The sequence below is a fragment of the Stenella coeruleoalba genome (assembly GCF_951394435.1).
Source record: "Stenella coeruleoalba genome assembly, chromosome: 7".
Taxonomy (NCBI): Eukaryota; Metazoa; Chordata; class Mammalia; order Artiodactyla; family Delphinidae; genus Stenella; species Stenella coeruleoalba.
The window spans coordinates 99,061,807-99,983,057 of NC_137153.1; the positions used below are offsets into that span (position 1 = coordinate 99,061,807).

Here is a 921,251-nt window from a genome sequence, read left to right on the forward strand (position 1 = left end):
GCCTTCCCCTCGTTAAAGCTCAGCCACCACTTCCTTACCCACCTCCTCAGGTTCATGAGAACTTCCCGTCTTCCTCCCCATCCCTACTCCCAGAGTTCTGTCATCAGTAAACCCTGAGAGTTCCTTATATACGACCTTCCTCCAGAGCAGTTTTACATGTTAATTAAACAGCCCTTAGCCCTGTCTCTAAGGAGCTCCCTCAGAAATGTACCATTTATCCCTATCCTTTGTGTCCTGGCTTGTTTCCTAGACTCAGTCAAATCGCGCCCTCGTTCCCTCCCATGCCTTTTCTTTTCCCATAGAACAAGATTACCTTTGAATGTATGCTTCTGTTTTTTCACACATTTTTCCCTCCACAAACACTTATGGAGACCTTACGATGTCCCACAAAGCCCTCCCTACCCTTCCAAGTGTTTAGTAAATGTCGGCTTAAACTTTCTGCTATGATTTTACAATAATAATAGCTATCATGGATTAAAGACTGTGTAGTGGGCAGCTATGGCCAGCCTAGCGTCCGTTTTCCTTCTCTGGGTTACAGAGTTTGGGTTGCTTTGCAGAATTACTTCACCTCCACTCAGAGGCCTAGTGGTCTAGGTGAAGCTGACCCCACCTCCTGCCTCAGGTATGGTACATGATCAGAGCTGGCTAATCAGAGCATTACGTTTCTCAGTGACCCGTTATTGGTTCAAAAGTGGGCAGTAACCCATGTCAGGCCAATGAAGGTCAGCCCTGGAACTCTTGTTGAAATTGTTGGGAACCAGCAGTGTTAAGCCTGCAGCTTCAGCCATGCCTGAAGCTACCCCTTGGAATTTACAGTTTAAGGAGTGAATCAGATTAGAATAAAGATTTTCCAGGTCCCAGATCTTTCGCTGGCTTCACTTGTTCTCTCTCCTGAACACAGAGCATAAGAATTATTTCGAATAGGGACTCACTTTGTTCATTCTTTAAAGGACTCATCTCTAAGCAAATCATTAGCAAAGCAATTCTCATCACTGAATTTACAGAAATAAATGAAGAGTTCATAAGTCATCTAAACTTTTAGATTCAGAAGTGGCAGTGACAAAAGTGACTTTTTGGCAACTGCAACTGAGTCCCAAATTTCTGACTCCCTCAACATCTAATCCCTAGGTCTCCAATCCAAACATCTACTAACCCAGCCCTGTGTCTAGACATAGAGATCAACATCCGGAGAGAAAGAGGGGTGTGCCCCACTTTGCTGATGCCCACCCTAGCATGTGTATCCTATCTGAGGACCCATTTCTTCCCTGAAGGATGTGCATCCCGCTTTGGGGAAACACACGTGGCTCTGATGCGATAGCCCTAACATTCATGCTGCCGATGACCACAGAGAAGGGACGGGGGGCATTTCTATAGTGCCTGCCCACCCTGCTGCCTCCCTGCCTTCATCTTAGGTGTAGCCCCCTCTTTTTTTTTTTTTTTTTTTTTGCAGTACACGGGCCTCTCCCTCGCGGAGCACAGGCTCCGGACGCGCAGGCCCAGCGGCCACGGCCCATGGGCCCAGCCGCTCCGCGGCATGTGGGATCCTCCCGGACCGGGGCACGAACCCGTGTCCCCTGCATCGGCAGGCGGACTCCCAACCACTGCACCATCAGGGAAGCCCAAGGTGTAGCCCCCTCTTACCTGACATGCTTGATGTGCTCACCTATCTCTTACTCTCTCTTAGCCAACTGCTTACCTTTGGTTCTGTATCCAATGGTCTAAAATCACTGCTGTCCAACAGAACTTTCTGCAATGATGGAAACATTCTACATCTGTGCTGTCTAATATGGCAACCACTAGCCACATGTGACTATTGAACACTTGCAAGGAGGCTAGTAAGATTAAGGTATTAAATATTTAATTTTATTTCATTTTAATTTATTATTTATTTAATTTTTTATTTTTGGCTGCGTTGGGTCTTCGTTGCTGCATGCAGGCTTTCTCTAGTTATGGTGAGCGGGGGCTACACTTTGTTGCAGTGTGCGGGCTTCTCATTGCGGTGGCTTCTCTTGTTGCAGAGCACAGGCTCTAGGCACGTGGGCTTTAGTAATTGTGGATCGCGGGCTCAGGAGTTGTGGCTTGCGGGCTCTAGAGCATAAGCTCAGTAGTTGTGGCACATGGGCTTAGTTGCTCTGCAGCATGTGGGATCTTCCCAGACCAAGGATCGAACCCGTGTCCCCTGCATTAGCAAATGGATTCTTAACCACTGTGCCACCAGGAAAGTCCTCATTTTAATTTAAATATCAATCTGATTAGTGGTTACCATATTGGACAATGCAGAACTAGATATCACCCCTACCCCATCACCTACAGCTGGGTTTGTCTCCCCGGTCCCTGTTCCACTCCTATTGGGAGAGTCTACGTCCAAGTAGTGACACTTTTTCTCTGTCCCAGACTTCTGACATTAACCTTCCCAGGCCCAGCCAAGTCATAAGATATGACAGCTCTGAGCCTATTTGCCATCAAATCAAAAAACCCATCTTCTGCCAAGTTGGTCAAAACCAAGGTAACTTGTTCTTTCGGGGAAAGCCCTTGGCAACTGAGCTGCTGCTGCTGGTGGGATGGACTTTTGAAATCCTGCCACCGCTCAGAGCACCCTGTGGAGGCAGATTTCCAAAGTGAGGGTTCCATGATGCACCTGGGTTAACATCACACAACCAAGTTACAGGAACCACAGACACAAAAGGAACTCTCTCCATCACCTCCTTCTCTGTGGTGGATGTCAAGCTCTAGTTCAAGCCAAGGAAAGAGAGAATCTGAAGAAAGAGAAGGCAGTGGGTAGGGTCAGATGCAGGCCAGTGGGTAGGGTCAGATGCAGGCCAGGTTTAAGAGGAGTAAGGGCTGCGAGGGGCCTCTGAAGTGGGCCAGCTGGTGAGGAGCTATTGGCCCCGGTGACCTTGAAGAGAGTCCAGCGGTCCAGCGGTTGAAGCAGTGAATGGATTATATGGGGTTACGAGAAGTTGGAAGCAGGGAAATGGAGATGGCAGATCCAGGCCTCTCATTTAAAAAGCTTAGCATCAAAGGGAGGCAGTGAGGTATCAAAGAGAGAGCTAGGATTCTGCTGGACCCTAGTCTGATACTCACTTTCTCATCTGCAAAACTGGGCGAGCACTATTAACCTCAAAGTTTTATTCTGACCTTAATGATATGACAAAACACATAATGGGTGCAAAAAAAGGAAAAAAAACTTTATAAACTGCAAAAGCCTGTAAAAGTATAAGTCTGGGAGAAGGAGGGGATAGGGTAGTCGCTAGAAGGGGCAAGAGGACTAAGCAGAAGTGTGGGGGGGTATAGTTCTTATTTTAATACCGGGGAGACCAATACATATCAGTAGAAAAAAAGGAAGAAGCCCGTGGGGAGGGAAAGACCAAAGGGCTAAGGATCAGAGAACAAACATATAGAGAGTGTTTGGGGGGAAGGAATAAATGGCATTGTTTTGAAGCTGGAGGGAAGGCTGATTGGAGAGAAGCTGGGTGGAGCTGAGAATCGCCAGATGTTTATCAGAGGCACCTGCTTTTTATTCCCAAGGGAAGAGTGAGAAGAATGACAGAGGTTTATGGTTTATTAAGGGCTGTCACAGATGTGACCGCATTTAATGACTCTGCCAGGCAACCCTGGCCGTGAGGTGTTCTTTGCTCATTGTATTTTATTTTATTTTACATCTTTATTGGAGTATAATTGCTTTACAGTGGTGTGTTAGTTTCTGCTGTATAACACAGTGAATCAGTTATACATATACATATGTTCCCATATCTCCTCCCTCTTGCGTCTCCCTCCCTCCCACCCTCCCTATCCCACCCCTCTAGGTGGTCACAAAGCCCTGAGCTGATCTCCCTGTGCTATGCGGCTGCTTCCCACTAGCTATCTGTTTTACGTTTGGTAGTGTATATATGTCCGTGCCACTCTCTCACTTTGTCCCAGCTTACCCTTCCCCCTCCCCATATCCTCAAGTCCATTCTCTAGTAGGTCTGTGTCTTTATTCCTGTCTTACCCCTAGGTTCTTCATGACATTTTTGTTTTTGCCCCCAGTTCGTAGCCGAGGAACCTGGGGCCTGGAGAAGTGTGGGACTCGCCTGCGGTGAGTAGCTGGTACGCAGCCGCCGCACTGGGATTGGAGCCCTGATCCCAGGGCTGCTTGGCTGGACCTCTGTCCCTCCCTCGGCGTGCTCTCCAGACTGAAACCTGGCCCTTGCCCACAGTTCCCACTCTCACTGACTCACTGGGAGCCCCCCCCATCACCCCCGCCCCGTTCCTCTTTACTCCCTAGAGCCAGTTTCTGACCTTCAAGACTCCACCCTCTCTTTCATCCCTTCATCTCCCCCTCCCCTAGCCCTTCCCTCCCTCTGGACTGAGCTGTTAGAATAAAGGCAGGGGTTTTGAGGACGTGAAGACTGCCAGCCACTCCCCTCTCTGGCCCAGAGATCCCCAAGGGAAACAGGCACCAAGGGCAACGGCGGGAGATACAAGGTGTGCTTTGTTTTTCTGGACCTGCCCAGTGCCCAGGGCTCTCTGATAAAGCTGGGGTGGAGCCCAGGGCCCAGGCTGAAAGAGGACCTTTCCCTCCCCCCCAGCCCTTGTTTGTTTTGGGCGCGTTTCCTCCTTTGCTGCCTAGAGAAGCAAAGGCGAGTGTACTCAGGTATGGATGAAGGGAAGAGAGTCACCCTCCTGTGTGTCTTTTTTTGATGCTCAGTGACCCCACCACGCACAAGTAAACCTGACCTCACCATCACCGTGGAATTTGACCAATCAGATCAGTGTTCTATCTTCTTAAGGTGGAGAGCAGAGAAGTGGCAAGGAGACTTTCCTTGTGTGGGGAGCTGGGTAAGGCCTTTCTCTGCCAATCCATCTAAGCTAGAAACTTACCTCATTCTCCCTCATTCCTCAACATCTATACCCCCATCCCCAAACTTCCACCACCACTACCTGATCCCCCAGGCCATTGCGCAGCTTCCCCTGCAGTCTCTCCCTCTCCAATCCACCCCTTACTCAGCCCCCAGAGCGACCATTCTGAAAAGGAAATAGGCTGAGTCATTCCCCTATTTATAATCTTTCAGCAGGGCTGAAGACAAGGGACAGTGGTGAAAATGACAGAGTTCCAGGAGCCTGGACATGGGCCCAGGGCTATCTATATTTCATATCTGGACAAACTCCACGAAGAAATCTTTAGCCAGCCTATGTTTATTTGCTGGGGAGACAACATAGTTTCAACCAGAGCTCCCTCCCCCACCTCCCCCTTGGAGACTTTGTCTTTCCGTGGTTCCTCATGGTCTACAGGGAAAAGGCTTAATCTGCCCTGCCTGCTGATGCAGCCCCACTGTCACTTCACCACCCCATCATGAATTCTAAATTATTGCCATTCTTCAGACACCCTAAGGGGCCCTTCAAGACTTTATGCGCAAAGGACCTACTGTGTAGCACAGGGAACTCTTCTCAATACTCTGTAATGACCCATACGGGGGAAAATAATCTAAAAAAGAGTGGATATAGGTATATGTATAACTGATACACTTTGCTGTACAGCAGAAACTAACACAACATTGTAAATTAACTATACTCTAATAAAATTTTTTGAAAAAAAGATTTTATACTGGAATCTGATGCCCCTCAAATAGGTTTTCCCACCTTCCCACCTGCAAACTCTTATTCACCCTTCAGAACCCAGATCGCCCCCTCAGTAAAGCCCTTTCTGACCCTCTCTAGATAGATCTGGTGGGTTCCCTTTCCTGTCGTCTTACAATGCCATGTGCACACACATCTCCCTCTGCTAAGAGCTAGCATTTGCAGATCATGACCGCTTGGATTAGAGAGGAGAAAGTGGACAGAACTGAGAGGCAAGAAGGAGGTAAACCCAGTACGATGTGGCGATGGGTATGCTGTAGGGCAAAAGAAGCAGGTGTTGGGGGATTGACTCCTAGGTCTCTGGCTGATGAGTCCCCTTCCCTCCTAGACTGATAATTCCTTGAAGGTGGAAACATGTCTTGTTTACCTCTTCATCCCCTGCCCCGTGCAGGCCTGGCTGGTGGAACTTCTTCAGAATGGGGGTAGGCCTGAGCCTGCTAGAAAAGCAGTATCAGTGAGTCCAGCCAGGAGGTGCTGGGAAGACAGAGCCAGAGAACAGAGCCAGGCCTGAGGAAGGGGGAGGGGTCCCAGTGAGGGGTCCTGGTGAGTGTTCAAGAACTTTCATAAATTACCTCAGTTGTTGGCTTTCTGTCCCTAATCTGCTCCCCTACCTCGGTAAGAGGGCCAATGGCCATTGGTTACAAGAAAGTCTGGAGTTTGAAAACTAACTTTGAGACCTAATTCTACGCCTGCCTACTATCCCTTGGCCTTAGGAAGGTCATTTCTTCTCTGGGGCTTCATGTCCTGAGAATAGTCTCTTTTTCTTTCTCTCTCTCTCCCCCACCACTGCTCTCTCTTATACACACACACACACACACACACACACACACACACACACACACCCCACAATGGCTGGCACACACAGATGTTCATTAAATGGCCATGGTCACCAACCAAGAGTGGGCATCAGACAGTCCAGCTCAGAAGCATTTTGGGGAGGTGGTGTTTGAATCCTGGCTGTGCCACTTACTTGCTGAGTGACCTTGGGCACAGAATTTGAGCCCTCACACCTTAGTTCTCATCTGTTAATGGGACGTAATTAAAGTATTGGCCTCACAGGTCTGCTGTGAGGAATAAATGACACAGCATGTCAACTATGTCTGGGAAGTACCCAATAAATGTGAACTGTTATTGTTAGCATTTCTGGGCATGTAATTATTGATAATTTTATGTCCATTAAAAAAATAGAAACTTCTGGGTCAGAGCCTGGCTGGTTTGGCAGGGGGCCCAGGGCAGGAAAGGGGCCCCCAGCCTTGGGCATGGGTGTGGAAGTGAAGTGGGGGGCCCAGGGCCTTTGGCCTGGGGGTTGGCAGGGACCATGCAGGGACTGAGAGGGAAGAGAGAAGAGAGAGGAAGAGAGAAGAGAGAGAAAGAGAGGGAGAGGAAGAGGGAGAGGGAGAGGGAGAGAGAGGGAATTTGAGAAGAAATACAGCCAGAAAGAGAGAAAGAAAAAAAACGCCACCATTGTGGCCAGGGAACCAGCTCCCAGTGAATAGAAACCCTGCAAACTGGTCTGGGCAGTCCCTGAGCCAGGCTGGGTCAGCTGGCGCGGCAGCCTCAGGGAGCAGCCTTGGGCGATGTCTGAGGTCTTCTCACCCTACATGGGAGGCATGTCAGGAGCTCTCTAGGCCTGGCCTGTGACAGTCCTTCTGGGTCTGAGAAACAGAGACTGCTTTAGAGAAAACTGGGGCACACACTCCACTACAAAAAAGTGTAACACATAAAGTCCAACAGAGTGGGATTCCAAACTCTGCTTCAACAAGGGTGCCAAGACCATTCAAGTAGGAAAGGACAGTGTTTTCAATAAATGGTGCTGGGAAAACTGGATATCCTCATGCAAGAGAGTGAACTTGGACCCGGACCCTTAACGTTACACCATATACGAACATTAACTCCAAATGGACAAAAGACCTAAACGTAAAAACCAAACTATAAAACTCTGATAAAGGTAGTTGGTATATCAGGACCCACAAAATGGTGGCCTCCTCCGGGGCCTGGCCTACATCACAAATCTAAACCCAAGCCAGCCTACACTTATGGGAACTGCCTCTCTGTCAAGGAAACCTCACATACACCAATCACCATCTTCCAACTCAGCTTCGTTTAGCTATGTTACCTAGAAAATAGGACCTGCAGGCCTCATAAGAAACTTCCCGACCTCCTAGCCAATCATGTCCTGTTTCCGAGTTGCCTCTGTTGATACTCTATAAAACTCGCTCTTGGGACTTCCCTGGTGGCACAGTGGTTGAGAGTCTGCCTGCCGATGCAGGGGACACGGGTTCGTGCCCCAGTCCGGGAAGAGCCCACATGCCGCGGAGCGGCTGGGCCCGTGAGCCATGGCTGCTGAGCCTGCGCGTCCGGAGCCTGTGCTCCACAACGGGAGAGGCCACGACAGTGAGAGGCCTGTGTACCGCCAAAAAGAAAAGAGTCCACCTCCCAATGCAGGGAACACGGGTTTGAGCCCTGGTCCAGGAAGATCCTACATGCCACGGAGCAATGAAGCCCGTGTGCCACAACTACTTAGCCTGCCCTCTAGAGCCCGCGAGCCACAACTCTGGAGCCCACAAGCCACAACTACTGAAGCCTGTGTGCCTAGAGCCCATGCTCTGCAACAAGAGAAGCCACCACGAGGAGAAGCCCGCGCACCGCATAGCCCCCGCTCACAGCAACTAGGGAAAGCCCGTGTGCAGCAATGAAGACCAACACAGCCAAAAATAAAAAATAAAGAAAAAAAAAAACTCGCTCTTGCCCAAAATTTCTCAGGAAGTGTGTCCCACTGCCTGAAGGCACTGTACTCGCATCCATTGATTGTTTTCCTTTTACTAAAGGACATCAAATTCACTACGAAATTGTATTATTTTTGTCATTTGACATCTCCTAGAAGAAAACATAGGACAAAGTCTTCATGATACTGGATGTAGCAGTGATTTCTTGGCTATGACACCAAGAGCACAAGCCAAAAAAGAAAACAAATAGATAAACTGGACTTCATCAAAATGAAAACTTTTGTGCATCGAAGGACACTATTAAGAGAGTGAAAAGACAACCCACAGATTGGGAGAAAATATTTACAAATCATGTGTCTGATAAGGGAGTAGTAACCAGAATATATAAAGGACACCTGAAATTCAACGATGACAACAAAACAACCCAATTCAAAAATAGGCAAAGGCTTTGAAAAGCCATTTCTACCAAGAAGATATACAGATGGCCAGTAAACACGTGGCAAGATGTTTAACGTCACTAATCATTAGGGAAATGCAAATCAGAACCACAATGAGACACCACTTCACACTTATAGGATTGCTATTATAAAACAAGACAAAACAGAAAATATATGTTGATGAGGATATGGAAACTTTGTGCATTGCTGGTAGGTAGGGAAATGGTGCAGATATGAAATATAGCTTGATGATTCCTCAAAATTTAAGCATAGAATTACTTTATGTTCCAGCAACTCCACTCATAGGTCTACATACCCACACTAATTGAAAGCAGGAATTCAAACAGATGCTTGTATACTAATGTTTATAGTAGCATTATTCACATTCGCTAAAAGGAAACAAGACAAATGTTCATCAACAGATGAATGGATAAACAAAATGTAGTATACCCATACAATAGAATATTATTCGGCTATAAAAAGGAATGAAGTACTGATACACACTATAACATGAGTAAACTTTGAAAACATAATGTTTTCACTTAAAAATGGTGAAAATGATCAATTTTATGTTTTATATATTTTATCACAATTTAAAAAAACCCCTGCTCCACCACATACAGTATGATCTTGGGCAAGTCAGTTAACCGCTTTGTGCCTCAGTTCCCTTATCTGTAAATGGGCATAATAATTGGAAGGATTAAATGATATCAGATAATTGCTGTGCCTGGGCACAGTAGATGCTCCAATGTTACTTTTGCTATTGCCTCTTTTTACCCCCAAATAAAAATAGCTTTATTTTTCCCTTTGGTTATAAAACGAACACACACTCTTTGGGAAAACATTCTTCTCAGACAATATGTAATAGAGAGAAACAAGTTTCATAATAAATTTAATTTAGTAATAACTTTTTAAAAGTTTAATAAAGTTTATTTAATAACTTTATTTTTTATTGAAATATAGTTGATTTAATTTCAACTAATGTTAGTTTCTGCTGTACAGAAAAGTGATTCCATTTTACATATATATATATATTTTTTTTTTTTTAATAGTCTTTCCATTACGGTTTATCACAGGATATTGAATATAGTTTCCTGTGCTTTACAGTAGGACCTTGTTATTTATCCATTCTATAAATACTAGTTTGTATCTGCTAATCCTGAACTCCCAATCCATCCCTCCCCCACTTCCATTCCCCCTTGGCAACCAAATGTCTGTTCTCTATGTCTGTAAGTCTGTTTCTGTTTCATAGATAAGTTCATTTCTGTCATATTTTAGATTCCACATATAAGTGATATCATATGGTATTTGTCTTTCTTTTATGGCTTATTTCACTTAGTATGATAATCTCTAGGTCCATCCATGTTGCTGCAAATGGCATTATTCCATTCCTTTTTATGGCTGAGTAGTATTCCATTGTATATATGTACCACATCTTTCTTTATCCATTCATCTGTTGATGGACATTTAAGTTGTTTCCATGCCCCAGCTGTTGTAAATAGTGCTGCTATGAACATAGGGGTGCATGTATCTTTTTGAATTATAGTTTTGTCTGGATATGTGCCCAGGAGTGGGATTGCAGGGTCAGTTGGCAACTCTATTTTTAGTTTTTTGAGGAACCTCCATACTGTTTTCCATAGTGACTGCACCAACTTATATTCCCACCAACAGTGTAGGAGGGTTCCCTTTTCTCCACACCCTCTCCAGCATTTGTTGTAATAACTTTATTATTAAGTAAACAGCATTCTGCTGGTAAAACAAAAAAATATTGATATAATATAAACACATCTTAAAATAAAATATAAAGCATAAAATATAAAACAGGACAGTGCAATCAGCAAACTCAATAGTCTATCAATATAACCACACCCTAAAATTTTAAACAAACTCAGAATGGTCTGTGTGATTGGACATTTTTGTTGTTGGAAACATATTCTAGTGATGGGGGGATTGGAGGGGACAAGAAGTAATCAATAAGACATACCTTTTTTTCTAAGCAAAAATGGGATCCTTTTCCACATGCCATGTTGTAGCTTTCCTTTTCACACCACAAAATATCTTCCTGACATCCTTGTTGACTTTTCAAATATATTATTTAAAGTATTTCTTGAGATAGGTGTGTATTTTGTCACTGTGTATCAGTGTCTGACATGGAGTCACTGAGAGATGCCAGAATTTTTCCAGCTTCTGTCCACACACTGTGGGCGTGACCTCTGGGCCAGAGAGGGTTTCTCAAAGTACCCTCTTCGGGACACCATTGGTCAGTATGCTTCAGCGTATAAGGATTCTACGGCAGGCAAAATAGATTTGGGAAATGGACCTCATGCATGTTCCTCTTTATATGTTCACCAAGCATTTGTTAAAGGAGTGTTGCAGGTTCTAAGCAGTCCTGCAGCTACGGAATTGGTTTAATTTTGTTTAATCCAGTTGTCTTATCTTTATAGGACCACTGAACAGCGTGGCCACATAACCAGAGGGTTACAGCTCCTTGATAAGCGCGTGTGTCAGTCATTGTGTGCAGAACACTGCTGGACAACACTCCAGTACAACACTCCCGTAGAGGTTTAACTAACATGGCAAAAGGCTGCTCTTCTGACCGGTGGGGTTTTACGATGCTGCCACTGGAAATGTTGAATGCTATGTCGTGTTTTTGAAAATATTGGGGGAAAGGTTTAGTAGCAGGAGAAGGCGGTATTACTTCTGGAAATGGTGACGAGGAAACACACCTATGGGAAACCTTATCTTAACGATTATCTTAATTATAGTCAAAGATAATGCAAATGAAAGCAGACTTGAGGCACTTTCTGACATTTACTGAAAAAATATGGAGAATCAGGAGGGAAATGCAACATGGTGTTATTCCCAATACTGGCAAAGGCTGTGGTGAAACTGACATACCCAGTTATCCAATGATGCTGTAAATTCACACAACCCATTGGAGGGCACTATGTAGCAAGAACCATAAAGATAAGTATCTCTTAGACTAGGAATCCCACTACTAGCAATCTCTTCTCAAGAAATATTAAATAGAAAGGCTTACACTGAAGTACTACCAACAAGAGCAAAATACTGGCTGTATCCTATGTTAAAGTTGCAAATGGAAGGTGTAAGGTGAGGTAGAAGCGTCCTCTTGGAGGTGACTAAGTACATATGGAATTAAAACAAAATGGTTATCAGTGTGTTTCAACCACCTGAGGGATTTTAAAAGCAGATTCCAAGGCTCTACCCCATTTGTGCAAAAACCAGTCCCTGCCTAAGCCACTAGGCTCCTGCCTTCTCATCCCCCACCTGCAATTTCTAGTGTCAGAGTCTCTCTGCTTCCAGTGGAGAAAGAGGAACTCTGGTTGGAGGACATTCTTCTGTGCCAAGTCATAGGTCACTGGCCAGCCTGTGAAATTGGCAGCTCTGAGGTTAATGCCCAGCCCTGATCCAACTGGCTATAGATGGTTGAGCAGAATAGTACAAAACACAGTCCCCTAGGCCCACCCGCCTCCCTCTTCTCATCAGTACTTTTGTAGGGGACAGGTCACCTGGGTTGCAAAGGCAATCATGAAAACATCCTGTGGACCCTTGGAGGAAAAGGCAGATTATGTGAGTCCAAATTTCCAGTTGACAAGAAGTCAGGCTGCATCTTTGGATTGGGGCACGGTAGAAAATCTCAGTGAACTAGCCTGCCTTTCTGGGCCAAGTGCTCTGACAGAGAGGAATCAATATTCCATAGCCATTTAATAAATGACCACCGAGACGATTAGCAAACATAACCTCCAGTAGCATGGACTCTGGCCTCCCATCAATTTCAGAAATGCGGCTTTCAGTCATGTCGGGGTTTGAAAGTAGCACTTTCCCCAATTATTTTAGCAAATTAGCAGTTTGGTATATCACACTCAGCTTCAGCAATCCTTGCCAACCTCATCCTGCTCGGAGAAAGCCATACTTGGTCTTTTCAAAGCAGATAATGTAATGTTGCTTCTTGCTGAAGTTTGGCCAATGCGGTAGGGTTAACTGAGGAGAAGCCTTGGTGACGAAGCTGCCAGAGATGGATGAAAAAGGAGAAGCTGAATATCCAGGGAAGTAAGACAAAAGAGGAGACCCGGAGGAACTGAAGCTGCCTGCCCTCTCTTAGCAGCTCAAGATCAGACAACTTCTAACTGTGCTAATGCGAGAGCCACTGGCCATGTGTGGCCATTTAAGTTTAATTTTTTTTTTTTTTTTGGCCACACCTCAGGGCTTGTGGGATCTCAGCTCCCCGACCAGGGATTGAACCTGTGCCCTTGGAAAGTGAAAGTGTGGAGTCCTAACCACTGGACCGCCAGGAAATTCCCTTATATTCATTTCAATGAAACACAATGAAAAATTCAGTTGCCTAGTGGCACTAGCCACGTTCAAGCACTCAGTAGTCACAGGTGTCTAGCGGATATGGTACTAGAGCAGCTGTAGACCATTTCCATTACTGAAGAAAGTTTGCTTGGATAGGGCTGTAGAGAAAGCCATGTCCCCTTCCCCCTACCCTCCTGCCAAACGTTGGCCACACTGTGCCCACCCTGTGGGGACAGATGTCATAGAGCCAGTTTGGAAATCTCTTGCTGGTTTAGCGTTTGTGCCTGGAGATCTAAAGAGCCAAAATCATGTAATAAAGGTCTTCTGAGGACGGTTGCATCACTCTAAGTCACCACTCGCAGGTTTCTTGGATGGAGAACTTTGAGGTTTTCTCTCACTTTGCAGAGAGCGAGAGTTCATGGGTTCATCTTTCTCCTTCTTTTCCAGCAATGCAGCCATAGTTGTCATTTCAATGAACTGGTGATTTGTTTTGTGTCCCTATACGAGAGAGAAGCCTTGAAAAGGGCAACCAGTTCAGGGTTCAAATGTCATTAAGGTTTGGGGAAAACATGAAAGATTATAGCTTAAAAATAAACTAAACCAAACTTCCCACTCCCACCAGGCCGACGCCAGTACCAGGCATCCCTGGGAGGCCTTATTGGGGGATCTGGTTGACCCCCTTACCATGAGCGGCCATGCCCCTAAGAACAAGCCTCAGGAGAGAGTTTCGCTCAGCAGAGCTGAGCCGCTACCCTCAAGTACACTGTTTGGAAGATTACAGGGACATGCTGGGGGGTGTCTGAGGCCCCACTTGCAGCCACATCTTCCCTCTTCCAGTCCCAGGTCTGGAGACACAGGCACAGCTGTTCCACTGCGGAGGGCACTGGACACTGGCCTGGTGGATGCTTCTGGCCTCTCCTGCTTAACATGCCCAAACAGGACTGCTCCCTCTCCTGCCTCCCCAGCCTGCTACTTCCCAGCTTGCCTGAACCTCAGAACATGCTGAGCGGAGTCTGGCTGATTTGTCTGGAGCAATCCCGCCAGCTCTGCTGCAAAACACACTGATGATATCGACCCACGTTTCCCATTTGAAAGGTTTGACTTTTTGCCAAGAGAAGCTGTAATAGATTAATTAGATCTTTGCCTCTCAGGGATCTGGCAAATAAACAATGTTGCATTTATACCAACAATAGGTATAAAGAACCAGTGTTTATCATCAAAAGTACCCAACCTGGGTTTAACATGAGGGGTGATAGAGAGTTAAAAGCAAGCAGGCATGGGAGGTGGGTGCAGGATAGGTATGGAGGTGAACTTGCTGCCTCCCTAACCCCCAGGCCCTTCAGATACAATCTGGCAGAGTACCAGTCTAAAGGCTTTTATACTTTGCCTCCATGTGGGCCCACATGTCTTCATCTTAAGGGAGCGGAACACTATCCTGGATGACCAAATAGATCCCGTTTCTGAGAGTTACAGCCCTCTTTAGCATTTGAATATGTTGAAAATATTTGTAAAATTTGTTTTTGACATCTTGAGGCTACAGGAATTCTTTTTTTTTTTTTAATAGTGGTTTTCAAGGATCTGTTTCCTAGAACTTAATGTGACACCAAACTTATCAGATGAACTTCCCTGTGATTAAAAAATAAATTTTCTTTGTTTCTAAATACATTTCTATTTCTGGTGATTAAAAATATATACAGATAGATAATGATAGACAGATTCAAAATTCAACCAGCATGAGGTCCAACCGATATATGGATTAAACATTCCTTGACATGCAGTAACCAATATGGAAAAGTTTCCTAAAGTTTATAGGAAATGAGAGTTTTCTAATGAGGAGGAAATCATATTATAGAGTCTTAACGGCATTTTTCTCTGTGATTCGTGAGGCAGGATCAGAATGCTTCAAGGCCATTTCAATACGACCAGATTATCTTTGCAAACTCCTCTGCTTCCAACCCCCTTCCAATGTCAGTTTCATCTTTAACTGCCCTTTGACATAGCACATCCTCTATGCTTCCAGCTCTTTGCACATTCTGTTCCCTCTGCCTGCACGTCCTCCTTCGCCCAGCACCATTTTCTTCTCTTTTTGGCCGCACTGCGTGGTATGTGGGATCTTAGTTCCCCGACCAGGGATCGAACCCACGTCCCCTGCATTGGAAGGCGGAGTCTTAACCACTGGACCGCCAGGGAAGTCTGCAGTGCCATTTTCTGATGACTGAGCATACTCCTACTTGCTGTTTAAAATGTGGACAATAAATAGGTACCTGAAGTATAAGGTAGATACACCACAGCGAGTTGAGGAACATAGCAGAGTGCACCAGTTCTGCTGGTTCCAGTGCAGCCTGGTTTCCCTGAGTCCTGAACTGCTGAGGCCCAGGTCTGTCAGCTCCTGTTCTCCCCTCCCCACTTCCCTGGCCTTTCAGGAAGCACTGCTGGTTTTCTAGGTACCATTCCTGAGCTCAGGCCAATGTACCTAGAAAACCTCTGCAGAGAGCCCTTGGTGTTCCCTCCCTGCTTCCCAACCCAGGAATCTCCCTCCACAGGTCTCTACAGATCACCAGACACCTGTGAAGGCCCGGGTTCCGGAGGTCCCACCTGCCCTGAGGCTGCCTCACCCCAGAGCCACTGCAGAAAGGGCCGCAGGCTTCCTGGTTGGCATAAGAGTCATTTTGGGGCCAGAGTTAACTGAGGGATTGGAGCTCAGCTCTCAAACGTGGATCTGCCTCTCGGTGAAAAGGCCTGAGGGCATGAAAGCTCCAGTAAGTCAACACAGCACGAAGCTGCAGCCTGGAACTGAAAAGAAGGAAGGTGGTGGCCCTACCTAGGGAAGGATTCTCTTCTACAACTGCATTTTTTTAGTAACATTGATGAGCTGGAAGGTAAAAGAGAATCATCCTTACTGAGTACCTACTATGCCCTCATATAATTTTTCACATTTAATCCTCACAACCTAAATGATAATAGTACTGTTTCCCCCCAGGGCCTGCCTGTAACATTTGCAGGAAAAGAGCACAAATGGAGGTCCACATACCACATGCCATATGCGTCAATGGTTTAGAGTTAAAAATTAAGCGAAGAAGCTGTTAAATAAAGTATGTGCTAACCTCATAAACTGACATGTATCTTTGTAATGGACCAGGAGGCCAAGTTCGAATTTAGAATTCTGAGGCTCATCAGAGTTCTGAGCTGAAGCGTGGCGAGGCCAGGAGAACTGCCTCTTCTCTTCTCAGGACTGACTCTGTCCTAAGCCACGAGGAGGACACGCCTGTGAGGAAACCAGATGTCCCTGCTCTGTCCACCTCCATCCCTATCACCCCCTCCCTAGCAGCTGCTCTTGGCCTCCATCAGGCCTCAGGCAGGCAGTATAGTACATCCAGAGAATGGATCTGGGGACCAGCCCCCATAGAACCTGAAGTGGGTCCAGGCCCATTTGGACAGGGAATTTCAGGGTCCCAGCCCTTGTAATATGGCCTAGATGGGGAGCAGGGTTCCAAGGGGCTTTGGCCCCATGAATCCCTCACCCAACAGGGAGAAGTACAGGCAAAGGAACACCAGAACAGGACGCTATAGATAGGGGGGGACCAGGGGAGGGGCCCCTCTTGCCTGAGCCTAAAGATTTTACTGACTTTATCTCCTACAGAAATAAACAAGTCAAATACGGCTGGCCGGAGGGGCTAATCCCTGGGAAGATGAACCCGGGTGGAAGAGGCAAAGTCCTTAATCCAAGGGCAGCAGAAGATCCTACTTTAATCCATGGGCTAGTAAGTGATGGACTTAGGCTGTGAACTCATGTCGCTCTGACCCCAAGATCCCTGCTCTTTCTGGACCCCACGCTACTACTTGAAAGACCAAAGAGGAGGGTGGTGGGGTTGAAGAGGAAAGAGGGTGCAGAAAACAGAGGGCTGAATTTTGAGGCTCTAGGATTGGATGAATCTTGGCTTTCCTGCCTGTCATGCCAACCAGAATCCAGTCCAAAAGGTTCCTGAATGCCGGTATGCCACCCCAGTAAGCTCCCAAGCCTGTGCCACCCTCTGGCCCCAAAAGGCTCTACTAATGCCCTGAAAATGCAGAATCCTCCCCTTGGGTGCTTATCTGAGGTTCCCCCAGCTTCTCAACCTGCAACCTGCTATCTTTAAGTTTTCACTTTGATGACCTTTCCTCCATTTTTCCAAGCCATCTGCCTGCTCAGTGGAAGAAGGTGACCTTGCATGCGCCAGCTAATGAAGCTTTCTTCAGACAGGGGTAACTCACCAAGCACAGTGACACAAGGTATTTTTTCCTCATTAAATTTAACTATTAAAATGATAGGTTGTTTACAGATCCTCTAATTTGCTTTGCCCATGAAGGTTAGGATGCATTATAAGGCAAGACTTAAAGAAACAAAACACCTAAGTATAGACTGGAAACATGGCCATTAAATTTATACGTCCATCAATTCATTAAAGCCTTGGCCTTCTTTCATTACCCTTTCAAGGCCATTGGTTCTCAACCTTGGCTACACACTGGACTCACCTGGAAGCTTAAGAACCACTGATGAATGGGTCCCATCCCCAGAGATTTTGATGTGCTTGCTCTGGGAGTGGGGATTTTGTAAAACTCTCTAGGCAATTTTATGCAGTTAAGATTGAGAACTGTGGTTTTTAAGGGAAAGTCCTATCTTAACTCTACCTGTGTTGCCTTTAGCATTTGAAAGTACAGGTCCCTGAACCTGGCTAGATCCACCTTTCCCAGAGCTTACCACTTCTGCCAGCTATGAAAATCCTGCCTTCCCAGGTCCCGTGAGCACCCTGGCATACAGTCAAAATTCTTCCTATGTTTATAGTTTCAAGGAAAGAAGGTCTTAGCTTATCTCCTGCACAAATGAGCAAGTATGGTGAGGCAGGAGGGGCCAACCCCTGGGAAGATGGAGCTGGGGGCGAAGAATAGGCAAAGTCCTAGGTCCCAGGGTCCCAGGGCAACAGATGTCACCATCTTAACCCCTGGGGGGTGTAGGGTTGACACAGAAGTTCCCCACAGTCTCAGGCCACTCTTCCTTCTCTTCTCAGCTGCATTTGCCCAGCCGCTGTTGGCTGCAGGGCCTCTGGAGGGCTCGCCCTGTGTCAGAATCTTCTGCTATAAGAACCATCTAGAAAGGTGGGAGGGGCCACAGAAGAGGCTCAAAGGTTGGAGAGCTAGGCCCCTGCCCCCACCTCCTCCCAGTCAGTCCAGGAGCCCTGGTCACACAGCTTGTCACCCACACATTTGCTGGTGACCCTGGTCCCTGGTTAAGGACAGTTACCCACCACAGTGTCTCAAGTGCAGCCACGACAGCAGCAGAGAAGCTGTACAGTGGGCTCCATGCCAGGTCTGGCCTGTGGCTCTGGGAGCTCTCTGGGCACTGTGGCTCCCCGGGGCCGGGTTGGTGGGGGTGGGCCTCCTTGCAGAGCCCACGGGCATCGCCTTGCTTCACAGACTGAGTGTGGCCTTTGCGGTCACCCGCGGGTCACCCACAGTCCTGAAGACTCATGACCACACTTGTCATCGGTCAAAATACCGAGCTCTGCTCCTGACCCAAGATGGGACGAAGCCTGGGAAGAAAATGCCCACATTGTTTCATCATGAGATCAGGCATAGCTTTCCCAGTGGGGAAGGGAAGCCCTCAAATGCTTTTAATATTTCTGCCAGTCTTGGCAGGTTATTTTCATTCTTCACCGGGGCACAGAAAACGATTGTTTCCGAGAACTCTCAAGCTCCCTCTAGTGTGTACGGCTTGTTGGGCATCACTTGAGTGTCAAAAATTTTGAAGGACCTAAGGAAATAATGAGAAATTTGGACTAAGACTTAAGAACTATGATAATTATAACAGTGACATTTATGATATCAACAAATATAAATAACCTAATTAGGGAAGTGGAAAAAATCATCATGCTACATTGTGGTATCATAACTTAGAATTATGATGTTTGTGAAAGACTTTTTAATGACACGAGGAAATGCTCATGATACAGTCATGTTAATAAAATTATATATATCGTACATTGAGAGATAAACAGTGTAAAAAACATACATAGGGCTTCCCTGGTGGCGCAGTGGTTGGGAGTCTGCCTGCCAATGCAGGGGACACGGGTTCGAGCCCTGGTCTGGGAAGATGCCGCGGAGCAACTAGGCCCGTGAGCCACAACTACTGAGCCTGCGCGTCTGCAGCCCGTGCTCCGCAACAAGAGAGGCCGCGACAGTGAGTGGCCTGCACACCGCGATGAAGAGTGGCCCCCGCTCGCTGCAACTAGAGAACGCCCTCGCACAGAAACGAAGACCCAACACAGCCAAAAATAAATTAATTAATTAATTAATTAAAAAGAAACAAAACATATATAACGCAGAGCACAGAGGACAACTCTGAAAAAGCAGAATGGTGCAGTGGAAACAGCAGAGACAGAACACCTGGATTCAAATCCCTGCCACTGGGACGATTTACTTTATTTAGCTTGGTCTGTTTTCTCACATGTAAAATACAAGAAATGAAATTTATCTGACAGAGTTGTTGTGAAGATTAAGACCTAATATATAGGAAGGAACTTCACATACTAGCCGGCACGTGGGAAGCACTCAGTGGATGCTGAATCTGCACCTGAAATCTGTCTCCTGTAAACTTGTATCCATTGGTCTCATAGTAACCAGATCACTTCCTCCATCTTCCTCATGACCATCCTTCAGAGGTTTAAAGGTAACGGGAATCTCCCCACCTCCCGAAGTGCTTCAAGCTAAGCTCTTCTATTTCCTTTGACCATTTTGGTTTTTCAGACACTTTATCCTCCTCCAAACAAGGAGCTGCCCTGTTCTTTAGATGACCCACCTCCATGGTCAGAACAGACTGGTGCAGAGGAGGTCCTTGGCCTAAGGTGGCCAGTTAGATTCCTGTCCTGGGATTTTTCAAACTGGAACTGAGGCAAGTCAGATCCTCTCTGCTGGTAGGAGCTGAGGGATGGGAGGTATGGGCCACGTGTGGCAGAAAGAGGTTGTGTAGGAGAGAAAATGAAGGGAACCCAAGAGGAGCAGAGAGGTGGAGGGTGAGGGGTGCTAGCTGCATTCAGGCACGTGGAAGCTCAGGGCTAGCCCTGTCCTTCCAGTGGAGTGTCATTTAATCCTCTTGGATTCTGTGAACCGATGAAGCCCCTTGTCTAAACCAATTCACAACAGGTTTCTGAGACTTTCAAATAAAAGTATCAGAGTGACCACATCTGAGAATCTAGAGCATGGACTTTGGAGTTCAGAAAGCCTGGATTTGAATCCTATATTAACCATTTACTAGCTTTGTGACATTCAGCAAGTCTCATAACTACTCTGAACCCATTTTCTTCACCTTTAACATGGGAAGGGCATTAGGTACCTCGCCACTTTACTGTAAGGACTAAGAAAGAATCGTGTATCTAAAATCCAGTTCAGTACTTGACACACAGTAGACTCATCCCATTGGCAGTAGCAAAGCAAATTTTATCTTCATTATTACTGAGTTCGTGGTTAGTTCAGACACTTAGACACACACTGTCACAAAATTTGTTTCCCCACCCTGAACTTGCACTGACTCTAATTGTGGGATTTTAAGAATTTCCCTGCTCACTTTCCCGTTTGTTAATTCCAGAGAAATTGTTTAACAGGAATGTTGACATTCTGGCAAGGACAGATGCTCCTCTGTCCCCTAGGAGGCTTCTGACTTGTGTTGTTTTCAGAGTGTCACGACCAGAGCAACAGAAGCAGTGTTTAAAGACGTCTTTCTCCTCTGCTGTGTGTACATTCTTGGGCCCTTTCCCAGAAATGACTTACCAGAACGATTGTCCTAGAAAGCTGCACACAGACAGCCTGTGTGCTGAGCTGCCACACTTTGGGAGTTAATTCACAGTCCCCATCATCCATCCACAACGATGACGGTGATCCACAAAAAGCTCTCGGCTTGGGGTTAGAAGTTTCTAGGCTCAAGTTCCAGCTCTAGAAGTTTCTAGACTCCTCGGGTTACTAGTAAGTGTTCATTTGAGGCTTTGAAACATCAGGTGGAATGATTCATTCACTTGTAATTCATTCAACACACATTTAATGAGCACATGTTAGGTCCCAGGCCCTGTAGGGGCTGGTGCTGGAGTTATAAGATGAAAACCTGCTACTGACCTCAAAGAGATCATCCTCTCCAGTAGCACAGAGCTATAATTGAATGGATATAATGGTGTAATTCATGGTAGCTCCTGCAACTAACACCCCCCTTCCCCTGCCACCCATATCTCAGTAGCTTATCATGAAAAAAATTTGTTTTTTGTTCATGCAAAGTCCAGTGTAGGTTAGGACGCCCTCTTCCTTCTTATAGTCACACCGTATGGGACACATTATTGTCACAGTGGGGTAAAGAAGATGGAGGAGGTACATTGGCTCTTAACTGCCTTGGCCCATAAGTAACACACATCACTTCCACTCATAGGCCATTGGCCAGAACTGGCCACGTGGCCACCCCTAAGCTAACTTTCATGGAAGCTGAGTAATGCTGGGGAGCTCATAGATACTTGGTGAGTACTAACATTTCTCTGCCCCCATAGGAATTCTATGATACCAGCGAACAAGGGATCATGTATTAATTATGACTCTTTGGGTTCAGGTAACAAACCAGCTTGAGTTAGCATAAACAAAAAAGAAAATTTATCGTAAGAATTTAAAGGATTTTGGGGTGTCTTCAATAATCAAACGGCAGAAATAAAACTAAGCGTCCAGCAGGGATTAGAATCAGGAAATGCAAAGGCACTGAGACATGTCTCTTGACTTGGTACCACTGTGAGAAAAAAAGGAAGTAGCTGGCTTTTAAGTTTCATAGACAATCCATTAGGTGGGCTTTTCGGGCAGTTCAGGTATTCACGATGAGGAATATTTAATCCACATTAAGGAGAGAGGGAGGGAAGGAGGATGGGCATTCCAAAGGAGATGATGTCTGCCCTGAGTTTTTAAATATGTGTGTGTGTGTGTGTGTGTGTGTGTGTGTATTTAATTGTGGTAAAATTGTCCTGAGTTTTGAATGTGAAGAAGGAGTTTCTTAGGTGAAGACAAAGTACAAGATCATTCCAGGCAGCAGATGTTTAGAGCTAAGAACTGGATGTATAGCAGAGCTTGGAATGTGTTTGGAAATAAAAGTATTCTTTATGGATAGAGTTTAGGGTAAAGTGACAGACACTGTAAGTTGACTACCCAATATACAGTCTCCCATCTTCTTCTCCCTTGTTAACAGAGCCTCAATTTTTTTGGCTGCACCGTAAGGCTTGCGGGATCTTAGTTCCCCAGCCAGCGGTTGAACCCAGGCCATGGCAGTGAAAGCGCTGAGTCCTAACCACTGGATCACCAGGGAATTCCCAGGCCTAGGAATTCTTTTGAGTTACTTTTTTTGTATGGTTTGATAGATGAGATATCCTTATCGGTATCCAGTTGTTCCAGTACCATTGTTGACAAGCCCATCCCTCCCCCATTTTGAATATCTTGGCATCTTTGTCAAAATCAATTGACCACATTAGAATGGATCTATTTCTGAAATCTCTATTTTGTTCCATTGATTGTTTTTGTTCCATTGATTTTTGTGTCCATTAACCTTTACGTGAGTACATCGCTGACTTGATTATAGTAGCATTATCGTGTATTGTAAGTGGAGTTGATTTTTATTTTTATTTTCTTAAAAATTAATTAATTAATTAATTTTTGGTTGTGTTGGGTCCTTGCCGCTGCATGCAGACTCTCTCCAGTTGCGGAGAGCAGGGACTACTCCTCATTGCGGCACACAGGACTCTCACTGTGGTGGCCTCTCTTATTGCGGAGCATGGGCTCCGGGCATGCGGGCATCAGTAGTTGTGGCTGGCGGGCTCTAGAGCGCAGGCTCAGTAGCTGTGGTGCATGGGCTTAGTTGCTCTGCGGCATTTGGGATCTTCCCGGACCAGGGCTTGAACCCATGTCCCCTGCATTGGCAGGCAGATTCTTAACCACTGCACCACCAGATAAGTCCCTGGAGATGATTTTTAAATTTCACTTTCTAATTGTTCATTTCAGTACATAGAAATGCAATTGATTTTTGTATATTGACCTTAAATCCTTCAGTCTTGCTGGATTCACGTACAATTCTATAGCTTTTTTCTTTTTTTGTATATTCCTTAGGATTTTCTGTGTACACAGTCATGATGTCTACAAAGAAAGTCAGTTTTTCCTATATGCAATCTGTTGTTATCCTTTTACCTCTGTCAGGATTTATTCCTTATCTTTGGCTTTAAACAGTTGACTATGATGTGGCTCAGCATGGCCGCCTTCATGTTTATTCTGCTTCATGTTCGCTGAGCATCTTGAATCTGTAAGTGTATGTTTTTAATCAAATTGGGAAAATTTCAGCCGTTCCTCAAATGTTTTTCTACTCCATTCTCTTTCTCTCCTCTTCTTCTGGAACTCCAATTATGTATATGGTAGACCATTTGATATGTTAGACTGACTTTCTGTTCTTTTTTTAAAAGAACATTTTTTTCTCTGTGTTCTTCATATTACATAATTTCTATTGCTCTATGGTCAAGTTCACTTCTCTTTCCTCTGTTATTTTCATTTGGCTCTTAAATCCATCCATTACACTTCTTAAAATTTAAATATTGTGTTTTTCATTTCTAGAATATCCATTTCACCTAAAAAATCATTTTGATTTTTCATTCTCTATTGAGATTTTCTATCTGTTAATTCACTGAAAGCATATTTTGTTTTATTTCTTTGAGAATAGCTCTATAATAGCCATTTAAAAAATCCTTCTCATCTAACTTCTTGATTATCTTGGAGCTGTTTTCAGTTGATTTTCTTTTCTCTTGAGAATGTGTTGCATTTTCCTGGTCCTTCACACATTGAGTTATTTTACATTGTAAAGTGGACGTTGTGAAAATAGGAAAGCACTGTGTACAACTTCCCACCTTTGCAAGTGTACCCTGAACCAGAACCTACCTGTTTCTGTTCCCCTTCTAGTGCTTCCAGGGAGCTGCTTTTTTTTTTTTTTTTTTTTTTTTGCGGTACGCGGGCCTCTCACTGTTGTGGCCTCTCCCGTTGCGGAGCACAGGCTCCGGACGCGCAGGCTCAGTGGCCATGGCTCACGGGCCCAGCCGCTCCACGGCATGTGGGATCTTCCTGGACCAGGGCACGAACCCGTGTTCCCTGCATAGGCAGGCGGACCCTCAACCACTGCGCCACCAGGGAAGCCCTGGACCTGCTACTTTTATCATGCCCAGAGTTCACAGCTGTTGTCTGAGGGTTAATCTGTCCAGTAGAATCTTATTTAGTTAGAACTGGAAAAAGACTTCTGTGTGGGTTTTTAATTCACTTTGGCCTGACAGCATCTCACCTCAGGGACAAGCCACATACATGCCTTTCATTTTTCTACCACATGGGACGGTTGGCATTCACACATGTGAGGACCAGAAAGATGGGAGTTAAGGCCTCCTGGGGCAACCATCAAATAGTGGGGGATGGGAGTCAATGGAGAAATACTTCTTGTTGACTGTAGAGCACGCAATTCCAAGAAGAGTTCTGTGTGCTCCTCAGGCGGCCCTGGCAGGCTTGAGGCCCAATGGCCCCAGTGGTGACCAACATAATAACATACTCTTTAAACTGGCTTTTCCTCTTTCCCTGTTTCACTTTCTCTTGTACCTCACTCGTCTGGGGTCAACTCCCAAATAAACTATCTGCGCTCAAGTCCTCGTCTCAGTCTCCAGTTTTGGAGGGAACTCAGGCTAAGTTTCAATTGTCAACCCCACCTTCTTCTCCTTTAGCTGGGAGCAATACTATCTGATGCAGATTCATGTTGGGAGAAGATAAACTAGAAGAAATAGGCTGGGATCCTGTTTTTAAAGTGCTTAAATGTCATCTAAGAAGTTCGGATTCTATTCTGTAGGGAAGAAGAAAACTGAAAGACACTGAGTATGAGATTGACATGATCACACTGTTTAAGATCCTTTATTGGCCCAAGATTTGAAGATTCTCTGAATTTGTTTCTTTAATTAATAAATTGCAAAAGTAGCCTTTCCCTATTTCACACAGGGACCAAATTATGAAGCCCAAATTAGATGGTGCACATTCCACAGGAGCTAAATAAAAGTAGGATGTTACTATTATTACTTCAATCTGAAATATGTCTTATGTTAGCATGGGAACTAAGCATGCCAATACTTTTTAAAAACCTACTTATTGGTCTATTAGAATTTCCAACTGTGGCAACAGTGTATTTTCATTCCATGGACCACGGTATCCAAATGCTATGTTGGGTTCTATCTACAAGATAACAGAATAATAAACTCTAATCTAATATATCCGTAAGGAACTATAGATTCTAAACTAACAAGGATCTTAAACAGATGGAAATGGACCTTCTAAGACTGATGGGGAAACTGTGATGCCTCAGGCTCCCTTTATCTTTCTGCTCTGCCATCTCGAGAGTGTGGCTTCCATCTTCACACCAAGATGGTTGCTGCAACTTCAGACATCATGTCCACTTTCAGGGAGGGGGAAAAAAGTGGGAAGGGAAAAGGGTGAGTCTTCAAGTTGAGTCAATGCCTCCTCTCCAAGAATTTCCTTGAAGGCTCATCTAATGATGTCTATTTATGTCTCACTGGCCACCCTTTAAGCACAAGGAGAGTGGGGAAATGTAGTCTTTTAGCTGGGGACAAGTCATCCCCCAATAAAAATCAGGATTCCATCAGTAAGGAAAAAGAAGAGAATGGGTATTGGGTAGGCAATTAGCTCTCTTGGCCATACATGGTGTCTTGACAAGAGCCCTGGATCAAATCCTGGATTCAAATTTTACTTTTGCTAAAAATTTGTACTTTATAAAGATTTGCATTTTACAAACCATTTTGAGAATTCTGTGAGATAATCCATATAGTATGCCTAGCATAGTGCCTGGCAAGGTATAGAAGCTCAATGTATACCTGTTGACTCTAAATCTAACAGTACCCTGTACCAGGTGCCAGGCTAGAAGTGAGAAACAAAACAGGACATAATCTCTGCCCTCAAGGAACCGTGAGTGTGTGAGTGTGTGAGTGTGTGTGTGTGGGGGGGGGGTGAGATGTGTCACACAGGTACTGTGCTGCTCCACCCAGATCCCCTTTTTGGTACCCTCGTACCTGTACCCCAGGTGCTAGAAAGAGTGGCTACTGACGGCTATCAGCCACACACCTCAGTGGGAATTGCCTTCAGCTGTAGAGAATTGCCTGCCTCCAGGTTCCGCTCCCTCCTAGGGGTGGTCCATGGCCAATGATTGGCTAATGCATGGTAAAAAGCCAAGCCCCTTTGCTTCAATTTTGGGGCAAATCTGAAGGGCTCCAGAAGTCCCCAGAGGATCACCTGAGGCTCAGTTACACCTGCATTTCACCTTTCTTCCCCAATCCAGTCCTTCTCTCCTCACTTTCTTTTTTTTTTTTTTTTTTTTCCGGTACGCGGGCCTCTCACTGCCGCGGCCTCTCCCGCTGCGGAGCACAGGCTCCGGACGCGCAGGTCCAGCGGCCATGGCTCACGGGCCCAGCCGCTCCACGGCATGTGGGATCTTCCCGGACCGGGGCACAAACCCGTGTCCCCCGCATCGGCAGGCGGATCCTCAACCACTGTGCCACCAGGGAAGCCCCTCTCCTCACTTTCTTATGGGTGTATCTCTTGAAAACATCCCTCAGTCACTCCTCTGCATGCAACCCTCCTTCTCAGAGCCCACTTCCAGGAAAGCCAATCTATGATACACGAAAAGTTACCGCACAGGAGATTTCTCAGGTGTCTTCGGTCACAAAGGCTGGAACTAGAGTCATCAGGACAGCTGTTCTCGTCTCTTTCCTCACTCCCCTGCATCTTCTCTGTATGACTGCTTCCTGACAAGCCAGGCTTTCCATGACCTCTGGCGGTCCTGATGCCATCTCAAAACATCTTTACAACTTCATCTTCCACCGCTAACTCGCTCATTCTCTGGGTATTTCTGTACCAGTTCCTACAAGAGAGCGTTTGATTGGCCCAGCTCACCTTTTCAAGTCAAGCCACCTCATAGGCTGCCAACAAACCTTGAGATTGGCTGACTTTGGGTCAGGGACCCACCTCCAGTTCAGTCAGCTGTGATTGTTGGCATAGGGGGTGGGGAAGGCTCGTGGCTTTAGGGCCTCCCTTTCAGCAGGGCTAGTGGGGGGATGGGTCGGCTTTGTGAGTAAGGACTCCAGTATATTTATAAAGGGTGGTCTCAGTGCAAACGAAGCCCTGAAAACCCAGGTGAAAGGAAAAGGCAAGAATCAGAACACTGTGTCAAGCAAGGAGGCAGGGCTGCTGCCCCCGTGTTCTTGGCTAAGGAGAAAAGCAGCTTGATTTGGAAAGAAGGGTCAAAGGAAGCAGAGGGAAGAGTGGGTATGTGTGGAATGAAGCCACATGGGTTGGCTCAGCCCGTTTTCAAGGGAAGTTGAACCCCAGACATCGGACCACAGGAAGAAAGCAGGGACCTGGGGCCAAGAGCAGGAGAGAGAAGGGAGACGGCAAGCAGTCAGGTGTCCCTGGGACCGGTTTAGTTACCTTTTGTTCCCTCAGTACATGCTGTGCTCCATGGGGACACCTCAGCTTGTCCGTGGGGCAGGTGCTCCCAGACCACGTGCCCAGCACTTTGAGTGTTTTCTTCCATCTCCTGTGCCCTTAATAACAGCCTCTGGGTCTCAAAAGTCCCCACACCTCAGCTTCCTCCGGCTCCATCTGAGGGAGGCACGGTACAACTTCACGTCTGAGGATGCCCACAGCTACATTTTTCCATTGCTTTGACCCTTTCACAAACTGTAGGAGATAGGACAAGAGGCATTGTCTGCCTTTTATGATGCTGTCCAGTTCGGTAGCCCCTAGCCTCCTGTGGCTTTTTTTTTTAATTTTTAGTTTATATTGGAGTATAGTTGATTAACAATGTTTTGTTAGTTTCAGGTGTACAGGAAAGTGATTCAGTTATCCATATAAATGTATCTATTCTTTTTTCAAGTTCTTTTCCCACTTAGGTTATTACAGAATATTGAGCAGAATTCCCTGTGTGATACAGTAGGTCTTTGTTGGTTATCTATTTTAAATACAGCAGGCCTGTGTCTTCTTAAATTTAATTACACTTAAATAAGATATCAAAATTCTGTCCTTCAGTCACACTGCTCACATGTCTGTGCTCAGTAGCCCTGTGTGTCTAGTGGCTACCATACTGGACAGTGGAGACAGAGAACAGTTCCATCATGCTAGAAAGTTCTGTGGGACCGTGCTGCCTTAGAACATGAGCTTCCCGTGTGCATCCGTCTGGTTCTTTACGGTCATCCTGGCTCCTGCATCAGCGCTGAGCACAAATCACATGTTCAATAAGCAGCTGTGGAATGAATGAATTGATGAACAGACCTCCACTTGCATAGGAGGGAAGAAGACTCCAAGAGGTGTTACTTTCATGGTTGGTCCAGAGAATACGTGACAGAGCTGGGACTCCAACGTAGTCCTTCCACTTCCAAGCACAGGCCTTGTTCAGCCCCTCCCTGATTTTTCACCAACCTCTGACAGGAGGAAGTGGTTCGATGCTGTCACCTTAGCAACCTGCTATAGCTGATTGGAAAATCACCTTATTTTTTTCCAGTTTTATTGAGAAATAATTGGTATTCATCACTGTATAAGTTTAAGGGGTACAGCATGATGGTTTGATTTACATATGTTGTACAACGATTACCACAATAGGTTTTGTTAACACCTATCATTTCATATAGATACAATAATAAGAAAAGAGAAAAAGCAATTTTTAAACGGTAAATGTTACAAGGGATGAAGATTTAATAACTCCACCTCTCTTTCCTCATCCCCTCCCCCAAATTTTATCCTACTTTTTTTTAAAGACTTTTAAAAAATTATTTTATTTTATTTTATTTATTTTTTGCCTGCGTTGGGTCTTCACTGCTGTGCGCAGGCTTTCTCTAGTTGCAGTAAGCAGGGGCTACTCTTCGTCGTGGTACACGGGCTTCTCATTGCGGTGGCTTCTCTTGTTGTGGGGCACGGGCTCTAGGCGCGTGGGCTTCAGTAGTTGTGGCACGTGGGCTCAGTAGTTGTAGCTCACGGGCTCTAGAGCGCAGGCTCAGTAGTTGTGGCTCGCGGGCTTTGTTGCGCCGTGGCATGTGGGATCTTCCCGAACCAGGGCTCGAACCTGTGACCCCTGCATTGCCAGGCAGATTCTTAACCATTGCACCACCAGGGAAGCCCTGATCCTACTTTTAATTATATCAATAATTAGTGTTTGCATCACTAGTTTGAACAACATAAGCATTGTTCACTGCAGAACCTATTAGAAAACTGTGATTACATGTTCTTATTTTTAAATTGAAGTATAACTAACCTACAATTCTATGTTAGTTCTAGGTGGACACCATAGTGATTCAAAATTTCTATACATTACAACGTGATCACTACGAAAAAACACTTTAAAAAATGGCTTATGGGCTTCCGTAGCCCATGTACCACAACTACTGAAGCCCGTGCACCTAGAGCCCATGCTCCGCAACAAGAGAGGCCACCGCAATGAGAAGCCCGTGCACCACAACGAAGAGTAGCCCCCGCTTGCCACAACTAGAGAAAGCCCGCGCACAGCAACGAAGACCCAATGCAGCCAAAAATAAATAAACTATTTTAAAAAATGGCTTATGATTTCTGTTCTCTAAGGTAAGGGGGAACAGAAAAGGGATAAAATATAGAAGAGTAGAAAGAAAATTTATTCATTTTTCTAACACTAAAACCAGGTCAGGTAACATTTGGGGATGTTTCCTCCCAATCCCTTTTCAATACAGAGGTGTTTGAGGTTTTCCACAGGGTTGTCTCTTTTGTTTTTGAAAATTGATTTTCCAGGAAGGTACTTAGGCCAGAAGCTTTCTGCTTCTTTCTCCCAGCCTCATCTTGAAGCTTCTAGGCCCCACTTCTCTCTTTGGGTATCGGCAAAATCATGGATTCATAGATATATTCCCCTCCACGAAGCAAGCATGCCACAACCTTGATCAGGCAGAGCTCAAGTCAGGCGCTAATAGTATATTAAAGCTGAGGGCTCGGGGCTGGAGATTTCATACCTGCCTGTGAGGGGAGTCCAGCCACTGGCTCTGTGCTCTCAGGGAGATGAAAATGAGTTACCTGACTTAAAGAAGCGAGGAGTCACCAAGGCTGCCTCACCGTGGGAGCAGAACGAGAAAACCTTACCTCCTGCCTCTGGGCAACATGCCGACGTGGAGTCTGAGTTCCCATCACTTGTATGGTATGAGGTTTCCAAGTGGATTCCAAGTGAACAAGTTAAAACTTGTCCAGAACTGGTAAAACTCAGGGGACCTCAGGTTCCATGAAGTTCCAGGATAGGGACACTTCCACAGTTAGGAGTCCGGGGTGCTCACAGAAACCCCATGAAGATGGGCTTGTGATCCATGTATAACCCACGCGAGAGCCCCAAGCAGTCAGCAGCTGCAACTAGCACAAGACTTTGCACCCCAAGAATTAAAGATAATAAAACAACCTGAAAGAAAGTTTAAAACAAGCGGGTTTAAAATGTTTGAAGAGATAAAGAAAGGAAGGAACAGATACTTTAAGCCTAAAGCCAGAACAGAATAGTATGAGAAAAGAATACATGGGCTTAAAAAGTGTCTACATAGAAATTCTAGGAAAGATATAATAAAATTATTGAAGTAAAGGGAGCCCGTGAATTCAGAGATGTCAGGGGGAAATGGGACTGTCCTTTTAAAGGATGTTTCTGTGAAAAACAGTTGTTAAACTTCCCTATGAACTAGGCACTGTTTCAGGGGTTTCAACTATATTAACTCATTCGATCTGCACAAGCTCATGCAGTAGGTCCCATTCTGGGGAGGCAGGGAATATTCTGATTGACCTGTGGATGGGCCATCCCCAAGGCAGTCAAGGAATAAAAATAAAATGTTATGTATAAAATAAATCACTTTACATGGATTATCTCATTTAGCCCTCATTTAATAATCTCATTAATCCTCACAGCAATCCCTCTAGGCAGGAGTTATTATCACCCTCTATTATGTGGTTTAGGAGACGAGCTTACAGCCATTAAGAAATTTCCCTAATGTTTACACAGTTATCAAGCAATGCAGTTGGGATTTAAATTGAGGCAATTTGAATCCACCATCCAAGCTCTTAACAATGATGCTAAGGAAACAGTGGTTGTTCATTTCGATTCTAGTTTTATGCATTACTTAATGTTGACTAGGCAATACAGTTCCTGATTCAAAATGTACCAAAGGGTCTATAGTAAAACATCTCTCTCCTACCTCTGTGCCCCCCTCAGAGGCATCCAGTGTTCCCAGTTTCTTGTGTACCTTCCAGACTTACTTTGTGCCTTTAGGAGCAACTGTCTATAGATATAGTTATAGACAAGCCTATCTATCTGTATACATGCATATTCGTTTCTCCCTTTCTACACACTTGGAAGTTTCCTCTATACCTTGTTGTTGTCTTGCTGTTTTCATTTAACACTTTATTTTGGAGTGCATTCTGTATTAGTATATAATAATAACAATACAATAATAGTATAGAATATTTACCATGATTAATATTATAGAACAATATACAAGTATAGAATAATAATAATGACAAAGCAATAAGGGGCGTCCTCATTCTTTTTTTAAAATAAATTTATTTATTTAATTTTGGCTGTGTTGGGCCTTCGTTGCTGCACGCGGGCTTCCTCTAGTTGTGGTGCGCAAGCTTCACACTGCGGTGGCTTGTCTTTGCGGCGGAGCACGGGCTCCAAGCGCACGGGCTTCAGTAGTTGCAGCTTGTGGGCTCTAGAGCACAGGCTCAGTAGTTGTGGCACACGGGCTTAGTTGCTCCGCGGCAGGTGGGGTCTTCCTGGATCAGAGCTCGTACCTGTGTCCCCTGCATTGGCAGGCAGATTCTTAACCAGTGCGCCACCAGGGAAGTCTTCCTCATTCTTGTTTATGACTGCAGAAGACTCCATTGTAACTCTGTATTATAATTAACTTCACTAGACCTCTATGCTGGGCATTCAAGTTGTCTCCAATCTTTGGCCATTACCGTGCTGTTGTGAATAACTGAATATACATGAGGAATCTGTTCCTAAAGTTTGAGTTGCTAGGTCAAAGTAATGTGCATTTGTGAAGCTAGGTTGTGACTAGTTAAACCTGTGACTAGTTAAAAATCATGGGGACCTTATAAAAATTATTTTTTTCTGATTATAAAAAATACATGGTAATTATGAAAAAAACTTAAATCACCCATAATTCATAAATCCAGAGATATTCACTGTTAACATGTTGGTACAATCTTCTGAGTCCCTTTTCATGTGTATGCACATACACATGTACATACCTTGGAGATCGCACTATTTATCTAGTTTTTTTTGAGTTTTTACACTGAACATTATATCATAACTATTTTTTATCTTATTTAAATATTCTTTACAACTGGCATTTCATGATTGCATACTATTCCATTATAGGACCATAATTTACTTAACCCATATCCTTGATATTGGACATTTAGTTGTTTCCAATTTTTTCATATTTTAGGAAGCTCTGCAATGAATATTGCTGTATGTAAATCATTGTTTCCGTCTGTCTGATTTCCTGGTCACTTGCTATTCTAATCATTAGAATCAATGACTAAAAGTAGTTTTTCCTAGTCATGTTTTATTCCAGTCATTAAGTCAGTAGTTAGATATAGAAGTTAAGCTAAAGAATATCAACATTTTTAAAGTTCTTAACATATACTGTTAGTATGTACTTAATATATCCTGTCCTCCTGGTTGTACCCATTTATACTCCAACATCCTCATCTCACCACTTCCTTGGCAACATGGAGTTTTATCTTATAGGGAATTCAGCAAAAGGTGGCATCTGTTTCTTTGTTCTTATGATTATATATGTAATGCTTTTTAATTATTATAAACAATTGGAAAAGAGAAAAACTTAGGACAACCCATAATCACAAAAATTTGATCTAATCACTATTAAAATGGTGTTGACTTTCTAGGTTTTTCTCTGTTCAAATATTTTCGATAAAATTGTCATTAAATATGCTTCAAAACCACAACTTTTATTTTTGCCAAGTTTAAGCTAAAAATGGCATCTCTTATTTGAATTTGTTGCAAATATTTTTCTCAGTTTCTTTTTTTTTTAATTTATTTTATTTTTGACTGCGTTGGGCCCTCGTTGATGCGTGCAGGCTTTCACTAGTTGCGGCAAGCAGGGGATACTCTTCGTTGTGGTGCAGGGGCTTCTCATTGCGGTGACTTCTCTTGTTGCGGAGCATGGGCTCTAGGCGTGCGGGCTTCAGTAGTTGTGGCATGTGGGCTCAGTAGTTGTGGCTCACTGGCTTAGTTGCTCCACAGCATGTGGGATCTTTCCAGACCAGAGCTCCAACCCATGTCCCCTGCATGGCAGGTGGGTTCTTAACCACTGTGCCACCAGAGAAGCCCTTGCAGTTTCTTGACTGCCTTTTTATTGTGTTTATGATATTCTGAATTTTTATGTGATCAGATCTAGAAATCTTTTTCTTCCATCTCCCCTATCCCCTCTAAAAACTTGTTGCCATGGGGATAAGGGTGACAGGGTGTAAAGTAACATAGAAGAGGAACAGTGTTAGGGAGCACAGGATCCTAGTTGAGGTCAGCCATGTAAAGAGTATTGGCCTGCATCCATTCAACAGGCATTACTGGTAACTGCTTATCACTATGTGTGTGTCCTTAGGGGCACAGAGATGAACCAAGCATGATTCTCTCTCCAGTAGGGAGATAAGATGAGCATGACCAGTGACTCGAGAGGCATCATATTCCAAGCCATCACAGAGGAGGAAACATGGCTCTAGTTCAGGAAGGGGCAGGCAAGGAAGGCTTCCTGGAGGAGAGGGCATTTGAGGTGGACCTGGACGACTGGGAAGGCGTGTGGCATGTGGATATGAGGAAAAGAAAAGATAGAACTAACTGCGGGAATTGCTAAGGGTAGAAGTTGTCACATTCCTGCCGGGTTGGTGAGGGGTGGGGGCAAGAAGACAGTGTTGGGGGTCCTAGGCAAACAGACCCTCCTCCTTAGAGTAGTGGACAAATACAGGCCGTCTCGAGCTCGCCAAGGAAGAGGTGTGTTAAAACAGGTCATCACCTGGGACTTCCCTGGTGGTCCAGTGGTTAAGGCTTTGCCTTCCAATGCAGGAGGTGCAGGTTCGATCCCCAGTCGGGGAGCTAAGATCCCACACACCTCATGGCCAAATAACCAAAACACATAAACAGCAGCAATATTGTAGCAGATTCAAAAAAGACTTTAAAAAATGGTCCACATCAAAAAACATCTTAAAAAAGAAAAAAAAAACAGGTCATCTTCTGATGAAGGTTTGGAATTCCAAATTGACCTATCCATTTAACCCACATCATATTTGCAACATTAACCAGTAGAATACTGTTCGAGAGTGATGTCAATCAAAGTAGAAACAGATTGAAAGATCTTTCTTGAAGACGTGTCCTTGACGTAATACAGTTTAAACTGGAATAAGATGAGGCAGGAATTTGTAACTTTTGGGACTCAGGAGGAGGCCTCTGGACACTCTCCAGGCATTTATGCAACGAGGCCAGCATATCAAATGCTTTGGCCAGTGACAGGTTCATTACAGGGCCTGACCTAATTGTCAGGGCCCTTTCGCCTTTACTCAGAATAACTCTTTCTTTTTCTGGGGAGCTGTTCCCACTCTTGAGTCCAGTCGAGTTGTGTGGGGATGGGGCTGTGACTCACTGACCAACCCCGGGGTCGCAGTGATTGGTCCAAGGGGAGAGCCCTTAACCTGAATCAGAATGCTCCCCTGAGAAGCCCTGAATGGGCGTGGAGAGAACGCTCGTTCCTTTCTGGTTTTGGAGCTATGGGGATCAGCCATCAGCCAGGCCGTTTGAAGGCATCAAGATAATGAAGACTGAGAGAAGCAGAAACAAAAGGATTTAAGAATCCAATCCCTCCACTGAGCTGTCCTACTTCCTGAAGTCTTCCTTCCCTTCTGACACTGCCCTAGTGTCCTGCCTAGGAGTCCTCCTTTTTGGTTTAAGCTAATTTGAGTTGGCTTCCTGTCACTTTCAATCAGAAGAATCCTGTCTGACACAAGGAAGAGTTAAAGTCTGATTCTTACATTTAATTTCACTGCAAAGTTCAACGTTTTTCATTTTTTAGTATATGTGCATCAGTAGCAATATTCCAGCTTTTTAAAAATTATATAGTAACTTTTAGAGTAATGCATGTCCATTGCAGAGACTTAGACTATACCGATAAGCAAAAAGAAAAGGAAATCCAGCCACTACCCTATCCCTAGAGACAGCCACTCTTAACATATTGGGATTCCCCACCCCCTCTCTGACTTTTTGCTATCATCTGTGTATCTATTTATCTATGTATGTATCTATTTATCTTTGATCTGTATTATGCACCACGAATGGTCTAATTTTCCACATAATAACTCACTCTTCACAACAACCCTATGACATAGATATTATTACCCCCAGTTTATAGATGAGAAAACTGAAGCTTAGAAAAGCACAGAAAGGTTAGAAAACACAGGCTCACAGAGGTTAGAAAACACAGGTGAAACACAGAAAGGTTAGAAAACACAGGCTTAGCTATCTAACCCCAGGACTTAAAACTGGCAAATGGTGAGGACCTGGGATTTGAATCTAGGTTGTTTTGCTCCCCAATCTATATTTTTGGCCACCACAATATACCGACTTTATCTATAGTTAGAATCACACAGTAATACTATTCTGCATCCCGAGTTACTTAGTTATCAAGATATCACAAGATTCTTTCTGTGTGTGGATATCTGTATCGACTTTCAGAGCTACCCAGTATCCCATAACAAAAATGCACCAAACTTTATTGAACCAGACTCAGACTGATGAGCATTGAGATTGTTTCCAAGTTTTCACTATTATAAAAACATCTCACTGCAAGGACACATTTAAAAACTGTCTTGACGTCATAAGCAAAACCTTTAAATTATTCCCTTAGGTCAGGTTCCCAGAAGTGGAGTTACTGGGTTGGTGGGTTTGCAAATGGTTTTATCGTTTTGACATCTGCAACCACCTACTTCTCAGAACAACTTAGGGGACTGATGACACTGTTTTTTAGTTTAGCTTGTTTTTTTTAACAATTAAAAAATTGAGATGAAATTCACTTAACATAAAAGTCACCATTTCAAAGTGGGCAATTTAATGGTTTTTAATTTATTCACATTGTACAACCAACACCATTCTCTGATTTCAGAACATTTTCATCATCCCCCCAAAGAAACTCGATACTCATTAGCGGTTATTCCTCATCCCCCTTCTTCCCAGCCCCCGGCAACTTCTGATCTACTTTCTGTCTCTATGAATTTGCCTTTTCTGAACAACACAAATTAATGCAACCATACAATATGTGACCTTTTGGGTCTGGTTTTGTTCACTTAGTGTGTTCTCAAGGTTCATCCATGTTGTAGCATGTATCAGAACTTTTTTCCTTTTTATGGCCAAATAATGTTCCACTGTATGGCTAGACCACATTTTGTGTATCCATCTAACAGCTGATGGACATTTGGGTGGTTTCCACCTTTAATCCTTTATGAAGAATCCTGTTATGAATTTCTTTATTTAGTTCTCGATGTTATGAAGAAAAGAGAGAGGAGAGCTTTTCCTGAGATGAGGCAGAAAGAAGATGATAGAAGAATTTGTGGGGGAGGGCTCACCAATTTATTTAAGTAGTAAAATATAGAAATAAAGGCGTTTGGAGGTGGAGGCATCTGTGGGGAAGGGATCAGCTCTCCCTGTGCTTTTGGACAATGCCTACATAAGCCAAAATTAGAATTCCTACAAGCTCTTTGTTATTGAGGACGACCCAGATTTAATACGAGAAACAAGGAACTGCTGAAGGACTCTAACATTTTTTATTTTAGAATGTATTTTTCTAGGCATCTCTCAGTTGTTTTTGTTTCAGGTTTCTGAGTTTTTATGGTTAGTTTATAAATAGCATGCATACCTTTTGTTTAGAAACTTGACTTACTGGCCTTGATTACTATCAAGCCTGTTCTCATTTACACACCTCTGCCTTTGCCAGGTAGGTCTCTCACTGCAACCAAAACCATGCACCTGGTGTCTAAGGTGAAATCTAAGAGCTAAGTTCCTGGCCAGGGCCCTGAAGGTCACTCTGACCTCACACTCTGGACAGAGTCCAGACAGGTCTCCTCTGTGGGCAATGCCTTTACACATCATGTAGTTCTGTTGTATTTTTTCCTGGCTGTGTCGTGTATATTTTAAAATATTTAATCTAATTTTTCTTCTCCCCTTTTCTTTTTCCTGTACTTTTTATAGGGTATGCTGATAGCTGTCATATACAATTTAGTCCATATAGTATAGGAAATTGAGATAGATCATGACCTAGGAGAAAAGGAATTGCTGCTGCTGTAATTGATAAGCGTCCTGGTTGACCCCTCTTGGGGAAGGGTGAGCAGATTTTCAGTTGTATAAGGGATGGTCGTTCCGTGTCAGGCAGGCACACTGTTACGTTTTAGAAGTATGGGAAGGGTATTAGAAGGCAGTAGGAGTGGATTATAGTGGACATTTGGTTTTGGTCATCCAGCTTCTAAATTTGGAAACACTTCTACCACATAAGGCAGAGATCCCCTTCTGCATCTCCCATTACAGACCCTGAAAAGGCCACATGTTTGCATTCCAGCCTCCCTTGCAGCTAGGTCTGGGCTCATAAGCTAGGTTCTGCCAGTGAGAAGCATCTGTCCCAGGACTCAGAGACGACAGGCGGCAGGGACTGTGTGGGTTCATTCTCTGAGGGTGGCAGCTGCAGGGGCAGCTCATCCAGTGTCCAAAGCAGGATGGGGTTCAGTGGTGTTGTGGTGTCAGCAGTTCACGCAGTGGAGTCCACAGGGACCAGTTCCGAGATCTGATCTTGACATTGATACTGGCCATACGACTTTAGAGCACCACTTACCACCCTTCCCCTTCCTGCCTGGGGTATTCCGTGTGTGTGTGTGTGTGCGCGCGCGCGCGTAGCAGGAAGAGGGCAGGGGAGAGACCTTTCCTCCCTTTATTCACAATTGTCTGCTTGGCATTAAATGATGGGATGGAAGTTAAAGCCTCTGAGGCATGAGGCTTATTTTCAGAAAATGTTCAGTTGGAACCTCAGGCTTGGCACTGGGTGGTAAATGAGCAGTTCTGAAAGACAACAGGAACGATGGACCCATTTCTCAAAGTGCAAGTGAGACGTGGATGGAGTTCCAGGTGGGGTAGAGTGTTTCAGCCTAGGCCAGAAACCCATCAAGCTCTGAGGGGTTTTCTTTGGGGCTCCAGGGCAGGACAGATGACCGAATGGTTCCCTTGGTCAGTGTGAGGAAGCATGGTTGCAGCTGCTGCTGGGCACAATTTGATTCATATCGTCATCAATGGAGGAACAGAGATGCCAAAAATGTGAGGTTGCCCAGGAGCCACCTGGCTGAGGGGTGGGATGCATAACTCTGGAAATGCATTGGGGTGGGTACTGCTGATGGGGGCTGAAAGAGGGTATTCCCTTGCTCCTGCCCCATCCCACTACCCCACCCTCTCAGGAAGGAGAAGTGTTGTTCCCTCAGGCTGGAGGGGGCCAGGGTAACGCTGAACACTACTAAAGAAAATTATGCATAACACCTGTGCTGAGACCACCGACCAGCAGAGGCTGACGTCCAGACCAAGGTTGGGGATCTCTCCTTAGCCCCAGTGTGCTGCCCTCTTGGTCTGTCTTGCTTGTGGGGCTCTAGGGGAGAGTGAGGTCTCTGAGAGTTCAGGCAGGCAGAGGAGGGGTGGGGAAGTTCAGAACTTGGACCTCTGGTTACAATTATGATCAAATATATGAATTCGCTGCTATGGACTGGATTTTGTCCTCCCCCAAATTCCTATGTTGAAGCTCTAACCCCCAGTGTGATGGCATCAGGAGATGGGACCTTTGGAAGATATTTAGGTTTAGATGAGGTCATGAGGGCCCCCCATGATGGGATTAGTGCCCTTATAAAAAGAAGAGACATCAGGGCTCGCTCTATCACGTGAGGACACCGCAAGAAGGCGGCTGTTTGAAAGCCAGGAAGAAGAGAACTCTCACCAGGAACCGAATCTGCGGGCACCTTGATCTTGGACTTCCTGGGATCCAGAATTGTGAGAAATAAATGTCTGCTGTTTAAGCCACCCAGTTGATGGTATTTTGTTACTGCAGCCTGAGGAGACTACGACAATTGCATATTCACCCCAGATGGGCTATTTTAATAACTGGATTTGATTACAGAAGTCAATTGAATGGACTAACATTCAAACAAGAGTGGCACAGAAGACATCTACTGTGGCTGTTTGCAGTGCTCAGGACCCAGAAATGCCTACACCATTTTTAAGAGTAAACTTTCACGTTCAGATATAGCTGTGTGAGACTCCTCTGACTGGTTTACATGTGTCCCTAATGTCAGACCTCAGACTCAGAGAACAACCTCTTCATCTTCCCCACACCTAGTTCTCCTTGTTTGCAGCTCCCACACCCACCCAGCTGCCCAACCTTGAAACTGGCCCCATCCTTGGCTCCTCCCTTGGTACACCCACCAGTTATCAAGCCATACCCCTTCCTCTTAAATATGTCTGGACTACGACCACCTACCTTGTCTTCACTGCCACCATTCCTCCCCGGACCTCTGCCGCTGCGTCCCAACAAGTCTTCTTTTCTGGCTCTTCCTCTGTTTCGGACAATGATGTTGGAAGCTCTGGGGTAGCCTAAGGAGAAATTCTGGTGGCTTCCTCAACCACGAGAGGAATCTAGAGGCATAGGGATTAACTAGCAAAGGATACAAGGGTGGCCATAGAAGAAGAATGACCTGTATTCTTTTTTTTTTTTTTTGCTGTACGCGGGCCTCTCACTGCTGTGGCCTCTCCCGTTGTGGAGCACAGGCTCCGGACGCGCAGGCTCAGCAGCCATGGCTCACGGGCCGAGCCGCTCCGCGGCATGTGGGATCCTCCCGGACTGGGGCACGAACCCACGTCCCCTGCATCGGCAGGCGGACTCTCAACCACTGCGCCACCAGGGAAGCCCATCAGTCTATTCTTATTCAAATGATTCGTGTATGTAATGGATGAGCGCTGATGATGTTAGGAGCTGTCAGTGCTGTTCTTCAGGATGGTGGGTCAGTTTTGCTTAAGTGACATAATTGCACTTGTTCTTGTGTGCTGGGTCTTGAGCAGTGTTAACTCCTCATATGTCAGCCCTTCAGTAGATCTGAAGTCAAGGGATCTGTAGGGGAGGCTGCTAATTGTGCCCTAATAATCATTTCCCTTTCTTCAATAACAAAACTCCTGAATTTTGGTTGGGTAGAGTGCCATCCAGAGTAAAGACTGCATTTCTTCACCCCTTTGCAGCTAGATGCACCCCTATGATCAAGTTCTCGTTAACTATGTGTTAATCAAGTAGTCTATGGATCTTTCAGGAATTATCTTTAAAGGGAAGGGGCATTCTTTTTTTTGTCCCTTTTCCTCTTTTCTTCTGGCTGAAACATGGATGTGATGGCTGGAGCTGGATCAGCCATTCTGGACTATGAGGTGAAGGTGTACGTTGAAGATTGGAGGGGTGTAGGTCCCAATGATCATGGAGCCACTGTACCAGCTCTGGACTCCTGTGTTTATGTGAGAAATAAAACTTGTACTTTGCTCCAACCACCTTTACTTTGGCTTTTGGATTCAGAATTTGATAACTGATAATGGGATGCTGCAAGTAACATCTAAAACGTAGCACTGGCTTAGTGGAATTGGTAGGCAGTGGATGTCAAGAATATTGTCTTTTATATAATGGCTAAACATTTGATGAAACTGGATGGACCACATGCTGACAGAGGTCACGGCAATAGAGGAACTGGTGGGAGAGTGATTAAAGTGTGAATGCTGCTCCTTGTTGCTTTTCACAAAGTCATATAAAAGTGAGATGAACTGGGGCTAGAGCCAGACAGCCTGCAGCAGAGATGGAAGGCAATCCTGCTTTACCAAGGGACGCACGGTCTCTAGCCTGTAATCAAAATTGATTAAAATCTTGAAGCATAGAAAATGCCAACAGCCTCTGTTCTCCAAACTGCAGCTATTAAGAGCAGTGGCCTTGAAGTGGCAGCCTTAGCAGGAGACAGGCTGGGGCAGCAAGCCATTTTCAAGACTTCTCTGCCGGAAAATGCAAACCAGTAGCTCCAAAAATCAGACTGTGGGTGTTGCCTTCCCACCCAAACTTCTTGGTCAGGTGGCCCCAAAGTCGCTACCTTCAAGTTGAGAAGAAACACAGGCAGAGCACAGAACACCGGTCTAGACCAGATCTCCGGCTGTGGGTACTTGGTGGAATTCTATTGGCAGAGAAATCACAACCCTGGGCACCTCCCAAACTGCCCCAGGAGTAAGCAGGGCTACAAAAGCTCTGTAGCCCCACCTTGGATGTGGCCAGGGAGGTCAGTGGACAAGGAGTCCCTCCCAGAGTGGGACTGGGCTGTCAGGTGACCATCCAAGGGACTCGATGGCCGGCCAGAGGCGTCTTCATTATTCCTGCAGTGGGCTTGGGCAACCCCTTGCAGCAGTGTTTCCTGTTCTCTCCTCTTATGAATGAGTTTTCAGTGGCCGTTTTCCTGTTTCTACTTCACGACTGTTTATGGGCTATGTTGGGAGAAAATAACTTGAGTGAGTTTATAGGTCATTAGACCACAAGAAGCCACCCAGAGCTGACAGAGAGGACCACAGGTCACTCAAATGTGATTCTGGCTTTAGATCCATGCCATACCTGGCTGGGGTTTGAGCTGTCTACCTCAGGGACAACGTGAGACAAGAAAGGTGACACCAAAGGGTTGAGCCATGGCAGCGACCACTAATTGTCCCTCAAACCCATTCTTTCCTTGTTTCTCAGAAACAGAACTCCTGAATTTTTATTTTATTTTTTTAGAGCTCTTTTTTTTTTTTTTTGACCACACCATGCAGCTTGTGGGATCTTAGTTCCCCAACCAGGGATCAAATCCAGGCCCTCGGCAGTGAAAGCGTTGAGTTCTAAGCACTGGACCACCAGGGGATTCCCAGAACTCCTGACTTTTAGTTAGGCACATGGCTTCTTGGAATAAAAACTATCTTTCCCAGGTTCCCTTGTGGTAGGTATGGCCCTGTAAGTTCAGATTGATGAGACGCACACATTCACATGACACGCCCTGAGGGAAGGGTCTTGCTTTTCTCCTCCTCCCTCCTCCATTCTGCCTGCTAGAATGTGAACACGACTGGAGCTGCCATCGCGGACCTCAATGTACAAGCTGCATACTGGGAATGGCCAAGTAACAAGTCAGAAGGAACCCGAGACCCTAGGGATCATGCAGCCACCTGGCAGCCCTGCATGGGAGAGGGTAAAGAAACTTCTACTTTGTGTAAGCTACTGTTGTCATGAGAGCTGAATCTATTTCTGATCTAGAACTTGCCACACAAGGTCAAGGCTGTCCATGGTCATCCTTCACCAAGGGAAGGTGGAGATGGCAGAGAGGACTCTCCTCCAAGAGAGTTAACACTTACTTAAAAAAAAAAAAAGCAAACAAAATGAGAAAACATTTCCAGAAATCAAGACATCAGAATAAAAATGTCAACACACAGTAACAGTGTTGCATAGCTTGAATGTTTTTATATTGATCAAATTGTTTTTCAGTAGAGTCACTGAAAGAACAGGTCAGAATGAAAAACACTCCAACTTTACAGACAAAATATTGCTAATCAATTAAGATACTTTTCAAAACTACATGACAACACAAATCCCTTGGTTGCTCTAGAGGGAACGTGAGTTATAGAGATGCCGGACAGCCCGGCCATTGGACTCCCTCCCTGCTTGGCTTCCCAGGCTGAGGTCAGAGTCTTTGCCAAGGTCTGAGGGACCAGCTCTTGGAGACAAGTTCCAGAAACGTGATACATCTCTCTCCAGTAGCTTACTGGAGGTTTTGGTTTAGGATTAACCTTGACTCTCTGGAATAGACTCCCAGAACGGCAGATGTTGAAAAAGACCAGAGCTCATCCCCTCGAGCCCAAACTTCCCCTTTTACTTAGAAGGAAAGTGAGGGCTGAGGGCGACACATCTTGTCTAAGTCTAACCTAGACCCACATCCTGCCTCTGCCCACCCTTTCCCATTGATGCTGCCTCTTCGTTGCCTCCGGTTCTACGATAACTTCTACGAGGAACAAGAAACATCAACCAGCAACTTGGCAGCGACAGCATCTATGCTAATCTCAAAGCAAACTGAAGTATAAGTTACTGTGGTAGGAACTAAAGACCAGCCCAAGTTTGTGATCCAACCCTCCCCGCTTCTCCCCCAACCAAACTGAGTTGGATCTCTCGTTCTGGAAAATCAAAACACCTAGTGCAGGTTCTATGGAGTGACACCAGGAGGGATTTCCCATTTTATGTCTGCACATCGACGAGTCTAATTAGATCTTCCGAGAGTGCCAGAACACAGGATGTAAATGTCTTCTCCGTTCATACCCCAATTTCCCAGGCAAAATGTTTTTCCTGATTTTGATGACATTCTTCACTTTGGGCTAAAACGGGCTTCTCAGGTATAATTGCTTAAGTGTGTAAGGTGATGAAGCAGGAATCTTGAACTCCATAAATTAATTGGTAGCATCCGTAGTATCAACCTGCATATTTTACTCCTTTCGGTAACTCTCTTGTCTTGTTCTTCCCCAGGATTTCATGGACTTTGTTCCTGGTAACATCTGCTGAGTCTGAACTACTGGCCCGCACAGTGGCAGAAAAAGGCTGGTTGCAACCTTCGGTAAACTTTTTGGAAATTGATGTATGTAAAAGAACGGCAGCACTTCCTCAACCATATGAAAAAATTTGTTTCTTAAAAAAAGAATAAAACATAAATCTCCAAACTCATTTAGACTTCACAAGCCTTTTACACACAGGGTGAGGATGCCTTTTTATCAAATGGCCATGATTTGCTCAGTATCCTGACGGCATTTAAATTCACTTCAGCTTTCCCTCTCTTTTGGTGCCTGGCTGATCAAATTTTCTGAGTCCAGAAGTACTTGTATGATACTCCTTTGTGCCCTTGGTGCTCTTGAGAAGAAAAGCGATTTTCTCTTACAAAAACCCAGCTGCTTCTACTTCTGTTTCATGGATTTGGGGGCTAGTCACTGATAAGTTAACTTTTCAAAGTAATTCATCCAGAGCAGTGTCAGATTCCAGCTGATGAACATTTTTATAGCATCATCTTATTCAATCCTCATATCCGACCCAAAGTCCTCAGTATTATCTATTTCTCCTATTTTACAGATGAGAAGATGGAGGTAAAGTGCATAAGTGACTAGGCCTAGGGCTAGCTGTTGAGTGGAATCAGAAACCAAATACCGTACCCCTTAGCTCCAGACTCTGCTGCTACACTCTGCTAGCCTGGCATTATGCTGACAAGGATGGGGCTTCAGTGTCTCCTGTCGCACAGTATGGCTCATGACACGGCACAACACCTTCCTCCACCCTGGCCATGTAACAGTAGAACATCGGTGGGGAAAAGATGTAAAGAATGCGGTAAATATGCTCGGTCTGGAGACAACCTTTAGAAACCTGGCCCCTACAGTAAAGGTCTTTTACCCAGTTTGTGACCAGGAAACTACTCAACTAGCCCAGTTTGCTAAACATCAAAACGGCCTCATTTCAGTGCACTATAACATGAAACCATCCTTTTTCTATAAATCCCGTTAAGAAATTGGATACTTAGCTGTTTCTTCTGGATACATAAAACCACTATTTCAAAATACCACTTTAGAATGTTTACGTAATTTATTTTCCTTAAATAATAATTTGCTACAATCCTGTCACAAATTTAAAAAAAAATTAACATAGTATTAACAAAGGCAGAATTCTTTAGGACAATCAAAATCATGGTGTACTTAGAATAAATTAACATCAAATTGTGTTTATATTCAGATAGTCTGATCCTCTCCTTTGAAATGAAACGAAGACCATTGTAACTAAGAGTGAATGCACACATTTGTTCTTCTATACAGAGACTCATTCTTTATATAAACTCAACTGTAATTTGAATCAAGTTAGGAATCCCAAGAAACACTCACCCGTGGGAGCACACACAACACACAGACACACACACACCTCCACAGGCAACCCTCTAGAAGCTGGGTTTCCCATGGCTCAACGACTAGATCTTTTCTCAGAAGGGCCAAAGATTCTGAATATTTAGGTGACATCCCATCTCCCCTCAGGAAAATTGTAACGTTTCAAGTGTAATAGCTCGAAGTAGCAGCAATCCATGTCTTAGATTCAGTAGTGGATGGTTCCAGTCCTGGGTGCTGAGGGTACAGCAAGAGGAAAGCAGAGGCAACAGGCACCTGCTCCAAAAACGAACACGTGGGACAACACTGGGAGTCCTTGTTCTCAGAGTCTCAACTGAAAACTCACCCGAAGCCTGCACTGCCCGGTTCAGGCGCTGGTGTGAACCTGAGGAGGGTCGCTAATGCAGGGAGAAGGCAGGGCATTTGGACACGAGTCTCAGAAACGTGAATATTGGAAGTGGCAGGGAGATGGGACCAAGGAAGGGAGGGCAGAAAAGGCACCGCTTGCCCCTAGGCCTGACACCCCACCCCCTGCCGTTCAGTACATTCATGGGGTTTCTCGTTAGCATCAGGGCAGGTGAATGCTGACTGTTCCAGCTCCGCCCAGACACACGGAAAGCTCAGCCCTTAGTCCTATACACATATACACACAACTCATCCAAGCAACTCTGAACAGCCACACCATCTCGTTTCTGGGAGGTCAACAGGGTTGCTGGCGTCCCCTCTCAATTGCCCAAGGATGGTTTACAGGAATATGGAGACGGAGAAGGAGGGAGGCATTAGGACAGGCCCCAAACTGAGATCCCCTTCTGCTTACCTCTCCGGAGGAGGTGCGGGCCTAAATGATGCTATAACCGCATGCGTTATCTACACAGTTCCTATGTACACGATACCTTTTTCTTTTAATAGAAATTTAAAGTGCTTGGGTTCAAATATGCTCATTCCTTTCCCACAGCCTACAAATTCCTCCTGCTGTTTCCAGAGAGAAGGAGGACGCCCTTGGGAAAGAGGAATGAACGTCTTCACAGTCATCTTAACTGGGATCCAGCATTTGGACTAAGCCTTCTTCATAAACACGAAGGATCGCTTCACACACAAACTTGTACTGGCTCTGGAAAGGAACAGAAAGCCGTCAAGCTGGCCAGCAGTTCCACAAATGCTGCATCAGACCACAGACACAGGTATTCTTTCACCTCACTCATAAACACCCTGAGCTCCAGCTCCGGCCGAGCCAGGCCCTGGGCTACATCAGGGACCCGGTGTGGAGAAGACACACCTACCTGTGAGCTCACTATGTGATGAGGGCTGGGCAACCGTGGCATGGAAACACGGCAGAGGGAGGCACCGGCAGTCTCAGGGAGTCAGGGAGGGACACAGGTTGCTGCAGGGTGGCCGTTCCAATGTACACACCAGTGTACGTGGAAATGAAAGGGCGGCCCGTTCAGAGGAACACAGCCAGGGCTCACGGGCCTGGCCCAGGACAGCTGTCGGTAGCGGGTCTGGTAGGAGGGTGGCACGGGTGGGCTGGGACCTGGCTGCAGAAGGCCTTGCACTGAGATAGAGAGTCTGGATTTTGTCTTCCAAAGGAAAGCCACTGAAAGCCACTCTACAGGGTAAGGTTCTTTATATTAACAAACACCTAAGAGACTTGTTTGACGGATGTGTCCTGGATGACAAGAAAGCATTCAGACTGAGCTGCACCAGCTAGAAAATGTGCCCAGAAGATGCACTTTAAACATTCTTTAACTAGCAATGAGGTCTTCCATACCACAAAACAGGGCAGAGAACCTGATTTTTTTTTTTTTCTTAACCAGGTTTCCTGGGTGCACGTGAATTTAAAACATGAGCTCACCATTGTTAGAGAAATCTTATGAGCTTGGTCCATGAGTCCGTGAGGACACAGAGCTCAGGGCAAGTCCCAGTCCCTTCTTTGCTAACTTCTCCTCATCCATCGGGGGGTATGGCCTCGGAGGCCGTTCCTCCAGAAAGCCCTGACTTTCCAAAGGCAGCTTTCGATACTCTCCCCGAGCTCTCAGACTCCCTTTGGACTCCTCCCACTGCTGCCGAGATCTATAGTCAACTGATCCAGTTCTACTAGATATAAGCTCAGGTCTCTCCTGCTTGTGCAATTACCTGTTGAACGGATGAATGAATGAATACGGGATAGTCCTTATTTTGCAGATGGGGAAACTGAGGCTTACAGAGAGGTTAAGGCACTCTTCAGAGGTTGCCCAGTATGTGGGGGAGTGTGAATCGTGAACTTTCCGTGCCACCCCACTGCCCCTGCTGTAGCTCTGGGTGGAAGCCACAATATTTCCTCTTGTGGACACTTGCAGTGCCAGGTACCCAGGCGTGACGTACGTGGGAGAGAGCCCAGAAGAGGAGAGAGTAGGGCCGTGTGAGACATCTGCTGAGTCAAAAGGCTCACCCAGGAGCAGGCGGGTGGGGTGAAACCCTCAGGTGACCTTGCTTACTTCCGATGGACAGACACATGACGGGTCAGTGGCTTGACAATGCAGAGTGCACCGGGGCTGCTCCCTGGCCAAGCGGCTGGCAGGAAACAAACTGTGAGGCAGCAGAAGTGGTGGGTAGCGAGAGGCAGAACTTGGATGGGGTGGGTGTTGGATCTGCTCAGCCCCTGACAAGCTCTGTGACCGTGGGCAAGTGACTCAGTCCCTTGGGGCCTTGGTCTCTCGACCTGCAAAAGCCCTTCGTGCAGGCCTGGCCATCGTTAGTATTTTTATTACTGGATTTCTACTCACTGATGTCTGCACCATCATGGCGCGCTGGTCTCGCATTTTCCGAACAATATCCAGTGGGTAAACGGGCAGGTTCCTCTCGATCAGGCACATGGATGTTTCCATGGTGACCAACACACCGGTTCGACCTATCCCAGCACTGGGGGGAAAGGAGCAGAGACGGGATTTGCTCAGACAGCATTTCTGCACAGCCCAGCTCAGCTCCTCGCCAGTTCCCATGCTTACTCAGAGGGAGCTTTCCTCCTCTGACCTTCAAAGAACACAAAACACACGCTCAAGGTGTGCTCTTGAATAGACCGGGGGCTTAAAAATCAACGGGAAGAAACCCACCCTTCCGTGCAAACTCCACCCCCCATCTTATGCGCATCTGCTGTGAGGTCAGTCAGCTGGGAACAGAGGGAAAGATGAGGGAGGGAGTTTGTTCTCCAGTTCTGCGCTGCAGTCACAAGTTTGTCCGGATCTTTTGAATTGTGAAGAAGGAAAGCAAAGAGAGCTTTGTAAAAAGCATATCTAGTCTTGTGGGATTTAGGTGGGCTTGATGCCTGCCAACTTTCTCCAGGCCTTTCCCAAGGAGTATGAGTATTAAAAAAATAGAGCCAACAAGCCACAGTACCTGCAGTGAACTAGGACGGGTTCCCCTTCCACTCTCAGGGACCTCACATAGTTTACAAATTCCAGAAAGTCTGAGGAGTCATCGGGAACGCCGTGGTCTGGCCATGCCACGTACTGGAGATGCGTCACGGTGTGCTCCTCTCCAGTCTGCGAAGAGACAGAGTGGCCTCGCTGAGTTACCTGGATGGTGGGCAGGTGGACAGGAGGACCCTGGCCCCGCTCCGGCCTCCAGCCAGGGAGCTCCTGTCTCCGGACACTCTTCTAGCCACTGGGTACCACCCTGCCACGGCCACTGCCAACTCCTGCCCACCCGCCTTCCATACGCTCCCAAACACCCACTCTCGAGGGTTCCGATGGGACCAACTCCTGCCCGATGTCTCCTCCACCACTTCTGCCCACAGTGGTCTCTTCCCGTTTGCTCCTATGGTACTTACGATTAGGGCCACCCACGTTGGCTCTTTTTTTTTATGGTCAAAAGACACATAACAAGAAGTTTACCATGTTAAACATTATGTACAATTCCTTCCAGAGCCTTTTCATCTTCCCAAACTGAAACACTGTGCCCATTAAACACTAACTTCATTCCCCAGCCACGCAGCCCTGGCGACCACCGTCCTCCTTTCCATCTCTGTGAACTGACTACTCCAGGTACCTCACAGTATTTGACCTTTGGGGTCTGGCTCCTTCCACGCAGCATAATGTCTTCGAGGTTCAACCATGCAGTAGCATGTGTCAGAACTTCCTTCTCTGTAAAGGGGGCCTAGGATTCCATTGTATGAATACACCACATTCTGTTGATCCATTTCTCTGTCAGTGGGCACTTGGGCTGTTTCCACCTGTCGGCTATTGTGAACTATGCTGCTGCGGACACGGGTGCTGGCTCTTTTCCAGGCCGTCTGTACATCTACTGAAATGCCCACCAGCTGAAAACACAGACTGACCTAGAAGTAGAGCGCTACCCGGGCCCACGGTGGATGCTGATTCAGCGCTTGCCTCTAACCCGTGCCCTCCCCTGGACCACTCACCGCCATGCAGTGCTCACCTCGGTGTTCGTGACCAGCATTTCACGGAACACGTAAGCGATGGTGCAGTCCTCCGACTGACAGCGGATGTGAAAGCTGCCGTGTTCCATGACCTCGGGAGGATAGGGCCAGTACTGGTGGCATTTGGTCTGCAAGGGAACCAGCGGGGAGGGGTTAGGCTCGGCTGTGCGGCGGTCCTCGTGGCGGTTACTGGGCAGACGGGTTGGATGTTTGGCCAGAGCCCTCTCACTCGCACCAGGTACTCAGAGCTGCTGGGAGAAGAGAGACGCAGGCGAGGCCACTTTTGGGCTGCGTCTGTTTTGTGAGGGTGGGCGGGGAATCTCCCTTCCTCCCCTGGGCAGCTGGGGGGTGGGGGGGAGGTCAACCCGCCAGGGGCCAGGCCACAGCTCTCACTCCAGCTGGAGCTGGAATTTGAGCACACAGACTTTCCTCCTTCATCATCAGGGTCCAACGGCTGGAGAAACAGGAGAGCCTCCGGCGTGGGGCCTCGACTTAGGAGCGATCTCTACCCGACACCCCCGTCCCTCGGCCCCTTCTCTGCTCTCAACACCCCTTTCTACCTCATCCCTCCTTCGGCGTCCACTCCTCACGGCACAGCCGCTAAGAGCACACCTCTGGGAGCCAGACCGACGTCTGCTACGATCATTTTCTCCTCCACGGTGAGCCCTGTGACCTTGAACCTGCTACTACTTAAGCTCTCTGACTTTCACATTCTTCACCTGAGAGACAGGCCAGCACCTGCTTCCCAGATGGTGACAGAGGCTGGAGAGAGTGGTGTGCAGTGCCAGGCTCACTGCGGGGTGGGGGCAGGTCAGCGGTGACGGTGGCCATTATCATCACTGCTGCCGCAGGCCCCACCAGTGCTTTCGTATACGACTCCTACGGAGCTGACGCGTGCCAGACAGCAGAGGGGGAAACCCGGGCTCAGCAGGATTAAGTGGGCTGCCCCAGGTCCAGGGCTGCTGTGGCTCCCCACGGCCTCTCCCGTTTTCTCTTCCCCCTTCCAAATCCTGAAACGTGTTCCCTAGCAGCCTCACTCCTGCCTCTGGCCTCGAAGCAAAGCTCAGGGCCAAGCTGCCTATCCCATCATACATCCATCGAGTCAAATTCTGACGCATTCAAAACAAATGTTCTCTCCAAGCCTACAGCTGCATCAACTTGGGTAAAAATTACATTTACGTACAGCTGAGAGGGGGTATAAACCAACAGAGGCACGTAATTTAAAAGAGCTTTTCTATTCTTATTTTCAAACGTCACTGCTGAAAAGGCGGCGTTAAGAGTTTACTTGTAAACCGTACACCTGGGTATTTTGGTTAGTGGCCACTTCCCAGCTTCTCCAAGACACGAAGGACTGCTGTCCACAGAACCCGAGGCAGAGCCAACACCCAGCAGGCCTGCATCTGCTTCCTTATCTGTGGGGGTGTAGCTGTCTGCTGCAGGCTCCCAAGGGTCCTGCCCCCAGGACAGCTGATGGCAAGCTTCGCTCTGAAGCGACGAGCCCGTGCAGGGCTGAGCCACAAATACCTCTATTTCCAGAGACTCCCAGTGAATCTGACCAGAACTGGACTCTCTTTACTCCTTGATCAAATTTAGATTTTAGGTCTATTTGGATCTCTAAGCACTGGGGGTGTAGCAGAAAGAACAAGAAGTTTCTGCACATCCTGAGTTTCCCTCCTGGTTGATAAGTTCCACTAATTTGCAATCCTGGGCAAGGTACTTCGCTTCTCTGAACCTCAGTTTTGGCCGTACTGTGCGGCTGGGAGGATCTTAGTTCCCCGACCAGGGATCGAACCCAGGCCCCCTGCGGTGGAAGCTCGGAGTCCTAACCACTGGACTGCCAGGGGATTCCCTAATGCCTACTATCTTGATCAGTATATGCTAAGCACTAAATGGTGCTTTTTATGGACATTATTTTATCTGGGTCTCCAAACAATCTTATGAGGTAGATACCATCATTGTCTCTGTTTTGCATAAGAGTAAACTGAGGCTCAGAGAGTGAATCCACTTGTGTCAGACCCTACATATAGGAAATGGAGCATATATAGATGTAAAAAATAATTTTTCCCCCAGAAGAAACATCCTTGATGGGAAGGGAAGGAGAAGACCCTTTCAATGGAAAGACTATATACCTCTATACCTCTGTTTCCTCTTGGAGGAAACCCATGGACCTGAAGGGAGAACACAATGGAAAACGTTTTAGGTCGGAATGAAAAGAGGGAGAAATGAAAGCTATTCTGTGGCAGGAGCGCCTCACTGACCACTGGCCCCTGGGCAAGGCTTCCAGCACCTACAGACGTGAGCGCAGCACAGAGCGGCGATGGGGACCCCGCCAGCTATTCGCCTGTGGGGAGGCTCACCCCACAAAATGCAGAATAGGGGAGAAAGCAACCGGGACATGCCAAGAACTTCATCTCTCGGAAGAAGTAGGGGACAGAGCTGCTGGCCTGGAGTGACTGACTCCTAATCAGGAGGAACTCAGGGGGGTGGTGAGGACCAGATAAGGGACCTCAGGATAAAGGGCTCAGGTCACCTGAGCGTTTGTAACAGGAGAGGGAGGAAACACGTAGCCTGGATTTGAGAACAGGTTTCCAACCATTGATAAACAACAGAGGTAAGTTCCCAGGGCCAGAGCTTACGAAGGGAATGCCCTGACTCGTGGGAGATGGGAATCTCTAACCCGATGGAACCAGCCGGAAGGGGTTCCATTAGGAAGAAAGGGCTGGGAAACCAACCAACCCACCAGGTTACATGGAGACCTTGGAGGAGCTCAGGTTCAGAGCGGACTCCGATCAGGACAAAACAGGAGGGCCAGGACCTACAAGGGCAGCCAGTGGAAGTGAGGCCTCCTGGATGGAAGAAAGGGCCTTTTCTCCTGAGCTGGAACAGGCAGAATGAGGGGAAGAAGGGACTGCCATCGGGGCAGGTGTCTGTCACTAACCACGCCCACTGGCGCTCTCTTTTCTCCAAGGAGAACAATGATCTTGCAGCTGGGAAGGGCCGAGCCAACATTGAAGGGGAAGGAGCAGCCCAACACAGGTGAGGAGAGCTCCTGGCTGCCCCATGGGTTCAGGTGTTGGCTCGCAGGAGTTGCAGCACCACTGAAAGACCTCATGAGCTCTGAGAGTAGCACCTCCATGGGCAGTTTCTGAGAAAACCTGGAGTATCCACGTTCCCCAGAGTCACAGAACAGGCAGGCAAACGTGGCACAGTTTCATATGGGGAGATTCTGCAGACAACAAGGCCGATGTCTTGTCATCTATAACATACCACAATGGCCCAGATCAAGGCCTGCAAAGTGTGGGATTTGGTAGGAGGCTAGGAGGAGATGGGGCTCTGTACTAAACGGCATAGAACCACACGGTGGGAAAGTGGGTTTTTCCACGTATGCCATAGAGAGTTTCTCAGTTGGGGTCCAGGATAGCTTTAAGATTATCTTCCTAGTACTTTAACTCTCTTTTTAGGAGACAGCACATGAGTGTGTGGGCAAGCACGCCTTGGGTTCACAGCCTGGAAGGCAAGAATATTTATTTAGACTTTAAAAACATTGTCTTGTGGTTTTTGCATTTTTACACATACCTTCTTTTTATGGCAATAAAGTGATACTGGGCTTCCATTTCAGATATATATTTCAAAGGAAATTTTTTTTTTTTTGTGATACGTGGGCCTCTCACTGTTGTGGCCTCTCCCGTTGCGGAGCACAGGCTCCGGACGCGCAGGCCCAGCGGCCATGGCTCACGGGCCCAGCCGCTCCGCGGCACGTGGGATCTTCCCAGACCGGGGCACAAACCCGTGTCCCCTGCATCGGCAGGCGGACTCTCAACCACTGCGCCACCAGGGAAGCCCCAAAGGAAATTTTTTAAAGCAAAAAAAGGTGAGCCAATTTGAAGAATCATAATAAATAATACTACAGTAATAGTACAGCCCCGGCAACAACTAAGGTGTACTCAAACTACTATTACTGCTAGCTAGCATCTGTATAATATTTACTGTGTGCCGAGCACTGTTCCAAGAAAGCTGCCTGTATTAACTCATTCAGTTACCCCACAAATCGACGATCGGTGTCATTATTATTCCATTTTACGTAGAGGTTCTGCAGGTTTCCTAAGCCACACAGGTAGGAAGGGACCGAGCAGGGATTCGAATTCAGGAAGCATGGCCCTAGCATCTGCCCTCTTACCCAGGACACCACGGAACAAGATGGGTGCAGGCGCTCCAGAAAAAGAGAGAGGACAGGATAGGACTGTGAGCCAGCTGGAGTTCCCTAAGTTCAAAATAGGTCCCAGTAGTTTCACTGCCTTTCCAAAACAAGATTAGAAAATCACACATGCATACAAAACCGGAATATAAACAAAAATTAAAAATAGGCAAAAACAAGATTTCCAGACAAGGAGATGAGGTGATGTTATAGACCTGCTGCCTGGTGGTTTCAGCAAAGCTTCTGAGAGTTCTCACGGTAACCAGGCAGACAAGATGGAGAGACGGCCAGGGCTGGAAGCAGAGCTGAGAGAACGAGCACCTGCTCCCCGAAGAGTGCCCTCAACGCCTCTGACTCACAGTATTCTAGAAGGAGATTTCTACTGCTTCTTGAGGGCCTTTACATTTTTTAAATGGTGACTTATGTGAAGAGAAGAGATTCTGATCGAGACCGTGAGTGACAAGAAGCTAAGGGTGAGAGCCAACACAGAGAATGACAGATGGAAAGCCCAAGGAGCCCAAGCGCACGCGGAAGGCCAGATCCGACGGCTCATCCTCCCAGGGATGATAATCATGGCCACACAGACACACAGTAGCTAATGTCTGCTGGACACCTGCGACAGGCAGCTCTCTAGGCTTTTCACATATATCGTCTTAGTCTTCACAAACCCTCCAAGGCGGCACTAGTATCTGCAGTTTATATTCAGGGAAGCTGAGGGTCAGAGAGGTTAAATAACTTGCTCGAGAAGAACGTGTTCTGAACCCAGATCGTCTGGCTCCAGAGCCCCACCAGCGTGCTGCATGTAGGTTTCCGGAGTCAAATGCTTGAGTACAAAATGGGGAAACTGGCTAACAGCACCACTGAGACAAAGACCAGACAATTTTTGCTGACCGCCACCTTAATGGAAGTCGAGGGTTATTTTCACATATCTGAAAGGGCATTGCATAGAAGAGAAGGGTAACTTATTACTGAGTCTTCCAGGTAAGAGAAGCAGGTGGGGTGGTGGTTCAAAGTGACGTGGATTTCAGCGTGTCGTAAAGAGGGATTTTTAAAAAAATCAGAGCCGAGTACTCATGGATGGACCCTGGAAGTGTTTTAGCCAAGGCGGGGAGCCATCTGCCTGGGACAACCTGTGTGAAAGCCCTCTGCAATCCACGGGTCTCTCTAGAACTAGTAGGAATACTTATTTTGCTGTTTTGGGTGAGAGGGTAGCCTGATCTCCTCAAACATACTATCCATTCCAATCCTGTATTCTGACTTTCAGCACAGCTCAATTCTGAGCTACTTACCAAAGAGAGGCCTGGGAGGAAGTGGCACAAAGATCATTCAAAATAGGTGGTTCAAAATTGCTTTATCTTTGATTTTGGAATGTGTTTCTGGATAAACATTTCATAATGAAGATACCCAGATGCAGGCAGAAGTTAGAGAACTCATGCTGCACAGTATCCCTTGCACACTGACTTCTGTTATATCATCAGCGATCTGTTCCTATGGAAAATGCACGTCAGGCTGAGCACAGCAGGGTGCCCATCACTCTCCTAATTAAGCCCTTCTCACCTCTTTTTTGTATCAGGTTTTGCTGCAACACAAGCAGAGGTTGACAGAGGTCATTTCTTCTACTTTTTATGGCCATTGGGAACCTGGCACTCACACTGCTCTTCTCAGGACCAGCACTTGTCCTGGGTGGGTAAGGCCACGGCTAAAACAGGGGTTCTTGGACAGGTAAGGCAAGGTGAAGAGCCTTCCTGCTTGTTATAATGGATCGGAGGCAGGAATGGAAGGGGCTGTCTGATCACTCCTTAGCTTGGAAAGGCCAGGGAGTGGGCAGGAAAAGTGCTGAGCTTCCAGTCACTGGAGGTATCCATCAGTAGCTCTGTACAGGAGATTTATGGGTCACATAGGGGCTGGACCGGGTGACATTTCATTAAGACCTTTTCCAGCTCTGAAATTCACGTTCTGCAGAGCACAGTGTGACATGCACACTTCTGAATTGGAGATCAAGCCACTTACCCGCCCTCGCTCTGTGAGAGTGGTCAACATGACGATGAGTGACAACTTCTGATCCCAGACTACCTGCCAAAATTGTGCACAGGTATGTGGCAGGGGTCCCTGAGCGGCAATGTACTTGTTCACAAGGTTAGCAGCAGGAATTTCCATCTGGCAAGAGATTGTTAAGGCATTAGAATCCGTTACTGCCACAAGGTGGACAGGGAACTTGATCTTACATTCTTTCACTTAGTGACTGTCATCACACCAGAATAACATCTCTATCAATTTTTGGCCAATAAGAATAATCAAAGAAAAAGCTACTCTCAGAAATGCTTCAAAGGGACTTCCCTGGCGGTCCAGTGGTTAAGACTTCACGCTACCACTGCAGGGGGCGCAGGTGCAATCCCTGGTCTGGGAACTAAGATCCCACAAGCCATGCGGCCAAAAAAAAAAAAAGCTTCAAATGCTAGTATTTAACAGTAATACTAGCATTAGATATTTAAGATAAAACTATATGATAGTCAATAGGCGATAATCAGAAGTGGACCTACGAGATGGAAAAGAGTTTAAATGACCTTCACCGCTGCATCCTAAATATAGTCAATATTGGGTAACTGCATTTTCAGCAACACATGCCAATCCTCATGCTTACATCTTTCCCTATGCAGGGTTTTCTATCAAAATATTTATTTTCTTTGAAGCATAAGCCATACAGGCTTATCCCACCAACTGCTGTTCCACTTTGCTTTCTGCACGGCTGCCAATGTTTGTGCCACTGAGTCGATCAGTCTCCCTCCCAGCCCCAGCTTTACTGAGGTATAACTGACAAATAAAAACTGTATATATTTAAGGTGTACAACATGATGGTTTGATATATGTATACACTGTGAAATGATTCCTAGAGTCGAGTTCATGAACACATCACCTCACAAGGTTACCATCTGAGTTGATTAATGCTAGATGTCAAAATGTTTTCAACTGTCCTCAGTGTCCCTCTCCCACTCTGCTCTCCTTTTGCTTCTAAACTAAGTCTTTTCTATGAAAGAACACTCAGAACTGGCTGAGCTTTGGAGCGGCACTGTGATTCACTCATTCTTAGATGGGAAAGGTAAATGGAGGTGCCCAACTCATGGTTTGGTTGGTGCTTGGGTTAAGGGCTTCCTCAGCCCTGGTCTCAGCCAGTCCCCACTGCATGGTCTTAGCAGCCCCACCATTTCTGATGCTCTGCTTGCAGGACACCAGGAATATTGAAGTGAGGGTCAATGAATCCCACAGATGCTTTTGAATAAGTAGAATCACTGATCAGATCCATTCTTGCTGGTTGTTCTTGATATCATGCTATAACCTGAGAACTTGAAAAGTCATCTGTTCATTTAGATCAGAGGTTGGTAAGTTATGGGCTGAAGGCCAAATTTAACTGCCACTTTGCAAGCCTAAGGTGTTTTTTTGTGTTTTCACATGGTTGCATTTTTTTCTTTTTTTTTTTTGCGGTACGCGGGCCTCTCACTGTTGTGGCCTCTCCCGGACCGGGGCACGAACCCGTGTCCCCCGCATCAGCAGGCTGACTCCTAACCACTGCGTCACCAGGGAAGCCTTCACATGGTTGCATTTTAAACGGCTATATAAGTACCTAATTAATATCTCAATTTTGTCTCTTGGCTTGCAGAGACCAAAATATTTATTATCTGGCCCTCTACAGAAGAAGTGTGCTGACCCCTGGTTTAGATAAAGAAACTGAGGTTCAGAGAGGCTAAGTTGCCCAACATGCATTTTCAGAGTGAAATGAATGTTTTCCCCACAACATGTGAAATCTTTTACCTTTTGTTTTTGGGTTATATGCCCAGAGGTGGTCTTATTTTTCTTATTTTTAGGCAGGATGTAACGACATGGGGGAAAAACACAGAAAGTTACAAACATACCAATGGCCAAAACAACAGAACACCTAAATGTCTGCAGTTGAGGACAGAAGGCATGTGGATGATGGAGTCAGAGACACAGAATCTGAGTTTTGGTCTCCCCTTCCGTTAGCTTTGTGACTTTTCAAATTATTAAATGTCTCTGAACCTTAGTTTCATCCTCTGTAAAATAAGACTATTTTGCCTTCCCTCAACGGCTGCTGTGGTGATGAAATGAGGGAGTGAACGGGAGAGCACTTCGCCAACTGCAAAGCACCTCACACACCACTGTCACGCTTGTTGCAGTGATTAATGTGCTTTTTCTCACGATCCAGATTTTTAACTTACGTTCACGTAACTCGCATTAATATAATCTTCGTTTCTCTGCAATAATACCCGGGTGGTGTCATCTGTGGGGAGAGCAAGACACTTACTGATTATTCCTAGTGTTATTTTTATCGCACCGAGTAAACAAGAGTTCAGTTCCCAGCCCCATCTGCAGCTCTCGCCTCATTAGCATAAACACTATTCCCCAACTGTTCAGAGTTTGAAATGGCTGCAGTAAAGACGGTGGTGTTTACAGACACACTGAAAATCGTTCCAGAATACCAGACAATCTGTTTTAAAAAGGGAAACATCATCTCAGTGTGTGTGTGGTAGCGGGGAGGAGGTATTCACGCCGGATACTCACAAGGCAATACATCTTTATATCGGTTTTTGTCCAAATTTTGAGGCAGCTTTGCAAATGTGATGGCCAAACCGGGCTTCTTTCTGTAGAGTTGCTAAATGACAAATAGAGAAGTAAAAAAAAAGAAAAAAAACATTGCAAAAAACAGCTATGGAGAGAGTGTGAAAATATACTTCATCAGTAAAGTTTACCAGTCACAGCACCAAAATCTTAACATTTAACAGTGATTTTATATATTAAGAGAAAAATCTTCCCAATAAGAAATTCTACAATCCCCTGAGAAACTGACTAAATTCTTCAATAATGTTTTTTTTAACATGATGATCTTTGAGGAAAAGTCATAAGAAGGGGTGTGAGTCACAGATAATGGATCACAGTAAGTAAAACCTCATCTTTATGACAATTATTTGACAAGAGCTAAAAGCAAGTAGAGAAAAAGAAAGAATTCTGACTAAAAATTAAATGGAAATCATTTACATTAGTCTAAAAACACTTCCCTCCAATTTAATAGAGTGAACCATACTCTTTGCTAAGAACAAGAGCATTTCATTTCATTCATTTCAGAAGTATACTCCCACAGTAAAAACATTTATTCCAATACATGGTAAACTTCATTTAAACATTCATTTAAAGAGGTATTTCCCTATACATGCAATCATTAGTGAATAATTCAGTTAAAACCATCTTTGCATATTTACAAGCATGTGTTAGACACATTCGTACTGTACCTGATGTGCTGCTGACAACAGCTCTGTAAGAGGTATTAATAGTATTCTTATTTTTTAAGTGAGAGGCAGAGATTAAATGCTTTGCTCAAGATTAAAACCAGAGGCTGAACCCAGATCTGACACCAATGCTTGAGTTTTTTTCTTTGAAGTGACATTTTATTGAGGTATGACTGACATGTAAAAAGTGGTATATAGTTAACGTACAACTCGATGAGTTTGGGGATAAGTATACGCCCATAAAACCATCACCACCATAAAGGCGTAAGATACATTCATCCCCTCTCAAGGTTTCCCCTTGCCCTTTTGAGTTTTCTTTTCTATACAACTGTGTCCCTCCACTTCAAACTAGAGTGTGAAACACTATTCACCAGTGGATTTTAGTTAACTTTATGGGAATTTAAAAACAACTTTTTTTTTCAGTGTTGGAAGTGATTTTTTTTTTTTTTGCAGAAAATTTAAGAAATTCAGACTAATATAAAGAAAAAAGTTACCGGTAATTTCACAACCCTGAGATGATCTGTTTTTTAAAAAATTTTATTTATTTATTTTGACTGCATTGGGTCTTCGTTGCTGCGGGCAGGCTTTCTCTAGTTGCGGCGAGCGGGGGCTACTCTTCGTTGCAGTGAGCGGGCTTCTTATTGCTGTGGCTTCTCTTGTTGCGGAGCATGGGCCCTAGGCGCAGGGGCTTCAGTAGTTGCGGCACGTGGGCTCAGCAGTTGTGGTGCATGGGCTTAGTTGTTCCACGGCATGTCAGATCTTTCAAGACCAGGGCTAAAAGCCGTGTCCCCTGCATTGGCAGGCGGATTCTTAACCACTGCGCCACCAGGGAAGCCCTGAGATGACCTTCTTCAGCTATCTTCTCCAGCTTTTTTTTTCACACACACACGTATACAAACATATGTAATTATATATGTAAACACATAAAATATACAGATATCACTATGTTTTTAAAAACAAAAAATGAGACTGACATTTATTAGCACTTTCCATATTATGTTCTATAGAACCCAAGTATTCTGAAAGAAGCTACTAGGTATTGCTTAGAAAAAGTTTCAAGGTCAAGGAAATTTGGGAAATGCTACAAGTCACCTTATGTTCTATGAATCTCTAAGACGACAAGTCCTGTAGTGCATAACCTTATTAAATTCTGATTAGCTAAGCATTTCTCAAGCTAATTTGGCCATGGAGGATCTCACGTCTCACAAGACATGTCCTGGGAAATACCACTATAATTTTGAAGGCTGTTTTCCCCACTTATTATACAGTGTCTAGTTCCCTGTGTCATTTAAATACTTGAAGTATTCTCTATACACATGATTTTTACTGGCTCAATAATCTATAAGGTTTTCATAGTTTAACTTTTATTCTACTTCTTGATTAGACTGTTTTCAATTTTTTGCTACTATAAACTCCCAGGAACAGAATTACTGCATTAAAGCATATTTTTGAGGACTTTGATACACACACACACACACACACACACACACACACACACACACACACAAAATGGAGTTGCCCTCCAGGGGTGTATGAGAATGGTTAGTCCACCAAATTGCAGCCAGTATCATCAACTAAAATGTGTTTACAATTTGAATAGGGAGGTGGAACAATGTCTTTCCCTGTATATTTTTGCAAATTGTATTTCTTGCTTTATAAACCAGCCTCTGTTGGTCTGTTTTTTCTCTTATTAGTTCTTTTATTAAACAAATTGCACAGAAATCACCAGGAGAGAATTAGCATAGACATTTTTGGTAATGATAATTATGTTATGTCTCATGCATTTTCCAAATGTTCAGAATTTCCAATCTTTCCCTAGGCTCAACTATTAATCATCTTTACAATTTCAGTTCATAACAACCAAGTAGCCACTAAGCAACTTCTTAAAGGTCTGGGAGCTTTAATAAACTCTCTGGGCTCCTTCTTAAAATAAATTCATGATTTATTAGAAGTTTTGGTTTGATTCTGGGAGGAGGAGAATATCTGAGTCAAATTCCCTAAATGAAAATTTGGTTCTAACTGACTAACTGCATAGAAGTGAAATTCAATTGAGTGAATATAACCAGTAAAGCTAACCTGGAGGTAAAAAGTTTTTCTTTTCCAAATAACAAAAGCGTAGGGCCTCCCTGGTGCTGCAGTAGTTGAGAATCTGCCTGCCAATGTAGGGGCCACAAGTTCGAGCCCTGGTCTCGGAAGATCCCACATGCCGCAGAGCAACTAGGCCCTCGAGCCACAACAACTGAGCCTGCACTCTAGAGCCCAGGAGCCACAACTACTGAGCCCATGTGCTGCAACTATTGAAGCCCGAACGCCTAGAGCCTGAGCTCCGCAACAAGAGAAGCCACCGCAATGAGAGCCTGCACACCGCAACAAAGACCCAACGCACCAAAAAAAAAACACCAAAAGTGTAAATGTAATCAACTTGAGATGGTCTAGCGGAAGAGCATAGATCTAGCAAAAGGCTTTAATCACAACAAGGATATGAATGTATCTCAGCAGTAATGATCTGTTGATAGGATTGTAAAGTATTAAAAATAAAATACAAAATAAAGTACTATAGCACTGTCCTCAAATTTTTAAATATGCACACCCTGGGCTTTATCTGACAGAAATGCACAAAGATACATATCAAAGAAATTTATTGGTGGCAAAATATTTTCTTTGGCAGAAAACTGGAAACAGCCTGAATATTTCCCAACAGGGAAAAGTGTTGACTTAAATTCTGATATAGTTATACCACAAAATTATGTGCAAGTAATAGAATAAGATAGACTACAAGTACAGATTCCACTCATCTATTTAAGTGAAAAATGCAAGTCACAGAATAATACAGTGGTGATCCCATTTCTACACATAACAGCATACGCACAATGTGTATATAACATATGTGTGTGCACTTATGTATGTGTGTGTATAAAATATATTTGCAAGATCACTGGAACAAGTATGCAAGGATACACACCAAATTATTATCTGTAAATTACAACAGAGAGAGAAGCTAAAGGAGACGGGGGTCAGAAAACAATTAATTTTACTTTGGCTATTTCTGAATTACTTGAATTATTACAACATGAATTTTTAAAAATTCAAATGACTGGGGACTTCCCTGGTGGCACAGTGGTTAAGAATCTACCTGCCAATGCAGGGGACACGGGTTCCAGCCCTGGTCTGGGAAGATCCCACATGCCGTGTGCCACAACTACCGAGCCTGCATGCTGCAACTACTGAAGCCCGTGTGCCTAGAGTCTGTGCTCTGCAACAAGAGAAGCCACCGCAATGTGAAGCCCATGCACCACAACAACAGCAATGAAGACTGAACGCAGCCAAAAATAAATAAATAAATAAATAAATTTATATAAAAAATTCAAATGACTGAAGTGAGAAAAAGAACTACAGAGTCCGCCTGCCAATGCAGGGGACACGGGTTTGTGCCCTGGTCCGGGAAGATCCCACATGCCGCGGAATGGCTAGGCCCGTGAGCCATGGCCGCTGAGCCTGCGCTCCGCAATGGGAGAGGCCGCAACGGTAAGAGGCCCGCGTACCGCAAAAATAATAAAAAAAAAAGAACTACAACAAAAGAAATATATATATAAAATTAAAAATTTTTTACAAAAAGTTGGGTGAATAAAGCTAAGTTTTTTTTTTTTTTTTTTTTGCCTTTAGAAGGGTTGACAACACACTCATTTTTATGCCTGCCTTGTCAAGGCTAACACTGAACCCTATTCCCACTGAATTGCTTCAGTGCTATTCACACACTTAGTTTCTGAAGGTGTTAGCAGTTGGTTTTCAAGTTCTTTCAATTTATGGACTCTTCTCCAGACCTTGTGAGCTGCATGGCAGGCTGGGTGTGAAAACACTGCCCAGAGAAGGGTGGTCCGGAGTAGACAGTGATGTGCTGGAAACACAGGTATATCTTTCTGGAAGGATCAGGGATGGGAGGTAATGAGCTGTTATGAAGACTATTATATTAGCCAGAAATTGAGAAAAGGCTCTTTCAAGAACTGCTCATTGGAATGACACAGTTTGCTTTGTTCATTCTTGGGCTAAAGGTATGTGACGCAGGCAAGAGCTCCTAGTCTTTAAGGTCCCTTAAATTCTGCCCTAGAATGAGAGCAATCCGGAGGCTGGAGAAGGTCACAGGGACAGAGGGTTATAAGATCACTTAGTTTTATTAAAATCTTAATTTTTATGTCCTCATATGCTTTGTTCTCATCATATCAGAGTGTAGTTCTAAGCAGCTGTGAGCGTAAGGGTGAATTATAAGAAGATCAGCTGAGAGGGTTTGCAATGGAACAACCGTATTTAAATTGCAGCATCGGTATCACCGGCTCTGGCCTCTAAAGACAAAAACTGAACGGTGGGAGCTGGAGTTGACCAGCACAGTTCGGGGATGGAAAAGACATACAGTTTTCCAGTTTAAACTTTCCTCCTTTGAAAAAATCATCTAAAAGTAGAGAGAGGGCATCAGGAGATGACTCTGATCTCCTCAGACTTTTGGCCCAACCAAAGATGTGAACCCTTGCTCACATCGCTCAGATAAAGGCTTTGGACACTCAGTTGGCTCCATCCAGTGGATGCTGGCAAGGGCTGGCACAGTGGAAGCAAGCACCCCATCAACTGCACAACCAGATGAAGGGGGAATTCTCACTGGAGTTCTTGAAGACTGAGAACCCAAGAAGGGGGAAGAAAAAAGGAAAAGACAAAAAAAAAAAAAAAAGAAAAAGAAAATGGAGGGACTGGAAGGGACAATGAGTAAGGAGAGCAAATAGTAGAAACGGACTCCCTCTCATGCCCTTGGCAATAACCCAGAGTGTAGCGCAGGGCAACGACTTTCAAAACAGCTATTTACTGTGCTTTCTGTATCAAGCACTAAACTGTGGTCTCCATGAAGGCAGGTGTCTTGTTTGTTCTGTTCACCACCATAAACCCTAGGCCAGCATTGTGCCTGGTACATAGTAGGTGCTAAATAAAATGTTTAGAGTCGAGGAATAACGGGATCTGCTGCTGTGGACAAAGGGGACAAAGCACTTGAGTAAAGCAGGACGAGAGGTGGCATGGAGGCATGTAACTAAGCTAAGGGTAGCCCGTTTTTCATGAAGGCCTCGAGAGGTTGTCCTCCACTTTGCAGACATAAGAACAACTTACTGCTCACGGACAGCTCGTCCACACTGGGGACTTCCACTTTCCCTTGTACCTGACAGACCCAGTCAGGGAGCAAGGACACTGCTGACGGGGTACTCAGAGTTTCTCTCTACCTTCCTGTAAAGGTTTGCTGAAATGAACTGACATTGTTGCTGGCAATCTGGGGACTTTCAATAGTGCTACTTTATTATTATTTTTAACAGTGCTACTTTAAATCACAGTACCAAATGCAGATCCCAGTGCTGGCATACTCAAGTATTCTTGCAGCGTCCCTTTCACAGATAAATACTTGACAATGAGGTGGGGTGGCAATTCCTTTATATTGGTCCCCGGCACTTGAAATGTAAAGGCCACTCACGTGGTCATTCCAAAGCCCGCAGTTTGCTCCCTGTATTCCAAGTGTTATACTTGATAATGTCTGCCTTTCTTAAAAGAAAAAAAAAATTTGAAAAATTAAAAAAAAACTTTTAGTATGAGCTCTGATCTTGAAGGTACACCTACGTGTGTAAGTCTTCAGCTGCCTTTGTCCTTCCAAATCAACTTTTATAATGATCACAGCGACCAGTAAGTCACCTGTTTTGACAGGAATGGATGTTTCTTACAGTGGATGATGTAGGAGTGGGTTCCGGAGAAACAGTGGTCAGAAGAGAGAAAAAGATGGCTTCTGGTTTTGGCAAAGAGGGAAGATGCTGAGGTGGGAGGGGCGGGGTATCCGAGTTTGACTTGACCTCTGGTGGAGCCTTGTAGCCACTGCTCTAACTCGTCGGTCCTGAGAGGTGGGAGGATAAATGTTTCTCATTTTCTATCAACAGCATTCCACAAGTCTCCAAAGAGCTTGCAAGGCCATTGGATGAGGCTGAGCACAAGGGGCCTTTGCTTGCTGGGAAACCAGTTCTCAAAGGACAGTTAACATCATCACTTAGCTTTTATCTAGCACTGTCTATACCAAATGCACACCCTTTCCCTTGCCTAAACGGAAGGCTCAACTCGGAAAAAGCATGAAATGAGCCACAAATTACTCTCAGGAAGGAAGGACCCTGGGGCTGAGGCAACGAGTTCTTTAGAGGAGGAGAGCATCCTGGCGGTGGTAATGGACTTGGAGCCCTGTGAACCCCAAGTCTGGGCGCCTTTACACGAGAGACAGAGGGACGCCCTACCTTGCCTGAACACAGTATTTAGGCAGTTCGAGGCTGGTCACAAATGCTGGCAAACTGCCCACATTGAGTAGCTCACACTGTGTAGCTCCTGGAGGGAAGGGCTCATATCAGAGATTGAGTGAAGAACTGGGTCATACCGGGTGAGTTCTGACAATGGACTTTTCAACATAGATTCTAATCCCAGTTCTGTCTCTGACCAGCTGGGTGACACTGGGCAAGTTCCATAGCCTCTGAGCCTTGTTCTCTCCACTTACAAAGGAGTGATCCAAATAATTCTGGCCATATCTGTCTCACGGAATTGCTGTGAGAGTCAACTGAGACAACATATGTGAGACACACTTGGTAGACTCCGAAGTGCTATAGAAATGCTAATTATTAAGCATGATTTTATTATAGCTGGGACCCAACGCTTTCTGGAACACATTTGTAATTGTTTCTGAAAGCCATGGGAGGGGCAGGGGAATTCCATTAATGAAGAAAATGCTTCAAAGCAAGCTTTGCTGAAAACCAGCTTGTCATTGCAAAAGGGATTCCATCCGCTGCCCAGCTACCCCAGGACAGGCCCTTTGTGCTGTGGAGTGGGTGGCATGGGCACCTGCTAGGAACCAGCGCCCACTTCCTGCTCCTGTTCAGAGCACAGCCTCCGACAGCCAAGCCGCCCACCTGCTGACAGCACTGGAGGAGAAGCAGGTGGGGAACCAGAATAGGTGGGAGTCAGACGGTGCTGGGTTCCACCTCTTGTGTGGACTGGGCAGGTTCTTTAGACTCCTCTATTTATGAATGATAATAGTTGTTGCTTTTTGCACCCTGACTGTGCGTCAGACAACGCATGAAGTATTTATCTCATCTAACTCTTACAACCAGCTCACAAAATACCCAATTTACAGATGGGGAAGTAGAGGCTACAGAGGTTAAGGGATGTGCCTGAGGTCACCCAGGAAATGAGTGGTAGAGTCAGGATTTGAAGCCTGCTTGGCTCCACGTGGCTAGACAGCATCTCAGATCTTTTCTAGCTCTGACGGCATGCTATTCTAACAACTCTCACGTAGAAACAGCACGTTGTTGTTACCTATATAATTACACAAAGGGTCTACAGCTGTTAAGAGAACAAGCTCCATGAGTGAAGCCTGCCTGGTTTCCAGTCAGGCTGTGCCGTTTACTGTGAGATAACCTCTCCGAGACCCTGATCCAGCCCTACAGCAGGCTGCTGTGAGAATGCTGTGAGACACGCCTGTAAAGCCCTTGGCACACAATCAGTGCGCATTAAAGGTTTCCCTTTGTCTTCCTTTAGGATTCCCCTCCTCTAGCAGCTGTGTGAGACAACTTCTCCCACCTCTAGCAGTGGTTGTTAAATTGTGTTCCACAGTCTAGGGGTCCTTGGGGGGCAGTGTGGAGACGGACAGGCAGGATGGTGGATCCCACCGGCTCCATCACAGAGCAGATCTGCTGTTATGTTCTGTATTTTGGAATTCAAATTTACTTATTTAAAAAGAAGGTTTTTCGACTTAATTTCTAGGAAATGTTTAAACTAAATGAAGGAAATGTGTACGTACTAAAATTTAACCCTAAAAATTCTATGTTCTCCATATCTTATTTCTTCTCTAGTCCAACCATAAGCTCTAAAGGCAGGACTTAGGATGGGCAGCAGCGGGACAATGGCTCTGGTACGATCTTGACTCTCCCATCCGCAGGATCAGCTTGTCCATTAAAACCTCCTGGTGATCTTGTTAAGAAGCAATAGCCAGGCCCCCTCCCAGTGTGGCTGATTCAGTAGTTAAGGGCTGGGCCCGTTTAAACAAGCTCCTCAGGTGATATCCGTACAGATGGTCAGGGTGTCACCCTTTGAGAAATACTACTTAAAAACACAGGGGGACAAGTGGGTACTTCTTTCTAAAGCATTTTTTATCTTCCTAATGAATTTCAATGAACACTGTTCAAGGAAAACCTGATAGGGGATTCCTGTATGTAAAACAGGAAAGTGCAGGGCATTTTCTGCAGCATCGGTCAAGACCAGGCACCGTCTTTTTCCTCACCAAGAGCCCACAGCGCCTCCTTGTGGACAATCTTATCAAAGAGACCCGGTTCGTCTTGGGTGAAGGGCTTCCATCACCTGGCGACATCTCCCAGGACTCCTTGAGCGCTGCTCACCCCCGGGAGGCCTGTTTCCTACCTGACACCCTCTGAGCTTAGTCTGCATTAAGGTCCAGGAGGCTGTGACCCTCCTGGAATACCCTCCCCTCCACACTTAATCCCATCCACCCTCTATTAACATTACATGTCACCCAAGAGGACCTCCTGGAATCCTCTCACCTCCAGTCCCTACAGAACATACAGTCTGTGGAATGAAATCTCACCCTATCTTGGTCTTTAGCTGTTTCTGGGACTCGTGATACATTCCCACAAATATACCAAAATTAGACCGTAAGCTCCTTGGGGTCAGAAATCCAGCTTCTCCTTCCCTCACTGTGCTCCTGATGTAGCATTTGGCACGTGGTGAATACCTAATACTCGTTGAATGAAAGAACAAATGACTCCACAGTGCCGTTCCCCTCTGACTTTCCTTTTCAACTCCCTCCAAAAAGAATAAAACTGATATATTCTGGCTTTGAAGTGCTCCTTGTTTCAATTATTTTGGAGAGTGTTTAAATATAATTGAGTTTCAGTGTTTAAAATGTTTGTCTCGGGGCTTCCCTGGTGGCGCAGTGGTTAAGAATCCGCTTGCCAATGCAAGGAACACGGGTTTGAGCCTTGGTCCAGGAAGATCCCACATGCTGCGAAGCAACTAAGCCTGTGTGCCACACCTACTAAGCCTGCGCTCTAGAGCCCGTGAGCCACAACTACTGAAGCCCTTGCACCTAGAGCCCATGCTCCGCAGCAAGAGAAGCCACCGCAATGAGAGGCCCACGCACCGCAACGAAGAGTAGTTCCCACTCACTGCAACTAGAGAAAACCCGCGCGCAGCAATGAAGACCCAATGCAGCCAAAAATAAATAAAATAAAATAAAATTTTTAAAGAAGTATGTCTCAATTTTGAGCTTTTTTGCAATGAAAAGCCAGAGAATACAACTTCTACATTTTCTTCTTTTAAAATCTTAAGCCTACCTGGCCTCCTGCAGGCAACTGGAAAGAAGAGCTCTCTCTCTTTGTAGATGTTCAGTATATGTCTAGCAATTCTATCCAAGTAACTATATTATTCCTACCCTCTTATCCTGATTTCAGCTTATTTTTTGTCTATATTATCTGTCAAGGCTGTCAAGTTCAAAATCCCCTATTGATTGTTTTTGGTGGGGCCAATTCACCTTTCCCTTGTGGGTTTTACTTCTTACTATTGTTCAATACACATTGCTTTAATAATGTATTTTATTTACATTCTATTCCTCACACCATTATAGAATAAACCTTTCTCTCACTCGACTCTCTGCCTTGCTTCCTTCTTGTTTGATACTCACATTACTCATGCCTTCCTGAATCAATATGCAGTCACATATATTTGATAAATGTCCTAGTTTTGCTTCTGTGACTTTTTCCTTTATACAACTTTCCAATAAACTCTGCAGTGCAGATTTCCGCTTTTGAATCTGACCTGAGACTCTCTCCTAATTTAGGGATCCAGACTGTGTATGTTGTCATTAATCATGATCAGTTTTCTTTCACTGGCCTACTTTATGCTTCTCTGTGCTCTTCTGTTGCCTTTTTACTGCACAAACTACTCTGTTTTCTACAACTTTTTAAAAATGTGGAAGACAAACATACTGTGTTTTCATTCTGTTAGTGATCAGTAAAGCTGACTTGAACACAAGTCTCCTTGGGTCCTACTTCGTTTTGTGAAGTCTCTGCATGTGCCTTTGTCAACAGGCTCAATCCCATGAGCAGAGGTCGCTCCTGGGGAGGGAAGACGTGGTCTGACTTTGGTTTCGTGTCCACACGGTTCTGGGGGACTTGGGAAGCCCAGCCCCTGTGCCCTCACGGGGCCCAGCTCCCCCGTCATCCCCCTGCACCCATCCACGCCGCCTCTCCACTACCTTCGACTGCCGAGTGTCCTGAGCTTTTGTGTTGGCAGCTAAACATGCTCAGAGTCCCACCTCCTCGATTTCTGACGTTTCTCCATGACTCCTGATCGTTACTAGAATGGGGGGCAAGCGATGGGCCATGGTCCCCAGCCCGCTTTCTCCCTGAGGTCATGAGTCCTTCTGTGGTCCCTCCATGAGCACAGCTGCCTGGTGACTTAGATGACCTGGCAGCAGCTGAGCAGCCCACCGAGGCACTGGGGGTCTCTTACCTCAAACTGGATCAGCACCGTCCCGCTTTCGAGGCCCTTCTTTAGCTGTTCCATGGATCCCTCCAGCGTGCCTCCACCCTCCGGACACACGGGGAAAATGGCCTCTGGGAAAAGCTGGTTCAGTTCATCTTCAGATTTGATGTCAGCAAACGAGTGGACAGCTGTAGCGGACGAGAAAGAGCTTGTCTGGCTTCTGCAGCCACGTGCTGGGTGATGGGATTCCTCCCCCCAAATTAGACTTATGACACCTGAATGCAGATGGTTTAAAACATCTTATTAAATGATTAAGCACATGGTAATCATTTTCACCAAAGATACAACTTCTCGTTGAATGATTCAATATGTACTAATTATACAAAATGCCTCTCCCGTTGCGGAGCACAGACTCCGGACGCGCAGGCTCAGCGGCCATGGCTCACGGGCCCAGCCGCTCCGCGGCATGTGGTATCTTCCCAGACCGGGGCACGAACCTGTGTCCCCTGCATTGGCAGGCGGGCTCTCCACCACTGCGCCACCAGGGAAGCCCGCTGGTTAGTTTTAAATGACTGTGTTTAGTACGCAAGAGGCTTTTGCCAAGGATAAGAGAAAGGGAAAGGACGTTTTTAAAGAAAACAGATTTTCTCCCTTTGCTCTCTGTGACCTGGTTATTCTTCTACTCCTGCTCTTCCTTCCTTCTCTGGTCCCTTTCATTTGCTCCCTTAAAACAGGCATTTTCGCAGGAAACTGGTGCGGGGTCTGACCCTCTCTCCACACCACCACCGCCCCGCAGAGCTCAGTCAGTTAGTCTGTAACTCGAGGCCATTGTTAGGTGGGAGGCTCCCAAGTAAACATCTCTAGTCTCCTCTGTGCTTCCTCTTTGGAAATCTCCCTTCACATCAGACTCAAAACGGGTAAAAACAAACAGAGGACCCCCTCTCCCCAACCATGCACAATACTTCCCAGCCTCATGTGCCTCTTTCTGTCTAGTCACTTCAAACTTTGGGATCATCTCTGAATGTTCCCTTTCTACCCAGAAAGAGAAGTCACTTCCCTTACCCAAGAGCCTTCAATGACTCCCCACTGCCTTCAAGATAACAGGAAAGGAGAAAGAAAGGAACCACTCTTGTGTTTTCCACATAGTTGAACTGAATCCTCACAACTCTGAACCAGCGGTCTTTATTCCCATTTTACAGATGAGGACACTGATTCACAGGGCAAAAGAGCTGTCCAAAGTGACCCAGCCTGTCAGGGTGGGACACGGGAATTCAGTCCACATGTCTGACGCTAAAGACCACATTCTCTCCACTGACCACAGAAGCTCAGATCTTCTGCTTATTTTCATGATTTCTGTCCTATCTGCTATCCCCTATGTTACTATTTTTCTTTTAATCAACTCATTTTTTACTTGAATGTTTCTTTGAAAAATGAACTTACCATTACAGTGACAGAAAATCAGTGGCACTGCTCTTTAAGCTCTAATCGTCTACAGACATCTGTTTCCCTCACCTCACACAGGCGCCAGCCCTTTGCCATGGGCTGGCAGAGGACCCCCTCCCCCCCGGCCCAGCCGGAATGCTCTCGTTCCAGCCCCTCGTACTGGCCAGCACGTCACACGGCACTGCATGTGGAGAGGCCTGCTCCCGATCGCTGGATTCCTTCCTTCTCTATTATCACGTGGCCTTACCAGACACACGGCAACTTACTTAACCTCTCTGTGCTTCCTCATTTGGGGGTAGGAATACCAACCTCACGAGAACATTGTAAGAGTTGAAGAGGATAATTACGCAAAGCGATTAACACAGTGCAGGCACTTCGCTGGTGCTGCAGAGACATCAGCTACTGTCGCTAGTGACCCCTACTGTGTGCCGAGCACGGAGCTGGGTTTGGTGGGGATGGGTGGTGGGAGGAGGTGGGTAGGGGTCTGGAGAGATCTGGCAGGGCCTCACGGAGGAGGTGGGATGAGAGCTGGCACTGGGAGTTTCGGTGGGAACAGAGAAGGCAGGCATGAGGGGGCGTGGGCTGTGCCGACAACTGTGAGGGCAGAACAGAGACGCGGGGCCAGGGCTTGAGTCGCGTACTTCATCCACCTGCAGTATTTGAGAGCTGGGAAGGAGGACGCGAGGACTCGGCTTGTTGCTTTATGACAACAATGACAACAACGATAATAGTAGCTATATTCAACAGAGGTCGCCTTTCAAATGGCCACCAAGTACTGGGCAGCATCTTCGATGCCTTCCAGTATGAGTATCATTTACTCTTCCGAGGGACCCTTGCAGGTAGCGACTATGTCATCCTCATTTTACATTAGAGGAAACTGAAACACAGATTGGGTGAGAAACTTGCTCAAGGTCCCTGAACCCAGTAGGAGGCAGAGTTCGAAGAGCCCCAAGGCAGCCAGGCTCCTGCCCCACTCTGCTTACCGCCTCTGCAACAAAAACCAAATGCACATGAATAAAATATAACCTGGTCCTTTGAGGAAGGGTTGAATATGCAAATGCAGGCAGGGCCAGGCAGCTAAGAGGGGTGTGTGAAGTAGGCTGAGCTGGGCCTGGGAGGAATGGGGGAGGGGAGGGTCACACCTAGTATAAAAAGGGGTGGAGGGTGCTGCCTACCTGCAGAGGACTGGCCATGAGGGATGGGGCCCTGTGGAGGCAGATCTCCATATTTTTCAAGGGAGAAGTCGGCCATCAGGTGGTCACGGGAAAGCCCTTGATTTTCCCATGTTGGCTACAAGTGCAACATCGCAAAACCATGGAACAGGCTGTGGAAGGCCCTCTTTGCTAAGGCTCCTCCCCCGCGGGTGGCTGTTACCTTTCCTCCTGATCACCAGGGCCAGCTCCCGTGTGTGCGACTCCCGGCTGGCTTTGATGAACATCACCACTTGGTCATGGGTGTGTTCTGAGATGTCCCGGCCGTTGATTAGCACAATTTGATCCCCTTCGTTCAGCTTAGGAATGCAGGTGTCCGCCTGCATGGGGGAAGAGCGAGTTTCTTCTGTTATCATAACACAATCCTCAAGGGAAGAACCTGATGTTTTCTGAGCCCCGACACTTGAGACCATGACCAAGTTCTCTTCTTCTCCCTCAGGCATTACTGTCTTTATTTTTGCCTCCACTGCAATGTTGACATGGTAGCTGGCAGTGGGATTTGAAAGGAGTCCTGCTCAGAACCTACGTTATGAAACATTTTGGAGTAAAGCTAAGAAAACTACTGAGGCTATTTCTCTATGGTAGCCAGGCTTCACTTATAACTGTAATGTCATAATGACTTCAATGCCTCTATCTTTTGTTGTCTAGATGTGTGGTTAGAAAATGATTCGTCAGGGCTTCCCTGGTGGCGCAGTGGTTGAGAGTCCGCCTGCTGATGCAGGGGACACGGGTTCGTGCCCCGGTCCGGGAAGATCCCACATGCCACAGAGTGGCTGGGCCCGTGAGCTATGGCCGCTGAGCCTGTGCTCCGCAACGGGAGAGGCCACAGCAGTGAGAGGCTCGTATACCGATAAAAAAAAAAAAAAGAAAAAGAAAAAGAAAATGATTCGTCAGCTAAAAGCGAGTATTTATCTATCTTGTGATGGAGAAAGCCTTTGCAAACATAACCCCAAAGGCAGAAGCCATTATGGAGAGAAGCCATGCATTGAACAGTGTGGGAATGAAAGGCTTCTTAACTCACAGAGGCCACAAGCAGTAAGAAAAGGTAAACCACAAGCTTAAGAGTAAAACTCCCAAACAGGCACCTTCTTAGGAGGCACAGGGACCCTTTGGTGCTCACTGTTATACAAAAGCAAATCACCTCCTAGATGCCTAGAGCCCCAGACAGAGGGCTGAGGGTGGGGAGGGGGAGGGACACAGGGGCCGTGAGCCCACTCGGAGCGAGCAGAACAGCAAACTCTAAGCCCCAGTTTCCTTCTTTCGGGCAGGGCTTCTACATTTCAACGTGCACACCAGTCATCGGGGATCTGGTTAAAATGCAGATTCTGGTTCAGGAGGTCTGGGTGGGGCCCAAGAGTCTGCATTTCCAATGAGCTCCCAGGTGATGCTGGTGCTGCAGCTTTGGGGACCACAAGGAGCAACAAGGCTCTGGAAAACCGCCTCCATTCTTTCCTTCTATCTATGTGCGTATGCATTTACACACACTCTCTGCTGCCAGTAACAAAGAAACAGGACACAGAAACAGAAATCTGTTACATGTAGGGGAAAGCAAACTTGGGAAATAACAGAATATGTTTACTTACAGGTGACTCTGGGTTTATCCTTGATACCACAAGAGGCATCTTTTGATCCACTCCTCCCTGTAAACATGTAGATTAAAAAACCACTTGAGTCGTTCACAGCAACAAAGACATGCAGATATCTCTGACACAAGGGAGGGCTCAAACTTCCCTTGAACTTATTCTAATTGCAGGCGTTGGCACCTTTCGGAACGACAAGGTTCCTGGGTCCCTGGGTCTAGTGGGCCAACCAGAAAGAAGGCTGTTCAGAAGCCTCCCACTGCCATCCCCACCTTCCACAGACCAAAGATGCACTTAGAGGAAGCAGCCTCCTTTCAAAAAATGCAAACACCCCCTGGAGAAGGACTCAAGAAGCACAGCCCCTAACTGCTGATGGACAGGGGGTTTTCAGTGGAGGAGAGGAGCTGTAGAAAGGCCCCATGTCGTGAGGGCTTTTGACCTCTGAGAACAGGCTGTCAGCAGGGCTGCGGGTATTGGAAAGGAGTGCGTGATGGCAGCTGCGGGGTGGGCAGCAAAGACCACCTGCCCTCACTTTGCTCTAGAGTAAACCTTTTCTGTACAGGGCCAGATATCACCTATCTTGGCTTTGTGGGACAGAGGGCTCTGTTGTAACTTCTCCACTCTGCCACCGTAGTGCCAAAGGAGCCACAAACCATTTGTAAATGAATGAGGTGTCTGCGTTCCAATAAAACTTTATTTATAAAAACAGATGGGATTTGGCCTGCAGGTCATAGCTTGCAGAGCCTGCCTAGAGGGAGGCAGAGGAGGGTGATGGCCCTGCACTTGAACCACTGTTCTCTCTTAGCAATGCTGAGGGGTTCCCATCTCTCTGAGCCTTAGTGTGCATCTACAAAATGGGTTTTAAGGGCTTCCCTGGTGGCGCAGTAGTTGAGAGTCTGCCTGCCGATGCAGGGGACACAGGTTCGTGCCCCGGTCCAGGAGGATCCCACATGCCGCGGAGCGGCTGGGCCCGTGAGCCATGGCCGCTGAGCCTGCGCGTCCGGAGCCTGTGCTCCGCGACGGGAGAGGCCACAACAGTGAGAGGCCCGCGTACCGCAAGAAAAAAAAAAAAGGGGTTTAAAATTCCAATTTCACCACTTAATAGAAGAACCCAATAAGGTGATATAAGTAAGTACACAGAGCAGGCACTCGGTGTGAGGCAGCTACTATGGCCACAAAGAAAAGCTCCCAATTCTGAAGGCCGAGCCAATTTCCCTATGCAGCCTTGGGTACGTGGCACATTTCTAATGGAAGTTAAAAAGTCATCTAAAGACTGCTTCGGAGCATCAAATGTCCTTATAAATTACACACAACATACCTTTAGATTAAATCCAAATTTTCCATCTTCATCTGGTGTGATGCGGATCAAGACTAAGTAGCCGTCACCATCATTCTGGAGAACGTCAGAAAATCATCAGTTATCTCACTTCTTTCTCCAGTGGTCGGTGATATGCTATTTTCTTTGAGCCGTAACCACCTAATTGCCCATAAGGCAGCCCTGCACGGGAGGCCTGGCTGGGTCGGCTGCCACTGCAGCCGCAGCACCTGGGGTCACGCACCTTGTCACAGTAGTACTGGCTGGAGTCCTCGGTGGAGCCCCCTTTGGTCACCCTGTGGAAGTCCTCTAAGAACTGCTGATCGACGCCATCTGGGGAACAGGAGCCTGGAGCATTTGAAGATGGAGACACAGAACTGGATGACTTCTGGGTCAGGCAGCTTTGTGCTGGGTTGTTCTCGGATATACTCCTTCATCGTGGGGAAGGAGGAGATATTTTAATAACTGGATTAATATTTTATCAGAGCAAACATTACTGACTGTTGGGGCCTGGCATCTCGTGGCTGTCACCGATCCTTGGAACCTTAGAAGAGCTCCAAAGGTCAAGCCCAGGGCTCAGGCACATCCAGAGTCCACTGGCTGCCCATGTCCCCAACTGGCCTAAAGGTCATCGCCTTTAGTTTTGGGGAAAAGGGGAAGGAGGGCAGGGTAGTACCAGGAACTGCTGAAAACTCAGCTGCTTTGGAAGGGTGATAGGGAAATATGCCCAGCTACTCTGGTGCTTAATTACTGAACCTCACCCAGATGCATGCGTCTCCATCCCTTTTGAAAGCTTTTCCCTTCCGTCTCACTCCCACTCATAGCTCTGCTTCACAGGACAGTTCGCTACCCAAAGGAAATGGGACTAACGTGGCATATTCAGGACAATTTATATGAATCCTAGTTTACATTATTCACCTGTGACATCCATTAATGCCTCCACTGAGATTATACATTTTATTTTTCTCTAATATAAGTCCTTTTGTATCTTGGAGCTGCGCGGCCCAATATGGCAGTCACTAGTCACGTGTGGCTATTTAAATTTAAGTAAATTAAGATTAGAAAGTGCCTCAGTTGTACCAGTCACATTTCAAAAATGCTCAACAGCCACACATGGCTAGAGGCTCCTGCACTGGACAGCGCAGTTACAGGACATTTCCATCATCGCAGGAAATTCTACTGGATGGCGTTATCTTCGAGAATTACAGACTATTACAACTGAACAGACCTCTGTGGTCATCTGGTTCAACTCCCATTTCACAGATGAAGAAACAGGTCAAGAGGCGCTGAGTGACTTGCCCAAGGTCACACAGCTTTCCCCTCAACTGACAGACAGAAGTCTGATGAACATGACTCCCCCAGCACCTCTCCCCTCTCCTCTCCTCACACCAGGTCTGCTCCTAAGACCCTCCTCTCTAACCTCTCAGGGCCACAGGGATGAACACGGTGTAGGACACGCAACTTCTCTGCATCATGCACACCCACACTAGACCCCTTCCAGAGCCACAGTCCTAGCAGAAGATGCCTTTAAAAGCCAACAGAATATGGGGTTGTCCTCATGTTCCACAGACTCCTCCATATTCTAATCTCATTCCAGGTTAGTGACGGGAAAGGTGAGCAAAGACAGACATTCAGTGAAACAAACAGACAAAAGACAGCTGCTGCTGCCTCTTTATTTCAGGTCCTTATCCGTGAAGTTTTCATTAATGTAGTGCTTCTGTTTCCTAGCAAGTTCAAATTAGCTTACTTTAAATATAAAATCTGTATCATAGTCACACAAAATGATTCACAATCTCAATTCATTTGAATAAAAAAATTCAGTGACAGAGTAGTACAGAAGTAGAGCTATTTGCAAGAGAAGAGTTTGGCCTTAAGGTTTTCAAGTTGGATGGGAAGGCATTTCAGAGAGAGGACATTTTGTTATGTACTAGTGGTATGTTTTCAGACTGAAAATAAATGAGACTTTAATTTACTTAAAAGGAAGCTAAAAAAAAAAATTCTCCCGAAGTTGGGCAACTTTTCTAAGTTTTGATGTTTATAAGAGCACCTCCTAGTGGCAGAAAGGGAAACTTGGAAGTTGCTAAGATAAAGCCAAAGAGGTTTAGGAAAAGCCATTTCCAGCTCTAGGGGTGGACCTGAACCTTTACTGTGAAGCCGCAAATAGCATTCATACTTCAAACATTTGGAAGAATCTGGAGATGAGAGCGATGGAAAGGGTGATGACATTTAAACAGAAGAGCAAGGTGACAAAGCAGAAGACAACAGACTTTTCAGTAAACTGTATTTCTGTATTCATTATATTTAATTTCTAAATTCTGAATTTCGAATTACATTATATAGAATTTAGATGACATCTTATAAGGTTTTAAAGTATTTTTCTTTTTCAGTAGAAAATGTAATGGTCTATCCCAAACAGCCCATAGTACTAAAAATAACATATTCAATGTCATTATGTGTCCAATCCCATTTTCTAAGTAGGGGTGGAGAGCTTACTCTCAGACGGTAATTTATTAAACATGACAATATTTTTTTGGCTGATCAACCATGTACAGACGTTCCCTGTAGGCTGCAGTAATGCTCCGCTCAGTGTGGAGGATGGACAGACAGATGGCGAGGAGGACATGTGATGACAGGAAGCAACAAGAAGGTGGCAGCTGGACGCAGCACAGGGATGCCAGGAGTGAAGACGCCACACCAAGTGGCCTTCCTCCCTACCAGGGCAGGACGTGAGGTGCAACCGAGGGGAGAGCCCAGTGGATGAGGACGGAGAGAAGAGGGGAACCCCTGGGGTTTCAGTGGGTAGCTGTGAAAGGGGCAAAGAAAGGGGTAGCAGGAGGGAGCTGAAGCAACTGATTTGCTCCTGAGGCCGGAAGGGAGACCGTCACTGCCGTCGGAGAGCCAGAGTGGCCAGGGAGACACTGGCCACCCCAGCTCCCTGGGGTGAAAGGGGCAGAGACAGACAGACAGACAGACTGACCGGCAGACAAACGGGTGCTCGCCCTCAGAAGCCGACGCTTCAGAACTGTAAATGCGGTAGTCATCGGAAACAAAAGCCAGGACAGAGTTCATTTCTCTGAGGGGAAGCAAGGTTAGAGACAGTTAAAATGGCAGGACTTCCTGGGTGATGCTTTTCATACCATTCTTTTCTACACCCTAGAGAATGACAAAGGCCCCCGCGTCCCCCCCCACCCCCGCACAAACCTGTTAGCCAAGCAAAGCTGTGCTCCCACTGAGGGTTTCACAGCTCTCACTGGGCGCCCGCAAGGAGGCACTGGCTATGGTGGTGATAGAATAGGGGCCATTCCACGTGGCATTTCTCTCTCGAGTCTATGAGCTTCTCGAGGTCAGGAGAGACCCTAGTCCTCTGCCTAGTCCTCTCCTGGTGTACTTAACACAAAGCCAGATATCTCACATGGATCCCGACATAAGGATCACCGAGTAATAGAAAGCATGTCTTCGTGGTAGGGGTGTTACGACATGGAGACGTTCTTCAGGTGATACTCTTTTATCTCTGCGATACATGCCAAGGGCCCGAGATGGAAACTTCACTCAAGAAGCTGCGGAGGTGGCTGAGGGAATGTGGGTCAGAGATGCCGCTGTCTGAGCTCTACGTCTCATCACGCATGGAATCAAGGGTCATGCACCTGTCCCCAGGCTGCCCACTCAGACGTTGCGATAACTTAAGGGCAAGAAAGCACTTGTTGAATTTCCGTCAATTCATGCTTGAACTCTTTGATGAGAATTTCTCATTGACACAGAGCCTGCAGCAGCACCTACCATGGGGACCTGCTCACAGAAGACAGGTAACCCAGACTCGTTACAGGAAATCTGAGTCCTTGGCGTGCAGATTAGACGCTGTGTGATACGGGGGCCTGCCGTGGAAGTGGCAGAGGGGGTTCCCACTGTAAAAACTTGGGAGCTTGTTTGTACTTTAGCCAAGGGCCACATCCTGCTTCATGTGACCGTCTCCCCATTCACCTGTCCATCCATCAGAGTAGTCACGGAATATCATGAAGTGTCAGGCACCACGCCAGGTCTGGGGGAAGGAGAGGTGAACAGGGCTCTATCCCTGGCCTCAAAGAGCTCGCTGTCTAGTTTAAGATAGAAAAGGAATCAAATATTATCATCATGCTGTAATGGAGATGCTCAGATGTCTAGCATACAGTGGGAGGCCAGGAGAGGCTTCACAGAGGAGGGGGCGCTTGAGTCTGAAAGATAAACCAGTAGAAGTTTAAACAGGTAGTCAAGAGGGAAGAAGAAAGTGTTGGGTGGGCCAAAAAGTTCCTTTGGGATTTTCCATAAGATCTTATGGAAGAGCCCGAACAAACTTTTTGGCCAGCCCTACATTTTAGGCAAAACTCTCGTAATAAAAAAACTTCAGTGGTATTTGCAGAGGCATGAAATTTTGAAAAAGCACAGAAAAGGCATTTAAGCGGGGGAGTGACATGCTTGGGCATAAATTTCAGGAAAATGAGCCTGTTACCCTTGTTAAGGATGTTCTGGAAGGAGGAGAGACTAGAGACAGGAGGACACTTGGGGCACTATTGCAACTGTCCCTTCGAGAGACGATGGCGGCTACACAGGGGCAGTGCGGGGTGGACGGCGGAGGGGTCCAGGTCAAGGGATGTTCATGAGGGAGAATCAACAGGTGAGAAACTAGATGACGCAGGCGGAAGAGAAGGAGTTGTCGAGGATGCCTGAAGTTCCCATCGGGGCCCACTGGGTGGTTCTGAAACGTGGCCCCACTCACCAAGACAGGAGGAGCCACAGGCTGGACAGAAGATGATGAGCTGAGATCAGGCCAGGCCGGGTTTAAGGTATTCGTCAGCTGTCCACATGTAAGTGGCCCAAGACCAAGTGAAGTGCAGGCAAGGTGCAGGGCAAGTGGACACAAAACTCCCAATGAAACCCTGTCGCTGGCTGGTCTCCTGTGGGGAGACACAGCTTGGACCACTGGGTTGTCCAACTAGAGAACAGGCTGCCACACGGCAGGAGAGCTGCCCATCACCGGCAGGGTGACCAGGTGACAGGGCAGAGGGAATTCCTACACTGGTGATGCAGCTGAAGAAGGGGATTCCCAAAGTTCCTTCCAATGCAGAGAAGCTATTTAAAAACATTTTTTTAAATAGTGGTGAAATACACATAATATAAAATTTACCATCTTAACCATTTTCAAGTTTACAGTTCAGTAGCATTTAAGTATATTCACATTGTTGTGGGTACAGAAGTTTGGAAATAAAAGCCGACAGCTGTCCCCTGTCCTTGGAACAAGGCAGGCTCTAAAGAAGGAAGTAGGCAAATAGCAAAGGCACCAAGCCCCATTCACTGAGGAGAAGTTCTTCAAACACAACCCTCATCCGCCCTCAAATTTGTTTTCCTCCAGCTTCTGCTCTGCAAAGTCATTTTTTTCCCTTGGGAAACACCCCCTCCCATTTTCCTGGGTGGTGGGTTGTTTTTGTTTTTGGAAACTTCCTTCTCTGCAGATCTTGGCCTTGGCTCTGAAACAAGGAAAGGAACATAGAATGTCTGCGAGAGTAACAAGAGGACAGCCTACTCGGGCATAAAGCAAACTGCCAAGGACTCGTAACTAACCATAAACTCTGCTGCGCTGCTATAAATACGGAACAAACCAAGGTGACTTATCCACTAGGATGATGTCCAGAGTCTGAACTGCACCACTAAGGTTTAGAGCCAAAGTCGAACCACTCTGTTTCTTCCTTTCTCTCTTTCTTCCTCTTGTTTACATGGGTACAGAACATTACACTTCATTCTTCTTTCTAAAAGGAACTCTCCTTGCTGTCTGTGATGTTATTCATCTGATTTCTGACAGGATACTTCCTTTTGCCTCTTAACACACTAATGTGTTGTATAAAGCATGTGCGATGTTTTTTAAACATTTTGAAAATACTGTAGCCCACCCTGGGTAGCTGTGGATACAACCAAGCACAGATCGAATTAAATCCGGGGATACGAAGGGCCAACCACACTTAGCCATTTTACATGGATTCTGGTATCTGTGAGGGTCCTAGAACCAATCCCCCTTGGGTACCGAGGGATGACTGTACTCACTGAAGACACCACCGCAGTTTTTTCTCCAAGTACAGACTAACCTTCCCTTCTTGCCTTGGTCAATGGAGGGCCACCAGACTCTCAGGGAGGCCAGCTGCCTCTGAAAACCCAGCAGAAGGTGGCTTCCTGCCAGCAGGAAGGGGTCCCCTACTTAAGTGAGGTGCTAGGGGCTGAACTCTTTCAACTGTTCGCCCCACTTGCAAAGCACAGCCGCTAACTCGATTCTGTGAGCCATCTACTGTTGGCTCACCTGGCAAAGACATGGCAAGGAAGGCTGCGTTTGCATCACCATTATTTGCTACTTTTAACATTTCACTGCAAAATAAAAAGTGCCCCAGGATCATACATCTTTTTATGTCTCATGGAGGAGTTTCAGGAAGAACCGATGTGCAACGCCTAGGGGTGAGTAGGGCTAGAAATTACTTAAATCGAACCGGGCCTGAGGAAGTGAATTCTCAGCTGAGTTTTAATAAACTTAAATAGCCATCTGTGTGTGGCTGTATTGGCCTGTGAAGCTCTAGATGCTCTAATTCCATGGTGGGGAAGGAAGATGGAATTATAGACCACAGAAGGAAGATCGGACCTAGGACCTGTAATCAGGCTTCTCAGAACCCGCATTTGCCCAAACTCTGTTCTCCTTTCACCAAAGTGACAGAGCCCCACAGTGTGACGATGAAGGCTGATAATGTGCTATTTGCCCAGCTGGCCTGGAGGTCCCTGAAAGCAAAGGCTTGTCTAATTCACCTTCACATTCCGTCAATGAGCAGCAAAGGGTGTACAAAGTGTGCTGCAGGACTCGGCAGTGAGTGTAGCCCTTTAAGACATCCATATACCACTGGACAGAATTCATCTCTCCTCCAGCCAGCACCTGGACATGTACTGCATCTGTGCTGTCCAATATGGTAGCCACTGCTTATGTGGTTCTTCAGCACTTGAGATGAGGCTTGTGTGACTGAGGAACTGAACTTAAATTTTATTTTATTTTAAATAATTTCCATCTGAATAGCCACACATGACTAGTGGCTACTGTACTGGACAGGGAAGGTCCAGAAGCTCCACAATTCCATGATGGATTTGCAAACCACAGCAGGAGGATCTGACAGGAAGGGTGTGACTGGGCATCCCAGAGCCCTCGGTCAGTTCCCTAAACCCTCCTTCTCCTTTTACCAAAGCAACACAGCCCCTGACAGACTCAAACTGGCTCAAGTCATGCGTGCCTGCACTCCTGCCCTTGTAGACCTAGAACTGCAAAACCAGTGTCACGCAAAGGAACTTACACCCTTCCACTCTAACCTCAGCGAGGCTGCAAGTTGGAGCAAGAGATAGTGATCGTTTCAACAAAAGCATCATCCAAGCTCAGGTCACAAGGAAATAATGACCAGAGGATTATTTAATCAGAGGTGTTAAGAACACAAAAGCTGGAAACTATGTTTGCTGTGGTCAGGGACAGCAGAGAAGTAGCAACTTCGCACTTAAGTGCGAAGTGAGATCTGTTATTCACCTGTGATGCCTACAGTACAATCGGGATGCGTTTAATGCTTTAATCCTAGTAGCTAGAGTGGTAAAAATTTACAGATTAACTGAAGTGCCTTCTTGCTAATCCTTTGCTATTAGGGGAAGCATTATATGTTTCTATATTTTGGGCACAGCATGGGACTTAACTGAATGGATACTCAAGGATCATGGTTGACTTCCTAATAGATGATCCATTCCTATAATACTTTATGTCATTTAATTTACGATCTATATCTTGTCCACTTCAAAAAAATGATTTGAGATCGCTTACTCTAAAATGTGCAGATATGGTAGAACAGTGAATTCATTAAAACAAGAGAAAAAATCAGACCCATTAATAAAGCAAGGAAGGAAGAGTAGGGACTAGATCAGGAACCTGAGCTATGGGAAGCTAATGCAATTGAGCCTGACATGCAGCTCTGAGCTCCCTGGTAATCAAGTCAAACAGGGAACTACTGAATTAGATATTATCTTACTGAATAATAAAAGGACTCAAGCCAGTATTTTAGGAGAGACATAGTTTCTCCTGACCTTGAAATGTGAAGGGCGTTAAAAAAGGAAAGTGGGGACATAAAAGAATTTGATGCACACTGTCCTTGACAAAAATTTAACAAAGAAAATCAGAGATGTTCTCCGAATGTTTTTTCTTTATACTGACCATTAAAAACAAAAAGAACAAAAACCCGAGGACATAATGTGGTTCTGAGAAGGCTTTCTGTGGACAGCTAGAAAATAAGCACATCTCCAGCGACAGGGAATCCTGCAGTGGTCAAACTCTGACAATCGAGAGAAATACTACTATAGTTAACATGTCTACAACCTCTGGAGCATGAAATGGCTTAAACTGGGCTTTGCTCGTGAACTGGCGAGAACACTATTCAGGAGAGCTAACAAGCGTGTGGACAGTATGTCACTGTTGTTGACAAAAAGCAGGGCAAGCTCTTGACCCCAGGCACACAGCCTGTCTTCCTGCCGGGGAAGGGAGAGCGTGATGATGTTCTTGGCCTGGCAGACAGCACCCTGGGGAGCTGGCTGCAGGCTCCAGCCCTTGCCTCCTCTTAAACGGCCATTGGGCCTGAGCAAATTCCTCAACAGCTCAAACAAGCAGACACAAAGAAAGAGAGGAACACAAGTTTCTTACTCTCGGTGTGGGCTTCGGTTCTGAGAAATCTCAGAATCGCTGTCTTTAGGGGACATGGAGCCCTTGTAGGTGTAAAACACATCTTCCGTTTCAGTGATGTACGTCATTTCGTTCACAAGGTTGTCTGCGGAAGAGTGTCGTGGCTTTCGGATTTCGTGCCGGAGTCGAGGACTTCGCCTGGTGGGGAAAGGTTCAGTGTGAAGCGCAGAAAGCAGATTCTACTTAGGAATTTTATCAGACACCAGTGACCTAACTTTGTGCTCTGACCTTTCGAAGGATGCCTTTGCTGATGCTGTTGGAACTTAAGAGCCAGTTAACCCATTACTACACTAGAATCTACCAAGGGCCACGTGGTCCCAGATATTCTTAGCCCAGCGGTTCAGCTCCTCAGCTTTATAAACAGGGCAGATGAGACTGGTTTTTGCTCTCTGGGAAGTTATTGAGTGTTGATTTAGGGGGAGTTATTCTTCCAGGAGAACTCAAGCTCGCAATGTGTAAACAGGCTTTATTGACTGCTCATCAGACAATTTTTCTGATTCATTTGTATGGTATAAGTAAGGGTTTAGAAGCTAAAGTAAGTTTTTCGGCAGACTTATTTCAACTACATCCCTTCATGCGAATCTCACTTGATCCAAGAAGAAATGTTTGCTTTTTAAAATGTATCTCTTATGGGGCTTCCCTGGTGGCGCAGTGGTTGAGAGTCCGCCTGCCGATGCAGGGGACACGGGTTCGTGCCGCGGTCTGGGAAGATCCCACATGCCGCGGAGCGGCTGGGCCCGTGAGCCACGGCTGCTGAGCCTGCGCGTCCAGAGCCTGTGCTCCGGAACGGGAGAGGCCACAACAGTGAGGGGCCCGTGTACCGCAAAAAAAAAAAAATATATATATATATATGTGTGTATATATATATGTATATATATACATCTATATCTTATGTGGTATTAGATGGGCATAGCCCCAGCACTGCCCTGTCCCTCCAATAGCAGCAGTAGCTGTGTGACATGAGGCAAGTCACACCACCTCTCTGAGCCTCAGTTGTACCTACCTGGCTCCTGAAAATGAATCAAATGAAGCAATGTCCCCAGGATGCCTGGGGTGACACCTGGGGCAGCACCTGGGCATCGGCTCCTGCAGTGGGTGATCCCAGGCTGCTGAGCTTTCTAAATTTCATTTTCCCTGTTTTTGCATCTTCCGCTCCTTTGTTAGCCATTTCTCCTTGGGACTGTCAGAGCCTCCACTATTTGCAATCCCCTTGGGCCCCGATAATCAATAACACTGTGTCCAAAGCAGAGTGGAAAGGTCTGTGATTCCTCAGAAGAGGACCTATAAATAGCAGTAAGAGCTACAGTCCACTGGCGTGGCAACGTCCACTCCAGCTGCTCTCCTGGACGCTGTCCCGGCCTCTGTTCTGGGGCCCTGGCACTGCTGCCTAAGAGACCTTCAGACAAATTAAGCTGCCACGTTATAGCATAAATTTACTACTGTAGGATGAGTGCCTAAATCTAGGAAACCAAGAACCAATCTATTCAGTCATGTTATGATTTCCGACACTAAACACCATCACCATCCCTGCCCAGAGCATTAGGCCCCAGTGAAGGGCCCTTACCCAGCGGCCCGGCACAACAGCTCCTTTTTTGGCCTGCATGTTAGAATGCCCCTTAGTCCTGGTAGCTCACTCTTTGAGAATTTACAGGTGCACCCTATCATGCAATGAACAGAAAGCCATACCCTTATTTCAAGGTGGGGCTGGGGCAATGTTCCTGGCTTGGTTTCGCCTTCTGATGATGCCTGGCTCTTTTGAAGGCATTCACAAAATGGCCTGATGTCTTTGAGGAACATTATAATAAAATAACAATAACAACAATAACAAAAACAACAATAATAATTCTACCTGATCCTTTTTGTATAGTTTACAAAGCACTTGTACATTATGTCATTCAATCCCTTTACAGATGGAAAGACTGAGACCAGAGAGGTAAACAAACTTGTTAACGAACAGGAGAGTCAAAATCTGAGTCCGGGTCTTCCAGTTACAAACCCAGTGCCCTTCCCACTTTGCCAAACTGCCACTTCCTTCTTTTTTTTTTTTTTTTTTTTTTTTTGCGGTACGCGGGCCTCTCACTGTTGTGGCCTCTCCCGTTGAGGAGCACAGGCTCTGGATGCGCAGGCTCAGTGGCCATGGCTCACGGGTCCAGCCGCTCCGCAGCATGTGGGATCCTCCCGGACCGGGGCATGAATCCGTGTCTCCTGCATCGGCAGGCGGACTCTCAACCACTGCACCACCGGGGAAGCCCTGCCACTTCCTTCTTTTTAAGCTGAGTCCATCATCTTAAAAGTTGGCAGGCTACTTTCCTATGTGCCTTTGCTACTATTGCTGAGGGTCACACGTCCTTACATCAGTTGTATTACATGCCTTTACTATGTTTTCTCAAAGTTTATTTTGTTTGACATTAATGGGAAATGTGAGATTAAATAAAGTTAAACATGCTTCTTTATCACAGGACTTCTCAAAACCTGAATATGCTAATTTCAAGAGCAGCATTTCAGTAAGCTGCAGTGCTCAAATTTATTTAGACCAAATAACATTTTAAAAAAGAACATCCCAGCGTCATACACTAAAGAAAATGTTTAGCTAGACTTGTGCATTTCACAAAAATAGTTACTTCTGCAACAAACATGCAAATGTAAACTCTGACCATAGGCCACCTGTAGTTATGTTTTTATTTGTATTGAGTTTTTAAAAGAAGTAAAGTGTTTACCGGTAGGTAATACCAAAAAAGGAAGACATACCAGTTGGGAGTAATAGGAGGAGACCGAGACGGTAGACTCTTGGTTTCTAAATGTTCCACGGATAAAGATCTCTGCATGGCCGGGTTCCAGACCATCCCTCCGATCACTTTTTTGCAATACTGGTTATTTACAGACCTGAAAAACCAGATGTAGGTTCACTTTCTACACTGACATATTCGACGAGAAAGAAGTGACAGCGTAAGCGAAACATGTCTACACACGCTCCCTCCCTGACGGATGACTGATTAACACCTTGATGACCCCAGCAGAGGTTACCAGGGGTGGAGGTACACGGGTCAGAAGGGATTCCTTTCTGTCCTAGCTTTTCCTTATGTGATGTCTTCTCTTCGGGTGAAAAAATATTTTCTTGCCCTTACTATTTCAAGCAACAAAACTGCTTTCAGAATATAACCAAGCCTTACCAGATAGAAGGAATTTCAGGATTAACACTGAAATACAGTTCAAGTAACTTCAAGGAATGCTCACTTTACGCACACTGGCATGAGTACAAACATTAACCATGCTTCCCAGTGTTCTTTGTCATCCTAGCTGGCGGAGACCGTCACTGTAAATCACTCAGAACTCTTTAAGAGCAGACCTGAGAAACTATGCTTAGACAGCAGAGTTTCAGGCCATGTTCTCTGAATGTGCCACCCTGAAGGTTACTTTCAAATTTTATTTATACCTAGAGAATTTAAATCTCAGCTCTCCAGACCCTTCAGAGAATGAATTATTTGAGAGGATGGAGTTTGAAGCCAGTTTCGGGGAAACTCAGTTCTGGCATTTCTAAATTTTAAACAATGTTTTAATGTCTCATTAAAACATTCCACGCTATTCCTTGCAGCCTAAACCATCACCCCAACAAAACACAGGACAGAAAAACCACAAGAACATAGGTAACACGAAGCACACCCTCTAGAATATCAATGTACTAATTTTCAATGGGAAGTACGGTTGTCACCCTAATCAAAATGCTCACAGAAGCATCACCACGAGAATCTACATCAGAAACCAAATTACCGTTGATTGAGAGCACATCATCGGAATGAGGGGAGCAAGCTGGTTGATTCAAAGGTTTAATGTAGCAGCTCCCCAAAGTATGCGTCACAGGTTATTAACAGGTACTCTTTGGAAAAAGAAGTGTTCCACTGTCCCATAAGCTTGGAAAATACCGAATAAGTTTCAGAGGGCCCAATATGCAAATGTATAGCGGCATCTCTAGGGGTTGGGCAAATCACGTAACCTAAGCCTCAGTTTCTCCATCTATGAAATGGAGAGAATGAGGGATGAGATTTGCCAGTATGCTGAAGCTGGTATTGGTGGTCAAGAACTGCTGACCTGTGGCCACTGAGCCACCCACCGTGTCCCAAGTGACCCCTAGTGGCAGATTAAAAACGGCTGCAAGTTCTCTGACTCTTGAACCCAGGCTGGCCTGGGACTGCTTTGACCAAGAGTAGCTGTGCCAGGTATGGGCCTAGCCTTTAAGACGACCGGCCACCTCTGCCTTCGGCTCTTGCAGTCCCAAGCCTCTGTGTAAGAAATCCAACTACCCTGTGAGAGGCCCTGAGAACACACAGAGAGGGTGGGGGTCCAGACGGGTCCAGCCTTCTGATCATTCCATCAAAGGCACCCGGTGTGGGAGAGAAGTGGTCCCGGACCCTCAGCCCGGCCCGGCCACCAGCTGCATCTCACTGAGAAACCCTAGTCTACATACTGCACGGAGAGGAAGGATCATCTGGCCACACCCTTCCCGAACGCCTGACCCACAAGATCTTGAGATATAATATAATGGTTACTGCTTTAAGCCACAAAAACAGGGGTAGTTTTTCCTGCCACGATGGAGAACCAAAAAAAAAAAAAAAAAAAAAAAATCCTCCGTGTTGGTTGCATTTTACAGATGAAGAAATTGAAGAAGCAAATTAAATTAAAACTGATGTAGGTCAGATTTTAACCCAGCCTTCTGTAAGACAGTCCAAGCTTTTAGTTGCTCTCAATGCCACTTCTCAGCTCACCGAGAGGATTAAGTCCAACTAAAGTAAATGCTACATTCCAGCAAGTTACGTTTACGGCACGTTCAGAAATAGAGCTACCGAATGTGTAAAAATACTGGACGGTATTAGAACACAAAATCTTGGAAAATATATTTGCTCTTGGTTCATCAGAAGCTCAGAGCATTTAGCACCATAAATATCAATACTATCACTGATACTAACAGACATTTACTACTTATTCAATTGAGAAAGCTATCAACTGATTACCATGCAATAGGAAAGCCACTGGAATGGTCTGGTACAGTCCCACATATCAGATAAGGGCTCAGACAGGGGCACCATTTGTAGTAACAGCCACATCAATTAAAATAAAAATCACAAAAATAACTTTCCCAACCAATTTAGAAAATAATTTGATATGGAATTTCTGCTACATCTTATATTTAGAAGGCAAGTATTTATAATACATCTTGTATCCTACATCTTAGAATAAAAACATATACAAAAATATAAACTGCATGAGAACACACTGTAGTCTAAAAGTTTAAAATGTATAGATTTATTTACTAGTCATTAAGTATTTTAAATATCATTCCTACGGATAATAGCACACATGGAATTGCTGTAAGGATTAAACATATAAAAAGAAAGAATGAAGCATAATGAAGTATGTGCATGGAACAAGGTAAGCACTCAGTAGTCGTCAACTGTAATTATTACTGTTACTATCTTGTGATTGCTGGATGTAGTATATGCCAAAAAGTCACCCGACTCTGGAAATCTTTATTTCTGCTCATTCGTTATTATAGAGCGCCTTATGGAATTACTGTTCAGTGGGAGAGGCTGTCTTAATGGCACCAAGATGACCCTTAGTCACAGCCTTGTGCTTCCCTTGGCGTGACATGACGGAGCTGTTCCAATGCCGGCTGCTTGGGGGCTCTGAGTGTTACAGAGTTGAGCAGGCAGAAGCAAGTGACAGGAACAGGAGAAGCGCCTGCGTGTGTGGAAAGACACACTGCGGCCCCAGCAGACTTTCACCCATGGTTCTAGACCCACCAGCAGCTCTGGCCTCAGGGCCGGCGCCCCTGGGCAAAGACGTCCCTCCCCCTGAGGATGTTTACTCCCCAGGGGTGACCAGGACATGTTCATTTCTCAGCCTAGCGTGGAGACTGTCCCTAAAGCATATACTCACTTTTTGGGGTTCCTAGAGCCCAGAGTCCAGTACTGAGACAGAACATTCTTTTCCTGAGGTAGTAGCTTCTTTGCCTGAAAGAATGTATGGTGCTCGACACAGGATTTCCATAAGTTTTTGCAAGATCGGTAATTTAACATGTTGAAGGCCACTATGTGTTCCCTGGATTCAGTCTGGGAGGAAAAACACAGTAGAGATTTCATGTACACAGATGTAGGAGCAGGGTCTCAAGCATTTCATGCCCACATCGGTGGTTATCAAGTAAGAGACAATGGACAGCAGAAAACTGGTTTCAAAATTCCTTAGGCCACAAAAACAGGGTTCTAAGAATATTCAGCAGCAGGATTTGTTAACCATCTTTATGAACGTGGTAATAAAGACGACCAGAGTCTACTCTTCATCATCATCTGTGGTCTTTCATGAACGCTTTCATTTCACACCTGCCTACATTTCTAGGTCGGATATATTTGGAGCAACCAGATAAGGGCTGTCTGATACATTCCTTTCAAAATTTAGCTCTGGGAAAAATCTCTCCCCTGAAGAAATCATCTTTCACCTATCAAATGACAGGAATCTTATAATGCTTTGGGTTTCTCTATTTGCTTTCCACAAAGAGAGTCAGATCTAGTGCTCGCTTATAATAATCATTTTGATCATTTGCTCTACCTCCATGCTACCTGAGTTCAGGTTTTCTGTTCTCATGTTAAATTACCATCCTGTGCCTTTTTACGGCACCTTGAATTTTGCATCTGGGGCTCGGGAGACCCAGATTCTAGTCCTAGTTTTCTCTGAGCTTTCGTGCTCTCAGTCCTAAGAGTTTATTGTGATGTGGAGCCATTTTAGGTACATGTTATCTTTGGAAAATTGGGAAATGACGTAGTGACAGTAAGTGAAAAATATGCAGCCTGACAAGACAGAGTGCGGTGTCGTGGGAAGAGCGGGCATCTCAGATGCATAACGACCAGTTCAAATTCCAGCTCCTCCACTTCACTAGCTGTGGGTTCTCTCACCTCTAAGTTGCTCTTCTCCGTGTGGAAAACCAAACTGAGTTATCTGGAGAGCTGCAGACTCCTCCTATGAGACATATACGCAAGGCCGCCGTGCATTTTAAACACATCAAGGGAAGGAACTGACCTTGCTGACTTTTGTTGCTACTCTGCAGTGGGCTCGGCCAGGTGCTGTGATCAATGGTGCTTCTATCTAAATGTGATGATTCCCTGAGGACTGGGCATTGTTGCATTCCTGTAACTCAGACTACAGGAGGTTAAGTAACCCGCCCAACTGGTGAGTGGAAGAGCTAGGACCTGAACCCAACGTCTCTGACTGCAAAGCAAGTGACTTCCTCAGCCAGATAAGCAGAGTGAATTACACAGAAGACTGCAGGGCCCACCGGACCCTGATGCCCACTTTCTTTCCACCATTTGCAATGCTCTTTCTTCCCTGTTACACGTACGACAAATTCCTTCACCTGCTGAAGGACTAAGGGCTGAACTGGCTAAAAGCACAAGGACCAAAACAAGCATAGGTACAACTCACCTGTTTTTGTCGCTGATGTATAAAGAATTTCTTCCTTTTGAAAGAAATTTTTAGAATGTTCACCCTGCAAAAAAAGTAAAACACAACACAAAAGAAGCACATCAGGGAGCAGCCAGGTTGCAGCTGGAGCCTCTCGGCGTGTGTTCTCTAGTCCACGATCGTGATGGCTGGGGGCTCTCGGCTCCCTAGACTTTGCTTCAGCGCAGAAAGGATGGCGGCCCCATCACCTCGGCCAAACACTAAGTAGCTGACTGAAGCTGAGCGGCACATCAGGGCCCCTGGTTTATGATGTAGCTCTTAAATACCAAGGACCATGGGCAATGCGCTCTCTGCTGTCAGCTGCTTTTGTGATACTGCAGCTCTGCTAGGGCTGGTGTGTACCTGGGGAAGACAGCTGAGGGCAGTGTGGAGCAGCAGGAGGAGGACAGACAGACCTGCGTCCGCATCCCAGCTGCTTCGCAAACTTAACAGCCACTTAATAGCCGTGTGTCAAGTAGCCCTTCTATTGTTTGCACAGTAACACAATGATAGTCACCATTAACAGCCTTCTTTATACTTAAAAGCCTTACAAGCAGCCCCTCTACTAAGACTTGCAATACTCCTGAAAAGTACCTATCATTATACCCAGCTTTCAGATGAGGAAACTGAGGCTGGGGGACAGCGCGTAAGTGCTCAAGATCATTCAAGCCAGGAATGCTTGGAGCCAGGATCTGAGCTTGTGCTCGCAAGTCCTCCACCATGGAGCCCTTCTGAACAGTGGGGACAGCACTGCCTTTCTCAGATTTGTCAGGATTCAAGTCTGCTGGATCCCCTGAGTTTTTAGACCAGAACTGGGCACTTGGTAAAACTTCAATTAGTAACTAAGGAACTGCCCTGAAAATACAGCTCCTGCCCAGAGGAAGTTCTCCGAATCCTGGCTAATGTGCCGCCCAGGAAGGATTCCTTAACTCCAAAACCTGCTTTGTGTTGTTTTATCCAGGTTTCACACGGTATCCCAAACCATAGGGTGACTGGGGAAGAAGGGGATGCTGATAAAAACCAAACTAATTTTCCCAAGTACTGAATCTGGATTAATTGTACAGGTCAGAGGTAAAAGCTTGGGAGAAAGTCTCTGTCCCTTCTTTAGAAAGAACAGTATAAAATTAGAGGTACCATTACTTTTGTTCAGCATATTTTTAAAGCACGATTCAGAAAATAATTAGAACCGGTTTGCACTTACCAAGGATAGAAACTTGTGCAAATATATTTTCGGTACACAGCGATGCCCACAGAAGCAATTCCAATCATTAGATCTAAACTGTGCAGATCCTGTAAAAAGGAAGATCTCAGATTCACAGCGTGTTACTGTCATGCTTATGCCCTCCGGTAACTTAAGCACCCACGCTTTTATAAATAGCACTACATGTAAGCTCCAAAAGGAAAATTACAGAAAACAGGCAAAAATCTCCTCTTAACAGATACTTAAGATCCAAGTACTTAGCACCAAATTCTTCTAAGGTGAAAATACATTGCCTGACAGCAACACCTGGGTTCTGCCAGTTTACAAAGTTACCACCAGGCAAGCTCACTCATTCCACAGAATCATAGAAATGAACATTTGCCTTTACATCTTCAACGATTAGTATCAGACACCATATTGAAATCAGAAAAGCCTCGTCCCCCGCACAGCTTTAAACAAATCTCAACTCCCATCACTGAGAAGGCTTTAGCTATTAATATGAAGTGTAGAACTGCTGATTCTAAACCCAATGAAAAATAAAATATGGCTTATAAGTCCAATATAGTCAACATTTATTAAGAGCCCATGTGCTAGGCATTGCCATAGATAATGAAGGTAATAAAAGGAAGATACAGCGACTACAAGACGTAGTCCATTAAATCCATTTGAGAATGAAAATTTTAAAATAAACAGTGCCTTCCCTTGAGTCATCTATATCCCTACTTACCCAATCAGATACTCGTAATTTTAAAGAAGGGGCAGAGTTACCATTGGATGTGAACCTTAGGTTTGCCACTTACTAGCTGTGTTGGTCTGGGCTGCTGGCCTCAGTTTTTCCTTTTGTACAATAAGGATTGTCGAACCCACCTCAAAGAGTTTTATCAAGCTGAACTTAGAGAATATAAGAACGTATTGGTATGCAGTAGGTATAAAAACGTTCATCCCCTTCACCTCTCAAGAGATAGTGGGACAAATCATTTATGAACAGTGATGTGAACACGGGGGGTTGGAGAAACTGGCCAAAGCAAACACTGCTTACCCGTTGTGGAAAGTCCAGAGAGTAATCACTGTTGGGCACCCAACTGAAATCACACGCTTAAAGCAAAACCAAACTGGCAAGTTGAAAACCAGGGTTGCATTAAACGTGATACTTGGGATCAGAATATAGGGAAATATTAAGCAGGTGGGACAGAAAATTAGCAAACAAAATAAAAATCAAGTGCAGAATGAGGAAATAAGTGAATGCTTTGTGTGGGCCAGTGACGTGGGTCTCAAATCTCCTGGTTCTGTGGTCATCACGGCAGCATGGAAAGTCACTGTTCGCTCAGTTCCCGTGCCCATCTCCAAACCTCCCAGCTTGCGGAGCAGGACTGTATGATTAGCTGATGAACAGCTTTGCTCAACAGTTCATTGGCTGATGAACAACGAGCAGAAGTGATGAGTCCCCTCCGGGCCGGATCATTTAAGAGCTGGTGTGCAGCCCTCCAACTTCCCCTTCCCTTGGGACAAGCATGAGGCCACATGTGAAGATGGTGAAGCCACCAGACGGAAGCAGCCTAGGCTGCTGAATCACTGCACGGAGGAGTGCTGCCCTGGAGAGCCACCGGGACCCATACAGCCTTTGAACTACTGAGAAATAAGCTCTGTGATATCAAGTTACTGATTTTCAGGGGGCTTTGGTTGATGCAGCACAGCCAAGGGTAACCCAACCCCCTCTGATACCACGGGGGTGTCAGGCAGACAGGTAATCAACTGGCGTCAGGACCTTCATGAGACCCTGGGGGTGGGGGGAGCACAGATCAACTCAGGCAGATGTAAAACCCACTTCACCATTGAAGAAAGGGCTCCACAACGTTCTACCAGACAAAACAGTATTTGCAAGTGGAATAAAAATTAAGTCAAGTCCCAAAGTTGATATTTTGTAAGATCCGTGTCTTTTTCCTACTTTATTACCTATGTTATATCCTGTACACTGCACAATTAGGGGATTGAAGTAAGAGAAAAGAAATGAAAGTGTTTCTATGAATTGCAAAAATATTATTTAAATGTAAACTTTGGTAATTTACTCAACTTCCCTGAGCCTCAGTTTTCTCACCTGTAAAATAGGGTGATTAGAACACATTTCCCAAGGCTGCTATAATCTTTAAATGAGACCTTATGGTCACATATGAAAGCATCTGGAACAATGGCTAGTATGGACTACGTGTTCAACCAATATTTGCTTCCTCTGGATATGATGTGGCCCAATTACAGGTAGAAAATGTAAAGGTCAGATGCCAATTAGACAGTGCTGGGGTCACACACTGAAGCCATTACTTATGTGCTACCTGACCTTTGATAAGTCCCTGAGTATCAGTTTCTCCATCTGTAAAATGGAGGAAATGACAACACTTACCTCATGGCATTACAGTGGGAAATAAATAGGGACTGTGTCTGGCAGTTAGAAACGGCTCAGCAGATGATAGATATTCATCAGTTTTATTTAAAAAGTCACAACCAATTCAAAATACTTGATTTTCATAAACATGCCATCATAACAGAAAACTATCATATCTGAGCACATAATTAGCTCTAATTTGAGCAGCACTGAGATTAACTAGTAGAAACCCTGGCTCATTAAAGAGCCACTTGGAAAACAGAACTCTATACATTTTTCACCTCTTTAACCATGAGATGGTCTTACAAAAATTACTTGTTTCTAACCCCCGTGACCCCCGCAAAAGTAAAAAGTCTTCAAGTAGGACAGCAAACACGAAAAAATCCAAGTGGATAAAGAACCAGCAAAACTCAGTATTACTTTATAAACCTTTCAGGTATCATTAAAAAAAAAAAAAAAAAGGTCTTTTTATTATACTGGAAAAGAGATACTTTCAAAGAAGCTTTCAGATGTTCAGAAATTAAAATAAAAATCACTTTGGAACTACGCCATGCTGAGGGTACCTACCCTACCACTGTGCAGCTCCACTCCATAGAAGTCGAGGGTCCGGGCTATGTTGATAAAGCAAGATTCCGCTTCTGACTGCTTCAGCCCACTGCAAAGGCAGACAGAAGATGCAGAGTTCACCCAGTACACAGAATCTTAACCCCGATTTTTAAAATTAGTAAAAATCTAAAAATATTGATACCATTGCTATAAGGTTATTAAATGCCTTATGTTATTCATCTTAAACAATCAAACCCCAAATGCTAGCAAACCACGTTTTTCTTCTTGTCCACTGAATATGACTTCATCTAGCCCTCTCGTTCCTCTATTAAAAACTACCTCACATTTAGTAGGTTCTCAATATTCAGAGATAAAGACTGTCACCTTCTGGAATTCCCACCCTACCTTTTCCAGGTCCCTAAAGTAGTACGTGCTCTTTAGGTCTTTCTGCCTTTATCTATCCTTTTAGCAGCAGCCTCAAACTTCCAAACGTCACTGTACTATTTTAGGATGCTGGCTCCTGCCTGGACAGCAATTCTGGGAGAGGATTGGCAGTGCCTTTTTGAAGGGACACTGGTTGCTTAGGCCTTTGTTTCTATGGCCTTCCTGAGAATGTAAGGTCCCTTGAGACCTGGCCTTCTCGGTCAGGGTGGCCCTTATTTGACCTGGACTGAATGGAGCCACTGCAGCTTTAAGTGAAAGGAGGCAAGGGAAGAGGAGGCCAGAATCGGGTGAATCTGCTGGAGTGGAGGCTTGGCCCGAGGCAGCTGCGGAAGGGTGGTGCTCCCTTCTGGAAGGAAGGTGGTTTTCCCAACTGAACCCAGAGAGGACGGGGATTCACCCAGCCTGTCAGCACCTATGTCTGTCTGCCTGTCTATTCAAAACCACCTGAAGGAACGGCTCATGTCATTAAATATGGGAACCTGTTAAAAGGTTTGCCTGGTAGGGTCAATCTGTGGGGCAGTCAGATTCAAAATGGGCATTTCCTCCAGGAACTAACGGATTTCAATGACATCCTGAAAAAGAACGCAGCAAATTATCCTGAACTCTCATAGGATTTCACACTTTACAGAAATGCTAGTAATGCCAGATATATTTGCCATCGTAAGAGCTCAAAGGTTCACAAACCCCCGACATCTTGAAAGGATTCATAAGCAAAAGCAAGAGAAGACAACATCAAACCCAAAAGGGGACACGAGGTCTGACAGTGCCCGACCTGAGCTCCCAAAGTAGGTCACCCGCCCCTCCTCTCACCTGTGCTGCTCATGGAGCGCCTCCACCTTCGCTAAAAAGTCCTCATTCTGATCCGGTATGAACTGACTATCAGAAAGATAGCCCGGAGGATGAATGGAAGAATCATGGTCTCCAAAATGAGCTATCAAGACAGAACGAGGGGAAAGCACCTTTTCAATGTGGTCTGTATTTACAAGCACCTGTAGCATCAACAGAGAAGATTTCTCAATCAAATGACTCCTTCTCTGTCTCAAGGGCAGGGGTTGGGGAAATCTTTGGTCATGCTTCATAGTCAGTCTCAGGAGGGAAGGAGAGGAGTGAGGTAGTTGCTTAGGTGAATTTCATCCCAAAGTTGAAAAGTCAGATGCAAGGGTATCTTTCTTTACATCTACTCAGCCTGGGGCTCACCCTCCTCAACTGCCACCACACACAAGGGCTGCTCTTTGAGATCTGCGCTGTAATGAAGGGATCTGTGTCCTCCTTACACTGTTCCTTGAGGGCTGGGAGTGGGTCAGACTCATCTTTCGGGCCTTGTGCCCAGGCACGGCACATAGTAGCTGCTCGGGTGTTTGGAACTCACCTGCAGAGAGGCTACTGCAAAGTTCAGTTTTGGAAGGGGAAAAGGGCAGAAAGCCAAGTGACCTACACATACAGACTCGGTCATGGGTGGACCACAGGCCATGAAGGCCAGCCAAATGTGGCTAAGCTGTGAACAGGAGTGTCGAGGCCGTATGAGGTAAGCACAAGTGTGGCGTACAGGTGAGTCTGTGCATGGTGAAGTAATTTACAGGAAGTAATTTAGATGCCCCGACGCTGGGTCCCCGATGAAGAAAGCCCAAGAAAGCCTTAGAATCGCCTCATCCAAACTCTGCATGTTGAAGGAGAACGTGAGGTCCAGAGATGAGAAGGGACCTACCCCTATCACAGAGCTATTTTTCAGCAGTCAAGACCAGAACCTGGCTAGCGCTCCCACCATTCTACCAGCCTGCCTGCCACGCCTGCGGGCTACTGCTGGCCATTTGCGGATGACAGTGGTCATGTCCCCAGACGACAACCAAATGCTGCAAATGACCTTCTTGAGCCTCAAGGCAGAGTCCTGTTAAATTTTACACTGTTGGTTGCATCAGCTCATGGAGATCTTCTTGGATTTTGACTTGGTCATCCATCATATTAACGAACAGTCCTAACCCCTGTGCCTTTCTGCAAACATGAACAGCAAGGTTCTCTTTTTAGTCAAGTCACTGACAAATGTCTGAACTTAACACAAGACCACCAAGTGAACCTCCCTGTAGTGTGGTTGTCCTTGGAAATCTTAAGTCGGCTACTCTGCAATGAGCTGTGTTAACCACTAGGGGGAAACAAAGTTAAACAGTCTTTGGAAACCATCTGCAAAGCACAGGGTGGTTTCCACGTTGTATTCAATGAACAATGACATTATCCCACTAGATGCTCTTGATAACCTAGCGACAGGCCTTACTTTTATCCCCATTAAACAGATAAGGAAATGGAGACTCAAGGAAGGAACCTGCCCACTGCTGCTCAGGCTGGTAACTTGGAGCCTAGACCCTGATCACAGTTCATCTTCTTTATCTACTTACCATACAACATGCCCTGAACTCCAGAGTAACACGCTTTTCTGTTTGTGGGGAAGCAACACATGAGAAAGCTAATTATAGCAGAAAGAAAAGGAAATAAACACTTATGTGGGAAATACCTTGTCTTTTAAGTCCCATACATTCTTCTGGCTAATATTTTATATTTTGCAGGACAGAGTGTATGTCTCAGGTACTCAAATGTACGGCATATCAAGTTGTTCTGTTGGGAAAGCCCTTATTTGCTATTCATCTAACTCCAACGTGATCTTGGAGGCTCTTCTTAAGGGGTCATCACTGGGAAGCTTTTCTACACTACCTCCCCCTGCACCCTCCTTCCCCCTCCAAGGAGAACAAAGTGCATCCTCTGTGCTCATCCTCACTGCCAGCATCAGTTGGTCCATATCTGCCTGCCCACCAGGCTGCAGACCCTTTGCAGAGAGCAGCTGTGCTCTATCTGTGCAACCTGAGGCTACTGCAGAATCCACACGTGGCACACGCTCAGAGGCCATTATAGAACAAATATGTATTTTCAAAAACTTCATTCCTGGGGACTTCCCTGGTGGCGCAGTGGTTAAGAATCTGCCTGCAAATGCAGGGGACACGGGTTTGATCCCTCGTCTGGGAAGATCCCACATGCTGCGGAGCAACTAAGTCCGTGCGCCACAACTACTGAGCCTGCGCCACAACTACTGAAGCCCACACGCCTAGAGCCCGTGCTCCGCGACAAAGAGAAGCCACCTCGATAAAAAGCCCGCGCACCTCAACGAAGAGTAGCCCCCACTCGCCACAACTGGAGAAAGCCCACGTGCAGCAACAAAAGACCCATTGCAGCCAAAAAAAATAAAAACAACTTCACTCTTGGGACTTCCCTGATGGCGCAGTGGTTAAGAATCCGCCTGCCAATGCAGGGGACACGGGTTCGATTCCTGGTCTGGGAAGATCCCACATGCCGCGGAGCAACTAAGCCTGCGCGCCACAACTACTGAAGCCCGCGTGCCTAGAGCCCGTGCTCCGCAACCAAGAGAAGCCACCGCAATGAGAAGCCTGCACACCGCAACGAAGAGTAGCCCCCGCTCGCCGCAACTAGAGAAAGCCCACACGCAGCAATGAAGACTCAACACAGCCAAAAATAACTAATAAATAAATAAATTTATTTTTAAAAAAACCCTTCATTCTTTGACCCTCATAGACCTTGACAGGTCACCAGCAAACTTCCACCATCAAGTGCTTTCAGGTTCTTTACTCACAGATCACTTTACTTTTTATCTGGTAAGAAAATGTGCTTTGTTTTGGCTTCACTGGCTACTGGTAGGCTTGTCTTCATATCAGATGTCCCTCTGGGACAATGTGGCAAACCGTATCAGATAAAATTTAGGCTTACTCTTATTTTTCTTTTTTTTTTTTACTTTTTGGCCACGCCCTGTGGCATGTGGGCTCTTAGTTCCCTAACCATGGATCAAACCACCGCCCCCTGCATTGGAAGCACGGCGTCTTAACCACTGGACCGCCAGGTAAGTCCCTAGGCTTAATCTTTGATCCAGCTATTTCATATCCAAGAATTAATCTTATAGAAATATATGCACAGAAGTATGGAAAAGTGTGTGTAGGTATATGTTTGAGGGTGGAGGAATAAGAAACTTCTACTTAAAACTGCTCGCCTGACAACCTATGATATTATTAGCGTGATAGTCACACTAATGTTTCTACTGCAGCTAGTCTGGACTTTTTAGGCGCTCATAACTTCCTTTAGCCCCCATTCTATCAGTCCTTTGCAGAGGGAAACCTGACTATTGAAGCTTAGGAATTTTATTTGGTACTCTGAATAGTTTGTTTACAACAGGCCGTTCTTTAGACAGCTTTCTTCTGGGCACAAAATATAGCACGAGTTAAACAACACTTGCCACGAGCCAGGCATATTCTAAGAGCTTTAAGTATATTTCATCTTCACTCAAACCTATGATTAGATATTATTATCACCTCCACTTGACCGATGAAGCTGAGGCCTGAAGAGGCTCAAGGTCAGGTAGGTGTAAGTGGAAGAGACAAGACCCAGGTACTATGGCTTCAGCCTGTGCTCTCACTGACTCAGTTAACAGCGATGGTCCACTAAAGAGTTTCTACCTATCACCTTCAGACGTGATACTTGAACCAAGCAGTCATATTCCAAGTTGTCATAATCGCCATCATCACCTCCATCTTACATGTGAAAAAACTGAGATTCAGAGAGGTAACACCATGTTAGAAGCAGATGGAGAGCCAGATTTAAATGGAGTTTGCATCCAAAGCTATGTCCTTTCTAGTGTTCCTGGCCTTCAAACCTGAAGCTTTAGATGTGAGCACCAAACTTGCTCTGAGATGTAGGAAAACTCACTCTCCTCAGCTGATCAGCCCGGCAGAGATGGAGTCCACTGGGTCTAGTGGCTACTAAGAATACAGTTGACTGGTGACCGTGCCATTTCCTACATGGATGCGACATGGCCGGGTCTGTTCCAGATGTATTATAGGGAGAGGGGAACTTTCAGATCCACCCAAGCTCGTCACTGTGCCATCTCTTCTGAGTCTCCCATTGGGGAGAAGGAAATGTAGGTTATACAGGGAGATGAACACTGGGTCTTGTCTTACTAGTGAGCAGGGCCACTGCTAAAGGTCTCTCTTCTACTTCCCGGTATCATGCAGCCACCTTGCCCTTCACCCCTCCCATGTCTGTTCTTTGCTCCTGGGGAACAGGCAGGCTTAAGGCCACATCAGGAATCCCTGTCAGCATTCTCTTGCTATTTTGCCTCTTCTGAGACCAAAGCAGAGGGAGGAGTTCAGCCAGTGCCTGCCAAGACCAGTCCACCCAACTCTCTTAACTCCCCACCATGCAGTCGGCCAAGAGGGGAACGAGCCCAGGTGGCATGGGGCTCACAGGAAGTCTCGAGCAGCTCTGCACGAGTTCTAGTTGGTTACTGCACTGGCCTCACACAGCCAGTTAACTATAAATTGATATTTTACCTTCCATCTGGCTATGCACCCTGTCCTCGGACACATCCGGCACCTACCACGGGGCCTCACGTGGAACATATTCTAATAATATTTTGGTGACTGAAGAAGTGGATTCTTACTTCAGCATAAACAGGCCTTGATGGAAAATTCCATCTGGACTTTCCATCCCACATGGCAGCCACTAGCCACACAGAGCTACTGAGCACTTGAAATGTGGCTAGTCCAAGTTGAGATGTGCTGAAGTGTAAAATCTGGACTGGTTTTCAAAGACTCAGTATGAAAAAAATGTAAAATATCAAAATTTTTACATACTAAAATAATATTTTAGATATATTAATACAATGTATTTCATTTTACTTTAACATGGCTACCAGAAAGCTTAAAGTTACACATGAAGCTCCCATTGTATTTCTATTGGGCACTGCTGCTCCAGGCCAATATATAAGCCGTCGCTCTACTGAAACTAAAAATAAACTTCTAGGATCCCAGCAGTGTTTCAGAGGAGCACCAAGCCAGTAGCAGGAGTGACCTCCAGCCAATTCCTGAACCTGTCCGGGTCTTAGTTTCCACATCTATAAGAAGTGACTGGTAGAAGTATCTGCCCCGCCGGGATTTTGTTATAGAGTCAAATCCAATTGTGAGTGAAGGCTCTGGAAAATGTAACGTGCGATAGGTATCTTCTGTTTTCTGGGCTCCTCTGGGAGGAAACCCCACTTTCCCCAATCCAACATCCCTGAGCTGGAGGAGAGCCTAAGTCAGGTTGAAAGCGGAAATATCTGGACAGCCAGAGGTATGCTGCCCAACAGGATTCCTGGGGAAGGGACTCGGTCAAACAGGATAGGCCAGTGAGTTTCTTAATATACCAGTCAGAACAAGCTGTCCATCTGCGAAATGCTCCTTTGTGACTTACACTGTACTGCATAGGATGCTAGAACCACCGCTGAGTTAAGAGGGCAGGTTAACCTGTCAGAAGAAAAACATATTAGGAAAGTCACCAGAACCCACAACAGCCCAAAACACTTATCGATTATGGGTAATACATGTCTTTTTCTTGGATTAACCATTAAAAAAAATCATGAATAATAACAAAGAATTTTAGGATACTCAATCTCAAAAAGATAAAAGCAACACACTAAAGAGTCTTTGAAATTAAAAGAGAATTTTTCCATGTTTAAAATAATATATATTAATACAAATACCATGAGGCTAAAGGTTTAATGTTGGCCAGGGTTTGGCTGGTCAAGAAAGGTCAGGCTCATATCACTAAGAGAAAAAGTGAGAAAAGTGTACTCTTAGATCAATGGGCAGCCAGCCTTTGTCTCTTTCTGGTAAAGACGTGAGACTTCTCGTAGGGCTAACTGAATTCCTGAGTTCTGCTGACTCTGATTCCTGATTACCTGCTTTCTAGAAGGATGACATCCTCTTAGAAGGGAAAAACAGAAAAGTATTCTGAATTTTAAAACTCCTGTGAGCTTTGAATTACTTAATTAGTTACAATGACTTAAGATTCCTAAATCTATTCACCCTCCTGAAACTTCCCATCTAGAGGGAATGGTCTGCTACCCCTCAGTTTTCCTGCCATCCACTAGAAATCCATGAACCCAAGGTTGGACTTGTTTTCCTTCTTTCCTCTTAAGCTCACTGCCCTCCCAAACACCCTGTTTCAGCCAATGACGCCATCTCTGTCATAGTCCAAATCATCCTGGTTGCTCCCTTCTCTCCATTCAGCTACAGATTTCACGGTCTGCCTAGGAGCTCAGCCAGCAGATCTGGGGCAGGAATCACTGCCAGGTGGAGGAACACATGAACAGAAGCAGGAGTGAGGGCTTGCAGGGTTGGGGGGGGACCCAGATTTTAAAAGCATTCTTCCCAGCAACCTTGTGGAAAGTGGAGAAAACATGCAGTTTCCATGGCAGCCCATGAAGTTCCCAAGATATGAGTCACCCCCAGCTCTCTGACTAATCTGGTTGGCTCACCAGCGTTTCCCTTCTGGTCAGCTGTGCTGTGTGCTGGTCCTGAAGCTGCATATAAATATGAAGGTAGCCTTCCCTATCTGAGGGGCCCCATCTTCCAAGTAACCATGTGTTCTTGCTAGAACTTCTAAATGCAGATATGTCTAGGGATGCTTGCTATATATTCGATCATCTGGAGACCCAGAGGGCCCAAAGGAAGAGCAAACATCAGCATTCACTTTCCTACCAAGATGGGCTTCAATGAAATCTAAGCTGGTGTCCTTGCTACAGGAAGAGCAGGTGAATGGGATTCAGGGAAAAGCTTAGGAGAGTGGCTAAGGGGGTTCAGTCTAGATGGAAGAAACAATCCTATGAGTAAGTCAGGAAGAACAACATTTCCAAAGAATGGTGTAAATAAAAAACTAAAGAACACCATGTTCTTTGACAGATTTCTTCCTTACTCTCCAGGCTTTAGGGTCTCCATCTGTCAGACAAGATCACCTATCTCTTCAGGGAGGAGGGGATGAACAAGACCTTTCCAACCCGGGAGAAACGCTAACTAGATCCACTGAATCTGTCAAGAGATCCACGGCTACTAAGGGCTGGATGCCACCCTGACAGCCCACCACCCCCAGAGAGATGAGGGCCACCTGCAGGCCTGACAAGGATGTCAGGGATCTAAGCCAGGACGTGGCCCTCAACAGGTCTCTACTGATTCACACAAAACAAGGGGCATAAGAACAAATGAAGACGACCAATTTCTAATACTTGGAGAGCTAGACTGGAAGCTCCCGAGGTAGGGGTAGTGGGCCCAGCCTCACTGGACCAGCACAGTCAGTGCCCATCTCGTAACACGTGCTATTTGCAAAATACGTGTGGGGAAAACAAGTCAGTGTGTAGAAAAGAAAGACACAACTAGTTCTATCACCACAGAAGGCAGCCTGGACCCAGGACAAGGGTGGGTAATTTCAACCTAGAGTTACCCTGAAATATAAAAAGGCTGCCTCAGGAAAGCCCCTCATCCTCTTCTAGCCTTTTTTATAGCTTCTGTTCCTGCCAAATCCCTCCTGCTTAAAACCCTCAACAGCGCTCCTCTGCCTGGTGGATCCAAGACGCAGGTCTCTGTTTGACAGGAAGAGCCCTCTCTCTCTCTGTTCTGCTGTAGGCCCCCAGCATGTGGTCTCCAATTGGGACTGTGCGGGGGGAGGCGATGTCCTCTCTGCCCAGTGAGATTTAACTCCTCACTTCTCCACCAACCCCAACTCATCACAGCAATCCACACTCTTCACAAAGCTCACACCGGCATCTCCTTCTCCTAAAACCTGTGATGGCTGTGGTCTCCACCGCCCATATTGGTCCCAATTGCTTCACGAGCTTCTGTCTCATTTCCCCAACCAGACTGCCAGGTCCCTCATGGAAGCACAGTGGAGGCTTCTGAAGACCCTCCTCAGTAAAAGGAAAGAGGGGGTGGGGGGGATGAGAGTAAGACGTGGCTGTTCCCACCCGTTTACCTGCTGCAGTGTCTCCTGCAAGTCAAGAAAAGACTCTGGATTTGGAGAAGGTGGCTCAGGGACCACTGACTTGGAATTTTTCCTCCCTTCCTGAGCCTCTCAGATACTTTGCAGCCACAGAGGTGGTCCTGATGCACAAGAAGTGCTGAAGCACGGACGGTGCTCCTGTCTTCCAGCCAAGTTCCCCAGAGAGAAAACGAGTCACCTCTGGGTGCTAAGGGGCTCAGAGGGCACCTAAATTGGGCTTGCTCTGCTTTCCCGGATGAAGCCCATTTTACATTCGGGATCGCTCCTTCCCTCCCTTTAAAGTGTCTCAGGTCTTTACCAGAAAGATAACTGTACCTTCTGTAGTAAAATTGAAACAACATGAAATGAGGTTTGTCAATCCTCAACTTCTCCCGATCCAGACCAAGCTAGAAACAGATCTCCCAAGCAGGATGCTGCTTTCAACATCCATTCTTTGTTTACATTTCATTTGTTACCAGAAATGTACGCTCATTAGATTAAACCCAGGAATTTCAGTAGTCTGGGGCGACTGACAGGAAAAGAAGAATGCGAAAGTCTCATTACCTTCCTTCACAAATATCCATCTTCAGTTGTAAGAAATACAAATGCCTATGAAATAATTGTTTTCATTAATTCACAATACTCAAAATAAGCCAAAAACAAAAATTGATGAGTCAAGGACAAGACCTGCACATGTGAAAAACAAAACACACACAGACGTATTTTCGTCTCAAGCATCAGGCGCTGTTTAGCACACTGCAAAGCTACGCCCCTTCTGTAACAATGGCTCGTGAGGCTGCTTTAGTCTCAGTGGGTAGTGGCGGGGGGCATTTCCAGCCGGCCTCCCGCCCGCACATGCTGTCTTGGGATGGCTGAGCAAGGATGGACGGGGTGAGAGCAGCCCAAACAACCAGCTGCTGCTGCTGCCAATGAGCGCCCCCGGCCTGGACCTTCCCAGTCAAACTCGGGGTAGCTGAGAGCACCAGGACCCACGGGCAGCCCCCCGCACACCGAGGGGCTGCTGTTCTGAACATCTGCACACCTATGTTCCCTCTGTGTGAACTTACTGAGAGGTGGAGCATCTAGGAAGACACCTCCTTGGCTGGGCTGCAAACACCCAGCTGGGCTTTTTCCTGTGTCCCAGGAAGTGTGGATGCCCGAGCAAAAGCACAGACATCAGTCATCTACAGGCTGCCAGGCCTCCCGGGTGAATCCTACACTTGTCTGTGAGTTCCCAGCAATGTCGCTTCAAAACCCGGGACTTGATTTGTGGGCAGAACTTGGTAAGTTCTTGGCTAGTCACAGGACCCTCCACCCAGGGAGCAGGAATCACAAGGCATCAGCAGTGCTGTGCAGGCCGGGAAGGGCCCTGGAGACCGTTATATTTAGGGACACGGCATACATGTGACACTTGACCTCTGGCTCCCACTCTCTGTTAAAAGCCTGGATTCACACGAGATAGACATTCCAGCATCTAGCCAAGATGACAAAAGGGAAAATTCTTGAAATCCAATACAGATGCAGCAGAAGTGTTCAGGGCCAGGAGAGAGAATTTCGGCAATTTAAACAAACCAGTCTCAATATTCCTTCTAAATTCTATGTTTAAAGGTTAAGGGTGCCAGTGTTTTGAGATGTGAATGCGTCACATGGTATTACAACCCTGTATTTGCACAGTTCTGGGCTGTGTGTGGTACTTCATAACTTATCGCCTCATTTCAACCTCGTAAGAACTCTGCGGTGGGTACCGCTACCTCCATTTTTTACTGATGAGGATACGGATGCCGTACGGGTTATGTGGGGTCAGTTATGTCTTATTTCAAGCTGGACACGCATGCTATGAAAACAATCTGATTATGCTACAAATTTCTTCTGCGTCTAATGACTAAAAAGCTTAGGCTCCATCTCCTAACTCTGATATTACTTTGTAATTATCACCAACTACTCCTACCGTGTTGAATGCCAGAGCATCGAGAGATGGTGTGACATACATTTGCTGATTCTCTCTTATTCCAATTTGGAATCTCTATCTTTTCCACCTAGGAGAACACAATTGGTCCTTTCTAGTTTGTTCCTATATTTATCCAAGCTGAAATTCAACTGGAATTAAGTGTTCTCTCCTCCTATAATGCTACTGAGAGAAAGAAGAGAAGGAACAGAATTACAGATAATCCAGTGGTAAATCTGGACTTTCACTGACGGGCGCAGCTAAGCGGAAGGTCTTCCTCGGGATGTAAAGGAGAACGGGAACCTGGAGACCCCTGGTCATCAAATGCTACTTTGTCATATATTCAGCAACGTTTCTGAGTCAACCCCAGGACATCATACACAAAGAGATCAGAATAGTGGACTGATGCCCAAACTTAGGAGACCTCCTAGGAATCCTGAGAGAGCCTGATTCTGAGACTGCCCGTATATGAAAGTCTGTTTAGAACGGTCTAAATTTATCAGAAACAGCCACTGTGGAGGCTCATAATCAAGGAGACGGTTAGCAATTAGAATAGAGGAAGTCATTTAAAAGAGATGCTTGTGTGCCTGACTTCAGGAATGTTAACGCTCATTTCTGGAGTGCACCCCAATCCATGACCTCAACTTCAGAAAAAAGCAATAAACGCCTCCCTGCCTAGATCCTTAGTAAACAAACAGCAAAGAACAAACACCACCTCTATACTCCTCCTTTGACCCTTGAGAGCAAAATTTCTTTAAAGGGGAACTTATTTTTGCATAGGCTACAGAGCTGGGGCTTTAAAAAGATACTATGTATAATACTGTACATCAACTATACCTCAAAAAAAACAAAAAGACACTAAGTGCCAGGAATATAGGCAAAACTCTTCATTAAAGTAAAAACAAAACAAAACTTTTTTGAATTAATGGTGGAAGCCTGGCCCAGCCTAAGAAGAAGATCTGGCGGTCCTGGCTATCCCCCAGCTCTGTAGGAGCCACAGGGGTGGCTGCTGTCATGACTCCTGCTGTGTTAAGAGAAATCTGTTACCCACATCCCGGAAGGTGACAGCTACACTCTACTCCACACTGCGGGGACCACCCATCTTACCATGGGAGGTTGAGCAGTGGGGTTGAGTGTCAGTCTGGAACTAGTGACTTTTAGGAGGGACACGGACAAACCGAATTTTATCTGGAACTTAGGTAAGAACAAAATTTAGTCTATTATTTGTCTTCAGACAAAATCTGCCTCTCTGTAGTCTCCATCCACTGGCCGTAATGCTACCACGGAGCACATCTAATTCCCCCTTTCCCATGACAGCCCTTGGAAGATCTGAAAGCAGCCCTCATTTCTCCGAGCCTTCTCTCCATCCTGAGCTCCCTACCTTTCCTCAGATGTCCCTCAAATGACAGGGGGGCTCAGCAGAAAGAAGCTTTCCTGTGGGGTATGGAAGTAGCGTCCAATGACCGAGAGGGGCCCTGGAGAAGGGCTCCCGGGTTAGGCTGGTGTGAGTGATCCCTTCACTAAGGGACTCTGGCAGCCGCAACCCTAGGGCGGCAGCATCTCAGGGAGGACACAGGGCAATGAGGGACGACCACTGGTTTAGGCAGTGCAGGTCACACTTGGGGTGGGAACCCTTCAGTGGGTAATAAAATCAATTTAATGAGCCTCAAGTGACATTTTAAAAGAAGAAAATAGAAAACTTAAGAGTGCTTTGCAGTTACTATTGTTTCATAAAATGTCTGCTTCAGTAATTTACATATATCTGTGTAATGCACTACAAAGCAAAATATATTTTTTATTGTGGGGTTATGATTACAAAAAGAACACCACTGGTTAAAAACACACACACAAATTTATATATATATATATATATATATATATATATATAGACACACACACACACACACACACACACACACACGCACACACACATAAAATCCATCATGACATTTTTTAAAGCATCCCTTGATGGGATCATTTCAAACATATTCTCATAGATCATGTCACCACTTTGCATCCACCGGCTTATGAGTTGACCTGTTGACTTGAGTGTCCTACACTCCCCCTTAGTCCACCAGCATGAAAAGCTGTTATGAGGAAAACTCAAGGCATCACGTGTATGTCCTGTGGTTACCCAATGAGTCATGCAGGACATCTTATACCCGCTTAAAATTTAACCTAATAGTAAACACAAGTCAAATCTCCAACGTCTTCTATTGTAGAGGGAAGAGGTGTACAAAGAAGACAAAATAGTAATAGGCTAATATTTGGCCTTTAAACACATTAAAAGTTAAAATGTGATCATGTGATTACCATTTTTTTTTTAAAAAAAAAGGAAAAAACGAAAGAGCACTTTATGTCCAAGTTAATGTCTCCTCCTTGGTGACGGTCTCATGGCCACAATGGGCACAGGATAGGATTCAATAATCCTGAACATTCATTGCTTTTTTTTCTGGTGGAAGAGTTTCCCTCCCTAAGAAAAACAAACGTTTCAATAATAGAAGGGCTGGCTGTTGCCCTGGGGGGAGGGGAAGGAGAGGCCCAGGGGAGCTTGCAGAGTCCATGTTCAAACAGCAACAACTTTCCTGTGCCTGCCCCTCCGTTCCAAACACAGGTCCCCATCCAGAAAGCCCACGTGCCAGCTCAGCACCAGGGCCAGGACCTGCGCCAAGCCTGGAGGGGTAAACAAGGCTCACAGCCCTCTGGCCCTTATCTGTTTCACGGATTGCCTGAGCCACAGATTCACGGAGGCGGAGGAAAGACACTGACCCGGCCTCCTCTCCTTTGCAGCTCCTACCAACAGGGGATCTGATAGAAAGTTCTCAGTTCAGAGACCTCTCGTTCTCCTAAAGAGCTCAATCCTAGCCCCTCAGAGACACTGCGCTGTTTGACAGGTAGATGACTGTTTTACAAACTTCCTGGTCGCAGTAGCAGAAAATAACTGCGTTCTCTGAACACAGGTGCTCAACATGCAGGGGCAGCTGGACGGAAGGGGAAGGTAGGAGGTGGTGGATGGGAGCGTGCTGGGAACGGCACCAAATCAGGAGGCTCAAGATGAAAATGAATTCGCCGATTAAAATTTCAATACATGTACCCCCCAATTTTTACTGGGATCGTAACTGTTGGTGCAGTTATACCCAAGTGAAGTATCTGGCCACAGTGATAAATTAAAGAGCACATTTTCAGTCGTTACTCATTTTTATATACTAAATAGAAAACTTAAAAAAAAATGTTATTACCTGGTTTGTTCTTGCTGCAGTGTGTTGGGATCAGGTATAAAAAATCTTACTCGAAAATGCAGGGTACAGGGGATACCTCCTACAACATTTTTCAAAAACAAATTAAATTTTCCCTTTAAAAAAGTCAATGTATGTAAGCGGCTACTCTCCCATAAGTGATGCATTTTTCACTAGACCACAGCTTTTTCCATCAATAAAAGGACTAATTTCAAAAAAGGAGTGCATACGTTAGTTAAGTGTTCAGAAATCTCCCAGTCTACAAGAAGTAAAATATTTTTGCAACATTATCATAAAATGAGGAATCATCTAATTCCTATTACATGTTTAACTTAGGGATGTGTTCAAACAATGCACTCCATTATCTGTATTAGGAACTTTAAAAATCCTTAAATCAACAGATTATACAAAACTCACAAAGAAGTTATCTCCCACATATATAATGATTTCATACTTTTCAAATGTTTTCACGTACACTCTTGAATTTGAATACCGCCATGACTATAAGTAAGCTAGGCTGCTGTCGACTGCACTGTGTAACAGGTTAGCCACCAGGCTTGGAGATGTGGCCTGCCTTGGGTCACACAGCCAATGATAACACCAGACTTATAGCACTGAGTCTTTTGATTCTGCATTTTAAAATCATTTTTATACTGCAAAATATTTCATGCTTTTAATGCAAAGTGAATTCTAAAAATGATTAATACAGTAGCAAATATTACACAGCTAATACACTCAAATATGGCTTTCTGCAACAACGCCAAGAGTCCATTTGCTTGCAAGGATAAAATTAGCCCATTTCTTTTGCGGGATGTGGCAACAGGAGAAGATCGGATTGTGTTGCTAAGATCCCATGCTCTTCTTCACATCAATTTCTCGCCTCTCCATCACTCAGTATATATTCACGGGCCCTTTCCAGCACTTTCTGGCTCTGTGAAACTCAAGCTTTTCCCACCCTGCCTCCCTCACTGATCTCCTCTACATTAGTTCATTATGGGCTCCACCCTCCCTTCTCAGTAGTACCCTCTGTTTTTATCTCTGGATTGTATCAAAGACTCTAATGGCGTGTGTGCACCTATGAACGTACCTGTGTACCGGTACCTGGGTACCTGTGGGTGGTTCTGTAACTCTGGGTGCATGTGAGGCCCTGCATGTCGGCCAGGTTTGGGGCATAAGGTGCATAAAGGGGAACAGAGAGCGTGATGTTGGAAAACCAGGTGAAGGGTGCAGTGAGGTGTGGTTCAAAAACCCACCTAACTGGGAATTAACCTACAGCACTGGGATACACTCACGTGTTATGTCTGTGACACCATTTACCCATGCCTTTGTTTCCTGTGAATGGAACTGTGCTGTTGAAAAGGACTCTGTGTGTGTGTGTGTGTGTGTGTGTGTGTGTTGTGTGTGTGTGTGTCTTTCCCATCCTGGCTCTCACACTGGGCTGAAAAAGGCCATCCTTCTTCCCCTTTCTTTCCTATAAAATGAAATGTGGAATTCCTTTGCTCTTAGCTGTCTTCTTTCACCTTTCCCTTTCTTGCCCATATTTGGTGAGGACCCTTGGGGGCTGACCTGGAAGCATCTCTGCTAACTCAGAAGTCAGACAGGGAGAAGTCAGCTTACTCACGTCTCTTGGACCACCTGGAATCCAGGTACCAGATGTTACAGGTACGCTGAGGATTGGAGGAGAGAAATGGGCCACGATACACTAATACCTAGTGTTCAACCGACATGGGAAGGTCACACCCACCTTTTAACTGCTTCCTGATGGGTTTGCTTGCTTCAAGCCATCTCTGTTGGGTAAGAAAACATAAGATATAAAACCAAACGCAGCCGGTGGGGGGGGGGGCAGCACATCTTCAAGGGAGGGTACTCACAGGAGGGTCCACTGAGTCATCACCATGCTGCAAACCAAAATACTCCTTTTCCGTCACGCCCAAGTAGTTGTAAGCCATGTCCAGGAGGACTTGGCCAGTATCTTGTTTCTAGGGGAAAAAAATGTCCAGTGGGCAAAATTTTAAAACAAATTAAGAACTGGTGTTTAAAAGTCTTTATTGCAGGCAAGAAGGTGTTAAAACACGCAGAGAGATTTCATGCACACAGGTACCCTACAATAAGAAATATTAATAAGAATTTAATAAATTCCAAATTAAGAAGCCCCACGGAACATATGGAAAGTAGGGCTAAGATAAATATGATTTAAGAGAATGAGATAAATTTAATTTTCTAAGATTTCTTCCTTCCTTTCTTCTTAGCTGAGATTCCCAAGTGATCATGTCTAAATTGGAAAACTCAGGTATCCCAATGACAGTAAACTCTCCGTGACCTACCCACGGATTATCCACAGCAAAATGTTAATCCTCAGGCGCCATGCAAGTATACATAGGGAGGAAAACTCTATAACAGCATGAAGGAAGACAGCTAAGAATACGCAAATGCCATTGGAAATACCCTCCAAGTGACCTGGCAAGGGACACTGCAGGATTATCTGCTTCCCTACTCCCCGGCATCCGAGGTGAGAAGCCAGCGGAGACTTTCAACCACACTTCACGTCCAGAGCAGGACTCGGACACCTTCGCCACTCAGTGTTTTCAGACCGGGCACAGTGCTGGGCGTGGGGACAGAGTCATAACACGTGTCCCTTTCCTGCCCTCCTGGAGAGGCCAGCCGTGCAAGCAGCGACCATAACCCGGTGTGTCAAGTGCCAAAGAACACTCGGGGCACAGTGAACACACACAGGACAACACAAATGGGTGACTCAACCTGGGGACAAGGGAAAGCAGTCCCTGACCTGGTTCTGGGAGGCTGACGGGGCTGAGTGCCACGCCCTCCCTCCAGGCGCAGGAGCTAAGAAAAGGCATCAAAGCGGCCGGCGCAGCACAGAGGCACAGGGGTGGGGAATCGCGAATTCTCCTCTAACAGGCAGACTTCTTGGGAATCCTTTGAACCAAACCATTTAACTTAAGGGCAATGTGAGTCAGAAAGAGACCATGTATAGAACCAGCAAAGGCAGCTTTTTTGAGCACCTGATAGCAGATGATGTACCTGAAAACAGGTCACCATGACCAGGATGAGGAGAATTAGATAACTGTCACTCCCTCCTGCAGCCGCTTCTCTGGGACAGTCTCACTTATCTGGCCCACAGTGTGGGAACACAAGGCACCGCCTGTATCCTGAACACATCCCCCTTCCTGCCCCAGGGCCCTGGTTCCCGCTGCTTCCTCCACTTCCCAGGTCACCTCCCATCCCAGGGGAATCAGGACAGTGTGGAAAAGATGACCTGGTCCACATACTCTAAATCATGAGATATTCTCCCTCCAAATTACGAGATACTCTTGATGCAAAGAGCTATCTGCTCCCCTTGTTGAAATGATTATTTGTATGATTTTATATTATGTTTAATATATATTATTAATAACTTGAATCTATTGGGCATCTACAAGGAGCCTGCCACGGTATTCTGCACTTTTTATATATAATCTTCAGTCTTCGCAACCATGTCACATAGCTGTCAACACCGTCCCCTCTGCTGATGAGCAAACAGAGGCCTCAGAGGCTCCGTGCCCTGTGCTGTCCGGATGGTCTGACTGCCTGACTCAGGAGGGTCTGACGCCAGAGTCTGCACGTCACCAGCACACTGCCACTCTCCCCTCTGGAGTGCATAATTCATCCATTCCAGTATCTGCACAACTCACCGGGTTCTCAAAAGGAATTGAAACAAGACACATTTTTGATAAGAACACCCCTCCCGGCCTGGCGCCTGCCCCACAAGAGGTCATCTCGGCTACATCAGGTCACTGTCCGTGACAGCCTCGCTCTGGGGGGAGCTAAGAACAGCCAACGTCCAGGTCAGCTTCCCCGAGGATGGCCGCTCCTGGTCATAAGACGACCTGGGCTGAAGGATCTGAATGCGACAGCGCAAATGACCCCCAGGAGCAGAAACATATAAAGTGACGGAGATTCGAAGTTGCAACCAGGCCCTCAAATTGAAGCTCAGTGTGAGTCAGCCTTGACCAGGCTGCTGGAAGCTTGGGGGGCAGCACAGGCAGCAGTGACAATAACAACGGCATTCGTAACTGAAGATGACTGGGTGCCCACTGAACGCCAGGCACGTGATTATCACTCTGGGCGGACGCCGTCCGCATTCTCCTCTACAGGGCTCATCGCTCCTCCTCTTTAGAATACATTCTTACCTGGGATTCTCATTCCCTCTTGGCCTCCCCTTATCGCCCTGGACAGTCCTGCTTGCTCCTCATCCCCCAACCGTTGAACAGCGAACCTCATTCGTATCTTCTCTCTATTCACTTCTCAAGTGATCGGGAAGTACCACATCTACCCTGGTAAGACCCACATATGTATCCCAGCCTAAACCCTTCCCTTAAACTCCTCTTTTGTATACCTAGTGCCATTTCTACGCAGACGAGTAACAGGCACCTCAAACTCACCACGTCCGAAACAGAACCAGTTATTTCTGCCCCCAAACCTGCTTGTCTTGCAGGCTTTCCCATTTCTACAAATTGCAGCTCCATCTTACCCACTGCTCAGGCCAAAAACCTTGGGAGTCACCTTGAGGCCTCTTTCACATCCCAAATCCCACTGGTTCCACCTTTAAAGTATTTCCAGACTTGGTTTACTCTTAGCCGCATTAACGGCCCTGTCCAATCGTCATGGTCTCTCCCACAGACTAACAGTCTCAGCCCTTGCCCCACCCCCTCCCCCAGTTTAATGTCGACTGAGCATCCAGAGTGATACTTGAGTCAGATCACGTCAGGTCTCTGCCTAAACTCACCAATGCAGAACAGAGCCAGTGCTCAGAATGACCTGCAAGGCTCTACACAATCCCCCTATCCCCCTCAAGAGGAGAAAGGTACGGTAAAAAAGTAACAAAACAGGGCTTCCCTGGTGGCGCAGTGGTTGAGAGTCCGCCTGCCGCCGATGCAGGTGGGGACGCGGGTTCATGCCCCGGTCCGGGAAGATCCCACGTGCCGCGGAGCGGCTGGGCCCGTGAGCCATGGCTGCTGGGCCTGCGTGTCCGGAGCCTGTGCTCCGCAACGGGAGAGGCCACAGCAGTGAGAGGCCCGCGTACCGCAAAAAACAAACAAACAAACGAACAAAAAAAACACCTATTTTATTACCAAAAAAGTTGGGTTTTTTCTCCAGACTTAAGTGGAAAAGAGGAAAAAATTAACTATTTGCACCAAACTGTTCTGCTGTGACATAGGAAAATGACCAGGTACAGTGTTATATTCCATCCTTTTTATCGGTGTTTTTTCTGTCTGTACCATCTGCTGTGTTCATTTCTCCAAACTCACGTCCACCTTGATGTGGGAGTAGGGGATAATCTTGTCGAAAGGCACATTGGTGCATGTGTGTCTGCTAGCTCACTTGTCCTTCACAATATTTTACAATATTAAAGAAAATCTCTTGAAACGGCTGTTAGGAAAACAAAACAAAACAACCCATCACCTGTTAACTCTCTGACCTCATCGCCTCCTCCCCTCCTCCTTCCTCATTACACTCCAGATGCACTGGCTTCTAGCCTGTTCTGCAACCACACTAAGGGAAGGGGACCCCACCTCAGGACCTTTGCTCTGCTGTTTCTTCTACCTGGAACGTGCTTCCTCCTGAGAACCACACAGTTCCTCCCCTTACTTCCTTTAGGTCACCTCTGAAATGTCACTGTATGAGTGAGGTCCTCCTGAATTGCTTCTATAAAATGACAAATGACAACCCCACCCCTTGCCCTGTCCTTAACTTTCCACCTTCCTTATCCCGATTTTTCTTCTAAGTACATGATACCGCCTGACATAGTACACATTTGTTTATGGTCTGTTTCCTCCCTCTAGGATGTAAGCTTTAAAAGGGCAGGGATTTTGCTCTGTTTTGTTCACTGCTGTATTCTCTGTACCCAGAACAAAGCCTGGCATGTAGTAGGTGCTCAGTAAACATGTGCTGAATAAACATTCATGTTCTTGTCAGGAAGAAGATATATGACTGAGGAATAGCTCCAAGACAGACAACATAAATTTTAACAAAGGAGCCATGTCTGAACTAAGCTGTCAGTTTACAGCAACTGGAAGAGACCTTCGGGGCCCCTACCGAGCAGCCCCTGTGCAGCGACTTCATGCACATGCCCTCTTCTCTTGCCTGCTCAGCCATCAACGTCCACAGTGACCTGGGGTCAGCAGGAGGCAAACTCATGGGTGGGGGAAGACCCCGGCAGGGACCACTTTTTGTCACCCTTCAAATTCTTGTGGCCTTCTAACATCCCCGAGTTGTTCTCCGGTGCCCTCTCTTCTCTTTCTGACGCCTTCCATTGCACACTGAATTTTCCAGGCTGGGGCAGATGCTGGCAGCCAATCTGGGGTCGGAGGTGACCCCCTTAGAACCGGTCAGAGGATGGGAGAGACAGGCAAGGGTCACGAACGCCCAGTGGTGATTGGGGAGGGGCGAGGCAGCAGGGACGGCTACTGGTTAGGCATCTTACTGCTGACGTAGGACCGGAGACCCCGTTTCTAGCCCTGCCTCTGCTTGAGGTGGGACAAGCCAGGCCCTCCCTGAGCCCTGCCATCTGGGAGGCTAACCATCTCACTACCCTCCAGAAAGGACCCACCATTTACCATTTGCACATTGAATGAGTACCTGCTGTGAGGCAGGTACAGGGGAAACGACACTATTGCCATTCTCCAGGAGCTCACGGTTTAAAGAGTGACATATAACCTGATAATTACAACTACTATTCATGCAATGTGACAGGGGCCCTAATAAAGCACACACAGGGCACCATTATTGGAGAATCAGCCCAGGAAGTCAAAGACGTCACAGAAGCAGTAACATCTAAGACTCACACAGTTCACAAAGAAGAGGGGGGAAGACACGCCTGGTAGAGGTAAGAATATGGACAAAGTTTTTAAGGATATTTCTAGTTCAATCTCAACAGACAAGATCTGAGACCTCAAGCTTTTAATTTAAAATTCTTTCTCTTCATTTTATAAACCAACAGATGAAAAGTATTTCTTAGGGGCATTAATTCAGAAAAAATTAAATTTGGAGAACTCACATTAACTTTAAAGGTCTGTACCAAGCCATCTAGAAAGCAGACGCTGCAGATGACTTCGGCTCGAGTTTTCTCTTTGGGTAATTCTGAGGTGCGTATGTTATTAATTCTTCCACCGAACGCACGTAACCGGGAGGTCATAACTATCGTTGAATAACCTGTAACAGAAGACACACCTGGTTAGCTCTGATGTGCAAATTACCAGTTCCATGTGAACATACCTCCCATTCCATCCATCCCTCACCTGTCTGCCTTGACCCTCACAAAACTGTCTGAAGAGCTCAGATAAATGAGAGCCAGATGACGGACCATGTTTCCACCTGAGTTTCGACTTCTAAGCAGCTTTAAACAATATTTATTGCTCAATTATAACACGTTCAGAGAATTATATGGCTTATTTTTGTCTGATTATCTCCCTGGTCTAAATCTTCTAAATTTATATTTCCCAGGTTTTAAATTTGTTAATGTTTTACAACTTTATATATTTGTGTATTACACCTCTAAGGTTTTACAGAACTAAATGTGATGCAAAAATGATTTAAAATATGAAGATATTTATTGATCAATTAGACTACATTAAGAACATCTATTCATTAAAAGACTATTTAAAAAAAAAAGACCCACAGAGATGTTTGTAATCTATAACTACAAAGAATATATAAAGAGCTACTACAAATCAAAAAGAGAAAAAACAAACAACTAGGTAGAAAACGGGAACATTAGCTGTCAAAGGAATGCAAACTGAAACCTCAAAGCAACAGAACCACACCCCCACCAGAATGGCTGTGATGAAATCCAACAAAACCGAGGGTTGGCCATGGTGTGGAGTAACTGGAACTCTCAGGCACTGCTAGTGAGGATGTAAATTAGTGCAGCTACTTTGGAAAACTGTTTGGCAGTATCTACGAGAGCTGAACATATGCACATTCTGTGAAATAATTCCACTCTTAGGCATATTCCCAACAGAAAAGTATACATTTATCCATTAGAAGACATGCATAAGAATTTTCATAACAGCTCCAAATTGTAAAAGACCCAACAGAACGAATAAACTGTGTTGGAGTCCCACCATGCATGACTACACAGCAAAGGATATAAATGAACTACTGTGACACACAACACGAATTCCTCTAGCGTTGTGTTGAGCAAAAGAGTCCAAGACTCAACAGATGACCTGTATAGTGTGATTCCATCTACATAAAGTTCAGAATAGGCAAGACTAATCAACAGAAGACAGGACAGCAGTTACCTCCGCATGTAGTGACTGGGGGGTGTCCAGGGGTCTTCTGGGATGCTTATAATTCCATCTCTTAATTGGGGTGCTAATAACACTGGTGTACTCACTTTGTGAAAATCCACCAAGCTCTTCTTTTGATTTGTGCTCTTCTTTTGTATGTATATTTGTGATTTGTGCTCTTCTTTTGTATGTATATTTCAACAAAGTTTACTTTAAAAATACATGAACGGAGAGGGAATTAGAGAGCAGTTTAAAAATCTGAGCGTGGTATATTAGGGAACAGTAATGAAAGCGGTTTTATCAATGAACGCAATTGTGAAGTGTTAGACTAACAGACTAAAGCGGTATGCAACCGAGCACATGGTCACTTCGTGCCGGCGGGAGGGACAAGGGTCCAGGCCAGCTCCTCAGCTTAGGAATGGAGGTGTCAGTCTGACAAGATTGGGTGGGCGAGCAGATAAAGATGAAGGACTTAAGAGCAATTTAATGTTCTTTTAAACATTAATTCTCTGTCAACCTTCTATGATGAGCCGGGCCTTTGCACATGCTGTTCCTTCTGCCTGGGAAGCTCTTTCTGCTTTTCTTCACCAGAGAACTCCTACTCAGGCCTCAGTGCTTGGCACAAGGATCACCTCCTCAGAGAAGCCTTCCCTGGCGTCCCTAACGACTCATACATTTGTTACAGGCTCTCTACAGTGCTCATCATAATTTCACATTTATAACTGATGATGTATTTAATATCTGCTTCTGCCGCTGGAAGCTGAGCTTCACGAGGGCAGGAACTGGGTCTGGGTTTGCTCACTGCATCTCCGATACCTAGCTCTGGTAGGCAGTCAATAAATATCTGAATGAGTCAATGAATAAGATGAAATATGAAGCCAAGACTGATAGTCTGGAAAAAAATAGTACAACCTGATAGACAAACTTGGGTTGGTGGGAACAGGCAGGACAAAAGGATGGGATGAGAGTGGAGGCTTCAATTAGAACACAGAGTGGTGGTGTCCCATAGACCAATGCCCCTCACACTGTAACGTGCACACAGATCACTTGGGGATCTTGTTAAGATGCAACCTTGAACGCAAGCAGGTCTGGGTGGGGCCTGAGAACCTGCATTTCTCAGACCCCTGGGTGATGCCGAAGCTGCTGACCCAGGGTCCACACTGTGAAGGGCAGTCACACACAGCCAGAAAAGCAGCACCAATACGTCAGGGCAGGGCCAGAGATCAAGATCCAGAAATCAGAAGCAAGGAAGGTATGAGGACAAAGCTGACCAGAGGCCCGAGGAGAGACGAGCCTCAGGGAACCACAGAAGCACAGCTTAGCTGCAGGCAGTGAAAACACAGAGGGGATGAAAGCTATGTAGAAGGTACACCCAGGACAGAAGAGCACCCTTGGTCCCTAATCCTATTTCAGAAGCTCCAAGAAAACCTCCCTGCTTCTGCAGATGGGGAGAGGAAACCTCAAATATTAATAAAAAAGATTCCCGGGACTGGCAGTGGAAGGGAACTTGTTGTCACTTACAAAATTCCACCCACGCCACCACCCCCACCTTGCCCTTTCCAAGGAAAATGTCATCAGAATAGGGATGCATTTTCTGAGTAAGACCAAAAGTTATCAAAAGACAACAAATGTGTTCATAATGCTTTAACTACACTGAATTTGAAATGTCACATTTATTCTTTAGTCCTTGTCTAAAGAATTTCGGGTGGGTTATAAAATTTTTTTTTAAGATATAATAGGACAATTTCAAGTGTGGTTCTTAGTGGGAGGTGCACATCAGAATTACCTGGAGAGCTTTCAGAAAATATGCCTGTCCCTGCCCCACCCACAGATGGTGATTCAGCATTCTGGGGTGTGGTGTAGAATGACACTCCTTTTGGGAAGCCCTCTAAGGAAGGGCCAGAGAAGTGGAGCGGGTTTTCAGGGAACCTCAGGGTGGTGTTTCAGCTGGTGGGACTTAGAACACAGTCAACCCTCCATATCCAAGGGGTCCACGTCCTTGGACTCAACCAACCACGTGTCAAAACTATTCAGGAAAAAAAAATCCCAGAAAGTTGGAAAAAGCAAAACTTGAATTTGCCATGAGCCTACAACTACTTACATAGCATTTATGTCATACTTACAACTATTTACTTAGCATTTACACTGCATTATAATTAATCTAGAGATGATTTAAAGTATGTGCATAGGTTATATGCAAATACTATGCCACTATATATAAGGGACTTAAGCATCCTTAGATTTTCGTGTCCAAGGTTGGCAGGGGGGCGGGGCCTGGAACCAAGCCCCTTCAGATAACTGAGGGACAACTGTATAGGTTCCGCAAAATCTGAGCCATTCAGAGGGTATACGTGCAAGACTTGGGCAGTTGCTCAGAGCAGCTAAAACTGAGAGCAAATCACATCACAACCTGGACAGAAAAAAAACCAAGGGTGATTTCAAACAGGAGCCTCCAAATGAAAGTCACGTGGGCTGACACGGCCAAGGCAGGGCTGATTTTCACACTGCTCTCACCTGAGCAGCTCTGTGTCCAGTGCCAGCATGTGTACCCGTGGGAACTTACTAACTTAACCAGGGTTAATGGTGTTCCCAGTGAGATCCTGTAGCCATCTGCTGACAGACTCAAGTAGACCAGCAACCCAGAAGAGACCTACTTTTTCCTCCTCACATGATCACTGATTGTTACATAAAGGGCTTGGGACCCAACAACATCATAATTTGGTTATTTCACATCATAATTTGGTTATTTCATGAAAGTTGCAGAAACGTTCTCCCCACAATTATTCCCAAAGCAAACCTGAATGAGAGCGAGCCTGACGCTGCATAACCACATAATTGAGTCATGTGGTGTTTTCCGATTGTCTTGAAATTTTATCTTAAACAATCCGGGCAGGACAATGGATGATGACTAACAAGCCCTGTTTCCTGTACCGTGGCAATTAGGGAACTTGAGGTTTCTATGGCTTCCTTTATAAGCCTCTTAATTCTAAACAAAGCTACAACCCAACCAGGAACACACTGGCCTCTCCAACCACAGATGATTTCATCTGCAGCTGATGCACTTTACAACGTGGAAGCCCAGCTGGTTCTTTGCGTTAAGAAACAAACAAACAAACAAACACGGCAGTTACAGCTTTAGAATCTGTTGTGCACAATAACAATAGAGGCTCTACTGTGACTGTAGTTTTTAACAAAGATTATACTTGCAAAACATTACAGACCTAGGCAATATCTCAGTGCAATGGGATGGTGGGAGCCCACTACATGCCACGAGCCACAGGATCACCATGTGTAAATACCTACACAATGTGACACATACCACTCAACAGAAAGCATTTTTAAACAATCTGCTGCGTACTGACTTATGATTTCAAATCCATGCTGTGAAAGCTTGTTTCAGACAAAGTGTGGTTTGAACTTGTTTGGAATAGCCTGTTTTGATGAATTGGCTTTGAAGTTGGCTATTAGGACTTTCTTATCCAACTCTCGGACCTGTAGTGGACAGGACCATCATGTCACTGACACTGCAGTAACAGCTTGGTGGCCATCACATGGTGGACTAAACACGAAGAGGTTGACCAGCAACTCAAGAGTGTTCGGCCTGGGCAAAGCTACTCTTCGCTGATCTAAATAGCTCTCCAAAGGTCTGGAGACACCTGCTCCTGCCAGGCCCAGGCTACTTTTGGTCAACAGCGATGTTAAACAGTGCAGCAGTCTCAGGAAGAAAAGGGACATCTGTTCCTGCCTTGGCGAGGCTACTCCTCATAGGCAGTGGTGCCAGCCACGTAACGGTTCCTGGAATAATAACCTTCGGACCAGTCCACCCTGCCTGGCAACACTGATGCAATCGCCCATAAGCTACATGCCCCAGAGGTGAGGGACCTAAACCAGCAGCTTTTGGTTGGAAGGATGAACTCTACGAGAACCACCTCCTAGAAAGGGACATCTCAACTAAACTTGGGATTTTTCTTTCATCTCCCCATTGCCTGGAACAACAGTGTAATCACTGTGCCGTTGGTTTGCAGTATGTTCTTTCTTTCTTGGCTTATTAAGAGACATCATCCGTATGAATGAAAAAACGTTGCCTGCCCTATCAGTGAACAAAAGATGTTGCAGCCATCAAGCCACTACAGCTGCCCCTGAAGGCGAGCCCTGAGGGAACTCAGGATGGAGACAAACGGGGCTGCCCACTGCCAGGCCCTCAGCCACTGCAGCCACCCTCAACAGTGCACCCAAAGGTTAGGGAACTCTGGATGGGAAAGAACTGGATACTGGCCCTAAAGAGCTAAGGTGCACATCAAAGGAATGACTTCAATGAGCCCAGACTGTTGCATCTTCCCATACATAGAAAAGCGCTAAATTCCTTAATTTGAGATATCTGGTTTTCTTTAATGAACAGTTTGAAGTTCCGAATACTTGGTCACTGCTGAAAAAACTCCCTATATATCCTGCTCCTCCCTTACCTCTTCAGAACAGTCCCTCAGGGCTATCTGAGAGGCTGCCTGCTGGGCTCGAAGTCCTCAGAAAGTCTGCCAAATAAAACATAATGCTCAACTTTTAGGTTGTGCATATTTTTTTCAGTCAACATCCTGTATGCTATTGGCTTGTGACCTATTAAAAATTATAATTCCCACAGTGAACACATGATAAATAAATTATCCATAAAGACAGCCTCAGTCTCTGAGCATAATTTGCCCAAACTAACAAACAAACAAAAACAATGCTAAGCTTCCAGTGCCATCAGGTGCTGACTGTAGATTCTGGATTTTGTAGCGCAATCCTGATTTCAAATACTTACAGATATACTGTACTAGTGTTTCCCGCAGTTGTTGTAGATGTGCTACACCTGTCAGCTACTTTACCAACTCAATGGACCCTGAAGCAGGAGCCCATTGCCCGGGGCATGGGTGCCCTCCTGGTCAGGGTTGGCTCACAAGGCTTCTATCACTTGCCCTGGAGCCCGAGACAGGGAGGAAGTGATGCTTTGTATCCTGAGGGTCTACAGGCTGACCCGGGGACCTTTGTTTTTTTCACAAGCCAATGAACCACAGGCAGGAAGAAGGGAGAGTAGTAGTCTTCTCCACTAGAGAAGAAAGTCAGAAAGCAACCCAATTCCATTTTGATCATTTCAAAAAGAAGTGTTAACGTTATTTCATACCCTTGTTTTTAAGAATAAGAGCTAGATCTCTAACTCAAGAGTGCAAAAGTTTCAGTTAGGAAAAAAAGAAAAGACAACAAAAAGAAGAAAGCAGTCCTGATTTTAAAACACCTGATGTGTGAGCAGACCACACAAATGAGCCACAGCTGGCTCCCTACGGGAATCAACCTGAACCATCCTCAAGCTGACCTAGGCCAATGCTACCACCTAGTGACCACCAGAGGAACACACTTCACCTCCTAGCATGACTTTCTGCTTTCCTCCCTCTTCCTCAAGGGAAACACGGATAGTTATGCTTTCTCGTTTATCATCCGCGTGTCAGCTCATTTTAAACGTCTCCCAGAATATATAAGGCCTTCTCTGTCTCCCAATTCCCTCCCTTTCCGTAGTGAACTCAGGAGAGCGTGCTTCCCCTTTTCTGGCTATTTATGAGCCCCAACGGATGTCTGATCAGCAGAAGACGGATCTCTAGATGGAAAAGTAATAAACATTCATATACCATCAGCCATGCTAGGCGGCGGACTCAGATTATGAGCTTCTCAAATACCAGTATGTAACGTATTTAAGATAAATGTTTTATTTGTTTAGCTGCTAATACCAATATTGCTTCCTCCTCCTTTTCGCTGTAGACACAGCAGCTGGGCTGCATCACGGGCTAACCGAGTCTGGGCTGGGGTGGGGCCAGCAGGGGCCTTAATAATCACTCGCATCACTCCCGACCACGCCGCATACCGACAGGAAAACCACCACTTTCCGGTGCTTGGCCGCACCTCCCACGAGGCCAGCTTCTAAGTTCCAATCTGTTCTTAACCTGGGCCTAAGTGTTCCTTACACCCTGCTGAAGTAAGTAATTGGGGCGTATTCCCTCCTAAAGATAAAACTTACAAACACCTGGATGGGGATTTATCATTTATCAAGCACTAGATCAAGATTAGATCAAACTGCAAGAATGTATACTTAATATTTAAGTTGCTGAAACAGAAACAGTGATTAAAAGGAGACTCTTTTTAACCAGAGACTTAAATTAAACTTTAGTGTACTTAAGAATCATCTGGGGAGCTTGTTAAAATACAGATTCTTGGGCTTCCCTGGTGGCGCAGTGGTTGAGAATCCGCCTGCCGATGCAGGGAACCTGAGTTCGTGCCCCGGTCCGGGAAGATCCGACATGCCGCGGAGCGGTTGGGCCCATGAGCCATGGCTGCTGAGCCTGCGCGTCTGGAGCCTGTGCTCCGCAACGGGAGAGGCCACAACAGTGAGAGGCCGTCGTACCGCAAAAAAAAAAAAAAAAAAAATACAGATTCTTGGGTACCACCCACAGAGATTCTGGTTTAGTAAGAACCCAGGAGACTGCATTTTAAAACTTGCAAAATTTTTTGAGCTTAGAGAAAAGCTGCAAGAAAAATGAAACTCCTGTACATCCCCACTGGCCTGGATTCAACTTAACATTTTGTCACATATGCTTTCTCTCTCTCCCCTGCACATACACACACCACACCCCCAAAGCTTTCTAATGAACACTTGAAAGTTGTAGATATCATGCCCCTTTACCTCTAAATATTTTAGCAGGTATCTCCCAGGAACAAGGACATTTCATAACCACAGTACAATTATCAAATTGAGGAAATTTAACATCAATAAAGCACTTATAGTCCATGCTAAAATTTTGAAAATTGTTCTGATGATGTCCCTTTATTTCTTTCCTCTTGATCCAAGATCCCAACCAGGACCTTGCCTTGCTTTAGTTGTCAGGTAGAAACTGCATCTGTAATAAGCATCCCAAGGGGACACTGATGCAGGGTGTCTGAGCACCAAGGCAGTGGAAAACTCTTAATCAGATACTTCCTTTCAGTTTTGACCATCTGTGCTTAGAGTCAGGGGCTTGGTTAGGTCAGCACCCCATGTCAGTTTTCCCGTCTACATTACAAGTCGCTTCCCAGAGCCAAAGAGGGTTGTCTATAGCTTAGCTGCCCCATCACTCAGTCTGGGGAAGCACTTCCTTAAGGCAATGTTGAAATAACAGACTCCAGTCTATATGCTGGTGCTGGAATTAGTGCTGTGGTCATAACAGAGGAAGAAAGCAACATGAAAATAAATTCAGTTCAGAAAGGATTCTATCATGTGATATTTTCTAACCAGACGTCTCCCTTTGTTCAAATTAGCTCACGTCTCTCACAGACAGCAATTCTTAACAATTCATAATATCCAAGTTATAAAAAAAGACCAGACTGCCTTCTGTTATGCACACTCTCATAAGTGGGTGACAGTCAACTACCACTGTCTTAAGGAAGAAGAGAAAAAGGTATACATGCATTTTGTATGATTAGCTTTGCAAATGTTAATAAAACTCACTCCAACTAATTAAAAACCGGTGATTTTAGTTCATCTGTGACATGCCCATATCTTAAAAAAAGATTTCACTTTATTAATTTTACATTATGTGCAGTTGATAATCATATTACCATACAACTGGTACATGGAATTTAATATTCACCATGACTATAATTTTTGTAAATTTATCAACACTACCTTCTGCCATTTTTTTCCTCGCTTACTTGGCTTTAATTTCCAAAGTACAGCACTGCATAATAATACAAAGATAAATATACTAACTTATTTTAAAAACTAGTTTAGAATGTAAACATAATCACTACTGAATACTTACTAAATTAGAAAAATCTATTCATTAAGGGAGGCATTTTCATGTTGCTAATTCAATGGTAAAGCCAATAAACTAATTTGTCCTGGGCCTATACACCGAAGAAATTTTAAATAACATCTTTAAAGCTTTAAGCCTGCTAATTAATACAATAATCACAGCTGACAATGGAAGTACTGGTGCACAAGACTTATTTTTAATTTGGGTATGCATATATAAAAGTATTTAATGCCTTTTATTTAGAAAAAATGCTTCCATGAATGCATTCATGAGTTTTTAACTCTGACTTCACATTATTCACCGCATGGGAGAAAATGCTCACACAAGTCTCCTTAACCCCACAGCTTAATACCCAAATTATCCTGCAATTATTAATCCTTCTTTTTCTAGTTCAGTTTTATTTTTTAATTGAAGTATAGTTGATTTACAATGTTGTGCTAGTTTCAGGTGTACAGCACAGTGATTCAGTAATACATATATATATACACACACACACACATATACACACACACACACACACACACACATTCTTTTTCAGGTTCTTTTCTCATATAGGTTATTACAAAAATTGAGTAGAGTTACCTGTGCTATATATACAGTAGGTCCTTGTTGTTTATTTTATATATAGCAGTGTATATATGTTAATCCCAACCTCCTAATTTAGCCCTCCCCCACCCCTGCAATTATTAATCCTAATACTCCAGAAGTACCATGTTGGGATCAAATCCTTTACTCCATAGAGCCGGTAACTTGCCCAGGGAGTGGACCTCCAACCGGTAGCCCCTGAGAAGCAGGGTGGGGTAATCTGTAGGATCAGTTGTGTTCCAATGAGACCTGTAATTAGCGCCCTTGTTCTCGTACAACTTCAAAATGTCAAATAGTTTTCTTATTATGGAGTTGGGTTTATTTATAGGCTCGACACCATGACACTTGCAAAACTAACCAAAGAAAAGTTATACTTGATACCGGGAGGATAACAAGAAGTAGTTTTAAGCTCCCTGAAGGGCAAGACTAAGAATGCTGTGGGAGCTGCAGGCATTTCGGGACAGAGGTGATGTTGCTATAAAGAGAAACCAACCTCTGACGACGACCCGCGAGCTGAGTGTCCAGGGCTGTGATGAGAAGCCGCCTAGCACCTCAAAACACAGGGTTTGCTCCTAGGCGACCAGAGAATACGTTCGACCTGTGAGGACGTTAAATGACGTCATCACATTCTTTCCTTTCCTCTTTCTTGAAGTACCACCGAGGAAAAATGCACAAATCCCAAGTGTGAGAGTGCTGCTCTCAAGAAGGCTGGAGCAGCTGCCTCACACCCCTTCCAAACATGATGCCCCTCCCGGGGACCAGTCTCCCAAATGTTAACACCATTTTCATGAGATTTTTTAAATGAGATTTTTAGAAGTTTAAAGAAAATGTTTAGGGAAAGGTTACCATGGTGTAGTGTTAAACCACGTATCTCACAGGACCCAAGCCTTCTGCAGCCGCCTCTCCACGCACGTGGACGCTTCACTGGGGAGAAATGAGAAGGGCTGTGTCCCAGTCTCCCCACCCCGAGCATGTCTGAACAGTGACTGGTCAACTCCCCCGTTACGTACCACATCAGTGAACCCAGAAACTTCAGAGGCCAGCAAGCCCGCCTCTTGCTGGAAGAAGAGAGGGGACATCTGCCAGCTGTTGAGGGGCTGAACCAAACCACGCTGGGGGAGAAGACTTGTGGGACCTACCACCAGACAAGCTGTCAACAGCCTCCAAGCCAAATCCCTGCATGGGACTAGGACCACAGTTTCACAGACCCATCCATCTTGTTTATGATTCCTTCCAGCTTTTGTTATTACTTTGGCAGGAGTTCCGTACCTTTTACTCACTCAGTATTTACTTACTGGGCACCTGCTCTGGGCCAGGCCGAGGGAGTAGGGTGAGGGAAGGCACAGATGCCTGGAGTTTCGAGTTCTAAGGGGGATGAAAGCCCAGGGTGCCAGGGGAACAGCAGGAAGGCTCCTGACCCAAGCCAGGCAGGCTGGGGTGGGTGGCGGGACCAGCACACAAAGGCTCCATGGGGAAGCCTGCAGGATAAAGGGAAACTAGCCGGGTAGAAGCAGTGGCAGTCCAGAAACTGCACACTACATGTGCAAAGGCCAGGAGGGGAAATACACGCACGTTTTAGGAACCCCACAGAAACAGATTTATTAGTCAGAGTGTCTGAGGAATAACTGAAATCCTAGAGAAATCTGAGGGAGGAGACTAGGTTCTTCAAATATCCAGGATGTCACACAGAAGGGGAATTAGGATATGGTGTGAGGCTGTGGGAAGGTCAGCCTCAGTGGAATCAAGCAGAAATGTGGACTGGAACCCCAGCTTACACTTACCAGCTGTGTGAACTTAACAGAGATCACTCACCCTCCCCGAGACTCAGTGTCGTTATCTATAGAAAGGTGGAAATTCTGTTTTCCAAGGTTGTTTTAAGCACTGAAGGTAACATATGTGCATACTAACTGGCACTAGCAGGGCCCGATCAACGGTACTTATTACTACCACCAAGATTCGACTGACTGTTTCAGACCCCAAGGGTTCAATAGGTGGAAGATGGAAGGAAAAAACAAAACAAAACAAAAAAACCAGAAGGAAGACCTTTTGAACACTCAGGGCTGCACAAATACGAAAGGGACTGCCTTGGGAGAGAGGGAGCTCCCCGTCACTAGAGGTGATCAAGCAGAGGAGGTGGATATGGCCCTTGGTGAGTAAGTTGCAGAGGGCAGGCTGGCACTGGAAGGGGTAGGAGAGATGAGCTTCCAGCTTCCAGGACCAAGATTCTATTATGACTTCTGTTTCGACAGTGCCAAAACCCACTCAAAGTGGCACTGTCCAAAACTGGATTTCTTAAATGGATTTCTCATGGGAAATAATTCTAAATGGATACCTCCATCTTGGGAAAAAAACTAAAATGGCCCATCAAACTATGAAGTAGAGGGTAAAACAATATGAAGACAAAAAGCAGTATGTAAAGCTAAAATATTGAGCAGTTTCTACCTAAAATTAAGCAACCCGTCTCTTCTCATTCTCCCTTTGAATAGTTCCACTGGGCCCCAAACAGACTGGAAAACAGGATAGAATAAATTTACTCTTACAGGGACATGAATCCAGTTGCATCAACTTTACAAAAATACTGTGCTAATATTTGCCTTTGGGGCACAGACACACCCATTTGGGTGTCAGTCCATAATATTTCTATCTTAGGCTCCAGCCCCCACCCCTTTACAGCCAAAAGCAGCAGAAGCCTTCAGAAAAGAAAACAGCCAAAGTCACTTTGAAAGGTTTGAGATGTGCTAATCGCAGCACATCCCAGCCAAGAAGCTGGAATCTCACAACTGGACCTTCCTGCCAGCTCTGCTCTTGCCAAGGAGTCTGAAGCCAGCAGCAGCCTGGCCAGAGAAACCCAATCCTCACCACCAGCAGCCCTCACCATAATTTTATCTCAAGGAAGCACAGAAAAATACTCCCCCCCCACCCCCGCGCCAGCACCGCCCTATTTGTCTGTAATCAGCGAAGTGACCTGGGAAGTTACTACTCCATTTCTTTTTAGCTCGGTTTCCCAGCTTAGAGCCCTCTAAGTCGCCTTCCAGCTTTAAAATCCTCTGCCTGTAAAGTTTTAATCCGAGGGGCCATCTCAGGTTATATTAGGTACAGTGACCCTACTGGTTGCCGGCAGGTCTAGAGACCAAGATAAAAACGTAATTTTACGTAGCCTAGTCTGATTTCCAGGGCTTTGACTTGGAGGTGGGCGGGGGTGGGAATGGGGTCAGAAAATTAATTAAAAGAAACCACATTAACTCCAAAAAAAAAGAAAGAAAGAAAAGACTTATAAAGGCGTGCCAAAATGCTAATCAGAATAGTATTTAGGAATAATGAAATGAAAATAATATATCTTATTGCTGCCTTTATTTATTTGTACTGAGACCTTCCACATGCTGGGAGCTGGGAATACAGACATACAACCCATTCTTTAATCTCAAGAAGTCCTCAAGCCACTTGACCAGGGACACCACTGCCTGGGGGCCCTGGGTGGCCAGGGGTCTCAGCAGGCCAGGGCCGACTGGAGGTCTGAAGGAATAAACCAGACTTGGGTTCCAGTCTCTGCTCTGCCTCTCCCAAGCTGATAGGACCCTGGACAAATTAACTTTCAAAGTCTGTTTCATCATCTGTAAGTAATTCTGAGGAGCGGCAATCTCGTCTCTAACCCCGTGGAGGCCCTGGCCCACGGCAGACACGTAATACCAGCTACTCTGAGGACTGCCCCTGCATGATGGCCCCTCCCACCCCCCTCCGTCTTAGTCCCTGGGCCGTTCCCATTCCCAGGCTTCCTATCCTGGGGTGCAACCAAGGTTCCTACAGCTGTCCACATTTCACAGAAGGTAGATGAGACTCAGAGAACCCTGCCCAAGTCACACAGTCAGCCGCCAAACGGGGTGAGGGTCCCAAGCTCAGTTCAGGGCATCACACACCTCCCCACTGAGCTCCCCGTCCTGCATGACCGGAGGAAGGTGAACTACAGGTGATTCACTGGAGGGAAAAGGCTCCACTTAATCACTATTGTTTCTGCAATTTACTGACTCCAGGTATGTTCTTACCCTTTGAGATAATCTTCTTCAACCCTCCCCACAGCTCGCATTTTGGTAAATTTCCTCTTAGGGAGGAAATGGTCCAGAAAAACCCTTTTTGCCTTTAACTCTGCAACATCAGAAACCTGAGTAATGACCGGGTATTTATTACCATCTTCCCTCTGTTCTAAAATGACAACAGGTGTTTCAGAAGAGTTATTTTAAAGGAACAGTACATCCAAAGTACCCTTTGATTGTGAAGATCGTGATTTCAGAGAAGTTAAAACATGGAACACGAATCTTTCAGAATTGTGGAAACATAGTAAGTGACTTCCTCTCACTTCTACAAAAGGCGTAGGCTGGAGTGAGTGCACGGAACGTCTAAAGGCCCTTCCAGCTCGACAGGCAGCCACCCTGAGTTAATTATTAACCGCGGGAGAGCAGGGTGGGCCACCTCATTTCCTGAGGCCAGGCCCTGGGTTTGGCCTGGGCTTCTCCTACCCCGTGACTAACAGCTCTCCTTCCAGGGAGATCCTGAGAGTGGCCGGCCAGCCCCCTTCCACGGCACCTGCCTCCAAGGATCTCAGAACTTGGAGGACTCCTGATGCAGGCCCAGGCGCACTGCAGCCCCCAGGAGACTGGGTTTCTCAATGAACTTGAGCTCAACCAGATCCTTGCCCGCTCACTTTTGGGGCACACATGTTGGCTCCAAGCAACAGATCTCATGGGGGCAGCCACGCGGTGGGGGGAAGTGATAAATGGGGGTGGGGGGGCAGCTAGATCCTGAGTGTGGCAGGAGAGTGGGTCTCCAGGAGGATCCAGGACCACCTCACAACATCCAAACCTTGAAGTTCTTTCATACGGCGAAGGGAGGTGCTTGGGCAGCGCAGAACCTACCTACCTACCTCCATGGCTGTGAAAAAAACAAGTTGGCTCTGAGCACCGGAAGGCAGCTAACCCTGGAGGGAAGGAGAAGCGGGCGGCTCAGCAGACCAGCTGCTACGACACACTCATGTCACATAACACCAACAGCGCTGTCTTGTTTCGGGAGGGTTTTAGTTTGCTTTTTACGCTGTACTCGTCATGTCTATATAATCATACAGCCTACTCTTTCCCATCATTGCGCAATGAAACATTTGTCCAGGTATTTCAAACACTTCACTGGCATTTTTTGTTACAGTTTTATAGTATTCCAACAAGTGGAACCATAACCATGGCTAGGTGCTCAGATGACTTCTAATTAGGAGGGCTCAGACTTCCAAAAAGGACCCACAGTAAACGAGAGTAGGGAAGAAGGAGCAAGTGATCAAGGGCAGGCACGAATGTCAGGAAGTTGGGCCCAGATGAGCCCTGCTTTAGGGAGGAAAAAAACCCCAGCCACCAAAGATGCATGGCCACAGGGTGACAGGAAGTGGCTAGACCACCACCTGACAAAAAAAGGCAGAACAGATGAGCAGATAATTAATGATAATTTGGGCAAAACCAACAGATTTACTGTTGTCTTTTCTACCAGGTAGAACAATCCTTTTACACTGGGAAGGATGGAATGAAAGGGGATGGGAAGGCATCTCCTGACCACCCATGACCCACCAGAGACTACACGTGTCATCTCGTCCAGCTCCCACATCAGAAGAGGGATTCAGGCTAAAGACAGCAAGGACCATGCCCGAGGTGACCCGGCACAGAGCGGAACCCAGACCCAGTGGCTCCTGACAAAGTTGTACTCCCCCCAGACACAGCACTACCTGCTCTGGTCTTTTTTTTAAACTGTGGTTTAAATAGAACATAAAATTTGCCGCTTCAACCATTTTTAAGTGTACAATTCAGTGGCATTAATTACATTCACGATGTTGTGCAACCAACACCACGATCTATTCCCTGAACTCTTCCATTACTCCAAACAGGAACTCTGCACCCATGAAGCAATAATTCCCTACTCCCTCCCCCAACCTCTGGCAACCTCTAATCTACTTTCTATGAATTTGCCTATTCTAGGTATTTCATAAGTGGGCTTAGCATAATGTTTAAGGTTCATCTGTGCTGTAGCATGTATAAGAACTGCATTCCTGTTCAAGGCTGAATAATATTCCATTGTATGGAGAGACCACATTTTGTTTATCCATTCATCTGTGGACACTTGAGCTGGTTCCACCATTTGGCTGTTGTAAATAGTGCTGCAATGACATTTCTGTCCAAACATCTACTTTTGGGTATATACCTAGGAGTGGAATTGCCGGGTCATACAGGAATTCTATGCTTGGCCTTTTGAAGGGCCACCAAACTGCTTTCTACAGAGGCTGCACCATTTTACATTCCTACTAGCCATATAAGAGGGTTCCAATTTCTCCACATCCTTACCTATACTTTTGATAATAGCCATCCTAATAGATGTCAAGTGATATCTCACTGTGGTTTTAATCTGCATTTTCCTAATGACTACTGATGTTAAGCAACTTTTCATGTGCTTATTGGCCATTTGTAGATCTTCAGAGAAATGTCTATGCAAGTCTTCTGCCCATTTGGAAATTGGGTTGTTTATCTTAATTTGGATTAGTTATAGGAGTTCATTATATATTCTTAATGTTAAACCTTTATCAGATAGGATTTGCAAATATTTTCTCCCATTCTGTAGGCTGTCTTGTCACTTTTTTGATGTCTTTAGAGATACAAAGGTTTTTAATTTTGATGAAGTCCAATTTATCTATTTTTCTTTTGTTGCTTGTGCTTTGGTGTCATATCCAAGAATCTACTGCTAACTCCAAGGTCATGAAGATTTATCCCTGTTTTTTCTCAAGAGTTCCATGGCTTTAGCTCTTATATTTAGGGCACTGATCCATTTTGACTTAATTTTTGTTTATGGCAAGAGGTAGGAGGAACCCTGGTCTTTCTGACCAGGGTTCCTCCCCACCATGAACCTCTGGCAGAGCTGGCATTGCTGCACTAGACTGTGAACTTCATGAAGGCAGGGTCTGGGTCTTTTAAAGACCACGTCCCGGTGCCTGGTACCCAGCAGGTGCTCAATAATTAACTGTGGGATAAATGGACAGTTGAGTGGATAAACCACTTGGTGGGGGGGGAGTACCCTCCATCCCCCACCTGCTTCTCATCACTACTATAAGACCACCCACAGCTGGCTGAAAGACTTATCTGTAACAAAGTAAACCTGATCGGCCAACCATACTAAGAAGTAAATATGTATCAACAATTGCACTTACATACTCTTATTAGTTCAACTAAAACAATCCAAGATCTAACCAGCACTTAACTGAGAACAGGACAGAGGGTCTCAGCCCTGAAAAGCTCAATACACCCTTACCAGTTTCCTAGTTCAAGTCCTTCATCGCACAGAGGAGGAAACCAAAGGGCTGACGGAGCCAGTGACTTCCCAAAGCCTGGGCTTCCACTCCCAGAGCTTTCCCACCAAACACAGGCCTGCGTGATCACCCACTGGAAATCCAAGAAAGGCACCAGGTTAGCCTCAACTGTTCCAGATGGTCCTCTGGCTCCAAAACCTGCCAATGGAAAAATGAACTCCGGGTCCTGGATCTCATTCTGCTACACAAGGGCCCCCTCACTGTCTGCCTCCCGTAGCACGTCACCTGCTCACTCTCTGCTCCAGCCACATTGCCCCTGCCCTGTACCCAGTTGTTACAAGCTCGTTCCCACCTCCGGTGTTCGCAGTTGCTGTTCCCTCTGCTTGGGACTCCCTTCTGTCAGACATCCTCCACCTGGCTCGCTCTAAGTGTCTTAGAGCGAGCCAGGTGTCTTATCAGTGAGGCCGTCCAGACCTCTCACTGCACCCTTCTCCTTAGCGTTTATCACCGCTAGACATATCAAGTATGTTCACTGACTGTTTCCTCCCAATTCCCACGTTCCTACCTCCCACTAGAATGGAAGTTCCTTAAAGGCAGGGACTTTGTTGTTAACTGCTGTGCCCCTAGCACCCGGAGCAGTGCCTAGCAAGCCTGAGTATCTGCGAATGACATGGATAAAAGGACAAAATGGGAGCATCACACTCAGTAATTCCATGTCCCTAAGCGTGACAGTGGGGAAGGCAGGCAGCTCCAGACCCGCGCGTGAGCACTGCCTGAACCCCGCGGCCACAGAGCGCTGCCTGTCCCGGGCTCCTGGGCAGGCAGAGCTGGGACATCACGTGCCATCAAACTTCCCACACGTCCCAGCCAAGCCCAAGATGCCGGCAGCCGCTACGGTGCTGGCCTGGCCACAGAAAATGGAGTCTCTCCTCACAGGCACTTAATAAATGCTTGTGAGATACACACACATGCACTGAGTGAACAGCTAGTGTGCACAAGGCTGACACCTGCACTCCTAGAAGGCCCGTGTCAGCACTCCTAACAGCATATCATTCCAACAATGCTGGGAGGTGGTTTGACCAGTAATTCCGTTTCTAGGAACCTACTGTCAGGATACATCCATACATGAAAGTTTTATTTGCAAAGATCTTCCTCCCAGAGACATAACATTGAAAATTACACCGAAAAAGCCAATTTCCAAGCTTAGAAGGCCAGTTAAGTAAATCATAAAACAGCCACGGATATCCATGAAGACTTCATAATGACATGGAAAACGTTAGAATATTAAGTAAAAAAGGCTGGTTACAAAAGTGTACCTACGGTGTGGCCACAACTATAAGTCATTGTATAAAGTATGAAGGAACTCACAAGACCGTGAAAACTGTTAGTCCGTCTCTTCTTTCAAATTTTCTGTAGTGCCTAAGTTTTCCATGAGCAAGAAAGAGTTCAAAAATCAAACTGATAGAATTTAAAATGCTGTCACCTGATACCTCATTCGAGCCGAGGGTGTGTAACTGCTTAAACCTCCCTCCTGTGACACCTGGTCACCTCCTCGCCCCTTTCTGCCTTCACCTGACCCTGCTTCTTCCTCTTCCTCCCGCTTGCCCCCAGCGCCTGGTACCCGCAGCCCTCCCCACCCTGCCCCAGCCCTGGCCCCGCTGCCATACCTGTCACTCCTCCCCCAGAAACCCCGCTCCCAGGCTGGGCTGCCCCACCTGACACTCCCCTGGCCCACGGACCCACGTTGTAGCCTGACTCCTCTGCCTCCCAGCTGTGTGACTGTGGGCAAGTTGCTGAACCTCTCTGAGACTCCATTTCCTTCTCAGCAAAATAAGGTTGACCCCAACTCACAGGGGTCTGAGGTTCAGGGAGTTAGACCCCCGCCTCAGGGGGCCCTTCCTTCCATGGCTGAGGCTCAACATGCCAACAGCTGTGTCTCCAGCCCCTGCCACACGATGGGCCTCAACCTGCTGGCTCCACCCAGCCTTGGGAAGCGCTGCTTATGGCGCGCCGATGCACAGGGAGAGATTTCTTAATCCTCCATTTGCATAAATCTGGACACCTGCCCTCTCCTGAAGGAAGCGGAAAATCAGGTTTGCTCCGGGTTCCTGGATCAAACCAGTGGTTTCTTGGCTGAAATTCCCATCCTCCCGTTGAAGCCTCCACCACTCCAGAAAACCCACAGCCCATCTCACAACGGACGCCCCAATCCAGATCCCCAGCACTCATCCTTTCCGAGTCCCTGTTCTATCTTCCGAAGACGGTCCTGGCATGTTTAGCTGAGGTCCTGCTGACGGCTTACACCATCTTCTCCCATCCACACCACCACTCTCCCAGGCACCTGACTCGGTGCTTGGTTCCCCCGCTCTTTCAGCCACAGGGCTTTATGTGCTCTTCCTGCGTGAACACTCTGAGCTCACCCCCTATGACGCCACAGACATTTAATGAGCCCCAGCTGTGGCCAGGCTCCACGGCAGGTGCTGGGGTTCAGCGGTGAGGAAGAGGCTGTCTCAGAGAGAGACGCAGGAATAATCAAATCATCACCTTCCAGTGTGGGGAGTGCTTCTGTTAAGTCAGGTGTGTGCCACTGGCTGCTGGGGCTTTGTCTAGGGTGTGACCACAGCTCATCCTCGAGCCCATGCAAACAGCTTTTAAGGGGATTCTAATGGCAAAACTACACCTTGAAGGATGGAGTATCAAACGGCAAAATCAAATCACCCAACGTTTATCCCCAAACCTGCAGGGGCTCCTGCTGCCCCTTGTCCATCACCCACAGTCTGATTCCCGTCTAACCCTCCACACCCCAGACGCCTGGGTGCATGTGCTCCACGGGGCTGGGGAGACGGCCACGCAGCTGAGCTTACTTCACTTCCTCCATATGCTCTTCTCCACGAGCCTCGCCACCATGTGTCATATTCCTGACCAATGCCACTCACGGCGGTGTCCAGACTGGCAGCACTGTTATCAACCCAGGTGCCCGTTAGGAATGCGCAATCTTACGCCCGGCCCCAGGCCTACGGTATCCTGTTCGCCTGCACATTGAAGTCTGAGAGGTCCTGCTCGCCGACCCATTTCAACTCCCCCAGGCCTTCAGCTTTCCTCCTTTCACCCTGTTGCCAGCTGCCAACTCTTGGTGTCTTCAACATCCACGCAGTGAGCTGACACACCACCCCCAGGGGGTCCACCCCACAACGGCATCACTCTGGCCCCACCCTGCCCGGGGCAGCATGCATGGGTCACAGCCCTCTCCATCTGAGACCGGGGCTCCACCTGGGGACAAGTGCCACGCTACGGTCCTTCTGACAAGCTGAGAGGGACAGATGGCAGGCAGTGACGGACCACCAGTACTTCCTGAGTAATCACCACGTGCCACTGGGAGAAGCCCCTGTCATCCTGGAATCTCACCCAGCCTCGTGAGGCGGGGACGCCTGTCAGCCCCACTGTGGAAACGAGGACATCAAAACGCCAGGAGGCTCGCTGGGGTCACGGAGTTAGTGAGAGGGGGTCCGGAGACAGCCCCAGCTTACAACCTGCACCAAGAGATAACAGTGCACACCACAGGGCTCAGGAGGAGGTGGTACACATATTTTAACGGGGAACAGTCCTTTGGCCAGACCTAGAAACGAGGGGGAAAGTCACAGAACAGTGGGAGAGGCAAGCAGGGGCCAGATCAGGAAGCCCTTCAACGATGGACTAAATTGCTGAGACTAATGGGACAGCAGGAGCAGTGAAGCTTTTGGGGCAGGCTGGCCCCCAACGCCTACCCCCTTCCCTGACATCCACCCCCTCCCCTCACTCATGAACCTGATCCTTCACCACTTGAGACATGCTTCTCCGACCCTCCTGAACCAGCCAATGCAGTCAGAGCCCCCCAAGTTTGCTCGGCTCCATTGCCTGCCCTCCCCTCCCCTCCTCTCCCCTCCCACTCCCCTCCCCTCCTCTCCCCTCCCCTCCCCCTTCCCCTCCTCTCCCCTCCCCCTCCCTTCTCCTCCCCTCCCCTCCCCCTCCCTTCTCCTCCCCTCCCCTCCCCCCCACTCCCTTCCCCTCCCCTCCCCTCCCCTCCCCTCCCCTCCCTTCCCCTGCCCTCTCCAGGAGGAAGCCCAGCACCAGGGGACACCTCCACCAGCAGTTTTCTCCCAAGCGGCTCCTCCACAGCAAAACCCTTCACAAAACAGGCCTCAACAAGGCCAGCTGCCAAGAACCCTTTCCCTCCCCTCCTTTGACGGGGCTCCCTTCCAAGCCCAGTCTTCCCACATCAAATCACCAGTTTCCACCATCATCTCCAAGAGGAGGCTGCGACTTGCCTCCTTACCCTTCAGCCCACATCCTGAGGAGGCCCAGCAGGGCCCTGGGGATGGAGCTGAGGAAGAGAAGGTCTCTGCCCTGGGGATGCTCACAAGGGGGGGCCCGACCCCGAACATGTACCCCTTTAATGGGGAAACGTTCTCAACCCCCCATATATTCATTCACCTGGACCTATATGGTAACTCTTAAGAAACTAAAGCCTTTCTTAGTCTTTGAAAATGTCTTTTAGTAGCAAATAGTCACTGCAACAAGGGAATCTGCCTTATGATCGAAAAAATTTAAGATTAACTTTGTATAAAACAGAAAACGTTAAAATTACAACACAAAAATTTTAAATTCCTGCATTATTTATAGACCAAAAACACTTTATTTGTGATACACACTTTGTCATACACAGATCTATTCTGGAGTCCAGCTACTCAACATGTGGTCTCTGGCCACAGTCTCAACACCACCTGGGGGGCCTGGTAGGGATGCAGAAGGCAGGGCCCACCCCCCAGGCCCCTCGAATCAGAATCTGCATGTTAGCACTAACGCTTGGGAAGCCCTGGCTTAGAGCATATCACCAGCAGGGTTAGGGGGAGAGACGGGGGAAAGCAACGCCGGAGGGAGCCAGGCGACATGGGACCCGCAGAGAAGAGGTGATCTTAGTGCTCCTGCAGGGAACACTTTCTGGCAACAACATGAAGCAGGTATAAATGTTAGGGACCCACTGGGGAGAGAGGCAAATGGGAGAAGTGTGTGAACCCACCCAGTTTTAGTGGGGGGAAGGAGGGGCAGGTTGGAGGAGGGGCTGAGGTGTGATGAGAGGGCTTTGTCCAGTGCAGCTGTAGGAGTGAAGGGAGACCCTGGAGTTTCTATGCTGGAAAACACGTCACTTACAGAGAGAACATTTTTAAGGAGGAAGGTGCAGAGCTCTGCTTTGGACATGCACATGCAGAAGAGGGACCTGGGGACACTCAGGGGGAGATGTTCAGATGTGATACACACACAGACATGACCAGGCTGGAGCAGACCTGTGAGCCCCTGATGATGGGATAAGGTGTGCTCACCCAGGAAGGCCTGCAAGACGACAGAACAGAGGGAAAAGGAGCCAGAGAGCAGAGGATGAGCCAGGGTGGGTGGGGAGGCAGGAGGGGAGCTGCATCACAGAAGCCCCAGCAGGGGGGCATCGGCACAAAGAGCAAATGGTCTGAGTGATGAAATGCCACTGACCTTGACAAGTGAGCGGTTCCTGGCCATCACAGCAAGGGCAGTGTTGCTCAAGGGGCAGGTGGGGAAGCCTGGGGACAATGGGCTGGGGGATGCAGGCGATAGATAAAGCTGAGACTGCTAGATAAATAAATGCCTAAACATCTCACCTGAGGTTGCAAGCCCCCTTTAATCAGAATTGTGTCCTTCGGTACACCCATGTTCATAGAAGCACTACTTGCAATAGCCAAAAGGTGGAAGCAACCTAGGCATCCATTGACAGATGACTGAATAACAAAATGTTGTATGTACGTTCCATGGAGCATTACTCAGCCTTAAAAAGGAAGAAAATTCTGACACATGTGACAACATGGATGAACCTGGAGGACATTATGCTAAGTGAAATAAGCCAATCACAAAACGGCAAGTACTGCATGATTCCAGTTATATGACGTACCTAGAGTAGACAAAATTATAGAGACAGAAAGTAGAGGGTGGCTGCCAGGGATGGGGTGGGGGGTCGGGGAGGGAATGGGGAGTTAGTATTCAGTGGGTAGAGTTTCAGTTTTGTAAGATGAAGAGAGTTCTGTGGATGCATGGTGGTGATGGTAGCACACAAGTGTGACTGTGCTTAATGCCACGGAACTGTATATACACTTAAAAATGGTTAAAATGGTAAGTTTTATGTTATGTGTATTTTACCACAAATAAAAAAAATATGTCTCTCTGGGACTTCCCTGGTGGCGCAGTGGTTAAGAATCCACCTGCCAATGCAGGGGACATGGGTTCGAGCCCTGGTCCGGGAAGATCCCACATGCTGCAGAGCAACTAAGCCCTTGAGCCACAACTACTGAAGCCCACATGCCCTAGAGCCCACGTGCCACAACTACTGAGCCTGCGTGCCACAACTACTGAGCACACATGCCACAACTACTGAAGCCTGCACGCCTAGAGCCCGTGCTCCACAACAAGAGAAGCCACCACATGAGAAGCTCGCCCACTGCAATGAAGAGTAGCCCCCGCTTGCCGCAACTAGAGAAAGCCCGCGCCCGGTAGCAAAGACCCAATGCAGCCAAAAACAAACAAACAAAAAAAACCCTTTAAAAAACTGTCTTTCTTTCAGCATAGGTATAGAAAACCTGAACTTCTGGAATTGAATAGCATGTCTATGTCAAGAGAGGTGAGAGCCAATCTTTTTCTGCGACTGTAAACTATTCCGCCAGCAGGCTTGGCAGTGAAAGGAAGGGAGTGATGGGGCGGTGACCTAATGGTAAGGCCGGGCTGGGAGAAGGCTTTTTTTTTTTTTTTGGTGATGGGAGGACAGTTTTCAACTGGAAGTGGAGAGGTAAGCCAGAGCCAGAGACACTCATTTCTCAAACTGGAAGAAAGGAAGAAAGAGAAAATGAAGGAGGGAGGAGGAAACGTGAGGAAGCTCCCTCCAGACGGCCCTGAGCATCCCAGGGCCACAGGTGGTGGGGTCATCTGGAGAGGGGAGGGCAACAGGTAGGAGACCCAGAGAGAGTGGAGAAGCTAGGCTGGCTGGCATGGGAGCAACAGGGAGGACAGAGGGCTGGTTGGGCAGCAAGGAGGGCCCAGCTGGCTGTAAAGCACAGAGCACACCATCTGGAACTATCACGAAGCCTGGGGCAGCGATCCTCAAAGGATGGTCCCCGGTCTCTGGACCAGCAGCATCACTGAGGAGCTTGTTAGAAATGCAAATTATGGGACTTCCCTGGCAGTCCAGTGGTTAAGACTCCGGGCTTCCACTGCAGGGGCCACAGGTTTGATCCCTGGTCGGGGAGCTAAAATCCCGCAGGCCATGTGGCCTGGCCAAAAAGTTTAAAAAAAGTGCTAAAAAAAAAAGAAATGCAAATTCTGAGGCCTCACCTGAGTCTGATTCAGACCCACTGACTCAGAAACTCTGCGGGTGGGGCATAGCAGCTTGTGTTTTAAAAGGCGATTCTGATGTGCTAAAGTTTGAGAAACAGTAGTACAGAATACAGAAACTCAATGGAAGGTATATATCATCTTCTTACATAAAAACGAAAAAAAAACAATCAGCCTAGCAGGGCTTCCCTGGTGGTGCAGTGGTTAAGAATCCACCTGCCAGTGCATGGGACATGGGTTTGAGCCCTGGTCCAGGAAGATCCCACATGCCGCGGAACAACTAAGCCTGTGCACCACAACTACTGAGCCTGTGCTCTAGAGCCCACGAGCCACAGCTACTGAGCCCGCATGCCACAACTACTGAAGTCCGCATGCCTAGAGCCCGAGATCCACAACAAGAGAAGCCACCGCAATGAGAAGCCCGAGCACAGCAACGAACACTCAATGCAGCCAAAAATAAATTAATCAAAAAAAAAATCAGCCTAGCAACTTCTACATAAAAGAGCAAGAAATGCACAACTATTAATACATTGATGCCAATACAGCTTATTTCTACAGTTAGACAAATGCCAAAAGATGTTAACAAAATGATAGAAATATACAGTCTATTTAATAAACTTCCTTAGATGATATCTAGAAAACACACCCAAGGTCTGGGGGCTGGAAACTATATGATTCAGGTACCAGTCCCTGCTCTGTGACTATCTGTGTGCCCTGAGCATGCCTCAGTTTCCCCACCTGTAAAGAGAGGGAGCTGGAAAAGATTCTTCTGAGGTCCTTTCCAGTTCAGACACTGTGTGACCCTCTCTGTCCTGTAAAAGGTGACCTCAAACTCAATGCTTTTACATAGCTATGCCTGGGTGGGGTGGGGGAGAACATTTTTAACCAGTAAACATAGTATCACAGTTAACCAGAAAAATTTCCAAAGTTCAGTAAGTGCTAGTATCTTGCATTCTAATAACTAGAAACTCTAACTGGCTTTTCCCTTAAAGCCACCAATGCCTGGAGTTATAAAAACACTATACTGCACTGGACCATGTTCTTGAAGTCCACAGGACTAGGATGCCCCAGAAAATCTCTATACCTTCACATTTTCACCCTATAAAACAGGCATACCTCAGAGATACTGTGGGTTCCGTTCCAGAACACCGCAATAAAGCAAATATCGCAATAAAAAGAGTCACGCACATTTTTTTGGTTTCCCAGTGCATGTAAAAATTATGTTTGCACTATACTGTAGTTTATTAAGTGTATAACAGCATTATGTCTAAAAAACAATATACATACCTTAATTAAACATATTTTATTGCTAAAAAAAATGCTAACCATCATTTGAGCCTTCAGTGACTCATTACCTTTTGCCAGTAGAGTGTTTGAAATATTGCGAGAATTACCAAAAGGTGACACAGAGACCCGAAGTGAGCAAATGCTGTTGGAAAAATGGCACCGAGAGACCTGACTGATGCAGGGTTGCCATAAACCTTCAATGTAAAAAACACAGTATCTGCGAAGCCCAATACAATGAGGTATGCCTACACTTTTTAATCCAGGAAGGCAGAGTTCGTGTTTTTTGCTAGGCAGAAAATGAGTTAAGGAACTGGACTAATCAGACACCAGTGCCTGCCCCTGTGACCAAGTGTCAGGCATTCAATACTGCAACTCTAGGCTTCCTGATAAATGACCCTGTATTGGCCTTGTTACCAGACTCCCTAGATGCTGGTTTCCTGCCTGGTCTCTCTGCATCCAAGTCCTTCTCTGCACCTTCTAGTCATTCAATGCCCATCCTCTTGTGCCTGGGTCCCCAATGCCAGCTGCTTCCGTGCCTCTGCCAAAGACCAGCAACTCGGTTCTGATCTCAGAACTAGGGCTGGAAGAGGAACCTGGGTGTCTGCGCACGAAAGACAGGTGGAAGTGTGAGCGTGGCGGGGGCCGGGTGGGAAAGATTAGGTCTAGGGAAACTCTGGTCTCCAGCCATACCTCACTTACACACCCTGGCTCTTAAATTCCATTAAAATTGGGTCAGTAGGAAGCACAGCTGGCCTGTTTTCCCCCCTGTGCATGTATCACAAACCCCATCCCCCCTCCTCCATCCAGCCTGGGTTTGGAAGTGATGTTCCAGGCTCTCTCAGTCCCTGTGGCAGGAAGGAACAGGTGAGGGGAGGGCTGAAACAAAGTGGATGTAGCAGGAGAAAGGCTGGGAGGGGCACACCAAGGGAGGTGCAACCACAGAGAGGACCAAAGCCACTAATATGGGCCTGGCAGGCAACGCCAGGGAGATGAGTTTCGCTTTGTCCAGGCAGAAAATTCCTACTGCTAGAGGGTTTTCTAGGCTGATCCCCAGGCACTGATCTCCAACTTCAAAGTCACCTTTGAGTAGAGTGACCACATATCCTGATTTGTCCAGGATAGCCCAAGTTGAAGTTACTTGACTAGATGCAATTATTAACAGCTCCTCATTTATTCTCAAAACGTTCTGGTTTGGATTAGAAATTCTAGTTACCTTATTCTTGGGCCCCTCGGCCTGGGAAGTCAGAGTTGCATTTGGAGAAGGCACTCAGTGTCAGGAGGAACGTGCAGGCTGAGTCTTGCCCCTCACCAAATGTTCTGTTCTCCACTCTAGCGTCCCTGCCAAGCCATGGCCCGGCGTCCACTTGTATTCCTGCAGAGACAGCAGCTCACTATCCCTGGAGGAAGCCTCTCTTTTGTGGGGAAAGCTGTGTTATTAAAAAAGAATATCAGGGTAGATGAACGAACAAAGAAGATGTGGTGTATATATACAATGGAACATTACTCAGCCATAAAAAAGAATAAAACCTTGCCATTTGTGGGAACACGGATCTAGAGGAGGGGTCCGCAACCCCCGGGTTGCAGACTGATACTGGGCCGCGGCCTGTTAGGAACCAGGCAGCACAGAAGGAGGTGAGCAGTGGGTGAGCGAGGAAAGCTTCATCTGCCGCTCCCCACTGCTCCCCTTCGCTCCCCATCCCTCCCCATCGCTCCCCTTCACTCCCCATCGCTCCCCATCCCTCCCCATCGCTCCCCACTGCTCCCCTTCGCTCCCCATCCCTCCTCATTGCTCGCATTACCGCCTGAACCATTCCCACTGCCATCCATGGAAAAACTGTCTTCCACGAAACCCGTCCCTGGTGCCAAAAAGGTTGGGGACCACTGAACTAGAGGGTATTATGCTAAGTGAGGTAAGCCAGACAAAGACAAATACTGTATGACTTCACTTACATGTGAAATCTGAAAAACAGAAGAACAAATGAAACAAAACAGAAATAGACTCATAGATACAGAGGACAGACAGATGGTTGCAGGGGGTGGGGGGACAGGTTGGGCAAACTAGGTGAAGGGATTAAGAAGTACAAACTTCCAGTTATAAAATACATAAGCCACAGGGATGTAATATACAGCTTAAGGAATGTAGACCACACTATGTAATAACTTTGTATGGGGACAGATGGTTACTAGACTTATCGTGGTGATCATTTCATAATGTAGGCAAATGTCAAATCACTATGTTGTTCACCTGAAACTGACATAATATTGTATGTCAACTACACTTCCAGTAAAAAAATAAATGCATAAAAGTTAAAGTAGCAAGATTCAAATCTATATACAGCAAGATGGCAACTAAATAACAACATTCTGGGCTTCCCTGGTGGCACAGGGGTTAAGAATCCGCCTGCCAATGCAAGGGGACACAGGTTCGAGGCCTGGACCAGGAAGATCCCACGTGCTGTGGAGCAACTAAGCCTGTGAGCCACAACTACTGAGCCCGCGTGCCACAACTACTGAAGCCCGCGTGCCTAGAGCCCGTGCTCCCCAACAAGAGAAGCCACTGCAATGAGAAGCCCGCGCACGGCAACGAAGAGTAGCCCCCACTCGCCGCAACTAGAGAAAGCCCGCGCGCAGCAACAAAGACCCAACGCAGCCAAAAATAAATTAAAAAAAACAAAAAAACCCAAAACATCCTTCTGCTGAAAGGAGTGGGAGTGGGGGAGACTAGACAACCTGCTGACTTTTTTCATTCAGCAAATGTTAACTGAGTGCATTTGATGTTTCAGTGGCATTGAAGACACATGGTGGGTTAAAACAGACTCAAACTGAGGAGAATTCTACCAAATAACTGGCCTGTATTCTCCAAAAATGTCAAGGTCACAAAAGACAAAGAAAGCCTGAGGAACTGCTCTAATTTAAAGGAGACTGAAGAGACATAAGCACATGCAACGCACGATCTGGGGTTTTCTTTGCTACAAAGGACACTACCAAGACAACTGGCAAAGCCTGTAGGTCTGTAGATTAGATAACAGTACTGTATCAATACTGATTTCTTGTTTAAAAAGTGTACCATGGTTATATAGGAGAATGTCATTGGTTTTAGGAAATACACTGAAGTATTTAGGGGGAAAGGAAGACTCTATAAATGGTCCTCAAATGGTTTAGGAAAAAAATGTATACCCAGAGAGAAGAATAAAATAAATGTGATAAAACGGTAACATTTGACAAATCTGGGTGAAGGGTATATGGGAGTTCTCTGTTCTATTCTTGGAACTTCTCTGTAAGTCTGAATTAGGTCAAAATAAAAAGTTAAAAGAAAAAAAAGAAGTCTCAAAGAAAGTGTGTGTGTGGTGTGTGCATGTGTGTTCAAAGGAAGAGAGACCCTGATTTCACAGAGCTCGCAGTGTAGCTGAGGAGACGGGTACTAATACAAATAATTACACTAATTAAGCACAAAATTGCAACTGTGAAAAGTGCTGTGAAAGGAGAGAGACCTGGGGGCCAGAATGTGAGCGTTTACAGCAGGCAGTTTTACCCACAGCAGGAAGGCGAAGGGAGGCATCTACAATCACGCAGCCAAGGCCCAAAGAATGAGTTAACTGGGGAGGAGGGGAGGAAGGTTCCAGGTTCTCACTGGCCCTGTGAGCAGAGACAGCATGGGGACCAAAGCATGTACACCAGGGCCTGCAGGAGATGCCAACAGTAGTTTTGTCTTTTATTCTAAAAGCAAAAGGAAGCAGCTTTGAAAGACCCCCTTGGCTACAGCAGAGAACAGGCTGGCATGTGGAGTCCTCCATGGTGGTGATGGCGGTGGGGAGAGCTGCTTCCAGGAAGAACACCATGCAGGATTTTTCCATTGCTCCTTGACACCTTAATTTTCTACAGCAACCATGTACGAATTTGATAACCAGACCTGGGGAGGGAATGGTGGGGGGAGCAAAGCGAGCAAGACCTGAGCTCACGCTGTCATTATCTCCACTCTAGGCCCACCAGTGGTTTGGGTCAATGGATGGTTGACAGAGCTGGTTGCTGCCTCTCCCACCAAGACCCTCATGTCTAGATCGAGGCTGACTCACCTGAGGGAAGTAGCGTGCAGGGACCAGGTCTTCACACTCCTCTCTCTAAGTCAGACCAGTGCCTTTCGTCAACACAGCACCCAGCTGGCCACAGCCCCTTTCTGGTCCTGGACCCTGCCCCTTGGAACGTCCCTCTAGCCCTGTGAGCCGGGCCCTCAGCCCTGCCCTGGGAGCAGGCCATCACTCGCGACAGCCACTCTCAGCATCGAAGGCTAAACAAGGCGCTTGTCTGCGGGTCAGCGGCGCAAACACAAAGGGAGGGGACCCTTTTCTGTGCCAAGTTCTACCTGAGTGGGTTTTCGGTCATTAGCTCCTTTAACGGAAACAGGTTCTATTATTATCCTCATTTTACAGTCAAGTATTCGCCTGGGGACAGACTTGAGTTCAAACCTTGGCTGTCCTCGTAGAGCAGTGTGCCCTTCCAGGAGTCATTTCATCTCTCTGAGCCTCAGTTTTCTCATCCCATCTGTAAACTGGGGCTGGTAAGTATTAGCAAGATTCTGGGGCTAGAAGGTACTATTTATTCCATTTTGAGGCTCCAAGAGGCTCAGTACAGAAAATTCAAACTACACATCGCTTAACTATTTACTAAAAGCTTGTGTATCCTGACAGTAAATCACGGGACCTGAATTTTCCAGGACTATCCCAATTTCAAATGTTCTGTTCTAACTTTCCACATAAACCATCGAAATGTCTCAAAAATTCCACTCTCAGTATCCAAACAACACCTCCCAGGCCTCCTCTTGCACAAAGACGCAGCACAAACATTCTTTCTCAGACTACAGAGCCCAGTCTTTGGTTCAGAAAATGTAGCCAGTGGAGCCCTGCTGGCCCCCTGAAGGAAACGGGGTCAGGGAGAAAAATCCGGGGCAGTCAGCACTCCATCAGGACTCTCAGACTTGGCTGCTTCCTGGCACATCGATGTAAACCGCAGCCAGGAGAAGCTGTATCATGATGAGAGCATCGTCCACAGAGGGACACAGACCGGGGACGTGAGCTCTGCCCCCACCTACCTACCCAGTGGCCAGTACTCAGGGAAGCAGCACGGCCAGAGGGTTGCTACAAAGATGAAAAGATTAATATTTGGAAAGCACTCAGAACATTGCCTGGAAGCTAGTAAGTGTCATATCAGTGTGTAATAACTAAAACCAGAGGCATCCCTGGCAGAAGGTGCTCATGCCTCGGAGACAGCACAGAGGCATCACTCCTATGCAGGACAAACAAGGGGAATGGACACATACCCCGGGATGAGTGAGGCCAGGCCCCTGTACAGAGATGGGGGGGTACCCTCACTATAGAGGTGGGTCCTGCATTAGCCAAGATCAGGAGGCTGGGCCTGGGAAGAGTCACCATTCCCGAAATACGCGAGGTCTCTTCATGCCTCTGAGTCTTTGCATCTGCCATTCTGTCTGCCCCCTGAATACCATCTTTTTCTACCCTCAAGGCTGAATTCAAATGCCAACTACTCCAACTACCCTGATGCCCGTCAGAATGAATGGCTCTCTCCATTGGGGTCTCCTGCATCTAGCTTTATCCTCTTTTAAAGCAGTTGTCAGACACACAGATAGACAGCACATGCATGCCCACATGCGTGTACACACTCACACAGAAATGTCACCATGTCACTGTCTTCCCAACTCCACCATGAATCCTTCCAAGACGGGTTCAGCTTTCATCTCTGTAACCCTAGGGCCTGACACATAGTATAGGCTCAGTAAAGGTCTGAATCTGCTGTTACATCCGTGCTCACAGCTGATCTTCCCCTGGAGGCGGAAGGCTATTACAGGTGCATCATGCATGACCAGAAGCTATGGAGATGCAAGATCTCTGGGTCTCGGAACCCATGACCAGATCAGATTTCAGCCAGGGACCCACCAAGCACTCCCTTTTAGTTCCCCCTCAGGCGGATGAAAGGAGATGCCTGTGAGATCACAGTCTGCAGTTGCCAGGACCCAGACCTGGGCAGAGTGGACACTGACCTGGTCCGATCTTGTCTCTATCAGAGTTGGTCAGAAGAGCCCAGGCTTGGGAAGCTACACCAGCTGGCTGCCCCACACTCCCAGCCTGTCAACGCCAGGGGATTGCCCTCGGCATTCCAGCCCCTGCGAAGAGATGAAGAGGGTGGCTCTGCTTCCCAGGACCGTTGTCTGAAGGAAGGAAGGTGAGTCCTGGGATTACGGTCAACAGGCACTTACCTACGGAGAGAGGGAAGGACCACAAATCGCAGGTTCCCCCCATCCCCCAACATGCCACAAACCCCGAGGTTGGTGGGGGGTGGGTAGGGTGCCTTGTCTTCCTGTTCCCTCCAGTCCCCAAAGTCCTCTGGTAGATTATGTCCATCCTAGAAAATGGAATTCCTCGTGTGCCTGGACCCGAAGTTCAGAAGGTCCCAGTTCGTCCCTCTAGCTCCTGGTCCCACACTACCTTTGCTAGCTGAGTTTCCTCAACTGTAAGAGGAGAGAGGGAGCACATTGAAATTAAACAATGCATGCAGAACCTCCCAGATCACAGTCAACAATCAAGGAGCTGGTCTCAATCCCCTGAGACCAATTACCAGCTTGGAAGCCCAACTTCTTTCAGAGATAAGATTCATCTCTGACCAGGTTCCTGACACTTGAATGGGAATGTTAAAAGCCACCAGAATACCTTCTCTATGATAAAATGTGGAAATGGAGGGCTCAAAAAAGGATGGTGAAGCAGTGTGGGATCCTAAATTGGACTCTGTGTTAACTTAGGTTCTTTCTCCCACCCCAAGCTGTCCCTGACCTTGGCCTCCTGTGTGTCTGGCCTGGCCAAGACCTGCCCTCTCCTTGAGAAGTTCTCCAGGCACCCCGGGTTCACTGGAGTCCACTGGCCCACTCTGCATCCCCACCCAGCACTGCATCTGCCATGTAGAAGCAGCTCAATAAATACTTGCTGAACGGAATGCCTCAGCCACTCCATCTCAGAGATGCCTTCAGTAACCTGACCTTTTACATTCCAGCTAATGTCTAATTTGCATATACGAGTTGGTTTTAGGAGACAGCAAATCACCAGGGACAAGGCAGGATCAATACAGAGTATTAGGCACGTTTTATTCTACTCTAATTCTCTGCACATTGGTATTCCATCAACTGTATGCAGGATTTATGGGAGCTTACTATAAACTAGAATATTTAACTAGAATGACCTACTCTCTGTCAGATAATAGCTTACTGTTTTTAATTTTCAACTAGCCAGAAAGGTTTCCAGCTTCCAATCTACTTTACATCTTGATTTAATCATCAGGAACGCCACCTATTTGAAAGTCTCAATACAATAAAGAGCAGCCTGATGCAGAAGGAAAAGACCTGTCCGCGGAACCAGATGACATGAGTTATATCCCAGCTACACCACGTACTGTGTAATTGACTGCTCAAAGCCTCAGTTTCCTCACCTGTAAAATGGGAATAACACCAGCCTCACAGGGGAGTTGTAAAAGTACTCTGTGCAGTTCTACAAGTCTATACAAAGGTTGGTTATTAGAGTAAAAACATAAGATGAACTTCTCAAACAACTCAGATAGGCTGATGACAGAAAGCATGGTGGTTCTAAAGGGGGGAGAAAGGGAAAATTTGCACCCTGCCCCCGCACAGGGAGGGACGTCGGGAAGCACTTTTGGTTGGCACAACTGAGGGAAAGGGATTGCTACCGGAATCTACTGGGTGGAGACCAAAGACGCTGCTAAACATCCCACAACGCATAGAAAAGGCCCCACAACAAAGAATTACTGAACCCCAAATGTTAACATTGTGAAAGAAACCCTAATTTCAATAATCACTGAAAGCTGGGTTTGGGAGCTTTTTAGAACAGAAATCTTCCTAACTAGGCTTTACTTTCAAAGCATCATCTGCTTAAACACTTGCAAGATGGATCATCTTGCAAAACAGCTCTTTTGTAAGTCAAGCTGAACTGCCAACTTCTGGAGTTTCTGAATGTATAAAACTGCTTTTAAAGAAGGTGCTCTCCGATTACAATTCAGCTAAATTGTTTTTCCAAAGATTTCAGTAGAGGTTCTCCAGGGCACAAAGACAGGGTCTGTCAATCTGGCACTAGGCCCTGAAGATGCTTTCGTAATTCCAATTTCCTGGTGAAATGGGAGCCACGAGGGTCTCTAAACGAGTTAAATTCCCATCATGCCAACTGCTTGTTTGCTTTGGCCAGGCACGGTGCCAAACACCTCCACATAATTTATCCCACTTAATCCACCCAACAACCCAGTGAGGTGGGCATTATTACCGGCTGTTTGCAGGGGAGGAAAATGAAGATCAGAGAGGTTAGACAACTCGCCCCAAGGTCACCAGCTGGCCAAGAGGGAGCCCAACCTGAATGGAGGTCTCCAGTTTCCAAGTCACAAGCTCTTTCCACCACCTCGGAAAACCCAGGTGTCAAGTCTTCTCAACTTCCCATGAATTTTTAAGGCAACCTCAACTTCTCAGTAAGTTCAGGTTGCTGAAAACGGGAATTTCCGGGGGACTGGGCGCTCTCACATACACTACCCCACTGCAGCTGTCTCATCGCAGGTACCTGATAAATTATTCCATATCATCCGTGGAACGGGGAGGATTTATTGGCGCTGGAGTTCGTGCCAGGCCCAGGAAATGCCATCTTTGAAAGCCGAGAGGCGAATTCGCCCTGGGAGCCGAGAAGGTTTGGCCGCCGCGCTTGGCTGGCTCCACGCGGGCTGTGCGACCCCTCGGCGGCCGGGGCAGGGGCCGCGGTCGCGGCGGCGCTGGGCCCTCCCGGATCGCCGGCCGCTGGGCCCTCGCGGATCGCCGGGACCCAGCCCCACCCGGCCCGGCCTGCTCCCTCCTACCCGCGCCCCACCAGGTGAGCGCGGCCAGGGCGCCCCTCGCCGCCCCGACGAGGCGCCGGGAACCCGGGGCCGCCGCGTCCGCCAGCCCGCCCGCGCGTTCGCCGCGCGCCTGGGGAAGGGTGGGGGCGGGGCAGCGCCCAGCGCGACCCCGGCCCCCGGTGGCCCCGTGCCCTGCCCCCAGCCCGCTGGGGTCGCGTCGGCCCGTACCTGCAGCATCTGGGGGCGCGGGGCGCCCAGGTAGGTCGCGCGTGCGGGCGGCGCAGAAGCTCGCTCGCGGCGCGACCTGGCCGCCGTCTGAGCATGCCCAGTGCCGCCCGCGGGCGGCTCCCGCCGGCCCGGCTGGCCGCGACGGGCCCGCGCGCCGGGCGGGGGGCGGGCTCCCGGAACGCCCTGCGGGACGCCCCCGCCCCCACCCGAGGCCGGTGTGCTCGGACGCGTCTCCCAGGGCCACCAGGGCTCTCTTGCCGAGTTCCGTGCAGCCCGGTGTCCCCTCGCGCATGCACGCAGGCATTCGTTCCATTACCATTTATTGGGCACCTACTGTGTGCCCAGCCCTAAGTGATTTTACTAGGAATGTCGAGCAGCCGGCGATAAACAAATTTTTGACTTAAGGAGAAGTCTTGCCCAGCTGGGGTCCTGCTGACTCCCAGTGCAGTGCCCATCCCGTTCCACTAGAAACTTCCTGGCTTGAACTTTCTTCCCAAGACTTATGGGCCCTTTACCTGATCTGGCTCCTGCATTCCTGCAGCCCCGTGAGCACCTTTCTGTCCATCAAACACTCAGAACTTGTCTAGCCTCAGGACATTTACACATGCCTTTCCTCCTCTGTGTGGGACGTCTTTGCCCAGCTATTGCCGTGGCTGGAACCTTCTCATTGTACGTAGGTCCTCCTTCTCCGAGGCCTTCCCTGACCACCTTACTAAGTTAGCCCTCTGTTCCATGTCCTCACTTTATTTTCTTCACATTTATCACTATCTATTAATTCATTCAACAAATAATTATTGATCACTTACTCTGATTCTTCACGTGTGGTGAATAGACAGAAATCTTGTCCCTTGCCGGAGTTTGGCGGAAGAGAGGCAGGCGATACACAATAAACATGCAAAAAAGCAAACTGCGTAGTAGAAGGTGATACGCTTTACGAGGGGAAGAGAAACTTGGGGTGGAGGGAGTGCAGTTTTCAATGACGTGGTCAGACATTTCAGCCACGCAGATAAATTGGGGAGAGCATTTCTGGCAGAGGGATCAGCCAGTGCAGACACTAAGGCGCAGGACTGCTTAGGAAATAGCAAGCAGGGCAAAGTAGCAGGAGATGAAGTCGGTAACTGCTTTTCCCCTGATTTGCTTACTTATTGTGTATTCACCTCTGGAATTTTAGCTCTGGGGCTGTAGCCCTGCCCGTCTTCACGACATTGTCCCAGCCCCTACGACAGCACCTGGCACAGTAGGTGCTCAAAAACAGTTTGTTGAATGAATATGTGAATGAAAGGATGGAGTGACGGCTGTAATCATCCTGTCCGGACCAGATGCCTGAGGGTCCAAGGGCCCTGTGGGCCTAGGACCATTCGGCGGCAGCTGGCAGCACCTGGTGCTTCAGTTCGGTCCCTGCCCCCGAGTTGCGCCCCTGCACAGGGCGCCGCCCGAGCGTCTTGTCCGTGGAATTTCAACCGAGCCAAGGAGTCCCCGGAACAGGACCCGCCCGGACCCGCCCCCCGCCCCCGGACCTCCGGTCGCCAGCAAAACCTGGAGTTGCAGCGCTCTCCCGGCACCGTTGGGACGGCGGGGAGTGCACTGGGCATGCTCGGAGCCGGGCGGGGCCCGAGAGCCCGGGAGGCGGAGCCTCCTGGCGGGGCGCGCGACACCTCCCGCGGAGCTCAGCTGGCCCCTCAGCCCCTCAGTTCCCGCCCTCAGTTAGGGTGGGGTCTGGGGGCATTTTTTGTTTTCAAAGCCCAGTGGGAAAGCTGGGAATTCATAATCCGCGAAAGACGTTCTTCGTCCTCTCCCAGCCGCTGTGTGACCTGGGGTAAGAACCTTACCCCAAATGATATGAATACCTACCCCTGTGCTTCAAATAATATGAATACCTACCGTTTCGGTCTGGGCCCTGTGTGGGGAATGAATGAAATCAAGAACGTGAGCAGGTTTAGTCCACTTTAAAGGTCCATTTTTTGGGTGCCTACCTCAATTATCGGTCATCCTCATACCAGTTTGTCAAGTGCTGAGATGAGGAAACTGAGGTTAATAAGCATGAGGATTCTTGGCGTTGTCCCAATTTGCCTTACGCTAGAAACTAGGCTGAAGCTACCTCTTCTTTATCCACAGTAAACAGTCAGTAGCTTATACAGTGCTCAAATTCGAGCTAAAAAATATCTATACACCTACGGAAAAAGACCTAAATATTTTTTAAACCGTGCATTTCAACTCACCATAGCAGAAACAGGAACAAAAGGAAAGAATATTCCCCAAGCAAATAAATGTTCACAAACAGAGGAATGATTAAATCGATTATGCTATATTTGTTGAAATAATAACTATTTTACACTAAACTAAACCGTGTTGCAACAGGAGGAAACTTACAGCACAATGTTAGGTGAAAAAAGGCTGAAAATACAAATACCGTGTGTAATGGAAATATGGGAAAATGTAAATAGTCTGATTTTGGTGGGTAGTGAGGTTGGTTTTTCTTTTTAAGTTTATCTGTTACTGTCCCAGCGTTGTGTTTGCAATGATAAACATTTAAAAGATCAAATCAAAAATTCTTCAAGTTTTGTGTGTCTAATAATAACAGTAATAACTACTATTATCAAGCTCACGTGTGATCAGTATTTTACACATATTCTGTCTTTACCGCACACAGTCATTCTGCAGAGTGGGTGTTTTTAGGTCAGTTTTACAGAAAAGGAAGCGGTCTAGGAGCCTTTCACAACTAGTAAGGGACAGGGTCAGGATTTGAATGCAAGTTGGACTGACCTCAAAGCCAGGGTCAATATTTATAATATTGCCTCTCTGCTTGCCATGTATCGATCATAAGAGAGACCGCATATTTCATTTTTTGTGTCTTTTTGCCTTATTTTCTCTACCCTTTTGATATGTTTATACGCTGTAGATTACCTTTAAATGTTCTGGTCTCCTGCTACTGTTTTATTCTTGGGGTCAAAATGTTAAAGTTCATCCTTTTAAACTGTTGCACCTGGAGTGACACGATGTTATTATCAGCAATGTCAGTTGATCTTATAAGCTCCCAAACCTTATGCAAATGAGACTTTTGGATGGACATATAATCTTCTTAGTCTATGTGGTTGAAGCCAGCCAGATCTAGAGCAAATAGAGACCCAATGAGGAACAGGGCTGTCCCAAGTCTCAGATAATGAGGACCCACCTAGATTACTGTCCCTGGGCAATCATTTTGGAGGCAGAATCACAACATAAAGGCACCACATGGTCCATGGACTCCTCAGGACTCTGCTGTGATGAAAAAGTACAGACTTGATAGTGTGATGATGTTTGCAGAGAGAAAGCCAGGGCCCTAAAAGCAGCCCTCCTACTGCTGGTAAGCTAAAAAAAGTCAGGTCTCTCTTTCAATCATGCTGGTAGACTGTACCTGGCCCAGAAACCACTAAACAAGCCACAGTAAACACAAAAAGCCAAAGAGAGTCATTTCATTGGAGAGGAAGACATACCACAAACCCAATATGCATCACTGGTAAGGCACAAATTCATTTAAGAGGGACAAGATTAACGACCGGACACAGTTACTAGCAGCATTCCCAGAAGCTGCCATTTGGGCAGAAAATCTGGTGCCAGGTACTGCACCCAGGCAATTGGCTGAGGGCATTTCTAGGACGAGTTTCCTGGAAGAATCACTGCGATTGTCATTCATATCAAGACTCAGGAAGCCTGGGCACCACGTGGACTGTTTTCAATGATTTATGAGGCTGGGCTCCCAGCTGAGATGCTAATGCTCATCAATTATTTGTGCTGTTAACGCAAGCTCACGGATACATGGGCAAGTGGTGCTGTTATAATGACAAGTGAAAAGAATAGGATGTAAAATTATACGCATAGTATGGCTTCAACCGTGTGAATGACTAGGATATACCATATAAAATCGCCATTTCCTAGGTCAACAATGGTTGAATATTGGCAACTTCCGATATTTCCTCTTAATACATACACATAGAAAAAGGGCTAGGAAGAAATGCACCAAAATATTAATGGGGGCGGCTGTGTCTGAGTATTGCGCTTATAAGCAGAGAAACAAAGTACAGAAGGTATCTTTTACAAATCAGGGGAGTTTCAAGTCTTTGGGCATCTATTTCTCTGTACGTTTTTAGAGGTCCCTAACTCTTGTTTTACGGTAAGTGTGTTTCTTTTATTATCAGGAAAAATGAAACAAACTTGAAAGTTGGCAAGCCAAAGAAAGCGAGGCAGAGAGAGGGAAAATGACACTCAAACTGGGCGAAAACGTGAGAGGTTCCTTTCACAGAGACCTGTCTGTGCTTGTCCGGAGGTGGCAGATCGCGACAGGCTGTCTGTCCCTGGCCCAGGAGGGAGGGAGAGGAAGTGGTCAAGTCAGGAGCCTGTAGAGACGTGTTAGTCTGACTTGGGACCCCTCATCCCCTCAGCTTGCATTCTTGGAATTCTTGGACCACACAGATCTCACTTTGAGAAACACGAATTTTTAAGTGTAAAATTTTAGCCATTAAAAAATGTCTTTCCATTGCAAATCATCACTGCCAAAAGAGGAGTTTTGTCTGGAAAACCGATGAACAAATTGAGCATAAATACAAGAACAGAGATGAGGTGACGGTTGTTAATTCATTCATTCCTTCATCAAATATTTATTAAACACCTACTGTGTGTCAGGCACTGCTCTAGGTGCCTGGGAGACATCAGTGAACAAAACAACCATTTCTGCTCTTGTGGGCATGCATGCTAACAGGGCAAGCCAGACAATGAACAACACACATTATGAATAAGTGAATGTTGTTGTATGTGAAGAGACCAGGGGCAAGGGTGATAGGCACAGGGATGGAGGTGGGGTGAGTGGGGAGTTGCAATTTGAAATAGGACTGAGCAAGTGAATCACTCAAGCAAGGACCTGAAGGAGATGAGGGAATTATTCATGCAGATATCTGGGGGAAGAACCTTCTGGGCAGAGAGAATAACAGTAGAAATGCCCTTAAGGGAGCACGTCTGTAGTAAGGAGGCTGGTGGGGCAAGGGGCAGGCTGCAAGAGATGAAGCCAAAGAGGCACCAGGGGCCAGGACCTGAGGGCCCTCCCCTTGTCACCCCCAGGAAGGACTCAGTCTTTCAGTCTGAGCCAGACGGAAGCCAAATGTGCTTGTCCACACACCAAAAGTTAAATGCTGTCCCTTTAAACTGTCCCTTTGAATATGGGAACTGAATTCATGCAGCAGCCCCCCATTGTAAGGGGGTCAGCCACAGAATCCAGATTATGCATATATTTTTAATAGTATCATCAAAATGGAAAGGTAACATTCAACAATTATCTCAGAGGGTTTTCAGACCTTCAAGAATACATGAGTGAACCCTCAGGGATACCCAGACCTGAGTTTTAAAAACACTCTTCTTGTGCACGTGCTATAGATATGCCAGAAGACCAAAAGGACCATAATAGCCCATGGACCACCACATAGATTTGCTGCCGCATGTAAAATGGAAATGTTAGTCTAGGGACTTTTGAGATCTGACTCTGAAGTGAAGAGAAATGCAGAGAGTGAAAGTTGGCATCCTGAGCTGTGGCTGATAGTATTTAAGCAGTGGCCTTCCTTGAAAGGAGTGGTGTCATCTTACAAAACCCAGGGAGAATGGGTTTGTCAAGTCTCCCAACCACACCTTGAAGGTTCAAGTGCCCGAGAACAAAAGGAGAAAGAGAAAAACACCCAGGCAATGTAGAAGAGGCCACACACAGGTCATGGCTTTAAAAAAAATCGGCAATGATAAAGGAAACACTCAGGGTTTCCTTCACAGATGATTCAAGGGAAAGGAGTCAGGAACAATAATGAAGGCAGCATTTTAAAAGTTTGATCCAGGAACCATATATCAAGTTCATCTTGGGAGAAGGGGTCCTTGTGAAAAAGCAGACTCCTGGCTTCAGGCCAGACCTGAATCTCTGATTGTGGAATCCAGGGACCTGCATTTTATAATTAACTATAAGAATCTTATGTACACTGAAGTTTTATAGCTTCTGTCCTACAGCCTCCCATGTGTGCACACCAAGAACATAGTCTGAGCAATAAACGAAAAGGATGGGAAATTTTACTAAGAGATGATCTTGTAGGTATCACTGATGCTTTGATGAATGGGACTACGGACAAGAGCAGCTTCTTAAAGGAGGTGCGTATCTAGAGGAGCAGAGGGGAGGGAAAGAGATGTGGAGAGAGAGCATTCCCTTCAGGCAAATATGGACCCCCTAATAGAGAGCTCTCAGGCTCTCTGCTCTTGACCTTGGATCTCTGACTGCGTGCATCTAACCATGCTCTCCTGGGGCTAAGAACAAGCTAACCATGGGACTGGAAGGAGGCAGTAACGGTGGCAGTCATAGTGGTGGTCATGTTTGCTTAGAGGAGTGGACCTTAAAACAAACACATTGAAGTATGTAGAGTACACACAAAACTGAAACAAGGAAGGTCGTTACCTCCCGAAGAGGAATTGGACAAGTGGGGCAAGAGAGGGACGGGTGTTTACTTTTTGCTAGAAACATTTGTGTACCTTCTGAATTATCTACTGTGGGACATATAACTTATTTCAAAGTAAACCAGTTCTCTCTGGAAAAAAAATAATGATGTGTGTACAATATATTTTAAAAATTGTTTTACATTTTTGATTCCCTCTCAATTTTGCTAACGAAGCACAGAGCATAGGTTACTTGACAAGTCATGGCTGTAAGTATGACCAGGGCCTGACAATGTATAGCTTGCTCCAAAGAAACAGCTGTAAGTCAAGAACTCTTACTCCTGTTTTGGAAATGCATGTGGCTGAGGAATGGAAGAGAAAAGAAGAGCTTTGGGTGAGGATGAACGAGAAGTTAAAGTCCTTTCAGTGACCTTCAGATCAAGAGTCATGCTTTCCTGACACAGCTGGTCACAAAACGGCCAGAGAAAGAAGATGGGGAACTGCAACAACCCAGGCCTCGACTGAGTTGCATTCAGGAAAAGGCGGTCATCTGAAACCTCTCCTAGCTTGGCTGACCATTTCATCCCTGAGACGCTGGAAACCTGACCTGGGCCGGGCAGAAAACCGTGCTCCCACCCCCTGGTGACATTTCAAGAACGGGGGACGCTGTTCAGCCTGCCCCGTGCTCTGGTGACCTTCTAGCGTTGCATGGATGGCACATCACAGGATTTCCTCAACTGCGCTCTGGCGTCCTGCTAGGATGTCTTTCTCATTTTTTCCATGGTACACATAGTCACTGCATCACAGTCCAAACAGACTATCCAGCGATGCCTCTGTAAACATGAGTCACATGTGAAGTTAAAGAAATCTGTGTTTGGTTAGAGACAGCAGAGCTCCTAAGGCGTATCAGCTTTGCCTACAAGGTATGGGTTGATGAGAGTCGTCTGATTTCCTGCCAAGATGCCCGAATGGTGCTTGGGGATTGACTTCGTGTGGCAGCCACCACAGCCAACACAGACGCCGCTCTTCTTCATCCTAAAACTCCCCTTCCAAGGTGAAGTTCTCCAGCTTCTGTCTGAGAAGACATTACTCTGTCTCCATTTTTCTCACCTCTGTGAGCTTCTCTCAGTTTGGTCTTTGTTGCCACCACCTTGTCCAGCCTTGGTCATCCCGGTCCAAGCCCAAGCACAAACCTTGTTCTCGTTTCCCCTTGAAGAATGAAGGCCACCCATATCAACCTCCTGAAATGACTCATTCTCTCATCTCTGCCTGTTGAGAAATCCTGTCCATCCTTAACCGGTTTGCAGGGCAGAAATAGAGACACAGATGTAGAGAACAAACGTATGGACACCAAGAGGGGAAAGTGGCGGGGGTGTGTGTGTGATGAATTGGGAGATGGGGATTGACATATATACACTAATATGTATAAAATGGATAACTAATAAGAACCTGCTGTATAAAAAAATAAATTAAAAAAAAAAAGAAATCCTATCCATCTTTTAAGATCCTTCTTACCAGCTACCTCTTCCTGGATTATCCCAACTGGTTATGAGCTCTCTACCTCCTGTACCCCAGGAGTCATCTCATTTTGACTTGCATTTAGTTATACACGTGCATGTCCCTTTGGAAGGCTCTTGGAGAATCCCCTGAATGGGGCTAGAGATCTTCTGATTATGTGGGCTGTGACTATAATTTCTGAGCAAGGTATGCAAAGGGCTATGAGACCCTTCTGAAAAATTGCTGGCCTTTCAGCAGTGAGCAAGAAACGTTACATTGTATCTAAAGTCCTTCTGGAATTTCTTCCAGAATTTTGCATGCAAGCTTGATAATTAATTGACCAACAGAGGGATAGAAAAGAGACACAAATGGTTGTAGATAGGTAGATTAGGGAGCAATGTGATCAGTGGTGTCCCAGATAAGGTATAATTAATTAGTGATTAGATATCACTATGACTCATTTTCTATGTGAAACAACTCAAGGATTTAGGACATCAACCCTGCCTCTTCACACCCGGGAGTCACCTAGTTGTGCTGGCAGAAGGGCTACAGGTCAAGGACCGCTTTGCTGTCTACCTGAGTTGCTGAACTAGTTAATTCCATGAGCTCCATCTTTAGACATCAGGACCAGGAATAACAGAGTGAGTAAAATGCAACATAGAAATTACCAGGGAATAGAGTGGGGATGCTAAACCCCACTTAGTGTCTCATGGTTTCAATTTCATTGTGACCTAGAATCATAAACAGTCTCAAATATGGGAAGCTGGCCGATTTTGTCAGCACTTGTGACGATATTTCATCCTCCCACTGTAGGATGGATGCATTGAGGGCCGCCTTCATCTGTCTCTCAATCGTGTCCAGTCTGAGTAACCAGCTTTCTCTGACTGCATAGGCAGACTCAGGGGCCCCTCCTTCTGCATTTAGATTCCTCTAGATTCACACTGAACACATTATATACAATTGAGTAAGTCTGCTACCATCATTTCTTCTCATGCTGGGAGCCTAGAGAGAACCAGGAACCTACCAAGTGTGTGACGTGAGAGAAAACTAGTTGAAATTGGATTGCCTTATTGATATGTTCAAGTCAGCCCAAGTCCCTTGACTTCCCAAGGCCAGTGTATTATTTTCCATTACACTTCGTTCAGTGGCATTTAAAAAAATGTGCATAATATTAGTACGTATTTCAAATGCCAGTTCACAGGAGGGAACAATTTCCCAACAGTGTTATCTAGTTTCTTTTCAAGTTCACTGGGTTGAGGTCAGTCTTTGTAGTTAATATTGGGTTCCTGACCCAAACACAGCCTGTGCCAGTTATGAAGTCAGTTTTCCACGCTTTGGATAAAGAGGTGACCGTGGGAACATGTACTGCTCTGTCTCCAGCTTTGGCGGAGCCACTGAGAACCCAACCCAGCCTGGCTGTCCATGTCCCCGCACGGAAATGGGGACAGACAAGGACTGTCCAGCAGGAGGAAATGGACCCATTCTGCAAAGCCAGCCTTGGCATATGGAGCAAGGGAAAGTATCCTTCCCATTCAGGAGGAAAAAATATCTGTTTAGCTATTTATTAAGCAACACTAACACTGAAGTAATCTTTTTTTTAAAATTAATTAATTTAATTTATTTATTTTTGGCTGTGTTGGGTCTTCGTGGCTGTGTTGGGTCTTCGTTTCTGCGTGCGGGCTTTCTCTAGTTGTGGTGAGCGGGGGCTACTCTTCATTGCGGTGCGCGAGCTTCTCATTGCGGTGGCTTCTCTTGTTTCAGAGCACGGGCTCTAGGCGCGCAGGCTTCCGTAGTTGTGGCACACGGGCTCAGTAGTTGTGGCTCGCGGGCTCTAGAGCGCAGGCTCAGTACTTGTGGCACACGGGCTTAGTAGTTCTGTGGCATGTGGGATCTTCCTGGACCAGGGATCGAACCTGTGTCCCCTGCATTGGCAGGCAGATTCCTAACCACTGTGCCACCAGGGAAGTCCCCTCACGTAGATATTAAACTGGAGAACACAGGGAAAGAAGTGAGAAGGCACACAAAGAGATCCCAAGATCAAGAGACAGCCAGAGAGGGACTTGGCTGCTGGTCCAGTGGTTAGGACTCCACACTTTCACTGCCGTGGGCCCGGGTTCAATCCCTGGTCAGGGAACTAAGTTCTCGCGAGGTGTGTGGCATGGCCAAAAAAAAATAATTTAAAAATTTTTAAAAAAAGAGAGACAACCAGAGAAACTGTGGTCAAGTGTTACATTAATGACCCCCAAAGAAGTGACTTCCTGGTGTCCTGTACCTGTGTAGTCCTCTCCCACATTGAGGCTAAGCGAAAGTGACTTGATTTGGCTAATGGGACATCAGCAAACAGGTCACAAATAGATTTTTTTTTAATTTTATTATTTATTTATTTATTTTTGGCTGTGTTGGGTCTTTGTTTCTGTGCAAGGGCTTTCTCTAGTTGTGGGCAAGCAGGGGCCACTCTTCATCGCGGTGCGCGGGCCTCTCACTATCGCGGCCTCTCTTGTTGCAGAGCACAGGCTCCAGACGTGCAGGCTCAGTAGTTGTGGCTCACGGGCCTAGTTGCTCCGCGGCATGTGGGATCTTCCCAGACCAGAGCTCGAACCCGTGTCCCCTGCATTGGCAGGCAGATTCTCAACCACTGCGCCACCAGAGAAGCCCCACAAGTAGATATTTAATAGGCACCTGCCACTGTGGCTGGCCCTCATGGAACCCTGGACTACCATGCCATTACCATTAAGAAGCCCGGGATAAAGGAGTCCATGGAGAGAGGCCCAGTCAGGCCAGATTTGTCTCAGCTGAGCCCAGAGAAGACCAGTAGAAGAACCAGTCAGTCAACACCCTGAATCATGAGAAATTTAAAAAAAAAAAAAAATGCCATTTTCAGCCACTGAGTCTTGAGAGTGGTTTCTTACCAGCACGAGCTAACTGGGGCCGCCACAACAGGAGCTCCTGCTGCCGAGGCCTCTGCCTTGTGACCTTTCTTTTCCAAACTGCTTTTATCCCTGGCTTGCCCGGGCCCAGCTGGGTGTCTATTCTGGGATTCTTTGAGATGTCCATCTCTCATATTGGCTCCTGTAGTCATACAGCAACCGTGCATTATGTTAAGGCCGTTGTCAAACCCCAGCATGCAAAGAGCTGAGTCAAAATGGGAGCGTCTTTAGGGGAGGGATATTGTGGGTCTTTCTCACCATTACGCTCCCATGCCTGGAATGGCGTCCGTCACATAGTAAGAGATATCCATCAGTAAATGAACGTGCAGATCTTGGGAGCTTGTTCAAACTATAAATTCCAGGGTCCCACCTCTGGAGATTCTGATTTGATAGGTCTGGGTCAGGTCCAGGAAACTGCATGATAATTAAGCTACCTGAGTGATGCCAAGACAGGAGGCCCATGGAACACATTTTCACCATTAAGGCCTCACGTTATTCTTGCAACCAAAAGAGGCCAAATGACCACTTTTCTAGGTGACTGTAAATCAGAGTCACCTGGGGAGCGAACACTCTTGGGTGAATCCAATGCAGCTGGTCCACAGACTGAAGGTCATTTGGAAATCACTGGCCCAACCAACACAGTTCTCCGAAAGTCATTTGACAGCCAAACACACTTCTCTCGTTCCTGAGAGCAGAGAAGACAGGCTTCCTTAGTTAGACATTCTCACACTAATCTTTAAGACTTTTTGAAGAAAGGTTTCCGTGATTATCGTGAGAAGTAGTTGTTAGGGACTCCTTCTAAATCTAATGGTCTCATATGTCAATGAGACATTGGGAACACCTCTGTCTCAAATACCGTGAGGGCTGGATGAGGTAAGATGCGTGAAGGCGTTTTCAAACTGAAAACACCATGCACATAATTTGTAAGCCTTTGACCATGCATGACTATGTCATGTAGGGGATTAAAAGGTTTAATCTACTTTTAGATAATCAATCAGGATTTATTATGAGTTACCTTGTTCTCCTAAGGAAGGGAAAGCCAGACTTTCAGGACCCCTGTGTAAAATGTTTCAGGGACAGAAAATCCTGGCTACATTTCTAATTCCTTCTCCTGGGGTTCAAAGCCAGGCATGATCTGAGTCCTGCATCACCTTGGCCTCTCCTTCCCCATCCTCCTGCCCTCAAGTGTCAGCCCTTCCAACATACTAATGCAGTCCGCTGGTTCACCTCTGTCACTAGCCCTGACTCAAGTTATGCTCTATGTCTGGAATGTTCTGTATAATTGTCCATCCGCATCCACCTGGACTTTTCATGAACCTTTGGTGTCTGTTACTATCTTCCACCCTCTAGTCAGACAGAATCGACCAGCCCCTGTTTTTAATGCCCACTGAACGTTTATCCAAGCTCCTGTATCCCTTGGTTGGGCTTACCTAAGCCTGGAAGTCTCTGCCCTTCTCCCACCCCGAGGGCAGGGACTTTTCCATATTAATCCCCTTGTCTCTGGCCCTGAACACAGTGCCTGGCACAGAGGAGGGACTAATAAATATGTGTTGATTTTATGAAAGCCGGGGGCTGTCTTTGGCAGGGTTTCAAGTTCTAGAGAAAGAAAGGCGCTCATGCCTGGCAGAGGTCAAGTGTCTCTCTCTGAATCTGATTCCCTGCTGCTGTCCTTTGCCCTTTTCTCCTCCATACGGAGACTTAATGAAAACCAAACAACTCACCCCAAGCTGCTTTGCCTGATCTTTAGCTCGTGGGGATATCCAGCAGGTTTAGAAGAGTTTGCCCACGTGGGTATCATATGCAAATGTAGTACTTGATATAAATGAACAGATTAAGATATTCATGAGAAATCTCTTCTGAAGGCTAGTTCTGCATTTTTGGTGCCTACTAGATACCTCCAGCTAGATATCCCCGAAGCACTTCAAACTCAACACGTCCCAACCTAACAGATCAACTCCATCACACAAACCTGCGCCTTATCTACTGACCATCTGCCCATTGCCTGGGCGCCCAGCCCCAATGCCTCCCTGTCCTGTCATCTAAGAAAATGACATGTTCTCTCCATTCTACCCCCATGATAGTTCTCACATCCTTCCCAGACTCCTCCTTCCACTCCAGGACCTCCTTACCTCTCACCTGAGCTCCTATAAATAGCCTCCCAACTGGTCTCCAGCTTCCTCTCAGTTTTTTCTCGAAATCTGGTAACAGGTTCATCTTGCTAAAGCACAGATTTGAACAGGTTACTCCTCTGTTTGCGAACTTCCAACGGCTCCCCGGGGCCTGCCCACTGAATGAAGTCCAAACTCCTTGGTTGGCGCCCTGTACCATCTTTAACAACCCTGTCTAATCAGACGCCATCTCTTGGGAAGTGAGGATGTAAGCGGGAGGCAGCAAGAGGCATCCTTCATTCAACAATTACTGATTAGCACCAACCATCTGCCATGTGCTGTTCTAGGTTCTGGGAATACCGTCAAGTCCTTGGTTTTATAGAGCTTATTTGTGAGAAGACAAAAAACAAAGTCATTAATATGTGTTTTCAAGATGACCGCTATCCTGAAAAATGAGTGTGGTAGGTTGTATAGATTGAGATCGCATTGGCCCCCATTCTTCCCTCCTTCCTGCATCCAAACTTTCTGCGACATGACCCAGAAGTTCCTTACACTAGAAGTAGCTGGGCTTCTCCCTGCTGAACGTCGGGCTGCGCCATGTGACTTGCTTTGACCAATGGGATGTTTGCAGGTGTGATGCAATCAGAGGCTTGCAGCAGACTTGTGTGGTCAAGCTTGTCCCTCTTGAACTTCTGCTTCTGCCATAAAAAGACTAACCCACGTAGACTGCTGGTCCCAGAAGAAGGAGGAAAATGTGAAGTACAACCAAACTGCAAATAAGCTGTTGTTGTTTTTAAGACACTGAGTTTTGGGGGGATGGTCTATTACTGGGGCAAAAGCTGACTGATCAAGGAACTTTAATTCTAACCTCCATGAGGTCTACTTGACACCCCTGCCTTGGAGGCACTGTTCCAGAGGGACTGGGCTGCTGCTAGGGGGGTTCTCATACTTCCTTACTTCCACGCAAGAAACCCTTCTATGCAGGCAGTATCTTAATCTAGCCCTTTCATCAGTATCTATGAAACCTGAGTATGTCTTTTCCTTGCAACCTGAAAAAGCCTAGGACAATGTCTCCCCTACTATTGTGAGGTCCTCGAGGGGAGAGATTGTTCTTGATGGCTCTGGTGTAGCGCATGGTGCACTCCACTAGTTGTGGAACCAGATGAAACTCCTGTCAAAATTAGTGGATTTAATGAAGCAGTCTGCCCTAGGTCTTCTCTTGGAAGATCTTTTTCTGTGCAAGAGACTATTATCCATTCAGTTTATCTATCTCCCCATCCACCCACTCATGGGGCTGGAAAGCACTCTGTTGGGCCCTGGGATATAAAGGCAAATTAGACATGACCGATCCTTGTCCTTATAGAGATTGCAGACTCATAGAAGAGACAGATAGACTATTCCCAGGGGAGTGAGATAAAATCTATCAGAAATGAGAGCAAGATACTGAGGGAGTATAGTCTGGTGGGTCAGAGAAGACTTCAGGGATAAGATGACACTTCAGATGACTTTGATAGGCAAGGAGGAACTGACCAGGTATAGAAGGGGGAGAACATTCTGGGGAGAAGGTGTGACGGTGCATGAACTTAAAGTCTATGATGAGGGTATGAGGGTGTGTGGGGCAGGGAGGGGGTGGGAAGTGGTGGGAAAGGAGGTAGAAACTGAGGCCTGGCCAGATGCCAGAGCCTCGTGTGCTACGGTCAGGAGTCTGGACTAGGTGCCGAGGGCACTGGGGAGCACGGAAGATTTTGAGCAGGGGTGTGACATGTTTGGATTTTGCATATTTCAAAGACCCCCCCTGGCAACAATGCCTTGGGAAGGGACAAGGAAGCTTGTTAGGTCATTGCAGTGATAAAGTGGGGGGGATGTAGATGACCTGAAATGCTGGCAGAAACCTACAGAAGGGGAGGGGTGGGAGGGTGAGGAGGCTGAATGGATGGACCTGGTGACGGTGGGCACGGGTCGGGGGGAAGGAGGTGTTGCAAATGACTCCCAGGTTTCTGCTTAAACAGCAGTACGGATGACGGCATACCACTCACAGAGGCTGAGAGCCTTGGGGTGGGGTGTGAGGATAGAAGATGAGTCCCCTTTGACCATGTGCATAAGGGGCCACTGTGGGGCTACCAAGTGTATGTTTCCCAGGCAGCTATACACCCAAACTCAGGAGAGAGGTGTATTTGGGTGTCATGCATGTGACGGTGGTTGGAACCATGAGTTTGTTTGCTCTGTGGCCTGGTGCTTGAGCTGATGCTTGCAGAAGCACTGAGGAGTCATCCCCACATGGTAGGCAGGTTTTGGAAGCCCCCAAAGAATCCCTACATGGCATGTAAGACATTATCCTAGGGTGTTCAGGTGGGAAGCATCCTGGTTTACCTTTATGTTGCCCGAACCTCCACAGGGCCCAGACATTAGCACATGCTCAGGAATGCTGGATGAATGAATGAATGAATGAGGTTCCCCCGGTCCTTTGGAAGTCATAGATGGAGAACCAACCTCATTATGCCCCATACCTGGGGTGATTCTGTAGGTTCAAGCTCTGAATTAACCAAGTTCAGCTTTCCCATAATTCCATACTTTCCAGAGGTCCTTAGGTGATTTCTAGAATCACTTTGGGAACCTCATAAGAATGCAGAGTCCCAGGCCCCATGGATAGCTATTTTGATTTAGTAGGTCTGGGCTGCAGCCTAGGAATCTGCTCTTGAAACAAGCTCCTGAAATCGTGCTGCTGTGGATGCAATGTGGACGATATTTTGGGAAAAATCCCTCGTGTTGCATATTCCCCATTTCCCCATCCGGGTCTGCTCTCTACTTTCATTCACTCTGCTGTGCACCCAGGGAGGCTGCCCTGTGGGGCTTGTACCACCCGGACTCCTTTGGTCTCTGGCTTCCATTTGCTTTCAGCCAGTGGGGGGCGACAGCAGGGGGTGGGTGGGAGGAGCGAGTGTAGGCATTGACTCCCCCTCTGCCCCAAGCTGTGGCTTCGCACTGGCTGCGTCCTCAGCTCTTGCTGAGCAGCCCCTCTCTGCCAGCTGCAGCTCTTGCCAAGTTCGGCTCCAGCTCCCTTCCTTCACCCCTTCAGGCCTAGGGGTAGTACTTCCCCCAGCACCTAGTCTCTGGGTGCTTCGCCATCTTGATTTCCTATATCCTCACCCAGACCTCGAAGTATTTTGTTCATTACGTGCTCTTCAGTTACCTCTTTGAGTGTGCCCTCTGCTTCCTGCCAAGACAGGAAAACAAAAACACTGACTGGAAAGAGGCAGGAACTCTGGGCCCAGTTCAGTTCAGTTCAGTTCAATTCAGCAAACATTTACTGAGCGAGGTCCTGTGAGTCCAGCTCTATATCAGAAGCTGAGGATGCAGAAATGACTCAGAGACAGTGCCTGCCTGCAGAGAGCTCACTGCCTAATGGGACGTGGAGCCCCAGAATACAGGGTGATGATGGTGTGACTCGGGGTCACGCTGGAAGTGCAGGGGGGACCACTATGCCAGGAGTGGCAGACAACAGAGTCTTCCCAGAGGAGGTGACAGCGTGGAATTTGGGTGGTCAGGAAAAGGATGAGAGAGAACAATTCAGGCAGAGATAGAATCACGAAGATGTGAATGGCAATGTCTGGGGTGGCTGCCTGGAGGAGGAATAGAGGCTGGGATCTTCATGCCCACTTTGCTGGAAGGCAGAGGGATGCCTCAGTCTTGAGATGTGGGCTGCTCCCCTGGCACAGGGGTTAGTCAGGGTGCCCCCGGCACTCCAGGTGGTTTGTGTGGGCTGGGGGGGGGGCCTCCCACCCTTTCCCAACTGCCATGGTTTGGGCTCCTTTCCTTTTAAAGCAGGTTTAATTCACCAACCTATCAAAGCTCCCCTTGCTTCCCTCAGATGGGTATTTGGGGAAAAAAGAGGGAGACTGGGTGGAGTATTGGGCCTGGGGTCCATGAGGTTAAGACAAAAGAAAAGCTCTGGCTGGATGTACAGACCACCCTGATTTCACAAACTATCTCCATTGACTTTAAAGGAAGATGAGTCTGGCAAACTCCTATTTATTTGTCAAAAGCCGAATGAGGGCTTCCCTGGTGGTGCAGTGGTTGAGAGTCTGCCTGCCGATGCAGGGCACACGGGTTCGTGCCCAGGTCCAGGAGGATCCCACATGCCACGGAGCGGCTGGGCCCGTGAGCCATGGCCGCTGAGCCTGCGCGTCCGGAGCCTGTGCTCCGCAACGGGAGAGGCCACAGCAGTGAGAGGCCTGCGTACCGCACAAAAAAAAAAAGCCGAATGAGATTTCACCTCCTCCAGGAAGACTTCCTGGAAGCCCCTAACTAGTGCTCCTTCTCTTGTATTCATCATAGTCTCTGGTAATTTGTCTGATCACCAGCGTATCTAGCCCACTTGACTACTAGATCCTCAAGTATAATACATGGGGCCTAGGGCATAGTAGAGCATCAGAAAATATTTGTTGAATTGACTTAAAAGGAATTCTTGCTGCACTAGGGGAAGTAATAATAACAGTGATACTATCAGCCCTTTGAGGAATGAGGAAACTAGCCCAGGGCAGTGAAGGAACTTGCTCATGATCACAAAGCCCATAAACAGGGCAGAATGGGGACTCGAAACCAAACAAGTCTGTTGATTCCAAGGGCTGGAGGATACACCGCTGGGCTCCTCACCCACACGGGCACAGCAGGAGTGGCTGCCCAGTGCGGCCCAGCCAGGAGATTGAGAATAAGAATAAGAACCACTCCTCTCCAGGAATTGTTCAGAGCACTTCATCTGCATCAACTCACTTAACCCTGACAACAGCTGTGTGTGGTACGTGCGTGATCATGGCCCGATTTGACAGATTAGGATCCAGAGACTGGACGTGGTTAAGAAATGTATCCAGGGTCATACCAAGAAGGAGGCAGAGCTTACAGTGAAACCCAGACTTATTCCAGAGCCCGTGCGTGCTCTGAACCATCATACTTCTCCAGGGAACGCGACACCAGCTTCAGATTTAGGAAGAAAGAGAAAACGTTTATATGTATTATATTTGTAAGAGAGTGATAAACTGAAATATGCCTCTACATCATGGCAAAAGAAAAAGAAAAAGAATAATGTTTCTAGAAGCATCCTTAAATTATACAAAATTACACACATTGTGAGCTTTGGAAAATTTAGAGCATCACAGAGTAAATTGCATGGGCCTGGTGGAATGGGCTTGTTCTGCTACTGAGCAGCTGTGTTGTCCTGGGCACATCTCTTCCCCTCTCTGGGCTTCATCTGTTTCCACATCTTCTTCCAGAGGCTCCATGAAGGTATTTCGTTTTGGATTGCAAAAGCCATGGCAGTTTGTATCAAGCATAGTCTTTTAGCGCCCTCTACTGTCCAGTCACAGCACTGTCAGTGATGTGGGTTAGAGGGGAAGGAAAATCAGCCTATGCTTGAAACAAATGGTGAGCAGTGAAGGGCAGCTACAGGGGAAGTCCATGATGTAAAGCAAAAGCCAGTCCTGTTCCAACCCATCAAAGACTTAGAAGTCCTGTTGATCCTGCCCGCACAATTTCAATTGTTTCCGACCTGCGTTTTCTTGAGTGCACATTCACATGCAGTCTGTACACCCACACACAGCACCGCCTCTATTTTCATAGCATCACATTGTATGGTAAGTGCCTGTTGACACATCTGTCTTTTTAAGCACGGGGCCTGCGGTTACTCGCCTTTATTTTCTCTCTCTGCCTCATGGGATAGTGTATGACACACAGGCCCTCAACTGGAGTTTACTGCATGGATGAACAGAGAGAGGAGGGAATGAATCAAGGAAAGAGAGAGCCCTCCTGGAAGAGGTTGAGGTGAGAGGAGCAGGGAGCATGGGAAGTTCTGAGTTAGGAACTAGTGTGCCTCAGGTTCAGCGAGGTTCCCTGCTGATCTCCTGTTGCACTGGCCTCTTTTCAAAGTCGGAGCGTGGAAGGGGTTTCATGAAGGGGACAAATGGAGGGCTTTGGGGGTATTGCTGGGGTGCTGGATCCATGGTGTGCTCATCTTGGGAAAATATATTGAGCTATACACTTGTGTTCACTTAAAATGTGCACATCTTTCTGAATGTATGTTGTACTTTGATGAAAAGCTTAGGTAAATCTAATTTGAGAGAGGGGTGGATACGTCTGCTTATGCCTTGCTCCAGAGGTAGAGGCAAGCTGCTGAGTTTCTTTCTAAGAGCTCACTCCATGTTCTGTCTTAGCGTCTGATGGCCCAGCTCTAGGGAAACCCATGTGACCAGACCCATTGGACTTCATCGCTGTTTGACACTCTTGCCCACTCCCTCTTTCTTGAGATATCTCCATCCCTTGGCTTCCAGGACTCGATGTTTTTGCTCTGTGTTTGGCTATAGCTCCGTCTCCTTTGTGGGCCTCTCTTCCAAGAACATTCTTTGAAGTTCCCAAGGGTTCTGTGCTAGGCTTGCCCTGTTTCTAACTGCAAATTCTCCCTGGATGATCTCATCCCCTCTAATGGCCAACCCTGTGTCGATGACTCACAAATACATATCTCAAGCCCATCTCTCTCTCCTGAGCTGTGGACCACTTATCCAATTGTTTCTTTGACATCTTTGCTCAGACATCTCACTGGTAACGCCATGCACCTTGGGTGGTGTCCATTTCTCTCTGCACCCCTATCCAAAACCATGTTCCTCCTTATGTGTTCCTTATTTCAGTGAGTGGCTCCACCGTTTATCTGGGGGTTGGGCTTAATTCCCTGTGGAAGACTATATTATTGTTCAGCAAATCCTCACTCTCCCTTTCTTTCCATCTTGAAGCAGAGTATACTTCCATACCTCATTGACTTTGGGCTTGTCCGTGGGTCTTGCTTTGAATAAAGGAATGACCACGTGGCCGTTCCCAATAGAGGCTCTAGTGGCACTGTGCTGGGAGCTGCCTGTGTTTCTCTTCCGCTGGTTCTCCTGCCACCTGTCACGAGGAGAGCAGGCCACAGATAGCTGCTGCAGCCTGGGTGCTTGAATGGCAGACATGTGGGGCAGACCTGAGTGACCTGGAGCCTAGAGCTGAGCCCAACTGAGTTAGGTTGAGTTCAGCTGACCCACAGACCCATGTACAAGAAATAAATGTTTGTTACTGTAAGCCACTAAGATTTCTAGACTTTTCCAACTACTCACTCCCCACATTCGACCAAGACCTGTCAATTCTACCTCCTACCTTTGTCCTGATGCATCCAATGCGACCATTTCCCACTGCTGCACCCTACTCCAGGCTCTTCTCATCTCTTGCCTGGACGCTTGCAAGTCTTTTTGCTGGTTTCCTCACATTCGATCTTGTCCCCATTAGTCCCATCTCCACACCGCAGCAAAAGTGATCTTGCTAAAATTCAGGTCAGTTGTACCCCTTCTTTAGGCGTTTCAAGGGCTTGCCATCACATTTAGGAAACTGTCCACGTCCATGGCACTCAAGGCCCTTGACCCTGTGGACGCTGCCATCTCCCCCGCCCCTCACTCACCCCTTCTCCTCCATGCTCTGCCTACTCGCACCTCTTCCAGCTTCATGAGAGCCCCCTGCTCTTTCGTGCCCTGGGCCTTGGCCATGCCTTCCTCTCTGCCTGGACCACAGTCTATTTCCCTTGCCCAGCTGCACGTGGGTCGCACTTCTCATCCTTTATGGGTCAGCTTAGGAATGATTTCCTTTGGGGGGTCTCCTCTGATTCCCACTGTTCTGGATGAAATCCAACTTCTATTTGCTCCCATGGCACCCTGAGCTTTTCCTACCCAAACACATATCAAGCTATTTTCTCACTTTAATTTGCTTGTCTTTTCCACTGGACTTGAGCTCCCACAAACTCAGGGACTATATCGAAATTGTTCATCCTTACATTCCTAGTGTTTAAAAAGTTGCCTATGCTCATTCTTTCAGTTCAAATATTGTTTGTTGAATAAATATTATGGGAAAATAATATGAATGGGCTAAAGAAGTCCAAGATGGAAACAAAAACCACAGAAGGGACTCAGAGAACGTCTAGTCTCATTCTTTCGTTGTACAGATGGGGAAATGGAGGCTCAGAGAGGGCTTGACTACGCCAGGGACATGGAGGCTGTTAGAGGCAGAGCTGGAATTGGAAGGTTGTGATGGGACTGCCTGGGTTTTAGTTGTTGTCTGATCTGAGGAATTTAAATGGTAATTTAGGTTCTTAGGACCTGCAGTATTAGCATCACCTGGGAGTTTTTTTAGATCAGGCCCTGCCCTAGCCATACTGAATCAGGATCTTCATTTTAACAAGATCTCCAGGGGCTTTGTAGATACAATAAAGTCTGAGAAACACTCATTTCAGTGACCAGGGGGACAGCTAATGTGGCTTAAAGGTCATTCCAATTCATGCAGGAAACCAGCTGGTACAGTGGGAAAGAAAACCCAGCCAAAATGTGGTGGCATTCAGTTCATGCTGTAAGTCAAAGGCCAAACGTGTGGGCCCCTCACCTTCCAAAGTTCCAGATAGTTTGGGAGTCCAGGACCTGGACCGATGAGGGAATAATGGTTCAACTTTAGGTGAGGTGAATGAAGGGGGCTTGCATAAAGGGAGACTCCCAGAAGCCTAGCTGACCAGCAGACCTGATGCTGCAAATTTCCAACTTTTGAACCTGTAAAATCTAAAAAGAAGTTTAATAAGTATTTATTTATTTACACAAATAATTCTCCCCATGCTGCTTGAGGTGACGGTGAAAGTGGTATACGCCTACCCTGCTAGTGATATTGTCAAGGGGTGCAGGCTGTTTTGTAAACACTGCAGCAATATGTAGCAACAACTACAACATTGTTGATCTCCTTGGACCAAGTAATGCCATTCACAAGAAATAATCCTAAGGAGATAATTCAACAGAGGTGAAAATCTATATGCATGAAGATGTTTGCTACAGGTAACAGTGGAAAATACTAAATAAAAAAGGGGATGATTGAGCAAATTAGAATATGGTATCTTCACGACCATTTAAATTTAATTATAAAATAGCTACTATGTCTTACTTCATCTGCTTGGGTTACAGTGGTGGTTAATAGCCTGGTCTCTGGGTGTTTGATTCTGGCTCCACCATTTACTGTATGATCTTGGGCAAGTTTACTTAAAATTTGCTTAATTTTTGCTTAATTTTAATTTACTTAAAATTTACTTAAAGTTTACTTAAAACTTAACCGCTCTATGCCTCAGTTTCCTCATCTGTAAAATGGGGATAATAACAATACCTACTTCATAGGATTGTTGTAAGGATGGAATGATTTAATTTAATTAATTAAAGTGCCTGGAATAGCGCCTCTATAAATTTGTGTTACTATTATTTTTAAGAGTCAAATTAAATGGCCTGATACTCTCACTCCACCTGACACAGGAATGCTTTTCCTGCATCCTCAGGGCCTGACCTATGATAAGTCCAAGACCCCCTGGGATGTTCCCTCAGTCCTCCTTGGAATCAGCCTGGTTTTCCAGCCTTGTGGAGAGAAAACAAGAGAATTTGCTTGGCTGGCCTGTACATTCTATTCTTTGTGGCTCTGTTGCTGTTATGGTGTTGCTATTGAAACAGGTGATTCAGGGGCCATCTTAAATTCTTCCTCCCTCAGCATTATGGGGAACTGTGGTAACTCCACCCCGTATAGGCCTTTAGTACACACAGACACACACACACGTGCACACACACACAACCACCTTCTGTAAGCCACTCCCCCAGCGCACCTGAGTTCTGGTTGCTGAGGCTGAACAAGGTCCCTTTTTTCTTCTCCCAACCCCTTGGTCTGTTTACATTTAGTGCCCTAGAATGGCATACTTTTCAGCAGATAATCCTACTTGTTCCGATGATAATAATAGCTACCATTAATTGAAAGCCAGAAGTGTGCCGGCCAGGTGTTCTGCTGTATTTTTACAAACATCAGTCCTTAGAATGAAACTATGAGGCAGGTACCTAAGAGGTAAGTACCATTGTTTCTATCTTACTGGTAGAGCCTCTGAAGTACAAGCATGTTATGGGGTTTGCTGGAGATCCACAGTTTGCAAGTGAAAAATCTGAGATTTTAACCCAGATTTGTCTAACTCCAAAGCCCACACTCAGAACCACTACCCTAAACTGCCTCCCTACATAGGGACATAAGCAAGAAGTTTATGATAAATGGTAACTAAAAAAGTAAAAGGAAAATTGCATCACTACAATGCATAGAGTTGTGCAAAAATATGTCTGCATGTAGACAAAGCATTGAGAATATTTGCTGCGCAAGGGCCATAGGATTAGGTATGATTTTTTCATTTTAAGTAATTTCCTTTAGTGACAGTTGCTGTATAGCCTTTACAATTTGAAAAAAGCTACCCTCCATCTGCAAAAATGACTGCCTTTAGGCCAATAGTTCTCAGCTTTGATTGATCATGAGAATCACCTGGAGGGGCTTTTAAAAGTGACCCAATGCCTGGGCTCCACCATAGATGAATAAATCAGAATCTCTGGGGGTTGAGTCCAGGCAGTGGTTTGTTTTTTGTTTTGTTTTGTTTTTTTGCGGTACGCAGGCCTCTCACTGTTGTGGCCTCTCCCGTTGCGGAGCACAGGCTCCGGACATGCAGGGGCCCAGCCGCTCCGCGGCATGAGGGATCTTCCCAGACCAGGGCACGAACCCGTGTCCCCTGCATCAGCAGGTAGACTCTCAACCACTGCGCCACCAGGGAAGCCCAGGCAGTGGTATTTTAAGAGAGTCCTCCCATTGATTTTGTGTGCAACTAAGATTGAGGAACAGCTTCAGGGAGAAGCTTCACCTTCCACTCTCCTTCCAGAGAATCTAGCTGCCCCATATTCTGTGACCTGTTGCTAATTAACTCAAGCTTTTCCCTCTTCGCCCAGGAAAAAGCTAGCAATATGACTTTCCCCCCCAATCCTTTTAGCAGATGGGCACTGAGAAGAATCTTTGGGTGGCGGAAATATTCTGTATCTTGATTGTGGTGGTGGTTAGATGACTGTATACATTTGCCAAAACTCACTAAACTAGACTTAAAATTGGTGAATTTTATTATGTGTAAATTATACTTCATTAAGCCGGTGTTTAAAAAGGTATGAATATTGGAAAGGAAGAAGCAAATCATTATTCACAGAAATCAATATTCATATTGTGACTGATTAATTCTACTTCCTTGTGAATTAATTCTCTTTCTTTACATTGGTGCTCTTCTTCTCTAGTCCTGGCTTTCCTCAAATATTTGGCAATTCTTGGCTGCCTTCTCTTCTATGACTTTAGAAATGTCTAGTAAGCTTATGAAGGTTGTAGCTATGGTCCGAGTCCCTGCCTCCCATCGTTGTAGGGGTGACAGGCTGACTGCTGGCCCTTGTCATCTAGTATGGAGGTTCCTTCTCCTCCATCCCTTGAGTTTTCTAGGAAGCTGGGGCCTCAGAATCACACTCAGTGCTTCCACCTGGGAAAGATGCTGCCATCTGTTTCTTGTTATAGGTGAAGGAGGGGGAAGGGCTATCAGATCTACCTGCTTCTCAAAGTGGTTCCCAATTATGGTCTTTGAACCAGCAGCCTCAGCATCACCTGGGAATGTATTAGAAATGCGAATTCTCAGGCCCTGTCTCAGATCAACTGAATCAGAAACTCTGGGGTAGGTTTCAATCTATACTTCAACCTGCCCTCCAGGTGGTTCTCAGGGTTGAGAACCACTGTCTTGCTGAGAACCCCAGTTAATTTCCTGGACAATCACTCTTTCCCTTCCCTGATCCCTTTTCACAGCAGGCACTCTTGCAAGTATTTCAAGCCGAGGTTTCTTCCTTCCTGTTCCACCTTCAGTCCAATTCCAATTGCTTTCTATCATTCAGAAGTTCCCCACACTTTCTGGTGGATTGGTAGCACCTATTCTTGCCTTCTAGTGTTCCAATGGATTTTTATTTTTATTTTTAATTGTGGTAAAAAGCATATAACCTATGTGCCATCCTCATCACTATCTCAAGAACTCTTTTCATCTTGCAAAACTGAAACTCTGTACCCATTAAACAACTCCCCATCGAATGGATTTTTAAAAAGCATATTTTTTTTCTGTCATTACATGGAATTTTGGGCGTATATTGAGGTCAATGCATGTGCTCCGTATACCATCTTTCTAAAAAAATTGTGGTTAAATATATATGACAAAATGTACCATCTCATCCATTTTTAGGTCTACAGTTCGGTGTCATTAAGTACATTCATATTGTTCTGCAAGATCACCACTATCCATCTCCAGAACTTTTTCATCTTCCCAAACTGAACTCTGTGCCCATTAAACACCAACTCCCCTTCCTCCCCTGCCAGCCCCTTGTAACCACCATCTATTTTCTGTCTCTATAAATGTGACTATTCTAAGTACCTCATATGAGTGGAATTATGTAGTATTTGTGCCTTTGTGACTGGCTTACTTCACTTAGAATAATGTCAAGTTTCGACCATGTTGTAGCATGTGTCAGAATTTCCTTCCTTTTTAAGGCTGAATAACGTTCTATTGTATGTATTCACCACATTTTGTTTATCCATTCATCGGTCAAGGTACACTTGAGCTGATTCCACTTTTTGGCTATTGTAATAATCCCGCTATGAACACGGGTGTACAAATATCTCTTCATGTCCCTGCTTTCCCTTTTTTGGAGCATATAGCCAAAAGTGGAATTGCTGGTGCATATGGTAATTCTAATTTTAATTTCTGGAGGAATTGCCATGCTGTTTTCCCTAGCATCTGCTCTATTTTATATTCCAACCAACAGTGCACAAGGGTTCCAATTTCTCCACGTCCTTCCAACACTTGTTATTTTCTTTTTTTTTATCATAAATGGGTGTTGAATTTTGTCAGAAGCTTTTTCTGCATCTATTGACATTATCATATGGTTTTTATCCTTCAGTTTGTTAATATGGTTTATCATATTGATTGATTTGCGTATATTGAAGAATCCTTGCATTCCTGGGATAAACCCCACTTGATCACGGTGTATGATCCTTTTAATGTGCTTTTGGATTGTTTGCTAGTATTTTGTTGAGGATTTTTGCATCTGTGTTCATCAGAGATATTGGCCCATAGGTTTCTTTTTTTGTGACATCTTTGTCTGGTTTTGGTATCAGAATGAGTTTGGGAGTGTTCCTCCCTCTGCTATATTTTGGAAGAGTTTGAGAATGATAGGTGTTAGCTCTTCTCTAAATGTTTGGTAGAGTTTGCCTGTGAAGCCATCTGGTCCTGGGCTTTTGTCTGTTGGAAGATTTTTAATCACAGTTTCAATTTCAGTGCTTGTGATTGGTCTGTTTATATTTTCTATTTCTTCCTGGTTCAGTGTCAGAAGGTTGTGCTTTTCTAAGAATCTGTGCATTTCTTCCAGGTTGTCCATTTTACTGGCATATAATTGCTTGTAGTAATCTCTCATGATCCTTTGTATTTCTGCAGTGTCAGTTGTTACTTCTTTTTCATTTCTAATTCTGTTGATTTGAGTCTTCTCCCTTTTTTTCTTGGTAAGTCTGGCTAATGGTTTATCAATTTTGTTTATCTTCTCAAAGAAACAGCTTTTAGTTTTATTGATCTTTGCTACTGTTTCCTTCATTTCTTTTTCATCTACTTCTGATCTGATCTTTATGATTTCTTTCCTTCTGCTAACTTTGGGGTTTTTTTGTTGTTGTTCTTCCTTCTCTAATTGCTTTAGGTGTAAGGTTAGGTTGTTTATTTTAGATTTTTCTTGTTTCTTGTGGTAGGATTGTATTGCTATAAACTTCCCTCTTAGAACTGCTTTTGCTGCATCCCATAGGTTTTGGGTCATTGTGTTTTCATTGTCATTTGTTTCTAGGTATTTTTTGATTTCTTTGATCTCTTCAGTGATCTCTTGGTTATTTAGTAGCGTATTGTTTAGCCTCCATGTGTTTGTATTTTTTACAGTTTTTTCGCTGTTATTGATATCTAGTCTCATAGTGTTGTGGTCGGAAAAGTTACTTGATATGATTTCAATCTTCTTAAATTTACCAAGGCTTGACTTGTGACCCAAGATATGGTCTATCCTGGAGAATGTTCCATGAGCACTTGAGAAGAAAGTATATTCTGTTGTTTTTGGATGGAATGTCCTGTAAATATCAATTAAGTCCATCTTGTTTAATGTGTCATTTAAGCTTGTGTTTCCTTATTTATTTTCATTTTGGATGATCTGGCCATTGGTGAAAGAGGGGTGTTAAAGTCCCCTACTATGATTGTGTTACTGTCAATTTCCCCTTTTACGGCTGTTAGCATTTGCCTTATGTGTTGAGGTGCTCCTATGTTGGGTGCATAAATATTTACAATTGTTATATCTTCTTGGATTGATTCCTTGATCATTATGTAGTGCCCTTCTTTGTTTCTTGTAATAGTCTTTATTTTAAAGTCTATTTTGTCTGATATGAGAATTGCTACTCCAGTTTTCTTTTGATTTCCATTTGCATGGAATATCTTTTTCCATCCCCTCACTTTCAGTCTGTATGTGTCCCTAGGTCTGAAGTGGGTCTCTTGTAGACAGCATATGTATGGGTCTTGTTTTTGTATCCATTCAGTGAGCCTGTGTCTTTTGGTTGGAGCATTTTAATCTATTTACATTTAAGGTAATTATCAATATGTATGTTCCTATTACCATTTTCTTAACTGTTTTGGGTGTGTTATTGTAGGTCTTTTCCTTCTCTAGTGTTTCCTGCCTAGAGAAGTTTCTTTAGCATTTGTTGTAAAGCTGGTTTGGTGGTGCTGAATTCTCTTAGATTTTGCTTGTCTGAAAAGCTTTTGATTTCTCCATTGAATCTGAATGAAATTCTTGCTGGGTAGGGTAATCTTTGTTGTAGATTTTTCTCTTTCATCACTTTAAGTATATCCTGCCACTCCCTTCTGGCCTGCAGAGTTTCTGCTGAAAAATCAGCTGATAACCTTATGGGGATTCCTTTATATGTTATTTTTTATTTTTCCCTTGCTGCTTTTTTTTTTTTTTTTTGTGGTACGCGGGCCTTTCACTGTTGTGGCCTCTCCCGTTGCGGAGCACAGGCTCCGGACGCGCAGGCTCAGCGGCCATGGCTCACGGGCCCAGCCGCTCCGCGGCATGTGGTATCTTCCCGGACCGGGGCACGAACCCGTGTCCCCTGCATCGGCAGGCGGACTCTCAACCACTGCGCCACCAGGGAAGCCCACCCTTGCTGCTTTTAATATTTTTTCTTTGAATTTAATTTTTGTTAGTTTGATTAATATGTGTCTTGGTGTGTTTCTCCTAGGGTTTATCTTGTATGGGACTGTCTGTGCTTCCTGGACTTGGGTGACACTTTCCTTTCCCATGTTAAGGAAGTTTTCCACTATAATCTCTTCAAATATTTTCTCAGACCCTTTCTTTTTCTCTTCTTCTTCTGGGACCCCTATAATTTGAATGTTGGTGAGTTTAATGTTGTCCCAGAGGTCTCTGAGACTGTCCTCAATTCTTTTCATTCTTTTTTCTTTATTCTGCTCCCTGGCAGTTATTTCCATCATTTTATCTTCCAGCTCACTTATCTGTTCTTCTGCCTCACTTATTCTGTTATTGCTTCCTTCTAGAGTATTTTTCATTTCAGTGATTGTGTTGTTCATCACTGTTTGTTTGCTCTTTAGTTCTTCTAGGTCCTTGTTAAATGTTTCTTGTATTTTCTCCATTCTGTTTCCAAGATTTTGGATCATCTTTACTCTCATTACTCTGAATTCTTTTTCAGGTAGGTTGCCTATTTCATCTTCATTTATTTGGTCTTGTAGGTTTTTACCTTGCTCCTTCATCTGTAACAAATTTTTTTGTTGTTTCTTTCTTTTTTTTTTTTTTTGATGGGTGGTGCTGTGTTCCTATCGTACTGGTTGTTTGGCCTGAGACGTCCAGCACTGGAGTTTTCAGGCAGTTGGATAGAGCTGGGTCTTGGTGCTGAGATGAGGACCTCTGGGAGGCCTCACTCCGAATGATATTCCCTGGGGTCTGAGGTTCTTTTAGTCCAGTGGTTTGGACTCGGACCTCCCACCACAGGAGCTCGGGCCTGACCTCCAGCCTGGGAACCAAGATCCTGCGAGCTTTGTGGCTCAGTAAAAAAAAAAAAAGAAAGAAAGAAAGAAAGTAAAAAGAGCAGTACAATATCAAAGAATATAAAACAAAATAAAATTAGAAAGATAAAAAATATATTAGGAAAAATAAAGCTATAACTGAAACAATTGCAACAAGGGAAAATAAAACCACAGCAGGAAAAAAAAGGGGCGGGGGATTGGGGAACAAGCCAGAAGGAGAGATCACTAACCAAGTATAAAGAATAAAATAAAATTAGAAAAATAGAAGATTTATTAGGAAAAATAAAAATAAAAAAGAATCAACAACAATGAGTCAACAAGGTAAAACAGAACCCCAATCTAAAAGAGGAAAAAAGAAAAGAAAAAAAAAAGCCTTGGCTCTTGGGGCGGAGTTTAGGTGGGGGGTGGAACTCAGGCAGGGGTGGGGTTTTGGGTGGGGCGGGACCTAAGGGGGTAGGGGGAGTGACATTTGAGTGTGGGGCGGGCCTAGGCCAGGCATGTTCAAGCATGGGGCGGGGCCTGTGCTGAGGACCTACTCCGGGAAGGGGTGAGGCAGCACGTGGAATGGAGGGCCTCTGGAGTGTGGAGTGCCGGAGTTTGGAGGTAGGGCCCTGAGTGGGGTTTAGGCCAAGCACGGTTGGAGGGGGTCTCAGAGGGTGTCTCCGAGTGTAGAGGTGGGGCCCTGGGTGGGGGTGTAGGGGCGGGGCTTGGGCTCTGCACAGCAGGAGGGAGGTTCTGAGGGTAGAGGATTAGGCCCGGGGGCCCAACAGACTCCCTGGTGCCTAAGTGGACAGGGAAAGCGCTGGCCCCGTTCCCTTCTGTTCCTTCGTGCCCCTCCCCCACCATCTCCCCCAGGGTCTCCCCTGTCCCTGCTGGACCCCTAACTGTGGGTGGGTCCCATTGGGGGTAGGAATTCCTTCCCTCCCCCAGCTGCCCCTCAGGGGTGCCAGTCCAGAGGTCCGGCCTTTACTTTTGCTCCCCCTTCCCTCCCTCCCTCCCACTCCCTCAGGACCCACGCGGCTGGAGGGGGTCTCAGTGGGCAGAGGATTAGGCCCAGGATCTGAGCAGGCTCCTGGGGGCCCGAGTGGGCAGGGGAAACCTGGCCACGCTCCCTTTGGATCCTCTTCCCTCCCAGTGGTCCCCCAAATTCCCCCTTCGGATGTGGGATCTCTTCCCTCCCCCAGCTGCCCCTGTGGAAGTGGAGGCGGGTGCCAGTCCCGTCCCGCCTCCACTTCTCCTCCCCCATCACTCCCCCCAAGTCCCACGTCCTACCGGTCCCTGGGGGTTCCTTCCATCCCCTTAGGTGTCTGTGGTCCCCCCTTGGTGCCCAGTAGGTGCCCCAGTTGTGAGGAGACGCGAATTCCACGTCCTCCTAGTATGCCATCTTGACTCCGCCCCCTCTTTTATTTTTTTTATGGTAGCCATCCTAATGGATGTGAAGTGGTATCCCATTGTGGTTTTGATTTTCTTTTTTTTTTTTAAATTAATTATTTATTTATTTTTGGCTGCGTTTGGTCTTTGTTGCTGAATGGGGGCTATTCTTCATGGCGGTGCGTGGGCTTCTCATCACAGTGGCTTCTCTTTATTGCGGAGCCCCGGCTCTGGGCGCGCGGGCTGCTGTAGTTGTGGCACGTGGGCTCATTAATTGTGGCTTGTGGGCTCTAGAGCCAGGCTCAGTAGTTGTGACGCACAGGCTTAGTTGTTCTGCAGCATGTGGGATCTTCCCGGACCAGGGCTTGAACCTGTGTTCCCTGCCTTGGCAGGCGGATTCTTAGCCATTGCGCCACCAGGGAAGTCCCCTGTGGTTTTAATTTTCATTTTCCTAATTATTAGTGATGTTGAGCATCTTTTCATGTGCTTATTGGCCATTTGTATATCTTCTTTGGAGAAATATCTATTCTAGTACTTTGTCCATTTTTGAATCAGGTTTTTTTTTTTGTCCCCAAGTTTTAGTAGTTCTTTATATATTCTGGATATTAATGCCTTATCAGATATGTAATTTGCAAATATTTTCTCCCATTCTGTTGGTTGCCTTTTCACTGTGTTAATAGTGTCCTTTATTGCACAAAAGTTTTTCATTTTGATGAAGTCCAATTTGTCTATGTTTTCTTTTGCTACTTGTGCCTTTGATGTCTTATCCAAGAAAATCAGAGGCAAATCCAGTGTCATGAAGCCTGTTTTCTTCTCTCTATGCCATCTTGATCTACCCTCTAATAGCGGTTTCTATTTGTCTGCTAGTTAAACATAAATATCTATCTTTCCCCCACCCTGCCCTTGTCATGAGCATGACTGTTTAAAACCTGGCAATTTTGCTATCAATCCACAATATAGATACAGCTGCTCTCTGATGAAAGGCTAAGACAGTCTGGAGTAAGTTCTGAATGACCTTGATCTTAACCCTCATCACAGTGAAAGGGACTGGTGAAGAGTAGAGTAGGTGTTTTTGGAATCAAAAGGGCCTCACCCCAAATCTGCCTGCCTCTGCCACTGCTAGCTGGGTGGTTTGGGGCAACTTCTGCCTCTTTGAGCTTCAGTTTTTATTTTATTGTTTATGTTTAAAATGGGGATAATAATACCTACCTTGAGGTGCAGTTGTGGGAATGACAGATAATGTGTATACATGTCTGGCTCGTGGAAGCTGGAAGCCCTAATTATTAATTATTGCTGTGTTAGACTTGGTTGTCACCCAGTACATCTCCTCTACTTGACCACTAGCCCGTGAGCACCTCCGGGGACCAGTGTAGCACATCTTCATTTCTGGATCCCAACACTTGGTCCCAAGCCTAGTCAGTGGTAGGACCTCTGTAGGCCTTTGTTGAGTGAATGATTTGGAAGGTGAAAAAACATTCCTTTGCCGCCAGCCTGAAAGCCACATCCCTGTCATGGCATATGGGTGTGAACTTGTGGGTCTGAGGATTCACGTGCAACACATTCTTGCTCTTGGAATGTATTTCTTTCCACATATGGATGCCAAACGATGTCCAACTTTTCCTCTCTCCTCTTCACTGCTACTGTTTTTTGTCTACTTTCCAGGTGAAACTGATCCTGCATCCCAGAGGGAATTTTGGAAGAGGTTTCCGTGGAGGTGAGCACCAAGTGCCTGAATGGTTTTATTGCTGAAAGTCCTGAGTCTGGGAAACCTCTCAGTCTTGGAGTTTCCCTCAGAATGAAAAACAAGGGGAAGCTGACTGGCAGGTACACGGACAAGACAGAGATCTTTTGAATTCCCAACTTTATCAAAGTTTGGTTTGATAGATTCTGTACGGTTCGGTTAGGTTACATTGAATTTGGTACTTAGATATGGAGCAGGTCAGATTTTCGTTCTGGTTCCATTCAGATTTTTATTCTCTGTGCAGAGTAATACCATTGGCAACTTTAAAACAGTTACAGCGTGCAGTATTTCTTGACATGCTAAAGTGGCCAACATTGAGACTGAGGAAATACATGTATTAATTTTGGATCATAGTTACTTTTCTGAGCCTATTTTTGGACTGCAGTTTGCTGTCATCAACACCAAATCTTCCTCGGTGAAGTATTTTCTCAAAGACAAGTCTTTATGAGTAATCATCAGAGAAAGGAAGCAGGTTAATTTTACTTTGAAAACTCTGTTGGGTGCCAAAGCTGGTAGGATGTGCAAAAATACAGGCTTGAACTGTTTCAGAAATGGATTTTAAAAGAATTGTGGCTAATATTTTTCATCCCAGTGACTATTTCTGAGTTCAAATTTAGTGGAAGATGCTTATGATTACTTAACAGAAACATGTCAGACAGGTATTTTATATCCTGGTACGTTCTTTATGCTCTCTCACTGGGCCAGCAGACTCCATATATCTCGTTCCCACGGTCTAGACCCTCCCTAGTGTTGTCAGCCCACCATTGACAACGTCCAGTTTAAAACACAGATCTGAGTAAGTCATCCTCCTGCTTAAAAATCCTCACTAGCTATCCCACTTCTCCCAGGATAAAGCCCGAAGACATCCCAGGCTTGTGTGAGCTGATCCTCCGTTGAGCCTATAAGCTTGCTTCCTGGCCCTTTCATAGCCTTTTTAGAACCCTTCCCTTATTCACATAACAAAAAATTAGCCATTTCAATCTAAACAAGTTAGTGGCATTTAGTACACTTACAATGTTGTGCAACCACCGCTATGATCCAGTTTCAGAATATTTTCATCACCCCCAAAGGAAGCCATGTACACATTAAGTAGTCACTCCCTATTGCCCTTCCCCCAGCCCCTGGCAACCACCAACCTACTTTCTGTGTCCCTGGACTTATCTGTTCTGGACATTTCATATGTACAGAATCATTGTGTGGAATATTGAATGGAATCATGTATAATATATGACCTGTGTGTCTAGTTTCTTTTATATAATACAATATTTTTGAGGTTCCTTTGCATGGTGACAGTACAGTATTAGAAATTCATGCCTTTCTATGTTTGAATAATATTCTATGGTATAGATATAGCACATTCATCTGATGGTAGACATTTGGATTGTTTCCATTTTTTGGTTATTATGACTAGTGCATGCATGTATGTATATTTGCTTGAGTACCTGTTTTCAATTCTTTTGGATATATAGCTAGGAGTGGAATTGCTGGGTCATATAGTATTTCTATGTTTAATGTAGAAGAATTGCCAGACTGTTTTCTTCCCTTTTCTCTCATGTTTCTATAATACAATATATTCGAGAAAATTTCTACTGTAGTACAGTTATAAGATACCTTTAGTTATGACAGGCTGTATATGTATCTGACAGCAGGGATTAGGTCTTATTTATTTGTGAATCTCCAATACCCGGTACAGGGCTGCACAGAGAAGGTACTCAAAAAGTGTTTGTAGAATTGGATTGACTATAGAGGGGTAATATGCAGTTTTATCCTTGAGGAAGATGTGGTGTATGTGGTAAGGCTGTGAATATGAGTGATGGGCTAAGTGGAGATAGGGGGTGGGTGACGTGAAGAAGACCCTCCCAACTTCTTTGGACAAAGGGAAAGGAAGACCAGTGTGGTAGAACTAGTTATCCATAGACCTGGCTTCTATTGCTGGTTTGCCTTTAACTAACTCATTATAATTTTCCGAGAAGTTCAATTCTCCTCTTTGTCAAATGAAAAGATTGAATATTTTAGTGATATTCCATTTTTTGGGGTTTGTTTTAAGCAACGGGAACTGTTTTATTCATATGAACTCACTGGTGGAAGCCCAGTATGCCTTGGTGGGGGGAAGGGCAGAGTGCAGAGCAGGGCACAGACCAGAACACAGGGCAGCCCCTATCCCTGCAGCCCCAAGACCTTGGCAGGACTCTGAGACTCAAGGTCCCAGCACATTCAGTAGCTCTGAGAGACCTCTGTTCTAGAAAGATCAAGGAAGCATGAATGCACACAAGTACATATTATTCTGCAAAAAAAGAATTTTTTCCAAGCAATAGAGGGGAGCTTAAGGATTGAGACAGCAACTTCAATGGGAAAAGAACAAAAGATCTGATGAAAAATTACAGTGAGTAGTACATTTGGTTAAAAAGGGGGTCCCCAACCTCCTTGTCACCTCCTCATACTTAAAAAGAAAAGATGTTACAGGTTGACTTCATGAACAGAATTGTCAAACGTTTGTACTCTCCTAACTGAATGGATTCCCGCTCCATGAGAGCACTTCCTCTGCAAATGTCCTGCCTGGTATCATAGCTGAATGTGTCGTTGGGCAGGCCTGGTGTGGTCCTTACTTTCTGGGTTTCCTTTTTTTTTTTTCTCTCTCTCTCTCCTGGCAAAATGTCTTGAAAACATGACATTTACACTCCACCCTCATGTTATCTTTTCTCTCTAGTTCTTTGCTTTCGAACTAGCCTTGAACATCGTGAGGGTTAGCTGAGGCCCCCAGACCGCTTCCTGGCACGCCTATGGCATCAACAGGCCATAACCTTTCTCTCCACCGGATTGCTGCTGATGCTAGGCTTGCTTTGGTCTTGTTCAATTTTTTTATTTCTGCTGAAGCTCATTTTTAGGCAACACTTCTGAAAACATACTGCCTGAACCTCAAAATCTCTTCTATTTATTCAGGTTGAGGCACAGACGTTATTCAGGCACTGAGACCGAAGTTGGTTTACACGGATGTCTGAATTAGCCCCCAAACCATGTTGTTTTTATTGTGAATATCCCTACATGTCATCATAGAAACATAGTTCAAACAGTGTAACTGCAAACAGTATTCACATTCCACTATTAACCCTCTTGTTCATTTTTTTTTTTCATTTTTATGTGAGGCTCTTCTGGAAATTCTACAACTTCTTTTAAAACAGATTTTCTGGACAATGAGTGTCCCTTTTGGAGGTAGAGCCCTATTATAAAAATAGAAAGGAAATTCAGTTTCAATATCCCTCTGATTTTACTTGCTTAACAGTTGCTTTCACTCCAAAATGGGCATGAACGTAAACACTGCAGTAGTTTCACCATTTCTTTAAATGCTTTTTAAGAAAGAGAACTTACAGTTTTCCGGAGGATACCTGTATGACGTTAATCTCTCTCGCTCCGCCATGATGCTGTGGGACTAGTGGAGGATTGGATGCCATAATCCTTTAAATAGCACTTCAAAAATGATTTAGAAAAGCGAAAGTCTGTCTTGTAAACCCCAGAACTTGTCTCAGATCTTGCCTTGATCAACTTCCAAAGTATAATGCAACGTGATTATGTTCCTCTGGGGAAACCTGTGAAACAGGTCTTTGAGCTCCATTGGATGTGTCAGAGTTTTAATTGATTCTTTACCATGTCTCTGCCCCCCCAATAGTAGTGCTAAGGACAGGACGTGTTTTATGGGAACAGTCACCCAGAGCTTAATTTGTTGTTGCGTAGTAGACAAGACTATTTCCCAATGAAATTAAATCTGTTTTGTGCCCTGAGAGTTTCTTCCTGATCAAGTGTGGTCTGCTGATTATTGAGAGTGCAAACCTTGATAGCCTCCAATTAGCGCTGATACGATTCCAGGGAAAACTTACTCCCTGTTCCTTGCCAGTTATAGAAAAACATTTTGGTTGAAAAGAGGTGTGCCACAGAACTCTGTTCCTTGAGTTCATTTACTTTTCTCTTGCTTCTTGGATCACAAGACAGGGGTGAGCCACACGCCCTTATTACAAGCCATATAAAGTACCTCACATATATTATCTCATTTTGTCCTCATGATAACGTTGCAAAGAGGGCAGGCAAGTATCACTGTGCCCATTTTACAGGTAAGAAAACTGAGTCCCAAATAGCTTTGCAACTTACTTAAGGAACCACCAGTAATAAGCACCAAGTAAGGACTAGAAAGCAGATACTCTTTTTAGTAATTACCCTCTTTCTTGGACAGTAGCCAAGACTGCTCTACCTAGAGCTTACTGCAGTGGAATTTCTGCCCCCCAACACAATTCGTTTATTCATTCAATCAACAAACACTTGCAGTGAGTATGAATTTGGGACCTCAAAATTCAGATCTGCAAAACAAAGGTAGATTTATTTTTAAACTTCAAGTAAATTCTCTCTTGGGTCCTCATTCCTCCTGGTGGCAGAAACTTGTCAATTCTAGGTTTTCTCTGCCAGCTCAGGGAATTTCCCCCTCCTCCCTTTTCTTCTGTAGTTGTATATAAGTTCAGGCCATTGGAAGGTTTGTGTGTGTGTGTGTGTGTGTGTGTGTGTGTGTGTGTGTGTGTGTGTGTGAGTGTGTGACAGTGTGTGTGTCATGGAGATGGTAGATGCATATGGCCTTCGGGGGTCTTGTTACTCTGATTGCTGTTGAAATGTGTGGCGCATCTGGTCTTCCAACATTTGGAAGTATTTGGTAAATACTAGCACTTATTGCTATGTGATTTTTTAAAAACCCTGCTCTTGAGGCATCTGTAGAACTGCTGGCTTGCCTTCTTTCATCTAGCTTCTGTGTCCTCCTTGTAAGTATGAGAGACACTTGGCTGCCCTCCTGAGCTACTCTGAGGATTTAGGGGAATTTCATAGGACTGTCTCAGGCCTCTTGGTCTAGCCTTGTCATATGTCTTTTTTATTAAAAGCTTCTCTCTCCTACCCTATTGTGTGTGGGAGTGGGGAGAGGAGACTGTTTTCCCACCTCCTCAGGTATCACCTTGTGTGAGGCATAGATCTCCTCTACCCCTGGATCTACCAAACCAACCTGGGGTGTATCTCATTTCCCTGACTACACACATATCCCCTCACCCTGGCCTTACCCAAGGGAAGGAGGGAGGGTGGGGGGAGGGGCATAAACAGGGACATTCTCCATCATCCAAGTGTCTGCTCTGCTGTCCAATGCTCTCCTCTAGAGCAGGTAAATTTTACTTCCTCTGGGTCAGGGGGTGGGATGGAGGTGGGGAGGAAGGATTAGCCCAGCAAGTATTCATCCAAATTTATTATCTCTGCCAGGAGCTCAGCTTTTGAAGGTCAAAAGCTATGAGTTAACTATTTTTATTCTCTCTTCCTTGAAGCAGTAAAGGTGGAATGTCTTAGCTGTCTAGGCTGGGGGGCGAGCAATGGGGTACACATAACTCTGTGTGTGTGTGTGTGTGAGAGAGAGAGAGAGAGAGAGAGAGAGAGAGAGAGAGAGAGAGAAGCTGTTAATGCCTCATAATACTACCTTGAGTTTGGTCATTTTTGCTTAACATGTTCCAGATTCTCTGCCAGATGGGGAATATAGAGGTGAGCAGGCTATATCCCTTGCCTAAGATGTTTACAGCCTAGTGAGAAAGGCAGAGACAAGGAGGTTGGCCCTAAGGCGAGATGCAGGCTGAGAGTGGTGTGCAATATTTAAACCACCGTAGTGTGCTGGCTGATTGGAAAGATGTATAAGGTGCCACTGGTACCCTTTCCCGAAGACCCAAGCAAAGACTTTACAATTCTACAGTTTCCCTGTTATCCAAGCTATTTGGTGCTCACCGCTTTGGGTAACTGATCTGAACTAAGATGTAAGTGGAAAGCAAAAGGAAAATTAATAGTAAAACAATTATAATTTTGTATCTATGATCTCACAGGACCTTCTCCACCTCCGTGAGAGCTTGTAGGGTTATCTCCACGTGGCCCATATACAGCCAGCGTTACTTAATAGCATCTTCTAGGTACCACTGCAAGCTGAGAAACATTAATTTGGCATTATGAAATAATTTGAAGCCGGACCCAGCTTCCGGTTCTGGTGGGCATTTGTCTGTTGGCTGTTGTGCTACGTGTCTTTGGCTTGTGAGCGGATGGTGGGCAGGCATCATGGATCAGGTAATGCAGTTTGTTGAGCCAAGTTGGCAGTTTGTGAAGGACTCAATTCGGCTGGTTAAAAGATTCGCCAAACCTGATAGAAAAGAATTCCAGAAGATTGCCATGGCAACAGCAATAGTATTTGCTATAATGGGATTCACTGGCTTTTTTGTGAAATTGATCCATATTCCTATTAATAACATCATTGTTGGTGGCTGAATACCTTTGTAGAAAAGTGTTTTTCATCTTGTGGACTGGCGAACAAGTAAGGATTTGAGACGCTCATGGAGTAAAAATTTGCCTATATGTTTTGTGTTTTTCTTTCATTTTTTTTCTTCCAAGATGTTTTCTATTTGTAAATTAAAATAATTTCAAAACATATAAAAAGCAGTAATTTCAACTTTTACTTCTGTTTCTCAAAAAAGCCTAAAAGAGAGTATGTTCATTACATAGAGCAAATTCCCTCCTCTTCTTTCATCTTCTCTTTTCTCCTTCTCTCTCTTCCTCTTCCCTTCCTATTTGTCCTATCTGTCTGTCTGTCTATCTATCTATCTACCTATCTATCCATCCATCCAGCTATCCATCTATCATCATCTATCATCCATTCATCTGTCTCATGGCCAGCTTTGCTCTTTTCCCAGTCCAAATTCCCACCCCAGATCTCTCAACCTGAGCTGGCATAGTCTTTTGGAAAAAAAAATAAACATTTTCAACCATTTCCTGTTTTAGTTTCCTCTCTTGCTCTTTCTCCTTTTCTTTTTCCTCTCCTTCCAGTCTAGTAGCAACCTGTCCTTTTAAATACAAATCTAAATATTACTGTAGCTACATATTATAGATCTAGAAAAAAGTCTGGTGAAGACAGAACCATCCTTAGCGCACTGGGGGTGGAGGTCAGGGTGATGGGTTGATGGGAGAGGCAGAGGGAGAGCCAAGGAAGCAAAGACCAAACTCCTTAGTGGATGGAGAAGGTGATGTATTATTATTTGCAAGTCTATATTTTTGATCCCTGTCAAACTCTTTTACAGATGGAGAAACTGAGGCCTGGAGAATAAAATAAGCTGCCCAAGGTCGCACAGCTGGTAAGTGACAGAGCTGTGGTTTAAATCCAGATCTTTGACATTAAGTGTTCTTCCTACTCACAAGTGGAGTGAATTCCCGGTTTCGCCCATAATTCAAATGAGAGGAAAATTCAAATAACAAAGATTCTCTCCCCACCCCTCAAAAGTAGTAATGGAGAGGACAGTTAATGGAAAAAAGATGCCAGGTCTAGCATGAGAACTATGGTTTGTTGGTTCCTTGATATGGAGGTGGTAATGGCCACCCACTGCCAGAAGGGAGGCAAGAACCAGGAGAGGCAACAAGATGGAGGGAGCTGAAGGCCTTGTGAATTAACAGTATTGGAATTACATGGGTTCCGAAGTTTGTGTTTTAAGTGTCAGCCACAGGGAAACCTGAGAGATCTGGGTTACTGCTGAAGAAAAATATGTTACACAGTGAGACTAGAAAAACCCAGTACTGTTTCCTGATTACTGTATTGTATAGTACATGGACCTTTTAAAAACATTAAAACGTATAGCAGAAAGTGAGCAGCCCATGTAATACCCCAGCTCACACACCCATAAAAGTCATAAGAAAATCTTCATATTTTTTCTATACAAATACTAATATGGTGGTAAAATAGCAGGATATCATTCACAATCTGTATGAAATCTTGCAATCATATAGGTTCCTTTACCTGTACCCCTTTGTGTTATAGGTATTGTGGTGATTACATCTACATACATTGAAAACCCCATCAGACAACTCTGTCATTACTGCTTTAAACAGTCATACGTATTTTAAGGAGCTTAAGAGATGAAAATTAGTATCCATTTACTCAGATTTTTACCATTTTTGTTGTTTTTCTTTCATTCTTAAAGTTGCAAGTTTCTCTCTGGTATCAGTTTCCTTTCGCCTAAAGAATTTCCTTTAGCATGTATTTTAGAATCTGTCTACTGGTTACAAATTCTCTTAGATTTCCTTCATTTGAGAATGTCTTTATTTCACCACTTTCATTCCTGTAAGATATTTTCACTGGATATAGACTTCTGGGTTGACACTTGTTTTCTTTCAGCACTTTTAAAGATGTTCAACTGTCTTCTGGACTCCATGGTTTATGATGAGAAATCAGTAGTCATTTGAATTATCTTTCCTCTAAAAATAATGTGTTGTTTTCCTCTAGACTCTTTCAAGATTTTAAACTATTTTTTTCTTGGTACTTAATAGTTTTATTATGATGTGTCTGGGCATGGTTTTCTTTGACTTTATCTTGATTGGGCTTTACTGAGTTTCTTAGATCTGTAAATTGATGTCTTTCACCAAATTTGGGAAATTTGGGCCGTTATTTCTTCAAATGTTTTTATGTACCAATATCTATTATTCTGGGACGCCAATGGCATGAATGTTAAACATTTTGATCTTGTCCCACAGATCTCCATGGCTCTGTTCATTGTTTTTCAGTCTTTAGTCCCTCTATTATTTAGATTGGATAATTCCTATCCATCTGTTTTCAAGTTCACTGACTCTTACCTCTATCATGTCCATTCTGCTATTGAGTCCATCTAGTAAATCTTTTATTTCAGATTATATATTTTTCAGTTTTAAAATGTCCCTTTTAAAATATTTTCTATTTCTCTGCTGAGAATGTTTATCTTTTCATTCATTTCAAGACTATTCTCCTTTATCTTATGGACCATCGTTATGATAACTACTTTAACATCTTTGCCTGATAATTCCAACATCTGGATCATCTAGGAGTTGGCATCTTTTGTCTTTTCCCTTGAAATTTTCTTCTTTTGTGTATGCTGGGTAATTTTGGATTGTATTCTGAACATTTAAAATATTATGTCATGAGACTCTGTGACCTATTAAAACCCTCTGGCGAATGTTGATATTTATGTTTCAGCAGACCTTATTAGGTTCAGACTGCAAAATCTGTATCCCCTTCTGTGGGTGACTTTTCCAATGATAGTTTTCAAACTGTTGCTATGGTGTTTTGGGTCTGTCCCATGTTTGTGCTACTTAGGGGTTAATCTGAGACTTGAGTGGTGGTTTAAATCATAATTCAGTTCTCAAAGACTTTTCCATGGTGCTTTGTATCTGTCTTGTGCATTCACAGCTCAGAGTCAAGTCTGGGCCTTGTGTAGGTTTATACACAGAATTAGAAAATTCCTTTTTCTGGCTCTTTCCTCTCCAGGATTCTTCTCTGTGATCTAGCCCATAGAGGACTCATGATCCTCTGCTCAGAAAGATGGGGTTTTACTTAGGGTTTTATCTGTCTGTATCCTTGCTGCTATAGCACCCCTCCATGACTGGGACCCACCCTCAGGGCAAAGAAGCAAGAGAAAAAAAGAGAAAAAGAAAACAGGGATTCCTCACATACTTCTGAGAGTGCAGGGGCCTCTTTCCCCAATTATCCTCGTCAGAGAAACAGAGTTCCTATTGGAGTTTCAGCTGCCTGCACTGCCACCACACAGTTCCATGACTGGGGCTTGTCTTCAGATCAAACCTGGGGAGCTCATCCCTGGACAGGTTGCTGCTGTAATTGTTTACTTCCCTTCTTGTCTCTTCTGTTTACTTTTCAGAGTCCTCAGGTAGTTGCTTTTTATATCTTGTACATTGTTTTTAGTTGTAATTAGAGAGAGGTAGGCTATTGTGGGCTTCATCCATCTTGTGTGGCACCAGAAATTCTTATAATCCTTTTAAAGTTTCATCTTTTTACTTTTAAATCTTTGCTCCTTCTGGAATTAATTTTGATGTAAGGAGTAACGTACACTCTTATTGTTGTTATTATTATTATCCTAGGAAATCTTTGGTAGGTGAATAAATCAGGAGCCGTAGTGGGAAGACCATGGGATTAGCAGTTGCATCAGTCTGGGTTCAAGTGACTCCATCACTTACAAGTTCGTGACCTTGGGCATAACCTCCCTAATCTCAGCTTCCTCATCAGTACAGTAAGGATAATGACTAGTATCTGCTTCACAGAGTTGCTGTGAACATTAAATGAGATAATGCTAGTGAATTATTTTGCATGGGGTCTGGAACTTAGTAGGGGAATTAATAAATGTCAGTTATCGTGGCTATGATGATGGTGATAAGTATTGTTGTCATATAAGTAACAAGACAAAGTCATTACACTTGAGAGTCAGGTGCACTGAAGGCTTAGGGGGATGTTACTTAGTCACAGTACACATGTCAAATCATATAGAAAGCTGCTCTCTGTCCCAGAACATGTGTGAGGTCTGAATCAGTGACATGGATTTGAGTTTGTAGGATAAGGAAATGTGACTGGGAGATGGAGAATGTTGTAGGTAACACATTCATAGCTCCCTCAGTTAATGTTTGTAGACAAGGAGAATGAAGAATCCTACATTTTAGAAAATGGTGTTTTTCAAATTGGAATCAGAATCATCTGGTCTACTTGTTAAGATGCAGATTCTTGGGCCCCACTCCTGACCTAAGAAATTAGAACTGTGGGCAGGGCCTGGGAATATGCATTTAGCAGGCTCCCCAGGTAATTCTTTTTTTAAAATAAATAAACAAAGAAACAAATAATTAATTAATTTATTTATGGCTGTGTTGGGTCTTCGTTGCTGTGCGCAGGCTTTCTCTAGTTGCAGCGAGTGGGGGCTACTCTTTGTTGCTGTGTGTGGGCTTCTCATTGCAGTGGCTTCTCTTGCTGAGGAACACGGGCTCTAGGCACGTGGGCTTCAGTAGTTGCAGCATGCAGGCTCAGTAGTTGTGGCGCACGGGCTTAGTTGCTCCACGGCACGTGGGATCTTCCCAGACCAGGGCTCGAACCTGTGTCCCCTGCATTGGCAGGTGGTTTCTTAACCACTGCACCACCGGGGAAGTCCCAATGAAGATGTTTCTGGATGAGATTAACATTTGAATCAGTAGACTGAATAAAGCAGATTGCCCTCCCCAAAGTGGTGGGCATTATCTAATCTGCTGAAAGCCTGAACGGAACAAAAATGTGGAGTAAGGGAGAATTTGCTCTCTCTGCCTGACTCTCTTCAAACTGAGGCATCTGTTTTCTCCTGCTTTTGGGCTCAAACTCAAACCACAACTTACACCACTGGTTTTCCTGGTTCTCAGGCCTTCAGACTCAGATTAGAACCATACCATTGGCCCTCCTGGGTCCCCATCTTGTCAACTGCAGATCTTGGGGCTTCTCAGCCTCCACAGTTGTATGAGCCTTAATAATAACTCTCCTTATATATGTGTGTATATGTGCTTTTAACTATGTGTACTTTTATATATATTTAAATATATATCTATATTTATGTAATATATTTTATATGCTGCATATATATTTATATATACTGTGTGTGTGTGTGTGTATATATGTATATATACACATATGTGTATGTAGTGTGTTTCTCTGGAGAGCCCTGCCTAATGCATCTTCCTCCCTAGTTCCTCTGTGTCTTCCTGGTCCGTCACCTCCCTCCGTGCCCAAGTCCCTTGCTTTGTCCCCTCAGTCACAGCAACCTGGTTGTCAGTAATGCTCTCCCTGTCCTATCACTCACCTGCTTAGATTTCCATGACTCCCTGTGGCCTTCAGGAGGAAGTCCCAGCTTTCCTACGCCGGCCCAGGGAGCTTTCTTTTTTTTAAGATTTTTTTTTTTTTTGACGTGGACCATTTTTAAAGTCTTTATTGAATCTGTTACAATATTGCTTCTGTTTCATGTTTTGGTTTTTTGGCTATGAGGCATGTGGGATCTTAACTCCCTGGCCAGGGATCGAACCCGCACCCCCTGCACTGGAAGGCGAAGCCTTAACCACTGGACTGCCAGGGAAGTCTCCCGGGGAGCTTTCTTACCAACCACTCCAGCCGCCGCTCCCGTCACCTGCACTCAGCTGTCCCTGACTCTCGGCCCTGATTTGCGGCAGCAACTTAAACTGCCTATATTTCCTGCTTCACGTTTCCCTGCTGTTGCTCATGCTGTCCCTGCTGTCTGGGATGCCCTCACCCTCCAGACGTGTTGGTTTACCTGCCAACTCCAGTTTATCCTTTACGACTCCACTCAGTCACCACCACCTCCAGAAGAGTCCCTGACCCAACTTAGCCTGCGTTAGCTGCTCCTCCTGTTGTTCCCGTGTTTCCCCCTGTTGTTTCTCTTCTCAGATGTGTTATCATTACCTCGTGTGTGTCTGTCTTCCTCACTGGGTTGTAAGCTTCTTACCTTATTTAACTTTGTACTCCCAGACCCTAAAATGTAACTGGTACTAAATATAAGTTTGTTGAATGGACAAAACCAAGTTTTTGTAGAAGGGCCTCTTTAGTACCAGCTGTCAAACTCTTCTCATACCACCTACCCCAGTGGCTCAAATCCAAGTGGTTTCCACCTGGATCTCTGCTTATCACCTCTTACTGCTGCCTTGTACTTAGTTTGGACTTTGGCTTGTGGTGCTTATTTCCTGTCTCTGCATTCTCACTTTTACTGATCTTCTGGTTTGGACTTCTGTGTCTTATCCTTTCCAGTAAACCAATGATGATCTGTCATCTGGGGCTACTTGAACTGCAAGACCCAGCCTTCTCCGTCTCATCCATCTTGTCACCTCAAACACCCCCCCTACCCCTGTCATCTTCAAATTCCATGTTACACTTCCTAGATATTAAATATTATTATACATTTTATTTTATAATAATACCATGAGAAAAATGTCCTTCATAACAAAAACAACAAATCTGTGCATTTAGTGTGGTTATGTGAGATTTACAAGGTGCTTTCACACAATTTATTTCATTAAATCCTCATAACAACCTCGTATAGTGGGTTATTATCCCCATTTTACAGATGAGGAAACTGAGGCTCAGAGTAGTTAAATGAACTGCTTGAGATCTCATAGACAGAGAATGACAGAGCATGGACCTCAGATGAGATCCTTTGACTCCAGAGCTTTGAACTCTTTGGAGTTCACTTTGGCATTAAAAGATGAGCTATAGCTGATGAAAAACAGATATATCTGATTGTAAGCTTGAAAACATGCCCTCTCCAAATCCATCTTCTATACTACTGTTAGCATAATTTAAAAAAACCTTAAATTCAGGTCAGATTTCTTCCCTATTACAATCCTTCAGTGGACCTTGGTTCCTCATCCAGTTACTTGGGGTTCTGTTGAACCCCTGACCTCAGTCTTACCCTATGTTTTAGCAATCTCTACCAATTGCCTTGCCCTAAAGACCAATGGTGGTCCATGCCTTGGTGTTCTTTGACCTCATTTCCCACCTATAGTGCATCTGCCTTTTGCCTGGCCAGTACCTCCTTCCTTTCTAGCTCAGGTATCACCTCTACTCTGAACTCAACAGCCCCACCCCGCCATCCTCACTCTCCCTACTACCTCCTTCACAGTGTCATGGAGTGAGTCACACGCTTTTGTTCCAACACCTCTAACCATTTGTGGTGTTGTTTTCATTATCTGTCTGCCTCCCTCTGAAGACCTTTATATTCCTTCAGGTTACAAATAAGGCCCAAGTTCTTCTGTGTTTACAGACGCAGCACATAGCACAAGTCCAGCACAGTGTAAAAGACAGTGGATGTTTATAGAATGGATAGACAGATGGCTAGTTGGAAGGATGGATGGATTCATTTTTAGAAGGAGGGGCGGACAGCTGGATGGTTGGGTGGATGGATGGATGGACGCATGCACTAGTGAACTTCAGGTTGCCCTTTCAAATCCAGGTCTTCCTCTTCTCTGTTTTCTCCAGTGGCAAAGTAATTAAACGTTTTTAGTGGAATATAGAATATAGGATTAACTTCTTTCCCCCTTAGAATAGTATACTCATTGAGCTGTAGAGGAAATACAAGGTCACCTTTATCAGCCCCCTGCCTTCAGACCTGTCAATGGGCCAGTCATTTTACTCTTAGATTGTATTAATAACATTCCAGTTGGTAGAAGGAACCCCTTATACTGAGCAGAAGTACACCTCCCTGAAACTACTGCACTTGGGTCCAGTTCTGGCTTTTTGAACCAATATAAATGAGTAATCCCTCTTTCACGGGGTAGATTTCAACACATGAGATCATGGCCTGCCTTATTCAAGACTCTGCTGCAAGTGACAGAAAACTCAGTTTAAACCAGGTAAATAAAAAAGAACAGTTATTGCCTCCTATGAGCCAACTGCAGAATGGCAAGGATGGAGCTGTCCCCACAGTTGACTGGCCCCAGGCACTCCATCTCTCCATTTCTCAGCTTGTCTTCTATTTGTGTTTTGCTCCATTATTTCAACTTCTTCCAGATGGCTGGGAATCCAAGTACCACCATCTCTACAAACACATCCTTTAACTTACAATCCAAGGGAGAAAAGGCAGAAACCCTAGGGCAGGGCTTTGATTGGTCTGGTTCAGGTCACATGTCTGTCCCTGTGGCTAGAAGTCAGGGTACTGCAGTTGAAACTGAAACCATGCACCTCAGATCGGGACTTGAACCCATGTGGCCGGGACTCGAACCCGCCCAAAACCCACAGTCTTCCAACTGAGATCACATGCCTGGTTTCAGGACTTAATGAATTTCAGGTTCTTGATGTCTCATTGCAGAAAGAATTCACTGAGGGGCAAAGTGATAGGTAAGAAGTGGATTTATTTAGAGAGAAACACACTCCACAGACAGAGTGTGGGCCACCTCAGAAGGTGAGAAAGGCACCAGGGTATGGGGTTGTCAGTTTTTATAGGAGTGGGTCATTTCATAGGCTAACGAGTGGGGGGAGTATTCCAGTTATTTTAGGAAGGGGCGGGGATTTCCAGGAGTTGGGCCACCACCCACTTTTTGATCCTTACCATAGGTCTTGGAACTGTCATGGCGCCTGTGGGTGTGTCATTTAGCTTGCTGTTGTGAGAGTATACTGAGGCTCAAGGTCTAGTGGAAGTTGACTTGTCTGCCATCTTGGACCCATTTGGTTCTAATAAGTTTATGTCATGTCCTTGGGCTATGTCATTCTTTCAGAGGTTGTGCCCTGCCTCCTTCCCTCCTGTTTCAAAACCCCCCTCCAGAATCACAAGGAATAGGAAAGGAGCAGGTCCTCTACAAAGCAAGGGAAATAGTTACCAGAATAAGGAGGCAAAGGATTCTGGTTCGACCAAAATAGGACATCGGCCACACCCTGCATTCCTCTTACCTTTATACCTTAAGATTTTGAAATTTGAGATCTGAGTGCAGCCCAGACCATCCTAGGACCCCCCTGGATATGCTCAAGTCTGTCAGTATCCCACTCACAATGTGACCCTCTTCCCCCAGTGGAATCCTGAGGAACGCACTCTTCCTCGAGTGATCTGATCTGCACAGGACACAGCAGATTCCTTGGGTTCCTTGTTCTGAACATGACCATCCCAGTGCCAGGCGTATAGTGAGTACTCCAGAAATAATGAGTGCATAAAAAGATAACCATGATTCTCAAGCCAGTCCTGCCTAAACATTTCTCCCAAAGGCAAATAAAGCAGCTGTTTTGCAATTGGTAAAATATAGCAAAAGAGACACAACCAGTTGCTCTGAGAATAAGGGAGCGTGTGGAGGCTATGACTGGGACACCTCACCAGGTGCGCCTGGCACCCCTGCTTGGAGGGAGGGCTCTGTCCTCCTCTAAACTTTCAGTTCACTGGAATGAGCTGCTCCTCCCCAAAGGCAGCAACACAGGAAGATGAAGATATTTACAGAATAAAAACAAAACCCAAAAAACTGCATGTCCTTTTCCTGCCTTAGGACTTTGGCTTCAAGGGACAGAAAATTCAAAATGGCAGTGACCTAAATGTGAAAGACTGTCATTTAAACCAAGTGCAGAGGTAAGAGGTCAAGGCTGGAATGGCAGCTCCACGGTCCCTGGGGACCCAGATTTGCTCTTGTTTCTCCACCATCTTGTTGGTCTCAAGTTCCCACCATCATGCCACCATTCTAACAGAAAGCAGGAGGGAATAGAGGAAGGAAGAGGGTGAAGGTATGCTCCAGCGGTCTCAAGATTTCCAGAAAGCGCCCTTAACACTTCCATTTACATCTCACGGTTGGAACTTAGCTCTAGCTATGAGCGAGGCTGGGAAGTAAGGTTTTTATTCCAAGCAGCTTTGTACTCTGTTAAAGCCAAGGGCTCTGTCAGTATGTAAGAGACAGGAAATGGATGCTGGAATGGGCAACCGGGATCTCTGTCAACGCTGCCAGGAAGGAAAAGCTGATTCTACAGTGTGAAGGTAAAAGCAGGAAAAGTAGAACGTGCCCTGCTGTGGTCTGGGCTACGGTCCTGGTAGGGATTTTGGAGAGGAAGACTTTAGTCCCTCAGTCACGTTGCCAGAGCATCTTCCGTGAAATTAACCAGACCAGATTCAGGATGTGATCTTGGTTTCCTGTAACTAAACTCCCAAGCGTGATATGCAAGGCATTCTGCACCTGCCCAGTTCTACCTCCTTCGTGTAGCAGCAACCTGCCACTCTCCTGCACTAGGACCACACCCAGCTCCCTGTCATTTCTAAACATGCTCAGGCCAGTTTAGTTCCCCTCCCTCCACACGTGCAGTTCCTGGTGCCTGGAAAGCGCTTTCTTCCCCTCCTTGCATGAAAACTCCCAAACACTGAGCTTTCGAGTTGAAGCTCACAAGGACCTCCTCCACAGGTCCCACCATTCCCTCCTTTGTGATTGCTAGAAGCCTTCCTCAGATTTCCTTTGCTTTCTCTGTATGTGTTTTCCTCATCACCGACCACCCTATTTAAAACAGCAGCCCCCATTTCCCTCTAGACCCTTATCCTGCTTTATTTTTCTTTGTAGCAATTAATACCACCTAACATTTTAGGTATTCATTTTTTTCCATATGTTATTGTCAGTCTCCTCCCATTAGAAAGTAATGTTTCCAAACTCCTGGAAGATATTTAGCTTAGGGATTTCATGGAAAAATGGGGAGGAGGAGTTTCTTGGGATTCTCCAAATCATGTTATTCCTCTAAAAGATCTAAAAAATATTTTTTCATAACTTTACTTGTTTTAAAATGATAATGAGTGACTCAAATAATAAACAGGGGGCTTCCCTGGTGGCGCAGTGGTTGAGAGTCCGCCTGCTGATGCAGGGGACACGGGTTCGTGCCCCGGTCCGGGAAGATCCCACATGCCGCGGAGCGGCTGGGCCCGTGAGCCATGGCCGCTGAGCCTGTGCGTCTGGAGCCTCTGCTCCGCAACGGGAGAGACCACAACAGCGAGAGGCCCGCGTACCGCAAATAATAATAATAATAATAATAAACAGGGAATCAGTTTTTCTGTGATACAATTATGCCAAAATTTCAGAGATGTTCTGTTTAAAAACCTGACGAATTAAACAAATACAAGTTTTGTGAATCATGAACCAATGTGTTGTGATGAGACTCCATATTTCAACAACATACAAAAATGATTTCTACCTGATATTTTTGATAAAAGATTAAAAGAGAACATTAACACAAATTAAATACTTATTTATTCGTTATATGACAAATATTCCAGGTATAAAAATTTTTTCACGTTGCATTGATTTGGTTAAGAGTCCAGAAGCATCTTTAAGTTGGGTACATGTTCCTTCATACATGCTCATTTCCTTAATAATGAAAATATTATTTGAGCTGCCTACTGTGTTCAGCTCAAATATTGCCTCAGAGAGGCCTCCTTGGGCTGCATGGTTCAAAGCAGTAGCGCCCCACCCCTGTCTTCTCTTTCTCCATTCCTCCCTTACCAATAGGAGGTAAGTTCTAAGCAAAGAGGAGTGACCATTTGTAAGTTGCAACGAGGCCCTCAAAACTCTACAAGTTCAATGTGAGTCCACACTGCAAGTGGGCCAACCCTTAAAATATTAGCAGTAGCAATAGTAATAACAGAGCTATTTCTTTTTAGCTGTACCAGGCGTTGTTTAAGTTTTTAAAATTAATGGTTTCTACGGGAGTAGATAGGATTATTATCCTTCGTTTTATTGAGAAGGTCCCAGAGAGGATAAATAACTTGCTCGAGGTCACGCAGCTAGTGAGTAGGAGAGCACGTGCCTCCAAATTACATGCTCTTCACTCTGACATCTTACTGCCTCCACAGCAATTTTATTCTACATACAACATGGTGTATGTTTCCAGGGGAAAGCTAGGTACGTACTCACTGCCTCTTCTCTGTGTTAGTTAAACCACACAGAAGAGGGGTGTGTTTGGTTTGGGGATCCACTAACTGGAGCCCTTGGAGAGAGGGTCCAGAAATAAACCATGAAAAGTGGGGCTGAGAACCTGATGATGCTTGACCTGGGATGGAGAAAGCGTGTGATTGCTTCCCTACTTTCTTTAGGTCCTTGCTCAGGTCAGAGAGACGCTGTTTCTGATCACCGTTTAAAACGGCAACCCCTAGGGCTTCCCTGGTGGCACAGTGGTTGAGAGTCCGCCTGCCAATGCAGGGGACGTGGGTTCGTGCCCCGGTCTGGGAAGATCCCACATGCCGTGGAGCGGCTGGGCCCGTGAGCCATGGCCGCTGAGCCTGCGCGTCCAGAGCCTGTGCTCCGCAACGGGAGAGGCCACAACAGTGAGAGGCCCGTACCGCAAGAAAACAAACAAAATAAATAAATAAAATGGCAACCCCATCACCCTGGTCCTTCTCCTGTTTAATTTTTCATCATAGCCCTTATTACCACCTGACATTTTCTGACACATTTATTATTGACCAAAGTCATTGTCTATCTCCCCCACTAGAGAGTAAACTCCATGAGTCCAAGGATTCTGTCTAGTACCATCTTTCCAGGGATGAGAACCGAGCCTGGTACAAAGTAGACATTCAATGTATTTGTTGAGTGAATAAATAAAATATGAGTCCCCAAATATTTTCATTTGTTGACATACTATTCTCTTCCTTGTCCAGGAGTAGATTCAATTAGTATATACCTAGAGTAATATCACAGTGAGAATTTTATATCCTAAAATTTCCACTGATATTGAGCTAGGCATATTTTTCTTTTTGCTGAATTTAAACTTTACCCTCCTCCTTCTTCTCCTATCTCCACTCTCCCAAAGGCAATTAATATTAAAAGTCTATCCTCCCAGATCTTTCTCCCATATAATCATGTACCTGTATGACATGTACATGTAAGTTTTTTCATCGTTTTACAAATGGATATATTATATATCTCTTCCATTCTGCCTTTCTCACCTATGTATGCAAGTATATACTTAAAGATATACTTACATACATAGATATACTTCTATATCTATGAAGATATAGAATAAACATTTAAAAAGCCCACAACATACTTCATGGTATAACTGTTTCAGCAATGTATACATTTCTTATGGACAGGTATTTCAATTGTTTTCCATTTGTTGCCATTTCTATCAGTCCTGCAATTTGCATTCTTATATGTATATTCTTTTGACTCTGTGTTTTATTTCTATTTGTTATGTTTTATAAAGTGGGATTTCTGGAGTATTAAGGTGTGCAGTCAGAATGGATTTGCTAGATTACTTCCCCAAAGAGCTATAGCAATACACATTTCTGTCAGCAAAGGCCAAGAATGCCCTTTTCTCTCTGCAACCTTGTGTGGGGAAATAAACCTTCTCTGGATTTCTCAGTGCTCCTGTAAAATGCTCTAGCCTCCTGAGACAGAGAAATGTATTTGGTATAAAGACAGAATGTTTGCCTTCGCTTCTCCTAGGCACGTTTTGCTTTTCGTACACTGTGAGAATTAGATCTATAGACATTTGCTAATTCCTCTAATCCAAAAGGATAACAAAATTTCTCTTATCTCCCCAAATGGGACAAATGACTATAATCTGGACTAGATCCCTAGGTTAAGCTTCCAAAGTGTCAGGAATACTGGATCACTATTTCCCTAGTGTTTACGTTTCAAAAGGGATGAAGCCCGAACCTTGGAGCCATCTCTTGGTAAAAGCCTGAGACACCTACCGGGCTTAGCTGGCCCTTGGAGAGAGATTTTTACATTCCAAAAGGTCAGAGTGAGCATCCAGGATCCTTCCTATCTCTTCTCCAAAGGGCAAAGGTTTTTCTCTCTCCTTCCCAGAGAGGAGGGAGATGGTCGCCTCTCTCCTGTATACAAATGGAGGAAATACTTTTTTCCATCCCTTGTCTGTGGAATGAAACCTGCCACTCACAAGAGAATTTTTATCAGCCCTCACAGCATTACCTGTGGGTCTAGGAGTCAGGGACTGACTGCACTTTACTCTGACTGTTGATCTGGTTACATCAATAAAGAACTCTTTTCTCTGACCCAAGTGCTCATGCTTCTGCAGCATATAGATATATGTATATATATACACATATATATACATATATATATACACACACACACATATATATATGTGTGTATATATAAAAAACAAAAACTGTGCAAGTGGGAAAACATTCCAGACCCTTCACAGTTTTGACACAGCATCCAGCACTGGGAATGTTCATTCTTTTTCATCTTTGCCAATCTAATGGGTGAAAACTGTCTTCTCTCAGTCTTCTATTTTCTCTTCTGTCGGTGAAATTGAACATATTCCATTTTAGACATTTCCGTTACCTCGCCTGTGCATCTGTGTGAGAATTGCCTTTTCATAAATTCTGCCCTTTTTCCAAAGTTTTCCTTGAAATCTTTCTTATCAGTTTGTATGGGCTGTTTTTATGGTAATAGAATAGCTCTGAATATAGGCTGACAGTGGCTCTCCAGCAAACGTTTTGCAAATACTTTTTCTTTCAGTCAACCTTTCAGCACGATATTTGTCCTCATCCTGCAATTCTTCCTGCATGCTTCGTCTGCTTTCTGTGTGCTGTCTAGCAGGAAGAGGGTCCTTAATGCCTGCTACTTGCAGGTCCGAATGCTAAAGCGAGTGCCAACCTCTTAGTTGGTGAGAAAGGGGCTAGAGTCACATGGAGAGAGGGTCCTTCCTGAGGGGCTTACTGTAGGGAGGATGTGTCCATTGAAAACCTCCTGTCTGACCCTGAGTCTGATATGGAGGAGGAAACCTGGAGAAAAAGACACAGTTTCTCTGCTAGAGATGCTACTCCCGAAAAGGGAGATCATGGTGGGGATGTCCCAACGGCTGGTCACTGCAGCTTGGGGCTTGGGATGCACACTGCACCCTGGGTTAGGAAGCACTTCGGCATCCTGACTCCTACCTTATCACGGGTCGCCGGGCAGGCAGTCAGAAAGCAGAGCCTGCCCCCTCTCTTCACTCCCCTGGAGTCAGGGGGCAGGTGCCCAGAAGAGCAAGCTGAGCAGGAGCCACAGCCAGTGGTGCCAGCAGGCTGCGTTTGGACCAGAAATGAACAGGATGCGAAATGGGGCTGAAGCCGCTGAGGCAGAGACCAGGAGTCGCCATGCTGGATGCTGAGAGCGGGAGATGGACGACGACGAGGCCCTGGGTATCCTTGGGGAGTGTGGTTCGAAAGGTAGAGGAGGCACGGCCAAAACGCCACTCGGGGCCAACAGGCAGCCTGCCGGGCACATTCCTTCAGTCAGTTTCTTTCTAAAAAGAAACCACATGGCAGCTGATCAGAGGTTGAGGTTTCTCTTCCAGATGTAAGCTCTGAGTGTACAGAAGTCAAGAGGAACCCGGGGCTTTATGAAAAATGGATATTCCTCGCCCTTATTAAAACTTCCAGAAGCTAGTAAAGACCCAGTTTCTAGGGACAATTGGCCAGGACACAGCTTGGGGGCCAGGAGGGCACGCCGACTCCCGAGAAATGTCGGCAACATCCACGGTGAGGCTGAGGGAATCTGCCCCTTGCCTGGGCTGTGGCTGGGGACTCGCCCACTGCCATTTTCCTGTTGGACCGCCAGTACACGTGTGGGGAGGCCTGGCTGCACAGTCTCCGAAATCTCATTCTTTCCATGTGTCTTGTTGGCGAGGTTTCCTGCCACCCTCCTGGAGACTGGACAGAGCTGGCAGCAAGAAAAGAAAGACAAGTCAGGGTCATGCTGCTCTAAAGAGGCATTTGGGGTTATTTTCATGAAGGGATGGGGTAGCCGTGAGGGTGGTGGGCCGGGCAGTAACTTTGCCTCTTGCCCAGATGTATAAATGGGAAGCATCAGACTACAGGCTGTCCAGCAGAACTTGCCATGAGGGTGGAAACAGTCCATATTTGCACTCTCAGATAGGCACACGTGGCTAGTGGGCAACTGGAGTGTGACTATTAGAACTGAGAAAGTGGATTTTTAAGTTTACTTGATTCTAATTAAAACTTGAACATAAGTAGCTAGCGTAGTGGCTAGTGGTTATCCTATCGGACGGCTCAGCACTAGAGCATGGGGGTCAGGAGTCTGGGCTCTAGAATGAGACAGAGAATCTTGTTTCCCTCACTTCCTAGCCCTGTGAACTTGGAGAAGCAACTTAACCTCTTGGTGCTTCCCTCTCCTTTTATCTAAGCTGAGGCTGATGGTACCAACCTCTCAGCCTTAATGGGGGTGTTGAGGTGTTGACTATTCAAATACGGAAACACTAAACAAACACGTTCAAATAATTGTCACAGTCCTGAGAATCCACACCTGTCAGTCGAGGTGGAGCTGCCAGGAATTTTCAGGTAACGTAGGAGGCAGAAAGGGAAGGGATGCTTTCTGAGAAATGGGCTTGGAGAGAGTTCAGTTAATGAACTTCTATCTCTGGTGCTTCAGGGTTCCTGGCTGGTGAAGCGTGTTTCAAGAGGCTTTCCTGGGAGGTGACAAACTTAGGACGCTCCCCTCTGGGTGGGCTTTGTGTCTGAGAGTCGTCTCCAGGGCCAAGTCCTGAGCTGCTCAAGACTTTGACACATTCTAATGAGACCCCGGGGGGCAGCAGGAGTGGAGTGGTGTTGGAATCCATGTCCAGAGAGTCTTACTTGAGAGAAAGGAGAGGTGATACCAGAGGCTGGGGAAACTTTTTCCCAAGCTTGTAGTGTTGTCCTCAGGACCGGAAGGAGAAGTCAATCCAGACAACTTGCCTTTGGTCTAAAGCTACCCTAAGGCATCGGTGATGGTACTAGTCTAGGAAGCGGGTAGGTACAGAGGAGCCAAAAGTCTGGGAAGATGGCAAGGTCAAGTCCCATTTTACTGTCTTTTGCTGGGAACTTTTTTTTTATTAGTTTAAAAAATTTTTGTTATTAATTAATTTATTTATTTTTGGCTGCTTTGTGTCTTCGTTGCTGTGCACAGGCTTTCTCTAGATGCAGAGAGCAGGGGCTACTCTTTGCGGTGGCTTCTCATTGCGGTGGCTTCTCTTGTTGCGGAACACAGGCTCCAGGTGCGCGGGCTTCAGTAGTTGTGGCATGTGGGCTCTAGAGTGCAGGCTCAGTAGTTGTGGCGCACGGGCTTAGTTGCTCCATGGCATGTGGGAATCTTCCCAGACCAGGGCTCGAACCTGTGTTCCCTGCACTGGCAGGCGGGTTCTTAACCACTGCGCCACCAGCGAAGTCCTTTACAGGGAACCTAGAAGCAAACTTCCAGCCTGGCTTATCAAGGAAAGTCTCTGGGTGAGGACAGGATTTCACAGCTAAGTGTTTTCTTAAATTCCACAAGTCAACTCCACCCCTTTGCCTGCAGGTGACCTTTAGTGTGTTCCTAAGGGCTGGGAGCTGTGTTAGGCCTTGGTGACTGGGTGACACAATGATGTCACTTGCCTTCTGTAATGTTGTGATTTATAATAAGAAATATATACTTGGTCTTCTTCCTCAAAGCTGTCTCTGGCACAGAGTTCCCCATACCCTTGGAATTTCCTAATTGGTGAGAGCAATGAAGATGTCTTTTGTTATGTTAATGAGGCAACCTTTGGAAAGCTTCTAAGGGTGGGGACTGGTTGCCAACCACCTGGTTGGAACTCTCAGTCCACACCCCACCCCCATCGGCCTACGAAGCCTCCGTAAAACCCCTAAGGATGGGGTTCAGAAAGCTTCTGGGTTGGTGATTTGGGGAGAGTGGTGCACTTGGGGAGAGCAGGAAGCTCCGAGCCCTTTCCCCCCACCTTGTACTATGCGTCTCTTCCATCTGGCTGTTCCTGAGTTATATCCTTTTATAATAAACCAGTCGTCTAGTAAGTAAAATGTTCCTCTGAGTTATGTGAGCTACTCTAGCAAATTAATCAAACCCAAGGAGGGGTTGTGGGAAGCTCCCATCTATAGCTGGTCAGTCAGAAGCACAGGTGACAACCTGGACTTGTGATTGGTGTCTCAGGTGGGGAAGTGGGGGGTTAGTCTTGTAGGACTGAGCCCTTAACCTGTGGGATCCGATGCCATCTCTGGGTCGATAGTGTCAGCATTGAGTTGAATTGTAGAACACTTAGCTGGTGCCAGACAGTTGCCTGGTGTAGGGAAAAAACCCACATGTTGGAACTGGGTGACAGAGTTGGACCTCCTAACTGGACTCCTGCTTCCAAGCGCCTCCATCGCCTCTCTGTCCAGCACACCTTGTGAGTTTGGTCTTCCCAGCAACCCATTTCCCTCACGGTGCAGCCCTGTTCCTTACTACCTCCTCTCACTCCCACTCTAGGCCACTCTGCTCTCCTGCTCAGGTTCCCACAGGGTCCTCAGCTACATCTCTTGCCTCTAGCCTCTCCCCTTTGGTCCTCATTCAGTATAATCTTCCATCTGTTCTCTGCCAGGAATGTCCTTCTTATCCAAATCCTGCCCGTTGGCTTAAGGCTCTCTGCTCCTGAAATCTCTTCTACTGCCCTCGCTCCCATCCCCTCTCCTTCCGTGGACTTTCTCAGCGCTTACATTTTGACCCTACACCGATCAGTAGGGCATTTGGTTCTGAATAAGGGAGTACCTCATTTGTCTCGCTGTCATAAAATCCTGCTCCTCCGGGCTTCCCTGGTGGCGCAGTGGTTGAGAGTCCACCTGCCGATGCAGGGAATGCGGGTTCGTGCCCTGGGTCGGGAAGATCCCACATGCCGCGGAGCGGCTGGGCCTGTGAGCCATGGCCGCTGAGCCTGCGCGTCCGGAGCCTGTGCTCCGCAACAGGAGAGGCCACAACAGCGAGAGGCCCGCGTACCGCAAAAAACAAAACAAAGCAAAACAAAATCCTGCTTCTCCACTACCCACTCCACGCTCCCACCAACTCTAGCCTCCTGGAAGGGCTCTGGGACCCTGTGGAATGGGTGCAGCCTCTTCTCAGGAAAGAGCTTAAGACTTTTCTCCCACATGCTCATACAAACACCCCAGAGAAGCCCCCAAGATTTATGCGGGGGGACGGGGAATCGGAGCACAGTCAGAGTTGAGGCAGGAGGCTCCGAAAGCCCCCGTCTGCCTCGCTAGATCCTCAGCAGGACTCTACAGGGCATTAAGCCCAGGTGATGCCATCAGGATCAAAGCCCAGTTGCAGTACCTGGCAAACAGGGTCATAACTATCATGCATCAGGATGCCGAAGATGGATCAAAAATGGCGATGTGGGGCTTCCCTGGTGGCGCAGTGGTTGAGAATCTGCCTGCTAATGCAGGGGACACGGGTTCGAGCCCTGGTCTGGGAGGATCCCACATGCTGCGGAGTGGCTAGGCCCGTGAGCCACAGCTGCTGAGCCTGCGCGTCTGGAGCCTGTGCTCCACAACAAGAGAGGCCGCGATGGTGAGAGGCCCCCGCACCGCGATGAGGAGTGGCCCCCGCTTGCCACAACTAGAGAAAGCCCTCGCACAGAGGCGAAGACCCAACACAGCAAAAATAAATTAATTAATTAATAAACTCCTACCCCCAACATCTTCTTTTAAAAAAATAAATAAAATACTTAAAAAAAATGGCAATGTGCTTCAACTGAATGACTAGTTTCCTCTGTTCTCTGGTAGTAACTTACTACCAGGTTAAGCTGTTTCTTGAGACGCTCTTGGACCTGAAGGTTAGGACCACATTGTCAACTCAGAGGATACTTGACTGTCTGTGTATTAATAGCAGAGTATGTGTCTCAATTGTCAAAATGTTGTACCCACAGCATAAGGGCTACGAGGAAAGGTTCCCCTCTGATTTATAATTAATGTCTCAAGGTAGTGGTGGGAATAATAATTAAAACAACAGACTTGGGTTCAAATCTTTCTGCTATTAGACTCAAAGTCTAAAAGCCTCAGTTTCCTTATCTGTGAAACGGGGATAATAATGGTAACTACCTTATAGAATGTTGTGGGGTTTAAGTGAAATCATACGTTTCAAACACTTAGCACAGTTCCTGGGACAATGTAAGTGTTCAATAAGTGTTAGCCATGATTGATATTATGTGAAGAGTCCTGTCATAAGATAAATCTGTAGTAACAGAAGACAGACATTTTTTGGGTTTTAGTAGTAAGTACATGAAGGGTACCTGGGTAGAAGTCTGTGAAGTTTTGGCTTTCTTGCTACCGCAGAAGTGAAGTGAGCCAAGGACACTGGTGGAATGTGACCCGGGGGTCTTGCTTTAGGACAGATGACCTGAGCATCACTTCTGGTTGCCCAAGTTTTGAGTTGCCTCTTGATGCTAATGGCATTGTGATGAGCTAAGCGTACACCGATGAAGTAAATAGTAATTGGGGTTGAGCACCTGTGGCTCATCAGCTCCCCCTAGAGGAAGGAGTGGGGTGGTGCTGGAAGGGGTTGCCAGGGGCCACTTGCTGATACCACATGGGCCGAGTGTGAGCTCTGGATCAGGGACATCTTGGATCTGGAGTTTGAAAGCCTCTTGCGCATGTATCTGCCTGTAATCTCTTCCAGGCGTGGTGAGACTTGTGAAAATAAACCCCAGCCCCTAGTCTGTCCTGCTTGCCGTGCCAGGGCGGGAAGAACGCTCTGGATTGGGGGATAGTGGTAGTCGTTGCTCCGGGGGCTTCTGTGAGGGGGCTTAGGTCGCCGATGAGCGTGGCCGTCTGCTGCCCTGTTGCACGCCCTGCCCTTTGCTGCTTCTAAAGAGGGCAAAGCCTGCCTGTGTGGGTGGGAAAGGTATTATTACTGGGGCTCTTGTGGTTATTGCTGCCACCACCACCAGTTACACAGGTGGAAAAGGGTATTGGTTGGGTCAGAAAACTGTCATCGAGTACTCAGATTCCTCTACTTAGATCAGAGAAGGAAAGAGAAAAGAAAAAAGACACTAATGGATCCTAAGAGACCAGAACGAACACTGAAGTGCATTTTGTCAGAAACAAAGGCCAGAGAAGGCAGTGAGATGTCCAGGGCTGCCATCTTCCTGGCAAGATACAACCCTTCCCCTGACCCCTAAGGCCATTTTTGGTGGCTGACTACGTGGTAGAGATCCTGCAGGTGCGGTCTGCACATTGTCCTGTGTAATCCTTGGGACAAACCCACGATGAAGGGGTCATTGTACCTCTTTTACAGTTAAGGCAAAGGAGCCTCAAAGACCTTAAGAGATTTGTCCACTTTGATAGAGCTAGCAAATGGGAGAGTGAAATTTGAACTTGGCTCTGACTAGATCTAAAATTTTCCAATTCATAACTTGGATGTTGCTTCCCAGGGCTTCATTTTCCTTCTCAGTAAAATGGGGGCGTGAAACTGGTTCTAAGGCCATCCTTCTAACGCCAGTGACCACAGGTGGCCATCAATAATTGAAAAAGGGAAAGTATAGGAAAGAATCCGGTTTGGTGAAACAGCAGTTCTGTCTGAATAGAGTGATCCAGGCAAGAGGTGTGTCCCAGGGGCTGGCAGGGGGCACAGGCAACTTTGGGAGGAGAGTTCTGAGAAGGCAGGGATTGAGACACATAGAGTCTGTCTTCCTCAGGCCATTTGGGTCCCCTGGGAAGGACATTAAAGATGCTGTCCTTTCTTGTGCCACTCTGCCCTTTCTCCTAGCCATGAACCCTGGGCTCTCACTCTTTCTTCCTCCCTAGGAAACAGGTGGGCCTGTCTACCTAGCTTTGGGCCACCAGACTGGACTCTCAGCTCTCAAAACTATGTTTTCCTTACCACTAGATGCTTCTCCTTTTATGCCTCTTCACCACAGGCCCAGCATCAGCACTGGGGGGGGGGGGGGTCCTGGAAAAGTGGCTGGAGACTTCATCCCCTTGTCCGTGTCACTAGGTAGCTCTTGCTTCTCTGGGAACTATTGTGAATGACCCAAGTACAAAAGTGTAAATCAAAGCCTCATGATGCTTTGAGAGCTTCACACTTTCTCTGAACTGGCAACATCAGCAGCTCTGTCTGCACCCACTGCACCAGGATGACTGTTAGGATTCAAACTGTCACCAGAGCTCCAGCAGACAGGATTCTCTGACCTCACCCATGATGCTAGAACATTCCATGGTCCAGCTCAGACTCATATCCAGCAACTGTAAGACCCTCCAAGACAGTTTCTTTTTTGCAGTAAAACCCCCCATGGATGTGCACTCATGAATCAATTTTATTAATGTATAATTTACAGATTAAAATGCATCTATTTTATGTGTGCATTTGGTGACTTTTGACATATTTATACACCTGTATAATCAGCATCATGATCAATATAGAGAACATTTACATCATCCTAAAATGTTCCCTGTTCCCTTTCTCAATTTTCCATCCCTGGTCCTAGACATCCACTGACCTGCTTTCCGTCTTGATAGATTTATCTTTTTTATAGTTTCATATAAATGAAATCTTCCAGTATGTAGTCTTCTATGTCTGGCTTCTTTCACTCAGCACAAAAATGTTGAGATTCAGCCATGCGATCGCATGTATCATAGGTCATTTCTTTTTCTTTCTTTTTTTTTTAGTAACTTGCAGGTTTTATCAAAATGAATTTAAAAAAAAAAAAGAAAGAAAGAAAAGCAAAGGGTAACACAACCCCATATCCCAAAACTTTCTAGATATTTTAGTGCAAGGAATGCCGTATCACTGAAGCACTTGAGGATTATCATGAAATCCTAGCAAAAAATGTAAGCACCTCAGAAGTGGTAATAAAAAAGAGAAACAACCAGAGAGGCACACATTGTTATTTATTTATTTATGTTTTTGAATTTTATTTTATTTTTTTATACAGCAGGTTCTTATTAGTTATCTATTTTGGTTTTTTTTAAAGGATTTTTATACTATATTAAAAAACCACAAAATAAAAAAGGGATCAGTCGACATATATCTTAGAAGTCCTTCCAGAGTCTCTGTACCCACAGCCACGCAGGCTGCCTGTCGCCTTGCTCTCCGCTGCTCAGTCTGCAGCTTATTGAAGGATCGCTGGAGATGACTCAGGCTCTAGTTCTTGCAGTCACACTTGTTCTGCCAAATCCAAGACCCTGAATTTATCCAAATTGTAGAAACATGCTTTGACCACCCGTCCACCAAAATACCTCCCATTCAGATCAAAAACAGCTTTAATTGCTGATTCAACCCTCTCAAATTCTAAAAATATTCGTACTGCTTCATCATTAGGGGCACCAGGAATTTCAAATATCACACATTTTCCAACTTTGCCATATTTTTCACACTCTTCCTTGGTTTCAACTTCCAAGTCTTCATCTACCTCTCCTGCACCAACCATGTTCCTTAGTAGGACCACTTTAGTAGGACACTTATGTATTTCAGTTAATGGATTTGAATCCCACTTCCTGGTTGCATCTTTCTCAGTGGCGTCGCCCACGATGATCTTGCCTCCCCGCTTGCTGGTCTTCTCCCCTGACAGCGCTGTGCTCAAGCCCTGCTCGTGCTTCCCAAGACCCTGGCCTTCCTGGAAGCCGTACTTCTGCCTGATTTTATGTGCTACTGTGCCACCATGTTGGGGAGGAAGGAGTTGCCGGGGCCGGTCGGGGATCTGGGTCTGTCTTCTTCCTCGTACACTGGGGGAGGGATAGCAGCTTTGGAAGACGGTGAGCGAGGTCTTGAATCCTCGGCATAAGGAAAGTCTCGGAGTAACTCTTTGTGTTTCTCTACAAGAGAAGTGGGTGGTGGAATGGCAGCTCCGCCCCTACTTCTCTTCTTCCTCTCTGGCTCATAATCTTCATCAGAATCTGAATCTGGTCGCCTGGAAAACCCCCTAGCTTCATGTCTGTCTTTACGCCTCTTTTCTCTCTCTTCTATTTCTGTCTTTCCAGCTTCCACTGTCTCTGTCGCTCCTCTGTTTGGCGCTTCACTACTTTCTCATAATCGTTAGGAAACATGGGATCATATTCATCAGCTAGGGGAATCAAAACTTCTCCTGCAGTGGGAACCGGATCCGTGAGGCCCGCTGCCACGTGCGGCGCGGTGTCCACAATCTGCCTCTGGTCTGAAGAGGCACCTGGCTTCGGGTTGATTACCGGGTCAAGGACTGTACTTTGTTTTGTCCTCCGGCTCTTCGCCTGAGTGACAGCTGCCTTCTTCACCTGGAGCTGAGACTACAGAAGTGTGAAGTTTTGGGACCAGGCTGCTGTTTTTGAGTCACTGGTCTCCACTCCCAGGTCATCGTACAGGGACATCTCAGTTTAATGCCGGCCCGCCCGGCCGACGCTCCCAGGCCGCGGCGGCGCACCGGGGCCGAGGCGGCGCGGACTCGACGGGCTGGGCGCTGGGTGTCAGCCCCAGACGGCCGGACCTCTCCGGCGCCAACCCCTACGCTGAGTCCGCGGGGCCCGCGGCGGCGCCGTCATTTCTTTTTTTTTTTTTTTAATTGAGGTATAGTTGATGTACAATGTTATGTAAGTTACAGGTGTATAACATAGTGTTTCATAATTTTTAAAGGTTATACGCCACTTACAGTTATTATAAAATATTGGCTCTATTCCCTGTGTTGTACAATATGTCCCTGTAGCTTATTTCTTTTATACGGCAGTAGTTTGGTACCTCTTAATCCCCTACCTATATGTTGCCCCTCCCCTTTTCCCTCTCTCCACTGGTAGCCGCTAGTTTGTTCTCTATATCTGTGAATCTCGTTTTTGTTATGTTCACTAGTTTGTTATATTTTTTTAGATTCCACATGTAAGTGGTAGCATACAGTATTTGTCTTTCTCTGTCTGATATTTCACTTAGCATAATTTCCTCCAAGTCCATCCATGTTGTTAAAGGTCATTTTTATTATTGCCGAGTAGTTTCAGTTGTAAGGATATACGTCAATTTGTTTATCCATTCCCCTGTTAATGGACAGTTGGATGGTTTCTAGTTTTTGACTACTATGAATAAAATTGCTATAACATTTACATACTAATCTTTGTGTAGACATGTGTTTTAATTTCTTTTGGGTAGCAGCCAGGAGTGGAATTGCTGAGTCTGTGGTACATATGTGCTTAACTTTATAAGAAATTTGTGTTAGGTTTTGTCAGATACTTTTTTTTGCATCTATTGAGCAAATCATGTGGGTTTTCTTCTTTGATTGTTAATATGGTGAAATACAATAATTGAAATTCAAATGTTAAATATTCAAACACTTGATCCATGCTGATTAACCTTTTCTATACATTGCCTGACTTGATTTCTTAAAATTTTGTTACAGATTTTTGCAATCATATTATGAAGGATGTTGGTCTCAGTTTTTCATTTATTTGCAATGTGTTTGCCTGGTGTAGGTATCAAGATAATGTTGGTCTCATAAAATGACTTGGGAAGTGTTCTCTCTTCCTCCGTTCTCTGGTAGAATTGGTATTATTTCTTCCTTAAATGCTTGATAGAATTTATCAGTAAAGATATCTGGGTCTGGAAGTTTCTTTGTTAGAAGGTTTTAAATTACAAATTGATTTTTTTTTTCTATTTTTTGGCCATGCCACGCAGCATGCGGGATCTTAGTTCCCCAACCAGGGGTCGAACCCATGCCCCCTGCAGTGGAAGCGAGGTGTCTTAACCATTGGACTGCCAGGGAATCCCACAAATCAGTTTTCTTTAACAGATATTGAGATACTCAGATTTCCTATTTCTTCTTGAGTCAGTTTTATTAATTTCTATCTTTCAAGACATTTGTCTATTTCATCTAAGTTGCTGAGTTTATTGACAAACATCTTTTCACAGTCTTCTCTTATTGTCCCTTTAATGACTTTAAAGTTAGTAGTGATGTTCCCGCTATCATTTCTGCTATTGGTAATTGTGGGTTTTTTTCTTTTTAACTTGATCAGTCTGGCTAAGGGTTTGTCAAATTTGTTGATATTTTGTTTGTTTGACCATATTCTATTTCATTGATTTCTGTTTACTTTGGTGCAAGTTTAGACAATTAATCTTAGACATTTCTTGTTCTTGTCTTGTTTTATTGTTAACTTTTTAAATGTATAGAAATGTATACTGTAGGAAGTGAGAATTTCCCATAACGCATTCCCCCCGGAGGTAACTGCCTTTCTACCAATGTGCTGATCACCAAAGACATACTAAAGGACTTGACATCCCACTAATCCACCACATGCCTTTGAACATGGGTGCCTTTGCTCCTGACATTCCTTCAGAAAGGAATACTCTCCCCAACATTCTCCACCTGGTGAATTCATAGTTATTAAGGTCCATCTCAAATACCACGTCCTCCTTGAAATTTCCTTCAGTTCTTCCAATCAGAGTTCATTCTCTTCTCTGTGTACCACTGGACTCTGCATGATTGTACTATATTGATCATTGGAAGGGTAGAATTTGAATTTGGTCCATTTGTTCCAAAGTCCACACTTTCGTGTGCTATGCTGCTTCCTTGGCATTTTTCTATTGGATTTTAGAGCAGTTTTCTATAATTCTTGACTTACTATACTCTTTCTGTTTGTTTGTTTTAATTGAGGTATAATTCACATTACATAAAATTCTCCTTTTTAAGGTGCACAATTATTACAGGATTTTAATCTCAAATTTCTTTATGGAAAGAATTATATTCATCTTAGTATTTCCAGTTCCTGGTACAGCACTTAACACTCAATATAAGACATTCAGTAAATGTTTCCTGAATGAAGAAAATAAGTGTTTACCATATGTTCTCTGCTGGTATTTCTCAAATTCAGTGTGCATACAAATCACCCAGGGAGACTGTTAAAATGCAGATTCTGATTTGGAAGTGGAATCTGAGATCTAAACTTCTAACAAGCTTTTTACATGATGCCTGTGCTGCTGATCTGAGGACCACACTTTGTTCTATTTGTTTGTTTTTTATTTTATTTTATTTATTTTTTAAATGTTTTTATTGGAGTGTAATTGCTTTACAATGGTGTGTTAGTTTCTGCTTTATAACAAAGTGAATCAGTTATACATATGCATATGTTTCCATATCTCTTCCCTCTTACGTCTCCCCACCTCCCACCCTCCCTATCCCACCCCTCTAGCTGGTCACACAGCACTGAGCTGATCTCCCTGTGCTATGCGGCAGCTTCCCACTAGCTATCTACCTTACGTTTGGTGTTGTATATATGTCCATGCCTCTCTCTCACTTTGTCACAGCTCACCCTTCCCCTCCCCATATCCTCAAGTCCATTCTCTAGTAGGTCTGTGTCTTTATTCCTGTCTTACCCCTAGGTTCTTCATGACATTTTTTTCCCCCTTAAATTCCATATATATGTGTTAGCATACAGTATTTGTCTTTCTCTTTCTGACTTACTTCACTCTGTATGACGGACTCTAGGTCTATCCACCTCATTACAAATAGCTCAATTTCGTTTCTTTTTATGGCTGAGTAACATTCCATTGTATATATGTGCCACATCTTCTTTATCCATTCATCTGTTGATGGACATTTAGGTTGCTTCCATGTCCTGGCTATTGTAAATAGAGCTGCAATGAACATTTTGGTACATGACTTTTTTTTTTGCGGTACGCGGGCCTCTCAGTGTTGTGGCCTCTCCCGTTGCGGAGCACAGGCTCCAGACGCGCAGGCTCAGCGGCCATGGCTCACGGGACCAGCCGCTCCGCAGCATGTGGGATCTTCCCGGATCGGGGCACGAACCCATGTGCCCTGCATCGGCAGGCAGACTCTCAACCACTGCGCCACCAGGGAAGCCCCATGACTCTTTTTGAATTATAGTTTTTTCAGGATATATGCCCAGTACTGGGATTGCTGGGTCATATGGTAGTTTCTATTTTTAGTTTTTTAAGGAACCTCCATACTGTTCTCCATAGTGGCTGTATCAACTTACATTCCCACCAACAGTGCAAGAGGGTTCCCTTTTCTCCACACCCTCTCCAGCATTTATTGTTTCTAGATTTTGTGATGATGGCCATTCTGACCGGTGTGAGATGATACCTCATTGTAGTTTTGATTTGCATTTCTCTAATGATTAGTGATGTTGAGCATTCTTTCATGTGTTTGTTGGCAATCTGTATATCTTCTTTGGAGAAATGTCTATTTAGGTCTTCCGCCCATTTGTGGATTGGATTGTTTGTTTTTTTGATATTGAGCTGCATGAGCTGCTTATATATTTTGGAGATTAATTCTTTGTCAGTTGCTTCGTTTGCAAGTATTTTCTCCCATTCTGAGGTTTGTCTTTTCGTCTTGTTTATGGTTTCCTTTGCTGTACAAAAGCTTTGAAGTTTCATTAGGTCCCATTTGTTTATTTTTGTTTTTATTCCCATTTCTCTACGAGGTGGGTCAAAAAGGATCTTCCTGTGATTTATGTCATAGAGTGTTCTGCCTATGTTTTCCTCTAAGAGTCTGATAGTGTCTGGCCTTACATTTAGGTCTTTAATCCATTTTGAGTTTATTTTTGTGTATGGTGTTAGGGAGTGTTCTAATTTCATTCTTTTACATGTAGCTGTCCAGTTTTTTTTTTATGGTTTTTATTCATCAGTTTGATAATATGGTGTATCACATTGATTGATTTGTGTACATTGAAGAATCCTTGCATCCCTGGGTTAAATCCCACTTGATCGTGGTGTATGATCCTTTTAATGTGTTTTTGGATCCTGTTAGCTCTTCTCTAAATGTTTGATAGAATTCGCCTGTGAAGCCATCTGGTCCTGGGCTTTTGCTTGTTGGAAGATTTTTAATCACAGTTTCAATTTCAGTGCTTGTGATTGGTCTGTTCGTATTTTCTATTTCTTCCTGCTTCAGTTTCGGAAGGTTGTGCATTTCTCAAAATTTTTCAATTCCTTCCAGGTTCGGACCACACTTTGAATTGCAACGCTCTAAGGTACCTTCTCTCTAGAGTAAAGGTAGTTCTCCTGAACGTACGCAAGGGGGCGCAATGGGCCAACATTTCTACTGCTATTTATAACAAAGTAGTGAATGAATTCCTGTGACATGCTTTTTGGCAGCTGTTTTGCTAATTATTATTTATTTCATGGAACAGGCACAGTAGATAGCTCAGTATACTAAAAATAGACTTTCCTTTAAGCCATGTGTTTTGAAGAATTTGCCACGATTATGCGCATAGAAACTGGAAACCCTCACAATCTGTTATTAGAAGTGTCAAATAAGAATAGCACTAAAAAATTATTAGATATGAGAGATCTGAAAGATGTGAAAATGATAATAATAGTGATAATAAAAGTAATAATGATAATATCAGTCATTTATCGATACCTATTAAGTGTGTAGTATTGTACTAGCTGTCTCACATGAATGGTTTCATTTAATCCTCACAACCACCCCATGAAATAAGGTAATATTGCCCTCATTTTACAGGTAAGAAAATCGATGCTTAGAGAAATTAAATAAAATGCCCAAGTTCTGGAAGTCATAATTGGAAGGGTAGAATTTGAACATGCTCCATCCTTTTCTTTTTTAATTTATTTTTTGAATTTTATTTATTTTTTTATACAGCAGGTTCTTATTAGTTATCTATTTTATACACATCACTGTATACCTGTCAATCCCAATCTCCCAATTCATCACACCACCACCACCACCCCACCTCCCAGCCACTTTCCCCACTTGATGTCCATACGTTTGTTCTCTACGTCTGTGTCTCCCTTTCTGCCCTGAACATGCTCCATCTTTTTCCAAAGTTCACACTCCTGTGTGCTGTGCTGCTTCCTCAGAATTTTCTTTTCTTTTTTTGTGGGGGGAGGATTTTCTTTTGGTGTTTAGAGCAGTGATCTACGATTCTTGATTTGCCATACGCTTTTTAAAATTTGAGATATGATTCATATAGCATAAAGTTCACCCTTCTAAAGCACACAGTTCACTGGTTTTTAGTATAATAAATACAAGGTTGTGTAACTATTGTCATATCTAATTCCGGAATATTTTTGTCACCCCCTAAGAGAAATCCATACTCATTAGCAGTCTCTCCTCCTTTTCCCCTTCCACAGCCCCTGAAAACCACTAATTTACCTTCTATCCCTATGAATTTGTCTATTCCAGGCATTTCACATAAGTGTAATCATGCAACTCGTGGCCTTTTGTGTCTGGCTTTTTTCACAGAGCATAATGTTTTCGGAGTTCATCCATATTGTAGCATACATCAGTCCTTCCTTTTTATGTCTGAACAATATTCCAAAGTATAGACATACCACATTTTGTTTATTCATTTATCAATGGATAGATATTTGGGTTGTTTCCATTTTATAGCAATTATGAATAATGCTGCTATGAACATTTAGATATACATTTTTGGACAAACATAAATTTTCAATTCTCTTGGGTAAATACCAGAGTGGAATTGCTGGATTATATGTTAACTCTATGTTCAGCTTCTTGAGGGACTTCTAGATGGTTTTCCTCAGTAGCTGCACCATTTTATATTCCCACCAACAGTTTCCTCCATATAATTGTCGTTGTTGATTTACCATGATCTGGTGATCATGAATTAATCGAAGGGGAGATAATCAAATTCTCAAACATGTTTCAAAATGAGATGCCCTTTAATTTTTTAAAGTGATGAGTGGGCTTCTGCCTACTGCTGTGGAAAGAACACTGAACTGGGCTTCTTCATCATTAACTATCGTTCTCTATGATTAACTGTGTGACCCATATTATGATCTAGTCCTTCAGACTCTCAGCTGTAGATCTGGGATAATAAAACCTGCCTTGCTTCCCTGGTGGTACTGGCATGAAGTTAAAACCAAATAGCTAAGGCAGGAGAAAGCACTTTCACAAATGAAAGAGTTGCCAAAATTAATGAAGTTTAAGCACCAGTGCCCCTCTTTTGCCTTGGCCCTTTCCAAGGCCCCGGTCTCTGGCCACTCTGTAACCCTTCTCCTCTAGTGGGGTGGCACTGGAGTGGACAAGGACATGCTGAGTCACAACTAAAGGTAAGTTCAGCTGGGCTCTATGGGACTTGTTTCTAATAAGGTGAATCCTAGGTATCAAGAAAGTCATGGCAGTACCTTCATTTATTCAACAACCAACTGTATTGCATCTAGTACCTGTACTAAGTGCTGGGAATACAATTTTTTTTTTGGGTTTGCGGACCTCTCACTGTTGTGGCCTCTCCCGTTGCGGAGCACAGGCTCCGGACACGCAAGCTCAGTGGCCATGGCTCACGGGCCTAACCACTCCGCGGCATGTTGGATCTTCCCGGACCAGGACACGAACCCGTGTCCCCTGCATCAGCAGGCGGACTCTCAACCACTGCGCCACCAGGGAAGCCCAAGGGAATACAATTTTTAAAAAGGGTAGTTGGAATTTAATATAGCCTTCTGGGACACCAATTGACAGAGCACACTTATTGATAAAATAAGCAAATATAGAAGAATTACATAACATGAATAATAAGCCTGAAAAAATAGATACATATCACATATATCCAACAAATAGAATATGTACTTTTTCTATATGTGCAACATTATGTTTCTGCCACTGTATACGCTGCATTGTGCTCACCACCAAAAGTATAGTTTCCACCTGTCACCATTCAGTTGATCCCCTTTACCTGTTTCACCCTCCCCCCACTCCCCTTCCCCTCTGCTAACCACTACTCTTTTCTCTGTATTTATTTGTTTGTTTTTATCTAGTTTGGTCCATTCATTTATTTAAAACCATGTTTTATATTCTACATATGTGTGAAATCATATGGTATTTGTCTTTCTCCGTCTGACTTATTTTACTTAGCATAATACCCACAAGGTCCATCCACTTTGTTCAAATGGCAAGATTTCATCTTTCTTTTATGGCTGAGTAGTATTCCATTGTGTGTGTGTGTATATATACACACACTTCTTTATTCACTCGTACATTGATGGGCACTTAGGTTGTTTTCATACCTTGGCTATTGTAAATAATGCTTCAGGGAACATAGGGGTGCATGTATCTTTTCAATTAGTGTTTTCATATTCTTTAGATAAATACCCAGAAGTGAGATAGCTGGATGATGTAGTAGTTCTGTTCTTAATTTTTTGAGGCACCTCTTTACTGTTCTCCGTAGTGGCTGCACTAATTTACGTTCCCACCAACAGTGTGTGAGGGCTCCCTTTTCTCCACATCGTCTCCAACATTTTTTATATCTTGCCTTTTTGATAATAACCATAGAATATGTACATTTGGATTGTACCTTGTATATTTATTAATATTGGCCATGTTCTAGGCCACAGAAAAAGATCAATTTATTCCAAAGATTATTTTATTCAGTATCATGCAGACTATGTTCTGTAATTATAATGCAATAAAATTAGAAATCAATAACAATAAAAGAGTTAAAAAACTTTCCTTTTTCTGGAAACCAACAAAAACAAATCAAAACCAAAAATAGTCCCCCAAATCCTTGGGTTAAAAAGATCATCATATGTCAGAATGCATGAGGCACAAAGTAGTATTTAGAGGGAAAAATTATAGTTTGAACAAATTTATTAGAAAGCAGGACCATTTGAAGGAAAATAAACAAAGCATTCAACAAGAATAGTTTGAAGAAGACAACTGAGCAAACTCTACTCATGGGGTTCTGACTTATATGTACACAGGATGCTGAGTGAGCCCAGTGGAGGTGCATCTAACCTGCGGGGATCACATGTGAGCTGTGTGATGGAGTATAAGGAATCAGATTAAGATATCTGGGAAAAGCAAAGAGCAAGTGCGCTGAGGTGAGAAGCAGCCAGTGGTTGTGCCCCACTGCAGGGAACGGTTCCTATGGAGAGGAGGTCAGAGAGAAGGCAAGGGTTATGTCAGACCATGAAAGTTTTGTTGTGAAATAAAAGGAAGGCATAACACATTTTTTAAAATAAAAGGATGATGATTTCAAATAAGAGTTTGAGCTCCAGGGTCAGATGATGCTGAGTTTGAATCTCACTTATGCAAACTGTGGGGTTCTAGCTGTGTGCTCATGGGCCAGCCATTTAACCTCTGCAAGCCTCAATGTCCTCATCTTTAAGTAATAATAATAGCTACCTGATAAGCGTATTGGTGTATAAAGCACTTAGCACAGTGCCTGACATAGACTTAGGATTCATCTGTTGTTCCAGTGTAATTGTTCATAGCACACCCTTTCATGATCAAAAGTGTCTCTGTCTGGACTTCCCTGGTGGCGCAGTGGTTGAGAGTCCGCTTGCCGATGCAGGGGACGTGGGTTCGTGCCCCGGTCTGGGAGGATCCCACATGCCACGGAGCGACTAGGCCTGTGAGCCATGGCCGCTGAACCTGCACGTCCGGAGCCTGTGCTCCGCAGCGGGAGAGGCCACAACAGTGAGAGGCCCGCGTACCACACACACACACACACACACAAAAGTAGTGTCTCTGGCTGATAAATTATATGGTCACATCAAGTTGGCACTCAGTATGTCACCTCTATGTGTGCGTGTGATCTTTAGAAAGATCATCCTGGATGCACATTGGAGCCTGGATTTGAAGGACACTAGACTAAAGACAGAGGGGTCACTTAGGAGGGACCTGAGCCAGGCAGGTGAGGACAGACTGGAGAGTTCCAGAAGAGAGGTGCATTTTTTAAAAAGGACGCAGCTTTTATACAACTGGTGACTACTAAGATGCTTCTAGGCTTCATTAATATTCCTGGCTTAGAGGACCAAGTGGGTGGTGACAGGGAATTCACCCCAGTGGGTCCAACAGAAGGAAGCACATATTCGGGATGCAGGCACGTGGGATGGTGAGTTTTGGACGCATCAACTTTAAAGACGTCTGGGGGATTGCAGCATGGAGGGGATCATTAGAGAGTCAGAAAGCAGAATCTGAAGTTCAGGGAGAGGCCAGGTCTGGAGATGGAAATATGGGTCTTACCTGTATGTGTGAGCAAACGAGATGACTCAGGGAGAGAAGTGAAAAGTGGGATGAGATGAGGGCTGAAGAGCAAGCCCCGAGGAACACTGCCAGGTAGGTGTCCATGAAGGATGCTGTTGCCCGGGAGCTTGGGAAAGCCAGGAGAAATAAGGGTCAGAGCAGACAAAGAGGGCAGAGTCTCAAGGTGCAGCGAGCTGTCAGTGGCATCAGTTCTATGGAGAAGTTGGATATGAGGAGGGCACAGAAGTGCCATCGGGTTCTGCCTGTGACGTCATGGCTGCTTTGGGAAGAAAGTTTCCGAGGAGTGGTGGGGTGGAAGCCAATTGCGGAAAGTTTAGTTTGAATGGATGGCAGCTCAGGAGGAATGAAGAGTTAAGTTGTACTTATAACGTTTCTCAGACTCGTAGATTCAAGTCAAATCCATAATTCTGATAATTAAAAGAATCCCTTAGCTCTGGTATAATTCTTGTGGCTGACGAATGAGCACCCCTAGTTGCTGCTCATTGTGTGCTGATATCGTGCCGGACACCCTGGCCACAGTGTCTGGTGTGACAATCCCAGCGAGGGGATGAGGAAGGTATCCCTTGACAAATGCAGAAACTGAAGTTCAGAGGCTCTACGTGACCTGCTCAATGTCACACAACTACCCAGTCCCAGAACTGCAAATCACACTCATCTCTGATCCACCCCAAGTCCAGTTCATTCCTCTGAACCTCAACTCCAACCTCAGAACCTTCCTTCTTTTTTTAAACTGTCTGAAAAAGAAATTCAAAAACCCCTACTACATAGTAACCACTTTTAAAAATAAAAATGCAGAAAGTTCTCATAGCTGCCGAAGGAACCAATCACCTGTTCGTCACGGTATAACCTGGGGACCTCAGAAATGTGAAAAGCATTAAAAAAAAAAATCACTGTGCTTTCTTGTGCTGAAAGGGAACAGTGGAAAATGACCTGTCTTTCCTACCTGAGCCTCCACCCCCCGCTTTAGGGGAAACAAGGAAACTTTGTGTATCTTTCAGTCCCAGAAAAGGGGGGCCTTGTCTGTGAGTAAAATAGCAAGTTTCATCTTAACCTTCAAGAATGATGTCTTTTCATGTCTTCGTGGGGTACCTGAAGCCTTGCCAACCTCATGAGTGAGAAACCAGACCCACTCACCCTGGCCTGTCCACACCAGTCCCCACCACATCGGAGGCTCTTTCAGGGGTGTGAGTGCACCCTTGTCCTTGGGGTGCCATTCATATGTTATTCTCTACAGCACATGCGTGCTCTGTATAGCCTTTTCTATGTATGGAACACGTCATAATATGGTCCCAAAGGCACTGCTTAAAAAATATAAAGAAGAGTAAGACTAATATTTTCAAGAGAAAAAAAATCTTTTTTTTTTAAAATAGATCTTTATTGGAGTATAACTGCTTCACAATACTGTGTTATTTTCTGTTGTACAACAACGTGAATCAGCCATATGCATACATATATCCCCATATCCCCTCCCTCTTGCGTCTCCCTCCCACCTTTCCTATCCCACCCCTCTAGGTCATTGCAAAGCCCCGAGCTGATCTCCCTGTGCTATGCAGCTGCTTCCCACTAGCTGTCTGTTTTACATTTGGTAGTGTATGTATGTCTATGCCACTCTCTCACTTTGCCCCAGCTTCCCCTTCCCCCACCCGTGTCTTCAGATCTATTCTCTATGTCTATGTCTTTATTCCTGCCTTGCCACTAGGTTCATCAGTACCATTTTTTTTTTTTTTAGATTCCATATATACGCATTAGCGTGCGGCATTTGTTTTTCTCTTTCTGACTTACTTCACTCTGTGTGACAGTCTCTAGGTCCATCCACCTCACTACAAGTAACTCAATTTTATTTCTTTTTATGGCTGAGTATATAAGTATATACACATATATTCCATTGTATATATGTGCCACATCTTTATCCATTCATCTGTCAATGGACACTTAGGTTGCTTCTATGTCCTGGCTATTGTAAATAGAGCTGCAATGAACATTGTGTTACATGACTCTTTTTGAATTATGGTTTTCTCAGGGTATATGCCCAGTAGTGAGATTGCTGGGTCATATGTTAGTCTATTTTTATTTTATTTTATTTTATTTTTTGCGGTACGCGGGCCTCTCACTGCTGTGGCCTCTCTCGTTTTGGAGCACAGGCTCCAGATGCGCAGGCCCAGCGGCCATGGCCCACGGGCCCAGCCGCCCCGCGGCATGTGGGATCTTCCCGGACTGGGGCACGAACCAGTGTCCCCTGCATCGGCAGGCGGATCCTCAACCACTGCGCCACCAGGGAAGCCCCTATTTTTAGTTTTTTAAGGAACTTCCATACTGTTCTGCATAGTGGCTGTATCAATTTACATTCACAATCAGCAGTGCAGGAGGGTTTCTTTTTCACCATACCCTTTCCAGCATTTACTGTTTCTAGATTTTTTGATAATGGCCATTCTGTGAAGTGATACCTCATTGTAGTTTTGATTTGCATTTCTCTAATAATTAGGGATGTTGAGCAGCTTTTCATGTGCCTCTTGGCCATCTGTATGTCTTCTTTAGTGAAATATCTATTTAGGTCTTCCACCCATTTTTTAATTGGATTGTTTTTTTTTTTGGATATTGAGCTCCATGAGCTGTTTGTATATTTTGGAGATTAATCCTTTGTCCATCATTTCATTTGCAAATATTTTCTCCCATTCTGAGGGTTGTCTTTTTGTCTTGTTTATGGTTTCCTTTGCTGTGCAAAAGCTTTTAAGTTTAATTAGCTCCCATTTGTTTATTTTTGTTTTTATTTTCATTACTCTAGTAGGAGGTACGTCAAAAAAGATCTTGCTGTGGTTTATGTCAAAGAGTGTTTTTCCTATGTTTTCCTCTAAGAGTTTGTATAGTTCTGGTCTTACATTTAGGTCTTTAATCCATTTGGAGTTTATTTTTGTGTGTGGTGTTAGGGAGGGTTCTAATTTCATTCTTTTGCATGTAGCTGTCCAGTTTTCTCAGCACCACTTACTGAAGAGGCTGTCTTTTCTGCATTGTATGTTCTTGCCTTCTTTGTCAAATTAGGTGACCGTGTGTGCGTGGGTTTATCTCTGGGCTTTCTATCCTGTACCATTGATCTATATTTCTGTTGTGCCAGTACCATATTGTCTTGATTACTGTAGCATTGTGGTGTAGTTTGAAGTTGGGGAACCTGATTCCTCCAGCTCCGTTTTTCTTTCCCAAGATTGCTTTGGCTATTCGGGGTCTTTTGAGTTTCCATACGAACTGTAAAATATTTTGTTCTAATTCTGTGAAGAATGCCATTGGTAGTTGGACAGGGATTGCATTGAATCTGTAGGTTGCTTTGGGTAGTATAGGCATTTTCACAATGTTGATTCTTCCAATCCAAGAACATGGTATATTTCTCCATCTGTTTGTGTCATCTTTGATTTCTTTCATCCGTGTTTTATAGTTTTCTGAGTACAAGTCTTTCACCTCCTTAGGCAGGTTTATTCCTAGGTATTTTATTCTTTTTGTTGCAGTGGTAAATGGGATTGATTCCTTAATTTCTCTTTCCAATTTTTCATTGTTAGTTTATAGGAATGCCAGAAATTTCTGTGCATTAATTTTGTATCCTGCAACCTTACCAAATTCATTGATTAATTCTAGTAGTTTTCTGGTGGCATTTTTAGGATTTTCTATGTATAGTATCATGTCATCTGCAAACAGTGACAGCTTTACTTCTTCTTTTCCAATTTGTATTCCTTTTATTTCTTTTTCTTCTCTGATTGCCGTGGCTAGGACTTCCAAAACTATGTTGAATGAGAGTGGTGAGAGTGCACGTCCTTGTCTTGTTCCTGATCTTAGTGGAAATGCTTTCAGTTTTTCACCATTGAGTATGATGCTTGCTGTGGGTTTGTCGTATATGGCCTTTATTATGTTGAGGTAGGTTCCCTCCATGCCCATTTTCTGGAGAGTTTTTATCATAAGTGAGTGTTGAATTTTGTCAAAAGCTTTTTCTGCACCCACTGAGATGATTATATGTTTTTTTTTCTTAATTTGTTAACATGGTGTATCACATTGATTGATTTGCATATATTGAAGAATCCTTGCATCCCTGAGATAAATACCACTTGATCATGTTGTATGATCCTTTTAATATGTTGTTGGATTCTGTTTGCTAGTATTTTGTTCAGGATTTTTGCGTCTATGTTCATCAGTGATATTGGTCTATAATTTTCTTTTTTTGTGATATCTTTGTCTGGTTTTGGTATCAGGGTGATGGTGGCTTCGTAGAATGAATTTGGGAGTGTTCCTCCCTCTGCAATTTTTTGGAAGAGTTTGAGAAGGATCGGTGTTAGCTCTTATCTAAATGTTTGATAGAATTCGTCTGTGCATCCATCTGGTCCTGGACTTTTGTTTGTTGGAAGATGTAAATTACAGTTTCAATTTCATTACTTGTGATACGTCTGTTTATATTTTCTAATTCTTTTTTTTTTTTTTTTTTTTTTTGTGGTACGCAGGCCTCTCACTGTTGTGGCCTCTCCCGTTGTGGAGCACAGGCTCTGGATACACAGGCTCAGCGGCCATGGCTCACAGGCCCAGCCGCTCCGTGGCATGTGGGATCTTCCCGGACCGGGGCACAAACCCGTGTCCCCTGCATCAGCAGGCGGACTCTCAACCACTGCGCCACCAGGGAAGCCCCTATATTTTCTAATTCTTCCTGGTTCAGTCTTGGGAAATTGCACCATGCCAAGAATTTATCCATTTTTTCGTGGTTGTCCATTTTATTGGCATATAGTCGTTTGTAGTAGTCTCTTATAATCCTTTGTATTTCTGCAGTGTCAGTTGTGATTTCTCTTTTTTCATTTGTAATTTTATTGATTTGCGTCCTCTCCCTTTTCTTCTTGATGAATCTGGCTAAGTGTTTATCAATTTTATTTATCTTCGCAAAGAACTAGCTTTTAGTTTTATTATTTGCTATTGTTTGCTTCATTTCTTTTTCATTTATTTCTGATTTCATTTATTTCTTTTTCATTTATTTCTGATGCTTCATTTCTTTTTCATTTATTTCTGATGTGATCTTTATGATTTCTTTCCTTCTACTAACTTTGGGTTTTTTTTTTCTTCTTTCTCTAGTTGCTTTAGGTGTAGGGTTAGATTGTTTACTTGAGATCTTTCTTGTTTCTTCAGGTGAGATTGAATTGCTATAAAATTCCCTCTTAGAACTGCTTTTCCTGTGTCGCGTGGGTTTTGGGTCATCGTGTTTTTATTGTCATTTGTTCTATGTATTTTTTGATTTCTTCTTTGATTTCTTCAGTGATCTCTTGGTTATTTAGTATTGCACTGTTTAAGCTCCATGTATTTGTGTTTTTTACAGTTTTTTTCCTGTAATTGATTTCCAGTCTCATAGCGTTGTGGTCAGAAAAGATGCTTGATACAATTTCAATTTTCTTAAATTTTCCGAGGCTTGATTTGTGACCCAAGATGTGATCTATCCTGGAGAATGTTCCATGTGCACTTGAGAAGAAAGTGTATTCTGCCACTTTCGGGTGGAATGTTCTATAAATATCAATTAAATCTGTCTGGTCAATTGTGTCATTTAAAGCTTGTGTTTCCTTATTTATTTTCTGTTTGGATGATCCGTCCATTGATGTAAGTGGGGTGTTAAGTCCCCTACTGTTATTGTGTTACTGTTGATTTCCCCTTTCATGGTTGTTTGCATTTGCCTTATGCATTGAGGTGCTCCTATGTTGGGTACATAAACATTTATAATTGTTATATCTTCTTCTTGGATTGATTCCTTGATCATTATGTAGCGTTCTTCCTTATCGCTTATAACGGTCTTTATTTTAAAGTGTATTTTATCTGGTACGAGTATTTCTACTCCAGCTTTCCTTTTTTTTAAAAAAATAAGTTTATTTATTTTATTATTTTTGGCTGCATTGGGTCTTTGTTGCTGCGTGTGGGCTTTCTCTAGTTGTGGCGAGCAGGGGCTACTCTTCATTGCGGTGCGCGGGCTTCTCATTGCAGTGGCATCTCTTGTTGTGGAGCACGGGCTCTAGGCACATGGGCTTCAGTAGTTGTAGCACATGGGCTCAGTAGTTGTGGCGTATGGGCTTAGTTGCTCCATGGCATGTGGGATCTTCCCGGACCAGGGCATGAACCTGTGTCCCCTGCAGTGGCAGGCGGATTCTTAACCACTGCGCCACCAGGGAAGCCCTCCAACTTTCTTTTGATTTCCATTTGCATGGAATATCTTTTTCCATCCCTTCACTTTCAGTCTGTATGTGTCCCTAGGTCTGAAGTGGGTCTCTTGTAAACAGCATATATATGGGTCTTGTTTTTGTATCCATTCAGCCAGTCTGCGTCTTTTGGTTGGGGCATTTAATCCATTTACAGTCAAGGTTATTATTAGTATATATGTTCCTATTACCATTTTCTTAATTGTTTTGGGTTTGTTTTTTTGGGTCTTTTTCTTCTCTTGTGTTTCCCACCTAGAGAAGTTTCTTTAGCATTTGTTGTAAATCTGGTTTGGTGGTGCTGAATTCTCTTAGCTTTTGCTTGTCTGAAAAGCTTTTGATTTCTCCATCAAATCTGAATGAAATCCTTGCTGTGTAGACTAATCTTGGTTGTACGTTTTTGTCTTTATCACTTTAAGTATATCCTGCCACTCCCTTCTGGCCTGCAGAGTTTCTGCTGAAAAATCAGCTGATAACCTTATGGGGATTCCTTTGTATGTTATTGTTTTTCCCTTGCTGCTTTTAATATTTTTTCTTTGAATTTAATTTTTGTTAGTTTGATTAATATGTGTCTTGGTGTGTTTCTCTTAGGGTTTATCTTGTATGGGACTGTCTGTGCTTCCTGGACTTGGGTGACTCTTTCCTTTCCCATGTTAAGGAAGTTTTCCACTATAATCTCTTCAAATATTTTCTCAGACCCTTTCTTTTTCTCTTCTTCTGGGACCCCTATAATTCAAATGTTGGTGTGTTTAGTGTTGTCCCAGAGGTCTCTGGGATTGTCTACAATTCTTTTCATTCTTTTTCCTTTATTCTGCTCCTTGGCAGTTATTTCCACCATTTTTTTTTCCAGCTCACTAATTCGTTCTTCTCCCTCAGTTATTCTGTTATTGCTTCCTTCTAGAGTATTTTTCATTTCTGTTATTGTGTTGTTCATCTCTGTTTGTTTGTTCTTTAGTTCTTGTAGATCTTTGTTAAACATTTCTTGTATCTTCTCAATCTGTGCTTCCGTTCTATTTCTGAGATTCTGGATCATCTCTACTGTCATTACTATGTATTCTTTTTCAGGTAGATTGCCTATTTCCTCTTCGTTTATTTGGTGTTTTAGGTTTTTACCTTGCTTTTTCACCTGTGACATGTGTTTTTGCCATCCCTTTTTTTTTTTTTTTTTTTGATGAGTGGGATTGTGTTCTTTTCTTACTGGTTGTTTGGCCTGAGGCTTCCAGTGCTGGAGTTTGTAGATGAGGACCTCCAGGAGATCTCACTCTGATGAATATCCCTTGGGGTCTGAGGTTTTCTGTCAGTCCAGTGGGTCGGACTCGGAGCTCTGACCGCAGGAGCTTCGGCCTGACCCCTGGCTCATGGACAAAGATTCAGCAGGCCAAGCAGGGGGGGCAAAAAAAAAAAAAAAAAAGGAGGACAATAACAAAGTAAAAAATAAAATTAGACTAGGAAACTAACATATGTTAGAAAGAATATAAAACTAAAAATATAGATGCAACAACAACTGTAAGGTGAAACAGAACCACAACAGTAAAAAAGAGGAGGAGAAAAAAAAGAAAAAGGTAGAAAAAGCCTTGGCTGTGGAGGGTGGGGCCTAAGCAGGGGTGGGGTTTGGGTGGTGGGCGGGGCCTATGCTTAGGACCCTCAGGGCTGGAAAAGGCCCTGGGGGGTGTGGGGTGTGGGGCTTAGGCTAAATGGAACAGAAAGGGCCCAGGCATGCCTCCCACCTCTGGTCTCAAAGGGCGGGGTGACCCACCTGGGAGCCCAGCAGGCTTCCTGGGCGGGAGTGATCAGGGCCAATGCTCTCCGCCCCTCTCCTACTCCTCCGGTCCTGGAGGTCCCCTCCTGCCTGCCTCTCCTGCTCTCCCCTGGCCTCCCTCCTATGCCTGCAGGACCAGTGTGGTCCCCGGGGTGGGAGTGGGGGGTTTGGAGGGCGGGAGACCCGGCCTGGGAGCCCAGTAGGCTTCCCAGGCCGAGTGGGCAGGGCAAACCCCCTCCACGCCTCCCGCCTGCCTCTCCTGTTCTCTCCCAGCCTCCCACCTATGCCACAGGACCAACGCGACCCGGAGGGGGCCTCTGAGGGCGTAGGACCCAGCCGAGAGCTGGGTAGACTTCCCCGGCCGATTGGGCGGGGGAAATGCTGGGCGCACTCCCCCCTGATCTGAGCCCCCAAGGGTCCCAACAGGCGTGGGAACCCCTCTGCCCTTTCGGCCACCCCTCAGGGGAGCCGGTACTGTCTGGCCTCCACTTCTCCTCCCCACTCTGTCCCCCCAAGTCCTACAAGTTTGCTTGGGTGTTCCTCCCATCTCCTTGGGCATAGAGGTCCCCTACCAGCATCCAGCAGGTGCCCTAGTTGTGGGGAGACATGAACTCCGTGTCTTCCCACACCACCATCTTGACTCCGCCCCCACCCCGAAAAAAATTTGCATAAAGCAATGGATAAATAAAATGGGTAATACATTTAATGGCATACTTGGCAGTTAAAAGAGTGGGCGAGACCTGTTTGAATCTGGATGAAGCTCAAAAATACATGATTTTGTGAAAATAAAACATTGCAAAATGATATGCACAGGGTGATATTTATCTACATGTAAAAATAATATTTATCTACATGTAAAAATAATAAACACTCGGGCTTCCCTGGTGGTGCAGTGGTTGGGAGTCCGCCTGCCGATGCAGGGGATGCGGGTTCGTGCCCCGGTCCGGCAGGATCCCGCGTGCCGCAGAGCGGCTGGGCCCGTGGGCCATGGCCGCTGAGCCTGCGCGTCCGGAGCCTGTGCTCCGCGATGGGAGGGGCCGCAGTGGTGAGAGGCCCGCGTACTGCAGAAAAAAAACAAAAACAAAATAATAAACACTCTGTAGATTTTCAGTGGATATAGTCATATGTAAAATTACATATTAAGGATATTATACCAATCTTGTAGTTGCGGTTACTTTGGTGCCAGGGAGGTGGTGGGTGTTGAAGGAATGGGGATGAGTGGATGAGGAGGAGGGCTTCAGCGTGATCTATAACAGCTGTTCAAAAGTGTGGTCCGAGGATCCATAAAAATCCCCGTGACCCCTTCAGGAGTTCTTCGGAGTCAAACTATTTTCATAATAGCATGAAGATGTCATTTGCCTATTTCATGGTGTTGACATTTGCACTGATGGTGCAAAACCAATGGTGTGTAGAACTATGGGGTCCTTAGCAGGAATCAGAGAGTCATCATTGTATCCCGGGCTGCCACTCATTTGAAGTGAAAAAATAAACCTGCCAGTTTCACTTAAGATTGACCCGAGGAAGTGGTAAAAAAATTATTAATTTTATTAGATCTTGGCCTCTGTGTTCATTTAAAAAATATTCTAAGGGCTGAAGTATATATGAAGTATCTTTGCTGCATTCGCGATATGATGGTTGTCTTGAGTTAAAGCACTAGTGTGTTTGAGTTGAGAGTGCAATTAATCCATTATTTTTCACGGAACACCATTTTTGTTTGCAAGAATGACTGACAAACTGTGCCTATTCAGACTAGGGTATTTGGCAGATATTTTCCTGAAAATGAACAAAACGAGCCTGTTACTTCAAGGAAAACAAGTGACAGTTATTTGTTTCCCATGATAAAAGTACAAGTTTTCAAGCAAAAATTAGAATTTTGGAAAACTTGTTTCTGCCACCATGAACTTGACAGCTTCTCGACACTTAAGAAGTTTTCTGATGAGACTGGTAGTCAGCAAACAGGATTTTTAAAAAATTTTAATTTTATATTGGGGAATAGTTGATTTTCAATGTTGTGTTAGTTTCAGTCGTACAGCAAAGTGATTCAGTTATGCATATACATATATCTATTCTTTTTCAGATTGTTTTCCCATATAGGTTATTGCAGAATATTGAGTAGAGTCACCTGTGCTATACAGTAAGTCCTTGTTGATTATCTATTTTATGTATAGTAGTGTGTATATGTTAATACCAACCTCCTAATTTATCCCTCCTCCCACCCCACCATTCCCCTTTGGTAACCATAAGTTTGTTTTCTCTGTCTGTAAATCTTTCTGATTTGCAAATAAGTTCATTTATATCTTTTTTTTTCTACATTCTACATATAAATGATATACGATATTTGTCTTTCTCTTTCTGACTTATTTCAATTAGTATGATAATCTCTAGGTCCATTCATGTTGCTGCAAATGGCATTATTTCATTTTTTTTATGGTTGAGTAATATTCCTTTGTATATGTACCATATCTTCTGTATCCATTCATCTGTCAATAGACACTTAGGTTGCTTCCATGTCTTGGCTATTGTAAATAGTGCTGCAGTGAACATTGGGGTGCATGTATCTTTTCGAATTATGGAACAAACAGGATTGTATGATATTGTGTAATAAAACAAGCCAACCTTTGGAAGATCTGCATAAGCCAGTGAACCAATATTTTGCAAAAGACCAATGCATTTTGTTACAAGATCATTTTATTCGTTTTTCTGCATTTTCAACTCTAAAAAAACTGTTTGCTGTAAGGTGTTTATCTTAAAATAAACCTAGATTACTAGAACTAAAGTTATTTAGGTGGTGGGACAGCAATTCACAATATATATAGCTTATAGCCCCAAAGAACTTGTACTTATCTTTCTCTCCCAATTATGTTATACTTTATCTTCCTTTTCCCCCAGCTTTCTCCTTTCCCATTTCCCTCTTTTTTCCCCATGCCCCCAAGTCAAAATGACAAATGAAGCCAACAGTTTTTGATGTTGCCCGTGTGGGTGTGTGTTTGTGATGGATTGGAGGGTATCAAATAATTGTTGTTTTTGTTTATTTTCCATATGTTTCCGTTAATACAGTCCCTTTCCTCTGTCTTGCTATTAAGAGAGAAACTTGGAAGTCAGAGAAAAGACATTTGAGTGTGGATCCTTTGTCCCAAATGTCTTAGTTAGAGGCATTTGGAGGTAATATATGGAGATCTTTTGAAATAAGCAAGAAAAGAGGCAAATATATCTCTAGAAGAATAAGACCAAGGTTATTGTTTCTCAAGGAGTGGGGCCAGCATCAAAGTAGCGGGAGAACATACATCCTTCATATTGCCTAGCTGGGAGTCCTGAGAAGGGTAATGAATTCTTGTGGTCCCAAGTCATGTTAGTTAGCCTTCTGGTGTTTTAGGGAGAAACTGGTCGCAGCGTGGCAGGTATAATCGAAGCATCCACGATCCCCTGCCTCCTCCTAACTCAGAACTGAAGCCCACCGCCTCTCCCCCACCGAGGGGAGTCAGCAGAAGCGCAAGCTTGAGTTCATCCCCGTGAGCTTATCGTGATTGTCATTTGGGCCCAAGCACGACAAAGTCAACCTTCTGGGCAGGACCCATGTCTGAAGCAGCATCTCCAGCCACTTCTCAGGGACCTATTTTGTTGCCCTTGTGGTGTTAATATCTGCCACAATTGATGTCTGTTGAACACTTACTGTGCACCTGAGTGCGAATCGTTTTCTTTCTTTCTACAACATTGCTCTGAGGTTATCATCCTGTGGCCAGGGATTGGCTGGCTTCCTGCCGTTGGGCACACAGCTAAACTCGATTTCCCAAACTCCTTGGCAGTTAAGCCTGGTGGTAGGACTGAGTCTTTGGTCAAAGACTTGCTAGTGAAGGAAGGTCTCGTGTGTTGCTTTCCGGCCTGGCCTGCATACCACCCGCACATCTCTGACCCTTTGTGTTCTTTTCTCCTCTATCTTGTGAAGACAAGCACGGTGATGTTGGGATATAAACTGGAAGGCGTCTGGCTTTTGAATCATATCTTGGAGGTCAACCACTGCTCGGTAACACCCGGTTTGGACTTCAAGAGAACAAAAATAAACTTTTATTGTGTTAAGCCAGTGAGATTTTTGGGGTTTACATACAGCAGCTTGTGTTCCTCACACGAATACTCATCCCCATTTTAGACGTGAAAAACCTGAGCCTTGGAACATTTTGTTTGTCCACAGTCTCACAACTAGCAAGTAGATCTGTGTAAGCTTGAATTATGTATGTTTATTTCTTTGGGAGTGAAGTGGCAAGAATCTCAGTCAGGTAGTAGTTGGAAGTATGTATGTGTGTATGAGAGGGTAGCGTACAGTTCCACCAGTGTTTTGGGCTGTGTGGTTCCCAAGATCCCTCTTGATCTCAAGCAAGAATGAGAAACGTGAGTTTCAGGACCATCCTGTTCCCTAGTCAAGGGATCGAGGGCTCCACCATGTACTTCTGCTTCTAAGCATTGCTGAGCAAGAAGCAGTGACCCCCCAAGTGACTGAAACTTCACCCCCAGTGTGGCTGCTGCCATGTGGCTGACTGACAAGATCCCAGCCCTTATCTGGGCTGCAGAGGGCCTGGCCACGATGATGCCGACCTACGGGGGAATGTAACTCTGTAAGATGTCAGCTTTCCCAGGGATATCAGTTTCGGGAGGCTGGCAGGATGTGGAGGGAAAACAATCTCAGGCTGGCTTCCCTTGCTCAGGGCGATACCTCCCCTCCCCCATCATGTGGAATTTCCACTGGAGCAGGCAGAAAACAAGCCACCCCCCACCGCTGCACTTCTCAGCCAATGTACCAAGGCCGGCTGACCTTCTTCCTCATAACTGCATCCCCAGAGAACTGCCTGTTGATGAAGCCCATGCAGTGGTGGGGTTCATGTCTGTCTCCCAAGCACACACCCATCCTGCTACTGTTTGTGAATTCAGGAACTAACTGTTAGAATGTTGGTGCTCAAACAGAGCAGTTATTTGGGCCCATGCGCCCATTTGAGGGTTGTCTTAGTTTTCTGACTGAGGCCAGAGAGAAGTGACTTGATGGAGGTTGTATAACTTTTTTTTTTTTGAGGTCATATAACTTGCTGGTGGCATATTTGAGCCCCTACTAGATGCTGAGCATTACCTCGTATTGTGTTGCCAACAGACTCCGAGACTTTAAGGCTTTGGTGCAAGAAATTTATTGGATAACGCGAGCACACGGGTAAGGGAGTGAAAGAGGCAGGACTGGGCAGAAGGACTTGAACTGTGATTTAGTTGCAGCAGAGACACCAGTTGATCCCACGGGGAGCAGTGAAACTGAGGTGGCCCTTCAGAGATGTTCCAAATTGAGGCAAGAGGGTTGAGAGTTTGTACTCCCTGCCTGGACCAGTCGTGGCATGCTGGCTGCCCCCAGGGAGGGGTCATGACCTCAGGTGAGGCAGCTCCCTTTGGCAGAGGGCAGTTTCCAGGGAGGGGCTGTGTCATGAGCTGGGGGAATGAGTGTCCCAGTCCTGGGTCCCACAGGGAATCTGGATGGAAGACCCCAGCACTTGCTATACTCGTTTACATGCACAATAATGCTGAGGTTTAAGATAACAGAAATTGAAGTTTAGGAAAAAGGTGTCACTGAGGTCACATAGCCACTAAGTGAATTAGAAAAATTTAGGTCTCTGGTTTCAGACTTTCAGCTTGAAAGCTCAAAGTGGCTGAAAGGCACGACAGAGGACAGACAAGGTTGATCTTGAGACTGGGGGACTTCCAGTGCAGGGAAGTGGCCCTAGTGGGATGCCTGGCCAGGGCTGGGTTGACCCCTGAAGCGTGTGCTGGATGGAGGGGGAGAGAAAAGTTGGTGGGGCCAGGGGCAGAGGAGGGGAAGAACTTGGCAACAGGGGCAAAGGATAGGAGGAGAAAGCTTGGTGCTGGATTCCAGAAAGCCTGGGCTCCCAGGAAGGGCTAAGGAAGTCCTGTAAACACTGAAGTCCCATTTCCCTGCTGGTTTTTTTTTTTTTTTAACGTCTTTATTGGAGTATAATTGCTTTACAATGGTGTGTTAGTTTCTGCTGTATAACAAAGTGAATCAGCTATATGTATACATATATCCCCATATCCCCTCCCTCTTGCATCTCCCTCCCCCACTCCCTATCCCACCCCTCTAGGTGGTCACAAAGCACCTAGCTATCTCCCTGTGCTATGCCGCCACTTCCCACTAGCTGTCTGTTTTACATTTGGTAGTGTATGTATGTCAGTGCCACTCTGTCACTTCATCCCAGCTTACCCTTCCCCCTCCCCATGTCGAGGCCTTGGGGGCAGCAGTGGGTGAGGTGGAGAGGAGGGGCCACCCTACTAGTTCCGAGGCCTGAAGGAGGGCACCTCCTCCCCAACCAGCAGACCCTCGTGCCCCTCCCCCCGCCTCTGGGATGTAAATGCCTTAGGTGATTGGTAATATATGAGCAGGTGGTCCTAATACCTGGGAGGCATATATTCTACCAGGAAAAATTGTGAAAGACTTTGAAATGGGCCTAAAAGACTACTGGGTGTGTTGTCTGATGCACCCTTCCTGGTTATCTGCACCTTTCATTGCCTTTGAGCTATTTTGTAACTCTGTCTTGGGTGGAAAACTGATAGTAATGCAAATGACTCTTGCCCATAGAAATGCAAATGAATTTTGTCCAGTGGAGACGCAGTTGGTTATCTCAGGGTGGATATTGACTAGTTTTGCATTTATTTATAAATTCCTTTCAGCATTCCGGATTGCCTTGTTAATGTATGCTCTTGAATGCTCCTTTGATCTGGTTGTAACACCTTACTGGTTCTCTTATCAAAGAGTTAAATAAACCTTTGACACGTGCTCATTTTAAAAAAAAAGGAAAAATAAATCCAGGTCCCCTTTCTCTCAACCGAGTTGCCCTAAAACCAGGGAACGTTAAGCTGTACTCTGCAGAGCCCTCTTAGAGCCCACAGGAAGGGAGCTACACTGAGAGGACCGAAGGGACTCAGCACCCTCATGCCAATCAGAGAAGCTCTGCTTTGGTCTACTTTTGTCGCCCCCCCCTCACCCCCCAGACACACGGGGTGGGGGGACATCCACATAACATTTCATTGGAACCAAGATGTTATGGGTTGAATTCCTTCCCCCACCCCGTACCCCTCCCTGACCCCAGCCAAAGATGTTTAAGTGCTAATACCCAGTACCTGTGAATGTGACCTTATTTGGAAATAGCGGTTTTTGCAGATGGTCAAGTTGGGATGATGTCATTAGGGTGGGCCTTAATCCAGTATGACTGTGTTTTTATAAAAAAGGGGGAATTCGGACACAGGGAGGGACACACACACGGGGGAACACCATGTGAAAAAGAAGACAGAGATCGGGATGATGCACTTATAAGCTGAGGAATGTCAGGTATTTCCAGCAAACCACCAGGAGGGTGAGAGGAGCAGAAGATGTCCTCCCTCACAGCCCTCAGAGTGAACCAGCCCTGCGCCACCTTGATCTTGGACTTCTAGCCTCCAGAAATATGAGGCAATAAGTCTCCGTTGTTTAAGCCACTCAGTTTGTGGAACTTTGTTATGGCAGCCCCAGGAAACAAATACACCAGGCTTCCACAGCTGCATGCGGTGTAAACCACTGGATTTTGGCTCGCTAACCCTCTCTTCACCATGAGAAGTGGAATTAGGACTGCAGAGTGTTACAAGGCTTCAGGTACCTTAAATACAGCCACCATTCAAGTGGGGAGGCATCCCATCTTTTTGATTGTAAATCTTCTCCAGGACAATGTAAAATCCAAAATAGCACGCCCAGCTGCAATTGGACATTGTGTAATTACAGTTCTCCTGTTTGTTGTAGGCAAAAGCAGAGACCCTCCCAGTGTCTGAACAAAAGGGACAGACCGTTGCCTGAATGGCACCCAGTTCCTGCATCCTCAGTTTCCCAATCAGAACCATCATTGGTTGCACTTAATTAAGCTGTCTTCCCAGCCTCCTGGCATCCGACAGGTTCCCATCGTAATTACTAAGGTTTCCAAGCAGGGCTGGCTTTCCTGCGCCTCTGCACGCTCTCCTGGCAGGCAGGGGTGGTTTGGACTGTGATGAGATCTTGGCTTTTCCCGCAGCATATACTGGAATAAACACTGATTGATTTTGAATATTATTTTAGCGAAACCTTGGTTTATCCAATTTTTCAGCAAGAATTTGACTACCAAAGAGAACACACCCAGGGCTTGAAGGGGGAGTGACCCACGTGCCTTGCAAGGGGGTCTCCGGCAGTTCTCTAGGTTGCTGGGGGCAGTTGGTGACGGGGCAAGTGGGTAGTGAACCTGGGGAATCAACCTCATGGTTCTCTTGGGCTGAAGTTGTCTGCTGGTCAATTCTCCTCTCTGCTTAGTGATCCACTTGGTGCCTATCAGAAGCCCTTGCCTCGCCTGCATTCCCCAGATTGATTAAGCATTTTCCTCTGATGGAGATCTGATCAGGTGTTTTCCTACAAAGGTTCAAGTCGATGCCCCAAGCTGGTTGATGAGGAGGGCGACAGAGGTGAAACAGGAATAGAGAATGATGATTCTGCTCTGCATCTTCCTTGCTTATTACAGTGAACTTGGCACAGCTTCCCTACGATGATCAGACCTCATTTCCCACCCTCCCTCTCTTTTTTTCCTCCCATAGTCTTCTCTTTAGGTTTAGAGTTTTCCACTTCATCTACACCCTCCCCATAGGAAAAAACCCACACAGTCCCATCCTGTGTCCTGTGAATCTGACACCTTGGTCTTTAGCTGGAAGTTAATGAAGACTCCTCAGGGTGCCCCGGGGTGTGTCTTGTGTGAGTTCTTTCATTGAGTCCTTTTGTCGCTTCTGATGTTCTGCCCATGGACTTCTCTCTTGCCTTCAGAGGAGTCTCCTGGTCCCTTGCGACTTCATAAAGTGGTTTGTCACCTCTGCCGTGTCTGTGAGTGTCCACAGTGACATCCACAGCAAGCAGTCAGCCTCCTAAGGCTGCCAGAGCTGCCAACTCTCCAGATATACCTTGCGTTGTCACTGCACTGCCTGGTGTCGTCAATTCTGGGCACCATTCAAGAGGAGGATTCCTCCCCAATATGTGCCATGCTTTGCCTGTGGTCTCATTTTCAGTTCAGGTTTCCACTACAAAGCAAATACGTGCTGGGCTGGCTCAGCCCCAAGCCCACCCCAAGGCCAATGCCAGCACACAGGGGACAGGCTAGTGACGTCTTCTTGTTGGGGTCTGGAGCCTTGTCTGTGGAGTCCTGTGACTGCAGGGATAAGGTGAACTGAAATGACAGAGAGCCCTGGCTCCATTGTGGACCTGTCTCCATCGCGTGGCTGCTCTTCTCATGACAAAAGAGGTCATATACAAGGTGTTTGCTTTTCCTGGTACAAAGCACAAGCTATTCTTTGAGCCCTTCTGACACTGCAGACTTAATGGTGCCTGTTGCCTGGTGGCTGCTTGTAAATGTTTATCCAGAAATTCACAAGGCCAAATATGTCTCGTCAATTGTGTTCTCAGAGCAGAAACTTCCATGGCGTTTCTCCTGTTAACTACGAAGCTTCCAGAACAGATAGACCTATCTCTAAGTGAATTGAGCAGAAGCAGTAGGTTAGACTGGCAAAGCCAAAATCACAGTTCAAGAAGCCATCCAACAGGAACTGATGTGTTTTGGGGGGAGCTGGAGAGCTACTCTGAATGAGATTTTCTCCTGTGTTAAAAATCATTCCTTTAGCAAAGTTAACTAATGAAACCTAATCACTGTAATAAAATACACAAGCAAAGAAACAAAAAATCATTCCTGACCTACTGTACAGCATGGGGAACTCTACTCAATATTCTGTAATAACCTACATGGGAAAAGAATCTGAAAAAGAATGGATATATGTATATGTATAATTGAATCACTTTGCTGTACACCTGAAACTAACACAACATTGGACCATCAAAGCTGAGCCTAGCCTGCCTTAAACATGCTCAGAACACTTGCATTAGCCCACAGTTGGGCAGAATCACCTAACACAAAGCCTCTTTTATAATAAAGTTTTGAATATCTCATGTAATTTCCTGAATACTACGCCCAAAGTGAAAAACAGAACGGTTGTATGGCTATAGAATGGTTGTAAAGTGCATCAGATGTTTACTCTTGTGATCACGTGGCTGACTGGGAGCTGAGGCTCGCTGCTGCTGCCCAGCATCACGAGGAAGGATTGTACCATATATCACTAGCCCAAGAGAAGATCAAAATCCAGAGTCCATTTTCTACTGAGAGGAGAAAAGGTTGTTTCACACCATTGTAAAGTTGAAAAATTGTTAATGGAACAGTCATTTGAATGGCGTTGCTAATGCATAGTGGTCAATGTCCCATCAGAAGACAGAAACTACAGCTGTTCTTATATTTTTTTAAAACACCAACCTGGTCCTGGTGGGTGGAGTATGGGGTCTCCCAGAAAGGGAAGCTGGATGTGGCCGGAGCCCTGAGGGTGCACTTTGACACTTTAGGTATGTGTATGTGTGAATAGGTCTGGGTCCAGGTGTAGGGGCAGGAAGAAGATGAACGGGATTTGAAACAGACCAGCATCATGGTGCAGACGTCTCCTTCCCTCTCGCCAGGTCAGTATGTGGTGTTTCCAGCCTCCATCTGATGCCCCAGGCAGCCCTTCGCAGCTCCTGCATGGCGTGCGGGGCTCCAGTCTATCTTCTCTTTTTGCAAGAACGTGAGGCTTTGCTGTTTGTCCCTGAGTTTCTCAACCACTTGAGTCCAGGTCCAGCTCTTATCCTTCCGTGAACCACTTGGCTTTAGTTTTTGCCCCTGAGTTGAGCTGTGCATATCTCCCCTTTATCATGTCTGTGGATTTTCTTTCTTGCTTTCCAATTAATCTAGGTATGTAATAAAGTTCCTTATTTGGGTGGGTGGGGGACTTGTGTGGTGTTTTACCCTGGATTTTTACGTACTTGTGGCTGAGGTGGGTAGGTCATTCCGTGACAGGTGAGTTTGTCGTGGTGACCTAAGTGCCCTGGAGAGTTCTGACAGGGTGAGAGTGAGAGAGAGGTACAAAGGGTATGTGAAGATGTTTGGCTGGGGACTAAGAATGTTGTCTTCTATCTGCCCCTGGTAATGATTTGAATTGTTTTAAATTACTCTTGTTCATCTGTGGTTTATTTTATTATAATTCCGCAGACAAATGGAGTCACACGGTCTCCAGTTATATTTGAAATATGACTTCAGGTTTCTAATGATGGTGATTGTGAATTTATTCATCTCAGTGCTTGCCGTATAGTAGATCCTTAATCCATATCTGTGGAGCAGGTGTATGTACAAGTAAATGAATGAATGGGTGACAGTTTACTAGGACAAAAATCTTACAATTGGGGTCTTCCATCCTCAATAATTTGACAGCTCTGATGACTTGAGGAGGTGCTGTGACATTGACCAGCAGCCGCAAATTAAGTTAATAAACAATGGCTTTCCTGACAGAGGGGGACACATGGGAAATGTGAAAAGCAAAACTAGAAAGAGAATGCTTGAAGGAAAACATTTCTCCAAGGAAGCGACAAATTGAAGGTGACTTTAAAAAATAAAAGGAAAGGCATTGATGACCTTATGGTAGAAAGGCTTTATTGTCTCTGTGGAGAAAAATCAATGAGAATTTTAGAGTGAAAAGAGAGGACTCGTGGGTTTCTCAGCTCACGCTTTGTACCAGGTGTAGTGGCGGCTTTGCCTCAGGGGAAGCTTTTATAGCCTCAGGAGGAAGGAGGCTTCCAGGAGCAGGGCACAGTCCTGATGGGCTGAATGGCGGGAACAGGAAACTGACTCAGAAAGGATTTATACTTTGGTGATGTAGGGAAAGGAAAGTGGACCCAGTAAGAGAGATCATTGGTTCAAAAAAGGAGGAAGAACTTGATAATCACATTAAGTTGATGAGAACAAGTAGCAGAGAGGCAGGTGTGAGAACAGAAGCTAAATCAATGGCAGTTATCGGTGACATGGGATCAGAGAGGAAGCCCCGGACAATGGGCAAATAATACTGAACCACACTTGGGAGGAGAGTGGGGACAGGAAGCTTGGGAGGAGGAGACCCCAGGGTGCATAAAAGGAGGAGAGTGATAGGGTCACAGCTTGGCCCTGAGGCTGTGGACAAAGAAGGCAGAATGATTCCGATCTGTTCCTCCATCCTCTCTCTTTTAAGGATATGGTATTCCAACTGGAAAGAGTAGAACAAAGAGCATGTAGAAGGGAACTGCAACCAAATACCGGTTAAGGAAACAGGGAGAACCAGGCCCAGATGAACTATATTCCAGAGATTCAAAGAGCTAGAGCTGTATGAAGCTGTTGTCAATAATCTATGAGTAATTATAGAAAATAGGTGTTGTCCAGCAGATTGGAGTTGAGTTGTCCTACTCCATTTGGGATGCTACAACAAAATACCACAGGCTGAGTGGCTTACAAACAACAAAAAATTATTTCTCACCGTTCTAGAGGCTGGGAATCCAAGATGAAGGTGGCAGCAGATTGAGTGTCTGGTGAGGACCCTCTTCCGAGTTCATAGATGGCTATTTTCACTGTGTCCTCACGTGGCCGAAGGGGACAAAGAACTCTCTGGAGTCTCTTTTATAAGGGTATTAATCCCTTTCATGAGGCTCTACCCTCATTACCTAATCACCTCCCAGAAGCCTTGCCTCCAAATACCGTCATATTGGGGATTAGGTTTCAACATAGAATTTTGGGGGAACACAAATGTTTAGTCTATAGCATGAGTTAACACAATTTTCAGCAAGCCACCACTGGCCCATATGGAGCCTTTGTGTGGTTTAGCAAAAGGCACCTCTTCCTCAAGATACTTTGCTTCCACCTGTTGGAAAATTATAACAATACAATTTTTAAAGAATAGGACACTTTATGGCCTTCTGCCAGAACAATTTTTACAATTTTTGATGCTCAAAGTTACAGTATCTACCTTGTATGTGGTCCCTCCTTATATGTGACACTCTTAAGCATATATCACCTGTACCCCTTGCACAGTCTCTGATTTCTGGAGAGAAAAATGGTAGGTTACAGAAATTATAGAACAGGAGCATGGTATGATCCTTGGAAAAATTGAAGGACACTCAACTATTTTACTTTGGAACATTTAGAAAATAATGTGGTGATCAGTAGAACTCATCAGGAATGTTGATTAATGGAGAAAAGGTAATTTGATAGACTAGTCTGTTAAAATTATATTTAATAGGGAGAACTTGTACATAACCCTTGAGTCTGAAAATAGCGCCACAAGTGTAGGATGGGGGAAAGACGTAGTTTAACAGAAGCATGTGTGAAAAGAATCTGCCGGGAATCTCAACATAAATAACTGATGAGAAGCGATCCCTATACGAAATTTTGGGGTCCTAGGCCCCATCAGTAAACGTATTAGAACGACAGAGATTAGGGCCCCTTTCTATTTTTTCAGCTCACACCAGGATTTTACATTGGGTTCTGGGTTCCACACATGAAGGCAGATATACCTAAACTGGAAGAAATTCAAATGTTTGCCTAGGAAAGTGAGAAAAAATGGAAAATACGCTGTTTGTGTAGCAGTCTAAGGAATTGGTGGCATTAGCTGTGAGATAGGAAAAATTACTTGTAATTTATAACTTTCCCATTGAACGGCTGTGGTTGAACATTCTTTTGTTTGCTGAAAGCAAGTCTTCCTGGGAATAATAACTTTGGCATTCTGGGATTCTAGAATAAAGCTAGAGACCAAACAGAGGGCAGTCAAGGGGAAAGATTTTTGGGAGGAAGCATGTGCAGGATGGCAACCAGTGGGGAGTGAAAGCCTCTCTCCAGCACATCAGTAAAATCTTTGGTAAAGTTTATGTTGCTCACTGTGGGTTGTGGAAGGTATTTGTTGCTGCAGGCAGGCTGGGATGAAGTGTTGAGTCCTGCTTCAAGGTGGGCTAGGTCACCTTGGAAAAGAGAATTTTCATAGGGAAGGTTACGGTTGCGAAAGGCTGTAAATTGAAAAAATTAGTAGCAGTTGCTTTCTTAACTCTCTTTTAATCTACAACAATTCCCCTCCACCCCCTTTGTCAGACCATTCATTTGTGCAAGTCATATGGTCATTTCTCCTGCAGAATTTCCTCCATTCTGGACTTGGCTAGTTGCTTCTTGTGGAGTTTAACTTGTTTTTCTATCCCTCTACCTCCCATACTTTCTCTAGACCTGTAGCTATGTCTGGAGACTTGATTAGATTCAGGTTCAATTATTTTGGCAAGAGTAATTTATACATTTTGCTGTATACTACCTATACCTCACATTGATGCATGCCATGTTCCATTCTTTTCCATTTTTGTGTGATGCTAAGATGATCAGTAGGTTTAAGAGTTGTCAGTCTGATCCATCCGTTAAAAATTTCCCATCAACTCAATGATTTAACATCCACCAATGATTGTTGTCTAGATGCATTCTTTCATTAGGGGTTGCAAGGTGGTCTTTTAAATTCTATCATGCCTTCTGCACGTATTATCTGAAGTTATCCTATAAAGAACAACTTACTCATCAACTATTTGGTTATGCTGAAATACAGTCATAGAGGAAAATCAAGATAAATGCTCAATTCTTGCCTTTTATCAACTTTCAGAATAGTGAGTTGATATCCTAGCAACCTCTGAAAGTGACTAATGCTTATTATTGTTGTTATTTTAAATGATTGTATAACCCAGGCAGTACTCTTAGATGATTTCCTTCTTCCTCTAATTCTTGACAGACATTCCCTGGGGTGGTGCAATCGTTGTTCACCACATTTCCACTGTTTATTCCTTCATAAAGAAGTTCAGGTCTTATTGAGAGTGTTAAATGAGATGATGTGTTTAAGGCTCTTAACACAGGACCTGGCAGGTAGTAAGCGTTAGAAATATGGAAACTGTTATTATGAAAAGATTCTTGAAGCAGACTTTCACCTCATCGATCCACCCAGACAAATGAGAATCCCTGCCAAACATCAGTACCTCCTCCCTGCCAGACCCTTGGGGATTCAGCCTGCTCAGTCCTGCATCAGAATTCAGTGGTAGCTTGATTCATCAGAACATCAGGCAGCTGGGCCCTTTAAGCCTGTCCCGAAGAGAAGGTACTTCTCCCCACTTCCTATATCACTGATAGTGTTTCTTTTTTTTTTGCGGTACGCGGGCCTCTCACTGTTGTGGCCTCTCCCGTTGAGGAGCACAGGCTCAGTGGCCATGGCTCACGAGCCCAGCCGCTCCGCGGCATGTGGGATCTTCCCGGACCGGGGCACGAACCCGTGTCCCCTGCATCGGCAGGTGGACTCTCAACCACTGCGCCACCAGGGAAGCCCGATAGTGTTTCTTAATGCTGAAGTTATTTATCTTATCTTTCTTTCTTTCAACATATATGTTTTGGTGGACTTTTGCATGAAAATGAAAGCTATTTCTCATGGTTGTGGCATTCTTGCCCCTCCTGACTCACTCTCCATCCTTTACCGTGCTCCGTGCCAGGAGGCTGTCTTCATCAGTGGGCTTCTCTGCCCTCTGGCTTCTGGTTGGGCTGTGCCAATGGCAGGCACAGGCAGGGGACTTGGAGTGAGGTGATGTTTTTTTAAGCAGCTCCCTCCCTGCCAGGTTACTGTATATGGCTGTAGCCCTACTGTGGGCTGCAGCTCCTGTATGGCAGCTCTTTTCATATGTTCTCTCTAGTTTCTGGCATGTGCTCATTCTCCATCAGGTAACAGCCCCCCAGCATTTCAAGGCACCAGGTAGAGCACCATCCATTGGTTGCTTTTCCCCTTGACTTTGTAAATAGTACCTTTATTAAACTCTGCTGAAATTTCCCAATGTAAGTGTGCAAACTGTGTCCTGCTGAGTGGTAGGTACAAAATTGTTTATGTTAGTAAAAGATCAGAAACAACCTAAAATAATCACAAATTATAGGGGATTAGTTTACCAAATTATGGTGTAGCTATACGACACAAGAATATGTAGCCATCTGAATTCAAGTTTCTGAAAATATACTTAATGACAAACGAAAATGCTCATGGTATAGTATTCAGGATCACCCAATTTTATAAAATAAAGTGTGTGTCTATGTGTGTGAGTACGTAGAAAAAGGATTAAGTTCCTTTAACTTAACATTAAGTTCTGTGTAGGATTGTGGTTGATTTTAACTAAATTCATGCTTCTTAACGTTTCCCAAATTAAAAAATAAAAAGGTAGAGTTTTGTAAGAATAAAATCAACACATTTCATTATTTCTATATTATTTAAATCAGTTTTCTACTTAATGTCATGAATGGCAATTATAGCAATACCAAAAGAATTACTTTGGGGCAGATGTTTTTTCCTATTCATATATTGTTTTGATGTTTGTAATCTGCTTTAAATTACTTCAGCATAGAGGTGTGTGTGTGTGAATATGTTTGTGTGTGTGTGTGTGTGTGTGTGTGTGTGTGTGTGTTACTCTGAGCTGCTCTCTAGGGGCTGTCAGTTGCCCTAATCAACAATTCACACCCTAGGAGTGATCAGCTAGCACTTAATCAGAAAGGCCAGGCCCTAAAGGCAGCTGCTACAGCATTTGTCTATATCTCAATCACCACCAGAGACTTTATTAGTCAACATAATGAATGTCAGAAATGAGTTTTCATGGATGAAATTTATGTCTTGTTAATCTGCATAACAGATGTTAGGAGTAGGCTCTTCTCAGTGACATTAAAGGGTCTCCAGCTATGTGAGTTGGCTATCGGCTAGCATACTTTAGAGACGGCTGCCACCCTTGCAAGTCTTACAGCCTGATCCCTTGGGGATGGCACCTGAGGTCTGGTCCTTACTTAAGCAGTTCTATGTTGATGCAGAGTGGAATGATTCTGGTTGCTTTCTGTGGACAATTAGGGCGACAGAATCCTGCCTCTGGAACATTGTGACATCTGCCTCTGGCTAATGTTCCATGCAAGGTGGAATCAGAGCATCTAAAAACCAAAAGAGGTTATTTGATCTGTTTTGTGCTTACTTACTATTAAAGTTTGTTTAGTTGGTATCTGTCCATGTGGCAGAATTTGATCTGAGACTTGCTTTCATAAAAACCTGGTAGCAAGGGTGTGGAGGTGAGCTACTTTTTGGTTTGGCCAAGACAAGAACCTGAGAGTCTTGGATGACCAAAGGAGCATTACATCCATTTGCAACATAGAGAACTTGGACTCCAAGGCATGTGTTGGAATACGGTGAGTTACAAAGACCTACTTGAGGATGGAATTAGGATAAAATACTCTTTGGCCAGTTGAAATACCTAAAGAGTAGGCAGCAGAATATGTTCCCCCAAAGCCAAACAGTTTGTGTATTGCTGTCCATTGTGCCCTCTGCCTTCGTAGTCCTGGGACTCACCTGCTCCTAAGACCAGGATGTTGCAGGTAGAGAACAGATCAGAGCCCCGGAAGGTGGGCATGACCCTCCCAGGTCAGAGGAGGAGGAGAATGGTTATGAAAATAATTTCAGGACTGAAAGAGAAATAGTGGTCCCTTCCAAGCACCTTTGGGTATCTCCAGGAGACAGCACATAGATGTAAGTCACCCAAGGCCTCAATGCCTCTCCAGGTTAAGAAATAAGGCATCAGTAGTTGTGGGCATGTTGAATGTATTTGCCTACTGAGATTGCGTAGGATTTCTCAGAGTCATCTACAGTCTCTCTACCTTTGTAAAGTGCATCAATTATGAATTCAAATATAAATAGTATTTTCATTTACTAAAATTCCACTGTTCTAAACCTATTGAGGCAGCTGGATAATGTTGCCTATATAACTAAATGAGGTTAATTCATTTAGTATTTGATGATATATTTTATGGGCTAGCTTAACCCGATAAACCTTTTAGATGCAGTTCTGTTCCAAAAGGCATCAAGTGACCAGCTTATTGAATAAGCAGGACTTTACTTTTTTTTTTAATATATAAATAAATAAATAAATTTATGGCTGCATTGGGTCTTCGTTGCCGCATGCCGGCTTTCTCTAGCTGCAGCGAGCAGGGGCTACTCTTTGTTGCAGTGCGTGGGCTTCTTATAGCGGTGGCTTCTCTTGTTGTGGAGCATGGGCTCTAGGTGTGTGGGCTTCAGTAGTTTTCGCACTTCGGCTCAGTAGTTGTGGCTCGTGGGCTCTAGAGCGCAGGCTCAGTAGTTGTGGTGCATGGGCTTAGTTGCTCTGCAGCATGTGGGATCTTCCCGGACCAGGGCTCGAACCCATGTCCCCTGCATTGGCAGGCAGATTTTCAACCACTGTGCCACCAGGGAAGCCCAGGACTACTTTTTCTCTAAACTTCTCTTGTTGACTTGTCTTCCCCTTCCCCCGGATGAAAGTCTGGGCAGTTCCCATAGCTTTTCCAATCACTCACTCGCAAGTTAACACATTGTCTAATTAGTAAGTCCAGTCTGGTTGAATAGCAAACTTCAATCTTCCATCCCATTTAAAGTCTCTCCTCTCCCACAGTGTGGACCCTTGTCAGGTGGAGACTACCAGTGGGGAAGGAGGCGTGGTTGGATTCTTCACTATTCCTCACTCTTCTACTCCTTCTCCTCGACTCTGCAGCTTTGGCTTCTCCAGGGTTAGAGCTAGAGAGGGAGAGGAGGAAGAGGCAGAAGATGCCTGCCTTGACTTACAAGGTGGATCACAATGTACTTGTAATCTACATTGGTGCCCTCTGGGCGGAGCCAGTGGACAAAGGCCAATTCCTCCTCTATAGGGCTTTCTCTTGGGTTCGTTGGAGCTATCCTTCCTGGGACCCTCCTATTTTGGTTACTTGGTGTGGCACTTTCCTGGACAGTCCCTGACCCTCGGTGGCTCCCTCCACACCCCTTCTGGGGGGATCACCTAACCTTCCTCCCTTCTGAGGGATCCATATCTAACACCTGGGATGCATGTATGCATCTTTGCCCCTCCACACTCTTCAAGTGTGGGCCAATTGCAATGCAGCCCTCTTAACTGTACCACCAATGGCCTCTCCAGCCAGCCAGCCTCTCACATTTTGACAATTTCAGATATAGGTCAGCTCCGGACTCTGTCTTCCAATCACCAGAGTATATCTATCAAACTCTGAGACTTGAAACCCATCCTCCTATGGCTTTAGGTGAGAACAACTTCCCCCTTCCTTCCCATTTCCCAGTGGGAACGGAGGGGAAATGCCACAGCACACCAAGTCTTTTTCTTAAAAAACTCCCCACTTCCCAATCTCTGTGACAAATCCCTAAACCTGTCCCAGTGTGAGGAGTGAAGGACTGCAGAGCCTGCCTCACGTTTCTAAGCTCATCCTACATAGGTGGTCTTGTCCTATTGTACTCAGCTGCAAGGAGAGGGAAAGGCATGTTTAACATCCCGTAACTCCAACTACCCACAACCAGAGGCAGTTCTATTGAAAATGAAACATTCCAGAGGAGTCATGATAATTAAGACTTCTACTGCAGTAGAAGTAAGCGGGTCATGCCTGCTCTCAAAATCTACCAGGACAACATCATCACATTCACTGTGAGTCAGTCTGAAGAATTTGGAGACTTCAGTCACGAACATTAACTACTTAGTGTTACTTAGCTTTGGGAAAGTCCCTAGAGACCTCCATTTTGCATCAACTGCCAACTGGTTTCTGTCCGTATTCCAGGCAAAGTTGGAGCTACACCAACCATCTCCAGATTCTCTCTATCTCGCTGAGACCCATATCAGGACGGAACAGGCAGCTCATGGAATAGTCTTCATAGGACTATGATCTAATTCCGTGGGTTTCATTGAAGGTCAGTATAATGAGCAACCATTTACAATTTCCTTTTAGCCATACTAGAAACGTCAGGAAAAAAGCAAATCTAATGGAGAAATTACCAACTACCTTTAATCTTCCATGTTCAATCTTCACAACATGGAAGTTGTGAGGTAAAACTGGAAATTCTAGAGAAAGAAAGTAGAGTCCAGAAACACCAACACTGCCTTACAACTCCTGTGACAGCAAGAGAAATGTGTTACAGGGGACACAACAGAAAATTACAGGTCATTGTTCTGCCTCATTTGGGGACAAATCCTATTGCAAATAGCTAGCAGAACAAATTTTCTGGAAATTGTAATAATTGCATCTGGGCCAGAATGGAAGAAGAAACAATTGGGACTATTTCATTTAAATGCCAAGAACAAGAACAATTTTAATAGCAGTAAAAAGTAGCCTCTGACTAAAACATTCTCCCTGTTCCCCCAGCGTCCCTCAAAATCTTCACAGTCTAGAGCAGTGTTTCTCAACCTTTTATTCATTATAACCCAATAAGGAGCTTTTTCAGATATTTTTTTCCTCATCTCCTCCTCCCATGAAAATTTAATACCATAAACATAATCTAATTATGTTTATGTAAATATAAAAGTATATGTATACTTACCATCTATATCTATATCTACATCTATATCTATGTGTGTGTTTTATACATAAAAAGAGTAAGATTTTTTCACCTATATTAATTTCCCAGGACTGCCATAAGAAAGTACCATAAACTTGGTGACTTAACACAGATTTATTCTTTTATGGATCTGAAGACTAGAAGTCCAAAATCCAAGTGTTGACAGGGCCGTGTTCCTCCTGAGGATCTAGAGGAGACTCCTTCCTTTCTGCTTCAGCTCTGGTAGCCCCAGGCATGCCCTGGCTTGTGGTTGCATAACTGCAATCTCTGCCTGAGTCTTCACATGGCCTTCCTCTCTCTGTGTCTGTCCTCTTCTATCTCTTATAAGGACACTCTCATTGGATTGGAGTCCACCCTCATTCAGAATGATCTCATCTCATGCCTTACCTTAATTATATCTGCAAAGACCCTATTTCTAATAAGGACATATTCTGAGGTTCTAGGTGGACATGAATTTTGGGAGATGATATTTAACCCACTACAGATCCCAAGAACCAAATTTGGTCCCCTTGGGGATGACATCATCCTTGCTGAGAATACCATAACCTAGAGAATAAATGGTATTCAAAGCACTCCAGAATCTAAATCCAACTTACTTGGAGAAGTGAATGCTGTCAACTCTCTGAAAGGATCCCCTGACCAGTCCTCTGCTGGTGACTTTTGTAGTTGTCTGCAGAGGGATGCCATGGTCCCTGGAGGAAAGTCACAGCACTGTCAGTCCATCTGCCCTCCTGCACCCCTCACCCAGCTGCTGAAAGGGTGCTTTAACTTCTGTCATCCTCCACTGCATCCTCTGTAAAGTGGAGAGAATCAGAGTACAGTATCTACTTCCTAGAGTTAATTTTGAGTTTAACTGAGGTCATGCACAAGGAGGGGTGTCTACCATAGAAAATGTGCTCAATGATTAGCAGTTATTTCTATTATCATTCTTTTTTCCCCACTGTGTCCCCCCTGAAAGATGGTGTTCCCAGTCCTTCCCCTTGACAGTTTCATGATCTGATTCCTCTCTCTAGTGATGAGGCTTCCTTTTTAGCTGTCTCTCCCATTTAATGAGAGCGCATCTGATCTTTTCCAAGCTTCAGCTTTTATTTCCCATCAGGAAATCATGAAAATGCTTTTTGTTGGCTCACAAAGCTTGCCTTGATATAAGTTGGGGAACCATGCACAGGGGAGGGCCAACCATCAATGTAGTGAGCCAACTATGTCATGAAAAACCTGGGTGCACTGGTCAGCCCTGGTACATTCCTCGGGGGAAGGGGGGTTCTTCTCTGTGACTTCTCTTCTAGAAAGGTAAGGAACCTATGCATTCGCTTTTCTGGGAAAATATTTTATTATGTCCTATGCTTGTGAATAATTTGCATGTCGGGGCATTCATCTCTGCATATTTCTAACTTTAGGCTTTTTATCTTTGTCTTTATCCTGTGGCTAAAACTCTATGGCAGAAATAAAGGTGGAATGGGTGTCCTTGACTCCATCAGCCTCAGAGGGACCTCTGTCAAATGGTCCCACTCACATGACAGGAAACTCTATCCTGTGGTTTTGATTTTATCTGACAAGTAAGTTGAGATTTGTATTCACAATTCCATGTTTTTCCTCCATGTTGCACCAAGAGTTCTTGGTCATATAGGATTGTGCTTATGATCATTTAAACACTCTTTGTTTTACATACCCTTTGGCAGAGCTAAGCGTTTGTGGGGACTTGAATGATATTGGGGATCGTTGCTTGAAGGACATGCTGATTTTTTCCTCTTCTAGATAATCTATCATATATCCTTGAGTCAAACTAGATCACAGAGACCCAGGAAGGTGGGCTGCACTGTTCTGACAGCGGGCAAAGTTAACTTTGCTGAATTGCTTCTTGATTTGATGCCTTCAGCCTATATAGGGGTCCTCATGGACTCATCCCTAGGAAGCTTCTTATTCTGTTGGTTGAAGAGCAAGGCTGAGGGTGTCATGCTTTCCTTCCATGGTGTCCTCTTGGAAAAATGCTTATCTTCACTACTAAGAAGATCAGTACTTCTCTTGAATGACAGCTCTGTTTTTTGCCTCATGGATGTTGGGAACTGTATATATGATCATGTTTCTTTTCTTGTGTTGGATGCTGCAAAGCTTAGAACCAGTAGGTGGTTCATCATACCCAGACTGAGGACTGCCTCACTCCAAGCTCATTCCTATCCCTTTCCTTGTAGTCTTTTTTCTTCTGCACTATTTAAAATTTGTGCTCTTTTATTGTATTTTAGTTTTCCTTGTAAGATCCCTTTTATCCTTTTTGGAATAAAGTAGGAAACACATTTTTTAAGTAAATATTTATCTGAGAGAAGAATTAAACTAATTTTGTATGATCCCAATGGGCAAACTGAGGATTCCTTCTTTTTTTCTATCCTTTCCTGCCCTCCCTCCCTCCTTCCCTCCCTCCCTCCCTCCTTCCTTCCTTCTTTCCTATCACTCAAATATTTAACATGTCAACTAACTATGAGGAACTGAAATAGGAGACTTAGGGAGATAGAGGAGGCAGCTTCTAGCTGTTTAAGAAATGACTTTATAACGCGCAGTCCTGCCCAAAGATAAACAATTACCACTTGTACCAGAACTTCATAATTTACAAAGTGCTTCTGCCCACATATGACCTTGTTTTACCTTCACAGCACTGCTCAACTGTAGGGATTATTATCTTCATTGATCAAGAACCCGAGCTTTAACAAGAATCTTGGCCAAGGTAACTTAGCTGCTAAATGGGGGAGGTAAGAATGGCTTCCTGATTTTCTGGTTTCAAATCCTTGTTTGCCCTTTTCATGACCTGAGACACCCCACCACTTATCCCCCCTCCATTCGCCGTGCGGTGGGCATACCCTCTCAGTCTGAATGTGTCCCCTTTCACTCTGATGTCATTTTTACCCAGAATGTGAATTCACAATTCACAATTCACATAGTATCAGTGTTGTTTTTATTCTCTGTGATTTAAAAGCCAACAGAGGGACTTCCCTGGTGGCGCAGTGGTTAAGAATCTGACTGCCAATGCAGGGGACATGGGTTCAAGCCCTGGTCCGGGAAGATCCCACATGCCACGGAGCCACTAAGCCCATGTGCCACAACTACTGAGCTTGCGCTCTAGAACCCGCAAGCCACAACTACTGAGCCCGAGTGCTACAACTACTGAAGTCCATGCGCCTAGAAACCGTGCTCCACAATAAGAGAAGCCACCGCAATGAGAAGCCCGTGCACTGCAATGAAGACCCAATGCAGCCAACAAATAAATAAATAAATAAAATAAAAAATAAAAGCCAACAGAGATATGCCGAATATGTTTCTGCTTTCATGCTTCAAAGTTTTGCTTCAGGAGATAGCATCTTCCGTACAGGGGCCACATGAATGCTGGTTAGAAAACAGGTGGGTCCCTGTGCCAGTCATTCAGTGCTCTATCAGATTCGGCAGAGCGTTTTTGAGTCACCACATGCCACCACAATCTAGAGGTGGCTCTAGATTGCTCTTCACGTGCACGCATATTGTGTGTTATCTTAGGGAGAGCAGAACGGTACCTTCTGGAACAAAGCTAGGGCTTATCACAGTATGCCCCACCAGCAGCTATTAAGGTACTTTCTTCTCCAAACCCAAAAGTTGGGGATTATTATTATTATTATTATTTTTGGTGAGGGGGGCCTCCTCACCATGTCCCTATTTAGCATGAAAAAGTAAACATTTCTAGGTTACTAATTTATTTAAAGGAGTATTGAGTCATCCCTTGTTATCCTTCCTTAAGCTTATTTTATCTTGTTGAAATTTCTCCAAACTTACGGCTTATGGATGGCACACTTCCTTAACTTCCAGAGAGATGCAACTGCCCCCATTTTTATGGTTCTTTGGTCATTTCCATAAGGTCATTGCATGTAAGCCCTTGCATGGAGTGTATCAGGCAGGGTAAGTCAGGTTGTGCTGTGGTAACAATACACCTCAATTAAACAAATGTTTATTCCCTGCCTGGGTCCATGATGTGTCAGCTGGGGGCTCTTCTCCTCATTGGCTTTACTCTGGGACCAAGACTGATGGCGTAGCTACCACCTAAATGGCAGAGGGAAAGAGTGTCTCCACTTGTGCACTGGACTCCAAAACTTCAGCCCACCAAAGCGAATCACTCAGCTACACCTCACTTCAAGGAGTAGGAAAAATCAAACCCACCATGTGGAGAACCCAAAATATTTGGTGCAGTGAGTTAGATCCTTGTGCTACATGTTAATCTTATCTGGAAATGTCAGCATTTATCCTTTAGGCAAAAACCAGGGGAACTTTTTAAAAAAATTAATTAATTTATTTATTTTTGGCTGCGTTGGGTCTCTGCTGCTCCTCGTGGGCTTTCTCTAGTTGTGGCGATGGGGGCTACTCTTCGTTGCAGTGCGCGGGTTCTAGGCGTGTGGGCTTCAGTAGTTGTGGCACACGGGCTTCCGTAGTTGTGGATCGCGGGCTCTAGAGCGCAGGCTCAGTAGTAGTGGCGCACGGGCTTAGTTGCTCCACGGCATGTGGGAACTTCCCGGACCAGGGCTTGAACCCCTGTCCCCTGCATTGGCAGGCAGATTCTTAACCACTGCAACACCAGGGAAGCCCATAAACCAGGTAAACTTTTTTTTTTTTTACATCTTTATTGGAGTATAATTGCTTTACAATGGTGTGTTAGTTTCTGCTTTATAACAAAGTGAATCAGTTATACATATACATATGTTCTCATATCTCCTCCCTCTTGCGTCTCCCTCCCTCCCACCCTCCCTATCCCACCCATCCAGGTGGTCACAAAGCACCGAGCTGATCTCCCTGTGCTATGCGGCTGCTTCCCACTAGCTATCTATTTTACGTTTGGTAGTGTATATATGTCCATGCCACTCTCTCACTTTGTCACAGCTTACCCTTCCCCCTCCCCATATCCTCAAGTCCATTCTCTAGTAGGTCTGTGTCTTTATTCCCATCTTACCCCTAGGTTCTTCATGACCTTTTTTTTTTCTTCTTAGATTCCATATATATGTGTGAGCATACAGTATTTCTTTTTCTCTTTCTGACTTACTTCACTCTGTATGACAGACTCTAGGTCCATCCACCTAACTACAAATAACTCAATTTCATTTCTTTTTATGGCTGAGTAATATTCCATTGTATATATGTGCCACATTTTCTTTAACCATTCATCTGTTGATGGACACTTAGGTTGCTTCCATGTCCTGGCTGTTGTAAATAGGGCTGCAATGAACATTTTGGTACATGACTCTTTTTGAATTTTGGTTTTCTCAGGGTATATGCCCAGTAGTGGGATTGCTGGGTCATATGGTAGTTCTATTTTTAGTTTTTTAAGGAACCTCCATACTGTTTTCCATAGTGGCTGTACCAATTCACATTCCCACCAGCAGTGCAAGAGTGTTCCCTTTTCTCCACACCCTCTCCAGCATTTATTGTTTCTAGATTTTGTGATGATGGCCATTCTGACTGGTGTGAGATGATATCTCATGGTAGTTTTGATTTGCATTTCTCTAATGATTAGTGATGTTGAGCATTCTTTCATGTGTTTGTTGGCAATTTGTATATCTTCTTTGGAGAAATGTGTATTTAGGTCTTCTGCCCATTTTTGGATTGGGTTGTTTGTTTTTTTGTTATTGAGCTGTATGACCTCCTTATAAATTTTGGAGATTAATGCTTTGTCAGTTGCTTCATTTGCAAATATTTTCTCCCATTCTGAGGGTTGTCTTTTTGTCTTGTTTATGGTCTCCTTTGCTGTGCAAAAGCTTCGAAGTTTCATTAGGTCCCATTTGTTTATTTTTATTTCCATTTCTCTAGGAGGTGGGTCAAAAAGGATCTTCCTGTGATTTATGTCATAGTGTTCTGCCTATGTTTTCCTCTAAAAGTTTGATAGTTTCTGGCCTTACATTTAGGTCTTTAATCCATTTTGAGCTTATTTTTGTCTATGGTGTTATGGAGTGTTCTAATCTCATACTTTTACATGTACCTGTCCAGTTTTCCCAGCACCACTTATTGAAGAGGCTGTCCTTTCTCCACTGTACATTCCTGCCTCCTTTATCAAAGATAAGGTGACCATATGTGCATGTGTTTATCTCAGGGCTTTCTATCCTGTTCCATTGATCTATATTTCTGTTTTTGTGCCAGTACCATACTGCCTTGATTACTGTAGCTTTGTAGTATAGTCTGAAGTCAGGGAGCCTGATTCCTCCAGCTCCATTTTTTGTTCTCAAGATTGCTTTGGCTATTCGGAGTCTTTTGCGTTTCCATACAAATTGTGAATTTTTTTTTTTTTTTTTGCGGTACGTGGGCCTCTCAAAGGTGTGGCCTCTCCCGTCGCGGAGCTCAGGCTCCGGACGCGCAGGCTCAGCAGCCATGGCTCACATGCCCAGCTGGTCCGCGGCACACGGGATCCTCCCAGACCCGGGCACAAACCCACGCCCCCTGCATCAGCAGGTGGACTCCCAACCACTGCGCCACCAGGGAAGCCCCAAATTGTGAAATTTTTTGTTCTAGTTCTGTGAAAAATGCCAGTGGTAGTTTGATAGGGATTGCATTGAATCTGTAGATTGCTTTGGGTAGTAGAGTCATCTTCACAATGTTGATTCTTCCAATCCAAGAATATGGTATATCTCTCCATCTATTTGTATCAGCTTTAATTTCTTTCATCAGTGTATAGTCTTCTGCATACAGGTCTTTGTCTCCTTAGGTAGGTTTATTCCTAGGTCTTTTATTCTTTTTGTTGCAATAGTAAATGGGAGTGTTTCCTTGATTTCACTTCCAGATTTTTCATCATTAGTGTATAGGAATGCAAGAGATTTCTCTGTGTTAATTTTGTATCCTGCTACTTTACCAAATTTATTGATTAGCTCTAGCAGTTTTCTGGTAGCATCTTTAGGATTCTCTATGTATAGTATCATGTCATCTACAAACAGTGACAGCTTTACTTCTTTTCCGATTTGGATTCCTTTTATTTCCTTTTCTTCTCTGATTGCTGTGGCTAAAACTTCCAAAACTATGTTGAATAAGAGTGTTGAGCGTGGGCAACCTTGTCTTGTTCCTGATCTTAGTGGAAATGCTTTCAGTTTTTCATCATTGAGCTGTGGGTGTCATATATGGCCTTTATTATGTTGAGGAAAGTTCCCTATATGCCTACTTTCTGCAGGGTTTTTATCATAAATGGGTGTTGAATTTTGTCAAGAGCTTTCTCTGCATCTATTGAGATGATCATATGGTTTTTCTCCTTCTCTCTCAATTTGTTAATATGGTGTATCACGTTGATTGATTTGCGTATATTGAAGAATCCTTGCATTCCTAGAATAAACCCCACTTGATCATGGTGTATGATCCTTTTAATGTGCTGTTGGATTCTGTTTGCTAGTATTTTGTTGAGGATTTTTGCATCTATGTTCATCAGTGATATTTGCCTGTAGTTTTCTTTCTTTGTGACATCCTTGTCTGGTTTTGGTATCAGGGCGATGGTGGCCTTGTAGTATGAGTTTGGGAGTGTTCCTCCCTCTGCTATATTTTGGAAGAGTTTGAGAAGTATAGGTGTTAGCTCTTCTCTAAATGTTTGATAGAATTCGCCTGTGAAGCCATCTGGTCCTGGGCTTTTGTTTGTTGGAAGATTTTTAATCACAGTTTCAATTTCAGTGCTTGTGATTGGTCTGTTCATATTTTCTATTTCTTCCCGATTCAGTCTTGGCAGGTTGTGCATTTCTAAGAATTTGTCCATTTCTTCCAGGTTGTCCATTTTATTGGCATAGACTTGCTTGTAGTAATCTCTCATGATCTTTTGTATTTCCGCAGTGTCAGTTGTTACTTCTCCTTTTTCATTTCTAATTCTATTGATTTGAGTCTTCTTCCTTTTTGTCTTGATGAGTCTGGCTAATGGTTTATCAATTTTGTTTACCTTCTCAAAGAACCAGCTTTTAGTTTTATTGATCTTTGCTATCGTTTCCTTCATTTCTTTTTCATTTATTTCTGATCTGATCTTTATGATTTCTTTCCTTCTGCTAATTTTGGGGTTTTTTGGTTCTTCTTTCTCTAATTACTTTAGGTGCAAGGTTAGGTTGTATATTCAAGATGTTTCCTGTTTCTTAAGGTAGGATTGTATTGCTATAAACTTCCCTCTTATAACTGCTTTTGCTGCATCCCATAGGTTTTGGGTTGTTGTGTCTCCATTGTCATTTGTTTCTAGGTATTTTTTGATTTCCTCTTTGATTTCTTCAGTGATCACTTTGTTATTAAGTAATGTATTGTTTAGCCTCCATGTGTTTATATTTTTTACAGATCTTTTCCTGTAATTGATATCTAGTCTCATAGCGTTGTGGTCGGAAAAGACACTTGATACAATTTCAATTTTCTTAAATTTACCGAGGCTTGATTTGTGACCCAAGATATGATCTATCCTGGAGAATGTTCCATGAGCACTTGAGAAAAATGTGTATTCTGTTGTTTTTGGATGGAATGTCCTATAAATATCAATGAAGTCCATCTTGTTTAATGTATCATTTAAAGCTTGTGTTTCCTTATTTATTTTCTGTTTGGATGATCTGTCCATTGGTGAAAGTGGGGTGTTAAAGTCCCCTACTATGAATGTGTTTCTGTCGATCTCCCCTTTTATGGCTGTTAGTAGTTGCCTTATGTACTGAGGTACTCCTATGTTGGGTGCATAAATGTTTACAATTGTTATATCTTCTTCTTGGATCGATCCCTTGATCATTATGTAGTGTTCTTCTTTGTCTCTTCTAATAGTCTTTATTTTATTTTACTTTATTTATTTATTGCAGTATATGGGCCTCTTACTGTTGTGGCCCCTCCTGCCACGGAGCACAGGCTCCGGACGCGCAGGCTTAGCGGCCATGGCTCACGGGCCCAGCCGCTCCGCAGCATGTGGGATCCTCCCGGACCGGGGCATGAACCCACGTCCCCTGCATTGGCAGGCGGACTCCCAACCACTGCGTCACCAGGGAAGCCCAATAGTCTTTAAAGTTTATTTTGTCTGATATGAGAATTTACTCCAGCTTTCTTTTGGTTTCCATTTGCATGGAATATCTTTTTCCATCCCCTTACTTTCAGTCTGTATGTGTCTCTAGGTCTGAAGTGGGTCTCTTTTAGACAGCATATATATGGGTCTTGTTTTTGTATCCATTCAACCAATCTGTGTCTTTTGGTGGGAGCGCTTAATCCATTTACATTTAAGGTAATTATCGATATGTATGTTCCTATTCCCATTTTCTTAATTGTTTTGGGTTTGTTATTGTAGGTCTTTTCCTTCTCTTGTGTTTCTTGCCTAGAGAAGTTCTTTTAGCATTTGTTGTAAAGCTGGTTTGGTGGTGCTGAATTCTCTTAGCTTTTGCTTGTCTGTAAAGCTTTTAATTTCTCCATCAAATCTGAATGAGATCCTTGCTAGGTAGAGTAATCTTGGTTGTAGGTTTTTCTCCTTCATCACTTTAAATATGTCCTGCCACTCCCTTCTGGCTTGCAGAGTTTCTCCTGAAAGATCAGCTGTTAACCTTATGGGGATTCCCTTGTGTGTTATTTGTTGTTTTTCCCTTGCTGCTTTTAATATGTTTTCTTTGTATTTAATTTTTGACAGTTTGATTAATATGTGTCTTGGCGTGTTTCTCCTTGGATTTATCCTGTATGGGACTCTCTGTGCTTCCTGGACTTGATTAACTATTTCCTTTCCCATATTAGGGAAGTTTTCAACTATAATCTTTTCAAGTATTTTCTCAGTCCCTTTCTTTTTCTCTTCTTCTTCTGGAACCCCTATAATTCGGATGTTGGTGCGTTTAATGTTGTCCCAGAGGTCTCTGAGACTGTCCTCAGTTCTTTTCATTCTTTTTTCTTTATTCTGCTCTGCAGTAGTTATTTCCACTATTTTATCTTCCAGGTCACTTATCTGTTCTTCTGCCTCAGTTATTCTGTATTAATCCCTTCTAGAGTATTTTTTTTAGAGTATTTTTAATTTCAATTATTGTGTTGTTCATCGTTGCTTGTTTCATCTTTAGTTCTTCTAGGTCCTTTTTAAATGTTTCTTGCAGTTTCTTTATTCTATTTCCAAGAGTTTGGATCATCTTTACTATCATTATTCTGAATTCTTTTTCAGGTAGACTGCCTATTTCCTCTTCATTTGTTAGGTCTGGTGGGTTTTTTTTTTTTTTTTTTTTGTGGTACGTGGCCCTCTCACTGTTGTGGCCTCTCCTGTTGCGGAGCACAGGCTCCGGACGCGCAGGCTCAGCGGCCATGGCTCACGGGTCAAGCCGCTCCGTGGCATGTGGGATCTTCCCAGACGGGGGCACAAACCCATGTTCCGTGCATCGGCAGGTGGACTCTAAACCACTGCGCCACCAGGGAAGCCCTGGTGGGTTTTTATCTTGCTCCTTCATCTGCTGTGTGTTTTTCTGGCTTCTCATTTTGCTTATCTTACTGTGTTTGGGGTCTCCTTTTTGCAGGCTGCAGGTTTGTAGTTCCCGTTATTTTTGGTGTCTGTCCCCAGTGGGTAAAGTTGGTTCAGTGGGTTGTGTAGGCTTCCGGTGGAGCGGACTAGTGCCTGTGTTCTGGTGGATGAGGCTGGATCTTGTCTTTCTGGTGGGTAGGTCCACGTCTGGTGGTGTGTTTTGGGGTGTCTGTGGACTTATTATGATTTTAAGTAGCCTCTCTGCTAATGGGTGGGGTCGTGTTCCTGTCTTGCTAGTTGTTTGGCATAGGGTGTCCAGCACTGTAGCTTGCTGGTCGTTGAGTGAAGCTGGGTGCTGGTGTTGAGATGGAGATCTCTGGGAGATTTTCGCTGTTTGATATTATGTGGAGCTGGGAGGTCTTTTGTGGACCAGTGTCCTGAAGTTGGCTCTCCCACCTCAAAGGCACAGCACTGACTCCTGGCTGCAGCACCAAGAGCCTTTCATCCACACGGCCACCAAACGCCTGTAGTGCAGAGAATTTGGAAGCATCTAAATCATTGCCACTTACTATTCGAGCCTGCTCTCCGTCCTGGAGCTGCCATGGCCTCTGCAGGTCACCGCTGTGACCACACGGCTGCTCACGGGTCCCTCCTCTCCCCCGACACCTCCCCCACCTCTGGGAGCCCGTGCTCACTGCTGCTCCCTCCTCCAACCAGGTAAACTTTTATTAGGGGTTTGGAATCTAGAGACTAAATCTGCCACTTACTGCCTGGTACTTTTGGGTGAGTCCCTTATGCCTTCTGAGTCCAATTCCCTTTTCTTAATATTTAAGTAATAACCCCCTGGTCGGGCTACTTCCATAGGATTATTGGTGAATGTCAAGGAGATACTATATTTGAAAATATTTTGAAATGTGAAAAAAAGTTTCATAGATAAAGATTGTTCAGCTTATTGCCATGTCTTTTTTGGGTAGAATAATAATTCTAACTCATATCACTTAGATCAAAAATAAAATACAGGGCTTCCCTGGTGGCGCAGTGGTTGGGAGTCCGCCTGCCGATGCAGTGGATACAGGTTCGTGCCCCGGTCCGGGAAGATCCCACATGCCGTGGAGCGGCTGGGCCCGTGAGCCGTGGCTGCTGAGCCTGTGCATCCAGAGCCCGTGCTCCGCAACGGGAGAGGCCACAACAGTGAGAGGCCCGTGTACCACAAAAAAATAAAATAAAAATAAAATAAAATAAAATAAAATACACCCATTCTGAGGACAGGCACCTGTCTCTGAAAATGATTATATCAGTTCTACCGAAATGTCAAGAACCTTTTAAAATTAATATATAAGGCACTGGAGAAAAGGCCATGCCAAGGCAGCACCTGGCACAACTTCCCAATAGTTACCTTCATGTAACTACGAGTCTAGATGCGTAGGTTATTTTGTCTTTAGACACTTGTGGCAATACTTTCAGTCAGACCAAGCAGGATTATCTCTGCCTCTTGCCGGCCCTTTCTAAGTTGACAGGTAGAAAACTGATCATCAGAAAAGAGCACACAAAACTCTAATACTAAAAAACAAAACAAACAAACAAAAAAACCTCTAATACTATAGATTGCAACTAGATGATAAGATTTCCTGGGCAGTCAAATGATTCCCGTTTTTCATGGCAGTTCATAATGATCTTCTTTCCTTGGGGCTCCCTAGAGGGGAGAATCAACCAGGTACGCTCTTAGGTTCAGGATGGTGGCTTCCTTTATCTTGAATTTCACAGGACACTGTGGAATGTATGACTTTTAGGTCCCTCAAAGACTCCCTTCACTGGGCACATCTGGCCAAGTGGGTAGCACATTTGCCTCACAAAAACTGATCCTTTATTCTTGGCTTTTTTTTTTTTTTCATTCACTAAACACTAATTAAACACCTGTTATGCACTGTGTTAGCTACCTAGCTAGTATGGATGTAAGATTAACGAGACTCAGTCTGCGTTTGAGCAATTCACAGTCTAGTGAAGGAGACAATTATATAGGCAACGGTGACTGTACAACATGTTAGAGATGCCCAGGAAGTGCAATGAGATATCCTGGCAGCTTAGAACAGGGGAGCCTCACTGTCTCTAGACGTCAGGGAAAGCTCCCAAGAGGAGCTAAAGTGCCAGTTGGGTCTTAAGGATGATTCAATGGCTGTCAATACAGAGCAAGAGAATTGGGGGCAGAGGAATAGCATATGTAAAGACCTAGAGGCTGGGAAGAGTTCCTGTTATGAAATTTGTATAACTGGGGGTCATGATGCTCTGCAGAGCCCCAGTTATAGGGGCATGTAAGACCAGCTCTGTGCCAGGGAGGCCTGGGTCTCCCTCAGAACCAACTCCTGTCATCCCAGGGGGTTAACCAAAGGTGTAACATATGTACATTACACGTTGGGTTGGAGCCCAGAGAGCCCTTCCAAGTTTCCCCCACTTCTTCCTTCTCTGCTCCTCTGCCTTCTGCCCGACCTCCCACTCCACCTCCCAAGGTTCTGGTTCCAACCAGCTGCTACCATGGTTGGCCAAGCCCAGGACACTCTGTGCCCCTTTGGTCTGAGGTCACTGCATCTTGGGGAAATAACAGTGGATCTTTGTATTCCTCAGAACGAGGCACCTACCACCTCTCTCTCTCTTGTTAATACCCATTACCCTGAAAGCCTTAATTGTGATGCATGATTATGTTAAAAGACTTTCTTCCCATAAGGGAAGAGGACAGGAAGGAACAAAGCAGGTGAACAGTACCAAGAGCCACGCGTGTTCACTTTGCTTTCTGAGGAGAGGAAAAATCTCAGAGAGCAGCCATGTCTGTGTTTGCATCGCTCTCTGCTTTCTCCCCAATCTGCTGTTTTCATGGTTAGAAAAATAAGTCCTGCCCTTTGAGAGGGTGAAACGAGTTCAAGAGCTTCTTATCCAGCTCTCCCTTGATGACAACCTAATGGTTTTCATTAGACTTGTTTTCCAGGTTATATAAACCAACAGCTTTGAACGCTGACTTGGGGTAAGCAGAATAAACCAAAGAAAAAGCCAGTTAGAATGTACTGGTGAGGCATTTAGTCTTAGAAAAGAAAATGTGCAGTTGTTCTTTGTAATGGAGATTTGCTGATCTGATTCGAAAATCCCGGAAGCTAGCACTGCATTTTGAAATGGTGCATTGCTTGACATGAGGTTTAAGTTCATTTTGGAGCCAGTTCTTCACCTACCACCCCAGGTTCTTCCTGAAATGTCCTTGAAGCCTTCTTAAGAGCAGAAAGATGCTTTCACATTTTCTCCCCGAAAACCATTACATTTTCTTTCAGTGTAACACTTTATACAGTGATCAAATTATACGGTGACCATAACTGAAAAATATCTGTATACAAAATTCTTCCTACTCTGGCAGTGTTTATGGAAGGGACTGTTATGAAATAGCATGTAAAGCATGGACCAGCTTAAAATGATTTTGCTTTTTAAAATAGGCTCTTCACTATGGAGAACAGTATGGAGGTTCCTTAAAAAACTAAAAATAGAATTACCATACGACCCAGCAATACCACTACTGGGCATATACCCTGAGAAAACCATAATTCAAAAAGAGTCATGTACCAAAATGTTCATTGCAGCTCTATTTACAATAGCCAGGACATGGAAGCAACCTAAGTGTCCATCGACAGATGAATGAATAAAGAAGGTGTGGCACATATATACAATGGAATATTACTCAGCCATAAAAAGAAACGAAATTGAATTATTTGTAGTGAGGTAGATGGACCTAGAGTCTGTCATACAGAGTGAAGTAAGTCAGAAAGAGAAAAACAAATACTGTATGCTAACACATATATATGGAATCTAAGAAGAAAAAAAAGGTCATGAAGAACCTAGGGGTAAGACGGGAATAAAGACACAGACCTACTAGAGAATGGACTTGAGGGTATGGGGAGGGGGAAGGGTAAGCTGTGACAAAGTGAGAGAGTGGCATGGACATATATACACTACCAAACGTAAAATAGATAGCTAGTAGGAAGCAGCCACATAGCACAGGGAGATCAGCTTGGTGCTTTGTGACCACGTAGAGGGGTGGGATAGGGAGGGTGGGAGGGAGGGAGACGCAAGAGGGAGGAGATATGGGGACATATATATATGTATAACTGATTCACTTTGTTATAAAGCAGAAACTAACACACCATTGTAAAGTAGTTATACGCCAATAAAGCTGTTAAAAAAGAAAAATAAAAAGTTGGCAACCTCCCCTCAAAAAACCCCAAAAAACAAAAAATCAAAAAAAATAAAAATAAAAACAGGCTGTTGATTAATGAAACCTGAATGTATTTTGCAGAGACATCACTGCGCATGTGCAACACGGAAACCTGTGTCTCCAGGATGACCCCGGAACCAAGGATCTTCAGTCTACGGAATTCAAAGAATAGAAATGTTGCCACCAGAGCTCTTTACAAAGCAAGAACTCCTTCAGTGAGGAAAATCCAGCTTCCAGCAGCAAGAGTAGCTTGATTACCATACATGGACTGATTCAAGATGAGCCAGTCAGCTTCCAGGTTTGAAATTCTCCTAATTCCTTAAATTTCGCCCTGAACGTTGGATCTGGGAGACAGATTTGAGCTCTGCAGGTCGACCTCGCAGTAAAGCTTTCTTTTCTCAAAAGCCGATGCCAGAGTATTGGCTTCTGTATGCCTTGGGCAGTGAGCTTTCGTTTGGTAACACTAATCTCTGGCACCCAGTAGGTTTCTAATTCCACCACTATGCCTGGCACATAGCAAGTGTTCAATAAATATTTGTTAAATAAATTTTATATAAAATCCCTGCTCAAAAACTTCCAATGGCTTCCTATAAACTTTCAACTTCTGCCTGACTTACATTTTAAGAATCATTCTGTGTAGTTTGGAGCTGAGAGTTTCGAAGAATATCTTTGGGTCTGTGACCCAAACTATGACCCAAGTTTCTTTATTACCTCTAAATACTTAGAGTATCTACTAAGAGTAGGAAGGCTTCCCCACCTCATGTCCTCTTTAGCTTTTCCTTGAACCATTATTATGGTTTCTTATCTGGTCTCCTTGCCTCCTGACTCCCCCTCATTTTAATCATTCATAATCGCTCTCTCCTGACTTCAGGACTAGCCACATAGTTTGAAGGTCCCAGTGCAAGATGAAAAACGCAGGGCCCCTTATTCAAAATTACTTAAACTCTCAACACCTTGGCAGCAGGACATCACACCAAGCACAGGGCCCTTCTGTGCTCGGGGTCCTCGGTGACGGCAGAGTCTGCATATTCATGAAGCTGATCCTGCCTGAGTTCAACCCTTTTAAGGCACGGTTTCAGTCATGGTAAGTCCTTTTTCAAAAACTTTCAGAGGTTCCATGTTGTCTAGAGTTGTAATTATAGGGACTTTTATCAATTTTGATCCCAACGAACCTTCCCAGCTTTATCTCCTAGAATTTCTCTTTATACACCCTATACTTCTTCCAAATGGAACTACTTAATCTTGCCCAGAAGGTATCCCTTCCTACCTCTGTGCCTTATTTGTACTGCTCCCATTACTTAGAAAGACGAGCCTCGTTTCCCATCATCACAAATCCTATGTGAAATCTTTCCTGATCCTTTCATTAAAAAAATTTTTTTTTATTGAAGTATAGTTAATTTGCAATATTGTGTTAAGCTTCAGGTGGGATCCTTTCATCTTTTTTTTTTTTTTTGTGGTACGCGGGCCTCTCACTGTTGGGGCCTCTCCCGTTGCGGAGCACAGGCTCCAGACGCACAGGCTCAGAGGCCATGGCTCACGGGCCAAGTCGCTCTGCGGCATGTGGGATCTTCCCAGACCGGGGCACGAACCCGTGTCCCCTGCATCGGGAGGCGGACTCTCAACCACTGCGCCACCTGGGAAGCCCCCTTTCATTTTTAAGAACTCTTTTCTCCCTCTGAATTTCTAATACCATTTTAGCAGAGTCCTCTTTTGTCCTTTCACTCTTTAATGAGCTCCAAGACTGTCTCTACGCTGTGGAAGGTACAAAGATGAACGCTATTTATTCTACTGATACTACTGTTAGGCTCTTTTATGCTCTCGAGGGCGGGCTTTGCCTAGACTCACCTGTGTCTGGCCTTTTGTAGAGAAGGTGCTCATATACTTGTTGAATAAACCAGTGGTTACCAGTTGACTTTCAAGAAAAAGGCATACGTTCATTTGTCAGGCAAATATTTATTGAGTACCTACTCTATGTTAGACTTTCTTCTAAGAGCAGGTAATACAGGTATGAAAAAGGCAGACTGGTGCCTGCTTGCATGGAGATTATATTTTTATGGGTGGGAGGCAGGGAACAAACAAACCAGAAAAATAATAGCTGTTGCTAAGTGCGTTGGATGTCATTGTGAAAGGGTTGTGACGCATAGCATTTTCATTATCTTTCAGTCCTAAATATTCGCTAACATCCATCAGGGATGATTCTTTGACTCACAGGTAATTTAGAAGAGTGTTTCTAAGCTTCCAAACAGAAAACTTTAACAATTACCTCTTAAGTTTTTTCATTTTTCTGTGGCCAGATCATATACTTTGTATGACACTGACGCTTTGAAATATGACTTGCTTTATGGACTAGGAGATGGTTGGTTTTCACCACTGTTCCATGTGTGCTTGAAGTACATACTATTTTCAGATACACTGTTCTGTGTGTCCAACAGATCAAGCTTATAAATACTCTCATCCAAACCTTCCATATCCATCTGATTTTGTCTGCCTGGTTTATCAATTCCTAACAAAGATGTTAAAAATCTCCCACTTTGGTTTGTGAATTGATTTCTCCTTGTAGTTTTGTCAGTTTCTGCTAGACAGATTTGAAGCTATGTTCCTGGTGCACGACTGTTCTACCTTCCAGGTGATTTGAACCCCTTTTCGTTACGTGGTGATAGTCCTCCTTAGCAGTGCCTTTTATCTTAAAGTCGACTTCATCTTATAATACAGCCAACACCAGCTTCCTTTTGGTTACCATCTGTTTCTTAACTGGAGTTTAGTCAAAAGAATTTTATTAACAGTTTTTTGGAAATATAATCCATATACCATAAAGTTCATCTGAGTTTTGTCGACGTGCATTCGTTCTGGCTGCCTGTGGGCTTGGACTTAACTCTGCCTCTGTGTATCCTCCATTCACCCGGCTTAGTTTTAGGTTTTACTTTCTCTCCCACCTCCTCCTAGACTGACACTGTCCACCCCACTCCATTTTTCTTCTTTCTAGTTTAGTAACACTGTTTCTATCTTCTAGCGGTTATTTTAGGATTTTTAATGTGCATGTTTATCTTAAATGATAATCTTTATCCATCTTACAAATAAATTTAGAATAATTCAATTCCAGGCAGCCTGAGGATGGCCCCGCCTTTCCCCAGTTACCAAGCCTGTCAATTCCGCCTTCAGCTTTGGCTACAGGAGTTGGGTTTTTGTCCAAGAGACTTTGGGGCTGACACAGCAGCCACACAGGTCATTCCCTTCCTGCTCCTGTGAACTCGGGAGAGGAGGAGGGGGCCAGTGAAGACCCAGCCCCTCCCCATGCCACTCACTCCTCACCACTCCCTCGTCCCCCACCCCGGAATTTTCAGGGAGCGTTCTGGCCTCACCAGAGGGGACTGGAGCCCGGATCTGGGTCACCCCTTACCCGGATCTGAAGGCTGTTCTGCACGTGCGGCCTGAGCCCCGAAAAGTCGGTGAGGGCAGCGGGGCAGCGTCCGATTTCCGCTGGGAGCCTGAGCCTGCCGGGGTCGGGGTCGGGCAGTCGGGCCCTCAGGTCAGGCCGGCCGGCTCCAGGTCCTGGGGCAGGATGCGGCCCCTCTTCCGGGTCTTCTCCAGGCGCCGCTCAGCTTCGGCCTCCTTGTTCTCGCGCGAGTTCTGCCGCCACGGGTCCTGCAGTTGTTGCGTCTCGTCCGCCACACGCGCAGTGCGCTTCTCCCACGCGCGCTGGCGCTGCGCCCCTCTCTTCTTGCGCTTCTGGGCCTCCTGCAGCAGGTGCTCGTCGTCGCGGATCTTCACGCCCTCGGCCTTGTCCAGCAGGTTCGCACACTGCATCTTTGCCTCGAGCTCCTGGGCCTGGCCCGCGTCCGCGGCCCGCAGCTCCTCCAGCCGGGCCCGCCGCGCCCGCAGGCGCTTCAGCTGCTGCCTAGGTCCTGCCTGTTAGCGGCGTCAGGTTGCCCTTCCCCTTCTGCCTCTTCTCCTTCCTGCGCTGAGCCTTGCGGGACGGCTTCTCTTCGGTTACCTCCACCTTGTTGAAGAGCAGCCCCGGCCGGCCCTGTGCCTCCTTGAGGGCCGCCTCAGGGCAGCTCAGCGTGCTCCGCGCCCTCGGCGGCCTCGGGCGCCTTCCGCTTTGCCCTCAGCTCCTTCTGCTGCTGCTTCTCCTTCCGGTCGCGCACCTGCTTCCTCCACTTCCTCCGACGTCTTTTCTCTAAAACGGCGGGAGACAGCTCCTTGGCGTCGCCCTGGCCCCGCGCCTCCGGTATCTTTTCAGGCAGGCGCTGCCGCAGGACGTCCAAGGCAGGTAAAGAGGCTCTTTGTCCAGGCCGTGCGCAGGGGCCCGGGTGGAGCTGGAGGCCTCCTCCTCCTTGGCTGTCACCGGCTTCCTGACCTGAGACTCTCCGCAGGGGCCCGGGCCTTGGCCTCGGCAGCCTTCTCCTCCCGTTCCTGGGATTTCTTCAGTGCTTTCTTCCTCTCCTTTTTTAGGAGCCCAGCAGCTTCGAAGACTCGAGTTTTGCCAGCCGACTTGCGCTTCTGCGGCTCGGTTCTGGGCTGGGAGCAGATCTTCTTGGCCAGGCTCTGCAGGTAAGCATACTTCGTGAGCAGAGGAGCCATGGCTGGAGGCTCGGCGGTCGGGCGGGGCTCGCTTGGGGTCCTACTCGGGGGAGGAGGGCCGGGGTTCAGCATCCCGGCGGCACCCGGCAGTCCCCGGCCCGCGCTACCCTCACCTACCCGGCTGCGCTCACCAGAAACACTCCATGGATTAGGGTGGTAGTGACTTGATCACCTGGGCGGTTGTTGGTGCCGTTCTTGAGGACGGAAGAGATTAGGGGAGGTGTTAAGTTCGGAGAGCTGTTGCAGGGAAATTCTGCCAAGTGGAACGGGAAAGTCTGCATAGGCTTTGGTATGGTACCCAGTAAAGGATTAACCTTTCCCCCAGAGAGGCCTGGCCTTTGCCCTTGGCTTCTGGGAGGTAACCTCTAAGATCTTGGAATGTCCTGCCTGATTTGTTTAACCTGGGGACCTTGGGCCATGCCAGCTAGTCTATGCTAGCAGTGTGATTTATAGTAGGAATCCTTGGGTCATGAGGCGTGAACTTGACCTCTGGAGACTAAGGTTGTCCACATGGGCAGTCAGCCATATCTATGTGACTGAGCCCCAATAAAACCTCTAGACACCAAGGTTCACGTGAGCGTGTCTGGATGGCAGTAGCTCATGCATATTGTCACACATTGCACCTGTGAGAAATAAACAGTGTCTGCATAACTCCACTAGAGTCCCGTGCTAGAGGTCCCATGCTTGGGACTCTCCTGGACCCTTCTCTGTGTACGTCTTCCCTTAGCTGCTTTTAATCTGTGTCCCTGTGCTGTCATAAACTGTAACTGTGAGTACAGCAGCTTCCAGTGGGTTTTGTGAGTCCTTCTAGCAAATTATCAAACTCGAGGGTGATCTTGGGGGCTCTCTAACTTGCAGTTGATAACAGAGGTAAAGATGGCCTTGTAGACCCCTGAACTTTGCATTGAGGGTATATACAAATTCAACAAAGAGAAGCCCTATGTGACTCAGGTCTTATACTCTATTGGTCAGCTGAGTCCAGGGAGACCTGAAGAGTAAAAAGAGAATAAAGAACCTGTTGTCTCTTGACCAGTGTCTCAGAGGATTTCTCTTTTCCTTTATGCCAGTGTCACATTAAGAACCATCTACACTCTTCTGGTCAGAGAGCTGCCTATAAGTGTAACCTGGAAAGACAGCAAAGAAAGGCAGTGCCTTTAGTCATTGTGCATGATGAAATCTGTGGGAAGAAGTAACACTCCTGATATGTCAACCACAAGTATGGTTTTCATCTAATTGAATCCATTCATCACTACATTAAAAAAGAAGCTGATGCAATTGAAAAGTGAGTTCAGTTAGTCCATCCTCCCACAAAAACAGTCGCGCGCACACACACGTGTGCGTGTGTCTGTGTTGATGTGAATCTCATCTTAAAGAAAATATAAATTCTGGCTTCAGGCAAATGAAGGTTTATTTCATATGGCAGCCTCCTTGCATACTGCTGATGGTTACAGCATGTGGAATTACTTACAACTAAAGCCTTTGATTGAAAATGTGGACGTAGCACTCAATTTATCATCCTCTTCTCTGAGATTTAAAAGCTCTTTAGAACACAAGCTAATACCAGTTTCTGTTTTAACAAATCAGTATCTTTTCATGGGCTAAATGACTTTCCCATTCGGCACCTCTCAGAGCACGCCCCTCCCCCCACCCCCTACCTCCCTGGCTGCAGAGGTTGTCACATATGTGCTGGATACAGGCAGCTTGGAAGAGTGTGTCTTATTTCACAGACTCCAGCAAGGCAAGGGCAGCAAGAGTAATTGTTCAGAACTGTGAAAACCAGACACTCTTTCCTCGGTATTTCAGCTTGGGTCAGGATTGCATTAGTTATCTATTGCTGTGTAACAAATTACCCCAAATTTAGTGGCTTAAAATGATATACATTTATTAACTCACAGTTTCTGTGGTCAAGAGTTTGGCATAGCTTAGCTGATTCCTTTGTTTTAGGGTTCCTTGCAAGACTGAAATAAAGTTGCCAGCTGAAGCTGCGGTCTCATATGAAAGCTCAGCTGGGAAGGATCCACTTCTAAGCTCATCCAGGTTGCTGGCAGAATTCAGTTCCCAGAGGACTGTTTGACTGAGGGTTGCAGGTCCTTCCTAGCTATTGGCTGGAGATTTCTCTCCAATCTTTGCCATGTGGACCTCTCCACCGTGGCCACTTTTTTCATCAAAGTATGCAAGCAGAGAAAGCAATATGGAAAATCTAGCAAGACAGAGATTATAACATAATTATGGAGGTGACATCCCATCACTTCTGCTGTATTCTGTTGGCCTTCTCACTCTCAAGGGGAGGGGATTACACAGAGTGTGAATACCAGGAGGTGAACACTGGGAACTATCATAGTGTCAGTCCACCAGCAGGACAGGGTCCCTGGTTGAGCGAGTCACAGTAATATCCTCTTATAGAGAATGTGCTGCAGTGTTCCTGAGTTTCAAAAATTTTTGTGGATAGGTTCAGCAGGCGAATTGTATCTTTGAAGAAACTGTGATGTCTTGGTGGCAAATTTATGTCTTTCTTCTGGCTAATTTTCTCATTTTTCCCATGAAATGTTGTTGTCCATTCTCTCTAAAGAATCTGTTTTCTTTCATTTCTCCTTTTATTATAACCTAATAAATGCCTGGTCAAATTAGAACCTGGAAAGAGCTCAGGGTCCTTGAGGCTGGGCAGAATAGCCTAGAACTTAGCAGGTGGGCAGTAATGTGTTGGCTCAAGGCAGCTTTCTGACCTTGGCTTTTCTCAGTTTTACTATTTCTCTTTTATGTTTATGAGGCTCTGAATCAGGCACCCACACAGCTCCAGAGCTGCTTCCTAGCAGTGTCTTCATGACAAAGCATTTCCAGGGAATTCCATGCTTTACTCTCTGGAGTTTTAAAGCCTATTGAATCGGTTCCCACCAGTGTTCCTTGTAGACATTAGTAAAAGTTACAGATGACATTCTGACTGTAGACCAATATGAAGCACCCACGTGTCTTTTTCAAGTGGGCAATAATCTCAGGGATTAGGAAATTGTTGTTGCTGTTGTTGTTTTCGGTCACCAAAAAGTATGAAACAAATTCATCCAGTCACTCATTCACATGTTGACCTATACTCATTCGAGAACTGTCATTGACTGTTGGTATTGAGAATGACAAGATGCAAAAGGCAGTCACTACCTTTATTAATCCTCGCTCTTCTTTCCCTTCTTGGCTTTCTTCTTAGCATCCGCAAAGGTGTTTGCATGCTGCTCTAGCCTCTCCTAGAGACAGAAAATGTTTTATCTCCAATGCTTATTAGGGTCCCAGCAGACTCAGAACTACTATTTCCTAGGTCTGAACACAAAGAGTCAAGGGCAATTCTTAGGCCCAATTAAATCAGCAGCTCCTTCTTCATGTTCTTCTGGGGACCCAGGGGCTATTCAGAGCCTGCCTGCATAGAGCTGGACCCAAGAGTATGCAAGCTTCCTGTTTTCGTAACATGCTTGGGGGTGGTGGACAGAAAAGGGGAGGAGGTGGGGGGATGCTAGGTATCTGAAGTCTAGAGAAGATGATTAGAGTCTTTTAAAAGATGAGATCAGCAAATCTCTGAGCCTGTGGTGAGGCCTAGGGGTAGTTTTCAAACAAGTTAGTGTATGCTAGAATTACCTGCGGAAATTTTTTTGGATACAAATTCTATTTGCAGATATTTTGATCCCGGAGAGGTCAAAACGTGGCCTAGGAATCTGCATTTACACTTAGCATTCCTCACATTACAGATGCTGAAGGTCTAAAAAGCACCGTTTAGAAACAGTGAGACTTTAGCAAAATAGGTAGATCACATGTAAACCATAAGAAGAAAAATGCAGAGAATGAATTTACTATTTGTTTTTCCCTTCATAGATTTCAGATATATAATCACGAACACAATACCACCTACTTGTTATTTTTGACCAGAGGTGGAATGGTTGCAATGCTTATTAAATGAGGGAAAACTGAAAGCTGTAATTAAACCAACTGGCTACTTAATTTGGTCATTCATCTCCTCCATCGAAGGAGCATTCATTCATTTCCTTTCTTTTCTTTGATTCAAGAACATAGTCACCTATGCTTTATGAATGAAAGTCAGCAGCCTTTCATAGCTAGACAAAGCCAGCTTGGGACAACCAGACAATGTCTCCTCTATATTTATGCCTTTAAATCACACCCTGAGTAGCCACTGTTGTTCTCTCTTGAGGAAAACAAACCGAAGTTTGGAATTACAGAGACTCAGAGGGGGAAGTCTATGATCTGCTTAGGAAAAAAGAGCAAGATACAAGATAAGAATATAATATAATTACTATAATATAACATCCATCTATATGTACATAGATATGTAATATTTTTATGATGCAAAATTTTAATGATTTTTATGAAATACTGTGCTGCAATATTTTTATGAGGAAAAAGAGGTGACGATAGACTCTACCCTGTTAATATTTTTTCCCCCTTTGGGGAATTGGAGATGAGATTGGTGTGGGAAATTATGAACTTAATTTTTTATATCGGTGTAGTATTCTGCCTGTTAACAGTGAACCTATAATTTTTTGGTATAAAAATTAAAGAATATTACAGTATGTAATAAGTGCAAGGAAATTCCAGCTTTCAGGACCAGAGGCTCTGGTATTTTAAAGTTAAAGGAAGAGGCTAGGTATGGAGGTAGATGGACTCCAACTGGCCTCCCATCAAATGCCTGTGCTCAATGTCTTTTAGATTAGATTTGCTAATGATTTGAGATGATGGACTGTTTGCTTTCTTCTTTCCTCAATGTGTGCATGCTATAAGGGGTTTCACTCTTACCAAGAGGCCAAGTGGGTATCAACATACAAACATAAAACACCCACCAAATGAGTAAGAAGATGGCAGGATTTCTGAGAAGACATCCCATGTGCCCAGATTTTGGAGTTGAGATTTTTGTTTGTTACCGAAAGTGACCAACTGCTTACTCCTTAAGAGTGACCAGCAAAACTCCTGGGGCCTGCCCAAGTTTTGAGGCAGAGGTAGGGAAACCATTCATTCATTCATTCATTCACTAAATAAATTTTTAAAGGTGAGTAGAGGGCCAAAAAAAGTTGGATATTGATTTCATCTGCTAGTAGCGCTCGGTCAACAGCTGGTTATTTTAGCTATTATAATTGAAAATCGGTAAAATTCAATTTATAATTTAAGAAATTACCAAAAGCACAAAAGGATAAATATTATGTGATTCCACTTATATGAGGTACCTCGAGTAGTCAAATTCATAGACAGAAAATAGGATGCTTGTTGCCAAGGGCTGGGGGAGGAGAAAGGGAAGTTAGTGTTTAATGGGTATGGAGTTTCAGTTGGGGAGGATAAAAAAGTTCTGGAGATAGATAGTTGCACAGCAATGTGAATGTGCTTAATGCCACAGAACTGTACACTTGAGAATGGCTAAAATGGTAAATTTTATGTTATGTATGTTTTGCCACAATTAAAAAAGATAGAAAATGCAAGATACTTCCAGAAACCTCTTCAAAGTGCAGCTTTCTTGGATCTTATTACCCTTGCAGTGTGGACCTAATTCTTACAGTTCAACGGGAAAGTACTGAGGTGACCAACTGTCCCACTGTGCCTGGAACTGAGGGGCTTCTCTGGATACAGGACTTTCAGTGCTAAATCAGAAAGTCCCAGGAAACCCAGAGCAAGTTGGTCACTTGAACAGTAGCCACCACAAGCACACCTTGTGTGCTTGGAAGAAAAACAACAGGATGGCAAGATTGTTAACAGTGGAGAACAAGGCGAAGTAGTGGGTGGTGAGGCAGAGTCTTGATGGGGGAAAGCAAGACCAATCAAGGCTTCCTGCACCTACAGTAGTAGAGATGCTTTTTTTTTCTTCAATTTCATTTGAAATCTGAATTGCTTTGACTTCTTTTAATTTACCTTTTCGATTATCAGTGAACAATTTGAGTAAGAAAATGGTGCAGACCTAAAGTTGTGGGTGCTGGCAAAGGATATGCTGCAGGATATAATGCAGAGACTGCCTGTTTTGTATGTGTCCAAGTTAACCCCCCAGGTCTTCTGCAGAATAAACAACTGAAATGGCTTCCTTTGATGACCCATTTGGCTGCCTGAGGGCAAAAATCACCTGACAGGCCTTTTTGCTGGCTGCCGGCAGATCAGCGTTTTACCACCGAAGCAAGAAATCAAAGTGGCTTGGTTTTTTTGTCTCCTCTAGTTCTCTTTCTCATATTTAAGTCATTTTATTTTGTATTATTTTATTTTATTTTTAGAGGAAATTAATGTATTGTTTTCCCTTGTGCATAATTAAATAGTATGCTAATAATGTTACCATATGTCTTTGAGTTATTCTTTGACTCTTATTCTGAAGGCTCCACTGTGAATGTGTAGATTAAAGCGAACCTGGATCTTTTCTGGTCCTGGACCCCTTGGGTCCTTGGCTCATCTTCTCTTGGCTCCTGTCATAATGCTTATGTGGCGATTGGGTTCTCTGGCTCTCACACACTAAACTGATTCTTGGTCACATTTGTTTCTGCTTCTGGTTCTTGCTCTAGTTGAACAGGGTGGGTTGAATCTACCCTGGTGACAACAGCGGTGGCATCTGGGTTTTAATTCTGTGGCCTGGCCATTGAGTGATTTCTGTCAAGTGGCAGTTGATAAGAATCTGTAATCTGATTTCTATGACCTTTTTTTGGTTGTATGCCTGAGGATTCTGATTGTTCCTGGCACTTGAATGCAAGTTTGAAAAGTTTTTGGTGTTTTTCTTCCTAGATTCTCTCTGTTTATGTATTTCGGTTTGTGTCAATTTGGCTTCCTCTGACCGTCAAGCTCAGAGCCTTTTTACTTCTTTCAGAATTCTGGTAATTTTTCATGTGCATTTATTGTGGTCCCAATTGTGCCAAAATCTGCTAAGTTAAAATTCCTGCACCAAAATTAAAAGGAAGCTGAATCCTTAGTATTCAACCGTCTGCTTTTGTTTTTCTTAACAATTGAATAATGCCAAGATTACTTTCTTCAGGATTTATAAAATAAGGCAAAAGAAAGGAGATTATCACTATTGTTAAAAAAAAGAAAAGAAAAAATAATGGACCTAGAAAAAAAAGAGAAAGACTATTTTGGTAAATTCAGAGGGAAAAATCACAAAATTACACAGATTTTCAACACTGTGTTTCCCAAGAAGAACAAATGGTGATTAATTACACGTTTTTATTCTTCAGCTGATCAATATCCTTAATACATATTAGTGCCTATATTTTTACCTTAAATTCTTAAACTCCTCTACCTTGTATAAGAGTTGATAAAAATTCCCAGTTTATAAATATGAAATAGTTTTTGAGCAAATAGAGATACTTTGTCTACCTCTAGAGAGAGTTGACAAGTTAGATTATAAGATCTCAAAATCATAGGTTTTGCTCCATCAGGAGCAAATACCTTTTCTGGTTAACTTCTATAAAAATTTCAATATATTAAGTGCTTGTATAAATTTAAAATAAGAGAAACTAAAAATTCGAAATATGATTTAAATATGTTGACTATATAAGAAATTTTTTCTGCTAAAGCTGTAACCTAGGAAAAAAAAGGCTTAAGTGTGAGTTTCATTTACAGCCTTGGATACTAGATTAGAAAGTCAAATGGAAAAATTTGCTTTAAAACATGTTGGAGGGCTTCCCTGGTGGCGCAGTGGTTGAGGGTCCGCCTGCCGATGCAGGGGACACAGGTTCGTGTCCCGGTCCGGGAAGATCCCACATGCCATGAAGCGGCTGGGCCCGTGAGCCATGGCCGCTGAGCCTGCGCGTCCGGAGCCTGTGCTCCGCAACAGGAGAGGCCACAACAGTGAGAGGCCCGCGTACAGCAAAAAAAAAAAAACATGTTGGAGATTTTAACATATCATAATGTAAAGATATGGAAAACAGCTTTTTGAAATATTCATAATCAAGATGACTCTGAAAATTAAACTGACTTAATAAATTAGTTTAAAAACAACTTTATCTCTTCCCTCTATGCCAGTCATGGATAGATTTTTTTCATGGAAAGCCTAATTAATTTGAATTTCCTAAATTCTCTCTTAGTTCAGCTAGTTAGATTACCTAAAATCACTTTGTTTAAGATTACAAAATCAAGGGAACTATACTCAATATCTTGTAATAACCTATATAGAAGAGAATGTAAAAAAATTTTATATATATATATATATATAAATGAATCACTCTACTGCACACCTGAAACTAACACAATATTGTAAATCAACTATATATTTCAGTAAAAATTTTAAAAAAGATTACAAAATCACAAAATTGTGTCTTCAACTGAATTAAATTATAAAAGGTAATTTCTTTATCCAAAGAGACTTGTGGACAAAAATAGCTATATAGTTCTTGCTTTTCTGCTTCACGTTTTCTGTGTCTAGAGAAAAAACTTGATTGCTCTGGTTAAAGACAGCAATTACTAAAAATTCTGAGATTATACTGGTATAATTATTAAAAAATATATGTACACAAGATAATGGATATATTTTGTCTGTTTATCAAGGGAATTGTTACAGTTTAGTAACATCACAAACTTTATATATTTTATGCATAGTCGTATATATTTAACAGATGAAACAATCATAAACTCACAAAAAAGTTGGAAATACTGCCAAAACCTCTTATTTCCTGAGCTATTTGAGAGTAATTTGCAAACCCGATGTCCTATCACTGTCTAATGTGTATGATATTTCCTACAAGGCCATTCTTCCATAAAACCACAATACAACTATCAAAATTGGGAAATTAACTTTGATATGTTATTACTGTACAATCCTCAGACCACACTCAAGCTTTCTAATAATATCCTGTGTAGGAAAAAGACCCAGTTCGGAATCAAGAGTTGCATTTGGTTGTCACGTCTCTTTTGTCTGGAACAGTTCCTCACACTTCCCTTGACTTTCATGACCTTGACACCTTGGAAGATTATAGGTCATTTATTTCATAGAGTGTCCCTCAATCTGAATTGGCCTGATGCTTCCTTATGACTAACACAGGTTATGCATCTTTGGCAGGAATAGCACAGAAGTGATGCTTACTTTTCTCACAGCATCCTATCAGGTGGAGAAGGGTGTCATTTGGTCCCATTACTGGGGATGTTTACTTTGATCACTTGGTTGAAGTGGTGTCTTTAAGGCTTCTCCTCTATAAAGTTCTCTTCTCAATAGCCCATTTATCATTCAACTAAGCTGCTTTCTCTCTCTTGCCCTCCCTCTTTCCTTTCCACGACTATTGACTCATGGATTTCTCTTTCATTCAGTGGGTTATAATCTGTTTCTATCATTATTTCTATTGCCCCCAACGTGGCCCCTGAGACCAAATCAGTTCAGGTTGGTGCCTGGGTCCTTTCAATATGTTCCATAGTTCTTTGAGTACTACTTTGCTTTCTGCCATAAGTTGTTTCAGGCTCATGTTGTACTTTTCCAGTCCCAGTTTTAGAACAAGACATTTCTCCAAGAAGCACTGGTCCTTATAGTGGAGAATGATATCTAGAAACCCAGACCTGAGGACTAGATGTCCTCATTTCTATTGGGGTGTCACTGTTCCCACGCAGTGGGTGGAGGCAGGGAATATATGTTTGTGTGTATGTATTACATGTGCACACATTTGTATCTGTATTTATCTCTACATATAACTCTATGTAAATTGAAAACCATGAGGTAGCACCAATACCTCTAATTTCAGTCCAACACCACAGATTTTATTCTGTTTTTTTTCCTTTCTATATTTATTACTTCATTCTCTGATACTGAGAAACCTATTATCCATATGTATCTCCTTATTTGTTCAATCTTCCTATAAGTGACCAATCTCCGGTCTGTGCCACCATCTTCATTTTTGACCTGCCTTGTATTCAACCCTGATGGTAATCCTAATATGGTATTACTTGATAAAGCCTCATATATTGAAAACAACCAAGGTGTAGCTTGTTCTGATATATCAATACTATAATTTTAAAATATTTTATTATATATATAGTTAACTGTAGCTCATTCTATTCAGGCAGCCACCTATTAGAAGCTCGAGAATTAGCATCTCTGCCAATAGTGGATATGTCTTCAGGGTTGGTTGAGATTTTTTTGAAGTATAGTTGATTTACAATATTGTGTTAGTTTCAAGTGTACAGCAGAGTGATTCAGTTATATATACATAAATTTTTTCAGATTATTTTCCATAGTAGGTTATTACAAGATATTGAATATTGTTCCCTGTGCCATATAGTAAATCCTTGTTGCTTCTCTATTTTATACATAGTGGTATATATCTGTTAATCCTATACTCCTAATTTATCCCTTGTACCTTTCCCCTTTGGTAACCATAAGTTTCTTTTCTGTGTCTGTGTGTCTCTTTCTGTTTTTTTTTTGCGGTACGTGGGCCTCTCACTGTTGTGGCCTCTCCCGTTGCGGAGCACAGGCTCCGGACGCACAGGCTCAGCGGCCATGGCTTACGGGCCCAGCCGCTCCGCGGCATGTGGGATCTTCCCGGACCAGGGCACGAACCTGTGTCCCCCGCATCGGCAGGCGGACTTTCAACCACTGCGCCACCAGGGAAGCCCTTTCTTTTTTTTTTTTTTTTTTTTTGTCTTTGTTTTGTAAGTAGATTCATTTGTATTTTTTTTTTTTAGATTCCACATATAAGTTATATGGTATAATATTTGTCTTTCTTTTTCTGACTTACTTCCCTTGGAATGATGTTCTCTAGGTCCATCCATGTTGCTGCAAATGGCAAGATTTCTTTCTTTTTTTGTGGCTAATATTCCATTGTATGTATCAATATATACCACATCTTCTTTATTGGTTGAGATTTTGATATGGTATCAAAATAAAAGAACAAAAAAGGTGATGACTTATTAGAGGCACTTCAACAACTGAAGAAAACCTTAGTAATTAAGATTAAAGTCAAAACTAAAGAAAATGCTCCAAATATGTGATATGCCAACAAGTAACCATTGTCCCTATGGGCTCCAGGATTCTGGCAAGGCAGAATGGGTTATGGGTGTGTTAAAACCCAAAACTGTCCAAATTTTCAGAAGCGCTTACTTTAATAAATTAATTTATTTTTGGCTGCTTTGTTTGGGTCTTCGTTGCTGCACGTGGGCTTTTCTGTAGTTGCAGCTAGCAGGGGCTACTCTTCGTTGCGGTGCGCGGGCTTCTCATTGTGGTGGCTTCTCTCATTGCGGAGCACAGGCTCTAGGTGTACGGCCTTCAGTAGTTGTGGCACGTGGGCTCAGTAGTTGTGGCTCGCAGGCTCTAGAGCGCAGGCTCAATAGTTGTGGCGCACGGGCTTAGTTGCTCCACGGCATGTGGGATCTTCCCGGACCAGGGCTTGAACCCGTGTCCCCTGCATTGGCAGGTGGATTCCTAACCACTGCGCCACCAGGGAAGCCCCAGAAGCGCTTACTCTTTACACTTAACTCTAATAATAGCAACACAGTCCACACCTGAAAACTCCTCCTGTGGTCTCACCATGTGAAATGTTTACAGGAGGACCCCTGAGACTTGCTTGTCCCTCCATCTAACCATCTCTACTTCCTTGTACTCAGATCCAGCCACTTATAAGATTACACATTTTTTCTTGGGTTTCTTGGTATCTTCACCCTGCCACTCCTCAAGTTTGCTGGTTCTGACCTCAGATTGCCCCCGAGTCTGTGTCCTCCCCTCACCCCTCTTAAGATTGGCAGTCTGCACTTGGTTTGGTGCTTGACCTGGCTCCTGCGGGGCTGATGGGGGCACAGACCTCTTTTCGTTTTCATAAGGAAATTGAAAGACACATGGCACAGAAGCAAGACATAGTCTAGAACACTTTTGCTTTGTAGCACAGGAAGTCCAAGCCCAGAAGTAGTCTAAAAAGCATTGATTGTTAGCATTTTATTTGGATGGGAGAATCCTGTGATTTGCACAATGTTGTATTTGATCTGGTCCATCTGTTCCTTTATACTGGAACTTTAATATTCATTCAAAAATCAGTATTATTTGAAAGACTACCCCGGTACCCAAATATTTTTCCCAAGACCAGTCACAGTGTCTGAAATCCGAGCATCAGAGATTCATTTGATGAGGAAAGGAACTTTAAAATATTTTTTGTCCTTAAGTGCCCTCCATGGAAATAGGAATCTCTGTGGGAGGATTGTGAGGCTGGGAAAGGTTCTGAGGTTCTTGAGATCAATTTCACTTTTTAGATCCATCCTCTCTATTTTTGTTTTAACTTAAACACTTTCTAATGTTTTGGTTTTGGAGAGCTGTGGAAATGATGCTTATGAATATGGAAGATTAAAAGGGAGGAAGTTATTTGTGTTGTTGGAGACAAACACACTTAGCTCAAGTTCTTTGTAAGTTGCTTAAGATGCTGGCACAGAGGGCTGTAGGTCAAGTTGAACAGAATGCCCAGGGGAAACGTTACCTGTAACATTAACTGGAACCATGAGTCAAGGCAGGGATCCTGGAGAACAGGGGAGTAGGTCAAAGAGGCCTCAAGGACAACTTGGGAGGCAGAAATACCACCCTAGGCAGAGGGTCTGACAGTTGGGACATATGGGCCTCTGGCTGCCGTCTTGTCCGTCAGAGGTACATACAGTCCAAAGAGAGTGGGCTTCGAGCCAGTCATCTCCGTGGAAGGAGTGGGGGATGGCGGTGGGTGGGATATTCAAGGACTGCTGCTGCTCCTGAGTTTGGTAAGAAGTATTCTTACTCCCCTCCTGTCACTTACCTGCATTAAGTGGCTTGTTCTGACTTATCCTGAAACCCATAACTCCCTCAAGAAAACTTGTGTATGCCCTGACCTCTCCTCCTTCATGTCAACCAACATCTTTCACAGAAGTCCAGAGGCCGCCTCTGCTGCCCATTGATCACTAGATAGCCATGTAGCCAAGTGTGTGACTCTACAGGGAAACTGTGAAATATCCATGTGGTTTGTGAAATTCAGACTCATCGCAGCTGATCCCTTAAACCAGGGCTTGGAAAGGGCCAAATATGGCCCTCTGAGCCATAGGATTATTTAAAAATTTTTAGTAGTCATTCACCACTTTCTTGGGGGAGATTTTATACAAAAATAAAGGTTTTGTGTTTGTTTCCCTTGAGAAAATTGAGAAGTTCTAGGCACACCAGACCTATATTTGTACATGGTCGTAGCTGGCTGGGGCTGAGTAGAGGGTACCACTTCCACATGGAGTATGGTCCCCACGGTCGGTCATAGTCCCCACGGTTCCCTATTGTCCCTCTACCCGGCCCTCTTTACTCATTTAAAATACATGCCTGGTCTTTTGTGAGCTGAGTTGACAAACTCACCTGAAACTATCCTTGGCTAGCATCTTAGATAAAATGGCACAGAAGATAGAAAAGGAGTGGGGAGGGCTGTAAAAAAAAAAAAGATTACCCTATTTCAAATGGTTAACTGAGACACTATCTCCCTGGAGGCCACAAATCTTAGCCTGACCCAGACTTGGACCTTCTCACTGACTCAGGTTCGCTGCCCAGGTCGGCATTTCATTGGTGTCATACTCATTGGGCAAACATTGGAGATGTAAGTGGAAGCATTCTCTCTTACTCATTAGAAAGAGGCCAGGGTGTACTTCCATTTTTCCTAAACAGTCTGAGAGGTGCAGGACCAAGAATAGTAGGTCTGGGAAGCAAGAAGGGAAACTGCTGTGGTCTCATACTTTTCCTCAGCTTCTGCTCCCCAAATCTGTGCCCCCAGGGACTGCTCACACATCCAGCGTGGCTGGGAGAGAGACAGCCAGAAGAGTGTGGAGGTGCCACTGCACTGTCTCTTTCCTGAGCTTTGGACCTCAACCCAGCAGTACCCCCTGCTAATTTCATGGTGCAGTATGTTTGTAGGGGTAGAGGGGAAAAAAGTGGATATGGAAGAATGTGGATTCTGGAAATCCGAGAAAGTAAAACAAGACTGTTACTTACCTTTTCTTTAAAAATAGGCTACGTTCATGTTTGGCTTTTCAACGTGAAATCTGGTGGGTGTAGCTGCCTTCAGTGGAATGGAAGTAAATTTGTTGGGTTTGAGGAGGTCAAGAAGCTATGATGAAAGGGTTTGCATAAAACATTCACATGATATGAGGATGATACCGGCCTACAGAGGTTTGAGGCGTGTCAGTGAGTGTAACTGACAAAGGTGATGGGAGGGAAAGGTTGGTGCAGTTCACTTGGTTCAAAGGAGAACATTAAAAACTATCTGCGAATGGAGATTTAACAGGGGACAAATGCGACTGGTAGCTGGGAGGATGCCTGGACTAACTTACTGATCTTTCTAATGATGGAAAGTTTGCTACCTGAAAATCAAATGATTTCTTATTGGGAGTATCTTACCTAGTTCTTTAGATTAACATATAACCAAAAATACAACGTTTGAATAATCAGTTGTATCACTTATTTTTCCCCTGGGTCTTCTGATACCGTACTTTCACAGCAATCCAGATTGGCAGAGAATTAAATTCCATTGGTTCCTCAGATATTACTTCTCTCCTGACCTCTCTGCATAGCCCTCCTGGGAGCAGCTTAATGTGTTTCATAGGTCACACAACAAAGTACAAGGTGGTCCCAGCCCAGAGGGAAATGAGGATCAGCCGCTCGTTTGTTGAGGTCAGAATCCCCTGGTGGCACCTCTAGGCTGCTCTTGAATGCTCTGTCTCAGTTGGTCTTATCTTTCAGTGAGTCATTCGAGCCGTGAGAATGAGGCTTGGTGCCTTTCTCTTACCCACACATTCTGTGTCCTGGCGTATTTCTTGACTCTCTTTCCTTTCCATGCCAACTATGGCTGCCCTAATTTAAGACCTTATCATCTCTTGTCTGAACTGTGGCAGCAGGCTTCTAACTAGCTGTCCATCCTAAACTAAGAGACCCTGAGTGTCTCCAGTTACAGTGCCCTGCTTGTGATTTGGAGGTAAGAAGGGATGCTGTGTTTGCCAACGTCATCCTGTCCCTTACTTAAGCTTCTGCAGGCAAAGTCCTCTAGTGACCTTCTCCAGCCTCAACTTTTAACCACCTCCTTCAGGACCACAACTCCAGGGGGCACCATTGTACTCTGTTGTATGTAAATGGGGCCTCTGGAGTGGAGTGATATTGTGGTCCTTCTCTTTGCCTCTTACTCCAGCAAATGCCAGAAATATGTAGACATCACCCTGTTGATTCCTGTTTCTTTGTCTTTGATTTTGCTGGTCCCTCTTTCTGGAACATCTTCTCTCTACTTTTCCCTACCTCTTTGGACACACAGACACACCAAGATATACACAAACATGTGCACACATGCACACTTCTGGTTAAATGTTATTCATCCTTAAAGACACAGCCCAAGCATCAACGTCTCCAGCAAGATTTTCCTATTTCTCTACTACGCCTCACCTTTGTAATCACACTTAAAACATTGTATTTCAATTTTGATTATATATATGCCTTTCCTCTATGAAACTGTGAGCGCTTTAAGGGGCAGACACCATGTCTCATGCATTGCTGTAGTCCCAGTTCCTACCACAGTGTCTTTCCCCTAACCCTTGTTAACACTGCTCTCTGCAGGTCAGATTTCCCATCCTAAGGCTGACCCATTCCCAGGGTGACTGACAGTGGGACTACCTCCTTCCTTCACTGGAAACCCTGCCCTACTTACAGGAATGGAATTCTGTCCTGTGGACCCCTGAATGATACTAAACATAATATGTGGCCCCACACATATTCCCAAAGTCTAGGTTTATTGAGTATTGATATCATAGGGGAATCATCGAAATCTAGACCAAGTTGTACTGCCTAGAGCATTATCTAGTTCCTTTACAAAACTTCTCCAGCATCAAAGGAAGAGAAGACAGATCTGCACCATGTCTCTGATTCCTTAGATGGCAACATAACATACACAAACAGTACTATACAGGCAGAGGGCAGTCAATGCATACTTAGAGAAAGATGCATTTTCTTTGGGAACCGTCAACTGTAAAGACCTGGATCTGACAAAAGATACATCCAAGAAAGTACAACTTCTTGAGGTCTTGCTTAAGAGGAATTTTCTCATTATTTTAATTCAACAAATATTTATTAAGAGCCTACCATGTGCTAGGCACTGTTCTAGGGGACATATGAGTGAACAAAATGGAAAAATAAATCCCTGTCCCCATAGGACTTACAGTCTAATGGGTACTTGATTGCATTTGCATAAGTAAATGTTCTCCTCACATTTTTCCTAGAACAAAAGAACATTCTACTTCAAAGATAAATCCAGGTTTCCAGCTCTCAGAAGAGAGAGATGGTTTCCATCTTTCTAATGAGCCTCATCAAAGCATATTCCAAAAAAACTTGAGGTCCATCTTAGGTAGTGCTACTTTTAATGTTGACGTTTAATGTCTGTATCAGGAGATGAAAGTATTTAATGACGATATACGTAAGCCTACCTTTAAAGATACCACCAAGTAACCAATTAGCTTCTCCAGCTTTATTCAGCAAAGGAGAGCTGATAAGATTATACTAAATTTAGTATTAATAGCCTTATAGCAATTGAACTTCATCTAGCTCTTCTCGCTCTCAGCTTAACCAGTGTGCAGTGTGTCTGGGTGACACTGGATTGGTTTCTCTCCCATGTGTGGTTAAGGGGCGGTTTTTCCTTGGCAAAGTCCCCTTGATGAGTCCATGGTGGCACTGGGTTATCTCTGAGAGGTCATTGTTCATCTTCCATCATAGGTCAGACTTGGCAGTGGTGAAATAAGTTTTCTTGCTACATCTGTACACGCATAATCATGGGCTGTTCTGAACACATACGTCATCTTGTGAGTGGATGAGAGGATTCTAAAAACAAAAAACAAACAGGGCTTTTCAGTTTTTTGAGCTAAAAGAAAACAATAAATGCGTTTCAACAAGGAAGATGATCCCAGGTCAATCATAGAAGTTTGTGTTGGCTGTTGGACTAGGTAACCCCCAGAACTCCTCCCATCATCAATAGACTGTGATTGCAAGAATCATCCGTGACTCAGAAGTCAATGCTATCGGTGTCTTGTCGGGGCAGACTCATAAATATAGAGAGAAATCAGTAGAAGACTATGAAAAAGAGAGATTACCTTTGCCCATGTTTAACCAAAGAAAAGAGCTCTTTGCGTGACATCCTTCCTGTCACGATCTGTGGGCTAATTTTACCCAGCATCAGTAGGATCACAAGAAGCTATTGGAAGTGCCATATTTTGAGAGAGAACTTATTAATGGTGGAAGAAGAGTGAGAAATGAAGGCTAACAGTGAGTCCACCATGTTAATTCCAGCTCTGTAAACCAAGTGGGGGGTGGGTCTGCAGATCAACGCAGCTCTGTAAACTGTTTAATTATACCTGCCCCACACACATGAGCAGCTCCAGATGAACAAATACCCAACTTCTGTGAGAGATAGCTTTCTTTCCTACATCTGTCTAATAGTAACATTATTGACATGAAAGTAAAAGGGTAGAATGATCCTTGTTATAAAATATAAAAAGTACGTAAGGCTCCACAGGACATAATACTTCTAGGAGTATAGTTGAAATCCAGTAATGCCAAGCAAATTAAAAGACTGATGTTTTTATGTTTTAATTATTAATCTAATGGTTTGCTTTGGGTTTGTGAATGTATTGGAATGGTACCTAGAACTTGACAAAGTGACTGTGCTTATTTTTATTTTCTTCCTCCCCAGATAGACTTAAAATGATAATAATATCTCCATTTATCCAACATTGACAAGGAAGGAAAGTGAACATGAGCACTGAGTATACTTTCCAAGTAACTAAACTTTCAGCCTAGGCGAGGTATAAAATTAACAACCTAATATACATGGAAAAATTTGAAAGTCCATTTAGTCTTTAACACAAATCGCTGAATATGATTATCCTGTGATGGTCTCAGGAGCTACTGTGGTGTGTAGGGTTGCTTGTCGTACACTGAAGGATTCCATACTGACATTTTTGTTATTTTGTTTTGTTGTCTTGTGCCCATTTTCATACTTTTCTTCCTCACTTTTAGCTAAACTGCCTGAAGTAACACTTTTTCCTGTTTCTCTCCAACGCCTTCTAATTGTGTGTTTTTATTTTTAGTAAACCAGAAAACCGTTTAACCAAATATGCTCAGAATTATATCTAAAGTAGTCATATTAAGAGTTTGTTTTGAATTAGGAAACACTGAGATCCCAGTGTAGGTTATGGACACCCTACTCTCTATCCCTCACACACTCCCCAATTCATAATTCTGCCTATAATCTCAGGCAGATTTCTAAAGCCCACCGTGATCCCCAGTTTAAAAATTCCTGTTCTAAAGTTTATTAATTATACCTATATAAAAATCCTGGTAGATACTCTCTCAGAGCTGGTCATTCTGTTTTTAGACCAGGAGGCTGAAGACTTTGGATCTGTTAAGTTATTGACTTCCAAGTCAGTTAATATGTATTTGGTGTGTTGACAGTACCTGGTGAGCTCAGCTTAAATGAATAAACTATTAGAGAATGTGTATCAATGGATCCACCTAGCCATAGCCTGCTACTTTGTAGCTATACTATATATATATTATATATATGCATATATATGTAAATTTTTAATGAATAAATAAATATATTATCTAGTGTAACATTCTCATTTAATCAATGAGAATAAACAAATTGATCATCTAAGTATCTATATCTGTATTGGTTTCACCTCTTCAAAGGAATATTGTAAAGATGCATAAAGATGGCTGTTAAAATATATGAGATTTCAGAGGAAAGTTACAATGTAATGATGATGATGATAACTTACTATAGCTACTGTTTACTGAGAATCTACTAAGTACCAGGCACTGTGCTAGGCAATGTATACATATTGTATCTAACTTTCAGACTAACCTTTAAAGATAAGTATTATTGTCCTCATTTTATAGGTGAAGAAACCTGAGACTAAAGTTAAGTAATAGGTTCAAAATCACAAAGCTAGTGAATGACCAAGCTGGAATTTTAATCAGTCTGTTTGACTCTAAAGCCTGTTATTTTTTTCCTAAAATTAAACATAGCAAATGATGTATTTGTAACTCTTAACAAAGTCTAAGCCAGCCCTATAAAATATATTAAATCTTGTTTCTCTAGTGCATTTTAAAATTGTAATAGTCAATCTACTAACTTCAAAGAACTTAGATGCACCTACAATTCAATTTAACCTTTATCTTAAAGTTAAGAGATGCCCATTGAAAGGTTTTAGGCAAGGGGATTATATGATTAGATTTGTGTTCTTGGAAGATTGCTCTGGCTGTTCAGTTGAATGGGTTGGAACAAGATGGGACTGGAGGCCAGGAGGCCAGGAGGCCAGGAGGGAGGCTTTTTTATCTACAGCATGAGGATAGGGAGAAGTGAATGGCTCTGTGGCTATTCAGGAGGTAGCCTGGATCAATCTTGCTGACTGACGGGGTACAGCAAGTCAGGACGGTTAGGAATCAAAGACAATGCCCAGGTTTCTGTGAGGACACTTCCCTCTCTGTTGTTAGGATAGGTAGGCAGGGTATTAGGAGGAGATTTACAGGTGAAAATGATGAGTGAATTTCGGACATATTAGGTTTGAGGTGTTTGTGAAGATGTTACAGTGGCCTTCGGATATTCAGTTTTGAAATTTGAGAGTGATGTGGACTAGAGATTTAGTTTTGGAAGTGAGCACCATGTCAGTGGGTAAATAAAGCCACAGCAGGAGATGAAATTGCACAGGGACGGTATGCACAGTGAGAAGTGCAGCGAGTTGAGGACAGACCCAGCAGAACACGGACATTTAAGAGACAGGTAGCAGATAAGGGGTAGCTAGAGTCGAGGCAGTGTGGTGTCATAGAACAAGTGCTTCAAAACAGGAGTGACCCTAGTATTGACCCAAAAGAAATGAAAACATATGTTCACACAAAGACCTGTACACAAATGTATATAGCAGTTCTGTTAGTATTTGACACAAAGTGGAAACAATGTAAATATCCATCAACTGGTGAATGGATAAATAAATTGTGGCGCCTCTGTACAGTGGAATACAATTCAGCAATGAAAAGGAACTGCCTATACACACAACAACATGGAGGAGACTCAAAAGTGTTTGCAAAGTGAGAGAAGCCAAACACAAAAGGCTACATACAGTTTGATTCCATTTATATGATATTCTGGAAAAAAGCAACACCATGGGGACAAAAATCAAGTCAGTGGTTGCCAGGGGCTGGAGATGAGAGGAGGGGATTTCTATCAGGAGACTCAAAGGAACTGCTTAGGGTGATGGTAATGTTCTGTATTGTGACTGTATTGTAACTACTAGGTAGTTACACGACTGTATAATGTATCTGAACTCACAGACCTGTACACCTGCAAAGGATGAATTCTACTGTTTGTAACTTCTGCCTCAGTAAACCTAACTTAAAGTAAAAAATACAAAAAGGAGTGGTCAGAATGTCAAATGCTGGCATAAGTCACACAGGAAGAGGACTGAGAGATGCCCATTGCATTCAGCATTGGTGACTCTATGGTGAGCAGGGTCAGTGGTACCCGGGAGGCAGAAGCTAGAATGCTAAGGATCAAGGAATATGGCAAATATTGCTGGTTGTCCCCCCAGTATCCATTTCCCCTTCTTTCATGGGAATGGAGCCCCTGACTTTTGGCTGTGCTATGCTTTTGACTATTCACATGGTCATGTGAATTAATTCTGGCCAAAGAGATGTAAGTGAAAGTGTCCTGAGGCAGCTTCTGGGAGCCTTCCTTAAAAGGCAGCTGGTACGCTTCCTTTGCCTCTTCTGCTTTGCTTCTTCCACCTTTGTGCTGGTTGGGATGCAGACACGGTGGCTGGAGCCTAAGCAGCTAACTTGGATCATGAAATGACTTTAGGAAGGGACACCACAAATAAAAGAGCAACATTTTGGAGGAGTCTGGGTCTCTTAGCTCTTTGAGAGCTGCTAAACTGGTCCAGGACTCTGAACTTACAAGAGGTAGAAAGACAAACCTGTTTCCTGGTTAAGCCTCTTGATTACTCACAGCTGAACTTAATTATATATGCTGCAAGGAGTAAATAGGAGGTAAGGGTGTAGAGATGGTGAGTATGGGCAATCCTTTAAAGAGGCTTGACTATGAAGGGGAAGAGTAAAGATAGGATGGTAGCTGCAGAGGGACATGGGCTGAGGGAGGGTTTTCTGATCTCCAAATTCACACTGGATTCTCTGAATGGAAACCTGGAGAAGATCTATAATCTCTTTCCACAAAATATCTCTGTGAATCTTCACTGGGTTTGACTTTGTGGCTCACTTTCCAGAGAGAAAGGAAGGGAGTGAATCTACCCAGAACGCTTTGCGCTGGTTTCCTTTCAGTCCCTTGAGTGTGTAGAGCTCTTCCCCATCTAGAGCCACCAGACAAGCTGATGGCTGGTTGGAATGCCCTTTCCCCTGTGGCTTGCATGTCTTAGCAATTCCCCCTCTCATGCCAGTCCCTTCAGGGGGGCTTTCCTGAATACCTTTCCTTAGCTGGTCCTCTTCCCTTTGATTCTCCATATTTTTTTAACTGCCATAATGAAATACAATTATTATATTTACCCAGAATGTACAATTTAATACCTTATAGTAAATTCAAGGGTTGTGTAATCATCACAAGTTAATTTAAAAACATTCATCACAGCATTTTACTACTTAATTTTTACAGCAATATCGTCAGCCTGTGATGATGTTTATTTTTTTTCTTTCTCTGTGCTTTGTCCTTCTGCATTAGGCTGTGAGCTCCACCAAGACAGGGACCGTGATGCCTATGCTTAGGGTTGCATCCTCAGCACCTAGCAGATACCTCCTCACAGAGGGGCCGGGCAGTAAGATACAGTGAAAGCCTGAAGCTTGTCCCATCTACTCTTCACTGCAGCAGGTGCAGGGCCCCTGGATGGGGAGCCAGGTTCCCACTCGGGAAACCGTTAGGAGTAGAGGATTCTCAGAGCGGGTGTAGGGAGGGAATATATGCCCCGGGGAGGCTTATAACCGTGGGGTGGGGCAGTGGTAATTTGGGAAACCATATTCAGTATGTCTTGTTTTCAAAGAACCAATTGGGGAAAGTAACGCTCGGCAGTATCTTTCTGGCAGGCGGGAATACGCAGAACGTGGAGTGATAAGAAGGGCGTGGGGTAGCCAAAGTGATGGAACACCGCATTAACGCGCCGCAGCGCAGCTGGAGTTTACCTTGGGAAACTCAGATGGATGCCCACTTAGCTGGCTCAGCTGCGTTTCCGAAACTGTGCCCAGCCTGTTGGGGGCAGTACTTGCTATTTGCAGAGGCCAGATGCTTCTTCCTCTTGGAACTTCCGAGCTGCAACCTTGCCAATGACTCAATCGTTTTCCTGCGCCCTGTGGGCTGTGCCACCCGCCGCAGCCGCGCACCTCCCTCTCCCACCAGTCCCCGGCGTCTCAGGGCCGCGCCGCCCGTCCCAGGGGAGCCGCCAGCGCACCTGGCGCCTCGGGCGCCGGGGCCCTGCGCGCTGGTGGCCACATCGCCCGGCGCGCAGCTGCCAGCGCGCTCCCTCCCCAAACACTTAAGTGGAGTGGCTTGTCTAGTGCCCAGCGAACAACATTATCCAATTGCTTCCCGTTTTATTCGCAGGCTGGGAGCTGAGAGAGCCTGAGCTTTCACTTTCAACCCTCAAGGGGAGGAGGGGGTTCGGGCGGGGAGGGGAGACGCTCCCGGCTCCACCTCGCGCGCGGCGCGACCAGAGCACCCGGCTCCGGCAGAAGCGAGCAGCGCCGTAGAGCCCCGCAGCAGCGCGCCCGGCCGCCCGGAGCCCCGCGATGGAGTGAGTATCCCGCGCAGCGCGCTCGGTTCGCTGCCTTCCCCTCCGTATGTTGCTATGGCGACCGAGGCAGCAGGCTGACCCCGGCTCCGGTCCCGGTCCCGGATGAGTGTTTAATTTCAGTCCGGTGTGTACGCCTGGCGTTTCCATAGCAGCAGCCGCGGTGGCAGGAGCCAAGGGGTAGGAGCCCCGGGATGCGTGGTTTTGGCCGCTGCCCCTTGGCCAGCAGGGCCTCGGGAGGGGACGATGTTGCTAAGGAGAGAGGCACGTTCTAGGCTTCCCCGTCCCTGCCTCAAGCTTCCGCTACTCAGGGAGTTGACCGCAATAGCCATTACTTCCGATTCCTAACCATGTCAGCGCTATTGGACTGCAGTTAAAAAAAAAAGGAGTGTGTGGGGGGGTGTCACTGCGGATCAGAAGCAAATGTGGCTGGGTGTGAAGCGTGTAATGGAAGGATGATGAGTTAGTGGGTAATATGAGCCAGAGCTGCAATGCCCTGGCTACTAGAAACCATGAGGACCTCCAAATAATTGATTTGTTCCTGGGGTAATTGAGAAAAGAGACAGAACCCTAGGACTGGCAGCCGGGGGTTGAATTACAACGTTTGGTACGGTGGGCACCGCATGGGAGGGGTGGAGGAGAGGGCATGAAGGCAAGAGGGGCGTTAACCAGAAAAGACACAATAAAGGGCTCCCTTGCACGTTCGGACTAGTGTTCCTCTCTCCTCTGCCTTTGCATCCCTGCGTTGCTTTTTGGTCACTCTCCCAGGTTGCTGCCGCAGCAAAGCCACTCTGACAGGCGACAGGCTCCAAGAAGGGGTCATTTTGGGAGCCAGCTATTAGATACCTGCTCACTTGGTCAGCTTCTCCTCCTCCTTTCTCTTCCCACGGATACTCCCTGACACTGACGCTGTATGAAATCATATTTCAGCCTGGAGATAATGCCCTGTTTTCAGGTATCAGGACTTTCATACCAACCCCATAAACCCTAGATGCAGCTTTTATTCCCCCCCCATATCTGATTGTGTAGATGCAATTTAATCCTCCCCAACAAGACTACTAAAACAGAAGTGAGAGATGGTGTGGCATTTTAGCATTGAGAAGTTGTAGCTTTCAACCTCTGCCTTGGCTGGTCCTAGTGCTATTGATATCCTACACCAGTAATTTGATGTCTCTGAGCCTCAGTTTCCCTGTTTATACAATGGAGATAAAGATGTTCCTTACTCATTTTTTTTTAATGTTTTAAAATTTTATTTATTTGTTTTTATTTTTGGCTGTGTTGGGTCTTCGTTTCTGTGCGTGGGCTTTCTCTAGTTGTGGCGAGCGGGGGCCACTCTTCATCGCCATGCGCGTGCCTCTCACTGTTGCGGCCTCTCTTGTTGCGGAGCACAAGCTCCAGATGCATAGGCTCAGTAGTTGCGGCTCACGGGCCTAGTTGCTCAGCGGCATGTGGGATCTTCCCAGACCAGGGCTCGACCCCGTGTCCCCTGCATTGGCAGGCAGATTCTCAACCACTGTGCCACCAGGGAAGCCCCCTTACTCATTTTTAAATGTTGAGAGGATCAGATAATCTATCTCTTCTAAAGAGATTTGTAAATTGTAAGGTATGTACAAATTTAAGGAGCTAATGATTAAGGTTCCGGAGTCAGTTTGCTGGGTTTGAGTCCTTCTACACTTTGCTGCATAACGTCAGTCTGTCTGGGCCTCATTTCTGGAAACAGAAATAGTAATAATAACAGCTCTTTCATGTGATTTTTGTGAAGATTAAACCAGTTGATACATGCAAGGTTTTTGGGACAACCTAGCACAAACTAAACTCAATAACTAGCATCAGTAGTCTATAAATAGTGTCTATTATCTATTATTATTACTATGGTCTCCAGCATTTCCCATTGACATTTTATGGGGTCTCAGGTTGGCAGCAAGTTATCTTTTTTTCAGACAATTGATGCAGAAACTCAATGCCCCAAGGGCACAGGACTAGCACAATTCTTAAGATACCATTGTAGGGGCAGAGACTCAACCAGAAGACACAGCAGGCTTGAGGAATACATAGCAGAAGCTGGCCAACTTGCCTCTGGTCCACTCCATTCCCATTCCTCATTGCCATTTTGATGTGGAAACTGTCTGTTATAAGAGATTGAATGTAGGTCTAGTTATCCCACTGTGTAAGGTTAAAGGGTACCCTGGTTGTTTGCTGGGGCAGTAATTTCCATCTTTACGGTCTCACATTAATATTAATACTCTAATGTATAACCTATCTGCCAGACTTAGAGTGTGAGAGTTCAATAATTGTGTAACAGTGTATAGTATTTGTACGTTTACTTCCTCAGACCTTTCCTCTCCATCCCCTGCTAAGCCTTTATTTCAGGTGTGCCCGTCTCCCACCTGGAACTCCTTGTGAACAAAGGCCTTTCCCATCACACCCTTCTGCTCCCTCCACAGGATCCCAGTTGGTTCCTCAGCCAGCCTCCTTCTCCCCTAACGGACCTGGCCCTGGCTTTCCCATTCCCGTGTGACATTCCAAAGCCTTCCTCACCTTCCATTTAACCTCCTGAGTTTCCAACTGTCTATCTATTCTCTGTCCCACTCCCTTTGCTTCATTAATATAGTTAGCCTTTTAACTCTTTATATCCCCTTTCAGAATAGCACCTTTTCCTGTCCTACCTTGAAATTTCCCATATGCCACATCCTGTTCTTCCCCTCAATCTAAACCCTCCCCAAATCTCATCCTAGATAGGACACTCCTTAAATGTGCGTGGGTTAGGGACTCAATTCTCCTTACTTACTCTGTCCAATTTATGTTTATGAAAAAATTAAAAAGGGGAATAAAATTCACTTCCTTCTTTTATTTTTTCATGTAACCAACAAGTGTTTGTGGAGGTTAGCACTGGTCAAGAAAACAGTCATGAGTCTCATCACCTGGAGTTTGTAGTCTAATGAAGGGATAGATGTTAAACCAGTAAACACAAGTGAATCTATAAATACATAGTGCAATAAATGCCATGGAAGGAAAAAACACAGAGAAAATGACAGAAAAGGGATATAGGTTAGATTAAGGGGTCAGCAAAGCCCCGCTGAGGAACTGAGTTCTAATGTGACATCTAAAGGATGAGTAGGAGTTGGCTAGGTAAGAAGTAGAGGGAAGAAGCACTCTGGGCTGAGACTGCAGCATGTGCTAAAGCCCTGAGGCAGGAGAGTTGGAAGAACTGGAGGAAGGGAGGTGTGGCTGGAGTTTTGGCAGTGAGGGGATGGTGGTTCAGAGATGGCTAAGTGCATGGAGCCACCAAAGAGCTTTCTGCACCTTTCCTTCTGCAGGTATTTAAAATGAATGTGTCATAGCCAAGCGTGAGATTATCAATTTAAAAAGCCAGACTGTGTGTGCCAATATCTGATCATTTTGAATAAGCCAACATCACTAATTTAAAATGACACTGAGTTAAAATAAAAACACAGTCATTTATTCCTGAGAATGTTTGGTTTTAATAAAACAAGAGCATCTTACTTAAAATGAGAAAGAAAATCTAGATCACAAGCCAAGAGGGTCCTAGGTGATTGTAGTTGGCTACCCTCCTTGTTGGGTTGAGTGAGAGCGTATGTTTGTGAGCATGAACTGTAGTACATGCAGTTACTAACTTGATACCACACCTAAAGGCTTTGCCAGACGCTTCTCTAGAACAGGCTGGGAGCCAAAAAGCAAAGAGAACATAGCATGGGAACTCTTTAAATTGTAGAGTGTGTCCAATTTAGACTTGATTGACTCCTTAATTCTGACAGCTGAGGAAATGAGAGAGCATCACTTAGCCTTCCATTTACCATTTGTTGCAGTTATATTGTGAGTTCTACATTTTCAAAGTTTTTAACATTTGCAGTTTTGAACTGTAAACATAATTCTCACAGTTCATTCAATCGAGTGCCCTTTATGTACTAGGCACTGTTCTAAGCACTGAGATTACAGCAGTGAACAAATCTGAAACAAGTCCTGTCCTCACAGAGCTTCTATTTAATAGTGGAGAACATATTTTATATATATATGTTAATGTCAGGAAGTGATAAATGTTAAGAATAAAAGTAAAACCCAGTAGGACACTGGAGGGTGATGAGAGAGGGTTACTTTTTTAAAAAAATGAAGTATAGTTGATTTATACTGTTGTGTTAATTGCTGCTGTACAGCAAAGTGACTCAGTTATACATATATATATATATATATATTCTTTTCAATATTCTTTTCCATTATGTTTTATCACAGGACACTGAATATAGTTCCCTGTGCTATACAGCAGGACCTTGTTGTTTATCCATTCTATATATAATAGTTTGCATTTGCTAACCCCCAACTCCCAATCCATCCCTTCCCACCCCCAAGGGAGGGATACTTTTGATAGAGTAGTCAGGAAACACGTTTCTGAGTTGGTGAGTTTGAGAGTTTGGATAGAGACTTGAACAAACTGAGAGGGTGACCCATTGCAGAAGAAGAGCAGTTGCAAAGGTCCTGAGGCAGGAATATGCTTTGTGGGCTTAGTTTTCATCTTGGATCTAAAGGGAGTCCAGGTCACCACCAGCCCTTTCACCAATGGCCCCCTCTTTCCTGAGCATTTTGTGTTGATTTAGTGTTCAGTTTGAAGGTTTTGTTTTCAAGTGGAGCCCAAGGATGTTATATTCTGAATACCTTTCTGTTGCTTTTATGAACAAACAAATTGAATGTGTATAAAATTATAGACTTATGTCCCCCACCACCCCCCCTACAATTCTATAAGACATTGTTCCATCGTGTTCCAGCCTTGACTGTTGCTCTGGTCTGAAGCTAGCCTGATTAATTCCTCTGGCAATTTTTTTTGCCTTGATGCTGATAGAATATTTTTAAACATCAAAGTTTAGCAACTTTTTTGTGATATTTCTCACTGTAAGTCATTGTGTCAGTTTTTCCTGGAAAATGGTATGTTCCTTTGAACTGAAGATTCATATTTTCCTTTATTTTTTATAAAGGTATTTTCTTCCTGGCCTTCAATTAAGAATTTTATTTTTTTTTTTTGTTATCTGCTACAGGTACATCTATTACTCACTCCCCCACCATAACTATTTTGAATTGTTTTCATTTTTTCCTGACTTTTCCATGAGCTCTTGTTACATTTTAAAATCTGTCCCCTAGGTAGCTGTTTCTTGGCCGTATTTGTTTAGTCCTTGCTCATTCTATTGTAGCTTTCACTTCTGTAATGGTTTTGTTGTTATTTATTTTTGTTGAAAACAAATCTTCAATTTATTTTCTAACTCTGCCAGTTCATTTTGCACTGATTTTTTAAAGGGTTTATATTTTCCTTAATTTCTTTGAACGTGTGGAGAAGAGTTTATCTGAAAATTTCATTGATTTCTTGTGTCATTTTTCTGAAATATATTTATCTGCCTTTTGCTTGTAAATCTCTCCTCTCCTTTTTAAAAATAATAGTTAAGTATATAGAATCCGTGCATGTTGACAACTTTGCATTTATTACTCATTTCCAAATGGAGGTAATTCTAGCCAAAACTGCTATTTGCTCAAGAGTAAGTGTCAAGGATAAGGGCAGTGTTTGGGGAGGACAGTGACTTCTGATTAGATATTTTGTCTCATAAAAATTTCTTACAACTCTACAATGTCTTCTGCTCTAAAAATACCTCGTGATGAGTGAGCAGATCACTCGGACAGGTCAGACATCCCAGCTCACTTTGTGTGTGTGTGTGTGTGTGTATGTGTGTGTGTGTATGTGGTTTGGGGTGGGGAGACAGACAGCTACTTGGTGCCACTACGTGGTTGACTCTGTTTAGCATCCCAAACAAAGGGGAGGGGGCAATTCATCTGCAAAGGTAATTGTTATTCTCTTCTCTTTCCTACATCTCTTGCCTCCAGACTAGTTATCTATGTTTAGTGTTTAAGTTTTCAAGCTTTCATAGATAATGAAGATAGAAGACTCCGTGTCACTTCCTGCACCACTCTGGTGAGGAACCAGCCCCTCCACACAGATGTTCCCCATGTCCCCCATGTCACTTGCCCATGCCACGCCCCACCATTGCAACCCTGGGCCTCTCTGAACTTTCTCCTTACTTATAGAGAAATTTGAAAACCTACTGAGATGTGTAGAGGTATAGATCACCTTTTAGGGTTGTCCATTGATTTAATAAAACTTATACTCTTTTTGGCAGATAATTCTTATAGTCTGTGATTTGAGAATCTTAGCTCTTTGCTAGTTTCATAGTAGATCAATATTTCTTTCCAATTTTTCATTCTTTTAGTTCATTTCAGCAGGTTTCAGGGAGATAGAGAGAAAACTTGCCTTTACCGTATCTTTGAGTGAATGAATCAATGAATCTTGTGCTCCTATGAAAATAATGTTAGGAACTGCCAGATGTCATTGTTATTGGAAAATGCGTTGTTATACATATCTTTTTTCAATCAATTCTTAGGAATGTGTATGGCAAAATAAGTTCATGAATAAGATTATTTGCAGTGGAAGAGTTTTGGAAAGGGTATGCATAGTGGACAGTCTCTGTCTCACCCATCAAATCCGCTCTCTCCCCTTCCCCCACTGCTCTCTCTGTGCCCAAGGAGGCTGGCCCCTGTGTCTGCATCAACTAGGCTCTCTTGCCCTTTGGCTTCCTGTTGGGTTAGATCAAGGGGAGGCGCCAGCAGGAGACCCAAGGGTGGAAAGAAAGTGAGGTCAGAACATTTATTGTATCACCTCCTTTCTTGCAGGGGAGTGGGTTGGCAGTGGCTGCGTTCCTTCTGTGAAGGCCACAGCCCCTGCCTGCAGCCTTGACCCACAGCTATAGCTCTAGTTCTCTCCCGGTGATGAGAATCACTGCCCCCCTACCCCGCCCCCTGCCTTTGCTCCTTCAGGACAAGGTGTGTCAGTGGCTGGCCTCCCCACTTTGTTAGCCTCTGGTGCTTCACCATCCCCTTTGGTTTTTCTTCACTCTGACCATGTCTTTGTAAAGCAGTCCCTTTACTAAGCTCTCCTCAGTTATCCAGTTTGAGTGTGCCGTCTATTTTCAGCTGGGATCCTAACTCACAAAGGATAGATGTGTTTGAAGTCTAACAAAAACACACTTCACATTACTGGTACGGAAACTGACAACTTTTCTTTGTCTACATATTCAGGTTATTGGAGCTCAAGGCTCCAAAATATGAAACAGACGTTGACAATTGTTATGAACTTGCAAAGGAGAAGCTTCAATTCCACAAGGAACCAAAGTGTTGGTTTGCTTCACGTTGAAAGTGTTGTTTTTCTTACGACTTACAATAAACATTCCCCACATTTGACTGCTCAGAGGAAGAACAATCTCAGTTATGGGGAGGCTTAATTAGAATTTTGTTGTTTTGAAAGAAATGAAATTTTATTTCTTCTCATTAGAGGAAGGAACTTTACTAGTCAAAGAACTTCATAGTATTTGACCTACTGTTTAAACATAAGTGATAATTTAACTAATCAATAGCGTATAAGTGAATGCTTCCTAAATTCTGCCAAATCAATAAAATCTGTCCCATCTTGCTTGTTCTTCTTCTTCACAGATAGCACAAGAGCGTAAAATATAGGCTAATCAAAATATATATTTTACAAATTCTGAATGAATGGGCTCTAAATTAAAGATGTTATACTCCATCTATTTTTATAAGTATTTCATACTTAGAAAGTAAGTTGTTTAGACTGCTTATCTTGCTTTCAGTACCACCATTTCTCTGTCAATTATGTTCATTTATTCATTCGTTCAACTCATAATTATAAGGTACCTACTCTGTGCCTGGGTATTATTCTTGGTCCCTGTGATACAAATATGAATATGTCATAGTTCCTGTGTTCACGGAGGCCACAGTCTATGAGGAAAAAGTAATTATGAGAAAGTGTGCTAAGTGTTATGCTAGGGGAAGGTTCGATGAGATACTGTCTGAAGCACATAGCAAGGGGACAAGAGTCTAAATGAATCTAAGGAATTCAGAGATCCTACATGGGGCCAAAATCCAAGCCTGATTCTTAGCCCCTGAAATTAATTTAGCATAAAAACACTTTGTTTTTTAATGTCTGGGCTAGTCATCTTACACCTGCTTAAGTCACTTCCTAAAAAAATTAGCCAAGCCAATTCCAGTATTAAAACTAGATTGAATAATTGATAGTCTTCAGATATTTTTGTTTGCACTGCTGAGCCTATGGCTGAGGTGCCCTTCAAGACCCTTCATGCTACAGGATCGTGGTAAACGTCTGCCCCCTTGAGGAATCAGAAACTCTGCTTTTCAGCCCTTGAGGAATCAGAAACTCTGTTTTCAGATGACCCTGGGAGGACGGTTCACTAAGGTAGCAAAGCAAAACAAAACAAGGAACAAAAAGCAAACAAATCGAAACAAACAAACAAACAGGCAAAACACATGAAGACTTGCCAAGCACTGCCAAACCTTTTTGGATACTTGACTTGTTTTAGCCACCTTTGTTGAAATCATGTCCAAAGCCTCCAACTTTTGAAAAGCATTAAGATCTGCTGAAGTGTGGCTATGAGTCATACAGGGAAGTACTAAAGAAGTTGGTCTAGAAAGAATTTGAAAGTTCTCTATCCTTCCAGTGCTTTCCTTGTCTTCCAAGACAGAGGTATCCAGTTATTTAAAGTTGATGACACCAACAATAAAGCCTTATTTCCTCAGAGACTCACACTGTCCCCTGGGAATAGCATTAAAAGGCAAATCCTGATTCTGTGGATCTGGGGTGGGATTGGAGAGTCTACATTCCCAACAAGCTTCCTAGGAGATGATAATGATGCCGCTGGTCTGGAGACCACACTTTGAGTAGCAGTGTTCACAACACACAAACACAGCACAGGGCTGTGTATAATGCAGGAAGTGAGGGTCTCGTCCTTTTACACTTCCTCCCCCCAGACAACCCTCCTGGTAGGGGATTGCTCCCATGAACAAGAGCTCAGCAATCTGTGAAACAGGCCAATCCACAGAGCAAAAACCAGGCTCTTCATTTTAGTTGGCATAACTTGGCAGTTCCATGTAGATAAAGTCTTTATTTTTTGGACAGTCAGGGCAGGATAGGGGGTTGTGATAAAAGTGTCTAGGAGGTAAATAAACGTAATCTTTTTTTTAAAATACGAATTTGAAAAGTTTTGGGGTCATAAATAATTTAAAATCTAAAAGTATTTTTCTTTGGCCATTTCCTTAGTATTTAAAAAATAACTAGTGAATCTAATTACCTTAAGTATCTGCAAATCAATAACATCTTGGTGTAAATGTCAAGTTATGATTCTATAAATATGATAGTCATGTTAATATGAATATGAAATGTTCAAACCAAGAAGCTTGTGGTATTATGTTTTCTGAACAAGATCAACAAACTTAGGGATCCTTACTTTTGAAAGCCAGGGAAGAGTGATATATTTCATAAAGAATAATTTAACCATGTTAGTTAAGTTGGGTTTTCATTTATGTGAGGTGAGAATTATCCCCAAAACTCTTTCCTTGTTATGGGAGCTAAATATTCTAAGGACAGTACATATTTGAGAATTAAACTATGCAGAATAAAGTTTAGTTATGGATTCTTGATTGCTCAATAAAATGATGACTCTCCAAACCTAATTACATTTGCACGAATTAAAGCACAGTTCTTAATGGCTCTCTATTTGTCTTCCCCCAGCCTGTGTCAGCTGCACAATGTGCCTTCCTGTTAGTTTCACTCTAGGTCTTGAAATTAGAAGTGTTTGTTATATTATGTTGATGTGCATGTGGCTTCAGTGCAAAAGTAGGAGTGTTATGCTCTGGAAAAGCAAAGATTAGGAGTGTGTGTGTGTGTGTGTGTGTGTGTGTGTGTGTGTGTGTGTAACTCTCTTTTTAAGGCCTCCTTCTAAAATGTGTATTTGTGTCTTATTTTGATACTTTCCCTTTTCCCCCATCCATCTTTACCTTGGGAATGATAAGGATTCCTAAGACCAAAACCCTCAGGCTGATGGAAAAGCTTTGGCCCTTGTCACCCACTGCCCAAATTTGCCTGCATCAGGAGGTTGGTCATCCTTGGGGGTATAGGCTGGCATCTTGCACTCCATAGCCACAGAGGCAGGGGCCGGATGCCCGTGCACATCCTGGGCTCTGGCAGGGGTGGGGAGGTTAAAGGAGAAAGTGTGGGAGAGGGATTGGGGAGGGACTCAGACAATCTGTGATGTAGAAACATGTAGGGCGAAATCTACAGGGGTCCTTGGTGCCTGTTGGTTTCTTCAGTAAGGAAGGCTGCTTGGGCCATCTGCAGAGCAGGTCACTGGGAACTGCGGTCACTCCCACTGCCTGGTAGCCCCTGCTTTTCTTCCTTGTTCCTGTCTCTGTACATCTCAGCTTGGGCTGAAAACCAAATGGGTCCTTCACGTAGTGCCCTGAAAGGGTGGGGAAATTGGTAGTTCATTGTGATATCTCTTTCCCAGTGAGAGGGACTCTGTCTAGCTGGGAAGTTCCCTTGGTGCCGAGCGGTGCAAGCCTGGGGAAGAGACAATGCAGACAAGATGAAGCTGCTCTTTCTTCCCTTTTGTTTGGCTATTTTTGTTCCACTTTGTTACTGAAGTTTCTTAAGTAGACTCCTGACCTCTCCCAGAGCTATTTGTGTTCATAGATAGCTAATTGTTGATCTTTGTTGGGAGACAGAGGCTCAGGTCTCCCATGCTTCTATCTTGGTGACGTCACCCTGGAACCAAATGGAGCTCTATTCTGTTTCCAAAGCACACACCTACCTCTCATCATGTCTAAGGCTGTATCCCTAGGCCCTGACATTATAGGTGGTACTAAGATGCAGGTACCATCAATAGCTATTGATGCAGGTATACATCAATAGCTAGGGGCCTGTGTTGATACTCTCAAAGCTCAGGTTGTCACTGCTTTTGATTCATAGAATAAAAGATCTGTAGGGTGGATAAGCATAAAGCAGAGATCAGAGGTAATATCATTACCTAATGTCTACCTATACTGTAGTGGAAGCTTAGGTTTGCAATTGATGAAGGAAACTCACCTACACTTAGTTGATAAGCTTATGAATATGTCTACATTTGGAGTCCTTTCCACCATTAAATATTAGTTATTAGCGTTTCATAGATGCCCTTTATCAAAATCAGGATGTTATTTTCTTTCTCTAGAGTGCTGACAGTGTTTTTGTTGTTACTGTTGTTTTTTAATGAACAGCTATTACATTTGTCAAATACTTTTTTCTACATCTAATGAGACAATCATATGGATTCCTTTTGCTAGTATTTTGTTAAGGTTTTTGCACCTATATTCATGAAGGATATTGCTTGTAATTTTCTTTTCTTTTTTTTTACAATGGAATTCTTTTTTTTTTTTTTTTTTTTTTTTTTTTTTTTTTTTTTTTTGCGGTACGCAGGCCTCTCTCTGCTGTGGCCTCTCCCGTTGCGGAGCACAGGCTCCGGACGCGCAGGCTCAGCAGCCATGGCTCACGGGCCCAGCCGCTCCGCGGCATGTGGGATCTTCTCGGACCGGGGCACGAACCTGTGTGCCCTGGATCGGCAAGCGGACTCTCAACCACTGCGCCACCAGGGAAGCCCCATGGAATTCTTATTTTTTAAAAAAATATTTATTTATTTGGCTGCGCCAGTCTTAGTTGTGGCATGAGGGATCTTTAGTTGCGGCATGCAGGATCTAGTTCCCTGACCAAGGATCAAACCCAGGCCCCCTACATTAATCCCTAATTTTCTTTTCTTGTAATGCCCTTGTCAGGTTTTGGTGTCAGTGTTATGTTAACATCATAAAACTAGCAGGGCAGGGTGTCTTCCTCCTCTATTTTCTGGAAGAATTTATGACGTACTAGTACTATTTCTTCCTTAAATATTTGGTAGAATTCACTGGTGGAAGTTTTTGGGGTGAATTTTTCTTGATTGGAAGCCTTTAAATTACAAATTCCATTTCTTTTTATTTTTTAATGAAGTTTTATTCTTTTTTTAAAATATTTATTTGATTTTTGACTGCGTTTGGTTTTCGTTGTTGCACACGGGCTTTCTCTAGTTGTGACGAGCGAGGTGTACTCTTTGTCGCAGTGCATGGGCTTCTCCTTGCGGTGGCTTCTTTTGTTGCGGAGCACGGGCTCTAGGTGCATGGGCTTCAGTAGTTGTGGCATGCAGGCTCAGTAGTTGTGGCTCGCGGGCTATAGAGCGCAGGCTCAGTAGTTATGGTGCATGGGCTTAGTTGCCCTGTGGCATGTGGGATCTTCCCAGACCAGGACTTGAACCCATGTACCCTACATTGGCAGGCAGATTCTTAACCACTGCGCCACCAGGGAAGTCCCACAAATTCCATTTCTTTGATAAATAAAGGACTATTCATATTTTAAATTTCTTTTTGTGTTATTTTCAGCAAGTTGCATTTTCCAAGGAATTTATCCATATCATCTAAGTCATTAAATCTATAGACGTAAAGTCTTTCATAATATTCTCTTATGAACTTTTTTGTACAATATATCCTTGTAGCTTATTTATTTTATGTATAATAGTTTGTACCTCTTAATTCCCTGCTGCTGTCATGCCCCTCCCTCTTCCCTCTCCCCACTTGTTTGTGCTCTATATCAGTGTCTGTTTCTTTTTTGTTATAGTCGCTAATTTATTTTATTTTTTAGATTCCACTTATAAGTCATATAATATAGTATTTGTCTTTCTCTGCCTGAGTTATTTCACTTAACATAATACCCTCCCAAGTACATCCATGTTGTTGCATATGGCAAAATTTCATTTTTTTTTACGGCTCTCATTATCTTTTTTGTTTGTTTGTTCTGTATTTTTAAAATTTTTTTTCATTATCTTTTTAACGTGCCTAGGAATTTGTAGTGGTGTTGCTGATATCATTTGTGTTTTCTCTCTTTTTTCTTGATTAGGAAAAAAAAAGAAAAAACTATCAATTTTGATAATTTTTTCAAAGTATCATCTTTTGGTTTATTGTGTTGTATATTGTTTGCTTTCCATTTCATTGATTTCCATTCCTTTTTAATTTCTTTTACGCTATGTGCTTTGAGTTTATTTTGTTCTTTTTCCAACATATTAAAATGAAAACTCCTTTTCTAATATAAATATTTTAAGTTAAAAATTTCCTCATAAACAGCTGCTTGCCACAAATTTGGACTTGCTGTATTTTCACTATCATTTAGTTTGAAATATTTTCTAATTACTCTGTGATTCCCTTTTTAGCTCATGGGATACCATCTAGTGTCATTTTCCTTCAGCCTGAAGAAATTCCTCTAGCAGGTTTTAATGTAATGTGTTTACACTGGTTACAAATTCTCCTGTGTTTTTATTTTAACTTCATTCTTTTTTTGTGGTATGCGGTCCTCTCACTGTTGTGGCCTCTCCCGTTGTGGAGCACAGGCTCCAGACGCGCAGGCTCAGCGGCCATGGCTCACGGGCTTAGCCGCACCACGGCATGTGGGATCCTCCCAGGCCAGGGCACGAACTCGTGTCCCCCTGCATCAGCAGGCAGACTCTCAACCACTGCGCCACCAGGGAAGCCCCTTAACTTCATTTTTAAAGAACATTTTTGCCGGATATAGAATTCTAGGTTGACAGGGTTTTTTTTTTTCTTTTCTTCAGTACTTTAAAGATTTCCTTGTGTTGTCTCTTACTTGCAATATTTCTGTCAAGTCAGTCATCATTTTTATCTTTGTTACCCTATATGTAATGTCATTTTTACTGTGGTTGCTTTTAGGATTTTCTTTGGTTTTCAGTAGTTTGGTGATAGCGTGCCTAGATGTAATTTTCTTGTGATAGTTCCTATTTGGAGTTCTGGAGAGTTCTCAGTATGTAGTTTTTCAAATACTTTTCCAAATCCATTCTCTATTCTTTTGTTTTGGAACAACAGTTATTCACGTAGTAGAGTGCTTGATGCTATCCCATAAGTCATTGAGACTCTGCTTATGTTTTTGCCCTTTTTAAATTTAAATAAATTTTTTATTTAAAAATAGGTTTAGATTTATATAAAAGTTTTAAAGATAGTTTAGAATTCATATATTTCCTCACCTAGTTTCTTACGTTGTTAACATCTTACATTACTAGTGTACATTTGTCACAACTAAAGGACAAACATTGGGATATTATTATTATTTATACTCCACACTTGATAAAGATTTCACTAGTTTTCACCTAATATCCCCTTTCTGTTCCAAGATCCCACCTAGGATACCACATTACGGTTAGTCATAATGTCTCCTTACCCTCCTCCATTCTGTAACAGTTTCTCAGACTTCCTATGTTTTTTTAATCAACATGACAGTTTCAAGGGGTATTAGTCGTGTATTTTATAGAATTTATCTCAATTTAGTTTTGTCTCATGTTTTTCTCATGGTTAGAGTGGGATTATGGCTTTTTGGAGGAAGACTACAGAGGTGAAGTGCCAGTCTCATCACATGATCTCAGGGGTATGAACAGTCAACATGACTCATCAGTGATGATGTTAACCTTGGTCACCTGGCCGAGGTAGTGTTTGTCAAGTTTCTTCTTTGTAAATTTACTTTTCTACCTTTTCCAAGGTGTAGGGAGTTAAGCTCCACCTCCTTGAGGGAGGGGTATCTGGATAATTTATTTGGAATTCTTCTGTAGGGAGGCTTATCCTTTCCCCACCATTTATTTATTTATTCAGTCATTTATACATACCAGCATGGATATTTATTTCATACTTTAGGTTATTATCCAATGCTATGTTATTATTTTGTTCAAATTTTTCTGTTTTTGTTATTGGGATCTTTCTTAGGTTGACTATGATATGCCTAAATATAGTTTTCTTGATATTTCTTCTGAAGGGTTTGGGACTCCCAGCATATATACTTTTCGTACCCCATTCTTTATCTTCTTCTTCTAGGACCCCAATTATCCATATTTTAGAGTGCTTGGTATTGTCCCATGAGTCATTGAGGCAATGATCATGGTTTTCTAAATCTTTTTCTTTGTATCTTTCTTCCATTTTGATAATTTCTCTTGATCCACCTTCACATTCATTGTCTTTTCCCTGCATTGTCCAATTTGCTGTTAATCACATCCAGTGAATTTTAAAATTTCAGATATCTTCTTTTTCAGTTCCAGGATTTGTTTTTGGTTCTTTGTTAATTTCCATATCTCTGTGAATTTTCTTATCTTTTCACCTGTTATACCCACTTTTTCCTGTAGCTCCTTTGACAGATTTACCATAGTTATTCTAAAGTCCCTATCTTCTAATTCCAGTATCTGGGTCTTCTGTGGGCCTGTTTCAGTTGACTGTTTTTTTCTTCATGACTCCAGTTCACATTGTCTTCACTTTCATGGTGCTTACAGAAGTTATTGAAATGATGATAGAGGACACCCACATTACATGGTATCTGCCTAGCACCTCCTAAGGCAATCTGCTGTACAAAATTTCTTACTGAAGTATCCAGAAGATACTAAAAAGATAAAAAATTTCAACACCCCAAATTGAGACAAATGACCCTCTGGAAAGGGTCATATTGTCACCCGCTGAAAGGAATTTCCACCAATTATGAAGCCAATGGAAATGGGAAGAGGACAGCATTCAGTGTCCTACCTATGCTTTGCCTCTGGAAAGGGAGTAGCCTCACATCCCCAAAACAAGGTCGAGAGAGTTTTTCCCCCTCCCTCACTCTCTGCCTGATTGACTGTACAGTCCGAAGATCAGGCAGCTTTACCTCTATTCATTTCAAGGCATATATTCAATGACTTCTGTGTCAGGAAAATGGGGAAGGAAACAGAGAGGAATTAGTGTTCGTCCACTGTAATCTTGGAGTGTAGCTAATGAGAAACGTACTGCAAGACACGGAAGAGATAATTGGGTGAATATTGGTATCCTCATTAAGATAGGGAAGCAGGAGGCAAGAGCAGATTTAGACAACAGATGATGAGTTCAGTTTTATACTTGCTGAGTTTGAGGCTCCTGTGTTTTATTAAGATCATTAAGATGTGAGGTACTTTTAGATTTAATTATAATTATTAAGAGTTTTCAAATAGATCCAAGGGAATAACTGGTAGAAATTTGGCCAAGTGATTGGAGTTTAAGCCAGAAGTGATATGGGCTTGGAAAACAGGGTAGTTGAAGTCAAGGATATGGATGAAAGAAAAGGACCCTGGATAAATCCCCAAGGGCACCAACATTTTAAGTTCAGGCTAAGGAAAAGGAACACGCAAGGAAAGATGGAAAGATGTCGCGGAAAGAGTGGTATCTCAGAATCTAAGGAAGTAAAGTGCTTCAAGAAAGAGAAAACAGTTCACAGTGTCAAATGTTTCAGATTAGGTAAGTCATAAGTATGTAAACTGAATGTATGTATTAAGTAAGGTTGAGTAAGATGAATGTCGAAACTCGATTGCTGGAATTGAGTACTAGTTATCCACTGGTTATCTTCGGCAAAGAAATTTTGGAGGAATGATGGGGGTAGAAGTGAGATTTCCATGGGCTGAGTGAATGAGAGGGAAAAAGTTAGGGTCACAAAAGTCTTTCCAGAAATTTGACTTTGAAAGTAAAGCTAATGGACAGTAGCTAGAAGGTTATGTAGGATCAAAGGAGGATTCTTTTGTTCATGAGCAAGACTTGAATACATTTATATTCTTAAGGGAAGGAAGCAAGTGAGATCAATATGGGAGAGAGAATGATGAGCTAGTTCCTAGAGGTGGACCTACAGAGGAACAGGCAAATTTATTGGCAAACCACTTACTCTGTGGTTCACAGGACCCAAATCAGAGATTTTTTTTGGATCCCTTAGTTCTTAAGTGAAATTGTGCTGCTGCAGAGATCATAGAGGACTTTAACATAAGGTCTGACTTGGCCATAAAATTCTTTCCAGACTAAGGATGATGTTGGCTTTGTCCTTCATTTTAAGAAAGAGGTCTCTTCTACCTCAGGCCCCCAAACTATAGCAGCCACTCATTAACATTAATAACATTAACAGAACAAACTTGTAAAAACAGGTTCATTCTAAAAAGGTTTGAGGTGATTTAATAGATTTTTATTTTAATAATACAATTGGATAAAAAGAAATGGGTGATAAAATCAAGACAATAGGAAAATTAGGTTTGGGAATGTAGATTAAGGCTGAGCAGGATTAGGACACAGCAAATGCATGTCACATGTTTCTGTTCACTTGCTGAAGGTGGACCGCACATTTGGCACTAGGCTTGCCTGTGGCCAGAACAAAGATGGAAAGCAATTGGTTACAAGATTCAAAATGCCTAAATGAAAAATAAACAAAAAAAACTAGTTATTAAGGAGAAAACAGTTTTTCTTAGGTCCAAGGCTTGAGAGAAATTTCTCTCATGAATGCTCAATGTTCCCACATTAAACCCACAGGAATTTCCTTGCAGTGCCCCTCACTGAAAGTGGATGACAGAACAGCCATATGCATTATCTTTTACAGAAAGAAGTGTCAGTGAGGGGCATTTAATAGGTACTAAATACTTAAAAGATTCCGACTACTTTCATAGGTCCTATTACTTACACTGCAGTAGTTCCTCACATGACCTCTGTCCAGGGTTTCACCCTTAATTTTCACACCCTTTCCAACCCCTGAGATAAACATGGTCCGCATTTCATTTCAGAATGGATGAAAAAAATGATCTGTTTCAGTTCCCTTTCTCATTGTTGACTGTGCTTTACACTCAATCTAAGAGAAGCAAAAAAGCACTTGGTACTGAGAGCTGATAATGTTGGTTTTCATCTATTTGAAAGTCATTAAGATTTTCAAATAGATACCAATTCTCAGGGCACATACTTATCTAGCAGAGATAATCTCTGGGCCTTCCTAGTGTCCAGCAGAGACAAGGTATAGACAGAGGAAATTAAAGTTCTGGGAAGAGGATATCACTGTTGGCCTAAATGTTATAGTAGCCCTATTTTTTTTTTTCCTGGCTAGAGGTAAGCCAGAATTTAATTATACTGCTGATGGTTTGGCTTGATGAGTGTAATGGTTGCTAAGTCAGAGGTGGCTGGGAATCAATATATTTTTTTTCCAGCAAGTAATAACATGTTTGCTTTGAAATCTTTTATCTAAGTGTGAGATTCAATGTGAAAGCTTTTTGAGGCAAGAATTCTGATAAAGGCACTATGGGAAAGGCAGATTCCTGTTTAGGGCTTAGATCTGCCCTGATAGATCTGATTTACAGAAGCCCCTCCTCACCTCTGGAACATCATTTTAGAAATCTCCAGGCACCAAAAAGTCCTTCAAGGGCTGGGTCTGTGTTCCTGGAGACCTCTGTGTGTCTGGAACTCCAATCAGCTTTCTGTTGGGGCTTCTTCCTGCGAGTGTTCCAGACTGCACATGACCAAGCTGTGGCTGTGGAAGGCATCCTGTTGACAGCACTACTTTAAATGAAAATGCTTTCATTCTGTAGATGTACCAGATTAGAGGGAAGCTATTTCAGAAGTGAAAAGAGCAAAGACACACTAAGAGACTAGTGGTATGAGAATGGGAACAGTCAGTGTGTAGAACTCTTGTGAAGAGCTGGTTCCTTCACCAGCCAGATGCCCTCGTTCTTTGCTGTTTCATGGATGCAGACCTTGCCCTCACCAGGCAGAAGTAAATTACCACTTCCCTCTTGGGAAAGGAACCCATTTATACCTGTCATTGAGTTTTGCCTTTGGAAACTCTTCGTATGTGATCTTTGGAAAGTAATTGAACTTCCAGCCTTCAGGGGCCACCTGAGTATGATCTAGACTAATTTATATTTGGCTTTTTCATACCTTGCTGGGAGATACAGAGCAACCCCAAAGCACAGAATTCTGAAGTTCAGCAGTCATCTAGTTTAGCCTAGTGTCCAGGTGTGTGAACTCAGAGGTAAGTGTCCTCCTTTACAATTGGACCCACATTTTAAAAATCCACCCCCCCGCAAGGGTTAAGAAACTCCTCTCATTGATGGTTAGAGTGTTTCATTACCTTTAGGCAAGGAGATGCTCTTTGTAATGAGAAATATTGTTACTAGAGGTGGAAATACTGTACTATAGAGTCACTTCCCTAATTATATTTGACAGGCTGCTTCATTTCCTAGCTGTGTGACTTGGTAAAGTCCCCTTGTTCATTCTGAAGTGTTCATCTGTAAAATGGAATGGTAATCCCATCTCTCTAGGTTCATGCAAGAAGAGATTTTTTTCCAGCTCTTACATGATGATGTTATTTTATATTTTATCGACATTTATTTCTGGGAACTAACCAATTTTCATCGATGACTCACATTTGCCTTATGGTTCACCTGGATTCCCAGGTGGTTCTGGCTACAGCTGCGTCTGCTGAGTCAGTTTCTTCCTGCAATGTGTATGGTTTGGTTTTGATTCAAATGGTGCAGCTTATGTTTAAACTCCATTTTCTGTTACTGAAGCCAAGTCACACACAGACAGGCCCAGACTCACTTGCAGATGGGTCCACTTCCTCTCATGGGTGATCAGAGCAGGACAGTCACACGGTGGGAGGGGGGTGGGTGGAGGCAGAGACTGTGCTTTCACACCTGCTCCCATCACTGCTCCGCAGCAGGAGAACAGTCCACGTGCAGTTACGCCCCAAAGCTCAGCCCTGCCTTTGGACGTTACCTCAGAGAAAGATCTCAGATGTGTGCTAAGAATAACTACTATCAGGGCATTGATCAAGGTCCTTAAACCTTTTTTTTTTTTTTTTTTTGGTAACACAGATCTTTTTGACAGTTTAATGAAGCCTATGGATTCCTTAAAAAAATCCCATAAAATGTGTAGGATTACAAAATTTAAAACACACTGAAATACAGCCATTAAAATATATTTTTTAAATGTGATATAGTAAGGCATGTACTTTATTCATGCATTAAATATCAAGCCTAACAGCAGATCAAATAACTACAGTTAATTTCAAAGTTGCCATGAGTATATCAGTTATGTCAACATATCTGCAACAATTGTAACATGAAAATACCTGTGATTTCTATTAGTGACAAAGTCACAGGTACTGCTTCTCCTACTGTGGTCTGTGACCTACATTCATAACTGGAAGAAATGCTAAATTTCAGTTAGATACTAGTGAAAATAAATTTGTAACTTTTTTCCCTATCAAGTTCTTGAATCCCCTGACTTCTGTCCCAGGCGAAGGACCCTCGATTTGGTCAATAACGAAAGCAGAAGAAAAGATAAGTATAAGAAAAATTGGAAAGCTTACTTTTTCAGTGTACAGTTACATGAATATTAAGTACATTTCAAACAACTAACAATAAATGTGCTTTAGTTTGGTGGTTAGCACAGCTTTTTGCATACGTTGTCTGGGATAAATATCTGTTGGTTTGAAGAAACTAACAAAAACATTGCTAACATTGCTTTGCATTCATGCATCTACTGTGTCTTCTTCCTCCAGTGCCTATGAACTCTTTAAGGGCACAGTAGCTTTCCCATGATATAGGAGCCAGTAAGTGTTAAATGAAAAAATTCATATGATATAATATCTGGATTAAGTCAGAACGCCTTCAGAGTATCATCTGCTTAGCTTTGTATTGAATAATACCCTATTAGATAGGGAACAGAGAGTCCTCACTAATTTCTGGCAGAATTCTATCTAATAGCCCCCATTTATTATTTATTGTATGTCAGGGATATAATTGTCATTTAATACTCACAATAAGGGACTTCCCTGGTGGCACAGTGGTTAAGAATCTGCCTGCCAATGCATGGGACATGGGTTCGAGCCCTGGTCTGGGAAGATCCCACATGCTGCGGAGCAACTAAGCCTGTGCACCACAATTATTAAGCCTGCACTCTAGAGCCCGCGAGCCACACTACTGAGCCCGTGTGCCACAACTACTGAAGCCTGCATGCCTAGAGCCCATGTTCTGCAACAAGAGAAGCCATCGCAATGAGAAGCCCACGACTGCAAGGAAGAGTAGCCCCTGCTCGCCACAACTAGAGAAAGCCCGCGTGCAGCAACGAAGACCCAACGCAGACAGAAATAATAAATAAATAAATACTCACAGTAAGCTTGTGGGTATGTATTACCCACATTCAACAATGCAGTTCACATATTGAGAGTTTATGTGCAATAAGCCATGGCGGGCTTTTTGCTCTAAGCGCAATGGCACACTGGGGAAGAGAGAGATGAAACAGATTAACGGTTCCTGCCTGCAGACAGCTTATAATCCAGTAGAGGAGAAAGATATGTATAGGCCTAATCATGAGACAAGGTGAACAAAGGCAGACTAAGGGGTCAGCATAACAAAGAGCACTGGGGCAGATGGAGTCTTTTTTTCTGGAAATGGTGGATTTTTCAGAGGAACTAAAGCTTGAGGAGAGAAGGAAGCGGGGTAGCAGGAGAGAAGGCTGAAAAGGTTGAGATTTAAATTTCAGAGGTAAGTGTTTCAGACTTATTGTATACACAGTTCAAAAATACCACTGCTGTCTTCAAACTGCATACCAACGATATGCCTCGTTCTAGTCACTGTACACTTAGATGATGGTGATTTTGGAGGAGCCTGTCAGAACCATAATGAATCTTGTGTTTTTAAGATTAAGTGTAATCAACACTCCTCTCCTTATCCCTGGTGGAAGTCTTGTTCAAAGAATACAGGTGACTCCAAATTTATGACAGCAACAGAAGCATCTAACTGCCATATGTGACCAACCTAACATTGCTAATGTGAAGCACTGATTTGCTCTCAGACTCTAGTGAAGCATCATCATAGTGGTTCATAGTAATTTTCCCAAATAAAAAATTTAAGAGGATTAATAACACAGTAATTTGATCCAACTTTATTCTCTTGGACTAGTCAAGGCAATTAGGGAGCTGTCATCCATGCCATGCCTCTGTTTATCCTAATGAGAAGCACCCTGATTTATAGTGAAGGCTGACAGTTTAATGTAGCTCGAAACATAATTTGTAAACTCTAATGACCAGTGTGATCAGAATGGTATAAACAGAACCATTTCTCAGAATATGTGCTGTTTTGATGTTTCTGGATCATGTTGCTTTGATCGCTCTAGGAAAAACATTGCTTTGTAAATGGTTCACTGGATAAACAGTTGCATCTTCTACCAAAAGATGTTTTTCATATAATCATCTGTTTAAGTACATCTGTGGCCTTTGAATGTATAGAATAATGGAATATTTGCATAGATGGGGTTTTAAAAGTGTTCTAGTCCAATTACCTTCCTTTATAAATGGAGACTTCCAGACGCAAAGAGAAAAGATTTGCCTAAGGCCATTTGACTCCATAAGAGTGGACCTTGGATGGGACCCCGGCCAATGCCTTTGCCCCACTCAAGGCTGATCCGACTTGTGGGTAGTTTTTAGGGCACTTGATCTTTTATTTGTTTGGAGTACCTTATGCTGCATGAGAACGTGTTTCTCTGCCAGGTTCCTGGGGACTTCTGACCAAGTACCATTGTGTATTTTGCACTAAATGGAGAAGTTCTGTCATTGGTGAAGTATCATTCCTTCTCCTCTCATTTCTTGCCTTTGTTTCTGAACTCCCTTCTTGTAATAGATAGAATGGTGGCCTTCCCAAAAGATACGCCCATGTCCTAACCCCTAGATTCTAAAAATATGACTTTCTTTGGAAAAGGGGTCTTTGCAGATGTAATTAATTTAAGGTTCTCAAGATGAGATTATCCTGGATTTAGGGTGGGCCCCAGATTCATTGTTGAGTGTCCTTAGAAGAGAAAGGCAGAGGGAGGTTTGAGACACAGGGGAGAAATTCATGTCAAGAAATAGGCAGAACTTGGAGTTATGCAGCTACAAGTCAAGGAACAACATGCCAAAGATTGCCGGGAGCTACCAGAAACCAGGAGTGAGGCATGGAACAGGTTTTCCCTCAGAACCTCCAAAAGGAAACAAAGAAGATGCTAATCAATACTAACGGAGTGAAAGGCAAATAAATGTTTACTTCTAAAAAGTGCATAATGGTCCAACTCAGCAGGCTGTCAAGAGATTAGGCACTGCAGAGAAGATAATACAGAGAAGATTGAAGTGCTCAAGGAGAGGCAAATTCCATGGTAACCTTTGTGAAGCCAAACATATCCTTCTGTAATCATCGGTTATAAGACTCTAGTTGTTACCATCATCAGACCTCAGTTCTGTCCCTTCTGCAGAATCACATTCCCATCAGAGGGCTAACAGTGATAAAACTCACTAAACAAGTAAGCAGTGCTTGACTTTGGGTCCCTTAATCCTTCTGATCCTCAATTTTTCATCTGTAAGATGAACAAAAATTGTATCTTCCTCTAAGTCTTTTCGAGGTCACAACGTGAGATAGCTGTGATATATGACTTTAAGAGGGCATAACAAATAGCACCTCTTACTTGCTTGAGTTCTGAACAAACTGAGAAATAAGACCAAAGAATCAATAGATGGAAGACCAAAATATATTATCACCTTCATGATACTGGTAAAGGCTAAGTTGGAGTCCATGTTAGTGTGAGACTTCCATGAGACAGCTACATCCCTGCATGGGGCAGACTTAACTTTCCAGTCTCAGGCTAAACCGGACCCTGCCCGGGGGAGGGTCTCCGGAGGAGCTCAGTAAGTCACGGGCTCCCTACGGCCTGGCCCACTTCTGAGAGAAAGAGGCAGGGTAATGCATGTCAAATTCCTACCACCAAATTCACTACTCAACTGAGTGACTCCCAGGGGAAGAGTGAGCAGGAGGTGGACCAAGGCCAGAAGTGTCATGGAAATAGAGCTTCTTCCACATGAATGGAAGCATCTGGAGTGTCTTTCTGTTTTGTGAATCCATTAGGGCTGAGCCTGTGCTCAGCCATGGAGTGGCCATCCCTGTGGGAGGGGCATCCCTGGGCATCAGGACAGTCCTATTCTTATCCTTGGAAGACTGTGCTCCCCACCTGCCCACTGCTTGCCAGCACTTCATCCTGCCTTGGCTTGTGTCCAAGATAATATCTTTAATTTAGTTCACAATCTAGAAACATGTACTTTAAAAAATCTTTAGTATTTAGCAAAAGATCTTGAAAGAAATCAGTTACATTATATCTTGGTAATTATGAGGTTAGAAGAATAAATCTTTTTCTTTTCTGCATGCTGACTTAAAAAGGAGATTGAATCTCTCCTTTTCTCTGTCACACATATTCCTCCAAAGGTCCATCTGATCTCTGCTCTAAATTTATGTCTCTTGATCTCCAGTTGGCTTTAAAACTCTTCGTAATTTTGAAATGGTCTTCAGTTTTTTTTCATCATTACAGCTTAATACTGCATAGTTGGGAAGAACACATCATGTTCACAGCTTGTAATAGATATGTCATTGCCATTGTTCTCATATATAAATTTTGGGTTTTTCTCCCCCAAACTGAGTTCAAAGGTAAAAAATTAAGTAGGGTACATGGAGACCCGGGATTAAATGTTCTAAATAGCTAAGTACACATTGGCTTAACAAATATAACTTACAAATGTGTAAATACTCTATTCCTTCTTGGGCACCCAATGCACATAGGACCTGCTTACAAGGTTATGATCATGTCCTATACAATTGTGAGATAAAACAAGATCTTAGTTAAAAAAAATTTTTTTTAAAGATTTATTATTTATTTATTTTTGGCTGCGTTGGGTCTTAGTTGTGGCATGCGGGATCTTCATTGAGGCATGTGGGATCTTTCATTGTGGTGCGTGGGCTTCTCTCTAGTTGTGGCCTGCAGGTTTTCTCTCTCCAGTTGTGGTGCTCAGGCTCCAGGGCGCGTGGGCTCTGTAGCTTGCGGCATGCAGGCTCTCTAGTTGAAGCGCGCAAGCTCAGTAGTTGTGGTGCACGGGCTTAGTTGCCCCGCAGTATGTGGGATCTTCGTTCCCTGACCAGGGATCGAACCTGCATCCCCTGCATTGTAAGGCAGATTCTTTACCACTGGACTACCAGGGAAGTCCCTGAAAACTTCAATAAAAAAATTTTATCAGAAAATGTTTTTTAATTGAAGTATAGTTGATTTACAATGTTGTCTTGGTTTCACATGTACAGCAAAGTGATTCAGTTATACGTACATATATATACATATATATATTCTTTTTCAGATTCTTTTCCCTTATAGGTTATTACAAAATATTGAGTATAGTTCTCTGTGCTATATAGTAACAAGAGCTTAGTTTTATGTGTTATATGTTCTGCAACAGCTGTTCTGCCTGCCTGAGATATTTCTCCCAACTTCAGCATGAGAACACTGGCCACTTCTCAGAATGAAGAATGAATGTGTATATTTCAGAACAAAAGCTATAAAAATGGCTTTTAAGTGCCCTCAGGAGGGGCCTGGAAAAATCTTGAAAGGGGGAAAGTTGAAGGGGTAGTTGGAAGAATTTGCTGTTGGCATTAAATCAGAAGAGGTTCAAATATAACCACAATATAAAATATATAAATGTTCTCCTCTAAAGCACTTAGATCTCTGAGATGCATGAATGTTGTATTACTTTGAGTCAGATTTTAAACACACACACACACACACACACACACACACACACACACACACAGCTTCGTATGTTCTGTAGCTAACTATAAACTGTCAGGGTAAAACTTGGATTACTGAGAGAAAACGTGATTGAATCAGTATCTGGTTTAACAGTGGAGTAGAAAAATTCCTTCTTCTTTGATTTTCTTTCCTCCTTGAGTAAATTAACTCTATTTATTTATAACATAGACTCATGGATCCTGGGAGAGGGAAAAAAACTTACTTAGGAAGTGGTATCATCTCCTACCAAATTTAGGAGTTTTCTCCCTAACATTCCAAATTCTGGTCTTCCTACTTTTATTTGAAGAGGCCTAAGAATGCAGAGTTCTGAAATCATAAGACACCCATGCTCTTTGCAGACAGTGGTAGCCACTAGAAGTCTCTTGTATCTGAGTTGACCTTCCTCTCCCTGTAATATTCATCCTTTGCTTTTCATTCAGTCTTTTGGAACTATAGGAAATAAAGTTCCCTGCCCCTCTCTCGTAACACTCTTTAAGATGTTGGAAGAAACCTCTCATATCGCAATAAGTCTTTTTTTCTAATTTATATGCAAGTTTTGCACAGCTGAAGAAATGGCATTTCCAGGGCAGAACTGATATCTTAACAATACTGAGTCTTCTAATCCTTAAAGATGGTATATAACTCTCCATTTACCTCGGTGTTCTTTAACTTCTCTCAGCAAGATTTTTTTACTTTTTCAGTGTGCAGGTTTTACATATATTTATCTGTATGTATTCCGTAGATTTTTAAAATTGAGATTGTAATTTACATAAAATTTACCTCTTTAAAGTGTATCATTCATTGGCTTTTAGTATATTCATGAAGTTGTGCAAAAATCACCATTTCATAGTTTTTAAATGGTACTGTTTCCATTTCCAGTTGTTTACATACAGTATATATATAGTTGCTACTATGTTTATGGATATACAATTTACTTTTGTATTTTGACTTTGTGTTTGAGAGCTTGCTAAATTCATTTTTAGTTCTAATGGGGTTTTTGATTCTTTTTTCAGATCCTATAGTTTTCTCTACATAAACATTCATGGCATCTTTGAAAAAGACAGTTTTAATTATTCTTTTCCTATCTCTATTTTTTTCCTCTTTATTTTGCATCATTACTAAACTTCCAGTAAACTGTTGAATAACAGTGGTGAGAGCAGATATCCTTGCTTTGTTCCTGATCTTAGGAGAAAGTATTCAGTTTTTCACCATTAGGTATGCTATAGCTACAGGTTTTTGATAGATGCCCTTTATTAAGTTGTAGAGTGTCCTTCAACTTTCAATTCTAAACATATTTAGAATTAGTTCAATGAATGGGTATCAAATTTTGTCAAATGATTTTTCTGCATCTATTGGGATTATCATATGGTTTTCTTTTTAGAATGTGTTAATATGATGAATTACATTAATTAACTATTTTTAAAATGTTAAACCTTGCCTTTCTCCCCATTTGAGTCCAATGGGATGAACCCCATTTGATCATGATGTATTACTCTTCTTCTGTATTAGTTGATTTGATTTGCTAAACATTTTAAAAGGATTTTCTCATCAAGGCTATTGGACTGTAGTTTCCTTTTTAAAACAATGTTTTAGGATAGTTTTGTTAACGAGTAATGCTGGCCTCATAAAATGTGCTTGAAAGTGTTCCCTCTTTTTCTATTCTCTGGAAGATTTATGTAGAATTGGCTTTATATTCCCTTAAATGTTTAGTAGAATTTACCAAGAGAAGCCATCTGGGCCTGGTATTTTCTTTGTGGAAATGTTTTCAATTATGAATTCAAATTATTTAATAGCTATAGGGCTATACAGGTTAGTTATTTTTTCTTGAGTGAACTTTATTTTTTTCTTGAGTGAACTTTGATGTTTTGTGTTTTTCAGATAATTTGCCCATTTCACCTAAGTTGTCAAATTTATTGCTATAAAGTTTTCTAAATATTCCCTTATTATTTTAACGTCTGTAGGATCTCTGAGAAATTTCCTGCTTTTCATTACTAATATTGGTAATTTGTGTCTACCCTTTCTTTCTGGTCAGTCCTAGGAAGTGTTTTATCAGTTTTACTGACTTTTTCAAAAAACTATCATCGATTTGCTTTATTGTTTTCCTATTTTTTATTTCACTGATTTCTGATTTTATCTTTATTTCCTCTCTTTGCCTACTTTAGGTTTAATCTTTTTCTAGTCCCTTAATGTAGAAGCATAGAACATTGATTTTGAACTTACCTTCTGTAATTTTGTGCTATAAATTCCTTTTAACCACTGCTTTAGTTAATGCTCACTAATTTTGAGTGTCTTCATTTTCATTCAGTTTTAAATATTTTAAAATTTCCTTTGTGATTACATTTTTGACTCATGGGTTATTTAGAAACATAGCTTAATTTCTAAGTATTTGGGGATTTTTAAAGATATTCTTCTAATAATGACTTCTAATTTAATTTCATTATGGTAAAATCTCAGTCTTAATAAATTTATTAAGACATGTTTTATGGACCAGAATATAGTATTTTTAGTGAATGTTTCATGTGCATTTGAAAAGAATGTGTATCTTAAATTAGTTCAGTTTTATTATAACAAAACACCACGGAGTGGGAGGCTTATAAACAAGAGAAATTTATTTCTAACAATTCTGTGGACTGGAAGTCCAAGATCAGAGTGCAGGCATGGTTGGATTCTGGTAAAGGTCCTCTTCCAGGTTGCATGCATCTGACTTCTTGCTGTGTCCTCACATTGTAGAAGGGACAAGGGAGCTTTCTCAGGCCTCTTTTTTAAGGTCACTGATTCCATTCATGAGGACTCTACTCTCATGACCTAATCACATCTCAGGGACCCACCTCCTAATACCATCACTTTGGTGGTTAGGATTTCAACATAGGAATTTGTGGGAAACACAAACATTCAGTGTATACCAGCCACTATTGGATAGTATGTTCTATAAATGTCATTTAAGTCAAGGTGATTGGTAGTATATTCAGGTATTCTATATCCTTACTGCTCTTATTTAGTTATTCTATCAACTTTTGAGAGGGGAGCATTGAAATCACCAATGTAATTGTGGATTTGTCTGTTTCTCCTTTTATTTCTGTAAGTTTTGGGTTCCTGTATTTTGAAGCTCTATTATTTGCTGTAAACATATTTAGTATTATGTTCTTTTGTTGAATTCACCCGTTTTTCCTTGTAAAATGTTCCTTTTTCTCCCTGATAATAGTCCTTGTTGTAAAGTTTACTTTGTCTGATATTAATATAGCCATTCCAGTTTTCTTTAGATTAAGTGTTTTCGGATTACGTCTTTTCCATTATTTTACTTTTAACCTCTGTTTTTATATTTAAACTAGTTTTTTTTTTTTTTTGGTTAAACAGCACAAAATTGGTTCTTACTTTTTTCTTTCTTTTTAAATAATGAGACAATCTCTGCCTTTTAATTGAGGTATTTAGATTGCTAGTGTTTAATGTAATTATCAGTATGGTTTGGTGTAAATCTACTATCTTGATGCTTGTTTTCTATTTGATCCATACGTTTTTCTTTCTTTTTCCTCTTTTCTCACCTTCTTTTGGATTAACTGATATTTTTATTAATCTGTTTCATCCTCTGTGTTGGCTATACATTTTGCTTTAATTTTTGTGTGGGGGGGGTTACTCTACTATCAGCAACATATATATTTAACTTATTACATCCTACTTTCAAATAATATTATACCAGTTCACAAATAATGTAACACTTTAGAACACCATTTCGTCCTTCCAATCTTTACACTATTGTTGTCTTTCATTTTCTCCTATATATGATATAAACTCCATAATACATTGTTATTATTTTTTTCTAAACAGTCAATTATTTTTTTTTTTAACATCTTTATTGGGGTATAATTGCTTTACAATGGTGTGTTAGTTTCTGCTTTATAACAAAGTGAATCAGTCATACATAAACATATGTTCCCATATGTCTTCCCTGTTGCGTCTCCCTCCCTCCCACCCTCCCTATCCCACCCCTCCAGGCTGTCACAAAGCACCGAGCCAATATCCCTGTGCCATGTGGCTGCTTCCCACTAGCTATCTACCTTACTGCGTTTGTTAGCATGTATATGCCCATGACTCTCTCTCGCCCTGTCACAGCTCACCCTTCCCCCTCCCCATAACCTCAAGTCCGTTCTCTAGGAGGTCTGCGTCTTTATTCCTGCTTTACCCCTAGGTTCTTCATGACATTTTTTTTCTTAAATTCCATATATATGTGTTAGCATACGGTATTTGTCTTTTTCTTTCTGACTTACTTCACTCTGTATGACAGACTCTAGGTCTATCCACCTCATTACAAATAGCTCAATTTCGTTTCTTTTATGGCTGAGTAATATTCCATTGTATATATGTGCCACATCTTCTTTATCCATTCATCCGATGACGGGCACTTAGGTTGTTTCCATCTCCGGGCTATTGTAAATAGAGCTGCAATGAACATTTTGGTACATGACTCTTTTTGAATTATGGTTTTCTCAGGGTATATGCCCAGTAGTGGGATTGCTGGGTCATATGGTAGTTCTATTTGTAGTTTTTTAAGGAACCTCCATACTGTTCTCCATAGTGGCTGAACCAATTCACATTCCCACCAGCAGTGCAAGAGTGTTCCCTTTTCTCCACACCCTCTCCAGCATTTATTGTTTCTAGATTTTTTGATGATGGCCATTCTGACTGGTGTGAGATGATATCTCATTGTAGTTTTGATTTGCATTTCTCTAATGATTAATGATGTTGAGCATTCTTTCATGTGTTTGTTGGCGGTCTGTATATCTTCTTTGGAGAAATGTCTATTTAGGTCTTCTGCCCATTTTTGGATTGGGTTGTTTGTTTTCTTGTTATTGAGCTGCATGAGCTGCTTGTAAATTTTGGAGATTAATCCTTTGTCGGTTGCTTCATTTGCAAATATTTTCTCCCATTCTGAGGGTTGTCTTTTGGTCTTGTTTATGGTTTCCTTTGCTGTGCAAAAGCTTTTAAGTTTCATTAGGTCCCATTTGTTTATTTTTGTTTTTATTTCCATTACTCTAGGAGGTGGGTCAGAAAGGATCTTGCTGTGATTTATGTCATAGAGTGTTCTGCCTATGTTTTCCTCTAAGAGTTTGATAGTTTCTGGCCTTACATTTAGGTCTTTAATCCATTTTGAGCTTATTTTTGTGTATGGTGTTAGGGAGTGATCTAATCTCATACTTTTACATGTACCTGTCCAGTTTTCCCAGCACCACTTATTGAAGAGGCTGTCCTTTCTCCATTGTACATTACTGCCACCTTTATCAAAGATAAGGTGTCCATATGTGCATGGGTTTATCTCTGGGCTTTCTATCCTGTTCCATTGATCTATCTTTCTGTTTTTGTGCCAGTACCATACCGTCTTGATAACTGTAGCTTTGTAGTATAGTCTGAAGTCAGGGAGCGTGATTCCTCCAGTTCCTTCTTTCCTTCTCAAGATTGCTTTGGCTATTCGGGGTCTTTTGTGTTTCCATACAAATTGTGAAATTTTTTGTTCTAGTTCTGTGAAAAATGCCAGTGGTAGTTTGATAGGGATTGCATTGAATCTATAGATTGCTTTGGGTAGTAGAGTCATTTTCACAATGTTGATTCTTCCAATCCAAGAACATGGTATATCTCTCCATCTATTTGTATCATCTTTAATTTCTTTCATCAGTGTCTTATAATTTTCTGCATACAGGTCTTTTTAAACAGTCAATTATTTTTAAAGAGATTATTAAAATGAGAAAAAATTTTATATTTATCCACGTTTCCCATTCTGTTATTTTTTATTGCTGTCTATTGATTCAAATATCCATCTAATATTTTTTCTTTCCACCTTAAGAACTTCCTGTAGTATTTCTTGTAGAGCAGATCTGCTGACAATGAATTCACTTTGATTTTGTTTGTCTGAAAAGTATTTCATCTTCATTTTTGAAAGATATGTCCATCTAAAGAATTCTGGATGGACCGTTTTTTTTATTTCAGTACTTTAAAGATTGAATTTCATTATCTTCTTCTTTCATAGCTTCTGATGACACGTCAATCATATCTTTGATCCTCTGTATATAATATGCCTTCTTTCTATGGCTGCTTTTAAGATTTTTCTCTTAAAAATATTACTAGATTTTAGCAACTTGATTATGATGTGCCCTGGTCTGTTTTTATTTTTTTAATGTTTATTCTGCTTTCGGTTCATTGAGCTTTGTGAATCTGTAGGATTAGAATTTTCATCAAATTGGACAAAATTTGGTCTTTATTTTTAAAATGAATTTTCTTCCCATATTCTCCTTCTTTTTTAGGATTTCCAATTACATGTGTGTTATTTTACATATTGATGAGGGCCTATTAATTTTTTCCCAGCCTTTTTCTTTCTGTGTTTTATTTTGGATAGTTTTTATTGCTATATGTTCAAGTTCGCTATTCTTTTTTTTTTCAATCCTAGAGTGTCTACTCTAATCTTCAACCTATACAGTGAATTTTCTCATTTTAACCATTGAATTTTTTATCTCTAGAAATTCTATTTGGGCCTTTTTAATATTATCCATTTTTTCTCTTCATCATGGTTCAATTTTTCTCTACTTGCTTGAAAAATATGAAACATTTATAATAGCTGTATTAACTTTCTTGTCTGCTAAGAGCATAATCTCTGAAATTTCTATATTGTGTCTCTTGGTTGATTTTTCTCCTGGTTATGGATTACATATTCCTGCATTTTAGTGTACCTAGTAATTTTTTTAAAATAAGCTGATCCTTATTGTATTTTTAAAACATTATATATATATATTTATTTATAATTTATTTGTTATTTATTTTATTTTTGGCTGTGTTGGGTCTTCATTGCAGTGCACAGGCTTCTCATTGCGGTGGCTTCTCTTGCTGCGGAGCACGGGCTCTAGAGCACAGACTCAGTAGTTGTAGCTCGTGGGCTCTAGAGCACAGGCTTCAGTAGTTGTGGCACATGGGCTCAGTAGTTGTGGCTCGCAGGCTCTAGAGCACAGGCTCAGTAGTTGTGGTGCACGGGCTTAGTTGCTACGCAGCATGTGGGATCATCCTGGACCAGGGAACGAACCTGTGTCCCCTGCATCGGCAGGCGGATTCTTAACCACTGCGCCACCAGGGAAGCCCTGTACCTAGTAATTTTTGATTGGATGCCAGGCATCACAAATTTTTGTTGTTGGTTCCTGAATTTTGTTGTGTGCCTTTAAATAGTATTGACGGTTAAGTTACATGAAATAAGTAGGTATTCTCTCCCAATCCTCAATCTGAGGCTTGATTTGAAGAGTTTTAATGGTGTATCTAGGACCACATCTTGTCTAGAGCTGATTTGGCCCCACAGCTAAGGCTACCCTTTCTGAGTCTTCTGCCCAAAGGCCCACATATTACAAGACCTTTCTGCTCTGTCCTGTGGGACCAAACTATTCAGTGGTCCTGTGTGTTCTCCAGGAATTATTCTTCCTATTCCTTTCTGGTGGTTCTTTTCTTGGCTTAGGGTTGTTTTCTGTTAGGAAAGCCAGATCTGCACTCAGCCAGAGAGTCAGGGTGACCCCTCTGCAGATCTTTGGTGCTCACTGTCTGTGCAGCTCCCTTCTCTATGGTACCCTACTCAGCAAACTCTGCAGACCTTCTGGATCTCCTAACCCCTCCACTCAGTGAGACCTCCAGGCTCTGTGTGGGTTCTGCCTCCAGTCAGTTAGCTGGTGCAGCAATAGGACTTACCTTCTTTGTTATCCTTCCCTAAGAGAATACAGTCCCATACTGCCTGTTGTCCAATGTGTGAAAACTTGTTTCATATATATTGTCTGATATTCTAGTTGTTTAAGGAAGAAGGGCAAATCTGGTCTCTGTCATTCCGTCTTGGAGGGAAGCAAAATCACTCTTTGATTTTTAAACTTTAATAATTTTGTCATCACATCAAACTTTCTTCCTCTTCTTTACCCCCAATTCAGCTTGGCTGCTGTCCCCCTCATCCTATGAAGGTGTGCTATTTTTCTGAGTAACTCCACCCTCATTTTTATTAACCTAAAATTCACAGGTTCAATTTTAGCCACACATACTTGTCTCACGAGTAATTTTTACTTCTCAAGACAAGAAATATATCTATAACTTCTCAACTATCATTAAACTTTTTTTTCCTGAATATTCTCTTCTTTTTTCTCGGCACCGTTCCTATTTTTATCCAGGAGCAAGTAGATTGGACTTCTTAATGCTCCTGAAATTAAACCTATAAAGTTCTTTGAATTACAACCAAATACAAAGACCTATTTTGCAGTAGCTAGCCTCATTTTGAAACCTGAAATATCATGGTGACTGTGGCGAGTAACTAGTCATTTCAACCCAAATTAATTTGTTTTCCTTCATTATCATTACCTTACTCCCTCTAAGTCTTTGATCCTCATAGTTTCATTGCAGTCAAGGTAGAATTGGATCCAACTCTTGGATATATTTGTGCTGTATTTTCTCCTTGTTACTCAGCTCATAAAGATAGATCCCCTCTTTGTAAACCAGTTTTTCTGTGAACTTTAATCCTCAGGCAGGGATAAAGTAATATGTGAAACAGCACCAGGAAGAGTTTTTACTTACAGAGAATGGTATAAACAATGTGCCAAATTTTTTTAAATTGGGAGACTGAACCAGTATTTCTACAGACATGTATCATTGAAATATTCTCCATTTCTAAGACAAATGTTTTAAAAATAAAATAGGAAAGAATGCCCAGTGGAACATACTATTGGCTGGTTTTTGTTGACACTAATAAAATAAGGTATATTGTAGTCTTTTAAAAGTGCATTATATTAGGTCCAAATGAGTCAAAAAATTTTTTAAGTTGTTGAACGAAGAAATAGATAGACATTAAGTGCCAAATGGACCCTCAGTTTACGTCAAATGTAACTAAGGACTGTATAATTCTGTACTGAAGGTCAGTAATCTTTGTATAGTTCTTTAACCCTTTTATATAATTTAGGTACTATTTGGTATAGGCTTATTACTCCTTTAGCATGTATAATTCTTAATGGCGTGGTATGTAGGACATCATCCCTCTTTCATGAATGAGGAAACTGAGGCTTATGTGACTTGGCCAGAATCCCTTGCCTGGTATCATACACTGCTTTGATAAACACTAATAGTGTCCTTTGATGAAACATGGAGAAAATATATATCCTGATTCTGTTTACTTCTCCCAGTCTCTACAGCTACTACACTAGTTCACCGAAACTCCCGTCTGTATAACTAACGTCCTTCCTTCTACTCTTGCCCATCTATAATTCATTTCTACACAGCAGCTAGAGTGATTTTTTAAGAAAAATATAGGTAAGAGCACAACATTATCCTTAAAATGATCCCATGACTTTCCATTGTACATATAAAATCCCAGTTCCTTACCATAGTGTATACGTTTTGATGCTTTGGGCTGCAAGTAAATAAAAAGTTGACTAACGTAACTTTAAGTGATAAGAAGATGCATTGTGTCACAAATCTGGAAGTCCACAGGTAGGTCAGGCTTGGTACAAATGACAGCCAAGGATGCCTTCTAAGATCCAGGTTCTTTTTGTCTCTGGGCTCTGCCTTCCTCAGGGTTTGTCTTATTTGAAAACCAATTTACTTCCTTATCAGGAGATGGCTGCCAACCACTGGGCTACATGCTTCTGTCCTCAGTAAGGAGGGGAGAGAAAACCTGTCACTGCAGCATAAGACATGTGAGCATCTGGGACTAATGGCTGACACCAGGGGAATGCCATGTGTAAACGCTGAGATTAGGATGCTTGCTGGAGCTAGAGCTGGAGCTGGTGTAGACACCTGAAGTTCTTTCAGAATGGAGGAAGGAGGGTTGGATGTTGGCTAAGAAACTAACAGTATGCACTACACTTGACCTATAAGGGCCTTTGTGATCTGGCCCCACCTGTGTCTCTGACCCCAGTATCTAACACTCCATCCTTCTCTCCTTCACTAACTCCAGCTGCAGTGGCCTTTCTGTCCTCAGATACCCACTCTTTCTCATGACTTAGGCCCTTTGCACATGCCATGTCCTCTGCCTGGATACTCTGTCCTGAGATATCTGACACCTTCATAATACTCAAGCTGCAATTCAAATATCACTTCTTCAAAGAGTCTTCCTTCACCTTGTAATCTAAAATATCTCCCTTCCCATCCATTTCCCTCCTCATTCTACTCTTTATCACAACAACTTGTTTTATTTGTTCCATAACACTTGCCACTCTGTGGTATTTTACTGTAGATGTATTTGTTTACCTTGCTTATTTTCGATTCCCTCTTTCTCCCCAATCCCTACCCCACAACTGGAATGTATGTTCTATGAGAGCAGGAGTTTGACCATCTTGTTCTGAGTATTCCCGGCTCCTAACACCTAGTCGGTATTCAAGTATTGGTTGCATGAATGATTAAATAAACAAATAAATGAATTTATATAACTTTCCTCAAAACACTAAGAGAATTTATATGGCTAGAAGTTATGTACAGGTTAGACCATGGTGCTCAGATGAATACTTTAAAATTTCTCCTCTTTGGTTAGAATTAAAAAATGGGAAAATTTGTCATGTACATATTTCTCTGATGAAAAAAATCAGCCTCTAAGAAAAATAATTTTTATGTATCATACACAATTGCTTCTTAAATTACTTCCAAATGATTTTCTTATGTGTCATACACAATTACTCTTTAATTCAGAATTCAAGAAAATGCCAATACACCTCATTTATAGAAATTTATTTATAGAATTAGAAAGGAGAAACAGAGATGACAACAAGCTAGAGAATATAATGGAAAAAAAATCCCATTTGCAACAGCAACATGAAATGTAAAATATTTAGTAATAAGCTTAACAAAAATGTTTAAGATATATATGAGGAACTCTTCAAAACATGATTAAGGGATGCAAAATTAAATTGAATACATGCCTGTTTTGGAAGGAATACTCAATATTATCAGATACCCATTCTCCCTAAATTAATCTATAAATTTAAAGTAATGCCAAAAGAAGCACTAAAGGTTCCTCAAGTATAAAAGGAAACATAAATCTGCCAGAGTGGAGAGGATTCTAAAAGAAGAAGACCAATAATCAGTGACTCATTCACCATATATTAAAATATAAAACACTCTTAATTTAAACTGTCTGTTACTGGGGCAAACTTAGAAAATGAAGACATCAGTGAAAAAGGAGAGTCTAGAAATACACCCAAACAAATAAACTTACTCTATTATAAAGGCACCATTTCATTTTAGTGAAGAAATAATTAATTACTTAATGCATGGTGTTAGGACAAATGTGATGCCATCTGGAAAAAAAATTTTTTAAGTTGGATCCTTACTTTACTCCTTAATGTCATCATAAATTCCAGCTGGATCAAAAGTTTAAATGTAAAAAATAAAACCATAAATGTCAATTTAAAAAATCACTAAAGAATTTTTTTTATCATCCTGGAGCCTTTGGAAATGTGACACAAAATTGAGATGCTATTAAAAAGAATGATACATTAATTATTAAGGTATTTTTCATTTTCTTATAAAATACCATAAGCAAAGTCAAAAGTCAGCTATGTATATAGTGTTTTTCCACTATAAAAGGGCTAATGCCATTAATATAAAGAGCACTCAGGAATCAGTTAAAAAAAAAAAAAAAAAAAAAGACCAATAGCCAAATAGAAAAATGGGCACAGAGCATAAATAGGCAGTTCACAGAAAAGTAAATAAAAATAGCTTTGAAACATACTAAAAGATATTCAAAACCTCTCATAGCAAGAAAAATGTGAATTAAAATTGCAACAAGATGCCATTTTCTATCTGTCAGATTGACAAAGACTAAAATATGTAGTAACATTTTCAGCAAGGGTGGGAGAAGACGGAAACTCTCATGTTTTGGGTAGGAGGGTGAATTGGAGAGCAATTCGGCAATATCTATCGAAATTTTAAATATTTATAGCTTTTGATTCACTTATTCCACTTCTAGGCATTGATCACTTCAGTGGCACCGGCACATACGCAAAGGCTTGTGTCTATGAGAGTATCAGCATTGCTTGTACTTGCAGAATTGGAAAGGACCTAATGTCCATTGCGGTGCTCCAGCTAGATCACCTTTTCTGAGCTACAGTATTCATCTCCAGCTGCTCTTAATGGCTTACAGCTGCACCCTTCTCCAGAGATTATCCTCGACTGACCAGGACCCTTCTTACCTGGAAATGCCTGAAAGGCTACCCCTCGATAGAACCCAAAGCCAACGTCTGACAAATATTGTGGGACAGAATCTCAACACTCTTTCCTGGTGCCACGCACACTCCAGAGCTCCCCATGGGATCAGGCTGAGGTTAGACATGACTAAAATCACACCTTAGCTTCTTCCCCAGCCCTGTCTTTTCTCCCTGGCTTCTGTATAGGTTTCTTTTGAAAGCACTTCTCAGAAAATCACTTGCACACGAATCCCCATCTCGGGCTTTGCTTCTAGAGAATCCAGTCTAAGAAATTTGTTCACAGGGACTGGTTAATTAAATTATAGTATTCTGCATAATGGTGTACTACCTAGATATGAAGAAGAGAAAGGCAAAAGCTCTCTGAATACTGATATGGAATGTTCTCCAAAACAGAGTGCAAAAAGCAAGTTGCACATAACTATGTGTAATGCACTACCATTTATGTTAATATAGGCAATTGACAAATATGTTTGAATATGCATAGAATATCTCTGCAAGTACAGCCAAGAAATGATAATAGCCTTTGCTTAATGCCAAGGGGAGCCAAATTGGGGTATATGAGATGGGAAGGAAGAAGACAGAGTTTGCTATATATTGAGTTGGCCAAAAAGTTTATTCGGGTTTTTCTGTAAGCTGTTACTATCTACTCTTTTCTACCTTTTAAATATTCCTCCATGGAAATATATTGCCTATTAAATTATATCAACAGTGTTAAAGCAAAAACCATTAGTGTTACAAAATAACTTAGGTTTAGGAGAATGTTACTTCTCAGAAGTCTTTTGCCCTCAGGAATAGATTACATTTTTAAAAATTAGCATGTTAGTACTCTAAATGGAAACATGTGTTTTTTAAGTTTCTGGAGAATGCTTAAAAATTATCTAATTTTCTGTATCTTAAGAATTCTCTCTGCAGTTTTGTTAATTGACTTAGTAAATACTTCTTATCAGTAGTGCCATGGTAAATTCCAGCTGGCCCTTTCCAAGTTATCAAATTGCCGAGTATCTTCATACAAATGAATGTGCTTTTTCTGAACTTGAACTTAATGACCATTCATTTTACTGCATTAATTATGGCGGATTTCCTGCCTCCTTCATGCCTATGACCACATAGACACACCATGGTTAGTTATGTTTGGCCTTTGGCTACAAATTATACACACATGTTTGCTGTGAATTGTACATTAAAGATCAGACATGCTGGACTTACGGCTTAAACACAGAAAGTGATGACAATGCATAGTCCTGAAACTTGGCACCACACATCATCTCTGCCTCATAAAACAGAGGTCATGACTATGTAAGAAAAACCTTTTTGCAGCTAAAACATAATAGAGGGTATCTCATGCCTCTCTCCCTGTCCAGCCCGGAGACCAGGAGGTATAACAGCCCCAAAGTTGGCTTTTATCCTTCAACTGCATGGGTGCTGCTTTTGAAGACAGGCAAGTGCTCTTTCAAAAAGTGCCTCACTCTACCAGCTCCCCGCCCCACTTCTCACTCCAGCCACATTTGTAATAGCCACTCACAAAACACAGGGCTGGAAGACTGGTGTGAATGCGTCTTGTCTGGGTGGCCTGTGTTCTTCCATTCATTCAATAAGCACTTAATGAATCCTTCTAGTACCTAGCTCCATGGAGTTTAGATTTACTCTGAGGCAAGACAGTAAGCAAATGAGAGTCGGACAGTAAGCAGATGTCCTTTTCCTGTACAAAAAGGAAAGGGAGAAACAATGTGTATGTGTGTGTGTGTGTAAAATGTAACAGTATATGTATATATTATATAGGCCTATGTTTATGTTATTGGACTACACAAAGCTTTAAAACTGTTCACTAGAAATAGCACAAGAAAAATGAAAGGCTAAAGATAACAGCTTGATTATAGCACGTATGACATGAAGAACTGGATTGCTCTTAAAAATTAATAACAAAGAAATAGCTCAATAGAAAAATGGACGGAAAACATAAACAATTCTTAAAAGAATGAGCACATTAAATCAGCGATGAGATACCATTTGTGTCCATTAAACTAGCAAAATGTTTTAACTCTAGGACCTCATGAGGCAAGAATGAGGTTGAAAGACTCACACATACAGCAGTTAGTGGTGTAAATTGTCTGATGGGCAATTAGACTGTGTAAACCAAAAGCGTGAAACCAATTTATGATATTTGACTCTTCAGAATTCTATCTTAAGGAAGTAATCAGAGTTGTAAATAAAGATTCTTGTACAAGGATGTTTATTGTAACACTATTTTATTTTATTATTTTTTAAAAAAATAATATTGGAAGGACTTCTTTACTTTTTAATTTTTTATAAATTTATTTATTTATTTAATTTTGGCTGCGTTGGGTCTTCGTTGCTGTGCACGGGTTTTCTCTAGTTGCGACGAGCGGGGGCTACTCTTCCTTGCAGTGTGCGGGCTTCTCATTGCAGTGACTTCTATTGTTGTGGAGCACAGCTCTAGGTGTGTGGGCTTCAGTAGTTGTGGCACATGGGCTCAGTAGTTGTGGCTCGCGGGCTCTAGAGTGCAGCTCAGTAGTTGTGGTGCACTGGCTTAGCTGCTCGGCGACATGTGGGATCTTCCCGGACCAGGGCTTGTACCTGTGTCCCCTGCATTGGCAGGCAGATTCTTAACCACTGTGCCACCAGGGAAGACCATGTAACACTATTTATAATTGTGAAAAACAGTAAACTTCCTATTCCAAAATTAGATGTTTAAATGTACTAAAGAAATTATAGGATGGAATATTATTCTACCATTAAAATTCATATTTTCAAAGAATAAGCATGTGAGAAAATACTTAAGGTATATTATTAAATGAAGAAAGCAGGTAAGAACAAAAGGTAGTTAGTGATATGCACATAGACAGAAGGGAGTAAGTCAAAACAATGAGTGGTTACTTCTAGTTGATGGAATAAGGAGTGATTTTTATTTCCACTTTGTTTTTTCTTTGTATTTTCCCATCTCAACTGTGAACAAGCATTATTTTGCTAATACATTCAAAGCTTGTATCAAAAAGTAAGGAAGAGATGTAAATACCACCCACTTCATTCTTCACCCAATCTAGATATTTACAGATGAATGTGTTTTAAATGATTGTTTGTTCAAACCCTTTAAAGATACCTGATGTCCTTCTGAATACAGCTGTCTCACAATCTCTCAAAATTCCTCTAGGATGTAATTTGTTGTTCACAATTCACACCTCCAGTGTCTCATTGGAAAGTCTGGCCTGTTTCTAAGCAGTTACTTGAAAAGTTCTCATCCTCCTTAAATGCGTATTTGAAAGTTGTTGCTGGATGTCTCTATCACACGGGGAATTCATTAAAGGTGGAGGGGAAAGAAAGCCCAGGAAGGCGGATGCATTATTTCCTATTTCCTTTTTGTTCACCTCGGCCATCTTATGTTTTCAGTCTGTGCAGTTGAACACCAGATAAAATTATCCTTTCACTGGAAAATCAAAACATGAGCATGGTTGGCAAAAATACAGTAAGTCAATAATATGACTGGAATTGTAACAAGGACAAAGTATGGGAAATCACATATGGTAGACAAGGACATTTAGGCCGAAATGCAGCTTTTTATAGCTGGGAAAGAGCAAACACTTAAAAGAAGATTTTGCATTCAGTATTAAATTTTATGGGATTATATAAGATTGGGATATAAACATTATAGTTGGAGACAACAGAACAATCTACAACATTTTATGGCTATAAAATAAATCCTTGAGCAGGATAATAGAACTTAAAGAAACCATTTCTTAAAATCATTTCTCATTTGGTTGAATTTAGAAATTCAGATGTACATACATTTTTAACTTTTGCAGTGTTGTGGGTATTCAGGTCAGTATTCCCAGTGAAAATTATTCAGCATTATATAACTCATCACAAAAATGATTTTCAGGCTTCATTTGGCAGGAATAGTTTCAGGAACAGGTGTGTGTTTGTGTTGTGACTAAAAAGAAGGATTTTACTTATTACCTAAGTTTTCAATAAATGAGAGCAGTCTCATTCATTCAAAACATTTTTATTGCATACCCAGTATGTTTCAGGCAATATGTTGTTGGTTTTTTTTTTTAATGAAAGCCTTTTTATTTTTTTTTAAAAGATTTTTTGACGTGGACCAGTTTTAAAGTCTTTATTGAATTTGTTACAACATTGCTTCTGTTTTATGTTTTGGTTTTTTGGCCCCAAGGCATGTAGGATCTCAGCTCCCCGACCAGGGATCGAACCTGCACCCCCTGCATTGGAAGGTGAAGTCTTAACCACTGGACTTCCAGGGAAATCCCCAGGCAATATGTTTTTCTGATAATTCCATTATGTCCTGAAAATGTTTTCAAATGGTATTTTGTAATGGCAACATTTTGGGAAAAGTTCATAGGTTTGTACTCTTTTCATAGTAGCATCTTTGTTCTGTATCAAAAAAGATAGGAATTGGGCAAATTCTCTTTTGACTTTGATGGCTAATGAATCCCTGGAAATAATTTGCTTATTTATTCAAATAAGAAATAAAACATTATGTAAAAGACAGGAGGGTGGTGTGTGTTAGTGAGAAAGACTATGCAGTATGGTTGTATTTCATGGAATAGAAACCTTAGATTTATAAATTGAATATTTATAAGTGATTCAGGGTGATAGACAATGAAGATCTTTCATAGCAGTTTAAGAGGTAAAAAAATCATTCTTTACCTGGACAGTAACTTGAAAATACTTTAGTTAATCTTTGGAGGATGTTAATTTGACTACACAACCCTTGGAAACCAGAAAAGTCATATTCTTTTATTTCCTAAAATTTTATTCATCTTCTCTGAGCCTCTACACCAATGGCTAGGGAAATTCTATCTCAGTGTGTTTTGTGGGCACTCTCCACTCCCCCTGACTAAGGGTCATCTAAAAGTTCAGGGCTCTTAAGTGGTCCAGACCATTGGGAAAGGATGTGCTCATCTTTGGTCCATGCTGACCACTTCTGAAAATCCTCTTGGGCAGCCTTTGTGTCTTGGACCTCACCCTGGGAGCCTTCCAGCCTTGGGACAGTGGTGAGGGGACATCTCTGAAAGAACATATAGAGGGCTTCCTGGCTCTGAGAGACTGAGATGGAGCTTAGGCCAGAAAAAGCAAGGGCCCGGGGACTGAAAGGAAGAACAGAAGATGTCCTCCTTAGGGAGAGTCACCACTTAGACAGGAGGGCTGGTGCTCATATGTGGCAGGTTCTAGACCATGGCTGCAAAGTCCTTGGATTCATTTCCAAGTTTCTCAGCTTTTTAGCCTGTAAAGCCATAGCTAAACCAGGCGCTGGCTCTGAATGACCTCCCTATGCACAATGTGTAAGTGATTGAAATCAGATGCGCCATGGCTGTGAACTCACTCATATAAATGTGTAAATTGTTGACATGGTTCGCTCAAATCGGGAAAGGTAGCAAATGTAGTCCTTGGTACCTCATTGCAGGGAAAGAAATTTGCAGAGAGAGGATACTTCAGAATGGGAACTCTGATAGGAAATGTCTATGCCTTCACAGATTTTCAATGCGTGGACGCACCATAAGTCATCTTTAGGGAGGCCACCAAGGCCATAGGGAGCTTAGTGGGGGATCCAGTAGGTGGCCTCTGGTCACTGTTTCAGGGCTGCCTTTTCTGTCATCTCAAGTGTCTCACCCATTGGTCTCCTTTCACATCTGTAACAATCTCCAGACTTACCTCTGCCTCCGCCTACTTTCCCCATTCCTGCCCTTCTGCCCCAAAGGATCTGAGACAACACATAGCCATAAAGACCTGGGCCCCTATGAGCTGCCATTCACTTCAGCTTGGCTCTCACCAGTGCTTGACAAGTCTTCTCTCCATTTCTCCTTGGTAGGTCTCCAGAAGGGCTGTTTTATTTATTTTTATTTTTTATAAATTTATTTTATTTTTGTCTGTGTTGGGTCTTCGTTGCTGCACGCGGGCTTTCTCTAGTTGTGGCGAGTGTGGGCTGCTCTTCGTTGTGGTGCATGGGCTTCCCATTGCAGTGGCTTCTCTTGTTGCAGAGCACAGGCTCTAGGTGTACGGGCTTCAGTAGTTGCAGCTCGCAGGCTCTAGAGCACAGGCTCAGTAGTTGTGGCGCATGGGCTTAGTTGCTCCGTGGCATGTGGGATCTTCCTGGACCAGGGCTCGTACCTGTGTCCCCTGCATTGGCAGGCGGATTCTTAACCACTGCGCCACCAGGGAAGTCCCAAAAGGGCTGTTTTAAACTATTTTTTTCTCCTTAGTCCCCACAGTCCTACCTGCTGAGAGTTAAGATGGTAAAATATGGGAAAATGTGGATGTGGGCATCAATAGCTTGGCACTCACCAGTCATAGGACCTTCGCCAAGTTTCTTAGCTGCATCTGGAAAACAAAGATGATAATAAATAGAGCTTAACCTCTGAGCATTTGTGAGTCTAAAAAGAGAATATTTGGAAAGCTCTTAGTGCATGAGGACTGGCCTCTGTGAAAGTCATCTGAGATTGTGGGTAACCTCCCTTCAAATGAGTGAACAACCTCGTTCCTCCTTTCCTTGGAAAATGAAGCGCCCTCTGCATATTCTCCTTCAGCTACTTGATTGCAATTTCTGTCTCTCTGACATATCACTCTGTCTGCTTAATCACCTTTTCCAAAATGCACCTGCAAGCCTGTGTTCTTGGATGCCATTATTTGTGGCACAGGTTCCTTGTTCCCAGTTATCCCCACCTTCTCTGTGATCTCCCTTGGCCTTCAGGCAAACTTTGATGCTCTTGAACACACTTCTTGAAATGCTGCCCTCCTTTGGATTACCTTGCACCATCCACTACTACGTGTCACTGTATTCTCCATTTCTTCCTGTCATATCTTTTTTTTTTTTTTCTTGCGGTACGCGGGCCTCTCACTGCTGTGGCCTCTCCCACCGCGGAGCACAGGCTCTGGATGCGTAGGCCCAGCGGCCACGGCTCACGGGCCCAGCCACTCCGCGGCATGTGGGATCTTCCCAGACCGGGGCACGAACCCGTGTCCCCTGCATCGGCAGGCGGACTCTCAACCAGTGCGCCACCAGGGAAGCCCCACTGTGTCATATCTTAACACTTCGGTCTTTGCTTTTGTACCAGTTCACTCCAAGAGCTTCCACAGGATGTTGAGTGGAACAAATCATTGCTAAAAGCCCCGCATTTGGAGAATAGCCAACAACGGTTGGAGGTGGATACCTCCCATGACTTACCATGACGAGGCAGAACTGCTCAGTTAACTAAGGTGATACTTGTCCTTTTCCAAATAGAACAAAATGGTTAAGAGCACAGTTTTGGAGCCACACTACCTCGGTTTGAATCCTGGCTCTGCTGCTGACAAAAACTGTATGCTTTTAGTTGAGTTATTGATGCTTAACCTAGTTGAGTTATTTAACCTCTCTGGTTTCTCATCTGTAATATACGGACAATAATAGTACCTACTCTTTAGGGCAACTGGATTAACCAAGTCCATTATCAAGAACAACAGCTGTGGGACTTCCCTGGTGGTGCAGTGGTTAAGAATCCGCCTGCCAAAGCAGGGGACACAGGTGCGAGCCCTGGTCCAGGAAGATCCCACATACCATGGAGCAGCTAAGCCCGTACGCCACAACTACTGAACCTGCACTCCAGAGTCCACGAGTCACAACTACTGAGCCTGCATGCCACAACTACTGAAGCCCGCACGCCTAGAACCCGTGCTCTGCAACAAGGAGAAGCCACCGCAATGAGAAGCCTGTGCACCGCAACGAAGAGTAGCCCCTGCTCACCACAGCTATAGAAAGCCTGTGCACAGCAACGAAGACCCAATGCAGCCAAAAAAAAGAACAACAGCAGTATCTATAATTTGCCAATCGTTCTGCCTTGTCCCCAGTCCCAGTGGGGGAGGAGTAGTGGAGTGAAGGAATAAACCGTGTTTCTCTCCTCACTTCACATCTCCCCAGCAAGGAGTCAGAGGTGTACGGGAGAGCAGGGTAGCGACGAGATGAAATTTAAATCCTATTTGAGATTGAAGTGTTCAAGTGACTTGGACTTTTAGTAACTTCTCAGAAGGTGTCTGGAAAGCTATGAAATCTGTCCAAGTTGTAATTAAGAACTTTTTTAAAAGGCTTATTGCAGTTTTGGAGGAAAAAAAATTCACATTTTTTTACTTTACCAGCTTGATTTCTCAGTGATTGATGATGATGATGACGATGACGACTATGATGATGGCTAACTGCATCAGGACAGGTTTTCTTAGATACCCGTGGCAAACTATTAAGCTTGCAAATTTTCTTATTACTTTATGCCCACCATGATGGCTATAATTGTTAACACAGACAATAACAAGTGTGGGTGAGGATGTGAATAAACTGTAATACTCATATGGTACGGGCGGGAATGTAAAGTGGTGCAGCCACTTTGGAAAACAGTTTGGCAGTTCCTCAAAATGCTAAACATAGAGTTACCACACGACCCAGCAGTTCTATTCCTAGGTATCTCCCCAAAGAAGTGAAAACATATATCTGCACAAAAACTTGTCCACAAATGTTCACAGCAACGTTATTTGGCTATTATTATTCATAATAGCCAAAAAGTAAAAACAACCCCAATGTCCATCAACTGATGAATGGATAAACAAAATGTGATATCCCTATAATGGAATATTATTCAGCCATGAAAAGAATGAGGTACCGATACATGCTACCACATGGATGAACCTGAAAAACATTATGTAAAGTGAAAGAAACCTCTCACAAAAGCCTATATATTATATAGTCCCATTTATATGAAAGGTCCAGAATAGGTAAATCTAAAGACAGAAAGTAGATTAGTGGGTTCCTAGCACTGAGTGTAGGGTGGGGTGGAAAGTGACTGCTAATGGGTACGAGGTTTCCTTTTGGAGTGACGAAAATATTCTAAATTTAGATTATAGGGATGATGGCACAACTCTGTAAATATGGTAAAAGCCATTGAATTGAACACTTTATTTTTTTTTATTTTTGTGGTACGTGGGCCTCTCACCGTTGTGGCCTCTCCCGTTGCGGAGCACAGGCTCCGGACGCGCAGGCTCAGCAGCCATGGCTCACGGGCCCAGCTGCTCCGCGGCATGTGGGATCTTCCCGGACCAGGGCACGAACCCGTGTTCCGTGCATCGGCAGGTGGACTTTCAACCACTGCGCCACCAGGGAAGCCCTGAATTGAACACTTTAAATGGGTGAACTTTACGGCGTGTAAATTGTATCTCAACAAATGTATAAGAAATTAGTTTATTTTCTGCAGCTTTTGAAAATGGAACCACAATTGCCTTGGGCTTTATGCTTTACAATAAATAACCTTTACCTTTTCTCTCCATATGGTTCCACTCACCAGTCAGTGATAGTAGCAGACAGTTGTCATTTTTCTGGCTTCCCAGCACTTGAATCCATTTCCAAGTTTGCGGAAACCCCCATTCATGAGTCTTGGCTGGATGCACCAGCCACTTCTCATTCTATAAATGGAAAACACCAGATACTTTCCAAAGGTCAGAGGCACCCAACCTAGGCTTGACCAACCTGCCCCAGACTTGTAGTTAGGCAGTAGGGATAGAGGTATAGAAGAGGGAAGAAGTAAAGAAGTGGGGAGTACATTCTGAACGCGGGTGAGAGCAGTGGCAACAAGCAGTCTTGTCCAGGGATGGTGTTTGTGTCCAGTGCCAGGCAGTGGAAGCAGTGTAAGGCATAGCCCGCTGTGCACAGCAGCCAGGGGTGATCTCACTGGATTGGTTTTTGGCTTGATTTTGGCCCTGATTGAATGCCGCTTCCTCTTCTGGTCCTGCCTGTTTTCCAAGCCTGGTTCTCCAACCTTCCTAGCAATTTTATGAGTAGGTGAATATCCTTCCAACCAATTTCTTTCCTTCCATGATCAGTTTCTCTGCTTGCAACTAAGAATCCTTGATGCAGTCAGCAAGGCAGGATGATTTCATCCCAAAGGGTCTCCGGGATTCATCCTTCAGATTCTGGAGGCATTCATTTCTTCAGTGCCTCCTGACTACTTTGTGTCATCCGTTATCTCATTTATTCCTCACAATAACTTAGTGTCATAGACACTATGACTGCCTCTTCCGTAAATGAGGAAAGAAGCTCATAGGAACGAACAACTTATAGATTCAAACCCAGGCTGAGCCCAGTGTCCTTTCCTTTAGAACTTTGTGGCCCCTTCTCCATTTTCACTGCCACATCTCCCCCATCATCTGCAGAACAAAAGGGTCCAGTCTATTCCTCACTCTGTTCCTTCCTTCTTTAAATCATTGTGGGCATCATTGCCAGGTTCCTTTATAAAAGTACTGTTGATCCCTTTGTACAATAGTCTGTAACTATTCCTCTAGATGCTCAGGCCGCAGAAAGGCATTTACTGCTCACATCCCATGCTTCCTTCTTCTCTGGCCATATCTCTCACTAATTCTCAGCAAGCCCATCTCATGCCCAAAGGTCAATCCCTGTTTTCGTTTAGTCTGGCTCAATTCACTGCGGACAGTAGGCCCTCGATAAACCTCTTTAATCTGGAGACAGACTAAAGACAAAATACTGAATTCACTCCTCCATTGTAAACCCCAGATTCTATGGCAATGATGATGTGGGGAACAATAAAATAAGCATCATATGACAAAGTCTATTGGAATGTGATATTCTTGGCAGGAAATCACTTCAGAGTGGAAAATGTTTGCTAAATATAAACACTGCAAAGGCATGTGTACCACCAAGACTTTATTATTAGATTCCCGGGGATTTTTATTTAGAAGCTGCAGAACTTGCAAGGCTGTACAATTCCTGGAATGGAATTTAGGTTGACTTTCTGAAATCAATTCAGGCAATACTTTCATACACATGAGCATTCTTAGAAAGTCTTTGAGCGTCTATTTTTACTCACTTATACTGGTGGCAAAAAGTCCCCAAATAAAATCATCATGAGGTTCTGCCTGCTTCCTGCTTTAGTTGCACTGGAAATCTTCCCAGGAAACTCATAGACTTTGTAATTTCTCCTCTGCCTTTCCCATTGCCATTGGGTAGTTGAAGCCTACATTCAGGGCAAGGTCTAGGATGGTATTTGTGATTCTGCCCCCAATTCCAGTGTGGAGGGGGTGTGGTTTTCTTCACACCAGAAGGCAGTTCTTGGACACCAACAGGGTGTCCGAGAATTCAACTCAGTTCTGACATTATCTATCTGGTGATAGCATTAAATTCCACAGGTTAAGTCCTGTAAGACTCTGCCCCCACCTTCCACCCACTTCAGATGCTAGTTGATAGCCCAAGTTATCACCAGTGCTTCTGACCCACAGTCTATAGATAGGAGGTTCCAAAACCCACTCTTTGTACTTCAGACACTTGTCACAAGTCCAGGTTGTTACCTATACTTTTGTCCAACTGGCTGGCTATAAATCTGAGGTTCCCCTAACCCCCTCCTTGGGTTCAATTAATTTGCTAGAGAAACCCACAGAACTCAGAACATGTTACTTACTAGATTACCAATTTATTGTAGGAGGATATAACTCAGGAACAGGCAGGAAGAAGAGATGCCTAGGGCAGTGTATGGGGAAAGGTCTTGGAGTTTCATGTCTTGTCTTAGCACACTACTCTCCCCAAATCTCCAACCCAGAACTTTCTGAACCCCATCCTTTTGGATTTTTATGGAGACTTCATTACACAGACGTAGTTGATTAAATCATTGGCCATTGGCAATTGCACTCGATCTCCAACCCCTCTCCCCCTTTTGAATGTGCAGAGCAGGGGGACTGAAAGTTCCACCCCTCTAATCTCACAGTTAAGCTTCCTGGCAACCAGCCCCCATTCTTAGGTGACCTGAAGGCTTTCCAAATGTTGCCTCATTAACATAGTGAAAGATACATTTCCTCTCATCACAGGAAATTCTAAGGAATTTCAGTTTTAGGAGCTCTGTGCCAGAAACTGGACAAAGACCAAATATATATGTTTTATTATAAATCACAATATTCACAATATCACAGATGGTATGAACCAAAATGAGTCAAGAAGTCTGAACAGGAGAATGCAGAGGACTGGACTACACATGCCAAGGATGGACTGGAAAGCCAGGGCAATGGGGGAGGGTGCTTGAGCCTGTCAGATGAGCCTTGCACAACTCCTCTTCCAACAGCGCGGCTACTGGGGGGTCCAAATAGATCCTGACCATTAGCAAGAAGGATCAAAGGGTCTACAGCCCACATTCTGGGGTACTACAATGTGGCCTTTTTATTGCTGCGTCTGGCCCCAACTTTGGGCCCTGAATGTGACACTGGAGAATGTCTGGCTAAATTCTCATGTTAGGCCCACCTGGATGACTGACACCTGCCCCTTCTCTCCTTATGCTTCCTCCTGCCGCCCATGTGCCTTTTCCAAGATGGCTCTCACTCCATTCTTGCTGCTATGAGCCTTCAGACCATTGAGCAACTCTCCTGTGTTGCTTGCTCACCTTAGCTAGGGCCTGTTGTTAAGGCCATAGCTTTCCATCAGTACTATCCTTCATAACCTCTTGCCAGGTAGAGCCTGTGCCCTTAACAGCCTGTCTTCCCACCATAAGATCCTGTAGACAGATTCTAATTTCAGACCCGTGGCTGACTCCACTAGACTCTACTCCTCAGAGAGCTGGTAGGACCTGAGGAGGCTGTCAGGGGGCCCAGCCATGTGTTAAAGACTGTTAACCATGACTAGAAAAAATGGATCAAAATCCTAGACTGATGGACCACAGGAATGGGGGAACACACCAAGGAGACCAAGTCGTCCATTAGCCCATAGGTGCCTTTATGAAAAATGGAAAACCACACCCCCTCTGGGTGGAACAATTAGAAAAAGGTGCTTTTCCTCTAGGTGGATACAACCTGAAGTGGGTTGATGGTGGCTCTCAAAAAGATACATCCAAGTCCTAACCCCTGGGACCTGTGGATGTAACCTTATTTCAAATAAGGGTCTTTGTAATATAATTAAGAATCTTGAAATGAAATCATCCTGGATTAATGAGGTGGGCCCTAAATCAAATGACCAGTGTCTTCATAAGAAGAGAAGAGTCACAGAGGTGACACAGAGAGAACGCTATATGGTGATGGAGACAGAGATTGGAATTATGCAGTTATAAGCCAAGGAAGGACAAGGATTACTGGGAGCCACCAGAAGCTAGGAGACAGGTATGAAGGGATTTACCCTCAGAGCTTCCAGAAGGAACCACCCTTGCTGATACCTCCATTTCAGACTTTCATCCTCCAGAACAATGAGAGAATAAGTTTCCAGTGTTTTAAGTCATGCAGTTTATGGTTACTTGTTACAGCAGCCCTAGGAAACTAAGATACACTCCAGGAATGGCACATGGCTTCCTGGGCAGAGTACAGACTGCTTTGAATCTCTTCCTGCCCCTCAGCCTGGTTTCTTTAAAAGGTATTGTTTTTTTAACATTCCCCTTCTGATATTTTATTCTAGTGTAAAGGAATGCAACTGATTTCTGAATGTTAATCTTGTATCCTGCTACTTGGCTGAATTCATTTATTAGATCTAGTAGTTTTTGTGTGGAGTCCGTAGGGTTTTCTATATGTAGTATCATGTTATCTGCATCTGTGACAGTTTTACCTCTTCCCTCCCAATTTGGATACCTTTTATTTCTTTTTCTTGTCTGATTGCTGTGGCTAGGACTTCCAATACTATGTTGAAGAGAAGTGGTGAGAGTGGGCATCCTTGTTCCAGAGTTTAGAGGGAAAGCTTTCAGCTTTTTACTGTTGAGTATTATATTGGCTCTGGGTTTGTCCAGCCTGGTTTCTTTGAACATGGCACAGGTATACACTGCACAACCATTCACCAAGGCTGTGATGGAGACTGAGGCACCAGAGCCCAAATCTACAGAAAGAATTAGAAAGAGTCCTTATATGGCAGTGGGAAAAGAATGAATTCTGGAGGCAGATAGAAGCCTGGGATTCCAACACTGTTACAAGTTAATAGGACCTGAGCATTATTTCTCATCTGCAAGGGAGGGAAAGGGCATTTATTGATCACCTGCTGGGAGTTTTTGTCCCTCTGACTTCACTGGATGGCTGTCAGCTTTGGATGACAGTGTACAGGGCTTGGTGCCCCATAACTTATTTCCTTTCCTCTTCCCACCTTGGGTTAATGGTATCAGTATTCCAGGAGCAAGAAGGCTGCTTGGATCTGTGCTACAGCTTTGCTTCAGCTCAGGAATGTTTGGAACCTCTTAAATGGCAGCCAGTGGTATCTGGCCTTGGCTCCTTGCGCCTTGCAGGGAGAATGAAAGTGCCCACTGGAGAGGAGAGGGAAGGGATAAAGCAAGAACTACAGTTTATAAATTCTGTTCCCCCAACATGGCCATAATGAAATCTACTCTGCATATTTATTTCATATGTAATACTGTATACATGAGTAACTGATCTAAGACATTCTCCATGATGAACACAAGCATTTTAACCACATTTGGTTCTCAATAGGAATTCAAGTGGGAAATGGTTTTTTAAAATTCCAGTATGCCCTTATTTGGATGTTATTGCCTTTGCCAGGCAGGGGAAATGCCTTTGTTTTCATTTAAAAATGGGAAGATGGTGGTGTTAGTCATGTGTTAGAGGAGAATGGATTCACTTTTCTACCAAGTGGAGTCTGTCTGGTTATTCTGAAGCATAGGGACATTCTGCGTCTTCTGAATATAAACAGAAGTTTGTTGAAATATAATATTAATATGCACTATTGCGCTTCCCTGGTGGCGCAGTGGTTAAGAATCTGCCTGCCAATGCAGGGGACACGGGTTCGAGCCCTGGCCCGGGAAGATCCCACATGCCGTGGAGCAGCTAAACCTGTTTGCCACAACTACTGAGCCTGCGCTCTAGAGCCCACAAGCCACAATTACTGAGCCCGCGTGCCGCAACTACTGAAGCCCGCGTGTCTAGAGCCTGTGCTCCGCAACAAGAGAAGCCACCGCAGTGAGAAGCCTACGCACCACAATGAAGAGTAGCCCCTGCTCGCCGCAACTAGAGAAAAGACCATGCTCAGCAACAAAGACCCAGTGCAGCCAAAAATAAAAAAATAAAATAAAATTTTAAAAATATGCACTATTATTAAGAGGATTTCAATGGTTTATAAAACCCTTGTGAATCATGGTATGAGAGAGAGTTACTGAAGAGTCTCCATAGATCAAGTAATAAGATGTACACAACGTGTACATTTTTCATTTGATTATGTTTTCAGCGCTGTGTTATACCTATTTGATGGATAAAGGGAATCAAAGTCTCTGCTTTTAGAGGGGAATGATAATTGCAGTGTGACATTGGAGGGTGGCTTGTGAGTCTGAGTTGGGGAATTGTGAGAGCCCCAAGGCTGGTCCTGAGTGCCCTGGTTATAGAGGTGCTCAGGTGCCCAACACTGCAATACCCTGAGTCCAGGGACAATTAGGAGAAAGGGATGGTTGCACCCTGCACCCCTTTGAAAGCTGCCTTACTAAAGCTTATGCTCCACCAGTGGTGAAGCAAAGGAGGGCTAATGGTACGTTGGCCTCCGCACCGCCCTCCTCAGCCTCCCTTCCCTCCCTACCTCCCAGGTCAATCCCTAGGGGAATCTGAGCACATTTCTGTTGGATTCATCAGGGCTTTTCATGAGATGGCATTATGCTATCCAGTGGCTGGGACCTTGCAGTTCTTTCCAAGGAGGGGCCTTTCTTATCTTTATGTACATACTTATTAATAAAGATCTTTATGGCCTTTCTTATCTTTATGTACATACTTATTAAAATCATGGCCTTTCTTATCTTCATGTACATACTTGTTAATAAAGACATTCCAAATGAGTGGTGACTTACTGAGCTGTCACTGTGGATGTGCCTGTCCTCGTGTGTGTGTATACTTGAGCGTGTGTGCATGTGTGTGAGCAAAGTCACATAACAAGTCAGCTCTAAAGGTCTTAGTTCTGTCTTCTGATCTGACAGATGCATATACGTTGGAACTATGAACTTGTTCACCCGATAAAGCAGGGGTGATATTAGAATCTTCTATGGTTTTTTTTTTTTAATATTCTGTTTTTATGCCCCATTTCAGCATTCCTAGGAGCTCTCAGTCAGAAGTTCATTGCTTAAAGGGTAGTTAAATAAAGATGCTAAAGGATTAGCCAGAACATTAACCATGTGTTTTCCCAGAGTTAGTGCCAATACCTACTGACAAAAGAGATGATTAATCTCAGAACCTTTCGCTAAACTGCAGACTGAAGCCCCAGTCACGTCTCAACATACTTGTTTGCAGGGAGGCCGTTTTATCTCTATCCAAGGTAGTATTGATAGACTTATGGAATAAGTTTTCTTCTTCTCCAGAAGCTTGTCTGCCTTCCAGTGACATGCTTTTGCAAATAATTCAGCTAGTCAAGTCCATCTGGAAACAGTTGTTTTGTTGCTTTATATCTTTATATCTTTCACGTGACTCGTAACAAAGGCTACAGAATGAGTATGGTTTGCAGAAAGATTGAGGTGTCCACAGGTAGTGTTTAATGCCCTGCTGACATTCAAACAAGTCAGCACCTGCCTCTTCAGAAGTTTATGCGTTAACACGAGGAGGCACAGAGGCTCGGAGTTATGGAATGCTTGCCCCAGAGGGGCTTAGAGCTCCTACGTCCACCTCGCATTTGGTGAGACATATCTTCTGAGGCTTTCCCTCTAGATGGTCTCTGCACACAGGGAAAGGGTTGCTCACCACTTCAGAAGGCAGCCTATTTCTATTGCTAGGCTACAATAGCACAAGGAAAGTTCTCCTGTTGAGCCGAAAAATGTTTATGCGACATTTGGTCCTAGTTCTGCTTCCTAAAGCAACACAAAAGAAATCTCATTCCCCAGGATGGACTTCGTGGTCTAGACAGATGGGTAGAGATACTGGGTTTGACCCTGCTCTGTCACTTAACTAGCTGGGCAATTTAGTATTCCTCAGAACCTTGGCTTCCTGATTTCTTAGAGGAAGATCAGGATTCCAATCACTTGGGCTGTTTGTAGGTTTTGGACCCAATAATAATACTTTTTAAACACCCATCATAGTGCCTGGCATATCATGAGCATTTATTGAATGTTCCCCTCTGCCTTCTACTTGGCAGCTCTTCTAACACTTAAAGGTAGCACGTCTGTTTCCCTTTGGTCTCCTCTTTTCCCAGCCACTAAACTGCAGATCAAAGGGATGGAGTTGAAAGTGGGGACTGGAGAGGGAAGGGGGGGCTGGGAAATGGCTAAATCAGTGTTCAGCAAAGTGTTGGCATCAACAGGTGGTGAAAAGGATTATTTTTAGATAGCACTTGGATGATCGTTTTACAATTTAAATTTAAATCTATTTAAATGATATACTTCGTAGTTGTCTTCAATTATGGCAGGTGATACTATTTATTTCTGGTGTGATAATGATACAAAGTTTGCTTTAAAAATAAGTTTCAGAATAAAGGTGAATCAAGTACCCCCCCAAAGCTCATATTATTATCTTGTTTAAAATCAAATGAATTTTAAATCAAATCCAAACAAATCTTACTCTGGTTCAACATCTCATTAGCAAAAGCCAATCTGAAAAGACTAGATCTTCTATGATTCCAACTATATGAGATTCTGGAAAAGGCAAAACTGTGGAGACAGTAAAAAGATCAGAGGTTGCCAGGGATTCGGGGGTGGGGAGGGATGAATAGATGGAGCACAGGGGATTTTTAGAGCAGTGAAAGTATTCTGGGTGACACTATAATGGTAGATATATGTCATTATACAGTTGTCAAAGCCCATAGAAGGTACAGTGCAAAGAGTGAACCCTAATGTAAGCTATGAACATTAGTTAAGAATAATGTATCAGGGCTTCCCTGGTGGCGCAGTGGTTGAGAGTCCGCCTGCCGATGCAGGGGACGCGGGTTCGTGCCCCGGTCCGGGAAGCTCCCACATGCCGCGGAGCGGGTGGACCCGTGAGCCATGGCTGCTGAGCCTGCGCGTCCGGAGCCTGTGCTCCACAGCTCCGGGAGAGGCCACAGCAGTGAGAGGCCCGCGTACCGCAAAAAAAAGAAAAAAAAAAAAGAATAATGTATCAATATTGGCTCATCACTTACAACAAATGTTCTACATTAATGCAAGATGTTAATCATAGGGGAAACTGGGGGTGGGTAAGTGAAGGTGTATATGGAAACTCTCTGTACTTTCTGCTCAATTTTTCTGTGAGCCTAAAACTGCTCCAAAAAATCTTTTAATTAAAAGAAAAATCTCATTAGCTAGGCAGATCACCAGTCTGTTTATTCATTTCCATTATGTCCATTTGCCTGGAGGAGACTTCATGTCAAAAGCCAGATTAATCACATTTCCCCCCATAGTGGTGCTGCTACCCAGGTACCACCAATTGCCACCCTTTGAGGTCCTCAGACTCATCTTAGAGGATACTGTGCCCCTATTCCTCCTCAATTTACTACATGCAGTTTATTATTAACTCCTCCTTTTCCTCCCCACCCCCACCTCTTCATCTTCCTCTCTCCGAAATCTCAGGCCTGTTCAATTTACACAGCTATTGCCACGGACTAGGAGTTCTCATCTCCCCAAGCCTGGGCTACTCTGACAGCCTCTTGGGTGGTCTTCTTATCTTTAATTTCTCCTCCATTCTAAGATTATCCACCAACATCTGTTAAAATAATGGGCCAATGTCAATTTCATCCTAGTTCTCCAATGCTTGAGAATGTACACATCTCTGTTCCCAATCATCCAAACGGAGGCTATGATCAAAGATGTGGATATTACATGTGCTCCCCAGGTCAGGACAGGGACCTGGATGAAGACTGGCCACAAGCTGATCCAACAAAGATAATTAATTAGCAAGGATGCTAAGGGGTGTGCCCAGGCTGAGACTCTCATTCCCCCACCCACTGCCGGGAGTGTTGGTAGCTGGTAGCTCTCAGGTGAGTACCTTCCTAAGAATTGCTCTCACCTGAAGACAGCCACCTCTCAGGGCTAGACCACACACAGTGACTGGGCGCTACCTCCTTGCCTTGAAGCAGGACATTTCAGAAGAGCCATCCAGGCGCTAGAGTCCCCCTCCATAGGATTGGCTGCCTGTGTTGTGACTGCGTCACAGTTCAGTTCGCCTCCACTTCCCCACAGTTCTTGCTTCCCCGTGAACCATCCAGTAAACTTCCTGCACACAGGTCTCCGTCTTGGCATCTGCTTTGCGGGGAACCACGTCAATGACAGCATCCAAGGTCAGTTAGACTCTAAGTCTGTGCTGTTCCACTGATGTACACTATCCTTCCAAAACAGATGGGTATAACTGATACTTGTTGAATACCTTCTAGGTTCCAGGTGCTGTATTAGGATATATTATTTATGTTGAATACCTTCTAGGTTCCAGGTGCTGTATTAGGATATTTTATTTATATTTATTTATTTAATATTTTAAATATTAGGATATTTATTTATTTACATCAACCCTATGACATAGGCCTGCTTTCTAGATGAGAATACTAAGATTTAAAAATCTTGGGAACGTGCAGAAGTGGTCCAGTCAAAAAGATGTTTGGACTTAGGGAAGTCCAGTAAGTGGTAGCAGGGAGGGAAAATGACAGCACACGAGTGACTCGGTGCTGAATTCTCATGTACTCCTTTCTGCCCAGGGATAAGTTTCGTGCCAGGAGATGGAGGCTGCATGGGGCCAGGAGGGCTGGGCCATCGTCCTCCACAACCAGCTTAAACTGTCTCTCGTCCCAGGACCCCAGTCTCACTCCCTCTCTTACACAGGAGCCCTCCATTCCAAGCCAGCTTCTCTGCTTTCCGTCCCTTTCACTAAATGTAACTCAGCTCAGCACCTGCCTGTTATCTGTGCCTTGTTTCTTCTTCAGAAATGCCCATTCATCCGCCCATGCCATTATATCCATTTCAGTTTGTTTAAAAATGTATCTCCTTCTAATGCTAGCCCCAGGTAAAGAATTTGCCTCCCCAAGTACTTAAACCCTCCGTGTGGTTATAGCTGTTCTCTCATTAGTCATATCTTGTAGGACGTTGCCTTTCGAGTCTGGAAAGCTTCTTTTGATGAGTTTGAAGATTTGGTTGGGGTGGGAGCTCTAATCTCATGTGCATCCTGAATTAATCAAGAAAAGGGCATAAGAAGCTAAATGTATATTAAATCTGTTATACGAAAATTCAGATTTGGGTCAGAGGAAAGAGCTCTGGTTTCCTACCCATTTCCCCAAATCTGGATTCTGGTGCCTGATGCAGGTACAGTTATCACAGGGGGTAGGAACAGAGCAAGAGCCCAGGCTTTGTTTGAGGTTTAGCGGGTCCAGAAGAGAAGAAAAGACCAGACCAGTTCAATCTCACCAGGCAGGCAGAGAAGCCAGTGCAGTGAGGGGGGTGGGATGGGAATCTGAAATGTTCTTTCAATACTGTGTCCTGGGAAGATAGGGGATGGCCTCTCTCTTCTATGGACATATGATGAAAGGGGTACACTGCCTTCCCATCCCCCTCTTGAGCAGATGTGGGTTATACTGAGTCAACTAGAATGTACGCTCCTGGAGGGCAGCACACCTCTTCCTCCACTTCTGCTGTGCCCTTGCTCAGAAGATCAGAAGTGCCTCGAGCGTGACATTACTACATGTCACTTTTACGCAACAGCAATGCTCATTAGAATATTAGACCCTGGAATACCAATTTTCATCAACTTTGTGAAGCAGATATATTCTTCTCTATTTATTAACACATCTATGGTGCCCATGTGATTTCTACATATTTTTCAGATGCTCTTGGGCCTGGACTTTTCTGCCAGGTTGACTGGAATGGCTAGAACATTTTATCATCTGCAGCTGGGGAATCACTGAACTGTCTGAATATTTTCCTATGTGAGTGATTCTTATGTCAGCCAAGGCAGAAGTAAGATTTTAAATAAGCCCAAACTCTTCCATGAGTGAGAATTGTGTGAAAACGTGAAAAAGTAAAGGTTTTTATTGTGATAATTCTGTGAGAATTTTCTCCCCTTTATGTCACATTGCTGCCAAGAAAGTCTTAACATGTCTTCCTATGTTTATAATATTGTCAGGGATTCAAAACACATGAAGCAGAGCATGACTGTGCGTGATTCCCATTCAGTCCCCAAGGGACACATGAATTTCATGTCAAGATCTGTTGTCTGGATCCCACTTGAGATGGCATAGGGGTTGCCAGGTAAAATCAGGATGGCCACTTATGTTTGAATTTCAGATAAACAACAAAAAATTTTTTTAGTGTAAGTAGGTCCCACACAGTATTTGGGACATACTTACACTAAAAAGTTATTTATTGTTTATCTGAAATTCAAATATTAATGGGCATTCTGCATTTTTACTTGCTAAATCTGGCAAGTGTAGGCTGGCAAAAACCTGAGAAGACCGCTTCCTCCCTCCAAGGAGAAAACCAGGTCATGGGGGAAGGTTTTAGTCAGAGCAAGGGAGAAAGCATGTTTCTTTTTTTTTTTTGCGGTACACGGGCCTCTCACTGCTGTGGCCTCTCCCGTTGCGGAGCACAGGCTCCGGACGTGCAGGCTCAGCGGCCATAGCTCACTGGCCCAGCCGCTCCGCAGCATGTGGGATCTTCCCGGACCGGGGCACAAACCCCTGTCCCCTGCATCGGCAGGTGGACTCTCAACCACTGCGCCACCAGGGAAGCCCGAGGATGTTTCTTTTTTAAAAAATTATTTTATTAAAGTATAATTGATTTACAATGTATTAATTTCTGCTGTACAGCAAAATGATTCAGTCATACATATATATACATCCATTTTCATATTCTTTTCCATTATGGTTTATCACAGAATATTGAATATAGTTCCCTGTGCTATAGTAGGACCTTGTTGTTTATCCATTCTATATATAATAGTTTGCATCTGCTAGTCCCAACTCCCAACCCATTCCTCCTCCACTCTCCCTTCCCCTTGGCAACCACAAGTCAAGAGCTTCTTTTTAGTGGTAGCCAAGAAGGTCAAAGTAATGCCCCATCATAATGTGTTCTCCCTTTGAAAAACAGAAACAATTTGGGAAGGTGGTTGTAAACAATAGACTGTGGAACATGGAGCATAAGACCAGTGGCCCCTCATGTGTACATCTAGAAAATCAGTTGGTCAATGTGGACACGTTCAACCCCTGGTTGTGCTGGCATCCTAACCATAGGCAGAGGGAGGAAGAAGGATGAGGTTACAGGGAGTCAGGATTGCAGAGCTGGCTTGACTGAAGGAATGGCTCCTGATGGGATGTCTGGTTGTCTAACATCCAGTTTTGAAAGTGACATGGCAAACTTGCCCTTGGTTTGGGCTGGCAATAAAAGCCAATGAGAGTAAAATAGATAGCTAGTGGGTAAAATAGATAGCTAGTGGGAAGCAGCCGCATAGCACAGGGAGATCAACTCAGTGCTTTGTGACCACCTAGAGGGGTGGGATAGGGAGGGTGGGAGGGAGGGAGACGCAAGAGGGAAGAGATATGGGAACATATGTATATGTATAACTGATTCACTTTGTTATAAAGCAGAAACTAACATACCATTGTAAAGCAATTATACTCCAATAAAGATGTAAAAAAAAAAAAAAAAAAACCCAATGAGATCCAGAATGGCAGGCCAGTCACGAGAGAAAGGCCTGGTTCCTTAAGAGAGAGGTTGGCAAGAGTTTGGATAAGAGTTAGGACTCATGTCTCAGTGGGGACCTGGAAAGCATGGCAGGCAATGGTGAAAGAAGCTGGTGACTAGAGCAAGCGTGTTAATGAAGACAACGGCTTGAGGCTTTCAGACTTCGGGGCTTCTCCCAATGCTGAAGGGCCCTGCTGAGGCAGCCTGTGTGATTCTGGCTCTATCTCAGGAGTGGAGCTGAGGCAGCTCATGTCCCGTCTGTGGTCAGGCTGGCCAGGGTCCAGGAGGTGCCCGGCCCAGGAGACTGATGAAAGAGCCAAGATCTGAATAGCTCAGGGGAGCCTGGAGGAACAGCCACAGAATTGCCTTTGTACCAGGAAGGTGTGTGGGGTAGAGAACAGGCTGTGTACCAGACACCGTTTAAAGAAAGCAGCAGAAATAGTTGGAGATGCAGGGCTGACTGAAACAGGAAAGTAGAGGCCAAAAAGGCAGGTGAGTCATTGTATAAAGATAGCACTAGAAGCCATGAAGGTCTTCTTCCTTTGAAAAACAGAAACAATTCTCAAAAGGTGGGAATAGGCTTTGTAGACTGCATGTGATCTCTGGCTAGGCTCCCATGCTCAGCAGGAACCTGTCCTAAAAAGGCTTTGGCTGGGGAGAGCTTGTAGGTTGAGAAGCCTAAGCCCTCAGCAGAAAGGCCCACGTTTCCATTAGGTCTAAGGTCTCAAATGATTAATTGAATTTAATGCCTTGTGTAAAGTCATAGACATAAATCCAAGAACACTTGGTGCCTCAAAGCTAACAAAGAAGAGAGTTTCAGGGAAATGAATGAGAGATTACAAGAGAGAAAGTAGAGGAGATAAAAGAAAAGATAGGGAAAGAGAGAAAGAGACCACACAGACATGAGAACATTCTTTATCTTTAGTTGCACTGATTTATACATATTGACTGAACATTCTGAAGATGAGTCTTTGCTAGACTTTGTTACCTTATTTTTTCGTACTTAAGTTAAATTTTACACAAAAATGTTTGCAGTACGATTACCAACTTCTACAAGGCATTCCTTACTTGTGTTGCTTTCTACTAAGTTGATTTATATTAAAATGTTGAAAACATCACTGTCTGGATGTGGACAGTGTTGGCCCTAAATGCTTCTTAGTGTAACTTCTAAATGTACTTCTAAACACCCAGGTATTTAGCAGTTGAGAAATGCTCCACTCAGACGCATGCTTTCTGTTGCCCCGTGAACCTGAACTTTTCCATCCTAGACCTTGGTATCAATGTGTGGTCCCTGGTTAAATGGTGTTTTCCTCTCATGTGCTTTTTGTATTTACCACATCTCTGTTTACAATCTTCAGTGTAAAACAAACTCTTTCAAAATGATTTTTCACACGGCTGGTGTTGAAACTGAGGCAGACACACGTTGTTCCGGCAAGGAAAAATATACTACCGGGGGTAAAATGAAAACATTCATTTTCCAAATTCAAGGCTGAAGTCTGGAATTTCATCATCCCATAAAAATAAACCATTTGAAAATTACTTAATTCATCACTGATTCAGTCTGGAAATTAGATATCAGGGAACAAAGACAATAAAGCTCTGTTACTTGGCATGGAAGGGCCAGAGTGTGTTTAGTTTAAGTGTTTAGGTTAATAGACCATCCCTGGGTGTTTGCGGAAAAGTTCAGTTTCAAAGAAGGCTCTGACAAGTCAGCAAGGTGTAGTGCTGAGAGCGTGAGAGCACAGGACTGGGAATCTAATTCCAGCTTCTAAGGCTGATTTGTATCATCTAAGGCAAGTCTCTTAACCTCAGGTCCTGATGTCTTCACCTGTAAATGAGAGATAGTCAGTGGTGTGGTCTGAATGTCTGTGTCCCCCAAATTTCATAGGTTTAAACCTAACCCCATGGTGATGGTATTAGGAGGTGGGACCTTTGGAAGGTGATTAGCTCATGAAGGCAGAGCCCTGATGAATGCGATTGTAAGAGTAGCCAGAGAAAGCTCCCTTGCCCCTTCTGCCATGTGAGGTTATAGTGAGAAGATGGCTGTCGATGAGGAAGCAGGCTTTTACCAGACACTGAATCTGCCAGGGCCTTGATCTTGGACTTGCCAGCCTCCAGAACTGTGAGATGTAAAATTCTCATATTTATGAGCTACCCAGTCTATGGCATTTTTCTTATAGCATCGCACATGGACTAAGACAGAGAGAGAGTTAAGGTTTTTCCCAAATTCTAGATTACACACACACACACACACACACACACACACACACACACACAATCAAATTCCCTAAACACTAAGGCATTTGAGTAGTAGTATCTGATGATTCACTTGGTATTTAGGATCTTGCTGTAGATAAGGGCACTGATATGAATGTTAGCTGTGGTGTGGATGAAATGCCTAGGTGAGAATGGAGATTTTGAGGACCAAAGGCAAGATCAGTGCTTCTGAATTCTCTAAACGATGCGGCACACACAGAAAACTGAGGTAAACAGGTGAGGATGCTCAAGCCTAAGTCAACTGGCCATAGTGCTTAGCTACCCAAGGCTCTTCCCAGGTGCCCCAAGGGCCGAGAAGATTGATATCTTGGGCATCAACTTATAACCCAGTCATTCAGGGTGTCCTAGACTAGAAAACAGAACATACTATAGAATGGAGAGTGATGGTTTACACAATAAACATGATACTCCTTTTAATTTTTATTCTTTACTTCTTATTTTAAAAATTCCAGAATGAAAGAGGAGGAACATAATTGAAAGGGATGAGATAATAAATTCAGTTGGTGACACACCAATTCTGAGGCATTTGAAACATTTGAGTTCAGATATTGAGATGCTAGGTGGATACCTAGATCTGGAAGGATGTCAGGGCTAGAGAGAGTGTTGGAAGTCATTAGCTTGTATAGATGAGATTTGAAGCCATGGACAAGATTTCTCTAAGAGAACGAGAAGAAGCCAAGGATGGGCTCAGGGGAACACTAATATTTAAGGGGCTGATAAAAGAGAAGGAGCTAGAAATATATAGGGCTCATTTGGAGCTTTTTACAAGGTGAATTAATGTCATTTCATAAGCGAAAAATATAAGACAAATTGATATCCAAGTATAGATATGATTTGTGTTATGTAATGACATACATAGATATAAGCAAGGGCACACACATATGGTGGATTTGTTTATTCATTCACTCATTAACAGTAAATGCATTCATTCTATCAGTAAATGATTACTGCGTGCCTACTATGTGCTTGGAATTATTCTAACCATTGGGGATACAACAATGAACAAAACAGGTCAAGTCCCTTCCTGAAGGGAGTTTTATGTGGCACACCACACCACACTACACACACACACACACACACACACACACACACACACACACACACACACACACTCCCCACTAAATACTTTACAGCCTCTTCCTCGCGAGGTACAGCAGAATGTAGATGGGTTTGTATTTTTACTGAGCCAAGATTCTTTATCCTTCTAAAGGATTGCCTGTCATCACCACCAACATATTGCTTTGGCCCCATTGTTGTATTTGTCTTTTATTCACTTAAAAGGTTAACTGGATGGTTGAATTACAGGATTCTAGCCAAAGTGTGCTTCCCATAAAGGAGTTCCCAGCTCATCAGTAAGCTGAGCTGGTTTGGCATCTGTCTTACATTACTAAGGAGCTGGGCATTTGCAGGCTGAGCTCATACTGCAGAGGCATCGGCAAGACCTTGATCTGCCTTCACACCATAATTGCTGGATGACAGGGGAGCAGCGGAGGTCATGGTTCAAATCTGAGATGGCAGGTTCTGAGGACAAAGCCTTCAGGGACCATTTTCTATTGGAAACTCTTTCATTTTAATTCATTGTTAGAATATTCTAACTCCAGGTCTTCCAACTCCAAACAAGTGAAAGCAAATCTACCTTTTATCTTTCCACCTTATCATTTCTTCCAGAGTTTTTTGTTAAAATTTTCTCAGATAATTAGGAGAGCATAGATCTTTTCCATTTCTGGGCCAGTATGTTCTGGGTCCCCATTAGCTAATAAGCCAACTCCATCTCTAGAATTTTCTATTTCTATTAATGACACTATCTACTGGTGTCTCTAATCTTGCTAGTTCTTTAAAGTAATTTCCCATCCAAGAAACTTTTCTTACTCTCTGTCCCTTCTCCATTGTCTTATGGAGACCGAGTTGAAAGCGTATTGGAGATGGGAAGGAGAGTCTTTATGGGTGAGAAAATACTACATTATGTGCAAAGCGTTGGCTGCCCTGTCCTTTTTATTAATGAACTTGGAATAACCCTTGATTCTTTTCTCTTCCATCATCTGTCATATCCAATTAGTTATATATGAAGTCAGTTTCTTTAAATACTGTTTGTACATGAATTCTTCAGCCAGTAACTTTCAATGAATCCCTATTACAAATTAGAATCCAATACATTAACCTACTGCTTAACCCAATGATTAACACTTTTAGGAACTTATCTTACAGATATAGTCACACTCATGCAAAAACACCTGTTTGCAAAAATTATTTATTGTAGCCTTATATGTAATAGCAAAAGACAGGAGATAACTTAAATGTCCATTAATTAGGGAGTGATTAAATAAATTATGATTCATTCATACAGTAGATTACTAGGCAGGTATAAACAGGAAATTCTTTATATTCTGATGGTAATGATCTCTAAACTATACTGTAAAATGGAAAAAGTTAATCTTTGTGAAAAAAGGATACACATGCAATATTTTCTTCTTTATGCATTTAATGTCCCTGGAAGCAACATAAGTAACATCAGTTGCCTCTGGAGTGGAGAGTTGGGTGATAGGGAGAAAAGAGTGAGAGGGTCCTTTTCATTATAATATACATTGATACCTTTTGATTTTTGAGCCATGTGAACTCTTAGAAATACATATACATGTACATACATATATACACTTTAAATTTTAAAGTCCTTCATCTAGCATTTCAGGCTTTCACAATCTGGCCCTTGATGACATTTGCAACCATATTTCTAGAATACCACATTTTCCCCTGCAGAAGACCTCTCCTCTTGCCACACTGGTCTGCTCAAACATCTGTCTCATGCATAGTTCCACCTAGATCCTTTCAAAGTTCAATAGCCAGGTTCCAGTTGTGGTTTCACCCAACCCATGGGTCTTGACTTAAAGGAGGCAAATGAGGTATAACAGCAAAACTTGTCCTGTAGGGGCTTCCCTGGTGGCGCAGTGGTTGGGGGTCCGCCTGCCGATGCAGGGGACATGGGTTCATGACCCGCTCTGGGAAGATCCCACATGCCGCGGAGCGGCTGGGCCCATGAGCCATGGCCACTGAGCCTGCACGTCCGGAGCCTGTGCTCCACAACGGGAGAGGCCACGACAGTGAGAGGCCCACACACCGCAAAAAACAAACTTGTCCTGTAGAGGGTGGCTCCACCAATCTAAACACCTGCCTGCCACAGCTCTACCTCTGTGGAAGAGAATTTAGAACTAATGCCAGTACCAGATCCCCTCTGACCAGAGCCCAATGCCACCTTTCTCCTTTCCCTCTAGGATCATGTACATGTGGAGGGCTATTGTTCCTGCAAGGTGAGGTTCTTTAGTCTCCAGAAGGAAATCCCCATCCTGTCTAACACTAGATCTCTGCGGACACCAGGCAAGATGTTGCTCAGCAGGCCTGATGGTGCTCTTGTGGTTTGGTGTCCTTTCAGAACTTGCCTTGACCCAGAAAGGAGTCCCCTTTCCAGCTAATGCCATATCCTGCAACTCTCTGTGATGTTGCTTGGCAGGTCTTCATTGGTGCTAATTTCATAAAGTCTGGATCCCAGAGACCTTTCCTAGTACAGAAGTTTATGCCTTTCAAGTGGGACTTTGCCCCTAAAATGGCAAAACTCTATCTGCATACTCTCTAGGCCTACCAAAACAGTAGCAGGTACAATGTGATAGTGGAATAATAATCATGTAGTGATAGCTAACAAACATTTAAGTGCCCACTCTGTGCCAGGCACAGGTCCAAGCACTCAACATGCACTAACTCATTTAATCCTCACAGTAACTCTATGTAGTTATTTTTACAGATTAAAAAACTGAGACCCACAGAGATCAAATCACTTGCCCAAGGTCACACAGCTATAAAGTGGAGAAGCTGCGATTTGAACCCAGGTAGTCTGTCTCTGAAACCCTTAAACACCAAGCATGCTATACCAAGTGTCTTGCAAGCTGTTAACAATACAGTGACCTTCTTGGAATGACTTTTTGATCTCCATCAAAAATACCCCTCTTTTGGGCCACTCACTTTCAACTTGACTTAATATCCAAGGTCTCACACAGCTAATAAGTGGCAGAACCAGGGTTTAGAGCAAAGCAGTCTGGATCCTGAGGCCAGGCATTTGATCATTATGCTAGACTGCCTCTCTGAAGCAGAGAGGCTGGGGTGATGGACCCTTTATTACCAGTAAGACCTTGACCCGAACCCTAGTGTTCAGCCTGGCAAGAGTAGGACTGTGGTTCCTCCATGTAGGTTTGAAGATGCCCCTTGTCCTAGGGCTTCATCACATGGCCTGGTCAGTAACCTCAGACTGGACCCGTCCACTGTACTCCCTTTTTGAAGTGTGGGTGGGAGGTCTTATCCTTGATCATAGGCCCATTGGTGGAGAGGAGGAGATGGGGTTGGGTGAGAAGAGTTGATGAAAGTCTCAAGCTCTTTCAGTATCCACCAAAAGGTCTACTTCCCCCAGGCATCCATGCCTACCCACTCAGCCTTGGTGATCTCCTCCCCTGAACTCCTGTAGTCTAATTGTGACTGCCCACAGCAGTTCCCATAGCTTTGCGTGGCCACTCGCCTTGGCCACGTATGATGGTGCTGTGCTCCCCAACCAACTCAATACATTTATGCTTTCAAAAATATTTATTGAACACCACCTTGATACCATGCCACCAGGTGGCAAAAAGATGATCAAGACTCCATTCCTGCCCTCTAGGAACTCAGGGACCAATAAAGTAACGATTATATTTAAGTGAAGATGTCATCACTGAGATGAGTGAGACAGAAGAGAGATCTCGTACCTCTGCGTGGGGGGATCAGGGAAAGCTGCTAAGAGGAGACTGACTTTGACATGAGTCATGAGGATATGAAAGGAGCTTTTCAGGGTGATAAGTGGAAAAAGAACAAGGGAAAGAGTATCCAAACAGGAAAGCATTTCAGGAGAATTACAACTAATTCAGTTTAGCTGAAGTACACAGTACTTATAAAGAAGGAAAGGAGATGGGGAGGGATCCATAGGCAGGAGCTAAAACAGAGCACAAATTCCTCCTGAATGTAAGCTTCTTAATGGCGGGGATTTTTGTCTATTTATTGATGTATCCCTGGTGCTCCACAGTGCCTGGCACAGGGGAGGCACACAGTATGTTTATGTTGTGTATGAAGAAAAATGAATGTATGTCAGGTCCAGAAATTTGGACTTTGTCTTTAAGGGTTATTTAACAATTTTAGGCAGATGAGTAATGTTAGAAATTCATTTTGGGTAAGCATGCGATCACTGAAAAATGAATACAAGAGCTCAAAATGAAGGCTGGATACAAAATAAACATGCAAACATCACCCATTTATACATACATGTACTTGCCAGTAAAAAAATAAATAACAATAAAACTGTAAAATAACAAGTAAAATAAGAATGTGCAAGATGTACATTAAGAAAACTATAAAACTTGATAGAAGAGTAAAAAGAAGGCTTGACTAAATAAAGAGAAACACCATGTTCTGGACAGGACAACTCAGTATTGTAAAGATGTCATGCTTCCCTAAAATAATATATAAATTTAACACAGTTTCAGTTAAAATCCCAGTAGGATTTTGTGGTACTTGACAAATAGCTTTTAAAATTCATTTGTATGTATAAATGAATGAGGACAGCCAAGAAAAACTTGAAAAACCAAGAAAAATGAGAAGGGACCTTGCTTAATCAGATCAAAGGTCACTATATAAATCTATGGTAATTAAAACAGTATGGTACTGGAGCAAGAACACACAGAAAAATGGAACAGAGTAGGATATCCAGAAACAGAATCATGTGTGCATTTGATTATAGCTAATATTTATTGAGTACTTACTATGTGCTTGGCACTGTTCTAAGCATTTTGTATTACTCATTTAATTCTCACAAAACTTTATGAAGTAGGTCCTATTGTTATTCCCATTTTATTTTTTATATTTACTTATTTATTTTTAATATCTTTATTGGAGTATAATTACAATGTTATGTTAGTTTCTGCTATACAACAAAGTGGATCAGCTATATGTATACATATATCCCCATATCCCCTCCTTCTTGAGCATCCCTCCCACCCTCCCTATCCCACCCCACTAGGTCATCACAAAGCATTGAGCTGATTTCTCTGTGCTATGTGACAGCTTCCCCCAACCATCCATTTTACATTTGGTAGTGTATTCATGTCCATGCCACTCTCTCACGCCATCCCAGTTTTCCCTTCCCTCCCTGTGTCCTCAAGTCCGTTCTCTATGTCTGTATCTTTATTCCTGCCACTAGTTTCATCAGTACCGTTTTTTTAGATTCCATATATGTGCATTAGCATATGGTGTTTGTTTTTCTGTTTCTGACTTACTTCACTCTGTATGACAGACTCTGAGTCCATCCACCTCATTACAAATAACTCAGTTCCCTTCCTTTTTATGGCTGAGTAATATTCCATTGTACATATGTGCCACATCTTCTTTATCCATTCATCTGTTGATGGACATTTAGGTTGCTTCCATGTCCTGGCTATTGTAAATAGTGCTTCAATGAACATTGTGGTACATGACTCTTTTTGAATTATGGTTTTCTCAGGCTATATGCCTAGTAGTGGGATTGCTGGGTCCTGTGGTAGTTCTATTTTTAGTTTTTTAAGGAATCTCCATACTGTTCTCCATAGTGGCTGTATCAATTTATATCCCCACCAACAGTGCAGGAGGGTTCACTTTTCTCCACACCCTCTCAAGCATTTATTGTTTGTAGATTTTTTTTGATGATGGCCATTCTGACCGGTGTGCAATGATACCTCACTGTGGTTTTGATTTGTATTTCTCTAATGATTAGTGATGTCGAGCATCGTTTTATGTGTTTGTTGGCAATCTGTATGTCTTCTTTGGAGAAATCCAATGACATTTTTCACAGAACTAAGACAAAGAATTTTACAATTTGTATGGAAACACAAAAGACCCTGAATAGCTAAAGCAATCTTGAGAAAGAAAAACGGAGCTGGAGGAATCAGGCTCCTTGACTTCTGACTATACTACAAAGCTACAGTAATCAAGACAGTATGGTACTGGCACAAAAACAGAAATATAGATCAATGGAACAGGATAGAAAGTCCAGAGATAAACCCACGCACATATCTTATCTTTGACAGAGGAGGCAAGAATATACAATGGGGAAAAGACAGCCTCTTCAATAAGTGGTGCTGGGAAAACTGGACAGCTACATGTAAAAGAATGAAATTAGAACACTTTCTAACACTATACACAAAAATAAACTCAAAATAGATTAAAGACCTAAATGTCCAGATACTATAACACTCTTAGAGGAAAACATAGGCAGAACACTGAATGACATAAATCACAGCAACATCTTTTTTGACCTACCTCCTGGAGAAATGAAATAAAATAAAAAATAAACAAATGGGATCTAATGAAACTTAAAAGCTTTTGCACAGCAAAGGAAACCATAAACAAGGCAGAAAGACAACCCTCAGAAGGGGAGAAAATATTTGCAAATGAAGCAACTGACAAAGGATTAATCTCCAAAATATACAAACAGGTCATGCGGCTCAATATCAAAAGAACAAACAACCCAATCCAATCATGGGCAGAAGACCTAAGTAGACATTTCTCCAAAGAAGACATACAGATTGTTATTCCCATTTTACATATAATAAAGCACATGTAGATGATGCTACATGCAAGCCAGTGAGTGGTATCCAGGCTTTATGACTCAAAGCCTTCTTTTGTTTTATTTTATTTTATTTTGTGTGGCTATAGTTGAATTTATTTGTATATAGTATTCCATCATAAAAATATAACCCACCTTACTTATACATTCCCTTACTGATGGACATTGGGTTGTTTCCAGTTTGATGATTTTCCAAAGGACACTGCTCTGAACATTAATGTCCAAACACATGTACACATCTGTGTTGGGTATAATCCGAAGAGTGGAATTGTTGGGCCATAGAGTATGTGTATGTCCATCCTTTGGAGATACTGCCAAGGAGTTTTCAAAGTGGAATGAACAGTTTATACTCAAACAGCTGTGTATGAGAATTCCAGTTGCTCCACGTACTCATCCACACTTCGTATTGTCAGGGTTTTTTATTTTAACCCTTGTGGTGTATGTGTAGGGGTATCTCACTGTGGTTTTTTGTTTTGTTTTATTGAAGTATAGTTGATAACAATGTTGTATTTGTTTCTGATGTACAGCAAAGTAATTCGGTTATATTTATTCTTTTTCAGATTCTTTTCTGTTATAGGTTATTACAAGATATTGAGTATAGTACATAGTATAGTATAGTATCCCTGTGCTATACAGTAGATCCTTTTTGTTTATCTATTTTATACAAAGTATTGTGTATCTGTTAATCCCAAGCTCCTAATTTATCCCTCCCCCACTTCCCCTTTGGTAACCATAAATTTGTTTTCTGTGTGACTCTTTCTGTTTTGTAAATAAGTTCATTTGTATTATTTTTTTAAGATTCCACATATACGTGATATCATATGATATCTGTCTTTCTCTTTCTGACTTACTTCACTTAGCATGATAATCTCTGGGTCCATCCATGTTGCTGCAAATGGCATTATTTCATTTTTTTATGACCGAGTAATATTCCATTCATTATTTATCCATTCATCTGTTGATGGACACTTTGGTTCTTTCCATGTCTTGGCTCTTGTGAATAGTGCTGCTATGAACATTGGGGTACATGTGTCTTTTTGAATTAGAGTTTTCTCTGGAAATATGTCCAGGAGTGGGATTGCTGGGTCATATGGTAGTTCTATTTTTAGTTTTTTAAGGAGCCTCCATACTGTTCTCCATAGTGGCTGCACCAATTTACATTCCCACCAACAGTGAAGGAGGGTTCCCTTTTCTCCACACCTTCTCCAGCATTTATTATCTGTAGATGCTTCAGTGATGGCCATTCTGACTGGTGTGAGGTGATACCTCACTGTAGTTTTGATTTGCATTTCTCTAATAATTATCAATATTGAGCATCGTTTCATATGCCTGTTGGCCATCTTTATGTCTTCTTTGGAGAAATGTCTATTTAGGTCTTCTGTCCATTTTTTTTTTTTTTGGCGGTACACGGGCCTCTCACCGTCGCGGCCTCTCCCGTTGTGGAGCACAGGCTCCGGACGCGCAGCCCCAGCAGCCATGGCTCATGGGCCCAGCCACTCCACAGCATGTGGGATCCTCCCGGACTGGGGCACGAACCCGCGTCCCCTACATCAGCAGGCGGACTCTCAACCACTGCGCCACCAGGGAAGCCCCTTCTGTCCATTTTTTGATTGGGTCGTTTGTTTTTTCGATATTGAGTTGTATGAGTTGTCTGTATATTTTGGAAATTAAGCCCTTGTTGCTCACATCATTTGCAGATATTTTCTCCCAGTCCTAGGTTGTCTTTTCATTTTGGTTATGGTTTCTTTTGCTGTTCAGAAGCTTTTAAATTTAAGTAGGTCCCATTTGTTTATTCTTGCTTTTATTTCTACTATGCTAGGAGATGCATCCAAAAAGAATACCGCTATGATTTATGTCAGAGTGTTCTGCCTATGTTTTCCTCTAGGAGTTTTATAGTATCTGGTCTTACATTTAGGCCTTTAATCCATTTTGAGTTTATTTTTGTATATGGTGCTAGAGAATGTACTAATTTCATTCCTTTACATGTAGCTGTCTGGTTTTCCCAGAACCACTTACTGAAGAGATTATCTTTTCTCCATTGTATCTTCTTGCCTCTTTTGTCGAAGATTAATTGACTATAGGTGTGTGGGTTTATTTCTCTCTATTTTGTTCAGTTGATCCATATGTTTTGTTTTTGTGCAAATATCATGCTGTATTGATTACTGTAGCTTTGTAGTATTGTCTGAAGTCTGGGAGGATTAGGCCTCCAGCTTTGTTCTTTTTCCTCAGGATTACTTTGGCAATTCTGGGTCTTTTGTGGTTCCATATAAATTTTAGGATTATTTGTTCTAGTTCTTTGAAAAATGTCATGAGTAATTTGATAAGGATCCCATTAAATCTGTAGATTGCTTTGGGTAGTATGGCCATGTTAACAATATTAATTCTTCCAATCCAAGAGCATGGAATATCTTTCCATTTCTTTGAATCATCTTCAGTTTCCTTTATCAATGTTTTATAGTTCTCAGCTTATAAGTCTTTCACCTCCTTGATCAGGTTTATTCCTAAGTTATCAGTAATGCTGATTCTGCCTTTATTTAAAATTTTGATATTTTGTTCATTATGGACTTATTTGCATTAATTTTCATTTTAAAAATATTACATTAAACTATTATTTGTCTTGACTACTCAGTTGTTTTTTTTGTTGTTTGAAAAACTTATTTATTTATTTATTTATTTGTTGGCTGTGTTGGGTCTTTGTTGCAGTGCGCGGCCTTATTGTGGTGGCTTCTCTTGTTGCAGAGCACGGGCTCTAGGCACACAGGCTTCAGTAGTTGTGGCTCGCGGGCTGTAGAGCGCAGGCTCAGTATTTGTGGTGCACGGGCTCAGTTGCTCCGCAGCATGTGGGATCTTCCCAGACCAGGGATCGAACCCGTGTCTCCTGCATTGGCAGGCGGATCCTTAACCACTGCACCACTGGGGAAGTCCCTCTACTGAGTTTTTTAATGCCTCTTAAAATTTTGTGTCCAAGGCAAAGTGCCTTATGCATCTAATCCTAGTTTCAACCCTGGATAGAAAAAGAAATTATTACTACCTTTGAGGATGACTTGGAAAATCAACATGTTAGGCCTGCTTAGCCACTAATTTGGAAATTCTGTTTCTAGGAATATTACCTAGAGGTATGACTGGACAAGTACACAGTGATATATATATATATATATATATATATATATATATATAGGGGTGCTCATTGTAGCACAATAAAGAAGAAAAAATTGAAAAATTGAACTGACCATCAATAGGGGATTGATTAAATAAATTATGGTACATTTGTGCAATGGAGTACTATATAGGCACTGAAAAGGATGGCATAGAAGTGTACATGTTTAAAGGAAAGGATATCCATATTGTCTTAAGGAGTAAATTAAAAAGCATGACTTTATAGAACTATATGTGTACAATACTCTCAATTAGGCAATACATACACACAACTCCAAAAAAGTCTCAAAAAATAATGTAGATCTTTACTGGAGTCACATGAAAAAGTAGCCAGAGGAAATACTACACTTCACAAAATCTCATCCATTATGGCAGCATCTCTAAAACTCTTGACTGTCTCTCTCAAAACTCACATTTTTTGCCAAATCACTCCCTACCTCCTAATTCTCTGACATATTCTATTTTCCAGTGGTAGTAGATAGTGCCTCATACGCCAACCCACCCCCCAGGCCCCCAGGTTTTTAATTCTGTATCTCTACTTATCACCCAGGAGGCCTAGTACCCATAACACATTAGCCCTCTTCCCTAGGAGGCAGGTGTAATAAAAATCTGTTTTTGTTCTGGGAACTCCTCAGCTCATGAGTCTGTCCCCCTCTACAGAGGCCAGATTCTTGCTATTCCAGCCCCGCTTGCAGGCAGAGCACAGACGTATGACCTAGGCTCAGTCAGGTGCCCCAGCCCCAGACTTAGAAGGCAGCAACTCAAAGCATCAGGTGCCACACAGAATCCAATCCAGCAGTGATGGCAGCAGATCCATCCAGTGTCCAGACTCAGCCATGGCAGGGGTTCTTATGGTGGGACTCAGTATCCAGCATTCTGGGATCGACAGGGCAGGCTGCTGCACTGCGTCCAGTGGTGGGGCTATGGTGTCTCCTCTAGACCAGCTCTACAGTGTGACTGTGCCTTGTTTCTGGCACATGGAGCCTCCAATCCTGATTTTCTGGCCTCCCAGAGACTCTGTGAGTGACCTAATATCCTTTAATAAATCCTTATTCTGCCTAAATTAGCGAAGTTTATTTTCCATTACTTGCGACAAAGAATCCTGCTTCATACATGTTTATTTTTGGCGTTGCCATGTATACATTTTGTGAAGAGATCTGATTTCAGCATTCATTATTGTACCCCTTTAGGTCCCTCAAAGCAAAACAAGCTGATAGGTCAAGTCAAGTTGTTATGTTTTGGGCAGTTTTATTCATCTAGAGCTGCATAGTCCAATATGGTTGCTACCAGGCTCTTGTGGCTGTCTAAATTTAAATCAATTAAAAGTAAATAGGGGAGACAGGAGAAGATGGCGGAAGAGTAGGACGCAGAGTTCACCTTCCTCCCCACAGATACATCAGAAATACATCTACACGTGGAACAACTCCTACAGAACACCTACTGAACGCTGGCAGAAGACCTCAGACCTCCCAAAAGGCAAGAAACTCCCCACGTACCTGGGTAGGGCAAAAGAAAAAAGAAAAAACAGAGACAAAAGAATAGGGACGGGACCTGCACCAGTGGGAGGGAGCTGTGAAGGAGGAAAGGGCTCCACACACTAGGAAGCCCCTTATCGGGTGGAGACTGCGGGTGGCAGAGGGGGTAAGCTTCAGAGCCACGGAGGAGAGCACAGCAACAGGGGTGCAGAGGGCAAAGTGGAGAGATTCCCGCACAGAGGATCGGTACTGACCAGCACTCACCAGCCTGAGAGTCTTGTCTGCTCACCTTCCGGGACTGGCGGAGGCTGGGAGCTGAGGCTCGGGCTTCGGAGCTTAGATCCCAGGGAGAGGACTGGGGTTGGTGCGTGAACACAGCCTGAAGGAGTTAGTGCACCATGACTAGCCTGGAGGGAGTCCGGGAAGTCTGGAGCTGCCCGAGACAAGAGACTTTTTCTTGCCTCTTTGTTTCCTGGTGCGCGAGGAGAGGGGATTAAGAGCACCGCTTAAAGGAGTTCCAGAGGCGGGCGCGAGCCGCAGCTATCAGCGCGGACCCCAGAGACGGGCATGAGACGCTAAGGCCGCTACTGCCGCCACCAAGAAGCCTGTGTGCAGCACAGGTCACCATCCCCACCTCCCCTCCCAGGAGCCTGTGCAGCCCGCCACTGCCAGAGTCCCGTGATCCAGGGACAACTTCCCCGGAAGAACGCATGGCGTGCCTCAGGCTGGTGCAACGTCACGCCGGTCTTTGCCGCCGCAGGCTCGCCCTGCATCCGTACCCCTCCCTCCCCCCGGCCTGAGTGAGCCAGAGCCCCCTAATCAGCCGCTTCTTTAACCCCGTCCTGTATGAGCGAAGGACAGATGCCAGAGGGTGACCTACACGCAGAGGCGGGTCCAAATCCAAAGCTGAACCCCGGGAGCTGTGCCAACAAAGAAGAGAAAGGGAAATTTCTCCCAGCAGCCTCAGAAGCAGCGGATTAAAGCTCCACAATCAATTTGATGTACCTGCATCGGTGGAATGCCTGAATAGAAAACGAATCATCCCAAATTGAGGAGGTGGACTTTGGGAGCAAGACAGATTATTTTTTCCCCTTTTCCTCTTTTTGTGTATGTGTATGCGTCTGTGAGAGATTTTGTCTGTATAGCTTTGCTTTCACCATTTGTCCTAGGGTTCTGTCCGTCCGTTTTTGTTTTTTTTACATTAAAATTTTTTTTTCTTAATAATTATTTTTTATTTTATTTTATCTTATTTTATTATATCCTATTTCTTTCTTTCTTTCTTTCTTTCTTCCTTCCTTTCTTCCTTTCTTTCTATTTTTTCTCCCTTTTATTCTGAGCCGCGTGGAGGACAGTCTTTTGGTGCTCCAGCCAGTCGTCAGGGCTGTGCCGCTGAGGTGGGAGAGCCAACTTCAGGACGCTGGTCCACAAGAGACCTCCCAGCTCCACGTAATATCAAACTGCAAAAATCTCCCAGAGATCTCCATCTCAACACCAAGACCCAGCTTCGTTCAACGACCAGCAAGCTACAGTGCTGGACACCCTCTGCCAAAGAACTAGCAAGACAGGAACACAGCCCCATCCATTAGCAGAGAGGCTGCCTAAAATCATAATAAGGCCACAGATACCCCAAAACACACCACCAGATGTGGACCTGCCCACCAGAAAGACAAGATCCAGCCTCATCCACCAGAACACAGGCACTAGTCCCCTCCACCAGGAAACCTACACAACCCACTGAACCAACCTTAGGCACTGGGGACAGGCACCAAAAACAACGGGAACTATGAACCTGCAGCCTGCGAAAAGGAGACCCCAAACATAGTAAGATAAGCAAAATAAAAAGACAGAAAAACACACAGCAGATGAAGGAGAAAGGTAAAAACCCACCAGACCTAACAAATGAAGAGGAACTAGGCAGTCTACCTGAAAAATAATTCAGAATAATGATAGTAAAGATGATCCAAAATCTTGGAAATAGAATAGAGAAAATGCAAGAAACATTTAACAAGGACCTAGAAGAACTGAAGAGGAAATAAGCAATGATGAACAACACAATAAATGAAATTTAAAAAAACTGTAGAAGGGATCACTAGCAGAATAACTGAGGCAGAAGAACGGGTAAGTGACCTGGAAGATAAAATAGTGGAAATAACTACTGCAGAGCAGAATAAAGAAAAATGAATGAAAAGAACTGAGGACAGTCTCAGAGACCTCTGGGACAACATTAAACTCACCAACATTTGAATTATAGGGGTCCCAGAAGAAGAAGAGAAAAAGAAAGGGGCTGAGAAAATATTTGAAGAGATTATAGTTGAAAACTTCCCTAATATGGGAAAGGAAATAGTTAATCAAGTCCAGGAAGCACAGAGAGTCCCATACAGGATAATCCAAGGAGAAACTCACCAAGACACATACTAATCACACTGTCAAAAATTAAATACAAAGAAAACATACTAAAAGCAGCAAGGGAAAAGCAACAAATAACACACAAGGGAATCCCCATAAAGTTAACAGCTGATCTTTCAGCAGAAACTCTGCAAGCCAGAATGGAGGGGCAGGACATATTTAAAGTGATGAAAGAGAAAAACCTACAACCAAGATTACTCTACCCAGCAAGGACCTCATTCAGATTTGATGGAGAAATTAAAACCTTTACAGACAAGCAAAAGCTGAGAGAGTACTGCACCACCAAACCAGCTTTACAGCAAATTAAGGAACTTCTCTAGGCAAGAAACACAAGAGAAGGAAAAGACCTACAATAACAAACCCAAAACAATTAAGAAAATGGGAATAGGAACATACATCTCGATAATTACCTTAAATGTAAATGGATGAAATGCTCCCACCAAAAGACATAGACTGGCTGAATGAATACAAAAACAAGACCCGTATATATGCTGTCTACAAGAGACCCACTTCAGACCTAGGGACACATACAGACTGAAAGTGAGGGGATGGAAAAAGATACTCCATGCAAATGGAAATCAAAAGAAAACTGGAGTAGCAATTCTCATATCAGACAAAATAGACTTTAAAATAAAGACTATTACAAGAGACAAAGAAGGACACTACATAATGATCAAGGGATCGATCCAAGAAGAAGATATAACAATTGTAAATATTTATGCACCCAACATAGCACCTCAATACATAAGGCAAATACTAACAGCCGTAAAAGGGGAAATCGACAGTAACACAATCATAGTAGGGGACTTTAGCACCCCACTTTCACCAATGGACAGATCATCCAAAATGAAAATAAATAAGCTTTAAATGATACATTAAACAAGATGGAATTAATTGATATTTATAGGACATTCCATCCAAAAACAACAGAATACACATTTTTCTCAAGTGCTCATGGAACATTCTCCAGGATAGATCATATCTTGGGTCACAAATCTAGCCTCGGTAAATTTAAGAAAATTGAAATTGTATCAAGTATCTTTTCCAACCACAATGCTATGAGACTAGATATCAATTACAGGAAAAGATCTGAAAAAATACAAACACATGGAGGCTAAACAATACACTACTTAATAACGAAGTGATCACTGAAGAAATCAAAGAGGAAATAAAAAAATACCTAGAAACAAATAACGGAGACACGACGACCCAAAACCTATGGGATGCGGCAAAAGCAGTTCGAAGAGGGAAGTTTATGCAATACAATCCTACCTTAAGAAACAGGAAACATCTCAAATAAACAACCTAGCCTTGCAACTAAAGCAATTAGAGAAAGAAGAACAAAAAAACCCCAAAATTAGCAGAAGGAAAGAAATCATAAAATCAGATCAGAAATAAATGAAAAAGAAATGGAGGAAACCATAGCAAAGATCAATAAAACTAAAAGCTGGTTCTTTGAGAAGATAAACAAAATTGGTGAGCAATTAGGCAGACTCATCAAGAAAAAAAGGAAGAAGACTCAAATCAATAGAATTAGAAATGAAAAAGGAGAAGTAACAACTGATACTGCAGAAATACAAAGGATTATGACAGATTACTACAAGCAACTCTATGCCAATAAAATGGACAACCTGGAAGAAATGGACAAATTCTTAGAAATGCACAACCTTCTGAGACTGAACCAGGAAGAAATACAAAATATGAACAGACCAATCACAAGCACTGAAATTGAAACTGTGATTAAAAATCTTCCAACAAACAAAAGCCCAGGACCAGATGGCTTCACAGGCAAACTGTATCAAACACTTAGAGAAGAGCTAACACCTATCCTTCTCAAACTCTTCCAAAATATAACAGAGGGAGGAACACTCCCAAACTCATTCTACGAGGCCACCATCACCCTGATACCAAAACCAGACAAAGATGTCACAGAGAAAACGACAGGCCAGTATCAGTGATGAACATTGATGCAAAAATCCTCAACAAAACACTAGCCAACAGAATCCAACAGCACATTAAAAGGATTATACACCATGATCAAGTGGGGTTTATTCCAGGAATGCAAGGATTCTTCAATATATGCAAATCAATCAATGTGATACACCATATTAACAAATTGAAGGAGGAAAACCATATGATCATCTCAATAAATGCAGAGAAAGCTTTTGACAAAATTCAACACCCATTTATGATAATAACCCTGCAGAAAAAGTAGGCATAGAGGGAACTGTCCTCAACATAATAAAGGCCATATATGACAAACCCACAGCCAACATCATCCTCAATGGTGAAAAACTGAAAGCATTTCCACTAAGATCAGGAACAAGACAAGGTTGCCCACTCTCACCACTAGTATTCAACATAGTTTTGGTAGTCCTAGCCACGGCAATCAGAGAAGAAAAAGAAATAAAAGGAATACAAATTGGAAAAGAAGAAGTAAAGCTGTCACTGTTTGCAGATGACATGATACTATACATAGAGAATCCTAAAGATGCCACCAGAAAACTACTAGAATTAATGAATTTGGTAAGGTTGCAGGATACAAAATTAATTCACAGAAATTTCTGGCATTCTTATACACTAACAGTGAAAAAATCGGAAAGAGAAATTAACGAATCAATCCCATTTACCACTGCAATAAAAAGAATAAAATACCTAGGAATAAACCTACCTAAGGAGACAAAAGACCTGTATGCAGAAAATTATAAGACACTGATGAAAGAAATTAAAGATGATACAAATAGATGGAGAAATATACCATGTTCTTGGACTGGAAGAATCAACATTGTGAAAATGACTCTACTACCCAAAGCAATTCCTATCAAACTACGAATGGCATTTTTCACAGAACTAGAACAAAAAATTTCACAATTTGTATGGAAACACAAAAGACCCCGAATAGCCAAAGCAATCTTGAGAACAAAAAATGGAGCTGGAGGAATCAGGCTCCCTGACTTCAGACTATACTACAAAGCCACAGTAATCAAAGTATGGTACTGGCACAAAAACAAATATAGATCAATGGAACAGGATAGAAAGCCCAGAGATAAACCCATGCACATGTGGTCACCTTATCTTTGATAAAGGAGGCAAGAATATACAGTGGAGAAAAGGCAGCCTCTTCAATAATTGGTGCTGGGAAAACTGGACAGGTACATGTAAAAGTATGAAATTAGAACACTCCCTAACACCATACACAAAAATAAACTCAAAATGTATTAAAGAATTAAATGTAAGGCCAGACACTATCAAACTCATAGAGGAAAACATAGGCAGAACGCTCTATGACATAAATCACAGCAAGATCCTTTTGACCCACCTCCTAGAGAAATGGAAATAAAAACAAAAACAAATGGGACCTAATGAAACTTAAAAGCTTTTGCACAGCAAAGGAAACCATAAACAAGACCAAAGGACAACCCTCAGAAGGGGAGAAAATATTTGCAAATGAAGCAACTGACAAAGGATTAATCTCCAAAATTTACAAGCAGCTCATGCAGCTCAATAACAAAAAAACAAACAACCCAATCCAAAAATGGGCCGAAGACCTAAATAGACATTTCTCCAAAGAAGATATACAGATTGCCAACAAACACATAAAACGATGCTCGACATCATTAATTATTAGAGAAATGCAAATCAAAACTACAATGAGATATCATCTCACACTGGTCAGGATGGCCATCATCAAAAAATCTACAAACAGTAAATGCTGGAGAGGGTGTGGAGAAAAGGGAACCCTCTTGCACTGTTGGTGGGAAAGTAAATTGATACAGCCACTATGGAGAACAGTATGGAGGTTCCTTGAAAAACTACTAATAGAACTACCATACGACCCAGCAGTCCCACTGCTGGGCATATACCCTGAGAAAATCATAATTCAAAAAGAGTCATATACCAAAATGTTCATTGCAGCTCTATTCACAATAGCCAGGACATGGAAGCAACCTAGGTGTCCATCAACAGATGAATGGTTAAAGAAGATGTGGCACATATATACAATGGAATATTACTCAGCCATAAAAGAAAAGAAATTGAGTTATTTGTGGCGAGGTGGATGGATCTAGAGTCTGTCATACAGAGTGAAGTAAGTCAGAAAGAGAAGAAGAAATACCGTATGCTAACACGTATATATGGAATCTAAGAAGAAAAAAAAAAAAGGTCATGAAGAACCTAGGGTTAAGACAGGAATAAAGACACAGACCTGCTAGAGCATGGCCTTGAGAATATGGGGAGGGGGAAGGGTAAGCTGTGACAAAGCGAGAGAGTGGGATGGACATATAAAATAGATAGCTAGTGGGAAGTAGCCGCATAGCACAGGGAGATCAGCTAGGTGGTTTGTGACCACCTAGAGGGGTGGGATAGGGAGGGTGGGAGGGAGGGAGACCCAAGAGAGGAGAGATATGGGAACATATGTATATGTATAACTGATTCACTTTGTTTTGAAGCAGAAACTAACACACCATTGTAAAGCAATTATATTCCAATAAAGATGTTAAAAAAAAAAAAGTAAATAGGGACTTCCCTGGTGGTCCAGTGGTTAAGAGTCTACCTTCCACTGCAAGGGACACGGGTTCGATCCCTGGTTGGGGAACTGGGATCCCACATGCCGCAGGGCAACTAAACCCGTGTGCTCTAGAGCCAGCATGCCACAACTAGAGAGCCTGTGTGCTACAATGAAGAGCCCATGTGCCGCAACTAAGACCCAACACAGCCAAATAAATAAGTAAATAAATATATTTTTTAAAAGTAAATAAAATTAAAATTTTAATTTCTCAGTATCACTAACCACATTTTAAGTGTTTAGTTGCCATATATGGCTAGTGGGAACTGTATCAGACAGTGAGATTTAGAACATTCCGTGAACACTAACAAGTTCTATTGGATAGCACAATCTAGAGGGATCTTGAGATCTCACCAGCCCACCTCAGTGAACCATCAGAGAGAGTCAAAGACCACTTTGGAATAGGTTCATTGCAATATCTGACCATATCACAGATATATTAACAGATGAGCAATTGTGCTAACTAGACCAGGGTATATTTTATTTGCACCATTTAAATTGTTCTTTCTTGCTTGCTCTTTGCCTTCCGAACTCTCTTTATTCCTCTCCCTTTCTTTGCCAAACCCATGTTGGTGGATTCGTTCAAGTTATTTGAGCATATGCTCTAAGTTTTCTGTAATAGTATTTGCCCTGCCAACTCCACAGAGTTGCTATGAGCAAAATCATGTAATTTAAGCTGGGGGTGGGGTGGGGTAGGGTTTCACGTCTGTGGCTGGTCTGGAATGAGCCCTGAGATGAGATGATTCTATGATGTTAGCCAGTTGATTTTGAGAAATCACTCCAACTTTCTGGATTCCAGTTTACTTACCAGTCAATTGAAGGAGTTGAATGAGATCACTTCTAAGTTCTCTTCCATTATCAACATTCAAAAATTCTATTATTCCATATGGAATCCCAAAGACTTTATTTATTATCTCTTCAAGGGAGCTGAGAATAGAGTTCTGATGCTGGTGGGCAATGGTCAGTGAGGTGAGATGAGAATAATCTAGAATGAGTCTTTATTCAATATTTGATGTGCAGTAGCCCACTTTACTGGTGGCAAAGTATAGGATGGGAAAAGCAAACTGAAACGCTTAGACTACAATCTCTCTCTCAAATTACCTGATGGTCATATTTTTCTTGCACTGTAGTTAATGTTTAAATGTTCAGAAACAACTTGCAAATAACTAAAGTTTTAAATCTGCACTTTCTCTTTGGGTGACCCAGCTTCATGCTTGGCAACTCATTCCTTGCTATTGGAACCCTGTCTACCCCAAAATGATTAAATTGTTCCAAATTAGTGTTCTTTAGAAAAATTCAAATGCATATTTCAAAGTTACCCCTTGAGGTCAGCCACCTAGGCCATCCCAGTGAAGGACTATTGAGCAAAGGGCTTTCTAGTCAGGAATTCAAACACACACAGTGTCAACCTGTCTCTGTTGAATCTCCTGTTCCCACAGTTTCTATTACCAAATTAAAATGTTAGGTCAAACTTCTTGAAAAGCAAGGGTACTCTAGGTGAGAGAGTATTAAGCCTTGCAGATTTGGTAACTTCATACCATTTCTAGAACTTTCTGTTAGGAAAATGGATGTTCCTCATTGTCAATAGGGAATTGTGTTATGAAAACCATAGCATTAATTGTCATTAACATTCATTAAGCATTTTCTATGTGTTTAGCACTTTATTGACATTCCCATTTTACAGATGTGGAAACGGAGGCACAGAGAGGTTTAGCAACTTGCCTTGCCTTATAGCTCCTGGTTAATCAAGGGCATGATAACGTTGAGAGGATTTGAAACTTAGAGTTTTCACAACCATCTTGCTACCGCATGCAGATGGAAAATGATCGTGACACACAGAAGGGAAAGATAAAGGAAGCCGAGGAAAATCCTGTCCTGATGACAATTGAGCCCTAAAGTCAGTTGTGCCCAAGCCAGTTCTAGCCCTGCACTTTGAAGTTTTGAGGGTTCAGTCAGAGCTTTTGGGGGTCAGTTTTTCTTTCATTTACATCCTCAAGAATCCTACTTGATATATATTTGTTTAATATAAAAATTTTTTAAATTTTATTACTACTATTATTTTTTGAAGTGTAATTGACCTACAACTCTGAGTTCCAGGTGCACAACATAGAAACGTTTGATATTTCTATATATTATAAAATGATCATCACCATAAGTCTAGTAATCAACTGTCACTATACAAAGTTATTGCAATGTTGTTGACTATATTCCCCATGCTGTACATTGCATCCTGTGACTCATGTATTTTGTAACTGGAAGTTTGTACCTCTTCATCTCCCTCACCTATTTCACTCATCCCCCAACCTATTCCCCTCTGGCAACCACTTGTTTGTTCTCTGTATCTATGAGAATACTTCTGTTTTTTTTAATGTTTGTTCATTTGTTTTTTAGGTTCCACATAACACGTGAAATCATATGATATTTATCTTTCTCTGTTTGACTTAATTCACTTAGTATAAATACCCTGTAGGTTCATCCATGTTGTTGTAAATGGCAAGAATTCATTCTTTTTTTATGGCTGAGTAATATGCCATTGTGTATATATACCACATCTTCTTTATCCATTCGTCTATCAGTGAATACTTAGGTTGTTTTTGTATCTTGGTGTTTGCAAATAATGCTGCAATGACCATAGGGGTGCATATATCTTTTTGAATTATTGTTTTTGTTTTCTTTGGGAAAATACCCAGAAGTGGAATTGCTGGATCATATGGTAGTTTTATTTTTCAGTATTTAAGGAACCTCCATGCTGTTTTCCATAGTGGCTGCACCAATTCACATTCCTACCAACAGTGCACAAGGGTTCCCTTTTCTCCACATCCTCACCAACACTTATTCTCTCTTGTCTTTTTTGATGATAGCCATTCTGACAGGTGTAAAGAGATATCTCATTGTGGTTTTTTTTTTTTTTTTTTCTCATTGTGGTTTTGATTTGCATTTTCCTGATGATTAGTGATGTTGATCATCTATTCATGTGTCTGTTGGCCATCTACATGTCTTCTTTGGAAAAATACCTGTTCAGGTCCTCTGCCCATTTTTTAATCAGGCTTTCTGCTTTGTTTGTTTATTTGATGTTGAGTTGTATGAGTTCTTTTTATATTTTGGATGTTAACCCCTTATCATACCTATTGTTCTCCCATTCAGTAGGCTGTCTTTTTGTTTTGCTGATAGTTTCCTTCACTGCAAAAGCTTTTTAGTTTGATGTGATCCCATTTATTTTTGCTTTTGTTTCCCTTTCCTAAGGATACATATCCAAAAAATATTGCTAAGACCAGTCAGTGTCAAAGAATATATTGCCTATGTTTTCTTCTAGGAGTCTTATGGTTTCAGGTCTTATATTTAAATCTTTAATTCATTTTGAGTTTATTTTTATATATGGGGTAAGAAAGCAGTCCTTGATTCTTTTGCATGTAGCTGTCTGGTTTTCCAAGCATCATTTATTGACAAGGTTACCTGTTTCCCACGGCATGTTTTTGCCTCCTTTATCATAGATTAATTGACCATGTAAAAGTGGATTTATTTCTGGGCTCTCTGTTCTGGTCCATTAATCTATGTGTCTGTTTTTGTGCTTGTACCATCCTGTTTTCATGACCGAAGTTTTGTAGTAGAGTTTGAAATCAAGGCGTGTGATACCTCCAGCTTTGTTCTTCTTTCTCAAGATTGTTTTGGCTACTTGGGATCTTTTGTGTTTCCATACAAATTTTAGAATTATTATTTTTTAGTTCTTTTTTGTTCCTTTCTTTTTTTGCTCTCTTCCCTTGTGATTTGGTGACAATCTTTAGTGTTTTGTTTGGATTCCTTTCTCTTTTTCTGTGTGTGTTTCTATTATACACACACACACACACACACACACACACATATGAATGATTATTTTAAGTTGGTGATCTCCTAAGTTTGAATGCATTCTAACAACCGTCCATTTCTACTACCCCACACCCCATTTACTGTTTTTAACAACACATTTTACATCTTTTTTGTGTATCCCTTAACTACTTAATGTGGGTATAGATGATTTTACTCCTTTTGCCTTTTAACCTTCCTACTAGCTTTATACGTGATTGATCTACTACCTTTACTATATATTTGCCTTTACCAATGAGATTTTCCTGTCATAATTTTCATATTTTTAATCATGTTTTTTTTTTCCACTTAGAGAAGTCCCTTTTAACATTTCTTGTAAAGCTGGTTCAGTGGTGTTAAACTCTTTTAGCTTTTACTTGTCTGTAAAACTCTTTATCTCTTCTTCAAATCTGAATGATAACCTTGCTGGATAGAGTATTCTTGGTGGTGGGTTTTTCCTTTCATCACTTTAAATATATCATTGCCACTCCCTCTGACTTGCAAAGTTTCTGCTGAAAAGCCAGCAGAGAGTCTTATGGGAGTTCCTTTGTCCATAACTAGTTGCTTTTCCCTTGCTACTTTTAAGATTCTCTTTTTTATCTTTAATTTTTGCCATTTTAATCACAGTGTGTCTTGGTGTGAATCTCTTTAGGTTCGTCTTGTTTGGGACTTTTTGTGCTTCTTGGACTTGGATGTCCATTTCCTTTACCAGGTTAGGGAAGTTTTCAGCTATTATATCTTCAGATAACTTCCCTGCCCACTCCCCCTCTTCTCTATCTGGAACCCCTTTAATGTGAATATTAGTATACTTGATGTTGTCCCAGAGGTCTCTTAAACTATCCACATTTAAAAATTATTTTTTTCTTTTTTTCTGTTCTACTTAGGTGGTTTCCACTACTCTGTCTTCCAGTTCCTCTGTATCATCTTATCTGCTGTTGATTCCTTTTAGGGTTGTTTTTTTTTTGTTGTTTTTTGTTTTTTGTGGTACACGGGCCTCTCACTGTTGTGGCCTCTCCCGTTGTGGAGCACAGGCTCTGGACGCGCCGGCTCAGCGGCCATGGCTCACGCGCCCAGCCACTCTGCGGCATGTGGGATCTTCCCAGACCGGAGCATGAACCTGTGTCCCCTGCATCGGCAGGCAGACTCTCAACCACTGCGCCACCAGGGAAGCCCTCCTTTTAGGGTATTTTTTTAAAATCTTAATTATTGTATTCTTCAGCTCTGTTTGGGTCTTCTTTATATTTTCTACATTTTTATAAACTTTTCACAGTGTTCATCCATTCTTCTCCTGAGTTCACTGAGCATCTTGATGAGCAGTACCTTGAACTCTTGATTAGGTAGAGTGCTTATCTCCAGTTCACTTAGTTCTTCTGGGGTTTTATCTTACTCTTTCATTTGGAACGTATTCCTCTGTCACCTAATTTTGCCTAATTCTCTGTTTTTATTTCTATGTATTAGGCAGGTCAGTTATGTTTCCCCATTTTGGAGGAGTGGTTTTATGTAGGAAACATCTTATGGGGCCCAGCAGCACACTTCCTTCTGGGCACCGGAGCTATTGGGTTGACCAGAAAGTTCATTTGGGTTTTTCTATAACATCTTATGGAAAAACCCGAACAAACTTTTTGGCCAACCCAATATATGCTCCGTGGGTGCCCCCTATGTGGGATGCATGCGCTCTTCTGTTGTGATGGGGTCAACTCCTGTGCTTGTGGTGGTAGGTAGGGCTGGTCCCCCAGCCTGACTGGCTGCCAGGCTTTGCTTCATGTGGAGGTTGCCAGTGCTGGTGGGCAGGGCCGGGTGCTGGGGCAGCTGGTTGTGGGGCCCAGGTGACCCGGAGCATGTGCCATCTCACTGATGGTTGGGGCTAGGGCTGCATGGCCGGGGGTGTCCCAGATCTAGTTCCCACTGGCTGGTGGGTGGGTAAGCCCTCAACATTAATAGGCTAGAGGGAAAACTCCAAAATGGCGCCAGTGTCCTCGTGGTAGAATGAGCTCCAAAAAATGGCAGCTGCCTACACGTATGTCCCCAGGAGGAGTCCCAGTTGCCTCCTGCCGCTCCAGGAAGCTCTGCAAGATCAGCAAGTGGATCTGACCCAGGCTTCTTGCAAATTACTGCCTCTGTGCTGGGTCTCAGAGCGTGTCAGATTTTGCACAAGCCCTTGACGGGTGGAGTCTGTTTCCTACTGCCCTCTGGGTCTCCTGAACATAAGCCCCACTGGCCTTCAAAGTCAGATGTTCTGGGGGCTCGTCTTCATGATGCAGGACCCCCAGGTTGGGGAGTGCAGTATGGGGCTTGGACCGCTCACTCCTCAGGGAAAACCTCTGCAATTGTGATTATCCTCCCATTTATGGGTTGCCTACCCAGGGATGAGGGTCTTGACTATACTGCATCTCCACCCCTCTTACCTGTCTCATTCTTTATATTTTCAGTTGTGGAAAATCTTGTCTGTTAGTCTTCAGGTTATTCTCATCAATAGTTGCTTTGTAAATATTGGTAATTTTGGTGTGTCCGTGGGAGGAGGTGAGCTCAAAGTCTTCCTATTCTGCCACACCTAGACGTGTTTTAATTAATGTTACCAATACAAAGATACATAACCTTATCCCAAGGATAAATTTTTAATTCAGGAATATGTAGAAAAATAATTCAATTATATTTTCCTGGGTAAGGCCAATGAAAACCACCTTACCCCCAATATGGCCTCCGAGAGCTGACTGGATATCAGACTCATCCCACCTTCCTCATTCTGGAACCTAAGCCTTGAACTGCACTGGAGAAATAATTTAATGTGGCATTTTGCTGAAACATCCTGTAGATATTTTAGGTATTTGCAGAGGGAATTTTTTGACCTTTGAATATTATATGTGCTGAGAAAGGTCTTCGGATGTTTTAACAACATGTTGAACTGAGATAGGCCTGAAGGGGTTTATTTTGGTCTCTGTTGGCTGCTACTCTTTTTCAAATCCTGTTGGTTATGAGTTTTTAGTCTCTATGAAGACACTTTCAAGATTTTTCTACTGCAACGTATTTCATGCTATTCGGTTGTCCCTTCATCAAAGGCAGCAGGTTGAATAACCTTCCGGAGAGTGGCTCCATTAGTACTCTAGGTGCGTTCCTGCTGACCTGTGGTAGCCACCTGGACGTCCAGTAGACACCTCCAGCTTAACATGTCCCAAAAGGGTGCTGGCTACTTAGAATGGAGTCACACTTTTCCAGCATTTCAAACTGCTGCTTAATTCTTTGAAAACATCAGTACAGGTGATTACAAGCAAAGAGATCAGTGTAGCCAAAGACATCTTGAGGACTGGATCTCTTCCACAGACGGTTTTTGACTGAGGGGGTAATTATGATCAAATCTACCACGTCAGCCCTTTAGCAGAGGAGACTGAATGTAATTCTGCTGTCAGTGCAGTATGACAGACCTCAGCTTAGACTGGGGATTAATTAAAAGCACATGCATTTTGGCTATTCTGCCAAAAACACAAGGAGGCAGATTCTCCTAGAATGCAAGATAGTCCCTTGGCTAGAGTTTGGCATCTTTGGAGGACCGGTTAACCTTTCTGTGCAGTTAAACTACCAGGAGACGTATTTCTGCCCCAGAGGACCCTTTGTTTCCTAAAAAAAGAGGAACTTGTATTATGGAAGTTTGTGGGTGAGAATGCTATGATTTGGTCTTGAATTATGTTAAGCTTGATTTTCTTCCAAATTAAGAAAAGAGCTTGGACTCTACCCGTCTTGCTCACTGCTGAGTTCCGAGAGTCTAGCACAGTGATTACAGTCAGCAGGCATCCAGTAATTATCTCTTGGATGAATAAATGCACTAAAGTGGTAAGCAAATGCCTCGAGGAGATAGAAACCACCTTGCAGAGACTTCTGGAGCCAGGTATCAAAGATTGAGTAGGAGGTCTTGGTCAAAGTAGGAAGGAGGGGCCTCTTGCTTTCCAAGATGGCCCACACTCTGTCTATGGGGTGTGTATCTCCCTGAATAAACCTTCTTTCACTTTACTATGTCTTGCTCTTGAATTCTTGCCTGCACGAAGCCAAGAACCCACACTTGGCGGCCATCCCAGGGACTCAGACATGACTTGGGATGTGACCATCCTCTCGCACCCCACTCTCTTTCCTGCAACATCTTTCCTGGCACCCAATGCGGGGCCTCAAAGGCCATAATCTCGATCCGCCTATTGGGCTTTGGCTCCCCTCTGAAGGGTGGCTGGGACTTACCCTGAGCCATGTAGATTCAAGTAGCCGGTTAAAGGGGCAGCTGACGTCGCCTGCAGGATCTGGTAGAGACCAGTTCTCTGGCCGTGAAGAAGCGCACTGAGGCCAAGGCTTTTCCCCCCTCAGTCTTTCTCATTCTCCTATTGCTCTATCTCTTTGGACTTGAAAAGATGCACCCAGACGACCACCAAACATCCAAATTAAGACTGCGCGGCAAGTAATTGACAACTTGGTTGGGTCTAAAGAACTCCTGCCAGGGGGCTTATCTGGTGGCGCAGTGGTTGAGAATCTGCCTGCCAATGCAGCGGACACGGGTTCAAGCCCTGGTCTGGGAGGATCCCACATGCCGTGGAGCAACTAGGCCCGTGAGCCACAACTACTGAGCCTACGTGTCTGGAGCCTGTGCTCTGCAACAGGAGAGGCCGCGATAGTGAGAGCCTGTGCACACCGCAATGAAGAGTGGCCCCCGCTTGCCGCAACTAGAGAAAGCCCTTGCAGAGAAACGAAGACCCAGCACAGCCAAAAATAAAAAAATAAAATAAATTTTAAAAAAAGAAGGAGGGATGGGGGAAAAGGAATTATAGTCAAAGGGTTACAGCATGCACGAAGGAATGGAGACATGAATTTCAACCATCTAATAATTCATAGCAGGAAACCATGAGTAAAACCTTGCGTAAGGTAATAAATGGCAAACCTTCACAGTCAAAGTGCAAATAAAACCCCAATTCATAAATGTCCTGCTGTGGACATTGGCCAGAAGTTGGACTTTAGCCACAATGTAAGCACTATATTAGGCCAGTTATCTTTGTGAGGTGATGAACCATTTCTAGAAGTTGGCACGTTCTTCTCTGCCGGTTGTAATAAGGCTATTGCATAATGTCGACTTATTCTAGAATGTTGCCTGGGGCTGCGCCACCAGGAGTAGTAATGAATCAAGGACTGGTTTGGGAAATACGCTAACCTCTGTGTTTGATAGAGTGGGAAGTTCTTCTACAGTTGGTGTTTGGCAAACTGCCATGTTTTTGCCAATAGTGTAGTTCTGAGACTTTGGGTTTCGCTTAAGAAATTTAAGACAATTTTTAGAAATCACTATATCTTAAAAAGCATTTATCACCTTTTCAGAGAGTTGGTATATGCATACAAACAGTCCTTAAGGAACAATAATCACCCTTTTCTCTACCCACCCCCCCGCCATGCTTCACAAAAGAGAATGGGGACACAGTCATTTGCAGAGGTCAGTCTGCTGGGTTCATTAGATTATATACCCTACTTACGCAAGGATGGGGTTGTCTGCAGTCTTTCTAACCAACCACATATCATGAGTAGTACTCATTTACCAGTGGGAAAAAATAAGTGTTAACATCCCTTATGCTAATTAACAAACCATCTGGTGCAGATTTAGAAAGCTATTCTTGAAGTGCTTGCCTATTATTTCCAATTTGGTACCGTCGAAGGCTAACCAATCATCCTGGAATATAAATTTCTTATTAGGCACTGCAGGTGTTAACTAACCACACCCAGAGTGTATATTAACGTTAACTCATATATGCATATACCTACTGACACATGCTGAACTATTGTAACATAATTACAGAGAAAGTCGTGTCTTAATTCGTGATATTTTCCTAATGGTCCCATCTATGCCTCCTGCCAATGAATCATGGAATCACCAAGGCTGATGAATACACTGGCTTATATTGGCCATGTTTCCTTTCTTTTTTGTGTCAAATGATGCAGTTCTCAAACATCTTGGAGTAGCTAGGTTTTCAGCAAATCTAACCTTTATCCTATCTGTCCCATCTTCTATCTTTTCCCAAAATAAAGAAAAAAATTATTTGTGACCCCAATACAATCAGTTTTTTGTATTCAGTAGAAAGAATGATGAACTGAATTTTAAATTAAACTGAAGTTATAAATTGGCTTATTTTTATCTTTGCATTATCTGACTGCCTGATTATCCTTTATCTTGGTGGACCTTAGGTGTGAGTTATGTTACATCTAATTTATTACTAACGGTAATTAAATATTGAAGATTGTAAAAAATTTTATGATATAGGGTTTGATCATATTGTACTCCTATAGGTGTTCTGAGGACAGTAAAGTTGGAGTTAACAGCTATGGTGCAGGATAATACTCATATATGTGACGTGTGTCAGCAGAGAAGAAAAAGAGAAGATCTCTACCTTGTTTGGCCTGAGGTGCCAAGGTATGAGATTACCTTAGGTTTGATTCTTGTTCCAGCTATAGGACTGAATGGGGATGGTGGATGGTGCCGTAAGTGACATCCTGGGCAGGTATGCAACCAGGTCTGTGATTTGGGAAGCCCAGCACCTTAGTGCCTTCAGCAGGAGCCACTGTGGCACAAAGATCGATGAGACAGGAAGACCCCTATGAGACCAGTCTTCCTCTAAGCAAGTTTCAGACACCTGCTTCATTGTGGGATTGGAAACTATGCAAAGACCAATACACAGATCAATGGTGGTGAAAGACGTCACACATAAGGATAATGACCCTTCCATGTGTTCTTGGCTCTGTGTTTTCCCCAAAGTTCTCAGGTACACTGCTTCAGAAGACTGGGAGGGTAGGATGGTGCAATAGAAACAGCAGCAGCTTTAGAGGCAAAAAGTAAGGAAGCTCAGCTGTATGACCCTGAGCCCCACAGTATCCTCATATGTTCAATGCATGTAATACGTCTTCCTGACAAGGCTTCTATGATGATTAATGAGATACCCCTTGGGAAAAAAATCTTGATTTTATTTATAATTGATTGCTGTCATCTAAGGTAGGTGGATAGTAGTTGGAGAACTTTTTGTTTGCTTATCAGATGGATGGGTGGTGGGTATATGAGTTTGAAAGAGAACAGAGCTAAATTGATTCCATGCACTTATAAAACACATGGACATTTGAGATATGGGTGAACAAGGCAGACAAAGATACTGATCATATGAAAGTTACCTTCTAGTGGAGGGAGGCAGAAAATAAGGAAATAGTCCAAAAGATAAACAATATGTGCATCATGATGAGTGCTAGGGAGAAAAATAAAGGCAGGGAAGGAATTTGAGAATGCCTGGAGTGGAAAGGGGGGAGGGGAAGGTGTCCGTCTAGACAGGATGCTCAGAGAAGGCTTCTCTCTGAGTCACTGGAGCAAGACATACAAAACCCGGGGGTGAAGGGTGTTCTAGGCAGAGGTCTCTGAAGTACAAGGACCTTGCAGCTGGAACGAGCCAGCAGTGTTTGGTAGAATTCCCCAAGGAGGTCAACTGACCAAGAGTGAGTAGAGTGAGGGATGCATGGTAGGAGATGAGGGCTGAGAAGTGAGCAGGGCCCAGATCATGTAGATAGGCTCAGGCAAGGAGTTTGGATTTTATCCTAAGTGGGTTGGGAAGCCATTGAAGGGTTTTTGAAAGAATGTGCAGGCTAATGCTGTGTTTAAGAAAGGGGGAAGGATTTAGAAGCCTGGAAGGGAGGATGAGGGAGGTTAGAGACAGGAAACAGTGATGAGGATGCATCTCGGGAAAGAGTTGAGGGGGAAACATACCTTCTTCTCTGTTTTCCCATTGGCTTGGCTAAAGAGGGAGCTTGGATAGAAGAGAAAAAGCCAAAGAATATTTGTTTGGTTGTTCAGAGTGTGGTGTGTGATGGAAGCTCACACCTCTCCTAGAGAACCTTCAGGAAGTTCTGCACTGGCCAACTTAGGGTGAGCAGATCCTGAAAGGTGAATGTGAAGAAGTACTCTGTTGGATTTAATGGCTAAGCAGGGTGAGAACAGACACTGTGATACATGAGTAAATACCATAGCATGGCACAGAGCAGAAACCCGTTAAGTGTGCCTCTCTTTCCCACTCCTCATACCTCATCCTTGCTTTCCTTTCACCTACTATCTAAGGCCATTTCCTCACTTGTGGAATGACATTGAACCAGGCTGAATCCCTTCCAAGGTTGACCATTTATAACCCTATGGCTTTTCATCTCCCAGAGAAGGGAACTAACTCTATGTGAATTTGCCCACAGTTGTTGTTTTTTTTAACATCTTTATTGGAGTATAATTGCTTTACATTGTTGTGTTAGTTTCTGCTGTATAAAAAAGTGAATCAGCTATATGTATACATATATCCCCATATCCCCTCCCTCTTGCGTCTCCTATCCCACCCCTCTAAGTGGTCACAAAGCACTGAGCTGACCACCATGTGCTATGTGGCTGTTTCCCACTAGCTATCTATTTTACAATTGGTAGTGTATATATGTCAGTGCTACTCTCTCACTTCCCAGCTTACCCTTCCCTCTGGCCATGTCCTCAGGTCCATTCTCTATGTTGGCATCTTTATTCCTGTCCTGCCCCTAGGTTCTTTAGAACCATTTTTTTTTTTTTAGATTCCATATATATGCGTTAGCATACGTTATTTATTTTTCTCTTTCTTTCTTACTTCATTCTGTATGATAGACTCTAGATCCATCCACCTCATTACAAATAACTCAATTTCATTTCTTTTTATGGCTGAGTAATATTCCATTGTATATATGTGCCACATCTTCTTTATCCATTCATCTGTCGATGGATACTTAGGTTGCTTCCATGTCCTGGCTATTGTAAGTAGTGCTGCAATGAACAGTATGATACATGACTCTCTTTGAATTATGGTTTTCTCAGGGTATATACCCACTAGTGGGATTGCTGTGTCATATGGTAGTTCTATTTTTAGTTTTTTAGGGAACCTCCATACAATTCTCCATAGTGGCTGTACCAATTTACATTCCCACCAACAGAGCAAGAGGGTTCCCTTTTCTCCACAACCTCCCCAGCATTTATTATTTGTAGACCTTTTGATCATGGCCATTCTGACCAGTGTGAGGTGATACCTCATTGTAGTTTTCATTTGCATTTCTCTAATGATGAGTGATGCTGAGCATCCTTTCATGTGTTTGTTGGCAATCTGTATATCCTCTTTGGAGAAATGTCTATTTAGGTCTTCTGCCCATTTTTGGATTGGGTTGTTCATTTTTTTGATATTGAGCTGCATGAGCTGCTTCTGTATTTTGGAGATTAATCCTTTGTCAGTTGCTTTGTTTGCAAATATTTTCTCCCATTCTGAGGGTTGTCTTTTGGTCTTGTTTATGGTTTCCTTTGCTGTGCAAAAGCTTTGAAGTTTCATTAGGTCCCTTTTGTTTTTATTTCCATTTCTCTAGGAGGTGGGTCAAAAAGGACCTTGCTGTGGTTTATGTCATAGAATGTTCTGCCTATGTTTTCCTCTAAGAGTTTTATAGTGTCTGGCTTTGCATTTAGGGCTTTAATCCATTTTGAGTTTATTTTTGTGTAGGGTGTTAGGAAGTGTTCTAATTTCATTCTTTTACATATAGCTGTCCAGTTTTCCCAGTACCACTTATTGAAGAGGCTGTCTTTTCTCCATTGTATATTCTTGCCTCCTTTATCAAAGATAAGGTGACCATATGTACATGGGTTTATCTCTGGGTTTGTATCCTGTTCCATTGATCTATATTTCTGTTTTTGTGCCAGTACCATACTGTCTTGATTACCGTAGCTTTGTAGTATAGTCTGAAGTTAGGGAGCCTGATTCCTCCAGCTCCGTTTTTCTTTCTCAAGATTGCTTTGGTTATTCGGGGTCTTTTGTGTTTCCATACAAATTGTGAAATATTTTGTTCTAGTTCTCTGGAAAATGCCATTGGTAGTTTGATAGGGATTGCATTGAATCTGTAGATTGCTTTGGGTAGTAGAGTCATTTTCACAGTGTTGATTCTTCCAGTCCAAGAACATGGTATATCTCTCCATCTGTTTGTATCATCTTTAATTTCTTTCATCAGTGTCTGTAGTTTTCTGCATACAGGTCTTTTGTCTCCTTAGGTAGGTTTATTCCTAGGTATTTTATTCTTTTTGTTGCAACGGTAAATGGGAGTGTTTCCTTAATTTCTCTTTCAGATTTTTCATCATTAATGTATAGGAATGCAAGAGATTTCTGTGCATTAATTTTGTATCCTGCTCCTTTACCAAATTCATTGATTAGCTCTAGTAGTTTTCTGGTAGCATCTTTAGGATTCTCTATGTATAGTATCATGTCATCTGCAAACAGTGACAGCTTTACTTCTTCTTTTCTGATTTGGATTCATTTTATTTCTTTTTCTTCTCTGATTGCTGTGGCTAAAACTTCCAAAACTATGTTGAATAATAGAGGTGAGAGTGGGCAACCTTGTCTTGTTCCTGATCTTAGTGGAAATGGTTTCAGTTTTTTACCATTGAGGATGATGTTGGCTATGGGTTTGTCACATCTGACCTTTATTATATTGCCGTAAGTTCCCTCTATGCCTACTTTCTGGAGAGTTTTTATCATAAATGGGTGTTGAATTTTGTGGAAAACTTTTGCTGCATCTATTGAGATGATCATATGGTTTTTATCCTTCAGTTTGTTAATATGGTGTATCACATTGATTGATTTGCATATATTGAAGAATCCTTGCATTCCTGGGATAAACCCCACTTGATCATGGTGTGTGATCCTTTAAATGTGCTGCTGGATTCTGTCTGCTAGTATTTTGTTGAGGATTTTCGGATCTATGTTCATCAGTGATATTGGCCTCTTGTTTCCTTTTTTTGTGATATCTTTGTCTGGTTTTGGTATCAGGGTGATGGTGACCTTGTATAATGAGTTTGGGAGTGTTCCTCCCTCTGCTATATTTTGGAAGATTTTGAGAAAGATAGATGTTAGCTCTTCTCTAAATGTTTGATAGAATTCTTCTGTGAAGCCATCTGGTCCTGGGCTTTTGTTTGTTGGAAGGTTTTTAATCACAGTTTCAACTTCAGTGCTCATGACTGATCTGTTTATATTTTCTATTTCTTTCTGGTTCAGTCTCGGAAGGTTGTACTTTTCTAAGAATTTGTCCATTCCTTCCAGGTTGTCCATTTTATTGGCATATAGTTGCTTGTAGTAATCTCTCATGATCCTTTGTATTTCTGCAGTGTCAGTTGTTACTTCTTTTTCATTTCTAATTCTGTTGATTTGAGTCTTCTCCCTTTTTTTCTTGATGAGTCTGGCTAATGGTTTATCAATTCTGTTTATCTTCTCAAAGAACGAGCTTTTAGTTTTATTGATCTTTACTATTGTTTACTTCATTTCTTTTTCATTTATTTCTGATCTGATCTTTATGATTTCTTTCCTTCTGCTAACTTTGGGGTTTTTTAATTCTTCTTTCTCTAATTGCTTTAGGTGCAAGTTTAGGTTGTTTATTTAAGATGCTTCTTGTTTCTTGAAGTAGGATTGTATTGCTATAAACTTCCCTCTTAGAACTGCTTTTGCTGCAGCCCATAGGTTTGGGGTCGTTGTGTTTTCATTGTCATTTGTTTCTAGGTATCTTTTGATTTCCTCTTTGATTTCTTCAGTGATCTCTTGGTTATTTAGTTGTATATTGTTTAGCCTCCATGTGTTTGTATTTTTTAGTTTTTTTCCTGTAATTGATATCTAGTCTCATAGTGTTTGGGTCGGAAAAGATACTTGATATGATTTCAGTTTTCTTAAATTTACCAAGGCTTGATTTGTGACCCAAGATATTATCTATCCTGGAGATTGTCCATGAGCAGTTGAGATGAAAGTGTATTCTGATGTTTTTGGATGGAATGTCCTATAAATATCAGTTCAGTCCATCTTGTTTAATGTGTCATTTAAACCTTGTGTTTCCTTATTTCCATTTTGGTTGATCTGTCCATTGGTGAAAGTGGGGTGTTAAAGTCCGCTACTATTACTGTGTTACTGTCAATTTTCCCTTTTATGGCTGTTACCATTTGCCTTATGTATTGAGGTCTTCCTATGTTGGGTGCATAAATATTTACAGTTATTATATCTTCTTCTTAGATTGATCCCTTGATCATTATGTAGTGTCCTTCTTTGTCTCTTGTAATGTCTTTATTTTATTTTTCATAATTTCTTTTTTTTAATTTTAGAATTTTATTTATTTTTTATACAACAGGTTCTTATTAGTTATCCATTTTATGCATATTAGTGTATATGTGTCAATCCCAATCTCCCAATTCATCACACCTCCACCCCCACCCCTGCCACTTTCTCCCCTTTGTGTCTATACATTCATTCTCTATATCTGTGTCTCTATTTCTGCCCTGCAAACTGGTTAATCTGTACCATTTTTCTAGGTTCCGCATATATGCGTTAATATACGATATTTTTTTTTCTCTTTCGGACTTAACTTTACTCAGTATGACAGTCTCTAGATCCATCCACGTCTCTACAAATGACCCAATTTCATTCCTTTTTATGGCTGAGTAATATTCCATTGTATATATGTACCACATCTTTATCCATTCGTCTGTCGATGGGCATTTGGGTTGCTTCCATGACCTGGCTGTTGTATATAGTGCTGCATGAACATTGGGGTGCATGTGTCTTTTTGAATTACGGTTTTCTCTGGGTATATGCCCAATAGTGGGATTGCTGGGTGATATGGTAATTCTATTTTAGTTTTTTAAGGAACCTCCATACAGTTCTCCATAGTGGCTGTATCAATTTACATTCCCACCAACAGTGCAAGAGGGTACCCTTTTCTCCACACCCTCTCCAGCATTTGTTGTTTGTAGATTTTCTGATGATGCCCATTCTAACTAGTGTGATGTGATACCTCATTGTAGTTTTGATTTGCATTTCTCTAATACTTAGTGATGTTGAGCAGCTTTTCACGTGCTTTTTGGCCATCTGTATGTCTTCTTTGGAGAAATGTCTATTTAGGTCTTCCGCCCATTTTTTAATTGGGTTGTTTGTTTCTTTAATATTGAACTGCATGAGCTGTTTATATATTTTGGAGATTAATCCTTTGTCTGTTGATAAGTTTGCAAACATTTTCTCCCATTCTGAGGATTGTCTTTTCGTCTTGTTGGTGGTTTCCTTTGCTTTGCAAAAGCTTTTACATTTTATTAGGTCCCATTTGTTTATTTTTGTTTTTATTTCCTTTACGAGGTGGATCAAAGAAGATCTTGTGGTGATTTATGTCGTAGAGTGTTCTTCCTATGTTTTCCTCTAAGAGTTTTATAGTGTCTGGTCTTACCTTTAGGTCTCTAATCCATTTTGAGTTTATTTTTGTGTATGGTGTTAGGGAGTGTTCTAATTTCAATATTTTACATGTAGCTCTCTAGTTTTCCTAGCACACTTATAGAAGAGACTGTCTTTTCTCCTTTGTATATCCTTGCCTCCTTTGTCATAGATTAGTTGACCATAGGTGTATGGAATTTTCCCTGGGCTTTCTATCCTCTTCCATTGATCTATATTTCTGTTTTTGTGCCAGTAGCATAGTGTCTTGATTACTGTAGCTTTGTAGTATAGTCTGAAGTCAGGTAGTGTGATTCCTCCAGCTCCGTTTTTTTCCCTCAAACCTGCTTTAGCTATTCAGGGTCTTTTGTGTCTCTGTATAAATATTAAGATTTTTTGTTCTTGTTCTGTGAAAAATGCCATTGGTAATTTGATAGAGATTTCATTGAGTCTGTAGATTGATAGAGATTTCATTGAGTCTGTAGATTGCTTTGGGTAGTAGAGTCATTTTCACAATGTTGATTCTTCAAATCCAAGAACATGGTATATCTCTCCATCTATTTGTATCATCTTTAATTTCTTTCATCAGTGTCTTATAGTTTTCTTCATACAGGTCGTTTGTCTCCTTAGGTAGGTTTATTCCTAGGTATCTTATTTTTTTTGTTGCAATGGTAAATGGGAGTGTTTCCTTAATTTCTTCTTCAGATTTTTCATCATTAGTGTATAGGAGTGCAAGAGATTTCTGTGCATTAATTTTGTATCCTGCAACTTTACCAAATTCTTTGAATAGCTCTAGTAGTTTTCTGGTGGCATCTTTAGGATTCTCTAGGTACAGTATCATGTAATCTGCAAACAGTGACAGTTTTACATCTTCTTTTCCAATTTGTATTCCTTTTATTTCTTTTTCTTCTCTGACTGCTGTGGCTAGGACTTCCAAAACTATGTTGAATAATAGTGGTGAGAGTGTGATCTTAGAAGAAATGCTTTCAGGTTTTCACCATTGAGAATGATGTTTACTGTGGGTTTGTCGTATATGCCTTTTATTATATTGAGGAAGCTTCCCTCTATGCCCATTTTCTGGAGAGTTTTTATCATAAATGGATGTTGAATTTTGTCAAATCTTTTTCTGCACCTACTGAGATGGTTATATGGTTTTTATTCTTAATTTGTTAATATATGGTATCACATTGATTGATTTGCATATATTGAAGAATCCTTGCATCTCTGAGGTAAATCCCACTTGATCATGGTGTATGATCCTTTTAATGTGTTTTTGGATTCTGTTTACTAGTATTTTTTGAGGATTTTTGCATCTATATTCATCAGTGATACTGGTCTGTAATTTCCTTTTTTATGTAGTATCTTTGTCTGGTTTTGGTATCAGGGTGATGGCGGCCTCATAGAATGAGTTTGGGAGTGTTCCTTCTGCAGTTTTTTTGAAGAGTTTGAGAAGGTTAGGTGTTAGCTCTTCTCTAAATGTTTGATTGAATTCACCTGAGAAGCCATCTGGTCCTGGACTTTTGTTTGTTGGAAGAGTTTTTATCACAGTTTCAATTTCATTACTTGGATTGGTCTGTTCATATTTTCTATTTCTTCCTGGTTCAGTCTTGGAAGGTTATACCTTTCTAAGAATTTGTCTGTTTCTTCCAGGTTGTCCATTTTATTGGCAAAGAGTTGCTTGTAGTAGTCTCTTAAGATGCTTTGTATTTCTGCGGTGTCTGTTGTAACTTGTTTTTCATTTCTAATTTTATTGATTTGAGTCCTCTCCCTATTTTTCTTGATGAGTCTGGCTAATGGTTTATCAATTTTGTTTGTCTTCTCAGAAAACCAGGTTTTAGTTTTATCTATCTTTGCTATTGTTTTCTTTGTTTCTATTTCATTTATTTCTGCTCTAATGTTTATGATTTCATTCCTTCTACTAACTTTGGGTTTTGTTTGTTCTTCTTTCTCTGTTCCTTTAGGTGTAAGGTTAGATTGTTTATTTGAGATTTTTCTTGTTTCTTGAGGTAAACTTGTATTGCTATGAACTTCCCTCTTAGAACTGCTTTTGCTGCATCCCATAGGTGTTGGATGGTCATGTTTTCATTGTCATTTTTCTCTAGGTATTTCTTGATTTCTTCAGTGATCTCTTGGTTATTTAGTAACATATTGTTTATCCTCCATGTGTTCGTGATTTTTAAGTTTTTTTCCCTGTATTTGATTACCAATCTCATAACGTTGTGGTCAGAAAAGACTCTTGATGTGATTTCAATTTTCTTAAATTTACTGAAGCTTGATTTGTGACCCAAGATGTTATCTATCCTGGAGAATGTTCTGTGTGCACTTGAGAAGGAAGTGTAATCTGCTGTTTTTGGATGGAATGTCCTATAAATATCAATTAAATCAATCTGGTCTATTGTGTCATTTCAGTTTTTAGTTTCTTTATTTTCTGTTTGGATGATCTGTCCATTGGTGTAACTGAGGTGTTAAAGTCCTCCACTATTATTGTCTTACTGTCGATTTCCTCTTTTATAGCTGTTAGCAGTTGCCTTATGTATTGAGATGCTATTATGTTGGGTGCATATATATTTATAATTGTTATATCTTCTTCTTGGATTGATCCCTTCATATTTATGTAGTGTCCTTCCTTGTCTCTTTAACATTCTTTATTTTAAAATGTTTTATCTGATATGAGAATTGCTACTTCAGCTTTCTTTTGATTTCCTTTTGCATGGAATATCTTTTTCCATCCCCTCACTTTCAGTCTGTATGTGTCCCTAGGTCTGAAGTGGATGTCTTGTAGACAGCATATATATGGGCCTTGCTTTTGTATCCATTCAGCGAGCCTGTGTCTTTTGGTTGGAGCATTTAATCCATTCACGTTTAAGGTATTTATCGGTATGTATGTTCCTATTACCATTTTGTTAATTGTTATGGGTTTGTTTTTGTAGGTCCTTTTCTTTTCTTGTGTTTCTCAGTTAGAGAAGTTCCTTTAGCATTTGTTGTAGAGCTGGTTTGGTGGTGCTGAATTCTCTTAGCTTTTGCTTGTCTGTAAAGCTTTTGATGTCTCTCTCAAATCTGAATGAGATACTTGCTGGGTAGAGTAATCTTGGTTGTAGTTTCTTCCCTTTCATCACTTTAAGTATATCATGCCACTGCCTTCTGGCTTCTAGAATTTCTGCTGAGAAATCAGCTGTTAATCTTATGGGAGTTCCCTTGTATGTTTTTTGTCGTTTTTCCCTTGTTGCTTTCAGTGATTTTTCTTTGTCTTTAATTTTTGTCAATTTGATTACTGTGTGTCTTGGCTTGCTTCTTCTTGGGTTTATCCTGCCTGGGACTCTCTGGGTTTCCTGGACTTGGATGGCTATTTCCTTTCCCATGTTAGGGAAGTTTTCTACTATAATCTCTTCAAATATTTTCTCGGGTCCTTTCTCTCTCTTTTCTCCTTCTGGGACCCCAATAATGTGAATGTTGTTGCATTTAATGTTGTCCCAGAGGTCCCTTAGGCTGTCTTCATTTCTTTTCATTCTTTTTTCTTTATTCTGTTTTGTGGCAGTGAATTCCACCATTCTGTCTTCCAGGTCACTTATCCGTTCTTCTGCCTCAGTTATTCTGCTATTGATTCCTTCTAATGTAGTATTCATTTCAGTTATTCTATTGCTCATGTCTGTTTGTTTGTTCTTTAATTCTTCTAGGTCTTTGTTAAACATTTCTTTCATCTTCTCAATCTTTGCCTCCATTCTTTTTCTGAGGTCCTGGATCATCTTCACTCTCATTATTCTGAATTATTTTTCTGGAAGCTTGCCTATCTCCACTTCATTTAGTTGTTTTTCTGCGGTTTTATCTTGTTCCTTTATCTGTTACATGTCCCTCTGCCTTTTTGTCTTGTCTATCTTTCTGTGAATGTGGCTTTTGTTCCGCAGGCTTCAGGGTTGTAGTTCTTCTTGCTTCTGTTGTCTGCCCCCTGTAATGTCTTTATTTTAAAGTCTATTTTATCTGATATGAGAATTGCTACTCCAGCTTTCTTTTGATTTCCTTTTGCATGGAATATCTTTTTTCATCCCCTCACTTTCAGTCTGTATGTGTCCCTAGGTCTGAAGTCGGTCTCTTGTAGACAGCATATGTACTGGTCTTGTTTTTGTATTCATTCAGCCAGTCTATGTCTTTTGGTGGGAGCATTTAATCCATTTACATTTAAGGTAATTATGGAGATGTATGTTCCTATTCCCATTTTCTTAATTGTTTTGGGTTTGTTATTGTAGGTCTTTTCCTTCTCTTGTGTTTCCTGCCTAGAGAATTTCCTTTAGCATTTGTTGTAAAACTGGTTTGGTGGTACTGAATTCTGTTAACTTTCACTTGTCTGTGAGGGTTTTAGTTTCTCCATCAGATCTGAATGAGATCCTTGCTTGGTAGAGTAATCGTGGTTGTAGGTTTTTCTCTTTCATCACTTTAAATATGTCCTGCCACTCCCTTCTCGCTTGCAGAGTTTCTGCTGGAAGATCAGCTGTTAACCTTTTTGGGATTCCCTTGTATGTTATTTGTTGCTTTTTCCTTGCTGCTTTCAATATTTTTTCTTTGTTTTTAATTTTTGATAGTTTGATTAATATGTGTCTTGGTGTGTTTCTCCTTGGATTTATCCTGTATTGGACTCTCTGTGCTTCCTGGACTTGACTATCTCCTTTCACATATTAAGGAAGTTTTCAACTATAATCTATTCAAATATTTTCTCAGTCCCTTTCTTTGACTCTTCTTCTGGGACCCCCATAATTCGAATATTGGTGTGTTTAATGTTGTCCCAGAGGTCTCCGAAACGGTCCTGAATTCTTTTCATTCTTTTTTCTTTATTCTGTTCTGTGGTAGTTATTTCCACTATTTTAACTTCTAGGTCACTTATCCGTTCTTCTCCCTCAGTTATTCTGCTATTGATTCTTTCTAGAGAATTTTTAATTTCATTCATTGTGTTGTTCGTCATTGTTTGCTCTTTAGTTCTTCTAGGTCCTTGTTAAACAATTCTTGTATTTTCTACATTCTATTTCCAAGATTTTGGGTCATCTTTATTATCATTACTCTGAATTCTTTTTCAGGTAGACTGAGTATTTCCTCTTCATTTGTTTGGTCTGGTGGGTTTTTACCTTGCTCCTTCATCTGCTGCATATTTCTCTGTCTTTTCATTTTGTTTAACTTACTGTGTTTGGGGTCTCCTTTTTGCACGCTGCAGGTTCGTAGTTCCCGTTGTTTTTGGTGTCTGCCCCCAGTGGGTGAGGTCGGTTCAGTGGGTTGTGTAGGCTTCCTGGTGGAGCGGACTGGTGCCTCTGTTCTGGTGGATGAGCCTGGATCTTGTCTTTTTGGTGGGCAGGACTGCATCAGGTGGTGTGTTTTGGGGGTTTCTGTGACCTTTTTATGATTTTAGGCAGCCTCTCTGAGAATTGGTCTGCTTGTGTTCTTGTCTTGCTAGTTGTTTGGCATGGGGTTTCCAGCACTGGAGCTTACTGGTCATTGAGTGGAGCTAGGTCTTAGTGTCGAGATGGAGATCTCTGGGAGAGCTCTAGCCGATGGATATTACATAGGGCCAGGAGGTCTCTGATGGTCCAGTGTCCCGAACTTGGCTCTCCCACCTCCGAGGCTCAGGCCTGACACCCGGCCGGAACACCAAGACCTTGTCAGCCACATGGCGTAGTAAAAGCCCAAGGGTATTAAAGGAATTGCCAGAACTCATGCAGCTGATTAGAGGCTTCGCTGAACAGGAACCTCATCTTCCCATTCCCCGCCTGGTACTCGAGCAGCTTCTTGGGCAGACAGATTCCTGGAGTCTTCCTCTCTGAAGCATTCAGAAGCACTACTGAAGGAGGTAGGGGTGGCAGGATGCTGGGGCCGCTTGGAAAAGGGAAGAGGAAAGAAAGAAGTCTGCCCTCAGTTTTAATCATGGCATTTAACATACTCATTTGAGGATCAGTCTGGAAATCATCAGGGAATTCTTTTTTCTTTTTACTGCTACTGCACATAGCGATTGTGCAACCGAGTGGAGGAAAAATTTTTGCTTTTGATGTTCCAGAGAATGGAAAGTTGTTGCCGTCAGCCACTTAGTCAGAATCATAATTTCTTTTGCACCACAAAAGAAGGCTTGTAAGAGACTAGAAGATGGTCCTGGGTAGCTGGAATACACATTCAGTGGTTAATGCATCATTGCATAGGGGAGATGCAGCCATGTTTGAGTAGTTTGATTAAAGAACAACTCAGATGGATTCTAGATGATTTAACCTTGACTTATTGTAAGCCCAAGGGGGAGACCAGAATTAGAACTAAGTCCTCTTTTTCTTGGCAGAGTCTAGAGTCCATTTCGTTTTCATTTCACTTAAGGTACCCCCTCTACTGAATTGTCTCCTTTTTATTTTTATTTATTTTAATTTACTTTTTAAGTTGAAGTATAGTTGATTTACAATGTTGTGTTAATTTCTGCTGTACTACAAGGTGACTCAGTTATCCACATATATACATTATTTTTCATATTCTTTTCCATTATGGTTTATCACAGGATATTGAATATAGTTCCCTGTGCTATACAGTAGGACCTTGTTGTTTATCCATTACATATGTAATAGTTTGCATCTACCAACCTCAAACTCCCAGACCATCCTTCCCCCTCCCTGCTTTTCCCTTGGCAACCACAGTCTGTTCTCTATGTCCATGAGTCTATTTCTGTTTTGTAGGTAGGTTCAGTTGTGCCATATTTTAGGTTCCACATATAAGCGATATCATATGGTATTTGTCTTTCTCTTTCCTACTTACTTCACTTAGTATGACAATCTCTAGTTGCATCCATGTTGCTGCAAATGGCATTATTTCGTTCTTTTTTATGGCTGAGTAGTACTTCATTGCATGTATGTACCACATCTTTTATCCATTCATCTGTCGATGGACTCAATTATCTCCTTTTTAGTTAGTGGTGTTAAATGTTTTAAGACTCTTACAGTCATTTTTCCTTTCAGCCTTGTCCTGGGGAATCAGTGAAGATGACCACAAATAATGGCATCTTGCAGCTGGTACAAAGAGAATAAATTACAAATTGAATGTTTAACCTTACCTAACATATAGCCGTTAGGCATATACGTCTATTTAAATTTAAGCTAATTACAATTAAATAATATTAAGAATCAATTCCTCAGTCACACTAGACACATTTCAAGTACTTAATGGCCACATATGACTAGTATCTGCCATACTGAAAGCATAGATATAGAATATTTACCTCATTGCAGGCGATTCAGTTGGACAGCCTGATCTAGGAGTTTTAATAGTAGGAATCAAAAGAAGAGCTCCTTAGATTGTATAGAGGCAAGTTCTTGTCAAACAGTTTCCATGATTTTAATTTCATGCCCTTTAGCCACTGACATGTTCAGCAATGGATCTGTATGTTGGAACCAACTAATTACCCCAGAAGAAGAAAAGTGAAGCTAACTTTTCTACAATTTCCAAAATGTTTGTTTTCCCAAGATCTTAGGATATTTTGCAAAGTGGCCAAAAGCATTTGCAGTGGATGGAAAGAGGACCCATCTGCTGAGTAATCACAAGGCCCTACAGCAATGAACTCAGCCATTCCCATCCCTGGAGAAATAGATTGAAGCCTCTTCACTTCCATCTTGACAAAGGTATTTACATTCCTCAGTTGATGTGGGGAGTAAAACAGCTTTCCAAGTATGAGGTTGTCTTGGGGGCCAAGCTGTTTGTCAAAGAACAGAGAAATACTAGCAACTCCCTGCAGATGAGAACTTAACCTTGTTCTCCAAGCATTACTGGAAGTGTTCTCTAGCTCTCTGTGCTCTTCTCTCCACTCAAGCAAAAGTTGCCCTCAGGGGCTGCCTGTTACCCTGGACACTAAATCCACCGGCGTTTTAAATCCACTGATGCTCCTTTGTGGCTGATGCTGACCGTGTTCTCCAGCAGCTCAACCTCAAGTAGAGCTTGGACGCACCATACTTTACGATCTCCTAGTGCTGTGGGGAAAGACACGTTGTGTGTGTGCACATTTGCACACTTGGAGAGCATGACATCTGAGGACTGTTGGAAGCTGTGGTTCTAAGGCTTCCTGCATCTGGTGAGCCTCCATTAAAGGCAGCTACCTAGGGCAAAATCCCAGCTTGAAAGAAGTACTACAGGGAGCCAAGGCCTGAGTCCAATGAGTTCCATTTTTATTTTATTTTTTTTTTTTTTTAATCTTACCTATGGCTTCCTAAGGCATTGACTTTATTTTTTTTTTTTTTTTTTTTTTTTTTTTTTAGTTTATTTTTTTTTTTTTTTTTTTTTATTAACATCTTTATTGGGGTATAATTACTTTACAATGGTGTGTTAGTTTCTGCTTTATAACAAAGTGAATCAGTTATACATATACATATGTTCCCATATCTCTTCCCTCTTGCGTCTCCCTCCCTCCCACCCTCCCTATCCCACCCCTCCAGGCTGTCACAGAGCACCGAGCCAATATCCCCGTGCCATGCGGCTGCTTCCCTCTAGCTATCTACCTTACTACGTTTGTTAGTGTGTATATGTCCATGACTCTCTCTCGCCCCATCACAGCTCACCCTTCCCCCTCCCCATAACCTCAAGTCCGTTCTCTAGGAGGTCTGCGTCTTTATTCCTGCCTTACCCCTAGGTTCTTCATGACATTTTTTTTTTTTCTTAAATTCCATATATATGTGTTAGCATACTGTATTTGTCTTTTTCGTTCTGACTTACTTCACTGTGTATGACAGACTCTAGGTCTATCCACCTCATTACAAATAGCTCAATTTCGTTTCTTTTTATGGCTGAGTAATATTCCATTGTATATATGTGCCACATCTTCTTTATCCATTCATCTGTTGATGGACACTTAGGTTGTTTCCATCTCCGGGCTATTGTAAATAGAGCTGCGATGAACATTTTGGTACATGACTCTTTTTGAATTTCGGTTTTCTCAGGGTATATGCCCAGTAGTGGGATTGCTGGGTCATATGGTAGTTCTATTTGTAGTTTTTTAAGGAACCTCCATACTGTTCTCCATAGTGGCTGAACCAATTCACATTCCCACCAGCAGTGCAAGAGGGTTCCCTTTTCTCCACACCCTCTCCAGCATTTATTGTTTCTAGATTTATTGATGATGGCCATTCTGACTGGTGTGAGATGATATCTCATTGTAGTTTTGATTTGCATTTCTCTAATGATTAATGATGTTGAGCATTCTTTCATGTGTTTGTTGGCAGTCTGTATATCTTCTTTGGAGAAATGTCTATTTAGGTCTTCTGCCCATTTTTGGATTGGGTTGTTTGTTTTTTTGTTGTTGAGCTGCAAGAGCTGCTTGTAAATTTTGGAGATTAATCCTTTGTCAGTTGCTTCATTTGCAAATATTTTCTCCCATTCTGAGGGTTGTCTTTTGGTCTTGTTTATGGTTTCCTTTGCTGTGCAAAAGCTTTGAAGTTTCATTAGGTCCCATTTGTTTATTTTTGTTTTTATTTCCATTACTCTAGGGGGTGGGTCAGAAAGAATCTTGCTGTGATTTATGTCATAGAGTGTTCTGCCTATGTTTTCCTCTAATAGTTTGATAGTTTCTGGCCTTATATTTAGGTCTTTAATCCATTTTGAGCTTATTTTTGTGTATGGTGTTAGGGAGTGTTCTAATTTCATTCTTTTACATGTACCTGTCCAGTTTTCCCAGCACCATTTATTGAAGAGGCTGTCCTTTTTCCACTGTACATTCCTGCCACCTTTATCAAAGATAAGGTGTCCATATGTGCATGGGTTTATCTCTGGGCTTTCTATCCTGTTCCATTGATCTATCTTTCTGTTTTTGTGCCAGTACCATACTGTCTTGATAACTGTAGCTTTGTAGTATAGTCTGAAGTCAGGGAGCCTGATTCCTCCAGTTCCTTTTTTTGTTCTCAAGATTGCTTTGGCTATTCGGGGTCTTTTGTGTTTCCATACAAATTGCGAAATTTTTTGTTCTAGTTCTGTGAAAAATGCCAGTGGTAGTTTGATAGGGATTGCATTGAATCTATAGATTGCTTTGGGTAGTAGAGTCATTTTCACAATGTTGATTCTTCCAATCCAAGAACATGGTATATGTCTCCATCTATTTGTATCATCTTTAATTTCTTTCATCAGTGTCTTATAGTTTTCTGCATACAGGTCTTTTGTCTCCTTAGGTAGGTTTATTCCTAGATATTTTATTCTTTTTGTTGCAATGGTAAATGGGAGTGTTTTCTTGATTTCACTTTCAGATTTTTCATCATTAGTATATAGGAATGCCAGAGATTTCTGTGCATTAATTTTGTATCCTGCTACTTTACCAAATTCATTGATTAGCTCTAGTAGTTTTCTGGTAGCATCTTTAGGCTTCTCTATGTATAGGATCATGTCATCTGCAAACAGTGACAGCTTTACTTCTTCTTTTCCGATTTGTATTCCTTTTATTTCCTTCTCTTCTCTGATTGCTGTGGCTAAAACTTCCAAAACTATGTTGAATAAGAGTGGTGAGAGTGGGCACCCTTGTCTTGTTCCTGATCTTAGTGGAAATGCTTTCAGTTTTTCACCATTGAGGATGATGTTTGCTGTGGGCTTGTCGTATATGGCCTTTATTGTGTTGAGGAAAGTTCCCTCTATGCCTACTTTCTGCAGGGTTTTTATCATAAATGGGTGTTGAATTTTGTCAAAAGCTTTCTCTGCATCTATTGAGATGATCATATGGTTTTTCTCCTTCAGTTTGTTAATATGGTTTATCACATTGATAGATTTGCGTATATTGAAGAATCCTTGCATTCCTGGAACAAACCCCACCTGATCATGGTGTATGATCCTTTTAATGTGCTGTTGGATTCTGTTTGCTAGTATTTTGTTGAGGATTTTTGCATCTATGTTCATCAGTGATATTGGTCTGTAGTTTTCTTTCTTTGTGACATCCTTGCCTGGTTTTGGTATCAAGGTGATGGTGGCCTCGTAGAATGAGTTTGGGAGTGTTCCTCCCTCTGCTATATTTTGGAAGAGTTTGAGAAGGATAGGTGTTAGCTCTTCTCTAAATGTTTGATAGAATTCGCCTGTGAAGCCATCTGGTCCTGGGCTTTTCTTTGTTGGAAGATTTTTAATCACAGTTTCAATTTCAGTGCTTGTGATTGGTCTGTTCATATTTTCTATTTCTTCCTGATTCAGTCTTGGCAGGTTGTGCATTTCTAAGAATTTGTCCATTTCTTCCAGATTGTCCATTTTATTGGCATAGAGTTGCTTGTAGTAATCTCTCATGATCTCTTTTATTTCTGCAGTGTCAGTTGTTACCTCTCCTTTTTCATTTCTAATTCTATTGATTTGAGTCTTCTCCCTTTTTTTCTTGATAAGTCTGGCTAGTGGTTTATCTATTTTGTTTATCTTCTCAAAGAACCAGCTTTTAGTTTCATTGATCTTTGCTATTGTTTCCTTCATTTCTTTTTCATTTATTTCTGATCTGATTTTTATGATTTCTTTCCTTCTGCTAGCTTTGGGGTTTTTTTGTTCTTCTTTCTCTAATTGCTTGAGGTGCAAGGTTAGGTTGTTTATTCTAGATGTCTCCTGCTTCTTAAGGTGGGCTTGTATTGCTATAAACTTCCCCCTTAGAACTGCTTTTGCTGCATCCCACAGGTTTTGGGTCGTTGTGTCTCCATTGTCATTTGTTTCTAGGTATTTTTTGATTTCCTCTTTGATTTCTTCAGTGACATCTTGGTTATTTAGTAGTGTATTGTTTAGCCTCCATGTGTTTGTATTTTTTACAGATCTTTTCCTGTAATTGATATCTAGTCTCATGGCGTTGTGGTCAGAAAAGATACTTGATACAATTTCAATTTTCTTAAATTTGCCAAGGCTTGATTTGTGACCCAAGATATGATCTATCCTGGAGAATGTTCCGTGAGCACTTGAGAAAAATGTGTATTCTGTTGTTTTTGGATGGAGTGTCCTATAAATATCAATTAAGTCCATCTTGTTTAATGTATCATTTAAAGCTTGTGTTTCCTTATTTATTTTCATTTTGGATGATCTGTCCATGGGTGAAAGTGGGGTGTTTAAGTCCCCTACTATGAATGTGTTACTGTCAATTTCCCCTTTTATGGCTGTTAGTATTTGCCTTATGTATTGAGGTGCTCCTATGTTGGGTGCATAAATATTTACAATTGTTATATCTTCTTCTTGGATCGATCCCTTGATCATTATGTAGTGTCCTTCTTTGTCTCTTTTAATAGTCCTTATTTTAAAGTCTATTTTGTCTGATATGAGAATTGCTACTCCAGCTTTCTTTTGGTTTCCATTTGCATGGAATATCTTTTTCCATCCCCTTACTTTTAGTCTGTATGTGTCTCTAGGTCTGAAGTGGGTCTCTTGTAGACAGCATATGTAAGGGTCTTGTTTTTGTATCCATTCAGCTAATCTGTGTCTTTTGGTGGGAGCATTTAGTCCATTTACATTTAAGGTAATTATCGATATGTATGTTCCTATTCCCATTTTCTATATTGTTTTGGGTTCGTTATTATAGGTCTTTTCCTTCTCTTGTGTTTCTTGCCTAGAGAAGATCCTTTAGCATTTGTTGTAAAGCTGGTTTGGTGGTGCTGAACTCTCTCAGCTTTTGCTTGTCTGTAAAGGTTTTTATTTCTCCATCAAATCTAAATGAGATCCTTGCTGGGTAGAGTAGTCTTGGTTGCAGGTTTTTCTCCTTCATCACTTTCAGTATGTCCTGCCACTCCCTTCTGGCTTGTAGGGTTTCTGCTGAAAGATCAGCAGTTAACCTTATGGGGATTCCCTTATGTGTTATTTGTTGTTTTTCCCTTGCTGCTTTTAATATGCTTTCTTTGTATTTAATTTTTGACAGTTTGATTAATATGTGTCTTGGCGTATTTCTCCTTGTATTTATCCTGTATGGGACTCTCTGTGCTTCCTGGACTTGATTAACTATTTCCTTTCCCATATTAGGGAAGTTTTCAACTATAATCTCTTCAAATATTTTCTCAGTCCCTTTCTTTTTCTCTTCTTCTTCTGGAACCCCTATAATTCGAATGTTGGTGCGTTTAATGTTGTCCCAGAGGTCTCTGAGACTGTCCTCAGTTCTTTTCATTCTTTTTTCTTTATTCTGCTCTGCAGTAGTTATTTCCACTATTTTATCTTCCAGGTCACTTATCCGTTCTTCTGCCTCAGTTATTCTGCTATTGATCCCATCTAGAGTATTTTTAATTTCATTTATTGTGTTGTTCATCATTGCTTGTTTCATCTTTAGTTCTTCTAGGTCCTTGTTAACTGATTCTTGCATTTTGTCCATTCTATTGTCCATTCTATCTCCAAGATTTCGGATCAACCTTACTATCATTATTCTGAATTCTTTTTCAGGTAGACTGCCTATTTCCTCTTCATTTGTTAGGTCTGGTGCATTTTTATCTTGCTCCTTTATCTGCTGTGTGTTTTTCTGTTTTCTCATTTTGCTTATCTTACTGTGTTTGGGGTCTCCTTTTTGTAGGCTGCAGGTTCGTAGTTCCTCCTGTTTTTGATGTCTGTCTCCAGTGGCTAAGGTTGGTTCAGTGGGTTGTGTAGGCTTCCTGGTGAGGGGGACTAGTGCCTGTGTTGTGGTGGAAGAGGCTGGATCTTGTCTCTCTAGTGGGCAGGTTCACGTCTGGTGGTGTGTTTTGGGGTGTCTGTGGCCTTATTATGATTTTAGGCAGCCTCTCTGCTAATGGGTGGGGTTGTGTTCCTGTTTTGCTAGTTGTTTGGCACAGGTTGTCCAGCACTGTGGCTTGCTGGTCGTTGAGTGAAGCTGGGTGCTGGTGTTAAGATGGAGGTCTCTGGGAGATTTTCGCCGTTTGATATTATCTGGAGCTGGGAGGTCTCTTGTGAACCAGTGTCTTGAAGTTGGCTCTCCTACCTCAGAGGGAGAGCCCTGCCTCCTGGCTGGAGCACCAAGAGCCTTTCATCCACACGGCTCAGAATAAAAGGGAGAAAAAGTAGAGGGAATTAGTAGACGTATGAGGAAAGAAAGAAGGAAAGGAGGGAAGGAAGGAGGGAAGGAAGGAAGGAAGGAAGGAAGAAAGAAAGAAAGAAGCAAAGAAGGAAAGAAGGCAAGAAGGAACGAAAGGAGGGAGGGAGGGAGGGAGGAAGGAAGGAGGGAAAGAAGTAAAAACAAAAAGAAAGAAGATACAGTAAAAATAAAATAAAGTATAATAAAGTTATTGAATTAAAAAATTCTTAATTAGAAAAAAAAAAAAAAAAAAAAAAAAAGGACGGATAGAACCTTAGGACAAATGTTGGAAGCAAAGCTGTACAGACAAAGTCTTACACAGAAGCGTACACATACACCCTCACAAAAAGAGGTAAAGGGGGAAAAGTCATAAATCTTGCTGTCAGAGACCACCTCCTCAATTTGGGATAATTCGTTGTCTAAAGGAGGGAAGGAAGGAGGGAAGGAAGGAAGGAAGGAAGAAAGAAAGAAGCAAGGAAGGAAAGAAGGCAAGAAGGAACGAAAGGAGGGAGGGAGGAAGGAAGGAAGGAGGGAAAGAAGGGAAAACAGAAAGAAGATACAGTAAAAATAAAATAGAGTATAATAAAGTTATTGAATTAAAAAATTCTTAATTAGAAAAAAAAAAAAAAAAAGGACGGATAGAACCTTAGGACAAATGTTGGAAGCAAAGCTGTACAGACAAAGTCTTACACAGAAGCGTACACATACACCCTCACAAAAAGAGGTAAAGGGGGAAAAATCATAAATCTTGTTGTCAGAGACCACCTCCTCAATTTGGGATAATTCGTTATCTAAAGGAGGGAAGGAAGGAAGGAAGAAAGAAGCAAGGAAGGAAAGAAGGCAAGAAGGAACGAAAGGAGGGAGGGAGGAAGGAAGGGAGGAGGGAAAGAAGGGAAAACAGAAAGAAGATACAGTAAAAATAGAATAGAGTATAATAAAGTTATTGAATTAAAAAATTCTTAATTAGAAAAAAAAAAAAAAAAAAAAAAAAAAGGGACGGATAGAACCTTAGGACAAATGTTGGAAGCAAAGCTATACAGACAAAGTCTTACACAGAAGCGTACACATACACCCTCACAAAAAGAGGTAAAGGGGGAAAAGTCATAAATCTTGCTGTCAGAGACCACCTCCTCAATTTGGGATGATTCGTTGTCTAAAGGAGGGAAGGAAGGAAGGAAAGAAAGAAAGAAAGAAAGGACGAAGGTAAAGTATAATAACGTTCTTAAAATTAAAATTGATTATTAAGAAAAAAAAAATTTTAAGAAAAAACCATGGACGGATAGAACCTAGGACAAATGGTGGAAGCAAGACTATACAGACAAGATCTCACACAGAAGCATACACATACACATTCACAAAAAGAGGAATAGGGAGAAAAATCATAGATCTTGCTCCCAAAGTCCACCTCCTTAATTTGGGATGATTGGCTGTCTATTCATGTATTCCACAGATGCAGGGTACATCAAGTTGATTGTGGAGCTTTAATCCGCTGCTTCTGAGGCTGCTGGGAGAGATTTCCCTTTCTCTTCTTTGTTCTCACAGCTCCCAGGGGCTCAGCTTTGGATTTGGCCCTGCCTCTGCGTGTAGGTCGCTGGAGGGCGTCTGTTTTTTGCTCAGACAGGACGGGGTTAAAGGAGCCGCTGATTCGGGGGTTCTGGCGTACGGAGGCCGGCGGCGGGGAGGGAGGGGCACGGAATGCGGGGCGGGCCTGCGGCGGCAAAGTCCGGCGTGACTCTGCACCAGCCCGAGGCCCGCCGTGCGCTCTCCCGGGGAAGTCGTCTCCGGATCCCGGGAACCCGGCAGTGGCGGGCTGCACAGGCTCCGCGGAAGAGGGGAGTGGAGAGCGACCTGCGCTCGCGCACAGGCCCCTTGGTGGCGGCAGCAGTAGCCCCAACGTCTCCCGCCCGCCTTGGGGTCCGCGCCTCCAGCCGCGGCTTGCGCCCGTCTCTGGAGTCAGCGCCCTCAGCCGCGGCTCGCGCCCGTCTCTGGGGTCCGCGCCCTCAGCCGCGGCTCGCACCCGTCTCTGGGGTCCGCGCCCTCAGCCGCGGCTCGCGCCCGTCTCTGGGGTCCGCGCCCTCAGCCGCGGCTCGCGCCCGTCTCTGGGGTCCGCGCTTTCAGCCGCGGCTCGCGCCCGTCTCTGGAGTCCGCGCTTTCAACCGCGGCTCGCGCCCGTCTCTGGGGTCCGCGCTTTCAGCCGCGGCTCGCGCCCGTCACTGGGGTTCGCGCTTTTAGCCGCGGCTCGCGCCCGTCTCTGGAGTTCCTTTAAGCAGCGTTCTTAAACCCCTCTCCTCACGCACCAGGAAACAAAGAGGGAAGAAAAAGTCTCTTGCCTCTTCGGCAGGTGCCGGCTTTTCCCCGGACTCCCTCCCGGCTAGCTGTGGTGCACTAACCCCTTCAGGCTATGTTCAAGCCGCCAACCCCAGTCCTCTCCCTGCGCTCCGTCCGAAACCGAAACCCTAGCCTCAGAGCCTCAGCTCGCAGCCCCGCCCGTCCCGGCGGGTGAGCAAACAAGCCTCTCGGGCTGGTGAGTGCCGGTCGGCACCGATCCTCTGTGCGGGAATCTCCCCGCTTTGCCCTCCGCACCCGTTGCTGTGCTCTCCTCCGCGGCTTCGAAGCTCCCCCCTCCGCCTCCCGCAGTCTCCGCCCGCGAAGGGGCTTCCTAGTGTGTGGAAACTTTTCCTCCTTCACAGCTCCCTCCCACTGGTGCAGGTGCCGTCCCTATTCTTTTGTCTCTGTTTATTCTTTTTTCCTTTTGCCCTACCCAGGTACGTGGGGAGTTTCTTGCCTTTTGGGAGGTCTGAGGTCTTCTGCCAGCCTTCAGTAGGTGTTCTGCAGGAGTTGTTCCACGTGTAGATGTATTTCTGGTGTATCTGTGGAGAGGAAGGTGATCTCCGCGTCTTACTCTTCCGCCATCTTCCCTTCGACTCTCGAGTTCCATTTTTAAAGCTGTGGAATTGAGCACAGAAAGGCCCAATGAAATTCCTATGCTCACACAGCAAGTTAATTATGGAGTCAAGAAATCATACTTTTTTTTTTAAACTGAAATTCCTGTTGCATGATTAAGAATTTTGTTCCCTTTACTCTCTAAAGATGCTTTGTGAGCCTAGAGGAAAGGGAGAGGTGGTATAGATGCTAATTTTCACTTAATAGATTTTCCCTGGGACGTTGGTTCATTTTGTTCAAAGCATCCGTGGCAAGTTGGACTACATGCATCTAGTCATCAGGCTGACGATGGGAAAAAGAGAAGCTGGACAAAGATTCATTCTTCCCCTGCCTTTTAGGACTGTGACTTGGGTTTGCTTCTGTTTGTGTGCAACAGGCTTTGGAAGACAGGCCATCTCTCTGGCTCTCAGATGTTAAGGAATGGGGCCAAATATGAAGAAAAAAGCCAAGTAGGCATTTCTCCCACGGTGGTTATCTTTAGTCTATGCTGAGGTCATTTCCTAGTGCAAGAAAGTTGTTTGCTTATGGGCTATGGGCCAAATTCACACTGATTCCTAGAGTCTGGAAAATCACCAAGCATCCCAACATCCAGGATCAGACTTCTTCAAGGCATAAGCAGGGTTAAAGTCCCCTGTGTTTTGTCTTGCCCTTATCTATCTATATGGAAAATAGGTCCCATAGATCTAGTGCTGTGCAAAAAAATAAAAGAATGGTCACAAACACTCATACACTTGTGAATGTATGTATAACCACACGCACTGTACACACAGTCTCTTTTATTCTACAGTGACTATGAACATGAGAGCAATTGATCATTTAAATTTAATGAGTTGGTAAGTATTGCAAGACATGTTCAAACAATTGTCTAGGTGTCATAAGACTCTTACGTAGCAGTCGCCGTAGCCAAACAAACGTCATGGCAAGATGGGTGACCCTTTCTTCAATTTTAGTGGAAGGCAATGACACATGGTTACTTTCACTACACAGTTGAAAAGATTTGACTGCCCTATTCCGAAGGCTGAAGAAAGCATCTTTTCCCTTGCCCACAGATAAAATATTGGTATGAATGTGCAACCCAAGTACAGTTGACAGAAAAGAGTTAAATAGCCTCAAAGAACTGAATAGCTAGTTTAGCCATATCTTTTGCATATTAAGCTTAATCATTCTGATCTTTATCATCAGTGTGGGAGAACTAGAAAGCACTTGAAAATGGATTAGGAAGACAACACAGCAAAAGATTCTTTAATCTCTAGGGATATATCACTTGGGAAGCATTTTGTCTGGAAACATTCCTTCTCATCCTAAATCCTAAGAGAAACAAGAAGAAGGTTAGGGATCACTGTTCTGGATCAGAAAGCATCAAAGGGATCCTGGGAACCATAAGATCAGAGTGGCCTACAGAGATGTGGTGGAAAAGACTTAAAGACCAGTGGTCAGTTTGATCAACATACAGAACCAACATCCCCAGTAGCCCGAGTAGTCAATCAAAGCTGAAAAGAAGTGACCAGTGGACCCATGTGTCCTGTGACAGCACAATTGGAACTGTGTCCTTTAAGGTCTAGGGGAAGTGCCTAAGAAACTCATTGACTCCATGACCATGTGGCCAAGGGCAAGGCCTGGTGTGATTGTGCAGAGAAGTGTCACTTACCCTGCCACGTGTGTATCTGAAAAGAGAAGCAAATTCATTAGAGGTGGCAGCAGCCACTGTAAACTGTGTACTGAACTGAAGCATGTCAGAGGCCCTTCCACAGAAAAAAGAAGTAAGCCAGGCACACAGGCATGAAACGTCAAAGGAAAACAAGACCAAGAATAAAACTGGAACTTTGCTCATTTTAGCTATAGGTGCATTTATTGCTCTCATAGTAGGAGCAACTGGCAATCCAACAAGAAAATAACTAGTTAACACACACTATAATGAGTGAATTTTGACCCTACATTGTTTAGCAAATCTATAAGCAATTCACCCACCGGGTTCCAAAGCTTGTGCTTTCAAAGAACCAAATTAAAGAACCCTGTTCAAACATTATTACTAATCGTAAAATGGGTAGTCTCTATCCAGTTTTCTCAAAATGTTTTCTCAAAAATCTTTACAACATTTAGGTATTGGATCCAAAAAGTCTGAGACCAGATAGATGGCCACCAACTTGCCTAACGTGGCCTTGGTGCCTAAGCATGGAAAATCTTGACTGTGTCTTCCAGATCGCAAGAGGCACAGACAGTCATTATATAGTTGGCCTCTAAACTGAGAATGTTCCTGACACCAGTATTACCAAAACTCAATACTAATTTACTGAGCACCAACTATATGCAGCCTGTTGCGTTTGCCACATATTTCTTTACGTGACCTTGTGTTTCTCTCATAGCATACCCGGGAGGTAGAATTACTATTCCCAATTTAAAGATAAGAATACTGTGAGGTGTCAAGTGAGATCTTCTTCCCCATTTTCTCACGACTGCCCCTAAAGCCTGCTGCTGAGAACGTCCAGTTTGGAGAAACAACAGCTGCCATGAAGGGCTTGCTGGCAGTGTGCCTTTTTTTTTTTTTTTTTTTTGGGGGGTACGCGGGCCTCTCACTGTTGTGGCCTCTCCCGTTGCGGAGCACAGGCTCCGGACGCGCAGGCTCAGCGGCCATGGCTCATGGGCCAAGCCGCTCCACGGCATGTGGGATCTTCCCGGACCGGGGCACGAACCCGTGTCCCTTGCATCAGCAGGTGGACCCTCAACCACTGAGCCACCAGGGAAGCCCAGTGTGCCATTTTTGAAGAATGAAATAAAAGGCATACTAGGAAAAGAAGAATAGAAGAAGAAAAAGAAGAAGAATAGAAGAAAAAAAGCTAGGGAAAAAACCTGTCTTTCCTCACAGAATAACTATTATTTATAGAGAAAATTAAGACACCTACAAAAAAGCTGCTCACACTATTAAGTGAATTTAGCAGGGTCTCAGGATAAAAGGTCAATATACAAACGTCCACTATATCTCTATAATACTGGCATTGAACAATTAGAAAATGACATTTTAAAATGTTCCACTTATACAAATAGAATTCCTGGAAAGCGTTAGGATCTGACTGATTTGTCCTTGAGGGAGTCTACAATCCAGCAGAAAAGAGGAGTCAACCCAGAACAGGTGCTAGGAAAGTAAAAAGTGTTCTACATTTTACCTCCAAAGAGTTGAGACTACTCAAACAAACCTTTACACAGGCCCAGAGTGATTAACTTTCCCAAAGCCTCACAGCTCATAAACCCATGAACTGGGATGTGAATTCTGGCCTCTGACTCAAAACTGTCTTGTCTTATTCCCCACAGCACCCCTGTTCTCTGCATGTGTACTGCGAATCGGGGGAGACCTGATAGACTCTCTACTCCAAGTGCTCAAAGGTTCAAAAATTCTTCCTGAACTCCCAGCATTTCCGTTTGGTTTTAGGTTGGCTTTCAAAGTCCAATATTATAATAATACTATCGCATATTCACACAATAGTTTTACTAAGCTTTCCTATGTATTACCTCATTTAATCCTCACAATAACTTTTGGGTAAGGAGAGACTGAAATGATCGTGGTTTTATAGATGATATTTATTTAGATTGACTCAGATGGGATTTTTAAAACTTTTATTCATTTATTTTCCTTATTTTTTTTGGCTGCGTCAGGTCTTAGTTGCAGCGCATGGGATCTTCATTGAGGCATGTGGGATCTTTCGTTATGGTGGAAAGATAAAAGATATGGATCTTTCGTTATGGATCTCTTCGTTGCAGCGTTCAGGCTTCTCTCTAGTTGTGGCGTGTAGGCTTTCTGTCTCTAGTGGTGGCACACGGGCCCTGTAGTTTGCGGCACATGGGCTCGCTCATGAAGGTGCACGTGCACAGTAGCTGTGGTGTGCGGGCTTCGTTGCCCCGCATCATGTGGGATCTTAATCCCCCACAGGGATCGAACCTGCGTCCCCTGCATTGGAAGGTGGATTCTTTACCACTGGACCACCAGGGAAGTCCTGGGATTTTTTTAAATTGAAGTATGGTTGACTTACAACATTATATTAGTGTCAGGTGTACAACATAGTAATTTGATATTTTTATAGCATATAGTCCATACACAGTTATAAAATATTGACTGTATATATTCCCTGTGCTGCATATTACATCCTTGTAAATTATTTATTTTATACCTAGTAGTTTTGTCTTGACCAATGTCATATTGCTTATAAGAAACCGAGCTAGAAATGGAACAAAAGCCTGCTTTGAAGTTGTCAATTCACAAAGAGCACCAGCCTTGGCTGACAGACTGATTTCGTTTATTCAGGCAGTCCGAGTGTTGACTTAGACAACATCTGAGCACTGGAGTATATTTAAGGACATGCCAGTTGTTACATTCATTTACCTACATCATTGTTTGGTGAAGATGGAGAAAGGGAAGCGAGGCCTCATGTTTTAGAGAATGCCATCACTTGTAGAAAGAAATTAGCGAACTCATCTGTAATAAGCCTATTTTTTTTAAATGTAGGTGTCATGACTGAAGGCTTCGCTCATAGAAAGTTGAACCCTTCCTCAGTTTATAAGTATAGAGATCACAGATTGAAAACATTTCAGAGTTCGAAAGTGATTATAGAGTTCTTCTGGCTGAACCCCCTCTTTCCTAGGTGAGGGAGCAGCTCCAAGATTGTAGCTCATTGCTTATGGTCACACCAGCAATTAGTGACAGAATTGTTCATAAGGGTCCAGAGCCAGACGCCAGTCCAGTTCTGTGGACTTACACCCCAAACTTGGGAATATCTCCCTGTTTTTAGTTTGTATTAATTTAAAACATTTTTTAAATTATAGTATGGTTGATTTACAGTGTTGTGTTAGTGTCTGGTGTACAGCAAAGTGATTCAGCTATACATATATATTCTTTTTCATATTCTTTTGCATTATGGTTTATTACAGGATATTGAATATAGTTCCCTGTGCTATTCAATAGGACCTTGTTGTTTATCCATTCTATATATAATAGTTTGCTAGTTTGTATTAGTTTTAATACTAACTTTCAGGTCTCTGCTTCTCAATGGTTGTGATTTTGGAATGCAAATGACAGCAACTTAGAAACTCCATGCCAGACCCTCTGCAGGGCCACAAGGGCGAGCTGCAGAATGTGGGTCACTCCCAGGGGCATGTCATCCCCTGGAGCTCCCCACTGTGAGCACAAAGGACAGTCTCATGGGTCATCTTGCTCCATGACTTCTCATCTTAAAGGTCTTGTCAAAGCTGGCCACATAGGCCCTTAAAAATATTGTAGAGTTCTTTGAAGTAGGTTGTTTATTTTTCCTGAAACACATCTGCTATTCATCTTACTTGGTTTTGAAATGCAAGTGTTTTGGCCAGCAATTTGAAAGAGAAGTCTAATCAAAATTAAGTATATCAGTGAAATGTGATTTTTCCATCAGATCTACCATCACCTCCTATTCATTCATTCATCAACTACTTGATAGATGTTTACTACATGCTAGAAATTGGAGTAGCTGCTTGGGAAATAACAATGAGCAAAACAAAGTCCTGGCTATCAAGATGCTTTCATTCCAGGGGAAAGAGACAGACAATAAACAAAGGTATAATTAATTTTTTATTATTTAACTTAGATGTAGATGCGTGCTATGGCAAAGAAGCATGGTAAGGGAGGGTAGGGAGTGTAGTGTGGGTGGTGGTGATGATTTCAGTGTTATATAGAATGGTTACAAAAGGCTACTCTGCTAAGGTAGCATTGGTGCAGAGACCTGATGGAGGTGGAGAAATAAGCCAAGTCACTATGTGGGCAGAGAACTTTCCAGACAGAGGCAACAGCAAGGCATGGTCCCTGAGTTAGGAGATTGCTTGGTGTGTTCATGAAGTGGCAAAAAGACCTGCGTGGCTGGAGTGGAGGGAGGGAGGTGGAGAGTCAGAGGAGTTGAGATCAGGGAGGTAGCAAGGTCATGTAGGGCCTTATAAAATATTATAAGGACTTTCCCTTTATTAAATAGTTTTAAAAATCGAGATATAATTTACATATAGTAAAATGTACAGATCTCAAGTATTTGTTTTGAAGGGTTTTGGTAATTGTATATGTCCTGTAACCTCTACAGAACCAAATGTAGAAAACATTTCCATCACCGCAGAAAGTTCTCACGTGACACTTTCTAGTCAATTCTGCCTTCAGCCCAGAGGTAAACAGTGTTCTGATTTTTATCACTGTTCTTGAACTTTGTAAAAATGGAATTATGCAGTACGTATGCTTTTGAGTCTGATTTCTTTTATTCAATATACTGTTTGGGAGGTACATCCATGCAGTTGCCTTTATCAGCAGTTCTTTGCTGAGTGGTATTCCACTGAATAAACACATCACAGTTTATCCATTGTTTTGATGGGCATTTAGGATGTTTCTTGTTTTTGTCTCTTTTTGAATAAGATTGCCATGAATATTCTTTTTTTCTGGTACCTTTTGACCACCCTCACCCATTTCCCCATTCCCACCCCCCTGCCCCACCCCTGCCTCTGGCAACCACCAGTCTGTTCTCTGTTTCTATGAGTTCAGCCATGAATATACTTGAACCAGTCTTTCTGTGGGTATATGTTTTCATTTCTCTTGGGTACATACATAGGAGTGGAACTGCTGGGTCATAGGCTGATAATATGTTTAACTTTATATGAAAGTGCTAAAGGGCTTTCCCAAGGGACGGTACCACTTTACACTTCCACCAGCAGCGTGTAAGAATTCCAGTGTGCTCACCGGTATTTGGTATTGTCAGGTGGGTTTGTTTGTTTTTGCTGTAATCGTTATAGGCAGTTTGAATAACACTTCACTGTGGTTTTAATTTGCATTTATCTGCTGACTGCTGATATTGGTCACATTTTCATGAGCTTTTTGGCATCTGCATATCCTTTCTTGATGAAGTGTCTATTCGTGTCTTGCCCATTCTTTTGAAATTGGGTTGTCTGTCTTTCATTGTTTGTAGCAGCTTTAAAAAACAGATTCTGATAAGAGCCCTTTAAGAGATCTTTTTCTCTCTCTCCCTCTTATCTATTTATCTGTCTATCTCAATTATTTTATTAAAGTCTTCAGGTTGCATATTTACTTTCTTAATGGCATCTTTGGCTAGGTAGGGATTTGTAATAGGTATGAAATTTGATTTATCATTTTTTTCTTTTATGATTAGTACGTTTTGTGTCCTGTGTAAGAAATTTTTGTCTACGCCAAAGTCATGAAAGTGTTTTCTTCTAGAAACGTTATGGTTTTTGCTTTGGGGTTCTAAGATCCATCTTGAATTAATTTTTGCATATACAGTAAGGTAGGATGAGCTGCAGATGTCCAGTTTCAGCACTGTTGGTTAAAAACGCTTTGGTTTCCCTTTGAATTGTCTCAGCAGGAGTTTGTTTTTACTCCAAGTGAGAAGAAAGCTGCTGGAGAGTTTGAAGTGCTCTCTGAAGACAATGAACACTTTTTACCTTACATACTAGTTGCTATGTGCACATCCACACAGACTTTGTGATCTCAAAGTCTCACAGACTTTGAGAACAGGGACTATATCTTGCTTGGATTTTTATCCCCAACTTCAGCACCTGGCACAGTGCTTGGCATATCATAGGTACCCAGTGAATGAATGAATGAATGAATTCTAACAACAGACAAAATTAGCTTCCCCACCCCTCTTGTTTAGGACGTGGGTGTATTCATTTGTCTGTGTTCCATATGGCTACCACCCAGACTATGATCATTTCCATTTAGGTTTGTTAGTCCCAGATTTACAGGACATTTCTAACGTGTGTGCAGGATTATATATATCTCTTTGACCCATACCACATAAACATATACTGGCTCCTTGCATGGTTAACTTAGCTTCTATTTTTGTTCGCATTTCTACTTGTCATATTTGGGTAGAGAAGATTAAAAAGCAGATGTGGAGAGCAGAGAACTGGCATCTGGATTGCAGCCTGGTTGCAGCTCTCCCAACTCTCCTAAAATGCCCAGAAAGATGCAGAAATAAGAAAGAATGCTCACCACAGCCCTGAAAAGGATGATTGTCAGACAGCCTATTGCCAAGATCCAGGATTAGTCTCCCCGAGGGGACAGCAGAGGTGGAGGGAGGGAAAAAGACTTTTTATGCCTATCCTGGAGGTTTCCTTTTACAGAAACCCTTGGTCTATTTCAGCCAGGAATCTGAGCACCCCTCCTCCTACTTCCGAGGGGCTGCTTCCTTTTAAGGCGGCCTCAAAGCTGTTTCCCATTCACCCTTCCTTCTTTCCCTATCCACGCAGCCTCAAGAATTCCCCAAAACCAACAGGACAGAAAAAAGGGAGGGACTTCTTTCCTTCTCTTGAAGTATGTGTAATGTTTAGTTGCATCCTGGGAAGTGTAGTTCCAACAATTCATCACTTACATGGGTCAAAAAAGTAAGATTTATCGCAGAAGCACTCTGTGTGCTGGGGTTGGAGTTTTTCATGTACGTTGAGTCAGAATCTCAAAGAAACAGACAATAGGGGCAGGAGGAGATGCTCCCCCAGGAGAGCAGAGCTGCATTAGGATCTGGAGTTTGGGTAGAAGTTGCACAGCCACCTGTGATCCAGCTGTAGGCATGAGATCATCATATAAGTGAAGGGTGGGTGTGGACGAGGCTAAGTCCATACCATGTATGGATTAAGTCACTAAGTCTGGAGAGAGCTCACATTATTTAAGTTATCATACTGAAAAAATAATATGAAAGACTACCTGGAACCAGTGGACAAAATTGCTGCAGATCTCAAGAAAGGGAGCATCAATCTTAAAAGTTTAGAAGAAAATAAGATCTCTAAAAATTGTCTAATGCAGGAGCCAGAAGAAATTTTCAAAAAAATGTATAGTATTCATAATGTCTTTTGAGATTTACGCCTTTCTTAAGATAGGTAACACTTTCTACCTTGCATTACAGTTGTTTATGATGTGCATTTCCTAATACATTTTGATGATAGGGGGCGTATGTTGCTTTAATACCTAGTACAGTGCTTGGTATATCATAGGTTCTGAATGAATGAATGAATTCCAGCAAATGACAAATGTGCTCTTTATTCTTGTTTAGTACATGAATGTACTCATTTGTCTATGTTCCATATGGCCTTTAAAAAATAGAAATAGAAAAATCACAAGATCATTGGAATGGGGAGGAGCAAGATAAACGTGGAAATGAGAAACGGATAAAATATGCCTGAAAGTGAAAACTCTCAAGAGCAGTATTCAAATCCTTATTAGAGGCAGTAAATAACCGAACTGAACCAGCGCAGGACTGCACCATTACTGGAGAAGGTAAATAAGAAATCTCTCTCAAAATGCAGAGAAAAAGGGAAGAGATATGCAAATGACAGTAGAGATATTGTTAGATATGGTGGGCAAGGAATGTATTTCCAACCTAAAAATTATATATATTTTTGAGTTAGTAATAACCAGAAAAGAAATCCTTGTAAATACTTTAAAGAAACAATTTTCTGTACTGAAACTAAGAACATGGTTGTCACACTGCAGGCAAAATGAATGACCATATTTCTGGATCACAGGGATAAAGAAAAATAGCTTGCAAATCTCCACGGATGTTGTCTAGCTTCATGGCCTTGGGCAATTTTCTGAGCCTCAGCTTCTTCACCTTGAAAAGAAAAGTTTAACAGAGAGTCACTAGGGTCCCTGCTAGACTTGATTATCGTATGATTTCATAAATGTTTTGAGGGCTAGAGGGTCTAAAACAATGATTATTTTAACATCACACTTGTGAGGAAGGAAGCAATTAAGTTCAGTAGCTGTAAGTCCCTCCAACCAAGGCTTTATTTCCCCTTTAACATCATTTGCTCCAATGTGTTAACTCGGATTCCAGGAATGTTATAAGCACCCCAGATGTTCTCATAGTAACAGCAGGTCCTCACAGCTCTGGCAGCATTCAGTTCTTGCCGTGTTCCTCTCTTCCAGAAGAGTCAGGGATGAACACCTGAACTCCCTTTAAGTCCTTGTGTCCCTTTAAGCCCCCCAATAATTTTTGGTACCCCCAGGCCCTCCTTTCAGCCTAGGCACCAAGCAACTTTTCTGACAGCTTTCAGGGTTTCAATCAAATCTCATCAGTGAACACAGGTTTCAGTTTTGCTCGTTTTCAGAGCCCAACGGTTAGCCCTTAGGAACTACCTTACATAAAATGGCAGGAAGGCAGGTCCAGATCATTTAGCACCTCCCCCCATTACCAGATGGGCTCCATTTGAAAAGGGGCTCATTGTTCAGAGTTTTCACTTCCTCTGCGACTCGACTTGTTGGCTGAAGTGAATGCTGCCTCCGTTCTCTCCTTTCTCCTGATCTCTGGAGTCAACTCTAGTGGCCGTGTGTGTGTGTGTGTGTGTGTGTGTGTGTGTGTGTTTACAGCTCATGTACACACTGAACTCCAAGAAGGAACAGACGTGAACTGCACCAGTCAGAATAGACACACCCTCTCCTGTCTGGCTAAATCCCATTCCAGGTTATTTAAAAAGTCACTCAGTTGCCAGATTTTTAGCAACAATAGAAATGGTCAGACATCATCCATTCTATGAACAATAAACACATTTAGAAAAAAAGTGGCAGATAGGAAAGGCTGCTGGGAAGTGTTTAAAAGGCATCTTTTCCCCACATGAGCGTGCAGACGTGCAGCTGCCAGAACACCTTGGCCCCTGCACTTGATTTACACAATGGTCTGGGTCGCCCCATTTGTGACCACACAGCTTGGCGCTGGGCTTCATCCATTTAGACCCCAGAATACAGTTTACTTGTGTTATGACTCCAACCAAAACGTTCCAGGGAAGCCAAGTCCCCTCACTCCATTAAAAATGTATACTACGTATTTTTACTAGCCCGCGGGGCTTGGAGTTAGGAGGTAACAATATGTGCTTTGTTCCTCCACAAGTTTGCTGCAAAGTGTGCTGTAATCTTTGCCAGGGGTCTGCTGCTCTTTCCCAAGAGGGTGCACAGCCCTGAGGAACACTTCAAACTGCTTAACTGCCTGCCTGAGCCTTGCCTTTTATGGTATTTTTCGGCTGCACAAGGGAATGACAACCACTTAGAGTGTCAGCCAGTGAGGAACAGCTGACAGCAAAAACTCCACTCTGCTCTCAGTCCCTGGATGTCCTATCTGCCTTGAACTATTGGTCTCTGAGCGCGCTCTCTGATAACGAATTTGGGAGTGCCAGTGGGGTTGGAGGGAAATAGGAGTCACTTAGAAAAGCTCACCAGATAATTCTATTTTAGAAAGCACAAAAGAATGTTTTCCCCTCACCCTGGTAAGTTAGTTAATAAGTACAGGGCACAAGAAGCTCCCAAATAAATGGAAGAAATGGAGCAAAATATTGATACAAGCTACAGAGTAGGTACTTGATCACATATGCTAATATTTTTTAAAATTTATGTTTTTGAAATATAGTTGATTTACAGCTATGTTAATTTCTGCTGTACAGCAAAGTGATTCAGTTGTACATATATATTCTTTTTCATATTCTTTTCATTATGATTTGTTACAGGATATTGAATATAGTTCCTGATGCTATACAGTAGGACCTTGTTGTTTACATATGCTAATATTTAATCATTTAATTTAATTCAGTCTTTAGGTCAGAGTTAACAGAAATAGGTTTGCTTATTCATTATTAATTCTTATTAATTAATAATTATTAGAACCATATCAAAGTATCCTTACATGCACAGAGTCTAGGGTTCTAGATAGAAATAGAAAAAAATAGAAAAAAGCCCCAATAATATCCCCTGGAGGCTGAAGGAAGGATGGCGTAGATCTGGTTCAGGCACTGTTGTAAGTGTCTTAGGTCTTGGTATCTCGTTTAATCATCACAGCAACTCAATGAGGTAGTACCATTCTTTCCTAATTTTGCAGATGAGGAAACCAAGGTACAGAGAGATTAAGAAACTTGTCCAAAGTCACACAGCTAGTTTGCAGAAGCCTCGAGTTTAAACCCAGGCCATCTGGCTCCATGAGGATTTTAACAGACATAGGGATGAGGCTCAGTGGGCATGGCAGAGGTGACGCGAGGACAAGAGCAGAAGCATGGAGGAGGGAACAGGCATATATCGGGTTGGACTGAAGCATGTGTAAGAGGGTGGTGGGAAATCACACCAGAAACATAAGAATCAAATAGCTCTTCTTGCCAGTCACTTGATATCACAGAGAAGCATTTCTGAATAAAAGGAATAATCATACACGATGTCACTAAATGTTGCCCATATGGGTAGGCGCCAACAAATATTGAATCAGGAAATAAGAGTCCTCCCATTTCTAAAAAACGACTCCATAATTTTAAAGACCACAAAACGGCTCCACCGAAGGTATTATTTTAACCAGTTTTATCAAAATATTTACCAGCTCAAATTGAGTTTTATGCTGTTACAAGGCCATCTTCTTATTTATATACTTAATTTATTTTAGGGCATTTATTTGATTCATCACTTGGAGTAAAGTAGAATTGTGTTTTTTTGCTTGAATGGAGGGACCAGGCAGATGAGGGGAAAGAGAGCCTATGAACCCTGGGAAACATGCCTGGTACCTGTGCTCTTTCCTTTTGGACTTGGTGAGCTGAGCTGCCCTTCTGCACTGGGACACATAGGCTGCCTGGGTCCTTGTTCCCAGTAGGGCACTAGAGTCTGTAGGTAACCAGGTACTATAAGAGGAACAAGAAAAGTGGGGCAAGGTTGGGGGGGGATATACAAGATGGCAGTCCCTTTGGCAAACCTTAGCTTTTTTCTATGTCGATGAAATATTCTGTGATCTTTATACCATTGTATTAGAAACAGAGTCGTGATGTTTCATAAGTTAAATGTCTGATTCCATGTGCTGTCATGTGGCGTGTCTTGTCATGACTGACAGTGACACGTTTATGCTCTGGATTGGGGAATCGCAGTTTGATGTTGGGATGGGATGTGTTCCCCGCTTAGGGCCCCCAGGACAACGCGGCCATCTGCTTTAAGGGTGAGGTGATAGGGGCAGCTCTTATATTGCCATCTCTACTCCTCTGGGCTGCCCATTAGCCTTTGCAGGAGTCAGCCTGACAGGTCTGGGTGCCCTTCAGAAGAGCCCAGGACTTTCACAATATGTAGCCAGGCATCTCCATGTTTCTTCAACAGACTATTGAAGTTGGTCACATACCCTATTGTCTTAGAACCACTTTCTTGGGCTTGGGCAAATCCCTAGTGCTGGAAAACAATCCCTGGAATCAAGAGATCATTCTTGTCCAGACTGCCACTGGTCTGTTCTTGAACAAGTCTTTTTCTTACCTGGAGCTGGTTTCCTTACTTGGGATATCATGAGCTTTATGATTTCTAAGACCAGCTATATGTGAATTGCTCTCGAAGGTACAAATGTGTTTTCGTAGGTTGGAAAAAAACCAGAAACTATTTTCTAGGAATCAAGTGTTTTAAGAAATTGCAATTTTACAACATATTTTCATTATAAAAGTTAAAGTATTAGGTAGTCTTGTAGAACGATTCAGGACCATTTTGCTCTTGTCTAGAATTCAACCTGTGATCTCCATCTTCTAAATCTGACAGATTTTCTGAGCACTAATTCTATACAAGTCACCAGGGCTGAGCACTGCATTTAGGATGCAGTCATTTACAGGCAAATAAGTCTTCTTGGTCCCCTGCTCCCAGGAACCATAGTCAACCTGTTTCCTTCTCTGTATGTTCGGACACCTTGGCTAAAGTCAACGGTACCTACGTTGGAATCCATGACTTTAATTCCTGGCTATCCTTTACCATTTGGAGCCTAAACATCTCCAGGCTGGTAGACATCACTGACACAGCTCTATTGCTCCCATGGGACAAAATTGCTCCTTCAACCTGCCTGAGTGCAGGAGCAGTGATTTGTGTGGCCAATATGCCAGACCTCCTGACGTATCAAGAAAAAGCCAGAAGTCAAGATTGTAGGTAAACCCCTACAGGGTTATATTTAAGCACAGAAAGACAGGAAGGCAAAGGAGCCTCATGAACTAAGAAACGCCATGGAAAGGTCTATCGCTTCCCTTCCCTTTCAGGCAAAGACAGCTGACAAAGATGCCCCCGACACTGGGATGTTGGTTTCTCATTAAAGAAGGAAAAAAAGAAAAAAAAAAACAAGAATTTAACATTATAGAGTTCTACAGAAGTAGTATAATGTAAAGAAAATAGTGAAAAAGAAAAGAAACAGAAAAGAAACAGCGAAAAGAAAAAGTTCTGCTATCATATGAAAAAGAATCATGCCATACCAAGTAACCAAGTAAGGTGGCCAACCAGTAGAGACAAAACTCATTTCCTTCTCATTCTGAGGGCTGCCCTAGGATGGGTGTGTGTGTGTGTGTGTGTGTGTGTGTGTGTGTGTGTACATACCATGGCTTGGGGCAAACTGGGATGCCTGTCTTTTCTAAAGGTCATTAGCAAATGGATTCTACTTGGATCCAACCAATTGTTGCCCTGCAGAAATTTTTAAAATGTTGGCAACCACTTTAAGACATTCTTTTTAAAGACATGACCTGGCCCTAACAAAGCACGTTTTAGTCACTAATTTGCAACCTCTTCTAGAGCATTTTTCAGAACTTTGTGTATTCAATTCATGATGAGAAGGAAGGAGCAAGTGCAATTCAAGATGAGTTTCTTTGCCAGTGAAGAAACTCCAGACAGAAACCAGAGCAGGCAGAGACTCTTACAGCCCTGCCTCCACCCCACTTCAGGTTTCCTGCGCAAAGTGTACAATCTACTTAGTGTGCTGTGTTCACGTGGCTCTTTCCAAAAATACCTGCATCCAACCAGGCAATCCTGGATTTGGACAGGCAGCTCTGTTTAGTTTGCTTTCAAATGTTTTCCTCTCAATATTCCACTCAGAAAATGTCTAAACTGAGTGGGAAATCCAGTTGAGTTGGGTATATGGAAGGATCTCTTCAATGCTGAATCTGCCCTAAATATCCATGGTAAGGAAAAAAAAGTTTAATAATAAATTATTCAAATGTACATTCATTCTTGAAACATTTTAAGGATGTTTACATTGAAACCAGATGCCTGCTCCACAGACAGCCCCCATTTCTGTTGATTTTACAGCTCTCCTGTTCACTTCACTTTTCTCAGTGGGATCTTTGTTTCACTCACAAGTAGAAAGAATGTTTCTTTTGTTTGCTTTCCTTTGCCATCAGTGCCGCGGCCTCTGGAGGGAACTCTGGTGGTGCTGTGATTTGGCCAGCAACCCTTTGATTTCACTCCTGGAAGTCACATGCACACGTGATGGTAAATCGTTTCTGATGCACCACGTGCTTGGGCTTTTCGTAGAGCCCTTTTCCTCTGTGTGGTTGGAATTTTGCAGCAGTTTAAGCAACAGTTAGCAAATGCTCCCAAATAAAGTTGAGTCAATTCAGGAAACCGATCTCCTAGAGCAAGAAGAAGCTAGGATTTCTAGGGAATTTCTGGCCCTTCGAAAATGTCATCTGAACCTAAAGCTTTTATTTCTAATCTGGGCTGAATCCATGGCCAAGCAAAGAGCTGGAAGATGTATTTGTTCAAATGCCTGCAGCTATTGGCCTGGGGGAGTAAGGTGAGAGGAGCTATTCCCAAGGGTGCCCTGGTCTTTCTTAATCAGTTGGCAGTTTCTCCAGAAAGGAGGAACATCTAAGAAAAAGGTAAATGGTAAAAAAATCACTAAGCAAACTTTCCCACTCCCTTTTTTATTTGGCCTGGTGCATCCATTTATTTATCCAAAAAGATATTTATTTAGCATCTACTACATATTACCAGGCTCTAGGCTAGGGACTGTGAGACAGCAGTGAATATCTCCTGGTGGGGGTGACAGAAGAGCCCAGAAAATTATAATGTGGCAAATAATATGGAGAGAAACACATGGGATAATGGTAGACCAGGGAAAGGCAGTCAATGTAGATTAGGTAGAATAAAGGTAGAGTTGAGAGAAGACTTCCAGAAGGAAGTCAAGCCTGAAGTGACCATGAGTAGGAACTAGCTGGACCAGGGCTTCTGAAACCTTCCCGTGCATGGGAATCATCTGGGGATCTTGTTATACTGAAGATACTGATTCTGGAGGTCTGGAGCAGAGCCTGAGATTCTGGATTTCTAATATATCTGATTGCTTCTCATCAGCCTATGAAGAGCTTTCTCACTGTCTCTTACAGTGGAGTAGTGTTCTCTGGTATGATGTATAAAAACCCGTTTAACCCAATGAGGGGCATTCATTTGCTATTACATACAGAACTGCAGTGAATAACGTGGTACAAATCATTTTGCACATGGATGACCTATAGGATAAAATTCGTGGAAGTGGAATTGCTCAGTCAGAATCATTGTGATTTGTAATTTTAATAGACATTGCCAAGTGCTTCTCCACAAAGTTTGTCCCAGCAGTAGCTGATTTTCCTACACCCTCATTAACACTGTGTTAACAAACTTGGTAAACTTTTTTTTACCTGCCCAATGAGTACAAAATAGTGCAGCTTTAATTTGCTTTTCTCTTAGTATGAGTGAGTTTAAGCATCTTTTCATATGTTTCAAGGCTAGTTGTATTATCTCTTCTATGAACTGTCTATTCATTTACTTTGCTCATTTTTTTTTACCAGACTGTTGATCTTGTCTCAGTGATTCAGAGGCGTGTATATTAAGAGAAGTAACCATTTCATTAATTACATTGAAATTGAACATCTTTTCATATGATTAAGAGTCACTGTGTTTCCTCTCCTGAACTGTCTGTTTACATAGTTTTCCCCACCCACTTTTTTCTTTTGGATTATTGATCTTTTTTTTCTTGATTTATAGAGTCACTTGTGAGTCATAGAATCTAAATTTTTGGACCCCATTCCAACCTCTTACACCTGGTCATGATGTCTCCTCTAATGACATTCTACTTTTCTTCATTTCATTGAATGGAAGAACATTTATAAGTGGACATGTAAAAACAATTTCCTAAAGACCACAAACTCAGAAAACATTGCCTCAAAACCGTGATTGTTTTTTAAGGGGCAAGATAATGTGAATCATTTCATCTCTGGCAAATATATTACAATATACAAACTTTTAGAAGAATAATCAAACATAGTAAAATTTGCAAGCATTTTATAGACAGAGGCTGGAGTCTAAGATATTCATCATTGGTAGAGGAAAAAAAAACAAAAAACCCAGTGATTAATTGCACACTTCAGGCCCGGTTTAAATGCAACCTCTTCTGTAAAGTATGCCTTGGTGTCCCTGGATGGATGTTTCTCTTGCCTCAGAATTCCCGGAGAACTTTGTACCTCTCTTAGGAGGAGTATCAGTGTCTGTCTTTATTATAGTTATTTTGTACAAGAGTATTCCCAGGAGCACCGCTCATTTCCTGTACTGATCATAGATTTTTTTCTTAAAGGAAACCTTGAAGGTCCCAAGCCACAGTCTTCTTTTTTCAAGGTCAGGTTTGTTGAGATATAAATTACATACAGTAGAATGCATCCTTTTCAAGGGTGCAGTTCAATGAGTGCTGACAAATATATACAGGTGTGCAATCACCTGCAAAACCAAGATACAGAACATTTCCGTCATCACAAATTGTTCGTTCCCTTGGATCCCTTTGTCATCAGTTCCCTCTCCGCATCCTCAGCCTCTGTCAGTCAGTGATCTGGTTTCTGTCCTTATAGTTTTGCCCTTTCCAGAAGGTCACCTAAAAGGAATCATCCATTCTGTAGCTTTTTGTGTCTGGCTACTTTTACTCTAAGCCACAGTATTTTGCAGTTAAACATAGAGAAAACAGCTTCCTCATTGCTTTGTGGAATTTAGGCTAAGTAGGCCTGCTCACCAAAATCATGCCAGTGGTTAGGCAATGGCCACAAGGCAGGAGCAAAGAGGAAGGGAGAGAGACAGAAACACAAACAGTTAATATTTATTATAATATTCTTTACTGCTTAGAAAATGTTACTTTGGATCACTTCCTGTGTGCCCACTGTTTTGTGTAATCCACATGACAATCTTATAAATTGTTATCATTTCCATTCTGCAGATGAGGACACAGGTTCAGATTGTTTAAGTGGCTTGTCCCCATACAGAACCCTAGTAAGTGGAATACTGGTATTGAACTGAGCTCTGATTTGAAAGACTTTGTTTTGTGGATTCCTCTGGGCTCCCTTTTCCCCAAAGTCTAATAAGGGAGAGTTAACAAAAAGACCTGTAAGCCCCAGAAGGAGTTTCTCTCTTCATTCTTCCTGAAACTCATTCACTAGAAGCCCAGAAACTAGCACTGTGCCCACCATATAGCAGGTGCTCATTAAATATTGTTAAACGAACCAATGAAAGAGGAATCTACCTTTCTGATCCTTCCAGTGCAAATGCACTGAACTTTCCTTCCCACTAGCTCACTGGTTACATCCAACGGTTACATTTTTCTTATTTTAATAAGTTTCCTTTTTTTTACTCAAAGGAAAATGCAAGTTATCTCTCAATCCCTGTGATTTTGTGTCATCACAACACATGGATTGAGTGAGTGTGAGCAAGTTCCAGCTATCCCCTTTTGGATTGTCTGTCATTTGAATGAAGGTTTATGTTTATTAAAGACCACTCCAGAGGCGCTAGTCAGTTAATCATTACTTACTATGTTCTATAGCTAGGCCATGAGGAGTAAAAGTCAACCCTAAGTAAAGTGAACTAATATGAATACCTAGAAACAATTTTAATAAATATTTAATATCTTTGATATATTTGAATACAAAATAGGCTATATATAAAATAGTATTGAAATGAAAGGAAAATCTAATCTTAGGGTATGTTAAGATGCTGGCAAACCAGCACGGTACATGGCAAATTTCTTCCCAGATAAGATGATTGCTTTTCTAAGAACCATCTGAATGTCTGAAAGCAGATGAAAATGTCAGGATGATGATCATATCACTTTGTAGAATGTTGTGAAATGATGTCTAAAAACAGAGATAAACAATGTAAAACATGGTATTCTATCATATAAACCTGTGTGCTTCCCAAAGGGGGTTCCAAATTATTTCAGAGAACTCTGGGAAGTTTCTCAGCCTTTGAATTTCTCGTTATTTCTTTACATAATTATGTCTCCGAAATGGTTCCACTTTTGGCAATGAACTTTGGTCAGTGGAAGTGTAGTGGCATCTGGGTTGTAGGTCTAAGTTTCTATTGTTTTAATTTAAAATATTTGTCTTTTTAATATCCTGGACCTTTCCAGTGAAATTTTATCCTAGAGTATAATAAAAGACCATTTTAAAACTAGACGTGTGGAACGGTGCTAATACCCACCTTTAAATTAATCCATCAGTTATGCTCACTGGCAGATTTGCCATCCCAGACCCACAGAGGGAATTGTAGGAGCTGGCAATTTCTTGAAATAGCAATGTACACATCTGTATGACGATAACACAGCACACTCTGCTTTATCATTGCAGCCCAGGCTAATGTAATCCACTCACTGTGGACCAGAAAAAAACCTAAGTTATATAAAGGAGCAAAAAGTATTTTTGCATGCTTTTTTTTTTTGGTCTCAGCCTTGGGCTGAGAGAATGGGAAATTTTTAAAAGGGAAAGAGGAAAACAGCGTAGAGGAAGTATGTAACCTTTTCCCTTGGAAGACATGGTTTTCCTCCCAGCCCTTCACCTGGTTGCTTTGCCTCCTCGTTTTACAAGGAGATGGGGACAGCGGGAGGAAAGAGGCAGGGATGCTGAGAGCAGAAACCAGAATAAACATGATGATTCTAGGGTCAGGAGAAGAGTGCCGGGTTAGAGCTCAAAGATGTAAGAACAGCCAGGACTGAAAGTGAGAAAAGGAGGTAGTGAGACCACTGTCCAGGGAACTGACAAGAGTAGAGCCATTTTAAGGACATGTATGGGGAGAGCCAAGGAGGACTCCTTGAGAACCAGGTGCAAAGAGCAGGACTAGAGAGTTGGACAGGTGAGCGCATCCCGGGGGGTGGTGTGGCGTGGAAAACAGTGGCTGATGTAAACTAGGGTTAGGGCACCGCAGCACGTGAAATCCAGGAGGTTTGATTCCTCCTGCCACCCTCCAGATGCCTGGTGAGTTGCCAGGTCCTGGTAATTCTCCCCACCTACTCAAGTCTGCTCCTTCATCTCCATCTCTCTGACATTAGACCAGGGAGCTGAAAGCACAGGCTCTGCTCCCAGACTGCCTGCGTGAAAAACCTGCTCAGCCACCTCCTGGTTTTGTAACCCTGGGTAAATGACTAAACATCCCCCTGCCTCAGTGTTTTCATCTGATAGATGGGAATGATGATAATATACTTACCTTATGGAATGTGGGGTTTGCTAAATGAACCACACCTATGCAGTACTTCATGGGGTGCCTGGCATAGAGTCAGTAGTCAATGTTAGTTGCTGTATTAGTTTCCTAGGGCAAATGTAACGAATTACCACAAACTGGCAGGGGAGGGGGGGTGGCAGGGCTTAAAACAACAGAAATGTATTATCTCATGGTGCTGGAAGTCAGAGTCTGCAATCAAGGTGTCAGCAGGGTTGGTTCCTTCTGGAGGCTCTGAGGGAGAATCTGTCCCATGCATCTCTCCTAGGTTCTGGTCACTGCCGGAATCCTTGGTGTTCCTTGTCTTGTAGCTGCCTAACTCCAGTCTCTGCCTCTGTCTTCACATAGCCTTCCCCTCTGGGTCTGTGTGTCTCAAATCTCCTTCTCCTTTCTCTTATAAAGACACCAGTCATTGGGGTTAGGGCCCACCCTCAATCCAGGATGCCGTCATAGCAAGATCCTTAAGTTAACTGCATCTGCAAAGACTCTATTTCCAAATAAGGTCATTTTAACAAGTACCGAAGATTAGAACTTGGACATATCTTTCAAGGACTGTTCAACCCATTACAGTTGTCATAACCATTATTTTCAATTAACGAGCTTCTCATCTCTTTTCTAGACTCTGAAAATAGTCTCTGTGCCTCCAGGGAGACTCCCTTACTCAACAATCTGTTCTCAATAAGGAGCCCCAGTGATCTTTCCAAAGTGACTTCCCTGCTTCCCCCTTCAGTGGCTCCCCTCACCTGCAGGAGGACATGTGATGTGCTGAGCAGAGCTGTGACCTGGTTCCTGCCTCATCTCAGCAGTGCCATCTCTGACATTCCTCCATCTTGCACATCCTTTTCAAAACGGGGTGGCTTCTAGCGCCCCAAACACACGGCACTCTCTTGTGCCTCCTGACCCTTGCACAGCCTCTCCCCTCTCCCTATGGACCATCCTCTTCCCTAGTGAGGGCCTATGCATCCTTTGAAATTCAGTTTTCATTTTCTCTCCTCTGGGAAGCCTTCCTGGACCCTCCTCTGGCAGCATCCCCAGACACCCGGAATTGGCTTCCTCCTCTTTACCCCCAGTGCATCTTGGATTTGTCCCTGTCACCAAACGTTATTGTTTTGTAAAAGTGTGTTAATGTTTCTGTTGCTCCTTGAGGATTGTGCCTTACTCAACTCTACCACAATGCCAGGACAGTAAAGGAAGGTGTTGAATAATGGATGGATGGATGGATGGACAGTTGGATATATAAACAGATGAATCAATGGGTAGATGGTTGGATGTATAGATAGATAAATGAATGGGTGGATGAATCACTGGGAGGATAGATGGATGGATGGATGGATGGATGGATGGCTAACAACTGGGAAAAGGAAAACTCTGAGTCAGGGATCATGGGGAACCACAGGGTGAAACCTGGAATAAACCTGGCACCGTCTGTGGCTAGAAGATCTGACCAGTGTAGTGTAAATTATGAACAGCTTTGTGTATAAACATACCAGTACATGATACCCAAATTTGCTGAGCAAATTCATCATAGCTCCCCCAGAGTACTCATTCTTCTCAACTTCCAAAGTCCTAAATTAAAGAAGCCCCTTCGGGAGCAAATAAAACGGGGTTCTCACATATTACACTTTAGTATGAAAAAGATTCACCTGGTACATAAGTTTAGAATGTGTGTCCCTAAGTCCCCACCCCCAGAGATTCTGATAAAGTCAGTCTGGGGCAGGCTCAGTGATTTGCGGAGAAGTTAAAAGTACAAATTTCGTCTCTGCCCTGTCTGCCCTCTGTGACCTTAGATGGTTTCTTAATTCTTCATCTCTGAAGTGGAGAAAATAATAGTACCTCTTTGTAGGACTCTGATGAGTTAATATAGTGTTTGACATATGTAAGTTCTCAATAAGTTTACCTGCAATCTTTGCTATCATCATCATCAGTGAAACTCTAGATCAGCAGCTCTTAATCCCAGCTGCATAATAAAACTTGAAAACAAACCCTAATATAGTTGGGCTGGAGTGGGTCCCCAGGGATGGGTATTACTTTAGAGCAGCCCGGGTCTAATGTGCTGTCACAGTGGAGACCCAGCAGGCCCTAGATCGATCGGTGCTTCTCAAACTTCAATCTGCCCACAGATCACCGGGGGATCTTATAAAAATGCAGATTTGGATTCAGTAGGTTTCAGGCCAGCGAGAAGCTGCATTTCAACCTTGATATGGATGTTGCTGTCCACAGACCACACAAGGAGTAGCGAGGATTTGGAATACAACCTGAGGCCAAGCAGACAAGACCCGCAGCTTGGTCGGCGGTTTGATGCCAACACAGGGACCGATTATGACGGAGGCCATGTGGTTCTTGGTTATACCCAGGTCTGTCACATCCTAGTGCCACACTCTTCCCGGAAGCTCCCCCATCCCTCCCTAACTCAGCCAAACCCTGGGAGGAGAGGCAGGATGGCTCTCTCTGATTTCCTTGATAAGATGTGTCAAATGAACATTCATTATAGTCCCAGGAGTCCTTTCAGAGGCATTTAAGGAAATGCTGCACATTTAGCACTTAGCTCTTCAGATTATGGAGTTCAGGGTCATCATTTTGCTCATAGAAGGGCCATCTGTATGTGTCTAAACTGCTGAGCCAGTTACCCCGCCGAGTGAGGATACTATTGCGGCCTCTGTTTTTGGCACAGACGTCTTGAGGGGTTTTCCAATCGTCGGTAAATGCCGAAGTCCCTGGCTCTCAGTCCCTGGCCCAGGTGTAATGACTCAGAGGCCTACAGTCAAACCAGGTGAAGGAGGGGGTGGGAAGTTAAAATCCGAGCCGGCTAACAGGCAGAGGATGTTAGTTCTCCAAGACTGCATCTGCATCTTCTTGCAGACTCATTGTGATTTCCTCAAAGCAGCCCTCTCCAAGGTTTCAGTCGTAGGCAGAGGCCCTCGCTGCCTGAGTGTACGAGGTGGGACTCACAGCATCGGGAAATCACGCTGATGAAGGCAAAGCTGAGAGCATCTTCATTTACTGTGCATGTAGTTAACGTTACATCATCCTTTCACTGCATGTTGATTAGGCAAAACTCTGAGTCAAGTATCTGATTGCAAAGACTCTTAATTTTATATGACAAAACTATCCTTTAGATTTTCATTTCATATTTTATGATTCCTAAGACCTGGAGTCAACACTAATTACATTTTTACAAGACATGCATTATTTATCATCTTCATTACCAGAATAATCAAAACCAACACAAACCTCCCCATGTACCCCGTAAGGTAGATATTATTAACCTGAGTTCACCTAAGATGGAATTGACGCAAGTGAAGTACCTCACCCAGGGTCCCCTATCTAATAAATATGGAGCTGGTCTTTGAACCCAGAGCGTCCTGGCACCAATGCTCTTAACCACGGCACTCAACACCTTCTGTAGGAAAGCTGCCACTCAGCATTTGTGAGAGCACTTCTTACCTGCCAGGCGCAGGGCTCGACATGGGTTGTCTCCTATTGCCCTCAAAACACCCATATGGGTCAGGCACTATTAATTTCATTTTCTGATCGAGGGAGTTGATCTAAGAGAAATGATGTAATTTCCCCAAGTTTACACTCTACCTTGTAAGCACTAGAGCTGGAGGTTGAGCCCAAGGGGTCCGTGTCCCCTCTCTTTAGCTGATATTGGATTCTTGTCCCCTGCCAATCCTCTCCCCCAGCCCTGGAGTGAAGGATTCCTGGATCTGGCCAGGCATTGGTTCCATCAGTACCCACCTGTGCCCACTCTGCCAAAGTCCCTTTGGCCATGTAAGGTGACACATTCACAGGCTCCAGGGATCAGGGCGTGGACATCTTTGAGACCATTATTCTGTCTACCATGATCACACCATTCCATCGTTCTCTCACATGAATCCTGCATGGTCCTCCATCTGATTTCCTGCTCACATCTTCCCTCCCTCATCTGGGCAGTCAGAGTGAGTTTTTGAAGGTGCAGATACATCCCTTCACAGCTTGTCCAAACCCTCCCAAGGCCATGATGTGACCAGGCCAGTCTTTGGCCTCTCTTCCCACTACTCAACCCCTCGCCCCCTCTGCCACCATCACACTGGTCTCCTGGCTGCTACCCAGTGGATGCTGAGCACGCTTACGGTGCAGAGCCTTCCTGTGTGCTGCTCCCTCGGCCCCGAACACAATTCCCTTAATATTTGCAAAGTTCTGTCACTCGCTCTGTAGTCAGGTCTCTCTGATGGAGTGTCGCTCCTTCATCCCCACGCCACTCTCTCCCCTTAGTGTGCTTTTCTTCAGAACATTTCTGAAGTTAGATTGTAGATTTTCCTTCTTTTTTTTTTTTGCCGTACACGGGCCTCTCACTGTTGTGGCCTCTCCTGTTGCGGAGCACAGGCTCCAGACGCACAGACTCAGCGGCCATGGCTCACGGGCCCAGCCGCCCCGCGGCATGTGGGATCCTCCCGGACCGGGGCACGAACCCGTGTCCCCTGCATCAGCAGGCGGACTCCCAACCACTGCTCCACCAGGGAAGCCCTAGATTTTCCTACTTTTAATGTCCCTCTCCCTTCCCTGGAATGGAAATGCAAAAATGCAGCTGCTTTGTCCTGTTCTCTGCTGATCCCCAGCACTTGGGATGATGCTTAGTGTGAAGTGTGTGCCCAATATGTATGCAGGGCAGGAAGGAAGGAAGAAAGGAAGGAAGGAAGGAAAGGGAGGGAGGGAGGGAGGGAGGATGGAAGGAAACAAGGGATGAAGGGAGGGAGAGAAATAAAGAAAGGAGTGATGGAAGAAGTTGGCTTAGCTCTCTGGCCCTTTTATTGTTGTTATCTAAGGTCTTAACCCTCAGAGAGGATAATATTCAAAAGAAAATAAATCACTTTCACCTCTTTCAAATGCGTTTTATTTATGCAGATAAATCCTCCCAACATTTAAATAGTCCCACACAGATACAGGCTTCCAACAGCATGAGCAGGTTACCTGATATTATTACATCTGCCACTTAGAGCTGTGTGACTGGAAGCTCTCTGTGTCTCAGTGTCCTTATCTGTGAAATGGGTATAATAATAATGCTGCTCTCATAGGGCTGTTGTGAGGATTACACCTGTTAATGTTTGCAAAGCCCTTAGAAGGGATCCAGGGACAGAGTAAGCATCACATCAGTGTTTATTAAAGATAAAAACCCAAAAAACTTACACTCAAACTGTTCTCTCCAGTACTCTTCAGACCTTTATTTAATTGAGAAAGAAACTTGGAAACTTTCAACTTTTTCTTAACTCAATTTCTTTCTGCTTTATTATAACTTGGGAAAATACTAGTTTGTACTCCTATGAAAGTAAAATGGCAAAAGAGTATCTTTGCCCATTTTTTTCCACCAGTGGTCATATTCTTACCAAATAAATGTTTTCTCTATGGACTAGGGCTGTTACAATGTTTTCTAAATACTAGGATTATCAAATTTAGGACTTCATTTACTCAGAGGGTTGAGTGTGAAATCTCCAGGCTGCTCCAAAGTCGAAGTTCATCCTGAAAGACATTATCCTTTGCCTGGCTTTCCACGGGGGTGGGGGTTTGAAACCTGACACCTCTTTGTCGGTTGCCTCATTAGGTCACCACCTTGGAAAGGCTGCTTCCCCCTTATTAAGGAAAAGCCAGCTCCATTTGTTTTGGCTCCCAGCAACCTAACAGAGTCTTTATAATTCAGCAAAGGTCTGTTTTCCTTGGAAGCTGGAGAGGCCAGTGGTTTGGGATCAAGCTGGAATTCTCACTGGAAGTTCCAAAATGGAAGTCAAATGACTTCAGCCGGCAGTGGTAGAGGCAGGAATGCGGGGCAGGCCTTTGGAAAGTGGATTTTGAATATTGGAGGCTACTCATAAGATGCTTGATGGGATAGAGCCTCACACGGTTTGAGGGTGATGTGGACAAGCCATTTTATTATTCTGTTCAAACTCCGGGTTCTGATATCTGGGGGTTTTTTTTGTTTTTGTTTTGTTTTGTTTTTTTAATTGTTTCCACGTAGAATAGAAAACAGTTTCAACCTAATCCTGGGAAGCAAGAATGGATTGATAAGATCCTTACTGTATACAGATGCAAGACAGGTCCCTTCTGGGGGAGACCAGTGAGGGTCACTCTAGAAGGACTAACTGCTGGATAGGCATTGGTCTGAGGAAGCTTTGGGTTGGGAGAAACACTGTAGAGGTAGCTCATGCCCAGGAAGGGGGTTCATTGGCGCCTGTGCCTTTTCTCTGCCAGAAACTATGAAAGAGAACTAAGGTAGGGTGGCTGTCAGTGTGAAGAGGGGGCAGCCTGGGCAGCCATTGGCAAGGTCCCTGTTGGGGGCAGGAGGTGACAGGGCTGAGCAGGAAAGACCCAGACTTCCGGTCTCTTGCATTAATAACCAGGTTGAGCTTCCTGGCTCATAAATCAACTCTCTCCTGTCTCTCTCAACTCCTCTGATATTCTAGGTTCCAGAGAAGATTTTTTTTTTTTTTTAAACAGAGGTGCATGGGTCTTCTAAGAGCGTCCATGGAAGAATTCAAGAGGTTCCACAAAGCTCAGGAATTGTAGACAAAATGTTGTAGGCATGTGCATTGCCCTTAAGTCCATGGTTTTTACCAGATTCTCACAAGGACTCTGTGATCTGCCCTCCTGCAAAGCTTAGATCACTGTTATACGTGGTAGCATAAATCACCCCGTAGAACACTTTGCACTTTTGTCTCCTTCAGTCTCTCGTGATAAGAATTTGGCAAAGCCAAAATGTTACAAAAAGGTTTGCACAGCATCAAAAGACCTTGGAGAGCAAACTCTAGAGGCAAGAAGCAAGAGTCATGAGTAAGTGCTGGTCTAGTCTGAGGACCATATCTGACACACCTGGGGTCTTAGCTCGGGCTCCTGTAACAAATTACCATAAATTGGGCAGCTTAAACAACAAACATTTTTTCTTACAGTTCTGGAGGCTGGCAGTCCAAGATCAGGGTATGGACAGATTGGGTTGCTAGTGAGGGCCCTCTTCCTGGTTTGCAGACGGCTGTCTGCTTGCTGTGTCCTCATATGGAGGAAGGAGAGAGAAAAGCAAGCTCTCTACTGCCTCTTCTTTACTCCCATCATGAGGGCTCCATTCTCATGACCTAATTGCCTACTAAGGCCCCATCTCCATCACACTGGAGATGTGGGTTTCCACGTTTGAATGGGAAGGGGTACAAACATGCAGTCCATAGCACCCAGTGATGGGCCAACAAGTGACTCAGGAGCCTTCACTAGGACACAGGCACGTCTAGGCAGAAACACATCCAGAATGATACTGATATTGATGAATAAATGAGATTATGGTCATGATTATAAAAGAGTATTCATTGACCACCTTCAATATGTCAGGAGTTACATACATGATGAATACATTATTTCACTTGATTGTCACAAGAATCTTGTAAAATGGATACTGATATCTTTCCCATTTTACAGACAGAGTAACTTAAGCTCAGAGAAGTAAATTTCTTAAGGTCAGTAAGTGGTAGAATGGAGATTTAAGGTCCAGTTTGTCCAATCCATGCTTCCTGCCAACCTAAGTAGCTTTGTTACATGCAAACAACCATCATGGTGGCTTGTGGGACGCTGATGTATCTGAGATCTCCTTCAGGGCTCTGACTTTATGATTTTTGAGTTAATTGAGAGAGCGACAGGTTAAGTAAATAATTTGTAAGTCACACACTATGTTAGAAATTGGGAGGGATAAACCACTTTTCCTTCCCAAAGGGACCACCATGCATACCCTGAGGGGGTGGGATTTCTGGAATGCTGTAGAGTTAACAAGAGGGGACTTGGAAAGTTAGAAAAGGGAGGGGGAGGCTGCATTCCAGGCATAGCTCGTGGTATGAGAAAGCACCAAATTTGGAATGGGACAAACAGATGAAGGTGTCAAGTTCTCTGGGGAGGAGTATGGGGACTGGAGACTAAAAACAGGGTAAAGCTCTGGCAAGATGCTATGGCGCCTTCTGAGCCTGAAACAAAGGAGAACCATCCCAGAACCCTGGGGGCCTCCTCTCCCCCATCCCAACAAAGGGGAGTTCCATTTGACAAGGGGACCGAGCCCCAGAGGGAAATGGACTGCCTCTCTATAGCGGGAGATCTTCAGTTCTAGCAGAGAGCTCTCTGGTCACAGGAAAAGCTATCTCGATTGTGATGGCTTGTCCACTTGCAAAAGATGGTGTCGCAAGGGCTTGACTTAGGGAAGAGTGAAAGGTGAGGAACTATAGAGGAGGAAAGAGAGGAACTGAGTGGGAAGAGGGGACATCATGAAGGACTGACGGCAGACACCTGGGTCCCAGCGCAGGCATCAACAATCTGACGTCCAGATGTGGGTGCACAGCACTTAATCCAACCCAGGTCCTAGAAGGCAACAACCCCTCTGTCCTCCATGCCCACCCCAGGAACGCTGTCCCCGGAGAGAAAACAACGGGAGTGACATCAGTACAGAAGGCAAGCTCAACTGTGCCTCAGAAGTGGCCCTGCCAGCTGCTTCTCCCCAGGGGACAGACACTGCTCTCACTGTGGAGGCCTGGAGAGCAGCTGAGTGTCCATTTCCCAAAGGGTTGAGCCAGACTTGGGGGCTCATGGGAGTCAGGGAACTGCTATCCCTAATACATGATCTAATGTCTTGTTCGTGCTCACGCCCTCCTCAGCAGAACACAACACACCTTCCTTTGTCAAGTCAGTACAGGCTCCATCCTTGGGGCCTCCCAGAGGGGCTGCCCACAGCCCCCTCAGCGCTCCTGGCTCCCAGTCAAGCAGACGCCTCTGCGTCAACTCTTTTTCCATCCCCACCTCCCCAAGTACACCTTTCCCTCTAATGGTATAAACTTAGCTCTGAATGAATGTAGAAAGGAGGGCACATTCATGTAAACACGGACCAGGTAGCTTTCCAGTCTAAGTTTGACACACACACAGATGGCAGAAAATATCCAAGTTTCTCTGTTTCCTTCTCTCCTGCTTCTCTCTGCTGCTTCCACTGCATCCTTGGACCCCACACCCTATCCTGCATTTAGCGAAGCTAACTAAATATGTAGATCAGGAAGTGCAACGGTTCGACTGGGTAAAGCAGAAATCACTTGAGTAACTGAGGAACATTGAGGAGGCAAAGAGAGCCCAGGGTGGCGTTGGGCATTTTCGTTTATTGGTTTGATTGTCTTAGAAACCCATCAGACATCTGGAAGCCTCTTTCGTCTTATGTGCTAGCTGAGTCTTCTCCTGGTGGGCCGAGTCTGTGGCTGCTACAGAATTTCTCAGTCTTAGAAACATCACCTCACCCCAGCCCCTGCCTCCACCCCACTGCCCAGTCCTTTTGTCCCTGAGTTCCTAACCTTGAAGGCATCCCTTTCACTGTAGTCCTTCCCACTCTGAGAGCATTTATAGTTAGTTCTCAAAAACACCTTCTCACTCATGGGTTCCTTTCATCCTTACAAGAACTTTGTGGGGGTAGTTAGCTATCTCTGTGCCCAGTGTACAGATAGAAAACCTCAGCTCAGAGCAGTTAAGGTGCTTGTCTGAGGTCACACAGTAAGTTGGCAGAGTTAGGATTAGGACCTTCGGTTGAGATTTTGTCTGGTGCTCTTTCCACTCTATCTTGAGCTGCTTTGAGGAAAGGCTGTCTGTCTACGAGGCCCCAGTGGGGAGGGTTACACTTGGTAAGGAGAAATTTTTTTGGTGTAGGTTTTTTATTGTTAAATATTGTTTTGTTTTGAAGGGAACAATTCGGTGGCATTTATCACATTCACAGTGTTGCGCAAGCACCACCTCTGTCTGGTTCCAGCACATCCTTATTGCCCCAAAGGAGACCCTGTCCCACTCATCAGTCACTCTCCATGTCCCCTCCTCTTCCCCTGAGAATACCAGATTACTTCTGTGTCCATGGATTTGCCATCCGTGGACATTTCATATAAATGGAATCAAGAAAATGTGACCTTTGTGACTGTTTTCTCTCAATAGGCATCATGTCCTCAGGGTTCATCCACATTTTAGCAGATGTCAGAGCAGATGTCAGATGTTCCTCTTTATGGCTGAGTAATATTCCATTGGAGAATGAGAGTGGCTTTTATGGGTTCAAATAGAAGTGACAACCTGTACATCCCATTCTTTTTTTTACTGAAGTATAGTTCATTTACAATGTTGTGTTTCAGGGGTACAGCAAAGCGATTCAGATATATTTATTCTTTTTCAGATTCTTTTCCACTATAGGTTACTACAAGATATTGAGTATAGTTCCCTGTGCTATACAGTAGGTCCTTGTCGTTTATCTACTTTATATATAGTAGTGTGTATCTGTTAATCCCAAACTCCTAATTTATCCTCCTTCCCCCCTTTCCCCTTTGGTAACCATAAATTTGTTTTCTATGTCTGTGAGTCTGTTTCTATTTTGTAAGTAAGTTCATTGTATCGTTTTTTTTAGAATGCACATGTAAGTGATATCATATGATAGAGATCTGTCTGACTTACTTCACTTAGTGTGATAATCTCTCGGTCCATCCGTGTTGCTGCAAATGGCATTATTCCATTCTTTTTTATGGCTGAGGAATATTCCATTGTACATGTACACCATATCTTCTTTATCCATTCACCTGTTGATGGATACTTCAGTTGCTTCCAAGTCTTGGCTATTGTAAATTGTTTTGCTGTGAACATTAGGGTACATGTATCTTTTCTAATTAAAGTTTTCATCTTTTCTGGGTATATGCCCAGGAGTGGGATTGCTGGATCATATGGTAACTCTATTTTTAGTCTTTTAAGGAACCTCCATACTGCTCTTAGTAAGGAGCAGTTTTTGAGACCGACTGGCTATTACCTCTCAGTGAGACCAGCTCCAAGGGGCCAAACACAAGTTGGATCCATTTTGCCAGTGTATGAGTGTATGGAGGGTGGGCAATGGGTTGGTATGCAGGATTGAAACCCTGAACACTCCAAAGGGCATCAGAAGGGCTCAGCATCCGTAGGTGGTAGGAGCTGAAGCTAGGCTTTCCCAGTTTCATTATTCATTCCCCAACCAGGAGGGCACACAGGATTTAACTGATAGTCTACTGTCCCTACACTGCCAAACCCACAGGAAATCTCTCTCTTGTTAGCAGTGCTGACTTGCAGGATGTGTACGGCATGATTGAATCATGGCTAACAATGAAAGTGTTGATGGCCCCACTGCAAAAAGGGATTCCAAGCTGACCGGGCACTTCATGGTCATTGTACTAAGGCAAACTAGACTGGCCCCTAAGCTCTCTGGGAAGCCAGTGACCTGATTGTGTCTACCAGCATCAGATAATCAGACTGGCCTTCCCAAAGACTCTTCCACTTTGTAGCTAATTCACACCCAAACCTTTAATCCACTCCACCAAGGAGCACCTTTAATATGTGGGCATGTAGCTCTCTTCCAAAACACTCCACAATTAAGCTTTTCTTTCCATCTTTTCCTAGGACTTAATCTATGTCCTCTTAAGCATTCCCTTCTCATTCCTTCTTATTTATAATCATTAAATGGACTTACTCCAAAAGATAAGGCTGTAGGTGTCTATGAATCATTCAAGGGGCAGTCTGGTAATGAAATTTCTAGACAATAAATGACACAGGGCAGAATCCTCCCTTTTAAAAGATGAAAAAAGAGAAGTACCTACTAATGTGGAAAACTTAAAGAATATTGATAGTTCACCCCTTTTCTTAAAAGAAATAGCCTACATTGCAAAAAAAAAAAAGCGTACATAAAAGGATAGATATAATCAAGTCACTCACTTGATTTGGTCTATGACAGTTTTAATGAAGAAGTAGTTGGGTTGTATAATCAGGACCTGCCATTTTTGGAGCCCCTACTATGGTCACTGTCAAGCATTTTCCATCTGTTATCTTGATTTCTTGCAATATCCTTATGAGGTTAGAGTTGTTATCCCCCATTAAGGATGAGGAAATTGAGCTAAAGGAATTCAAGTTTGTGCAGTTGGTGAGTCTGAGGGCTGGGATTCTAACTTGTCTTTACAGCTCATGCCTTTTCTCTGTGCCATGCCCACCTCCCACCTCCTAGACCCACTTTTCAAAATTTTTATCAACATCTGAATATCCCAGCAAGGTGAATGTAGAATGATCCCTAACCATCCAGATCCAATTCCTGTATGCTCTCCTTATAGCCCCTGGTTTCTTCCAGCAATTCACAGTGTTGATCAACTGACATTGCCAAGGCTAGCCAAGAGAAAATGAGGCCATCAGATAGAAATTCTACCATTCATTTTTAGATGGATTTCTAGTTGCTCTTTTTGAATCTTCTATGTAGAGAGCTTAGTCAATCTATACCTTAAGTGACATCCAGCCTAGTTTATTTCCCACACTGGCACCCTGTTTTCTAACTTCTTTCACTCTCTTGCACCATGGGGACTCTCTCTATGGATCTATCATATGAATCCCATTGAGAAAAACATCACATACTTGAAATCCCATCAACTTTCCCAAATTGTTCACAACCACGGGAGCCAAAAGGGCTCCAAGCACTGTTCCCCTCCTTTTGATCCTGTGCAGGCATCACATATGTTTCTAATGACCGTGTATTTTAAAAGATCCTAGGCAAAAGAGAGCTGATGCAAATACAAACATTTTGGAGGGCCTGGCATTCTTTTAAAATTAGTTTTGTTAATGGAAAGCTTCAGGTTACTCTGAAGTTTCACACTCTTAGGTTCTGTTCAGCAAGACTTTAACTTTTACTCACTCAATGGGTCTTGGCAAGTCATTTCCCTCTCAGTTTACAGAGCTCCCGTTTTCCCCACAGGGGAGTAGGCTGTGATCATCTGTGGTTCTCAAAGGACTCACACCCTAAAATAGATTCTGCAGTTTTTATTACCAAAACATCTATTTCGCAAATCTAGCATTCTGTATTCTCTCAATAGAATGCTGTGCAATACAGCATCTATCAGAAAAACCATTAGACAATACGGGTAATGCTTATGCAACACGGTTTACTGTCCCAGCAAGAACTAGTGATTTGTTACACACATGATGCACCCATTGTACTAGATCTTTTGAGATTTCAAATGTGTGGAGGGCAAAGAGTCACCCATATTAACACTAGACTATGAATTCTTTGTAATACCAGGCCATAACCTAATGTCTAGTATAGAATAGCTGTACAATAAAAGTTTATGAAAGAAATGGCATAATTTGGGTTATAAGTGTCTGTGTTTTTAATGGGTTAGATGATTTCAAAATGCTAAAATTTAGAGCTTTGAGGGTAGAAGTATTGGAAGAGGAGAAAATGTTTTCTCTCTGCTCTTCACGTGCCTTCCTGTTTCACTTAGGGTTCTTAGTCACAAGCAGCAGAAACTGATTCTAGTTGCTAGGAGCAGAGAAGGCATGAATCGAAAGTGTATTACGTAGCTGGCAGAATAGCTGGGAAGGCTGGAGAAGGAGGCCTGAGCAATGGGCAGGACCAAAGATGAGCAACCAGCCTGAAAGAGTTCTCTAATGCTATGTCTTCAAGGTCCTTGGCCAATGTACATGGCTAACTAAGCCCAGATTGCATGCCATGTCATAGCTTCTGAGGACCTGGGAAACAAATGTCTGGCATTTCCCGGCTTGCATGATGGGAAGTAGCTCTGAATCTCACAATGGCTCGTAATATGGGAATTCCCTAAAGACGGAAAGGGCTGCACAAATGGGGCAGCCAGAAAAAAAAAAAAAAAAATGTGAAGATTCTGCTACATTTCCCCCTGGACAAATCCCCAGGGTCCAGCATTCTGAATTTCTTCTCTCCTTTGACTTTTGGCCATCCCTGCTTTGACAGTCCTCAACACGGAGTAAACAGGAGCCCTGTATATCATGGGTCTCAGGCGGTTAAAAGCCACTGAGGAAGTAAATTGGTCATAAGTCTTCTGTCTACTCCTAGTAAGCCTAGTTAGTACGATGGTTCTAAATCCATCCCTAACTCTTACCTCACCCCATAGATATTTAATTTTGTACATGTATTCAGACAAATGTGACCCAGGAGATTCTGATGCATACTACTGACTGGGAAACGTGTCTTAATTGTTCCCATTTCTCACAGTTTCTTTACAAACCATTTCTATTTTTCTGAAGTCCCCTCCCACACCCCATCAGTCCCAACCAATGGCCCTTCCGTCAGCTGGGAAAACTAGGCTTCCAATATACGCTCCCTCAACTTCTCTCTCTTTCAAATAAAATGACTTCATCTTTACCCATTCCATCTTCTGTCCTACTTCATTTCCCCATCTTTCCAAGCCTACCTTGGCCACTAGTGCTCATCTGGATGCCCTCTGGTCTAATCTGAGACCTAATACTTACCTTCCCTTTGGACTGCGTCTTTGTTCTCACTTCCCTGATGCCTAATTCCCTTTGGCCCTGAAACATTCAAGTCTTACCTGATCTAACAACCCTTCAACTTGACTCTGCTTCCCATAGACCACCTTCCTGTTCCCCCCACCACCTTCATCTTTCACATCCAAACATCTGAAAGGAGTGGTTTGTACTCAAGGATGTTCCTTCCCCACCTCTCACTCATTCAAGTCTCTGTAATTGCTTACAGGCTCACCCACACACACACACACACAGCTCTCTCAATGTCACCCACGGCTTCCTGGCTGCCCAAGCCTCTTAGTCTGCATCTTTCTTGACCTCCCCAAACCACCTGACTCTGTTGAAAAACCCTTTCCTCCTGTTGTGGCTTTTCGTAGAAACATCCCTCTTGATTTTTCCTTCTAATCTTCAGATGATACTCCCTCAGCCTCCTTTCCTGGGCTTTCTCCTCTTCTCGTTCTGTTTTCTTACCCTGGCCATTCTTTCTTTAGCTATAACCACAATGTAGATGACACCCAGGTATGTGTCCCCGATCGTGATTCTTCTATCTTGAGATTCAAAGCTTTCCAACTGGTCACTTCCAAAAGATGCCTAAGCCTGTCTTCCACTCCATCTCACCTTCCATCATGCCTTTTAAAAATTTAGCATAGTAAAATATACATAACATAAAATTTACCATTTTAACCACTTTTAAGTATGCAGTTCAGTGACACTATGTGCATTCACATTGCTGTGCTCTTCTAATTCCTTTTTAATATCTGTGTAACTGGAGGGGAAAGGACCACTTATTCATCACCGGGGGCTGCCCCACCTTCATATTACTGGCCGAGCCTGGTGCCTGGTGGTTATAAACATGAGCTCTGGAGGGTCTGATCTAAGTTGAAATCCTAGCTCCATGACTCTGGCTGAGGCTTTCCACCTCTCTGGTCTCACTTCGCTCATCTTGTATTCTCTACTCTTGTTGGGTACGCAGTCACTCTGCCGAAGTACTAAAAGCTTTGTTTATTTGTGAGCTAACACCCCTCAAAAAACTTGTCCTCTGGAGCTGGCACTGCAAGTGAAGAGAAAATGAAGCGTTTGAAGAAAGTGATGGGTCTTAGCCAGAAAGCAGAAGTTCTGGATATACTGGAGGGGGATGTCAAATCTGGTGTTGCCTTGGATTTACGACACAAACAGCTCCACCTACGCCTGTTATGAAAAGAAAGAGAAAACAATCAATCAGTGAAACTGTTTTGGTGACTGCTTCAGTCTTTGGGCAGAGTAGTAATTGCTCTTCAAGTGACAGGTGAAACCTCTCTGAATGTTGAGAAGGTGATTTAGTAGAAATTGCAAGAATTTGCCCAGGAAAGAGGTGATTTGGAGAAATTTGATGTGCCTACCTTTCAAAATGCCTTCTTAAGTTTTGCATTTATAGAGTCATCAAGGATCTAAAGAGGTCACATTGGTTTTTTCCCCCATGTTTATTTCATTTTATGGAGGAAAGTTTGCTTATGAATGTTGGGAATTCTAGCAGCCCCCTCCTGGAGGTGAAGACGTATTTTGTTTTTAGCTTTTTGTTTCCTTTTGGACTGGATCTGATCTTATCTATCTCTCATTTCCAGCCCAGGCCCTGGCATAAAAGATGCACTTTAGAACTGCCGCCTGTTTCAATAAAGAAGAGGTGAAGTGTTTTGGTGACCAGATCCTACTTTTCCTTTCAGAGACTGAGTACAGAAGTAAAGATTCTGAGTTTCAGCCCAGGATGTCACAGGATAATGTTCAGAACAGATTGCCCTTTACAAAGCACCTTTGTAGGCATACTTTATCTCATTCGGCACTGACAGACACTCCATTTTTTAGATGAGGAAACTGAGGTTCAGAGTGGTTAAGTGACTTGCCCGAGGCTTCACAGCTAATAAGTGATCAAGCCCATCCTAGCCGAGCACCTATAACTACAAACTCTCGGTTGTCTTTCTAACCCATATTTGGCCTCACAGAGCAGAGGGATGGCCTGTGCTGAGCTACACCCTGCCCTTGGCCAACTTGACCGCTGAGGAGCCTGCCATTGAAGGCATGTGGATGAGGCAGTTGGAAATGTCCCCACGTGGAGTCGAAGCGTTTGGCAGGCAGGACGTGCTGGGGCCCCGCTTTCTGCTAGAGGCCCCTGGGCTGGCGTCTGCACGTCCCCAGTGAGCACGTGTCCACCTGGGCGCACCAACCGTGCGCCCTAGCGGCTCCCGGTGCGCCCCGGGTGCCAGCCCGCCCGCGCGCTGCCCGGCCGCGCCTTGGGGGCCTCCCCACTCCCCGCGGCTGCAGCCCCGGTGTCTCCCGCCCGCTTAGAGCAGCCCGGGGCTGCGGCCGCGGGTTCCCCCACACCCCAGGGGCGGAGCGAGGCGCGGAGACGTCAGGGCGGAGGACGAGCGCTGGGCGAGCGCGCCCTCCCGGCTGCTGCCAGTGGCCCACGTCCCCGACTGGCGCGGCCGGCGGCGGGGAGATGCAGGGAGCGGCGGCGCTGGGGCGCAGCCAGGCGGCCGGGCGGGCGGGGGCCAGAGGCTGAGCCGGGCGAGCCAGCCGCGCACACAGCTCTGCCCGCCACCTCCGAAGCGGATCCCCGGACGCCCCTCGGCTCTCCCTGGGTTTCTAGCAAAGTCCCCCCGGGGTGTCCATCAATTTCCTTAGGTGACTACAGCGTGTGTTTTGTTTTTCTTTCTTCCTTCCCTCCCTGTGTGCCCTTCTCCAGGATGGCAGAGGCGGAATTGCACAAGGAAAGGCTGCAAGCCATAGCAGTAAGTCCACTTTCATTTTATTTTCTTGCTCTATTGTCTGGGATGGAAGAGGACCCCGAGTGCTTCGGGGCCATCGACATTCCAGCACAGTAGCCGCAGGACATGTGTTTTGGGGATAAAAGTCTGTCAAGGCTCAGCTACGCTGCTTTTTCCTTTATGGTCTGTAGATGGAAAGCCCCAGGGCGCGCTTTGGGCTGGGGATTTGAATGTGGAAGATTGGCTTAGAAATAAGATGCTTGCTACTGGGCTTTGGGGAAAGACTAAACAGGAGCATGAGGGGTGGGGGTGGGGGGGCGATTCCTGGAATATTACCACCCAGTGCTCAGTAATACTCTGACTTCAGACACTGGAGAATGGCGGGAACGGTCACCAGAACGGTGGCTGCCATCCACTCTGTGGAAGCTGTTGGTGTGCTAAGTGGAAAACCAGCAATCAGCTCCACTGCCAGCCACGCGGTAGAACCTCCTCCCTGAAAGCGGGAGTGTTCATTTTCCCTGTTCTGTTTGATATTGACAAGGGCACTGGCGCAAGCCATCACCCTGGGTGGGGGGTGGGGGGGGGGCGGGTGGTCTGGGGACTTCTTAGAACAACTGGGTCCTGGAAATAATATTCCAAGAGAGCCTCCTTCTTCTAGGTGTGGATCATCTGAAAACCTATTTTCAGCATACAAAGGAGCAACCAGTTTTGGCAAAGTTTATGTGCACTCTCAGAAAAGTGTACCCATGTGCATCTTGGGTATAAAAGAGCTCGAAAGCTGCCTAAATTTGAGCAGTCCTGCCACAGTGCTGCCAGTGATCCACAGATGTGGTATTTTTACTGGAGCCACCGCAGCTGGATTATATATTTCCTTTTCAGATGAGGGAATGATTACTGCTGCTATATGAAATAATAGCAATTAAAAGAGGTCTCTTAACATATTGGCATAAAAGAATCGCCAGACATTCTTTTACCTAAGTACTTTTTTTTTTCTTTTGGGTCCAGGAGTTCCCTGGAAACACATGTAAATTTGTTGGAGAAATGGTGTGTAATGTTTTGGAAGCAAAGTATATTAAAGTGTTTTTAAAACCCTTTGGACGGATCCTTCACTGGGAAATGCATACAGACTCTTCTTTTTTAAAGAAGCGTTTGATGTGGTCTCTGTGGCTCTGAGATCCTCTTTATCAAAGTCTTCAAATCTTAAAATGTCTTGGAGACTTTACAGCTGAAGCGAGAGAGACTGTTGGCACTGTTGAATGCTATGGCTTTTTTGCCTGTTGGGCAATCTTTGAACTTGGTCCTCAGAACTCAGGAAGGCTTTTTTTTTTTTCTTTCCCTTTCCCTCTGAGTATGTGTATTTTGATGGTTAGTGAGGTCGTTTACGGTTTCTAGAGTTGGTGGCCCAGCAGTGTGGCCAGTATGTCATGAACTTGCTAAGAATGGAGATATTCCGTTCTTGGTGCCATGTCGCTGGTGGGTGCTTTATATAAACTGAATAATAGGCTGCTTTAACTGTCCATGAAGTGGCTGCTCCGGAGAAGGTTCAGTTGCTCCCATCGGAGGCCGCCGAAGGTTTCCAACAGTTGTCACATTCTCTGCCTTTGCATGACCAGCTTTACTGGATGCCTGAGGAACAGCTGAGCCTCATGAAAGGACTTGCTTTCTGAACGGGGAGCCAGTAGCAGCTTACACTTGGGCCACCCTTTTCCGAATGGGGCTGGGTAATCCCAGCAGAGGCTAAATGGACTTTCAAGAAAGATCTAGCCAGTCTGCTGGAATTGTCATGCCTGTTCAGTTGCGGAGTTGAGTTTGTCCTGTACCTGGGAAGGTGTTGATGATTCTCATGAATGATTCGGCCTCAATGAATATATCTGTTGTTATTAGTGCAGACTTTCTAACATCGAATTAACGGTGTGTGTGAGAGAGAGAGAGAGAGACAGACAGACAGACAGAGAAAGAGAGAGAGAATTGAGATGGGGTGGAGGGGCTTGTGACCACATCAGTAAATAGTTCTGTGCCGTGCTTTGGTCTAACGCATACTCTCCAAATTTTGCAAACTTGCCTCTTTCTGCCGCCTTCCTGGGGTTCTCAGGGGACCCTCAGGAGCTCACGAGGCTGCCGCCAGAGCCTAGCCCTCCTGAAGTCTCTCTGGAGATGTGAAGGAGGAAGAGAATGATTCTTTTGTTTGTTTGTTTTTTGTTATTGGTTATCTATTTTATACATAGTAGTGTATATATGTCAATCCCAATCTCCCAGTTCATCCCCCCCGCCACCCCGCTTCCCCCCAGGAGGAAGAGAATGATTCTTTATCTCTTCACCAACTTGGGCTCCTCTCCAAGAGGAAAAGCAGATAGCTGGAGATTCTAATCTGTAGACTCTTGGGTACTCTTTAGTCCGGACCTTGGTTCCTTCATCTGTAACGGGGGCTCATGAGTTCTACCTCAGGGGCTGGCTGTAAGGTTTCGATATGGTGCAGGTGAAGGACCTGGCATGGAGGGGCCAGTAGATGGTCTAGAGCCCCCAATTCCTGTCTACACTGCTGCCTTGTCCTGTGAGGGTGAGAGGCAACATCTCTGAAACAGAAAAAGTCTAAATAGCCTTCTTTATCCTTTCCTTTACTCGACTGAAGGCCAGAGCTCAGCCCAGTGTCAATTTCGCTAGCTCCTCAGACCAGGTGCAGAGATGTGACTGGAGGATCCATCCATCCGGTCATGCAGTAGGTATTTACAAAGTATTGCCTCTCGGAAGGGACTGGCAATACCAAAAAGTCAGTGTCCCCAAGTTTCAGCCATCAGAGGGAAGACTTTACCCTTCGCACACTTAAGTTCGAAAAGGGACAGATGTCCTGTGACCTACTAGCCACATGATCATCTGTGGGATTTTTTTCCCCCCAAGGGAGTGAAATACTCAGAAACTATAGTGCTTTAATTGAATCTTCCAGTTGTGTCCAGAGACTAATCAATGAGAAAAGATGAATCTCAGCCTACTTCCTGTCAAAAGAGGAGCAAATCCATCTTGACAAGTGTCTCTACTCCCAGGTGCTCCCTCCATCCGTAGGGACTCTCCCAAAGTTGTAATTTTAGAAGACAGCAAGATGCCTCTATAGCACAATGAATGCGGGTAATCATTCAGGGCATAATAATACAGTTGCCATTTATTGACCATTTTCTATTCAGCAGGGCTCTTGTGACGTGTGTTCTTTAAAAAAAAAATCTTAAGTTGTTAATAGTCTAACATAAACAATTACTATTCAGTAGCAGGAATACTTATGCAAATGAGCACACACCTGGAGCAGGTAAGCTGACCTGGAGGAGTTATAGAGCACTTTCCAAGAGAGGAGATGTTTGAGCAAGTCTTGAAGGTTGAAAAAAAAATGTAAAATAACACAGTAACTTCCCAATGAGCAGAAGGTGTTTATTCACTTGCTTGTTGTTAGTTTATTATTGATTTGAAATAGTTAGTATAAGAAAGGGAAAGCGAAACACATGAAGAAGTTAAGTCAGTAGCCAAAGGCACCGACTCAGCAAGGAGACGCAAGTGCATTTGAACACAGATGATGCCATTTAATCCTAATAAGCTGATGGGGGAGGAACGTCTATATTGTCCACATTTTAAAGAGCCCGACCTTAACAGAAAGTGTCAAGGCCAGGATCAGAACCCACACTGGAGGACACTGGAGCCCCTTTATTGACCACTGCCAGGATTGGCTCCCCACAAGATGGTGGCAGCATCTCGTGCTCTTCCCACGAGCTCACTGGGTGGTTCGGCAGCCTCTGTGTGAGCGGATGAGGCAGAAGCAGACTGATTCAGTAGCATCAGGAAAGGCTGAGACAAACCAGGAGGCCACATCCTTTTGAGAGTCTTCCAAGCTGGGTTTCAGTGCATGGAAATACCCAATGGGAGTTCTAACCGAGTGAGTAACATTCCCTTGGAGAACAAACCACTGTGTCTCAATAGAAACCAGTTTGAGGGGAGGATGTTGTTATGTCTGCACATCCGAGAGGAAGAGAGTCTTCCTTGGGCCCTGGTGAAGATAACTGAACGTTTCAGTGGTCATTGTGGGCAAAAGCCCTCAGAGACATAGAAAATACGGACACGTGTGAGTGTGTCCATATTTACTGAGATATGAGGTGCCAATCCAACCTACACTGGCTCTTTAGGGAATGTTGTCACTTAATGAGAACTCAGACTCTGTCGAATAATGAAAACGATCTTCGGCATTTGTACAGCACTTTACAAAAACCTGCACGTGATACCTTAATTCTGAGCTGCGCTGGGCAGGTCTCATTGTCTCCACTTTACAGTCGAGTATACAGAGGCATCTGGGCTCACACAGGGAGGTGTGGAAGAGTTGTATCTCTCTCCTGACTCCTGATTCCTCGTGTTAGTGGCACGTCTAGCCTTGGAGGGGTGCTGTGCTAGGGGCTGGAGCTGCCCCTAGGATCCTTCTGAGCTGGCGGTGGGGAAAGGGGTGAGCTTGGGGGTATGTGGGCCTAGCCATGACTCTGTGGAATCTGCCTTTTGGGGGATTTCACTTTGGACCCCTCTCCCTCTTAAAATTCTCCCCCAGAGGGTACAGATAGTGGCCTATGGCTCCCACCTGACCCCATTCTCTGTCCTGAGAAGGCCCAGACGTAGGTGGGTGGCTTAGGCTGGTTATGCCTTTTACCCACAAAAAAACACTCTTGGCATTTCCTTGGCTTCATCTCTCAGTGTTCTTCTTGCCTCTGAGCAATAAGACCTTGAGTGCCAGGGTTGCGGTGGGGACCAAAGGCTAAGGAGGCCAGTCAGCCCGTGCTGATTCAGGCCGCTTCGGTTGGCCTGCATGGCTTGGACAAAAGTCCTGGCTGCCATTTGCGTGTGATCCAGCCCAGCTTCCCAGGTCAGGGATCCCTCAGGGGTTCTAGAGACCCAAGCCCAAGACCTATAGTAACAAAAACTGTGATTCTTGGGGGGACCCTCCCTGGACATGAACCTCTGTCGTTGGCAGGCAGCTGGTAAAGGGCTGGAGAATTGAAGATCCCAGTCATTTGTTATCTTCTTCTACATAAATGGTACCCTGCTTCTAAAAGTTCAAGTTGAGGCTTAAAAAATGGTTTGCTCAGGACATTGGTGCCAAGGAAGAGTTTGCCCCAGCTGACTCTGCAGGGCCGCTCAGCCACTGAGGGCCCATTCAGTGTCATTACCAGGTCTGGGAGTGACAAGGCAGGCCTTACACAGATATGCCCAAGGGCCATACACCTGTCTGACCATTTATTTGTACCTCTGAGTATATCAGGCTTTAGCCTCTTGGGACAAAGAGTAGCTGCTCTGGCAAGTCCCCTGTGAAATAGAGCAGTCATCATTTAAAAAGCCAAGCAGGGGGGTTTGTGGGTTATGATTTGTTAATATTTAGAAGAAAAACAGGGCTCAGTGAAGGCTTCTCTGCATTTCTTTGGGGTTACCCAGTGCTTTGTGGACCACTGCTATTGGTCCTTTGAACTACCCACGTTTCGTCACTGATCGTTTTTGGGGATGTTGATCAACTTCCTTGGCAGTGAGAGTTGATCATCATGTAGTGTGATGTTGACTGAGGCAGCAAATGGCATTGGTGCACAGAGACGGTGGTCCCCAGGGCTGTCAGTACCTCACAGTCTGGTGAGTAACAAGCGTGGATTCAGGTGTACGAAAGCCTTGGCTCACATCCCAGCTTTTCTATTAGTATCTGTGAGACCTTGCTGGCCCTCGGTTTCCTCATCTGTAAGTTGGAGATAATTATAATACCCACCTCATGGAATTGTTGTGAAGGTTATTTGAGATATTTTGTGGGAAATACTCAGAGCAGGGGTACAGAAAACAGTCAACAAAAGTTTTCTGTTTATAGTAAGCGAATCAACAAATCATAACACATGCATCTTTATGGAGAAAATGGACGCAAAGGGTGAAAGATGAATTCTTTTCACCTCAACTGGTGAATTGCCAAACTGGGAAATTTCATGAGTATAATAACACCTGAGAGTTTGCAGTGCAGGAGGATACTAATAAAAACAATGGAAAGGATTGTTTATAGTCGACAGGAGTTGCAAACCCAAAAGGACCCGGGAGCCAGCCTGTAACATAAACGATTGACACGGATTGAGTGGGAAATCGTTAAGGACCTGGAGAGCAGATATCACTTCTCAGTGAAGGTACAGTTAATTTATACCAGGTGAGCACGTGGGTCCTATGTTGTCACATCAACTGATTCTCAAGAGAAGCCAGAAATCTTCCTTTTTAAAATGTGAGATCTCCCGTTTCAAAAAGAATAGCATCAAGTAGCTTAAAAGCTTTTAAAAAATTCGTGGACACAACAAAATTCCTTTTGGCCAACGGGTTGACCTTTCGTGACCTCCACATGTAGGTAGAGCTTTGAACATTACCATGTGCTTTCCTTATGCGTGGACTTGTTTGGATTTCATAAGGATGCCGTGAAGTGGTAGTACCAGCTCCCCTGAGATCTTTCAAAATGTTACAAAATCAGGGTGCATTTTCAATAGGGCCTTATGAGTTTGGTGTACAAATGTTTGGATCATTGGAAAAATAGTGCATATTTCCTTTTTTTTTTTTTTTTTTTTTTGCGGTACACAGGCCTCTCACTGTTGTGGCCTCTCCTGTTGCGGAGCACAGGCTCTGGACGTGCAGGCTCGGCAGCCATGGCTCACGGGCCTAGCCGCTCCGTGGCATGTGAGATCCTCCCGGACCGGGGCACGAACCTGTGTCTGCTGCATCGGCAGGCGGATTCTCAACCACTGTGCCACCAGGGAAGCCCTCCTATATTTTTTATTTCTTTATTTTTGGCTGCATAGGGTCTTTGGTGCAGTGCGCAGGCTTCTTATTGCGGTGGCTTCTGTCATGGTGGAGCACGGGCTCTAGGCATGTGGGCTTCAGTAGTTGTGGCTCATGGGCTCTAGAGTGCAGGCTCAGTAGTTTTGGTGCACCGGCCTAGTTGCTCCATGGTATGTGTGATCTTCCCGGACCAGGGCTCGAACCCATGTCCCCTGCACTGGCAGGCGGATTCTCAACCACTGCGCCACCAGGGAAGTCCCCCCCCCCCATACTTTTTTATATTAAATGAGCTCCTTGCAACCACTGACATTATTGTAACTCAAAGTTCACATCTAGGTAGGAGATTGCTATCTCAAAATTAACAGAAAAATTTAAAAGACAGCAGCTTGGTGTGGGAAATTCCTGTTATCCCAGAAGCACCTTTAAGAGCAAGGTAGGCACATTGAGCCAGCACGTGTTACCCAGGTGTTTGAGATGGTTTTGATTTGTTGTCAGCCTCAAGTAGACAATGTAGGGAGAGGGAGCTGGGCTCAGGACTACTAATAGTGGCAGCAACTGCTATTGGGCGTAGGCTTTGGGCCAGAAATGGTGTAGAACTGTGATTCTCAAACTTCAGTGCATTAGGAGCATGCCCTGGAGGGCATGGAGGGCTCCTTAAACACACAGATTGCTGGGTCCCACTCCCAGAGTGTTTGATTTAGTAGATCTGGGGTGGAGCCTGAGAATTTGCATTTCTAACAGGTTCCCAGGGTTTATTCTTCGCAGCTGCAGCTGCTGTTCTGGGGAATACACGTGGAAAACCCGTGGGGATGTGGTAGAAGACCAGTAGCAAAGGGAGAGGATGGTCTGGGTCTTCATAAGTGGCACACGCCCACTGTGACATGCCCAGGAGTTTGTGAAGTGTGTATATTTTAAAGAGGTGAAATGGAATGAAAGACCAAATTCAAGTCTTAATTAGAGCCTGAACGTAGCTCAGTTGGAAAGTGGTATAGTTGTGTTCCTCTTACATCAAGTGACTAATACAGAGGAGATCTTGTTTGTCTTGGGTACTTGTCTTAATCTATTTAAATAAAGTAAAATTGAAGACACCTGTTTCAAGGGTATGCTTGGGATTGGGATTGGCTGATCAAAACCATGGGCTGTAAAATTCAGTTGGGGAGGCCTTAGGGGGCACCTCAGTGAGACAAGAAGTCATGCAACAGAGCAGATATCCAGCAGTACAGTGGGAGCCCCTTTGAGAAATATACATGCTACATATCATGATGCTATAGATGGAGAAGTCCCAGAGCAGATCAGCTAATCAAGTCTTGTGGCAGCCTCTCCAGCCTTCAGGCCTGATTCTCAACGCAGCTGCTTCTCACGGGAGCAACTCTAGTAGGAGGTCACGATGAGCAAGCAAGTGAGGTTCATTTACTTAATGATGGTTAGTGATTCTATCCTAAGCCAGTCTGTGTGCACAAGCCAGGCTTGTCATTGGCATATCAAAGAGGAGTTTATTCTTGTCAAGATGTCCTCCAGGCTTCCTCATCCTAATTGTAGCATCCATTGTTTGAACCAACCCTTCATATTCAGATGGATTCAGCCTCACCCAGGCTCTTATTTGTCCTAAAACACAAAGCACAGAGGCCACACTGTGCAGGATGAGACCTAAGAGAACACGGACAGACTGTTGGGTGATGGCCGCCCAGCATGGGCGCTTCATAGAGGCAAGTTTGCACTTGAGCGCTGGGTTTGGGCGAATACCGCACAGCTGAGACCTATTTCTGGCAGGAAATGCCGGCAGAAGCAGAGGTTTGGGGGGGTGGGGGAGCATGTTGGAGCTACATATGCCCTTGGTTAATGGGTATGTCAGTCTTTTCCATTAGTCTCATGTTGAATTAGAATCCACAAAAGGAGATTATTAAATACACAGAGAGACAGACAGAGACAAGCCTATAGCCTATTTACATAATGCTGAACTTATATTAAAAGTATTTCGGGGCTAGTCTTTGACTCTAGTATCAATACTCCTATAGCATCCTCTGAGCTTAGCTGGAAGAAAGGAATAGGGAACCTGGTCCCTTCCCCTCGCATAAAATGGAAGGGGAATGAAAAGGCACATGCGCCCCCAAGGTGAAAGCCCTAGCTGTAGATGCAAAGGCTGTGAGCCAAACCTCAGAACACATCTTACCCCTCATCATATCCCCTCTGGCAGCCTACTTCATTACCCTGCGGGCTTCCAGGCTCTTGACAGGCTGTGCCCTCCAAAATGTCTTCAAGGCATTTGTAAAACCTGCCCTTACTTCTTTGCTACATTATACCGATTTACTTACTATTCTAGGTGGGTGGGATTTTTTCCCCCCTTCTAAATTATAACCAGTCATCTGAGGATTCACTTTATTTTTTAGTTCAGGGCTGAAACTTAAAACTTTGAGGATTATTAAAAAAACGTTATTCTTAAGAGAAAAACATATGCTTGAAAACTTAACCCCTTGGTGGTAGCGAGGGGATCCTCTTTCTCTGAGTTTGAGTAATAGTGCAAACAATTTTTGAGACCAGTAAGTACCACATGGGGCTTCAGGATTGGGGCAGCTGTGATAGATGCATGTCCTTATGTGATGGATAGAGAAGCTGGGAGAGGTACCTTTCGGCCAAGAGGCATGGGGTCAATCCAGAGGCTCCCCCCGGGCTCCTGGTTCATCTTTTTCTTTTTCTTTTTTTTAAACAATATGGTTGAGGATAATCTTTATTGTGAGTAGTAGATTATTTTAATTAGTTAATTTATTTATTTATTTTTAGCCGTTCCGTGCGGCATGTGGGATCTTAGTTCCCTGACCAGGGATCAAACCCGTGACCCCTGCACTGGAAGTACGGAGTCCTAACCACTGGACTGCCAGGGAAGTCCTTCCTGGTTCATCTTAAACAGAGTTTCCATGGCCTGACTTGTCAGCTTGGGTTGATGATACTTGCTGCCTCTAATGGGTTGGGAAATGGTTTGAAAATTTCCTTGCCCCAGTGGGACTGTGAGACATATAAGATCTGAAAAGTGGAAAAGAGTGTAGAGGTTCCTCAAGAAATTCAAAATAGAACTGCCATGTGATCCAGGAATCCCACTTCTGGGTATACATCCCAAGGAAATAAAATCACTATCTTGGAGAGATAGATGCACTCCCATGTTCATTACAGCATCACTATTCACAGTAGCCAAGAGATGAAAACAACCTAAGTGTCCATTGACAAATGATTGGATAAAGAAAAGGTGGTACATACAGAGTGGAATATTATTTAGCCTTTAAAAAGAAGGAAGTCCTGCCATTTGTGACAACATGGTTGGACCCTGGAGGGCATTCTGCTAAGTGAAAAAAGCCAGACACAGAAAGATAAATACCTATAATCTCACTTATATGTGGAATCTAAAAAAAAACCATTGAACTTATAGTAACAGAGGAGAGTGATGGGTACTAGAGGCTGAGAAGTGGGGGAAAGGGGGCGATGTTGATCAAAGGGTATAACTTCCAGTTATAAGTTGAATAAGTTCTGAAAACCTAATGTACAGCATGGTGACTGTGGTTAATAATCATGTATTATATACTTGAAATCTGCTAAGAGAGTAGATCTCACGTGTTGTCATTAAACACAAAAATGGTAACTGTGTGAGGTGATGGATATGTGAATTAGCTTGACTGTGATAATTATTTCACAATGCATATCAAAACATCATGTTGTACACTGTAAACATATACAACTTTTATTTGTCAATCATACCTTAAAGCTGGGGAAAAAAAATGATCAGTTTAAAAAAAAGATCTGGAAAGCTTGAAGCTAATGTGAATGGCCTTGAAAAGAAATACTGCTTATCCAGGAAGCAAAAACACACTCTCGATAGTGATGAGCCCATCATCTGAGTGCCCATTTTTCTTTTCCAGGTGGTATATAGGCAGCCTTGTTCATGAACAGTGAAGTCTGAGCATACGTGTTCAGAATTTAGTGCTGGTCATCAAATAAAACTTGCAGCAAAACCCAAAGGATATTTAACAACAGCTGGGATAGGTCTGTGGGGATGGGTCGGAAGGCAGGGCAGGTCCTGGAGGCTGGCTGTAGAATGTACTCTCTAATGGTACCAGCTACTAGAAATGAGGCTTTGGCAGCCTGATCACTCCCCATCCTTATTCACACGGGAGTGAGAATGACAGATGTCCATCCCATCAGCATTGGATATGATGGCCACGATGAAGAGAAAGCATTGGCCCTGACAACACAGAGGAGGCGAAGGTAAAAGTAATTGCTCAGGGCTTCCCTGGTGGCGCAGTGGTTGAGAATCTGCCTGCTAATGCAGGGGACACGGGTTCGAGCCCTGGTCTGGGAGGATCCCACGTGCCGCGAAGCATCTAGGCCCGTGAGCCACAACTACTGAGCCTGCGCATCTGGAGTCTGTGCTCCGCAATGAGAGAGGCCGCAATAGTGAGAGGCCCGCGCACCGCGATGAAGAGTGGCCCCCACTTGCCACAACTAGAGAAAGCCCTCGCACAGAAACGAAGACCCAACACAGCAGGAATAAATTAATTAAGAGTTAGGACTTCAACATATTCATTTAAAAAAAAAAAAGTAATTGCTCAGTTACCCTCCTCTCTCTCCCCTTTCCGCCATCATCGCTCTCAATCTTGACATATCACTGCCTCTGGAGGATTCCAGCTCTCCATCTGCCCTGAGCCTGGGTCCACAGAGAAAAGCTGGAAGCAGAATGGCTTAGCATTGGGGAGGGGGGGGGAACAGGAGGAGAACCTCTCCCCTATAGGGAGACAGGGCACCCCAGGGCTCAGAAAGCAAGTCAAAGATGGTAACTTGATCCTGTAGCTTTCTTTTAGGGGGAGGGAGGAAGGGTCTCCCAGTTCCTGAGAGCTTCCCATGGGCCAGACACCCTGCTGAGTGCCTTATACTGAGCGTTAAAATCTCAGTTGTGCACAGGTGTCAGGTGGACCTGGTGGCTGAGCTTGTGGGACTGTGGTGAACGTAGAGGGTGGGTTCCCCAGAGGGCAGGCAGCATTCAACTCCAGCTGATGGGTACTTTGTGGGAATATAAGTCTGAGATCTTCTATTCTTCAAGGCATCTAGAAATCCAGCTTTTGAAGGAAGTCTGTTGATATTGATATGTTCATAACCATTGAAACACTGTGTGGGCCAAACCAAACACAGTGAGATTTTAATACAGTGTGCGGGCTGGATTCATTCCTCACCCCTGACCTCACTCCCTACACCCACCTCGGGCCCCCAGTTTCCCATTTCTGCCTTTCACAGCATTTTTATTTAATTTTAAAGCCAGTAGTATGTGGAGGTGATAGGGTAGTAGTGTTTCAGCCTGAGGCTAAGTCAGATGTAGGTATGTTTAGGTCTGTTGGGCAAATTGGTGGGGGACCTGCCGAAAGCCCATCGAGGGCCCTCTGGATGGGGACCCTATAAGAAAACCATAGTCTCAGGTTAGAGTCGGGATTGCTACTTAAATCCGTTCCTTATCCAGCATGCTGGATCAACTCGCAAATTCTCTGTAAGAAGTAACAACTGAAATCACTCCTTAAAAAAATAATAATAATAATTAATATAGAGCAAAATGACCTTTTTGATGTACACATCTCTGAATTTTGTAACGTGTAGATTTGTGTAACTGCCAGCACACCCAGGATGCAGAACAGTCCATCAGCCCTCAGGACTCCCCCAGGAAACACTGTTTTTTTAACTCAGTACACATTGGAATGTAAAGGCCCCACCTTGCACCCTGACTTTAAGGATTCTGAAAACCACTTGGGGTGAGAGGGTTAACCAGAACAGGAAACTGCAGTTCCCAGTCTTTGGTGGGTAGCTCTTTCATAATGAATGCCCCTCCCAAACCTATAACAAATTCTTGCTTTTCCCTAATAAATACCTACCACTCCAGCCTAGTTCCTTTTTTCTCTAGCCTCTACTAGCGTTACCACATTTGGCAACTAAAATTATAGGATGCCCAGTTATTGCAGGGGACACACTTTTATACTAAAAAATGATCTGTTGTTCTTCTGAAATTCAGATTTAACTGGGCGTCCTGTAGTTTATCTGTCAAGCTCATCCACTTCACATATATATGCTGCATTCACAACCGAGTTTAGAACACACTTTTTCTGGGTCTGTGTTTCACTCTTCCATGTGAGTGTGAAAATACTCATTGGTTTTACTTTATTTTTTTCCCTTTCTTATTTCATTTTTTTCTATTTAAAAAATTTTTTTATTTTATATTGGGATATAGTTGATTAACAGTGTTGTATTAGTTTCAGGTGTACAGCAACGTGATTCAGTTATACATATACATGTATCTATCTTTCAAATTCTTTTCCTGTTTAGGTTATTATGCAACATTGAGCAGAGTTCCCTGCGCTATACAGTAGGTCCTTTTTGGTTTCTGTTTTAAACATAGCAGTGTGTATATGTCAATCCCAAACTCCCAGTCTATCAATACTCATTGGTTTTAAATAGTAATAAGTTTGTAGGAAGATAGGGCATGTACTGGAAGGCCAAGAGGACCTCATCAATACATTAATGTGTTTTCAAGAAACCCACTAGACGTATCCTTTCTGGAGAATAAGAAATGGATTCATGTGTGTTGGAGGGCAGAGGACAACTGGATTTCAGAAACTGGGACATTTTCCAGCCCCCCTTCACCCCCCTCCCCTGGCCCAACCTGTGAATAATATGAGATTGCGAAGACTAAACAAGGACATTGTTCACACTGGGTGATTTTGCAAATATCACTGGAATGCTAGCCTTCAGCAGGCCATATATCTTGCATTGAGCAAGATGGGACCTTGTGGTCTGTTGTCCGTGAGTCATGCAGAGCTCACAGCCAGCTCATTCACAGCCGGGATGTTTTGGTTGAGAATGCTGTGATGGTTGATTGATTCCTCTTGTTTGTTTGTTTGTTTTTTCATTTAGCAATTTTACTGGTGTGATTTCAGAATCATAATGAGACGAGAAGGAAAATCAATTTTACAAAGTACCTTCAGAATGAAGAATGATTGGAGATTCCAATTTTCTGTCTAGACCAGAGTCAGCAAGCAGCAATCTACAAGCCAAGTCTGGCCTGCAGTCTCTCTTTCATAAGGCCTGTGAGCAATACGTGGTTAGTACATTTGTAAATGGTTGGAAATTTAAAAAAAAATTTCATGACATGTGAAAATTATATGAAGTTCAGATTTCAGTGTCCACACTAAAGTTTTATCAGAACACAACCATTCCCATTCATTAATGCGTGCTCTATGGCTGATTTCATACTACAGCAGCAGAGCTGAGTAGTTCCAACAGAGACCGTACGGCCTGCAAAGCCTAAAATATTTATTCTCTGACCCTTGGTAGAAAGACGTGGCTGACTCCTGCTCTAGACTCTATATCTGTTCTATAACCATAGAAGTATGGTTGTATTTGTCTTGAAGGTTCTAGGAATCTTTTAGCTAAAGAAGTAACTGTTGTCTGGTTGCTAGCAGTTCAGAACAGTAAACCTTCTAGGCATGTATACAGAGAAAACTCTAATTCGAAAAGATACATGCACCTCAGTGTTCATAGCAACACTATTTACAATAGCCAAGACGTGGAAGCAACCTAAATGTCCATTCATTGACAGATGAATGGATAAAGAAGATGTGGTATATATACACAATGGAATATTACTCAGCCATAAAAAAGAATGAAACAATGCCATTTGCAGCAACATGGATGAACCTAGAGATTATCATACCTATGTGAAGTAAATCAGACAAAGACAAATATCATATGATATCATGTATATGTGGAATCTAAAATATGATGCCAATGAACTTATTTACAAAACAGAAATAGACAGACATAGAAAACTTATGGTTACCAAAGGGGAAAGGGGGGTGGAGGGGAGGATAAATTAGGAGGTTGGGATTAACATATACGCACTACTGTATATTAAATAGATAGCAACAAGGACCTACTGTAGAGCACAGGGAACTATGCTCAATATCTTGTAATAGCCTATAATGGAAAGGAATCTATCTATCTATCTATCTATATATATATATATATTCAGTTAAATATTATACATGTATATAACTGAATCACTGCAGTACACTCGAAACTAACACAACATTGTAAAGCAACTATATTTCAATAAAAATTTAAAAAAAGAAGGCACAGTGCATGAAAAAACATCAGTAAAGCCTCAGACTCCCTTTTCACTCTTTTCTGGGCTGCTAAGATGGAGGCTGACATTTGCTGAAGCGCTCGCATACTGAGTTTTGCTACTCTACGGTTTTCTTGTTACATCCTCACTATCTAAGCCAACTATGTGTTTTCTTTTGAAAACCAGAAAATCTGATGTCTTAGAGGTAATGGTTTGGCCCATCTAAAAATAAGTGATTACATTTAAAACCATTTTTTTTCCATTGACAGGGGACAAGAGGGTAGAGGAAAAGCACTGGTGATTCTCCATATCGTTTTTCTTTCTCCCCAGAAATTGCCAGAACTCTCATTCCGTGCTCGCCAGGGATTTTAAGGGTGAAGTGTCAGAATGGGAGTCAGAGAACACACCCACCACATTCCCTGAGTCCGAGCAGGAAGCCAGTGGAAAGTGGCTTCTGACCCGCTGCCCTGTCATTCATTAGCCCTTTGCTGAGGGTCAGTTACCTCCTGGAAGCCAGAGGACCAATCGCTTTATCTGTAAATGAAGTGACCAGCAGGTACAAGCTGCTGATGGCCTCCGGTAGCAGAGTCCACTCTAGCCTCCCTGAATCATCAAATGTTTCCCTTCTGCCCGCTTCCCTTTCTTGTCTAAAAGGGCCAGCTGCAATTCTGAGTCTTGTCTGCCTGGAAATTTCCAAAGGGACTTTGGTGCCTTAGTAAATATTTTCAAATTGCCCAAGGGAGATAGTAGAGCCATAATTGTGAAATCAGGTTTAGAAAGCGATCACTGCAGTACTTGGGCCAGCCGTGTGAGTGTGCGGGGGCAGGCGTGGGTGTGGACACTCGTGGTTCCTCGCTCGGCCGGTGGCTGGCTTTTGCTTTTCTGGTCAGATATACGCCAGACCCTGACATTCTCTATCTGGGCAACTTCTGAGCAGCTGCTGGGAGAATAGGAAGCCAAGCATGGGGTTAGCATAGGGTTCCCTCAACTGTGGCACTGGCGACAGTTTGGACCAGATAATTCTTTGCTGTGGAGGGCCGTCCTGTGCATTGTATGGTGTTCAGCAGCATCCCTGGTTCTATCCAGTAAATGCCAGTAGCATTGCCTGTGCCCCAGCGTGACGATCAAAAGTGTCCCCAGACATTGCCAGATGTTCCCTGGAGGACAAAATAAGCCCTTTGAGAACAACCGATGTCGTATAATGTAAGGGTTACCTGACCAAATGTATTTCCCGTCCTTTCAGTATTAGAGATCCATTGCTTTATGCCTTCCCTTTCACCCTTAGGGATTCATTCCTTGAAGCCTTGGAGGCTTTTTTAGTTTCCAGAATGTCCCATGAAAATACAAGTTTCTCACAAGGGGTAAAGCCCCAAGCCTGGGGGGACACATGCTTTTCATCTCGTGTCAAGCCTGACTGTCTTGGGAAGATGTCTGAGGCTGCATTTGGGTTTGGGGGAAAGAACAGCATGATAGAGTACAGGGGATGAGGGAGTTGCTCTTTGTGTGTAAAGAGGCTTCTTACCTGGTATCTCTGCGGAGATTCATCAGTCAGGCCCTTGTCTCGGGTTGTAACTGCTCCTGGGGGCACTGTTCTTACGTGGGCACTGTAGCTTCGTGTATTAGGGCAGTTTTCTAGCAGGTGCCAGGAAGGTGTCTTGGAGAAGAGGTACCTTTTCTAGATCCCACAGAGCTACCGTATGGGCTGGCGGAGGTGCTGTAGTCTGCTTGATGGGAATAAGCAGCAGGAAGCACAAGGAGAGGGGCAAAGGGGCTAATACCTATCTCTCTCCCTTAACTTGATTATAAGCTCCTGGAAGGCAAGGGCAATGTCAATTTCATCATTACCCCTTGCTGCCTTCATGGTACCTTTCACATAGCACCAAAGCCTCTTCAGTGACCTTAAGCAGGGTTCTTAATGTGTTTTATGTCTCAGACTCCTTCTCAGTCTTGTGGACTCAGAATAACGCTTCAATGCACACAGTAAAATACATAGGACTAAAAAGATGACCAATTACATTGAAATACAGGCAGCACAATATTAGAAAATTGCGATAGATAACATCTGTTCTTCTATATTATTGTATTAAATAAAATCTAGTGGCAATTCTAATACATACTCCACGTTCTAATTATTGATGAACATAAGTGATATTTCAAGTTATCTCTGACAACTATAATGCGATCTGAAAATACCTGCGATTTCCATTCACGGCGAAGTCATAGGTACTGAAGATATTTCTGAGGCTTGTCCTTCTGTTCGTAACTGAAGGTAATGCTACATTTCAGCTAGAGGTTAGTGAAAACAGCCTTTAACTGGCTACCCTGAGTTCTGGCTCATCCCTGGTCTCCCTGAATTCTTTCTTAACCAGGCGTCTGCTTTAAAGCTCCCTCTGTTCCTCCACGTGATGCTACCCCAGCCACCTGCTTGGGACTCTTCCCTAGCAAATTTCTCCAGGTTCCTTCTTCTGTCAGTACATGCCTTTCCATCTAAACCCTCCCGGCTGGGTTGTGTCTTTTGTTTCCTATCTAAGTTCGCAAGGCAAGGGAAGCATCCAGCCCCCACTTGGGGTTCCCGAGCTTAAGAGGAGAGAGGGAAGCAGACGCATCCTAGATGTCCAGTTAACGCTTGTTCGGATGAATGTTCGCTTTGCCAACTTTACCCTTTTTATCTGGGGTTGCTATTTGATGCTTGGGCTGTGTTGCCAAAAAAAAAAAAAAAAAAAAAGCACAACCTAAAAGTTGAGAATTATGTTTTCTTCGGTGACCTTACTGAGGACTATAGCCCGGGATGGCAGCCTCTCAGACAGCCCTGAAGGACTGTTCCAAAGAGGTGAGGGAAGAGCCAGGATAGATAGTTTTTGCTGACAAAACAAACAAACATGTAGTCCGACATCGAAAGATTACTGCTAAGTCACAAAAAAAACACACACGTCAAGTTAATGATCTGAATGCTTTACTGTGTATGGGAAGATGCAAGAGTCTGGGCTCATTGAGATGATTCTTTCGATATGCATCTTAACTATCTAGGGCCAGTTTCCTGTCATTCTCCTTCCTGAATTCCCCTCAGGGTGCACCGTTGGGGTGTCTGCAGTGGCTGACGGCTTGATGGCGGGCAACACCGTCGTTTACTGGCATGGCAGGTGACATTCTTTGTTTACTGAGATGGCAGACGACTTTCTTTTTGTCCACAGCTGTGTTTGAGCTCAGTCCTCTCTTGATGCCTCTCTTCTGCGTGGGGAGCAGCTTTCAGTATGGTTTGCCCTATTCCTGGAGGTCTGCCGATCTCCTCTGGGAAGAGAGAGGGCTGGGCACCCACTGTGACCTCAGAAGCAGCAGTGAGCAGTGTGAGTGGTAGGACCCTTGACCAACAATGAGCCCACCACATGCACGTGCCACGAGCAGCTGGGCAACATCCTCATTGTATGCCTTGCCGTGGACCACCAGGGCGGGGGACATGCCTGCGAACCAGGAGCCTGGGGATTCAGGATGGCTACAAGGGAATTTCAGAATAAATAAATAAAAAGGAGCCACCTCTAATTAGTTTCCTCTGACATTAAGGTCAGCAGGTTCCAGAATGTTTTGTGTGAGGTTAGCACCTGTGTTTTTCATCAAATGAATGTCAGTGTTCTACCCAATTTGGACTATTGCGGCTTCCAAAGTTTTTTTTCTCCCTGGATTGCTATAAACAGTCTGTATTGGTTTCTTAGGGCCGTCGTAACAAAGTGCCACAGACGGTGGCTTAAATAACGGAAATGTACGATCTCACAGTTCCGGAGGCTGGAAGTCTGAGACCAGGGTATCAGCGGGATGGGCTTCGTCTGAGGGCTGAGAGGCAGGCTCTGCTTCAGGCCTCTCTCCTTGACGTGTAGCTGGACGTCTTGTCCCTGTGGCTTAAATAACGGAAATGTACGGTCTCACAGTTCTGGAGGCTGGAAGTCTGAGACCAGGGTATCAGCGGGATGGGCTTCGTCTGAGGGCTGAGAGGCAGGCTCTGCTTCAGGCCTCTCTCCTTGATGTGTAGCTGGACGTCTTGTCCCTGTGGCTCTTCCCATGGTCTTCTGTGTGTGTGTGCGTCTGTGTCCACATTCCCCCATTTCATGAGGATACCAGTTATACTGGATTACCTCTGTAAAGACCCTATTTGCAAATAAGGTCACATTCTGAAGTGCTAAGGGTGAGGACTTCACTCTGTATTTTATGGAGGGACACAGTTCAACCCATACCAGGGTCCCTGCCTGTTGTGAGGTGGCATCTGCATCTCACAGTGATGGCCATTCACACCCTAGTCTGCTTCTGGCTATGGCAGTAGAAATCGTGTCCCATGGGAAGTGGCCCAGGGACTCATGAGTAGTGGGTGCCATTCGCCATGAATGCCTCAAGCCTCTGCCCTTTGTCACACTCATGACTTCCTCTTAGCACACAGGACCTTTTTTTTTTTTCTTTGCGGTATGCGGGCTTCTCACTATCGTGGCCTCTCCCGTTGCGGAGCACAGGCTCCAGACGCGCAGGCTCAGCGGCCATGGCTCAGGGGCCATGGCTCAGGGGACCAGCTGCTCCGCGGCACGTGGGATCCTCCCGGACCAGGGCACGAACCCGCGTCCCGTGCATCGGCAGGCGGACCCCCAACCACTGCGCCACCAGGGAAGCCCCACACAGGACCTTTTATCTGGAAAGGCCTAGAACAGCATTTCACACTAAGTTGTAATGAAGAAAGCTTAAACATTCCCCTTCCTGAAAGCCAGTAAAAAAACAGAGGGCAGAGATGTAGACTACGTCCCAGAGCTCAGAATGTCACTTAGCCACCGTCAGGGCTGTTCTGTTCGGGACGCTGGATTTCCCCTCCTCACCACTGGTAATGACCAAACCAGGCCTGGTGGATTCGTGGGCATTTAGAGTTTGCCGAATTCTCTCACTTTCATTATCTTGTTGGGGCATCGATAAAGAGTAGCACGTTTTATTTTCTGCATTTCATTTCAGAGAAAACAGCAGCTCAGCTAAGTAATTTGTCCAAGCTCATACAGGGCGACATCATCTGCGTCTCTCTGCCAGATCTTCCCAGCACACCTACCCTGTCACCCTCCATCTCTCCTCTGGGTCCCCACAGTGTGGTCCAGGCAGCCTGAGTCTCATAGGCTCGCTGATCCCCTTGCTCTGCCCCAGGGCTCAATCTGACCCCTCCCACCCTCTCCAAGAGGCCAAAAAGTAACCTAGGCCCGGTGAGTGTGGCCAAGGTGAGAGTATTCTTTGTTCCAAGTTCTAGGCTAAAGGGGCACCTTGGGCAAAGTCACGAGGCTTGTGAAGGAGTAGAGCAGCAGCAGGAGATGACAAGGAGTTGGATGTGGCTGGAGCATGCCGAGAAATGAGGCCAGAAGGGCAGGGCGTGCTGGGTCGCAGAAGGCCAGGTGTGGGGGCCAGGACGTGGTCCCATGGTTGGCAGAGCCCATGGCTTATCAGAGGCTGCTCTCGTGGCAAGATGAGGCAGGGAACTGCTCCCTGGGTGCCCGCCCAGCACTCCATCGCTGTCCGTGCTGGTAAATTGCTGAAGGCTTCTGAGGTGGCCTCTCTGTTCGTTTGGTGCAGGGGTCACCTTTCGCTTTTATAATTGCTTAAATCACTCTCTTTGGATGGAAACTCAGAAGAAGCGTCTTAACCAACTTCAGCTGAAAGCCTTATTGCTGATGGAAGCCAATTTAGAGTTGGAATGTGGAGGCTATTTCTGGACACTGTGACATCCTGTTCAACTTTCAGAGGAGCCCGGGAATAAAGGGGTGACTCAGTCTGTGAGCTTATTTTTAGGGAAAGCTGGGAATTCAGTCTGGAGCCACTCAGAGTCCTCAGTGTCTGCCAGTGCAGGGGTGCTGTTAGTGGAGAGATTGCTGAGCAGAAATGCTGTATTTATCATCAACTGTTACCCAGCACCTCCTACACTCCAGCATATGCTTTATTGATTTGAAAACAAGATGGGAATCAGCGTAAACAAACCTTTGAGTCAGACGAGCCTATTTCAGGGCATTTACTTTTTTTTTTTTTTTTTGCCATACGCGGGCCTCTCACCGCTGTGGCCTCTCCCGTTGCAGAGCACAGGCTCCGGACGCGCAGGCTCAGCGACCATGGCCCACGGGCCCAGCTGCTCTGCGGCATGTGGAATCTTCCCGGACCGGGGCATGAACCCGTGTCCCCTGCATCGGCAGGCGGACTCTCAACCACTGCGCCACCAGGGAAGCCCCCAGGGCATTTACTTTTGAGAACCAACTTCAGAACTGAAGAATTAATATCATAAGAGTTCCTGTTTATTGGGCATTTAATATGTACAACATATTTTGCTTTGCAAAAATGTAATGGGAACATCGATACTGTGTTAGAGGTATGGCATTGTGGTCACTGTTTTAATAGTTGAGGAAATGTTAACTTAAGGAGGTGAAACATTATCCTATGACAAGGCAGCTGAGTTTGAACTCAGATCTGGCTCCAAAGGCCATGCAAATGACCACTCCAGATTTGGCAAATAAATGGCTCGAATGCTGCCTCTCTTTGGTCCTGGGTATCACTAATTGATCATGGGGTCATTGCCTGCTCAGCTCAGATTTGGCCTCAGGATCCTTCTCAACACAGTGCTCTAGGTAGCTACTGTGACCAGCTGAGCAGCGTTAGCAGCCCTGAGGTAAAGCCCATCTGTCATCTTAGTTTTATCTTTGTTTTGGCTCAAAATGGAGTCTTTAAGTCTGGAGACTTTGTTATTGTTGATTTCTACAGATCTATTTATAACCTTTTATTTCCTAAACACTTATAAGCAATGGAGCATTCACTGCAGTTTCCTTTTACAGTCAGTGGAGACTCTGTATTCTTTAAAAGGGGCTTCTGACTGCCTTGGAGGGAAGGATGACATTTTAGGACCCCAAGCCTTGAGTAGACAATTGGCTTATGTGTGGGTGTCTGCAGTGATGAGTGGGAGATAGAGAATGAACCTTAAGAACTCAGGCCATTTATAGCAGTAAACCTCTCAAATAACCCAGTCTGATTAATTACAGCAGGGTGGTGAGGTGGGATGGGCGGATGGGGTAGGCAGGCTAAGACAGCAAGATGCTGGGGCCAACTCTGGGGAAACTTGCTCCTCGTCAGTTGCTGTGAAAAATGTCACCTCAGCTGGCAAGCAGGTTGTCCTAAAAGTGTAGCACAAATGGGAGCTCGAGGTCCCAATGGGGAGAAAGGAACCCCTTAAAAGCAAGCTCAGACAAGAGAAAGGGGAAGAGAGTCCCCAGCGTGGTAGCAAAGGACTCCGCCATGCAGTAGGATGAGATAATGTGTCCAGGAGGAAGTTCTTGGTCAAGGTCTAAAACTGGAACATCCAGAAATAAGTGTAGAAATGCATTGCTTAGAAGCCTGGAGGCTGCCGTGATTTCTTCAAGATTCCAGAAAATTGAGCTGAAATGGGGTTGAACAGTTGAAACAGATGGAAGGTAGCACATATAGATCATCAACGCAGGGTACGTTCAATAAAATTAAAACCGTTTTGCTCTACTTAAAGAAAACAAAAGAAAAATCTAGCTTAGGCCAGCAGCCTCTGGAAGCCTATCATCAGGGTGCAGGATCTCAGCCGTAGGCCCTGGCTTTAGCGCTGGGGCTCCAGGCCCCAGGAATGCAATGGGTAAGAGTGTGGTGAGAGTCATCTGAAATCTGGTTATCAGAGCTGAGGCGGGAGGTCAGGGCAGAGCTGGAATCAAAATGCCGCTGCCCAGAGTGGATACCCACCCTGGAGAACAGTGCTCTCCCCCTACTGATTTCATCTTGTTGACACTTATTTTCTGGGGGTGTATGTTGTGCAAGCTCAGGGAACCCTCAGAGTCATTTGGATCCAAGCCAGAAAGAGGGCTACCTTGGAGAAGGTTTTCCTTTCTGTCCTGAGATGCTAGTGATTTGCCAAGCAGGGATCAGAGACCGGCAACCTTTCACAAAGCTCTACAACTAGACCCAGCCCATCCAGTCCTCATCAGCTCAACAACTTGCTGCGGTGCTGAAGGAACCACGGTGTGTCTGTGAGATGCGTGGGAAGGATGCAGAAGGCATAAAAGCAATTTATCATCAGCAGGAGGGACCAGGCGCACAGGCTGAATCCTCCATCCCTCACTCCGCTACTCCCTCCCGTGGTAGACACAGTGTGAAGAGGAGATGGAGACAGCGGCTTGGAATTCCTGCCTGCATTTGATGGATATGTGCACCTTGAGAATTAAGAGGTAGATGAGATTAACGGATGTCTAAATGAAGGCAGTTTCCATACTCACGCTCCTTGGAGCTTGGAAGCCCCATGGCAGTGTCCCAGACCGGGCCCGTAGAGTCCAAAGAAAATCAAAGACTGTCACATAATATAACTATCTGGCCACCCTGGAAGCCCCACCTTTTTCCAGGCAGCTCCAGAAAAAGACAACTCCCAGCCCAGCTCTGACAGCTGAATTAGATGGCTGAGTTGTGGCATTGCTATTGCCAAAACCACTTGGATAGTTTCCCCAGGGGCCTTAAGGCTGTGGCCGAGTTTTCCTGCTTTGCCCTCAGTTAAGCAGAAATCTTTACCTGGCCGGGCATTGTTACATCTGTGTCACCTCATCATTGGAGAAAATGCATTACGGTCTCCTGCAGTTTCTTTCATGAAATGGAGCATGACATCAAGGAAATAAGACAGTCAGATGGCAACACAGCGGGTCAGAAATAGTATCATCTACATATTTTGATTATATTTTAAAATTCAGTTTATACACAATAGGAATTCAGTTAATTAACTCCAAGCTGTAATCTCAGTCTGGATTTGAATGGCTCTGCATTTCAATAGCTTCTTTCTCCACAATAATATTTAGATGGCCCATAGCAGCCTACCATTCTAGTGCTGAAATCATAGAACTTGGTTGTTTCTTCCTCATTTTTCAACAACCATTATTTTTTATGCAGTAGTAATGAAATCAAGCAGTTATCATTTGACTTTTTTGTAGTTGAGGTTAATTTGTCAATTTCCTGCCAGTCTTCCATTACCTCCAGTACACATTTTCCTGATTAGCTGATAAATCAGAATTCTAATAATGGCAATGGAGAGAGGACTGGCAAAGTTTACTTCTGTAGATTTTTTTCCCAGATCATAATTGGTTGATCTTTTTTCCTTTAGATTTTCCAGGACAAAGGAGTTCTTATCTTTAATAACATCTTTTCATTCTAAACAAAGTGTGAAATGTGCAAAAAAGTGAAAAGAATGAAATCATCTAAAAGTGCCTGGCCTGGGGTCTGACACTCAATAAATATTTTAACATTCTACAAGGAAAAAAATGCCCTTAATCTAAACACCAAACAAATTTGGGGGATTTTCTTGGCACTGACTTTATGTAGGTGTAGTTAGACTCCGTATGAATTTTACTTCAAATTTTTTCATTTACATGAACGTTTTCTCATGCTATTATAAACTTTTCATAAATATAATTTTAATTGGTTACATAATCATTAGTTAGGAGTACATTTGGCCGTGAGTGACAGAAAGCCTGAGAAACAATAGCTTCGTAAGTTTTTAGTTTCGAAGAAGAAATTGGGACAACTGAGGAGGCTCTTGGGGTAGGGAAACCTCCCACTGAGGGCACAGGAGCTTTCGATGCTCTGCTATCCTTAGGGAGGTCTGCCATGCACCAGGCATGGAGCCTTCCCAGAGAGAGCAGGAAGTTCCACTTCAGGGAGACTGAGTCACATGATCACCCTCACTCAAAAAAAGTCTGGGAAGATGAGTTGATAACTTTCCAGGCTCTGTAGTGAAGGAATGTGGGTTTCTTAGAATAAAGCGGTCAGAATTCAAATTACTGTGTCAAAGGGCAATGGATTTTTATTTTTCCCACAATTCCAGTTTGATTGCTTACCTGGCAAGTGGCAGGATTTAGAAGCTGTGCTCCATTTACGACCGTCTAATTTGGCACTGGAAGCACAAATGCACAACCAACCAGTCGTGAAAGTCGCACCAAAACCAAAACCGGTGGATATCGGTTTCAGGGAGGCAGCTGTCAGCACAAGATAAGGAAAAATTCCTCAACGTTTAGAGCTGGTCCAATTTGGAATTAACTACTTCATGAGCAACCTATCCCAAGATGCAGAGACTGAACAGATACTTGGTATGTAGGAGGAAGAGGTAATTTATGGATCAGGTGAAGCGGACCAGGTGACCCCTAACATCTGTACATCTCCATGATTTAAAAATTAGGGTATATTTGCTAAAATACTTCCCCAAGCACCTAGGGTATTGGCTGTGTGGTAGAGCCTTGTTCCAACGTTGCTTGTTAGTTACCTGATGTGTAGCTGGGTAGAGTGATTGCCCCACACAGCAGGATTCACCTCCCAGGCTCCCAGCTCCAGTGCCATAGGAAAGCCCTGTCTTGGGCTTCCAAGCCACTGCCTGGCCCATAAACTGGCCTCATCCAGAGTTACACATCTTTTTTTCCTCAGTGCCTGTTAGCGTGACTCTATTGTTTTTCCAGAGGCCATGGATTTCCTTTTTTGTGCCAACAAAATGTGCATGTTCCTCATGGGGAGGATGGTGTGGACTCTGTCTTTGATATTACTCAATTGTAAAACAAGGAAAAACATAAACACCATTGTCCCTTTGATTCAGTTGCAAAATGGACCTGCTAAAATGGAAAGTTTCATTAATTAAACTCATTTTCTGTGAACGACTGAAAGCTATAAAATCAAGTGTGATCGATACATGAGTCTAAGTTTATGTAACTCAGGCAGCACAGATTTTTTTAACATCTCCTTTGTGGTAGACACATTTGTGGGTGTTGAGGATGTCACAGTAAATATAACATGGAGCCTGCATTCTGCGGGAGGGACAATTTACAAATACACAAGTGAGTAGCATATACTGTGACTAGATGTCAAAAGAGGAGCAATTTACAAATAGGCAAGTGAATAGCATATGCTGTGTTGCTTTGTGACAGTATGAGGGCTCGGAGGGGGATACCTTTATTGGATGGTCAGGGAAGGCCTTACTAACAAGATGATGTTTGAGCTGTGACATAAAACAGAAGAGTGAGCCAGGTGGACCTCTGGGGGAAGCACAGAAGGCATAGCAAGGGCATTGGCCCTGAGTTGAGAGCATACTTGGTGTGTTCAAGAAGCAACAGCTCATAGATACAGAGATCAGATTAGTTACCAGAGGGGAAGGGAGTTGGGGTGTGGGCAAAATGGGTGAAGTGGGTGATAGATGGTAACTAGACTTGTGGTGGTGACCACTTTGTAGTATGTGCAGATGTTGAATTATAATTCTCTACACTTGGAACTTATATAGTGATAATGATGATGATGATGATAATAACGATGATGATAATAATAAAAGAAGCAACAGGAAAGCCCGCATGGTGAAGGAAAGTGTTAGGAGATGTGACCCAACAGGTGGTGGCCAAGTCTAGAGGACAAAGGGCATCTAGATACCAGGGTACAGACTTTGGCTTTTACTTTAGGTGAAATGAGGATCACTTGGAGGATTTGTAGTACCATCTGACCTATTTTTTTTTTTAAAGGATTACTCTAGCTGCTGTGCTGAGACTAGTTAATGAGGAGGGAGGCAAGGGTGAAGGCAGGGAGACCAGTTGGGAGGATACTGCAGTAATTCAAGAGACAGATGAAACCTACTTGGGCCAAGATGGTAGCAGTGGAGGTAGTGAACGATGGATATATTTTGATGGTACAGCTCAAGGGATTTTCTCATTGAGTAGAATGTGAGAGAAAGAAAGAAGTCAAGGATGCTCCAAGGGTTTTGGCTTGTGCAACTAGGAGGATGGACTTTCACTTTAATGTGATGGAGACAACAATGGGAAGGCCTGTTTTGGAGGGAAAATAGGAGTTCAATCTTGGAAATGTTAAATTAGAGATGCCTATTTGACACCCAAGTGGAAAGGTTGAGTGGGTGGGTAGATGTACAAGTCTGGAGTTCAAAAGAGAGGTCTGGGCTGGTGACATCAACATGGGAATCGTCAACATTTGCACAGTATTTCAAGCCAGGAGGTTGGAGGAGATCACCAAGGGGATGAAAGTAGCTAGAGAAGAGGTCTGAGGATGTGGGAGATGATGAGGAACCAGCAAATGAAACTAAGAAAGGGCGGCCAGTGAATTAGGAAGAAAACTGAGAGAAGTGGTGACCTGGAATTTAGGAAAGTATTTCTAGAAAGAGGGAATGATCATCTTTGTCAGATGTTGCTGAGGTGCCAAGAAACTTGACGTCTGAGGATTGATTGTTGGATTTATCAGTGTAGAGGTTACTGGTACCCTGGACTGGAGACATTTTGATGGAGAGGTGGAGGCAAGCACTGGACGGGGTGGATTTTGGGGAGAGAGAGGAGAGAGGAACTGGAGACAGCAAGAGTGTTGACTCTTTTAAGGAGTTTTGCTGTAAAAGGGAAAAAGAGAAAGGGAGGGGTAGATGAAGAGGAATGTGGGCTCAAAGGAGGCTGCTTTTAGAGATGTTAGAGCATGTGTGAGTGCTGTTGAGAATGATCTGGAGACTGGGAAAAGTTGATGAGGCAGGAGAGAGAAACTGCCTGAAGGACAGCCTTGAGTTGGAGAGTGGGGATGTCATCGAGAGCACAAATGGAGGATGGTCCTCCTGCGAGAGTGATGGCAGAGCCTGTGGGACCAAGGAGTAGACTGGAGCCTGTAATGGAGGGTGTGGAGGAGACTTTCTGACTGCTTCTGTTTTCTCAGTGAAATGGGAAGCAAGGTCATCCGCTGGCAATGAGGAAAGGAGAAGAATTGGTGGAAGTTTGAGGAGACCGAAGGTGTAATATAATCCTCTTAGACAGTTCAAGAGTAATTAGTCTAGAAGCACAGATTTCTAGATACCTCCAAGGCCTCCCTGCGATTTAAGGTCATGAATTGAAAGCAAAACCAGACAACGTGGTCCTCTGTTTTCTTTTTTTTTTTTTTAAACATCTTTATTGCAGTATAATTGCTTTACAATGGTGTGTTAGTTTCTGCTTTATAACAAAGTGAATCAGTTATACATATACATATATCCCCATATCTCCTCCCTCTTGCATCTCCCTCCCTCTCACCCTCCCTACTCCACCCATCTAGGTGGTCACAAAGCACCAAGCTCATCTCCCTGTGCTACGTGGCCGCTTCCCACTAGCTGTCTATTTTACATTTGGTAGTGTATATATGTTCATGCCACTCTCTCACTTTGTCAGAGCTTACCCTTCCCCCTCCCCGTAGCCTCAAGTCCATTCTCTAGAAGGTCTGTGTCTTTATTCCTGTCTTGCCCCTAGGTTCTTCATGACCATTTTTTGTTTGTTTGCTTTTTAGATTCCATATATATGTGCTAGCATACGGTATTTGTTTTTCTCTGACTTACTTCACTCTGTATGACAGTCTCTATGTCCATCCACCTCACAACAAATAACTCAGTTTTGTTCCTTTTTATGGCTGAGTAATATTCCATTGTATATATGTGCCACATCTTCTTTATCCATTCATCTGTCGATGGACACTTAGGTTGCTTCCATGTCCTAGCTATTGTAAATAGAGCTGCAATGAACATTGTGGTACATGACTCTTTTTGAATTATGGTTTTCTCAGGGTATATTCCCAGTAGTGGGATTGCTGCGTTGTATGGTAACTCTATTTTTAGTTTTTTAAGGAGCCTCCACACTGTTCTCCATAGTGGTTGTATCAATTTACATTCCCACCAACAGTGCAGGAGGGTTCCTTTTTCTCCACACCATCTCCAGCATTTATTATTTGTAGATTTTTGATGATGGCCATTCTGACTGGTGTGAGATGATATCTCATTGTAGTTTTTTTTTTTTTTTTTTTTTTTGCGTTAAGCGGGCCTCTCACTGCTGTGGCCTCTCCCATTGCGGAGCACAGGCTCCGGACACGCAGGCCCAGCGGCCACGGCCCACAGGCCCAACCGCTCCGTGGCATGTGGGATCCCCCCAGACCGGGGCACGAACCCGCGTCCCCCGCATGAGCAGGTGGACTCTCAACCACTGCGCCACCAGGGAAGCCCTCATTGTAGTTTTGATTTGTGTTCCTCTAATGATTAATGATGTTGACCATTCTTTGTTTGTTGGCAATCTGTATATCTTCTTTGGAGAAATGTCTATTTAGATCTTCTGCCCATTTTTGGATTGGGTTGTTTGTTTTTTTGATATTGAGCTGCATGAGGGGCTTGTAAATTTTGGAGATTAATCCTTTGTCAGTTGCTTCATTTGCAAATATATTCTCCCATTCTGAGGGTTGTCTTTTCATCTTGTTTATGGTTTCCTTTCCTGTACAAAAGTTTTGAAGTTTCATTAGGTCCCATTTGTTTATTTTTGTTTTTATTTCCATTTCTCTAGGAGGTGGGTCAAAAAGGATCTTGCTGTGATTTATGTCATAGAGTGTTCTGCCTATGTTTTCCTCTAAGAGTTTGATGATGTCTGGCCTTACATTTAGGTCTTTAATCCATTTTGAGTTTATTTTTGTGTATGGTGTTAGGGAGTGTTCTAATTTCATTCTTTTACATGTAGCTGTCCATTTTTCCCAGCACCACTTGTTGAAGAGGCTGTCTTTTCTCCACTGTATATTCTTGCCACCTTTATCAAAGATAAGGAAACCATATGTGTGTGGGTTTATCTCTGGGCTTTCTATCCTGTTCCATTGGTCTATATTTCTGGTTTTGTGCCAGTACCATACCGTCTTGATTACTATAGCTTTGTAGTATAGTCTGAAGTCAGGGAGTCTGATTCCTCCAGCTCCGTTTTTCATTTTCAAGATTGCTTTGGCTGTTCGGGGTCTTTTGTGTTTCCATACAGATTGTAAATTTTTTTGTTCTAGTTCTGTGAAAAATGCCATTGGTAGTTTGATAGGGATTGCATTGAATCTGTAGATTGCTTTGGGTAGTAGAGTCATTTTCACAATGTTGATTCTTCCAGTCCAAGAACATGGTGTATCTCTCCATCTGTTTGTATCATCTTTAATTTCTTTCATCAGTGTCTTATAGTTTTCTGCATACAGGTCTTTTGTCTCCTTAGGTAGGTTTATTCCTAGATATTGATATTGTATTCTTTTTGTTGCAATGGTAAATGGGAGTGTTTTCTTAATTTCACCTTCAGATTTTTCATCGTTAGTCTATAGGAATGCAAGAGATTTCTGTGCATTAATTTTGTATCCTGCTACTTTACCAAATTCATTGATTAGCTCTAGTAGTTTTCTGGTAGCATCTTTAGGATTCTCTAGGTTCTGTGTTTTCCTCCAGCATTTTCAACTGAACATGTGCAGGTACAAATAGACAAAGTGTTGGATTTCATCTGAGTTGGGCTTTTGGAAGAGTGTGATTATAATTATTGGTCGTGGAATCTAAAATCTGCCCAAAGAGGCCAGTGAGGGCATGAGGTAGGTAAGGGGCAGTGAAAGGGTGATAGGATCAAAACAGTATAAAAAGAATAGTATGTTTTATAAATTGGATTGTCTTTTATAAATTAAATCATATTTCCAATGCATGATGGAAAATTACGATGTTTAAAAATCTGTAGTGAGTTTTTTTTTTTTTCTTTGCGGTACGCGGGCCTCTCACTACTGTGGCCTCTCCCGTTGCGGAGCGCAGGCTCCAGACGCACAGGCTCAGCGGCCATGGCTCACGGGCCCAGCCGCTCCGTGGCTTGTGGGATCTTCCCAGACCGGGGCACAAACCCAAGTCCCCTGCATCGGCAGGCGGACTCTCGACCACTGCGCCACCAGGGAAGCCCCTGTAGTGAGTTTTGATATGTGAAACATCCTGTATGATAGGAATAATTGGCTGCTGCTGCTGCTGTTTACTTTGCATTTTCCTAAAGTAAGTCATGGTATATCTGGACGAAACTAGATGTAAGGCATTCTGGATAAATCTCAGTGCAGTTGGCCAACTGAGAGTGCTCTGAGTGGAAGCCACTTGTGAACTAGGGGTCACTGGCCCAGCCCCAAGGCCTGGATTTGAATGTGCAGCTGGTGCCCCACTGGCCAAGGGAGTAGCAGTCTTGGTCACATAACAGAACTAGTGATCGATGATGTGTCTAGTCAGAGGCGTGGAGACTGCTAATAGGGGAAAGCAGCTGGCTATTTGGAGTCAGGATCTACCCAATCCAGGAAAAGAGAGAACTGCTAAGGGTTGAGGACAGCGGGCGATGGGAACACCCATCTGAAAAGGGAGCAGGGTGGTAGGCAGAACCACAGAGGAGGGACAACATGGAATTCCAGCCATTCCTCCTGAGTTGTCAAGTCTGGATTTGGAGATGAGGGTTGTCGTTGGAATCACATTGACCGCAGAGGTAGCTCAGAAGAAGGGGAAGAACCTGGGTGCGGGGTGCCTCTTAACTTCAAACACCCTTCCCACCACGGCCTGCGCTGGCTCAGACATTGGGTAGGACTGAGCCAGAGGCTGGGGTCACTGATGATCCAGCTGCAGAATCTGGGAAAGAGGCAGGGGCAGAGGAAGCGGGGAGGGGCTGACAAGGAACAGCTGCACTCTTCCCCAGCGCAGATGGAAGCCTCCATGTCAGCACACCATTTATATCACCTATGACAAAATCCATGTTTATTTCCCCCATGGCCCCGCTGTCCATATTTAACAGAAATTAGGACAGGGTAAGGGGAAACCACAGTCCTCCCTTGGCCTCACCGACTTTATTCCTGCCCAGGGCAGGTGTATACGGCATGTTAGTGTCATGAAGTGGGGTGACTCTGCTAGGCGTGAGTCCTGACTCTAATCCGGCAGCGTCATGGTCTTGTCACAAGATCTTTGGTCTTGTCACGAGATCTTGCCGTGTTTGAGGCTCCTCATCCTTGATAAGGAAATGGCAGTACCTGTTCTCTGGAGATAAGAGATACGGAAGTGCTTGGGAAAGTGCAATGTAAGATGCAGCTGCAAGGCTTCCGCGGTAGGTGGGGGATACAGAGACCCTAGCCTTGCAAAATGAAGTGAGGTCAGCGCAGATTAAGCAGACCAAATCAAATCTTTGATGGTTGAGTGATTTCTAAAAACGATTGCAGGTCGGCACAATTTAACAGGACTGCCCATAGTGGCTGAAAACATTGTCCAGAACGGATCAGATAAAGCCAAGGTAGAAATTGATTGTTACTGTAACTCAAGCGGTAGGCTATCAATGACCTAGATTTCCCCAGAAGTTTTCCCACAGGAAGTGAAAGAAAAACACCCTGTGGCTGCCGAGGCTTGATTTGTCAAGAGCTCTGAGATCTACATGGCGTTAAAAGATTGTCCATCTCTCAGCTTGCCCTAATGAACGGGGGCGCGTTTAATTCAAAGCCAATGAGATGTGGAAATCACATCTATAGAATAAAATGGCCAGATTTCAACCCCAGTTGCCAGCGACCCATAACAGCCTCTCGTTGCGTTTTTCTTCTCTTAGCTGGTAAACGCCTGGCTTGTTGCTGAAGCTGCTGCTTTTTAATGCCTCACACTGCGAAGTCAGTATTTTCCCTAATTTCTGCCTTCCTTTAGGGAGGTAGGGGTGAGAAATAGCATAAAGAGAGGGCCTGTTATAGGTCGTGACCTGGAAGGCCCAGAGGGCTGGTCCTGAAACAGAGGCTTGGGTGGCTGTTCTCTGTCTGCACTGCAGGGTATGAGGCCAATCTGAGTGGCCCAGGGATGTGGGAGCTATTCCAGGACATCCTGGACTTTCCAAGAGGCCCACGAGCTCCTGGGAAGAACCAAGAGCCATCTTCCTATGTCAGGTCTACAAAGCATGTAACACACCACACCTTGAACCCCAACTGATCAAAGTCAGGCACGGTCAGCACAAGATGGTTTGTGATGGTCCCCAGGTTCCTCCTCACTGGTTCCCCATCTGCTCTTGTGTCAACCTTATCTCTCCCGCATTCTGAATCCCTGGCCCTGCAGCTGACTTTGACCCCACCTTTGCCCTTTGGGTTTGTGTAAATACGATGACTGGGCTGATTGACAAACCCTGGCACTCACGTTGTGAGATGTAGGCTTCGGTGATGACATGAGAAAGCACCTAGTTCCATGTTAGGACATGATAGGTGAACATAGTTCACATGAAGATAGACACACAGTACACACTTGTACCATCGCTGCTGTGCTTTTTCACCTGTATGCACGTGGAAGTGTAAATGCATGTGTCCCTAAATGTACACATGATGTACAAGTGTCAATGATGGAGTTTTCAAGGGCAGGAAAATCAAGAAATATCAAAGTAAAGGCCTAGAAACCCTGTATGAGTCAGAACATGATTGTGGGAGGATTGTAAGGCTCTGGTTGCCCTCTTTTAAAGAACTTTTTAACAATCAGATGCAAAGATTTGATATTTGGAAGAAGTGAGCTTCCCGTCACTGGAAGAATTGATTCATTCTCCTCATTTATTCATATGCAGAATAAGTACTGATGAATGCCATTTGCAGCAACATGGATGGTTGCTAGAGATTATCATACTAAAGGAATTAAATCAGACAGAGAAAGACAGATACCATATGATATCACTTACATGTGGAATCTAAAAAAAATGATACAAATGAACTTATTTACAAAACAGACTCACAGACATAGAAAACAAACATGGTTACCAAAGGAGAAAGGTGGGGGGGAGGGATAAATTAGGAATTTGGGAGTTAAATATGCACACTAATATATATAAAATAGACAACAAGGACCTACTGTATAGCATAGGGAACTATACTCAGTATTTTGTAATAACCTATAATGGAAAAGAATCTGAAAAAGAATATATATATATATATATATATATATATATATATCTGAATCACTTTGCTGTACACCTGAAACTAACACAAGTTTGTCAATCAACTATATGTCAATTAAAAAAAAAGAATAGGTATTGATGGCCTACTGTGTGCTAGGGATTCAAGGACAGCCCAGCAGGATAGATGGGCTAGTAAGGAGGATTTACAAGGTCATGTTGGCAGAGTGTTCTGAAAGAGAGAAGCATGTTGTGCTCTCAGAATAGGTACCTTGTCCATGGTCACAGACTAGTAAGTGGCAGGGCTAGACTTTGAACACATGTGTATCTGACACCAAAACTCATCTATCAATCACTAACCTATAGTACTTCACAAGCATTTCCCTGTAACTGGATAGGAAGGTATGAGAGAGGAATAGTGAGAAACGATGGTGGGAAGGTAGACTAAGCTATTGCTAGGTAAGGGGTTTGGATTTTGTCCTATGGGTAATGGGGGGCTCTCGGGGAGTGATCTGATTGCGTATGCATTTTTGAGAGAGCTTTCTACTATAGTATAGAAAGTAATTTGAGTTGGGAGAGACGGGGCGAGCAGGAAGACCACTCAGAGGTGGTTCCACTGATCCCATAATGAAGTAGCAACGGCCCAAAGTAGGACAGTAGCTGTGGAGATGCTGAAGAAGGCATGGGTGCCATAGTTATAAGTTATGATTTACAAGGTGATGTAAATCAGTACATCTTGGAATTGATTGACTATGATATGAGAGGCATGGAGAAAAAAAGGAGATAGCCAGGTGTCTCATAGATAGCTAAGTGGATGGGTTGATGGTGCTACTCATCAGGGTAGGGAACATAGGGAGAGGGATATATTTGGGGGGAAGGTGATGAGTTTAGTTTGGACACGATGAGATCATGGTGCCTTTGGGACATACATGTGAGATGCCTGGTAGGCAAATGGACATACAGGTCTAGAACTCTGGTGTGGGGACTTAAAAAAAGCTGCGAATAATAGTAACTTCGGCCATGGGAATGATTGAAGCTATCCAGGGAGAGAATGTAGCATGTAAAGTCAACCTAATGACTTACATATTTAGGGATGAAGGTGGCCAGAGAGGTAGGAGGAGAATCAGGGCAGGCAGAAGGAGCGTGGTAGGTGAGAATGAAAGAACTTTTCAAGAGGAGGGAGTGATGCATGATGTTGAATGCTGCTGACAGGCAATAACACGGTTTCTGGAAAGTGTCCATTGAATATACCAACTGAGCGGTCACTGGTGGCCCAGACAGAATGGAAATGCTGGTTAAATAGAGTGGTGAGGTGTGGAGTTGAGCTGGGAGCAAGTGGAGATACTGAATGAAGCCTTTGGCTCCCCAAGTGATATGGTCGTGAAAAAAGAAAAGAAGTGAACTTTAGCTAGAGAGGCCATAGGCTTTATATGGATTTTTTTTTTTTTTAAAAGACGAAGTCTAAATTCTCAGGTGAAAGATAGAGAAAATAGTGGAAAATAGAAAAAAAGGTGAAAACTACAGATGAGTGGAAGGATTACTGATGACATGGCATCTCTGAGACATGATGAAATGGTGGAATTCAAGGCACTGGTAATGAGCCTTTTATATACAAACAAAAAAAAAAAAACATATGGCGTTTCTACTTATGTTAAGCATGGGCTTGTGCTGGGGAGGACGTATCTTCTACTGAAGCTACAGAGTTGACAAACAGCACATACAAAGATTCCTGGACGGTGTCAAGAGACCAGCTGAGGTTGAAGACCACAGATTTGTAGTGGCGATCTCCTGCAGTGTTATGATTTCTTCCAGAGGCTGTGGCACCCCGCATGGGTATTTAATCTTGGGAAATCAGGATGGGCACTTAACCCTGATTCGCAATTTTGCCAGATGGGTATAGCCAAAGGTTGAGGAGACAAGCGATTGAGAATACAGGAAGACAGTGGTTGGAAATGATTGTCCACATGGTCTTAGCTGAAAAGAGGTGAAGGGGAAGACAGGAGAACTATGATGGGTGGGAAGAAAATAAAGTCGGAGGTGAGAGGGCTCGCAGAGATCCCGGAGCAGATGTGGCAAGGACAAGCCAGGGAGAGAGAGGGGAGGATGGAGCAGCTGTGGATGGAATCTGGGCCTTTGTATCTAACATTTCATACTTGGTGATGAGGCCAGCTGTCAGCCCTGGGGAGGGTTAGTTGAGGAGGGGGAGATCCAGGTTATCTGAGATAAGATTGTCAAGGAGCTGTGGGAATAACAGTTGGATGAGTCACAAACACTGAGGTCACCAGGGTGACGGTGGGATTTGATATGGATACTGTGAGCCAAGGAATGAAGTCATTGGTGGATGTGAGGAGGTGACCAGAAGATCACTTGGTGACAGAGATGAGGATGGAGAGACAGAGGGAACAAGCAAGACTTTCTAGGAGGACACAGGAGTCATGATCTGGAAGCAACACTAAGGAGTAAAAAAAATTGCCGAACTGACTTTCTGATCCTGATATGGTCTGGTTTAAAAGCCCATATTCTTAAAACTATTCTGTACTGCTTTTTTTTTTTTTAACATCTTCATTGGAGTATAATTGCTTTACAATGGTGTGTTAGTTTCTGCTTTATAACAAAGTGAATCAGTTATACATATACATATGTTCTCATATCTCTTCCCTCTTGTGTCTCCCTCCCTCCCACCCTCCCTATCCCACCCCTCTAGGTGGTCACAAAGCACCGAGCTGATCTCCCTGTGCTATGCGGCTGCTTCCCACTAGCTATCTATTTTACGTTTGGTAGTGTATATGTGTCCATGCCACTCTCTCGCTTTGTCACAGCTTACCCTTCCCCCTCCCCATGTCCTCAAGTCCATTCTCTAGTAGGTCTGTGTCTTTATTCCCTTTCTGTACTGTTTACTGAATCTGAAGCTGAAGGATAACTTCCAGGTTACCTGGAGGTACTACCAATATCTTTCTTAAAAAAAAAAAAGCTATAGGAAGTAGTCCATCCTCAGCTTTATTCAGCCAGATCTGTTCATCTCTATTGAATCTATTCATGTCTAGCAAATGAGCGAGTCTATATTATAAGGAATACATCTTAGGGACAAAACATGGTAGAAATAAAATGACATGTGCCATAAAACTCCTTAAATCAATCAAGCTAATCTTATAAATCTCTGGTTAAAGTTTAGACGGCAATGGACACTTAAAATGTGAAAACATTCCAGTTGGCACTTTTATGTCTTGGACACAGTTACTGGCCTTTTGATTTGAGGCCAGCGTTGAACTAGGAATACCCCATGCATATGCATGATGTCCTACTGTTTGTAACACATGCTTGACGTCTGAACCTACCTGTTACGCTGAGAATTATCAGACCAGAGAAATGTAATAGCTGTGAGTCACAAAGCCAGCCAATTTAGTCTTAAAAAAAACCCCTCAAATCTCTATAATTAAAGAGTTCATAGCTCTGTTACTCAGATTTTTTAATTGGAAAAACAAAAGCAAAAAACAGACATGGGGTGAAAGTAGATGGTACAGGCTTGCGTACATTTGCGGTGGAAATTTGCCTCTCTTATGTGCAGTGTCTATGAGTTGAAAACTGGCATCCAGAAAGCAAATAGTTGGTTGGCTCAGAGCCCCTAGGGACGCTCAGAATTCCTTCACATCAGAGTAGTGACCACGGAAAGTTTCATTCTGTTTTGTGACGTACAGTGAGGAAGGTAGTACAGCTGTAAACCAGCTGGTATTTCACTGATGCTTGGAAACAGGGCCCTTTTGTCTGTTCCACATGTTCTTGGCCCCCTCCCTTAATTTCACGGACTTGGTTGTTAGTGGAAAAATATCAATAGCTGTTGAAGTACAGGTTCAGTCTTGCTGAACCAGGACTTCTGGGGACCCACGGGTATTGAATTTAAGACAGTGAATCTTGTTTGTGATGTGTGGCCCGGTAAAGAAGTCATTGAGTGGATTTCTCACCTGTTCCTCTGCGACTTCATTCATAGAAACGCACCGATCCCTGAGCTTCCTTGAGGACTGTCTTCCCAGCTGGGAACATAAAAGGATATAGCGCCGCCTAGTGCAGGTAGTTTCTTGGCGTGTGTTCAGCCTTATTCTGGAATAAGGCAACATGGTAACGTACAGGAGTGAATGTATTTATTAAATGTGGGCAGCAGTGAGACTGAAGGGTGTAAATAAGCCTTTCAAAAATCGTAATTTACTACACAATCTTTTAATGGTGGAAAAATGACTTAGAACCACAGCATCTTAAACTTACAGGGGCTATGCGGATTAATAACATGGAAACTAAAATCGTAGTTACTTTTGAGTGAAGGGAGAGGGGTTGGAATTGGGATGGGACACATGCAGAAGCTTCTGGAAGTGGCTGGCAGGTTCTATTTATTTTGAACTGGGTGGTGATTACAAGGTATTTGCCTTGAAAGAACTCATTAACTACACATTGATTTTATGGTGTTTTCTGTATCTGTATTTAGTAAAAAGGTCAAACTATGAAAAATTTTGACCAAACACACCACCTCCTAAATTTATAGACCTTTTCAGAGAAACCTCAGAAATGCTAAGGCTTGTATGGTTTTGACACTTTACATCATCAGACTTTCAGAATAAGGCTTAGGTACCAATGAACACCTGCATTGACAGGTCTGTAGCATCATTCAAACTTATATTTTTTTACCTCAATAGACGTATCGTGCTTTTATAGTAGACTGTGTATTTTTGTCCTGTTTTGTATTTGAATATGAGCTTTTATGTTCTCTGTGGCATGAATTTTCCCCTTTCCAGCTCTTCAGAGAAGCCCAAATTCAGTAATGCCCTTGGAACATCCAGTTGCCATGGAAGTGACCATTTAGACTACAAGTTCATTTTTGTGACAAGTCAAAGAGAGAAACTAAGAATTACTTAGGAAGACATCTGTCCATTAGAAAATCCTTTGCAGAGTCCCAAATTTTTAAAAATTAATTTTCTTTTAACAGTGAGAGGTGAATAGATGCATTAGTAATGCTGAAGTATTTGACTGCTTCTTCCAAAGGTGAAAACTCCTGCAGAGCGTTTTACAGAATAAATTATTTAAGAGTGATATAAGTGGTGGTAAATCAACATTGGATTGTAATATTAAATCCAACTTAGTTTAATTCTAAGTTATAACTAAATTTTTTCAAGACATCATGCATTTAAAATTTCCCCTTAAAGGAAATCTCAAAAAGGATCTTACATTTGTATAATCCAGATGAGAAATGAGAAAAAAGCAAGGAAGTTGAAAGACCCAAACTGATTCCAGAAGCACTTGCCAAGTTTCCATAATGTCTCATCCGCTGTTTATGGGGGAGGGAGACTTGGGAAGATCGAGGACTCTTTTCTAGGTTCTCAGGTTAGGAAATGAGATTTTGGTCTGGTCAAACTGATCTTGTATCTTTATGCATGTCTTCTACCTTATCCCAGACACAGATCTGGCCCCTCAGATGAACAGGATGCAATGATAACCCACATTCCAGGGGCAACTCCTTCTGCACCCATCATGGAACTCTGCCAACCTCACAGTGGTTGGGACACACACACACACACACACACACACACTTAAATGAAGACTGAATTGGTGTGTGTATTATATATATTAACCTGGGGTTTATGTGTGTACCCTTTTTCTTTCTCCATAGCACTGTGTATATGGAGATCAACCACTTCGAGTTAGAATAAACTGTTCTTATTTGTTTGGTATTGTTGAGACCACCAACCACCCAAAAATAAGCTTTCAAAAAAACATTAAAATTGAAGTGAGAGCATGTGCCCAGAGAAGCATGGATTGGGAAGGGTGTTGGGCTTTTGTTTTGGGTTTTTTTTTAGCATTGTTGGCAATAATAAAAAATTGGGAGCAGTTTAGTAGGAAAAAAAGAAAGGGGATAAACATATGTTCACAGTAGGGAATACTGTGCAGCAGCTTAAATAGTAAAGTAGATGTATATGTACGGACACGAAAAAAATTTATAACATAAACATACCTTATGTAAATACATAAAGAAGGGGGTACGAATTTTAGAGGGGGTGGGAAAAAAGGACTTGATCTGTTCTGTATCATTAGGGTTTTTAAAATATCAAAATTATGTTCACATATTACTTGTATAATTTTTAAAAATTAAATTAGTCAAATTTATACCTCTTGGGAGTATACCTTTTAAGAGTTATTTTACACCACCTGAGGGTAAACTTACCTGTGTGGTTGAAGTTTCTCTGGTAACCTGAATTCTTGGTCTTGTTGGACATTTTAATCTAAAGACTTTTTCAGAGGAGGACTTAGGGGGGAAATCTCTTCCTGTGTGTCTGTCTGGGGTGCTCTAGAGGTGGGATGCTGTCGCCTCAGTCTAATGTGTTGGTTGATTGCGATGGTTTAGGGCTCAGTAGCAATCCCTCTTCTGCCCGCTGTTAGCTCAAGGCCCTTGGGGGGCAAGGAGATGAAATCATTAAATGCCAGACCATTTCAGCATTTCCTGGGAACCTAAGAGCAAATGCTGTCTTACTCCAGTGTTTCTTATTTGAGATACCACCAGCCCCAGACAATCAATGGGAAGGACTCACCAAAGATGCTGGTGATGCTAGCTGCTCCTTTGTTGTTTGAATTGTGGCTTGTGAGCAGATCTTATGCCCAAGACAGAGGAAACCTCATGTCTTTTTCAGTCGTCATCTTTGGGGGAATCCATGGAGTGACTAGAGAAGGCGGATCCAGACTCTTTCCTTTGAACACAGTTTGCACAACGTATACCAGTGGCTCGTAGACCTGGTTTTCATTATGACACATTCTGTCTGGGGGCTGCTGGGGATGCCGTGTGGACATTTCAATTAGTGCAGCATGCTGGACTCCTGTACTTCAGTTTGCTGCCCCAAGCTTGTCCCAACTGAGCTCCCAACTACCCCGGGAACTCTTAGCTATCCTGATTTCAGGATAGCTGAACACAGCATCCTGATTTCAGTCTAATAAGTTAGTCTATTTCAGCCTCCTCAATTTCAGATCCTTTTAAAGTGCTGCCCCGTCACTGTACCAGACACGATACCACTTCCAGCTCCTATCACTGCCGGTGGAGGTGGCTGCCTTGTGAGCTTCTAGGTGAGGCCAGGCACAGCCCAAAGCAGGGGCCGCATGATATCTTGGTCTGTAGAGTAGGTGCGAAATAATATTCCTCAAATGGCTGAATGAACAAACATTTATACAATCTGGAAACATGAATGAGTCCCCTCCCCCACCACAGAGCCTTTGTGACTGAGCTGTTGGGATCCACCTCATTCAGGAATCTCTGAGGATGCTGTACATTCATCCGTTCATACAACAACAAATGTTAAGTACCAACTCTGTGCCAGTTACTGTGCTAAGTGATGGGGATATGATGGTGGAAAAGGCATGGTCCCAGCCATCAAGGACTTCACAGTCTAACAGAGAAGATACTCTGGGATAAAAGTAGGGTGTTGTGTGGCCCGACCAAATTGATTGTGGTGCTTCCTCTGGGTTCACTAATTAGTAGAGTACTGTTGGCACTTGCCCAAGACCTCTACCATCTTCATCGCCTCCCTGACATGACTCCGTTTAGTAGGGAGCCCATCCTCTTAGGCACCTTGGTAAACTCATCTTCTTGTGTAAAAAAGTAAAATGCCTCAGATTCCATTGCTTAGAATAGGCACTTTGGGACCAAAGGCATTTCATTTTTTTTAAAGAAAAAATTGTTTTTCATAAGCTAATGTTTTGCCTTCTAGACCTGGGTGTCCTTCTCTTATTCATCCTTTGCCCAGGCTGCTAATAGATTTGAAGGGTAAAAATAATACCAGACTCAGCATGTTACATGAGAATACATGAGAAATGTATTAGTTAGAAGCCTGGGGTTCTAAGAAATAGAGACCAGATCGAGCTAGCTCAAGGAAAAAGGGGTGGGTTGTTATAAGGGATGCAGGGGTGTCTTACAGAATCAGAAACAGAAATGTGTCTGGACCATCAGAGCTGGGAAGCAGAAGGTCACTGGAATCCTTTCTCTGCCTTTCATCTGTCGGTCCATCTTCTTCATCCATCCATCTTTTCCCCTTCCCTTCCCTTCTTCCTCTCTCTCCTTTCCCCTGCTCAATATTTCTTTCTCCACCTCACTTCCTCTGCTTTTCTGGTGCATGTGGGCAATCAAATTTGGCTGCCCCACAGTTTCTAAGTTGACCTGTCACAGGTCCAGCCGCATCACAGAGACTCCCTTCAAACCGTGTGTGGCCAGGGGCCAGGGTCATATTGTCCCTAAGTAGTTCCTGGAGGTCGCGCTCCTAGATATGGGTTAGCTTCTAGAGAAGGGGACCCATTTTGAGCAGGACAGACATGCCCCAAAATATCTAGCATGCCTGGGTCTACACACACAGACACACTTGTAGCCCATACACCAGAATCCCTTTCATGATGGCTACACGTTTAACTAGAGAAGGTGTGATGGGCCCTGCCCTGAACCCACGTGAGAGGATGTGGCTCTGACATGAGCCGCAGGATTCACAGGGTTCTTGTGGAGGTTCTGGGAACAGCCCTGGGCCTGAGCCAGAATACGTGAGCTCCAGTCATGGATTCACCAGTCAATAACTCTGCGAACTTGGACAAGTCCTGACCCCAGCTGAACCTTCATTTTCTGGTTACACTTAGAGTCACAGAGGCAGCTTTCAATGATGCGAAGGGCCATAGTGGTAGAGAATGAGCAAGCGTGTTATCTCTGTAGTTCTAGAGTGAAAGGACAGGGGACACTACAGAGCAGTAACAGTGGCTGAAGATCCCAAAGAGCTTTCTCACCAGCAGGCTGCACCGACCCTAGAACTGGCTGCTTTATGGCGCTGGCACTCCCTGTCACTGTTAGGAATCCAAGGGAAGCTCAAAGATGATCTATACAATGCAGATACTAGCCTATTTCTTTTTTTTAATTTTTAATTTATATTAGAGCATAATTGATTAATTGTGTTAGTTTCAGGTATATAGCAAAGTGATTTCAGTTTTACCTATGCATGTATCTATTCTTTTTCAAATTCTTTTTCCCATTTAGGTTATTACAGAATATTGAGCAGAGTTCCCTGTGCTATACAGTAGGTCCTTGTTGGTTATCTGTTTTAAATGTAGCAGTGCGTACATGTCAATCCCAAACTCCCAATCTGTCCCTTCCCCCGCTAACCATAAATTCATTCTCTAAGTCTGTTTCTGTTTTGTATATAAGTTAATTTGTATCATTTTTTTTAGATTCTGCATATAAGTGGTATCATATTTGTCCTTCTCTGTCTGACATACTTCACTTAGTATGATAATCTCCCAACCTGTTTCTTAAAAGAATTATTAGTGTGTTTATGTGTGTGTGTGTGTGTGTGTGTAGGGGGAGGTATGGGAGTTTTGAGTGCTGTATAAAAATGTATGTCTTTTGTATTATGGTCTTAACAAGGGAAAAGAAGTATTGGGTTGGCCAAAAGGTTCGTTTGGTTTTAAGTAAAAATAAAAGACACATTTTTCATTTTCACCAAGAACTTTATTGAACAAGGTATTCAGTAACCGAGCGAACTTTTTGGCCAGCCCAATATTTTTGCTCTACTTCGTACATTCTTTAAAACCTTTGAAGCACAGTCTTTAGTGCTTGTGTCACAAGAGTTTCCAAGGCCACGAGCCCTAAGAAGAATAGGTGGGGATGTAAGTGACATGCACTTATCTTAATGAAAACAATGCTGGTTGTTCTTCTTAGCCCCATCACTGTAGTTTCTGGAATTCTTTCTCCCTTCCTTCACTCCTTTATCCTTTCTACTTCCTGCTGGACTATCAGGGTAGGGGTGGGAATAGGAGAGGGAGCAGATTTTTGAAATCAGCCTTTAACCCTGTGTTCTATGTGAGGGTCTAGTCATAGGATGTCCCTTCTGGTTCTCAGCTCTGTGTTGCTGATGCTGATGTCTGCTTATCCCTGCCTCTGTCACCATAACCTCTGATATTGTCACTTTCTCTTTCTGAAGTCTTGGCTGGAGTTTGAATGGCTGAAACAGTGGGGGCAGTTCTGCTTTGACAGGGTATGTTAACCAAATTCCCTCTGTGAGGCCCTAGTGGCATATTTGGCTCTTTCCATCTTTGGGGCTCAAATACTCCCTTCAGATGGAGCCTTTTGTTAGATCTCTTCAGATTGCTTTGATACTTACATGGCTTTCAGTTTTTGCCAACCTCTGATTGGTTTTCACTCCTACTAAATGGAGCTGTTAGGTCATTCAGAAGCAGGTATAGGTACATATTTGAGCCATAATACAAGTCTAGAAGTATTTACATAGCTATCACCTATAAAGAGATTTAACTGTATAGCACAGGGAACTATATCCAATATCCTGTGATAAACCATAATGGAAAAGAATAATATATGTATATATGTATAACTGAATCACTTTGCTGTACAGCAGAAATTAACACATTGTAAATCAACCGTATTTCAAAAAAATTTTTAAAGAGTCAAAAGAGATTTAATGGCTACATCTGCTATATAATTTCTTTAAAGTATATAAAGTCAGATCTCTTGGGCATATTGTTTTATGTTTTTTTATTGCTGTTAATGATGTATTTTTTAATTAAGGAAAGAAGGTTTTGATATTACTGTAGGAGTTGCCAACCTATAGAGGGGTTGTGCTCCAAGATGATATGTGACTTAGTATTTAAGTGTAAAAATAGTTACCTTCCCAGGCTAGTCCACAGTCATCAGTTTTAATACATAATGTAGGAAAATTAGTACATATTTCCAAAGAACTTGGGAAAGAAAGAAGCCTTATAAATCTAGCAGTGAAATAAAATAGAACTCTAAACTTGAATTTTAAAAAAACAGTTTATTATCATGAATGTTGGTGATCGAGGAAAAGTATGTTTAATTCAAGGCACTAAAAGAAGCAGATAAAATCTCTCATGAAGATTCTCAAAGGGATTCTTGGATCTTTCAAGTGTTTAGAAAATAATGACACTGGTATACTATTATATATAATTGCACTGGAAAACACACTTTTGACGTGGTAATAATTACTTGTGTTCACATTGTTTGGATATTTTTTTGCCTTGCAAAAAGAAGTTAGGGAAAGAAATTTCTCTGAATTAATTGGTTAAGAATTGGAAGAAAAGGGGGAATGGGGAGAAAGCTAAAGAAGATATGAATATCTATGAGAAAGATTACCTGAGAGTTGTGAACAGGGTGGCGAGTGGAGAGTGGTAGGATGTATCTGGTAGGACTTGCTCTTGGGGATGATTGAAGTTGAGATCATATAGTTTTTCACATCTTTTATTAAGTGGGCATAAGATTCAACACATGATTGTGTTCTAGGACAGCAATTCTCAAAATACACTCCCCCTGATTGATTAGGAACTAAGATCAAAATACAAGTTCTTGATGAACAATCCCATAAAGTGTCAGTTTTTACATATGACTGAGGGTTACTAGAGTAACCTACCGAGTGAGTTTTCAAGGGTCTTTCTGAGCTCAAATTAGCATGTTACCATAGACTCTAAGTAGTCAAGGAATCTAATTAGTTCTACTAAAAAGTCTAGCTGCTATTCAGTAACAAAACTCCCATAATGCAGCATGCATGTAGATAGTGGGAACTGCCAAAAGGGAAAGGTGTAGGCGGGGCATAGAATGGCCAAAGTGGGCTGTGATCAAAGAAGCTCAAGAGTCATTGGTTCAGAAAAGTTATTCTCTATTACTCAGTCATAAAAAGAATGAAATACTGCCATTTGCAGCAACATGGATGGACCTAGAGATTATCATACTAAGCAAAGTAAGTCAGAGAAAGACAAATATCATATGATATCACTTATATGTGGATTCTAAAATAATGATACAAATGAACTTATTTACAAAAAAGAGACTCACAGATATAAAAAACAAACATAGTTACTAAAGGGAAAAGGAGAGGGGCATAAATTTGGAATTTGGGATTAACAGATACACACTACTGTTTATAAAATAGATAAACAACAGTGTTCTGTATATCACAGGGAACTATATTCAATATCTTATCCTATAATGGAAAAGAATCTGAAAAAGAATATAGATAGATAGATAGATAGATGTACATATGACTGAATCACTTTGCTCTACATGCAAAACATTGTAAATCAACTGTACTTCCATTTTAAAAAAAAAGAAAACAATATTCAAAATACGTTTTCCTTAAAAATGGTTTGGATTAGGAAAATAAAGTCCTCAGAATTATAAATAAATAAATAAGTTTAAATTTAAGAAAAAAGAAAAGTTATTCTCAATCCTGGCTGGACATCAGAATTGTCTATAGTGCTTTTAAGAATTATGAGTTGCTGGACTATATGATGATTTACTCAGTGAGGATCCACCTTCTCCCCAGCAGACTTTGCCTTCATCTCATTTGGCTACAACCTATCCACATGTCTACCCCAGACCAGTTGCTGGCAAAGGGAGACAGGGTTGTGAAGATTCATCCCCTGGGGCTGGAGCCTTGCTGACCTAGGAAAACCACCACCACTGTGGTTTCAGCATTATGCAATGTACCATGGTGTGTAAAAAATCACTTTAAAAACAAAAAGAAAAAAGAAAAAAGGTCTCTGTCTTCAAAGCTCATATACTGTTCACTTAGGAAGACCAAACATTGTAGGAAATAACTGGATAAGTAATTGATACAGGGCAAGAGAAGTAGAAGCAACCTTTGTGAAGTACCTACCTAACCATGTGCCAAGTACTTCATACTTGTCATCTCTATTAATCCTCACTTCAGTCTTATGAGGTCATTAGTGTCAATGGCATTTTACAGATGAAAAAACCATAAGTTCAGAGATTTCAGGGCATTTGAATTGGATTACTTATCTAGAACACGGAAAACTAGAATTTGTGTTCTTCTTTTTGGAATCTATGTTTGTTTGTTGATTTGTTTGGTCATGGCAGCCTATCAGCCTGTCTCCTAAGTAATAAGGAGCTTCTTCACCCTCATTCCAGTTTTTCATATGTGACATGACCCAAATGCCTTCTATCCCTATACTTTGAGTGAATAGGACAGGTATGGAGTGGCTATGTGTATTTCCTCAGGATTAATCCGTGCATGAAGCTCTTTGAATCAGAGCAATATTGTACAGCCCAGTTCTGCTCATCAAATATCAGTCAGTGATTTATTGACAACCCAAACAAGTGATCCGTTCATGATTTGTGAGTTATAGCATGCTCCCCTGCACAGTATCTGCCTCATTTCAAGCCTGCTCTATAATGTAAAAATGATGGATGTACAATAACTCTATCTACTGGTGCAGCTGTGCCATTAACCAGAGATTTTTCTTTTGACTTTCACCACTATTTCACGAAATGGGAGTTCATTTCATAAAGAAGATGAGCTCATACAGGGAAATTGCACTTTGGGTTTTCTTAAGAGATGGTGATTCTTGTGACATTGAGTTCATGGGTTCATGTTGTCTGATCCTATGGAAAGAATAATGTCAGTATGTGAATCAAATAATGGAAGGGGAATAAAATAAGTTTTGAGAAACAGAGCTAAAATAAGCTCAATTTATCATAATTAGAAAAATGGATCTTGGGACTTCCCTAACGGTCCACTGTTTAAGACTCCATGCTCACACCGCAGGCGGCACAGGTTCGATCCCTGGTCGGGGAACTAAGATCATGCTTGGCACAGACAAAAAAAAAAAAATGGATCTTGAAAGAGTCTTTCTAAAAGGTGATGATGTGGTGATGGAATGTAGAGCTTTTTCTGTGAATGGACTCTTTTATCCCAAATTATCAAGTGAGGTAGAAGAAATACGATTCGTTTTATAATGCTTTAGTTATTGATTTCATAGGAGTTTGCTTTCTGCTTGTTCACAGCCACTAACTAGCATACAGAGGAAGTGGTGCTTACTTATGTAAAGAATTTTTTAAGATAGAAAAACTCGCCGTGGTTAAACTTAGTTATTTGTGTAGGCTCAGTTCTCTCCCTGGGATGCCCACCTCACTTCTCCATTGGCCTGGGGAGCACATACTCTGTTGTAACACCTCCCCTATAAGGCCCTATGGCCCTCCTCTCCCAAGATTCCATCCTTTATATTGCATCCAAGTGTGTCTTGTTATATCCATAGCATTTAGTGTATTTATTGTTTCCTCACCTGATTTCCTCGATTAGATAGTGAGTGCCTTGAGGACTGGGAGAGTGACCTATTTATCTTGGTTTCCCCAACACCTTGGAGCAAAGAGCATGACACAGGTAGGTGCTTATGCCAAATGTAACTCAAGGAATCTTGGGACCTGCCCTGCTGCTGTGGGGAGAGGACAAAACCTGAGGTTAGACGTGCTCCATCTGCCACAAAGTTCTGGGATGAAAAAGTATGAAGTGTTTATTGGTGCACGTGCAAAAGTCACTTATCTCACAATTTTTCATCTGTCCTACTCCCTTCTCTCTTTTTTATCGGGGCTGCATATCCTCTGTCCTGGACAGAGCATCATTTAGAGTGTGTTCATGCAATTTTCAGTGTCTTCAAGTAAAGGTCTCAGGACTGAGATAACCAGTTTTGCTTGGTTATCCTGTTCTCTTATAAAAATCCGTCGATCAATCATTAACTTTTTATGGAAAGAGTCAATACAAAATAAACCTTGATTTAGAAGTTGATCACGCAAACATTTAACATAAGTGAGTTCAGTTAGGCAAACAAATAAAAAACTGAAAGAAAGACGAGTTTGAGAGAAGGAAAAATAGTGACCTCTTTGAATAGTGTGAATGATTCTTCATGAGCTTGGGCCCTGGGTATGAGATGGGAGATTGATACATTTGCTGAAATCTCTACTGGTCTCCGTTTATGATTTTAACGTTTAAAGATGCAGGTATGTTTTTCATGCTTCTTGGCCCCTAACCACAAGCCAGCTTCTTTATCTGGTAGTCAAACAAAAAAGTGATGACCTAGCTCATAGTAGGAGGAAGAGGTGACTTCATTGGACTCCACACGAGACACGGCTACTGGTTGCTTTATGGACGTTTTAAGGATTCTCAAGGATAATTGTGATGAATTTCACCTTATACACTGACTAGAAACAGAATATGACATTCTCGGAGATACAAAATTTGTTGTGCAGATAGACTTTAGGGTTGGCAGGCTTTGTGAGCACATTGTGTGTGTGTGTAGGGCTGAAGAGAGGGCAGGTCCATGCACCAGATCAAGGGCTGGTGCTGATGTCTGATCACCAAAACACCTCTAGGCCTAGGATTCTGATCTGGTCCAACTGCCAGCCGAGGTTGAGCAAAGCCTTTTCATGCCTGCCTTTCCTGTATCAGAGGAAAACAGGAACTGTTAAGGAAAAGGAAAGAACAAGCAATGGTTTCAGCTAAGCAATGGTTCCATTTAATAAGGGAATGGAGTGTGTTTTTATTTAATTTGAATGGAAAAGTCCTGGCCAATAGTTCCAAACCTGGGTTGGAATAACAGAATGGCTTTGAGGGAGGGAGGAGAGGATGCTTGGTTTTAAGTGCCTGCTGGGTTTAATACATGACAGTCCTAAGTGGAAGGGACAACTCTCTCCATTGTGCCAAGGTTGCAACTGAATCTCAAGGACCCCTGAAGGTCACACAGTCAGTGTGGACCAAGTCTAGACTACAGCCCAGGCCTATCTCAACCCAAAGTCTATACTTCTTTCACTGCAACTCTTAAAATTGGCAAATTGGCATAGGGTGAAGGCTGACGGAGACTCCTGGGTGCTATTCCAGATTTGGGTGGAACATCAGGTTTAGGGGTGGTGTGTCAGGAGAATGAGTGGATTGTGAGTCTTTGGGTCCCCAGAGCCTTGGACAGAAAACCTGCTGATGGAATTAGGAGTTGTTCAGCTGGAGGGGAGGTGTTCAGAGTAGGAGTTCCGATGAAGTCATTTCTTTCCCATGGGTGACTGTAACCCCCCCCAACACACACACACATACATGCGCAGGAGTGTTCATGCACATATCAACACATACACAGACACACTCACAGGGCGTGTGTTTTCACCCAGGTAAGGGCTCCTTCCCCACCCCATCTCCAGCACATAGCCATGGGCACCTCTCTGTGGCTGAACCTTGTCTTGTATTAGGGTGCTCACAGGTAAGAACTCTCCACCCAGCGTCCGGAGAGTGTGCCTCCTTCATCTTTAAGCCTCCTCTGCCCCACGGTTCCTGGCACAAGGGTGATGAAACTGCCTGATGGTTTGGGGTGATTTTTGACAAGTTATATAAACCACCATTTGAAACCTTCATGCTACTGGCTGTCCAGTTGTGTGGATACATATCAAGTGAAGCTGGATAACTTTTTAAAAATCATAATAAAAACATTCCTAGCAAAGCCAGTTCCCCAAAGGAGGTTGGCTGGCTATTGAATCATCTGGGAGTTGTCTGCAGGCCTTTAGATAATGAGCTCCTTTCTGGACTTAGCTCAAAATTAGCGACAGATGCAGTTAGAGGAACACAATAAAGAAGCCTAAAATTATGTGAGCCCTTTTTTTTTTTTAAAACATCTTTATTGGAGTATAATTGCTTTACAATGGTGTGTTAGTTTCTGCTTTATAACAAATTGAATCAGCTATACATAAACATATATCCCCATATCTCCTCCCGCTTGCATCTCCCTCCCTCCCACCCTCCCTATCCCATCACTCTAGGTGGACAAAAAGCAACGAGCTGATCTCACTGTGCTATGTGGCTGCTTCCCACTAGCTACCTATTTTACATTTGATAGTATATATATGTCCATGCCACTCTCTCACTTCATCCCAGTTTACCCTTTCCCATTCCCGCGTCCTCAAGTCCATTCTCTACATCTGGGTCTTTATTCCTGTCCTGCCCCTAGGGTCTTCAGAACCATTTTTTTTTTTAGATTCCATATGTATGTATTAGTATACGGTATTTGTTTTTCTCTTTCTGACTTACTTCACTGTGTATGACAGTCTCTAGATCTATCCACCTCATTACAAATAACTCAATTTCGTTTCTTTTTATGGCTGAATAATATTCCATTGTATATATGTGCCACATCTTCTTTATCCATTCATCTGTTGATGGACACTAAGGTTGCTTCCATGTCCTGGCTATTGTAAATAGAGCTGCAATGAACATTGTGGTATATGACTCTTTTTGAATTATGGTTTTCTCAGGGTATATGCCCAGTAGTGGGATTGCTGGGTCATATGGTAATTCTATTTTTAGTTTTATAAGGAAGCTCCATACTGTTCTCCATAGTGGCTGTATCAATTTACATTCCCACCAACAGTGCAAGAGAGTTCCCTTTTCTCCACACCCTCTCCAGCATTTATTGTTTGCAGATTGTTTTGATGATGGCCATTCTGACGGATGTTGAGGTGATACCTCATTGTAGTCTTGATTTGCATTTCTCTAATGGTTAGTGATGTTGAACATCCTTTCATGTGTTTGTTGGCAATCTGTATATCTTCTTTGGAGAAATGTCTATTTAGGTCTTCTGCCCATTTTTGGATTGGGTTGTTTGTTTTTTTGATATTGAGCTACATGAGCTGCCTGTATATTTTGGAGATTAATCCTTTGTCAGTTGCTTTGTTTGCAAATATTTTCTCCCATTCTGAGGGTTGTCTTTTTGTCTTGTTTATAGTTTCCTTTGCTGTACAAAAGCTTTTAAGTTTCATTAGGTCCCATTTGTTTATTTTTGTTTTTATTTCCATTTCTCTAGGAGGTGGGTCAAAAAGGATCTTGCTGTGATTTATGTCATAGAGTGTTCTGCCTATGTTTTCCTCTAAGAGTTTGATGGTGTCTGGCCTTACATTTGGGTCTTGAATCCATTTTGAGTTTATTTCTGTGTACGGTGTTAGGGAGTGTTCTAATTTCATTCTTTTACATGTAGCTGTCCAGTTTTCCCAGCATCACTTATTGAAGAGGCTGTCTTTTCTCCATTGTATATTCTTGCCTCCTTTATCAAAGATAAGGTGACCATATGTGTGTGGGTTTATCTCTGGGCTTTCTATCCTGTTCCATTGATCTATACTTCTGTTTTTGTGCCAGTACCATACTGTCTTGATTACTGTAGTTTTGTAGTATAGTCTGAAGTCAGGGAGCTTGATTCCTCCAGCTCCATTTTTCTTTCTCAAGGTTGCTTTGGCTATTCAGGGCCTTTTGTATTTCCATACAAAGTGTGAAATTTTTTGTTCTAGTTCTGTGAAAAATGCCAGTGGTAGTTTGATAGGGATTGCATGGAATCTGTAGACTGCTTTGGGTAGTATAATCATTTTCACAATGTTGATTCTTCCAGTCCAAGAACATGGTGTATCTCTCCATCTGTTTGTATCATCTTTAATTTCTTTCATCAGTGTCTTATAGTCTTCTGCATACAGGTCTTTTGTCTCCTTAGGTAGGTTTATTCCTAGCTATTTTATTCTTTCTGTTGCAATGGTAAATGGGAATGTTTCCTTAATTTCTCTTTCAGACTTTTCATCATTAGTGTATAGGAATGCAAGAGATTTCTGTTATGCAAGCCCTTTTAGTTGTTTATAATTGATATGCCCAGTACTTCTTGATAATTATTGGAAATATTTGAGCTTTATAGTGCTTGATGTAATCAGTCCATGTCTCTGATGACCCAACTGTCTTAGGCAGTATAGAACTCTAACTTTTTAATTGCTGAATTGGTCTTTTTTTGGTCTTGGTAGAGAAAATGATCTAAAATAACCTCGTTTTGGGTGACTTGAGCTGTCAGTTAAATTTAAAAAGCTAATTATTTTTAAGCAGTAGAGCCGTACAGATTCTAAAGTCACAGACTGGGAGCCAACCAACCATCCAGAGTGTAAATATTTCCTTTCGGAGGAACACTGACAGATTCTTTCTAAATACTTCATTCCAATTCCAGTGCCCCACCTCCACTCACAGACAAAGAGACATAGGGAAGCCTCAGTAATTGGCAAAGCTGGACAGGTGTAAAAGATTCAGTGCATGCAAAAGCAAGACCCTGATCTTCTCTTGGGAGGAGCGCAGAGCAGAGTGTGCTTGTAAGGGGCCGTTTGGGCTGCATGGAAGGTGCTGGAAGTGGTCCAGGGTTGAGGTTTGGCAGGTCTCACTGCCTAAGTTTGAATCCTAGTTCAGTCACCTACTGGTGTGTAAACGTGGCCAAATTACTTAATGTTTCTAAGCCTTGGTTTCACTATCTGTAAAATGGGGATGACGATAACCTTGCTCCCTTCCTAAGGATGCTCTGTTATGAGGATTAAATCCACATTGGCACGTAGCACAGGGGGCTCACACGAGGTGCTCAACTGAAGTCGGTCAGTAGCTCTTTGGAACTTTTTTACTTAAGTCTCAGGGGTTACAGGAGTCCCTCTTTCCTGCATAATAATCCGAGGCCCAATTGCCATGTTTGAAAGAAACGTCATTTTAAAGTTCAGAAAAATATACCTAGAAATTGAATTTCTCATTTAATTTCCATGCCTTCATGGGAAAACCCAGATATCATAGACAACAGATTTCTGATCCAGAAAATTCCTCCGCAGTGGTGACCAAGAGCTTTCACAAGCCCCAAACTTCCTTTATCCCAACAAAGCCACTCCACGGTCACAGATTACCTGACACAGTTTTGATGTGTTTCTCACATGGTAAGAGCTTGTTCAGAATTCCTATACCTGAGCCCCCTCCCTAGAGAGGTGGATGGGGCCTGGGAATATCATTTTGATGTAGGCAGTGAGTAGATGGCTTTTTGAGATATTCTGCTCTAGGCCTTTGGGTTCCTTCCAGCCCTGCAGGATCTGCTGTCCTTGGGGCAGGTGCCCTCTGGTCTTCATGCCAGAGCTGTTGCCCAGCCAGCCCACTCCACTAAAGGCAAACCGACTCACCTTTTAAAATCAACTTTTTGAGCACCTGCTGTGTCGTAGGTACAAAGATGAATTCAACATGGCATGTGCTGACGTGGATCTCACAGTCTAGCTGAGGATCCCCTGCAGGAAAGGGCTGCCATGTGTCCTGACCTGGAGGTGTTCACAAAGGCTTGTGAGAACAGAGCTGGCCCAGGCCACCCTGGCCTCCTCAGGCCCACCCACATGTCCCAGATTCTGGTCTGTGGGCTCAGCTAGTTTGAAGACCCCCTTGAGCATCAAGGAATGTTCCAAGCATGACTCATTCTTTGTGTGGGACTGCCCTACACATCATAGGAAATTTAGCACCTCTACCCTCCCAACACTAAATGCCAACTGTGCCCCCCAGTCATTGTGACAATCTGAGAAAATAAGAGCCACCATACATTTCTGCGCCCATCCCTGGTGGGATGCTGCCGCTTTGGTTGAGGACCTCTATCCAGTCCAGGCCTTTCTCACTCAGTCTATAGCTCTGTTCCTTCCTTGAGAGATCACTTCCCTCCAGGGGTGTGCTTTCTTAGAACTGTAATTTGACAGTGTAAAAATCTATCTGTCTTGGGCTTCCCTGGTGGCGCAGTGGTTAAGAATCCTCCTGCCAATGCAGGGGACACAGGTTCGAGCCCTGGTCCGGGAAGATCCCACATGCCGAGGAGCAACTAAGCCCGTGCGCCAAAACTACTGAGCCTGCGCTCTAGAGCCTGCGAGCCACAATTACTGAGCCCATGTACCACAACTAAGGAAGCCTGCATGCCAAGAGCCCGTGCTCTGCAACAAGAGAAGTCACCACGCACTGGTGAGAAGCCTGTGCACCACAACGAAGAGTAGCCCCTGCTCGCTGCAACTAGAGAAAGCCCACATGCAGCAATGAAGACCCAATGCAGCCAAAAATAAAAATAAATAAATTTATTTTTTTTAAAATCTATTTGTGTTAACATACAAATGAGTTAACATAATACCAATCAAGGGGAAAGGAAGAGTCATTTTGTAACAGGGAGAAACCAGTTGGGATTTAAGAAGCACCTTAATCACCCTTAATTTTTTTTCTGTAAAGGAAAGCAGTTTTCTTTCTTTCCAGGGATGTGCAAATGAGAGTCTTAGCAGGGTTACCTAAGTAAGTAAATATGCTGATTTATAATCAGCATCTCTAGGGATGGAAAGTTGTACAGAGTCTGAGGCTGACCCTTTGTGGTGTGTGGTGCTGGGGGTCTTAACAGAGGGGCCAGCCCAAGGCTCTGACTTGTAAGACCATCACAGCTCTGCCCGGGATCACTACATTGGCAAATCAAACAGAAGTAACAGCTTCTATTCACTGAGTATTACCATGTGCCAGGCACTGGGTTGAGTGCTGAGAAGGATCTCTTAAATCCTCAAAACAACCAAAGTTTTAGCATCTTACAGTTGGGGAAACTGAGACTTCGCAGTGGAGTTTAGACAGCCAGGAGGGGTACAGCTGGCATTCACATTCAGGCTGTCCACATCCAGAGCTAGGACCCTGGACCATTGTACGATCCACATGGTCACCCATCTTTCGCTAGATTCATCTCTTTTATTATTAATTTTAGGATTCAGTCTGATTCTCCCAAATCTCAGATTTTTCATAGGTGAGCAGCACTTCTAGTAGAAGCCCTTCCTACTTAATGCCAGGAGGGGTCTCCACTCAGATTGCTCGGCTGTCTCAATGCTCTGGTGTCTGGGCTGCTTCCACTACTCAGATTGTGGCCTCTTGGAAGCTGGCATTTAATTTCAACAGTTGATAGGTGAGAATAGCAGGGGAATCACATTGGCAGAGGTGGAGGGATAGAAGGAGAGGGTGAAATAAAAAGGGGGCTGGAATTGGCGTTAAGAGCCCTGGGTTTAAACCCCTCTTTAAAATTTACTTGCTGAATACGCGGATGGACCTAGAGATTATCATATTAAGAGAAGTAAGTCAGACAGAAAAAAACAAATATCATCTGATACCACTTATGTGTAGAATCAAAAAAAAATGAAAGAAGTGAACTTATTTACAAGACAGAAACAGACTCACAGAAAACAAATCTATGGTTACTATAGGGGAAAGGTGAGGGAAGGGATAAATTAGGAGTTTGGGATTAACAGATACAAACTACTATATATAAAATAGATAACCAACAAGGACCTACTGTATAGCACAGGGAACTATATTCAATATCTTATAATAACCTATAATGGAAAAGAATCTGAAAAGGAATATGTGTGTGTGTGTATGTGTGTGTGTGTGTAACTGAATCACTTTGCTGTGCACCTGAAACTAATACAATATTGTAAATCAGCTATACTTCAATAAGAAAATATTTATCTGCTGGATGACATCATGCATGCATAGATTTTCTGGGCCTCAGTTTCTCTTTCACATGTGAAATGGGCATGGCTTTATCCACTTACCTAATAGGGCTGTTGACTATCTAGAGATAGTCAAATGCCCCAGGGAGTGTACAGGGCAATTCTTGGGAGTGAGGAGGGTAGAAATTTTTAGCATTTCTATTTATTTTTTACTTACTAAGAAATTAAGCTTTACTAATACTTAATATATGGATTGATCCTGCTACCCACAGTATGCTGCATGTTCCAGGCATGTCCTTAAAAAACAGAGAAAGTTCCAGAACTGCAAGGGCTTGGCTGCTCTGTTCTTATTCAGCACATGGTGTTTTACCGCAGTTTATCTCTGCAGGTAACATGGACTCACAGAGAACATTATCTAGTTTAAACTGAACATACTTTAGCAAACTGCAAAATGTGGCTTAAAAAGGTTTTTGCACAAAAACCAGAAATTAAATTTTGGTTTGTCCACACAAACCAGAAATGGCAGAGCGAACACTTCTCTGGGAAGGAGTTTTTTTTTTTTTGTCAGCTCCAGTAAGATGTAAAAGTAAAGATAGGCTTATGATATCTGATAAGAAGTTGATCCCAAGGGTGGTGGTGGGATGAATTGGGAGATTGGGATTGACATATACACACTAATATGTATAAAAGAGATAACTAATAAGAACCTGCTGTATAAAAAAAAAAAAGTTGACCCCAAGAAGTTCAAAATTATCAAGAAGACTTTTTGAACTAAACATTTACCTCTACTCTCATGGGAAGTCCCTTGAATTTTTAATTTGTTTAACGTATTGCTTATTTCCTCTATAAATTATCCATTTTAAATGCCCTTTTTGTGCATGTTCTGTAATGTACACATTAGTTCAGTGGTGCATGTAGATTATGTTTATCTGTTATTTGTATGTATTCAGATGGTATGTACTCAAAATAGTTTACAGATAAAGGTGTGTGAAAAACATTGAAGGACAACTCTGATGTATAATATATGTGCAGGGCCTGGCACACATCACATGAGCTCACTCAGTGTTGATTTCCATCCTCTTCCTCCCTGGAATGGAGTCCGTAGCACTTAAGTGGACCTTGCTGATGAAAGGGGAGTGGTTGGTTTGATTTGTAGAACAAGGTGCATCTGAACCCTGTGTTACCCTAGGCCTGGCCCCATCCCAGCTGGTCACACCGAGCTCCAGACATTTGTAGGAGCCGGGACGAGACCAGCTGGCTGCCTGTTAGTGGCCCTCTTCTGTCACCACTGCACAGTTGTCACAGCCCTGGCATCCATCCACCAGACACAGCCAAGAAGCAGTAGCCAAGATTCAAATCTGTAGTTCCTGATCCCAACAAACACACCCAGTGCTTCAGTGGGTTGTACAGAGAAACTACATTTTTCAGATTTGGGGTCTACTCCTCCAGCTGGCTCCTGACCATTCATTGGTTGGTGAATCTGAACATGGGATACAGTTGCTCGTGTCACTGTCAAGAGCGGATCTCGGTAGCTGACGTTTACTGGGTGCATTATATGCCCAGCCTCCAGCTAAGCACTTTTCCAGAATTATTTAATTTTCACAACAATCACGTGAAGTAAGTTCTGCTACCAGCTCCATTTTACACACTAGCGAACTGAGACCCAGAGAAGTAACTTTACGAAAGGAGAGTAAACTGAAGATGAAAGTGAGAAACCCCAGCCTCTCATTGGCACAAGAGCCATTTTCTCCATTTCCAAAGCCCATTTTGTGAGGAACCGAAGGGGTATACCATCGTAAATTGTCAAATAGAAAGGCTCTAAATGCAATGTGGTATCCTAGATTGGATTCTGGAATGGAGAGCGGACATTAGTGAAAAAAAGGAGAGGTCCAGGCCAGGAGAGAAGCTCATGGCACACAAGTTAGGGCCTATGATAATAGGCACCTGCCTCCAGAGGAAGGGAAGTAAGCAGCGGGCTGGTGTTCTGGCTGCTGCACAGACCATTGTAAAAAGGCCCCACGAGTGGGCAGCCACCCTGGTGAGGGTTCAGCATCATATGAGAAGTCTCTGGCCATTGTGGTTCTTTCTTGCCTGAGTCTCCTCCGTTGGCCGGCACTCACCAAGCTTTGTAAGGGAGGATGCTGGTGTTAGAAGGGAGAAGACTCCATGCCTGACTACCCTTATCACTGAAGCCTTGGCTTTGGGGAAAACACAGCGCAGGCTCAGAGTCAGACAGAGCTGGGTGCAAATACCAGCACCACCTCTTCCTCGCCCTGTGCTCTGGGCACTCACCCATCTGAGCCTTAGCTTCTTCGTCTGCAAAGTAGGGACCATGCAACCTTCTTCTTAGTGTTGTCAGACTTGAATAAAATAACACCTGACAGTTCCAGGTGCATGTATCACTCAGTGGGATCCCTGTCCCTTCGTCGTCCTTGGCTTCGTCTTTTCCTCTAGGAGTAAGGAGTGTGCCGGTTCAAGACTTGTGAGACAATTTTTTTCTAATGTTTCCTTTCCCTATTGCTTACTTTTAGGTGCCCACTCAGCCCCACCACCACCTCCAACGCACACACAGCTTGTTGATTAGACTTCAGCCTCCTAGAGCTTGTGTCAATAGCAGAGCTCAGGGATGGTTGGTTCTTGGTACTTGTAGCCAGGGTTCTGCAAACTACAGCCTTTGCCCAAATGGAGCACAGCTACGCCCAATTGTTCATGTATCGTCTGTAGCTGCTTTTGTGCTACAAGGGCAGAGCTGAGTGTTACCAAACCAAACTTGGGTTTATTCACCCGATGAACGTTAAAGCTAATCTAGTGATACTGGGTTATGGTGAAGAAAAGTACAGCGTTTATCTCAGGGCCAAGCAAGAACGGGCAGCTCATGCTCAAAAGACCCAGACTCCCCAGTGGCTTTCAGGGAAGGGTTTTTAAAGGCGGGGTGAGGGAGAGGGTCTCAGGGTGTGTGACCAGCTCACGTACGTCTTTCTGACTGGTTGGTGGTGAGGTAACAGGGTGACGTTTCAGGAATCTCAATCATCAACCTTCTGGTTCCAACCCATCCGGGTCTACGTGCTGGTGGTCAGCATGCCATTAACTTCTTCCACCTGGTGGGGGTTTTAGTATTTGCAAAACAACTCAAGGATGTGGCTCAGGGTATTATCTATAGCCCTTGAGGAGGAACTAAAGGTCCTTGACTTTGTTTCATGGCTGAACTATTATTATTTTGTCTCCCTTGACTGTTTTCTTTTATTTGTGTATTTTTTTAAAACTCCTCTGGTTAAATTTTTCCTCTTGGAACTCGGGGATGGACTAGGAGGCTAAAGCTTTTCTACAAATAAGAGGTGGGGGACATGGTGGCGTCTGTCCTCAGGAAGGCCCTGCAGGGTGTCACAAGCAGTTGGGATAGAGACCATAAAGCCAAAAATATTTAGTCTGTAGCTCTTTACAGAGCAAGTTAGCCAACTCCCACACCAGAGGATAGAGGTTTTCGAATATAGGATAGAACATAGACTCCTTATAAAAGAGAAAGGGAGAGGAAGGAAGATGGGGGAGCGAGAGACAGAGGGAGGATCTATCTCAGAGTTTTCACAAAGCCCTTTATTCCCTAACGAATGCAGTGCCTATGGAATTTTCACCTATGGTACTTTCAGCCCTCTGCTTGAAGGCAGGAATCTTCCAAAGGTCAAATGCAGGGCCCGGAGCCCTAGGACTCCAGGCTGGCATTGGTTAGTAACTCTTTAGGGAGGTAGACATCTCAAAATGAGCCTACACGTAAGGCATCCAGCTGGGGATTTGCAGATAGACACCGTCCCCATTAAAATAGGTCAAGAAATGACTGTTTGGCATCACTTCGTATAATCTTGTTTGTTTCTTGGATAGCATTTTCCTTTCCCAAATTGGTTGGCTTTCACATGTCAGAAAAGCAAATGAGAAGTAGGACTATGTAATGACAGGGGTGCCATTTGCCAAGTTTGTGTTGTCCCATTCTTGCAGTATTTTTTATACTTTTTGTTAAATTACCATTATTAGCATGGGTTCTTCATTCTTTTCCCTGATCAGGAACTTACCTGAAATAAATGCTGATAAGACCCTGGAAAGTGTGGGAACAGAGGAGAAGGATAGGACAGGCCCCCTTGTTCATTATGTGTAGGGGAACCCCCAGGGAGGCTGAGTCATTTCAGAGAGACCCATGGGCCTCCCACACCCTCACTAGAACTGATTCCCTCTCCCTGTCTCGAACTGTCATCAGTCACCAAAGGAAACTGAACAGGGACCCTTTGGAGGCTTTGGAGGCACGTGCGGGATCTATTGCCTATAATTCAAAGCTGATTAAAGACCTACCCAGGCCATATTTACTGCTCTTTCTCGGCACTCACAGGTGTTATAGGTGGAGGCTGCACAGAACAAACCTGTTCTCAGGGATAATCTTTTTCTTAACTGTCATCTTTCTGAATTTTGAAATTTAGTATAGCATTTTAAAGCACAAAACTTGTTAGCCAGATTCAGTTTGACCTGCATTTAAGATGTTTTCTGTGGTTCTATATCCAGCCTCCCACTTCATCCCTTCTGACCTGGTTAATCACTCATGTCCTAGGGTAGAAAATATTCATCTAAACTAATCCCAAGAGAAGGAGCCTCAGGGGAGGGGAAGGGAAAGGAGATATCCGCTGATGAGGATGATAAATCCTACAGTGATAAAGCAGCTTGACTCTTGAAAGCCAGGTGCTCAGTACGAGATCTCGAAGCCATTATGTCAGAAACCTCATCGACCTGTGGCTGAAACCCAGACTCTGAAGACCAAAGGAAGGAAGGACTTAACTACAAAAATAGAAAAGAGCTGTCTTCTAACAAAATTTAACCAAATAGCTTATTTCAGACTGATGAAGAAAGAGCTCAAATCTGCTTAAGCCATAGGAGCTGCTTATCAGCCTGGACCATGAGATTGCCACACGCCCAGCAATGATTTTCCACCTAGGCTGATGTTAAAACTACATCATTTGGAGGCATTTATAGCCTCCAAAGCCCAGACCAATAAGATCAAAGTCTCTGGAGGTGGGGCCTGGGCTTGGTACTTGTTAATGTTCCTCAGGTGATCTTAATGGTCATGTAGGGTTTTGCACTGTGGGGAGAATTAAGGTCAAGGTGTGGTGGCACCCAGCTGGCTCATGCCTGTTAAGAACTGGATGAGACTGGAAGCAAGATGTTAATAATGAGGTCAGGACACCACTGACATGGTATTTTTTTTTTAACATCTTTATTGGAGTATAATAGCTTTACAAAAGTGTGTTATTTTCTGCTTTATAAAAAGGAAATCAGTTATACATATACATATGTCCCCATATCTCTTCCCTTTTGCATCTCCCTCCCTCTCCCTCCACTCTAGGTGGTCACAAAGCACCCAGCTGATCTCCCTGTGCTACACGGCTGCTTCCCACTAGCTATCTGTTTTACGTTTGGTAGTGTATATATGTCCATGCCACTCTTTCACTTTGTCCCAGCTTACCCTTCCCCCTCCCCGTATCCTCAAGTCCATTCTCTAGTAGGTCTGCATCTTTATTCCCGTCTTGCGCCTAGGTTCTTATGACCAATATTTTTCTTTTTTTTTTTTAGATTCCATGTATATGTGTTAGCATATGGTATTTGTTTTTCTCTTTCTGACTTATTTCACTCTGTATGACAGTCTCTAGGTCCATCCACCTCACTACAAATAACTCAGTTTCGTTCCTTTTTATGGCTGCGTAATATTCCATTGTATATATGTGCCACATCTTCTTTAGCCATTCATCTGTTGAAGGACACTTAGGTTGCTTCCATGTCCTGGATATTGTAAATAGAGCTGCAGTGAACATTGTGGTACATGACCCTTTTTGAATTATGGTTTTCTCAGGGTATATACCCAGTAGTGGGATTGCTGGGTTGTATGGTAGCTCTATTTGTAGTTTTTTAAAGAACCTCCATACCGTTCTCCATAGTGGCGGTATCAATTTACATTCCCACCAGCAGTGCAAGAGAGTTCCCTTTTCTCCACACCCTCTCCAGCATTTATTGTTTGTAGATTTTTTGATGATGGCCATCCTGACTGGTGTGAGATGATATCTCATTGTAGTTTTGATTTGCGTTTCTCTAACGATTAATGATGTTGAGCATTGTTTCATGTGTCTGTTAGCAATCTGTATATCTTCTTTGGAGAAATGTCTATTTAGATCTTCTGCCCATTTTTGGATTGGGTTGTTTGTTTTTTTGATATTGAGCTGCATGAGTTGCTTGTATGTTTTAGAGATTAATCCTTTGTCAGTTGCTTCATTTGCAAATATTTTCTCCCATTCTGAGGGTTGTCTTTTCATCTTGTTTATGGTTGTCTTTGCTGCGCAAAAGCTTCTAAGTTTCATTAGGTCCCATTTGTTTATTTTTTTTTATTTCCATTTCTCTAGGAGGTGGGTCAAAAAGGATCTTGCTGTGATTTATGTCATAGAGTGTTCTGCCTATGTTTTCCTCTAAGAGTTTGATGATGTCTGGCCTTACATTTAGGTCTTGAATCCATTTTGAGTTTATTTTTGTGTATGGTGTTAGGGAGTGTTCTAATTTCCTTCTTTTACATGTAGCTGTCCAGTTTTCCCAGCACCACTTATAGAAGAGGCTGTCTTTTCTCCACTGTATATTCTTGCCTCCTTTATCAAAGATAAGATGACCATATGTGTATGGGTTTATCTCTGGGCTTTCTATCCTGTTCCATTGATCTATATTTCTGTTTTTGTGCCAGTACCATACTGTCTTGATTACTGTAGCTTTGTAGTATAGTCTGAAGTCAGGGAGCCTGATTCCTCCAGCTCTGTTTTACTTTCTCAGGATTGCTTTGGCTATTCGGGGCCTTTTGTATTTCCATACAAATTGTGAAATTTTTTGTTCTAGTTCTGTGAAAAATGCCATTGGTAGTTTGATAGGGATTGCATTGAATCTGTAGACTGCTTTGGGTAGTAGAGTCATTTTCACAATATTGATTCTTCCAGTCCAAGAACATGGTATATCTCTCCATCTGTTTGTATCATCTTTAATTTCTTTCATCAGTGTCTTATAGTTTTCTGCCTACAGGTCGTTTGTCTCCTTAGGTAGGTTTATTCCTAGATATTGTATTCTTTTTGTTGCAGTGGTAAATGGGAGTGTTTTCTTAATTTCACTTTCATATTTTTCATCATTAGTCTATAGGAATGCAAGAGATTTCTGTGCATTAATATTGTATTCTGCTACTTTACCAAATTCACAGATTAGCTCTAATAGTTTTCTGGTAGCATCTTTAGGATTCTCTATGTATAGTATCATGTCATCTGCAAACAGTGACAGCTTTACTTCTTCTTTTCCAATTTGTATTCCTTTTATTTCTTTTTCTTCTCTGATTGCTGTGGCTAAAACTTCCGAAACTATGTTGAATAATAGTGGTGAGAGTGGGCAACCTTTTCTTGTTCCTGATCTTAGTGGAAATGGTTTCAATTTTTCACCACTGAGGATGATGTGGGCTGTGGGTTTGTCATATATGGCCTTTATTATGTTGAGGAAAGTTCCCTCTATGCCTACTTTCTGGAGGGTTTTTATCATAAATGGGTGTTGAATTTTGTCGAAAGCTCTCTCTGCATCTATTGAGGTGATCATATGGTTTTTCTCCTTCCATTTGTTAGTATTGCTGTATCACGTTGATTGATTTGCATATATTGAAGAATCCTTGCGTTCCTGGGATAAACCCCACTTGTTCATAATGTATGATCCTTTTAATGCGCTGTTGGATTCTGTTTGCTAGTATTTTGTTGAGGATTTTTGCACCTATGTTCATCAGTGATATTGGCCTGTAGTTTTATTTCTTTGTGACACCTTTGTCTGGTTTTGGTATCAGAGTGATGGTGGCCTCGTAGAATGAGTTTGGGAGTGTTCCTTCCTCTGCTGTATTTTGGAAGAGTTTGAGAAGGATAGGTGTTAGTTCTTCTCTAAATGTTTAATAGAATTTGCCTGTGAAGCAAATTCCTGGGCTTTTGTTTGTTAGAAGGTTGTTTTTTTTTGTTTTTGTTTTTTTGTGGTACGCGGGCCTCTCACTGTTGTGCCCTCTCCCGTTGTGGAGCACAGGCTCCAGACGCGCAGGCTCAGCAGCCATGGCTCACGGGCCCAGCTGCTCCGCGGCATGGGGGATCTTCCCGGACTGGGGCACAAACCCATGTCCCCTGCATCGGCAGGTGGACTCTCAACCACTGCACCACCAGGGAAGCCCCTGTTGGAAAAGTTTTAATCACAATTTCAATTTCAGTGCTTGTGATTGGTCTGTTCATATTTTGTATTTCTTCCTGGTTCAGTCTCAGAAGGTTGTGCATTTCTAAGAATTTTTCCATTTCTTCCAGGTTGTCCATTTTATTGGCATATAGTTGCTTGTAGTAATATCTCATGATCCTTTGTATTTCTGCAGTGTCAGTTGTTACTTCTCCTTTTTCATTTCTAGTTCTATTGATTTGAGTCTTCTCCCTTTTTTTCTTGATAAGTCTGGCTAATGGTTTATCAATTTTGTTTATCTTCTCAAAGAACCAGCTTTTAGTTTTATTGATCTTTGCTATCGTTTCATTCATTTCTTTTTCACTTATTTCTGATCTGATCTTTATGATTTCTTTCCTTCTGCTAACTTTGGGGTTTTTTTGTTCTTCTTTCTCTAATTGCTTTAGGTGTAAGGTTAGGTTGTTTATTTGACATGTTCCTTGTTTCTTAAGGTAGGATTGTATTGCTATAAACTTCCCTCTTAGAACTGCTTTTGCTGCATCCCATAGGTTTTGGGTCATTGTGTTTTCACTGTCATTTGTTTCTAGGTACTTTTTGATTTCCTCTTTGATTTCTTCAGTGATCTCTTGGTTATTAAGTAGTGTGTTGTTTAGCCTCCATGTGTTTGTATTTCTTACAAATTTTTTCCTGTAATTGATATCTAGTCTCATAGCTTTGTGGTAGGAAAAGTTACTTGATATAATTTCAATTTTCTTAGATTTACCAAGGCTTGATTTGTGACCCAAGATAAGATCTATCCTGGAGAATGTTCCATGAGCACTTGAGAAGAATGTGTATTCTGTTGTTTTTGGATGGAATGTCCTATAAATATCAATGAAGTCCATCTTGTTTAATGTATCATTTAAAACTTGTGTTTCCTTATTTATTTTCATTTTGGATGATCTGTCCATTGGTGAAAGTGGGGTGTTAAAGTCCCCTACTATGATTGTGTTACTGTCAATTTCCCCTTTTATGGCTGTTAGTATTTGCCTTATGTATTGAGGTGCTCTTATGTTGGGTGCATAAATATTTACCATTGTTATATCTTCTTCTTGGATTGATCCCTTTATCATTATGTAGTGTCCTTCTTTGTCTCTTGTAATCGTCTGTTTTAAAGTCTATTTTGTCTGATATGAGAATTGCTACTCCAGTTTTCTTTTGATTTCCATTTGCATGGAATATCTTTTTCCATCCCCTCACTTTCAGTCTGTATGTGTCCCTAGGTCTGAAGTGGGTCTCTTGTAGACAGCATATACACGGGTCTTGTTTTTATATCCATTTAGCCAGTCTATGTCTTTTGGTTGGAGCATTTAATCCATTTACATTTAAGGTAATTATCGATATGTATGTTCCTATTACCATTTTCTTAATTGTATGGGGTTTATTATTGTAAGTCTTTTCCTTCTCTTGTGTTTTCTGCCTAGAGAAGTTCCTTTAGCATTTGTTGTAAAGCTGGTTTGGTGGTGCTGAATTCTCTTAGCTTTTGCTTGTCTGTAAAGCTTTTAATTTCTCCATCAAATCTGAATGAGATCCTTGCTATGTAGAGTAATGGTGGTTGTAGGTTCTTCTCTTTTATCACTTTAAATATGTCCTGCCACTCCCTTCTGGCTTGCAGAGTTTCTGCTGAAAGATCAGCGTTAACCTTATGGGGATTCCCTTGTGTGTTATTTGTTGTTTTTCCCTTGCTGCTTTTAATATTTTTTCTTTGTATTTAATTTTTGATAGCTTGATTAATATGTGTCTTGGTGCGTTTCTCCTTGGATTTATCCTGTATGGGACTCTCTGTGCTTCCTGGACTTGATTAACTATTTCCTTTCCCATATTAGGGGAGTTTTCAACTATAATCTCTTCAAATATTTTCTCAGCCCCTTTCTTTTTCTCTTCTTCTTCTGGGACCCCTAAAATTTGAATGTTGGTGCATTTATTGTTGTCCCAGAGATCTCTGAGAATGTGCTCAATTCTTTTCATTCTTTTTTCTTTATTCTGCTCTGCAGTAGTTATTTCCGCTATTTTATCTTCCAGGTCACTTATCCGTTCTTCTACCTCATTTATTCTGCTATTGATCCCTTGTAGAGAATTTTTAATTTCATTTATTGTTTTGTTCATCACTGTTTGTTTGCTCTTTAAGTTCTTCTAGGTCCTTGTTAAACGTTTCTTGCATTTTCTCCATTCTCTTTCCAAGATTTTGGATCATCTTTACTATCATTATTCTGAATTCTTTTTCAGGTAGACTGCCTATTTCCTCTTCATTTGTTAGGTCTGGTGGTTTTTACCTTGCTCCTTCATCTGCTGTGTGTTTGTCTGTTTTCTCATTTTGCTTAACTTACTGTGTTTGGGGCCTCCTTTTTGCAGGCTGCAAGTTCGTAGTTTCCATTGTTTTTGGTGTCTCTCCCTGGTGGCTAAGGTTGGTAGTGGGTTGTGTAGGTTTCCTGGTGGAGGGGTCTAGTGCCTGTGTTCTGGTGGATGAGGCTGGATCTTGTCTTTCTGGTGGGCAGGTCCACGTCTGGTGGTGTGTTTTGGGGTGTCTGTGGCCTTATTATGATTTTAGGCAGCCTCTGTGCTAATGGATGGGGTTGTGTTCCTGTCTTGCTAGTTGTTTGGCATAGGGTGTCCAGCACTGTAGCTTGCTGGTCCTTGAGCGGAGCTTGGTCTTGGCGTTGAGTTGGAGATCTCTGGGAGATTTTCGCCGTTTGATATTACATGGAGCTGGGAGGTCTCTTGTGGACCAGTGTCCTGAATTTGGCTCTCCCACCTCAGTGGCACAGCCCTGAGCCCTGGCTGGAGCACCAGGAGCCTATCCTCCACATGGCTCAGAATTAAAGGTAGAAAAAGAAAGAAAGAAGAAAATAAAATAAAGTTATTAATGTAAAAAATAAAAAATAATTATTAAGTAAATAAAATTTTTAAGTAAAAAAAAAAAAAAAAAAACCAGACAGACAGAACCCTAGGAGAAATGGTAAAAGCAAAGCTATATAGACAAAATCACACACAGAAGCATACACATACACACTGAGCAAAAGAGAAAAAGGGAAAAATATATATATATATATATCATTGCTCCCAAAGTCCACCTCCTCAGTTTAGGATGATTCGTTGTCTATTCAGGTATTGCACAGATGCAGGGTACATCAAGTTGATTGTGGAGATTTAATCCGCTGCTCCTGAGGCTGCTGGGAGAGATTTCCCTTTCTCTTCTTTGTTGGCACAGCTCCCGGGGTTCAGCTTTGGATTTGGCCCCGCCTCTGTGTGTAGGTCGCCTGAGGGCGTCTGTTCTTCGCTCAGACAGGACGGTGTTAAAGGAGCAGCTGCTTCGGGGGCTCTGGCTCACTCAGGCCAGGGGGGAGGGAGGGGTATGTATTGAGGCGCGCCGTGCGTCTTCCCGGGGAAGTTGTCCCTGGATCACGGGACCCTGGCAGTGGCTGGCTGCACAGGCTCCTGGGAGGGGAGGTGGGGATAGTGACCTGTGCTCGCACACAGGCTTCTTGGTGGCGGCAGCAACCTTAGCATCCTATGCCCGTCTCTGGTGTGCGCGCTGATAGCCGAGGCTCGCGCCCGTCTCTGGAGCTCCTTTAAGCGGCACTCTTAATCCCCTCTCCTCGTGCACCAGGAAACAAAGTGGGAAGAAAAAGTCTCCTGTCTCTTCTGCAGCTCCAGACTTTTTCCCGGACTCCCTCCTGGCTAGCCGTGGTGCACTAATCCCCTTCATGCTGTGATCACGCCGCCAACCCCAGTCCTCTCCCTCGGATCCGATCTCCGAAGCCCGAGCCTCAGCTCCCAGCCTCCGCCCGCCCCAGCGGGTAAGCAGACGAGCCTCTCGGGCTGGTGAGAGCTGGTCGGCACCGATCCTCTGTGCGAGAATGTCTCCGCTTTGCCCTCTGCACCCCTGTTGCTGCGCTCTCCTCCGTGGCTCCGAAGCTTCCCCCCTCCGCCACCCGCAGTCTCCGCCCACAAAGGGGCTCCTAGTGTGTGGAAACCTTTCCTCCTTCACGGCTCCCTCCCACTGGTGCAGGTCTCTTCACTATTCTTTTGTCTCTGTTTTTTCTTTTTTCTTTTGCCCTACCCAGGTACGTGGGGAGTTTCTTGCCTTTTGGGAGGTCTGAGGTCTTCTGCCAGCGTTCAGTAGGTGTTCTGTAGGAGTTGTTCCACATGTAGATGTATTTCTGATATATTTGTGGGGAGGAAGGTGATCATGTCTTACCCTTCTGCCATCTTGAAGCTCCTCCTGACATGGTATTAATAGCCAGAGATCTTGAATGTTGCCCCAGACTGCAGCTATAACTCTGGAGGATACTGACCAAGGAAAGCAAAGTTCCACTTGATTCTGAGGCAGACTTAGTGAAATCCCAACCTGCCTGCCTGCCTGCCCTCCATGCCGCTCTAATGGCAGATCTCTGGTTAAGGCCAGTGTGGCTGGAGTACAAAGTGAGGAGGAGGAGAAGGGACAAGATGAGGGGCAAGGGAAAGGCAGGCAGTGGACCATGGATGGACTTGCTTTGATTTTATTCCAAGTGATAAAGGAAGTCATTGGATGGTTTATAAGATGCCATCTTATTTAACCAATTATTTGCTGTTTGGTTTTTCTTTGATGTTACATGTAGCTCTGTACTGAATATTCTTTACAAAAATCTTTGAACATATTGAAGGTAATTTTCTCTGGATAAACTCTTTCTGATAAAGTCGATCAAAACTTTTGAAATAGCCTTCTGGAAAGACAATTTATAATTCCAATAGAGTCATACTTTTATAATTATTAGTTATAATTCTGACAGAGATTAAGGAGAGGGTCTTTTTTTCCCACACCCTCCCCAACACAGAACACGTGATATTTTAAAATATACTTGTTGGGGGGGGGTAGAATACCTTTCACAGGTGGAAGTGACACCTCAGTGCTTAATTTGCATTTCTTTGGTTATTAATAATGTTGAAAATTTTCCCTATATTTTGTTCTTTTTTTCTATATTGAAGTGTTTATATTTTTCTTTATAAATTATATTGATTTATAAGAACCCTTTATTTATGACAGGTCTTAGCCTTTTGACATATATGTTGCAAATATTTTTTGCCCAGATTGCCACTTTTCTTTGAGTTGTTATGTATGGTTGGTACCATAAAAACCAAAGTTTTAGTGTTTTGTAATGAAATTTATCAGTTTTGTTCTTTGTGGTTTCTTTCTATACTTTATGTTTTTGAAGTCCTTTCCCATCCTAAAGTCGGAGAGTCACTCTATTTTCTCATGTTTTCAGTTTTTACATTGCTTGAGTCCATCCAGAAGTTATCTTGGTGGATGGAAAATTTTGTACTTTTAAACCATGGAGAATGGCAACAACAGCAGAAGGAATAGACCCTCTTTCATTATGGACAAATGGGCACAACTTAGCTATGGGATAACTCTTAACATTAACAGTGCAAGGAAAAGAGGTACAAATTTGATTACTTCTAAAAAACTGATGGAGTCATAATAGACTTCTGTTCATAAGGTAAAAAATCATCAATTTTTAAACCTGAAAACACAGAGTAATAGTCTGTGGTGAGGACAGATCACCCGAGTATGTTTTAAGAACAGCTTACAGTTATTAACAAGGTGGTAAATATTTTCTTTCACTTAAAATTCTTTAGGGTCACTAAAGATATAGCTAATAAGGGGGGAAAAACCATCAAAACTCTTATGAGTTTCTTGAATCTTATTTTCAAATCAGATTTATATCATTTAAAACACAGAGAAAATGTTTGGGGGAGGGCAGTTTGGCCCTATTAAAGTTTTAAGTGCTCAAATCCTTTGACCCAGCAGTTCTACTTCTGGAAATGTATCCTATGGATGTTGTCATGAAAGTACATGTACGTAGAGGAAGATTCTTTGTAGCCCTGTTTATAATAGCAAGTAAAACACTGGGAACCGCCTAAATAATCTATCAGCAGCAGACCTGTAAAATAAGTTAAGGGTCATCTGTGAACTACCATGCGGCAGTTACAGAGAGTGAAGGGGGACTCCATGTGAAAAATGGCATAGAAAAATCTCAGAGATGCATCACTAGGTAAGAAGAAAGTAAGCTGAAAAGCAGGAAGTCTATAGTATGATTGCTTTTACGTAAAGAATAAAAGATCCATATGGATAATAGGTTGGTATATTCATATTTTTTCCCAAGTAGGATACATATAAGACCTAAAGAAAAGAAATTGATGGGGGTGGGGTGAAGGGAGATTCAGCTGTTCATTTTACTTCTTTGTGTATTGTCTGAATTTTCCTACCATACACATCTATTAGTTTGATTTATATTATATTTTTAAATGCTGTGTTTATCTGGGTGATACAGATATTCTCTCCTGGTGTTGGCATCTAAAGAAACAAACAAAAACGTGATTGGCCAAAGTTCTAAAAGGTGTGTCTGTCTCTGGAATTATGTTAATCTTTTGGAGTTCGGGGTCCTTTGTTGTTAGCAAAATGCTGCACATCCTGTTCTCTTTCTATTTTTGCCATGTTCAGGTTCGCCCCAGCCCCTCTACTGTCCTGTGGGCTGCTGCTCTGAGACCTGCAAGGAGCCAATGGGAAAGCTGCTTATTGCAAGGTCCAGGCAGTGTCCCGTTCCTGCTTCCTGCCGAGGGACCTTGCCTCTAGGCCTTGCAGCATCTTTCCTAGGATTGGACCATCAACTTAGTGGACACCTCTGCTCCTTACTCTTCCTGTCATCTAATTTTAGGGAGATATATTCTGTTATCGAGGAGACTGGATTTAGAGAGTTTTCTCCACTTATGAGCCCAACATGGTAAATTGAGAGCTTTCCCAGCTGCTGCCTCATTGGAAGTAGTCCCTCTGCAATGAAAAGTCCAAATGGGAGAGAAATATTTTGCATTTTCTCTCCTTATCATATCATTTAGTCACCTGGAAATGTCTTCCCTGGAAATTGAAGTAAACGAATATATTGGTGTACCAGGCATTGATGAAGGTTCCAACCCAGCCTCGACCTATTCCTTTGGGATTGGGAAATGCTCCTGGATTTTGTAAGAGGCCTCTTGTTTTAAGAGTGGAGGGGTTTGACACCAGAGTGTTTTACATTTTCAACAGCTCATTTGTTCTGGGAAGTTTTGGCACTCGAAGGTGAAGGTGGCAAGATAATGTTTCATGTGTCCTGTACGGAGTTCACTCAAAGCTAAAGAAATCTTAACAGCCAGAGCACATCTCTATCCATGATAAAGTGCTCTGGAGTCAGACCGTCTCAGTTTCAACCCCTTCTTGGCTACTTCTTGGCTCATGACCTTGAACAAATTTACTCACCCTAGACTAGACTTGAGTATTCTTATCCATAAAATCAGGAATATTAAAGGTACCTACCTCAAAGTGTTCTGAGGATTAACTGAAGGGGAATCCTTAGAACAATGCCTGGCCCATAGCAAGTAGTCAGTAAACTTAGTTGCTATTATTGTTATTATTGTTATCATCATTTTTTTAATTTATTTTTTACAGATGTATAGTTGATTTACAATATTGTGTTAGTTTCAGGTGTACGGCAAAGTGATACAGATATATCTATATCTATATCTATCTATCTATATATATCTTTTTCAGATTCTTTTCCATTATAGGTTATTACAAAATATTGAGTATAGTTCCTTGTGCTATACAGTAGGTCCTTGTTTTTATCTATTTTATATATAGTAGTGTGTATATGTAACTCCCAAATTCCTAATTTATTCCTCCCCCCACCTTCCCCCTTTGGTAACCATAAGTTTGTTTTCTATGTGCGTCTGCTTCTGTTTTGTATAGATTCACTTGTATTATTTTTTAGATTCCACATATAATTGAGTCATATAGTATTTGTTTTTCTCTGGCTGACTTACTTCACTTAGTATGATATTCTCTAGATCCATCCATGTTGCTGCAAAGGGCAATATTTCATTCTTTTTTTTTAATATCTTTCTTGGAGTATAATTGCTTTACAAAGTTGTGTTAGTTTCTGCTGTACAACAAAGTGAATCAGCTATACATATACATATATCCCCATATCCCCTCCCTCTTTAGCCTCCCTCCCACCCTCCCTACCCCATCCCTCTAGATCATCAAAAAGCGTCGAGATGATCTCCCTGGGCTATGCAGCAACTTCCCACTAGTTATCTATTTTACATTTGGTAGTGTATATATATCAGTGCTACTCCCTCACTTCGTCCCAGCTTCCCCTTCCCCACTGTGTCCTCAGGTTCGTTGTCTATGTCTGCGTCTTTATTCCTGCCCTGCCACTAGTTTCATCAGTACTGTTTTTTTAGATTCCATATATATGTGTTAGCATACGGTATTTGTTTTTCTCTTTCTGACTTACTTCACTGTGTATGACAGACCCTAGGTCCATCCACCTCGCTACAAATAACTCAATTTCATTTCTTTTTATGGCTAATATTCCATTGTATATATGTGCCACATCTTCTTTATCCGTTCGTCTGTCGATGGATACTTAGGTTGCTTCCATGTCCTGGCTACTGTAAATAGTGCTGCAGTGACCATTGTGGTACATGACTCTTTTTGAATTATGGTTTTCTCAGGGTATATGCCCAGTAGTGGGATTGCTGGGCCATATGGTAGTTCTATTTTTAGTTTTTTAAGGAACCTCCATACTGTTCTCCATAGTGTCTGTATCAATTTACATTCCCACCAACAGTGCAAGAGGGTTCCCTTTTCTCCACACCCTCTCTAGCATTTATTGTTTGTAGATTTTTGATGACGGCTATTCTGACCAGTGTGAGGGGATACCTCATTGTGGTTTTGACTAGCATTTCTCTAAAGATTAGTGATGTTGAGCATCTTTTCATGTTTCTGTTGGCCATCTGTATGTCTTATTTGGAGAAATGTTTATTTAAATCTTCTGCCCATTTTTTGATTGGGTTGTTTTTTTGATATTGAGTTGTATGAGCTTTTCATATATTTTGGATATTAACCCCTTGTCAGCCACATCATCTGCAAATATTTTCTCGCATTTTGTAGGTTGTCTAGCACATGAAGTTGCTCTCCTTAGCACTGCAGAATCCTGGAGATAGGCGGAACCATAGAGCGAAGCTGGTCCAACTTGCTCGTATTACGTGCCGAATCTAAGGCCCAGAATCAATAAGGGACTAGTCTGAGTCACTGAGGGGTTAGTGGCAGAGCACCCATATGAAGGCACGTGTCCTGAGTCCCAGTTCAGTGCTCCTGTGGCTTCATGAGGGGAATATCACAACTCGTTGAGGGTGGTGAAAGGGAGACTACCTTCTGCAGGTGAATCTGATTATGTAATTTCTGACATTTGGGACTTCCTCAGAGCTCTCAACCATTCTCCTTGTACAGACAGTGCTCATTTTTTTCACCATAGTGGGCTTATCAGTATGGTACCAAGAAGCAGATCTTACTTTCTGATGAGAGCTGTATCAGACTACTTTCCTTCTTGATCTCCAGAGAAGACCGCTAAAGGGAAGCACTCCTAGCAAACAGTTTGATATTATGACCATTAAAGCAAAAATGTAGCTATATGTTTAAACAATTATTTAAAGAGCAACAGTGTGGGCAGACCATAAAAATAGCCTTAAGATATAATTCATATGGATTATAAAGTATCTACTAAAGACTTTAAGCTGAAACTCTCCTGTGTTATGCATTTGACTTGGCAGTAACAGACTAGCAATATTAACTGTTAGGTGTAATTAGTAACCGTTTTACATCCAAGCTCTATATGGTGTTTCTTAAGATTTTAGGTGTTATATTATCCTTTCAAAAACCAGTCATGAAGTTTGAACTAATCAGTGTCTTCTTTTCCTATTTAAAATTCTTTCTGTTGACTTTATAATTTCTGTTAAAAACAATACAAAGTCCTCACACGGGGCACCAAAAAACAAACAAACAAACAAACAAAAAAATACAAAGCAAGCACTTCCCTCCTTTACCAAAAGCTGGCAAGCTCAAGGCCAAGTAGTCAGGTGAATAAAAGAGAATTTACCTACGTGGAGATGCTGATCTAAACTAAGCAATGAGGAATGAATATAGCTGTAGAATTCTCTGCTCCACGTGGTGATGTTGAGAGTTGGGTGGGTGCGTGGCGAGGCAGAATAGTGTGATTACAGGAAATCTAATTTACTTGTCCTTTTGACCAAGCTTTTTTTTTTTTTTTTTTTTTTGCTGTACGCGGGCCTCTCACTGTTGTGGCCTCTCCCGTTGCGGAGCACAGGCTCCGGATGCGCAGGCTTAGCGGCCATGGCTGACGGGCCCAGCCGCTCCGTGGCATGTGGGATCTTCCCAGACCGGGGCACAAACCCGCGTCCCCTGCATCGGCAGGCGGACTCTCAACCACTGCGCCACCAGGGAAGCCCTTGACCAAGCTTTTTAAACTGACTCTAGATTCTGTTACTTAGTTTTGTAAGATCAGAAAACTACATATGAACTTAAAACTTTTTAGTACACTCAACTACAAACCCAAGTGCCAGTTTATTTATAGTGGATGACATTGCAGGGAGCTTAACGAGTGTTATCTCTCCATTTAGGTAACTACTTTCAAAGCCTGAATATAATCAAAATCATAATGGGTGACCTTGAAGTCAGAGCCAGGAGAGAGGGTCTTAATATCTAATGGCATTGAGATCAGATAACTGATCTCTAATGGGGATGTGTCTTGCTGAGCAAATGCAGCATTCAAGTTAGCTGGACAGGCAGTTGGACTAAGCTGAGTGGGCACCTCTTTATTGTTTTATACCTGGTCACTCAAGTTCTCAGTTTTCAGACTGACCGTCTTCCTTTTGTTTCCTCAGACATATAAATGGCATTGGTTCTACAGCAGCATTAAACTGGAGAGAAGAGGGAGTCTGCCTAAAGCTGCACCAGGGTGGACATGGGCTTCCTAACTACTTCTAATACCTGTCTTCCCATCATACTTATTAGCCACCTTCGAACAGTGTCCTCCATTCTATATGGTGGCTCCTATCTACACTAAGAGTTTACAGTTTCATAATGTTGCAATACTTCCAGAAAATACTTGCCAGGATAATACGTAATTCGCAGAAAGATGATGAAAGTGGCTTGCTAGGCCTCCCAGATCGTGGAAGGATCTGGAAATCTTCCTAATGGATTGAGGTCACTTCATTCCAGATGTCTCTTGAGGCACATTCCCCCTGAATAGTTTGCTACTGTCAGCTCGTTATGCTTTCCCTGGAATTTCTATTTCCCCCGGCCTTTCTCCCCAGAGTGAGCTTTCCATGATTCTTTCCCAGAATGAGATTTCTCAACTCTTGTCTTCTGTGCAAAGCCATAAAGGTTTATTCCATATGGGCTGACATCTTTAACAGAAAGATACTTCTGGTTTTGTGGACTGACGGCTAATGTGTTTTCAGTGAGGTATTTTACTGCCATTGAAATCATGAGTGCAGATTCATGATGCATTTGAATGAGGGATCTGGACAGACAGGAACATGATGGGAGGAGAACAAGTATCTCATTCAAAGATTCTTACTGAGTGTCTGTTACGTGTCTCTACCATGCAACAGTCTAGACTTTGGAGATGCATGAGCCAATATCCTTGTCCTCAAGATGTCCATAGTTTGGTAGAGGGAGAAGATGTGTAAACAGTTAAGTGCATAAAGTCCTAAAGTGCTCAAGGTACTCATGTAGAAAGATCCACAGCCCATGAAGGGAAGAAAGAAGGAAGGGGTGATGAAATATCTTTGGAGGGAGCAGAGAAGTCCTCTCTACTTGTCAGAACTCTTTGAGCTGCAAGTGAGAGGAACACCACTCAAACTAGCTTAAGCAGAAGGGAGGTTATGAGTGTATATAATTTAGGAAGCCCACGGATGGTTCTGGCTTCATGCATAACTAGATCTGGGACTCCAACAATCTCACTTGGATCCTCCTTTCTCTGTCTTCCAGCTCTGCTTCTCTCTGTGGGTTAACCTTTCTCCAGCATGGATGTGTTTCTTCCATGTGGCTTGGGAAAATTGCCACTCAGATAGACATCATCCCAGCTTAACCTTAGTGAAAAGGGAGCGTTTCTCTCCCAGTATTCATGTGTCTATTCCTAGAAATGTCTCTTCTTGGTTCTGCTTTGGTCCTTTAGCTGCTCCTTGGACCAGTCCGTACTGCAATGAGATAAGGTAGTTTGATTGTCCTAACCTGTATCACACACAAGTCCTGGTGGCAGGAATGAGCTGGACTATATGTGACTAATCATAACTGGCATTTCCACCACCATTTATAGTGAGGGTATGTGGGTCCTCTGATGGAAGAAAGACTGGGCAGGTGGTTGCTCAAGCTTTATGGATATTTAAGCTGTGTTGTCAAAGAGAAAAAGGTTTTCATTAGATGAAGGAGTGAGGGAAATCCATTATTGTTAGAGGAAGCAGTAAGAGCAAAACCAGGACGGCATGAACCCACCTGAGATCAGGACACTTCAGATCATGTGTTGAGGTTGGAGCATATGATTAGGGGGGTCATGGCTTGAGATGAAACTGTGAGATACGGAGGGCCCTCTTGGCCATGGGAAGGAACTTAACTATTTGCACTGTAGGCGATGAGAGACATTTCTGGGATTTTAGGCCAGGGATGGAAGCAGTCAGATTTCCATTTTAGGATATCACTAAAGCAGAGGGTGACTTACTCAGAGCCAAGCCTCAGAGGCAGGAAGGATAGTGAGGAAACCACTGCAGTAATCCAGGTGGAAAGAGAGTATGAACAGTTCAGCGCTATAGCATGAGAAAGATACTCATGTAGAGTAGTCTACGTGGGGGGGTGGGAAGATAAAGGAGGGAATGTTAAGGTTGTAATAAAGGTTCTAGTGGGGACGTAGAAGGCGTGGGAAATGACGAGCAGTATCATCAGGACTTGGTCTTTTAAGACAGTGGAGTGTCTAGAATAAATCAGATTTCCAACTTAGGTCATGTCATTTTCTGAGATGAGGAATACAGAAGGAACAGGTGTGAGAGTAGGGGAGGAGGGATGGCCGAGAGGATGACTCAAGGGTTAGGTTTGAGGCACTGGACATGAACATTTGGCAGTTGGATAGGGGAACCTGGAGCTCAAAGGAGAGATCTAGGCTGAAAATATAGATCCGCTAGTTATCTATACTGATATTGTATAGGTTGTATAGTTGATGAGAGTAAAGAAAATCATGTGGGCTGAATGTCTACATTTAGACATTTGAGAAGGAGTGAGAAGAGAACCCAAGAGCTAGTGGTTTTGCCTTGATTAAGGGAAGGAGAAGTCTGGGAAGCAGCAAGCTCGCCAGGTGAGGCCTGGACCAAGCAAGCAAGCATCAGGAAGCCAATGGTGGCCCCCTCGAACTTGCTGTACTATGGCTCATATCTAACTCTGTACACAGGCTGATTGCACATCTTACCTCTTGTCCAGTCAGGAGTGATTTCAAGACCTAACTCCATCACTGTGGAAGGGGACATAAAGGATCCCACGATAGCCATAGCCTTAGCCTTGTGGCAGGGCTAAGCCCAGAGTCTTCATCAGATAGAACACAGATGAGAACATGCTGATACTGATGCCTGGTTGCATATGTTTTCGTTTTTGTTTTTGCGGTACGCGGGCCTCTCACCGCTGTGGCCTCTCCCGTTGCGGAGCACAGGCTCCGGACGCGCAGGCTCAGCGGCCACGGCCCACCGGCCCAGCCGCTCCGCGGCACGCGGGATCCTCCCGGACCGGGGCACGAACCCACGTCCCCTGCATCGGCAGGCGGACTCTCAACCACTGCGCCACCAGGGAAGCCCCTGGTTGCATATGTTAACAACTCTTTGATTTCTACCTTCAACCCAATATGAAGTTTCCTCAGGGAAGATGTGAATACAGAATAAGTGGGAGAGCACCACTTTCCCCCTGTTGCCCGTTCCTGCACCAGCACTCTGTGTGTGGCTCAGAGCCAAGATACCATATTGCCCCACCTTCTAGATCTTATTAGACCTGAGCCTCATCAACTCTATTTGTATTTGTCCTTTTCTTCCCAATCTGAGTGGAACAGCTCTGAGCTAGGATGGGCTTGTTAGTTCATCCATCCCCACCATACCCCAGGTGTATGTTGCATCCTCCTAAGACATTTTTAAAATGTATTTTTTACTGAGGTATAGTTGATTTACAATGTAATGTTAATTTCTGGTGTACAGCAAAGTGATTCAGATATATATAGATATATATATATATATATATTCTTTTTCATATTCTTTTCCATGATGGTTTATCACAGGATATTGAGTATATTTCCCTGTGCTATACAGTAGGACCTTGTTGTCTATCCATTCTATGTAGAATAGTTTGCATCTGCTAACCCCGAACTCCCCCACCCCCCCATCGTGGCAATGCATCCCTCCCCCATTACCCCTCCCCCCGGCAACCACAAGTCTTTGCTCTATGTCTGTGCATCTGTTTCTGCTTGGTAAATAAGTGCATTTGTGTCATATTTTAGATTCCACACATAAGTGATATCATATCATATTTGTCTTTCTGACCACTTAGTACGATAATCTCTAGATCCATCCATGTTCCTGCAAATGGCATTATTTTATTCTTTTTTATGGCTGAGTAGTATTCTATTGTGTATATGTATGTATATATATATATTCCATTGTATATATACAGACACAGCACATCTTCTTTATCCATTCATCTGTCAGTAGACATTTAGATTGTTTCCATGTCTTGGCTATTGTAAGTAGTGGTGCTGTGAACACTGGGGTGCATGTATCTTTTCAAATTATAGTTTTGTCTGGATACATGCCCAGGAGTGGGATTGCTGGATCATATGGTGATTCTATTTTTAGTTTTTTGAGAAACCTCCAGACTGTTTTCCATAGTGGCTGTACCAATTTACATTCCCACGAACAGTGTAGGACTTCTTTCTAAGACATGTAATGATCTTTTCATCCAGAGGTCAGCAAACTATGAAGATGGGCTAAATCTGGCCCCCACCTGTGTTTGTCAATGAAGGCTCATTAGAACACAGACACGCTCATTTATTTATAGATTGTCTACAGCTGTTTTTGTACTGCAATGGCAGCATTGAGTAGTTGGAACAGAGACTGTATGTCCCACAAAACCTAGAATGTTTACTATCTGGCCATTTACAGGAAATGTACCCCAATTCCTATTAATCCATCCTATATACCAGTGCCAGATAATGTCCCTAAAATGCCATTTCACCGTATTACTCTCTTGCTTAGCACCCTACAATGAGGTTACATTGTCCGTGTAATAAAATCCAAGCTTCTTAGCCTGGCATCCAAGGCCCTCAGAGGTCTAGTCCTGGCCAGTCTTTTGAATCATCGATCTCTATTCCTAAAGGCAAGCCCTGCACCTGAGTTTTATGCAGTGTATTTCTGCCCTTACTCACACATTCCTTGGAATGTGCTGCCCATTAATCTGTATTGACCTAATTCCTACCTTAGTTAGTTCCTTAAAGAACTAACTTAAAACCTGCATCTTTCATGATCATATCTGTTCACAGTGACCACCAATGAGTCTACTCATATAAAGATTCCCTGCTTGTACCATCTGGTGATATTTCTTCTGTTCAAAGCATGGTTCACCAATATGATGGAGGGCAGTGTGCAGAGTGAGAACTTTATATGAACAAAGGCTCAGAGGTGGGAAAGCCTAGGAAGGATTTGCAAATGACCAGATCTGTAATTAGAACATTGTCTTTGTACATTCAGTCTTCTCTAATGAAATACCATAGACTGGGTGGCTTATAAACAACCGAAATTTTTTTCTCACAGTTCTAAGAAGTCTTAGAAGTCTAAGATCAAGGCACCCACCGATTTGGTGTCTAGTGGGGGCCTGCATCTGGTTCACAGGCAGCTGTCTTGCTGTTGTGTCCTCACACTGTGGAAGGGGTGAAAGAGCTCTCTGGGGTCTCTTTATGAGAGCACTGATTTCATCCATGAGCTCCACCCTCATGACCTAATCACCTCCCAAAAGTCCCACCTCCTAATACCATTATCACCTTGGGGATTAAGTTTCAAAATACGGATTTTGGGGAGAACACAAACATTCAGTCTGTAGCACACACAGCACTCAATTAACATGGATGGAATTATTGAGTCATCAGCATCTTGTACCCGTGATATACTATGTTTTTCTTTGATTCTTTTTTAAAAAATTAATTAATTGCCGCGTTGGGTCTTCATTGCCGCACGCGAGCTTTCTCTAGTTGCAGCGAGTGGGGGCTACTCTTCATTGTGGTGTGTGGGCTTCTCATTGCAGTGGCTTCTCTTGTTGCAGAGCATGGGCTCTAGGCGTGCAGGCTTCCGTAGTTGTGGCACGCAGGCCCAGTAGTTGTGGCTCCTGGGCTCTAGGGCACAGGCTCAGTAGTTGTGGCACATGGGCTTAGTTGCTTCTCGGCATGTGGGATCTTCCTGGACCAGGGCTCAAACCCGTGTCCCCTGCATTGGCAGGCAGATTCTTAACCACTGTGCCACCAAGGAAGTCCCCGACATACTATGTCTTGATTCTGGATTTAAATATAGGACAACTCCGTACCTTGATAGACTGTGGGAATGAAAGATAAAGTCCAGTAAACCTACTGTTGAGAAATTCTAGAATAAAGAGATAGTGGCTGGTTCTGGAGGTCCTTGCTTTGTCCTTGGTACCTTTTAAATTTTTAATTTATTTTTTTATTGAAGTATAGTTGATTTACAATGTTGTTACAATCTCTGCTATACAGCAGAGTGATTCAATTATATGCATATAGACATTCATTTTTTTAATATTCTTTTCCATCATGGTTTATCATGGGATATTGAATATAGTTCTCTGTGCCATACAGTAGGACCTTGTTGTTTATCCATTCTATATATAATAGTTTGCATCTGCTAATCCCAAACTCCCAATACTTCCCTCCCCCACCTCCCTCCCCCTTGGCAACCACAAGTCTGTTCTCTATGTCTGTGAGTCTGTTTCTGTTTTGCAGATAAGTTCACTTGTGCCATATTTTAGATTCTACATATATGTGATATCATATGGTGTTTGTCTTTCTCTTTCTGACTTACTTCACTTAGTATGATAATCTCTAGGGTCTACCCATGTTGCTGCAAATGGCATCATTTCATTCTTTTTTACGGCTGAGTAGTATTCCATCGTATATATGTACCATATCTTCTTTATCCATTCATCTGTTGATGGACATTTAGGTTGTTTCCACGTTTTGGCTATTGTGAATAGTGCGGCTATGAACTTAGGGGTGTGTATATCTTTTTGAATTATAGTTTTGTCTGGGTATGTGCCCAGGAGTAGGATTCATATGATAATTCTATTTTTAGTTTTCTGAGGAACCTCCAGACTGTTTTCCATAGTGGCTGCACTTACTTACATTCCTTTGAGTTGCTGGATAGGTGGGCTCTCCTCAGTGGTCCTCACTTTTCCCATCTGCTGCCATATATTGTGTGTTCTTGGACATCCTCTGGGATTAGCAGCATCAGTGATGCCCCGTGGATTGGAGTTCTTTGGTAAATAGTAAGTTCCTAAAATGTCCTCAGGCCTCACTTTGCCAGAGAGGTTATGTCCCTGACTTAGATATTATGTCCCAGTGGCTTGAGATTATAAGCTACTATTTCTTAAAAGTCTGTGCATTACACAGAAAAACTTGGTTATAACGTAAATTATTACTATGTTGATTTGTATAGCAGTGGTACAAGCACATCCCCAGAAACATAGCAGCTACATAAAATAAAAGCTTCCCTTAACACAGAGCAGAACAACCAGGCTTTTACATTATTGTCTTCTCCAGGATTTGGCTGTTGTAGTGTAAAATGCCATTATGTCTTGTCCAACAAGTTTCCCTGCATATGTGAGTAAAGGGAGATAATCCATTGCAGTAAATGTCTCAAAAAACCACCCCCTTATGCACTTTGGAAACAAAACATTGAACAAGTAAGCTATCATAAGGGCAATCCTTTCTATTCTTCAATTAATCACTTTTATGTGATGTTTATTGTCTATATTGGAGATGTATAGAGAAGAAAAATAATAAGCATACACTCCAATGGAACAGTTATGCTCTGAATACAAGGGAAATACATCCCTTTAAAACCAGTTTCTAGGCATTGCCTAGAAGTAAACATGTGACAGTAAGTGTAATGGCAAATAATATTTATTGAGCATTTACTGTGTGCCAGGTCATTGTTCTAGGTCCTTTACATATATCATCTCATTTAATCCATGCCCCAGCCATATGGTTTAGGTACAATTCTTACCTCCTCTTTATGCGAGAGAAGACTTAGACCCAGGGAGGTAAAAGGATTCGTCAGAGGTCACACAAGTAGCAAATAGAAAAGCTGGGAGGTGGACCCAGGCAGACCAAGTCTAGACTTCACATTTACCATAACCTCAGCAAGCCCTCCCAACATGAAGTGCTCCCTCCAAGATGAACTTAAACAAAAATCACCCATCTAATTTGCATTGTTTGGTAGGTCCAACTGGATGATTTGTCCTATAAAATTTGAAATTGCATTGCATTATTTATATGTAGTATTTTGATAACAGGAATCTAACCCCAGAATTTCCCACTGTTTATTCTATCATCTTTGCAGTTGGAAACAACCTCTGTCTTCACAATTGAGACATTTTTATTCTTTGTCTCTGAATTAACACTGCACAGAACATGACTCTGTGTGTGTGTGCGTGCGTGTGTGCATGCGTGTATGTGTGTGTGTGTGTGTGTGTGTGTGTAGAAGCTGCCTTTTCTTCTGGATTAAATTGTTGCAGCTTGGCTGAGTGAAGAGAATCTCTCCCACTCACCGAGCCCACAGCAGACATGTTAAGAGAAGGCTGCTGCTTACAACACACCCAGACACGAAGGGGCAGGTGACAACAGTGTGTGTGCCCAGCATCTCTGGAAGGGTCTCTACAGATGTGTACAGCTGCTGCTACTTCCTACCTTCAAATTCCTGGAGCCAACACCCACCCACTCTTACAGCCTCTCTCTCTCTCTTTTTATTTTCAAGGAAAAAAGAAAGAGGCAGACGGAAATAGAAGGCAAGCGCCAAGAGCTGGACGAGCAGATACTTCTGCTGCAGCATTCCAAGGTAAGCGGCTGATCCCACAAACCTGTTCCATTATTAGACATGCAGATCACACGCCAGAGAGCTGGGCAGAGCCTGCCCTGGTGTGAAGGTGCCGCCGCGGGCTGCACCAGCCCTTTTTCATTGTCAGGAAACCATCTCTGGGCTTGTGAATTTCTCAAATTCAGGGCATTGTTACAGCATTACAATTTCTGCAAGCATGATGAGCTGATAGGTGCCTGTGGATGGGTTGGGGTGTGTGTGCCTGTGAACTGCGGTGGTTATATATAGAAATTGGAGAATTTCCACATGGTGGGTGAGGCAGTGTTCCAGGGCTGTGTCTCCAAAACATAGATGCTGTGTGTGTGTGTGTGTGTGTGTGTGTGTGTGTGTGTGTGTGTGTATACAGAGGTTCCCAAAGATACATTTAACATGCTCTTTACTAAATTAAAAATATTAATCTTTTCTTTCTTGATCTGGAGAAAAGGGAGATAAGAGCAGTATATGGTCTGATAAATGAGCAGTGCTGGGCACTTCAGGTTATTCACATGTTTTCTTTCTACTTTAATGATTTTGAAAGTATCCTGTTAGAAGACTGTCAAAGACAGTATTGAAATGATTTGACTTGATTGGTTTCCATTGCACCATGAGAGAGAGAGAGAGAGAGAGAGATGCTTATTTATTTATTTTTCTTTAAAACATAATACACTTAAGCATCATAATTGATGACAACCCAGGAGAAAGCTCTGTTACTGTCACAAGGACTCCACTGGTTGCAGAATGTTGCTTTCTGCAGGCTCAGAGAATAGTGTGACCAGTGGCCAGCTGGGAGTCGCTGCTTGCTTTCCACCGCTCCTGGGCTTTTTTAGAAAAACCCTCTCGTGCTCACACCAAGTTGCCGTAACATTACATGTACAGAAATTGCATCACTCAGAGGGCTAGTTGGGAAGGTGGGGCTGACTCTCCAGGTGATGCTAGGTGTGGATTATTTTTTAACAAGATGAACCTTCATGGTTGCGTTTCCCATTCTTTTCTAGAAGACGGGGTTGTGCTGAATGAATCCTCAGAATAAAATTATCAGCAGGCGAGTTCCTGATTTTAAATAGCAGCATGAGGGGATGTAGGGACATGTGTATGCATAGGGCTGATTCGCTTTGTTGTGCAACAGAAATTAACACAGTACTGTGAAGCAATTATACTCTAATAAAGATCTATTAAAATAAAAAAAATAAATAGCAGCATGACCTAAATCTGCTTCACATATTTATCAGTTCACCATTAGCTTGAACTAGAGAAGGGTGTTTTAAAGGAAGAGTGGCAGCACGATACCGAGAATATTGCCTGTTTCTTTCTGCTCATCGTGTAAATCCATTTATGGACCTTTCTTTGTAGGAAGCTTGCATCTACCCTGTATGCCACTACTCTTTCCTTACCACATTCCTGAGGGAGGATTGAGGGCTAAAGTTAGCATCCTCTTCTTACAGAGAGGGGGGGCTTAAACACACTTAATAGAACCGAGTGAATTGTTCAAGGTCAATCTGGACAGAGCTGGATCTCTGGCTCAGAGTAGAGTCAACTCACTCCTTATTAGAGACCAAAATGTATTAAACCTCATCATATTCTTGCTTAAAAGGTGAACTTTTGAACAAGAAGAGTGAAAGAATGAGAGGCTGTTTTTGACTAGACAGACTCTCTCCTCTTTCAGCTCAATGCGGTTCTTTGCTTCTGCATTCCTTGAATCAAAAGTCTGGCAATAAATGTATGTCAGAAGATCAAGTTTCTTTTGTCCTACCTTTTATCTTTCTGGGTGTCAGATAAGATACCGAGGATTCATTCATTGCTGATCCAGTCCAGTGTTACAATATTCTTTTCATATTCCATCTGTCCATTTTTCATCCATCCAGCCATCCATCCAATCAACAGAAACAACAGTACAGATGACTTAGTATTGCATGGGGAAGCAGTGAGATTCCTTCAAAGACTTAGAAACAAGGGAATAAGATAGTTCTCTTTGGTTATCCTGCTGAAATTCTCACACAGTTGATGAGATTGATTATTTAGGGGAACACCCAGGACTTTCACCAAGGTTACCTTGCTATACCTGGGGAGAAAGGATTGGAAATGATGGAAATTTAATAAGTGGAGACCAGTGCATTATAATTTCTCTTGCTAGGGAAGACCTCTGTAGTAAGGGTGGACCACTAGCCTTGAACAACGAAAAAGGGAAGCTCAGAGGTTGCAAAGGCGGTTTATTGGGTGCTACCCTGGAGAGAGACCCCAGCTCTGGGAGGCCCCGAGTGTCTCTGCTCTGGTGAAGTGGCGTCTGCGGTAAGGTGAGGACAGTGACTGGCCTCACCGTGATGCAGGTGACACTTCCCTCATGAGTCTGCCTCTCTTTGTTCTGAGTCCATCCTCCCCAAAATAGAGTTATTTCAATAATAAGGAGGGTGGTGCCTGATTGAGAGAGATGATCACTTCAGGCACAAGAAATGAATATGTTCTACCTTCAATCAGTTAACTGTTGACTGACCTTAAATAATGTGAGTCATCTTCCCTGTGATCACTGTTTGGAGCTTAGCAGCCTCACCCCCGGATGGTAGTAAATTCATTGAGGTTATAGTTCCCCCGTGAGCTCTTGGTAGAGACTCAGCCAGCTTCCTGATGGCAGCATAGCAGCCATGTCATCCCTGTGTCCATTCTCAATAGTAGTCATCATTTTCTTTCAGTGCCCAATATGTGCCTTTAGATACATCCCCTCAATACTGACCACATAGTAGATACTACTCTCCCCATCCTACAGGTGAGGAAACAAACTGGTGAGAATAAGTAATCTGCCCAAGAACAGGGAGACTCTGAGTGGGGGAGCCCGATTGAACCCCAGCACTGTCACCATAGCCATGCTTTCTCCAAATGACATAATTAGTCTAGAAAGATGTCAATTACTATCATCACTGCCTCTTTTACTCTAAGTATATTCTTGTGGGCTCTGGAAAGTTTGGACCATGTGGAGATGTGCCACAGTGATGATTCGTAGTTCCTTGAAGTAGAAAATATTAAGAAATATGTCAGGAATTGCTATTTATTTTAATATTTTTCAAAATTCCAGATGTGCTCTAAGAAAAATTATTCTCAGTGCAAAGTTAAATGGAAAAGCATTAGAATTTGATTTCATGTTTATTAAGATATAATTCTCATTATCAAATAGTCTTTGAATGCGTATTCTCATGCAATGAGATATGAATTATTTAGACAGATTGACTGGTCTCTTGTCAAAACAAATAAATTTTGCAATGCAATCATCTTGATACTTGTATATTTGACTAATATATTTCCTAATTGCAATAGTTAGGGCTATATAGTGACTCCACAAAATGGAATATCATTACTTTTTATATGAATGATAAGCAAATTCTATAAGGCGTTGAAGAAAATGTTGAAATATTAGCTGCTACACCCCAGTGATTAGGAAACCTCCAGGTACTTTGACGTCCTAGCCAAATTAAACTCAGATTTCTTTTTATAAGATCCTTAGCTGTGTTGAGTATCTGACATTTGTGATGCGAGAATTTCCAAGAAATGCTCACATATGGGACCAGTAGGCAATTTTAATAGCTGTATTACTTTTGCTGATAATAAAAGGAAGGAATGTATGATCATTGCAAGAGTGAAATTCAAAGGTACAGCAAAATATAAAGAAAAACATATCAGTTGTCTGCTCAGCACCCAGATAGAACCCAATATATTTTTATGGAATAAGATACGGAACCCTTACCACAGGCCTCATCAGCCTGTGAGTAAAATGAAATCATATTAACATTAGTCTCCAAAATGCATTAGCCTTTATCTCTTTTTTGATTTTTGTATATGGGTTCTTTTAAATTCTCATACAAAATTTTATAATTTTTATGAAATCACATCTAACATTCATTTACTTTATAATTTCTGACCTTGATGTCGTCCTTGGAAAGAACACCTTCATCTCAAACACTTACCTATGATGTTTCTTATATTTCAGTAGTTTTAGGATTAAAATCTAGAATTTATTTTCCTGTAAGGAATAAGATAGGAATAACTTTACTTTTTACTGATGGTGAGACAGTTGCTTCAACATGATTTGTTGATTAATTCATCCTTTTCCCCACTGATTTAAATGTCTTCTTTATTATATACATATTTCTCACTTATACTCGAGTCTGCTGTTTGTGGGTTCTTTTTATTCCATTAATCTGCCATTCCTGGGCCAACTCCATTCTCTTTAATCCCTCTAGCCTTTTAATATATTATAATATTTCATAAAGCAAGAGCCATCATTTTTCTTCTTCTGAAAAATTGTCTTGGCTTTTAATTCCATGGAAACAATTACTTATTTTTATTGTTTTTATTATGTGACTTGTGATCATGTGAGTTTAAAACAATAAATCAACTATTGGATTATACCAGACAGACTGAATTTAATAGTCCCTTTTGCCCCTTGGTTGAATTGCCAGAGATCTGTCTCTTTCATTGGTCATTTCAAGGTCCCAGCAAGAAAAGGCACTCAGTACATATTGCCACATGCATCCCTTTGGGACTGTCACATTTATAAAGGTTTGTATAACATAGTCAGCATGGTCAGAATCCAATTGCTAATAACCACATCTTCAATACATAAGCTGTCTTTGAATTATTTATTCATGAGCAGGAACCCTGACTAGAGTTTTTTTCTAATCCAAGCCATGAAAATTGTCATTATATTTTAAAAACCACAGCCCTTCCTCTCCAGAAGACTGAATGGAAAAAAAAAAATCAAAGAATGAATTGTGACCCTGTGAGATATTTATTGTCAACGCACCAAGGTCATTTGCTGAATAGCCCGAAGGTATCAGGAGCCTTGCTTGCAAAGACATTACAGTGTTTCTCACTATTGTGAACCATTCAAACTAATTTTAGACTTTCCTTGGTTGTTAGTCTGTGCAAAAGGCCAAGTTCAAATTTGAAAATACTGACCAGGCAGGCAGGGTACACATCTCATCCTTCTCCCCATCACATCTCCCCGAGACCCCGTAAACAGAGCTTGAGTGGAAATTAAAACTTGGTTTCTTCTATCGGAAGTCTTGGATCGGCTTTTGTGTGGCCTGAATCATGTAACAAAACCAAAGATCTTATTGGGAGTCAATGCGGGGGAAGGGATGTGATCAGGGGGAGGGGAAGGAGAATAGAGAAGGGGACACAAGTGCATGAGAACACATCACAACCATTGTGCCACCCTACGTTTAAGCCATTTTTTATTAGGAGATGGAGTTTAGCCAGATTCCCAACATCACCCACTAACGCAGCCAATGTCAGCTTTAGCCCGATTACAGGCGGATGAATGATGTGGAGTAAAAAGTAAAATCACAACAATATAAGAAGAAATCACAGATAAAAGTCTTAGAATGAGAAAGTCTTGGCTGATTTTTACACCAAAGCCAGATCTATAAGGTAAAAAGGATTGCTAGAGGGCTTGCCTGGTGGCGCAGTGGCTGAGAGTCCGCCTGCCGATGCAGGGGACACGGGTTTGTGCCCCGGTCCGGGAAGATCCCACATGCCGCGGAGCGGCTGGGCCCGTGAGCCATGGCCGCTGGGCCTGCGCGTCCGCAGCCTGTGCTCCTCAACGGGAGAGGCCACAACAGTGAGAGGCCCGCGTACCGCAAAAAAAAAGATTGCTAGATAATGACTTTATAAAAATGACAAATGAACAGAAAATGATTTCGAAACTTACTGATTCATCTCCCACTTTCCACTGTCCCCCACTCACACCGGACACTCCTCACTGCTTAGCTGGATCACCTTGAAAAGTTGCTTTAGCTTAGTTACCTTATCTGTAGATTAAAAAGGTTTGATTAGACAATCTTGAAGGTCACCAAGCTCTGTCCCACTTCCCAGCTATGACATTTGTCATCCCTCCACCTTGAATGCCCTTCCTGGCATCTCAGATCTCAGCTCAAACGTTTAAGTACTCAGAGAGATCTTTCCCACCTAAAGTGTCCTCCCTCGGTCCCTGTTTGTCACATCATCCTGCCTGCCTCCTGCCATGCGTGTATCATAGTCTGAAATGATCTTGCATCCATGTTTATTGGAATGAAGACTTGGTGAGAGTGGGGACTTGCCTGTCTTCCTGAGAGGTGTCTTCAGACCTGGCAGAGTGCCTGGCATGTAGGGGATGGATGGGGACCCTGCTGTTCCTGAGATGGGGAATGCAAGAGGAGAGACAGGTTTGCAAGAGGATGAGTAGTGCCTTTTGGCTAGCCAGCAGGAAAGCTTATTGCATTCCTCAGCCATTTGGGTAGTCCTTATGCAGTGCTACTCAGACTGTGGTCCTCGGTCTGGCGACATCAGTGACAGCATCACCTGGGAGCTTGTTAAAATTCAGACTCCCAGGCCCTATCCCCAATTCACAGAGTCAACATCTCTGGGGACAGGGCCCTGGAATCTGTGTTATAGCAGGCCCTCCTGGGAATCCTCATACAGACTGTAAGTTTGAGAGGCTCTGTTCTAATTTTGTTTTCCGAGGCTGGACCGGCCCACAGAGCAAGAACCAGATTTACTTCAGGAGGTCTCTCCATCAGCCTTCCAGGAGCCCTGTCAAGACTCCGTGTGTCAACTGGCAGCTCCCCGTCTGCTGCTTCTTTGTCTTGACTCTTCACAGTTGCCTCCACTTGACAAATGCGAAGTTTTGACAGTTCGTAGTACCTGCACGCTTTGATAGACTTTTTTTTTTTTTTGATGTTTGTTACTTGGACAATGAGGGCATAAGAAAAGAAAACTTTTTGGTTTTAGTTTTCACTTCTGCTGAGCTCGTCACTAAATTCTGAAACACTCAGGAGGCCAATGAGAGCCAGAGCGATACAGGAAAGGTGGTGCTTTTGGCGGACGTGCGTGATCAGTACGCACAGGTGCCTTACATCCGAGGCCCTAACACAGTCAGCTCTAGGGTACAAGACGAGGGGATCTGGAGTAGGTTAAGGAAGTCTCTGGAGGCAAGTGGATTTGAATTGGTGGTTTTCCCTGACAGCAATTACTTTGGGGCCAAGTGAAAACTCAACTAAGCTTTTTTGTTTTTGTAATGTCAAAACACCTTTGTGAAACACCTTCCCTGAGACCAGGCCCACTGTCTTGTTCTGTTAGATCCTCTCTTCCTAGCTCCAGCTGTTGCGGATGTTCTGGTGATGTCACTGCTGTAGCCAGCGAAGAGACAGATCTGGGGGCACATATGCTTTTGGTGTTCATGGTCACCAGGCTGCTTTTGTCAGAGGTGCTGACCAATGGCTGGGGCTAAATCAGCCAGAAGATGGGGTGGGGTCGGGTAATTCAACCCTTCCCTTGGTGGCAGGAGGCACTGGTTGAAGAAGAGCAGACAGAACATTCCCCAAATCAGCCACTTCTTCGCATTTCAAGAAGCCCTGGCTTGTAGAGCATCTCCTGCTGGGGCACAGAAAACTGGGACTCTCCATGGCTGCCTTTCCAGAAGGGTCCACACACCAAGTCTGAGGTTGCCAGCATGTCAGTCTCCCAAAATCCTGAGGTTTTTACCTTCCACGGGTGGAACTAGGTTAATGTCAAACGTTTTAGCACAGGAAGCTCTCTGAAAGGGTGACCCCTTCCTCCCAAGTAATCAGAGTGAAAGACAATTGAGAATTTTCAATTCACCCATTCACTCATTCATTGGCTGGAACTGAGCCGGGTGAGACAGTGAGATGCAAAACTGAATAAGGAATGGCCTTAGCCATTGAGGAGCTGGGAGTCTACAGGGGGGGCAGATACAAAAAGAAGTAATTTGAGGGTAATCTAAAGAATGCTCTAGGAGTTTCCTGGTGGTCCAGTGGTTGGGACTTGGCGTTTTCACTGCTGTGGGCCGGGTTCAATCCCTGGTCGTGAAACTAAGATCCCACAAGCTGTGTGGTGCCGCCAAATAAATAAATAAAATTTAAAAAATAAAGAATGCTCTAGAATATGTTCTCCACTATAGGAGACACTAATCCTGCCAGCAAAAGTGGAGGAAGGCTTCTCAGGTGGCATTTTACCTGGTCTTTCTCAGGTGAAAAGAGGAGAGACCAAGGGAGCAGGACGAACGACAAGAATAAACATTCCTATAGTACTAAGTATAGACCCAGCACTTTTAATGTATGAACTCACTTAAATCCTCATAACACACTTCCGAGATGAGCACAGTTGTTGTGTCCATTTTACGGATGAGGAGACTGCGGCTCAGTGAGGCTAAGGGCCTGTCCTAGGTCACACAGCTAGTAAAGGGCAGACTGGCTCCAGAATCCAGACTGTTAACCATCATTCAACCTGGTCTCTTGGCATATGCGAGTGTGATCTCCCTGGAGAATTTTGAGTGGCTTGAGTGGAGAATGGTGGTTCTGAGGGTTTTGTTTGTTTGTTTGTTTCTTCCTTCTGTAGCCCACTTAGGAAGAGAAACCAATTTACCCCACCCATTCCCACTTTCCAGTGAGGGGTGGGGGGAATCTCTGTAATAAAGCTTTGGAGAACGTAGTAGTTTGCTAGGGCTGCCATAACAAATTCCACAGACTGGGTGTCCTAAACAACAGAAATGTATTTTGCCACAATTCTAGAGGCTAGAAGTACAAGATGAAGGTATCAGCAGGGTTAGTTTCTTCTAATGCCCTCTCCTTGGCTTGTTGATGGCTGTCTTCCTCAGGTGTCTTTACACGATCTTTCTGTGCTTGACTGTGTCCTAATCTCTTTTTATAAGCACACCAGTCATATTGGATTAGAGCCCATCCCAATGACCTCATTTAACGCTAATTTCCTCTTTAAAAGCCCTATTTCCAAAATAGTCACATTCTGCAGTAGTGGGGCTTAAGACTTCAACGTATGAATTTGGGGACGGGGACACAATTCAGCCCACAGGAGAGCCACCAACATACGCAGATTGCACCGTGAGCTTTCACACATGATTTTATATTATTAAACAATGCCCTATAAATTTTTAAGTATTTTTTTACACTTTCCTGAGTAGTCCTTGAAAACTTTTTTTAAAATTTATTTATTTATTTATTTTTATGTCTTTACTGGAGTATAATTGCTTTACAATGGTGTGTTAGTTTCTGCTGCTTGCAAACTATTTATAACACGTTTACTGGCAACATGTTAGCAATGCTGTGCAACTGTTGAAGCACATTGGGGTGAGAGGGCGGCTCCTGTCTGCAGTCACTTTAGCAGTACAGTTAAGAATCACATGTGAACAACCTGGTGTCTTTAATGAACGGAAAGCTGCAGGTCAAGAGCTATAATTATGCCTCTCTGTGCACTCTAAGAGTGACCAAACAAATCTCCACCAACGACTTGTAATTCAAAAGGAAGAATGACACCAGTGAAAACTGTGGCCACCTGGACACCACCCTGACGATGCATTGCTAACAAAAGGTCCAACCGGAAGTGCAGGAATTCCAGCCACCAGAACTTGCTCCTGTGCATCCAGCTCCTGGACATCTTGCTTCATGCTGCTGAATGGTTGCCTGACTTCTCAGTAGAATGGCAGATCAGAACCATTGATGAATTCTAATTTACTATTACTAAACGTTTGTAATTTTTAGTGACTCATTTTATAGGTTCATAATAAATAGCCCTTAATCCCATGTAAAATGCGAGTCTATGGACTTGTGTATCTTTTGCTTGTAAGAGCTATCGAAAGGAAACCAGTAGTCTGAATTGTGTGTCCACAATGTTAGAGACATGGTCCACTTTCTCTTACTTCCGTAAATCATATTTAATTGGTTCCAAGCCATGCATGACCTGGCTCTTAGTCATCATGAGAGCTCCCTTTCTTTCACTTCCTCACCCTAACTAACGAGATCAAATGAGATTCAGATAGAGGGGATGCCAGGGAGCCAGAGAACCTAGCACTTACTCTATGTTGACTGGCTTCAAGGCCATTACTCCAGTCCTTGCTGGGAAGAACTTGTCGCCTGCCCTTCTTCTGGCAGAACTGGTGATGCATCCTCACAGTGGTCCATTCCCATGACCACCGACCTGCCCCCAGGGATGCTCAGCCATGATGTCCAGCCTCTGTCAAACATCCAGTAACCACCAAATGCCAACTAGGTAACCCAAATCAAAAATCCTCTCCTATGCCTTACATGCTTTGCTCTTCATTTTAGGGAGTTTCAACATGCCTTTCTCTTGAGCTGTTTTCGTTTCCCTTCTCAAAGCGCTAATCAGTCACTCCCTCCTAACCACTGACCCAAAACACGAAAGCTTCATTTTACTCATGATTATATTGGGACACCGACACAGGTGGGGTGCGTAATTTTAGTACCTAAGAGACACCTGCTGAGGATGGTTGGGAGTCATTAAAAATGAGTTTTTAAGAAGAGGCGTGACATGGATTAATCTTTTAAAAAGAGCACGTTAAGATGGACTGGATATTACAGTGATCTTAGGAAATGTTATAATGGAACTGTAGTTGCATAGAAAAATGTCCTTACTTTTTAGAGACTCGTACTAAAATATTTATGGGTGCCATGTCATGATGTTTGTTATTTACTTTAAAATGCTTTGGTGGAAAGAATATGTGGGAAAATATGGCAAAATGTTTATAGGTGTGAAATCCAGATGAGATTACACAGGCATGCATCATATAGTTTCCTCTGTTTTTCTGTATGTTTTCAAATTTTTTAATAATAGAAAAGTGGAAATCAATCCTTTTGGCGGCTCTCTGGGCCTTAGGCGAGAGAGGCAAGTAGGGGGCCAAGTAGTGAGAAGCGATTCAGGTGGACGCTGATGAGGGGCGGAGCTAAGATGGAGACACCGCGGAGGGAGAGGAGGGTGTGGACCGAAAGGTGTCATCTAGTCTGTTCTCTTCGCTCATTCCCACAGTCCAAAGTGCTTCGGGAAAAATGGCTGCTGCAGGGTGTACCTGCTGGAACTGCGGAAGAGGAGGAAGCCAGGCGGCGGCAGTCTGAGGAGGATGAGTTAAGAGTCAAACAACTTGAAGGTAACATTCAGAGGTAGGTGGTTTCCAGCCCAGGCCCCAAAGCTGTGACTTTACAGTGCAGTAACCACATCTCTCCTCTAGGGGGCGTTTCTCAGTGCCGTCACCTTTTCCCAGGGCTTTAGAATTATCTTCCTAAACAGAGTAGTACATTGTTGCCACTGAAACTTTTCCATATAACCCAGAATTTTGACTCTGAGTACTAAGTATTGTATTGGGATTCACAGAGTACAGTGATGTCTTCATGGACCAACTAGGTGTGGTAAGCAGCTTGCCCCTTCACTAAATGTCCCCTTTTTGAGTTCTTCTGTCAGCTTTTGTCTTTATCCTTCTTGAGCTCAGGCTGTTAGCTGTTAGTGGGTCTGTTGTCAAATTTGCTACATTTGATCAATTTGAAATGGGAAAACTGTAGCCAAGGGTCTTGGAATTGAAACTGAGGGCACCCCTGTGAGCTGTATGCCTGGGCTCTAAAAAGTAACTTTGTATTGTCTAGTTTCAATGCTCAGAGGGTGAGTTGCTTCCTTTATGGTCCTCAGCCAGGTTCTGAACATTTCAGTCTGGGAGATAAGTGACCTCTCTATGGTCAGTGGCTGGCCAGGCTCAGACAGAAGCAAAATAAATGTAGGTTTCCACCTGGGAACCGTAGCCACGCCAGGTCCCAGGGCACCCAGCCAGAGATGTGAGATGGTGGGGGAAGATGGTGTGTGGAGATGCCTTAGAACGAAATCTCCCCCGCCACCTTATCCCACCAAATTCTGCTGGAAATATCACCTTGGAGAGGGTCATCTCTTTCTCCTGAGGTTTTGAGCTCTTTTAAAGTACAAAGAGTAATAGCTAACTTGCTACCAATCATTTGTACCCAAGAGTGAATGAAGCTGGTGAGGGTACCTAGGGGACCCCAATAGCATCACCAAAGGGAAAAGCAGACCGACTGTAAGCCCCAAAGGCCTGTGTCCCTACTTTGCTTGAGCCCTTATGCCCCTTAAAGAGTTCTCAGAGCAGCTTGCCCAAGCTTTGCTTATGGGGGAAACTGGCTAAGAAAAAGTTTATATGGGGTGTGTGTGTGTGTGTACGTGTACATATACATACACACACATATACGTACACACACACTTTTTCTTAAAATACAAAGGATAAAGGCTAAATAATATGTATATGCATATAACATTGGAAAGGCTAAATTATATATTAGTGTGTGTGTGTATGTGTATATATATACCATTAGAAGAAGAAATTTTAATCCTGTAAATACTGACATCAAGCTTGTGAGGACAAGTACCTCCAGAACCCCAGGAAAAGAAAGGACTTCATGTTAGAAGCCCAGAAGATAGAAAGGGGAGGGGGTGGGATGAAGTAGCCCAGAGCCCTGAGCCTCGGGGATGCCCTCTCCTCAGGAGTGGCTCGGCTTGCTGCATCTTAGGCAAGATGAGGGAGCCAAGGATAATGGGAAATATTGACAGTAAACTGGAGAGGAAAAGGTAGCTCTGAGACTTGGTTTTATAGGTTTGTTTTTGAGTCTCAAAGTGGCAAGTCCATGGTGCTTTCAGCTGCAGTGACAGTTGATACCGTATAGCATCTCTTTATCTTTACTCTTGTTAAAAGTTCCAGTCCATTTCCTCTCTCTTTCTTACTACACTACACTCCAGATGGGTCTGGCACCACGCAGGTGCTCCATAGCTGTTTGTTGAATGAAAGGATTGGGGCTGGGACCCCTGCCTGGCAGAGGGAGGCTGGGGAATTACTCTCCAGTCCAAGTTGGCAAAATTCTAGGAACCAAGTGGCCTGGGCACTGTCTATTCACAGCAGGAACCATGATCCTGGTTCACATGGGGCAGCATTATACTGCCGAGGAGTTCTAGGCAGGAGGAGGAAACAGGGATGAGAATTGCAGGCCCCCTCTGCAATTGCAGGCCCCCTATGCACACGGATGGGCAGAAAATTTGATTTAAAATTGTTTTTTTAAAACCTGGATATCTTTTCTCACTGAGCCTGATATGTGCATTCATTTCATGTAGTAGGTATTATTACAGATGGAAGGCAGAGAGGATTTGGAAAGTAGGATAAAACCAGTTCTGTGACCTTTTCTGGTTTTCTTAAATGGCATCAGAAAACGTGGTCTTCAGCCACATTGGCAGTTTCACTTTGGCTTGAATACAAATATATTGTTGTTCTAGCCCCATAGGTGGTAACTCTCACCTGTGATGAGCCATTACACGTGGGAGAGGAGTCTTAAATCAAGACTCAGTTTTGGCTAAATTAATCATTGGAGCGAGATATAAGAGTTAGGAGCTGGTTTGTGGTTCAGGTGGGCATGACCATACTCCTAAAAATAAAGAGAATCTCTTTTTATCCTTTGAGTCAACAGAAGAAAGAGCTCATTCAATGCATGCAGGCAATCTCTTGGAGGCCATTTAAGAGAGAGATTCCCAAGCCAGAAGGAAAGAAATCATAACAGCCTAAAGGGGTGGGGGTGGGATGCTTAGGCCTGGATTCAGGGGGCATTTCCTTCTGCCATAACCACGGCTTTGCTGGACATCGGCCAAATGGGCATTGGCCATTTGTTGGAGAAGGAGCTGTGTTCCCTGGAGCTGATTTTCTGTAGGAGCAGGGCTGCCAATGGGCATCATTTCCTCCTTAGGGCCTCTTGAGGGAGGAGTTTCTTCCTACCTTAGATGTCAGTTTCTGCTTCCCTTCATCTTACTCACAACTTCTCTTCTACAGTATTCAGCATCTTTAAGCTTCAGTCCCAAGGGAAGAAAGGAGCTCTCCCCGCTCCTTCCTTAAAGGATCCTCAGTCACCTAAGACACTTTTCTGAAGTCAAGCATTGGTTCTCTCTCATACCCTTAGTCACTTGAACTGCTTTAAAGGTTCATTGTAAACATAAGCATCCTCCAGTCCTACAAGGTCTTTGTGGATGGGCTGGCCTGGGTCTGCTAATTTTGGCCGAGCTCGGCTAAGAGACTCTAAGCTGTAGGTTGGATGAGGCTGCTCTCATTTTCCCTGCATTAATGAACTAATCATGACCATTTCCTTTTACGGCAATGGCCGAGGTGCAAGGGGGCTGAACAGGCACAAGGCGTAGGCTCAGAACTGCCCGTGAGCCATTAGCCAAAGCAAGTCAATGGCTAATCCCAAAACCCAGGGGAGGAGGTAGACAGTCAACCTTTTAGAGACAGGAACTCAAGAGTTATGGGGCAAAGGGTACAGATACAGGAAAGGGTGAAAATGGGTACTAATCCTTCAATCTTCCAGAAGCATGATTGTTCAATTAAAAACTGCAAGCATTAGGGAAGACTGACCAGCAGGAGGGAAAGTACAGAATAGCCCAATGAATGAGAAAGAGGATGAACTAAAACAACTCAAGAATTCAGAGGAAAAGGAAGAAAAGAATAAAGGAAAATATGAGTGGCTTTGGAATAAGATCTGATCTTTATGTAATAGGGATCCTGGAAACTGCCTGCAAGTCAAATGCAGCAGAACCACTAAATTAAGGAATTCTAAAGGAGTTTGAATTGGAACATTAATTTGTAGGTCTTAAGATTTGGGTCCACCTGTCTAAGTCCTCCCCCAGCAACAAATTAGATTTTCCTGAAGAGATATATGAACTCTTTTCAAACTATATTAGTATATAATATAAATGTACTAAACTATATTAGTACATTTAGGCCCTGAAGGTATATTAGTCCCTTTTGGTGAATCAGGAGTAGCTTGAAGAACCTGATGGAGCAGTACAGAATAGCAATCCAAGAGCAGGGAGAATGCCTGCAAGGAAAGATTAAGGGAAATCAGGGTCAGTTAGTTTAGAACAAGAGAAGATAATGATGGCAGCTTAACTCAGAACTTCAAGTGTATGTAGGATTTAGGCCACATCTGAATTCTTTATGTGTTGGCCATTCTGAATATGATAAAGACTTAAAATAAAGCATGAGAATTTGCGCTTAGACATATGTCTGTTTCCCTAGATATCTTCAAGAAGAAAGAACATAACCACCTTTCTAATTCTGATTCCAAAATTCTTTAGGGTGCCAGTAGCCATATAAGAAGTTCCAGGTTTACAGACATGTTTTCTTCCAAAATGTTATTTGTAAATTGGCGGTGATTTGGAACTGAGAATGTTGTCTGTTTTTAAAACTATTATATGTGGTGCTTAGGTTTTTAGGGCAGCCCACACGGAGGACGGGAAGGAAGGGAGGGAGGGAGGGAGGAAGGAAGGGAGGGAGGGAGGGAGGGAGGAAGGAAGGAAGGGAGGGAGGGAGGGAGGGAGGGAGGGAGGGAAAAATGTAACTAGACTATTAAATCTGGGCATTAGAATCACTTGGGAATAAAAATATGAATTCCCAGGCCTCATTCCAGGAAATTTGGATTCAGTGACCGAGGTGAGGAGCCTTGTAATTTATGTTTTTCAAACAGTGCTCCAGGTAATTCTTTTGCATGGTCAGGTTCAAGAACAATTGCTATAAATGGAAAAAAGCATAGATCATAAGTGAAATCCCATTATAATACCTGTAAACCCTCAAGGGAAGTGAGAAGTAAATAGTGTTTGGAAGAAAATTGATTTCACCCAAACAGATAAAGAAGGACAACCCCGACCCTTGATTTCAGACTGATTCAAAGCCTTAGTATTTTGACTCAAGGAAATTTGAACCCTGCTTTGGGACTCCTGTAAGTGGGAATAAAGCTGTCTCTCTGGCATTGGGCTGAGGTCTCTCTACCATAGGTCCCACCGTGGAACCAAGCTTTTCATTTGAACTTGATTGGAAACAGCCTTGGTTTACCAAACTAAAATTGATACCCGTCAGGAAAGATGGCTGCTTTCCCAAAGGCCAGAAAATGCTACCATTTTTCAAAGGTTGCTGGCTGAAATTAAGAGCACGATAGCCTTGAAATGATGACTTCAGTGATGACAAATGATATATCAATTGTCAAATTCTTTTGCACAACTTTTCACAGGGCAATTTCAGATTGGCCCCGTCTGTTGATTATATTCTTGGCTCACTAGAAACCAGGAGCAAAATAGGCTAAAAAAAAAAGAAAAAAAGTTGGAATTGTTGAAAGCAAAATCTGTACACAGATTTCTTTTTTCTTTTTCTTTTTTAAAAAAATTGGATATCACATCTGTCTGCTTTATTTCCCATTGGAGTGCTATATTGAGAAAGCCCAAAGGATTGTTTCTGGCTTGGGCCCGTCGTCCACCATTGTCCATGCCATCACTGGATGTGATGCATCCCTGGGGGCCACAAGTGGGTTTCCCATTGATGCTTTTGGAGATTTTAGGCAGTTAGATTCACACTAGCTGTATCTATTTCACATCTGCTCCAATCAACAAGTCTTGTCACTTGCCTTGTGGTTTTCTCACCTAAGATTCTCTTTCTTATTTAACCAGGTTTTATTTAAGTGTTTGAAATATAGTCTTCTTAACTTTCTTTGATTAGTGAGAAATATGAGGAAAATTTGTCCCCCCACCCTGGAATTACTCCAGGGAAGATGAGAAACCTCATGAAGTGGTAAATGAAAAGGGAACGAACTGTGGCAAAGCCAGCGTGCTGATTCTAGTTCTGCTGCTAATTTGCTGTGTGACTTTGGGCAAATCTGTCATCCTCTCTGGTCTCAGTTTCCTCATCTCTTCAGTAAGAGGTCTCTCAGGGTCTTCCAGATGTGGTATTCTGAGATCCTCTAATTTGGGAGGTTGGCTAGAGATCCCTCTTCTGAACAAAGAGATCCATGCAGAGAAATATCACTATATTGTGGAAGGAAGTAGTTTTGGAGACAGGCCAGAATCGGGGAAAGAGGTTAAGTTCTCAGGAAACAAAAGCTCCGTGTGTAACTGACTCATCCCAGAGGTGAATAATTCATCTGAACAGCTGTCAATTCTAAAGTATGTCACATCAAAATACTCATTGAATAAAATATTGATGCCTCAGTTGCTAACCCAGAGAGGGCCATGCAACTTTTTAGAAAGAAAATTCAAGATGCAAGTGGTCTGGTTCAGTTCTGCTTCTGACTCAGGATTCTTTGAGTGCCTCTGTTGGTCTCTGATGGACACCAGAATTCACTTAATTTTCCACATTCTTAAGACACTCGAAGCAGAAGACTGGCAACATCAGGCATAAGCATGTGTGTGTTATATTATGGGACTTTGGCAACCAAGAAGATGACAGTGACCCACAAATAACTGTTCTAGAAAAGGCAACCACAGAAATGTTCATTGGAATCACAAAGGACACTTGCTTGGGATTCAGCGCGTTCTTTCTACTTGCTATTTTTAAGTCTGTGATGTGCTGTTGTTTCTTGGCAGGGCACAGAGCATGCCACATTGGCTCTCCACATCTGTGCACTCCTGGCCACATTAGGCAATCTAGTCCTGCCAAATTCCCATTCTTTTTCTTTCACTAAAATAAATCTTTATATAGTGTAAACCATATGGTGATATAATGGTAGCACTATATTGTCTAATATTCATTGGTCTCTTACTCTGTTCTGGGTACTGACTTAGCTTTGGGGCCTCCATGAATTCATTAATATTCTCATTTCATCCCCAGAACATTCCCACAAAGTAGTTGTGATGTTGATGATACCCATTATACAGCTGGGAGAACCGAGGCTTAGGAGATAAAGTAACTTGCTGCCCAGAATGACCCTTTTAAGAAGTGAAAGAGACAGTATTTGAACTCAGCTCTGCCTGACTCCAAAGCACATTCTTAAAAATCTCAACAAAAGTGGTTATTTTAAGCTAAAAATCTCTGAGACTTGTGATATTCAGTGAGATCACACCAAAATTTCCCTCATGGTATAAGTGGATGGATAAGTAACGTGCTCCTCCCTCCTCAGGGACCTTGAATGTGCTCCATTGCGCATGATCGTCATGACTGGGGAGGCTGCCCCCTTCAGGTTCTTTCAGGAGGTACAGGTTCCATTTTAGGTTTGGTTCCCTTCCTTTTCTCTCTGAAGCCCTTTGCTCCCTAGTACACTTTCTTGGTTGTCTACAGCTTCATCTCTGCTGGAAACAGTGTATGGTTATGTAAAGGGCCCCCAGCATAGCACACTGGTTAGGAACCTAGACCTTAGAGTTTGATTGACCTTGGTTTGAGCCCTACTTCTGCATTTATGAGTTGTTTGATCTTGGACAAGCCCTGTAACCTCTCTGGACTTGAGTTTCCTCACCCGTACACTGGGGATAACAATGCCCGTCGTAAAGAGTGGTCGCAACATGTAGAGATCACGTGCACGTGCAAGTGCCAAGTACAGTAGGCTGTCATGAAGTAAGAGTAGTGCTCCTGTTACTGTTTTCTCTATCCTTCTGGAGAGGGTTTCCAACAGTAACACTCTTGACATTCAGGGCCAGGTAATTCTTTGTTGTGGGCGACTGTCCTGGGCTTCGCAGGGTATTTCACAGCGTCCCTGCCCTTTACCTAGTAGATGCCAGGAGCGCTACGCCCACCCCCAGGCATGACCGTCAACAGTGTCTTCAAGCATGGCTAAATGTCTCCTGTGGGCTAAACATCCCCCCGCTGAGAACCACTTCTCCAAAGCCTGGAGTTAAAGGGATTGATACTAAGATAAAAATCACCGCCTCAAGTAGCTTCAGAATACAGAACCCTTAAAAGATTTATGAAGATAACATTAATGATTCTTGGGGCAGAATGACGTAAAGTCATTCTGAAAATAGGAGTCTTCGCTCAAGCACTGAGCCACGAAAGTCAGTTCTGTGTTAAAAAGAAATGGTTGCCTTTTTTTTTTTTTGGCATCCAATGCTGTGCTGATTTTGCAAAGGCAGTGAGTTTATGACAGTTCTACAGTTCATAAAACTGTGGAATCTTAGCGTATGCATAACTGAGGTGCTGTTATCTGGATCAACTTTTATCTGATACTCCAATTTGCAATGAACCCAGAGAGTGCGAGGCAGTAGACAGGATCTCCCCAGAGGCTAAAAATTGACAGGAAGCTTAATTCCTCACAGAGTAACACCCAAGCCCACAATGGAACAAGTCTCATTATCACAAAGAATCCTCCCTTGGGATGAAAGTTATGTTCTCTGCAATTTTTCCCGGCTCTCTGGTCCCTACCCTGCCCCCTAGGGACCGCACAGAAAAGTCCCTCTTTATAGACTGAAATCTGGATGCTTCTGGGTTGTGGTCAGCTTAGGAAGCTGGGTCAGACAAGGGAGGAAGCACTCTGAAATTGCATTCAAGCACATCTGCGTCACTCGTGCGTTTCCCAGTTGCCGATAGTGGAAGAGCCTGCCGCCCGACGTTTCCCAAGCATCTTGCCTTACTCGGGTTTTGTAGGCTCCATTATAATTGCCTCATTGTTGGTTAGGTAGACTGGGTTTAAAGTACCCGGAATGATGAAAAGAGTGGGAGAATTCCATACACTGAGACCACCTAAGAGCCACACTTGGGGAAAGTTTGCATTTTGCGGCCCTTAGAACAGTTGCCGTAAGTGAAGGAATTATGCAAAGTCAACTTTCTTGGCAGCTGGTCCCAGGCTTTCTGGCCTGTGATTGCCATGCCTCAAGTTTCCTCTCTACAAATGCTTTGAAAATAGTATTTTTCTGCCCCTATAGCCTATAATGTGGTCACTTCTAACCCCTCTATATTCTTGATGGATCAAAAACGGCAGGGGTCCTTTCGATATTTTCTTCCGTGGTCTTCACCAACTGTACACCAATTGTGCATTCTGAAGGCAATGGACGGTCTCTCGGGTCCTTTCCATCAAGGACAGTCTATGATCTTACAACATGGGGGCCTTACAGTCAAGTCTGATGGCTGAGGTCCAGCGGCCTTGGGGACCCAGGCAGGCTTTGATGGGGAGCAGACTTGCAGGCAGGCTGACCCGACACCTCCATCGCCACAGTCTGCAGCCAAGTGGATCTCCTGAGCACAGCCCCACTTTGTATGCTCTCTTTTCACTACTTAGGCCCAGAGAAGAGTCCTGTGGGACCTGCTTAAGACCTGTCACTGCAAGGCCTGCCTCTCCTGGACTTTCCAGTTTCTCCTCCCGTCAGGTCGAAGCCTTGAGCCCTCCAAGGCAGCAAGTGGGAGATAAGCTCACAATCCCTCTCCCGTTCTAAGATTCCAGTTCCCTAGCTGACGTGCAAAAACAGTAGAAGGAATGCCCCTCTTCTCACTGTTACCCCAAAAGCAACTTCTGCCATCAGGCGTTCTTTAGATCTCTTACCCAAGATGTAAACCTTAACAGTGGGAATTTCAGGCCACGTGAGAGGAAAAGGGTACGCAGCAATAGATGAGTTAGGTTTAGGCCATGTTTATTAGGAGGGATTTGCCTACATCCTCATTCCCATCCCTTTTGGGAGAAACTATTTTTGAGCACATTTGGTGCACATGCGCAATTACGCTTGCAACATGAAGAGTTAAGGTTTATTGGGCTCACAGATTCTCAGTCAGGAATTTGAGCAGAGAACAGTGGTAACAGCTTGTCTGTGCTTCACACTATGTGGAACCTCAGCTGGGAAGACACAAATGGCTGGGGGTGACTCAAGAGGCTGTGTGCTGGAATCACCTTCATGACATGTCTAGAGCCTCAGCTGGGACGACTCAAGGGCTGGATAGGACTAATATCCTCGGCCCCTCCACATGGCCCTTCCACAGGCTGGCCTTCTCCCTGCATGGCAGCTGGGTTCTGCGAAGGAGCACCCCACGGGGAATGTCTAGAGAGCAGACCTTCCAAGGGAGCCAGTGGAAGCTGTAAGACTTCTTCTGTCCCTGCCCCCCTTGGAACTCTGGTAGCATCACTTCCACTGTGTCCTGCTGGTTTCAGCAGAGCCACTAAAGCCAACTCAGATTCAAACAGAAGGAAATGAGAATCTTTACCTCTTGACGGGAGTGGCAGGGTCACATTGCAGAAGAGCATGTGGGATGGGAGAGATTTTTGTGACCTGTTTGGAAAATAAGATCCGCCTCAGAGCCTATGTTGTTTGGTGCAAATTTGAAGCCTAGTCTTTACTATTACGCAGTTTTTGTTTGAATGTCCCATTGATTATTATGTTGTGTTCCTCTTTATTTTTATGAATCTTAAAATTCTTTTTTTTCCTTTTTGACTGCACCACATGGCACGCAGGACCTGAGTTCCCCAACCAGGGATGGAACCCGTGCCCCCTGCAGTGGAAGCACAGAGCCCTAACCACCGCACCACCAGGGAAGTCCCTTAAAATCCTTTTTGATGCAGTTAAAAAACAAAAAAGAATTGAGGAATAGAGGCCCTAAAGCCACATGTGAAGTGACAAGACCACAGTTCCCCCTTCTGTCTGACAGCAACCTCCCTCCACCCCAGCCCCCCACTGCTAAGCCTTTTGATCTCCTTTGAAACAGAATCTCTGTTGGAATAACACACACTCCAGGGATCTCGGAGTCTCACGTTTTTCCCTCCCATGTGAAAAGGCAGAGGAAAAAAGTGAATAATGTTTGACTATTGCCAGTGCACAGAGAATATCTAAGGTTAGGGACACTTGTGCCAGCACAGACTGTCACCCCAATCTGGGTGCCTGGAGGAAGGATTTTAAGCACTGCCATGGTATGTGGCGTGAGGGTTGCCACCTTAGCCACATGCTGCCTGGAAGGACTGGACATCTCAACACCAGTGGCGTTCACGGCCATTGCTGGGCCACATGGCTCTTTAGTGCAAATTAGAAAATGCAGCTCCACATGAGGCCACCATTTGGAAAAACCACTGGCTGGATTCTAGCCTCCTCTACTCCTTCGGCAGGTGTCCGCGGGCAGAAACAAGCTGTATAAGCACGTGCATTGGTCCTGCTCACTACTCAGTCTCTGCTGGCCTCCTTCCTATCGGTCATTAAGGTATTCCCAGTTACCTCCCATTCTTTTTTTTTTTTTTTTTTTTGCGGTACGCGGGCCCCTCACTGTTGTGGCCTCTCCCGTTGGGGAGCACAGGCTCCGGACGCACAGGCTCAGCGGCCATGGCTCACGGGCCCAGCCGCTCCGCGGCATGTGGGATCTTCCTGGACCGGGGCACGAACCCGCATCCCCTGCATCGGCAGGCGGACTCTCAACCCCTGCGCCACCAGGGAAGCCCCTACCTCCCATTCTTAAATAGTCTCAGATAAGGCCAGAGGAGATGGAGAGGAAGCTTTTTACAGGCCACTGGGGAACACAAACAAGTAAGCCATCAATTATAAGCTGTTGGGAAAGCTTCTATCATGGAAGTTCAAAAAGAGTCTATGGGAACATATGCAGGGGAGGGGTACTTAACACTCAGATGAGGGAGTGCAGGTAAGACTTCCTAGTGTGATATGTGAGGAGAATGTGCTTTTTAGCTCTTGATTTTATCTGCTGTTGATTTTCAGCAAATTATTTTATCTTTTTACATTACCTTACCTTGCATTACATCACATTGTATTACATTATGTACATTCTTGACTAGGATGTAAGTTCCCTGAGCACAAGGACTTCATGGATTACTCACTGTATTAGTTTCCTGAGGCTACTGTAACAAATTACCAAAAACTAGGTGGTTTTAAACAACAGAAATGTATTCTCTCACACTTCTAGAGACCAGAAGTCCAAAATCAAGGTGTCAGCAGGGCTGTGCTTACTCCAGAGGCTCTAGGGGAGGATCCTTCCTTGCCTCTTCTAGCTTCTCGTGGCCTCCGGCATCCCTGGGCTTATGGCTGCATCACTCTCCTCTCTGCCTCCATCTTCATATGGCCTTCTTATCTCCCTGTGTCTTCTCCTCTTCTGCCTCTTATAAGGACACTTACCATTGGCTTTAAAGACTATTCAGGTAATCCCAGAGGATCACATCTCAAAATCCTTTCGTTACATCTACAAAGACCCCTTTTTTCCAAATAAGGTCATACTCACATGTTCCGGGGTTAAGATGTGGACATATCTTTTGGGGGACCACCATTCAACCTACTACACCCACTATATATGTGTGTGCGAGTGCCTGCAATACTGTATGGTGCCTACTAGATTGCTCTCAATAAATATTTTTTAATTTAATTGATCTGTATCAGCTTTAGGTCATCTGTAGGATTGTCATAAGGTTGAAAACAAACATTTATGTCTAGAGATGGTATAAGGCTGAGATTACAGCAAAGAGTATCAGCATCCCACTTGCTGGTTCAGTTCCAGGGTCTCCACTTGCTGTCTGTGTAATCTTAGGCAAGTTTCTTTAGCTTCACTTTCCTCTACTACAAAAAAAAAAGATAATATAATAAACAAACTATTGGGTAGCGGCGCTGATTAAATTAATATATACGGAATGCTTAGAAAGTACTTAGAACGGCCTAGGACTTGGCGCCCAGTCGGTTTTAACTTTTATTATAAAAATAAAAGAGTGATGTGACCATGTACAGTATATAAATAACCCCAAATTATTTGATTTTCTCAGACTCCCTCTCCACTCTCAGAAACAGCTGAGAGGGACGCCACCACCCTAAGCTTAGCACACTGTTTAGAAGTCAGCTGCAGCTGGACATACAAGTCCAGTGGTGACTTGGAAGCACCAGCCCTCACCCCTCGGACATCCAGGGCAGAGGAAGAAAGGAGGCTGGGAGCACAGCGCTGAAAACTGCTGCCTTGCAGGGGTGGGAAGCAGCTTTTGTCCCCAGGGCAGCTGCTCCCTCTCTGGTTCCCTCCGGCTCTGTGAGGGAGCTCCTCACAGCTCCTATCTGTTACCCTGAGGCCCTCGGCAGGAATTCTAAGGCTCCCAGGACCTGTCAGCTAAAGTGGAGGATGAAAGAGAACAACTCCAAGGACAAAAGAAGTAGGACAATATGATAGATTTGAGAAGAACTCAGACCAGTTGTGGGGCAGACCCAGTTGAATAGGGTGAGAAGCTAGAGTTATCTCAGCAGGTTATTTTTTTTTAAAAAAATGCAACCTTGTGCTTTCCAGTTGCTTATTTTTTAAAAAATTGTCTATGTTGTTAGACTGATGCCCTGCTCAGGTCCTTAGGAGACTTGCTTTGTTAGAGAAAAATGGCTAAACCCAGTGCTATTTAAACTGTGTCTATGGGGCTTCCCTGGTGGTGCAGTGGTTGAGAGTCCACCTGCCGATGCAGGGGACACGGGTTCGTGCCCCGGTCCGGGAAGGTCCCACATGCCGCAGAGCAGCTGGGCCCGTGAGCCATGGCCGCTGGGCCTGCGCATCCGGAGCCTGTGCTCCGCAACGGGAGAGGCCACAACGGTGAGAGGCCCGCGTACCACAAAAAAATAAAAATAAAATAAATAAACTATGTCCATGGACCGCTTCTGACCAGGCAACTGTTTATTACCAACTGTTTATTACCAGTCATTACCAGTCTATGACAAGACAAGGACAGGAGTTGCCAGAAAGGTGTTTGGAAACCTTAATGGCAGTCTGGCATTGTCATGACAACCAAGTGGGTACTCAGTGGCTCTGTCTCACTGAATAGACCAATTTGCAGGTTGTTGCATTTCTTGGCAAGTTGCACGTGTCATGAGCTGAGTGTCTGCGATGGGTTGGGATAAACCCTAGTCCTTGACCACACTGCTGCAAGGCAAACACCAGAGAGAAGAATATATGCCCCAAGATCATGGTTTTTGCTTAAATGTTTAAGTACTGTCATCGCCATCTCTTTGCACCAATTTATCTTTAGATCTAGAAAAAAACCTTACAGAGTCTTTAGACTGAGCACCTCCCCACACCTGAGGCCAGGACAGACGCCAGGACTCTCAGAATGACCCAGCCAACCAGTGATCTTCCTTCAACTAAACCCAGGTCCCCACTGCTCTTTAAGAGCTGCCATCCTTGCCTGTAGCTAATGCAGAAGAAAATCTCAGCCCCTGACAAGGAATCACAAATTCCAGATTAAAGCCCCGGAACGATGATACGGTTTTCTTGGGAGCAGCTGTTTTATAAACAGGATTTGGGGGCATCTCAGGCCTTCCATACTGGGTAATGTGCTGCTGCTGGGGTCTGCTCTGTGAAGCAAAGGACAGGACTCAAAGACACTGACCTTTTAATATTAGCCACACAGATGTCTTGCTGTGTGATTAGTTCATGTCCCAGCTGAATCTGTAAATAGGAATAAGAATAAGTGCTGTCCCTGGGGACATCCTAAAAATTTTGGTCAGGCTGTAAGAGGAGGCCCAGAGAGATGACTTGGCCAGGGAAATCATCTGTAAGACTCTGTCCATGGTTAAAAAAAAATCATCTGAGGGCTGGAAGAGACCCTTGGCAACTGGTGTGTTCAGCCTCTGCCTTCAGCTAGGACTACAACTTGCACCATTTCAAAGTGATGCATATGTCTCCTATTTTTAAAGAAGGGAAGGGAGATTCTATAATTGGGTGGCTATTCCTTTGGCCAGTGCTGTCATGGCCTTGACAATATAAATGGAGCCAGGCAGGGAGGAAGCCATCTTCAGGGCACAGTCCTACTGTGGGAGAGTCAGAAGGGACATCCTCATATCCCGAAGACGGTGGCACACAAGTGTGTCCTGTGTCCTGTGTCTTGTGGAGTCCGATGCAGCTCTGATAAAGAACATTATTAAGATGCTCCTTGGGCTCCTCTTTAGATGGTATAATGTCACTGGCTTTCACATGTCCTACATGGAATTTTCTCGAGCCATCTTTTGTTTCATTTAGTAATTAACCCCAGGTTCTCTTTTGCCACTCCTTAGGCGTGAATCCCAGGCTACACACAGAATTCTAGTAGCAAGAAATGTGGATTTTCCACAGGTTTAAATATTTGCCACTCGACCTTTTATCAGAGAGCTCTGAGGCCAACCTGCCATCCTCTGTGGAAGGCGGAGTGGTTTAAGGTCAAGAGTAAGCATTCTCTCTCAACTCGAATCTTCACTTCACTACTTCTCATGGCCTTGGACTGCTTACTTCATATGTTGTGCATCAGTTTCCTCATCTGTAAAATGGAAATATTGATGGTATATACTTTGAGGATTGTTGAGAGAATGAAATGAGTTAACACATATAAGTGCTCAAAATAGTATCTGACTAAGATGCTAGATGCTGTTTTTCTACCTTGACCCAAAGCCTAGGTTTGCTTCAAGTGAATGGAATCAATCTCAGACCAAGTTTTTTCACTCTCCATTTATTAGAAGGGAGTTTATTTCTGAATTATGTTCCAAATCATATTCACTTTGTTCCGTATAAATAAGTATGGTTATACGGTTGCTTTTTCTTTGGAAGGGGGGATTGGGAGTGACTCCACATCACCGTTTGAGAGATGCTCTTTCTTCTGCTCACCTCGTCTCTCTGAAATTACACTGTGTTTGCTTCCAGCTCATTCAGTAAGACAGGGGGTGTTGAGGGGCTCACTTACTGTTTAGATTAAATGTTCTTTAGTCACTGGAGTATGGGAATTTGCATTAAAATAAATTGTAGTTAATCACACTAACAAACCAGAAAGATTTATGATTTATTAGAGCAAAACATAATTTACTGAAGTGTCCTTTGAAATCTATTTGTGGCTGTCTCTGTTCTCCAAGGAGAAGTAATGTTGGATACACCTTTAAAAAAGATTTTGAACGAAAAGGGCACATAAGCAGTGGTACCCTACTTCCTTTGCCACAATTGCACCCTTCACACCTGCCCCAGGTCACAGCAACACCAAGGTCAAGCTCCCAATACTTCAAGTACAGATGTCCTTCACCTTTGCACATACACATGCATACACACTCCTATTCTCCAAAATTTTCTTTCCATAGTGTTTTACAGAAGAGGAAACAGATCTCCAGAGTCCTGTCTTTCTCAGCCATTTGAAGCCATTTTGCGGAGTGCTGAATTCATGGTTCCGCTTTTACATATGTTAGAAATACCTCCTGCCTGGACTAGCTTATATTCACATTCATAAAAGCCGACAGGTGTTTCCTTTATTAGGACATGCTCAACATTGCTTGTTGAAGGATCGCCCCTTTTAAAAGTCAACCTAGAAAGTAAAAATTTGTAATCTTGATAAAAATAATACTTGTGAAGATTCTAGGAATGCGTCGCTGACTTTGGAACAGCCATTTGTTGTAAAACATTCTCCCCATCCTCAAACTCCACTGACTCCATACCCCGCCTTCACTAACTATCCTCTCTCTCCTCCCCTTCAGCCCCAGACTTCTTGGAGCATCAACCATGCTCAGCACCCACCCTCTTCACCTCCCCTCCGCTCTCCTCCATGTCTTCTGACCCTGTACTTGCCACGCCACCAGTGGCTCAGTGCGATGGAGACTTTTTAGTCCTCACCTTAGTTGACTGTTCAACATCAGGTGAGACTCCTGAATGCTCCCTATTCCTTGAACCATCCTCCCTCCTTGATTTACTTGCCATGACAGTATCCTTGATTTTCTGTCTCCTCTTCCTCTGTCCATCCTTGAGATGTTGGTTCTTTTGGGTTCTTATCCTGGTGCTCCTCTTACGCCTCGTATTCTAAGTCGTATCATTTGCTCCCATGGCTTCTGAAATACAGACATTCTCTCATTCCAATTTTTTCTCCAGAGCTACCCATTCAGCCAGCCTTCTTCTGGACATCTCAGTTTGGATCTCACCTAAACACCTAAACCTCAACATGTTAAAAATTGAACTCATTACTCTCTCTAATTGGTTCCATCTCTTTGGTTCTTAATTTCTTGAAAAGCACCACTGTGCACCAGTTGCCCAAGTCTGAAACCAGGGCATCATCCTTGATTCCTCTCCCCCTCTCAACCCCGTGTCCATTCACTCATTTTACATCGCAAATATTTCTAGAATGCTTCCACTCTTTTCCATCCCCATTGCCATGACACTAGTCCAGGCCATCATTACCTTTCACGTGGGTTGCTTCAACACCCAGTCTCCCTTCCTCTAGTATTGTAGACTTCTAGCCCAAACCCTATCCAGCCACCAGAAGTATCTTTCAAAATTTCTGTCTGATGATGTCACTTTCCAGCTTAAAGACCTGTCCCCCATTCCCTTTGGACTGTACGATAAAATCCAAACCCCTTCATATTTATGATATGACCTCTGCTTGCCTCTCGAGCCTTATCTCTTCCTCCTTCTCCAATCACCGGCCACCCCAGTCACTCTCTGCTGTTTCCCGGAGAGACCAAGCTCTCCCTGGGTCAAGTTCTTTGTCCCTGCTATTCCTTCAGCCAGGAACACTCTTCAGTCCCTCTTCACTTGGCTAACTCGTATGGATCCTCCAGGCCTCAGTTAAGATACCACTTTCCCTAAGCCTTGAACACTGGTTTGCTGTCCACCAAGAGCATTTTTAGCCTAGAACTTACTGTATCATAGCACATATGAAGCTGATTTCTGTCTCTGTCTCTCTCTCTCCCTCCAGCATCAGCTTCCTGCAGAGTAAGCGAGTGTCGTGTTCACTTTCGTATTCCCAGATCCTAGCGTACTGCTTGGCACAGAGGCTTTCGTATATAGTTACTGGAAGGAGGAAGACCAGAATGAAGGTAGCACAGGTGACACACCCACAGTTGCTTTAAGCATAAACGCTTGTGAGATTTCTCCCTGACAGGCATTTCCTACTGAATATTGGGCCTTTGTCTCCATTACTGTGATTGACATTTAATCATGACATGAACTAAAAGAAGGAGATTGTTTTCTTGGCAGGGCTGTCATTTATCTAGAAGTATGGACAAGTACTGCGATGAGCGAATGGCCATGCTCGCAACTAATTGCTCTGATGTGGTTGATATAATATTCATTTGGAGCAAGATTATTAAGTAGATATTCATTGAGCATCATACATAGCAGTGGGAAAGGTGTTGGAATTGTACAAAAGAGGTCAAAGTGTTCTCCCCTGCTCTTTGGATCTAACGTCCGATGGATGGACTATACACATGACGGGTTCCAGGAACATACCTTCTGCTACTCAGTGTAGTAGAAGTTCAGAAAAAGGAATGATCATTGAGGGCCTTAGTACTGGGGCTTTTACCCTGGTGGGATATGGCTGAGATCAGTCTTTCTAAGACGTATTCATTCATTCAATAAACATTTATCAAAATGCTTATGATAGAGGGCTTCCCTGGTGGCGCAGTGGTTGAGAGTCCGCCTGCCGATGCAGGGGACGCGGGTTCATGACCCGGTCCAGGAGGATCTCACATGCCGCGGAACGGTTGGGCCCGTGAGCCGTGGCCGCTGGGCCTGCGTGTCCGGAGCCTGTGCTCTGCAACGGGAGAGGCCACAGCAGTGAGAGGCCCGTGTACAAAAAAAAAAAAAAAAATGCTTATGATAGAGACCAAGCTAGGTTAGAGATAAAGATGAAAATGGTATAATTGCTACCCTCAAGAGACCTATAATCCACTCAATTATAATGGAAGACCACTCTTCTACATTCCTTAAGTGTGGGTATTCAGAGATCTCCTGAACCTTCTGGACTTACGTTTCTGTTGCTCATGATTCCCATCATTTGATGTTAGAAGGTCCCCCTCCAGGAAATACTTCGTACCACCAAAAGAGTTAACTTTGACCCTAGACAGCACATGATGGTCCCAACCCAGAACTTTTAATACGTGAATCTTTGAAAACAGTGATGGTTCATAGCATCACTTCCTTCGTTTTTACTTCTGAAAAATAAAAGATGCTAAGTCAAGTTTAAGATGCCTCACTTCATTGGAAGGAAATTCCAGGCTCGTAGGAAATGAACCATGAAGGCTGAGTTGGGACGTGAGCTGAATGGCTGTCACTGAGATGGAGCAAACACACATGGACATCATCACAGATAACCAGAGAGGAAAGTGGGGGCCCTTCCTTGACCTCAGTGAGGCCTTGGCCCCTTTTAGCCCCAAGTCGGATCCCAGATTTGGAGCTTAACCTGATTTACTGGATGATGCAGTCATGAGGACACTTGACCACGTGCGTGTTGGATCGGAGCTTAACTGGCAAGGTCAGCTGGTTGTCGTGGACGCTCCGTGCTGACCGAGCCCATTTGGCTTGTGACAGCTCAGCCACCTGTTGTAAACAGCTGAAGGGGGCCTGGCTCCACTTGGAGGCTTTTACTGTCTCTGGCACGTTGTCTGCCTGGCGGTTGCTGTTCTCACGGCGTCACCCTCTTCATGGGGAGCAGTGGTCCAGCCGTGGCTAGCATGAGGTCTTCCTTCTACACAGGATCTGTCATCTCTTTGAAGACAGGAGAATCACAGACCTAACTATAGAAGCAACTGTGGAGAAAAGACTGGAAAAACAGGTTGGAACCAGATCCTAGAAGGCTTTGAGTGCTGACCTGAGGGACTTGAAATTTATCCTCGAGCCCATGGAGCGTGATAAACATTTCAGAGCAGGGGAGTTGTAATAAGCCCAGGAGTGAAACTAGTATGCTGGTTCAGTGCTGCAGTTAGAGAAGGAGCGAGGCAGAGAAGTCAGGGTAGACTGGGAACCAGCTGGGCAGGTGCCTCGTTTAGGTTGGGCAGGGTCGAGGAAGACAGTCTACCAACAAAGGATGGACCAGGACACCAGAGGGCAGATCAAACAGGTCACTCAATAATCCCGAGATCCTCATGCTGGAGCCAGAGAAAGCATCAGGCAGAGGTGGCCCAGGGCTCTGGAGAGTTCGCAGGCAGAGGCATTGGTGCGCGACGAAGGAACACTTCCAACCTCAGAACCAGTTCTAGAGCTGCTCACTTGTGTCGTCATAGTCATCATCCTTGTCATTGCCCTCTTCCTCCCCCCTTCTTCTTCCTCTTCCTTCTCCTCCTCCCCTCCTTTCCTCTCCCCCTTCCCCCTCGTCCTTATTATTATTATTGATCTCATCAATATCTTGAACCTGAATAGAGTTCTCCCATGAATTAGGAGTTCCTCTTCCCCTGTGCTTTTGAAAGACTGAGCAGGGGCTTATTACAAGATGCAGTGAAAAGAGTATGCTCTTTGGGGCTTCCCTGGTGGCACAGTGGTTGAGAGTCCGCCCGCCGATGCAGGGGACACGGGTTCGTGCCCCGGTCAGGGAGGGTCCCGCATGCCGCGGAGCGGCTAGGCCCATGAGCCATGGCCGCTGAGCCTGCGCGTCCGGAGCCTGTGCTCCGCAACGGGAGAGGCCCACATACTGCAAAAAAAAAAAAAAGAGTATGCTCTTTGGCATTCACTGACCTTGCTCCGAACTTCAGCTCTGCACCTCATTAATGGCATGGGATTTGGGGCAAGCTACTTACCCCATATGTAAAGGGGGATGGGTAATTGGTATCTCCTTTGGCTCTCGTGAGGCTTCACTTAGTCAGTGTATGTGAAACGTCTAGTCTGTGCCTAGCACAGAATGAATGTATATTCCCAGCTCCTGTTAGTATCCTCTTGTCTTGCTCTTCTTATAGCACAGAGCTTGTCCTCTGTGGATCTTGTTTCTCTCTAGCCAGCGGCAGAACCTTGATGGGAGGGATGTGATCAGAACAATAGCATTTGTTCATTATGAAGTCAATTAACCATCCCCCTATTTTACATTGCACTGGTTCCCTAAAAAGCTGTACAGTAAGCCATCATGTTAATGCAGTAGAGCCGCGGTCCCCAACCTTTTTGGCACCAGGGACCAGTTTTGTGGAAGACAGTTTTTCCACGGATGGGGGCTGATGGTTCAGGCAGTAATGCGAGCGATGAGGGAGCCGTGGGGAGCCGGGGATGAAGGTTCACTCGCCCGCTTGCCGCGCTCACCTCCTGCTTTATGGCCTGGTTCCTAACACGGTCCGGGGGGGATTGGGGACCCCTGCATTAGAGTAGCTGGATATACTAAGAAGCCCTGCTTGTGGTCCTTTGTCAAGTGAGATGTGTCATCATTGAATTCTTTTATATGGTGATTCTGTTGAGTTCAATTCATTTAAAGGTGGAGTGCACCTATGAACTTATTTAGCTACTTAGCCATGCCTCAGCTAGCACTTAGAGTAGAGGGCCCCAAGGCCTTATCACAGAGCCTGCCTGTCTCTCTCCAGACACATGTGGCCCTGTCTGACTTGCAGATCCAAGGTTGCACGTGACTGATTTGCCCTGGGAGGAACTCCCTGTCCGGAGGCAACACAGCTAAACCCTTACCCTGGCCCAGATGAGAGGAGGACATGGGGGTGGGGGGAGGTGTGCACTTGGTCACAGGCCGCTACTCAATGCCACAAGCACCCAGCATCTCCTTTCTGCAAGTCCTTAGGATAGGTGCTGGGGTTCCTGAGATGACAGTGGCCTCTGCACTTGGAACCTCACAGGCTTCATGATCCTCTTGTGCTTGAACTCATGAGCCAGATATCACTCCTGGCCCTGGGTGCTGAGTTATTAGATGTACGGGTGAAAGAGCTGCTCCTTGAGCAGAGGGTCAGGGACACCCACGTGCTGGAGAATGTGCTGAGCCAGCCTCAGGAAGGGAGGGGGCTTTGCAGGAACGCACCCCGCAGAGCCTCACTGCCTGCTGCTTTCCAGATGTGGGAAGAGCCAGAGGCCTTGGGGGTCTGTGTCAACACAGTGACTGGCCTTCAGTGGTAGGGAGGACATGTGTTGGCCATACTGGACCACAGGGTCACTGATTGGGTTGTTCATCACTGGCCTTTGGGGACACCTGCTGTAGCCCATTGATGGTGTCTTATTGTCACATCTGCATCTTCTCAACCAGTTTCTCTCCCTGTTACAGAGCAGGTAACAAGTTAGGTTCACAGGTTTTGGCTGGAGATTTCCCCACACACCACTAGGGGCAAGCGCACTTTTCCTTGGAGAGCAAGTGAACAAAGCATTGAGGGCAGTGGACATTTTAATGTTGATATGTTGAGCTTCCTCTTCCCAAGTAACCACATGATACCAAATCCAAACAACGGCAGTTTCCTCCCAGATTTATGGGAGGAAATTTATTTACTTTATGTAAATTTCCAAGCACACGACCTCAGTTGGTGGAATATGACTTTACCCGCCACTAGATGGCGCCCCATGTGCACATAAGCCTCTTCCACATTGAGAACTTGAATTCGATTTTCTGGATTTTTTTAAAGGTACACACACACACCCTGACTTTCACCATCCTTGAAGACAATCATCAATTCTTTAATTTTCCTTTTAGCATTCAAATTATGGGCTTAATCACATTCTCTGGAAAACTGGCTTAACATAGGAGTCTATGGGTGTTCTTAAATCTTATGGACCACAAACCGTGTGATTCAGAGGCTGAATTTGAATTTATTCCATTAAATAGTATGTTTTGGTTTGTCTTGTAAAGTAGTGCATACGGTATTTTAAAAATAGTCTTTATTTTTTTTCTTAAAAGTTATAATTTTAAAGTGTAAATGATGAATATATTTATATCACAAAAATTTAACACAGTAGTTTAACTAGCAAACATATAATATATATTTTTGACTAATATAATGATGTCTTTCTTCGTATTCAATTATTTTTCAAATCCTACCTTGTCTTCTTTTTTTTTTTAACGTTTTTATTGGAGTATAATTGCTTTACGATGGCGTGTTAGTTTCTGCTTTATAACAAAGTGAATCAGTTATACATACACATATATCCCCATATCTCCTCCCTCTTGAGTCTCCCTCCCTCCCACCCCTCTAGGTGGACACAAAGCACCGAGCTGATCTCCCTGTGCTGTGCAGCTGCTTCCCACTAGCTATCTGTTTTACATCTGGTAGTGTATATATGTCCATATATACACTACCACTCTCTCACTAAAAAATAGTCTTTAAATTCAATTTTTTTTAAAGACACCAGAAGAGAAAGGGAGAACAAACATTAAATAATACTTACTCCATGGCAGGCAGTGTTCTGAGATGGCTTAAATGTGCTTAAGTGTTAACACATTTAATCTTCAGAGCTTAGAAAGAGCTCTTCCATATACATCATTATAACCATCTGATAACATCTAATAGACAAGGAAATAGACACTAAGAGAAGTGGGAGATTCTCCATTGTTTCAGCCAGTAAATGGCAGACTAATGGAACTCCTGACCTGGGCTCCTTTGCAGTACATCCTGCTGCCTCCTACTGGTGGAAACAATCAGGAGAGGCTTTGCGGAAATCAGATGGTGGCGTGAAGGGTATTTGGATTCTGCTTTCTCTCTTTTCCTTTGTCTCAATTTTTTTTATCTGTAACATAGGAACAAAACAATCCCTAATTGCTGTGAAAGAACTTCGTTAGCTGTCTGCTATTATTATTTGGGGGGATAATTTGGGTTTTTGTGGGAATATGAGAACTCTCATATGTGAAGCTTGTGATCCTTCACTCATTCACACAAAAAACATTCCCTGCAACTGAGTAAGATCTCCCACACTGAGGTGCCTGTACTATTTCAATACTAAATCTGGTCTGCCCTGAGCTCTCTCTTACAGCTGAATGTTGCAGTGAGATTTCCTGTGCTTTCAGCAGGTGATTCTGCCTTAGCCTCAGGATCCAGAAATAATAGACAATGGGAAGACAACTCCAGGGGTGGGACCCAGCTGACTAGAGAGTTAGGCAGTGACAGTTCTGTACAAGCCAAACCACCAAGAAAAGGCAGATCATTTTTTTTTTAAAAATTATTATTTTGGAACACAAAATACTCTTTCTGTATCCAAGAGTTTCCATTTCAAATGGCAAATCAGATTATCCCTTTGACAGAAGGCTTCAATTAAAAGCCCAAGTCTCTGGATGGGTTTTAAAGTGCATTCTCCTTCTTTGGACCTGATGCAGGTCTTGCTTCTAAGAGTTTCTCTGTTTTGGCTTACATAATGCTTTGTGACCCAGGCTTTGATTCCCACATGGGATCATTTTGTATCTGGAGGTTTTCATTGGCAGGCTCTTGATATAAGGAAGATTCTGTTTTCCTTTGGGATTTGAAAACCCAGAAATAGACATCCTTCTCATTTGACTTCTCAAGACACTAGATGTTATAAAACAGAATCAGGGCTGATAAGTGGTATCAGGATAAAGTTTATCAGAGAAAATACTTACAAGTTTATTTTAGTTCTGAAGGTTTTTGTCTCAAAACCCCATAATAAATGTGGTGTGTGTGGCTTTCTTTAACTTCTGCAGCTCCTCTGTGGGACATTGGTCCACTCAACTGCATTAAGCAGGGTTTCCCAGAGCTCAGACCAGGCGGGCTCACCCACCAAGGCCATTCTCTCTCTACCAGCCCAGCCTCCAGACTGCCAGAGGGCACCCATGAGCCAGGGCCAGGGGGGATGTAGCTGCTTCTCAAAACCAGATGCGCCACTGGAAAAGGGCCCCGCCGGGCCTTCTCGCTGGCAACTTGAAGACAAAATGTCTCTATTGTATCTGTAATATGGAAAAATAACAGGGAGCTGCCAGAAGGGCTCTGAACGTGCCAAGGAAGAACCAACAGTGCAGAGCCACGATGTGCCTACAACCCACGCAGGACACTCGGGGAGGACGTGGTGTTTGGTGTTGACCCAGCCTCTCTGCTGCAGGGGAGAGGGGAGCCTCAGCATCTGCCGAGATTCTATGATGACGGTTAGTCTGCAACTCCAAGCCCTCTCCTGCTGCAGCCATGGGAGGGCAGTGATGCAGCTCATCAGGCCAAGGGCTGGTTTTCCCTTAGAACTCGAGACCATTTCAGTCCTTGGAACATTTTCAATTACGGCCTCAAGACATGAGGTTCAAACTCATGTCTTGGCCAACTCTTTACCATAGACCATCAAAGGGGGCACAGATGGCTGCAGCTGTGTTGCCTCCCTTGCCCCGAGAGGAGGGGCCCTCTGGTACCTCTAACAGTCAGGCAGTTGCAGGGAAGTGACCAAAAGAGAGGTGGGCAAGAATGGAAAGCCGAGGGTCTATCAAGCCCCTCGCAGACTCTAGCCTCAGCTACTTTTGCTCATAGTTTCACAATTACATGTCACTCAGTTTTTTCAGCCCAGCCTGTGACGCCACCTTCATGCAAAAAGGTTGACTTAGGATATCCTCAGTGTCATTATAGCATCCTTGTCAATCAGTGGAAGCCTTTTTTGCTTCCCATAATAGTTCCTGTCAAGCACGGCCTCCTCATCTCTTGCCTGGGTAAATTTTTTTTTTTTTTTTTTTTGCGGTACGCGGGCCTCTCACTGTTGTGGCCTCTCCCGTTGCCGAGCACAGGCTCCAGACGCGCAGGCCCAGCGGCCATGGCTCACGGGCCCAGCCGCTCCGCGGCATGTGGGATCTTCCCGGACCGGGGCACGAACCCGTGTCCCCTGCATCGGCAGGCGGACTCCCAACCACTGCGCCGCCAGGGAAACCCCTGGGTAAATCTTAATTGATCTTTATGCTTTCCTTCTGCTTCTCTCCCCTACATCCACCCCCATTCTCCACATAGCTGCCAGTGTGGTCTTTCTGGAACGTGGCTGATCCAATCACGCCCTTAAAACAGACAGACAGACAAGAAACTTAAATGGTTTCCTTTTGCCTTCAGGACCAAATCTAAACTCCTGAGTGTGGCATTCAAGACCCATCACGTCCTGGACCCTCCCCTCCCCATCACTCTCTTCCCATCATGAGCACACTCGGAAGAGGCCAGTCCTACAGAGATGCTTGAACCTCCTTGTGCATTTCTGCCCCAGAGATCTGTGTCCACGCTGTCGCCTTGGCCCGTAATGCCCTCTAAACGCCTCTCTGCCTTGATCATTTTTTCTCATCCTTCGAGATCCTACTGAAATGTCCCAAACTCCTGATATCCTGCCCTGCCCACTCCCTAAGCAGAGTTAGTCAAGCTCTCTTCTTTGCATTCCCGTGGCATTGGGCACTTCCCGTTAGAGCTCTACAAAGCATTATTCTGTAAATGTTTATACACCTGTCTTCCCCATGAGATGAGGAACTTCTTAAAAGTAGACACTGGGTAACTATCACTGTACTAGCTCAACACATGCTTGATAAACAACTAATGAAAGACCCAGCATATTTCAACATCTCTTGGTAATAAGCCAGGGAGACCCAAACACTGGTGTCTGCTTTAACCACTCGGGCCAGGAACTGCTCCTGTTTTCCTTTTAGGCGTTTTCCTCCAGCCAAGTACCTGATCTCTGAGCCTCGTTTATACCTCGACCCAAAGCCACCAGTGCGGCCCTGGGCTCCAGAGAGGAAGGGGCAGGGTTCTGTAGCTGAGCCTCTGAGAACAGGCCAGGGAACAATGGCAGGAAGTGTCCCAGTGGGAAACAATCAGCCAGGCACAGCCCAAGCGGAGGAGCTTCCTGATTGGCTTGATTTCTTCAGAGCAGGAACTCTTAGAATAACTTTGCAATTATCCCCGTGGGATGACAAGTTTCTCCACAGAGGAGGAGCTGTCACCTGGTAATGTCAAGCATGGAAAACACAATTAGAAAAAAAAACAAAGCCTGAGAGAAAGACTCCTTTAGGAAGATCCATTTGGATTTTGCAGAGTCCCCAGCTCCTGCCACGGCATCCCAGGGCAGCCTCCTTCAGAGTCTCCTCTTTGGGCACAGTGGAGCCATCACCTGTGCCTTCCAGCTGGAGACCATTCTCCTCTCTAGGGCTCAGAGGCCAGAGGCGCTATTTGTCCTTAGGTGCCCTGTTGGGCAGCTCATGGAAGCCCAGGGTGTCAGTGGCCGCAGGCAGCAATGCCCCCTTTCAGAACCACAGTCCTGCAGGAGACACTGATTGAGCGCTGGCTGTGTACAAAGCAGTGTAGGCACTGTGGGGAGCATAGCAATACACCAGCAGCTGTTTCCACTCTCACAGCACATTGATTGCCAAGCCACGTTCTGTTCTGTGGAAAGGTCCACCCCAGGCGAGGAGGAGGTAGGAGGAGGGGGAGGGGCTCCCCATCAGCTCAAGCCTCAGCCAGGGTAGCTCTCCCTGATCAAGATGTTGGAAAAGAAAATTCTACAGCAGAAAGAGGAAACCCTGGAAACCTTTGGTGTGGGAGCGGTTTCATTTGCTCTTGGAAGGAGGCGGCACAGGGCAGTAGTTAATTGCCTAGGCTCCACAGTATATTGTAATAAACAATAATGGAAAAGAACTGAAAAAAAAGAACATATATATATATATGTGTGTGTGTGTGTGTATATATATATATACATAACCGAATTGCTTTGCTATACACCTGAAACTAACACAATATAGTAAATCAACTATACTTCAATTAAAAAAAAAGAAAAGAGAAAAGAGATCCTAGGCTCCAGCAGCGGGCCGACCCAGGTTTGGATCCCAGCTTTACCATTGACTGGTGGCAGGTCACAAGTTACTGATCCTCTCTCAGCCTCTGGCCTGTCATCTGCCAAGTGTGGATTATAGCAGTAGTTACTATGCAGATCGCAGAGAATTGAATAATGCTTACAAACCATGCAGCACGTCGCCTGGCCCATGGTGAATGCTCACCCAGTGTTAGCTGTTTTCACCACTACTCCTCTTGGACATTAAATCATTTTTATCCATGAATGACTCATTAACATACTAACTCAGGTATCTTGAAAGCACTCTCAGTCGCCCCAGAGTAACCTCCCGTAGAAGACAACAGGCAGAAATGTGTCGATCATCCGCAGTGTGGGCATTTATAAAAGCTGTGGCCGAGGCCCCCTGGATGCACACACACATGCACACAGAGGCTGACAGGAAGCTCTTAGCAGGAGAGCTGTCACAGAGTGCTGGATTTAGGCATAAACAGTGAATAAACAGGGATTTGGAAGAGAGGAATGCACCACATAAACAATTTTCACAATCAGATGTGAAAGACCATATGCTTCCTGCATGAAGGGGTGAATTCAAAGAGAATCACAGGGGGAAATGAAGTAAACGCAGAGACAGTCCATCATTCTCACCCAATTTCTGCACATCTATGTGTCCTCCGCCTGTGGTTTTATTTAGATGAGCCCCAGAGTAAATAAGAGCAGTATGTTACACTTACACCACACGTGCGTGTACGTACACACACACACACACACACACACACAGAGTCAAGTAAAATTATATATTTGGGAAGAGTGAAAAGACTAGAAGACACCGCAGCTACCTTCTACATTATCTTAAGAGAAAGCAAATAAGACAAGTTTCTTTTTAATCAGCTCCTTGTACTAAGTCCAGAGTTGCCATTATTTTTAATTTTTTTAAGAATCATTTTATGACCGAAGGAGTTGAGCCAAAGGGTGTGTCTTGAGGCTACTTTCAATTGAAAAACAATTTATGCATTCATTTACTCAACCAGCATTTCTTGAGAACTTTCACTAAGCCAGGTTCCTCGTTAGACACAAGCTAGCGAGATGCTAGGAGCCATGTGCAAAGAAAGATAAAGGAGAGATGGTTATTATCCTCAAGAGGTTTGCAAATGGGAGTTGGGGACAGAACCCCAAATCCATAAAAAAGTGTTTAAAATACAAGTGGCATAAAATTGGTGGTGGAAATATGTCTCTAAGGTATGGCAGCAAGAAAGCATGGGAAATGTATCAGGGAAGACTTCCAGAAGGAGATGGTACCTGAGCAGATTAATAAGTAGAATTACCCACGGAGCAAACTGACAGAACTTAGTACCTAATATACGTGTGTGGTGTTTACCAGAGAGGGGCAAGTCAGAGGTCAAGGTAACATCCGGAGGCTCACAGACATAGAAAATAGACTTGTGGTTGCCAAGGGGGAGGGAGGGATGGCTTGGAGTTGGAGGTTAGCAGACACAAACTGTTATATACAGGATGGATAAACAATAAGGTCCTACTGTATAGCACAGAGAACTATATTCAGTATGCTGTGATAAACCATAATGGAAAAGAATATGAAAAAGAATATATGTATATATATAACTGAATCACTTTGCGGTACAGCAGAAATTAACATTGTAAATCTATACTTCAATAAAATTAAGAAAAAATAAAATCAATAAATCAAACAAACAAAAAACAACAACAAAAGATAACATCCAGGTCTCCATCTTAAATAGAATGGATTAGTGGTGGTACCAGCAGCTGAGCTAAAGAATGCCGGAAGGAGGGACAGCTTTTTGGAGAAGATGAGTTTGGTCTTGCATATGTTGGGTTTGAGATACTTATGGACCATCCAGGTGGAGACACTGAAAACGCAATTGTATGTAGAGACTGGAGTTACGAGAGAGGCTGAAGATATAGGTTGGGTACGTATAAGTCAGTGTGTACGAGGGTGGACATGTTTAGTGAGGGATAAAATGTAGAGCCAAGTGAACATTTAACAGAGAAGTAGAAGAGGCACACGTATTGAGAATGTGGTATCCTGGCCTCTGAAGGGGAGAAGGAGTGGTCCACGGCGTTTTATAAAGGGAAGAAGTCAATAGATTCACACTGAAGAGTATCCACTAGACGTGGCAGTTACGATGTCACGGACTTTAACAAGATCAGATACAACAGCGTGGCGGGTGCCATAGCAGAGTGGAGTAAGTCGAGGGGTGACGGGATGTGAGGAAGTTGAGGCAGCAAGAGGCGAGTGCTATTGGGGAAATCTGGAAGAGAGATTCAGCAGTAATTGAATCAGAACACAGGGTCAAGAGAAGTTCACCTATTTTTGGTGTGAGCGAATTTATTCTAAAGGGGCTAAACGGAAGGAGGCATCTTGGAGAGCAGTTGAAGCTGTGGCAGAGAGGGGGTCATGGATAAATGCCATCCCAGAGGAATCGGCACAAGGTCAGGTGCACAGGTGGAGGCCTTGGCCTTCAGCAGGAGAGTCTCTGAGTCAGAGGCTGGAGGTGAAAGGATGGATGAGATTTTTTCTCTTCCTGCAGAAAGGGATATTTCTTGGGAAGAGAGGACTTAAGCTACTGAGAAATGTATTGCTTTGAAAGGAGATCATTTCACTTTCATGTAATCAAAACTCTTTATTTCTGATGAAACAGACTCAAACAAGAATCACACCCGAGAAATCAATGCTCAGCGCTGGCTTGGAAATGATTTTCTATAGAAGAAATCAACTTGCACAGATTCTGACAGTATGAGCCATGTGATTCCAGATAAGATAAATATACAAGAAAAGAATAGGCTGGTTTCCAGGGGCTTAGGAAAACTGATGGAGAGAGAGATTTTCATTCATATTTACTTGGGATTAAATTTGATCGCACCAACATCAGTAATGAAAAGTGCTAATATGTCCCAGCTGTTCACTCAGATAAAAATAGAAAGTAATCCAATATTGATTTTTTTCAATGAATATACAAATTTTAATACATTTGGGGTGGTGGGGAAAGTTAACAAAACCAAGCCGAGATTTTTAAATTATATTGAATAGCACCATTTCCAAGTTAGTTTCACTATAGAATCCTTTAAAAGTGTGTTCTTGCTTTGCTTTGCTTTTCGTTCACTCAACAAATATGTATTGAGCGTCTGTATATACAGGAAAGAGTATAAGGTACAGTAATAAAAGAAAATAATAGAATATGATAATAAAAATAATAAAATATCGTCCTATTTCTCAATAAGCCTGTACTCAGGAGAGGGATAATACAGGTAGGGCTGGGGAGGATAAATACATCTTTAATGCTCCTCTACCAGGTGGGGTGTACCAAGTACCTAAGAGGTCTAAGGATGCTATGGGGGTTTGGAAGGAGTGAACACATTAGGTTGAGGGGATTGAAGGGAAACGTTACTACAGAAACACTTTAGTCTTTGATTATTAGGTGTATCTGGTAGATAGAGTTGGGAGAGGAGAGTCATTCCGGGCTTTTTCACAGAGCAGCCTGCTGTTGGTTCTGGCTGGGACACAGGGGAAGGTGTGAGGCTGGGAAGGCGTGAGAGCAGAGGGTGGAGGGTGTGACAGGAATTCCACCTAAGAAGGTCAATCCGATTCGGGAAAGAGATGATGGAGAACCATCAAGTCAACTTTTCAACAAGGGAAAGGATATGAGCTATACTTCAGGAATTCTTAAAGGCACCATTCTCTTCTCGGCCATATTTCTGTCTCGGTGATGACGTAGGGGGAAAAAAATGAAATGGGCTTGAGTTTCCACTGACACCTTGCAGTCAAGGAAGGTCCTGTTCTTTCACAAGGAGAAGTGGAAATCCTCTGTTTATTTAAAGGCCATTAACCTTTTTCACAGTTAAATACCAAATGATCTATGGTGATTCCAGATATACTCATCTAAGTAAAAGGAAACTGTTTCCTTACAAATTGAGTCACAAATGAAAATATTTGGGGAGTGCCATAGAAACAAATGCACTGTTTTCCTGAAATATGGAAAATGAATTTTGTAGCATCTATGTGTGTGAAAGGAAACAGTATTCTGTACAGTGTCCTACCTGGATTATGGAAACAGAAAGCTATTAAGATAGATAGATAGATAGATAGTCTTAGAATGGAGGGGTTAGATAATCAGGGCCTGGGCAGAATTGAGGATCCAGGCAGCAGGAACTAACGGGACAGCCTTCAGAATCCTGCTGTAGGAATGATTGACCACTCCCCTCCCAATTTTTCTCTGTTCTTGGGCTACTCCTTCCAAGATGCAGATTTCTGGGCAAGAGTCCAGTTGACCTAGAGTCCAGTTGACCTAGTTAATATTTCCACTCCTTGGCCAGGGATATGAGGCTGTCTGATCAATAGATTCACCAAATCCACAAGGTACTCCAGAGAGATTGTTTCCCAGTGGAGGAGCTAGATGCTGTTCCCCAAAGGAAAAGAGCAGGGATCCTGGGCAGGCAAAATTAATAATGCTGCCACCTTAGCATCTGTCACCAGACTCACTTCTGGACTACGAATAACGTGTATTCTGTTCCCACTCTGCAACCAGAACTCCAGGGTCATGGGTGAGCTCCACGCTGTCGAGCCTTATGTGTAGTGGTGATTAGCTCACTGTACTGCAAAGCTGGGAAGGTCTTTTAAGTGTATGGACAGCCTAGTCTTGGCTCTCTTCCTGGTATGATTCAGCTGGCAAAGCTGTGCGCATCAGACTGACACAAACGTCACAGTACCAACATACCAGAGATGCTAAGACATGGCTGATTATTACCGTGCAAAGAGTAGGAACTTCCCTGCTGAGACTTGGGATGGGGCAGGGATGTGGGGTGGGGTGGGATGAAGCACAGACCCAGCTGAGCCCCATTTTATAAGGGTTGATTAGCAGGAATGAATCGCATACCTCACGATTGCTCGTTTCCCCCTTCTTTTGCTGCTGAGACATTAATGAGACTCTAGGCTCTGATTATCTATGGCCCCACATCCGCAGCGTGCTTCAAGGAGCATTCCTTCAAAAGTCAACGATACGTGGTAAATGTCTTGCATCACTTAGGATTAAAGGTGGATGCGAGGAACAGAGACCCACAGTAACAGTGGCTTTAAACAAGATGTTTATTTCTCCCTCCAGGAGAAATCCACAGGTAGGCAGTCAGCTGTGTGGTGGCTGTGTGCCGGGAATCCCGCAGGGACCCAGCCTTCTTCTAGCTTAGCCCTCTCCTATCTTTGTTCTCAGAGTCCAGGATGGCAGTGAGCGCTTCACCTGCACACCTGTGCATTTCAGGCAGAAGGATGAAGGAAGGGCTGAAAGAAAAAAGGGCTAAAGAAGGTTCTAGAAGCTGCCCTACAACACTTAGACTTACATCCCTTTGGCCAGAATATGCTACCCATGGTTACAAAAGATGCTAGGAAGTGTGCACATTATTCTGTGTGCCCTGTGCCCAGCTTAACTGTAGGGGTTACGTCGCACTGAAAGGAGGGGAGGATGGGAATTGGTGACCAACTCACAGCCTCTTTTACAGGCTTGTGCTGGATGCATAAAGAGGCGGGCAGCTTTCCTATCCTCTGAGGAGCAAACATTCTCCCTGAGGTTCTTGTTTTGGCAGGTTGGTCAGACAGGCACCACACCTGACTGCTCAACTATGAAATTGCAGTTCTAGGGGAGAGAACAGGCCTGAATTCAGCACCTTGGGCCGGTCTGTCAGCATCTCCTTTTCATTCTGGAAGTATTTACTAAGACTCTAATGCATGTCGCCTGAGCGGCCATGGTTGACCTGTTCACAGTTTATGTGTGTGACCTGGGCCCATGTCCCTTGACAGTGAGGAAAGCTGTAATGGGTCCATTGTGAGGAATAGACTGGTCTTGCTCAGGGCTTGTTCAGAAATGTCCTTAGGGTCCCCAGGATTTTGTGAAGTTCCTTTACCGCTCCCCTTGCCTCAGCTTTTCGTTGGTGCTGAGTTGGCTCCGTGAAGAAGCCCAGAAGTCCCCCTTCCTCTTGGTCACTCTCCCCTTTCCTCTTCTGCTCTTTCCACCGCCCCCCACCCACTTCTGGGCCCCAGTTCGTATCACGCATGCTCCCCACTGAGTAGTGAGTTCCATTTGCCTTGAGTCTTCCCGTTTCCCAAATGGAGTGCCTACAAGTCAGGGTGTTAGCTAAACTTGACCTCTGCACTTCCAAGGGATGGAACTCAGACCATGAGTGAAAGCTGGTTAGCTGTCGCTGACCAGTGCTGACGGTGAGCATGTTCCAGGAGGGAAGGGCTGCCTTGGGAGGTGGTGAATTCCCTGTCTGCAGAGGATGTCAAGCGGAGGTAGGATAACTGCTGGTTGGAGAACAGTTCGGGCTTCATGTTTCTGGAAATCAATGCGATTAAATGGCTTCCACTTACAGCCTGACCTTCTGTGAGCGTGAAAAATCCATTGTGTTGCCCTATGCATTCTTGAGGAAGTGAGGGAAAAGGAGAAATTGGTCCTAGGGAGATAGTCGAAAGCAGTGGCAAAGAGTCCTGGTTCTCCAGTACCAGGGTCCAAATCCTGGCCCCATTATCTTTGTGACCCTGGGCAAGTCAGTAGCTTTCTGTATCTCAGTCTTTCATCTGTGTAATGGGAGTGAAAGAATTCCTATTTCATAGGATATTGTGAAGGTTAAGTATCATAATGCATGTAAAGCACTTAGAACAGTGCCTAGCACATAGTAAGCACTCAAAACTCCTCCTCATTATTACTGTTGTTACATATAAGCAGTATATACATAACAAAAACAATGTTAGAATTGTTAGTATCATAACAATTATTCTAACCATCACTGATGGAGAAAGAAAAAAATGAAATACACCTGAGTTTATAGGCAAAGCCTTTTCCAAACAATAAGACTGTTGGAAACCCAGTTTGTATTAGTCTGTACTCTTTTGGATTCCACTGAGAAATGCCATGCAAAGGGAACATTGATTGGCTCCTATAAGTAAGAAGGGCAGAGGTGCCGCAGAGAATCATGGGAAGCAGGAGCTAGAGAATCAATGGGCCAGGGTCCCTCTCACTCAGCCTCTCTTGTTCTCGTCTCTCTTTGCTTGAGCCTTGTTTTCTCCCACTGCAGATAAGGGAAGGTAGGGTCCCAGCAGGGCTTGGAAGGCCAGGTATTTCTGGCCCAGTCCAGGCCCAGCAGAATGAGAGCACAAAGTGAGCAATGGGGACGAGGGACAGGGAATATTGGGGACCTCTCTGAGGCATCTTGCTGAGCTGTGTCCGTTGGAGGGCAGAGTGTGCAATGATTGAAAAGGCCATGCAAAGACACATGTTCCTGGGTGAGGGAGGGACGTATTGTATTCTGGGCCTCGGTCTGTGCTGTCTCCTCTGCCTGGCATGTTTTCTTCTCTTTTCCACCCAATGAAGGCATCCTTCAAGGCCCGACTAACATAACACCTACTCAAGTCAAGTTTTTCTCACCACTTTGTATCTGTTGGAAATTGCGTTCAGCTGTAATCACAATAGTGGCTTAAACTCACAGCAAGAAATCTGGAGTGAACTGTCCAGAGTTGGTGTAGTCACTCCAGGGTGCTAACTAGAACCTGGGCAATTTCTCTCTTTCTGCACACTCAGCCATCCTTAGCAGACTCTTGCCCTTCCGGACACAAGATGACTATTCCACCTACAGCATCATATGCCTTATGGTAGGCAGAGTAATGGACCCCCCCCCCCGCCCAAAGATGTCTCCGTCCTATCCTTCAGAACCTGTGAGTATGTTAGGTTACATGGCAAAGGGGAATTAAAGTTATAGACGGAATTAAGTTCTCCAAACAGCTGACTTTAACATAGGGAGATTACCCTGGATTATCTGGGTGGGCTCAATCTAATCATAAGGATCCCTAAAAGTGGAGAGGAGGCAGAAGAAGAGAGTCAGAGGGAGATGTGACTGGGGAAGGATGGTCAGAGAGCTACAGCATTGCTGACTTTGACGATGGAGGAGGGAGCCATGAGGCAAGGACTGTGGGTGGCCTCAGGGAGCTGGAAAAAGCAAGGAAACGATTCCTCCCTAAAGCCTCCAGAAGGGAACACAACTCAGCCACCTCTTGATTATAGCCATGTCAAACTTCTGACCTGCAGAAGTGTACTATAGTAAGTTGATATTGTTGTAAGCTACTGTGTTTGTGGTCATTTGTTACAGCAGCAGTTGGAAGCTAATACATCTCTCTAGCACCAGGTTCCTGTACCAGGCAGGAAGAAGGGAAAGGTTGAGGCCATATGCCAGCTTTCCCAGAAGTCTCACCCCACAATGTTTACATACATCTCATTGGCCAGAACTGTCCTGTGGCCACCGTTCTATGCATAGGAAGCTGGATGTGTAAATTTTCAGCTGGGTACATTGCCACATATCCCCCACAAAATAAAGATTCTCTTAGCATGGGAATAGGGGAGAACAGATCTTGGGCAGGCAACTTGGAGTCCCCCGAGGAACTGACACTTTTCCAAATCGTTGTTCTTTCCTCCAGCTCTTTTTGGGCTCTCTTGAAATTTATGTGTTTACTTGGCTATTCTCATTACTTTACCAAGAGCTCGCCCGAGCAGACACCATGGCTGATTTAGCTCTCTGTCCCTGATGTTCAGCGCAGCGCCTGACGGAAGGAAGGTGCTTGCATTAAGTTGGATGGATGGACATATACATGGACTTTGAAATGAGAGAATGATCGATGCACCTTATAGCGCCATACGTCCTTTGTATTTTCCCATTAGGAAGGTCTGTTGGGGTTAGGTCGATTTTATGAGACCATTTGGCCAGGATTGCAACCTCATTGCCAGTAGATTGAACGTGCACAGCTGCAGTGTGTCACCTTTCTTTACTGTCTATTACAGTCTGCTGCTTGCTCAGGAGAAACTGAGCAAGCCAGTCAGAGGCTGTTACATGCACCTGTCTCAGCCTAAGGAGCCTTGGTTAACCTTGAGTGTAAATTACACTTCCTGCCAATTCTTTATTTTTAGCTTGGCTCCTCCAGGGAAGACTGCATTAGATTTGGGTCATGAAACTACAAAACATTGACATTTCTAGCCCAGCTGGGATGACTCTTATTAACCCCATGACACTCGGTTTCTTGGGAAGCTCCTCAGCCCTGGGACTCGGGTTTTCCACGAAAAGATGTCAGTCTGGGCCGTCCAGTGCCCACATGTGCATGTGTAGAGAAAGCTGCTGCTTGGATCTGACTCACTCAGACTTATATAAGCTGTCGATATCCTGAGTTCATTCCCTTTGGATGAAACTCAGGTGGTGTTATCGTGAAAGTCTAGTTTTGTTGCTTTTTTTTCCTCTCTCTCTCTCCATTCCTTCTCAGTTACACAGTATCACGACCCAAATCTTTAGCACTTGATCTATATAGCCAAGAGCCCTGAAACCCATAGGGCCCGGGCAGTGGACACAATTGGGCCAGCCAGTGGGCATCAGGTCACAGAGAATTCTTAATCACTTGAGCCTGCTTCATCGGAAGAAGTGAGTTACTTATAGTCAGCCTTTTTTTTTTTTAAGTCAGATATTTTTTATTTATTTATTTATTTTTGGCTGTGTTGAGTCTTCATTTCTGTGTGAGGGCTTTCTCTAATTGCGGCGAGTGGGGGCCACTCTTCATCGCGGTGCGCGGGCCTCTCACTATCGCGGCCTCTCTTGTTGCGGAGCACAAGCTCCAGACGCGCAGGCTCAGTAGCTGTGGCTCACGTGCCCAGTTGCTCCGCGGCATGTGGGATCTTCCCAGACCAGGGCTTGACCCCGTGTCCCCTGCATTGGCAGGCAGATTCTCAACCACTGTGCCACCAGGGAAGCCCCCAAGTCAGATATTTTTAACCCAACTTTTTTCCAGAATCCCTTGTAGTGCCTGACTCTGAGTCCAGCCAGACAAGCTCCGTCAGTGTTGGTTGAATTGAATGTAAATCGATACTGTGCCCATTTTAACCCCTCACTCGACCCAGGAGAAGCTGGGACCCCGGCTCCTTTCCAGTGCCACAGCCTGTGAAAGGCAGCCTTCTCAGCGCTAGGCCAGAGCAGGCATTTTTTTTTAAGTGATTTACTGTTTTTATGCTGATTCGGTAAGGAATACACGAGGTTTTTTTTAATTGGGGAAATATTGAAAATTATAAAGAAGAAAATTAAAATCACCCAATAGCTCATTACCCAGAGACAACTACCATGGATACTTTCCTATTTTCTCGAACTTAACGCTCATGAAGGGGTGCTCTGTATCCCTCCTGATTTCTCTAAGGATTGCGGGAAATGGGGAGAGGGTAGATTATAGTCTTTCTAATCTTTTAGCTTCAGGTATTATTGGGATATACGTACACATACATATATACCTATATTTATATAAATATATATTATTAGGAAATATATCATTAGGATATAATATATATAATGCACACATATATATATCTCTCTAACATAGACATATATATATTTTATTAACATCTTTATTGGAGTATAATTGCTTTACAGTGTTGTTTTAGTTTCTGCTGTATAGCAAAGTGAATCAGCTATACGTATACATATATCCCCATATCCCCTCCATCTTGTGTCTCCCTCCCACCCCTCTAGGTGGTCACAAAGCACCGAGCTGATCTCCCTGTGCTATGCGGCTGCTTCCCACTAGCTGTCTGTTTTACATTTGGTAGTGTATATATGTCCATGCCACTCTCTCACTTCGTCCCAGCTTACCCTTCACCCTCCCCATGTCCTCAAGTCCATTCTCTACATCTGTGTCTTTATTCCTGTCCTGCCCCTAGGTTCTTCAGAACCTTTTTTTTCTTTTTTTTAAATTCCATATGTATGTGTTAGCATATGGTATTTGTTTTTCTCTTTCTGACTTACTTCACGCTATATGACAGACTCTAGGTCCATCCACCTCACTACAAATAACTCAATTTCATTTCTTTTTATGGCTAATATTCCACTGTATATATGTGCCACATCTTCTTTATCCATTCATCTGTTGATGGACACTTAGGTTGCTTCCATGTCCTGGCTATTGTAAATAGTGCTACAGTGAACATTACGGTACATGTTTGAACTGTGTCAGTTAGCTGTTGTCACAATAGTGCTCTTTGACAAACTGCTCTCAAACTCAGTGGTTTAAAACAAAAATCATTTGTACTTGCTCACACGTCTGTGAGGAGTAGGCTGGGTGTTGGCTGATCTAGGCTGGGCTTAGCCGAGTGGCTCTAATTGAAGATGCAGGTTTGACTGGGCATGGCTTCTGATTCTGGGTTGGGCTCCTGTCCACTCCCCATGTGTTCTTTCTGGGGTACAGGCTGAAGGGACAGCAGCTGCCCAGAGAAGCTGTTCTCTTGGTGCCAGCAGAGGCACAAGAGGACAAGTCCAACGGGGCAAACACATTCCAAACCTCTGTTTGTGTCATGTCTGCTAACATCCCATTGGCTAAATCAGGTCACATGGCTGCACCCAAAGGGGCAGGGAAGTACATCGCACCCACCATGAGGCCAAAGCGAATCATGTGACCCAACATCAGTGGGTCGGGGACGTATATACTCTTCCCATGGAGGGGAAGGGGGGAGGGAGGGAATTTGTTTTAGAATAATGGAATCTACCCACATCCTAGATATCTGCTGAGGGACTCGGTTTTTTGAGATTCAGATGAAATCTGCTCAGAATTCACCTGGCCAGTGCTGTCATCCAATCTCTCCAGGAACCCTCTAGCCCAGAGCTCCTCTACCCAGTGAATTAGTTCCATTTATAGATCATTTGAGTTGTCCCTATTCCGGCCTCATATTCCTTTCCTTGATTCCTCCCAAAGTAATTTACACAGATGTGTGTAAAAGGTTTGCTGAACATTTGGAACAGCCAAGGTTGATATCTCTTTGTTTATATATTGGTGTTGCTTGGCCCCTCTCCTCTAGATTCTGTTTGCGTTTCATCCCACACACAGCCTCTCAAGTCAAAGCTTGCTGAAGAATTACCTGGGTCTCAGAAATCCTGAAGATCTCATCTTGGCTGAGCTATGACTTTTTTGCAACTTGGTTCAGCTTTTTCATTCATTCAACATACTTGTATTGAGCATTTGTGCCCTCACCATGATGAACTTATACTCTAGTAGGGGAAATTAACAACGTGTGTATACTCTAACACAGGGCTTAGAACTATTAAACCTTGGCAATGTTGATTTGCGGGGGGCGCAAATCATTCCTTATTGTGGGGGGTGTCCTGTGCTTTGGAGGATGTTTATCAATTGCTACCCACTAGATGCCAGTAGCACCAACTCTACTCTCCTTGAGTGATGGATAGCCACAATATCCCCAGACATTGCCAAATATGCCCTGGGGGACAAAAGCACCTTGGTTGAGAACCATTGCACTAACATATAGTAGACTTGATAAGACCTCTGGTCTTATTATTTCCTGGTGGTGAATCTGAAAGCCTCATGGGGTGGATGATATCTGCGTTAAGACTTCAAAAATGGTTAGGGTTTAGAAATGAGTTTCTTGAAGGAGGGAAAATCATGGGGCACAAATGGACAAATAAGGAGTAGCTCTGTCTAAAGCATAAAATGAAGTAGACTTATTGGTAAGAGTGGAGGCTCTATAGGTATTAGGAGGCTAGATGCTGTCATCAGAAGGACTGCCACTTTTACTGTGAGGGAGATGATCAGTATATCTGAAGCTGTGTTCATTTGGAGGGGACACCATGACATATAGTGTTTGTCTTCATAACCCAAAGTAATTGCTGCAAAGTCTTATCCATCCAGAGGTCATTTTTCTGATGTCTAGTAAGGAAACAGAAAAGGCCTCTGAGGGATACAGTGCAAAAATCCCATGGCTGTATCTTGGTGTTCCTTACCCCTCAGAAGATCTCACTAGCCAGTTCCCAACAGCAGATTAGAAGATGGAAGAGGAGCAGGGGGAGGCAGGCATAGACTCTGCAGAAAAGCTTCCAGCCCGACAGAGGGAAGGAGACCAAAAGCAGAACTGAATGAATGAACGAATAAATTCAGAGCAAACGATTTGGAAGCATAATAATCTGGAGTCCTGTAGGCAGGGGAACAGCCATCCCTTCATAACCTCCAAAGACATTGGTGCATTCCAGCACCACCCTAGTACACCAGCACACTCAGTGTGTAACAAGGCAGGGCATATGTGAAGTACTGTAGAGCCCATGTGGCTAGAGTTTAGCGCCGGTGAGGAACAGGGTCTAGAGTTACACTTCCTGGCTTGAACCCTAGCCTCAAGGCTCTGCACCAGTAAACTAGTTTCTTAACCAAGCCAAGCCTTCATGATCTCATCTGTAAAATGAGAATTCCCGGCTCATAGGGTCATAGGGTCATTGGGAAGGTTAGATACAATAATCCATATGAATTCTTAGCTCAGCTCTTGGCACAGATTTAGTGCTCAGGAAAAGTTAAATGGTTGTTACTATCATTTCATTACAAGAATAGAGCTGCCAAGACTTCCCCCAAGTCATCACTGTAGCTGCTGTTCTGGAATATTCCCAGAGTCTCCTGGCTGTGCTGAAATTTCCTTTCCAGGAAATAGAGAAGTGGGTTGTAAAAACTGAGGAAAGTTTCAGAAGAGTGGGGGCAGTCATATCAGTCCCTTCCATCTCCTGTCTTCTTGGTAGTAGAGGTTAGGCCACTGAGGAAGGTGACAGCAGGTTCCCAAGGGTACTGGCCATCAGCCATTTCTCGGCAACATATTCCCTTTGAGCAAGACTGGCTCTCCACCCTTGGCCAAGCTGACAGAAGAGCAGTTATTCTGAGATTCTCAGGCAGAGAGTGTGTCCTATGCTATGTAAAGCCATCTACCTCCAAGTTAAGAATGTACACGTGAAGAGAAGGGGAGGCACCAAAGCAAACTGCAAAGTGGCGGCAGTGACCTGGTGGCAGCACCTCTGGGTTGGTTTCCTTTGATCAGTGTCTGCTTAGTGGCAAAGCTGGAAACACAGGATGCTCTGTGAGGTAAAAGCCTTGGCCGGGTACCACAGCATCATGTAAAATGCAGACCGCCAGGAAGTCACCCAGCAAGAAGAAGCTGCTCTCTGGTCCAGGGGTGACAGGACAGTAGAGTAACCTGTCCTCTGTTTGTGTGTTTTCCAGGCTGGAACAGGAAATACAAGCACTGGAAAGTGAAGAGTCCCAGATATCTGCCAAAGAGCAAATCATCCTAGAGAAACTAAAGGAGACAGAAAAATCCTTCAAGGACTTTCAGAAGGTGAAGGAAACAAATGTGATTTCTCAGTTATATCCCTGAGGAAGTAAGCGCTCGTAGAATGATGCCAATTGGAGAAAAGGCCGGTTGGTACTGATGAGAAGACTAAGCCACACACTCTGAGGGGCAGATGCGTGAGGACCGGTACCATCTCTGAAGCTGAGAGTGGCCTGTCTTCAGGGGTGGGTCCACCTGGCCCACCAGAAGCACAGAGAAGAGTCATGAAATTAACCCCATCTCCCTACGGTCCAAACCCTTTATATGCCTAATGCCTGAAAAGTCATCTCCCATTAGACCCTAGAATTCTAAAACCAATTCTTATGAAGCAGATTAAACAGACTCCCTGTGGCTTGAAGTCTTTCCTTTATAAAAAGGCCAAAGACAAAACCATATCAAATGGGCATGAACTCCAAAAACAAAGCGTCAGTAAAACATGAAATTTTACCGTACAGGCATGCCTCGGAGGTATTGCAGGTTTGGTTCCAGACCACTGAAATTAATCAAATATTGCAATAAAGTGCATGTCATGAATTTTTTGGTTTCCCAGTGCATATAAAAATTATGTTTATACTATACTGTAGTCTATTAAGTAAGCAATAGCATTATGTGTAAAAAAAATGTGCATGCCTTAATTAAAAAAATAATGCTGTTGGAACAATGGTGCTGACAGATCTGCTTAACTGGGGGTTGTCAAAAACCTTCAGTTTGTAAAAAATGCAATATTGAGGCCCAGTAAAATGAGGTATGCCTGTCTGTGCAAACAGACGGTACTGTGTAGCAAAGGGAGGATCCATAAAGCCAGCAGGCTGTGAATAACTCAGGACCCTCCCTCCATTTTATAATACGTGTTTCCCCAGGTACCCAACAGTTGATAGGAAAGCAGTCTAATCACATTCATTTTAAGGCGGGATTTTCTGATGGCACTTCTCCAACACAACCCAGGGTATTTGCTGAATAATTGAAATTTATCTCTTGTAGGAGAAATTCGGTGTAAGGTGGGAAGGGTAAACCTTGCCCTTAAATTTTAGGATCCCCAACAAATTTCCCAGAAGGAAAGCAAGCATGAGGTTTGCCCACCACGGTCAAGTTCTGGGGGAGAAAGATGGGTTAAATGAGTGAGGGGTCATCTCCCCACGTGTGTAGTGACGCTCTGCCCTGCTTTTGTTTCCACAGAGCTTCTCCAGTACGGATGGAGGTAAGTGTAAGCGCGCTCTCCCCATCTGTACCTGAATATTTTCATCCCTCAGCTTAGTGGGTTTCATTAACACAGGCTCACCAGGAGACGCGATGTGTTGGTTTGTAAGGGCATCAGAAAGAAGGGAAGCGCTGTTTGCGGGTGCTCAGGAGGGCCACGCCCCCCGTCTCCTCTGCCTCTCCTCTTTAAGGACTGCTTCTTGACCAACTCTTTCCAGGCTTACACAGTTGGCCTGGCTCTTCTCCTTCCCATTTCGTCCCCAAGGTTCACTGCTTTGATCTCTCTTGAAATATGTTCCGCCAAGAGCGCCAGCCTCAGGGCCAGTTCCCTGGTAGGGATGAGGCCACTGGTGCTGGTGGTTAGGTCTCCAGGTTACAGTATGCGGCAGGAGCCCATCATCTGATGTTTAGGAAACCTTCCTAAGGCCTCTGGTTTTACTTTGAATCAGAAAACTGCAGTTTCTCCAGCCTTCCAGGGAAACAGGGCTGGGCAGAACCTCCCTCCCTGTGGGGCATGGTTGGCCAGGAGCACGTGAAGGGTGGGAGCAGGGCCCCGGCTTCCTGAACCCCACCCTGGCAGGAGTGGGTCTTCTTCTGCTCTCCCCTCCCGTCCCCTCCCCTCCGCTCTCCTTCACTGGGGCCGTGTGATGAACTTGGGATTGTGTGCTTCTCAGCCTTCCCCTTGCTCTTCTGTTAGCTACAAACTCATGAAAACCACTTGGTTCCCTCTTTCCCTCTGGCCCTCAGCTAGACCTGTCTTAAAATGCCGGGACTTGTCAGAAGATCAGATACCATCTGCTCACCTGATTCTTATGAGGTCAACCTCTAAATTAGGAAGATGACCAGGAGCCAGAATAAGTGTTGGCATCAGTGTTTTCCCAATGTCTTTTGGAAACATATGGTTAAAGATTTTAAAATGCAGAGATGGATAATGCATTTTTCTGGATTAGCAGAGATCCTTGCAATCACGATAATTCTAACTTCAGCAAAAAAGGAAACAAACAAAAAAACTGGTTTGTCTGGGTTCTCCCCGCCACCCTCCAGCAAGTAAGAGGCAGGGGATCTGGATTTTGGCTCCTTGGGTGATCTTTGGGAAGGTATTAAATTAAATTCATGTGTCCAGCGCATATGCTCAGAGGCAAGTCAGGGTCGAGCAAGCAGGGACTCCAGGAGGAGGACTTTCGATAGTTCTGGAACCTTTTCTAGGGTGTGGCCAAATCAGGACATTTGTTCTGTGCTTTGGGGGTGGAGCACGGACTGAAGAGGTGGCCTTGCCTACTTTGGGGAGTTGAGGGTGGCAGCATGGGAAGGATAGCGGGCTTCCCTCGTGCTAGGGCTGCCCAGAGGCCGTGTACGTTATCAGCAGTAACACAGTATCAGACATCGACCCACAGATACCCACATATCGGAAGAGTCCACATCAACTTTTTTTTTTTTTTTTTTGCGGTATGCGGGCCTCTCACTGCTGTGGCCTCTCCCATTGCGGAGCACAGGCTCCGGACGCGCAGGCTCAGCGGCCATGGCTCATGGGCCCAGCCGCTCCGCGGCATGTGGGATCCTCCCAGACCGAGGCACGAACCTGCGTCCCCTGCATCGGCAGGCAGACTCCCAACCACTGCGCCACCAGGGAAGCCCCACATCAACTTTTTATGCTTTCACTTCTTTTTTTCTCAAACCAGGGCCTTTCCTAGACTTCTCTCTCTAATTAGGGAAAGGATGGAGCCTGCATGTCATGTCCCAGGGAAAGCTGTGTGGGCCATGGAGACGCATGTAGTCTATGACTTGTTAACAAGCATCTGTGAAGCCATGTTATAAACTCTCACTGCTCTCTTTTTCGCTGTCACCCTGAACTTCTCTCATTTCCGCCTGTACTATGTACTTCCCACTATTTTCATCTGTTCACCTAAGTAGTTCATAAAGATGGTAAGAAACACGATTGTGACTGAGAAGGGAACCTACAGAGAAAAATCACCTTCATGATTCCATCCTTCATCACTTTTTGACAGGATGGGTGAGCTCAGGCTTAAAAGGATGCAGAAGTCTCAGGGATCCCAAGAAGTGGCCAGGGAAAAGTTTCCATGGCCTTGTCGCCCTGGATGATGATTCCTACCGTGTCTGGTTATAACTAAGTCTGGGGAGACCTTTCCATTACACCACATCTGCTGGCAAAGAAAAGTTTGAAGGAGGGAGCACGTCCTTCCAAGAATGCAGTCAGTGTTTATAGGCCGCTCTGTGATCTGAGGGTAAAAACTCATCATGAAGCACATCCAGTTGAGGGACTTCGGGATGTCTAAATCTTTTCTCTTTCTTTGATTTCAAAGTGCCAAGACCCTCTTAGAATCAACCAATTGTTGTTACTAAGACCTAACAAAAAAATGATTGTAGAATAATGATGCTTAGGACAGATACCCAACTTCCAAAACACGATGATTACAGAATCCAGGCCCAGCTGAAATTACATAACTGTACAAGATGCTGCAGATAATCAGCAGAAGCGTCTCCAGTTTAATGAGTTGCCAAGGAGCCGGCAGCTGGCGTGTGCATGTGTAACGACCGCTGTTCAGGTACCCTGTGCATGTCTCCCTGTGCTTTTCAGAGAAAACAAAGGTATTGGACTGCTGGATCACCAATGGTTTTTGACTACATGGTAGCCTTGGCAATCAAGCGCAACGTATTCCAATCTGGAGTAGAATGTCTTGGCAACATACATTCTGATCCCCCCTCACTTCCTCTCCACCCCACACACACACTTGTTATATGGCAGAGTCCTCATCGATTGGGTGGGCTGTTTTTACTGCCCTAGATAGGCACAGTGTTTTGTGTAAGTATAAATTGCATGTGGTATGTACCTAGAGCTACCTCTGTTCTTCACCCACCGAGGAGCTGGTGTGAAACCCTTGGCCAGAACTGGCAAAGGAAAATGTCTGTCCTGGGCCCATCTCATCCTTGCTGTTTGAGACTGATCTTTGTAGATTTCCATCTCATCCCAGTCTGGGGTGGCCTGGGACCTTTCCCACATCAAAACCCTCATACCAGGGACTTCCCTGGCAGTCCAGTGATTAAGACTCTGCAATTCCTTTGCAGGGGGCACGGATTCGGTCCCTGGTTGGGGAACTAAGATCCCGCGTGCCACAGGGTGTGGTCAAAAAAAACCCCAAAAAACCAAAAAACACCTTCATACCAATTGTTGGGACAGCTCAGTGTGTCTTCAGTTGCCCAGAAGTCACGATTTCAGGAGAGTTTTCATCAGTTTTGTTCCTCTAGCTTTAGCTATCTATGTTCTTCATAAAGATTTCAGCAGTGCCAGAACTAACGAGAAGCACTCATGTTACATCTCTGCTCTGTAAGTGACTGTTCTCTGCCTTCTCGGATGGTGGGAAGGAGCATGATAGACCACCCTGACTTTGGCAGGAAGAGGGCGGTTTACTGACTGAGGCCACATGAAGACATCTCCCTGTGGAAGCTTCGGAGGCCCTGTTTCTTATTCCTGGTGTTGGTCTATCAGACACCCTCCCTGCTGCAGAACCTTAGGGTTTACTACTTAATGATATATTGAGGGGCTGCCCTGTCCTTTTCCTCATGCCCCACTCCTCGCCACCCCCTTATCTCTTAGCAGAAGCCATGGCTCCCCAGCCCCACAAGAGCTGCTGTCCTCAGGCCTGTAGCCAGTGACCACTGGGCAAAGGTAACTCCATCACCCACTCACATCAGGCAGGGAGCAGCCTCTCGGGGAGCCTGAAATGTAAGCAATAGGAATCACATGCAGAATTCCCCACCTGTGAGTGGCTTTTATTTCTAGCTGCTAAAACTTTCAGAATGCAAAGGTGTCCTGGAAATTCTATATGTAGCATAGGATGTACCAGACACGTGTGACCAGTCCACAGAGTCTTACCTGGTCTTAACGGCTTGAGTCTCCCATCTCATTTGAATGCAGGAAGCCAGATTTACCGTGATTGCCATTCCACGGATTTCTGGAAATCCTCAGGGAAGCTCAGAAGTTCTGCACATTTGCTCTGGTCATCTCTTGTCGCCTAAACTGTCTCTCTAACCCCACATTGCTGCTCCCTCCTTCCCATGGGCCACTGTTAGCAATCTCCCTCTACCCGCTCAAGCCCCACTTACCCCCAGCTGCTGCTACCTCTGGTCCTGCCTTGTGCTACCTTGGGGCCCAGACCCTTCCCACAGCTCCCCAGAGTGAGAGCAGAGGCTGCAACCTAACTTGAGGAATGCTGGCAGGGCAGCTCAACATGGAGAATAATGGGCAACTTTGGACATGTGGCCACACTCAGAGGCTCTGGCTCCAATCCAGGCCCCTTTCAGAGGGTCCCTACAGGCTGCTTCATGGCCATCTCCCAGCCCGCCATCATCTCAAAGGGCCATCTTCCTTCCTTGCAGTGAAGGACCTTCAACCATGTCTGCCCGACCCAGGGCCCAACTCCAGCACACATGAGGCCCCAGGGAGAGACAGTAACCAGAGCCTCACTCCAACCCAGGGCCTGCCTGCCTGCTGACTCCTGACTTCCTGTTCCGTCTCCCCAAAAGGCTGATAGACAAACCCATTCTCTTAGAGAAACTCCACCCCATCCACTCCCACAGAACATGATGGTCCAATGTCAGTATATTCTGGGTTATTCAGACACACGTGAGTCAGCAGTGGTCTAATCGGCATATAACTGAACTAATCCTAATCTGGTGTCTGTTTGCAGTCCTCTCCTGCATGAAATTTAAAAGAGAAAAAAGAAACCTGCCAGAACTAAGGCAGTATCGATGGGGATACACAGGACGGGACAGATGTGGGAAGTGGGTAGAGGCTAGGGACTAACTGGCCACTGGGAGGGGAAGTTAAGGACACCACCCAGGATCCTGGGTGAATTATGGTGCCAGTGAGCTGAGGTACATTGTACAGGAGAAGGAGCAGATGAGCGGAGATGAGAGTTCCATTTTGGACATGTTGAGCGTGAGGTGACTATGGGCCATTCAGTGGAAGTATGCGGTAAGCAGATACATGTGATCATTGACGAGTGATCGACATTCCAGGATTTTGGCATGTGGCCATGACACAAGGAAGGAATCACATCACCTAGAGCCCAGCTTTCTAGAATGTTCCTTCGCTTTCCCACTTCTCTCTGGGGGATACACAGATTCTTCTCCTTGTTTCACATCAGTGGTTTCCTCCTCTCCTCTAATACTTTGGCATGCCTGTTGACTTCTGTGTCCTCCATCTCCCTTAGTGGGCCAGCAGAGCTGGTCTCCCTCTGTCGCACGGCCTCATTTCTTGCAACTGAGCTCATGGTGAGTTCACTGGGTGCTGTTATTTGAAATCTCAGGATTTTCTAGCTGAAACACCAGCCAGAAGTACTGAAATTGTGGGATAAATTCTGGAATTTTTTTTAAATGCCTACAAAATTAGTCTTCTGCATGAATCAGGCACATAAAGCTATATTTCCAGTTTAAGGAAAGAGCCCCAAATCTATTTTCCAGTTCTGCTTAAGGCACGTTTCTAGTTTGAGGTCCCACATTTGGCCAATTCCACCAAATTTATAATGGCTCTCACTAGTCCATCTCTTTGTCTCTCTCTTTTTTTTTTTTTCCCCCCCCTGAACTCATTGTACTCTTAGAATCTAGAGCTTTCTGATGAATCTTTTAATACATAGAGCTGTCCTGGGGCTTGAGCTCTCTGGCCAGGATCTCTCCTACCTCAGCTACTCTACTGAATACCAGTCACTGGGCAAATGCTGGTCTTTGTTTACCCTGATCCTCTCTTGCAGTGGCCGCCTCTGTGGTCCATTATGTAGGGCAAACAAGCTGCTGTCTCGGCAGTGAACCCATTGGGCCTCCCAACACTGTGCCTAATTGTATTCCCTGTTCTCTGCTACCAGATGCAGTAAATTACATTTCCTCCCAGCTCCCCGACCTGCCAATCCTCTGTTCACGAACAGCACAACCGTCACCTGGGCAGGACGGAACCAGCAGGGCAGCTGGTAAGTCCTGGGGAGCTATTTGGTTTTGATGCCAGGACTGACCATGGGGCTTGCGTTTCTCTGAGCTTTAATAATGAGGGCTGCCCAGATATCCTTACATAGGGGGGACCCTGTCCTCAGCACAGCTTCAGATGGAGAGTGGCCACACAGGGCAGGCACTGGGCCCTGCTGGGTGTCTGGGGACCAAAGGGGAGGGAGTATTGAGAAAATGAGAAAGCATTTTTCTTCCCACTTCAGAGGAGTCTGTCTTGTGTTTGTGGTCTTTATAGCTGTCCTCATTCTTAAAGTTCATTTGCACTCTGCCTCCAGGGAATTTTATTTTCCATATTGGAATAGTACAAGATCAAATGAGCTATGCCGGGAAGCTGGAGGGAAAGTATTTTCAAAGCGTATGAGTATGTTGCTGGAATCCTTTGGGAATCGAGCTGTGTGTATATTGTGAACATATATATTCTCAAAAGTCTTCCCATTTCTGGAGTTATTTAACTACTATGGTATGTTTGGGAAATAAAAGGAGGAACTTAAAGAATATATGTTTCTTGCTAATGTTTCTCACAATTGTGGATTTTAGAAAATAATACACTTGTGAGTGTAAAGCGTATAGAGAGCTCTGCTTTCCTCTGTTCAATGCGAACGTGCCTCGGAAATCAGAACTGGACAGCCGTGAACAATAAATCTCTATACTGATCTTTTTGCTCTTCACAGAATTGCACTGAGGGCCGGGGTTGAATGGAAAAATGAACTGCCAAGGTTGTACAGTTCGTGACAATGTAGGTGAACTTGAATCTGAACATCAGATTATGCTTTACATGATCTAGGTAAATTTATGTTTAAGTCACCTAAGGACACCTTTTATAAGACAAAATAATCGTGGACCGTTGAGTCAGAGGAAATCCTTTATACAGGCCAACCTGAGTATTTTATGAAGCAAATAGTCCCTCCTTATTTTAATATAAAAGTAAAATAAAAGGGCAAGCAAGTATTGACATAATTGTCACGCGCACTGGCTAAATTTCAGTATCTACCGAGTGTCTCTGTAAACATCCTAGCATCATGTTACTTTTACATACAGACTCACGGGGTTCTAGAGTTGGGGGGTGGGGGGGGCGGGGAGGACTGTAAATTGTGTCTGGTCAAACCCAGGCCAGGCCAACAGATCCCCGGATAGTTAAAGGATAAGCCAGACTTGCAGCCTACAGTCATGCTACAAAGGAACCATTGGCAGTGACTTAAGCTGTGGATTCTTTTAAATGCTCCAGAATGCACTTCTGAGACCAGCTGGGGACAATAACTCTTCAAAAGTCACATACCTCCCTGCTTGTTATGAGTGTTGGTAGTTCCCAATAGCTGTGCGTAAACAGCTTTGCAGCCCCTTTCCACATGTTTCTGCACCTCACAGGACATGCAGTATGACCCAGCTAATGGATCGGCTCATGGAGGTGGGGTAGGGTTAGTGTGGGGGGACTGATTTTTAAGAGATATGAAAAGGATCGGTAGACAAGCAATAGAAAGTTCAAGAGTGTTCTGTTGCTGGGATTGTAGTGCTGTGTGCCTAAGAATACACATACTATTACAAGCTAGCATCCTTCGTCTTCAGAGATACTGTAAAAACATAAAGATCCAAGTAGCAAAGGCATTTTTTAAGAAGTATTATGTGCTCAAAATCTTCTAAAAAATAAGCTTACGTGTACTTTTGTTTATTAGTTAAGAACTAATTTGCATAAATGTATCTCCTGTGGAAATACACAGACGCAGAGTCTTGAAAGGAATTGCCTTTGATGTGGTTAACTGCTTTGCCCAGGCTGTTTTTGAAGTAGAACATCCAGATTAATTGTCAGTTATGGCTAACAGTGACTACTCAGAGCGTGAATGGCATGCAAAGCAATGGCGCTCACCATTAATGGAATTCTTTCTCCTAGATATAATCCATCTTGCTTTAGGAACGTCCTTTTGGAAATGTGTGCAATCTTAGGGCCATTTTAATAAATGTCACCGGTCATTACTCAGTATTATGACAAATATCCGATTGTTTGGAGTTTGGGAGGTTTTAGATTCTGTATAAATGGGAATTTATTTAGAATCATTGCTTTGCAGATTCAGGAAGCATCTATTCCAATCCCTCATTCAAACATGGAATCCGGGGGATAGAAGCCCTGCAAAGAGGCCCTCAAAAACCACAGTCACCCACCATGAGACTGGGTCTCCCTCCAGGTGGCCCATCCTGTCTATAATTGGTTCTGACAATTGGGAAGTGCTTCCTCTGGTGGAACTCTCGTTAGTCTGCTGCCTTCATCTTCTACCCATTGGCCCTTATCCTGCCCTCTGGAGCCCCTCAGAACAAACCTAAGTTCTGATTTCCCTGTAAGTAGTTGAAAATGGCAGTCAGGTCCTGTCTTTCCCAGGTCCTCACTTTCCATCTCCTTAACACCCACAGCCGCGGTTTCTTCAGCTGGTCCTGAGATGATAAGGTTGCTTTGACACCCTCTGCCATGCGTGTCCCCCTCTGAACGCTCCCCACTTTGTCTCTGAAGTACGAGGCTCAGAGCGGCAGCGTGTGCACTCTGGGCTGAGCCTGTCACCCCACAGAGCGGGGCTTGATGCCACAGACCATGTGACTCACTTGGTTGCCATCATAGCCTTCCAGCTTCGGGTCTAAGGTGAAGCCTCAGAGGTATGCGACATGCGCCACCACTGGGCCTCCTTTCCTTTGTCCAGTGGACTCATCACTCCAGAATCATTTCAGTGGCGACGAGCGGTCTGTTCCCCACAACTGCACACATACCGCTTCACCTTATCACGTGCAGAAGAACCCACAAAACCCTCTATTTCTAATCTCAAGAGGCAAAAGTAAGGATGAGCTATGCATCTGTCGGCCTTGGGAGATTTCATATGACTATTAAATTTCTCCTTGTTAAAGTGTCCCTCGGGAGTGTCGGGGGCCTGAGGTCACTGAGGAGCCTCCGGAAGGTGGGGAGGGCTTGAGGTGAGGGGACTTGGCAGTCAGGTCCCTGGTGTTCTCTCCCATTTCAAGCACAGCAGCTCCCCGGCGCTTGTGTTTCCATATTGTATTTCTGCATTAGATTTCATTTGAATAAAGGGTTTAACAGTTCTGAAAGGAGAAAACTGTCTTCTCTGTTGTCCGGGTTTTTACAGCTTGCGATTGTGGCTCCGAAGACACTAACTTTTCCTCTCAGTTAATTATCGTCTCAGATCTGAAAAGCACACTTGCATTATTTATCATCATTTCCCTGATAAAGACGTTGAACAGTTGGAACCAAAGTCAGAGGCCTGCAGCTCGCCGTTAGGGATCTCCTGGCCCTTGGGAATCCTCACGCGGCACCTATGGGGCATGGCCCTTCAACCAGTGACAAGTTCTGGCAATCGTCCTGATATTCAAGGCACGTGTTTCTGCCTTGACAGCTTAAGGACATAGGGACTTTCTGATGATCCAGATATGCTGTATCTCTGGCATTTGCCTAATCTGCCTAGAGACCTTGAAGAAAAAAGAAAATGAGATTCATGTGCCTAGCTTCTGCTCTTTGAAAATTAACTCTAGAATTCAGCCAGCCCTGATGTCAAGCTGTTTCTATGTAGTTTATGGAATTCCTTCCTTCTCATGTTTGAAAATCAGAACTTTGAGTCACTGCCTCCAGCGCCTTTCCTGGTATATAAAATCCTTGAGACAAATTCATTGATACGGGAACTGGGGCCCAGGGCCGAAAGCACTGACAGCATGTGTATCCCTGGGTGCTTTATCATTTTCCAGTCTTCTCTACTCATCTGGGTTTCAATGACCTCTTAGCAATTTCTTTCTGGCACTTTTCAGGCTGAAAACTGCCCTTCTTGACCAAAAAGACTGAAGCAAAATCGATATGAGAATCGGCTTTGGCCTTTGTTGTCCTTCAGCATCGTGCCCTTGCTGACTTATTTTTGTTGAAACCACAGTGTCTTGGGAAAACAGTTGATTCGAAGAAATGTTTGATTACTGGTCTTTGAAGTTAGAGATTGCCCTCTGGGATGAGAGGGAGGGTCCACTCTGAATGAATGTCCTCATTTTCATTGTTATTGACATCACAATGCCAATTTTATATCTCCAACCTCAAGAAAAGGAGTGAACATACATGTATATGTATAATCATATACTCAAAGGGGTAAGACTGTACATGTGTATGTTCATTCAATAAGCCAAGCATATGTATTGTTTCTCTTCCACATTCCATGTGTAATGCCAGCTACTTGACGATCATTATATTGGGGTGATCTCACCGCTGGGTGGTGGTCCTGGTCTGGCTGTCAATCACCCTCGTCTAGTACTTGACACATCACTGACTCACAAGCCACACAGGCTGTTCATGGCACCATGGAATATCAAAGCTGGATACCATATATATATATATATATATATATATATTTATACACACACACACACATATATGTGTGTATATGTATATATATGTATTTGTATAACTGAATCACTTTGCTGTTCACCCGAAACTAACACAACATTGTAAATCAACTATACTTCAATTAAAAAAAAAAATACCCTTCATTGTACAAATGGGAAAAATGAGGCCCCAAATTGGGATGTGACTTGAATAGGAATTCAGAGTTACTATCTTTCTCCCTCCCCCGACACCTCCCATCTTACTGACTGATGACAGTGGGGCGTGTCTTTTTATACTTTACACGTGGACCCTCAGCCTTATTCTTCTGCCCACTGGTCACAGTGAGTCAAAGGAAGTGACTGTCCTTACAGAGTGCAGAGTCCTGTCTTGTGTGCACTTGTCTCGATCCTGAAATGGAATCATGCCAGTTGGTGCCCCCCTCTCCTTACTTGTGTCAGGTGCGATAATTAAATATATCATTTTATAAAGACGTACTTCCAAATTTCAGTCATCCCATCATTGCGATGTCCATTGGACTGTCTTCTTTCTTTTTTCTCTGTCTCCTGGTCCTTCCTCAAATACTTTTCTTTTTGTTCATGGGGCTCTTTCAAAATCTCTTTCAAGGGCTCCCCAGAAAGTTTCCTCCCCTGAGCAGTAGCACCCTCCTCATTTTTTTTCAGTAAGATGAGCTTAGATAACAAGCCCTTAACGATCCTCATCACTGTGTACCTGTGGCATGGGGAGCCTTGAGGAAAGAAAAGGGCAGATTCCAGAGTGTTCTTTGTGGTTAGAGATGAGGGCATGATGTAAGGGAGAGGAGAGGTCTTTGGTATACGCTACTTGGCAGGAGTAAAAAGCAGAAGCGTTTTAAAAATTGTGTGCATGCCTCGTAAACAAAATGTTGAATTTAAAATGTAAGTCTTATTTTCCTACTGGTTCATATCCACCCTCGTTCACATTTGGGATATTATTGGCTGAGAACTGGAGCAAAATAGAAATACTTATTCATAAACAACACATTTAAGATAAATGTTCACACTTCCTGTGTGGTTTTCTGAATGTCTAATAACATTCTCATATATGTATCCATAAAGTCTAAGTATTGTCTTAAGAGAGTAGAAGTTTAAAGTTATCAGCCCTAAAAATGGCAGTTATGTGAGGGGGTGAATGGGTTAACTAACCTTATTTTGGTAATCATTTTGCAGTATATGTGTATGTCGAATCATCACATTGTACATCTTAAACTTACATATGTTATATGTCAACAATATCTCAATAAATCTGGAAACAAACAAACAAACAAAAATATTGCCTTTGTGTGAACCAGAGCTTCTCGAAGTGTTTGCCTGGCTCCCCCTTACTAGAGAAGAGAGTGAAGGCAGACAAGGTATGTGAGACCAAACCTGAAGAAACCTGCTAAAAATATGTGGTTCCTTTGAAGCCCAACATCTTATCTGGGGAAAAAAAATGCATATGGATGTTGTCTTCTATGGCATAACATATCTAGGTTTCTTTTATTATAAAAATGTCTTCAAGGGTTCTGCTCTCAGATTCTAGAAATACTGAAAGAACAGTGTATAACATATAAATATAACTATTAATCTGTAACCCTAATGAATCCATGTCACTTGTGGTTCAGTTCCAGAGCCATGTCACACTTAACAAAATACAGCTTAAAATCACAGACAAAAAAAAGAAAACCCACTAAAAAGAAACTCTGCTCTTTACCTATATTTCCTGAAGGATATTAAAAGGGATCCAATTCACATCTCCACCCAGAAGCACTTATGTTCCCTTTACTTCCATCCACATATAATTCTCCAAAGCGTCATCCACGGCCACAGAATGTTCCTTCCCTGTCTTTCTCCCACACAGCTTTCACTGTCTCTTCCATCCAACTCCTCCTTTCTCAACTCTTTATTGTATGGATCTACTTAACCGTTCTAGCAAAGACCTTCTCGTCATCCCTCCTTTCAATCCAGTCTCTGATTCTAGGAACAGGCAAGGACCAGATGAGGTTGGGGATTATAATGGCAGAAAAGGGAAAATTGGACCAAAAATGACAGCATTCTCATTGGTGGGCAGAGTGAGAGAGGGACATCCCTAAAGATTCCCATGTTCATAATTTGTATCCTATCAGATATGGACATAAAAATAGAAATATTTTATTCCATACTCCGTATTGATTGCAGCTCAATATATCATTTGGTTCATATATTACTGGATGTTTGCGGTGTTGTATCTATAACTGACAATCATCATTACCTTTCTTATTTATAAATATGTCCCGTGAGTGTGTTAATAGTGATAGGACATAAGATTTTAACCCCAAATTGTGCTTTTTAATATAAATGTAATATTTAAAGAACGGGCTTTTGGAGCCCCTGCAAAATTTTAAATACCTATTCTATTTCTTTGCTAACACATTTTGTGGAAAATCAGGAAATAACAGAAACAGATATTTCTCTTGATATCACCGTCATTGTGTGATCTCATGTACCTTTATGACAAATATTGGCTGGCCTCCCATTGTGTCACTTAAGGAAACTCAACATCTTTGTGCTGAGCAAGTGAAACTTTCAAAACAGACACAATGAAAAATCGAGCATTGGATTTTCCTTCAAATCTTTTTAGTTAAGTGTTAACCGTGATCAGATTGTATCTTATTACACAAGCAGATGGAATAATACTGTTGGCTATTTTTTTTAACCTGTACAAACATTAATCACTGTGTGTACCTTTTCATTGGTGTCAAATTATATAAAGTACTTGTGACTAGATTAAAACAACAAGTTAGACTTCTCAGTTAGTAGCAACTGTTACACAGGTATGTATAGCAGGTACCTTTTCTACAAAAGGTTCTAAGGTAGGTGTTGGGAGGGAGGGGGAATCATAGAAAGATGTCAGGCAAAAAACTAGCCTTCAAGGATCCTAAGAATCTATGGAGCTAATAAAACATTCCCACAGATAATTATATTACTGCATGGAAAGTGTTAAGTGCCTTCAGAGAGGTTTAGAAGAAGTGTTCAGCGAATCTTGAGAAGAGAGGGATGACTTAGAGATGGGACGATCAAAGAAAGCTCATGGAAGAGGGCGCTGTTGACCTGGGCATCGATGGATGAGTCATATTTGAATATAAAGAAACTCAAAAGAAGGACTTTTCAAGAGAAGGGAATCTTAAAATCAGGAAATGTTAGGTGTGAGATGGTGTTTTTTGGTCGCTCTAGAGGGGAAGGAAGCAATGAAATATGTGATTGGAAAGATAGTTTGGATCTTTTTAACACAGTTGGGGAACTTGTAGTTCTTCAGAAAGAGGTAGGGACTCAACGGCCATGATCAGCAGAGGTGTGACATGGGACTCTAGGGTCTGCCAGTGGAGGAGGGACAAAAGGCAGTCTAGGCAGAGGGACAGCAGGCACAGGGATGAGTAATGGGGGGATGTCTTGGGAATAGTGAGAACTTTGTTATGGCCGGAGTGTATGTGGAATGAGAGGGGCCGCAAGACAAGACAAGAAAGGAAGATTGCAGATAAATGCCAAAGGTAATCACATGCCAAGCTAAGGAGTTTGGTGTTTACCCTCTGCAGACACAGGAGCCAACAGAAGGTTTGTAAGTAAGGTAGCTCTGTGGGCAGGGTGGAGCCTAGGCTAGCAGGGATCAGCTGACTTTTTCTGTAAAGGGCCAGATCATAAATATTTTAGACTTTGTGGACCACGTATGGTCTCTGTTGCATATCTTTTTTTTTCCTTTTCTCTTAAATTCTTTCTTTCCTTTTCTCTTTCTTAAGTTCTTTCCCTCCTTCCTTTTTTTTTAACTTTTTTTTTTTTTTTTTTTAATGTCAAGACCATTCTTTGCTCCTCTGGCCATGCAAAACGGGGCCTCAGCTGTCTTTGGCCCACTGGCGATGAAAAGACAGAAGTAGCAGTTAAAAATCGAACACAGGTAATTGTGCCGAAGAGGGCCTGGTCTAAGGCAGTAGTGATAGAGATAGTGGTGAGGAGATGCATGGGGATGGATCTGAAATAGAATTAGTCTCAGCAGTTGTTTGACTCTGGGTAATTAGGAAGAAAAGGAAAAATCAGGTATGATTCTGAGGCTTCTCGCTTGAAAGACTAGGTAGTGGAGCTGGTGTTACTTCATACCAAGACTACGGGGGAGTTTTGAGAGAAGATGGATTCAGTTTTGCAGCTGCAGAGTTTGATGTATCTGTGGGTCATTCAGGGAAAGGGTGTCTGGGGACAGTCGGCTCAGTGGGTCTGAGGCCCAGTTCCCTCCCATCCAGGCCATGTGCCTCACAGGGAGTCTCTGAGGTAATAGATTTGAAATTATGGAGTGTCATGTAAGTCTACAGGACAGGAAAGAGCTGGTTCTTAGGAAGCTCAGACCAGCAGCAGGATTTGAGATGAGTTGGAGAGGCCAAGATTGGACCTGGGAAGGTCCGATGTAGGAAGCTTCCATGTAGGAAGCTCTCGTGATATCTAGGGAAGAGGAAGTAGTGTCTCAGATTGAGTGGTGGCAGTAGAACAGAAAGAAGGCGGCAGGTGGGAAGGAGGTATGGGGCAGAATCTCGAGGACTTGGCAGTGCGTGCATGGGGGAAGAAAGAGGCTTTCTGTGAGTATAGTCCTCAAATTGCAGTGTCGTGGGTTGACGCCACCTCTAGTCTGTTCTTTTTCTAGTTCTTATCTTAGAAACCTAACAAAGTGACTGAAGCTTACAGAGCCTATAATCTGACTCCTTTCATAGCTTTCAATTTTTATAAATATCCCCTTTTAGAGTACAGTAGAGGATGGCCGTGTACCACCTGCAAAACCCTTTGTGTAATCTTCATTACAGAAAAGGGAAGTGTCTAAAGAGCAGTAGAACACTCTGTAAAAGAATTTTTAAAAGAGATTTAAGATTTTGGAACTAGGTTACATCTTAACCAAGGGCTTTAAAATTGTCTGTAAGCCTAAGGTATGCTCACGATCAAGGTAAACTTGCATGTTACAGCCTCCCTGTAATGTGTCGCACTGGATCTCAGCAGTCGCTCGTGGCCTTATTTTAGCTCATCTTCCTGGGAAGTGTGAGTGCCATTGAGATATGGTAACTCTGTACATGTGTCTTCCCAGTGCATTTAGCTGCTGTGTTAAAACACATATATAACCACCTCTGTCCACAGTGCACTCACTCTAACACTCAAGATGCTTGGCAGTTAGACTAGAAAGGGCACAGCACCTTTTTTTTTGTCTGTTTGGCAATTAACCATTCACTGGCTTTTTTTGTTGTAACATGCACTTCCTTTCTCTTGTTTTCATTCAAGCTGTGTACGCCATGGAAATTAATGTGGAGAAAGACAAACAAACAGGAGAGACCAAGATTCTCTCTACATCCACCATTGGCCCAGAGGGGGTCCATCAGAGAGGAGTCAAAGTCTTTGATGATGGTACCAAAGTAGTGTATGAGGTGCACTCAGGAGGCACCGTAGTAGAAAACGGAGTGCACAAATTAAGCTCAAAGGATGTAGAAGAGCTTATTCAGAAGGCTGGACAATCAAGCTTAAGAGGAGGGTACGTGTCAGAAAGGACTGTGGTTGCAGATGGGAGCCTCAGCCACCCTAAGGAACATATGCTCTGCAAAGAAGCCAAGTTAGAAATGGTCCATAAGTCTAGGAAAGATCATACTTCTGGGAACCCAGGGCAGCAGGCTCCAGCCCCCAGCACTGAAGGGCCGGAGGCAAACTTGGATCAGCCCGTCACCATGATTTTCATGGGCTACCAAAATATCGAGGATGAAGAAGAGACGAAGAAGGTGCTAGGCTATGATGAAACCATCAAGGCTGAGTTGGTCCTCATTGATGAAGACGATGAGAAGTCATTGAGGGAGAAGACGGTGACAGATGTGTCCACTATTGATGGGAACGCAGCTGAGCTGGTGTCCGGGAGACCCGTCTCAGACACCACAGAGCCCTCATCCCCTGAAGGGAAGGAAGAAAGCCTGGCCACGGAGCCAGCCCCAGGTACCCAAAAGAAAAAGCGCTGTCAATGCTGTGTTGTCATGTGACCACTTCTTTCTTCCCTTTTCTTCTGGGCAGCCTTTGTGCTCTCCACCACTTACGTAGACCTCCCTGTACCACTAACTGCGATACTGTGAACTGGAAGCAAACACCTGCCTTGCCTTGCAGTTGGATTGCTTTGATCCCTCTTATTTTTTTCCCTTTCGTTTTTTTTTCTCCAGTTTCCTCAGCTCAGAGACAACGTGCATGTGTGTGCTTCACTCTTTCCAAGAACTTGCTTTTCCTCTAAACCTTTCCTTGTGTCTTCAAGAGGGAATCGGTTCCTTACTGCTCGATTGGAATGGACTCTTCCTAGCAGCCAGTGATCTAGTAGCCTTAATTCACTTGACTGGAATTGAATCCATGGGCATCGGGGGTTTCATTTTGTCGTGTGTTCCTATCATGTAGTCACACATCACCACGTCACTGATTTCTCACTTGCCTCCCTCGCTGTGGATCCTTGCTTTTATATCTCATGTGGCAAAATGCTATGGGCTCTAGCCAGTTGCTAGTGTAGCCAAAAGTAGACCTTACTTAGTCTGTCCAGTCTAGGGTGATGCTTTCTGCTGCCTTATATAAGCTTCCAGGTTACAGTATTGTGCATCTCTGGCTTTCTGTTAAAACAAATGAAACTGATGTAAAAGAAAAGAACCCAGTGCTTGTCATAACTGAATTGTAGGGACTGATTCCATAACCTGCCCATCAGCAGCTGTCTCTCTTTCTATGACTTAACTGATGGACCCTTTATATAAGAAGCACCATTTTTAACTTTCTAAGGACATGAAACAAGCATTGTTTTGAGCATCAGCTGTGATCTCCAAAGTTAGGCGAACCCATGAGCCTTGCTTCTATTCTCTAAAAAAAAAAAAAGAGTGTAAATTTTTATATTGTTTTCTTTTTCACGGATTTTTCTGATCATGTTCATCTGTTTTCAACGAAGGGGTCATTTTGAGGAGTTTCTCTATAGTGACCATATTTCTAAAACAGTCCTTCTGACCTACAGTGGTTGCTGTGATGCTTCCGCTCCATTGTGGACGGTGCTGTTCCTGAATTAACTCTTCATCTCACCTGCCCCATTGATTCCAGAGCCTTCCATCTGGACTCTTTTCTTTGTGTCCCCATGAGAAAGAGAATATTTCGCGTATCATCACCATGTAGGTTTACCCACCCCACAGAATTAAACTTTAAAATGTAAAAAATGTTTAAAAGATGAAGAAAGACCTATCTTCTCACCTTAAGTATTTTAATTCGTTCCACAAGTACTGATTAAGTGAGTGGCACATAGCTGAGCTTCTTCAAGCATTGTTTCTTCAACTTCTGAAGATTCCAGAACATCAAAGGATGGTTTTTATCTAGAACACAATGAACAATTCTTAGCATTGCCCCAAAGCAAAGAGCCACAGGTATAATAAAACCAAAGGGAAGCAATATAGTAAAATAATAATAGAGTAATGAAATAAAGCTGTAACATTTGAATTGATTTTTTTTATTTTTTGCGGTACACGGGCCTCTCACTGTTGTGGCCTCTCCCGTTGCGGAGCACAGGCTCCGGACGCACAGGCTCAGCGGCCATGGCTCACGGGCCCAGCCGCTCCGCGGCATGTGGGATCTTCCCTACGGGGGCACGAACCCGTGTCTGTTACATCAGCAGGCGGACTCTCAACCACTGCGCCACCAGGGAAGCCCTGAATTGATTTTAAAACAGAGATATCTTTTAAGTTTTTTGCCCAAATGTTCATAGCATTATTGCAGATAATTCACAAAATTATCTACGTTCCATAGAACCTAGTTTCAAAAAACATATGGTAAGATGTACTACATCAAGTTTAACTTCTGTGGAAAGTAGATGAGGGAAAAGTAAGGCAACCTTTAAGAGAATTTTATTACAGAACCAACTCAATTTGTCCTAAATAGCTATCTTAGTGCTAAATCTATTATTATTTTTAATTTTTTAGCTTGAACTTATATTTATTCCAATTAAAAGGGGGAAAAACAATATTTTTTAATTTTCAAAGTTAATCTTTCCCAAATAATTACATTTTTAACGAGCACAAAGTAAGTCGTTTTATCACCAATATATAAACCAAAAAAAGTTAAAGAAGGAAAAAAATAACAAGCTAAGTTCTACTTTCTAAGATGATTCCATCCATGGCTTGGTTTTGAACAGCTGAGGGAATTATCTCTAAATCTCAGGTTCAGCAAAGAAGCTTTTTTTGAATAAAACTGTTCTATTATCTAGAAATAATATCTGGTTTTGCTGCCTATAAACTTTCAGCTTCATGCTCCTCAGCAAATGGTCATTTTAGCATCATTTAAAGGTTAAAAAAAAAAGAAGAAGAAGACATTCCAGAGAAACCTATTTACAGCGAAACAGAAAGCAGCTTCAATGTTTTGGACAATCTCTGATTTTAATAATTTATTTAGAAAGAAACAATCTAAAAGTTTCCCATAGCTTATCCTATTTTTACTCATTTGGGGATGAAAAGACTATTCAGTTTGTTTTTAAAAGCACAGTTAGTGAGTGGAATGATAGAATTTAGCCTTGGGCGTACTTTTGATAAACAGAAGCAGAGTCTTTCAGGACAGATCATTCCCTGACTTACACTTCCATCAGTGAGTTAGTTTCTCATGAATAAAATGGTCTTTACCTCTCACTACAAAACCACACGTGAGATTTAAAAGACCAATGATAATATGCGCTCTCATTTATCAATAATTAGTATAGGGATTAGCAAATTTTGTGAGAGTTCTCTCTCTACTTTTACTGGTAAAGCTTATCATTTAAATGGTTTTTCAAGTAAGATGTGTTACGTTTATTAAAATGATGTGTGGCCACAGTAAACGAAGGTGTGTTTGAATATGGCGTATGTGTTTGTATAGCTTGCCTCATTTTCCTATTGCAGTGGGAGGTTCAGCTTCAGCCAGTGCTTTTATGGGATGAGACCTATAATCCCATCTGCAGAGAAAAGGAACTACCCTTCATAGTGAAAATATAAACAGAGTTGTGATTGTGAAGATTCTCCCTTCCCTGCTGGTACTGGCATTGTCTCTGTAAACACTTTATTCTGTATGGTATCACGCCCTTCAGAAATACAGGGTATTGACTTACGTCACCAGACTAATTAGAGAATCAGTAATAAAGCTGCAAAACCATGATCATTTTTGAGCTCATGGTTAGTTGGACTTTCTTTTCAAATCACATACTCAGAACCCTTTAAATGGAAAGAGGAGAAAGAGGGAAAAGAGGGTCACTGCATTTGCTTAAAACAGGTTCTCAATGGCATGGAGTTAAAGATCCTTTAAGAGTTGAAATGATAAACCTTAGATATCCTGAAAAATCTTGATGACTTGTATACCCTTGACTTTTTTTTTTCTCTTCAATGTGCAGTAGGACAAAATTAAGGGGTGTTCTTTTTTTACCTTGTGCCTCGTTTACCCACAATTATATTATGTTCCTTATATAAGCAAAATCATTTGCCTCTAAAAGTGATTTGACAGTGTCCAGCGACATCACTCAATATTGGCAGTAGAGAGGACGAGGGGCTAGGGAATTCTTTTCTGGGTAAACCCCAAACATGGTTTCCTAAAATTATTCAAAGGCTTTCAGAAAACTCAAATGCTAGAGTTCATTTGCTTTGACTCTTTCTGAAATGTTAATGACGCGTTATCTGCTTCAGGTTCCCACCTAGTCCATTTTACTTTCTGGTGATAAATGTTTTTCCTACATGCAAGGAGGCTTTTTATTTTGGTTAGGGGCAAGTTTTTATAAAAGGGGGAAACCATCTCTATATAATTTCCTAGAGTTACGATATCGTCTCTGGAGCAAAATGTTGAGGCCAAGTCTGAAAACAGCTTATTTCTTTTCACTTCCTGCAGAATATCATTTCAAGGGACCACAGAACGTCCTTGACAAACACCATTTATTTAATGCCAGTGAACCAGTGGGTAGCAAAAGAGGTGGCGGGAATATGGCGATAGAGGCAAAAACTGAACCACTAAACAAGTTCTTCCTTTTTAAGAAACTAACCCTGTCAATGTAAAACACAGATGAACATAGACAGAATATGCACGGAGGATTTCTTTTGTTCTTACTTAAAATCTAGAAGCTCAGCCATCTCTGTTTGTCACCAGACCCACTTGTGGAGTTTAACCCACCAAAGGGCCCATTCCTTGTGGGAATATTCTCATCTCCTGCAATGTTATTTTGTTTACAACAAAAACCATTCCAAGGCGAGAGCAGTTTTATGTTGTACTTTCGCGACATGTACCTTCATTATTGAAACCATGAGTTCTCAGCATAGTTAAAAGTTTCAGAAACTGTGTAAATATGCAGTCTTTTAGAAGCTCCTCAGTTGATAATCAAGGTATATGTCGCTCCACCGATTAGGATAGAGCCAGAAGGTATCTTTTGTCCTATTGGATAGTACAACCCAGCAGGTACACGGAGTGATGGTATATATCGCAAAACATCTCCAAGTAATGCACAAGATGGCATCTGGGATTCCTGCTGCCAGTTCGCCTTCATTGTGTAGACCTCTTCTGGTCTAATCAGGAAAACTACCCCGCATTTTCTAGGGAAAAAGAAAAATCCATCTCGTATGAGGAGCACGATGCTGTTATGTGTCTCTATTTTCATAGCTTCAGCAAACCACATGATAAAAATCTCCATTTTAAAACCAAAATACTTATTATTTGAATGTAGAAAAGGCTAGAATAAAGATTACATCCTGAACGTTTCAAAGAGCAGTCTCCCTGGGGATCCTTAGACCAACCTCATCCCCTACCCCTTAATTTTTATATGACTTAAATAGGCCTCTGTGTCCCCTCTCCTCTCCAGTCTAAAATAAAAAGGTCGGAACTGTAGCACAGAAAAACTTGCTTTCAATGTGAAAATATATATCTTTGGGGAACCACAAACTTTCTGCATCAAAGATCTGGACAGCCTTAACTTTTGTAAAAATTTTTCAGTGCTCTCTTTTACTAAGCAGGGAAACAAAATGTTTCCTGAAATTAATGACTTTTTAATATTTTGTGACTATTTTCTAAGTTTCTACAGGTTCACCTTCTCCCCATATTGCCTCTTACTAGTCACCTGGGGCTATTTTTTTGCAAGTCATTGCATTTTTATTAAAAGAAAAGTACATCTTATGAACCACAAAATTCCCTCTAGACTTCAGGCAGTCCTTCTGGAGTAAAAGAACAGAAAATACAGACAGAAAAGAATGACAGGGTGGCTTTTTCTTTCCCCCCCTATGGTTAACGTACTGTATGGTATATATGTTTACAGAATGTATCTGCCTTGTGATGTTAACAAAACGAATGACAAAAAAAAAAAAAAAGAGTTCTGATGTGCCATTTGAAAGTTTGCCTTAGCATCGCTGTTTATGTTCTTTTCTATCCTTTCAGAATCACAGTTTGTATTCCAAAGCTGTATGAACACAACATTCTCTTCCCCACCCCTACCCAGCCCTCTTCAGAGCTGTGAATTTCATCCCAGGAGCCTGAGGCAGAACCTTGCAGGTCTGGCCCAGGTGGAATAAAGTAGGCAGAGCTTGGGCATTGCCTCTGCATGTTTACCAACCAAATACTTCCTTGTATTCCCTTCTGAGCCTGCACTGTCCCACTCTGACATTCCTGGGGTGGGCTTCATGCAATGTGTGACCTCCTGCAGTCCTTCCCACTGTAAGGGAGGTGAACTTGTGGACCCCCCTACCTGGGTCTGGGAGCATATTTTTAAGCACAATTGGCATAGCTTGAAAAAGCGAGAGAGATGGACTCAAATGGTGTGATGGAGCCTTACCTGAGGGGTGTGCCCATTCATTCTAGTGTAAGACGAGTGGCATGATATACATGGGAGTAGGGAGTGATTATAGAAATGGAATAGTTTACATTTATGTATTTTTTTAAGGAAAAATATTTTTGTAATGAAATTTAGATGCATTATGAAGCTTGAGTTTGAGAGCACCCTTGATTGATTATTTCTCCATTCCATTAAGGTAACTTTCTGGCGAGTTCTATAGCACTAGCCCAGACCTTGGGGGGGCATGAACAAAGGTCCCATGACCTGCCCTGGCACCAGCACTGCATGAAATCCAGTGTTTCCCAATAGTCCTAGGTTGTACGATCCAGCTTTCTATACCTGTCATTAGACAACCTGTTATATGGCTTGATAGCTCTCTGAGCCACACCTTTAATAATACAGAACGATCTTTTGGAAGGAGATAGCTGTTTTAAAGGAGCTGTTTTAAATGAAAGCTAAGCCCAGCAGTTATCTAAGTTCAACTCTTTCACATATTCAAGGAGTAATTGCTACATTTGAAGTTAAGGGACCACTCACTATGGTACATTTGAGTAACACATGCAAAATGGTGAGTCAGAAGCATCTGACCATCTACATAATGTACACGATATGCATAAACAATATAAAAGCTACCAGGAGTTCTTGACCTTGTAAATATCAGTGAGGCTGCATCCTATTTTCAGAGTTAAGTAGAGACTGGAAAGCATTATCCTTATCCATCCATAAAGGAGATACTGAATTTTTAAGAGTTCTTGGATTTTTTTCCTCAATTTTCTGCCAAATCCTCGAGTTCCCATCACAGTCACACTCAGGTTCGTGAAGATCTTCACCCACACCTGTTCATCTGTCTGGCTGACACCAGAGGTCAGAGGTCAAGCCTAAGAATCTGCTCCCTCTTCCTGTTAGACTCTCCTTCCAAGCAGCATCTTTTCCTAGGATGGGATCTTTTTCTACTACCCTAAAAGACCAAGAGCCTTTTTCCAACAAGGCAAGGTCTTAAACACACTCTCCATTTCAAGAAAAATAACCTCTCTGGTTCCCAGGCCAATCATTTTAGTTTTTTCATCATCAGAATCCCTCCAACAGGCCCAATTCAGGCCCAACTGTCAACCGTAGTGTCATGGCAACAGCTCCAGAAATGAAAGAACTATGCAATTGCCTGAGGATGGTAGGGAGAGGCCGTGTGCCCTAGCCCCTTGTTACTACGGGAACCTCGCGTTTCAAGATGAGGTGGTCAGGCAGACATCCAGTCACTTGGTTTTGCCACAAGTCTTTATGTACAAAGAGACCACCGGGCAATGCCTGATCTCAACTGGTCTGTGTGTGGCTCCAACTCCAATTCTGTCATATCCCATTCTGGCAAGTGAAAAGAGTCCTGTCCTTTGTGGGGTTCTGGAACATTCTTTCCTCCTCTCAAACTCCTGACTTCAAAGAGTCAACATCATACAGGGGTTCCAGAAAATGTTGTGTCTGATGCAGCTTTCAGTGAATGTAGGTTGTTGATTGGAATGTTTGGCTTTAGCAGCTCACTCGGGGTGAGTGACATCACTGTAAATATATCCATTTGGTGGTTGATTGCGGGTGGGTTGGGAGCCTGTTGTGCTTACTCTGAATTAGACTTGCTGGGCTATAGCTGCTGTACTTTGTAACCTGAAGTGTACTTTGACTGTTCTGTCTCCTTCAGATGAAAAACAAAACAAAAACCGACTTCAGAAATAACACTGCCAGCGACAGCCGATGCTGTACTTGTGGCTTCTCTCTGTTCCTCTGTACAGTATTAATAGACAATAAACTGCCTTTTCACTGCATCTACCTCTGTGTGTCTGTGCCCCGGTTCTTTCCCCTTCTCACCTGCCATGAGTGGACTTCAGGCCAGACCTCGTGGGGAGCACCTCCGACTGCTCACTAAAACTCAACGCTAATCCAGCGCTTTTCAAACCTGAGCCTGCTTCAGCATCACCTGGGGGCACCCGCTAAGAATGTGGAAGCTCGACCACACCTCTGGAACTCAAATTCAGATTCCTGAGTGGGGCCCAGTAGCCTGCACGTTTACTGATATCTCCAGGTGATTCTGATACGAATGCCACCTAACCCAGCCAAAGGTTTGGGTGCCCCTCGGTGGGAATCCCTGTGGCCTGCCTGTTCCAGCTGGTTTCCACATTAACTAATCCTTTCTCTAACCCCCTCTTGCACATCTGTCTCCACACCTGTCATCCCTTTTCTTGTTCCTTATAAGCCCTCAGCAGTGGCATTGACTTTGATCCCACGGGTCAAACTTGGTCTGCCCCTTAGTTTAAGTAATAAGAGTGCGTCCAGTGCGATCTTCTAAACAGGAGCCTCTCAAGACACATGGGGACTTTGTTTCTCTTTTCTAATGCTGTATCCTCTTTCTCTAAAATAGAGTCAGCAAACTTTTCCTCTCAATGGCCGGAGAGTAAATATTTTTGGCTTTGTGGGTCACATGATTTCTGTCACAGCTACTCAGTTCTGCCAGAAAGCAGCCATACACAACATGTAAATGCATGAGTGCGGCTGGGTTCCATAAACTTTAGTTACTGAAACAGAGTGGGGGCCAGAGTTGGCCCTCGGGCTTGTCGTTTGCTGACCCTTGTCCTCAAACAGAGCCTGGCACATAGTAGGTACTCAATGAAACGTAAAAAAGTTATTGCGAGGCTTCCCAGGTGGCACAGTGGTTGAGAGTCCACCTGCCGATGCAGGGGACACGGGTTCGTGCCCCGGTCCGGGAAGATCCCACAGGCTGCGGAGCGGCTGGGCCCGTGAGCCATGGCCGCTGAGCCTGTGCTCCGCAACGGGAGAGGCCACAACAGTGAGAGGCCCGCGTACCGCAAAAAAAAAAAAAAAAAAAGTTATTGCAAGAGAGAATGAACAAAGGGCAGGTATGATGACACCTGCAGAACTGTCACAGTTGTTTTCTTTGAGGACATGAAATAAATCAGTTGGGGAGTTCTCATCTGTTTGGGTTCTGTAGTAGATTTTTTTTTTTTCTGGTGTCTTTATGCATGGAAGATAACTCAAGACTGAAACTTGAATGGTGCCTCAGACTGCCACGCTGAAATTAACAATAGTTTCAACCAATAGAAAGCTGTGGGAGTGCAAGGACCTCTTGTCCTTGTCAAAAGTGCTGGACACTTGAAAGCTGGGTTGTCCGTGGGCATCTATGCACTTCATCCTAGTGTTTGTGGAACTACGTCTTATCTGATCCATCCTACACAGTGAGTGGCAGGGCTTTCTTGACATTATTCTTTTTGTTAATTGAAATACTCTTTAGTGTGTGGACATGCAGACTGGAACCATGGTAGACCATTATACACCCCACAACTCTAGGGCATACCCGCAGTGACACTCCGAATAGTGTGTGAAAAGCTGTGTGCTGACATCCATCCCCAGTGTTGTTGTGAGTTAAGGGAAATTATATTTACACAAAGCATTCTGTAAGCTGGAAGTAGATAACAAATGTTAGTTTACTTGTGATGAAAAAGTGTTTGTTCCTCTACTAAAGGTCTTACCTTTCCCAAATGTAATCATAATAAGCTGTTCAGATGTGTTTCAGAACCAGTGTCAAAGGGAAGCTGCTTTCTCCTGCATTGGGTTTGTGACTGCTTTTGTATTATGTTGAACCATATGAAATCGCCATTTAGTAAATCAGTAATGTTAAATATTGACAGTTCCCTGTAGTTCAATCTAATGATTCTATTCCAGGGGTAATTTCCCATCATGGAGGGCAAAAGATTAGCAGATAAACCCTAATTATAACAAGAGGAATTTAGATGAGAAAGTAACTTTGGAAGGGAACATAGTTCCATACTTAAAACTAGGCACTTCCCCTGGACAGGTAGGATTTCCTTTCATATTACATCAACCCTATGAGGTAGACATTGCTAATATTCTCCTTCATACATGAAGAAACTGAGTTAGGGAGACAGTAAGTACCTTGCTCAATATAGCAGAGCTAAAAATTGGGATGGGGCTTGGGGAACAAGTTTCAAGCTCAGCTCTCTTTACTTTCTTCCACACCGAAGCTCTTCTTATGAAAGTGGTATGGGGATGCAGCTGAGACTGGATACAGAAAGATTTGGATAACAGAGCCATCTGTGCCCAAAAAAGACAAAATGGTACCAGTTCTTATCTTGTACCTTTATCTACCCAAGCAACCGCTCTGTAATAACACTGCCCTCTGGAGGATGGGAGGTGTCTCTGCAGCACTTCCTTCCCAAAGGGGAAGCAGCGGGCTAATCACCCACATCTGTTCTCTTATCTGTTCGTTGGAGTCCTGTTGTTCTGCCTGACAGGTTTTCCTTCCCCATTCGTATAGGAGTGGCGTGTCCATCCCGGAATAAGCACAGGAGGTTTTGTTGTTGTTGTTACTATTGTTATCGTTATTATTTTGCCCTGTCATAAGAGCTAAGAGGAACAGTGTTCTATGGCACTGTGCCAGTGCCTCTTGATCTAGGCTCTGTCACCCTTCTGCAACCACCAGTAGAACACACTGTGTCTCCAACAACCCAGCTCCTCTCCTGCTTTTCTCAAACAGTGTCAAATCCTCCACTATATGGGCATCACACAAAAGCCAAAATTTGCCATTTAGAAGTTAGGGCTATAGGAACTCAAAGAGATCATCTAATGCGGAAGTCACAAAATGGTTATCCACCGGCTGCATCTGGCCTGTGGTTATGTTGGTTTTGCCTGCATCATGTTTTAAAATCATTTTTAATTCACTGCCATTTAAAAGACGGATTTCCAGCTTCTCTTGACATTTCAGAGGCTTTGTCAACAATGGGCCTGTTTTCCTGGCTGACAGGTGCCTAGAGCTGATGGTGGCTGCCCCCCTTTGGGGGAATCATACTCTCTTACTCACTGCCTTCACCCCCACTTCCTATTACCTTACTCTTGGCCAGCTCCCTTTGTTTATATTACCTGCCTCGCACCTGTTGGCATTTGTGGGTTACCCCTAATCTACCATAATCTACTCATTATATGGCTGGGTCCAAGATGAGACTTACCCATAGCGAGATAGTGGCAGAGCCGGAACCAGAAATGAAGTCTCCTGAACTCCTTTGGAATAATAAGGCTTTGCACTGGGTTTGGACTTAAATCTGATGGAAGCATTTAAAAATTCTGAACAGCCCATAAGCAGAAAGTCAATATCAGAATTTGATACTTGAGCTTTTTAGCAGAAAGACTCACATGACTTTATAATGATAGATTATCCTAAGGCTGGTGAGCTCATTTACAGCTCAAGAGAAATAAATTCATTTCCTACAACAACTTAGAGTATTTAGATTCAGCTACTCTCTATTTCTTAGGTTAAATGAACCATGTCATGTTTTAAGAACTTTGTGGCATCATGTTTCATGGTTGAAAGTTGCATTCCTGGAAAAATAAACAAAAACTTTTGTAGTCAACTGTTGACTAGTTCTGGTGCTTCATATCCCTTCTTAGGAAAAATAACAAGAGGCAAAGGCCGTATGTATTTAAATGTGATTTTCTTTTCCCTCCTAATCCTTAGTCTCTTATCGTGCTCCTGAGGTCATGTGGTCACAGAATAGTAATATTCTCTAACGTTCGCTTCCTTATCTTGCTAAGAACAATAATCAGCAGGAAGTTTGACATTTCAAAGAACCGATGAAATAGGGATCTTTCCTCCCATGGCTTGTCATCAAAAATCACTGTGATCTAGTATTTTCTTTCCTTTTTAAAAAATTTTAACTAAAGGCTAGAAAAATTTAAGATGATAATTATATTTCCCAACTTTCTTTTTTTCTATTTCCAAGTCACTGAGTATAGAAAATACGAGCAGCAGACCTACCCTTTTAAGGCCAGGGTTCTTAGGTCAACCTGAGGACAACCTGGAGGTGACGTAAATCCTACAGTCAGTGTGAATCGTCCATCAGAATCTGTAGCCTCATCTGAGTCTACATATTCTGTCTCTTAAAGAACTTATTTCAAATCAGAGTGCAAGGACCGATTCACTCATTTCTTTTTTCTCCGGGAGACTGACTAAATCCTCACTCTACTCAGAGGCTTGATGTGAGATTCTGTCTCATACTTTAACTCAGTTTTACATAAACTTAGACTTTTGGTATCGCCTTAATTATTTTTGTCCTGTGTGTGTACCACCTGTGGACCCTCATTTACTCTTTTAACCACTTCTTTGACCTAAAAGGTAACTTTACTGCCCTACCTTAAACAGGCAGCACATGCCATAGAAGTAACTGTTGAAATAAATGTAAATCAGCATTATTAATTTTCAACTGCATACAGTTGCCTAGTAATACATACAGTTACTGAGACCAACTCTTTCATTGTTAAAGGTAGGAATAGCCAGGTTAGAGACATATCAAAAATTTACCCCCATCTCTTTGATATAATCAGATGGCATGAAAGAAAATCAAAACAGTAATAATTTTCTGACTGTGTGGTTCTGTGTTATTTAATGCCATGTTCATCTACCCCAAAAATTTTGGAAGCACTGCCTTACTTCATTGCATTCCCTTAACAAATCCCAGCTCCTCATTTTGAAGTTAGGATGAGAAATGCAAAGTTGCTCAAAGCAACAGGAAGTAAGAGCAGAAACACAGTGCTAGGATTCAAACCCAGGTCAGGGTGACTTCAGATTTCTTCTGTTATACAAGGTACCCAACAAGCCATTCCTTTTATAAGGAATGAATTGAATACATCAGCAGCAAACTTAGAACTCTCCAGTAAAGATCTCCATCATTTAAGCAAACAAAAGTAACATCTGTTCCCGCTAGAGCTGTCTTTGGCATAAGCAGTTTTTCACTGATGGGGATCAGATCTAACTGGGCTCCGTCTGCTCTACTTGAGCAAAGTTATACAATCAGATGTGAGTTTCCAAATAGAGCGGGAAAGTGACGCAGTAGACAAGCGACGCAGTAGACAAGCGACGCAGTAGACAAGCGACGCAGTAGACAAGTGACGCAGTAGACAAGCGACGCAGTAGACAAGTGACGCAGTAGACAAGCACAGGGGCCCAATGGCTGCCCCGACTGTAAGGCACTCCAGCCCTCAGCTTCAGCACCTCTTCTGAGCTCCAGTAAGCTGACCCCTGCTCAGCAGAGCTCTTGGTTAGCTCTTGTAGAGTCGGGAATTTAGTCAATGCAGGCTGTAAAACTGGCTCAGCACTAAAGAATAAGCAGAACTTAATGGGAAAAGAACCACTCAGGGAATCTCAACTTTTCTTTTCCCTTCCTTTCCCATCCCTTCCCTACCCTTCCCTTCCCTTTTCCCTTCTTTCTTCTCTTTTCTCTTCTTTACTGAACGAGCCTGTTTTGGACACAAGGTGCACTCCCACCTGTAGGATGCGTTGATCTTCTCAAAAAGTTCATTAATTCTCCCAGGAAGCACCATGCTCTCTGGTTCTCATTTCTTACTTGCTGCACATTAGAATCTGGAACATCTTCTTAAAAATATAATTATCCTAGGGCTCCACCCCAGGGATCCTGATCTGATTGGTGTGGGTGAGGCCTGGAGCAGTTATTAAACGGCTCCCAGTGATTCTCATGAGCAGTTGGGGCTGGAAACCGCAGCACAGAAGGACCCAGAGCAGGCAGGAGGGGTCCAGGCCGGAATCCTTGTCTCAACTCTGCAAACCAAGAAAAAAATGTAGGCTTTGGTGTCCGAATCGAAGTCTAGTCCCAAGTCCTTGGTCAGCTTGGTAATCTTTGGCAACTTATTTCAATTCAACAAGCCTCGGTTTCCTCTTCTGTAAAATGAGAATAATACCTACCTTGTAGGGCTTCTATTAGGAATGTTTTAAAGACTTTTCTTTCTGCTTTTCCTTTCTCCTTTCTCTCCCGTTACAAAAGAAAAGTATTTGAGGACGTTTGTAGGAGAAAATGCAGCCAAAAGAAGTAGAGAAGTAAATCAAGAGAAAAATGAGATGAAACTAGAGGACTCCATCTCGCATAGATTTCTGAATGTTTATTTCTCTTTCTCCCATTTGTTTGAGCAATTCAGCTTGTTGTAAAATGTACAACACAATACTCCATTATCAACCAAACCACTGAATTCTAAGTTCTTGGATCTGTTTTGAAAACAACAAAAACATGAGATGATAGAATTGGCGTTCAGAGTGTGAGGGGACCCAGGCCTGGGCTCTGTCCCAGGTATGTCATTCATGTGTGACTTGAAGTCCTTTTTCCTCTTCTGGCCCCAACTTTCTCATCTATAAAATGAGTAATTTTACTAGATGACCATTAAGATGATTCTGAGCGACATACTACATGGATGTCAATATCAAAGGTATTTCTCTATAGTTAAAAAAGAAAAGAAATACATCAAGCTGAGGAGTGTTTTTCCTAAAAGATCCTGAAATCCCTGGCCTTTAAAAGCCAACACATAAGCAATCCACCGCGGCCCTGGCCTGGCCCTGAGGAGTCCCTGGGCAAATCCCCCATCACTGCCTTTGCTCTGGGGTCTTTCCAAGCCCGATGGAAAACCAGTGGCCATCTTCCTGTGTATGATATTCAGTGGGCGAACAAGTGACTCACCAAGACTTAAAAATCAGAATTTGGATTCCCTTTAAAAAATATAAACAGACCGGCCTTATTAGGGGCTAATGCCTGACATCTGTGTGCCCCACTTTCTCCTGACCCAGAGAATCCTGGAGGGTTGGTAAATACGCACCTAGAGTCTCCTGGGAGGTGAGTGTAGCAGACACACACCACCGCCCATCTATTCTAGATGGTTTGTCCAAAGGAACCTTGAGGAATGGAGCAACAGAAAGACGGTGCTTCTCTTCCCTAAGTCCTTCTCTTCTGCCCCAAAGCTGAGTGTCCAATGTAACAGGATTTGAAATCAATAAACCAGTTCTGCTCCTTGATAGCGCTGTGTCTTTGGGCCAGGCACTTAGCGTTTGTGCTCTGCAGAATGCCACGGACAGTTAACTAAGCATGGGCGTATTGACATTGATGCAAAGAACGTCAGAAGCAGTTCATAAAAAGCTAGTCGTGGACGTCCCAGCTGAATGGGGTTAGTTGTCTGAGGCTTGACTGAGGGTAGTTTGGTTTCAGGTCTTTTCACGTCTCAGGAGAAAATTCCTCTCTCTGAACGTTGGAAGAAGTGAGAATTCTCAGATGATTTTCTGAAGCCAGGGCTTGGGTGATGAAATCCTTCATTGCAAGTGTAGAAGCATTCATCATCACCAAGACCAGCCCCCTCCCGACTTAATAAAACAGAGAATTGCTTTTGTATTCTTTCCTTCCAGAATCAAGATCAAACCCTTCTCTCTGAAATTCAAAGTTTGCTAAAATGGAACATCTCCTCCTCCATCTCCCTTCTTCACCATACTTCAGGTCCCCCTGATTCCTGACATAAATGTGCATTTTTAATTAAGGAGCCCACGCCCACCCTCCCCTGGCCACATTCACCCAGCTTTACTCATGCTGTTTTGGACACACCTAGCATAGGCCCTTTCCTCCCCACATTTTGGCACGTCTTAGTCATCAACTCAGCCCAGCTGAGTGCCTTTGTCTCTCTCTGCCCCCTGCACCTGCCTCTGACCCATTGTTATCAGCCTTCCTCTGTCCTCTGAACTCCTACTGTCCTTATGTGTGGCTGAGCCTTTACTTGGGACTTCTGCATTCATATAGCGAAAGACCCACTTTCTCGTTCCAGAAATGGATCAGCAGCAGCATCTTTTCTCTCTCAATTCGTTGATTTCATCCTGAGACACAGACTTACAGACTATGTGTTGAAAACACAATCAAGATTTAATGCCAGCTCTTGGCTCCTGAGACTCAGTGGGAAGGATGGGGCAGGAGTCCTTGTTTAAAAAATGGGGGAGGGGCTTCCCTGGTGGCGCAGTGGTTGAGAGTCCGCCTGCCGATGCGGGGGACACGGGTTGGTGCCCCGGTCCGGGGAGATCCCACATGCCGCGGAGCGGTTGGGCCCGTGAGCCATGGCCGCTCAGCCTGCGCGTCCGGAGCCTGTGCTCCGAAACGGGAGAGGCCACAACAGTGAGAGGGCCGCGTACCGCCAAAAAAAAAAAAAAAAAGGGGGGGGGGGAGTCGGGGTTACGTTTTAGTTTCTCCCCCCTTGTCAGAAAAAAAGGGGCTTGGTATTGTGCTGACAGCCATGGGTCTTCTCTTGTCAGGCAAGAGGAGAGACTGAACTTCTATCAGCAGATTCCAGGCAAGTTTAACAGCAGAGCACAGACAAAATAGTTGTCCTGTGCCTCACAGGACAAGGGTATTTAGGTGGGTGGAGGCTTAGTACTTTTTAGCAGTGACTAGGCAAACAGACAGCAGACAGCCAGATCACCCTGAGGGTGTCCAGCTGTGTAAGGATTAGGCTGCTCATCATCAAAAAATCTAGAAACAATAAATGCTGGAGAGGGTGTGGACAAAAGGGAACCCTCCTGCACTGTTGGTGGGAATGTGAATTGGTACAGCCACTATGGAGAACAGTATGGAGGTTCCTTAAAAAACTACAAATAGAACTACCATACGGCCCAGCAATCCCACTACTGGGCATATACCCTGAGAAAACCATAATTCAAAAAGAGTCATGTACCAGAATGTTCATTGCAGCACTATTTACAATAGCCAGGACATGGAAGCAACCTAAATGTCGATCGACAGATGAATGGATAAAGAAGATGTGGCACATATATACAATGGAATATTACTCAGCCATAAAAAGAAATGAAATTGAATTATTTGTAGTGAGGTGGATGGACCTAGAGTCTGTCATACAGAGTGAAGTAAGTCAGAAAGAGAAAAACAAATACCGTATGCTAACACATATATATGGAATCTAAGAAAAAAAAAAGAAAAGGTCATGAAGAACCTAGGGGTAAGACGGGAATAAAGACACAGACCTACTAGAGCATGGACTTGAGGATATGGGGAGGGGGAAGGGTAAGCTGTGACAAAGTGAGAGAGTGGCATGGACATATATACACTACCAAACGTAAAATAGATAGCTAGTGGGAAGCAGCCACATAGCACAGGGAGATCAGCTAGGTGGTGTGTGACCACCTAGAGGGATGGGATAGGGAGGGTGGGAGGGAGGGAGACGCAAGAGGGAAAAGATATGGGAACATATGTATATGTATAACTGATTCACTTTGTTATAAAGCAGAAACTAACACGCCATTGTAAAGAAATTATACTCCAATAAAGATGTTAAAAAAAAAAAAAAAAAAGGATTAGGCTGCTGAAGTACACCAGTTCTGGCTGATGGGAGATGGGACTAGAGTTTCCCAGCAGGGCCAGTGTCCTGTTGTTCAGGTTGCTCACTGCATAATCCTAGAGGGCTCCATTCACATGGAGTATGGTGTGAATGGTGCCCTTAGAGTTGTGCAGTGCACAACATGCCCACTGTCCATGCTCAGACATGGACATGCTTAGGTAGTATGGAGATTCCTTGAAACACATAGGTGAAAATCAACCAGAAACTTACATCACAAACAAAGCATTAAACCCATAGTAAACTTGCTGTAGTATGTCAAATTACAAGAGCCAATTTTAAGTCTAAGGACTATAGACTATCTCTTTAGAACCAGTAACCAAGACATACTCCCAGGAACCAGGCCTATTCTTCCTTGATTTTTCTCCAGTTACATATAGCACAGTATAAAATACATGGTATGGTTGAATGTTTCATGGTGTCATAGCTGAGATCATGGACCAGAATGAAAAGGGGAGGGCCAGTTGCTTTTCTTTCTAGGACAGAGAAGTGCTCCCCAGGTGTGAAACATTCACCAGTGGCCACTTAGAAAGGTTTCTCTGACCAGAGTGACAATGCATCCCACTTTGCACATGTTTTCCCAGCCTAATTCTTGGTAGTGTTCCAGTTTGGATGGTAAAGCATATGGCCGTGATACCTCCAGCATGTAGTCGGGCGTCTCTGCTTGGTCAGCCATCCCCACACCTGAGACTGGGCTTTCCTTGCGTTGATCCTTTGGTAGTGATGTAGACACAGTGTTGTAGACATGGCGCTCAGGGCACAGCAAGAGCCCTTTACCCAGATAGACTGATATGAAGGATCAGTCAGAGCGCTGTGGGACAGTCAGCCATCACATAAAATCATTTCCTTTTTCTCTTTGCCATTTATAATTTGTTCCATATTCTTATGGGCACTCAATGAAGAGGAGGAATTAAAGACAGAAAGCAGAACACTCTCAGACCCAGTACTTACCAGCCACTAGAGACTCAGCAGAGGGCGTTGGTCGCTGGCTTGTGCCATTTGCCTGCTGCTCACAGCTGTCGCTGGGGGAGATTCACCGTTGGGTGTGTTCAGTAGTTATAATTACAACTGACAGCACACGAGAGGGAGGAGGGTGGCTTAAAGTCCTTTGCAGATGCACGTTCATCCACCAACAATCAAGAAACTCACACAAGGACTTCCCTGGTGGTGCGGTGGTTAAGAATCCGCCTGCCAATGCAGGGGACATGGGTTCGAGCCCTGGTCCGGGAAGATCCCACATGCAGCGGAGCAACTAAGCCCGTGCGCCACAACTACTGAGCCTGTGCTCCAGAGCCTGTGAGCTACAACTACTGAAGCCCGCACGCCTAGAGCCTGTGCTCCACAACAAAAAGAGTAGCCCCCACTCTCAGCAACTAGAGAAAAAACCCACGCACAGCAACAAAGACCCAGTGCAGCCAAAAATTAAATTAATTAATTAAAAAAAAAAAAACTCACACAAGATGGTATAGGTGCTACCCAAGGCCTGAACCCATGCTGAACAGCAGCTCCAAGTTCTGATTCTCAAGTCCACCTGCCACTTCCTTGTGCCTCTGTTTCTTTATACACAAAATGGTGATGAACGTTAAATCTCTTGTAGAGTGTTTTCGACGCTGCCTGGTAATCACGGGCAGAATTAAAGTATTAGCTGTTAGTATGAGTAGTAACCACAGCTTTGAGAGGCAGAGAACAAGCCCTAAGAATGGTATGAAACAGGGTCAGGAACTATGACCCTTGGGGCAAATCCAGCCCTCTGCCCCTTTCTGTACATAAAGTTTTATTGGAACACAGCTGTGCCCACATGTTTACATATTGTCTAGGGAAGGAAGCCATATGGCCCATGAAGCCTAAAAAATTTTCTAGTACTTTACAAAAAGGTTTGCAGATGCTCAAATTTGCTTTCCTATTCTCCTAGCATTTACTGAGCACTGATAAAATGCCCTGAACTATACTAAATGTTTTAACACATGCTATCTTTTTCCTTTTTTTTTTTTTTTTTTTTGGCTGTGCTGTGTGGCTTGTGGGATCCTAGTCCCCCAACCAGGGGCTGAACCTGGGCCCCTTCAGTGAAAGCGCCGAGTCCTAACCACTGGACTGCCAGGAATTTACTACATACTATCTTATTTAGCTTTCACAAGAAGTAGCTCTTCAAGGTCGATAGAAATGTCCCCCCATTTTACACAGGAGGTTCAGAGCACTTGTGACTTGCATAAAATTGCAGAGCCAGGATTCACACTCTGGTGTCCTGGTCCAGAATTTCAGGAGTCATCAGGGCAGGCGTCTTGAAGGAGTTGGGTTTGCACTTGCCCTTGAAGGGTGAGTGTGGTTGTCAGTACCAAGTGTGAGAGCCAAGGAGGGTATTCGAGGCAGAAGGAACTCCTTGATCAAAAGGCCTGAGGTGGGAAGCAGGGGCTGTCTGCTCCTCTGATTTGGTAGAACACAGGAACCCAAAGGGTGGGAGGACAGGCAGTAGAAGAAGTGGCTTGAGGCCAGTGTGTGGAGGGACGGGGTGTTCCTCAAGGAAGAAGTTGCAACTGAGAGTTCAAGGGCAGGCCTGTGGCTGTATTGTGTTTGGCCTTTATTGTATTGACTCATACAAGGGTATTTGGTTTGGTTTGGTTTTAATTTGAATTTACAACCAAGAAATTCCACAATTTTATCTTCTCTTGAAAAAGCAGAAGGTCTAGCCAACACTGGACATTCCCAGGACGCAGGAATCAGCTGGAGTTGAGGTCAGCTGCCCCCTTTAGATGAGGCGTGATCAGTACCACCTTAGACCCAAGGAAGAGGAGCCCCTGTCCTGGGCCCTGGGCTTTAATATGGTCTTGGTCTGGTCACACCCTTTCCCATGGGGTGAGGCATCTCTGGAGCAAGGGGAATTGCCTGTACCCCTCCCCTGATCCAGGCCGTGCTTCAGGTGTCAGGACTCAGAATTCTCTGCCCAAATGGGCCAAGCTCACTTCCATGGACCTCATCAATATGGCTGAGGGGTGTACCAAGGGAAAGCAGATTGTGTTGGGGGTACGGTGTGTGTGGATGGAGCTTTGAAGTTCAGGCTGGGGTATCCAGCATTGGCTGCAAGGCCCCTGGAGTTGCAGGACAGAGGCGGGAGAGAGAAGAGAACAGATATGGGTAACAGGCCAGAGGACCTCGCTGGAAACCACCAAGTCTCAAGACTCCTAGGAATCCAAGAACACAATTTGAACTTGGCCTTCAGAGTCAGTATGAAGTGTATTTGCCAACTTAGGAGGAGAGAATGCAGTTTCTTTAATTTGAGCTTGATTTCCAACTTTTAAATATTGAGACATACTGTGTGTGGTCCTCCATTTGTACACTTGCTCCCAGGCTCAGAAATGTCTGGGGTGAGCCTGGCTGCAATCCCCACCAGTTCCTAATGTCTTACACTATGGTTGTGTCCCTCATTGACCTGACCTATCTGGTTGTTATGGCCCTTGCTCTGAATAATTCATGGGGAAAAACGTTGAAGATTTTTAATCAGAGCCACAGTTTTCCAAAGGGACAAATGTAGACAGAGAGTGAGGCTGGAAGGCCAGTTAGGGGTTCCTGCTAGGAGGAGGGTCCAGCTAGGAGGTTATAGGTCTAAACCAATGGAAATAAGAAAGGAAGGGACAGATACAAGAGTAATTTTTCCCCCCTGTGATCTTTAGGTTAGGGTGGCCAACTTATCCTCGTTTGCCTGGAACTTTCTTGGTTTTAGTTCTGAAACCTCGCATCCCAGGAAACCCCTCATTCCTGGTGACACTGAGAAGGTTAGTCCCCCTGTCTATCACCTAAACATCTGCCCCCCTCATACTGAGATCTCACTGCACCTGAGCTGGCTCAGATCCAGGGGTTGTGGGTCTGAGCACCACTGTGTTCTGGAAGCAAACTGTGTAGCTATTTCTACTCCTTAACCCTATACGCCAAACTCCTCCTAATTAGGCAGATAATTCTCGGGCCACAGAGGTCTCCCCAGGTGCTGCAGATTTAGTTCTTCAAGGCAAGAGTGTGTTCCGGCCTAATTAATGCGTCAAGAGGCTTAGAGTCCAGATTCATGTTGGAAGAGAAGCTACCAGCCCACCTTTGATGGACGTGGGATGTCATTTCTCTACCTGTTTCTGGCCACCGTCACTACCATCAGCATTAACAGAGATCACACATTGAACCTTGACTTATAGAATCCTTACTAAGTTAGATCCTCATCTGTTCTAGGAAAAGTGTTTGTTAGTGAAATCAGAATCCTCAGGAAAATCGTATTGAAATCAGAATCCTTGGGAAAATCATATTTAAGCCCCAGACACGTGGCCTTCAACAAGTGACTTAACTTCTCTGAACCCTCATTTACTTCATCTGTGAAGTGAAATGAACAATCCCTACCACAGATTTGTTTTGAGAATAAAACTGTAAATGCTTCTGCACAAAAGAATTGAAAGCAGAGACTTGAACAGATATTTGTGCACCAATGTTCAGAGCAGCATTATTCCCAATAGCCATCCCTAGACAAGGGTGGAAAGAACCCAAGTGTCCATCCACAGGTGAATGGATAAACAAAGTGTGATATAGTCATACAATGGAATATTATTCAGGCATAAAAAATGAAATTCTGACACATGCTACAACGTGGATGGACATAGAAAACATTATGCTAAGTTAAATAAACCAGTCAGAGAAGGACAAATACTGTATGATTCGACTTATATGAGGTACCTAGACTGGTCAAATTCACAGAGACAGAAAGTAGAATAGAGGTTACCAGGGGCTGTGGGGAAGACAGGAATAGGGTGCAGAGGGTTGCACCCCACTGTGGATGTTCTTAATGCCCCTGAACTGTATACTTAAAAGGGTTAAAATAATACATTTTATGTTGTGTCTGTTGTAGCCAAATAAAAAGTAAATGCCTCATGCAGTACCTGGTCACTGAAGATACTCCAAAAGAAGAGAGAGAGAGAGAAAGAGCTAGAAGGAAACATTAAGATGCTACTTAGTGTTGATTGACTTAAGGGGTGGGAGTTCATACTATAAAAGCAGTCAAGGAAGAATTTTCCCAGGAGGTGGGATTTGAAACGGGGTTTGTAGGACGAGGAGACCAGGCGAGGAGGGAGGCAAAGACAAAGCCAGGCAGGAGGAGACGGTTCAGCAAACCTGGAAGGTCGGTCTGTTGTGATGGAGGCCGGGTGATGCTGTTGCGTTCTGTTCTGTTTTCTGTTGGTGACTAGAGGTGGGACCGGGTTTCAAGGGCCTTGGAGTCCAAGTCAGCCTAGTTAGACACCAGGCAGAGCCAAGGCACTGAAGATGTTTGGGTAGGAAGGATGGCAGGAGCAGTATTTACAGAAAGATTAATCTGGGGCAAAGTATAAAATGGATGGGGTGGTGTTGCAGGAGTCCTACATAAAGTAGGATGGCATCCATGCAAAAAAGGAAGGGAGGAATTAGAGACACATTTCAAAGGAGACTTGATAGACTTAAGATGCAGGGGGTTAGGGAGGAGGTGGCAAAGTGTTCAATGTCTAGAAAACAGCTTAGCGCTGGAGCCAGGCCCCCTGTCTTCAGATACCAGCTCTGTTGCTTATGAGTTGTATGACCCTGAGTAAATCACCTAATCTTTCTGTCCTTGGTTTCCTCATCTATAACACAGGGATGAATGATCTAGTAGCACCTCTCTCACAAGGCTGTCATGAAGGTTAAGTTAAAGTAATTAAAATAGTGTTCAGTACAAAATATATGTTTACTATTATTATCTGTTAAATCTGGGTGGTAGGTATGTCGGGGTTGGTTACATTATTTTTTGTATTTGACTTTTTTAAAGCATTGCTTTAAAATAATGTCTTTTACAAAAAGATATTGCAGAGCCGTGCTTCTTAAACTTCCACATGCCTGTGAAACATTTGGCCATCTTGGGTTCAGGAGGTAGGGGGTGGGGCCCAGGGGTCTGCATTTCTAACAAGCTCCCAGGTGGTCCAATGTTGCTGGTCTACTGGCCACTCTGCGAGCAGCAAGGCTGTAGAGGAATCAAGGTCCACCAATGTTTCCAGGACAGAGTACTGTTCTGGTTATCCATTGCTGCATTACAAATCACCCAAAGCTAGTAGCTTAAAACTAAAACAAGTAGTTATTATTACTATTATTCTCATCGTTGTTATTGTTACTATTGTCTCGCACGTTCAGCTGTGCAGTTCTTGCCCAGGACCTCACGGAGCGGTCGTCAGATGGTAGCTGGGGCTTGAGTCACCTCGAAGCTCCCTCACGCTCGTGTCTGAAAGTTGGTTCTGCTGTGCCCTGGGACCTCAGCTGGGGCTGTCAGCCAGAACATTACCTGTGGCCTCTCCAGGTGACAAGGGGCTCTTCAGAGTCCAGCAGCTGGGTTCCAAGAACAAGTGTCCCCAGAGAGGGAGCCAGGCAGAAGCTGTGTCACCTTTCCTAGCCCAGCCTCCAAAGTCACCCGGCGTCATTTCCGCCATTTCCTATTCATTAGAAGCAGGTTGGGCTCTAACGCACAGCATGGTGATTATAGTAAATGACACTTAAATGTTACATATCAATATATATAGTACACAATCCAAGAAGAGTGATATGCCTGAAAGTTGCTCAGAGACTAGATCTTAAATGTTCTCACAAAACAGAGATGAGAGAAAAAGTGACCCAATATGTACTTTTAACTGAAAAGAAGCTGTGTGCCTGAGGGCCGCGCTGGTCTTAGATTTAAAATGCCAGGATTGCAATCACAACCCTGCCATTTACTGGACAGGAGCTCCCATGCATATCATTTTACTTTGAGCCTCAGTTTCTACATCTTGTAAAAGGTTTTTCTTCTTTGGAGATCTGAAAGGTAAATGTGATCGAGTACGTGAATGAGCCCAGCAAAATGCCTGCAACTCAATGATGGTTGGTTATTTGTGGTTGAACAGGAAATCCAGGGAAGGGGTAGGCGCATTTCACATCAGAGAGAGGAGCATGTAGTCATCACCGACCCAGAACACAGTGCAGGCCACCAATAACTGTCTTGAGTGATTAGGCCAAAGGACTGGATGCCTAAACATTAAAATATGGTATATACAAGGATCAAAAAGAAACAAAAAAGCTAGCCCATATATAGGGGAGGGCAGTTAGGCTCTGTGTCTTGGAGGGAGAAATATCAAAGGATTTGCAGATATGTCTTAAAATCTCCCCAGGGACTTGCTTAAGGAAGTTCTGGCAGGAACAGAAAGCTGAGGACGAGTGTCCCACGGAAAGCTGACATGGTTGTGTTTAAATCCATGGGTTTGAGGTGATGTGTGGGTCCAATGGGGCCCTTCCTGCAACAGGCGGGAGGGCGTGTGGATATGTGGGTATCTATCTCCATCACTTGACTGTAAGTTTCCTGAAAGCAGGAACTTGTCCCCTTTCTCTGTAATCGTCCTAGTGCAATGGTCCAGCACAGCGCTTGGCACCCAGAAAGGACCCGATAGATATTTACTGGATGAACAAATGAAGGAAGGAAGGAAGGAACGGGAAAAGGGTTAGGACCTAGGCTCTGAGGTCTGGGATTCTGGAAACCTTTCCCAGGATTGGCCTTTCGGGCACCTATCCCAAGGAGGGAGGGACTCCTCTGTCTACTCAGGGACCCCTGTGGCCCTGGGGGTGTGGTCTGTGCTGAAGCTTGGGAGCCAGGGGACTGTGGGAGGCCTGTATTTACTGGGAAGCCTCCCTCTTGACTTACACTGAAGGGAAACTGAAACAGGAATTTCAGGAGAAAATGAAGATCAGCAGTGGCTATTATGATTCTCATGCTATCTCCTTTCTAAGCCGCTCTCTCCACTTCCTGTTTATAGCCTCAACAGAGCCAAAGGGACCAAACCTCTGAGGGGAAGGTTTTCTCTGGGGATTTCTAGCCAGATCGGCAACAGGAAACGATCAGGACTCCGCCAAGACAGATGTCTGTCTTTCAGCCAACCTGGCAGGTGCGGTAGTGCCCTGGCTGCGGTGGGCGATGCAGGTCTCAGAAAGAGGACCCTCCAGTTCTGCATCCAGCCTTCAGCATCTCCTGCTGCTACCCAGATCCCCATCCCCTGAACCCTGGGATTGTGTGTGATGTCAGCCAGTGCAAAGCCATTGGGGAGGGAGGCCCCAGGAAGTGCAGATGTGATTCTCCGGGCTGCCGGGGAACTGTGTTTCACTTTCAAATGCCCAGGAGGAAAGGCTGTCTGTGGCCAGCCATCTGTCTTCACGGGAGGAATCTCAGGATTTCCTCCGGAGACGGAACAAGATGCCCAGGTTTTCAGAAAGTGGTTCTAGACCCGATTCCTGTCCTGGCTACAAAACTCTGGAGCTTGACAGAGCCTGAAGGACGCTTGCAGAATTAGGGGCTAAGAGAAAACAGTGACAGAGAAGCAACTGAACAGTGGTAGGATTGCAAGTTGAAAGGTCCTGTGATCTGACAGTTCTTCCCTGCACGCACCCCACCATACACACACCACACGCACGTGCACATGCACGAACACACACACACACACACACAGCCCTCCCAGAAAAGCTCTGCGAAGATGGGACCTTTCAGCTGACACCTGAAAAACTAGAAGAGCGGCCATGCTGAGAATTATTCCAGGCAGAAGGGACAATAATTGCAAAGGCCGGGCAGCTCCACCGCTGTGGTCTGGGCCAGAGAGGACAGCCTGTGGCTCCTTCCACACCCTCTGCTTTCCCACGTCTGGGCCCCTGAGCCTGCTCTCACCTAACGCACCGCCCCCGTCCTAACCTTCCAGTGTCTTCCTCATTCACCGCCACTCCTAAGTTCATTCCCAAAGGGTAGCAGGTAGAAATATTAGTCCACAAACTCCTGTCCAAGAAATAACACTTGGGCTTGCTTCCCTGGTGGCGCAGTGGTTGAGAGTCCGCCTGCCGATGCAGGGGACACGGGTTCGTGCCCCGGTCCGGGAAGATCCCACATGCCGCAGAGCGGCTGGGCCCGTGAGCCATGGCCGCTGAGCCTGCGCGTCCGGAGCCTGTGCTCCGCAACGGGAGAGGCTGCAACGGTGAGAGGCCCGCGTACCACAAAAAAAAAAAAAAAAAGAAAAAAAACCACTTATTTTCTTTTAATCAAATTATGGTGAACTCTGAGTTCCAGTGCTGCTGGCCTGGCAGGCATTCCATCCCAGGCATTCTCGGGAGTCTCTTGGACCCAGACTCCTGCCGAGGTGCCACGCTCACCGGGGGGTAGGCCCACCGTCCCTGGCCCTCACTTCTGTGTGGTACTCTGGCCCTCACAATGCCTTTAGGGCTAAAGTGCACGGCTCCTGAGCCATGCTTGGGGACAAGAGCCGTGGCAGAGGCTGGGAGCCCTTGGACTCGGCTTCCAGCTTCCCTGCATCCATGTAGCATCAGTATCCTGTCCTGTATCTCTCCTCCCTCCCCAGCTGCAGCCAAACTGACCTCTCCTCTGGCTCCAGCTCAGGCCTGGTATAATTTCCTTCATGAATTTTGGCTTTTGCAAAAGACCTGAAGGACCACTGACCAAAAAGCATCTTCTCCCACAATCCCTCCTCTGTACCAGCAAGAACCCAAAACCCACCCAGCTGCTAGAAGTGGAAAGGAGGGTGACACATAGGAAACGCCCACCCAGATGTTTCCTGGACCATGCCAATAGAGTCTCTCTGTTCTCGAGGAGGCAATCCACCCAGCCCTGACTACTGGAACTCCCGAGAACAATGCTTCTCCAACCATCTGTGGTGATGGATCAGATTGTATTTTCTTCTTTTTAAAGTTCCAATTCATCCCAGAACAATACTTTTGTAAATTATTTTTATTAGAAAAATGAACTGGGAAAAAATATTAGTGAGAATACAGGTACCAATTTTTTTCTTCTTAGATTCAACAAACTGCTAGAAGTTTCTAAATATCTTCTCTTCATTTCTAGACTGACCTCATCACAGAGGGATAACCACCTGTGGACGGGCAGAAATTAGTGGGTCACACACACTTTGAGGAACACTGCCTTAGAGGGGTTAGGAGGGGGAATAGGGTCTCCTCACCCCGAAAAATGTGGAGCTTTGTCAAATGTAGACTCTTTAAGGGGTGAAAGTAGAAGCTGGAAGCAGGGACAGCCATTCACCAGTGAGCCAAGAAACTAAAATTCAGCCTCCTTTACAACTGCCTATACTGCAGATGGGCAGGCAGTGCAGGGGTCTGGGGCCAGCCTCTGGCTCACCCTGCCGGGTCATGTGCTCAGGCCCTGCCACTGACTACCTTGACCCAGGAGGAGATAGCAGCTCTGAGCCTCAGTTACCTATCTGGACAATTCAGATAACAGTACTATCTCATAGGGTTGTTGGATGGGTTAATAAGTGGGTGATCACATAGTGTCATGCCTGGGAAATAGTAATGCCTGCTATATTAAAAAAGATATACAGACTGCCAACAAACACAGGAAAGAATGCTCAACATCATTAATCATTAGAGAAATGCAAATCAAAACTACAGTGAGATATCTCACACCAGTCAGAATGGCCATCATCAAAAAATCTACAAACAATAAATGCTGGAGAGGGTGTGGAGAAAAGGGAACCCTCTTGCACTGCTGGTGGGAATGTGAATTGGTACAGCCACTATGGAGAACAGTATGGAGGTTCCTTAAAAAACTACAAATAGAACTACCATACGACCCAGCAATCCCACTACTGGGCATATACCCTGAGAAAACCATAATTCAAAAAGAGTCATGTACCACAATGGTCATTGCAGCTCTATTTACAATAGCCAGGACGTGGAAACAACCTAAATGTCCATCATCGGATGAATGGATAAAGAAGATGTGGCACATATATACAATGGAATATTACTCAGCCATAAAAAGAAACGAAATTGAGCTATTTGTAATGAGGTGGATGGACCTAGAGTCTGTCATACAGAGTGAAGTAAGTCAGAAAGAGAAAGACAAATACCGTATGCTAACACATATATATGGAATTTAAGAACAAAAAAAATGTCATGAAGAACCTAGAGGTAAGACAGGAATAAAGACACAGACCTACTAGAGAATGGACTTGAGGTCACGGGGAGGGGGAAGGGTAAGCTGGGATGAAGTGAGAGAGTGGCACGGACATATATACACTACCAAACGTAAAATAGATAGCTAGTGGGAAGCAGCCGCATAGCACAGGGAGATCAGCTCAGTGCTTTGTGACCACCTAGAGGGATGGGATAGGGAGGGTGGGAGGGAGGGAGACGCAAGAGGGAAGAGATATGGCAACATATGTATATGTATAACTGATTCACTTTGTTATAAAGCAGAAACTAACACACCATTGTAAAGCAATTATACTCCAATAAAGATGTAAAAAATAAATTAAAAAAAGCAGTTCCCTCCATAAACAAGGACCTACTGTATACCACAGGGAAGTATATTCAATATCTTGTAATAAGTATATTCAATATATTATAATGAAAAGAATCTGAAAAAGAATATATATATACATACCTGTATATATATAACTGAATCATTTTGCTACATACCTGAAACTAACACAACATTGTAAATCATTGTAAATCAGCTATACTTCAAAAATAATTTGTTTTTAAGCTCCCTTTAAATGAAAGCTTCAGGGGGGCAGGGATTTTTATTCTCTGACGTTTCCCAAATGCCTAGAACCCTGCCTGGCACACACACAGTACGTGGTCAATAAACATGTGTCCAGTGAATGAATCAATCCTCTAACCCACGCTGAGCTTCTGACAGTCACGCGTATCCATCCTTAACTCTTCATTACAGAAAGGGGACGTGTTTGTCCTCTGTGCTGATTTGCCCCCGTAGCGTTTTCAAGCCTCAGGCCATTGGAGGCTTTTGTCTTGAAAGCCCCACACATTCAAGAAACACTTGAATTGTGAGCCCTTCCTGGGCAAGGTGTTTAAGACTGGACTCAAGATACATTTTTAAAGATTGTAAAATCAGATCTTCTTGGCCTGGGGTTTAGAGTCCAAATCTAGTTCCAACCTGTGTTTCTAGGCAAAGGATCCACTATGTGCTTTCCTGCCCCAGCAGTGCTACCCTGAGCGTGGTGGTCCTCCCAGAGGCCCTTCTCAGCCTGCCTGTTGAATGATCACTTATTCTACCAAGCCAGGCTTCCACGCGCCCTACTCCTTGAAGCCGCCCCTGATATTCAGCCAGCGTTCATCTCTCCTCTGCATCAGATCATTCTCTCTGCTGTACTCCTTCTTCAGAAAGCCCTGTGAGCTGGCAAATTGTTTGCACACTGTTCCTTTTCTAAGGACAAAGGGCCACGTCTGGGGCACCTCCGAATAGCATCAGTGCTTAATGGATGGCCTGGCATATAAATAAATCTTCACAGGGTCGAAGTCGTTGGTGGGTTCCCACCTGCAAGCATGAGGTCAGCAGGCTTCATTTCAGCCAAATGTAGGTTGTAGATCAGAAGAGGGAACAAAACCCGCGCCAAGTGTCCCAACACCACGTATCTCTTTCCTTCTTAGTTCTGGGTAGTTTTTGAACAAGCTGATGGTGTAGGAGCAACAGTGGACCGTGGTTTGTAGTAGGAGTAGCAGGGACCGTGGTTTGCAGGTGAACAGAGGAGATGGCCCAGCCCAGGGCTTAGTACTCGGAAGGCAGGTTCTTCTGCTTTCCGAGCTCCGTTGCTGCGTGGCTGGATGACCTTTGGCATGTTTTTCACTCTCCAAAGCCTCAGTTTTCTCATCTGTATAATGTAGGTAATGTTGATACCTCCCCTGCTAGGGGCATAGTGAAGAGGAAGCTGAGAGGGGACATGTGACCACTGCCGGTCTAGGGAGTGCCACAAAGATGCTAATTGTTGCAAATTCTGGCAAAAGGTGTTGTGGGGAGGGTCGCAGACACTACATCACCGCAGGCACCACGTTCCCTTCCTATACTCCTGTGTCTCACAGCACAGGGGTGAGGATTAAACAAGGTAACATGTTTACAGGGTGTAAGACCAGACTTGGCACACTGCTCTCCAAGAACGGCTTGATAAAGTTCAGCAAAAAGACTTCATAAATGTAAACTACTGTTAGTTGGAATGAATAGTCCATGAAGGAGACCCTGGATGAGGTTTCTAGGCTGCAGGCACTGCTGTGCCCTAATAGAATGGTTCAGCTTTGCATCCCATTAAAAAAAAAAGTCTACTTTCCTTTTATGCCACAAAATGCCACCTTGAATTTATTCTAGTGATTGTCACACCCAAACAAACCCAAAGTGCTGGAGCAGTTGATCTGGTAGAGGTATCCCAGTGTGTTCGTTTATACCACAGAGGTTTACTAACCCCCTGCTTTGTGCCAGGCACTGTGTATCAGTCAGCTTCTTCTCTAGGTCATTCTGCTGTAACAAACAGCCCCAGCAAAGGTTTCTTTCTTGCTTATGCTTCATATTGGATGTGGGGTGGCTGCAGCTCTTCATCTTCATGCCAGGACCCAGGGAGAAGGATCCACCTCTGTACAGCACATGCTATTCTCATGACAGAAGGAAAAAGAAATAACAGAACCATCAATAGCTCTTAAAGTTCATGCTTGGATGTGGCATGTGTGGCCAAGGCAAATCATGTGACCAAGCTTTGCGTCAAAAGGGTAGGGAAGTATATTCCTCCCATAGGGCAGTACTGCCAAGTCTCTTGGTAATGGGTGGGGACATATCATCCTCTTATTGGGAAAGCAGAAAATAATTGGGAATAATAATAGTCTGTCAAAATAAAATATGGTCTGTGTATCTAATTTTAGTCTCACAATAACTCTATGAGGTAGTTATTATTATCCCCATTTTACAAAGTGGAAAATTAAGGCTTGGTATGGCTAACTAACGTGCCCAGGATGAAGCCAGCAATGAACAGGGTTGCCTGGCCTGTAGCTGGTTCCAGTGGTGTGTAACCAGCCTTGGCCTGGGCAAGCTTCTTGAAGACTCATTTTCATATAGATGTTGTCATTCAATAAACACCTGCTATGTGCCTGGCACTGTGATGGTGATGTGCAAGACAGAGGCTATTTGCCCTCCTGGAGTCTAGATTCCAGAGAGGCAAACAAGAAGGATGTAAGGCATGAGTGGTCCAAGCAACCAAGAGAGAGATCAGGGCACAGTGAGAACCCAGGGTGGAGGCACGTCTCTGATGACAGTTCGGAAGCTTAGAGCTAGAGCATTGTGGGACATGGCTCTCGTCAAGGCCATGCCTGGCAGGAGGAGTGCCAAGGACAGTTTCGGGTTCAGAACCCTGAAGGGCACGCCCAGGAGCTCTATAGCGATGGAAATGTGCCCAACGTGTTGCTAACCGGCCGTGCCAAGGCAATGGCTGTGTGGCGGGATGCTGCGATCGTGTCTGATCCAAACCCTATCAGCCTCTCCCGGGGGCTTTGTCTCGCCTTGGACACACTCAGAACCATGCTTGCCACAAAGAACAAAGACCCGGTGACTTCAAAGTCAGCCAGAGACAGAAAGGGAAACCCAGATTTGGTCTGATTTTGAATCAGCACAGTGACACATGTTGTTTACCTGGCCCAAGCCACCAAAGCACACAGCTCTCACTTCCGTAAATGGCTTCCATTTTCAAGGTGCGTTATTGAAAAGGAGAAGGAAAGAAATCCCCTGCCACGGTTTGCAAAGTGTACCATCACTGTAAGAAAAAAACCCCTTTCTTCTCACAGCTGCTGCTGTACAGAAACATGGACCCCAGAATCAGGCCTGTCTCTGTCAGCACAAGCAATCAGGTAGTAAGCGGTTGCCCGTCCAGCAAAGATGGCATGTGTGCTAGGAAACAGGCTGCTTCTCAATGAGGCGAAACCTCCCGCAAAAAGCTGGCACGGCCTCGGACTGTCCCCCTCGGGATGAGAAAGGCATCGGAAGTGGGAACACTTGTGTTTTGGAAAGAGGTGACTCTGTTTTCAGCTTTGTTGTGGACATGTACATCCTTGAAACTTTTAGAACATACCGATGCCAAACCTATATAGATATATGGATGGATGTGGATATGTGTTTGAATATGTATAAATACTCTTCTGATTTGATCTAAAAACTGCAGCTGAACGCCAGTGTGCTTTGAGTTTATACTCGCTTTAAAAACTCTGTCTTGAGTTTAGGAGCGAGCCCATTCTGAGCAGACTGACTCAGCCCCAGGCCACGGGCAGGGAGCAGAAAGTGCACCCCGGCCTCTTCGCTGATCTTAAGACTGATGGGGAAGCAGGAAGAGCTCCACGTTGCTGGTTGCTGGATGCAGTTCTCTAGCACGGCCTGTGTTTTCAGGGTCCGCCAGGGGAGAAAGAGCAGAGTCAACCCTGGTGTCCCATGCCCTATGCCTCAGTACTCAAGACAAATCATATTTTAATGCAATATTTGAAAAAAATAAAATCAGCAAAGTATGGCCATGGGCCATCTGTCAGTGTTTGTAGATAAAGTTTTACTGAAACCTTTTTTTATTGGAACGATTCCAACTTTTATTGGAACTGAGTGTCTTGTGTCCCCTGAAGTTTTATACCTGAGGCAAGCCCTCCCTCACCACACCCTAGACCTGGCCATGCCCCATATCCACTCACTCATCATTCCCTCATCCATCCTGTACATACAGAGGGACAGGCACCAGGAGACACAGCTAACAGTTATTGAGCATTTACTGTATGCCCGGTACTATTGTACCGTTACACCTTTTGCCTCATTTAATCCCCTCTGGCAATCCTATAGGTAAATACAATTAATTCATCCCATTCCCCAGATGAGTAAACTGAGGCTTAGAAAGGCAAAGAAGCTTTCCCAAGATCAAACAGCTAGAAAGGGGAAGAGCCAGGGGTCATCTCCAGGCAGCCTGAGGGCTTTGAGGAAGGATGCCCTGAGGAAGAAAGTATGAGCTCTGGGAAGCCATCACAGAGGAGGTGATCTTGAGCAGGGTGTTGAAGGATAAGTAGGAGTTTGCTAGACAGAAAAAATAAATACAGGTGGTAATGAGTGTTTTAGAAGAGCAAACCCTCTGGAGGGGTCCTCTCTGGCTTTCCTGCACCCAGGCCCTGCCCTGCAATCAGAATAGCAGCAAAATAATACAAATAACCAACATTTATGGATGGCTTATCCTATGTGCTAGGTACTGAACTAAGTACTTTATGAATATTATCTCATGAAATCCTCAAATCAACTATTTAGTGACTACTACTCTTATTTCTGTTTTACACATGTAGCGTCTGGGACTCAAAGAGGTTAAGCAGTTTGCCCGAGGCTGCATGGGTAATACGTGGCTGAACCAGACCATAAACCCAGGGAACACCACAATGCACAGCTGCAGGGCCCTGTGAAACCTAAGAACCTGGCACCAGAGCTGCACACTTAGCCAAAACACTGGCCTGTGTTCCTCAAACTTCACTGTGCATCAGAGTCACATGGAGAGCTCGTTAAAACAAACGGCTGGGCTTCCCCCCCGGGAATCTAATTTGCCAGGTCTGAGGCTGAGCTGATCATCTGCATTGCTAACAAGTTCCTGGTGCTGCTGCTGCTCTGGTCCTGGAACCAGACGTTGAGAACCGCTGCACCACATTGACTTTTAGCAACAATAAAATAGTGCTGCTGTCCTAGGCTGCCCTGGGAAACACAGACACTTAGGTAGTTGGGAGAAAATGTTTCTTCCCTCTTGGTACCTAGGTCAGAAGCAACCGTCTGATGAGCTTTCATCCTCTCTCTCTCTTTTTTTTTATTCCATTTACCTTTCTTTTCTTTGGTACTTGCATGGAGCTTCTTAATTATCCAGGCTCTTAGTATTGCTTTCTGTTCCTATGAACTTTTTTTTTTTTTTTTTTTTTTTTGCGGTACGCGGGCCTCTCACTGTTGTGGCTTCGTGGAGCACAGGCTCCGGACGCGCAGGCTCAGCGGCCATGGCTCACGGGCCCAGCCGCTCCGCGGCATGTGGGATCTTCCCGGACCGGGGCACGAACCCGTGTCCCCTGCATCGGCAGGCGGACTCTCAACCACTGCGCCACCAGGGAAGCCCTGTTCCTGCGAACTTTAATCCTCTACCCACATGCTGGTGTTTCTGCAGAATTAGGCAGCCCTGTGTCCCTCCACCTCTGTTGCAAGTCTGATGTGTTTCTTGGATTGATGCAGATTCCAACCATCAATGTGAGGGGGGAGGAACACAACGATCACGTGCTTACCGGTGGTTCTTGAGGCTCCACAGGGGCCTAATTATACCGAATAGTAATTCCTTCCATGTGTTAGTCAGGAGTCTCGGGGTGGCAAGCGGCAAAACCCAATCTGCACAGATGGTCTGGGAAAATTGGGCACTTACACACTCACAGAGCCTGGTCACAGGAAGGGGGAGGGTGCAGCTGGGCTGCAGCCGTGCCCATCGAGGGCTCCAAATGCCACTGGCCTCTGCGCTGCATTCCCTGCCTCTGCTTCTTTCTGAGTGTCAGCAGCATCGTTTCAGGCAGGCTCTCTTCACATAGCTGGCGGCCATTCACTCTCCGGCCCTCTGTTTTCAGTCCCACCTCGAGGACAAGGAGACATAGCTCCTGGCTTCTGGGAAGGGCACTCAGTGGCCCCAGCTTGGATAGTTGTCCATCCCTGGACCATTTTGGAATGTCTACCCATGTCCAATCTGGGATGAGATGGGACAGGTGTTCTAGAGGAGGTTAGATTCCCCCTCAAACCATAATGTTGGAATGAGTGAAGGAGCATTTCCCAGAAATCAGTGGAGGAGATACTGGGAAAAAAATAAAACCACACAGGTAAGTGAGTGGGTGGATGGAAGGGTGCACACCTTCTCAATATCAGGCACTGAGTTGGCGGCTGTAGCAGACTGAGAGAGGAAAATAAGGAAAGCCCCAGCCCTCCCAGAGCTCACAGTCTAGGAAGCAGGCCCAGACATGCCATGGAAGTCGGTGAAGCTGGGCGGGAAGTTCTGTGGGTCACAGCAGGAGGCATTGCAGGGGGTATCACAAATGCATTGAGAAAACCTGGGATCTTCTGGCTGGGCTTATTTCTTCAGCCACCAGCCAATTTTGAGCATCCACCATGTGTTGAATAACATGCCTGCACACAACGAACTTACTGGAATGACTTAAGGTGGCATTCAGCCTGATCCCCCCTCAGCCAGTCACTCGGAAAGCTGTTTGTGGGGAGTTCCCTGGTGGTCCAGTGGTTAGGACTTGACATTTTTCACTGCCGTGGCCCAGGTTCAATCCCTGGTTGGGGAACTAAGATCCCACAAGCCGATGGGGCACAGCCAAAAGGAAAGAAAAAAAAAAAAAGAAAGAAAGAAAAGCTGTTTGTAAAACTCCCTGAGAAGAAGCATCTGCATCTTGGCTACTGGCTGTCCCCATCCTCCTTACGATGCCACGTGAGGACTTTCTTCCTCTAGTACCTCAGGCTTTTGTGGTCCAAGTCTTTCATCGTCCATGCAGGGGAATCTCATGGAAAACGATTAATCCGCCCTGTGGCCTTCTGTTTGCTCACTCTGGATCCTGGAGCAGAGATTCCTTTTCCATCCCTTCACGCCCTTCCCTTTGACTTCCTTGGCATTCTCCCTGGGACTCCTTGCTATCCTGAGCTGTGGCTTCTAGAGCTCTTTAAAAAAAGAATGCAATCATTGCAAATCCTCCCAGCCATTTATTTGACTATGTCGCTGTGAACACACTTGACTCCGTTTCCCTGAGTGGTGGGTGGTAAAACTGAAGACGGGAGGCAGGTGTCATCGGGTTCCTTGTTTCCCTTTCTATCTTCTCCACGTGCCTCTCTGCCCCAGGTCTCCTATTTTAAGAGTCTGGCCATGAGGGCAAAGGAAGAATCTGCGGGGCATTGTGGCTTCAGGAACTTTGTGTGTCAGTGTGGGGATACACACCACCCATTTCTTGTCTTGCAGTAGGAATGCCAGTAGTGCTCCCACAGCCAGCTTTTTTTTTTTTTTGGCTGCGTTTGGTCTTCTTTTCTGCACGCGGGCTTTCTCTAGTTGTGGCGAGCAGGGGCCACTCTTCATTGCGGTGTGCAGGCTTCTCACTGCAGTGGCTTCTCTTGTTGCGGACCACAGGCTCTAGGCGTGCAGGCTTCAGTAGTTGTGGGTCGCAGGCTCTAGAGCACAGGCTCAGTCGTTGTGGCACACGGGTTTAGTTGCTCCGTGGCCTCTGGGATCTTCGCGGACCAGGACTCAAACCTGTGTCTCCTGCACTGGCAGGCAGATTCTTAACCACTGTACCACCAGGGAAGCCCTCCCTCAGCCAACCTTTGCAGAAATATAGCAAAACAGGTTTCAAGTTGTCTAGCGCCATCTTTGTGCTTTCCACACTGGCATTACCATTCTCTGTGTCCGTCTTCCCAGGAGCTTCCTTTTGGTCACCGCTTTTGTTATGTTTCCTCAATACCCAGCATGTGCTTGGACACAACAAGGGTGCAGTACATGAACTATACCCACAAATGGAACTAATGGGCAAACCAACTCAATTCTTCATGTAAAGGAAAGGTGTACAAGAGGAACAACATTTATTTTGCCAGTTTTCCGTGGTAACTGCTGCATTTGGGGAATGGTAATTAAGGACATAAATCCCCTTTAACTTCAGAATTGATTGAAAGATAAGGCACAGTGAGCTTTTCCTGGTGAAGCTGATTAGGGAATATGGTTTAGATCTGTGCGCTGAATACATCCCTCACCTGAATTCAACTCTCCTACCGGGTCTCAGACAGGTCTGGACAACCAAAGGCCTCCCCTGGGAGCAGGCTGCTCTTTGAAAGACAGAGATGAGAAACAGGTATCCATGGGTGGCTCCTAAAAGCATGGAAAGGCCTCACCACGCATGCTCATGTCCCCGTCGCACCTGCTTCTGACTCCCATGTCCGTTACTTTCATCTCTGCCATTTCAGTAGCATCTATACCCATTTCTATAATGCATAAGGCACTTTCCCAAGCATTATTTCATTTACCTGACAGGCAGGGCCTGATAGCCTTTAAGAACCTAGACCTGAAGCTAGAAGGAATATAAGCGTCGTATCCCACCCCATAGCTTTGTTATAAAGAGTGAAGACTTCAGTATACATCAAGTACATAGAAGGGTGCCAGGCGTGGCGTAGGTGCTTAGTAAATCTTTATTTATTTGCAAACGAGGAAACTGAAGGTAGACTTGTGCAGGGTCTCACAGTCAATGGCCAGAACACAACCCTAAGGCGGGTTTTCTGCCTTCACTTCCAAACTGTCACGCATCTAACCTTTGCTTACTTTTCAAAGCCACTTTGAATGTAAAGCAGTAAAAGTACCTGGAACCCAGTCAAAGAGCAAGTATTTATTGACTGTTTACTGGTGAGTGTAGGGTGTCGTGGGAGGTTGCAAACGGATGTTACTAACCACAGCTGAACTTGCCTCTAAGCTGCTGGGATGAGCTCGAAGGGTGCAGAGGGCAGAGGAGTGGCAGAGGGAGAGCAGCCTCGAACGGTAGGAGCTGGTCTGGGCCGATGGGACCAGCCGAGACCTGGCTGAACTGCCCGCCTGGCTCCACGAGCCACAAAGCTTTCATAAAGATGTTCCATCGGAGAAATGCTTCTGAACAGGTTAATCCATCATTAATACACGAATATAACTTAGCAAACTTCTCCCTAACGTCTAACTGAGACAAGGAAGGTGAATGGAGGAGGCGATTTTTTTGGTTCGGTTTGGTTTTATACAAGGAAGAAGCAGTCGGCTATTGGCCCCATGAGGGTTTTCAAGCCTTATGAAACCAGGCCCCATTCATTCGAGGGAAGGGGAGGCAAGACATGGAAGAAAGGCACAGAACTAGAAATGGGCTTGTCTACTTCAGAAGTTTCCCTACAGCCCTTCAAGCCCGCAGGAATGCACGAGAAAACGGTATCTCTCCTTTGGATGAGACTGGGTGCTCTTCTACGAAACCCCTGTTCTCAGGCCAGCCACGTTCAAGCTCAACAGGCTTTTGTGGGCTAGCCTGGAGACCTAAATTTGTTTCTTTGACAAAATATGTTCATGGTTCGAACACCTGGTGCATGAACTGGCTTTTGTTGATACATACTACAAAATAGAAGCCCTTTCCCTCTCTATTGTCCTCTACTGACCCTTCTTTTTCTGTGCCGTCTCTCCCCTCTTTCACCGTTCTCGCTATTCATGTTTTCTCATCTTTTTCTCCCTCCTTCCTTCTCTCCCTTCCTCTTCGCTCCGTCTGTCTGTTCTTGTTTTCTTAATGCCCGAATTCCACAAAAAATTTCGGGTGACTTGCAGAAATGGAAACCAACATCGCAAAATGTAAGTAAGATGGCGAAATACAAGATCCACGTGATGTAAATGCAGCTTAGAAGGTTCTTCCATGGCTGCCTGGATCTGTTTTTTACACTCAGTGGCAGATATTCACCGCTGGCTCGCTGTGCTTCAGTGAGGTCCTTTTGCCTTCACTGATTATCTATTAAGAGTCAATTCTGTTAGAGCAGGCATGTAAGCAAGTGGCTGTTAAAATGCCCAAGGCCAGCGCCAGCGTGAGTAGGGAACAGCCATTTTGATTCTGAGAACATTCTCGAATCTAATTCAGTGGCCCTCAAAGTAACCCGTGTATAAAACAGCATTTGAAATAGCTTACAAACTAAGAAAGTCAGGCTTAGAATATTTTAACGATTTATCACCGCAGACTGCAATATGGGAAGAGTGTTGCTGAGTTTGTTTCTTATCGAATGAATTGTTCTTTACTACCTGAAAAATTCACGTGATTCAAAATCAAAATATTATACAAAGGTACCCCTTGGGATGTCTTATTTTAAATGCATGTTTCCTATTCCTTCCTCTGTCACCCCCAAAAAGGAACCACTTTTAGTAGATTTTTATCAACGTGTTCCTATATGCAAATATAATAAAATTCAAAACTGTATTTCCACTCCCTTCCCTTTTTTACAGCAAAAGTATGATACTACATACAGTATTTTGCACCTTTTTTTCTTTCACTTAACATTCTGGAGAGTTTTCCATGTCAGTACATGTGAACTTACACACACACACACACACACACACACACACACACACACACACACACACACACACACACACACACACACACACACACACACACACACACACCTCTACCTGCATAGTATTCCACTGTATGGATACCTTTATTTCAACTTCCAACTCTGCCCATTTTGCCGAGAGCATACTGGGGGCTCTGATCTTATGGGTCTCACCTGTGCCTTACAATGCATCTAGGGACCAATCAGAACCCTGTGGTGTGACGGTCAGAGACCAGGAAACACCCTCGTTACTGGGAGACTCACGGTTTGGTCTGAGGCCGGGCTCTCTGGATGTATCTTCCACAAGGTATTTCAGTTTAAAACTGTGAGTCAGAGTGGTTGGTGGCATCTAGGAAATTGTTTATTCAGAAAACGAGTATTGAGATATGAATTTATTGCATAAATCACCCTAATTTATATCTTTTTTCAGTGTCAAGGTGAAGAACCTTTTAAGAAGAAATAGTCCTGATGGGACACTAAAAGCTCATCTAGTATTTATAAGACTTCATCCTTCTTGTCAGTCTTAACCGTTTTTTGGAGCTAAATTCTCTGTTCACTCTGAGATTCTTAATCCTCTTTTTTTTTTTTCTTTTTTTGCGGTACGTGGGCCTCTCACCGCTGTGGCCTCTCCCGCTGCGGAGCACAAGCTCCAGACGCGCAGGCTCAGCGGCCATGGCTCACGGGCCCAGCCGCTCCGCGGCACGTGGGATCCTCCCGGACCGGGGCACGAACCCGTGTCCCCTGCATCGGCAGGCGGACTCTCAACCACTGCGCCACCAAGGAAGCCCCTAATCCTCTATTTTTTTTTTTTTTTTTTTTTTTTTTTTTTGCCGTACGCGGGCCTCTCACTGCTGTGGCCTCTCCCGCTGCGGAGCACAGGCTCCGGACGCGCAGGCTCAGCGGCCATGGCTCACGGGCCCAGCCGCTCCGCGGCACGTGGGATCCTCCCGGACCGGGGCACGAACCCGTGCCCCCTGCATCGGCAGGCGGACCCCCAACCACTGTGCCACCAGGGAAGCCCCTAATCCTCTATTTTTAATCATACTCTTTGGGGTGGCTAAAAGAAATTAGTGTAGTGAAGTACGTTGGTCTCTTAATTGGGTCTTTAAGTCACAAATATATTCATGAAAATCTCCTTATATGTGTAATTATGGCAAATCAAAGGTCTATTTCCATAGAAAACTGAGCTTTTAAAGACAATACAAGATGGCTCCTTTTAGAATTAAAAAAATGCATGCTTTGCAACTTTGGATATGTAGTGTATTAACTTTTTAGAAAACGGCACAATGGTAGACTATTCCTACACTTAACATTTGCTATCTATAATGAGGTGAAATGTATGTATGCTTTTTCTCCTCTATGTAAAATATGCTTAATTGTCTTTTAAACTCTGAGGTTTTTTTTTATTATTATTATTCTAACTGCACAACCTGACATTTCTTTTACCCATTAAACTGGCTTCAACTGGTAATACCCTCATCAAATTCAAAAGAAATCTGATCCCCGCACCAAAACCCAGATCTGAAAACAATTAAGGTACAGTTCAAAATATAAAGAAAGCTAATGTTTAATAAGGCCTTGACATAATGTGTTCCTTGAGTCAATGTTTGAGAGACTGAATGACAGGATGCTGTGTGAAAGCGTGTGGGGGGCTGCGGGGGAGGGAAGTGCATTCGATGAAATGTACTTGTGTTTTCTTGAATTATTTTTCTGCAGTTCATGGCGAACTTCCCAATATGACAGTAGTTTGCTTGGCCTTGATTTTCTGATCTGTCTTAATTTAGTTGTCAGTACTATGAATAACCGAACTCAGTTTCAGTGGTGGTTCCTAAGAGGAGGAATTCCAAAAATAAAGCTCTGTAACTGCCCACTACAAAAATATTCCAATAGCCTTTCCATCTGATATGAATTTGATAGGTTTCCTTTATGTCCGGTTTTCCCCTACCCAATGTTTTCTCTGTTGTTCAGGCAGATGCAGTTTTCTCACTGCCACAGCCTCTCCGACTTAGATTTTCATTTCCCTTGTGTTTGTGCCAATTAAAGTATGCCTCAGGCTGTGCTCATGACATATTTTCAGAAATTCATTGTGTAAGAGACGGTGACCGTCTCCCACACTGTTTCTCCTGTCTTCTTTCCTCACTGCTTTATAATCCTCCCCTTTCTCTTCTTTGAAGTCTGTGTGTTTGACATTTTTTGAAAAGATCTTTCATACATTTGGGTTATTTTAATGTATAATTACATCAAGGGAGAAAGCTCCAAATCACTGACATGGAATGACTTGTTGTAGAAACATTTCCTAAAACACATGCCACTCCTCTTTAATAGACCTTTCTTTGCCATTTACTTTGTGCAAAAGTTCCTATTTGGGATCTGATGCAGTCTCCTTTCTCACAGATTTTAAAATAAAGATTTCAACGGGAGTACTAATTTATAGAAACAGAATCTAGTGAACATTTACTGATAAGCTATCACTGTGAAGTTGGATTTTCTTCTGATCTTTGATAGAAGCCATGTGCATATTTACACTGTTAGGGTTGTGCATGTATCCTTTTATATCTGCTTTTCTTTTTCATAATGTGATTTTTCATGTCCACGTGTCACTGCATTTTCTAGCTTGGGATAAAAAATATTTAATCTTTTGGTCAGAACTTTGATATATCTTCTCCAAAATGAATTATTATGTCAAAGAATACAAACAATCTAATAGCTTCCTGGAGTGCTTTTGCTACAAGTAACAGAAAATTTTATCTCAGTTGGCTTAAACAATAGGGAAACAATATAATTGCCCACAATAAGAACTCCTGTTGTGGGCCTGCCTGGAGTGATTTAATTTCACAGCACGGTGACATCCTCAAGGGCTCAGCTTACTTCCATGTTTCTGTTCTTCCATCCTGAGGGGGTCATCTCTGTCATCTACCTGCTGTTCTCATGGTCACAAAATGGCTGCCACAGTCTAGGCATCACCAGCCCTCATACATCTGACAGTATTCAATGGAAGAAGAGAAGGAAGTTTCTTTCAACTGTGTCTCTTTTAAAGAGCAAGGAAATATTTCCCAAAGATCCCTATCAGGCTTCTGTTTCATTGTTCATTCCATATTTTTTTGGCAAGTGCCTTTCCTACACCAGTCACTGGCAAGGAGCATAGGATGTCTGTGATCGATTTAGTGAAACATAGGGGCATGGGGAGGACAGCAGTTTACCTGGACTGGATGTGCTTTGTTCTACAGGGGAAGGATAGTTTCTGTTATACTTCCCTTATGCGTATTTTAGATTAGAATACCACTTTACAACAGCAACCTGCAAAGTCTAAGTGTGCTCATTCCTGGATAAAGCTAAGTTTCTATCACTTTCACTTATTATCATAGATCTGAAAGGTAGTTATATAATAAATATAGTTTTAATGTCTGTTTCTTGAATGATAACCAAAGGATATGCAGTCTCCAGGATGAGTTGGTCTGTTTTCATTTTCTTCAGTGTTTCATGTCGATTGAATTTGAAAACCCCAACCCAATCAATTTTTTTTCTTTTTATGTATTTTTATTTCTAAGCGTTCTTTTTCTTTTCCTTTTTTGTAAAATAGAATTTTTTTTTTTTTTTTGCAGTATGCGGGCCTCTCACTGTCGTGGCCTCTCCCATTGCGGAGCACAGGCTCCGGACGCGCAGGCTCAGCGGCCACGGCTCATGGGCCCAGCCACTCCGCGGCACATGGGATCCTGCCAGACTGGGGCAAGAACCCATGTCCCCTGCATTGGCAGGCAGACTCTCAACCACTGTGCCAGCAGGGAAGCCCTAAAATAGATATTTATTGGAGTATAATTGCTTCACAATACTATGTTAGTTTCTTTTATACTCCAAAGTGAATCAGCCAGATGAATGGATAAAGAAGATGTAACACATATATACAATGGAATATTACTCAGCCATAAAAAGGAACAAAATTGAGTTATTTGTAGGGAAGTGGATAGACCTAGAGTCTGTTATACAGAGTGAAGTAAGTCAGAAAGAGAAAAACAAATACCATATGTAAACACATATATATGGAATCTAAAAAAAAAAAAGGTACCAATCATTTTATATAGTAATTGCTCAAGGGCATTTGCCCCCACTCATGATCCCTGTATGATTTTTGAGTCAGAGACCATATCTACTAAGTAACCCTATATTGCTAAAGTCTTCCTTGTAAGGTGTTAAAGTTTAAAAAAAGGAAAAAGAAAAAAAGTAGGAAAAAGAAAAGGATGAAAAAGTGTGTTGAGGGGTGTTTCATTGCCAAAGCTAGGTACTTTGGGATTGAAGGATAGATGAGTCTGGAGCGAAAAGGACATCTCTTTGCAAAGTGCCAGGTGGCTCTCTCTTAGCGGACTCTACCTTTATCCAAACCTCAAGTCGTGCCATCCTGTCATCCTGGCCCACAGTGATGGAAAGGCAAGCAGCAGGGACCATCTACTGCAGCTTGTCATAAATATTCTCCAACCCCAGAGGGTTGCTGCAGTCAGTTTCTCGCTTTTCCTCTCTAGTTGCACTCAGTGCTACTCAGAAGTCTCTCTCCCTTGTGGGCCAGCTGGTAAGTAAGTCTTGTTTCACGTCATTACTCTTTGTAATTCTGCCCCCGCAGTTGCATTTGCCTTGAATACTCACATCCTTCAGAGCAGAGGACCCTAACCAAAACAACAACAGCTTTTTCTCTAGTATTTACCACTCCAAATAGGTTATTTTCAGTACGTTATTCAAGTAAGAGACCCTTCGCAGGGGTGTTTACTCCTATCAGAGATGACAGATGAGAAGACAGAGAGCTCTATCCTGCCCCAATCTCAGCTGCTGTGTGGACGTTCGCCCAGAGAAACCCTGCAAGCTTCTCCTAGCTGGATTCGGTGCATCCTTTCTTGTTCCATCTAAGTTGTAAGTTGCCAGAGCTGGCTGCCTCCTTCACCCCTGGCCATGTGGGTGCATAGATCTTTTTTTTTTTTTTGCGGTACACGGGCCTCTCACTGTTGTGGCCTCTCCCGTTGCGGAGACGCGCAGGCCCAGCGGCCATGGCTCACGGGCCCAGCCGCTCCGCGGCATGTGGGACCCTCCCTGACCGGGGCACGAACCCGTGTCCCCTACATCGGCGGGCAGACTCTCAACCACTGCGCCACCAGGGAAGCCCCAGCATAGATCGTATTTTAATCTGTCTCCAAAGATCCCCATCCTAATCTAAATGCTGAACTGCCACTTCCGTTAAGAATTGTTTGCCTACACATCCACCGAAGGGGGGAAATTTGGTTACTGCCTAAATTCTTCTTATTCCAGGATGGTATAAGAACGTAGGGAGAAACAAACTTCTCATGCTCACTGCTGCTGAACTGGTTTCCTTATGGTCTGGCTGAAAGAAGTTCTTTCAGAGATGCAGCAGGTTGCCCCTCTGTGTGTGGCCACCAGTGGATGGCCCGGTGCACAGACTTATTTCTATGTGGTGTTGTTAAAGCACTTCTCATAAGCGACCCCACAGTGAGCCCGATCTAAAGATGGGCTGCGGGGAAAGTCCAGAACCAGCTCTTCAGATCTTTAGTTGTCCAAGCTGCAAGAGCTACCTTTAAAATGGCCCTCCGAATGTAACCCTCCATCGAAGCAAAAGTAAAGAAAGCTGGTGACTTAGGACAAAGGCAGCTTCCCTTTACCCCAAGAGAAGTCAGCAAGGCTACACGTCATTTGGGTGCGGGACATTGCTGGAACTATGTCAGAGACACAGAGCCAGTGACATTGCCAGAAACTGGCCCATGTGTCAGAACACCTTGCCTTTTTGTTCACGTGTGATCAGGAGCCTAGAATCCTGTAATTCTGCGGTAATATTTTTACTCTTGGAGAAAAAATGAGAAGATGATGTTGAGAGGCTTTCTGTTTTCCAAATTTCTTCTCAGGGCTGAGTAACCTGTTTTCCATGAATGTAGGCCTTAATCTTGTCTAGTGGGAACTTCCTCTAGATTAAGGCGCAGGGGTACGGGCTACCTGAGGGCAATTCCTCCTTCTGTACCGGTTCTAACTGCAGTGGGGGAGGGGGGAGTACCGGGCTCGGAGGGAAACATCCCTGCATCCCTGGTTGAGAAAAAAGCCAGCATTTAAAAAAAATTGTTTTAAATTGAAGTATAGTTAATTTTTTTTCTTCTGTTTTTTAATTGCAAAATTGTTTTTTGGGTTTTTTTTAACATCTTTATTGGAGTATAATTGCTTTACAATGGTGTGTTAGTTTCTGCTTTATAACAAAGTGAATCAGTTATACATATACATATGTTCCCATATCTCTTCCCTCTTGCGTCTCCCTCCCTCCCACCCTCCCTATCCCACCCCTCTAGGTGGTCACACACCACCTAGCTGATCTCCCTGTGCTATGCGGCCGCTTCCCACTAGCTATCTATTTTACGTTTGGTAGTGTATATATGCCCATGCCACTCTCTCACTTTGTCCCAGCTCACCCTTCCCTCTCCCCATATCCTCAAGTCCATTCTCTAGTAGGTCTTTATTCCCATCTTACCCCTAGGTTCTTCATGACCTTTTTTTTTTTTCCTTAGATTCCATATATATGTGTTAGCATACGGTATTTATTTTTCTCTTTCTGACTTACTTCACTCTGTGTGACAGACTCTAGGTCCATCCACCTCACTACAAATAACTCAATTTCGTTTCTTTTTATGTCTGAGTAATATTCCATTGTATATATGTGCCACCTCTTCTTTATCCATTCATCTGTCGATGGACACTTACATTGCTTCCATGTCCTGGCTATTGTAAATAGAGCTGCAATGAACATTTTGGTACATGACTCTTTTTGATGAAGTATAGTTAATTTATAATGTATTAGTTTCAAGTGTACAGCAGTGATTCAGTTATACATGTATATAGCTATTATTTTTCATATTCTTTTCCATTATCGGTTATTACAAGGTATTGAGTAGAGTTCCCTGTGCTATAGAGTAGGTCCTTGTTGTTACCTATTTTATACATAGTACTGTGTATATGTTAGTCCCAAACTTCTAATTTATTCTTCTCTCCCCTCCCCGCCCTTTTTCTTTCAGTAACTGTAAGTTTGTTCTCTGTGTCTGTGAGTCTATTTCTGTTTTGTAAATAAGTTTATTTGTATATTTTTTTATATTCAGTGATATCATATGATACTCATCTTTCTCTGTCTGACGGGCTTCACTTAGTATGCTAATCTCTAGGTCCATCCATGTTGCTGCAGATGGCATTATTTCATTCTTTTTTTTTTTGTAAGCCAGGATATATTTTCAGTGCTGCCTTTTGATAACCTTCTCTCTATGTTTCATGATTTTGCTTTCTCCTCTAACAGATTTTCATTATAGTGCTAACCATCACCATATTTATTTAAAATTATGAACGAAAAGGTGTCACTTTGTAGGATTCTCAGAAGTAGCCACTACCACCCCTAGTAGTGGTTTGTAGTCCAACCCAAAGCCTTTTTAGCTCACATCTCGAAGAAGACACTGAGGTTGGCTTGAATCATATAGGTGGTGACCACTGAAAAGCAGCAAGTGACTGGAAGCTTTACCCAGACCAGGCTCTGAGAGGCACCAGGTTGTGAATGGCCTAGAAACATAAATGAAGAGACGTCTCAGTCGGGACCTAATCGCAGCCTAGAATATACCTTGTTTCGTAGAGGGAAAAACAGACACGTGTTTGACTCCAGAAAGCTGAACTGTGGCCAGTAGTTGCGTAGAGTTAAATTTTAGCTCAATATCAAGAAGTACATTCTGACGTGAAACTTGCTAAAAATGGAATGAGCTGTGTATTCGTTTCCTAAGGCTGCTATAACAAAATACCACAAACTGGGTGGTTTAAAACAACCCTGTTTTTTTCCTGGGTTGAAATGTATTCTCTCATGGTGCTGGAGGCTAGAAGTCCAAAATCAAGGTGTTGTCAAGGCTTTGCTCTCCCTGATGTCTGTAGGGGTAGATCCTTCCCAGCCTCTCCCAGCTTCTGGTGGCCCCAGGCATTCCTCAGTTTGTGGCTGCATCACTCTAGTCTCTGTCTCCATCTTCACGTGCCCTTCTTCTCTGTGTCTCTGTCTTTTTTCTTTCTATCTTTTTTAAAAATTTAATTTATTTATTTATTTATTTTGGCTGTGTTGGGTCTTCGTCACTACGCGTGGGCTTTTCTCTAGTTGCAGCAAGCTTCGGCCACTCTTCGTTGTGGTGCGTGGGCTTCTCATTGCGGTGGCTTCTCTTGTTGCAGAGCACAGGCTCTAGGCACAAGGGCTTCAGTAGTTGTGGCAGACAGGCTCAGTAGTTCTGGCTTGCGGGCTCTAGAGCTCAGGCTCAGTAGTTGTGGCACACGGGCTTAGTTGCTCTGCAGCATGTGGGATCTTCCCGGACCAGGGCTCGAACCCGTGTCCCCTGCACTGGCAGGCGGATTCTTAACCACCGCGCCACCAGGGAAGCCCACGTCTCTTTTCTTGTAAGGACATCAGTCACATTGGATTAGGGCCCAGCCCAATGACTCATCCTAGCTTGGTTATGTCTTCAAAGGCCCTATTTCATATATAAGGTCATATTGGGGCATGATGGGGGTTAAGACTTCGACATATTTTGGAGAGAGCACAATACAACCCATAACAAGCCAGCTCGGTGGGAGTAAGTTCTTTATCCCTGGAAGTGTGCAAATAGAATCAGAGCAAGTTGTTTTTCAAGATGCTTAGGGAGATTTCTGCACTGAATAGAGAACAGGACTAGATGGCTTCTAGTATCTTCTTCCAACCCTGGCATTTCCTAATTCTACCAGTCCTGTCGTAAAGAGCTGTACTAAGTCCGGGGACCACCTTGGTCTGGTCTTGGTGAAAGGTCACATGTACAGAGACCCAGTCCAGCTTCCAAACATCATTCAAAAGGATTCCAGTCTTTACTTTTAATTCTCGAAGAACATCAGTAGCAATCCCTTTTTCCATCCCCTGCAGCTGCTTCTCTCTGAGTCTCTGTTTTAGTCAGCACTCTGAGTCGTACATGACAGAATCCTACTTCAAAGTAGTTTCCAAGAAAAGATTCTATTTTCTCAAAAACCACAAAGTCCAGGAGTCGTTCTTTTTTTTTTTTTTTTTTTGCGGTACGCGGGCCTCTCACTGCCGTGGCCTCTCCCGTTGCCGAGCACAGGCTCCGGATGCACAGGCTCAGCGGCCATGGCTCACGGGCCCAGCCGCTCTGCGGCATGTGGGATCTTCCCAGACCAGGGCACGAACCCGTGTCCCCTGCATCGGCAGGCGGACTCTCAACCACTGCGCCACCAGGGAAGTCCCAGGAGTTGTTCTTTTGACTTGGACTCCATTTCTCAGCTTTGCTTTCCTCTCTGCTGGCTTCGTTTTCTGGAAAGCTTTTTCTGTATACGGCCACCCATACCCCGAGGCTGAATCTTAGCAGTTTAGCAAACTCATTGGGAAAGGTCCTCCTTTCCAGCATTCTAAGGGGAATCCCGGGGCTGTCTCTCATTGGGCCGACCCTGTCCCCTTGCATTTGTCACATGCTCATCCTAAACTCATCATCAGGACTCTGCTCACCTCCTGAAGAAGGAAGCTGAGGAATGGAGGCAGCCCCATTGGAGTCACACAGCCTAGGAATAGAGGGTGATAGCATCCCCAAAGGGAAAATGGGGTGCTATTGGCATAATAAGAGGGAATCAGTGTTGGAGAGGACAAAACAGCAATGTCCACTATGATTCCTTCATTCCCTCCCTCAAACCACTGGTATCTTTTGATAGATGATAGATAGGTAGATAGATATTGGGAAAATGAGTAGGAAGAGACAGGCTGGAGAGGCAGGAAAAAAAGGGAAGCTAAAACCAAAAGACATGCTAAACTGCCTAGATTTTACCTGTCCATCCATCTATCCATCCATCCATCCATCCATCCATCCATCTATCTATTCATCCATATATCTATCTATCCATCCATCATCCATCCATCCATCCATTTTTCTATTCTATCTATCTATCCATCTATCTATCTACCTATCTATCAATCTGTTCATCCCTCCATCTATCTATTAATCTATCTGTCTATCTACCTACCTATCTAAAATCTAGGCAGCTTAACATCTGTCTTTTGGTTTTCCTTTCCCTTTTCCTCATGCCTCTCCAGCTTGTCTCTTCCTACTTATTGCCCCAATTCCGAATTATAAATGCCCAGCTACTGAGCTGGCAAATACTGATCTCTCCTTTAAGGGCAAGAAAGGAAGAGAAATGGAGCCAGCCAACACTGGATTCCTTGTAGCAGCGGAGGGGAGGGGAGAAGGGAGGAACTCACACTAATAATTTTGTCCCCACCGTATATCAAATCACCAGAGTGAGCCTGTGTCATTTTGAGTTGTGGATACTTTAAAAATGTTCATCTGTGTCCAGGAAAGCAGTAGATAAATTTGCCTATGATAGTGAAAGGAGACTTCGGGATATAAATACTCTGATGCGGCGTTATGGAGGCCTCCCAAAAGTCTGGTCAAACAGTTATCTGAGTTTTAGCTTCCAGACTTCTGTAGTGGATCAAGCCAAACTCCCAAATGGGTTTTTAAACTTGAGAAACATCAGGCTTGTTTGTTTCCAGCCACACAAGCACTCTTGAACTGAAAACAACACAGGCTTATAAAAAACAATATAAAAATTAATTGAGGGCTTCCCTGGTGGCACAGTGGTTGAGAGTCCGCCTGCCGATGTAGGGGACGCGGGTTCGTGCCCCGGTCCGGGAAGATCCCACATGCCGCGGAGCGGCTGGGCCCATGAGCCATGGCTGCTGGGCCTGCGCGTCCGGAGCCTGTGCTCCGCAACGGGAGAGGCCACAACTATGAGAGGCCCGCGCACCTCAAAAAAACAAAAAAAAATTAATCGAGAGCTCTTTCTTCTGCCTTTAGCACATTCAGCCCTGTGGCAGTTCAGACTCAAACTCTTTAAACAAACCACCACCCTCACACACACACACACGCGCGCGCAAACAGCCTGCTGAGAGCGTTTAACGTCCTAGCCAAGGGCTCTGGCCGTGTCTCGGGGATCCATCCTGACCGCCTCCTGCTTCCCATCCTTCGTCACAGGTCTTTTTCCTCCTCTCTGATCCCAAGCCCTGCCGTGGATCCAGTTCTGGGAGTTGCCCGCTACTCCACACCCATCAGCTGCGAATAAGGGGCTCTCCTGGTTCGTGCCCTGACCCTCTGTTACCCAAGTGGGTTCATTTGCCAGGGCTGCCTAAACAGCAGAAATGTATTCTCTCACAGTTCTGGAAGCTAGAAGTCCAAGATCAAGGTGTCAGCAGGTTGGGTTTCTTCTGAGACCTCTCTGCTTGGCTTGCAGGGACTGTCTTCTCTGTGTGCGCCCATGGTGTCTCTCTGTGTGTCCAAATACCCTCTTCTTAGAAGAACACCAGTCAGATTGGGTTAGGGCCCACTCAGACAGCCTCGTTTTCACTTAATCTCTTTAAAGACCTTAACTCCAAATACAATCACATTGTAAGGAACTAGGGCTTAGGGCTTCAAAATAGTGAATTTGGGGGAACACAGTTCAGCCCATAACACCAGACTAGCTGACTCCCCACCCGCGGGCCCACAGATCTGCTAAAATCCCATTTCTACAGAAATTCCCATGTAGGTAAAGTAATTTCTAGTTAAGAGCTATGATAATCTGGGGGGCAAGGAAGGGACCAAATCATCACTGGTATTTGTAGAAAAAATAAAGTTAACTGAGCAAGCCAGCAGGAGTGATAATTATGACCCCAGCCACATAAAGACTTTGGAAGCCTTGATTTAGATCTGGGTATCTGCTATTTCTCCCGGCAACACTTTTCTTAGCCACAATCTGCACTGCTGTGTATTCCTAGAAGCCATTTATGTAAAAGGGTAGCCATTATGGCATCACAGAATAAAAACAATGATAGTAATAACTAACATATATTGAGTGCTTGCTCTCTTCCTGGCAGTGAGCTGAGGAGTTCCATGTATTAGCTCATTTAATCCACAGCAAAACCCTATGAGGTTTCGGGAATTCCCTGGCGGTCCAGTGGTTAGGACTCTGCACTTCCAACACAAGGAGCATGGGTTTGATCCCTGGTCGGGGAACTAAGATCCCACATGCTGTGCAGCCAAAAAACAACAACAAAAAAATATATAACAACAAAAAAAAACACAACCCTGTGAGGTAAAGAGAACTAAGGCTTAGAGTGGTGCAATAACTTGCCATGGTCCTGTGGTTCTCCTGACAGTTCAGTAATAAGTTACTAACCAGCTTTGGCCAAGTCAATTTTTTCAACTGATGGTTTCAATTCAATCTACTTCAAAAAATCTTCTTCGAGGGGCTCCCCTTGTGGCTCAGTGGTTGAGAGTCCGCCTGCAGATGCAGGGGACATGGGTTCGTGCCCCGGTCTGGGAAGATCCCACATGCCGCGGAGCAGCTGGGCCCGTGAGCCATGGCCGCTGAGTCTGCGCGTCCGGAGCCTGTGCTCCGCAACAGGAGAGGCCACAACAGTAAGAGGCCCGCATACCGCAAAAAAAAAAAATCTTCTTCGAAAAAAATCTGAAGGACCCACTGTGTAGCACAGGGAACTATATTCAAAATCTTGTAATAACCTGTAATGGAAAATAATCTGAAAAAGAATAACTCTGTGTGTGTGTGTGTGTGTGTGTGCACTCCCGAGCGTAACTGAATCACTTTGCTGTATACCTGAAACTAACACAACATTGTAAATCAACTAGACCTCAATTTTAAAAAAAAAGAATTTGAAATGGGATTAGTTCACAACTTTACGCAGCCTCCTCATGAGGGACACTGTGGGAATTAAACCAGACTGGATGGCAAACTCAGATGCCATTAAGGGCCAGACAGGTAACATTAGTGAGTGATGTCAACCCACAAATAAAACAATAGAGAGTGGTGGAGACTGAGGCCTCGGAGCAGGTAAATCTCATGTATAAAGGTAGTTATCAATACATAGATCTTGACAGTTGCTACCATGTAGCGTGGTGGCTACTGGGCCTAGTTTTGCCAAATCTTCTCATTTTTTTCAAGAGAAACTAGATATTCGTTTGGATGTTCACGTAAATTCTCATGAATTTTAAATCTTGGCAACTAAATCATTTAAAGCAACAATAGAGCCTTGCAGACTCGACAAAGCATGCCTACGAGCTAGAAGGGCCACCGTTTGTAACTTCTGGACTGATGATGACCCTAAGAACCCTTCTGAACTTTCCAGAGGCTTTTCTAAAAATATTCTCCCCTATATACTTCTACTTGATTCAGGTGGGTTTTCTGAATGGCTGAGTGAGCTCCCAGGGGTCACCTGACACCACCACAGCTCCCCACCCCCGCCCCAAGGGAAGGAGAGGAGGCACTGGCAGGACGCCTAGAACTCAGGGCGGAAATACAACATCCTGGCCTCACAGCCAGAGGAGGCCCCATACAGTGAGGGAACAGAGTGATGCTGGAAATCAGATTGCCCAGAGAAAACCTCCTCCCAGACAACCAGCTTCCTGAGGGCCTGCACTGGGTCTCCCCAGCCCAAGCACAGTGCCTGGCACAGAGTGGAAATGCAAGGAAGGAGGTCAAGGTTGGGAGCCATGGAATCACAGTTACATTTCTGAAAAGTAATAGCGGTGATGATACAGAAGACACATCCGAGTTGGGAGACCTCTGGAAGCCTGAACTGGTGCAGTGGCAGTGAGGCTGGGGAGGGGGCGTCAGGTGGGAAAGCTCAGCAGAGCCCAGCTTCTTCCTGTCCCCAAGGGCCACGCTCTCCACTGTGCCTTCGGTCCACGGCACCCTTTTCACAGCCAAGAGAGGGAAAGTCACAGCATGCCAGCTGGGTGATTGACCCTCCAAAGAGCCCAACGACCCTACATATGTCCATGTCACTACCTGCCGTTTTAATCATTAATAGGTCAATGCATCTCCTTTGCATGGGAACTGGATCCAAGATGGTGGCTTGGATTTTTATTTGATTTTTTTCACTCTCTTGACAGTTTTATTTATTTTTTTTTAATTTTATTGAAGTATAGTTGATTTACAATGTTGTGTTATTTAATTATTTAATTTTAGATCACATGTTTAGGGACTAAATATCAAAGATCTTTCCAGCCTAGTAAAATCAGGCTGGCAAATCTCATAACTGGGATGCTGTGGAGACTGTAACAGCATCCTTTATTGGACATGGAGGGGGAGCCCCCCGAATGGTAATATCTGCAGATTAACTTGAGAGTAAACCAGGCTTTAAGCTGTTAGTTCTCTAACCTCTGAGTAGGGGCCCTTGAGTTTGGTGCAAGGGGCATGGTTGCCTAAAAAGGCTTTAATTTCTGAGGACTGGCTCAGGCAGGCCAAAACAAACCATTTTCAAAATTGGCTTGGGGGCTTCCCTGGTGGCGCAGTGGTTGAGAGTCCGCCTGCCGATGCAGGGGACACGGGTTCGTGCCCCGGTCCGGGAAGATCCCACATGCCGCGGAGCTGCTGGGCCCATGAGCCATGGCCGCTGAGCCTGCGCGTCCGTAGCCTGTGCTCTGCAACGGGAGAGGCCACAACGGTGAGAGGCCTGTGTAACGCAAAAAAAAAAAAAAATAGGGCCTACTTGAGGGGTGGGATAGGGAGGGTGGGAGGGCGGGAGACGCAAGAGGGAAGAGATATGGGAACATATGTATATGTATAACTGATTCACTTTGTTATAAAGCAGAAACTAACACACCATTGTAAAGCAATTATACTCCAAAAAAATGTATATGTATGTATGTACATGTATATTTATATTATGGATATTTGTAAGTAAAGATAAATGTATGTATACATACAAAAAAAATAGGGCCTACTTCAGGTGGGGTTTTTGAGTGTTGGTGAGATAATATATGTTAAATATAGCACAACGAAGAGCACATAACAAGAAGTTAAGAAATAATAGCTGCTATTGTTGTTATTGTTGTGGTTACACCTTCCTACCCCATGCTTACAGGGAGAAAGTCAGCAAACTATTTTCCAGCCCAGGGTGCTGTAAGTTTCCACTTCTCTGCATGCTTGCCTCTGAGAGCACCCAAAGTTTGTTGCAGGGTTTTTGTGGGGTGTCTAAACCCAAGGTGGAGCTCACAGGTACTAGGTGCTTTCATAGTCTTAATCCTCATCCATCTTTCTAAGGTTCTGCTGCACAGGTCAGCCTCTGCAGAACTAGATTGTCGTGGGATTCCACAGGGCTGTGCCTTGGAGCTCTTCCTGTGTGAAAGGACAGCTGCCCCATCCTCGCTGCCACAGAGAGGCCCTATAAACCGCTCGTAAATGTTTGCTGAATTGCACTGGGTTGGGTTCAGTGCCAGCCGTGGTTCTATATCTCTCCGGGGACCCCACCACAAAGCCTTTATTTGATCTGCTCTTTGTGAGCTCAGAAACCATCTTGAATGGGAACCTCCAGGAAGAAAACTTCCCCTCAGCAAATCTTGATTTTTTCAATATGTCCTCAAGCTTCCTGTCCCCCTATCTCTGAAAACAAAAGAAATACAATCTTTGGGATGGTAGTAAGCTCTTTTGGGTGGCAGTAAATTGTACTGGTTAGGCAGATAGCCTCTGAAGTCAGAGTGCTTGGACTAAATCTTGGTTCCATCACTTGCTAGTTCAGTTTTAAGTTTTCTAAGCCTCAGTTTTCTCCTCTGTAAAGTGGGGGTAATATTGTACCTGCCTCATGTACCTGTATTGTGTGAGGATTGAATGAGATGATACCCATGAAGACCTAGTCCTTGATCCGTAGCACATCCTCAGTACAGTTCAGCTGTCATGATTGGTGTTGTCGTGGCCATGTTGGTGGAGAGAGCGATGGAGTGGAGAGGACGTGGGCACACTGGGCAAGACATTGAGGTTTTATTTTTGTGCATCTTTGAGTTCCCTAAACATCTGCCCTGAGAGGCACCCGGACAAACTTCCCTCATTCAAGGAAGTGTAGGTGGGGGAGGGGGTCCAACGGCCTCAGGGTTGAGGAAAATCCTCCAGTTATGGAAATAATGGATTATTTCAAGTTATTTCCAATAACTCGTCCAAATGGTGGACTTTTCTTTTTCCCCGATGAGCTCTCCTCAGGAACAGGAGTCAAGAGAGGGAGAAGTGCCCCTGCCACCATTGCTTCTCGAGGCCCCAAGGCCTGGTCTTTACATCCATCCCAGGGAAGAGAAAGCTGGGGCTCAGAGGCAAGGATGAGCCACCACCTGGAGTGGGGTGAGCGGGGTGGGGTCACATCCTGCCCTACGCCTCCCAGCGCCTGGGTGGGGCTTCCCATCCAGAGGAAGCAAGTCCCATCAGCTAGTCCTTGGGTGGGGTTTCCCAAAGCCAAGTGTTGAGAGGCAAATCATTGTTCTGAAATTCCGCTAGGTTTTAATGACCACCATGCTGAGAACTCCTCCAAGAACAAAGTGAGATTGTTCAAACCCAAAGGGAGCGAAAGGCGATTAAAAGGAAGAGAAGTATCTAGCCAAGTCTCAATTCCAAGACTTGGATGAAGAAGAGAGTTTAGACGCAGGGGGACCCAGGCCCTAACCCCTTTCTTTTCATTGTGATCAATGAAATTTTCACAATGGGTCTATCTTTTGTCTGTAAAATGGGGTTGATATAATTTGGGCCCCAGGCAGAACCCTCGTCTAGGAAATCAGACAATCTTGTCTCTGTCAGACCCAGCTTAGCAGCTACTTTCTGTGGGCCCTTGACACGTGCTTTTGCATCTCAGGCCTTTGGTTTTCTCACTGAAACATGAAAGCCTGGGCTCCAGACTTCTCTGTAGTTCTGTGGCTGTTTCTAGGTCAATGCACCGATGAAGGCTGAGGCAGAGATGTGATGAAGAAGAGAATAGCCACGATAGGCAAGAAGGTTGGAAGCACCTGAGAACCTCCCCCAAGGTGCCAGTAAACAAAAGGTCCACTCCCAGCCACGGCCCCTCCACCGTGTCCTCTGTTCTTGCCTTTCGCCGGGCTCTGTAGGGCATCATCTGGGATCTTTTCTCCCCAACCTGTGCTCTGCAACGGGAGAGGCTCTGCAACCTTGTGGCTCAGCTCTTCTTAAGATGGTCCATTCCAGCTGCCCCAGCAGCATGACCTTGTGAAGTGGTGAGTAAGGTGACCAGGAAATGGCCATGTGAAGGCTGAGGAGTACTCATCAGATGACAGAGCCTTCTGTCCTGATAAGAAAGGAGCACAGGCGGCCTCAAGGCCCCTTCCAGCTCCAATTCAGTTAGGGAAATATTTAAGGACCCCCCCCATGACGTGCCAGCCCTCACTGTGCTGACTGAGGACTGAGGTGGGCGTGGGGGTGTGGCCGGTGAAGGGACAGCCCCGTCGTCAAGGTACACAGGGTCTCACCACCCAGATGTTTTATGTCCGGTGACTGCACCTCCAGTGGTTTGATGGCAAGTGTCCAGAGCCACCAGGTCTTGCCTGGCTCTGGGAGAAAGGACCAATCACAGTCTGTTTCTTCAGCATCTGGAGTGAATCAGCTCCAAAGTGGGACTGTTACTGTTATCAACCCAGGCCCTTGGACTCTTTCGTCGATAGAAATTGATTAGAGGCCGGATGAGAATCTCAGGCAAGGCTTTATCGGGACTCACGCTGCACGAGGAAGCGAAAACAAGAAACAGGTGCCTTTGCTCGCTCCCTGAGAGGAGGTGCTTGGGTCCTTAAATAGGGTAACAGCAGGGGCAGGTCCGTGGGCTGGGCAGGAGGCAAGGCTTAGGTGGCCTGCCCCCCCGCTTGGTGGTGCTGCGTGCAGGGGTCATGTACAGTACCCTGTGTTTGCTCCAGGCACCTCAGAAGTGGCTGTTGCTTTGTGGCCTTTCTGTATCTTATTGTTCGTAATTGCCCCAACTGCACATGCGTGCAGTTATTTTTCGTTGCTTATCGTTTCCGTGTATTCTGTTGCTGGAGGAGCTGTCTCTCCAGGTGCGAGCACTCTGGTTAGGGTCCCAGGTCCCAGCCTATCTCATTACCAGCGCCTTTGTGTTTCTCTTTTCTCCTTTGTGCACTCTCTGCTCTTACCCAGGCCCCACTCGGAAGCTCCTACCCCTCGAACCTGGCTGCCTCGAACTAAACGCTGCTCATTTAACAGCCACTGGGGGAGACTAACTGGGTATCAGGCCCACTCCCTGCCCACAGGTGCTTACAAGCTAGTTGATAAGGGCCCTCTAAGGCAGCATGGACGAGCAAATGCCATCAGACAGACACACTGAAAGGCTTTCCCTGCTCAGGCCCGATAGACGGGGCTAATGCTCAGGGCTGAGTTCACAGCGGAGGGAGCAGGTGGAAACGTCACTCGAGGGCTAAGACACCGTCCTCCTGAGGAGCTGGCGCTGGAAGGCAGGGCTGAGTCCCGGCATCATCTGTGTATTGTACTTATACGAATTCGACTGTGTATTTCTAACTAAAGTAATGAGAGGAAGAAGAAAAATAGAAATTTCAAAACTGTCAGGGATCCTGCCTGCTATTCCAATCTATGTGCACGTCCTCTTGTGACAGACCCTAGTGGGGCTTGTCTGACAGCCATCGACCTGTCCCCTTCTTTTTTGCCTGCCGAGATCTTGTTTCGTCCCTCTGTTTATCCTCCAGGTGGCCATGTGCTCAGAGAAGGCTGAGACCCTCACCGACCCAGGGGGTAAATCTTGATTCATTAGCTCCAAGCCAATTTTGATAATTCCACTCCCTTTTTCCACGATTGGGTTAGGCATAGACTTATGCTCTGTTTCTGACCAGTGAGACTTCGGGCGTCGGCTTGGGCGTGTGAGGAGGGTGCTTTTGTCGAAGGCGCATTAACTCCTCCCTTCTTGTGCTACCGGATGTTTTTGTGGCACGTGGAACTGCTGTGTCCATCTTGGGACCCCAGAGGAGAGTCAAGAGCATTGCAGAGAGGTCAAAGTAAGGCCGTGAGGCTGTGGAGCCATTGAAGTAACTACCTCTGCAACCAAACTACCTTGGGACTTCTTGTGACATGAGCCAGTCTATCCTCTGTTGTTTAAGCCTTTATTAAATAGGCTTTTGATTACCTTTGGCTAAAAGCACTGTCAATCATACACCCCAGTAGGAGGATGACAAGGGAGGTATTCTTCTGCTGTTCCTGCTGTCAGTCTCAGCTCCTTCTATCTCTCATATTCTGAGCATCTTCAAACACAGAGAAATCCTAGTTTCAAGATCTGTATTGTTTTGTGCAGCATGATCCTTAGTACAAGCCAACAGCATCATCTGGTACTTAACAGGAGAAATGGCCTGTTCCAAAGCTGGAGCAAAAGTGGCTCTGTTGGGCTTTCTGAAGTATGGTGCTAATTGGACAGTTTGGGAGATTTGAGGAATTTTCAAGGGCAGTTATTATTATTTTTTTTTACATGTATCCATACACATATTTAATTTTAATTTTTTTTCCTTTTTTTTTTTTTTTTTTCCTGTACGTGGGCCTCTCACCTCTGTGGCCTCTCCCGTTGCGGAGCACAGGCTCCGGATGTGCAGGCTCAGCGGCCATGGCTCACGGGCCCAGGCGCTCCGCGGCATGTGGGATCCTCCCGGACCGGGGCACAAACCCGTGTCCCCTGCATCGGCAGGTGGACTCTCAACAACTGTGCCACCAGGGAAGCCCTAATTTTAATTTTTATTATTTATTTATTTATTTGTGGCTGTGTTGGGTCTTTGTTGCTGCATGTGGGCTTCTCATTGTGGTGGCTTCTCTTGTTGTGGAGCATGGGCTCTAGGCGCATGGACTTCAGTAGTTGCGGCACACAGGCTTCAGTGGTTGTGGCTCGTGGGCTGTAGAGCACAGGCTCAGTAGTTGTGGCGCATGGGCTTAGTTGCTCCGCAGCATGTGGGATCTTCCCAGACCAGGGCTCGAACCCGTGTCCCCTGTATTGGCAGACAGATTCGTAACCACTGCGCCACCAGGGAAGTCCCTAATTTTTAAATGTAACTCATCTCATGTGTTTATTCTGGTATTTCCAATTCCAATACATGGCTTTACTGAACTTTTTCTATATTACATCTGTATTTTTTCTACACTGAGAATCTTGATTCCCGTAAGCACATGATATGACAGAGCTGGAATATCTCAGGGGCAGTTTTGATCATGCAGGTTTGTGCCTTTTGTCTTTAGAACCTACATCCTTCATGAGATGCAACCGACCTGTGCAATAAGCACGGGGGCACAGTGGAATCAGAGAGTGACCCCCAAGGAAGTAGAAAGTATGGGCGATTAGAACCTGGTTGAGGAGACGATATTTAAATGGTAGAATGTATTTAGAGGATAGATACAGATTTGTCCAAAGAACTCTCTGTAATGGGAACTGGAGGTTGATGGGGAAGGCGGGTCTGGAAGGGCTCCTTCCTTTCCTAAGGCTGGGCTATGTTATGCTGCCGTAATAAACAGCCCCAATCCTTTGGCTTAAAATAATAAAGGTTTAGTTCTCATTCATGTTACGTGGCCATTGTGGGCTGGCTGTGTCTGTGCTTCGTGTTACCCTCTCGGCTGGGCCTCAGGCCAGTAGAATCGCCACTGTCTAGAACATCGCCATTCACCGTGGTGGAGGGGAAGGGCACTCTGGAGCGTCCTCCATCAGCAGTTAAATGCTCCGGCCGGAAGTGATCCATGCTACTGCTGCCCACACTTATCAGCCAGAGCTAGTCTCATGACCTCCCCAACCCTAAGGGGGCCAGGAAGTGAAATCCTGTTACGTGTCCATGAGAGGAAGGAACCAGGAGCATTTGGTGAACAGCACTAATGACCACCTTGGCCACCCACTTTGTCCAACGATCTGTCTAGAATCTGTGTGGACAGATGGGCTAGAGCAAAGGTCCATTCTCTTGCACATAAGAGTCCATGCTGACCTGTCTTCCTCTCTTTCTTAATCTGCCTTCACCTCGTGACACATGGTGATTCCAGGGGCTCTGGGGACAATTAGCATCCTCCCGTGCAGTTCTACCCTCTCCCTCTAAGCCTTGGACCCTTAATTTTTATTTATTTTTAGTACCAGCCAGGATCAGAACTAAGGAAGTCACCCAGTGTTTCCTGGGATGCCATCAGTTGCTTCCCCACCAAGCCTGCCTCCTTAGTTTGCTTGCCCTCTCCACTGTTCAGTCTAGTCCTGTCTCCCTTTATTCAAACACACAGAATCATCTTGTCTATAGTTTTCCCTGCTCAAGACCTTGTGGCTACCTGCTACCAGCTCAAACCCTCTCCTTGCTGGTCCTCAGGTATGCCCCTGGCTTCTCCAGCCAGGGTTGAGCCCAGCCTCCTTCCTTTTGCTTGCACTGCCCTGTCAACCGCACACATATTATTCCCAACAGAAACCGATAGAGAGAGTGGCCAAGCCAATCAGCAGAGTGTGCCCTGGGAACAGAGACCCAGGGATGTGGACGCCAGGCAACTGGAAGCTTGGGCAAAGGGATGCATTTATCTGACTGTGTAGCTAAGTAAGGAGGTGTATAAAAAGGAAGAGACAAATTCATGGTGGATTTGATTTATTCCTGCAAGATCTTCATAAAACTGTCCCTGATGGAGTATTCATAAGCATCCCTCAGCTACAAGCAGACGGGTCTCAATTTTTCCACTACAGGGAAATGCAAACTTATTTTCTTCTGGGAGAGAGAAGTTATTTTTTCCTGAAGATTTGATCCAGTCTTTTAAAAATGTAATTAAAATAGTAATAGTATTGTTAGGGATTGTAGAAATAATATAAAATATAGTTTCTCAAAAATGTTATAAATAAGAGGTTGAGCCAAGGGAGAAGGGGGGATATAAAAGTGGTTATTTGAAAGTACAGTAGGTAGAAATATATATATTCTATATTTTGTATCAAATTATATATATATATATGGTGATAAAAATCAACATTGAAAGTTGTTGATAAAATCCTAGCACTGAAGGAATCTCAAACAAGCAATCTAAGCTACACCCCTACCCACGTGTGGTACAATCACTATTTTGGAAATGGAAGTGGCTTTTTTACATGTTTAAGCATCATTCAATAAAGACATGTCAGTCATCTTGCATCTTCAAGTCTGCAAAATGGGAGGAGCTCTTGTACATTAGTTATGAAAGAAAATTGACCCGTAGCCCTATCAGGTGTAGTGTGCGGGTCTAGTACCCTCTCCAAGAGTCTTATTATCATGTCCTTCTCAAACTCCACTTTTGCAGGGAGCTCCCATGTACAGATGGCTGCTCTCTTCTCTCTACCCTGAGGTCCAAATGTGGGACCTTATTAATTTCCAGTCAACAACACCAATAGAACACAGTGGTGTAAGACAGACCTTCTCTGAAGGTATGAGAGTAAGGGGAGAATTACATCCTGGCACAGCACGATGAATAATTTAAGATTGATTTTTAAAACATCACTGTTCTCAAAAGTCCTTTTTATCACCCCCTGGCAATTTCTTACTGCCAGCTCTTGTTCCAACATTTTTCAGCTACTCTCCTTCTTCTAAATGGACCTCTTCCATTTTTCTTTTCCTTCCACCTTTTCGTACTCAAATGGCTCGTAAAGTTGCTTTGTTCTCCAAAAACAGCTTTCTACCTGGAAGGAATTTTGCTTCTCTCTTTTAAAATAACATTTTTCTGTCCTCACAACTTATTATCAGGATTAATAACATTTTTAAGTTGAACTGTTATATCTATTTTCTCTCACTCTTGCCATGAATTCTGAAGTGGTTTCTTGACTGCAGGCTAAAATTCTGAGAATACACATATATTTATGTCTCATAGCTCTTTCTTGTGGCCATATATCCTTTCATAAAGATAGTATTGCTTATGAAAGGAATGGTTATAGCAGAGAAAAGATTCTTCCCAAAGTGGGATATAATATATAGAGAGAGATGGGAATTAATACTTGTAAATGAATCTTATGCAACAAAGGGAATTATATTTGCATAGTTAAAAATGAAATACTTTATCCAAAATGATTTTCATCTATGATTTTCGTTATAGATTGCACCTATTAGCTATTGTTACAATAGTGTTGCTTGACAAATCATCCCCAAACCAAACTCAGTCGCTTTTATTGTCATGCATATGCAGTTGGGCTAGGGGTTGGCTGTGGCTTAGCTGCAAGGTGTGGATTGGGTCCAAGTCTGGTCCCCATGACTCTCATTTCCTTGCAGGCCAACTGGGACATGTCCTTCTCATGCTAGAGCAGAAGTGCAAGAGGGCAAACATCACCACTCAAACCCATTTCAAACCTTTGCTTGCATGATATCCACTAAAATCCCATTGGTCAAAGCAAACATCCGTAGGACAGGGAAGACAGTTTCTCCCACAGTGGGAGAGAAGGGGACCGAATATTTGCTGAACAATAATTCAAATGATTCCATAATTAAATATCATATATTTGTCCGTCATGCCCAACATCTGTATGTCTCTGCCAGCCAGATCCAACAGGCACCAACAGTGGCTTAAACCAGGAGGGGCTTTAGTTAAATGCGAGACGTGTCTGGGAAATAATCTGTTCACGTGGGAGCAAAGATTTCTTTCCCAGAAACGTGCATTTAAGACAAAGCCCACAACCTCCCTGAGAGGAAATTGTAGGGCAAGTCATCAAACTTCTCTGACCCAATTTTTACAACCCAGTGAGAGACAATTATTTGTACTTTGCAATAAATTCTAGCCCATGGATCCTGAGTAATCCATTGTGCGTATTTCCTGTGAAATGAGGCTCTCAAGGATTCAGAATATAAAACAAGGCAATGCAACCAGTGCTAATGTATTAACATTTAATTAATCTCCTATTAGTTTCTTTAAAGTGTCATGTAATTGCAAACAATTGTTATAGTTTCACCATCTGATTTGTCCAGTTGATCCTTAGAAAAATGCTGAAGTATCACAATCTTTCCTGGACACATCTCTGGTTTCTTGATTTAGCACAGAGGCTGGTAAAGCACGTCTCATGAGCCAAAACAGCCCAGCCCTGTTTTTATAAGTAAAGTTTTATTGGAACCCAGCTGTGTCCATTTGTTTTTATGTTATCTTGGCTGCTTTCCTCTATAATGGCAGCTTGAGAAGCTGCAACAGAAGTGGTCTGACCTCAGAGCCTAAAATATTTACTATGTGGCAAACAGGAAAATGTGCCAGTCCTCATTTAACATAATGCTAGACAGTTGAAATTTGGAATTTGGGTGATACACACAGATCCGGCATGAATAGTGCCCTCAAGTTACCCTTAGAGAAAATTATTCAAGAAAATCAATAATGTAAATTAATATTACACAGTTTTAGTCTGTTTAAGGAAACAATCTTTTCAATACTTTAAGCTATGAGCGCTCATATCCCAGTAGGCAGTTATACCAATTATAAAATTTCTATCTGCCTATTAAAGTGGACCCTGAGAAACTCTTAAGTATTGCCTTCTTAGCTTTTAAGAAGATGACTTTACTTGCAATATTGTTTTTTAAAAATATACTTGTCGTTACTTCAAACTTTTCACTATTATAGACCATTCCACCTCCATTCACACACATAATTGCATCTAAATTAGTGTAGTTTTACTGTACTGTGATCATGGGTATTTCCAAACACCAGCCGCTGATCTCTTTTGTTGAGGTTGGGGAGAGCAAAACCTTGTATCTTGCCAGATGTCCACACTTGGAGCCTGTCTGACAGCTTAAGAGAAAAGGAGCTAACATGCATTAAGACTTGGGGAGAAATATATATAGATTTTAAAAGTGAGTGTAAAGTCTCAGTTATTTCCAGCAGCTGTGTAGAATCTAGGACAGTGAATAATCTGAGGTCACTGCGATTGGATGTTGAATTAGATTCAGATGTGCAGATTTCTGTGTTATGGGGGGTCACTTTAAGCTCCAAATAAGACCTCAGTATGAGACCTGGATTCTGGAGTTCATTTTAACCTCTTCTCCACTCTGGACTAGGAATAATACTATTTAGAAAATACAGGATTTAGATAATGACTCCAGACTTGGAGATTAGATAAAAACAGGAGGTGCTGACTGACCACACTTCTGAAAGGAAGCTCTCCTGGTAACTGCCAGGCAGTTAAACTATGGGTAATCATTGGTTTCCTTTCAAGTCACACGGGCTTGGAAGCTGCGAAACAGTGATCTCTCTACACCAGCTGAACACACTTGGCTCAAATGGTACCATTTTGATTTTTCTTTTTCAGGAGTTGGGTGGGAGAGTGTGCTGCTAACAGGAGATGAGCTAACCTCGAAAGCCACAGACACATCCAGCGCAGACATGACTGTCCAGGTAAGGCATCCTTTCTCCAGTGTGATTCTCAAAGTGCATCTCTAGACGAAAGTAAGTGTATGGCAGATTTCTGGGGGCAAAATGAGCACTGCCCCTCACCCTACTGGGTTCTCTCTCTGTTCGCTGAAGCCTCAGTGAGCCAACCACAATAAGATCTCCTGAAGTTTGGACCCAGATCAGGAAGCCACCTGAAAGCTAGAATCTAAGACTTGTGATTTCCAAGGGACCGGTTGTAGGATCTTCAGTGAATATCTACATGTAGATTGTAAGTGGTAACCCTGTGGGGACAGTGAAGCAAATATGAACATTCTGAGCTGAGAAACCCAGGCCCCACTGTGCATTGTGAAGAAAGGTCAGAGAGGCATAAAGTAGCTTTGATCTTGACTCAAGATTTCCACTGATGTCAGCAGGAAGGCAGCACATGGCCCACTCTGCCTGGAATGCTAATGGCCAAAGGTTTACAAAATGAGTCATCTGGAAATCAACCTAATTATATCATTGTTCAAATTAAATGCATGAATTAGTAATCATTGTCTAGATTAAGGAATCTGTAGCAAAATATATCAGACATAACTACTTCCCTTATACTACTGAAATAGACACAAGGGAATGGTCCTCCTCTCTTGGAATTCTGTTTATGTTTCACTTAACAAAGGCTGGGGGTGGGAGGGCATTCTAACATTTTTGCTTGAATGATTAGAATTTAAATAAATGCCACTTATGAAGTTTTCTTGGAAAAACAAAAAGTAATGTCCTTTTTTATATTGAGATATCACTAGAGTGATTTCCCTCCTGGGTTTTTAATTAGAGGTTGTACAAAAGAATATACAGGATGAATTTATTCAAGCTTTCCTTTGTAATGTGATGGCTGAACTTGTGTTATCTGTATTAAAGATGTTAGAGAAAGCAAAGAAACATACCACAGTGAAATGTATTATAAGATGGGAAAGTAGCTTGATTGGTTAAAAGAGTCAACTAATCTAAATAATAATTAGCACATGCTGCAAGTTTGCTTGTAATTACGTTAGCAGAATTTGCAAGACAATGATATATATTGCAATGATGTATTGGTGTGTTGCTGGCTACTCGTGCAAAGTTTGCAAAGTTTGAGAAATCTTTGGCCATGTTGGATAGAGGGGGTGGATGCTGATAGAATTTGATGGATTTTGATGTGCTATTTTGCAATCTGTCATCATTTTAAGAATTAGTTTCTGAGATGTGTTGCTAGTGTACCTGCAGAGTTTGTTATATAAAAGCAAATGGTGTATTCTGATACACACAAGTTTTGCTTAAGTCCCATTTTATGAGGTTACTATTTAATCAGTGTGCACCTCTTTGGCACCAGGATCTTGACTAAAGTTTTATTTGGGTCTATTCAATTTCGATGTCATTCTCAACCTCTCTTTCTGTCTTCTTTTATTGAATACCTGGGAATGTTTTATAAGAACAGAGGATTTTTAGTTCATAAGAACTGAACCCACTCAGAAGAAAGAACACTATATACTTTAAAAAGTTAAGCAAAATACAAATATATTTACTACTCCAATAAACTCCTACAAATATTATTAAGTTACTCTATTAACGCCAGTCTCTTCTCAATAAATGATTTTTGAAAACTCTAGGTGGATGTAATTTAGGGAAACGCTTCTGTTTAGATCTTTTCTGTCAGGTTTCCCAATTATGCAGCAATTATCAATTTTTTTTCCTTTGGTACCATGCTGTTTCCCACCCCACACTGCTTTATGTATCCATCCTGCCCTGTGTCTATCTTTTTTTTTTTTTTTTTGCGGTATGCCGGCCTCTCACCCTTGTGGCCTCTCCCGTTGCCGAGCACAGGCTCCGGAGGCACAGGCTCAGCAGCCATGGCTCAGCGGCCACGGCTCACGGGCCCAGCCGCTCCGCAGCATGTGGGATCTTCCCGGACTGGGGCATGAACCCGCGTCCCCTGCATCGGCAGGCAGACTCTCAACCACTGCGCCACCAGGGAAGCCCCCTGTGTCTATCTTAAAGTATTATTTTTTTCTGTGTCTATAAGTGCCTGATGTTCATAAATTAACTACAGATTCCTCATCATATATTCATGCCTCTACAGCTATTCCTGTTTCTAATAGCTACTTCATACATCCTTGTAATATCAGCTACTCCTGTTTTTTGCCCTGGGAAAGCAAAATGTTCTGTTAAAACATTAATTACAATAAAACTTGATTCACTGACATTTCCTAAGGGGAATGTCAGCAGAGACCACTAAAATACTTTGGCTTCCTCCCTGTTACTCTTCTTGAGATAGATGTACCTTTCTTCGTTCTTAGAAATTCTCTTTCTGAAAAAGACACTTTTTTTGTGATGTCAGTTGTCTGAATATGGTTTTGTCTACTATATGAGGCTTTTTAATACCATGTCTTATTTTGAAATGATAGAGTCATGCTTCTAAAAATATACATGACTCAGATGAATGAATTCATTTATAAACGGACTTCTGTCATTCTGAGGAATGTTGAACTAAGAGCATTTATGTTAAAAACACCCTCTAAATACTGTTACAGGTAAGAGTATCATGTAGGCCTGCTGAACAATTTAAAATCACTATGTAGTAGGTTGAATTGTGAATCCTTTCCTTCCCCGCAAAACCATATGTCCAAGTCCTAAACCCTGGTACCTGTGACTATGACCTTATTTGGAAAAGAGGTCTTTGCAGATGTAATTAAGAATCTTGAGGTGAGATCATCCTGGACTAACCAGGTAGAACCTAAGTCCAATGACACATGTCCTTATAAGAGACAGAAGAAGAGGTAACACAGAGATGAAGGCCACAAGAGGAGACACGGGCAGAGGTTGGACGTCCATATAACCCAAGCCAAAGAACACCAGAAGCTGGAAGAGGCAAGGAAGTATTCTTCCCTAGAGACTTCAGAGGAAGCAGTGCCCTGCCAGTACCTTGATTTTGGATTTCTGGCCTCTAGAATTGTGAGAGAATAAGTTTTTGTTGTTGTAAGCCACTGAGTTTGTGGTAATTTGTTACAGTAGCCCCAGGAAACCAATATACTCGGATCTACCCAAGAATTATACCTACAGTGCCAATACCAGAGAGGCTGAAAGCCAATATTACACACATTCATCACTATTTTCTTATTATACTATGCTCAGCCTTTATAAGTTGTTTTTACCTTTTCTTGTTTTGAAAGAACCATTAACCTTTTTCAGCCTGAATCATGATTCACTAGAAGAAAAGGGTAGTCATATTTGGGGATAGCTTCTATATTATATTTTAATCTGTTTTGCTGCTTGTCTAGATATTGATTTTTTTTTTTAAAGTATGGATCAATATTTTCTAAAACTTGCCTGACCATGAGAGTCATCTGCAGCAGTATTTAAAAAAGTATAGCTTCCCAGGCTTCTGCTTTCAAAATTCAGATCCGGAAGATCTGGGTTTGAGAATTAGCATTTTTAACAAGTGCTGGTGATTTTGGGGGTCAGTTTGGGAAAATGTTGTCTAGCATACCACTAAAGCAGTAAGGGGTGTGGCCACAGGAGCCCTACCGCTGCCCTTGGCTCTCTGGTTGTCCATCTGGTCTGAGAAAGGACTTGGGGACTCCCTGTTCAAAACCCTTTGGTTCCGTTTCTTTTGCACACCGACTAAGGCTCAGAACTGCAATTTCATTTCTAGCCCCATCTTCCATCATGTCTGTCTCTGGGCCTATTTTTGCCCTCTGCACCCAGCCTACTTGTAACCAGAATGATCTTGTAAAAAGGGCAAGCCAGGGCTTCCCTGGTGGCGCAGTGGTTAAGAATCCGTCTGACAATGCGGGGAACACGGGTTCGATCCCTAGTCCGGAAACATCCCACATGCCGCGGAGCAACTAAGCCCGTGCACCACAACTACTGAGCCTGCGCTCTAGAGCCCGCGAGCCACAACTACTGAAGCCCGTGCACCTAGAGCCCGTGCTCCACAAGAGAAGCCGCTGCAATGAGAAGCCTGTGCACCATAACAAGGAGTAGCCCCTGCTCGCCACAAAGCAACGAAGACCCAACGCAGCCAAAAATAAATAAATAAATATATATATATATTAAAATAAAGAAAAGAAAGTAGCATAAGAGAGAAGCACAAGAGACGGACCCTCATGTGAGAACACAGGGAGTAAGTAGGTGTGAGGAAAGGCCAGTGTTCCCCCTTAACTGCAGTCAGAGACAGAGATTGTCTTAGGCAGGTGCTATGTCTTTTAAAACCCCATGGCTTTTATTCAAGGCTTCCTTCCTCTTCCTCTTCCTCCCTCTCTCTCCCAGCCCAGCCAACCCCTATTTATATTCAAGTCTTTGGCTCGAATATTAGGGCTTTATGACCAGTATCGTCACGTGCTTTCGAAGGCCCTAGTGCTTCTCCTGCAAAGCCAGGCACGTGAATAACCATCAGCGTCCTTGCATGAGATCCGGTCTCCCCTGCGGGAATGTCGTCTCTGTGAGGACCTGCATCCCAGCTCCTGACCGAGTGTGTAGCCTGTCGTGTGCAATTGTCAATTGTTGTTGCATGAACAAACATGAAGGAAGAAATGAAGACAGTGTCTGTCTAGACTGCAGTTAAGGGGGACCACTGGCCTTTCCTCAAACCTACTTCCTGTGTTCTCACTGGAGGGGTCTGTCTCTTGTGCCTCTCTTTATGCTTTCTTTTCTTTCTTTTTTTTGAAATGTAGTTGATTTACAGTGTTGTGTTAGTTTCACGTGTGCAACAAAGTGATTCAGGTACCTATATCTATATGTTCTTTCTCAGATTCTTTTCCATTATAGGTTATTACAAGATATTGAGTATAGTTCCCTGTGCTATAGAGTAGACCCTGTTGTTTATCTATTCTTTTTTTTCTCTGTCATAGAATCTTTAGTTTACATGTTTGCATCACAGCGAGAGAATCCATCCCCTACATCCCCCTGAAACAAAGTGAATCAGCTATAGCTGTACATATACATGTATCTGTTTATCTATTCTTATGCTACTTTCCTCCGTGTTTCGTTTTTCACTTGTTAGTACCTCTAAATCACGGTTCTTTTTTTCACCATTCCTTTTTTTTTGTAAACATAATTGAGGTACATAATTTACATAACATAAAGTTCACACATTTAAGTGTACAATAATTTCTAGTAAATTTACCATCACCATAACCACAAAGATCCTCCAATAAGATCCCTATTATGTCCTATTAGTTTGTCTCCACTTCACCCCCAATCCCAAGCACTACTTTCTGTCTCTATAGGTTTGCCTGTTACGGACGTTTAATGTAAATGGAATCATACAACGTGTGGTCTTTTGTGTCTGGCTTCTTTTGCTTAGCATGGTGTTTTCGAGATTCATCCATGTTGTAGCCTCTATTAGTATTTCATTTCTTTTAATGCCGAGTAGTATTTCATTTCACGGATATACCAGAGTTTTGCTTTGTTTTCTAGTCCATTCACAAGTTGATGGACTTTTAGGTTGTTTCCCCGTTTGGGCTATTATGAATAATTCTGTTACAAATATTCACGCACGAGTCTTTGTGTGGATGTTTTCTTTTGTCGTGGATATGAACCTAGGAGTGGAATTGCTGGGTCATGTGGTAAATCTGTGTTTAACCGTTTGAAGAACTGTCAGATTGTTTTCCAGAGTAGCTGCACCATGTTACACTCCCACCAGCCGTGGATGGGGGTTCTGATTTTTCCACATCTTATCAATGCTTGCTGTTGTCTGTGTTTTGATTATAACCATCCTAGTGGGTGTCAAGTGGCATTTCATTGTGCTTTAGATGTGCGTTTCCCTGTTAACTACTGACGCTGAGTATCTTTTCATCTGCTTATTGGCCATTTGTATGCAGTTAATTTTTCAATGGCTTGGTTTCCTTTATGTGCAAGAGGGTACAGGGTACATTCTGTTATTCTCTTATTGCAGATGTATAGTCAATGTTTTCTGAGTGAGGGGCCCTCTTCTTGATGATGGGGGAAGGGGGCTCAGTTCAGTTTTCCCTTTTAGGATCACTGCCATTCTCCCACCACTGCCCTGGGAGGGGGTAGGAGTGTCTCATCAATCTCTTTTCTTTCCATTCTTTCCCTTTCTTTTCTTTCTCTCTCTCTTTTCTGTCTGATTATTTTCCCCTCACATCTCAGCTTTTTTGTTTTTATCATTGTTATTAACCTATCAGTGTTATATTTTTTACTGTGGTAAAATATACATAACAAAAATCACACTTTTAACCATTTTTAAGCAGCATTATGTCATTCGTATTGTCCTGCAGCCATTACCACCATCCATCTCCAGGACTTTTTCATTATCCCAAACTGTAACTCTGTCCCGATGAAATACTAACTCTCCATTCCCCTCCTCCCTTCAGCTCCTGGCAACCACTTCAGTGTCACAGTTTATATGTAATAATATCTAGCTGTCTTCTCAAGGGGATTTTAAATATATCCTATTAAGAGTAAAAAGCAAGTAAGATGGCTAAACCTCAGCCTAGCATTTTAATAACCTCTGGACAGGGCAAGCTAGAAAGGCAGTCATTTTACATGCATTTAAGAACTTTATATTTCCAAAATAAAGTTCCTAGGAGGCTGCTACATACTAGATCTTAAAGGAGTTTGCTGGTCACAGAGCGTCCTTTCTCCTGAGGAGTAAACTGCCCAGGGCTGACATCCTGGAAGTGTCTTGCCTTATTCAGCTGGAGCGACCAACTGCACCTGTTTGGATCTGCATTGTTTTCTTGAATTGTGTTTATTTCATGACTGTACAGAACTATATCAATCCGTGTTAAAAGTACAAAGATCCATGTTAACAGAAATATCTCTTGGGCTGAAATAATGTGATTTGGCTGCCATCTTAATCAAATATACCAGCTAAGTCCCAAATGCTGTCTTTACCTTACCCTCTTGTTTTATAAACAGAGACTAAAAACTAAGTATTTGCAAAAAGAGCACAGAACATTCTAGTACACACCTTGGATTTTTTTCTCAGAAAGAAGTCGTGTACTTATTTACATGGTTAAAAGATAAACTGAGGGGCTTCCCTGGTGGTGCAGCGGTTGAGCGTCCGCCTGCCGATGCAGGGGACACGGGTTCGTGCCCTGGTCCGGGAAGATCCCACATGCCGTGGAGCGGCTGGGCCCGTGAGCCATGGCCACTGAGCCTGCGCGTCCGGAGCCTGTGCTCCGCAACGGGAGAGGCCGCAACAGTGAGAGGCCCGCGTACCGGAAAAAAAAGGATAACTGAGCCATAGTAAGAATTTTAAGAATGTATTTGAACAAAAACTCATTCAAATTAGGCAGCACCAAACCGGAAGTGGTTAGCAGCGCTCTGCCCACAGGAGCTGGGGAGAGACTTTTATAGAGAAAAGGTGGAAGCAATGAAAGGAAAGTAAGCAATTGGCTGTAACTTAAAGCCTCACTGGCCGTTTGTATTGTTTCTCCTTAGTGTTTTGATTTTGTAACCTTGAGGCAATAACAGCTTAAATTTTGGTTTGCTGTTGGGGGTCTCCATGGCAGGAGAGCCACCTCTGTCTAATGACCTCCTTGTTTAATTAATTTAACCACATATACGATATTTTTCAGTCGTGCTTAGGCAAGAGGCAGGATGGGTACCAGTTAGGCAAGTTGGGGGTTCTGGCTGTAAAACCGTTTGAAAGGGGCACATTTCCTAACCAAGGACATGAGAGAGCCACATAAAAGGAGGACGTTGCCTCTGTATGTAAAACTTACTGCTGGGAGGGGGATTGTTCTCCTGGAATGGCAGATGTTCTCTGTTACAAAAGGGGAAAAGCATTTAGACTCTTCCGGTGGTGAATAGAGGCCACAGGTTACAGCTTTCTTTGCGAGCTGCCTTTAAAAAGCCGTTCTGCCGAGGACCTCCTGTTGCCGGCGGTGCTGACCAGTTGTCCTTTGTATTTGCCGATGACGACATAGAGGATTGTTTGTGCAGGGGCTCTGGACAAAAAGACACATTTGGGACCAGAAGTCCTTTCTACGTTGGGTACATACATAAAGATTGTTCTAAATTTGCTTCCTTGCCGAAGGAACTCTTTTATGGCAGACTTTTTTAGTCCTTGCAACTATTTAGAGTGGTGGATCTCAAAGGGCGATGACAGTGGGGGTTAAGAGGCACTCCAGGACTAGCTATTGGCTAAATGTTCACCATACCCTCTTGGAGAATCACTGTCTTGATTTTTTTTAATATGCATTTTGTATTATTACAAGGAATCCGATGGGAAATGCCCTGGTGGACACTATAATATGGTACATCAGCATTGGTTATCGTTAGTCCTATGTGTTGCTCCCTATGTGTCAAGTAAAGTGAAGGTCAAATAAATGAAGTCACAATTGATAACTCTCATTATATATGTATAGATAAGGAATATTCTGGCAAATGAAAGATCTCAGGTACCTTCTTCTCTGCTGTTTTATTTATTCATCATGTCCTCCTGCTGACAATAATAGCTAATATTGACTGAGCATTTGCCATGAGCTGGGTACTGTGCTCGGCCCTTACATGTACCATTTCATATAGTCCCCGAAATGGCCCTGCAAAGGAGGAACTCTTATTCACCCCCATTTTACAGATGTGGTGACTGGGGCTCAGCAAAGTGAAATGAATTATCCAAGATCTCAGAGTGAGTGTTGGAACTCAGGTGAAAAGACACTTTATAACCTCTCTACGTAGGGGTTGATGAATGCAAATTGATTTTACTGTCAGCTAAAGCAGAGTAGCTCCTAGGATGGGGCAACAGTAGTTTTGCCAGATAACACACTGGACACCCAGTTAGATTTGAACTTTACATAAGCAACAAGTAATTGTTTAGTATCAGTATGTGCCAAATATTGCATGGGACATACTAAGAAATTGTGTATTTGTTACCAAAATTTAAATTTAACTGGCCATCCTATATTTTAATTTGCTAAGTCTTGCAGTCCCAGGCAGGGAGGGGTATTGCAAAGGAGGTAAAGGAAACAGCTTAATGCATCTGATTGCTGTGCTCTGAGATTATTTGTGGTTTTGTATTTCTTTCATGACTATGACTTTATTCATTTCAGGATGACCACATATTAAGTTCATTATATTAAGCTTTAAATCAGACAGATATACAGGTTCAGTTTATACAGTAAACTAATAACCTATCAATGAATCTCTCCTGATCCACTTTTTTTTTTTTTCCTAGAAATAAAGCCTTCCAAACCTGACCCATGCCAAGATACGTACCTCACTGGTTTCCCTATGAAGTGAAACCATGGGAAATTCTGCCCCCACTTTGTTTGTTTCTCTTGACTTAAAACAAAACAAAAAACACGACTTTTCCTCAATCTGGGCACGTTATAATTTTTCTGAAGCCTGTTCTAGGGGTTTCATTTTTAGCTGGGCTATCAATCAGTGATTTCATTTCCTGCAGAGAGCGTCATCATCCCAGGTTTTAAAACGTCGATGAAATATTCTTGTGCTTTCACCTAGTCTATGGCTTAGTAAACTTCCCCTCTCTCTGGGTGGTCACCTCCTGAAACAGATGACAGTGGCCTGCCTATTCCCAGCAAAAGTTCTGACACATTCACGAATATTTCCTGAGTACATCAGTGCATTTCCTCCAATGCATATTTCTAGCATTCCAGGGGTGGGAGCGACTAATGATGACAAAGCTCTAGCATAGTCTCTGTCCTGTATGTCAGAGCCATTTTGCAGATAAGCCTGTCTTCTTATGAATGATCTGCCCAATCTAATGAGCTTTGAAGCAGGGCGTATCTGCAGTTACCAAAGTCTGACTTCTCATAAAACTAAGGCAAGCAATCCAAACGCAGAACCCACCGGCCGGAACCATCGGTCTTTGGTGCTCTTGAAAGGTTGCCAACTGGTTCCCATTAGGCGAGAGTTTGCTTATCTAGTCTATTTATGAATAAATTATCCTTAGTGTCTGGGAGGGTTTGGAATGGTCACAGGTTATTCCTGAAAAACAGATTATTCACGTGGCTGTTTCCAAAAGGCTTTGTCCTGAAACAAGTCCGGTATCACAGAGGTCTCATAAACCTTTAGCATCATCCTCCGGAAGTATCTGTTGGATTCATCCACAGAAAGATCTTGCTTCATTATACAAGCACTTAAGATAGTTTAAGTGAGCATCTAGCACTCCTCTTCATAAATTATCAATGCCTTCCTTTTCTGTGTCTTTCTTCTACCCATCCTCAATGACCTTCCTCCTTGCTTTTTTCTGTAGCAGTGAAAACTAGTAGTTAACAGGGAAAATCTGACACACATGTAGGTTGTATATAAAAGGAGAATACGTGCTCAGGCAAGGTGATTGCTCCACTGGCTAGGAGAACAGGCTTCAAAGTGCTGAGAGATTTACACACCAGGAGTTGGGCTGTTTTGATGTTACTTGAGCTTATTACTGTTGCAACAATTGCTTCTTCCTCAGAAATGAGACAGTGGGAATGTGACATTTATTTTAGCTCAACATTATCATGTATATTCCTAAAAAGAAAAAAGTACCGGTAGCCACAATCCCCACTCCCTCTCCAAAGGGATCTGGGCTAGAAGGTAAGGTAATGGATCAGTCATCATATTCTCCATATGCTCAGAGACTGTGAGTTTTGATCTCTAATGTGATGAATTTTCTAGTGAATTTCAGTTTAGAAAAATGAATGAGAATAATAGCTAACATTTATCGAGAACTTTCCATGTGTCAGGCATTGCCCACTGCTTAGGGTATTATTTAATTCTTACACAACCGTATGAGATGGGTACCATGAGTATCTCCAACTTACAGAGGAAGAAAAGGTACAGAGACACAAAGTAACTTATCCAAAAACACACAGCAGAGTCTCAGAGCCTAGATCTAACCAGGCAGCCCTTGATCTTTTTTATTTTTTTTCCAGCCCTTGTTCTTAACTCTGTCGTACTGCTTCCCCTGGTAGAACAAAATGGTGATGCTCTTATGCAAACAGATAAAGTAGGTCTCACAGCCCCTGATCAATAAGAGAGCTTTTATGTAGTTCTGTTTGTATTCGTTCTTCAAATGCAAAACTGGAGTTTAACTGGTGGGATAAGATTAGATTTTCATCCCAGAGATGTGGTTGTTTTTCAGGCTTGCCCTTGGGTTTACGTCCTATCAACATTCTGATTACATTTCATTATCATTCGACTGCAGTGATTCATGAATATGATAAAAACAGACTGGCTCTTCAATAAATAAGGGAAGCTGGGCTGACAGTGAATAAATAGACCTTTCTTTGAATCTGGAGAAATTCAGCCTACGGATGTCCTGCAATATTTATTAGGAGACCACTATACCCACCATGCCTGAGCGTGGAGCAGTTTCTTCTTTTAGTTTTTCCTAAGATATGTGTATTTCTGTTATACAGCATTTAACTTTTAGGTTAAAAAAAAAAACTTATTGAGTGTTATGTTGCATGTTCTTACATGTGGTGTACTGTATTTAAACACGTTCAAATTCTGAGGGTGATTTTTCAAATTTATGGCAATAAATCCTTTGGAAATTTTGAAAATGAAAAGCTTAAGTTGAGAAATAGACAAACATTCATCCAGCAAGAGTTATTATTTTTATTATTCTTAATGTGTTTTATATATGTTGGTTCCTACAAAGAAAATATGAAGAAAACCCAAATATGAAAAAAATTTCCAAGTTTATCCCATGAATGACATAGGAAAATCCCTCTTAAGAGAAAAGGCATTGCAAAAGAGGCAAAGAATATTTTTCTTTTTCAAACAAAAATATGCATCCTGTTTCTAAGCATTTTTCATAGTAGTCGACAGTTTATTAAAATAAACCTTTTTCCTCCATACGGATTTTATCAAACTTTCTTATCCTATAATAGTCTTTGACCCACCCTTCCTATTTTCTTCTTTCTCACCCTTGTTTCTTCTCTTCTTCCCTCTCTTCTTCTCTTTTTCCTTCCTCCTTCCCTTCCTTCCTTACTTCCTTCCTCATTCCTTCCCTCCCCATTCACTCCCTTTCTTTTTCCCAGCATTCACTAAGGGTCAGACACTATGTTATTTCACTTAACACTCGCAACTGCACCGTGAAAGAGGGATCCTTGTTTTGTTTATTTGAAGAGCTCCACGCTCTGAAAAGGTGATTTTCCCAAGGTCACAAAATCTGTAGGAGTGGAGACAGGAATCAGTCCTAAGTCTGTAATATTCCACAGCCCACAGTTTATTGCTTTCCATACAATGAGTATTTCTTTAATAAATGGGAGATTATTTTAATTAAAATTTAATGACAGGACTGACAAAGACATATGATATTGCTTATATGTGGAACCTAAAAAAATAATACAAATGAACTTATTTACAAAACAGAAATAAATTCACAGACACAGAAAACAAACTTATGGTTACCAAAGTGGAAAGGGGGGAGGGATAAATTGGGAATCTGAGATTAACAGATACACACTACTGTATATAAAATAGATAAACAACAAGGACCTACTGTATAGCACAGGGAACTATATTCAATACCTTTTTAAAATTTTTATTTATTTTATTTTTGGCTGCGTTGGGTCTTTGTTGGTGCACTCAGGCTTTTCTGTAGTTGCGGCGAGCAGGGGCTACTCTTCGTTGCAGTGTGTGGGCTTCTCATTGTGGTGTCTTATCGTTGCGGAGCACGGGCTCTAGGCGCATGGGCTTCAGTAATTGTGGCTCGCGGGCTCTAGAGTGCAGGCTCAGTAGTCATGGCGCACGGGCTTAGTTGCTCTGTGGCATGTGGGATCTTCCCGGACCAGGGCTCGAACCCATGTCCCCTGCATTGGCAGGTGAATTCTTAACCACTGAGCCACCAGGGAAGCCCTCAATATCTCATAATAGCCTATAATGGAAAAAACTCTTAAAAAAATTATATATATATATATATATATATATAACTGAATCACTTTGTTATATACCTGAATCATTGTAAATCAACTCCAATAAAAAAAAAATTAATGATAGGAAAATAGCTATAATCCCCCAGGAGAAGGCATTAGTCAAGAACCCTTCTGAGCTAAGACTGATCTGGCTCTTTGGACTGGCCCCAGGGCAGTTACAGAGCAGCAGACCAGCATAGATGAATAATAACAAATAGCTACCATCTACTGAGAAGCTGAATGGTGGGTTCTTTGGTCTCTGTAAGCATTAACTCAACCAGTGCTCACCACAAACCCATGATATAGATACTATGTAATTGTCTCCATTTTAAAGGCTAGGAAGCTGAAACTGAGACACAGGGAGGTAAAGTCACCTGTGAGAGGTCCCACCCAGAATCAGTGGAGGAATAAGGGTTTGGCCCCCAGAGCACATCCTCCTACCCATGACACCGGACCACCTCTTGCCTGTCATCCACACATGCTTGTCCTTTTCTCAGGTGATGCTGAGCCAGTTAACTTCACAACCAGCCATTTCCTTGGCGTTCAGATCCACAGCAAAGAAAAGGCCTGGGTCTGCTTTCCCAATCAATAACTTTCAAGCCACACATTCTTTGTGCAAGTGACGTATCTGAAAAGAGCTATTTTTACAGATAATAGCAGAAAAAAAAGAAAGGCCAGTTGAACTCACCCATGATAAATGTTAGAAATTTAAGGATCAGTGTGGTCCTCGCATATGAAACACTAAATTCTTCTTGGAAATCATCTTATGGGACAATCTAGTTTGTTTAGTGTTTCAAAAGTGCAATTTTTTTACCTAAAGTTCAGGAACTACTTTACCCAATGTACTTCAGAAGTCTGTTTCAGTGAGCTGGTATTTTGTTGAAAAGAAATTTCTTAGAAAAATAATCAAATGGGGATTTTTTGAATTTAAAAAGAACGTTTTATTGTAATGAGAATAAGAAGTATATGCGCATGCAGCTGATAAATAGCTACTGAATGTCTTGTAAGTGCGATGCTTCCTGCCATGTGCCTGGTGCATCTTCTTCTCCCAATTATGTCTAGAATCTGATTCCACCATTACTATCACCACTGTACCGTGACCATCCTAGTTTAAGCTATTGTCACCTCTTGCCAAGATTACTACAATAGCTTCTAAGTGGTCTCCTGGCTACTCCTTTTCCTGCCTGTAGTACAGACCTTATATAGTAGCAGCCACAGTGATCTTTAAAACAACTTGTCATTTATCTGCTTAAAATAAACGAGTGGCTTTACATCTTATTCAAAAAAAAAGTAATCCCAAATCCTTATCAAGGCTTGTGGGGTCCTCATGATCTGGCCTGGCCTGTTTTCTTTCTGAGCTCACTCACTGCCACCCTCCCCTCATCTACCCCTCCTCAGCTGTGAAGGCCTCCTGGCTGCTCTACACATGGTTGGTCAGTGTTGCCGCAGCTGCTGTTTCCTGTGCTGAAATGCTTTTCCCTTCAATATCTCATGGCTCACTCCTTCTTCCAGTTCTCTGCTCAAATGTCACCTCATGAAGGAGTCTCTTCTCGACCATACTGTATAAAATAGTACCCACTCCCAGTGGGCCATCAATGTCATCCCTTTCCCCTGCCTTATTTTTCTTTATAAAAATTACCACCTCCTGACAATAATGTATTTCTAATAGCTACATGGGTTAATTCAACTGACATTTGATTTTCTATCCTGTTATCTTATTTCATATTATCTGGCATTCTTCTCCCTTGTTGTTTTTTTTTATCTTTCCCCATTCTTCACACTGTATTAGGATGTAAGCTCCATGAACACATTTTTTTCGTTTATTCAACAAATTTTAATTAGCACCTACTCTATGCCAAGCTGTGGGGATCTAGAAATTAACTAAAGAGAGTATAATCCTGTATGCATATAGGTTACTTTTTAGTAAGGGGAGATAGACAAGAAACAAAGAAACAAGCAGGTATATTATATGAAAGACAATGATAAGTGCTTTGGAGAAAAATAAATCAGAATAGTGTCAGATGGGAGTGACACGGTTGTGGCTGGAAGAATGGAGTCTGTCTTTAATCAGGTGGGCAAGACTATGGGAGGAGCAGATTTGGGGAGGAAATTAAGAATTTTCTGGGCACTTGTTAAGTTTAAGATGCCTTCTAGTCATCCAAGTGGAGAGGTCAGGTGTGAGTCTGGAGTTCAGGCAGAGGGCAGGCTGAGATAGAAATCTGGGACTCATCAGTACATAGCCACAAGACAGGATGAGATCACAGAGGGATAGAAGGAAAGAAGGAGTGGAGGCCCTAGTCCTGGATCAGCCTATATTAAAGATTTGGAAGATGAGGAAAAAAAGGAGACCAAGAATGAATGGCTAGTGAGGTCTGTGAGGAACCAGGAGAGAGGAGTATTTGGGAAGCCAAATGAAGGAAGTAGTTCAAAAAGGAGTGACGGAACATCTGTGTGAAATCCTGCTGAAAGGTCGAGTAAGATGAGTTCTGAGAAATGGTCATTGGGTTTGGCAGCCTGGAGAGGTCGTGTTGTCTGTGACCAATGCTCTGTCGGTGGGGCAACGAGGACAAAAGAAAGAATGGGGGTGATGGGGGCAGGAAATGGAGACAATAAGTAGAACTCTCTCTTTTAAATATGCTTGATCTAAGGGGGAATAGAAAATTGAGGTGGTAGCTGCAGAAGGCTGTAGGGTTAAGAGAAGTTTTTTTTTGGTTTTCTTGTTTGTTTGTTTGTTTCTAAAGTGGGAGAGATCACAGTAGACCTTGTGAGGTGAGAGAAAATTTATGTTGCAGGAGAGGATACAGTTGGGGGAGTGATGTCCTGGAAGGGGTAAGGAGGGACGGGATCCAGTGCAAATGGAGGAGATGGCCTTAGCTAGGGTCAGGGGCATGTGCTCATAGTCACAAGAGGGAACGTGGGACATGGTTTTGAGCCCTGGCCTGGGAAGATATCACATGCCTCAGAGCGACGAAGCCCGTACACCACAACTACTGATCCTGCGAGCCACAACTACTGAAGCCCACACGCCTAGATCCCATGCTCTGCAACAAGAGAAGCCACCACAATGAGAAGCCCACACACTGCAAGGAAGAGTGGCCCCTGCTCGCCGCAACTACAGAAAGCCCCCACGCAGCAACGAAGACCCAGTGCAGCCAAAAATAAATAAATAAATTTATTAATTAAAAAAAAAAGAAAGAGTGGTGGTTAGAGAATAGGATGTTTGAAACTGAGATTAGGAAGGGTGCACGGTTATTGGTAATTACAAGGTCTAGGATGGGACCATGGAGCTGGATGGCTGAAGTAGGAAGACAATGTTATTTTTTAAAATTTATTTATTTATGGATTTTTTGGGCTGCACCTCACGGCATGCAGGATCTTAGTTCCCCCACCAAGGATCGAACCCGTGCCCCGGCAGTGGAAGCTCAGAGTCTTAACCACTGGACCACCAGGGAAGTCCCAATAATAGTTATTTTTTAAAAATTAAAAAACTAAGAGGCCAGGATATTCAAAGACTTATCCACATGGATGTTATAATCATTAAGACTTATAATGAGAATGTTGGAGAGAGTGACAGATGCTAAGGTCTTCAGGTAATGAGGGAGGGGGATTGTATATTGAGAAAGGAGGACAGTAGCCTGGAAGAAGCAGTAAAGAACAAGAACACCCATCCCACCTCCAGGCCCAGTGGCTTGAGGATGAGAGAAAGCACTTGACTGTTCACTGCCGTATCCCTGGCACCTACAATGGCCTCACACATGGGAGAATCTTAATAAATATCTGTTGAGCGGATGAGTGATTGAGTGATAGGGAATCCCCATTTTGGCAAGAGGAGTCATTGGAGACTGGTTTGGGAAGCTAACTCAGATGCATTGTGAAGGGTGGTCAGGAAGGGGGAGAGGCCAAGGGCAGGGAGATCTGCTAAGAGGCCATTGAATAGTCCAGGTGGGAAAGGAGGAGTGACCTGTGAAGGGGCAGTGGGGGCAGTAACAGGGGCCAGAGTAGCTTGACCACAGTGAGGAAGAGGGCGAGTGACCACAGGGACTGTGGGACCCTTGAGTCAGGAAATACAGGGCAGATGAGTGAGGGGAGGTTAGTAAGCAGTTGGGTTGGAGTGTGTGTGTTTGATGGGTGTTCAAGGGAAGATGCTGAACCCAAGGTAAGACTCTAGGCTGCCCTGGATAGAGTGCCTCTGTCAAGGGGAGGGTCAGGATAATGGCAGTGGGGAAGAAGGTTGTGGATGGAGCCCCTGGAAACAGCAGCCTTGGGGGCAGGCTTGAAGCCGGGGAGTGAAATAGGCCTTGACTGGTAAGAAGGGCTTTCTAGGTAAAGAGCAGAATGTGACTAGAATGGGCGAAATAACTGGTGGATCCAGGGCCGACTGAGTGATACCGACGCAGAGTAAATGAAAGCAGAAGGTAGAGCTAAGGCTGGAAGGGGAGGGGAGCAGTGAGGGCTCATTTCTCCCTGGCAGGGCCCTGCCCTGGGGTAAGATGGTCCCCCCATCTTGTAGGAACCAAGCACTCTGGATACAGTGCCTGGCAGGGACCCCGTCCAGAGAGTGGCCGCAAACCACAGCACACACGCATGTCGGCATGAAGGCTTCACTTCCCCTCTCTGATATTCAGGTCTGTGGCAGCACCCTCTGCCTGCAGAATATTCCAGAATATTGAGAACAGGCTGGAGACTTTAACAGAACTCAAAGTAAAACTCCAAGGCAAAAGGCTGAGAGAGAAATATTTCTAGGATATTGTGATAGAGATGGTGGGCACGTAACCATACTGACAGCACAACCATCCTGCCTATACAGATGGTAACCACTGCTTCTGCACTTGTCTGGCCAGAGGTGGGTCATAGATATGACTCTGGCCTTAAAACCAAATTAACCAGAGCTTGCACTCATCATGCCATGTAATTGTTGTTTATTGTTTTCTTTAGAAATGACAAAAATACCAAAGAAAGCAAGCTTATAGCAAAGAAACTAGCCCTGACCTAAGAGTGAGCAGGCCTGAGTCTGAGTCCTGACCTTGACCCAATTTTGCCTGGTGGTTTTGTGTAAGTCCCATCCCCCTTCTAGGATTCAGTTGCTTTCACTGATAACAACTAACATTGTAGCTGGCCTCGGGCTTACAGCTTTACATGGATGGTCTCATTTTACGCTCACAACAGTCATATTGTAGATGTGACACTGCAGGTAGATGTTCTCATGATCTGCCTTTTCTAGGTGAGGATTCGGAGAGATGGAGATGCTGAGCAACTTTCCCAAGGTCACACAGCTGATAAATGACAGACCAGGATTCGAACCCTGGTCTTTAGCTCCAGAGACCCTGGATTTCACTGACACTTCACTATACCGTAAAATGAGGAACGTGGCTGGGGTGATGTAATGTGCCTCCTAGCTCTGATTCTCATTTGTCTGACATTTGGATATGCCCTCACTCATCCCAAGCAAGTTAAGAAAATGCCTGATATAAAACAGAAGCGGTGGCAGCCATCTGTCTAAACGCACAGTTCTCTGTTCGCGCCGGCCTATCTTATCTCGGTCAGTCTATAAATTAATTAGCAGTCCTTCACAGGAGTCACAAACTATTTCTATAGTCTGGCTTTGGAAGGTATTTGAGTTTGCAGTGCCTGCTCCTGAAATTTACTAGGCTGTGGGCTAAAAAGAAAAGGAACTAGGAAGGAAGGGAGGAAGGAAAGCAGGGAGGGAGGGAAGGAAGGAAGGAAGGAAGGAAGGAGGCGGAAAAGAAGACAAAGGAGGGAGATTGGGATTGACATATACAAATTACGACATATAAAAGATAACTAATAAGAACCTACTGTATACAGGGAACTCTATTCGGTGCTCTGTAATGACCTATATCGGAATGGAGTCTAGAAGAGAGTGGATGTATGTATACGTATGGCTGATTCACTTCGTTGTACAGCAGAAACTAACACAACATTGTAAATCAACTATACGCCAAAACAACAATTTAAAAAAAAAGAAAAAGAAGAGAGAAAGGAGAGGGAGAAGGAAAAGAAGCAGGAGAGAAGGCAAAGGCCTTTACTTGAGGCGTCGGAGGCTCTTCACAGATTATGTGGGTTTTTATGCTTTAGTTGACTTTATCATAAGCTGTTATGGTTTCTAAAGTGATTTTACGTAGGTCATGGTCCCCTCCCAACAGAAGCTTTTAATATGCTGTAGAAGAAGCCATTATTATTCTCCGTATCTAAATGGTCTTTAACATTTTATAATCTTCATTGTTACTTAGGTAAGTAATTAACTTACTCTGTGTAGATAAACTCAGACTGCCTTCTGAGTATTCCCCCATCATATTCAGTGAACGTACCTTCACGCCTGGATAAGTAATTTAATATATTCAGTATCATAGAAGGAAAAAGCCTACTGTCTTGTTGGGTTGTTCTCAATATTAAAATACTTGACCAGTAAGTCAGAGACTGCTTACTGCAAAGGCCACCCCTCTCCGATGGTCAGAATTATTAAAGTTTAAAATGTCAAGTTTCCCCGAATAGTACTGAATATCCTTATGGTTCTTTCCATAAATTAACAGCCTGTAATTAAGAGTTCTGAGGAAAACACCTGAGCATGACTGGGAAAATGTTACGGTCCCATTTTTTAAAAACTAAAAAATCATTCTCATGTTACCTAAACTGAAAAGGAATTAAGTACCACCAGAAAGAAAGGTAGTTTTGTATTTAGAACACAGATCGCTGGGAATTCCCTGGCCGTCCAGTGGTTAGAACTCAGCGCTTTCACTGCTGAGGCCCCGGGTTCCATCCCTGGTCTGGGGAACTAAGATCCCGCTAGCCTCGTGGTGCAGCCAAAAATAAATAAATAAATAAAATAAAACACGGATCGCTAATGAGAAGCAAATTCACTGGATTTACTCAACAGAAACTGCCTTCCACACTGGGGGCGCTGCTCCCATGGTTGTGTCTGTGAACAAGCTGGGTCCCTTCCCGTACATTCCAAGTATATTTAGCAGACTTTGTGTTTGTGATGCCGTGCCTTAAAAGCACCTTGTTCCATGCTGTGTCTCCATTAGGGCATGAACTCCAGAGTGTTTACTAGATTTTTTAAATGCTTCAGTTGTTAAATGAGATAAAATTCCCAGCCAGGAAACAAAGAACTTGAGCCTCCGGGCTTTGTTGTTAATTACCAAAGTATTACACCAGTACATTCTTCTCATTAACACTTAAGCTTTGAGGCCTCTGTAAAGAGGAAGGTGGAGCCCACAGTGGTCCCACGTGGCCTTCCTGTGCCTTCTTGCTTCCCTCACAGGGGGACTCTGTCCTCTGTGCTCTCTCTCCCTTCCCCACCCTGCCTTTCCCCTGCACATGTAGCTTTTTTCCTGCATCCTTTCCAACAAGCAGCTTCCATGTTGCTGCATTTCATTGATGATTTTCGTCTGGAACACTGTATGACTTGCACTTTATAATGGTACCTTTAAATGTATATTACAAGGGGCAATCTGGATGCACAATGTCCCTTTGTCAATGTAGAGAAGGCACAGTCCAGCTATAATGTGGGACGAAATGAAAGCAGTTAGATGGGCAAAAGTTGCTTGGGTTTGGGGGTGTTTCTTTGGAGTGTTTTTAAAAGTCTTTTGAAAAAAGAGTCTCAAGCATTGGGGTGAATGTCATCAGGTCACCATTTCCTTGTGTTAGAGGATTTGGCAAAGGAGAGGCCAAGTGTGAGGATGCAGGGAAAGGAAATATATGTGGAACAGGCTGGAAAGGAACTTACTCGGGCACAGGAAGCTGGAGATCCTGGAGAGGAAATGAAGGAAAGGCAGGCAGCCACAAACTAGGCCAAGAACGGGAGTAAACATGGTCCCAGAGCCAAGTGTTCTCATGTGACAGCCATCCCTGTCTCTGTGTTCACTTGCTCTCTCCTTCCCCTGCCTAAAGATAATTGTGTCCACCCCAAGTGGGTCCCAGACCAGGCTATGTCATAGAATCATGTGAGAGGCTTAAACAAATATAGATTCCTGAGCCCCAGATCTTCTAGGGAAATTAACCCAGGCTTTTTTTTTTTTTCCCCCAGTTTTCCAGCTACTCTCAATGTGGGCTAGCTTGGGAAACACTGATATTCAAAATTTTAAGAGCTGACCATCACTCAGAAACCAGACTTGATACTAGAGAAGAGATGGTTTTGAGAAGAGTGTTTTTAATTTGATAAAACAACTATAAGTCAGCACAAACAGTCCATATCCTGTCTTATATGTTGTGCATTCATTCAGAAAGTTGATGGTTAAACAGTCTATGGATGAAATATCTCTTCTATGGAAAAGCCAAGGATGTAAGCATCATGCCTTACAATTATCTAGAGATGACGTTTTTGCCCTTTTATAAAAATCAGAGATCAGTGGAGAAATGTCTTAAGTGGGAAATCCATAAACAAACAAGACATCCAGATGAATAGGGTAAAACCACGACCAGAATCAGAAAATAAGCCAAAGATCTGTGTGCATCCTAGGAGTTTGTGGGCTGGCTGTCCCAAGTCCCACAGCCTTCAGAAGAAAATTATTCCTTTTATATTTAAATTAAAATTACTTGGACCCTTACCCACAAAGTGTTAGAGGTGGTCGAGTCCCCACCCCACTATTTTTATGGATTTTTTTATGTTGTTTTTTTGTGGGTTTTTTTGCGGTACGCAGGCCTCTCACTGTGGTGGCCTCTCCCGTTGCGGAGCACAGGCTCAGCGGCCAGGAGCGGCATGTGGGATCTTCCCGGACCAGGGCACGAACCCGTGTCCCCTGCATCGGCAGGTGGACTCTCAACCACTGCGCCACCAGGGAAGCCCATTTTTATGGACTTTTAACTCAAGTGGTTAACTCCGGTGGGATGGAATTAGTTCTCCTGGTCACTTCTTGTTCTGATTTCCCATCTTGTCTGAATTCTTAATCTCACATCCTTCTTGTGTGATATCCAGTCTGCACCAGGCCATATGTTAGCCCCTTGCCTTTGGTTCTCCGAACAAATACTGTTATCAGAGGTCTAGGGGTTACCTGAAGTACTTACATCACAACATTGCACAGCAAGCAATTTTAAAAGTTTATATTAAACAGTCTCTTTATTTTGGCCATTCTGTGATCAGGAATTTCTTATTCACTGACTCCTCCCTACCACTTCAGTCTTCTTCTAACTCGCAGATCTTATAACCTTCTGAATTCCAAAAGTGAATTGCAAATTCAAGTGTATAAGCATTTTTTTTAATTTTAAGAGATATCACCAAATTGTATAACAAATTTACCAATTTATTAACATCAGTTTATATTCCCTTCAACAGTGTTCAATACTTAATTTTCATCATTCTCTCACCAATGATAGATAATATTTGTATTTTATGTATTTACTGATATAGGCAAAATATATTATTCCAGTATTTTCATTGCATTTTTTTTTTTTTTTTTTTTTTTTTTTTTTTTGCGGTACGCGGGCCTCTCACTGCTATGGCCTCTTCCGCTGCGGAGCACAGGCTCCGGACGCGCAGGCTCAGCGGCCATGGCTCACGGGCCCAGCCGCTCCGCGGCATGTGGGATCTTCCCGGACCAGGGCACGAACCTGTGTCCCCTGCATCGGCAGGTGGACTCTCAACCACTGTGCCACCAGGGAAGCCCTGCATTTTTTTTTTTAATGAGAAAGAGTTTCGGCATCTTTTCCTAAGTTCAATGGCCAGTTATAATTACTTATCTATAAATGACTGGTTTGTTTTTTTCAATCAGATAGTTGGTAATTTTCTTCAATTTTCATATTGATTTGTAAGAACTCTTTCCATATTAGAGATAGTAACCCGTTGTTATATGTGTTGCAAATATTTCCCCGTTTGTTTCTTTTCTTAGATTTGCAGTGGTGCATCTGGTCCCACGGGGATGCCCTTGGGATTGGGATTGTTCCTAACTTTCCAATGACTTTACCTGGTACTTGCTGGGAAAGCCCAACAGATCTAAGGCTATTGGTTTGATGGGGGCCAGCCTTCTTGGTGCTGGTTTTCTTTGTTTTTCCATCTTATTCTTACTCTTTTTTTTCTAGCAAGCCTTTATTTTCTGTAGGACACATTTAGTACGTGAGGAGTATACCCAGCTGATGCTTTTTGGCCCTTCTCCTTGCCAGAAGGAAGAAATGGCAAATTCTTTATGATTGACCAGTCTTGGCCCCTTCTTTGGGTTTTCAGATCAGCTCTCTGAGCAACTCATGGGTCTTTCTTTCAGCTTCTATTCTTCTCTAAGCTTGGGGAGGAAGAAGAGCCTCTGTCAATCTGTGTCTAGGCTGACTTCTTTCCCAGAAACCCAACCTTTACTTTTGGTGTTTCTCTAGTAAGTACATTCTATTTCTTGTGTCCCCTGGAGGCCACTCTTGCTCAGGGGCACCATTTAAAATGGGCAGGCAGCATAAGCAAAAATGTACACTTAGGCCATAGGGGAAAAAAAAATCATGACCTCCCCTCTTGCCAGGCAACATTTCCATAGAAGGCGTTGTGTCCTAAATGGTGTAGGGAGTGTTTAACATTTTCATATCCCAGCTCTGTTTGTTTGTCTTCACAGAATCAGTAGCCCTTTATTTGCTTCTTACGTGGATCAAGGAGCCTATATATTTCATAAAATATTCTCAGCTCTAATAACCATTATCATGTTAAGACACATACAGTGTGATGAGCCCATAAGCATGCACTGGGTAAGAAGCCAGCCTTTCTCATCTCCAGTGTTTCTTTTTTTTTTAAATTTTTAAAATTTATTTTATTATTTATTGGGTCTTTGTTGCTGTGCATGGGCTCTCTCTAGTTGCAGTGAGCAGGGGGCTACTCTTTGTTGTGGTTCGCGGGCTTCTCACTGTGGTGGCTTCTCTTGTTGCAGAGCACGGGCTCTAGGCGCCCAGGCTTCAGGAGTTGTGGCTCGCAGGTTCTGGAGTGCAGGCTCAGTAGTTGCGGCACATGGGCTTAGTTGCTCTGCGGCATGTGGGATCTTCCCGGTCCAGGGCTCGAACCCGTGTCCCCTGCATTGGCAGGCGGATTCTTAACCACTGTGCCACCAGGGAAGCCCTCCAGTGTTTCTTATACTTTCATGTTCTTAAGAATCACCTAGGAGCTGTTAAAACAGTTTCCCTGGTCCTGCCCCCAGAGATTCTGACTTAGTAGGTAAAGGTGGAGCCCAGGAATTTGCATTTTTAATAAATGCAGACATGGTCCTGATATCTGTGGTCCTTAGTCCTGGCTTTGGGTCCAGGGCAAGATATCTCAACATTGGCACTCTTGACATTTGGGATACAACGATCCTTTGTTGTTGTGGGACTGTACCATACCCTTCAGTATATTTAGCGACATCCCTGGCCTCTAACCGTTAGATGTCAGTAGCACCCCACCCCCATTATGACAATATGACAATCAAAAATGTCTTCAGACATTTCCAAAATGTCTGGGTGGGTGGCGGGGGCGGTGGGGGGGAAGCATCAAATCACCCTTGGCTGAGAACCGCTGACCTAGGGGGAAATAAATGTTAATTGAAAACAGTTTTTACTTTCACATGCAGATGTTCATACCCTTGCATTGATTTCACTGAACAAATTAAACAAATATTTCTGGTCCCTGGTGTGTACCAAGGCTTTCATTTTAAAAAAGTGTAGCTTAATCATGGCTTCCTCTTTAATATCTTATAAGATGAAAGAAAAGGAAGTGTTCTTGTAAATTAATATCTATTGAACATGTACTTTTCCTAAATTAATATTCCCAGTAGTTTTCTGTAGAATATGCCAGAACTTTAAAAATTAACAGAAAATTAGCACTAATTAATTCATATTTAAAAATAATATTACAGTAATATTAACACTGACATTGCTTTCGGAAAGAATTCAGAATTGCTGTAATATTTCTAATAAGGAAACAAACTTGACTGGTAAATGATACATTCTAATTTAGGAATATAGGAAGAAAGTGATGATGCACTTGCCCTAATACTGTTTATAAAAATCTCACCTCTGCTGTAAGTTTAGAATTTTTCCTTGAAGAGTCTATGGTCCATATAAATAAATAAGTGTCCCCAGACATGCTCATTTCAATGTGAGTTTTCACATGCTATTAAAATGTTAAAAATAGATCACAATGTAGGGCACCCAAATATTTAACTCAGGTTAGTGCCATGAAGAACTGAAAGAAAGAGAGAAAGGAAGGAAGGAAGGAGGAAAGGAAGAAAGAAAAGAAAAGGAAAGAAAGGGATTGACTGAGGCTAAAACTCTGTAATCTCCAACCACTGGTCAGTAAATTCTGTTGAAATTCAATAGTGTAAGAGACAAACATGCAAAAAGGCTGGTGAAACAATTCCTAAATGCCAAGAAAAAGAAGCCTATAGATTTTCAGGAACCCTGAGGAGAACCGCTGAGGTCTCCATTGTAGCCTTCACTGCATCCCCACCTCCCCTTTGGTGAAGGTGTGAATAAGCCTTCAGACAGTAAAGAAGCCTTTTCCGGGGTTGATGCTATTTTTAATGTCTTTAGCTGGACAGGCTTTCTGGACAGGTCCCCGTTACCGTTTCTTGTATGGGAAATCAAGGTCCCTGGCAGTTGTCTTTCCCTGCTGTGTGTGGCAGGCAGAATTGATTCTCAGAAGAGGACCCCGGGATTTTGGCCAGCGGTTCAGAAAAAAAGCGGCCAACAGAGGATGGAAACTAGGGGAGTAAGGGGCTCTGACTTGCAGACGTGGAGAGGGAGAATCACTGGGAAATGAAAACCTTGATCATGCCTAGTGGAAAGTTGAATTCAAGAAATCTGACTACATATCATGGTTTTATTTCCTCCGCATAGAACACCTTGGTTTTAAAAATACTCTTTTCTGTGTGAGGTGTTTCTGTGTGTGTCCTCCCAGGATTTCTAGAAGGTCCATCTTCAGAGGGTCATTAACATTATTTAAATATTCATGGTGGGGGAGGGGATTACAAGCTGAAATTTCAGACAGCTTGGGAGTGGGGGATGGCTGGCCACCCGCCGGATCCAGCCCCACGCGGTGTATCAGCTGCCTCCTTCCCCACCGCTGGCTTTGTTAACACACGAGCTCTGACACCAAGCCACCAGCTGCCACAACAGGGAGGGCAGCATGAAGGCTCTGGAGAGCCAGTGAACCAGAAGCATCCCTGTCCCTCAGCCTCTGGACCACGTCACGGAGAGGCCCAAAACACACAAAGACGCGTCTCCCACCGGCTCCCAGCGGTCCTGCTTACCCGGACACAGCCTTGGTGCTGGTAAGGGATGGGGAGCTCGATCCCTCGGATAGGAACTCAGCGGTGCCGGCCTTGTGAGGGCGCACACGCAGCCACACACTTCCATATACACTCATACGCACGTATGTATACACCAACGCACACGTCCAGATGCACGCACGCCGACACGGCCACACGTGCGCTAACACAGGTCCACGTACCCAGACACAGTGCCCTCTCGCCCTCTCCCCAGTTAGGAAATACTCGTCTTCACTTGCCCCATCCCTCCATCCCTCCAGTCTATCCATTCACTCATTTCTTGGTTTCTCAGTGTGTGCCAAGATTTCGCCAAAGCCACAGACAGAAGGTGCGAGTGGTTGGGGAGGGGATATGGAAGCGGAGGGCCAGACCTCTGCCCCAGGCGCTGGGAAGGGGGCGGGGAAGGGGCGGGCTCCGGGAGCAGGCGGGCGGCGCTCCCGGCCCTCCAGCGCGCAGAGCGGCCGCGGCTCTCGGCAGATGCGCTCGCCCCAGCCGGGGCCTGCCGAACGGCTTTCCTGGGAGTCTCCCCGACGCCCCGAGTAGGAGGTAGCGGCCGCGCCGCGCTAGATCGGAGGCCGAGGACAGCGCCTCCGTCCGGCGCCCAGAGGTGGGTGTCCAAGCTCAGGCGCGGCGACCCAGGAAACCAAGTCCCTGGGGCCCCCTCCTGGTGTTGGGGCCTCGGGCGCGCGGGGAGAGGGTGGCTTGAGAGGGATTGGTCTCTTGGGAGGCCCTCTGATGCACCGCGGACTTTAAAGGGCTTTTATAGTCCTTGCCTAGTGGAGCGTGTGCGGGGCGGGGGCCTGGCTGGAAAGGGCTGTGACCCTGTGGCTTTGAATTCCTAGGTTTGGGGGAGGGCCAGCTTTTGGCTGCTTTATTCAATACTTACTTATATATGCTTTAAAAACTAAACTTAGGAATACCACCTCCCTCCCACCCCCTCCGCCAAACACACACAGAGTCGGGCTGTACAGGAAAAGCAGAGAAAAATCAAAGGTCGGTAACCGCCTCTCCAGGCCTGGGAGCCGCGGTAGATGGAGCCAGCGGTTCCAGCTGGAGAAGAAGGCGCGCGTCCTGACTCCTTTGATGGTAGCGCTGGGGGCGTTTTCAGAAATCAGGAGCTTTGCAGGGAGACTGAGGCCGAGGAGGGCTGGGTTCTCAGCCAGCTGGAACCTTTTGGAATGGGGTCCAGGGAGCTGCTGCAGGAGGAGGGAGCAGCCCTTCTGCGCGCGGAGGGAGGGGGAACCGGGTCCGAGCTGAGCCTGGAAGTTCGGCCTGAGGCTGGGACCCCAGCTATTAGGCTCTGGTGTTTTATCCTGGATAAAGCCGGAGGGAAGGTCTCTTTGGCCCCCTTTGTGGGGACACTGTGGGGAGTCGAGGGCGCGGATCGTGGTGGTGAGCGCTGGGGCAAGTGTTCTGAAATCGCGGTGGAGGCGACGCGCCTCCCGGGATAGGAGCTAGGAGATACTGGCGGCCCTGAGAAATTCTAGAGAATCGTAGCGGAGAACAGGGTACTGAATGGACGTCCGGGAGAGCGGGCTGTCCGGGAGCCCGCGGAGGGAGGCGAGGCGGGCTGGGGAGCGGTGGGGTTAGTGGCCGGTGAGGGCGGAAGGCGAAGCGGCGGCTGCAGGCGGTGGGGAACGAGGCGGAGCGTGGGCCCGCGGGAGCGGGTCCCGCAAGCTGGTTTCTGAGTTTCCCTGGACGGATGCGAGACGGCCAGCATTGGGGATCTCTCCCTGATCCGCAGAAGGGGGCGTCTGGGAGGGAAGTGACTCGTGTAGAGAGATGGTGGCTTATTTCTTTAGACCCGGTTTCCCGCGCGGGGCAGTAGTGGTTTGGCAGATGTCTGCCCTTCCCTGTAGCAGTACCTAACCCGCCCCGCCCCCCGCCACGTATTTACCTGTAAAAACAACACACACACACACACACACACACACACACTCACTCTCTCTCACTCTCTCTCTCTCTCTCTCTCTCTCTCTATCTCTCTCTCTCTCTCTCTCTCTCTCTCTCTCTCTCTAGCATATCCCTCAGTCTGCAGACAACTTCTCAGAGGAAGCCGTCTTCCGTCTTATCACCCGTCACAGGCACCTGGAGGCTGAATTAGGACAAACCCACCACTCACCAGTGTAACCCCAGGGGACTTGCTTCCTTGGCTTTGTTCTAATTGAAGAGAGTTAATTTAAGCATCACACTTTTCTTCCTGGAAATGTTCGCAATTTAATTAAACACTCTCTTTCTGCTGGCAGCCTCCTCAACTTTGATCAATAAAATTTCAGAGTAACAGGTCTAGAAATGAGGCATATTTAGTAAGGAGTTCACTGCTTCCTTTTAAGAATTGAAACTTGCCCTAAAGCACCTCTAAATGGCTGTCCGATGCCTGCGCTCTGCTCTCCAGTTTTGATATAGGTAGGCTCTTTGCTTAAAGGGCATCTTCTCCTTTGAGTGGCCACACCATGGGTCTTGTAGGCCCTGCAGTTATTTTGAGCTGCACTAATAAAATTAGTCATGAGCCAGAAGAAATGAAAGTAATATACCTTGGGTCTCCAGATACCTTACCTAATACACTGGGCAATTAAGTGTTGAGATGCTTCTCTGGCAGTGGAGTTCATTTTTAACTTCTTTCTGGGATGCCAAGATGCTAGTGTGAGACTGGGCTTTGAGATGGGACAAACATTTTGAAATACCCATTATCTCATAGTTCTGGCATGACAGTTGAAACAGTTTCCTGCCTGCAGAGTTCAGGGCAGTGTTGTCAGAATTTATTTCACTTTCATAAGTGGCTCCTTCTGCCTCACTAGCCTCAGGGTCTCTGGCTGATAAAGTGGAAGAGGTTGTCTTAATTTAGTTATCAAGTGAGGGGAAAATGATCCACTGGTTTTATTTCTAAACGTTTCAACATTTCAATATAGAAATTACATATTAACTGTTGTTTCTAAAATGTTAACACCCTGGACTTTCTAATTAATTATGATAATTATGGGCTAGATTCTGCTGTCTTTATAGATTTGGTGGACTCTTAAAACACCCATGTCCTAGATTTCTATCAAGGTTGTCATCACAAGTCTCTACATATTAGGAAAATGAGAAATGTTTCAAATAAAAATGCAATTGAATTTGGACAGGGGTTGTGTTGAGGGATTTTAATGATTAAAACAGGAGCATGTTGAAAATTGACTCTGAAAACCAGTTTCATTTTTAAATTTTATACATTTCTCAGCACTGGTATGATCTGTCATGAATTAGCCTCTGGAATGGCTGTCCTTTGATCCTGAGAGACATGGGAGTCACCATTTGCTTAGTTGATTGGTCAGGCATCCTGTGTAAGCTATTGGAAGTTTCAGATTGATTAATATACTTATCAGGTTCAACAATGTTAGTAAGTCTTGCTAGAAGATTGCATCATTTTTTTGGTACTGTGCAAACTTGACACCCGGAGGCAGATTTGCTGTGATGCTAAAAAAACTTAAGCTTCCGAGCCTTGCGCTAGCACCAGCCTCATCCAGGAGCACCTTGGGTGGCTTGGGCCTGAGGGAGGCAGTGCGTCCATCAGCCATCAGGGGAGATAGATAGGGAGGGAGGGAGGGAGGGGGAGAGAGAGAGAGAGAGAGAGAGGGGGAGAGAGAGAGAGAGAGAAATATCTTTGTTAGATAATCACCTTCTAAGGATATATGACTGCTGTTAAGTTTTGGACATATGCCCTTCAAACACATTTTCCAGGAAGATATTATTATAGAAAAGTTGAAATTATCTCTGTTGTAACAGGAAAATCCACTACAGGTTTCCCCCACTTTCTGAAAGTTCACATTAGTGCCACTTAGCTTTTACTCAGGATCTACATTTCGCTAACCAAAAGAAATCCAAAGAAGATTTTCCCTTCTATGAAGAAGCTGTTACCGAACTAGTGTAGTCTTTGGTAAAATGGAAGTGTCTGCTGTAACATGAAGTGGGAATGCTCTTTGCTTCATGCCAGTTCAGCTTACCAAAGGTTTCATAAGAGTGGTCTACTTTCAGATAGTGGGACAAACCTGTATTTTGCTCAAAAAGGAAAACTATAGAGTATGTTTGTGTGATTTAAGTAGGACTTGATCAGTTAGAATACTTAAGAACTAGAGTGCTCTAATAATTTCAGTAACTGAAATTTAAACTTGTCTTAAACATTTATTTCAACTGTTGTTGATGAAGATGTTTCTAAGATGTAATAAATGACTACCCCGCCTCGACTACTTCTTGCCTTAGTGAGTTGACCGTGGTGAACGTACTGTTGTCCTTCCCTTGACCGTTCAGGATTTTGTAGTCTCAGCGTGATGTTAGCGTAGATACAAATTATAATTTTTAGAAGTGTAGAAGTGTAATCGCCAAACCTTGTGCAGTACAGACTCTGGAGGCTGGCTTTTGAGAAAACTAAAATCCCAATATAAATGTTATTTCTGTTCTTTGCCCCAGTCTCTGAAAGATGAGCGCCAGAAAAACGAGTTAATCAAGACCTTGCCTTCTTCCTACAGTAAAACAGGATGCGCTTTCTCCAGGGTTCAGCCAGAGGTTCTTTATTCCTTTTGAAGTGAATTCAGAGATTGAGGAGGTGCAGAAGAGGACAGACAGCATGGGCGGAGGGACTGAGAGCATCCTTGGGCCCATTGACCTCTTTTTCCCTTTGGTACTTTTTTTTTTTTTTTTTTTTTTGCGGTACGGGGGCCTCTCACTGCCGTGGCCTCTCCCGCTGCGGAGCACAGGCTCCGGACGCGCAGGCTCAGGGGCCATGGCTCACGGGCCCGGCCGCTCCGTGGCATGTGGGATCTTCCCAGACCGGGGCACGAACCCGTATCCCCTGCATCGGCAGGCGGACTCTCAACCACTGCGCCATCAGGGAAGCCCACCCTTTGGTACTTCTCTCTCAAATCCAGGAGCACCAGTGCTATCAGGCCTTGGGGGGGACACGTTTGAGTGGAATCAAGGAACATGTAAGTGGCATTTGTTCCTTTCTTGGTTGGAGTCTCAGAAAGACTGCATGGGCCCTGCAACTGGAAAAGGTACCCTTTGGAGGTAGAATGCTGAAGGTTTCCTTATTCAGGAAGAGGATAGGGATGGGGATGAAATGATGGAGCTTCCCTCAAGTGGGTTTGTTTGTCTGTTTGTCTTGGAAGATACATGTCCGAGTTGGGGGAGTCATGGTGTGAACGCCAAGGAAGGGGAGAGAGCTGTAGAACTTGGTGGGGGTGACACTGTCCTCTGAAGCCCCCTTTTCAGGGACTTTGTGGTCGGTTGGATGCTTGATTGGAGCAGATGGGGTGAGCACAGCCAAATACACAGATACTATATCTAACGCCCCAGTTATCCAGAGCCATGGCAGGGCCCAAACTCATTAGTGCGTTGGCCAAATTCTCTATAAGATCTACAGCATGTCACATAAACTGAGTCTTAGTTCCTTCATCTATAAAAAATGGGATACGGAGAAGATTAGCGTGGCCCCTGCGCAAGGATGACATGCAAATTCATGAAGTGTTCCATATTTTTTATACATACCACTATATATAAAATAGATAACTAATAGGGACCTACTGTATATCACAGGGAACTCGACTCGATACTCTGCAATGACCTATATGGGAAAAGAATCTAAAGAAGTGGATATATGTATATGTATAGCTGATTCACTTTGCTGTATAGCGGAAACTAACGCAGCACTTTAAATCAACTATACTCCAATAAAAACTTTATAAAAATAATAAATAAATAAAAATAAAAAATGGGGATACCAAAACTTACCTACTTCAGAACTTAAATGAAATAGGTATGGAAGCACCTTGAACGTGTATTCTTCCCCAAATTGGTTGTTTTCTTTAATTAACCAACATCTTCTTTCATCTTTATGGCAGATGCAAATAAGTAAACAGTTTTTAAAGTTAATTTAATTTCATTTTTTTTTTGCGGTATGCGGGCCTCTCACTGTTGTGGCCTCTCCCGGTGCGGAGCACAGGCTCCAGAGGCGCAGGCTCAGCGGCCATGGCTCTCGGGCCCAGCCGCTCCGCGGCATGTGGGATCTTCCCGGACCGGGGCACGAACCCGTGTCCCCTACATCGGCAGGCGGACTCTCAACCTCTGCGCCACCAGGGAAGCCCTAAAGTTAATTTAAAAAAATTCCAGCAATTGTGTAGCACATCAGTTGTTCATGCTTTACACTGATCAGATCCAGAAGCTTTGGGCACAGAGGTTCTCCAGGCCTGACCTCCACGCCCACCCCACAGCCCCCTTTTGACTTGGGGAACCTAGCTGACATCCTTCTCGTCCCCTTACCCCTGAACACTTGCACTGTTGTATCGAGGCTTCTTCCAGTCTTCTTTACTTGCTCTCTCTTGATGCTTCGAGTAGGTCAGAAATTGCTTCTCAATGGGAAAATGGACCCAGATTTTCAGGACCCTAATCCTGGGCTTTAAGCTCACTCAGTGACCGGCAGTAGGATGGGGGTCACTGGGATTCCCCTTCACGAACTGCTGCAAGCTTCTTTGCCAGCTTTCATGAGTTTACTCTGTCATAAGGCAGGAACATAGATGAATGTATTAAGTAAAGATTTGCCACGAGTTTAAAATAAAAAAGGTTTTCAGAAGAGCCTGAGAAGCGAAGTGAATTCAGTCCTTTGTGTCTCATCATTGAACTTCTCACAGATTTGCAGTAGAGCTGGCTGTTTGGATGGTGATGTAGCAGCCAGATGAGGTGGGCACACCAGAAACATTATTTCGAGTTAATTCTTAAGTGCTACGCATCATTCTTCTTAACAAACACATATAAAAGGTAACCTCCACCCTTGGTCCAAACCTCGCCGCCAATTTCATGGTGCCACGCCTGTGTTAGGATGAGGCTGTGCGTTTAAGGAAGTGAGTCGGTTAGGAAAAGCAGTTGGGGATTCACAAACAGCATGACTGAAAAAGCAGAACACTGTAGCACCTAACCCAGTTTGTGATGCGCCTGTGAAGTTTTATTTTTAATCACTGTCTGCTGGAGGGAAGTCCCCCTCAGAACGTCACCGCAGGGGAAACTGTCCAGCTCAGGGCCAGTGACTCTCCAGTGTATGTACCCTGTTTAAGGGCCTCAGCCCTGCATGAAGACCCAGTTTCCTGGGAACTTGCCTGTTCACTTGAGCAGCATATCTGGACATGTGTTGCATCACCCCAGTGTCCATAGAGTGTCCATATGGTACAGACTGTCAGCATCACCCGTGTGGGAGGAGCCTGGATACTGCCTTTTAAACTGGTTTTGCTGGTGATGCCAAGACCAGGGGATGGTGGCAATCCTGGTGCTCTGTCAACAGGTCTGTGAATTCTACTTGCACATTCTGCCCTGTGGAGCACCCAGCGTCCTTATCTGCTACGTATGATTGGCGAGCAGTCGAGTCAGTGTATATCAATGGTGGTCCAGAACTATTAACCTCCCTTTGAACTACATAAGGATGTTTTTTCTTGCTCTGCGTATGCTTTAGCGAGGAAGCCTTGAAAAGGATTATTACTGTGCAGAGCAAGGATAAACAGTGATGCTAGAGCAGTTTTTCCTGGGTTGTCAGAGGGTGCTGGACTGGACGTTACCCCACAGGCCTTAGAGCGCCCTGGGTTGGTGAGGTTTAGAGGAGAACTTTGCCAGACCTTCCAGGGTTATTGTGTTTTGTCGGTTAGAAGGAAGAGTGTGTGCGTGGAACTGGTACCCATACCACTCCAAGTTCTGTGAAAAGAGAGCATTTCCTTAGGTGGCCATCCTGTCCATCGCCATGGCTTTCCCCAGGGTGTTTGTGATGATCCTGGGGGCCTTGGACTGAGCTAGCGCTTCCTGCAGCAGAGACCAGCCCTGCAGACTCTGGGGCAAGCCCCGACCCTCAGATGCCTTTCTTTCCACCCAGCCTGACCAGCCTCAAATGCAGAGCTCTGCCAGGGCCGCCTGAGCCCCGCACCTGGGTGTAGGTGGAGGAAGGCCAAACCACACTTTCCAGTAGGCGATTAACTGCCGGCTTGCTGCCCCTCTCCCAGCGCAGCTGACTGTCTCGGCTTCTGTTCTCATGACGACATTTGCACAGTGGAATCATGCAGAAACTTACTTTGTTTGGAGCAATGCCTCCCATACATTTTTTCTGATACAGCCTACAAATGGAGAAAGACACCATTGTTGAGCACTTTTCGTGGGGGGTTGGGGATGGTGAGAGAGTGACTTTCCCAAAGGAATACATCGTACTTAATATTCTAGAAAAATCAAGTACTACACAACCCTGAATTCAAAAGCTCTCTCTGTATGTATGTTAAAATCAAGGTCTATGTGTCATGTGCCGTGTGATCCCAAGGCTGTATTTAGCCTGGCAAATTAGTATTTTTGCATTAGAACATTTTATCCTCGCAAAGGATAGCAAGGATTCTCCCCGTACACAATTCCAGATGAGTAGAATTCATTCATTTGGGGAGGAATATGAAGAAACTGTTTTGGAAATTGAGATCCAACCCACAGCACTTGCGATTATTCCTGTTTGAGATCATTTTTCCTTTTGAGGAAAGTTTAAATCAGTGTTAAATGCAGCATGGAGGTGGACCCAGAGAGTGGGAGGCATTGCTTTCGCATGAAATCACAATGTGTACATTGTTGAAAAATATTCTTTTCATCGTATGCTTCATTACCAAAACCATTCACAGCCTCCAGAGGACGACAGATGTTATGGTGTAAGCAACAGAGAGAGTATAAACTAGAAGAAAGGAAAGGGAAGAAATCCCTCCTTCTCCAACCACCCCTCAGAATGGAATTGAGTTTTTTTCTTCTAGGGAATTCCCTGTAATCCCCAGGGATGGCTTGACCTTGAGGTTTCTCGGCTTGGTGCTGGGAGGAGCTAAGAGGAAAAGGGGAGGGAATTAACATTTTCTGAGCGCCAGACACCAAACTGGTTGCTTTATCTTCAGTGTCTTACCTAATGCTAGCAATCACCACCATTTTTCAAATGAGGATGCTGAGGCCCTGGGAGGTTATCAGGTAACCAGCCGAGCTGTGCAGACGCCAGCCAGTTTTCTTACGCAGTTCTCCCTCTTGTTACTAAACCAGCGCTAAAGGGCCCTGGTGCTCAGAGTGTGGTCTGAGGACCGGCGGCATTAGCATCACCATTACCCAGGGGCTTTGTTGAAACTAGAGAATCCTGAGCCCCATTCCAGACCTGCGGAGTTGGAATCTGCATTTGTAACAGAATCCCTAGGGACTTGTGTGCACAGTATGGTGTGAGAAGCTCCACTACCCCGGACCTGGAGGGCGAAGGTCTGGCAGATACCACCGAGAAAACTAGCCAAACCTCAGGACTGCGACCAGCAGACTGACTTGAGGGATTGGTCTATCTGGGAGCGGGGATGGGTGCAACTATGAATAGAATCTAGCAGGATGCAGCTAAGCATCTTAAAATGCACGGGATGCCCCCCTCCCCTCGCAACAACGAACTATCTTGCCCCGAATGTCCACAGTGCTGATGCTGAGAAACCCAGATCTAGTCGTCCATATCTGGAATTCACATCCTGTAGATATGTTTCCATGGCTTCCGATGCCTGCAGCTCTCTAGCAAGTGTAACTTAGATGATACTGATTGCATTTTGCTATGCAAATGTGATTCTCTTTACTGGGACTTGGAAAGAGTAAAAGAGCTGAAATTGCAGCATGATAGATTTCTGTTAGGGTTATGAGAGTGTCTGGCTCTGGTACCCAGGATGTTGCAGAAATGTTTCTGAGCGTGGGGGTCACTCCGCTCCGTCCAGTCCTGCCTGGCAACAGTACCTTTTGTTTGTTTTACCCCCCAAACTTACCCAGGCCTCTGTTCTATTTCTCAGCCTCCAAGCAAGCTGTGTTGGGTCAGCCGTGATACCTGGAGGCTGGGGGAGGAAAGGGAATAAACGCAAGACTGGTGAAGGGAAGCAAAGCCTCTTTCCTACCACCTTGCCTCCCTGCCTGCCCCTGGGATCTACTCATCTCCCCCTTTTCTCACTCAGCTCCTCTAATTCCAGCACCTCCACTGACAAACACCTCTCCTCTCCTCTCTCCCTGCCCCTTCTCTTTCTCTCTAGATTCTGGTCCAGAACATCTGGAACTCTCTCCCCTCCATCCCCTCTGCCTCCCTCCCTCCTTTTCTCTCTGTCTTCCGTTTGTGAGCTGAAAATCAACCTGAATCACGACTGGGAAGTGAAACCAGGATGCCCAGTGTATATTAAGGGAGGGAAAAGTTTTGAACTGAAATTCTATCCGATAAAGAACCCTTGGCATTTATCTCCGTCAGAATGGCTACAAACACCTCTACCTACTTTCTTGTTCTACTCTGATTAAAACTTGCTTTTTCTCGAGCTCTAGAGTTGGAAATCAGAATTCTTTCTTGGTTCTAGTGTGTTTTCCAGCTTTCTTTCACTGTCGATGTTATAACGATCATTTTCCTATACTTTTAAATGAACATTGTCATTGAAGTAGATTGTTCTCAACAAGTTTTAGATTTATCACCGAGGCATCCCAAGGAGAAGAAAATCTCTTCGCAACTTCTGTGTACCTTCTTTTCATAACTCTCATGATCCTTTGCAAATGAAAGGGGACGCCTTGGGGAGTGACGGCAGGCTACACAGAACGTCCAGCTCCAGCATTTGGAGCCAGAGGCTGGGGCAGATGAAGCTGGAGTGCTGGGCTTCTGGCCAGAGTGGAATGAATCTTCCCAGCACTGGGAAGCCTGTGTTTTTCCAGCAGACCAGCTGATCGGCTCCAGAGGGCTTTAAATTGGGAAATGCGGAGTTCTGGGGAACAGTGGAAATCAGAGAACAGGAGATTATGGAGGATTATTGGTTATGTCACAAAAAGGGGGAGATTTGACATCTGGTAACTGATTCCTAGTAATTGTTTTGAGAAAATAATCGGGAAATCAGTATTAGAAACAATTTTGTCTTTAATATGAGTCCTAAAGGTGTATAAATGAGAGGAAGAGGACTTTCCTGGTGGTCCAGTGGTTAAAACTCTGCACTTCCACTGCAGGGGGCGCAGGTTCAATCCCTGGTGGGGGAACTAAGATCCCACATGCTGTGCATTGCGGCCAAAATAAATAAATAAATAAATAAATAAATAAATAAATGAGAAGAAGAAAACCTTAGAGGACTTTGTCCCCCGAGGTACCCCTCCTGTCTTCAGCCCACACCCTCTAAGTGTGTTGTCACGTCTCATGAACGCCTCAAGGGTCCTCTTGGGCTTGATAATGTATGCCATCTTTTGAAAGATCCACTAAATTCTTTGGGCCACAAATTATGCCTTTCAAAATTGTCCTGGAAGAATGCTAGTAAGAATCATTACACAATTGACTACTGCAAATCCTTGGACACATACAGAGTAACAATTACTGGGGCTTTATGAAGAATGGGTCCAAACCAAGGGCACAGTTTACATGAACAGAGGGAAAACATAATTCAATATGTGTACAATTGAATAAAACCTTGAACCTTTAACATGGGCCCATTTTCATACACAAATTGGGATGAAGCTTCTTTTAAAAGAGCGTAACTTTGAAAAAGCTCAGATTTTCATATTTCTTCAGTGAGTTGAATCTTCCATAAGTGCAGATACTGGGAGATTAAAGGGGATTTAAGATGCTTCTGATAATGAATATTCATTGAAAATCAGACCCTCTTCCAAGTGCCACATATGAATCGCCATCTTTCTTTCTTTCTTTTTTTTTTTTTTTTTTTTTGCGGTACGCGGGCCTCTCACTGTTGTGGCCTCTCCCGCTGCGGAGCACAGGCTCCGGACGCGCAGGCTCAGTGGCCATGGCTCACGGGGCCCAGCTGCTCCGCGGCATGTAGGATCTTCCCGGAGCGGGGCACGAACCCGTGTCCCCTGCATTGGCAGGCGGGCTCTCAACCACTGCGCCACCAGGGAAGCCCTATATTGCCATCTTTAACCCTCGTAACGTCCTCCTGTTGGGAAGATACCAGTATTAGAAATTTTTGTTACAGATGAAGAAACTGAGCACAGCGGTTTAAGACAAGGGCGTGTATCTAGTAGCACAGTCAGAACTTGAATCCTTGTAGTCTGGCTTTTATACACAGTCTCTTAATCTTTACCAAACTTATTCTGCCTTCTTTGTACTTAAGACAAACTAAACTTGCCGTCTCCTACTGCAGTTGAGGGTATGGGTCTCAGTCCACAAGCAAAGGCTTGCAAAAAACGTAGCATTTTATAACTTTTGTAAATTAACTATTTTGTCTCCAAGGCTTCAGTCTGTCCGGCTAATAGAAAATTTAACCTCAGTTATCTTGGGAAGACGCCCACCTTATGATTGCATCCAAGGTCTAAGGTTTTAGGAAAAGGGCCATCTAGACACCTCCCGACACCGGTTTTAGTTGTGATTTCCAGTCACGTGTCTATATTGCTTTGACTGTTTCTGTCCCCATGGGCAAGTTTGAGGCTCTCGGCTGTTCCACACAGGCATGGGATGGAGCCTGGAATCCTTGGCAAATCTGGGAACCTGGAGCCTGGAGTCTTTCCTCTCTGAAGTCTTGCCAGCTCTACTGGGAGCTTCCAGGGAACAGAGCAAAACACCCAGAGGTAGAGGATGGAAGGGTGCTTTCTAGAATGCCTTGCATAATCTTGTCTATAGCTTAGATTTTTACAAAAGCTAGGAAGAACCTTGACTCCTTGACACCAGATCTCCAAAGCAAGCATCCTGCTGGCTGCCTGCCTGCCTAAGGGGGAGGAAGGAGGAGAGCACGTAAAAGGAGAAGGCATTCATTAAGATCTCAGAAATATTCATGGACTAGAGTGGTGGTTGCCAGGGGCTGGGGGGAGGGAGGAATGGGGAGTTAGTGTTAAATGGGTACAGTTTCAGTTTTGCAAAATGAAAAGAGTTCTCTGGATGGGTGGTGGTGACGGTAGCAGAACAATGTGAGTATACTTGATGCCCCTGAGCTGTACACTTGAAGATGGTTAAAATGCTGAATTTTATGTTTGTATATTTTACCACGATAAAGCATAGTCATCCACACAGAAATTTTATTTCATTGGTACCAATTTTGACTTTTATTAAAAACAGTCAAAAGATAAATCCAAATGACAGAAATAGAAAATAAACATCACCATCAAAAAAAAAAAAAAGTTCATGAAAAACTATCTTTGGAAAGCTAAAGGAGAGCAGTAGATTTGAATCCTCCAGTGGTGGGTGTGTTCACTTCCTTCAAGGGAAGCGCTGGTCTTGTCTGACCTCTGAGCCCAGCCTTGGTCTTGAAGACAGTGGGCCCCGAACACCCAGTGGTAAAGTGGCCTCAGAAAGTGTTTGAGGTCCAGCTGGTCCATTCCCTTGAAGAACACTCAGCAAGATGGGCCTGTGTGGTTCATGGTACCCTCTTTGGAGCCCACGGGACTGATTCGAAGAGGAGAACATGTGTTGAGCTGTGTTTTCCTACTGTCCAGGCTGCTCTCTGGCCCTGGGATGAGGGCAGCTCCATTACCACACCTCTGTCATCAAAGGAATCCCGAGTTGTCACATTTCTCAATATTGTTTCCTTTGCAGATTAATTCTGGTTTGTCATATTTCCAAGGTGGAAACTACCTCTCCTCGCTTTTTTTTTTCCCCCACTGTAGCTCCATGATAAGGGAAATGATGGCTGCCTGGACTTGTCTTCCAGCATCCAGGGCACTGTATATCTGGGCCCTGCAGGGGCCCAAGCTCTGAAACAGGAAGAGGTGCCTGTCGAGGTCTCGAAGACACACTTTCTTAGAGTTTGCTGTCTTCTCATGCTTCCCCGGCTGTCAGAAAGGGCATGAGAGTGACCTGGGGGTTGCGAGGCTGTGGAAACACAGTGGGGGCAGCCTTGGATGGCTCTTCCCCTCTGTGGGCTTTGGCGTCACCCCAGCAGGGTGACTTCCAGGCGGAGGGCCAGCTCCCCGACACCCATGACAGCAGGGTCCCTTCTGCCTGCCGGCCCTGAGAAGCATGCTGGGGCATTTCTGTGATGGCACTGCTAGTTCTTCCCCTTGCCTGCTTGTTTGTCATTTTAATTGTGGTGAAATACACGTAACATAAAATTGACCATCTGGACCATTTTCAGTCACATTAAGTACATTCACATTGTTGTGATACCATCACCATCCATTGGTCCACAGAACTTTTCATCTTGTAAAACTGAAACCCTGTACCCATTAAATACCAACTCCCCCTTCCCCTCTCCCCTTCTAGCCCCTGGTAACCACCGTCTACTTCTGGTCTCTCTTAGTTTGGCTACTCGAGGTAACTCATCTAAGTGGAATTACATAGTATCTCTCCTTTTGTGACTGGCGTAATGTCCTCAAGGTTCCCCCATGTTTTAGCAGCTGTTAGAATTTCCATCCTTTTTCATATTGGTGAATTATATTCCAGAGTATGTCTATACCATATTTTGTTTATCCGTCATCCATCGATGGACACTTGGGCTGCTTCCACCATTTGTCCCACCCTTGTTGTTGAGAGGCATGAGCCATCTGTGAAGTCCTCTGGAGATCAGAAGAATTCCCCAGTCCCTACTTTCAAGGAGTTCACTTCTCTAGCAAGTGCCAAAGTACTCATACAGGAAAAACTAAATCACAGTAAATCATCGTATATTATGAGACATCTGTCAGGACATGTCACAAGAGGATGTGGATTTGCAAAATGCATGGCTTAGAGAGAGTACACTCTATAGTGTGGATTCCAGAGGTAGGTAGCCCAAGCCCCAATCCTGGCTTTGTCTTTAGTATCCATGTCACTTTGGGGGAATTATTGAATCTTTTCTAAGCTTCAGTTTCTTTCAGTCTGTAGAATGGGGATAATAGTACTTTCCCCATAGAGTTGTTGGGAGGTTTAAATGAGAAAACATTGATAAAGAGTTTAACAGAGAGCCTGGCATGTGGTTAGCATTCAAGACTAACATATAGAGGAAGCAACCTATTAGCCAGTAAATGCCAGTCAGTTCTTTTTAATATATTGTTCTTGTTCTCTTAATCTGACTGTAAACATTAGTATCTGCATTTGCCACAATTTCGCAAATACTTGGTTCCTATTCTTTCCTCTTCATCTCCTTTTAAGATTATGGTAGTTTGCATGGTAATCGATTTTGGAGATTCTCAGATTATTCAGTAAGAATAAGCTGTTTTTATCAGATAATTGATAATAAAAGTGAATATGGCCTGGCTTTCTTATCCATGGGAGGATATAAAATGAGGAAGGGAATGACCGTTAGTAGATAACCTTTATCTAACTGGCGAGGGAGTTAGCTTTCCCTAACTCTGGGCCCCGTAGGGAGAGGGGGAGGCCGGGTTCCATCTCTTGGTAACGTAGGTCTGATAACATTGCCTAAGTGGCTGTTCTCTCAGTTAAAAATTTCATATTTAGATTATTTTAATCTCGAAGATGGAAATACTCTCATTTTTTCTAGTAATGCTTAAGAAAACTTTAAAAAAATAAATTGATAGTTTTGCTGAATGAAATATTTTTCTCTTCAAGGGTGCCCTAAGGCATTCTAGAATGTAGGTCTAAGGCACGTCATCTGGCTGGTGCATTACTTTATTCTATTCCTGTTTGTCTGCTTGGTATTTCCAACCCAGGAGTCCACCGACTTCAAGGCAATTGAATCCATTATTACCCAGGAGAAAAAAAGTCTTGAGTCTCCCTTGCCCCAACAGTAGATTTCTCTCTAAAAAAAAAAAAAAAAAGGCATTTGAGAGGAGCGGGTGCAAACACAGGAACCTCCTCCTCCACCCTAGCTGTTGCTAAGCTGTAAGCTAATATTGTGAGAGAGAAAAAATATCAAGTTCTCAACTTTCTTTGCCATACCGCTTTGTATTTTTTACTAGCATTAACGAAGGTTTTCCCCCAAATGCTGGTTAAAGCTGAATGGTTTGTCCTTTAGTTTGTAGACTAGGGAGCTTTGCTTAGATTAACTCAAGGTGCCCAGGCTTCTTCCACTCCTCTTGGAGTTCTTTTTACACCTTCCCTATTATTCTGGTGGTATCTTTCAATCAGCTTTTCTGATCAAGTATTTATGGTGACGATTACTCAGTCTGCTGGGGTGGGTAAAGGAATGTTGTGGTGCCTTTAAATATATTTGTCTATTTGTCATCAAAAGTGAAAACCAAACTTGGAGATTTCTTTTCTCTATTTAAATTTGGAGACTTTTCTTTTTGCCAAAATCTCTGGAGAATGATAAGGTAGCGGTGGTTGAAATACTTCTGCGGCTTTTAGCAAGGGAGGATTTAGCAAGTGAGAGTTTCCCAGATTGGGTTTAGATTCATATTTGTTTATGTTCCAAACTTTTTTTTTTTCTATAATACCACAGTTTTGAGTATCAGCAGAACTTGGGGCAGATGGTATTTCATGGAATGTGTGTAATCCTTTGGGGTTGTACATTTTACTCAAATAAACTTTCATGACAGGTTGGTTAACTAGGACAAAGTCTCCAGCAGACTTCACTTGACTCTTTTTGTTCTTTTCCTGTTTTCCTGATCAGACTTCTGTCCAGCCCCCTTTAAAGAGGGCAGCTGAGTAGCGTGAAAATAAGGGTTTTAGGTGGTGGTGCAGTTAAGTTACTGAGGGGTGTTGTGGGTTTGGTCTCACTTGACACTAATAGTGAAGCGATATGGGAACCCCCCACTCCATCTGCTCCAGTGGTGGGTCTGGGGAGCTCTCCAGTGATGGAGAGTAACTCCTCTCTTGGTTTTCTCACTTCTGGGTACCAGAAATAATTAGCCCTTGGTTGGCAGAGTGTAGAACTGCCCACCAACGAGGGATCTTACAGTATGGAAGCAAGAGCATAATGTAGGAAGGAAGTTGACATTTTTCAGGGTCAGCTCTACCTAATTTGCAAAATATTTTCGAAAGCCATCAAGTAATCCACAGACTCATCAAATCAAAGGGCTAGGTTGTAGGGAAAGAATCCTGTAGAATTGGGGAGTTCAGAACGACTTGATCAAGTTATTCTACCTCCCAAAGCCTTGGTTTTGTAAACTGCAAAATGGGCTAATAATACCTATGATTAGTTGTTGCCGTGCAGTAACCAATCCAGAGTGGCTGGTGTATTTTCAATAATGTATATATTTTTAAAAATAATTAATTAATTAATTTATTTTTGGCTGCATTGGGTCTTCGTTGCTGCACACGGGCTTTTTCTAGTTGCAGCCAGTGGGGGCTACTCTTCGGTGAGGTGTGCGGGCTTCTCATTGTGGTGGCTTCTCTTGTTGCGGAGCACGGGCTCTAGGCGCGTGGGCTTCAGTAGTTGTGGCACGTAGGTTCAGTAGCTGTGGCTTGCGGGCTCTAGAACGCAGGCTTAGTAGTTGTGGCGCATGGGCTTAGTTGCTCCACGGCATGTGGGATCTTCTCGGACCAGGGCTCGAACCCATGTCCGCTGCATTGCAGGTGGATTCTTAACCACTGCATCACCAGGGAAGCCCTCAATAATATATTTTTAATAAATGTAAATTTCCCTTCCTCGACCATTCAGGCTCAAGTAAGTTGCCATGTAAAAGTGTTTTGAAAACTACGGATATTAATTATTATTTGTGTTTGTCTCTTAGTTGACTTTAAAACATTTGTTTGTCCCAGGAACAGAAGAAAAATATCCCTTGATTGTGAGACAGGTGCATTTTTAGTATGTTAAGTCCACTGCCTATCTTTCCTTTTATTTTTTAAATTTATTCATTTATTAATTTTTATTGGAGTATGGTTGCTTTACAATGTTGTGTTAGCCTCCACTGCACAACAAAGTGAATCAGCCATACACATACAGATATCTCTTCCCTTTTGGACTTCCTTCCCGTTTAGGTTACAACAGTGCATTAGGCAGAGCTCCCTGTTCTATATTCCCGGTGTGTTCCCATCAGTTGTCCATTCCTCCCACCCTACCCCTCTCCCCCTTGGTATCCATATATTTGTTCTCTACATCTGGGTCTTCATTTCTGCTTTGCAAGTAAGACCATCTGTACCATTTTTCTAGATTCCACATATATGCGTTATTGTACAATATTTGCATTTCTCTTTCTGACTTCCTTCACCCTGTATGGCGCTCTCCACTGCTTATCTTTCTTGCTCATTAACACGGTCGATTTCAACCCTTCAGTATTCCTGGCACAGAATCTTCAGCTGTTTGCATCAAGTATGTTCTTGGGTTGTAAGTTACCAGATGATCCTGTGGGTGGGTCTCTGTCGGCTCCAAAATTAAATGACACGTGTGAGTTTTCTTACTGACTTAACTCAAAAACCATAGGATGACTGGGAGGCACTGAGGAAATGACAGCTTCCAGATAGTCCATCGGCTTTCCAGAACCTGTGTCTTTGGGGAGCTAGAACTGCAGTTAAGTGACTCCCAGAGGCCCCTCACACTCACTGGTTTCCGCCGGGTCTGATTTAGCAGGAGTGATGGGAACATGATTCAGAGATGGTCGTATAAGTATTTTTATTCTGGTTGAATCATATCTGGTGGTTATTTCCATTTTTCTAATGTTATCTGATTACCCTCAGGGATGCCCAACCTTTATTGTCCTGACTCACTGAGTGACGCTGCTTGGTCATGAATGGGGAGACGCTGGGGAGGAAGAGGGTTGGCAGGCATTCCCCCCTGGTGGGTATCCTGGCAAATTCCAGGGAGGGAAGCATGTGATCATGACTCCCAGCAAAGCCTTACTCAAACCTTGCAACACAACCCATTGTGGAATCCCTTTCATCGACGCTAATACATTCATCTTCTCCTGAAAGGAGGCTGAGCTGACATCACCCTATCCCATATTGCACACCAAGAAACTGAGTCTCAGAGAGGCTAAGGGAATGGCTTAGAGTCCCACCCTTAGGTCTGGTAAAATTCCAGGTGGATACAGACCACCAAAGTTAGAGCAGAAAGGAAAGTCTAGAAAGACTTTCTCCTACTTTAAACTTGCCTGTATTGGTTGGTTAGCTTCCAAAGAGTGATGATAATTTTTTTAAAAATCATTTTTTAAAAAACTAAAAATGTATTATATTTGTGATTATTATTCAAATTCAAAGAAATGAAAAAGGAGCTCATCAATCCTCTAGTTCAGTCCTCTCATTTTTACATATCAGAAGACTAAGACAAGTGCCATTAAGTAATTTGGTCAAGGTGATAGATAAGCTGGCAAGTGGTGTAAAATATATTTCAAAAACTTTATAGACTACCTGCGATTATTAAAGCTCTGTGTTCCACTAAATACACCTTTAGCTGCCTGAACTACCCCAGATGACTCTGAGCTGTACTGTTTTTTGTTTTTTGCGGTACGCGGGCCTCTCACCGCTGTGGCCTCTCCCGCTGCGGAGCACAGGCTCCGGACGCGCAGGCTCAGCGGCCATGGCTCATGGGCCCAGCCGCTCCGCGGCATGTGGGATCTTCCGGGACCGGGGCACGAACCCGTGTCCCCTGCATCGGCAGGTGGACTCTCAACCACTGCGCCACCAGGGAAGCCCTGAGCTGTACTCTTGAAAGAAAGGCTCCTGACCCTTGGCTTTGGGGTCTGTGAGACTTGGGGTGAGAACTTGGTGCTTTCTGGTACTTGCATGACCTCGGGGCATGTGACGCTTCTTACTTATATCTGTTTCTTCATCTGCAAATGGGAATAATAATTCCCATCTTGCAAAGTTAGAATTAGAAATTAGAGGTAATGAATTAGGGAGAATCCATCTGAAATCGCCGTGTTTATAGATTAAGATGGTCAAGTATTGGGAATGTTGTATAGTTTAACCTAAAATATAAAGAGTCTGATAGATGCTCAGTAAATAGTAACTGTTCACGTCATAATAGGGGATACAATAGAATTTTTATGGAATAAAATTTTTATGGAATAGAATTTTTATGGATATTATAGTGAGGTCCCAAATGTCTGTTTTCTTTTTTCAAGGAAACGGGGAAGACCAAAATGGCTCTGCGTTTTCTTAAATTTTACAGGTGATCTCTGACTTTGGAAAGCTTCTTACTTGAGTGCCCGCCCTCCCCCCATGGCCCTTCAGGACGTGATCATTCTTTTGATGTCTTTGACGGTTCATGGCTCAGTTAACTTTCTTCCATTGCTCTTGGGGACAGGTCCTCTGTAACCCCTCCTTCCGGTTTTCTTTCATTGAAAATCAGTCATTTTTCTTTTATTTATTTATTTTTAAAATTTTTATTTTTTATTTTATTTATTTTTGGCTGTGTTGGGTCTTCGTTTCTGTGCGAGGGCATTCTCTAGCTGTGGCAAGCGGGGGCCACTCTTCATCGCGGTGCGCGGGCCTCTCACTGTCGCGGCCTCTCTTGTTGCAGAGCACAAGCTCCAGACGCGCAGGCTCAGTAGTTGTGGCTCACGGGCCCAGTTGCCCCACGGCATGTGGGATCTTCCCAGACCAGGGCTCGAACCCGTGTCCCCTGCATTAGCAGGCAGATTCTCAACTGCTGCGCCACCAGGGAAGCCCCCGAAGATCAGTTATTTTTAGGTTAGAAACTTTTCTGCACAGTAACTGCCCTGCCTCACTAATGCATAGAAAATGGATATCCTTTCAGGATTTTTAGCACTGTTATAGTTTCTCTTCAGATAAATTTTGGCTAAAACTCTATAAAATTCACCTAGACTGAAGTAATAGCATTGAGTTATAAGAGCCTGAGGATGATTTTGGGGATTCCTGTGTTCTGGACGTCACTGTGTAATTACCTAAATGTTTTGTCTTGGGCTTCATATGACTAGTTTATAAATATACAAGATTTATAAGGTCATTCTAAGTAAAAAATTTGGTTATTTATGGTTTTTCTCGGCATTATATATTCATAGATAGTGCAGACATTGAGCATTAAGGAAACAGTGAGGGGTGAGTTATTATTAGTTCATATTATTATTTCATTTTATTGGATTTTTGAATTTTTTCTTCTCAGATTTTCTCTGAACCCGTATAACACTACATCCAGGGAAATGTGCTACTTAAGCTTGTTGGTAAAAGAAATTTAACCATGTTTCGCTATAAAACAAACCACTGACATGGGCAGAGGTGGGGGGAGAGGGGAGAAAGAAATAGAAGAAAATAATGAGAAAATCCTAAATCTTCATCATTTTCCATAGGCTTCAACCCAGTTTTCTACTCCCCAAAGTGACAGGCTAAGCCTTTTTATTTGTTGTCTTTTGAACGATTAAGAAAAAGGAAGCTGACATTCATGTAAAACTTAACTCACTCAACAACTTCAGATGCCTGGTGGTAACATCACTCTGCACACCTTTTCAAGATTTATCTTGTTTCATTAAAACTGCAGGTGTTATGTCATCTGTTTCACTTGTCTGCATAGTTTTATGACCAGGCAACTTAGTAGTCTTGCAGTCTAGGTACAAACAGGAAAGAGAAGAAATGGGAAAGTTGGAAGAATAAATTCCACCACCTCCAGTGTGGCGGTGATTGTTAGTAATGAAATAGGAAAGAATCAGGTCCCGTGCATTTAGATGCCCTATGAAGAAAGCAGATCTAAGGTAGTAACATTCAAACTTTTTACAAAGTTTTATCATTTAGTTAGATTTCCCGGGTGGCCGCTAGCGAATGGAATTGGAGGAGCTTGCAGTGGTCCAAGGCCAGTGAGGGCTTTTGAGGGCAGTGGCGGGGATAACAAGGAAGACCTGACCTTTCATGTGACCCCTCCTTGGCTCCCTTCCCAGGCTTCCTCCTTTTGTCTTTTTCTCCTCTGTAAGGGCAGGATTCCACGGCAGGCTTTGAAGATCTGGCACTTAGCTTATGCTCTGAGAATTTACCAAGTGAATTCTTGCTTCTCGTAAATAGTAACCCACCAGCCTGGGTGGCATGTAGGAGAAACAGAATGGGATGTCCAGCCATGGACCAGGTTGCCAGCGCTAACGCGGGGCTCATTGCAACATAGCACTTTCTGCCTGTGTGTGAAGGATGGAGGAATGCTGAGCTTGAATCATTGAGGGTAAAAGTAGCCTCTCAAAATACCCTGCAGCCATGCTGGGATGGATGGGATGAGGGACTCACTCTGGACCAGCTCCACGGCTTGCCTGGCAGGTGGCCAAGCAGAATGGGGCGGTCCCTGATTGATCAGAGGTCTCCAAAAACTGCCTGCTGCTAACCTTGGATCTTTCTAGAATCATGTAGATGATAGAATTTGCCTGTGGTGTCAGTTGTGGAAAAGGAAGAAAAACTGAAGGTGGACCCGAGAGCAATGAGTTGTCCTGGGTCCTCCCTGTTCTGAGAATGGCACTAAGGGTTTGAAGGAAGGGATGGGGGAAGACATTGGTTGTGAGAGATTGGTAGTTAGGACACAGACATCCTTACGTGCAGGAGTCATGTGTTGTTTGGGGAAGCAGTGTTTATATAGCATAAACGCTCTGGAAGTATATGGACCACCAGGAGGCATAATCTATCCATACGATGGCTGCCCCTACAAAGGCAGTCAGCCTGCCCAGATAACCCACTGCAGAGAGCAGCCAGCTTTTAGACTGCTCTCTAATTAAATGACTTTCTTCCCCGTACCTTGCTCTCACTTTGTGGGCTACTCAGTTCATTTCCCCTGTCTCTCGAGTTCGGCCCCAGTTCCACCTTGGTCGACACCCCAAATGACCCTATTTTTTGGGCTCACCCAGCTGGCGTTCCTCTTTCCTTCCTTACTTAACTTTATATGTCAACTTCAATGTGATTCTCTAAAGAGAACATGTTATTAAAAAAATGGAAATCTGAGACAATGAGGAAGAGGAGAAATACATCACTGTTTATTTTTAGGCCCAAGGATTCACACAGCAACAAACCCAAACTGTTAATTATTGCCTTAGGAAAGGATTCTACGAGTGTGCTTGCCAGGTACAAGAAAGGAAAATTATAATTGATTTCTGCATTACTCTTGGAATAACCTCATCATAGATTTTCAAGCACAGACTGCCTTTTTGTAAAGCCCTGAAGCTTCTATCTGCAAGTCCATCTGAAGGACAGATTCCCTGTCCTAAGCAAGAATGTGTCATCGCTGGCCTTGTGTTTTCAGATTGACACAGAGCTTTGGGGGAAAAAATGCTTTAGTAAAAAGACTAAGGGTTGTTCTTCCATGGAAGTTCCTGGAAACTTCTCAACTGGGACATTTGAAGCAAGCCTCATGACCTGACCTGAGAATTGCCACAGCTGACATGCTTTTTATAGGATGTTCTACAAGGACCTGTTTTTGTGATCCACAGACTTGGGCCATGGTTAGCCTAGCTTGTTGTTTTATCTCAGTTAAAAGACTTTTATTAAAATAATAAACAAGAAAGTTCAGATGAGTCAAGAATGTATTTTAATAAAGAAGATGTGGTAGAGATATACAATGGAATATTACTCAGCCATAAAAAAGAATGAAATAATGCCATTTGCAGCTACATGGATGGACCTAGAGATTATCATACTAAGTGAAGTAGGTCAGAAAGAGAAAAACAAATATCATATGATATCACTTATATGTGGAATCCAAGCAAACTAAGTCAGAAAGACAAATACCATGTGATATCACTTAGTGCGGAATCTAAAATACGACACAAATGAACATATCTACGAAACAGAAACAGACTCACAGATGTTGAGAACAGACTTGTGGTTGCCAAGGGGGAGGCAGGTGGGGGAAGGGAAGGATTGGGAGTTTGGGGTTAGCAGATGAAAACTAGTATGTATAGGATGGATAAACAACAAAGTCCTACTGTATAGCACAGGGAACTATATTCAGTATCCTGTGATAAACCATAATGGAAAAGAATATGAAAAAATGTATTTGCCTGGGCTGATATAACTGGCTGTATAACTGAGTTACTTTGCGGTACAGCAGAAATTAACACAACATTGTAAATCAACTATACTTCAATAAAATTATAAAAAGAAAAGAATGTATTTTAGATGCCAGCTCTAAGGATGTAACTAGAGGGCAAATGATATTAAATTTTCAGTTTCTCCAGGGACTCGGGTTTACATCCAACGTCATCACTTCTATATGGAAGATTCTACCCAAAAGTCTTTTCTCTGTGCAGGTTCTGAAAAAACTTTGGGGTGTACTATATTTCTTAAATGTAACTAGCAAATATATTATGAAGATGTGTTAGTTATTTTCTAAAGGCTGACTTGATCGCTACTTGGCATAAACTTTTAACTGTTCTTTTGTTCTGTCAGGATGTTTATATAGCTTCACGTATCTCTCCACAAAATACATATTAATTGCCGAGGGAACAGAGTAAATTTGCAGTGGAGGAACCTGGCAGACACCACCCTAGTCTGAAATTAAAAACTACCACCATCAGTAATTGGACAAATTGACATTGATCACCATCTGATGAGATGAGCAAGGGAAAAACACAGCATCACTTCTGTGATATTCCTACAAAAACTTGTAACTTGGATCTAATCATGAGAAAATATCAGATAGCCCCAAATGGAAGAGCATTCAGCAAAATAAGTGGTTTGTAATTTTTTAAAGCATCGAGATTATGAAAGACCAAGAAAGTGCCCCAAATTGAAGGAGACTAAAGAGTCATGAGAATAAATGCCACATGGGACCCTGGACTGAACCATTTTTTGATAAGAACATCATTGGGATAACCGTTGAAATTTGAATGGGGTCTGTAGTTTAGATGGTGGGATTCTGTCAATGTTAATTGCGTGATTTGGAGGCGGTACTGTGGCTAGGTAAAAAAAGGGTCCTTATTTTTAGGAAATGTACATTGAAGTATTAGGAATAATGAGCCTTACATTTGCAGCTGACTCCAATGGTTTAGAAAAGAATTATATACACACATATTCTAATAAAGTTTTAAGGTAAAAGACGTTATTATAAGAGACGAATTAGAAGGATACGCTCTTTCATGCGGGGACAGTTATTTTTGCTGTCAGTTTGACAATCTTGAGAAAATTCTAGCTGATGCTTGGAGTGCCAGTGTTTTCATACACCAGTCCTGTAGTCTGCCCCTGCTCTTCTGAGATTTGAGTGGAAAGTAATTTCAAATATGTTGTGAAATTTACCAGTGTAACATTGCTGCTGTGAACAGGATTTAATCTGTTTAGGGCTTAGACACCTTATCTTCAAATTCCTCTGACATGAAGTATTGAGGTAGCACTACATAAAAGTGTTTGAAGACTGAATCAGATGTGTGTGTGATTCATATAAGTGTATAATTTACCTATAATATTTATTTTTCCTGGTTATGAAAATACTACTGTAAAAACTGTAGATACACAAAGTATAAAAACAATAAAAAGAAAATAAAGTTCAAATAGAATCTCACCACTCAGAAACCACAGGCCACTGGTAATATTTAGGCTTCTTTCTAATATATATTTTTTAAACTGTCCCCATTTTTTTTTTTTTTTTTTTTTGCGGTGTGTGGGCCTCTCACTGTTGTGGCCTCTCCCGTTTCGGAGCACAGGCTCCGGACGCGCAGGCTCAGCGGCCATGGCTCACGGGCCCAGCCGCTCCGCGGCATGTGGGATCTTCCCGGACCGGGGCACAAACCCGTGTCCCCTGCATCGGCAGACGGACTCTCAACCACTGCCACCAGGGAAGCCCATAAACCGTCCCCATTCTTGAGACAGCATGCTGAATGTATAGTTTTTCCTATAAACTCAAAAAATATTAAATATCAAAAACATTTGTTTTGTATCCTAATGTTTTTATTCATTTTAGCATAAGCATTTTCCCAGTAAAGAAATTTCAGATATTTTTTAAGCTTTTCATTTTCACATAATTTTCAACTTAGAAAAGAGTTGCAGGAATAGTACAAAGAATTTTTGTGTTCCTTTAACCAACTGCTAACATTTCTCATAGTTGCTTTCCCTCTCTCTCTTCATATTCATGTATATGTGAATTTACATATATAATGTACGTGTATTACATATATTTAGGTATTATTTTTAATGCAGCTTTTTTCTGAACCATTTAAAAAATAAGTTGCAGATATCATGCCCTTTTATGTTATAGTCATAATAAAGTTTGAAAATTCAGGAAATCTGATATTGATACAGTACTAATATCTAATATAAACAGCATTTTCATATATTGCTAGTTTTCTCCAAAATGCTCTTTATAGCAATATTTTTTTAACCCCCAAACCAGGATCCAATTCAGGATCATTTAGATGTCATGTCTCCTTAGCCTCTTTTCTTCTGGAAAAATTCTTCAGCCCTTTTCTTTTTTTTTTTCTTTTAATTTTTCTTTTCTTTTTTTTTGGCTGCTTTGGGTTTTCGTTGCTGTGCGCAGGCTTTCTCTAGTTGTGGTGAGTGGGGGCTACTCTTCGTTGCGGTGCGTGGGCTTCTCATTGCAGTGGCTTCTCGTTGCAGAGCACGGGCTCTAGGCATGTGGGCTTCAGTAGTTGTGGCACGCAGGCTCAGTAGTTGTGGCTCGCGAGCTCAGTTGTTGTGGCACACGGACTTAGTTGCTTTGCGGCATGTGGGATCTTCCCAGACCAGGGATTGAACCTGTGTCCCCTGCATTGGCGGGAGGATGCTTTTTTTTTAATTAATTAATTTTTTTTACATCTTTATTGGAGTATAATTGCTTTACAATGGTGTGTTAGTTTCTGCTTTATAACAAAGTGAATCAGCTATACGTATACATATATCCCCATATCCCCTCCCTCTTGCACCTCCCTCCCACCCTCCCTATCCCACCCCTCTAGGTGGTCACAAACCACCTAGCTGATCTCCCTGTGCTATGCGGCTGCTTCCCACTTGCTATCTATTTTACATTTGGTAGTGTATATATATCCATGCCACTGTCTCACTTTATCCCAGCTTAACCGCTGCACCACCAGGGAAGTCCCAGCCCTTTTCTTGATGTTGACGTTTATGAAGAGTACAGGAAATGTCCCTCCATGTAGATTACTCGGTTTTCTACACACGGTGGTAATAGCTATTAAACATTCCATTGAAATATATTTAGATAATGGTTTATGTTGGGCAGTTAGGTGGCTTCCAGATGTTTGCCTTTATAAATAATATTTCAGTGAACAGCCTTATACTTACGTTTTTGTAAGCATCCCTGATTATTTTTGTCTAAAAAAATCCTGGAAATGAAAATGCTGGGTAAATTAGCCTGGGTACGACAACGTATTTCCAAATTGCTTTTCAGAAGGGCGAAAAGGGCAGTGATAAAATCTCACAGGTTGCCAAATGAACCTCCATTTTTGAAAGCCAGGAATCTAAAAGAAAGACCTATGGAATATATTTTATGTTGTTACTGTTTTTAAGTTTTCTCTCATATTTTTGTTAGATGTGCTGTGTTAAGTAAAAATGCAGGGTCCAAAATTATGCACACTTCATGTTTAGAAGTGTAGAGAAGACAGTTGCCAAAGTGGCCTCTGAGTTGTGTAGGCACGCCAATTGTTCTGGGTCGTTTATTCATTTGAAATTGATCCTGGCACCCATCGAGGTAAGATTACTGTATCTTTGCTTGGGGCTTCTTTTCACTACCCATATAGATAAAGCTTTAATATTTATTTTATGGGCAATTTTTAACATCTAGCACATGAGTGAGGCTGTCACACAGATTGTACCCCTCCAGTGCCAGGCCCAAGCACAGCACTTGTCTCAGAAATGATACTAGTAGGCCTTTGTTCAATGAAGTGGATAGATTTGGTGGAGAGCTCTCAGTGAGTCAGAGTTTGGGGAATCAGTGCTCTTGGTAGTTAACAGCATAAGCTCTGGAGTCTGACTCTTGGGTTTGAGTCTCAGCTTACCACTTACTTGCTGTGTGACAATGGGCAAATCCCTTAACCTCTCTGAGCCTTGGTTCCTTTATCTGTAAAAGGGGGATCATAATGGTACCCATCTAATAGGGTAGTTGTGAGGACTAGGTGAGATGACACATAGAAAGTCCTAACGTGGCACATTCTAAACCCACATTCAGCGTGAGCTTTCATGATTACAGTGACTGTCCATTCACTTTGAGGTTGTGCTTTTGAGGTTGTGCTTTACAGTGGCAAAATCACTTTTGCATCTTGTGAGGTGGGTAAGGCAGGTGTTAGTTCTTCCCTTTGACAGGTGGGAAACCCAGGTTCAGAGAGGAGCTGTCACCTGCCAAGGCTGTGGGGCTGGTACACGGCAAGGCCAGGCGTTCATCCCTGTTCTGTGACTCATAGGTCAGGGCTCTTGTTCCTGAGATCTGCTGCCTCTTTCATAACTCTGTACCTGGAAGTCCAAAGCTATCTGGGCAAATGTTAAATAAACACCGGGATATGTGTTGATATAGACCAGGCATCAGCAAACATTTCTGTAAAGAGCAGGCAGTAAATATTTCAGGCTCTGCCGGCGGTGTGGTGCGTGTTGGAATTACTCTGCTCTGCCTTTGGAACTTGAAAACTGCCTTAGACAGTATGTAAATAAGTGGGCGTGGGTGTGTCCCAATAAAACCATATTTACAAGAACCTGTGGCAACCAGATTTGGTTCCTGCACGGGCTGTGTTTTATCAAACCCTCATTTAGACAGTTGGTGCACTTCTGGTGGGGGGAGCATGTACATTTCATTATGTCGGCCACTCAAGAACCTTCTTTTGAATCCTTAGACATAGTGATAAATGAGCCAGTAGCTTAGGCCTGGCACTTAGTAGGTACTTGGTCACTGCTTGCCAAATACATGAGAATTTCTTCTATCAGTCTGTATTTTCCTATGGAGAACTTTTCTAAAGTTACATATTCCTAGATTTTAAAAAAGATCGTGGTTTATTTAGCACTTATGAATTTTCAACTTTGTTTTGTTTTTGTAGCATGTCATTCTGAAATGACATTAAAAGCACATTGGGAAAAGAGCTCTTATCCCCAAATGTGTATGAAAAAAATTTTTTCAGATATTTTTAGTTTTTATTATATATCAGTTTATTTGATTTTCATTCTCTTGCAGTGAGGGTAATTTTTAATAAAAACTCTCTTTGGGGATTTAGACAGTGTTTGTTTTAATTAGAAAGATATCTCATTTTGTACTCTTAGACTACTGTTGACTCAAATAATTTAGAAAATAAGGGCTGAGGACACATTTGTTCTTTCAAATTAAACAACTACCCTTTGTAACCTAGATAAAAGCCAGCCTGTGGATATGCATGCATGGGGTTTTGCTCCAAGAATATTTCTCGTGGTGTGGGAAATGGCAGTGGTGGCCTCTTGACCCTCAGGCCAAAATACATTTAGTTGTACTTCGACCATGAGAGCAATCCCATATGACAACTAATTTTAGGAGATTTGTGTAGTTAATTTGAAATATTGCCCCGGGCAGTCCATCCTTGGCTGAATAAAGATGTTTTCTCTTAAAATCAGTACTTTGTTGCCTTCAGTGATTATTCTGTATCAGTCTGCCAGGAACTATTATTTCCCATTTGTAGAATCTGATGAGGTCCCTCAGAATCTCCTGGCTGCGGTCAACATTTCATCTGAAAGGCAGCAAATATACCTTTCTGTTGTACAGCAGGGAGTGAAAACATGTAGCTTTTTCTTTCTGGCTGCGCCGCGCAACTTGCGGGATCTTAGTTCCCCGACCGGGGTTGGAACCCGTGCCCCCTGCAGTGGAAGCACGGAGTCTTAACCACTGGACTGCCAGGGAATTCCCATATGTAGCTTATTTTAATCTTCAAGCTGAGATATTAGGTTAATCGTCGGTTTGCCTTGGTTTTTCCACAAAGAATCGTATGGAAAAGACTTCGATACAATCATTGTGATCCAGCCAGTGAATGGAGCAGTACCGTCCAGTTCCATTCTAGGGGTTGCACAGCATTGCACTGTGCAGTTGTCTCTAGGTACTTGTTGCCAGCTGGGAGAGAGAGAGACTTGGGTTGGATGCTTGAGGTTCCCTGCCTCAAAAAGTATCTTTCTTCTCTGTCTCTTCATCATTCACTTTTGTGAACCTAACATTTGGCAGCTACCAAGTGCAAGGCACTGTGCTAGGTAACCCTGGGGATATAAGCATGTAACTCATCGCTACTGTTAACCTGCTGTATCCCAGAAGGGATTTGAAGGCAATTTGAAGGCTGCATCCCAGAAGGGAGACCAACGGTAGTCACTGGCAAACTGGCAGGCAAGGTCTTCAGTGTCTTCTGTTTTTCTAAAAGAAAAAAAACTTGGGAGGGAAAAAAAAGTCATATGTTCCATCAGTTTTCAACCCTGTGTTTTATGTCACTAGGAAAGATTCAATAGACGTTGCCAAGAATATTGACAGCTCTAGATAGTCAAAACCGTTGAGGTGTGATGTCAGCTAGGGTAAGAGATGGGGGAAGCCCAGTGCAGCCTGTCTGCTTAGCACACATAGTGGCTATGATTAGACGTGGAAAGCGTGTACTTAGAGCACCGTCATCCCTGGTCATTTTTCTGATCCCTCCGTCTATAAAAGCTGTGCCCACTGGTAATTTAGAAAGAATTGGATAAGCTGAATATTTAAAGTGTTTTGAGCTCAGGAAACCAATAAACAGAAAGTTGAAGAATCTGTGGTTTGTGTTAAAGTATTTTGTATCTTTCCAGAGATGGAATGAAAGGTACATATTTAAAGTGAATGCAACCGGGACTTTCCTGGTGGGCACAGCCAAATAAATAAATATTTAAAAAAATAAATAAAGTGAATGCAACCTACTGTATAGCACAAGGAACTATACTCAATATTTTATAATAACCTATAAGGGAAAAGAATCTGAAAAGTTTTATATTTATATGAATCACTCTGCTGTATACCTGAAACTAACACGACATTGTAGTGAAAGTGCGGGGTCCTAACCACTGGACTGCCAGGGAATTCCCCTAACACCACATTGTAAATCAACTATACTTCAATTTTAAAAAAGGACAAAACTTTAAAAATATATAAAAATTAAAGTGAATGCAGTAAGTAGAAAGAAGTACTGCTTCAACCTGGTAACATTGCAGAAATTGCTTTGGGAGTGCTGCAGAAAGACTATGTACCTTCTAATAAATAAGAGAAGGTGATTCTTCTGACACTCTATTTGCTTAATTTTCCAAAGCCTTCTAGAAGATGTCTATTTTGGAATGTCAACCAAACTAGCTCAAGTTGAAGGTTTTCCTCTTGATGAAAAGTAATGAAGCCAATGATATTTTTTTTCCAGGGGGAAAAATTTACAACTTGCATGAGAGCATTTCGTAGAGAATTACTGTCGTTTGGGTTTGGAAATTCACATCGTTAAAAAGAGGAATTTTGGAAAGGCAGGGGTGGACTAGAATTGTGGCGTGTATGTTGCCTGTAATCCTGTATTCCTTTTCTTAGGAAGCTATTTTTCTTAGGGGACTATGTTCTGAAAATAGAGCACACCACACTTAACCACCTGGCTTGGTGGGACACAGCATTTGGTTTACTGTTTGGGCTTATGTTCTGTGGACATGAGTATTTTCACAGACAATCCCAGGACTGAAAGGGCTCTTAAAGGTCAGCTAGTCCAGCCCCAGCATCCCCGTCCCAAGTGGTCTTTCTGCCAACAACTAGAACCTGATTTTCCAGTGGCAGTCCAGCCTGTATTTGGACAGTGCCCAGGTGACAGAAAATTCTCCCGTATATGAACTGGAATCTCACGTTGGCTTCTCTTCCTGTGCTTCCTCATTGTTGGGAGTTTCATCAAGCCTGTGTAGTTAGATATTACAGATTTGAGGAAATGTTTTCACACTCACACCATACCCCCACCCCACCCAGCCTTCCCCATCACGCCCCCATTCCTCCACCTGTATCTCATTTGATAGTTAAAGCCCTTTACCGCCAACCTCAACCTTCTTAATATGTGGAGTCAAGAAAGGAACCTGTGTTCTAGTCCAGAATATCACTTCTCTGGCTCTTAGTTTTACACTTCTGTTAATATAGCCCAAGGTAATATGGGAGGGTCAGGCTCTAAAGGGTAAGGCTTGGTGTGGCAAATAAAAGTCACCCCTGGAATCACCCATGAAGTACAATCTATAGAAAAAACACATGGTTTTGTCTCTGTAGCCCTTACAATAAGTCCTGTTATCCTAAGGTTTAGAACTACTGATCTGGCCTAAAGAATGGAATTAAAGAACAAAAAAAACTTATCTGCAAGAGACTTCTGTGTAAAGAGAGTGGATTGAACACATGCACCTTCTTTTGCTCCCAGCCAAATAAAACCTCATTAAAGTGAGGTTTAAAGGGAGGTTTCATTGGGCTTTTTTGTGGTAAAATATGCGTAACATCAAATTTACCATTTAACCATTTTGAAGTGTACGGTTTAGTAGTAAGTACGTTCTCATTGTTATACAACTATCACTACCGTCCTTCTCTAGAACTTTTTCATCTCTTCAAAGTGAAGCGCTCTACCCATTAAATACCGATTCCCCACTCCTCCCTTCCTCCAGCCCCTGGCAACCACCATCTCCTTTCTGTCTATGGATTTGACTCCTCCAAGTCCCTCGTGTAAGTGGAATCATAGGTATTTGTCCTTTTGTGGCTGGCTTCTTTCGCTTAAGGGAGTTTTCTTAAAGGCATAAACCTGCAAACACAAGGGCAACAGGAAAGGAGACGATAGGAATAAAATTTTTGGCACCAAGTTGAAGGAGATGTATGGTTAAAGTAAGGAGGACTGATCTGTTTCAAGAATGTCTAAACATTCCTGAGTCCTTTGCAGTCTTTCATATGAATCAGTTGGCTCTCAGCCTTCCCCAGTGACAGCTTAGGATCCTGTATTTTCAGGTCCTAAGAGTTTTGTGTTTTTTGTTTGTTTGTTTGTTTTGCGGTACGCGGGCCTCTCACTGTTGTGGCCTCCCCCGCTGCGGAGCACAGGCTCCGGATGCGCAGGCTCAGCGGCCATGGCTCACGGGCCCAGCCGCTCCGCGGCATGTGGGATCTTCCCGGACCGGGGCACGAACCCGTGTCCCCTGCATCGGCAGGCGAACTCTCAACCACTGTGCCACCAGGGAAGCCCTTGTTTGGTTGTTTTACTACTTATGTGTCTGCTTTCTGTCTTCCAGTTTTATTTTAAAATTTCATTGGTGACATACTGGTTGTCTAGGTCTGGAGGGGAGGGGAGGGGAGGAAGAGAGAAGGGAGGAATGGAAAGTGACTGCTAATGGGTATGCATTTGTTTTGGGGGTGATGAGAATATTCTGAAACTGATTATGATGGTGATTGTCCAACTCTGTAAATGGCTGAATTGTATGGTATGCACACTGTCTCCCAGTAGGGCTTCCCTGGTGGCACAGTGGTTAAGAGTCCGACTGCCAATGCAGGGGACACGGGTTCGAGCCCTGGCCCGGGAGGATCCCACATGCCGCGGAGCAACTAAGCCCGTGCGCCACAACTGCTGAGCCTGTGCTCTAGAGCCCAAGAGCCACAACTACTGAAGCCCTCGCGCCCAGAGCCTGTGCTCTGCAACAAGAGAAGCCACGACAATGAGAAGCCTGCGCACAGCAACAAAGACCCCACGCAGCCAAAAATAAATAAATAAATTTATTAAAAAAAAATTGTATCCCAATAAAGATGTTATCTTAAAAAAATTCATTGGTGGCAAAGAGAAGATCCTATAAGCTTCCAGGGATTTAAAAAAAAAAAAGTTTATCACAGGCAAAGATCAGGAATCAAAATGGGTCTTGACATCTCAACACTGGCAGTTAGAAGGCAGTCGAGCAATGCCCTCAATAGTCTGGAGGAAAATGATTTTAAAGCTAGAACTTTCTATCCAGCCAAACTCTTAATAAAGTATGAGGGTAGAACAATGACATTTTCAGACATATAAGCTTTTCAGGAAGCGACTGGAGGGAGGTTGTTCACTGAAATGAGAGAGTAAACCAGGAGAGAAAACTACAAGTGATACAGGAAATAGGAGATCCAGCATGGAAGAAGCAAAGGAAGTTTCCAGGTGCTGACAGTGGGAAATCCCAGCTCTGCTCTCACAGTGTGTCAGAAGGCTCAGGAAGTGATTTCTTTCCCAAGGTGGAATTAATAGGATATTTGATGCATTTCAGTGTCATGAGAAGAGATTTAAAGATATGGTTAAAATTTAGGGCTTGAATTAGTGAGAAATATATAAACTACTGAGAAAAGGGGGCAAAGTACTGGAGAAAACAGTAAGATATTCGGAAAAGTTATCATAGTAGTAGTGTTATGTAATCATAACACTACTGAAAGTAGTGTTATGTAATCATAATAATACTGATCTTTAAAAGTTTTAATATAATTATATTGTGAGGATAGGGGCCATTGTGTAGTGAGGACATAGAAAAAATCATGAAATCCTCATTTTCCATACTGGGAAGTCAAAAAATAGTGCCAACAACTGAGAAACCGCAAAGAAACAATATAAAATTGTTACTAAAAATTATCTAAAAGAGGTTAAAGTACTTTCCTCTTGGGAGGAAGAATTGATGGGGAGGGGAGTGAGGGGATGGAGTTACGGGATTGTATTCTACAAAAGCCATAGAACTCTTGGGCACTTTAAATTATGTGCCTATATAACCTTCATAAAATAGTAATTAAAATTAAAGCAGATGCGAGGCAAGGAAAAAGAAAGGTACTGGGGGATATGCTCCAGCAAAATGAAAGAGCCAATAAAAAAAGTGGGCAGCATGCAGAAAACAAGGGATCCCACAAAGTGAAGTCTAGTGATCAACCAGGCAAGACAGGAGCAGGAGGACAAAGGGCTGTGGGACAGAGCGGAGCTAATAAATTTTCTGATCAACTCAACTATTCAGAAAATGCTATCAGGAGGTTTTACAGACCTTCTAGAATTGTGGGAAGCGTTAGTAATAAACATAGAAAACTAAGAATTGGGGAGAATGAGGTACTTCTTAACTCTAGAGAAAAACCCCATAAAATTAGACAAGAAAATGTAATTATAATGTACTTCTTAGGTCAGCAGTATACAAAATTTACATGATCCTAATAATGTAAAAACTGAAGAATTAACCAAAATTTGTGAAGTACAGAGACTTCCCTGGTGATCCAGTGGTTAAGAATCCACTTTCCAATGCAGAGGACTCCGGTTCGATCCCCGGTCAGGGAACTAAGATCCCACATGCTGCAGGGCAGCTAAGCCCAAGCGCTGCAACTACTGAGCCCACGCACTCTGGAGCCCGCGCACCGCAACAAAGAGCCTGCGTGCTACAACGAAAAGATCCTGTGTGCCACAACTGAGACCCGATGCAGCCAAAAATAAATAAATAAATAAATATAAAAACAAAATTTGTGAAATACATAAAAATATCGGGATAACAAGCACAGGGGGAGTCAATGGATAATGTTTAAAACTGAAAAATAAAAAGCAACATGACATAAACATCTTATTAATTTATTTATTTTTTCTGTGTTGGGTCTTCATTTCTGTGCGAGGGCTATCTCTAGTTGTGGCAAGCGGGGGCCACTCTTCATCGCAGTGCGCAGGCCTCTCACTGTCGCGGCCTCTCTTGTTGCGGAGCAGAGGCTCCAGACGCGCAGGCTCAGTAGTTGTGGCTCACGGGCCTAGTTGTTCTGCGGCATGTGGGATCCTCCCAGACCAGGGCTCGAACCCGTGTCCCCTGCATTAGCAGGCAGATTCTCAACCACTGCACCACCGGGGAAGCCCATAAACATCTTATTTAAAAGTCTGACTTTAAAAAAAAAAAAGTTTGGCGGGTAATGTAAGAAATAACTATAAAGAGTTGAAAGTGGTGTGAGGCTAAGGGATGGGAGGAAGTGGGACAACAGTTGTGACACTTTGACCCTTCTGTTGTCCTTTGATTTTAAAAGCCATGTGCATGCTCTGTGCATTTTTATCTAATGAAGATTAAAAGTAATTTAAAATATCAAAAAGGAAAACTACAGCTGTGTGGGCAGTATAAAGGATCTTTAATCTTGTTAAGAGATGGTTTATTATTGTGGTTATGGAAGGAGATCATGTTTGTAAGAGCACCTAGCATACCCGTTGGCTCTAAATAAGATAAGTCCGTAAACCTAAATGGATTTATTTATCTAAATAGATGGATTTGCATCTGAAGCAAGCATGCTTGACCAGTCCCACTTAGAGACAGTCCCTTGAAAAGCTGCAGAGAGTGACTTGGCCACCATTTCCTGACCTTCCAAGATGGCGTTTCTTGCTGCGGTAGATTATCACTGTTGGACCATGGGCATTGGGCTCATGACCCCACAGGGGTGTGTGTGTGTGTGTGTGTGTGTGTGTGTGTGTGTGTGCGCGCGCGCACACATGCATTAGATTGTAAAATCAGTCCAAAGGATGTGACTGCATCAGCCTGTCTTGGCAGCCATATCGCTTCTAGCCCACTTGACACCATCAGGCTTCTGGACACACTGGCAGTATTTTCCATCCCTGTCCTACATAGTATAATTGTCTCAAGTGTTACGCTCCTTTCCAATTCCTTCACCACCAATACATCTCTAGGATCATGAAGATCATTAAAGAGCCAATAGTCATGTCATCCTTCTTCTTAAAGCCTCTTGCCCATTGCCCTAAGAATAAAATCCCCAATCCTTGGCATTCAAGGCCTGTATGAGCTCTGATTTCACCCTGCACCCATTTCTCTAGGCTTATTTCTTGCCACTCCAGACCTCACCCTTTACACACCAGTGAAACCAAAGTACTGGCAGTTCTCTGTGAATAGTTTGCCATTTCATGCCTAAGTATCTTTGCTCTTGCTATCCTTCCTGCCAGGAATAGCCATTCCCTGGCACCTTGTCCCTTCTAACCCCCAACGCATACCACTATGACAGCCCTGACTCTATCCCCCTTCAAGATGTAGGCTAATCAGCTCTTCCTCCAGGAAGCTTTCCCTGACTACCCCATGCTAAGTGAAGTGTCCCCTTTTGTGCTTTCATAGCACTGGTACAGTCCCCCTCACAGAATCTCAGAAGTAAAGCATCATCTTAGTAGTGCTAATGTGTCCATCTCTTCCAGAGGAGGTGAGCACCCACAGGGTGGGGTGTCCTGTCTGTCTTGATCACTGGCCTGTGTCCAGTACCTGACACAGCTCATTCCCATGAGGACTGGCACTAATTGTGTGGGTCCTCAGGGTTGCAGCCGTTTCTTCAGAAGTGACTCTTACCCTCCATGAGAGGAGCTTCATGTCTGTTCTTGGGGGATCCCAAGACCATGGTCTCCAACCTTGTGATCCTGGTTGGAGGCTTCTTTACCTCCTTACCACTTGAATGCATGCTCTGGATGAGCTGTGGAATGTGGTTCCCTGGGTCAGAGTTCTGATAAAGCAATTCACACTTCACTCGCCAGCTTGGGTGGACTTCCTTTTTTTTCCATTCCAGCAAGGAAACACTTGGGCCAGGTGCATTGATTGACTCATTGATCGACTCAGCAAATATTTAGAGTGTCTGCTCTATGCCAGGCACTGTTCTGGGTAGTTCTGGAGAGGCAGCAGTGAATTAGAGAGGCAAGGTTTCTGTCCTCAGCGACCTTACATTCTAAAGGAGAGACGCGAACAATACAAAGCAAACACAGGCAGGGTCATTTCAGGTGGTGCTAAGTGCTGAGAAGAGAAGAAAAGGGAGTGTGGGGTAAGGAGGCTACTTAGATGTGGTGATCAGGGAAGGGTCCCTCAGCCTTTGGGCTGAGGTCTGAACCCGGAAAAGAAGCCGCTCAAATGAAGAGCTGTAGGGGCACTGTCTTATCTGGTTGCCACTGGCCACCTGTAGCTATTTAAATTTGCATTTAAATTAATGAAATGACATTTAAAAATCAGTTCCTCAGTCACACCGGCCACATTTCAAGTAGTTAGTAGCTGGCGTATGGCTGGTGGCTACCGTATTGGACAGTGCGGATATAGCACATTTCCGTCACCGCAGAAACATTCTATTGGGCAGAGCTGAGCTAGAGAAAAAACGTTCAGGGGAGAGGGAACAGCAAGAACAAAGGCCATGGGGCAGGAACAGATTGGGGTTGGAGGGGCCATTGTGGTCAGAGTGTCGTGAGCAGTGGCAGAGAGAGGGCATTGGTTAGGCTGATGGGAAAAGCGGGGGAGAAAGGAAAATGAGATTGCAGAAGAGCAGGTGTATCTACTTCAAAGAACTGCCTCTTTTAATTTCACATGCAGAAATTGGGGCTGAAGTCAAGACTAGATTTGTCTGATAGAATTTTTAAAAGTAGAATGAAAATGATCTCCAGAGATGATATAACGCATGTAAAAACCAATTGAGAAAAGACCTCTGCAGTATTGAAGAATACAGCATGGATCCGGTAAGTCATGACTTGGAGAGATAATACTGGTTGATTCCAGTGGCCAGTGGGTGAGGTCATGGCGCTGCCCCTCGGCCTTAGAAGGAGGTAGCCAGCCATCCTAACTGAGGCCAAGAGCATAGCTTCCTGTATCTTTCCCCCAAATCTCTTAAAAACAGGACAACAGTTTTTGTTTGTTTTGTTTGTTTTAATTCTCCTTAATATTGGGTTGGCCAAAAAGTTTGTTCAGTTAGCGAATACATTGTTCAATAAAATTCTTGGTGAAAATGAAAAACGTGTCTTTTATTTTTACTTAAAACCGAACGAACTTTTTGGCCAACCCAATAACATTTCTCGGTAAAAGTAGGATTTGGACTCTGTGCCTTAGGAGGCTAGAATTATAATCCTGTTCCATTAACAGGAGCGTCTGTGACTTCATTTCGTATCACTTTTCATGAAGGGCTTGTCCCTTTTTGCACCTGCCTCTTTGCTAAACAGGTTTTCTTCCTCTCTTTGTAAAGGTGCCTTTGTCTGAACCAATAGAGTTACTTGTCTTTACTGTAAACACAGTGTCCAGTGACTCTCCTTACTGTGGAGAGCCAGTGGTTTTGCAGGAGGGAAAGCGTCTTGAAGGTCACTTTCTGGTGTTTATTATAAAGTAAATCATCCGAACTTTAAAAAACAAAACAGGAACTGCCCACTGCCTCCCCAGGGCTCTGTTATCCCATTACCTTTGAATTCAACTCACAGCTAGCATTTGTCGAATCATAATTGATCTGATAAAATGTAATCCGATAATTAGTAGCTGTGTACAAATAAATACACTCGACTCCTGTTTCATTTGCCCTTGAAGGCTCTAACATGGTTCCAAACTGTACCTTTGAATCGGAGAAGTCGGGCCGGTTCACATTGCAGTGTGTGTGCGCTTCGTCTGGGGCAGTGTCCACCAGGTACGTGTGTGCACAGGATGCCAGCTCCGTCCCGCTTCACCTGAAACGTGGTGACCTGGCAGAGGGCTGTGTCCTTACGTCGGACATCTGACCGAGGACAGGGAAACCCGGGCGAAGCTTTAGGAGCAGCTGCTTCCCAAGATCAGGTTGTGACTGAGGGAGAGTCAAGGTCATGATTGCCGCCTGGATGTTCTTCTCTCTCTTTACGGTAGGTCTCCTGGGTTTCTTCCTTTTACTCTGGAGTTCTGCCGGGTGCCGCCCAGGGAACTTTAGTGCACCTTTAGTGCCTCAAACTCGTGAATGGACTTTTCCTGTTATTCTTTAGGGATCTTACCTTTCTGAACTCAAGGTACTGTAGTCGTCCAGAAAGAAAGATCACATCCCTGACGTTTCAGACAGTGGAAAGTTCTAAATAGCTAAAGGTGTGTTTCTCTGGGTGACTCTTCTGTAAGAAAGCCAAAGCAGAACAGCTCTGAGTCTGCAAAAATGCTCTTCGGGGTCAAGTTCCGATTTTGCTGTAAATTATTTCTCTTTCCCTAGTAATTACTGTAATACCTTAGGACCTTCCATTTATATAGCACTTTTCTTCTCAGGGAGGCACAGCTTAAGTGGGAATGTTCTCTGGGCTTTTTACCTGGTGATTTAATGCTATAATTATTTCTAAACTAGTTAGTAATGATTGTGGATGCATTGTCGGAAAACTAGGCATACAGCCCATGAACTGCAAATACATGAAAGCTATACAGGCCCTGATTTCAAATCTGATCAAATTGTTTGCCACTGACCTTGAACCTGTTGGCAAAGTAGGTCAACGTGGGGGTCGAGCTAAAGAATATCCTTCTTAGGGTTTGAAAACTATTATAGGAACTCCTTTTCAGACCCACTTCTGGCCAGGCATCCTGTCCCCAGCAGGGCTTGGGGGGCAGTTTTCGTATTTTTGTGCTTCTCCTAGCCCAAGTCAAAGAGTGGAGGGAGATAGTCTATATTACCTCTAGTGAGAGTGAAGTAGAGAAAAGAAGTGTGGATTACACACTTGAACTTTTTCAAGTTCACAAAGATCAGGTATTGTCCGTGATCAATACAGACTGTGAAAAAACATCCTCTTAGCTCAAGAGAGGTGACTTCACTTTCAGAACTCTTTGAAATTTGTGTGTGCTGATTTATAAAGTAATGTGTGTGATTTTTGTTGCTTTTCTGATCCCAGACAGTTTTGTGTTGTTGAGATATACTGATATATATCGTTTAAGATTTATTCACTTTTTATTTACGCACAGTAAAACTCACTCTTTTTGCTATATAATTCTGTGAACTTGGGCAAATGCATACAGTTGCAGACAAGGGACAGAACGGTTCAATTATCTCAGTATATTTTGTTTCGAATTTCTATTTGCATGTTTTGGTATTGAGTTTACTCTTAACTTCTGAAGATGGAGCCAAACCATTTTGTAACGAATAACACAGCAGTTGTCTGACGCTTTCCAGGCTTAGGATTGAGTGAGATGTTAGAAGCAAGGTCTCATTTGCTGATTCTTTTCTCAAAGAGTTATAATAGGAAAATTGCACTATCCGATTAGTTGTTTCTTCCTGTTATCATGAGCGGATTAGACTGGCATAAGGTATTGTACAATATATTAAAAATAACTGAAGAAATTTATAATCAGTACTGTAATTAGTAAAAGTAATACACTAAAAATGAAAAAAGTTGATGTTTTTGCAGTTTAGGTTGTTTTAATGTAAATTGAGTTCTGTGCGATTTTTAAGGGAAGGGAAATGCTGCTAGAAGCAAAGGACTGCATAACTTAAACTGAAGAGGATTAAAAGCTCAGATCACTGAAAAGTACAAGGATGGGTTTCGGGCATGGTGGAATCCACGGGTTCAGATGACATCATCAATGTCCCTCCATCCCCATTCAGCTGTGCTTTCCTCTGCACTGGCTCTATTGTTGGTAGGCTCTTTTCCTTACGGTATCAAGATGACAGCAGCTCTAGGCTTTTATCCCATTTTCTCAGTTCCTCTCAGTTCCAACCAGAGTCTCAGAATGGAGTTTCATTGGCTGTGATTGGTTCTCTTACCCATGATGGCTCCAGAGAGAGAGAGAGAGAGAGAGAGAGAGAGAGAGAACGTGGTGGGGAAGGTGCAGTGTTCTGATTGGCCAGGCTTGGGTCACATGCTCACTCTTGGAACTGAAGGGGTATCAGCTCCCCTGGACCATAGGGCAGAAGGAGGTAGTGGCAGAAGGAATAGTTCTTTAAGGAGAATCCAGGGCAGACAAATCAAGACAACACTTATATGTAATGAAGCCTCCATAAAAAACCAAAAAGACAGGGTTCACAGAGTTTCTGGGTTGGTGAACGCGTGGAGATTTAGGGAAGTAACTCACTGGGAGAGCGCATGGAAAGGCCATGCTTTCTCCCCGTACCTTGCCCTCTGCATCCCTTCCATCTGCCTGTTCCTGAGTTATATCCTTTTATAATAAACCAGTAACCTACTGAGTAAACAGGTTTCCTGAGTTCTGTGAACTGCTTTGGCAAGTTAATGGAGCCCAAGGCAGGGGTCATGGGAACCACCGATCTGTAGCTGATTGGTAAAAAACACATATAACAACCTGGGCTTGCAATTGGCATCTGAAATGGGGCAAGGGCAGTCTCGTAGGACTGAGTCTTTAGCCTGTGGGATCTGATGCTGTCTCCAGGTAGCTAGTGTCAGAACTGAGTTGAATTGCAGGTTTTCCAGCTGGTGTCTGAGAATTGCTTGTTGGTGTGTGTGGCCGGGCGGGGTGGTGGGTGGAGGGACCTCCCTACTCCCACCAAACACACACACATTGGAATTGGTGAGCAGAACTTTTTTTTAAAGTAATATGTCTTCTGGTTAGGAATGATTTAGAAATGAACAAGCTGTTCAGATAGATTTTCACAGATTTAGAATCTGAGAAATCCACAGAACACCACAACCCGGAATGGTGGGCACCTAGCATAGATTAGATGCTCACTAAATGTTTTGAATAAATTTAATCCTTATGCTTTCGTTGAGGGTTGTAGAAAATTACTCCAAAGACCCCTTCCAAATCTGTACATTTTCTATAAAGTAATACTGACTTTGAAGTCTTATCGAGAGATGTCTCTATCTTCTTGTGCCAACTAGATGTGTGTCTGGGGCCATTTTAATGTTGTGTTAATGACCTAGGTAATAATGCCAGTGTTCAGCTCCTGTAGCACAAGAAATAAAATCTATGTGACTCCATATAAAATCTACATGGACATAAACGTTTTGGAGAAATAAAACTGGGTGAATTTTTACTTCTTCAGATGAGATCATTTTGTGAATTCTTGGAGTGATAACTCAGATGTGGTTTGGCTCCTGAGGCATCAGATGCCTGGAGGGGTGTGCGTTGTAAACTGATACAGCATTAACTTAACAACCATTCTACTGCATAAGTGGTTAGTTTGGCAGATATCTGTGAAGTTGCCACCTCTGAGCTGGAGTGTACTAGGTGCTGGAGATACAAAGATGGCTAAGACAGAATCTCGGCTTCTGAGAGTCTTACTGTCTAATTTTTTTTTTAAATTGTGGCAAAATATATAAACATAAAATTTTTATCATTTTAAACCACTCACAATGTTATGCAGCCATTGCCACTATCTATTTCCAAACCTTTTTCATCATCCCAAACAGAATCAAACAATATTTGTTCTTTTCTGCCTGGCTTCTTCCATATAGCATAATGTTTTCAAATTTGCCATATTGTAGCAGGTATTGGAATTTCATAACTTTTCATGGCTGAATAATATTCGTGTGTGTGTTTACCACATTTTGTTTATCCATTCATCCATTGATGGACACTTGGGATTTTTCTGCCTTTTGGCTACTCTGAATAGTGCTATGAACATTCATGTACAAATATCTGTTTGGGTCTTCCCTCGCAATCCTTTTGAGTAACCAGTTTTACATCTTGCCTGGCCAAATCCTTTAGCTACTTCTGGCCAAGATTTCTACTGATTGTCACCCTCACTTCTGACCATTACACTTTTCGCTACCATATGTGTGGGGATCTGGATTGGTGAAAATCAATGGGAAAGAAGAGAAATCAGAAAGTAACAATTCCGAGAACAGAAATAGTGAATCTTCTGTGTTCTGGCTGCTGGCTTTTTTCTTCTTGTGCCAAGCATCATTGTAAGGTAGCAGCTCCCCTTTTCCCTGGAACTTATGCCTGGGGGCAAGGACTGTCAGGAAGCCTCAGAAAATTTTCTTGGAGACCTCACTGAAAACCATGTAAATGGGGGACATTGTCTGAGTGGGTCATCCTGAATAGATGATGCAGACGGAAACCTAGTTATTAAAGACTGCAGACCTAGAGGACGCTGACTGTCTTTCTTTGCACAATCTTGCTAGCTGTGAGTTCCGTCATTGGGGAGAATCCTGCGGGGAGGGCTGCTTTTAACTCCAGCTGCTGTGTTTGGGTTGGTGGCTTGCCTTAGAAACAGAAAGGGGTCAGCTCTCCCATCAGCCACCCAGGCTTCCGGCTGAGTTTCCTTTTAACCCTGGGATTTCTTACGGACCCTGAGCTCTGAAAGCAGATCACATACGGCCAGCCGTCCTCCACAAGAATAGCCTTTTGTTCTTGGGGAGCTTCGCAAAGCAAGTGGGAGAGGGGGAAGAAAACCTTTTTTTAAGCATGGAAATACATTACTGAAATTCCTCCCCTCCATTGCCCCCTCCCCATTTTGTGCTGTTCACTGGCATCAGGGCTTTTGCTTTTTTCCTAAGGCTGAATCACAACATTTGGCCACAGCGATGGCAAAGTGATGGCGGTTAGAGTCTTAGAAGGAAGGAGAATTGAGCTCCTGGAGTAGGACCACCATGGGCTGGGCATGGCATTGAACTAGCACATCTCTGAGTCTTCCCCTCCCCCCAGCCAGCTTAAATGTACAAGATTATTCAAACAAGCCCCACAAATCAGTGAGCCTGTGAGTCCGAAATCACATGCTCAAATCTGATTTTCAATTAGAGTGGAGAGGGCTGGGCAGTTTCATGCTGCTGCTTCTGTGTATGAAGGGTGATGCGTTTTCTCCTTGGTTTATCCAGACCGATTCATCCTTACTGCTCCCAGAAACCCACAGAAACAAAGCAAAAAATCCCTGCAGCATTAATGCAAATTTCAGGACCAAGGGACTCTGGCACCAGCTGGTGATGGCTGATGTGATTTGCATCTGGTTATTAAGCCTGCCATAGGCACCTGGCCCATCGTCCTTCAGGCTAGTCTAAATGGAGATTTCTAGGTGGTCCATGTATAATGCATGGCAGGCACAGTTCTTTACCTATCTGTCAGTCATTTACTGAGATTCCACTAAGTGCCAGGTGCTAGGGACCTCAAAATGAGTCAGATGCATCCCTGTATCAAGGGGTGTACAGTCTAGCCATCTTCCTGCTTCTTCCCGGGAAAGAGACATTTTTTGGTTCAAGACAGCAGATTTGTCATGGACATGAAAAGAAAGGCTGTTATTTTTATTTATAGCATTAATGATGTAATAAATGAAGAACTTCACTATGTCAGACTCTTAATAGAATCACAGAATTTTCAAACTGGTTAAGAATGCTGGCTCTGCAGCTGGACTGCCTGGGCACAGATCTCAGTTGACTTTACTATAAAGTGGGGGTCATAGTAGGACGAGTTTCATAGATTGGGTGGGGAGATTAGGTAAATTATTTTACAAAATGTGCTCAGAATACAGCCTGGCACTTAAAGCCATGTTACCTTTAAACTTCTGATTCATTCGTTGATCAAAAAATGAGTAGTAGTGATGGTTGCATAAGTCTGTGAATATACTAAAGCCCCCTGAATTGTAGACTTTAAAAGAGTGAATTTTATGGTATGTGAATTGTATCTCAATGAAGCTGTTATAAAAAGAAAATTAATTGAGTACCTATTATGTGCAGGCACTGCCTTTTAAAACTGAGCAGGTCAGTGACTTGCTGAAGGTGAGCAGCAGAGATGGTTCTAGAGCTCAAGTTCCCAGCACACAAGCCAAGCTCTTTTGCAAACTGTCAGGGATGAAATGAAGATCACAATTCAGATTGGAAGCTGAATTTCTGTCCAGATGCAGAACCAGACCTTCAGTTAAGAAAGAAAAAATATTTTGAAAAATGTGTGTGTATATATATATATCTGAATCACTTTGCTGTACAGCAGAAATTAACACATCGTAAATCAACTGTACTTTCATTAAAAAAGAAGAAAGAAGAGTAGTGTGACCTTAGACCCTCTACAGTCACTAGCTCTTTCCAGCAATTCCCCATACCTGCTGCACACCTCTGTGCTTCCCAAGACTTAAGCCAAATATAAATTCCTATATAAATACACTATGGAAAAGGTGTCAACAATTCTCCCCACCCCAGCTCTGGACATAGAATGGAGACTTTTCAGTTAGGTTTTTCAGTGAGCTATTGCTTTCATAACCAATTTTTGACATTTAAGAATTAGACCTTCTTTAAAAAAAAAAAAAAAGAAGGAAAGGAAGAAAGAGAAAAAAGAGAGGAAGGAAGGAAGGGAGGGAGGGAGGAAGGAAGAAAGAAAAGAGAATGTTTCCTATTGCAAGACAAGGACAGCATTTAAAAATCAACCCCCTTATCACCACTACCAAAAACTAATAACAAATTTTGTCCCCATGGTGAAGAAAATTTTACTCATTCTTGAGATTTCCCCACTAATGTATAAGAAGAAAAAGAGTGTTTTAGAAATAAAATGGTTTTGTTTTTTCCTGCAGAATCCATTTATATAGTAATAGAAACCATTTTAGATCCAGAATTGCCTCACAGCTTTGGCTCCCATCAGCCTCCTGCTTTTTCTGCCATATGCTTTGTTCTGGGATTTCTTCCTTCTCCTGACATGTGGTTTTCAGGATAAGGGAAAGCCACTTCCCCTGAACTAATGAAATGACTTCCAGGGAAAAATGGCTCAAGTTTCCAGGCAGCTGTGAATGAGATGTTTTTCTGAGAGTCCCGAGCAACTATCTTGAGGAAGGAAACCTAAGAAGGTACAAGCCTTCAGCCCCTCCATTTCCCCAGGATGGTCTTGAAGCACTTTTTCCTTTAGTGGCTGAGAGGGCACCCAGCTTTCCCTAGCAGATGGGCGGCATTACCTCACCCCACATTTAATGAATAGGTTTGCCCCCAGGGGGTGGAATTGTCCCAGAGTCTATTATGAAATCTCATTTGCTTTGCATGAATCAGTTCAGGAGTCCCGAGAAAACAAAATCTGAAAAATGAAAAATGGGAAAAGAGGCCTGTCACTTAGAGCTACCCGTCTAAATCAGGTTTGCCCTGAAACCGCTCTGACTTGGCAAGTGATAAGCATAGTAATTTTGCACTTTTGTGATGGAGAGGGCTTTTAATTGAATTCCATTTCTTGTGGGAAGGAGCAAAACCAGTTGTAAACACCTTTCACCTTCCCCTTTCCCTTCTCTTTTTTTTTCTAGGACTGTAGTCTCTGAGGCACATAATTTCGCTCTGAAAGCAGACAGCTGGAGGAAAAGAGTGGAGGGGGAGGGGATGGTAGCTGAGAATCATACAAATAACACACAAAGCACGCTTTTTTTTTTTTTTAATCTTAAGCACTTTATCAAGAAAGGTACTAAGAACTGAGTTTCCTCGGCCAACAACCTCAGGCCTTTTACAAATCTGACTTTCGAAGGGTTAGACATTTGACCTTGACGCAAGCTGAAGTTTGAAAGAGCAGGCTCCCGTATCATAGGGCCCAGAGGGAGGCAGAGGTTGCCTTCCTGCTATTTTGGAAAGATGAGACGGTGGTGGACAAGGCTGGGCAGCACCCCACTGCCCATCCAGAAGGAAGCTGATAATTGTCCACTCGCCCCTGTGTTTGTCTCTGGATCTGTCTCTTCTCAGTCACAAGGAGGAAACTGAGGCAGCTTATCATAAGATTCTGCAGAATCATTAAATAAGAAATGGATTGAGGTCTTGGTTCAGATACTAGGGTGATTCCCCTCAAGACCTCTGTTTACATGGGTGGGGGTGGCGGCCTGAGAAAGGCCATCGGAAATGGGTGGCCTTAATTGTCACTCTTTTACTGTGTCCCACATATGAAGCTCCTTGTGCCAAAGACAGGCAGAAGACCTTGTCCCCTAGCCCCTGATATGTAGACGGCCCACATTGCTCCCTGGCCCGTCGAAGGCCACCTGGCACTCTTGCAAAAGAGGTATGGTTTTTAGGATTTGTCTCAAGGAGCTTTTTAAGAAATCCTTCTGAATAACTAAGGATTCCTGCAATGTTCTTTTTTTTTTTTTTTTTTTCGTGGTACGCGGGCCTCTCACTGCTGCGGCCCCTCCCGCCGCGGAGCACAGGCTCCGGTCGCGCAGGCCCAGCGGCCATGGCTCACGGGCCCAGCCGCTCCGCGGCATGTGGGATCTTCCCGACCAGGGCACTGCATCGGTAGGCGGACTCCCAACCACTGCGCCACCAGGAAAGCCCCCTGCAATGTTCTTATACTGGACACTCAACCAGAATATGTGAGGCTGGCCCAGGCCCTCCTCAGCCTAGAAAAGGAGCGGATTCTCACAGGTGACTTGAAGATTCTGGTCTGAGGATTTTCCACGAGGCTGGAGGCCTCTGCTGAGTGAGCCCAGGGTAGCTTCTGGGGAGGCGAGTGCCCGGAGACTGTGCCCGGAAACCAGGTCATGAAGCCTCCTGACGTCAAAGTGATGCTCTATCAGACCTTTTCCCGAAATCTAGAATAGAAGAAATAGAAATAGAGGTTATGAAGAACATCTTAAAGGAGTTGAAGCTTTTGAAAGCCTACAAGACTCTTGTCATGCAGCTGAGGTCCTTAATGTAGACTGGGTGGCTTTCCAGGCTTTTCTATCAAATTAGGGATCACACCTTGCTAAAGCAGAGATCTTAAAAACCAGGCACGCAGGTTGCAGGGTTGCCCCTGGGAGTCTTATCAGCAAGTTCACAGTCCTGCACCCGACGCCCCACTCCCTAAGCACCCCAAGGGACAAGGCTCTATGTGCAGAAATGGAGTCTTCTCCCCATCTCACTGCATCTGGAATATTTGCTGGAGCGAATCCTCTCTCACTGTCATTTTCTGGATCTGATTGAAAGATAAATCGTGGGGCGGGGGGCGGTGTAGAAAAATCTACCAGTGCCTTTCAAGGTTATGGGCCAGGGCAAGGCAGACTGAGGCAGCCACGCTTGCACTTGGCCGCTTTTAGATGTGAAGGGCTACTGCCTCTCTCCAGACGAAACCCCGGGCAGCTGCTGTGATCATTCCCACTGGCCTCCCCTGAGAGGGAACATGGCTGGCTTTGCAGGCCTGCCTGAAATCATCTGCAGCTGCTTGCATGATTTCAAGATGAGAATGAAGAGGTTTAGGCTGAGGTTAAGCTGGGAAGTCCTCTGTATGAAATATTTTCCTTTCACGGTTCCCTTTGGGATGTAATGTACAAGCCACTTACTAGGCAGCCCGGTGAGCCACTGGCCCACAGGGAGCTGTGGCTGTCTCCTCCAGTTTACTCCTACTGCGACCACCCTTCCTACCACCGTGACAGTCCCTGTGCGTGGGGCGCCCCCTCTGCATGTTAGATATAGGATCTCCTTTGATACAACAGCACTCTAAGGACCATATCCCATTTTCAGATAAGGAAACCAAGGCTCAGAGAGGTCCACTGGCTTGTCCTCCAGCAAGCTGGTACAGAGCCAGGATCCAAAAGACTTTGTTTGATGCTGAACCCCACACTCTTTCTACCTCTGCAGTGCAGTTTGCTTCATATCGGCACTTTCAGCCTCAACTGCTAACTAGCACCATCTGAGAGCAGGAATATCCTTATTAGCAGGGTGGTGCCTAAAGGGATCAGGCTTACTTCTATAATCTAGCCAATGTTTACTGAACTGTTAGGAACACGCAGTGTGTTTGGAAATAATACAGACATTTATTATTATGTATTAGAGTATAAACTTTATCAAACAGAGAGTAAATTTGCCATCCGGTGTTACTGGCATCACATATTTTTTGTTTGTGTTATCTCCAGGGCTGGATCAGAAAGATTAAGTTAAGAAAAAAAGATCAGACATTCAACAGTAAATACATTACTTCAGGCCTGGCTTCAAATTCACTGGGTTTATGGAGCTATTGAATTGAAATCCCAAAGTCCTTGGACCACAGCCTCTAGGAAGCCCAGGGCAGCATGGCCACTGCTGGGATTCCATTCCCTGACCAGACTCCTAGCTTTGTTGGGCATTAGCCAGAAAGCAGGCCATTATCAGGACAGAAAACTGAGACTGGCAAAGCAAATGGTATGTCATTCCCCACTCCTACCCTTTGTGCATTTATCCTTTCAATGGCACCTGAAATTAAGACCCAAATCCTGTATGGTCTGGCCAATCCACCTCTCCAGACATCTTTTCCATCATGATCCCTTTATTCCATCCCAACGTTGGGAAGGGGAAAAACAGCCCATTTTCCTCTACCCAACTTAGATTCCTTGGCTGGGGCCTTGCAAATTAGACTGAGAAAAGACAGAGTAACAAGAGAAAAGCAAACAAGTTTTTTTTGTTTTGTTTTTTTGCGGTACGCGGGCCTCTCACCGCCATGGCCTCTCCCGCTGTGGAGCACAGGCTCCAGATGTGCAGGTCCAGCGGCCACGGCTCACGGCCCCAGCCGCTCTGCAGCACGTGGGATCCTCCCGGACCAGGGCACGAACCCGCATCCCCTGCATCGGCAGGCGGACTCCCAACCACCGTGCCACCAGGGAAGCCCCCAAAACGAGTTTTTTAATGCATGCATTCCATGTGCATACACACGGGAGTACTCAGTTATGAGTACCTCAAAGGGGTGGTTAGAACTTGAATTTCTGTAGCATCTTAGCAAAGAACAAAAATTTTGTAGAGAAGTGACAAGACAAAGGAAAAGGACTTTGAGCTTCTAGGGTTGGCAAATTGTGGGAATGCAAATATATGGGGAGACTAATGATAGATAAGGCTACTTTTAGTGAGGATTGTCACATAGACTCCTGGGGCCATCTCTGGGCTGACGAGGGTCTGGAGTTGTCACTGGTGATTACCTTCTGTGCTTTCTGGTAGAGAGAGGAAGGGGGGACACCTTTATGAATCTATGTCATGCTTCTAGACAAATAAGGGGAAGGCAGAGATCTTTTCTTGCATCTACTTCTTCGCAGTTGCATTCAGCTCAAAATAATCCTATGCCAAAGGGGCATACTTAGGGGTGGCAGTCCTGATACCTTTCACCAGCTACCGAAGCTATCTGCCATTTCTTGTCCCCTTGTTTCTCTCACCCGTACCCCAGGGCCTTTCACACCAGCCTGGAACAGTCTTCTGTCCCCACCATGGCTTATTTAACTCCTCAGCTTTCAGATGGCAGCCCAACTGTCACTTCCTTACAGAAGCCTCCCCTGACCTCCCTGACTAGCTCACATTCCCCTGTTAGAGGGTGTCAACGGACCCAGTGCCTTTCTTCCCAAGCACTTACTACAGGTGCAACTTCACATGTGTTTGTGATTGAAAAACGTCTTGTTTTCCCACTCCCATAAATTTCCAGAGGGCAGCTCCATGCCTGGTTCTCCCCATGTGTCACAGTGCCCAGCCCAGTGCCTGAGACGCAGGAGGTACCCACTTGCCAAAGCAAATGAATGGATGCAGCTAAGCCCAGCCCAGTATCCAGATCTCCTGCTCACAGCCACTGGATAGTCTGTGCTCAAGTTGCAACCAGGGAGACACGAAGCAAGTGAACAGCTCTCATGTCTTAATGGTGGTGTTAAATTTAGAAAGAGAGCTTCAGCCATAAAAAAGAATGAAATAATCCCATTTGCAGCAAGATGGATGGACCTAGAGATTATCCTACTAAATGAAGTCAGTGAGACAGAGAAAGACAAATACCATCTGATATCAATTATATGATATCTTAAAAAAATGATACAAATGAAGTAATTTACAAAACAGAAACAGACTCACAGGCATGGAAAACAAACTTATGGTTTCCAAAGAGGAAAGGGGGCAGCGGAGGGACAAATTAGGAGTTGAAGATTAGCAGATACAAAACTATTATGTATAAAATAGATAAACGACAAGGTCCTACTGTATAGCGCAAGGAACTGTATTCAATATCCTGTGATAAATCATAATGGAAAAGAATGTAAAAGGAGAGCTAGCCACTTCTCACTTCAAGTTTCCACACTTCTAAACCATTCTTAGTTTAAATATCTCTTCGAGGGGAGGACGGAATTCCAAAGATGCAGCTTTTGATAAAGCCTTGATCTTTGACCTCTTGCAAATTCTGCTTAGGAATTAACCTGGAGTACGGCTGCTGCAGAGAATCTTCTTTGCAGTTTTCCCTCTAGCTTATTTCTCCACTTTTTCTTGAATTTTTATCTCGAGGGCAGATGTCCCTTACGAATTCATGTGGTGTACGTAAGTTGCCCAAACCGGTTTATTTTTATTTGAAATTTGGTCTGCTATCTATAGAGGCACTGGAACCGAGACCTCTGGGGTTACAGCTGGGCCCTTGTTCCCAGAGCCCCTTTGAACTGAGAGAAATTATTTGCCTTTTTGGCAAAAGTTGCACTTTTCATTTTTCTTTCTTTCTTGCTCAGATTTCTCTTTTGGCCTCATGAACTTAGATCCATCTGTTCCCCTCTCCTTTCTGGCTGTGTCGTGATCCCTCAAACATCTGAAGGGGTGCCGTCTTGTAGGATTACTCAAGGGTCTCCATCCTGAATCAGTAGAACCTCTTGAATTGCCCCCCCCCCCCAGAAGCTCCCATGTTACTCTGTGTTTGTCACTTGTACACAGTTCTCCTTTTTCCTCCTTGCCTGTAATCTAAATGCACCCTAGGAAATTTACAAGAGTTCTACCTTTTTTTCTTTTCCTTTTTTTTTTTTAAGAGCAAGGTGTCATGTCTTGAGTTCCGTTCAGTCTCAAACTGTATTCTGTCCAGACCTTTTGTTTGGGTTTCATATGTTTAGCCCCAAACAAATTGAGATTTAAATTGAAACAGGTCCAGATCTGGTAATGTTTGAGATTCTTCCCAGAGCACAAACGGTCCCTTACTTGAAGCTCCCCTAAGTGCAGTTCTTGAATCTTCAATCTCTCTGTTCCTAGTAAACACTCACGGAAGAAACCGTTAACAATCTGCTTGTGTTCCAGTGACTTGAAAAATAAGCATCAGCTCTTCCGAGGCCTCATTTTATCAAGTTCTGAAGGCTGGTTTTCAGAGCTGTTGTTAGGCCTTCATTTATCAGCTCCAATGGCCTGGAAACACGCCTTAGACCTGAATATTTGGGATGAGCAGAGTGGACTCAGCTTAGGAATTCCAAGAAGGCGGAATCGAGATAGAGAGTGGCTGAGGCTCCCAGGTGTGGAACGAACCCAGTTTCTAAACCTGATTCTTCTGCTCAGTTGTAATGTTTATAACTTGGACTCCCTTGAGATTTTTGTACCTGCTTAGAATGTTTTAAACCTTGGAATGACGCTTCTTTGTAGATTTATCTGTGCAACATGGCAATCATAGTTCCAAGCTATCTCATAAGGCTGCTGTTGAGATCTTCAGAGTGTTGATTCTATCTTCCTGGTGCCTCAGAAGTGTGAAATGGTAGCAGGCGTGTGGTATGTGTCCTGAGACTATCTGGGCCCTTTCTCTCTACTGAGCTTTGTTTATTTTTTATTCAAGTATAGTTGATTTACAATGTTGTATTAGTTTCTGCTGTACAGCAGTGACTCAGTTATACACATATATACGTTCTTTTTTTATATTCTTTTCCATTATGGTTTATCACAGGATATTGAGTATAGTTCCCTGTGCTATCCATTAGGACCTTGTTGTTTATCCATTCTAAATGTAATAGTTTGCATCTACGAACCCCAAACTCCCAGTCCATCCCTCTCCTTCCCCTCTGTCCCCTTGGCAACTACAAGTCTGTTCTCTATGCCTATGAGTCTGTTTCTGTTTTGTAGATAGGTTCATTTGTGCCGTATTTTAGATTCCACATATAAGTACTATCATAAGGTATTTGTCTTTCTCTTTCTGACTTCGCTTAGTATGATAATCTCAAGTTGCATCCATGTTGCTGCAAATGGCATTATTTTGTTCTTTTTTATGGCTGAGTAGTATTCCATTGTATATATGTACCACATCTACTTAATCCATTCATCTGTTGATGGACATTTAGGTTGTTTCCATGTTTTGACTATTGTGAACAGTGCTGCTATGAACATAGGGGTGCATGTATCTTTTTGAATTATAGTTTTGTGTGATATATTCCCAGGAGTGGGATTGCTGGATCATATGGCAATTCTATTTTTAGTTTTCTGAGGAACCTCCATACTGTTTTCCATAGTGGCTGTACCAACTTACATTCCCACCAACAATGTAGGAGGGTTCCCTTTTCTCCACACCGTCTCCAACCTTTGTTATTTGTAGACTTTTAATGATGGCCTTTCTGACCAGTGTGAGGTGGTGCCTCATTGTAGGTTTGATTTGCATTTCTCTAATATCTGTTGAGATCTTAGTTGACAGATTGATCAACTTGCTCAAGTTAGTGATATTATCTCTTAGGTGATGTACTGTGTCATCCTACACAGCATCCCCATTTTACAGGAGGAGAAGTAAAGACGGCAGAAGGAGCAAGGCTAGAACCCCTTCCTTCTACACTGTAAATTCAGGCAGGGGTCTGTATACCTCTTAATGGTTAGTTTTCTGAAGAGCTTCACCTTGAAGGATAATCAATCAGAAGCTTAAATATGCATGTATCCTGTGGCTTCTTTTGAGATTGGCTTGCAGTAAAGCCCTTGGGTTACTTATACCAGAAAAAGGCACACAGAATGAATGTGTGATGTAAATGCTCACATTGTAGTTCCCATGCAATAGCAAAAGTCTATGCTTGTGGTTCCATTATAGCATCTAAATGTTTATACGATTGCAACTTAAAATTGGGTTGCTTCGCAGCTCCTACATGGGAGTTGAATTAACTTCAACGCACTTGACCAAAGCTGCTTCTTTTTCTACAGTTTTTGGGAGGTTTTGTTATTGACATTAACCACGTAGGTGGTAGTTGGTTTTTGTTTTTTTTTTTTCCGGTACGCGGGCCTCTCACTCTTGTGGCCTCTCCCGCTGCGGAGCACAGGCTCCGGACGCGCAGGCTCAGCGGCCATGGCTCACGGGCCCAGCCGCTCCGTGGCATGTGGGATCCTCCCGGACCGGGACACGAACCCGCGTCTGCTGCATCGGCAGGCAGACTCTCAACCTCTGTGCCACCAGGGAAGCCCCGGTGGTAGTTGTTTTAAAGGACTCTTAGCCACACATACTGTATAGGTCATTAAAAAAATAATTAGGAGTTAATTTTTAATAATGTCCGTTTGGTGGCTACAAATTAACATGTTTTAAAGCCCCTGTGATTTGACCCCTGTTCATCATATCCTGCTGTTCATTGGTGGTGACCAGCAGAGCGAATGAGATTCCTAAGTACTGCTGTGTTTCACAGCTCGTTACTCTAGGGGAGTTGGTCTCACTTTTTTTTTTTTTCAAAACATGTGGGTGGACATAAAATTTATCAGCAGGCAAATCCGCAAGGAACTAACTTTATTACAAGTATCCTTTTAGACTTGAAAGATCCCTCAACTAGTTAATTAACTTTGCACATCGTATGTGTGGTTTTCATTCCAAAGCTTTTTGCGTAATGCTGTGAGAAGGCTCTGCTTGATGAAGCAAAGTAGTCCAGGTTGTTTTATTTATGTATATCCCCCTCTAGTCTAATGCTTTTGTTTTCCTCTCCACATTCTTTCAAACTCCCTCCCCTTCTTATGCACAATGTAAATATGCAAATTATTACTTGTCACCAGCAGCCTTAGTGATTTTAGAAATGATCGTGTGGCTACATTGCATATTTTTGCATTGATGAGTGTGCTTCTTTGGCAAACATGGTTGAGATTTTTTGAAGAGGAAAACCTCAGGTCCATCAGGTTGGTTTTTTCTGTGGTGGAGATGCGGGTGGAATCTTCTGGGTCTCAGCAGGCTCGCAGCTCTGACCCCCAGATGATGAGACTTTGTGACTAAGGTCTGAGAGAGTTGACCACAAAGGAGGCCAGAAGACCTGAGAGCTGGGTCCAGAGGTGGCTGGCAGGAAGAAGATTCTAACCCAGAAAAGCAGCTTCTGGGAGTGCGAAGTGAGGTACTGGCGTAAAGGGGAGGGACCACACATCTAACTGCCTCAAGGCTCCTGCTAGCATCATTGCTGGGGGACATGTAAGGCTGCAGCCTCTCTTAGGTGGGGAGAAGAGAAGCCTCCCTTGGTGGGCATGTGCTGAAGAAGGGTGTTACTGTGAAGAGAGAGGTGATGGGTGCTCAGTGATTTTTCTGTCCCAGCGCAGGTGTGCCAAGGACCACTGTGCTGGTCACAGGTGCGGCAAGATAGGAGGCTAGGGAAGGGGGAGAATGCTGGCCGGGAGTGGATTTGAGAGGTTGGGAGGACAAAGGCTTGTGTTGCTTTGTATGTGAGCACAAGCATGTGTGCTCTTAGACATCCATCAACAGCCCAGAAATTGGTTGCCATTCGGTTCTCAAACAAATGGCTAGTTTATTAAGCTGCAAACTGCTATCTCTGTTAGGAAATATTCAATTCCAGCTATTAGCCCTGAGGGTTAAAGAGGCCCCCTCCTTCCTGTCTGCTTTGCTCTGTCCCCAAACAATGCTTTGATGTGCATGGTGCTCCTAATGGAAGATAAGTCATCAATTAACCCAACCAGAAGGTTCAACTGAAAACAGACTTTTCAAAGAGGGGATTATCTCTGAGTTGTTAACCACTGATTGACGTTATCTGTCTGGGATATATATTCTTATACCAAGGCTTAATCTCCACCTATATAACAAAGGTGCAAAAGTATTCTAGTTATTCGGTTTGTTTTTAAAGTCACTCTAGAAATTGGGCCTTAGATCACTGAGGCTGGGGTAGAGGTGACCATATTTTCCTTTCCAAACAAGTTACCATTTTAATTCCTTCAAGAATTGGTCCTGATACCATTAAATTGCTAGGGCTTTTTCTTTTTGTTTGTTTTCTTTTTTACAAAACAGAAGCAGAACCATCTATTTTTATAATAATATTAGCAATATTGTGAATTTAAACATAATACAGATGAAGCATATCTGTAATTGTGGTTGGGATTTGCAAGTCAAAACAGTATCTCCCCCAGATACTTTCAAATTCTGACAAACTCTGGTGTTAATTTACATACAGCTTTTCAGGAAAGTATCAATTGAATAAAATTAATCTATTTCACTCTTATTTTTCATTGTGGCTTTAGTTTTCTAGCATGCTTATGAGACCAAAAAGGGGCTATAAAAAATTAATTATCAAACATTTAGAAAGTACAATAGGGCAGTCACGGCCACTATCCTGATACAATCAATAATTATTTTATTCTCTTCTAGTCTTTTTTCTCGTATGTTTGCTACAAAGATATAATCCATCTACCTAGAATCTGCTTTCAACTTCATTAGCCTCACAGAATGTTTCAAAAATTATACCCCCTACTGCTTGGTGGGTACAGAGTTTCTGTTTGAGGTGATGAAAAAATTTTAGAAATAGATTGTGGTGATGTTTGCACAACATTGTGAATGTAATTAACGGCCACTGCCTTGTACCCTTAAAATGGTCAAAAATGGCAACTTTTATGTTATATATATTTTACCACAATAAAAAAAAAGTATATGAAAGATATGCCCCCGATTGCTTTTTTTTTTTTCCTTTTTGAGAACTAAAGCATTGACAGATTTCAGAGTTTATAATGCTGGGAGAAAATTTGAGTGTGGAGTTTATTTTTCACAGACGTCAAAAACTACAACTTTTCAGTACTACTTAGGGTTTGCCATAAGCCTGTAATTTGGAGGAAAATTTTCAGCAGTGAGGTGGCACGTTATTATAACACCAGAAATCTTGGAGGTTGAGAGGTCTTGTTTCAGGCTGAGGTAGTTAAAGCCCTCCCAGGGACACAAAGCCTCTGAGGGCGGTGCTGACAGCCCTTGATTGACACGGACTGAGTGTGAGGTTCACAGACTCAGGTGAGGGGAGCCCTGCCCTCAGGGAGCTCCAACGATGACAGGGCAAGTCCTCTAGAAGGATGTGGAGATGTGACAGAGCAGTTCATTCTGCTGGGCTGTTTCTCTCACCCGGAGACTTGGGATGGAGTGGGGAGCAGGTTGGACCTGGACTTTGGGGGAAGCTGAGGGAGGGAGGGAAGGGCCAGGGAGGAGAGGCCAGCGAGGGGATAGACTTAGGAAAGTAGGTCAGGCTTGGGCAGGGCGGCAGATCCTTAATTCCGGATTCATGAGTGTCTATTAGAAAATCGTCCAAGCGACATTTATTGAAGGCCTAGTTGTGCTGAGCTTTGGTGGAGGAAGGGAGACCCAGAGCAAACCATAGGGGCACCCATGATCTGGAGCACCCATTGGGTGGGGTTCAGATCACAGACTGGGGACATCTTTCTGGACCACACACCTGACTTCCTCTGCCCCTGGGACCTACGTTCCCAGCAGTGGTTGTTGTGGTGCATTTATATTCCTGAATCCTTAAAGATTGCAAAGATAGATCCAGGCTTACAAAGAGGAAGGCAAGCTGGATGTGTGAACCTAACCGGGCTCAATGTTTTAAACATCTCATATTCTCTCAGCTTATTCTTTTGTGTTCATATCCCACCTCTGAAATTAATTGGCCTAATACATGATTTGTTAAACATGAATTAGTGAAATCGAGAAGTGATTTTATTTTTTTTATTTTTTTTATTTTAAAGCGTTAATTTTTAAAATTAATTTATTTCATTTTATTTATTTTTGGCTGTGTTGGGTCTTCATTGCTGTGTGTGGGCTTTCTCTAGTTGTGGCGAGCAGGGGCTACTCTTCGTCGCGGTGCACAGGCTTCTCATTGCGGTGGCCTCTCTTGTTGCGGAGCATGGGCTCTAGGCGTGCAGGCTTCAGTAGTTGTGGCACCTGGGCTTCAGTAGTTGTGGCTTGCGGGCTCTAGAGCGCAGGCTCAGTAGTTGTGGCGCACAGGCTTAAGTTGCTCTGCGGCACGTGGGATCTTCCCAGACCAGGGCCCGAACCCATGTCCCCTGCATTGGCAGGCGGATTCTTAACCACTGTGCCATCAGGGAAGTCCCAAGAAGTGATTTTAAAGAATGCTTTTCATAACACAGGCTCAACCAGGTTCCTGAAAGGAATATATGCTCCCTTAGTGATTTCAGCATTACATGGTGACATTGAGGGAGGCTGACTTGGTGGGGAACCCTTGGCGCCACCGCAGTTTTTGCAAGTAAAACCTTGCCCCCTCTCCCTTCCCAATCCCCTTAATGGCCACGTGCCTTGCCAAGATGAGATACAGGAGTTTTAACCCCTGCACCGATTCTGAGGTTCAGCTTGAAATCACCAACACGGGAGCATGGCTTGGCGTTACATTTTTTCACTTTGCATAGGATATGCTCAGAAAAACTAAGGGGAAAAAAATGGGAAATTGAGTGTTTTAGAATACAACAAAGCAACATCTTGGCTCAAGGCAACCTTTTTGTTCCAGGAGCTTTCTAGCGCCTCACGGCTTGAGATGTTTGTTGGTTGTGTTTCCTCCGCATTGAACCTCCCCCCAACCCCAAACCCAGCCCCTGTTATTTCCTTTTCTTGGATCCCCACCTTCTGCCCTGCTTGCTTGGGGAGGGGTCCATGTCCGGAGTGGACTGGCTGCTCTCAGATCCCTGCTATTGTTGTCCAAACTGTGTACAAGACAAAGAGACATTCTTGGGAGTAGCCAGACATTATCTAGAGAATTCCAACCACTCTGCTGAAGAGAAAGTCACTCACCTTGAGCCTTTAGAGGAGAAACCCAGGCATCTGAAGTAGGGGCAGAGGGCAGACACAGCTTGTTAAGACTATAGCTGAGAGGCTTCCCTGGTGGTCCAGTGGTTAAGAATCCACCTGCCAACGCAGGGGACACGGGTTCGAGTCCTGGTCTGGGAAGATCCCACATGCTGTGGAGCAACTAAGCCCGTGTGCCACAACTACTGAGCCTGCGAACCACAACTACTGAAGACCACGTGCTTAGAGCCCATGCTCCAAAACAAGAGAAGCCACCACAATGAGAAGCCCGTGAACGGCAACAAAGAGTAGCCCCCGCTCTCTGCAACTAGAGAGAGCCCACGCGCAGCAACGAAGACCCAACGCAGCCAAAAATAAATAAATACATTTATAAATAGATAAATTTATAAAAAATTATTTAAAAAAAAGGCTATATCTGAGACATACCTAAGAACCCAAAGTGAATTCTTAGATTCAGTGAGCTGTGGCACATCCTATATCTTGGGAAAGCAAAAAGGATGTCAATATTTGCTTCTTTATAGTGGACTTAGGAGAGGCTGACAAGCCAGGGCTTAGATCTCAGCTCTGTTACTTACTTGCTTTGTGTCCTTGGGCAAATTATTTAAGCTCTGAGCCTCAATCAATGTCTTTATCTGCAAAATAGGGATTATACCCTACTTCAGGGTATTGCTGCGTGGATCTATGAGATAACGTATATAGAGGGCATAGTGGAATGCCTAGACATTGTAATGTTCAATGAATAATTGTGACATTGTCATCCATATCATCTCTATTTCCTGTAAAGGAAACTGACACACAGCTAAGGCAGAGAGCTCATGGGAAGGTTCTAGGATTCATTTAGAGTATGTGGTAAGGTAGAAAAAGAATCTCGGGGCTAATCTTTCTCTCTTTTTTTAAGATTAAAAAAAAATTATTTATTAATTTATTTATTTTTGGCTGCGTTGGGTCTTCGTTGCTGCCCGTGGGCTTTATGTAGTCGTGGCGAGCGGGGGCTACTCTTCATTGCGGTGCGCAGGCTTCTCACTGCGGTGGCTTCTCTTGTTGCAGAGCACAGGCTCTAGGACCACGGGCTTCAGTAGTTGTGACTCGCAGGCTCAGTAGTTGTGGCTTGCGGGCTCTAGAGCTCAGGCTCAGTAGTTGTGGCGCATGGGCTTAGTTGCTCCATGGCATGTAGGATCTTCCCGGACCAGGGCTCGAACCCATGTCTCCCGCATTGGCAGGCGGATTCTTAACCACTGCGCCACCAGGTAAGCCCCAAGGGGCTAATATTTCTTGTTCGATAAGTCCAGTTGTTCCAGCTTCTACAAGAGGCAAGATGGTAGTTAAAGGCCCTGAGACAGGCAGCTTCACCATTTACTGCTGCATGTCTTGGGGCAAGTCACTTAAAAGTCTCTGAGTCTCAGTTTTCTCAGCAGTATAATAGAGCTGTCAAGAGCCCTGGCCTCTTAGGTGGGTTTTGAGGAATAACTCTGTATGCATTCAGATTGCTTAGTCCCATGCCTGGCATATCATAAATGCTCAGTATAGGGCTATGGTCATTTGATCATCAACCTCAGCCGCCACCAGAGGTCTCTGGGCCCCCACGTGCCTTCCCCTGTTTGACAGGTGCATACGCATTGCCAGCTCCAGGACTCTGCAGCTTCAGTCTTTGCAAACTGGCTTCACTGGTCACCAGCATCCACGTGTGCTTCTGCCTCGCAGCCGTGCTGCCTGGGGATGCCCTGATGCCACACGTATCCCTTTGTTCTCCCCGGTTTGTCCATGAGTTTTCAAAAGCGCAAATACCATGTGGCCACCTACTTGATAAAGCTTGAAAATCCTATTATTAGCCTTTTGCCAGAGGACAGAGCAAGAGTGACCTGCCTTCTGTTGAGGGTCTCCCCTGCCCCGGGCAGGAAACTAGCTGCTTTCACGTGTTGTCTCTTAGGCAATCTTCATAACAGCCTTAGAATGGAGGTGTGTTTGTTTCCCTTTGCTGCCGTCACCAATTACCATGAATTTAATGGCTTAAAACAGTAGAAATTTATTCTCTCACAGTTCAGGAGGCCAGAAATCCAAAATCAGGGATGGCAGGGTTGATTCCTTCTGGAGGCTCTGAGTGACAATCTGGTTCATGTCTCCGCCTGGCTTCTGGGGTCGCCAGCAATCCTTGGCACCTCTTAGCTTGTAGATGAATCACTCCACTTTCCGTCTCTGTCTTCACGCGGAGTTCTCCTTTGTATGCATCTCTGTGTGACCTTTCTTCTTATCAGGACACCACACCTGTCATTGGACTGAGGGCTCACCCTCATCCCATATGATCTCATCTTAACAATTACATCTACAAAGACCCGATTTCCGGATAAGGTCATCTTCTGAGGTTCCCGGTGGATGTGGATTCTGGAGGCGAGACTATTCAGCCCACTACGATAATGATTATACCCCTTTAACATATGAGTGACCTGAGTTTCAGAGAGGAGAAAATCCCTTACGTAGCATCACACGGTCACTTTGTGACACCAGAGGATTCAAACCCTGACCTTCTTTTCTCTAGACTCGAGTTCTTCCCATTGGATCACCTTACCACTCATAAATAAATGGAGAATAAAAGAAGGGTCTAAAAACCATGGCAGCAAACTGGTGAGCAGCAGTCAGCCACCAGATCAAAGGGGGCCTCGGGAGGGTAAACAGGATGAACAGAGGCTATGCAAGTGAATGGTGCCCCCCCGCCCCCCCCCCCCCCCCCCCCCGCTTCTTCTTTTGTTGCTGGTTCTCAGACTTTATCCTGTTTCCATAATCAGTATAACTTGTTGGTTTTCAACCACAGTGCTTGCTCCTGGGATTCCACAACCCAGCAGAGAGATTCCTCAGAAATGAGATCTGAAGTGGTGGTCGGGTTCCCTTGGCATTAAGCAAAAGGAAGGAGCACATTTCTTTGTGCAAAGCCAAGTGCCCTCCGTGACTCCCCGTGGCCTGTTTTACTGCCGGCTGTTTATCATGCATCCCCTTGCAGAGGTTCCTTCCTGGCATTCAGAGCCACAAAAGCAGTGGCCAGAAGCAGGTGACCGGCCCTTAGCTGCCCTCATATCCAGGCCGCCCAAAGTTGTGGTCCAGCAGAGCTGGCCCGGGGCCAGACTGGGAAAGCACAGAGCTGTGGGCAAACGAGGGGTCATATCACATGCTCTCCCTGTTTCTGGCTAAAGCACAAGACTAGAGCAGAATCAGAACCAGGTCAGGGTCAGGTCCTCCGTGTCAAGGGCAAGTTTCTCTTGGTTTAAACCTCAAACGCGACGCTGTCTGCAACCAGGCTCAGAATCCCATGAAGTCAGTGGCATCAGATTGCTGCATGAGGTGGGGGTCAGAAGATTTGAGTGGGTCTGGCTTGAGCTTTTCAAAGTGCTCCTTGGCTGCCTGCTGCACCCTGCTCTTCATCAGGCCAGTGTCCCCAGCCCATGTCCTGATCCCTTAGTCCTGGCAGAGCAGGACACTCAGGTCAATCATCTGGACTTACCTGGGGTCCTCTCTTCCTGCCCGTGCAAGTCAGAGTGAATTGGATCAGAGGTCTGTTTGCTGCACAGTCTGCCTTCACATAGGACTTTGTGCTTTTGAAGAAATTTAAGAAAGGCTGTTCGTGAGTTTTCAGAGTGACCGGCAGTTCACAGTGATGCTGATATGCATGATATGATGAGACCTGTTGTGTGGATGGAAGTCTAAACCTTCTCGAGCCTTCCACTGGTTCCCCTGCAATCCATAGGTACTGATTCAATAGGATCAGACCTCTTTCCCGTTGGTAAGTGGTAGATCCTTTTGTTGAGTTTTCTTAGAGCTCACCAGGTATTTCATGGAAAGAGAACCTTTGATTGTTGGGTTTTCCTTTCTTCTTCAGAATTGTGAGTGTTGTCTTGGGGAAGCGAAGCCTGGCTGTATAACACCTCTTGCCTTTGCGCAGAGAAGAGCTTGGTGGGTGAACTGTAAGAGGACCTGGCTCCATGCTAAGTCCTCGTGCTGACCTCAGATGCTCAGGCCCGGCCTGAGGGCTGGGAACTGGGTGACGGGGAGTGAGGTAGGGAGGATCCCAAGGCAGAAATGGCACTTGGGCCCAGGGTTTAGGATTGCCTCCCAGAGTTATCATGCGTCCCCACCCTCCCAGCGCTCAACTGAAACATTAATGAGATGTGTGCTTTTGCTTACAGAGGACTAGATTTAGCAAACCCAAAATACTGTCTTTAAAACTCGACTCAAAGCTTTAAAATAACTACTAGAATACAAAATTGATTAAAATTCAATGAGTCCCTGTTTGTGTATGTGTCCACCTGTCTGTCTGTCTTACAGGTGGATGGGGAGGCATCTAGGTTGACTCCACTGCACAATTAAATTGAATGGAGCAAAAAAAAAAAAGACTTGTTTAGAATAATAAATCAAGTCAGCCTCCAATTCTTGTTCTCTGCTTGACTAATCAGAGCTTGGAAAACGTTTTAATGGGGTTTTCCTATGACATATCCTGTCTGTGACATAGTTCATGAAATTCTGTGACATTTGACTCCCAAAGAGGAATTTGGTTACTCACAGAGTGTTTCACAACATTTCTGGGAATAGGCAGCTCATGGAAGGAAAATATTCATCTGTAACAGTGAGTCAATTACATATCTTTGATGAAAAAGGAAGATTGTGTCATCTCACAATTGTGTAGTATGGTCGGCTCCTTAAAAGTATGATATTACAGCAAGAAAGCACAACTTCCTTGAGGGAAGGTCATATTTGAAACACTTGTTCATCATGGCTGAGTAAAGGATTCCCTACTCACCATGGAGACGGAAATTGGAGATTGAGAGGTGTTGCAATACCTAACAAGTAGACAAGATGGTCTTTTTTAAGTCTGTGTATTTAAAGCTCAAATTTGTAACATTTATTGATGCGTGCTTACTTTCAAAGATTACTTTTCCAATTATAAAAGTAATACATGCTCAATAATACATACCTTTGTAAAATAAAAGTGATACGTTCCACGTCAGCTTTTCATTCTGCCTTCAGCATTGAGTTCCCCCATTCTCTAGGGTTAACCCGTTAATATATTAATGTGATCCTTGGCTTTGAGACAGTGATTTAATCTTCTCTAATCTCTCGTGATGCCATATTTCCTTTTAGTTCTTGCCCATCTCACTTTTCATATTTTTATGTACTTAATTTTTTTTCACAAGTTAATACATGCACATGGTTGAAAATTCAAAAGGTGGAGAAAGGAACACAGTGAAGAGAAGTTTAGTACCTCATACGTCCAGTCCACCCCATTCCAGAGAAAACCATTGTTGTCAGTTTCACATTTATCCTTTCAGGCGTAGTCTATGGATATTGTGTGTGTGTGTGTGTGTGTGTGTGTAATATATATTGTATATATGTGTGTGTATATGTGTGTATATATATACACACATATACACACACATATATACAATATATATTACATACACATTATACACACCTAGAAACTAATAAAAAATTATGTATATAAGACTAGATATTCACATTCATTTTTTGTTAACAACTGAAGTAGCATGGTGTATATACTGTCCTGTACCACTTGTCACTTAACAGTAGATCTTTGAGATTGTCCTATACCAGTTCTCATAGAGCTGGGAGCTGTACTATCCTCTTAAAGGTTGCATATACTATTGCATTTTATGAATAGTCCAGTCCACTAATAGGTTATTTGTAGTCTTTTATTATTGCAAGCAATGTGGCATTAGAGACCTTTCGATACAGGTCATTTTATACACGTGCCACTATACCTGAGAATAAATTCTTGGAAGTAGAATTACTGGGTCAAAGGCATTGCATATTTTAAAGTTGGATACATATGCCTAATTGCCATGCAACTTCATGGAGTTGGATAAGGGTACCTCTTTCCTCCCATTCTGATAACTAATTTTCTTGGTGGAAAACTTATCTCATAATTTAGTTTTGCTTTTCTTTTATATGAGTGGGATTGGGAATCTTTTTGTATGTCCAAGAATAATTTATGTATTTTGTGTGTGTCAACTGTTTTCCATGTCTTTTGTCCATTTTTGTGTTTGGTTTGTTGGTCTTTTTCCTACTGGTTTGTAAGAGTTCTATATATACCATGAATATTAACCTTTGTGATATGAGTTACAAATATATTCTATTTCTATTTTAGCCACCATTCACTGAGTCCTTTTACTGTAGGACAAATCCCCCTACTGGTCATTGTACTTCACGTCAGCTCCCTGAGGCAGTAGTCGTTTTATATCCTTTTTACAGAGAGGGAGAGGTCCAGGTCTGTTGGATACCAAAGCCCCTTCTTAACCAGAACTCTGTACCCCTGTATACACAATATATTAATATAGCATCATTCCAGGTTGCCATGCAATTTTGAAAATATGCTTTCTAAAGGTTCCATAGCATTCCATCAGTTCGGCCAGTTGCAGTTTTCAGGTGCTGATTTTTATGACGACACATTTTCATTGGCTGCAGGTTTTTACTGTTCTAGACAAGATTGCAATCAGTGCATTTCTTAAAGCTTTGTGTCCGTGATGCACCATAATGGCACCAGTATTCCTGCAGAAGATAAGGGTATAGTGTCTGAGGCAGCAAGCAGAGGGACCTTTTGAGTCTATGATCCTTGATGGAGGGACCCACAACAGACTCAGAGTGGAGATGGGGTGCGTGTCAGGCCCTGCATCAGGGCCCTGTATTGGCAATCAGACCCTGTCCCTTACAGGGTCACCACCAGCTTCATCTGGTTCTGGAATGAAGCATACCATATATTACGATTCCAGATTCTCCTCCCTTCTAAAGCCTTCTTTTTGAGCAGTATCAGAGGCAGAGGGTACACTGGGAGACTGCAGGGTACAGTGAGAAGGGAAGGGCTTGGAAGTTGGTGAACAATTTCTTTTTCTGTAGAATAATGTTTCTTACAGGAATAAATGCGATCGTGGTGTGTGACATAGCCGGGGGGTCCAAACATCCTCGTGTGTTCTTCCCATCCCTGCTCTTTGGCTTTCAGGGTCCTGAGCACCTGGGAGGTGCCGCTGAGTCTAGATTTCCTGCAGCCTTTTAAGGGAAGTCACTATTCTCTTCCCTTCTCATCCATTTTCCCTCAATAAATTAAGGGCTGGTTATGTCTTAGTTTCCCACACTTCACTCCAATTGGAGATTCTTTCAGGTAAACAAGCTCTTATTTTATTTTATCTTTTTTTTTTTTTTTTTTTTTTTGCGGTACGTGGGCCTCTCACTGTTGTGGCCTCTCCCGCCGTGGAGCACAGGCTCCGGATGCGCAGGCTCAGTGGCCATGGCTCATGGGCCCAGCCGCTCCGCGGCACATGGGATCTTCCCGGACCGGGGCACGAACCCGCGTCCCCTGCATCGGCAGGCGGACTCTCAACCACTGCGCCACCAGGGAAGCCCTGGGTAGGACCATTTTAGAAGGCAGTCCCTCCACCGTGCCTGCTTGCATTTAGTTCCTTGTGATCTCAGCAGATCCATTTTGGAACGTTCTATCACGCTAATGGTACATAAATGGGATGGCTCCATTTAGCACAATAAACTCCTTCCACTAAAGAGATAAAGTTCTGACAAGGGGAATGTCTAAGACGGAGTGGAGTTCCTTCCCGGAACCCTTGAAATGTCTCTTGGCAAAAACATCAAGCAATTTCAAAGGAAGCAGCTGTCCCCATTTGCTGGCTGGCTTTTTCTCAACTCTGCCCGCATCGTTACCAGACTCAGAACTACCCTGGGCTTCCCCTCTGCCCAAGGTTCATGCTAACATCACGGAAAGACAAAGGTCAGGAGCAGAAAGCAGGTGCATTTGGGGGGTTCACCTAGTTTGGCTCTCTTATTTTACAGACCAGAAAACTAAGACCCCCCAAAAAAGCCTGGCCTTCCCAGGGTCAGGGAGAAACAGGCACGTGGTTTCACAGACAGTCTGTCGCTGCCTGGCATTTGCTTTTTAATTTTTCCCTTTTGATCCTTCGCATACTTCCTGGATCTGCTCTGTCCTAAACTGCCCAGGATGCCTTCCAGGGGCAGAGCCCTGCCCTGTGGGTGGGATTCCTGGCTTCCAGCCAGACCTCTGTTCCTGACCAGCTGTGTGACCCTGAAGAGGCTCCTTAGGCTGGGGCCCGCCCCTCGGTGGCATGGGTGAGAATCCCCACCTTGCAGCTGGTGAAGGGAGCACAGAGAGAAGGCATGTGAGGGTGTGTGACCCAGACTGGCCCCCAGGAGGCGGGCAGTGGACCTTCACTGAGGGATGATCATAGTAGCACTGATGACCTTCCCACCCCAGCTGCTAGGTCCTCACAAACTGCACTTTGCTTCCCAGCCAAGCAAGTTTCCCAATGACTTCCTTTCTCCCAGTGCAAGGCACCCTCAGAAACCAAAGCAGATCAGGCTACAGCAGCCCGAGAATTAAACTGGCAGTACACAGTTGTTTTCGTAAACTCCGAAAAACACCCCAAGCTCAGAGCCAAGAGGGAGGAGGAAGGATGCACAGCCTCGACGTATAGGTGCTGCCGCATTCCGCTCTGCTCCTGACCGTAGGGAGACCCCCCATCGCCAGCCAATGCGGGTGGCTCAGTTCATGCTTTTGCAGCCTCCGTCTAGCTTACCAGTTGAATTTCTCCCTCTGCCTCTGAGGATAAACCACTGTTCTGGGGCAAGTCACTGTGACTTTGCCACAGAGCGTTCTTCCTAATTCCATCATATTTTTGCAGCCGGAGGGAGGGGGGCGTGTGCGTACGAATATGAGTGATGAGTATGCATGTGTGTGTGTGCACGTGTGTGTCCGTGTGTATGTGTGAGCGTGTGTATTGGTTTGCTAGGCCTGCCGTGGCAGCGTCCCACAAATTGGGTGGCTTAAGCAACAGAACTTTATTGTCGCACGGTTTGGAAGCAAGACGTGTCAAACCAAGGTGTCGTCGGTGGAGTTGGCTCCGTCCGAGGGCCGTAGGAAGGGACGTTCCAGCCCCTCTTCTTAGCTGATGGACCCCTGACTTCTCTCGCGGCCTTTTCACGTTCCTTCTAGGTACGCCTCTGTGTCTAAATCTCCCCTTTTTATAAGGACATTAGTCACATTGGATTAGGACCCACCTGAATGACATCACTTGACTTGATGACCTCTCCTCTGTAGAGACCTTATCTCCAAACAAGGTCCCCTTCTGAGGTACTGTGTGTTAGGACTTCAACTTATGACGTTGGGGTGGGGGGGACCCAACTCACCTCATAACCATGTGCACGTATGTATAGGTGTGTGTGTGCGTGTATGTGTAGTAAACTGTGACACCTCGGACTCCAGTCAGAAGTGTGCCTATTGCTTAGATAATAGTACTTTAAGAGCACATACAATTTCCTCTTTTGCGAACAGGGCAGATTTAAAACAAGTTTTTACACACCTCCTCATGGGGGCAGAGGGGCAGGTGTGATCATGTAGCAGGTCCTGGGTACCACTCTTGCCTCTTACCTTTTCATGGAGGGCCCTGCTCGCTTTATCATTCCTGAGCAGAGCAGTGCCACCCTGGGTGTGTGATTTCCCCTCCTCATTTTACTTTAGACCGTTAAGTAGTATCTTGAAATGCCTTTGGCCCTACAGCAGAACATTCCGATTATTCCAAAGGGCGGCGTAACTTAAGAGTTTCCGTAGTGTAACGCTCCCTGGTGACTTGGTATCACCCAGTCACTGAGAAACTCCTGGATATTTCTAAATAAATTTCAGCTCGTTAACAATGTCACTTGAATGTTGTAAATAGTTGTAAAGTATAGTATACATTTAACTTCCTTTTCAAAAGAGCCTGCCTGGGCTCCATCCACTCTGATGACTCCTTCCCAGACTTGTGTTTCCGGGAGAGTCACAGGGGGTCTGCGACGCTGGGCTGCCACCGTCTTTGAGCTGCTCGCCTGCTTCACCAGGATAAACTGGTCCCAAACTGACCCCAAATAGATTGGCCCACAGGACCATGGTTGGCATTTGTCCTTCTCCTTCTATTCAGTTTACTGTGAATCTCAGTTCTCTTTGTCCTTTCTAAAATCTTACTGAAGAAAATGAGTTCTGCATGGCCTTGGAATTCTGATTGGCTTTCCATTCAGCCAAAATCCTAAATTATGCCCAAGACTTTCCAGGTCAACCCAGAGTTCTGGGGGATCAGGTGGGTGGAGCCTCATCCACCCTGGGACAGCTCTGGGAACCAGTCATCAACACGCCGTGACCCTTAGTGTGTGGTGCTGGGGGTCTGATTCTATGACGAAAGAGTGAGGGATATATTTGTGGCGTTTATGTCTCCCCAGGGCACATGGGGGTCTGTTTTCTTTGTGGCAGAAGATACTAGTTAGCCCTGAGAAAGGAAAAACCACTTCCCCCAGAGATTCCTTGAAATTAGAGCACTCATCCCTGTCTTCAAATTCTGTCCCACTTCAGCGTGGGACACAATGTAACCATTTAAAATATATCTGACCACCACCATCAAAGGACATAAAAAGTGCTTGTGAGATAATGTGAAGTGAAAAAAGTTGGCTACAAATTGCATATAGTGTGGTCTCAACTCTGTTAAATACATGTTTCCAAAAAGGAGACTGCATGAATGCAGTAAACCATTAGCTGCTTTCCTCTGTGTGGAGTGAGGATGAGTAACTTTTATTTTCCAGATTTTCTACAGTGAGCATTTATTATTTTACACACACATACAGAAGCTGTCCTAAAAAGTTCACTTAACTGGATGAAGTCCATTTAACTGGATCTTCGGGATCCGTCAGGTTTTTCTTGCTGCTTTTAGCATCACCAGGATATTAATTCCCTACCTGCCCAAGGCCCATCTCTGACTTTCCAAGAAGACAGCCCTAACTGGTTCATCTCAGCACCACTAAGCTCCCACCTGCCCACGCAGCCCTGGGCGCCAGGCGTGAACGAGAGCTGTTTCTGGCTGGCCGGCTGCTGCCCTCCAGGCTCGGGCCAGCTAGGGAGGGGCCAGGTCTCTTTGAAGGGGGTTAAAGTCCTTCTCTGTGTGAGTGGCCTTTGAGGGAGCAGAAGGAGGGCCAGCTGTGACTCCACAGTCTTCTGTCAGGAGGCTCAGAAGGAATTTGTCCAGCTTGAGCCGGGGCGCAGGGTACTGCCTGGAAAAAGAGGCGATTCTGACCGGGGACATGTGAAGTGGGCACTCCGGGCAGGGTAAGCCGAGTCTGCTGACCTAGCTTATGGTCCTTTGCTTTCTAATCTGGAAGGAGAGGGTTCCCTTGTGAGGCCAGAGTCTTTGTGGAGGAGGGACTCAGAGTGGGGACTTCGGGGCTACGCTGTGGATGCCTTTCCTGCTGGAGAGTGTGGGCAGCTGGGCTCAGACTGGAGACTTGCTTCTCTTCTTGCTAATCTTGTCAGACTCCCAGCTTTCATGCTGAAGGGCAGAGTGGGAGCTCCCCACCACACATACAGTGCAGGCAAAGATGCAAAGATGCAGGCTCTGGATGCGCAGGCTCAGCGGCCATGGCTCACGGGCCCAGCCGCTCTGCGGCCTGTGGGATCTTCCCGGACCAGGGCACGAACCCATGTCCCCTGCATCAGCAGGCGGACTCTCAACCACTGCGCCACCAGAGAAGTCCGCACACATCATCTTTGCCAGATAATGCTTTGAAGATGGTGCATGAGTGTGTGTGTGTGTGTGTGTGTGTGTGTGTGTGTGTGTGTGTGTGTCCTTTTCCGCAGCAGAACCAAGTGACGTAGCTGTTCTGGTGACGGGTTTTCTTGTTATCACCTTGTATGTAGTTAATCTACAAGCCCTTGTTGTAGAACTTGCCACGTTCATGGAGTGGCCTGGGGCTTCTGGGGGAACGTGTGTGCCTGTCTCCTGTGGGACCCAGGGCCATAGGAAGAGAAGCTCGTCAGCTCTGTTCCTAAGTACAGACTCATCTGTGGACGAAGAGTTAATCTCAAAAGCCTCTGGCACGGTTTTCTCTTTTCTCCTGGCTCTGCCTCCACATAGTGGATTTTTCCCGGGTCCACGGTGGAGCCCAGCTTTTGCTCTCTGCCATTACTGGTTGTCCGGGCATGAATCCAAGATCCTGAACTATTTTAAAACCAAGAAGGACACAGCTAAGTTATAAAGAACTGAAGCCAGGCTTGCTTTTGCTTTCAGCAGAATCAGTTACCCCAGAAATTTCAGGCTGCGGGAGCCAGAGTTCCCTCTGTGGCCTTGACCTTGGTTTATTCAGGAGGTGGGGACTGTCCCGTAAAATAGCTTCACAGTGAAAAGGGCCTTTGGTGGGAAGAGCATCTTAGGACTCCTTGACAGAGCCTGGGGTGTACTGCATCGAGGAAGAAGCGAAACTTGCCTTTCTTGGACCTGAAATGAGGCATCTCTCCTCATCTAGGGGAAACCCTGAAATCTCCCAGTGGTTCTCAATCCCTTTGGTAGGGAACGGATCTCCAAGTGACTGAAAGAAACAAGCTTTTCATCAGTGGCTGCAGAAAAGGCAGCAGCTTCCTTCCTCACCTCCTCCCATCACACCTCCATCATACACACCCTCTTTAGTTTCTTTCAGAGAGAGCCTAAGCTGTAAACGTGTTCATCAGACCACACCTTAAGTTTCCACATGTGCAGCCTCACATCTGAGCCACTGGCTTTTCAGTGGATGCTTTTAATAGGGCAGGCTGTGGTGCTGGGGAGTCTCCCTTATGTTACAAAGGGACCACTTCTTCACCAGGATCGTGAGTGAGTCAAGACATAGGGCCAGCCTTGTTTCCAGTGGAAGGGCTTTCCGGAAGTGTTTTCACCCCATCGTCAGCAAGCCTGTACCTGAGGCCTAAGCCAGAGGGAATGGCAGGAGGGTGATTGCTGTGTTGACCAATACCACAGAAGCTCTCAGAAAGAAGGGCTGGGCCTGTAAGAAGAACAGGAAGGTCTTTTTAAACTTTTTCAATAATCTTTTTTTAAAATTTATTTATTTTATTTTTGGCTGTGTTGGGTCTTCGTTGCTGCTCGCGAGGTGTCTCTAGTTGAGGCGAGCGGGGGCTACTCTTCCCTGCGGTGCGCGGGCTTCTCATTGCGGTGGCTTCTCTTGTTGTGAACCACAGGCTCTAGGTGTGTGGGCTTCAGTAGTCGTGGCTCACGGGCTCAGTAGTTGTGGCTCGCCGGCTCTCAAGCGCAGGCTCAGTAGTTGTGGCGCACGGGCTTAGTTGCTCCGTGGCATGTGGGATCTTCCCGGACCAGGGCGCGAACCTGTGTCCCCTGCATTGGCAGGCGGACTCCCAGCCACTGCACCACCAGGGAAGCCCAGGAAGCTCTTTTTAGAACCGTCTGAGTCACATTTAGTGGTAATGGCTTCATGGCAGGAGGAAGGAAACCCCAGAGATGTTGTTAGTGTTACCCCCTTTATTGAGGGTCATGTCATTATCCCTGAGCCCGTCTGGTCTAATTTTAGCTTTAACTACCCCAGAGTGCTGGGGGTTTTAGGTCTGCCTGTCATCAGCCAGGAGGGGTCTCTGGCCTCCTTGGGGAGTGGCCCACCTCCCTGCTTCCCACGATCAACACCAGCCTTTGGTTCTGCAGGCCGGAAGAAGCTCTGCTGGGGAGGGGGAAGGAAGTTCTGCCTGGGGCTGGAATGTGGCCCAGGTTATCACTGGGGTCACTCCCCTCCACTTCCTGGCCCAGAGGCCCAAAGCCCAACAAAGGAAGCAAGCCATCCTCAGACATTCCCACTCTCTGTGCCTTCACAGGGGTGGGTGGAAGGGACCACTCAGAGTCCCAGCGGCTTCTCTAGTAGGGGTGGGGGGGGGGAGCCACAGGCCAGCTGCTGAGGAACGCTGGCGCTCCCAGCCTCCTTCATACAGTCTTTTCAGCCTACACCATCTGCCACCCTGAACAGGGTGGGAAATTTCTTTCCAGTTATGTTGTATTAGTCCGTCTGCCTGTGCTGTATGCTATCTTTATGTGAATCTGTCTTCTCTCCTTCCAAGGCTGTAAGTCCCTTGCTGCAGTGTGGGGACCACCCCAGAGTCCTAGGGACCTCCCATGGCCCCGGCACAGGGCTTGTCACTCTACAGGTTCTCAGGACACCCCTCTCCTTGCAGGAATGCACTTTGACCTTTTCAGCCTCTGTGCTCCCTTTCCACACTCCTCGGGTTCCCTTGGTCTGGGGAGTCCATCTCGCCCAGACTTCCCGACTGTGGCTTTACCCCGTCCTTCCAAGGCTGGTGAAGTTCAGCAGACCCGTGCGGGCATCTTGCAGGTGTCTAAGCATCACCCCCCTGCCAGGTTGCACCTTCTCCTCCCATCTGCCTTCATGATGGAAACTTCAGCCAGAAAGTAGAGTCCTGCACGAACCTTCCTAGAGACAGCCATGCGTGGCCTGTGGAACACAGCAGTTGTGCCCTAAAAACTCGAGTTAGGAAAGAGAGGGAGAACAAGAAAGAAAAACAGAGATACCCTCTGGTTTGACAGCTACAAGGACGTTTTCTTTCATAGCCGTGCCCCTGTTCGTAGGCCAAGGATGAGTTTGTATTTTTGGTGGAACTTAAAAATAACTGGATTAAAGGGTCAGGTCACCTGTTACCTAGGGAGACGCATTTCTAATTTAAATATTGTGGCTTTAGTGGGAAGTAATCTGGGTTATTCAGAGCAGAGAAACCTGCTCGTGCAGCAGGCGCCTGACGTTTGAATCATTTGGGTCACACGGTGCATTTAGGCTAGGAGACTGGGAAGTTGGTGACAGACATTGTCAAGAGCAGGGTAGGGAGGTTGGGAAGAGGCAAACGGCAGACACGTGAAGTGAGCAGAAGCTTCTGCTTCTCGCTTGACCTTGTAGCGAAGGACACCTTTCTGGAGTCTCCCTGGGCCCAGCCAGACCTGCTAAGGAGAATGCATTTCCTTCCAGTTCTTTCTATGCGTGGTGCACCTAGCTGCAGGCCCAGGTACCGCACACTGCCGTCCATGACCTAAGCCGGGCAGGCGTCAGGGCCCTGATGTGTTTTCTGGGCAAATCAAACAGGCTTCTAGAATCCCACCTGTGCTGCTGACTCTGGTGCTGGGGAGGAGTGGCAGCCTTGTCCATTGCCATGACTGGGATGTGAGATTTAGTATTTTGCCTCTGGGGTGTCACCAGAGGAAGAAGAGGCCCCCCCTTCAGAGGCCAAATTCCCAGAATGAGCAAGAGGCCAGCACCTCCATTTCTAGCCGGAGGGTCCTGCAGGTGGAGCAGAAGGTAGGAACTGAAGCTACGTCTCCAGGGAATCTGTCTCTTGTCCATTCTGAATAAGGAGGGAAAGGGGTCCTCGACTTCTGAAGCCAAATTGTGAATCGTACGTGACTTCTACAGATTGAAGTGTGCAAACCATCAGCCAGAAAGCCGAGTAAATGCTCTTCAGATCCATCCACCTTCTTAAGACTTCCCTTGTCGTTCTGGAAGCTTCCAGTCATTGAGAATACCTTTTGAGATACTGGGATAGAATTAGGAAGAACTGACCTTCAAGTCCTGGCTGTGCCACTTACTAGCTAGGGGACCCTGGGAAGTCTCTCGAGTTCTCTGAACCTTTTATTCTCACCTTAATTATGCCCATTAGCAAAAGCCTCAGGGGCCCTTGGGAGTTAGAGCTAAACTCCGGGAGGAAGGCGGGCTCCTGTGGAAGGTGGGATTTCTGATTAGATCCTGGATGAACACTCCTGGCGTATATACTCCGGATTAGGATGGCTGTCTGCTCCTGGAATGTAATTTAAACTAATTTCAGACACACACAGCTATCTTACATTGTGTCTGCTTGAGTATTTTAAAGTAAATGGTAGACATCCTGACCAGCTGTTAGCTATTCTGGGAAGCCAGGAGGCCGGCAGGTATTACGTGCCAGATTGTTAGGGCTCCACGTGGAGGGTTAGCTGGGGCCATCCAAGGATCTCCCACCCGCCCCTTAGCACCTTGGTTTTTCTCTGACCTTTGAAAACCCAGTTTGCTGGTTCTTTCATTATCTTCCTGCTTTTTGCATTGGGGCCTAGTCTATTTCAGAAAAGACTTAAAAATCCATTTAATGAATGCATTTTGTCTGAATCTGGAATCAAGCTTACCTTATCTGAAACACAGAGAAAATTCTGGTCTTTCTTCTCGTCAAAGGGAGCAATAAGTATTTGTTGGTTTAAACGTGACATCATTTAATGACGTCAAACGCAGACTCTTGCCAGATCCTCGCACGGTGGGGATCCCGGCCCACTTTCATTCGCCTGGTATAGTTACAGCGGCTTTGATCACATCAGGTCATCCTGCACGAAGGTAAATTCTTCCTGCTGAGACAGAACTCAGGAATTTGCTCGTTGGTTATAATTGTTCCCTAACTTTACAAAAACTCAGGAACTCTGAGGCAGGACTGGAAGTCAGCAATGGGGAGTTGTTTAGCTCTGTAAGGACTTCTACCCTGATGAGGGTTCAGAGCTGCTGCTTCCTGAGGTGGATGGAACCGAGAGTCAGTAAGAATTTTCTGAATTAGTGGAAAGGAGCTGGGGCCCCACGTAACTAACAGGAAGGAGAGCCTCTTTCCTGTTTATACCCTCCAGTGTCTAGATTTTTTTTTTTTTAAGATATTGGAAAGGAATCGCCTCAGATTACACTGGGACTCTAAACTTTGCCTGTAATTAGCATTTTTAAAATATTTGACACATCGCACACACAACTCATCATTTCTGACTCAGGGATAAAGTTAGTTTTCTTGACACTGCAAAAATGCACCATCAAATGCTCTTCTCAGATATTTAAACTTTTGAATTGGGACAGTTGTTGCTAGTTCAGAAAGTATCCTTGGAAAAAGTTGATACCGTTTTTTCAGTTCTTAAAAAAAAAGCCGTAGGGCATCAGCTCCTCCAGCGTCCAACACTGGGACTGTGAAGCATCCAGGAGAAAGGGACAGTGCTGACAAAGTGTTCTCCGGGATGCTGTGGCGATAGGCTCAGTTACTCCAATCTCTGTGATCAGCAACAAGACATTAACATAGGCAAGTTTTTCGCTTCACCTGACCAGACTAAGTAAACCCCAAAATAGCTTTACAGCTTCCTAGGAAGTATGGGAAATCCAGTGTTTGTTAAGAAAAAGGGTGTTGTCTCCTGGAATTTATTGTTGCCGTTAATTGCGCCATGCCCTACAGAACAAGCCTCCTGCATTTTTAATGAATGAATCAATGACTCAATGATCTATAGAATTAATTATTTGCCTTTTAGCTTCTTTTAACGTTACATTGCCCTCTTTCCTCTCCTGTCAACTATTGAAAAGTGTTCTCCATTTCAGTAGAACAATGATTTTTAACCATATTTCAATTCAGCAGCTTCCTACTGTTTTCCTGTTCCACCTCCACCCCCCCCCAAAAAAGCCAAAAGAGATAGAAGGAAAGCTCTATTATTCCCATGAAGAATATTAGCAGAGAATCATTGGCCAAATGAGGCCGGGGGTTGGGGAGTGGTTCAGTAGTCTGACTTCACCATAGCAATACCGTGTCTCTTTTTGTTGGTCAGCTTATTCCATTAATAACTTTCCATGGGCCTCTCACCGTTGTGGCCTCTCCCGTTGCGGAGCACAGGCTCCGGACGCGCAGGCTCAGCGGCCATGGCTCACGGGCCCAGCCGCTCCGCGGCATGTGGGATCTTCCCGGACTGGGGCACGAACCCGTGTCCCCTGCATCGGCAGGCGATTCTCAACCACTGCGCCACCAGGGAAGCCCTCCTGTAATTCTTGAATGACATAGAAGTTACTGAATCTCCTTACGAAAAGAAAGTTTAGTTAACTTTTTTTAAAGGACAGTAGCAACATTTTTGCCTTGCCTCTTTAGTTCATTCTAAAGACAAAAGAGCCACCAGTTAACACTGGTCAAAAATGAAGTAAAAACAAAATAAAGAGAGTGGAAGTTATAAATATTAAGTACCAGACTTTGACAAAGGCCAGATCAAGGCTGGAAGATCCTTTGAGACCAGAAGGTGCTGACAAAGAAGTAATACTCATTACTGTTGCCTAGTTCTAAGGAAGGAATTTATATTACTTGATTGATTTTAAGTCTAAAGAGGAATGTGGGGAACACAGTGAAGGAAACCCCAGTTCCTGGGTAACCTTCCAGTTCACGGATGACCATGAGAGTTTTCCAACATTCTGACAGCAATGCAGAGCACATAGCGTGAACTTCCACATTTTTCTAGATATTATGAACGAATCCTTAACTGTTCACTTTCCTTGAAAGGATTTTTAAATTAACCCCCTGAGAATCATCCTAAGGTGGTGTTTTAATATTATATTCTAAGCCTTTAACAATGTTTAAATTTAAATAAAGGAAAATTATACCGTATTGCAGTTTTGCATTGTGTTAAGTCAGTAATACCAGGCACCCTCTAGACCTGAGACTTGAAACAAAGCTGATATAAGTGTTAGTGAAATCCTTGAGGGGAACTCAAATGAAGCTCACAGCCTACCGCTGAATTACCTGAGACAAACCGGAGTCCTTTGGTATGAGAAAAAAAAATATATCCTGGAGTTTGAAAATTAATCTTAACTAATGCCAAATAAAGTGACATGGGATTGATAACTGATGAAAAATATGATGCATTTAAAAACATTAAGAAAATACAGTTTTTTTATTTAAACACAAAATTGGAGCTGTCACATACAGAGCATTTTAGGAACTAGATGGGAGGGGCCACCATCCACTAGCTCTTCACTCCTTAACCAAGGAGCATTGTTTTGAGAACAGAACTGTGTGGTCAGTGGCTTTGGTTCTGTGTTTATAATGCACGTGGTCAATTACAGCCATGGCAGTGTGGCAGTGAAGCTCTTAAGGGGCCGATGAAGAGATCTACTGTTTTCCAATATTTTATTTTGGAAAAAATTTTCAAAAAGTTTTCTGTCTACAGAATAATTGCATTACATCTTTCTGAGAATCATGTTTTCAAGATTTGTTCCTGCCAAACGACCTTCTTTTTATAGCTGGGGACATACAAATAATTCTCTTACATTTCTGCAGAAATTTGCTATGAAATTTTTTGAAAAATTCGGATACAATTGCTATATAATCTCTTCCACTTTAGAAATTATTATTTTTTTTTTTTTGGCAGTACGTGGGCCTCTCACTGTTGTGGCCTCTCCTGTTGCGGAGCACAGGCTCTGGACGTGCAGGCTTAGCGGCCATGGCTCATGGGCCTAGCTGCTCTGCGGTGTGTGGGATCTTCCCGGGCTGGGGCACGAACTCGTGTCCCCTGCATTGGCAGGTGGACTCTCAACCACTGTGCCACCAGGGAAGCCCCACTTTAGAAATTATTTGAGCAATATCATCAGATGATCCAAATCCTAATTTACTTTAAAAAATATTTATTTATTTTATTTATTATTTATTTAGGCTGCACTGGGTCTTAGTCGCGGCACTCGGGATCTTTGTTGCGGCATGTTTAGTTGCAGCATGTGGGATTTTTAGTTGCGGCATGCATGTGTGATATAGTTCCCCAACCAGGGATAGAACCCAGGCCCCCTGCATTGGGAGCGCAGAGTCTTCCCCACTGGACCACCAGGGAAGTCCCCCTAATTTAATTTTAAATGTAAAAACGGGACTAGCATTTATTGAAAGTTCTCTGGACACCAGGTAAGCAAAATGGAATCTGTAAAATTGATTTAGGTACCCATTACTGCAACAAAATGAATATATAAAGGATTTTTTTTTAATAATAGTGTTTATTTATTTTTACTTGTTGACAGTTTGCTTTATTTACTTACTTATGGCTGTGTTGGGTCTTCGTTTCCGTGCGAGGGCTTTCTCTAGTTGTGGCAAGCGGGGGCCACTCTTCATCGCGGTGCGCGGGCCTCTCACTATCGCGGCCTCTCTCGTTGCGGAGCACAGACTCCAGACGCGTGGGCTCCAGATGCGCAGGCTCAGTAATTGTGGCTCACGGGCCCAGTTGCTCCGCGGCATGTGGGATCTTCTCAGACCAGGGCTCGAATCCGTGTCCCCTGCATTGGCAGGCAGATTCTCAACCACTGCGCCACCAGGGAAGCCCTAAAGGATTTTTTAGAAGAGAAACTTGTATTCAAAAGATCCTGTCATTGTGTTTTCAGTTTTCCTTCCAGTTAGTTATCAGCTAATGTCTGAAGTTCCTATCCATAAGCGATGTGGTCTCTAACCCTGACTTCTGTTTTTTCTCTTTTTCCCAGAAGGCTCCCGAGCTTTCCGAGGATGATATCCGGCTAAAAAACGAGAGAGACAACTGTAGTGGCAATCCCCTGGAGCCTGCCACCAGCCCTCTTCCCCCAGATCACAAAAACATGGAAATTGAGGTCTCTGTTGCAGAATGTAAGAGTGTTCCCGGAATCACCTCGACTCCACATTCCATGGACCACCCCTCCCCCTTCTACTCACCCCCCCACAATGGCCTCCTCGCTGATCACCATGAATCTCTGGATAATGATGTGGCCAGAGAGATCCGATATCTAGACGAGGTGTTGGAGGCCAGCTGCTGTGATTCTGCTGTGGACGGAACCTACAACGGCACGTCTTCCCCAGAGCCTGGAGCAGCCATCTTGGTGGGGAGCCCAAGCCCACCTGCCCACACGGCCGTCCAGCCGGAACCCACCGAGAGAGTGGCTGGCAGGCAGGCTCCCCCTCCCCTGGAGCTCCATCAGAGCACCTCTGACACCATGGCAGAGGGTGAAAGAGCCAACGGCCGCCCCCCCGACCAGCCCAGAGACCTGCTGGGGAACAGCCTGCAGGTGCCCGTGAGCCCCAGCTCCTCCACCAGCTCGCGGTGTTCCTCCCGAGACGGAGAGTTCACGCTCACCACGCTGAAGAAGGAAGCCAAGTTCGAGCTGCGTGCCTTCCACGAGGACAAGAAGCCCTCCAAGCTCTTTGAGGACGACGAGAGTGAAAAAGAACAGTACTGCGTCAGGAAAGTGAGGCCTTCAGAAGAGATGCTGGAGCTGGAAAAGGAGAGGCGAGAACTCATCCGGAGTCAGGCCGTGAAAAAGAATCCTGGCATCGCCGCCAAATGGTGGAACCCTCCGCAGGAAAAGACCATCGAGGAGCAGCTGAACGAGGAACATCTGGAGTCGCACAAGAAGTACAAGGAGCGCAAGGAGAGGAGGGCGCAGCAAGAGCAGCTGCTGATCCGGCGGCAGCCGGCCGCGCCGCAGCTCGGCGCGGCCCCTGCGTCCTCTCGAGAACGTTCCAGCGTGACTGACAGCGCGAAGGAGGACATCGTCACGGAGCAGATAGACTTCTCCGCGGCTCGCAAACAGTTCCAGCTGATGGAGAATTCCAGGCAAACAGTGGCCAAGGGCCAGAGTACACCCAGGCTCTTCTCCATCAAGCCCTTCTACAGACCTCTGGGACCAGTCAACTCAGACAAGACACTGACCATCTCGAGACCAGCTTCTGTTGGGGGACCTCCCGAAGACTCTTCAGCAGCCAAGGGACAGAAAGCCCACTGTGCCCTGGAGAGCCAGTCTTCTGGAGGAGGGGGCCAGGGCAGCACAGCTCCTCAGGGGAAGGAAGGGCCGTACAGTGAGCCGTCCAAACGCGGGCCCTTATCCAAACTGTGGGCAGAGGACGGCGAGTTTACAAGTGCCCGGGCTGTCCTCACCGTGGTCAAGGATGACGAACCTGGGATTTTGGATCAGTTTTCAAGGTCAGTCAATGTCTCTTTGACTCCAGAGGAACTTGACTCCGGCTTGGATGAGCTGTCGGTGAGGTCCCAGGATACCACCGTCCTGGAGACCCTGTCCAATGACTTCAGCATGGACAACATCAGTGACAGTGGGGCCTCCAACGAGACAACCAATGCCCTCCAGGAAAATTTGCTCGCTGATTTTTCTCTGCCCCAGACTCCCCAAACTGACAACCCCTCGGAGGGCCGAGGAGAAGGTGTCTCCAAGTCATTCAGTGATCATGGTTTCTATTCCCCTTCGTCCACGCTGGGAGACTCTCCATCGGTTGATGACCCCTTGGAATATCAGGCTGGTCTCCTGGTGCAGAATGCCATTCAACAAGCCATAGCTGAGCAAGTGGACAGAGCTGTGTCTGAAACCAACAAGGGTGGAGCCGAACAGCAGGGACCTCAAGCAAGTCTGGAGGAAGCTGGAACTGGGGCTTCCAGCTCAGAGAAGCCGCAGAGCATGTTTGAACCACCTCAGGTGTCCTCCCCTGTTCAAGAGAAAAGGGATGTGTTGCCAAAGATTCTGCCTACTGAAGACAGGGCGCTCAGGGAAAGGGGGCCCTCCCAGCCACTGCCGGCAGTGCAGACCAGTGGCCCAATAAACATGGAGGAGACCAGACTGGAAGGGAGCTACTTCAGCAAGTACTCAGAGGCAGCTGAGTTGAGAAGCACAGCCTCACTCTTGGCCACTCAAGAGTCCGATGTGATGGTTGGGCCCTTCAAGCTGAGGTCCAGGAAGCAGCGGACTTTGTCCATGATCGAAGAAGAGATCCGAGCAGCCCAGGAAAGGGAAGAGGAGCTGAAGAGGCAGAGACAAGTCTTGCAGAGTACCCAGAGCCCCAAGGCAAAGAATGCCCCATCACTGCCCTCCCGAACATCGTGCTACAAAACTGCTCCAGGTAAGTGGAGTGCCGCGGACCAGCGACAGATGCTGCAGCAATCGGTGTTGCCGATTCCAGCTTTCAGGGTTGTATATATGTGGACCCTCCTCTGTGTGTGGCTGGAATTGGTGTCAGGGGGACACTGGAACGGGGATTTCAGTGTTCGGAGACGCACATTGGGAGTGTCAGAGTGTCCTCTGGAAGAACCCTGAGCCTAGATGGTGTTTGCCATTTCCCCAAGGATGTAATAGCTCCTTTCTTGTCCTTCTGCTGTGGTCTTGGTTTACTGTGGAGAATTGTTCTCTCTTGTCTGAGGGAGAGGCTGTGTGTGGCACAGACCCAGAGTCGGCCCTTGGGGGGACTGTATTGATGTCAGTATCTGCAGTTAAATCAAACCTGTCTGATTTGGGGATGTCTTCTCCTAACCCCTTCTGAATGCTGAGTGTCTTCCCAGCAATGACAGTTATGGGTTGGTGTTGCAGATCGACCCATAGAAGATGTTTTGGTCCATCTTCTGTATAATTGATCTTTATGGATTTGTCTTTCTTTACATCTTTCTTTAAGTCACCATAAAACAATTACTTTGGAATCAAGGTGGTCTCCTCTATTTGTGTCCTGTGACCCTTTTGGAGAAGTTGAGTTTCTATATGTAAAGGCAGTCCTCTAATCTTCTCCCATTGCCTGGACAGTCCCTATCTTGAATACTTTGTATAGATGGTTGACGTTAATTACAGTGGGAATTATTGTTGCTACTATTATGCATAACACTGTGACGAGTAATTTTTATTTCTCATTTGGACATGACGGCACTTGGGGAACCACACATCCTACCAAAGAGAAGAGCTGCTCACGGTGTGGTCCAAGCTAGTTCATGACTCTTCCTGATCCAAGCTAAGTACAGGCACAGGGAGTGAGCATTTGAAAACTCTTGGAGCAATTTGATAGCGTCCTCAAATGAAAGTGTGGGATTTTGTATTTTTTTAATGGATGGTCCATAATAGATTGGGCAGAAAAACTGTTCCTTCACTAGAGATAATTTAAGAAGTCTTGCCTTAACATATAATTACTGGCATTTCTCTTGGTCCATCCAGATCTTAAGCCCATTGACACTTGGCTTCCATCAAATCTATAATAACACAAGTGAACTCTTCCCATTATTAACTTTTAAATTTGAAATAATCTCAAAGCCAAAGGGAAGTTCCCTAGTTAAATACAAATATCTTTTTTATTCTGAATTAAGAGTAAATTGCCAACATGATGCTTGCTCACCCCCAATTTTGTAGAATGTCCCTCAGTTTGGGTTTGCCTGATGTTTTCACATGATTACGTTCAGGTTATGCATGTTTGGTAGGAATACCACAGAACTGATGCTTATTCTTCTTACAGCATCCAGTCAGGTAGTACGTGGTGTCAGTTTGTCCCATTACAGGGACAGATGTTAACTTTTTTCACATGATGCTAATTTTGATCACTTGATTGAGGGTTTCTGTACAATAGTTACTTTTTCCCTTTGTAATTAACAGATATTTTGTGGTGAGATGCTTTGGTACCACGTAATCTTTATCTCACTCCTCTTCAGACTTTAAATCTATCTGTCTATCTATCTATGTATCTATCTATGACAGATGGTCTCATGGATTCCTATTATATTTAGTGGGTTATAATCCATTTCTATTGTTATTTTTATCCTGAATTGTTCAAATATAGTTCACAGGAGCCTTTCAGGCTAACTTCAGTGTCCTTTTGACATGTCCCTATTTTTCTTTGGGCATATCTTTACTTTCTGGTGCCACAAGATGTTCCAATCTCATCTTATACTTTCCTAACCCTGAAATCAGCCTTTTCAACAAAGAGCACTAGTTTCTTTCAGTGGAGAGTGGTATTTAGAAACCAAAGTCTGAGTGTTTGATGTGCTCGTTGCTGTTGGATAGGCACTGCTCTCAGGCACTCTCAGTGGTCAGAATTAGAGAATATATACACATTCTATCTATCTGTCAGTTGATTGATTGATTAATCAATCTATCTACCTACCTATCTTGAAAACCATGAGCTCACCCTGATACCTTTAATTCTACTCTAATACCACTGGGTTCATTTTCTCTCTTTCCATATTTGTAACCTCCTCCTTGACAACAAGGTACCTGGTTCCTATTATCCTCAATATATTTATTATTTGATCAAACCCCTCCCCCCTTATGGAACCAATCTACTATTTTCCTCACCAAACATGGGTTCAAGTGTCACTTTCTGGGTGGCAACTGCTGTTTCCTGTCACCAACACCCTCTTCACCCAGCTTGTGCTCCAACATCCTGTGCTGGGTCACCCGTGTCCCTTCCCACCCTGCTCTGGCTCCAGCACACCACTCTGGGCCACTGGGGTTCCTCCCACCCTCCCTGCAGACACTCATCTTGTTCAGCCCCACCTAATAGCTTTTGGACTAAATTATTCAGGAAGGAAAGGGAAGGGAGCAGGAAGAGGGAGAGCATGGTGACTTTCTTGATATGTTGTTTTTTTTTTGTTTTGCGGTACACGGGCCTCTCACTGTTGTGGCCTCTCCCATCGTGGAGCACAGCCTCTGGACGCACAGGCTCAGCGGCCATGGCTCACGGGCCCAGCCGCTCCATGGCATGTGGGATCCTCCCAGACCGGGGCACGAACCCATGTCCCCTGCATCGGCAGGCGGACTCTCAACCACTGCGCCACCAGGGAAGCCCCTCTAGATATGTTTTTTAATGCCTTCAGGTCATGGAGCAATGGCCAGCTGAGTGTTTGAGGCAAAGAAAACTTTCAGAAGAGGCTCTTTGTCTATGCTTAACAGTGACTGGTTGGCTTTTCCCAAAGATCCTTACTTGTTGAGTTCACTTTAAAGTCTTGTTGTGGGATGGCTTGGCACAGAGATGCCAGCTGGGCTTTCTATATGGGATCCTAAAAAAAGTTTTGGTACCACTTGAATTCAGCCCAGTCTGGGGAGCCTGCTTCACCAGTAAGTGATTGCAAAGGGCCTGCATAAGAACCTGCAGCCTCACTGGTGGAGGAAGTTTCTGCAGGCATCTCAGCAACTTCTGCTCACGTGGCAGGCAGATTCCATGGCTCTCTTATCAGTTACAGCTGGCTCCACTTACCTAGCCCTCCCTTTATATGATTTCATTATAAAACCTTCTCTACACTGCATATGCTCAGTGGTATTTTCAGCTTTCTTCACTCCCTCTCTAATTAAACCCCTTACCTTATGGCTCCATACTTGACTTCTAGCACACAAACAAAAATTAAGACATCTCCACAGTTTCCTCTAGTTCCCTGACCTGCTGTGGTCCGTCATGCTTCCCGCCAGGCTTAAAACAGGACAGAGTCCTAATGTCTGCTTTCAGCATCCCAGTAGCCCCATACCGATTTCTCCCGTACTTCCTCCTGTGCTAATGCTGATCTCCTCCCCCATAGCCCATCCGCATAGGCTTGGTTTCTGCTCCTTTAGCAAGATGGTAGTTCATCCATGCAAGTCTGCACCCTGCTTGAGTCTGGTTGTCACACTGACCACAGTCATGATAGATAACGTGTGTGCAGCTCGCTTCTTCACATTTACCTCTAGAACATTGAAAGTAGGTGGCAGGGCTTCCCAGAATTACAACCTTGATTGAAAGAAGCTGAATGCAAAAGGTAATTTTTTTCTATCCATGCCTGGAAACGTTTAGAGTAATGCTTAGCCAGCCAGCTTCCAAGTTCGTGATCAGGAAGGAGGCCGACATATCACTCTTAGCAGCCAAACCGGACCTTTCATGGCCAGGGTCAGAACCGCTGGCTCCAACTCTGGTTTTGTGAATGGAGATGTTGCTGAGTTCCTACCGTACTACTCCCCATTTCATGCCGGTAGAGGTGACTCAGCTGGGTCACTGCATGACACAGAGTGACAATTTGATATTAGGTGATGAAAAATATAATTTTTAACATCTCCTCTGGTAGAAATTATGCTGGTGACATGATGGAATCCTGAAATCTTAAGGCAAGTAAAAGCCACTGAGAGCCAAGATGTGATAAGGAAAGAGAAGTGCTTTCCAACCATTTCCCAGGTGTTGAAAAGATACTTGTTTTTTGCTTTTGGTTCCCTTGCCTTTCGAGATGGAAGATGATGAGATTTCTATTTTTAAAAGGATGTAATCATTTTCAAAGACCGTTTATTAGGAAAAATTATATGGAAATTGAATCTTGTTGGTTCTTGCATGACTTTTAACAGAAGAAGGTCCACTTAAATAGGGCTTGTGTGGCATTTGTTCATACAGAAGTGAACAAGGCAGATAAAGTCCCCGCCCTCAGGGAACTTATAGTTCAGTAACAGAAACATCAAAGAAAGGTGGAAGTTTCATAACAGAGAAGCGTGGAGACCTGTGGAAGATCAGAGCAAGGAAGACCGCCTCACTGGGGGGATAAGGAAAGTCTTCCTTTCTTGGGAAACTGTCGTCTAAGTTTTGAATTGAAGGAGTTGGGTTGGGTTCAGGGGGTGGGGGAGATCGTTCCAGTTAGAAGGAAGGGCACCTACAGAGGAAGAGAACTTGGCATGTTTGAGGTGCCTAAATAAAGTTAGGGTGGGTTAAAGGAAGAGATTTAAAACAAAACAAAAGACAGTTGATTTGGAGCCAGTGAAGAGCTATGTAAATCATGTCAAAGGTTTTAGATTTTAGACTTTATCCTGCGGTCAGTGGGAAGCCAGTGAGGATTTTCCAAGGGGTAATTATCTCCACAAATCTCCAAGCTGTCCTGCCTTCAGCCATGAATTGATGAATTAAAAGTCTTCCTGCTTTCCTGAGTCCATTCTACCGGCTTTTTTTCTATGTACGTCTAAAGGCCGGCCGCCATCTTGACGAGTGCCCTGGGTTATGGGAGAGGCCATGCTCCCAAGAATGAACACATGTGGGCCTCCTCTTGATGGTACTTAGAAGTAGAGAATAAAGGAAGCACTTAGGCAGGTGCACAAGCCCGATTTGAAGGTGTAACCCACGCACTTTTGTAAAACGCCCTTGAGGAATGAGTTTGGGAGGAAAACCCAAACATTTCACCGAAGTTACACTTTAGACCTGTTAAAATGTCTTTTCATAGGAGGGGTAGCAGCAGACAGTTCTCTCTTTAGTGCCTGTGTCTATTATTAGATATCCTGGTTTCACTTCCAAGTTCTAGGCAGGCCGGAGAAACCCAGTTAGTTAGGTGATGATTAGCTTAGGTTTTGGAACTAGTTTGCATTTTCATGCCAGGTGTCAAGTTGATTTACCAAGTCAGACAGTTTGCCCAGTGGGACATTCTGGAGAGCTGTCAAGGAAAAGATGTGGGTATTGAGTCCCATAACCTGTCTGTTTAGGTCTTTTAATATGTGGAAAGATACGTTAGTTATACCTCTTATAAAAATAAGATTTCCAAGGTGTTTTGACTTCTGTTGTCAGTTTGAATTGAATGCACATGTGATGTTCATTACATTATTATAAAGCTTATTGACTGGGTCATTTTCCCTTCATTATCTCCCAATATCACAAAGAAAACTCCTAGATAGAAAAAAAGTGTTTATATCAGCACAATATTCAGAGCTTGGTGCCTTTGTTCCATGCTGAATTAGAGCTGAATGAGGCCAAGTCTCACTTGAGATAGCCTCAGTCCTCCACAGTAGAAGACCTTGGTGTGGGTGACTGACAGAAGGATTCCCTCCCAGGCCCAGGTGAGAGAGAGCGCTTCTTCAGGAGTGTACAGTGTTTCCCTTTGCTGCAGGCAGGTACAAATTGCGTATCTTGTAGGGGCACAGCTGGCTGTGTGAAGATTCTAAAGCAGAACGTGGAGTATCCTACAGATGATTACGTATACCGCCAAGTTCCTTGAACATTCTCTGGTGACCGAAGTATAATCACAGTAGCTGCAACTCACCGAGACCTTAAAGCCCAGTACTGTAATTCACACACAGTTATTTCTCATTTTCTCATGTAACCCTCCCAACAGCTATCTAGGATAGAATCCAAATGACCTAAACTCTTGAGACCAGATATATTCCACATTTTTCTGATTTTAGAAAGGCCGTGAAGTGTCCATACCATTATTTAGAAAAGCAGTGCAACGCATGTACTATTGTTGAACACACCCAGTGGAGTCTGGGGCTGCACCTGTCATCAAATTCGATTTCTGCTGTGAAACTTAGAGTTTGTTCTATTAAGTGGGATCAATAAAGACCAAGAAGAACCTCATGCTGGTTCACCTCGGGTTTTGCTGCCAAGTAAGTTATGATAAAACTTAGTTTTAATGGTTCCTCTGTGCTTTCAGAACTTAATTTCAGTGCTCCAAACTACAACAGTCAAATTGCTGGTGCTGTCCAAAGATCTGGGCAGATGGCGAGGGACTAGCATCGTCCATGTTAGCCATCTAGCCTGGCTGCTTTTGTGAATTCTTTCTGAAAGTTCATGCCCCAGGAGGAAGCTCAGTCATTCACTCTGGAGACAGGCTCATTGCCTGAAAACGTTGAAAGGACTGGGAGCTCAAGCAAGGAATCCATTTCTTAATTTGAGGAGGCGCAGGGATAAGCGTTCACTCCACTACCTGACTAGGTTTGGCGGAGTAGGGCCAACGCTGGCCAAATTCATTTACTGGTGGTCATTGAACACCACGTCTGCTCTCTGCTGTTCTCCTTTGCTCTTTAAGATTGTTCCTTCTGCCTTGGATCAGAAACTCCCTGTATTTTTATTTATCTGAACCCAGCGAATATGTTCATTTTTAAAAACACATGCCATTTGGGAAGGAATTGGTAAGAAAAGGTTAGGTCGAAGTAGGGTTCGGCAAGGGGTGAAGGTTGAAGGTGTTCAGTGAGGTCAGAACTTCTCAAGTTACAGAATTCAAAGTTCTTTTTGGACATTGCCTTCAGCGGTTTGAAAAGGGCAACTGTCATGGTTAAACCCATCACCTTCACTCCTGACAAGATACAGACTGTGGTCTTTCTTCTGTGACAAGCCTATGGTCATGACTTCTGGGACGTAGAACTTTGGAGAAGAACAACACTTCCTACCTTTCCGTTTTGTAACAGCTTCTGCTGTCACTGCTGATTGTGCTGGGTCTTCTGGTACACACAGCGTCTGGGTTGTCCCTTGCTTTGCTGGGGACATCACATGGTGGCCTGGTTACTTGCCCTTTACCGATGCCTGGTTACCCCATGCTCCAAGTTAGGAGAGCTGCTTCCAAAAATTCAGACTCAACTGCACCACTGTGTGAACCTACATACAAAGAAACATGCAGTCTTGAGCTGAGAACGAAAAGGTGATCAAAGGACCTAATTCTTGTAAGATCCCTGCTCTGCGCCCGGTAAGAAATGCGAGCTAATCTAAACCAGGCCTGGGAGCAGGATGGCCCCCGTGACTGCTGGAGTTTAGGGCAGGATATGACAGTCTCTTACTAACCATGGCAGCTTGCCGTGAGCTCCCCTAGGGAGATTGATGTTTCAGAGCCATTTCATCTTTGTAAATAAGCTACTTGCTACTTACGGGGGGAGGACTAGGGGTGGTGGTGGGAAGAGGGTGCAGGACAGGCCATTAGAGCACCAAAGAACACATTCATGTTACATGTAATGGTATTTTATTTCTCATGACCTTGAATGTAAAGGTCAAAGGTTTCCCCAAAAGTTGTATGCATCTGACATCACAGGTATTCTCAGTCTCTCTGTCTTTATTTCTCATTACTCAAATATAAATTCATACCAAAGCTGGTCAAGGAGAATTAAACATATGCTTAAATGTGACAGTCATTTTTCTGGATTCATATCTGAAGTTCGAATCCTGATTCCACTGCTTGTTAGCTGTGTAACTAACTTACTTCACCTCTCTAAACCTCAGTTTCTTCATCAGTAAAACGGGAATAAAATAGTACCAACCTCATCAGTAAGTTAGTACACTCAGTGCCTGGTGCACAAAAGGCTTCCAATACGAGTTGTTTTTATTGCAGGTTTTTTTAAAATTAATTAATTTATTTTTGGCTGCATTGGGTCTTTGTTGCTGTGCACGGGCTTTCTCTAAGTTGCGGCAAGTGGGGCCTACTCTTCCTTGCGGTGCGCGGGCTTCTCATTGCGGTGGCGTCTCTTTGTTGTGGAGCACGGGCTCTAGGCGCGCGGGCTTCAGTAGTTGTGGCACGAGGGCTCAGTAGTTGTGCCTCACAGGCTGTAGAGCGCAGGCTTAGTAGTGGTGGTGCACGGGCTTAGTTGCTCCACAGCATGTGGGATCTTCCCGGACCAGGGCTAGAACCTATGTCCCTTGCATTAGCAGGCAGATTCTTAACCACTGCTCCACCAGGGAAGTCCCGTTACTGCAGTTTTTGTTCTAAGAAAAGACCTAGAAAACCTTAGCAGAGTTACTTATGAGTTATTCTTCTGCAGCTACTGGAGCCCTGATATAAATGATACAACATGCTTTTATAAAATTGCTTTCTAGTCCTAGCTGAGATTTATTCATAGTTACTTCTTTAGAATTAAAGTTTCTCATATAAAATCAGAGTTCAAGAATTAGCTTTCAGTAGTCAGCTGTGATTTCAAAAAACAAAGGCCATTATTAAGCATGTTGGGTGACAGTGAAATTACAAATTACCGTGAAAATATTTTCTCTTTTGGGGAGGGGGGTGATAATGTTCATAGAGCTAAGCTCACTGTGTTGGTAGAAATGTGTTTAACCAAAAGATCTTCGTGGGGCAATTGCTACTTACCATGATTTTTATCCTTACTGTTTTAATTAAATATTTTTCTTTTTTTGGTCTTAAACTATGCTTCCCCTGCAGATGCAAAACTCTTTCCTTCTCCAGTTTTCATTTTCCAGTTCTGTTCAGAGGAATGATCCAATATCGACAACTCATCCAACATCCCACCATACCTTGAAGTAATAATATTTGGAAGTTTCTCAGACTTGTGTCGCCAGGCAGGGGTGTTTCTCATTTCTGAGCTAGGCTTATAATCTGAAGATTCGTATCATTGCATTCTCCCACCCCTGGGGCCTTCAAAGGAGGAGATGAAAGGACCAGGGACTAGCTCTTGGTGTGTGGGTCATAGCTGGAACCATACAAGCCCATGGACTCCGGATCTGGCAGGCAGGATATTCCCTTGTATTAGGAGGAAATGGAATTTAAAATGCAAGTCTGAGCCCCTTTCTTTCTGGTGATCTGCGAGTCGTTCAGATGTTTGCAAGCTCACCCCAAGGCTCCGTGAAGAAAGGAGATCATTGAGGGGGCTTGGGCCAAATGTTATCTGGTGGGCGTCTTTGTTCAGTTTGGTTTTTAAATAAGAGTGGGTGATGGCTTTTTCCTTTCTTTTGAGAAATGTAGAAACAAAGGATCTTTGATTTTTAAGACGTCAGATGCCATGTGTATAGAATATAATAATCACCAAAATCCTAATGTTTGACCAAAATAATTTTCTTAACTTTGGGAATCCACCCTCTTGACTTTTTAGAAGTTACTCCTCTTCTTATAGAGGGAGGGTGTGGGCTGTCATGGATGGCAGCAGCTGTGTACTGAGGACATGCAGCCCTAGCTCTAGTTTCCCTTGGGTGGGAAGAATTGCGGGTTTTTCTCTCTGCCCCCATCAGCACAGGGAAATCCATCTTGTTTGGAGGATCCAGAAACGCAGTCAAGGCGTGGCTTTTTCTCTCTGGACAAGGCGTGGCTTAACTACTTAAAATAAACAGGAAACACAAATTCATGTTTCCTAGTTTTTTCTTCCACTCATCATGGGAGACAGCATTTACTAATTTGGAGTGCAATTCTGCTTCCCCCACTCTTCTCCTTAGTCTGCCTGTGAGAGTCACCAGTGAATGTGACCAGTGCTTCTCTAAGGCCCCAGGAGGTGTCAGCTCAGTAGCTCCCCTGGGCCTGTGTGTGCGGCCTGGTGAGTCAGAAAGGCTTCCGGATCTGCCTGGCCCATGAAGGTTAAAGCCCCAGCTTTATCTGCTTTCATTAGCATGTGTGGTAATACTTAAAAGAAAAAAATTCTGGTTTGTTTTATAATTTAAAATTAATTCATGCTTATTGTAGAAAAAAATTTGGAAAGTAAAGAATAAAGATAAAAGGCAAAGTGATTCATAATCCTAACTACTCCCTGCCTAGTTTTTCTCATGCACACATGTGCCTGGAAGATAACATTGGGTCTACATGTGTATTAGTTTCATATTGCTGCTGTAACAAATCACCACAAATATAGTGGCTTAAAGCAACACAAATTTATTATCTTATAGTTTTTGAGGTCAGAAATCTGAAATGTGTCAGCTATGGACTGAATTGTGTCCCCTCCCAAATTCAGTATGTTGTTGAATGCCTAACCCCCAATGTGATGGTATTTGGAGATGAGGCCTTTGGGAGATAGTAAGGGTTAGATGAGGTCATGAGAGTGGGGCCCTCATGATGGGATTAGTGCCCTTATAAGAAAAGGCACCAGAGACCTCGTTCTCTCTCTGTGATGTGTGGACACAGCAGGAAGGTAGCCATCTGCATGATAGGAAGAAAGCTCTCGCCAGAACCTGACCATGCTGGTACCCATGCTGATCTGACACTTCCAGCCTCCAGAACTGTGAGAAAATAATTTCTGTTTTTTAAGCCACCCAATCCATGGTATTTTGTTATGACAGTTCAAACACACTAAAATAGTGTCCTTCTGTGCTAAAATCAAGATCTTGGCAGGGCTGTGTTTCTTCTGGAGGCTCTTGGGGAGAATCCATTTCCCTCCCTTTTCCAGTTCTAGAGGCCATCTACGTTCCTTGGCTTGTGGCCCCTTCCTCCATATCCAAAGCCAACAGTATAGTATCTTCAAATCTCTCTCTCTCTCTCTCTCTCTGACCCTCCTGCATCTCTTTTATGAGGACTCTTGTGATTACACCAAGCCCAACTGGATAATCTTGGATAGTGTTCCCATCTCACAGTCTTTAACTTAATCATACCCGCAAAGTCCTTTTGCCATGTAAGGTAAATATTCACAGATTTGGGGGATTAGGGTTTGGACATCTTTGTGGAAGCCATTATTCTGCCAACCACAAGACTGTTCATCTTATCCTGACTAGGTTTTACCATGTGTCATGTGTGCACTTCTGTTTTCTTTTACACAGCTAATAAGTCGTGAGTTAGGATTTGAACCCAAGCAGTCCAACTCCGGAGCCTGCACTCCTAAACCCCTGCAGTATTTCTGCTTTTGTAACCTGCTTTTTCTCTTAATGTATTTTGAATATTTTCCCATGTCCGTAACTATTCCTCTAAATTTGAGAGACTAAAACATGACTTATAATGGCTAAATAATACTCCATCATCTGAATAAGCCACAACTAATTTAACCATTCTCTTATAGTCAGATGCCTTTGTTGTTTCCACATATGTAATTATAAGCAAACAAACGAACAATGGTGAAAGTTCTTGTACATAAGCTTTGTGCCCATACTTATTAGTTGAACTTGTGCCCATAAGTTAGTAGTTAGTGGTTAACTAGTATACACTAGAGAATAGTATTTTCCAAATTGTTTTCCTCAAGATATTAATAGGGATTCTATGAAATCAGGTTCTGTGGTTAAATAAATTTGAGAAACGCTGCACCCCCATTCCTAAACTAGAGATCCACAATCATATTAGCACTAAAACCTTAGAGAAGTCCCCTGGTAAGGAAATCTATCTCGTTTTATCGTTAAAGCTTTCTTTAGTCGAGTGTTTCTCAAACTTATTTGACCAATGACCTTTTGACCGTTTGCAGTGTTGAGTAGTATCCTTACAAAGCTAAGGTAATAGGATGTGATTTTAGAAATATGGCTTTGGAATCCTCCCAGCCAAGTGAAGCTGCTTATCCTCAAACATCTTTAAATGCTTAAGTCTAAAATGACTCTAGATGGAATAGTTTGGACAAAATCATATGTATGAAGTAAACTCGAGTATGTTTTCTGCCGTCCACTTTGAATTCTAGTCTAGCTTTCTTCTGTTGGTTCCTGTGTCAGTTAAGCTCATGTTGCCCCTGCTCCCTGCTCTGTAAATGTCAGGGACCAGGCCTTGGCCAAGACCCCCACAGGTCTGCCTTGAGGTCTGCGTGATGACACTTACTGTTCATGTTGTTTCTGGGATCCTTCAAGAGAGCTATTTTGTAGAGTGTTCAGCCCAGGTGAGAAACTAGAGAGCAGGATGTTTATCATTGAAAATAGAGGCCACTTTCAGCTGCCGTCAGCTCTTCAGTCATTCACCAGGTGAATAGACTTATATGAGAACAAGTTTTGATGGGACAAGTGGGAATGGGACCTGGGGGTACTGGGGAAGTGCTGGATGCACCCAAAGATAACCATCATTGTTTGGGGATTCTAATGAGATTTGTCCTCAGGGCCAAGGAACTTCAAAGTGCTTTCCAAGGCCATAAAAGATGAGACAGACTTCCCAAGCTTCGCATCACATTTATGTCATGATCCCCATGGCCCGAACAGTGCTGGTGTCTGCAGTGTCTGTTACTGGTGGAAGAGCACGAGAAGTTTTTTCACCATCCTAATCAAAGAGAAAACTCGATTAGGCTGCAAGCTAGGTCCCTCTCCAGCTTTTTGATGGCCTGTGTGGTTCCTAAGATTGCGTGAGAATTCCAGTCATGGTTGGAACCGTGCTGGAGGCAGGGTGCTTGGAGATCACGGTAGAGAAGGCCAGCCAAGCCGACTTCCCCAGATGTCAACCAGCCCAGAAGTCCGGGGTTGGGGCTCCCTTTCTCTGGAGACCTGTGACAGCTTCTCCTGAGGCTCTGATGTGGCCTTGGTTATCTGAACTCTTCTGTTCTCTCCAGGACCTCTCAGCCACCTTCTCTTTGGAAGACACTGCTCCAGACCCGCTAAGCTGGTCTTTGGTTCCTGTTACTCATGTGACCTCTAGTGGCTGTAACCGGCAAAACTTGCTCCGGGGATGGGTTTCATTTTGCTGGCATACTAAGAAATGAGCAGAAAATGTCCACTTCTTTATAGTAACTTTTCACGCTCTTTACGATTCTCTTTCAGCACACATCCAATTATATAATTTAGCAACAGTCAACACAATTTGGGTTCCAGACCTGACTCTGATTGTTACTAACTAATGTAATTTGGATTGATGTTAAGCATCTGAGCCTCCATGGTCTAAATTGTTCAGAGATGTCATGACATTCACCCTGACTACATCCCAGGGTGGTTGTAAGGATCAAATGACATGAAGCCTATCAATGAAATGCCATATAAACGTGTTTGTTATTACTCCAAAGCCATCGCGTCTGTGGTTCTGTAGACCAAGATGGTTTTATTTCATGTGCTTTGGTGAAGGCGTTTAAACACTTTGCTCAGATTCTGTATTGGGAATTCTGTCCCAATCCACAAGCATTTAATAAGTGGCTGCTCTGTATATTTCATAATGGACTTGCTGATTCATTCAACAGCCTGAACTCCTGCCTTGCGGGATTCAGCATTGACCAGGAGAGACAAGGTCCTCCTCTAATGGAGTTTACATTCAAATGAGTTAGGGGGATTCATAGCCGATTGAAATGGTCCCTATCTTCAGGTGACTTTACAGCTTTATTGAGAAGAAAAGCTTAAACAACCCGATTGATACAGTCAGTATGTGAAAAAGGCTTTCCCAGAAGTATAAACAAAGTATTATGAGGCAGGGGTGGTATATGTGAAAGGGTGAAGTTAGAGGCACTGAATATGTACTATGCTTTCTAGAAGTTTAATGCTGGAGGGTTGGCTGGTGGGAGATGATTTGGACACTTGAGAGGTCAATTAGAAAGTGACCAACCTGGTCATGTGGTATCTATATCTAGTTTTAGAAGAGTTGTGAAACTTTTATGCAGAATTTCCCATGAAATTGCTCATTCTTACTCCATAGACATATTGTTCTTTGAGATTCCAAATAAATACTAACTAGACTCATTGGATGCTTGCCATTCTAAATATTAACTTTATAAATATTAATTTAGTTCTTGTACCAACCGTATGAGGTAGGTACTTCTATCAACATACCAATTTTACAGATTAGGAAACTGAGATAGAAAAACTTCAAAAAAAAGGCAAGTAACTTGCCCTAAGGGTATTTGGCTGCTAACTAATGAGCTCAAACCCAAGCAGGCTGGCTCTAGAACTGCATGCTCACCACTGGGCTGTATTGTTTCCTCAAAGCTTCATTTTAAAAGTCAATCAGGGACTTCCCTGGTGGTGCAGTGGTTAAGAATCCACCTGCCAATGTAGGGGACACAGGTTCGAGCCCTGGTCTGGGAAGATCCCACATTCCGCAGAGCAACTCAGCCTGTGCGCCACGACTACTGAGCCTGCGCTCTAGGGCCCCTGCTCCGCAACGAGAAGCCCAAGAACACCTCAGCGAAGAGTAACCCCCGCTCACCGCAACTAGAGAAAGCCCATGTGCAGCAATGAAGACCCAACGCAACCAATAAATAAATAAATAAATAAAAGTTAAAAATAAAATAAAAGTCAATCAGAATTTTTAGAGATACACACTACGTATTCAGGGGTAATATTGCCTGAGGTCTGAGATTGCTTTAAATATTTTAGTACAGGAGGGTGGGAGGAAGGCAGGCAGGCAGGACAGATGGAGCAAGGGTGGTAAAATCTTGATAAATGTTTAATATAGTTGATGGGTCCATAGGTGTCATGATAGCATTCCCCGATTTCCATAATAAAAAATAGAAACCGTTTCTAGAGAATTTGAAGATTGAAGACCTTAAAATATTTGTAACCTTACTGTTAATATCAAAAGACTTTTTATCGATGATCTGGGTAATTGAGGTCAAAGCAATGAGTTTCACTAAGTTCACTAATGTAATGGTGGGTGTCTGTGTATTAAATGGAGTGTCTGTGTATTAAAAACCACTTCCCCACCTAACTGCCAAATGTGCTGGCCATATATATGTATTTTTTAATCAATAAAGGTTGATCTTCTTGCCAAATGTATTTGGTAGAATAGCAAAATGTTTGAGTTAGAATGGACTTCCAAGACAACTTCTCCCCAAATTCTCATTTTCTAGCTAGGGAAGTTGAAACTTGGAGAACTTAAGTGATCAGCTCAAGATTAAAGGGGGAACATTACATGATTGTCTACAGCCAACCTCATGGCTGGTTCATGGAAGAGCAGAAATTAAAACTCGGGCTTCCTGAACTCCGGGGGGCTTCCCAACTCCCATCAAAGGACCTATGCCCAGTAAAGTCCTATAGCCACCCACTCAGAGACATGGACCCCAGGCTTCACTTGTGATTCCAGCTCCATCAGGCAGTCTTGGGGGGAGTGAGGCAAAGAAAGATGAGCTGTCTTCATCTTGGGTCTGGAGGAGGTCAAATGGGTCTTTACCCTCCCCTGGTGGTTTCTGAACTTTTGTGCTTGAAATATCCATTTATTTTGTGTGTTTTCTCCACATTCCTTGTTCAGAGACCCTAGCTGTGTCTCCCATAAGGGGCATAGTTGGAAAAATCATGACTGTTGCACCTGAAGGTACTTCTCAGAGGTGCGTTTGGGGCTCTGGCAATATAACCCACTCCTTCATTGGCCAGAAGGCATTTCCCAAGAGGGTGGGATGCAGGCGGTCTTAGTGACAGTGCCTGGCATCACCGCACCACTGTGGATGACTGTGGACCCAATCTTCTCATGCTGAGAATACCTGTATGGCATCTCAAAAACTAAAACCTCACCTTTCCCAAGTCTGACGCACCCCTTTTCTACAACATTGAAGCTGCTGTTGTTGGCATTCATTCCTTAAGATCCGGGATCTCAAACCTAAGTGCTTTCAGGACCGTGGCAGGTAAGGTGAAGAATGAAGCTGGCCAGTGTAAGACTGGAGTGACCTGGGAAGAACAGCTTAGTTCTCGTTCAGAGGTTTTACAACATGTGTTGTCCATACAAAAAACCCAGGCTGGTCATCTGACCATTGGTGACCTCTGAAAGAGAAGAAAGAGGGAAGGGAACCAGGAGACCTGGATACCATCGCCAGCTCCTGGTGGCCCAGCACAGCCTTCCCTTTGTCGAGCCTAAGTTTTCCTTATCTGTAAGAAATGGGTCTTTAAGGTTCAAAGGCACCGCCACCTCTGACAGTCTGATTGTATGATCTGTGATAGAATACTTGTCCCCAAAACAACTGGAGGCAGCATCTGTCTGTCTGTCTGTCTGTCTGTCTGGCATATATCTGCAGAGTGCCTGAGAGCCCTCTTTGGTCTGACTGACTTTAAAACCGGTTTCCTTGAGGTCTTTGTTGGATGGGTTTGTGACATTAATCCTTAAGCACATTGTTCCCTGTAATAAAATGACCTGCACTTAACCATCATTCTGGTACCCCTCGGTATGTCAGAGGTTGCTTTTTTTGCCAGTGTTCTTCTCTTCTTTTCGAAAGCAGTCGTGACCAGACAAGCTTAGAAAGGGTGTTCTCTTCGTGTTGTTTCAGGGAAAATAGAGAAAGTCCAACCTCCTCCATCCCCCACACCTGAAGGTCCCAGCTTGCAGCCTGACTTAGCCCCCGAAGAGGCTGCCGGATCACAGCGGCCCAAGAATCTGATGCAGACCCTCATGGAAGACTATGAGACACACAAATCTAAAAGGCGCGAGAGAATGGATGATAGTAGTGTAAGTTTCTCCTCCTTTCCTCTTTTGCGTGTCCAAGGGTGAATTTCAGTACGGCGTACGGTACTCCGGTTCAGGCATGGATGTGTGTGCGGTTGTCTGGCCGGCACTGGGGTTCCGGCACCAGTTTTCAAACGTGTGGTTTAACATGCCTGCAGTTGGGTTGGGGGTTTTGCCTTGTTCTCAAAAACTTTGATCATGCAAAGAGTGGGTCTTTTGGCTGCCAAGTTCTAGTTTTGAGTCTACTGGTACGGCTAGTGCGTGAGGTGTGGGGTGTGTGTGTAGAAAGACACCGCGCAGGGGCAATGCGGGAGGAAGGACACGAGCTCCCTGAAATCACCCGCAGGCACCGGGGAGCTGATCTCAGCCATCGCTCGCCTGTTCTGTAGAGATGTTATTTCTCTAGAGAACTGTGACGATGCTATTCCTTCAGTGTCTGCTCTGGGCGATCCCTATAAATGGTACACAGTGCTCGGAAGACAGTATGTTTTGGGCTGTTACCAAGCCGGTGTGTACAGTCTGGCAGGAGAGAGGCACTTAAAATGACAGTTAAAAACCGCAGAGTTACCCTGCTACCCTCAACCCCGAGAACTTTGCACGTGACATTCCCACCAACCACAAAGGAAGTCGTCTACTCTGTGGTTTCTTTCTCCAGTAAGCGGCTTAAGAGCCAGTGCTGTCCACAGCCTGCACAGCCAGGAGCCTGGGGATCAGCCTCAGGGGTCCGTGCCAACCTCCTTGGAATCCATTAGCATTTATTGAGGTAACTACCTCCTCCCCCCAAATAGCTTGGTTCGGTTGAGGATACTCCCCAGTTGACCCAGGATAGTCCTGGTTTATGCCTGTTGTCCTGGAGTAATTATTAATAGCATCATCTCCTTTCCCTCTTAAAAGTGCCCCAGTTTGGATGCTAAATTATTTGGTCGCTTTACACTTGAATGCGATGGGGCGCACAGTAGGAATTCCGTGCTGATTCACTGCCTCTCGTATCCAAGCTGGCTGAGTTAAAGGTTTTCTGGAGTTGAAGCCAGATACTGAACACTTAGTGGTAAAGAAAGCAAGCAGACACACCTATGGCAGCTGAATGACCCGCTTGGTGTGTCTCAGTCTCCTCTCACTTGGGTTTGAGGCCTAAATTGCTTGGAATACTGGCCCAGCTCCTCTGTTGGGCTGGAATATTTCTGGGCTGTTCCCTGTATTGTACAGTGGGATGGGCCTGGCCCTTAATGGCTGCTGCTGAGGTTTCAACTGCCGGGGCTCCTTCTCTGAGCCTGTAGGACCTTTTCTGTCCACGAAGTCACTTTATCCGGCTCTTCTTTTCAGCCCTTTTTTTAGGTATTTTCTGGAGTCTGTGACCCCCTTGAAGCTTAGGGCTATAAGGGGCTTTTCTTCAATGATTCCACACCATACATCAGCAGCTTTGGTGGAAGTTAGCTGGGATGTGTAGATGGAAAAGAAGCAATGGGCCACTTGCCTGTGACCCAGCTGAGTGATTTGGAAGCACACTCTCTGTATCTCTTGTGCATGCCTTTTGTGTTGAAGTGCAGGTGTTAGGGGAAAACACCATACCCAGAAGTGAAGTTACTCATTTCATAGGCAGAGGCTGACACACTAACACTCAGGCAGCCACCTGGTGAATGTCAACCAGGTTGGATTTTCCCTTTTCATGAAGGAAGCTGCTTAGAATCAGCCTTTTTTTTTTTTTTTTTTTTTTTTTGCGGTACGCAGGCCTCTCATTGTTGTGGCCTTTCCCGTTGCAGAGCTCAGGCTCCAGACGCGCAGGCTCAGCGGCCATGGCTCACGGGCCCAGCCGCTCCGCGGCATGTGGGATCCTCCTGGACCAGGGCACGAACCTGTGTCCCCTGCATCGGCAGGCGGACTCTCAACCACTGTGCCACCAGGGAAGCCCTAGAATCAGCCTTTTAACATACTGATTGCCCTTCACTTACACAGTGAAGTGATAGCCTCCTGTCTCTATTTTTCTCAAGTAAATTAACATTTCGGGTAAGAAAGAAACCTGCTAACTAATCAAGCTGTTAATATCCCCAGATCTCAAATTCAAGGCCAAGTGTTTTGCACTGTTGTTGATATTACAAGAGAACCAAGTTTGTTGCTGTTGAAAATTCTTAGGAACAGAAAAAATAATCTATCCAACCCACTATATCCTCTTTTAAGAGACCCAAATCTGGAAAACCACCCCCCCCCAAAAAAAAAACATACTTCAATTGCTTCTAAAATAAATATATGCTCATCAGTGAGACTTCATTTCAGAGCCGCCTGTTAACCTGTCTTAGTTCTTTTGGTTCAGGGGATCTTTCTGTTGTGTCGTCATCCATCACTGGAGAATATGTTGAAGTTCATCTCTTTTCCTAGTTGATCTGTGGCCCCTTCTTTAATGGTCTCTCATACCAGAAGGATAGTCATAGGGGGCAGCTGGATGGCTTGAAGCTTGAGTTGTGTTGTAACTGGCTTCCCTGCTCCAGAGGTTGGTAGTTCTGCTCTCCTGGCTTCGTCCACATACACTGTCCCCAGGGCAAGCTGTGGCTTCTTCGATCCTCCACCCGCTATGAACCTCACTTGGCTCACCTGGGTCCAGTGTCACCCGGCACTTCCACCTGCCAATATTCCTTCCAAAAAGTCAGTTGGCAGCATTTATGAGTCCCTCACGCGTGATCAGGACCTAACCACGTGTTCACCCATAGGAAGCAGCAGGCTCTTTCTGAATTGAATGAGAAGCATTCTTATCTGCTGTACTTCCCAAGGAGAAGGTAGACTTAAAAACAAAGTGGGGTAATTGGGATGTATGCGTAGTGATGCGCTGGGTACAGTGATGTCAGTGAGCGTGAAGGAGAGAAAGAGAAAGAGAGGGAAGGCAAATGAAGCTGTGCCCGCGTTTCCATGAGTAGCTTTCACCAACCTACCTGGGGAAAAAGACCTCATCCTCACCAGCAGAACAGGTACAGCATCCCTCCGCCCCAGAGCAGCGACGGTGTCTGGAGTCCTGTCCCCAGTTCAGGACCCTTCCACTCTCCCATTTGATAAAATATCACCTGCAGGACAGGAGGGAGGCCTCTGGCTCCCGGGATCCCTGCCAGGGGGTGGGGTGGGGACAACCGTGCAGTATTTAGTAGTCTTTTTCATGTTCTTAGCTGGCCTCTCTCCTGCTGGAAGCCCAGTGAGGGCTCAGAGAATGATGGAAGATGGAACATTAAATCATGAATCTCTCTCTGGGAATGTCTGCCCAGGAGTCACTATAGTAGTCGTATGAAGTCACCTGTCGTATGAAGTCACCTGTGGATGTTTCGCTTCCTTTTGCAGTTGGTGACAAAGTCAATGACAAGGAACCAGAAAAAGCCGCTTTTCTGAAAAGGTTACCCCCAAACGGCCATCCTCGTTCCCAGCTCAGGCCTTGAGATAACCCTTGAGTAGCGACAGTCTTCATCCGCCGGGGCTGGCTTCCTTGTTCTGCATGGGGTGGTCCCTGATGAGTGTCTCCATGCTCAGGGCTGAGCCAGGCTCCACCTCTTAAGGGACCCCTTGGCTAACCTGGGGGTAGGAGGATTGCTAACCTCCACCGACACGCCTTACCCTGGGCTGTTTCCCAGCCTATACAGGGCCTTTGTGAGAATTAGCAAAAGGCACCCTTTTTCAAAACTCTGTGTGGATGCAGTCCTGCACCAGCTACACGGGTGGTGAGGGGAGTCGGGGGTCTGAGCTTCAACCCCATCCATCCCCCCAGCCTGGTGTTTTTGTGCAACACACACGCTGCCCACCCAGATGCAACCGTCCTGCTCTCAGTGGAGGTTTCTTTTATCTGGAAACGTTATCTTAAGTGGAAATGTCCCCTTATCTGGGCCTGATGCCATCTCTGGTCAGTCATGCAACTCATAATGGCCTGATGAATCATAGTTTCCTGTAGGGTTTCTTGGTACCTTGCAAAGGAAGGATACTGAGGCAACACTGTTTTTCTGGCCAGTTTTCCCCCGCAGTCTGACCTGAGCCTCAGAAGACAATGAGTTCTTGAGTCAGGGGTGCTCTTGAACTTGTTTGGTAGATTTGCTTTCCCTTTCTCAGTTGAGGGGGTGCTGGGCTGAGTCCAGATTACAGCCTCCTGGACATTGAGCCCCATCCTTCCTCCTAGCACACAATCTAGGTGGGTTTTTCCTGTGTTCTCTTTCTTCCTCTTTTGCCCCCAGAATAGTTACTGAGAGGGCTTTCAGCCTTCCCTGCCTGTCTTGGAATAAAAGAAGACCTCTTTGATTCCTGGGTTAAGTCCAAGCTGGGGGCTGGCAGTCACTGCTTTTCCAAGAATTCCTGGCACACACTTCCTTCTAGACCAGGACACCCTTTGGGAGTTCTAGCCAAACTCTCACTGGGTGGATGGAGGAAGGCCGTCTGGCTCCAGTGCCCACCCCCGCCACCGCAGGCTGTATGGGAGCCAACATCAGTGATGCTTTGTGCCCCCAGCTCTCTCGGGTTCTCACACATGCCCTGGGAAGGTGCAAAGGAGACGAGCACTCCACATTGATCAGCCCCCGGTCATCAGTCTAATCATTACAGAGCTGTGATTTTTTTTTTTTTTTTTTTTGCGGTACGCGGGCCTCTCACTGTTGTGGCCTCTCCCGTTGCGGAGCACAGGGTCCGGATGCGCAGGCTCAGCGGCCACGGCTCATGGTCCCAGCCGCTCCGCGGCATGTGGGATCTTCCCGGACCGGGGCACGAACCCGTGTCCCCTGCATCGGCAGGTGGACTCTCAACCACTGCGCCACCAGGGAAGCCCCAGAGCTGTGATTTTCAAGTGCAGTACCTAAGAAACAGTCAGTGATCACAGACATACGATCCCTCCTATCCAGTCCAGTGGGCTCTTTGGCATGGTCACCATGCCAGAAACCAATCAGTGCCTCTAAGGTCGTGAGTGTACATGCAAGGTCATGACCACTATTCTGGAGGAGGCTGTCCAGAGTCAGTCCTTCTAACTCATTACCCACAGCCGGGACATTTTTTCTCTGAGCTTTTCTTGTAGTGACTTTTAGTTTCCTTTATAGGAACTAAAGGATCATTTTAGTTCCTACTTAATCACTCCACTTTCAGGAACTTATTTAGGACCCGCGAGGTCGTGATGAGGGAGGCTGCTTGGTCTCCCTTCGCAGTGCCATCCTTAGAGCAGCTCCAGAGAATCTGCCTCTGCAAACCTCGCATTCAGACCATCCCTGTCTGTGGTTAGGGTCTTCTTTTCACGGGACAACAGACTACAAGACTACTTTGGGGTTCAGAGACGCCTACAGGTAGGGGAAGGGCTGTTTGTCCACAGATGGCAGTAGATTCTAACAAATCCAAAATGCCCTTAAGGATCTTGCTGGCGGGCAGCTGGTTGCATACAACCCAGGGGGGAAAGAATCTTGTTAATTCAAAGCACAGAAGATGGAAGCGACAAATCTTGAATTAACGAAGTATGGCTTATCTGATATTTTTATGGAGGAATAATAGGGTATCTACTTGCTGCAAAAGATACAGACTTTTAAATAAACGAATATCAGATGAAGCAAGTCTTGGTGTGGGTGTGTCCTGGTCTCCTGATGTTACCTCCCCTCTTGTGTCCCCTCCCCCCTCACCGGCGTGGTGCCAGTTCCCAGCTGGGGGGCGTTTTGTGAGTGTGTCTCTGCCATGTACTAACCCTGGTTTTTCCCTCTCTGCCAGTACACCTCTAAGTTACTGTCTTGCAAGGTGACTTCCGAGGTACTTTTCCACTTGTTTGTCTTGGTCTTCTTGCATGCCTGACCCAGGTGCATGCTGTCGTGGTTTGCCATTTCCTCATGGGGTTTTCTCCCTGCCTTTTCTGAATGAGGTGATTGCCTTGAAATGTTAGTGTCCATGCAACAGTGGTACACGCGGCTGTGCTTTGCTGTGCTGTGCTCTGGGTTGGAGAAGATTCTGTCTTGCTCATGGATCTGGAAGATGTTTGCACTAGAGGGTACGACCAATGGGCTGTTTGGATTTTTGTTTGTTTGTTTCTTCAGGCACTGACAGCAAATCTACTCTGGTCTGGTTAGAAAACCGTGCAGCTCAAGAGGACTGGGCTGTCGGTTGGGATCAGTCCTTTGTTTACCTTAACACAAACCCAGAGAGCTCCATGCCATCACTTTAGGATAACTTATTCCTACTGCGAACCAACGCAGCCCCCCCTCTCCCCCCCACCTCCATCTTTAAACCTGTACTTTTGGTTTGGAAGCTTTTTTAAGCATTGAATTTCCCCCAAGCTGCCTCCTTTCCCCTACAACTTCCCTTTACACAGATTTCACAAACCTGTGCTATGAAAAAGCACAATATTTTAATTTTTTCCACATATATATTGACTTATTTATATGAGAAAGCATACTGGCTTTTATATTTTTTATTTCTAGAGCATTGTATTTTTATTTTAAAAGAATTATTGTAAATATACAGAATTGTAGAGAATCATTTATTCATTAACCTGGTTGACAATTTATTGAGATCCTACTACACATCAGGCACTTTCTGGGTTCTGAGAAGACAGCAGTCACCTGAACGATGTCCCTGATGCCATGGAGCTGCATGCCAATGTGTCAAGGATATGGCAAAGTAAAATAATAAAGCCCCCTAGCCAGCTTTGTGCATTCTTATCATTTCATAATATTTGCTTAATATTTTAAAAAGAAATTAATATTGCAAATACCATTCAAGCCCTCTTGTTACCTCTCCCAGCTCCCATTTCTTTCCCTCTTGAGAGGGAATTTTTCTGGAGTTTGGTGTTGATTGTTTCCATGCATGTTTTTATCCTTGTACTACGTATGTCTATGTACATAAATTATATCTAATGGTTTTGCATGTTTTCGAACTTTCTATAAATAGATCATATTGTAGTATCCTGTACTCTTTATCCTGTCTGCATCATTTTTAGATGTGTCCATGTTGATACTTATGGCTCTAGTTCACTCATTATAATTGCCGTATATAGTATTCCATTGAATGAATACATATCTGTTTATTCATTCTTCTAGTGATGGAAATGTAGGTTGTACTTTTCTTTGCCATTACAAACAATGAGTCAATGAATGTTATTTTACGCAGCTCTTTGTGCGACCTATGGAAGAAAGTCTCTAAATATATCTAGGGGTAAAAGTACTGGTTATAGGGCTTACCCGTCCTCCCGTTCACCACCTATTGCAAACTACTCTTCAAACTGGCTGTGCTAATAACCTATAGCACAGTGTATATTTCACGTCTCCATATTTAGCAAAACAATTATGGTTCACTGTAGACGTGAGCTGATTCTTATCAGTAGGTTCTTTTCACAAACTGTAAAGTGAATATTGAAAATATCACTACATGGACCTTCTTCAGTGTCTAATTGTGGGTCTCAGGGAGGAAATGCTGGTTTAAGAATTAGACCCTAGGAGCCCACATCCCCTTGGAGTCAACGTAAGATTGATGAAAATCTGGTCAAATACATCCAAGGAAGATAAGACTGGGCCCTGTCTGCCTTCAGTGGAAGATATGAGGGATAAAATATTAATATAAATGTTATTTAACGTACCTGTCTCTTGTTTTATATCCCAGAATAAAATGATCTAGGTTGATTGCTGCTCAAACTGAAGTGATTCACTTGAATTCCCTAAGCACTGGAGAGAAAAATTAATACTAGAGGATTGTTCAAAGAGAATTGATTTTCTTTTTCTCCCACCAGACCTGAATCTGATTTAATTTGTGAAAACGATAAAATCTTAAATCAGGTCTTCGTATTATTATTATTTTTTATGTTTTTCTCTCTCCATTCCTGTGGAGTGTATTTATTGCCCTTTCTGATGCTTCTTCCTCCGTACGCCCCCCCAGCCACTGAGCAGCCGTGGAACATGCCGGCCCAGAGCATCGACTCTGCACCCAGAGTTCCGGGTTCACATGTTAGCTCTTCCTCCTACTAACTGACGTTAGATTATTTTAAACCTCTCTGTGCTTCAGCTTCTTCATATGTGAAATTCATAGTGTGAATCCCATAGAACAGAGGCGAGGATTAAAACCCGTAGCTGGTTCATGGTACCTGTGATGTAAGTGTTTACCAGAGCCCCAGAGGCAAGTGCTTTTTTTAACCCAGAAAGGAGAGGAATGGACTTTAGGAAATAAAGTTAATATGTAGAAATCTAGAAGAAAAGTTCTAGATTTGCTAGAGCTTTATTCACACACACACACACACTCACTCACACACACAGTACTCTGAATTGTGGAATAAATGCTCATTCACATACCTTCCCCAAGGGCTTGGCTTTTTTTTTTTGCGGTACGCAGGCCTCTCACTGCTGCGGCCTCTCCCGTTGCGGAGCACAGGCTCCGGATGCCCAGGCTCAGCAGCCATGGCTCACGGGCCCAGCCGCTCCGCGGCATGTGGGATCTTCCCGGACCGGGGCACGAACCCGTGTCCCCTGCATCTGCAGGTGGACTCTCAACCACTGCGCCACCAGGGAAGCCCAGGGCTTGGCTTTTTGAATCTTCAAAAGGCCTGTTGGAGGAGGGAAGAGACTGTTCTATCCTGCACATGAAGCCCTGTGCCCGACACTTGGTAGGAACCCAATAAATAGCTGTAAGATGGATGGATAGATGGATTGAAATGAGTTCCCAAAGAACAGAGTAAATTAAAAATTTCAAGATGATTGAGAATTAAAATAGGGCCCAAATACAAGACAAGGGACATCTGAAATTGACAGGGACTATTTTTTTCAGAACCTTAGATTTATTTTTGGCTCTTATGTAAACCTTTCAGTTTGTATGTACAGTCTGCAAGGCAAGCATATGACTGTTTTACACAATGTAGAGCTCCTTGTCGAAACGTCTTATGTTTGAATACCACGTGGTTGCTTATAAAGCCCTTTCACATGATGAGAGAAATACGTAGTTATTGTTTAAGAATTTGCTATGCCCTGGAAACTTTGGTAAATTCTTTGCCTCATTTATTTGCCTCATTTATTCCTCAGACCACCTCGGTACTATGGTTTTTATTATTCTCTTTTTACATATAAGGAAACTGAGGCACAGGGTAATAAACTTACCCAAGGTCACATAGTTACTAGGATTTAAACTTAGACCTGCCTGGACTTCAGAGGCTGCATTGCTTCCTGAGAGAGCCTGTGAAATAGGGCAGGTGTTGTGTCCGTTTTACAGATAAAGGAAGTTGAGACTCAAGATGCCATGAACGACAGGCACAGAGCTGGAAACAAAGCTCAGGACTTGCAGTTCCAGTTCCTCACTGCCTTCCAGTACCATGTTACCAGGCCTTGACTAGAAGAGTCTACTGTTTAACTCTACCAGACTTGGAAACATGCTTTCCTCCTACTGATTTGTTATTCTTAGGTGTTGACTAGGTGACCATGATATGTTTACACACCAACACTTTAGGGCATGGTTTACGTGCTTCCTGGTGAACATTCCTTCAGGAGACATGATTGAGTTGTGTCCTATACATCCGGTCAAAGCCGTCCCTGCTAGGAGGACCGGGGAAGCCTTCCTGGAGGAAAGACACTGCTGCTCTGGGAAGTCCATGCATTTGTCAGAGGTGTAGAGAAGCAAGTTGAGATGCCCGCTCCCTGCCCAGACCTTTAATCTGACCAGAATTTGCTTACGTCTGGGCTCCCATCACTGCCGGTAAACCTGCCTCTCCTTGCTTCTCTGGAGTTGCCAGCATCTCTGTCCCTTGCCAGAATGATTGTTCTCAGAATAAGCAAAGACTTCATCGCCTATTGGTTGGATAACCAACTAGTGTTGGCTCTGCTAGACTTTAAATTCAGAAACTGCACATCCTAAGCTAATGCCACAGTCATTTAACTGGTTGGCATGCAGGGGCTTGCTTTCGGTGCAGTGTCATGAAATTGAGCCATTTCTCCTGCGTTGGCAACCTAAATGTCATTCATCTGGATGTCATCTGGACCAAACTCAAGCTGGAGCAGACTGGTGAAGGATCCCCCCTGGGGTCCACAGACTCTTCTGGGGAGCCGGAGGGAGGGTGGCCTCACCCCGATGGTGGTGAGCCTATTTGTCCTTGATGTGTCACCTTTCACTTCCTTTACCAGCACCTGTGGCCCTGAAGTTACATCAAAATGCTCAGATTCCATGTTTTAGTGGCCTGAGAAGCTCTTTTTCTTTTCACTTAATTCCTCTTTCAAGCATAATTATACCAAAGTAGATTTTTGTGGTATAAATATGATCACAGCTTAGGTAGGTCCACAAAGCTTGGTGGAATGAATTCACACTGGTTCAGTTGTTTGGAATTACTTTCCCGTCTGCTTGTTTATGAAGAGACCAAGACTGTCCATAGCTGTGCTGTCCAGTATGGTAGTCACTATTTCCATGAGGCTATTGAAATGAAAATTAGTTAAAATCAGATATTTAGTTTCTCAGCCACACTAGCCATATTTCAAATGCTCAGTAGCCACGTGTGGCTCATGGCTGCCATATTGGATAGCACAGATACAGATCACTGCCATCAGACTGCACTGATCTATAGCATGTAGCAATCCACTTCGTTATCTAAAAACTTGACGCAGAGTCAGGTCTAGTTCAACGAAACTTGCAGAACATTTCAGGAAAATTCAGTCTCTCTATACTGAAAATGATGGGTCAAAAGTGAACTTTGGCTCTGAGGTGAATGCTACCCAGAACCTCCCACCCCGCCACCTTTACTTTCACGTCTCTCCTACCTCCCAGCTATACCAGACGCTTTACCACTTTCCCCCTCATTAGATGCTGTTGAGAGAGGGAAAGGAGGAAGGAAACAGAGAAGTTGGTTTGTGTTCATAATGAACAATCATGAACTCTGCGTAATTTTTTCCCCTCTCTCTTCAGGTCCTTGAGGCCACACGGGTTAATCGAAGAAAGAGCGCATTGGCCTTGCGCTGGGAGGCGGGGATCTATGCCAACCAAGAGGAAGAGGACAATGAATAGTCAACATCCTTCCACCCAGGAAGCTTCTTTGGTGCTTGGGTTCCCAAGAAACCAAGAAATCAACACATCAAAGCATTTTAATAGAATATTTATTAAAGTGCAAACAAACTCGGCAATCCTTATGCAGACCAGAAGAAGTTGCAATGTACAATGATGAAAAATCAAGTGAAAAAAGCAGTCCACCCATCAAACACGAACTCCCGGGAGTCAGAAGAGAAAGGATTTTTTTTTTTGTAACTCAAAGAATCCCCTGGGTTTGGACCACAGTTGATCCAAAAGGACAAAGAAGTTACAAGCAAATTGACATGGTTGCTACAGGCAGAACCAAGACTAGCCTCTCTGGGTGATGAGGAAACATTGGTAATGTGGCCATTTGGAGAAGCCACAGAGCTGATGCCATCCACCCAGCAGAGGATATTTCCCTGTGCCTGCACCGGTTTCCACCCATCATAGCATCAGAGGTGTTGGACTAACCCCATTTACTCCAGCAGCTATAAAATAATGCTTCTCTCTCTATTTGCCCAGAAGAGGCAACTATGGTTCCATGTCTATTCCGTTTAATTGTTTTGAATTGGGAGCAATTAAGGATCGCAGTCCAAATTTTGAAGACAAGATTTCTTCATGTTGCAAACACAACCTGTTCTGCATTAGGAGGTTTAGGAAGGGGGGGAGAAAGCCAAACCAAATGGATTATTTTAGCTTTAGGATCTTGTCTGCTTATGATATTGACTGAGCTGCAGTTTATGAGAACACGTTTTCACAATTCTGTTTCTTTATATGAAAACTATATTTAGTGGGCAACAACTATTTTTATGATGGGATGGGGGAATATATCCATGTATAAAACCTATACACATTGAACAGCTTGGTTCAAGAGGGGAGGGGTATTTTTAGAGTGGTAATAATTGAAAAAAGGGCGAACTCTGCCTTAGAGAGGTAGACGATGAGAAATAAAGAGGTGTTTATAACTATATTTTATATGTAAAGTGGACCTTCAGGGGAGTAGGAAGAATGATACGTTGGATCAATCAGAAAGAGACAGTAAAGAAAGCTCACGAAAGGTAGACAGAGAAGAAGGGAGGGGGAAAGAGTGGGCAGGTAAGGAAGTTAGAAAGATTATTTTTTCTGAGCAACCAGTATTTTTCAGGATGATACAGAGAAAAATATAGAATAGAAACTTAAGTGCAGGCTTAGGTTCAGCCACAAATCCTAAAGGTGGTGTGCGTGCGTGCGTGTGTGTGTGTGTGTGTGTGTGTACACATGCCTTTGTGTGTGTGTGCAAAGCGCATGTGTGCTCATGAGTAAGGGTGTATGTGTGTGTGTGTGAGGATTAAAATTCCAGGATGATCATGGGACAAGGGTGTTCACTTATTTCCTCCAAAGCTGTTTGCCAGCGTCAGGAGTGAGTGAGAATTTCTTTTTTATGAAAAGGATATAGAGGCTCCGAGCTGATGCAGTATTTGTAATATTAAGTTGACCTAACATGGTATTTGCATGGGTCACAATGGCAAAGTTTTGAGCAGTTTTGTAATTTGACATTTAGGAAAGTACCATATTTATTCTCATGCTTTGTATCCATGCTTAGTATACGCTAAAGGACACCAGCTTTACTCTTTCTGTCATTTAAAGCAATATGATAAGGGTATTCAATCATTGAATGCCCTCAATTTCTGGATGAGAAATTTTTCAGTTCTGGCCATGAGAAAAAAACTGACCAGCCTTCTTTTTTTCCGTCCCCTTTGTTTTAAAACTGTGGTTTTTAAAAAAGCAATAAGTAAGTCAGACCTCACTAAAATGCATTTTTGTTTTTATGTCTTTATGTCATAAGCACTAATGTGTTGTCCTGACAAGTAGCAGTCCCACCAAATTTGTACGTAGATTCATAAACGTTATCTTCTTTTATTAGACTAGTGTCAACGTTAGGGGAAAGTGTATTCATAAGCGAGTGGTGGACACACAGTAAAACATGGAACTCTGATAACTTACAAGGATCCTTTGGAACTGCCAAGGGAACTTGCAATTTGAAGCCAAATTCTACAGATGGATAATTGGCGTCATCTTTATATGGTTCATGCTCCTGAACATTCTGAACGAATAGTCAACAGAATGTGCTAGACGCTGGGGATAGGAAACAAGTAAGATCCCTGCCGTTAGGGATTTATTTTCAGGTGGGAGAGGCTGGCATGGAGACAGACATTCCCAGGAAAATGAGCTGAGGCGTCCTGACAGGTGAAATGGGGGCACCCGGGAAAGAAGGATGCTTTGTCTGAGGATTTCCAGCGTTCCCAAGACAGGCACGGGAATGAAAACAGTTGGAGCAGCAGCGTCGTGTGGCCCAGGGATGCAGGAGCTGCTAGGATGCCTGGAGAACAGAATGGTTCTGTGGGCTGCACAAAAAGTGAAACATGCTTCATGATTTCTGGACTAACTCTGGATCTGGTAGTGACCATAGACTTGATACAGATGAACTCCCCATCTTTTGCAAGAGGAAACAGTGCTCAGGACTTCCCTGAAGTTTTTGGTTCTGTTTTGAAGAAAACTGTGTACCCACCTTAAAACTACATTTGAGAAGAGAACGGGCAGCTGAAAAGAAAGCTTAGGAGGCCACACAATTCCTGGAATCGCTTTAGAGGCAGATGAGTTGGTCTTTGACTGCAGTTGATTGACCCAGACACACTTATTATGTAGAGTTACAGAGCCGGGATCCTTTGGTTCGCACTTTGGATAGGCAACAAATGCAGCGTTTGCGTGACTCTCTCACAGTCACAAAACCGTTTAACTGTGGCCCCTACATCTCCATCCTTGCTTGTTCCCTTCTGCTGCCTTCTGATGACTGCTGTCCATTTCCTTGTTCCACTCACGTATCATCCTGTTACAATGTAAATCAAAGTTCCCTTAGCAGAGCCAGATTTTCTCTGTGCTCTTGAGTTTTTTACTCATTTAAGAAACATTGGGCCATGGCTTTGTACATAGCGCCGTGCTAGGCTCTGGGATCCCAAATGAACCCCTTTAACTTCGTGAAGATGCAGCGGACCCCTGGCGGAACGTCATCCGTGCCTAATCCGTCGAGAAGAAGAGGCTTGTCCAAAACCTGGCCTCCGATGCTCATCCCTGCCCCCAGATAGCACACAAGCTTGTTAATCTCAGCTCGAACAGTCGTTTAGATTCTGTAGATGTTAAAAGCTTTCCTGAAAGTATTCCATTCCGCAGTGTTGATAGATGTTCACTTTCCTCTGGAACTGATGACTGACATTCCTTGGCTTTCTCATCCAGAAATTATGGAAACAGGGTCTGTCAGTGGCAGGAGGCTGGGCTGTGTCCTACGTGCATGACACATGCAGTTTCCTTGCCTCTTTACACCCATGCATGCTGCCTGCCCTAGACAATGACATATAAGCAGTATATAGATCAGTGCCCACATATATATACAACACACACACACACACAAGGCATAACAAGGAACACTAAGACAGTGTTGACTCGTCTCAGAAGACAAATAATTAAACATTTTTTCCAACTAAAGAATGGATGTAATTAAACTATGTATTGAAAAAAATAGCCTAAGTGTTTAGAGATGGTGACTATATCCAGTTGTAGTAACAGAACCAATTTCCTGAATTTTAAGCATTCAGTGAGTGAGCTGCCAATTTTGATTTTGTGTTCCTCTTTACCCAAATGACTTTTTTTTTTTTCTTTTTTGGAGGAGGGGGCACAAAGCAGCAATACTGTGTTTGAAAATGATACTCTCTGTATCTGGCTCTCCTGTGTATGTTAACCACTTCAATGTTACTATCCTGCTTCGGTTTTATAGTGATTGTGAGGCATTCAATGCAAGTATACAATTATTTTCTCATTAAAATCCAGTGTGTGTTGTGCTTTTATAAACGAGGGCCACTTGTTTGACTGTCGGGGGAGGTTGGAGGACCGAGCAGCCCGAGGGTAGCATGCCAGCGCTCTCACCTCTAATTCCATGGGGCCACATCTGCTCCTTGCATATTTGGAACCAAGAAAGCAGTACTAGCTGGCGGGGCAGACCTTTGACAGGCTGTTCCCAGTGCCTCCTTTGGCCATGTTGTCTCCAGCTGCCGTGGCTAGACCTGGAAACTCTGACAGGACCCACAGAAATGATACACATGCCTCTTGAGGTAGGTAGACTCCAAGGTCAAAGAGATGGTGGGGCAAACGGTAGGACAAACAGTAAAGGTCAAGCTTTGCACGTGGCTCTTAGGCTCTAATTTTTATTATTCATTCCATTCCCAGCACCTGTATTTGGCTCTCCTCTGAGGAATAGAGAATTTCGGACTTCACAGAGCATCTGAGACCACAGGTGAATCAGAAAGCTTCCTCCCCCCAACCCCACAGTCTCCAGCCGCTCCATCCCGGAGCTAACTTGCACCCAGACCTTCAGTCTCCTGCCCTTCCTTACCACCCGCTGGCCCATCTCTCTTCCTAGGGTCTCCTTTCCAGCTGCCTCTTTCTCTGTCTCTCCCCACTTACAGGCCTTCTTCCAATCTTCCCTCGCCCCAAACCTCCCAGGCTTCCCAACTGTATTCTCCTGTTCTTCCGTGTGGCATCATCTTGCAGTCTCTCTCTGGTGAGAGTTCTGAATTTTGATGGGAAGGGGTTAGGTCCCCTTTGAAAACTGGATCAAACTCTAACAATAACGGGTAACACTTATGAAGCACTGAGAATGTGACAGGCACTTGCCGTGATTTCCACAAATGTAATCTATTTCTTACGACTCCATGGGATGTACTCTTCTGGTTTTTGGGGGGGGTTGGGATATTTTTGTCTGCACCACGTGGCTTGCGGGACCTTAGTCCAGCAACCAGGGATGGAACCCGGGACTTTGGCAGTGAGAGCGCTGAGTCCTAACCGCTGGACTGCCGGGGAATTCCCTGGGGTGTACTATGTTGATTTCCATTTGACATGTCAGGGAACGGTTGCCATGGGGCTGGTAAACAGTAGCGCTTGAAGTTGAACCTGGGCACTCTGATTCAACTGTTACTCTTACCCACTCTTCCTGTAAAAATGCACATCGGCAACTTCACATACAAGGTCCAGTAGATCTGATGATGTGTGTGGGCCTGGGTGACCTCCTCCCACTATGCTCTCCAGGACGAGGGGCTCTCATGGACCGAGGCTGAGGTCGTGACAGGGGCTCAGATCTTGGGGGAGAGCTGGGTTTTGGTGGCAGCAGCAAAGAAGTGTCTTTATTTGAACGAACTCCCTCTGGGCTCTTTCCTTTGGGATCAGTTCTCCCAGGAGATGGTGGGAGAAGATGACCGAGGCATCCCTGTTGCCAAAAAGGAACCAGAAGCGACTGCAAATGGGGTGATGAAAATGTGCTAAAATTGAATTATGATGACAGTTGCACAACTTTACATTTACTGAAAATCACTGAATTGTACACTTGGAAATGAGTACATTTTCTGGTATGTAAATCACACCACAATGAAAGCTGTAGCAAAAAACAAGGGATGAGGGAGTCAAGGAACCAGAAGCGGAGTCCAGGGAAAGGAGTCAAGGAGGCCACACACCCTCAGGCTGAGTGAGAGGAGTCATTCAGTCCAATATTCGGCCACCAGCTCACCAGCTAATCAGGAAGAAATCTTGCTGTCCCAGGGGTGCCCCCCAGGAACCAGGAGCAGTAGAGCTGTGATTGGCTGTGGATTCAGCGTCCTGGTCCTCTTTCCATCAGTCACTGCTAACACCTGGGGGACATCAGGCAGCGCTAGGTGAGTCAGGATACAAAGGACCGAGATTTGGTGGGCGCTCAGGCTTTGGAAACGCAAGAGAGCAGTACGCAGAGTCTGATACGGTCAGAGTAGAAAGAATTCAGGGGTGGTTCTTACTGAGGAGGCTCTCCCCGAAAACCCACCAATGTGAGGCCTTAACCTCTGAGCAGAGGACAGGTATGCAGGCCTTTTGCTCTGTGATGTCAAGTATCAGTGGGGCGCTGGAGGGGGCCTGTGGCCACTACCCCCTAGTTCAACTCCCCTGTGGTTTTTTCCTTTTTTTTTTTTTTTTTGCGGTATGCGGGCCTCTCACTGCCGTGGCCTCTCCCGTTGCGGAGCACAGGCTCCGGACGCGCAGGCTCAGCGGCCATGGCTCACGGGCCCAGCCACTCTGCGGCATGTGGGATCTTCCCGGACCAGGGCACGAACCCGCATCCCCTGCATCGGCAGGTGGACTCTCAACCACTGCGCCACCAGGGAAGCCCTCCTTTTTTTTTTTAAATTGAAGTATAGTTGATTTACAGTGTTGTGTTAGTTTCAGGTATACAGCAGAGTGATTCAGTTATACATAATTTCTATTTTTTTCAGATTCTTTTCCCTCATAGGTTATTACAAAATATTGAGTAGCATTCCCTGTGCCATACAGTAGGTCCTTGTTGTTTATTTTTTATATAGTCGTGTGTATATATTAATCCCAAACTCCTAATTTATCCCTCCCCCCTTTCCCCTTTGGTAACCATAGCCATGTTTTCTATGTCTGTGGGTCTGTTTCTGTTTTGTATATGAATTCATTTGTAGCATTCTTTCTTTTTTTTTTTAGATTCCACATCAACTCCCCTGGTTTTATTGGTGGCAAAGAGACTAATAATGAGGTTTCTTTGGAATGTTGCTCCTTTTAATCATGGGCTCCTTGGGTCACAAGAGGGTGGTGACTGTATCCCTCCCTGCACCCAACCCACACAAAATTCAGAACTGGGCTGCTAGGGGGACAGAAAACAAATGGGGAATTAAAAGGAAGAATTCAAAAGGTTTGAAATGTACAAGATGACATTAAGGCAAAGAATGGGGCCTCAGGAAATACCTAGAGGTACCACACCAGCAATTTCTAAGCGTTACCCAAGCGTTCAGATGCCTTCTCTCAGAGAACATTTGCCTAATAAAGACTTCTTTTTAAAATTCCACCAAGATAACAGTAATCTCACTGTCAGTTCATCTTGATGGTAGACTTACCCAGATGACTTGCTCCAAGTCCACAGGTGGTGGGCTTGCAACAAGTGGAGTGGATCTGTTGGTCCCCTAGAGACGTACAATCACAAATCTTTCTTCCCCTTCTTTGGTTTTTCTCGGCCCTCTCATTTAGACAGCCTCGGCCTCGGCCTCTGCTGTGGTCTTCGGCTAGTAACAGTGATTTGCCTCCGAGGAGAGCTGTTGTCAAACATTTGAGAGGACCCCTGCATCACTTGGAGGGCTTGTTAAACACAGAATTGGACCCATACCGAGTTTCTGATTCAGAAGGGCTGGGGTGCAGCCCAAGAATTTTCTAACTAGTTTCCTGGAGATGCTGCTTCTGGTCCAAAGGACCTTGCTTTGAGACTCACTGGTCTGGAGTGTAAGTAATGAATAGGGTCTGAGCATACCATTCATGTTTGAAAACTTGGGGAATTGATGCAGGATTTATAAGCTGCAGGTACGATCACATGTGGTTTGGGGCTGGTTTTGAATATTTCTTGGGGGCAGTGTTTGCCCAGCACAGCAACTCACTACTTTGTGGGTCTTGGTGAAGCAGGACCAGGATTTCACTCAGACTCTTGAGTGAGGACCCTCTGACCAGGGCTGAGCAGATAAGGAAGAAAGTATGTATGTTCAGACTTTAATTTCAGGGTGAGATCAAAGGATTCTTTAGAGTATTGGAAGAAGGTCTTATCGTGTAGGCTGATAACAGTGTCAGGACTCAATGGCAAATGTTTGAATAACGTGGTTGCGTAATTTAAGATGAGATGCAAAGCGAGAGGTCATTCTGATTTGGGTCTAGAGCAGCACTTCTCAATTCTGACTCCATCTGCATTACCTGGAGAGCTTTACGTTTTGGATTCAATTCGTCTGGGCTGGAGCCCAGGCATTAATAGAAATTAAAAGCACCCCAGAGGACTCTTATACAGAGCAAGGTTTGAGCATCCGCTGTCCAGTGGTTCCGAACCCTGGCTGCACTGCACATCAGGATCATCCAGGATGGGTTTTTTTAAAGATATTGGTGCTTGGACCTCACCCCTAGATATTCTGGTCATTTTACCTAAAAGGGGGTCAGAACATGGGTTGGTTTTAGAAGCTCCTCAGGTGTTTCTCATGTGTAGCCAGGGTTGAGAAATAGGGGGTAGACTAGGGGAGGAATGTGCTTGCTTCACGACCTGACCCCCTTCAGAAAACTCTTAGGGGTAACATCAAAGTGAAATGAGTAAAGGTCCTTGAGGGGATGAACTGACCCATCTCATTGGTCCCAGGAGACAGAGCACAGTGTTGGTGACTGAGGGAGGGGCTTTGCAAAGGGGCTTTGTTGTTACTTCTGTGGAACTCTAGCTCTCTGCCCTAGAGGAAGCCTGCACGCTCAGGCTGATGGCGTGTCCAGGTGGTAAACCTTTTAGGTTAAGTGAGGGACGGAAAGCCACAAGGGGGCGCCAGAGGCGTGCTCTAACCTGTAACAGGTGCACATGGAGTAAGAGCCGGAATGGACAACAGGCCAAACACGCCACAAAATTATTTCTGGCAGGTGAAGCCATGACCATTTCCCCCATTTGTCCTGATAAGTGTCAATTTCCGTGGTGTAACTATTCCTATGATGGCTACTTTCAAGATACCAACAGTTTAACAACCGGTTCTCAGAATTCCTGAATATTTAATAATTGGTGGAGAACAAAACTACTGTGACTAGAAGATGCACAGGACCTAGAAGTGTGGAGCTAGAGCCTAATTAATAGGAGACTTCTTAGCTTGGAATGGCTCTTATGAACCTGTCACAGCAGGTAGGCATCAGAGATGACAGGATTCTGACCATCTCTTCTGATGATCGTGATTAGTCCTAGATAGAAAAAACAAAACAAAAACCCAACCTAAGTCATGTGCCCACGCATGTTGCCAAGGTATGCGACAGAGGAAGGGGAAGAAGAGATGCTGGGATGACCAAATGTGTGATACAGTACAGTTTGTGTTGCAGACAATTTCCCAGTATCTCTGAGCAATTCCATTTTTAGTGTGAGTGTCTGACAAGCGTTCAGCCATTGGGATCAGGCAGGGGATTCAGGTTTGGGCGCACCACTCTTTCAGTGACATTTGATTATTTGCATTCTCTAGATCAGATTCCTGACTTACGGAGTTGCTATGAGAATTAAATGTTAGGTGTAAAGTGCTTGCTGAATGGTTGGTATAGGTGTGCTCAGAGTTTCCTCCCTTTATTTTTTTATTTTATTTATTTTCTTCTAGTGTTATTGAGATATAACTGACATATAGCACTGTATAAGTTTAAGGTGTACAGCGTAATGATTTGACTTACATACATCGTGAAATGATTATCAGAGTAAGTATACTGAACATCCATCATCTCCTATAGATACAAGATAAAAGAGAAAATCTATTTTTTCCTTGTGATGAGAACTCAGGAGCTACTCTTAGCTTGTTGATTTCATGTATCATTTGTTTGTTACATCCCTAGCTTGTTAATTCTGCGTATCATTTGTATGTTATGCCCCAGGTTGTTAATTCCATGCGTCATTTGTACGTTACATCCCTAGTACTTATTTACTCCTCTTCTGCACACCTCCAGACTTCACTTCCTCTAGAGCCCTGCATTCAGTCAGCAAACACTTACTGAGTGCCGACCATGTGTCAAGCTCTGTGTATATGAGAACAAATTAAAATGGGGTTTGTTAGGATGGTTTCAGCTGGAATTGGGGGAGCTCTTCCTTAACATTGGGCTTGTGGGGACAAACTTCTTCCAAGGTCACATAATGTTTCCACATCTGCCTAGTAAATAGGGCCACCCAGTGGTCACCTGTACTGTGTTAGATGCTTTTAACTTTCCTTCTCACTGGGGAACGCATATACTTGTATTCTTTTGGGCAAGAGAAAATATCCAAGTGATTAAATGTTTAGTAAATGCCAGACAGACTGACTTGCATCAGTGGAGAGTCAGAGGGTGCTAGAAGCTTGCGAGGAGACATTTAGGAAGGAACTTCCCAAGATGAACACGAAGGGTACAGAAGCACCTCATTGATCACGGGGAAGGTGGAGTTCATCTCACTGTTTTCAATGTTTTCCTTTGACTTCAAGATGCTCACGTTTGCCTGCAAGTATGGAATGTGGCCACTAGGTGGCAGTGGTTCTAAAGTAAAAGCAGCTTCCCCAGCCAAGAACCTTCCTAGGGCGTCAGGAGGAGGTTTCCCACTCTTCACACAAGCCAGGAATCTGTTGAGACCTACATATAGCTACTCCAAAAAACCCACAATGAAAACAGCACTTGCACAATTAGACGTGGAGGTCAAATGTGGCTCTTCATTTACGTTTACACTTCAGTGGAAAACTGATGGTTGCCACCAGATGGCAGCATACACCTGCACGCTTCCTCCATTCACGGCCCATAGTTTTTTGTTGTTTTTAAACAGTTTTATTACGATGTAATTTATAGACCATAAAGTTCTCCCATTTAAAGTGTACAATTCAAAGGTTCTTACTATATTTGAAGAGTTGGGCAACCATCACGACAACCAATTTTAGAATACTTTCATCACCCTCAAAATAAATATTGTACCCTCTTACCCATCACTGCCAATGCCTCGCCCTCCCCCACTCCTCCTCGCCCCAGTACTAGGCCATGACGGCTCTGCTTTCTGCCTCTATGGATTTGCCGGTTCTGGACATTTCAAATAAATAATATTATACAATACGTCTTCTTTTGTACTTAGCATAAGATTTTTGAGATTCCTCCATTTGTAGGATGTATTAGTGTTTCATTCCTTTATTTTTGCCGAAAGATATCCAATTTTATGGATATACCATATTTTGTTTATCCATTCATCAGTTGACCTTTGAATGGGCAAGCTTTTGTGTTGACATATGTTGTCAATTCTCTTTAAACCTAGGAGTGGAATTTCTGGGTCATGTGGTAACTCTGTTTAATCTTTCAGGGAACTGCGTGGCCCATAGTTCTTAAGGGCTAGCTCTGCACCAGGCACTGTGCTGAGCACTTGACATGGATTATTTCCTTCAGTTTTTTTTTTTTTTTTTTTTTTTGCGGTACGTGGGCCTCTCACTGTTGTGGCCTCTCCCGTTGCGGAGCACAGGCTCCCGACGCGCAGGCTCAGTGGCCATGGCTCACGGGCCCAGCCGCTCCACGGCATGTGGGATCTTCCCGGACCGGGGCACGAACCCATGTTCCCTGCATCGGCAGGCGGACTCTCAACCACTGCGCCACCAGGGAAGCCCTTTTTTTCAGTTTTTACAACACTCCTTTGAGGCACCTACTATTAGTATCTGCTCCGTTTTACAAATGGGGAAACTCGCACTCAGGGTGTTTGAATAACTGGCTCTGGGTGATGTGATCAGGGGTGAGGGGAGGATTCAAAGCCAGGCAGGATTCTGCGCCGAAGCCTGTACTCTGACCTCCCAAACTTTCCTTCTCATCAACTTGATTCAATAGCAAACAAACCTCCAGTCGTTGTCCTGGGCCAGCTCTGCGTTCTCTCAGTAGAGCCCATCTTTAGCACAGACCAGCATCAAGAGGGAGATGGTACTATGACAGCTGAAAATTGGGCTTGTATGCTGAAGTGGCAAAGGTGTGGGGATATGAGTGGGATGTGGACAGTCTCTGTTAAAAGTAGCCACTGTCACTAAAAGCCAACACACCCTACAATTTTGGCTCCTCCCAACTGCTTCCCTGAGCTCACAGGCACGTGGTCTGCCCTCTGAGTTTTCCCAAATACCTACTGAGTTATGTAAATGCTCTGGAACATCATAGAAATAATCTCCAGCCTGAAGCATCTGCTTTCCTTGGCTCTCACTGTTCACACATTTTATGGAATCACCCCAATTCCAGGTGTCTGTTTCTGTATCGGGTAGGGTACAGGTAGATGTCAACGAAGTGAGCCAATAATTCATTCACCGGCTGAAAAGATAGAAGTTTATTCCTCTCTCACAGTACAGTCCGAGGGGGAAGCATTTGAAATCCAGGGGCAGTTTGTTTTAAGCCTCTTTTAGAGTCAGACTCTTTCCATCCTGTTCCTTGTCACCCTCAGGACCTGTTGTCACGGGCATGGTCCAGCCTTAGGAAATGGTAAGATGCAGTAAAGCCATTTACTGAAAACCCAGGTGTGCCTGTTCCCTGGCTCCTCAGTAGCTGTGGCTTCCCTGCACCAATTAGGACAGACAGCTGACCAGCTTCTAGAGATTAATTAATAGTAATTCTAGGGGCTTCCCTGGTGGTGCAGTGGTTGGGAATCTGCCTGCCAACGCAGGAGACATGGGTTTGAGCCCCGGTCCGGGAGGATCCCACATGCCGTGGAGCAACTAAGCCCATGCGCCACAACTACTGAGCCCGCGCGCCTAGATCGTGTGCTGTGCAACAAGAGAAGGCCCCACAATGAGAAGCTCGCGCACAGCAACAAAGAGTAGCCCCTGCTTGCTGCAACTAGAGAAAGCCTGCACCCAGCAATGAAAACCCAACACAGCCCCAAAATGAATAAATAAAAATAATTCTAAAAACCCCAGTAAGTTTAGCGATTCCACTGTGACCACACCCAATAAGTCCAAAGGAATAAGCTGTTAAAACTTAAGTTTGCACGTCTTCCCTCATGACACAGTCCACGTCTGGTTTATCTCTTTCCATATTTACAATTGCACAAACTGTGGGAAGAAGAATAGTTATCAGGACAGATGAACATAGAATAACTGTCCATTAGTCCTGAAAAGTCCTCTGGATGGATCGAGATATCCCCTGTATCTTAGCATAAAGGACAACGCATGTCTTCTCTTGCTACCCAAATATCACTTGAATACCCACGTTCCACAAATCCTGCACATCACGGGAGCAGAGTTGGCATGCTTAATGGGGACTAACAGGGAGTTTATCCTGGGCTATGAAGCCACAAGGACGGTCACTCACGGATACAAATAAGCTGACAGTGTTCAGACATCCCTCAGTCACATGACCTGCATCTCACTCAAGGGCAGCTGAGGAGGGCTTTTCGGAGCCTCTCGGGGTCATGCAGCTGCTTCTACTTGTACCGGTTTCTCTGACTTTGGTTGCAAGCCATACGGATTGACCTGAAGAAGATTCTGCTGGCTGCCATGTTGCTTAGTCTGGGTTAATCTCAGCGAGTCTGGAATGACCTCATGCTTGTCTCCAGAGCTGCTGGAGCATGCCAGTGACCCTTAGCTGACACTGTAGAATGCATTAACTCAAGATAAGTGATGTTCTTTTCCCATAGGTTCACGAGTTGTTTCAGGGAGGGATGGGCCAGCCTAGCCTGCCAGCAGTGCTTAGTAATAATACTTGGGTTTATGATATGCACCTGGTATTGGTGGAATCTGGGGGCTTTTGACATTTAAGGCTGGCAACGTATCTGGAATGTGCTTAGAGGACCAGCTCTCACTATAAAAATCCCCCACCACAAGTAGACTTGGGGCTTCTGGTTCTCAGGCGCTTTTTCTATATGCTGATGGTGGTGACATGAGACCTGTACCACTCAGCGCTGGGAGGACAAAGAAGCCTGTGCCTGGGAGCGCCAGACCCCTTCCGATGCATGTCTCTCTCTCCTGTAGTGGCTGTATTGCGCCCTTGACCTTTAACAAGGTGGTCTGAGTATAAATTGAACTGTGAGTCCTTTCAGCAATAGAACATTTAAGGTAATTAACGTGTAATTAACACATATCTTCTCGATGCACCTTCATGCTCCTAATCTTAATGGCACCTAAACCACCTGCTTGCCTGGTGCACTTGGTCCTTGGCAATCAGTCCCGAGACTTGGAAAGGCAAAGGCTTATTATAAGGGAAATGAGGAGGGCTCTCAACAGTAACGCTCTGGGCTTTGTAAATGTTACCAAAAAGGATTCGGGTGATCTTCTTTACTTGCAAGTGAGAGGTAAGAGCACAAAGCCCGCTCCAGGCAGACAGAGGAAAGTAAGGACTGGGCAGGTGGAGGCAAGTACAAGTTATCTAATGTCAGAACTTTTCAAGTCCCATCCCTTATAGGTTATGACAAAATATTGAGTATAGTTCCCTGTGCTATATGGTAGGTCCTTTCTGATTATATATTTTATACATTATAGTGTGTATATGTTAACCCCAAACTCCTAATTTATTCCTCCCCCCTCTTTCCCCTTTGGTAACTGTAAATTTGTTTTCTATGTCTGTGGGTCTATTTCTGTTTTGTAGATAAGTTCATTTGTATCATTTTTTTTAGATTCCAAATATAAACTATATCATATGATATTTGTCTTTGACTTACTGCACTTAGTATAATCTCTAGGTCCATCCATGTTGCTGCAAATGGCATTATTTCATTCTTTTTTATTACTGAGTAGTATTCCATTGTATTCATACCTAACTTTTAACGGTACCCACATCCAGAGTTGGCAATTAGAAGAGGAGAGAGTAGGGGAGGCTGCTTCTCCTTAAGCTGAGGGAAAAGGGATTTAAAGAAGCCCTCAAACAGCTTGTTAAACATTCTCTGGAGAGCGGGGGAAAGGGGAACTGGGATGCAGCACACCTGAGAACTATGAAGAGCTCCAGGTTATAGGAGGCAGCTTCCCTAAGAGCACAGCAAGGAGAGGTTGCAGTGAGTTTGGTCTCCCTCCTGAACGGTGGGCACAAAGCATGGTGCCTGTTTCCCCAGGAGCAGAGATGGGCCTCCCATTCAAGAGGGATGGCGTGAGGTTTTCTTGGAGCCCGTACACAAGGGCTGCCTGGAGCGGGGAGGGAAAAACGGCAGAAAGAAGCTGGAGGTTTACCCGTGCCTGCCGAGGAGCTGAAGACCGGTCCTAAGCAACCGTTGGAGCAGAGATGCATCCTCCAGGTCAAAGGAAGATCCCGGCGATGAGAAGGTGAGTCTCCAAAACCAGGAAAGAGAAAGTGTCGGCGGTTAATTCCGTCCCTGCCTGTCTCATGACAGTATTAATCAAGTAAGGTCCTTCCTCACCTCCCTCCCTCCCTCTCAGCCCCTACCCACTGCCAACCCTGGAGAGGACAGACACTTTCGAAGGAATTTTGGGACAGGAGCTGGAGCCCCAGGTGGGAGAGCAACTCAAGGAGCTTCCCACCGGCTCCCACTGTGTACATCCAGCCCAGGGCTGCTGAGGAAGACCTGTTACTGTTGCACAAAGTCAGACTTTTTGTTTGTTTGTTTTGTAAATTACACCTGAGCGGGGTGTATTCCGTGTTTTGCTTTCCATTTCTCTGAGGGGTCAGAACAGAAACAGGCCCAGCCATAAATTTCACCCATGGCTGCAGAAGGCAAACAAAGTTGTGTGTGACAATTTCCCATGAGTTGCGCGGTTCAATGCGTTTCAATGTTGTTACTTAACGTTCCTTAAGAACAAAGCATGTGACTTTCCTGTAAGTCTCGCTTGCGGGAGGCATTCAGAGCCTGGAAGAGGTGTGCTCTCTCTGTAACTGCTTGCTTGCTAATCACACCACACCAGCCTGGACTCAGCAAGGAAACACGCTGCAGCATCTCACAGCCATCAGCCCGGGGGCTCTTGTAACGCAGGGTGGGAGGCTCTAGGCTCTTCCTGTGGGGCTTGTCGGGGGCAACTGTTCTTCCCCATCACCCCTTGCCCTCTTCAGCAGAGGCTAATAGGACTGCCATTCTTTAGACCAGAATAGGACAGTGGGACTGAAAGTTCCTAAGTGAACCTGTCAAAATGGCGTAGTCTCTCCGGAACCAGTGAGCAATTCTCCACATCTCTGTGCACATACTTAGGACACGAATAGGGATGATTTTTGCTTTAAAAAAGTCTACAAGAGGAAATCTACCAAGCGTGACCCATCCATACTGATCATACATGGAGGCAGGGGACAACCTGTATCATGACTAGGGGGTCTCCCACTTGAGCCTGCATCAGAATCACCTGGAGGGCTCATTGAAACAGACTGCTGGCCTTGCCCGCAGGCTTCCTGAGTCAGCGGTTAAGGGCGGGGCCGGAGAAGTTGCATTTCTGACACATCCCCAGGTGACGTTGATATTGCTGAACCACTGAACACTCTGGAACCGCTGAGCTAGATTACGGGAGACTGGCTGGGTTGCCACTGGCGACCTCAAACCACTCTGAAATTAATCATTTTGAAATTTGTTTTAAGTGTCTTGAAAAACACTCTGAAAATAACTTTTTGCCCTCCCTCCTCACCTCTGGCTAAATACCACGGTGAGGGGTTTCAGGAACTTCTTTCTTTTAATGCTTAAAAAAATCTTTTTTTCTTGAAGTATAGTTGATTTACAATTTTGTGTTATTTTCAGGTGTACAGCGAAGTGATTCGTATCTATATATTCTCTTTCAGATTCTTTTCCATTATAGGTTATTACAAGGTATTGAATATAGTTCCCTGTGCTATACAGTAGGTCCCTGTTGTTTATTCTGTATACAGTGGTGTGTATCTGTTAATCGTGGACTCCTAATTTATTCCTTCCCCCTTTCCCCTTTGGTAACCATAAGTTTTCTATGTCTGCAAGTCTGTTTATGTCTTGTAAATAAGTTCATTTGTATCATTTTTTAGATTCCGCATATAAGTGATATTATATAATATTTCTTTCTCTTTGACTTACTTCACTTAGTATAATCATCTCTAGGTCCATCCATGTTGCCGCAAATGGCATTATTTCATTCTTTTTGATGGCTGAGTAATATAGGAACTTCTTGCCCAAACTATTACAGCCCCTTGCCTTGCAAGCGTTCCTCATTGTAATGCCTGAGCACGCCCTCATCTGCTATGGTATCTAGTTCTTCTCTAGAAGAATCCTGAGTAGAGAGCCTTCCAACAGGAGGTGACCAGTGTTTCTGGTTCAGGTACAATGAAAGGCAGACAGCTAGCTCCTAGTGAGGAAGTTCAAGGGTTTCTCTTTCCCTGTAACTCTGCCCCACAAGAGGATACAGTTGAGCCTGCGTGTTGTTAAGAGAAACCACGGCCCTTCTGGTCAGCTTTCTTTTTCTGAGAGACCAGATCATTCCTCATCTTTCCACCCGCAGAGCTGGTGAGATTCAAATAGGCATCGGCTGCCTCTTACATGGGACTGTGCCCCGGCCCTGCTCCCTGTCCCTGGAAAGTCAGGTAGAATAACAGTGGGACCCAAAGGAGAAAGGCCGTGAAGATTCTGATGGGCGCCGCTTGTGCTCGGCGGCGAGAGACTCTGCCCCTTGAGCAGCTTAGTCAGTGCCTCCCATCTGCAGTCTGAGTGGGCCTAAGGCAGTGGGTCTGAATGCTGACCTCACATATCCAGAGGAAGCTTTCGTGGTCATCCTCAAGACAAGCCCACCTAGACAGGCAAATGTAAAAAGAAGAGGGCAGGAAATGAACAAAGAAATGAAAACAAATGTCCACCAAAGGACCTGTAAAAATAATGAGAGTAGCTTTATTCACAATGGCAAAAAATGGAAAGAAATAGGGCTAAGAAAAAGTAAACTGTAATTACTGGGAAGAGGCTAAAGTGAACTTTCTAGAATGCTGGAAATTATATCGGTCTACATTATATAAGTGTGTGTATATCTGTATTTGTGAAAATAAGCATATATATACATGAAAATAAATACAAGATTAGTGCACTTCCCATACTTTTCATATTTTATGCCTTGATCAAAAAGCAAAATATAGAATACCAATGCTCAGGCCCTACTCCAGAGATTGTAATTTAATGGAATGTTCTCCAAGGTTCCTGATGATTCTCTTGTGCAGTCAGGGTTGAGAAGACTGTCTTGGGGAACAGGGCCGACCTTGGCATGTGCCTCAGGCTAGAGAGGCCAAAGGGGCCTCGCAGCTCATGGAAGGTCCAGCTCACTGGGGTTTGGCCCTTGAGGCTCCATGGTACACACACCCTTTGGGGACTGGGCACACCCTTGGCATGCACCTCCTTGGCAGGTGGCTGGTCAGCGGTCTTCCCACGGATCTTGCCAGGCTGTGGTAGGGGTCAGCAGAGAGGAGTCTGGGATTTGGTGGGCAATCTCCCTCAGACCTCAGGTTGTGAGTGTGGCCACACATGTTGTGGGCAGCCCCTTAAGAGGAGAGCAAGCCTCTGGAGAACCGGGCAGGTGGAGTCTGAGGCAGGAACCCGTGGCTGGGAAGGGAGTGAGGTCGGGCTCTCTCATGCAAAAAGAAAATCAAAACAGGGTCGGTATTGCTAAGAGAGCTCTGTAAAATGGAGCTGGGAGGCCATGAAAGGTGTGTGACTGTTACATGGCTCAGCCTGTATGGAATCTGACCTTTTGACCTGATGAAGTTATCCAAAACACCTGCTAGAAACTCAGAGTACATATCAGACCCTTACCCTAAAATAACTCCTGGCAGTCTATCTACTTATAGGACTCCTACCCTAAAACAACTTGTGATTCCTTAAGGACAAATATTTTCTGACTTGTGTCAGAGTCAATCACAATTCTCACCAGGCAACTTTTTTTTGAGGGGTGGGGATGTATCATTGATTTACAATGTTGTGTTAGTTTCTGCTGTACAGCAAAGTGACTGTTATACATATGTATAAATTAGTTTTTATATTCTTTTCCGTTATGGCTTATCACAGGATATTGAATATAGTTCCCTATGCTACGGTAGGACCTTGTTGTTTATCCATTCTATATGTAATAGTTTGCATCTGCTAATCTCAAACTCCCGGTCTATCCCTCCCACACCCACACCCCTTAGCAACCACACATCTGTTCTCTATATCTGTGAGTTTCTGTTTCATAGATAGGTTCATTTGTGTCATGTTTTAGATGCCACATATAAGTGATATCATATGGTATTTGTCTTTGTCTGACTTACTTCACTTGGTATGATAATCTCTAAGTCCATCCATGTTACTGCAAATGGCATTATTTCATTCTTTTTTATGGCTGAGTAGTATTCCATTGTATATATGTACCACATCTTTATCCTTTCACCTGTCGATGGACATTTAGGTTGTTTCCATGTCTTGGCTATTGTGAATACTGCTGCTGTGAACATTGGGTTGCATGTATCTTTTCGAATTATAGTTTTCTCCAGATATATGCCCAGGAGTGGGATTGCTGGGTCATATTGGCAATTCTATTTTTAGTTTTCTGAGGAACCTCCATACTGTTTTCCATAGTGGCTGCACAAATTTACACTCCCACCAACAGTGTAGGAGGGTTCCGTTTTCTCCACACCCTCTCCAGCATTTGTTATTTGTAGACTTTTAAATGATGGCCATTCTGAACGGTGTGAGGTGGTACCTCATGGTAGTTTAGATTTGCATTTTTCTAATAATTAGCAACGTTGAGCATCTTTTCATGTGTTGCCAGGCAACTTTTAACAACCTTGTGGCTCTTGGTCGTTATAAGCCCCTGCCTCTTTCTCTACCTTGGAACACTCTTTCGGGGTTACCCGAATCAGCCTCCCAAACTGCTTTTTTTTTTTTTTTTGGTGGTACGCAGGCCTCTCACTGTTGTGGCCTCTCCCATTGCGGAGCACAGGCTCCGGACGCGCAGGCTCAGCGGCCATGGCTCACGGGCCCAGCCGCTCCGCGGCATGTGGGATCTTCCCAGACCAGGGCACAAACCCGTGTCCCCTGCATCGGCAGGTGGACTCTCAACCACTGTGCCACCAGGGAAGCCCCCAAACTGCAATTCTTAAGACCCCATATAAACCCTTTTCTTATTTGCAGTTTCCTGCATTATTATTATAATTATTCATTTTTTTTTGGTTGACACTCAGGACCCACCAACCACAAAAGTACCTGCATTTCTTAGGAAGGGGAGCAGCTCCTGCCCTGGGAGATTTGCTAACCTGGATCTGGACTTGATATTGATTTTGAGGGCTGGCTTAGGCTCATCTTACAAACACTTGGAGTTTGGGTTGGCAGAAGATGCAGTTTTGCCACCACCAGCTTTTTCTGCATCTGTTGGGTTGGCCAAAAAATGTTTGGGTTTTCTGTAACATCTTATAGAAAAACCCAAACGAATCTTTCTGGCCAACGCAATATTTCTCGGCCAGGACAAAGGGGTTGACGTGCTGTCAAGTCTTGATTATCGTCCTGGACTCGGGAATTCAGAGGGCGGATTCATCGGTGAACAGACAAAGGAGAGACAAAAGGATTACTAAGACATAGCGGGTGCATCATCTTTCTGGATGGAAGTTGAGGGGAAAACAATGTAATTGCCGCAAATCCAAGGCCAAGACATACTATTAAAAGTTCAGTCCCTTGAACACTGTTTCTAGGAAGCGTATTATTCATTAGCTGGGGGAGAAACACAATTGCAGCCGGTGAAAGACTTTAGGAATTTATATGCAGATGGAATCAATTGAAGGTGGTGAACTGGGTCTTTCTCGACAATAAGGAAGTGACCTAAAGGGCTGTTTTTGCAGAGTAGGGATAACCAATGCCTGGGGAAAGGTTAGTTTTAGGAAGAGTATTTAGAAAAAGTCAAACAGTTCTCTCTGGCCTCCAGATGGAAGCACCAGTTTCACCATCAGCGCTGGAAGGGGATTTCCCAGCTATGATGCTTACAGAAATAAGTGAAGGGGAAGGAGTCAGAAGGAGGTGGTTTAACATAGTAGTGTTAAAAGATAAAATGTGCCTTCGTTTATTTGAGCAAAAATCGATTCCAATCAAGCCGCACAAAACCGGAAATGGTTAGGAACACTCCATCCACAGGAGCTGGGGGGAGACTTTTATAGGGAAGACTCCAAAGCAAAGCAAGGAAATTGGCTGTAGCTTAAAGCCTAGTCGGCTGCTTGTGATTGGTTGCCCTTAGCTTTCATTCTGTAGCCTTGAGGCATTGATGGGCATAGATTTTGGTTTGCTACCGGAGGCCAACCAGGCGTTAGAGCCAGCTCCGACTAACGGCTTCCCTGTTTAATTGAATAGGAGTTAAGAGTTTAGAGTGTGGCTGAGTTTGCTTCTCCTTTTGCAATTTGCTAGCTGTGTCACCTTGAGCAAGCTATATAACTGTGTTAGAACTATTGGCCTTCAATCTGGGGTACCCCACCCACAATCTGGGGGTACCCCACCCACAAGTTGAGATGCAGAGTTCTTAAATAGGACAGTCACCCCAAAGAAGAAGGATCCCCTGAGGAAGGACCTCATCCTAGAGGTACCACCAGAAAATATTTCAAATTTGTCCAGAAGCTGAAAGAATTTCCCGACACCTCTCTCAAAACCCAAGAAAACCCAGTTAAAAAAATTTTTTTTCAAAATAATATATAAGGTCAAAAAAGAGAGCAGACATCTTAGGTAGTGGTCATGGCAATGCCCCTGTGAGGCACTGTTTCTCACACGGTGGATCGGTGTGATATTCAGAGGTAGAACTTGACTCTAGCTCCCCAAGGAGGGGAGGAACTAGACTCTTAGCGCCCTTCCCTCCACCAACCTCCATCGGCCACGGTGGCGGAGCCCCTCTCCATATACACACAGAGGTGCTCACAAAGCCCTAATTTATTGGAGAGCAAGGGACCATGGAAGAAGCCCTCTTCCTAGCCAGTGGCTTAAATTGGGGTCAGCTGGTGCAGCAGGCGTGTTGGAGGCGCCTTCGGAGAAGCCTGAATGCATACGGAGGGGGCCGGAGGGACCCTCGGGCAGGATGCCGCATTTCCTGCGTTTGTCTGGAATCCAGATGTTGGGAAGTTCTGGATTAAAAAGTGGCTGGGGATTTTGGTATTTGCACCCAATCAAGAGCTCAGCTTCTGGAGGGGAATTCTCCCTTCCCACTGCGGGTCTACTGTAAGATTAATTTCCTACTGAAAAGCAGAAGCAGAGTCCTCTCACTTAGCTGAGACACAGTGAGGATGGTGATAGTCTCCTGTCTCTGCCTACAGCCCCCCTCAGTCTAGTACAGCCTGGAGGTGAGGTAGGGCCGGGGGGGGGGGTGTAGATTATTGAATAGCTACTACAATAGGAGAGGTGTGGTGCCCATGGAATCCTTCTTTTCCCCCAAATGGTAATCAGTAATCCACAGCTGAAAACCAAAGGCACAAAGAACCCCACATTTTAAGAACTGCCAGGTCTGTAGGTCAGCCATAGTCCCAAGAGCAGTGGTTCTCAAAGTGTGTTCCCCAGACCGGCAGCATCGGCATCACCCGGGACCCTGTTAGAAATGCAAATTCTTGCCCCGCCCCTTCACAGCTGCTGAGTGGGAAGCTGAGGGGATGGGGGTCAGCCATCAGTGGTTTAACAAGCCCTCCAGGTGATTCTGATGTCCGCCCACATTTGAGAAGCTGGAGATGGCTGGGAGACAAATACGTTTTTTTTTTTTTTTTTTTTTTTTCCGGTACACGGGCCTCTCACTGCTGTGGCCTCTCCCATTGCGGAGCACAGGCTCCGGACGCGCAGGCTCAGCGGCCATGGCTCACGGGCCCAGCCGCTCCGCGGCATGCGGGATCCTTTTTTTAATATTTATTTATTTGGCTGCACCGGGTCTTAGCTGTGGCACGCGGGCCCTTTAATTGCGCATGGGGGCTCTTAGCTGCATCATGTGAATTTAGTTCCCTGACCAGGTTTGGAACCGGGGCCTCTTGCGTTGGGAGCGAGGAGTCTTAACCACTGGACCACCAGGGAAGTCCCTGGCTGTCAATTCTAATCCATCCCCGCTAGGGGGCAGGCTCCCCTCATGTCAGCTCAGCCTGATTCCCTAACTTATCAGGTACTCCCCATCATTAAAGCTCTTTCATCCCAGTTCTTAAGACTTGAAACGACTCGAATTTAAAAGTGTCACGCATATTCAAGTCAGATCCCACCAACCTCCCCACCCCCAAGCACAGCCTTGATTTATACCTTTAAGACTAGAGGGAGGGGCGTGGTCTTCTCGCTCACACAACCCTCCCCCTTCTGTGCGCCACACCTTTTTGCCTTTAGGCTAGAAGGACACAGAGAGCTAGTGTGGACTGGCTGTGGCGTAGTTTTGGTCTCTTTGGCCTTGACCGTGTACACCGACCTTGCTGAGGGTCTGCAGGCTCGGTGTGGACAGGTGGCACCCCCCCCCACGGGCTCCTGCAGACGAGAAACTCTGCCATAGAGGTCCATCTCTCTTCGTCTGTGGCCACCGTCTTATCTGCCCTCTGCTGGCCCAACTTAGGCCTGTGGACAGGGACGGGGGTATTTTCTGCACCTATGTGCCGTGATTACCCTTAACACCTTATCTTCCTGGTGGTTCTATACTGACATTTTCCCACTGAGGGCTCTCTTCATCTCTTGGGGCAAGCCTACTTGCCAAACAATCATCCGACTTGGGGGATAATGTGTTGCCCCGCCCCCTTTCTTGCAAATACTACCAACTTTAAAAAAAAACAAAACCTCTGACCTTCCTGCCTCTCCTTGAGTTCACTCCGTGGATAGGGGAAGAGGGAATGGCCTCTATACAAATATTGAATGTCCTGTCAAAGGTCAACAAAGCGGGACACTACTTAAAGTGGTAAGCACAGATTTTCATCACTAGCATACTACTGCAACAGGGAGCTGAAAACTTCCATTGGTACAGAGGTGGCTGTGTGTTTTAAAGGGAGAATGGGGGAGTAGGGAGGGAGGCAAGTAAGAAGTCAGGGAGATGAAAATTACAGAAACTAGGAAAGGTGGGATTGGTCCATGTGAAACCCATCCCGGTTTGCTAACTGGTACCTATCAAAATTAGGTTCGTACCCTCCCACAGAGACTAGGAGACAGGGAGCCTATCTTCGTTCAGGTGCTGGCTGGAACAAAATAGCAAATTCTTGGCATTGTTGTGATTTCTTTAAGGGGGGGCTTGGGTCATCCTGGGGATGCTGCCTTGACCTATTAGAAACCATGTTCATGTTGGCTCTAGTCTTCTAGGTTGAGGGCTAGTCAGAGAGAAAGGACTCAGAGGCGCCTAGCTAGAGTTTGGTCAAGGAGAGAATATCAGTCCCAAGGGCAGCCTCCTGCCAGCCTCATATCCCTAAAGAAAAAGGGTCATGCCCATTCCGTCAAAATAGCATTTGTCGGGCTTCCCGGGTGGCGCAGTGGTTGAGAGTCCACCTGCTGATGCAGGGGACACGGGTTCGTGCCCCGGTCCGGGAAGATCCCACATGCCGCGGAGTGGCTGGGCCCGTGAGCCGTGGCTGCTGAGCCTGCGCGTCCGCAACGGGAGAGGCCACGGCAGTGAGAGGCCCTCGTAACACAAAAAGAAAAAAAAAAAAAGGACAAATAATGAGAAGGATCCTCCCTTCCTCAGCCCCACACCCGAGGGGCTATTATCGCCTCATTTTACAGCTGGGGAATCTGTGGCTCTGAGAGTTAAGTAACTCAGCTCAGGTCAGGTTTACCAATGGCAGTGCTGAGATTGGAGCCCAGGTACACCTATCTCCAAGCCCAGCAAGACGGCAGCCCTGTGGGCAGGTCCTCACTGTGGGCTGGAAAGCTGGGTGACCCTGAGGTAAGCTGCCACAGGCAGGATTTACAATGTGATCTGGTTATTCTCTAGTTTAGGAAAACCTTCTTCTGCCAACCCTGGGGAGAGTGTGGGAAAAGAAGATTAGCTCCAGTCCTGTCGGGGGAGACAATCAGAGTGGGTGGCGTGACAGCCCAGACATAATCTGAGCTCTTTGCCCCACAGGTTTGACCACCCATGGGTTGGGAGAAGCATGTGAGTGTGGTTGAGAAACAGAGATTGCTCTGGTCTAATGCTCCTGGCAGAAGCAGCCTTGTGGGAAGGGAGTGGGAGGATTCAAAAGCAGGCTTCCTCTTGCCCCTCTCCCTTCAAGCTCTACCACAGGGAACACTTAATCCTCAGCTCCACCCCAGGCACGAGAATGACCCCATCCCAGGAGAAGGCCATGTCTCTGGGGCAAACACACCCTCAGCCTTGGTAGCTGTCAGCTGGCTCTGACTTGAACTGGCCTGCCCTTGGCTGAAAAGTTTTCCCATATCCGGCATTGCCTCTTGGACTCTGGCCTCTTGAACCGGTGCTTCAGGAAAAGCAACTCCAGACAGAAGAATGTGGACTCTAGAAAATGGGGATTTGTAGAAGGTTTGCAGTTAGGGCAGTGACCTGGGCAAAGTCTTGCACTGTCTCTTGCCTCTGAGGTCTGAGACCCCACATCCCGGGCTCCCCTTCTCTCCTGGTCACTCCTCTTCAGTGTCCCTCACTGTCTCCTCCTCCCTGACCCCACCTCTTCTCAGTAAGAATTGGAAGAATCCTTAGAGATTTTTCAACTATGTAAATTGGGAGTTTTCAGGACTCATTCTGGACCCGGTCTTCTCTCTATTCTCTGCATGGGTGAATCCATCCTTTCTCATTCTAAGTACCTCTGCATACTCATGACACTTCAATTCTTATGTCTAGCCCAGAACTCTAGTCTCATTTATCCACTTGCCTATTTGATATCTTTATTGGTGTGTCTCTGAGCACCTCAACTCGGTATCCTTCAAACTGAACTTGTAATTTTCCTTCAGTAAATCCTATTGTTTCTGTCTCCAAAGTATATGTATATCAAATGTATCTACTTTTTTCCCCTTCTTCTGTTCCCACTCTTTTTTTTTTTAAACATCTTTATTGGAGTATAATTGCTTTGCAGTGGTGTGTTAGTTTCTGTTTTATAACAAAGTGAATCAGCTATACATATACATATATCCCCATATCTCCTCCCTCTTGCGTCTCCCTCCCACCCTCCCTATCCCACCCCTCTAGGTGGACACAAAGCACCATTCTGCTCCCACTCTTGCTTGAGCTAACAACATCTTTCCCACTGAACTTCCCCTGGCCGTAATTTCCCCTGACATTGCCTCTTAACATGACCATCCACTCATTCTCCATAGAACGACCAGAGTCATCTGGTTGAACTGCAAATCCAATCATTTTGGTCTCATATGTAAATCCCTTAATGGCTACTTACTGTATTCAAAATAAAATCTAATATTGTACTATGACCTGGCCCCTCTCTACCTGTGTTAGCCATCAGTTCTGCTCATCCATATTTCCATTCCTTCTCTCCTTGTGGGCACATGAAATGAATGCACTTCCTCATACCCTTGAAGTGGAGATATGCCGTGTTACTTGCTTTGGACAATGAAACATAAGCAAAGTGATTTGAGAGCCAGGATGTGACTTTTAATGCACTTTCTTCTGCTACAGTGATTAGGGAAACCAGTATTGATATGGTGGTGCCACAAGATTGAAGCAGCTTGAATTGTTAGTAACAATGTAGGAGAGCTGCCCTGGAAGTTTGCCCAAATCCACAGTGGAATTTTCATGAGTGGGGAAAAAAAAAGCTGCTGTGTGAGGTTTGGGAGTTGTTTGTTACTCAGCAAAACATAGCCTATCCTGATTGATACACTGTAGAAAGAGGAGTTACTTCTGGGAAGCCTCTTTAAAACAAAAGCAAAGGAAAAGTTTTTTCAGAAAATTTCCTTGTTTTTCATTAGACTATTAAAAAAATTAACAACTGGCTCTTATTAATTATTCACAAAAGGAATCACAGTGAATCCCCAAATTGGAGGGAATTTCAGAGATGGCCCAAGGAGAAGGCACATACATATTTTGACAGGAAATGACACTCCTAGGTAACATCTCTCGATGTGGGTGGGCAAGACTGGATCACCATGGGAACAAAAGGACGATGTGGGTAAAACTTTAGAGAGAGAGAATCTGGCATGAGGAAAAGTCACTTTAGGTGTGTTTATTAAAGTTAAACATTAACCAGGTAAGATAATTTCTTCCCCACCACCCAAGTAATACCTGCTTCACTTTGTCTTTGGTTTAAAATATACCAGGAAGGATCTGAGTGATTCAAATTTGGCTGAAAACGGAGCAACTTTTGAGGAACACATACTTTCCAAGCAGGAACATTTCTTTATCTTCTTCTTTCAGGCTTCATTACTATATATCTTCAATGATGGGCAGTGTTTAATTTGGAGAGAGAGATTGAAGAAGGGAAGAAGAGAGCAAATAGGAAAAGAGGGAGGGAGGGAGGGAGGAAGGAAGGAAGGAAAGGACGGAGAGAGAAGAATGAAAGGAAATAAACCTATAATGAGACTGGAATGTGCAGTCTCAATGAGAGGGGAGAGATGACCAACCCTTCCTAAAGACACTTACACAGAACAGTAGGTGTCATTGTTTTGACCCTTTTTACCCAGGGTGACCATACTTTGGGAGGCTCAAGCTAAAATGGTGTGGTCACTACCAATGAATGTAGAGACTTGTGAGCTGGTCTCCAGGCGTAGCGACCAGAAAAAGGAAATTCTCAGAGCCCCTCTATTCTCCAGAACATGTGAGAAATCCTCAGAAGTTACTGAAAACAAGATGGCCCACGCCTGTCGACTCTAGGGCACTGCAAAGGCATCCCCTGGCTAGGGTCTCTGTCTTACGTTTCAAAATTCTCTAGTTCTAAGGACTGAGTCGATGTCCATAGCAATGTCTTCTTATATAAGCAGAATGGGGCTGCACTGATCAGACAGCACTCTTTCATCCTGAGCTGTGAGCAGTCTGGTCTGGGCAACCTCTCTTTTTTTTTTTTTTTTTGAAGGACAAGTCTACGTGCCCACTGCAAAGTTCACGTCCCACCATCCCGACGATGGATGTAGTCCAGTTCTGCTCCCAGCTAGAGGCCCTAGCTGTGCCTCTGCCTCCTAAGTTCTTAGGTGAGGCCATAGGTGGCCTCAAGGTTGAGACCTTTGGGTGGAAACCTTCAGGCTGGGCCATATAAGCCCAGGTTCCGGGCCGCCTGGGAGATCCTGGGAGTTTTCCTCTGGGGAAATGGATAGTGAGCTGGTCTTCCAGACCTGTGTGGCTTCTTTATGGGAGGAGGGCCCTGAGCGCCAATGTTTAAGCCAGATCCCACTGCCTTTGTTTGGGTATCGCCCACCTGACACTCATGCTGGGCTGCCTCTGGGATCGTGCTTCCTTGCTGAGTCATCTGAGTGTCTTCAAACAAGCCTGGGAGCCTTTGCTCAGCCCCCATGAACTTGTCCTTGTGCTTTACTTGATGACTCGTTTCCTGGTGGAAGGTTTGGACCAAGCGGTGCATCTCTAGGTGCGTGTGCCACGGGGACTCGGGGGCCTGGAAACAGCCTCTGTCAGCCTCCTCCAGCGTCTCCTCTGCCTCAGGATCCGCCTCTTCTAGGGACAGTGAATGCCTTCTCTCCTTGTTAATCCAAACAGCACTGACCACGGCCTCAGCAGGAGCAGGCATGTTCCCTCCTGAGAAAGCAAGGCACCAGCAGGGTCACCACTGCAAAGTACATGGGTGGCTCTCATTTTGGGGGTCTCAGAGCTTTCAAGCTGAAGGAAGGACATGCCAAATACATCAGGAGGCCAGGTACCCAACACACTGCATTATCTCTAACACACACACATACACACACACACACACACATTCATGCACAATTATTCATTTATTCAACAAATATTTATTAGGCCCTTATAATGTGCCAGGCATTATTTATTCTAGGTCTTGGGAATACAGTAACGAACACTGAGACAAAATCTACCTCTTCATGATGTGGTCTAGTGGAGTAGAAAAAGAATAAGCAAATAAACATACTATAATAAAGTTGCTGGTGGTAATCAATGCTATGGAAAAAAACATTCAAGTGTGATAGGAGACTTTAGATTTTGACTGCAGTGAGGGAGTGAACCCCAGGAAGAACTAGGGAACTCGCATTTCAGACTAAAAGAATAACGGGGACCAAGGGCACAACATGTGTTCACCCACATTGTGATTCACATATACTGGCCAGTGGAAAGGGTTATTCTTAACTTACAGGGTTTTGTGTTGTGGGATTCTGATAACGGGTTTAGCACCCAAAGCAGAGGAGAGGGGAACTGTGTTTTGAGGCAGTTCCTTTTGGAGGACTGGTCTTTATCTTTCTGAACCATAGCCACTGTTCTGGGAACATGTTTGCAGCACCTACTGCTTCCCTGAACTGGCTTCAGGGATGAGAAGGCAGACGGATGTCTTTCTTCCTTCTCAGGGACATCTTTTTGCCACCTTGTGGAACATGATAGTTTCTTGTCAACTTTTGGTGGCATTGAGGGTTAGAGAAATGACTGAAAGGCATTTTCCTATAGAAAGGAGACCTGTGGCCAGCCTGGAATTCCCTCTGAAATGCAGTGAAGCTCCCTTGAGCATTCTGACGTTTGTCCCTGCTGGAGGCCCCTAGGTGACAGAGTACATGGTGTGAGTGGAGAGATGGTGTTGAAGGAATAAAGCCAGAAGGAAGCCCTTGAACTCTAGTGCTAGGAATCCAGAACACCTGCCACTGCGTCTCTAGAACCTAAATTCATTCCATAACACTAAGGATGAAGAAAGCTAATTCCAGAGGGCTTCCTTCCATTAATCAGCTCCCAGAGCACGTGCCCTTCCAGATACAACCCAGTGTCTTAAGACACTGAGATCTAGTTTTAGTGGGAGCCAATCTCAATGGCCACTCTGTCTTCCTGAGTCTCTGCTATGCTGGACACGGAGGATCCCTAAACTCCCTCTACTTGCTTGGCTTCAAGGCATTAATATCTCCTGGTTTTCTCCTATCATTTAAGAAAAATGAACTGTGGTAAGACACACAACATACAACTTACCGTCTTAGCCATTTTGAAGTGTACAGTTCAATAGTGTTAAGTCCATTCACATTGTCGTGCAACCGATCTCCAGAACTTTTTCATCTTTTTCAAACTGACACTATACCCGTTAAACAACAACTCTTCATCTCCCCCACCCTGGCAAGCACCGTTCTACTTTCTGTCTCTGAATCTGACTACTCCAGGTACCTCATATGAGGAGATCATCACAGCACTTGTCTTTTTGTAACTGGCTTATTTCACTTAGCATATGTCCTCAAGGTTCATGTAGGTTCATCCAAGAGTCAGCATGTGTGAATTCCCTTTTTCGGGCTAATATTCGTCTGCTACCATTTTGACTTGCTATCTTCCCTGACTTTTCCTCTGCTTGTCCCTTCAGTATTTGAGTATTGTAGAACTCTAACTGTCATCCCTGCCTCTTATCAATTTACACATTGGTCCTCCACAATTTCATCCGTGCCCATGGCTTCAACTACTACCAATATGCTGATGACCCTCAGTCTATATCTCCAGCCCACATTTCTCTCCTGAGATCCAGGCTGGTTGGAAGTTTTACAGACAACTCCCTCAAATGCAGCATATTCACAAACAAATTCATCTCTTCCTAATCAGAAATCTTTTTCTCCTATATTCTCTATCTCAGTGAATGGTACCACCATCCAGCCTGTGGCTAATGTGCAGGCAAAATCGCTTTTTTGCCCCCTCCCCCAGCATCATTTTCACCTCAATTTTGTAATCTTACTCTGATTTCTCCCTGGAGAACCACCTTATTCCTCACACCCAGTCCAAGTGCTTCAAGTGTCCTTCTCACTCAGACTGGTGTGACGTAACGATCTGGTCCTCAGCCAATTAGCACAGAAAGCCCTAAGGAGCTTTATACGTATGAATTTATTTAGTTCCCATTCCCAGCTGAAAGGCGAGGAAGCTGAGTGACAGAGTAACGTACATGACTCGTTCAAATCTGCACAGAGCTACTCAGTGGCAGAGCTGGGACTCAGGTTCAGGCCCTTCTCCAGAGACCAAGTACAGGAACACTCCATCAGACAGCACACTACTTCTCACAGTTAGAGCAACAATGTGGGCTTGCAAACTGCTAGACATGCCCTGAAAGACTGACTGAGCCTGCGGGTGAGCAGTCTTCCCCGGGGAAGCAGAGCCTGAGCACTCCCCCTCGCATTACCCTGTTGTAACTCATGATGTAACTCATGTCCATGACGCAACTCATCAAGTGGTGACCACGGAGGAGGGAGGTTTGAGTTCTAGGAGGCAGGAGAAAGAGGCAGCGGGGAGGGGTGGGGCAGGGGTGGTCAATTCTACGGGGCGTGCTGAGTTTGAGGTGTCTTTGGGGACATACCCATCACATGTATGGGTGAGTCTGAACCACAGGTGTGTTAAATCTGCGTTCATTCGATACAAGTTTAATTAATGCTCGCTGAGTAACTGAATGAGTGAATACCCTTGAGGATGGAATAGGGCTTTAGGAAACTCCCAGCTTCTGCCCTGCAGAGAGAGGGGCTATTCAGCTGAACCAGTTCAGTTCAAATGGACCCCACTCACTGGCAACAGCCCAAGTTGTGAGAGGTGGGTGCCTTTAGCCCAAGGCGGTGCCCTTCCTGTCCCCGACAGTGAGGACCCTCTGGCCCCTGGTTCCTTCCCAGACTTGCCGAGAGTGGGGTGGGCTGCTCGGTGAGTCCTGAACTGTATGAACAGCCACAGAAGTTCCCAGAGCACAGCCCTGACCTTTCAGGGGGTCTTCCTACCTCTCTTGACTTGCCCTCTCGGTTAGAGGATGAAGGGCCGGGACTCGACCATCGCTTGCTTTCTGAGCCCTGTGCTCCTAACTTCCTCCTGGAATAAGTCTGAGTTCCCAGAGGGAGGAGGCTGCTCCCCTGGAGGCGGGGCTTCTGTGTCTTAAGCCCCCTCCCCAGCTGCTGTTTGAGGGGGTGCAGAGCTCGCTCCGGGAGCCTGGGTGCCTCCTGGGTCCCTGAGCCCTGCGTTTCCTCTGGCCAGCGCTCAAGCTGTTGGGAACATCACGTGTCCTCTCTCCCCGGCAGCGGGCTGCCTGCCGGCTGCTGGCTTGAGGCCCCAGCGGAACGGCCCTGCACAGGCCAGCCCGCCTCCCTGCCCTTCCCCACCAGGAGGCCAGCAGAGCCCTGGCCCTGCGCTGCCCACGGCTCAGCCACCCATTCTGCCCACAGCCAGGCCCTCGTGCCCTTCCCTTCTGCCCCCAGCACCTGCCCAGCCTTACCTTTCGGGAGCACCACCACGTGGGCCTGGGCCTTCTGTTGCCGTCTCAGGCCTGCATACTGCGCTCGCAGGAGCTGCATGCTGAGCAGGGGCCCCTTCCCTGGGGCCTGAGTCCCAGAGCCGTCGGCCATGAAGGGAGACCCCAGCTGCCAGAAGTGGGGCAGGGTAGGGCATGGGCAGGGCAACCCCTTCATCCGGTTCCGGGAGCAAAGCAAACACTGATGGGCAGGGCTGGTGGGGGAGGTGGTAGGGCTCAGGGAGAGGAGGGGGGAGAGGGAAGTGAGGAGAAAGGTGGAAAGATCTGGAGAAGAGCAAGGGAGGGAGAGCCAGAAATTGGGGGAAGGAGAAGGGTGGGAGTGGGCGGGAAGGAGAAGGAAAAGTTGGAGGGGGAGGAGGGAAGGAAGGGGTGCAAAGAGGGGATTAAGAATGGAGGAAGGAGGTGATAGCTGCGGGGGATGAATGGGGGGAGAGAAGAGTGAGCACGGGGTGGGGGGCAGCAGGAGGAGGGAGGGGGCAGGGAGGGAGTGAAAGTGAGAAATTGATGGGCAGGGAGTGAGGGGAGGAGCCGGGGACAGAGAGAAGGACAAGCAGAGCTGCTTGGAGCCTTTTGGGGTCCAAGGAGTATCCTATTCCAGGTCCTTCACTGCTTGATCCGAAAGTGTAGAATACGATTCCAGGAGCTACAGTGAAGCCTCCTGTTTCCTGGCAGAGCTGGAGCTAGTGCTGGGGGATGCCAAGTGCCCGCCTTGGTTCACACCCCTTGGAGCTAGTGCTGGGGGATGCCAAGTGCCCGCCTTGGTTCACACCCCTTGGAGCTAGTGCTGGGGGATGCCAAGTGCCCGCCTTGGTTCACACCCCTTGGAGCTAGTGCTGGGGGATGCCAAGTGCCCGCTTTGGTTCACACCCCTTGGAACTGGAACAGGATGTTTGTCAGCAAACCTGCCTGTTCGGTTGGCAGTTAGAAAAGGAGCTGGAGCCTCAGGAATATGCACCAGCATCCGGGCAGAGGGAGACCCAGTAGCAAAGGTACCCCTGAGACCTCCACTCACCGCCCAGTGTGCAACTCAGGAGAAAGCCCAGCCCCAAAGTCACTGCGGGGACAGAGCCAGGGGAGCCCTGGCCTCTAGCCAGCCCCACCTCTTTGACATTTGACGTAGGCTCTGTGGTCTCAGCATTTCCCAACCAGTTAAGTTGGTGTTTATCTTACCCACAGCTACATGCGCTCTCCCCCTCTGCTTGCTAGCCCCACCATGTCTATAACCGCTTTGAATCCTAAACCCTCTCTCTTACACCAGCTTCAGCCTATCCTGGCTCCATTTGGCGGATTAAGTTTTCTATCTTCTCCTAACATAATTACCCAAAATATCTACAGAGGCAGTGGAAACAGTAGTAGCTGAATTTAGGAGACATCTTGGAGAATAACGGGATGGTATTTAGCCATAGGACATTGGATGAGAGATGGAGGGTGAAAGTCTGTTGGGTGTTATACGCCGTATACATATATGCTATATACTTTGTTGGGTGGTATGTACTGCTGTAATAAGGTACTGCAAATTGGTTGGCTTAAACAACAGAAATTCATTGTCGTAGAGTTCTGAAGGCTGCAAGTCCAAGGTCAAGGTGTCAGCAAGGTTGGTTCCTTCTGGGCATTGCAGAGGGAATCTGTTCCGTGCCTCTCACTTTTCTTGTGGTTTGCGAGCAACCTTTGGCTTTCCCTGGTTTGTAAAAGCATCACCTGATCTTTGCCTTTATATTCACATGGTGTTCTCCCTGTGTGCATGTCTCTGTGCCCAAATTTCCCCTTTTTATAAGGACACTAGTCATATTGGATTAGGATCCACTCTAATGACCTCATCTTAAGTCAACTATTTATATCTGCAATGATCCTATTTCCAAACAAGGTCACATATGAGGTACTAGGTTTAGGACTTCAACATATGGATTTGGGCGGGGGGACACAATTTAACCCATATCAGGTAGGGAAATGGTAGTTCCAGTCACAGAGATGGCACAGGAGAGAAGATTGGGGCAAGGGAGAGGAGGAGGGATTTATTTTAGATGTTATGTTTGAGGTACCTATGATTGTTGGGTCATCAGGAGGGAGTTAGAAGCTTGGTAGAGAGAGGCAGATGTCATTGTTTGTGAGAATGATACAGTTCATTATTGGAAAAGTTTTATCATTAGATAGTCACGCATATAGAGAATTGAGAGATGGTCCAAAGTTGCTTTCTTTTCCCTTTTCAGTCCCCACTAGCTTGTTCAAGTTCATGTTTAATGGGCAGAAGAGTGGTCTCCTCCATGCACTTCTACTTTCTTCTTTCTCCTTTCTTGTCCCAGCATCTAACTTATTCCTCTTGGCATCTGGTCCATCATTATGTTCTAACTACTGAGAGAGGGGATGAATGGTCTAGGCTAGTGGGGATTCTAAAGACTACTTTTTAACATAACTTCTGTGCCACTATTTAAAAAAAAAAAAAGACTCTCTTTCCCCCACCTCCTCAAGACCTCTGCAGTTATCCTGGCTTGGGTTGGGTAGGGCTCCATTAGTGGGAGGGTATATACTCCAGGAAGAGGGTTATGAAGGTGAAAATGTTCACCCTACTGTATAAGAATTGAAGTCTTCAGTCCATATGTGTCAGCTGAAGTCTTAGAATTGAATGAAATTTCCAATTTAGGAGGATATTTCAAGATACCAAGCTCTAGGAAGACCAATATTTAAGGGACAGGCAGAAGTAAGAAGGTAATGTTGAAAACAGAAGAAGTGAAATCAAAATGATAGGAGGAGAAACAGTGAAGAGGGGCATCCCAGACTGTAAGGAAGGAAAGAAATGTCGCAGAAGAGCCAGACTGGCCAAAAGGGGGAGACAGAATCTCTTGATTACCTTCCTGCCCTATAGAATGGTATCTGAGAAATATACACAAAAGACTGGTTCTCAATCTGGCCACACATTCAGACCACCTTGGGAGTTTTATTTATTATTTTTTAATTAATTATTTTTTGGGCTGTGTTGGGTTTTCGTTGCTCGGTGTGGGCTTTCTCTACTTGCGGCAAGTGGGGGCTACTCTTCGTTGCAGTGCGTGGGCTTCTCATTGCGGTGGCTTCTCTTGTTGTAGCGCATGGGCTCTAGGCGTGTAGGCTTCAGTAGTTGTGGCATGCAGGCTCAGTAGTTGTGGCTTGCGGGCTCAAGAGCGCAGGCTCAGTAGTTGTGGTGCACAGGCTTAGTTGCTCTGTGACCTGTGGGATCTTCCCGGACCAGAGCTCGAACCCGTGTCCCCTGCATTGGCCCGTGGATTCTTAACCACTGCACCACCAGGGAAGTCCCACCTTGGGAGTTTTAAAAGAAACACCCATGCTTGAGTACCTCCCCTAAATATTCTGAGTCACGTAGTCTGGGGTGGTATCTGGAGATTGGTATGTGTCTAACGTTCTCTACTGCTCTAGAGAGCCAGCTGCCCAGATTTCTGAGTCCCTGGGTCTCTGGTTGAGAGATAAATGGTGGGAAATAGCCCGAGCTTCTTCATCCTTTTTTTTTTTTTTATCAGAGAGCCTCTCTAGCATGAGCTGAAGACAATAGGGACCCCTCCATTCTAGTCCAGTTGCATCTGCCATCAAATTGGACTCAATTTCTACTATATTTGGCATTTCTTTATCAGTCTTCATCTTTTAATATTGATAGTTATCCCGCTCTATGGTTGTATCTTTGTAGGTATTCCGATGAGAATCAGGAGAGGCTACCAACTGCTGGTTGCCTGACTTTTGGAAGCTTAAATTCCTTCTTTAATTCATATGGTTCCTCTCTCTCTTTTAATACCCACATCTTTAATCTATTTGGAATTGATTTTAGTGTGAGAGTTTCAGATAAAGCATGAATCTAGCTATTTTTCCTCCAAATAATTGTCCAGTTGCACAGTAGCACTTATTGAATAAACTTCCCTTTCCTTATGTTGCAATTACAGTAATAATAGTGTAAGAAAACATTGTCAATGGTATCCCATTCCAGAGAGTCTTCTGAAATAAATGAAAAATGTTATTGAGCTGGAGCCCTTCCTGAAAAATGATGACGGCTACCACTGAAAGGACATGCTTTATTATTCGGGAGGACTCACCAGGGAAGCAAGGAATAAGCTTGCTCAGGGTTCCAGACACCAGAAAGGGATGAGATGCCCTGTTATTTGAAGAAATATTTTCTTTTTTCCGTATGGTTTAAACTGTACTGAACCTGAAAATGAAAGTCTGTGTTGAGAGGTAAGCATGTGTTTAATCTAACAGGGTCAGTAAAGAAAGGAACCACTTTCCCTGCAGCTCTCATGGGAGCTTATAGTAAAGGAAATTAGACCTAGAGGATCCAAGTCCACTCCTGTTCAAGGGACCCAGCTCTTCTATAAGACTTACGTGACAAAGGTGTCACTTAATCACTAGGGCACTATTCCAGAGAGAATCACTCAGACCGGAAGCACTATAAAGGCCAGTCATTGGTGGGCGGAGATTCAGACACTTGAAGAAGCCCATATGGGAGATGGTTGGCGAGCCAAAGGCCAGGAGAGCCAGGTATGTGTGGGGGTGTGTGAGCAACAGGAGTGGATCCTGTCCTGATGAAGGACTTAAGTTTTGAGTTCTTTCCACTGGAGACTCCAGGGAAGGCTTAAGATACACTGATCTTTACCTTTTCCTCTTCTCTATAATGATTTCACTCTGAAATCATCCCACCTCTACCGCTTAGTGATATAGCCTTAGAAAGACAAAAAGGGCAAGATGGTGAGGGATGGGAGGCCTTCCTGGGATGTCTTCTTGCTGGTTCCAGTGAGGAGGGGCCTCATCCTGTTAAGTAGACTGTGAATTGGGGTTCCACGTGGACAGTGTCCACAGGAGACCCAGGTGTGATGGGAAAGGACTCAGGATGTCGAAGAGTGCTCCAGGGCAGACAGACTCCTAAGTTCAAGGTTCTCGGCCTTATGGAATGAGAGAGATTCCTCTCTGAAAAAGGCAAGTGTGTGCCAGACCTGTGAAAACAATAGTTTCATTCACTGAGCCCAGACAACTGTGGGCCATGTATGTGCTAATCACTCCATGTACATAATCAATTTTTTTGTGGGGTAAAATGTACATAACATGAAATTTACCATTTGAACCATTTTAAGAGTACAGTTCAGTGGCATTGAGGAGAGTCACAGTGTTGCACAACCATCACCGCTCTGTATTTTCAGAACCCTTCATTGTCCCAACCAGAAACTCCGCACCCGTTAAACAGTCATAACCCTTCATTCCTTTTCACCCCCCCACCCCCAGTTCCTGGTAACCTCTATTCTACTTTGTCTCTACGGATTTGCCTACTTTGGGTACTTCCTGTAAGTGGAATCATACAATATTTTTCCCTTTGTGTCTGGATTATTTCTCTTAGCATGATGTTTTCGAGGTTCATCCGTGTTGGAGCATGTATCAGTACGTCATTCCTTTTTATGGATGAATAATATTCTGTGGTATGAATATAACACATTTTGTTTATCCATTTGTCCATGGATAGACATTTGGCTTGTTTCCATATTTGGCTATTGTGAATAATACTGCTATGAAAATGGGTACACAAGTATGTGTGTGAATCCTTGCTTTCAGTTCTTTTGGATATATATCTAGGAGAGGAATTGCTAGGTCATATGGTAAATCTATGTTTAACTTTTTGAAGAACTTGTATGTAATCAAATTTAATCCCCCTTGAGAACAACGTGAGAGAGGCAACATTATCATCCTTTCTCCTTCACCTTTTATATTGAATTCATCTCTAGCCCAGGCAGTTCCAACTCTGAAATATATCCCAAACCCGTACTCTTGTCTGCACCTCCCCCAGCACCATCTTAGTCTCAGTTGTCCTCGTTTCTTTCGCCAAGACCCCTGCAACAGCCTCCTAACTGGCTCTGTGCTTCTATACCGTGCTCTCCCATCTATTCTCTTCTCAGTGATCGGTGTTCTCCTGAAGGCCCAAAGCAAATTGACTTACGCCTTCCCCCCTAGTTAAAATCCTTCAGTGGCTTCCCAACGCCCTCGAACTAACATTCAAGTCTTTCTCATGGCCTATGAGGTTGTGCATGTCCTGGGTCTGTCTCACCACACCAGTCTCCTGGTTGACTTTCCTCTTGCTCCCTACATTCTAGACCAGATTTCCTACAAATACGTTACAGGTGTGCCCAAGATTGAGCCCCACAGACCCCAGGGCAGTTGCCTCCAACCACAAAGAGCTCATCCACTTACTCCAATGGCCCATACAAAGAGTATCATCTTCTAGGTGGGCCACAGTGTGAACAAGGGGAGAAAGTTCTCTCGCCACGTTAGCCTTCTCTCATTTTCTTGAATGCCCCCCCACGTCTGTTCCTCCTTGGAGCTTTGCTGTGTGCTGTTCTCTCCGTCTTCTAAAATACTCCTTTGCTTACCCTCATCTCCGTCCCCATTTTCATGGCATGATCACCATTTGCAGCACCTGCTTCTCACCTAGATAACTTGCAATCAACTTCAATTTTCAGTTTAAGAGAAGGCTTAAGAGTTAGGAGCATAGACCATGGAGCCAGACTATGTGGGTTTGTATCCTATCTTCCCTACTCTTGGCAGTGTGCCTTTGGGCCAGCTACTTAACTTCACTGTGTTTGCAGGTAAACCAATTCCCAAAGACAGGGAGGCAGTATGAGCTGAGTAAACAACCAAAACAAACTTCGCCTAGCATCATCTCCACAGACTAGGCTTTGTGGCAGTATTGCACCTGGATTCATTTAATCTGCACAGTAATTATATGTGGTTAGATGCCATGTTATTATCATCATCATTTCCATTTTCCACATGGGGAACTTGAGGCTTGGTGAGGGTAGATGACTTACTGGTAAGTGGCTTAGGCAAGATCAAGACTTTCCAATTCCAGATACTCAAACCTCAGAGCATCATTGCTGTATTTCAGTTGTATACAGAGTAATATATTGGAATGTCATTTGCCTGGGAACAGTGAAGTCCTGCCCTCCAGTATTGTCAGGATCCAGTTGTAGACAACAGATCCCACTCTGGCTAAGTCAAGCAGAACGAGATTTCACATGAGGAATTGGGTGCTTATAAAATGGCTAGAAAAGCAGAAAGAGTAATTTTAGCCCTCCAAGCCACTCTACCCTTGTAACAAATTATGTTTTCCAAGGACGGCATAAACAATATCTTCCATCCTACATGCTCTTTTGCAATGAGTTTGCCACTCCCTCATCAAGAGATGGAGTCTGTATCTTCACCCTCATGAACCTGGATTGGTTGTGTGACATCATTTGACCAACAGAGCGTGGTAGAAGTGATGCTATGCCTGTTCTTGTCATAACCCGTAGCTTCTGGTGACTTTGGCTTCCTGCTTTTTGGAATGCTTGCCCTTGGTGCTCCTTCTTTAAGCCCAAAGACCATGCTGTGAACATCCCGAGCAACATGGAAAAGCTGCATAAGCTGCATGTAGGTGCTTCAGTCAACATTGCCAGGTGAACTCCCAGCCAATAGCCAGTATCAACTGCCGGCCATGTGAGTGAGCCCCCTGGACATCCAGCCGAGTCGAGCCTTCAGATAACTGCAGCCCAGCCAACGTCTAAATGTAATTTCATGAGAGACCCCAATGGAGAATTGCTTACCTGAGCCCAGTAAATGCATGAGTAATAATATTAAGTAGTTGTTTTAATTCACTAACTTTGGGGGTGGTTCATTACACAGCAGTAGATAACCAGAACAATCCTGACTCTGAATATGGTATCACTGTTGCTCAAACTACTGAACTGGGAAAACACCTCTAAATTAGGAAGCTGCCAGGACAACTTCTAGACTTCAAGTCACACCATCTCTTCCATGAACCACACTTACAAAATGGATGCATGCATTCTGCCTCTCTGCCAATAAAAATTCTTGAAAATGCATCTGATTGGTGGAACCCAAAGCACCTATACTAGGTGAAGAGAATCCTAGCTGCAAGGAAGTCTGGGAAATGTAGTTGTTTCAAAGCTTCCCAGGCTTTGTAAGATAACAGAGGGCTGACAATGGATGTTGAGAAAAGCAATCCACAGTATGAGGCACCCATCGTTATTCCTAAATGACTAAGCAATTTCAAGACTCAAGAAAATAAAAAGAATGCTTTTTAAATGTATGTTGCATAATTCAGACTCTCCTTTCACCCGAGGTATCTTTTGCATTCATTATTCCATAGACCACTGGGGCACAGTTTATCACACTAGATTATTACAGTGTTCAAAGAAATCTTATCAGTATCTGAGTATTTATATCCCTCTGGGAGTTTTTTTTAAATCTTTGCTGTCTTTTTAGTAAATACAAAGAGCAGTTGAAACAAATGATAGTGCTTTGATGCTAGGTTATATTTTAACCAAAAGAATGTAGACGTCTTGGTAGGGTTCGCCAAAATATTCACTGGAATATTTTACAGTCTTCAAGTACTGGTACAATTTATTTTTTAATGTGTATTTTTTATTGAGGTAAAACTCACATAGCATAAAACTCACATTTTAAACTTTTTTAAAATGAACAATCTAATGGCATTTAGTACATTCACAATGTTGTACAACCATTACCTCTATCTGCTTACAAAACATTTCATCACCCCAAACAGAAACCCCATACCCACTGAGTGACTCTCCCTTCCCCTATATCCCTATTTCCTCCCGATCACTAAATGGCTTTCTGTCTCTAAAATGGAACCATACAATATGTATGGTGCCTGGCTTCTTTCATTCAGCATAACGTTTTCAAAGTTCATCCATGCCGTAGCCTGTATCAGCACTTCCTTCCTTTCATGGTTGAACAATATTCCATTGTATGAATACATCACTTTTGTTTATCCATTCATCTGCTGATGGACATTTTGACTATTGCGAATAGCACTATTTTGAATAGTATTGCTATGAATATCAGTGAACAGGTTTTTCTTTGAATAGCTCTTTTCAGTCCCTTTGGGTACTCTACCTAGGAGTAGAATCGCTGAGTCATAGGGTTGTAGCATGTTGTTTTCATCGCAAAACTTCCTTGGCTGAAACTGTTGCATTTTTTTTTAAAACCTGTTGAAAGGATGCTTTAATACTGTCTAAAACTATCTCCAATAAAAACAATACACTCAACTCCTGTAGTCTCTCCTGAAAGAGAAAGCTCAGTTCAAGATTTGTCACAGCGATACACTTTCAGTTTAGAACTCTTATTGTTTTAGATATTTACAACCTTCACAAAGTACATAATTGTATACTGAAATTTTGCCATATCTTTAGAATATAGTATTTGGGGCAAGGGGAAATACAGTTTTTAAAGTTAGAACCTAAGTCATTGTTAACATTTAAGTCAATGGCTTTAAGTTTATATACATTTCTAAAAGAACAAAGTACAAAACCAGATTGGCTTAATTCTTCAGCAGTTTACTAATTCTACCTTTCACCATTAAACAGAAACACTTTGATAGTTAAAGTTATCGTTGATCAACTGCTTGTGAGGACTATTCCTTCTGAAGATTATTCTGTAAAACTACATCCTAATTAGAATGGTATTGGGGTTCAAATACAACCAGCTGAATTTTATGAATGACACTACTTTTTAAAAAAATATTTATTGAGCACCTCTTTTTTAAAATAAATTTATTTATTTTTGGCTGCGTTGGGTCTTCGCTGCTGCGTGCGGGCTTCTCTTGTTGCAGAGCATGGGCTCCGGGTGTGCGGGCTTCAGTAGTTGTGGCACACAGGCTCGGCAGCCGTGGTGCACGTGCCCAGTGCTCTGTGGCATGTGGGATCCTCCCAGACCAGGACTCGAACCTGCGTCCCCTGCATTAGCAGGTGGACTCCCAACCACTGCACCACCAGGGAAGCCCGACACTACTTTTTTTTTTTTTTTTTCTGCATTGGGTCTTCGTTGCCGAGTTGGGTCTTTGTTGCTGCGTGCGGGCTTTCTCTAATTACAGCAAGTGGGGGCTACTCCTCGTTGCAGTGCGCGGGCTTCTCATTGCAGTGGCTTCTCTTGTTGCGTAGCACAGGCTCTAGGCGTGCAGTCTTCAGTAGTTGTGGCTCATGGGCTTCAGTAGTTGTGGCTCGCGGGCTCAAGAGCGCAGGCTCAGTAGTTGTGGCGCACAGGCTTAGTTGCTCCGTGCATGTGGGATCTTCCCTGACCAGGGCGCGAACCCCTGTCCCCTGCATTGGCAGGCGGATTCTTACCACTGTGCCACCAGGGAAGTCCCCCAACACTACTTTTGAGTGTACTAACAAGTGTTTAGAACAGTGTGCTTTTGAGGATTACTTATTTTTAATTCACATATTGAAACCTTGAACCACAAAAACAATGATGATGAGGAAAAAAACGTGCCAGAGCTATCTGGCTTCACAATGGTTATGACAGAAAAGTATAGTCAGCAGTTTCTTCCCAAATGAAAAGTCATCAGTGGGGAAGAAAAACCTTTGAAGGGTATCTTCAGTGGAATTTGGAACTTCCCTCACCTGTCTTAGCAACTGCCTCCTATAGCAAGTTGCCTTGTGAAAGCGCCTTTCATATAAAAGAATAAGTTCCTTTAGAAAGGCTACAATGGAGAGAGGACTAACTAGGCCAGTGTTAGAAAATCTGCATCTGTCCCTGAGATCCTGAGCAGACCTCAGCAGCTTCCTCTTCTGCAATGCAAGAGGTCTGCACCATCTGACACAACTTCCGGCTCTGTGTTTTCATCAAAGGCCACCAAGGAAGGAAACATGCCTTTTTACCTCATAACATGAAGGCATTTTTATAACTATTTTATGTATTGGTTTGATCTTCAGTTTAGTTCAGCAGTGTTCTACGTGAAACACCCAGTGCACCTCATATGTTACAAATATTCAAAAAACATGAGCTTGGTGATGACAATTCAAAAGAAGTCATATCCAAGTAACTGATGTGAAGAGACTCAGAAAATAAATCATTTGAGAATATTCTTTACGCCTTTAAAACAAAAAATAAGTATAATTTTATTTCAAGAAAGTATTTAGCATTTCAAGGGGAGAATGACTAATTGGTAGTGCTGGTATTTATTTTCTTTTCACATTGAAACTTGGAAAACAAGGTTATAAGTTAAACTCAACCTCTTTATTATAAAAGTCTTTATTTAGTCACCTAAGTTTATTTTTACAACAAAGCACTTTTAATGTAATTTAAAACACACATGCTTTGATTGAAGAGTGACTGTGAATGGATCCAGTTTTCTTCCAGCTGTGATGACAACTTTGTCATTTCTTCTAGAAATACAGGCTCTGCAGGAAGCATTTTAAGGTGAACTTTTAAAACAACGCAAGCTATCCCTGGGCTGGCTGTGATTTATGTCATAGCATGTTCTGCCTATGTTTTCCTCTAAGAGTTTTATAGTGTCTGCCCTTACATTTAGATCTTATATCTATTTTCAGTTTATTTTTGTGTATGGTGTTGGAAGTGTTCTAATTTCATTCTTTTACATGTAGCTGTCCAGTTTTCCCAGCACCACTTATTGAAGAGGCTATCTTTTCTCCATTGTATACTCTTGCCTCCTTTATCAAAGATAAGGTGACAATATGTGTATGGGTTTATCTCTGGGCTTTCTATCCTGTTCCATTGTTATCTATTTCTGTTTTTGTGCCAGTACCATACTGTCTTGATTACTGTAGCTTTGTAGTATAGTCTGAAGTCAGGAGCCTGATTCTGCCAGCTCCGTTTCTCTTTCTCAAGATTGCTTTGGCTATTCAGGGTCTTTTGTGTTTCCATACAAATTGTGAAATTTTTTGTTCTAGTTCTGTGAAAAATGCCAGTGGTAGTTTGATAGGGATTGCATTGAATCTGTAGATTGTTTTGGGTATTATAGTGATTTTCACAAAGTTGATTGTTCCAATCCAGAACATGGTATATCTCTCCACCTGTTTGTATCATCTTTAATTTCTTTCATCACTGTCTTATAGTTTTCTGCATACAGGTCTTTTGTCTCCTTAGCTAGGTTTATTCCTAGGTGTTTTATTCTTTTTGTTGCAATGGTAAATGGGAGTGTTTCCTTAATTTCTCTTTCAGATTTTTCGTTGTTAGTGTATAGGAATGCAAGAGATTTCTGTGCATTAATTTTGTACCCTGCTACTCTACCAAATTCATTGATGAGCTCTAGTAGTTATCTGGTAGCATCTTTAGGATTCTCTACATATAGTATCATGTCATGTGCAAACAGTGACAGTTTTACTTCTTCTTTTCCGATTTGGATTCCTTTTATTTCTTTTTCTCCTCTGATTGCTGTGGCTAAAACTTCCAAAACTATGTTGAATAATAGTGGTGAGAGTGGGCAACCTTGTTAGAGGAAATGGTTTCAGTTTTTCACCACTGAGAACGATGTTGGCTGTGGCTTTGTCATATATGGCCATTATTATGTTGAGGTAGGTTCCCTCTATGCCTACTTTCTGGAGGATTTTTATCATAAATGGGTGTTGAATTTTGTTGAAAGCTGTTTCTACATCTACTGAGATTATCATATGGTTTTTATCCTTCAATTTGTTAATATGGTGTATCACATTGATTGATTTGCGTATATTGAAGAATCCTTGCATTCCTGGGATAAACCCCACTTGATCATGGTGTATGATCCTTTTAATGTGCTATTGGATTATGTTGGCTAGTATTTTGTTTAGGATTTTTGCATCTATGTTCATCAGTGATATTGGCTTGTAGTTTTCTTTTTTTGTGATATCTTTGTCTGGTTTTGGTATCAGAATGAGTTTGGGAGTGTTCCTCCCTCTGCTATATTTTGGAAGAGTTTGAGAAGGATAGGTGTTACATCTTCTCTAAATGTTTGATAGAATTCACCTATGAAGCCATCTGGTCCTCGGCTTCTGTTTGTTGGAAGATTTTTAATCACAGTCTCAATTTCAGTGCTTGTGATTGGTCTGTTTATATTTTCTATTTCTTCCTGGTTCAGTCTTGGAAGGTTGTGCTTTTCTAAGAATTTGTCCATTTCTTCCAGGTTGTACATTTTATTGGCATGTAGTTGCTTCTCTTAATCACTCATGATCCTTTGTATTTCTGCAGTGTCAGTTGTTACTTCTTTATCATTTCTAATTCTATTGATTTGAGTCTTCTCCCTTTTTTTCTTGATGAGTCTGGCTAATGGTTTATCAATTTTGTTTATCTTCTCAAAGAACCAGCTTTTAGTTTTATTGATCTTTGCTCTTGTTTCCTTCATTTCTTTTTCACTTATTTCTGATCTGATCTTTATGATTTCTTTCCTTCTGCTAACTTTGAGTTTTTTGGTTCTTCTTTCTCTAGTTGCTTTAGGCGTAAGGTTAGGTTGTTTATTTGAGATGTTTCTTGTTTCTTGAGGTAAGAGTGTATTGCCATAAGCTTCCCCCTTAGAACTGCTTTTGCTGCATCCTATAGGTTTTGTGTCATCGTGTTTTCATTGTCATTTGCCTCTAGGTATTTTTTGATTTCCTCTTCGATTTCTTCAGTGATCTCTTGGTTATTTAGTAGCGTATTGTTTAGCCTCCATGTGTTTGTATTTTTTACAGTTTTTTTTCCTGTAGTTGATATCTAGTCTCATAGTGTTGTGGTCAGAAAACATACTTGGTATGATTTCAGTTTTCTTAAATTTACCAAGGCTTGATTTGTGACCCAAGTTATGGTCTATTCTGGAGAATGTTCCATGAGCACTTGAGAAGAAAGTGTATTCTGTTGTTTTTGGATGGAATGCCCTATAAAAATCAATTAAGTCCATCTTATTTAATGTGTCATTTAAAGCTTGTGTTCCCTTATTTATTTTTATTTTTGATGGCCTGTCCATTGGTGAAAGTGGGGTGTTAAAGTCCCCTCCTATTATTGCATTACTGTCGATTTCCCCTTTTATGGCTGTTAACATTTGCCTTATGTATTGAGGTGCTCTTATGTTGGGTGCATAAATATTTACAATTGTTATATCTTCTTCTTGGATTGATCCCTTGATCATTATGTAGTGTCCTTCTTTGTCTCTTGTAATAGTCTTTATTTTAAAGTCTATTTTGTCTGATGTGAGAATTGATACTCCAGCTTTCTTTTGATTTCCATTTGCATGGAATATCTTTTTCCATCCCCTCACTTTCAGTCTGTATGTCCCTAGATCTGAAGTGGATCTCTTGTAGACAGTATATATATGGGTCTTGTTTTTGCATCCATTCAGCCAATCTATGTCTCTTGGTTGGAGCATTTAATCCATTTACATTTAAGGTAATTATCGATATGTATGTTCCTATTACCATTTTCTTAATTGTTTTGGGTTGTTTTTTGTAGGTTTTTTCCTTCTCTTGTGTTTCCTGCCTAGAGAAGTTCCTTTAGCATTTGTTGTAAAGCTGGTTTGGTAGTGCTGAATTCTCTTAAATTTTGCTTGTCTGTAAAGGTTTTAATTTTTCCATTGAATCTGAATGTGATCCTTGCTGGGTAGAGTAATCTTGGTTGTAGCGTTTTCCCTCTCATCACTTTAAATATGTCCTGCCACTCCCTGCTGGCTTGCAGAGTTTCTGCTGAAAGATCAGCTGTTAACCGTATGGGGATTCCCTTGCATGTTATTTGTTGTTTTTCCCTTGCTGCCTTTAATATTTTTTCTTTGTATTTAATTTTTAATAGTTTGATTAATGTGTGTCTTGGTGCATTTCTCCTTGGATTTATCCTGTATGGGACTCTCTGCACTTTCTGGACTTGATTGACTATTTCCTTTCCCATGTTAGGGAAGTTTTCAACTATAATCTCTTCATATATTTTCTCAGAACCTTTCTTTTTCTCTTCTTCTTCTGGGACCCCTATAATTCAAATGCTGGTGCATTTAATCTTGTCCCAGAAGTCTCTGAGAGTGTCCTCAATTCTTTTCACTCTTTTTTCTTTTCTGCTCTGCAGTAGTTATTTCCACTATTTTATCTTCCAGGTCACTTATCCATTCTTCTGCCTCAGTTATTCTGGTATTGATTTCTTCTAGAGAATTTTTTTTTTTTTTTTGCAGTACGCGTGGGCCTCTCACTGTTGTGGCCTCTCCTGTTGTGGAGCACAGGCTCTGGATGCGCAGGCTCAGTGGCCATAGCTCACGGGCCCAGCTGCTCCACGGCATGTGGGATCTTCCCAGACCGGGGCACGAACCTGTGTCCCCTGCATCGGCAGGCGGACTCTCAACCACTGTGCCACCAGGGAAGCCCTAGAGAATTTTTAATTTCATTTCTTGTGTTGTTCATCATTGTTTGCTCTTTAGTTCTTCTAGGTCCTTATTAAACGTTTCTTTTATTTTCTCCATTCTATTTCCAAGATTTTGGATCATCTTTACTCTCATTACTCTGAATTCTTTTTCAGGTAGACTGCCTATTTCCTCTTCATTTGTTAGGCCTGGTGGGTTTTTACTTTGCTCCTTTATCTGCTGCATATTTCTCTGTCTTCTCATTTTGTTTTACTTACTGTGTTTGGAGTCTCCTTTTCGCAGGCTGCAGGTTCATAGTTCCCGTTGTTTTTTGTGTCTGCTCTCAGTGGGTGAGGTTGGTTCAGTGGGTTGTGTAGGCTTCCTGGTGGAGGGGTCTGGTGCCTGTGTTCTGATTTGTGGGGCTGGATCTTGTCTTTCTGGTGGACAGGGCCACAGCTGGTGGTGTGTTTTGGGGTGTCTGTGAACTTAGTATGATTTTAGGCAGCCTCTGTGCTCATGGGTGGGGTTGTGTTCCTGTCTTGCTAGTTGTTTGGCATGGAGTGTCCAGCACTGGAGCTTGCTGGCCACTGGGTGGAGCTGGGTCTTAGCATTGAGATGGAGCTCTCTGGGAGAGCTCTTGCCGATTGATATTACGTGGAACTGGGAGGCCTCTGGTGGTCCAATGTCCTGAACTCGGCTCTCCCACCTCAGAGTCTCAGGCCTGACACCAGGCCGGAGCACCAAGACCCTGTCAGCCATGTGGCATGGCCTCTGCTGACCCCTTAGTCCCTCCAGTTCACTGTACTTCAGCTACACCTGACATCTTTCAGGTCCTCAACCACATTTAATTCTTTTCCACTTTAGAGACTGTGCACTTGCTGTTCCCTCTTTGTTCAGTGGCCACCAACTGGATCCTTAGTTTCATTTACCTTCTTAGAAAACGCATTTTGTTGTTCACAAAGAGAACAGGAGGGCCGTGAGGAAATGTGTCACTTCTTCTAACCGGGCTCCCGGCACTGGAATCCCTGCCTCGCCCCACAGGCGCGTGGCCGAGGGGGGCGCGGGCATGTGCCGGCGTTTGGGGCGGGCCTTCTGCTCCTGGGGGTCTGGGGAACACCGGGAAAGGCCGGCCATGCGCGTTCACAAGTCAAGGTTTGCACCTCGCCTGCCTGTGCTGCATTTGGCTTTTCTGTTGATATGTCAGGAGCTCTGCCCTACAGCAGACTGATCTTTGCATGTTAGTTGGTTTGTGTTTGGTTTTTTGGAAAGCAGACTATAGTTTATAATTCTTCATCACGTAATGACAAAATAACTACCTGTCTAGAAAATGATTTTGGGAGGCAAGGACATTTTCTGATGTCTTTGTCCTTCTTTTCCCAACACTGTTATTTCAAATGGATTAAAAGTTCATTATGAAAAATGCACAAAAGTTTTCCTAAATTTGTTCTGATGTGGCCTGTCAGGATTATTACTGTTGCTGGGGGTGCATTCCTCCCGCTACACCTCTTGAGCTCTTGTGGCTGAATTAATAATAAAACTGACACAAGACAGATTACCAGGAGAAAAAGGAAGAAGTTAGTGTGGACAGAGGTCTCATAGAAATGGGACCTAAGAAGTGGCAAAGCAGGCACCTTTTCTACTTTTTAGACAAAGAAACAATAAATTTGTGAGGAATTGACAGGACAAAGAAATTTAGGTTTGGGGTGCTCAATTAGTGAATAAACTAAACAGAGTTTGGGCTTCAGGTACTAAATTAAGGAAGTAACAGGGTTTGTTTATGCAGGCTTCTTGACCTGAATTCCTGTCTCTGGTGATAAAGGTATCTTTCTACCTCCAGCTGCAGGGAGTATACCTTTCACATGAGAGATTTATTTCCTGCTTTCAGGGTGACAGAGAGGAGGGTCAGAGTATCCCTCTTGCATTGGCCATTTCTTAAATAACTTCAATTAAAAATAATCATTATGCCACTGTAGCATATTTTGGGGTGGTCCACTCTGGGCCCCAACATTACCTATGCAATTACCACTTAATGTAATGATTGTATAAAATCATTAAGTGAATTGTAGACGCAGTGTAGTGATTATGTGCCTGGAGTCTACAGCCAGAGTACCTGGGTTTGAATCCTGACTCTGCCACTTAATAGTTGTGAAATCTCATTTCTTAATCTTTCTGTGCTCAGTTTTCCCATCTGTACATGGGGCTAATAACAGCACCTTTGTAAAGATGTAAAGTCCTTGGACCAGTACCTGGCATGAAGTCTGCACTATAAAAGCTTGTTGAATGCAGTTTCACAAATTGGTCCAGATAATTACAACACCTTTAATCAAGATAATAAATAAATAGTACAAGTTCTTCTAAAGGAGGATGTTATGGATTTTAATTTTGACAATGCCTATCACTCCCTGTAAAAGAACATTATTCCCTCAAAATATAACATACAAAGGCTATTGAAGGAACACTGGGGGACAATTACTTAATAATTAACTTTAAATACCTTAAAAGAGATATAATAAAATTAAAAATTTTTACTAATGACAAAACACCATGTACTATAATAATAACAGCCCCCACCTTTGCTTTTGAGGGCAAGATTCAATTCATTCAATATTTATTCCTTCAAAAAGTACTTATCGGGCTTCCCTGGTGGCGCAGTGGTTGAGAGTCTGCCTGCCGATGCAGGGGACACGGGTTCGTGCCCCTGTCCGGGAAGATCCCACATGCCGCGGAGCAGCTATGCCTGTGAGCCATGGCCGCTGAGCCTGCGCGTACGGAGCCTGTGCTCCGCGACGGGAGAGGCCACAACAGTGAGAGGCCCACGTACCGCAAAAAAAAAAAAAAAAAAAAAAGTACTTATCAACTACAATGTTTCAGACTCACTAATCAGTATAGAATAGTAAACTAAGGACACCTTATCTTCATGGAATTTCCAATCCAGTGGTAGAGACAGAAATGAAAAACAAGTTAACAATTGTGTTATTACAATTTCTGAGAAGAACTAGGTGAAGAGAATACTACAAATAAATTACATAATGCGTATAAAGTGTTTAGGGGAGTTTCTGGTCCTTAGAATGCATACAATAAAAGTTATCTATGATTATTCATTATTCTAATAATTATTATAATTTATCCAGTTTATTCACCTGTTTAAAAAAAATCCATCATCTTAAGTTGAAGTTTCCTGCCCTCTAGTGGGGACTTTGAGTCATAGCCACACAAGCAACTGAGAATCTCAGGTTAAGTGTTTTTGATGTTTCAGCAGCTGTTCAATGAGCTCTCCTGCTGGTTGGGATGCCCAGCACTGTGCTCGATAAGCCATGCGAGACGCTTGCCGGCCACAGGGCCCCGCATGCCCATAACTTCCTTCAGAGGGCCTCCTTGTGCATGCTTGGTGCCATGTGACCTCACCATCCTCCCTGGGCACCATCTATAACTAGTCAGTGGCCTGTGAAGTGGCCTGGGGTAAAAGCTCTACTGAATAAACCTCCCCATATAGGAGGGCGATAGGTCCAGCGAATCAGCCTCAAGGCAGATCAAGACAGAGCCAATTAATCTGCAGTCAAAGAAAAGAGATGGAAAGTATTTGAACCCTGAGGATGACAGTATCAGAGAGAAGAATTCCTGCTATTGACCAGCCAGGGCTGCCTCCCATCCCGAAGATATTGCAGTAGCCCCAGGCAAGTCCAGGTGAGGCTGTGACTGTTGCCTTTCTCCTATCTTCCCTGAACGTCTTTACTGTAACCCTGAGTTAACCCAGGTAGTTCCAGTGTTAAAGAACCTAACAAAGGTGCTTAAAATGAAAAAATTATTTATTTGGCTGCACCGGGTCCAAGTTGGGGCACGGGGGATCTTTAGTTGTGGCATGTGGGATCTAGTTCCCTGACCAGGGATCGAACCCGGGCCCCCTGCATTAGGAGCACAGAGTCTTAACCACTGGACCACTAGGGAAGTCCCAAAGAAGCTTTAAATATCCATCCCATTTCATCTTTGCAACCTCTTGAGAAACCGGTATTATCATCTCCCAGGGGCTCAGAGAAGTTGAGTTACTTACCCAAAGTCGCATAGCTAATAACTAGCAGCACAGAATTCACACCTTGCTATCAAAGTTCATGTTCACTCCACTACTCCATAATCCATACCCATGTTATTGAAACCTGACTTAAATGGAGATATGAGATTAGATGTTCTCCCACATTTTATTTTAGCAAAAGTCTCTTTTAAAAATAACTAGGTTAGGGCTTCCCTGGTGGCTCAGTGGTTAAGAATTCTCCTGCCAATGCAGGGGACACGGGTTTGAGCCCTGGTCCAGGAAGATCCCACATGCTGCAGAGCAACTAAGCCTGTGCACCACAACTACTGAGCCTGTGCTCTAGAGCCCGCAAGCCACAACTACTGAGCCTGCGTGCCACAACTACTGAAGCCTGTGTGCCTAGAGCCCGTGCTCCACAACAAGAGAAGCCACTGCATTGAGAAGCCCACGCACCGCAATGATGAGTAGCCCCCGCTCGCCACAACTAGAGAAAACCCACGCACAGCAACGAAGACCCAATGCAGCCAAAAATAAATAAATAAATAAATATTTTTTAAAAAAACCAAAACAACTTGCTGGGGTACAGCCGAGGCCAAGAACCAATAAACTACTTTTTTTGCATTTAAATTTAAATTGTATTTATTTAATAAGTAATACTGTGCATAACGCAATATCCAAAAAACTTTTAAACAGTGAAATTTCCCTCCCACTCTTATCCTCCAGGCATCCTCCTCCCCAGAGGCAACTGGTACTTCTCATGACTAGGACTTTGGTATCAAATATACGTAAAAAAATTCTCTTCTCTCTCTCAAGACCTTGCTTATTTCAGTTAACAATATTGCATGGATCTCATTCCATGTTAGGACATAAAGGGTGTTCTCAGCTGCTTGACATTCTGTTTTATAAAATGTAGTACATTTCTTTAAAAAACAATCCTCTATTGACATTTGTGCTAATATGCACACCCCCCCCAAAGCATACAATTTCACATGTGTGCAAAAATAACTAGGCCGTGTACCTAGAAGTAGAATTGTTACTTTAAAAGGTATATGCAGTTAATAATCTTTGCTAAATTTTAACAAAAGGCCATGTAGAGATTGTGCTGCTTTCTATTCAAAACAACAGTAGTTATGAGACGGAACTATTTAAATGGCTGTTTGTCAAGCTACCTAGTTTTGGAGAAACTTTTTATTGTTCACACTCCTGGCACGTCTGTTTGCAGAGGTGCATTTCTATGGGAGCGAGGGGGATGTGGGGAGGCGGGGCATGAAAGAAGGGATCCACTGTAGGCCTGAGCTCTTCGCCCGATCTTTTTTTTTTTTTAACATCTTTATTGGGGTATAATTGCTTTACAATGGTGTGTTAGTTTCTGCTTTATAACAAAGTGAATCAGTTATACATATACATATGTTCCCATATCGCTTCCCTCTTGCGTCTCCCTCCCTCCCACCCTCCCTATCCCACCCTTGGCCCGATCTTAACACAGGTGTGGCCTGGGCCCTCTGCACTGCTGACTGGACTCTTGATCTGTTACACATTCAGGGAAAAATAGCAAATCTAATTTCACAGACTTACAGTCGGGACTTTACCCACAGCTGTCCCACCTGTAAATTTTGCCCTTTCTTGTTACCCCGACTATGAGTTTCTGTTTAGGCTGTGTTATCCAAGTTGCAGGCCTCTGCTCTGTTGTTCACCCACACTGTGGATGTCTGAATAGCATGTTAATTTGTGCACAGATCCAGATGTGTGCACTAAACACCAAGGAAGGTCTCTGAAAGTCCTACCATTCTCTGCTTCTGTTTTTACCAAAGAGTTCAACTGCATCTGTTTTTTGTTTTGTTTTGTTTTTTGAATCCCAGGAGGTTTTGTTAACAGCCCCTGGGCTTACAGAAATCACCAAACATGAACTGGCCAGGTGAGAGTTGCTCAATTTGGCATAATTTTCCTATTGTTTTTTTTATATTTAATTTGATTTTTTGATATTCTAATGGGCTCTTTTTGTGTTTTGGTGGATTTGGAAATGGGATGAGTCCAAGAACACAAGGGCATTTGAGGATTGGAGTCAGGTTAAACATTGGCTGAACCTTCAACCTCCTGGGAAGTTCTTTTTCCGTTCGTCCTGGGCTGCTTAGTTCTTTTCCCTCAGAAGCTCTGGGTGGAGATGGGCCTGGGCAGACTCCTTACTTCTTCACTGATGAATCATGAAGGAATAAGCCTTTTACGAGTCTCAACTTAGCTTCTGTGCCCCCAGATTTAGCCCAGATCTCTTGGGAGAGTGGACATTCCATTGAATGGTCAAAGGATAATGAGAGTAGCAATGAAATGGTCTCTGATTTAAAATGTAGATCCTTTGGGCCTTTAGGAAGTTTGTGACCATGAAAGAGAGAGAACCAGGTATCTATAGCTCTGACTTCTCCCTACCTGCCGTCTGTAGAAGCAAAACGCCATGGAATAAGAAACTGGAGAAAAGTTTTGGTCCATCCAGAAACTGGAATATGTGCTTTGCTTGAAGGCTAATTGACATACTCCCTGAAGACACCCCATGATTGCTTATTGACAACAATTACATCCCCCCAAAAGTTCCTATATGAATTCACTTAGGGGTCCAAGCAGAAGGTAGACCTAAATTAAAGAGATTTCAAGCCACCTACAAGCATATGGAAACAGAAAACTCCCTTGAAATAAAACAGCTTAAGATGTTTATGACAGAGGTGGCACTGCAGAGCAGTGGGGGCAGAAGAGTTGATCCTTTTAATAAGCAATGTCTGGTCAAATGGATATCCTATGGGAAACAAATAAATCTTGACCTCTGCCTCAGATTATAGCAAAAACTCAATTCTAGAACTGTAGGTCCAACTGTAAAAAAACAAACAAAATCAATTTTCTAGAAGACATCATAAAATAATATTTATTTACTTGGTGAAGACAAAGATTGTTTAATCAGGACAGGAAAACTACTGTTAATAAAGGATATTATTGATAAAATGGACTGTATGAAAATCTAGAATTTCTTGGAGATACTGTTAAAAGTAAAAATGCAAGGCATAGAGTGGATATACAAATGTCAGTCAGTAAGTACATATCTAGAAAATATAAAGAACTATAAATCAGTAAGAAAAAGAGATCCAATACAGAAATAGTCAAAAGACTTAAACAGGTACTTCAAAAAAGGGGCCAATAAGCACCTAGAAAATGTTCAGTCTCCACATCACTGTAGTCAACAGCTGTGCTTTTCACAATAGGTGTAAAATGAATGAGATATTCACCTCAACTTTCTTGTTTTCTTCCAGTAGTTCAACAATACGTTTAATAACTGTTAGTTGAAATGACATTTGTCCCTGCCATAATCTGATTGAACTGAATATGAATTTCTAGTTTGAAAGTATGATCATTTCTTCTGTCTACAAATTCCATTTTGAATTCTCCATCTTGGCTAGTAATCATTTGTCTTATTGTTTTTTATTTGTCCATTCTAGCACCAAGTTTTAAAATCATTCACACTACTTTCCATTGTTTTCTGTAGATATTATGCAGTAATTGAGCAAAGATTTCTTAAACAGGACATAAAATTCTTGGTTAACACTGGTTTGTTTTTTAAGAACTTCGAGCGAATACTCTGTCAGCATGAACTTGTCCTTGTTCAGCATCATCAATTGTTTACTTACCTTTCCCCCCCAGTTCTAGTAATCACATATGTGCTTCTTTTTGTGTACAAGTGATGTCTCATACCCCGTTAAACAAGAATCTAGTTTACAGTCATAAATACCAACCTTGACCAGAGACAATCCTGAAGACTGGTTGTAAAACACGTTAACAGGAGTAATAAAATACTTTTCCTTGAGCTTTGTATAAAAGCCAATTTCCACAGTTTCTTTCTGTGTTTTAAAATGTAGGTTTTGGGACTTCCCTGGAGGTCCAGTGGTTAAGACTCTGTGCTTCCACTGCAGGGAGTGCAGTTCGATCCCTGTTCAGGGAACTGAGATCCCACATGCTGTGTGGCCAAAAAAAAATGTAGGTTTTATTATTCCTACAGTAGGATATGGTGAGGCCAAAATATCAGATGTCTACCATTGGAAAGATAGTTTGTTACTCACAGTTTGCAAGAAAAGGGAACATACCATGCCATGTAAGGGCCACACAGGGAAGCACCAGGGTCAGGAGGCATAAAGAGTGAGAGGAAAATGTAGATGAGAGCCATTATTGTGGTTTCCACAGGAAAGAACAGGAGAGGCAGGGTAAATAGGCTTAGGGGTGGCTAGTTTGAATAATTTCAGTGGGTTCTGGGGCAAAGGAGCTGTCCCTCACTGCCTGGTACCTGGCATCACAGGCAGGCCTTTGGTTTGGATTTTCCAGAATCCTAGCTCTGGGCTCGGTTCAGCTGGGTAGCAAGGCCCCTTTGTTCCAACTTTTAGAAAGACACCTGTATTCAGTTCTCAGCCAGTGGGAGCAAATATCGTACTGATGGGAGACATAGCTGAGGAAGTTGCAGGGAAAACTTAATCTTCCATGCTTGCGACACATGGTGAGAATACACACTGCAGATTTTAATATGATCGTTTTCTGTGTGTGTGTGTGTGTGTGTGTGTGTGCGTGCGTGCGTGCTGGGATAATGAGGGCAGGTGGATAGTGACTCTGAGTGTGAGAGCCTGATAGAGGAAGCTGCGGGTTGTGTGGGCTCTGGTGAGTCCTACATGCTCAGATGTAAATCCTGTACTAGCTCTAGGAATTGGCTAGCCTTGGAAGGGGCAATCCCTCCAGGGTGAGTAAGCCCTCAGACGTTAAAACATCAGAATAAAAAGACATGCTTAATACACTCTGTTTGAAAGACTTGGTGTTAAATGAAATACTATATTTTCTACCATATTTATCCAGTGGAAAATCAATACCATTAATTTGAAGCACATTTGTGTTTTGCTAGAAATAATCTTATGCTATCAAAAGCATTGGAGTTACTTTCCAGCATCATTATCCAACAAACATAGTAACATTCCAGATGTTTTGTCCTTTTTTGATCAATTTGCTTGTTTCATGGATATATTTTCTTTATCTTGCAAGGAGCAGCCCAGGGTTACATTTGCTACTTCTGAATTATGCATTTGACATGAATAATTCTCTTTTCCATCTCAATGTTTTAATTAGTAGCCAAAGAATCATTTAGCAAATAACATGAAGTTGTAAGGATTTAATCTGACTTGAAGTTCAAGGTGTAGATTTGATAAGAATAGTTATCTTATTCATTTTCATTATCATGAATAATTAAATCTTTATTAACAAATAATTTATAATGCCTTATTTCTAAATTTTACATGGATTATACTCAATAAAATCTGCTAATCTTTATTGTTGCCAGTTTGTTTTTAATGTAAGCAGCCTTCTCATTTAGAAATTTTCTATTTATCCCTTTCAGTTTTTTCTTTTGTTTTATTATCTATTTCTAGTATGATCTTTTTTAAAAAATATTTATTTATTTATTTGGCTGCTCCAGGTCTTAGTTGCGGCATGCGGGCTCTTAGTTGTGGCATGCGGGATCTAGTTCCCTGACCAGGGATCAAACCCGGGCCCCCTGCATTGGGAGCTCAGAGTCTTAACCTCTGGACCACCAGGGAAGTCCTTAGTATGACCTTGACTTGTATTGATTTCAATGATCTAAAGTATTTTAAAATGATGTGTAGTTCTCAAATATTCAAAATTTGAATATATTTTAATCTAAAAGTGTAAATTAAGAGTAAGAAAAAATTTAAAACATAATAACCTATAATGGAAAAGAATCTGAAAAAATATGTATATATATAAAAATATATATATATAAAACTGCACTGTACACCTGAAACTAGCACATTGTAAATGAACTATACTTCAAGTTAAAAAAAAAAGAGTTGATACATGTTATTCTTTTTTCTTACCTATTGCTTTTTCCACCCAACTCCTTCCTGCACTCTAACACCCAGTTCCTCCATGAGCAGTGACCCGAATATGTCACAGCTCCACTTAGATTGTGGCAACACAAACAAACTGAGATCTGAGGCTTACAAGAGCAGTGGTATATTAATTCTCCGAAGGGGACCAGATACATTCTTCACTGGTTTCACTGAGGCTCATTCCAATGCATGCCTTTTGGTGAATACATGCACGTATCTCTTTGGGGGTGTTTAACTCTCTGGTGAATTCATTTTTTTTTTTTTAAGATTTTTTGATGTGCGCCATTTTAAAAGTCTTTATTGAATTTGTTACAATATTGCTTCTGTTTTATGTTTTCATTTTTTGGCCACGAGGCATGTGGGATCTTAGCTTCCTGACCAGGGATCGAACCCGCAGCCTCTGCACCGGAAGGCGAAGTCTTAACCACTGGTCCGCCAGGGAAGTCCCTCTGGTGAATTCTTAAAGTCAGTTTTTTCATCTTTATATTCATAACTGTAGGTAAGGATAGAATCCTGTAGGTTCTACCTCCAGAATATCTATCACTTCTCAAACTTCAGTGTTCTAAGAATCGCCTAGAAAGAGCTGATTTAAAATGCAGAATCACTGGGTCCCACCCCCAGAAATTCTAATTATATCAGTAAAGCCCAGGAATCTGTGTTTGTTAGAAGTTCCCAGGACCACACTCTAAGAAAATACTGGTCTACACCAGCATCTCCTCCTCAACTCCATGCACGGGAGCATTTCGGGTCCTCCAGCTTCTCACAGCGTGGATTCCCCACTAACATCCCCCCCTGAGGCATAGTAATGTGATCCTCATTAGCAGCTACACGTTTAAATCACCTGGAGAACTTTTAAAAATTTACTGATGCCTGTGCCTCCCCCATAGCAATTATATCAGACTCTCTGGGAGTGGGGCCTCAGATTCCAGAATAACAGGAAACCAACCCAGTAAATCTGACTGTGCAGCCAGAGTTGAGCATGACTGTTCCAGTCCATCCACTACCTCTCATGGCCATTTTGCCCTGCCTTAAAGTCTTCTAAGAGTTCTTTCCTCAAGCAGAGCTTCCCAGCCTGTATCCCAGAGAAGGCAAACAGGCTACAGGTGTGGCACAAAACATTGATCCACCAGTAATCAGGCTGCTCGAGGGCCCATGAGCTCCAGTATAAGTAGTGTCTCTGTGGCTCCTTGGATGGTAGCCCGAGCTGAGTCACGTTTGTCTTCTCCTCCACTCTGTGTTGCCACTGCCCACTGCAGAGAGGTAGCCATTGAGATGCAGAAGGAGAACATGGCCCAGGTGCCCAGGAAGCTCAACCCCAAGGTATGGCTAGTTGGGAAGGGGGTGTGATGCAGGCTCGGGGTGGGGGTGAGGCAGGTGGAAGGACCAGCTGCCAGCAGTAGCCCCCAGATCTCTGTCTTCACATGCGTTTGATGCTTTTGCACGATAGTGGTTGATGTGCCCTCCACATGGCTACAGGGTGACTACTGTGCATGTGTGTTCTAGAAATAAGTTGCATTGCCATTTCGAAAGATACGGCTTGAAGACATGAAAATGGATTTGAAATCTCTTGGCGTATCCCAGTAAATTTTAACACTGTGTTGTGCAATGAAAGAGGAAGAAGACATGTTTCTTTTAAATAATATTTCAGATGTTGGTTGTTCCATTGTTTAAAGTTTTATCACCTACTTGTGTGATTAGTGTTTTTTGTTTGGTTTCTGGTTGATGGTTACTAGCTATAATAAGAGAAAACTTTAAAAAGCGTGATAGGAATTGTTATGTGTAGTATAACCTATCAAAAAAAAGGTTCCCAAATATTAAAGGCAATTATCTACTTGACCTCAAGTTTTCAACAATATTACAGTTAGGAACTTCTGTTTACTCAAAAAGTCTACAAAGTAGGTGAAAATTCACAAGCTGAGAACATATTTGCAATATAAAATCAATAAAGAGCTGGTATCTAGAATGGAAAAAGAATGCTGAAAAATCAATAAAAAGAATAAACAGTAGAAAAAGAGGGGAAAAGACTTTAACGGGTGCTTCACAAAAGAGAGAATCTGAGTAGCCATTAAGCATATTAAAAACGCTCAACATGGGACTTTCCTGGTGGTGCAGTGGTTAAGAGTCTGCCTGCCAATGCAGGGGACATGGGTTTGAGCCCTGGTCCGGGAAGATCCCACATGCCGTGGAGCAACTAAGCCCGTGTGCCACACTACTGAGCCTGCACTCTAGAGCCTGCAAGCCACAACTACGAAGCCTGCCCACCTAAATTCCGTGTTCTGCAACGAGAAGCCACTGCAATGAGAAGGCCATGCACAGCAAGGAAGAGTAGCCCCCTCTTGCTGCAACTAGAGAAAGCCTTTACGCAGCAACAAAGAACCAACGCAGGCAAACATAAATAATAATAATAAAAAAGCTCAACATTATTAGAAATCACAGAAATGCAAAAGAAAACCAGAAAATGTGATTGCACAGCCACTAAATTGGATTTACTCTCATTTAAATTTAAAAATCTGAGAATACTGAGTATTGGTGAGTATGTGGGGTAACAAGAACTCTTATTCCTGTAAGTACCTGGTAAAACTGGCATTATCTAATAAGATTGAGCAAATTCATGCTCAAAGTGTGGTCCATGGGCCAACAGCATTGGCATCACCTGAGAGCTTGTTAGAACTGCAGAATTCCAGACCCTGCCTCAGACCTACTTGAAGCAATTAGCATCTTAAGATTTCCAGGTGATTTCATGTGCACACAAATGTTTAAGAAGCACGGCTCCATGTCCCAGCGATTCCACTTCTCACATATACCTTAAAGAACTTCGTTCATGGCAGCATTGTGTATAAATAAAAACTGAGACTAAGCCTAGTTCCATAACAGTGAAATGGACAAATTATGGTGTAGCCATATAATGGAATCCTATACAGTCAGGAAAACAAATGATCTACAGTTTTGCATATTAACATGGGTGACAGAAGCATTAAACTGAGTGCAAGGAGCAGATCTCAGAATAATACATTTAGAATAATTCTATTTATTTTTGCACATGTGTCTTATATTTCACCTGTGAACCTTTAAAAAGTTCATGAAAACAAGCTTGAAGTTCCACATTAAACTAGGATGGTTTTTTGTGGAAGTTTTATACAAATTCAATATTTAATATCCTTCCTAATAGTTTGTATTTGGCTTTTGTATTAAAATTATTTAAAATAAAAATATTAGTATTTAACTAAGACACATGTAGATGTCCCCAAAACCTTTGTTCTTTAACCCAGTGGGCTGTTCAAGTATTGTTTTTGTGTGTACTGTGACATAAAATACATTGGGAAACAAGGACCTTGAAGCCAAATTCTTTCAAAGGCCTTTAAGGTCCCAGCCTTCCCTTGTGGCTTCATCTGTTGCTTTGCTCCAAATTCAGGCTGGATTCCTTGCCCTTCTCCAAAGCTACCACCATGCCACTAAACCCATGCTACTTCTGGGATGCCCTGGGTGCCCTTTCTCTTTCCCTTGGGCTTTAGTCAAACACCACCACCTTTGTTAAGGGTTTTCTCAATTCCTAGACAGAATAACTCTTTCTTTTCCAGAGCCCTTAATGACCTGGTAAGTCAGATGGTTAGTTGTTTTGATCTTTTTCCCCTGCTAGACCATGAACAACTCTAGACCAGTGTGCTATACTATAAGTTACAGGATATCCACATAATGGAATACTATATTTGCAGTCTTTTCATGACCCTAGTTACTCTATATCCTGTGGAAGTGTAAATCTTGTATTCACCTTCATTATTACATGAGTTTGGTAACAAATGTAAAGTGCTTACTATTATCTCTAGATTTATTAGTTATCCACTTTGGAGGAAACATCTTATGTGACAATTGTACTGTCCAATTACTGAGATTTTTATAGACTCTTTAGTGAGTACTAACATCTTTAATATTTTAAATAGCTAACAATGTATACATCCAGTTATGAAGCATCCTAACCACTTGGTCCGCAGTAAAGCAATGAAGCTTAGCAACTATGAGATTTTGTCTGGAGGTTGGCAGGAAAGAGCTATAAAACTCTATGAAGGGGAGGAAGAAAGACCACGATATTTATGTTCATCTCCTAAAATGCTTCTGAAGTTAAAAGGTTATCTGTTAATGATCTTCTGCAACAATTTGGGTGTTTGCCCGTCTCACTCTAAGAGACTATCAGAATGAAACCCATTGACCACAATCACTGTCAGAAGTCCGAGCTTCAGCCAGTCCCCCTTCATCCCCTGGCTGTATTGTACATCTCCTCAACTGGTGATTCTCAACCTTGGCTGCATATCCGATCATCTGGTGTCCAGGCAACACCCAAGACCAGTTAAAATCTCTGGGTGTTGAACCCAGTGTATTTTCTTTAAAGCTCTCTAGTTGATTCCAATGTGCTGTCTAGACTGAGAGTCACGCCCCTATCTGACCAAAGACTGCCCCAACCTTTCTCCTTGCCTCCCAGTCCCTTTCCTGGTATGTCCTGGAATCTACATCAAGACCCCTCTCAGTATCTTCAGTGTGTTCTTGGAACATCACCTCCTTCCTTAACAGGAATCACCTAAAGGTTCTCCCTTCCCAACCTTTTATACCCCACATACCTCAGATAAGGAGGTGACTGGGGATTTCACTTGTCCCCAATACCCCCATACAAACCACTTTTTCTTGCAAAATATCCCACTCCTTTGAGACTTATTCATGCCATTCTTACCCTCCTTATCACACCCCTTCATTCACTGAAGATGGTTTACCACAAAGATGCTTTCTGTTCCTATTCCCATATTCTTCTCAGCAACCCATCTAATCTCCTGGTCTCAGATCCTTAACCCACTGAGTTCTGACCATCTTCCTCTACTCTCATCTCACCACCCTCTGATGGTCACCTTAACCCTTGTCTTCCTTAGAAAATGTATTACCTCTAAAATCTGTTTTTTAAATCCTACTCTGCCCACCATCTTCTATCTTTTTAGTTTGCTTACTCGGTCACTCCCACTGCCACCTTTCCATCCCCAAACCCATCACTTTTTCACCATCTTCACCCTCTTCTTTCTGGTTTCTCTTCTCTACTCATCTAAGCTTGATTCTGTACTGTACCAGTATAATCAATGCTTTGAAAATGCTACCAACTCCTTTGTATCCTCCCTCTATTGGACTCACCTAAGACGCATTCCTGCTTGTATCTTGACTCTCCACCTTTGATTGCCTGCACTGAAGCAGCTGAATGTGACTGGAGAGGCACAGAGCAGGGCTTTGAAATGCTCACAAACTTCTCATAGGGCACTCAACCCTGCCCAGAAACTGCGCTCTGCTTCCTCATTTTGAAGACTACTAATTCATACATTTTCCTTAAAATTGCCTACTTGCTCTCATCCCATTTCCATCTTAGAAAATAGAAACTATCTGATGGAAATTCCACCCTCCTATTCCCAAACCCACAATCTGGTTTAAATTTGCATGCATCTTTACGCATGGGTTTATTTCTGGGTTTTCTATTATGGTCTGTTGATCTATATGTCGATTTTTAAAAATTAATTAATTAATTAATTTGGCTGCATTGGGTCTTCGTTGCTGCACACGGGCTTTCTCCTGTTGTGGCACTCGCGGGCTACTCTTTGTTGCAGTGCGCAGGATTCTCATTGCGGTGGCTTCTCTTGTTGTGGAGCACAGGCTCCAGGTGCGTGGGCTTCAGTAGTTGTGGCTCATGGGCTCTAGAGTGCAGGCTCAGTAGTTGTGGCACATGGGCTTAGTTGCTCCACAGCATGTGGGATCTTCCCAGACCAGGGCTCGAACCCGTGTCCCCTGCATTGGCAGGAGGATTCTTAACCACTGTGCCACCAGGGAAGCACTATATGTCTATTTTTATGCCAATACCGTACTGTTTTGATTAATATAGTTTTGTAATACAGTTTGAAATCAGGGAGTGTGATGCCTCCAGATTTGTTCTTCTTTCTCAAGATTTTTTTGGCTCTTTGGGGTCTTTTGTACTTTCATATAAATTTTAGAATTGTCTGTTCTATTTCTGTGAAAAATGCCATTGGAATTTTGATAGGGATTGCTTTGAATCTGTAGATTGCTTTGGGTAGTGTTAAAATGTACAATATTCCATTTAACAATATTCTTCCAGTCCATTAGCACAGAATATCTTTTCATTGATTTGTGCCTTCAGTTTTCTTCATCAGTGTCTTATAGTTCTCAGTGTACAGGTCTTTTACTTCCTTGGTTAAATTTATTTCTATGTATTCCATTCTATTTGATGTAAATGGGATTGTTCATTTCTCTTATAATTTTTTAGTGTACAGAAATGCAACAGATCCATATGTTTTAGTATCCTGTAAATTTACTAAATTCACTTATTCTAACAGGTTTTTTTAGTCGAGTCTTTAGGGTGTTCTATATATAATATGTCATCTGCAAATAGTGACAGTTTTACCTCTTCCTTTCCAATTTGGATGCCCTTTACTGTTTTGTTTTTTTTTTTTTCCCCTAATTACTCTGGCTAGGTCTTCCAGTACTCTGTTGAATAAAAGTGGTGAGAGTGGGCATCCTGTTTTGTTCCTGATCAGCTTTTCACTACTGAGTATAATGTTAGCTGTGGGCTTGTCATATATGGCCTTTATTATATTGAGGTACGTTCCCTTTGCACCCACTTTTTGGAAAATTTTTTTATCATAAATGGATCTTGAATATTGTCAAATGCTTTTTCTCATCTGTTGATGATCATATGTTTTTATCCTTCATTTTGTTAACGTGGTATATCACATTGATTTTGCCTATGTTGAACCATTCTTGCATCCCTGGAATAAATCCCACTTGATCATGGTGTATAATCCTTTTATGCACTGTTGAATTTGGTTTGCAAATATTTCGTTAAGGATTTTTGCATCTATATTCATCAGGGATGTTGGTCTGTAATTTTCTTGCAGTGTCTTTTTCTGGTTTTGGTATCAGGGTAATGCTGGCCTAATCAGGGTAAAATTAGTTTTCGTCTACTTTTTTGGAAGCGTTTGAGAGGATTGGTATTATTTCTTTTTTGAATGTTTCATAGATTACACTAGGGAAGCCATCTGGTCCTGGACTCTTGTTAGGGGTTTTTGATTTATAATTCAATCTCCTTATCAGTAATTAGTCTGGTCAGATTTTCTATTTCTTCATGATTCAGTCTTGGAAAGTTTATTGTTTCTGAGAATTTATCCATTTCCCTTAGGTTGTCCAATTTATGTATAATTGTTCAAAGTACTCTCTTATGATCCTCCATATTTATGTGGCATCAGTTTTTATGTCTCTTCTTTCATTTCTGATTTTGAGTTCTCTTTTTCTTGGTGAGTCTACCTAAAGTTTTGTCAATTTATCTTTTCAAAGAACCAGCTCTTGGTTTCCTTTTCTTTTTTCCTTATTGTCTTTTTTCGTTTCAGTTTCTATTTCATTTATTTCTGCTCTTTATTTCCTTCCCTCTACTAGCGCTGCGCTTCACTTATTCTTTATTTGAGGTGTAGTTATTTGCGATTTTTCTCATTTCTTGAGGTAAGCACTTATCACTATGAACTTCCATCTTAGAACTACTTTTGCTGCATCCCATAAGTTTTGGTATGTTGTATTTCCATTTTCATTTGTCTCATGATAGCTTTTGATTTCTCTTTCTTTGTTCCATTGGTGTTCAGTAGCATGTCATTTAATCTCTATGTATTTGTAAATTTTCCAGTTTTCTTCTGCTAATTGATTTCTGGATTCATACCATTGTGGTCAGAAAAAATGCTTGATATAATTTCAACCAAGTATATTTGTTTGTTTGTTTTTTGTGGTACGCGGGCCTCTCACCGTTGTGGCCTCTCCTGTTGGGGAGCACAGGCTCTGGACGCGCAGGCTCAGTGGCCATGGCTCACGGGCCCAGCCGCTCCGCGGCACGTGGGATCTTCCCGGACCGGGGCACGAACCCGTGTCCCCTGCATCGGCAGGCGGACTCTCAACCACTGCGCCACCAGGGAAGCCCGCTTGATATAATTTCAGTCTTAAACTTAGCAAGGTTTGGTTTGTGGCCTAGCATGATATCTATCCTGGAGAATGTTCCATGTGCCCTTTAAGAATGTGTATTCTGGGCTTCCCTGGTGGCGCAGTGGTTGGGAGTCCACCTGCTGATGCAGGGGACATGGGTTTGTGCCCCGGTCCGGGAAGATCCCACGTGCCGCGGAGCGGCTGGGCCCGTGAGCCATGGCCACTGAGCCTGCGCGTCCGGAGCCTGTGCTCTGCAACGGGAGAAGCCACAATGGTGAGAGGCCCGTGTACCGCAAAAAAAAAAAAAAAAAAAAAAGAATGTGTATTCTGTTGTGGATAGAATGTTACTATATGTCAGGTCTATCTGGTCTAACATGTCATTAAAAGTCAATGTTAACTTATTTTCTGTCTGTTCTACCCATTGACACAAGTGGGGCATTATAGTTCCCTACTATTATTGCATTACTGTCTATTTCTCCCAAATATATATTATATTTGCTTCATATATTTAGGTCCTCATGACTTTTTAAAAAATTTTATTGGAGTATAGTTGGTTTACAATGTTGTGTTAGTTTCAGGTGTACAGAAAAGTGATTCAGTTATACATATACATATATTCATTCTTTTTCCGATTCTTTTTCCATAAAGGTTATTACAGAACATTGAGTAGAGTTCCCTGTGCTATGCAGTAGGTCTTGCTGGTTATCTATTGTATATATAGTAGTGTGTATATGTTAATCCCAAGCTCCTAATTTATCCCTCCCCAACCCCCACATTTCCCCTTTAGTAACGATAGGTTTGTTTTCAAAATCTGTGAGTCTGTTTCTGTTTTGTAAATAAGTTCATTTATATCATTTTAAAAAATTAGATTCCACACATGAGTGATATGATATTTGTCTTTCCCTGTCTGCCTTCACTTAGTATGATAATCTCTAGGTCCATCCATGTTGCTGCGAATGGCATTATTTCATATTTTTAATGGCTGAATAATATTCCATTGTATATATGTACCACATCTTTTTATCCATTCATCTTTCGACGGACATTTAGGTTTCTTCCATTTCTTGGCTATTGTAAATAGTGCTGTGGTGAACATTGTGAGGCATGTATATGTTCAAATTATGGTTTTCTATGGATATATGCCCAGGAGTGGGATTCCTGGAACATATGGTAGCTCTATTTGTAGTTTTTTAAGGAACCTTCATACTGTTCTCCATAGTGGTTGTACCAATTAACATACCCACCAACAGTGTAGGAGGGTTCCCTTTTCTTCACATCCTCTTCAGCATTTATTGTTTGCAGACTTTCTGATGATGGCCATTCTGACCAGCATGAGGTGATACCTCATTGTAGTTTTGATTTGCATTTCTCTGATAATTAGTGATGTTGAGTATCTTCTCATGTGCTTCTTGGCCATCTGTATGTCTTCTTTGGAGAAATGTCTTCTTAGATCTTCTGGCAATTTTCTATTGGGTTGTTTGTTTTTTTTGACATACAGCTGCATGAACTGTTTGTATATTTTAGAGATTAATCCGTTGTTGGTTGCTTCGTTTGCAAATATCTACTCCAATTCTGTGGGTTGTCTTTTCGTTTTATTTATGGTTTCCTTTGCTGTCCAAAAGCTTTTAAGTTTGTTTATTTTTCTGGCTTAAAACAACAGAAATTTATTCTCACATGGTTCTGGAGGCCAGGAGTCCACACTGGGCTGAAATCAAGGCATCAGCATGGCCACCATGCTCCCCACAAAGGTTCCAGGAGAGATTCAGTTCCTTGCTAACTTCCAGTGCTGCCAGCATTCTTTTGCCTCTGGTCATATCACTCCTCCTTCTGACTCTACCTTCACCTGGCCTCCTCCTCTGTGTATGTGCCATATCTCTCTGCCTTTTTCTCATAAGAGTACGTGTGATGGCATTTTTTTTTTTTTTTTTTACAGTAGGTCCTTGTTGGTTATCTGTTTTAAATATAGCAGTGTGTTCATGTCAATCACAAACTCCCAGTCTACCCCTCCCCCTGCTTTCCCCCCTGGTAACCATAAGTTCATTCTCTAAGTCTGTGAGTCTGTTTCTGTTTTGTAGATAAAATTCATTTGTATCATTTTTTTTTTTAGATTCCGCATATAAGTGATATCATATAATATTTGTCTTTCTCTGTCTGACTTACTTCACTTAGTATGATAATCTCCAGGTCCATCCATGTTGCTGTAAATGGCATTATTTCATTCTTTTTTATGGCTGAGTAACATTCCATTGTTTATATATCACATCTTCTTTATCCATTCATCTGTCGATGGACATTTAGGTTACTTCCATGTCTTAGCTATTGTAAACAGTGCTGCAATGAACATTGGGGTGCATGTGTACTTTTGAACCAAGTTTTTCTCTGGATATATGCCCAAGAGTGGGATTGCTGGGTCATATGTTAATTCTATTTTTAGTTTTCTGAGGAACCTCCATACAGTTTTCCATAGTGGCTGCACCAACTTACATTCCCACCAACAGTGTAGGAGAGTTCCCTTTTCTCCACACCCTCTCCAGCATTTATTGTTTATAGATTTTTTGTTGATGGCCATTCTGACTGGTGTGAAGTGATAACTCACTGTAGTTTTGATTTGCATTTCTCTAATAATTGGCGATGTTGAATATCTTCATGTGCCTCTTGGCCATCTGTATGTCTTCTTTGGAGAAATGTCTATTTAGGTCTTCTGCCCTTTTTTTTTTTTTTTTTTTTTTTTTTTTGCGGTAGGCAGGCCTCTCACTGCTGTGGCCTCTCCCATTGCGGAGCACAGGCTCCGGACGCACAGGCTCAGCGGCCATGGCTCACGGGCCCAGCTGCTCCGTGGCATGTGGGATCTTCCCGGACCGGGGCACGAACCCATGTCCCCTGCATCGGCAGGCGGACTCTCAACCACTGCGCCACCAGAGAAGCCCTGCCCATTTTTTTGATTGGGTTGTTTTTGTTTTTTTGATATTGAGCTGCATGAGCTGTTTGTAAATTTTGGAGACTAATCCTTTGTCGGTTGCATCATTTGCAAGTATTTTCTCCCATTCTGTAGGTTGTCTTTTCATTTTGTTTATGGTTTCCTTTGCTGTGCAAATCTTTTGAGTTTAATTAGGTCCCATTTGTTTGTTTTTATTTCCATTATTCTGGGAGATGGATCAAAAAAGATATTGCTGCGATTTATATCAGAGAGTGTTCTGCCTATGTTTTCCTCTAAGAGTTTTATAGTAGCCGTCTTATATTTAGGTCTTTAATCCATTTTGAGTTTATTTTTGTGTGTGGTGTTAAAGAGTGTTCTAATTTCATTTTTTGACATGTAGCTGTCCAATTTTCCCAGCACAGTTTATTCAAGAGACTGTCTTTCCTCCATTGTGTAGATGCCTCCTTTGTCATAGATTAATTGACCATAAGTGTGTGGGTTTATTTCTGGTCTTTCTATCCTGTTCCATTGATTTATATTTTTGTTTTTGCACCAGTATCATACTGTTTTGATGACTGTAGCCTTGTAGTATAGTCTGAAGTCAGGGAGCCTGATTCCTCCAGCTCCATTTTTCTTTCTCAAGATTGCTATTGGCTATTTGTGTTTCCATACAAATTAAATTTTTTTTTGTTCATTTCTGTGAAAAATGCCATTGGTAATTTGATGGGAATTGCATTGAATCTGTAGATTGCCTTGGGTAATATCGTCATTTTGACAATATTGATTCATCCAATCCAAGAACACAGTATATCTTTCCATCTGTTTGTGTTGTCTTCAGTTTCTTTCATCAGTGTCTTATAGTTTACAGAGAAAAGTCTTTTGCTTTCTTGCATAGGTTTATTCCTAGGTATTCTATTCTTTTTGATGCTATGGTAAATGGGATTGTTTCCTTAATTTCTCTTTCTGATCTTTGGTTGTTAGTGTATAGCAATGCAACAGATTTCTGTATATTAATTTTGTAACCTACAACTTTACCAAATTCATTGATGAACATTAGTAGTTTTCTGGTGGCATCTTTAGGATTTTCTATGTGTAGTATCATGTCATCTGCAAACAGTGACAGTTTTACTAGTACTTATCTAATTTGGATGACTTTTATTTCTTTTTCTTCTCTGATTGCCGTGGCTAGGACTTCCAAAACTATTTTGAATAAAAGAGGCAAGAGTGGACATCCTTGTCTTGATCTTAGAGGAAATGCTTTCAGCTTTTCACTGCTGAGTATGATGTTAGTTGTGGGTTTGTCATATATGGCCTTTATTATGTTGGGGTAAGTTCCCACTATGCCCACTTTCTGGAGAGCTTTTATCATAAATGGGTGTGGAATTTTGTCAAATGCTTTTCCTGCATCTGTGGAGAGGACCATATGGTTTTTATTCTTCAGTTTGTTAATGTGGTGTATCACACTGATTGATTTGGGGATATTGAAAAATTCTTACATCCCTGGGATAAATCCCACTCGATCGTGGTGTAACATCCTTTTAATGTATTGTTGGATTCAGTTTGCTAGTATTTTGTTGAGGATTCTTACATCCATGTTCATCAGTGATATTGGCCTGTAATTTTCTTTTTTTTATGGTATCTTTGTCTGGTTTCAGTATGGTTATGGTGGCCTCAAAGAATGAGTTCAGAAGTGTTTTTTCCTCTGCAATTTTTTTGGAATAACTCCTCTCTAAATGTTAGAATTTGCCTGTGAAGCCATCTGATCGTGGACTTTTGTTTGGGAGTTTTTTAATCACAGATTCAATTTCAGAACTTGTAATTAGTCTGTTTATATTTTCTATTTCTTCCTGGTTCAGTCTTGGAAGATTGTACCTTTCTAAGAATTTGCCCATTTCTTCTAGGTTGTCCATTTTACTGGCATATCATTGCTTGTAGTAGTCTCTTATGGTCCTTTTATTTCTGTTGTGTCAGTTGTAACTTCTCCTTCATTTCTAGTTTTATTTATTTAAGCCCTCTCCCTTTTTTTCTTGATGAGTCTGGCTAAAATTTTATCAATTTTGTTTATCTTTTCAAAGAACCAGTTTTTAGTTTCATTGATCTTTTCTATTGTTTTCTTGGTCTCTATGCCATTTATTTCTGCTCTTATCTTTATGATTTCTTTCCTTCTGCTAACTTTGGGTTTTGTTTGTTCTTCTTTCTCTAGTTGTTTTAGGTGAAGGTTAGGTTGTTTGAGATTTTTCTTGCTTCCTGAGGTAAGCTTCTACCACTATAAACTTCCCTCTTAGAACTGCTTTCGCTGTGTCCCATAGGTTTTGGATCATCATGTTTTCATTTTCATTTGTCTCTAGGTATTTTTTTATTTCCTCTTTTGATTTCTTTAGTGAACCATTGGTTGTTGCATAACATGTTATTTAGGCTCCATGTTTTTGTTTTTTGCAGTTTTTTTCTTCTAGTTGATTTCTAATCTCACAGCTTTGTGGTCAGAAAAGATGCTTGATCTGATTTCAGTTTTCTTAAATTTACTGAGGCTTACTTTGTCGCCCAGCATGTGATCTATCCTGGAGAATGTTCCATGTGCAGTTGAAAAGAATGTGTATTCTGCTTTCAGATGTAATGTATAAATGTCAATTAAGTCCATCTGGTCTAATTTGTCATTTAAAGTCTGTGTTTCCTTATTGATTTTCTGTCTGGATGATCTTTCCATTGATAATTGGGGTGTTAATGTCCCCCAATATTATTGTGTGACTGTCAATTTCTCCTTTTATGTCTGTTAACATTTGCCTTATATATTGAAGTGCTCCTGTGTTGAGTGCATATATATTTACAATTGTTATATCTTCTTCTCGGATTGATCCCTTGATCATTATGTAGTGTCTTTGTCTCTTGTAACACTCTTCATTTTTTTTTTTTTTGCGGTACGCGGGCCTCTCACTGTTGTGGCCTCTCCCGTTGTGGAGCACAGGCTCTGGACATGCAGGCTCAGCGGCCATGGCTTACGGGCCCAGCTGCTCTACAGCATGTGGGGTCCTCCCAGACCGGGGCACGAACCTGTGTCCCCTGCACCAGCAGGCGGACTCTCAACCACTGCGCCACCAGGGAAGCCCCACACTCTTCATTTTAAAGTCTATTTTTTTGGATATGAGTATAGCTACTCCAGCTTTCTTTTGATTTCCCTTTGCTTGGAATATCTTTTTCCATCTCCTCACTTTCAGTCTGTATGTGTCTCTAGATCTGAAGTGGGTCTCTTGTAGACAACATATTGATATATACTGGTCTTGTTTTTGTATCCATTCAGCCAGTCTATGTATTTTGGTTGGAGCATTTAATCCATTTACATTTAAGGTAATTATCGATGTGTATGTTCTTACTGCTATCTTGTTAATTGTTTTGCATTTGTTTTTGTAGATCTTCTTTCTTCCTTTTCTCTTTTGTTCTTTTGTGATTTGATGACTATTTTTAGTGTTGCAATTTGGATTCTTTTTTCTTTTTCATGTGTATGTCTATTATAGACTTTTTGTTTGCAGTTACCATGAGGTTTTGAAATAGCGGTCTATATATAATACATGATTGTTTTAAGTTGCGGATGTCTTAATTTGAAATGCATTTCAAATATCCTGCACTTGTACTCTCCTCCTCTCATGATTACTGGTTTTGATATCATATTTGTGTGTGGATGATTTCCTACCTTTACTGTACGTTTGCCTCTACTGGTGAGCTTTCCCATTTTGTAATTTCCTTTCTAGTTGTGGCCTTTTCCACTTAGAGAAGTTCCTTTAGCATTTGTTGTGAAGCTGGTTTGGTGGTGCCGAATGCTTTTTGCTTTTGCTTGTCTGTAAAGCTTTTTATTTTCTGTCAAATTTGAATGAGAGCCTTGCAAGGTAGAGTATTCTTGGTTGTAGGTTTTTCCCTTTTATCACTTATATGCCACTCCCTTCTAGCCTGCAGAGTTTCTGCTGAAAAATCAGCTGATCTTATGGGGATTCCCTTGTATGTTATTGCTTTTCCTTTGTTGCTTTTAGTATTTCTTTTGTCTTTAATTTTTGTTAGTTTGATTAGTATGTATATTGGCTTGTTCCTCCTTGGGTTTATCCTGTATGGGACTCTGTGCTTCCTGGACTTGAGTGGAAGTGACTGTTTCCTTTCCTGTGTTAGGGCAGTTTTCAGCTGTTATCTCTTTAAATATTTTCTCAGGCCCTTTCTCTCCCTCTTCTCCTTCTGGGACCCCTATAACGTGAATGTTTGTGTGTCTGACATTGTCCCATAAGTCTCTTAAACTGTTCTCATTCCTTTTCATTCTTTTTTCTTTATTCTGTTCTGTGATAGTGATTTCCAACACTCTCTTCCAGCTCACTGATTTGTTCTTCTGCCTCAGTTACTCTCTGCTCTTGATTCCTTCTAGTGTATTTTTTATTTCAGTTATTATATTTTCAACTCTGGTGGTTCTTTACATTTTCTAACGCTTTGCTAAAAACTTCTTGCTACTTCTCGCTCTCTGCATCCATTCTTTTCCCAAGTTCTTGGATCATCTTTACAATCATTACTCTGAACTCTTTCTCAGGATGATTGGCTATCTCCACTTCACTTAGTTGTTCTTCTGGGGTTTTATCTTGTTCTTTCATATAGAATGTATTCCTTTGCTTTCTCTATTTTTTTTTTTTTTTGTGGTACGCGGGCCTCTCACTGTTGCCTCTCCTGCTGCAGAACACAGGCTCTCGATGTGCAGGCTCAGCGGCCATGGCTCACGGACCCAGCCGCTCCACGGCATGTGGGATCTTCCTGAACTGGGGCATGAACCCACGTCCCCTGCATCGGCAGGCGGACTCTCAACCACTGCGCCACCAGGGAAGCCCCCCTCTCTCATTTTGTATAAATTTCTATTTGGATTCTTATGTGTGTAGTAGCTTAGTTACATTTCTCAACCTTGGAGAAGTGGCCCTCCATAGGGGATGTCCTATGTGTCCCAGCAGTACAATCCCCTCTGGTCACCCAAGGGGCAGGGACCAGTTGGTCCCAGGGTAGGTTCTGACCTGTTTGCAGACTCAGTTCTGCAGGCTACTGGATAGTAGTTTCCTTGCTTCTGGTGCCTGCCCACTGATGGGTAGATCTGGGTTTTGACCCGCTGGTGGGCAGGGCTGTGTCAAGGGGCATGTCTAGAGGTGGCTGTGGGCTCAGGAAGTCTTTAGGCAGCCTGTCTGCTGATGGCTGGGGCTGTATTCCTGCCCAGTTGGTTGTTTGGCCTGAGGCGTCCCAGCACTGGAGTTTACAGGCTGTTAGGTGGGGCCAAGTCTCGGTGCCAAGGACCCAAAATGTGCCTCCAGCCAGAGTTCACATAGGTCCCTGGTATGTCTGCCACCAGCCTTTATGACCCCAGGGAAGCCACAGCTGCCCCCTGCCTCCCCAGGAGACCCTCCAAGACCAGCAAATAGGTCTGGCCCAGGCTCATATGGAAGCACTGCTTTTGCTCCGGCACCCAGTGTGTGCGAGACTCCGTGTGCACCCTCCAAGAGTGGAATCTGTGTTTCCCCCAGTCCCGTGGAGCTCCTGCAATTAAGCCCCACTGGCCTTCAAAGTCAAATGCTCTAGGAGCTCATTCTCCTGCTGCCAGACTCCTAGGCTGGGGAGCCTGGCATGGGACTCAGAGCTCTCACTTCTGTGGGAGAACTTCTGTGATATAATTATTCTCCAGTTCATGGGTTGCCCACCCAGGTGGTAAGGGATTTGATTATATTGCAAGTGCACCCCTCTTACTGTCTCATGGTTTCTTCATGTCTTCGGATGTAGAATATCTTTTATGGGTAGATTCCAGTCTTTTTTTTTTTTTTTTTAAGAAGATGTTGGGGGTAGTTTATTAATTAATTAACTAATTTTTGGCTGTGTTGGGTCTTCGTTTCTGTGCGAGGGCTTTCTCTAGTTGTGGCAAGCGGGGGCCACTCTTCATTGCGGTGCGTGGGCCTCTCACTATCGTGGCCTCTCTTGTTGCAGAGCACAGGCTCCAGACGTGCAGGCTCAGTAGTTGTGGCTCACGGGCCTAGCTGCTCTGCGGCCTGTGGGATCCTCCCAGACCAGGGCTCGAACGCGTGTCCCCTGAATTAGCAGGCAGATTCTCAACCACTGCGCCACCACGGAAGCCCCAATTCCAGTCTTTTCAATCAATGGTTGTCCAGCAGTTGTGATTTTGGTGTGCCCATGAGAGGAGGTGAGCGCAAGGTCCTCCTATTCCTCCATCTTGTCTCCTGGAAGCTCCCCCCACCCATTCTTTCTTGACTACACAAAGAATTCCTTTTCAGGAATCCTTTTTCCCACAAAAGTGATCTCTATTTCTGTATCATTTCCATTTGCATGCTAGCAAACCCACTGTCTTATACAGAAAATGTCTATTATCTCTCAGCTCTACTTTAGAGAAAATTTTGCATGAGTTTTACAGACCCTGCTTCCCCGTCTTTACAATCTATTAATTTTTTTTAACTTGTAGTATAATGCATGAGTACATTCTTGTTATGAAAAATCCAAACATTTATGGATAAAACTAAAACTCATCAATCTCTACCTACCCTCCTCTCCAGAAGTCACTGCTCTGGTTAGAAATGTTTCCTTCAAGATCTTCTCATGTTAATTTACACACAGATTTACCTACTGAGGTATCTAGCATGTCTTGTGTTTTACACAAATAAAATTGTACTGTTCTGTATTGTTCACATTCTGTAACTTTTTTCACTCAGTGACTTTGAAATTTTCCTATTTCAGTATTAATAACTCTTTATTCTTGTTGATGAAAAATTAATTTAAGAAAAATTAGAAAATTTTATTCCAGCTAAATTTGAGGATTATAACCTGGGAAGAACATCTCAGAAAGCTCTGAGAACTCTTCCACCTGTTACAAGTCAAGACAGTTTATATATGTTTTTTGAGACAGAGGGCTGTACATTAAATGGTGCATTAATGACAGTTTACATAATCCAGATTTAAGTGCCATTGTGGTAGGTCATGTGACCCTTTACAAGATCAAGAAGAAATATTATCTTTTAAGAAGTTGTCTTATTGATGCTAGGTGAATGTTGCTGTTTACGGTTGAGCAGGTATTCCTGCTGATGGGGGAGGTTTGGTCAATGCATCATGTGGATACACAATGCACAGTGAGGAGAGAGGGGAGGCCAAAGGGCAGAGAAGAACTTTTATGTTTAGATTTTTCTTGTCTTGCCATAAATATGAATTTTATTTCAAATTCTATATTACCTAGAAAGGATTTATCATATTGGATTCAACTATTTCTCTATTGATGGGGATCCAATTTCGTGCTGCTATAAACAATGCTGCAACAATCATCCTTGGACATTTTTCTTTCCAAATGATACTTTGTTTAGGATGGATATGAAAAGTGTGATTTCTGGGTCATTTCTGATCACTGACTCTTCAGTTCTCACCAACCTGGCTTCCATCCCTATCCTTCCATAAGAATTTTGTCACAATCACTCTCCATTTTGTTTTCCTGTCATCTTTCTTAGTCTCAAAACAGCATTTGATAGTTGACACACCTTCCTTTTTGAAATGTTTTTTTTTTTGCTTTTGGGATAAAACCCTCTTGCTTTTCCTCCTTCCCCTCTGGCTTCCATTATGTCTCTTTTATTGGTTCCTGCTCTACTTGGTCTCTAAATGTTGGGAGCTCATCAAGCTGTCTTGAGCCCTCTTTACTCTGGATTCTCTTCCTGGGTGATCTCACACATTTAAGAGCCATCTACATTACATCTTTCAAATTCCTATTCCAGTCCAGGCTAGTACCCAACAGCCTGCATAACATCATCTTAAATGTATACCACCAAAGCATGTCTTAACATGTCCCAAGAGAACCTGCCCCCTCCCCCCCAATTCCTTAGCTTACTCATTACATGGCACCCCAACCACCCATTTGCTCAAGTCAAAAACCTGGTACTTACTCTAGAATCCTACTCCTAGACGTCCCTCGGATTGTCTTTCCTAAATGTTGAGTCCATACTCACTTTGTTCCCTCTCTCCCACCATCAACCAATCACAGGCATCATCATCTCTGGCCTAGGTAAATGCCGAAGCTTAAATGATTTTCTAGTTCTTTGCCTCCTTCTCCAACCCATTTTCAATACAGCTGCCAAAATGAACTCTTAATATCTAAGCATGTTACCTCAGGCTTACCTTTCAATGTCTTTCTTCCCTTTGCACCTAGAACAAGCCTTGGATGACTGGGTGCTGCCACCGTCTGCCTCTATTTCATGCATCTCTGCTGGGTCTATAATGTACCAAGTTCTCTGACTCTGGGTCTTGCTGCATGCTGTTCTCTCTGCTGGGAAGTAGAGTGCCTGGCTCTTTGCTGGCCAGTCTTTTTTCACCATCAGGTCTCAGCTTAGTCTCCTGTCAGAACCATTCCATCCCAAGCAGGTCCCCCTATTAGTCTCAATTACTGTGCCCATTTGTTTTGGCCTCATAGTATATTCCACAGTCTGTTATTCATTAGTTTGCCTCCCTTTCTAGAATGTAAGCTCTATAAGAAGGGTGTCTTATTCACAGCTATATCCCTAGCCTAGCACAGTGCCTGGCACATAATAAGCATTCAATTAATATTCTGAACGTTCATCTAAGTTCAGTATCCTGATTTTCAGATGAGGAAAGAAACCCAGCTAAGGGCCCATCATTTTACCTAGTTATTACATCGTTACACTGAGCAACAGTGTAATAGTTGAGCATGCACTCAGGCTCCAGACTCACTTGGTTTGAATCTCGTATCCTCCACTGCCTAGTGTGATGCTGGGGATATTACTTAACCTTTCTGCCTGTTTCCTCACTGGGAAGTGGGGATTACAGTGCCTACTTCATAGGATTGTTGCAAAGATTAAATTAATAGAAGGATGGTGAGGAGCATATGATTTAATTCTGATGTTTTACTGTACAAATTTAAAAACTATTTCTGCAAGCATTCCTCCAGCCCTTTGGGTCTAGAACACAAGAAACAATGTTCTTTGAATGAAATTAACAGTAACGTCCACACTCTTTACTGCTTAGGTTGGAACTTCTATCTAGCATATAAAACCAGTTTATTAGATACTTGAGAGAATCAAATTCCCACAGTAATGTTTGTGGGAACTCCCTTGTGAGCCACCTATGAAGAATTCCTAACAGATAATAGAACTCCTTTACCATTAGCAAAATTGGCACCTCACTGTAACCTTTGGGACAGGAATCTGAAACCAGAGATAAACAATTCCTTCATGGGCAGACATCAATTTTGGTCATGAGGACCATTCAGAGAGCACAGGAGATCTGCTTGCTAGAACAAAAAATAATACTTTCTCTGTGCATAAGGTCAAAAATAATAACAGAATTTTAACATATTACTCTATTATCTGTGCATTGCCTCCAACAAGATTTTCCTAGAAGTACAGGAAAAATCTTCAATCAATCATCAGTGGCCTACAAGGTTAAAAAAAAAAAAAAATGATCAAGAACATATGAAAATAACTAGGACATTAAATATCATCAAATGGCCAGTTTTCATTTATTTTGAAAACTATGCAAAGACACCAGACAGTTTTAAAAAGGGTACAGTTAATATTTTATTGTCACTTATCAGATGGCAGTTAGGTATATAGTCTTCATACTTGATCCTTCCTTTTTGTAAATAAAAAAAAATTACAAGTTTTAAACAGCCAAAGGCTGATCATGTCTTCAGAAAACATGATTAGATTAATTCATTAATGGTGGCTTCAAGTTTTTCCTTATTAGCTCCAGAAAATTCACCCACCTGTTGAGAGAATATTGAATTGCCATTAGATGTAGCATTGCATCCCTATTTTGTATATCAGATATGACCACAGAATGGGCCTGGGGAGGAGAGGAAGTTAAGTATAAGCTTATTGAAAATTTACATCCATGGATAACACCCAGTTCTTTAAAGTTAAAAACAAACAAAAACAAAAACCCCTCAAAAGTCAAGACTCAGTTTTTTTACACAAATACCTCTGAACAAAGATAAATGCACTGTGATATAAATATGAAGCGCCAATCACAGGGATTAATCACCAAATCCCTGTGATTTTAGTTTTAGCAAAGATCAGTTATCAATGAGATGTCACATTATGTACTTAATGAAGAATGACATATTTAAATATTCTTAAAAGGAAAAAACAGGGATGTGCTTCCCAATGTAAAGGGTAAGTCACTTCAGTTTCTTCTTTTCTATATCATGCTTTCCTATTATTACCCAGCTGGTTTCTTCAAGGTCAGATGTACCTACCTTCTGTCCCTTTTTAAAAAACTGGAAGGTTGGCATGCATTTGACTTCACACTCTGAAGCAACATCCTGGGGGGGAAGGGAGGTATAGAAAGAAGATAAAAATAAGACCATGAGGAGTGCTGAGCTCTGGTACCTGTGATCTAAAACCAGATTCTTTTCCCTGTTATGTACCCAGAGCTCAGCGCCAATTTTTATACGCTTAAACAAGGACAATGGCAGCACAAAAGCCAAATTGGTTATATTCTCAATTAAAATTCTAATTAATACGTACTCTCATCTTTGAGAGATACCAGAATCAGATACTATACAGTGACTCAAATTGTTTAATCGAATTATTCCCAGCTGTACTGGAGTGAGGTACATAGATGATGATCATAAAGGCAAAAGTTTAGAGTTAGGGAGAGGAACAACTTATTTACAAAGGACTTGTTCAAGAATAAAGTCATGGCGATCTACAGGGACAGCTCCACACTGGTTTTTCTGTTATTGTTTTATAACCCCTACCTCTCAACACCTTGTTCACACCAGGTTTGGCGGGGGGAATGCCATGAAAAGGGCTTGGTTTGGACAAGAGTTTCAAGTGAACAGGTACATTAGGGATCAAATACATCAGCTTGGCACTGCAAAGAGGATCAGGAGAGAAGTGAAGAAAGAACCACACAGCCCTAACTAAGCAGCAAAAGCTGTGGAGGCCACCAACCACGGAGGCAGAACTCTGAGAAGCAGACCACGGAGACCAAAGAACTTTCACAGGAAAGGAAGGAAGGTCAGCTAAAAACACCGTGGTGACTTCCAGTTGGGGACTCAGGAGTAAGGGACATGGGAATTAAAAATGGAGTGGTCCTAGGACTTCCCTGGCAGTCCAGTGGTTAAGACTTCGAGCTTCCACTGCAGGGGGCGTGGGTTCGATCCCTGGTTGGGGAACTAAGATCCCATATGCCAGGCTGCATGCCCCCCCCTCAAAAAAAAGGAGCGGTTCCTAGATTGAGCCACCAGTCAATGGTAGCACACCAGCCTAACTTCACCTGTTCCTCTGCCGGGCAGAAAAGTGTGGTTTTACGTCTTTATGAAATTGCACGTGTCCTGTTGCCAGTTTGGGCAGGAAGGGTGGTGGACGCTGCTGTTTCCAGATAACCTTTACTTTTTCTTTAAATGCTGGGCAACAAGAAGCACAAGGGCAGTAATGGCTGCAATAAAACGGCTAGTATGTACTGAATGTCTACTATATTCCAGGCACTAAGTACTCACTGAAAGCAACAGTCATAAGGAAATTCCCAAGAACCTGTGATAAGACCATCCAAATGAAGATCGTAACATTTTAACTGTACCAATCTACAATTCCAGAAATTCCCTTGTAGTCTGAGAATCCAGGATGGAAAATGGGGTGGAGAGTTGACAGGAAGACGATGAGCTGCACATGTCAAGGTTCTGGACCTTGAGGATGAGTAATTGGGAAACCAGAAGATGACAAGTTAGAAGGGTAGAAGGACTGGTTTAGCTAAAAGGTTGGAAACTGGTTGTCTAGGGGGCTGAAGCTGGTCTAGATATGTTACTTGGTTCATGTAAATGCTTAAAAAAATAAAAATCTCTGAATTGCTTGAAGATTTGGAAACACTGGGCTGGCCCCTCCCAGCACTCGGAGAGCAGCAGTTTACTGCAGTCCCTTCCCTGTCTCTTCCTGACACTTGGAAGCCACCAGTTGGATACCATCTTTCATGCAAGCAGCTGGCGGAAGCCTCAAAAGAGGTGGGTGTTAGTTTTGTTTTTATAGTACCCACAGTGGAAGGGCTGTGGTCTGGAAAGTGTGAGCCACCCTTTCCGCCACTTCTAATCATAGAAACGTACAGGGGGTGCAACTGACCTGCATCACACATAAAAGCATCAAAACAGGACCTGGAGATAAGTAAGGAAGGAGTACAAGGACCTTGAGCTCACCTCCTCTCTCGAGCACACCAACATCACAACTCATTGTTAGACAACCATTGACAAAGACTGGAACCTATCAAAAAAGATACTCCACATCCAAAGACAACAGGACCTGGATACTGATCACAACCTTCAGATGAAAACGCTAATCCCAAAGCCTTATCAGCAGAAAATACAGGGTCCCAATCAATGGAAATGATAGTCTAATTGCCGTTCTCAGATTCTGGATGCCTTATACCTCTCCTAGCCAGAGCTTAGCAGCATTCCCGCATTGGTACAACTGCCTAACTTAAAATAAAATAAGACAAAAAACTAGAAACAAGATAAATGCTCAGAAGTGGTGTCAATGCTTTGAGAAAGACTTGAAGTGTGTTGTAAGTCATGTTCATACGTTTTACGTCTTAAAATTGCAGTCAAGGGCTTCCCTGGTGGTGCAGTGGTTAAGAATCCGCCTGCCAATGCAGGGGACATGGGTTCGAGCCCTGGTCCGGGAAGATCCCACATGCTGTGGAGCAACTAAGCCCGTGCACCACAACTACTGAGCCTGTGCTCTAGATCCCGCGCACCTAGAGCCCGTGCTCCGCAACAAGAGAAGCCACTGCAACGAGAAGCCTGCGCACCACAACGAAGAGTAGCCCCCGCTCGCTGCAACTAGAGAAAGCCCACGCGCAGCAACAAAGACCCAGCACAGCCCCCCCAAAAAAAAAAAATTGCAATCAAGTCTTTACATGGTAAATTTTTAAAGCATTAAGAATTCGCTCTCATTGGGTAAGAAAGTGATTTTTTTTAAAGGTGATGCAGGATTCTGTACCATAATTGAATCCACCACACTGGGCTTTTAGGTTACGCACATTCTTGTGAATAAATTCAGACGCATCCCAGGGCAAAAAACCTTAAAGTTGCTCAGTTTAAGAAGATCATTTTCAATTTTACTTATTTAGATAAGTATAATCTCACCTTTCTATGGTCCGAAAGCTGTCACTGTATGGATGGATCATTTTAACTCATCTGCTGGTCGACAATGTAAAAGGCTCCGATTTTGCCTAAGCATCTCTACACTATGGTTCAATCCCCACCCATGAAAGTAAGCATTGCTAAGGGAATGAAAATATTCACTTTAAAGGCTCTAGACACACATGATTAAATCACCTCCCAATTTGAATGTGTCAGTTTATCAGTATGTATCATGATTTCTGACATCCAGTTTAAGACTTTTCATGTAACAGGATCCATCTGCCCTTCCCTACGCCAGTCACTGAAAGCATGTGCTCTGTTGGATTTAGGAGACTCCAGTTCTGTGAGTGAACTGTTCAGGCCCATTTCTGCAATGGCCACAGAGAAAAACGGTTAATCAAATTCTTAAGAATATAAGAACTGGGGCAGTTAATGTGCTTGACAGTGTATCACTTCTACGTGTTCAGTATTTTCTAGAATTTATGTTTGGCTTTCTTCTAGGTTGTATCTGGGGGTGAAGAATGAGGTAGAGATGCAACATCTTCACCCCAAATGGTTAACGGTTAATACATGGTTTAATAGATTCGATTCTTCTTTTTTGGACTTTTTAGTCTTGTCCATGGATCTACATACCTACTCTGGTTACAAGACCACACGGTTTTAATTATTGCTGCTAATGTACTTTATGGGGCCTGCCCCTTCCCATCCTCTGCCCCTTCCCATCCTCTATGACTTCCCTCCTAATTAGTTTTTTTAAATACTTTCCAGGATTTTCCTGACTACATTATTTCAGAATGTCATGATCAATTTCCCAAAAATGTTGGATGAATCTAAGAGTACTAACTAGCATTTTAATAATACTGAGTCAACATCCTGGAAGACAGTATATACCCATCTAGTAAAATCTTTTATGGACCTCAGTAAAGGTTAGTAGTTCTATAACTAATATTTGATCTCTACTGCCTCTGTTACTTTTTTTCTTTTGTTTTCTATTACTTGTTCTATAGACCAATTGGCCCACTCCTGTAGTGATTTGAAAGGCATGCACACTTAAAAATTAAGTAGTTACCTTTGAGGTTTTAAAAACATTCTTGATCTCAAGTTTATCACTTCCCTCATTTAAAAACAGAAAGCTAGCCACTCTCTAATGACAGACCCAGGTCCTGCCATTTTTAAAAAAATAAACAATCTGGAACTTGTGTAGTCATATAAACACTGCCATAATCAGGATACAGAACTCTTCCCTCACTCCCATAAAACTTCCTCAGTAGCTTCTCTGTGGTCAAATACTCCCCCTTAGCCCCCACCCCCACTCTGTTCTCCATCCCTATAGTTTTAGCCCAGCTCAGATTTTTATTAGTTTTTATTAGTAAGTGTAACGAGGCTACATTTTACCTTATTAACTTTTGTTTCATTGGTTTCTAGCTCAGCACTCTGTATAGCCAAAATAACTTTAAATCTGCTGTTGTCACCTGTTATTAACTCATTGCTGGCTGTTCTCATAACGGAAACACATGGCATCCTAAAAGGTTGCAAAACTATCAGGCCTAAGTTACTTTGTTTCTTTTGAGCTTATAAGTATCATACTCTGTAGAGTTGGGAGTAGAGTCTGCTGTTAAGGAAATAAGATCAGTCTATCATTTTCAAAAGTAGTATTCACACTTTGCTATGCATACAGAGTTGTTTTGTGTGTGTACCACATTATATGTCCATGCCTCCTAACTGTCCATTTGAATCTATTACACCTAAAAGCTCATCTCTTCCAGCCCAAGTGTTCAGAGATTTTTCTACTAAAACTAGGTGTTGTTTGCCCCAAAGATACTATAAACATTAAGTACCCTAAGTCTGCATGGACAGGAATTATCTGCATAAAAAATATAAAAACAAATTCAGTCCTAAAATATTCCATCTATTTTAATGATATGATCTAATACTCAAAATAATGAATTGATGTCATTTTTATCCCTCATCTGATTCTTTTCGAGCCAAAATCAGGGGATGGTTTTATCTACAGCGTTCCAAAGCAACAAAAAGAAGATCCACTCATGTAACTCATAAATTCCATGGGGGAAAAACAACTCATGGATTGATAATGAACTCCTTTTTGTTTGAATCACCTGCCTTGCTAACTCTGCTGAATGGCCAGGTAAGTAGGAACTGACAGACTATTGCTATGCGTATGGGGTGACCAAAGGGTTCTGGAATTCAATTTTTAATGCCGCAAAAAGTTGATGAGGCTATTTAGATGGTGTAATAGTTGTCATTAAGAGTATTAAAAAAACCACACACACACAAAAGATCATATGTTGCTCAAAGTGAAAGGTCCCCAACTTATGAGAAGGTCACTTCAAGGTCTAGAGGTCTACATACTTTTAGAGTGATGATGAGGATGACAACCACGTCTAAAGGAGGGGCTGTCATATTGAAGTCTGGGCCTGCTCTGCACACCTACTTCCCAAAGGTTTTGGATTGAGGCAGAAAGCATTGGTCCTGGCCCCAGCACCATACAGGGGCCAAATCCACAGGCTCTGCCTCAATTGACCTTTTTGTTTTGTTTTGTTTTTTTGCGGTATGCGGGCCTGTCACTGTTGTGGCCTCTCCTGTTGCGGAGCACAGGCTCCGGATGCGCAGGCTCAGCGGCCATGGCTCACGGGCCCAGCCGCTCCGTGGCATGTGGGATCTTCCTGGACCAGGGCACGAACCCGTGTCCCCTACATCGGCAGGTGGACTCTCAACCACTGCGCTATCAGGGAAGCCCTCAATCGACCTTTTACCCTTCTGTGTTGCAGTCCCATTATCTGTTCAGGGGGGATGCTGATAAAAATAGTTCTCATGGTCACTGCCTGGATGAAATGATACAACGTAGGCAGAGGGCTTAGTGCAGCCTCTAGCATATGTTAGTATTTCCAAATAAAAATGTATTCACTTGCTGTCTGGTAGGGTCAGTACCAGTTTCTTTAGTCCCTTCCAGGTGCCATTTTCACCTGGCTAAGGTGACGAGATTTAAAAAAATAAGTTAGGTTAAAATAGGGAGCAAGAGTTTTTTCACAAACACATGCTGTCTACTCTTATTTAAAACAAAAACCCAGGGCTTCCCTGGTGGCGCGGTGGTTGGGAGTCTGCCTGCCGATGCAGGGAACGCAGGTTCGTGCCCCGGTCTGGGAAGACCCCACATGCTGCGGAGCGGCTGGGCCCGTGAGCCATGGCCACTGAGCCTGTGTGTCCGGAGCCTGCGCTCCGCAACAGGAGAGGCCACAACAGTGAGAGGCCCGCGTACTGCAAAAAACGAAAACAAAAACCCAGGACACATCAGAATAACTTTACTTGACGACCATACCAATTCATTCATTCTTCACCTACCACAGGTCAGACAGGTGTGCTGATAAAGAGGAAACAAAGGCGCATAAGACAGGGTCCCTGATCCCAAGAAACTGACAGACTAATGAAGGACAGACACAAAGATCATTACAGTAATAGCTAAGCTTACTGAATGCTTATCATGCGCCAGGCACTGCTCTAAGCACTTCCCAGGTCTTATCTCACACGATCCTGACAAGTGCCTTACATGCTGGATTAACGCTGCCATTTAACAGAGGCGCAACCTGAGGCACAGAACAGATAACTTCACCAAGCCCACAGCGCTAATAAGGGACACGATCCTCCCACTGGACAACCATCAATCCACGAAAAGGAGGGGCAGAGGACACCAGGGGGACACAGAGGAAGGGAACAAACCTAGTCTGGGCATAAAAGGGAGTAACTAAAGGAGAATTCCTCGAGAGGATGTGAAGCTTAAGTCAAGGAGCTTGTCCGGCAAGAAAGAAAGATGAGAAATGTGCTGGGAATAAGCAATGTGGTACTGGGAGGTGCCCACAGGCTTAGAAAATACTGCCATACGTTTCCCCACCCCGGCCCCACCCTTTTTATAGACCCTTCTGGACCTTTTGCAGGATTTCCATGTTTGCTCAATGAATAATCAACCTTACAAGGTTGGTGGGGGCAGGTATTAAGATTTGGTCATAGAAGAACCAAGGTTCAAGGGATACGAGAATGAGCCTAAAGCAGACGTCACTGGGCCAGGACTGGAAGCCAGGTCGAGCACCTTTGTTGCCACTTCATACCCTAACCCACTCCTGCCCTGCTGGGGCTAAGCAAACCTGCCCACACACGTTTAAATCCCTGCTCTGCTACTTACTAACTGTAACTCCACGGTCAACCTGGGCATGATGACAGGACAAAGGATTAAATGAATCCATACTTGTTACGCACAAAGAACAGTGCGCCTGGTCCCAAGTGCTAAACGAGCATTTGTTAAACTAAACCAATCTTTAAATGTTCCCCCCAGTTCTTCTCTCAGCTCTCTAATCAGGCATCTTGGTGTCTGGTCTCTTCAATTTCTGTTTGTCGAGCATCTCAGAATGTTAGGTAGATTACTTGGGCTTCTAGAATGACAGGTGACTAGTAAAGATGGGTAACAGATGCCTTAACCATTTTATTTTAGGATGTGATGTACTTAGCTCCTGACATCTAGGATTAAGCTCATAATTGGCATAATTACCTGTTCTTCTGAAATAAACTTTTTAACTAGGGTTGTAATTCTAGTGTTTTACTTATTCATGAGAACAAGCAATGTGTAATTCAGAGAAAAAGGCCAATGCAAAAAGCTCAACATTATTCCAAATTTCCAGCCACATACCTGACAGTCATCCACGTCTACTTCAAGGAACACTACGTTGGAATACTTTTCCGAGAGAGACTAGAAAATTAGAAAAAAAAATCCACAAAGATTTAGCAGTGGGTAATGGCAGCCAATACCCTGAAGCTTCTTAAATGGAAACTTAAAAGTAGGGACTAAAGATCCCAATATTTAGGGACAGGTAAGCATAAAAGACATTTTCCCTGAATCAAATTCTCCTTGGTATAAAATAATTTGAAACATCAACTCTGATTCCTGAACTTCAAATAGGGCCCATGTTTCACTGTGAAGAAAAAGCCACTTAAGCCAACCAAATTAACTTCTGAAAGTCGTCTTCAACAGGCTGTGTGTGTCAAACCTAAACTGTTATGCTATGATTTTTAGACCAAAGACCCGACAACAACAAAACCTCTAACTGTCCTTCTTTCCTAGCTTTGTGACCACCAACCCCAGACACACAAATAGTTTACAAAAGCAGAAGTTGGCTAATAAATACTTACATGAAAGAAAGGCTTGATCATTTTGCAAGGCCCACACCACGTGGCTGAGAAGTCGACTACTACGAGTTTCTCTCCCGCACTGTTCAAGGCTTCCTGAAAAGCATACTAAGGGAAAGAGAAAAGCAGATGTTAGGTTACGTTTATTTCCAAAAGCCCTGATAAAATGCGACACAAAACACAATTTGGAGGTCCTGCTTTCAGGGCCTATTTTTTTAATAAAAAAAGGAAAACAAAGCAAATAAACTGAGGAAATCCTACTGTGGTGTAATGTTATTTGATAAGGTGAAACAAGTAGGATGTATACAGTGTATCAATATTCATGTCTTCATAAATATAAAGAATTGGTTAATCCACATCCAAACTAAGTAAATAAAAGGAAAATAAAGACATTTGTATTACAAATGTTTCCACATCTGGACTTCCCTGGTGGCGCAGTGGTTAAGAATCCGCCTGCCAATGCAGGGGACACGGGTTCGAGCCCAGGTCTGGGAAGATCCCACATGCTGTGGAGCAACTAAGCCTGTGCGCCACAACTACTGAGCCTGCGTGCCACAACTACTGAAGCCCATGCGCCCAGAGCCCATGCTCTGCAACAAGAGAAGCCACCGCAATGAGAAGCCCGCACACCGCAATGAAGAGTGGCCCTGCTCGCCACAACTAGAGAAAGCCAGCGAGCAGCAACAAAGACACAACGCAGCCAAAAAAATATAAATACATAAAATAAATTTATAAAAAAAAAGTTTCCACATCAAATCTAGGTATAACATATGGTAGACATTCACTAAATGCTCATTGATCCAAGGAATCACACTTCAATTGAATAAGTCACAAAGGCACAGACTCTTGCAACTAAAACACCACAAGTTATTTTAAAAACTAAAACTTTTTGATTAAGCTAATATTGTCTATGGTAGAACATCCAAAAGGTAAAAAAAATAAATATCAAGGAAAAGAACCTTCTCCACACCCTTACACCCACTGTTGACATTAAGCATATGTCCTTATACTCTTTTTAGTGGAGTTTCCAGAATTGAGATCATACATACTATCGTTGATTTCTGCCTTCATTGTTGACCAAATGAAAGTTTTAGTCCCTTGTGAAGGGAATTTTCTTGGTTGTTTTTCGTAAGCCATGCTTGTTGAATAAAATTCCACCAGCAGAAATGATCAAGAAATCCCTTACCACCAGCCTCCCTGAATAATTTACCAATGGTTTTGATACTGTAACCCTAGCAACCTAACCTTCTAGTTAACAAGGGACGACTCTTTTAACCACAGTCAGCTGGTGCTGACCAAAACCAAGGCCATGAAGAGAAATCAAAACACAAACATCTATATCTGAAGTCTCGGTTTTCTTCACGGGGGGGGGGGGGGGGGGGGGGGAATGCCAGTCACATTGGTTTAATTAAAAACCAACACCACGCCCCCCCTCCTCTGAAAGCTAAGAATCAGATCAGATTTGGTCCAAGTAAAGAAGAAAGTAAATAATGCACCGTTAACGAAAAAGAACTAAAGTGAATTCCTCTGAAGTTACTGCTCTAGATTTCTACTTTCTGCCTCATGTTTATTGGGGAAAACAATTCACAAATGGTGTTTCCTAGAATGGGTAGGTCATGACTTCTGCACCCAGTTCAGTTATGCAGGTACAAACCTGCATACAAATAAACACACCACACCTTTGGGCGTGGGGAGGTGTGTGTGTGTAGTGGCGGGTGCACACAGAGAGTAAGAAGTACAGAAATTGTTTTCCCAAACCATCACCGATTTTTTCCAGATGAATTTCCTTCAAAGCCTTCCCTAATGTGATTTTTTTAGGTCAAACCAGCCATTCTTTACTGCAAGATCCAGGTAAGACAGGGAAATAAAGATTGACAACGTCTGGTCAGATGAATCCATGGTTTTGTAAACATGGTTGGCCCTCAGTAAATACAGGTGAGGTTACTCTCAACCTAGAATATTTTTCAGCAATAACTTCTGGCTTCACTGAACATGAGTCACAGAGCCAGGTACATGTAGGACTTCATGACAAGTTCTATTCTCTGGATACTAAAGTTTGCCTAAAACAGACATCAGTGTGAAAATCATTCAATACTATCTGACTAAGAAGCAAACCATAATTTCTAGCTCCCAGAAACTACCAGTGAGGATTGATAAAGGTCCCCATCACTAACACAAACATTCTGAAAACAAAACAATGTATTTGGGGCAGATAAATAAGAGCAGCACCTAGCATCTCTTTTCCTAAACACACCCATTCCAAAGGCAATCAACAGGCATAAGAGTGGTTTGTAAAAAAGCATTCAGCAAAGTGCCTGTGTGTTAAAGTTGGGAGTTCAAGAAAAGGCAGCAGGGACGTCCCTGGTGGCGCAGGGGTTAAGAATCCGCCTGCCAATGTAGGGTACATGGGTTCAAGCCCTGGTCCGGGAAAATCCCACGTGCCGAGAAGCAAATAAGCCCATGCGCCACAACTACTGAGCTTGCACTCTAGAGCCCGTGAGCCACAACTACTGAGCCCGAGTGCCACAACTACTGAAGCCTGCGCGCCTAGAGCCCGTGCTCTGCAACAAGAGAAGCCACTGCAATGAGAAGCCCATGCACCGCAACGAAGAGTAGCCACTGCTCAACATAACTAGAGAAAGCCTGCGCACAGCAACAAAGACCCAACAGACAAAACTAATAAATAAATTAAAAATATGTATATATGAAATGAGTAACAATCCTGCAGCCTGTGGAACAAAAACCACATTCACAGAAAGACAGACAAAATGAAAAGGCAGAGGGCTATGTACCATATGAAGGAACAAGATAACACCCCAGAAAAACAACTAAATGAAGTGGAGATAGGCAACCTTCCAGAAAAAGAATTCAGAATGATGATAGTGACGATGATCCAGGACCTCAGAAAAACAATGGAGGCAAAGATGGAGAAGATGCAAGAAATGTTAAACAAAGACCTAGACAAATTAAAGAAGAAACAAACAGAGATGAACAAGACAATAACTGAAATGAAAACTACACTAGAAGGAGTCAATAGCAGAATAACTGAGGCAGAAAAACGAATAAGTGATCTGAAAGAGAGAATGGTGGAATTCACTGCCGCAGAACAGAATAAAGAAAAAAGAATGAAAAGAAATGAAGACAGCCTAAGAGACCTCTGGGACAACATTAAACGCAACAACATTCACATTATAGGGGTCCCAGAAGGAGAAGAGAGAAAGGACCAGAGAAAATATTTGAAGAGATTATAGTCAAAAACTTCCCTAACATGGGAAAGGAAATAGCCACCCAAGTCCAGGAAGCACAGCAAGTCCCATACAGGATAAACCCAAGGAGAAACATGCCGAGACACATAGTAATCAAATGGGCAAAAATTAAAGACAAAGAAAACTTATTGAAAGCAGCAAGGGAAAAACGATAAATAACATACAAGGGAACTCCCATAAGGTTAACAGCTGATTTCTCAGCAGAAACTCTACAAGCCAGAAGGGAGTGGCATGATATACTTAAAGAGATGAAAGGGAAGAACCTACAACCAAGATTACTCTACCCAGCAAGGATCTCATTCAGATTCTATGGAGAAATCAAAAGCTTTACAGACAAGCAAAAGCTATGAGAATTCAGCACCACCAAACCAGCTCTACAGCAAATGCTAAAGGAACTTCTCTAAGTGGGAAACACAGGAGAAGAAAAGGACCTACAAAAACAAACCCAGAACAATTAAGAAAATGGTCATAGGAACATATATATCAATAATTACCTTAAACGTGAATGGATTAAATGCTCCAACCAAAAGACATAGGCTTGCTGAATAGATACAAAAACAAGACCCATATATATGCTGTCTACAAGAGACCCACTTCAGACCTAGGGACACATACAGAGACTGAAAGTGAGGGGATGGAAAAAGATATTCCATGCAAATGGAAATCAAAAGAAAGCTGGAGTAGCTATACTCATATCAGATAAAATAGACTTTAAGGAATGTTACAAGAGACAAGGAAGGTCACTACATAATGATCAAGGGATCAATCCAAAAAGAAGATATAAAAATTACAAATATATATGCACCCAACATAGGAGCACCTCAATACATAAGGCAACTGCTAACAGCCATAAAAGGGGAAATCGACATTAACACAATAATAGTGGGGGATTTAACACCTCATTTACACCAATGGACTGATCATCCAAAATGAAAATAAATAAGGAAACAGAAGCTTTAAATGACACAATAGACCAGATAGATTTAACTGATATTTATAGGATATTCCATCCAAAAACAGCAGATTACACTTTTTTCTCAAGTGCGCATGGAACATTCTCCAGGACAGATCACACCTTGGGTCACAAATCAAGCCTCAGTAAATTTAAGAAAACTGAAATCATATCAAGCATCTTTGCTGACCACAACACTATGAGATTAGAAATGAATTACAGGGAAAAAAAACGTAAAAAACACAAACACATGGAGGCTAAACACGTTACTAAATAACCAAGAGATCACTGAAGAAATCAAAGAGGAAATTAAAAAATACCTAGAGACAAATGACAATGAAAACACGACGATCCAAAACCTATGGGATGCAGCAACAGCAGTTCTAAGAGGGAAGTTTATAGCTATACAAGCCTACATCAAGAAACAAGAAAAATCTCAAACAATCTAACCTTACACCTGAAGGAACTAGAGAAAGAAGAACAAACAAAACCCAAAGTCAGCAGAAGGAAAGAAATCATAAAGATCAGAGCAGAAATAAATGAAATAGAAACAAAGAAAACAATAGCAAAGATCAATAAAACTAAAAGCTGGTTCTTTGAGAAGATAAACAAAATTGACAAACCATTAGCCAGACTCATCAAGAAAAAGAGGGAGAGGACTCAAATCAATAAAATTAGAAACGAAAAAGGAGAAGTTACAACAGACACCGCAGAAATACAAAGCATCCGAAGAGACTACTACAAGCAACTCTATGCCAATAAAATGGCCAACCTGGAAGAAATGGACAAATTCTTAGAAAGGTATAACCTTCCAAGACTGAACCAGGAAGATACAGAAAATATGAACATACCAATCACAAGTAAGGAAATTGAAACTGTGATTAAAAATCTTCCAACAAACAAAAGTCCAAGACCAGATGGCTTCACGGGTGAATTCTATCAAACATTTAGAGAAGAGCTAACACCCATCCTTCTCAAACTCTTCCAAAAATTGCAGAGGAAGGAACACTCCCAAACTCATTCTATGAGGCCATCATCACCCTGATACCAAAACCAGACAAAGATACTACAAAAAAAGAAAATTACAGACCAATATCACTGATGAATATAGATGCAAAAATCCTCAACAAAATACTAGCAAACAGAATCCAACAACACATTAAAAGGATCATACACCATGACCAAGTGAGATTTATCCCAGGGATGCAAGGATTCTTCAATATATGTAAATCAATCAATTCGATACACCATATTAACAAATTGAAGAAGAAAAACCATATGATCATCTCAATAGATGCAGAAAAAGCTTTTGACAAAGTTCAACACCCATTTATCATAAAAACTCTCCAGAAAGTGGGCATAGAGGGAACCTACCTCAACATAATAAAGGCCATATACGACAAACCCACAGCAAACATCATTCTCAATGGTGAAAAACTGAAAACATTTCCTCTAAGATCAGGAACAACACAAGGATGTCCACTCTCACCACTATTATTCAACATAGTTTTGGAAGTTTTAGCCACAGCAATCAGAGAAGAAAAAGAAATAAAAGGAATACAAATTGGAAAAGAAGAAGTAAAACTGTCACTATTTGCAGATGACATGGTACTATATATAGAGAGAATTCTAAAAATGCCACCAGAAAACTACTAGAGCTAATCAATGAATTTGGTAAAGTTGCAGGATACAAAATTAATGCACAGAAATCCCTTGCATTCCTATACACTAATGATGAAAAATCTAAAAGAGAAATTAAGGAAACACTCCCATTTACCATAGCAACAAAAAGAATAAAATACCTAGGAATAAACCTATCTAAGGAGACAAAAGACCTGTATGCGGAAAACTATAAGACACTGATGAAAGAAATTAAAGATGATACCAAGAGATGGAGAGATATACCATGTTCTTGGATTGGAAGAATCAACATTGTGAAAATGACGATACTGCCCAAAGCAATCTACAGATTGAATGCAATCCCTATCAAATTACCAATGGCATTTTTTACAGAACTAGAACAAAAAATCTTAAAATCTGTATGGAGACACAGAAGACCCCGAATAGCCAAAGCAGTCTTGAGGGAATAAAACGGAGCTGAAGGAATCAGACTCCTGACTTCAGACTATACTACAAAGCTACAGTAATCAAGACAATATGGTACTGACACAAAAACAGGAACATAGATCAATGGAACAAGATAGAAAGCCCAGAGATAAACCCATGCACCTATGGTCAACTAATCTATGACAAAGGAGGATATACAATGGAGAAAAGACAGTCTCTTCAATAAGTGGTGCTGGAAAAACTGGACAGCTACATGTAAAAGAAGGAAATTAGAACACTCCCTACACCATACACAAAAATAAACTCAAAATGGATTCGAGACCTAAATGTAAGACTGGACACTATAAAACTCTTAGAGGAAAACATAGGAAGAACACTCTTTGACATAAATCACAGCAAGATGTTTTTTGATCCACCTCCTAGAGTAATGGGAATAAAAACAAAAATCAACAAATGGGACCTAATGAAACTTAAAAGCTTTTGCACAGCAAAGGAAACCATAAACAAGACGAAAAGACAACCCTCAGAATGGGAGAAAGTATTTGCAAACGAATCAATGGACAAAGGATTAATCTCCAAAATATATAAACAGCTCATGCAGCTCAATATTAAAGAAACAAACAACCCAATCCAAAAATGGGCAAAAGACGTAAACAGACATTTCTCCAAAGAAGATATACAGATGGCCAAGAAGCACATAAAAAGCTGCTCAACATCACTAATTATTAGAGAAATGCAAATCAAAACGACAATGAGGTATCACCTCACACCAGTTAGAATGGGCATCATCAGAAAATCTACAAACAACAAATGCTGGAGAGGGTGTGGAGAAAAGGGAACCCCTTGCACAGTTGGTGGGAATGTAAACTGATACAGCCACTATGGAGAACAGTATGGAGGTTCCTAAGAAACTAAAAATAGAATTACCATAGGATCCAGCAATCCCACTACTGGGCATATACCCAGAGAAGACCATAATTCAAAAAGACACATGCACTCCAATGTTCATTGCAGCACTATTTACAATAGCCAGGTCATGGAAGCAACCTAAATGCCCATCGAAATTGAGTCATTTGCTGAGACATGGATGGATGTAGAGACTGTCATACAGAGTGAAGTCAGAAAGAGAAAAACAAATATCGTACATTAACGCATGTATGTGGAACCTAGAAAAATGGTACAGATGAACCGGTTTGCAGGGCAGAAGTTGAGACACAGATGTAGGGAACAAATGTATGGACACCAAGGGGGGGAAACCGCAGGGGGATGGGGATTGTGGTGTGCTGAATTGGGCGATTGGGATTGACATGTACACACTGTTGTGTATAAAACTGATGACTAATAAGAACCTGTTGTGGCTTCCTGGGTGGCGCAGTGGTTGAGAGTCCGCCTGCTGATGCAGGGGACACAGGGTTGTGCCCCAGTCCAGGAGGATCCCACGTGCCGCGGAGCGGCTGGGCCCGTGAGCCATGGCCGCTGGGCCTGCGTGTCCGGAGTCCGTGCTCCGCAATGGGAGAGTCCACGGCAGTGAGAGGCCCGCGTACCGCAAAAAAAAAAAAAAAAAAAGAACCTGCTGTATAAAAAAAATAAAATTAAATCTAAAAAATTTTAAAAAATGAATAAAATACTATTAGAAAAAAAGAAGAAAAGAAATGGCAGTGGCCATTCTTCAAAAAACTTGATTTCTTCCTCCTCACTTTTATAGTCCATTAACACACTTGGAGCGGAAATGGATCCCAGTGGCTCTAAACTACCAAAACCTCAGAGTTGTCTTGGATGGCCCACGGCACGAAGTCCATCAGGATGAAAAGCTAAAGCGTACTCAAAATTTACAAGAAACATTAGCTTAGCTTTTGATTGACTCTGGATCATAGTTTTGAACATCAACTAATTATCAGGGACTTTGGGCCCCAAGCCATAGTGCTTTTCTGGGTAATGAATTTACTGTCACCCTTGTACCTCTTGGTATTGATGAGGGGAGGAGGGTGCCACAATTACGAGAACTAAAATAGGGAAAGACTGAAATGTGCTCCAGGAACCAATTTTCTGCTTGTAGTGTTTGGATTCTGAAACAATTCATATAGACCAAAGATTTCTCACTCCTTTCATAGGTTTTCAGATGTTCTACTGATGAGGTCACCAGACTCTGCAGAAGACCATCCGCTCCTCCCCTCATAGACTGTTGTTTGTCACTCAGTAGACACTGAATAAAAATATGTGGAAAAAACTCAATATTAAGGTTCTCTCTTTTCTTCTTTTTTTAAATAAATTTATTTATTTTTGGCTGCATTGGGTCTTCGTTGCTGCACATGGGCTACTCTCTAGTTGCAGCGAGCGGGGGCTCCTCTTCGTTGTGGTGCACAGGCTTCTCACTGCGGTGGCTTCTCGTTGCAGAGCATGGGCTCTAGGCGTGCTGGCTTCAGTAGTTGTGGCACGCGGGCTCAGTAGTTGTGGCGCACAGGCTTAGTTGCTCTGTGGCATGTGGGATCTTCTCGGACCAGGGCTCGAACCCATGTCTCCTGCACTGGCAGGTGGATTCTCAACCACTGCGCCACCAGGGAAGCCCAAGGCACTCTCTTTTCAACCAATGAAAAGGTTGTTAATAAGTCATAAAAGGTTCACATCCCTTGACCCTGCACTCAAGACCCTAACCTGAGGAAACAGCCTGAACTCTGTATAAAGCCTTATGAACAGAAACATTCACTGAAGCGTGGAAAACTGCCCAAATGTCCAGCAATGTCTTCAGATATTGAAATGATCGCAAAAAGCTTCTAATTACACGTAAAGTGTTCAGGCTAAATTAGACGACAAACACACAGCTCGGAAATAAAAACAACCTCAACTATTTTGTGGTTGCGTCTAGGAAATAGAAGATCTCTCTTCCCAAACTTTCTACAACGATCTTTATGTTTTCTGGTTGTAAAAGGAACAAAAAGATAAGGAACCATTAACAGACAAACTTCCATTTCCAAAGCTAACCCCAGCACCTAAACCAGGTCGGGGCACGCGACCCGCCTTTCCCCTGCTTTACTGGGGTGGGCGGTATCGCAGGGTAAACGGTTTCGTCCCACTGTTTGAGCAACATCAGTTTTCTCCCACTCAGTTTTGTGCCTCAGCATTTAACATCCACTCCTTGAGGGGCCACAGTACACCAGACACTGTTAGGCTCTGAGTTTTCCAAGCAGGAGGGTATTAAGTTTGCAATAACTCTCGACATAGAACACTTTTTGTCTTGGTCATTCCTAAAAGGACAGAACCGCCGTCTGGGTACCAGAAAGCCGACGAGCACACAACGGGGCGCGGCTGCTCTCAGGGGCACTCCTGGCTCTAGCGAAACCCACCGACCACGAAATTCACCGTGGGTGAATCACAGATGGGTAGGGCAGTGAAGGTCCCTGGGCCCAGCCTTGCGGACTGAGTCATTCCAAAGCCTGAGCTGCCGGAAACACGCCCTGCGCCGCAGGAGGAGGAGTCTCGAGGGCGCGGCCCGGACTTCACCTCATTGACGCCACCTGGGCCCCTAGGGCCGGACTTGTACAAGCGAAAGGGTTCGGGGGGTGTCTCCAGCCCGGAACCGCTCCCTTCGCGCGGATGCAACACGCGTCAGCTCTGCGGCCGAGCAGTGCTGGAGGCAGCCGGGGGTGTCCGGCCTAAATCCACTCCCCAGGGAGCTCACTGCACCCAGCGCGGGTGGATCACGCCGCTCTCCGGGGAGAGTGGCAGCCAGCAAGCCCCGGCTTTCTCCAAGGAGCCCTCCACCTCCTTGCCCGGGCCCGTGTCCGGATACAAATGGGGGCCAAAGGCAGACTCCCTCCATCCTTCACCCAATCGCGGTTTCCCGGCTGGGGTGGGGAGGGGGCGGAGGCGCAATGGAGGACTCCAGGGCGCTCCCCACGCGCGTGCATCCCCCGGGCGCATAGGTTACCCGGACCTAGCCCTCCAGGGCACGCTCCACCGCCCCGGGAGCGCCCAGGCCCGGGCTCCTCGCAGTCCCCGGCCGAGTCGCCGCGTCCCCTTCCTCCAGAGATGCGAAGGGGCGGCCTGCCCACCTCCGGCCCACCGCCCACCCCACCTGCCGGGGCTGCGCGCCGCGCCCTGGCCGGCCCCGGAACGCTTACCTTGCTCTCAATCTGCTTCACCATCTTGGCTGCTGCTGTCTGACTAGCGACCTTACACTGGAATACACGGAAGCGGATCCAAGGCACCGGACGAAGCTTGGAGAGCACGCAGCCCGCTTTCCCTTTATAGCAACGGTGGGCGGGGCGGGCGGGCGCGCGCGGCGTAAGTGTGGCGGGGGCGCGCCCGCTGGGGCCTCCCGGGCCCGCCTAGGCTTCTGGGCTACGCCCCGCCTCCCGGATGCGGCCGGACGGGGGCGGGACCGCCGGCAGGGGCGGGGCCGGAGGGGCAGGGCTGGGGCGGGCGCGGGGCGGAGCTCCTGGGAGTCCTCTGGGCTGGAGACCTTCGGCGCCTCCCACCTGTACCCCACCTGGGAGTGGGGATGCGTGACGTAAAGGGCGCCTGCACTATGCATGGCGGGCGGAGGCCACCCAATGAGCTACAGGGTCACCTGGGAAGGGGCCAGCCAGGCCTTAATCGGACGCGCCCAGGCTCGAGAAGAGGCCACCTACGATTTCTCGAAAAGGCCCGTCGCACCCCTGCCCGCCAGCCCCGCGAACCCCACAAAATGCTGAGTAACGATCACCAGGAAGTGTTTCTGCTTGTGCACCTCCGCCTCCTTACCGGAGTTTATCGCGAAGGTTCTCTTCTCTTCCCTCCTTCCTGTTTTTTTCACTTTAACGGGGAACCTGCTGCTCCAGCGTGACACAGCATTTTAGTGCGGTAGTGACGGCCGGGAGGTGGCTGGGATCCTGCGAAGCAGACAGCTTATGCGGGTTGAAAGTCCCGCCGGAGTGACGCAGTTGTGACCCTGAGCAGGCGTTGACCTCCTGGTGCCTCAGTTTTCCTTTCTGTAAAATGAGAATCATGATGGTCCCTAACTCCTGGCGGTGGTGTTTTGAGGATTAAGTAAAGTGCTTGTAAAGTGATTAGGAGAGTGCTTGGCACATGGTAGGCACTCAAAAAGTAGTTATAATTAAAGCTGTTGTGAGCACTAATTAGTCGTGCTTGGTGTCATGTGTTGGCAGGACTGGGGATTGTGGAAGGCGATTGGGGATTGTTAGCTGGCGTTGTGAAGCCAGGAGGGAAGCTGGGAGTGGAAATGGGCAAGTTGTTGAGCTGGAATGAGAGCCAGGAGGCTGGAAAGTAGTGGAATGCTGTTGGGGTAGGAGGGCGGAGCACGATTTTTCAGGTGGAGGCACTCTGGATGCAGCTCATCTAGGTGTGATTGGCTGGGATGGTGAAACTGCTCCCTGGCTTCCTTCTGTCTGCTCTTTCAAACAGAGAGGAGGGAAGGAAAACAGGTTTTGAACCTCTTATGCAAAGTTTCTACAAGGTTGAGGAACACAGTCCATGGGTAAGGATATAGACAAGGGACACATTCTAAAGACAGTCCTAGACAAAGGGAGGATGGGCTGGCTTGAATGCAGCAACCTTCCCGTAGAGAATAAGAATAGTGGGGCAGAGAAGAGGCCTTACGGGGTACCAGGAGCACAATACAAAATTTGCTTTGCTTCTGCTGTGTCTTCAGCCCAACTTACATCCCAGCTTCTGGGCCTATTAGTTGGTACATTTACATGGGAGATGATAATAAATATTTGAGCTGTAGGAAGTGGAGGTACAGATCTCCATTGGCCATCCAAACCACCCTCAGCTGACATCTCCTCTTCAAGGACCTTCCAAATGTCCAGGACCAATGTAGAGAGGGAATTATGGGGGATGCTACAATTACAGGGAACAGGGAACTGGCAGGCGAGCATGTGTTTTAGGAGCCTGGACTCTGCAATTAGATTCCCTGTCCTCATACCCACTCTACCACTTAGTGTCTGGGTAGCTCTAGACAAGTCTAAACAGCCTTCCTATGCCTCAGTTTCCTCACCTATAAAATGGGGATAATAATACCCTGTGCTACTAGAAGGGTCAAGTGAGCTAAAATATATGTAAAGTGCTTAGAACCACACAGTAAGTGCTACATAAACTATGTTTACAGGCTATTAATAGGATGGTGACATTCCTCTGGAATGATGGCAGAGGTGGAAGGGGAGACTGTAAAACAGGTGTCAAAGTCCTAAGTGAATTATCAGGAAATTCGTAATGAACAGTGAGCTCGGTTACATGAATCTCAAAGGAAAAGGATTTTTTTCCCCCTCAGGGGGTGAAAGAAAAGTGGGCTAGACTTGGCCCTACCCAAAGAGGACAGTCCCCTGCTTACAGGAACATGGGAAACTCCTTAGGATTTCAGTTGGGGCAAGGAGGTAACATCCTGTGGGGAGAGTGAGATGCAGGGGAATCGCTGGGACAGCCCAGTGAGGGAGGATCTGTTTGTGCAGAAAGGTAGGGGTGAGAAGAGCGAGAGAGAGGGGGTGATATAAAGGCCTTTCTTTGGGGGGTTGGTTCTGTGTATTAGTCAGAACTCTCAGTCGTAAGGAGAAATTCCAGCTCAAATGGACTTAAACCAAAAAGCATTAGTAACTCATACAAGTAGGAACTCCAGGGGCCTAAAGCTGTCACAGGAGCACCATAGTTATTGTTTCATTCTCAGTGGGTTCTCCACTAATGCAAGACTAGCCCCTCCAGGCTTAGGTCCCTACCATTTTAGTATCCCCAAAGAAAGGGCACTCTTCTCCCCTGCTCTAGTAAGTGTCCTGGAAGCTGACCTTCATCGACTTGAGTTGGGGGTAGAGGAGGGATTCAGCCTTGCTTGAACCATTTATTTCAACTAGGAGTGAGCAAATTCCAGGGGGTTACCAGAGAAAGGGGAAATGCATTTTGGACAGACTAAAATGGTATTTCTATGTTGTCAAGAAAAGCAGAAATGAGGAGCTTGGGTGGTGAGCTTGCTTCAAGTTTCTGGGTCAGCTCAGTCTGAGGCTCCCTGAGGGACCGGAAAACTAGGTTTGCTGTCTTTGTTCAGGCTCGAATTTGAAGAAGATGCAGCTCTAGGGCTTCTGAGCAAGCTTCTCTCAGATCACCCGTTTCTCTAAGTATGAACCCTGACCGCCTCATTCAGCATAGCTGAAGGTATGTGATGATACCACAGACTCCTGGACCACACCCAGGATCACAATCTTTTGAGGTATATCCCTGGACTCTACATTTTAAAGCAGCGTCCCAGGTGATTAGGTACACTAAGATTTGATAAACTTGGCCTTGGGATCTCCAAAGGGAGGCCAACAATTAGTGAAGCTTAAAGCTTGTCTAGCAAGAGAGTTGAGATGAAGACACAAAAGTGAACATGTAAGTGATATGAAATTGGGAGCTCAAAATACAATGGTAAAGAAGGAAAAGGAACAAATACAAGTGTCGAACAGTCATTCAGTGCCAGGCCTGGAGCTGGGTATATTGCATCATTCTTCTCAACATCCCCTAGGAGATAGATTTAATTCTTCCCATTCTACAGACAGAATGAAGGGGAGAAAGTACCAGCACAGTTTTCAAGCCAGCCCATCTACATGTCTTGAATTTCCTCATGCCACCAGTGACAAATATCTAACATTCCTTATACTAATTTATGAACTCTAACTATAAGGATATTTGAATAGCTTGCAGAAACTCCCTCTAGAACATCAGTTCCTATTTGGGGATTTTCAGATACTGATTTAAACACCCCAGGAGTAGACTCCTGATTAGGTACTTAAACTGTTAACTGTTTAGATTTTAAAAACTAATATACATATAAATACATTCCACAGTTTCAATGCTAAGTATTTTAATGTAAACTTCAGTATAATAACCCCTGTGAGTAGCCTGCACACCACTGCTCTTTACATCCCTTCATCTGGTGCAATCGCCCCCGCTCCCTGCCCTCTCAAACCCTTTCACTGTGTACCTTGCTGAAACTAGCTGGATTCAGCAGCACTGATATATTGTTAGCCTCTTCTCAGATGTTTCTTTTACCTTATCTGAAACTTCTGCTCTTCTCAAGTGTGGGCTCCATGTACACTAGGGTCCAGGAAGTCAGGAAAACCCCTCCTCTTGCTGCTTTCAGATTCCTTCTCCTTTTCCAAGAAGCCCATGGATGGCTCTATTTAAAAAAAAAAAAAAGGAAAGAAGGAAGAAACTTGACCCTCACCTCACACCATACAACAAAATAACTCAAAATTTACTATACAACTTCTAGAAGATGTTGGAAATAAATCTTTGCAAGCTCGGGGCAAATATTTCTTAGGCAGGACACTGAAATCGCTAAGTATAAAAGAAAAACCTAATAAATTTCACTTCATTAAAATTTGAAACCTCTACTCTTTGAAAAACCATGTTAAACAGCTGGTAAAAACATGGCAATGACTGGAACACACACTTCTCAAAAGAAGGTATCTGAGTGACCAATAAGTATGCAAACAGAAAAATGCTCGACATCATTAGGCATCAGGGAATTTCAAAACCACAGTGAGATACCACTTTGTACCCACTAGACTGGTAAAATTAAAAAGACTGGTAACACCAAATGGTGAGATTGTAGATTAACTGGAAGTAATTTTGATACATTACTGATAGGAGTGTAAAACTGGAAAACAGTTTGGTAAATTTGTTTTGTTTTCCTTTTTTTTTTTTAAAGTAAAGTTAAACATACATTTAACATATGGTCCAGTAATTCCACTTCTAGATATTTACCCAAAGGAAATTAAAACACAAATCCACACAAAGACTTGCATATGAATGTTCATAGCAACTTTATTCACAGTAGCCCCAAACTAAACCCAAATGTTCATCAACAGGTGAAAACTACTAACTAATACCACTAATGGAAGTGATATATCCAGATGATAGAATACTTCTAAGCAGCAAAGAGAACTACTATATATACAGTAAAATGGAGGAATATCAAAAATACTATGCTGAATTGGAAGAAACCAGACAGAAAAGACTACATACTGCAAAAATCTATTCATATGAAGTTCTGGAACAGGTAAGACTAATCTATAGCGACAGAAAGCAAATTAGCAGTTTCATGATGCTGGGGTGGAGGGATTGCCGAGAGGCATAGGGAAATTTTTTGGTGATTATATAGATCTACACAGTTTTTACAATTCATGGAACCATGCACTAAAGATGGGTACATTTTATTTATTATGGGTGCAAACTCTATCCACAATAAAGTTGATTTAAACAGCTAAACTGTAGTCTCTGAATAATCCTTTCTGGTCACAGAAGCCATCCTTAAGACATTAAAATACAAAGCAACAGAGATGGGATAAATTGAAGCATTTAGGCAGTGCTCTAATTTGGACCACATAAGTTGTAAGCATGGCTAACCAAGACAGTGCATGCAAAAGTAGATATCCTTTTATATGAAGTAGCCTTCATATAGGATATAAGATGTTAAACATATACAATCTAATTGGTGTGACATACCCTACTTACTCTAAATCCAGAGAAATGGAGAACCACTGAGGGAAAAATACAAGTAAAACCTGGTGGACTTTTTATAAAGGGCCACCTTGGGAGAGTCCAAGCCATCCACAGTGAAGAAAGCACATAGTTAAGAAAGGTAGGGTAAGACTCCTCACACCCCCAAATGAGGTAAAAAACAAGGATGTCCACTCTCACCACGTCTACCCACCATTGTACTGCAGGTTCTAGCCAGAGCAATTAGGCAAGAAAAAAAAAAGCATCCAGATTGGAAAGGAAGAACTAAATCTATCTCTATTTGCAAATGACATGATCTTATATACAGAAAATCCTAAAGATCCTAAAAACTATTAGAATAAGCAAGTTCAGCAAGGATTCAGGATATAGGCTCAGTATATAAAATTCAAAAAGAATGAATTACTTGGACATAATTCAATAATAAGTGTGACACCTGTACAGTGAAAACTGCAAAACCTCATTGAAAGAAATTAAAGAATTAAACAAATGAAAAGACATCCCATGTTCATGGATTGGAAGACAATATTATTAAGATGTCAATACTTCCCAATTGATCTATAGATTCAGTACAATCCCTATCAAAATCCCAACTGTGCTTTTTGGCTGAAGTTGACAAGCTGATCCTAAAATTGATATGGAAATGCAAAGGTAACACAGAATAGCTAAAAGAATCTTGAAAAACAAGAGCAAAGTTGGAGGACTCACACTTTCTAAGTTCAAAACTTACTACAAAAGCTACAGTATTCAAAACAGTGTGGTACTAGCATAAGGACAGACATATAGATCAGTAGGACAAAATTGAGAGTCCAGAAATAAACCCATAAATCTATGGTCAACTGACTTTCAACAAGGGTGCAAGACCATTATGGGGAAAGGACAGTATCTTCAGCAAATGGTGCTGGGACAATTGGATATCCACATGCAAAAGAATGAGATTGGACCCATACCTTATACCATTGACAAAAATGAACTCAAAATGGATCAAAGACCTAAATGTAAGAGCTAAAACTATTAAACTCTTAGAGGAAAACATAGGTATACATTTCTGTGACCTTGGATTAGGCAATGATTTCTTAGAGATGACCAAAAGAACAAGCAACCAAGTAAAAAATAGACAAATTGGACTTCTTCAAAATTAAAATTTTTTTCTCCAAAGCACACCATCAAGAAAGTGAAAAGACATACAGTGGGAGAAAATATTTGTAAATTATGTATTTGATATGAGACTTGTATCTAGAATACATAAAGAACTCTTACAACTCAACAGTAAAAAGACAACTCATTAAAAAAAAAATTGGCAAAGGATTTGAATAGACATTTCTCCAAAGAAGATAGACAAATGGCCAAGAAGCACATGAAAATACGTTCAACATCGTTAATCATTACAGAAATGCAAATCAAAACCACAATGAGATACTACTTCACACCCACTAAGATGGCTATAATAAGATTAAAACAAGTGTTGGTAAGGATGTGGAGAAATTGGAATGCTGATACACTGCTGATGGAAATGAAAAATGGCGCAGCTGCTGTGAAAAACAGTTTGGCAGTTCCTCAATAAATTAAACATAGAGTTACTATATAATCTAGCAATTCTGCTCCTAGGTATATGCCCAAAAAAGTTGATAATATATACATACACACAAAAAATCTTGCACGTGAATGTTCATAGCAGCATTATTCTTAATAGCAAACATGTAGCAATAACCCAAATATCCATCAATTAATGAATGAATAACAAAATGTGGGATAGCCACACAACAGAATATTTTTTGGCCATAAAATGGAATGAAGTTATGATACATGCCACAATAAAAATGAACCTTGAAAACATGCTAAGTGAAAGAAGCCAGACAGAAAAGGCCATGTAGTATATGATTCCATTTATCTAAAATGACCAGAACAGGCAAATCCATGGAGTCCATTAGTGGTTCCAGGGAGTGGGGGGAGTAGGAGATGGGGAGTGACTACTAATGGATATGGAGTTCATTTCTTTTTTAAAATTTATTTAATTAATTTATTTTTTGCTGCATTGGGTCTTTGTTGCTGCGTGCGGGCCCTCCCCAGCTGTGGTGAGCAGGGGCCACTCTTCACCACGGTGTGCAGGCCTGTCACTGCAGTGGCCTCTCCCGCTGAGGAGCACTGGCTCCAGGCGTGCGGGCCTCAGCAGCTGCAGCACACGGGCTCAGTAGTTGTGGCCCTCAGGCTTAGTTGCTCTGCGGCATGTGGGATCCTCCTGGAACGGGGCTCTAACCCGTGTCCCCCGCACTGGCAGGAGGACTCCCAACCACTGTGTCACCAGGGAAGTCCTGGAGTTCCTTTCTGAGGTCTTGAAAATGTTCTGAAGTTAGATAATGGTGATGATTATACAACTTTGTGAATATGTTAAAAACCATTTAACTATAAAACAAAAATGGGATAAAGATATCTATTGTGCCTTCACCAAATCATCTAATATAAATAAATATGCTCTTCAGATTATAGAAAAAGAAATGAAAACCCTTCCTACAGAAGCTGGCTGAGTCCAGTTCCTCTAATTGTACTTTGGAAATTTTATTTCTCCAGAAAGTAGAGAGATAAAATGTGGGTAGATTATCTTTGCCCGGTGCCATTAACAACTGGTCTAGAGGTAAAAGTGACCCTGACTCTTGTGGGGAGGACAACTTGCTTATCTATAACCCCCAGTCAATCAGGAGTACATATTTTCGATTATCTGCTCCTTACCTACATGGCTGCTGGTGTGCTACACAGTTCACTGGAACTCTATGAACAATCTAACTATGCACAAGTATCCTTACCAGCAGATAACCTTTAAGGGAAAGAGGCTGATGCCGTAAAAGAATTTTACTTGGCTGGAGCCTTAAGACGTAAAAGAAGTAAGACTTCATTTGAAATACATGATTGTCTAGGATGTCTAATCCTAGAACTATTTAGAAATCACTTTACAAAGAAGTAATTCAGTGGTCCAACATGTGCACTCAAGATTATTCCCGATGTTGGCAACTTTGAGGGTACAGTCAAGGTGTCCCAAGCAAAGATGTAAACACGTTATTGGTTGGATTTTTCTGTTATATTGGCCTTTACCTTTTGTTTATCTTTGTCACTTGGCCTATGTTTGTGAGGCCTGTGTTCTCTCATGATTCTCCTCTTAGAAAAATAGTGTTAGTCTTTAATTAGAATCTTTCTCAGCAAAGGGAATTGAAGAGACAACAATATTTAAAAATGAATCAGGGCTTCCCTGGTGATGCAGTGGTTAAGAATCCTCCTGCCAATGCAGGGGACACGGGTTCAAGCCCTGGTCCGGGAAGATCCCACATGCCGCAGAGTGATTAAGCCCGTGGGCCACAACTACTGAGCCCCTGTGCCACAACTACTGAAGCCCCCGCGCCTAGAGCCTGTGCTCCACAATAAGAGAAGCCACCGCAATGAGAAGCTTGCGCACTGCAGCAGAGTAGACCCCGCTCGCCACAACCAGAGAAAATGCCACGTGCAGCAATGAAGACCCAACGCAGCCAAAAATCAAAAAATAAACTTACGAAAACCCCCAAAGAATCATTGTAGTAACTTTTACTGGATTCACGTGAGGTCACCTTTGTTTTGCTCATAAAGGATATCTTTACTCCAATAAAGCACTTGGCATTTCCTCAATTCTACTTCACTGCTACTGTCCTGGTTCAGACCACTTCATCTCTTACCTGGACCACAGCCATACCCTCGTGACTCATCCCCCTTCTACCATGCTTGCTCCACTATGATCCATTCTTTACACATCAGTATGTACATCTGATGTACACGTCACACCTCTGCTTGAAACCAACCCTTCAATGATCTTTTCATTGCTCCCTGAATAGAACGCAAATACTGCCTACAGTCACAAGAATGGAAAACAGACTTAGACGTGCAGCTCTGATCAGACCTTGTCAGGAGCCAAAATTCCTTGTAGAAATACAAGGACTGAGGAATAGGGGTTTTATCTGTACTTACTTCAAACCCCCTTTTGTTTTCTTTTTTGATTGCAGAAACTAATAAATGTCGAATAACAAAGTGACCTGTTTTATGGTACCAGTTTCCATGGTAACACAATTCAGAAACAGTGGTAGAAACACTGAGCCTTTTCTCCCCTTCCATGTATCCCTCTCGCAATTTACAGGAAGTTTATTTTAGTGTTACTCACACTTAGTCATTTTTTCTGGAAACACATTTAGAAAATCATTCGTTTTTCTAGTGAAATCTGATAACTTAAACATATAATCTAGCACAGCCCCATCTGCTGACCCCAAACCAAACAAACCAGTGTTTCAATACCATTTAATCTTTTTTTTTCACACCTTTATTGGAGAATAAATGTTTTGTTAGCTTCTGCTATACAACAAAGTGAATCAGCTACGTATATACATATATCCCCATATCCCCTCCCTCTTGAGCCTCCCTCCCACCCTCCCTATCCCATCCCTCTAGGTAGTCACAAAGCATTGAGTTGATCTTGTGCTATGCAGCAGCTTCCCACGAGCCAACCATTTTACATTTGGTAGTGTATATATGTCAATGCTACTCTCTCACTTCATCCCAGCTTCCCCTTCCCTCCCTGTGCCCTCAAGTCTGTTCTATACGTCTGCATCTTTATTCCTGCCCTGCCACTAGGTTCATCAGTACTGCTTTTAAAATCCCACATATATGTGTTAGCATACGGTATTTGTTTTTCTCTTTCTGACTTACTTCAGTCTGTATGACAGCTTCTAGGTCCATCCACATCACTACAAATAACTCAATTTCATTCCTTTTTATGGTTGAGTAATATTCCATTGTATACATGTGCCACATCTTCTTTATCCATTCATCTGTTGATGGACATTTAGGTTGCTTCCACGTCCTGGCTATTGTAAATAGTGCTGCAATGAAAATAGAACTACCATATGACCCAGCAACCCCACTACTCAGCATATACCCTGAGAAAACCATAATTCAATACCATTTGATCTTGAATTCAGGGCAGGGTTTTGTGAAATAACACTTTCTGAACATTTTCTCAAAATTATTCATAGATCTCAAACAGATAACAATTATATTTACCTTTTAATCATTCCCACCTGAAAACAAGTCATGAACTCTTAGCGGAAATGTGGTCTGACCACCAAACACTTAAATATGAAGCAAAAAATGAACTGCAAGATGACTGAATTAAAAGGCACTTGAGGGACTTCCCTGCCGCTCCAGTGGTTGGGACTCCCCACTTCCACTGCAGGGGTACGGGTTCAATCCCTGATCAGGGAACTAAGATCCCGCAAGCTGTGCAGTGCAGCCAAAACTAAAAAACTTTAAAAATTAAAAAAATTAAAAAATAAAAGGTAGTTGGTCTTGTAAATTCTATGATTTTGGAAGAAATTATGCCCCTCAGGAAAAACAAAAACACAAAGAAGTGTGGTTCTAGAGTTGCTTCTTTTGGTAAAGCTTCCCAGATTGCTTGGAAAGCAAATACAATATTATAATATTAGAACAAAACAATATTGTAGCCTTTCCATATTGGTTGCTTCCATATTGCTCTTCCCACAATGGCCACATGAGTCTCTAGGGCAAGTAGGAACATTCCTTTGATGGGGAGGAGACAGAGACAGGTGAGGTGATTTGCCTGAAGTTACAGCAGGAGACCCTGGATGCGACTCCACCCAACGGTGATCCAGAGATCCAAGGCCTTGGTCCGAGGCCTGGCTGTGACTGTTCTTCATGCTGGACAGTCTCACACTTGCATGTGGAGGGAAAACCAATTGTACCACTTCAGCTCTGTCCCGAGTGACAGGAACACTCTGACCTTAGAAAAGGGAATTTGGCAATTCCAGGGGTAGGTCTGGCTTCAGTTATGACTTGCTGAAGGTTAAGTGATGTTACCAGGACCTAGTTTCTCTTTGATCTTCTGGCCTCTGATTGGCCCTATTTTCAGAAAAGCCTCTTCACTGTGGTAGCAGTTTGGTTGCTACAGTTCTAAACCTAACTTTCTAGCACTTCAAATTCAGTGAAAAAGAGCGAAAATGTTTTTTTCTCAGGAGTCCCAATCCAGGTTTTGTTGTGTCCGGTTGGCTCTGATTGAGTGGACCAGTCAACATGGCCACGTACTGGGCCAGGATGAGGTCACATCCTCTACCCCTTTGGCTAGGCTGGGAGTAGAGTCCTATAGAAGGAGCCTTCAGGGACCCCCTCAGCTTCTTCAGTAGAATGGCAGCCTTTGGTTTCACTGTGTCTCTTAGATTTCACATCATGTGGGAGCAATACTTTTCTATGTAGGGATCAGGGGATGTCAGAAAAAAGGAATGGCTGCTGGATGTGAAAAAAAATCCACCACCCCTATGTTTTGGGAGCCTGTTCATGTTTGGAATTGTCAATTGTTAAGAGAATGTTTGCTTCATATTTGGCTTCCAGAGCCTTGCCAGCTGTCCCAGTTGTGAGGGAGTGAAGCTGAAAAAGGCTAGAGAGGCTGTGCCCAGCTTATAAGCACCATGTTCAACCTCAGCAAACGACCTATATCATCACTTAATAAGCCAGTAGCCCCAGTGGCCCCTGGCATGTAGGCAGGGTAGCAAATGTCACCACCTAGAACCAAGATGCTTCTTTCATGATCTAGAGAAGGAAGGAGGGCAGTGTTTCCAGTCTATAACTATTAGTGTAATTAAATTGCTTTATTATACTACCCAATGACAACTGGTAAATTAGCATCAGCCCCCAATCCAAACAGAATCCAGACCATGAATATGTCTTATTCTGGGGACATAAGAAGGTTAATAGCAATACAGTTTAACTTAGGAGCCAGAAAGTATTAATAACGTTTTTCATGCTACAGGTTTTCATTGTATTCTTATTGCTAAACGTAGTAGTAGTGAGATTATGATATATGAAAATAGTTTCGTTTTATTAGTCAGGATAGGCTAAAAGATTGGAAAAGTCCTAGTAAGGGACTTTTGTCTGTTTATGCCAGAATTTTGTTATCCTTAATTTTAAAGTCATTGAACATTCCAGAATTGTTTCTATTTTACCCTTAGGTTAGTTGAAGCAGGAGGCATTGTTGGGAAATTCCTTAAGCCACTGACAAAGAAGAAGCTTGCTGTTCTAAGACCCAGACTTCAAAAGGCAGAATGGACTTGAGGATATGGGGAGGGGGAAGGGTAAGCTGTGACAAAGTGAGAGAGAGGCATGGACATATATACACTACGAAACGTAAAATAGATAAGCTAGTGGGAAGTAGCCGCATAGCACAAGGAGATCAGCTCCGTGCTTTGTGACCACCCAGAGGGGTGGGATAGGGAGGGTGGGCGGGAGGGAGACGCAAGAGGGAAGAGATATGGGAACATGTGTATATGTGTAACTGATTCACTTTGTTATAAAGCAGAAACTAACACCCTTGTAAAGCAATTATACTCCAATAAAGAAGTTAGAAAAAAAAAGGCAGTATCATGCTACTTCTGCTTTAAAAATGTTCCATTCTCCCTTTGTGTTTCATACTGACATCAATGCCAAAGGACAGGTTCACATTTTTGTAGTGGATGTCGAGGTTTGTATTACCAGGGTTCAGAGTTGCGAGCAACCAAAGCTTACACGGTATGATTTATTTGCACAGAATTTCTGGTCATGATGCAGAACTAGGCTTGGAAACTGAGCAGGAGCCAGGGAGGGAGATAAGCAGGCTGGACCACAACCCCAAAGAAGCCACAAAACCAGTCTGGTGAGGGCCCTTCCGCCATTGCCACTGAACACGTGGTTGCCCCTGGAAACTGGATGCCATTGGATTAGGGCTGTGGGATAAACGTAGGATGCCTAGTTAAAGTTGAATTTTAAACAAACAGTGCATAATTTTTTATGTATAAGTATGTCCTATGCAATATTTGGGACACACACTAAAAAAAAATTATACTAAAAACTGTTTTTTTGAAATCTGAAATTTGAATTTAACTGGGTCTCCTGTATTTTCATTTGCTAAACCTGGCAACCCTACACTGGATGTACCATTGCTGGGGCCACTGATGTCCCTGGAAGCCTGCTACCACCTGCCATTCAAATGGATTTTCTAGGAGGTGCCTGGCTCTCTGCCTCAAGGTTCTGAAAAGAACCTGAGATAGTTCTGTGTGATCAGTGGAGCCTCAGTTACATGTCCCTGCTCTTGCCGAGAGAAAGTCAGAAAGCTGATGGTGTCTCCAACATTAACACGAAGTGGCCTCTGTCTTCTGTTAAATCTTGTTTTTCTTTTTTTAGAAGAAGGTGTCATTTTATTTATATTTATTTTTGGCTGTGTTGGGTCTTCGTTGCTGTGTGCAGGTTTTCTCTAGTTGCAGCGAGCGGGGGCTACACTTCATTGCGGTTTGCAGGCTTCTCATTGCGGTGGCTTCTCTTGTGGCAGAGGATGGGCTTTAGGCGCGTGGGCTTCAGTAATTGTGGCTCATGGGCTCAGTAGTTGTGGCACGTGGGCTCAGTAGTTGTGGCATGCAGGCTCAGTTGCACCGTGGCATGTGGGATCTTCCTGGACCAGGGCTCGAACCCGTGTCCCCTGCATTGGCAGGCAGACTCTCAACCACTGGGCCACCAGGGAAGCCCTCCATTAAATCTTAAATTTCTCAGACATAGGGGTGGGGCAGCAGTGAGGCTCAGATATTGGGGGAGGAAAAAAAAAGATAAATGCCTACCCTATTTTCTTTTTAACATACGTTCCTTCTTTTTCTCATCTAGTGGTCTGTGAGTTGGGAACCAGGCATGATAATATAATTCCCTTTGCCAGTTTGACTGGTTCAAGAACCCAGGTCTAAGTCAGTTAGCAGATGGAATCTGCTTGACCACCAGGGTCGTTTCAGGATTGGGAATGTGACCCAATCTGCGCTAAGGAGATGAGAGGAAAGTTTGCTAGCAGATTCTGGGGAAAGTTACATTATTCCTGAGATTTGCGTTAAGCAATGATCTCATTTTCCCTCCAGATACTGCTTTTTGTAGTCTTGAGGCCTGGAAATTCTGAGCCATCTTGCTTCCAGCCTGAGATGAAGAACATGGGGAGAAAACAGGGCAGAAAGCATCATGGTAACTGCAGAGGAGGGCTAGAACCACTGGATGAAATCCCTCTCCACCAGCGACACCTCTCCTGCATCTGGACACTCAGTCATGTGCATCAATACATTTTTGTCTGGCTTAAGCAACTTCAAGTTGGATGTTCTAGCACTTATAGCCAAAAACAACCTGACTGGGGACAAGATTCATGAATATGTGAGCCATTTTTGTAAGCTTATCATCTGCTGAATTCTGAGAGTTTAGTATAATGTGGTTTTTTTTTTTTAGTATAATGTGTTTTGATTGAACTAGGAATTGTTGCTCTTATGAAATTGTGAGGCAAAGATGAGATTTAAATGAATGCAACATAAACAACTAGAGATCTGCTTCATTAGGCCAGGGAAAGAAGTAGTTTATGATTATCACCAGACTCTTGCTCTTTTTGCATGAATGCCCCGAGAGGATGAGCCAGCCCCTCAGGGAGAGAGATACATTTAAATTCCTGGAAAGGCCTCCGGGACAAACATAAATAGTATTTTAGAAAACATTACCCTGCCTCCTTCTCCTTTCTTCATGGAGGAGACAGCTGCTGCTTTGGCCTGTCTAGCAACCCTGCCCATTCCTTTGGGTAATGACACCCTGCTCTTCCTCTGGGTAACTCTCTCTCCTCCATTCCCTGTAATCCTGTTAGGACCTGCCCCACCACTAGGCCCAAGGGTGGGCAGCTGACTTCAGGCCAATCAAACTCTCTTAGAAGAGCTCAGCTCTCAAGGGGAGTGATGCAAGAGGGAAAATCATTGGAGTCATCCCTGAAGGGATTCCCCTTGGGTCCCTCCTCCTGAGATCCCTGGAAATGCCTGATTCCTGTCCTTCTTGAGGCTTGATTCTGGAGGCCTCCCCATTTGCCTAAGGTAGCCAGTGTGAATCTCTCTGGCAGGCTGACCCTCTCCACCCAATGAATCCTTGAACACAACCCAGCCTTCGTTTAGGAGTTACACTTTTAATTTTTACTAGGCATGTGTAAATATAAGCCTGTTTATAACAACCTCGATCATATGCCTAAATTATCAGATAATCAATTATTAACAAAATCTTTACTGGGAACTAAAGTGTTAGAAATTCAAGTAGTTTTATGATTAAAGGGATATTTATAGCACTTACTGTGTCCAAGGCGTTGTTTATTTGTTTAATCATCATTATAATCGAGTGATGTAAATACCATCATTATCCCCATTTTATAGATTTTGAAACTGGAGCACAGAAAATTTAAGTAATGTGCTAAAGGTCACACAGCTAGTAAATGTAGAACTGCAATTCAAACTCTAGTAGTCTGACTCCAGTCCCTCCACTGTGCAAACTCTGGCATCAATAGAATGCTGAGACTTTAACTAGAAAATCAACCTCTAATGAATAACATTAGTAATATGCAAAAGCATCTTAATGCTAGAATGTCTTCCAGTCCAGAAGCAAGAGAGAGAAACAGAGTTGGCTGAAGCCCCTGGGTTCCGACTCTCAATTTTGGAGCCAAACGAGAACTGCTTAGGGTTTCCAGGGGAAAAAATCCTCATCTAATTAGTTAGCAAGCACAAACTAAGTCCAAACACCTGCTACTGTTTTTCTTTCATTGTTGCCAGGTGCTCCCTAAGCAGCCTTGGATCAATAAGTAATTATAAGGGAAGCTGAGTATAACTAATTACATAACTTTAACTTATTAAGTTTATCTCCATTAAAATGCCCCATAAAACTGGGATATTTTAAAGGCTGTTATAGAAAAGGGGAGACTATAGGATTAAAGCCTGTTTCACATTTGACTCAGCTCTGAGTCATCTCCTCCCCAGTGTGAATTCTCTCATCTCACTATTATTAACTCTTGTAAATATCTGTGGAGTTATTCACACAATCATTCAACTAGCTGTGTTGAGTACCTGCTAGGTGCCCAGCACTGTCCCAGGCACTGGGATGATGGTGGTGAGCAAGCAGATGAAAACCCTTGCCCGCATGGTACTGGTGTTGTAGTGGGAGTTGTAATTTCCCAGCTGCACAGTTGAAAAAGCCTGAATTTCTCCCAGCTCCTGATTGTTTCCATTACTATAATGAATGAAAGAATGAGTTCATCTGAGGGCTGTGCCTAGTCTGTACGACGTCAGCTGGCCTGGTCCTTCCAGAGGTGTCCAGGGAAGGACACTGAGACTAAAGGGAAGGACACTGAGGCTAAAGGCTGCCTGGCAGAGGCGGTCATTCCTGCCAGGAGATGATGATGCTTCATTATCGTGCGCCCAGGATTTTAGTTGAATAAACCATGCACTTTGAATTTTTGAACACAGTTCTCACAACAACCTAAGATCTGAACGCAGTAGCATTTAGACCGCTGCCTTGGCCTCACGCTCTCTTCTTTTGGCCCCCTTCCCTTCACCCCACATCTTGGACGGGAACTTCCTGCCTGAGGACTGTGAAGACTAACTCGTTTGGAAACAGAAAACCAAGAACCAACAGATTCTTCCCAAATACCAAAACAGTCTGTTATTTCAGAGGAGTTAATTTCAGAAGGACAACAAATCAAGCTTGAAAAAACTTACATGGATCCTACTGGTAAAATAGGCACTTGGGAGACTGTGAAGCAGACAACCAGGAAAGGACAGTGGCAGTTTTCCTTGAGCTGCAAAGAAGTCTTCATTATAAGGGCATCGTCCTGGCGAAGGAAGCAGTTCCGCCCACCAATGGTAGGCTAATGCCTAGAATTCTCTGCAGGTGTCGCAGATGGTAATGAGAGCCCAGAAGCAGCTGCTCTTCGGGAGCTAGAGGAAGAAACTGGCTCTAAAGGGTGATGGAATGTCACTCAGCCATAGAAAAGAATGAAATAATGCCATTTGCAGCAACATGGATGGACCTAGAGATTATCATACTAAGTGAAGTAAGTCAGACAGAGAAAGACAAATATCAATATGATATCACTTATATGTGGACTCTAAAGGAAAATGATACAAATGAACTTATTTACAAAACAGAAACAGACACATAGACTTTGAAAACAAACTTGTGCTTACCAAAGGGGAAACATGGTGGGGGAAGAGGGATAAATTAGGAGTTTGGGAATAACATATACACACTACTATAGATAAAATAGGTAATCAGCAAGGACCAACTGTATAGCACAGGGAACTCTATTCAATATTCAATATTCTGTAATAACCTATATGGGAAAGAATCTGAAAAAGAATGGATATATGTATATGCATGACTGAATCACTTAGTTGTACACCTGAAACTAACACAACATTGTAAGTCAACTATACTCCAATATAAAATAAAAATTAAATTAAAAAGAATTCCACAGGGCTTCCCTGGTGGCGCAGTGGTTGAGAGTCCGCCTGCCGATGCAGGGAACACGGGTTCGTGCCCTGGTCCGGGAAGATCCCACATGCCGTGGAGCGGCTGGGGCCGTGAGCCATGGCTGCTGAGCCTGTGCGTCCGGAGCCTGTGCTCCGCAACGGGAGAGGCCACAACAGTGAGAGGCCCGCGTACTGAAGGAGAAAACAAAAAAAACAAAAAACACAAAAAAACATCATCATCGTTATCCCCATCCTCACTGGAACACTTGCTGTGAACAGGTCCCATACAACCGCTTCATGTACACTATTCCATTTAATACTCACCTCGACCTTTGGGAGGTATCCATGATAGCCCAGTTTACAGATGAGAAAACTGAGCCCCAGCGAGGCCTCTGGCCTGGCAGTGGCTGAGTCATAACTGCAAATCCAGGTTTATCTGACTTTAGAGCCTGTGATTTCTTCCATCACCACACACCGCCCTCACAGGAAGGCTTGAAAGCAAAACACGGTGATTCATTGCCTACCTGAATAATAGGGACAGAACTGGCCCTAACATGGGGTAGATTTGTTCTTGGCTGTGGCTACTATTCATCATGCCTGGCTTTGGATTCAGTAGACCAAGTTCTCACCCTCATAATGTGATCTGTGTGGGAGCCGACTATAGACCTGTAACGTCTACAGAAACCAAGCCGTCTGTGACTTGTTTTTATATGTGTTGAAGACAAGCTAGAGAACCATGTAGACAGCTTCGCTCCTTCTAGTCTGTAGATTATGAATGTATTAGATTGGAGCACATTACCTTCCCCTCTTCCAAACCTGCATTTCTAGGCAGGAATAGAAATGTCTTCCTGGCATTATTTGCAATCTTAGGGTTTCCTGTGTGAGTTTGGGCAGAAGTCATTCATGCCGCCATTTCTCCATCTAATAGTTACCAAGCTTCTACTAAGTGCTTGGTAATGTCCTTGGTGCTGCAGGCCCAGGGATGGAAAGCTACCACCCTTTTCCTAGGAAGCTAAGTCTCACGGGAGACAAACACAGGGTTGCTAGGTTTAGCAAATAAAAAATACAGGACACCCAGTTAAATACTACATGGGACATACTTACACTAAAAATTATCCTTTGTTTACCCGAAAGTCAAATTTTACTAGGCACCGTGTATTTTATCTGGTACCCTAGGCAGAGGTAAAAATCCATCACACCCCACAAAAGATGGTGGCTCTAGTGGTTGTGCACACACAGCTCCACAGACACCCAAGAGAAAGAACGCTCTCCCCATCTGGGATAGCCGAGGGAGGCTTCACGTGACTGTGTGGGCCCATTTGAAGGAACGGTGTGTGTGCTGGGTGATCCTGAAGAAGATTTGACAGGCAGAGATGTGGGGAGGAAATTCCAGATGCAGGGAAGAGTACAGAGTTTGACATAATGATAATGCCTGGGGTCTGTGGGCAATGGCAGGAGGGCAAACATGAACATGAGGACCAGATCACGAACGGCTTTGGCAGAAAGATGAGTGATTCACAACTTCATTCTGCCATCAGTAGGAAACCATCCCATCTCTGCTTTTTTCTCTTATTTTTTCATATAATCAGACGTTGGCTACGTTTTCACAAAATGGAAGCCATGGACCCATGTGACCATGAGAGGTAATTTCAGGTAGTAATTTCTGATGATTTGGGGTAGTATGGGGAATGCAGCATTAAATAGCCTTGACTCATTCAGGGAGAATGTTGGTCCTCTTCGTTGTTCAATTTAGAACTCTTAATTTTATTTTTATGAGTACACTTAAAAAAATTAATAGGCTTTTTTTCTGAAGAGTTTTAGGTTTAAGAGATATTGAGTAGAAAGTACAGGGAGTTTCCATATACCCCCTCTTGATACCTTTTTTATTCTCTTTCAATACTGATCACTCAAGAAGAAAGTCTTAATTTGGTGCTATTCTATCTTTAACACCTCTCTAATAGTTGTTCATCCTGTTGGAAGAGGGAAAGAAAAGAGAGGAGGAGAGGGGAGGGGAGGGGAGAGTAAGCACTCAGCCTTTGAGTCTTTGACTGGCCACATACCAAATTTCATCATTGAATGATTTTGTTTCAATGTATTTGCTTATTAAGTTTTTTTTTTTTCTTCTGAGAACAATACTGGTCTTCTATTTAAGGTATGCTGACATTGACAGATGGATAAAAAATGGATAATAAAGAAGATGTGGTATGTAGTACACAATGGAATACTACTCAGCCATAAAAAGAAGGAAATATTGCCATTTGCAGCAACATGGATGGACCTAGAGATTATCATACTAAGTGAAGTAAATCAGACAGAGAAAGACAAATACCATATGATATCACTTACATGTGGAATCTAAAAAAATGATACGAACAAAGTTATTTACAAAATGGAAATAGACTCACAGACATAGAAAACAAACTTATGGTTACCAAAGGGAAAAGGGTGGGGGAGGGATAAATTAGGAGTTTGGGATTAAAATATACACACACACACACATATATATATACAGACATATAATAGATAACCAACAAGGACCTACTGTATAGCACAGGGAGCTATACTCAATATCTTGTAATAAATAACGTATAATGGAAGAGAATCTAAAAACGAATATATATGTGTGTGTGTGTGTATCTGAATCACTGTGCTGTATACCTGAAACTAATATAAATCAACTATTTTTCAATAATAATTTTAGAAAAAGGTGTGTTGATAAAAAGATTTGTTGCAAAATAAATGTATTCATATACAAGTAGTGAATAGGAGAAGTAAATGATAATTAAATTGGCAGGCAAGTGACAAAAGCTTGGAAAATTTAGGGCTAAGGAATCCTGGCTGAGGTTGCGTTCTTACCTGGTGACAAGTTCCCACCCAGCCTTTTCAATATTGATGGAGGAGTTTTCTGGAGAAAAGCCCCATTGTTTTTAGGAGAATGAATAAGGCTCATCTGGGGGAGCAGTGGCTTTATAGAAATCCAGTACAGTCCGCCCTGCATATTCATGGGTTCTGCATCCACAGATAAAACCAGATACATATAGAAAATATTAAAAAAAAAATTCCAGAAAGTTCCGAACAGCAAAACTTGCATTTGCTGCATGAAAGCAACTATTTACACAGCATTTATGTTGTATTTACATCTATGTATATAATTTACATTGTTTTAGGTAATATAAGTAATCTATATAATGTATATAATTTACATTGTTTTAGGTAATGTAAGTAATCTAGACATGATCTAAACTATCAGTAGAATGTCTGCAGGGTATATACAAAGTCCATGCCATTTTATATAAGGGACTTGAGCAGCCATGGATTTTGGTATCTGAGGGAGGTGTTGGAATTAATCCTCCATGGGTACCAAGGGGGCTGTTACTGATATCATAGGTTTGCTTGAGGATTAAATAAGATAGTGTGTGAAATTAATAAGCCTCATGACTGATCATAAGAGTTGCAAATTGTTTTTGTCATTCCTCTTTGGTTCTAATGCCTCACTGATGGTTTGTTTGTTTTTAGTGTTTCCTTGCTTTATTTAAAAACCATCATGGCAGGAACTTCCCTTGTGGTCCAGTGGTTAAGAATCTACCTTCCAATGCAAGAGACGCAGGTTTGATCCCTGGTCGGGGAACTAAGATCCCACATGCCATGGGATAACTGCATGCTTGCGCTCCACAACTAGAGAGCCCACACACCACAACTAGAGAGCCCACACACCACGACTAGAGAGAAGCCCACGCACTGCAACTAAGATCTGACGCAGCCAAATAAATAAATATTAAAAAAAAAAAAAAAACCATCACAGCAAACAAACAACAAGCTAATACCCTTTGGTTCTACAGTGACCGTGGGTTTCCACTGAAATGCAGTTTAAATTTAGCAAAGTCATTCTGGTGTCCATCAGGTTAAAATAGAATTTCAGTTATCTTACAAGCTTGCTTTAAGGCTTAATTTGCATTTATAAAAGAAGTTTTAAAGCTTCCCATGAATGTTTGTGAAGTGATAAGAATTCTAGTTAACAAGATATTGTTGCCCACTTGGCACTCCATGGTTTTGCTTAGCTTAATATTAAGAATCAATTCAAACCAAATTATTATCCAAGCAGGGACAATCCTAGGTTTTTCAGAGAGAAAAATGAGGATAAAAACATCAGCCTTCTCTGCCTCACAAGGTTATTTTTGGAAAGAAATGAAGTAATGCTGTGAACGGCTGCACAAAAACATTGCTGTGCCGTACAAAGTTTGATTATTACCCTCACTGTAGAGTTGGGCTTCACTCATGTTTGTAAAACAATCCTTTGATGGATTTTATCAGTGGTGCTCAAATGTGAGTGTGCGTCCAGTTGGTAGACTGGATTCCTCAGTCTACCAACAAGGTGGGAAGGCCTAGGCAAGATGCAGAGGAGTCAACATAAGTAACTCAGTGTCATTTCAAGGGTGCTGCTTCAAGGTGGGGATGTGCCTTCTGGGCTAAGAACAAGACTGCAGATTAGTGCTGGTCTCCATGGTCAATGAGGTTAGCTAAATGTGATGTATTTAGTATGTGTACACCTTCTTGCAACAGCTACTTAATTAAATACAAAGTAGAAAATAAAAAGAATAATCTGGGGCTTCCCTGGTGGCGCAGTGGTTGAGAGTCCGCCTGCCGATGCAGGGGACGTGGGTTCGTGCCCCGGTCTGGGAAGATCCCACATGCCGCGGAGCGGCTGGGCCCGTGAGCCGTGGCCGCTGAGCCTGCGCGTCTGGAGCCTGTGCTCCGCAACGGGAGAGGCCACAACAGTGAGAGGCCCGCGTACCGCAAAAAAAAAAAAGAATAATCTGGGTTCCTCCCATGACCGCCCCCCAACCTCACCCACCTTTTGATTCAGGGTACCTAGAGGTGGGTGGGGGGTGTCTGAGAATGTGCATTTCTACCAAGTTCCCAGGTGATGCTCCTGGTCCCAGAACCTCACTTTGAGAACCCCTATACCTAGCCATCCCTGGCAAAGATGAAACCCTTACAGCAATGGCTTCCAGTCATGCCTCGCCAGAACCCACGGTGAGAAATATATTTTACATTGTGACCCCAGTATAAACATACATATAACTAAACGTGTTTCATGAAATAATACTCACCATTAATGCAGTAAATGTACTCCGATATGTTTTGTTTGGTTTTAAGAAAATGCCTACTACCTGTATTTTATGAACCATCATTGGGTCCTATCTCAGCTAGAAAACACTGTTAGTGCTTGATAAATAAATATGGCACTGGTAAAAATGCACAATGCGGCCATTAGGCAACGTGGCAGAAATTAAGTGATGTCCCATTCTCTATTCCTCTCAAAATAGAAAGGCCATTATCAAAGTATGGACCCTTCTTCTACATTTTTTCTTTTTCTTTTTCTTTTTTTTGCGGTATGCGGGCCTCTCACTGTTGTGGCCTCTCCCGTTGCGGAGCACAGGCTCCTGACGTGCAGGCTCAGCGGCCATGGCTCATAGGCCCAGCCGCTCCGCGGCATGTGGGATCTTCCCGGACCGGGGCACGAACCCGTGTCCCCTGCATCGGCAGGCGGACTCTCAACCACTGTGCCACCAGGGAAGCCCCTTTCTTCTACTCTTAAGCCAGAGAAATTATGTTGAGACCTTGGCTGCTGAAAGTGAGATGGAGAAGACTTTGGTTTCCAGGGAATTCTCTGGGACTCCGACACGTATCCTCTTTTACTGCTGACATGGAAGGCACGACTCAAATAACAATGAAGAAAATGAAACATCTTCTTGCTCCATCACGTACAGAGATGCTACAGAACGTAAAACGCTGGAGGCTGTCTGGGTGATTCCATCCATGGCACATCTGGGCATGGAATTCATCCTCCATCCTGCTTCTCTTCTCCAAAGACAATTTTGGGGGTGCCCTTTCCAGAGGCCAGTGACTTGCACAAGTTGACTGGTTACAGGTGGTCCTTGACTTTCGTTGCTCCAACGTGCACACATTCCACGTTCATGCACAGAACTCCATCTTTCCACTGCCACCAGCCATAGAATGATTTCCCAGCCATCTTTCCTACAGTAGCTGGTGCTCTGGGGATGGGTGGAGGCCTTAGCCAAGGTGATGGGAATGAGATAGGCTGGGAACTGGGACCTTTTACTGGAGTGCTTGCACCTGGGTAAATCTCTCCTTGAGCAACAGAATACAAAGAAACTATAAATAACTGCACGCATGTGCAGTTGGGGTAATTATGAACAATAAGGTACAGAAAGGCCACAAACCAACTGCCATTTCTGAGGTGCGGAGAACAAAAGCAGGGCACTTCGCATCATGCCTGCACACAGCACCACCACGGAGGCAGGCAGACCGCCCAAGCTACCCCTCCTGCCCAACCCACCTTTCTGCCCCTACCCTCACTCCATTTAAGGAACCAGCTTCGTTTGCTACCCACTCCCAAGGGCACCTCTTTCTTATTTTTGCTCTCTCGTGCTGCAGCATGAGTCCCAGTAAAACCTTGCCTGAATTTCTCATCTGGCCTCATCAATTTCTATTGATTAAAGAGTCCAAGGACCCAGGTCGGTAACAGGAATATTCACTCTCCTGTACTAATGCCAGTGCTGGTCTAGGCCCAAGGGCCTCAGTCTGGCCCACAGCTCCCTGGCCACACTCTTTGACCTTCCAGCAGTCTGGCCCTTTAGAGCGGGCTAGCTCCAAGCTGAGATCCCTGGCATGGAAATCTCATCCGGCCCAGCCTCTGTCTAAGCCTCACTCACATATCACCTGGGCTCCATAGAATGGCATGTCTGGGGAATGCCGGAGAGTGACAGCTTCAGGCCCCACCAGGCTCTTGCTTTGGTGGAGAGAGGAACTCTTCTTCCTTTGTCCTGGTATATCTGGGCCCAAAGATTTAAAGTTTAGGAGCCATAAAACCTTCCATCCTCACCCCGGTAGTGAGGTCAGGCTAGTGGGAAACAGAAATGCCAGGCTTGATTTTGTTCAGGCAGACAAGCAGTGAGACCTGCCCGCAACCTCAAACAAGCCTTCAAGCCTTCATGAAGGCTTCCATCTGCCCCACTGAGGCGGGGTCTGGGCTGGAAAGTGGCGGCATTGTTACCAAAACAACTGGGTTAGCTGCCAAGAGACACAACCAAACGGAAGAGCAGGAGAAGGAAGGATTTCTTGCTCGCAGCAAGTCAGGAGAACACTGGGGATCTTTCCCAAAGCAGTGTCTCCCCAGCTGCAAAATTGGGAAAGTTTTAAGCTAAGGGTACATGCATATTTATGAAGGGGCTTGAGCTGAAGAGAATTCAACACAGAATTGGGGCAAAGGTTGACAGAGTCCAAGCTTTAGTTGAGTGAAGTCAGGAGGGTCAGCAGAGGTCACCATCCTCTTTCCTTAGGCCCCAACCAATCTGGGGTCTCAGCAGTTACATCCTCCACCTGGGTAGGGGTCTTAATTCCTGCAGAACTCAAAGCTCTGTATCAGATTGTGATGTATATTCCTTGAGGAGGAACTAGGACTCTATTTTATCTCTGAACTATTGTTTCTTGACTACTTTTCATTCCTTTGTTCCCTTAAGATCATTAATTACTGAGATCTAGTCAAGGGCAAGCATTATGGCCAGGCTTAGATCACAAAATGGTTTAGGCCTAAAATGGCTTCTCTTATGTCAAAAAGCTGTATCTGTATACTGTATCTCCCTACTGTATTGCACAGGGAACTAGATCCAATATCCTGGGACAAACCATAATGGAAAAGAACATGAAAAAGAATGTATATATACGTACAACGGAATCACTTTGCTTGTACAGCAGAAATTACACAACATTGTAAATGAGCGATACTTCAATAAAATAAATTTAAAAAAAGCTATATCTGGTTCTTTTCCTTTGGGGACGCCCTACTCTGCCTAAGGCATCACTAAAAATAATTAAGATTTTTTAGTAAAAAAGAAAAA

At 43.8% G+C, this 921,251-nt stretch overlaps 5 protein-coding genes and 1 pseudogene across 24 annotated transcripts; 2 read left to right on the forward strand and 4 right to left on the reverse strand.

Annotated features, from left to right (window-relative positions):
- Positions 1–42,213: 42,213 nt before the first annotated feature.
- PTPN3 (protein tyrosine phosphatase non-receptor type 3) lies at positions 42,214–152,051 on the reverse strand. 6 transcript variants are annotated; one of them, XM_079928025.1, is made up of 28 exons: positions 151,874–151,935; positions 143,973–144,186; positions 117,133–117,287; positions 111,950–112,057; positions 111,823–111,865; positions 110,082–110,160; positions 105,462–105,506; positions 102,339–102,391; positions 96,870–96,990; positions 95,637–95,724; positions 92,693–92,781; positions 91,474–91,537; positions 89,938–90,110; positions 86,755–86,889; positions 83,968–84,144; positions 78,220–78,315; positions 75,487–75,673; positions 75,246–75,320; positions 73,931–73,987; positions 72,511–72,667; positions 69,721–69,881; positions 58,421–58,511; positions 58,078–58,139; positions 55,856–56,002; positions 49,650–49,778; positions 48,609–48,754; positions 47,999–48,134; positions 42,214–46,347 (listed from the first exon to the last, which is right to left on the reverse strand). In XM_079928025.1, the coding sequence occupies exons 3-28, from the start codon at positions 117,268–117,270 to the stop codon at positions 46,270–46,272; spliced, it is 2,835 nt and encodes a 944-aa protein (XP_079784151.1). In that variant the 5' UTR covers positions 117,271–117,287; positions 143,973–144,186; positions 151,874–151,935; the 3' UTR covers positions 42,214–46,269. The 6 variants fall into 6 exon arrangements, with proteins under 6 accessions (XP_079784151.1, XP_079784154.1, XP_079784149.1 ...); XM_079928028.1 differs by lacking the exon at positions 143,973–144,186 and having other exon boundaries at positions 151,874–152,051; XM_079928023.1 differs by lacking the exons at positions 143,973–144,186; positions 151,874–151,935 and adding an exon at positions 151,378–151,462.
- A 31,820-nt stretch (positions 152,052–183,871) lies between these two features.
- On the forward strand, positions 183,872–803,075 carry PALM2AKAP2 (PALM2 and AKAP2 fusion). 14 transcript variants are annotated; one of them, XM_079926224.1, is made up of 15 exons: positions 183,872–183,931; positions 191,083–191,136; positions 233,992–234,048; positions 266,996–267,212; positions 271,367–271,465; positions 447,189–447,234; positions 530,210–530,290; positions 541,130–541,260; positions 582,316–582,430; positions 583,601–583,622; positions 589,501–589,602; positions 664,085–664,170; positions 769,269–771,663; positions 788,046–788,224; positions 799,070–803,075. In XM_079926224.1, the coding sequence occupies exons 4-15, from the start codon at positions 267,193–267,195 to the stop codon at positions 799,166–799,168; spliced, it is 3,375 nt and encodes a 1,124-aa protein (XP_079782350.1). In that variant the 5' UTR covers positions 183,872–183,931; positions 191,083–191,136; positions 233,992–234,048; positions 266,996–267,192; the 3' UTR covers positions 799,169–803,075. The 14 variants fall into 14 exon arrangements, with proteins under 14 accessions (XP_079782350.1, XP_079782351.1, XP_079782352.1 ...); XM_079926225.1 differs by lacking the exon at positions 233,992–234,048 and adding an exon at positions 254,918–255,013; XM_079926226.1 differs by lacking the exons at positions 183,872–183,931; positions 191,083–191,136; positions 233,992–234,048 and adding exons at positions 251,372–251,627; positions 254,918–255,013.
- LOC307189174 (protein transport protein Sec61 subunit gamma-like) lies at positions 190,062–190,338 on the forward strand. Its single transcript, XM_079926974.1, has one exon. It carries the CDS (start codon positions 190,070–190,072, stop codon positions 190,274–190,276), a length of 207 nt encoding a protein of 68 aa, XP_079783100.1. The 5' UTR covers positions 190,062–190,069; the 3' UTR covers positions 190,277–190,338.
- On the reverse strand, positions 212,817–214,634 carry LOC307189136 (splicing factor 45-like; annotated as a pseudogene). The gene has a single exon. The product of its transcript is annotated as a splicing factor 45-like (transcript).
- Positions 803,076–826,227: 23,152 nt separating the features above from the next.
- On the reverse strand, positions 826,228–831,077 carry LOC307189025 (uncharacterized protein C9orf152; the record flags this gene model as incomplete). The annotated part of the gene is made up of 2 exons (XM_079926736.1): positions 826,228–827,259; positions 830,885–831,077. 2 exons carry the CDS (start codon positions 831,075–831,077, stop codon positions 826,748–826,750), a joined length of 705 nt encoding a protein of 234 aa, XP_079782862.1. The 3' UTR covers positions 826,228–826,747.
- Positions 831,078–875,630: 44,553 nt separating this feature from the next.
- On the reverse strand, positions 875,631–895,771 carry TXN (thioredoxin). Its single transcript, XM_079927533.1, has 5 exons — positions 895,618–895,771; positions 885,218–885,322; positions 884,718–884,777; positions 877,142–877,207; positions 875,631–876,649 (listed from the first exon to the last, which is right to left on the reverse strand). Exons 1-5 carry the CDS (start codon positions 895,639–895,641, stop codon positions 876,587–876,589), a joined length of 318 nt encoding a protein of 105 aa, XP_079783659.1. The 5' UTR covers positions 895,642–895,771; the 3' UTR covers positions 875,631–876,586.
- Positions 895,772–921,251: the final 25,480 nt, after the last annotated feature.

Excerpts from the sequence above, each read along its gene's own strand:
- TXN (XM_079927533.1), bottom strand. The coding sequence starts at position 895,641 with ATGGTGAAGCAGATTGAGAGCAAG. Across the intron at positions 877,208-884,717 it reads TAGACGTGGATGACTGTCAG|GATGTTGCTTCAGAGTGTGA; the intron begins GTATGTGGCTGG and ends CTTCCCCCCCAG. Across the intron at positions 876,650-877,141 it reads TTTTTAAAAAGGGACAGAAG|GTGGGTGAATTTTCTGGAGC; the intron begins GTAGGTACATCT and ends TTCTCTCAACAG.
- LOC307189174 (XM_079926974.1), top strand. The coding sequence starts at position 190,070 with ATGGATCAGGTAATGCAGTTTGTTGAGCCAAGTTGGCAGTTTGTGAAG.
- PALM2AKAP2 (XM_079926217.1), top strand. The coding sequence starts at position 270,474 with ATGCGGCCCCTCTTCCGGGTCTTCTCCAGGCGCCGCTCAGCTTCGGCC. Across the intron at positions 771,664-788,045 it reads GTGCTACAAAACTGCTCCAG|GGAAAATAGAGAAAGTCCAA; the intron begins GTAAGTGGAGTG and ends GTGTTGTTTCAG. Across the intron at positions 788,225-799,069 it reads AGAGAATGGATGATAGTAGT|GTCCTTGAGGCCACACGGGT; the intron begins GTAAGTTTCTCC and ends CTCTCTCTTCAG.
- PTPN3 (XM_079928023.1), bottom strand. The coding sequence starts at position 151,399 with ATGATATGGAATAATTTATCAG. Across the intron at positions 91,538-92,692 it reads TGCACAAGTTTCTATCCTTG|GGTGAACATTCTAAAAATTT; the intron begins GTAAGTGCAAAC and ends CTTTTTTTGCAG. Across the intron at positions 75,674-78,219 it reads GAGCACCCGTTTGTCTGCCG|GAGTATATCCGAGAACAACC; the intron begins GTCAGTCTGTCT and ends CCCACGATGAAG.